Source organism: Cyrtonyx montezumae, unplaced genomic scaffold (assembly GCF_038088225.1).
Source record: "Cyrtonyx montezumae isolate F1298 unplaced genomic scaffold, pur_monq_1.0 scaffold_8, whole genome shotgun sequence".
In the NCBI taxonomy this organism is placed as follows: Eukaryota; Metazoa; Chordata; class Aves; order Galliformes; family Odontophoridae; genus Cyrtonyx; species Cyrtonyx montezumae.
Genome location: NW_027072089.1, coordinates 82,021,818 through 83,068,649, shown reverse-complemented (window position 1 = coordinate 83,068,649; position 1,046,832 = coordinate 82,021,818). Strand labels below are relative to the sequence as shown.

At 41.1% G+C, this 1,046,832-nt stretch overlaps 13 protein-coding genes and 2 long non-coding RNA genes across 35 annotated transcripts; 8 read left to right on the top strand and 7 right to left on the bottom strand.

Moving 5' to 3' along the window:
- Window positions 1-2,858: 2,858 nt before the first annotated feature.
- LOC136058688 (uncharacterized) lies at window positions 2,859-79,940 on the bottom strand. Its single transcript, XR_010623154.1, has 4 exons — window positions 79,861-79,940; window positions 6,408-6,472; window positions 5,079-5,166; window positions 2,859-3,827 (listed from the first exon to the last, which is right to left on the bottom strand). It is a non-coding gene; the product is annotated as an uncharacterized LOC136058688 (long non-coding RNA).
- Window positions 79,941-110,533: 30,593 nt separating this feature from the next.
- On the top strand, window positions 110,534-117,906 carry STMND1 (stathmin domain containing 1). Its single transcript, XM_065752340.1, is given in 4 exon segments — window positions 110,534-110,633; window positions 111,413-111,590; window positions 113,760-113,914; window positions 117,510-117,906. Coding segments are annotated over 4 exon segments (549 nt in total). The 5' UTR covers window positions 110,534-110,549; the 3' UTR covers window positions 117,642-117,906.
- A 29,758-nt stretch (window positions 117,907-147,664) lies between these two features.
- RBM24 (RNA binding motif protein 24) lies at window positions 147,665-156,356 on the top strand. Of its 3 annotated transcripts, none has more exons than XR_010623153.1 (6): window positions 147,665-148,148; window positions 148,572-148,695; window positions 149,708-149,762; window positions 149,965-150,041; window positions 150,126-150,256; window positions 155,943-156,028. XR_010623153.1 is itself a non-coding variant. In XM_065752339.1 (4 exons), exons 1-4 carry the CDS (start codon window positions 147,981-147,983, stop codon window positions 156,271-156,273), a joined length of 678 nt encoding a protein of 225 aa, XP_065608411.1. In that variant the 5' UTR covers window positions 147,670-147,980; the 3' UTR covers window positions 156,274-156,356. The 3 variants fall into 3 exon arrangements, 1 of the variants encoding a protein (XP_065608411.1); XR_010623152.1 differs by having other exon boundaries at window positions 150,126-150,240; window positions 155,943-156,024; XM_065752339.1 differs by lacking the exons at window positions 149,965-150,041; window positions 150,126-150,256 and having other exon boundaries at window positions 147,670-148,148; window positions 155,943-156,356.
- Window positions 149,698-178,233, bottom strand: LOC136058689 (uncharacterized). Its single transcript, XR_010623155.1, has 3 exons — window positions 178,116-178,233; window positions 149,911-150,023; window positions 149,698-149,803 (listed from the first exon to the last, which is right to left on the bottom strand). It is a non-coding gene; the product is annotated as an uncharacterized LOC136058689 (long non-coding RNA).
- Window positions 178,234-183,988: 5,755 nt separating this feature from the next.
- CAP2 (cyclase associated actin cytoskeleton regulatory protein 2) lies at window positions 183,989-249,173 on the top strand. Of its 4 annotated transcripts, none has more exons than XM_065752321.1 (13): window positions 183,989-183,998; window positions 194,680-194,804; window positions 198,226-198,326; window positions 215,584-215,661; window positions 227,478-227,621; window positions 227,851-227,936; window positions 229,627-229,732; window positions 241,285-241,480; window positions 242,699-242,874; window positions 244,099-244,222; window positions 244,397-244,479; window positions 247,154-247,294; window positions 248,839-249,173. In XM_065752321.1, the coding sequence occupies exons 2-13, from the start codon at window positions 194,681-194,683 to the stop codon at window positions 248,920-248,922; spliced, it is 1,443 nt and encodes a 480-aa protein (XP_065608393.1). In that variant the 5' UTR covers window positions 183,989-183,998; window position 194,680; the 3' UTR covers window positions 248,923-249,173. The 4 variants fall into 4 exon arrangements, with proteins under 4 accessions (XP_065608393.1, XP_065608392.1, XP_065608395.1 ...); XM_065752320.1 differs by lacking the exon at window positions 183,989-183,998 and adding an exon at window positions 184,065-184,141; XM_065752323.1 differs by lacking the exon at window positions 183,989-183,998 and adding an exon at window positions 184,084-184,141 and having other exon boundaries at window positions 194,751-194,804.
- Window positions 249,174-252,687: 3,514 nt separating this feature from the next.
- On the top strand, window positions 252,688-258,650 carry FAM8A1 (family with sequence similarity 8 member A1). Its single transcript, XM_065753548.1, has 5 exons — window positions 252,688-253,237; window positions 255,497-255,617; window positions 257,635-257,758; window positions 257,976-258,115; window positions 258,307-258,650. The coding sequence occupies exons 1-5, from the start codon at window positions 252,688-252,690 to the stop codon at window positions 258,449-258,451; spliced, it is 1,080 nt and encodes a 359-aa protein (XP_065609620.1). The 3' UTR covers window positions 258,452-258,650.
- A 1,879-nt stretch (window positions 258,651-260,529) lies between these two features.
- Window positions 260,530-303,172, bottom strand: NUP153 (nucleoporin 153). Of its 2 annotated transcripts, none has more exons than XM_065752884.1 (22): window positions 303,038-303,172; window positions 287,280-287,493; window positions 284,913-285,161; window positions 283,572-283,711; window positions 283,361-283,489; window positions 281,577-281,693; window positions 281,413-281,457; window positions 281,259-281,312; window positions 279,100-279,246; window positions 277,842-277,894; window positions 275,648-275,771; window positions 274,035-274,172; window positions 272,820-272,912; window positions 272,493-272,583; window positions 272,075-272,194; window positions 270,152-270,760; window positions 268,328-268,522; window positions 266,934-267,776; window positions 265,001-265,369; window positions 263,168-263,428; window positions 262,111-262,270; window positions 260,530-261,650 (listed from the first exon to the last, which is right to left on the bottom strand). In XM_065752884.1, exons 1-22 carry the CDS (start codon window positions 303,155-303,157, stop codon window positions 261,566-261,568), a joined length of 4,356 nt encoding a protein of 1,451 aa, XP_065608956.1. In that variant the 5' UTR covers window positions 303,158-303,172; the 3' UTR covers window positions 260,530-261,565. The 2 variants fall into 2 exon arrangements, with proteins under 2 accessions (XP_065608956.1, XP_065608957.1); XM_065752885.1 differs by having other exon boundaries at window positions 272,493-272,580.
- Window positions 303,173-304,890: 1,718 nt separating this feature from the next.
- Window positions 304,891-321,281, bottom strand: LOC136058679 (tRNA selenocysteine 1-associated protein 1-like). 4 transcript variants are annotated; one of them, XM_065752334.1, is made up of 10 exons: window positions 321,237-321,281; window positions 319,339-319,422; window positions 318,314-318,390; window positions 318,072-318,214; window positions 317,308-317,439; window positions 316,334-316,453; window positions 314,068-314,263; window positions 309,109-309,154; window positions 308,169-308,337; window positions 304,891-305,053 (listed from the first exon to the last, which is right to left on the bottom strand). In XM_065752334.1, exons 3-9 carry the CDS (start codon window positions 318,341-318,343, stop codon window positions 308,201-308,203), a joined length of 804 nt encoding a protein of 267 aa, XP_065608406.1. In that variant the 5' UTR covers window positions 318,344-318,390; window positions 319,339-319,422; window positions 321,237-321,281; the 3' UTR covers window positions 304,891-305,053; window positions 308,169-308,200. The 4 variants fall into 4 exon arrangements, with proteins under 4 accessions (XP_065608406.1, XP_065608409.1, XP_065608408.1 ...); XM_065752337.1 differs by lacking the exon at window positions 316,334-316,453; XM_065752336.1 differs by lacking the exon at window positions 318,314-318,390.
- Window positions 321,282-322,257: 976 nt separating this feature from the next.
- Window positions 322,258-330,334, top strand: PAK1IP1 (PAK1 interacting protein 1). Its single transcript, XM_065752331.1, has 10 exons — window positions 322,258-322,366; window positions 322,847-323,009; window positions 324,455-324,575; window positions 324,671-324,745; window positions 325,363-325,415; window positions 326,207-326,352; window positions 326,445-326,542; window positions 327,897-327,996; window positions 329,025-329,151; window positions 329,903-330,334. The coding sequence occupies exons 1-10, from the start codon at window positions 322,304-322,306 to the stop codon at window positions 330,061-330,063; spliced, it is 1,107 nt and encodes a 368-aa protein (XP_065608403.1). The 5' UTR covers window positions 322,258-322,303; the 3' UTR covers window positions 330,064-330,334.
- A 2,093-nt stretch (window positions 330,335-332,427) lies between these two features.
- Window positions 332,428-335,242, top strand: LOC136058793 (transmembrane protein 14C-like). 2 transcript variants are annotated; one of them, XM_065752510.1, is made up of 4 exons: window positions 332,428-332,529; window positions 334,136-334,237; window positions 334,771-334,858; window positions 335,060-335,242. In XM_065752510.1, exons 1-4 carry the CDS (start codon window positions 332,454-332,456, stop codon window positions 335,115-335,117), a joined length of 324 nt encoding a protein of 107 aa, XP_065608582.1. In that variant the 5' UTR covers window positions 332,428-332,453; the 3' UTR covers window positions 335,118-335,242. The 2 variants fall into 2 exon arrangements, with proteins under 2 accessions (XP_065608582.1, XP_065608583.1); XM_065752511.1 differs by lacking the exon at window positions 332,428-332,529 and adding an exon at window positions 333,684-333,832.
- Window positions 335,243-360,628: 25,386 nt separating this feature from the next.
- Window positions 360,629-882,068, top strand: GFOD1 (Gfo/Idh/MocA-like oxidoreductase domain containing 1). Its single transcript, XM_065752329.1, has 3 exons — window positions 360,629-361,110; window positions 420,565-422,317; window positions 882,057-882,068. Exons 1-2 carry the CDS (start codon window positions 360,858-360,860, stop codon window positions 421,482-421,484), a joined length of 1,173 nt encoding a protein of 390 aa, XP_065608401.1. The 5' UTR covers window positions 360,629-360,857; the 3' UTR covers window positions 421,485-422,317; window positions 882,057-882,068.
- Window positions 437,220-449,366, top strand: TBC1D7 (TBC1 domain family member 7). 2 transcript variants are annotated; one of them, XM_065752424.1, is made up of 8 exons: window positions 437,220-437,243; window positions 438,094-438,217; window positions 438,964-439,044; window positions 442,205-442,392; window positions 443,759-443,896; window positions 445,051-445,196; window positions 447,815-447,944; window positions 448,713-449,366. In XM_065752424.1, exons 2-8 carry the CDS (start codon window positions 438,106-438,108, stop codon window positions 448,797-448,799), a joined length of 882 nt encoding a protein of 293 aa, XP_065608496.1. In that variant the 5' UTR covers window positions 437,220-437,243; window positions 438,094-438,105; the 3' UTR covers window positions 448,800-449,366. The 2 variants fall into 2 exon arrangements, with proteins under 2 accessions (XP_065608496.1, XP_065608497.1); XM_065752425.1 differs by lacking the exon at window positions 437,220-437,243 and adding an exon at window positions 437,254-437,270 and having other exon boundaries at window positions 438,104-438,217.
- PHACTR1 (phosphatase and actin regulator 1) lies at window positions 458,206-755,469 on the bottom strand. 5 transcript variants are annotated; one of them, XM_065752319.1, is made up of 17 exons: window positions 755,421-755,469; window positions 753,292-753,405; window positions 742,485-742,631; window positions 741,425-741,571; window positions 728,637-728,741; window positions 583,685-583,849; window positions 535,625-535,705; window positions 528,051-528,236; window positions 526,909-527,115; window positions 517,732-518,065; window positions 510,922-511,127; window positions 507,812-507,968; window positions 476,377-476,432; window positions 471,758-471,819; window positions 464,320-464,460; window positions 461,158-461,234; window positions 458,206-459,108 (listed from the first exon to the last, which is right to left on the bottom strand). In XM_065752319.1, the coding sequence occupies exons 2-17, from the start codon at window positions 753,350-753,352 to the stop codon at window positions 459,093-459,095; spliced, it is 2,148 nt and encodes a 715-aa protein (XP_065608391.1). In that variant the 5' UTR covers window positions 753,353-753,405; window positions 755,421-755,469; the 3' UTR covers window positions 458,206-459,092. The 5 variants fall into 5 exon arrangements, with proteins under 5 accessions (XP_065608391.1, XP_065608386.1, XP_065608387.1 ...); XM_065752314.1 differs by lacking the exon at window positions 526,909-527,115; XM_065752315.1 differs by lacking the exons at window positions 526,909-527,115; window positions 755,421-755,469 and adding an exon at window positions 754,493-754,541.
- A 13,453-nt stretch (window positions 882,069-895,521) lies between the features above and the next one.
- EDN1 (endothelin 1) lies at window positions 895,522-900,186 on the bottom strand. The gene is made up of 5 exons (XM_065753649.1): window positions 899,988-900,186; window positions 899,755-899,902; window positions 898,778-898,936; window positions 898,400-898,507; window positions 895,522-896,802 (listed from the first exon to the last, which is right to left on the bottom strand). The coding sequence occupies exons 1-5, from the start codon at window positions 900,049-900,051 to the stop codon at window positions 896,664-896,666; spliced, it is 618 nt and encodes a 205-aa protein (XP_065609721.1). The 5' UTR covers window positions 900,052-900,186; the 3' UTR covers window positions 895,522-896,663.
- A 26,936-nt stretch (window positions 900,187-927,122) lies between these two features.
- HIVEP1 (HIVEP zinc finger 1) lies at window positions 927,123-1,046,095 on the bottom strand. Of its 6 annotated transcripts, XR_010623149.1 has the most exons (12): window positions 1,045,276-1,045,424; window positions 1,043,630-1,043,776; window positions 980,111-980,164; window positions 957,528-963,460; window positions 951,173-951,306; window positions 949,694-949,869; window positions 947,162-947,266; window positions 937,359-937,876; window positions 933,568-934,641; window positions 930,747-930,855; window positions 928,476-928,578; window positions 927,123-927,598 (listed from the first exon to the last, which is right to left on the bottom strand). XR_010623149.1 is itself a non-coding variant. In XM_065752297.1 (9 exons), exons 2-9 carry the CDS (start codon window positions 1,043,667-1,043,669, stop codon window positions 933,472-933,474), a joined length of 8,130 nt encoding a protein of 2,709 aa, XP_065608369.1. In that variant the 5' UTR covers window positions 1,043,670-1,043,776; window positions 1,046,012-1,046,095; the 3' UTR covers window positions 932,539-933,471. The 6 variants fall into 6 exon arrangements, 3 of the variants coding, with proteins under 3 accessions (XP_065608369.1, XP_065608368.1, XP_065608370.1); XR_010623148.1 differs by lacking the exon at window positions 928,476-928,578; XR_010623150.1 differs by lacking the exon at window positions 928,476-928,578 and having other exon boundaries at window positions 933,628-934,641.
- Window positions 1,046,096-1,046,832: the final 737 nt, after the last annotated feature.

Sequence of the window (1,046,832 nt, the reverse complement as noted above, 5' to 3'; positions counted from 1 at the left end):
CTCTCCCAGACTAATGAATGGGAGGAACAGAGCCACAGGACGGCGTCTGCTCTGCTCGCTGGCAGCCCAACCGCCGCACCGGGAACCGATTGCTCTGCTTGGGCATCGGGAAGGGAGATCCCTTCTCAAGCCCGTGCCAGAAATGCTGCGTAAACCCCCAGCGCTGGGCTGTGCCGGTGCCGGAGCCGGCTGCCGGGTCTCAGCCCCGGAAGGGCTCCGGGAGCACTGTGCACGCTCCCTGTGCTGTAGCTGCCCGGAGCCTCTTCCAGTCTGCCCCCAGCACAGCTGTGAGACGTGTCGTGTGCGTGTCCGCAGGTAGAACCACTGGGTTTTAGCACCGGATCTAGGATTAACCTGAATGCAGAAGACCCTAGGACTGTGTCATTACGCAGATCAGCATACTTCTATGAACGCCTGCACTCATCCTCTGCATTTCCTAGAGAATGTGCTAACAATCTGCACAGCTCTTGACCAAGAGTTGCTACTGTCATACAGTCTGGCTTTATGAGCATAAGGATATTTTAACAATGCAACTTCTACCTCTCCAGATCAGGCTTGCTACGTAACCCAAAGTGATTGCCTGTTTCAGAGCGCTCTGGGGACAGCAGCAGGCCCGGATGTCTGGACAAACCTGCCACTCAGCAGCGAGATAGTGCATCTACAGCCGCGTGGCAGACAGCAAAATGATCCTCACCCAGCTAATGCAAGGTTCATTGATTTAATGAAAGGAACCGTGGGAGAGAGGCAGAGGCTGGAGACAGCTGGAAATCAAGTGAAGGCCCTGCAGAAGCTGCCACTCCATCCTCTGGGTTCTGTTCTGCGGACGCGGTATTCTCCCTCCTGCCACCTTTTTTATTCCAGTTGTACTCCTGTTACCTCAGAAGAAAGGAATCTTTCCTTCTCAAACTTCCACCTTGCCAAGAGGTGTGGCACACGCCGTGGAAGAGAAGCCACATTCATGCTGAAGCAAGCTTTGGGCAACTTTCCCTTCTGCGGCAGGCTCGTGTAAGAGGCTTGTGTGTTCCTCCATCCTGTGGCTATGGTGTTTGCCGCAGGACCCACGCTTTTTGCCATGAACCAGCCTCTGGCCTTTTAAATCTTTGTCCATGTTTCTACTTTGGAAAAGAACCCTAAAGTGTAAGTCAGTTGTAAACCAAAGCAGTATTTTTCCCCAGCAGGCAGCCCCTGCCCATGTCCTGGGGAAGTGCCTTACTGCAGCCAGCCACATCAGGTTCACAAACTCACCTCCGTTTTGACGTTGGTTACATAACAGAGATGAGGGGATGGTGCCTTTGCTGTCATTGCCTGGCACACAGGATGCGCTTCCACATCACAAGATGCCATTATGCCTCTGCAGTTCCTCTTCTGAGGGCCTATGGCAAGGCTCAAAGTGCTCCCCCCACAATGAGCAGCACACAGCACAGTGGGGGCACCAAGGGTGGGAAGCAGCACCTGAGCGAGATCTCATGTGCTGCTACAGCCAGGACAAAGGTCTCTCATTGTCTGTCAAGGCAGTGCAGCCTATTGACCCAGACGTGCAGAACTATGCCAGAGGTGAAAGTCATTTGCTACAGAAAATAAGACAAAATTGCAGACCAGGACAATAAGAATGGAGAGAGGCACCGTGGCAGTGCAGTACATGCAGATCAGGGCTCCAACACCACGGTGTGAGTTGGACACAGGAACCCACTGGAGTGGTACCTCCTGCCAGTAACATGCTGTAACTGGTCGGACTCGCAGCTGAATGCGTTCTTGACCAAAAAACAGTCATCAGTTTGACATGCAGGAGGCACGCTGTCTAGGAGAAACTGTCTTTCAATGCACTGATGTCGTGCCATCTACATGCATGCTTTATGTAATTAGTATCCGTGAAAAATGGGAAAATAAGAGGTAACATAAGTTGGATTTATTTTTTTTTTAACATCCACGTTCAGGGAAATCCAGTGATTGATGACGCATTGCATGTGAACAGCAATTTTACAATTATCGATCATTACAGCCTAAGACTTCAATTCGTCATAAAATGACATTGTTGGTCTCATTACAGCCTCTAGTGGACAGTAGTAATCCACTTCACAGACCTGTCATACAATCTGCTGATGACAAGTGTTATCAAGGTGGGGGTTATGCTGAAAGAACACGATTACACCGTCGTGCTCGTCCCGTGGCAAGAAGGATTTTCCAATATAGCCAAAAGTTTGCTGGCATTGCTCTGAAGGTGCCTCGCTTTATGTCTCAGGTATCAGTGCTGGCTCGTAAATAAACAGAGAACTTTGCTCTCAATTTCAATCTCAGACAGCTTTCATAAAAAAAAAATAACTAAATTAGTCTCAAATGTTTTTATAACAGAAAATATTGCTTGTCATGTTTTTGGCTTAAGTATGATGTTTTTATTCCAACTCAGGATCTGCAGACTGTCCAATCCACCTCCTCTCTATTTATAGCCTGCTTACATTCAGATAATTCTTGCAAATGCAGTTCTTTTCATTATTATTTCAAACATAGGCAGCTTATTTCTACGGTATTTTAACAGCTTTAACGAATGAGAATCTGTAATTTGGATTACAGCTGGCTAATTAAGGTACACTTTCCTCTGGGAAGTTAAACATGTACACGATCTGAACAATAACATATTTAGAATGTATTCTTGAAGCAAGTGCCACTTATGTGAACATAATAACGTATGGCTAACATCTTTATTTTTCATGTATTTGCCTAGAAATTAGTATATCCCTGTCAGAACAGGGATGATGATGATGGTCTCCAGAACATCTCAGCTGGGATTGTTTTCAGATGGAAGGAAACGAGAGTGGTACACACGGAGAAGCAGTGTTGTCTCTTTAAAGCCACAAATATCTTGTACAAATTAACATTCTGTGAAGCGAGAGCAAAGTATTCATGCAGGCTAAGCAAGTAGGTAGTACTATGCTGTGACTCAAAGAGAAAACTATGGTTTGAAATGCTGAGGTCAGAAAACACTATAGTCTAAAACGCTGAGGTCCTTTGCAAGTGAATTCAAAGGAAAGGCTGCCATTGATTTCTTTGCTGCGCCTGAGTATGGGCTTCAGGGTCACCAAACAAAACATTTGTGTCATTTCTTGCCAGATAGATAATGAGATACCAAGGTAAAACATGTGTACCTCATCGTTGTCTTGTTTTTGAAAAGAAGCAGTCAAGTTCTCCTTTAAAATAACAATAGCTTTAATAGCTTTAAGATGAAAATAGCTCCTTCGATGCAGATGCGACACAAGATGCTTTTTTTGTTTTGTTGGTTTTGTTTGTTTTTTAAATAGTGAAAGCAGTTCATCAAGGGAATAAAAACTGATGACTCCTCTGAAGTCTTAAAATCAAGACAGATTTCGCCTTCTGAATGTGTTGTCAATCAGTTGTATGTCATCGATGCAGAAGGAAGAGCAGCTGAGCTACCAGTGGTGGCCTTGGGATGGACCACAGCCAAACCTAGCCCTAAATGCTGTTCCAGCTGCGACCAGTGGAAAATAAAAATGCTAAGTGCTCCTCTAGAGGTGCTTAATTGGTCGAGGCACTCTCAAGTAATAACTATAACAGGTTGTTAGGTGCTTTGCAGCCAAAAGTGTCAAGATATCAGAGGTATCAGTCCACGTCCTGGTCTCCATAAAACTCTTCTTACAGTACCCTTAGCCCTGCAGGTGGTGTGAGCAGAAGGGCCAGGCAGGAGCGGAACCTTAGCTGCTGTCTCTTTCCTAGAAGAGATCACTTCATATTGGGGTCAAAGTCCACCAGCAGGGAACAGAGGGAAGGCTCCATCGTGTGGAAAATTCTTGGCTTCCAAGACCGTCAAGGCAGTGCTGTTAATGAGGATTAACATTCAACCAAAAGGAAGGCAAAGAAGTGAAAAGAATTCACTGGCCACCTTCTGGGAGAGGGCTCTCTACTTCTGTCGAGAGCAGCCAGACTCCACTTGGGTTGTCCCTTTAAGCCATACCTGGTACAGAGACTTATCTGGAAGTTCACTTTTTTCCCTGTTACAGGCATTATGGTCTAGACAGATTAGATTAGCATCTATCATGTAAACACGTTGGATTGGGAAATAACTCTTGTCCTTTCTTAGTGTTTTACCTGCATATAAGGCAGTGTGTTTTCTGAAGCCTGTTACAGTCTCACTCATCGATATTATACATATTTTGGCAAGTGGTGTGAGTATTCATGGGAGGAGAAGGGGCTACAACAGACTATTTACCTGTTTGAACAGACTCAGCAATTGAGAACATGGATTTCTGACAACTCAGTACTTTCACGGCCACAAGTGAGCTGTTCTGGTCTATTGAAGAAATCCTTCCTACGTCATGGATCAGCAAGCAACCTAACAGACCTTCAGAACCAATATGCTTAATCCTGCTGCCAAGGCATTTAGTGCTCGTGCAAAAATCTTCATGACATCTTTTGTCGAGAAAAGGTGCAGCATATGAATAACAGCTATTTTCTACTCTCACCGTCTCTACTGCTTGACAAAATAGGATACACAAGGGCCTTGGCCCCAAAGCTTTCATGCATATTCAGAACTGAAGTTTACAAAATTCAGCCAATACTGGCAGATCTGGGCTCCTGCCTTGGTTTGAGGAAAGGGATAAGAGTAAGTTGCTTTATGTCCAAAACTGGAGTTATTTTGCACCTATCTTTTCACAGTAATCTTTTCACACTATCTTTTCACAGGAAAGCCAATAACTGACACTGTAGTAAACGTGAAGTACAGTCCTGAAATGTATGTATCTTGTACATGGAAGAGAATGCATTATTTTATCTTTTTTGTTGTTGTTTTCGAAAGGTATTGCATGCCACAAATCTGCAGTCGCTTTGAGCACATTAATGAAGACTGAGAACAGTGTGTAAACATCAAACAAAAATGTAAGTGGGATGAATAAGGAATAAAGGAATTCCAGTACCCTTTAAGACTTAATCCATAGTCACAATCAATAGGAAAATTTTCAGGCAGAGGAGGATTGCAGGCAGCACAGAACAGTCAATTGCTTGCAGGGTAGGAAGTCCTCAGCCTTCAAGCCTTTTGACCAACAAGGTAGGTAAGCACAGTAAACATTTACCTTGTATCCAATTACTAGTTGAAGTGGTGTTTTTCCAGTTTCTTCTGCAGGGCCATGGGGATGTGGTGTCCTAAAGAACTCTGAAAATCTGTAATTTAAAAAAATGTCCTGAGAAAAGTGGTAAGTCATCTCTGATTAAATTAGAATTATTTCAGCGTATGTAGATTTGTTCAAAACTAGACCAGCATTGCTTTGGCTTCTTACTATCCAAAGGCAGCACCTTGCCCTCAGATCTTCCAGGTTCTCATGTTCTTCCTATGCTCTTCAGCAGAGGCATCTCTATGTAAGGCAGTAATTGTTCCCATCTTGGATAAAAATGTCTTACCATGTCTCTCAATCTCTGCCTACTTTTTCCACTGGAGAGTTTTCATTTGCACCTGTCTTTGTAACTTCCATCTGCTCTCATTTTGTCCTTATAGGATATCATTTTTTTATTTGTACATAACATAATGATAGACACCTATTCAAAGCTCTGGAGCTCTATTAGCACACAGCAACTGCAAGAAAAAACACAGCAGTGTGAAAGCAGTCTTCTCAACAGGAATTGAGCTGAGCATCCCAGTATGTCAGAAACAGCTGCTCAGAGCATATCTTCAGCCTTCTCCCAGTGTGCGTGCCTCTTGCCATGGGGCTTCTCCCAGAATAATAAAATTCAAGCCTTTGTGAACTGTACTTTCTACCATAGGGACTGTTCTGCCCCGGTGTTGAATATAGCCAAAAGAGTGGAGTGAGCACCTGGGGGCAGGACCATCTCATCACAAGCTATTCCCTTGCAAGAGATACAAATTCTTAAATGGTTCCTCACTGTAGATTTATCACAGCTCGTATCCTCATTTTGCTTGTGCAAGAGGACATAAGAATGGCCATATGGTGGCCTAAGACAGTAGCGGTCATAAGCAGATGCTTTAGTAGGCAATGGCAACCACATCGTACTTCTTCCACATATTCCCCAGCCTTCTGCTATTTTCAGCTCAAGGACTTCTCAAGTAGGATGTGGTTTCTGTCTAAACCTTGACAAATTTATCTTTCAAGACTTGTGCAGTTTCTCCCTGAGCACATGTAAACTTTGTGCATCCACAACATACTATGTCACTCAGCACAGGTCAAGTTCCTGATGCAAGAATTCTCTCTTTATTTCTTCTTCATTCAGTGCACCTGGTTCTTGCACTAAATCAGAGTGGCCAGTCTTTACCCACACTCTCCACGCTACCCAGACATCTCACTTACTCCCTTTAGTTGTCCTTCTTCCAAGCAGGGAAGGCCTAGTCTATGCTCTTGCTACACAAACCACTCAATTGAAGACTTCATTGCATCTGACACACCTCTAACTTGGTTTTGTATTTCTCCATCTTGGTCCTAGTCTCGTCACACCTTCATTGTCTCCATTCTTCTGCCTGTCAAACAGGGAAACTAAAAATTAACCTGTTATCTTGCAAAACAGTGGTGACACAGTTTTTTGACACAGCATTATTCCCTTTTCCCAAGGCTTAGCCAAGGACTCAGAAAAGCAACAATTCTACATATCAAGGACAAAAGAAAACAGTATTAGTATAAACAAAAATAAAACCAGGATACTATCTACATTTTTTTCATACTTGTTGAGCAACACAAGCTGACTGAAACCCTTTTCATTTCACAAACTATCCCTGTCAACCAACCTACTCTGGTGTGAAAAATCCAAAGTGATGGGACATCTCCCAGCAACCTCAAGAGATTATTTCACATGCTGACATGAAGCTCAGGTCTTGGAAATCTAAGATGCTACAAAAGTTGGATTATCCAGTGGTTTTCATGTTGTCCAATCTGTCTCTCCCCTTTCTTTCCATGATAAATCCCATTTGTTAGGACAGAAAATTAAGTCATTTCTCTCCCTTGTTTGGCCCATCATCAGCTGTGATGTGTAAACCTGGTGTCAGCTTTAAGGTGTATAAGTTGTCCTGTTGTCTTAATGATTCTGAATCACACATTTAAAGTTTACTACGTGCTTGAGGGTATGCCTTTGTGAACAAGTTATGGTGAGGCAATCAAGGGTGTGGTTTTACAGGACACTAGTTACTCTGCAGTAATTGCAAAGATGAACACCCTTTGCCTGCCAGGAAATGCAATATCAATCACCCAGAGAGACTGCCAGATGTGATCACTCCTGCTACCCCACAAGCACTTTTGTTGCTATTCTATGAGCTCTGCTCCTTTAGGCTGTTCCTCTCCATCAGTAATGCTATGTCCAGAATCAAATACAAGAGCTGCATATAGAAGAACTACTACCCCAATCACCAACAACTCTACTTTTTTTATACATTATTATTTTTTAATTTAATAATATAATGCATTTTTAATGTATTTTCTTAATACACTGCTATGGTCTTGCAAACTGAAGTCACATTTAGCAGGTGTTATCTCCCTTGCTGCTTTATGGCTCCAGCTCTTTTTCTGTTTATATAGGAGGATACAGACTCAGCAGAGCCTTCTTTATTTATTATACCAGAGCCCTCTAATTTCTGAACCCCTCTGTTTCCCTCTGCTGGTTAAAAACGTAAAAAGGGAGGGGGGCATGAGTAGGGAGGGTGGGAAACAGCAAGCAATCCCTCAGTAATTCACACAGACAAGCCATGTGGCAGAAGGGGACAGTGGGGACAGAGCTCACCAGTACTGTGCTCTCTCGTACACCCTAGAGATACCTCTGAGAGCCTGCGGTATTTTCACAAAACATATACTCTTTGCAGGGTCCTGGGCAGCACTTATCAGCTGTAAAGAAATTCCTGCACACTTTACAATCTGGGCAAGCGTCCCAGCCCCTGTGTCGTCTCTCACTAGAGTCTCTTCAGAGTATCAGAGGTTCCCAGGAATGCTCCCAGAAGCTTTCAGCTCAGTCTGAGTCTCTGCCAAGTCGATCGGTTCCTCGGAGCCGCCTGGAGCGATCATCCTGAAGACTGCAGGGGGAGAGCTTGCAGGCTCCCTCTGAGTCCCGAAAGGCTCCATTTGTACAAGAGTCACGATCTGGCCTTCAAATGCTGTTATCTGAACCGGGACATATTTATCTCAGCCTTGCACACACTTAAGATCACAATACATGCATGATTTCTGTCACTGAAATAAAAGCTTTTGTATTAAAGTTCCTCTTTTTGTGATTTCCTTAGATCGTTGTTTAGAGATCCCTCAGATCTCTAAATGAGGATCGACGCCCCTTTCCTGTTTTAACTAGAAGCTCACAGCATTTAGATGAGGCCAAGCTTCCTCCCCAGGCAGCTGACAATGCAGCATACAGGTTATGTGTCTGCAGTGAATGATGCACTCAAACACTCCACTATTTGACATACATACCTCTGGGAACAGCTCTCTCTCAAGAAAAAAAAAAAATGGGTTTTTTACACCAGCTGATTGTTCAGAAATAGTATACAGTCAGTAGGGCAAAAAGGCAGATCTTTCCAGGGGTGGAATTACGATGTTTTCTTATTTTAACATATTAAATTAAGATTTCCTGAAAGCAAAACAAAAGAAGAAATCCCAAGAACAGCAACCAAGCCCTTTTTATTTGTTCTTTGAAGAAACTTTACTTGCTCTGGTTTCTTAGGATTCACCCATTCTTCTTACGTGTTAGCATTTTTAATGCTTTTTACCAGACAAGATTTTCAATGGATTTTTTAAGTTCCTGCACACTGCCTCCTCTTGGTGTGCTATTCCTGTGGCTGTACTTTCCGTGAGTGGCACATTGGATTCAGGTAATTTATGGTCAACAGTTCCTACATTCTTTATAATGCTCCCATCTTCAGGGAACAGAAAGGTAAGCTGGGAGCACTTACCAGCGTGAAATCTCTGCTGTCTGGATAACAGATGAAAAAAATGTATATATATTTTCCTTACTGCAGGACTTAAAACCCTGGCTGCATAATAAAAGTCAGGACTGCTAATGTCTACCAAAGCTACATTTACCAGGGGAATGTTTGGGTTATTCATTATTCCCCTTCAAGCCCTTCAGACAGTGTGGTGTTGCTATTTTGCTTTGTTTTGATTTTTGTTCCTTTTTAAACTAACCTCAAAGAATTTCCCTCTCTCCCATCGTGGTTATCAAGCTGTAGCTTGTCGGTGGTGTAACTACTCATGATGTATGACACTCTGTTCTGCTTTCCTAGGTTCCTTATCTCTGGTTAGCATTGATTAATGCCCCTTCCATACCGGTATTTCTCTCTGTAGGATGAGCCCGCTCTCTGGCAATGCCCACACACCAGCAGCTTCCATTACCCACTGGCACTGCTCCTGGGCCCTTCCCCATACTCCTGGACACAGACTTTTGGAACGTAAATACTCCCCTTCGTCTTCATCTTTTGTTTCAAGGATAAGACAAAACCAAATAATAATAATAAAACCTCCTCTATTTTGCATGCAGGGAGCACATGCCATTAATATTAATTAATTTATTTATTTAAAGCCGGTAAAAGAATTTGCTCTTAGGCTGGGAACGCGACTGCCAAGTTTCCTGCCTGCAATTTGTTACGGCTCAGTAGTAAACTACTCCTGAAAATAGGAATTTGAAATGGAAATACTGACGGGCCTTTTAACGAGGCTATAATAAGCAGGGATCTTTATCCTGCGCGCCGCACGTCCCGACACAATGGCAGTCTATCATAGTGCACACGGAAAACAAACAGGGCCTCTCTGCTTTGCACTCCTGCCTGAAACCGGGCCGGCACAGGAAGCGAGTGGGGCCGAAGACAAAGGCCTCGAAGGTCAAGCACACCACGCCCCAGCCTCGCTGCTGCTGCTCAGCCCGGAGCCGCCGTACGCACAACTTGCACTTGAATAACTTCCCTTTGATCAGCTTGCCATTAAAAGAGGTGTAGCCTGCTAGCAGGGTAAAGCAGCAGACTTTTCCATAAGGCTGAAGCTGCAAATCTGTGTACCCAGGCTTGTCCTGTTACATAGAACAAAGCTCCCAGAAGCATCCGCTTGTTGCAAATGTTTCTTATCTGCTTACAAGTGTACTTCACATAATGCTCCATATGTGACACACGTGAAGCTGGCTTGCGTACTGGCTCTCGACTGTCTGCTGAAAACCGTTGTTATTCAGCAAGGCTGAACACTCACAGTCGCAGCAACAGTCAGCTGGGCATCCCCAGACTGACACCTGTGTAAATGGCAGCACATCTACCTCTCTGTAAAAATAGAATTTTCCATCATTTTTCACAAGATATTTGGCAATCAGGAAATAACTGAATCGCACGTATGAAACTCAGTCCCTGGGACCTGAACCACACGCTTGCAGTTTGTAGGACACATGCTTAAATGCCATGTATTGAACTGCCACATCATGTCTATTTTTACTAATTGAGTTTACTTGTGTTTGGGCACAGTACCAGCTACTCAGCAAGTCCAGAAGATTAACGTAAAAGCCTCTCTCCATTTAGAAAGTATAGGCACTCCAGATTTACAGCTGCTTATTTTGAGGTGGCTGACTGCTGATCCTGATGTCTTTGAGTAACAGATGGCTTTCCGAGCTGCGCTGATAATGAAAATGATATAATTTGTCACTTAACATTAAAACAAAGCAGAGAGGTAGCACAGAAGAAAAAGCCACGTATTCACCTTCTACTAATGGTATACCTGAGAACAAGGGGGAAAAAAAGCCAGGCGAACCCAAAGGTTATCAATAGTCCTGGATATTCACATGTGGAATAACTTGTATAAAATAACCTGGCCCGATCTGGACTGTGAGAGCACTGGCCCCTGCAATGTTGGAATTTATAGCTTTAATCTTCTTAAGAGCTGCATGGCTCTTCACGCATGCAGAGAAAACAGATTTGATGTTTCTGAGATTAAAACTACTGAGCTGAACTTTTCTTGTTATTGGCTAAAAGCATTTGGAAACTTAATAAAGCATTCCATTAAAATCTTGGCATTTTAGTAGTACAAAAGCAATAGGCTGCTCGAAACATGAGTCCCAGTCAAAAGGACACTTCTAGGGGGAGAATGCGGAATTTGGATTTTAACAAAGTTTGCAATGACTTAAAAATAGATCAAAGGAAATGCGAAGTAGAGTGGAACAATAAATGCTTGATGTAACCAGCAATGTGCAAGTCTTTGTTGTTTAAACTTCATGGCATTTAAAGATGTTTTTTTTTTTTTTTATGTTCTTCTAAACCTTGTGCATCTGTGAGTCTGGGAATAGCTGGAAAAAGTACAGTGCACATCACCAACGAGCTGTGTGGTCTTTAACAGGTAACATAAGGCCTGATTTTTCACAACGATGAGAATCCACAGCCACAGCTGAGATAAGTGTGAGCTACTTGTATAGCTGCAGATGATCAGCTTTACTTTGGAAAAAATGCTCCGTCAAGACTTGCTAGGCTACAGTTTTAGCTGCGTAGTAAGGCCATGCAGAACACAGGCAGCTATACGTCAGCGCATGATTTGATCAATGAAGGTGCAACTGATGTTTCTGTAGAAAGAAGCAGAATAATCATAGCGACGGCACAATGCTATGAGTTCAAAGCTGTAGCATGACTGGAAAAAGGCGCTCTTGCCAGAACTGGGAAAGCCTCGTGCAGTTCTGTTTGGGCAAACGAGAGCAGAGCTGCGTGGTGGCAGCTGCACTGCCAGCAAGGGCAAGTGAAGAGAAGCCTCTCTAACTGCTGTGTTACTGTGCTCAGCAGGTAAACAAACAAAATGAAACAAGGACTTCTAATCAAGCATAAAATAAACAAAGATTCATAACCAGACAGGTTTCTTTCTTGGATTCATTGAAGCGGTTTGGGGTTGTTGTTGTTGTTTTTGTCACAAGATAAACAACGTTCATTCCAGTATGCTTTGAGATGGCTTGTTCCTGTCTGTACTGGCAAAGGCAGCTATGCTGGAGTATGTCTTCACATGGTTTTATCTTATTCAGATCTTCTAATTACAGTCTCCTTGTAAGTTGTACTACAGAGGCTAAACATACATAGGCTATCTCCTGGAAAGCTTGTGGTTAGAGCCTCGGTATGCCTGCAGTGACAGCTGTGTGATGGAGACAATCTAATGCCTACAAACAAACCTTAGCCTGGATTTTACCCCACTAAGGGATGTGTTGAACTCGAATCACATGGCTGGTGTGAACAAACCCCATGCAGGTAACACAGCCTCACCCCACTGTAAAAACCCCCTGCCTATTCAAAAGAAATTTGCCTTTACACTGTAGAACATTACAGGGTACCCATAAAACTGGCTGCTTCTGTGGCTGGTTTGCTTTGTTTTTTTTTTTTGTGGCACTGACATATGATGAGCTATGTACGATAACAGATGCCATTTGACTATACAAAATAATAGTGCTCAGACTTAAAACTGTAAATTATAAACAATTCCTCTCTAACCATAAAATGAATACTCAGAATGGGGAGCCTTGTCAACTAAGATATGAGTAAATCAAGTTGAGGAAGACAAATCATTCACTGAAGCTAAAGTAACAAAAATTTTATTTGGTTAACACTACTGTCACTGGAGTTCAGCTGCTCTTTGTTGTAATTAGTAGATCGGAAACAGAGTGATTATGGGCAATACACAGTAAAATCACTTACACATTTTCTTGCTGTGAAAAAGCAACAAAGTTTTTCTGATCTTCTGTGTTTGTTTTTTTTTCTTTTTCTGTCAGTAGAAAAGATGCTTGCATAAATGCTCACTACGAGTAGAATTCCTGGCCACATCAAGACAGTCATTTCCCAAGGGGTTTCATAATTATATTTTCCCCACCGAACCACAGACATGAATTAAAAGTGACCCTGCTGGCCCACTGGTGCAGCTGCCATGTATTTGATTACACACTCACTGGTACCAGTGCCAAGAAGGGTAGTTACAACAGAAACTGAATGTGAGTTCAGGCGCAGCTGTCCACACAGAGTGTCCCTGGTAACCTGGCCGCAAAAGGCTTTCAGTGCACAAAGAAATAATATTCATACATTTTGATCCTTTCAAGAAAATGTATTCCTCTGGTCTTTCCCATCTCTTCATGAAATCCCAGTGCACTGTTCCCCAGAAGGCTGTGCTCTGGGCAGGTAGCCTTGGTTACATGGTGTGCAGGAACTCCTGGAGAACTTGTAACACTTCAGACCTAAGACTTCTTCAGAAAAGACTCACAGGGAACGTGAGCAGAGGGATGTATGCGTTAAGGCACAAGCCCATAACTAGGCCTTGTGTGTGCCAACATACACAAATACATACTACTTGTTTTTGAGCTGAGCGCTGGCCTACAATTAATATGACACTGGATTCATGAGGGGGAGGGAATAGAGAACGTGGTTCTACTATTAGCACCATCTCTGACATGATGGCAACTGTATGAGTTCATGCAGGCCCACGTTCCCATGGCGTGGGACTAGGCCACAGCTGGGCAGGACAGGAGAGAGGGTGGCACCTCTGGAAGCCTTGGCATGAGCCCACTGGACATGCTGCTGCGGTGCTTCCTGCCCTGGGAGGGACTCTTAAACTCCTCTGTATGAGAAAGGCAGACAGGTTTGAGCCCACATGCTTGTACTGCTTGCAACTCCTATTGCACCTGGTGCTACATCCAGGGAAAGATTCAAGTGCCAGCACTAAACCAAAGCACACAAAGCTGCCCAGCAGCTCTTTCCCATTTCTCTACAGATCCAGGAAACTTGAGTGTGAGTTATGAGGAAACACACAGAGCACCTAGCCTGCAAGGAGACTGAAGTTGTGACTGTTTTAGGTTACACTGTGAAAGGAGCCCACTTCCTGGACCACCAAGCAGCCCCACCTGGCGCCAAACCAACCAGGTTTGCAGAGCCTCTGCTTGGCTGCCTTGCAGCTCCTGCACTCTCAGCCAGGGACACCGCAGGGCAGGAAGGTCCCGTAGTTCCTGTTTGTTGGGGCTAACAGGTGAGGTGAACTCGTCAGTCTCATTTGAATGCACGTGGCAAAATCACCATGCAAACCGAACAGGGCTGGCAGTTTGTGCCCATGATGCAAGCTAAACCCAAAACAGCTGAACGGTCATAAAATAGGGATTAAAGTTCAACGAGGAAGCTGATAACGAAGAAGCCTGCCCAGACTATGCCCTATTGTAGCCAGCACTACATTATCTTCTAATTTTAGAACAGCTGAAAATTTTTCCCAGCCTAGAAGTTGTCAGGAGGCTGAGCAGCACCAACACCGTTAAATCTTTGTTTTCAGATGCCATGCTGTCTCCACACTGCAAGAAGTTGCTTCGGCATGTGAAATTTTACAGGAAGGCACACACTGCTGGTAGATGCCCATACAGGGAGCTATGTAATATGTTGAAACCATCTGGCATTTTGCGGTTTTACTCTATCAGTCAGACGCGCTGTCTGGAAACACAGGACTCAAATCTGGAGTCCTTGATTCAGGTCAGATACCTGCAGATGCCTGTGGACATTTGGCCGGACTGAGAGCTGCACAATAAAGCACTTAATTAAGCGGCTGGAGTTTGTGATTGATTTCAAGGGCAGCTGAGCTCGAGGCCTGTTACTGCTTAGGAAGTTTTAGCAAATGTAATTATTATGGCATGTTTGATTAAATACAAGGTCTTTGTGAAATGCTCCAAAATATCATTTTAAAGACTTATTCTGTTGCTGTAGTGCTTTTTACCTTCTGACTAAGGGATAGGCAAGATGGGTCCCAGTGTGAAGGTCACTAAAAACTACCACTAAAATTAACAGAGCACAGTTACAAAAGAGTATTCTGTATAGAATGACTTTCTTTGGACTGTGAGCAACGCTGCAGAAAGCAGACTCTGGGTTACATTACTCCTGTGAACCAAATTTTTTTAACCAGCTGATGTCACTAGGGAGATTTGAAGTCTTTATAATTACAGCTCAAGGCCTGAAGGAAGAGGGAAGGAAAGACAGTGAAATTATGTTTCATATGTTGATTCAGAGAGTAACCTGCAGTGGCCTGTTAACTTGCTTCATCTATCAGGAAAAGCAAATTAATCCTGTATCCAGTCAGCTTTATGAGTGGCAGCTCAATTTACTTCCCCAGTTACAAAGGGAAGAAAGTGGCCTTTTTGTCACAAGCAGTCGCTTCCTGCAATGCTGCGGAATAAGATGTAAAATAGGCAAAGAGCTTCCAATGTCCTACTAAGAAGTAAAAACTGTTTCTTTCATCTTCCCTCGGAGAAGGAATTCAGGTTATGCTCTGCACTAAATTAAAGTGTTCTGCTCAGTTATGTACATGCACAGCTTTGAAAACTGTTCCTGCTTCTAGGTCAAGGGCTCTCCCTGTGGCCAGGTGCCAGCTTTATCCCTGGACTCCCATAATCCCTTGAAATAAATCAACTTTCCATTGAAATCCTCTGCCAGTTCCACTTCAGACTAAAATGTGCTGTCTGTAGCATGATGCTCTTTTATACTTCTGTGGAAAAAAAGAAGGGAAACAATGTGGTCATTGTATACTGGACACAGTTCGACGTAATCCGTGTTGTGTATATTAAAGGCTATCTTTGTATGTTACACTAGCCCCAAATTTCAGTGTTTATTATTAGAAATGAGAAAAATAACTCTGTATGAAGGAATGATTTGACTGGTTGACAAGGATCCCAGCCTGCGTGCGTGTGTACCTCATTGCTACTCTGCTCACGTGGACTCAAGTGTGGGGATGCATTATACTACTGTTATACTACTTCCCAGCCCGGGCAGATGAAGCCCTCAAAGATTTTTTTTTTCTCTTTCTTTTTAATCTTTTCCCCCTCTAATATCAATTTTCTTCTCTCTGTGTTATAAATGAACCTGAATACATTCACACGTTCCTGTGGAAGACTAAAAGCTGTCACTTCATTTCAAGGAATCAGGCGGCTTTCAGCTCAGCTGCAAGAAAGCCCAGATGCTACTACATCTCCGGGGGAAAGTTATCTATTCAGAGAGGGGGAAACTTCAGAACAATAACAACAAAATAAAGCTGAAAGCTGCTGCTGCCATCCTCCTGCCAGTGCCGGGGTCAGTGCTTTGGAGAATAGGTGCCAGCCAGAAGCAGCAGCACCCTCCTTAGAAGTCTGATATTTCTGAAAAGCTCTCCTTCTCCCCACATCTCAGTAACTTTAAATGGTCTGCCAGTTAAATCAGAACAGCCTGGTATAAAGCTTCCAATTTTCTGACAACCTTTATATTCTCTTGGCTCCTACAAGGCCCTAAAGCTGATCGTGTATAATCCTGAGCTGAATGTAAAATAAATATGAAAACCTGTCATGATTTTACAGTTTTCCAAAGGATATTTCACTAAATAAAAAGAGCTGTACTTCTGGCACGCAAACTCTCCCCATAAAAATCACAGTTAGGGCTTTAAAATGAAGTTATGCAGGCTGGTGCCAGGATCTGCCCTCTACAGTTCCCCTCCGGGCCTGGCCAGGCACTCCCCCAGGGCCTGATGAGCCCCAGGTGCCCCAGCAAACCCCAGCCATGGCTCAGAGCTGATCCAGCCCAGCCTGAGGGTCTCTCAGCCTGCTGGGGAGAGGGGTAGGCCCTAGGCATCACCATGTTGGGGTACAGTCCATGCAGGCCAGCTGAATCCTGCACTGACCATCAGTCTCATACGGTCTAGAGCTAGAGCATTCACTCAGCCTTGATGTCCCTGCCTAAATGGTATAGCAATGGTTCATAGAAACTTCTGCTAAACTTGGATTATTTAGCTATCTGCCTTACTTGTGTGTGAAGGCATGGGTTGAAGTGTCCACCACACTAGAACACAAAAATGAGTTTCAGTCATTGACAAACCAGAGATGATTTCAGGCTCCACTGGCCTTTTCAAACCTCAGAAGACTTGCACGTCAAAAGCATTGCTGAAGTCCAGACAAAAGGCATGTGGATCTAGCAAACAGAATCATAGAATCCTTAGAGTGGGAAGGGACCTCTGAAGTCCATCTAGTCCAACTCCCCTGCAATAAGCAGGTACATGCACAGCTAGATCAGGGCCTGATCCAGCTTCGCCTTGAAAGTCTCCAGGGGCGGGACATCCACCGCAACATGTTCCAGTGCCTCACCACCCTCACTGTGAAAGATTTTTTCCTTATATCTAACCTAAATCTACCCTCTTTGAAAACATTTCCCCTTGAACCAAACACAGCATCCTTGGACATGCAGTGCAGTCAGACTAACATGGTATCTCTTTGCCATCTGGTAGGAAAGTTAAAAGACCAGCCCTGATACACTGCAGTTAAAATGACTGCAGGTTTTGTCTGCTCCACGCTGCTCAGATGAAGGGTGACTAGGAAGGAAGAAATAGAAGAAAGGCAAGGAAATTCACAAAGTAAAAACCTGCATTACTGCTCACAGTGTTTCCGGGCTTGTGTGCAAAGATCCTCTGTCCAAGGCATCACAGGATCACAGAATTGTAGGGGTTGGAAGGGACCTCTAGAGATCATCTTGTACTCCTGCCAAAGCAGGCTCCCTAGACGTCCCTAGACATCCTTCAGGTATTCAGCATTACACACCTGCCTCTCTTATATTCTCCTCCTGGAACAGGACACAGACAGTTGAACTGTATAAAAAACACAGTAGACCACACAACCAGGCCTTTAATTTTCAATCAGGAGTGAAACTGGTTTTCCCCTAGAAGCCCTTAGTGGGTACTTTTTTCAGTTAGCTTCACCACCTTCAGGCCTTGCCTTTAAGCGAGGAGTGCAGCTGAACCCAAAAATTCAAAGCAATAATCAGTTGAAACCATTACTTTTTCATCTGCTTACATGTCAAGACCTCAAAACTCATGTATATAGATCTCAAATTATAAACCCATCAGGGTGAACCCTAAAGCCAAGCCCAGGTTTGCCCCAAGAGCCTGAAAATCTTCTAGGAAAGCTGATCCATGTCTCAAGTTCATAAAACCCAAGATGGTCAGGGTTTTCTTCCAAGGTCAAACAGTGAGTTAGAAGGGGAGCTAAGAGAAGAACCACAGTCCTGACCACTTCACACTGCTACCAACAGAGGTAGAAACTCACCCTGCCTGAACTTCATTCTGTGTAGCCTTAGCCAAGCCACTCAAAATAACCACTTTTTTTGCCTGTTAATTGTCTTAATAAGTCACAAGGAGATGAATGACTAAACACTACCTCATCCCTCTAAGGATTCATCTGTGGAAAAAGCATCCATTTAGCTGCAGGGTAGTTATTACTGCATAGCTTTGATTTTGCCACACAATGCATGCCCTGTTTATTGAAATGCTTATATACTGCTCCAGGTGAAATCATCGCTTACAGGTAGACTCCGAAGCTTAAGGAATGAGCTCAGACCCATTCATCTGGTCCCCAAATAAGACTCATCCAGTTATCTGGATATGCAGAGCTGTTGGTTAATGACCCCTTGAACATTTTTTTTTTCCACTCTACCTCTGTATCTAAAACATCATGACAAAATATAAATTTGAGAAAACATAATTGCGGTTACAATGTCCCTCCTGGTAACTCTGTCCACAGTACAAGGCTCAGTGGAGAGCACCAGAGTGATTTGAAGTTCACGGCATAATTTGATGTAGTCCCTTCTGAAACTAGACCATCATGCAATGGTCACCCATTTGCATGTTTCACATCGATAATGTCAAAGCTGTAATCTGGAAGACATTTGGCAATACAGCAAGCAACTGTTAGAGGATCTAGGCTTAATGCTGAAATACCATCAGGGTTGAGAAATTCTACATATTGCTTTCTAATAGTCCCTGCTGTTTGACACCTGGAATGGCATTAAAGAGTTCTGGCTCTGTTTCCAGAGCTTCCCTACCAATGACTGAAAGTGCTGCTACAAGACAAGAGAGGGGTTATCATTCAAACACTGAGTCTATTTATTACATTAAAAGCATTTTTGTGGAGCAAAGGGTCAGCGTTTGAAAATTAAGGTATGGCTTATATACCGAGGTTTTTGTTTTGTTTTGTTTTGTTTTTAATAATATATTAGAATAAATAACTTTTTTCCCTTCAGGTTAATTACCAGTTTCCTGTATTCCCAGATAATTTTGCTTGCAGGGAAATTTCTCTTGAGCTCAGCAGTCAGGACTGTATCTAGGGCTAAACATTCCCACCATATCACTCCAATATTAAAAGAATCTTTCTGTCTTCCTGTTAAACCACGCACTGATTACAAAATTCTTTTGCTTATTTAGGGCCAGATTCAATAAAAATTCTGTCCAGCTTCCACACCATGGAAGGCCACAAAAGCCCTGAAATATTTTGGTTTTGAAGCTCTTGTAGGCTCCCATGGTTTGGATGCTGGGTAACAATTCCAGTGAATGTGGTCCTCATAAAGCTTTTCAAGGTCCCACTCCATATGGACCCAGCGATTTCTCTTTATTGTCTCCAGTGTGGATTACAATCCACTTCAGAGAATCTTTGAGTTATGCCTCCAGCTACAAGCTAAATCCTAGAGGAATAGGTCCTTTTTATATCAGGTCGCATTCTCTGCAGAACACTGACAGAGAAATCAGTGTTTATGAAAAGAAAGCACCACTTACAAAAATCTGGTATGTTTTGCATGGAAAGGCTTCAGATGAATATAAGTGAATGGTAAAATCTAAAGGGAAATTCAATAAACTACTCATTATCTATATTCATATGACTAAGCTACACATGGAACGTAGCTTTTATCCTGCATAAAAAATGTACAGATGTTCTATAGAAAACTGTATGAATAAACTTTAACCTCACGACTGCTATTATTTTGTAATAAAAGGCTTACAGCATAATGTGAGCTTTTTTTAGAATGTAAGTTCCATGTGAGTAGTGTGTTGTTAATTTAATATTAATGCAATGCACCAGGAAGAAGTCTGCACAGAATCTAAAATAGAGAGAATCACAGCGCTGCAGACAGGAGATCTGTGGCATGGATTTTATTTGTTTCAGCACTCAGCACAAAATTCATTGACCAGGATTCCCACTGCCACAGGGCATGGGATTCGTCTATAGTTATTTTACGTGCTTTGGCATGAGGATTTTGCTGCACCATTCCTGCCACCATTCCTAGGAATGATGTGGTTAAGTCACCTTGCACTGCACTGAAAACGTACTTCTCACTGTCAAATGCATATGAATGAGCTTCTTTTTTTGGGAACAGCAAGAGGAAAAGAGAATATACTGAGTAAACTTTTGAATTTCTTTTGCTGAACTACCCTTCAGGTAGCAGGTGTGAATGCCTTCACCAAACTCTTGCAGACTGCAGATGTGGTGCCTGTTATGCTTGTACTGCAAAGCAATTCAAGCAGGGGGAGCAGAACAGAAATTTAGGTTCATCTATACAGTCTCCCCCTCTAAGCGTGTGAGCCCCCCTCTTCTGCCAGGTCTGCCATTCAGAATACCTATCCTATATTTCTCTGAGGAGTCAGTTCACGGTGAAGTGGTGAAGTAATTGATGACTCCCGTTATTACAATTGCTTAGCAGCTCCCAAGCATGTAAAAATAGCAACAATAATCTCTCCCACTTTTCTTCCTTACCACCCCACAGGAGAAAGAGCTTGATTAATCCTATAGGGGTTACATAGACACTTGGGTGTTCCTATAACTTACAGCAGGAGTTTGACATTTTCTGAAAGCGACAGAGTCTACAGACATCTTATTCACTGAGGAAATGCATTCCCTCAGTCTAGTTAGAGCTTCTGGGAAAGCTGTGTGTCCAGAAGCTGCTTTCTCTAGCTTGACAGTTTCACTGCTTCTATGAAATGCACTTGCATGTGATCACAGTCATAAAGGAACGCCCAGACTCAGAACCAGTGAAGGCCACTTCCTTGGAAGCCTTCCAGGATCAAAAATGGAAACTTACCCTGAACTCCACACAATGGAGCAGAGCTTCCATGCGGAGTACAGAGAAGAAAATGAGGGGACATTCATAAGCAACAGGCCTATGGCATTCATAAACAACAAGCCTATGTCAACAAACGTGGTAAAGACTGCTTCCGTTTGTTCCCGATCTCTGCGCAAATGATTTTAAATGCAGTTATCGTTTTACAGGTATGATTGCAGCTGCACTGCACACAACAGAGTACAGACAGCAGCACAGCCCCTGCAGGACTGATGGATCTTTCCTATTTCTGGGCCTGTTCTGTGGGCAGGTACTAATGCCCCAAAGTTCACAAAGGCGTAACAGACTTCAGAGGCCCCCACCACTTGGAATATTTACAAAAATACTGATTTCTCCTCTTCTGCTACAGTCATCACGTATGCCTCAACTACTAGGAAAATTTACACTAGATTCCCTAAAGTCATTTAAATTCCCCTTTAGTTGAACTGGCATAGAAGACAGAATGGACATTTTCATATTTCAGTGTTAAACCATGTTTTGGTTTAAGTTTAAACCAGTTGAGGAGCTGATTTTGTACTTGGAAATGAACTGGTCTTAAACTAGCACGGTCAACTACATACACACAATTGAGACCTTAGACTTGCCTGGTTCCCTTTGGGCCACTTGCTCTGCAGTGCAGTGCCAACTTAAAACAGTCACTAAGACATGGGTTGGCAGTAACCCATCTCACTTGCAGTAAGGAATATGAAATCATAGATATAATCGGTGTAAGAGCAGGCCCTTTAGCTTACCACATGGTCTCCCCAGCAGCTTGTTTTGTCTATGTATCATAAAAGCCCTGTCAGCTTTCAGAAATGAGGACTTGAAGACAACCACTCCTTATGACTGGTGTAGCTCTGTTTTAGGAGGAAGATGAGAATGATTTCACAGAGCTCTCATTGATAAGCATAGCTTCTTTACACAGCTTAGCAGCATTTGATGATCCACAGCATAAAATACCAAGAGAACATATAATTATGCACTAGCACTTTCCACAGGTCAAAGTTATAAGGACGGTCTCAGTACCCTGTGCTATCCTCAAACGTCAGTGATCAAGTTACTGCCTGCCTCACAGCTGATGTTAGAGATTAAATTTTGTCAACTTGAATAGCAGAGGACAGTTAGGTGGTAGCTTTGTGGATCTTGCTCCTTGAAAGACAGATGAATGACTGAACCTTCCTATAGCACATATTAACTGTGATGGAAGATTCCAATCAAAGCAGGATGTCATAACCTCCATTATGCCCCAAATACTCTGTTTCCATACCTATTTGCTCAAATCTATTACATTTCTTTTCCAGGTTTAGTGAGATGCAAAAAGGTGACTAGCATCAACTGAGATTTATAAAGCAACACACACTCTTTCGGTAACATTGGAGTATTGGGCAAGTTCCACTTGGTGTCCATGTTTATGTCAGGCAACATTTCTGCTACCAGCTCTCACAGGATGCCTTCCTATTATTTTCTAGTCTTACCTCACTTCTCAGATTGGCTGCCTGGTTTTGTACTGCTCCCACCATGGTCCTTCTTTGCTATCTGTTTACTCACTGCTGAGTGCTTAGAGAAGCTGACGTGTTGGGTGTCAGACTAAGAGGACTTATCAGGGATGGGAAGAACTCACCACCTCCCTGCACTGGTGGCTGTTTCTTCCACTGCAAGTAATTGTCTTCAGAAAAAAATGTCTTCAGAAGAAACATTTTCTGTGCAGATGATGTTCCCATCTGTATGTGGGTACCTTTGACCCCTTCAGATAGTCTCAGAATTGCAATCCTTCACTGTCAGCCCCATCAGAGTAACGAGAACTGGGGAAGCTCCTTTGGGGAAGTTCCCCCAGCTGCCATTTCATCTCACACGGTCACACAGAACTATGCACATGACAAGGACACCGGGCATTTTTCAGAGTCCTGCACCCACGTTTTTGGTGGGGAGGTGCAACATGCCCCAGGAAGCTCCACATATCCTGTGCTATTATAAAACAGCCACCACCAAAACCAACTTGGTGTCTTCTACACAAGAACTAACGACTCACGGGCAAACTATTTGTCTATTAACATGTTTCATTAAAACAATCACTCCCAGTTGAGACTTACGAAAGACCCTGCCAGGCCAAGGGATCAGCCCAGTTACAGTGTGTATTACCAAAATCCCAGGCCAGCAGGATTTGCAGCAGAGGATGTGGCCAACATGCTCAGACAGGAGCTCCTGCCTTGCAGGCCAGCTGCTTTGTGAACAGGACTCATGAGTGTCAGATGTCAAGTTCTCATTTCATGTCCTGCCTTCTTCCCCTCTGACCACTCTGGATCATTGTAGCTGTTCAGCAACTGGCAAAGCCCATATCAGGCAGGGTCAGCATCAGTGTTGCCCCAGTTTTACAGCTGATAAAGGTCTGTCTCAGCTTTCCCTATTTTTAAACCACTCCAACGTGGCTTTGAGGGCCCATGGCTGTCAGTTAGCAGGGGAGGGCCGGGCAGGAGGAGGAGGTGTGCCTTCTGCAAGGTGGTGGCTGCTCCCCATAGCCAGGTGCTTCCGGAGGGGAGGCTGAGGGCATTCAGAAGCCCCAAGTCTGTGCTCAGGAGTCACGAGCTGGTCCTGGTGCAAAGGCAGACTTGCACTTGGGTTTCATAATGGAGCTCATGGAAGCCGGTGGAAATTGAACCACAGCCAAGGTGGAGAGCCATGTAGAACAGATGTCTTTGCAGAGGATAAAACAAACAAAAATACTCAGAGCCGGAGCTGGAACTCTTGGCCCACAGTAAATCTGTAAAAAGCCCCAAAGTTCTCAAGAGGGAGGCTGTCCGACACACTAAAATTCCACATGAATAAAGGAAAACACATTTGCATTGCTAATTTAATAAAGGACTTCTTGACCCAAAGTCAAAGACTAGCATACATCTTCTGCGTGAAACAGCTCTGATAAGCATGCGCCTTAACTCTCTCCGTGAGCCTTCAGTAATGCTGCCTTTTAAAAGTACTTGTGCTTTTCCTAGTGTCTGATGCTAATTATCTCATCAGATAACAGGCAGCCTTCTGCTGAGTAGGTATGTAATATGTTAGCCTTGGGGGGAAAAAAAAAACACCTTTCGTTCAAGTGGATTTGAGACTGCATATGATCTTCTCAGTCTGTGGAAACTTTCCTCTGCAGCACAGAGCTTATATAAGAAAGGTAAAGAAGAGAAAATCAAACCTGTGCAGCTTTCGGGCTGCAATCCTCCTGGCAGTTCCATTCTCTCCTCTATCAGCATTTTGGAATGACATGCAGGTTAAACCGTTCATCTGGCATAGAAAGCAGCTTTGGTAATTGCAAGTTTACATTACACTACAAACGAGCGGATTATAGTAAACAGATGAACTGTGTAAATAAAGTATCGCCGCCCGCTCTCCTTTGTGACTTGTATTCTGATACCACTGCTGCTGCTTTTACTACAGCTACTACGGCTGCGAGGCTCCAGCTGACAGCTCTGCCTGAAGCCCTTTATTCATCTCTGATACTACTTCAGCTGCACTGAGAGCCAGAAGGCACAGAGGGCTCATTGGCCAGAGGCTCTCTAACCTCACAGACTGCCCAGGAAATCAATATGCCGCACTCGAGAGCACAAAGATGAATTGTGAAGCCGGGGCTGGTGGAAGAACGCGCGCTGCATCTGGAAGGACGCGGACACAGCCAGTTCTGCTCTGACAGCAGCCTCCCAGCCCGCGCATGTTTGCACACCGACCTCGTGGCATCCTTCCAAGACAATTTGTGAACCTTGGTTCACACCGTTTTCAAAGTAGGTCACACGCAGTAATCTCGGTGGAGGAGAGATACACTGTCAGCAGCAGGCGCCACAAGGAAGGCGGGAGCTCAGGCCAGTGAGTGAGCATGGGAGTGGGAGAGCCGTGGAAAGGCGTGGTGTGGGGCCAGCTGCACCATGGTGCTCGCCTTGCTCTAACAGCTGGCGGGTGAGCTCCTGCAGCCACGGCCTCTTGCTGCTGGTGGCTGTAAAAGGACTGACTGTTCTCCTGGACACGCCGCCAGCGTGGCTTAAATATTAATCTGAATGAAAATACAGCGGGAGAGGAAATCTAACCTTTAGTTAGCTCTGTGCTCCTGACAGCAGGAATCACAGCTAACTGAATTACGGGCTTTGAATTTACCACGGGCCATGGATTATTGCTTCCTAACACACTCCCCTCACTTTCCCCTGCACCAACAGACAAATCACAGCCTCTAAGGGAGGAGGAACCTTTACCGAGTGCACTCCCGAAGTTTCCTGCAGTTTCCCATACCCCATGCTTCAGCTGCTTTAGGGGCACAGAATTAAAAATGGGTGTGTTGAAAGGTACAATGGCTGCTCTGAAAGTAATGCCTCCTATTTTATTATGTTGGCCCACAACATCAGAGGAGGATGTTGGTGGTACAGCAGTGGAGGTTGAATCTTTCCACCAATATCCCGCCACACTTTGCTGCCACATGACAGATGGCAGCAGAGGGGCAGTCTGACAGAACGGCGCCTGGCATGGAAGTGTGGATGAAGCAAAGATGTGTCACTGAATTCCTCCATGCAGAAAAAAATGGCACCCAGTGATATTCACTGATGCTTGCTCAATGTTGAAGGAGACCAAGCAGTGAATGTTAGCACAGTGAGGTGGTGGATGATGCGTTTCAGCAGTGGTGACACTGATGGTGAGTCCCTCTGCCGGTGCAGATTTTTACAACTGCAGCATGCAGACTCTTGTTCATCTCCGGCAAAAATGCTCACCTAATGGTGGTGATTCTAATGAAGAATACCATTCGGTAGCTGAGAAATTGCTTTATCAAATAGTATCATTGTGCTCTTTGTATCTGCTGTAGTTTTTATGGAAATAAATAGAAGGCATTGCTTTCAGAGAGACCTATGTACATTTTTGGAAGCTGGTGTTCATGCAAATAAACGCAGAAATGAGTATGCATACTTGTTCCCACACTGTAACATCAGAAAGATCATCAGAGAATTAGCAGTTCAAAGCAACAGCACAAAACTTTTCAAGCTGCCGAGAATGTGTTGCCTTTAAGCACAACTTGCACACCATTGGAGATGACTTAACGTGAAGAAGCTGACTGCTTGCCTGAAGAGTGTTACAGCGTTATGTAATTTATTTTTTTTTCAAATGGGTTAATTTTTAAACAGGCTCGACTTAACCTTGCTTCTGGTCAATAGTTACATGAATCTGAATGAATATGCAGTCCCTGAATAACTCTGCCCCAATGGAACACGTGTGCAACATTTTTAGCACTCAGATCAACATAGAAACAGCGGAGCTGGGCAAGCATTGCTTTTTTTGAGTCTTACAAGGAAAAGGACTGAGTTTCCTCCATCTGAAAAGTTGTGCGTTTTCCTTCTTTCCTTTTTTTCCCTTGTGATGTGTCAGGCTGGAAATCTCAAATAGAAAGGAGCAAGTGATTTCTGAAGTTAGCGTGCTCTGTGCAAAGAGGGGAGAGCCAGCACATTGTGGAATAGCAGCAAGCCTCATCTCTCATCCAAGAAACTGCACAGAACAACTTTCTGCTTCTTTAGAACAACTTATAGGATCAATAGCTTGTCCAGGGAGCTGTAAGACATACAGAAACATGCAACGATGTGCAAGCTTTATCAGTTAAAAAGGTGCTGTAATGACTTCCTATGCAAATGCATAGAAAAATCGATCAGTCCAGGAGGGACTCTAGCTTGGTACATAACAAGGGAACAACTCATTCTACAGTGCAGGATGTGATACTTTTATGCCAAAATCCTATTGCTTCCCCGTTATTACAAAGTTTTGACAGAAAACTAACCAACAAAAATCCCTTTCATGCTGCCTTCCTAAAAGAAAATCCCTTTAAGAAAAATTGCAACAAAGAAAACCCCCAGACACTTCACATTTTTTTTTTCCAGAACAAGGAAATCTAGTTGCGGTTACGAATGGGCTCAGCATTGTGCAGTTTCACATCATGCGAGTTTTATTACTTTTCAGACTAACTTTAGCATTTTCCCAGCCAGTTACTGGCAGATGTCTCCTTAGGATTGAGAGCAAACCACTTTGAAAAGAAATTTGTTCATAAACCTTCTTAAAATGATAAAAAAAAAATCTTTTGTATTTCTCATTCCAGCTTGGATGTAACTTCTTTTTTTCTTCCTTTTTTCTTTCATTCTTTTTTTTTTTTTTTTTTTTCTCAGTCTTTTGGAGGAACGAGTCTGAAATGTTAAACAGGTCACACTGTAATTAAGCATCTACCTGAAAATTAAACACACATCTAAAGGCTCAACTAACAGCATATGCTAATTCATAACAGGTATGTGTCACTCATGTTTTTCAGGGCTGACCATTAGGATGGAAGCAACACTGGATCCCACCAAATCCTGGTCTTCATGTTGAGTTAAAGGGAGCCCTATGCCAGCAAGGCAGCACTGTGTTCAGGAAGCTGGTGTGACAGGGCAGGACAGCAGCAGCCCATTGGTGTGTCTGGCATCCATCTGGGAAGGTCTCTGACCTAGCCAAGAGCCCGTGTACATGGTCAGGTCTGCAAAGCTTCTCCTCATCCACACCAGCATGAGATCAAACCTAAAAGGCTGCGTTCAACTTTGGAAACCTGTGTCTCAACTGAAAAGAGAGAAAAAAATTGGCAAGTCCTCTTCTGCTTAGCCTGGCAACAAATTTATTTCCAGGGATGCGCACATCTTCTTGGTCTTGTGTTTCTGAATACTTGTCGTTTGCTCACTTTTTCTTGTCCCTGACCTTCCGTAGCACAGGTTGACAACAGTATTTCAGATACACAAAAGGAATTGAATCTAAATTTCCTTTACCAAGCTGTGTTTGGGTCACTTGCATCTCTGTGACAGGTTTCCAGGTGATAAAGAGCATTTTTCTTTGCCTTAGAGAGGGGAATGCACAGTGTTGGATGAGATGAAAGGACCTCAGCATGGTCTTTATGGAGGTGCAACAGTGGCACAGGAGAGCTGCAAACAAACACTGCTGGTCTGTACATGACCTGCACACCTCCAGCTGAGGACTCACTGAAAGCAAGCTTGGGATTGTTGGAACAAGAGGTGCAGTACTTTAATAAACTGCCACTGGATAACGGAAATCTTTGGCCAATGCTGAGACTGAAGATGGATTAAAGGTGACTTAGTTCAATCTTTGCTCCCTTATCCTGAATTTCATGGGATCAGCACAGGTAAAGATGAGTGCTAAGCTATTATTTACTGCCTTTTGGATTTCCTGATGCAGGGAGTTTGAAAACAGCATGACCTGGCTGTTCCCAACTCCCACTGCACTTAGTAAGGACTCTGGCTTCCCAGCATGCCATATACCTGCATCATCAAGACAGGAAACCCAGACATCACCTCCTAAGTGATTTTTAAATTGTTCTGAGACTTTTCTCCTTTTTCAACAAACAAAACAATTTTTTTCAATGGTATAGTTTCCAGATTACTCTAGTTGGGGTTGGAGAACTTCATTTGGTCTCCTCAACCTATGATAGGCAGACATCTCAACAGGAGAAGAGATATAAAAATAGATACTTTTACCACTTTGTGTTCATTAGCACACACATTTCTATACAAGAGAAGATTTTTTCCTAAAAACATATCTATAGCACTGATGCTACTGCAGAAGTCTCAATTGCTACTACTTGTTGGGGTTTTTTTTGTGGCTTCACAATTCCTGTTGGCCCAAAAGATCACTTTCTACCAGATCAGAAGGTTGAAATACATGAAAGGGAACGTATGGTGCACACAGTAAAATTGGAGGATGCATTTTGGTTCCATTCACCTTTCTCCTTCCTTCTGTGCCCTCTACTCAAATCCAAGGAGCACTGAAATAAGTCTGATGTGGGAAGTCTAGGAAGTCAAATTTTATACAGATGGAATTGAAAGCAGAAGAGGCTCAAAAACCTATGCATATGTATCACCACTGATGTTTCTAACCAACTTGCTTAGCTGACCACCACTGGATTTACAGTCTTAATTTAGTGTTTTACACCTCCTACTCAGACTATGTCATCTCATTCATGAGCCAAAAGAGCATGTCCCTCCATCCCATTCATTCAAGAGACAAGTAGCACAATAGCTGGCTCAGCCTGTAACTCTCCATGCCCCAAGGCCATGAGTGTACCTGGATTTTATACACCATGATCCTCATAACCTTAACCCAGCAACACCCATATATATGTACCCTTCAGCTTAAGGCACATGAAGTTTTCTTGTGTTGGCACTGAACAAAAAAGTGCTAATCCTTCTGGGATTAGTCAAATGGGGCTTAAAAACTCTTTCAGATACTTTTCAGTTGCAAGATTTCCCACAGAATCTAAGCTTCAATACGAAAAAAGAGTTAAGACTCACAGTAGCAAAATAACTTTTTCAAGTTCATACCCAACACAAACTGTTGCAACACTGGCTTGCTGAATTTGCAGAGAAGCCACTTCTGTGTTTGAGCTGCTCCTCCATCCCAGCAGTGAATGAAATTACTGAGGCAACATCCTGATCTCCTGTGGGCCATGTGCTACACAGGGCAGCCCAGCAGCCCCCTAATTTCATGCTGCATCTGTGAAAGCTGGAACCAGGAGCAGGAATAGGCACTAAAATGATTCACAAGAGATATAGAAAGAGGTAGGAGGAAAGGAAGAGTAACAGAAATAGCTTGCTTGTTTCCTCTTCAGAAAAGTAAGGAGAGCTAGGGATGCTGAATCAAGAACATACTTCTTTTTTCTCCTGTGGCTATCAGGAAGTTGACAGGTAAAGAAAGGCCTGCTCTTGTTCAACAGCTAGAAATGGGAGCTTCACCCTGAACAGATGCTCACTGGCTATAAAGTGAACAGAGGAACTGCATCTCCAAGCATGTTCCCGCAGTCACTTCCTTGCAGAAAGCCACCAGAGCTGGTAGGAGCAAGAGACTGAGCTTCCTGGGAGGACACTAATAGTTTGTGACGGAAGTTGTCTTGCTTTCTGCAGGGGTGAGTTCCCAAATCAGCCTTGCAGATACATTTCTTGAGAACTTTTTCCTGATCTAAAATTGCACCGATTTCCTTATATTTTGTCCAGTAAAATGGGGAATATCAGCTTGGTGAGTATTCTTTTTATTCCACTACATTATGCTTTTTCAATTAAAATAATTATTAAAAAAATAATAAAGCAATGTTTGCTGGCTGTATTATTATTTTAGTATCCATCATACCCTGAACACTGCATGTTTTACTAATTCAGATTGCTCTTCCCTTGAACACTGTCTTATTCATCCACCTGACAAACACAACAGCCCTGCTGGTACCTCAGCAGTCCCTGGGACTCACACAGTCACTCAAAGAGAGACTTTCCTCAATGTAAATAATGTAAATTAATCTTTTTCTTTTTGCACTCCATTTGATTTGGCTTAAGCCACATAATGCAGAGTTCTATCCCATCTGTCTCACTTAATTACAATAATTGCAGAACCTAAATTTGCTTCCAAACATCATTAATTAATATTATACTACAGGATGGGTGGGGAAGGGAGGAGAACTCCTCTATTTCCGATACCTAAAATCCCCCAGCCAAACCAAAACAAGGTCTGGAAGATTTTGCATTATTTTTCAATGTCAGTGTTGAAGACTTAATAACCACAGAATGTACTCTGTGGTCTTTAATAACCTCATATCAAAAGCAAACACTGTTTGCTGGCAAACATTTTTGCTAAAAACATCTTAACTTGAATTTTTCTTTGTGTCAACGTACAGGAGACTTTGCTCCAAGTAGGAAAATTTACATAACAGGATACATAAGCCATGTATGCTATATTTAATTAGATTTTTTTTTTAAGCAATGTGTTACCAGTGTCTGAGTTAAGCCTCAGATAATACTGCTTTAGACAGAGCAATCTGAATCAACCGCAAGTAAAATCAACTATATGTAACCCTATTGGGTCACAGGTGGGGGCGTGGGGGAGAGGGGGAAGCCATCTAGTGGACAAAAATGTAACTATTTATCAGAAAACATTTTCCTGCCCGAAGGTTTTGCTGAATAAATGTTTTCTTTTTTTTTTTTTTTAATGTCAATTTTTCATCTGCAGTATCACTTATCCAGGAATCCTCTGGAAATCTCTGGGAAAACAGTGCTTTCTGGAGGGCAACAGCATAGATCTCTCGGCACAGGCTTCTGGCAGATTCTGAGATTAGCAATCATCTTAAAATTTATGATCGTTTCTGTTCCTCCTGTCCCTCATACTGGAATTACATGTGTATTTCTTATAGTGCCGTGAGGGCCACCAGCTGACTGACTGAGCGTCTTATCACTAGATACAACACCCCGTGCCAAGGAGACTGGCATTGCCACAGGGTTTAAATAGCTGAGCTAATATTTAAACGGTTGTCCCCTCTGATCTCTACAAAATGAGTAGAAGAGACTTTGTGACTCTGCACGCAGACAGCTACACAGTGCCCAGAGCGCTCTGCAGGCCGCGGCAAACCTCCTCTCCTCACAGGTAGTAGTGCAGCCCATGCAGCACCTGGCCACTCTCTAACACAAAGAGCAGGCAGGGGGAATGAGGACTTCTCCTCCTGATGCCATTTGCAGCACTCACAGGCCTGTGCTGAAAGCTGCCTAGCAGCACCGAGGTGGTCTGTGCTGGGAGTTCTGTACCTGAACCCCAGCAAACCGGCCTGCTGTGTGTGGCTCTCTGCTTCCTTTTCAGCTGGTCACCACAGGGGCATAAAGCTAACAGCTTTTTAATGTCATATTCTTGGAGACCCAGCCCCATGTTCACCCTCCTTCGCCATTAAGTTCATAGCACTAATCTTGAAGAGCAGATAATGATCAGCCATGCCCAGGCAAGCTGCAGTACTGATGCCAAAGTATAATTTCTGCGGGATTACAACAACACAAACCACCATCATCAGAGACTGCACTGCAATGATGCAAGCAAACATCTGTAACTCCTGCTGCTCCAGGCGAAACACCGAAGTGGGATTAGTGAGCTGCCACTTTGAGCCTGCTCTGACTGCAGCTTTTGTTCCCCTGCCCGCACTGCTTTGGCTTGACCTAGGACACAACTCCACATACTTTAGGCTTCCATTAAAATTAAAAACAAACAAACCTCAGTCTTTCTAAATAATTTGTTTAGGAGCATCCCATGCAGTGGTTTCCACCTAAGCCACCTTTGCAATGGCAAGCAGATACCAGGAGGTTTCCAGGGCTTCCCTTCCCCATTAACCCTGTGCATGTGCTCTGAGCTGCTCGGCACAGCAGCAGCCCTCTTCTTGCCCCAGCACGAGGAATATCCCATGCATCACTCCTGACAGAGCCACCTCGCCATGCTCAGATAATTCCTGTGTTGCTGGGTTATGGGACAAGGGAATGGCAGCTCCCCAGCTATCTTCCACAGACCTTCTCTGCTGTCTCCTATTCATCCCCTTCCTAATGAATCACAGCCCTTTCTCTCTCTTCATAATAACCAAATAAGGATTTCAGAGTTTGGCCCATTCAGTACATTCTGTGTTTTAATACAGACAAGAATGGAATACAAAATACTGCCAAAAGTTTAGCAGCAGGGGCAACCTTTCTGCTATTTGCATGTCTACGGTTCCTAGTTCAACAATGCCGACTCACTGTTGTGCACAACCTCAAGGCAAGGAATTCATAAACAATAACTACCCAACTGGCCATGTATGACTGCAGGATGGCATAGAGCAGAAAAATGCTTCTTTGCTCCTTCACAAAGCTTGCAGCATAAACTTTGCGCTGTCAGTTTAAAACTTCGGCATATGCGTCTGCAAATGGGGAGGAACCCATTTTCAGATACTTGTGAAACATAAACTTCAGCTGTTGCCAAGCTCACAGATAGATTTGCTCCTTTTTATTTTTAAGTTTCCCGAATCTGTGAAGAAATCCACAAAGCCGTTTTAGAGCTGTGTAGCTATGAAAAATGTACACGCTTCTGGTTTTTTTTTAAGCAGCATGCTCAATCATTGTAATTATTCCTTGAGAATGCTTTTTAAAAAACAGAACCACGGCTATTTTTCACAGCTACAAAACCCTAAAACAGCTCTACAGCTTTCTGTGAAACTTAACAAAAAAAACTGCCTTTCAGCTAAGAACAGTAAAAATAGATCAAAAACCAATTAGCTGGACCACATGGCAGAACACAGGTGTGCTTTGGATGTGGTATTTATACAGAAACCAGATAATCATTTTTTTCACTTTTACAGATTCCTGAGGACTAAAAATATCACAGGCCTCCCTTTGCTGAAGCCCACTGCATCCAGTAAAAACACCATCCGCACAGAGAATAACCTGAGGATGCAGCCTGAGACATTTTGTCTTGCCTCCTACCAAGCTCTGAAACTGAATTAACATTAAAAGCAGCAGACTGATGGGTGAATTATGGTAACAAGCCTTCAAAAGCAAAAGCAAGTAAACTCCTTCAGAAAGTGCAGCCAGAGAGAACACCAGAAACACTGAAACCAATTAAGGCTGCTTTAGCGTTACACCTGTTTAAATGAATGCCAAATCCAGCCCAGAATTATTTACATTATGTTATTAACAAAAGGACATATGAGTAATGGGAAAATAGAAGAGGTTATGCAAAACAGGCTCTGCTGAAACCAGCTGAAAACTTCAGGTACTTGCGGCAGATAACAGAGGCTGTAGCCAGACATGGTACTCCACCTGCCCTGGGTCAGCCAGAGGGACTCTGTATCCCAAGCCCCGCCAGACGCCTGTCACTGTCCCCACGCTGCCCAGTGTGTGCCAGAGTAAATACTCATGTAATTGCTCCTTATGCAATTCAGTCAAAATGATCTTCCCTGTCTTGTAACAGAGATTATTTTTCAAAATGATATTGTCTCAGAAGACAGATTTAGGGACTGATCACACAGGAGTTTGCTGTGAGATCTGCAGAGGACAGCCCTTTGTAGGCAAATGATGGGGGACAGGCAATTGGGAAGGGGCCAGGAGCATCAACCTCTTCTCCAGGCTGTTGTCCTACTGAAAAAAAAAGAGAGACTGAGACCTTTTTCCTGTAGTTTACAACCCTTCCTTCCTGCCCACTTTCCCTGCTTGCATAGGACACTGCATACATGAAGACCTAGGACAGGCAAGCAAGGGACATGGTTTTAAATGTGAGGACAGGAGCCAGAAGGGACCAAAGAAATCCAGTGAAGTTGTCCAGCAGAAGGAAAACCTACAGGTCCCAGGGCCCTCTTGTGCCTTTGTCTTGCCTTTAGGATCTTGTCCCGTTTCTGATGGTGCTGACCAACTGCTACTGATGAAAATTGTTAGACCCTCAGTAGGTTTCCCAAACCACTTCCTCACTAACACCATCTTCTCACTGAAAATACTTGGCCATCTCATGCAGATGACTTCAGTTATGCTTCCCTGACACTTGGGTTAAGCTTAAATCCCTTTCCTCTAAATTCAGCCTTTTGTGATGCATCTACATTAACTAGTTCAGAAATGATTTCTCAATTCAGCAGAAAATCTAGCTGTCTCATTTACTTTCTTTGAGCACATTCAGTGGATCTGACCTTGAGATAACTATTGTCCATTCCTGTCATAGCCAGAATACACATAATTCACTCTGAGCATTTGTTTAACTCGACAATATGACAGAAAAAGACATCTCTATATTTTATACAAAAAAAAAAAAGCCCTACAAAAGAGCCGTTCTGTATAAAGAAGGTACATAACAAAGAAGAGCAAGTTTTCACAATTATGCTTCCAGTTTCACTAGGGCAGCAAAATGAAGTGGCTCTGCTCCATTCCCATACCTAACACATGTACTGTACAGATAAAAAAAGACAGGTTTTACAACACACTGGATAAACTTCTGCTCCCCATTACCATTCTGGGAAAACTAAGAATGGAAATAAAAGTTGTATAACAAGCAGCACAGCACAGAAGCAACAAAAAGAGCACAATTCAATGCTGTGCTCAATCCGCATCTCAGAGGACTTTGCTGGATCCTTACTCTCTCCTAAAGAAATGCTCATTCCAGGAGTGGTTGAACACCGCAGAGTGATCATGGGCTCCAACAGAAGTCTGTGAATATGTTCCCAAGAAGCTCCCAACTGTGCTTCAAAACACAAGATGACTGCCATTTAAGGTTCTTGAGGGCTGAAAGAGCTTACACATAAGATTTTCCTCTTGAAACCAAGAACATCAGGACCCAGAAAGAGTTCCAGCTGATTTTCCAAGCAGCGAGTGACTGGCTTTCTTAAATACAGCTGCTTTCTGCATTAAAAGACTAAAAATAGTTCTGCTCCTAGCAGGCTGACTTCCTCTTAAGCGTTCTGCCATATCCATGTGTGTATTTCATTCAGGGTTTCTGCATGTCTACGCCACTGTGATTCTATTTCAGCCTTTAAGTATATTCAAGAAATTTTTCATTTCCCTTTTCCATATTCACTCCAGATGTCCTGAACTGTCCAAAACTGTTTCATGTTAGGAGAATTTGTAGGGATATTCTGGCACTCACACTGCTTGCATCTGCTTCAGTGTTTTTAGGAAAGATCAACTTTCTTCACCAACTGCTAGCAAATATGGACAACAAGTTTATGGTTTTTAAACATCCATGATTAACAGTAGATGCTTTGCTTGTTTCTTGTGCAGAAAGAATAACTAAATGCTTCCATATCAAACTTGCAACTTTTTTTCAATAGATGCCAGAGTGAGAAAACTGAGGAACTGAAATATTTCCATATGTCTCAGAAAGCATACTGCAACAGCAGTGCACACTTCTTCATAACACTGTGCCAGCATGCAAAAACCCTGTTTTGAAAAGATATCCAGACGGAGAGCTGGGAGACTGTTGAAGCACACGGTGCAGTGCTCCTCTCAATACCAGTCACCATGTTTTCCAGATCATGCAATAACTGTGCACTGCTGCTCTCTTCTAGCTCTCAAGGTGGCTATGAAAATCAAAGGGGGGACACAGGAAGGTAGAGATATACCCCTATGATATACCCCTTAACATTAAGTTAGTACAGAAACATAGAATGCCTTAGGTTGCAAGGAACCTCAGAGTCTGTCCCGTTCCAAACCTCCTGCCATGGACAGGGCAGTCTTCCACCAGATCAGGCTGTCCAGGATACCATCCAACCTGGGCTTGAACATCTCCAGGGATAAGGCATCCACAACTTCCCTGGGCAATCTGTTCCAGTGCCTCACTACCCCCTGAGTAAAGAATTTCTGCCTAACATCCAACCTAAACCTCTCTTTTTTTAACTTAAGACCATTTCTCCTTGTCCTAACACTATCATCCCATGTAAAAAATTGGTCCTCCTCTCGTTTAGAAGCTCCCTTCAAGTACTGGGAGGCCACAGTTAGGTCTCCCTGAATCCTCCCCAAGCAAAACAAGCACTACTTCCTCATCCTTTCTATACAGGAGAGGTGCTCCAGCCCTTTGATCACCTTCATGGTCCTCCTCTGGATCCTCTCCAAAAGCTCCACATCTTTCTTGTGTTGAGGCCCCAGGCCTGGACACAGTACTCCAGATTGGGCTTCACAAGAGCAGAGGAGATGGGGACAGCTACCTACCTCTCCCTGCTGCCATTCCTCTTTTGATCCAGCCCACAATACTGTTGGCCTCATGAGCTGCAAGTGCACAACAGTGGGTCATGTACAGCTTTTCATCCAATGGGACTCCCAAGTCCTTCTCCTCAGGGCTGCTCCGAATGAGTTCTCCCTATCTGCATTAATGCCTGGGATTGCTCCAACCCAAGTGCAACACCTTGCACTTAGCCTTATTAAACCTCATTCAACTCTCATGTGCCCACTTTTCAAGCCTGTCAAGATCCCCACAGATGGCATCCCTTCTACTTTTCAGCTGCAGCATTTATCTTGATGCGTCATCAGCAAACTTGCTGAGGGTGCACTTGTTCCCAAGACAGACTCCCAGGGGACACCACTCATGACCTGCCTCCACTTGGACATAGATATGTTGACCGCAACTCTCTTGCTGTGACCACCCAATCAGCTCTCTATTCACTGAACAGTCCAGCCTTCAAATCCATATCTCTCCGATTTAGAGATATTGTGCAATTTAAGAGATATATGTGCAGGACAATGTCAAAGGTCCAGATAGATGACATCAGTTGACCTTCCTTTGCCCACCGATGCTGTCACTCCATCACAGAAGGTCACCAGACTGGTCAGACACAATCTGCCTTTGCTGAAGCCACATTAGCTGTCTCAGATCACCTCCTTGTCTCACATGTGCTTGAACATCGCTTCCAAGAGGATCCTCTCTATGATCTTCCCAGGCACAAGGTTAAGGCTTACCAGTCTGTAGTTCCTCAGGTCTTCCTTTCTTAAAAATGGGAGTTATGTGTCCCTTGTTCCCTTTTCCAGTCACCAGGGGCCTCATCTGACAGCCATGATGGAGAGTGACTTGGTAACCACATCAGCCAGTTCCTCCAGGACCCTGGGATGCATGTTGTCCCCCCCGTAGACATGCACATTCAGCCTCATGAGGCAGTCTCGGACTCTTACAGTGGGAGGGATTTTGCTTCCCCCAGTCCCCTCACGGAGGTTCAGAGACATGTGAGGTGTAGGAAGCCTGGCTGCCAGTGAAGACCAAAGCAAAGAACTCACTTTCTACATGTTTGTTGAAGCCAGTTCTCCCTCCTCATTTACCAGATGGGTACATTCCCCTTGACCTGTCTCTTCTGACCAATGTATCTAAAGAATCTCTTATTGTTATTTTTCATATCCCTTGCCAAGTCCAGTTACATGTGCATTTTAGCTTTCCTGATCCCATCTCTGCATGTCCAGACAGCAACCCTATGTAGCTCCCAGGGTACTCATCCCTGCTTCCACTGTTTGCACTTATCCTTCTTACCCCTCAGTCTGACCAGCAGGTCCTTTCTCAGCCATGCTGATTTCTTGCCATCTCTGCTTGATTTCTTATGCTGGGTGATGAAGAGCTCTCACGCTCTCAGAAAAGTGTCTTAAAGAGTTACCAGCACTGTTCCATTCCTATGCCCCTAAGGACACTTTCCCAGGGGATCTCCTCTTAAAATTCCTTATACACGCTTGGTTCCATGTAGCTCTGAAGGGTTCTTGAACTCCCACTTTAGATCTGAAGTATGAATCTGTGGGACACGCTCAGTGTTGGACAAATTAAAATCAGAGTGGCACACCAATTATAGTCTGGCACTGTTGGAGAAATGCATCTGCACCAGGAATACTGCAGATTTCATACCCAGACTCTGCTCAGCATTCTGAGAACACAATGGAAAAGTTCTTCAGGCTTTGGCAAGGACTTCATGGATATCCCACAGATTTAAAAGGATGCAGCCCTTGAGATAACAGATAAAAATTTGCTTCTCTGGGAAGATCAGCAAGGGGAACATTTGGGATCAGCTCCGCAATGGATGAGGAACCAGAATTCAACAGAGCTGAATTTCCCAACTCCCATGACTGCAAGGAAACTTCTGCCCATGGAATGGGCAGAAGTTTCTCTTGAATCACTCAGCATGATTCTCCACACCACTTTACAACTCTGAACAGTATTATTTGCAACAACAGGAACAGCAGTTAAACCAATAGCTTATCTCCTAAAATTCAAATGAGGAATATATTTACTTCTCCAAAGTTTTGATTTATAAGTATCATGTACTTCACTGAGCTTGTCCAGGATGTAGCTGCGAAACAACAGTATTCTAGTACTCAAGATATTTCTAGATAAAAAGGATTTGCATTAACATGATGAAACAGTGGTAGCATTTCTGCCCAACCCTAATATTCTTCCAAGTGTAGGTATGTTATCTAATGAACTTAAACAAGTACAACCCTAATACAGATAAGCTGGTTGCAAAATTTTCATGCCAGGAAAGACAATTTAAAGAGAACTCCAAGTCTTGTTTTTAGTCTTGAGTTGCAGTGATATGAATTACTATGAATATGAAATGTGTCTGAGAATGCAAAGGTATCCCCAAACCCTTCTTACCCTATTTATTTCTAAAAGAGTTGAGGTTGATTCCAACCTCACAGTCTGTGGTCAAAAGTTGTTCTGAGAATGGTATAGCTTTCGACTTCTTGAAGAGGAATGGGAGAGTGGAAATGTGCTGACACACAGGAAGCAGAATTTGAAAAAAAAAAAAAGAAAGAAAAAAAAAGATAAATGTCATCTAACTTCCCCCTCACTGGGTAATACCATCAGAATAAATGGCCTAGGCCATTTTTTATGCTACTAAAAAAACACAGGTTTCAGCTCTCCTTTCTTCATAAATAGGAAATAACAACTCACAAGAAGCTGATACAAGTAGGAAGTACATTAATCCAGCTATGTTTTGTTCTGAACTATGCTGCTGCACTCTTATGGCAATGCCAACCAAGAACAAAACTTGGCTTGCTGTATCTTTCCCTCTAAATGTCTTATTCTGACCAAACAACTATTCTGTTTTCTGATTAAATACTATATGGAGTGTGTTAACAATTTCTGCTTCAGCTGATTTTGCTACACTAAATGCAAATGCTTCCTGTACTTATGAATACAATCTGTTCATAGTGAATAGTTTAGAAAATCTGGCTGAGTTAAAACAGCAACAGTATTCATGTGGGACCAATCTTCCCTGGACAACTCTAGTACTTTGATTCATAAATTCTTTCCATAGGAAGTATCTGTGGAAAATCTCCAGCACATCCAGAAATGCAGAACTCTGTTGTTTGAGTTATTACAAGTCCTAAGTACTTACTGCTTCTCCCTTTATTTTTTAATTTATATAAGCATTGTCCCTTGGGTTCATATGAGACCTTTTTATGCCTATTTTTCATTACTGTAGAATGTGTGTTTTAATAACTGCAATAGCATCCATCATTAGCACTGCCACATGAACCTATTAAAAAACAACTTCAAATTCTAAAAAAACTAATTTCTGTACCTCTTCACCTGCTGCTACCATTCTGTGTATTTGACCCATGGAATAAAGACTCAGTTGTTTGATTATGAAGCAAACGTATCACTACCTGGCCTACAGAACTGTATGTCAGGAAATGACAAAAAGAAACCAAAAAAACCAACACCTGTGGGAGGTGAGGGTCCCAGCAGTGAGAGAGCAATGGTAAGTCTACGAGGGAATGACTGATACCCACAGTATTCATAATGCAGAACGTATGGAGCAAAACAGTGTTGGAGGCAAATGTGGCTGTGGGAACATCAGAAGACATTTAGTATTTGTAAGAAACATTGGAGGCTGAAGGGCTTGTTTCCACAACATTAGTACATTTTGGACATGCACAGTTGCCCAGAATGGAGAGCTTAAGCATGCGTGGGTGGTGTTCTGCTCATCTCTGTCAATAAGAGCACTTGCAATTTGTCATGCATTTCTGCAGCAGTGCCAGGTGTTGCCTTGACATGAGAAGGAGCTCTCCTGCAGCTCTGAGCCTTGCTTATGAAGTGGTCCCAGCTGAGGGACCCTAAGTCTTTCCTGAATTAAGATTTACATAACCTTTACTAGAACACTGCAGCTAGTCAAGAAGAAAGAAGAAACCAGCACTTATTGTCCATGAGGGTCCAGGAACATACTTTTTTAGTCATGATGGCACCTTACTAAAAACCCTTGTCTGTCAAAGTTCATTGTAACGATGATTCACAAAGCATTTGTCCTCTGTTTTTTGTCAGCCTTAAGTTTATCCAGTATCTCTTTTCTCTATTTTTCTCCACTTTTTTCAACTGGTTTCTGTTCCTCGTGTTTCCACTGTTCATCAACCAAGGAAGTTCAGGTGTACCCTGAAGTTAGTGCCTATTGGATGTCGCACCCTTCATATCTGAGCAGCATTTCTCTCACATTTTGTGCAGCTCCTGCCTAGCCACTCCATTCCAGGTTAGAAGAGTAGTTGCAAATATGGAATTGCAGAGAATGGTTGAGATTGGCAGGACCCTTTGGAGCTCATCTGGTCCAACCCCTGCTCAAGTAGGGCCACCCAAAGCAAGGTGCCCAAGAAACACAACCAGGTGGCTTTTGGAGATCTCCAAAGAGGAGACCACATCCTCTCTGGGCAGCCTGTGCCAGTGCTTTGTCACCCACACAGCACAGAAGTGCATCCTGATGCTTAGACAACCGATTTCTTATCTCTCACAGCAAGACAAAGTTCTAGCTCATTCTTCCTCTTAGCAGGAATGCTGTGGCAGCAGAATTCTTCGGGTAAGCATTCTGTGGTTTCTTTTAACAACTGAACTAGTCATATGCAGAGTATGTCTAGAATGGAACAAGGCCAGAGATAAAGTCCTTTTTCAGCTCTAGCTATGCTGGCTGAAGATGATCTTTCTAGCTGCTTCTCACCCCTGCCAGAAGATAACAGCAAACTGACCTGCTAGAGTGAGTATATTTCAGGCAAAATGATCAAAGCTGACTCAAGATGTTTAAATATTTAGTCTTTGCTCACCCAATTTTTCCTGAATTAAGCAGGTTTCTGAGTGGTCCTCACAATGCTGAGCCACATGTCAGAGTGGCCAGTAACCCATGATGTCAGTAATAAGTCTCCAGGTAGAAGCCTGCTATTGGTAGGAGTTTTCTTAACTGGCAGTTAAGAAATATGCATGAGAGAAACTGTACCTGCAGCCTTGGACTAATACAAATGTTTTTTATCACCAGTATAGCTTTTCCTTTTCCCTCATGGGATTGCCCAAATGTTACAAGCAACTTTATGCAGTATCGTCTGTTCTATGCCAGAGCTGAAAACAGATCAGCTTGCTCATGTAAATCATGCCCACAGTTATTACCCAGCACTTCTGAGAACAGGAAGGACAGCAGTATACACTTTTTCTTAAACAGTGCCTGGAAGGATGAACTTTAATTTCTTCCAGATAATAAATAAGTAAAATAATCCCTTTGTAATAAGTGTTCACTGTACTTAGTTCACCTAGCATTCTTCTCTAACTCTCAGAAGATCCTAAGTAGTTTAGCAGAAGACAAGTATCTTTGATTTCAGAGGCAAGGAAAACTGTTAGGAAATGTCAAAGATTACCTTCCATTAAGCTTGCCAGTTTGTAAACATGAAAGTGCACACACATGGCATCTGACTATGCCCCGATCAGTTCAAGCAAAAAGCAGGTATGACAAGCGTTCTCATTTAAGTTGTAGTCATTACCTCATGCTTCATCCCTTCTGTTGATAGCAACCTTGTCATGCAGCCAAACAAACAACAACCAGCATAAACAAAATCGATCATTCTGTTCTTATAGTACAGAAATGTACATAATAAAACCCATCAATTCCCACAGAGAGACACTTTAAAATAGTTAGGTTGCCGCTATAAAAGAGAGACATAAAATAAAAATAGGCTAACAGCATCTAAAGCTATTCTGTTGAGATGTCTGCAGCTGTAAATGGGTTAGTTTGGCTTTTTGAATTATAGTTTACAGACACATCTATACAAGATTACAGCTATGAGTTACTTGTGTGTACGGTTTAATGGATTTTCCTGCTCTCTGGTACTGAAAGCTCCCCATCTGGAATTTTGCTTCTCGACAGATCTAATCAGCTAATACTATGTTTTACAATATTTTCTTATTAGCTACTAAAGTTGTGATTCTTGGACCCAAGGAATGAAGTAGGGAGAGCTACACGTTTGATTTATGTGAAAATGGTCCCTATTTTTGTCTGTTTGCACTATAGATTTATTTGCCCTGTGAAAGTCAAGAGGCTTACATTTCTGCTACATCCAGAAGCAATATTTTAATACCCCTATTTAAATGCAATTTAAAGTATAGCTGACTGCACTGATTAAACTTTACACATTATTGCTTCCTTGGTAGCCCTTACAGTTTCCATTAGCTCTATGGCCAGTCCAGGGCCTTATCCTATAACGCTCTTTCACATGAGTAACTATTATCAAATGCTAACGTGTGCAAACTCTACCTCACTCAGCAACTTCCTTAACTGATAATAGCATTATGAAAAGAATTGAAACAACACCTTTTAATAGCATCTGCTTCCATTACTTTTTTTGAATTTCGTGCTTCTATTACTGAGCTTGGTGGTTTGGTTTTCATCCAGCTGGATTTCAAGGACTCTGGCCACTTGTAAGACATCTTGCCGTGGCTCTCCCGATTCATCCATCAGAGGTGTCTTTTGAGAGCTGTCACTAACCTGAACTAAGGTTTGAGACAGTGCAATGAAAAACTCAACATCAGGCATGGAAATCACCTGGGTGAGCTCCCTGTACAGAGTTCACAAGACCTGGCTCACTTTGAGAACAATGGTTTGTATTACACCACAAATTCACATAAAAAATACCTACGTTTTCAGAGCAGCAGCCCAATTACACCAGCTCTGTCTATCAACAGCACCGATACAGAAAACCAAGGAGTTTATGTGAGGTATAAAATCTATATGTGCAATAAACAGTGCATTAGCAAGGCACGCTGGGCTGCTGGAAAAAATCAGTGTAAAGGCAGAGCGTGGAATTTCAGACAGGAGCCGAGCAGCTCTCAGTATGGACTGCAGATGGGCACTGTCATGCGAGTGTGGTATGGTTTTCCTGGCAGTAACGGAAGACAGGCCAATACTAGTGCTGTGAAAATTTTATCTGCCTTCGTAACTTTGCTCCTCTCTGTACTGCTTGTCTCCCAAAAGCATGTATTAAAGCACACAGAGTGCAACACGTGATACCGATTGGCTTCTAACATCTGCTGCATACAACATGGAAAAGCACTCTACAGGATTTCTAAGGAAAGCTGCCTTGTAAGCACTCAAGAGAGCTTTACTGATTCTTTTCTGTCAGGAATTGAATTCAACTACAATACCAGTTTTTGAAAGTTAGGAAAAGTCTATCTGCCCATGCCAGCACTGTCCAACAGGACACCAAGATGAAGTGGGGCTGTGGGAAGGAAACTCAGGCACGGGCTCAGGAGCTGAGTGAGAGTGGGACCAGGTGGCCACTCTACTACAGGCTTCGCCAGTCAGAGCGTCAGGTTACGGTGTGATTCGGCTGATCAAGGCACGAGGACTGGAAAGGAGATCGACAGCCCTGCTGCTGTTACAAATTGAAACCATGATGTAAACGGAGGAGGGGACAGCTGCATTATTCACAAATGACTGAGTGGCATCCATAGTGAAGGCAAGCCCTGCTCATCAAAATCTCACTCTCCCCGCTGACCTTTATCGCCAGAGGTAAACCAGGCGGCAGGCATAATCCCACATGACACTGTTCTCAGCTTCCTGCTCCAGATTTCCAGGGCAGGTCATAAATATGAGCAAAACAGATGGCTATTCTGGGTAGCCGGTATTTCGTGATGGCTTTTGCTAGGAACATCTACAAATCCCCTGATGGCAGGGGCCAGCCTGGCTGCAGCAGCATGGCATCTCGTCACTGCATCTCCATGCAGCCTACTGCCGGCCAGCCCGCATCCCGCCTGGCTCCCCTGCTGCCTGAGCTCAACTTCTACACCCGCATTGTGTGTCACGCAACAATTGATTTCGTGATAAGCATTTGATATTTATACAAGCGGAGAAGAGAGAGAGAGGGAAAGAATCTGTCAGAAATAGCTTTACAGATGAGTCTTCTCATTGTCTAACAAGCTTTTCATTGTTTTTAATTTTCGTTTCTCTCCATGGTTCAGGGCACTTTGAAAAAAAATCTATTCAGCAGTTTCCCACTCATAATTCAAGAAAGAGAGTCATGTATTATAATAGAGATAATTAGCTTTGACTGAAAATAATAAGCTTGGCACCAAATATCCCCCCACTACCGCACAGAATAACCATTTATCGTCTTATATACTCTCCATCAAGCCTAATTACTGCAACAGTAATTACTAACCTGTTGAAAGAACAAAAGAAAATGCAACTAGCTCTGCACCAAAATAAGGAGTACATTGCTGCTTCTAACTAGGAACTCTTGGTCACCACTTTTCAGAGCACATTCACGTGTCCTCTCAACACATATATTTGTACCCCCAAAAAAGAAATACATCCACAAATAGCCTGATTCAAATGGCTAGGTCGTACCCCTTGGGGCTAAATTTCTGTTCTGTTACATTGAAGGACTTCCAGGGATTTTTGGATTTCTGGGAATTTAAGAGAGCAACGTCTGTCCCCAGCTGCCTGCTGTGATGTGGCAGATTTCCATATGTTGGACAGCTTTGCTTGCTTACTTTTCTGACCTGCCAAACCTCTCCCTGGCTGTTATTCTCTCTCTCCTCAACAGATATGCTGCCAATCACTCCAAAGGGTGACAAGAAAAGACTAAAACAAATACAGCCCTCTGCATTCAAAGAATAAAGCACACTCATAGGGTTTACAGTATAATCTTTACCTGCAGAAGTGTATTGTGTTCATCATCACAACTCTCCCTAGTTCCGCTCTGGTACTGTTGCTCCTGCCTAAATTCAGCTTTGAGCTTCACCTCTGACAGCTGAGTAAGCCCTAGAAAAAAGCAGCAAGGGGCATAATCCAACCCTTTTGCTGCTCAAGGTGTTACCCACGTCACAGTAGAACCGTCACTTGGGAAAGTTACACAGCCATCCAATGGCTTGTGTTGGAAAGGACCTTAAATATCACCTAGTTCCACTCTAAGCAGGAACTGCTGCTCTGATTTTGGCCAAGTGGAGATGGAGGAACCTGGTGCCTTCCAGATACCATCAGTGCTTTGCAAAATGCAGACTGACAAAGTTGTTACACTCATTCAATCCAGGAACAGGAACAACGCCACACAGCATATGCAAGCATTCACAGCTAATCAAACTGGCTGAAATTTCAGATATTGAATATTCTCTGGGAAACGGCTTGCAGTCATTCCACAGCATGTAAACAGTACAGCCCTCCCACCTCCAAGACCCCCCAAAAGCTAGAAAGTAATTCACTGAGTAAAGACAAAGCAAAAATACAGCCTAGAAAGCTTCAGAGACAACAATCTGAAGCACTAAACAAGCATGAGTTTTTTCTGTTCCTCAAAATAATGAGACTGGTTTAAGGAGACTTCTGAGGCTTTTTCTGAGTTTTGGATTTTACCCCCCTGCATTTTGAGGCTTTAGGGACATTACATTTCAGGAGATTTTCACCAGTATGAGCCCAAGAAGTGACTTTAAAATAATAATAATAAAATTAAATTAAAATCATTGCTTATCTCCTCTAGTCACACAATCCCAATGTGGTGCAGGCTTTAAGGAGAACAGAACGAAGACTTCAAGAACTGCCATGCCTTTGCTTCCAATCAGAGTATTCACTTCCTCTGGTGAATGCACACTGCTAGGTGACATTCAGGCTGTCAGGGGAGAGGTTCCCAATATTACAAGACTACCAACAAATGCAGAAGCCAAAACACCTGTGATTATCCCATGCACAGAGAGAGAGGCACCACATATTTTCAAAACAAAAGGGAAATGTCATAGCTTAATGGCTATGTCATCGTGGGTTTTGAAGATATATGGCGGTAGGATAAGATCACCAATGTTTTCCACAGCATTTTCTTGGCTATAAACAATTGAGGCTATGTTATTAATAAAAGTAGACACACTTTTCCTTCCCAAAAACCTACTTAGGTAAGTCAACATTGTATTTTAACGTTTTGTTTGTGAATTTAATAAAAGCTTATAGCAGGGTTGGAGATAGCAGGTAAGTTGTAAGCAACAATGTAAAAATCTCCTGACAAAACTTGGAGGCATATCTGATCACTATCTTAAAAGGAAAAGACCTGAAAGTAAATCTGAATACAGCATTTAGCATGAACACAAGACAACATTTAGCATTAACACAACATCAACTCAGGCATCAAAAGCAAATGGAATTACTTAACTTTCCTGTCTGCCCAGCAATAAAATGTTCAGTTATGGAGTTATTCTGTGTGCCACAATAAATTTCCCCACTACCTGAAAGAAAATTGCTTCAGTGGGATTGTTTAAAAACTCCCCATTTTCCCACCTTCCTAGTTAATTTCTTGTTTAGCCACTGAATTGCATTTCTCTTCATTCTTTTCCCAGCAGTGCTAATAGCAGCTGCTCTCTGCAACTTGAAACATATCGTCTAACTGGACTACAACAAAAAAACAAAAACAAACAGTTCTAAGTTGTAGGCACTGCTCCATCTGGAGAATGGCTATATGGGTTGTAAAAGACAAGAGGCCTTTAGTATCCCTAGGATTTATACAGTTTTCCTTGGTAATCACCATGAAGTCTGCCTTCACACACTCCAGCTAGTTGCTTTATTTTGTATAAGTCAGAGCAAAAGGGCTCACTCAGGAAAAACATCCAAAAAAAACAGTAGCAAACTGATTAGCTGGAAGTAGGACAGGCCTGTGCCAAAACCAGAACATGAAATATACCAGAACTTGGGAAATACAGACCTTAAGCTCACCAGAATTCCCTGTATCTACAACAGGTCTCAAAAGGCTTCCTAATTTCTGTAATTATTTCTACTTGTAATTATGTTGTTTGATCACTAGTGCCGTTTGGCTGTTCTGATGCTTTCAGGTAGGGAAGTGGTTTGCTGGAGACAAGGAAAAATGGAGCATAACTCATTTGGTTTGGAATTTTTGCTTTTCTCGCTGGTAAATACTTCTTTAAGCACTATGGAGAGCCTGACCACTCCAATTCCCAGATACACTCCAAAGAAGTTACACAAATGATTGTGATCTACCTCAGTGAGTGCATAAATCTGGCTTTCTGCTGAACAGAATCTTCAAGATTCAAGACGATAAATGTACAAAACACCTTCACATTTGTGGCCAAATCCCAAAGAGACTTAGACAAAATAGAGGATTTGTTTTCAACATGAGCACACTTAACATCAGGAGATCTTTGGCCTGAATTTTCTCTTCAAGACTGACACCACTATCTTTGTTAAATATCTCACAGTAACTCTTCTCAGAATAGGTGGATTAGTTTATCTGATGCAAACAGTTTTTACAACAGTTCTCTTTTACAGAATGAGCCATACAGAGAGTACATCCTCTTACACAGTTGTACACAGAAAAGACTATCACACTCTTTCAGGCTGAGCAGCTTTTTGACTTCAGCACAAGTTCTTCTCCCTCTTTGGGAGGCTTCATTGAGGTTATAAGATTGGCTGCAAAGAGAAATGCATTACAGATAACAAATTCTCCAAGATATAACTGCCCACACAGCTGATACAGCAGGGCATACAGAACTGGGTATCAAGAATAATGCATGCTTTGTTAAAGATGGAAACGAAACTTCTTGCATTCCAAGCTAATATAGATCTTTTTTAGAACATTTTTATATATGGGTTCATTATTCAGCTTGGAAATTCTTAACAATTTCACCCTCATGTGGCTTTACAACATACTCCATAGGAATAATGTAATAACTGGACGCATCTCTAAGATCTTATGTGCATTCTTTTAAAAAACTTGAAATGTAATCAGAGGTACTGTCAAACTCTCTCTGTGAACAATCCCATCATCTGGTCTGGAACTTCTTAGTCATAACAACAACAAATACATATATATAACTAAGTGAATTAACACTGTCTTTGTGAGATTCTCTACTACATACAAATAATGCTTCACTGTCTTTCCCTATCAGATAGAATCCTCACTGAGCATAATTTGGCTTTGTCCATACTTGGCTACTGCTGACCACCTGATCTATGATCATTCACTCTCTTCCTTCCCTGAGGAAAAGGTCAAACATTAACTCCTTGTTCTGGTATTCAGGCTGGTGCATCTTTCTTGACCTAACCCTGCAGACTGACTGATGCCTTCTGCTTGAAGTGCTGGTACCTGAAAGGATAAGCTGAACCTCAGCAAGAACTAGGTAAAGAAACAAAGCTATCGTGTCAGTTTCTCCAAGGAGCAAAATGCAGTTTTCATCCATTCTATCTTGCTGCTTAACCACAGAGTATTGCAATTTTTGCTGGAAGCACCAAAAGAGAAATAACAGCTGCTGGAAATAGTTTGCCTGCACATTTGCTGGATTACTAATGCTCTACCTCTGTTGTAATTCCCAGAGGAATTCCCAGGCTCCCCCCTCTCCCTGCACTGCCATCATCATGTCCTACATCCTTTCTTGGTCTCTTTGCTCAGATATGTCTATTTAGCCACTCCTGTGGTCACTGCCTGCTCCTCAGCACTGATGGTATCTCCCACATGGAACGCCCCAAAGATTAACAACAGTATATGGAGTTCAACCAGGTCTTTATGTATTCTGCTCTAAACAATACCACAGCCATCTGACATAGGTACAAGGTTTCCATTGTCCTCCATGAAAATACGTACTGTGCTCCCTTTCCTCCTCTGAATTAGAAACTGTGCGTTGCTTCAAGTTTGACTAGTCATGCCCTAAAGCAAACACATCTTCCTCAATTAATCCACCTGTATCAGCCAAGAAAGCCTGGCTCCTTTCACTGGCACCTTTTGGTTTCCAAGTGTCCTGTATCAATCATCTTTTTCATTTCAGATCTGGATCGTTAGGAATCTGCAGCTTTAACTGTCAGTTCAGATACACGGTCAGCTCCATACAAAATGACCAAAACTCCCAGGACCAAGAAAATTTCAAAAATGCACATATCTGGGTCTTTATCTCAGTTATGAGTTAACTGTCATATTTACAAAGCAAGACATTTGTTTCATCTGAACCTGATAATAAGGAAAAAAAAATTGTCTATAGTATAATATCAAATTACAAGCCTGTAAGTTTCCATGGTTCAGTTTACATAGTATCTTCTGTCAAAGCCTGGGCTGCTGTGGCACAGAAAAGGAACTCTCCTCCCATGACACAATGGTTGGCTCAGACTAATGCCGATCAACATTAAGGACAGGCAAATAGTATAGCTTCTAGTGAGTAAATAACTTCAATACTGCCAGTCCTATGATGTTCCTACATAGGAACATCCAGGAAAACTATTTATACTCTCTATAAATACCATTTTGAAGGTATGTATCACAGCTATGCCAGAATTTCCTTCATACACCAGCATAGGTTTGTCACAAGAAAGCTCCCTAGACATTTTTGCAGTTATACCTTCAGTGATAGCTGAATTTTAACAGATACTGAAAACTGAGTGCATGAAGGAAGCATAAAGCAGAGGAAAGGATGCTGGGACCCAGAGGTGTGAGTTAGAGGTCTGCTACACATGGCAAATCTAGGGATCTATACAGAGATTCGTAGAGATGAAGGCAATTGGAAGGTTTTCCATGATATCGCCAAAGAGATGCAATGATTCAAGATTCCCACACACAAATTCCAGTCAGAATAATGCCCACTCTGCCCTGGCCATATTGATTTTTGTGACAGGTGAAAGAAGGAAGCGGTATGTGCTACAAACTTCTTCCAGCTCACAGCCTTACGTACATTTCTTCCATTCTGAGAGAATGCTGTTCTGCTCAGCAGAAATGGGACGATGTGCCCAGAGAGGAGGCAACCCAGAATACAACCCACCTTCTGATGGCTACGAGAGAGCATGTGGTGTGCTCATCTGGAGCCAGCCTGGAAGACTCCTGATGGCACCACATCAACTCCTAGCTCCAACTGTCCTTCCCAAAGCTTAACACAAATACTGCTTTGAAACAGGACCTGTTCCATTCGTGAAGTTGAAATAAATAGCATTAGAAAACAGGTCCATCTGGAAGTAAGAGAGCTGAAACATTGTTTTTGTGCTTTTCTAGATCCCCAGAGTATTTGAGAGTCCAGATGCATCGAGAAAGAAACTGGTTATTTTAAGAAGCCTTTTTAATCCACTGGCTAGATGGTGGGGGAGGAGAAGGGGGTCGAAATTGAAGCTGCCTAACGACAAAATCCATGAACTCCGACCTTCTGTCTGAAGATGAAAGCTGAGTTAGATGATTTTTCTATAGATGTCATTAAGGCAGCTTTTAAGGCTACACTATTTGAACTCTCAGTTGCACTTCAGTTCTGTAAACAACCGCCTGAGGGAGTTAACTGAGTGGAAGTCCAAAAAAGTAAGAAGCATTTTCAGCAGTGGAGAGTATCAATCGCAGTGAGAAACCATTTATGTCCTGCAGGGCCATTGGCTGTCACTACCCATCTGCCTATGGAGCCATAGGTAGATGCTTAATATGAGTTAATTAACATATTCCTTAATAGGTGGGTGGAGGTGTATTGGCCTCAACAGACAGGCAACACAGACATTAAAATAGGCTAACCAACATAATTTGAACCTGTCTAAACTCACAACTGGTAGCAAGCACAGCAACTGCAACATAATTTCAGAGAACTGGCATAAGATTCATTTAATTCAGGGTACTTCTAACCAGTGTGCAGAAACAAGCAGACAATGCTACCTAACTAAATGGGTCTTATCTAAAGAAGTTTGGGTTCATTTTTTTTCCCTTAGAAGCATCTGTAGATGACTCGTGGCAATGTATTCCACAAGTTTAACGGGTATTATATAAGACTGCTCTGCTTGAATTCAAATGTACGGCATTCAGTCTTTGCCTCATAACCAGAAAGAAAAAACAACACTCAATTCAGGCTTTCATACCATTCATTAACTCATCATCAAAAATCTGAAAATTACTTGTAGACTTGGCCTAAAGTCAGAACAATCCTTAGCACTCTGATCAGAAATCCACTTCCCTTCTGCTGAGCTCCAAATTGCCTGATCAAGCCCCAAGGCACCTTGGTTCTTCCCAGAAACGTTTTGCTACAGCACATAGTGCTTAATTTCATCTTGTGATTCCACTGTTAGGTTGAAGACTTTAAAAGAAAAAGAGTGAGTCCAAAACTAGCAATTACTCATAGAAATAAGTAAATTAAGAGAAAAGCTGCTAACATCACATACTGGGGGGAGGGGTATAACTGGGAAAGGAGAGAGCAAGTGAGCCCAAAGTAAGATGCTAGCAAATGAGAAGAAAATCTCACTTAGCTGGCAGGCACTTCAGTAAACAGGTTGCGTACTATACTCTGCTTCCCCACCACACTCCAATTCAAACGCTGCTCACATACGGAGTGTGAATGTTCTTGTTCAAATCCCATAAGGTTTTTATTTCCTCTGCTTATTGACAAAACAGTAAAAACACTATGTTGAACAATTTTGCTACAAGAAAACAGCAGTTTGTCAGAACGATCGAATAAGGCATCCCTCAATGGAAAAACCACAATGCTATTAGGCAGTGGAATGTAACAGAGATAGTTCATTATATGGATACTAAGAGATGGTATTATTTTCTCTTAAAAGGTAGCGTTTATAAAATGTACACACTATTGCAAGCATATGAAAATTACTTGAAAAGGGAGTGCAGTGTGATGCTGGGAGGTTAAGTGGGGTGCTCCCCTTTATCTCCTCAGACAATACAAACCAAGCTGATACTAGAGAAAACTGAAAGGCATTGAATTTACCAACAACAAAGGGATTTTTTATTTATTCAACGCATGATAAATAAGCTATGAAACTCGCAGTCTTGAGACATTATTAAAGCCAAGAGCTTATCGAGATTCAAAATGAGATTTTTATATATGCACACAATTGAAAAACTGCCAGTAGCTTAGAGTGGTAGATTCTTTTGAAAATTTACAAAAAGACCTAGAAGCTAAAGTTCCACCCTCAAAACTGATTTAAGAACAAGGTGATTACACCCACATGAATAAAGCCGTGTTCCATAATTGACTTCGTTGCTCAAGACTGTGCTGGGGCTAAAGAGCCTCTTAACTGGAACTTACCCTACTTAACTCTCATCTGACACTTAGAACAGCAAATCCAACTAGCAGTCATTTGTCTGCTCTTGGTTTTCTGCTAAGATAATTTCTGTGCTTAAACCTGTTGCACCCACAGAGGGGATGGCTGAGGTAGTTATTCACTGGCAAATTTGCCTCTAAGCTGTAAGAGTCCTAGACCCCTAGGGAGGACAGGAAGAACTGTGGCTGAAGGCAGAATTTAGGCTCCTAGATGTGATGGCAATAGGTTATGTATCTACAAAGAGCTTTAATTGCCATTCTGGATTCACTCCTTCATTTCCAAACTGCTTTGACAGAAGGAAAAATATTACCATGCAAAAAAATACCCATCAAGTGAGCTGGAGTTTGAATTAGGAAAAGGAATTCAGCAAGTAGCAAATTAACCAGTGAATACAGCTTTTATTTTTCTGAAGTATTTGCAAATGTATGTTGAGTTCACAAGCTAGTTCCAGCTAGCAATGGCTATCCTACTCCAGTAAACTACAAAAGTTAAAATTTTTAGACAGAGAAAAATAAAGGCAACTTAGATACCGCTCTACAGACTGCCCACTGGGCACTTAGAGGCAAATATGTGGTTACTCATAACTCTGGGACTTGCATTTTTCTAGGCTGAGGATCTCATGACAGAAACTTGGCACGCAGTATCTGTGGGCAATACTTTCAAGTTTGCTACCTGCCTGAATATATATCATGTACTCAGGGTCAAACAAAATGGTTCCATCTACTGTTGCTGCAGGAATGGATCCATGTTCCCTTGCAATTGGTCATAAAAAGACTTATATTTCTATTACAGACAGAGCTTCTCATCCAGAAATAGTAAAAGTCTCCTTACGGTAACCACTGCTTCCCCCTGAAATGTCAACTGGGTGAGGAGATAAATTTTTAAGGACAATAGAAACCATGCCTCCCCCCTGTTACTTGTTTCTTGAATAACTGTACCAAACTTTTCACTTTACCAGAAGGAATGACTATTACTCCTCCATAATCATATGGCCCTGAACATATTGTAATGAGAGTATGTCACTGTGGCTTCTATCATATAGCCTACAAAAACAAAAAGAAAACTTCCTTTAAAAAAAAATAGAAGACAGAAGTATCAATAAGATGACAGAGATGCTTCTGTAGGAAAGTCAGTTTGGGGTCATCTTCTTGCCAGTAAAAAGAGAATTGTCAGAGCACATACATAAAGAACTAGTCCACACTACTAATGTATTACTGGCTTTCATCTAAGCACCGTGCAGACTGCATTTTTTATGTAGACAACCCCAATCCACAGACAATTCTCTGATCATCTTTTAACAAATAGAAAAGAGGAGTATGCTCACCCAACTAAGAAGCCACTGTCCCTGCTACAATCAAAGCTGAGAAGCATCTCTTTGTGCTGAGGCTAAGCTGGGGCACTTTTCTCCATCAAACTAAGTATACAAAACAGATTTAATTCTACTTATTTGTATCCCAATGCTGCGAATGGGCTTGATTAATTAATGTTCACGCATTGTTTTGAAGATGTAAGTATTCTTATGAAAGTCTATACTCATCTCTATTGGCAGACTATTTTCAGCAGTGAGATCACTGTAAAATTGGTATATGAAATTCAATGCAATAGAGAAAGAAAAGTTAATGTGTTTATGTGCTGAGTTTACATACAAGGAAAGTAAATGGTTTAGACATAGTTACTTATGAGAAAGATCCTATTTGCTCTTCACAACTATAACAAAGTTTTGTCATAAAAAACAAAAGCAGGGAGATCTGCCAGAAATTTTAGGAGCACTACTTCATTATTTGGTGTTTCTGTAACATGCCTCCCCACTAACCAGGCTTGCCTCGACTGAATAACCTTTAATTTGCATTTACATTCTCATATCTTTATCTATTATGCATTACATGCACATGAAGCCAAGACTCTGATCATACAGAGATGCTATTTAGAGTACACAAAACTTCCCTGGGGGTTTCCATTTAAAGAAAGAAACAGATTACCATAACTCTCATGCAATGGGAAGAATACAAAAGGCGCAGCTATTTCCACTGCAGAGTATCAATGTCATTCATATGTCCCTGTTTTAATATATTCATGTACAGCAGCAGTCCTCCACAAAGAATTGGGAACAGGTTTCCAAGAACATCAGGTAGAAAATAGCTTTTGTTCTCTCTCCCGCTGTTGTCCAATTTGAACAGCAAAGAACTTCAGAATAAAATTTAGAATAATCTGTTATGCAGTTCACCTGTAGTACTACAATTAGGGATTTCAGAAGGTTACATGCTGCCTTTCATTTCCAGCATGCTTGGCCTCCACTGATGGATACGAAAGGGCAATGCAATTAAATCACATGGTAGTAATTGTGCAGAGTAAAACAAAGGCGAGGAACTCAACTAAAGGAAAATTGTTAAAAAAAAAATTAAAAATCTATGTAAACTCATGCTGTTCACTTGTTTCACTCAGAGAACAGCAAATCTTAACAGGTAGCAAAGAAATCATCCTGAAACACTCGTGTCAGGGTTCTGGCATGGTCTAGAAAGTGGCAGTGAGGAGGGAGGAGATGGAGAAACAGTTTCTAAATTCTACTGGGTCTTTTCTTTTAGCACTTAATGTTGGGTTATTTATGGCAATGAGCTTGTATTTTGGATTCTCCTTAGGGGCCATGGGGAGTGACTCTGAGGGGATTTTCTTCCAGAAAGGAGAACACCCAGACTGAGTACTTCAGTATTTATCTTGCTGGAAGCCTGATCCCAAGACTTCTGGGATGAAATTCATTCTACTGGGACTGCATTAGTATTTCTGGAGTATCATCAAAGATAACACCTTTTATTGTTTTTCCTTTTAAATAAATACCCTTAGAAGATGCACCAGATTAGTCTTCTCTTGCATTTTCAATGATTGCTCTTTGCTTTCCTTCAAGGAGGATGCATTCCGGTTAGACAGTGTAACACTCCTACCACTATATTCATAAGGTGACTTGAGAAACATTCTCAGCTGATCTAGTGTCAGTCTCTAACTAAAATGAGTTACCAGAGACACCTTATTCAAGCATTGACCTTAAAACAACTTGCTAGTCCAACTGGCAAGGATAAAATCTCGGCCTCACCATAACTTCCCTGTCTGTGACCAACTTTGCCAGCAGTTCCACCAGAGATTAGTAGCTGATGACACCACAAGGAGACAGCTCAGATAGCATGAGGTTGACCCAATACATATTTCCAGATACAGTGAACTAAAGTGAACAAAAGATCAGACTGCAGTCTCCTGAGCCCTCCAGCTGATTTCTTCCCAGTTACAGCAAAGCACTTACGTCAACACAAAGTCGAGAAAGTTAAAACAACCAGTTGGAGGTTCTGCACTCATATTTCAAGAAACAACAAATGGTTTGCATCTTTTCTCAACTACGACAAGGGATGGAGCATCTAGAAGCTTCATTTCTCCAAACTCCACTAAAACATTCTGTGCTTTATTGAGTTAATGCACAAGAGCAAGGAAGAAGGGGGAGGTTTATATAACCAGGGTTTTTCACTTCTGCTGCATCACCAGCCTTATCCCAGTGAGGTACAAAATCATGTAAGCTGGAAGAGTACATTTTGTCATCTCAGCTTGGGTGTACATGCAGCCATAATAGATGGCCCAACAGTTTCTGTGTAAAGGGATGTGTGTTCTTAGACAAACAGGAAAGAAAACATAAACATTTTGTGAGATGGTGGTGCAGTACAACTGAATCATGTTAGTTGTAATGTGAAGTGGCACTGGTGCTTTGCAACCAGCAGCCTCATGACTCTCCAGCATAGTGGCCATGGTTCACCTTCTGCAGTGGAGAGAATGGGGAGTTTCCTTTCTACCTCAGCATCCAGTGTTTAATCAATACTTGGCTTCTGTCTGCCTGGTGCTCCTCACAATGTCATCCACACCATTCAATACTGTGCCTTTTTTTTTCTCCTTCTCCCCTACCCTCCATCAGGATAAGAAGAAACTTCAAAATGCCTGCAAGGGCTACACCTTCAAGGTTTACACCTGCAAGGACTTCACCAGTCCTTTCTCATATGGGAACCTCAGTTCCCATTTGATGTTTAATGTCAGATCCTTGGCTGCACCCCTCTGTGTTGATATCTCACACACTAAGCATCCCTTTTCACACTTACATGCTAAGTATCTCATTGTGGTGCATCACTTCAGCTGGGCCCAGTGAAATACTTCTAAAGCCATTTGTGAATGGTGGGCAGAATAGGGCCCTGAAGTGAAGTAGGTGTGTTGATCCTTCAGCACAAGAAAATCCTACAGCACTTTGGAAGGGCTTCTTTCCCTGTCCTAAGGCTATCTAGACCCTCATACAGACATCAAATCAGAGGGTGCAAATAGTATCATCCTTGTACCAAACAACGTGTGGCAGGATAGACTGTCATAAAGTTTACAATAAATTCATTTTCTTCTCTTAATTCACCTTCCTTCTCTTAGGAAGCACCTTTCTGAAGTGGAAGTGCTCCCAGCTTTTGAGCTAAAAATAAAAAAAAAGATTGGTCATGAATCATGCAATTCCACTAATACCTAGAAGGTATTGTATTGATGGAAAGAGAATCCTGACATTTGGACTCAAAATCTCATACATTAAAAAGATACCAAATGTCCTTATTATAAAAAGCAGCAAGAGAACAAATGTTAGAGATCAAACTCTTTACTGCGCAGCTGTACAAAAGAGGGATGCATGTTAGAGGTTTAGAATAGTCAGTGTGAAATGGTGAAAAAGGAAACATCTGCTACTTAATGAGATGTTACAAGCTTGTATTTTGTAATGAAAGTACACAAATTCAAGAGGAAAACAGAATCATACAGCCTGAAGCCAGGAAAATCCAAAGAGTGATGGATTGATCTTGAGGCCTTCAACATCAATAGGACTATTCATGCACGTAAATGTTACATGTGTATTTTAGCACCTGGCTGAATTAGAGCCTTAGCCTTAGATAGCAAATTGAGAGTTTGCTGCCGGTTTTCAGCCTGCAGAAAAGACAGCCCATTTTGAGAAATGCACTGATTACCCTAGTTTATAGTCTCCTTAATATCATAAATTCCACAAAGATACATTTTGTTCCCTGAGCTCCCCAGAAATCAGCTAAGCATATGGACTGCTTGCTTACACCTACTACAGAAGGCTGAGTATTGAGGATTTATATATTTTAGTCTATGTGGTGTAAATATGTATAAATTTATATTGTGTTAATTTATGGCATACACTACAGAAGGTTTTGCGTGAGCTACATTGCATTCCTTCCCACGTTTCTGCTGAAATATTCATCTTCGGGTCTTTTTCTCCATGTTTTCCTTAGTCTCGCCACAGATGTTTGGGCAGCTTGCGTTAGAAGGGAATATGACTTAGAAGTACATTTAGGAATTTAGGTGATGAGAATACCAAACTCAACTGCGTGGCTACAGCCTGAGAGGATTAACAGGCTTGGTGAACACTCACCAATGTCTCAGACCTGCCTTCTGATACACTGGCACACATCACAACGTAACTCAAAATCAGCACCACCAAGACAGACACCCAGTGCACAGAGAGCTGCCAAACTAGTGCCTGACAAACATTGCAATCACACATAAAACATGGATACATAAAGCTGCTGTGCCAAAAGTAGGACTGATTCTCGCAAGAACAGGCACCTATATATCAACAAACTGCACTCGGCATCACCACAAGCAGGCCCTCCCATCTGCCTGCACACAGCACTTGAGAATGAAAATGTATTACAGAGTCCCATTCTCTTTGAAATGAGTAAGACTCTTGCTGTTGGCTCAATAAGAACAAGGTCAAGCTATTGGGCCAAAGCATAACCCTTATCTCCCACTGAGTCCTTATCACGAGTGTGTCAATGCAGCCTTTGTGTACAAGGACTGGCAGTAGCCCAGAAGTCTCAGAGCCAGATCAGGGCCATAACATCCAGTAAGAGATATGAAGACATACAGAAAACCTTTTTTTAAGGCCTGACCTAATCAAAAGAATTGGGGCTCTACATAATGTTTATTTGCTTACATTCAAGTTGTTCAGCAACACATAGAATCTTGCTGACTTACTAGAACATAAAAATGCACAACTACATGAATAGTACCGGAGGGAGTTACCTAAATAAACTAATGCATCACAAATAGCTATTTAAATCTTCCAGCTATTACAGAGTTGCAAATGCAACACATACCACTGACAGAGAGGAATGACCAAGAGAATACATCTGCAAATCTTTTCTCACACTGCTATGAATTACCTTGAATTTTATTTTTGACCCTTTTTCCCCATTCACTGTCCAAAATCATTTATGTGTTCTGTATTTGTAGCAACATACTGGGAGACTTGGGTTCAAAGTCCAGTGCTGCTTCAGATTCTCTATCTAATTCTGGGAAAGTCACTTTCTCCTTTGAGGCCCTCTGGGCAAAACACAGTTGTGGACATTTTTCTCCAGTTCTCTTTGCTTTTCTTGTCTAATTTGGATAAAGCACAGATTTTAAAAGGTTTTCCAATAGTTAAAGCTGTAACCATTGCTCTTAGCAATCCCATCAGTCACTCTGCTTTGCCCTTGAGTGCCTACCTCTAAGTGCCTGCAGCTGCTCACCAGATCTGGCCCTGCGCTCTTGAATAGCATGTCCAACACAGTTTGTACATTGGCAGACGTAGGAGCGGCAAGAACAGGGTGATGCTAGAAGAATAAAACATACCATGGTAAAAAGCCACAGATTTTAATAGAGCTTAATTTAGTTTTGGTGGATAGTACCTCCATAAATAACATACCACACAATAGGAGATGCACCCAATAATGCTTCTTCAGCACTTTTTCAACAAAGCTGAACAACTATAATATAGCAGACAAAATTTACAGTAAATCAATGAGGATGCATATGACATTACCCTGCAACACTGCTGTACAAGAGCTTATCTAGACAATATATTTTCCAGGTTTTATTTTATAAATAGGCCAGCTAAAGCCTAATACAAAATTATCCCCAACCAAAAATACAACTTTTAGATTACAGCCACTTTTCTACTTCAGCTCTGTCAACCAAACTCTTTACCAACCTAGTGCCATGACCCTTCTTGTCTCACCTGCTGAAAGCATCCCATAGTGGAGTCTGAAGCAGCTCAGAAACAAGCAGTTGCCAGGACTGAACATGGAGATCAGTGCTCTCTGGTCACACTTAGCTGACCCTAACCTTCTCCAAGGTAAAAGATTTCCATGTCATTGGGAAGATGCTGGTTGGCTGATATTTCCTAGCATAAGGGCCAAATCCTTAAGTGGGGACTCACAACAGTCAAAGATAAAATAATAAATAACACTGTTCAGGGTTCTCATGAGGTTGATTTCAGCATTTTCTTACTCTCCTCCCCCTTTCCTCTTTCTCTTATGGTTTATTGATCAAAGAAATAAAAACAACAAAGTTAGTTATAATCTTATCACATCTTGACGGCAAGATAGAACCGTCAATGAGCGTTGATGGTTTGATTACCTTGGTAGGCTGAAATATGTTCAGAGAGCATTTCAGTGAATTTAGGCAATGGACTGAATGGTTAAAAAAAAAAAGAAAAGAAAAGAAATCCCAAAAAGCAGTCTGATCTTAGATAATTAACAGCAGAAATGGGGCTAAATTGAAATAAATTATTCAGTGAAAGTACTTCAGACAGCTCTTAAGAATAACACATGGATCTGTGGCACTCTTTAGGGGACTGTACTTATAAACTAATTAATAGATCTGACTTCTCCATATGTAGTTTTTCCATCTGTAACAGATAAAGTATGGATAGGTTTCTTCATGTAATAGGGAAAATTAAAACTAAAGTTATTTTAGTAAGTTGTAGAATATTCTCTAACTTATTCAGAATGTGAATGTGTGAAATACCACAACAGAATGGAAATTGATTTTATAAAATGTGAGAGTGAACTACAGCATTCTGAAACATGTGGTGTAAAGTCAAAGACATAACGTACTGCTTCTTTCCCCTCCAACCACCACCGAAGCATGTCACAACCTACACAGCAGATTGCAGCCAAAAGGTCAGCTAATAACATACTCCTCACTAAGAGGAATTAGTAAGAAGGCCATGGCAGAAGTGTTTTCACTCTAAAATGGGAAAAGCTGCAAACTCCTGCCACCCCAGTTCACTGTATGACAAGGTTTTGCCAAAGCCTTAGCAAGCCTCAGTCACAAACTGGTGCAGAGATATGGTGGCCATTTGGTTTCCTGTTCAGTAATCATAGAATGGCTTGGGTTAAATGGGATCACAAGGATCATCCAAGTTCCAACCCCCATGCCACAAGGAGGTTTGCCAGTCGCTAGAGCAAATACTAGATCAGGGTGCCCTCAAGTTTATAAACTATCTTTAAATTTTTGGAGGCCACAGTGAGGTCTTCCTGCAGCCTTCTCTCTTCCAGGTGGAACAAGCCCAGTTCCTTCAGCTTGTCTTCAGAGGAGAGGCACTCCATCCCTCTGATTATATTTGTGGCCCTACTTTGAACCCTCTTCAAAAGCTCCATATCTTTCCTGTGTTGGGGCCCCCAGCTTGAATGCAGTATGCCAGCTGGGGCCTCACAATGGCAGAACACAGGGGGACAATCCCATCCCTCTCCCTGCTGGCCACCTCTCTTCTGATGCAGCCCAGGATACTGTTGGCCTTCCAGGCTACAAGCACACACTACTGGCTCGTGTTAAGTTTTTCATCAATCAGGACCCCTAAGTCCTTCTCAGCAGGGCTACTCTCAAGGAGTTCTTCCAGTTGTACACATACCTGGTATTACCCTGACCCAAGTGCAAAACTTTGAACTTCACTATGTTGAACCTCATTAGGTTCACAAGGGTCCACCTTTCGAGTTTATCAAGGTCCCTTCCTTCTGCAGTATGAAACACACCTCTCAGCTTGGTGTCACCAGCAAACTTGCTGAGGGTGCACTTGAACCCATCAATTATGTCACTGATATAAGGCATTAAAGAGTACCATTCCTGAGATGGACCCTTAGGGGAAATCATTCCAACAGGATGTAGAGCCATTGACCACAACCCTCTGTCTGCGACCTTCCAACCAATCCCTTATCCACTCTTCAAATCCATATCTCTCCAATTCAGAGACTAGGATGTGGTGGGGGACCATGTCACAGGCCTTGCAGAATCCAAGTAGATGACATCAGTTGCCTTCCCTTTGTCTACCAGTGGTCACTTCCTCACAGAAGGCCACCAGATTGGTCAGGCATGACCTTCCCTTGGTAAAGCCATGGTGGCTGTCTTGGATCAACTCCTCGTCCCTTTATGTGTCTTCCAGGAGTATCTCTTCCATGATCTTTGTAGGCACAGACATGGGGTGCACCAGTCTGTAGCTTGCCAGGTCCTTCTTCCTCACTTACTTGTACATGGGAGTGATGTGTCCCTTTTTACAGTCCTTGGGAATTCTGCCTGACAGCCTTGACTTGTTAAATATGATGAACAGTAGCTCAGCAACTAAATCAGCCAGCTCCCTTAGGACTCTTGGATTCCTGGCATGTGGCTCCATGGACTTATACACATTCAGTCTCATGAGTCTGTCTCGGAATTGCTCTGCCTTTAGAGTTGGGAGGAGTTTGTTCCCCCAGATCCCACCCAGAGGTTCAGGTTCAAGGATGTGAGCTTCAGGGATACAAGAATCCTGGCTGTCAGTGAAGACTGAGGCAAAGAACTCATTGAATAAGTGCTTGAATCCTTCACTTTAATTGACACAATTACTTCCACTCACTTCTCAGGGCATCTACATTGTTGTGTGTTTAGGAGAACACTGCTCAGCATGGTAGGCTGAACAGAATTGGCGCTCATGACCTCAGTTGGCCTATTGAACCACTCTGAAATCTGTCTCCAGCTATTTCAGCCAGTCCAGGATTTGAACACTGCTAGAACAGTGCTGAGAAATAGCTCACTTCTATTTTTATAGACAACACCATTTTACAGGATTAACTTTGACACTCAGACTACAGAGGTAGCTTCCAAAGTTTTAGCCAATCTAATGTACCTCTGTCAGGGTCACCCACATACATTAGCTGAACCCCATCCACAAGGACTGACAGACTCTCATACTTCCCCCCACACTGCCTGCAGCCAGATGGAGGGCTGGTCAGTGTGGGAAGTTGCCTTTCACACAGATGTTAGCACATAAGCGTTTGTAAAGGTTAGTTATTTTTAAAGGTTACTTAACAGAGAGAGCATTTTCAGAATATGACAGTTTTACATCTCAACTCTCAAAAGGCAGGAATTGTTGCTGACATCTACAACCAACCAAGTAACCATCAACATTCACATAAAACCCAAACTTTCTGAGAGGTTAAGAAATGTGTGGACAGTTTTCTACTTGACATCTTTACTCACAAGATGGTTCACAACTCTCATCAACAGATTGTCCAGCAGTGGTGCCATGCCCAACCAGAAACCATACCAAGAATTAGCATCTCTTAGTTGTTTCCTGTCTCCTTATCTCACATCTATCTCCAGCCCACACCTCATCACCCAGCAGCCCAAATGTCTGGCCATCTTCCACTGGAAACTGCTTCTTATTCATCGCAATCACCACAATCTGATGCCCAGCAATGTTCCTTCCCTAGTCCCTAAATATAATGCTTACTCAAGTGTGTTGACATCAGATCTAATTATTGACTTCAAAACGAGCATTGAGAAGAGTTTCCTTCACCTCATCTTCTGTTACTGAATAGAAACAACAAGTCCTGACATCTATTCTTTAATTAGCATGAATAATGACACACTTCAGATTGGATGAAACTCCAGGTTGTCTCCAAAAATTAGGTCTAAATCCAAACTAACCAAAACATTTTTGGATTCTATACTCAGACCAAAGATGGGGGGGGGGGAGAGGTGGAGCATTTCACTTCAACTATAAGCTGATTCTGCACATAAGGCTCTAAGCCATTTTCTTCTTTTTATCCCACCTTTTTTTTTTTTTTTTTTTTTTTCCCCTCTCAGACTTCAGTCTTGATAGAGTACTTTCTACGATCAGAATTACCAAGAGTGCCTTGTCTCATTTGGCCTAATCAGAAATAAAACACTTAAGTGTGAGCCCTCCTCCCACCAAAATAAATAAATAAATAAATAAAAAACAAGAATACAAAAAACATACACATCTCGACTATTATTCTATTGCTCTCTCTCTCTTTTTTTTTTTCCCCTCAAACCTACATGCCATTTTAACATAGCTGGAATTAATTTGCGCCTGCCCTTGCTTTACAGTTACATGCATCTTCCTTTTGTCATTCCCCACGCACTTTTCGCTTTAGCAAGCTAAGAAAAGAGTCTCACATGCAAAAGATCCAAATTTGTGTTATAGAAGAGCTATGGCAGCACTCAAAAAGAAAGAGGATAAGACAGCAGAAGAACCTACAACAATTCTACACCCATCGAGCTGGACACAACATAGCCAGAATTAGTACAGACTTTCACAGGGCCCTCTTTCTTCATGCTACTGTATCAAACAATCATTTGAGAACTAAGATACCCTTGGTGTGCTTCATTTACCCTTCTGCTCAAGGAAACAAAAGTTTCCCTGGCAGCCTCTCTGATCTGGTCGGTGCCTACTACAATAGTTAAAGAATAAAATACAACACTGAAACAAAGCCAGTGCACGCAACTCTTCCTCCTGAGGCCAGTGCTTCTGCTGCTGAGGTGAGGGCAAACGGAGGTATCAGCTCTCCTGTTTTCTCAGCTGTTGTCTTATGTAGGCTGCTCTTAACATGTAGTCATCATGCAGCAAGGTGAATGCTGTTCAACACAACAGCTAGTTTTCCCCAGTGATGGTATCTCTCGTCTCCACCTGCTTTGATATCACACACTTTGTTATTTGCAGACGAGCAGCCAGGTCAGTCAGGACCTATGTGAACACAGCCTGCTTCCAGCCTCTGCTCACCAGCCATGCTCAGAAAAAAAGGAAAGCTTCTCTCTGGGGGCTGAGCTTGTTTCCTGTGTTGTAATTTCATAGAGGTGAATCTTCCACTAACCTGGTTGGCTGACACATGGAACAACAGGAGGCTTGTCAGCACCGCTCCAGCATACAAATGAACATAACAGACGGGTAGCATTAAACTCACCTAAAGATAAAATTATGATCTTCAGTCATTGAGAAAGATGATAACTTAACCACAGGATGTATCGCAATTAGCTTCCTCAGCAGCCTACAGAAGCAATATATACAAATTACAAGATAATCTTCTGCAATTTGAAACCATTTAGGATCTTTAGCATCATATACTCGGATCAATTTAAATCTTAAAGTTGCTATCATCTTTCCTTCTTACTCAGAGATAAATATCTCCTCATTTTCTAGTGAAACAGAGAAGATGCATTTTTTTTTTAATCTAGTCTTACTGTATCATTTCTTTTCTTCTTTTTCCTTTTTCTTCTCTTTAAAGTTAAATAGTTAAACTATAATGAACTCCACGGGATTGTGGTTGCAAAGAACAAGTGGTGATGGTCACATCAATATCTGTATTAGATTGCCCCCAGTGGCAAAGAATTGTAAAAGAGTTTCACATAGAAAGGGAAATGAAAAATTCCAATTGAGAAATAGGTCTTCTGGTGGGAAAAAAAATAATGCTGCATGTAGAAATCTTTAAGCTTTCATCCATTTCTAGGAAACTGAAATGGGAGGAGCATCCCTTCTACTCCTGAAGACATCTGCACTGTGTGAATGAATATGAGGAAACTACTGCAGTACAAACATGATTTTGGCAAATTAAAGCTTGTCAGAATCACAGCAAACTTTCCATTGATCTGGGTTCACTTACACTTTCGTTACAGTTCCGGGCTTCTTTCTGATATTTCTGTTCGGATGTGTATTTCAAAACTATTCCATGAACTTGAGATGCTTGATTCTCCACACAGTCTCAAGAGTAGGCAAGATGTTTCTTTCTATGGTCTTCTTTCTCCTCCTGCCTTGTTTTCAACTCAGCATCTGGCAAAGCTGGACAAGCTCTGGGACATACAAATTCCCATAACTGTGAGTAAGCACTCTTTATTATGTCTTTCTTAATAAAACAACTTGTTTGATTAATGTCTGTTTGCATGGAAAATTCTCCCTTCTCTTTTGCTCTCTCCAGCAATCACTTTGTGTTTTAAAGTCTGCTTTAGCAAGAGGAAAAAGCAGGATACTGGGTTAAATTACAGCCCCTTTCTAAGATCTGTGGGACTTCTGTTGTTCATTTCCACGGCACCAAGATGTGATCCTTGTTCTCAACCTGAAGTCTCTGACAGTTACCTACCACACCATTTCAAGTATCTGGAGCAATTGAACAAGTCCAAAGGTGCTATTTAAAATACCCATGATTCTTCTAAAGCCTGTTTAATTCATTAGGCTCTATCCAGTCCGCCAGCCTGGTCCAGACAAATCCAGCAATGTGTTCTCTCATGCTCTGTTGGCTTCTAAGCAGCAGTACTTTTAAGTTTGCATATAGAAAGAACTAAATACATACCAAATTAAAAAATAAATATTCTTCCCTGTTGAAATCCAAAACTGATATGTGCACCTGATGATGTTAGAGCAGCTGAATCTTTGCTACAGAAAATTGATTACTTAAAATCTGAACAGGAGACTCATTTTTTTTACAAGTTACTTGTACTTGAGTTTATGGAAACAAATAACAGACCAGCAAACATTGATGTACTTGGCAGTTCTGAGTAGCTGTCTGGACTCACAGCCAATGGAATTAAACATTTGAGAGATTGTGATTCATGATATAATCTGATTATGAAGGTAATTACATCTCTCGTCGTTGTTGACAATATATTATTATAGAGACAAAAATCTTGGTTCTGCTACCTGAATTCCAAGGGAAGGAATAGACAGGGAAAGAGAGAAGAAAACAGAAGATATAAAAACAGCTTCCTTCTCATTATATAAAAGACTGAGTCCAGAAAAAATAAAAAAATTAAAAAAAAAAAAGGAGAAAGAAGAAAAAAAGAAAAAAAATCTAACAAGAATCATAACCAGCAAGAATAATGAAGTTTTCTTCAACATTAAAGAGAGATATATTAAAGAGAGATGACACATTAGTAAAAGGCTATTTTCAGTATATTTCTTAATAAATACATGAAAGCAAGTTTGAAAGTTCTAGAAAACTGGAATGGAAAATAAAAGAAAATTGAAAGAAAATCCTGAATATAACACACGGTTCCAGCTTTGCAAGTAGGGCAATATATTCTAGTACTAACTGCAGAGGCAGAGGTTTTTCTAAGACAAAGAGTACACTGTTTTGAAAACTGCAGGTCAGAATCAAGGGTTAGTGAATCCCACCCATGAAATGTGCAGTCTATTTCTCAGTTCCATATGTACAGTAGCTAATATAGAGCTAAAACTGTAATCCTTCCATATTTTCCCTGGAGTTGCTTAATCTGTATGCTCATCCCTTACTTATTGCTTTTAAACTTCTCCTTATTGCAATGAAGATTAAGTTAATTTCTCGAGTTATTATCTCATAAAATCCTGCATGCTCAGAGAGTTACTATCTTTCTTTTCATAATGAAATTAAAAAATATATATTACTATAGGACATATTTCCCAAACACTAATTGAATGTAAGATATTTTTCTGATGACAATAAGCCCCAAAAGTTTAAAGAACTGATTTCCCATGAAACAAATATTTGAGTAACTAATTTTTCTTAAGATCATCAGTTGCCACACTAATGGATAATTTCAGTGACCTTACTGAAAAGGAAATTTTGACTGTGCGTGTCTGAAGAATCAGAAAGAAAGTCAGGAGTAATGAACAAAAACAAACTGAAAAAGAAAACTCCACAAGTCAAGTTCACAGCACACACACACACACATTCACAAAAATCTCAGTATTTTATTAGAGAGAGGAAGGGCTCACAGTTTTTGAGCTTTTGATTGGCCACATTTGCTACAAAATGAAGGACAGAGAGGTATTGCAGATTATTTTCGTGGAGCTAATATTCTACACTGGTCCCAGAGGCCCTGCACGTCATACTATAAAGGCTACTCATTTTCCCTGCTAGACTTGCAGGCAGGGAAAGGTCTCCTTGTACAAAGCAGTAGTTCTTTGTGGGCTTTTTTTTTTTTCCAGTTCTTTAATTTATTTAAAAGTTACCTGGACTTTCAGCTTGGTATCTATATTTATTAAAAAAAAAAAGGTATTTTAATTTCCCATATTATCAACAGTTTCTTCTAGTCCAATGCAGATGGATGGCAGAGGTAGGAAAAATAAGGAGCCTAGATCATTCTGTTCTTGATTATGGCATTTTCTCCAGTTTTTATATTAAAACTGGTGTAAAAATTTTGTTTCCAAAGACACAGGTGAATCTAGTAGTTACAAAGAGAACAGAAACAGCACTTTGGAAATGCACTCATCCTTCCTGACAAAAAAAAAACAGACAGCCCTAATAAATGGTACTTGAACTTTTGAATTTAAAATGCAGCTTCACACAAGAAGCGTAATTGAATCCGGGATCCACAAACCAAAAGGGGGAAAAGCAGAGCACAAATGTTCAAACCTCTGTCATATTTTACATCTGAAAACTGCCAATCTTTTAAGCCAGAGTAGTGGCTTTCAAAGTAGTACAGACAGACTGTCCTTATGCTAAATTGTATATCATTCATATTCTGCTCATTCATAAATTTGATGTAAATTTCAGAAGCTTTAAGGAAAAGAGAGCGGGAGGTTCTGTGGAAATGTAATGAAGTATGCTTATGATTATCCGCTTTTGGAAGAGTTTATTGTAGGCACAAATTAGCTACTTTCATACATGCAGGACATAAAAGCCTGACTGTTTAGTGCTAGAAGACAACTCAGTATTTTTTTCTAGGAATAATCTTACATCCTAACCATAGAAATGTGTGCTGCCCACAGCGAGGGACACATACGGCCCTGGAAATGCCATTCCCTTTCATGGCTGTAAACCAAAGCAACAAATCATTTCAGTAAGATCATTTTCTGTTTTCTGCTTGGTTCAACAAATAAAAATAGGCATGGACCTATCCCACTTTCAAACAACAAAAAAATCATTTGGGAATTTAACAATAATTTAATTTGTATTAACCATGGCACAACATAAGCATTTTCCTCAAGGCTGAAGCACAAACAGATTGCACACATTTTCCATGTGTGGTTTTTTTTTTTTTTTTTTTGTGGGGGGTTTTTTTTTTGTTTGGTTGGTTTTTCTTTTTTTTCTTTTTCTTTTTTTTTTTTGTCTGTGAGCTGCTGAGCCTGTTTTCATTAAGACAAAGAAAAGAACACTTCCTGTATGAATCAGAGTTTTGTATTCAAACTGCAGGATTCCTTATTTAATGGTCTACTTGTTGATTGAATTAATATGGATATTTAGCAAAGGTGGACCAACTAGAAAAGCAATGAATAAGAGGACAGAAAATATCTTTACAAAACAGAAACAGGGAAAATTAAGTCAAATAACATAGTGCCAGAACAAACAGATACGACAGGAGAATTAGTACTCCCCCACCCCCACTGCCATCAATATTAATCTGTGACACTTCCCTGCCCCGTGAAGTAAGCAGGAGCTGTGAGGCAGGACTGTGACAACAATCTTGCTCAAAACTAATGACAGAAAAAGACAAAGGACAAACTGCATGAGCTCCACATGCAGTGGCTGGGCTTGCCTCTGTCAGTGTACCTCGTCCAAGAGCTTGCAGGAAGGTAGGGCTGCAGCTCTGGCCCATAGCTTTGGCACCCATATGTTGGAAGCTGAAGGGCTGAATAGCAGCTCTAGACTCATCCCAAGCTACTATGATCTGTACCCTACAAGACCTCCCTTTAAGGTGTCCACAGTGTATTGGACACCCAGGAGATTAAGTTCCTTCTGAAAATGAGACCATAGTCCCACAGCAAGTCAGACCCTCTAACAGATACTCTTTTTCTTTGCCTTAGTAAGGATTTCATACAATTGTTTTCTCTCAACGCTTGGCTCGTTGCAAAAGAAATCACCATACTGACTTACATTTAATAGAATTTGAACTCTGTTTCCTGCCAAGAAAGCAGAATCTTTTAGTTTCCTGTGCACAGGAGCACAGAGATGTTAAAATTAGCCACAAGCAGTATATTGCTCCCTGAATATAAGAGAAAAGAATTGCAATTTACTACACAATGGGAATTAGTTAAAACTACCGTATCTGCAAGTAACAGGTTTAAACAAAATGTTTTCTGGTTTGCCATGACCACTGCCATGTACAAAAACAACAAAAGGTATACATTTGGTTTTTGTGTAATGAAATGAGAACCTCGTCAGGGTCACAGAAGACAACACTGTTACTTACTAATTCAGCATCTTATAACCAGTGCTGAGATGATTTTTTGGCTGTGAGCCACAGAGCACACTGTAACCTAGTTTGCTTTTGCTGCATCTCTTATTGCTTCTTTTCCTGATGGCAGCACAACCAGTGTTGTCAGTACTGTAGGTAGTGCCTGTTACATTTTGGAAGCTGGGGAGGAGCTGAGTATTTTCTGCCAGCTCAGGTTTCAGCTTGTTCCCTACAATGCAGCACTCTAGAAATTGTCACAGAAAGAAAAGCAGGAAGGGATGAAAGTACTACCTTTTAGTTTTGCTTGGTAGCATTCTGTTCAAACTGAGCATGAAGCAGCTGCAGAGTCAAGCCTTGCTGCATACCTAATGGGTTGTTTTTGCTTCCTATTCTCAGCAGGCAGCTGTAGACGAGTGAAGAGCACCAACAGCACCCAATCTCTTATCAAGACAGTGACTGGGGCCTGCTTCCATGAAACTGGGGAGCAGGGGGCTGTCTACTTCAATCTGTGTGCTGATTCAACCTGCAAACCTGTCAGAAAACATGCCTATCTGAGTGGAAGAGGCTGGATGGGTGACGAGGGCTGGAGCTTATGGGAAGAGAGAATGATGCAGTTGGAATGATGCAGGATGGAAAAAAGCAGAGGGAAGGCAGGGAATGTAGATAAGCAGGCTTATAGTATTGGCACTGATGCCACAAGGACTGTAGTGCTGCAGTGTGCAAAGGCTTTCTCCCTCAGACAAAGTGATACCTACTTCAAAAATGCAAAATCATTTAGAGCCCTGAGCAGAAACAGTCTGCCTAGAGTACCTAGAGTAATAAGTGCTTTTTTCTCTTCCTTACAGAGAAGGAGCTCCATGAGCAGCAGATCCCACCAGCACCTGTCTCAGGGTTTCATTCTGGCCTAGAAACTCTGGTATCTAATAGGACCAGGCTCTGGATCCTGCAGTCTGCAAACCTCAGCAGTTTCTCACTCCTACCCAGGCACCTCCTTCTGAGAACTTCACAGACTCTTAATACATAGCAGATCCCTGTCCAATTAGGTTATAACAGACTGCAAGTTCATAAAAGATTGGTCACATCATGTGGAACGAGAGATTAATAATTAATACAGTCTGTTCTTAATGCACAATGACTTTTTTTTCATTAGGAAGTATGCCTAAAAGATAAACAGATTTCAGCTCTATTAACAACCAAGAGGCCAACATTGCTGGTTATACAGCTATAAACCCAGAACTGCTCCAATGCATCAGCTCACTTCAGTGACAGGGGAGAGTAATGCGAAGCACCTAACTGACCAACACACACACACACACCACCTAACCACAGCAGTTCTCAATCAGGTAATGAGGCACATTTATGAGAAAGGTTGAGGACAGCAGAAATCAGATCTTTGAACAACTCCTCAGTTGCATTTAGCAAATTAAAGCATTATGCTAGGAAACGCGGAGCACTGTGTGTTATAATTTTCCCATTTTAGTCATACTTAAGAAATAAGAACATTTAAACACATTTTGGAAAATCCTGTACTCTGTTGCCCAAGGTACAGTATTCTCATGGGACACTGCTAATCCAACAAAATAAGCAAAATTAGTTTCCTTTGTTACTTATGACTTCTATATTATAATAAAGGAACCGTAAATCTGGGTTCACTTTTTCTATCATTTCACGCTTACTTTTGTATTCTGTTGGATTATGACAGCTTAATTGGTTTTACTTTTCTTTCTAGAACCACAGAATCACCAAAGTTGGAAAAGACCTACAAGATCATCCAGTCCAACCATCCACCTATCACCAATAGTTCTCTCTAAACCACGTCCCTCAACACAATGTCTAAGCATTCTTTAAATGCCTCTAGGGTTGGTGACTCCACAACCTTCCCAGGCAGCCAATTTCAGAGCCTGACCACACTTCTGGAAAACCATTTCCTAGCATCCAGTCTGAATTTCCCCTGGTGCACCTTGAAGCCATTCCCTCTAGTCCTAACACTGATTACAAGACTGAAGAGGCCAACCCCCAGCTCACTACAGCCTCCCTTCAGGTAGTTACAGAGAGCAATAAAGTCTCCCTCTTCTCCATATTGAACAATCCCAGCTCCCTCAGCAGTTCCCCATAGGGCCTGTGCTCCAGACTCCTCACCAGCTTCATTGCCCTTCTCTGCACATACTCCAGGACTTCAATGTCTTTCTTGCAGTGAGGGGTCCAAAACTCAACACAGTACTTGAGGTGCAGCCTCACCAGTGCTGAATACAAGGAGATAATTACTTCCCTGCTCCTGCTGGCAACATTATGTTCGATATAAGCCAGGATGCCATTGGCCTTTTTGGTCACCTGGGCACACTGCTGGCTCATGTTCAGCTGAGCATTGACCAATACCCCCAGGTCCATCTCCTCTATACAGTCTTCCAGCCACTCTGCCCGAAGCCTGTAGCATCACCTGAGGTTGTTGCAGTGTCAATGGTTTACTGGCCTGGTTTGGCCCTGTTCCGCAACAATTGGTGCGGGGGACCCACGGACCCAAAGTGCAGGACATGGCATTTAGCCTTGTTGAACCTCATCCCATTGGCTTCAGTCCAGCAATCCAGCCTGTACAGATCCCTCTGTAGGGCCTTGCTACCCCCAGGCAGACTGACACTTCCTTATGCAGATGGTGTGATCTGCAAACCTACCAAGAATGCACTCAATGCCCTCATCCAGGTCATCAATAAAGACACTGAAGAGGATAGGCCTCAGTACTGACCTCTGGGGAACACCACTTGTGACTGGTCACCATCTTAACTCCATTCACCATTCTAGCCACTTTTCATGCTCAAGCTTAGTAACAAGGCTCCATTTTCTTTTAGAGAAACAAAGTCCCAACATCTTTCAAAATTTTTCCATTTATGCTACAGTTTCTTTAAAAAAAATTGCTAACAATAATAGTATTTGGACATAAACTAGCTGGCAAAGCAACATACTCAGTAAGTGACAACACTTCCTTTGATAGCTATCTTCAGACTATTTTTTAATACTTTATGTCACTTCATTGCTTCAAGGCCCAGATAACTTATTCTAGCTTGCTAGAGAAATTCTTGCGGTTACCCTACCACTGACTGCTCTGCCAGAACAGCCCCTGCTGTTGCCCATTCCTAAACTGGGTGATACTGAGCACAGAGGGAGAAACAGAAAGGTGAATTGGCTGTAACTGTCAACATAAGAAGAAGCATCAGTTCTGTTCCATGCAATCTCAGGTTATCTATACGTTCTACCTCCTAGCTGTAAGACTTGAGAAAAAACTGTTTTTATCTCCTGTTTCAAGCAGACTCTTTCAATTGGAAGTGCATATTTGTGCAAGACACAATGGGGCCATGCCACCATTTGAAGCTTCTCAGCACTACCCTGACACAGACAACAAAAACAATTAGAAACAAAAGTACTCTTATGCTGGAGCACTTTAAAAGCTATATACACTGATCATAAGTGTTCTGTAGTGGATTCAACTTCATTTTCTGCAGCATATACAGCAGGATACTTTCCCCACAGTAATCGACATTTTGCACTAGCCTGGTTCCAATGAAAATCAATCTGATTCCTTCCTAATAACAACTGAAAGTCATCTTCGATGACAGATTTTAGCCATTAATTTAATTGATCATACATACTGATACAGATTTGGGGAAATATTATTCTAGCATAGCAACACAAATCCAATCAGAACAGCAGACACATAAAAGGTGAGTGACTCTCCTGAAAATAGGGTTTTACAATATTCACTCACTGTGAAAGTTATTTTGATACAGAGCAAGGAAATACAACTGTAAAAACAATTCAGTAAAAACACAGCAGCCAGGTTCCGCTGGCATTCATGTAACAGATTAGTTTGTTTTCTGGCTAACAGTAACACTGGAAACTTCATGCTCTAGAGTAGCAATGGCAGTAATTCCCCACCATTTTGTTCATGGATCACTGTCAGCTTTCTAAATTCACAGTGGTTTACCCCTGTGCCTTATAACATTAATCTTTTAAGGCAGCACAGCTTTGCAGGACCTGTAGAGCATAGCTGAGAACAACTGCTCTTACTAATGTGTGGGCTAACGACAGGGTTGCCTAAATCCAAGGCCAATTTGTTCTGATGATTTCAGTGTTGGATTTTAGGTTTACAGCTAGGGCAAGTGGGATAGCAATGAATCTGATAGCTCTTCACTTAGAGGTCACTTATGTACCAAACCACTGTAACACTTCAGATTCGCCTCGTCAGTTTCAACTTCAGCAGCGTCATCCTTGAGGAAAGCGTTGGCCTCATCCTGAGCACTATCCTGGAGTCAGATTGCACAGTAACAAGGAATTCCTGGCACTGTGGTACAGTAAACAGTTCTCCCATGTCCAGGATGTAACACCAGAACAGATGATAATAAATAAGCCACTTCAACAGGGCTGTGAAAAATGATCCGTGACATATCTGTGGAGAAGCAAATGTCATCTCAGAACAGGCTTGTCTGGATGCCTACAGGAGAGCTCACCAACCGTCTGGCTCAAGTTCGCAGCCCACTACAAGCACGGTGCTGTGAGCAGATTGGTGCCTGACTAATTCTGCACAGCAGTTCTCTACCTATCAAGTGCTCTTTCCAGCTATTAGCATCACAGAATATCAAACGGGCTGTCACAAAGCTGTTTATCAACCCTCTCCCAAATTCAGGCAGCTATCCAGCAGTAGCCATTCACTACAGATATACGCACACACGAACACTGCCTCTCCAGTAGGCCAGCCCACTGTGTCTAATTCAGGACAGTGTTACAGCCCCCGTGTCTCTGGAAATCAGCACTCACATGGGATTAGAAGCGTGGCTCCTTACATTAAAAGCCTCTCTTCGTGTGGCACTTAAAGAGCTACTCACAAAAGCTAACCCAGCCTAGTGAGATCACAGCTTTTTCTATAGTTGCTGAAGAAGCAGCTCCGATGGAGTCCAAAGTGATCCAGAGGAGAGGCCTGACCTAACTTATTCTGGTGGTCCTCCAGAGACCTTTCTCCATTTACACACCACTCTCTAGGAAGCCTTTGCAAATACCCCTCCTTTTATACTGTGAACTCCTATGACTTCACTGTGAATCTTGCACTCTTTGATGTTTGTCTTGGAGACCCTTTTTATGAAGTATTTAATTTTACAGCAGTTTTGGTAGGGAAAATACATATATTACCTTTCCTATAGTGGAGAAAACTAGGAGAGCATAAAGTCCAGAGATTTAAAAAAAAATAAGGGAGGAGTATCACAGAAATGCATCAAAATACAAACTAAAATAAGCCAGACATTTCAGGACCCGACTCATCAATGTGTGGCATTAGTAAAACTCAGTTCTGCCCTACTGCAGCTGCCTAAGAAAGACACTTGTAATTTGCATAAAGCAGTAAGGCATAAAGCATTTGCCTTGTGTCCCGTTTTCTCAAATTCCCATGCATTTTAGAATTCCACTCTATTCGTCCCTTAACATCAAAATGGAATTTTCGCAATAAATTGGGAAAATTTACCTCTTCTTATTATCTGCAAGCAAGAATTGTAATACTTTTACCCAAAAGGTCATGATCACTGCTTATAGCTGACAAAATCATAGTTGATCAAATCAAAAAGGCCTTCTAAAAGGTGTGTTATAAAAATCTGTTAAGTCTCAAGAAATATCAGATAACAATGACAACTTCAGCTGTCATTTCAATATCTTTAAGATCACGCCTGAAAGCTTGGATGTTGTTCAGAGATAGAAGCAGTCTCAAGTACATGCTGCCATTGTGAGCTGATGACTTTCCCAGAATGAAGTCAATATTTCAGGTAAGTTCCTCTTTGCTTTTTGATGGAGTTCCTCTTGTACTGTAGTTATGATCATTCAATGAAAATAGGGAAGTTGTTCCATAATTTAGGATATATCACTTTTCTAAAGGAACCGATGACACAATCTGGAATTTACTGTAAGCTGACCAAATTTGAGGTGATGTGACTTTAGTTCTGCCTTTTCAAACTGCCTAAGACTAAACTTGCAAAAAAATAAGGCACATAAAAGTTAACCCTCAAATTCTCTGACAAGAATGAAGGGACTGAATTCATTTAATTCTTTGAAGAATCTTCACAGGATCACTCATACACTGGCACTCAACCAGTAATGTGTGCAACAGCAGGATTCCTCCAGCTCATGATCTGCAGAGCGGGAATCAACACTCCAGGGAATGACATACTGTTGCCATGTCTGTGCAGCAGGCAGAAGGTATACAAGTCCTGGAATCTCCCAGTTGTAATCATCTTTTTGTTTGATAGAGCTCCAAGTAGCAACTTCAAGGACCTGCTAGTTTACTGTATTGTTAGTAGGGAACAAAAGAATATAATCAATGCATGTAAGAGTTTTGCAATATTTTTTCTCGACTCTCTGAGCAATGTATCTGAACTGTAGTACAGCTAAGAGCCTTGAGATGAGACCGAAGGGTATAAAGCAGATAATTATCCACAACACAATTTTGCACGGTATTCTTCGTGCATCACTTTCCTTGTGTTTTGACAAGTTAAAAAAAAAAGAGACCTTCATTTTATTTAATTTAAGAATTATCTGTGGACCATAGGAGACTACTACCATACAAGTAGATATCTCTTTTAGGAAATCTCTCAATGTACATTCACTGTAAGTTTTCTTAAATTGAACCGTTGAACTTTTTCCTCTTAGTCTCAACCTCTGATCATGGCCTTTCATTTTTTGGCTCTAAAATCTGAGCAGAGAATTGATGTAACCATCTATCAGCTATTCAAGATGTGTACAGGGACATTGTGTTTTCTTTTCTTTTCTCTAGATTTATTATGGAGGAAAGTATTCTTTATTTACCCTTGAGAGGAGCACAAAGAATCTCCCTAAGGGAAGAAAGAACTTCCTAATGTGAAAATAAACTACTAGAAAATACAGCCCTGGCCTATTTATAAGAAGAGATAGATAGACACAGCATGGAAGAAACAATAGGAGAACGCTTTTTCTTTGGTAAGTATCCTTGGTATCTAACCTTTGATCTCATTGTACTACCCCAACTCCTCTGTAATCTGCTTGTGGCATTTAACAGCTTCCCTAAGCACAGGTGCAAGCATGCACTTATACCTGCTCAGCAGCAAGATCTTCCTGACTCACATGTAATTAGTTTATTCATAACCATAACCTAAATTATTGTTCTTCAAACTACTGGATAATATACAAAGCTGATAAAAACATACACACACAGATCAGAAATTACTGCTAAATACTTGGTCTGCTTAACTAAAGTGACCATCACGGTGTCAGTGCTTTAAGACAACCTATATTGAAGTGAAAGATGCCAGAAGGTTGAAGTATACATATACCATGTCAGATAGTTCTAATATTACAGTAACTGTTGTAGTTCCATATATGTGAAGCTTACAGAACTATTCAGTTGATATCTGAGAGCTGTCTACTCCAAGTAAAATTAAAAAACTTAGTTCCATCAATTGCATGTACTATGTTTTCATTGACTACAATGGGAAAATGACTCTGTTATTCTATGAATTTATGCACAAGTATCTAGATGTGCATTATACCTCCAAAAAACTCATTTGGGGGGTTTAATCTGGGGTCAAACTGGCCGAATTCAGTTTCAAATGGTAGTACATCACTTATCTGAGGAACCCTGTGTGGAAGATGACTTGCTGAGCCAAAGGATTATAAGATCATTAACATCCAGATGTGTAAAGAGAATGAAACCTCTGGACTCACCAGCAAATAACGTGCTGGAGGGCCTCAAGAGGAGGCACCAGCCCAAGAGGAGTAAATGTTTGAATTTGCTCACTATGGGACTGAACTGGTAAACAAGCACTCGTGTGAGTATTTAATGCAGAGTTCTTCAATATTTCCTCAATTGGTTTTAGGAAATAGTCTGGTCAGAAGAAGGGCTACTACTATGGATTGCTTCAGGTTCATGTGTTTGTGGGAACATGACACCTAGTGCTCAGGTCCAGTGAAATAACTCACTGAATTTGTAGAGTCAGGTTCAAGGATATCACTTTTACCTTCACAGTGCACCTCAAAATGGTATTGTGTGAGAGAGGGCTCAGCAGTAAAGCATCACAGCAGTGTATTTGGGCCTGAGATAAGTGAACACAGCAGTTCTGTACCTTGCTCACTGCTGCAGCTTAGACTTTCTGCAGTGGTCCCAAGAGGAGGCTAAGGCTCCTGAACAGCACTTCCAATAGATGCACTCCCACCAAAGCACCAGGACTGATACCTGAGCAATCCAGGGATAAATAAATCTAGAAACCTACAGATAAAGAGCAGAAGATGGATTTGAATTAACTTTTCCTCCTATTCCCTTCCCTGCCAATCCCCTTCTTGCAAGAGAATATGTTGTCAGTCTATGGTAATTACAACACCCACATCCCTATTACCATAAGGAAAAAAAAAAAAAAAAAAGAAAGGTGGATGCCCTTTACGTGCCCTTCTTAAGTCTTCTTTCTGCATATTTTCACACTGCTCCTCCAGTCATAATGGACCAGAGTCAATCTGTCTCCTCACCTGATGGCACTGTGGCAGACCTCCACAGGCACTGCCTGCAGGAGCGTTCCCTCTGACAACGGTGAGCCAGCCTGCAACAATTCTATTCATAGAGCAAAAGAGAAGAATCTTCTTGGGATTGGAGGCTCCTAGGTGAGCAACTACAATAACTGATCCAAATGTTTCCCTTGTATTATACGATGAGGGAGAATGTGTGTTTTCATTTGCATTTTTACCCTTTGGTTTTCTGCATCTGGTAAATACCAGCAAAGTAAATGTTAAGGTGTCAGCTATCTCTTCTAGAAAGTGATTGGCAGGTCCTAAGTGCTCTGGGCTTTTTATAACCAGCATGAGTGACAGCTTTTAAGTGGAAGCAGTTCGTGCAAGTTTCAACTGTTGGTTGTCTGCACGAATAACGTGGAATATTGGCTTTCCCTGTATCTATCTAATGGTATTTCCTTCTGCGTTGGCAGCAGCTCTAAACCTTGAGTTGTTACAGGGAAAAAATGCCTGTGTTCTCTGCTCTGCACTTTCCTAAAGCTCTCTGTCTGACAAAAGGAAAAGTAAACTCATGCCTGTGATATAAGTTCTTATAGTTCAAAGCAGCACAACAGCAAATAAGTCATTTCTCTTCATATTAGGCCTGGCTGAAAGACAATGTTGCCCAGTACAGTAACATTTCTATTTAATCATTTTCAAATAGTCTCCACCAAAAGCTTTCTAGAAATCCAAAAGTAATTATTCATCAATGTTCCCAATTAAAGCAGTTATCAACCATGCTACCACGCCCTGTATCTCTCTCATTCTGTCCATCACCTGGGAAAAACATGAGCATGTATATTATACATAAAATCTGTGGTAAACATCAGATATGCACATGCTAGTTCAAATAAATGAGACCAAATTAGCATCATCATCTAGAGTTTTGCATTTCAAATCCATACATAGGTAAAAGACAAAAAAAAGGCTTATTTAGTGAACAATTAGTAATCTAAATGCATCGACTTTCAATTGCAACAGACAAGTAATGTAGGCATTGTTGGTAAGCACACTTCAGCAGTGCAGGCTGTTGCACTCAGAATGAGCATATCTGTCCCCAGTGCTTTTCTTCTCCAGGTAACACAGCCTTGTGGGTAAAGTGAATGGTACGGGATACACAGCATGATTTAAAAAAAAAAGAGACTGGTTTTCTGGTTTGTTCCTCAGGAATTTCTTGCTGAGCTGAACATCAGCCTAGAAATAACCTCAGGTGCTCAGGGAGGCAAACTGTAGAGTCAGTAAAAATGGCTGCTGGAACACCACTTAGATTTCATAATGCCATCATGGAGTAATTATTAGGATACAGAACAAGCCTTTCTGAATCCATAAATAACACAGTGCTGTTAGCAGAGGATGTTTGTTTAGTCCCCTATGAAAAAGAAATCAGTTGAACATTAAATAATAACCCACTTCACTTGTTTTGTTTTTACATTTGCCTTTTCTTGTTCAGTTACATGACTTCAACAATTTATGCTTTAAAAATATATATATAGAAAAAAATGTAACTGGGGATCATTTGTTAACTGTACAACATAATCTACCTCAGAGAGTAATGCAATTTCCTCTTCTTTTCAGCTTCTCATTTTTCTCAACTTTAATGCAGTTGTGTAAGATCTTCCCCTCTCCAGAGGAACAGGCAATAATCAGCTTAGGTTGATATCTTTATGACACTGACCTTAAAGTTCACTTCATTTTTCTCTACCATCCTTCCCAGCTTTTCAGAAGTTCTTTCTTCTGATTCATTTTCTATTGTTAAATATCTCTAAAAAGAGAAAACGGATATAGATAAATCATTTCACCTCAAAATTTATCCATGTGAAAAATAAACAAATCACTTGCCAGCAGATGTTAGAAAATTATTTATGGTGAGTCCGTTCATTTTCTTTCTTTTCATAACTAAAAAGAAAAATAATCTTAAAATAATACCCTGAAAAAGATCAGAAAAGGGCCAGGATGCTACTTCTGTGTCTTATAAAGAAAATAAATAAATTCACTTAACCCTGCTGAGAGAAATACTATCCAGATTTGAGAGAGAAGTGCTTTATTTTAAACACCACTTGGGTACTATTAACAGTTAAAATATTCTTTGTATTTTCTTTGAGTAACAGATTTGAATACATGTAGTAACACTGATTAATCTAAGCCTAATCTACCTCCTGGAAAAAGTTTTCATTTTATGTCTGCATTTTAAGGCTGAAAATTATGCTCCAAACAGAGCTAGGGAAAGTCTTACAGAGCTATAAGATGCTTTCGCAAGTTTTCAAACTTCATTCTCCCCTCAGATGAACAACAGTGAAAGAAAGTGAAAAAAAATTTAAAAAAAAAAAGAAGAAAATTTTCCCATAAATAGCAGTGTTTCAGGAGCCTACACTAAGCAACATGAATTTAGGATACTTTCAACTTTAAATTCTTTCTCAAATTGTTCACATTTACCACCTGCACTTTTAGAGGCTAGAAACCATCACTAGGTTTGCACAATATGCATTTGCAATCATAACACATTCATATATTTTACTTGCTGTATTAGAAACGATCTAGCAAAAGATGGTTTATATCAGAACATTTCACTTGGCATCTGCTGGACGCATAGGATACTACCAAGGTTAGCTACACAGGAGTTTTCCCTGACTCGAACATCTGTCCCAAGAGAATATTAGCAAAATAAGGATTATATAATTTGGGATGGTCATACAATGATTACAATGTAAAGAGCAAATAAGATGCTACTCTGTCTGCTTCACTATCCACTTATTCAGCTCTCAAAGAGGTCCTGAGAAATACATCATGTGAAAACAAAGAGATGTAGTTCTAGATTTTCACAACTTTAACTTAACACAGCAGAACTGCAATTACAGAAAAGCTAATGTGTCAGTAGCAAAATGTGAATTCTTGAATCACGAAATGGGAGAAGATGATGTTTGCAAGTTCAGCAATGCAGTTTCTAAAGTCAGGACTTACATCCAGTCCATCAGCATGCAATGAAGAAGCACAACAAGATTTAAAGTGCTTGCTAAGAAGAGAGTATGCCAAGAAATATGGTATATGTGAACATGAAGTGAAGAGATCCATCCTTGTGTTGTTCTGTGGCCACGTACTACTGCACAAGATGGTTCCCTACATTCTGTGACTTTGGAGGAACATAGGTTTGTCTAACAGGCATACATCATGTTGCTTGAATTTTGAACAAAGCATACCACATCTTAGTTTTTAATCCATATCCTCCCTGACTCAGCTAGGAGTGCATTGGTCGGACTGGAATGAGTTGGGCTCTTCTGCATTGCTCAGGGACGACGGGACTACAGGAGAATTGGCAATGCCTCAGAGACACAGTGCTTGCAGAGTTAGGGCTAACTTATTCTCAGCGAAGGTCTGGTGATGTGCATAGGATGTAGGAATAATTTTATGTTGACATGGGATGACCCAGAAAGTTCAGTAATGGGCACTGGTAATCTACAGCCTAAATAGGAAAGATGGCTCCTTTGCAGCCAGCTACACTATTAAAGGAAAAAGAGAGGAAAAATTATATAATTTAAGAAGGTATTAGAAAGCTAAGATTTCAAACTACTGATTTTGAAAATGTTTCTGCTTCCCTATTCTCTTCTGTTTTACATATCCCAGATTTTTCATATCTGTGAAAAATAAAATAAGCATAAAAAAGTCCTGTCCTTTGGGAAAAATTGAGTTAGCATATTGTAATATTCTCTAGCTAGCCATCAACAGCTATAACAACCTCTTTGCTCTAACAGTTTACTTTTTGATGTACTTTTTGAGGGAATATTACTTGAAATGACATATGTTAATGATGGTTCTAGAGGCCCTGAGCATAGGTTTTGAGGTTTTAAATGGTAGATAACTTATGCTCGGTTGCATTTTGACATGTCCAAGAACTATAAAAAGTTAAACCCCAGAAACTGAATGCAGTGATTAATATAGACCCAAGTTGTCCTTGCAAACTGACATTTTCTTGATAGTGCATCTCTCCATTGAAGACAGTGTTGCTGGCTTTTGATTTAACTTAAGGAAAATTCCTGGGGAGCTCTCAGTCCTCAGCTGGTGTGAATGAGACTAGTCCCACACTTCTGAGCAACAGTTCAAGGAGGCCTGGCCTGCAAGAGAGAGAGGTTTCACTGCCTCTGACAATACAACTTGCATCCTCAAATTTGTCTTAAAAGCTGTAAATGCTAGGAACAAACTTCTATCCACATATTTGTCTTGTTGCGAGAGTCACTTACAGTGGTTTACCTAAGGACATGGAAAATGCTTCATTTCTCAGTAGGGTTCTGTGTTGCCAGAAGCTAGCTTCCATTTCCCACATACCTAAGGATGGTCTAGTAGAAGACACTAGAACCCAAAATCTTCTGATTTCTGACAAAGTGAATGATAGTTGCAAAGAAGGAAGCATATTTAAGCAGAGTATCAAAGAGGAGGGATAAGAACAGAAACAGTATGGTAGGACAAAATTAACAGATCACATCTAAGATCGCAAGAAAAGAATCACATGCGGTTCTGGATTAGCAGAAAGACCACAGTCTCACAATTTGGCCATTGGTATGGAAAGGAAGAAACACTAAGTGAAAAGGCCATCTTTGGATAGACAAACTCTCAACTTATGTTTAGAAGCTGAGCAAAGGAAGCATTTTGGTCTCAGTTTAATGTTGTCCCTGTGGGTAAGCCCATTTGTTTATTTTGCAGTGAACCTTCCAACATCCCCTATGCACAAATCATCTGGCCTTCAAACTCTCAGGCACTGTCCTCTCTTCAACCACAACTTGCCAGCTACTTCACAAAGCACTGGGCCTATTATATTTCAGCTTGCTTGTCATAGAGTCTAACAAGCTATTTCAATAGCTTCCTCACACTTGTGAGTTAGCGAGCTTTTAATGCTTCCTCACCCCTACTTAAAAGAGACTGCTATTGGAAAACCTAATACATTCAATATGACAGGGCAGGGTTTACAAATCTAGTTGTCTGGTTTCTATTGACATTTAAAAACAATGTTAGTGACAAAAATGTAATTATTTCTAAATGATGGAAACAAGGAGCCAGGCATACTGAATGAACTTGTTTTGAACCTCTATTCATTTCACTTTGGATTTTGGCAGAGGCTTTTTGCTGGTTTCTATTTTATCCTAACCAGTTTATCCATGTTCCAGACTTTATGTTCTGTGGCTGTCAAGCTTTTCTGTGGAATTCACCCGTTGCCACAGAATTGTACTGGAGAAATCCGGCATGCATCTAAAAAATAAGGCAATTGTCTTGTTCTCACATGCACAGATCAAATTGAGAACATGCACTGAGCATATGCTGACAGAGTGCTCTCTCCATCACTTTTCAGGCTGCCTTAAATTGCAGTTCTGAAAGGTGTGAACTACCTCATTTATCTCAGTTGGGGCTGGAAGGATTCCCCTGTTCCAATCTGTAGAATCTGCTGATTTGTACTGTGCCATGGAAATTCAGCATTTTTGCCACTGAATTCCCAGCCTTCTTGCAAGCTAGTACTTTGTTTCCTTCCTCCAAGTTCTGCTGGAACTTGTTTAAATATTAAAGAAAACTTTTTCACTCTAAGGATGATTAGACAGTGGCAAAGATTACTCAGAGGGGTTTCCATCCTTGGCAAAACTCAAGAATATGGTTGGACAAGGTCTGGGCAATCTGCTCTGGGCAACTCTGCTTTGAGCACTAGGACTGGACTAGGCCATTTCCAGTGGTTCATTCCAATCTCTGCCATTGTGTGACAGAATATGCAAGGAGATAATTGCTCTATTGTATCATTTGCTCTTCCTGCACTGTTCCATGGACGCCTCCAACAAACACCTAGTGCATGCAAGTCAAGTCCACCAGGTGTCAGCTTACCAGTTAATACAGTGCCACACTGCAAATGCGAAATGATACAGCATCAAGTCCCTATGAAACCAGTAAAAACACTCTCCTGTCTATACTAAAGGTTGTAAACATCTGTCTGAGTAGGAGTCACCTAGGTAGAGCTGCCATAATGAATAAATGACATCCCTACAGCCTTAAAGCTGTGTTTTGATGCAGGATGATTCAATGCAGAAAGCTTAGAGGATCCTTGCACATGCTAGACCAGTGATACGTTGGCAAAGCATCTTGCCACAAACACACACAGCTATCATGACTGGATTAATTTCAAGTTCTTCATACTTCTGAGAGTTCTGAGACTCATATAACAAAAACATAATGCACCTCTGCCCGCTTTCAACTCCATGCCACCCACTCACAACATATTTATTCTGCCATGTTTATGTTTTGCCTCAAACTCAGGTGGGATTTGTGTTGGACAGATTTAGACAACTGAACCTTAGAAGTTTAACACCAGCTACTCAACTAGGCTCCTCTCACAATGAATCAGTGAAACAGACATCCCATAAGAACAAGATTTCACTTTCCAGGATAAGCTTTTTGAGACAGGTGAAATACAAAGACTTCTAGAGAGGTTTGCTGTTCTCCACTAGCAGTAAAAGAAAACTAGATACACAACTTTCCAAAATTTGTCAAAGGCATTCTGGTAAAACCACAATTTTTTTGGAACAGCACTTCCTATCATGGGGACTCACCCAGTCAGTGTCTTCCCTTACTGTCATGGTAAAAAGACACTAGAAGTTCCCAAACTGAAACATGAAGCTTTCTGGAACAGTTGAACATAGGTAGGAGTCAGAAAGCTTTTCACCTAATTTTCTCTTTTACACACTGGAATGACTCCAGTGTATCTTTCATACCCTTTGTGCCTTTGCTTCCACATCTGTAATTCAGGTGAGGTGTAGCCTGCAACAGTTATCCCACAAGGATACTGAAAAGCTTAAATGAGATCCAAGGAGAAGTTTGAGAATTACAATTATAAAAACCGTGTACTTATCACTAACACCTCCAAACAGTATCTCAACATCCGGAGGGACAGCCCACAGACAGGAGACCTCAGAGCTGGAAGTGAAGTAACATGCTCTCAAGCTCAGGGCTTTGTGAAGCCTGGAACCGCTCTCTGCTTGCAGGAGTGTGCACAGACACTCTGCAGTACTAGGGCATTACTCAGTGTCTAAAGGCAAAACAAAAAGCTGTGTTCAGACTTCACACAGCTGCAACTTCTTCCACCTAAACCCAAGGGGTCAGAAAATCTCTTTGATTAGTAGGAACAAGTGTTCCTCGAGTAACTAATCCATAGAGGAGTAAGTGCAAAAGCACTGAAGTGTCCACAAACACTCAAATCACTCAGCACAGCTAGGCATTCAGCTTCAAAGAATGAAAAATTATGCACTGTGAACAAACCAGTCACTAAGTACACCAAAGTTGAGGCAAAGAAACACACCACTTAAACACTATTTTATATTCCCAATTTAACTCTTATCTTCATACAAAGACAGTATGAAAAATAAGGTACTTTGGTTACCATAAAAAAAAAATAAAAACCCACTTCAATATAAAACATTAAGTAATGATGTCCTTAAGCTAGATCAGGAGCCTCGTTTCCTTAAAGACTGCCTTAAGTGTTGAAGCTGCCAGTAGCATTAGTACTCACTAATGACACGAGGAATTTTGTCCCATTTATAAGAGGCTGTCATGCTTTCACTATCTGTGAAAAGCCAGTGTAGTCAAGCCATGGGAAATATAAGAAAATTACTGGAATTAGCAGGGGTGTATACATTTCTGGGTTTCTAGGAAGGCTGAAGTAGGAGAATTTCACAGATGTGGGGACTTTTGAGAGCATTCCAATTGAAACAAACTTGCAACAAACCCTGTGGAGAGGTTCATTCAACAGGATGAGCTAACCAAGAAAACAGTCATTTCTGGCTAGCTGCATCAATATTAGCAGCAGCTGTGAACTCAGTAAACAGCTCTGTTTTCTGGTTGTCAAAGAGCTGCTAAAGCAGATGTGAAACTCATCAAAAATAGGTCACAAGCAGAGAACATGCAAGGGAATGCATCAATACCAGAATGATCTGAAAATAAGCAGTGCTGGATTGTCTTAGTAGTGTTTATAACCCCCAAACTGTACCTAACACAAAACTGTAATCAGTAACTCTTTAATGTGATTGCTGTGATAGGACCATCCTTGTAGCATGCCGGGTGAATAAGGGTGTGGTGCTTTCAGCAGCTGAAGTACAAGACTGAAGAAAAGGTACTGAATTGCTCTCTGCTTTCTTTTGAATTAAGTTTTCTGAGATGGGTTTTCACTCCTGTCTTTCTCAAACTCGATAATTATCTCAGACTGAGGTATCACAATGAGCCAAACATGGAATTCATCACAGCTTCTTTTACTTTTGCCACTACAAAGGATTACAAGTTCACTCTGTCTGATAGGCAACTTTCCAGCAACAGCCATTTGCCCATGGACAGGAATTGTGGCCAACACAGCAATTACCCTCTCCCCATCCTGGCTCACAGGACCCACTTCCTCAGAATTCCCCCATATGGAAATTCACTTGGATCCACTTCTAGGACTCTTGCAGCATGTAAAACACTTAACTTCCTTTATTGTCAGGTATATAAAGACAGCAGACTTAACTCTAAAGGAAGCAGACTAAGAAAAATAACATGCTTAATCTACAACAGGACTAAACAAAGAACCCACGTGTCCTGCTTTTGCTTTGCTGAGTCTCCATGGCTGTCCTTCACGGTGCAGGTGTGAGACTGCCTTTGGCCAAATGCCTTCAACAAGCTGAGTCAAAACGCCATAGCCTGAAGCAGACTCAGTTACCAGTCAGTTACCAGGCGAGGGCAGACACTCTCTCCTCTGGTTGTTTCCACTTCCACTACAATGGCAGGTTTTACCTCCAACACTCAATGACATCATATAATTAAACACTAGTAAGAAGGAGCTAGTCAAACAAACAAACAGAAAAGCTATTGCTGGTCAGCAAGTTAACGTCAACTTACGTTCAACTGGGAGAAAACAGGTCTTCAGGAAGCATTAAGAAAAAATACCCCTTCATTTAAGTAGCAGCAGCTCAAAATAAAGTGTTGAAAAAATAGAAACAGTGAAGAGACTTCACTTTATTGATGCTCCAAACAAGCAACCAGGTTTCTAGAATTTCAGAAGAGAGAGGGGGTAAAAGAGTTCACATTCAACTTAAAAGAAATCCCATGATTTGTTTCAGTTGGAAGCCTTCGCTGAACCAAGTGTATGTGCACTGTAGCACACATTTCCCATAGCACAGAATGTACGGTGAGACATGGTAGTTGATTACCATATTAAAACTGTTGTCAAAACTGTCAGTAATAATACTTATGTACAAACGGCTATGTAAGGGTTTGTTTGTTTTGTTTTTAAGAAACAAGGGATTATATTCTTCAGCCACAGATATGGATTTTGAATGTCCATTCATGAGACTGCACTACGCTCTTAGTTCTCATTTAAAAAACTGAGCAAATAGGTATAGTGAACGAAAATTAGATGGTAAGTATTTCTGAAAGCCTGGCACAAGTTCAGATTATGCAAGACATACAGATGTTCCATATTTGCAGGTTAAAGATGAAAATTCTCATCTTTGCATTTTGCACTCATCTATTTGGTTTACCAATTCTTTTTGGCCTGAATAAACTTTTATGTATATGAATTCTGACTGAATCCAGCAAACTCAAATAAACCTCAGTCCAAGTGCAAGACTGTCAGCTCTCGAGCTCTGGCTCAGTTTCACAGAATCACAGAATTGTAGTGGTTGGAAGGGACCTCTAGAGATCATGGAGTCCAACCCCCCTGCCAAAGCAGCTCCCTAGCCCAGGTTGCACAGGTAGGCGTCCAGGCGGGTCTGGAACGTCTCCAGAGAAGGAGACTCCACCACCTCTCTGTGCAGCTGTGCCAGTGCTCCATCACTGTACTGGGAAGAAGTTCCCACACACACTTGGATGGAACTTCCTATGCTTCAGTTTGTGGCCATTTCCCCTCATCCTATCACCACACACTGCTGAGAAGAGTTCGGCCTTGTCCCTTTGCCTCCCGCTCCTTAGATATTTATAGATGTGGATCAGATCCCCTCTGAGTCTTTTTTTTCAAGGCTGAACAGACCCAGGTCTCTCAGCCTTTCCTCATATGGGAGGTGTTCCACGCCCTTTATCAACTTTATAGCCCTATGCTGGACTCTTTCAAGGAGATCCCTGTCTTTTTTGTACCGGAGAGCCCAGAACTGGACACAGTACTCTGTTCTCTCAAGTTGCTTTGAGATGTATTCAGGCTGGACTCAAACTCTGCGAGACGCTTCAACAGACTTTTATTTACTTCAGTGACAGAAATCCGTCCTCAAAGATAACTCATAACTCATCCACAGTTAGTCATCGGATTCTCAGCTACAGTCAGACACTAAGATGCCTTTTGTACTGCAATCTGTTGATAGACTGTTTAAACTGGTGCTTCCCTCAAATTTCCACTAGTTGCAGCACGTTTTGAAAATTTGAAAAGGCTTATTTCAACTTGCCTGCAATGATCTCTGCAAGTCTGGTAGGAAGCATAAGGAAGTGAATGACTAATCACATTCCTCCTCGTAATTGAGAAGTGTTGATGAATGCCAGGAAACATTGTAATAATTATTGAGGAAAAAAAAAATAGAAACAACCAGCAATACATTGGAAGCCTGACTGCTTTCAGTAGAAGCAAAGTAATTACATCTCCTAATTAGACACTGCTTTTAAAAAGAAAAAAAAATCAAAACACAACATACTTAATACACTGTCCATATGTATGTGCAAGAATCATAAACCGAGTGCCTATACCTATAGTATAATCATTCATCATCAAAGGAATCCCAGCAGCTTTATCTCAAAATTGGTAATGAACATAGAAATAAACATAGTCAAAACATTTGTCTTCAATACACATCTCCCAGTCTCCCATTTTTTAAGCAGCACTGCCCTCCAAATTCTAACTTTGGTGCAATAAGACAAAATCATGCTTCTACATTTCACTGTCTTTTTGAAATACAGCAGGCTGAGGGAGGTGATCCTTGCTCTCTATGCATCACTGGTGAGGCTCTATCTATGGTATTGCATTCTGCTCTTGGCTTCACAGTACAAGAAAGATATGGATTTCCTAGTATGAGTCCAGCGTAAGGCCACAAAATGATAAGGAGATTGGATATAGCCTCTCTTCATAGAGATGCTGAGAGAGCTGGGAATGAACAACCTGGAAAAGAGGTGGCCCAGCAGCTATCTTATCAATATTTATAAATACATGATCTGAAAGAAAAAGAGAGAGCAAGGCTCCTCTCAGTAGTGGCAATGGACAGGGCAATGGGTGCAAACTAGAATATGGAAGGTTGCAAAACGTTTTTCTTAACACATATATATATATATACATATAGATTTATATACTGAGTGTTGTAAAAATCTTGGACGGATTGCTCAGAGAAGTAGTGAAGTCTTCATCCCTAGAAATATCCAAAATTGGACAATCCATTGGAACTAGTCCTGCTTTGAGTGCAGACTGAACTATAAGATAGAGAAGTCCCTTCCAGTTTAACATTTGTGTAATCCTCCAATCTCATTTCAGAGGTCAAGTGAGATAAATTTCATCCCCATATTTTCTATAATTAGTTGGCTTAATGGCTGTTCAAAGTCTCACGCCCAATGTGGATTACAGATTTTCATGACATGGAACAAGTTCTTACGTTGTTTTTTGTTTGTTTGTTTGTTTTTGTTTTTAATGTTTTGGAGAGCTAACAGAAATTGGGAAGTTGGAGTCATAGAAGGAAATTTGAAATTTTCTTTGCAACTGCTCATAACTAACAACTAAGTGTTGTTACTCTCTGTGATATCTGTGCTCCTGTAAAGTGATAATATATATATTAAAAAAAAAAAAAGTAGAGACACGGCAAAGCTATTCCAGAAGGTAAACAGTTCTCTATTGTATTTAAAGCTTCTGTCAGAATAACTAAATTGCAATGAATACATAACGTTTCTCTACAAAAACTATGCAAAAGGAGAAAAACAAGAACATGTCAGCAGGGACATTTATTACTGTTCTTTTACTTTCAATGTGCCATCTAATGGTAATCTCACTCTCTACTGAAGAAAGTTCAGTATATTCAACAGCACTGCCTGGAGAATTGAAGCCTGTCAGAATTAAAACTGAAACATGAATTTGAGAGATGATGAGATTATCTCAGGGCTCACCATTAGGGTCAGAATGCCAAGAGACCAGCTAAGGCCATTGAAAGATATGCAACTTGAGATAGCTGAAGGTAGTCACATAACAAGCCAGAGTGTAACAGGGTTAAGTAGACAATGAGCAACTAGAGTACCTGCTGTCATTTCAGAAATGAGGAACAGACATGGTTCAAAAGAAAAACCATTTCTAACTGGAAAGTATAAGTTTGTGTTAATGCATTCGAAGTCATAAACTTAGAAATCCTTCAGAGTTCTGACATTTATTTTGACATATCAGAATAAGGTACTAAAAGCCTGCAAAACCAGTTCAAAAATATTTAGTGTGAAAGCCATGAGGTCCTTCTCAGAGAATCAGAAAAGTTCTGTTTTTTTAAATAAAAACATTCATGGTCTGCTCACACCTATTATAAAAACATTACTGATGAAATTAAAGAAAAATGAATAGCTAGGATACTAGTTTGAAGTTTGAGACTGCTTTCTGCTCTTCTACAACTCTTCTATACATATGATCTAGTCTTTGTGTAACATTCACACTCATAACCTGTGGTTAGCAGAGCTGCTTATATCATGCTAACAACTGTCACGTTTGACAAAGCTCAGTATCCAACCTGACTTTGAACACTTCCAACAATGGGGCATCCACAGCTTCTCTAGGCAGTGTGTTCCAGTGTCTCTCAATTCACTGTGAAAAATGTATTCCTTATATCCAGTCTAAACCTACCCTCTCTCAGTTTAAAGCCATTGTCTTTTGTCTGTCACTTCGGGCCCTGGAAGAGGTCCCCATCTGCCCGACAAATGGGCGTGACTTAGATGAACAGTAGGGCACAGCAGAAATTTGAAAGAGACTGTAGAGTATGGCAAAGAATGAAAGGGTTATCTAAGTTAAGAAACACTTTCTCTGTCTTTACCATCTCACTTCCCTTGGATCCCTCAAACCCTCTCTCAGATGCAGTCATTGGAAGACTCCAGAGCACAGGAAAAAAAAGTGGTATACAAAAAAAAAAAAAATAGCCACAAAGAAATACATGAACATTCACAGCAATTGTGTGGACTCCTTAATTGCCCATTCTTCCCCTGAGCAGTATCGTTTATCTAAAGCAGCACCTTTACATTGCAAGTCCTCCCCTTTTTCTTCCGTGTGAAGAAGTCTTCTTCTCACCAAAAACAGAAGTCCAGCTGCCATGTAGTCTATTCCAGAAAACAATATCTGAACAAAACACAAAAGTAATAACAAGTCATTTACCTGGTGCAGCAATTGTATCTGCTTAAATAAGTTACCAAAACTCATAATGAAGCACAAGATAAAGGATGCTACGCAATGAGAATGTAACAAGCAGATATGTCGCTAAACTAAAACTAAAAAAAGCTGCATATAAAATTGAAGATTAAGTGTTGTGCCTGGTGGGTTGCACAGCAATATGCCAACAGGAGAAAGAAATAACTACCAAAATAGATAGGATGCTAAAAATGACAGCCAAGGCTTAATATGTGGCAAGAGGACAAGCTAAACAAAACACTAAGATGGATATAGATATATCAAATCTAGCTTGGAAAAAAAAGTAGCTAAGTTCTGCACATGAATAGCAGCCTGAAGGGTGCTCTTCAGTTAGACAAAGATAATCAGAGATGGTGCCTGCACTGTCTGGGGTAAGACTTAGTTCAGGCTCACAGCTCCCACTCTGTAGTCTTGCCCTACAGATCAGAACAGTAGGCACAGCAGAGGTGGCAGGAGCAGCCTAAAATACCAGAATAAGACCCATAGCATAATTACAGCATAAGCACTTGTTCCTGTGTGATCTCTTAAGTGCATATGGAGACACAGCAGGGTCAATTGTACATGTCAATTTGTACCAGGTCTGCTGTAATGTTCACACAACCATAGGACTGAGAAGAAAACATACCAATTATGCACTGTGAGGACAGCTCATAAAGGACCATTTTCAATTGTTCCATGAAACTGTATGGGAGCAGGAAGCTGTATATTGGGCTGCACACTATCTGCCTATCTCCTATTATCTCTGGTTTCAGAGGCAGTTAATTGCCAATGTCCTTTCATATTACACTTCTATAAGGGCTCCCCTGGGCTCACGAGGCTCAGCACAAGCTAAATGGAGCAGTTAGCAAAGAGGCCCACCTTCCCACACAGAGTGAGCCCAGCAGGGCAACTAGAAGCAGGAGGAAGTGAGAAGCGATGGATTCATTCATAGCAAGCAACAGACTAGAGGAAATGGCCTCAAGTTGCATCAGGGGAGATTCAGGCTGGACATTAGGAAATACTTCACCAAGAGAGCGGTCAGGCACTGGAATGGGCTGCCCAGGGAGGTGGTGTAGTCCCTGTCCCTGGAGGTGTTCAAGAAACATTTAGAGGTTGTACTGAGGGACATTATTTAGTGGGAAATATTGGTGATAGTTGGACAATTGCACTGGATGACTTTAGAGGTCTTTTCCAGCCTTGGTGATTTTATGATTCTATGATTCTCTAGCTGCGGGCTTCCACACCCCGGCACTGGCATGTCCACAGATTTGTAAATTGGTTGTTCAGTCCATTGAAGTTCAGCAGCAATGCCTTGTCAGATCACCCTGAATTCCAGTTTCAACCCAGTTAACACCCCCACCCACTGCCCCTCTGTAAGGCAAGGCAGTCCTCCAAGGCAGGCACACCAAGAGGAAATGTGCTGACTGTGAGCAAGAGAGCTTTCTGCCATTCAAAACATACAAGTGCCATATGAACCGTACAAGTTGTAGGCTCTGCTGTGAGAAATCTTTTTGGCAACTGCATCAGTATATAAGGAAACAATCTCCATGTATCAAGACTTCGGTGCTTTTATTATTATTATTTTTCATACCAGAGACTAATTGCACAGGGAAAGCCCTGCTCAAGCAAACCGAAGCGTGGAACACCCCCGGCCGCGCTCTGCCCCGCCGCGCCGGACTCGGGCTCGCCTCAGGCAGCGGCGCAGCGGCAGCACCGCGCCCCCTGGTGGCCGCGTTCCGCCACCGCCGGCGGCTCTCGGCTCCCCCTTTCCCCTCCCGCTGGGAGCGGCGGCCCTGCTCCTCCTCCTCCTCCCGCTCCCCTGCTCCTGACTGTAGGTGCTCACCCCCGGGTCCCGCAGCTACCTATTTGCTGTAATGACTGCCTCCGGGCCCGGGGCACGAGCCTACCAATGAGATCCGAGCAATATTATCATCTCATTCTGTCGGCGTGCAGCTGCCCCTCCATTTAACTCAGCCGTTTGAAGGAGCACAAACCTCACAGAATGCTCTTCCTCCTGTTTCTCCAGAGATGGTTCAGATACCAGCTTCCTAATAGGGACTCAAGGGCAGCAGAACAAAACAAAACCAAAAAAGCTCCTACTGATTTCCAAATTTCAACCCAACCTCCAAACTTCGTCACTTTGCTTGCTGCTAGCCCAGCACATGGAGAGCAAGAGATAACGCAAGCCCACTTTGATGAGCAGAGTGAACTGCCACAGTCCAGCAGTTTCTGTGTCCTGCTCATGTCCATCCAAGCCTAGTTTCCTTGGGTCTCAGATCTGAGGGATTTTTTGGAATCTGTGTGTTCTGTATTTATTTCACATAGAAAGAGGACAGATTGTCAGAAAAGGCTCATCATTCTGTATTAACTTCATTTTTGTGGCTAAAACAGTGTTTTTTCATGGTCAAGCTGCCCATGCAACCCCTATGTGACCACCTATTCTTCAGAAGCCAAGTCTGTTTCTCCCTGCAATGGATACAGGAGAACTGGGGAACCTGCTTACTGTTGCAAAGCAGCAGATTTCAGACCATTTCATGCTTGCAGCACTAAGCATGGAACCCTCATTTTCTACACTTCTTAAACACTTTGAAACAAACACATCTCCTGCTTTCACAAATATACGTCTTACAAACTGCAGTTTGATTCAGTCTGCTTAAGCGTATCTGCAGCCTGTCATTCCCCACCTCTGATTCAGTCTGCATGCTTTCTGCTAAGTGCTGCCCGCATGCCTACCAGAGTAAGAGGGCCCTTCCTCCCACGGCACAGAACCAAAGGCTGCTTATAGACAAACCAATTTGGGCAAGAAGATTCATTCATCTTAGCATTTGCCAGCAATCTCTAATTCTAAAGAGCCCTCAACAGTGGTAAGAAAACTAAAACTAAGAAAAATATCCAGGTGTTTTATTTCATACTCCAGGTCTGAATATTTTTTTATGCTTCCAGAAGAAACTGCCTGTGAAAACCTTGGCAGAACCTGTTTTCCTACCACTAGTCCACAAAGAACTGTGAATACAGAGTAGGCACACTTCCATGTGGCTCTAAGGTAAGTTGCACTCAAGCAACTAAGAGATCTCTGGAAGAACTGGGAACGCTAAAAAACCTGCAGAAGTTTTTCTGGAGAAAACCTAGACCTGCACTCAGATGTGGGAAATTAAAAAGGACAGTGGTTCAACATATGAAAGCAAGTGAACGCAGCTTGATCAACTCCCAGCAGGAGCAACTTCACCAGGAGTTTGAGTGGGCTGGGGAAGAGGTAAATATATTAACAACCAACAGATTTCCTTACACTAACTGTCCTGGTTTCAGCTGGGATAGAGTTGATTTTTTTTTTAATAGTGTCTAGTATGATATTTTGCTTGTGGGAGAAAACCAACATTGATAACACGTGTATTTTTCAAGTTGTGGCTGAGCAGTGGCTGCACGTAGCCAGTGATGCTTCAGTTTCTCATACTGCCCAGCCAGCATGGGGCTTGGTGGGCACAAGGAGCTGGGAAAGGACAGGATGAGGACAGCTGTCTCAAACTGGCCAAAGGGATATTCCATTCTGTATAACAGTATGTGAAAAAAACTATAAAACTGGGGGGGAGTTGGCGAGAAAGGTGGAGGGCAGCCACTGCTTGGGGACTAACTGGGCATCAGTGGTGAGCAACTGCACTATGTGTCACTTGTTTTGTAATTATATTTTTTTATCTTCTTCTTCTGTCTTAGTAAATAACTTATATTGCAACTCATGAATTCTATTTTGTGGAGTGGTTTTTTTTTGTTTGTTTGTTTTTTTCTGATTTTCTCCCTCATCCCTCTGGCTGTGTGGTACTTAGCTGTCTGCTGGGTTAAACCCCAACACTAATCAAAGCCAGGTCCCACAGGTTCTGGTTCCAATACAGAGAAGGCAGAACTATTTTGGCACTGAGTGCCAGAGACTCTACAGTATTACTTCAAGATCCAGAAATAGGAAAAAGCTCAGCCTCAAAACTGTCAACTTTTTACACTTGACAAACCTCAGCATTTTCTAACAGCTGCTGACTCCTGCATAGTAGATTTAAGCCCCTACAAGAAGCATCTTGCCTCTCCTACTTACATTTCTAATATCCTCCAGAAACCACCTCAGACCTTCAGAAATTCATGAGCCACTTTTCCAGATGTGTATATGATTCACAGCCTTGAAAATCTAGCACAACCAAACAGGCAGACCAAGCCTTTGGACCTTCTTCGTGAATTGCATGATTTAACTGCATCCCTCTTATTTATGTTTTTATTTAACTAAGTTGCCTTTCTAACAGAACAGGGAGAATTTACAGAGAGATGTAAAGCATTTGCTCAGCTCTTCCCCATTGTCTCTAACATGCTGGCATGGAGCCCTGTAGAAAGCACCAGAGCATCCTTTGCTAGCAATATCTTTCTGGTCAGTGCTGATCATATCCCAGGTGTATGAATGTGATCTTCATAGGTAATGCTCAGGAAGAGCAGATGACATTATACAGTATCTACAGAAGTATGTACCTATTTACACCTATCACAAAGCAGTGACCAAAACAGTTTAAAGCTTACACAATTCCCCTAGCACAAGCACATATTAACCTATTTCCAAACTCTCAATAGCAGTGACAAAATGACATATGACAAAAAGACAGGTTGAGAAGAAAAGGACAGATAAACCAGATTGCTTTGTATTCTGCACAACATAGAGCAGCATCTGTCTTTTTTTTTCTCAGACACATGGCATTAAAATAGACATACCCATGAATGTAAAACAATGTGAACCATCACATTGTTACTAGACACTTGTGTGATGCACATGTCAGAAATAACAATACTTTAAACACAGGGAAAAAAAAAAAAAGTGATTCTACAGCTCTAACAGTTTGTTTCCTGTCTTCAGGTACTGTTGTAACAGCCAGACTCCAAGACTGGATAATTGGATTTTTCTGGACACCATTCTCTACAGTACACTACTTTCCTTTGTCCTCTTAGCAGTGTTGTTAGCTCACCAGGTATTCCCAAAATGCCCATGTGCTTTCTGTCTGAGCAGTTTGCAGCACTGTTCTCAGAAACAGGACAACCAGACAGAACATCTTTCTCCTTCCTATTAAGGCACATTACTCAGCAATATCTTTTGGCTGAGGACAGCAGCCTTTCATCAAGGCACTGATTTATGTAAGATTTGGGTAACAGTTTGGAAATGCTTCTTCCATAGAAAGTTCCTTAAAAAGCTCGTGTCTGTTATATTTCAACTTCTACCTGTTCAGCACAGTAATACCAAAATGAAAATGCTGCTCAAGGACTGAGCTTGTTGCAGTTGCAGATAGAGGCAGAATCTTCTTGTGGGAAAAGGCAGTCATTCTTTCCAAAGGCTTATTCTTACCAAGAGACATAACCTGCTATTTTAGTGTCACAAATCAAATTATCACTTCTGCAAAAGAAAGGCTTGGAGCTTGCCTCCATCAAGGGCAGAGACTTCCAGGCTACACACCAAGGAACTCCTTCAACCTCCACAGGTTGCTCATTCAGAACGTGGTCTCTAAAGATTTGCCAGTATATGTTGATGCAACTGCACTAAACCCTGTTCAGTAAATACTGACTGGCTAACCCGTAAGACTGGTGTAGGACATATTAAAAGCCCACTAAAAGCCTAGTGTGTACAACTTCTTCAGATACAGCCCCACGGCTGTATTTCTAGCATAGACTGGAGCTGTTTGGCTTATATGCTAGCCATGATAGTGTAAGACCCACACATGTTCCATCCCTCCCACACACTCACTCACATTTGGCTTCCCATGCAGACAATGCTTGCACACTTGTCCCATTTTCAGGCCATGCAGAGGACAATCTTTACAGTCTAGAAAAGGATTTTAAAAAGGCCAGGGACTTGACATTCAGTAAGATTTATAATCACTGAAGGCATCCTTTGGTCTGGGATTCCTAAAACATTGCAACAGTCCTTGAAAATACTGTGACCAGCAGCATAGAAAGTGCTGAACAAGAATTATGGTACAACTACAAAAGCAAAGCAGCTCCCAAAGCCTGGAGCACTGGGAGATGGCACTTCCTTCCTACGTGTGAAACAAATGAGGGAGGAAGAGAGCAGCAATGAAAGATGCATGAGATTGGGGGAATTCCTTCCTGAACAAAAGGACAGACAAATGGCCCAGAACTATATGAACCCTAGAAGAGAAGAGACAAGTACAGGAAGAAGGGCCTGGTCTCATACTCTCTCCCATAAACTCCCATAGAGCTGCTAAAGCAACTAGCAGGGAAAAAACAAAAACAACAACAACAAAAAAACCCAACAATCTCATAATATATATAGAATTAAGCTGTAGTAATTTATTTTTCTCTTTACCTTTGCTTTCAATTTTGTAATCAAACACTTTATCCTGTGCTGTGCTAGAATCAGTGGTGGTTTTCTTTTTTTTATTTAGTACAGTGACAGAAGTGACACAAGCAAGCAGCACCTCTCAATAGCGCAGTGCCACACACTGCTTGAGAGCCTGAAGGCACCAGGTCGTACTCCCCATCTCACCAACAGCGCCAAGTGTGCAGATACAGATCAGTTTTCCTCTGCTGGGTGTTAACCAACACCTTCCTCTCCCTCAGCCCTTGAGCAGCAATGAGGCAGCTGACAGCCTCCTGTCACCACAGATACCTTGCCTGCTGTCTAATTTTCGAGAGGCAAACAGAACCTAACTCTGCCCTCCTCTGGGTAAAGCATGGGGAGTGATGCACACTTACTAAACACCTCATTTAAAAATCATATCCTTTGCCACAAAAAATGCTTCTTATCTAACGACATTTTGTGTCACACATCACTGCCACAGATCCGTAACCTGGAAGAGGCCAGATGCGAAGGAAATATTTGCCCTCAGCTTTCAGACAAGCAGCCTGTCTCTGTGCTATCAGTCTGCTCCAGAGCTTCCAGATAGTGATGGACAGAGGGGGAGGAAAAAAAAAGCCCTCTAAGGCTCTCCCACGCTAATTTTAATACAGAGCATGCTAGCTGGTTGGCTAGGCTTTTGTAACAGAAGAGATTAACCAGGATCTGCAGTAGCACAGACAAGGACATGCATGTGTTCTGCCACCTATAAATAGGATCTCCACTTAACAAAAACACAACCCAAACAGCCAGCTGCTAACAACAGGACCTACAGAGTCTAGGCAGCAGCTGAAAGGAACGCTTGTTTGCTGAACAGAACTGTGCAGCCTACTCATGCTTCAATTGGCAAGAATGATGTACGGATGAATGTTTGATGAGTAGTAATAGTATTAACATGGTCTCTGCAAAGTCAGGAGGGAGATATGCTACGCAAGAAAACGAACTTTGAAGTGCATGTTCAGAGCATGACTGTGAGCAGGGCTTTCAAAAAGTGAGCCTTTTTGCCTTCATAATGGCCACTGGCAGCTTCAGCAAGAACAGCAAGCAAGGACTGACAAGCAGCAAGGACAGAAAAGCCACTTCCATGCACGGAGCCCAGCTTTGCCCTGAAGAAATGCAGGTTCGAATCTCAGCTCTGTCACAGAGTTCCTATGTGATGAGTTGCACAACTGCCAGAGATGTAACAGTTCCCTACCTGCAGGGCTATTTCAAGGATGAATGTACTGAAGGTAGGACAAGCCAAACTGTTTTCCTAGCTTTAGATGCAGTCCTTTCAGAACACATTTGAAACAGAAAAGAGGATTGAAGACAGAAGCTTGCTTTTTGCCAAACCCGTGGACAAACTTTGTTCTCCAGTGACGTTATGAAGAGGCGCTGGGAATGCGCATAAACAAATTCTCACTGGGCGTAAGAGGAGAAGCAGCAGACACTTGTCAGACTACTGCTAGTAAGCTCTATCGAAGCCAGGTCTTCTGGGTTTAAAGAGGCAGCCCCACAAACGGCACACTGCAGGTGCTTTGCAAGAAAGCTGGGCTGGGGTATGGAAGAGGTGGTGCTTCTGGAAAACACCACTTCTGCTCTGTGCAGAGGTACCTTTGTGCTATTATATGCACTACGTGTTATGTGACTGTTTGTAAGGTGGGACACGGATTCACAAGGTCAGCTTGGCTTGATTTCCCAACCTAAAAAGCTTTCTATTAATGAAACACCTGAACCTTGACCCAGAACTGACTTTACTGAACACTTAGGCCAGAAGGCTAAGCAGACTCACCCCACAAACTGGCTGCCAAACGGCCAACAATGAGGCCTCTCCAGTCCTGACCACTATGCTTCTGCCCAGCCTACACAACATTCCTGTGCCACTCAGGCCTGTGATAGCAGGTGGCTGGCACCTGCTGACTTAATTGTTGTCCTGTGGTTGAGCTGCAGCTGAAGCTGCTCTGATCCAGTTCGCATTGGCCACGCCATGGTATGTGCGCCTCTGGCAGCCAAGGTTTGCACGTTTGAACCAGCTATACAACAGAGGCCTTGCTTCACACGACATAACAGCTTTGAATCCAGAACATCTACGCCAACAGAAATAGTGCATAAATCCCCACTGCTGTTTTGCTGTTTGTTTTCTTTTTGTTTTTAGCTCTAGAAGATCACAGCAAAACCTGCCAGATCATACCTGTCGGAGCACTTAGAGAAAGCTACTAAGGCCGCACTGTGGAATTTATTCCAGTACTCTAAATTTTTAAGAGACGGACAGAGTACTTACTCCCACCACCTGGTATGGGCATCCTACAGCTAATAGCGAATTATACTGCAAAGGTTTGTATTAGAGGACAAGTGAAATTGAAAGCTGGAAATTCCTTTCAGAGGAAGTTAAATCTAAGTTGATATATCTGAAAGGAGCATGGGAGGTAGTGGATGATCAAAGGCCAGGGGGCACTTTTTGCTCCTTTAAGCTGTGAGGCTCTCACCTGGGAACTGTTTTTGACATCTAATGACATTTTTCTTTCTCAGTGCTCCAGAGTGCATGTCACATACCCATCCATTCCAGAATAGGCACAGCATGAAATACTTTGAGGATCTGACATTACATTAATAAGCCATATGTTTTTCTTTAATGGCCTCAATGGGAGTCGCTTGTAAACAACAGGAGAAATTATCATGGATATTTAAAGGCTGAACATTTGCTTAATTTACTTTGAAGAAAAACATCACTAGTGCCATTATGTTGGTCATATGTTAAACCGTATAAAGCATTAAAGACCCATGGTGACACGTATACAAGCCAAGTCATAGTTGTGAACAGATTTCAGATCCATTTGCCATCTTCCTTTACAGTATCTCAGGTGCCAGAGCTTGTAACATGACCAGTTGATTTTTGATCAATGTATTTTTCATATTAATATTGTGATTACAGCTGAGGATCCCTGCTCACACATGCAAAATGAAGCACTGTTTCTCCTCCCAGTATCACCATGCATTGTTATACATGAGCTGGACAAACTTCAGATGTTCTTGCAAGGCTCTCTACTAAGTCATAAAGGTAGGATAGGATCCTCACAGATCTTTAAACTGAACTGAAATCCATCACTTTTAATCATGTTTTTATGTGAATGTTTCAGTTTTCTTTAAGAAAATTATCAGAACAGAATGACCTGCAATTATGCTGTGTTTTTATAACACTAGCATTCTGCTGCTCAGGAGAACACAGATCTTGCATGCACTTGCTGATTTAGACAGTCCTACATTTTGCACATCTATTCTCTGATGACTGCTGAAATAATGTCCTTTAGTAACTACCTTGCTGAACTGCGTGTGTTACCACCCACAATGACAGCAGGCTCTTGGGCACAAAATAACCTTTATGTTAAAATAAGTCTAGTCTAGGTTGGATTAAAAAAAAAAACAAAAAACCCCCACACACACCAGGAAAGAGACAGCATAAAATAACTCCAGCAAACATCAACCATATCGGTTTTAAAAGTGAGCAATTAGAATACAAGAGGCGAGATTTTGACAGCATGTTTGCATTTTGCTTTTTCCATTTACTGCAGTAACAGACTGTTCTGTCACACTCACATGCCTTTTCACCAGTTATACTTGCAAAACCCGAAAGCATCTGCAGAGGGAAATCAGCAATGCAGTTGTCACAGAAGAGTAACTGTGATAGTCCTATTATCATTGCCCATGTGAAATGTTGACTCAAACTCCAGTAACCTGGCAAGGCTGACCAGAGGCTCCATATACCCGCAGCAGTACTGTAAGCTCTTACTGTGAGATTTCATGTTAGGATTTCACCTCAGACTGACCAATCGTGTCAGAAAGACATGGGATTGGTGTTATTTATTTCTTCGGTATGCAGAATGAGTCTTACGCATATGTAGATGGCACCTAGTCTGAGAATTAGTTAAATCTCCATCAAATAGGGTTTGAACAGCACTCACACTGTTAAGAAACAACTGCTCCACAGCACAGCTTTGCTGGCTTTGTCATCTGACCCTTCCTTAGTATATTAGAAGTTGTCTACAAAGTGAGCTGTGAAAGGGCATCTTCCTGTGCTCTCCTGTGTAATGTTGTAGCACACCACTAAAAATAGGTGCTGCCTCCACACCAGAGATGAAGGCTTCCTGAAAACACGGCATTTCCACACACAGCATTTACACGGTGCGCAGCATTCTCTTATATTATTGCCTGTCCGTGTGTAAAACGAACAGATTTGTAATGTTTCTCCAATCTAAAAGTTATCCCAGCCACACAGACAGGAGGAATAGTGTTTATGAGAAGCACGCTATTTTAACTCATGCCTTTTCTTCCTTCCCTAAATTCAGTCTGCATAACTGCTAAAACAGCATCACGGCTCCATGTTTCTGCTAATCTTCCGGGAAGCACGACACGGTGAAAAACATTTCAGGAAAAGTTTTGGAACCTGATTTGGGCATTGTTCTCTTTTATGACTATTTCATTTTTTGAAAAATCACACCCTATTTAAATGGAAACAAACAACAGGTTTCTGACCTCAGCTCTTACATAAATCTAGACCATTCCTCATTTAGGCAGAACAGTTGAATCAATCTATTTGTAAATTGCTTTTGAATTATGACTCTGCATAAACGTACGGCACGGAGCACAAATCAAGGTTCAATAAGGATAACTATTTAGCTAATTCTTAGAATACATATATAATAAATTTGTTTCTATGTACTACTTCTTACTATAAGAATGTCTAAAACTTTTAGCAGGCCAGCACTCCGTTTGTGCAGGTGTTTGCAAACAACAAAAGCTATAACTCATGTCCCACAGGAAACCAAGACAACAAATAAAACAGAACCAGCCCTGGGCAATGACAAAGAGTGAATGCCCTCACTCAGAAGAAAGGAGGAGGGAAAGAAGTAGAGGGGTATCACCTGAGAAAGGGCCTGCTGAAGCAAAGGGTGGAAGGGACTGCAAAAGGTTAAAATACAAATACATGCCTATGAACCAGTTATGTATGCAGCTGGGAGTCTAAGGAAGTTGCCAACAACCAAAGGAGTAAGTGTGGCACAGTTACTTTGGAAGCTCTGACAATTTTGCATTAAACAGCTGCTAAAATGGCATTTGGTCACTGTGCAAAAAGTATGTTTATGATGAAATGCTTACAGTAATGATGAGCTGCATTTGGCAGTCCAGGGAGATGGCTTCACCTCATTACATGGCCTGTCTCTCAGCAGAAGAGAAATGCCACTGGGAACAAGCAGTTCCCCACCTCACTGCTGCCTGCCAAGGGAACGTGAGGCCAATGCTTTGTGCTTTGCCTGTTCCAGTTCAGGAAAACTGAGCCTGAAAAGCTTTGCTCAGCATGGCCTGCGTTCTGCAAACAGCAGTGGAGCTCTAATTAACAGCACAGACTTCACCTCGGCAAACTGTTGAAAAAGAAATAAAATCTAAGTAGTACATGAATGCTCCAAGTTTAATCCATAAGGCAAAGAGCTGAAATAGATTCTGACAAGGCGGTCCCTGGAAAACATCTATATTATATGCTCCATTTCTCATTTCAGGAACATCCCAAGTCCAATGTGTAGCAGCAACAGATAAGCTGAAAGGAGAATGCCAGATTCAAATACTCATGAGGAAAGTTCAGATCTGGAGTCTAATTAACTTCACAGAACTCCCTTACCTCTAACAAGGGAAAACTGCAGGGAAGTCAGGCAAGAGTTTCTGTGCATTTCAGCCAGGCAGATAGATTCCAGACAGCAGCAATCTCTTGAGCCCTTTCACAAAGCCCTGAATCAGGCAGGAACAAGTGAGGCTGCAGGCTGACCCAGGCTGGAAGGCTACCTACCCCCTAGGTTGCTTCGGAGCCAGCTGGGGCTGCCTCTGGACAGTCGTATTCCTGGAGCAGAGCCATCCTGTTCTGAGAAGTGATACTAGAGTGCTCTAGTATCACTTCTCAGCCAAGGCTGGTGAATGAAACATTCCCTGCCTGCTCCAACAATTAAAAGTGCATGAGATATGGGATCTTGGGCCTGCTTCACCTCCTGTGGGGTAAACTAACCCAAACTGCAGTCTTACCTCAGTGATGAGCAGAAGCTCAAGGTGGAACTGTGTACATCCACACTTCCCCCTCCATTAGCACATCACCTCATATAGCTTGTTCCAATGGATGGAGAAATATTGCCAGGAGATGCTGATTTATGCTCAGCATTCCTACTGCACAGAAGTTCCCCTGTTCTGACAGGGGGCTTTCATTTAACACAGTACAACGGCATGCAATCCCAAGCTCCTATATTCCCTTGGCAAAGCACATCTGGACTTAACACAGAAGCTTGGAAGAACAACCTCTGGCAATTTCTACTGCATCTTGAAAAGCCTTCATATGCTTCAGCCTCTCACCCCCAAATCAGATGGAAAGAGTGCAAAAAAATATGGCTAGCATCAAGTATTAAGCCTAAAGAGCAGGCAAGCTCAGGCCAACAAATCAAAGCAAGACCTCTGGTCTATTCCCAACCCACCTGATAGAGAAGCTGCCTTCTGCCACTGACATTTACTACAAAAACTCTCATTGCAGAAGATCAAATACTGCTGTTAATGAAGGGCACAGGACTCTTTCATACCACCTGCAAGAAATCTTCAGTGATAAAAACAATACTTTTTCAGAAGAACAGAATATCCTCCAATTCCCATTAAAGTGACAACACAGATCCAGTTGAGACAACAGATACACTTATATTAGCAGTTTCAGCAAGGATGGGAAAACCTGGCGCATTTGGCCTGACAGCAAAATCGTCTGAGATGAACACGTGAATAGCTCTGCAAGTTTAAAAGAGGAGCAGGAAGAGTCTGGAGGGGAAAAAGAACAAGAGATGCAGGCAAACAACATATTTCAGATAAGCATCATCTTTCAGCGTTACGAAGCTTTTTCGGCTGGACAAAAAAGGAAAGAGCTCCTATGTCTTCCAGGTCCAGACGTGTGCATTCTGCACACAACACAGAAGCATGACACAACAGAGAGGATGTGAAAACCATGGAGCTCTGTCCCTCAAACAGCCAGGGCAACCTTACAGTCAGACACCAGTGCTGCTGCCACCTCCCCCCCTCTACACACACATGCTTCATTTCACCACATTTCAATTAAACCCATTGAAGACCAGCCTGAATTCTTATTCAAAAGAGCACTACGCAAAAGCCACTTTGGAACACTGTGGTAAGAGAAAAACTAGCACTCCCAATTAGTAAGGCGCACAGTCCCTGAATCTTCTAGGAACAGTAACTGGCAGAATTAACTTGCTCTTACTGAAAAGAAAGACACTAAGTTTGGTCCCAAACTCTCACTTCCTACTTAGGAGCCTTTTCTTGAACTGCCACATGTTCATGAGAAAATTGCAGCCCCAAAGAGACAGCAAGCACCCCTACTCCCGACAGAGATTCAAGTGGGGATTTGGTGCTATTTAGTTGAATAGAATTTAGTCAGTTAGGGAAACTGAAACAATAACATATGTGAAACAGCTTGATTCTTGAGGATGTGAACTATACAGATTTTTTTTTTAAACCCACACTCTCGCCATAACATTCATTTAGTAAATCTGAATAAGAAATGTATTCAATAGCAACACAATCTGCATGTGAACATTCTGTCAAGAGAAAGACTAAATTCCATGAATTGATAATTGGTTTCAATTGCCTTGGTTTTGTTTACTACGCTATATTTGCCGAGTATTAACTTATTAATGTTTTATTAATGTTGGACATCATCCATGTTAAATCTCTGCCTAAGACTGAGTGAACAAGGCCTGTATTTTCTTTGACTTCAAAGAGAATGAAGTATCTGCAGAAGTGCTTTCCAGGCTGTGCTGGGCTCTTTGCTCTGCTGTCTTAAGTTCAGAAAAATCATCACATCGTCTAAATCTGAGACAAAAGATCTTTCATTCAGTATATCGTATTTTGCAAAACTATTGTTTATAGAATGTTGGTGACACACGCAGCATTGTAGTTAACATTGGCCTAATGGCCATTAAATATTTATTGTCATCAAAAGGCTGGCCAGCTGATTTTTAATATTGACAGAGTTCTCTCCTGTTTACAACATTTGTTCTAGCTAAAGAGATATGGTAGAATTTGTTAATCAACTGTAACTACTTGCTATGCATAAAACTGACGGGAAGAAGGGAAAAAACAGCTAGTGGGATCCAAAGACAAACACTTTTACTTAAAACTCTGTGAAGAGAAATCCCGCTCTCTCCATATGTTTTTTTTCTTGGCTCTTAATCATCTTTTCATTGGCTTCCAGCTGGCTGTCTCACTATCATCTAGCAGTATCACTAGCAAGACCAACTTGTTATGCTGAAGTCAGGCACAGAAAGAAGAGAGCTGCAGAGCAGTGTGACTGAGTGCAGCAATCTTTACTAGGAACAAATCAAATAGAAGCAATGCATGGCAGGGTCACTTCCCTTGTGTCGGCACAGCAACCAATGCTAGGCTTCTGAAACACATCAGCAGGTCTGTACTGGTGCTTTTTAGGAGTGGGAGTGAAGAACAACTACTACAATTGAAGCTACAGGGAAATTCTGCAGGCAGAAGCGTAATTACCTGAGTGGGAATTCTGGCAGAAAACCCAAACCTCTTTCTCTCCTTAAATAGAAACAAATGCGGTGCAGTCACCATGGAGAGATTATGTACGGTACTTGGATCACACACAATACTGAAATGCAACACACACAAAAAAGCCAGCCATGGAGCTGGTTTAGCTATATACAACCAACAGTCAGTCCTCTATTGACTACAGGCTCTCCATCAGCACATCTCCTTCTGGTCATCTTCCCCTTCCTAGTTTTTCAAATGTTAAGTCTCAGGCCACAGCCTGGGCTCCACATGAGAGCCCAGCTCTGTGAGATGTTCAGCCCTTCTGGGAAGGAAAGGTCAGTCCCTGGGCACCTCCCAGACAGCCTAGACACCTTGCAGAGCAGGGGTAAACCTTCACTGAGGCAATGCCCTCTTGGAGAAATGCTTCAGCCCAAAAATGTAAACTTATTTTCCTTGTCTTATTGAAAGCAGTTGGGCCGTTTGTTTGGGCTGAAACTCTCTGACCTCCACCACCATTTTTTTGTATTTACTGTCATTCTTTGAAAAGATCTTGTGCCCCATTGCTCTAGGTCAAAATAAGGCAGGAGGCCTATGTTTGCCTCAAGTGCCTTTTGTCATCCCTATGAAACTCAGACTACCCTGGTCTACGTTATAGATGCTGTGTGGAGGCAGCAGGGTGAAAATTTCTAAGCAGGTGTCAAACTCCCCATGTATATGTACTGAAACTGTAGCATGTGCATGGTGTGGAAGTTCAGGATTTCAGGCAGAGCTACCCTTCACCTGTCCTGTAGTTGGGCTCAACCTTAAGGCAAAAGCTCTGACAAATTTATCCTCTTCCAACCACACAAAACTTCAAATTGGATGTAGAAGAAACTGCAGGGAAAGAAGCATTGTGTAGTGCCTGGCTATGAAAGTCCACTTGGATTCAGCTAAGCTACAGCCTTTGAACTGAACCCTCTGGTCTTCAGAGGCTTCTACTTCAGTAGCAAGATTTCTTAAGTTTCAGTCTCCATCCAGTGTTTCTGGTTTCCAGTCACCTCGCACAGTAAGGCCCATATTCTCTTGCTCAACCCCTCATATCTGTTCCCACCCCTTCCTTCTTCCTGTCCCACAACTCAGCTTGTTTTCTGTCTTCTGTCCCCTTCAGCCCTGCAGTTTCTGTTTTCAAGCTCAATGTGAATGTTTTCAGACTAAAAATTTCAGGAGTTTGCCTCTCCCCTTCAAATCAGCCAGGCTTTCTTTTGTTAATCACTTGAACTGGCCTCAAAGCATTGGGAGAGTTGTTGGGTTTTTTTTGTTTTTTTTATCTGCAGACATATCAGGCTGATGATACTACATGAGAATCTTCCACTTACAGAGACCATGCTGCTCTGCATCAGGAATGCCATTACACGTACAGTCCTCGCTTCTCTGCAGGAGCTCACTGATTGAGGAGCTTACAGAGGAGACACCTGATAAGGTTGCAGACACTGAGATGCCCTGGTTCTCATTCAGTTTTCTAAACCATTCTGCAAACCACCAAACAACTTCAGATTTGAGTTCTGAAAACAAACCTTCTCATTTTAAAATATACGTAGATTTCAATTCCCTCCATGTAACACAAGCAGCTATGGAGACAGCTGTTTCTGATTTCATTGTGATTTTTTCCCCAACATCCACATCCGTGTGACTGGCTTTGGTTTGCATTCCCACAAGACAATGCATGGAGGCCTGCACATTTCTCCTTCCCACCATTACTGCTTTTTCACAGCTCCCCTCTTTCCAGTTTCAATGTTGTGGTTCACATATTCTGTATTCCATGGGTTTTCTTAAAGGGAAATACCCTGTATTTGTATCTATGAAGAACTGCCCTCTCTTTAAAACAACACAATACATCCTAGTGCATTGATGGTACTAAAATTTGCTTGCTTTCCATTCTACAAATCCATGAAAAGCTACTAAAATGAGGGGAAGATTTTCCATCCTTTTTGGTCAGCATCGATTTGAGAGCAGTCTGATCTTGAAAGTATGCAGCTCCTATTGCTTGAAAACAATGACCAGCGTGGCAATTTAATCACATGCATGAGATATTCAAGGGTCAGTCTTTAGGTGTACAAACTGTAGAGGTTTGAGAAGATTATTTTCATCTTTACAATATAAACAAGTGCAATTCTCATGCTACTTGTTATATCCTGCATATTCTAGTTCTTCAAATGATCACTTGTCTTTCTTTTTATATAGTTACCAAGAATTAATTTGTAAAATATGAATCATAAAGTTTATCTTGTTTCCAGTTATGCTACAATCTACAATCTTACATTTAACCATTTTCCTTACTTTAGAAACTGAAGTTCAGTTTCTATTACTTGCATTTGAAGGAATAAATAAAAATTGCCTTTCTGCAGTGACTAAAATTTCACCTACTGTTTACTCACACACAAGTTTTAAAGTTGCACCATCCCTGCAAGTGTTTAATCAGAAATTCAAACAAGAAATTCAGCCCATATACCACGTCCTGACGCACACTGAGTAGCAGTTATATTTCAGCATTACCACACACAACCTGCAAACATCTGCTGGTAGGAGAGGAACAACAGAACAGCAACAATGAACCAGCTCACCAAAAGGTTGACTTGAGTTCTGTGCGAGTTCACAGTAGACATAAGAAACAGATCTCCTTTGACTACGCACGGAAGGGAGAAAAAGAAGAAAATGTCTTGTTTCTTAAGAGACAGGATAATCACATCTGAGACTTCCTGGCAGCTCTAGGATGCCAGCACAGGTATGAACAGTCATACACATGGCTAGAGAGATGTTAGCTACATCCTGGAAACCGTATAATAATCTTAGTGCAGTGCTGTGAACAATAGAATAAGGCATGCTGAGGCAGAGAAGATTACTTCGGGCTCATTGCCAGGCAGGAGAGTTTGTGGCTTTCCAGCCACCCCAGCTGACTGGTTTGGACTGCAGACAAGAGAAACACAGAGGGCTGCCTGCAACCGTGACTCCAGAATGATCTCTAGGGCTGGAGTCATTCTGTCAGTGCTGGAGTTTGTTTGGTTCTGAAAACTCATCAACCTTTCTACTTGAAGGACTCATTTGTCATGTAAACCTATCAGTTTCACATACATGGACAAAAAATGAGCAAGTTTTACATTTGGTTTTCCAGTAGGAGTGAGAGTAAGGTCACAAGCTGACACTGATTTGTTACCAGGATCTCAGGACACAAAATAAATACCATCTCACAGGCATGAAGTATTTTGAACACTTTGATTTCATGCAAAATTCCTGCTTCTTTCATTATTTGTAAAAATAATTATTTCTTTCAACCTCAATACTTGATGATCTCAGAAAAAGTAACCTGAGACATGATCAGTTATGATCTTCGACTGGCAGCACTCCGTTAACCTTTCTCTGACATTTTTGCAAAATCTTTTTGCAAGCATGAACTGTGGCACTGGGTATTTTCCCCCCTTCTATCTCCTACAAACATCCATCTCAAAGGACTGGAGCAGAAGCAAACAGTAATCAGGAAATCATACCGTGATTTCAGAGGACATTTAAAACATTTTCCTTAACCACAGCCAGCCTGTTTCCTGACTACATCACCTTTCGTTTAAAATCTTGCCATGCTGTTTGGAATGCTAGAGTTGGGATTTATTTTTTCCCAATTTCTATTGTTGATGAAGAATACATGTGAAATCTGACCAGAGACTGATAATGTGTATTTTCCTATACCTGACAGTATGATATTCCTAAAAATAACCCACAAAACAAACAAACAAACAAACAAAAAAAAAAAAAAAAAACAGAAGAAAAGAGGCTGGAGACACTCAGGTGTCTTCAGCTGAGTTCCCTCAGGAGGTTCAGAAACACATTCCCTCTCAGCTTCAGATGAGGGTGCCTAGTCAAAGACAATGATGTCTACACGCCAGGACACAAGATGAAAGCCTTGTGTGGTGCTATTTATTGTAGCAACAGGCCCTGGCAACAGTTAGACGCCATGGTGATCATGAATAACCAAACTCAAATGACCGGATGAGGGCAGTTCTACTGCTTGGACTTGCAGAAGGGAGAAGCAGATGGTCCCCATTTCATCATGGGCTGTAATACATCTAACAGGGTTGCTGCAGCACAGCTGTCTTCTGAGGAGCTACAGAACAACCATGAAGTCAGAAGCCAGGTAGCAATTTCTTCCAAACAATCTCTATACTAAGTGTGCTATGAGATGTGTTGGCATGTGAGTGTATAAGGGTATATGTATAAAGAGAAGTGGTTTTGCTGTATCTCAGAGGCTGTCAGGGAGCTCTTTATGAAAAGGGTTATCTCTTAGCTTAATACGAGTCTTAAACCAGAGGGGAATCAGACTCACCATTTGGCCACGTGCATGACCTGATTTTACTTTGCAATACTTCAGCAAGGTGGGTATTGCCTCAGAAAGTTATTCTGAGGCAGAGAACTTGTATAGATACAAATACTATATGATATGCATACATGGCTGTTCTGTGAGGTTTGCATGGTTGAATTGTCTGGAACCCAAAGACAGTGACAAGAATATATCCAGGCTCTAATTCTGCATTGTTTGGAAATTCAAAGCTCTTGCTTAGAAGGTACATAGGTTAAGACCTTACCATGTGCTAATTGAAAAAACTCTTGGGAGTTTAAATTCCTAACCAATGACCAATGTACAGATAGCTCTTAGAAGTACTAAACCAATACAGCAATTCGGGCAATGGGATTATGGAAATATTCAAGCTTAAAGTTATTCCTTCCTTTCTGAAATTATATGAGACCTTTCATCACCTTAAACATCAACCTGTGACGAAACACAGATAAATATCAGGAGCATCACATCTTCTACTTCACTCTGAACATGTCAAATCTATGGGACTATTTTAGAGACTGCCTTCTCCTTACACATTTAAGAGTCCTCAAGGACTTCTTTCCTTCATTTTCTTGCAGACTACAAGTGACAGTGCTGACCGAATGTGGGCTGCCACCTCTCAGGGGGCAGCTTGGACAGGGGGCACTTCAGATAATGGAAGCAAACCTGAAGCTGAAGCCAGTGAGAGAGACCTTCCTGAGAAATTAACAGAAAGATTTACACCTTCTGAAAAAAGAAGCCATGCACAAAGCACAGGTGAATAGTAGTTGAATGTCACATCAGCTCCTCAAGCAGAGAGACCCAGAAATGAACCACCTTGAGCCTATTGCTACAGCCCTCTTCAATTCACAGTATTGTTCTTGCCACTGTACCACAAGGACTGAGCTCTTTGCACTGGTTTGAAGCCTTGCTATAGTAGTGGAAAATATTTCCTAACCACTTGTTATGCTCTGCAGCATGACTCAGCTCCCGCTACCAGAACAGGCAGAAGGGTATATACTTTTCTTGGCAGACACTGGGAACAGACCAGGAGAACATACTCAGCCTTGTTGTCTCCAGAGGTAGCACTTGCTAACAGGGATTATGGCACAGCACACTGGGAACACAGATTGCCCACGCTAGTGCTCTCAGTCTGATGCTAGCAAGTCAAGTTTTCCTTTTTCCTTTTCCCCCTGTTTGGGGGAATGGCAAACACAATTCTCTTATCTAGCATCAGGCGCAGAGAGCAAGTAAATGCCACATTATTACTTAAGATTACAACAAGTTTCAGAGCAAGTTACCATATAGAGAAAATGACTGATTTTCCCAAAGTTGTCACAGCATGAAGCAAAGATCTGCTAAGAACTTCTTCTAAATTTCTTAAGCACAGGGGAATGCTTAAGTTGAAACTCTCACGTGGTCTTAAGATACTGATGTAAGAGATGATGATGGAAAAGCACTACTGTCCTCGGTGAATACAAACCCCTTAGTTTTGTAGTTTATTTCTCAAGTGCTACTAACAGCTCACATATCACAAAACAATCAATGGAAAATCTAAAGTGGCTATTTACCCTTTACTATAAAGAAGGGCTCCAATAAAATATTCCAAATTGAACACAAAAGGAGTAATTACTGGTGTTTGCTATTCATTAAAGAGGACTTAGCTCCCAACGCCACAGAAGGATGTGATGAAAGGATTTCATTTTAGATTGAACAGAATGATTTGCTTGCTCTGAAATAAAGTTTCATTTAATGCTGAGCTCCTTTCCTTTGTCCTTGCTAAAAAGATAACTTCACAGGAAATTTCTAAACAGAGTTTTTTGAAATCATCCTTCAAGCTTCTGTTTCAGGACACAAAAAAGAGATACTGTAGCTTTTTTCTTTTCCTGAGTGAATGTGTTAGTGAAACCCTTACAAACTGGCATCACTAATCAACGCTGCTAATCAAGCGTTATCACGTTTTTATTTATTTGCCAAAGGACATTTTAGTGTATACAGCCTTATGACATTTACGTGTGCTGACTGACATCTGAGCCCCAGTGCCTTTTGGGTGACTGACTCAGTTATTTTAAGAGAGAGAGGGAGTCAACTTATACAAGATGGCAGATGTTTTGTATTTGTGTTTTAGAACCAGAAATTAAAGAAAAGCCAACACTGCCATAGCCACTTTGCTTAAAAAGACCGGCAGATGTCAAATAGCTGTGATTTTGATTTCATCCAAGTATTCTTCATACAAAAGCTCTATTTTCTGCCAGTAGAGATTGGGCAGATGGGATAACTGTCAGCTGAGGGTAGAAATACCTGATGGGTCTTGGCAATAAAGCTACTCGTTGCTTATTCATGTCTAATAAGTGGAAACTAAACAGCCCCTCAGAAGGGTTATCAAAATAATCTGGATTTATTCTTAACTGCTGTTTATAAATACATGATTAAGTTTTGGAATGCATGTGATAATGCTTAAATGTACCAGCACTGTTGCAACAATAACCATAAATCATGAAAGCATATGAAAATTTCTATTCATCTAACAGAAGAGCACAGTGATCTTTACAAGACAGCCAACGTAGAATGGGATAATACAACCCTACTAATGTGTCTTTTCTACCCAGCTCACACAATGCTTGAGAACTTGAATTGTAAACAGCTGCCAGTGGCCTCTGTTTGGGAACATATTGTCTTCACAAACCTTCAGCACCTGATTCCATGCATATGGCCCTCTGGGTATAATTGGCCATACTGGGAAAGCAAACTCCAGTTCTCCAGCCACTAGAAAACTTACTGCAGCATTTAAGTCATGAAGAGAGCTTCAAGCAGCCCTTCTCTACAATATGTTCTCAGAATGCAATCTCTTCAATTAAAAGGTTGCATTGAAAATGGCATTCAAACAAAACTTCATGTTTTAAGTGCTTTGCAAGCAATAAGTTCTGATGTTTTCATCTTTTCAAGATGCACTGTTCACCAGTGGGTTCATCAGCAAATCACGGCCCTTACAAGAAACAGAGAGACAAAAATAATCAGACATTCTTGAGGAGCTGATGATGCAGGGAATAATCAGGAGCCAAAGTACTACTGCCAGGACTGGAGAAGCATATGAAAACAAGGTGAGCATCATTACATGACACAGGATCTCTGCTACAGAGCTCTGACTCTTTTGTGAGCTCCATGAGAGTCAATTTCTATACACGTACAGCATCCAGACAAACCTTCTCTATGATTTTAGAGACAAGTTGTCAAACAAAATTGTATAATGAGTTTTTAATAAAACAGAAGTTTGCAGTAGTACTCACTCAGTTATTTACAGCTTCTAGTCTTGTTTCAAATGAGTGCAGTAGAGAACAAGACAGTATTAAAAGACTAGTGCTTCGAAAAACTCACTGGAGGATACATGCCATAAGCTTGATTCTGAAGTCCACAGAACTATGAGAAACATCACTGTCAGGACTAACAATTACAATTGCATTTGATCTCAGACTGAGAAACCACAACAAAATGTTGTGAGCTTTTTTGTTTGGTTATATTGTTGCTTTGATTTTTTTTTAATGATTTTATAAAACAGGTACTGGATTATGAAACAAGTGTCCATTTTCTTTTCATTCTGAATAATAACCCAAGGCTTATTTTGGCTTCTGAACTCAGACTCATTCTTTGTTGTTAAGCGTTGTACTAAGGATCAGTTTACAGATGGGGCTTCAAGTACAGATGGTGGGAGGGAAAAAATCCACAAGGAGTTTGTAAGAAGCTTAATGCCATTTGTAGCTGTGTGGAAAGCACAATTCTACAACTTCTTGGACACAGCTGAACACAAACAATTCAAGCTCAGGCCAAGGATGATTCTAAGTAGCTTTGAAGTTTAAGGCATACCATTTACTCATCTCTAACCTTGCCCACTTACACTAAGGTAACATGGAAGCTTTCATAAAAAGCACTAAACAAATGTCATGTAATGACCTGACTACTGGTGCAACACAATGCACTTCCTACTGTGAGCACTTTGGAAATTGGGGCTCAAAGATATGAGTGCAGCCATTACTTACTTTGCTCAGACATTTATTTATTTATTTATTGAGCATCTAAGAGGAATATTCCCTCTGTGGCTAGATTTAGCTAACATCCTACAGGCAGGTTTTTGTATTTTTCTCCTTCATAAAACAGGTGAGTGTCTGCTCTTTTTTTTCCTCCTGTATTAAAAAGCTGTCTGCTATTAAATTACACATACTCTCTTACTGACAGAAGCTCAATCTGAGCTACTTTTCCTTAAGGAATTTCTGTATACCACCTCCTAACAGAAGGAGAGTCCTATGTTGTTGGTCTTTTTTTCCCCCTTTTCAATATTAAAAAAATACATATATCTCAATACAGCTAAAAAAAAAAAAAAAGTGAGCCTTGTACATTTCACCAACAAAGCCAGATTTTCCAAGTGATATTTCAGACTTGAGCTGGGCCCACTGCTGGGCGACATACATGTGAAAATATAGATCTGCCACTAGCTGTAAGCTCTCCCTTAGCAGACACAGAAAATGGGCCTGCACTGCCTCCTGTAAGAATAGCTTATTACTTTAGAGCTAAAAATCCACCAGATTATCTATGAATGGAGGGACTAAATGGATTGAATACAGACAGTAGGAAAGGATTACTACCCTAACACATTCCAAATTACAACACGTGGTACTAGATTTTATCACGTGGGTAAATTCACATCTGAAACTTTGGAATTGACCAGGCAAAAGCACAAATGGCTTTGTACTGAATTTCAGTCCAGCACTGGCTTCAACGAAGAAAAGAGCTCAGACTTCACAGCATTATGAAAGACTAGTATAACCAGGCTTGAGATTATTTTTACAAGAGACTGAGATACCCTCGTGGGAGCTTTCCTTTCCCGTGTGTAATTCTACTCCATATAAGTATCTGCATTCCTTGAGCAGTGGTAGCATTACTTGTCTTCTCAGGATTTCCTACCATTGCCAAAACTGTGAAATGTCTACACTAGAAGCATTTAGTCTTTTGACTTGTCCTTCACTTCATATCCTGAATGAAATAAATTCTGAGCAAATAAAGGCTAAGATGCTTGTTTCTAAGCATTACTGCTCTAAAGGGTGAGTACTTCTGAGAGCAATGTTTTAGGGGCCCAGTCTAACAGAGCCATGAAGAGGTGCTCACACCACAGGATAAACTAGCCTCTGTAACTTTAATAGTGCCTGTTAACAAAAACATCAGCAGAGCCAGGACTTCCACCTAAATTGCAGCTATCTAGGCTTCCTTGTGTGATGGTGTTTTGGCATGTAGATATTTTTGTTTGTTTTTACTATTTTTCTTGTCGTGCTTGAAAATATTTTAGCTGATGTTCAGTGTAACAGATTTTCATCCTCACCACTGCTGAGTTACGTTGAGCTTTTCTTTAGTTCATTAGTAGCTAGTTGTAGCATATAATCTATCAGGTACCTTTTTTCCAAGTCTACCTTTAGAAGCACTCTGATGTGTGTGAGCTAGAGGGTAACCAGAAGGATGCAAAGCTATTGTCTCAAATGGAGCTGTCTACAGGAATGTGATCCACTTACCAGTGGATCCACTTACCAGTTACCATTTACAGAAGATATGCATAGGGAATTATTTTAGCTTTTCCACTGCTGTTAGCTTTCAGAGTGGGTTCCTTGAAGCTATGAGGACTCTTGATCTCCCACAACTGTTTAGTTCAAGGACAAACTATTTTCTCAGTTTATATAATCCCAGAACTACTTGGAAAGCAACCTTCTTCCTGAATACCCCATTCAGTTCAGATGTATAAGGAAGAATTCAATTTATCTTATCCAACATAATCCACAGTTTATCTCGGGTGAGGAAGGATAAGCTCAGCATGCAATACCTTCCCACACTGGGCTTTTGTTAGGAAGTTCCTTTTCATTAGAATAAAAAGTGTATTTTTTTTCCCGTTAGAAAAAAGAGTTATTTGTTTCATTTTTACAATGACTGAACATTGCACAGATTTCTTGCTATGTCACCTGTATTCAGAATGTCTCCTTGGAATATCAGTTTCCTTCCTACTGATTCATGCTCCACCTTCATCTCCCTAAATGAGTCACTCACTATACTATTTGCAGCAGTTAACACTTCTGGCAGTGAGGTCTAACTTACAGAATTATTTAAGGCTGTAAAAGTATGACAAGCAGATATCTTAGGAGATGAATAAACAGGATAGTGTGTATTTCAACAACCATAGGTCCCTGGGTTTGAGTTCAACAACCATTAAAGCTGCTTTTATTAGACTTCATCCTCCTGGCTGCTCAAATAATCACTGCATCCTTCCAGGAACAGAAATCTAGGATTGGGCTGCTCATTTGCATGCAGCAGAGGCCAGCAGTACCATGATTATGAAGCTCTAACAAAACCATCCTTAAATTTCTTCAGCAGTAGTAAAGCAGCTTCCTTTCCTTTACCGAATCCCTACATCAACCAAGTACACAGCAACATTACAAGCTTTACAGGCTCATCACTTCCCAGAAAATGGGAATTCTTGTTCCAACAACACTTCTGTGCGACTGAACACTCAGGTTATTATCACATTGCTATTTACAGGCCTCCTTTGGTATTGGAGTCCATCATCTATATGCATGAAAAAAGAAAAAAAAACAGAAGGCAAGCAGCAAAATGTCACTCCAACATCACAATATACTCTGCTGAAAGCTTTTAATGTCTCTACAGAGAGATGCCCTGGAAAAGACACTGAAGAAACCACCAGCGAGGCTGGAAAAGATGTGGTTTGGAAACAAGGAAGTGAGTGATCTTACAGCAAAGGACATCAAGACTGCTGAAGAAATAAAACAGGTCATCTGATTCTGCTGAGTATTCTTCAGCATTTGCTTTACCACCTAAAACCCTCTGCTTTTTACAAACTGACCTAACGAAGACAATTTCTGTGCAGGCTACTACCAAAGTCTGATCAATGGAAGCACAGTGGATCCTATTGTCCTCTCTTAGTTTTTGAAAGGCCAAGTTAATAGTTTAATTTTGCTGAAAGAAGCTTGAAAGATTATCCTAAAAATATACAGAGGGGAAGCTTCTAAAGCAGTTCTTCATGCAATAAAAAGATGCATCTTCTATGGACACCAGAGTAAATTGGCTAAGTTTGGTGCTAACTGCAGTGATGCTCCATACGCTTGATACATCTTCCTACTTCCATGCCTCTTCACAAAGCACTAGGGTTTTTCTGTTTTGTTTTGGGTTAGAGAAGAGGAACTAAGCAGGAGTCAACACACTGCATTTTATCCAGCAACAGCCCACCAAGCTACAGGTAAACAGACTGAAAAGGACTGTGCAAGTCAAGAAAGCACAGACACCCCTCAGCCATCACCTGCACATGGTGAGATAAGTGTACTGCTGCACAAAATAACTGCAGAAGAAAACACAAATTATTTTACTGAGGATTTTACCATTGAATCTGACATAACTTACAACTGTATCAATGAAACAATCTGGATCTAAGCCATCCTGCACAAAAGGAACCTCTCTGCTCCCTGCTGCTGTTTGTCTTGGGGCTTAAGTAGATGGTTTATCCTAGGGGAACAGATGAGCCCTGTGCCTACCTATTTCACCTTGAAAAATTATAATTTCACATTTTACACACTAGATGAAGGAAACAAACAAATAAGAAAATGAAGAGGCAAATTATTGACCTACCAGTCTCTAAGTTGAAGCATGTACACGTGAACAAGGTTCTATTACACTTACCTCTAGAATTCCCTTTTTCTAGGGAGCAGAGAACAGGAGTTTGGAAAGGAATTGCAAACATAAAGACACAAAAGGAGGAGTGTGCAAGGAGGAAAAAAGAGCCTGAACAGCTGCAAGATTTGAGGTAGTAAAAAACACAGTGAAGACCTAAGTATAAGAACAGAGAGTTTTAACTTCCTGTGCAGGCAGAGATGTGAGAGCTTGAGACATTAAGGCAACAACAGGCCACAGGAATGTCTGTGTATAAAGGGCAAGGACAGGACAAATACTGAAACTGTGGAGAAAACAGCTGATTGGCTAAGATATGCAAAGCAAAGGTGAGTTATCAGAGAAAGAATGTGATAAATCTCTATAAGAAGAAGAGGACTGTTTCCATAACAGAGCAATGAATTTGGAATCTCCCATACTCTACACCTCCTATACACATGCAACATTTAACACAACCAGATTTCTCAAAAGCAATATGTAACAGCAGTTATTTCATTTGCGCTTTACCTGTTACCAGCTCTACTATCCCCTTCTGGTTCATCTCTAAATATGCCCAGTCTTTACTTCCACACCACACTCATGCCCACCTCTTGTGCTGGCTTTTTTAATTCCTTACCTCCAGCTGATGATGCAGTCTACCTTTCTGCCTTCCAAGCCAAGGAAATTCAATTGTAGTATGGACTGCTGTTTTCTTAGCCAGGTACTGTAGAAAAGAGAAGAAGATAGCCTTTATTTTTACCATCTTATAGTGGTTCTCCCTATTATTTTCAGGAAAATAAGTAAATAAATACATAAATTAGACTTGTGCTAAATGATTAAAGGTATGAATGAGAGCCCATCTCATTACAAGCAGCTGGGATCCCACCTGAGCATCTGAGTGAGTCAGCCCATCAGGAAAAGACCAGTGCTTCAGTCCTGGACATGTTGGTTGTTTTTAAGATGAAAAATGGGACATGGAAGCAAACAGAAAAGCAAAACTGAAAATTACTCTGTGTTGCCTGGAAAGAACTGTGAAAATACTGAAGAGCAATGAACTCAGGAAAAAAGAACTTTGGTCAGCTGGTTTGAAATTGTATGACAGACTAACAGGAGAAGCAGGAGACTGAGGATATATTTTCACCACACAGTTAACCAGTGCTGTTCACTTAATTTTCTCTCAGATTCTTTAAGCTAAGACTGCCTAGCCAGGCTTGGAATAAAAATGTGTGTCTATGTGTACATATATCTATATAGACACTGAGGTTATCTGCCTCCTTTTTAGCAAAGTTAAAGAAAATAGCAGTTGCCCAAAGCCTTCTTGTGGTTTCAGAAGGACAAACAGTTGTCTGGCCCCATCCAAAGTCCTTTCCTCCACTATTTCCCAGGTGAGGATTTAGCTCCCTGCATCACTAAAGGCCTTGTAACAGAGAGGAGCACAGCACCAGGCAAGGTGCCTTTCTGCACTATGACCACCTGCGGGCTCCTGCGTGGCTCAGCTGCACAAAGAGCCGGGAGCAGCCAGCTCCGGGCACACCCCTTCCCGTTGGCACCAGGCTCTCACCGACCTCCCCGTACCCAGCAGGTGTCACCCTGCCCCGCGGAACTCCCGGCCCCGAGCCCCCCTCCCCTGCTCGCTGCCGCCCCGCCGCGGTGCAGCTCGGCTCTGCCTCGAGGCAGGTTTTGTCTCTCCCTCGCCTTCCTCGTTTGGCTCGTCTTCCTCGGCCGTTCTCTCTGTCTGACCCAGCTCTCTTTTCTCCCCAGCCTACAGGCAGTCTCTGTCTCGCCCTTGCGCTGCAGCTTTCTGTGTGTTTAATAAGATATCAATCCTGTCTGCTGGGCCACCTATATCCTCCCAGGATGGCGACGGCAAGAAGTGAGATCTCTGACTGAGGAGTGCTTGAAGTCGGTGTGCAAACCATTGCACCTTGCTATGTAAGCAGCCCGTGGTGCCAAGAGCCGTGTGCCACAGCACTCGTACAGCTGTCTCCTATGAAGCTGCACTCTTCCCTAATTTGCTCCATGCACATTGCAATACCACCTGGAATGATGAAACCCAAATCAGTCCCTAAAGCTTTATCCAAGCTGTGCTTTAGCTGTCTTCTTCTTTAAATGTACCTAATGCCAAGCGGAGCTGTTACCTGGTGGGGGTAAAACTCTGCTATGTGCACTGATGCTTTGGCATGAATTCAGGAAGCCTCATGCCGGGAAGGGCCATTAAACAGTGTCATCTGACCTCCTGTGTATATGAAACATTGTGTTTAATTACTGACTGTAGTACCTGGGGGTACAGAGGGATCTTAAACAAAAAAAAAATCAGAATCAGGGCCCTACAACCTCCCTTTGTTTCCCCACTTTAATGTGACATTTCAAAATAACTTGGCTGCTTTTCAAGTGCCGTCAGAAGGGCTGGTTTCCCTTTGAGGAGCGGTAAGTTCTGATTTCAGGCAGCGCACCAACAGAAACCATCATTTCTCTTCCCAGCACAGGGCCGGCAAGTACTGAAAAGAGATGTTAGCAATTGCATAAGCCACTACTGAAGAAATCTCAACTGGCAGAGGATCCTTGGTCTCCCTGCACGAGGGGAAGTCTGGGGGCAGAAGGCACAGCAGAGGGCTGGACTCACGAGGAGAGAGGGTGGGTACTGGAATGCTTTCGGACAGAGAAGCCTCTGCTGTGCAACCCCTCCCCGAGCGGGAATAACAAAAATATTTCCCTCTTTCTCCTTTTGAAAAACCAAAGCATGTGATAAAACAAAGACACAACTTTCTCAAAGTAGAAATGGCAACAATCACACCCAGCGGGGACTCCGTTTGGCTCGGTGAATTCCCCCTCTTTTCCTGTTGTCTTGCAGATTAGGAAGGTACGGGATAAAGAGATCTTGTCAGGGATATTAATGGAGCCCTCCCTCCAGATAGATCCGGAGGCTCCGGTCCCAGCCCCTCTCACCACGAGGCAGCTCGCTAGGGAGATATGTTCCCAAACAAGCTGATAGAGGCTATCTCGGGGAGGTGAGGACTGCAGGGTACAAACACCCTTCCCAGCTGCGTAACCCCTGAGTGCCCTCACTCCCAGCTACCCAGCTAATGCTTCTGCTGGGATTTTATGCTCTGCAGTGATTTGTTCTGAAATAGAGACCTGACAGATCAATGAACGGCAGAATATGCTTGCAGTCTGCAGCACTTTCCCACTTCAGTGATATTTTGTTTTCTCACTTCTTTGGGTTTTGTCTTCAGCAGGCCATTTCTTACTGAACATCTCTGGCAGGTGCCAGATCTGTACTTTCTTTCTCTCTGACAGTTTTACTGTAAAAAGTGTTTTTGTTTTGGAGAAGATACTGAGAGAAAGACAATAAAGAAGGTAAATACATTCAGGAAGAGCCTTACAAAGAGAGCACAGCGAAAATTTTCTCTGCTCCAGATGGAAGTGTTAGTGTGCTGTGACAGCGTGTAGTGCCTGACCACTACAGTATGCTGATAAGACTGCCTCCATTATTTTGAGCCTATTTATATACTGGAGGAATATAAATATTATAATATATATTATATTCATATTATGGAAGAAAAAATAAAAATAAAAATAAATATAAATATATGGAATGATGATTATTGGCAATGGCATCTCTAAGAGCTCCTCATATTACAGTAAAAATGTACAGATTACAGTTCAATTGTCTGAGAACCAGCTGCAGATCTGCAAAACGTAGAAAGCCCTGCAAGGAACTAAAAGTTTCCTTCTAATGTTGTCCTCTCACATGGTTGATACCTTTCCTGTTACACTGACTGGATGCCTAGAACACAAAACATGAATAGCTAGAGTTTACAGAGCCAATGCTCTCAGGCTGGGAGTGCAAAAGATCAAAATTCTCAGTAACACATTGTTACACTGTGACTTCACCAATGCTGGAAAATCAAACATGCCTGGGCCAGATGGCATGGAATGTCAATAACCATCCTATCAAATTCTATCATCACTAAAAGATGTCTGTATCTGAACACAGGAATGGTCCTTGATCATACTATCTTCTGAATTATAACTGGGAGCTGCCTTGGAAAGCACTCATTGGAAAATGTAAAAACTGCTGGAGATTGTTATGGCAGTTTAGTTTATATCTGGAAACCTTTCTGGCCACTGTTTAAATTGCTAGTTTTCTAACCAATGTGATGGTCCATCTCCTCTATATTACGTCCCCTTGAGTACACTGCCAAGAGACTTAATTATCCCATGATTTGATGCATATTGGATAGAAAGGTGCTATTTTTGTGACTGTCATATTCAATACAAAATTTGTTAAACTGGACACAGAATTCTTGATAGAAACACTGAGCTTTCATCACCACGACCCTAGCAAATTATAAATCTCGTGCTTTACCTATTCCCTAAGTGATCCTGAAAAATCACCCCTATCCTCTGGAAAGGCAGTTCAGCCTTCCTTTAGGAACTCTTGTTCTCTATAGCAGGGTGGCAGACAAGTGAGGCCAGTAAAAGAGTAGACTTTCTAACTGACAGCTCATGAGCCACAAAGCCAGTGGACTAGAAGTGCAAAAGATACTTCATGATCCTATAAGATATAAGCACTAGATGGAGCAGTGGGCAAACTTCTGTACTCCTTCATTGCTCATATCCAATCCATGAAGTTACCAGATAGCCCGCTCAGAATTTGAGCTGTCAAGCTCACTCCAGATCCGCATTTTGTGAAGATGCAGGTGCACCTTGGGTAGTGCTTCCATCTGAAACGATTAGGCTGTAATACATTATATTTTGGATTCAGTACAATGCATTCAGACATATAACCAGAGACCATATTCTTAGATATATTCTGAGATGCTTGTACCTGTTTGTTTGTCTAACAGTGTTAACCAAGATATACTCTATTTTTGTGATTCTCACTAATTTGTACTCCACTGGAACCCACTAGCTGAGAGCTTCAGCCAACGTTAAATGAAAGAAGATATTTTTTTAACAACAGTACACTGCACCTTGTTTGACTTACAAAAATACTGCAGCTTTGCTATAGCTGGTGGTTCACAAAGACTCTGGGGCTCCCCTGGGTTTGAAGGTTTCTATTTTGAAGTGTCTCTGACTTTAGAAAACTCAAAGTGTGTACAGAACACTGGGGGAAGTTTTTCTAAGGCACCTGTTTTGGCTTCCTGACATTTCACCAGTTGAAGAAGTTAACTTATTGAAGGGGAAAAAAGTGTATTGTTAGAAAACAGCATCATGATTCTTAAGATAACTTTGAGGGAGAGAGAGGGCTGATGTACACAGGTTGTAAATGTAAATGTAAAAAAAAGTAATGTCTCCTATGTATTTCTTTGGAAACTGCAATAGATATAAAAGCACAATAACACTGCTTGATAGAGCAAATTCTCAGCTACAAAACAGTATTTTTCAACAGTGTCAACAATTTACCAGGCTGGTTTGGCCTGGTTCCGTGACAATTGGTGCGGGGAACCCACAGACCCATGCCCCAGGAAAGGGGAAGGGGGAAAGGGAAAAGGGAGATGGGCCTAGAAACAAAACAGCGGCAGCGATCTGAGGAGGAAAGCTAATTTACTAAATGAGATAAAATGAAAGAGGGTCACTTTTAAAATGAAAAGTGAAACCAGATTGTTTCAGAAGTGATGCTTCTTCTGAAGTCTTACCCATTCTTGCTTCTTCAGCTCCAGGCTATTTATCAAAGTCCGTAGTACCCAAAGTTGCCAATTTTGTGGCAAATGACTTTAATTTTCCAGAAACTGCAAATGTCCCTTGCCAGATTACTGAGGAAATAACTATAGAGTATAAAATGATTGCTTGAGAGCTATCTGAAGAATTGTGCGTGTCAGCAGATATATGCCCAGATACAAACATTTATATAATCAGTCAGAGAGCTGATGGCAACCCCAAATTCTTCTCTTACTTTTTTCCTTGCTCTTTTCTAACATGCTTCCTAAATTTGTCCGATTGTTTTCACAGAATCCATCAGTCTGACTTCATACATACTCCCAAGATGGAGGAACAAATTGCAGCTTGGTTGGGACTCAAAAAAAAAAAAAATGTAAAGCTGTTAGTTAACAGAATTCAAGCATCAACTGGCTAATGACTGTTGTCTGACTGCAGAAACAATTTCCTTTGCATTTTACGACCCAATGTAGCAACACACTGCATCTCTCACTAACCCTGGTTTCATCTCTTGGGAGATGTGGCAGTGACTTTTGCTGCAAGGAAGAACCATTCCCACCCCCCACAGCAGTAATTACTGCCTTATTTACATTGTTCCCCTTCTTGCCATGACCTTTCCATTCTCTGGTAACAGCAGCAGCAGAAGTGGTGCACAGGCACCACATTGCTCACTGTCACCTCATCTAGCACAGGTACCATGGACAGTCATTGAGGACAGACTTCAGGACGCCAGCGATTGACAGTCTCTTTTTGGTGGTGCCTGCTGACATGACAAGGGGCAGTGGACACAAATTAGAACACAGGAGGTTCCACCTGAACACGAGGAAGAACTTCTTTACTTTGAGGGTGACAGAGCACCAGAACAGGCTGCCCAGAGAGGTCGTGGAATCTCTTTCTATGGAGATATTCAAGCCTGGACACTTTCCTGTGCAGCTTCCTGTGGGGAACCTGCTTTAGCTGATGTTTGGAGTTGATGCTCTCCAGAGGTCCCTTCCAACCCCTATTACTCCATGATTCTATCATTTTGTGACTTCATTATCAGTGCCTGAAGCTGGCCCTGATTCAAGGGGTGATGGCAGTGTGTTTACCTGAGACAGCAAGTATATTTTCAAAATGTATGCAATATATCTATGTTAAAACCTGGTCAAGGATGGTTTGAGTATAAGCAAATGAGTGCTAACATCACACCTTAAATCCTACTACGGACAAATGCAAAAAGGCACAATTAAATTGAGCCAAAAGCATTAGGTGTTGGAAGGAAATCGCACACAAGTGTGTTTAAATTCACAGAAAAAGACCTCAAGTTGTACAAATCTGAATGATAGTGTTGATCAAGAACGAGAATGTCACTGTCGCATCGTGGGGAAAAAAACATTGCAGTTGGCAATAGACATTCTTTGTGTTTTTGAGAATATTTACTCTGAGTTCAATTTAGTCACTTTTTATACCATTCTAAACATGAGAGCAATATAGGATGTCAGCAGAGAAAAGTTTTGTTACTTTATTAATAAAGATATACATAGAAGCTTATAATCATAATTTCTACTTATAAGGCTTTTGTTAAAATCTCTCTACAGAAATACTTAATTGATTTTTATCAAGGAAACCACTCACATGTTGAGGACACGAAAAATAAATGTAAAATCACTTTCACCTGACTTTCCATTGGCTGTACAGGAGGCAAATCCTATTTCCATGACATAACTGCTCTGCAAAATTGCAAAGTCAGATGGAAATAGGACTATGCCAACACAGTGACTATGCACACCGCATTCAGTGTTTGCTTATCATACGCATTGTTGTACTGTACTCCTATTTCAAATGGCAGTTGCTCTCAATTATGATGACGTGCTTTAACTGCAGCTTTTCTGTATGGAAAACAAGGTTAGCATTACTTGAACTCAAAAGTCATGCACTTGTTTGCAACGTGTTATTTCACTCGGTGGAACAACAAAGGGTCGAAGCAGAAGCAGACTGCTTGCACGTTTTGACATCCTTTCTAACGCTGCCATCAAAGTGATGCTGTTGCAAGAGGAATAGCTCAAGTGCATCACCACACTTTGAAACATTCGATGCTGTTACTTGAAAGTTTCCATGAAGCCCCGGAGACTGTTGAATTATTGCATGTTAATTTTGGAAATGCAGTATTTCTACTTTGGCCTTCGTGAAAGATTGAAATTTTGTTCACTCTTCTTCTCCCTCCTCCTTCTTCTCCTCAAGCAATAATAAAGCCAAAGTACAAAATCCCCATGTAACGGCAGATGAAAGAGAAGCATGAGATAATATAAAGCACTACTGAACAATGAAATGAGGACAGTCTGTATTAAAAGTTCTGATTCAGTGCATCCTAAAAGAACATACTAATATAAGACCCCATGGATTAATCTTCCATTAACATGAAATATAACTCATTTTTGCATTTTACTACGGCCATCTACTCAATGGAGTCAAAATGATTTGGGTGGTTGCTGTCAGCTCTGTCGTGATTGCCAGGAGGCGGCAGCCCTTTTCTCCCAAAGGGCTGTGATGTGTGCAGAGCAAGAGGATTTGCTCCTAGTTTCTTCTTCTTCCTTTTTTTTTTTTTTTTCTCTCTTTTTTAACTGTGCTTTGCTTAGGGAGGGCAAAACAGCTCTTTTATTTTTTGCGATCCTGCCAGAAGGCTGCGAGGCTGGAGAATGCAGGCTGAAGCTCTGTCAGTTTGTTCCTAGCAACATGTATACTCCACATTTCATATTAGCCAGTTTAATATGATTATGGGACTTTGTTTTCTCATCATTGGAGTATATTTTTTATTTATGGAGAAGAGAACAGGTATTGCTGTTTTGTTTAGATGCTTCTTTGGAACTTTCTTTAACATCTAAAGCTTTTTTCTGGCAACCAACCTTGTTCTCTAACAACAAAGGGCTGAGAGTTTTGATAGATCCATTTAGCCTTTTGAGAAACAACTAAATTCTATGGGTTAACTTGTCTTCTTTTACCATCTAAGGAATATTGGCAAGCTGCAACCATTTCCCTCTGTTGGCCCTTGAAATGATTCTTCATGCTTTTGTCACATAATTAAAATTAGATTATTGCAACTCCCTGCTGGCTGGCCTTAGAGCTTTGTAAACATTCCAGCTGGCCCATAGGTTCATAGTGAAAGGGGTGCACTAAGCATATTCTTTCTTTGTCCTCTCTTCTCTCATCTGTGTTGAAATCGCTGCAGTTGCTAACTGCCAGCAGAATATATTTGGTTATTGCTTTCTAAGGGCAGCGAACATAATGTCAGAGACATTATGTGCCAGAGTCTCTCTCAAGCTTTGCTTGAAACAGTCTGGATGCAAGAGCTTTCAAACTATTTTCTCTTTGTCAGTGAGGTCTTTTTCTGCTGAAAAGAAGAAGGCAAAGAAGCGGGAGGGAACAGAGGAGCACAGGCTCCCTTAATGCCACATTCAAAAAGAAAATGCATACAGCTCTAAGTGATTTCAAAACCAGGGAATGCCTTTCACTGACTAGTATGTAAACATGATGAACATTATGCAGTTACTCCTTTCCCTGTGACAAAATGACTCCCTTTCCCCTCAAAAGATTAAAGCCATTTTGCAAAAGCAGTATCTCCCACTTCTGCTAGGCTTTCTGAGTTCAGGAGGCTGCTTCCCTGTCTGACTTCTTTTTATGTCACATTTGCTTATGGATCATTACTCCCACATTCACATCCGACCAATTCTGTCCTACAGATCTCGTATGTAACTTTGTGATTGTGTGAGATTTGCTGATGGGCTTGTACAGATTATTGAATTGAAGTTCTCAAGGCCCTGAATGACTAATTGTTGAGGAGACAGAACAATGCAGGGATAATAATGCTTTAAAAGTAAATAATATTGATGGCATAGTTTGTGTTCGGACATGATTGCTCATCTGTCACATGTACAGATCACCTCTTAGTGTTCCCTGGATCATGGGCCTGTAACCTCTCACCTCAGTAAACAGGTAGTGAATAAGCATTTATTTTTCTGAAAGAGAAATGTAATGGTGAAGAAGCACAAACAGGCAGTAAAGCTGGCTGTATTGAATTCTCCGTAACCATCAGAGCCCCATTGCCTTCACTGAGCCAAGGGTACATTTGTTAAGATTTAGCATAGTCTTGGCCAGCCAGCGTCATGAAACAGTGACTATGGATGGAGAACCACAGTATAAGATCATAAAGTCCAATGTTACTTTATTTGTGTTTCACACTGTCACTCATATTAATTGTAGAATCATAGAATCATTACAGTTGGAAGGAACACAAAGATCATCTAGTCCAACCATAAACCTTTAAATATATATGTTCCAGCATAGTTACCTCTCTGCCCAGTCACTTTCTCTATGCTTTTGCTGCCTAGCCCTTTGGGCTCCGATGTTTGGTTGCAGAGCACTGTTACCAGCCAGGGGCTTGATTCTAAATCCCATGGGCACGCTTCCAGAAAGGCTGCTCCCCCATCCAGCTGAAGGCAGGAGATCTGCAGGTCTTTGGCAGCTCTGCAAATCAAGACTACAGCTCCTAGAAGTCTGAGAACACAGTTGATTCTCACACTCAGCTTCCTGCCATGGTGCAGTTTGCAACTGCTGGCAGTCACAACACAAAGTAAGCTTGGTTTCTCCTTTCCCTTGTCCCACTGGGGCTTTTGCTAATGTAAATATGTTACCGTGTGTAAGCAAGTGCTCAGTGCTGCAGTTAATGCAGAGAACAGATCTCTTATGACAGAGATTGTATTTGCAGTGCCTTGCTGCCTTCCCAGGGCAAACATCTCTGCTGGGGACTGGTTGCTCTGCACTGCTGGCACACCGCTGCCTCCGAGCAGGGCTGGTGCCAGCCTCCCCGACAGCCCTATGTACCACAGCCAAGGCACCATGTATCAGGGCTGTGCATGTGTCAAGGACAGGTTTCCCAGCCTGAAATGTCAAAGCAACTGTTTTTCCCTCAGGAGGTGCACTTGTCTCTATGGTGAAGAAAATGTATTATCACAAGTGTTGCCTTTCAGCTCAGAGTTGGCTACAGACTAAACAGGCAGTGAATCCAGCAAAATCTCAGCATCTTCCTCGGCAGAAACAACTCAGATCTTCAGACTTTTTCTTCCAAGAACCAGCCTGCTTCCAAAAGGAGGGAGCTGAACAGTGACTAATTCAGCCTTCCTATCTGAACATCACATAATTGCTTGGAAAGCAACACAACATTTTTTCTACTTAGGACAACTCTCAAGCCTGGCATCCTTGTTAGCCATTTTCAGACATTTTCTGGTCATGACCCCGTTTCAAACTGGGACTCCACTTCTGGTGAGCCCTTGACCCCAACAACGGGCGTGGATAAATGGCTTCTGACTGGGCTGTGTACTTTGCTCCTAACTTTACAGACCCCACGCAGAGACACGACCCCTGCTTTCAGACTGAGGGATGGGGAGTACTTCAGCTTGCTCCAGACAACTGCTGGGGCTCATGGAGAAATGTTCAGCAATGCTACTGCTGCTGGAGGCATGAGAGTATGCCATAATTCAGCCGAGAGCCCACTCCTGGCCAGACACCAGCTTCATTCTGGGGCTCAGCTGCTGACTACAGTTGAGTTAGGTACTGCTGCTGCAAGCTGAAACAGCCAAGATCCATGATTTTTGTAACAATTGAAGCTTACCGTGGTGCAACACTACAGAAATACAGGCTTCTGGAATATAAGACAAAAACTTCAGTAGAAAGAGGTGGATAATTTACCACTGGACCAGAATGCACAGGAAGAAAAACTCCAGTTAACTTTCACAATTTCCCATTAGTTCTTCTGTGTGACTGTGATCATGTTTCTCTCTTTCAAATTAGCAGGAGGGAGGATGGTGTGAGTTCTTTTGTTTCCTTTTTTTTTCTTTTTAAATTAGGACATCTGGGCAGTGACCCAACCGAAGCCTCACATCCCTAATAGAAGTCTGCCTGACCATAACTTACATATTCCAGTTTTCATTCACAGGCAAAGACTTATCTATTGTCCAAGTATTTTTACTCTCTCTTAATCAAAATACAAATTCTAGCTTAACTTAAAATAGACATGTCAGAAACACTTGACGTGACCTGCATGCCTGTCAACAAGTGATAATCAAATTTCCTTGCCATACTAAAGTTGAGCAGGACACATTTCTTTTTTTGTTGTTGTTTGTTTTTTTAACAAAAAAAAAAAACCAACCAAAACAACCCACAACAGCACAACCTGCCTAGTTTCCATATGGTGTGGAATTTCTGAAACACAGTGGAAGTTTTTATTTTATGAAAAGGAGTTCAAAAGGAGTAAGAGCAGTTGAAGGCATGTCTGCTGAGTTTGGGATGAGGGTAGGAGGCACAGTTCTTTTTGAAACAGCATACATGCAGTGTTTCTGAAAATTAAAGAGCATAGGAGGGATTACTTCCCTGCTTTTTTTGTTTATTTATTATGTAAATTCAGTTTCCCCTGTATAAATATTTAACTTCTCTCTCTCTTTGAAAATTGAACAGCAGCAGGGATAGAAAAGCAAGAATGCAACTGTAAAATTGGCATTACAGTGGATTTGTGAAGGTTTGGGATCTGTAACAAACTTTAGTGCATTTGTTATGAGATTACAAAAGTTCCTTACAATTTCCTGGAAAGGAGGAACACACTTCCAAAAGGAAACTACAGATAGAGAAGATTGTTCTTTTTTAAGAAAACAGTGATAATGCAGGAGTGCTCTGCAGAAGTAGGAGAGAAGATAAAGGTGTAAAGAAAGAGAAGTTATTCCAGTCACTTTCAGCCTAGGCTTCCTCTGGAAGTGTTTGTCCCAGCAATATAAACAAATAGGCTCGTGCAGTCCGTGGTTAAAATTATCAGTGTCTCACTAGCTTGTGATCCAGGCTAAGCAGGTCATTAAAAACTCCAAAAGAGCACAGCATCTTCTATTCCTGAAGAGGCTGAAAAGGTACACTGACATAACAGTTTCCAACAGCTGTCATAACAGCGTGACAGACAACAGCCTCTTGCACACAGGGCGCTGGAGCCATGCTCCATGGAGCTGCATGTTTCCAGGTTCAGCTCTTGTTACTCTGTACAGTATACTGCAGCTTAATCCCTCTGAGATTGTCTGTGTCCTCCTGTGAGGGGTCTACAACATGTCCTTTTCTGGCTTGCCCAGGCAGAGAAATGCCTTTCCTTTCCTCCTTCATTTGATTTTGTCTTCTGGCACAAAAAGTCCCTCCTCACTCAGAAGTGTGATGAGATGGGAAGGAGGGGATTTTTTCTTTTCACATCGACTGCTTTATTTGTGGGTATAAAACTTCCAAATCTCTGATAAATATGTCATCGACAACAAAAAGAGCTAGCTGTCTTGTCATCACTGTTCTTAAGAAACCAATTTATGGGTCAAAACCATCTTATTTATTTGAACTTCTTACTTAATTGAACAAAGTTCAGTGTAACTGTTACTCAGAGAAAACTGTTGTGAGGGATGCAGAATGGAAAAGCCTAAAAATTATCAAATGATCGTCCTAGAAAGATATTTGCTGTGGGAGACACTGCTGTGCATGTTCCTTTGAGACAGGAGATGGAACAGGATGGAGACAGACAAAACTCCTTTCCTATTCTTTGACGCAGCTGCAGGGAGACCACTGATCCTCTTTGAAAAGGTCCTCCATGGAAAGGGAACACTGCTACCTTTCCCAGAACATTTATACGTGGGAAAATTAAGGAAAGTTGCCCACAGGCACTTATGGAAAAGTAAGGAAAGCAGACATTGTATGACACAAGCTGCAGGAGCTGATGGATATTCCAAAATAAATGATGCAGGAGAAGACCTTGGTCCTGTCCAGCAGTTGTGTGGACCTACCAGCTAGCAACACAGCTTCTCTGATCAGGTCTTGTCTTGCAGGGGGATACAAAGGCTCCATGGCTTAAATTTTTTCTACAGGAAGTTTGCTGATACCATCTGAAGATGTCTCAACTGTTTCCTATGGATTCCCAGTGCAGGTGATAGAGGGAATTCTGAAGATCAGGTCTCTTGCCTTCCCTCTTTGTATGCACTTGGAGGCAGCTGGAGCCTGGGTATCCATCGGTCTAAGAAAATAGCAAATACTTTGTAATTTCTGAGTGGGGAAAATGAGAACTGCACCACAGGGTGCATTAAAAACAAACAAACAAACAAAAAAAACCCAACACTTTCTTGTTACAGCCACCGCCTGGATTCTCACTCACAGATAAAAATCAATTTGCAATGCTAAAGCTGCACTTAAAAACAACAGTGAAGAAAGCTAGAAAATGTCAAATGGCGGATACAAAGTACGGTCTGAATAAACTGAAGAGGAGTATGGATGAAGGTGATGTAAGAGTGCTAAAGAAACATTCAGTTTTCTCATTATCTTTGCATATGGCAATTTGCATCACTGTCATTTTTAAGATGCTCCTGGACTTTTCCCTCTCTGTTCCTCCAGTTTCAGCTGCCCCTTGCTATCCTGACACTGGACAACAGGCTAATGCCCCCTGACGTGCCAAATGTGGAGCAACCCATTTGCATAGGCCATGCTCTACTGGAGGGGATGAAAGTTCTGAAAAGCAGCAGGAATGGTAAATCCCTTAACCTTTTCCTCTTGCCTCTCTCTCCCAAAATGACAGTGTGATTGTGCTTACAAGGCAGAATTAACACCTGGGACAACACAGAGTCAGTGGATGTGGGACTCACATTCTATGCAAATGATGCTGAGCAGCTGAAATACCTTTCTGTGAAGATGTTTTCAAGACAGCTTCCTACAGAAGGGACATGAGATGTTGGTGATTATATACACTGCATGCTGATTTACCCAGTTCCAGAAAAAAGTCTGGTTTAAACCATAATAAATTATGTGTGTTTCAGCAGTTTCACTGGTAACTGTATATACAACAGTAAGGAAGCAAGGGCTGCAGAGGACAACCCACAGAGGCTGAGTATTATTGAAAGGAAGATGAATCCATCAAAGGTGTACATACCCATATTGTCCATAATGCTCTCAGCAACTTCTGAGTAAACAACTGACCGTTGCTCGTGTGACTAATGGTGCAACAACTTATTTTCACCAGTCTTTGACAATCAAAACACAACATGCTGTTGTGCTGTAAAACAGAAATGCACGCTAATCTGCTGTCAACTGCAGCAACATATTTCAGCAGGTACACGAGTTTAAGCACACACACAACCACACTGACTGCAATGTAACACTAAAAGCTGTGCACTCACACCAACTACTCTGTTGAAGTAGGGTCTCCATCTGTCTAATATAAAGTTGCACATCCAAAGCCTGTGCAACTTCACTTTGCAGCCATTAGTTTTGGCCCTACAGGAAGCTATTTATAAATCTGAATTAATTAAATCAGGTCTGTACAGCAGAAAAAGGATTTAACTTAATACGGCTGCCATGGCAACAAATATTTCCTTGATGTAGTTTTGCTGCTAATCAGCAATGGCCTCCTCACATTCCTGAAGATGGCTAAAGTTGTTGAGTTTTTTAGCTTGTATTGAACATCTTCCTTCAGGGTAAGATAAACTTGAAGTCTGTGTATTTTAGCCAAAGATTCCTCTTCAGTAGTGTTGCACACTAGTTTGAAATTACTCAGAACTTGAAACCGGCATCCACAATTTTCCCTTCTTCTTGCTCCCTCCTATTCCTGACTAGTATGGTGAGAGTCTCTGGGACACTGAGCAAATCCATGGGCCCTGCCTGCATTTTATTACTAAAGTGACCCCTCTGCCACTGACCGAGCACGGCTGGAAAAATGACGGCACAGAACAACCTGTTGTTTTCAACAGTCTTGGCTGACCCTTGTGTCCACATCAGGCAAAAATAGAAAATAAAAGGTGCTGACACTTTGCCAGCCCCATCTGCAAAATACACTCCTGGCCATGTCAATCACTCAAATGAGACTCTATGTGCAGCGCACAGTAGAAATGTCCAAGTCATGTCTGTGCCTCGTTGCTAAATTTGCCAAATGTGTCCGCAGCCTCCTCGCAGCTTTGTGAATGCCATGCTTCGTGGACTGGGAGTCTTTGGTGGGACGTGAATACCTCAGAGGGCTTCAAGAGCTTGTCTGCACTTGTGTGGAGCTCAAAGATATCGAACGTTAGTATGAACTTCTTTTCCTTTTGTCTTTTTCTTTCTTTTCTTGAGTAGATTAAACCAAATTTTAAATATGCTTTCCAACAGACACTAGTCTTGCACACTGCCAAATGAGATGGCATGTACAGGACAGGTGTATGATTTCCATCTGCTTTTACTTTCCTATTCTTTGAAAAAGTGGCCTCAAAGATGTGTGGTGAGAACATCTGTCTGTCCAAATATCTATTTCCCTCTTATTAATCACTAGAAATCTATCTTATTTAGTGATAACCAAATGTGGCAAAGGAGGCAGGTTTTCACTATTAAGCTCCATGAAAATAGGTCACTGGTAGAGAACAAAGATCTTTTCCTTGTCCTGACTGTTAGGAAAGCTAGATCTTTTCACAAGAATCCACATCAGAGCTGGAAACCAAAAAGTGCACACACTTGTGATTGCCTCTGCTATGTGAGTAGCTTCAGCAGGAATGGACACGTTTTTTAGTAACTGTTATCAGTGAGCTGGAAGCTACACTGTTCACATGACCAAAATTGAGGCAGAGCAAAACAGAGATGCTGAAAGAAAGTAAATGCATGATTAGCCCGATTTCCAAATTCACTGCTTTCATTTTGAGCTTTGTGGTTTTTTGTGGATTTTTTTTTCCCATCAATTGCAAGAAACTCCAAAGTAGTGAAGTAGCTATTGAGATAAGGTATTTAGAAAATCCGGAACAAAACGATAGAGCTACCATGACTACCCTCTAATCTTCAGCTTTCAAGCTGCTCCTGACCCAAGTTACCTTCTGAGGATAGCAAAAGAAACACACGACCTCTCAGCCACATGGACCCCATGGCAGGAAGACCCACTGCACCAGCTGCTGGTTCCTGAGCTTACAGCTAGGCTTATTGTCACTGTATTTATTAATACAATCTTTAAAAAGCAAGTATTTCTAGTAAATTAAAGGCTACCAGGCCTCTTAAAGAATTATCTCACTTCTCTGTGTGAGTAAAAGATTAAAACAAATCTGAAGTATTTTAAGGTTGAATAGCTTAGTAGGACAGGGAACTGAGAGAGTATGCCCAGCCCCAGTGTGGCTGTTTGTTAACGGCTTACAGCTTCAGAATAGTGTTACCTGATGTTTTGCTTTCTAATGTACATGTTTAAAAAAGAGCAATGAAAGTGTAAATAAACACAAAGGAATCCTGGGTACAGAAAAGGATCTATGAGGAAATAATTCAATGAAAAATACAAGTATATTGATCTGTACCGTGTTATTGACCATATATGCAAGTTAATTCTTCTATGTCTCATTTGCTTAACAGCGTGGAAACTGTGAGCATTTTAAGAGCTGCTATCAGGTAACTTGCAATGACATTATCCAGACCATACAAACAGTGAACAGGCTCTAGTGACTGTGTTTTTGAACCTGATCCTATGAGGTGCTGCATGCTTTTTGTCCGCATAGCCTTTAAGAAGGCTAGACACAAACGGACTCCCACAGACCTCTGTGCTAAGAGCAGCTATGCTGTATTTTGCAAGGAGAAGTGTCACCTGGCTGGGACTGATCTGAAATTTCAGTTTATCCCTTGCTAGAGCAGGGGACTCTTTCCCTGCATTTACTTTCTTCTACTATTCTGTAAAATTTCAATTATCAGTGAGAAAACTGCTGCTTAATACGTCAATACTAAATAGCTTTAAATTTCAGAACTGTTTCCCTGATGCATCTGGGGTCACAGCATCATGGAGTAACTCCACACAAGAGCTCCCTGGGCAACACACTAACACAAAACAGTCACAGCGAGGGACAGACAGAATGGATCTAATGACAGAGATACTCTGACTTCTCAGAAACACTTATGCATGCACTTAACTCATTACAAGGAATTCCATTATTTTCTAGGGGCCCAGAAGATGCATATCAGATAGACTGACAGCACAGACAAAACCACTAAAACTTACACAGGTCGTTTTTACAGAACAGAGATCTGAACCAAGTGCCCCAAGAACAGAATCTCTACTTCTACCACACACCCAAGAACCCTTTCACAAACATTTCCTCCCCTTAAATAAGAATACAAAAATATTTTTCTATCCCCTTGCATATCATCCCATCCCAACTTTAAACAGTTCCTATTACTCTCCAGTATTTCACATGAACTTCTAATCTGGATTGCATTTAGCTTTTTCAAGCTAGCTTTCTCCCATCCCCACTTTAATAAAACCCGATTAACATGCTTGAGAGACAAACATGAACAAAAATCTCCCTTTCCCTCTGAAGTATGGCATTCATGAAGATATCATGAATAAGTAAACATTATCTCGTGTTCTGTTTCTTTTGTCTAGCTTATTGGTGTTGAGAAAGCTTCTTCTTCATTTATTTATGTTGGTATTTTATTTCCTTCCTGAGTTTCAAAGATGAACAGAGAAAAATAAATACCACAGAAATCGTTGATAGGCAGAAAAGACCATGTTCTTTCTTCTCATGGAAGTAAAAAAAAAAAAGGTTTAATACAAAGTTTTTGTTGTCTTGGTATTTTATTTAATACAACTCATAATATAGAATATATGACAGTCTGTGTATGATGATAGCTATCAAGCCCAAGCAGCAAAATCCTGCTTTCCAATGTGCAGGAATCCAATTTCTTCTCTTAATACTGATCTAATGATATTGGATTCTAGGTTCCTAAATTACTGTTGTGCTTTGAACTGGGGCGATCCTGTCTAGAGCAAGCCTATTCTAATGGCAGAATGTGTACAGACCAGCAGAAGCTCGTCAGTTTTGCACAGTCCTCACCAAGGTCCCAGATAACACTCCTGCGTTCCTTACTTTCTTCCAAATTCCTTAGAGAGATGCTGCAACACATCATACCAGCAAGACCCAATGGAAATGACTGTGCATGAGACTGGGTCAGCTGATGGACAGATACTGGCTTACCTGACCTTGCTTAACTCCTTAGCAGTTCTTGCTAAAATGATCAAATCTCAGAAAAATTATTGCTCAGACTGATTTTAAAATGTTTTGATTTGGTAAACCTCACTGTAAATGAACAGACTTTGACAAATGCTTACTGGGAAGATTAGATACTGTAGAGCACAATAGACAGCCTGCAGAAAATTTAAGCACTGTACCTGAACCTTATAAGCCATAAGCACAACATTTAACTTGTTTCACGTTGACAGGGTCTGTTTTTCAAAGCCATGAAAATTCTTTGGTGGAATTAAATCCAACTTGATCCCTGTGCATGGCTAACCAAAAGGCAACGTGATCGCTTTTCTGCAGCACTGTTAGCATGTTCACAGCTGCAGCATCTTAGTAAAGGTCCTTTCCAGAAGGGAAAATGGAGGCATTAGAGCATGACACATTTTCCGTGTCCTACTTCATAACCTCACACCTTAGATGAACTGTGAAAGTTAAGACTAAGGGTCTAACAGCACAAGCCAGCTAAACAGTACTATTTTTATCCTCATGACAAAGTCAGAAGAGTTTTCTCCTTCTTGTTAAAGACAAAAGCCATGCATTTTCCAAATGAGGGCAATAAAGACTACAAGAATGCTTAAAAAGCCCCACATAATCTTTTTTGGTTGCAGAAATACAGATGTAGATGCTACATTGACAAAGTGGTAACTTGATCAAATTTCCACTAATAAACAGAACAAAAAAAAAAAACAACCAACCAACCAAACAAAAATCCCTACTGCATATTTTGAAGCTGTAGCCTGCAGGTGAAACAGAATTTTTTTGACAAAACTGACTTTCAGCTTTGTAAGATGTCTACAGAAAGCAATGGCGATTCAGTGCAGGGAGGAGCGCTCCTCCCTCCTGAGTCACTTCCATTAAGACATGGCAGGAAGATGGGCAGAGGAGAGCTGTGTGCTGCAAGTATCACCTTACCAGCACCACATGCTGCAGAGATCCTGACCTTCTGGGGAAGAATAAGGAAAACCACCGTGGTTCTTCTCAGCAGGAAGCTTGTTCCACTTTGGGGCTCTGGCCAAATCTTAACCTAGATAAATCTACCTACCAAAATGAAATAAGAACGGGAGAAGATAATCTGCTCTGACAGCCCTTGAAGGTGGGGAATGTTGTGTCACAGTGTAGAACTGGCTGTACCACCACAGCAGGTGGTGGGATGCAGCACAGGCCAATTTCTGTGAGATCCTTCTGGAATGGAGGCACCAAACGGCTGTCATGTGTCACTGCTTTTTTTAACAGATTGCATCTAATCCCAAAATCCAAGTCCACCTGATAGCTATTGTTGCCTTGGCACTATTCTTAGTTGAAGAAACCAAGCCTAAAAATACTTGACAGCAACATTTGATACCTTTGGATCAGAAAACATAGCTGAGCTAGTAAACAAGTTGTATATTCCCACAACAGTACTCTCCGTCTCTGTGTGGGCAAGACTGGCAAGGTGCTGTTTGTCCTGAGAGGACAGCTTGTATGTGGGATGCCTAGTGGGTAAAGTTCCTGCACCCTCCTAAACTGTGTCTTCCAGCACTTGTAAAGCTCTAGTTTGAGCATTTGAATCAGAGTGTAAGGAGTTCTGCTAGCTGAAGACCAGGTGAAGAAGACAGAACACAAATTTGCTCCCTCCTTCCTTCCTCCATGCTCCTCCATGCTCCAGATGCCTTCAAGGGAAAGGGGAGGACAGTTCTGTGGAGCAGCTCATCCTCTCTTTTTCTTTGCTCATGCTGGGATTAGCAGACATGTGCATGGGCAAGGACGAAGGAACACTAAAACCCTCCTTTTCCTCTTAATGTCACATAGGCAAAGGCACTTTTTGGACCCCTGCCTCAGTGCAGATTGCCTCAGTGGTTAGATGAAAGCTAAGCTGCCTGCAAATTCGGTTTCCCCAGGACAAGCAGTGCAAGCGGAACTAAGTCCTTTTAAAAAAGAAGTGTTGGACTGAACTTAGCAAATGAGGATGTGGTATCTCCGGATCATAAATTAGAGCCCTTCAGCTCTCTGACAGGAATGTGCAAGTCATTTCTCTGGAGGACTGAGAGTTCATGAACCATATAGAAGTTGATTCCTGGATCCAGAGCTGCAGTACTGAGATGTTCATGTGACAGGTAATTAGTTGCTCACTAAGAACTTTCCCCAGAGCATTCCTCCAGCACGGCTAAGACCTGGAGGGACTAAAGTGTGTTTGAATGAGCTTTTCTCTCTATTTATCTCCACCTATCCACTTTTCTTTTTCCTTTCTGCTGTCCTACTAATATACGTGCACTGGTGCACTGCTCTGTGAAGCTTTCTATGCCATCTGTCAGTTTAATCCCTTGTAATAGTAATTCTGTCTTTTGTCAGAATCCCAGTATTTCTTTTTTTCCTGCTTATCTTGACTGAAGTCTAGATGCAACCTGACGTAACTGAGTTTAGTTTCATTGCCCTTAGCAAAGCTCCACCAAATTGAACTGGCAGAGAATTTTTTCATAGTGATATGCTTTGTACAAGGACTTTTTGTTTTGTATAAGCAATACAAGCAATGAGTTATATAGATCTATCAGTTCAGGCTGCGTGTATATGGCTTAGCAGTCAGCTCTGACCAACTTGTTCTTCCACTAAATAACAAGATGACGGGGGGTATAAGACATTCTCAAGATGTGCAGGAGCTAGATAGACAGAGTTATGCTTCTCATAGAGTCATCCAGATGTTATGCCAAGCAAAGTAACATCAGTGCAGTTTTGCAGATTTGTTAGATAACTGTCTCTTAGATGCCTTTGGCCAGGACATATGAATCTGGTGTTTAACACTCCAACTTCTAAGCTTCAGCTAGTCTGCAAATCTGCACTTATTCCTTCCCCTGTTGCTGACGTTAATTGTTTTCCTGACTCTATGTGTTCAATATGGCAAGTGTGGCAGCTTCATGATTTTGCAGGTGCAGCACTCCTTCCATGCATAGGGCATATGATCACCATAGAACAACTTCAGGTCTTGTTCTAGCACTACAGAGCACTCTTCACTATGGCATTCATGCTTTGATATTCATAAGCCTACTGTCCTTCTCATGTGTTCTCCTACCAACAGCATGCGCTCACAGAACCCTTTATGGATGCATTCAGCATTCTGTGTACAGTTATCATTCACCCCTGCTTCATCTGACATCCCTATTACTTTCTTATATACAGGCAATATGTCTTTCATACACAGTTTCACAAGCTTTGAATTTTGTTCGCTGAATCACTGAAATTTTGTGTCAACTCTTCCACTGCCCTTGGAAAGGGAAGAATACCCACATAAGATTGAAACTACCCTTGGTGCTCTACATTTGGTGATACACTTGGGAATAGTGAGGTTACAGTTAGTCAAAGATCATGCCGATTAGTGCTCAGACGTTATAGAAGATGGGATATTGGAAAACATGAAGATTAATAGGTTGCAGGGGAGAGAAAAATCCTATGGTGAAATCTGTTCTAAAAGGCATACTACCAGGAGACATATAGTAGGAGCTTTTCCAAATAAGACTTTCCTAACAGAAATTGTCAGTTCAAGAACTAATCATAGATAAAGACTACACATCACCAAGAATGAGAAGATATTGAGGATGTTGGTGTTTCTACATTTCTCAGACCATGAGGGTGCACTGCCTACTACTGTACAGTAGGCTTTCCAGACACAGTCAAACTATTGCCCAAGTCACTGAGCAGAGACGCTCTGCTCCTCTCTGTAACAGGATGTGGTTGGTGGATTAGAAGACAAAGCCATGTCTGATGTTATTAGCTGAATGCTTTCACAGAGCTGTGGCATTATGGAGCTTCAGCAGAAATGTCTCACTGACTACTGACTGTCTTTTCTATCTTAACAGAAAAATAATTACTTCTCTTTTCAGCCCTACTCAAAACCCATGAATTTTTAGGCACAAAGCATTCCAACAATAGCAGTAGCAAATCTGTGTGTGTGTATATATATGTATATATAAATATAAAGAGAAATTCCAAGTGTGTTTACTCGATGGTGCACTGAATGTTCTGAAGACCTTTCTTATTTACTGAAAAAAGCACCAGCAAGAATGAATGGCATGCAATATAATCAGGGGTCTTTGTTATTTTCAGAAACCTAATGAATGAACACATGACATCCACCGCTTTTTGACATGACAGGCATATGGTGTTCATAAATAAATAAAGAGTCTGATGATACAGTTAGGTTGATACCAAGTGAGTGGTAACATTTGGTAAGCTGGCAAGTTGTCTACTCTATCTTACCTTGACAGCAAGAACACAAAATATCTGAGTAAAAACAATTAATTGTAACTGATAGCTTTTGCAGTTTCCTCCAATGAAGTCACATAGATTCCGAAAGAAGCACTAGACTGCTTTTTAATGTATAGCTTCAGATATACATACAATAACAATTAAAATTATGAGGAAAGCATTTTTCAGCTACAGTAACATTCAGAAGCAGTATCCAAATGCCTGGTAGAGATTCACAGCAATATCAAAGAGTGAAGCAGGACCAAGGTGCCTGCGTTTTACTGACACTCAAGACTGAGATCCTGAAAATGCCAGAATAGCCACCTAATGGACAGGTACTGATCTTGGGTTTTACAGCAGTGGTGCTTACTAAAATATGATTGACCCAGGTTCAATTTGCAGATCTCTTTATGACCTACAGATCCCGGTTTCTCATCTCTCCCAGGAATGCTCTACATAGACTATCCTTTCCACATTCTCACTGCTTGCCTGAAAAATCACACTTTCACTAGTGGCATCACTACTGCAAAATTTTGAGGATATAGAAGTAAATGTCTTTCTTCCACACTTGCATTCCAAAGCTACAACCTGATCCCTAGCAGTGAGTCATCCCAGTAACCCATCACCAAATGTAAAATACAAATTATGAGAAGCAATTGAGGTAATAACTATGGTGTAGCTGCCCACAGACCTCACTGCAGCAAACCAGATGCGGTTCAGTCCTTGCCTTTAAATCTTCAAACCCACTAGTCAGACTGCAAACTTAGTCATACGCCCAGTGTACTCAGATAAACACCAATCAATCAACAGCTAGTCCTAGAGTCATCCTCATCTCAGAATTCATCCAGCTTCATCAGTTTCCTTTGGTACCTACAAGTTCCACAGGACTTCAGTCTTCAGGCTTAACCGTGCTGAACCCTGACCCATAGCAAAAAGATACAAACCCTAATCAGGCCAGAACAGATAAGATATGGGTATAATCTGGAGGATTGACCCTTCTGGGGTGTTTGTGGTCAGCTCCCTTGGATTAAGGCTAGCTTAAAATTTGGGGTTAGGGTACAGTTTAGGAGAGAAGCATAGATTTTATTCCTGAACATGGAAGTATTCAAATGGTCTTGAATTTATTTCCAGATGGTCGAGGTCACTTTACTTTGGGAAACATGGAGCTGAAGTGATAATTAAGACTGAGAAAGAGTTGAAAATATTTCATTTTCTGATAGCTGCTTAAATAAGATATAGGCTGGTACTGTAATGCCAAATCAGCATTAATTTGGTCACAGGATAGTAAAGATCACCATTGTGAGAGTCAGAGGGCTGTGTTTGTTTTTCATAGGGTATGCAAAAATAGAGGCTCATGTTGACAATACTGAATGGACTAGAGTTAGCTGCAGAATGGTAGGGATCACCTCACTGGGATTTAGGCTAGAATTCCTGAGGGATCCTAAGGCTGGAAATTTTCACCCTGCATTATATTAGGACCACCAAAGTAGCAAGAGGTTTAATGCTGGCATGGCTGAAAGGGTAAAACTGAGTTTTGAGGGGCTACCCCTCAATAGCAGGGGCTCTCCTGTATATTTCAGTGGTACAGTTGGGCTAAAGGAAATAATGGTCTACTGTATATATAATGGAGTACTGTATTTATTTCTGAATTTTACTGAAATTGACATCAGTCCTGGTTTTAGAAAAGAGAATCTGTTAATATGCTGAAATAGGATGAAAATTGCTTTGGAACATCTTAAGGCCACGCTAAGTGTTTAGTTTAAGGAAAAGGTACAGTTTGAGAGAGAACTATGTGGAGAATTGTGTGACCATCTTAATCCTTGAGTGAATATCAAAGAAGAAAGGGGATGGTATTAGTGAGATTGCACACGATACTCACAGCAGTCACCTCTTTCAAATTAAACTGTGGCCAGCTGGAAGATTGGCATGAGGGTGTGAGAGAAATAAGGTGACAGAACTGTGGTTCTAGGCATACTGGGTTTTGCAAAGGATATGATCTCATTGGTAGTTTTAGTTTAAGGTTAGGAAAAGACTGCTAGTATTAAATGTGAAGCCTCCAGGAACCATTGAATAAAATGAGGTTTGGTACACAAGCAAATGTAACGGGTTGGGCTGACTCTCCTGAATCAAGGCTAGTGTTAGGATTAAGAACTGACGGAGCAGTTGTTGGAACAATGAGTTTATTTCTAAATGTTGTGGGAACAATATACTAAGTTGATAGCTGTTCCTGAGAAGAATAGGCAAGATGGAATGAGTGATGGCTACTTTCTAGGACATAAGGGATTGAAGATGTGTTGTCATTTCTCCTTTCTGCAGGGGACACCAAAACCTAACCCTGACCAAACCTAGAGTTTGCTGTCTGCCAGAGGAGTATCTTAAACACCAATGAGCACCACTCTTGATTTTGATCCAGATTAGTTCATTAACACCTCCTACACAGAACTCTTTGTCTCAAAATTACAGTTAGGCCTGTCACTTCTGCCCAGACAAAACTACTCATACCCTAATCATTCCTGAAAGTATTTTGTGCACCATGGGTCTTCAAAAGGATGGCATGAAAGCCATTCCCATTTCACCAATTCAACTGAGCATTGGATCCCATGGCTCCAACCTCTTGTTAGTGCTTATATTAATCCTATGGATCCAGCAACAAACTAAGTTATTCTGCCCTTGGCTTCTAAAATTCTCTGAACTGAAGTCAACACAGAGCAAAGAACTAACCCTGCTGCTTGTCCCAGACAAATTTTTGCTTCTCTGTCCTGATCAACAAAAGGCCTCAGTTCAGTCTTCAGAGTTATGGTATCCACTGCATCAAGCTCAGATTGACAGACTTTGTGAAGTCCAAGCAGGATTAAGGCAGGTGACAATTCAAAAATGGGGGAGAATTAAAGCTACTGTACAAAAAGGAAACAGAGGTTGAACAGCATATTGCTGTCCGGAAAAGAACTCCTGCATAGGCTGTATGGGTTTAGAAAAGGATTACTGTGCTTTAGATAAATAGATCAATAATGAGAACGGGAAAATGAAGATAACTAGCCTGGGATTTAATCTACAATTAAGATGAAAGAGGAGATTCAGCTTTTGGAGAAGATAGATGGATGAAGTAGAAGAGGTGACAGAGTAGAAAAAGGTGACAGTTCTAACTGGGGAAAATGTTTAAGGAAGGTTTGCTCAACTAGATTTTAAACTCATGATTGGAACAGGTATGGGACAGAATGAGGTGAAGATATATTTTTTGTTCTTGTAGTGCCTGTAAGTCTGTACATGACAGTAGTGTTGTAGTGCAAGTTAGGTCTATTGCTGAGAGAGTTACCTTTCCTTGTTGAAGGCTTACAATTGCTTGTAATCACGTGTACCTTAGGAGAGAAGGACCAGAAGAGGCTTGTTCATTGCAGGAACCCACAAGGGCTTCAAAAGCAGTAAGAAGATTGGGGACATCAGAGGGAATTAAGCTGTGTTTTTTCCTTAAGAAATGCTTCCAAGACCTCAAGTTAATTATGTCACTGCAGTTGTGTTTGATTTATGACAGAAGGACTCGGGCTAGTACAAGGACCAGCTGATGAATCCTGTCTAAATATAAGAAGTCCCTTACTGGGATACAGATGTGGAAGTTAAGTTTTGTTTCTGGATCCTGGAAGACCAGCTGTTTTGGACTCAGTCAGACAAAATCACCAATCTTCCATTCGGGCTCAGTTTTGTGTTGGGCTGTGGATACAGCTTGGAACTGGTAAGACTGATCAGCTCCATCTGTTGCTGCAGACTTTATAGGCTAGAAGACTGGGAAGAGGACAGCTGCCTTTGCAGATGCAACACGTTTCAGATTGTGGGCAGGAAAGAATTTCTGGAATGACTACAGCTAGAGGTAAGGACAGATTTCTTAGCTGTAGAGCAAGCATTTGCAGGTTTGGAGAGGGAACTTGGACAAACAGGATAGGAAGAGGATTCAGTTGATGAAGTGAGATCCAAGATTAAAGATGCCAAAGCAGTTTGAGTGTTCTCTTTATGTCTGAAGTCTCTAAGTTCATAGGTCTGGTATCTGCATGGACAATGTGAAGCCAGTGCCCAATTACAGTAAACAAACTGTATTTGTTACTGGATCCCAAGGGCCTTAATTGGCCTTTGGCTGAAAATCAGTTTCCAAAAACCCTTCTACTGGAACAGATTCAATGATGGGTTTGAGATTATAAGGAAACTTGTGCTGAAGATCTACTAGCATTAGCTGACTGTAGAAGGCTGACAATATTTGGAGGATGGATGATGTAGTCAGCTGTAAGAGGTCACATTATAGCAATCAAAACTTGACGGGCAAGAGAATAAAGATAAGTCTGGTGTCTGGAGTGAAAGAGGCAAATTCCTCAATACAGCTGCAGTTAGTTCTGGGATAGCCAAGCATTGCTTTTCTGGTCTTAATGCAGAAGTCTGTATAATGACTACAGAACTAGGCTAATTCCCCTTTCCTGCAGACAGTGATAGGGAATGCTATGGTTGGTTTTAGGTGAAGTTCATCCTCTTGTTTCTCAAAGGGGTGAGAAGTTAACTGTACTCATAAGCAGTGTGTGCTGTAGCACCCTAGGGTGCACTGACACCTTGAGTAGGGCTCCTATATAAGTTCAGGTCACTGGGCCAGAGCTTAAGGTTACAACTAGCCATTAGAGCAGAACTGGCTGTGTCATGTTTAACACAAAGTTCCACACCACTATAAGAAGTATGCTGGGAGACATCTTGAGGCAGAGTTAATGGTCTAACTAGATTCAGACCAAGGTTAATGCCTTGATATCAGAGAAAGTGAAAAGCAACATTTATGTCTGGATCACAGGATCATCAAGATGTTTGAAATGACAAGGTTCCTATGGGTCCACCTGATCCAACACCCAGTGCAGGGTTCCCAAACCCATATCCAGGAGACTTTTGAAGACCTCCCAGGATGAGACTCCAAAACCTGTCTGGGCAGCCTCTACCAGTGCTCTATTACCCACACAACTCAGAAGTTCTGCCTGGTGTTCAGAGGGAACCTCCTGTGCTCCAGTTTGTGGTAGCTGCCTCTTGTCCTGGCATTGGAAATCACTGAATAGAGACTAGAGCCCTGTCTTCACCACATCCTCCCTTTAGGTATTTAGATATACTGATGAGATACCTCTGGAACCTACTTTTTTCTAGGCTATAAAGTCTCATCTCTCTCAGTGTTTCATCTTTCAGGATCCTGCTAGGTTTGCTAAGCTTAAATCTCAGTTAGTTCTAACAAATTAACACAAACAGTTTAATCAACAGAATCTGAAGGATGGTGTAGGGCTGAGGTTAGTTTCAGTGATGGCACAGCCTGGTACTGCACATTCTAGGCCATTAGAATTGGTACAATGACTGCTGAAGAAAATCAGACAGGGCCAACATTAGATATGGGGCAAGCAGAGCCTAAGACAGGGAGTGTTGTCATTATGGTTAACATTTGGTACAAGAGGGACTGAGGATTTCTTGGAAGTCGTTTCTGGAAACTGGTGCATTGCTCCTTTTAATTAAGGAGAGAGGACTTCACAGGCAAAGTCTAACAGACAAAAGCACTAGGAGAAAGAGACACTAGCACTTATCAAGGTGTTGTGACCACAGGGGTATGGTTCATAAGTCTATACACATGTGCACATCTGTTTTCTCCAGTGTGTAACCTTCCTCCCATCCTTCCTGTCTCCCTGTGAGCCTTCCTCCCCCCCAGCTCCCACAGCCCTCCGAGTCCTTTCTTTTGTTCCACCGCATCCTTTCAAGTGCAGCACAGGGCCAAGTCAGCAAGAGGAGGGAAGCAGCTTTACCAATTGCTTTGGCCCTGCGTGCAGAACAATAGCAACCACCAGCCCCACAATAACAGTAGTAATGGAAATGCTGCCGGGTCACGGCTTTGCCAGCTTGGGGTTAAAGGCAGGTGATGTGGCTAGGGGTCAGCACCGGCATTTGGGTTGGGATGCAAGCATCTCGGGGCTGCCGGCTCGCGGCGGTGACCCCACAACCCCGCCGGCACGGCTTATACGCCCAAGCCCGGGGCAAAGCAACCTTGGGGGACGCTCAGCCTCCCCGCCGGGCCCTCCGGCAGCAGCCCCCGTCCCGACGGCATCCAGCTGTCGCCGCCAGCTGTGTGCCAGCCCCGGCCGGGCCGCGGCCGAGCGCGGGGGCCGCCCCGCCGCCGTCCCCGCCCCTGCGGGAGGAGGAGGAGGAACCGAGAGTGCCCGACCCGGTGGCTTTTAGGGCGGGAGGCCACTCGCCGCTTAGCGCTCCTCCGCCCGCCGCCGCTCCGCCGGGCTGGCCGCTGCCCGGCTGCTGCTCCTCCCGTCCCCGGCACCTACCTCGAGCCCCCCGCGGGCTGCGGGGCTCCGCGCCCGGAGCAGGAGGCAGCTGGGCGGGCAGAAGCAGCGGGGAGTCGCGCCGTGACCCGGCGGCTGGGGGAGACGGGAGGCAGAGAGGAGGAAAAAGAAGGCAGGAGGACAGCGAGGGCTGACTCTGGGAGCGGGTCTCGGCGCCCGGGACCCGCACGCCCCGGCGGACACGCGTGGGTGCAGAGCACAGGGCCGGGCGGAAGATGCACACGACGCAGAAGGACACCACCTACACCAAGATCTTCGTCGGGGGCTTGCCCTACCACACCACCGACTCCAGCCTGCGCAAGTACTTCGAGGTGTTCGGCGACATCGAGGAGGCGGTGGTCATCACCGACCGGCAGACGGGCAAGTCCCGGGGATACGGCTTTGTAAGTGCGGGGACGGCTACGGCCGCCGTCGGGAGAAACTTCTGCGGGGAAGGGGGGGGGGGGGTCGCTGCGTGGGGAGCGGGAGGGTTTGGAGGATCTTCCTTTCTTTCTTTCCTTCTTTCTTTCTTTTTTTTTTTTTTCCCCCTCCCTGCTGGGCACTTCGGAGAGAGGCGGGGGGGAGGATTACTGAAAAAGGAGATGGAGGGCGAATCCCGTCGCTTCTCGCCCAGCCTGTTGCTCCCTGATACGGCCTCGCAGGGGGTTATCTGCCGCCGGCGGAGCTCGGCCCGCACCCTCGGCGGCTGCCGGCTGGCCCGGAGCGGCGGGGAGAGGCGGGGGGAGCCCCGGGCGGCTGCCCCGGGGTTGGGGGCTTCCCCCGGCCGCCCCGAGCGAGCGATCTAACGCTCAGCCTCCCCCCTGAAGGTCACCATGGCCGACAGAGCCGCTGCCGAACGAGCGTGTAAGGACCCCAACCCCATCATCGATGGTAGGAAGGCCAACGTCAACCTGGCGTACCTGGGTGCCAAGCCGAGGATCATGCAGCCAGGTGAGGACGCGGCCCTGTGCCGCTTGTGTGCCGTACACCGCGTGTTCCTGATGGGAATTAAACTTTTGGAAAGTCAGTAGCGTTGGCTCCCAGTTCCCCGAAGCATACTGCGTGGTCAGGAGTGCTTTTGTCTCTAAATGCAGCGCGTAGTAACTTCGTGGCTATTTGTTTAAGCACCGAAAGCAATCCGCGATAAAATATCCCAAGTTCTCCAGGAGGATTTGCACAGTTCACACTCTTCGTTGGCTCTTCCCACTGCTGGGAACGTGGTGGCACTGACCATTTACAGTATTGTTGCAGGGAAAGAGTGGACTAGGAATGAATCACTTCCAATGTGTGCAGTCTTATTAATACAAACAGTATCTTAAAAGAAAGTCCTGAAACAGATGGGAGCTATTAGAAGGATTTTAAAATGAAACAGCCACTTTTGAGCAAATCTGATGTCCTTGCCACTTCCCAAAGTGCTGCCTGGCACACACAGAGCTGTGAGCACAGCGTGTATGCGTGTCCATGCTCTGAGGGTTCTGAGCCTGGGGAGCACTGTGAGCAGTTCAGTGCCCACACAAGAAAAGGAGTCCATGCTTGGGCATTTGGAGAGCAGAAACAATGTTTAGGATTTGAACCCCTGCTAAATCCTCATGTGGAAAGGGCCATAGAAAGGCCACAGATATACCAATGGATAAAAAGAGCCATATCATCCTTCACAGATTGATATTAAGGACCAGAGTGGAGCACAAAATAAATAGTTAACGAAAACTTTGTGCTTATTATTTAGCCAGTCATTCTTCTGAACGCCACTAGGGAAGCGTGAGCTTCAGTGTTTTAAATTTCTGTATAGATGTCTGTGTGTGCATGTGTGTGCAGGGAATGATGTATTTTGCTTCCTGGTTTATGGTTCTCCAGCCTTAAAGACACTGTCACTGGAGGCTGTTACCCTGCGTTTGTGTGCATGTGTGTGGCAAATAGCCAAAGGAACACTCATACAGAGAATGTGATGTGTTTTCGTTGGTAGGTTTTGCCTTTGGTGTTCAGCAGCTTCATCCAGCTCTCATACAGAGGCCTTTTGGGTAAGTCTGTTCAATGGGACCTCAAACAGGGGAGGAGAAATCTTTAAAAAAGAAAACAAACAAAACAAACTAAAAGTATGATTCTTGAAGGCCTTTGGCAGTAGCATCCTTATAAACACAGCAGCAGTACTGCAGTTTGCAGACTTACAAACGTATGCCTGTAACTGTGCTCTCCTTGTCGGTAATGTTCTGAATGCTGTAGCCGAGTCAAGTTGTGTGGGACGCATCCCCTCCACCTAAGCAGCCCGGTCCCGTATGACCCTATGATAAAACAAGGAGGTATGACTTTATGCAAGATTGCTGTGCCCCGTTTCTCTTTTTTCAGCTTGACTCAATGTTATTTATCTCTTTCTAATCTGACAGGGATCGTTTACAGTTAAGATAACTGATCAGAAGGATATGATGATAAGAGGTGGAATAGTTCTGTTTGGAATTAAACTCTGTAACCAGTAGACTCAAACACAAACAAGCTAAAATGGTGATTAACGATGCATGTATGTTTTTTTTCATATAGTCAATAGACCTCCGTGTGCTTTTTTTCATTTATTTATCACAGTAATGAAGTGGTGTTGATAGCTAAACTGTGTGCTTTTATTTACTTGAAAGAGCTGTAGTGAAAGTTTTTTTGTGTTTTTTTTTTTTTGGGGGGGGGGGGGAATCTTCTTAATTTTGTTTTTGTTGTTGAGGAGTGACTTTGCCATGGGGAGCAAAGGGCCTTTTTTGTTTCCTTGCTTTCAAGCTGTAGCTTGTGACTTTTTTAACCTTATTTTGTAGTGAGTGCTAAATGGTGTGACTTCTTGATTTTTTTTTAAGTAAATCAACATATTGCTTGCATGTTCGTAATTTTGGGGGGATTTGTTCCTGGGAGGGGTGTGGAGCTCCTTATTAACAATGTGCGTCCTGTTGGGCTTTCTAATTGGAGAATCTTTTCCTTCAGTCTGACTTTAATACGTAGGACACTTCCCCTTTACTCAAGTATACTGTTCCTAAGTATTTCTAACTCTTGCTTCCAATAGCCTTATAATTAGGAGCTGAGGTTCGCTTGAAACTTCCGATACAGTGTCACTTCACTAACACACACTGGCTGAGAAACTCATTGCAAAATAATGCATTTTGCTAAGTATGAAAAAAGCTAACAATAAAGCAGGGAAAATGCGTCACAGCTGTATTTTGTTTCTTTGAATGAAATTGCTACAGCGTACCTAGCTGTTACTAAGCAGGAATAGCTTCTCGATAGTTTGGCTCATCAGAATCCATAAGTAACTGTTTCTGTCCTCAAAACTGTAGGAAAAAGGTTTTCTAGAAGCTTTATTGCACCTTTAGAGGAGAATGTTTGTTCTTCTGAGACACTTCGGGAGGTTGTGGAAAGCTTTGTCTTTTTTTTCTTCTTCCTCTGCTGTATTTGTTTGACTTCTTTGAAGTGTGAGGAGATGGCAGTGTATGTGCAGGGCTCAGTGCATGACGCCAGCCCTAAGGAGGGCAGGAGGTGGAGTGCGTGGTCTGCAGAGCTGTTACAGCCCTGTTGCAAAGAGGAACCAGTGAGCTGCCCATGGACCAGCCGTGGAGAGACTGAGTATTTGCTGAGCATAACAGAAAAGGAGAACCTGTGCAATCTGTTGCCTAAAGAGCTGTGCTAGTATAGGGCTTGTTCTTGCTTTCCCTACCCCAAGCCAACAATAGATCGTTTAAATCGTGCTTAGGTCAGGGGAATTCTTCCAGCAGGCTGAATAAGGTTTTATTTCTAATGCGAAGTATATAAATCTAAGGAAAGGAATGCTGGTACCAGGGTCATGTATATATCAAATTGGTCATTTGTAATCCTTGCTTTTTGCCTTTCTTTTGCTGCTTACAGACGAAGGAAATTACTAATCCTGCTTCCTCCTGAAAATTTCCAATAGCCTGTGTATTTTCTAAGGGATGTAGTTTTAAGCTGGGAAGGACAGCATTCATTAGGATAAGTGAACACCTTCACTCTCTATTTTCCTTAACAGTTCTGTTGGGCTGTTTCAGTGCTTACTTGAATTTAAGAGTTTATTTAAGACTCTCAGATGCTGCTGCATGGATTGTACTGAAATATTCAGTCACCTTAAAGCCTCTCTTCCTCCCATGCAGTTGCATTTAAAAAAAATACATTTTACTAATATGCTCTGTTAAATGGATTGTAGTGATGATTCATTACCAGCACTCTCTGCTGATCCATACATAGAAGCTGCAAAAGTTTTGTTCCGTTTTGCTTTTTCTCTATCAATCAGAGTGCAGATCAGTAAGGTGCTACCATACTCTGGTGTGGTCAGCAGAGTTTCATCATGATTGCCCACCCACCAAGCAAGAAGCTGAAAATAATTGGAGTTTGTCAAATTACTTAAGTAATTAAATATGCAGAAATAGAGCATTCTAAATTAAATACAACATTTATTGTAGAGAGAGGAGTTAGCAGCTAGATTAGATTCAATGCATGTTTAGTCACAGGGCTGGTTATCTTCAGCTCTGTTTTCAGGGTTGTTTATTAAAATACTATCTCTGAATCAAATAGGAATTTAAGGAGAAGGAAAAATAGCTTTGTCTCCTAAACCAAGTTTTCTCATTTTGCTTACATAATTTTTATTTTAATACTGGTGGAAAAAGACGGGGTTATACAGAGGGACTGGTGTAGGATATGACTAGTTCTGTCAGAGAGAGTTTCTCCCTTTGTTTTTTTTCTAGGACTTGTAGTATCTCAATCAAAATGAGGACATTCCCATTCCCACTTTTTTTTAGTAAGACCAGAGTTAAATCCCAAGTTAATGTCTGTTATCAAATGGCTGATACTGCCTGCTTGTTATTGTCTTCTATACTTCTGGCTATAGTCAGGCAATTCTGCCTTCCTTTGGAGAGGAGAAGTCCTCTCTTAGTTTGTGATCAGGAGACCTGTGTAGTACTGGACTACTGGTAACCTGAATCTATGGAATCAAGCCAGAACAGTCAGAAGTGAGCCCAGAGTGCTAAATGTCCCCTTGCTTTACAAATTCAGAAAGGAGCACCTTAAGGGTATGTCTTGATCCTTCTATGACCTATTTTTGTTACCAGGAAAGCTGTTCATTGACTAAAATCTACTCAGTAGTTAACGTTCATAAAACTTGACTGTGGTCTGAAGCAAAACATGTCATTCAAAGTTAAATAACCACCTTCTCAAAAGCGTAGCATTGAGATTTCAATTATGTGTGACTATGGCTGAATTTCTGTATGACACAGCTCTCTGCATTAGTCTAATCTGTCCTTTCTTTTGAAACAATTAGCTGTCACTTTATTATTGCTTATAGGATTGTTTTAGGAGGTCTTAGTTAAAAACACATCTTCTGTTATAACAACAGGGGAAGTCATAAGGCACATGGCAGGCATGGATGTCATTTCATTTTGAATATCCCAAAGCTGTAGCTGCTGCTAAAGTTAAATGTGGCTTTCCTTTTCCTTTAGTGCAAGAGCTTAAAACAACAAATACATGTTCCAAAATAAAAACTACTGTCAGGAAAGAAAGCTCAAAGCATGTGCAATTCCCACACTCTTACTTTCAAGAACAAAGCATCAATTATTGACACTGATATCCAGCACTATTAGGAATTGCTTTGTCAACTTTTGACCTGGCAGACCACTAAAAGCAGTTAGGTTCTGAATGACCAAGGTCTACATGTGCTGGCCTCTGCAGTAGGTAGAAATTTACTTTGGCCATATAAAGCCATTTCTCTCGACTCAAAACAGTTGTAGCATGACAGACGATCAAAAATAGCCCCAGTGCAGCTTACGCTGTCAATCATCATGTGCAAAATGGCATGGTGGTGAGGAGCAGCCTGCCCAGGGTTTATGTTTGTTGTAGGGTAAGATGTGTCCAACGGGTAACGTTTCATAACTTCAACACCTGTTAGTTTCTTGGCTTAATAAAACAAGTCATAAGAGCTTAAGTGGGAGCACATGTATCTTTCTGTCTTGCTCAAGGATCCGATCAAGTGTCCTGATGTCCTAAGAAAATTTTAGTAGCATCAGTTTGAGACAACACAAGCACTTAGATAAGCCTGCGTGCTGTATAATTTCAGTTAGAGTTATTCTATTTCATAAATGCCATATGTAAAATTTCCCGTGACGTGATGTTAAATGGACTCTCACATGATGCCAAAGAGGATCTTGGTGACTTCAAAACTGTTTTCATTCCTCTTTACATAATACTTAAAAAACACGGTGTTAATATGATTGAGATTGTTCTTGGCTGGTGACTGATAAGAAATGCACGCTCTTGCTCATCCATCTAGTATGGGGAGCTCAGGTAATGATGCATAGAGCCAGCTTAAATACACTTATTAGGACTACATGCAGTCCTAGCTAATCACTTCATAAATTAGGTGAGTTTTAAAAACCCAATTTACTGTTTTATCTTATGTTTTCTTTCCCTTCCCACCCCTCTTTGTCATTCCTGTTTGTTATCTTTTTTTTTTCATTCCTGCCTTCACGCAGTAGTAAATGAATTCCATTGACAGGCTGGGTTTTTATGATTGTGGTGTTCATGCCTTAAACATGGCAGCTGAAAATCTCTCTCTGCTAATATTGCTATTCACACCACTGAGCTCTTTTTTTTTTTTTTTTTCTTAAAAAAGAAAACCGAGCTGTTCCAAAGTTTGGTTTTCATGTATTTTAAACCATTACTTTGCTATGAATCTAGATGACAGTGTCCCTTCTGATTGAAATACTTCCTTGTTGACCATTTAAGTAAATCTTGAGGATATTAAAAAAAATTAAAAAAAGCTTTGCATTAGAACTTGCAATTGGAGGACAGATTGTACTATTGTAGGTTGCATCTGTGCTACAGTGCACTAAAAGGCTGGTGCAGCCTTCAGAGTTGTCTGTGAAGGTAAACTTCATTATTAAATAGTAGGAAATTTGCACAAGCAGTTTTACATGCATTCATAAAGATTCATTTTCTGGAAATGAGTTCCAAAGATGAAGGACTTCACAGGGGAAATCCAGATCCAAGACAGAGCTATGCATTTTAAATGAATATTACTTTAGATGCATTGTTTAAAAAACCTGTATTATGTGAAAAAGCACAACTTTGAGATGAATTTGTGTGTACACTTCTCTTGTGGAGAAGACGGGAAAGTGTGTGTACTGATTTGTTCAGAATGGTTATTGCTTAAGCCATAAATGTTTGCTTTTTTTTTTCTTTCGCTTTTGTTAAGCACCAGATCTATTTAGACTTAATCCTATTCCCACCTTCCAAAAAACTCTATGCTGTATGTCTTGCATAGAAATAAACAAGCTGGCACAAAACAGGACAGCAGTGGCCTGATAATCAAACAGGTTTGACCCTTGTGTCCTTATGAACTTTTTAAAAGTGTGATGCACTTGTACTTAGGAGTCACTGTTATGGATTTTAATAGCATCTATGTAGCTTCCCTCAATGGCCTCTTGTGACGGAGTGAGCTGCACTATAGTTCGTTTGGAAAGTGTGATTCTTGCTGTGTTTACCACACTTGTGAACTTTATTTAAACTCCTTTGTCGCCTGTGTTGTTGTTGTTGTTGTTTCTTATTTTTAATAAGGGTGACTGAGGTTGCAGAGAAATTAATGTGTGCTGAGTCTGCATAGCAACTTAAGTAGGGTTGCCACAATACACTTTTCTTTCCTGCTCCCCCCCAGAACACTTTACGTAAAATCAGGGTTAAGTCATTTTGTTGCCTTATTGGCTATTGCCAAACTCATCTCAGCGAGGCTGTCAAACCGCTGTGTTACTAATAATAACAGTACTCACAGGAAATAATTTCACTAAGAGTCGAGTAGTTCAGTGAGAAGCAGGATCGTGAAAACCACTTGAGGTGTTTTGAAAAACAAATGCTGCAATCAAGCTTACTCCTTCAGAGTTGCCTTAAACTGACATCAGTAATCCTGGTCCTTCTAAAGGTTTTCATAACACTGCACGTAACATCCTCAAGCAACATTAAACACTCCCGTTTAACTCGGCTGTAAGGCTGTGCTTTAGAGCAACACACGTTTTCAGGCCGACAAACTGATCACTGGTCCGTTCCACCTAGTTATTGTGGCAACCCTATGCACATAACAACAACTAAATTGAGTTTGTCTGACTTCGGAGTATGGATATGACGCTTAGGCGCTAACTCTCCTACCACCTCTGACTCCCTCTCCCATCTTTCAACAGGATCCCAGCTCACTATGTCTATCCACAGGCTTTTGTGCAGCCAGGAGTGGTAATTCCCCACGTTCAACCCGCAGCAGCCGCTGCTTCCACTACGCCCTACATCGATTACACCGGAGCTGCCTACGCGCAGTACTCAGCCGCCGCGGCCGCCTACGAGCAATACCCGTACGCCGCCTCTCCGGCCGCCGCCGCTGGCTACGTGGCGGCAGGGGGCTACAGCTACGCGGTGCAGCAGCCCATCACCGCAGCAACACCGGGGACCGCGGCTGCGGCGGCTGCGGCTTTTGGCCAGTACCAACCTCAGCAGCTGCAGACAGATCGTATGCAATAGCAGACGGACTCCCGAGGGAAGCTCGTTCTTTCTCTTCCTCTTTTTGGCCTTCCAGTATAAGTAGTTAATCAGAGACAATTGACGTTCACTGAGGAGCTTTAAGGAAAGCGATGCTATTGTGAAACTAAAGATTTTTATTCCGCTGTCTTCGTACAGTATGCATCCAAATCTTGTTGTTAGAGGGGAGGGGTAGTGCGGCATGTCTAGTTTCAAGTATCGATCCAGAAGAAAACGGGGAAAAAAATATACTGTACTGTCATGAGAGAGTGGCAGGAGTAGCAATGGGACTTCGTATTTTAAAAGAAACAAGAACCAAAAAAGCAAAGGTGTATTTTTACAGTATCAGGGAAGCAAAACTGCCTTTTATAAATGAGAAAGTGGTATTCAAAAAGTTCGAACCAGGGGAAAAAAACTGAGTCAGCAATATGTAACCTTTATCCATTTTAAGAGGAAACAAGCTTAAAGCACTGATTGTCCTCTGTAGCTTTCAGAAGCTGTCTTCGTGAGATAGCATCTTCCGACCGTTTCACTAACGGGCGTCGAACAACCCAAGGAAGATGGCCTGCTAGTAAGATGGCGGACAGGCACCAAAGTTATTTTCTTATCTGTCCTCTGGATGAGTGGAACTGTGGAGCAAGTGATGTGGAAGTAAGGGGTGCAACAGCTGTAGAGACAATCAATAACACAGACAGTTCTGGACAGAACACATCACTCATGCTCATGTGATGAGCTTGTCACATCCTAATCCCTCGCCCCATCCTGTTTCACTTTTGGGAAACTTTAACTGCTGGTGTCAGCTATTCTGATTCTAAAATAGGATCAGCCCTTTACTACAACAGCCTTCTCTTTCTATTTATTGCATCTATTCGTAACTTGTGAATAAAGGCAGGAAGAAGCTTAATGAATTAAAACTTTTAAGAACTGTTTTAAGGGAATTTTCTTTTCTGAAACCATTTGTACAATTTTAATATCTATTTCAGGACTATATTTAAAATATTTATTAGTGAACGTACATTACACAAGGCAACTTTTGTTACCAAGACTGCAGTTCTTGAAGGGTTAATGGTATGTGATTTATACTGTGCCTTAATTGTTATGCTATTTAAAAAGAAATATTTATTTTGAAAGTTTTACTATGCTGCGCTCTAAAGAAAGCAACTTTAGATGTGACACTGTAAAATTATGTATTCATCTCATGGCATAAATTATTTAGTAGACTTAGATGTAGCATATTAAATATTAACCTAATTAACTAAGGATGTTGACTTGGATTTATTTAAATTCAGTATGTGCACTGTATGAGGGTACTCTTAAATTAACACTTTTTTTTAGGTTTTTACATTTAAATATTGCTAGTTCATTCTTTTTCCCTCTTATAGTTCTTCATGTAGACCTCTCAAATACATTAGTGCAGTTTTCTAACTCATCTGTTTGTAGACTGACTATTTTTCCCTTCGCTAGGAAATGCTGCTTTACATTGTCCTGTGAAACTACAATACTTGCAATTTTTATTCTTGACCGAAATGGAATTTAATATTTTACACTGTATTGGATTTTTTTATACTTGAACAATTTCATACAAGGGAAGACAGGATAGCATTTTTATGGACTTTATCCAATGTCACTGGATTTATTTTAAGTATTCTGAGTACTAGCCAGTGTTACAATGTAGACATGACTCTTCTGTGCATATTATTTATTCAGTATGTATATTGCTTTACAATATTTCAGATCTTTTAATCTATTCACTTGTATTAAAAACAATAAAAAAAAGTCGCTTTTTTTTTTTTTTTTTTGCTGTCAATGCTTTCGCTCAAATTGTCTTAGATCTTGTCTAGCTAAAATTAGGGGCTAACCTTTTATATAATTTTCCTGGTCTGTGGGGTGAACAGCAGTAAATGCAATGTCTTTAAGTTCACAAACTGTAAACTGTATTAAATGGAGGAAACTTTACAGAGAAAATGGAGAAGATTCATCCTAAGAGTTATCGTAAAATAACAGAGGGGAAAGGACTTTGGGAGGTCATCAAATCCCAGACCAGGTTGCTTATGTCTTTGTTTAGTTCAGTCTTAAAATCCTCCATTCAGAGACTGCGAACCATTTCACCACCTAATTGTCCACATAGTGTCTTTTTTTTTTTCTTTCCTTCATCTAGCCCAAGCTTCCCTGTTTATTTATGACCTTCATCTCTCATTCTCTGGCAGAGAGCCCAACCCTATCTTCTCAGTAACCTCCACTTAGCAACTGTAAAGTTGCTGTTCTGTTCTGTGGGCTGGACAAACCCACAGCAGAAGCCTGAGCCTCTGCTCTTAAATGTCATGCTTCAATCTCCAGCCATGTTTCTATTCTTCCAATGGATTCATTTGGGTTTATCAAAAGCTTTTGTACGCTGGGGAACTCACGACTGGACTCACTCTGACAGATGTGGTCTAATGGGCACTGAGTGAAAGGGAATTACCAGTTCCCTTCATCTGCCACCTGTGTTCCTGTTCATATGGGCTAATGTGCTTTCACTGCTGCCAGGGTTTGCCACTAGCTCACACTGAGCCCAACAGAAGGCCTTTCATGCCCTTCCCAGCAGAACTGCTACCAAGCCAGCCATGCCTTAGCCTGTGCAGGGTCCTAGTCCATCTGAGGTACAGGATGCTGTATTTATCCTCACTGAATTTCATGGGGCTCCTGTCGGCCCTATCCTCTAGTAAATATGGATCTCTCTGAATGGCAGGCCCGAACTCAAGCACATCAACTACACCATCTGTTTATTATCACCAGTGATAGCCTGCAAGTACTGCATCCTGCCTCTGCTTCTAGGTCATTGATAAAGGCATTGGACGGGCGGGACAGCCCCTGAGGAATTTTATTTGTAACCAACTTTCATGCACAATATGAGCCCTTTTGAGCATCAGTCTGGTCAGGATTTTGCCCATCCAGACTGGAACATCTGAAACTGGATGCAAGGATTCTGCGTGAGACTGCACAAAGAAGCCTTGCTAAACTCAAGGTATACCTCTGCTTTCTCCTCATCCATAATGAAGTCATTTAATCACAGGTGGCAATTGGGTTGGTCTGGCACGATTTACACTAGTAAACCCATGCTGACTTTTCCCAATTTCCACCTTCTTCTTCATGTGCCGAGAAATGACTTCTAATACTGCCTGCACTGTGACTTTTGCAGAAACTTACTGTCCTGCAGTTCTCTGGATCCTCCTTGCCCCATTGAAGATGGGTGCATTACCTGCCTTTCTCCAGTAATAGAGAGCCTGATTTCTGAATTCTTTCAAAGACAGTGAGTAAGGAATCCTTTTGAGTAAGGAATTTTATCCCAATACCTAAACTAAATCTCCCCTCTTTTAGTTTAAAACCATTCACCCTTGTCCTATTACTATCACAGGATGTAAAAAATTGGTCTCTCTCCTATTTTTAAGCTCCCTTCAGGTACTGGAAGGCTGCAGTGAGGTCACCCCTGAGCCTTTTCTCCTCCAGGTTGAACAAACCCAGCTCTCTCAGCCTGTCTTTGTAGGAGAGTTGGTCCTCTGATCATCTTTTTGGCCCTCCTCTGGACCCACTCCAACAGCTATACATCTTTTTTGTGCTGGGGGCCTCCAGCACAGACCTCACAAGGGCAGAGTAGAGAAGAAAAGTGACCTCCAGCCTAGGATACACTTGGCTTTCCAGGCTACAAACATACACTCTTGGCTCATATGAAGCTTTTCACCCAACAGGACCCTTTAGTTCTTCTCTGTGGGGATGCTCTCAATGAGTTCTCCCAGACTGTCCACATAACCGAAGTGGAACACCTTGTACTTGGTCTAGTTGAACCTCATTAGGTTCTTATGGGTCCATTTACAAAGCATGTCCAGTTTCCTTTGGATGGCATTCCTTCCTTCTATTTATCACCTTGAAAGGTTGCATGGATGAGCTGAAGCTGCTAGAATTGCAATTTTTCTGAATGTTTGTATTTTCCTAATTACTTGTGAACATCATTTGGCATTACTAGAATTCACTGCATCTATTTTTTAATGGATTTTGAAAAGTGAAAAGAATGTACTGGGATTAAAATACGATGCAACCATTCATAGCACCCCTTAGCCTTGGCAATCAGATACTGAGCCTTTTCAAACTGAGCAATTCCCTAGTTCTGCTCTAAACATACATCTTGTTGCCTAGAGGTTACATAAGATGTGCGCTCAAAGTTTACATCCAGCTATTCCAAGTGTATCCTGCAAACAAAAAGGAAATGCTCTTTTAAACTAGTTTATTACTTCATGCCACCATACTACTAGACATAAGGGTCCCAAGGCACAGGTTCTTTGTATTATTTACATTAGATGTACTACATTTAGCAAAACCAAGCACATAGGTTAAGGGTGGCAACAACTCAAGATTTTTAGGGCTTTGAAAATAGTACAGTTATGGATGAATTTACATTATGCTTACTATGACTGATAACTGGGCTTTGGGGCTTTGTTTGCATTCATGGTTTTTTTTTTCCTCTAAAGCCCAGTCAAAAACTATAAGAACAAATAACTTTGACATAGTGTCAAACAGTAAAGAGAAAACTGCAACTACAACTGTGCTCAAGCATACAGATGTGCACCTAGAGCAATTCTCTCCACTTGAGGAAAACAAACTCTTTTTCCCAGTTCAGAGTGCCAACTTTGCTGTGATAAGCCCTGAATATGACCTAGTCAGTCTTGGATTAGGGATGAACCTATCACAGTCTGCTTCATCACCAAACATCTGAAAGTCAGAAATCCAAACTAATTGGTGAGAGGTCTCTGAGACAGGTACATTCTTTAGCTCAATATAATCATGTTAAATCTTTGGACAAGACTTCATACGTGTGCTTGCTTCTTCTCTCTCTATATGTGGCTGTGATGGACCATATGTTTTCCAATTTGAAACAGAGCAAGCGGTCTTGTAGGTGCCTGTGCACTTACTGCTGTAGAGTGGGTAGAACATGTCAGTGACATGCCTCCAGTCTTTCACCTCCAACTTACCTGAACTTTAAGAAATCTGGAAAATAAGCTTCACAAAGGAACCCTTTGTACCCACAATTCACCTTTTGAATTTATTTACTTAATTTGAGACCAGAACAAAACATGTCAAAATGGCAAAACTGACAGAAGTGGTTTATAAGGAAAGCTCAGTGATTCTTCTGCCTGCCATTCATTTGTTAATAGAGCTTTGTCACTGAACTTGCAAAGGTTGTAAATCAATATTTATGATGCTTCTGAAGAACTGGAAAAGATTTTATCCAGCACTTATATTGTTGTGGGGTTTTTTTTGTTGTTGTTGTTTTCCTAATTGGCAATAATGAGAAAAACAAGAACACAATTCAGAAAAATAATATAAAAACAGTGTTATTTTTATTTAAGAAATAGTTAAAACTACTAAAAAATCATAAATATTTTAAAAGAAAATATCCCTGCACTAAGAGAGTATTAGGCTAGAATGTTAAGATTTTTCCTGACATTAACCATTACATTTGAATAGTTTCCAAAAGAATTCTGCTTCAGTGTATTTTCCTTCAGCTTCAAAGGGAGGACTGATTACTTGCTCAAGGCTGTGGATGCCATACTCTTGCCAAAAATTGGGATTCCCAGGCTATTTGCTCAAACCACTGGAATTCTTCTCCTAATTTGATCACTAGCAATATTTCTGAATGAAGACAGAAATAATGGAAGTGTAGAGGCAAAGATTGTTCTCAGACAAATGAAACTCCAGCAGAAATACTTTGGATAGTCAGGAAATTTGGGAATATTTTATACAAATAAGTAAAAGCTGGTAAGAGAGAAAAAAAAAAAAAGAACATAAATAATCCAATCAAAGTACAGGCTTTTTTTGAAGTGTCCAAGCTTTTTTAAATGATGGCCAGTCTCAATTATAATGTAATTTCTTCATCAATGCTAATGATGAAGGGCCTTAAATTGGGCTGGCCACTGAAGATGGAAGATGTAAGTAGCACATCAGTGCCATAAGGGATGTCCACAGTCTGTGTTTTTCAAACACAGTTATGGAGTAGTACACATTCCTAGACATGAATATATTTTACACAAACTACTTAAGGAAGGTGTGATCTTCATAAATCAAAAATTAGATAATTACAAAATGCAAGTTTAAGCATTATTCTTTCCCAAATTTCATCAATATTGGCTCTTTTTTATTAGTGAGAAATTTTATCAATTAAATACACATACCTTTTTCTCATTTTCTGTGACATGCATCCTTTCACTAACTAGAGTGCTATCATAATTTATGTTTTTCATGTAAGAGACAACGCAAAGATCTCCAGGCTTTGTTCTTCTATAAATATCACTAGCTCCACTTACACTACTGTATCTTGAGACTGGTTTTCCTCTGACCTTATCAAGCACAGCGATTTTCCTGTCTACCCTAAACAGCACCTGGAATCTTACCAAAAGAAATCAGAATCCAACATAAAGCTCCAGCAGTGGCTGAGTGAGAAAACAGGAGCATGTCCTTCAGTCTTCAGAGGACTCGTGTGGGGAGGGAGCTGGTCTTCTTGGGGCTGTTACAGCTCAGCTGAAGGCATGCAAAGGGCACGTGGCAGTTGAAAGGCTTTCTTGTGTGAATGCATTGGTTTAGCTTAATAAAGGCTAAGCAAAGGGCAAACAAGGCTGCACTGTAGTGACTCTAGGGTAGAAAATCTTGGTGCTCACTGGAACTTCAAAAAACTGAGCTGGCTTCAAAGATTCGCTCCTCTGCATAATGCACACTACACGCAGCACCCTGATCTGACCCCGCCTGCGCTAAGTGGTGCTTGCCAGCAGTTCTCTAAGAAAACAGGTTGGCACATACAATGTATGCAGTGTAACCTCAAGGAGTCTGGCTTTCTTAAACTCAGAGAATGGCAATATTAGGGAGAAGCAGAAACTATATCCATTCTGTTCATAAGATAGAGCTTACTTGACAAGGAACTGCACTACATTAATGATATTTTGTTCCAGGAGGGCTGCTTGGTTGCTAATTACAACAGTCATTGCCGCAGAGGACAGAATAGCGAGCTTTGGGCACAATGGAGACAGGCTTGATACCCTAGGACTGCAGCCAGGGCCCAGACTGAAAGCAGAAGATATGCATGAATCTTCCTGAGAGATCTGCAGGAGGTCAGAGGGTTTTGTTTTGAAGGTTGGAAAAACAGACTGCTCAGTGGCTGCAAAAGTGCCATTGCTTGCAAACATGAGAAAGTTTTCCTGTTGGTTTTTTAACATTTACTATGGTATTTAACGTGCTCAGCATGATGGTACAATTTTTCAGAGTTTTAAATCTAAAAGCAGATTTTTCAGGTCTTTACTGGCTGAGAATGAGTGTATCTTTTGCCCATTTGGTAACTCCAGAAGACAAATATGTCAACATGAGAACAAATTGTTTTCCAGTGGGATGTTATTAAATCTAGGTGGGAATACCTGCAAAGTCCCAGGTTTTGCCAGTTACCAGCACTGGTAAAAGATTCAGTGATACCACTTTGCTTTTAATTCCTACATCAACAATGACCTCAAACAAAACACTCATATTTCTGAACAGAGCAAGCTGCAGGTAGACCTGCAAATAGCACTTTGCTCTACTAGGCACTGACTTGCTGTACTGTGGCAATACACTCCCAACACTTGCATGGCTATAGTGGTAGGATAATTCTGCTGTTCACTATGATATGCAGGAAGGAAGGGAAGGGTAGCCACATGTTAACATCTGTGATGAACTTTGGGTCACTTTCTGATAATGACTCGTTGCAGATGGAAAAAGATGAAAAAAGAAATATTAAAGTGGTGCTCAGCTTATTCCACAGGGTCTGAAAGAAAACTGAGTGTTGGAATTTCTCATTCTGTACCCATGAACTCCACCTAGGGATTTTTGGAGAAGCAATACACAACAATATGGGCCTCTTCTCCCTGATAAATAATGACAGGACAAGAGGGAATGGCCACAAGTTGCGCCGGGGAAGATTTAGATTAGACCTGAGGAAACATTTTTTCTCTGCAAGAGTGGTCAGGCACTGGAATGGCCTGCCTAGGGAGGTGGTTGAGGCACCATCCCTAGCGCTGTTCAAGAAGCGTTTAGATGAGATGCTGAGGGATTTGATTTAGTAGTTCAGTGGGTAGGGATGGTGTTAGGAGGATGGTTGGACTAGATGATCTTGTAGGTCCTTTCCAACCTAATGTACCTATGAACCTATGAATATGGAGTAAGATCACTCAAAGAGCAGCGTGTGGGAGAGCCATGTCAATGATGAAGCTGGAGAATTGTAGACCAGTTAAATGCAGCCACCTAAGCACATCTCAGTTTGTAGGCTTCATGGAAGCTTGTCTGGATTTCCGTGTTCATGATCCTCCTGTATGAGTTTCTATAAATTCAAACTTCCCATAGTTGCCTCATTTCAATTAAAAAAAAAAAAGAAAAAAGAAAAAAAAAGACCTAACTGTTGTTCCTTATACAGCTGAAACCTTCCCTCTTTCTTAAGCGCTACGGTGACATGAACCTGAAAAGCCTTCTTAGGGGAAATTCTTCTAAATCACCAGGTGGTGCAAAGCTACTGGCAAAGATCTTCTTAACCTACAGCCTGGAAAGCAGGGCATTTAGAAGGCAGAGTTATTTCAGTTATCATAGGCAATACATTGATAAAACAGACAGACAGTGCCTCCCTCATTATTTCTCAAATTCACTATCTCACTTCTCTCCAGATAAGTGCACCTGCACTCATCTCTGATAAACATTTTTTTTTAGAGGCCATCTATATTTACACAGGAATGTAAAATAATGAACTGCCTAGTCTGCTGCAAATCATGGAGAAAATGAGGAGTTCAGTATACATGGAAACTGAAATTTCTTTTTGCAAGAGAGGAATTTACTTAAGCACTAAAAGTGCAACATTAGATTGCACATGTAAAATTCTGAAGAAGTTTATGCTTTTGGTTAAGTGTTCCTGTTACGGGAATGTAATGTCAAGGTTTTCCAAAACAAAAGATTATCTTTTAAAATACACAGTCAAAGGCTTTCAGGTATCTGAAAAGTTAATATAAATTCTTCCTTTAAAAATAATTAACCAGCACTGTGAACATTTCTTCTCATTTCAAATATTTTTCCCTATTCCAGATACGTGTAGCTTTCCTTGGCAAAAGTTCTATCTCTCTGTATCATGGGATATTTTATCAGATTTCATAGTAAGTCTTCTGACACGAATCTTTTCCTTATGCTACATAATGTTGTATCTCACCAATAACTGGAAATCATTCAAGTATCTATCATAAAATGTTTGATCTGATACATCTAATCTGCATTTTAAACCCTCCGTCTCTTACAATCTGCTCAATTGTTTCATTATTCTGCGACTTTACCTTCATGCTCTCCAAAACTGCTGCTGCTGCTCATTTCTTCTGTTAGCCCAGACATAGCAGTGCAGGTCAGGCAGCACGAAAGCTGTCAAAAATTTGCTGCCCGATTAGGTTTTTATTGCTGCTGTTGTTGAAAAATAATTATTGACCATCTCCATTCCCTTTTTCACTTTCTTTCCATTCTCTCAACATGCTATTTTTCTCCTCGCAGGCTTCAAGCTGAGACTAGGCACTCTAACATTTTCTAGTTCATTGGAGGTCATTAGCAAACAGCTTCAGAGAAGTTAGACAGCATGTTTGCTCTTTTCATGTTGCTGTATTTCAGTTTTTCATGGGACAGAATCTCTTAAGATCTTCTGTACCATTCTTTTCACATAAGCTCTTTGTTCCTTATGATATAGAAAAAAAAAAGGGTATATACATACTGCTCTTTGCTATTGTGGCAGAGCCACAGTTTCAAAGGTAAAGAACATAATAGTGTATACAGACGTTGGCATATGTCTTTACACCACTGATGCACTCACCCAGATTGGATTCAAGTATATGACCAGGTGCTTTATTGTCTTTGTATGCAAGTAAATCATAAGCTGTATGTATAATAAAATACATACATAAAGCCTTAAAAATCTGCCCCATTGTACATTCTTATAGTTTATTTTCTAAAGTCACCATGTTCTTATTACAAACTTGTTTTAGGCCCTGCCAAATTCTAGAGACTCTCAGACCATTCAAGCCTGCCAAATTTGCCTCCTCCAGCTAGCTCTCTGGAATACAAAGCTATCTAACAAGTCCTACTCAGAATGTGTTTGGAACTATTAAAATCAACTGCTACCAGCACATTTTCTTCAGGGGGAATGGTATTCCAACGAAGGGCATTTACATTCTGAAAACGTAGGGAAAGCCTCGATAAGGTCAGGAAATACAGAGACAAAATGATAAAGTAGTAGTTTAAGAGAGTACTAACAAGTAATCAGTGTTTTTCAGAGCGACCTATTTTCTGTGGAGGGAACAACCAAAAACCAAACGATCAGTTCATGATGGAGGGAGCAAAAAAGGACTCCTGGAAATCCTGCGGAAAAGGTTCGTCTGTGAAAACAAGATGAAAGTACAGAAGCAGACAAGGAAAAGAAAAGATTAAGTAATTCACTTTTTCTATAGAGTTAACAGAATTTGCATATCCATTCCTGGTTCAGAAGCTTTGAAATTCTGTTTTTCTCCAGCTGTTTTTCTTATCATTGTGGCATGCTTTCTCTTCACACATAGAGCCACTTAGCTCTCAGATTCTCTCTTTTAACAGACTGCTGGCATCTTTCAGCTGCTCTCAGGCCTTCTCTTTTACATCTCCCAGCTGCCTCTCTTACCCCTCACAGCATTACTGGCCCACTCATCTTGTGTATTTTTTTTAAATCATTTCCAGCTGCCACATTTGTGCTCTAGATACTTCTCATTCTCTCTCCCACCCAGAATATGTCACTTTGGAGTGTTTCTGGGGGCCTATGGGTTGACAGCAGGTTTCCAAAGCCTCTTTCTGCCCTAATAGGAATTTCATTCAAATCCTTTCAACATTTTCATGCACCAAACCAAAATTTTTGGGGGGCTATTTGTGAATGCTGGGAAGGGGGAGGGCATGCTGCTAAAATTCCCAAAGTGCTAAAAACACATCAGATAATCAAACCTCACCTCCTGCTGTTTCACACATCTCATGTATCATGCTCTCTCTGGACTCTAAACAGTGCCCAAGATCCCACAGTACATACAAAAGTTCTGAAGTTTAGAAGAAATCACAGGTTACGAATTAGAATCTCTTGCTCAGTAGTGTCCAGATTGTTACGTTACTCTTGCAGACTGCAGAGTCTGGACTGACGTGGAAAAGGCTTTATGTGTTTCTAAGAAACACTGCACTTCAGTGCATGCAAACTCTTTGACTTTCATAGTCAAGAAGTAAACTCTAAACAAAAACTCTTAGTAAAACAGTTCCTCTTAACTGCGTAAATGGCAGTTCAGATTCATATTTGGTGGCTATTCCCACACACTGTTTTTTCACCTTAAGAGATGGGTAATGCTCTCATTTTGTTTTGGTTTTGCAAAATTTTATGCCAAATCTATATGACTATAGGAAGATCTAATTAGCATCTAATTAAATTTACTAACAATCGAATTTCAAAGCTATTAGACTTCCTTTCCTCCAAAATTTTGGCAAAAGACAAATGAAAATCTGGCTGGAGGAGGTACATAAATGTTATGGAATCTTAATTGGTCCGTCTACGATATTCCTTTCAACAATGCCATTTGAATAAATGTGCTTGAATGTTCAAGATAGTAGTTAAATAAATGAACAACAACAACAAACTGTACAAAGATCTTATTTGTATATCACACAGGTTTCTTTCTGATCTACCAAGGATTGACCTGTTTTTTATATGATGACATCTGGACAGAAAATTAAATTTACCCACTGGAGTGTACCGGGTGAAGCACTTTCTCTGCAACAGGTGCCCACAGTCCAAAGGCAAGCAAGGACAAAATGTGTTGGCATCCAGCACTTGCTATGAAATAGGTCACAAACTCGGAAAATCCATTTATAAACATCACACAAGACTGCAGAAGAGGAATATATTTGGAACTGCCCGAGGAAGGAACACTCCTCTGCTTCTATGCAGAAAAGTTCTCATCCTCTTCTCTTTCTGCACCTCCGAGCACAGGCAGAGGAAAAAAGGACTTTGGATCTGCTTGTTCTAAATGGTTAGAAAGAAAAAGAAACAGCCTTCTTAGGTTTTGAAAAATATCAGTAGGAGCTTGCAGTCTAACAGTTGATTTAGTTACTACAGTGTTTGGGAGAGAAGCAAGCATAAAACTGGCATGGCAAAGTAGAGGTAAAGCTGGAAGAAAGATTTTAAAGAGCTTCACAGACATTTGTACACCACCTAAGATTGTTTTCCTGCCACGGTGGCTTTCTCCAAGGTACAGTGAAATAATTAAAAGCTCTCCAGACAACATCGGAGTCCTTTAGATCAGGTCTTGTGGCCTTGTCTTCAAACTACAGGGTTTTAATAAAGGGCATTAAGAAGCACTTTCCAACACTCCTTAGCATGGCTGGAGTTAAGACAACTTTGAGTTCTTCACAATATATGTGATTGCTACCAAAACTTAGAACAAAAATCCAAGGTTCCTTCCCAGATGGGTTTCTGGTGTTCCTAAAAACCTTCTCTGATGATTTTGGAAGGATTTACAAGTCAGCTCATGAAATAAAGGATAATCAACTTCCACAGTTAACTAGGCAGTCAACAAGCAGCTCTCCATACCTGCCAAGTACTTACGCTATTCTAAAAAAAAACCCTATTATAAGAAATGGTGTTATTTGGATTAGACTAAGCAGAGGTTGCCTGGTTCCGAAGAAACCAAATATGACTGTGACACTGCACTCTCTACTTTCCACATGAGATCATCAGATATATTTGACAGTGATAAACAGGAATGGGGTTATATATTCAGTGTACAAACTACAGCATCACCTTCTATAACTAGGCTTGCATCAAGTTAAATGGCAAAAATAGTATAAAATATTTTTCCGCTTATAAAAAAACAAACACACAAACACACAAAAACAACAATAAGATATATTCCCTCTCCTTCCTCCAAATGTGTCTTTCCCTTCTTAAGACAATCACAAGACAAGCACTGTATGCCACTGCCAAATACTACCGTTCTTTGTATTGTATTTTACAAGTGCTGAATACTACAATCTGGCACAAAGCGTGAATGGTGTCTAATAGAGAAAATGTACAGTAATTTTCACATGGCTAGGAAAATTAGGTTGCTCCCTGGATATAAACAAGAGACACACAGATCCTCTTCGTTACTGTCAGAAGGAGCTTCTTTCAGATGCTTGTGAAAAGGGGTAAGGGAGACTAGCTCATTTATGGTAAAACTTGCTTCTGAGGATTCTCCATCAAGCTTTGTCTTCTTTTATGCAAAGTATAAGTCAGGGCTTGACTAATTTTGCATCTCCAATTAAAACTGAACGAAATCCTGAAGATAGTTCATAGAGACTATCATAACGACAATACAGCAACACAATACATTATAAATATATTGTATCAACAGCAATGGTAATCCATTGTTAATTCATGGAACAATCACTAGCAGCCCAAAAGATACAACCTTAAATGATGATATCCAAAGTTGTCAGTAGCCAATAATAGTAAGCATAGCCTGTGTCTAAATAGGCCACTTGAAACCACTGGAGGAATATGTTCACAACAAATTTAAACTAGTTTCAGAAAAATAAAGATGGATTTATTTTGTGAGAATTCATAGAAATTATCAAAATATGTCAACTGTAAAAGCTATGTCTGCAGTAAACAGTTCAGTAAGGAAGGAAAAAAATGTCTAAGAAAAAATGAAGAACTGAAGGAATATCTTCCACCATGTTTTCCATTGTTTAAAACTATGTTTTTTGGAAACAAAATAATCACAGTAAAATTCCACAAGTACATAGGCCATTTAAATGTTCAATTTGGAGTGTGAATGAAGTGCACGAGGACCTCTAAAGGCTTGAAGAGAAGGACTTATTCTTGTTTTTACTAATTTTTAGGATTTATCTTCGAATAAATCCCTGGTCAGCATCTGCGAGCTGACACAGTGTGGATGCACAATATTTGTATTACATGCATACATATTTCCATGTAGCTTTCACAAATGAACATTTATAACTCTCCAAAATCCACACACTATAATAGAAGAACAGATGTCACAGATTTGAATCCCTGTCATTGAACACTGAGGTATGAAAGAATGAGAGAATTTAATCAAATATAGTAAATGATTTCACATAGCTGCATATTGAATTTTGTCAGATATACTCTGGAATACTGAACACATATGCAACACATTCATTTTAAGTACAAAACAGAAGCATTTTTTTGCATCATGAGTATCTTCTTATAACCCACACAGTCACACAGTTGAACACAGATGTCTAAAAGCCCTTTCTACACTGACTTTCCCACAACATTTCTTCTGCGTCATAGAATCATAGACTCATCTTAGTTGGAAAATCCTCAAGTCCAACCATCAACCTGACCTGCTGAGTTTCTTCTTTAAATAATGTCTCTTAGTGCCACGTCCACACCTCTTAAATATCTTTAGAGACAAGGAATCAAGCACTTCCCTGCACAGCCCATTCCAACGCTTGGCCTTCCTCTCCATGAAGAAGTTGCACAGTGTATCAGCTCTTTCTGATGACATTTGCTCATTTTCTCACTGTAGTATGAATATATGTGCATGCATCTGCATGTGGATTAAGAGCTAGACAATGAGTGGAATGTAAAACACACACCCATCACAGAACTAGCACAGGTTTGGTGGTGCAAAGGTGTGAAAATGTCTCAGAGCACTGTGTAGAGGAGGAGAGGTTCAAACAAGTGAAGTGAGACAGATATTATCTTTGTGTAGCCTTCTTTAAGTCTGTTTGATGACACTGTGTGGTGGATACTCTTGGGAAAAAAACAACTGCTAGGGAAATACAATTATTTCCTCACATTTTAAGAGATATGGATTTTATAAGTTCCTTCAAAATTCCTGATTGATGAGCTGGAGTTATTGATATTTTCTAGCCATATCTACCTGGCTAGGATGAGGGATCAATGGTAAACATTTATTAAATGACTTTTCTACAGACAAAAGAAAGCAGCTGGTTATTAATGAGTCAGAAGTCATAGCAAATCTGTAAATTTGAATGGTGAATTATTTAAAAGTTGTGAAAAAGTTCTAAAAGTTGTTGCATATAAACAAAAACTCAAAATACCTCACTATGTTCTTCTGGAAATACCAAAGGACAGGAGTACCACAAATTCAGATCCACCATCCTTCTGAAACAAATGGAACTTGATTGGAGAAGTATCATCAAGTAACTGAAAGGCCAGTTGTATCACAAAACTTGATTTGAGCCAAGTGAGCCAGCTGCATCATAAAGCAACTGGAATGCCAAGTTACATGTATTCCCCTGCTTTTTTGCCATTGACACGAACTGTACTCACTAGCTATATAGCCACTGACACACAGATCTGATGGCAAGTTATTTCTTAAAGCCCACATTCTAAATGAATATATTTGTGCTGATCTGTAACACTGCAGAGCTGTCTGAATGCAGAACCCACAGCATGACACGTGTCACTGGGACTCTCAATCTCAAGCTATTCTGTTAAAGCTCAATGCAAAGTTCAACAACTGAGCTTTTGATCCACAGCATTTGGTCTGTGACTCATACAGGAATTTGACTCATTCATCCTTTGCTGCAAGTACCTTGCTTGAAACTTCCAATGTGGTTAATAAAAAATTAATTGAGCAACATCTTGTACTCAGATCAGTCCATTGTTCACCAATGCCTATCAGCACAGTCTCACAGCTCCCACTCACCTCCCACCTTCTGGTATCATATCTGTGTCCAGAACTGCGTGTCAGCTGGGGAGCTTTTGTGGGCATGACTGGACAATGACCTGACAATATTCAATTGTCAGAGAAGCCACTGTTGATTGGCACTTGTTTTTGATACAGTCACAAGTCCTAAATCAGTAACATTTTGAGTTTAAGATTGTATTTCAAAGAATTCAACCGATTGCTTGAATATTGGAACCAACATACAGCAGCTATACATCAGCAGATCTCTGCAACTTTCAGTAATGGCTTGGTGATCCAGAAGGACTGAGAACTTAATCTGAAACACCTAATAGGTAAAAATAACTGTTACAGGTAAGAGTTTTTTAACTTCTAAAATATTAAGAAAAAGCATCTATCATGGTATATATTACCCAATTAATACTATTCAAATACAGAATTCTTGCCCTAAAGGGAAACAACATCATCTGGAGATAAAGGAAAATGAGAGAAAGTGACACCAGAGAAATTTAATACAATAAAATCTTCAACTTACAGTCTTTTCAATATTAATGCCTATTTATCTCACACATAGAAGTTTGAAGAGGGTGGAAAGTATGCTCAAATTGCCATTTTCAGACAAAATCAATAAGCTCCAAGCCATTGTCAAAGCAGAAACCCAAAGCCATTCTCAACAGCAAAATAAATAAATAAATAAACAAATAAATAATTCTGTGGTTGTATTTAAAGAATCACATAGTCACAGAATTGCAGGGGTTGGAAGGGACTTCTAGAGATCATTGAGTCCAACCCCCATGATGATCTAATCCAACCCTTTTCCCATATACATGGCAAAAGCTCTTTGGTACATGAAACAATCTGGTAGCAATTATGAGGTGGCAGTAAATTAGGTTATTTTTTTATCCCAAGCTAATTAAAACCCTCAGAAGATCATTCTTCAGTGTACCAAATAAGACCTATACCTCTTTCAACTTCTAGAGAACAGAAGGATAAGAACCATAAAAATGGGAGAGTTGAGATTTGTACAGAACCAAGTCCTATGAATAAATCTAGGAAACCTGAATTAAAACTGTAAAAATTTGGGGATAACGTAGAGGGAGCCACAGGATGAACTCCCACTTTAGTGAAATTGGTCTTACTAAGTATGAAACTCCATTAAACACTCAAAACACACAAATTTTGTGCCTGAAACAACAAAAAGCATCAGCTTGGCCAAGTTTCCTAACACATCTGTGGATGAGACCACAAAGCATTAGTTAATGGAGAAAAGCAGTTGAATTGACAAGTCTGCATGTGGAACATTGACCTTTTTTTTTCAGAAAAGCTCACCATGAAGCTGGGTTTCTGAATTGCTGCTCTAAAGTTAGAGTCTTTCAGACTGTAGTATCATGGCAGCCTAAAGAAACATGAATTAATACATCACTTTTTTAGTTCCTCCAAAAACCTTTTCAGGAGTTCAGGGTGGTATCAGTCTGGTTCTTGGTGATCAACAGCTGCAACCATTGCTAAAAGCCTCAGCACATAAGAACAGCTGCATTTAAGTGAAAGGCTAAAGGGTTCTGTTTCTGGGAGGAGGTCTGATTGTTGGCCACTCCAAGCAAAACTCAAGAGTGTGGCTTAAAATACTGTCACGCTGACTCTTTTGTTACGTTAATGCACTTGGAAGTATTTTTAGTGGAATAACAGCACTCTATACACCTCAGACCACACGAAGCAAGTTCTAAGCCACTTAGTTTATAATAAACTGATTTGCTAAACAAGGATATAGAAATCCTTGAGTTCTACTGCACTTTAAGCAATGGAATGACAAACTGAAAACAGGTTTAACCCTGATACTAGGTTAAAACTTAAATGATGTGTGCAAAGCCTGTCATTTTTTCAGGGTGTGGCTTCACACATGGGACTGTCAAACCAGTTTTTGAAGAGGTTAAAACTCTTGTTTTACAGAGGAGGGTGAGTCATGATTTTAAAAAATCAGAGCACAACTCAGACACAGAGTTGCAGATACTATAAATCATATTATTATTAATTTCAAAGGAGCAATTGTTGCTACATTGTTGAACTTCGTGATAATTCATCCAGATGAAATGATGTTAATTTAAAAAAAAAAAAAAGCATTTCTTTAATTTATATGTATCTCCCTGGTTCTAGGCTTTTAGGTTGCATCAGAAAAAGAAAGGCTTAAGTAAAGCAGAAGCAACTGCATGAAAGGACTCCTTCACTGAAATTAAGAAGTTTCAGATAAAGAATATATATATATATAGTAGTTTCTGTAATTTTTGTGATATATATATCACGTTACAGATTATATATATCACGTTACAAGTTATATATATCATACTCCAGATATATACTATTCAATTACTTTATATTATGTATTGTATGTCATGTAAACTTTCCTATACTTTATATATTTCTTTCCTGGAGCTCCCCATCAGACACTGAAAGGCCGCTCTGAGATCACCTTGCAGCCTTCTCTTCTCCAGGCTGAAGAGCCCCAGCTCTCTCAGCCTATTGTCCTCATAGGAAAGGTGTTCCATTCCATGGATCACATCTGTGGTCCTTCCCTGGGTGCGCCCCAACAGGTCCATGTCTCTCCTGTACTGGGGACTCCATATCTGGACACAGTACTACAGGTGGGGTTTCACCATCACAGAGTAGAGGGGCAGGATCACCTCTCTTGACCTACTGGCCACGCACCTTTTGCTGCACCTCAGTTGCCTTTCTAGTCCAGCCTGCCATGTACCAGTACCCCCAGGTCTTCCTTGGCAGGGCTGCACTCAGTCCCTTTATCCTCCAGTATCTTCCTTGTATTGGTAGTGGATGTTGCCTCAGCTCAAGACCCTGCACTAGGTTGAATCTCATGAGGTTCACCTGGGCCCTCTTCTCAAGCCTGTCTAGGTTCCTCCAGATGTCATTCCATCCCACTAGCATGTTGACTGCATTCCACAGCTTGCTAACATCCACAAACTTGCGAGCATGCACTTGTGAGCTGATTCAGCTGCATAAAAGCTTCAGGTTTGCACTGACATTTTTGCTAATTATTTGTTGAATTACAGCTATCTCCAATTAAATAAAAGTAGCAGCTTGGTTGACTTCAGCTGGAACAGGAGTAGACCCATAAGAACTGCCACCTGCTCTTTCCAATCAATGGGTAAACTTGCACTGACTTCAATCACCCTGTAACAAACAGACCTTTAGGCGTAGGGCTCTCCCATTAACAAAACCGGACTAAAATCAGCAGGTGTTTTGCTCAGAAAGGTTCGTGTATGAACTTCCAATTTCTAAAAACAGCTCCAGGATAAATAAAAATGAATCATCACCAGATATCTTCTATTTAGGGAAATACATTCTTGTAAGAGACCTGAACATCTCTGAGCATCTGAGCTTTCATTCATTTTCCTCTTTGTGTTGGATATACATGAAGTTAATTGTTCTGATGCTCATATGGTGTCCAGCCAACAGTCAGATACCTGGCAAGGTAGCTATGAATCTAAGTTTTGTTTGCATTCTTTATAAAACCAATATTTGTATTCCAGAAAATGAAGAAATTAAAATGGTAGTGATAAATGTCCTAGAACTGACATCCAACTGGAGAGTGACAAGTTAAATTACTGGTGAAAACAAACAAATAATAGGCTGTTTTCATTAACCTAATGGCCAATGACCACAAAATACATACAACCTTTTTGCTGAGGACATGTACCACAATAAAAGTGAGGACAACCAATGAAGAAATCAGTATTAAACAAACTCCATGTAAGGATAATCAAGTTCTCCACCAAATTTGTTTGGTAATATTGAAAACCAAAAAGATGTACAGAACACCTGCTATGAATGCAGTGAAGATTCCTAGGAAAACAACACTACAGAGGTATTTCAACTGCTTTTTAAGTTATCACATTAACACTGGTGAACCATTATTGATGCTGATAGATAACTCAGGAAGAAGGGATTATATGAGTTGCTCACCAGAACTGATAGGACATCAGCCTACAGTCCCAAGAATGTTAATGTGGGAATTCTCTTCTCTTTTGTTTTCCCAGAAGATTTCACTCCATTCTTCCTCTAAATATTTTATTTTATTTTATTTTATTTTATTTTATTTTATTTTATTTTATTTTATTTTATTTTATTTTATTTTATTTTATTTTATTTTATTTTATTTTATTTTATTTTATTTTATTTTATTTTATTTTATTTTATTTTATTTTATTTTATTTTATTTTACTTTAAGTACTATACAAAGGAACTTGCATCAATTCATTCCCTGCTGCTGGTGTAATGTAATGCCTGAGGTTCCCCGATACAGCCCATAACTTTGCTTATCACAGGAGGTCACAGAAGCCAGACAAAACCCTCACACAAGCTGATAATTTGGCTGATTATTACAGGCTGAAGGAAGCTAGTGGCTAGAAGAGGCTGACATTTCTGAATTGGTGAGCTCAGATACAAGCAACAATCTTTTATATGCTGTAGGACCGATACACACATTTAAAACTTGTTTGACTTTGTAAGGAATACATTCTTCACGTCTGCACACAACTGTTTTGGTTATTGCCTTGTAAAGCTTTACAAGCACCTCAAGACACAGAGCTTTGAAACAACCTTTTGTAAGAGCTGCGTTACCTGAATCTATTTTATATATAGAAAACTAGTGTGTAAATCCAGTGAAAGAACATACAAGTGCTTGTGGCCCACAAATTCACTATGAAAATTCTTATAGAGTATTTCCTTTCTATCTAAAATATTTATATTTTAATCTGATAAGATACATAGGATTTGGGATTAAAAAATATTTTATCAATGACTATTTGATTTTTTCACAAATATTATAGCCTGCACATTATTTGCTGTTGAATTTATATTGTATTCTAAGCAGTTCTGTTGTCCTTCAAAACTTAACTACATTCCCAGTCAAATTATCTGAAATCTAAATACCAAACTGTCACCACACTTCTCTGATGCTTCTTTTTTATTCTCTGTGATAACTCAGAGGCAGATCTTTGTTACATTAGTGGAAATTTGTGTAGAACCATCAATTTTGTTTCAGAGATACCAATATAACTGAACCAGCATCTAAGCTGATGTTCTTACTTATACCAACAATTTATTTATTTTTAATGTTCATGGCCTGATTCATAAATATTTACGATGTTGCATTCCTTTTTTTTTCTTTTATGAAGATATAAAAGTGGCACATTTGGTGGGGTATTAAAAGAGTTCTCCAAGATGTATTTTTCAGGATAGCCAAGAATATTCTCCAAAGAAAATGATAACTTGTAGAAAAATGGTACAGTATTTACAGAAGCCTTGTAAATACAGGAAAGCAATAAATTAAGAATTAAATAAGTGACCTGTTTTGAAACAAAAAGTTTTTTTTCTGGTACATGAATCACTGGTCTGTATTTATTCAAGTGAAACGTTAAGGTGAAAATATAGGATGAAAGCTCATCAGTCAATGGCAAAACAAGTATTGATTTGAGGAGAAATAGGATTTCACCCCAGCAGAGAGAAATATCTGTAATTCGTTCTAAACCATTTTAGGCATCAAATACATTTTTTAACTTTTGTTTGCTCCTCCTTCCTTTTCTGGGAAAAATAAATAAATAAATAAAGTCAGAGTGGAAGATTATCTGGCTACTGGAAGATAACCTGGCTAAAAAGGCAGAATCCTTTTCTGGCTTTATATTTGTTCTTGTGTTTTCATAAGAGGACTTCACATACAGATTACGGTAATTCAGAAAGTAAGGGAAAAAAGCAAGCCATTATACAAAGTATCTCAGGCTAAGGCCTTTATAAAAGGAAAACCACTTTTTCACTTAACAGAAGAAACTCTTCTGCCCCAGCTGAATGAGAAAAGCATGTACTGATGCGGATAGATAATGGGGCTGGTCTCAAAAAGCTCTCAGAGTACTGAAAAAAAGTTTTCTCTCCATTTGCCATGGACATGAAAAGTAGGGTAAATGATTCTGCTATGCTCTGTGCTGCTGTACTTGATCAGTTCCTCATATCTAATCTAGGCAGTCATCATTTGTAGAATACTAATTTAGGCCAACAAAACTACATATTAATGTAAACGATGTACTGTACCTGGGGATTGATACCAGCAGTCTTGTTTTGGAGAAGGATGTAAAAACGAGACATCCTCAGTCTTGAAGTCCAAAGTTGAGAGAGAGTTTGAAGGAGCAGAAGAAAATTCACACCGCTGTCACCCTCGGCATTCCAGTCCTGTACTGAAAAAGCATAAATCACCTCAGTACCTTCCCAGATTAAGTAAAAGATTTTAGACACTGACATTCAAAACTTTCCCACTTGTTTCCATATTAGAGTCAGTATGAGAATTCACAGAAGACATATATGTCAATAGCTAAATGGTTGCTTACAGGAAAAGTCTAAGCATGTTGACTATGGCAAGACAAAGGCCTTTATTTTCTGCCTGAGTTAACTGTTCTAATGGGGACTGAGTGCCTATCTTGCTTTCCCCCACTTCATAGAATCATAGAATGGATTCGGTTGGAAGAGACATCTCTCTCATCCAAGGCAGAGGAGCTTGGAGGTGGACAAAACCAGCTAGGTACACTGCTGGCAGAAGGGGTAGCAAATGTCACCTAGCACCAAATTAACTACAGTTAATTTGAGATAAAGAACAAAGGAACTTTGTCGGAGGGGGGAGAGGGCAGATTATCTGGCATACATGAAATCTCTTATTCACAGCTCTCTGAATAAGGGCATAGTCTAGTTAAGAGTTTGGAACAACACTAAGTACGTGTCTACCAAAATACATATTTGGTAATCTGCTCACATTGCTGCATTTCCTATGAAGTGTACTGTCTATAAAAATTCAATAACCGAGTTATCAATTCATATGATTTTACCACCAAGTTTTCACAACTTGGTGTTTCAAACTGCCATTTCCTAGAATCTAGCGATTAAATACAACAAAGGCAAAGAAAAATTAAGCTTCTAGCCCAGTGGGTTGTACAGTAAATCTTGAATACATGATTCGATTATTCCTTCAGATCTTAGAAAAAGCAACAACTAGAACCACAAATATACTCAAAAAATTGTGCTTTTCAACATTTCTGCTGCACTGACTGGGCTTTCCCATGCAAGAGCATTGATCTCTTAGTAAGTCATACCAAGACAAAGTTTAGAGCTGGCCCTATGCTTTCTATCTTCAGGGTGAGAAAAAAACCTAACTGTAGTCCAGATTTACTGGAACTCCTGAGGATGCTGGGACACTTTGAATGAGCCAAAGCAGCTGTGGCATGAATATGATAAGGACAATTTTTAGTAGTTTTTGACTTTCAGCAATATTTGGGAACACCTGCATTTTCCACCAAGATCGCTAGATCACAAAGACAATGCAGAGACCAAGCTGCAACTGTCCTACCAAGATGCTTCACAGCTGACATCTGGGGCTGACACAGTAGCTCAGCATCATGGTGAAGTCTTCCTAAAACTTGGTCAAAGTAGAGCCATTTATTCAACTCCTAAGCTGGAAGCAGGATCTCACTTCTGTTAGTGTCACCCATGCATAGACAGAGAACACTGCTCACCTGCTTAAGGATCCCATGCAACCTAAACTGAAAGAAACAACTAAGAAGCTTGAACAGAAATACTGGTGATTCTAAAATGGGAAAACTAACATTGACCAACGAATGAGGCTTTGTCATTCCTTTTGACTATTCCACCCATAGTTTTCACACACATCAAAAGCATAGTTGAAGATGACAGAACACTACACACGCACTCGGAAATTTTGCTTTCCTTATTCTGATCGTCTGTGCAAGCATCCTCACTAAAAGTACTCCCTGCAAATTTCTGCCTGTAATTAAAATCACGAAACTTCACTTGAAATCTGTATCAAAATCTGTACCAAAATAAGATCTTTAACAGTGCAACAGAAGCCTGTATCTCATGATAATAAGTAGTTAGGGCAATGTAAATAATAAGCAGAACTGGAGCTCGGGCCTACGATATTCTCTGAGTAGCTTTCCCAATAGAACTGCTCCATAGAAATTAATTAAAACACCAAACTACCATTAGTGAAAGTAGTCACAAAAATTAGTATTTGTGAGATCAAGACATTTTCCCCCTGGATTCAGTAAAGCCCTTTTGCATATACTGAATTATAAACAAGTGAGTAATTCCATCCCTAAGTGACAAGCTGCTTAAATACAACTGGAATGCCTAAGTGCTCTGCTGCATGAGGATGCCATTACTCACATACTTAATGACATTATAAGCACGTGCTTTTTATTTAAATTTTCATGTTGCTATGACTAAAAAGAAGCATCCTGAGAGTCCACATCCCCAGATCCAAAGAATACAGAGATGAGACAACAAGCACAGCAGTGACAACTTATCAGCCAAACATAATTTGAATCTTCTGTAACCTTATTTTATAGGCAACCAGATTGGATGTTGACATAATTAGTCTTACTTCACACTAGTCTGAAAAAGGAGAGATAGTCCACCTGTTTGGCAGAATCTTCTCCTTTTTTATCTGCATATCTTGGCACTGGATCTGTGAGAGATACCCACAGAGCTTTCTTCACTGATCCATTTAGCTAATTGTGGCCATTTTTTTTTCAAATTCTGTAGAATAAACAATAGATTTGGTAAGCAAAGGGCGTCCTGACAAATGCACTCTAATGTCGACCTGTCAAGTCACACTACCAAGACTTTCACAAGATACTCCATTTTGTTTACACCTCACAAAATGCTCACGCAATTTAAACTTACTTTCATTTTTTATGTATTGCCCCAGCAAAGACAGATTCCATGAAATCAAGGACATGAGCAGTAATATTTGTGGTTTTCTCCAAACTCATTTATGAATCATTTAGATACAACTTTTATCAACGGGGAAATTTTATAACTGTATACATTCAAAGTCTATTTTCAACAAATATTGAGAAGGCAGCCATAAGCATTTGCAACAGTTTTCTTCTGTGGAAAACCCCATGCAAGCAAATTGAATGTGCACCAGCATATTTTCTTCTAAGTAGGTTGCAATTCTGTCATTCTGTAGAGATTCTGGTGTCTCTAGAGCAGCTTCTGACATGTACTTTGGGATCCCTGCACAACTTCAGAAATACATTCTTCTAAAAAAGGAAATAAAATAGACCAGCCTTGGCACAGATTGTGTGCAGGAACAAAGTTAAAAAGGAAAAAGAAAAAAAAAATTAGAAAGTTATATTAAATGCCATATACTGTGCTTCATGGCATGCTGTATTTTAATTGGATATCTTTCAGTGAGAGGGCTCTTACTGCACTTTGTGCACAGAAGAGGTCCTCATAATTTCAGGATGACTTAGGCATAAACTGGAACTGTAATTTTTTTTTCTTCCAGCATTAATACATGGTATCTACCTTTAAAAAAGACTTTTAGAAGACTTCAGGAGATGTTTGAGAAGATTTTAAAACCTTTTGATTCTGCAGTTGTTGCTTCTTTCCGTATTGAAGAAAAAATAAATATGTATATATATATAAATAAAAAGTTTTAACTTCTAAATGTTAATGTTGCAATAGCTGACATCAATTTATTTTCTGCCTATAAACCAACATGCAAATGCGCTGTTAGACTGAGGGAAAAACACTCAGCCTCAAAATACAGCCTTCTGGGCTTTCCTTGCTCAGTGTTTCACTTGATGTCAGTGCCAAGCAGTTTCAAAACACATTTTTGTTACAGTTCAAGACTTCTTTCTTTTCTTTTCCTTTTTTTTTTTTTTCTGGATAGTTTAGAACAATGTCCTCTACTCAATATTTTGCGAAGTCCAAAATTTGCACATCTCTATTTCTTTTCTTCCCTTTAGGGGGCTGTTGCTTGGCTTGAGTTAATGCTGTGCCATTATTTATAGAACTGCCTTTTAAGACTGTCTTTATTTATATAGAAACCAAAGTGGGAAAGGTTTTCTCCTCTAATATAATGTTTTCAGGCGCTACATCTTACATCTCTACTTGCCTCTGGGTTTCCTCTTTATTATGAGGTCACTTTACATTACAGAAGCTCCTGTTTCTCCCTTCTAGCTAAAGTTATCACTTCTTGTGTCCTCCTCACCTTAGTTTTAGCCCTTGTTGGCAAACATCCTCCTGGGGAAGTGAAAAGAGCAAACGAGCTGGACTGTTTTGTGTAGCTCTTATGCTCGAAGAAAGCATTACAAGAAGTCAGGAGCGAAGATACAGAGAATTCACATGCAAGGTATCTGCCAGCCTGGTAGCCTTGTAAACTGTTCCATGCAAAGAAAATGTCCAACTGTTTTCCCCCCATTTTTACATGCCTGTGATGTAAAAGAACAATGTGGAGTGCTTGATTGTGCTCTTACAGTAGTAACAGCTTGTAAAATGTTTCATAAGTTAATGACACTGTGTTTTCCTCAAATTAAATTGATATTGAAGAAACCGAGGGGCATTTGTCATCCCAAAATTTCCATTTATCTCACTGTCACTGCATAGTATTGTTATGTTCTTTCCCTCAGTAGTATGGAATCTGGACCTTAAGCTTTCATTTAGTTATTCCAAATTTGTTAATCTTTTTGAGTTTCATTACCAGAAGGAGATCTTCTAGGCTTGTTTCTTGCTTCTCTTAAGCAGTGTCAGTGTTCTGCACATTTCTGCAACCAGGTGTTCAGTTTCATACTAAGTTTTTCCTGCTTCAAAGGTTTGCCAACACTCTTTTGTATAAAATTAGTACTGTTTTGTTGATTTCACCTGTTGCTTTTTTTTATGTATACCAAGAAGTTGTTCCTTTCACTGTCCACGGGGAGCTGAAGCACCCATTTCCTGCAGTTTCCAATGAGAAATTCACTTCACAGCAGTGAGTTTTGATCCTAGGCAGGTACTTGCAGTCAGCTTGCTTTTGCTTATTGCTGTTTCCTCATCTCATTTCTGTATAGACATACAGGCATGAATGCTATAGCTACAGCATCTTTGTTAAAATACAGTTTTCCTCAGTCCCCATTTAACTACTTCATAATTAAGACAAATATTTATATCTCGTATCTTACAATGTTGTCAAACCCCCAGAAGTGAAACATAAAGTCTTCTAAAAGAAACTATGTATTTGATAGAGAAAATTGCCACCATTTTTTGCACAGCCAAGTGGCTGACCTGGAAAAATGCTAGCAGACATTTTTTTATGACTAATAACTCCTATTTCATTACAAGAGCAAACTATTTCTTTAAAGGCTATGAACTTGTGCTCTTCCCCCAAGACTTCTGTGCAGAAAGTCAGCTCTGCAATAGCTGGAGGGGAAGCAGATTTCAGGCGGGTGATCAAACACCCTCGGGCCCACGTGGCGATGAGCATTGCACAACTGCAGAAACCATGTGGTCACAGGGGGCAGGGACTAGTGTGAAGCCCACAGAGCACGACATATGAGGCCTAGGCACGTGGGTTTGCTTATAGGGAGAGCTCCCGCTTTCATCAATGGCAGCCCCCCCACTGCGGACAGCTGTCGCGGAGCTCAGGCTGCTACAATTGACTGCGCCTTGCAGAAGGCAGCACGCTGCCTGGAGCACGCCTCTGGGCTCCCCAGCCTTACCAGGGGTCTGCCTGCACACACTTCCCACACTGTCCCGCTCCCCTTTCCCAGTGCATGGCACACGCGCTTCCTGCTCACCCAAGCCGCGCACAGCAGGCAAGCGGGGCCACCGTGGCCGTGGGTGCCCGTGCCGTCCCAGCCCAGCTGCTGCCCGCTGCTCTGCGATGCCGCACGGCTGCCATTTCCTCCCGGCACCGCGCTGCCGTCACCGCCAAGAGAAGCCTCAGCCTTTCCCTCTCCTTCCATTTTCACACTCCACCCACTTTTTGCTTTCTTTCTCCATCTCTGTCACTGTCTCTCTCTCTTTCTGGACTTGTCTTTATTTGGCACTCCCGGAAGCCGCCGGGCATTTCTCTCCCTGCCTGCTCGGGCAGCTGATGTGACTGACTGACACCGGCTCCCGCTGAGGAGGAGGAGGAGGAGGGTGAGCGACGGAGAGGAGAGGCGAGGCGAGGGAGGGGGGAGCGAGCGGCCGGCCACGGATTGTCATTGCAGAGAGAAGGGAAAGGAAAAAAAAAAAAAAAAAAAAAAAAAAAAAAGGGGGGGCTGCGCGGGTCATCAAAACAGGTAATTCAAGAGCAGACAGCGCCGGGAGGGGCGGGATGCGGGGAGCAGCCGGAGCGGCCCGACCCCCCCACCCCCCCTTCGTCCGGCTGCCTGGGGCGGGCCCGGGGGCTGCGGGTGCCGGAGCGGAGGGGCCCGATGGGGGCTGGGCCGCAGCGGGCGTCTCGCGGGGAGGATGAAGGGGCGGCGGAGGCTGCGGGCAGCAGCGCGGCTCGGGGAGGGGTCCCGGGAGCCATCTGGGTCACGGCCCGGCTGCCGCCGGCTCCGGTCCGCCGTCAGCTGGCAGCTGCGCAGCGGAGCCTTCTCATGCCCTAATCGTGGATGAGAAAAAGCCCCGAAAAAATGGCACGCGGGTGACGGTGCCGCTTCGGGGTCGTATTCGGAGCCCTTGGTCGGCGCAAGCTCGGTGAGAAGCCCGGTGGGGTGGAGGTGGTTGTCCCGCAGCCCCCGGCCCGACCCCTGTCAGGTCGTGGAATTGCCCCCCTGCTTGTTTATGCAGACCTGGTAGCGCCGAGTGGTGCCAGCCACGAACTCTCTCCATCAGCGTAAGGTGATCTAATTTTGTGCGAGGCAGCTGTAGCGCTCGCTGCTTAGCCGGGCTCCAAAATGTTGGTTCCTCACACGCCTCGAGCCAGAGGTGTGCGTTGAGCAGCCCCCAGGTGTAGCTCTGTGCGAAGCGCTGGGTTAAATGGGATCTTGGGGAGGGAGATGAAGAAAAACGTAACATCTGTATGATTGCATGCACGTATAAGGGGTTCCACAAATCCAGAAAGGTGTTCTGGGGGAGCAGATGGAACAGAAAAATCAAGAATTGTGAAGATGCTGCGTCTTGCAGTAATTTGACAACTGAAAGGAGCACTCCCCCAGAGCCTCAGCCAGCACAAAGCACAGAGCTTGTCAGGACCACTGCTAGAAATGTCAATCTGCCTTCTGCTTTGAGGATTGCTGTTGATCTGTACCTTGCCTTGTCAACAGGGAGGATTTTAATCAATTAAAACGCTGACTTCTTAACGAGTAGGGGCAATCTTAAAGTCTATCTGGGCAAAAACAAATAAACAAAACTATATCTGTCTTTATATGTATTGCCTAAGCATGGTTGTCATCAAATTATCAAAAATGTTTTGGAGAAAAAAATACATAAAAATTCCTGCATAGAATTAGGATTTTGCACTAGTAAAATAATTTAAGGGAGTCAGTTCTGCAGAGAGTGGGATCAATACATTTTCTGGGATCCATTCATTTTTTAAATTTTTTCTTCTACGTCTGGCAAATATGGCAGTGGTTCCTGGACCACCATGTTTCATTGTTCTGTGAAACTGCAGTCAGAAAAATAGTCCTGTTTCAGAAACATAACTTTAAGCATTGTTTAAAGTAGAAAAAGTGTTAGACAGATTGAGTTGAAACTGATACAGTACTCCCAAAGCTGGTCTTTTAAAACATTACTAATAGTTGGATGTCCACGTTTATGCAAATCGTTTCCTTTCAATTACTTCTTACACAAATGATTAAAAACTGTTCTGATTCTGTACATTTTCAAAACAGTTTCATGACAGTGGTTGAATCTTTATTGAGCAGGTCTGCACAAGAACAAAAAGCAGTACACCTACTGTAGCAAAGCCATTTACACTGAACATTATGACCCTTTAAGTCTTGGGCATAACAAAAGTGTCAGTCTTCAGAACGTTCTGATGATTCCTTTGTTTCTTTCCCCTCAAATGGATGCTGCTCAGATGTGGAAGGTGGACAGGCAGAACTCCAAATGGCATGAATAAAATATGTTTTCTCAATTAAATAAAAATGAAGAGAATATGCATTATTTACCATTACCGTAGAGCAACTGTAAGACATGTTTTCATTTTCTTTGTCACCTATGGCACTCACTTCAGAGGAAAAAAGTGGTGATTCTTGATATGTCAAGATATGCATAATCTTATCAAGAATGCTAAGATTCCATATATTAAAACAAACAAACAAACAAAAAACTCCCTATCGTTGGAATTTCTAGTCACAGTGCATTATCTATTTTAGCCACTTAAAATATGAAAGTCAGCTTGAACTTGAAATAAAACTGTAGAATTAAAATTCCCACTGAAAAAAGGAAAAAAATAATGGAAATTGGAATTAGCAGGGATTAGAAAAACAAGTATAACGCAGTAATGAGGACTGGAAGCAAAGCAATTGTGTTCAGCGCCCAGTCTTGACATTGACTTGCAACATTACCTGGAGCAAGTCACACGACCTTTACATGTTGCAATCTGTAGCTTGTCAGAGGCAGTAAAATTCTGAGAAGACACTGAGAAAAATGGTGAACAACCAAGTATCTTGAAAAATATCCTTCGTGGTCCTTTACGGTTTTAAATGTTGTGTGCAACAGTAGCCAACTCAATAGTTGCAGTTTTGTCTAGTGGATCATCTGACACAATGAAAAAGAACATTTTTTTATAGTGCTTATTGGTAAAAACAAACCAAAAAGAAAAAAAAGCTTCCAATAAATCAGGTATAAGTTAGCTCAGTTATTCAACAGCTATTTTACTATCATAGAACCCTTAGAGTTGGAAGGGACACCTGAAGGCTATGTAGTCCAGCTCCTGTGCGATGAACAGGGACATCTACTGCTAGATCCGGTTGCCCAGGGCCTGATCAGGTAAACTAGTAAATCTTTTTTTGCTTGATAAAGCACTGCAAAATGCTCTATCCAGCCCATGTGTTTCAGAGAAGAAAACTAGACTTGAGAAATTAGAGAAATTGCTTTCAAAATCCAAAACACCAGTAGTACTGTGCTGGGAATTGAAGGCTTAATGTGGTGTATGTTAAAACAAAAACAAAACAAAAACAAAAACAAACAAACAAAAAAAACCAGGTAAATGATCAAGTCCCTAATGGAGTAATGTCTTATTTTTCCAAGAAGACATGCTCAGACCCTGTACATTGAAGCTATGTTTTCTATTATTTTAAATACTCTGTTAGTTGCTTTCTGGAAGGAATGCAAAGAACGATTTACATTTCCGTGTGTAATCTGTCATTGTTTAGTCAGAAAAAACAGTTGAATAATTCACCTAACAGCTCTGGGTCCCCTGAATTGGCCTGAAAGGCTAACCTTATAAACATCTAAGATGAATCCAGTTTGATCTTTCTGGGCTGAAACAGAGTAGGAATAAAAAGCTGAATGTCTCAGATCCTGTACATGAGCAATGTTACATGGATAATTATTATAACTCAGGTTCTCTAAGTAGTTACCAGATTACAGCAGGAAATGGAAAAGTCTTTTTCAGTAGCAGGTTGCCCATTTCATCCTGAATCAGAAGTGAAGGTACAACCCATTGCATTTCTAGTGGCACTGCAGAATCAGTGGCCCAGATTTTACAATGGGAGGCAGGACAAGGTCTAGTGTTTTTGTGATCAATGAAGATCAAAAAATGAAATCACAGTAGTTGTGAAGGGAGTAGGCAGATGGCAAAGTTCACTTCAGACCTCCTCCTGGCTTCTACCATGCTGAAAGAAGAGTCACTGGTTGCAGGCTGAGCAGGGAGCACCAGGAGCCTGAGAGCATCAGACACAGAGAGCTGAGATGGTAACTACAGCAGTTCATTCTGGGAAGAGATCTAGAGTATCTGACTTGGCTGAAATTAACCCGAATTATTCTGACATCTGACGGATGTCCACCAATACTTCAATTTGTAGTACTTTTTGTTACTCAAAGTTGCTGTTGTTTCATTTAATGTGATTGATTGCATTGGAGTGACTTCCTTTGCACAGCTGGAAGAATATTTACTCTGATTTTTGAATTGAAATGGAGATATTTTCAAGCAATGGATGCATCCCAGAGTTGCCTTGGCACACCTACTCTTTCTGGTTGAAATGAGAAATAGCTGCATGAATGAAAGGGATTATCCTTCAGTGTGAATGTTGGAGAAGATCTCTGATAATCAGAAGGTCAGAAATTCAAGCTTTTCTGCAAGATATTGGATATGCAAGCAAGGATGTGGTAGCATTCTGACAGGCCAACCTCCCAGCAAACAGCATTGTTACTAATCTCAGTACTGAGTAGCTCAGCAGTCTCATCTGTTCTGCAAAAATTAGTTTTGTAGCTTGTATTTTTAGAATTTGTAACGCTGTTTAATGTTAACTTTCTGCATTTGCTTTTCTGTCACATCTCAGAAGTACTGAAACATAGTGTAGGGTTTTGTGCTTTGTGGAGTTTACCCTTTTGAGCAGTGTAAATTCAATTTGGTTGGAATCATAGTATAAATAATCTTACTGTTCAGTTATTATGAACTGAACTAAAGCACTTTAATAAAATCAATGCCTGCATGTAGTGTTTTCTCAGAGCAGCAAGGCAGTCTGCTTACATACAGTAATTGGACTTGTGACAGGTAATTAAATGGCTTGTAAGGCCTTTAGGATGCTTGATTACATGAAAATCACTATGCTGATACATAGTAAATGAAGTGGATAAGAACACTATGTATCAGTTGATTGAAGAGACACTAAAGCTCTTATGCTTCATTGGACAGAAAGAAGAAAATAAAACCAAGACAAAGGACTGTAAGCAGTGGTAACATAAAAAAAAAAAAAAAAAGCATAGAAAGAATAGGAAAATGTACTTGGAAACTGGGTTGCCTTGGTTATTATAAGTCAATCATGCTTGCACAAGCTGTCAAGTCTTGACTGCTTCAGTAGATCATTAAATAAAGAACTTGCTCTTTGTGATAACAAAATTGGTTATCCAGCCAGAATTATTCAGCAAGTGATGGGAGCTCGTTACAGAACTTGCATATAATCAGAAATGAACTGATATTCCAGGAAGTACTAAGCTCATACAAAAACATATGACATATTTTAGAACTTGAACACAGGAAGTTCCATACAAGCATGCAGAAGGACTTCTTTATGGTAACAACAGTCAACAGTCTTCGGGATACCTGTCAAAACAGAGATGTTTTTACAAAGCCATTCTGTAATATTTTTTAAATAGTGGGATACAAAAGTGCCTCAATTCCTCTCCTGCCTGTTTATTTTTATCAGCAGCTTGATCACTAGGAGTGAAAGAAGCAGGGCAAGAGCTGGTGTACAAAGTATGCTTTGTGATAACAATGAAATAAAGCCAGGCAAAAGAAAAATGCAGGTTCAACTGAAGAGGTACAACATGAACCTGCTTTTTCCTCTTCCACACAAAAATCTTTTCTGCTAATAAAGTATAATCTTTTAAAAACAATCAGTATGTCAAAAACAGAAGTCTACAGGCAAAATAATTTAGGTAGCACGCTTTTGTGCACAACAGCAGAGGTCTCATTTCTAGTATATTAACACATACACTGAGCTGCACATAAAAAGCAGAAGTCACTCATGTTTGTCTGCTATATCAGGAATCAAGTTTGTCCATTTTAACAAAAACAAAATAAGAAAACAAAACAAGTTGTTACAATTCTAAGTACCTTTAAATATACAGTAGTACGTATTTACTTGGATAAAATAAGAGAAAATTTCCCTATACTTCGATGAGTTTGGCTTACAAAGGAACTTGTAGCAGAAATAGAGACAAAACAAGACAAAAAGGTCATCAAAAAGCTCTAATTTGACCCCTGAATCATTCTCATGTAGGCCTTTTCCAAGAGGTCCTCTGCTTTAATCCAATTTGACATCGCTTCGACAAGCCTCTGTTTACATTCCTCCCATACAGCTAATTGGAAACAAAACACAAGCCATACAAGGTAATGTTTCTGTCTACCAACGCTTCTAACCAATACGTGCTTGTTCTGTGATCTCCACCCAAAAGCTTTTATGGTAATAAACCAAATAGCTCCAGCTGCACCTCACTCACCATTCATCTGGTAACAGCCTGCTTCTGAGTTCTGCTTGGGAATGAGCAGCCCCTGAGACCCTCAGACCGATAGGTTTTAATCATTTGGACTAGAATGGAGTGGAGCAAGGGTTTGGATTTGATGCCAAAGGTAGCAGAAAGACCGTGTGCTCAGCACAGCTTGGAGTTGGTACATACAGCTGAATGGCAGTGCAGGAAAGCTAGCCAGTTATGGCTCAAGCTGACTGTATGTGAAGTGTTGTAAACACTTTTGTAATTTGACAGGATGTTCAGGAATGTGTATGCATGTCCCTTCCTCTGAAGTATACTATATAGAGGAACTCTTTGAGGAGACCTTACATTCAACCTATAAGACATTTGTGACTAGCTTTAAGATAGTACTAGTTGGTAGTGTGAAGATTTGCATATTTTGTTTATTGCATATCTCACCAGCAACTTATTAAAGACTATGGAAGAGGACATATGTATAGGCTAAAATACTTTCCAGAATAAGATCGTGGTTTTCCAAGCAGCGTAGCAATGTGAGATGCAATAAAAATAACAAATTCTTGCCTGTCATAGGTAACTGCCCTTTTTTAGCATAGAGAAGAAAAGCAAAATCTAACCTATAGCATCTCAGATGATAAAAATGTATCAGACCTAATCAACATTACAGATTTGGAAGGACTGGTACTAAGGAAATAAACAACAAACATAAAACAAATGAGAAAAAAAACCCACACCTCTTTTTCTTCTAAATTAACAGTGTACTAGGAATTAAAGCAAACCATGGAATCTCAATGATATTTGTCAATATCATACATTACAGAGTGGCACCATTCCTACATTCAAAATACCATTTTTATGTGCGTGAGAAATCACCTCTTTTGTTTATTTTTACCACTTGTGCTACTATACTGTTCTTCCCTATGGGCTCGTTACAGCTTGTATCTTCTTGAGACAGAGCAATACAGTCCTCTGTCATAAGTCACATGCAGTGATAGCAAGCATAGTACCTGTGTGATTTGGCTTATAGTTTGACTGTTGCTTGGGATGAGCACCTCATGGAATTTTAGTGTACAGGCAAGTTTTTTCCCTTGATAATAGATAAATGGTGTGTTTAAACAGGTGTCAAACTGGGGAGTAGAACAGTGCTCTTCTGTCTATGAAAATAGATATGCTTTTTGGTCTTCACTATACCCTTCTTCACTTTTTTAGGTGAAGAAAAGATTGAAAGTTGGATGGCCATATGCCATTAGCACTCCCCAAACAGTTACCACTAACAGTAAACAGGGCAGGTCTATGAATCCTCTGTACTTTTTGTGCACTAGAGCAATGCCAAAATTTAAATGATTTGTTCCTGGCTCTTAGCTGACTGCATGTTCAATGAGGAACATTCTGCTTCTCTACCCAGAAAACTGGATCCAGGATTACACTGGACTTAAAGCATTACTGGTTTTAACTCCTTATAAGTAATGAGCATCAAACATGAGGAAGTTGTATGAATAACCCTGATCATCCACATCAACAACAAAGCTTTAAAATCCCAGTGAAAACAAGCTAGAGAATCTGTCTTGACATACAGTCTTGCTTTATGGCAGTAGAGGCATCCCACAGATGTATTTACATCCTCTTTATTAAGATGCAAAGATTTTACTTGGCACTGTAAGTAGACAGGACTTATTTTTATTTATAATTACCTAGCTCCAATACTGAATTACAGACTTCTTCACAGAGTCAAGCTCTACCATTTGTGCTCTGAATTCTTTTGAGCTCTGGGTTTGTGGTATCAGTTTGACCTTGCAAATTGCAGTATGGACTGATAACTAATCAGATGGACTCTGAGTATAGGCCAAGAAAATGCTGAAGGTTGTCATAATATGAGTCATATATGTGAATCTTTAAATACAGGCAAAGATGCCAATGTTTAGACTGAAAGTGGATTGAGAGAGTTGTGGTATTGCTCAGTGGAGTCTTTGCTTCAGAACAGTGACTCAACTTCAGTCTTGTTTGTAAGAAACATAGGTATGGTGAAGCAAGGATATATATCAGGTTATTCTATGTACAACTGAGATACTCTTGAAGTGTTTTACACAATAATGGCAAAAGTATACTTGTACTTTGTTCATAAAGGACAGGCTACCTGAATGTATATTTACGTGGATACATGTATATGAGTACAGATACAAATACCACAAAATCATGTACTGAATCTATAAGTAGACAGAAAGAGGAGTTCAGTGTAAACATAGTGACGGATCAGTTCTTAAGAGTAACATTTCTTCTAAAAACAGCAGAACACCTGGCAGCCCTGATGTTGTCGTAAAAATGGTTCTGACTTTGGTCTGAAGAAATTAGAATTAGAAGAACGTATTGTTCTGTAATTGTCCCACTGTTGATGTCTGACTTTAGAAGAACAACACTGTAGTCTTACAGCTTTTTGAAACTGAATAAAACTGTGAAGAATATTGTGAACATGTTGGAAAGTATTGCATAAAAATGTCCACAGGGTCATTGGGTTATTCCCTTGAGCTTATGAGCCCATAACTGATATTTCTAGTATCTTACAGAGGCTGATTTCTAGGGTAGAACATTACAGGTTTGATCCATTACTGTTTGCTTGGAAGATTCCTCCAAGTATGTGTAGTCAAATCAGAACCGAATCTTTCGACAGGCAAAATCAGGCTAATGAGACAAAAAGGAGCCACTCTTCCAAAGAAATGTACTTTTCATCATTGAAAATTTTGGGGCACATGGAAACAAATACCTACCAGACCTTGTCTTCAAGTAAAGACAAACAGGAAATGTACTAGAAATATACTTCAAAATGCTCATGAGAAGAATTGATTGTTAGCATGCTTCAGACGGACTTCAAACTGCTCTAAAACATAGCTTTTAAAACAAGCACATTTTGAGGATTTTAGGGAGTAGAGTAGAATGTGAAAAGAATGTACCTGTAATAATTTTGAGGAATAGAGTGCTTTGTTTTAAGGAAAATTTTCTCAGAAAAATTTGCACATTTCAGAATCTCTCCTGATATTTCATATTACTCTTGCCAAGATATTTGTAACCTCACAAATGTTAAGGGTTGGTTTTCGTTGTTTTTTGTTTGATTATTTTGTTGTTGTTGTTTGTTTGTCTTGAGAATTCATTGATTTTTCAAACAGAACGGTATATATTTATAATACATGCAGAAGGGACTCTTGCTGAAGTTTGGACAGTGCCTATATGCACACTGTTTAATGTCATCCTTTTTTAGGGTTTTGCTTTTGTTATTTAATGTAAATAGGAAATAAAAAGAAAGAAAGAAAAAAACAACGCGTAATCTCCAGGCAGAACTTTCTCATGAGAATGGTTCTCCCAAGGCTTTCTCATTGTAAAATATTCTGTTTCACTCTTAGGTCAAACACAAATCTCCTCATATTTATAGGGTAAAGCCCGAAAGCCCCACCTTGTTTGACAGCATGACTCAGCATGAGAGCTGTGCATGTGCTCCCACAATCCTAGTAGCTTCTCTTACACTTAAATGTTCAAGATAAAAATGATTATAAGAATTATTAATACTGATTGTTAAATCAGAAGCCTTCTTTTCATATTACTCTACTTTTTAATAATAGAATAATAGAATTTAGACTTTGTCTCCAGGGCGAGGGAACACTGAATCAGCACTGTTTGTTTTGCTTGCTAGAAAAATATTGCATAGGGAAGGGGATATAAGCCATCGTGTGGGAGCTCTGCTTGAGCTCACATGGATTGTGTTTTAATCAACAGCCATCGACCACCACCAGCTCCTTTACTGTATGTCAGTTAGAATAAAACACACACAACCTTAAGTTAGGAACACTTTTTATATTAAACAATGGGAGATTTAAATCTAGCTTTGTCTTTGCTTATATAACTGTTTCTTAGTCTGTAGGGTATATAGCACAGTGTTCCCTGAGACATTGGCCAGTGTTCAAAAATGTCAATGCCTACACTTCCTCACAAGTAAAAAAACAGATAATTACTTTATGGAGATGGGAAATGATGGGAGAATTGTTCAAAATTTAGCCTGGTTTCTATTTCATTTTACATCAAAAGCATTGTTCCAGTACTGTGCAAGTAGGTTTCTGTTTTTTTCCTTTCCAAATGTGAATCAGTGCTTGATTTGTAAAGCTTGGAACATACTGATTCACATCAGGTGCTTTCATAAGAGAAAGAAAAATAATTAAGTGATGGGAAATGACATAAGAAGAACAAACAGAATTGCTTCTTCACAATAGTGACTTGATAAAACAGTTGAGTCTTACTACAAATCCTAGAAGACCCAGGTAGATTTTAGCATATATCTTTAGAAAAATCAGGAGGTAGACATTAAAAGTCTGGCTCTTAGTCAAGTATTAATCAAATCCATATTTTTGCCTCAGTAACTGACTGATGCAAATCACTGCTGGCATAAGTTTTTACCAATAACATTTATACAGTATTTCACAAACTGTCCAAATACAGACTGCCCAAAGCTATACCAGGAGAGGTTTGTATCTATTTGCAATGTAAACCAAGGGCTGAGCATTGATCAGATTCCTTGCTGACACAGAAGTAAGTTATCATTTGTCAGCTGCATCACTACAGCCAGATAGACAATAGTTAAAAAAGGAGCTTTACCATAAACATTGACAAAGCCATAAAATGAGTAGAACATGAGGTAAAGCATGGGCTTTCTCAGAGGGGTCTAATGCTCTTTCCCGAATGACTTTTTTAGAATGGCAGAGAATCATGGCTTGATGGAGAGATTGGAGAAAGCAGTGACTCGACTTGAATCATTATTTTCAGATTCCCAAAGATCTGGTGGAATGGAGTGTGACGCAATGAACGGTGTCAATGGAAGTAAGTCTTTTTTTTTTAATGTACTACCTCTTTCTGTTATTAAAAATCTAGCTTGTAAGAAGAGCATGTGTTTGTCTTCTAAGCATGATTATAAACATATATGACCCAGAAAATTCAATATTAGTCATATCTCTTAAATTTACGGTCACCATTTCAAACTTTATTGCTTTCCATTTTAGCATTTACACTGTTATAGATATTTCACCAGATGAGAACGTCTCCTTGAGCCCAGTTAATTTCACATTGTGCACTATGATTTAATTGATTAATATCCTTAATCAAATATGAGTTTGTTCATAAGCACGTGCTTACTAAGTTCTGCCACGCATGCTTAGCCTTACTTTTATCACTTGTGACCTCTCCCTTCTCAAGTGGATCTGCACATCACTAACTGGAAATACATGAATAAAAACCAGTCCTCATTTATCCACCTCATACTGCCAAATCATGTTTTTCCACTCTCTAACTTTTTTTGTAGGATAAATAACCTTATAAATGTGGCGGTACTGATGCAGGTTTAGCAGAAGTACCTCTTTCCTTTCTCAAGAGCTGTTGTTTTTTTTCTTTAACCCAGAATCCCTGTATATATCCCTGTCTAAACTTCATGTCCTTTGCTTTGCACAGTCCTTGGCCCTTCCCTACCTTCTTTATGGGAAAGCACATCCTATCATGGACTTGGTGTACAGAATGTTGCAGAAAAAGCAGAAAGTTCTAGGCAGCTCCTTTACTGACAGAAGGAAGTTACTGTATGATGTCAGCTGCTTTGTTGTAACCGTATGCCAGTCCCTGTCCAACAGCATCTGTGGCTGCACATGCTATAGGCCTAAACACCAGCAGTTGCTGTGGAGCAGCTGACTGAAAGCAGTGTTTCTGTGGCAGGAAAGGAGCATCTTTCATCAGGCTTCCAGAGCAGGGGACTTAGCTGGTTGGAGTGAGCTTCAGAATTAAAATATGTACTGTGTGGATGAAATCCAGACAGCTAGTAAACCTTAGCAAAGTAATGGAGAAGTATGAGCCATGTACAAGATGACAAATAAATTGATCACTGCTAGGAAGTCTACATTTTTCAAGAGCATCGCCTTCAATCCTATAATGAATCAATTTGGATGAGTTTCTACTAGCAGGAAGCTTAGAACTGCAGAACCAGGGCTGTTTTTACAATGGAGATCAATTCATCATGTCAGGTAGCCCCATGAAAATCAACATATCCTTAGCCTACACTATGAACTGAAGAAAGGTGAAGAGCCTCACCCCCCAGGGAAGCAGACCTTTAAAAACCCTCAGCAGGTTCATAGAAGAAACTGACTGACAAGCGTTGTAAGAGTGAGACTGCAAACCACACCTGCTGAGAGAAGCAGCAGCAAGAAACTGATATGATCAGCACCATGGTACACTGCCCAAGCTAAGCTGGCTCACATGGGGACTCAGAATTCAGCTTTTGCTGGTGAAGTTGGGGCAGACTTTATCTGTTCTTCACTTGGGATGACCGACGCACAAAAGTGCCACAAACAATTCTATATGCTCTTGTTATTGTGCTTTTGCAGAGGCTCTCATAGTCTCCACAACAATTGCAGAGCTGACAGTCTTACAGAGCAGGTCTCTTTTTCTACTCTAAAACTGATGCTGTGCCAAAGAATGTGGCATTTTTAAAGTCCCTAGTGGAAATGGAGATACATTGCTTTCTTCTACTATGCCCGCTCCCACTACAAGACCATTCCATGACTAGAGTTATTCCAAAAAATAAGCTCGACTTTTTTACTTAGTTTTTTTGGAAACAACAAAATAGTGGGGAACATGGGAGGAATGTACTGTGCTTTTACTTCTATCCTAAATGGCATTACAACAATAGGATTGCAAACAAATCATTCAATTGCTCTGCACAACTCAGAGCACACTCTAGTAAATGCTCCTGGGAGTTAGCTGTATTGAATAGTAAAAAAATAGCATCGTTGCTTTCTAGTTTTGCATAGCGCAAATACCATTTGGTGAACTGCTATTTAAAAGTGTGCTCTAAAGTAAAAGGTTACAATGATTCTCTTGGAGACACACACACATTTCAACAAAGACATAAATAGGCTTTGGAAAGCATCTCTACAACTAAAACCTTTTGTACACTGGGTCATTTGAGGGGTTTACACACAAGCACTGAATGTGGAAGAAAGCCCAGAAATTCTTCAGAATTAAAGGTGAGTGACATCAAGAGAACAAAAGAAGCCTTGAAATCCTGCCTAGCTGTCTAACTACAATTTCTTTTTTTCACACAGGCTATTGCAAACTCCCATTACCAAAGCCTTTCTTATTCCTGTCAAGGAGCCAGATGACTCTTATAAAGTAACAAGGGCTTTCAAAATTATGAATTCGAATGCAACTGTCATATAGTGCCAAAAGGTTAAAGTGCACTCTCTGAAGAAAGCCTGGTACCTCTTCAGAGCAGTCTCCAGGCTATTTTAAGCAGGCAGAGAGGCTGGAAAGAATTTTCACCCTGGTCTCCCAAATCCCACAGGTGCCATAAATTCACATACGTGTTGCTCGTGCTGGACTTAACGAAAGTTGTGATGCACCAACAAGACTGGAGGATATGATAGGGCAGAAGGGGAGGGCTAGAAAGCACTGAAGGAAAGAGTACTTTTGCAATCATAAAGGATATCACATAAAGCCATTTAGAAAACCAGTTTTGTAAGAAACCGAGTGTCACCCTGGTCTGCTGATTGTCCACTTTATCAGAAAATGGCTCTGTATACCATATAGAACATAATATTTGTTTTTCTGGCAGAATATATACCACATAAATTCTTAGAGGAATGTGTCATCTAGAAGACTTGCTTGAGCCTTCTTTCTCCAGTGACTGTTTTGTAAGGTCACACAACAAAATAAGGAGATTACAATGCTACATCTCACTGCTAAATTGTCTGTCATTGAATTCTGAATGTGGAAATTTAATTACTTGTTATTAATGGCAACCAAACTATACAGAGATCTTCAGGAATGGGCAGAGAGTACAAAAGTAGTTGTTCAGGACAGCACAGATTCTTCTTAGGGAGTGGTATTTGTTTTATGTACAGTAATATAATTTTGTTAAGACAAGCATCCTTGTTGCGCCATTCTGCTTTTGGAAGGCTGAGAGGCATTTACTTTAGCACCTGCTATTTTAATACGAAAGAGGCATCTCACAGTATGCAAAGTAAAATCTCTTCATGCTCCTCAACAAATTTTACCAGGAACAGTATTCTTACTTTCTAGCAATTAAAAAAAAACACAATGCATCCTTTTTCACTGATTTCACAAATCAATGAATACAGCAGAAATTAGCTTACAACAATTTCCCCCATTTCTCTTATTTCCCATCCACGTGCTACACAGGGAAGTCGTATACTTTATTTACGTTATGGACCCATTATAACACAATTCTCTTCTTCTACAGGCATAGCTCCATATGTGGAGGCCTTTGATAGGCTGTTGAATGGAAGTGTTGCTGAGTTTCTCAGGTATAGCAAGATTCTTGAAGGTGATGTGAAGACACATGTGAGTATTACTCAATTTTTCTGCCCATAACATAAATGTGCAGGTCTTGGAAGCTATGTAATCAGCTTTGATGGCTGAGTAGAGGAGAATCTTAATAGCAGCTCTCCAAATTATTAGCTCTTGATGATACTGGCATAACACACATTTAGTTGGGAAAGGAAGGGCTTTTGTATTCATGAGAAGAGACTTCTTTTATATAACACTCAAGATCAAACACTGTAATACACAAAAGCTCTCAATATTCTCAGGTGCAAGCAAGTTGAATCGTCCTGTTAGCTGCTAAGCTTGTTGCATGACAGGAACATAATTAAGAACAAGACTCAGAAACTGAGAAACAACAGGAATTTCGAAAAGTGGATCAGAGCAGTGGTAACATCTCATGGACATATCTTATAAGCATTTATATCATCATACCAATTAATGGCTCTCCTTTTCTCTTTTTCTTTTCTTTTCTTTTCTTTTCTTTTCTTTTCTTTTCTTTTCTTTTCTTTTCTTTTCTTTTCTTTTCTTTTCTTAACTCGTATCTCTTTCATTTGGTACAACATTGAAAACCAAAAGATGAGCATGTGAGACATTTAAATGTCCCTTTTTTACCATCTGTATCCTAGCCAGAAAGTACAATGGTATTTTCATGATGAAACCAGTTTGTAACCTTGTGATCAGAGCTTGTTTGTTTCATTTTATTTTTTAATCCTGTGTTCTCTAAATTTGGTAGTGATAGAATGAAAAAAAATGAACTCATTTTACTGCAGTTCATAACAGTTTATCAATATAGGTTTTGCCAAGAAATCACACACACAATAGCCAAGGTCACTTCAAGCTTAGTCTGAAGGAGTGTGAAGCTATTGGCTTTATCTAGTAGATCCATGCAATCAGGCCTTTCTCCATGTGTGTTAATAATTTCCCAATTCCTTGCAGCTGCTGCTCCACATAAGAAATGCTGTAGCCAGAAAAGCATAAAGTCCTACAGGATACTGAAATTAAAAGGACATAAGAAATACTTTGCAAAACAGTCAAAGTAACATACCAGTCTGTTCACAGAGAAAGAGCTCAGGGTTTATTCTGTGAACTGTGCTTTTTCTGTGATGTTCTATGTTCTTGTTCACAGGGTAGAGATTCTGACCTAGTTAGGCCTGAAATACTAGTGGGAGTAAGGAGACCAGATGATTCTCAAGGATCCCTGTGTTTTAAAGAAAATGCCAGGCTGCATTTAGTTTGGAAGTCTCTTCACCTTAACAGTTACACTACAAGCTACTATATATGTATTTTGCTCTTAAAAGAAATAAGAAAATAATAATAATAATAAACTGAGAAAAAGAAGTATACCTCTAAGTGAGCAGGGAATTGATCCCTGGAAAGGATCTGTTGTACCTTTGGCCATAAAGATCATTAGGCACCATTATTTTACAGTCGATTTCTCGACAGGCTAAAACTGATACATAGAAATAGCCTCAGTACTGCACTAAGCAATGAGAAAGTTTGCATTTAACTTTCTAAATGACTAGAACATTTCTGTAGTATTTTTATTTTTTTTTTAACTTACAATATCTGTAAATGTTTAAATCAGTAAATGCTTTTATTTACAAATTGGATGTTTATCACTGGGTCCATATACAAGAATATTTACAATTTATCTCTGAAGTCTGTGGATATTCTCCAGCATATTGCTGATGATAGCGTAATGGAAACTGTAGTACAGAGTATATCTTAGGGCTGTTAGATTAGACGTAAACAACTTTACATAAAGAAACTGGTGATTCTGATTGTAGCTTATTGAATATTCTGAAATCTAGGATTCTGAATGATGAAGCAGACTGTGGTTGCCTTATGCTCATACTTATCACAGCAGCAACATCTGTGCTTTACCTTAACAAGTGGAACAAGGAGTATTTTTCTTCTGGGTGTCTTACACACCATGTGTCCTCAGCATTATACTTGCAGCTGCTGTCTCTGCCACATAATTAGCTGAAGGGAAGGTTGTATTTTATTTCAGAAAACACCTGTTGCCTAGTAAACCTCACATACCTGACTCACCAGAGTGGTAATATGAGAGAAAGAGACTTTATATTATGCTACAGAAATAAGGGATTTAACATGATGTGTTTTGTGCTGATTGCTGTAAGAATTGTGTGGTTTGTGTTTCTGGTGAAAGGAAGAACACAGCCATAACTAATATCTGTTGGGGTGCCCAGCTCCTATTCTTTCAGCGTGCTGAAACAGTCTATTGAAAGCGAACAACAGAAAAAAAGAAAACTAGCAGCTAGCTCCTGGCTCCATGCTGCACGGTGGATTTCACAAAGATTATTTTATCAAAAAAGTTTTATCAAAAGCTTAGACTCAATCTTGAGAGCAACTTGTTTCTCATTCAAATTACAGTATAAGGAAAGCTGAATCTCTGAGGTCAACTGCATTAGGGAAACTAACCACTTGAAAAGACAGAGAATAACTAGGTTTTTTACGTAGTCTGTTTAAAACAAATTTACCTATGTAAAGGCTAGGATGAGATCCTTTTGCTGTCCTGTCACTACAGCAGAAAGACCTGGTGATTATATGGGTACTTTCATGGCACACCAAGTGCCCTACAAGTGTAGAGTTTGTGAAGCTGTACCCGGGTACACAGAATTTATGAAGAACTTGTATGCTGTCCGTGTTGTAACTACAGATCATGTGAAATCAGCAGAAGAGTGAATGTGGCCAGGACTGCTGCCAACCAGCTGTCCCAGTTCTTACATACCCATGTCTTGAGGACTGTCACCAGATATTACAGTTTAGAACAGCCGCCCTGATGCTGATTGACCATATGTGCCAACAGTGGACCGTTCTTCTGTCAAAACGAGGGAATTCAAAAGCAGTAGATGATAGACTGTGGGTCTGCAGTACAGACAGTGTTCACACATCCAGCAGATAGATAGCAATGGCTGACTGCTAGATCACAGAAAGTAGAGTCCTATTGGTATTTGTCCAGGTGCATCCACCACTGCAGAAAATGTACTGAGGATGACAGAGAGCTGCTTTATGGAAGACACAGTCTGCCTTCAGGTTGTGTCCCAGTGAGGAAGCTGGGCAGGCATATTTGCTGGGCTCTTTGTCATGTCAAAGCAAAGCAAGACGGATCTCAGAAGGCCATGAGTAGATTTTTGTGATGTGTTTATTATGAGCTTCTTCACATTGTTTTTGTTTATGTAATATTGCAAGTGATGAGATACTTTGGCTTGAATTTGAACAATGTACCAGATGGGACATAATGATAAGAAGAGAATGTACTAGTTCCACAGGAAAAGGACAGATAATGTAAAATGTCCGTATTATGGTATTTTGTGTGATACAGAACAGAGAATTACAGCCTTCCTGTCAAACACATGGACTAATACTTGCTATTTTAATTATTGCATATTTATAAAAATCCTCTAAGCTCCCAACTCCACCAATTCAAAGAAAAGATTGTCTATGTGATTGAGTTATGTTCCTGTTTCTGTCATCCAAGCTATTTAGCTTGGAAAAAAAGAAAAACTACAGAAATATTGACATATTTTTCCACCTATCATCAACTTCCAGCTGCTGAAATGCAGAGCTCAGACAGTCAACCAATGACATTGGAGTGCCCAGGAATAAAAAGTTTGTTGGTTAAATTGTGGATCTGAGAGAATTAAGATACAACTCACTTACATGTGTGATACACAAACAAATGCCAGGCGGACAGCCATTTCCAGCATGTTACCCATCTGCAGGGTCTCTCTGTGTGCATGCACTGATTTTTTACTACTGTGAGCAAGGGAAGCAGTGTTCACACTACAGAAATTTTAACTGTATCCTTACATTCACAGAGGTTTTCTTTTCTTTATCTACTGTGTGAAAGCCTCTATTCCTTCTAGACAAAGTCCGTGTAAATACAGACAGGCATCTGAAGGCAAGTTATCTTTAATGAGGTGTATTTAATGAGTTATCTTTATACTTGCCCTTGGCAAAGTGCAGCTCCAGTCTGGACAGTCAACGAAGTTAAAAAATCATAGCTTTCTCATTTGCTCCAAAGAGTAGTTACTACACATGAAAAAGCTGCATCTTGTCTTTTCTCGTGAGCGATGTTGAAGAGTTACTCAATGACTTTCATAGCCTTGAACTTTGAACAGGATGTGCTGTCCCTGATACACCAAAAAACACATCTGCTCCTCATATTACCTAATCAAAGCACAGACTATCGAACCCATTATCTGGCTGATTCCTCATTAACAAGCAATTTGCTTACAGGGCAACAGAATGCACAAGTGTACTCTCGTGTTGTTCTTTTGTGCCCAGAGGCTGTGCGGTTTTAGGCATTGTGTTGAAAGCTGAATTAGAGCTCAGAGAAGTGGATGATGTCAACATGCCCAAAGAGAAGTTTGCTGTCACGCTGCCTTTGCATTTCTATGATGGGTATTTTCTGGTGGATAAAATAAACACCAAACCAAGTAGCTACCATGGGACTGGGAAAACAGAATACAAAATAAATAATTAAATAAATAATAAAGACAAGTATTTTTATACATGAACAAAACAGCTGAAAGAAAGAAACTAACCATAAAAATCAGTACTGCCATCCACTAAAATGAAAAACAAGCAAAAATAAACCAAAACCAAATAATCAACAATGAAAAAAGAAACCTTGGGAATCTAGCAATATTAGAGTTGATTTTTAATGATATTGCAATCATGTTTCTCAACCTCCATGTCTACAACAAGATACTTCATAATATAAGCTATGAAAAATGTTTGCTTAAATATGAAATACAATATACACAATGTAGCCAAGTGCCAGAGCAATTTGCTCTACAACTTTTGATCTGTCTGTTTCAAGTGATAACTTCATTTCTGGACTAAGGATCTGGATCTGGCTCAAAAAATAACCAGGATTTATCGGGTCTGGTGCAGTGGTATGCAGATGTGGTCACACTTGTCTAACTATAAGACACCTGGTTGGCAAGAAGAATGGCTCTGAAGCATGAAGAACCTGGCCATGGTTTGTCCAAACCAACACTCCCTGAAAGACTGGGAGTTAATTTTAATGAAAACTGGATCAAGCTGGCAGTTTCTCAATAATATAATTGTCCTGAATGCAACCTGCTTTTTCTCTTTTTTAAACGGCAAGGAAGAGAGTCTTAACAGACCATACTGAAAAATACACCACACGGTGGCCAGTACTAGGCAATTAGTGTACTGCTGGGATAAGAAACATGCACCTGTAAATTCAGGGTAATAGTGGTAGGAATATATGGTGAGAATGTTCCACACAGCATTCCCTCAATCAGAAACATAAGAAAACACACTCAGTTCTGTCAGTCTTCTTAGCCTGTTTTCATGGAGCTTGCTTTTTTTGTATATGGAGTAGTTCCTGACTAAATTCAAATATGTTTGTATCAAAGTAGTGGAGTTGATTAGGAGGCATTTTCTGGATTAGAGTCTAATACTGTCAGCCCCTAAAGCAGGGATTATATCTGTGTGTGATTACCCAATAAAATAAGACTGATTTCAAAAGAACGCCTGAAAAACAGTATCAGAGTGATTTGAGTGGGAAGTCTTAGAAGTAGTGGGAAATTAAATTAAAACTCCATCATACTTGCCCATAAGTCAGAACTGATTATATGCTCTAGTTCATTGCTAATTTTGTTATCCTCTAAAATTTTTTCACTGAAGATCCTTAAGTGCAAATTTGAATCTACTGACATGAAACCTGTTTTTCATGGTAGTTTTCTATGGATTCGTTACAAGTAAACTGCAGACCTAGAGGCAAAAGTGCCACTCACAAGTTGAAGAACACTGCGTCAGCTTAAGCAAAAGCCATAAGGTGAAAAAGTTACATGACTAAATTAGTTAGCTAAATGACAGGTAGATTTTGTGTGCGGACCAGCTGCACTCAGCAGCTACAAACACAGTGTGACTGCATCTCGGTGAGCCTGTAGCAAAGTCATGGGGTAGGACAGACCTTAGAGGAAACCAAGGATAAGCTTACTGTGGAGGACATGAGACGTGGAGTTGGCAGAGATCCAAGGACCATGAGGGCGTTGTCAGAAGCCTTGATAAGATTTTCAGTCTTTTACCTTCCTGATTCAAAGCAATCCAGGCTTAGGGGGACATAGGTGACAGTCATCTTTAGTCATTCTACCTCTGAAAAGTGAGGTCTAGGCTTCTCACAAGACTAATTTCTGGTGAACCACTGGCAAATTAAACCATACTGATCCATCAGGAATACCGAGACAGAGAAGCAGAGAGTCAATATTCCTTCTTTCATCTTCAGGATGGACTTCTTGGGACCGAAAACTCTTTATTGTCACTAGTGCTCACAGTTCTTATTTCTTTTATGAGGAATTACAACTTTTCATATTGGAGCTGTAACACTATGTGAGCTCATTTACCACAGGCTGCAAAATATGCATCAATGGAAATTCAAGTCTTTTAAACTTTTTTTTTTTTTTTCTGTTTTGAGTATCATTCTGTTACACCTATCTCCTGTGCTCGATTAATGTCATTTGTTGCTCCAGGCTATGAGCAAGCCTTTTTTAGTTTTCAGTCTCATTCTTTCTGAAAAGCACACACATGCTCTTTTCACTCATCCTGCCTCCCCATCCCTGACCTGATTTTATTTTGTTAGTTGGTGGTTGCAACTGTTTTGAGCATATAGAACTGCTAGGATTGGAAAGTGAGAAGGCCGCTCATTGTAGTCAGCAAAAAAAGCCAACAAACAATGAGCTCAGAATCTGGCTCTTCAGTCAGTTTCTAGTAAAAAGGAGTTCAGTGAATAATGAAAATTAAGCCACAAGGGAAGCCAATGTGCAGTTTCAATGTTGTCTTTAATAAGCTGGGAGTACCATCAGGAGTGATGAGGATAGAATGTGGCTACAAATCTGTACTGCCTCTTTATCCAGTTTGAATTCTATGATCAATATGGCAAGATTTCTGAATGTTAAAGAGTCCATTAGAAGAGATTAAATCATGTCACTGTCTCTGTTCACTTCCATTAGTCTCTTGACATCTATAAGTTGATGTATTTCTATAATTAATCTGAGCTGCAAAACAGTTCAATTATTTGCTTTTTTTAATATTATTTTTGTCTCAGATATTTAACCGTGTTTTTTTCCAGAGCTCAGAGCAATTAAAGATTGATTTGGAATCTTGAAAGAGACCTTTGAGGCTGAAATGTTTCTGTTTTGTTATTTCAATACATATTCTATTTATAGAACAACCTTAGGTCAGGCTTGCGTTTCAATCGCATGCAGATGCATGTCTTTTCTTTCAGGGAGTCTGAGATCCAGCCTCCAAATATACCTGGACTTGCGGTATTAGAGAATCACAGAATCATTTGAGTTGGACATTTAAAGGCCAAAGATCACTTAGTCCAACTCCCCTGCAATGAACGGGGACACCTGCAGCTAGATCAGGTTCCTTAGAGCCCTGTCCAGCCTGACCTTGAATGTCTTCAGGCATCCACCACCTCTTGGGGCAATGTTCCAGTGCTTCACTACCCTTATCATAAAAGAACATTTTTCTTACATCCAATCCAAATCTTACCTCTTTTAGTTTGAAAGCATTTCCCGTTGTCCTATCTTCAATTCATCCTGCTAAGGAGTCCATCCCCTTCTTTCTTACAGCCACCACTGAAAGGCCACTCTCAAGTCTCCCTATAGCCTTCTCTTCTCCAGGCTGAACAGACCCATCTCTCAGTCTGTTTTTGTAGAGGAGGCTTTCCATCCTTCGGATCATTTTGTGGTCTTCCTCTGGACACCATCCAGCAGGTCCATGGTTCTCCTGTACTGAAGATTCCACATGTGGATGCTGTACTCGAGGCCTCACCAGTGCAGAGTCCCTCGGCCTGCTGGCCATGCTTCTTTTGATGCAGCCCAGGATACGGTTGATTTCTGGGCTGCAAAGGCACACCGCTGGCTCAAATCCAGTTTGCCATCCACTGGTACCCTCAACGTTGGTCAGGCAGGACTTGCCCTTTGTGAAGCCATGCTGATTGTCTCTCATCACCTCCCTCTCTTCAGTGTTTTTTACCATAGCTTCCAGGAGGCTCTGTCTGTTCCATGATTTTGCCTGGTACAGAGGCGAGGCTGACAGTTTGGTAGTCACCTGGGTCATCCCTCCTATCCTTCTTAAAAATGAGTATGATATTGTCCTTTTTCCAGCCACCAGGTACTTCACCTGACCTTTGTCTTTTCAAATATCACAATTTCAAATTGGCAACTACATCAGCCAATTCCTCTAGGACTCAGGGACACATCCTGTCGGGATCCATACTTATGAGTGTCCAGGTTCCTCAGGTGGTTGCTCACTTGATCTTCACTTACAGTGGGAGGGACATTGCTCCCCCAGTCCCCACTTTCTGACCCATCTGCTTGAGGAGTGTGTGAAGAGCATTTGCCAGTGAAGACTGTGGCAAAAAAAGTTGCTGAGTACCTCAGCCTTCTCCTTTTCCTTTGTTACCAGCCTGCATGGAATGCTCACTAGGGGAGGTACACCTTCTTCAGCTTTTCTTTCTTGTTGATGGACCTGTAGGAGACATTCTTGTTCTTCCTTGCACCCCTTGCCAAGTCCAGTTCCAGTCTGGCCTTAGCAGAAAATCTCAGTGACAAAGTGGCCTACCAGTGAAATAAACAGGGTTCCAGCAGCCAGTGCAGGCAAAAGCACATTTCTGCAGAGGGCTGCAGGTTGCTGGTATGTCAGTGGTTGTCAGATGGGGTGTTTAATGGTTTCTGTACCTTACAGAAAATGTAGATTTGCCTTTACTTGGGGAAATGAGGTTTCTCCTCAACACAGGAAGTCAGGTCCTACAAGAATTCTGAACTTGGACTTCCGCAAGAAAAAAGGAGCCTGAATTTAAAAGAATGATTGAGCCTGATAATAGCCAATTTTGCAATTCATCCATTTGGTGCATACTATGTGGTATCTATTGATTTCAGGAAGTAATACATGTTTTCAGAGATAGAATGCAGCTCTGAGTAATAGCAGCAACTAGAATCTATGAGTCTTGAATTTGCCATGATTTCTGTTCTTTAATGTGTGTGAGTGAGTTGATTTTTCTTTCTCTTCTGTCTTTAAGAAATCAACTTGCTTTTGCAGGGTAGTCTGGATGCAGAGCTATAAGAGCTTTCTTTCTTAAAAAATTGTGGCCAACTTCTGTAAATGTGTGTGCAGGTTGGAGTGCTTTCTCTCTGCCCTCTCTTATTTAAAAAAAAAAAATTACAACTTTGGGATGGCACAGTCTTTGATGTGATATAAAGGATATTCTCATAATGGCATTAGTTAACTAATTCTCCTTGGAAAACTACGTCTTTTGCTGAGTAGTCATTCTTTTATAGTGTTAGCCTTTCAACTCAGGAAACCTAGAGGCAACTTGAAGCCAGGTCAAAACCAAATGATCACTGGCTGCTGTTTCACATATTCTATATCTCATGAAATATACTATGACTGTCTTTAATTATTAAAAGCTCAAATCAGCAGTGCAGGCCTAGTATAGACTGTAGCAATATCTCCTCTATAGTGTAGAGAATCCATCTGTTAAGATGTTTTTATATTATTAAAATATCTGGATGTTTTAATCAGCTGTTTGTTTTTATGATGATCAGTAATTATGTATTATAAAGGCAGAATATGACAACACAAGTTCTTCACAGCAACACAAGTTCTTCACAACTGGGAATCAATGTTGGTAATGTCCAGTGCCTAGATAAGTAGTAGAGACCAGAAGATCAGGGGTTGCAATGTGCCAATAGCATCTTTTATTTCCATTGATGGGGAGTCCTTTAAATGCAGATCCTGAACTGTATGCTGTGCAATGAGATAGCTTTGAAATCTTTTGCAGATGACAGCAGATTGCAATGTTTGTGGCAAACCTGAATTCTTCAGAATTGTTCAGAAAATAGAGGTATTGAAAACAAACAAACAAACCCTCTAGTCTGTAAATAGATCACATCTTAATTAATGTCTGGACTAATTTTTTGCATGCAGTTCTCAGCACTTTCCTATACTGAATCTTCTTGAATCTCCAACCATCAATACTCTGCATTTGTTTTCAGAATTTCCCTATAAAAGCTGAAAGGAACAGAGGTCATGAGAGATTTTTGTGTTTGCAAGGAGACTTATGGAGAACTGAAGAATCTGGAAGTCAAAAAAGCAGTCTGAGCTTTAGGAAAACATCAGCTAGTACAGATTTGGTCTGGCCTTGTTCTTCTTCTCTGGTGGATAGGGGATATTAGGGATGTTTTGGATAAATATGATCTCCTACTTTTTCATTTAGCAGTAGTTACTAGCCTTAGTGACCCTGCAGCCAAATATTTATCTGTTTGAAATGACGAAGAAAATAATTGACTACTTCTGCTACGAAAATTAGTAAAGAATTATTTAACAAAGCTGACATTTTAGTGACATTCTTGAGGTTTTAAAAATAATAATCCTTTGAGATCAATAAGCATACTTCATATCACACAAAACTGGTAGAGCTTAGAGTAAATTCCAGAACACTGTAACAAATTTTATAGTGCAAAATAAACTGTATATTCTTTCTCTAAGGCAATATTTTTGTAATTTATGTAAAAGAAACTGATGTGGCTTTAAATACTCCTTTACTACCCTGCATCTATACAGTTCATGTAATGCAGACAATTAAAATGACAGGTGAGTAATGGTTTATGCCAAACGATTACTATCTGTCATAGGTCATTAGCTTCACTGGAAGTAAGAGAGATAAGAGTTCTGAGTATTTAAATCAAATTCAAGCTTTCTGAAAGGTAAAAATAGTGAACCTAGATGCAAATGTTTCTCTGAAACAACAAATAAATAACGCTGGCTAGCACTGTGCACAGTTAGATGACAGTGTTTAACACATCAACAGATATAAAAAGCTAGAGAGACAAGCCTTGCTCTAACCTTAGATTGGTACAGGACAGGCAGAAGCAACACTGAGAAATTTTAGCAAAAATTCCCTAATTTAGACATAGCTATGGAAACTGAAAAACACTATAAAAAATACAGGACAGCTGATTAGTGGTAGCCAAATTTATCTGTGACTGAAAATAGAAAAGAAAACATCTGGGGTAGAGTCTGGTTCCATCAAAATCAATGGCAAATTTCCCACTGACTTCAATTTTGACCACAATTTCAACTCCGTTTTCTGCATATACCAGTAAGAGAAAGGTAATATATTTTTTTTCTTTCTTTCCTTTTCCAGTATCAAGTGTGTTGCTTGGAGAACTGCCACTGACTTCAGCATTTGGCTCAATTCTAAATAGAAATCTATATCAGCCAATTAACCATACAAAACAAATAGTATCTCTTCAGCTCGCCTGGATAGTTTCTATGGCAGCCCCATACTTAATCTAAACTCCATTCTTTTTCCATTTCTTGCTTCTCCATTTAAGCCACCAGCCACTTCACCACTTCACTTTGTAGAGGCTCTTGAAAGCAGAATGTAGAAGACAAACTGTGTCTCCTTCTCAGGCAGTATTATTCCCTTCACAGAAAGATTGGGTATATGCCCCTAAGACTGAAGTTCCATCTGTAGTTGCTATTTGCTGTCAGTCATTGGGTCTCCTGCTAGACTCAAAGGACCCCAAACTACTGCTGCAGAACCCGTGATTAAAATTCTGGGCCACTAATTAAATCCTTATTCTCTTGATGTCCTCTTCAATATTTTGTTTCAGAACAAAGTCATTATGGATATTTTCAAAATGGAAAATGTATATATATATCTGTGTTTTAATTTGCAAATTATTACTGTTAATGTCTGAGTGTAAATATATTTATATATGCAGATGGGTATTATTCTCCAAGAACAGAAGTTCAGTGAATTCTGATATTTACATTATGCTTTTCAGTACTATGGCTGAGGAAATAATTAAATATAATTACATCTGTCAATTTATATTATCAAGTCAATAGATCAATATTACTGCCTAAATTTCGTTAGGAAATAATTTGTTTCTCTTACTTTGATTTTGTTTTACTGGTTTTTTTTCAAAAGCTGAATTTACTCATCACGAGATCTAAATGCACATGCTTGTCTTCCTCTTGTAGTTTGCCAAACTATTGTTACATAAATAATATTTGTTATTCATTAGTGCTTGGATACCAGTGTGATGGGCAACTTAGACAGAATAAAATGTTTAAAGTAAGAAAGAGACATCTTAAGGACAAACGATTCTTCTGTTAATTTATTTCTGCAGGCTGAAATGTGAAGAAGTCTGTCTATGCTGTTGCTGTGGTGTTAAGAAGTCACTCTCTGTAGTCAGACACAGATTTTGACAGGAATGGAACTGGGCTGACATATCAGAATTCTTCTCTCCCAGCCATATTAACAACCTAAGGCAACTATACAGCACAAGTTAGGTAGAGGATTAAGAGACCTTCTTCCACAGTTTACTGATCGGAAAACTGAGGTGGCATGCAGGCAGTCTGGGCATATGAGCCCAAAGTCACAGCCAACTCTTCCAGCCTTAAGCACAAACCATTAAAAGCAGAGTAGAAAATATTCCGAAGAACTTGCTTCCTTCAAAATATTTGCCTCAGCTGCAGAATCTGTCTGATGACTGCTATATCAATACATAATCCCAAAAATGCCAGAAGGATTACCCAAAGTTTTTAGATGGCCTTTATCTGCTGCTCCAAAATATCCCATTTCTATATGCAGAAAAATGTGTGCAAGCTGGTGTTCTAGTATACCCTGATAAATTTACTCACAATCCCCATGCATTTCTGACACTCAGGCTTCATTTCTATCATTCATTATAGCTGAAAGAGTTTCAGTTGATTTATTCTGTGTCAATCTTTTGGTTGAGCAGCACAAGCTGTTGAGAAAAATCCCTCCAGTCCATTTTCACTTACTAGACTTCAATGAATATGGAGCCCTAATGAAAGACTCAGTTCTCTATAAAAAAAAGTGCTTCTGCTTGGTTGCACAGCCTGCCTGCTAAAAAGAAGGAAGTAGCAACAGTGTCACATTTCAAATACTAGAAGAATTGAGGTGGTGATGGACTCAACTAATGCATTCTTAATGAAAAGAAGCTCTTCTAATACTTTGATAGGATGATGGAAAGAAATACTGCATGTTTGGAAACAGTAGAACTCAGGAACTCATTTTTAAGGCTGCTGGAGAAAGAACAAAGTATCTGTGGCAGAAGTCTTGCAAAAGTGGGCTCATAGAAATTCAAAACCTGTGTTAGCACAATCTTTTGATTAAGATTTAATTTCAAAGGTAAGAGATATGAACGAAAGCCTAGTGCTTTACAGAGAATTCCAGAGAGGTTCTTACAGTGTTTTCTCCAATGGACTTCTGTAGCTCTACCATAAATAGTTTTGCCACATCAACTGTAGACCTGCATAAACTCTTTTCACAAAAGCACTTCCCTGGCTTTTCTACTTGCATTTTCCATTTTTCCAATAGGTAATTCCTTCGCTGAAAGAGAAGTATTCTGATATGTCAGCCCAGTTCCACTCCTGTTGCCCCCAAATTTAGCACTGTTTTAACCTAGCAGGGAGGAAGAGGAAAGAATTGCTAAATTTTATCCTGTTCATATTACCTCTGCCAACAAAGCTGTCTTACTCTTCACAAGTGATGACATTCTCAGTGGAATTAAAAACTCCTAACTTTGTGTTGCCTGCGAATCTTATGAGTGCACAATGTTTTTTGCTCCTAAAACTCTAATAAACATCTAATAGACATACTGGTAGTTCTTAAAACTAAACCCTGAGGAACACAATTAGTAAATTCCCTCCTCTCAAACAACACTTCGTATAGTATGTCCTACTGTTGTCTCCTTTTTTTTCCAGCTTCTTATTTGCATTATTTCCATCTAAAGTACAAATTTCCCATGTAGACTTGCAATAATAATTTTGTATTATATATATGTATTGGATTTGGTATATTACCTCCATCTAAGAAACTGAAAACTCTATAAACAATACCCAACAGTAATGATTTTGACCACAGATAAAAACACACGTTAATTTCTCCAGTTTTTAATTTACATCTTTGTTTTTAACCATTCCTTTTGAATCTAAGTGTGCATGGTGCTGAAGTCAGATTAATAGCCATGAAAACACTTGGCGTGCTTTTTAATTCTGTTCTTAGGTATATTTCCCTAATCCATCGTAAGATACTTCTGTCCTTTGGTAGTACCTGCAAATTATACATATTAAAAGCCTTTTCTTGTGCTTCTATCTGCCAGTGTCTTCAGTAATGAACAAATATGATAGGAGCTAATCATTCTGTCACTCTAAGCTATGTGTATTTGACTTCCCTTTCAAATGGGGGAATTTCCACTGATCTGCCAACGTTCTCCTTTCATTATTCTCATGTACATCACATTCCTTGAAGATTGAGGAAAAACATTTAATCCACAACAGGTAAGTTGAGGGTTGTGGTCAATAGCTCTATGTCCTGGTAGAGGCTGGTGATGAGCAGTGTCCCACAAGGGGTCTGTCTTGTGGTTGGTACTCTTTAACATCTTGATCAGTGACACAGATGGTGGGATCGAGTGTACCCTCAAAAAGTTTGCTGGTGACTCCAAGCTGAGTAGTGCAGTTGATACAGCAGAAGGAAGCAATGCTTTCCAGAGGGATCTTGATAAATTCAGACAGTGGGCCCATATAAACCTAATGAGGTTTAACAAAGCAAAATGCAAAGTTTTGCACTTGACCCAGGATAATCCCAGAAATATATACAATCTGGGAGAAGAACTCCTTGAGAGTAGCCCTGCTGTGAAGGACTTAGGGGTTCTGATAGATGAAAAACTTGAGATGAGCCAGCAGTGTGCACTTGCAGCTCAGAAGACCAACAATATCCTCGGCTGCATCAGGAGAGGGGTGGCCAGCAGGGTGAGGAAGGTGATTGTACTTCTCTATTCCACCCTTGTGAGGCCCCATCTGGAGTACTGCATCCAGGCTTGGAGCCCCCAACACAGAAAAGATGTGAGCTTTTGGAGAGGGTCCAGAAGAGGACCATGAAGATGATTGGAGAGTTGGAGCACCTCTCCTATGAAGACAGGTTGAATGAACTGGACTTATTCAGTCTGGAGAAGAAAAGTCTGCAGGGAGACCTCATTATGTACTTCCAGATTTAAAGGGGAATTAACTTTTGACACAGGTATATATTGATAGGACAAGGGGAAATGTTTTCAAACTAAAAGTGGGAAGATTTAGATTAGATTAGATGTTAGGGGGAATTTTTTCACTGAGGGAGCAGAGTGGTGCTGGAACACACTGCCCAGAGAGGCTGTGGATGCCCTGTCCCTGGAGGTGTTCAAGGCCAACTTGGATGGGGCCCTGGGCAGCTTGATCTGGTGTTTGAACTAGCAGTTGGGAACTCTGTCTGTGGAAGAGAGATTGAAACCTGATGATCCTTGAGGTCCCTTCCAACCCAGCCCAGTCTATGATTTTATGAAGTTATACATCAAGAACTACATAAAGATGCTCAACTTACTCTTAAGGTCATGGCCATTACCTCAGTTCATCCCTTGATTTCTTCATTTTTCCAGTAGCTAACAATACCTATGGCTTAGTTTTACTACTCTGTGAGAAACAGATCAACAAGGCATTTATCCTTCATTCCCTTGCTTCTTCATTTTATAATCTCTGAAACGTTCTCCTCAATAAACAAAGCCTCTGCTTACTCTTTGTAAGTTCTGTACTTACTATCTTGCTTCAGACGTTTTTCCATCCTGACACTAGCTAATTCTTTTCTTGCCCAGCATTGGCAGATTATTTCCATTATTAATGCAAATCCATTCTTTCCTGCATTCAGTTCATCGAATTCCTCAGGTCAGTCATCTTCATTCACCGATTCACTATTTTCCAAAAGTTTGCCCCTCTAAAATACCAACCTGTAGATTTGTTTTTGTCCATCTTGCAGTTTCAGAAGAAGTAATCACTCCTCCTCGATTAGTTTTCAGAGAGCTGATCTGCAAGACCCTCCTTATGCACAAAAATTAAGCTTAAAATACCATGCATGTTTTGTTTTAAAAATATCTGTACCAAACATCAGTCTTCTGAAATGCCTAAAAAAACCCCAAACCTTGCCATTATTGATAGTGTTTTTGTCTGTGTCTGAAAAAGTTATGTTCCCTATACTCATATAATTTCCCTTGTTATTTATTTATTTATCCATTTTTAGAGATGATTGCCTTCTCACAAATCTCAGCTTGTCAGAGCACAACATCCCCTTTCTACACAAATACTGTCCAAGCTGGCCTCTTTTACCATCTTTCCTTGCAGTGATTTTCATCCTAAACAGATCAAGATTATTAATGCCATCACATTTTAAGATAGATAAACACAATTTGGCTTTGAACTTTGAACTTACTAATTTGTATGTAATTTAAGTCGCAGCCACACAGGCTCATATATAAAATTTCCCTGTTTTCTTTTTAGATTGAAGAAAACTCAGAGCAAAACAGTATGAACTTGACCACCCTTTCACAAAGTGATTATAAATGTAACCACTCAAATTAACTTAATACCAATTGCTTTGGCTTTATATATTAATGTATACTATTTCTGAATAGTTCTTTTCTATGCCAATAACTCATCATTCTAGTTATCATTCATCCACTTGAATAAGACATAGGTGATATTGAAATACTGATTACATTCAAATCAACATACATCATTCATAATATAAAGACTGTGTTGTGTTCAAAAACAAACTTGTCAGATGCACATTTAACCCAAATTCTAGAGTTCTGTGGGAAGAAATTGCCCAAAAATCCTCAGCCACCCACCAGTCTTAAGAGTCTGCACAGAGAGATACAGGAAAGGAATGAGTTACAGCCTCATCTCTCAGTAAATATGCCAAACTCAACTCTTCTCCATAACATCACTACAGCCTAAGGTACCGTTCAACAGAAAGTTTGCAGGCTGCAGGTCTCAGCAGCAGTAAGTTGTTATCTTGCACTCAGTTATAAACGTTGTCCATTACATTGTCATTAAAATGCCTAAACATTCTCTGAAGTGCTAAAATTGAGTCCTTCCATGCTTTATCTTATAAATGATATGCAAAAGGCTGCGTATCAACTTACTTTATTTCCTATCTGAAAAAGATAGGATGCCTAACCTCAGATTTCAAAAAAAAATGTATAGCTAAGCCACTATAGTACATTTTTTTTCCAGTCAGCATTGCGGTGATTTAGATGAGAAACAGCAAGAAAAATTTGAGCTGTCACACTTGACTTTGAGCTGCCAAAGAGAAGTACTGGAGGTCACAGGCTAAGACTTAACTTATCTCCTTTTCTTACAGGCAGAGATGGTACGTGCTGCTTTCCAAGCACAGAGATCTTTCCTGGTGTTAGCATCTCAATGTCAAGAGCCTCAAGAGGTAAGAAAACTGACCTACAGTTTCAAGAGTCACTGCATTAAAAAGGCTGTCTTTCTGCATGTTTTATATCATCCCTGCATTTGCTTTTATCTGTTACTTTATACACTGCTCTTAGAAGCTTGCTTTTCGTGTTATTGGCATAGTACTGTAATAATCAAAAAGTTTACAATAATGAGAGTGAAGAAATTTTTCTATACCAATACATATAAGGTCACCACAGAAACCAAAGGAGGTTTTCATTATAGGGCTGTAAGTAGGATCAGTGTTTCTCTGGAAGCTGAAGATGCTAGACAATATAATGACTTTTTGCTAACCCCACAGGGATGTTCTATAATAGACTTAGAAGTTAGGGAATCAGCTACTGAGAGAAAAAAAGATCAATACTAGCCCATAGGCTGAATACTCTCAAAGCTCTAGATTAGTCTAATTTTGGAAGAGACAATGCTTTTTGTCAAGAAAAGGAAAAGGCATTTTAGATCAAGTTGATTTATTTACTTTAGTGGTAACCTTTCACAACTAGAAAGCTCAGGGAGTCTGTGGAGTTGTTAAGAAATATCATTTGAAATGAAATGAAATGTCATTTGTGGTTTCTATGGGACATGGTATGAATCCTGGGAACAGTGATTGGGCAGCCCTTCTGTGGGACTGCTCTCTAACTTTCCTACTGAATGTGTGCAGAGAAAGAAGATTCCACTTGCACAGCCTTCAGTTCTGTCTTTTTCTTGTTGCTCATAGTCCATTAAACTCTATATTCTCAAATCAGAGCTCTCTCCAGCTAGGATGAATTATTGAAATTTTGCTTTCATTATGGACCTTAGGGATACAAATTAAAAGCTTTTCTAATCAGTATCTTTTAAATGATGAGTACTCAAGGAAAAAAAGAAAAAAGGAAGCACAGATACTATGGATGAGACTTTAGATTTATGGAGTTCCAAGCAAGGGAAGGGATCCATTGTTTTTCCAGCTGTCCCTGATCTCAGAGAGTAAAAGTGGGTCATAATTTGCAGAGAACAGGCAAAATTCCCACTGGCACAGGCCTCAAGAAGTCATTTATATCGGCTGTGAACACAATTGCACCCAGTGGCCCACAAAATTCTTCATGCTTGTTGGTAAAATATTCCCCAACGAACAGTTTCCAATGGCCACAAATGTAAAGCAATGCTCCAAATAGTTGGCATTGTCTCTGGTGACAGTAAAAGCTGTGGCTCACTGCTTGGTGATGTGGTATCTCTCTGGTTTTCTCTGCTTTTCAAGTGAGAATTGCAATGGCTTCTCCTAGATTTTACCTTTAACATCCTCTGAACCTCATGTCAAAGATTTGAGATCTTTTTCAGCTGTAAAGTTTAGATATTTTCATTTAAAAATGGGAACAAAACAAGCAAAGACAAAAAAAAAAAAAAGTGTAAAAAGAGATCTCCTGCAATCCAGAACAGCAGCTGCAGAAGCATTAAGAAAAGCGACAAATAATAAAAACCTTGCCATAAATATCACCACAGTTGCCATGTGTCTAGCTGGGCATTATCAGGCTTGCACAGAATTGTGAGGCTTGTTGAAGCTAAAAATGAAGTATTGTTTTATCATTTAATTACCTTTTAGCACTGAAGAAGTACCAGATGATATGTGTGTTAAAATATCAGGTATATGACAGGCTAAGGCTCGTTTCTCAGTGACAACAAACCCAATCCAATTACTGAAGGGTTTTTTAATGCGAAGACTGTTAGGTACACATTTTTGATAGATGTCCAAAACTCCGTTGTTGTTAATTCCTTTTCTCTTTTTTGCACATACCTTTTGCACAGACCTATATCCAGCTATATAGCAGACAACCTTAAATGAGTTGAAGGCTGCCTATTCTATGCAACTTGAATAGTGTTTTCCACTGCAGAGAGTGACAGCTTGTAAAGCATCAGGCTTTTTATATCTCCATCTCAATGGGGAAAAGAATCCTTTTGCAAAGCTGTATTGGTTAACAGTTTTGAAAAAGCTAGTTAACATCAGATAATGCCAGGGAGGGAAAGAATCAGGGGTCCTTTCCCCCTAGGACTTTATTGATGCAATGTCATCTGGGCTCTGGTTGTATTTACAGCCTAGAGCCACAAAGTCAGTGTGGAATCCAAACAGGAAAGCTAGTCATTAGTGTATCAGAATGCACAGGGCAGAGAAAAGCAAATGAAGATGACAGCATATCTATAAATGCAAGAGAAAAGAGAGTAATTCTGTCATTCAGCTGTCTAGACTGTTTGCTTTATAATGTAAAGCTGTGAATGAGCCAGCGAGTTGCAATTATGGCATAGTAGCTTTGCAGACATTCAGAGACAGCGGTGTGGAGACTGAGGGGATTTACTGAGTTCCTGTCATGTTGGGATGTCATACGTGGTGCCTTTAAAAAAAAAAGAGGGAGGGGAAAGTGCCCTGCAAAAATAAATTAGCTCAGCTCTTGCAGCTTATAAACTAATGAACAAGGAATTCAAACAAAAAGAAAGCTTCTACTTGTATAATAATCCTTAGACTTTTTTTTTTGTGCTTAGCAAAGAAAGAAGAGAAATACATATCATACAAAAAGCAATATTTTTTCCCCTCTGTGAAAACATTGAAGGCTGTAGTATTCTTTCAGATCTTTAACTCCTTCTGCGAGTCATTAACAAACATTTTAAGGTCAGCCTGCTCAAGTTGCTTCTGCAGAGTTCTGCTTTTTGATAATAATGCCGATATTTTTTCATTCGGAATCTGCTGCAGTGCATAGCCTTTATTATCTGTGAAAACAGTAGGAGCTGGGAAGGTAATTCCAGCTGGCATACCAATCTAGCATCAACTGCAATAAATTACTTAGCAGGGAGCATGTTCTGTTACTTTTTATGGTCATGTTCTATATTTGTGTGTGCAGTGGAAGAGATCACATGGCAAAACCACCGTCTGATATTCCTGTTTGTGTACGTCCTGGTTAACGGCTGCTGGGTACGGGCTCATTCAGCAAGATGGAATACTTGAGTTCATCTGTTCCTTAAAAATCAAACTTCAAATGTTAAAACAAACAAACAAAAAAAGTCTGTTGTAAGTTGTTTATTATATAGAGATAGCAGAAAGAAGATAGCGAATGGAAAAAGAAATCAGATTGTCATTTTATTCTGGGAGATGTGTTCTAAAAGATATTTTGAGAGGATGTTGGTTGGGCACTTCAGAAGATAACGTGCTAAAGCAACCTGAAACATAAACCTTCACAAAACATTTCTGATACATGTTTTGGATGTGAATTTTCTTCTCCCAGTAGTTTAAGTCAAATATAATTCTGGCTGAAAAATTATGACGTTGTACAATAATTTTAGAAGTTATTAGCTTTCCTAAGCAACCCTGTCTGCTAAACAAGTTTTTTAATTTACGATCTTGTACACAAACATATGGGATTACTGTACCAAACGTATGAGGCACTGCACTAAATTCCTGGTGAATGGTAACTTTTATCATCTTCTCTTTATGAGCTGCTTTATTTCATTTTATTCATTCAAATAATTTTAAATTATGTGTATTATTAGTTATATAATGCTCTATGTAATATTTAACAAGGTACTTATATATTATTTTTATATTATTTTTATATTGTTTTTCATTATTGATTCTAAAGCTCACAGTAACAAATAATGATAGAATAAGGTAAGATACTGTTGTGTTTAATAAGAGCTACACACATTTACTTAGTTCCTCTGAGTTGTTATGTGAAGAGGGTTGGCTTTAGTTAATGAAGTCACAGTACATATATTGACATTGGTGACCTGAAACTGCATTTTAGTGTATCTTAAGTCCTCCTACAAACAGAAAAATGTCCTCACGATTAGGCAAAACTCAGAACGAATGCATCCCGTGGTAAGAAGCACTGCAGGCAGATTTCTGTGATGAATGCAGTTCAGACTATAAATGATTACATAACTCCTCACTGAACTAAAATAAAATGCTGAGTTCATGTGACTGGCAGAGCTCATGGTTTTAATTACTAACACCTTGCAGACAAAAACATTCCAGTGAAATACCTTGCTTAAATATCCAAAATCCATGCATAGGGAAGTGAGAGGTAAGAGAAGGCTTTCCTTTCCCTTCTTTTTAGGAAATAAATAAATAAATAACCCCAGGAAAATGTGTTTGAAGTTGGAATGAGATTCATGGGAACCAATCCTGAGGTTTTTAATATCTTCATAGTCAATCAAAAATTCCATTGTAGAAACAGAATAGTTCTGTCCATTTCTCTGAACTGTTATTCTCAGATTTTTTCTTCTCAAAATTAAAGATGGAGATTTACAGTTTCATACGCTCTTTTGGTTTAGGATTAGTCATTTTTTATTCCTATTTTTAAATCACTCTGGTAACAGGACTCCTGGGAGTCCTGCATCCTAGCAGGATTTTTTTCTAATTACCTTGACTTGTTTTTTGCTTATGTCATTCCATTTCCCACTATTTTTTCCTACACCTACTGGAATCACCCTTACTTTTCTCCAAAAATATAAAGACCAGTATATTCTTCATTAATTCATTACTCACTTATGCAAAAGAGTTTGAACCAAGTTTCGCTGCCATTCTGCTTAGTTGGTTGACTGCTGCAAAGCTGCACCTTAGCATCTAGAAATAGCTCAAGGAAGAATTTGGTTCAGTCCTTTTAAGGTCCTCAGGTCTCAAACTTACAGAAGGTGCTGAAGAGTGACATGGACAGACCCTGAGAGTCCTGAGCTCCAAAGGGAACCCCTTCCCCCATCCTTTTCTCTGAAATCTTGTCAAACTGTTAACACATTTCTGTTATCAGCTTGCCTACAACTGCATGAGATGTGTGGTCTCAGCCACAGCAATGGACCAACTGACAGTTTCCAGTTGCTATTCTGCTGCCTTGCTGCTTTCACAGGCTCATTTCTGGATATTGTTGCTAACTCTTAGTTTCAGATCAGCTTTCATCTTTGATTATTTCTTTGTTGCAGGTGTATTGCCAGTCTCCAGATAGCCCCCTGGCACCTATTACCTCATAATGTTGTCCCCAAAGTGTTAGATAGCATTTAAGCAGCCTCAAGCTCATGATGGCTTCTGATCTTGTAGTTAATTTCTGTAGCTATCCTTGTACCATGTCTTTTTCCTCACTTGTGTTTACCAAAGTGAAAAGAATGAAGCAAGTGAAATTCAGTTCTGCCCAGCAATTATTGTACTTGTCTGTAAGAAAGCCCAGAGACACCTCAGGATTCAGAGAACACAGAAGGGCCAGATTAATGCCACATCTCCCAGCCACTAAAGAAGAGAAACAGAGGCAGAGAGGCACATCAGCACACGTGTCTAAACTGGTTCAAGCCAACACTGCCAAGCAGTGACTCTCCAGCATCCTATGTCCAGTGCAAGAGCCAGGCTTCAATAAGCACAGGTTTTTCGTCTTGTTTTACTTCATATATCAATACTGGGACTAAGAACAATATTGCCCTATAAGGAAGACATTAGACATTTCACGTGTTACTAGCTTGTCACTTGACATACCCACTAAGTAGTTCTGGGAGCCCATAGACTCTTACTGCTGAGTTCTGCTGTGCCCTAAAGCATCCTCCTAAAACCACCAGACTAATTTTCAATCCCTCTAGCAATGCTCATTTTCAATTTGTGCCGTGTAAGGTCCCTCTGAACTGTGCTGATGAGATACCCCCTTTCCCATTTAGCATAATGTTCTTTAGTTCTGTTAAATGCAAATCCAAAACAATACACTCCTGTCTCTGGGCCACTTAATTGTTTCCCAGATTTCTGGACTCTCCATAAGCTGCTAGAAGGGAAAGAACTAAGGCTCCAGCCAACTGGAAAGCAAGGCTTTTCAGGTTCACAGTTTATTTCAAAGTTTTCTGACTTCATTTTGGTATAAATTAGACCACAACAACTAATTTTTAAACTCTGGGAGTTGTTCTGATGCATAGGCTATTTATTGAACTTGTCAGTTTTATATTTATTCACTAGGAAGATCTTAGGTGAACCCCATGAATGTCCAAGCATCTAACTTATCTGTCCTGTCACATACCTATGTGGAGCCTAACCAGCCTTAACAAAAACTTGTGAGATCTCAGATATTGAGCACAGAACAAGTGTGGCTCCATAGAATACCATTTTCTGAAAGAATTTTGCTACTTCAGATGGCGTAGGTCCCACTGGCATGGACTGTGATCACAGCAGCAAAGATCAAGGAGTAAATCTAAAGGCTGGAAACAGCTCACTTGTGTGATTTTCTTGTCAATGTGGTGTGGGATGTTTTTTGGCCTGCGTGCCTCAAGCAGGAGGACCCTTCTGTGATGTCTTAAGATGCTGCCCATGAAGAGCTGTAGTAGAAATTAAAACAAGATAGGGAATGCTGATGTCCATTTGAAAAACAGCTAGAGTCTTGACCAAAAGCATAGTGCGTGATTTGGCACACAGCTCCTGTCAGGCCCTGGATTTCTCCACAGGTTAGCAGCCATTCTTTCATGTTCCCCATTCTCCTTCCCTAAGAGTTAACGTTTCAAAATAAACCCACAAATGACTAAATTTGTCATGTGGGATTTGGGTTTGGTGTTCCCATTTTTTTCACAAGCACAAAATTGCTGCAGCTCAACTTGACTGTTAGATTGAGAATTTATGTGCTGAGAGGAATAAATGCCAAATACCAATTAAGTCACTTTGGAAGCACACAAATGTGTCTAAGCTTCCGTGTGGATGAAGCTGACGAGACATTTCTGCAGATTTGTCTCCCTGTGTCATAGTCCTGCTGCTGCACAGCAGTGAGTTGAAGTGGCAAAACCTGTACTATCGGCAAATACTTGTTATGCCACTGTGCTGAAGATTTACAGGCTACGAAAACAAGATCAAAATAAATTAATCTCTCTCTGTAGTTAGCTAGGAAACCTCTGAACCCTGGAAATATCGGTCTATTCCAAGGATGGGAATGTGGTGATCATACAGAAAGATCTCACAATAGATGGCCTCTATGGTCAATCAATAAATGCTTCTAGAGAAACCACTGGGTTCACGTGCAGTAGATTACACTGCGGTGTGAAATGGGAATGTGAAACACTGTGATGTGAAACACTTCCTGCTGCAAGAGATGGAGATAAGCAGTGCAAAAAGTTTGGCGGCTGCCAGTAAAAAACAAAAACAAACTGACAGTGTTTTGCTGGAGAAAGAAGGTAAAGAAAAAATGTGTCTGAGGAATCCAGATTTTCACTACAAGCAGCATGATTTGGAGGCTGAAAGTTGTGAACTAGCTTAGATTCACCTCTGAAGTGAAATATTTTCTACATACTTAATAGAAAGATTATTCCTCACCCTAATTTGAACATTGATTCAATTCACATATACAGGCGCAACAAAAAAGATAAGCCTTTCTGATATCACAAATATACCAAAAAACAACTCCAATTTTTAAGCCTTCTATGTAGCCTCCTACAAAAGCCTAAGCCTTCTACAAAGTATGGGAGAGTACAGTTGAGCTGAAATTATTTTAGTTTCAGATCAGAGCCATCCACAGTAGAAATGCTCCTCACTGGTGGTCACCAAAACTACTGGTACACTATCCCTATAGAACAGAATGAGATTGTGCTCCTCATCCTTAAGAGTCAAGGCAGGCCTTTTGCTTAAGGTGCCTTCTGGGCTCTCTTTACGGTTAATGGCTGCACATTTTCGAGTGCAATCTTCACACTGTAACATCTATTAAAGACAGAAAGAATTCCTCAGGGACATCTGTTACTTCAGTTATAATAGAGGGAACTAAGTCTCAGCTGGGAGCAGATGCTCACTCCTTAAGCTGTTAGACCTCCATGTGGTGGATGCTGTCCATGACATCCTTCACCCCTTGAAAGTGTGGGATGGGACTGTACCAGGTTCTGAACAGATATAAAATGCCTGAATCTACATTACTGTTTTAGTTCACAGGGGGCAATGCTTTTTCTCCAAATCTGCTCCACTTACTATGCTGTGATCACACTGCAGTCTGAGGATGTCAAAATGGATACCTTTCTGATCAAGTTAAATGGAAGATGGCTACACTCTCAAGAGATAACCTCAACTACTGTTTGCAGCTAGTCCAAAATAACTTCCCAGAGATGCATACACTGTGAATGTCAGGTCCTCAGCACCAACTGTTTTGCTCTCCAGATTCATTCCTATTAGGCTGCGCAACTTACCAACATGCACGAAGACAAATGATTCAAATCAACTCTGTTTCAAACCTGCCTGTGAAAAATATAATGCAAATACGATGGAGATTTTGAACTAATAGAAGAAAAGAAAATAACAAAACTGTAGAATGGAGACAGCATAGAATTAAGGTTGTTCAGGCTGCAGCTGAGCAAAATGAAGGGCCTGTTGATCCCAAATGCTCTCAGTTTTCTTTTACCAGTCCTACCCTAAAGGCTGCCACCCCCTCACTGAACATAACTTAAAAGAGTATTTGTTCCCTCAACGTGTTTTTTTCATAGAAGGCTGGGTTGGCTTAAACACTTTAATAGCGAGGTCTGAAAAGTCACCATCTGTCAACACAAAAACTTTTCACTTAAAAATCTCAACCCTCAAAACCATGTGATATTAGCTGAAAAGTACATAAGGTCTTTAAAAACTATATTTTTGTTTACGTGCTGGGTTTTGCGCTTTTGCGATTCATGCTGGCAGGCTTCTGGACAACAGTGGTCCTGAATCTCAAATGAAGCCTGAGATTTTTGACCAGTCACTTGTTCCAGCAGCCAAAGCAGGATGCTCAGTTTTGTGTCTTAATAGTCAAAACCCAAAATACAACAGTTCAGCCTTTCTCTGAATTAACTCCACATGGCTCAGTGTTGTTAACCTGTCGTTGTTGGAATTTCTGTGAGTATTATGAAAAATCTGAAGGAAAAAAAATAATTCTGTTCAATGGGTTCTGTGGCCATACTGGTATGGCAGGTTATTTCATCAGACTGGGCCTAGACTATTCAACCTCTGAAGCCAAAGCCTAAGGCACTTCTTTTTGTGTGCTGCGTCTTTTGTTGCTGCTTTTTTATTTTCTTTCTACTCAGTGCAGTAGTCTTACTACTCTTAATTTTCTAATAAGAATTATAAGGCACAGATCAAAGCCGACTGGTTGTTTGGGTATTGATTTTAAAAGGACAATCTGGTTTCAGTAATTATTAAAAAAGGACAAAGGAATACAGCAATTACTTTTGGTATTTCTATTTTGTGCTATTATTGCATTTTTATACATTTCAGCAAAACTGATATTATAATAGGAATGATTTCATATGAAGACTGCTAAAATTCCGTTAAACAACTGTGCTGTGTCTTAAATGACAAGACATCTTATCTGGCACATGCCAAAGGCATGCTGAAGATTTTTCCAACAGCTATGATTCATCTCCTCGAATTCATTTTCTCTTAGAGACACAATATAGACAATCATTTAATTAATAACTGTTCTTATAGTCATTACAGAGAAAAGATTATTCTTCTAGAACCCTTAGCACTATTGGTTCTCTATTGTAGAGCCAAACAAGACTTATTAATGCCAGAATTAATGAGCCTTTCTAGATCCATATGCCATATACACTATAATTCATCTGCAGTCTAATCACTGACTAGAAGTTTTGAACCAACTGCAGGGAGACAAGACTCAACTGATTCTGTGCAGCCCTGTATTCCTTCATTCCCAACCATTACACAGCAGCTTGGGTCATAAGAAGCTCACACACACACAAACACACACACAGCCATCCAGACAAGCAGAAATCATTACAAAATAGGATAAGTGCACAGAGAAGGGAAGGTAAGCTATGCTGCTCTCACAGTCCAAAATAGACAGAATAGAGTTGAAAATATCTTCAAGCCCTTTGTGGTTCTCTGCCAAGAGAATGATTACTTTGATCTACTTCTCTCAGCAATATGTATTTTGCCTTTAAAACTCTTACAGTAGACTTCTGTGAAATTACTTTAATTCACTACATTTTTCTAAATAGTTGATTCCCTTGACAGGTTAAGTCCTGCGTTCTGAGACAGAAATACTGTCTGTACCACTAAGAGGAAGCCCTCACAAAAGTGGTAGGGAGTTTTTCCACCAATGTAAGTAGAGTAGGAGGAGGAGCAGGTCTTATGTTCCCACTAAGGAAAACATTCAGCCCTGATTTTGCCTTCTTATCTGTAAATATCAGAATGTTCTACAAGGACAACCAGCTATATTAACACTGTTTCATATAGAGGAAGCTGGAGCACAGAAAGGTAACACTGCTTTCCTGAAATCCAACAATAATTTGCCAGAAGGGCTGCAAACAGAACCTCTCTTTGCAGACTCCCACTTCTGTGCCCTATCCACAGAAGCGTGCTGCCTCCCAGCGCTGTCTAGATACGCCAGGCATCTGCACAGCTGTATTTTTAGCCCTGATATTCTCTCTGTCTGGAACTGGGCCATGAAGATTCACAATAAGCTGAAGTCTGTAAATATCCCTTCAACTTTATAGGAGGAAAACTGGCATCAGAGCAGAAGAAGCACTTTCTTACATTTCAATTTTTCTAACTACTGTCATACTTAAAAGATTTCCCTAAAAAAAAATAACAAAGAACCAACCAGCTGCAGTATGTTGTAAACAAGAAAGAAGGAAGAGTTCCTGCAACACGTATCATGTTCCGGCAACAGAATCAATTTTTCAGAACTACAAATCAGAGAGGTTTCAGGGATCTTTCAGAGTTAATGACTTGAGCTGGTCATTAAGGCATAAACAAAAATATTTTCATCTCTTAGTAGTACTGTAAACATTGGTTTTCTCCCAGCCCGCTTTGCTGTAGGAGAAGACCAAATATTCCCATGCACTTCAGATGCCCAAGCCTCTCTCAAAACTACATTACCACTAAAATATTAAGGCTCCACTGTTGGATCAAAATTCTTTTAAAAATTAATAACCTATTTTTGTCCTATTTAGAGGAATGTCTTTTGACTTATGTTGATCCACAGCGAACGTGCTTATTTTAAGGTGACAGGCTCTTTGAGCTCCTTCCAACCCAAGCTACTCCATGATTCTATAATTCTATGACATAATATTCTGTAAAGCCGAGGTCTCATGGAAAGCTGCAAAGAAGTAATGTAGAGATGATAGAGACCATGTAGCAGGTATATACACATCACTTGGTGTGATGATAGGACGGTCCTCAAGATTATGAGGATTAGTTTTCTCTGGCAAACACACCCAGACACTGTTCCTTCTGCTCAGCAGTCATTCCACTGGATACCATTCCTTTCTGATTCCTTTCACAGGGAAATTTCTCCAAGCCATGCCTTGCAGGCAGTGCATTTCCCACGAGATGTTCCCATATTACTTAAAGCCAAAGGAAATTTAAACTTTAAAACTTAACTGAAGGAAAAACTAAAATGGATAGTGCTTTCACTGCATTGCTTTCTAAATCTTGTCACCAAATGGTAGGAGGTCACTAAACTAACAAGTAATTTGTTTCTTATAGAAATAACAACTTGGTTGATAACAAGAAAAGCTCCAGCCAATGTAAAACCTCTGAAAAAGTTCCAGAAAGATCACCAGAAAAATGCAAAAAAACCCTGAGATAAGGAGTCTCTATGGGCCTTAACCAGGATGGCATGTAAAAATGCTGCCAGTGGGGAGAACAGTTTTTGCTGCATCACATTATTAATACTTAATGTCAGTGCGTTTTGCTGCTACAGCCAGACCAGGGTAATTAAATGTTACTTTAATGTGGAGAATATGCTTTCCTTTCCTTCCCACTGTTAACAAGACGGGCAGGGAGGATGATGTTACACCAGAGGGTGTTCTTGGACTGCCAATTGTTAACAGCAGTGTTTTCCTTTTTTCTTGCAGAATGAGGTGGCAATGCTTCTCAAGCCAATATCAGAGAAGATTCAGGAAATACAGAACTTTAGAGAAAGAAACAGAGGAAGTAAAATGTTCAACCACCTCTCAGCCGTCAGTGAAAGCATACCTGCACTTGGCTGGATAGCAGTGGTAAGTTGTCACAGGACAGTTGGGAGGGCTGTCGATCCACTGGATGTTGCAGCTCAGAATAGGTCCAAATCTTGCAGAACTTTGTAGTCTCATCTGCATAGTTCTTCACTCTGCTACAACCAAGAAGCTGCTTTATATTATACCTAATACATCAGGGAAGGTGTCTGACTAATGTTTTACCTCCTTTCTTCTTCTGTCGTTTCCTGCTACCATGGGTTGATGGTCGTAGTCTCCTAAACCAGGTCCTTATGTCAAGGAGATGAATGATGCTGCTACCTTTTATACTAACAGGGTATTAAAGGACTACAAGCACAGGTACGTTGCAAAGCCCCAGTATCTACTAGCACAGTGAGAGAAGAGAGCATTAACCATGCTAACAGGGTTCACAATCCCATCACAGAAGTATTTTGTAAAGAAAAAAAAGCACTTGATAAAATCTGTTTGGAATAGCTCATTTCCCCTCCTCATCTTAGACCCACAGTGTGTTGCAGTGAGAATGGCAGCAGCACTAGCAATGCTGGTTTTCATTCTCTGCAAGTTAATATGATTAGTTTTCTGCAGTGCCAAAATGTTGGCTAACTAGCTGCTATGTGTCCTTGTCTCACTCGTGCACTCAAACTGCTGCTGTTTTTTTCTCTCTGCTTGAAAATGTGCATTTAGCTGCTAGGTGTGTACAGCTGAGCATCTACTCTCATAGCTCACAAAGGGATTTTTTTTCTGTGCCACTGCACTGTTCTTAAAAAGCACAGGGAATTCACAGAACAGTTCCATGAATGAGATGGGAAAAAGAGAATAAATACAGCCCCTTCCTATGCCTTCTTAACAAACAAATTCTATTGATTTGGTGCTTTTGGAGGCCAGATTTTGGCTTTTTGTGTTTATATCCTCAGTGAAAAATATTGTTTGCTGTTGAGTTTTTTCTCTTTAGTGAGAAAAACTTCATATACTTATGTATTAAATATATAACCTTACATATATATTTCAGTCTGTTTTTTATGTATAAATACATGTGAAAAATGCATTATATATTATTATTTTTGAAACCTTAGTTCATCTGCTTGAGGTAACTGAACATTTTTGCAGTGAAGCTTTTGTGGTACTTCTTCTACAGCAGAATAAAATCTCATATAAAGGTATAAAGAGGGTGCATTAGCTAGGTATAAAGTTAGTTCTTCTCCTAAAAAGGAATTCTTCTCATGTTTTTAACTGAATATTTGACCAGATCACAATGTCTTCCAAAGCAGTGGAAAGCTTTCTCTTGATTTCATTAGACTCTGGATAAAACCCATTGACCCAGGTCCACAGCAGTATTAAACATCAAGCTCCAAAGGAAATAAACAGGGGGTAGGCACCCAAGCCCTTGTGCACATCCACTCCATGGCAGTCACTGTTCAGTAATTATACTTCTGTGGAGTTCCCTAAACAAGGACCACATCTTACAAGCAGTTTCTCTTTCTGCATGTACTTTTTGCTCTCACTTAATGTACCAGTGGAAGACTTGAGCCTTCTAAATAATGATTCTGGAGCCAACTTTTGATTTGTATGTTGACAATCCTTGATGTGTAAGCATTTCAGTCAGTTGCCTATTACACGAGCTACTATCACACTGGCTACATATGAACTCGGAAGCTAGAATACTTCAGGTAAACCACAGATTGCTCATTTCTAAGATTCAGAACCTTGAGATTGAGTCCGGGAAGCTGCTACCGAGTTCCAGATAGCTGTGATACTTCTTCAGCTGACTGTGAGTTTGAACAGAAGGAGGTAACACCCTTCCAGCAGAAAGCAGGCTGTGCTAGAGGCACCTTTGCCCTTATTTGGCCTCTGGAAGGGCATGAAAACTTTACAGTGTAATAGGCCTGAGTATCTTCAGCACTGTGCTGGCTTGCTGCCTGCTAACTGGTTTGTCTGTGGCTGCAGGCTTTGTCTGCTTTAAGCATGAACAGCAGTGTTTTCTGATTTGAAGTACAAACACAGATATAAATATTGTTTCTGTTTTTTACAGTGATACACGCCATGTTGACTGGGTGAAGTCTTATTTGAACATCTGGTCTGAGCTTCAAGCTTATATCAAAGAACATCATACCACAGGTCTCACCTGGAGTAAAACTGTAAGTATCCTTTATTTTTTCATGAAAAAAAAAGCCAACCATAAAATATCAGTAACCAATTTGACTTATAACATAGGTCATTAGTTCAGAAAAATGGCCAATGAACTTCCCAGCCAAGATGATAGAAGCTTGAAATGCAGGTGAAGTTGATCTATCAGGCCACTGTATTACAGTTTTTGAGGAAAAGAGATTTGTTTGGGATGATTACCACTATAAATCCCAGTTGCAGATAGCGAGGAAAGACAGACACAGTTCTCCAGGCCAGATACAGTGGAGCGTAGGAACAAAACCAAAAAATGTAAAGGAAAAAGAAACACAAGGAATTCATACCAAGGTCTTAGTCCACAGATAGCCATCTGTGTAAAACTAGCATTTTATACATACGGAGATAAGTTCTGAAATATATATACTTGTGTATATATTCAGAGAGATAGCATATTTAACTGTGTTACTGAAGCTCTCTCTATATCAGCATCTTCTGGGTGATACAACTGATAGCATAACAAGATGATTGCTATGAATACTGTTCTCTAAATGAAGTAAAAACACGAGGAATTAATTTTCTGTTGGATATAAATGCAAGAGTTTATATCGATAGTCTACATTCATGCAATGTTCTACTTAAGACTGGAATAATGTACTCGTACTTATTACCAAGTTACAAGATTTGCTGTCATAATTCTGTAAACTTACCAGTGCACACACATACTTGCACATATGGTAATTCACACCAAGATTATCACTTCTGTACAGGCAAACTTTTTTTTTTTTTTAATCGAATGACTATTAAGTGGACTGACATAGACTACCAGCTAATTTAATTCTTGGACCCAAACCATGGTGACAATTGAGGAGCACAAAGAAGTGAAACAGATCTTTGTGGTAGAATGCATATTAACATGGGATCTGGAAAAGTTACTTCATCTCCTGTGTATAGAGGAGATAATCATATGAAAGAATGTAGAATGTATGTTATTTGTTCTCATCAGCAGACATTGTACAAGTCCTTACAGTATTAAAATGCAAGTTCAAATACAGGAAAAACTGATCTGTGTGTACTTCTGAGTTTGAAGCAAACCAGATATTTATTATTTAAACAGATAAATTGAAAGACTGGAACTATCTTCTGCTTTGCAGGTTTCCGTAGTAAAAATTTGAATTATTTAATATGATGCTCTCTCTTTATTTAGTGCAAAGATTCACACATGCTACATCTACTCTACTGTAGTCAATGAGTGTGAGAAGAACTGATGATTTTTAAGTGACTGTTAGAAAAGTGTAAGAAATTATAGCATCATGTTTGACGAATTATCCTGAGAATCTGGAACAACTTTAGTTCTGATAATAAAGACACATGTATCAATGTATCTTTACTTTAATAGAATTTTAAAAGAATGGAAGTAGTGCTATAGAGATTTCTTGTATTTGTTATGCAGTATAGGAGGAAACTCAGTGCTGTGAGCACTGGTAATCTTACAGAGCACTGGCAATCTTATAGCCGTTGCAGATTGTATTTGACTGGTCTTAAATGCATTTCAACCATCACATCTCTCAATTTTTCTTTCTTTAACTGTGCAGCAAATTGCTGAAGCCACATATAGGTGTGACTTGTTTATTCATATTTATCATAGTTTACTGTGAACATGCTTATTACATCTTGAGTGATGAGTCTATTAGTACATCTAAAGCATTGCTTTCACTCACTTTGATTTGAAAGAAGATGTCTTGGAAGTACGGATCATATAAACTATCATTCATATAATGTACACCAGAAAGATTAAGTTGGAGATTATACATCTACAAGAAAGTGCTTGTAAATTTTTACTTCATGCGAGTGTAAGCAAATTGGAATCCAGTAAGTTGGCAGGTTGTTTAAATACTCTGTTTTTTAGATGTCGTTTAAATAATTTTATGTGGATTGGTAACAAATGTATTCATGAAAATGAATGAATTACTAAAGTGATTCTGGGATTTTTTTACACGTTTTAAGGTGAGAATGAAAGTAACAGATTCATGCTGCGTGAAGTTAAGCATAACGGTCAGAGGGATCAGGACCTAGACAGAAAGGAAGGGTGTAAGACTGAAGGGAACAGACACTTCAGCAGGGTCTGTTGTGACAACAAGGGGAAATGGTTTCAAACTAAAATAGGTGAGATTTAGACTGGATATAAGGAAAAATGTTTTTACGATAAGTGTAGTGAAGCACTGGCACAGGTTGCCCAAAGAGGTGGTGGATGTCCCATCCTGGAGACGTTCAAGGTGAGGCTGGATGGGACTCTGAGCAACCTGATGTGCTGTAGGTGTTCACTGCAGAGGAATTGAACTAGGTGACCCTTAAAGGTCCCTTCCAACTCAATTGATTCTAGGATTATGAGAGGGAAACATCGATACAAAAAGCTATTCTGCTTTAGGAGGAGAGAGAAAGAAAGCAAATCTTTGACCAGAATAAGTACACATTTGTAAGTACACTATAGCAATAATTTAGCCTTCATATCTGCAGAAGTCAACAAAGCAATGCTAGAAGCATTATAGAAAAAGCTGTTAAGTAAGATATTTGGGTATTTCTAAAGAGACTAAATATTCAGGGAGAACATTAGCTACTGCCTTTCGTACAGCTGTATTGTTATAGCTTGGGCTACAACAAAACTCCAATGGCATCAGCCTAAATCAGGGTAAGCTTGCGTTCCCAGAAAGGAGGAGGCAGTTTTTTAATGGGCAGTAGGCCTCTTTATCTATAGATGCTGCATACTGTGGCACACACATTTCTGGCTGCGCTCCAAGGCGGTATCACAAAGCCGTGCAATTTCCAGCCCCCATGTACCCATCCATCAAGCTGCACGGGGCAGCTGCAACCAACTTTGTAACAAATCATTAGTACATACAGTAGTGTTCTTGGCTCTGGCAGTAGCACGCAGGCAGGCACTTTAGAGGAAAGTGAGAGAAATGTCTTAATAAATTACAGGACATGCACTAAAACTAAAACAAATAAATGATCCTGTGGTGAGTAGCAGCTCAATATACTCTCTCTATATCGATTATATATATATATATATATATATATATATATATATATATATATATATATATATATATATGCCATCTTGATAATTGGAACAATAGTAATTACCCAGCTAATGGAGATTTGCTAGCATTAATTTGCTGCCATATATGACATTCTAAAGTGTCAGTGAGATTTTATGCAAAAAGTGGTATTACAATGAAATGTTGTAGATGTCCAATGTAGCAGCAACTGTCACATTTGCTTGCTACAGCTTTCTGACTTAAACATGAAATGTACAGCTGTAACAGTAACCTATGTCTTTTTTTTTTTTTATCACTACTGAAAATACCACGTGTCCTTTTCTTTCCCCCTGCCTCCTAAATAAGAGATTCTATTGAAGCATTGCTCTTTCTTTCCTCCCTACTTTTTTTTTTTTTCATTTGGTGCTGTGAAGAAATGAACAGCTGTAATATAAGCTCAGAAGAATGCCTCGTAAAAGTTTGTTTGCTACAAGGACTGCATGAGTAAGCTGGGGGAAGTGAAACTTCTGCTCCTATTAATGCAGGTTAACTCTGCAGCAAGAAAACAACCAGCAATAATGAGAGGTTGCTGTAGTTTCCTGTACATCAAATAAGTGTTAAGAAACAGACCTTGCTCAAGGATAATTGTCCTAAATGCTCCTCTCACTTGCAGATAGAGCTGCAGTAAGGTTTTGCTGTTTGTATACAGTTGTCATTTAGGACAAATTTTTGACAGCAGGATTTGAAGAGGTATTCACAAAATAGGGGTGAATTTCTTTACAGCATTTGGTTTAACACAAAATTACACTCAAGTAATGGATGCTCTCCCACCCCCACTTAGAAACGAATGCCTAGGAGGAAGCCTGCTTCTGTATAGCAGTTGATGCAGTTGAGTCAGTTGAGATTTATTTATAACCTATTCCCACTGAAGTCAATGCTGCATCTTCAAGTATTCTTTTCCTTTCATTAATATGCATACATATATGACTATATACAATTCTAAAAACATTCTTTAAAAGTCGAAATTCACCACAGGTTCCACAAATGGCAGTCATATATCCTAATCAGCCTGACCACAATTACACTGGTCTCAGAACAACCTTTGGCCATTTCACACTCGCACAAAATAATCACCTGCAGACATTTTCCTATGAAATGGCTCTGCCTGTCTCCTGTACTATCAAAATACTTCCTTGCAATGTATCAACTCTCTAAATACCGATGTGAACAAGCTGAAAAAACCAAATCCTGCAGGCAAAAGCCTTCTATTATCATTACAGTATCTCTTCTGTGCTGTTTGGTTTGACTCACTTATCAAGAAGCCATCGTCTGAGCCACTTCACTGAAGCTAAAGGTCAAAACTGTAGTGCCAAATTCCATCCAAAGCCACTGCTGCAATCCCAGAGGCTTCATTCTGATAGAACTAATGGCAGCACAGATAGACTGATTTAAATGTCTGTAGCTCGGATAAGACACAGACTTTTTCAGAGTGCTCAGTTTTTCTTATTATAGCTTTTCATTGCCTTTTCTGCCTCTTTCTCTTCCCTTCTCTTGCCTTTCCTTCTCCCTCTTCCTCTCCCTCTCCTCCTTTCCTTATATTTTATGTTAAAAATTTGTTCCCTTAGCTGTTTGTTTCTCAGAGAATACACATACAGGTTTTGATATGCCATCAATTTAGAAATTGGCCACCAGAAAGACACAGGAAAAACTTTTTCTTTAAGGCAACGTCTTATTTGGAAACTGCCCTAAAAATTGCCCACCACCTTAGAAACATCCTGGCAACTCCACAATTAGTTGCTTCTGTTGGAGTTTGCCTCTATGACGTTCAATGAAAGAAGTGGTTTTGTGCCCTTATTTAAAAAGCAGCTGAGGATGCATGTCTCTGCTGGCTATCAGTGGTGTCCTTTCAACATCAGTGACCCAGCACCACTCAGACATGTTAAGGAAGATGCTGGGAGAGGTTTGTTTGACAATAGCTGTTAAACACAACACGTAACATAATGCAACCTGGTTTCAGTGGTAAAAGGAAAGGGAAGAGAAAACTGAAAGCATGTAAAAGAGAGAGAAAAGGAAACAAACACATCTATTAGAACTTCAGTGTAATGCAGTAGAGATTTTTTTTCTAACTGTGTTCTTGTTTAAGTACAGGATGGTTTACTGTGCCTGCGGGAGCAAGCTCCTTGTTGACAACTGCACTAACATACAGCTTTCAGATGGTATAAGACCTTAGCTGTGTAAAATATTTCTGACTGAGTACCTGGGAAGAAGTGAGGACCACTTTAAATCCTGAACAGGTGATAAATGGCAGAAATGCATTAAAAGGGGCTTCAAAATTTGCAAACTCAACAGATCAGTAATTCTGCTGGGACTCGGTAAAAAGAAAAAAACAGCCTAATCTGGATTTTGTTGTTTTGTGTTTTAACTCCCACTGATTACAGGCCCCGCAAGTCAGCTGTTTCATCTAGTAAATTGTGTATCTGAGGGCAGCAGAACCCCATGCAGACAGGTGGCATAAATACAGTGCGTAATAGAACTGTTGTGCTAAGCTACTTTTACACAAAAAAACACCTTAACAAGAGCTCTGTGCCCCTAAGTCAGAATCCACCTGTTCCCAGAGGTTGACACATGATATTCTGAGCTCCATGATTCTTGCCTTTGTGTGTGCTTATGTACAAGAAGAACAATACAGAATGCTGTAATCGTTGTAGGTGTGAAACTTGGATTACTAAAAGAGAGAGATTTTTTCTTCTTTTTCTTTTTTTTTTTTTCAAGTTGAACATAGTCCTCATTAGAATTTCTATTTACCTGCTGCCTTGGAAAGATGGCTTTTCAATAAATTAAGGGATTTTATGTCTCTCTCTAAGCCACCTGTTGCCTCAGCCACAAATAGATACTTAAATCTTAACATGAGTTACAAAAAAAGGGTACCATATATTATGCACATTCATAAGGAATTTATTTATATACATTATATAGATGTGTGTAATCTGTTTGTCTTTGCTTAAAACTGTACATTAGAGTTACAAGAGGTGGGTGTTCATTTAAATGTTCCACAGCAGGTTCCCACCATGAGAACTTCTTCCCTGTACCTGTGCTCCACTGTGTCAGCTAAAGCTAGATAAACACAGTGGAATACAATGTTGGTTTATACAGGGCCTGGAGCATAACACCTTCTCGTGCCCGTGTAGTAACATTGTGCAGTTCCAGATCAGTTCTTCCCAGCTGCCACCGGGAACCAGTGACATTGGCAGGAGATTCTGATTAGGGTTCTTTGCTGCTACGATGCTCCAAACACAACAGCATGCCAAGCTGCTACGGTCCCTAGAACTTACAGAGCATGTGTATGGACACTGTTGTGTTTCCCTGACAAGACTGGCCACTGCATTGTGCTCCAGGGAAAGCCCTTGGTAGACATGTTCTGTATGCAAGGCCTAGCTCCCCAGATGCCAAGGGTTTCACTCATCTCCACTGTAATTTCAAGGGAGTTCAATAAGATTCAGCACAGATGAATTTTAATCAGCCAGCTGTCCCAAAATAAACAGTTTCTTCTTTATTCCACTGAGCCAGATAGGTAGACAGCTTGAAGGAAAAAAGGAGTACTTCACCCTTCTGCCAGTCCTTTGAGATAAAGGTAGAAATATAGCTTACTCTGAGCTTGTACTGCAATCCTGCAAACCCTTCCACGGTGATAATATGCGTTTATCAGACCCAAGGCTGTCAGCAGATTTGGACACTGGCTGCAGGGAAATGGCTGAGGCACAGGCAATGGGAACCTCTTGAGCCTTTGCAGATGGCTCTGGGCTATCCAGCAAAGGCTATCCCTGACCCCTTCCTGTCACCCCATTCAGATCATGGTTTTGTAGGAGTTTGAAGACATTTTTCTTTTCCCAGAGAGAAAAATTTAGAAATATTTTGTCCCCTTCAGAACTATTTGTACCTGACCACAGGGCCTGCATCCTCTGTTCTTGGTAGGACCTTACTCAGAGAATGATCCCTTTTCCCATGTTTCAGGAAGCCCCAGGAACAAGATTGAAACCACGTCAAGTTCACTGTGATACAAAGCTAACAGTTTAAACTGCTACATATAATGGCTTGTTTCTGTGTTTCTGCTCACAATTCTTACGGGGGGCATATTTGCAAACGATGAAAAAAAAAAATGACCGCACCAACACGGCACTGAGAACATTCAGCTATCAGCACAACTAGTCACAAAGTGTACAGACACCACAGCACTGAGAACAGCAGCTGTTACCAAGGCAAACAGCTGAAATAAAAGAGGAAGAAAGGCGGCTTGCAAATAACCGCCTTTGCTAGTCCAAATGGCTCTTAATACTCTTTGTGTGAAGACGCACTGTTGTTAACATCTGCTTGAAGTTAATATAAAGAGTTGTTTGCAAATAGCAAAGCTGGTAAGCACCTGCTGCTTTAGGAAAGATGAACTTTTGTGGGCATATAACGTACTATTTTATTCTCTGCAGCTCTCGTAAACACCACCCTATACAGAAATGAAATGAATGGACTTTGTGAAGAGCACTTTAGTTGAAATAGGATAGGACAATACACAAGTACTGCTAGATACCCAAACAGTTTAAGCGTCTGGTTCAGAAATATTCTAGAGACCGAGAACCTAAGTGGGCTTTGAAAGATGACTAAGAAAAGGAAACCAATTTCAAGTGACTTAGTTAGTTGATAACATCGAGGTCTATGCATGAATAGGGGTCAAAGCTAATCAAAAGAAGAAAGTTCCTGGAGCCACTTCTCTAGTCAGGGTTTAAAACTGCCCTTTGCGTGAGCATCTTTGAGTCCAACACAATCTTTCTGGCAAGCAGGGAATGGAAGAAGTGCACAGTGTTTTCTGCATTTCCAGTTCACTTGTGCCTTCTGTCCCCTTGTGAGCGTTACCATGAGATGCTCTTCCCACAAAAAAAATAAATAAATAAAAAATAAAAATAAAAATCACATTGCTTGAATGTTAGCTTGATTTCCATCAGGTAAATCAAAATGGAAAAGAAAAAAGGATAAAAGCTAGAGTGAGATTCAGCCCTTCCATACAGCATGACTCTGTATGCCTTCCCAAGCCTTCCCAGATCTCTATGTCTTTTCCATGCTCCTCTATTTCATTTGAGGACTGTCATATTGGATGCATCCATGTCATAAGACGGTAGATCTACAGTGGAGCAGTTAGTCCTGGCCCTATCTTTAGCAAGCTTTTTAGACTTTGACTTGCCCTTTCATTTTGCCTAGGTGAAATTATGACCGAAATTGTTTGCAGTTTTCAGAATGGCAGTAGATTTTCAGAGCCTGGCCATGGATGTTTAGACATAATTGAAAATGTCGCAATGTTCTGTTAGCTTATGTAGCTGTGACTTGGTCCTAAGCAAGAATTTGTCATGAAGGAGAAAAGTTCACTACAAAGGTTCAGTCCATCTTTTACTTTTGTGACTCCACAAGATTACAAGGAAAAATAATGAACCCCAGGTATCTTCTGAGACCTCTGACAGCTCCTGAACCATTATTAGATGTAACTTGAAATCTTTTGAGCTCAGTAGAGATAGCCACTGACATAAGAGGATGGACCAGGCTTGTAAAGAAAAAGAGGAGGTTTTTTACTAGACTTGGCTTCTCAACTGCTTTAGAAGGAGAACACACTTCTAATTGCCTTTCCCACCTCCTTTCCCACCTCTGCCCTTGAAAAGTAAACAAGATATTCTCCAGTCACACAAGACCATGTCTGAATTTGGTTATTTAAAATCCTTCTGTTTTGTTTGTGTTTCCAATAGATAATTCTTTCAGAGTTCTGGGACAGGGATCATCCACTTCCTACAGTTAAAATCCTCTAAGATTTGCTTTTATTTTGGTTACTGGACATTCCTTTACCTTTGTTCCTGTTTGGAAAACTGCCCTATGATAGATTGCTCAGCATCACAGTTTGAGCTCAGTCTCCTGTATAGATTATGCATAGGCTCTTAACACCTGAAGCAAATAGTTCAGCTGCAACACACCATTATGTGTTGCACCCAGAATACCCAGATGACTCCTGCAATTTTGTAGCTTTTCCAGAATTTAATTGGTGTTAACTACAAAAGAACATCAGCTGCTCCTGCTGACTCCTTCACACACAAGTTTCTGGAAAATCACAGTACCGTATTTATGCAGGTAGAAACTATAACGTATCTTGGGAAATCAGATGTCCAAATTTTTATCTCAGGCCACAAGTCATTAACCAGTACTGCCTCTACTACCATTAATCTACTCACTTAAAGCATACATAATTCATTGCTGCACATTTTCACTGCAGTGTGGATGGTGAGTGCCATTTCTGTGTGGCTGAGTATTTTAAAAAGACCTGCAAATGCAATGTTCATAATTCTGGATAACCAGGACATAGTGAATTCAGTTGCTATGGTTGCAGGCAACAGATAGGGAAGATCTCTGTTGCACCTCAGGCAGCAATAACTGATTGTGCCACTAAATCCACTTACATTCATTTTTTACTATAGTAATTCACAGTTGTGCTGACTCTGCTGCAGGTAACATTACTGGCACAAGCAGAAAGGCAGGCGCCGTAAATGAAGTTCCCTGTGGGGGAGTTGCCCCCAGTATAAAATAATAACCTATCACTACCAAGTACGTATGCAGAAAGGCTCAGAGTTAAATGTATCCATGCAACAATGAGATGTCTCTAAGAGCAATCAACATCATCATCTGGTTCTGATGTATCTTGACAGTAAATGATAATCAATACCAAAACGGGGTTCTCCTCTTTTGTTTACATTTTATTTGAAACATTTCACAGCACAGGGGAGAACTCGTTGCCTTAAGAGATCACAGATCCTTTCAGAAACAATCAGACTGTGCTACTACATCAGCTTTATTACTCACCTGAGTACCAGGAATCAAAGAGTATTGTTTTGTTGTGCAGCTTTAGTGCCACTAACGTGCCAAAGTATCTTGCAAGGTATTTATCACTACAATACTCATAAATGCTTACCTTAAATGGAAGTACCCACACAGTGAAGACCGTGTGCCAAGAGAAGGGTTAGGATGTTAAGTAATGTTACTACTACTTTTCCATGTTGCTCAAATCAGGGTCATACACATTGAGAGGTTTGAAAGCTGGTGGATATTCAAATGTGCCAGGCTTTTTTTTTTTTTTTTTAAAGGATGTCTGAAGAACAAAAAAGTGTGTGCACATCAGCCCCCTTCACGTTATCAGTTTGAGATCACAAGCCAAATCTAGTTCACTGTTTAAAAAATAGCTGCAGGTTTCACTCCTGTGAGATGCATGGAGCAGATGGATGCTTTGATGTTTCTGCTTAGCTCAAAGCAGAAAGTTGTGGCACAGTAAACAATTAAAAATAACCTTTGAGTCCAGCTAAGCAATATTTATTTCCAGTATTGGTTACCTGGGATGCATTTTTAACAACCTATATCTCCTAACACAGGTAGCCAATTAGAAGAGACATGACTCTGTAAGTCCCTGCCATTTTTCCACTGTATCTGCCTAACCTAATGAATATGCGTTAGTGCAATGCACAACACTTGTATAGGCAGCCAAATTCATCAGAACCAACCTAATTTTTTTACAGCAGCTCTTATAAAACAGTCTCTGCTCTACTGCAGAGATGCTGTCTAGATGAGCAATTTCTGGCATCAGAGTGACACTCAGTGGCAGGACAGGAAAAGTGATCCTCAGTTTCTCAGATTCTATCTTTTCCATTAGTGGGACGAATAAAATTTCAATCAGCTCATTATTGGTATTTCCTGTTTGTTTTATAATATTATATATGAGCATTACCATTCAGACCAAAACATTTACCTTTGATTATGCAAACTAACAGAATGATTGCATTACTTACTTTATCAAGGTCCCCTCACTCATTATTCATGTGCTGTGATCTCCTGCAATTGACAAAAAAAAATAATTTGAGAAATCAAAAAATATTGAATTTCATAAAGATCCGACTCAAATGACCATAGCTTTGTACTCCACTACAGTCCCAATCTTTGCAGATTACTTCAACAGACTGAAGAATAGCATTTTACATATTTTTTATAGTTGAGAATCTTGCATATGTATGACTGACATTTTATTACCCTCCCAGTTCTGTTTCTGAACACACATCGAGTTACTGAATACAGTGTCTTAAAAATATATACATATATATTTTTGCTTTTACATATGAGAAGTATTTTTACATATCACACCACATGTAAATCGTATGGAAACTTTAATATTAAAGATGTTTAATAATACTCCTGGCAAGCATTTTATATAAATATGTTAGAAGGAGTAGCTCTGCAGCAGAGGCAGTGGGGACTACATTCTTTTCCAGCCTTGCTTCCATGGATGCAAGGAAAGATTCATAGTGTTATTTTCACTTACAATGATAGAAGTTCTTCTGAACCTCTGGCTGCCTGGAACCAATGAAAGTTGACAGTATCCAAGGCTTCTAACAAGCAAGAGCTATCATGATAAAGTGTTCCTTGGAAAAATGTATTTAAAAATAATGTCCATCTATCCCACACAGGGTCCTGTTGCATCACCCATGTCTATGAGATCTGTCCTAACCAGTGGGTCGTGCCCCTCTTCACCGCCTCCACCACCACCGCCTCCACCGGGACCTCCCCCCGTCTTTGATACAGAAACCACCCCAAAGGATGAAGGCACAGCATCTCGTTCAGCCCTGTTTGCACAGCTTAACCAAGGAGAGGCAATTACCAAAGGTCAGGAGAAGAGAAACCAAATTCTGACCCTTGAGTCAAACTACATCAACAGCTGTGATGTTGATGTAGTTTGTACATGTTATGTATGTTATATGTACTGACCCAAATTTCACCAATGTTTTTAAGCTACCTTTAGGCAACTTAGACCTTTCTGAGGCTTGTACTGACTCATCTGGATGAGACTGCGTACCAAATCCTCCTTTAGAAGTAACAGCACTCAAATTTCTTCAGTATTCCTGAAATTCACACCACTTATTTTGAAGTCTGCAATTAAATTTAAGGCAGCCAAATTAGACATCTTCAAGCCCCAGAAGCTGCTGAACTTTCACAGAATCACAGCATTGTAGGGGTTGGAAGGGACCACTAGAGATTGAGTCCAACCCCCCTGCCAAAGCAGCTCCCTAGCCCAGGTTGCACAGGTAGGCGTCCAGGTGGGTCTGGAATGTCTCCAGAGAAGGAGACTCCACCACCTCTCTGTGCAGCTGTGCCAGTGCTCCGTCACTGCACTGTGAATAAGTGCCCACACACATTTGTGCAGAACTTTCTATGCTTCAGTTTCTGGCCATTTCCCCTCATCCTATTGTCATACACTGCTGAGAAGAGTCCAACCTCATCCTCTTACCTCCTGCACCTTAGATATTTATAGTAGTGGATCAGAATTACAATCAGAATTTATTCCTGTTTCTGACCCACAAGTGTACCAGCCCCTATCAGAATGTGTCATTGCATTGGGTGGAAAGGTATGGCTCACAGATCAGTGTGATAAAATTTTTTGTATTAATACAGGATAGTTGTAATTAAAGCAGATGGCTGTGAATTTAAGTACTTACAATTGATATATCTGCCTCTAGTGCTACATGGCTAGGTCAAATTAGAAAAAGAATCTCACTTTTCTGGATGTAAAAATGCTCAATAGCATGATCGCAGAGCTCTCCATAGATAAAGAGGGACTAAAAGACTGCTGCATTTCTTGTAAAGATTTTAAGTCAGCCTAACCACAGTAAAAGAGGTTTTATGTAAATGGCTTAAAAATATCTCTGCCAGTTACACTTTAGGTGGTTACCCGGGCAAAGCATGAGGAAATAAAAAATGTAAACTTGTAAGATAATCAAACACAACTACAAATGTTTTAGATAGCACCTTTGTTATTTCAATATGAATAGCCTTAGGACAAGAGAACAGATTCTGTTTTATAATAACAACCCTTCTTTTTCCAAGGGCTTCGCCATGTCTCCGATGACCAGAAGACTCACAAGAACCCCAGCCTACGTGCCCAAGGTCCACCCACTCGTTCTCCCACGAAGAGCCATACTCCAAGTCCCACCTCCCCCAAGAATTCCCCGCAGCAGAGTCATGCCCCTGTCTTGGAGCTAGAGGGGAAAAAATGGAGAGTGGTGCGTTCCAGTCACACCGCTGAATTGCACACTGCACATTGCAAAGCAGCTTGAGCACTGAGCCTCTAGCAAAAAGCTGTCCGTGATCGAGTAGCAACAAATCGCATTTGCAGCTAAAATGGGTTGATTCTGCATTACTCTGCCTTGCTGCAGTTTAGCTGTTATTATTCTCTAGGATCTAAAATTAATTCATCTTTCTCTGAGAATCTAAAACAATTCATCTGAACCAGAGAATGTCAAAACCAATAAATTCCAGCAAAATCAGACAACGCTTCAGAAACAAATCCAATGGAGAATTCCAATTAAAATCCCTTCTTGCAGGCCACTCTTGTGGGAAAATATTGTTAGCATGGAGGAGTTTTCCATCCTTTGTAACTGATGGAATTGTACATATATTTTTCATTACTCGGTCACTCATTCCATGCCAGCACTTCCTTCATGCTTTAAAGTGCAGACATACTTTCGTTTGCTCAGCCTACAGAAGAAAAAGATTGCTTTGTTTAAAGCCTGGGAGTTAATTTAAGGAGGCATATACCAAACCATCTGGGAGTGAAAAGTCACATCACTGTGTTGGTTTAAAGTTGGAAGAAACAATAAGCAACTTAGTCACCCAGAAGTTTACATGCACAGTCATTTACTGTGGAGTAGTTTGCACAAAGTACAGCCACAATTTACTTCTGTTATTTTGCTTTACGGTTATATAACCTAGAACTTCTCTTGTGGATCCCTAGCCTTTCTTTGACATGCATTGACTGTAAATGTCCTTTTGCACTTCATAGCAAAAGAAGATTTCTCCACATATTCTTCCTTATTGTTTAAGGTACTGCCTGCACCAGTTCACAGTATACTATATGGAACCCTAGATAGCATTGCTGGGAATGAAAACTTGGCTTGGCCTTCACCATGCTGGTTCTAAGTTGGAAGAGAGCCAAACAACAGCTTTGTGAGGGCATTCTTACACTGCTGAGAGCATAGTGTCTTTGCTAACAAAGCAGTGAGATTTGTCTTGGTCTATGCCAAGTTCTTCAGTCCTGCAGCTCTAGGATGTACACATGCATCACTGAAGGCTGAGGTAGGTGAAATATCCAGCCACCAATCACATTGGATTTTTAAGCCACCAGAAGGATATTGTTCTGTTTCAGTGATGCAACTACTTGATATGTTGTTCTAAGCTCTGTTAGCTAGTTAAAGATAACCAGATAAATAAACTTTCTTCTGAAACAGGAATATCAAGAGGATAAGAACGACCTGGTCATTACCAACACTGAACTCAAGCAAGTAGCCTACATCTTCAAGTGTAACAAGTCAACACTTCAGATAAAGGGAAAGATCAATTCAATTACTATCGGTGAGTGGATAGCTCAGCTGATCTTTAAATGCCAATCTTGAAAAGAATGTCTCATGTGATTAATAATGCATCTGAATCGTTTCATTCATGCAGTATGAGACTGGAAATGTTTGTATTTAATGCAGCCAGGATGTATATATTCTCTTTTATCTTGCCTTTCTTGTTTTATTTTAGATAACTGTAAAAAGTTTGGCCTTGTGTTTGACAACGTCGTGGGAATCGTGGAAGTGATAAATTCCAGGGATATTCAGATTCAGGTAAACATCTATTCAAAAAACAAAGAGAGAAAGAGAACAAGCAGAAAGAAAAAGCCCAACATGTAGCTACAAGAGACTATTAAAAACTCACATTTGCACACAAAGAGTAAGAGACCGATGCATCCAAACCTATCTTAATATACAATAAATTCCACTAATGTGTTTAGAAAGTGGAAACTACTGAGCACTGCTGAATAACCTTCATTCAGTCCAGTGCCTTCTGGTTCCGGTGAAACAGGGAGATCTATTCAACTGAATCACAGAACCATTGCACGGCTTGGGTTGGAAGGGACCTTCAAGATCATCCAGGTCCAACCACTCTGCCTTGGGCACAGCTGAAATATTATTGCTTCTGGCCTTAATTTTGTTGCTTTCATGGTAAACAGCTCCTGAAATTGAAAGTTTATCAGTGCCTCAAATTCTGCCAGTTAGCTAAGTGGTTTCTAAACCCAGCAGCTGGTTATTTCTTTCTTTTTTTTTTTTTTCCTCTCAATGTAAACATGCAAATAGACTGCCAAAGGACAACTAAATGACATAAAGTGAAAGCAGACTATTGGATTTTGAACATCTCCTTGCCAACAGCTTGACACGTGAGAAAATAATGCAGACACTCGCCTAGATGTGGGCTGTGAGTCTCTACTGGTTTTGTCCTAGACAACCAGTGAGTAAAGCTTCATCAGAGATCATCTTCTTCTGTGGTTCTTTTGAAATGAAAATATGCACTTTTCTAATCCGTATGTTGCCCTCCCTGTGGCAGACATTGCCCTGTTCATAATATGGACACTCTGCCTGGCTTTTACAGCACTTCACTAATTCTGTTTCAAAGAGGTCTAACTTTACAGGCTCTAATACTGGGCTGTGTCCAACATGGATGATGATCTTAAGAAATGCCTCTGGGATATTTTATTTTAAGCAAAAACATCCCCAAAATTAAATGTGAATTAAATTGTATTAAACTGCCAATCTTCACAAAAAGTGAGGTCTTTTGCTTATTTGGCTGTGCCTGCATTAAGACATTAAATGTATACAGACCTGCTCCATGCTTCAGTGGTCACAGACACCACTGTAAAAAATAAGAGGATTTTTTGTCCTGGTTTGTACCTCTCACAAGTGACTGATGTTGCTACCAGCTGCACATCATCTTCTAAGCTGTAACAAGCAGTTTTCAGTCGTGATCACTACACATCTTCTGGCACAGGCATTTGGCTGTTTTGGGGGTGTTTTTTGTTGGTTTTTTTTTTATAAATAAATTATTTTTATCATTACTGCTAGAACTCTTCTTGAAAGACAAAAACCCCATACATAAGGAAGAGCAAAACCGGACGCTTTTTTTTTTCTTCTTCTTTTCAAAGAACAGAAATTCTTCTGATTAAGCAGGTTCTATGAATATTGCATAAGGCTTCTATGGCATAGAACAGAGTGGAGTTATGCTTAAGATTCTGGCTACAAGCTGCCTGATTCTGGAGGGTTTGAGCACACCAAGTGTTCAGAACCTCAATTTTTTCAGTATTTTGAAGATCTGAGCTCATAAATTGCAAATATATCGCATATTAATGCAAAAAATTACCCTACAGTTCTTCTATATTTACTTCAGCACCATACTGCTTGGCTCTCCCTTCTCCCGGTGGCATTTTATTTTTTCCTGATAATTGCAAAATGTGTAACATTAAACACACCCTCCTTTTGCCCTCTATTGCATGAGATCTTGCAAAAGAAAGGAAAGATCAAGCTAGGAAGCACTGATCCGTTATGTAGATCAGCCTTCAGGAGTGGGGCAGAGTGCAACAGACAGACCATTTGCTCTTCGTTTGCTATGACATTCAGGGAACTGAAGCTGCAATTATATTCTTAGCTCAAATGATAGGAGACACTTTTTTATTATTATTATTAGCAAGTAGATTGTCACGTGCTGCTATTGCTCAAAATAACCTTTGCTCTTTCGGTACACTGACCAGAGAGTACTGCTGGATTCTGCCAGAGAGGGCAGGAGGAGGAGGAATTTTCACTGACAACCATGAGTCAGCCAGTTAGCCAGGTAGAGATCTTTTAATCTGTAGAATGATAAATGTGAGATTTACTTCCTTTTCTTCCCTCAAGAAAGTCTCGTGCTTGCTTTTAATGTGACAAAAAAATACCATTAACGATTTAATGAAATTGGTCTTCCTACTTTTTTGGATTGTATCTTGCCTGAAGGGGATAAAAACCCTTTCCCGTTGTGTGCTATAAATCTGGGAAGAGTTTTGAAGCCTTTAGAATGCATCACAAAACACTTCTGTCAGATGCTGAGATCCTTCATTTGCCCAGAATGGGTTGGAGTTCATGTGTTTGATTTCTTACCAGTCCTGCTGATGAACAAGTTGAACACTGCCTGAGTATCAACACAAAAGCATCACTGGAAGTAGAGAGAATGGAGAAAACACTTGCATCAAATCATACATTAAAAGTTTGCTGTGGATTATAAGCTTGCAGCTGCATAGACAACATTGTTATCAGCACCAAGAGCTTTCAGTGCTTAGCAAATGGATAGCTTCTATCTCAAACACAAGCATCGTGCAGGCAGACGACATACACGATGTCGATGGCCAGAATTAGATCTGGCAGGCAATAAGAATTATATTAACAGTGTCTTCATTTGCTTTTGAAGATTTGATAATAAGTATATTTCATTTTTCAGGTGATGGGGAAAGTGCCAACCATTTCTATTAACAAAACAGAAGGCTGTCACATCTACCTCAGTGAGGAATCATTAGATTGTGAGATCGTGAGTGCCAAGTCGTCTGAGATGAACATCCTCATCCCTCAAGATGGTGATTATGTGAGTGAGATTATTTTCAGAGGTTGTCTCCCCCTGCCCAACTAGTCTTGATAGATAAAATTGCTCGGGAAGCAAGAGCTAACATACCACATATATGATCCAAAACAATTGAATTTCTATGTACCATTATCTCAGCTATCAGTGCAGAATGACTTTTTTGGCAGGGGCATAAATTTCAAAGATTAGATATCATTTCTCCTCATTTTTAAAGATGATGGCTTCATCTCCTGCCCACTTCATTGTCTTTTTTAAGCTGGTCGTAAACATAATCTCCCAGTGAAACTCACTTCACGTGTTATTTGAGAGCACTCTGCTTGAAGAGGATGACGCTAAGGTTAAGATACAAACTTTTCAGCTCCAGATGAAATTACAGAGAATTATTCACTTGTTATTTTTCCTAAAGCTGTTGATACATGGGTAGTATCTGTAGAACTCTTTCTAGCATTTTTCAAAACATCGTTCTTAAAAATCACTTAAACACGAGGTGCGCCTTTCCTAGTGTGAAGGCTCCTTTTCTGTCCTAGTAAGACTTTAACACTTGGCCCTCCAGCTTTTCTACTAAAGCCATCCTCTGTCATGTCACACTGTACCAAGGCAGCTTTCAGGTAAAGCATACTTGTTCTACTGAGTAGTTTTGAAATTGCACTGAATGACTCGAGATAGAACTTGAATTCACCATAAATCTTCCACTCAGGAATACTGTATGGCAGAAGGGCTTTATGAAAGAAAAGATGTGACAAGAGAATCTGCATGCTCCACTTTTCCCAAAGTGACAACTGGATGCTCATCTTCTGGCAGCTAAAAAGGGAATGACTTTCAGTGAGAGTATATTCAGCTGCTTCTCAATTTATTAAAAAAAAAAAAAGGTTTTTCGATGAGTTCCTCCTCAAATTACTGCTCTTGTCTGAAGTGACTAGCCATCAAAACACCGTCAGACCTGAAAGGAAAAGTCCTATTCCCCACACTCTTGTTCTCTGGGAACAGTGGAGGACCCAGCATCTCTCATGCTTTCAGTGAATACACAGAATGGAAGGAAACTTCCTTCAAGGTTCTGCTTTGTTTTGTCTGCCCCACAAAGAATGCTGTGTCTCTTGAAGTATGTCACATCTAAAACAATAGGTTGGTATTTTAAGATTTTATTCTTCTGTATTGTATCATTTGCTTTCCTCCTTGAAATAAGTCTCCTTCCTCATGAAATCTCCACATCAAACACATTCTACCGTCTTCCAGGCTGCTCACTGATGGAATCTAAGGTAATTTCTGATATGAGGTTTATTTTCTTAGCTGTTTCAAATAATGGTGTGAGAAGGATTGTTACACAGGAGTACCACAGTGAGGCTATCTGAAACCAGGTAGCAGTAAGGTTTTTTCCTGTGTGGCACTGAAAATAGCTTCCTAGGATAATGAGGAAGGCCTCTCTATAATCCTGGTGTGTCTGAGCTATCAATGCTTTCTCAGTCATGCAGCACTAATAGTACTCCACCAGTTTTCATGAGGTATCCACTGTTTACCTAAGCATCATTGTTGCTTTTGTTTCTTACCAGAAAGAATTTCCGGTTCCTGAACAGTTCAAGACAGCATGGGATGGATCTAAGCTGGTCACTGAACCTGCAGAGATTGTGGGTTAACTTCCTAACACCACTCAGCACCCACTGACCGTGGTCAGACCATAGCCAGCATAAACAACGCAGCAACGTAAAGAACTAGAAACAGCCGTAGCTCCTACCGCTGCGCTAGGCCTTCAAGCATTAGCTGTGCATGCTACAAACAATAACTCGTCTGGCACGCTTTTGGTAGGCACCTCAGCATTTCTCAAGTTTCCACAGTTTGCCTTCACTTACGGTTTGAATTCTCAATGATGTCATGTGAATGTAACGGCTTGACACCCCCACCTTCCAGTCACCTCACTGCTTTGAAATCCTTTATCCGTTGAGCCAAAATACTGCATGATACACTCGGTTATCATATCGCTTCCGGGCATTCCTTTTTATGTTTCTGCTAAGCAAAAACAGCACTAAGACTCTAAGATGTTTGTTTTCACCTTTCAAGCTACTCCTGTACAATGCAGCACAAATGCACCCCTGCAGAGAACTACCTGAGAGTTCCTTGTAGTTCTGTGGCAATCTTTTTTTTTTTTTTTGAAGCAAGCAAAAAAATGTATAACTTTCAGCAATACATTTTGCTAATGGAAGATGAAGCAACATGATATTTTAATCTAACACTTTTCTAATATGTATATTTAGAAGATCCCTGTGTTTTCGGTGATATGAGATTTTATTATGGTCCACAAGGCTGTTGCCCTCTCATTTCTTGCAAATCAGGAATTCTTTTGGAAACCAAAGCCTCATCTGAGCTAACGCCTTGCAGCAAATCACTTGAAAGTTTTTGCTCCACAGATAGCTTTTGTTGTTGTTTTTGAGTCAATCCATCATATTTTAAAATTTCACACTGTGTCTTGCAAACTGCATCTTTGCTATTCAGCAGGCCAGCAGGGGAGATACCACCACCAGGCAGGTGGTTCTCCCAGGGCGAGAGCCACATGTCAGATATCACTCAGTTTGCTTCTTAAAGTTCCTTTAAAATCTATCTATCATAGCTATCACAGCTTCTATTCATTACAATATCTTTCAGTTTCTTCCCTGAATTTCTAACACTTACTCAAATACATCCACGAAGCAAAGCCATAGATTTATGACCTATTGGTTTAGCCCAAATACAGCCCACTCGGCCCTTCAATTCTACTTTCTACAGTCCCTATTGTATGTGCTTTTTTAACAAAGGTGGAGTGTTGTATACATTTGTACTATTTCAGCACTTAGTACAATAAAATTTTAAAATTTTGCAGTCAGCATATGTTTTTGATTTACTTGTAATACTTTGTAATGGTGAAATCAAAGTGAGATGCTTGCAAAGCTAGTTACAAGCTAAATTTTGTGCCTAATTTACCTTGAAAGTACATTAATCCTTGAGGGTTTTTAACTATCTTTGACTGTAAACCCTATATAACACAATAGTAGTGCTCATTCCGCAAGGTTTTGCTATCTGATCTTTAATCTATGTGTATAACGTGTTTGCCTTAGTATATACCATTTTTCAACAGTAAACTTCTTATGAAATAAAGAAGGAAAATGTACTTGTTTGAATACAAAGTTGTTCAGAGCTTGCTGTACTGTACTGCTTGTCCTATACACCCTCCCCATCTTAAACGCCATTTCAAAAGCTTAACTGAGAAGAAGCAGCTGCTCCTCCCTTCCCATCAAACATTATCATGTCAGCAGCCATCACCCACCTGACAGTGAGCAGTGGCTGTGCAGCACCTGAAGTTTTGTGCATATAACTTCTGTGACAGCAAGGGAACCCAGCTCTTGGTGGTTCTCATTTCTAAGTACACCCATATCTTCCTGAAAATTTGTCTGAGGAGATGATCACAACCTGTGCAAGTTTATAAGGCCTGCCTTCTACTTCCAGCTTTTCCCATTGTTTCTCTATATGTCTTTGGATGCGTTCCTCCCATGTTAACAAACTCCATGAGCAGTCCATCCCACATTCCACTTGGGTGTGCTTCACATCTGAAAAACAGCATCACATGCTCGAGATAAAAGGATTGTGGAAGGATTGTTTAATCTGCAAATCACAATCACGATTTGTTCCATAAAACGATGTCATTCTGGAGCACTCTGATCTGAAAGAGTGACCCATGTTTTTATCCAGCATCGAACAGGGATGAAATCATTGCACAAAGACAGGAAACCACATACTCCCACAGCGGTACGGCACAAAACAAAAACAAAATTCTTGCTGGTAAACAGAAAACAGTGAGGCAGCTCCAACTTGCTGCAAGGACAAATTCCTTTAGTTCTTCCAAAGGGTTCAGCTCCCTCCTTGAGGCTGGTTTACTTTTATAAATCTTCATTAAAACATTTCAGAGCAAACTCCCTTAAGGCTAAGCCTTCTCCCTAACATTCACACTCCTGCAATGTGCAAAACCCAAGCACAATCGTCAATGAGTTTCTTAATAGGAAGAAGTCCTGTGCAGTAACACTGAGTGCTTGAAGGTCTGACCACACCTGAGAACTTTGTCGGAGAGCAGAGGTTTAAAAGATAAGGATGAGGAGGCCTTACATTAAGAGACCCAAGGTAATGCTGGTTACCGGAGAAAAGGCCAGTGAAATCCATACAGCATTAGACACCAGAAATGTGGCACAGCAGAGACTTTTTAAATATGCAGAAATCTCTTATCTAGTTTGCAAAGTCAACCATTCAGCACAAAGCCATAACTGTGTTTTGTCAGTTCTAATCCTGGGGGAAAAAAAAAAATTGCTGTGTGCTTTCAGTAGTTGGGCTTGCTCTCTGCAACCTGTCTTCAAAAATGCAAAGAAACACAAAATAAATGAGATAAATCCGAGGTTCTGATTCTACCCTATATGAATTAATGTATAATTAAATGTTAAAAACCCCTTTTGGGAAAACAATCGTTACATACATCTTGAGACAGAAATAACCACCAAGCTGCAGAGTGATGATCTGATGAGAGCTCCCAGTCGTGGTCAGTTGTGTCCGCATCCTTACCAGTGAGCCCAACCTGTGTTTAAGGGCTGACTCCAGCAAGGAATGGAGTGCTAAATGCTGAGCAGCCCTATCACTCCAGCAATTCCTTCTTCTTACTGCATGCTGCCGCATGAGATATACCACGTATTTCAGCTTGGTCTGCATCGCTTCCACACTGCTTTAAAACTGTGCTTCTGCTCTGAATCTAAGGAGAGAATAGAACCTGAGGTGCATACGTTGCTATGGAATGAATGTGGCTGGTCTAATTAGCCTGTTTTATACTATAAGTCTGAGTGGGTCGGATGGTCACTAGGCTGGAAATCATCTGGTGTGGTACACAGAAAAGACTTTTTTAGCTAAGTTTTCAAATGTAAACAGCGTTTTCCTCATGAGATCCCACACTTTCTTAAGTAGAACCTCTGTAGAAGAATGGCACGAAGAGGAATTCTTCAGAATGTGGCACACGAGAGGTTCTGTTTAAGCACCGGACAGCACCTGAGCACAGGCTGCCCACAATCCGAGGGGTCTCCTCTCCTCTTTGGGGATGCCCAGAAGCCGCGTGGCTGTGGCCCTGGGCACCGTGCTCGGGCAGGGCTGGGCCAGGTGGGCGCAGAGAGAATCGTGAGTCTCAGCGGTCCGCGGCTGCGTGATATGTGCCGGGTTATTCCCATCACTTCCTCGGCGGAGCGGTGTCCGCGAGCATCCACCAGATGGCAGAAAGCGGCTGAGGAGCGGCGGCCGCGTGCTGCCTGCGGGGAGCTGAGCGCCGGGCGGTACCATGAGGCGGCACACAGGGGAGCGGAGCCCGCTTCCTTCCCGGCCGAGTGGGAGAGGCGAGGCGCTCTATGGCGCATGCGCGGTGCGGGCGGGGCTCCGAGTCAGCGCTGGAGATGGCGGAGCCCGAAGAGGCGGCGATGGCCGAGGGCGCCCGGGAGAGGAGCGACGGCGGCGAAGGAGGGAACGCAGCTCCCGCGTCACCTCCGTCCCGCTCCGCAGCGGCGGCCGCGGGGAGCGACGACGCGGGGAAGGCTCTGAGCGCGGCGGAGTACGCTCGGCGGGTGCACCAGTGGCTGTGGGACTCGTACTGCGGCTATCTCAGCTGGCACTGCGGCCTGCCCGCGCTGCTCGCCGCCCGCCTCGCCGCCCCTCCTCCGTCCGCCTCTCCGGGAACCGCCGCCTACTACAGCCCCTTCTACCTCTTCTCCCCCCCCGCCGCTGCCGCCACCACCGCCACCGCCGCCGCTCCGGGGCCCCGCGCCCCCCCCGCGCCCGCCCCCGCCCCCGCTTGGCCGGCGCCGCCCGGCACGCTCTCCCCGGTGCCCCGCGCCGCCCCCGGCAGCGGCAGCAGCAGCGGCGGCGCCGCCGCCCCGCGGGAAGCGGCGGGCAGAGCTGCAGGTGAGTGGGAGCTGCTCGAGCCCGGCGTTGCGCAGCCGAAGCCGCGGAGCGGAGCCGCGGGGCCGGGTGCAGCGGTCCGAGCTGCACCGCCTTGTGTGAGCTCGCTCTCTGCGCGCGTGAGGTGGGCGTTCTTCCTTGCCTTTGTTCTCTTCGAAAGGAATCTGACTTCTAAACTCGCTCTTCGTGGCGTTTGGGGTGGCGTTTAAGCGCCGAGTAGTGCTTTCTTTGATTTGGAACTGAAGCTGCCTGTCCCTGGGGCAGGGGATGTGATGGCGGGTGGAAATGATCCCTGGGTTTTTACCTAGCTCTTCGTGAACAAATCCTGTATGCTGGGGGGGAACTGGGGGCACAGGCGGCTCTTCCTGCTGGTGAGCGTGGTTATTCTGAATGCTCGCTACTGTTGTGACACACAGCCTTCCAAGGGAATTCTTTGCATGACTCGGTCACAAACGACCACGGTGCTCCAGATTGTGAGGGGATGTGTCTGGATCAGCTCAAGTGATTACCTCTCCTTTTCTGCTGCGGATTATTGTCCTTGGAGCAAGCTTGGCAGGAGAGGACGTGTTTCCATCCTGGTGCTGCTGTAGTACAGCTCCGTGTGCTTACATAAGCCGAAACAAGTGACAGCTTAGGTTAACTTTGCACGTTTCCAGCTGCAGTGTCAAAATGTGGAGCTGGTGACCGCCTCTCCCAGCCCAGCCTGCCTGCAGCTGAACACCGATGTTAGCTGCATGGTGGGTGGCTGCGAGTGTTTGATGGATGGTAATTGTGGTTTAAGACGTTGTGTCCCCTTGCCTTACTGTAGCAGATTACCACTCAGTACACTGAGCACGTGTAACAAAGCACACTCAGGCTTGAGTTGCCCTGTGTCACTGTGTGATTAGTGGAGCCCACGTGAATGGCTAGCTCTGAGCTGAGGTGGATGCACGTTTCATTAACTTCTGATGTGAGAAACATTTCTAAATCACTGCAGTGGAAATATGCTGGAGTCTAAGGGCTGTCACTATTTCTTAACAGAGTTTAACATCACTTTAGTACTTCCTCAGCCACACACTCTTCTTTGCTCAGTCATTGGATCTGTATGTCCAAGTGACACTGCTGCTACTGTGCTCCATTTGAGGAGTGCATTTGCTCTGTGCTTTCTGCTGTTGCATGCTAGAGCTGGGCCAGGGGAGGCTGAGCTACAGAATCTTCCATTGGAAGTTAGTTGACAACTTGGATAGGTTTCAGCAATGCAGACTGGATCTATTTTAGTGTTCCTTACATAAATCCTGCTACTCAACAGATAGTATTGATGTGGAGTTACCAGCGTAAATAGGTATGAAGGGAAGATACAAGCTGAGTTGTGTTAAGCAAGAACTTGCTCTTGTGTAATCACTGCTTTATGGCACTTAACTGCAGTTAAATGTACAAAAGTGCTGTGGGCGTGCAGCTTTGCGTGCACTGCTTGCAAGGTCAGGACTGGCAGTAGTAGTTTTAGAAGCTGAACTCTTCTGGGTGAAATCTGGCATAGAGCAGTCATGTTTTTATGATGTTTCTTGGGGGGATTGGGGTGAGAATTTCCTTTTCCCCCTTCTTTTATCCTATTCCTGTGGGAGAAGGGGGACAGGCATTTGCAGAAATGCTTCTTATTTTGCCCCCATCTGCCCTTGGCCAGTGAAACTGGGGAAATGGGTTATGTTTTCTGGCTCGTAGAGCAGCATGCTGTGCTGTATTATGACAGTTATAGGAACGTTTATCTCAGATGTGACTGATGCTTTCATCTGCTCCTGTTTCTGGGTCTGACCTGAGACAAAGTAGGCTGTGGTTTTCTTTCACAGTGGAACTTGGTATGTGCTGAAGGCTTGCTGCTATGGGTAGGAAGGCTGTGGTGGACCAGAGGGGTTCTAGGAATCTTTTGTCTGACTCCCACGTTTACTTAAATCTGTGCTATACGAAGCTGTTCTAAGCAAAAGAATGCAAAAATCGATGCATCTTCACTGCACTTCAGCTCTCTAGGGCTGGGGTTTTGCCTGTAATCTTAATTATGAGGGACTCTAAATTCTGAAAGAGTTTGATTTAAATTCCTGAAGGCCCTTTTAACTCAAATAATTCAGATTTGTTCTTTTCATTGATAGACTTCTTTAGAAGAATTCTTGGTGTGAGCTGAGATAAAACTCTTGGCTGCGTTCTTGAGAAAGGGATATGTGAAATATCCTGGAGAGATTTAAACTTTTTAGCAGGGTACAGTCTGGGTAATCGTAACTGTTTCTGTTGCAGGCCGGGAGTTCATTATCCCTTCACTGGCACACAGGTTCATAGCAGAGATGGTGGATTTCTTCATTCTGTTCTTTATAAAGGCAACCATTGTTTTAAGTATTATGCACCTCAGCGGGATAAAGTAAGTAAAACAATTTAAAGGTTTATTGTATCCAGCTTTAAGGTCTTTGTGCTCTTTGAGGTGTCATGATGTATGTGTGCTGTGGTTATGCATCTGACACCTTTCTTATCTGGCACAGGCTGAGGAAACAGCCCCGCTAGGTTAACCTCCTTTAAATCTTTCCTGATCTGGTGTCAGCTGATGGTGGGGGGAAGAATCTCTACTAGAGTACTGTGGGCTCTCAAATTCTAAGGATTAATTAGACTGACTTTCAGTCTAATTTTTTGAGGGAATTAGCAAGATTTTTTTTTCTAATGGTCTCTTAAAAAAGAAAGTCTCAGTGGGAAAATTTTTAAACCAAGTTTGTTATTTCAGATAATGTATGTCAAGTGTGCATCAACAGGAAGGTTGCTGCAAACATTACCGTACTGCAGGCTTTACTGTGCATAAGCTGGAGGGAAAGATATGTGTCAGCTATACCAACTGACTCAGCCAGAATGAGTCTCCACATTTTTATTGTCAATGTACTACTTGATTTTTAGTGATTAGTTTCCTCAAAGACTGTTTCCTTCTTTAACGGTTCTTATTCCATAGCTGATTCAGTTTCTCCATGTAGGTATATTCAAATATTTCAGTCTTATGAGGAGATCGAGGCTTAATATGGCCCAAACTCTTAATTACATTTCAGAATTGAAGTTTGCTGCTAAAAGAGCCTTCCAAATGTTGACTGATTGTAAACTGATACCGTAGACATAATGTCTTCTGGGCAGGTTGAACTGCTGCTTGAAAGGTGTGTGGAAGAGGGTTAAATCTGAAACAATAAATGTCTGTAAATTATCAGTGTTCATTGTTCAAATAAGCAGGCAAATAAAATGCCAACCTCTCAGTTCTGTTCAGTTGCCAAAGCCTCCAACTCTAACTTGAGAGCTTTTATTTCCAGCTTGGTTTTGTAGGCTGAAAATAATACAGAAAGTACTGGAAAGATGGAGAACAGCTATATGTGTATTGCTTCTGCAAAATGGTGATGATGGAATCTTTTTGAGTTAATGTAGTGTATTCAGTATTAGAGATCTCACTAGAGCCACAGAGTTGCTTACTAGTAGCTTCAGAAAAAGCATTTTTTTTTTCTAGTGAGCTGTGTGTTGGGGGCCAGGAGTTGTTATGAAAAAGCACATCCTCACTGGCTCAGGACAAAGAGTTCAGGCCAACAGTGTACTGAAGGGAAACGCAGCCTGCCACGCTGTCGCTTTCTCAGTTCTTTTGTTTTTTGATCCTGGATAGAGAGGAGAGCAAGTAGTGCAGGTATGGATTGCTTTCTAGTGGGACTGCACCCTTCTATTTAAATAGAAATTACCATGTATATGGGTCATTGAGAAGTACACACTGCACGTGTGCCTATTCCACGTATCAGACGTCACATCTGTGGTTTTGACTTGTGGGAATACACAGCTGATTCCGAGCTGCTGCTTTGCATAGCTTTGTGAGGGGAAATGGCCTGCTGCTTTGCATAGCTTTGTGAGGGGAAATGGCCCAAAGTTTCAAGTGCTCTGTGAAAGCGTTTTGAAACTGCTGAGAAGACAAACCCTGATCGTGCAGAGGGAGAAGTCTCCCTTGCTCACTGAGTGACTCGCAAATCCTGCCTTAGAGGTGTAAGAGAACAGTGCTTTGTGTTTCCGTCTCCCTCACCCAACCGGTAATGAAGGGACTTGTATCATTTAGATGATTGTGGAATCCCTTGTGTATCTCAAGAATTTTGCTAACAATTCTGCAGCTCACTAATGTAGGCCATCGTGTTGCAAAAGTGGCAACGATTGTTTTTTTCACGATGAAAAAGATGGAACAAATTAGGCAGCAACTTGAAAGGCAACCTACCAGCGTTAGGAATTTTAACGGATGGCATAATATCACAGAAGCTGAAGAGCTTTTGTTCTTTTTACTAACAGAACTGAGGAAGTGAATTCTAGTATTAGAAGGGATAAATGAGCTTTTGTTTTGTGGTTTTTGGGTTGTTTTTTCAAAGTTGTCTTTTTTTCAACAGAGACATCTCTAAATTTGCTATGCATTACATAATAGAAGAAATAGATGAAGACACATCCATGGAAGACTTGCAGAAAATGATGATAGTAGCTCTCATCTACAGGTTATTAGTCTGCTTCTATGAGGTAACTACTCATAAAGATTAACTTCTGTAATTCATAGTCATCCGTTCTCGAATAAACAAAAAAAAAAAAGTGCCATCACTGCCCAATGAAGTAAATCCTCTTCACTTTGAGTTGTGTGAAGCTATGTGGCTTTCACTCACGTTCAAAGAAAGCCAAGCTTGCCATAGCAGTCAACAACGCTGTGCTGCGTGGAACTGAGATAACTTTTCTTCTGCAGATAATCTGCATTTGGGGTGCAGGTGGAGCAACCCCGGGGAAGTTCCTGCTTGGGCTGCGAGTTGTGACCTGCGATACGTCTGTACTCATCGCTCCCAGTCGCGTCTTAGTCATTCCATCTTCAAACGTCAGCATGACAACGTGAGTGCTCTTAGCCTACGTTGCTTTCATATGAATAGTTTATAATAATTATAAGTATAAAATAATTCTCTAAACTGGAGGTTAGGGGTTTGGTGTTGGGTTGCTTTTTGGTGCTGTGCTGAACTGAAGGCAAACGTTTAATCTAAGCAGAAAAGACAATAAGGCACTGAATATTTTTATTCTCCTTTCAGGTCCACCATCAGAGCTTTGATCAAGAATTTTTCTATTGCTTCATTTTTTCCTGCTTTCATTACACTGTTGTTTTTTCAGCACAACAGAACAGCCTACGATATTGTAGCAGGAACTATTGTGGTAAGAAGAAATGGAATCAGATGATATCAAAAGACAGCAGACTCCCAGACTGTTTTTGAATACTGCTTCCAAATGAACAAAGAAATTGAGTTGACCGTCCAAATCTTTTGTCCTAATTAAAACAGAATGATTCAGAAGCTAAAGGAAAAGGGTTGTTCCAGGATGGTACCAGCAGCTACCTTCAACGTACTGGAGTTCTCACAAATGCCAAAGAAGTTTGAGGGAAACAACTGTAGACTGAAAAGAAGTGGCTCTATTAATAACTGCAGAAAGGTGCTGTTCTGTTGGTCAGCTTGTGGGGAAAGCAGATACTGACAAATACTCCACCTCCAACAAAATGTTTTTCCTATGGTTTTGGGTGCTGGAGGTATCTAGAATACATTTTCCAAGGAGCTGCCCAAGTTGTGTTGCAGACTCTGAGGGGAAGGGAACTGCAGTATTGGACAGCGAGGCACAGTCAGTTACACTGACAGCTGTGTAGAAAGAAAGCGGTGTTTACCACTTCCCTTATTCCTGCTTCACAGATCGTATTCCCTCACCTCTTTAAGTATTTTACCTGAATATTGATGTGACAGTTTTTTGGGTTTTTTTGCATGACTATCTCAAATATTGTCATTTATTTAATGTGTCAAAGCTAATAACGAGGTGAAAGGGTAGCTGCTTTTTCTCTGGAAAGGGCACGTTACGCTGCAGTGTTAGTGAATTGCCATCGGAGCTGTGAACAACACACATTTGCTTCTCTCTGGAGTGAAAGCACTTGTCTATTTCTTCCGTGTAATATAAAGCAAAACATCCAAATGAGTTTCCAGGAGCATGCAGAAACTATTAACTGAAACGTGTTATGGGTGTAAGGCTACTCTAAAGTACAGTACTACTTGTTTTCACTTTATATTCTGGCTGTTTGTATATTCAGAATAACTTAAATACTGAATAAAAAAGCCTAACATTTTGCATGATTACATAGCTTTGATATTTGTTCTTATGGCATTAGTATCTTGGAAAGGGCATCTGCAATAATGCTGATGTTTCATTAAAATTTGAAGAAGAGTTTAGAACTGTCCCAGAGCCACAGTTTTTGTCTCTTCTCTGAACCCTACCTGCTGCTCTGGTGCTGAAGTTCATTCCCATCCTTCACTTTTGGAGGTTGACAAGAGAAGTGGTTATATGAGCTCTTCTTTTCTCTTCTGGTTAAACAGCTTAAAAGCAGTAACACATTAACATTCTACATTAGTTCAGTTTGACATGGGCTGCTATTTTGTTTATGAAGAGAACTTTATGAGTATACTTTCTGCTCTTTATTTACCATCCTGTTTTTGGGACCAGTCACTGCTGAGGATGGCATTTTCTACTCACTTTCCTTTCCAGAACAAAGGCGCTACTTTTTTGCATAACGACTTTCAGATTCTCTGTTCTAAGTGAGCAGCTGTCTTACTTAGAAATGTGACTTCTCAATGCATCATCAGAAAATTTAGCTGAGGAAACTGAGTGGCATTTCTCTGGTTTAGACACCTGGAAATATCTAGCTGCATATAATCTTTCCACAGCAGTAAGATGTGACCACCTGGACAATAGCTTCTCTCTGTGCTTTTAATGTCCAATAGCTAAACACTTTGTATAGAAATATTAATTCTACATGTGCTGAGTAAGACAGACAAAAGTGGAAGCTGGCCTTTGTTCTCCTGTCAAGTCATTTACAGTTGGAGAAGTGTCTTATTTCAAAACATGGGCACATAAGGCTGCAGAAATGCAAAGCAGCATTGAGTGACAGAAGTGCTGCCAAACAACCACTACCAAGTCTGAAAGTTTTGCTGTCGACTGCAAGCTATGGGGGCCATACAGGCCTTTCTCCCTCAGCAGTAGGAGAGGGAAGTGGTGCTTTCAGTGTTTGCTGCAGTGACCAGATCTCGACCGAAAACTAAATGCTATGGCTTACCAAAAACTCAGCTGTAGTCCCTGAAGAATCAAGAGCCTTCTTCCTCCTCTTACTAGACTGTGTCTGCTCTCTAAGAAACTTTTCTCACTCCTATGGAAGTGGAAAAAACAGATCATCACTCAGGAGTGTGCTGCCCCAAAGCAAAGTTACAGTCACAAGAGCCTTCGTCTGGAGTTAAAACTGCCAGACAATATTTCATAGTTTTTATTGATGGCATTTATCCCATGGTTTAACATGTTAATTATACTGTAATAAACATGGCTTTAATATTAAACTTTTCCTTATTATCCAAAGTCACCACAGTCCATTTCAGTAAATATAAAAATATATACTTAATACTTTGTACAATACTGGTTTTTGGTCCAAACAAAAATGGATCAGAAAAGCCAATAAACTTACTTTAAGAATTCCCAATTTTAAAGATTTTCTAAATGGATTTAGGCAACTTTGAATAATGGGATTTACATAATAAAATCTGAGACAATACTAAACAAAAATGGCCGTAACACACAAAATTAAAATTTCAATTTCACAGATCTGTTATGCCAAAAAAGTACATAGAGAAACAAAACTGTATTTACACGTTTCATAATAAAATAACAAAGGCGAGACAGGTGATAAAGGGCTGTAAGAATGAAAATATAGAAATAGCATATAATTATTAAATGGAGAACTACAGATCTAACAAGTCCTTAGCATGAATCATCCCGTAATCAGTCTTCCTCTATCAGAAAGTCTTAGTGCACGATACACCCAAACTCACTCACTTCACACATACACCGGCACAAATTCAGCATAAGAAATCATTCGTTACCAACATTCTCTACTCTATACAGAACCCCTCACTGGTATAATTACAACTCTGAGGCGTCAGTAAACGCAGATGAGCGCACATAGTGGTGCAGATGAAGAGGTATTGTACAAGCCATTCATGTGCGGGCTATACTCATCCCTATAGCCGAACCATGCCGAGTCAGTGACAGAAGTAACTTGCTGGATTCTAAAATAGTTTTGCTTGAGAACGGCCCTGTTGCCAACTCTACTTGTTACAAAAAAACTAAACGAGGGAGGGAAGGAAAGGGCAGCAGAGTTTTATATTCCTTTAGGCAGATCTGACTTCAGCTAACCCAGCACGAGGTACGATCCCAACAACTGAACAATGCAGGGTAGCAGCTGCTTTGAAAGTTGCTTTACCAATCAGGCGATTACTTTCTACGTCTAACTGCGGTCTTTATCTTCCGACCAGGAACTGAAGATCCAGAGGCAGAGAAAATATTTTTTCCATTAGTCCTATCAAAAGAAATGAGTAGTGCAGAGTTTAGGACAGTGTAGCTGAAAATTCAGTAGCAGCACTGAGTAGATATTCCAGAACGACTCTTTTATCATCTGGCTCACTAGTTAGCAGCTGGTAACAAACGGAATATGATGAACAGGAAGAGAGTTCCAGAAACCACCAGCAATTACATCTCTCTCATTCAGCAGGTAAGCAGCACCGCAATGGCTAAATTCAGGTCTTACTTTTCAAGAACATGTACATTTCACATGGGTGTGTGATATTTCTGAGAGCCAGGCTGCTGTAAAGCTATGGTTGCTTAGTTAGCCAGTCATGCTAACAGAGCAAGGGAAGATGCCAGGCTCAGACAAATTCCGAGCTTCATCTGAGTACCTCACAATTTAACATCAGCAGAGGCTGCACACGGTCCACTGATACTACCAAAAGCTCAAAGGAAGTTCTGACATGGTCTCTTACCCCATTGTAAATTGTGGAGGCTGGCTGAAGGAAAATCTTGAAGAGCCAGAAGGCTGTACCGGTGCTGTCGGTGCAGGAGGATTTGCGCTAAAAGTGAATACTTCCGGGTTACTTGAAAAGTTGAAATTAGAAGTAGTACTTCCAAACTGGAATACCGGACCTAAGAAAGATAGGGTAGGAACAGAAGGGAATAAGAAAGTTGAGATTTGACGTCATTCTTTCCAGCAAAATACTTCCTCCCACTACCTCAAACAAACGTCACTTAAACATAGCTCAAGATGGCAAAACTTGGGGTGGGAGGGAGGTGCACCAGGAACACTAAATTACCACAGGAACAACGCTTAGACAACTTCATTTGCTTCCATAGAGAATCATAAAGGGATACTAAGTAAGGTCACTGGCACGCCGCTGACAAACTATTTGCTGGTACCTGTACTGCCATTAGTTTCTGCCTGCGTGCACCAAAGGTTATTAATAAAGTCTCAAAATGCAGTACTGAATTATCGAGATTTATCATTTAAACAAGCTTGATGGTGCAAATGTAGTCTGAAAAAAATCACATTAAAGACAAAAATCCCCATGGTTTGTCTGTGTTGCTTTGATGGCAGGAACGGTTAAACTTCCGCTTCATTAATGGAAGAACAAAAGAGTAACTAACGCAGTGTACCAACTAATTACTGATTAATACAAATGTAGGCTACTTTCAACAGAGGCTATTTTGTAAAACGTCTGAGAAGAAAAGAGGCTTTTCTTTTATTCCTGACCTAACCCTTTTCTGTACCTGAAGCTATGTTATCAAATACAAGTGTTTTAGTTTGGAATGTGTTTAGTTGAAAAATAGTTATTACCGTGGAATACATCTTATGCTTAAACTGTAAGGATCATTCCTGCCAGCACGTTTCAGGAAAAGAACTTTACACGAAGCTTTCACCCCACACCCACTATTTTTTATGGAGGTTAATTCTTACAGTTGAGTATGTGCAAAGGCAGAAGTCATCTTACTAAACTTCAGATGCTCTCTTTGAGAAGAGAAAGGAAGAGGATGCTCGGCACTCACCAGCACTGGAGGTACCAGAGCCAAAACCTGGCTGTTGGCTCGACTGCTGTCCAAACACAGGGGGCTGAGTACTGCTCGTCACAGAGCCGAAGACAGGAGGCGCAGGCTGAGAGCCAGCTGAAAACAGGGATCCAAAGCTGGGTGCGTTTGGCTGGCTGGAGCCCTGGCTCTGGCCAAATCCTGGTAGCTGACCGGTGCCAAACGCTGGGCCAGCAGCAGGCACTGAGGACCCGGACCCAAAGACAAATGAAGAGGACGACCCTCAGGGAAAAGAAGAGAAATTTCAGTATGTGCTGGGTTGTTCTGATTGCCACAGAGCTTTACGTTTGTAGCCAAGTATGTAAAACAACAAACAGTACTTCCTTCATAATAGGAACTGTATCTTTTCTTGTAAGGAACATGAATAACAGCATGTTTACATGAGTCAACATACACCTCAAACACCAGTTGTCTAGACTCAAATTACTGTTAGCCATTCATCTTCTAGAAACAGACTCCCACAAATAGCACATACTGATCTGTATTTACTAAAAGCTATTTATATCACGGGTAAAGAAAACTCATTCATTTATTTTTATTATCTTAAGCATTCAAAATACAGCTCCTGACCTACGCAAATGCAAATCTTTCCTCTTGTAAGAAACTGCACCCCTTCCTCATCTAAGTGTTTACAATTATAAATTTTGGAGACCAAGTCAGGCTCGCAGGGACCTAAGTCGGTTAGCAGAATAAATCTGTCCCTTTGTGTAACAGAAAACAAGCTCATTAAATTAGCTGCTTTGGTTCTGCATGGCCAGCAGAAATAATGAGAGGAAAATACATGGCTGAACAGTGACTTCAAATATACGCACTTCTGCTGAGCAAAAAGAGACATTCTAAATAGCACTATTAATCTAAATGCAATTTAAGCAGATATCATGCTGCAAAAAAAAAAAAAAAATACCATCCACTACAACATAATTCGCAAGGGCTGACTGTTTTTCCAAGAAGGAAAGCAGAAGTTAAGACAGACTAAAAGGCATTAAAATACTTCTATGAAGATTTCTGATAGGTAGCTTCATTCACTAACAAAAAGATGCTGGAAGTTCCTAATTTGCTGGTGGGTTAGGTTGATCTGCTTATTGCTGTAACTTAGGACTGTTCTCTGTTTCTGATACACAAAAAATAACAAATTTAATCGCCATGCTTAAACTTGTCATTCAATCTGATCAAAATAGCTGTAACTTCCCTACAGGTTCAATTTTATTTCCAACAATTTCTAGGCTAACAGAAATACAGATTATTCACAAACTTTAGCCCTGTGTCATGCTGCTAAACTCATGCTGGACATCAGTGGTGTAACGCATACATAAGATGGAAAAAATCCAGATTCTCTTTTCTGTGTTCAGGTAACTAAAAAGATGAAAAACTGGCTATCATGCTCATTAGAAGTCACTCTTTACAAAGCAGCAATTGCATATATCACTGCTGTGTTTGTAATATGTACTTGAGAAGAACGGACATCACAAATCTTGATGTTATTTCCTTCAGCCCTGGACTGATACTGAGAAGAGGGAAACTCATTCTCACGATAACGAGTTCCTATGCAAATGAAAGCCAGCAAGGGACTATCCACTGCACAAAACACCACCACAGAGAGTTGATTCCTAAACTGTATTTCCCTGACTGCCTGAAAACCCAAACACTAGCATTTTTTATATACAGTTGAATGTAAACACTCACTGCTTTTACTATTTCCGTGCATTTTGCCTACACGTTCTCCATGAAACACTATTTCCCTACTCCACTTATTTATTTTGTAATCTCACAGCAAAAGCAGCTGCTTAAATGTACCTGTTGAACTCGATGTGGTTGTGGTTCCGAAGGTAAAGCCAGAACTTGCTGCATTGCTACTGCTAGCTCCCGAACCAAAGACAAACGGAGCAACTGCTGCACCAGTGGTGGAAGATGTGGCTGCTGGTTTGCTTTCTTGAGAGAAGCCAAACGACTGAGATGCTGTGGATTCTGCAGAATTGCCAAAAGCAGTGCTGCTCACAGTGTTGCTGGCTTGCCCGAACACAAAAGGCGTGGGAACCGGTGCAGGGTTGGAGGAAGAAGTGACGCTGCCAAACACGCTGCTGCTGTTGGCTGACGTGGTGGGTACGGCTGAGCTGGAGGAACTGGAGCTCAAGAAGCTGAAGGATGGCTTTGCTGCTCCTTGATCTGCAAGGGAGAAGAGAACGTGAAATGCTGCAAGATGCCAAACCAAGTACAACAGACAGACCCTGTTCTGACAGCTGTAACAAGAAGAAACCCTGAATGATGCCTCAAACTATCCAGCTGCTGTGCTTTACGTAAGATTTAATACACTGACTGCTGCCACTTGCAATTAAACGAAAAACTGAAGAATGAAGACACCACCACAGCCTAGGGTTTAGTGGTCACAAACAGCAAATGCTGGCTGTAATAATCAGAACCAGAATTAACCAGCACATCTGAACTTCTCAAAACATTTCCCAGATGCTCACTGAAGAACATCAATTATCTGCAACACTTCTATGGTTTGCTAAATGGAGCACTGAAAAAAACCAGGGGTACAGTTTCTTTCGTAGCCTCTTCTGAAATTATAGCCCCGTGCCTACAGCTTTAAAGCTGGCTAAGCTTACCACCCTGCAGCCTCACTCTTTCTGCTTAAGCTCACTGTACTGCAGTACTTTCAAGACCTGCTTTTGGGAGCAACAGAGAGCAGCCCTCAGTTACGGAACTGTCACAAAGCACTCAATGCAATTTTAGATTTCAAGTTGTCTTTTTAAGTATATAATTCTTCAGTTCTCCCCTAAGCTTCTTCTGCTCTCTCATTATACCTGACCCTGTTCTTGATTTCCCACTGCCATTTTTTTCCAGCAGTTAGGGACACTTTTCTACATCTACATTGGTTTTAAAGGATCCTCTACTGTGTTGAAGAAAGCTTGTTAAAATTTCCTTTTTACACAAGGTGCTTCACCAAATTTCCATGACTAAATCAAACTCCAACTGAAAGACAAGGAAAAAAAACAGTACAACCAACTCCCCTCCACCAAATCCCACAATCCCCAATCTGTTCAGTGGCAGCTCAACCGTGAGAATACAAAGATTACAAATCAACATAACCCTACATGTTGCTTGTATTCCTTCTGACCTTTCCCTTATTACTTCTGAAGTTAATAACAAATTATTCTCTAAACCACAGTTGATAAGTCAGACAAATGGAATCACAATCAGAATTTTTCCACATAGCAGTCGTCACTAAAATCTTTCAGTTCAGTCTTCCAACAGATAAGAGATGCACAAAGCTGTGTAGTATCCATTAAGTGACTTCCACACCTCCATGGCAGTAGAGTTGGAGCAGTACACTCTGCAGCACAGCTGCAAGTACATGAGAATGAGACACACCTTCTCACATCTCCTTGCACTATGAAAACAGCTAGTATTAAGTCTCTATGTCACTACTCTAAAGACTTTGCCATCAATTATGCTGCCAGTATAGCAACCATACAACTCCATGCTCATGTGGGATGCAATACGAGTTCCTTAAGATGTGACTTTTTTTTCCCTAAACCTAGCCTTAGAACTCTGTGAAATAAAAAAAAAAAAAGGAGTTGCTACTAATTGCCTACACAACTGGAACAGAAAACATACAGCATACAGGAATTAAACTTCTTCTAAAGCTCCAGTACAGACTTTGTGAAGTATGACTTCTGAGTCAGTATTTAAAGGACTTAGACAACTGAAAAGACATTCTGCTTACCTGAAGTACTGGTTTGGGCCCCAAATGAAAAAGCTGGCTTCGCCTGCTCAGTTTCCTTCTCTGATGGTTTAACGAAGCTGAAGTTGAACATAGGTTTTGCTGTGCTTTCTTCTTTGGTATGCTCAGACTGCCCAACGGAAAAGACAGGTTGTGCCTTTGACTCTTCATTGTCAGCTTTCTTCCCAAACACTAACGGAGCAGCAGAACTGACAGAATCCTGTTTCTCTTCTGTCCTTCCCAAAACAAACTGTGAAGCAGGCGCTGGCTCCACGTTTCCGAAAGAGAAGCCTCCCTTTGTTGAAGGAGTTTCATCCTTTTTCTCATCTGATTTCTTAAATGCAAAAGAAGCTGATGCAACTTCATTTTCTGCTGCAGTTCCAAAAGTGAAGCCAGTGACTCCGGTTTTATTCTCACTGGTAGCTATGGAAGAAGCAGAATTTGAACCAAAACTGAAACCACACAATACTGGTTGCTGCTCTTTCTTTTCCTGCTGACCCAAGCTCGGTGTTCCAAACTGGAATGTTAAAGGAGCCGGACTACTTGTAGATGGAAGGCCAAAGCTAAAACTGTTACTTTTATCTTCTTTTTTACTCTCTTCTGATTTAGAGTCCGAGGATGAAACTCCAAACTTAAAGCTCCCTGAATTACTAGGAAACTTAAATCCCCCCGGCGCAGCATTGGAAGATGCAGATTCAGATGCAATGCCAAACTTGAAGCCCCCTTGTTCTCCAAATTTAAAACTTCCTGTGATACCCGATGTTTGAGAATCAGAGGACGATGACTGAACACCAAACGTGAACGATGGCAATGCAGCATTTGTGGACACAGCAGAAGCATCAAAACCTGCCGAAGTGAGAAATGTTGTTTACTTTGTAATCTATGATGCAACACCTGTGGCACGTGAAGGCTTTAGCTACACAGCTGGGGCTCTAGTCTCAAACTTCCCAACTAAAACTGTAAAAAACATCGAAAACCAAACCAAAATCAAAACAGAAAACAAGAAAACAAAATCCCCTCACCCTTCCTCTCTAAATAAACCTTACCAAAAATGGTATTTTTCTGTCCATTCCTTGGCTTTCAAAAGTGTACTAGTATTAAATGTAATATATATACCACTATTATTACACTTCTTGTCTAAACTCTAAGTGAACGTCACATAAGGCCAAGAACAAGCATGTTATTAAAAAAGCTTTTATCTAAAAAACAGACATTTATTATTGGGAGAACAAGTGGAACCATATGCATGTGATCTTAGCTAGGCAATAATCCTACAGGGAAAAAAAATGAATAATTTTGCCATAGCTCTAAGAAAAAAACTGAGCCTGGAAAAAAAAAAGTCTAAGCAAAACAAAAATGAAATGCAGAATGCACACCCTCATTTTAACCAGTATTACCTTTGAACTCTGTTTTGGTGCCTGGCTTTGCACTTTCACAGGCTACACACTTCGTAGCCTCTGCTTTGTTTTGGACCAAGCAGACCTCACAATCCCAGCTTCCTTCAGGCTTCTTGAATTTGTCTAAATCCAGAAGTTCTCCAGAAGGAGCAGCAAATGCAGATGCACCGCTACTGGTCACAGGCACTGAACTCCCTGTGAGATAAGCAATAGGTTAAACATTCTGCTTGAGTTAAAAAAAAAAAAAAAAAAAAAAGCCGTTATCACTTTATAAGAAACTCTCAAACACTCCTCAATTTACAGATCAGACAAGTATAACAGTAAAACATCAAAGAACAGCAATTCATAAAAATCAGCAACAATTTCAGATGTAATTCAAGGACACTCTTCTCAACTGAAACTACGAAAATAATTTCTGCTGGCACAAGTAACCCATAGTCAATGTTAGCACACTGAGATGACTATAAAGTGATGTGGAGCTGAGAATTTATCAGATTTACTTTTCTCCAAATTCCAAAGTCAGACACGTTCAAAACTATGTCATCATGAAACAGAACAGAAACAAACAAACAAACAAAAAAAAAAACCAGAAAGAAACTCAAAAGCTTCCAGACACACAACTCTGTACAGCACACAAGCTGCACTATCATCAAGAGCGGCAGAAACCTCCATAGAAGAGGCCTGAAATCCCTCTGATTTTTCTCCCCAGTAAAGGAATAGATGTCATTTGATGCTGCAGCAGAAAACTTCTGGCTCTGTAAGCATGAGGATTGAAGCGGTCGCCCAGAATGCACAAAAGCATTACACTGACATCTTCACTCCAGCAGCTTTTAAATCACTGAGGGCAGTTTTTAAAAGCGGTAACAGTAAACCCCTCACTTCCACAACTTCTCCTTGCAATTATAGAGTCTCAGATAAAGGCTCTCAGAGGCTCTTCAACAGAACCAACTCCCCCTGAAATGCACTACCGCACCCGATGAAATTTCACACTTACTGTACAGGATTATTACAAAAACAAATTCTACTTCATCCTAATTTTTTTTTCTTCCATATTTTTACCTCATATTTGTACGTGTGTTTTCTGACACATATTAATATACCAAATGTCGCTTACTGTCAATTAAATTTAGAACTACAATACTTGTATTTTTTAAATATTCTGTAATGTTAAAAATACACTTACTATACTCAAAACCATTTACAATGACAAACAGTGGGAAACAAGCCAGAATTGGGCTGAGGAAATTACCCAGTGGGGTCACCTATGTTCTTTAAGCCTACCACTGACCTTCACCGGGACACCTGAACACAGGATTTTGTTTTAGCTTAAGATGACTACTTATGACTACCCTGTCTCAAAACATGGCTTTATATCTTTCTTAGTGTAATACAAGTGGTGAGTGAAGATAGTTTTGATCATGGTTTGCAAATATGATTTCTACTTATTTTTTTGAAAGAGAAAAAAAGCTTCTTTTAAACTCTTCAGAGTTTACATTCTTCCCTGGTGAAAAATCAGTAAATAGTTCTTAATTTAAGTCATCCAGTTTAGTCATCTTTCCTCAACAGCTGCAATGCAAGGTATATATGCTTTGATTCAGCTCTGTGCTAACATATTTCACAATCACTTCAATTTATGTGGTAAGCTGGAACCCAGGCTGACACCTCAAAAGTGCCTGTAGTAATTCTTGCTGACAGGCACTATTCCATCAATCACGTCTAGCTGTTGCGCTGCTCTGAACTTTTTATATATACAATTTTTTTTACTCTGTAAAGAAAATCACAATAGAAAACAATAGGAGGTTAAAAAAAGAAAAAAAGCCATACCTGGTTTCTCGGACTGACAGGCTACACATTTGCTATCTTCTGCCTTATTTGATACAAAGCATGTTGCACAGTCCCAAGAGCCTTTTGGCTTCTTAAACTTGTCTCCAAAGCCCAGAGTGACTGTGGTATCAGTGCTGCTGGAGGAGGATGTCACAGTCACCGAGCTCTCTGTGGTCACCGGCAATGCCAGAGTAGGCATTACTCCCATCCCAGGCTTTGGTGTCTCACATGCCACACACTTTGTAGCTTCAGGTTTGTTCTGGACCAGACAAGTATCACAATCCCATGTTCCAGGCGCTGCTTTGAATTTGTCTCCGAAGCCCAGCATCCCTACTGGAGGGGCCACTGCCTTAGTGGAGCCACTTGGACTTGAGCTCTGTTTCGTACTCTCAGCTGTTGACACTTTAGCAGCTTGACAAGTGACACACTTGCTGTCCGAGACTTTGTTCTGCAAACATGGGTCACACGGATCAGACTGCCAATACGACGATGTTTGTTTAGAGGTCTCTTTACCTGCAGAAAAACTACTTATTGCAGGCCTCGTATAGACCACTGTGCTTGTGATGGGCTGTGCAGATGCAGAGGAGTGTGTTTTTACAGATGCAAAGCCTAGATGAGGAAAAAATATATATACAAAAACTCACATTCCTGTTAAAGCAGTACCTCACTACGTTTACCTATGTTACTTATGACACTACAGGGCATAAATTTTAATTCAAGTGCCAACGGCTACAAATATACACACTCAGACTGAGTGCAAAAGGAAGTCCCTGGAAATCTGATCTAAATGGATGAAACTTCATACGCTGCACTGAGACACAACAGAAAGCTTCATTTAACTCTTCACTTTCAGAAAAGTTTTATATCTAATTTTTTCACTGGTTGACACGTGTGAGCAAACCGTAGCTGAGTGAAATCTGACCATCCATCATGCGCTGGAAATAATTCAGTTTCATCAAGACACCACACCCAATCCAATTAAATTCCTGAAGCTATTCCTGGTGTAATAATTATTCAAATTTACTTCAGTAACTGTACAGCAGTTTGTCCTTGGAACAGCGATACACAGGGCATTTCCCCACAGGTGCTGAATATTAATTACATAATAAAAGCAAGACAGTAGAACAATTGTCACAATTTCACAATCCTTTAAAGTGCATTGGACACAGGCCAACTTCTTATTTCAAGATGCCAATTTTAGCAAAACAGAAGCTACTAACAAAGATACCCTAAAGGAAACACATCTTAAGCAGCAGCTCAAGTTGCCTGTAAAGCTAAAATAAATACTGTGGTGTTGGTTTATTTTTCAATCAGCAATGAAGCCTTTGAACAATGTGGGTGTAGACCCTGCTTCTCTTAAATTGATGAAGAAAGTGACTGTCACTTCACTCAGAGGTCTACCCTTAAACAAAACACACAATGTATTTTCTCTCACTTGGCTCCTTTCGATGTAAAAAACATATATATACAATTTAAGGCCCAATTATTTGCAGCATTTGTAATATATCTTTAGGAACGAAATTCTTTACTCTTTTTCTAATATATTTTTATTTTTATTTCCAGGGCTGTTGGAAGTGGGACAAGAATGTTGAGATTTATAAACATTTCCTTTCAATTCTATAAGCTTTATTTACTTAAAATTAAGCACTGATTATTTGACTAATTCTCTTCACACCTCATTTACTTTCTAACACATAGCAGATGTAATCCATCTGGTTTTGAAGTTGCAGTTTTACTTGCAGCAATAACAACCACTTAGAAGGGGTAGATTCATCCTAGCAGACATAGCACTTAACATAACGCTTTGCTTCATTTGTATTTATAGCTAATACTGCATTAACCATTATGTAAGCTTTTTTTTTTTTTTAATTCATGTTAGCTTTTTTTCTGCAGTATCTTTTAAAAAGAAGTTCATCATCTTACCAGGGTTTCTGAGAATGTCTAACACACTCCCCTCCTTTAAGACCTTTGCAGGTTTGAAGGGGCCATCATATTCTTCTTTTTCTTCCTTTTTATTGCTGATGCTGTTTACAGTGGTGGTATCTTCAGAAACAAGAGAAAATAAAAACATCTTTCACAATGCAATCCAATTCGAACAGAATACATTCACTTTTGCCAGAAACAAGAACTTCCAACTTTTACCATTCTAACAATCTAAAATTCAACCTACTTTACAATTTTCAGTTACACCCTGTAAAAGCAGATCTGTCACTGAAAAAATACTGCAGGAGTCTAACAGTGTCTGAAACCACTAGCATGCTCAGAAAGGACAGATTCACTATTTAATACACAAAAAAAGAAAATCCGCACTTCAGATCTGAAATGCTAAAATTGCAGTTACCACAGGTAAGTAAGGATGTCACTGGTGTATCACTGGATCCGGAACGCTCTGCCGATTTTACAACAGGAACACTAAATGTAAACCCAATCTGCTATGAAAAAGAGAAGTTTTTCAGAGTCTGAAACAAAAGAAACTTTAACAAAATTCACACACAGATACAAACCCTGATCAAGCCTCCTAATTTTTGTTACATATGCTGGATGACTAAGTATAAGCCATAAACCTACACAATCGTTTTCCCCATTAGCACAGGCACCTCAGTTTTAATGTTCTGCAGTATACTACTAAATCTTCGAGGAAAAAGTTGAGCTTTTTTATTTTACTTACAGACAACGGAGGTAGCACTTCTGCCTCAGTAGATTTCACAATTGGAGATGAAAATCTGAACACAGGACTGCCAACATTACTTGTTGGTTGTACCTGTATTTTCAAAAGAATTGAAGGTTTATATCTAAGAGCAGCAACTACCTGAATTCAGAATCCAACAGAAATTTTGCAGTGAAGTTCAGAAATATGATGTTTATTTCTAATTCACAGATGAGAGGAATAATAAAACAAAATGAAGTTTGCTAATGAGTATACAAGACAGTATCTTCAAAACCAAATCACACAAAGAGAAAAAGATGAAATGCTGCTTAGGTCTAAATATATGGAAAAGCGGGAAAATGAAGACATTTAAATTCAGTCCACTAAAGAACTTCTTTGACAGGTTAAAGTAGATGACTGCTTCAAAAAATGCAAAACTATTTCAAGTACACTGGAGCAAATCAAACAATAATTTTATATAGTAATATTCCAATTATTGCACACTAGGCTCATTCTATGCAAGGCTTGAATGACCACTTATGCCACCTCTAATTCAATAACTTAATGTCACGCTGTAACCATTGTAGGCAGCTAGCCACTCCCTTCACATGGGACAGGGAAGAGAATCAGGTCAAAGTAAGAAGTTAAGCAGCATAACCGCCACTTGGAAAACCAAATGTAACCCTGAACATCCCCCTCCTTTCCCTCAGTGTTAGCTGTCGAGCATGATGCTATTGGTATGGTTCATCCCTTTGGTCACATGAGACCATCTGTCCCGGATGAGCCCTCTCCCTGCCCTTGTGCACCTTGGCCTGCTTGCTGCCAGGGCAGGGTGAGAAGCAGAAATGGCCTTGATGTTGTGTAAGCACTGCACAACAACAGCTGAACACCGGTGTGCTATCAGCACTGTATTCATCACAGACTGACAACTTCTCATAGATACTATAAAGAAGATTAACCCTATCATTGCCAAAACCAACATAAACAACTTGGTCTAAAATCCCCTCTCAACATTCCATAGCTTTTGAAACAGTTACACAGTTATCTTAGCCAGTGGTTTACAAGTCTGACAACAAAAAAAGCTTTTTTCTCTGCAAATGGCAATACAACTCTGATTTATTCAACTCAGTATGAACTAAAACTGCATAGTTTCACGAGTACCACAGAAGTTAGCTTGCAACAAAGCAGACGTATACTCACACTGAAACATATTTTTAGTGTACCATGAAGATTTACCTTGTTCATCACTGATGTTGAAACAGTGCTTGGTGATGATGAGACAGTACTGCTAGTCAGAAAACTAAAATTGAATGGAGCCAGCGATGCAGTACTGATGGGCAGGGATATTTTCGGGAGTGCTGGTTCCTCTATTTCCTAGAGTTGCAAATTAAAACGTTTCTCTTTTACAAAATGTACTACTTTCTCATCCTGTCTTACCTCTGATTCCTTACTAAAATCAAATTTAACAAAAACATACATAATTTAAGAGAAAGCAAGTTTTCTAAAGGAATTCCTCATCTCCCCATCTCAGTCTATTAAGTCATTTTAATTCATGAGGAGGCAGGCCTGCCTCCTCATTACACCACACCAGTCCAGAATGAATACTAGAAGTTAGCTCAAAACTGTTACCTATGCAGAACACAGAGAGGCACAGATCAGACTTATGGTTGTTTTCAATACTTCGGTCATTAAAGATCTAGAGAAGCATCACCGTTTCTAACTATCCTCACATTTCTTTGGTGAAGAGTACACTCTCAAGGCAAATGAGAAAGTGTTCTTGCAAAATTAGGCAGGATGGCTGCCCAAGTTTCTGAAGTCGCTACAACAGTGGATTCAGAACAATACAACATTTAAAGAACATATAGCTTCAATACACAAAATGCCCACAAAGATTCTACTCTGCTAAATCCCGACTATACCATGTATGAGGACATAAACCAGAACATCCCAAAAACACTGGGTTCACTTTTAGCTTTTGCGCTGATTACCAAGATTGGACGAGTTAGGGTTTAAATGAGAACAGTCAATCTAATCACAGTCTGCACAGTACCACCAAGATCTAAACAGAAGTGAACGGCTACGCAGGGAGAGAAGTTGGTACCACAGACATTCAGTGCACCCTATGACTTACATGCATTTCACAATTTTGCTTTGAAAAGTTTATAGAACATAGCTATTTTTATCTGCATTGCTATTTTATTTTAACTATAAAAACATACTCCATTGTTTACCATTTCTTTATATTGCATCAGATAAAAGTTAAAAGTTGGTCTTACACTTAAGATATAGTCATAGGCAGCTTAGATAACATCCAATCAGAAAAAATAATCTTTTGGATATTCATGACTATAGTCTTAAATAGATTTTTTCCCATTAAAACAAGAAAAAAACCTCTCACAAGTTCAGCAAGTATCAAAAACTGTAAGTCATAATTAGCAGACATGCAGAACACTTTTCTAATTCTCTTCTGAAGTCTTGGCCTGTTTAAGTGTACAAGAGTTAAACAGGAAACAAATTCAGTAAACACTGTTTACATAATTGGCACTTGTTTCAAATATCACTTCATTATACAAACTTCCACCAAGACATTCCTACTCTTAGGACTCATTCATTTAACTGCTAGTGGGAAATATTCTAGTATGAGTAATCTCCAACGTAGCAGATCTACAAATTCCAGAAGTACATAAGCAAAGTTCAAACAGAGTAAGTAAATTGGAGCTAGTTCTGAAATCCACAAGAAAAAAAAATCCCACAAACCTAAGACTGCATTCTTATAATTTACCGTGAAGTAATAAAACTGACATAACTCAGGAATCTCAAAGGCAGCAATCAACAGAAGAGTCACTTACCTGTTCTTGTCCAGGCTTTGATACATAGTGTACTCCTCTTTCCCTTCTCATCTTGCCACCACCACTCACTCCTGAAGACAGCCCATTGGATGCAGGAGTGCTGAATCTGGGGTAGGTCAAATTGCTAGCACAGAATAACAATGCATGGGTTGAGGGTTAAAAAAACGGAAAAAAATAAGAAAAAAAACCCAGTCAATTTATTTCCAAGCTATTATTGCTATCGTTATTCCTAGAACTGAAACTATTAACCAGAATCAGGAAAAAGGTAAAGCTGTTTCATAAGTTCCTAAATGCTGGTAAATACAATTGATGCTATTTAGAAGACTGAGTATTAAAAAGAGAACAGCAATGAAAATGACATACATAAAGTTGCAACATCCATATGGGAATGATGACTAAGCCAGAAGACCTGAAATAGAAGAGCTGATTCATGCTGATAATTTCTAATGTTTCCTTTGAATAGTCCAGACATGGACTGGTTCTCCAGTTCTGTGACAAACATTAAAACTCTGCAAGGATCTAAAAGAACAACTCATGAAAATACAGGCAGAGTGCATGTATGCACACATGGGAAACACTGCCAACAGCTCTGATGGAAGAGAGTGCCTTTAAGATGGCAAGATAATACAGCAGAAGTTTCAGAAGCAGCTCAGGCTTTTATGTGTCCATCAGCAGGAACAGCAGAGGTGTTTGGGTGTGCCAACATTCCAGAATTCTTTTCAGATATGAACACAGATCCCTTTTGTAAGGCATACAAAGGCATATCTCTGTTTGTTATGAAAGCCTAGATCAAAACCAGAAAGATTTCCTAATTCAAGTGGTAAGAGAAGAAAGAAAGAAAAAAAAAATACATCCCAAACCAGAAGTGAAGTAAGGAATAACATCAGAAGTACTATGGTAACAAAATGAAATGTCCCTGAAAAAAATCACTGCATCAATGCTTTAATGACTCAGCCAGTCATTAAAGAATATTAGATCACAATGGAAGACAGTAGGTACAATTTCTGGAAGATCAAGGAAAAGAATGGGTCTAAACTCATCAGATACTTGAAAGCAGTCTGAATAGCACTGTAACTGCTGAGAGGAAGCCAGATCCCTAAGGCCATGTGCTCAGGCTTTTCTCTAAACCAAACTGACAATTAATTTGGATTCTGAAAAAAGTCTGAATAAAGATCTATTTTGGCATAAGACAACTATAGCCTGCATTATTCCTCTTAACACATAATAGCTTCAAGGGGCAAAGACATCTGTCAGTCTTCAAGTAAATCCATCCTACAACCAGACACAAGTTTAAAGAACAAACAGCCTTTGCTACCAGAAAAATAGCTTAACCAGTATTCCAACTTATCTGCACAAAGGAACTCTTGCCAGAATATCAGTGTTGTGTTCTTCATCTACAACATGGCACACAACAGAGACCAGCTTCACAAGAGGGAAGAAGGAAAAGAAAGAGAGAAAACCACATCTCCCTACCCTACAGACAAGATTAGGACATCGCTGTAAACATTGTGAACCAAATAAAACACAGTTATGCCTTCTGAATCTCCTTTCCACACGAAGGAGTAGAACAGATTTCTACAAAAGACAATTTGGAGCTCTTTGAAAAAAAACAAAACAAAAAAAAAGCCCACACAAGTCAAACCCAACACCTCTTTGCATTAATGCCAAAACGTTAAAGCCAAACTCTCACACCCCTGAAAAGGCAGTTGTGAAGTCAAACTTTTAGATGCCAAATCAAAGCGCTGAGGGTTTGTTTGGTTGGTTTTTTATGCAAGCCAAGAACGCCCCAGGCCCCATAGCAATTGCTCCCTTGGGTTGGCCCTGCTTCCCCACCAGGTGCTCAACCACTGGTTAGCACTGGTAACCATGACTTAGCATTACTGCTACAATAATGTACCATGTTTCCAATCTTCACATCCTACTAAGGAGATGAACATGGGGGAAAAATCATTACTGATACATCACTGATAATCTGATTTCATTCTTGTTTATCTTCCTTCCTTTCTTAAAAAGGATAATTTTCTCAAACTTATACTGACCTTCAAATGTGATTCAAACTTTACATCTCTCAAAACACAAAGTTTTGTTCCCATTACTGAGAACTGTGTTTCCAAAGAGACGTGCAGACAGAACACTCTGACAATGAGATAGCTTTCTTCATACAAGTTAGCTTAAATTAATAGATTTCTCATACCTTTCTGGTGGTTCAATATGCTGTTTTTCAGGCAAATTCTTCTCTTTCATTTCCTGCAAATTATTTCAAGATTTAGCTGAACTTATATACTATACACAAAACACAGACAATGAACTGTGTTGTTTTTTGTATTTTTGTTTGCTTGTTTTTCAATTTATACCAATAAATACACCTGCACCTAATTAATCTTGTTCCCAAATTCAGTATTCTAGGTACATTTCAGCTAAATATTGGGGCTAAAACAATTATCACTGCTTCTCTTAGCGCTGAGGATGAACTGACAGAATTGTTAATACTTAATCACATTTGTCAAACTCTCTACCAAAGAAAGTAATTATTTTAAATAAAACATAATGGTGAAAGTATTGGGCAGTGGGGAATCAAATCAAGTTTTCTTAACAAAGCTAGTATTAACTTACCAACCCATAAAAAGTGATTTAGTTTAAGAAGAACATATATATGCATACATACATTCATACAAATATATACGCAGTTTGTTTTGTTCTTTAATAAATTTAATAATTTTTTATATATTAAAGAACAAAACAAAACAACACACCCTCTTCTTCCAAGCGAAACCAAGCAGTTGCTGCTACATTCCTTTTTAGAACACTATTAAGAAAGATTGTGCTGGCTAAACAATACAGAGATTGAGAGATTTAAAAACAGGAACCATCAGTAATGACTATCCACTTATCCACTTTCATCTCTTGCCTAGAAGGTCCACAGATTTAACACCTGGACACTTTTTCATTCAGAACAATACTGGAAAAGTGGTGGTTTTTGAGAAAGAGATTCCACTCTTCTTTTATAGAAAATTTATCAGAGATTCCATCTACACTGAAGTGATAAAAAATGATGACTAAGCTGATGACATCAGAAGTGTCCCTTGGAACATGTAGCTCACCTAGAAGAGCCTACACACATCAGCATGTTCCATCAAGGACACCTCTGTGTACAGTAGGACACAAAAGGAAAATGTTGTTTCTGTGTTTTAAAATTCTTTCACTGAAAAGAACCTGACCCTGTAGCACATAATTGAATTGTGAAACAACCACAAACCACTTAATTATTCCAAAAATGTAATTAAATCCAGAAAATCTCAACCTATTCCACAGTAGTTTCCACTGCTTTAGTGCATCTCTCAAACATACTACCAATACTCTTTGCAAAGAAAGAGCATCACGGTGTAGTTACTGGTTAGAAACATGACAGAACCATATAAAATTAGCAGGCAAGGACTGCAAAATGTACTTACTTTGTGCTTTGTTTCTACTCTCTGGTGAATTTTGCTAGTATCTGCAGATGGAGTCAGAGATGGTTTAAAATACTGGGCCCGACTTCCTGACAGAGAGATTGCCTTCGGTGTCACCAGTTTTTGAACAGGCGGATGCTGAGACTCCACCTTAGAAAGGGAAGATGTAATCAATTTATTCTTGCACCCACCAAAATTAACTGCAGTATTTATGGATGAAAACAATTACAGAACCATAAACCTCCCATTAGCCTCGGCACACAATGAAAATAATTGAAAACTTCCAAAAATATTCAACACACAGAAGGAAATCACCAGAAAATCAGCGATGAGTCCAGAATGCTACAGAGTAGTAGCTAAAGTTTGACTAATTTCAAAATATGGCAGTTAATTTCATAGACAAAACAATTCACGCTACCATAATCAAAATAACTCATGTTCCTATAATACTCCTCTCTTTTCCCCTGCCTACACTGTGATATTTTTACTAGCTTTACCCACTGATTTACCATTCAAACTATTAAGCAACTGATACAGTCTTCTGGGCATCATACTACCTACATTTTCCTCCTTTGAAGTCACATAACACTAGAGCACTTAAAAAAAAAAAGTTGTAATATAATCTCATTCACTAAAACATCACCTATTATTTAAGATTTGTATTAAATAAACTTAATGTAGTAGTTTAATTTCACTGTTCAAAGCATTTTCACAAACTAGTGTTTTTTGGTTTTTTTAACAGAAAATACTGTATGTTCTGCAAAACTGACTTCACTGAACTGTCAAACAGAAAACAAACTCAAAGGGCTGCAAGATTTACTAAAAGCACCATCCACAGTCTTAAAGATCAGAAAAATAGCAAACTTCATCAGACTGATTCATTAATATAAACAGAAAACTTTACACTAAGCTTTAACTTCCTCAACACTTGGTAATAAAATTCACACTGTCCATAACATCATTAAAAATACATCTTTCTAAGAATGATTTGAGACCATGATTAAAACACCTTTAAATTAAATTCACTAATCTGCTTAGAATGAACAATGCTTCATTGCTGGCTTTAAGAGTAAATAACTTGAGTAAACAAAAATTGCCCAGTTAGCTGTTTAGTACATCAAGAGCTACTCTGTCTACTGCAGATCATTGAAATAAGTGAAATACCACATACATCACTGCTACCCACTGCAAAAGTTTTGCCTGAGCGTGCAACAGTTCGGTCAACCACACATTCACTTCAGTAGTAAAGCAGAGAACCGTGTCCTTTGCAAATAATTGCTTTTCATCACAGGCTACCCTTCTCCTGCCAAACATTATGAATCCTAGCATTATGAATGGACAATCTATCTACTTTTACCCAGTGACAGCTGTATGCAACATTTGTTTACTGCCTGACAACTTCAATCCCTCTGTTGCAAATCTAGCAGATCTTTCTTAATGCCGTATCATAGGTGTGGTTCTACAATTTAACTGAGAATTTACACCAGATTTGTTTTCAGTTAATTGGGTAATACTTACAAGATTATGGAAAAGTAAAGTACACTGTAATCTAGCCAATGGCAAAAAGAAGGTCCAGGAAACCTCAAACATCTCAAGATGTTCGTAAACTCTGAAGTGATTGTAAACTTAATTAAATATCCAGTGAAGAACTTGTATAAAGGACAGAAATTAACAATTTTCCCCTTCATTATCTGGATGGTGATAATAAGCAGAAGTACTCCTTTTCTGCACCTAAACAAACACAGAAGTCTGTACAAAATCTGTATGACAACTCAATCATTACTTTGCTATCCGTGATCATTTCTTCAAGGTCAAGCTTTCCTGAACAGGAGTGTTAACACACAGCTTCTCTCCAAGACACAGGACAAGATAAAACCACTTTATGTGTTCTAGAAAAGTTGTATCTTCATTTGATGTTATCGAGGCACTACCACACAAAGATCACACGAATGCTTAACCTGAGTAATCTTCACAACCCTTCATCTAGTTCAGGTAGAATGACATTTTTTTTCTATTTTCACATAACCAAGGTATGAATTTATAACTGTAATGCAAATATTAACTGGAACTCACTCATACACTGCCACTGAGGTTTGTGAAATTTCTTGTGATAGCACTGAAGCACAGAAAATTTATCAGCTTAAGACATTACAGGTTTTTACCTGTTTTCGCGTGGAATGGAAGCCCGTAATATCCAGCACGCTTCTGTCCACAGACTAAGGAAAAAAAATAAAGCATAAATATTAGAGAGCAAATTTTCTTTCCTCAGAGAGGGTTTCACACAATAAAAATGTGTGGGTTTCATGGTCAACTTACAGAAGACAGCGGACTGGTAACAGGAGATGGAATTCTTTTAGCGTCCTACGAAAAAAATTAACGCAATAAATTAAACAGGGCAAACATAGGGAAGACTTTCATGGCACATGTACAAAGTTTTAATCTGCTTTATTTCATGTATTTATAAAAGGAGTGCCACTTACCGCCAAAGGACTTGACATCTTCTCTAGTGACTGCAGGATGCGCCGTGCTGTGGAACTTGTCACACCATAGGACTGCACATTGGCTTGTTTAGCTTTCATTTGCCTTCTTACTGGTGTCTGAAAAAAAACAGCACTGTAATCATTATGCTGTTCAACTTTGAGTTAAACGAGCATGTATTTTACATCCCCAGGCTATGTGAACAATGTAACCAATATTCTCTGATGACAGAGAAAAATGCATTCACTGGGAGTTCAAGCCATAATGAAGAAAATACATTCTGAGCTTATAGTAGTTTAACTGGGCCTCCAGTTGCATGGGGGATAAAGCAAAAAAAAAAAAAAAAAAAATTCATATGGGTAGAAAGATGGAAAATGTCATGACTGCTACTGTCTCTGAAGTAGTAATCAGAAAACAGAACTGAAGACTTGCAGTGCAGAACTAAAAAAACCAGCCCTTTAAGAGTTTCATTATGGTGCAAGTATACCATCTTAAAATCAGTGGATACAACCATAACCAGTAATTTGCTTCTTGGTATTTACATGGAACCTCCTGTGTTTCTAACTGTACCCCTTACCTCTTATCCTAGCACTAAGTACCACTAAAAAGAGCCCAGTGCTCCATCCTCTTGGCACTAGACATTGATGACATCTTCCCTGAGCCACTCCTAACACAGGCTGAACAGGCCCAGCTCTCTCAGCCTCTTCCCTTAACAGACGTGCTCCAATCCCCTCATCATCTTGGTGGCCCTCTGCTAGATTCTTTCCAGTAATCCACAGCAAACAGAAATGAGCAAGCCACTCTCCCCTTTAGAAGCCTAATATTTTTTGTATAATCCACAGTTACACTGCAAAAAGTTAAAATAACTGATCAAAGAGGGCTCCCAGCTTGCAGGAAGTTTTAAAAGAAGTTTTCCCATAGATCAGAAACTTGCACTGCCCTTGTTCCATGGCTGAAATGGGCTGCCAGAACAGACCCAGAAAATCATGTTTCGATTTCCTTAAAGTCCTTGTGAATTTTTTATTTCTATTTTTTTTTATAGGGGGCATTTTGATTTACATACATTCTTACCAAACCCGATTCGACTTCCGTTTTAGATTCTACTCTAGCTACTGAGAGTTGTCAGCATATTTTATTTACTATTATTTCAGAACACCAAGAACTCAGGGGCAAATAACTCTTTTCAAGAACAATATGAACCATATTAAAATAAAAAGAATGTTACTGTTCATCTTGAGATTGCATTTAGTCCTGCATGCCCCTCTCTAGGCAGTAGCAGAATAAAGGATTTGTAATGCTGATTTCAGATGTAGTAAAGAGTGAACAGGCTTATAAAATTTATTCATAGGATGAGCGTAGATATGATTGTGTAAGTTCTACAGATATATATCAGAAAGGTCTGACTATCTAGCTTTTGCTACTATAAACACAAGTTTCCAATGTTATGCTGTCAATGTTTTATTTGTGTGATGTTATTTTAACGTGACATAGTTAGTGGCACACAGTGGCACTCAAATTGAATGGTTTTTAGAGTTAACAGAGGAAATACCAACTATGGACATCTAGCTATAGCAGATATATATATCCATTCTTGTTCATTATGACAAATATTTACAGAATAACTGTTAAAATAATTTAAACAGCAATTGCTACTTAAATTTCTACTCTTGCAGGCAGAGAGAGGAGAATAGGAGCTGTTGCCACATTCTCAGCTCCCCACTCAGAGCTATAGTACACAAGTTCCGTACTTCAACCACTATTTCTTACCACACTATTTTTCTGATACCTGGTAAGGAGCAATTCGCACTTTTGTCTGCCTTGTCGCTGCAGCTGCTCCACCATAAGTGGTCTTTCCAGGGTAAAATGGAGAATCTCCAAGCTGGCTTGTCTTAAAGACAGAAGTGTTTCCAAGAGACTATAGAAACATAGTGTGGTAATCAATTAGTAAAATGGACACACTTTTAAAATGATTAAAATAAATATTGTGCAGTACTTACAGGAGAGAGAGCTCCAAAAGCAGATAAATTGAAGGCAGGTTTCTTTGAGCTAGATGCAGAATGCTGGGAGAGGGAATGAGATCTTTCAGCTTCTGTGGACCAGAGCAGTGGTGCTGAAGTATTTTTTGAAACTGCGATATCTGCCAAAAAGACACACACAGCATGAAAATGCCTCAAGTACAAAAAGATCTCCTGATATTAAGGACCACTGACTTTAATACAAAAAATAACCCTGACTTCAGCATTCTTTAAACAGATCAATTTCACATGTGGTGTGAAAATCAAGTACTAACTCTGAACTTGAATTCCGTTCAGCACAAGTACAGTTACTTTTCAATCTTGGGAAATAAATTCTATGCTTCTAATGCAGTGTAATTACTTTTGCTTTCATATCAAGATAAAAGGGAATTGCGCATGCACCAGTGCATATGTAAGCACACAAAGGCTTTCCTGTGTTGATAAAAGGCTGGAGGCCAGCATAGGTCATAACTGCATAAGTTTTAAACCCAAAAGATTCCCCAGATGCTTATCTAACAGAGCTAACAATCTGTTTCCCATGTGCATTTTATGAAGGCACATCAGAACACTCTAGTAGGCTCAGGTCATATTGCTAAAGCCTGACAACATCTCTCTGACCTTCACAAATAGGTACTCCACAAAACTCACTGACAATGCCTCAATCCCTGTCTATATAGGGGACTAGATAACACTACAAACCTGCTGTTTGCCCTTTCACAGTGAGGTGACCAAGGTACCTATCTACATGAATACAACGTTCACTTTTTATTTTAGAATAGCGTGAATTCCTTAGTGAGCTCAGCATAAAACATGGCAGCACTGGCAGTGGAAGCCTTCTGCCAAGAAAGGCCAGAAAACCTTTGTATATATATATATACAAAACTTGTATAGTCAGTAGTTCCTTTATCTGCTCTTGGTGAAAGAAAAAAACAACTTGTGTTTCCATTTGTCACCTGTAGCTACTCACTCTTAACTAGCTGTCTGTTGGACATTGAGTCACTCTTCCAAGTGATCAACCTAGTTGTCAAGCTAGAGTGACAGTTTCATTTGCTACCACCCCAGTTCAAAATTTACAACTAGCTGAAAGTACGTAAGTCAGCATTAATTTCTTGTAACATCGAGGACTCATAAATGTACTTCCAAGCAGTTATATTAAAATGGTGACTAAACATATACTTCTAAAACACTAAAAAATATATTTAATTCTCCCTTCCAAAGCTAACATTCACTTATTTTATCTACTAAGTTGATGTGGAATATGAATGAATGAAAAGCACTTCACATTTTGTAAAAATGAAACTAAAAAGAGAATATGAAAATTACCTTTATCAGATGCTCTAGAGGAAAAGCCACTAGTTGTTGAGATGTTATCATCATCGTGCTGAGAGGTAGAATCTTTTATTTCTTTTACAAGAGACAGTCCAGGATTGCCAATGCCAAGTGTAGAAGATGTAGAGGGCTGACAAGGTGGTACAGTGGAATCTAACATGGTACAGTTCAAATGGCTTCGATGAAGAGAGGGCCTTGTTAACACAACTGATAAGTTCAGTGCTGATCTACTCGTGGATGGTTCTAAATACAAATAGAGAGATGATTAGCTTTCTTATAGACAAGCTCATAGAAGCCAAAACCTGTTTCCTATCAACAGTCAAGCTATTACCGAGTTCTAAGCACAAAAATAGAGAAGCCAAATTTAACTTCTTCCTCATCCAGATAGGGTTTCATCTGTGTAACTACAACAGCAATACTACGTGCAATTCTAAGTGTTAATATCACATTAAGAAGTATGGGGCTTTACAATACCAGGTTCTGACTTCGTGCTTAAGTGCTTTAACACTGGATCTTTCACTAAATCAAACATATAAACCACTTCATCTTGCATGAAAAGCTTGCAATAAGCTTTCCAAAATTTGAGATCATGTGGCAAATTGCGAACAACATTGCAGTTTATATAATCTTGGCACAAAAATCACATTAGTTTGAATACAACATGAAAATGAATGTTTGCAGTACTTTTTTTTCCTCCCAAACAAAGCTACCAAATCAGGTCATGCCACATGTAAACACTATCTTCTATCCATTAACTTTCAAGATTTTAACCCAAGCCATGTTGGCCCAAGAAACCAAACGAGCACTTTTTCCTCTGGAACTGAAGGGTATAGAAACACTTCCAGTGGCCTGGAGTGGGTGGCCTCAGAGCTCCAACTTGCTAAATGAACAGGACTGCTAGTAAGCATCATGCCCGATGAAAGTCCACACACTCAGTAATCCTTGGAACTCAAAAGATTCTGAGCTGCTCTCCCCTTGATACTTGCACTGAAGCTTAAACTAGCTAGTCCAATCCTCATAACCACTGCAGTACCACTAATCTGTTCTCCAAAACATGAGCAGATTTTTAGGACAGTGTTGCTTGAGATGATTTATCAGCAAAGGAAGGTATCCAGGCTCCAGCACACATCTATATCTCAGAGCTGAAGAAACTTTTTTTTTTTTTTAATTGCAGTAACGACTAATCTTAAAAAAGATAAAATAAAAATCTTAAATGTAGCAACTAACATACACAGACTGCAACTGTCCACCTGCTCCTGATCTGGAATTAGTAAGTTTGTTGTGCAGCTGTTCTTACTAAAAGGTCCTTTCACACAGTTCTACAGAAAAGCCAACATGTGTTCCTCAGTCATGAAGATAATGTCTATTCCTTTATCCAAACTTATTCCCAAACTACAGCAACAGACAAAGCAATAAATTCCTTGTTTACAATTAGATGACACTGGAGGCAAAGATACTTCCTCATTATTTTTGACACTGACAACAACAGGAGCAACTGACTTTCCACATTATCTGATTACCTTTATGTGCCCAGACTAAACTACTCTCCTTATTAAAAGGCAACTTCCCCAAACAGCTATCTTGAAGGGAAACTCAATTGAGAGCACATGAACATTTATGCAGCAGGACTATAGAACCAGTGAGAGGCACTGGATATGAAACAAAGATGAATTTTTAATATGGTACAGAGGCTGCAAGTCTCTGTCCAGAGTCCAAATATCTTCTCAAAGACAACAGTCCAGATACTAACACATTTTAATTTTATTAAATATTCTAAAAATAATTTCATAGATCTCACACACACAAGTTCCCCAAATCTCCGTTAAGCTATCAAAGAGCTTTACTAAATTGATCAAGGTTCAAAAGGTACTCAAATTAAAAAAAAAATCAAGACTTGAGGAGAAATTTTCCTCTGCTATTCCATCTAGTTTTTGTTTTGAGGGCTTCAAAACAAATGAACATTGTTAATTGCCCTAGACAATTAGACTAAGTTTTGTTCCATGTATTCTAAAAAAGAAAAAAAATATGACTTAGCACACTTGTAAATGAGTATTTTCAACATTTTCTACCTGGCTAACAGAATACATGTAATCAACTGATAGCCTGTGAGAGCTGTAAATTCTACACTCCACAGCTGTATTTACTGTTCAAAGCTAAGAGACAGTTTCACAAACTGATGTTGTTTTGAGGTTTCTTATGTTGGTTTTTTTTTGTTAACTTTTTTTTTTAACTAGGAGGAGAGAAGGGGCTGGTTTTAATTCATCGAAAGCCTCCTACCAAATTCCTTTGGAAATTTAGATCCAAAATGAGAAATTTGTCAATAAATAGAAATGACCAGAACATAAATGATTTTTCAAATACCTTCCAGGTTAATTCCTGCTGGTTCAGGTGTGACTCTCCCATCGGTCATTATGGTATCTTCATCTTCGTAATCGTTATAATTTACTGGATTCTCTTCCTGGTTTGCAGATTCATTTGTATCTACACGTTCATCTTCACTTTTATTAAAATATTTCTGTAGCCATCCTGGTACTATGTTTTTCACTGATTCCGTCATCCTGCTAATGATTCCCTGCTTGAAAGAAGAGATATTTCTTTAATTACAGAAACACAGTCATTAGCATATGCTGGGATACAACTCCATAGACCTTGAAGACAGATATTATACAGAAAATATTTAGAACAAGAGTAAGATGCAGGAGGCTGATTCTTAGTATAGGATTTCTATGCTTCTGGGACACCTAAAATTCTCCTAAGACTGATTCCCTACTACCTACCATTATTCAAAGTTTCCATCAACATTCTCCAGCAGCTTGTCAATGCACAAGGCCATGAGGAAACTCTACTTCTACATAACTCCTGAGCTATATACTTGTTGCACAACTCTTCCTCCACACTCTCACTTGAAAGCCACCTATAACAGAAGCTCAGCAGTCATCTACAGCAATAGTGAGGATCCTTCTATCCACTTAGAACAGGGAGTCTAGTTATTTCTATTTTTTTCTCATGCTGAATCACAGGAATAAACGTGCATCAAAACAACACTGCTATACTCTGAACAGTCGGTGTAACAAAATCCTGGAAGAAATACAGCTACAGCCTCCAAACACTATTACTCTGCAACTTCTATACACTTAACAGCCATTTCAATGTTGCCATTTACAAATCCTTCGCAATGCTTACATTCCACGTTAAAAGAACGCTTATTTACCATGTTTTAGATGCTCACTTTTTCCCCATCATTCCCTCAAAAGTTTAGCATCCCTTTCTGTCAAATCTCAGCCACGCGCAGAAAATTGCTCGCAGCACTCCCTCTCACACTGCTGGCAGCACAGAGCTGCTCGGCTCCTTACGCTACAAGCACACATGAAGGCTGACTCAGCAACTCCAGCAAGGAAAACCAAGAAGAGACATGAGTGAATGGAATTCAGCAAAGAAATCTGTTCAGCGGTTGCTAGCGTGTGTACCCAGGCTTTAGCTGGTTCTGCACCAACAGTCCATACTCTACCACTTCTCTGGGTTTAGGAAACAGAACTTTCTAGTTGAGATTATTATTTGGGTGTAGAAAATTGAAGTTATAGTCTAACAAAATTCTGAAATAACAGCTGTGCACAAAAACGGACCAAAAAAAAAAAAAAAAAACCATAACCAAAATAGAAGCGTGTATCACTTAAATATTCCAAACACAATAATGCAAACACCAAGATACAAGAATTATAAACACTGATGCACACTTGAATCCAGAGTTGGGAGGGAGGTATGGGAAGAGGAAAGGGTAGAAAACAAAAAGCCTTTTCACAGGAAGAAAGTCATCCTAATTCACAATTTGACATTTTTCCTAATGATCTGTAATTCTATTGTTTACTTGCACAAGGACAGAAGAAATACCCAGGGACAGTTAAACCACGCAGGATACCACGGAATAAACACATCCATCACAATTACTACATTAAAATGCACACGAGTAGAAAATGCTCAGAATGTTGCTATTCTTCTCTTAAACGCCAAGCCTCAGCTTTCCTACAGAAACCACAAATGCAGATGATGCCAGAGTTCACAAGCAGTTCAACGCACGGTGTCAGCAGAGCAGCTCCTTCTAATCCCGCAGCCAATGCACAGATCAAGACTTGAACTCAAGACAACACTGGATCCAAGAACGTGGTAAAATATCTCTTATACTTTTGTTTTGTCTTCCTGTTTTTCCTCTTGATTTCGTCTGTCTTCTTTAGTAGCCACTGCCTAAATGTGCCTCAAAGTAGCTGACTAGGAAAAAGCACCTGTGCCAAAGTATTCTTCATCCATAACGTTTATTGTTGTTAGAAAGCTTCCTAATTTTTGCCTCAAGGTAGTTGACTATTTGTGGTTGGAAAACTGATTGTTTTATATTGCTCCTCTGAGTTGCTGTCTGACTCTCATCGCCTCCACAACCCCTGTGGACCAGGGACTGCCCTACTTGAGGGAATCCAAAGATGCACCTTCCCTGCAAGCCACCGAGTGGAATGAGAAAGGCTGACAAGGACACTGTAAGCCTCATCCATAGCAGCAACTCTCCAGAGACCAAATTTGTTGCTTTCAGTGGCACTCATACAATCATTAAGGTTGGAAAGACCTCTAAGATCATCAAGTTCACCCATCAAACCATCCCCACCATGCCCACTAACCACATCCCTTGGTGCCAAATCTACACATTTCTTGAACGCCTCCAGGGATGGTGACTCCAGTCACACTGCCCCAAGCCTGTAGCACTGCATGAGGCTGTTGTGACCAAAATGCAGGAATTGGCATTTGGTCTCACTGAACCTCATAAATTGGCCTCAGCCAATCAAATCCATGTGGTGACTGATGCATATGATGAAGCAAATTAAATACAAGTAAAAGCTGCCTATATTTATTTCACTTACAACTTCCAAGCTGATTTAATTTAAAAACAAACAAACAAAAAAGTATGTTTAATGAATCTTGCAATTCCTGGAATATGTTGGACAATGTATGCAAAGCAGAAAAAAAGGAAGTAACCCAAGAAACAGATGTGTTTCCTTCTGTAACAAGACAGGTTTGCAGAATGCTCAACCCCCCGCCTCCTTACACCAAGGTTACTCACCAGGCCCTCCCTCAACACCTGAACTCACTACCGGTACACTCAGCGTGCTGCCACACAAAAGCTGCTCTGGAGCCAGCCATGTGCTCAGAGGAGGGGCAGCTCTGTTGTTCCTCATTGCCACTGGACCAGAAGGCTCTGATAGGGTGACAGGGAGAATCCCAGCCGTGAGTAGCAGCAGTTCAGTCAGTGAATGCGTTTTAGTCCTTCAGCAGATTGGAATTAACTCACCGATTTCAGCAGTTTGAGAACTGCTCTCAGTTCCAACAGTTGTCTGCTGATGTTAAATGCACTCACACGCTATGCTCATCCTAAAATAGCAGTAGGGAAGCAGAACACAACACAGAACATGGAGAAGAGATCCAATAGCTTATGAATAGGTATTTACAGCAGCTCTTCAAACATTGTGCATCCCAAGTGCCTGCAGCACTGCCGGGTGTATCTCCAACACATACACGCACCACCACAGCAACAGTAACTACAGCTGCAGCTCAGAGACCGTCTGCCTTGGGACGTGACTCCAAACAAATGATGTGCTGTAGACACTCAGGAGTAAACAAGCAGGTGTCCCAATTCACTACTTTAAAATACCATTTTCTGAAACGCTTTATATAAGGAAATAAAAACCAGTAGGTTTCAGTTACAGCTTGACTTTCAAACTTAAAAGCAGGCCATTTCTTGGCAAAAATTATATGAACTGGACAGTTCATCTAGCTCTTTAGGGGTCTCCTGCATAGCAATGGGGGCAGGAGCGATGGCAGAAATACTCAGAAACAATGTGTTACCAAAAAACATGGATTTCAAACCAAGAGGCTCAAATAATTCCCACTGTACAACAAAGGATGAATTACAAATAAACAAACAAACAAACAGAAGGGATACAAGCTAACATGAATTCCTCAAAGAAGCAAGAAGCACAACCTGACAGAAGAGCTCATTTCTACTTCCCTATATGCACACCCCTAAGAGCATCAAGGCCAACTCAGATATTTTTTGTTTTGCTTCCCGTTTCAAAGCTCAAGTTCTTAAAACACACCAAGCAGTACAGCCTCAAAAAGAAAACCCGCACCTGAGGGCAAAGTTCAGCGAGAAGCAGTACTTCACACCACCACAGAGGGAACTCGGGCTGCCTCCATCCCCCACATCACCCCGTGCCAGCTCTGGCGCAGTAGGCTGCTCTCCATACTAGCTGAATTTGTTAATCTGGCAACAAGCACATGTTTCTCTGCTGGACTAATGAGTTCAGCTGGCGCAGTGCAACACAAACGGCTCAGGAGAAAAAGAAAGAGCGGGTGGAAGGACAAGAGAAAGAAACAGCAAGACTTCTCCCTTCCTTTGACCAAATATGCACATAAACAGAGCTATGTAACATCCGTAAGGGGCTGTACTGAACTGGCTCAACTGAAAGTTCACCTACAGCCTGCGACAGCTCATCATTTGGTTACGGTGGTGCTAGTGCAAAAAGCAAGGATAGAACTGGAATCGTGACGTGGTCGTCTCCTGCAGCAGCACAGATGCAGACTGGCTTCAAACTAGCTGTGCTCTTCCTCTTTAGGGAGTGGTTTCATTCTGGACATAGCACAGCAGAGTTTGATATTTCACTTAGAAAACAGACAATAAAACTTATGACTTAATAAGAACAATATGTTACAGGGACGTCATTAATTATGTGACAGTGGAAAAAGCAACTACTTTATTTAAGGCAACTGGACTAGTACAAATTTATTTCCAAAGACTACGAGGAAGGGATCATGCTTCCAGATGCCAGTATTTCCTTCTTATTGTGTGAAGAGAGCCTTTCTTAGCTGAGCTCTAGAATGAACACCCAAGGACACTAGTGCTGTTGTAGATTTTGGTACAGTCTGCACATTTCTACCAGGAAAACAACAGCCCATCATTATCAGTTCCATTCAGGAGCAAAAAGCCAGAGCGTGCTTCCATCAGTAAAACAGCATCTAACCCATTCCAGGTTAAATCCTAGTGACACCATGTGGTTTTATCTTGAGTTTAGTCCACACCTTCACCCAACACAGCAACCACATCTTCAAAAGAGGGAGTGAAGTACAGGGTGCCTTCCTTCTTGGCAGAAAGCACAACGCTAGGTCCAGCTGATCCTCGGCAGAGATCAAGAGATGGTGCTGCAAGTCATGGAGTGTACATGGAGTGGGAGACCCTGAGATCTGTCAGCATCAAAAACAAAAGTGAGGACTGAGGAGACAACCTGTGCTTACAACTTTATGAGCAGTTTTAAATTAATTCATTCTTAATCAAAGATGGGGCTGTAAATTCAATTATTATTTTCATCAAATGACTGCTACATGTACACACTGTATCTGCAGCATAGCTGCAAAGACCTTACTTCTACCTACCAAAACACAGCTATTTTTTTCCTTTTCCTGTAAGGGTACCCTGCAGCTTAAACTAACTATTTTTATGCAACAAGCACATCATCATCATCTGAAACAATGCACAAACTCTCACAACCACATAGAAAATTTTCCAAACTTAGAATGATCAAAAAATACATTCCCCATAGCACCAGATGGTCTTTAACAAGGCCATTAGTACAAGTTATCAGACTTCGCAAGATGTATGATAATAAACATTTATATCTAGGATTTAAATACAGAGTTTAGGCATAAAATCTTATTTATTGATATCCTCTGAACAATGAGACATGATTCGTGACAGTATTTCAACATGACTGTAGATATTTGACAAAAGAAATGGCAACCTTTCTGTTCCCCTCCATTTACTGGAAATAAACGTGTGCATACAAGTGCATGCTTTCCATGTATCACATCACATTCTATGCATCTGCTACCTCCAACAATATACTTCACTCTCAGCAATTAATTAAATGATGTTTTCACTGCCACTTTGCCTGAACGCACCCACAAGCTACAGCTCTGAGTAGAGAGGACACGTTATGTGGGTAAAACACAAGCAAGGGCAGGCCAAATCCCACAGCAGCTTCTGAAGCAATGGTTAAATGCCATTCAAGGGCAACCCAAAGCTTGCTGACATTCATTCCCGCATCCAATGCTTTCTAGTGCAGATGAGACATTACACATAACTTAAAAACATTACCTCTCAACCTGAAGCGCTTTCTGTTTTTCTTTCACTCCAAAGTAAATCAAACTCATATAAGAAGAAGACTGGAACTACATTTTTTCTTATATGTGGTGTTAATAAAAGATGGCCAAGTACTCCTACGCTCCCTCTGAACAGCTGCTTCTATCCAGGCTGATGTACAAACTGAGCTGACAATAGCATACATCAGTGGGCACACAAAATCTATTATTCCAATCCTGTTATACACTGAAATCTTTTCTTCCTTATTCACCATCTTGAACTTAAAACTGTAATCAAAGAATCACCTTTAGTTATTCTCTGTGCTCACCTGAAAGTAAGCAAAACTCTAAGCCTTCCTACTTTTGAAGCATTGTATGTCAATCCTGTTTAGCATGTGCAAGTTAGAGCTCACAATTCAACTAAATCAGCAGAACCTGAAATTAAACAGGGCAGGAGAGTTCTTAAAATTGTATTACGTTTGACTCTGCTGCACACATTTCTAACTAGATTTAAAAGAAACTAAAATGCTGACTCAGACACAGCTGCTTTAGCTGCAGCTACAGTTATATTCTTTGACATTTTAAGCTAATATTCTGAAGTGGTAAAGCCAACATAGGTTCACCTCTGCTGCAGGGCAGTAATCTCCAGCCAATAAGGGCAGTAGTATATTTCTGGCTGGGTTTTCTTCACAGTTCATCTGACACAACCAACAGCATTTCACAAACATAAGTGGATCTCTAAATACTGTTCTCTTATCAATAACACAAAAAAAAAAAAAGCCACTGGACAGAGATTTATTCAGTGGCTGCAGATAACAGCATGCAATTCTGTAAATCTGCATACATACTACAGCTCTGCATACGAAGTTTAATAACAAATACTTGAGGCTGACATTATGGCAGCTGCGGTATTAGAATTACCACGTGCCCGGTGCAGACAAACAGTTTACACCTTTGACTGATCTTGGAGATGACCATAGGCAGAGCACTAACGGGAAGGAGCCAAGAGACCCAACTGATGCAGAAGAGCTTGACTCAAAACAGAGCTACAGCTTCAAAGCAAAGTCAGCTTATTTTTCAGGACACACTTGCACAACTCCTCCCAGCAGCAGAGCTATGGAGACAATAATAAACCACCTTACCAAGGAGAATGAGCATTTTCTGCTGGCACAGGTATTTGCAAAGCAAGCATGTGCACTGAAACTGTAGCTCTAAGCTTAGTGCTAGAGCAGTAACACATAGGTTTTATCCGCAACAGAAGCAGAGAGTATCATGAGCTTATACTTTAAAAAAAGACAGGGATCACAACCATGCCAAGCACACAGAGACACTATAATTAAATGCAAAATGCAATTACGAGTTACAGAATCTCAAAAGAAACTGCCGCCCCAAAGACGTCAGTCAGTACTACTGCCCCAACACAAAAGCTTCAGCACTGTGCTATTTCCTAGACAGCAGAAAAATAACTTCAAGTCTTTTCTTGTCAAAAGAAGGGGAATACATCTGTGATCCCTCCACCAACAACAAAGAAAAGCCAACATTACAGCTGAGAGGATCTTTTAATTAATAAACATTTTTGAAATCGAGAATACCGCAATGACAAATAATGCATCAGCAAGTTGCAAAATGACTTATGCTTCAGGCAGTCAAACAAGCTAGTTCCTACTCGTCTTGGCTCAATTTTAAGATGACCCATCTGCCTCAGCTTGAAAGGGCTCAGGGTAATCTTCCAGTCCCTTTCACTAACAAAGGTGAGGGATTAACAACCTGAAGTGGTGATGCATCAAGTGCCTCAACTTAGCAAAACTAGCATCTCTTTAGCTTAAAAAAATGAACACACACCATGCCTCCCATTCAACAGCAAAACAGGTACAGAAGATCCGTAGGCAAAAGAAAGCAAGTTCAGGTCTTAAAGCAAAACTATTTGGAAAAAAAAAGAAACATAATGTAGTGGTATGAATTGAAGATACCTGGCACAAGACATCAGTACAAGGGAAAGCAATAACCATGTCCAAATTCAAGAGAGTTGTTCATGACCCTGAATGGATAAATTACTAAATATCTTAACAGATAATAAAAAAAAAATCTACCTAATAGCTAAAATTCTCCACTAGAACACATATCTAATAATTCTTCATCCTCAGATATGCATGGTACATTACAAAAAGCACAAAGGAGAGTTTTCACATTGTCTACGTAGTACACACCGAAGGTGTATATTGGGGAATACCTTCACTTCCTATCACAGTTGTATAAATACCACTATTCAACAGCTGTACAACTGTATAATCACTACTCAGTAAATACTGGATGGACGACACAGAACATTAAAAAATAGAAAAAAGAATAACCAGCAGAAAAATGCAACTCCACAGCAGAAACATGGGAAACTATATTGCATAATCCATCATTAAAAATACAGAAGGTCCTTTTTAAAAATGGTCCGGAAATTGCAGCCCTAGAAAAGTCTCTTTTGTGGTGCTCCTCTTGAGGGCAACCTCACAATTTAGCCTAGATAAAATGCAACAGCACAATGGAAGTGTTATTTCTTTCCACAAAAAGCAGCGCTGCCCTGAAGACACTTCCCTCAACAGAAATGATTGTGCACCTTAAGTAACACTGGCATTTATGCTGAAACCACATCTGCATGTGCCTCGTGGTCCAACAGCAGCAACACCAGAGGCCACACAGCACCACAGGTTATCTGGTCCAACTTAGAGAAAGGACAGGAAGGGCAGGCTGCCAAGCCAAGGGCTGCGTCCAGCTGGGCTTCCAGCACCTCCAAGGATGGAAACCTCTCTGAGAAGTTCTTCCAACATGACTACTCTTGAAGATAAAAGTCTTTGCTACAAAGAAAAAGAAGTTTTCATTTTGAAACTTAAGTTCATTGCCTCTTGCGTCCAGAAACTGCAAGAGGAAGCTTGTTCCACCTTTCCTATACTCTTCATAGGCATTTGCTGACGGGATCTCCCCTTCACCTCCCCTTCTTAAGGCGAACACATCCAACTCTCTTAATCTCTCCTCGTTCTGTGTGTCCCAGCATTAGCCATCTTGTTGACTCCCAGCTAGATTCACATCAGTTATGTCTTTTTGTTTTCCTGTACTGGAGATGCCAGAGTTGGACACAACACCCGTGGATACACAGAACAGAGGGGAGCAATCACCTCTCCCAACCTCCTGCCCACAAACTTACTAATACTGCCCAGCACACAGCTGGCCTCCTCTACCCCAAGAGCATGCTGCTGACGCAGGTTCAACTTGCTGTCCAGCAGCTTCAGGAAGTTGTTTTGTTCCAGATGGACTTCACATTTGCTTTTGTCACAGAATCATAGACTCATTCAAGTTGGAAAACATCTTTGATACCATCAAGGTGAATTACATCCGCCCACTGGGCCTGACTGCATTCATCCCAGAGTACTAACGGAGTTGGCAGGCATTCCAGCTCTCAACAATTTACCAAAGGTCACAGGAGTCTAGGGAAGTCTCCACTGACTGGAAGCTAGCCAACCATATATCCAGCTACCTAGAGGGATGAGCCAAGACCCAGGAAACTACAGACTTGTTAAGATAACCTCAGTGCCTGGAAAAGCTAGAGATTATCCTAGGGAATACAGAAAGGCATTTAAAGAACAAAGCCATAGTCAGCGTGAGTTCATCAAGGGAACGCCCTGCCTTTGTAACCTGACCTCCTTCTAGGATGAGGTCACCCACGTGGTGGATGTAGTGGTGGTGGAAGCATCTTTCTGGATTTCAGTAAGGCCTTTGACAGCATCCTTCACATCACCCTTCTGGACAAACTGACCAATGGTGGGGTGAACAGGTTCACACTGCATCAGGTAACAAACTGGCAGTGTTCAAAGGGCTGTAGTGAGTGGGGCTACAGCTGGCTAGCAGGCAGTCACCAGCAGTGCTCCCCACAGCTCAATTCTAGGGCCAGACCTGTTCAACATTTGTATCAGCTATCTGGACGCAGGACAGAAATGCAACCTTAGGAAGCTCGCTGCACTTGGCGTTGGTGCAGCCTCACATGCAGTTCTAAGCTCCATAATGTAAAAACATATTCAAATACCTGAAAGCATTCAGAGGAGGAAAACAAAGCTGGAACCGGCTTCCTACACCGGTGGTTCACATCCCATGACCATCAGTGTTCAAGAAGTATTTGGATAGTGCTCTCAATAACATGCTTTAAATCAAAACACTGACCTGACCTACCAAGACTCATCACTAAACCATGTCCTTAGTGCAACGTTCTCACATCTCTTCAATACCTCCACAAACAGTGAATCCAGCACTTTCCTGGACAGCCCATTTCAGTGCTTGACCACTCCCCCATGAAGAAATTCTTCACAATACCCAATCTAGACCTCCCCCGCACTATCACTTACATCCTACCACTTGTCATCAAGAAAAGATACTGGAACCCTCTTCGCTGCAGCCTCCTGTCAGATAGTTGCAGAGAGCAATGATGTCTCCCTGCAGCCTCTCCTCTAAACTAAACAGCCTGTTCCCTCAAAAAGATGTATTTTCCAGTCCCTTCACCAGCTCCACTACTCTTCCCTGGACACAGTCAAGTGACTTTATTTCCTTTTTGTAGTGAGAGTCCCAAAACTGAACTGCATCCAGATGTGGAGTCCTCAGTACAGGAGACATGAACCTTCTGAAACGCATCCAGAGGATGGACACAAAAACCCGAGGACAGGCTGAGAGAGTTGGGGCTGTTCAGACCCTCTTCAGGGAGACCTGATAGTGGCCTTTCAGCATCTAAACGGGGAGCTGTAAGAAAAAAGGAGACAGACTCTTTAGCAGGGTGTGTTGGGACAGAACAGGGGGAAAAGTTTCAAACCAAAAGAGGGAAGATTTCATTTGGATATAAGGAAGAATTTTCTTTACAATAACAGTAGTGAAGCACTGGCACAGATTGCCTAGAGAGGTGATCAATGCCCCATCCCTGGAGACACTCATGGTGAGGCTCTGGGCAACCTGATGTAGCTGTAGGTGTCCCTGTTCATTCCAGGGGAGCTGGACCAGGTGACCCTTGAAGGTCCCTTCCAACTCAAAGGATTCTATGATTGTATGACTGGAGGTGTGCATCAATAATGTTGCACACAGAGGGACAGTCCCTTCCCCAGTCCTGCTGGCCAAGATATTTCTGATGCAGACCAGGATGCCATTGGTGTCCTTGGCCACTTGGGCACACTGACAGGACACGTTCAGCTGGTTGTTGACTAGCACCCCCAGTTCCTTTTCTGCTGGACAGCTTTACAGCCATTCTTTTCCCAGCTGGTACTGCTGCATGGAACTGTTAAGTCCCAACAGCACAAGGTTTTTGTCAACACGTTACAAAGAAACCTCAATGGCAGCATTACCCTTCAGCATTTGGACACTCCTCTCTTAAGACTGCTATCACCTGGGAACCCTCTGGGAGTGCATGCCCTTCTCTTATCCCCATTCCTCCTAAAGACGTAAAATAGAATGTGTCCACAGATCAACCCCCAGGAGATTCTTAACAACTGTCTGTCAGTGGCTCACAGTACCACTGATCACAATCCTTTAAGGGCCAGTGGTCCAGCTAGTTTTCCAGCCACTTTGCAGACTACTTGATGAGCGTGTATTTCACCCATTTGTCTACAAGAATACAGAAGATGTGCTGAGGCCCTTGCTGATCTGCAGGTGAGCCATGCTGACTGAGCCAGTCATCCGTCCTATCTGTGTTAAGTTTGTTACACAATGCTGCGGTAGCATTCACACTGATCTGAAATAGCTCTGCTCAAACTTTTTCAGGCAAGCAGAAGAGATTTTGTACTCTATCCTCAGTCTTCTGAATCAGCAGCTCAGTTCTCCCACAGCAGGGAAGCAAGAACCGATGCTAATTACCAACTGGAGGAATAAATAACACAGAGGAAATGATGAGCTGCTGGCAAATGAAGGCAATGTCGGTGTCCCAGCTAACAGACAGTTCTTTCACCTACTTCAAAATCTTCTGCCTGAAGACACTGCTCACTAATATTCTCTTCTCCAACACTTAATAGCTCCTCAGGGCTGTTGTGAAAACACTTTGCAAGACGGAAACCAAAATATTCATAAATAGGGACAGCAATCAGATTCTACAGTTCGTTGTACACTGACAGCACTGCTAGCTTAAGCAAGGGAAAACTGTCAGTATCCTAAGGACCTAATGTCTTCCCAACCAGGATGCATGATTTGCTTGTGATGCCAGTCCAAAACCCAGTAATATATTTAAACATCTGTTTTGTGAGTACAATTTGATAGTGCTGGAACAAAAACAAAACATTATTTGAGAGTTCAAATGTTTCTTAAAATTTACAAACATTTAGCCCAGTGTGCTAGCCTGCTATTAAATCAAAACTAGCAGGGAGCCACACAGGTATAAACACAATCACCTAAGCACACTTCATGGCATAATCCTATTGGTAAGAGTTAAACCAATAGTCATACTTGCTTAGCTCCCTATGGACATTGTTAATAGATTATGATTTTTATAGATTAATATGTTCCTTCCTAAGATTTACAAAATGAGAACTAATTTACATTACTCAACAGGCTATTCTAGGAACTCTTTAGCATGAATTTCAAGATTTCATCCCAAAATAAACCCAGCAGTTTATAAAACTCCTGCCCACTGCCTGCAGGCACTGCACACCAAGAAAATCCCAGGCATAAATCAAGTACAAGTTTACAACTGGCCCATCTTCAAGACAGAATCAGGTGATAATGTAATGATTTAGGCATTGCTACACGCAGTTTAAGTTCCTGATCCCATAACTACTCTGTCCTCAAGTGACATGGCATGTGACTCCATAAACTTCACCCATCCAACCAGAGGTGCTTTACGATTGGGACCCACAGAAAAGGCACCTCTCCTCTCCTCTCCTCTTTCTGTTAAGATCAGAGTCAGACTTATTACAAACATGTAGCAACTTCTACTGGTTTCTTCAAGGGACGTGCTCAGATTGTTTGGTTTTACCCCAGGGTAACATCACTACAAATACACACTAGAATATACATATACATGTTTGAGAAAAAGCAAAGACCACCAGAATTTTCAGTCTATAAATATAATGGCCAGTTACCAAAAATCTCAAATGCGAAGCTTAACATAAGCATACAGGTTTATGGGAAGGTTAAAAAGACTCTTCAGGCAGAATTGATTTTTTTTTCTCATGCTTAAATCTTCCTGTAGGCGTTTAAGAGTCCAGGAGAGTCCAAGTTCTGACATTTTCATTTGAATGACTGATTAGCAAATAAATAATAACCCAAAAGGTTATTTGAATCTCTTTACCTATGATGACATTTTTTGAATCTTTGAAGCTCACCTATACTCTACCTGGAACAGAACGGCACTATTCCAGACTAATCAGCACGCATACACTAAAAATCAAAGCTAAGCCTAAAACTAACCATAGGAACACAGAGGTATCATATCGAAGCTGTTTAATAAGTTAATAATGTCAACAATCATCCCATTAATACACCCATCCTAGTAATTCCAGTCATCAGCCTACCTAAATGACCAGGACAACCCAGCATTTAAAGCACTTCCGGCCACATCCAGAAGATGAAACCCAGCTGCCTGGCACAACAACTACCCTGCCCTATCATACATCTCAGAGCAAAGAGATGACTTCAAGCCAAGTGTCCAAACTCTTTAGATGATGCAGAAGAAGGAGGAATGTTTCAACACGAGGTGGCTGAGTTAACAGGTAGCATACCAAGTATGGCATTACCTACAGTCAACATAATCAGCACAGAGCTGTCATCATTCAGCCATTAGAAGAACCCAGCCACTGGGAAGGACTCCTAAATTCTACCTCCAGAATGCCTAACTCAGAAATACAAAAGGCCCCTTTCATATCTGAGGATTGCCAACCTAGAATCCTTCACAGAGGGAGAGTCTGTACCATCTTTACTTAGCAGTGCTGCTACTTTTTGCTTGTTTGTTGGTAACATAGCTACTGACAGTGCCCTTTTTTATAAGGCAGGATGGCAGTCCTGGACGGAAAGCAGCGTGGTTTAAGTTCCTTCACTAGTGGGGCAATCAGCATCCGTATCTCCATCTCCCAGGACAGCACACAAGCTGCAAGTGACCAGCCTTCTTTTCCAGGCAGCATTTGTTCACCTCTCCTGTGACAGCTGATTTTAAAAAGGCTCTACACTTAAAAACAAACAAACAAAAACATAATGAAGCACAGCTCTAAAGATTAATCATCAAGCGTACGGGCAGGAAATAATAGGCTTTGGATGCTTGCTGTGGGAACATCTAACATATAACAAGGAACAAGTTTTGAAACCATGGACCAGAGCCTGCACATCTCCATTCTTGGAGGGCAGCATTTTCACATACATCCCCTTTCTGGCTCAGTGAATCATGCTTTCTTTTTCTGGGTAGCATCACAGCTTCAACCAGGAGAACTGAAGATAACACGCAGCTTGACAACTGGGATATCTGCCTGGAAAGTGGAAGATGTAGGTTGACTGCTCCGGGCAAAAAAGGAAACTGAAGCAGGGTCTACCACATTCTGAACAAATGCTTTAACTAATAGTTCTTAAAAAGCAGCAGCACCTCCTCTTGCAAATGCCTTCCAAAGCTGTCACTGTATTTTGTAGAAGAGCAACTGCAGCACAAATTGGAGGCGACCAGAGAATTCCCACCTGACAAAAATCCCCAGGAACTACAGTTAAAAAACAACACCCAGAAAGCAGACAGCAATGGGTTAGACATCCTGATAATTGTCCCTTGTACAAGTGGGAAAAAAATAATGAATTAGATTTCCCAGAAATTGAAAGCTGTCAGCTATGCTGCCCACAGTGCCTAGGCAGAGCTTGATGGTACAGAGCCAAGGGTTTTTCAAGGCCACAATTTTGACCGTGAGTATCTCATCTCAACCAGGTCAGCTTAAATATCTCTGTGAACGTACTTTATGATAAAAGTTGGAGGGGGATTAGATCAGGATCAGAGGTATGACTTGAAGATAAAAATCTCACTGATTGCTTTCAGGTCCTCCCAAACTCATCACTTTATAAAGCCCGATAAATCACAGAATCTCACTGCAGAGTCAACGTTATATTGAAAACAGGAACAAACATTTGTTACATTTCAACTTCAACTTTGTTTTCAGTTAGCTAAGTACCCAGAGCTCTTTTTTTTGTTTTATGTAATACCAGTTAAAAAGCTATTCACTGTAATAAATGTACCTCTCAGTCTGGCATTTACTACAGTTTTCAAGCCCTGGACGAGCTACTGTTGATCTGCCCTCCACGCTGGCTTTGTGGCACTCATTCCCAGGGCAGATGCCACAGACACCCATTCCCGAGCACACATTTTCGCCGGCTAAACCAAGCTGCTGAGAAACGCTTCGAAAAAGCAGACAACAGCAGGGCTGGAAACCTCTGCCGATTACTTTAGTACGGCTTATCAGTTATCTCCGAAACATGGGCACAGGAAAAACACGGCAACTTCAACGCTCATTCAACAAGAGCTTTCGGTGCGGCGATGCTCCATAGTGCTGGCACTCTCACGTGGACATCGCCGTTCCAAAGAACAGAGCACGGCTCAGCCGCACGCACACGTGGGACGCTCCCCCGCTTCCGCGCACAGCACCGAGCGCCAGCGCTCCTATTCCCGACAGAAGGGGCGCGAGGAAGGCGCCCCGAAGCCGCGAACGCAGCGGCCCAGCGGCACGCTGTCACCTCGCAGCCTTTGTTACCCGCCCTGAGAGCGAGGCGGGCGGCGATGGGGAGGGAAGGGCCGCTCGTCCCCCCGCCGGGCGCCGAGGCCTCTCCTCCTCCTCCGCTCCGCTCTCCTCCCGGTCCCGCCACCGGCACCGAAGGGAACAAAAGGTGCCGCCCGCCCCGGGCCTGCCCCCGCCCGCCGCCTCGCACATGGGGACCGAAGGAGGGCTGGGCGGCCCGGCTCCTCCGCGCCTCACCTGCCTGCTCCGGCCGTACGGAGGCTTCGCAGCGCCCAGGTGGTACCGCCGGGTCCGGATCTTGCCGCCGCCGCCGCCGCCAGCTCCTCCTCCCGCTCCTCCGCCGCCGCCCGAAGCCATGCTGGGACGCGGGCCCTCGGCCGCCCCCCCCGCCTTGCGCCGTCACCGCCCGCCCCCCGCCCGCCACGCGCCGCGCGGCCTGGAAGGAGCGGGGGCCCCGCGCGGCCTTGCCCTGCCCCTCCCCTCCGCCCCGCTCAGCTCCGCTCCCCTCAGCCGAACCTTTCACCTCAGCCGCGCGAGCGCGCGAACCCCCCCACCCCCCCCTGCCTTCGCCCCGTCTGCCGCGCGCCCTTCGCCCGCTCCCGTGCCGCGCGCTCCGCGCCTGCCGGCCCCGTCCTGCCCGCCCGCTCGCTCGCGGCCGAGCCGCCGCGCCCCGCCCCCACCCCCCTCCAGGCTCCGGCTCCGACCAACCACACGGCGCGCTCCCGTCATCCGGCCGCGCCGCCGCGTCATCCGGAGGCGACGGACCGGCGTGCGCCGCGCAGCGAGGCGGGGCTGCGCGGGAAACCCCGGTGCGAGCGTGGGGCACGTGGGCTCCTCCCGCGCAGAACGGGTTAAAGCGGGAGGGGGAAGGGGGGAGGAGGGCCGGGGCTGGGCAGCGGGCACGGCCTCAAAAGGAGAAGCGCCTGCCTGTTGCGAATTGGAAAAGCGTAAAACGTCTGATTGCCCTTCCGTGTTTTTGTGGTGCTGAAAGGGCAGGTCTGTGGCTGTAGGGCCTGTTTTGTGCACCGGTGCGTGTGTGGGGGGGCTGAGCAGCGAATCACAGAACTGTAGGGGTTGGAAGGGGCCTCTAGAGAGCATTCAGTCCAACCCGCTGCCAAAGCAGCTCCCTAGCCCAGGCTGCACAGGTAGGCGTCCAGGCTAAAACTTGTATAGAGTGACAGCGCTCAGAGAATGTCTTCACTTGGAAGTGACCCAGAAGGTGACTGAGACCATCAGTCAGGGAGGGACAGAGAAGAAAGTGCTCAGCATGAGCCCAGGCCCGAGGAAAACCAAACCGGCAGCAAACAGACGGCTGCAGGGCTCTCAGTCAGGAGTTTTGCACTAGATCTCTGCTTCTTACTTCATCTGCGATTTTTATTTTGTTTCCTTAACCCCTCCGGTGCTTTCCCAGCTGTCTTGCAGGATTTGCTACATCTCTTTTCTTCAGTCCTGCCTCCACTGCTGCACAAAGGAGATAACCACCTCTCGAGACCCCCAGTGAGTCCCAGGTAGCCCTCACAACACGCTTCCAGAGCTTTCCTTTCCCAACTGCTGTCAGTACACCTTCACACATAGCAGGATGGCTCACACCAACACCCTCCCTCCAGAACATCCTTAGCCCAGGACATGATTATCATGCTAAATTCTGACAGCAGGAGGGTTTCACGATGGATTACAATTTGGAGAGGTGCAGGATTCAAGAAGAGAGATAAACTGCCCTTTAATAACACATTGAGAAAACGCTGACTTCTGGAATGGCATCTCCTGGGGGAACTGATTAAAACTACATCTGCATTGGCTATCTAATAGCTTAAGCAAGGGTAAAATCGAAGTCCCTCTTTCTCATGCACGCTAACTATGTGAAGTAACCACATTACGGTAACATGATTTTCTTTTCCAGCTCAGCATCAAAGGCAGCTACACTGTTTTCTCTGTAAATTCAAATGCTGCTTTATTTATTTTGCTTCCACGTTCCACCTTATTTAGAACAATTTCTGAACAGTGACAGGCCTTTAACGACACTCACGACTCAGAAATATTTGCAAACGTAGTCAGTGTCCATTAACGTGTATCACTTAAGTAAATCACTTAAGTAAATCGTTGCTAAAAGTGAGCCAAACCAAAAAGGCAAATATATCTATGCATCCAGCAGAATGATAGTGATCATCACCATTTGATCAATCTTCCCTGTGAGTTATATCTGCACGTTACTTTGAGGTAGCGCTAGAAAGAAGCGGTTGGTCCAGAGCATCCCTGCAAAAAGAAACATTCATGGCTTCAGTACCATTTACTCTTAATGCACCCTTTTAAAAACTCTTCCACCTTTCTTGTCAGTTGCATTTTCCTTGCTCACCTAATATAAGATTAGTAGCAGCCCCTCAAACCTTCCTGATCAGAGAAGAGACAGGAAACAAAAGCTACTACTCTTGAAGAAACTAGCAGGCTTTGAGTAAAGGCACCCACTACTGAAGCTGCAGCCAATGAACAGTTTATGAAACTGGCAGAAAACTCCAAACAGAAATAAAATGAGTTCAGTTGGGTGAAACAACAGAATTAGAAACAAGCTATAGTGTTGTTGAAAATATTTTTTTTTTACATTTAACAAGTCTGAAACAAAAGCAAGCTCCCACTACCATCACATCTTCGCAGATCTAATAAACTGACAGCAGACACCCACACAATGTGTTCAGTTAATAAAGGCTGGCAGTTGTCAAACAGCTGTGAGCTTACTTAGTAAAAACACTCAGCAAAGGACTCTAGCAGTTGTGGTGCAATCACTTCTTCCTGTGCTTGCCGTTCACTGCTAACACTGCCATTCTCTGTGCTCCTATGGTAAAGAACCCTACTGCACACACTATCCCAATACCATGTATATAACAGGAAAGGATAGGCTAGTAAATCCCAGGAGACAAAAAGAGGTAAGAAAACTATTGAAGAATGGTTGCACACTGTCTGCAACCAACACCCTCTTCCCTCACCTCATTTCTGTTTGTGTTGGCTGCAAGAGAATATGCTCCCAACATTTTTTAAATCTGGAGAACTAATGGCCCAAACAATTCTCACTTGCTGAGCTGCAACAAAGGTAGTGAAAGTACTCTAAGTACTTCATAGTCCAGAACAGGAGAATATATCTGAGAACAGCCTCTAACACAGAGTGCTGACAGATGAAGTCTGCACAGAAGGGGGTGGCCACAGACTTTTTTTTTTCCTGAGGTTCACATACTTTGGTCATACGCCATCACTGTATCACAGAAAGTGAAATCACATCCCTGCATTACAAAAGTCACATATCATGGATCAGCTTTGCTAAGGCAAAAATCAGCACAGATACTTCACAGCATTTGTCAGGCCAACAGACATCTATAGTTATCTACCAAAAATGTGATAAGTGTTGCCATTAAGTAACGAAGGCAACCTAAGCACAGAGTTAAGTGATGCTATGCAAACCTTGTCAAAGCAGCATTATTACCCAGGCACACACCTGGAAGCACTCTTGCTGCTAGTAAGGCTGCTACATATAAAATCCTTCGCTTAGCTGACCAATTTGTACTTTCTACTTGTTCAAGCACCACAGCTATGTACAACTGATGTAGCAAACCTTGAAAGCTTTTGAAGCTTTAACACTGCCACTCAAGTTCAAGAAGCCTGCAGCTACTGTCTTCAGTTTCTCTCCTGCTCAGTCCCCTGAAACAACTCCACATATGCACACAAGCAAGTTCTTTCCCTCCAGATTATCTTTGCTTCATCTTTCACCTCTGCCTAATATCACACTCCTGTTACCATAGCCCTTCAACCTAATCCCCCCAGGACTCACCAGTTCACACAGGGGAATGACCCAACTAATTCCTGTACCTAGCTCCATTGCTTCTCTGCTCAAGGGAAGAGCTGGCTGCAAGTTGCTGAAACTGATGCCACTACCCCACCTTCCTACGTGCACACCACTAACAGAAGCAGAAAGAATGCATCTCTAGTTGTCCAAAGGCATCTTCTGTTTCAGAACATCCTCACTTCATAGCAAGATTATGACAATACTGCCACCACAAATTAAACAGTGAAAAAAATAGGGATTTCTGGTCATCAGCTCGTTCAAGAATAGCACTTGGCTTATGACCACTACTTTCATTACCTACATCAAATCATAACCTACACTGTGTCATAAAAAAAGGCCAGAGAATTTGATCCTTGCCTGCCATTACAGCAATTAGATTTCCCCCACAACACACCTAGTAGTACCAAATTGCCTCACCTAGCTTCAGCAGCTATTAGCTACAGCAGTTTCTACTCTTTTTTTCTTACAATATTGTTTCCTGTCTTATTATATACATTGTTAAGTAGCAAGTAATCCAATACACAGAGGTTTAACTAGATCTAATGCCTAGAAAATTCATACATTTCAAAATGAGAGTAGTTTAAAGGCACAAGATGGCTAGCTTAAAGCTGATTTTCCTCCCTTCTCTCACCTGCTTGAATACAGTCATCACTTCAAAGTTCTGTAACCTCATAACCATACACCACCTAGTCACCAGGAACATTGCAGAAATTGTCAAGGATAGGGAGGAACCTAGAACCTAGTTGTTACTAGCATATTTGTGTTTCTGGCTGCTTTTTGTTGTTGCTGATGTGCTATCTCCCCTCCTTTAAGCCAGTAAATTGTTATCTCCAAGATTTTTCAGGTTGAAAAACATTTTATACGTGTGTATATACATATTGTAAACATATGAAGTGTGTGCTGAAAAGTTTAACACTAAGAAGAGTTAACAAGCTGAATGCTGAGGCTGAGATTATCAGCAGGGAATCATCCTTGGTCCATGGAACTTCTGCAGCTATGGAAGCTGAACTCCTGTATGCTTAAAGTGCCATATTTATAAACCAGTTTTAATTGACCTAGCACTTCAATAACAGTGCCAGAAGCCTGCAGGAGGAAGTGAACACAAGCATTTTCATAGCAAAACCTAGGAACACCTCCCACCCTATATTTTTAAATTAAAAAAACTTAAGTAATCTACAAGTGGGAGTTAAATTTTACTAGTGTCCTAACACCCATACAAAAATAAAGATGAACGAGAGCCTTACTATCCCCAGTTAAATTCCATATGCCAGAAGAGAATGTCCTACACACATGTAAGAGTAAAGTCCCTTGCTGGCAGGTTTGCAGAAACAAAATTTTATTTACACAGGCAAGTCTATCTTTAGACCTCAATTAACTCTTTACATTTCTAGAATATTTACATGATTTCACGATTCTCCAAGAACAGAGTGATGAACAAAAAAGAAAAGATTACAGAAACTGTCAAAAGCAAAAAAAAATCCAAATTATTGTGCTTTAAAACTTATGATCTAGAATAATGTAGAAGTGTAGTTTTAGCACCTTGGTCATAACGGTCATGCTATATAAGACACTTAAATAGCAGAGGGGATTTCAGAAGTGACCGTATCCAGAGGTTGCCAGTGACAATTCATGAGTGAATCATAGAGTTCTTCACTTGTCTCCATAAATTGTCTGTTCATTTCATCAACATCCAAATACAATTGTGGATCTGAAAATAAGTACAAGCATCAGCAATGAGGTACACACACAAAAATTTCAAAGTGAAATGCCTAGTAAAACACTTGCTGAACACAATAAATAGATTTAGTAATAATTACAAGTAATAATGACAGTAAGATGTTTATTCCCCTAAAATTTTAAACAACTCCAATTTTTCTGGGAATTTGTCTTTTAGAATGCTAAGAATCTATTTGTATTTCAAGATAAAAATAACGTTTAGGGATAATCAGCCATGAAGCCTACACAACCATTGTGTCTTCATTTCTGCTATACTACATATTCCACGTAATAGCTTCGAACACTAGAACAAGATGCTTCCATAGGAGGAACTGTCCACAAGCTTCCCAAGACAAAGGACTACATTTAGTACCAAATCTTTAAGTACAGGCTGAAGCCTCCATTTAGAACCTACAACATAAAGCTTTTACCTCAGGGTATGGAAAATAAAGCTCTTACTTATGAATTTCTCATCTAGGATCTGCTTATTGGAATCAATACAAGGAAAAGAAATTCTGTTTTAGACCTTTTCAAAGCAGATTGAAGGCATGACTGCAAGAACCCTACTGTAGAAGTCTATTTGATTGCACATAGCATCTACCATATTAGCTTTAAAACCCCTAAGTGATCTCAGATGAACCCCACAGAGGGCTGACCCGAGCAGCAGCTGAATTTCCAAGATGTTCTACCAGTTCATCCAACCTTGTATTGTTTAGCCATGTTTGTCCCCTTACATTCAAGACAATGATAGAATCATCGTTACCTTCAGTAAGTAGGTCATCACTGATTTCAGCCATAGCTGAAGATTCCTGCAAGACAATTTAATCATAATCAATTTCAGAAAGCTTTATAAATTCAAAATAATGTTGTTACCTGAGACGTTTCTCTTTCCACAGACGTATGAAATGCCATCTACCCTTGTAGTTATTTCAAAAAGAAAGCTAGTAATACAGTACAGGTTGGAAGGGACTTCTGCAGGTCATAATTGAGAATTGAGAAACTGACCAAGATAAGACCATCTACAGCAGGTATTTAATTTGCTCTAAGCAGAGCACACCAGGAAAAGGAGGAACAGGAGAAGCATACATAATTGTGTTGTCAAAACTGTCAGTTGATATACAAGAACAAATAACGTATAAACCACTAACTCCACACAAACTATAAGCACGTAGGCTCATAGGTTCATAAGGTTGGAAAGGACCTACAAGATCATCTAGTCCAACCATCCTCCTATCACTATCCCTACCCAACTACTAAATCAAATCCCTTAGCACCTCATCTAAACACTTCTTGAACAGCGCTAGGGACGGTGCCTCAACCACCTCCCTAGGCAGGCCATTCCAGTGCCTGACCACTCTTTCAGAAAAAAAATGTTTCCTCAGGTCTAATCTAAATCTTCCCCGGCGCAACTTGTGGCCATTCCCTCTCGTCCTGTCATTATTTATCAGGGAGAAGAGGCCCACCCCCTCCTCACCACAACCCCCCTTCAGGAAGTGGGGGAGTGCAATAAGGTCTCCTCTGAGCCTCCTCTTCTCCAGACTAAACAATCCCAGCTCCCTCAGCCGCTCCTCTAAGACTTGTGCTCCAGACCCCTCACCAGTTTTGTTGCCCTTCTCTGAACACGCTCCAGGGCCTCAATGCCCTTCTTGTAGTGAGGGGCCCAAAACTGAACACAGTACTCGAGGTGCGGCCGCACCAGAGCTGAGTACAGGGGGATGATCACCTCCCTGCTCCTGCTGGCTACACTATTTCTAATACAGGCCAGGATGCTGTTGGCCTTCTTGGCCACCTGGGCACACTGCCGGCTCATGTTGAGCCGAGCATCAACCAACACCCCCAGGTCCTTTTCCTCTCTACATTCTTCAAGCCATTCTGCCCCAAGCCTATAGCATTGTGGCCAAAGTGCAGGACCCGACACTTGGCCTTATTGAACCTCATCCCATTGAGCTCAGCCCAGCTGTTCAGCCTATCCAAATCCCTCTGAAGGGCCTCCCTACCCTCAGGCAGTTTGACACATCCTCCCAACTTGGTGTCATCTGCAAACTTACTGAGGGTACACTCAATCCCCTCGTCTAGGTCATCAGTAAAGATATTAAACAAGATGGGCCCCAAAACTGACCCCTGGGGGACACCACTCGTAACAGGACGCCAGCTGGACTCAACTCCATTAACCACTACCCTCTGGGCACGGCCAGAGGAACTCCAGCCAGTTCTCCACCCAGAGAAGAGTGAACCTGTCCACACCACGGGCTGCCAGTTTCCTCAGGAGAATACTGTGGGAGACCGTGTCGAAGGCCTTGCTGAAGTCCAGGTAGACTACATCAACAGCCTTTCCCTCATCTACCTGTCTGGTCACCCAGTCATAGAAGGAGATGGGGTTGGACAAGCACGACCTGCCCTTTGTGAACCCTTGCTGGCTGGGTCTGATCCCTTTATTGCCATGCACGTGTCGTGTGATCTCCCTCAAGATCATCTGCTCCATAACTTTCCCTGATACCGAGGTCAGGCTGACAGGCCAGTAGTTCCCTGGATCTTCCTTACGGCCTTTCTTGTAGATAGGAGTCACATCAGCAAGCCTCCAATCTTGTGGGACCTCTCCAGATAACCAGGAATGCTGATAGATGGCAGAAAGTGGCTCGGCAATCACCTCTGCCAGCTCCCTCAGCACCCTTGGGTGGATCCCATCTGGCCCCATGGACTTGTGGCAGTTCAGATGGAGGAGAAGATCTCTGACCATCTCTGCTTGGATCACAGGGGGTGCATTATGCGCCCCGTCCCAGACTTCCAGGTCAGGGCAAGTACTGTGTGGACAACTGTTCTGTCTATTAAAGATAGATGTGAAGAAGGCATTGAGAACCTCAGCCTTTTCCTTGTCATCTGTGGTTACATTCCCTGCCTCGTCGAGTAAAGGAGAGAAATTTTCCTTAGTTTTTCTCTTGCTGTTAATATATTTGTAAAAGGGTTTCCTGTTCTCCTTTACAGCAGTAGCCAGTCTAAGTTCAAGCTGGGCTTTAGCATTTCTAATTTTCTGCCTGCAAATCTTGGCCAGTTCTCTGTAGTCACCCCAAGTAGCCTGTCCCATCTTCCAGAGGACATAGACTCTCTTTTTCTCTCGGAGTCTCAACAAAAGATCCCGGTTCATCCACACTGGTCTTTTTCTCCTCCGGCTCGACTTACGGGACTCCGGGACAGCCTGCTCCTGTGCCTTGAAGATTTCCATCTTGAGGAGCATCCAGGCTTCCTGGACCCCTTTACCCCTCTGGAGCAAGTCCCAAGGGACCCTTGCAACAAGCACCCTTGAACAGGTCAAAGTCTGCCCTCCGGAAGTCCAAGGTAGCAGTTTTGCTAGTCACCCTCTTGACGTCACCCAGAATAGCAAACTCCACCATTTCATGGTCACTCCGGCCAAGACAATCTCCAACCTTCACATCTCCTACTAGTCCTTCCCTGTTAGTGAAAAGTAGGTCTAGCAAGGCATCTCCCCTGGTAGGCTCTTGCACCAGCTGTGTCAGGAAGCAATCATCCACACATTCTAGAAATCTCACGGACTGCTTCCTCTGCGCAGTATTATATTTCCAGCATATGTCAGGGAAGTTGAAGTCCCCCATGAGAACGAGTGCTGGCCATCGTGCAACATCTGCAAGTTGTTTATAGAACACCTCATCTATTTCTTCATCCTGACTAGGTGGCCTATAACAGACCCCCACCACGACGTCACTCCTAAAGACTATCCCCCTGATCCTTATCCATAGGGACTCTACTTTATCATTTCCAACCTCAAGCTCTTCAACATCAAAACACTCTCTGATATAGAGAGCTATGCCACCACCCTTTCTTCCCTGTCTATCCCTTCTGAAGAGCTTGTAGCCATCAATCCCAGTATTCCAGTCATGGGAGAGGTCCCACCATGTTTCTGTAACAGCCACAAGGTCATAGTTATCCTGCCTCGCAATGGCTTCAAGCTCTTCTTGTTTATTGCCCATGCTGCGTGCATTGGTATAGATGCACTTCAGCTGAGATATCTGCCTCACTCCTTTCTCCAGCACAGCCTCCTTAGGCTCTTTACTGGTGAGCCCTGTTTTATCCCCTTCCCCCGTCACAGCTAGTTTAAAGCTCTCTCAATGAGTCCAGCTAGCTCCTGTGCTAGGATTCGTTTCCCCTTTTGAGATAGGTGCGTCCCATCAACAGATAACAGGCCAGGAGCCGAGTAAACTGCCCCGTGGTCAAAAAACCTAAAGTGTCTCTATACCAACCTCTCAGCCAGTTATTCATCACCTGTGTTTTCCTAGCCCATTCTGTGTCCTTCACCGCCCCAGAAGGTATGGAAGCAAACACCACTTGTGCTCCCACCCCTTGAACTAATCGCCCTAATCCCCTGAAATCTCTTTTCATAGTTCACAGACTTCTCTGAGATATTTCATTGCAGTCTGCCTGAACTACGAGTAACGGGTAGTAGTCGGTGGGGCGTATCAAGTCCGGGAGTCTTATAGCAATGTCCCTGATCCGGGCCCCAGGGAGACAGCACACTTCCCTGCGGTTTGGGTCTGGTCTGCAAATGGGGCCCTCAGTTCCCTTTAGAAGGGAGCCACCCACTACGATCACCTTCCTTTCTTTCTTAGTAGCAGCAGTCTCAATGCACGCAGGTGACTGCCTTGCCATTGGTGACCTCCTGTGGGAATCTTCCTGCACTTCACCCCTTATCACCTCTTCAACATCCAATGCTGCAAATCTATTGCTTAGGGGTATCTGGGGACACTGGGGAGGCAGAGGGGGAGATTGCCCACGGTACCGAGCAGGGACTCTCTGCCAGCCGTCCCTATCCCTCAGATATCCCCCTTCTGCCCTACGGGGACAGGTCAGGGAGTCCACCACCAACTGTGGGGGATCTCCCTGGTGCCTTTCTCTCTGGCACTCTAGGGAGCTACTCCACCAGTCAATCTCCCGCTCACAGTCCCTGATGGCCCTCAGTCTCTCAACCTCCTCTTTCAGTTCTGCCACCATGCTAAGCAGATCTTCCACCCGCTCACACCTTGCACAGGAGAACTGCTTAGCACCCTCATCCAGCAGTAGCAGGCTCTGGCACTCCTTGCAACCAGAGACCTGTGTAGCCACGCTTCTAGGCAGACCTTCTGTCTGGGTCGCCACAGCCTTTTTAAGGCAAGCCCTCTGTCTAGTAGAGACCATGGCACAAAAAAGAATAAAAACAAATAAATGAAAAATTGAAAGTAAGTAAATTAAAAATAGTTTATAATAATATATATGAATTGTAATAACTTATAAATAAATAAATATTAAATATATATATATATATAAAATCAACACAAACAGTGAGTAGTGACACTTCGCGGCCCTCCCTGAGCCCTATTCAGCTGAGGGGTGTGGGTGAGGGCGCTGAAATCCTGGCAACGCCTATGCCTGGTTAGCCTCTGGAGAGAACAGCCATAGGGTCTGCCCGCTCTCACTCGGTTCCCGAGAGACTGGAACCTCCCGAAAACCCGCCCTGTACCTCAATCAGCCACTGCAGCTCCGGCTGTGCCGATTTCAATGCACTTGATCACAAGGACTGAGGTAAACATATACCTTTGAATGAAACCTGCTATTCAAATCTCCACACTAAGCAGAAAGCATAATTTTAGTTTTAGAACATTTTGCTATAATTCACACTATTTGTACAGCTATTAGCAATTTTTTTTATTTAAAGTGAGTGTGTAGTATGTTTTACCTCAAAAACAGCTGGAGCCATGACAGCATCTCCTAAAGAGCAGTCTCCAACAGCTTGCATACTGTCATAGGCAGCATAGGAATTGTAGTTGTACTCAGCATATGCATCATAACTCCACTGTGAGTAGTAGTTCTGATAATCTTGGTAATAATCATTATAGTTGTATGACTGGTACCGCTGGAATTCTGCTTTCAGTCTGAAACATGAGAAGTTACAGAATTTTAGAACCATGAACTGTGAACACAGTTCTCCAGTTAAACAACATGCCAGCTTACACATTCAGAGCTTAAAAGGAAGCTTTCCTAAACAGTTGCATAAGTGACAGCTCAAGTCACAGCACATGATCTTGTATTTAAACAGAAGCTGATGTCCTCACCTTTGCCCATATCAAACATAATGGTTTTCATGGGTTAAATCCAGAACTTTGATATTGTTACCTGTATATATTTTCTTAGTGTTGGCATAAGCAAGCTACACGTAAGCCTTTGTGCTCTGCAAAGATTAATTAAAGACCAGAGACATTTATCAAGCACAGCTGTCTTAAAGATGCAGTCTTAACTTCCATATTTTGTTTGGTTAATTACTAGGTCTAATTTCCAGAAGGATGTGAATGAAGGCAGTTTATCCATTTCAGAGAAGCATTTTACACTGCCTGCTAGTTTGCCACACCTACTGCTACCTGCACAGAATTTCAGCCCATTAAGTATTCAACAGTTGCCAAGCTTAGCTGTCATATTAAGCAAGGCTGACTTCACACCACAAGCATTAACTGTCCAGTAAATTCACAAAAATCAGTGGGAAAACTATGAAATACTCTATTTCTTAAGGAAAAAAAAAGAGCCACTTGATTAACTTTCAGTACTCCCCTTTACTTGAAATTTGCTCAGGGACAGCTTGAGACAAGTGGCAAGAATCAAGACAAGTTACCTTAACTAAAACTGATACACACTATGTAAAGTACATTCAGATAAACAAGCTACATGTTCCAGGAAATCCTGTTTTCATTCATTCTGCTAGAGACAGACCTCTCCTGACTTAAAGTGGGGATGCAGAGAAGTCAGTTCTATACATTTTTGTTTTTAATACAAACTGAAGGAGTTCAGAAACAGTCACCAAAATCAGCAGAGAAACTGCTTAATCTGATGACTGGATATTATGATGCTAAGACAGCATGGTACTCAGCCCTTCAGAAACATATTAATGATGTTTATATATTAATACTTATGTTGTATTTGTTTCATTACTGTAAAAACATATAAGTCCTAATATAGATTTTCTATTATCCTGCTACTGTAGTAAACAAACGTAAGACTTCTGCTTCTAACTGCATTCCTCCTAAAAGCACTGTTGACATTCTTCTGGATGCAGAAGCAAGGATGCATCTTTTCATGACCTATTCTTTTTTTTTTTTTTCAAAATAATTATGGTCAAAGCAACTTTGGAGAGTGCTCTCAGGCAAGAGCATTTCCATTCTAAAGCAAAAGGAGGCAAAATTTGCAGAATTACACTAGGTAAACAGAAACAGAAGTGTTATTTTTTCACTATATGACAGAATATACAAGCTGACCTCGTGTACATACTGAAACTGTTCAAATGGAGGATTTTTCTCCAGTATCCTGAATTGACGTTTATAAAATTTGCTTATTAATTCCTTTAAATGTTCAGAGAGGTGAATTGCCTTAAGTAACTGACAGACCCAAGCTGAAAAGGGTAAAATCCCTCTCAGAAAGTGGTACACTCCCCACTGCTCAATGCTATTGAAAAGCAAAATATGGTACCTTGAAAACTGTTCTAGTGAAGTTTCCTTTGGCTTTCTTCCTATGTTCCTACATTCCCGTCCCCCCCCCCCACTTAAGAGTACCTTTCCCTACCAGCCTATTGTAAAACTAGTGATGTGCTTCTTTCCTCAAAGAGGAAGGAAAGAACAAAAGCTCCCTAACATATATAACCACTTGTCTCATCTACTTTATTCAGGCCCAAACCCAAAAAATATTTACAAACACGTTCAGCTTTGCTACTTTGCTGCAACAGCAGCTAAGCCCAAGCTATCCTGTCCGGTTATGCTTGAGCTGGATTCCCCCAGTGGTGCTGAAATAGGTTGATAAATCCAGTGATTCATGACAATCTCTGCATTTTTTATTTTGTAGACTGCATCTGACAGCCAATGTTACAGCCGTTACAGCAAGGGCCACAGACTTTACAAAGGCAGAGCTACAAGAATCTGATTATTTAGAATAACTGTATCAATGCACAACTCATTGGTTACCTTTTAGAAATTCCTATGCTCAGCCGGATTCGTTTTCCCCCCAGACCTGGGGCATTCTGGCAGTCTTGCAGTGCCCTCATCTGATCACCTTGCTCACCAAATCTGACATAGGCATACCCTCTACAATTTTCAAAAGGGAGAAAACAAATTCTAGTATGCATAACAGTTACAAAACTAATGAATTCAATTTCTGTCTCCTACAAAAACAGAAGGTAGCAGCTACTATAGCTTCTATTACTTAAGCAACCTCTCTGGCATACGCACATGCACAGAAGAGGCTCTCACCAAATTAAAAACTTGGGCCAGAAGCAAAAAGCTTGCTCTCTGGTAGTAATAAGAGCAAGTTGCTGAGAGCCAGCAAAACAATACATTTTAATTGCTATCTGCAGAAGTAACCAGATTCTATACTTCTGCATATACAGAGTTGATTTTATCAGTTATTAACACACTTCTACTGCTGTAGAACACTAGTATTTTTTTTAAGTCTGCCTTCCCTTAAGTTTCTTGAATTAGTCTGTTACAAGCAGCACTGTCTGAACAGAAAACTCCCTCGTTCCTGCTTGACTCACTGCATGGTCAGTGGAGTTTCCACTAAGCTTCACTTACTGACAGTAACACTGCATTCAATCTCCCAACCCCCTCAGATTTGCCAGGCCTCATGCTCTCCTCCCATAGATAAAAACAGGAATTATTTTGTCCTCAGTATTGCAGGTGACAGTCACAAAGCAGCACCAATTTCAGTGCACAGCTCTTCCTTCTCTCAGCATGTGATTATTTTTTAAGTTAAATATGCATAAGCAAATCAAAACTTTTCAAAGTTAACTGCTCAAACCTGAGTTTTAGAAACTCAAGGACCTGTGCTATTACTAATCTAATTCCTCCTGCCTTGTAAAAAAGCAGAGTTCTGACACGAGTTCTTATATATGGCTACAGAAGCAAACAACCAATTGCATTACAAATTTGCACTGAATTACCTGGAATATCCCAGCAGGTCTGTTGCTATTTTGCAGTCAAGACATGAGGGATACCTCTTTAGGAAATAGTCATAGAGCTGGAAATCATCCACTTCTGGAGTAAGCTCCCCAACAAATATTGAATAATCTGGTCTTTAAGAAGATAAGAGAAGAATTTCAGAAGTTTGAGACCAAAATACTGACTTCAGTATTAAAACATTTGTTATCATTACAACTCATTGAAAACAAACAAAGGAGACTATATATAGAGTACTTCAGGGCAAAAACAGACCAAGTGTACAGAACTGCAATGCCTTCACACCAGCATAGAGTTCTCTAGTACTGTGGGGCTTTTCTACTGCTTTAGCAACCAGGACCCATTTTCTGAGAGCTTTCAGAAATTTGTTTCAAAGATTAATACATTTATTTGGAGGGAGGTGTCCCTGCCTATACCATGTGGTTGGAACTAAATGATCTCAAAGGTCCCATCCAACCCAAACCATTTTATGATAGTTCAAAGTTTGAAGAGGCACAGAAATACCACACAAAATAATTAGCTCATACTATAGCCATGATTCAAAGGGGCCGTGACTGTTTTGCCACCACCACCCAGTGATAATGGGAAAGCAAATACAAACAACAATGTTTATAAAAATGTATTACCAAAACAACACTTGCATATACACACAACATCAGCCATCACAGAACTCTTTCCAAGCGAAGAATGCCATTCAGTGGTCACCATCAGCAAATAAAGGGTCTTTCCACAGTAAAAAGGACTTTACCTGACTGTACTACTGGTAGTAGTAGTAGCACTAACAAACTCTATTCTTCCTGGTTTTATTTTGTTCTTTTTCTTCCGTTTCTTCTGTGGTGTTCTCCACCAGCTGTAGGCCTGGAGACATTCTCGCTTTTTCCCAAGTAAATCCTGTTGGGATAAAAAAAAAAACCACCTCTATAGTATTTAGCCTCATTTACATTCCTCCCTCCCACTCCCCATCACCACAGGTGATTTCCCCATATTCACCTTGCCCTTGAAAGAAGCCTGGGGTCCCATTTCTCCCTCCGCCTCCCATGAGGGAAAGCAGCCTCTGGGGAAAATGCCTGGCAAAAATAACAGAGCCAAAGGATTGTATGAACAGCCATATTCCCCTGACTTGTCAAGCTGGCTAACGGATTGACAGCTTCCTCTTGGAATTCGGAAGAAAGCAGTTAGTCCTTCGATGCTGGTCAATCCTAAATGTTAATTAGTTTCAGGACTGGACTGTGCTCCACTTGAGCTCTAAGACTCTCAAAAAAAAGCCTTCAGTGGCACAGCAAGCCAAAAAAATTATATCTCATTCAGAAAGGGATTTCAGCTGTTCCTATCTCTACTCTCCTAGGGATTCTCCTCTGCTTATGTGAGATGCCTCTCACTACCTAGCAGTAGGCCGCTCTCCCAGGCCAGGAACAACAACAGGAGGCCCATTAATGGAATTTAAGAAGAAAGCAGACCAGGAACAGGCACCAACTCGGCTGAGGGAAAACTGTAAACCCAGACGCAAGGCCAGGAAAAAAGAGGCATAAAAAGCACCTCAAAAAAAAAAACAACACAAAAAACTGTAAACCCCAAAAGCCACAGTTCAAAAAGAATGTGGGGTAACTACACAAAAAAAGGAAACAGCCATATTAACAGGTTGCCTCCATTTAGTATTCTGAAGAACAAACTCCAAAAATAAGAATGGTATTTCTCAGTAACTTTACTTACGCAGTGTTTAATGTTCTTCCTCTACAACACCTCCACATAACTTATATAGAGAGTGTTATTTGCAAGATCCTTCAGAAGAACTCATGCAAAGTTCAAAGTCATGCTCCCAACCTGCTTCGGTTGTTATGATTAAGCATACAGAGGACAACCACCAATTACCAAATTACCAGAGGTAATCACTGGACTAGAAGAATACCCCACTCAGAGTGAGCTAGCTATTTCAGCTTCACATTTAGAGGGAATTGTGAATGTTATGGGACCCGTTTAGACACTACAAACCTGAATTCCTCACCAAGTGATCTTACCTGGGTTGCCATGGTTGAAAAAAAATCTCTCTTCTTCCTTCAAGGGTCCCAGATGCAGAAGTTCAGTTTATTTCAATCCTTCAGCTGGAAAAAAAGTGTGAGGGAGGAACAAAAATCTTAATTCTGAAATCCATTACTTTCAAAGGTGTTCACCCTGTCTAACACTTTTAACATTATTAATTCACAACTTGGGAATTTAAGTTCTCACTTGTCATAGCTACAGCAATGAAGACTAAAAGGATATATGACTAACGGATTACAAGTAATCTTATAGTTTAAGTTGTAGTAGTCCACAGACTTTTCCCATTGTCCAAAGCTCCACAAAGCTGTAAACAGCTTTTTAGTTACCTACAGTTTACTCATGTCTAGAAAACAAAATTACAATTTAGATGTTCTAAAATAATTAAAAACAAGGCAACAAAAATACTAACTGCTTCCTATAGTACCCCAAAGTGCACTTCATCCCACCCCATTTTGAGCCAAATTAGAATTCGTATCTTCCTATGACACAAAGTTACACAGCTGAAAAGGAGCAGTGGTACTTCCTAAGTGTTGATGAACAAGAGAGTAAATAAAGAAAGCATAGCAAACGTAAAATTGATACTACTGATCCTTCTCTGAAGCTTTTCTCAGTTACATGTTCTGTTTTTTGACCCTTCCCAGACACCATATTTCCTTAAGGATGAATTGGCAACAAAGAGTGACCTTTTACTACTACTAAAATCCTGGATAAGTTTCATTTAAGAGGCACATCCCACTTCTCAACTGATAATCTTTCTCACCCCCCCCATCCAATACAAGTCACCCAGAAAACATTTTATTTTAAAAAATAAAAGGGCTTCTCTACAAGTAATGCCTCCTATGTTACTATGTTGGCCCACAGTGTCAGAGGTGGATGTCAGTGGTATGGCAGGAAAGGCTGAATCCTCCCAACAGTATTTCCTTACATTTTGTTGCCACATGACAGATGGCAGCAGAGGGGCAGTCTGACAAAATGGCATCTAACATGGAAGGGTGTATGGAGAAAAGTGGTGAAATTTAATTCCTCCATACAGAAAGAACAGCACCCACTGACATCCATCAACACTTGCTGAATGTTTAAGGAGACCAAAGAGTAGATGCGAGCATACTGGGTGGTGCATTTCTACAGCAGCAACCTGTTCTGGTACAGACTGTAACAAGCACAGCATGCAGGCTCTTGTTTATGGCTGGCAAAAATGCACAGCTAATGTTGGTGATTATATTGAAGAACAGTGCTATTATGCTTTTTGTATCTGCTATAGCTTTTGTGGAAGTAAGTAGGAGACATTACTTTCAGAGCAACCTATGTGTTATCCTCATGCACACAATTCACCACTACTTTTTATTTTTATATCCAAGCAGATACTTGAATACTGGAATTTAACTCCTATTTCCATGTAACAATTACATAACACTCTACAAACTGACTGGTTGGAGTTGTATTCACATAATTATAGAGTGCTTGTAATGCCTTACAAGGTGTGACCACACAGGTGAACAGTTCAGCATGGTGCTTCTGAAAATGGGTTATGCTATCCTGACACAGGATTGTCATGGTGTTACACAAGATAACTATTGACTTCATCTCCATACCCATCCTGCGTCCAATGAAGTCATAAAGTACAAACAAGCCCTCAAATACAGGCACATACCAGTAAGGTTAATATATAACCTGTTACTAAGCATAACTGTGCTTATTATGGGGAATGATGATAAGCATACTTTCCTTTTCAGTTAAGGAGGTTGTATTAATAAGAATAGCCACTTGTTTCTTAACTCCTATTAAGAAGGAGCCAGACTGTCAATGTCTTAAATAGTAGAACACTAACTCTTGGATTCTCCGATGCATAAAGCTTTTTTGTTTTTAGAAAACTTACCACTCCTTATTCGTGCAGATTTACCAGGAGGCTTCAAACACTACACACACAAACACTACAACCCTCTTGTACAAGTACAAGAGGGACAGCGATGCAAAAGCTCTGAGATCAGTTATCGCAGACTCGTGCAGAACTGCTCTCGCACTCTTTTCCCATCTGATCTTCACTGCTGCTTCTTCTCACTGGAAGTCAAAAAGACATTCAAAAAGCAGTTAAGAGAGCACGCAGTAACATGCTGCACTGTATACACCTCCACAGCTGGTTTACAGCTTAGGTAAGGCAGGTTCACCACTCAGAGCTCAAATCCTGCTCTGGATTACACGGGCTCTCCCTCCACCAGCTCCTTCACGTTATCGCTAATTAATCCCGCTCCGCGGCTCCTGTCGCCCCAACCCAGAGCAGGAGAGGGGGAGGGGTGCCGCTGGGCCGCGCCGTGACGCGCTGCCCGGGCCGCTCCGAGTGGCGACAAGTGCGCCCCGCCCGGCCAAAGCCCTCCGCCGCGCTACGCGCTTATTGTTAAGCGGCGCGGCAGTAGAAAGCGTCAGAAAATAGAAACACAGTATGAAAACACGCCGGGCCTGAGAGGGCGAGGGAAGGCGCGGCGTACCGTTCAGTTCCTCCGGAGCCACGGGGTGACGCGGCCTAACGGTCTCACCACCCACCCCTCCTCCCACCCAACAATCGCGGGCCCCGCGGCGTCGGGCTGCGGGAGCCGCCGTCCCCTCCGCCGCCTCTCCGTCCCCGGCGCCGCTCAACCACTCGGCTTACGCCCCCCGAGCCCGGTCCTCCCGCCCCGAGCCCCCATTAACGCCTCTCACCGTCCGCGCCACCATCGGGAGCCGCGCGCACCGCACTTCCGCCCGACGAGGACCCCCGCCCGGGCTGCCCCGCGCCGCGCCTGATTCCGCGGCCCACGTAGCCCACCCCTCGCCCTCCCCCCTAGGCCGCCACGCTGCCCCTCAGAGCGCCGCCGCCCACCCGCAGAGCGGCGCGGCGCGGCGCGGCAGGCACCGCCGAGGGCAGACCGAGAGCGGGCGACAGGGCCCCGCGGGGCGACAGCGGCGCCGATGGAGCTGGTAGCCGGCTGCTACGAGCAAATCCTCTTCGGCTTCGCCGCGCGGCCCGGAGAGGTAAGGCGGAAGAGGAAGGCTTCTTACCTGAGGAGACCCCGCTACTCGCCGCCGCCCCGGGGTGGGCTTTTTAAAGCGCCGCGGGGGCGGGGCGGGGCGGCCGCCCGCGGGCACAGGCTCGGCCCACGGCGCGTGGGAGCTGCGGGCCTTTCGCCGCTCGCTGCTGTTGTGCCGGCCCTCTCCGCGCTGCGCGGAGGTACAACGGCTGCACCGGGAGCGCCACGTGGTGCCCGAGGGCCGGCGCCGGGCGGAAGGCGTGTGGGTGCCAGAAGTGGTCTGGGCGCTTGGATCGCCCCGACTGGTCTCTAACAGTGCTTTATCTCAGTAGGAGCCCATTATCTTTGTCGCTAAGTGTGATTTCTTTGCGTTTCACACGTCGACTTTTTCAGATTTTACTTCTTTAAGAACTTTTCACCACTCCTTGGCTGATGAGGATCCTTCTGTTCAGAAAGGCCCCTTTGTTTTGTGTTTCCTTCATAGCCCTGGACGGTTGACTCCGACTTCACCCACCATGCCCACACCGCTTCCCTGTCGACAGCGGCGGTGAACAGCAAATACGTGGCCACAGGGAGCAGGGATGAGACAATCCAGATCTATGACATGAGAAAGAAGGTGGAACATGGGGCTCTGCTACATCACAATGGTAAGGGAGCATCGTAGTAAGCATCAAGGATAGAAACTCACAACTTCAGATTTCTTCTTTACCTGAAGAACATTCAGATTGCCCTGCTTTTAATAAGACTGTAATCTTCAAAAGTGGTGCTGTTCCAGCCTCGATAGTCCGATGGCACAAGCAAGGCAAGCTTCTGAGTGTGAAAATCCAAAAATCATTTTGGGCATCAGACCACAAATACAGCTGCTTCTTCCAGTTGTTTTTAGCTCTACCTGTTTCAGAAGTTATGGTCCAGAAATGGCTCAAGAATTATTTTTGTTCTGCCAGTTTCTCCAGACCACGCATGTTCCCAACAACCATCTTTTCAGTGTCCTTGTCACGTCGTCCACCCAGAAGAGATGGTTTGTGTGTAAAATAGGCTGCTGCTGCCGCCAGGAGGGTTGCCTTGTACATTGCCTGATTTGTGTGCTTCCTAAATTACAGTTGTCAAAAAGACGGTTGATATTAATCCATATAGATCCATATCAATCCATATAAATGCATTCAGGTTATCTGGGGCTCAATCCCAGTTGTCCTTTTTCTCCTGATAATCTAGAAGTACTTGGAGCTAAACTCACCATAGCACCTCCATTCAACTTATGTTTGGTAAACATAAGTTACAGTTGAACCTGTCAGGCAGCTCAGCACCACAGCCATTTGCTCACCACCCCCACCAGTGGGATGGAGGAGAGAATCAGGGTAAAAAAAGAACTTGGAAACCATTTACTAAGAGAAGGAAGAAAGCAATAGTGGTAATTATAATTATATATATGTACATACAGAACAAGTGATGCACAATGCATTTGCTTTACGCTGAAACCCAGCCAGTCACTGAGCAGCAGCTGCACCCCCTCCCCCGTTAACCAACTTCCCCCATTTTCACAGTTTGTTCACATGATGCCATATATTATGGGATTAGCTCAGCTGTCCTGATTCTGTCCCCTTTCAGCGATTTGTGCCTCCCCAGCCCCATAGCTGGCAGGGCAGTGTGAGAAGCTGACAAATTGGAACGTCCTTGGCTCTGTGCAACACTGCTAAGCAGCAACTGAAACGTCAGTGTGTTACCTACGTTGGTTTTGTCCTGAAGTCAGAACACAGGATCATCCCAGATACTATAAAGAGAACAAACTCTGTCTCAGCCAAAACTGAAACAGTGGTAAATTCAACTATGTGCCAAGAGCAGGACTTTGGTGTAAGAATATTGTGAGTATTGGCAGTAGAATCTGCACCACCTGTGCCACATTGGCACTGTACTGCTGTGTCAGAGAACAGACCAGACAGTAGGTCTGTAGGGGAACTAACAGAGCACATCAGCAAATGTAACAGGAATGTTTGTAGCCACCATGTTTCAATGCTAGAAGCACCTCTGTTAGCTAGAATGTTCTCTGTGTGATAAGCTGTACAAGATTGTTTATAGCTCTGACTTGGATTTCTAGGCACAATAACTTGTCTGGAGTTCTATGGTACTTCACATCTACTGAGTGGGGCTGAAGATGGACTAATTTGCATCTGGAACACAAAGAGATGGGAATGCCTGAAATCCATTAAGGCGCATAAGTGAGTTTCTTAAATCTGCATACTCGGATGAGCTCTCATATTTATTTTCCTCGTAAATAATATATGTGGCTAACACTTTGTTTTGTTTTTATCAGAGGGCATGTGACTTCTCTTTCTATTCATCCATCTGGGAAATTAGCTTTGTCAGTAGGAACAGATAAAACATTAAGGTGAGTCCAAACTCATGAAGAAGGGCTCAGAATCATAATTGAATAATTTATTAAACTCTCATAGAAACTACAGTTCCATGCTGTGACAAGACTGCGTGAGACTGATAAAACATATCTTCACATGGAATCGCTTGTTTGTGAGCTCTTCTTAAGGTCTAGGTACAAGCAATATTACAAAGTCTTTTAAAAATAGTTTTTCCTATTCCTAGCTTCTTGCTGAATTCTAACTCTTTTTAGTCACTTGTACAAATGTGTTTGCGTTCTGGAATAAAAATTAACTACTGAAAGCCATCAAGTTTTGTTCCGTGTTAGAAAAGTAATTTTACACTTGGAGTGAATATGTGTTGCCATGTATATGTACAAGTATTTTAAGCTTGCTATGTTACCAGGACAAGTTGGTATTCGGCTTCCTTTTGTGCTCTGCATTGCAAACTGGTTTATAAAATACTACAAATTCAGCCTTATTATGTCATCAGTTTCTCCTGCATTAAGGAAAGCACTGGAAGATGCAGAGATGCTTAAAAGCTTCCTTCAGATGTGTCACGTCAGCTGATAGCACTTCACTTTCCCTGTGCTGTTTTTAACCAGAATGCATGTTATCTATTGTTGTCTTTCAGAACTTGGAATCTTGTAGAAGGACGATCAGCCTTTATCAAAAACCTGAAGCAAAGTGAGTTTATCAGTCTAAATCCACTAAAAAGTAGAATTACGTAGGTTTTTGTTTGTTTGTTTGTTTTTTAGAAAGAAAAGCAGAGTGTGTTAATCAGTCAGTTATTTAGGAGCTATTTTCACAATGTGTTTTACACATGCTGGATCGTACATGTCCTTTAATAGTAGTTATTTACCAAAAGGAAAACATTGATGACACTAAAAATCCTTTTTTCCTCCTTGAAGTTTTGTATCAGGACATTTAAATAAATGTGGGGTTTTTTTCTTCCTTTTTACACTTCTGTTAATCAGAAAGGAACATTTAAGAGCACACATTTACTTGATTTGTTTTCTGAATTTTTCTCTGCTTCACCCAGAAAGTAGTGTGTATCCACTGAAAGATTTTTACTTTCAGTGTCTGTATGGGAAATGTTGAATCACGGCCTGAACCACTGATTGATCACCTGAGATGAGCAATGGGTCAGCTGCAGGAGCACAGGTGAAGGCAGTTCACCTGTGTGACCAGAAGGGGTGCAGTCTGGCTCCACCTCTCCCAGACCCCATTTAAGGGCTGACCACCACTGGGGAAGGATCTCTTGTTGGAAATCCCTCCCCTGTGGTGTCCTGGGTGAGCCTTTCCTGATTTACCAGTTGTCTTTATACCATCTGGATAAGCCATACAAAAATATACCATCCACCTTCATTATTTTGTGTAGGTACTACTTTTTTGGAGTATTTACCCTACAGTGTCCCATACCTTTCAGAATGCAAAGAAGTGTCTATACGTGTATAACAATGTTCCTCTGTGTACAGATGCCCACATAATTAAATGGTCCCCTGATGGAGAGACATACGTGACTGTGATAACAAATAAAGTTGATATCTACAAACTCGATACAGCTTCAATCACTGGCACTATCACAATAGAGAAGAGAATTTCTTCCCTTAGATTTATTACAGTAAGTACAAAAGAAAAGGCTCTGGGAAGTTAACTGCTTTGAAACGTGAATGTAATCATACTTGCATTTCTTTTTTTTTTCCCCATTCCAAGGATTCTATTCTTGCTATAGCTGGAGACGATGAGATTATAAGGTTCTACAGTTGTGACTCTCAAAAATGTCTGTGTGAATTTAAAGCTCATGAAAACAGGTATTTTATATTTGGTTACTATTTAAATAGGTATGGCAGTGCTGAGTACTCAGTATACAAAGTTCAATGACTTGCAGTGTTCAGCATATTTTAATACTGTTTTTGTATTCCTATAGGAAGTTAACTTACCTATCTGCTAAATTCCAAGTTTGGGACAGATGTGGTTTGCTTTTGGCATAAGCAGTATTGTGCTATCCTTGCATGCTACAAAAGCAGCTGAGTTTAGAATTAGGAATGTTACAGTTCTAAACTTATAATTTAAGTACCGTGTAAAATATTGAGTTCTTAAGTATAAGACCAGTGTAGATCATATCTAAATATATGTCCTAAATATAAGACCAACGTGTACAGGTATGCCTCTATGTTAATACTTTTTTCATAAGGCAGTTATTCCTCTTTTTTTCCCTCCCCAGAGCTTTATTATATCTGAACTGATATGCCTCTACAATTCGTGATACCCAAATCTTCATGGGGCCCTCAAGTTCTGTAGCACTTCTCAGCCAGGAGATGAAAATGGCTCTGTAGGGTTCCCACTACAAAACTAGATTATACTGGACAGTCACATTTGAAATAAGACATCTTATGATGTCTGACTCCCTTAGTTGGCTCAGTCCTCATGACAGTTGCACCCTTGGCAGTTGTGAATGATCCAGCAGGTTGGTGGGGAGCTGCTCAGGGATCACTGGTCCCTCTAAATGCCTGTTGTATTTGTAGTGGAAAGCTGCTAGGTGGGGAGACCAAAGCAGAAAATGTTCTACTGATTTGGTTTTATATCAAACGTATGCTATATATGTGTAACATTTTTATATACATATATGCAATGTGCTCATATATACGTGTATAATTTTTCTCAATGTATTTCATGTATTTCTGAAAGTGGGTACTGGTATTTGGCAAGTAGGCAAGACTAAAGAATGTTCTGCCTTTACAGTTTCTAATTGTTTAGGGTACTTAACATAAAACACACCAGTTGTATTCATTCCAGACTATAGAAGGATATTCTCTGTTGTTGAATACCAAGCATTTTTCTAAGTGCTGATTTTAGTATTTTAATTCATCAAACAGGAAAACATTGGCTACTGTGTCACTGATGTGGATAATAGTGTGTACTTAAAGGTACTGAAATGTTCTGAATTGAATCCTCACTGCCTAGCAAGGACATGTATTCCTGCTGTAAATGGCAGCACTCAAAACAGATCACCTTTCCAAGTTACTGCCTGTCATTTGTGGGGTTTTTTTTCCTGTTCAAATTGATTCCCAGACTGTTGCCTACCATTTTTAATTGCTGTCAGCTTTCTGTTCTGAAGATATCTGCCATGTTGCACAGTAACAAAGTATAACATTTTCTTCACAGAATAAAAGATATCTATAGTTTTGAAAGAGAAGGACAACATGTTATTGTTACTGCATCCAGTGATGGTTACATTAAAGTGTGGAATCTGGATCTTAATAAGGTTGGTCTGTTACACTGCTTGGCACATTTATGGAACAACATCAATCAGAATTGCAGACTGTTTTGTTATAATAACCACTTTTAAAGCACTGGTGGAATTTTATATGTAATCTGGCTGTCTTGATCCTTCTCCCCATATATGATCCTTCTCTACATATATGTATGTCTACATATATTTCATGCACTTGTATATTTTGGCATCTTTTCTTTTAACAAGCTATAAAATCACACGATATTTTGAAGCTCTCCTCTTTACATGAAATCATGCTTCCCTTCAAATATTCCTGGCAAAGTTTATGACTGTCCTAACAGTTACATGTGTTTAATGACTGCTTTGTAGCACAGATGAAATTTTGCAAACCCTCATGTAATTCTGTGGGTTGCTCTGCCCAGCTCTGAGAAGCACAATACCTTTAGTAGAAATAGTTCCTACAAGATCAGTGCTGCTGTCTTCCATGTGTTTGCAACACGTTATTCTTGGTACCTGTAGGAGGATTTGTGGCCAGCATTTCCCAGAGCTGGCTGATAGGGATGCAGTTAATCCCTACGTAATGTGTTTCAAATTGCTTATTTTCAGTCAGCAGCCTTGTCTTTGTGAGGGAGAAAAAGAACCTGATACAGTAACATAGTGTAAATGATTTTAACTGTTTTAACACTAAAAATACTTATTACACTAGATAAACTTTGGAAAACATTACCTTTTTTTTTTGTGGGCCTGTGACACGTCTGCTTGCTCATCATGTGGGACCACCTCTGCAGGGTAAAGCCCACTGATCTCACTTAGCAAGATGTGCACTTGCAGCTGCTATTTATTTATAAAAACCACCACCAAGGAGTGGTAACAGAAACAGGACTGTAACTGTGACCGTTAACATGTATGCAGCCTCTGGTTCTCAACATTGTTAGGCACCCTACCATTCTCCAGAAAAGAAGCGGGACCTGGGCTATAAAGCACTTCCTCAGTGTAAATAGTTCAGTCAATTTTTAAATAGAAGTGATGTTTAATTAATTTTCTTGTTCTATATTCAGATTGAAGATCTGCCTTCTTTATTATGTGAAGTCAATACCAAAGCTAGGCTGACATGTCTTGCGGTGTGGCTTGACCAAGCTTCAGAAATGAAAGAAAATTGTGAAAAAGCTGCAACATCTGCTCAGGGTAATAAAATTATCTGTATTTTCAGTCATTCACGTGACTGAATTGTAAGATGGTGAATGGGGGGGCTTTTACTGTATGCCTTGGAAAAAGCTTTCATAGTTTAAAGAACTGGGGATGTGACACTGGCAAGTAGCATAGATACCTATACCCATGTAATAGTGTCTCAAGCCTGCACATAATAATGTCACAACTGTGGAAACTGTAAGCAGACAGGCACTGGAACTGAGTGATGATTTGGAACCAAGGGAAATAGTTCTTTTGTACGTGGAAGCTTAACTCGTGACACATTGCACTGTAATTCAAGGCCATCTTTTCACTTCTATTATATGAAAGCTTTGTTTCCCTTGAGTGGAATAACATACTGAGGGAGACTCTGAAGCTTTTAGGAACAAAAGAATAAACAGTTTGATAGAACTGCGTGTTCTTGTATTCCTATGAACAAAATGAGATTTGATGCCAGTGCAGTTGGGAAGTCTGAACTTAGGAAGAACTTAGGAAGTCTGGCTTAGGGGTGGGTTGGTTGGTGGCCTGAGTTGTTTGCTTTTTGCTGTTGTTTGTCTGAGTAGTAAGTTACTTCCATATTTGATCTTTAGATATTTTCTTAACACAAAAGTAGCATAGATGACACTCTCCACTGTAAATAAAATATGGTTTCAATTCCTCTTTTTTTAATGGGACATACAAATAAGCCTCTCTAATATTTTTAGACTGGAAATAAATATTTGAGTGAATAATTTCTTGCTTTTTTCAGCAAATGAAGATGAGAAACCACCAGTAGTCAAGAAGAAGAAAGTTTGTCGGACAAATAGAAGTAGGAAACTGACAAAACGACATAGAAGAATTCTTCCAGCTAAGCCAAAACTGGAAGCTCCACTGCGAAAGAAGAAAAAGAAGCAGAACAGCTCAGAATGAAGGCAAATGCTTTTTCTCCTGAATAAGAAGTAAATGCTGGTGTTGCTGTAGCTTTCACGAGGATATTTTCACAACCTCTTGACAGATACCTCTGAACTGATAACGAGTTTCAAGAGTAATTATTTTTACCCAGATGAATTGGCTGATCATTCTGAGAAATTGTAAAAGAGGCAGCAACTTTAACTGAGAGAATGAGACTAAAATAAATTCACAGTATGTATTGCTTATATTTTTATATTTACAACACCATATACTTTTTAACATGTTCTGAAATAGCCAGCTAAAATGATTAAAGTAGCTACCTGTGTCTCAGTTAACTATCTGTCTCAGCTAAATACATATTAAAATTATACAGTTTTTCATTTTTATGTTGGAAGCTTTCTGTTCTGTCCACTGAAAATATGATGTCCCTTTCTCATTCATGACTTCTACTGTAAGAAGTAACAAATTCAAATTACTTAAAATATTATCACCTTCCATTCATACACTTACAAAATACTGCTTTTTAGTTCTTAACTCAGTTATGCATAGATTTTTTAAATCAGAATATGTCTTTTACTGCATACTCAGTGCATTTAATTTTTCTTTATGACCTTGCACCCAGATCCCATAAAGTCCAGATGCCCCATTTTTTTACAAGAGTGGCCTAATTCAAACACTTTAAGAGCCTTTATTAAAGGTTTACATTGCTTACATTTATCAAGTTTACATTTATACTTTAAAGAACTTCCAAAATACCAATGTGAATGAAATATGGAAAGATTAGCAATAGAGATTAACATGATTGAAATCCTTTGTTCAGAATACAATATATATGTTTACATGGAAAAGTCAATAGGGTTTTACTTTCTCTTGTCTGTACCCATATTTTTTCACATCCTTGATCTGAGTCATGTTGTAAACAAAAACAAAAACAAAAAAGAACATCTAAAATGTTTGTAACCCTGATAAAATGTCAGCTGTTTTGCACTTTTAAACAGAAAGTGAATTCTTCTATATCAGTGGGAACAGAATTTTGTCCTAAGTCTTATTTCAGTTACCCATTGAGAAAAGCAAAGCTTTGGTATTTGACCTTGTCCAGCTCAAAGTTCTCTTTGTTTCTTTTAAACTAAAGGAGTCTAATGTTTTGTTTTGTTAGTGTTTTTTTTTCCCACCAACTATGCTACTGGAGTAGTCATTATTTATTTTGTTTTCATAAGGTAATTGGAATTAGGCTGTATCCTCACTCATTTTGACAACAATATGCTCTTTCATATCTGGGTAGCTAGAGAAAAGGTAATAAAAAACAGGAAAAAGAATGAACCAAATCTGGAAACAAAAGCAGCCCTGCTGCCTTAGGGTTGTAAAATAAGATACAACTGCAGCTTAGCTTTCTGTATGCTCAGACACTGAAACAGAGCATCTGAGTTGTTAAGAGATTGCTCGTGTGCCAGTAGCAACACTCTCTTGGAGGCAGATACCAGTATTTCTCTTTTGCAACCATTTCCCTTATTTAGATGAGGTATCAGAGCTCCATGTCTGAATATTCAGTGTACTCTGTTTATACAAGCCTACTTTAATTCAACAAATAGTGTTGTTCTGTTTTGTTTTTAACTTAAATAGTTAACATAGAACTACAGTTAACATAGAACTTACACTTTTCTCATAAAGATTTCAAATTTTTGTCTTCTGTCCATGCTTGGCAAAATGGCTGCCACTAATAGAACAGTTAGCATTGAATTTTGAAGTACGGCCATGAGCATTAACAGTTACAGAAGCCGGCTGTCATGAGCACCAGGAAAAACCCAGTCTGCATATTAAAGAATGAAAGAGCAAAAACTCTACAGGAAGGACCTGATCCTCCTCTGGTGCAACTTGAGGCCATCCCAAAGAGGTACCACAAATGAGAAAGCTCATCCCGTGTTAAGAACAGCGGGGCGGGTGGCAGTGGTGAGGTGGTACAGAAAGCTCGAAGCAAGCCACGAGCAGCAGCAGCAGCCCTGAGGCGGCCTCGGCACCTCCGGCGAGTTACCCGCAACTCGAGGGGAACGACAAGGCACCGAAGCTTCCTGCCCAGCAGCCCGGCCGGGCTCTCGTCGTTGCCCTTCCCCGCCGCGGGCGGAAAGGGGCGGCACCGGGCAGCGCGGGGCTGTCCCGCCTCCCCTTCCGCAGCGCACCCCGCTCCGCCCCGCGGCACTGCCGGGCTCCGCTCCTGGGTACGGCGGGGGACCGGGCCGGCACCGCCGCTTTCACTTCTTGGCGTGAGGCTCGGACAGGCCTTCCTCGAGGAAACCCTTCCCTCGGCAAAAAAAAAAAGAGTATAGATAGATTATATATCCATATATATACGTCATTGTTCTTATTTCCCCTCCACGCTCTCCCTCCCCCCAGTTTATTTTCCGCTTTTCAGCATGGCCGTGGACTGGATCGGGTTCGGCTACGCCGCTCTGGTGACATCGGGAGGGCTCATTGGCTACGCCAAAGCAGGTACGGTGCTGGAAGTGCCTTCCGACCCTCTTCTCTGCGGGCGAGCGAGCCGGGTGCTCGTTCCCAGAGCCGCCCATCCCGAGGGGGAGAAGTTAGCGAGGCTGTGCCGGGTGCTGATAGCGGCGGCTCGGGCGCGGTGCCCGGGGAAGGGCTGCTGCCGGCGCGGATAAGCCGCGGTCCGCCTCCTGCGGGGCGCCGATAGCGCAGTTCGGCACTGGGCGCTGGGCTGGGCTGGGGAAGGGTAGGTTTACTTCAGAAATACCGTTTCCCAGACTGCCCCCCTCCGGACTGGAATTCATTGCGCATTCATCCCTCCTGAAATACTCTTGGAAAGTCCTTAAGCTGTCGTGATGTTTGCAGTACGAAGGTGTATTACTTTGCTATGCCAAGAGGCTTCCCAGCAGATAGAGGAGTGCACGGGTGCTCATGCCCACTCCGGCCTGCCTTCTGTTGCCTTGCTTTTTCCTCTGGAGCTCAGAGCAGGAGGGACAATACTGAGAACTTCAGTAACTAATTTCACCTTTATTACTCCGAGGCCTCTACGAAGTGGTTGATGTCTTACTGCAAAGGGAGGATGTGGCTGTACCAAGGCAAGAAGGGAATTCAGATCACGGGATTTTTTGAAAGGGGAACAGGATACTGTACAGTGGGGTGTAGGGAATTTTTTCTTTTTTTAAAGGGCACAGACTGTAAGTGCACAGCATTACTGTAAGTTTGTTCCTAAACTATTTCCCATCCACAGCAGTGTCTGCCTTTCCTTTGCCTGTGTACAAGTGCGTGGTGCTACCCCATCCTCTTTAGCTATGGCTGTTCATGTCAAAAGCAGCACTACACCGCCTTGTTGATGACTTAAAGATGATGACTTTCTGGTAGCAGTGTGTGATCCTCCTGTATCAATGACAGGAGATCTTTATCAGCTTAGTGTGACCTCAAATCCTTTTAAAGGTGACCTAAGAAAATTGGAATATATATAAGAAACAACTCTTAAGCAGCAGTAAGTCCTGAGCTCTCTATTTGCCTTACGAAAGGCATTTTTCTCCAGTGGTCTTGTCAGTTCATTACTGGATGCCTTCTATAAATCACCAATGTTCTGTAGCTCAGGATTATCACTTGTGCTGATCCAAAGTCTAGGTGAGCGCAGCGTCTTTGACTCCTCTCTCTACACTGGAAGCTTCTCAGTTGTGTACATGCCTTCCCACCTAGTTCAGTTCTCGTATACTTTTTCTGATATTAAACATGCACCATTTCATCCCTCAGCTTCACTGCTTTTCAATAAATTCAGGAATCGGTGCATTGAGACAATGTACTTTTGTCTGCAAAAAGAACATCAATCCTTTGACTTTTCTCTTTGGTCCTTCTGTGTAAACATGTTCATGATTTAAGGATTTAAATACTGTGATGCTGTTTGTATCTTGTGCAAGAATATCTGAATAGGATTCTTGGTTCAGGTCAGCATGGCCTTAAAATCTTAAGACATCTGAACCCCCTTCCCCTTCAATAATAATGAATGTCCATGTTTTTTGTTATTTGTAGTGTTTTACAAAACAAGTAATGAGCGAGTTTATTTTTGAGCTTCCAATAAAGGTGTCTTCTTTTCTTTATTCAGGCAGTGTCCCATCGTTGGCTGCTGGGCTGCTCTTTGGAAGTCTGGCTGGACTGGGCGCCTATCAGCTCTCCCAGAATCCAGGCAATGTTTGGATTTCTCTAAGTAAGTCTTTGAGCATTTTATTTACAAAGGAGAGTATTTACCCTAAAACATCTGGATACTAAGAATGAGTACTTACAAGTCTTTGCTGACTGATTAAACTGATAGTACTATAAATTCAGTTGAAAACAGAATTTTAAACTTAGGTTTAGTGAAAATCTTTAATAGTGGCCAAACTCTACCATTCTCTATAGAATATGAGCTGTCTGCATTGCTTAGGTTTTAGGCTGCTGCGTCTCAGATACTTGTGGGCATGCACTGTTTGCATAATTCTTTAGCCAGGCCTTCTGTTATGAGTATGGTTTCTCCTTTCCCAATCTGTAGAAGATGTTGTTCCCACAGCATGTGACTGTTCTGTAATGCTAGCCACGGTGCAGTCCCCTTGGACTGGCTGAACTGGTGGTTAACTCATCTTTTAACTCATCATGTGAAATAACTCTTTCCACTTTTTCTTTGGTGATGCTACTTATTTCTGTTCTGAACTGTAGCATCTCTCTTACACACGTACATCTCTGCTCTTTAATCTTTCATTTCAGTTACATCTGGAACACTGACTGCTGTAATGGGTACAAGATTTTACAACTCTGGAAAGTTCATGCCCGCAGGGCTGATTGCTGGTGTCAGGTACAACACAGCATACTGTTTTGTTGGTGTTTTTTTTTTTTTTTTTACATCCTTAATTAAACTGGGATAGAGTAAATCCTATTTTCTGCATCAGTTTTGTTTCCATGCATCTGTTACACGAGAAATATTTGAAAATGAGTTAACATGTTATCAGTGTTGTTTAATTCTGTGAATTTACCGGGTGTTTTTCACCTTATACAGTTTGCTAATGGTTGGAAGATTAGCACTGAAGATGGTGGAGAAGCCCCATGAAAAGTAACTGCTCATTTTACAGCTTATCATCTGGATGAGGAAACCTGATAATGACACTGTGTGAACTCAGAAGCGAGTTTGGGATGGATAGTTTACATACAAGGTGCCATTTATTTCAAGGATCTGGTGGAGCTCTTACTGCGTACTGAGACTGATTTGGTCCCAGTTGCTTTTTTGAAACACATTTCAATGTATTTTAATGCTTCTGATTTTTATATTCCAAGATACACTGATGATACGTTTGAAGTAGAGAAGATCTATAATTAAGCAAATAGCCACAAAGTGTCCCAAGAAATAACTGGCTGAACACAGCCCCAAGTTTCATACCTTTCATACCAAGTACTACAGTATACTTTACCTGCTGTATTCTGAGTTGATATATCATGTCTGTATAACACCAAACAAATCTTACCTTTTTATTGTGAAATGATGCTGAAATGTTGCTTTTCTACAAGTAAAACCTGTTACAAACTTTTATTTGGTATGTTTTTGTGATCCTTTCTGTGTGTATGGGGTATAATTTATTTTTATCTTTGCATGGGAACTGTTGAATCAGGGCCTGAACCGCTGATTGATCACCTGAGGCGAGCACTGAGTCAGCTGCAGGAGGACAGGTGAAGGCAATTCACCTGTGTGACCAGAAGGGGTGGAGTCTGGCTCCGCCTCTCCCAGACCCCATTTAAGGGCTGACCACCACTTGGGAAGGATCTCTTGTTGGAGATCCCTCCCCTGTGGAGTTCCAGGCAAGCCTTGACCCTCAGTGACAGGTGAGCCTTTCCTGATTTACCAGTTGTCTTTATACCATCTGGATAAGCCATACAAAAATATAACAAAGGTGGATGGTATTTTGTGTGGGTACTATTCTTTTGGGGGTATTCACCCTATGATCTTCTTGTCCTTACCTCAGTCCCTGTAGTGAAGTGCTCTATGAATGTTGTCTTTTGATGGTATGGGAGTGCAGAAGATTAAATTAGGAGCCTTCATTAACGCACTAACTTACTGATTTACAGTCACTGATACGCTAGAGTTCTTGCAGATTGTGACTCGTATTTTAAAGTGATATTTTATATGGTGACTACTTAAGATTTTACTTTGGGACCTCTATGCCATGAAAAATATGAAACTTTTGTCAGCAGCATGACACGTAAAAGAAGTTTAAATGTTAACTGAAATGTTATGCAACTACTTCCCATTTTGGATTGATGAAGAGCATATATAACAACTCTCTCAGAAACTGCATTAAGGTGATTTTTAAACCACGTAATTACTTTCATTAGTCACTTCCAAAAGTGTATTTCCTGTTCTGAACATCTCAATTTACAGTGTTGAACCTGAGTGATGCTTCCGTTGTCCTGGATCAATGGAAACCCATGTGGTAGTAGATTGAATATTGTCATAGTAGAAAGTGATAGTGAAAGTAGATCTACAGATACTGGGCCAATCATACAGTGTTTTATTAATTCTCTTAACAAATGATATCAAATTAATTCCAGGTTTTCAAACATTTCGCACTGTGACCTCCCTTGTTTCTGGGCACTTAACCCAGTTTCTAGTCTCAGTTGAATCGCAGTCTTTTTTGACTTGCTGTAAGTAAAACCTAATGGAAATTTTGTAAAGGACTTAAAATATTTTTTATCCACTATATGAAATTTAATGGAAAAACCCATCCCTGCTATAAAATTTTCTTGAGCTATTCAAGAATAAAAGACCTTAATACTCTTCTAAGCTGAGTATAAGGCAATTCTACAAATTCTATTTCCTGTTTTATTGCGTAGCTTTTGTTTTTTGGTGTTGTATTTTTCTTCTGCTGGGCGTGGTATCTATATAAACTGAGATTATTGCTTTTGAATTGAATTCACTGTAGTCACACCACAGCTTTGGATAAGCTCCATGCTGTGAGTCAAGTTATATCTGTATCAATAAATACAGTAATGATGGAACAAGGGAATTTAGATCAGCAAATCCTTATTCTGCAGACTTGAGAGCCCTGGCCTCTATTCCACGTGCTCCTGTCACACTCAAAGTGCCACACAAAGAGCTGGGTGGCAACAGCTAATGTGAAGTACTTCATCCCTCTCCTGAGGGCCTCACTCAAGACTGCAGGAGGGAATTTCTTGTTCATTTTGGTAGATAAATGAAAACAGGAGTTAGCCCTACGCTTTGTAAAGAGCGTGTAAAAGTCTTTTTAATCGTGCTTCCCATATGTCCGTATAAGAGAGGCATGAAACTATTAGGGAGCATTCAAAGGAGAGCTACTAAGATGGCAAAGGGTCTGGAACACAAGGTGTATGAGGAGTAGCTGAGGTCCCTTGTTTGGTTCAGCCTAGAGCAGAGGAGCTGAGGGGGAGGCCTCGTGGCTGCTGCAGCTCCTCAAGAGGGGAGTGGAGGGTCAGTGCTGAGCTCTGCTCTCTCTCACAAGAGGCCTCTGTAGCTCAGGCCATGAGCTGTCCCACAGAGGGGGTATTGCCTGGGAAGCTGCCACACCAGAGAAGGGATTGCAAAGTGCCTGGAACGTGTGGGAATAGAAGCAACTATTTTCTAATCTTTTAAAGCTACTTAGTAATTGGTAAAAATACAGAATTGGTTCTGAGGTGGAGGAATGGTACCTGGGATGTCTCGTGGGTTTTCCACCTGACAGGGGACAACCTAAATTTCATGTATACTGTATGTTTTCTCTGGGGCTAGGCCTGGGTCTGTTCACATTCAGGATCTTACTTGTGGTCTCCCCATTACTCCTAACAGCTTTTCAGTGGTGTTTTCTTCTTCCCAATGACTAGGCATTGCTGGATCTCTGTCTGAGGTGAGCTGCTCACACAAGGGCAGTGGCAGGCATGTTTGTGCAGGGAATGTTACAAACCACCCAGCTGGCTGCAATGAAGGTTGTTTTGGGGTCAAAATCTTGTACGCTTCGGTGCCTCAACTGTACGTTATTCTTTCTATGCGTAGGATAGAGACCTGGAATACAGCAATGAAGTACTGAGGTTCAATGGCAGCACTGAGTTGAGGGGAGGAAGAAGTCCTTTTACTCACCTATCAATGGATGTCACACTCTAAACAGTTCTTTCAATTCATACGACTTTCATGGCTAGCAAAATCCCCTTCATTTAGTACAAATACACAGTGTAGTTTAGGGATGCAAGTAAGGTTACACTGGTAGAACAGGTGCCACTCTTTCAATGTAGCAGAGGACAATGAGAGGATGGAAGTGTTTCGAGTGAAATACCTTAGAGGGGAAATAGTTGTGGGCCATTTTTATTTTATCCCTTTTTCTAAGAATATAGTCAATGGTTGTTTCTAATGCAAAGCATATCCTCTAGCTCTCCTTCTGCTGCAGGCTTTGGAAGTGCCATTTACCATGTCCCAGTTCTGTCAGTCACTGTGCAGGAGCTGCTGGCACTCTGTCATCCCTGGCTGAGGGGCAGTCTGTGCTCAAACTAATATGGCCTGAAGTATTCAGCAATTATCATTTCTGTGGTGGTAAAATTCTTAGCTTCTTGGCAATATATTCATGCTTTCTGACTGAACAATTTAATCACCTGGAAAAATGAGAGGGGGGAAAAGGGTCAGGAGAACCTCCGGGCAGTTACAGCAGAAGGAAAGTCTTCATTCCTCATGAATCCCTACTAGAAAAGAAATGGCAGAGCACTGCAACAATTGTGGCATAAAGACATCCAGACACACCTCCTCTCCTGCTTCCTTTCAGTGCTACAATGGAGCAGAGCAAAGCATTCAGGCATTTGTGCCGTATCCCCAGCACAGATCTCAGGTGACTTTGGATGGTTTTTACATTCTTGTGCCTTTTTTCTGAACCTGTGAATTGGAGAGAATGTTTTCTCTCATCTCTCCTGCACACACTGTTTTCTACACCCCTGGATGGTAGCAGTGCATGGCATAATGTGTTCCCTGCCCCAGGAGCAAGGAGCAGTAGGTTTGATGCCAGCTTATTACTAGTAGCTAACACAGTCTGTCCTTGTTTTAATTTGATCTCCTTTTAAGAAATAATAAGAAAAATTACAGTAGAGTCATTTCCCTTCTATCATCTTGTTAAATGTTAGCATTTCATAGAATCATAGAATATTCTGAATTTGGAATGGGTCAAGCCCAACTCCTTGCATTGAAATCCTCTCCTGTGGGTACTATAAGCCGAGTTGAATTTTATTACTAACACTAAACATGTTTAATTATCAAAGCTGAGGAAAGGATTCCAGATTTTGGAAGTGAGATTAAGAGGAAGATGGCTGCTTTAGGAGCGCTGAGGTATGAACACAGTGCTCTGACACGTTGAGCAAAATCCAAAAGCGAGTGGCATGTTCCCTGCGCTCTTCTGTGATCTGATCTCGCGTGTTCGTGTTGTTTGCTTATGTTGTTTGTTTTTATTTGATATTATTTATGTTTGCGTTTGGTTTTCTCGTTGGTGTGCGCTGTTGGCTCCCAGGGCCGGCAGAGGGCGGCAGTGCCCCTCCGATGCTCTGCTGGGTGAGGGGAAGGCCGGGATGAGCGACTCTGAACTGGGATCTCCAGCCCCTAAGACGGGGTTCAACCCCCTCAGCTGTCAGATTCGGATTGCCACGGGCATCGAGAATCAAAATCTGCAGGTTCAGCCAGCCTGAAGCACGAGCAGAGGGGTTTAGCACTGCAGACCTCCTTCCTCAAGCTCTTATAAGAACTTTCATCTCTTAAATAGATAAACACGATAGCTTTACAGTATATAACCAGGGAGAGGATGCTGGATGTGTTTCTTTGAAGGTCACACTCTTGCAGCACTGTTGCGGCCATAGGAAACAGCAGCATCTGCTGCTACCTGCAGGCATCCCATAGGCAGGAGATGTGCAGAAATTTCCCCCTGCTGCTCTGTTCCCCAATAACCCTGCACAGAGCTTCCTCTGGGGATGGGCCAGGTGTGCTCCATCAGTATGCAGCACCACTGCCAGCTGGAGAAGGAAACACACAACAGCAGGAGAGAAAATTGATGGAAAGCAGCAGGAACAAAATCAGTGCTTTTAAATTCTGGATGGACACTTCCTTTTGTGGAGGCTCCCATTAGTCTGTGGGGTTATGAAAAGAGCTAAAATACTCCAAAGTGAGACTAGGGGTGGTCCACTTACCTAAGAAAGAACAAAGCCTAAACTGGGAGGTAAGGGAAATATTTTGTGATGGGTGTGAAGACCCAAAGGCCATAACAAAGGGCACAGTGGCAACCCTAAAATCCTCTAAACGTGTTGTAACCCATCATCTGTGAACATGATCTTCCACGTTCTCCAGCTACTTACACATCCCCAGAGTTTAGCAGGGCATCAGACACTCTGCCCTAGAAGCCAGCACACATTCCCTGTAGGGGATTGCAAAAGGCTATAGGCTTTTGAGTCACAGGAGGCAGCAGTCTGCAATTATTCCTTTCTAGGTTGGCTGTTGTTATGTTTGGAGTACTAGGAGTGGTGTGTTCCAAGAAGACAGAAAACAGCCACAGATTGTGATAGATATGTTTGAGTCACAGAAGGGAGTCTGCAGGACTCCCTGTGGGATATAAGCTTATCTCAGTAGTGCTCCTCACATATGAATGTGACACCCTCTGTTGTCACCGACAGATGTTCAGAATTCTTTAGATAGCATTCTCTGTAAGGACAGAGCAAAAGATCTGATAAAGGAGGATGTTAAAAGCACACAAACCCTCCCTTATCAGCCTTAAACAGGGTGGGATGCATGTGTTAGCAATACAGCAGGAAAGAGGAGAGCTAGATATTTAAATGGCTACATTAAGTCAGATCTAATTAATGCTATTTATTCATTTTTTTCCCTCTCCCCAGGAGCAATAAGTGCAGACTGAAGAGGTTTGGGGGAAGAAGGGTAAGGAAGGTCGACTTCCTATTAATTGCATCTCCTTTAGCTGGGTGACTGCAGCTGACCTCATTTCAATCTTTAATTGACATCTTGGTTTAAACCCCAGGATGGCAACACAGTGAAAGCTCTGGGCCTTCTTTGAGTGACACTGCATTCATCACCCTCTTTTTCTTCATCAAACATGCATGAAAATTATAAATCTCATCTGAAGACTAGAATTTGGGTGTGGTACAGCTCACATATGGAGTGAATCATGTGCTGCTGTGCCCTGCCTGGTGCTGAGTTGCTGCATTTCTACTTAACTCCCTCCTCAGTTTTCTGGGGGTATTCCACTTTGTTTCAGTTGACCCTAAGGGGAAATAAGCTAGTGTGGCTTCTTTGGGAGGAAGGGAAAGAAATAAATGCCAGATTACACTAAAAAGAAGAGTAGATCATCTGGAGTGGTTTGAAGATGTTGCCCTAAATGAAGGTTTCTGAGAAGGTTCTCCTCCTGACTGGTGCTGTCTGGTGCTAGCTGCCCCTTTCCAGCTTCTGTCCTCTCGTCTTGAGATTTTCAGCAGAGATCTGTTAAGGAGATGAGTTTTGAGGACTGTGATCAGAGAAAATGTATTTGCAGAGCTTGCCAAAAAATAAAAAAAACCTCTCAGTGGAGAACATAAGGAGAAGGTATTTTTGTGTTAATTTCTCTGGAGGTCATTCTGAAATGTATGGAGGAGGAGAAAAACAAGGCACTGAGCTTTCCTGGAGTACCTCTGGAGACAAGACTGATTCAGGCTCAGCTTAATCACTGTGCCTGGGCAAACTAATATTCAGCAACCCACCAGAAATTGCTCTGCAGTAGGTCTGCACTTATGGGGCCCTCTGCCTTCAGGCAAGGGGAGTCTTCCCTAAGGCCCATAAGTTCCCTCTGTATGGAAAATGATGGTCAGCATTGCTTTGGCTTGAGAGGCTGCATGGGACAAAGTAGGCAGGTTAATTTTAGGCTGAGGTTTGCAGCTGCACTCCATTGTTTGTGCCCATGACAAAGCCATCCATGTGGTACCCAGCCAGGAGAGGTGGCAGCACTGCTGTTAGCTTCCACACACTTAAAGAAATCACAGAGAAGTTTTAAGGTACATTAGCTGATGTAGTTTGCAGGGTGTGGGGCTCAGCTGGAAATAACCCAAGCTCCATCCCACGTTGCTTATGCCTTCTTCAGCTGCGCAGGCACCAGTGGTCCTTGTTACACCACGATTCATGCAGGTGGGCCACATCCACCCCACCACCCGTTCTGGCAGAAGATTTGAACTTCCTGTCACCTTCAACTGAATTTCTCAGGGATTCATGTAAACCTACAGGAAAGGGCACCAATGCTAGCAGCCTGTCTCAGGCAATACATGAAATTCCGATGACAAAATCAAATACAATTTCTTTCTTCAGAATTATGGCAGGTGCAGCTTGGTGAAACCACTGTAACACGCTATAAATTTGAACAGGAGAGGATGCGGCAAAAGAAAGGGAAAGTGGCTTTGCTCAGGTTGTGCACTTAATGAAAAATAAGCAGCAGAAGACTTGATTTTATCAAGTTTGATAAATTTTTAGGTTTCTAGCTGAACTGCTGCATATACATTGGTTTGAAGCCTGTGGTGCCCTGCCAAGGGAATAGCTTCTTCCCACCAGAAAGCTGTGATGAATCTTCCTGCAAGACCTATTTGACAAACAGCTGCAGCTACTGGCCCTCAGAAGAAGACACTGTTTTCCCTGGCATTTGTGTTTGCCCTAATGTGACCGTATCATGTACACAAAGATAAATGCTGTGCTTTAAGGAAATATATCTCTGAGGAGAATGAAAAAAAGCCTTTGATAACAGATCACATCTGTTTCTCAAGTAAGTCTCTGATCTGAGGCAAACATGCTACATAATTAAATTTTATTTTCCTATGCATAACTAAGACAAAACTAATGTCTATGGTGTAGCTTCTCCTCCTCCTTGCAGTCTGCATCATAGCTTCGAGGGAGATTTCAGTGCTCTCTATTGAACTGTAGCAGAGACAAAGGAAATTTTAGAGGACAAATGGAGGATGCACTTGAAACCCAGCTATGTTAATTTGTGCTCTGCTCCATATTGATCTCGCTTTCTGCTTCCAAATTTGGCGTGGGCTCTGCAACCCTGCCACAGGCACATTGCCATGAAAGAGTTTTGTCTGCTTTTACCCGGCAGCACTGGATGCTCTGTGGTTCTGATACCCACTTGCTATATCAGTCTCACAGACTTACTGCCATTCCACACCCTGATCTAGAATCACAGCAATCTGCCCATCCAACCAGTCTATTAAAAATTGTCCAGCGTTCCCTGCAAAACAAAACAAAGCAAAACAAAACAGATGGCTTGCAAAACGTCTCTTAGCCTTTTTGCACTGCCATGTTTCATCCTGCAGAACTGCTGATAGTGTTACAGCTTCGAGTTTCTCCATATTAATTGCAATGATATTTTTCAGTCTTTTCCTGCCAGCCAAGCTGCTGGCTTTTGATCAGAAGTCAAGTGTGCTAGGAAGACATGGGCAGCTGTCAGCTGGAGCCAGTCTGCTGTGCCATGGAGGGAAGAGTGAGGTGCACAACCGCTGGGAACGGAAAAGGGTGTACTGAGATGCTGATGTACAATGCATATAAAAGTATGTGGTAAATAGGAGCTTAAAAACCCTTACTGTTCATATAAAGCACTGGGCTGGGACTGTGATTCTGGTTGGCTTCTACTCTACAGGGGAGTCCCAGATTTCAGTGTCTGTTGTAAGTGCTTGTGATGCTTTAATACAATGGTGAATTCCTTGAGAGGAATCCACCCGCCCACCCCACCCCAGCTTTGGCAGGGGGGTTGGATCAGATGATCTCTAGAGGTCTCTTCCAACCCCTACAATTCTGTGACACAGTTCTGTGAAGATGCTCCAAACACTTTGTTCCAGGAAAAAAACTGTTCTGGGTTTTGCTTCCTGCATAACAAAAAAAGGTAACTCTATTGCTTGGTGCTTGTTTTATGCTGTCTCTCTTTGGGACACCTAAAAACTGAAGTTTATTCCAAGTCTTGACTTCTCCAGCCTTTCCTGACACTTCCTTTGAACATCTTCATCTTCTCTAAGGCAGCAAATTTTGATTCTTTTTTTCTCTTCCCCTCCCTTATGCCTCCTGCACAGAAATGCCTCCACACACTGATCAACCATACCTGCCCAACTAATTCCTGTTTTCTCTCAGATCATCCAGTAGTCTTGGATGATGTAAAAGCAATGACTGTATAACTACATGTTTCTTCCCCTTCTGGAAAGATTTTTCTTTGCTCATATGTTGGGCATGGAAAAGCCCCCCTGGCCTTGAAGGTGATCTGAATGTAAGCAAATCATCAGGACTTTATTATCATAATGTGATACCAGACCAGAAATTCAGCACCTTGGTTTGCATACTCCACATCCTCAGCTCTGTACCAGCATCATCATCTGACTCAGACTTCTCACTTTCTGCTGTACCATTCTCCAGTGCAACTGAGCTCTCCCGATTGTGGGCTTTCTGTTGCATCAGCTGCAGTGCAGCCAGCTTCATGAACAAGAGATACCTGTGCTCTACAGAGGCATCAACAAGCTCTTGCTGGGGACAGCAATGCTTGTCTGTGCTGATTGGGGAACCTCATTTTCATACATTCCTCTGGCATCTCCTCCCCTTCAACAGGCAGGAAGTTTAGGTCTGGAGGGAAAACGCAGAGCAGGTCCAGGATGTAGTGATGCCTGTCACTGCCAATAATGCTTTTGTGCTCCACTGAGGAGCACAGCTCTACCTCCTCATTCTTGCCGTTTGGGACTTTGTGCTTCTGGATCTTAAGTGGCCTGCTGATCTTCTCTAGCAGCTCTATGTACTTAGGATGTGAGACAGTTGTCTTGCCGAAGTCTATTGACCCACAGATGACTCTTTGTTCTGCTCCTTTCCCAAGATCCCAGAAATGACAGACAGATCTGTCACTCTGTAACTTCTGTAATCCACCAATACATCCCCAGAGTGTACAGCCCTACATCCACAACGTTATAGGTCTGCACACCTTTGGTATCATTGGTAGGTGCTACATAAGCAGCAACATCCCCACCAAAGTCCTTGTAGTGGTCACAGACATCAAAGCTCAGACTGAAGAATATACTGTTCTGGATGAACATCTGCATCTTGGTATCTTCTCTTGGTACCTTGCACTGTTCAGTGCTGAGGTCTAATTTAGATCTCTCTATAGCATCAGATACTGAGTATAGCCTGACCAGCATGTCTGAAAGTCTCCTTGACCTCATTTGGATCTCTCCGTATGTGCTCATATGAACTCTGAACATTGGAGGGAAGTGGCCAATACCTCTGAATGACATGGAGAAGAAGGTCCTGTGGAATGAAACATCTATGTATCCTGGTGGAAACTGGGTGGTTCTACACAAAAAAAAATATATCAAAAAAATGAGGAAGCTCTTCTCTGTAAGCTATAGCCATAAGCCAGCTGTGTGGCAAGCCTCAATTGAGAGAAGTAAACTTAGAGCTGGTCAGCAATGTCAAGGATGCCTTGGAAACTCCTTAACGCTGGGTCTTAATGAAGGTTTTGGAAGGGCTTCAGGATGTCAAAATCGTGCGGCTCACAAGACAGGGATTTTGCTTCTGAGGAGGAGGGAAGATCTGAGCTCCAGCCCTTGCTCAGAGTAAAAGCTCAGTGTTTTAGCAACACATTTTGCTAACGAGGCATTAAAGAAGGGCAGAGTACTGTAAAGGGGAGACAAGTCAGTGAGTGCACTCCTGAAGCAGCCATTTACTGAAGTGATGAACAAGGCCTTTTCACTTGGAGCCTTTACTATTTTCCTTCATTTCAGTGTCTTTGGTTTATCTTGGTCAATGACTTGCTCATTAGAAATAATAAATTAAATAAGAAGTTTATGAAGCTGAAAACAATTTTCCTACCTGCCTGGTTAACAGATTATTTCATGAATGACAATTTCCTTTGTTTAATAGTTCAGCTGACTCTAAATACAACGTGTGTTTTCATCCCTTCTTCTTCCACATTCAAAGCATTTAACATGATTTTATTTAATAACGGAAAACAATGCTGCCTTTCTGCATGTTATGATAACCTAATTTATATCCAAAAGCAATTCAACAAAGCTCCTAGGAAAAGAATTGAATTAGCTAGTAAATACAAAATATCATTTACCAATTTCTGATTAAATATGAGGTAAACATCGAGCGTTAGAGTAAGAACTGAAGTTGTTTAAGTATTTAAATGTGTCACACAGTAAGTTAGCAAATACAAGGGAGTATGAAATATAGCAAAAGGCTTCAGGTGCTATGGAAGAAATCTCAGTGGTTGCCAACTACAGGAGTCAACTGCTCTCTAGGAAAATGATTAAGCGCAAATGCAAAGTGGGAATAAAGTAGATCACTTTAACCAAGGTCACTTACTTAGTCCTTTAAGTGTCAATTAAATGACTGCTTAAATCCTGTGCACACAAAGTGTTCCACCCAGCTCATTTCACACAGCAGAAAGCAGGAAGTAGATGTGTCTCTGTGACCACAAAAGAGGAGGAGGATAACCCTCTAGTGCTGTTGCTGCAGGCTGCAGCTTCAGTTCACCTTTATCTATTCCCAGCCCTTTCTCACTAAAGGCTTCCATCAAACCTTCATTCTGCCTCCCATTTTTCTCTGCTGCACTTCTGAGAAGCAAGACGCCTCTGACTGCTGCATGGCTTTCCTCTCCCCAGCACCCACTTCTTTACCCTTGTTCATCCTGTTCGTGTTCCCCAGAGGTCTTGAGCACTGTCAAACTACTTGTGAAACCATCACATGCGTGTGGTTGGTGTCATTCTGGCACTAACATTCTGCCCATGTTTCATATGACCCGCCCCAGCCCACGTGCAGCCTGGCACTCCAGCACTCCTGTGGCAGAGTTCCCAATAGAGGCCATGCTGCTTGCTGCAGCCACATCTCCAGCAGCTGGAATGGCTCTGGCTTGGTGGTGCTGAGGGAAGCACTGCCTGGGGGATAGGAGTTAATAGGAGACAACACCTGGCCACTAAAACATATTGGCTGCTGGTTAATGCTACCGCAAACGTGATGGGAGTGACTGAGTCAAGGCAGGTTTGTCCACCTTGGATGAAAGAAAGAACTGTGGGATTGAGAAGTCTCCTGGCTTCATTTATTGGAAGATTTAAACACAGTGAAGAGCAGAATTTGCATCACACAAGGGTACTGTGAATCTAGGCTGAGAGTATTTACTGTGGGGAAAGAGTTAATACTTCATCCTCCCTAGCTGTCATGAAAATGAGTCATAATTTAATTAAGAGACATTTTCTATGCCAGATGAATGGTACCTTGGTATCTGAAATGATAAAAACAATGCAAAGACAAAAACATGACATTCCAGCACTCTAATCACAATGCTCTTCCTTCTCTTCATTGTGTTCTACATTTTTTTCAGGTGTGAAATGAATGAAACAAAACGCAAGCAGCTCGCCTTTTGAGATGTCCATGATTTCAGGGCAAGTGCCTCCTGCTTTTTTTTTTAAACTTGCCTTTGAGCCTTCCCATCACAATATTTACTGCATTTAATCTCTCCATGGAATCAAATCCAGTTAAGTCCAAAATCTGAAAGTAAACACACTAACCTGGATTTGTAAAACGCCTTACAAATGTGATTAAAACCAGCCTAGCTTTTCATGGTAAGTAATAAAAGTTATGCATCTGATAGAGATATGTAGCTGAACACTCCCAGTGAGAGCAGTGCTGTCTTAATACCCTCCTTTGTCCCGCTTCTTACTAGAAGAATGAGAGCACACTGATATGTCCCACATGAAGTATGTGGAGCACAGGCTGATGCGTACCGTATTAGACTCCTGATTCCGTAATGTCCTTAATAAATCTGCCCTACTTTCTCTGTTGCGATGCTCTTCTAATATTAGAAGTGCTTAGCCCTGTAACAGACTTATTCATATTCAAGGAAATATTCTCCTCTTACTAAGCAGTCCTCAACCATCCACTTTTCAGTCATTTGCCCTATATTAGAAGGTGTGTGTCCAACAGACACACGTGCAGCTGCAGTATATGTTACCATGTGTGCTAGAGGAGAGATGTGTGGCACAAGCAAGCTCTCTGCTGCAGCTCTCCCTGCAATAAAAATTCATCAAGTCCTTCATGAAGGTATATTTGATCAACCACAGATGCTGCAGCGGTTCCTAAAATAGTAGCTGTGTTACTCCTGATGATTAATATCTGATGTCTGATGTGTAGTTCTCTGAGCTGTTAAAATGCTTCTGAAGAAACCTTCACCTCTGAAATAAAGTTCCTTTGAAAACGTGCGTTTTCATTTCAGGGGGAAGATTAAGCCTTGCTTAAATATTAACAGGAATTTCTGGTGTGGAAATTGTTTATTTTCAACAGGGTGTCAGTGTTGAGCTGATATGATTTCAAAGAACATCAGAAGAAACATAACCTCATTAAATCTGGTGCCTTATTGCCTGTCTCGGTTTGCAGACTGTCTGAGAGAACGGCTCTGCCCCAGTCGTCCCATGGGTGAAAATTCAGCCCTGGGTACCAGAGACCGCCAGCTCCTGGGAACCAGACCTCTTTGAGGGAGGAAGGAACAACCCCCAAACTCAACTCAGCTGATGCTGAATGACTGCACATTCTGGGTAAGGTGAAAGAGGAAGAGGAAATGATTAATTTCAAGAAGGAAGTCTTCAGCTTTGAAAAAGAAATACCTTGTTGACTGGGAGGGAAAGAATTAAAGTTGGCTGTTCCCTTCTGTGCATTCCAAGTGTGATTTACATGGGAATGAAGCACCGAGGCAGGCTATCACTTCTGTACAGCACCTAACAATGGCTGTGGCAAACAGGAACTGCCTTTATGTGGAAAGGAGAAGTCTGTGGTGGATAGGTAAAGAAAACACATAACATCTACTTCAAAATACCCCTGTGAGCTATGATTAAGGAGACAGAGCAGTGAATGTGGGATGCCCTGATGCACTGCGCAGTGTCCCCTCCCCACCCCACAGTTAGGGATGCCACCTGAAGAGGGAAGCACCTTCCTAAGGTGGATCATGCTCTTCTTCTTCACTGCTGACATTACAACGTCTAATACTCACATGGATCAAAGGAAGAACTTTCAAAAGAACTCATATAATGGTTTTGCTATTTCAGCTAAAGGAGAATTTACAAAGAGATAGCAGCCTAGAAACTGCATGGGATTAGTTTTACCCTTTGATAGAAAAGAAACACACGATTGAGCACTATCGGTTTAATGAAAAGTCAAAGGACAGGCAATGCAGGATGAACTTCAACATGACCACATCAGTACAAGTGGTGAATCTAAAGCCCCATGTTTATACATCAAGGTCCTAAAGAGCATGATTTTAATGGAGCATTAGCTGTGCAGAGGCATGCAAATATCTGAAGGCATATATGTTCATGCTATGGTACTGGGGTAGACCAAGCAGAATATTTTTCTTAATATTTGCATTAAAAGGAATTTTGCTTAAAAAGAAAGGACTGTTTGAGTAGTTTTTTTTTTTTTTTGTTTGTTTGTTTGTTTGTTTTGTTTTTTTTCCTATTCAGGTTAAGAATAGTTGCAAACCAATTTATGTACCGTAAGCTCAAAGCTGAAATGGAAACAAGCAAGGAAGTCTGTGTAAGATGACAGGATCATACTTCAGGTTTGAGGGGAGTTTGGGGACATTTAGATGGGTTCAGCTCTTCTCAGGAAATGATACTCCAGAGATTCAGCATCTTCCCAGCTCTCACAGTGCCTGGGCTTGTTGTAACGAGTACAGGGAAATTCTTGCCTACCCTGACTGAATCACTGAGCCTTTGTCCAACAGCAGCAGGTTTTCCATTGTGAAATTGAGCTGATTTGCAGTATGCTGGAGGGCTCTCCAAATCTACGGTACTTAACATGCATTATTCACACAGACCTGTTTTCCTTTAAAACTCATCTCATAACTGACTCCTTCAAGGCTTCTTGCAAGCCAACCCCCGTTGTCATACAAGCCACTTCCAGGGAGAGGACACAGCCAAGGGGACAACTGCCTGACTGCAGAGCAGAATGTCCTTTCATCCATCCCCTGTCAAAGTGTGTTTTTATCCAACTGAACTCCTTTACAACACGTGTTGCATGGAAAGACTCTAAAGCCTTGACATTGCACATACTTGCTGTCATGCACTCCCCCGTGACTAATAAATCAATGATGCTCTGCTGTCTTCATCCCAAAGAAACATCTCAGCTGCCCTGCAAATGGTGTGGAATGTTGTATTGGTTTAACAATAATCGCTTCTGCAGCACGTTACAGCTATTTGCACAGTGCTTAACAAGTGTGATGCGGCACTAACTACTGCTTAGGCTCAAAAGTATTTTTCAGAATTTAGAATTTCAATATGATTCACTGTGTGGGAAAACACAGCCTGAACAAGCGAATAGCCTGTGAGAAAAAGCTTGAGTTTAATTGGGAACACAAGTCAACAAACTTGTTTGTGAGAAACTGCCCTGTAGATGTAACCAAGTATACTTGCTTTCCGTGAATGACCTTGCTTATCCTGATATGCAATGCTTTACTGTCTCCCACTGTTACATATATGGCCAGAGTACTAAGGGGGGTTAGTGGACTTCTTGCTGGCCACCACCAATATCTGCTGGGGGTAATGCCTGGGCAAGCACTCTACTGTCTGCCCCCAGTAATGTGGGTACCTCTTCATTAAACAGATAATCATTAACTCGCCTTCACACACCTTCTTGGGGATCAGTAAACCTTATGCAGAAGCACTGGTGCTTTTGCATTACACTTATTTACCCTGTTCTAATCTTTTTCTGCATGGTACTAATATAAGAATCCCTTTTTCCACGTATCTACTTATGTTTGACAGGAGCCATGGATTTGCTAAGGCAGCTTAGTAAGATTTAGCTACTGCTGTCCAGTCCCTTGCATTCATCTGGGGGATGCCTGGCAGGAACACTCGAAGCAGCCAGAGCTCTCTAGGAAAATGGCCTGTTACTGACCTGAGACTGACAGGAGCTCACAACAATCAGCTAGGCCAAAACTGCAAGGGTCTCTACAAGCTGGGTGCATCATTTTGGGTGCTCAGTTGCTTTCAATACCCTTAACATAACAAGCTCTCAAGACCCAACAAATAACATTGTACTTGAGCATCAGTTTCTACTCATGTAAAGTGGGAACGCTCATACTTGCTTGTCTTCCATCGCTGAATGTTTACATAATTAAAGAGTGGAAATTGTACTTGCTTAAGTTCCTTCTGTGTGCATTGATAAACAGAATGCCAACAACTTCCAAAGTATCTTGTCAGCGATGTAGTTTCTTATAGCCTTGCTAGTTTCCTTGCAGCCCATCCACATTTGGCATAGATATCTTGTAAAGAGCAGCTTTGGAAACTGGAAGAGAATAAACTAAACATATACTGAGCAGGCTAAGAGAGTTTGGGTATGGACAAAACTCCCATTGAAAAGAATGACAAATGGCACATACTCTACTTTTTGTTCTAATGCTCACTCCATTGCACTTTGAACCAACGCTACAAATGTTAAAGCAATTTCCATTCTTATATCCCATAGCAAGACCCCACTTGTATGGGAACTGCTGAATCACGGCCTGAACCACTGATTGGTCACCTGAGGTGAGCACCAAGTCAGCCATGGGGGCACAGGTGAAGGTGATATACCTGTGTGGGTGGAAGGGGTGGAGCCTAGTTCCTCCTCTCTCAAACCCCATTTAAGGGCTGACCACCACCAGGGAAGGATCTCTTCTTGGAGATCCCTCCCATGTGGAGTTCTCTGCGAGCCTTGTCATCTTAAAGGTGAGCCATCTTCTCTTTTGTATTACCTGTATAACTGTTATATATAGAACTACTTAAAATATACCATCTTCTATACTATTCCCTGGTGGAGTATCGTCATTAGGAGTTATTTACTCTACATTTGGCGAGCCAGGCAGCTCTAACTAAATCCATAATGTCGTTTATTTGGAGTATGTTTAAATGGGCCAAGGGGGAGAACGTTACCCCCCTAGAACAGACAATCCCTGGTCTAATTCCAGGATTCATGGGGTCACCCTACTATGGATTGGCATCCGTTATTGAGAAATGGGGACCCATGCGGGTTCCAGGGACTGCCGCTCCTTCTCCATCTTATTTGACTGACTACTTCGTAGGATTAGATAAAGACATACTTGTTACCAAGGAGCGGCGGTTAGCTGCCTCTGCAGTAGCCTGGCCATTAGTAATGGCCATACTCAAGTTAGATGTTGCAAATGTTAATATGGAGACTGAAAATCAGTTATTACGAGACCGTATTGAGAAACTGGAACAACAGCTGGGTACGTTAACAACCAAAAAGCCTGGCCTAAATGTCCCCACAAGACAAATAAGGAATATATTGGTAGAAGACACCCCAAAATCAGAGGAAGAAGACTCTGATATGACAGGGGAAAAGATCTCTAAGGCAGATCTCGAAACTCCATCTATGATGGACCCATTCGAGATTCGGCCTATTATAACTCAAAAAACAAAGAAGGTACAGGATAGACCAGCAGGGGTGCCTCCTGACCAATGGCCCCCTGCAGAAACCTGCCTCCATGTGACCGCTCGTCCATATACAGCTAATGAGTTGATGGACCTAGTACAACGGTTCCATCAGAAACCAAGAGAAAGCATACCATCATGGCTCCTAAGGTTATGGGATGCAGGAGCTGAAAGTGTTTTAGTAAATGGAACAGAAATGTCAAAATTAGCATCTATAACGATAAACCCGGCATTAAGACAAAGATTATATGCAGCTGTCCATTATAATGAGGAAAACCATTCTATTATAGATTGGTTGATGGCTGCATGCCGCTTAACATGGCCCAACAAAACCGATATCCCTCTTAATACTGGTTTGTGGTCCTCTATGGAGGACCTCCAGACCTATATCAGAGAACTGGGTATGAGGGAGGCTCTGTATGCGGACACTTTTGAAAGCCCCGATACGGAAAAATTTACAGCGGGCATGAGAGATCTAATACTACAGCAGGCCCCCTCCCACCTATATGGGATGTTGGTTTCCATATTAAATCCATTGGTGGCATCAGAAGCCATCGTACAGCAGGCAGCCCAGTTAGTAGCAGACTTAGGGGAGACGGAGCGCGTAAGAACCAGGCGTAATGTTCGTATAGTGGAAGATGCTGAGGCCTTCCCTATTAGAACTAAAAAGCCTGCTCCACGGATGCCCCGATCAGGCCCCGTACGGGTATCCCGGAGGACTATGTTTAATGATCTCATACGGGCTGGGGTTGCATTTACCAAAATTGATGGGCAACCCAACCATGTTTTGTTACAGCTGTGGAAACAGCTTAGAAATGATCAGAAATTTCAGAGTGCTCCCAGAAAATCGGGAGTACGAATTATAGAAAAAACACCAACAACAACCTGGAATTTGGCTGACTTTATAATACCGAACAGAAGGAAAAAATATCCGCAGGTGTCACAGGCTACAGTGCCTGAGCCACCTGTGGCAAAAGATTTAGATCTGGCAAAATTCATGGATTAACGGAAAATTCTGGTCCCCATAGGGCCTCTAGCTGTGACCGGAGGCCCTATGTAGAACTAACAATATTCTGGTCCAGGACAAATGTGCAGAAGGTGATGGCTCTAGTGGATACTGGCGCAGAAACATCGATTATATATGGAGACCCAACGAAATTTAAGGGTAATAGAGTGATGATTGGTGGGTTTGGGGGACAGACTATTCCAGTCACCCAGACGTGGTTGAAATTGGGGGTTGGGCGTCTCCCGCCCCGGGAGTATAAGGTGTCGATTGCCCCAATTCCAGAATATATCTTGGGCATAGACATTCTATGGGGTCTGGCTCTCCAGACAACTGTGGGAGAGTTCAGACTACGGCAGAGGTACATTAGTATCCGGGCAATACGGACAATATTGAGGGGCCATGCGAAACATGAGCCCATTTGTTTGCCAAAACCACGCCGGATTACTAATGTAAGACAGTACAGACTCCCGGGTGGACAAGAAGAAATATCAAAAACAGTGCAGGAATTAGAGAAAGTAGGTATTATAAGGCCTGCACACAGCCCATATAATTCCCCCATATGGCCAGTATGGAAGTCGGATGGAACATGGAGAATGACGGTGGATTATAGGGAACTGAATAAGGTCACGCCGCCCATCCATGCGGCCGTACCCAATATTGCCTCCTTAATGGACACTCTTAGTAGGGAAATTAAAACCTACCATTGTGTCCTGGATTTAGCGAATGCGTTTTTTAGCATACCTATTGCTAAAGAATCACAAGATCAATTTGCATTTACGTGGGGAGGCAGGCAGTGGACCTTTCAGGTCTTGCCACAGGGGTACGTGCACTCACCAACATACTGTCATAATTTGGTGGCACGTGACCTGGCTGATTGGAGGAAACCAAACAGTGTGAACCTATACCACTATATTGATGACCTCCTGTTAACATCCGACTCACTGGAAGCAGTAGGGGAGGCAGCAGATTCATTAACTGCCTACCTAAGTGAAAGAGGATGGGCTATCAATCCTCAAAAAGTGCAAGGTCCAGGACTGTCCGTAAAATTTCTAGGGGTAGTCTGGTCAGGAAAGACCAAAGTATTACCTGATGCCGTCATAGATAAGGTTCAGGCATTTCCAGTCCCTACAACACCAAAGCAGCTGCAGGAATTCCTGGGTATATTGGGATATTGGCGTTCCTTTATACCTCATTTGGCGCAGCTGCTGAGACCTTTATATAGACTTACCAAAAAGGGCCAATTATGGGACTGGGGGAGAACAGAACAGGATGCTTTTCAACAGGCGAAACAGGCAGTTAAACAAGCCCAGGCACTGGGTATATTTGATCCTACCCTTCCAGCTGAGCTAGATGTTCACGTAACTCAAGATGGCTTTGGCTGGGGCCTGTGGCAACGTCAGAGTTCTGTTCGGACCCCCATTGGATTTTGGTCTCAGGTGTGGCATGGAGCAGAGGAAAGATATAGTATGATTGAAAAACAGTTATTGGCTGCCTATTCTGCATTACAAGCGGTAGAGCCAATAACCCAAACGGCCGAAGTTATAGTCAAGACTACATTGCCAATCCAGGGGTGGGTAAGAGATCTGACCCACCTTCCTAAGACAGGGGTGGCCCAGGCACAGACGGTGGCACGATGGGTTGCCTATCTCAGTCAGAGGAGTAGTCTATCTTCCTCACCGTTGAAAGAAGAGCTTCAGAAGATTCTTGGCCCAGTAACGTATCATAGTGATGCACCAAAACAAACTTCGGTTGCTCCACCACAGAAGAGTCCCGTCCAGGAAGGAAAATATCCTATTCCTGAAGATGCCTGGTACACGGATGGGTCCAGCAAGGGCAACCCAAGTAAGTGGAGAGCAGTAGCGTACCATCCTGCCACAGACACAATCTGGTTCGAAGAGGGGGATGGTCAAAGCAGCCAGTGGGCAGAGCTGCGGGCGGTGTGGATGGTTATAACCAAAGAACCTGGTGATGGTATCCTGAATATTTGCACAGATAGTTGGGCTGTGTATCGGGGGCTCACTCTTTGGATCGCACAGTGGGCCACCCAGGATTGGACTATCCACTCCCGACCGATCTGGGGCAAAGATATGTGGTTAGACATATGGAATGCAGTCAAACACAGAACTGTGTGTGTCTACCATGTTTCTGGTCATCAACCCCTACAGTCACCAGGAAATGATGAAGCCGACACACTGGCCCGAGTTAGGTGGGTTGAGAACTCGCCATCTGAGAATATCGCTTACTGGCTACATCAAAAGCTGCGGCATGCTGGGCAGAAGACCATGTGGGCAGCTGCTAAAGCATGGGGACTGCCCGTACAACTATCGGACATCACTCAAGCATGCCGAGACTGTGACGCCTGCTCTAAGATAAGACCGAGGTCGTTGCCTGAAACTACAGCCCATCTTGCTAAAGGACACAATCCTCTACAGAGGTGGCAGGTTGATTATATTGGGCCCCTCCCTCGGTCTGAGGGGGCGAGATATGCCCTAACCTGTGTCGACACCGCGAGTGGGCTAATGCAGGCCTATCCAGTACCAAAAGCCAACCAGGCATACACTATAAAGGCACTCACAAGGTTGATGGCTGCCTACGGGACACCGCAAGTCATCGAGAGTGACCAAGGAAGTCATTTCACGGGTGCAGTGATACAACGCTGGGCAGAAGAAAATAATATTGAGTGGCGATTCCACCTGCCATATAATCCAACGGGGGCAGGCCTTATCGAACGTTACAATGGTATTCTCAAGGCTGCCCTGAAGACAGACTCTCAGTCCCTGCAGGGGTGGACAAAGAGACTCCATGAGACCCTGCGGGACCTGAATGAAAGACCTAGAGATGGCAGACCCAGTGCCTTGAAAATGTTACAAACAATATGGGCCTCCCCACTTAGGATCCAAATTACGGGCACCGATAATGAAGTGAAACCTCAGATTGGCAATGAGAACAACCTTCTGCTCCCTGCCCCTGAGGACCTAGAACCAGGTACCAATAGAATAAAATGGCCCTGGAAGGTGCAGGTAGGACCACGATGGTGCGGCCTACTTGCACCTTGGGGGAGATTATTGGAGGTGGGGGGTTCGGTAGCTCCTCCGGTTATAGGTACATGGCCTACTGAAATAATGGTTAACACTCCAGTCTTCATTGCTAAGGGGACCCCTATCATGTCTCTGTGGCAGATCAGGACACCCCCTTTGGTGCCTGATATAGTCGTACAGCCACAGACATCGGGTCAAAGGGTTTGGTACAGGCGACCAGGGCGTGCCCCTGTACAAGCTGAAGTTTTAACCCAAGACAGGAATACGGCCTGTATCTTGCCCTGGAAAGCGGATCTTCCCCTCTTGGTACCTCTAAAACACTTGTATTACTCCCCATAAGTCTATGAATCACCAGAAGGAATCAAAACAATACTGCAGTGTTCCAGAGTTGTTATAAGACCATGTGAAGCATCTGGTGATGGTCTAACCGGGACTGATGACACGTAAGATGGACCTGCACTGTATGATTACATGCTTCCAGTAGATACCACCGAGCACTGGCCCAAAGAAGAGTTCGACGGATGCGCCGATCATCACTCATATCAGATTACATCAGCATGCGTTGCGACGGGCAATTATGTAAGCGTCGCGATGTATTGGGTCTCTGTATCAAGGGGAACTCACCTTATGGTTACTTGATCAGTGGTTCATGTCGTGAAGGGGTGGAGTGTATGGGAACTGCTGAATCACGGCCTGAACCACTGATTGGTCACCTGAGGTGAGCACCAAGTCAGCCATGGGGGCACAGGTGAAGGTGATATACCTGTGTGGGTGGAAGGGGTGGAGCCTAGTTCCTCCTCTCTCAAACCCCATTTAAGGGCTGACCACCACCAGGGAAGGATCTCTTCTTGGAGATCCCTCCCATGTGGAGTTCTCTGCGAGCCTTGTCATCTTAAAGGTGAGCCATCTTCTCTTTTGTATTACCTGTATAACTGTTATATATAGAACTACTTAAAATATACCATCTTCTATACTATTCCCTGGTGGAGTATCGTCATTAGGAGTTATTTACTCTACACCCACTGTAGGTTGCACTTCTCAGGAATGAATTTCACATGACCACAGCATCGCTGAATCATAGGGGTTGGAAGGGGCCTCTGGAGATCACCTAGTCTAACTCTGGCTAGAGTGGGTTCCCTGAAGAAGGTCACACAGGAAGACCCATCCAGAAGACACTCCACAACCTCCCTGGGCAGCCTGCTCCAGTGCTCTGTCACCCTCACAGTAAGTTTTTCTCAGTGGAAATGTATTCAAAGATGCGTTAAAATGAAATGTGTGGCTGAACAAATTTCTGTTTCTCTGAGAAATTCAAGTTGCGTTGTATTAGATGTAAAAAAGGACTTGAGCAACATAGTTCACACATCGTTTCTAGTGCAGCAGATGACTCAGTAAGGCTGAGTGGGAGAACCAGACAGGCCTGAATCATCACTTCTTCCTCCTCTCTGAAACAGTATTATCTCTAAACAAATAATTTCCACTCTCAAAGATGCAGCAGTTCAGTAGTGGCAATCACAAACCTCATGCCCCAGAAAGAGCCAACTGGTTAATGAAAATTCACAGCTGCTTCATATTTGGAGACACTGATGTATGTAGAAGGAAATTAGTTAATTAATCTTACAATTCTGGAACTTAAGAAGTATTTGGAGAGACAGTAAGCTCCATTTCATGATTTCACAGAAGCCATGTATTATTCAGCTCTTTCCATTGTTCAGACTGATGTATGAGAAATGCAGCTGTGGAGTCTGACAGGAAAAATGAGAAAGACCAGATTTCAAGTACAGAGAAGTAAGAAAGGAACAGTTGGGGTTCTCAACGTTCCATCAGACAGATCTGCTTTTTTTTCTGGTGAGTCCAGTGGGCAACAAAGAGAAACCTGTGCAACACGTGGGAAGACCTTCGTACATTTTGACAAGTAGACTGAGGACTTTTATCTGCTAAGAGACGACAGCATTTGGAAGACCACCAACATTCCACATTTTCCTTAAGCCAACTAATAAAGAGCATTTACACGTCATGTATGCTTGATTGACCCTGTCACACCTTCCTGTATCTTTTAATATCTAGCACTTTCAACTTCCTAACTAGATTGGTAATATGGAAATGAAGCACAAAGCTGAATAACAGTTGAGTGAAAATAATTAAATGAAAAGTAAAAAAAAAAAAAAAAAAGAAAGAATCAAGGATTTCTGATTTTTATAATATCAACATCCAGTGAAGAATAAACCAATACTGTTCTACATAAATTCCCTGAAAACATGTGGAATTCAACTGAGAGGACGGTTTCAAATACTAGCAAACCATATTATCAGATTTCTGTAGAGGAAATATTAAGTTAGGATTTCTCACATAAAGTTGGTGATGTACCAGGACATACACACTACAGAGTATAATGATGTGGTGCTGCAAAACTCAACTGAAATATGTAATAGGATCAAAATGGTGATCATACTGCTTTCGTTACTTTCTTGCTGGTTGCTTTCATTTACAGAATTCAGAAATGCAACATTATGCTTTATGGCAATTATTTATTCCAGAATGACAAATAGTCCAAACAATTATGTTCTTCATTATGTAACAACAAAATTGTTTTCTCTCAGAGAAATCCACATGTGTATTCCTTGAAGGAAGCTGTAGCAACCATAAGAACAAAAAGTTGCCTCTTGACAAAATCAGCAGACTTAGGAATGATAGTATTTCAAAGATACACGGAACACAGGAGACCTCAAAGTTCCTGGAGTACATGCAGCCTGAGGAGCCTCAGTTCCAGCTAGATGTGCCTTCAAAGCAGAGCACTTCAGTGCTGCCTTAACATTTCTTGTTAAGGTACAAAAATCTTGACTGGATTTGAGAGTACTTAAAGCCAGCAGTAAATAGCCAGTACAAGCAGTGGTATGGATTTGAGCACAGATTCTGCTGTCAGTGATGACTACAATTGCCTACATTGCAGTGAGACCTCGCTCTACATTTATTCAGAAGCTTACTGTCCTGCTTTAGCTTCCCTCAGCCCTTTTGGGTGCTCATGGAGAGATGCAAGTACAGTGTGGTCGCCCTATTTCACAGTTAACTGAGGAAGAATATAGCTCCTTGCTCGAATGCACACTGGTATGGGTCCTTGCAGCTGGTGGAACATACAGCCCAGTGCAGGTCCAGTCACTCACCTCTGGGGTTGCTGTGTGTTTTCATGCCCATCAGCCTGACCATCCTGGCAGGTTTCTGATGGACTTGTGCTTTCAGCGCCCCTTCACAGAATTGGAGAAGGGTCTGGAGGAGAAGACGTACAAGGAGGGGATGAAGTCCCCTGGTTTGTTCAGCCCAGAGCAAAGGAGCTGAGGGGGAGGCCTCATAGTGACTGAAGCTCCTAATGAGGGGAGTGGAGGGTCAGTGCTGAGCTCTGCTGTGACAGCAACAGGACCCAAGGGAAACGGGATGGGGCTGTGACAGGGAAGGGTGGGGGTTAGGGAAAGGTTCTGTACCAGAGGGTGGTGGGGCCCTGGAACAGGCTGCCCAGGGCAGTGGTCAACAGCCCCGAGCTGCCATATTTCAAGAAACGTTTGACAGACAAACTTCAGACACTAGTTTGGATTTTGGGCGGTACTGTGTGGAGCCAGGACTAGACTCAATGATCCCCGTGGGTTCCTTCCAATTCGGGACATCCTATGATACAACGAAGGAAGGAAATGCCACACAGCTGTGGTTACTGGACAAATGGCTGTGTCTCGCGCTCCAGCTGCAGGGAGCCTCAGAGCACCCATTTCGCACGGTCAGCTTCATTTTGCCACACGGCAGTATTATTCCAACGGCTTTTGTCTTTCCACCCTTCTCCATCCCATCCTCCCTTCCTTCCTGAAAGGAAGCGGCCGACAGGCAGCACGTACAGAACGCGCTCCCTGCCCTCTCGGTAGCACCGAGCCTCCCACCGCCGCCATTTTCGGCTCCTCCCGTCCGCCGCGCCCCCAGCCCCACACCCGGGGCTCGGGCTGACGGGCGGGGCCAGAGCCGGGAGGGGCGGGGCCGTGCGGGCGGCGGCCACCAATGGTGCGGCGGGGGCGGCGCAGGCCGCCCGGGGAGGCGGCCGGCGGGCGGCCGCGGCCGACATGGCGGGGGAGCGGCGCTGCCGCCCGCGGTCGGGCGCGGGATGGTGCGGTCGCGGCGGCGCCGCTGCTGAGGCGGCGCGGGGCGGCGGCGGGGCCCGCTGACAGCGGGGAGCAGCGGGAGTCGCGTCCCCTTCCCGTCCGCGCGGCGGCCGCCCTCAGGTGCGGGCGGCGCTGAGGGCTAGCGGGTGGCGGCCGCGCGCCCGCGCCGCCGCCATGCTGCCCGGCGTGGGGGTGTTCGGCACCGGGCTGACGGCGCGGGTGATCGTGCCGCTGCTTCAGGCGGAGGGCTTCGCGGTGAAGGCGCTGTGGGGCCGCACGGCCGAGGAGGCGGAGGAGCTGGCCAAGGAGATGAGCGTGCCCTTCCACACGAGCCGCATCGACGAGGTGCTGCTGCACCAGGACGTGGACCTGGTGTGCGTCAACCTGCCGCCGCCGCTCACGCGCCAGGTCGCCGTCAAGACGCTCGGTGAGTGCGGGCGGCCGCGGTGCTGCGGGCGCTGCCCGGCTCGGGGCCCCGCGGGCGGAGGACCCCAAGTGACGCTGCGCGTCGCCCCTCTCCGAGCGTCCGTAGCCGCTCCCAGCCGCGCGTTGGGTTTGTGAATGATGCTGGGGAGCGGTGTGGCTGAGCCCGTAGCTTGCTGATGCAATCTGCTAGCGACGGAGCGAAAGAACTGAAACAAAAAGGTGGTCGCTGCCTGCCGCTGTCTGCGGAGCCGTTGCCTGTTCGCTTTCGCCTTCGGTTAGTTTGGCTTCCTCCGGTTCCTCAGGGCCAGCAGCTTACCTGCTGCGGAGGTTGTAACGCTGAGGAAAAGACCCCGGGAGAGTAGGGACTGAACAGCCCCGGTCTCCCTGTTGTGTCAGAGATAAATTTCTACCGTTTGTTTCTTTTTTTAATTTCGTGGAGATAAAAGTTGTGGTGTGTCAAAGCAGGTGCCAGCGACGGATGGGAGCTGCGGTTACCGAGCCCACTCCCCCCGGTCCTGCCCTGCTTGGTGGGAGCTGCCGTTCTGCCCTGCTGCTGCTGGGCCCTGCAAGAAAGTGGTGCAGCATCAAGTGGGGCTTTGGGGTCCTCTGGTCGGCAGGGATAGTGCCGTGTATCAAGCAAACTGGAGAACTGTTCCTTTCTCTGATAAGGATGTGGGTCTTTTTAAGAAATGATGCCTCATTCTGTTTTTCTTTTGTACGTTTGCTTTCCTCTTGAGGCTTCGCGCAAGAAGCACTGTGTGACAACCAGTGGTAGGACGTGGGCAGCCATGCCAGAGGTTCTACTCGTAGAACCTCATCTCCAGGAGGGCTGAAAGTGATGTCCTGTGTTGCAGCAGATTGAAGAAAGCCAGTGTTGTTCATCGATATACCTTGGTCTGGTTTCCACGTGGAGAGAGGCGTATCTGTCCTGGAAAGTTGCAGACTCCAGTTTTTTTCCTAACCTATATTTTGCTTTTTGAACTCCCCTTGTTGCCAGAAGCATTGTTCTCAGATGAGGAGGTTTCACTATCAAAAAGAAAGAGCCCAGGGAAGCAGCCTGCAGGTTTCCATCGCGTGCCTGTGTTTGCACTGTGAATTCACAGTGCCTTCAGCCTGCTGCCCTCTTCCTGGTGTGGGCACTGGAGGTTGTCTGGGCCAGAGCAGGTGTCCTCACAGCTGTGTGGGCTCAAACGATGCCGCAGGAAGCGTGCGGTTGTTTTGTTGTCATTAGTGCTGTGACATATAGGCATGTACTGCTGTTTTACGCTTATTCTCAGCACAGTGGCCCAGCCCTTAAACCACTACTACAATGCAAAAGTGTGAGTTCAGCCCCAGCTCAGGAAGTCCCCAAACTGTAGCTTCCTGGAAGCAGGGAGGGAGAAAATGGCAAGCTTAAAAGTTGTATTTCCCTCCTTTTAACTTTTCTATTGGTGTCCTCTGCTTGTCTGTTAGAAACAGAGCCAGGTCCAGCTCAGGGGCCTGTTCTTCAATTCTCTGCTGACTTGCTGCTTGAAGGATTTGTGCTTAAATATTTGGGTGAGCCCAGAAACCAGTCTGAGTATTGAGTAAAGATGTTTTCCCTTCTCACTGAGCAGCATGTCTGCTAGCAGCATTCTGCTTTCCCCCTGCCTGTCTGCATCAGCAGTGCAGTTGTGTCTCAGGCCTGGCCAGAAAAGGGGGTGGGTTGGCATGCAGAAAAACAGTGTATCACCGGAATCCTTAGTTGTGTTTAGCATCAGTAGGGATCCTGGTACAGTGCGAGCCTCCACTTCATTAAAAATTGTCAGCGTGATACCTCTACCATATTTAAATGAGTGAATTAAATGTTACTTTCTTCAGATGCTCACTGGAACTTGCACGGTGTGACTGAATAGCTGCTGCATCACTTGAAGTGATTGCTGCAGGTGGAGCTGAGAAGCCCTTGATGACATTTCATCTCTGTGTTTTAGGGAAAGCTGCATCCATTTCTGTATTTCTGGTTGCATTGGTACTTGAGTCCAATCAACTTAACTGAAGAGAATTTGTTCTTAAGGTTCCTATGAATGTGTATATTTTGCACTGGCATTAAATGCCAGATATTCTTCGAGTGTGTTTCTGGAGATATTAACCTTCTGACTGTGTTTTTGTTTCCTCTCATCTTCAGATATGGACAGAAGCATTCAGCTACATGCTGAGTATCCACTTCATTCTTGCAGCCATGCCTGCACAGCATTACATCTCAAATGTTTATATTGCAGTAGTACCTGGTAGGAATCTGTTCTGCCTGGGGGCTGTGCAGGCACAGTGCAACTTTCCCAGCCCTGTTAAGAGCACTTAGATTTGTTTGCTGACCGGTGCTTATGTAGTTGATTGTGGTCATGAGGGAGCATCTTCATGAATAAAAGAACATAAATTGTGCTGTTGGGCTCCTGCCTTCCCATTGAGCACACAAGTAGCGCAGGCCTTTTGTGGACAAGGTGTTTGTGGGAGCCTGGTGATGAAATGCTGGCAGTGTATTGCTGGGCCTACCCCTGAGATTGAAGGAACATCGCCTGTGCTGAAGTAATTCACAGGTCTGTTGTAATCTGTAATTCACTTACATGTTCCTTTGCACTCAGTCATAAAAATCATTAAGAGGTTACAGGGTCCTACCTGTGGACTCACTTCTATGGTCCAGTTTAGTAATGTCCTTAGATTCTCTATTAAGGTAAAATACTATCATGATTATGAATAACAATGTAATATTTATCGTGTAATACTGAGTTTCAAATTGACTGACCAGCCATGACATTAAGCAGAATGAGCGCTTGTGCTTGGAAGACAAACGACTTTGCAACATATTAAAAGTGAATTATGGGCATCTTATTGCAAGAGAAAGTTCAGTTGTGGTGCTGTCTGTCTTCAGTTTGCAGAGCTGGGAAGGAAGGGCTCTGTTGCTTTTTTTTTTTTTTTTCATGTGGTGGACATGAGAAAGTTAAGTCCAGAGAGTGTGCTGGCAGGCAGCTGCAAGCCTTCGTCTTGCTAGAGTGATGGCTGTGTATATTTTAGAAGAAGCAGAACATAGCACACAGCGCTTCCATTGCCTTTTTCTCCATACTGCAGACCTTTAATTCCAGTCTGGTTCCTCTGGTTCCCGTGAAACTCCTGGGACTGAGTGCATGAGACAGTTAAGGTGGAGAACACTGTTCAGGTATCATTGAAAATGAACAGGATAAACCAAAAGAACTCGTTTCCTTCCTGGCTTTTAGACCAAATCCCACTTTTTCCTGATGAAGATATATGCCAGTTCAGGTGCTGTGGTGGTAAAGTAGTTTGGGTGCCCAGGCTGGAGCCCTGGGGGGTGCTGGGGCACTGAACTTGCTTGTCAGTGACGCAGTCAGATTTGCCTGAGTCTGAGAAGCAGCTGCCGCTGGTTGAAGTTCTTGCATTGCACCGAGTCAGGCTGTGGCAGAGGTTACTCTGCCTGTGGCTTCCTTGGCTGAAAAAATGCTTGCCAAAGCTCTCAGCCACCAAAGCTCTCAGCCACTGTACTGCTCCCTTACTTAGGACCTGGGCATGGGCACCCTCCTTTCTGGCAAGAGAAGTTCTGAGAAAGGGTGTGTGTATACAACTGGAGCTATACAGAGTATTGTAATTATTTGACTTAAGGTGTGAATTATGGCATCCCTGACAGACTTAGCCCTATAACACAGAAAACAGATCTTTTATTGTTATTTTTCTTGACCTTATGCCTTCTTAACTGTAGTGGCCACTGTTTCACCTGCTGTGGGTTGGCTGGTCCTTCTCTGCACCCTTGCTGTGCTGATTTCCTTTCACTTTGCAGGGTTTGGGGACTTGTGCTGACACGCTGTGTAGGTCAAGGACAAGGGATTCTGAGAGAGTGAGAGCTCAGCGGGTGAAGGAATTGGGTCCTCTCCTGGAGTTTCTGGCTTTGGGAGAATTTTAATTAAAAGAGTTTAAAAAAAATGTGTAGATAAATGCAGAGGAAGAAAAATCTCATGGGCAAATAAAAGAACAATTTTCAGGCTTCCTGTGTTGCTTCTATGTTCCTCTAAAGACCTCTTAATGCTCAGGTCTGACACTACATAACAGAGATTTGCTATGCGACTCCAAATGTGGGTAGCTAATCCTGAACACACCAAACTGTCTGCTTATTTGAGACCTAAATCGTGCTGAGGCATACTGCAACTTATTGCCCTCTTCACTGTATGTACAGTAGATTTTTGTCCATTTAGCAGAAGTGATAGCAAAGCATTAAGGATTAAAACGGAGTTAAATTCCGAGGGCAGCCAGGACTGGTGTTTTCCACAAGCTGCTACAGTACAACACCATCCTTCACTGTTAATCAGTTTGCCACAGCGTTATCCGGAGTTGCTAAGAATTGTTCTGGTTTCCTCGAATCACCAAAGCAGAAGCCTTTACCCTGCTGTATATTGTTTGTTACTTGTATAATAACCCTGTAGCTCACATGAGTGAGCTGTCAAAGTCAGAGACCTAATTTACAAGGTCAGCATGTGTGCATGCAACAAAACCACAGTCCTTACAGAAAAATGATCCCGGGTCTTAAGTCTTGATTTAAACAGATTTATTTAGATAGCTGAGCAATTAAATAGGAACGATCCCTTGTATAGGTTCCTTAAATCGATTTAAGGCTTGGTCTGCATGTAGATGTTGTACCAGTATAATTATGACTGCAAGGATCATGATTTCTTGAGTGTAATAATAGTTTCCTGGTCATTAGAAGTCCAGCTGCTGTGTGTGCCATTCTTCACCTGTAATAGTTTCTCCCTCCTATGGAGGTGTGAATGGTCACTTGCATGAACATGAGGAGCATTTAGCTGGTATAAATGTGTCTTTGCTGCAGGTGTGGCCCAGCTCTGACTGAACTGGTACATTATAGAGCCAGTTCTCTTTAGCATCGTTTGCAAACAATACTAAATCAGGAGATGACATTGACTCCTTCAGTGGCAGAGAAGCCTTGCACAGAGTACTTGGCTTTCTAGAGGACTGGGCAGCCACTAACCATGTGAGTGATGAGAGGCTAGAGAGCAGCACTGCAGAAAGGTATCAAGGGGTTCTGGTAGATGGCAAGTGAGCCAGCAGTGTGCTCTGGCAATCCCAAGGGCCAGTCATACCCTGCAGTGCATCAGGCCCAGCACTGTACTGGGCAGGGGGAGGGGTTGACCCCTCTCTGCTGTGCAGCCGCACCTCCAGCACTGCAGGAAGGTCTGGTGCCACAGTATAAGAAGGCCTAAAGGTCTTTATGGGTCCATTTCAGCTTCAGCTGTTCAGTGACTGACTGAGCTGTACTCTCTATGAAGGCTGATAATTCATCAGTTCAGGTGATTTATTTTTGCAGACATTGGGAGGAATGCAGTTTGGCTTTCAGGTCACTGGGTTTGGAGGCCTCTGAGCAAGAGCCCCCAGAGGATTTAAAGATAGATATCTCTTTTTCTTTTTATATGTTCGTTCAGAAGATGTCTGCTTTAAAAATGTGGTGAGGAGCAAGGGAGGCTGAGCCTTACTGCATAGCAAAACTGGCACTGATTGCCCTCATTACTCAAGTATTGTGCAAGACCAATGTGCCTTGTGATTGTGGGTGTAACAAAGCTAAAAAGTTGCCCTCTATCCCTGAGAGCTATGAGCACATCCTATAGCTGCAGTGGAACTGGCATCCAAGGTGTCAGAAATAGAGATTTTAGTAATGCATAGGTCAGAAGTCTAACTCACAGACTAACAGGAGTTTTATGGTGTTGTTGTGGTTCGGGTCACATTGTAGGATGAAGGTGTATCCCTTCTTTTCTTTTGTGTGGAGATCGTAGCAGCCTTCATTTCAGACCAGGCAGAGCTAATGATGAAAGTTACTTATCAGGGCATGACTCCTAGATCAGAGCATGGTGATGAGTGCAGAAAATGAGAACGTGGTGAGAGAAACTTATAAATGAGGCATGTAAGTGGGTCTAATGATTGACAGTAATATAAGAATAAACATAATGATTTAACACAGGGATCAAAATAATTTTGGTCATTTGCCTGAGTTTAACTTCAAGATAAAAAGTGATGCCTTCAGTGCCATTGCTGCAGCAGTCACAGCTTTAGTGAAGCAGATGGGGGTGGGAAAAAAAGGTAGCAGCTTTGTTTTGCATTCTGATGTTTCCATGGCTTTTATCAGCAATAAAGACTCTTGTTTTGGCACTTCCTTGCAGTGAATGTTTGGCAGCTCTAGCTCTTCCATCTGGTCATTATTTGCCAGGAAATGCCCAGAAGAGAGGTCATGGTTGAATTAAATACTGTCTCAAGGGTACTGGGCTTCACACAGCTAATGAGAAGCCTTAATATAGAGAGCTTTTCAAAATCCAAATAGAGTCAAGCAAGGACAGAGAACCATAAAATAGTAGTTATCCTTACTGCTGAATTGATGTTGCTTTAAAATGTGAAACAAGACTAAAGTGAGCACTCAGTTCTTTCTCTATGTATGTATTCATATGCATTATGCACAGATGTACTTATATGTGTACATATAAATATACACATGATATATGTGCTCGTGTATGTACATGTGGTTGAATAATGTTCAGGTGAAAAATATTTAAATAAAAAAATTCCAGGAAGTTCCTCCCCTTCCTTCGCTTCCTCCATCCATGAAAGACAATGCTGCTGTTACTGGCTTATGTGAGGGTGGGAAAAGGGTGTGAGATAATTGCTTAGAGAACATCTGGAAAGTGCTTAGCTGTCCAAAATGCTAGTCAAGTTTGTGTATGTAAAATAAATGTCAGAAATGTATCTCTGAAAGGTGCATTTAATAGCTTGGATTTTGATCTTGCTTACTCCACTGTGATTGCCAGTAAAGCTCTACTGAATCAGAGGAAATAGTTGATGTCACTGAGAATCCCTGGTGGTCTGGAGGAAAATCAACCGCACAGCAAGGAGAGCAGGTTTGCCTTGCAGAAGTATCTTCTGAGCAAAGACATCTTGTGTCCATTTAGGAATTGGCTGATGAGAATTCTGGGACACTCTTCTGCAAGTCTGCTGACTTTAGTAGTCTCCTTGAAGAGAAAGTTCCCTGATTCCTTACAGGGAGTATCTGTTGGGTGTAATAATTGATGAAAGTAGGCATTGGCTTGCAAACTGCACTTGCACCAATACAGCATAAAAAAACCCAAAACAATAAAATGAAACTTAGCTACATCTGTGTAATTCCATGCCTTGGTACAGTTGTGCTTGTGAAACATGTTATGGAGCCTGTGAAAGTCAATTGGTCAATGAGTGTAATGGTACTTACCAAATTCTTTCGTGACTTGTTAATTTCTTTGAAGGAATTTGAAACTTTAAGGTTGGGAAAAATGCTTTATGATTAAACAAGACAAGATTCTTGATAAAGATTCATTTCTAAGGCAGAACACTGACTGTAGTGCCTGAAATTAGCTTGTGGATGCAAGATTGTCCAAATGCCTGTGAAGATGACCTGAGCTTTGTCCTTGACTTACAGGCAGAACTTATTACTGATGTTGCTGAAGAATTCTGCTTAAGCATTGGTGTAGTGAGATGCTCCTACTTTGCTGGTCAACTAGTCAAAGTGTGTTTGGATGTGGTTTATGACTGTCAACATAGTTTGAGAGAACCACACACCTGAAATGTTAAGTCTTTTTTTTTTTTTTTTTTTTTTTTTGCTGTACTTAATCATTTAACCTTCAGGAAAAAGCATTCTGATGCATTGTATGCCTAAACAGAGTGAAGCCTTAGGTTCACGAGTCATCCGTCTGATGGATGTATCTCATAGGTACTCATCTGTTTGCCCGTGAGACTTAGTGTCAGTTAGTAGGTTTGTCTTTCATCATAGTGCCCTTAGCCTTGTGACTCTTCACATAAATTTAGTTTTGTTGATACTGTGAGTGCCACTGTCAGAAACTGCAGATCTGCTCATATAGATAGAGTGATCCCATCTGAGGGCTGCTTCACCCAGATATTTCATCAGCTGCTCAAACAGCACCCACTGACTTCTGTGTGCAGAGACTTGACGTCTTACATGTTGGATGTGAATAAAATCGTGGCCTTGTGGTCATGGTGTATATTCAGTTATGCGTTTGAGCTGCAGGAAGAGGATGGCTCTTCATGTCACGCTGACATCTGGCTTTCCCTGAGTGGTTGTGCAGGTTGTTGAAAAATGGAGCAGGAAGAATGGAGAGGCCACCATGCAAACAGCGAGTTCCTGGTTTTCAGATGAATGAAAATAAGCTCAATGCTCCTCTTTAACTACCCTCTTAAAGGGTTTCCCCCTTTAATGCATGCAGAGCAGCTTCTGAAGGAATTGTGGGAAACTGGAGGGACTTTCTTCTCTGGGGAATATTCAGTTGGCAGTGATCGGTGGCAGTGTTGAGCTGTAGAATTCTATCTGGCACTGAATATTCTGGAGGTTGCTGTTGCAAGTAAATCATCTTTCCAGTATTGGTCCTGTATTTAACAGATGCTACAGAAAATCTTACAAAGGCAGTTTTCTGTGAGCAGTGATAGATCAGCAGCTGGGAGGTTTGTGTATTTATTTTTAGTGGGAATTTCTCTTTGGTATACCGTGCACTGAGAAAACTTTTAATTCAGCCAACAAGGAGGGTGTTTCTGGGATGGGCTGGAGGGAGGAGCTAGTTTTTTTTTTCTTTTGAAAGACAGACAATAGCATGCACACATGCATGCAATGCTGTTTGTAAATACACTGACTTAAGCTGATGCTCAAGGTTGTGATAAAATTTGGATTTGCATTTGCTGTTGAGTGGGGTTTAAGTGTAAAAAGGTATTATCTTTGTTGATGACATGGCTGAGAGCATTGAGTGCACCCTCATTAAGTTTGCAGATGACACCAAGCTGGGAGTCAATCTGCCTGGAGGTTGGAAAGCCCTACAGAGGGATTAGGACAGGCTGGATGGCTGGGCTGAGGCCAATGGGATGAAGTCCAACAAGACCAAGGACTGGGAGCTGCACTTTGGCTACAACAAGATCGGGCAATGATACAGAGTGGCTGGAAGACTGTGGAGAAAATGGACTTGGGCACCTTGAGTACTGTGTTCAGTTTTGGGCCCCTCACTACAAGAAAGGCACTGAGGCCCTGGAGCATGTTCGGAGAATGGCAACTAAGCTGGTGAGGGGTCTGGAGCACAAATCTAAGGAACAGTGGCTGAGGGAGCTGGGATTGTTGTGTCTGGAGAAAGGAAGGCCTGAAGGATGACCTTACCGCTCTCTTGATCTACTTGGAGGTGATCTAGAGAGGTTGTGGTGAGGTGGGAGTTATCCTTTTCTTCCATGTAACTCGCAATAGGACTAGAGAGAATGGCCGAAAGTTGCAATTGGGAGATTCAGGTTAGATGTTAAGAGAGCGGTCAGGTATTGGCATGGGCTGCTTAGGGAGGTGGTGGAGTCAACATCCCTGGAGGTGTCCAAGAAGTGTTTAGATGTTGTGTTGAGGGACATGGTTTAGTGACAAATATTGTTGATAGGTGGTCGATTGGACTGGATGATCTTAAAGATCTTTTCCAACCTTTCTGATTCAGTGATTTAATACCAGGTCTTGGAATTTTTCAGTCCTGTTCTGTCTTCTTTAAGACTGCTTGCTCGAGGCCTCCTGGTTCAGGCAGAATAACCTGAGGATGCTGGGTGGAAACAGCATAGTGCTGGTGGTTGCTGCAGCCTCCCTTTCTGTTTTGCTGTGACTGTACTTATAAGGAGGTTGCACCATGTAGAATTGAGTTGCCAAAAACTACCTTCAAAACCTCTCCTCCTTTGACTGCATCTGCTTTTCAGTGTATTTCCCCAGATTGGTAAGTAGGCAGAGTTGTTAAAAACATTTCAATCACTTGGTGCTCAAAGGAAAACTGGGATGATGCTCTACCCATCAAATCCACCTTTTGGCAAGGCATTAAAACTTCTCCTGAAGCATGTAAAATACGCTGCAACAAGTGCAATGTTAACTGACCTTGTGAACACTGCAGTAATGAAGGGGGGAAGGGAAGGAGTGGATTCTGAAGCTTGCTTGCTTGCTTACTACTCTTTTGTATGTCCTTTTGTAGAAAAGGACGCATAAAACTTAGCTGTATGGGAAGTGACTAAGAGGTGAGGTTAATTTGGTGGCATAAAAGAATAAGGAGCTGTGTTTTTTTTTCTACCAAAGAGTATATTTTATCAAGGCAGGACATGGCTTTCACCTTGTTTTCAAGAGGATTGTGTATTTACTGAATTCACACATGCTGATAAAGTTTCATGCTTGGCAGTAATGGGTCTTTGCACTGCAGCTGATGCCACTGAAGTAATAATGAACAATACTTTAAATACTTTTGAACTTCCTTTCTGATCTTGTGATGGTAGCCTAAGTTCTGTGTGGGCTGGATGGTGCATAAAGACGGAAACTGTGTGGTGGAACTGATAACATCATGTGGATTATAGTCTTGTGTTTATATTGAATGCAGATATACATGACTAATCATAGGTGTATCAAAATCTCTACTTACTTAGAGCTTTGGGTGGCTTTGTTCTAGAGTATGAGGCTTGTGAACTGACTGCAACTATTAATGATGTCAGAAAATGAGTTTCAGACTAAGACAAACTCTGCACCTCCGATTGGAAAATTGCGCTGTGAGCCTCGGTTTTGATATAATAGAGCTGTGCTGTTCCAGTCTTTAAACATGTAATTACAAGAGTATGAGAGATGGATTGATGTGGACAGCAGTTAGGATATTAATTAAAATACCATGGCTCATGTAAGTAACAATATCCCTTATATGCCTTGTTCAAAGTTGGAGGGAAGTTCATCTGAAGTCCCTGGGGTTGTGAACCTTGGATCTTGTTTCTTGTTCTTGTCAGCATTTGAGTAGCTGTGAATTGTTTTATAGGGTACAAGGTTGTGGAGATTCATAGCTATAAGTAAAGCATGGGGTGTTTAAAGTCAAATGTTCATTTCAGTAGGATAAAGCTGCTTTCAATTGGACTGTTACTTTTCAGGCATGCAAGCCAGAAATATGACCTGTGTGTAGTAATCTGAGATTTACCTCTGGATTTCCTTGAATAGTCTGATTTTTGGTGCTTGTACTTCCATCTACCTGCATGCTAGTGCAACTCAGGCTCCTTCCCACAAATGTATGGATTCTTCACGTGTTTTGAATTGAATTACGAAGAGATAGAGTGACTGAAGAATTCCTTGGACAGCTGTGGTCAGGAGTCGGTGTGCATCTGGTTCCCAATTTCACAGGACCTACAGCTTTTAATGTAGAGGTGTGAAAATAACTTTTCTTTTTTCAAAGCTCTGACAGAAGGTTTTACAGTGACTGGAAGGTGCCTTGACCCCTGGACAGCTTGCCATTTGTCCCTTTTGGTGAAGAGCAGCAGAGTACATGCAGTTGTCCTATAGGCAGTCAGTACACTAGTCATTAGAGAAGAGATGACTCTTAGTTGATGAGAGGCAGTCAGGTAGACTTTTCCAGATCATGCTTTAAAAGTCAAATTGTGAAAGGTCTGATGGGAGCACAAGCTGCTGAGAGAAACCGTGGATGTCCCCATTCCTGAAAGCATTCAAAGGCAGGTTGGATGGGGCCTTAGACAGCCTGTTCTGGTGGGTGGCAGCCCTGCCCCACTGCAGGGAGCTTGGAACTAAATGGTCTTTCAGGTCCCTTCCAACTCAAGCCGTTCTGTGATTCTGTTGAGACAACTTAATCCTTCCAGACCTTTCAAATTGGCCCACTTAGACATTAAGTAGTACTGAGAGTGTTTCAAGTCTCTAAAAGAACTTCCGTGTGCCTGAAATCAGGAGACTTTGAAAGCCTTCTGATTTGTTACTGGCAGAAAGTCATGTCTTTGAAGTTGCTTGCTTTCCAGCAGGGATTTTGTCCCAGACTCCCAAAGAAACTGGTCTGCTACTGAACGTAGTGTTACACAAAATGGGAAGCCAAGCCCATTCAGTTGCATTGTCCTGGGACTTGTGTAATATTAGGAAAGGACTAGACAAAGTTGTTTGCATTTTTCTTTTAAACAAATACCTTTTTTGTGTGTAATGTTTACTTTATGGCTGATACCTTAATTGCCAAGTTTCGTATCAGAACAGATGGTTAATCTGTAAATGCTGGAATTGAGATAAAGAGAGTGGCATTTGTGATGGAAATGTGTAGTGAAACCTATGTGTACCATACTGTTGTATAGCTTGCGGAGCAGCAAGCTTTTGCCAAAACAGAAAATACTTTATTGTTTTTGCATGGCTGGCTTTCTTATTCAGCATCTTCCATTTGGCATGTTACCTCCATTTGAAACCAGCACCAAAGAAAGGAGATGTACAGGGATGCAGGGACAGCTTGGGCTGTCAATGATCAAAGCCCTAGACTGTGGAGAGAAACCACACAGGCTCGTATCTTCCCTTTGTTCCCTTTTGCAGGGGCCTGATGCTTGCTTCATGTTTCTTGAATGTGAAACAAATGTGGAAGGTTGTACCCATCTCTGTGTAAAACCTCATGTTGAAAGGGTGTAATGTGCTTTGACATTTCTTACCCAGAGCTAGGAACCATCAGGTAACATCTGTTTGGAAGAAGAGGATGTGTTTCAGTGAAACGATAAGGGAGGAGGGACTGTCCTTGGGGCCTGAGCACGAGATAACTCCCTGGTTAAAAAGAGAGATGACTATGGGAAGCTGAAATGGAGACCCGTGATGTTGACAAATGTGGCCAGAGGAAACCAGCTGAATAAAGGTCTATGAGGAGTGGGTGTGAGGGAGTAGGAAAGGAGTAGCACAGTGATGCTTAAGCAGGATTTGCAGCAAACGGAAGGGGAAGGGGGGTGTAGCCAGTGGCTGTGGCTGTGTCAGCGGTTCATAGCACTCCTTTGCTCACTTCCTCGCTGGCCGTGGGCTGTGTTCCCACCTCCTTACTCTCTTGCTGGTCTGTAGTTGCTCACCTCCAAAAGACTGAGCAGAAGTTGCCCCCAGAGTGTATCTAGGAGTGGGTGATGGTATGGAACTGGGAGGAGGTGGCTGAGGCTTATCCTGGGACAGGGCTTGTGCTGTGCCGGGGAAGGGAGAACCTGAAGGGATGATGGAGTGAGGGAAGACATAACAAAATTTGATGGGAAAGAATTCAGTGGGAGCTGTAGGATCTCCAGCACTGAGATACAGTGAATTAATGAACCCTACTTGGAAGTAAAAGTGCTTTAAAAAATGATTAAAGTGGTGTGCATCCTTCACTGTTCTTCAAACTAGCTAGAGCTTACGTGAGGAATGTGCTCTACATGTAAGCTTTCTTTCTGTGGAGATGAACTTTACAAATTGGACTAAGAAATACAGGGACTTGCCTGGCACCACTGGCTCCAAGCTGAATTTTCACGAGCAGGGCACGAATGACGAGCAGCGTCCTACTCAGGCAAAAATCAATTTAGGCACCAAATGTAGCAGCTTACTGAGGGTACCTCTGTAGCAGTGACATGTGAACTTAGAAGCAAAAGACAAAGAGAAGTTGTGCACAGTTACAGGCTTCCATTTATTAAACAGTGGCAGTGAATATCTACTTCAGCATTGCTAAGTCATGAGACATTTAATAAGAACCTTACTGAGTAACTTCCTAAGTTTTTGCCAAAGCCTGTAAGATCTGTTTGGTTTGATGTGATGTGGAGATACATCAGAAGTTGCACAGACTTGAGTACTTTCAGTTATGTGGGCTGTCTGCTCCTTGCCTCAGTTGCTGAAGTGCTCTGCACAGCCAGCCAACGTGGCCTAGCTGGTGGCAGTTCAGCCTAGGTTTAGTGGGTAAACATTGTTTGAAATCCCAGACATGGATTTTGGACTCCAGAGCAAATCTTTCTTCCTGTTCTCTGAGGAGGGGAGCAGCACTGAGCAGAGCTCCATCAAGACTTGGTCTCACTTGTTGCCCACAGGTCTGTGTCACAGCCCTGCCATCTGCCTCAGTCAGCTGTCACCCAGCTCCTATGAGGCCCTGCAGGCACTGTCTGTTAGCCAGACCTGTGTTATGATGCTGTATTGTTCTGGCAGTGGTTCACCTACATTGTGTTTCAGCTGCGCAGCAGGCATTACTGCAGAATCACAGAATGGTTTGGATTAGAAGGGACTTTAAAGACCACCCAGTTCCAACCTCCCTGCTGTGGGCAGGGTTGTGGGTCCCATCCAACTGGTATTGAACATTTCCAGTAATGGGGAATCCATAGCTTCTCTGGGTGACCTGTTCCAACACCTCGCCACCTTCTGATGAAAGAATTTATTCAGAATGTTCAGTCAAGAACTTCATCTCTTTTAGTTTAAAGCCATTACCCTTGTCCTATCGCTCTGCTTCCTGTCAATCCTTCCCCAGGTCCTCAGTGATGTCTCTGTAGAACCTTCTCTACTCCAGGCAGAACAACTCCAGTTCCTTCAGCCTCCCCTCACAGGAGAGGTACTACAGCACCAGCAAACAAACTTATTTGTTGTCATGTTTGATTGGAGTTATATGCCCCAGTGATTTAAAATAAATAAATAAATAAATAAATCATGTGGCTAAGAGCATCTCTGTGAGCTTATTTCTTGTGGAGACCCAGACTGAAATTTCCTATTGTGCGCCAGTGTTGAGGTGTATTTCCAGAGCTTTGAGAGTTCTCTCCTAGTGGCTGGTAGGCAACAAATTGCTTGTAGGAGTCTTTAGAATTTCCTGTGGCTCTTCTGGCCACAAAGAGCAGTAAACGTAGGGTTTTATTTGCTCAGTGTTTCTGCCCCTGGGTCAGACAAGGCTTAAGGTCATGCCTGAGCCACATGCAGAGGGCTTCGTGTCTTGAGGGGAAAAGAGATGAATGGAAAAAAGGAGTTTAGGTCCTCATGAATCCTTCCTGAAGTTTTTATGTACTATTAGTCTCCAGAGAGGGAGTGCATAGCAGAGCTCCTCTCTTTTATTAATTAATTAATTTATTTTTTTTGGAGCAGTCTTTCAACCTTGTGAGTTAAAGGATATAACTTGAAGCAAAAAAAGCCTGCAACAGAAACACAACTGTAAGGATGTGGACTATGTTTCATGTGAAGAAAAATACTGCAATGTTGCTCAGCTCTGTGAGATACCATCTCATTGTCTGCAGACACCTACTTTCTCTTAAATCCCCATGGGGGAAAAACTGCAGTGATTATTCTCACTTAATACATACACAGTTGCAGATGACACAAATGTGGAACCGAGATACAAAACAACTCAGTTTTTATTGTTGTATTTTCAAAACAGTCTGGTGGTCCTTGGTTTAAAAGTTGGTGAGAAGTTTGTGAGTTATAGCTAGTTGATTGTTGTCCATCTCTCTCACCCAGTTCAGTGCACACACCAGCACATTTCTGAACACTTAAGTTTGTAACAGAGAGCTAAGGGACCCATCACTGACTTGCTTGACTTGGCCCAAGGGAGCAGCTTGGCTTTTTCCTAACATGGCTATTTCTTGAGTTTGCATGACTCTGTATAGTTGAACTGTATTTTTCTTTTCTTGGTTTCTTTTCATCCAAGTTTTTCTCATGTGAGTTATTTTGGATTGGATGGGATTTACAAGGAGGAGTGGACGTTACATTTCAAGGTTTGCTATTGCATTGACGTACTGATCCTCTGTCCCCTAGGGTCAAATATCTGGGCTGAGAGTGAGAATTTAAGATTTTTCTGCAGGGTGGAGGAGTATTTTGTGATTTCACCCCCTGTGAGTTCACCCTCTCCCTCTTGTGCTGGTCTTTCATTATTTCACATCCACCCATACAACATGAAGAAAAGGCTAGTTTAGCCTTTACTGTGATCCTCATACATAGCCATCTGCTTGGGAGGCATTGATGATATTACATGCAGTTTGATCTCCTCGTGACTCATTTTTGAATGCTGGTACATCCCTTTATGCTGTTAAGCCATCTTTGAACCTTGCTGTGTCACAGCAGTGTATGCAAAGAATAAATCCACTGAAGTCGGTCAAGTAACACCAGCTTGAAACTGGAGTGACCAGAAAATCATGATTCTAGATTATGTGTAGCAGAAAGTAGTGAAAGCCTCAAGTGATCATGGAGGATTTCAAAATTTGATTTGCCTATCAAGGAGTCTGGCTGAGTGTACTGAAAATAATTTCAGACTACAAACTGATTTGAACTGTGTCCCTGGAGCTGCATAGACAGTCTGCACGTTATGCAAGAACTCAGTGAGCACTCAGCCTCCTCCAGCAGGCTGGGATGTGCAGAAATGTGATTGCTTGCTTCACCTGGTTGACTGGCCCTCTGGGAAGGGTCTGCTTTCTGCGGAGTGGAGAGCAGAGGCTGCTGATATAATTAGATTGATTACTCCTTGTTTGCACTGTGATTTCAGAATACTTACAGGAAGCCCCACGTGAATTCACTTATGACTGGTTAGTGCTGTGTTTAGAAGACAGTAGCCAGTGTGATCAAATGTTTGAAGTACACAAAAACAATGCAGAAGGGAAAGATTGTTTAAGCACACTTGTACACCTGTACAGTAACCCCATGTTCTCTTAATGCCTCTCATCCTTGTACCTCCTCTGTCTTTGTGGTGGAAAACAAAAATAACTGTCACATTCATCAGAAGCTGTTGATCGTGACCTGCTTCAGTGTATTTCTGAATCATAACCTTGCAAAAAGCATACTTCACCCAGCAGGAACTCAGCAAATCCATTTAGCAGGCTGATAATGCTGAGTCTGAGATGTTTCAGACCAGCCGACTATAACTAGGTCTTGTTCATACTGATGGCTATGGTGTTAGTACAGGAAGTTTATGGAAGAACTCGTTATTGCATGCAGTTTCTTCATGTAGCATGTTGTTACAGAGGAGCTAAGTAGATACAGAAACATGGAGTTGCTTAGGTTGGAGTAGCCAAAGGAAAAACCAAACCCAGAGAATCCACCAAAATTGGTCAGCATCCATTGCCATTTTCCTCTTGCTGTATTTGTGATTCCTACAGGCTCAGTTTTTGATTACTTCCTTGGTAGTTGTCCTTATCTCCAATTTTAATCGAGCAACAATGCTAAAATAGCAGTTTCTTCTTCTTCCATACTCCACTGCTTACTTTACCATCTGAGCCATGAGATTATGTCTGTTGTACCTTTAACATGCCAGGAGCAAAGCCTACTGAAAATACTATGATCAGACAGAGCAGATTAACATCGTCATTTGATTGTATTGTACTAAGCTTTATTTATTGCTCTGCGTGTAGCAGTAGATATTTTAGCTAGCACAGATATGCTGTAATGTTCTTAGTCTCATAACTGCCCTTGTAACAGTTGCAGTTCATTACAAAAAAAAAATAAAAGAAGAAAAAGTCCAGACAGAGAGCTGGCATAATTGTGACATACTGGGAAGACTAGTCACACTACATCGTTGGAATTAACTGCAGTGGATTTATCATGAAAACAACTATTCAGGTTTGGGTTTGTCTCAAACAGTCAGACTCATATTGCGTCATGCATTTCTAACATTTGAGTAGTCAGAACTGTTGAGGTCATGTAGGCAGTGTCCTGCATAGAACAGAGTTTTCCCTGTAGTATATTTTTGTGATGTATCTAATTTTAAATATTTTCCCATTCTGCTGTTTTCCTCAGAAAGTTGTAGTTTGGGTGAGTCTTTCTGCTGGAAGACTCTAACCTTTTAGTCAGGCTATCTTCTTAATTCAGTTCCATTATTCTGTCGTACCTTCAACTTCTAATGCCTCAGTGAGTTCCATTTAAATTCTTTCTTTTCCCTTCATGGGGTTCACATCCACCTCTACTAGAGATTTCTGCACTGTGTGTCATACTTGTGATTTCAGCAACCACATAGAAAGATATTTGTTTATTAATGATGTGTATCATCTTTTGAGCCGCATGCAGACGACATTCAGATGGGTTGGAGAGCTAAACCATGAACGGTGAAAAAGCTTGGGGTGGATACCTCCATGTTACTGTTGGATGCCTGGGCCTGTGATTGCAGTCCATCTTCTGATGCGATATTAGAGACCCATCAGAGGTTTTGAATGTTTAAAGCCTATGTAGCTAATGCTGAAGGTGTCAGTGGTGACTACTGTAGAGCTGGATGGATTGTGAAAGGAGCACATACAAGAAAATTGCTGCTTGTTTTTCCAAAACATCTGAAATGAGTGCACTATGGAGGGGGTTGTGTTTTCACCCTATACCACTGTACGTGTTCAATAGGACGTGATGTGTTTTCACACTGCTGTGTGAAGCTGGGCTGTGCAATGCTGCTGGAGCCCATTAGGCCCATTGATCACAGCCATATTGGGCAGGTAGACAGTACCTCTGATTTTTCACCTCTTCAGTGACCACCTTAGTCTAGCAGCTCTCTCCATTCAAGTGGGTGATGTTCTAGTAGTATTTGAGTGCTGACAGAAAAGGGTGGTGAGCAGATGCTTAGAACTAGCATGCACTCTGTGGAAACCATTTACAGTTCTCTATCCTGAACTGAAGCTGTAATTTTACAACATCAAGGCAGAACTCTATTCTGGGGTCACTGTGGTTTTTCTGGGAGGCTTGCTTAAGCATTTGAGCACAGTGAGCTCTCGATAAGGAAACTCATGTATTTTGCTATATAAGGAAACCCATGGGTGGGCATGATATTTCAAGTATACAGTCTTACTAGTGAATGCTTTGATGGTGCTAAACAGCGAGACTAAGTGGAATTCTTCTCAGTGGTAGCCTAACCCTATTAGATGCTGGGGGCATTTAGGTAGGCTCCCCAAATTGTAGCAATACAATATAAATTGTATGGAGCCATGGCAATGAGGACTGAATGAATAAGGAAATTTAAATCCCTATACTTTCAGGTATTTGGGCCTTTCCAAACTGGAGTGCTGTGTAAAAAATCATAGCTGCTGCACTGTGCAGGAGCAGCATATGGATCCCTGATGATGTCAGGCTCATGCTCCCACCAGCCTTAAATTCAAGAATAGTCTATTGGGAGGCCTGAATGTAGTGCATGAAGAACACGTGCCACATTAGACCTGTCTGGTTCATACAGAAACTTACATCTAGTTTACAGTCTTTGTAAATATGTCATCTTAACGCCTTTCTGGTACCTATCAGCAAGGTGCTGTCTTGCTTGGATTAGTCAGACCTGACAGCTTTTGAAACTCAACCCTGAATTGTGTGATAAGCAGTGACTAACTCTGAATGTGAGTGAATAGCGATCAGTTTTGATTTCAGGAAAATAAAATTCTTACAATCAGAAGTTTTTTTGTTTGTTTGTTTTTTTTTAATTTTCACTGTCTCCCTAGTACCATTTTAAATATTCATCCCTGCTTAATGGAGAAACCCTTTTTCTATTAGAACAGAATTGCATCTAGGTACATATATACCAGCACCAGGCTTCAGATACCCTTCCCTGCAGCGTGTTACATGATGTGTTTCTCAGCGTGTTTCTCAGATTTGGTTTGAACTTATTAACCATCTGATTGTTCTTTGAGATGTTTCTTTGTAGTTTAATTAATACATACGAATTTCTCCTTCGGACTGCAGTTTCTGAGTAAGAGTCACTTGTTAATACATGACGGAGCACGAGACACAGATACCTGCTTTGCCACGAGGCTCTAACTGGAGTGTTGCGTGTCTACCTCTCATTAACTGAATTGCCCAAATTCTTTGGACAAATTAAGCTGGGCTCAGTGTGAAGCTTGTGAGAGTGCATGATGTGTGGCTGGTGCTTGCTAGCATTCTTCTGAGTGAGAGCACTGATGTTTTAAGTAGCCCGCAGAAAGCAGCAGCTTAATTCAGTCAGTGCTACTTGGAGGAGGAAAAAACGAATTCCCCAAGGTACCACAGGCATTATGAAAATGATCTTAAATGACGATACATACTATTCTAGCTCAGGCAGGCACTAAAAAGTTTGAGATCTGGGAAGTAAATGACTAAAAGACACTAGTCTGTGGCTACTGATGTAGCCTGGAATGGAACCAAGGTCCGTAGAAGACTGCAAGAGTTGCCCAGTGCATGCAGCCAGCTTTGGCCTACGGCCTCAGGTGAGTTTTCCAGAAATGCTCAGCCTTGTTGCTCCTATAGTTGCCCAGTGCATGCAGCCAGCTTTGGCCTACGGCCTCAGGTGGGTTTTCCAGAAATGCTCAGCCTTGTTGCTCCTATAGTTGCCCAGTGCATGCAGCCAGCTTTGGCCTACAGCCTCAGGTGGGTTTTCCAGAAATGCTCAGCCTTGTTGCTCCTATCTGCAGCGGGAGTAGGAAAGCCAACGCTGAACCTTTCTGGTCTGCTGATTAACTCTCTCTGTGAGTGGTTTAAAAGCACGGAGGAGACAGGGCAGAACTGCATTATCAAGTTAGATGCCATATATGTGCTCCCAAAAGCTGTTTTTGCAAGTGGTTTAAACTCAGCTGGGAAACTCCTTTTACCACATTGCCAATGTGAATTGTGTCCCTCTGCCCATATGTGCCATGACAGTGGCAGCAGAAGATGTCTGTGTAGCTTAGTGCAGCTTTTTGACTGGATTTGTGAGCTTTCTTGGGGAAATTTGATGACTGTCTACAAGAAGGAAGCTAGAGGTCTGCAAGCCCTCCTTTGGCATCTGTCTCCTTAACCTGTACTCCTTTTCCAGAGCTCTGTGGCTTCTGCTGTCTTCAGGTTGCACTTAACTACTCCCGAACAAACACTGAGTGGTGTGGCAGCCTCCATGCTCTGCTGGAGGGTTGCAGGATGGTTCTTCAATCTTTTCTGAATTCTGATAATTCTTCTAACTAGGAAACAAAACAGAACCTATATGCAATAAAAACAAGAGCAAGTCTTCCTGCAAGTACAAGAGCAGGCTGTACTTTCCCACTGAGGCTATCTAAGCAGGCAGCCTTTCCCCTCTCATCTTCAAAGCCCTTGATTTAAGGAAGGAGAACAATTACGCAATCAGTAAGGATAATGGCTATTTACTTTTGGAAACAATGGACTTGATGAACCACAAAGAATGACCTAATTGCCTCAGAGCATTCTGTCTTAGTTTGGAATGAAGTGCATTATCTCCATGAGGTGGTAGAAAGTGACCTCATGTCACTGGTTTTCTCTTGAGGATTGAAGGGGCTCAAATCATGGAAGCACATCAGGTTGGTGGAAAACTATGCAAATATATTTAAAGTAATGAACACAGAATTGAAACAAACAACAACAAAAAAACCCACGACTTCATAGTTATTCAAAATTCTCAGGCTTATAAGACAACTTGCTGTAATCACCTCACGCATTCTGTAAGTATGGCTTTGCTCTGACTGCAGTAGGATTTCACCATGAATTTATCAATGTGTGGAAAATAGCTCTCCTGTTTAGACATGTCCACTTAGGATACAGTGTAATTACCATCTCAGTTAAAATGTGTTGGGGCCTGTGTAGGCAATGATAATAGGGTGTTATGTGCTGATTAGCATATTCTTAAAGTATAGGAAATACGGTTGGGCTTGCTGTGCAAGCTGGATTGAATTATAAACTGGAGGTGGTGGTGGGAGGGTAGAACTGTTCCTATTCCTTACTCAGCTCTTTTGATGCTCCTTCCAACTCACGTGCCTGCAAGAGCTAAGACCTGTACTGTATGTTCAGCCTGGGCTGAAATTGTAACTTCTCCGTTTTGAGCAGTTTGGAATTTATATGAATTTATCTCTCAGCTTGTAGTCTGAGATTTGCTCCTGACTTCAAGAATGAGAATAAGTACCATTGGAAGCACAGACGAAGCAATTTTTTGCCTATGAGCACCCTCAGTGGTGCAGATGTGCATGGATGTTGGATGACAGGGTCTTGCTGCTGCTCTTCACGATGGCTTCTGGGAAATAATTGCTGAAAGCTGCACGTAAACCTAGTGGAGAAATTAGAACAAAAATTAGAAACAAGAATAAAAAATTAGTTTTATGTGTGTTTGTGTGTGTATACGTGTATACAGAAGAGAACATCACCTTTTAAGGACTGCATACCCATTTTGAATATATTTTAAATTTTTACTGCAAATGCTTTGCCTTTTTGGCACTGTGCAGTCATTTTGACCCAAGCTGTATGGGAACTCATAGCATCTTTTATCTGATGAAACTGGAAAAAACAAAAGCACACAGGCCTTTCTTCAAGTTTAACTTAAAAAAAAAAAAAAGAAAGTTATAGGAGACTTTGTGGGTGAGACAAATGTAGTGAAACTTCAACAGACTTTCTGTTCTTCGTTTGTGTTTTGCATTTTTACCAACGAACCTAGCTAAAGCTCTTTCCACTTCACTGGTACATGCAGGAGTAGTGTAACTGAGAGCTCATGTAGTTTTGAGCAGACGCTGCAGTAAAATTCCCTACTGCTGCTTTGTGCCATTCAGGCCTTTGCCAATGCTGCTAAGTCATCTAAAAGCCCGGATTAAAAATATTTTGCACAGTCAGATTTGGTTAATCTATGCTTGGTTTCTATGTCTGGAAAAGCAAAAAGTTTTCTTCAGTGATTGGTTAGAATTTAGACATTGTACCATAGGTATGGCCATGCTTTAGTCCTTTCAAAGTGCAGAAAATGAGGAGGATTTGGTCTATACTTTATTCAGGAGTAGTATCACCTACGTGTCAAGCTTTCAGGATCATTACCACAGAGGACTCAGGCTCTCCAGAACAAGCGTACACCAACAGAAACAAAAGCGGGGTGAGAGTCACAGTTTTTTACTCTGGTGGTCCAAAGCTTTCTGCACATACCAAGATTTTTAGTTTTTGCCTTGCATACCTTAACCTAGCTAAGTGGAAATCAGCATCAGTGAAGCTGGAGGAGCACAAACATCAGCGCCCCCTGTGTAAAGTCACACTGGGCACACTGGGTATGCTTCAGTTCATGAATGTCTGTGCTTTCATCGCTGTTAATGCCAGAGTAAAAGTTGAGCAAGTATGTTGGCACACACAGTGGTCGTGTTATGCCTGCAGTGTGGCTGTGGCCTTGGAGAGCAGGGACTTCACTCCATAAGGAAGCACCAAGCATGCCTTCAGAAGACGTGTTATCATTACTTACTTTTGAAATTGGGACAAAGCTTAAAATAGTGCTTATTAAAGGTGGAAATTTCCATGTAAGATTTCTGGATGATTCTTGTTCAGGTTGGTTGTTCCCTATGATACTATTATACATGAACGTATGACTCAGTGAGCTACAATTAGGCTTTGCTTTTCCTTGTTGGGCTATTATGCAACTTGTGCTAGTTGCACTACAGAAACACTAATACTGGTGCAGTTGTATGACTGTAAAGATAGTTTTATAGCAGTTCAGTTTCTTTCAGTAAGAAAAAATGGAGTAAGCTATGCTAGAACAAACAGTGATATCCATATAACTTTTCACAACGAATGGACTGAGGAGTCTGTGAGTGTTTAAGAAAGGTTTTAAGAATGACTCTAGAATTTTGACCAGGATTGTTTCCCTTTTCTGTGTTTGTCTACTTGTAAGCTATGTAATTAAATTTGCATATGCATATTCTAAAATGTTTTGTTACAGAGTTGCAGGTTATACCTGAGTGCCAAGAATAGCAAACTCAGTGATATATTTTGTTTTCTTACTAACACCTCTTAGCCCTTTTGGTATACAGACTACTTATATACAGAAGAAGCCAATATGCCTATGGCCATACATTAGGTCTGCACTGTGTTACCATACATTGTCATGCGTTATCTACTATTATTGGGTTACACATTGCCATACTCTTGGCCATACCTGTCACATGAGCAGGATTCTACCATGCTTGGCCCTGTATCAGCACAAATCAGAAATCTGATTCCATCTCCTGAGATTCACATCTTAATAGAAATCAATATATAACAGGAGTCTATAGATATAGTATGTGGGAGAGTATAGAGAAGATGAGCACTGTTTTACATTCCAGATGTCAGATCTGATAAAGGTGGAGGAGGCGAGCACGGAGGTAGGAAATCATGAAAGTGAATGTTGGAAAGTCTGGTTGTTGGGTAATAGTGAAAGGCTTCATTGGCAGCAGCAGGAATCGATACCTCCGTGCCAAGTGAGAAATGATAGGGTGAAGATAAGTGACAGAAAGCCTTGAAACCAAAGATAAGATGCTTATGTTTGATGCAAGAGAGTGTGGAGAGAGCTGGTGAAGACAGCAACGAGAAGATAGTGACAGGCTGGGAAAGCTATCTCTGCTGAGGTGTTCTGGATGGGGGAGAGCAGTTTTCTTTGGACCAGGACTTGCGGAAACATTGTTGAAGTAACTGAGATGTTAGGGTTTGGAAGTCCAAGAAAGGAAGAACTGTACAGACACTGTAAGAGGTACCTGTAGGATGTTCTGTCTACCCTGTCTTGCAAAATATGCTAGAATAGGTTTAAAGCGTGTTTTCTACTAATTACTGCACTTGTAGGTACCTCTGTTTGTGAATAACAGTCCAGTTTCTCTTTAGCTTAACCCTCTTTTAAGTGAAGTGGCAGGAAGGCATCCTGTGGAACTGAGGAACAGCAGGAGTAGCTGTCAGGAGAAGCTCTGTCTAAGCAAGGCCTTCAACATGGTCCAGATATGTAGACCTAAAAAGTGCATGTCCAGGTGCCAGCTGGCAATACAGGGCTGACCTGTGTTGTCTCTGGGATGTAAAGCAACAGGTGGTGCAGTCTGATGGAAAGTAAAACATTGCTTCTGTGTTGTTGTGCTTGAGCTGAAAGGTGGATTTTCTGGGTGAACTGTCCTGAAGACAGATTGAGAATTCACCAAGCACTGAAAGTGAGAAGTCTGGAAATAGTTGTACCTCTGTGCATCATCAGTTCAGATCCTGCTGAAACTGTTTGATAAATAATTTAGAGATAAGCTGCCGAGGAAGAAGGAAAGCTGCTCAGAGTATTATAGGTTATAGGGTCACAGAATATTAGAGGGAATGTTAAGGAGGACATGAATAAAGCAGGAGAAATCAAGTTTAGGTAGTCATAAAAATTTAGACTTTTGCATGTCTCAAGACACAACCTGAACTATTGCATTAATGCTGTTGTAGTGTTGTCAGTGATGCCGGATGATTAATACTCTCAGATTGATTCTGTAATACAGAATATATTTAATCAGTGGTTATATTAGCATTCTCACTGTGGCAAACAATTGAATTAATATTGTGCGCAACATTAATGAGACAAGAAAGTTATATGGTGATTAATCACTCACTGCCAATGCTGCCACTCTGCAATGTTTATTTTTTGTTTCCATGAAAGATATCAGCAGTAACAAAAGTGGGTTTGATAATGTAAATTTTTTTTCCATCTTCCTAAACTAAGTATTTTGGGGGATAGGGTTGTTCAGCAAAGCAAGCTATGGCCAGTGGGGAACTTGTGATCATGTTGCAAGCATCTTGCAGCTACCTTAATTTTTCCATTGGCAAAAGTTAAAATGGCAGGATGAGAGTGGCAGGAGCAAGAGAAACTATTTGCTAAAGACCAAAACATATGCAGTTTTTTTCATAACGTAGACCCTCGAACACTTTCACTGTGTGCTTTTGTTGAGGAAATGTAATTTTACTGTAAAAGCAGTACTTCATGGTGAAGAAGTGAATAACTGATTTCCACCTACACCTATTTAAAGTGCAAGTTTTGCACTGTTTCTCCATACGTGCTGCTTACCCAGCCAGGTGCTGGCTGGCTGTGATCCTACCTGGGGTTGGGGCTTGTATCTTCCTATGGGACATCTTTGGACACTGAACGTAGTGCATCAACAAAATGTATCCTGGTGATTTTTTGGAGGTTGAGAACCATGGGGATTATCACAGAACATAGGTGGCCCAGTAAAGATCTGGAGGCTGGTGTTGGAGCTGTTGTGAGAGCAGAATTGTAAGGCTATTCTGGGCGATGGCAGGTGATGCTTTATGCCCAAGGTGCCTCTGGAGAACCAAGAGCTACAAAGCTCCCTTGGCTCTTTGTAAATACTGAGTACTACTCTGTACTACTGATATGGCAACATGAGGATTTTCAGTTAGCTGGTCCCTGTTTCCTGTTTGTCACGAAGTTTAAACAATTTTGTTGTTGAGGCTGTCTTGTAGAGCTTTTATCCCAGCAATTTTTCCCTTGTTGGAAGCAAAGTCTACCTGCTGCTGACATGGCTGAGGCAAAAATAAAACACTCTCAAGGAAAATAATTGCCTGTGAGCCTCTCTTTTTCCTCTCTGTTTTTACTGTTTTGTATTTAGGCGTCCTCCATGCTCCTCTAATCAATGAGGGATTCTGCCTGTAAGAACGGAGCAGTGTAGCATCATTTAATCACCCTGTGATTTCATTAAATATTAAGGTGTCAAAGAGGTGAATAAGCTGTTTGTGAAATCTAAGCTATAAATACGGCTTGATTCACTATTCTGTTAGGGTGTTTGTGCAAAGCAGGTGTAAAACTGCTGCCTCTTTGATGACATATCAATTGTATTCTGTTTGAACCACAAGCTGGTAGAGGGACTGGTACTGTATACCATTGTCAAGGACAGGTATGAGTGAGGTTCAGAAAACACTGGCCTAGAAATACAGGATCATATTTAGAGATCCACTTGGTGTATCAGAGCCATTAGATTGTGATTTGCTTTAGGAACCCCTGATCTTGGATGATCCTTTGTTTGCACACTGTGACTTAACAAGAGTAATGAGAGTATATAACTAGCGTTGAGTAGTATTAAAATCAAGAATGCTAATGCCAGTTTATCTCATTTCTAACTAGCTTCATGTAATCCACTGACATTTATAAATGTGAAATTTTGCTTACTTTTGTAACAACATTTATCTTATTCTTTCTCAGTCTGCTACATCAAAAAGGCTGGTCATAGCCACAGAGCTTCTGGTTGTTGCTCTCAGAGTACGGGAAGTTGTGCTCTGGTTTCAATTTTTTAAAGGTAAAAAGAAAGCTTGGACTCCTGTTCTCGTCCAAGCAAAAAGATTAGTGAAAACATTCAGACTGAATTCCTAAGATTTGCTCCTGGAAACTTGTTCTACAGCTGGATCTCCTCTGTAAACCTTTGTAAACCTTACAGCGAATATTTCTAAACAAGTGATGATCACAGAAATGCCTGATATGTCAAGCAGCAGAAGGAATTGGCTTTTAACAAATTTGATTTGTTAAAAAGACAAAAGAATTCACAACAAACAACAGTTAGTGAAATAAAGTTTCACTGTGCACTGATTGTCCTTGCATATTTATTATATGTCAGTTTAGATATTTCCCATACAATTCTGTCACTGGCCTACCGTTAATAATACAGAGTTTAAATATATTGGTAACAAACTGGTTGAATCATTGATGGAGAATTTATTGCAGGAGGGAATTTGTCAAAAGTTACAGTTGTGGTTTTGTTTTTTTTTTTCCCCCGTACATTTCTGTGTATAGACTTTACGTCACTTTTTTTTTTTTTTTTTTTTTTTTTCCATAAAGGCTATTTGGCTCATATGTCAGGAGACTTGAGGTCATGGGAAGAAAAGCCCAACCAACTGAATCAGTTTAAATGCTGTTTATTCCCCAGGATCCAATTTTTCTTAGGTGGGTGAGTCTTCCTCTGAATTTCAACATCTGTTGCTTCAACCTTGCTTCACAGCACAGTGGTGACTTTCTATTGGTCAAACTTCTGCAAAACCGTGGCAGCAACTGTGGCAGAGTACAGCAGTGACACCAGAGCATGTCCTGAGGTTCTCTGAGTCATGTTAGATTCAGGAAACAACAGTATAAATAGAGCGCTCCAAATAGTAGCTTTACATCATCATCATGTGTTTCCAGTTGGGGGATAAATACTTCCTCATTCCAGTGGTTATATCACTTTTCCAGACCCTCTCTAAAACTAAATATAGTCATAGAAAGTGTCCCTGCACATGTAAACTAAAGCAGTTGAGTCATTTAAGGCCTTGGGGAATTGGTGAGAATATGCTGTATCATCCGTTGTTAACAGACACATGAGGGAACCATTAGTAGTAAGAAGGAGGATATGGTCTTGTAGTTGAAGTGTGGGCTTGGAAATCAGTAGCTCTGTTGGATACGGACTGGCCTTGTGGAGATGATTGCCCATTTGTTTGTCTCCTGATACTTAAACTGAAAAAGTACAGCCCGTGACCAAAACATCCGGCTACCTTCCATGTAGAGGAGGTTGTAGGATCCCCCGGCAGCTACATGACACCCTTCGTGAGGGATCTCTTGCACCTCATTTTGATTGCTCCTGGATGCATCACTCAAAACACCTTCAACAGCAGCGTTGCTGGGTCCTGTGCTGGGCTGTCAAATTGAGAATCATTCAAAATCAGTCACTGCTCCTGGAAGTATTGATTTTAACATTGCTATTTCCCATTCATTAAGAAAAGGTAGAAAGCTGGAGCAAGAGACATTACAGATGGAATAAAATGTAATCAAGTGTTTAAGTCCTGAACAATGGTCAGTAGTATCTGTGAAATTGAAAGAGCTGATGGAGGGGCCATCTCAATGAGCAACTGCCCTAACACCTCATCCAGTTGCAGGGATAGCTGCTCATTCCCCTACCTCAATGATGCTGCAATTACTGACCATTGTGGAATCTTGCTAGCTGTTCTTAACAGTGCAGTCCTGTCCCACAAGGCAAATAATAACCACTGTACACAGGCAGAATTTCAGAATGTGGGGATGGTTCCCTTCTGATCTATGGACATGGACATATAGGAAGAAAATCACTGCTTAGGCCCATAATTTGCTAAATGGCCAGGGGAGCTGGTAGTCGATCTCCCCTGGTTACAGCAACACTGTAACCAGGGGAGATCAGCCTTGCTCCATGCTGGGCTTTCTGAAGTCCCTTTATCTGAGTCTCTGTACCAGAGAACTGTACTCTTTTAGTTCTGTGATTGAATATTTTGGATATACAGAAATGAAGGCTACTTCTGAAGTTCTACACCATAGCTTGCAAATGTAAGGACACATTTTCGTGGGAAAAGCAGCTGTCAGGTGGCACTTCAATCTTTACAGCAAGAATCAAATACATCCTGCAGTTACAGTTCATACTTCTGTGCATTATATTCAATATAAATCCTTATAATTCATTTGGATCTGGTAAATATGTATCTGTAAAGCATCTTTGGATTTATTGAGGATATTGCTGATCTTTGATTTTTTTTTCTCCCTGCAAACAGTGAGAGCTCATTCACCAATATCTGAAATGCTGCTTTGCAGAGCTGAGAGGTGCCACATGTCAGAAAGCACAAAGGAGTGCTGCCCTTGCTCTCACTGCATTATGTCAGGGAGCAATACTCATGCTATTATTATGGGGAAATTCATGGCTAAGGTAAATGGTAATTTTCCAAACCAGAATTTGGCACAGCAGACCTAATTTATTCTTCCTCTTGAATGAAAACACTGCAGTTTTGATTGGGCATGGTGATTTGACCTGTGTGAGATCCAGCAAGAAACAAATTGGGAAAAAGAAAACACAGCAGTGAACTGCCTGCAGTTCCTGCTATTTGCTCCCAGACACTTAACCAATATTTATGCATTATCTAGGTGCTAAAGTGAAAATTGTCTTTCTCTTCAGCTTTTGGGTTGCCGTGTCTCTTGTCTTACTCAGACTGTGTGCAGCATAAAATAGTCTACTGTGCACGGGAAGCAGCTTAGCGCTTCAGACACAGAGAGGCTGGGAACTGGACAACAAAGGCTCCTTGTGAATTGCCAAGAAATACTTTCCCTATAGTAACTAAACAGAGAAATTAATGTTAGTGCAAATGCAGCACTGATGTGTTCAGCTTGCAAAGCCCTGCTCTGTCTAGCAGCGAAGATGTTTTTATTCAGCTTCCTTTCCAGTGCCCTGCCTTCTGGCCCGGGTCACGCAGTAAGTGGGTGCCAGGGAGATAACCCCACTTGCCCACTGATGCTCACAGACCTGGTCTGTGTCCAGAACAGTCTCGGAGGGGGTTTGGCATTTATTTCTTCCGTCTTGTTAAGCTACATCAGGCTGCTCTTGCAGCCTCCACATAGCATTCCAGTGTGGTACATACTTTCTCCGTCTCCAAGGCATCAGTTGTGGAAGGAGACATTGCCTGGCAGGAGCTCAGGGAACACAAATATTTGGGACGCTGATGGTGAACCATGTTTCTTTTGATGTTTGTTTGCTCTTTAGAAACTTCCATGTGATGCGGGAGCTGACGGGATGTAGAAGCATATGATCTGGTCAGCCCTGGATTATGGTAGCTTTTGTAAAGAGTTTTAGCCTTGAGCAGCATTCATTCTCTTGCCTTTTCTGGCTGTGCAAGGAGAAGGGACATTTGCTGCAGGCCAGATTCAGAAGGTCAGTGACTTAAACAAGTTCATTATTTATTTTCCTGTGGCATCTGTAGGCTCCCTTCAGGGCCGAAAAAACTGTATTTGAACTCTGTAAATAAATATACACGTTCCTTTCTCTGAGAGCTTATGACTTTATTGAGCACAAAGAGGCCAGGAGGAAGTGGCAACAAAAACAGTTAAAGTCAGTTGAATCTTTGTGCAGAAACAGATTCTGATGCTAGAAGAAAGAATTAGCAGGAAACTTTCCAGCTATTCTAGGTGATGTATTTTTTATGATTTGAGCATTTTTGGGCCGGTGAGTTCAGAAAAGTCTGTGAAGTAAGGCACCTCATACCCATTCACTGAATCATTTAGGTTGGAAAAGACCTCTAAGATCGTCTAGTCCAGCTGTCATTCAAACAATACATGCTCGGTCATCAGGAAGTTTATTTTGTCTGTTTTTCTGGTTAGAGCAGCCTCAGTATGAGCCCCACATGCTTCCAGTAAGGGACTTCTCAAAAACAACTCAAGAGCCCATTTCTCCATTCAGCTTTTGGGGAAAACCTTTTGTTTAAACAAAGGGAACCAAGCCAGTAGTCTAGAATGATGTAGGCTTCCTGCTGAGATGTAAAACACTTTCGATTCTGTCTGGAAGATACATTCTGGCAACAGAAACAAGTGTCTTGAGGAGCTGTGAGATGAGAAGAGTGGGTGGTGACATGTTGCATGGTGTGAGAGGATGGTAGCTCTTTTTTACACTCTGGTAGCAATCTGAAGGACAGGGGGAGGGTCTTACATTGGTACTGAGGGACACAATCTGCTGAGAATTGAGTCTACTTGAGAAAAACAAGATAAAAGGTTTGCTCATGGCAGGTAATTTTAGTTTATGAGCTATTGCATTTGTGCTGTCTTGTCACATGGGAGCTCATTGTGAACACTGTGTATCCATGTAAAGATGGAACAAGAAATACAGCTCCTTTCACAGCTCACATGACTCGTCACATTTTTCTATTTTTAAGATGTCTTTCTTGCCAATGTTGCTGTATACAAAGGCCCTGCACAGGTTTTTGGGAGCTAGGCAATGCACATAGTGGTCTTAAATGCAGAAACGGCAAATAGGAAGAACAAAAAAGGGAAACATAATTGTAGTCTTTTTTCACTTTATTTTCTAAATAATTAACTTTAATTTTTAAAACCCTGTCCTTTTGCAGCAGTCCCAACCAGGATCCTCTGCCAGACAGGACAGGGTTTGAATAGGCAAGCCCAAGCACATGTGGTACTGGTCCATGAGCAGGGTGTGATGTTAATACGTGACTGGTGGGTGTGTCCATGCTAGCAGTACAATAGTACAGGTAATGACATCAATAAAGGTCTAGTATTGTGGGCTTCATTCAATGGAAGGTAACAAGTAGTGGATATATGACCTACAGACCTTGTAAGTTCACATCGTTGTTGCTACTCTTGGTGAAACCTGCTATGATTTCCTCAAAGCCTGCATGGAGGTGGCTGCATGAAACCCACTTATTCTTTTGCAGACTGTGTAGACACACCAAGAGGATGGAGCTTGCACAGGAAGGTGAGGATGGGTTGGTAGAGAGAGGTACCAGCAGTAGTGATTGGAGAGGTAATGGTAAATATCTTCTGTAGTCTACCTCACTTAAAAAGTAGGATAAAACTAACTTAAGGATGACTAAAATTGCTACAGAAAGACATCTCATGGACATATAGTTGAACTTGGATATTTTTTTTCTGCCTACAGCAAATCATAAAAGCTTTACACTGTAAACGTTAGCATGTCCCTGTTCAGTGCAGGGGAGTTGGACTAGGTGACCTTTAAAGGTCTCTTCCAACTCACATGATTCTGAGATTCTGTGTCCACCCTTTTAAAATTTATTCCTTGGTTGTAGTGGGCTAGTTTTCTTACTGACACTAGGAAGATCCAGCAGGACTTGATTCTTTAGAGAAAATCAAGAATAATCTCAAGGAAGTCATAGGTTTTTCCCTGGTGTTCAAGGAGCTAAGAGGTCCTAAGGGACTAGGCAGAATCACAGAATAGCCTGAGTTAGAAGGGACCCACAGAGATTATCAAGTCCAACCCCTGGCTCCACACAGCAACAACCAAAACTCAAACCCGATGTCTGAGAGCATTGTTCAAACACTCCCTGAACTCTTGCAGCCTGGGACTGCGACCGCTGCCCTGGGGAGCCTGTGTCAGTGCCCAGCCACCCTGTCTGTGAAGAACTGTTCCCTAATACCCTGGCTAAATCTCCCCTGACAAAGGCCCACGCTGTTCCTTACGATTCTATCGCTGACACCAGAGAGCAGAGCTCAGCACTGGCCCTCCACTTCCTTCATGAGAAGCTGCAGCTGCCTTGAGGCCTACCTTAGCCTTCTCTAAGCTGAACAAACCCAAACCTCAGCCACTGCCCATATTTTGCAAAAGGTTTTGTGTGTTTTAACTAGCTCTTAAAGGGGTTTGCTTCATTCTTTCTGTCTTTGCCAGTGTGACACCAGTGAAGATGCAGTGGTATTACCAAGGAGAGAAAATAAATGAAAGAGGCTTGACCTTGATTTGAGTACTGCAAGTAATAAAATTATTGAAATATCAGTCACTTTATTAACAGTCTTAATAAGTTTGCAAGTGTATTTGGGCTGGTTAAGAGGTGTTTTAGTGACATACTAAGTCATAAACTTCCTTAACTTCAGTCTAAATCTCTCTCCTGTTTTAGGCAATATTCCCACACAATAGGACAAGGCTGCTTATTTCATTATGTCGAAAAGCAATGAGGTGTTTCTTTGATTGTTCTTCTTATTGTAACACATGAAAACAAGTACAAGCCAGTAAACTGGGTAGGATTAAGATGATCCACACTGGGATGAATCAGATTTTCAAGTTATGTAGGTCACACTCTTTTTGCAGCTGATTCACAAGCATTCTTGTCTTTTGTTGAGGCTTGGGGTCTTACTGGATTTGACAGTAAAGTTCCTCAGCATGAATAAAATTGGCTTTGCATGAATGTTCATAAGACCAAATTGTACACTGAGCCAGAATTTTAAGATTCATTTAATATGTAGACAGAAAACAAGGTATAACTCAAAGTTGATTTTTCCTAAAATTAAAGCTCAGGTTCGCTGAAGTCATTTTTTTCCATTCAGTTAGACTCCTGCTGATCTATTCTTTGCCTTTAGCACTATGCCAGGGGATTAGATGCAGGTGAAAGACAGCTAAAATAAGAACAAGCAGGGCCTGACAAAATCATTCATCCTGTTGCTGATGTCAGTCGTCACTATAGATGGCTACTAAACATAAACCAGTTTATCTGTAGGATGGAACCTGGTGGGCTTATACAATGTGTGGACAGAGACTTTGTGTGTCAGGTAATTATTACAATAGAAAAACAACAATGATGGAGTCAGCAAGGGAACCGCTCCTCCATGTCATCTGGCATCTGCTGAAGTCCCTTCTCTGTGTCCACCTGTGCTTATTGTTCAAAGCATGTGAGCTCCAGGCCTTGCAGGCATGTTTGTAATTACTGTTCCCAGTGTCATCCTGATGCTGCTTGCCATTAAACCATAAAACCATGACAAGAACATGTGTTCCTGCAAAGCCAGGCTGTCGTGGACTGCTTAAGGGTAGCACTGAACTTTCATCAAGCTACTCTGTTTTAAGCCTGTCTCCCTGTAGAATGATAAAAGCAAGTCTCACTGGAGAAGGGGGTGGACAGTGGAACAAGATGCTCACAGAGGTGGTGGAAACTCCCTCTCTGGAAATATTCAAAACCTGACTGAACATTTTCCTGTGTGATCTGCTGTAGGGAACTTGCTTTGGCTAGGTGATTGCCAGAGGTCCCTTTGACCCCTACAGTTCTGTGATTCTGTGAGCTGGGATTCTTAGGATAAAGAAGATTTGAAGATGGAGGAGTATCGGTTTGCCAAAGGGATGCCATGAAGGGAGTTCACCAGGATTCTCAATGCTGTGAAAATAAAATAACTGCAAATACAGGGATATATGTGAGAGTGCTTATCTGCTGTGGAGTTCATTCCCCTGAGATGGTAAATGGAGAAAATGCTTTTTGGTAGGCTTTGTGGATATTGATGGCTGCAAGGGAGTTAATGGATGCTGTGGAAATCAGTCCCAAATTACATGCCCCAAACTAGCAGCCACCTAGCAATCAGTCATATAAATATTAAAAAACACCCAAATGGATCATACGTGGGTTTATATCTGGCCCTGTATCTATTGTTGTTCAGAGGGAGTGCAAGTGCCTGGCTGCTACCTTGCAGTCTCTTGCAGATATAGTTATTGTAATTGAGATGTTAGTAGGAACATTCCTGTCTGTTCCCTGTTTATGGACCCTGTTTGTACCTGGATTTGTTTAATCCCTTTCTGAACCTGCTGGCGCTGTGGCAGGTGTTACTGGTCATTGCTGTGGCAACATATTCCAGAAGTTCATTACCATCTCAGCAGAAATGTACCTTTTAATAATTTTAAATGGTTTCCTGCTAAGAGAATGCTTCCTGCATCACTGAATTTAGTGAAGAGCAGTTTCATGGATACTTTTTTCCAGTGCCTTCACAGTTTTGTAAACTTTGATCATGTTTGCTGTCATACTTTTCCTTTTAAGCTAAAGACCCTTCAGTCTCTTTGTAGTGCAGCTTCTTTGACTTCTTAATCATTGTAGTTGCCCATTGTGTACCAATTTGGAATCTGTTTCATCCTCTTTTAAATGTGCAGAAAGCAGAAACGTGCACAGTACTTGGTAGGCCTGTACATTTCATAATGGTGGAGCTTGTAAGTGGAACCAAAACGCTACACAGTGCACCACACAGAAGAACCACCAGAGCTTCCAGTTTGAATACTTCCTGGGGATTGACATGCCAAATACATTTTAAAACGCTAAGATAATAGCATTTTGTACTACATTTGCTATTTTGCACAGTAAATGTGAATGACGTGTTACAGAAGATACAAAGATAGAATGAGTCAGAATAACATAGCACTACTTCACAATTTCTGTGATATATAGAAATACCCCCTTTTATTGCTGGGTGATCATCTTGATGTGAATTTCAACCCCTATGTCCTCCGAATGCTGTTTGCACGTTTTGAACCAGGGTAGTTCTGTGCTGGTTTCAGTAGATGATTAGTGGAAAACCTTGGAGACCACAACTCATGTCAGAGATCAGCTGTGACCTTTTACCCCTTTAACCTGTGTTCAGAGGATCACCATGTTTTTTGATTGGAGGGTATAAATAGTTGAGGATATCAAATTTGATCTTCCAATTTGCTAGAAGAAAACCTGAAAAAAAGCATTACCTGTGGGAGGCATTGCATTACAAGCTGGAATTCTGAATCCTGTGCAGGGGAAATGACAGTATAAATCAATATTTATTTTAAATTTCAAATTTTTCTATCAAGGTAATAGGAGAATTAATATGCAGTCAAAATTATATCCAGTAAAAATCGTCCTGTGAATCAGATTTCCAGTGTCTCAAAAAGAGCAGCGCTTTTTCTGGGATAAATATGGTCCACTTTAGCATCTTCTTCATTTCATTTTTCTGCCTTTTCCTACTTCACTATGAATGATAATCCATCCAAAAAGCTACATGATTTTATGGCTTTATGGTGCAGCTGCACTCCCTTGTAATGAGAAGTTTGTCTGCCTTCCAAAAGTGGCACATTTCATCCATGACTGTCGTAAAAGCTGCTAACCGTACCAGCAGACTTGTGTTTCAGCCATCTTCATTGTATTTTTAAGTCATGTCGTGTTCAGGAATTTTCCAGCACCCCCGTCTTCATAGTACAGCAACACTGAAATTTCATCTCCCAGGATATCAGCTGTCATCTCTGAGTCACTGAGAATCGAGTTTGATGATATCTACCCAGTCCTTAGTGAAACATTTGCTTGTAGGACCATCTGCCCCTTTAATAGAGTTGTCATTTCAGCATAGCTTCAATTTCTGCAGCAGCTGCCCATTGGTAATAACTCAGATGCAGAGATGGTGCAAAGAACAGCCAGTGCCTGACTGCAGTGCTGTTATGAACTTTAGCTCACTCTGCCTGTGCAGCATCTCCCCAGCTGAAGAAATTGCCATTGTATAATTCTCTGCCTGATCCACCCTTCAGATTTCTCCTTGAAATGCCTCCAGCTAGGAAGACGAGTCATCTAACAGCTCAGACCAGATGCCTTTTTCGTGGCTTCCGCCTACAGTGAGCATCTTTCCATTCCTGTTACAATGTGTTTTTAGATTGACTTGGCTAACTCAGTTGAAAACATTGGCAAAGACATAGGAATTTACCACTTAAACATGGGTTAGCAATTTTGAATTCTCTTTTTAGGCTTGATTTTGAGCTCGTAATCTCTGTTTGGTATTGAACTTGCCAGTCACCTGTATTTCAGTTGTGCAAGTGGGTATATTTTCTGGTTTACTGGAGGTCTGAGCTGTCAAGCTCACAGCACCCCTGGAGGATTGAGACCTGGGGCATGAAGAACTGGCACAAATGCTGCATGCTTTAGGAGGCAGACATCCTGTAAGCATAGCCCAGAAGAAAAGCCAGACTCTACGTGACTTTCAGTTGTTCTCGTTATAGATGTCCTCTGTGACCAGGAACGAATGTGCCAAGTAGGCCATATGAAACCATGCAGTTCAGGAAAGATCATTCTAATTGTTTGCCTGAGTTCTGAGAGATGCAAATTAACTTTTCTCTCCTGCTGATGATACCTGTGTTCTTTATAGCGGAGGCCTGCCTCGATTTAACTTTAGACAGCCTCTGTGCAGACATTTGGTCATGGCTGGATACCAGTGCTGTCTTTGTAGATGGTAGAAAGACAGACACCATCCTGGCATATGTGCCTAAATCAGGTAAGGTAAATAGCCTTGTGGAGGTGTGTGTTTCTGTCAGTTGAGTCCAGAGGAATCCCAGATGTTTGGTTTAGACTAGATGCTTAAACTTGTAATGGCAGAAAGCAGCAGAAATGAATCCCGGGCTCATGGTCTCTCTATGCCTCTTTTCACCGATTGTACAAATCTTTAATGATTATCTGCTGCTTTGCAAGATGTGGCTGGTAATGATGAAAGTGCTCAGAGATTCTGTAAATGTAAGTGAGCTTTGCAAAAGGGAAACCTGCCCCAAATAAAGTGAGAATGGCTTCAAGTGGGAAAGAAAGTTTTATCCCCCATCCAGACAGTTAGGTTTGTAAAATTGCACAGACAGCTTCTGTGACAGTCTTGGCTCTCATTTTGTGCTACCCTACAGCTGAACTCATTTGTGGAGTATAGCTTTATTGTACGTACGCTGTGTGATCATGAATCCTCTGTGTCCCACCAAGTTTTGGAAGTGAATGAATTCTTTCTTTTTTATTTTTTTTTAACTTTTGTAGTTATTTTTCCTTCTCTGAGTGCTGTCCTTGGTGACTAAGAGGGTAAGTTATAACATGAATTGTCTCTTGTTTCTCACATGATGTAGGAGCACATGGACAGTAGCTATTATTTCCTTTGATTTCTCATCGTTTTTTTGTCTGTTCTTCTCTGAGGACCCTTGAAGGTCTCTGTGCACATTGTTGCATTGCTTTGCCCATAACTTTTGTCTTCTCTTTTGGCTTTTGTGTCATCTTTCCTGCAGAAAAGAAGGTAGCAACTGCTGTTAAGGATTAGAGTAGTCATTGTATGTTTAATAGACAGGCTGTTAGTCAAGAGTGCTAGTGCTTCCTGCTCTTTTAGGAACCTCCTTGTTTCACACCCCTTTGTTCTTTGGGTTTGTGAAAAACACAGAGGTGCTTTCTCTCTGCAGGAGGTATGGCTAGATTCTTGTGGCCCTGATGCTGGGGAGCTGGGTTTCTCCTTGGCCAGAGCTGACCACATGAGCTGAGGGAGAAGAACTGTGAAGGACTCTATAAGTGCTTAATGCATTGTGCATAGAAATGGGAGTTAGGAGGTGCTTGGTCTTTTGCTTGGGATAATTCAGTCTAGTGAGGTACTGAGGAAGACATACCACTCTCTGGTTTAGCTCAGTACCCCTCCCACTGAAAGAGGTATGAAGTCATTGCAGTATTACCTGAGTTTTGGTGGTGTGTTTCATGATGCCTGACAATCTGTAAAGACTTCAGAGGTTACACTGCGAGATGCCTGGCATGCCAGATCAGACCTGCTTAATCAGAATTAGTTGATTTTTCTTGAAGATCAGATTTGTGTTGGTTTGGTAGAGTCAGGGGGAAGTCCTTTACTGAGAGAGTGGTGAGATGCTGAAATAGGGTGCCCAGAGAGCTTGTGAATGCCCTGTCCCTGGAGGTGTTTGGGGCCAGGTTGGATGGGCCCTGAGCAGTCTGATCTAGTACTTAATCTAGTGTCTGGCAATCCTGCCTGTGGCAGAGGGAATGGAAACTGATTGTACTTGAGGTTCCTTCCAGGCCAAGCCATTGTATAATTCCATGATTCCATGAATCTCATCCACCACAGCCAGATGCTATGCTCACTCACATTTCTGAGGTACTATTTGAATTCAGTTTCACTGGTCTGGAGAAAAACTCTTTGTTCTAGTTTGAGATTCAGCATGTAATGGTAAATTTTCATTTATTTTTGTTTGTTTGTTTTCTTTGTTTTTGCTCACTGTATCCTGCTCAGTTTTCACTGGGAAAATAGTTGGTTTCCTGATAGGTTACAAAAGCCACCCATGGTCTCAAACTTGTGTATTTGCACAGCTCTACTCCCAGCAGGGGCATGACTCATGGTTAATTGGAACTGCTGGAAATGTTTTCCCACATCTTTGTGTCTGTGCTTACTGAGAGAACTGGGGAGTAACATTAAGACTCTAAGTGCTTTTCTCTAAGAATGTAGTACACTGGCTGTCAGTTGTGATACAAACATGTTACTTCCCTGCAGGCAGTTTGCACACTTTCTCCAATTCAAAGATCAGTATCTTGTATTGGCTGATTGTGTGAGATCATTTGCCAGAGTACAGAGGTTGCCAGTTGTTATCATTTTACCAGGTTCAGCTTTCCACCATGTCTGTAAGCAATGTTGGAGTATTGTAACTAGATGATGGTCCAGCTCCCTGCAGCTAGGCGCTGCTCACTGACTTCCTCTAACAAGCTTCTTTGCTGACTGGGATACTACCCAGCTTTTCTTGGATTACTCAAGATAGATTAGGTAAAGGCCACATGTTAGCATAGTTTACTGCTTATACAGCTTAATTCTCTGCCTGACACCTTGTGTGTTAACTGGCACCTCTGCAAGCTCAACCTGAACCTCTTCCAAGTCAGAACATCAACATTTAGTAAAAGAGAATGGAACATCATCCCTTTCTCCTCTTCTTCTTTCTTTGCCTTTTTTTTTTTTAATATATATATATTTCTTTCATTATTTTTTCTGAGATGTCTACCTTGTCATCATGGTATGCTGTGTTTGCAATACATGGTACCTGCAAAGGTAAAGGCATGCTTTACTAAAGAGCCATAACCAATAGACATGGGTCATGATACATCCTTATGCTGGATTCAGACAGTTCTGTAAATAGCAGAACTAATGAAACCTAATTCTCTTCCCTTTTTTTAAGTTATTTTTATTTTTTTAATGTGGGGTTATTGAACATTTTAAAAAATCACAAACTACCCAAAGCATGATGCGCTAACTTTTATTTTGCTTGTGAAGTTAGCCTACAAATGATTCTGTGGCCAGTCCTATCTCATTCTGTCCCCCCCCCAAAAAAATGCAGAGGATTGAACCTCTGAAATTTTCTCATAGTCAAGTTGGTTTGCAAGTTGTTTGCCAGCTGTTAAGCAGTAGGAGCTTTATCCCCTCTTTTGCACTGTTCTGTTTGTTTCTTTAGTCTTCATTTCTCGTCTTCACTGTCTAAACCTTAAGGGTTTGAATGAATGAAACTATTAAAATCTGGCATACATCTCAATAATAGATAGAGAAATGTTTTATCCCAAATGTTCCCCAAAAGAATAGTAAGTGTGAAAAAGCCTGCTAAGCCAGATAGTGTAAAGTTCACTTCACTATGAGCTGAAACCATTCCTAGGATGAAGCATTGCAGTTGCAGAAGTGTGTAGGCACAGAATACTATGTACTGTCTCCAGATGAAGCCATACAATGAAGAATACAGCTTCCTCAGTGGGGCTGACCAGCTGCATTCTTTCTAATGCTTCAGCATGAGAAAATGGCCTAATGCAGTGCCTGCAAGAGATCTAGTTTTTATGTGGTTAAAATGTGCCTGGAAGCCCATTTGTATCAGTGATATTGGCTATATGGCAGGGATAAAGCATTGCTAGGAGCTGGCTACCGAGATAAAGAAGTGTTTGATGTATCACCTTCTCACAGTATGACCTCAGAGGTCCTTTCTCTGGGCCCTCCAGGGGCATTCAAGTACTAGGGGACTGCTGCAGTCTTTTGGTGCTCTGTTCACTCATGCTGGGGAGAAACTGTCCCTTTATACACCCACATACATCTGTATGCACTGTAGATGGTAGTGAAGGCTTCAACAAGATTCACATTTGCTTGCTTCTGGCTTCTCCTTGCCACTAATTTTGATTGCACTCTGGAGTGGCACTGGTGGGGCAAGTGGGAACAAGCAGCTTTTCTGGAGGGGAATGAAGAGAAGAAGGTGTGTGTGATTTAGTGTGGGAAATCAAATTAAGCAGTAGCAAAGCAACTGGAATGGGAGTTTGCCCAATGAGCAGTGAGCAGGCTCCTCCTGCTTCTCTGCCCCTGAGACTCAGAGTCTTATTTTCTGCCTGAGGACAGCTAGGGCAACAAAGATGATGAAGGAACGGGAGAGAGATGTATGAGGAGCAGCTGAGGTCCTCTGGTTGATTCAGCCCTGAGCAGAGGAGGCTCAGGGGAGAGCTCTCTACAACTGTCTGAAAGGAGGTTGTGTCAAGGTGAGGATTGACCTCTTCTCATGCATGACTAGCAATAGGATGAGAAGGAACGGCCTCAAGTTGCACCAGGGGAGGTTCAGGTTTGATGTTAGGAGAAATTTATTCTCTAAAAGAGTGGTCAGGTGCTGGAATGGGCTGCCCATTGAGGTGGTGGGATCACCATCCCTGGAGGTGTTCAAGAAACGTTTAGATGTTGTACTGAGGGACATGGTGTCTTGCTTCATACGTGGTTTAGTGGGGAAATATTGGTGATAGATTGACGGTTGGACTGGATGATCTTGGAGGTCTTTTCCAGCCTTGGTGATTCTGTGGTTCCTGTGTCTGAAGTCTGGTTGTGGTGGTGTTTTACAGCTCACACTAGAGTTTGTATACCTCCTCCGAAAGGCTTTCCTGATGGAGACGGCTGAGAATAAAATTCCTTATGTATGCAGTGGAAGTACTTACAGTTACCCCTTTGGACAGCCAAAAGGATGCTTCATGTCTTGAAGCTTTGGCATCCTCCTGGAGATTGGGAAGCATGTTCAGCTTCCATCAGTTAGGTACCTCAACAGAGGTTTTTCTGGTCTTTTTCTGGGGAGAACAGATTACAGTTCCTTGGTCTGTGACACAAGTAAAGTCAGCCAAGATTCTTGCAGAGATCTCTCCTGTAACTGTAATCAATAAAAATTGTTTTTGGAAGTGCATTTGAGATACTTAGAGGCAGGATCTGCTGACACTGCTTGGTATATTAATTGAAGAGAAGGCAGTAATGTTCTTTTTAGGTACAATTTGTGCTGAAGGGAGTAAACCATTTACATGTAGCAAGTAGAAACAAGACCTGAAAGATACAGCATTTTTGTGCACTTAGGTGGGGAGAACTAGATGGCCGAGCTCTGCACCCTTTACTTCTGTAGCCATCCTTAGTTCTCTCTGTGGGAGGCTGTAATCCCTCTGTAATTCCAGTGCTTGGCAGAAAGCATAAACAAGTGAATAAAAATCATGCAACATGAAAATTTTGCTAAGCTAAGGCAGCAGTGATGTGGCTGTCTGCATATTTGCATGGGAGCAGTCATTAATCAAGCTGTGCCTGAGGCTCATTTGTTTCCTCCACTAGTAATTGCTTCCATTTGGCAGCTGGAGGTGCTTCCAGTGTTGGGACAGGAGGTGCAGGAATGCTAAACCTCTGCTAGGTCACTGCTGTGAATGACAGCTCTTGCTTGACACTTCTCTTCCTTGTAGCCTTTTTCATCAATTACTGAAACTGTTAGAGTCTTTGTAGTAGAAAATATCTTCCTTTTTAAGTTATGGATTGTAAAACTTTTCCTTCCCTCTAGTCTTACCATTTTTTCATTTTTGTGTGTGTGTTCTGTGTAATATTGTCACCTTTTTTTCCTGGCTTCATACCATAATGCTGGAAGCCAATGAATTAGATTTTTTATTGCTTTCCACCCTTCTCTGAAATGGATGCTTTGTTACCTACCCTCAAATTTTCATGGGCAACTGACTCACCTCTGGAAGCAGATGTGCACGTCACAGCTGATGTTTTGTCTGGATATGCTCACTGCTTGATGTGCTTTGGAAGATCATTTGCATGGCAGCAAAAACTCTTGAGTACTGCAGTGAATGTACAAACTGGGAACGTTTGCTTTTTGTGAAGGAAGCATCAGAGCCTTTTCTGAAATGGAAGCAGAAGAGCGAGAGTTGAGCAGACGCTGGCATTACTTTCCATCAGCAGGAATTTGTGACCAGGTGACCAGATTCCTGTTTTGTTGATTCTCGCTATGGAAGAGATGATTTTAGATGAGTTAAAACAACAGCAGCAACAACAGAAGCCCTGGACCATATGGTTGGAGAACAAAATATTCTCTGTAGACTGAGGAAGACTGGTTTTGTTGAGAACAACAAAATCTTTTTCCAAAGGATAGCCCAACTGGATGTGACTCAGAAGGTAACCATCCAATTTTCTGTGAAGCCCAGCTTCTTCTCAGCGTCAGAGAGCCAACTGAAATCTGCTGTGTTGAAAAATCATTGGCATCAGCACAGACATGTGCCTTGTTCACCCACAAGTATTGTAGCATCGGAAGTAATTTTATTAAGGGAATCCACACCCATAACAGTAGAGATAAAGCTTGTCCAAGCTAGAAAAACTTGCATTGCTGTGATGACGTCCTACAGATAATCATACAGAAATGGAAAACTCCTCTGCTAACAGGGCTGCTTTGGTGCAAAATGGAGCTTGCAGCAGAAAGGCTGTTCCAGAATGTTGCCATACTTGATGTCCTGCTGCATCTCCAGGACAAACACTAACGACACTCTTCAGAGAAAAGCATGTTTGAAACTCAATATATGTACAGTGGACAAAAACTCACAGAAGGAATCTGTACCAGGAACCTACCCAGTCTGCACACAAAACGCATGCATGTGCAGCAGTACGTGTGTGAAATCCCTAAAGGTCAAGCAGCCTGTTATCTCCTGATGAGCTCCAGCCCCTGCAGCAAGATAATGCATGGCTCTGATCAGACCTACAATGCCAAATCTCTCCTAAGGTAGCAGTGCAAACAGAGCAGGCAGCACTCAGTACACAGATAATGTGGTGCAAAGGTACGCTGGCAGTATTTTCCTGTGGCAAATGATCATCCATTTTCTGTCTCTGACCTTATGTTGTCTGATACAGTTTCCCTTCATCTTCAAGAAGATGAAGACCTGTCAGCAGGTATTTCTCCAAAGAATAGGAGGGAGGGAACACATACATATTGTTCAGTGTTGACATACCCTTGCAAGCTAAGGACACCTTCGGTAAAATAGCCCAGGTGGCCTCTATCCTGAAAGGCTGATTTGGACTTGGTTGCGTGCTTCCCTTCTGCCAGCGCGTATAGCCTTGGGGACAAAGCCAGATCTTGTAACGTCCCTGGCAGAAGTGCATACATTTGCAGGGGCAATGCAGCATTTTATAGGAGATGCTGACTGCAGCAGTTGGAACACCCTTTTGGTACATGCTGCTGCTTGAACCTAGCTTCCCACAGTGCTGCTTTTGAATGAGGCTTGCCTAATGAGAAAGCATGAATAGTTGTTCAGGCACCCACCTCTTGGTGCACCGAGTCACTGGGGTGAACTTTTGCCTGCAACTAGTTGCCTAAAGACAAATCAGCCTCTCCTGGGTTTGGCACTCTGCTTCTGGTTAGGTGGGGTAAATATTAACTCTTAGCTAGAAGAATAGAAGGTATGTTGCAAATAAATCTCTTGCATCCTGAGTCTAACACTCCAACGTGCACACTGGTGACATCTACCTCAGCTGGGCTCTGCAGAACCCGTGGCACTGAAGGCTGAGGCTGCCAGGCTGGTGGTCTCTCCATGGGTATAACCATGGCCAGCTGGTGTTTCTGTTAAGTTTTGAGGGAGTTTTTGTCATTTCGTTAAGAGAGACATTTCCAGCAGTGACATAACTGAGAATTTTGGCTTTTTGGTGGTGCAATGAATTGCAACTCAGGTTCTGGCACCTTCTGTAGTACGTTGCTTGTACATTGCCATGCTCTTCTGCCTATGGAAGGGCTTTGCAGAGGGAGGAAGGAAAAAACACTGATAATAAGTGATTTGTTTTGGTGTCTTTTTTTTTTTTTTTTTGTATAAGGAATGAGTGGAGTGGACCTACTTTTTTTGCTCAGCACATTTTTTAATGACATGTTTCCTCTTTGCCCTCCATCTGCAATAATCTGACTCCCAGATGTCAAAAAATGAATCAAAATGATTGCAAAGCTCCCTTTAAAAATGCTGTTCATAGGGAGCCTTCTGTCTGATCTGTGGAGATTCAATAGGCTGGACTCATAAACAGTAGGGAAAAATAAAAGAGTAGTTTTATTAAAACTCTAAGCAACAAAAAATATATTAATTTGGAATCAGCCTTTGACGCACAGAGCCCGAATGAGACTCTTGTGTTGCTGACCAGAGAGGGATTTTCTCTGATGGCCCCTGACCGTGTGCTTTTTACTGGAGTTTGGGGCAAAGCTCTTATCTGAATCCACTCCTGTGCAGACACATTTTGGTTTCTGACTGGAAGCATCATGCAAGTGGAAGCACATTCCAAATAATATGAATACAAATATTGTATCAGAAATAGTGTAGCCAGCAGGAGCACAGAGGTGATCATCTCCCCATACTCAGTGCTGGTGAGGCTGCATCTCAAGTACTGTGATCAGTTTTGGGCCCCTCACTACAAGAAAGACGCAGTGTGTGTGGGTTTTTTTTTGTGTATGCCCAGAGTATGTCCAGAGAAGGGCAACAAAGCTGTGAAGGGTTTGGAGCACAACTTTTAGGGGAAACATCTGTGGGAACTGGGATTGTTCAGTCTGGAGAAGAGGATTCTCAGTGGAGACCTTATCACTCTCTAAAACTACCTGAAGGGAGCTTGTGGCGAAGTGGGAGTCAGCCTTTTCTCCCAGGTAACAGCAACAGGACAAGGGGAAAAGGCCTCAAGTTGTGCCAGAGGAGGTTAAGGCTGGGTGTTAGGAAAAACTACTTCTCTGGAAACGTGTAATGCATTGGAAGTGGTGGATTCACTGTCCTTGGAGGTGTTCAAGAAATGTATAGATGTGGTACTAAGGGATGTGGTTTACTGGGGAAATATTGATGGTAGGTGGATGGTTGGACTGGTTCATTGTAGAGGTCTTTTCTTCTTAATTATTCTGTGAAACCTCCAAGGAACTGTCTGACCTACATGTAAACTAGTACTGGTGTAGGATGTGGGGTGTAGTGTTTTACATATGGAGTTACAGTGATATGGCTTCTAATGGAGCTGGTTTTACTGGTGTAAGAATGGCTCATAGCAGTGAGCCAAATATCTGTAACGTACTTTTTATCAATAAAAGCATGCTTGGGGATGGTGTGTTTTTAATGCATCATTTTAGAATAATAACAAACTATTTGTAGGCACAACCTGCAAAAACTAAGAAACCTTGGCTAGCTTTTAGTCTGTTCTGACTGATGTATCTTTAAGGTTATTAAAACCCTGGGCTATATTAAATGATTTTAAAGTTACAAGCATGTTATTATGAAGCCACTTGAGATACTGTTGAATGTGACTGCTGAGCTATGCAAATTGGAGTCATTTCCATTTGACATATGCACTGTAACTGTTGAAAGCTTTTTTTTCAAATTTATTTTTTACGTCTTTTGTAGTTAATTCACAATCTCCTTTTAACACTGTGAAGTATAATTATTTGCCAACAGCAAATCTATGCTAACAGAAATATATTTTTTGTTTGCCTGCAGCCTTTCTTTTGATTTCATGATGAGGTACCGCTATTCAGATTAACCAGTGCTGGCCTCTGAGTACCCAGCAGAGCAGGAAAACATTGCAGTCAGAAGAGAAATGCAATTAATTAGCCTAAGCTTCTTTCCAGCATCCCAGAACTGGGCCTCCTGATCATACTGAGTTGCCTCTGTGAACAGATCAGTCAGAATTAAAATCTTGACAGGACTAATAGTGAAACTGTGTCAACTCTTAGACTTGTTCTTCATCTTCTGTAGGGGCTACAGATAGAAAATTATGTGTATTTGTGGAAAATGGTGATATTAGGCTGAAATACTTTCTAGGGCTGTTTTTGCATGGGAATCTGAGCCAAACTGACAAGATCTGTGGCTGAAAATTACAATGTTTGAAGGGATTAAGGCTTCTAACTGCATACTGCAGAAATGAAGGGATTTTTACTCACTTGAAAATGAATCGTACCTTCTGCCCTCTTTTTCCTTGAAGATCAGTGTGTTAAGCAGGCTTCTGAAAGGAAATGTCAATGCAAGTGCTTTCTAAGCATTACTGACCCACTTCACAGGTATTTTTTTCTTCACTGAGTCAGGCATATACTTGCCTTAGATGGATACAGATTGGTGCTTCTTTCACCCACTGCAGCACAGGTCAAGTACAGTAGAGCTTTTCCCCACAAGTTTCTACCCCTGGGCTATTGCTTCAAATTCTCCTGGGGCTTTGGAGAGCTGAGGACAGAACATCTGCATCACGGCAAGGTTATATGCAGAATGCGTGCCTGAAGGCAGCACAGCAAGAGGAGCTGCCCATTTTGACCTTCTTGTGTGCGTATCCATCACTTAGATGGTAAAGTGAACACATTTGTGAACACAGGTTCATTTTCCACAGTGAGCTTGTGGGGCATCTCGGGCCCCTGGATTACAATGCAGATACATCAACATCAAACAATAAGGATGATGATCAGATTGATGATGAAAAACACCTTAAGCCAGGCTGCCACAGTTTTCTGGATCCAGCCAACTGAACTCAGCGGGGAAGTGTTTTGGTGTTGACTTGTTTTCAGCAGATTTACAGGAGTGGGAAAGAGTTCCCAGTCTCCATTAGAGGAAGCTATGAAAAAGCCTAGTGAAATATGTCTTCAGGTGCTACTGTAGCATAGCTGTGTCTTGTTCAGCGCGCACTTGGCCAGTGTGAGCGTGAATGGCATGTTCCAAGAAACCCTTTTGGGAGGATGAGCCCACAGATTGACTGCAGACAGGGCAGTCTGGAGTCCAGGCAGGTTGAACTCAATGAGTTATTGCTATCTGAGTCAACTGGTTGGGCTGCACTCAGTCCTTGGCTCTTGTATAAGCTCTGCAGCCCAGGGAGTAATAGTCAAGCATCCGTCTTATGGATCCTGGGTTGGAGCCAGTGAAGCACAATGTCACTGTCTCACCTATTTAGAACTGCTGATTCACTTTGATCCATCCTTGCTGCTGCTTTTCAGAATGGGCCCTGTTTAATAGCACTTAGCTCCCACTGGCAGGAATAAAATGTGAACCAAAAAAATGCCCCTGTTTTAAGGCTACTGTCTTTTGGTAGGGCAGGGAGCTTTTAACTTACTTAAAAGTTTCTCAGAGAACCTTATAACTCAAGTTTGAAGTAATTTTGGCTGAAAAGTTTCTGAAAACACAATTAATTTAAACTGTTGGTTGCTCTAATCTATGCATTGTTGTTCTATTGATCTTCTTGATGGAAGAGCCTAGGTAATGGGCAGTTTGACTGTTTTAATTAATGAGATTTTTAAATGAGGTAAATTTGACCTGAAGCTTACTAAGAGTCAGTGCTAACTCCACTGAAAACTACACTACTGAAACACTCACTCACTTTGAAATGGAAGATGTGGGCAGAAGGAATCAGACCCAGTAATGGCTACAGTAGAGCTGAGTTTGTCAGCATCATCTGGAAGAGGTGTCACTGTTCTGAGCCAGAGGGTTTGGTCTTCGAAGCAGAAATGAGAAGCTATGAAGAGTCAAGCCTTGGCCTCATCCATAAATAGTCTCAGGAAAACTCTGGTGACATAGGTAGGTGGAAAAATACCATCTTTATACCATGTTTACACTTGTGTAATCTCCCAGATCTTGGTGAAATAGCACACCAGAAAAAAAGGAGATAAAAAAGGCACCCTTCAGCCCCTTCTGGGCAAAGTTGAGATGTTGGTCCAGCTGATCTGATTGCCTTTTGATTCCTTTTTGTGAGAGGAGTGGTCATGCCAGCCTCTCTGGTCCCTATGCTAATGCAAATCAGTGAGCAGAGAGAGAACCGCTGGCACAAGGAGCAGGAAACAAATGAGAGAACACTATCCTCCCTATGATACATTGTGTAACCTGGCTCTCATCCATCCCTGCCTAACTTTGGGTTGCTCCAGAAGATCTGATCCCACAGCTAGGCACAGTCTGATGGGCTCTAGGAGGGCTAGGCCAGTACTTATAAACTGACATTTTCCATTTCTGTTGTTCTTTATAATATACTCATTACTCAGCAAAAGAAACGACATTGTGTACTTCTACCTATTGCACCCTTGTATCTCTGCATGTGAAGGGAGCTCCCCCGGTGCTCCTCATTGCTTTCACTGTATGTGAATCTGCTTGGACATGCACAGAGACCAAAGTGAGAAGTGTTTGTGGGGCACAATTTTCAAATGTGTGTGGTTAAGATAGCCCATCCCATTCTGTATTCTTGCTGCCTTGTAGTCAGCACAGTATTTGGGAAAGCATGTAATGATTTTTAAAATTATTTTAACCACTCAAATCGGAAAATTAGGTCAAATGCATGCTCCATTCACCCAGCACTGCAGGCCTCACACGCATTTGCTTCAGCACAGAGATTCTTCAAACTCCAGTGTGCAGGAAAAGAAGTAGAAATACTCCAGCTAAAAATACCAGGGAGAGATAAGGCTATAAAAAATGTTCTGGGTCACATAGGTAGCAAAGCTTGATGCTTCCTATAATCACATAGCAAGGATTGTACTAGAAACTGCAGTGTATCTCATACAGATAGTATCCCTGTATATTTACTAAAGAAAAACAACCCTAAAATACAAAATGCAGGAGGGCACAGGGTTTGCTCTGATGATTAGTGATACCCTGTTAGATACAGATTGATACGACACTGCAACATGTAGGGTGTATATGTACTTTTTAAAGTCAGTTTTCCTGACACTTTCCCTTGGCTGGTGAGGTGTATTTTTTCAAGGTTCTTAAAGCTTCCTGAATCCTATAAAATATGCAAAATTATGGTTACATTAATTACTTGCAGGCATTAGTCTGTTGTTTCTTTTTTGTCAGTTTCTTATTTAGTACCTGATTATGACTTGTTAGTTTTAATGGAGGTAGAAGGAGTATGCAAGGGAAACATAAGAAAATTAACTCCAGTTATCAGCTGTAAATTTATCTGACTCAGTAAACATAAAAAATTCTGTGTTGGAAAGGCAAGCTGAAAGAAAATGGAACTGCCTGTTTTCTTAATCCTACCAAAGCCTTTACAACAGCTGGGCATTTAGCAGTTGTCAGCTTACACAGAAAGAAACATATTTGAAGACAGATAATAATGCCTCCTGAGAGTAGTGATTGACCACAGGCTGTGATTTCATCACTATGGAAAAGGAGGGTATTACAGTATACTGGACTGATGGCACGCATTTTGCACTAGAAGGTGAACAGAGGAACTGAGAGTAATTGGAACAACTGAAGGCCCAAATACAGGGATTTTCACTGAGAATTTATAGTCTTTAAATAATGAAAATCCCTTTGAAATTAACGAGCATTTGGTTGAATAGAGCAGAATGATTTCCCTTTCTCAATTTATCTCAGTACATAGGGGAGCCTTTGTTACTTCTTGCAGGGAAGTACTCAGCAGGGATGTGACAATATAGTTTTGATGGCAATTTGGATACATAAAAATTGAAGAGGAATTTGGGAAAGCCAACACAGTTTGTCCTGTATACATTTTCCCAGGCACACACGAGAGCATGGAAAGCACCCAAGTAGGGCTCAGGGAATGTAAATCTCAGCATGTTTCAGATGCTTGAACAGATAATCTCAAGCTGGGACCCCTGGAGCATTGCCTTGTGGTGCACATCTAGCTGGTTTGTCAGGATGGATTTGCACCTTTAGATTTCCCAGCAATTAAAGTTTTGGATATACTTTAAAATGAACCATGTGCTTCATTTATTTCATGTTGTTATTTGAATAAATGCCTGCAAGGAAGTGATCAGGATGACATACCAGGTGATCTGAGAACCAAGCATTGCACCCACCCATGTTAGGAAAGAGCTGGAGACTTTTGCTGTGCCTTGCAAACTGTGCTTGCATACACCTTAATACAAGACTTGGTTGCTTTTCTTGCTCTCAAGCACATTGCCTAAGGATTCAGCTGTGCACATTCTTTATAATCCCACATCAAAGGCTGTAGTTGAAAAGGATGTGATTAGCCATACTGACAGAATAAGCAATCACAAATCAATATGTTCTTATAGGAAAACTTACATTCACAGCAGTGCACTGTCCAAAGACAGATGCATAATCTGTGGAAGAGAGGTCATACATTTGTGCTGTGTTTGTCCAACATCAAGGCCCAGATGAACTGCATCTGCGTTGAAGTGCCTTGGATACTGCTACAGCAGCATTCGTACCTACAGCAATACATGCATGGGTATGGTCTCAGTCCATAACCCTAATTACCACCTGCATACAAATCAAAGTTAGTACTGATATTAATAGATAATGAAAACTAATATAATCATTATGGTATTCTCTCATCCTGATGAGCATCCTGGTTCTGCTCAGATGTCTCTCAATTTCCTGCAGGCATCGTTACAATCTCTTGGAGCCAGGAGGTACACTTGCTCAGCTCAGAACCACACCTTACCTCAGCCACCTACTAAGAACCCAATATCTTTTATTTTATTCTAAGCAAGAAAAAAACAGTTCCCAGCCTCTCTTCTCATTTCCTGGTCTGGCTTTGTGGCTTTGCAGACTGCCGATCCAGCTGAGATCGTTTCCCAGAGCTCAAAGCTCACAAATTGTGCTTGTTGTAACAGCCCGCAGCTGCAGAGCTATTCATGTGGGCTGTGCCCCTCCTCAGCTGGGTGACACCTGGGTGCCAATTGAGATGCAGCTGTGGGCTGCTCCATCTCTGCAGGGCACTTCTTTATTCTACCTGTCATTACTGGAATGGTCTTGGTCTTAATCTGTGGCTACAGAGCAGCCAAGGAAGAGGCAGTTTTAGATTTTCTCTAGTTTATTCAGACGTTTAGGTTTTTTACTTCAAAGCAGTTGTGTGAAAATGAGGTTATAGCAGTGAGGATAATCCTAAAACCTGATGCACCAGGGCCAGAAGAAGACACCAAACTGTGTGGTGCTGATTCTAAACTGTGGTGCGATCGATATATCTGAAGGATGGGATGCCATTCAGAGAGACCTAGACAGGTTACAGAAGTGGGCTCAAGGTGAACCTTTTGAGGTTCAACAAAGCTAAGTACAAGATCATGCCTGGCTTGTGGCAACTCCCACTAAGGAGCAGAGACCTGATGAAAAGGACTTTGGGGTATTGGTGGATGACAAGCTGGACGTGAGCCAGCAGTGTGCCCTCGCAGTCCAGAAAGCCAGCCATATCCTGGGCTGCATGAAGAGCATAGTTCAAGGGAGGTGATCCTGCCCTGCTAGTGAGTTCTGGGTCCAGACGTGGAGACCTCAGTACTGGAGAGACATGGACCTGCTGGAGCACATGCAGAGGAGGACAACAAAATGATCCAAGGAATGGAATACCTTCCCTACAAGGACAGATTGAAAGAGCTGAGGCTGTTCAGTCTGGAGAAGAAAAGGCTCTAAGGCGACTTGATAGCGGGCTTTCAGGGGAACTTTAAAGGGGGGCTATAAGAAAGAAGGGGACAGATTCCTGTAATTAGACTAGAGGAAATGGTTTCAAACTAAAAGGGGAGATTTAGACTGGATATAAGGAAGAAGTTTTTACAATTACACTGATGAGGCACTGGCACAGATTAACCAGAGGTGCTGGGTGCCATGTACTGCCCTGTCCCTGGAGACATTCAGGGTGAGGCTGGACAGGGCTCAGAGCAACCTGATGTAGCTGTAGTTGTCTCTGTTCATTGCAGTGGAGTTGAACTAGGTGACCTTTAGGGGGTTCCTTCCAACTCAGACCTTTCTTTGATTCTAAGATAGATGAGCTGAGACCCCTCGCTTTGGTGGTGGTGGTGGTGTCCACTGTTTGGGTGTGTGTGTATTTAATCCTTCATCTGATGTTTGTGATCTGCATCTCATCCCGTTGAATATGAAATATGACAGTACAAGTGTTTATTTACATCATAATATTTTGATGCAGAGGAAGAGATTCGGGGTTTGTAAAATCTGCAAAGTAATTGGCTTACTATGGCCAAATGTTGCCCTCTGTGTTCCTCCCCAGTCTGTTTCAGTTGCAAAGGGAAATCTGTTCCTTACATTGCTGTTATTTTACCTCACACTTGGAGCAGACAAGGAATACACACACATGCCCTATTAGTATGAATCAGTTTGTGAGCTATGACTCAGTATGCCATAGCAACTTGATTTTTTGCTGCAGTTATATATAATCTTTGATTATCAGAGATTGCCTTAGCCAGTGTTAGAGCTGTGACTAATGCCAATCTTTTTAGGCAGGAATTTGTCACCTAGATTTATATCCTTGTCAAAAGTTTTGTTAAATAAGGTTTCCTCAAAGAAACATTGTCTTGCCATCAATTTTCCCCTGCCAGATCCATTGATTGAAATAAATGCTTTTTTTCTGAGCCATTTAAGGAACTGAATTGACAGATCATTCACTGAATATGATAAATACAACCATTGTTATTATTGTCACTTGAAGTTTTACTCTATCGCAGTATTGACAGCAGCAGCCTTGAGTAAGAGCAGAGACGTGTGTATGTGCTAAGAAGTCCATGTCCTGTGTGAAAAGACACAGGGATCACCTCTCAGTAAGCTTGCCTGTTGTCATGAGGTGGCCCAGAATGCACTCCAAGAGCAGATCAACTATCTCCAGTAGTTTCTCCACTGCTCCTGCTAGAAATGTACATAGCTGTATTTATTCAGACCATTTTTCTGAGAGATTCCAAAGCTTTTTGCTGCTTTTTGTGTGTGATTCATCTCCAAATTTGATACATCAGAAAAGACTACCAGCCCCATTGCATAGCTTGCCCCAGTACTACGTTCCTCTAGTCTGATGTGGAGTTGGACAATATCTTAACTAGCATTCACATTGCTTTTTAATCATCATTCCTTCCTTCTGCCCAGAAGGGTATGATCTCTTTCTTTCTTTTCAGTTATTTTTTCTGCAGAAAAGATGCTATCAGGGCTCACACCAGCATTGTACTGAAGGAGACCCTTTGGGATGTGCTTCTGAGGCCTGGGGATATTGCCAGTACCACCTGGGCATGCTGTGTTTCTCTAAGCTTGTGTCTGTCAATTCCCATCCCCTTCCACGTCCTTCTTTCCTCCATGTAGCATTCTTCCTGTCCTCCTCCCTTCCCTCAGCCACATTCTCCTTTCCCTCTGCTGCATCCCACTTAGGACTCCAGAATCTGCCCAAAGGGGCTGAGTGTCCCTTGCAGCTTAGTGGGGGAGGAGCAGTGATGGCACAGTTTGCAGAGGATGAGGGGTGCAAATGAGTTGCAGATGAAGAGGGGTGAGTGCTCGGCAGGAAGCATTGCAGCAGATGAAGAGCAGATCAGAAAATGGCTACTGGCCAGTGCTGATGGTTTATCACTTGTCATGCTTGTAGCATGCTAAATTGTGTCTCTGAGAGACCGGAGAGCCAGCCCAACTATCGGAACACGCTGTTAATAAAAACAAGAGCCACAATTCTGTATTAGCATACAGTTTTTGAGAGGCAGTCTGAACATCATATGTCTCTCTGGTACACCTGAGCTGGAAATGCAGAGCAGTGCTGAACTGGTTTGTTCCAGCTTTAGATGAATGGGAGCACGGCTCTGAGGTTATAGTAAAGAGAGATGTGAAACAGAAAAGTCATCTGCTCTCAGTTCTGGGACTGTCCCCTGCAGGGAGCAGCTCAGGGCACTTGCAGCTCAGGTCACTACCTGTCTTTGGGGTTTCGTAGGTGTGATGAATTTGGAAAGGAAAGAACTTTCTGATTCCCAACCCCTGGTTTTATTTAGGGTTGTCTCTTAGTCAGTGTAAACAGCTGAGAATGCTTTTTGAAGTCCTGGCTAAATGGCAGCCTCTTAATGCTGTGATTACAGATTTGAAAGAAAGGGAGAGAAGGCAGTGGTTCATGCAGCTGTTTTCTGAAGTCATAACCTTTAATCAATTCTGTATGGTTTTGCATGTAGGTATACACCGGAATTTGTTTAAATGTGTATGCAGTATCAAAATGGAAAAGCATTTTTTTACTTTCTAATGCATCAGCACAGTAACCTGGCGTGATTAATATTGCAAACAGATCTCTGACTAGTGTGGGAATATGCAAAACACACAGCTCTGCTGATGCTTGGCTTATACCAGACATCAATTTAACTGCAGGGAACTGTGCACCAGCTCCTGGCACCTCACGTGATTTCTGAGATGGTTTCTATGCAAAACCACAGAGCTGGCGATATGTGCATGTTTGTGTACAAGAGAAAACTGCCACAGACAAACTATTTGAATGAGAAGTAGTGACATCTCATATGTCATTTTGTTTTGATTCTGTTTTGACTGTCATTTTTGATATTTTCCTGAGGAGGGGTCTGGCCAAGATCTGGTCTGATGGCCAAAACCACCAATTTGCAATAAAGTAGAGCTTTTAAACTAAATTTGCTACTTTTTGTTGCTGTTGTTGTTTTGTTTTTGTTGAGGAGGGCACATTTAGGAAAGCAGCTGTATATCCTAGCTTAATTATTCAGTGTTATAATGCTGGAACAATGTAAATGAGATACTCTTCATTCATGTGTTAGGTGATACTGCTGCGTATCTTCAAGCCATGTCAAAGTGCATTGGGAATAAATTGCAACTATTTATACGTATACTAATTGCAATTGTTAATATGTAATAATAATATATGCCCATGTCACTGCAACATGTTACAAGCCGAGAACAGAGCTGAATGCCAAAGGTGATTTTCTCTCTGATTCTGCATAGGATCCAAAGGCAACAGCAGCTGTAATGGTCAAGGTCCAAGTAGAAAATGGTGTTCATATTTATTTTTTGAAGGTCCTGTTAATAGTTCTTAGTAATGATAACGTGAATCTCCATCATTTGGAATGTAATTTTGAGTTAACTTTTTGAGGTTTTACTTGGAAGGTTCAGAACAGTCCAGGAGGGCTGTCAAGGCCTTAGATTTCCTCGTGAAACAGCGAGAAAACACTGATGTTAGTACTTGTTTTGTAATGTTCATTTTAAAGAGGAACCAAGCAGTTGTCAGATGTTGTCATCTTCCACTCTTGAACAAAAAAAAACCTGTAAGTTGAATTCTCTTGTATTGCTTTGCTTAAGCTCATGTCTTTACATGATTTCAAAGGCAGCAGGAGCACATTGTACCTCAGACACTGGTTTGGGGATCTGGTCTTTGTGATGGATGGACTCCTTCCATCTCCACCATTATTTTTTTCCTGCTGGAGGGGCTTGGGGGAGCAGAGCTATTGGGTCTAATCTAGTTCCCACCTCACGGCCCCTCCTGTGGGCTCGCTGGCTCATTGCCAGCACAGGACTGTACCTGTTTATGCAGACTCTTGGCAGTTTTGGCCACCTGTGCCTGGAGTACTGTGGGAGGGAGTGGGCCTGAGGCGTGTAGCTGACAAAGTGGTTTGTGCTGTCTGCCATGGTGTGATTGTCAGAGACGTGCGAAGTGACAAACCAGGTTTGCAGAATGACAAGGGGTAAGTGACAGCTGCACATTTCTTGGGGAATCTTGTCCAGAAGTGGCCAGAGCTAGGCCCTAAGCTTACATCAGGAGAATCGAGTGGATACTGTGTACAGGTCAGTTCCCCAAGAGTGCTCCTTCAGAGCCTGCAGGCAGAAGTGCAGGACCGGACCGTCAGTGTTGAGGATAATCTTCCTTCCATGCTGCCCTCTGTGTGCATGTTGCTGCTTTAGAGAATGGCTGAAAGGGAAGGTGCCCTTTTCCCTTCTCCTTTTGCAAGGGAAGCAAAGAGAGAAGAGTAGAAAATGATGGTGTTTTGATCCTCCAGTTTCTTATTCTAGCTGCATAAACACACCAAAGTATTCCTGTAAATTGAATTAAGCAAACCTTTTATGTTCTCTCCCTGTTTGAAGATAGCTAATGTGGCTGCTTGCAGATTTGCAGCTAGAGAGAAGACAAAGATGCGTAGCATGTTACAGGCTCAAGTGCTGAGCAGTGTCATGCTAGAAGAGCTTGGACAAGCCTTAATGGAGTACAAAAGCTTTCTGAGCTCCAACCAGAAATCTGCTTAAATCCCTGACAGGGATGAGAGCACAGCATGTATTATCAGCATATGCACAGGCTCTAGGAACATTTGCATTTTGGATTTGCTGTAATTAAAAGGCTTCAAGCTTTCCAAAAAGGTTGAAATGGTGGAAGGAGTAGATGCAAGACTCCACATTTTCCCTGTCTCCCTACAAATATTTAGGGCTCTTCCCTTTTTGTTGCACATGTGTCTGACTTGTGATCTAAACAACATTTTTTCCTCAATATAAGCAGTGTGAAAACTAAGTTTTTCTTTATTTATAGTCATCATTTGGTACATAGATAATGACAGCCCCATTTCCCTCCCTGGTTATTCATGACTGAGCCTGCACTGTGCCTGGCCACTGAGCACACAGCTTCAAGTTTGTCCCCAGGCTCCAATGCCTAGTGAAAGCAAACCCTCTTCCTCACATGCACATGTGGAGCTGCATATCTTGAGAGGTGAGTGCCTGCACAAACCCCAGATAAGATGAGACAGACACCCGAGAGGCAGGAAAACACAAGCTGAACTAGAGCAGAAAGTCACACATGTCAAACAGTGATGAAGAGGTCAGACCATGAGGTCATACCAGTGGGTTCTCTGGAGGAGAAATGGCTTTCTTAGAGAGCCTGCTTTGGCAGAGGGGTTGAACTAGATGATCACTAGAGGCCCCTACAATTCTGTGATTCGGTGTGATTCCACTGTAGGCAAGTTTTGACTGGCTTCCCTTGTTTTCTTAATAGTTTGCTGGAGTGTAATCTCCCTGCAAAGAGTCTGTGACTTAAGGTGGGCTACTATATTAGTGATCGGTATTGTGGCCCAGCTGGATCTACCAGTTAGAGGAATATAGGGCAGGTGGATGAATGCAGAAACACATGCAGAAAAAGGTATTATTCAGAAATGGGAGAAGGAATGCTATAAAGTTGAAAATGGCAACTCTTTCAGCAGTAGTCATTTGTAAAGATGAGAGAGGTGAGAAAGGAAGGCTGTGGCTATTGAATAGAGGATTCCTAGGTAGTATGAGGGGAAAATGAGCCTCTCTATGCTTACCTGGCTGTGTAGTAGGTAAATAGGTCAAGTTGAAGGAATATTTCCCTTTTTGGCTGTTGGTAGATTCGACTGCCACCTCAGTGGTGACAGTCCTCCCTCCAGTTTCAACTACTCAAATAGCAGGCAACAAAGGCTGGGAATAGGCGGTGTGGGTAAGCTGGTGATTGCATGTTTGGACTGTGACCCCCTTCTTCTTGCAGTCAGACTGTTAAATATTCATGTAAGCGGGCTCAGGCAGATCCTTGCCATCTGTCTGTATTTATGTGACTTCATCCAAACAGCTCCAGAACATGTAAAATGTTATCCTTGCAACATCTCTTTAAAGAAAAAGGAATTCCTCCCCTGTCTTAAGGGAAAAGGAATCAAAGCACAAAGAGACTGAGTGATTTACTAGATTTATTCATCTGGACTCCAGCAGACAGGATCCAAACTCAGCTCTTCTAAATGTCAGGCCCAGCTATAGCCCTGGGTTCCCAAGACAAAGTTCATATTTAGTGCTATAGGGTGTTTTTATATATAGCTCGCCTAATATTGCTCATTAAACATAAAAAATACCCAAACATGCAACTATAAAGGAAACTGGTGCCCTAAAGAATTTTCTTTTTCTTTTATCCTGTGTCAAAAGCTTAGGTGCAGGCCTCATACAAATGCACCACTCCTTTCTGCTGTGATATATGCCTCCGGTCATCTCATGCTGAACCTGGGATGGTAGAAATTCACCCTTGGTCACACTCCATGTTGCACTTTGCAGACAGGCTTCTGCTGTGAGCATCTGCATGTTGGTTCATCTGTCGCTATTTGTGTGTATGGATATAGAATGAAAGTATTTGACAAGGAAAAATCAATAAGACCACCATTATTTGGGCATCTCAGCTTGCGCTGAGTTCAGCTGCATACCTTGATGGCCAGATAAAACAGGATCATTGTGCAGGCTTCAGTAAACTGTGCACATATGGGCAATTCTGTGAGGGAACAGATTGTCACAGTTACGTCTGACCTGTTTTAGAGTAATTGTGGCTCTCCCTTGGTGCTGTGGTTGTGTTGCTGACATCTCTCAAGAGCTCTTTCAAAAAAATGCCTGCCTTTTTCAGAATAGTGGTGTTTTGTGAGAATTCCTGCATTCTAAATTATGCAACGAGCCCAGTACTTTCCGTGTCTCTGGTGAAGGCACCTGGAACAGTTAGAATGGGAAGGAGGAAGGAACAGGGCCATTGAGAAGACAAGCCCAGTCCTGTCAGTGCGCCTACTTTAAGTCACTGAGGATGTGAGGCTGTGTGACTCATGTGCCACAGGGATTTGAATCTGACGCTCAGCTTCAGTTCCTGAAAGCCCACACACAGGCAGGGCACTGCAGAAGAAATGTGAGCGAGATGGCAGAGCTGAGGGGGTTGGTTTTGCATCTGTTCCCAGGAGGTAGCAAATGTGGGGTAGTAGTAGTCCATTCTACCTTAGCTTACTTTCTTATCCATCCAGACTGTCACTGTCGTACTACTTAGAGGCATGACTGCATTTTAAGAACAAAAAGGGTACGCTTCCAATGTGGTGCTGAAGAAACTGTTACATGTATGCCAGAGGGGATCTTTGTGTCTTTAACACAATACTGAAATATTTTCTTTCAGGGTTCTTTCTCCTTGGCTTAGTTTGAGGCGACTAGTTTACTTGTCAGTATAGTTTTGTTGTTTAATTCTTTTTTGTGAATGTTTTTCAGGCATTGGAAAAAATGTCATCTGTGACCGAACTGCGACTCCGCTGGATGCCTTCAGGATGATGACTGCGGCTCATTATTACCCAAAACTCATGAGCATCATGGGGAACGTGCTGCGCTTCCTGCCCGCCTTTGTGAAGATGAAGCAGCTGATCCAGGAGGGTTACGTGGGGGAGCTGCTGGTGTGTGAGGTGCAGGTACACAGCGGAAGCCTGCTGGGCAAGAAGTACAACTGGAGCTGTGACGACCTGATGGGGGGCGGAGGATTGCACTCGGTTGGCACCTACATCATTGACCTGCTGACATTCCTCACCAGCCAGAAGGCCGTGAAGGTGCACGGCTTGCTCAAGACCTTCGTGAAGCAGACGGACCACATCAAGGGGATACGGCAGATCACCAGTGACGACTTCTGTACGTTTCAGATGGTTCTGGAAGGCGGCGTGTGCTGCACGGTGACGCTCAATTTCAACGTCCCAGGGGAGTTCAAACAGGACATTATCGTGGTGGGCTCGGCAGGACGGCTGATTGTCATCGGCACTGATCTGTACGGACAGAGCAACAGCTCACCTCAGAGGGAGCTCCTGCTGAAGGACTCCACGCCGGTCAGCAACTCCTTGCTTCCGGAGAAGGCCTTCAGTGACATCCCGTCCCCGTACCTCCGAGGCACCATTAAGATGGTCCAAGCTGTCCGGCAGGCCTTTGAGGACCAGGACGACAGGAGGACCTGGGACGGGAGGCCTCTCACGATGGCTGCCACCTTTGATGACTGTCTGTATGCCCTGTGTGTGGTGGACACCATTAAAAAGTCAAACCAGCTGGGGGAGTGGCAGAACATTTCCATCATGACTGAGGAGCCAGAACTGAGCCCAGCGTACTTAATCAGTGAAGCCATGCGGAAGAGCAGGATGTCTCTGTACTGCTAGCTCCACTCAGCTTCTAGGAAGGAATAGGAACCGGACAGACAGCTCTTAAAGGAAATGGTAATTCAGCCCTTCTGAAGGGCTTGGACATCTTGCAAACAGCTGTGGGGATAGGGGAGAAGGAAATACGGTGTTTGGATCAACAAAATCTGTTGGTGGCTAAATACCAAAGTGGCAAGGTCCAAAATGGATAGGAGAGTTAAGAGCTGACTGTTTTAACAGCAGTATTAGCTGGATGATTGGAAAGATATATCACGGACTCGTCTCCTGCTTGCAGGTGCTTTAGATTATCCAATTGTGTTTACTGTGAAAGGTTGGGAAGATCCTTTTAGATTTTCCTTACCTGCCAGAGGGCTGTGAAGGTACTGTCATGTCATCAAATTTTCTGTAGTGTCTGACATGAATGGTTCCTACCATGACAGCTGACACCACCATGCTGTACTACTACACCTCCAACCAACACACAGAATAATGGGACTTCGTGTGAAAGTGTCTCGTGATGCTGAAAATTTTGGCAGCTCACTTTTCATACAGCTTTGTAGGAGCTTCTATGTGTTGGTTTAGTTAATTGTTTTGTCATTTTGTTTTAAAGCACAATTATGTAGGAAAATGTGTAGCTTTTACAAAAAAGTGCAGCCCTCAACTGCAGTGCATGTGACCCATTATTGTGGGAGGGAGGGTATTCTGTGAGCTCATAGCAAGCTTCAGTGTTTACTGTAGAGATTTGCTGATTGAAAGGGGTTGTGAAAAACCTTCACGAATGGCAGGTGGCATGAAGAAGTGCAGGAGAGTTTTATTATACAGCTGAACTCGGGCTAGTCTTAGGTTTGCACACAGTCTCCTGCGTTCCTTTTGAGTGAATTCATCTTGCATTTTGGCTTTAGGAGGATAACAAAATAGTAGATATCTAACCCCAGACCATGTGACGTTTTGACAGTTCTTCTAAACCTTTGTGAAGTCACATTTGAGACATCCACACCAACGATTAATTTCACATAGCTCAACCCAGAAGCTTTCACCTCTGCCAAATGGTGCTCGTGAGTGAAAAATAAAAAGGGATGAGAAGATTTCCTGTCATTTCCAGGGAAAAAATTGCCATCACCTATCAGAGGTGGGAAGAACCACCCCACCTCTGTACCTGCTTCAAGTGGCCAGCTACTGGTACTGTAGCAGTTGTTCCCTGCCATCAGTGCAGGGGTAGACAAACCTCCTTGATAAGTCTGTTCTGTCTTTTTTTAATATTTTAGGTTGCAGTCTTGAAAGAATATATTCTTTCAGTTCTTAACAAAATATAGTAAAAGGCATGTGTATTATCCCAGTAAATGGGGATGCTTTTTTTCTGCATAAAGCTGCTCCTGGGCTTATGTGTTTACAGTGCTAGGTCTTCAGATAGGAAAAAAAAAGTAGAAAACAAGCCTATAGCACTAAATTATATTAAACTTGATAAAAACCTTTTCAGGATTTTTTTCTTAATTTTGACTAGGGGAAAGAGAAAAACATTTGAATGAACAGTAAATGAAAAGAGAAAATACGACCCTCTTTCCAGATCAGTGCTGCCATTTTAGGTTCAAAAGAGTGCAATCAGAATAATTCACATTTTTTTAAAAAAGCACTTAAAGTTTTGCTATTTTTAGGAGCGCTGAGGGCTTCTGAAGAGCTCTTTCAAATGAGTCCATCTGATTGCTGTATGCTTCCGCCTGTCCTGTTCCCAGTTTCAGTGCTGCATGGTTTTGAACAGGAGGGTATCATTAGCGTGATTCGTCTCATCTGATGCAAGCCAGCTAAGAGTCAGGTATGTTGTCCCCATCAGCTCCACAAGGGCATGGTTGTCAGTACAGAGAGAGCTCTCCCAAAGGTGATGCCTAGAAACTCCGTTCCTCCTTCTTTGTGCAGAGAATCTCGGCTTCTATATTTTTAGGTTGCTAATGTTAGGAAACTTGAATTCCACCCCAAAATTATTACTGCATGCTTGATTTTTAAAGGGTATGTATGTGTGACCTTTCATGAAATATTCCCTAGAGTGTGTGAGCATGACTGATGATGGAGTAATGTAATACGGCAAAATTGCAGCCAAACAGAACTGTTCCTGTCCATATTGTTCTGCCAGTTTTAGTGATTGAGTCTGGGGTGGACTGCTTTTGCAGAGGCCTCAGGCAAGCTTTCCTTGTTCCTTCTTGGAAGGAGCTTTTGACAAATATGAATGTTTTTCCTACAGATGATTTATCTGAGAATTCCTGTAGCAGTGTCTGTGCCAGCAGGAGTTTCCCATTGTAATTGGCATGGTATACCATGATGTACAGATTCATCTCTTTAAAATGTGCAGAAAAATACAGAAGACCAAATTTGATCCAGAAATCATCTCTCTCCCCTGAACAATGAAATCAGCCCCAAAGGATCAAGAGAGTGTTTTCATATAATAAGGCAGAAGCTCTTTATTGAAAGTACTGGCAAGTTCAAGTCACAAATGTAAGCACAGTAGATAAGTAACCATGTCTAGTTACATATCATCCAAAACTGGAACTAAACATGGACCAAAATGTTTGTGATTCTTGCTTCTGAGTGGTTTGTGCTGGAATTGCTGCTCACGTCTTTGCCCCTTAATTTGGTTCATGAATGCGGACAGCTTTTCCTATCTGCATTTTACTTCTTCCTGTGTTGTTCCGGGTTTTGTCGGACGCCAGCTGGAAGAAGATATGCTGGAATCTGAGACAACCCTCCCTGCAGTGAGCTGTCAGCAGGTGAAACACAAGGAACAGGGCCAGGTCCTGACCTTAACCCTTCTATCCTGGATCTGAAGGTTTCGGTGGCAGTCAGCATCCACCCTCTGTGCAGACTTAACAATGCAGAACTTGCTGCTTAGCAGAAATAAAATGTAATGCTTTGGTTTCAGAGCCACCTGATACTTGTGTTAGTCCTGTGTTGTTGGATCCTGTACAGCTCGCTGTGTGACCACAGCTCCTAGAGAGGCAACCAGGGTAAGCAGGGGCAGCAGGGGCTCCTCTTCTGACAGCAGCACAGATCTTAGGCTAGATTGAAGTGAACAGTTACCTAACTGGAATGGCAGCAGTGACTGCATACATTCAGGATTGTGTGACAGTTTTTCCATTCTCTAGGAGGTGAAGACACTGTAGTTCCAAGTGTAAAGATACTTAACTTCCACCTGGCATAGAGGAATCAGGAATTGCATTATTTATAGACTATGTACTACTATTCTAAAAATAAATGTTACTTTACAGTCTGGGATCTTCCTTGGCAGTGTGAAGCCCTCTGCTCTTTTGATATAGCTGAAAAGTACATTGGATTGCCCTAAGTAGCCTCTGTAGTTCCTGCCGGCTTTGAGAGTTTGGGCAGCAGTTCAAAGAGGTGTACTTGATTGAACTCAGAAGTGGTACCACACCAGGGAACGTACATCTGGAATTGCACTTTTAATGCTGTTCTTTAATGCTGTGCCACAGTGTGTGAGATGAACGCTGCTAGAACTGGTGCAGGCCTGATGGCCAAGCTAAGGCTGCTGCTGAAAATTACAGTAGCCCCAAAATGAGCTTGTGCATACACTAGACGATAAATGTTCATTCCTTTTTCCCAGGGCTGCTGTTCAGAGGCTCTTTCCTTTGCCATCTACCTGTGCACATAGGATGCTGAACGTTACGGTCTGTTGCCAAAGACAAAAAGAGCCAAAGGGGAGATCCAGGGTGAAGTGCTCTTCTGCTTTGCAGGGACCTCTTCCAGTGCTGGGATGGTCAGGGAGAGATGATGTATTGTTTTCAGTGGGAATCAGATTGGGCTTCACACCAGGAGTAGTAGGGCAACCCTTCTTTGTGTCCCTGTGCTCCTGCTAGATCTGTGCACAGCATCAGTGCTGACCTCGGTGAAGTCCTGTGTGGAGGTGTAAGCAAGAGCTTTGGGTTTTCCTATATCTAGTACTGTGCATGTGTTATTAGTACTTTAGCTGTGTAGATAAAAAAATACTGAGTAGAGATGGTATGTCCTTACCCATGCAGCCAATAAGGCAGAGAATCAGGGCTTGCGTAGACAAGTTTAGGCTCAGGATGGACTGCTGTGGGGTTCATCCTTGGCTTTGGCTGAGAGCATGAGAAATTCCTGCCCAGCCAGTACCGGGCAATCAGAGGCACTCTCCACTTTGTACTTAGTGTTTCCTTCTTTTGAATAGCTTTTGAATCATGATGACTGGTGCAGGTGAACAGCTGTCCTGGGAGTTCAGCCATTCAAAGGAGGAGGCTTTTCTGCTGTGTGTGATCGCAGCATGAAGACAATTCAGTTTCTGTTACCTTGTTTATGTCCACGCGCATACAAAAGTGGAAAAGACCCAGACGAATGAAAATGATTGTCTACCAAACAAACAAACAAAAAAAGCTGCTTTTATTTCATGGGTAAAGATAAACGTAGTATCTTGATGGTGTCTTTGCAGAGATTCTCAACCTACTGATGACAGTTTTTTGTTTCTGGGAATATTTAAATTTGACTTTGTTCTCCTACCTTCAGTATAAAGTATTACAGATTGTGAAGTCTCTTCTCTGTTAAGTTCTGTATTTACACAGGTCTAAATGCACCCAGCAGATGTTTGGCTTTGTGCAGACTCTTTACTCGTTGGCTTGATGGCCCAGTGATGCGCCCTTAATTACATATGAAGCGCAGCACTGTGCTGTCTGACCTCTGCAGCACTCTCTGGGATTTGAGGACTGGTTGTGAAGTGGCAGGATTGTTCAGGATGGCAGCAGCTTCTTGTTATTGAAGCTGTTACTTGTGGGGAGCAAAGCTTGTAAATTTTAGAGATGACGTATGACTGAACAATTGTTGGCAGTTGTATCTGCTTTAAAATTTCCACTCTCCTGAGCTGCTGGATGGAGTATGTCCAGTAAAAACAAATTCCCCTTAACAATAACTGCCCACTTCCATTTGCTCATGAAAAGAAGAGATTTTCAGTAGACAGGACTGTACATAATGCTGCATTCATGAACCGGTGTCATAACCTCATGACTTGCTGAGTGCATGAAGCCAGAGCCCAGGCAAGTAATGACTTTTTCAGAGCTGCCAAATCGAAGCAGTGGGGCTGGAGAGTGATGGGTATCAACATGGGTCAAACTGAAATAGCTTTTTGTTCATCATTTTCTGTTAAACGAACAAACAAAATAGCTGTGGTCAGTCCAAAACCGAACACAACACATGCAGAAGGTCTTTTTTGGTTGGCTTTTTTTTTGTTTTGCTTTTGGGATTAAGTTCCATTTCTAAAGAATACTGTTTTGAAGTGTAATTTTTATAAAATCCCTTTTCTTGTGTTTGGGCATTGTGAAATTAACTGTTTGGGGTTGTGGTTTGTTTTGGTTTTTTTTCTGTTTTGTTTTAGGTTCACACTTGAAAAAGTCCCATACCTGTTTGATGGATACCACTGCCCTTGGGCAGGTCCAGCTGTGAACCTGCACCCTTGCAGTGTCATGCAGTGACCTCCTTCCAGCATTTGAATTTGGCTGTGTGAGCTTCATTTGTATCTTCTTGTGTCAAAGGGAAAGCTGGTTCATTACACGGTGTTGGCTGTAGATAATCAAAATACTGTTTGCAGCAGTGCCAGCCATCGTCTCTAGAAGCACTTAAACCTATTAATGTGTTTACTGTGGTTATTTATGACCTTGCAGCCATCCATTGCTCTCTTTTCTTTTTCCACCATCCATCAGGCTCGCTTACCTCCCCTTCTTTCATTCCATTGCGAGTCAAGAGGCGGGTCTCCCTGTTTCCCCCTGAGTTTCCTCCCAGTCTGTGTTACATATGGCATACAGGGTGGCTGATGTACGACTTGAAGTAACTTCTGACAGCAATCCATTAAAGGTGTTAACAACTCAACCTCTCAAGTACATGGCATATGTGACGCCCCCACTAGGGCAGGAATCAGAGCTCCCTGCCGTGCCGTGCTTCACAAATGACACTCACTGTTTCTCTCTGTACTGGTTTTATTTGATTTTGAAAATGAGAATATGTTCAGTTTGTTGCTGTGTCAATATTAAGTATATATTTATTGTTTTTCAGACATACATACATATATAAAAATGCTATATATATATATATAAAATGTCAACGCATGGACATATGTACAGTAGATATTTTAAAGAGCTATTTATCAAGAAAACTTAAGTGTTATAAGTAAACAGAGTTTATATTTTATATATTATGTAGATAGCAAAAAAAAGGAAAAGACCCAAAAAAAAGTGTTTAAATTATAGTAGGACTTTTTGGGGTGGGGGGGTGGGGTTGGAGGGGCGGTGAGGGCCGGTTCCAGCGTTTTAAACAGCCAAACTACTTTGTACGGAAGCTGCCTGCTGTGCCTCTCGGCTGCAATATCTGTTTGTTTCTTCTTCTGGAAGATGATGTGCATTGTTACTTTTACATCGCTTGGGGAATGTAGTTAGTTTATTCTCAGCCAACTGGTATGTGCTGCTTAAATCATGGTTTCCTGTTGTTCTGCATATTTGCATCGATGGAATAAAAGGATCTTAACTGGCAAATAAAGACATAAAAGGATGTGATCCCGGCTGTCTGTCATTTGTTTCCCCACGTTTGTATTCAGGGAGTGGGGTAGTCGCCATCACCTTCGCCCGTTTCCTGGTCAGCCTGTAGATTCAGCACATCTCAGTTAAACACCCAGGCACTGTGCTTGGGGCGGGGGTGAGAGAAGAGGGGGAAAGAAGGTTTAGCACTGGCTTGTTTGAGGTTTTAGTGTTACTGCCAGGCCTGAGCTGATGCCTGCCGAGCCATGTGTCCCAGGGAGACAGCTGGTTTTATTGACAAAGCGTGCCACCAAAGGCAGCATGTCCGGTGGCAGAGCAAAGTGAGGATGTAGGACAAATCTGGGCACAGTCTGGGTGTCCTGAGATGCTTTTCCTTCCTCATCTCCTCCCTCCAATGATCTACGTCTGCACAGCCCTCATCTCATCCCTGGTAACAGCAGCAACTCTGCTGCTGGATAAAACCTCACCAAGCACAAAGCGGGAGATCGTAAGAAGCAGTGGGAAATCCTAGGCTCCAAAGAAACATTTATTGCTTTCCAGATGTTGCAGAAAGGCCAGAGCATTCTCTGTGCTGCTTCGTCTGTCTGGCAGCAGAGCACTCGGGAAGATGCTGGGTTCTGCTCATGTCACTACTCACTCATTTCCCAGGCACCAAGAACGTGCAGCGAGGCTGAGGCAGCAGGCTGTGCATGAATGGGAAATCCCAGCCACTGACAGTGCACACCTCAGATCACGTGGTGGTGTGAACTGCAAATTTCTTTAACATACAAAAATCTACACAGTGGTTATTGCATCTAGTTCAACACAGAAATGCAGCGTAGTACTCATTTCCACTACTACCATTGCAGCTATACTACTTTAAAGATGTATCAATGTTTATACGCACAGAAAGTGCGATTTCATCTGCTTTAAACACGTTTTTGTAGACTGAAGAGAAGCATGCAAGGTGAGGCAGAATCAGTGCCCAGGCAAATGCAGCTCTGTTGGGCTTCCAAGCCAGCGTCCCAACTGATCAATTAACCTCTGAAATAAAACAAGGTCAAACTTGATGACATATTCTTAATAGTAAAACCAAGACTGCTTCCATTCCAAAGGTTAAGACATAGAAATCTTTGGAAAACAGCACCTGTGGGAACGATTCCTATGAAAGGACACTTCAGAGATACAGTGGAGTTATTATTACCCAATTCCAGCACACAGTACTTAACTATGCAGGTGAGTGCAGCAGTGACTATAAAAATACCACGCAAATGAGGCTGTACAAATGCTAAGGTAAACCTTTTCAAATGCGGGTCAGTACAGTCAGACGCCGAGGTGTAGATTTATGAAGCAAAGAGTTCCGCTATTAAATGTAGGTAATGTGAACAAGGAGGTGAGGGGGGAACCTGCCGTTTCCCATAGCTTTGGAAGACACAAGGCTTCTGCGGTCCCACTGGCTTGTTCTGCTGTTCTCTGGAGCCCCTGCTGATCAACAGCCACGCAGGAAGAACAATGGACGGCTTGTAGCCATAAATATTAAGCAGAGGTATGTTAAGTGCTTTGCATTGTTCTTTTCGGGATTGAAGAATTTGCCGGGGAAGGGGCTATTAAAAAGTGCTGCAGTGCCAAAGGTGAGCAGCACCAAATGCCTTCATTACTAATTCGTCGGGTAGCCGTGGAGTGCTTTGTAATGCACCAGTGCAAGAGCTGCATTTCAGTGCCATCATGCTTAATGGACAGGACAACACGGCATTTTCTTTTCGGGTAATACTCCAGAGTGATTCAGAGGCCAAACAGCACGGCCCTGCAGCCTGGGGAATGGCTGCCACAGCCCAGCAGCACCCAAAGCACCTGTGCCTGTGCTGGCTGCTGCTGCCACGCTCGGCACAGATTGAAGCAATCTCCATCACACAGCCCCCAGAAGAGGCCCTTGGGAGGCTCACTGGTACTAGCTATCACTTGTCTCCTGCATACATCACATCTTCTAACATGTTTTCCTCTTGAGAATGCTCCGTCTAGTGAATTCAGCACCACAAGCCTTGGTGTGGCACCCCATCTTTGCCTTAAAATCAATGATTGTGGTAATTTCCTTGCAGCTACAGCCCTGTGAGCAAGACCCATGGGACGAGGCTGGGCTGCTGGCAGATGGAAAGCAGCAGCCCTCGCTCCTGCTCCCAGCTCGGTTCCTGTCTTCTGCGGGCGCTGGCATTGGGGAGCGAGTGTGCAGCCATATGCTTCATGTGGTTTGATTTAGCTGGAAACAAAAAACATGGCTTTTTGCTGGACTAGCTTTTAGGCAGATCTGGTCCCTCATCTGATCCACTGTCAACAGCAATTTATGCCAGATCGCTTTAATAGCAGAATGCAAATAGAAACCAGGTTGCTTGACTGCCAGAAATGTGCTTTCCCCCCCCCCCCACTGGATCAAAGATTTAGTATACTAACTGCAGAATAATAAACAAGTCCAAAAGAAAAAAAAAAAAAGAATGAATGAAGGACAACAATTTTAAGCTCTGTATTTCCATAAGAAAGGATGGTCATGTAAGCAAACATTTCATAGGAAAGTGGAGGCCCCTTCCTCCAGACATCAATATGCAGTAATGTGCGCTGCAGGAGTGGTGTATGTGCAGCGTTAGAGGAGGCTTTCAGAGCCTGCTCCTATCTGCTGTATTGTCTGTCTTTTGCAGTTAATCACATCTTGCAAGCTAAAAGCCTTTGCAGAAATTACCATATCACATCCAGGCAATGATGGCTGCCTCTGAATGCAACTGGCTTTGTTGCTTGCACAAATACGTTTCGTGCAGCGCTTCAGCCAAACCTGAAGAAGCTCAGTCCTACATTTCAATCCTCAAGAACATGGAGGTAGCTGGAAATTGAGCTTGTCTTGCAGCACACTATGTTTTGTTTAGCATCTTTTTTTCCCACTGCTGCCCCTGAATAGCTAGAATTTATTTTTTAACATTTCAGTGGTGCTGTTTCTGCATGTGGTAAAAAAGGATTTACACTTCAAACTGTTACAAGCTCTCCAGACCGTGAAGGAAGGTAATCAGAGAGGAGGAAATAAGACTGAGATGAAAAGCAGATTCACAAGAAATGCAGGTGTGCAGGAACTGTTGAATCACGGCCTGAACCACTGATTGATCACCTGAGGTGAGCACTGAGTCATTTCTGAGTCATGAAGGCAATTCACCTGTGTGACCAGAAGGGGTGGAGTCTGGCTCCACCTCTCCCAGACCCCGCATTTAAGGGCTGACCACCAGTGGGGAAGGGTCTCTTGTTGGAGATCCCTCCTTTGTGGAGTTTTTCCCTGTAAACCTTAATCACTGGAGCTGGGTGAGCGTTTCTCTTCACATTGACTGTCTCTTTTACATTTTCCATCCTGATAATCCTTCTAATTGCGCCATCTATAAAATATCTGAGCTAACAATACCATTTGGTGTTATTCATTTTGTTAACTTATCTCTTATAGCAGGAAACAATAATGCTCCTGGGTGCTAATGACCCATTCTCTATTCCGTGAAATTCTTAGAAACATTCCAAGCGTGATTTTTTTGGCTGAAATCAACTGCTATTCTTCTGTATCCTTCCTGTGGTACAGTCTGAAGCTAGCACACATCACAGACTATTTCCACTCAGCAAGCTGCTTATAATCACCTCCTTTGGGAGGTGATAAAGTTAATAACAGCATCATGGGCTATCAGTTGATGTTGGTACCAAGAGAGTGGTGGTCTGAGGAGCTTCATCTGGTGCTGTAGATGTAGTTTAGAGTTGGTAGAACTGGTGGATGTTGGTATTACTAAACTACTGAGTTAAAAAAATGAGTCTCTCTATCCCCTAGTGAGGCAGTACAGGCATAAACTGTACTAAGCTTCTTCAGCACAATGCTTTTGGGCTAAAATGACTCTTCTGCCATTTACTTTTTTGAGCCTTTTGCTTGCAGTTCCAAAACAGCAGAATCAAGTTGCAGTGGGATACCCTCCCCTTCTGGCTTCAGAAACTTCTGGCTAGAGATGATTTGTTAGTACTGCAGGAGGAACAGGGCCTCTGTGGAGAAGGGACTGAGTCACTTGCTGATTAGACAAAGCTATCCACCCACATTTGGCAAATGTCTGTACTGCTTCACGCATTTGAAGTGCCTTGTAAACATGAACAAGTCCCTGCAGAATGAGCTGTGTGATCATCTCAATTTTGCAGCTGGCAAGGTGGAGGCAGAGATGCTGGTGAGCTCATTCTCTGACAAATGTTGTTCTCTGAATTACCTGGTTTTGTTTTCTTCTGAATTAGATGTTCCCTCTTCCAGTGGCTGCACCCATCTCTTGAAACATCACTGTCAGAGGATCCCTCCAAATGCTCAAGATTAAATTCTCATTCTAGAGAGGGAACAACTTTAGGTCTGTATGAAATTCCTGCCTGCTTAGAAATACTCCTGCAAAAAAAAAAAAAAGTCTTGTAGCTTCTAATGTTCATTTTAAAAAGGCAGTTTTGGTAGGGTTTTCTCCTTTTATGGACTCACTGGTCTGAACTGTTCAGCATTAAAAAAAGATCTTTAAAACTGCCAGAATTGAAATTGCAGTCTGCAGCTTTAGCACACGCAGTGATCTTTGTTTTTACAGCAGGATCTCAGTGGCTTTACAATGAAGACATATACCATTCATTACATTCACTTTTTTTGGAAGACCTGAGGTAAAAATGGCAAACCATGGAAGTTCAAGGCCACACAGCACATCCATGACATCCAGGTATTAAATCCTGCTGCTTTCATTTCTAGTTCAATTTAAATAGTTCTTAAGCCTAATATAATCTCGTTTATTATAATTAATATAATTAGTCATATATAATGTCTAATAAGCTGCTGCTGCCATTTGTGAATATTAAATAAGCTAGTGTTGTCAGCACAGCCTAAGTTCGAATTCATCAGCTTAGAGAAGTGCTAGTGATGCCAAAGCCAATACCAACAGCTTTATTTAGGTGAATACATGATGTGTAACCTTATCTATGGTGGGGAAAGCGAGAGACACTGAACTTTCCAAGCATTGATTTTTAAAACCAAGCTTATAAAATTAGCAGAAATCTATGTGCTCACTGGGAAATCACTAAAATAATCGATTGGCTTGGAACAGTCTACGTTGCTCCATGGTCCTGCTGTACATTTCAAGGGAGGGTGTTAGAGGAGTGTGTTTGACTGCTGATAGCAAATTCTCACAACAGCAAATCCTCCTCTGGAGAGGCAGATGGCAATCATCCTAGTGTAATTTGGGAACTTAAGGGGTAAATTGCTCTATGGTGTTTTTTTTTCTTTCCATTATTCTGTAGGACAAAAAACAGGCAGTGGGACATTGGCAGTACTTTTAATGACTATAGGAACATGGACTTAGATGGCTAGTATAGAAAACCATGATCAGGAGAGAGGTGGAGATTACTTTGTCCTATCACAAAACAAACATCACCCAGACATTCCAGTTTAACAGCTTGTCTTCATGCATTAAAACAAGCCTTGAAACCATGACTGATATAATTTAGAGCAATTAATTAGTTGCCGCTCAATCCTTTAAAGGAATGAGCTAACAAAGCCCTCTGAGCTCCACTGAGATCAAAAGCCGGCGTGTGCACAAGGCTCACCCTCCCCCTCGGTAGGCAGTCCTTTTGAAAAGAGGCAGTTATATGACAAATTATTCTTTGGGGGTACAACTGTGGGCTGTGCTGCATGGCTTTGGTGAGATCTAAGCCTTTTGCCCCTCATTAGCGATCCAGTGAAGTCACTGGTTTAGGTTCTTGCTGTTGGGCCTAGGGCATATACTTGCAGTATGGCAACAGGTTTTGTTCCATCTCTAGTCATAAGTAGTAAAATCAAATACCTGATCCATAGGCCTTGAAAGCCATAATCAAGAGATAATACATATCATTTAACGTGCACGACATTTGTCTAAACTGACCAACGCTTGTCTCCTTCTCAGCTCATTGTCACATCTCAAAGAGCAACAAAGCAGAAGGAAGGTTATTTGAGGCTATTATCACATGGAGACCCAAATGTGCCATGCATGCTGACACTTCAAAAAGCGTGTTTTTGGTACTATTTAAAAACTTTCATTTTTGGTTGAAAACATCAATATGTCCTTTTAACTCAGCTACCGTTCAGATTGGTAGAAGAAGAATGAGAGCGTGCATAATTGTGTATCTGATCTTAAGTAACAAATGCAAGTTATGTCTGGGATCTAGAAGACATCCTAAAAATCACTAACAGTGTCTTAAATCCATTTACTACTGGAGCAAGCAACGGCATTTTGCTGCTCTTAGCAGTTGTTTTGTACTTATGTGTCTGCAGACAAAAACATGTCAGCTCTGAAATGCTCTCGTTCTCTATGAGAAATGGAAAAACAGGAAAAAAAAAAAAGTAGGGCATATGCACACTCAGCTTTCCAAGGTCAGCCACTTATCATGGTGTTTTTAACCCCATGGGCCTTTTCCTTGCTGCAATTTGAGGATATGAAATCATGAATACAGAGTCAGTTTGGCCTGTGAGGAGACAAACCTGGTTATTGTGCTGCCATGCTGAAATGAAGGGCTAAATTCCCTTCTGCTGCCAAAGAGTTTTATGATATTTTTATTACCCTAGAGGGCTGTTATTTTTTTCTGTCTCACTTCAGTGACAGATTAAGTTGGGAACATTTATAAGTCTGACATTTGCATTCTTCTCCCAGGTAGAATATAAACAGAAGAATGATTCTGTTTTGGCCAGGAAATGGGGCCAAACTTCTTGAACTGTTGGTGTTCGTGATGTAAAACTTGTGAATGTGTAAGTAAACAGTCCTCTCTATTAACACAGCTCTACTCCATTAACACAGCCGTACTCACCAACTGTTCCTGCTTCTGAAGAAACAGGAGATCCTACCTTAGAAAAGCTGAGCTTAAAAACGTAACTCCTTTCTAATAAATAAATCATCTCCTACTGCAAAAGGAACACTAAAAGATGTGTTTATTTTTTGTAGGTAACAATGTGTGTTGTAACACCATACAAATGTGGACCACTCACCTGCAGCTATTTGTGATGAAATTCTGCTTTAATTTACAATGTCAACAAATAGATTCCATTGGTAGGGATGGAGATGTTTCATATCCCTTGACAAAGAGCAAAAAGGTCATTCTTTGGGTTATGGAAGTGCAGGCAGTTTTATATGGTGATATGTGTCACGTCATCACCTGTGTGCTTGGCAACACTGCTTTACAGTAAATAAAGCCAGTTAGCCATTTTCAGTGCAGGTGCATGTAGAAGTTATAAAGTAATAACACTGTTAAAATAAGAAGGTCCAATTCTTTATAAAGCTGTCTTAAAACAATAGTAATAATAAAAGAGCTTAGCCATTGTTTTTTCACTGTATCTGCATCACCATGTAATAATTACTAGCAATTCATGCTAAGCCTATGGCTTTTATTTCATCTGTGTTCTGTAAAGCTTTGAATTAATTTATTTCCTAGTGATCTACACACAGTGACTGGGAGTCACGTTTACAGCTGACTGTGCTTGGGATTCCACTTTAAGCTATTATCTAGACACTGGAAACCATTTGCAGACATCATTAAGAAAATTTGTTTACAAGTCACATGATTAATCGACTTTCCATATCATAGAATCATAGAGTTGCTCAGGTTGGGAAAGATCTTCAAGATCATGAAATCCAACTGCAACCTGACCTTTCAAAGTTTTAAGCAATGCTGTAATTACTAACATTTACACAATAGGAACCCATAGCATGGTGTCTGGTGGCTCAGCTGCTTAGATTATTTCAGTATCCTTTCCACTCTGAGCTAATGTTAGATTGTGCTATAGCTTCAGCCTTTTTTAGAGCAGCTGTAGGTATGTGGTTGGTATTGATGAGCCCAGGGATAATACTGAAATGTCACAGTGATTTGGCTGTGTTCAAGAAACATTTAGATGTTGTACTGAGGGACGTGGTTGAGTGAGCAATATTGTTGATAGGTGAGCAGTTGGACTGGATGATCTTGGAGGTCTTTTCCAACCTTGGTGATCCTTGGTGAATATGAGCCAGCAGTGTGGACAAGAAGGCCAATACCATCCTGGCTTGTATCAGGAATGGCGTGAGCAGGACTAGGGAAGTAATCCTGCCCCTGTACTTGGCACTGATGAGGCCTTACCTAGAGTATTGTTCAGTTTTGGGCACCTCAGTACAGAAAAGACATTAAGGTGCTGGAGCAGGTCCAAAGAAGGTCAAGAAGGCTTGTGAGGGACCTGGAGAATGTGCTCTGTGAGGAGCAACTGAAGGAGCTGGTGCTGTTTAGTCTGGGGAAAAGAAGGTTGAGGGGAGACCTTACTGTTCTCTTCAAATACCTGAAAGGTGCTTACAGAGAAAGTGGGGCTGGGCTCTTCTAACTGGTAACAGGTTACAAGACAAGGAGAAATGGGCTCAAGTTGAGCCAGGGTAAGTCCAGGTTGGATATCAGGAAACACTTCTTTACAGAAAGGGTTGTTAAGCGCTGGAATAGGCTCCACAGGGAAGTGCTTGAGTCACCATCCCCGGATGTGTCTAAAAACCGTCTGGATGTTGTGCTCAGGGACATGATTTAGTGGAGGGCTGTTAGGGTAGTATGTAGTATGCCTCCCGTTCTTGCGCTACTAGTCAGCCTTCAATAGCTCCAAAGAGCCATCTAGCGAAGGAAGACAAAAAAAAAGCACAAAGCCACACGGATGGCACCGTGCTGCCGCCTGCTGCTGCACCACGAGTACTTCCACGAGCACATCTGCAAAGGCATCGCGAGCAAAAGCCCGTCCGTTCTGCATTTAGATGCGTTGCTCACGGTAAAGAGGGACGCTCTGCCCGTCTGAGAACGGCTCAACTCATACAGGGATGGTTCGGTCTGGAAAAGGAGCTCGTTACTCCCTGAAAGGAGGTTGTGGCGAGGCGGGGCTCTGCCTCTTCTCCCAGCTAACAGCTATAAAACAAGAGGGAACGGCCTCAAGTTGTGCCAGCGGAGGTTCAGGTTAGGTGTTACGAGCAACATTTATCTCGTACAGAGCTGTGAGGCACTGGATCGGGCTGACCAGGCAGGCGGCAGAGTCACCACTCCTCGAGGGGCCCAAGACCCGTGTGGGCGCGGCACTGAAGAACCAGGACAGCCGCCGAGAAGCGGCATCCCATTACCCCGTACCCGCGCGAGCTCCATCCCGCCCTCGCGCTGCGACCCGTCCCTCCGAGCGGGCGGTGTCTGCGCATGCGCAGCGCTCCTCCGATGCGGGGCCCTTCCGGATGCCGTAGGTGCTGTAGGGCGGCGGGTGGGTGTGCGCCGGGCTGCTCGCGTTCCCCTTCCCAAGCCCCTTCCCTTCCCTGAGCCGCGTCTCTTCGCCTCTGGGCCTCTGTGCTCCATAGTCTGTCTCTGTGTGTGGGAGCACGGGGGCTGGCCCGCCGGCCTGGGCTCCGCGCTGCTTTATGGTCTCTGTCCGCACACAGCGCTGAAAGCGGATCTAGCTTGAAAAACAAAACCCTGTAAGCTTAGTGGATGTGCAGACTTAAATAGGATTTCGTTATTGTTGTTGTGTGCTTCGGTTTATCGAGGAGACGAGTTTAACTAGGCAAGTTCTTCCATCAGAATCCACCTGCTGCCCATCCACGTTTCCCCCAATGCTGCTGCCGTCGCTGTGCTTAGAAGTTAAGGTCCTTTGTAACCCTTTGAATTAAAAATTAGAACTTTGTTATTCATCCGAGCCCGCAAAGGACTAGTGAGAACTGATATTTAGAAGGTGAAACATTAAGAAAAGCAGTACTCCCTGCAGCAATTGACCATTGTTTCTAGTTTAGGGATAAGACCATTCTACCTCACTAGTACTGGAAGGACAAGCTCAAAACTGTGTCTGGTAGCAACATGAGCATTTGATCCCGATCTGCAGCTTCAGAAGAGAGCTTGGTACATTGCCTTATACTTTCCTGTCACCTCTGTGCTACTGAGGCCAACATCAGTTGGCCCTTGTCTCTGCTTACCTCGTCTGGTGAGTATGGAACCTGGCGATTTTGCACTTCTCTAGATAACAGCTGTACGTGATTTGGGTTTCTGCACCCTAAATTTTGTACTTGTTACTCATAACTGGAATTACTGTTTTTCTCCAGAAGGAATCAGCCATGGCTGATGACTCTCAAAGAAACTTCCGCTCGGTGTATTATGAAAAAGTGGGCTTTCGTGGAGTTGAAGAAAAGAAGTCACTGGAAATTTTGTTAAAAGATGACCGATTGGGCAAGTTGATTTCAGTGTTTCCTTTATTACTTTGGTGATTTAGCATCAGGTGGGGGTGGACTTATACATGGTGTATTGGTGCTGTACTTGGTGTGCACAAGGACTCTTTTTTTCCATCCTTTTCCATCCTTCCCCTTTAATCTCTCAGTACAAGCAGCCCCTTGAGTTTCAAGGATTTGAGAACATGATTTTAAAAAAGTATCAAACATCTGCATGCTTGGTGGTTTTTCTTTCTTTTATTCTCTCATTCTTTATGCTCAAGAAACAAAATGGCTTTTTGATGAAAACAGTTTCCATCTGAAAATATATTGTTTCATGCTGTTAATTCCATCTAACCTCAGAACAGTGATGGTTTTGTTACTGATGCTGGTCTTTTGAGGAGTGCCATGTCTCTAATGGAATGGAAAGGTAGATGTCCCTTTAGCAGAGTACTAATTGCTTTGAGATAGCAACACAGTTTACAAAATGCCAATAAAAATGGTGCAGTTTCTTCCTGGTGAGACCTAGGGTAGCTTTAGTTGTATTGTAAATAAAGTCAATGCATGTATTTCTTTTTTTAATAAGAAATACTGCTGCAGTTTATTAGACACTTTTACCAGTTCAGTTGAGAATAGAAAGTGTTTGTTAATAATATGTCACGAAAGATCTGCAACCAAGTATTTGTCATACTTAGGTAAGCAGAGACTCAAAACTGTTGATATATTAAAACTTTTTTTTTTTAATTTAAAATTTTTGTTTCTTTACAGATATTGAGAAGCTTTGCACCTTTAGTCAGAGGTTCCCTCTCCCGTCCATGTATCGTATACTGGTGTGGAAGGTTCTTTTAGGTATGAAACATCTGTGATTCTCTGTAGAAATGAGAATGTAGAGCACACCCCTAATGAATAGCATGGATTCTGTACTGTTTCCTACTGATACTTATGTACCATACTTTTATATTCACCAAGGTTGCACAGTAGAAATTATAAAACTTGAATGTTCTCTGTGTTCTTCTTGAAAACTTTTGCAGAAGTATACACAGAAGAGTGTCCTCTAGCCTGTAGCACTATCCAAGTAAGTCTACGAAATGGATTTAAAAGGTGGTTTGTAAGTCACTGATAGAGTTTCCAGATCTGTTCCTAAAATAAAAGACAACTGAGTAAAGTGGTGATGAAGCTTAAAAAGCTGGGCAAGCTGCACAGATGTATGTTTATTTTTTGGAGAAGTTATGTGCTTGAGATCTTCGTTTGAAGACTACTTCTATTTTTGTCTCTGGCTTTATATATTTGCTGTTAAGAATTTATGAGGCCAGAGAAAATACATGGTGTCTCCAGAGACCGTGAAAAAAAAACCACCAAGCATGCATAGGTTCTGTTCTCCTCGGAGTTTGTTAATTGTATGGCCAATTGAAAGGCCCTAATGATTTTTCACTAAGTGGTCAAGTGTGTTGCATTTACTGGATTTGAGGCCATGACTCTTGGGGAAAGGGCAGATTGTGGAGGATTCAGGTGTTCTGACCTGCACAAGATATCAGGAGAAGATCCCTTAGAGTATCGTACGTAAGAAACAGTGCCAGACTGTGAGTGAAATAGGGTGCATGACTGAATCTGAATCTTTGGAAGAGAAATGTGATCTACTGCACTACTGGTGACTGAGCATCACACCACTGTTGAAAAGCTTGAGTATGTCTTCTTTTTGTTCTTGGTCTCCATGTGCCACTACACACAGAGTTGGAAATAACATATGAGAAAGTTTGAATTATAAACAATCTTTTAACATTCTTTCCCTCTCCCTCCCCTTAATTTCCTACAATTTAAGAATTGTGCCTTCGTATTAATGATTATATGGATTTATACAACTTTTTTTTCTGGGAGAGATGGCAGATGGGCAGTGTGTGGAAGATGCAAGATCTAAAGTATAGAAATTGAAATTCTCAGTATTGAGGACTAGTAGTAATCCTAACTGATAAATGTTTCTGTGGTTACGGCACTGGTTTTAGGATGAAAAAGAATCTTATAGCCTGGGCCTCAGTTAAATAGTGGGCATACTTTAGAGTGTTTGTAGTAGGAAATATAGTGTAGGTAGGCACTTAGGACAAGATCCTTCAGCCATAATTGTAGTAGCAAAATACAGTCCCTTAGCTGATATCTGAGTAGACAGAAAACATGAGAGAGGTTTTCAAAGTAACTTATTACAAGTAACTTAAACAAACTGTTGTTCTGAATACTCCCTGGATGAACAGAGGCAAAAGGAATTTTCTTACTGGTGTTAATGCTGTTTTAAGAGCTGGCATTCTGAATGGCAATACAAAATTTCTCTTCCTAAAGGGACTGGAACAACAGCATAGTCTGTTTCTGGTGGGAATTATTACATCTCTAATAATGTTAAATGTTAATGTAATAATGTTAAAAATTTAATAGAAGGGATTCTGTCCTGCCATCAGAATCATCTCAGACATATAGCACACTTTGGTGTTAACTTCTTCAGGTGTCCCTGTTAACTTCTCGTTCAGGTCTGACTCAGGATGGTGTAGAGGCTAAAATTGTTTCTAGACATCTCAGCATTAAGTTTCTTTTCTGTCTGCCAAATGGAGTCTTCTCTGTTTAAGAAAAGCAGTTGTCAGTGTGTAACATAACACTGATGTTAATTCGTTTTTTGTGTCACATGGAAATGTCTTGTGCTGTCCCAGCTTTTGCAGTGCAAATAAATTTGCAGTTGGGAAATAAAAGATAAGTTACTTTTGTTGTGCTTGATACTAAACCTCAACCATGTCATGGTTTAACACTTGACAGCAACCTCTCCCCTTCTTCAAATGAAAAATGAAAGCAGCAGGTAGCCTGCTTTAGACTGAGTTTTGAAGGATGTTTTATTCTCATGGGTTTCTACAACAGGAAGAATTGTGCTCTGTTGGTGATATGAAAATGGCATTTTCTTTTTGCTTTGACATTTCTAAGATCTTCTTCCTATTGTAGCCAATGACAGCTTTGTTGTGAACATCAGCACATGGCAAGATTCAGCCTTGAGTTAGGGGTAGGAAACAATGAAATGCTGAGCATTTCTTCTGGATGTCAGAAACCAGTTTGTTTTCTCTGCCTTTGTACTTGAATATATATTGATATATTTTCTCCATCTAGAAAACTGTTTATGTTGTGCTGAGAAAGTCAAAGGCCCTGCATCAAAAGGTGTTTGAATGGTATTCCTAAATTCTGATCTGCAATTGGTTTTGCTTCTAGGTGTGATTTTAGAGAGGATTAATTTCTGTAGTACGGTGTGCAAAGATGTTTCCAGGAGAGATCTAACATCAAATTGAATAATAAAACTGTAATGCACTGCATCTTTGCATTAGTTAATTGCATGTATGTTCTCTGCTTATCTCAGAGGACTTGTGTAATCTGAGAAGACAAACAACTAGCATATTTAGAACTCATATATCCACTTTGTTTTCAGAATAAAATGAAGCTGTGCACAAATACACATCTAATACTGTATTAAAAACTACAGATAGGTATAAGCAGTAGTAAGTAAGATTCACAATTTAAAAACAAAGCTAATTTGTTGGAGAGGGAGAGTACATCAATAAAATTATTTGCCATCTATCGCAGCAAGGTCATTTCCTTGGTGTAATGTGCGAAATGATTAGCATTCTTTCTTTGAAAAACTTACAGAGGACCCCAAAGAATTCTCAACAATTGTTGAAAAACAGTAGTGCAGTGGTAGGTTTTGCCTACGCTTGGTTAACATATGAAATTTGTTTTTATGAACCTAATGCTGAAGAGCTTTCTTGGTCCTTAGCTGCTGGTTTTGGAGGGTTTTCTCCCTGTACTTACTGACTGAGCTCAGAGAAGAGCTGCGCTGCAGGTCCTACATTTCTGTAGGGTAGAGTGTTAGTAGGAATTGAAGTTAGGCAGGTCTCTTGAAAAGAGTTTTGAGGTTTTTTCTCTTTACAGAAGCTTTTTTTTTTTTCATCTGCTTTATATATTTATTTATTTATCCATTCATTCATTTTAGGAATTATTCCTCCTCACCATAAATCTCATGCTTTGGTGATGAGCTACCGGAAGGAGCAGTACTGGGATATCCACCATGCTCTTCATGTCATTCGTTTTATCAATGACTCTACCCCACAGGTAGATGTTTTCCTCCGCATACATCAACTGGAATCAGGAAAATTGCCTCGAAACTTGGCTTATCCTTTGGTAGGTTTCCATTCCAATAGTATTTAAGTGTAATGTTGTAGTTAACTTTGTATTACAAACCTGTGTATTATATGTGGATGAAAATATACACGTGGATAAATATGGTGGATGGAAAATGGAAATGTGCTTGGTTGAAATGATTTTCTTTTTTTTATTTTTCTTACCCCCCCCAACTACTTGAATAAAATTTAGTGCCTTAGAATATATGTTGTATACTTTCACTGCTAAACTTTCAGCCTTTTGTACTCTAGATTTCACTTCAGTTTCTTTACAGCTATGAAATAAAAATGACTTGATTTATTGGAGCTTGTAGTTTCTTCAGTGTATTGGAACAAGAATAATTTAGATCTAGTACAAGCAGTGTTCTCTTGCAAATTATGTATTTTTAAATAATTTGTATTTTAATCCACATTTTACTATTCTGTTTTCCTTTTTCTGTTAGTCTGGACTGATCTGGGTCTGTCATTTAATACATGCGTTCTTTAGTTTACCATGTGCTCACATGTGGGTAAACAAGTCTGTATTTTGATGTATGCCGTGCGATGATAAAAAGTGCATGGGCTTCACGTATAAACCTCTGTAAAAGAAGAGGTGATGAAAGGAACCACGGAGTTTCTGAAGCAGACATTACCTTATATTTAATGTTCATTTATCCATGCTCACTCTAGCCCATCTTTGTTTCTCTTCATCTATAAGATGTTGTGAGGCGTCATCATGTTTGAGGAGGGAGAGCATTTTGTGCAGTCACACCAGTTATTGTGATTCCTTTTGTACCAAGAATCTTTTCTTCTGGAGAAAATAAGATGGTGTGCCCATCACATGCTTCTGGACTTGTATTGTGGGGAATAAGGTCCTCATAACCTGGAAGAGTGTTTGTCTCTGGGAGGGTGTTTATCTCAGACCGAATAAATAAGATGAAGGGAGGGATATAGCTCATGGTTGCATTCTTTTCTTCTGTAATCAATATCCATGACAGAGGTGTTTGAGGGGACTGTTGGGCAAGGGAAAGGATGAAAATCTGCTGATGTAAAAATGTGGGGTATAGAAGTAGGAATATTGCAGTGCCATTAGGAGATGAGTTCTCATTTGAGAACTTTGAATCAGTTGAAACAAACTCCTGTTATGTGTTTTGTTCTAAAAGCAAGACCAATCTTAATTGCTGTTCTTTATTAGGTATCTGTCACCATAATACAGCTGTTTCCCAGTGCTTTATTTACAGATGTCAGGACAGCAGGTGTTTCTCTTTATATACTTAAATTCCATTCTCTCTTTTCGCAAAGAGCAGGAAAAAATAATGCACAAAGAATTTAAGTCAGACAGACTAACTCTACTGTGTAGTTAGTACATTTTTTGCTTTGTTTACCAGGAACCAGAAGATGAAGTGTTTCTTGCAATTGCTAAGGCAATGGAGGAAATGGTGGAGGATCCTATAGAATGCTATTGGCTCGTCAGCTGCTTTGTGAATCAGCTTAACAGCAAGCACAAAGATTCATTACAACAACTAGTAAGGATAAAATACTCTTTGTGTGTGTATGTGAGGAAAACTGTAGGAGTGAAAGAGGTAAATACGTCGTGGAAAGCATGTGTTCTGAGCATTGTGGAAGTCACCATGTATAGAGTCAGCTAGAGTGTCTGAGGCAGTACCTGTGGATTCTGTTCTGGCAACAGTTCTAAGAGAAAGGAGCAGTGCTTTTTGAATTGTGATTATATTATCTGCTAGAACACTTTGTCTAAAGCAACATTATTAAAAAAATAGGTTTTGTTTGCTACGCTGTAATTCTCAATTGCTTTTTTTTTTTTTTTTTTAAGCTTAGCTGGAGCTTATGTTGTATTTAGATGAGTTACATTTCTGGGTTATTTTAGAGTCTTTTTTGTTTTAAACAATTGAAGACGTAAAAAACCTAAGACCATTTAGATTCACGTCTGCTGCTTTTTTGACTTCATTCTTGCAAGTCATGTATTGCTCATTGGGTGATAATGAGGAAAGCACAGTTGTTTTTCAAGAAACTATGTGCCTCGATTGCATAGGGAGTATCCCTGAGTTCTCATTACAATGCACATGTTGTACCAAGACTGATGGTTGAAGGTGGTGTTTTTTTAATTTCACAGCTATATTGACTCCTTATTATGACAAAAAGTGTAAAGGCACTCCAGCATTTATGAAAATGTGTTATGTTACATTAGAACTTGAGCAAAATGATAATTATTCACATTTTTAAGCCTGTTTGCATGCTCATCTGTTGCCCTTTCTCTATACGCTGCGTTTTTAAACAACAAATAAATGGCCATCTTTTTGTTTATTGTGCAGGAATTTACTCTGAGAATTGATTTTCTTCTTTTTGGTACATTGTGTTTAGGTTTTTATGAAGCGATTAGCTTTGGGGTGGATGATACTCAATTTTACTTGTGAGGACAGCAGTAATTAGTGCAGGTTTAATCTCTGCATTGCCTTAAGCTCTCAAGCACCTGCATTAGGGAATAGTGCATATATATTTTTGAAGTCCTGCTGGTGGTCAGCAATTTAAGGCTCATTATTTTAACACGTGTCTCTACACTTACAGGATTTTGAAGACACTTCTTGTTTTACAATGTTCTGTAAGAATGGATGACTGGGTACTTTGATGGGAATTATCTAAATTTTTGCATTTCCTTTCTCAGCCAAAATTTCTAGAGCAATATTTGAACATTGAGGATAGTAGGCTTCTGATGCATCTGAAGGCATGTGCTGCGATGAGCAAGCTCCCTTATGATCTTTGGTTTAAGAAGTGTTTTGCAGGCTGTTTACCTGAGTCCAGTTTACAGAGGCAAGTGTTTTTTTTTTCCTTTCTGTTTGTTATTCCATAGTAATTTTATTGTTTTATTATCACTAGCATGCATTCTACTTGTAGCATAGTTATGGAGTTAGCTTTATTGCTGATTTGGAAAATGACACAATTTTGTTTCATTCTGCTTCTTACTGATACATGATAAGCTGTTTGTGATCACTTCTAATGTTGAAGCTTAATGAGGAAGGAGTTGAATATAGCAATTTGTTCTGTTAGCCACTACTCATTTCCTAGGATTTAAAACTCCTAATCCCTTATTACTGATAGATGGCCGAAAGGAGTCAGTTCTCAAGCTTTTAAACTGAAATCCTTGCTTAGGGAGAGTTGGTAGTTAGATGTATCATTATCAGATGAAAAAGATTTTGCTAATGTTTATTTAAAAAAATATTAGGGCACATTGAGCATCACTAGCTTAGTGAAATCCTCATTCTACAGTTGGCAGTTTGGGCATTACCCTGTGTGCAGTGTGCTTGTTGTTACGTGGCAGATTCTGCCCACTGTACAGGTTCTGAGCACCTGTAAGCTGTCTGTTCTTTGTTGTGGCTCTACAGTGTGGAGGTGAAAAACTTTTATTCGTGTTGTAGCTACAGAATCAGAGCACTGGAACTTCCGATGGCACAACAATTCTGTTTACCAGCAATTTGTATGACAGTGTGATAGATGTGCACTTTGCCTTTGCCAGTGTAGGTTTCTGAATTATTCAGATGTAATCAAAATGGCCTCGTTTGCTAAGGAAATAGCATGCTTTGTGGGCAAAGTGTGACAGATGAACTTAATTAATGCTTGGAGATTCAGTTTGGATTAGAATCTGAAAGCCCAAATGCTTATCTGAAATGTATCCAAATGGCAGTATTAGGACTGCTGAGAACTGAAAACAGCTCTCCAGTTCTCCTGTGAGTTTTACTTAATTTTTCATTGAGTGGCGGATGATTTGAGCGTGGTGTTTTATGATTTAATTTAACTTATGGTTTAATACTGTATTTCTTACACAGGTTGCTTGCTTTGTCTAAGTTGTAGCCCTCTCTGCCAGGCAGCAAAACCAAGATTTCATCCTTCTTTTTTTTCCTAAGGTGTACAAGATTTGTGTTTGCAGTGCAGAGGTTTTATCCAGTAATAGTGAAATGAAGTGTATATAATGCCAGCTGCATTCCTGACAGCCGTTGTCATTCCATGTGAATACTTCTTTACAGCGTGCTCCTATGTGTTACCATAGGTGAAAATTGTGCATCAATTTCTTTTTAAGTGGATTTGGAAAACTAATGTAGAGAGCTTTCATGTAGAAGCTCTCTTTGAGCTTATGCAGTATCTTTGCTCTACTTACCCTGATCAAACTGACAAAAATGTGACTTGAGTCAGAGTTGGAAAAATAAATACAGTATAACAGCAGCAAACATTCAGCATTAGGAATTGAGAAAGGCTTTGCCTAAAGGTGTGATATAAGTTCTCATCTGGCTACTGAAGTTGTTATGCCTGCATTGTGTTCTCAAGGCACGCCAGGCTTAGGTGGAAGTTCTTCCAAGAGAAAAGGTCATGCAAAAATTGAATTGTCTTTTGAAGAAACACACCTGTAGATCCAAGGTTATAGGTGGGCTGTAGAAAATGTTTTCCTCTTAGTTACTGTATTCAGAGATTATGGAAGATGGCGTGTGATCTCCCTTTGCCGTGGTTTTACTTGAAAGGAGGAACACTTCCAACAAGTACATGCATGGATTAAAGAGAAGTAATCCTCTGCAAGTCTTTTTGAGACAGCTCTTAAAAGTGAAGAACCAAAAATAATGCAGGAATAGTAAGGCTGCCATCTGACAGATGGTTTCACACTGGTTTTGGATAATCTTTCATCCCGTGTCTGTTGAGTCGGGCCTGAAATAGAGCTGCTGGATAAAGGGTGGCTTCAAATCATTGCAGGCTGCTTTAGTACTGTGTATCTCTTTCAGTAGTTATAGAGGTTCTGTTGCTAAAGAACGTGCATTCTGTGGAGGCCTGCTTTCCTTAAAAGTGTGGGGTCCGGGCCTAACTTCTTACAGGTGATAGGAGTGCTTTGTAATTGAGAGAATCTGTGCACAGTGGAATGGGTTGTGACACTTATATTTGGTACAGAGAACAACTATTAAACATTATGGAGTTTATCTTGCTTATATATTTATATCTCCTAGAGAAATGACCTGGAATATTTAGCTTCTTGAGATGTAGTGGTAGAGAGTTTCATTCTTCAGTTACCTGACTATTTGATGAATCTCATTATTAAGCAAGCTAGCAAATTTTGTTTCTTTTTTTTTTTGCACTAGAAGTTCTCACCCTTACCATATATATGGAATAGTTGCCACAGTTCAGGCTGTTAAAACAAGATTTTATTTTTGCACTTGAGCTTGTAAACAGTTCTATTTCTGAACAAGGACAAGCCACGTTAATATGGTTGCCATCAATCAGTACGGATTGAGGAGCTGATAAAATGTCTTTTATTGACTGTGTCCTGAATAATTCAATATACTTGCTGCTAGTCAGAAAAACAATCCGAAAAGGATAATTGTGCATACACTGTTCTAGCAGATAAGGACTACAATAATGCTTAGTGATTCCTTTTTTGTTTCCTTTTCTAGGGTTTGGGACAAAGTTATTAGTGGATCCTGCAAAATTCTTGTTTTTGTAGCTTTGGAGATATTGTTAACCTTTAAAATGAAGATAATCGCACTGACTACTGCAGAAAAGATCACCCAGTTTTTGGAAAATGTAAGTTATATTCTGTGCTTTGTGGTTACCTTGCATGGCCTGTCGAAGTGGCTTTTGGCCTCGATCATTTGTTGTTTTTAACATACCATAAGAAGCTGTTACATTACACACTGAGTCTAGAGTGAGGGTACTGAGGTGCAAAGAGAACACGCAGTGAGGGAAGAGAGGAGTAGATTCTGTCAGGAGGTAAGGTTTTCATAGAATGAAAGGATTGTAGGCTCTGAGGAACGTGTTATTTATGTTTGTGCAGGCTTGACAGCATTCCTTGTGATAATAAAGGTTTATTTTCTGTGAAAGTAAGTGTGGATGAAGTTGAATTAATTTTTCCAGAACCTCTTACCAGGATTGGTGTCTTGCACCCTTTCTATTCCTTTTCTGAGCGTGAACCTGTAGGCTCAGGGCATTCTTTTTCTTGTTGTTGGAGCTTTGGGATCTGAAACCTAGCCCTGAACTTTCCCTTTGTGCATAGATGTGAGCATGACAGCTGGGTTGTAGGATCCTCATGTGACCTAGGGAACTTGGGTTGGATGTGTTTAAGGTCATGGATGGCCAGCGTAAGTCCTGTCTGATGACAGATGTGGGATGTAAAGAGATTCTTGGGTTCTCCTGCTTTTTACCACTTGGGGGTGCTATGGTGCTTGTAGGATGTGAGGGAGACGGGACTGTAATTTCTCTTTGTATAAAGAAACGAAACTTGAACTGGGGATTTAAAACAAAATAGTCCACATAAAGTATGTTCACTAGACATCTTAACTCAATCTTTTGTAGATTCCTCAAGATAACACAGATGCTATTGTCAGCAAAGCTGTTGATCTGTGGCGCACGCACTGTGGGACTCCAGCACACTCAGTCTGAGAACTTTCTCCATTTACTACAACTTGGCAAAAAAGGCATTTAAAAAAGTTCCTCTTACTATTCTTCCCTCTTTACGAAAGAATAGTTTGGTATAATGTTCTTCATTTCCTCTCCAATGTAAAGATGCCATTAAAGCATTTCATGGCATAGCGATCAACGTGGAAATATTTTTCAATAAACATGGATGGAGTGAAAGTACCTGGTGGTGATGTGATTATGCCTGGAGTGTTTGAATCTAGCCAGATACAGCGTTCTGATTGCTCAGTGTGTTCTAAGGCTTTTGGGGAAGTAAATTTAACTCCTGGAGCAAGGTACGTAGCCTGACTTGTAGAAAATATTTCTGTATGCTATCTTATACTTGATATAACTAGTTACTACTTGGAGGTGTTTTTAAGGTGAATTTACAGTCTAAAAGTACTGTATCAATAACATAAATTTGCAGGTAAATGCTCTGGAAGAGGCAGTGCAAATCTGAGACGGGGAAAGATATCACAATGACCAGGTGAGATGTATTTTTCTGAAGTATCTTAAAAGTGCTTTCTTCCTGTCTGCCAGTGAGCTCTCTATGGCTCTACCTTGTTAATTTGTGCTCTGGAAAGGTGCTCTATGGTTTGGCCGAATTAAATATTACTCTGCAAACAATGAAGAGAGCTTTTCTTTCTCTTAAGTTTGTAGTCAATACTGCAGTCTTAGGGCTTAATGAACTAGGAGCTTTGGCCACAAGCTTGCTCATTCTGTAATGTCAAAATAACGTGGCCAGCAAGTCCACATCCCATCTGGGTATATGATTTGAGATGTTTATAAGGGAAGTTGTGTCTGGGACCTGTCCTGTTTGGCATCTTTATCAATAACGTAGAAGTGATGGAGTGCTTATTCCGTTTAATGTTTGCAGATGAAACCAAACTGAGCATGTGTCAGTTATCAGATGATACAGCAATGGCAGGACTGTAGATGTAAGCTGAAATGAGAGAATTTTCAGATAGGATATAGGGAGATCTTTCCCCCACAAGGACAGTCAAGCAGTAGATATGGCTTATAGGAACTGTACAGTTTCCACCTTTGGGAGATTTCCAAGTTCCGACCGGTCAAGTTCCTGAGCAGCCTGGTCTTATCCCTTAGCTGGCCTTGCTTTGTGCAGCAGGTTGGATGAGAGACATGCTGAGATCCTTTCCAGCCCATTTTGTTCTGTGATCTGTCCTATACTGAAATGTAACTTCAGATAAGCATGGGAGGAGAGATCAGTGAAAGGAGTAGTTGTAATTCAGAATTACAGGCAAGTAATCAACAGTAATACCACTGTGCATGACTCAGGGGCTACATAGATATTTCATTCTTACTGCATTTATTTACTGTGGTTTGAATTTGTAGTAATTTTATGCTTGTTTGGTTTAGTTTTCAAAATAATTTTGATACAGAAATGCAATTTATGATACAGGTAAAAGCAGAGAGTGATTGACCACAGACACAGGTTGCTGGAGAACTAATCCTGTGAAAGTGTAAAATTACACTTTTACACCTCATTTAGACCATAGAATGTGTTGCTTAGTTATTTGACTCAGAGGTGCATACTGCGCTGAGTACATTTGCTCCTCTTCAGACAGTGTATTTAGCTTGCACTCAGTGCAGTCTTCAGATGCTTTAGACATTTAAATTTGTTTTAAACTAGGTCAGGTTTACCTTCCAACAGGTTAGCTGGGGAAGCATGGAGCTCAGCTCACGTTATACCTACGAACCTGGTGAACAGATGATCTGTGCTAGACTTTGAGATGCTGCTGTTAGTGCACCTGGAATGTCTGAGTCTGCCCCATTCAGAAAAAGCTTGTGTGTGTCTGCTTTGAAAGCCACAGCTGTGTCTGTATTGTAGTATAGTGTAATCCATTCAGCTCTCTTCAGGAAGGAGCTTGTTTTTCTAGAGTAGGTGTGAAAGCTGAATAATGTGGTTAGGAAAGAGTGTATGTGTTTTGTGAATAACAGCACTTCTTTCTGTACCATTCACTGCACAGATTTTTCAAATGATCAGCAGTGGTACAGTCAGAGATTGCTTATTTGAACATTTTTTCCCTTAGGCTGCACAGCTTACAAGAAGTAAGTTATGTATGCGTTATTCAAGCCTTTACACTGCAGATTACTTAAAAAAAACCAACAAACAAAACCCCAAAACCACCACACACACAAAAACCAAGCACTGATGGCATGGAAGGTGTTTAGCAGTTTCAGTGCTGAAAGGAAATCAGTAACTCATATTCTGTGAAGAGAGGTGCCCTGAATCAAGATTAGAATCAGTGTTACATGCTGACAAGTCTGACAGCAGTGTTCCTCCAATCACTGTTGGACTGAAATCTACAAACTTTTTTTTAATAAACTTTTTGTTTTCAATTCAGAGAAGCCTTCACGATGACTGGGCAGACCCTGGAGCTGCTCTGACAGGACAAAGATCTGCTGGCATAGAATCAAAGACTAGCTGAGGATGGAAGGGATTGCTGCAGGTCATCTGATCCAATCCCCTTGCTCAGGCAAGGCCACCATCAGCTAGTTGCAAAAGACCACGTCCACACAACTTGAAATATATAAAGGGTGGAGGTGCCCCAGCTTCTGTGGGCAACCTGAGCCAGAGTTCGATCCATTTGTACGGTAAAAACATTCATGTTTCCGAAGGAAAAAGAGTATTTAGGCATATCAGTGTAGATGGGATGGATCCTCAAATGTTGCTTCATTTCAATATCAGCTGAAGTTACTGTGTAGCTTTTTATCTTTCTCGTGCAAAGAAATACCAGGAGCGTTTCTATAACAGAATGCATTATTTATTCTGGGCTATGCTGTAGAAGTGAAGTTCTCCAGAGAATAGATATTGGCTCAGCTCCATGCTTATTTCACTGATCTTAGTAGATGTTTGTGTACATCTTTATCTGCAGCCTTTACTTTGGATTTATGAGCCATAACTTATTAAAAAACCAAAAACAACAAAAAAACATTCTGAATTCTCAAGAGGTTGAAAGCTTGAATGTGGCTAACTTAATCCCAGTTTGTGGTGATATCTGAATGTAATACTTTAGTTCTGAAACCTACTTCCTAAGAGAGTGGAAGAACAGTAAAATGTGAGTTGTCACTGTTCCCATTGTGTAATGGGATCTGAGTTCAAAGTAAGGGTCTTCACAGTCCCAACTTAGAACAGAGTCTGCCTTTGGGAAGTGGGGATATATTTCTCTCACGGGGAGGTGAGGCACTGGCACAGGCTGCCCAGAGAAGCTGTGAGTGCCCCATCCCTCTACGATGTTCAAGGCCATGCTGAATAAAGCTTGGTCTAGTGGGAGGTGTCCTTGCTCACAGTGCGGAGGTTGCAACTAGATGGTCTTTAAGGTCCCTTCCAACCAAACCATTCTGTCATTCTATGATATGCAGCTAACATTTGCTCATTGTCTTGCACTAAAACACCGCAATAATTGCACTTTCTAGATGTACATTTTTAGTGGACAATCCACATTTGGTCATTTATCTACTACGGATTATTGATCGTTACAGTTTCATGTAGTTGAATGCCCTACTGAAATCCCTAGCTAAGTAATTCAAGGAAAAGGATTAGCTTTCAAATTTGTTTGCTGTTGACTCAGTATCTTTGCAGGAATGCAGTGATGAGTCATCTGATGGTCATTTTTTTTCTTTCCTGAGAACCTTGAAAATTAATTTTTTTTCTTTATTTATGTTATTTCTGCTTGACTGGCTGAGGATGTAACTGCTTGCTGCCCACTTGTTTCTCCATATAGAACCGGCAACAAAGTTGGGTTTTTTTCTTTCTTTCTTTTTCTTTCCCCCAGAGACAAGAGAAACAACTCTGAAGCACTCACTTTGGAGAGTGAAAGTCCCTCCCTCTTCTCCTGCAAATATCTTTGTGGACTTTGCAAACAGAAAAAATATCTTTGCTTTGGTCCTTTTCTCCCCTCAAGCGGTGCTTTCCCTTCACAGAGGTTGAGGGGAGTGCTGCATCTGTGCTCTCTCATGTTGCATGCACCTGTTCTTGATCAGCTGTAGTCCAAATATCTGATGGAAATTCCAGACAAGAAAAGTAATGGCAGATGTCAGAGGATCGTGCTTGAAAAATGATCATAAAATCATAGAATGGTTTGGGTTGGAAGGGACCATAGAGATCATCTAGTTCCAGCCCCCCTGCTATAGGCAGGGACACCTCCCTCTGGACCAGGTTGCTCAAAGCCCCATCCAGCCTGGCCTTGAATGCCTCCTGGGTGTCTCACCACCCTCACAGTAATGAATTTCTTCCTAATATCTAGTCTAAATGATGAGTAACTTGAACTCTAATGATGGGTTCAAAACATGGAAAGAAAAGCAGGAGCCTGTGCGGTTAAGTGTCTGAGATAATAACTCGGAGGTTGGTGAAGTAACTGATACCACAGGTGCCTGTGGACGGGAGATCAGTTGATAAAAACGAGGTTCTTGAGGTTGCATGAGGGGATGACTTTACAAGATAGTTATGCAGGCTTGAGTGTTGTGGTGGTGCTTAGTTTGTCGTTACTGGCTAGAATTCCCTGCCCTGGAAAAGAACCCTACTCTTCTGTGTGCCGCCCTGTCTCACCTTGCACTGAAACAGGGCAAGTTAGTATCAGGTAATGGCTTTCAACAAAAGCCAGTCCAAAACACTGAAGTTTCCTAGCTGAGCAGTGCAGTGAAATGCCCTCTGCTAGGCAGGCTTTTGCTACAACAAGAAGAGTGTGGGGAAATTTGCTAATTGTTAATCCTGATGGGAGGTGGAGACCTGGGAGCAGAATCTGCCTGGCTGTGTGTCTTTCCAGTGCTCAGTTTGCTTCCCTGCAGCAGTCCGCTTTAGGAGAGTTATTATTTAGGATTTATTATTAGGAGAGCTACATTTCCATGCATGTGAAACTTACACAGCCATCAAATAGAAGCCAAAATAAGAGATTATTGTGTTTCATGGCACAGAAACGATAAACGTCAGAAGAGAGTGAGTGCAGGCTGCGTGTTGCTGCTGCGTGGTCCTGTGGGCCTACTGTAAGAGGGCACATTTCTCAAAGCAGTTTGAAGCAGCTGCTGAAGGTGAGCTGGTTCCCGAAGGCTGTGTTTGCCAGTGTTGAATATTTTTTCCAACCCTCCTCTCAGTTTCCTGCCTACAGGTGGCATTAGATGGCACTTTGATTGCACTTAATGAGTGGACTTTACTGAACACGCTTCTCTCTCTCTCTTTCCTTGGGCTAGTTTTGCAAAAAGCTGAAATCAGAATGTAGAAATGCAGCCCTCGTGTAGGGATTCCTGTGCAAGAGGTTGGCTTGCTGTCTCATGTTCCTTGTGCGTTGCAGCCCCACCTATATATTTATATATTTATAGCCTGGAAATTACAGTATGGAACCAAAACACGATATAATCCTGCTGTGGAAACAGTAGGTAACTGGGAGGAAGGGGATCTTTAGTCAAAAACCATGATTTATTATTATTATTTTTAAACTTATTCATCCCTGGATAGTTACAGACTTGCTGGCTACTAGAATGGAAGTGCAAACACAAACAGTTGGCAGGAGGTGAGTGAAAGCATGCCCCAATGGAAGCAAACAGAGAAGCCCAGTAGCAGCCTTTTGATCACAGCATGTATCCACGTCAGCAACGCAGACCAGCAGAATTTGGTCAGTTAAAGCTTTGCAGCTACTAATTGCTCCTAGATTTTGGACTGGGGGAAAAGCAGTGGGACGGGCAGGTACAGCTGCTTTGCCACACAGCAGTAGTGCTTGCTGGCACTACTCACAGGCATTTTCCTCAAATCACACGGTGATGTTTTTAGATTTATACGTGCGTGTCTACTGCAGACTGCCGATCTTGTGCTTTCTTCATTAGCCCAGTGCTGGTACAGCTTTGGCAGCTGAGTTGGGTCATCGTCCCTTGCCTGCTTCCACCGAACCGGCTCCGAGAGGCTCAGCCCACACGATGACCCACGGACCTACCCTGGTAAGGCACTTCTGCCTTCAGCTGTGCCAGTGGCTGGGACAGTGTGATAAAACACACAGACACTGGAAGTCTTTTTTTTAAATGAATCTTTTTTAAGAAACTGCATACATTAGGGACAAACAATAATTTAAACAGCATGCAGTTTCAGTATGTACAAAAACTAGGACATAGAGATCCAGCTTAATTTTTTTTCTAGTTATTTACATTGTTTTCATACAGCCATAATCTGTTAAATTACAATACTGGAAGAGCACATGATTGACAGCCACCACACTCACCCCTATACAATGACAAACTATATACATACACTTGGATATCAACTGGCAAATGCAACTGGTGCAGGAGTAACTGGGACACATGGGAAAGCAGATGATGTGCCCGTCACCTCCTCTTTGCTTACAGAAGTTGTTCCAAGCTCAGGCAGGCTGAACACCTGGGGAAAAATTATTTGTTCCCCTTTTTCTTTCAGGACTTTTATAAGCATAATTCATCTCCCATGGCTATACGAAGTGATATTATTTGCAGGCACAGTAGGGAGCCCCTGTTCACGTGTAACTATGGGTTTTCCATCTTGCCCTTTTTTGTGTGAGTGCAAGCATTAACGTAACTAGGCAGGCTGGAAGTGCTCCCACTCTATTGGCTTGTAGTGTTTCCACTGTAGAAATAGTGGATTTGGTGGGTTTGTTGACCAGTTGCAGTGGTGACAGTGCTGTGGTTTTACATGTAAGCCTTAGGCTGAAATGTATTTGTAGAACAGGCTTACTACCAAGCTTCAGTTAACAAAAAATTGTTAATAAAAATCTACTCTGTTGTTTCTTCCTCCTTCTTCCTCTTCTAGTAATGCCTAGAGTGTGCACCTGGAATTGTCTAGACACAAAAGCTGGTCTCAGCCCTGTCCCAGGAAGCCTGGAGCCTAAAACTATTTCACCTTGCAAGTACTTCCCCAATGGAGCCTAGGGTGGGGAAAGGCCACGACACTGACCTTCCCTGTCGGTCCCGAGTCCATCACCAGGTCTCTGTAGTCCACTCCTGGCAAGAGTGTGGGTGGGAATACAATGCCAATGTCGTGCCACCTCACCATTACTTTTTTTCAAATCATAGAACTTTCATCTAGAAGTTTTGCAGTTGCTGTTCCAATCCTTTCTTTCTTCCTGCTCAGTTTCCAGCTCATCTTTTCATAGGCTGTAGGACAGGTCTTGTTACTTGTACATTTTAAGTGTGAATAACCCACCATGATTCAGCAGATTGATAATAACAAAAACATGACTCTTGTATATTACAGCCGTTATCAGCCCTGCAGACCAATGGTTTTTGCTCTGTACTGACTTTTTCCATTCCTTAAACGTGATAGTTTATTGCTGCTGTTAATCTCTTCCTAATAGGAATGACAGTGACTGGTGGTAACTGAATTTTCAGCAGGAATGCTACCTCTATTTCCTTCACATAACCCAGCTTGATGAAGGGGAATCAGGACTTCTTTTTCCCTTTCCCAACAGAATCAAAGCTGTGGGAGAGATGGCCTTTGCAGATGACCTAGAGAAAACCTAGTACTCAAGAAAAGAGGTTAAAGCCAATGGACTAGCTGTTCCCTGGCCTGCTTGTGACTTCCCGCGAATGACAGAGCTGGGGCCATGCTGTGATGTTCTTGAAGGACATCTTGTTGTAGGATAACATGCAAAATACCGCAAACTGCTGGAGCTAAAGCCAGGTGAGGTGTCAGTTCTGCAATGCTTACTAGTGTCTAACACTTCATATTGCTTCTTTCTCTTCTTCCTTCCCTGTTCTCAGTAACATGCTATACGTGTGACTAGGGGGAATCTGGCAGTTCTTCCACTGTGTCCTGGTGTCTGCTTGGACTGTTAGAAGTAAGCATAATAAAAAGAAATAAGAAAATTAATGTCCTACAGACAGTATGACTCCTGAGGCAGCCAGAGCCAGACAACTTGCTCAGAAGTAAGTCAGCAGGGACCTGCCTTGGCAGAGGGGCTGGGAACTGACCAGCATTTACTGGGACTTGGCTGTTGTGACCCTTAACCACTGCTGAAGAGTTTGTTTAGGCTACCAGCTGGCAGAGGTGGGTGCTGTCATGGACAGTAGCAGTATGTGATGCTGCTACCCATTCCCCTGTAGGCTTTAGCACTGACAACAGCCCACTACTTTTACCTCTTTCTTCTTCATTTTAATAATCACATAAAAAATAAATAGATCTCTTTTCCTTTCTGCCAGCCTACTCCATCATGCGATTTCTGTTACTGCTGTGCCTGAAGTGCTCTCCTTCCCTTCCACACCAGAGCTCTAGGCTGAGGCAACCAGGGTGGTATAGGCTCTATGCAGGGAAGAGAAGGGTGTATTGCTCCTCAGCCATGTTGCAGAGCCCTTTCCTGATGCTGTGTGTGTGGGCAAAAGCCTAGTTTTGTTTTCCCTTTTTAAAGCCTGTGGCACAGTCTTGTAACGTGTGTGTGTGTATAAATTTAAAAACCATGATCTCCAGCTTTTCAGGAACGTAACTGCAAAGCAGTGTCTGCCTGGCTATCAGTGCTTTGAGATGCTGCCACTTGTCTTCAGTGGAGCACATCTGTGAGGTACTGAGTACTGCTAGCTAACAACTGTAAGTGGAGTCTGAGCATTGTTTGTGCAACTCTATGGGCTTTGTGCAGGTTCTTTTGCACCAGAGGAATGAAACTGAGTCCTGAGATGAGGCAGAGTGCTTGGCATTATGCAGTATTGACCAGAAAATGCTTATGTAGGAGAGGGCTCTTGGCTTATGATCAGCAAAGGGCAAGGTTGACATGGAGGCAAAGTGGGAGCACAAAGGGGTAGGTAAACACTGGAAGACAGAAAGGGAAGAAAAAGGAAATAACAGAAATAACAATGCTTTCGTTAACAAGCTAACTCTGGCCTCTCTGTACAAACTCTCTAAGCCTAGTACCTGTAAAGTACTAGGAAGTAAATAGTACACTGAAGTAATAATCTGGATCTTGCAGTAATGGTGCTATTGTGCTCTGGACCAGTGACCCAAAACAGCGTAATAGTTTTTTGTGAGAGTTGGAAAGGACTTGTAGACAATGTCTGCCCATGCTTGCTGGCATTACACTAGTTAAGGACTTGAATCTGAAAGGTGTTGGCCTACATACAGAAAAGTACTTAAACGTGTTCAGCTTCAGTGAAGCCTGTGAGACCCAGCCTGGATTTCAGTAGGACTGTTGCATGCTCGCTTAGCTTTAAGCACACGCTCAAGTAGGCAGGTAAACCAGGCCCAGAGCATCCAGCTCTCTGAGCCCTGCTGGGTCAGTTCATGTCTTAAACCACTATAATAAAAATAAAACCAGAGCAGCATGTGCCTGGCTTTCTGTCCTTACATTTCAGCTGCGCATACCAGGGAGGGGCCCACCATCTATACCAATGTAACAGCCTTCCTTTGTTAGGCGAGGTAACACACAGTCATGCTTTTCTCATTATGCATGTATGATCAGTTCTTTACACCTGCTACAGTGAGGACAGCTACCCCCAGTCATTAACCACAGTTCCCCCATGGTGCACCCTCTGAAGCACAGGTGCCAACCCCAGCCCTTCTCACCACTGGAGGCATGCTGGTCCTCACACAACCATGAGGCTTGAGCATAAAAACAAGCTACAAGCTGACAGAATACTGTGCAGTGACCACACAGAGTTCCATCCTTTTTTCTTTTTGGGAGCCAACTGTTGCCATTAGCTTTTCCAGAGTAGGCAAGCAGCTTCAAGTCAGATGACATTTGCTGATGGGGTGGCCCACAGAGTAGTTCTGCTCCTTCCCTGTCCTCATAATGTGCTTGCAGGCTGAAAGGAGTGTTTGGTATAAGGAAGTGCTTTAGTGCCATAAATGCAGCTCTGCTGGGGGCTTCACCCAGGCCAGCGGTTCCCTGAACGCCATCTCAGGGCTCTCCCAGGTTGACAACAGAGACTTGTCAGGGTGAGGGGTACCTGAAGACAAACTAATGGATGCCCCAGCAGCTGGGCTTGAACAAGTATGGCAAATCCACATGCCAGGAAAGTCTTACACATAGATGCTGCGTCTTGGCACAATTCCCACCAGGGGTTTTTTTCTGTAATTGAAGCTTGAGTCAGCAGGTCTGATGATGCTGCAGTACCCATCACACGTACATACAATTTTCTTTTATATTTTTAAATATTCATCTAACTCTTTCTTTTTTTCTATTTTTTTTCTTTTATATAAAAAAGAGGCAGTTAAGATTTACATTGTACATAACAGGGAAGTGAATAATACCAGCACTTATGGTTCCTTTTAGTTATGTTTTGAAGACGGCATAGTAGTCAGGTAGAATTTAACTGCTACGGTCTATGAAACCTAAAATGCAAGGGAGAGAGGGAGAAAAAAAAAGACATAGTAAGGTAACATTTTCATATACATTAAAAAAAATGGAGACCTAATTGTTACAAATCAGTGATAAAACTATGCTGCTGGATTCCTGCAGTACTGACATCAGCCATGTGGATTCAGAACAGTCATGGAAACTTCTTTGGTCCTCATGAGGCTTACAGTTTGCAGGCATTAGCAGTTAGCACTCAAAGATCTACCAGAGGCTTCTCTGTTTCTGGCAGATCAGAAGAAAGGAGCAGGGCTAAAATGGCCACCCTTTCTGCACTGGCTCAGCAGCAGGAAACTCATGTCTTAACAGCTGTGCAAATGCATTTTTTTAATGCTTGATTTTTTTTTTTTCAGTGTGAAATTTCTTTTAAATTAATTAATCTGTCCCACTAGGAAAGCAGCACTGACACACTCAGCCCAGCTCATGCCACCGGTTAATGACATGAATAGGTCATTACCTTGCTAATGATTTTATAATGGTGATTTATCTAAGTTTATTTAAGGGAATTACTCTCCTTTGTTTCAGCACGATTCCTTCAAGTGCATACTTCCTGAGGCCATTTGTTAAACCAGCAAGCCCTGCTGAACTCCAAACCATTATGCCAGTTTCTATTGTATTAAATGCAGCTGTGAGTTTGCCTGGCCCAGGCTTGGATGGGTCGAAGCCACATGGTAGCTGTCGAATACTAACTGAGCATAACTAAGGGTGACTGCTCACCCCAGCAATGGAAAAGCAGCAAAAGACTGCTGTGAAAGCAGCAAAAGCCAAGCAGATAGAGAGGCTTCCTGGAAAACAAAACCAGCCTCTAGTTCTGTGGGATGCTAAAATGCCTCTAAGAAGTCACTCAACTTGTAGCAACACCTGCTTTTAACAGCCTCATCCCTTGTAAGGGAGATGAGCTCCATGAGCCCGATGAGCCAAGCATCCCTTAAAGCCTCAGTCACTGGAGCTGATGGACTTAGCCAGACCTCGTGGCTCAAAGGCAGCTGCTTGCTTGTTTCTAGCAGCACTTCATCATTAGAAGCCACAGTGCATCATCCCAGCACGTGATAGGAAGTACAAGGAGTACTGTCACCTCTAGGGATACATGCATAATAAATGTAGTGAACTTTAATAATTTATACACTAAAGAAATCCCCCAGGACAAAAAAAAATGTTTTGCCTTAATACTCTTAAGAAAAACACAGAAAAGATTATCTATATTTTTTAAATGACCACCACCCATCTGATGAATACATTTGGGTGCAGTCAGCACTGTCTGGGCTGAAACCACAACACAGGGAGGGTGCAGTGCTGAATCAAATGACGGCAAATAATTGTGTGCCTCCTGTTACACTGGCTAAATGTGGTCCTGTGAACAGCAAAAAACTCAGCTGTGCTTTCTGTTTTGATAGAAGAATTTGATAATACATTTCAAGATTGTAAAAATAAAACACCAATTTTTGGGGTATATTTGTGACGCCCTTTTCAGTCAACATAAATACATTAAAACTGCAGATTTTCAAATGGAATGTGAAGAGCTGCGATCAGACATTCAACTCAAACAAAAATTGGATCACATCTCTTTACCAGACTTCTATAAACCCTCTCTTACCAGAGAAATATCCCTTGCTTCACAAGCACACCTTATCCACATCATCACTCTTTGGTGATGCAGACATTTTGAGGAACTGTTCCCCTTCTGGACGGCTGGTGCAAGATGTAGGTTACAGCACTGAGAGATTTGCACTCATTCATCCTTTTCTATGTACTTTACAAGAGTTCCCTGTCCTTCTCTTCAATGCTATTTACTCTTGATAACAGAACTGACACTAGAGCACGATGATTTAAAACAAGAGGTTACCCAGCAAATGGCACGTGCCTGTGTACAGCCACATAATGGGGCAGCACAAGTTCATTAGTGTGTTTCTTTGACAGCCTGTAACTCTAGGTTGTGTCAAGAGTTCACAGGGTGCTTGAGAAATGGTGTCTGTTTTCTATATTTTGGAAAACAGTACTCATTGCTAGCCTTAAAATAATGAACTTACCTTGTTAGATGCCTGCTTAATTCATGAACTTCCATTTCAGTGCTTTTAAATTCATTAAGCTCTTTTCGAATGGCTGCCTGCAAAGGACAAATAAACTCATAAGTGTATAACTGACAGATCAAAACAAGCTCTCTTTGTTCTCAAAACAATATATCAGAAGTGAAGCAAATAACATTATCAGAGAGGAAGAAAACACTAACATGAAGAGGAAAAGATAAATATTCTAAATTGCATAGAGGGAAGAGAGAAATGTTTCAGTGGGATGGATCAATTTGTAAAGGCAGACAATGCTGATACAAAAGCCCGTTTGGGTTTATTATGTAAACATTTTCATGTACAAAATCCAAATTAGTGGAAGTATGAGACAGAATCATGCACCAGAGCTTCTCAAATCCTGTGCTGTGTTTCAGAGCTGGACTGTGAGTAAACTTGGTGTTGGTAGATCACACCAGAATTACATCTGAGATGTCTCTCCCCTTTATGCAGTCCTGAATTCCCCCTCTGGTGAAGCCATCTAACCCAGCTGAGTTTACCAGAAAAGGAAATGGGTTGGCCTGGCTCCCTGCCCTTCTCTCTGCCCTCATCCTCCATTCTGACCCAGTTGTTTCACCTGCCAAACCCATCCAAACTAGCCCTAAGTGGTTGGATCGACTTCAGATAGAAGGCTTTCAGCAGAAGCAGCCCTAGTCTCACACAGCAGGCTTCTGACTGTGCTGTGGTATTTGGATCACACAGGTGGGCCTCTCTACAAAGTACAGAGAGTACGCACGAGGCACTGCTGTGGCCAAGTGCTCCCCTGAGCACAAGGTGCGTGCCATTGCTGGGAGCACCAGCAGCTGGAAGCAGCCACTCCAGCCACTGGTACTTGTGGCCGTCAGAAGTGTTTTCTTAATCAAATCTACACCAGGATAAAGAGCTCAAGACCAAAACTTGGCTTCCACAGCAATCACTGATCCAGTCACCAATGACCTTTGCCTGGACAAGGCCTACACAAGAGATCCTGTGAGCATGACCTACAGAAAATGCCCCTTGTGCTCTTCCTACCCAGCTCCGTTGTTTTTTTAATTATCTTCAGAAATGTCAGTCAGTCTCTACCTCTCTCTGTCAGGGCAAAAAGATGATTATGCAGCAGCTCAAGGGTCTACCCTTAGCAAACCCATTTGGCGCTCAAGTGACTGTGAAGGCAGTCACATGGGCTGCTGCCTCCCACTGGGTCTGAAATTTATCACCTCCCGCATCTAGACTTAACAAAGATGAAGCCGAACTGAACACAGTTCCCAAAAATCCAGAAAACAGATTTACTGAGAAACAGAAAAGCCCATTACTAAAATATACTTTTGCACTAAATATAGTCTGTGCTGACCAATGGAGGCAGTTATCGAACCATAACTTTGGAAGAAAATAATCTGTTACAGGATACTGTAGCTTTCTCAGGTTTTGTAGTGTCAGTTCCAATTTGTCTGGCTATTTTTCACTCCCTCCCAACATAGGACAGTGGTGGGGAGGAGAAGGTGATCTGAATGGCAGAAGTTAGAACACTTCCCAGATGACCCAAGCATGAAGAATATATATTTTTTCCCTTTATGAAAGAAAGGGCATTGATATTCAAAGAACAAGCATTTTTTTTCCTTCTGCTTTGCTGAAAAATAACGGTTCATTTCAAGAACAAGTCCTCTGATTTGTGTACTGACCTTGCAGATTTGTTATAAAGAAGGAAAGGTGACCTCCAAGTACTTCTTGCTCATACTGAACTCTTCACCAGGCTAGGTTTCATAGAGATATTTGATAATTGTACTTTTCACAGACATGGGGTGAGAAAAGACCTCTCTGGACATCTAATCTTCTCTTCCCTGATGAAATATTTCCACACCTTCCATTCTGCACATAGATCTCTCAAAGACAGAAGAACTGATTGGAAATTTATTCCCTCTCTCATCTATTATCTACTGAGAGATGATAACTCCCAATAGATAGGCTTAATCAGCTGACTAAAGTCCTGTCTACTGTGGTGATGTGAAATGGGAAAAGACAAATTTCATGCACTATATTTTGGTCTACAGTCTAGAGAATGATTTTTGTTTTTCAGATCAGTTTATACTACCTTAAAGTTACCGAAAGCTAAGCTGAAAAAGATCTCCATTGAGGAAAAAAACAGTGGTTACAAAGCTACACAATTAGACAAGATAAATATGTAAAACTTCCTGTTTTATCACTATGAAAAAAACCACACAAAAAAACCCAAGAACACCAAAGATGAGTGTCAAAGCCAGAATTCCAGCTCATTAAACACTGGATATCATGGTCTGGTCTCCATCAGGCCCTCAGTAAAGCCACATGCAGGGCTTAAATCCAGGTACCTGAATCTCTTCATAATTACAAGGGCACCATAGTGTGAATTTAAGGCACCACAGTCACCTACAAGACTTAGAGGCTTCTTTTCTTAAAGTAGCCATAAAGCATTTAAATTCTTCTTCCTGAGGCACCAATTAGACCCTCAGGATGTGACTTTCACCATTTGACAGCAATTTAACCTCTCTGCCACCAGTGCTGATGCCACAGACACTGCTTTGTGAAGACAGAATCATGGTTCAGAAGACACTTGTTACCCAATATGCAGCTGTTTTTCATCTGCAGGGCTCTTGAGTCCTCTGATTAGAGGTTACAGTACTCTGTGGGAGGGGGCAGGAATTCCTGAGGAATCACACCTGTCTCAGTCCCCTACAGAAGAGTAACACAGTCTTGGTGGGATGGAGGTGCTTTCACCAGTTTGACCTGCTGGCATTTTTGCAGCCCAGCCTGCTCAGCTCTGGCAAATGCCACTCTGTTAGGTCCATCTTGTGGAAAAAATCACTTGTGGGTGCTCTCAGCTGGCAGGAATACATGGCAAGCACAAAAAAAAAATCTATGAATAAATAACACAGGGCTGCCATCAAGGCTTTTCCTCAAAGGATCTTACTCTTCTTAAATGGTGTAACACTGCTGCATTTCCTCACATACAGGAGCCTTCTCGCCAAAGGCACACTGCTCAAACCACAGACCTGGTGAACTGGGAAGAGAGCTCAGATGGTTTCTCCCCAGCAGCTGTGGGACCTGAGGGGTGCTGTTGACCATGACACACTCTAGCTGCTCAGGTCATGGCTCTCCCCAGGTCACTCCACTTACTTTGTCAGCAGCTGTGAGTCGTGTCCAGGGTTTGTCCGCCCTCCTATCATAGTCCTGTGCATCGGCCACTTCCACGTAATCACTGAAGCGAATGAGAATCTTCCTCTCACGCAGCTCCTCTACTGTGGGCCTTTGACTCAGCTGCATGGTTGAAGAAGTAGTGGGAAAAAAAAAAAGACATCAGAACTTCACTTCTTCCCTTCAGAGTGCTGCCTAGAGATTGGTTGTTACTAAACCACTATTCTGATAAGAAGAGAGTTCAAACATTGCCAGTAAAGAGAGCAGCCAGAGTCAAAAGTCTTCTCTGGCAGTCCACGTATTGTATGGCCACTTACAAGGCCAAGGACAGATAGTGGCTTTTTAGAATCAGTTCTCAGATGCACAGCTTGCTAGTTAACATCAAGTGGAATTACATGACTGTTTCTGAAGAATCCACAACAAATGTATTTGCACACAGATGTGCATTAGCTGCTAACTTGTACATTAGTGAAACATTAGAATTGTATTACCAGGAAAAATAACCATAAACTGCTAACATTTAACTAGACAGCATATCATGCTACTACCACTCACTACAAATCAGTGTGCTTTGCAATACTTCACTCTTGTGAAGAGTGAAGAGTTAAGCACTTCATAAAATGCTTGAGACTCTTATTGGCAAAGGAGTTTATGCTCCTGGATCCTGATGTGCAATTCCACCTGCATCCCAAATTAAGCATCTCAGTTCCTTTCACTTCATCTCCCAGGGAGAATTAACATTCAAACCAGCCAGGAAGCTGAACGGGGAATGAAAAATCTGTGAGACCACAAGAAAGAGAAGCCTACCTCTCTCCATCACTTGGGTGCTGATGCAGGAATACTCCCCCAGCCCATCCCACCTCTGCTCCTAAATCTATGTGAGACTGCCCCTTGAGCATCCCTGGAGGATGTTTGCCTCTCTCATTTATAAGAAAGCTACTGAAGGTAACAGTGGTGCTACTCTATTAACACAGACCTGAGCACTTACAAAGCAGGTTCAGACATTATCTGTACAAAGGCTGCAAAGCTGCCCTAATACCCCATCCATGAGCTGCTCAGGTGGACAGAAACCCTGTTCCACTCCTCCTTGCTGCAGCTAAGCCATTTGTGCCCAGAGAAGAAATCATAAGGAAATATAACCAAATAAACACCTCCACTGCCATGTCACACCCTTGCCTAGGGCAGCATCCATCAAGTTGCAGCTTGGTGGTTTGTGTATTGTCTCTCAAGTCATTTTAGGCTAAGATACATTTAATAAGTGAAAGAACCCCTTACTGCACTGAAAAAGACCAACTTAAGCACTTCTGAATACTGTAAAGATCTTTAAAGAATTTTCTCATCTCTTAGAGAAAGCATGAAGGTTCATGGGAGGAGCTGCTCTGCCTGTATTTGAAAGTCAGTACTTAAAAACTCCCTTATTACTTCCAAAAGCCTTCCAAGAAAAGGCCCATTTTATACACCTGTGTTCAGGCCACCCACTGAGCACAGTCACGCCAAGGCCAGCAAAAAGCACACTAACATAACAGAAAGTACAGCAATAGCAGGGTGGCACAAACCTAGGCTGCAGCAAACAAGGACAAGCCCAAGTACAGCAGCTACAAGTGCAGAAATGAAGGAAGAAAAAGCTGCATACTTTTAGAAGGCCTCCAACAGGCAGGGATCTCCACTGAGAATACCCTCACCTCCACTGCCAACCCTTTAATGAAGCCTGGCAAGAGCTGGATCCTGGCTCCTGGTCACTCAGGTACATTGCATGCACCTGATCTGCCCTGAGTTGGCCCTGCCTTCCTACCAGGTGCTTAAAGCACTGGTTCAGGCTGTGACTTAGCATTTCCACTACATACACCTTTCCCTGCTTAGACTCTACATTTTTGCAGCCAAAATGCTCACACAGCAGGCAGAACTTCTTTTATACAACAGGAAAAATGTACCTCTGAGCTAGACTGCTATGTCAGAATAGCCAGAAAGCAAAATAAAATAGATAGAAATGTGCATACATTACAAAATGTATTTTTTCACTCTTCAAGACGGCAGAATTGCTCTTTCAACCTGCAGCCCTGACACCTACCCTAAGTAACTTGCAAGCCAAGTGGTATATATTGTAGTGTGTACATTATCACACTTGGAGTATAACTACAGTTATGCTAACAGAGTGGTTTCTCTCTGTACCACAACTTAACTGTGATTTCAAATTGCTCATTTTTCTAGCAGCCCTGCTATTGGGAGCTGGCAGATTTGTTAGCACTGATGCACTGCTAATCAGATAGCACAGCAGAATTTTTCTTTCTGTTTCTTTTGTTTGTTTGTTTGTTTTTTAAATCTGTGCCTGGACAATGGGGATAGAGAAGATCTTTCTACTGAAATAACATTGTGACTACAGCCAATTGTTGTAAAGATAAGGCTAAGATTCCAGCTTTACTTCCATCACTTGCTTATTTTTTTATGCAGCAGCTTAAATTAAGGGTGAATCATCAGTATTCTCAGCTTTTAACATTTCAGGGTACAGCACAGATGATACTGAAAAACTGTCCTTAAGTCCAACAGATAACGTACAGCCACAAATCTACATATATTTACATACATAAACACACACACACACAAATATGCAAATATGCCAAAGCACAGATCTGATCATAATAAATGGAAAGAAAAGGACAATTATTTGAAGCTAGCAATAAAAGCTTCATTAATTGTAGTGTTAACAAACTGCCCTGCCTCTTTCTCGTGCCATTGCAGAGACTTCTCATGAGCAGCTAAGCTCTCTCCATATGTCTGTATTATGCAGAGCACCCTTAAATCTTAAGAGCAGCAGTAGCTGGCAGACAGCTTTGCAGAACACTCTGTAAGTGTCCATTCAGTGTCAGCTCCTGACAAGGGCACAGCTCACCTGAGATCTCACCTTGGCATTTATTTTAATGACCTGTGAGTTACGCTCTCTTGGGTCAAAATTACTTACTGCTACAAATCCTTCATGGACCACATCTGAAAACAAGCTCTGCTTCTTCTAGCTGATAGGAAGAACAAGGAATGTTTGAAAGTTAAAGGACACATTCAAGGACATGATGCAATTGCTTACAGCAAGAGGTGCTGCTCTAAGCAGGGAAAAAGGGGTCTCACCCTCTGTGCTCACCCCATGGGTCCCTACAAGTTCAGCCAGGTCTTATGGATGCTGGGACATCTGGAAACTTTTCAGGGCTGCTTGAGGGAGGTATTTAAGGCAGATAAAAATGTGGCACGAGGACTGGCATTTTTTACAAGTATGGCAAAGGGTGTTTTGTTTTCTTGCCAGTGTTAAAATTAGAGGGATGTCCATGTGTGTCTTGTCTTTTTCTGGGTATACCAACTGGGCATATACATTCCTGTTTATCTATTTGTGAAGACTTGTGAGTTGAGGGAGAACATCAATTCAGTGGTGACTCATCACATTATCTTAGTGTGAATGTGAACAGAAACTGCTGTCATGGGAGGCCAAGTTTTCTTCTGGATGTTCGGGATCACTAGAGATAAATATGGGCACATTACAAGCTTTGATAGTAAGCTAATTTTCAAGGGAAGTTTTAACTCAAAGCCATGTTCTCAGCAAGGTATATGAAGCAAACTAAAGCACTGTCACCAGGTAAAGTGGAGCGAGAACTAATCTTGTCAGTCTGCCTTGGGATTCAGTCAAATGTGAAATGCTGAGTTTGCTCTATTTCAGACACAATGAAGCTTGTTACCTTGTGTCTTCATTCTTTGCTTTGTTACCTCATTAAATTGTAACGACTGTTGTTTATGGAAGAAACCAAAGTGAGAAATGACAGACTAACTAGCAGTGCTCACAACCTCCTCACCTCTTTGCTCTTGTGCTAAGACATAGGAGCAGGATGTGACAGAAATGCCCCGAAGCTCTTCCCTCTTTGACTATAAATGCTGTTTATCCAAATTAGCAGCTAACCTTTGCTGCTTTCTGACCTTTTCCCCCCCTTCCTCTCACCTCCCTCTGATTTGCCACACATTTCTCAAGAGTTCATTATTTCAAACACCCGTGCTGATGCAGGTGAGGGGAGGTCCATTATAGGAAATACTTAACAGCAAGACACTTCCTGGGGAGGCTCCAGCTTGCTCTCACGTGAGTAGAGGCTGTATGTTGTACTGGAGCAGGAATTTAACATAAACAAAGACTTCAGACTATTGCATGGATTCTGAGAAACAGCCACACCTCTTCACTTTGGTTGTTACCACTGTTATGTGATTTTTAGTTTTGTAGGTGGACCTCAGTGAAGGACCACTGATAGTGGGGGGAGAGGAAGCAGTGAACAGCTCTGGGGAACAGGGAGAAGAAAGCTATTTGAGAGAAGGCAGGAAAAAAAGAGCTTCACTCCTCTTTACAAGCAAATCTGAAACATCTTCCATTCATTCAGGCTACAACTCTATCTCTGTGGAAACCTCAGGGGGAGTTCAGGCTCATGTTAATTGCCTTGGTGCTACACCAAATTCACTGCAGCTAGGAGAGGATAAATTCTTGTATTTTCTGGAGGCCTGGATCTCCTCATGAAAGGAAACTGGATGCAACACTTCTCCCAGAGGATCTCTGCACATTCACACTCCTGGAATAGGCTTGCTAGGGGTCTGTGACCAAAACTCAGAGAAATTCCCACCTATTCATGTTCCTCAGTTCAAACAGTAGAAGTCCAGGTGCCCAAAGCTGCCAGTGGGACTCCATGGGAGAGAATATGGGGCAGGATAGATGTACAGAACCCACCCATGGGCCCTCAGGTTGGAGGCAAATATTTTACCCTCCTCTGGCAGGAGGGAAAAAAGTTACTGAGAAACTGTCCCAAGCACCATCTGCCTTCTTTTTACTCTCTGAATGGCAGCTATTTCCTATACCCAGTTAGTTAATTTGGAGTTAGATGAGTCTGAGAGGTGCAGCTTAAAGGTGCAGCTTATTGCAGGCTATCCAACTTCTTAAGGGTTTTTTTTTTTTTAGAAATTGCCTGTCCATATGATGAATTAGACTGGATATTTATTACTGCCTTTAATAAGACATTTAGAGCTAGTAAGGTAATTCTAGTTATTACAGCATGTCATGTTATAACTCATCATCATCATACTGTAACAAAGTGTGATTGCTGAAGGAATTTTAGGAACAGCTTTCTAATGGATGAGGAGATGGGTTGTACCCTTAGAGCTGGAGTCATGCCATCAGAAATTTGGAACAGTAACAGTTTTTACAGTGCAAAGTCAAAAGTCTTATCAGTGGCTTCTGCAGAACCCCTTCTTGTCACAACCAGACATGGATACAAGAAGATACATGGCATACTTTCCTTATGTTGAATTCACCCTGTGGGCATGTCTGCATGAGAACTCAGTGCAAATAGAGATGTCTGCTGGGCAAAGCTCTTGACGTACTCAATTAAATTTCTGCTTGATCTGAGGTTTAAAATCCTTTGGTAATAAGACTTCAGTACAAATCGACAGAAGGAGCCCGCCACTCTGCTGCAAACACAACACATCTGGGACATGTTCATGAAAGACAGAGCTGGGGAATAACAGTTTTTGAAGGATTCACTAGGCACTTGGCATTTCTAGTTGTCATCTAGCCATTAGCACACTTTATTCACTTCTTTCCTCTAGACATTACTGAGCTTCTGTGATGGTAGATTTGGCAGGTGAGAATGAAATGCCCTGTTAGACCAAACCTGCGCTTAGAATCAGTGAATCACTACGTTTGGAAAAGACCACTAACATCATCTAGTCCTAGAACAACTTACAACACTTTAAGTAAAATCAAGCAATACAAGTTATGCTGCTACCAACCTCACAGACACGATAGGGTCAAAAGAAAATATTTCACATTTGGTAGAAGGACAAAAAAAAAGGCTGAAAGCAACATAGCCTGGAATGTTGGTATGAACGCTGAACTGCCACGGACCTGGACTGGCTCATTTCTATTTAAAAGTGCAAACAAGACAAAGGGAAAAAAGCCTTAGAGAATTCTGCTGAGATTTTAGGGAGTAGCCATGCTGCAACCTGGACATCTAGAGGTAGAGGCTGTAGCCTCTATCTCTAATAGACAATTCATTTGCTGTGTACCTTCCCTACAAAGGAGCGGAGGATGCAAACTGTATGGTGATAGTGCAGGATGCTTCAGCATGCCCCCACTTCTAAGGCAGCAGATTAGCTATGGGTAGCTTTGCTCTTTATCTACTACTGTTGTTCATCAGATGGCATAAAGCTTTGGACTGGATTCCTGTACATGTTTATTCTTCAGTGCACAGGGAAATTGACAGACTGGTAAAACAGTACTTCTAGCCTTTGCACTGAGCTTAAGTCCAACAAAACCTCTGCAATGCAGTTAGGTTCTATCCCTTCAGGCAGTGCTAGAAGGGGATGTAAGAGCATCGGTGCCTTTGTTGGCAGGAATTAGTGTCTTTAAAATAATATTATAGCTCTCTGGGCCACATTCTTTGTTCCTGCAGACAAAGGCAGTATCACCCAGTTGGTGACAGAGAACACTGCTGTTTTAATTGAGTTGAGAATAAAGTCTGTGATTTTTAAGCATGAAAGAAAACAATCCAGCTCTCTGAATGTAAGCTTTGCATATATATTCACAGTCCTTTCCGTGTCATTATTTGCACCATAAAAGCTTGCAGTCACATACACCAAAAAGACTGAGCCACCTAAAAGCATACAGAAGAACGGTGCTGCTCCATAAGCCTATGAGTTTTTAGATAACTTTCTCCCCCTCAGTAGGTGGGAAATAGAGGCAAGTGTTGAAATAAAGTCTACCTGCAATAACGAGACAGACTGTTGGCTATGTATATTGGGGCATCCATAGATGTTTACAGCAGCTGAGAATCTGAGTGTGTGTATCTGAAATTACTGTTCTTCACTTTTAAGAGCGAATGACTTTCAAATGGGAGGAAAACCAAACTATGCTGTTTACTTAGTCCTTTCCTGCTGATACAAGACTGTATGATTGTTTTCTGCACCATACACCATTTTCCAAGTGGTTGTCTCTATTTAGTTGGAATGCCTCAAGTGACAATCTCCCCTTCCAGAAAAAAGTTTATTTCCTAGTTTACTGCTTTTTAAGGTGGAATTTTCAAATACAATCAATGCTGTTTTAACTTTGCTCTCTTCTTGTAATAGCTTTGTAAACCATTACATTTACAGAGAGCAGAGTTAGAATAATGCTAGGCTGTGCATCCTCCATAGTCCTAGACTAGATCTTTCTTTGGCCAACTTCAAAATGTTACTGTTAATAGCCTGCGAAGTACTTCCCTTCCCTGTCCATGGACTTAAATTCTGTAGCAGAGGTGGTGTCTTCTAAAGATCTCTTTCAGGACTGGTTTCACACCATACTTTTGAAAATAATGCTGTGGAAAACAAAAAAAGGTGAATAGTTGGCCAGTAGGAGGAAAGTTATGCTCCTCACCTTACGTGTTAATCTTCTCTTTATCTCTCGTTTTTCTTCCTGCTCCTCTTGCTCGTTCCGGGCTGTAAGAGATTTACAAGAGTCTCAAGCTGCAGACTTATCAAATATGCACAGTATGCAACAAATAAGCCTGTCCATCAGTACAGTAATCATAGACTCATAGAGAGGACCTCTCTGTTACACAGTATGCTCTTCTGTGACTTGGTGAACCTGCCTGACCCTTAGCTTCTTTGCTTCTTCACACACTTCATAAACATCCACACAACCTTCCTTTCCCCGTGCTGGTGCTTTTCATGTGTGCCACTTTGTCAAAGGGCCAGGTAATGAGTCATTATTTCGCTGCCCACAGGCCCAGTGGCCTTGGAGGGGTTCAGCTGTCATATGGTTTGATTCCAAGAGGCCAACAATTGGAAAAATACATGTATGTAATTTTTTTTTCCTCTATGGAACAGGAATGGATAGATAGAAAACTCAGAGTAGGGATGTTAGGCAATATCTGCAACATCATAAGACATGAGCAGAGTGAAGAGAGTGTCTTTTTCTCCTTCATAAGCCTTCACGGCATTGTACTGGATAGTAAAAACACATCCTAGGGAATCCACTTTCAACATTAAGGCAAAAAATCATGTTACAAATTCTCACCAGAGTAAGCCTCAACCACTCAAGAGTGCAGTAAGATTTGACTACATTACCTTTTCTTCAGTTTAGGAACAGGCTCTCATGCATGTCTTGGCACTGAACTTTCAGTAAAGTTAATACAGCCACAGGTTTCTATGTACTCCACTGCTCAGTCAGTTAGGATCTGTTTTTACTGCTTCATTGACACCTGAATTGCTCCTTACTCAAATCAAGCCCAAAGGAAAGCAAAAGCAACTCAGGTACAAGTACCCTCTCCCCCTTGTGTGATTTGATTTTCACTCAAACGAGACTAACTCAGACATGAATAACTGCAGGGAAGACACAGGCATCCAAGGCCACACTGGGGTAGGAGACTAGAGCTAAATCACTCAAATTTGGTCTAAATTAAATCCAAAGGGAGCAGAGATCTCTAGCAGAGTGGTAGTAATGAAGTATAAGGTTCAGAAGATTGTGTGGGCAAAGTCACACAGCAAGCGAGAAAAAGGGCTGGGCTGGAAGCCAGTTTTTTGCTGTCAGAACAATGGTGAGCCACTCCAAAGTGGTTGCCCACTGACTTCAGCAGGACTGGGAATCCTCCACCCAAGTGGACAAAGAGGCCACCAGTGTTATGTACGATGGTTTATAACATGCCCATTGCTTATAAATGTCATTTTCCCAAAAATACTGCTTTCATTTTCTGGAGGAAGGAACCTGATATTGAAGCAAAAAGATCAGAAGACACCATGGGCTTATAAATGGGTTTTTAAATTGTAACTAGAATACCTATATTGTTATATATACTTTTATCTTTCAATGGTTTCTCTTCCTGCTGGGCTGGGTTCTGGTCTAGCAATTGCTCTTCCAGCAGTTTTGTTCTTCCTGTTATGTCTCAAATTTGGAGAAGCCAGCACTGCAAATAGCCACTCAGAGAAGAAGAGCCACGAACAAATCCTCCTAAGATTAATCCAGAGAGAACACTAAATGGAGTCCACATGGTGCCTGGGCAGAACTGAAAGCATATGAGGAGTTACGTATAAATGGAGTCAAATTAGCTCCCTTTTGTACTCCGCATACAATGCCTTTCTTTTCTCCTCATTTCTCAGCCCACCTACCCACCTTCAGAGACATCCAGGCAGGCTGAAAACCTTGGTCAGGTACAAGCTGGGAATTAGGAATACATTCTTCTCTGAAAACAGAAAGTACTATTTCTTTAATTTCAATTAAACAGTGCTGATCTACAGAACTGTTGCTTTATTTTATGTATTCAGAAGATGTTCTGTTTCTCTAGGGTTTTATAGGTCACAGTTTTCAGGCCTAATTTCTGTGCTAGTGTGAAATATCCCCAGGCACATTATGAGACCATCAGATGCCATCTACCCAAGTTTTTGTGAGGAATTTATGCAGGCCTGACTGACAAGTGAATTATTTTATCCATCACAGAAATTGTACTGGGGGATCTAGGCATCCTTCCTCGTAAACTAACGTGGCCTGCAAGTATTAACTGCAAAAAGAGTAGATTAGCCTTCACTCTAACCCTACAGGTCTGTACTCCTCTGCACTGTGTGACTGTGATTTCATTAAGAGTCACTGCATTGGGTGCACGTCAGTGAAGGACCCATCAAGCACATGTCCCCCTGTTCTCAGTTTCTTTGCTGTGGCTGCTGTAATCTTAGTGCTGCTACAAGCAAGTAGTGGACTCTTGTAATTTAATGAAATCAATACTTTCATAGGTATTCCTGCAGCACAGAACTAGGAAAGGATCACTTCACTTATAGAGACTGGATGCACATCTGCACCTTGCCTCATTTCTTCCCATCAGAACTGGCAATAATGCAGTTACACATCACAAGAACACAATGAAACTCAATAAAACAACTGCATCAAGAAAGGTTGGCTTTAACTGCAGAGGGAATCCTATTTACTTTACTTGGGAGAATGCTGGCTTTTCTTTTCGTTTCGTTTCTTTTCTGTGTGTGCTGTGAACTGGGCTTTTGCAAATAACTTGACCTGTTTACGCAGAGAATTTAAAGTCAAAATTGTCAGAAATCTAGGGAAAGAACACAAAGCAGTTCTGTATTGAACAGATATTATGTTTACGTGTTTAAGACTGGGTCATTTTAATGTATTTTTTGAATCATGTAACTATCCTTATATGTTTGTTCTTTGTCCTACCATGCTTCACCAAAAATTATGATGTGCTGGAAATACAACCTTAGTGTTTCCTGTGACTATCATGTTTGACTACCAGGACAGACATGGTTTAAGGCAGATGGGTGCTTAGGAATCAAGATAGAAAAATTCAGTTTAGGAAATAAAATATAGTTCTGGATTGACAGCAGTATTTTGAGACACATCTGTGTCATTTAGGAGCCTTTATTAAATTCAGAAGGAAACTGACAAGGTTCAGAGCAAAATTCCCCTGAAATACAAGACAACTCAGCTCTCCGTGCGGAAGAGATCTGGGAATCTCTCTAAGCATCCTGCATCCAGAGTGGCTGCCTGAGATCCCCCCTACCTTCCCACAGCCCCTGGCAGCCACCCTTACCATTGCCAAGGTGATGTTTACTGGTCACATACCAGTGCCAGGTGCTGCATGGCACACACAGCTTCATGCTGGTAGCCAGAGCCAGGATGACAACATGAGCTGCTGAGAGAATGGGCCTCTGTCCCCACTAGCCTGAGCTCAGTGCTGGTCACATTGCAGGTGTCCTGATAGCCCTCACCCCAAGGCAATCACAGAGGGATGTGCTACCAATTCCCCACTTTCTGCCTGCTTGGAGACTGAATTCCCCCAGGTGCTGGCACAGGAAGTAGGGATGAATAGTAGGAGCATGGCTATCACAGGGGACTGACCCCAAAGAAATGGCTTTCCTGGCAGTGTTGGGCTCACCACACTGCCTTTGCTGTCCAATCTTTGCTCCTCTTTGCACTTTCCTTCTTTGTCTGCCATGCATGACAACATGAACAGATGAATGTGAGCACTAGCGGTAACATGTTAGGAGTTTGATTCTGAAGTATTTAACCAATAATTTCTGCTAATTTCCAGACAGTTTGTCTTTTGCTACCACATTTGTATGATACTGTACAAGTCTGCTGTTTGAACAACAGCAGAAGACATACAATGGACCTTCCTATGATGTTCTTTTAAGGTAACACTTAGGAACACTATTTTATGTGTCTATTTTTAAAACTTCCCTGGAATGAAGGATTTGCTGATTTAAGAAAGGAAGTAGTTGCTTATTCTGTTCTCTATTTCCAAAGTAACAACAATAATGAGATGAACATCTCTGTGCTTCTGTTAAAAATCACACTTCGATGTGAGTAATGAAACTATCTTTTTTTTTCCTATGCATTCACAATATTACACGGTTTGTGCAAGACTCAGCCGTGCGTCTTTCAGAACTGCTGACAATATATCTAGTAACTTAACTTAGTTCAGGCTCTCCAAGTGGTAGTCTGTCTCTTTAAAATATACTTTAATGATCTGAGGATCTATTGGTAAGTCTTCAGATGATTTAAAGGAAGAGTTTCAGAGGAACATTTCTCTGGAATTATCCCAAGTAACATAGGTTTCTTTTTTAATTAAATAATGGCTCCAACTAAGTCTAGATTGCTGTGAAGGTTTTTAGGAAAACTCATCAAGCCATGCCCTAATGACTTTACCAGCTTATAATGGGATGTTCATATCCGTGTGAAAGCAGCACAGAAAGGCTTTTCAGAATGATTCTCTGTTGGGAACAGGACTTGCAAAAAAGATTGTGTTGTTTTCTTCCCCAAGGGCCGTTCATTCATGTGAATTTACTGATTTAATGAATTATTTCTACTGCTCTAAATGTTGCTGCAGACTTGCACGCTTACTTGCACTTATGATGCACTTTGTTGTTATTCATGATGCACACGTGGAATAGCCAGTCTTTTATAAAAAGAACTTACACAATATAAATCTAAACTAATGCAAACTAGCTGTCTTTAGATTAAATGTCAGTAGTATTAGCACTTACGTTTCAGAATGTTCCTCTGCTCCAATTCTTCAGCTGTTGGCCTCTGGCTCAGTCGTCTGCGAAAAAAGTCCAAGATCAGTTTCTGGACCATATCATATCCTCATCAGCTCAGTGAGTTTGAGAGTTATTTTTAGGAGTGAAAGGCAGAGCAGAAAGCACCAACACTGCTCCATTCTGTACTTGGTACTCCCGGACCATGCGTGACACAGACCATGCTTCACTTTTGCAGTTTCCTCTGTTTTCAGCCCATGAAAGACGAACTATGTTATGTCATCTTAGGCACAGCACTCCCACCCCTACTCCAGGCAGAGCTGCTGGGAGTTAAGCTACACAGATGTCTTCGCTTAATTTCCTTCCTCCTGTGCCTGCTTCCTGACTCGCACAAGTATTTCTAGCTGAGACCCTGCTAACCCTCTCCCTGCCCTCTGTGAGCCTCCAGGCTTGATCAAACAGCATCTGAACACAAAGGCAGTCTGCAGAAAAAACAAGGGACAGTTTGGCAGTGCCAAAGGCCAAACAATAGCGGCCACTCCCCTCCTCCTCTGGTGGCTTGTATTAAACCTTACAGCAAAGATAAGTGTGACTTGCTCATCGACCTGTAAGACAGATATCACAACAAATGAAATCTGATTACGAACTGAGGCCCTGAGCACAGAAACAATCTGAATATTCAGAATACAAACCAAGAGAGAGAAGCACAAAGGGGTCTCAGGAAAAACAAAGACAACCACTGCGATGACATCAGAAGTCAACACTGTTGGGCCTGCTCCTGCTCTCACCAGACTCAATGGGAGTTTTGTCAGTGGTGCCAGTGACAGGACACCACCTTCTCATCCCTCAGGCATCGTCACTCAGGGAGGTACCCAATAGGGGCTGTCTCCAGAGCTAGTGGATCATGTCTGTACCAGTTAGTTCAATACCCCTGCTTTGGTCAGCAGCCTCCAAACTACCCTCACATGGTGCACGGGGCTGGTGTGTGGGATGGGTAGGGGCTTCACCTTCTGTATGAAAGCACAAGTTTGAGCACCTGATTTTACACAGCCTGAAGATTTCTGCTATCAGAGATGATACCAGCTGTACTGCCTTTGGGGCCATTTTCCATCACTAGGACAGAACATGGACCTATTCCAGTGCAGAATTTGGAGCTGGCTTTGCCTCTGTGCCATGGCAAATCAATCATTTACCTCACTGAAAAAGTGCCGACAGGGACAGAAACTCGGCCTTTATTCAGAAGAGAAGTACAAAGTCCACTGAAGATGAAAGTGCTAGTCAAACGCTTGCTTTTACCATCTTTAAGACACAGTAGCTGTTGCTAATGGAATACTTCACCTCAGTATTAAAAAGAAATTAAAACCACTTTATTTCTATCAGCAGTTGAGAATCAAGGAGAATAAGCTGCCAAGTTTAGCTCCACTAATAGTACCTGCAGGAACTGAGTTATATAAAGTTTTTAATCCACCACACTGTGATGTTTATCAAGAGGAAGCATCAGATGAACGTTCAAAACAGATTCCATGCAAGCAGTGTGCAGCACTTCTATGGAAACAAACATCACACCGCAAGCATAAGGAGACCTCAGTCTGAAATGAAGGCTTCCAAAAAAGTCCTTCTCTTCCAGAAGAAAATGAGGATTAGAAGACTCATCTAACAGTTATGTCAAGAACAGTTCACATTGGACCATTTCAAACAAAAGGCAGTTGTTTTATCTACCTACATGAATAATTTACATTAAAGAGCAAGTCTTCCATGTATTTACTTCTCAGTATCTGCCATGAAGTAGATGAATTTAAACAGAGTTTTTACTTCACTGAATCATTGCTTCTACACTGAGGTGAGTGTAGAAGCAATGACTCAGTGGGATTTCCTCCACATGTGCCCCCCACACGAATTCCCATCTCCTGTGCAGATCAGAGACCTGTAGACTATGGGATTCTTCCCTAAGATGCCTGATAGGGTGTCTAGTGAAAACCAGCCAGAAACATCTGTGTTCTCCATCAAGAATCTAAGTATTTCATGGAGCCCATAATACACATTTTTCAGTGTACAGTGTACTCTTGCCTCAATGACTACTACTATTCTGAAGGGATGCAGTTACATGGAAGAAAAAACCATGGTATTTTTGGTAGACACAGTCTGGTGATTCATATTCATAGGTTGTGGGTAGTTTTCTTAGATATGCAAGAACTTATAAATAGCAAAATTTAAGCAGTCGTAATAAAATAACCTTGTAGCTTAATGAATCATGACTACTAGACAGTGGAAGCAGTGAAGGGAAAGGATGTTAATGAACAATTTTGTAAGTACCTGGCCTCCAGGACCACTGTCTACTCTTAATTTTCATGGACTGCTACATTCCCATTTTCTTCTCATTTTGGGTTGACTGAGCCTGCTCCCGATCCCTCATTGTGTGTTCCTCCCTGATGACCAAATCAGTGAAACCAGCCCCTTCTCATCCAGGCTCTCACAATATTATTTCTCTAGTTCTCCTGCTCTTTTCATTTTATTTCTTCTTTTGCTTCCAGTGACTTCAATTCCCAAACAATCTTTGAACTACAACCAGCTCCACTAACTCCTCAGAAAAGCCATCTATAAGTTTTTACTTTTTCCAACTTAACTTTTGTTAAGCAGCTGTTAACGTTTTTGAACACCTCAGTACTAGGTACAATCCTGTAAATAAAAAAACGTCAACAACTCTTGCTTTGTTATTGTGGCTACAAAGATACATTTTTTTCCCACACCTAATTTTAGTGTACCATCTCCAGTGGATTGTTGTGATCTTAGCAAACACTAGGTGTGATAATTCCACTCTTTGTCTTTCCTTCCTGTGTTGCTCAGAATAAAAATACTAATGAAGCCCACCTAGATTGCAGAGGCTGATTTCAGAGGTTTGACTGCTGGATTGCTGCTGTGCCTTCTTTCATTTAACATCACAGGGGCTGCATGAGGCTGTCAAGAGGCCAGAGGTCAGGAAACAAGTGTCTAATTAGCAGCACAATCAGAACAAACAGAGGAAAAAGGAGGTGAGAAATGATGTGTCGTCAGACCTCATGCAATGGCAAACTAAGGAACTGCTTATGAAAGCTATAAGAATCAATTAGGATGCAAGTTATTGATCAGAATGGGAACTCTGTTTTGTGGAGCTGCAGGAGTCTAGGTATCTGACCAAGGCAAAGGCAGACCTTAGAAAGCACCAGCCTTTCAACAGTTCTTGCTGAATTTAAAGACCTCCATGTAAACATGCTTAACCATATGTAAACACGCCATCCTTTTTATTTCGCAATAGACATCAGGCATTCAAGATGACAGGGAGGCTTACTTCTTGTAATCTGTGCTCTGCAATGTGTTGTCTGTTTTACACTTCATGTTTTTGGAGTAATGTTAATAAATTAATAAAAAAATTGACACAGGTTTCCCTACAAAAAAACAGAACAAACAAACAAACAAAAAACCCCAAATCTTCTAGAGATTTCTGTTGACATAAAGGAAGCCTTGTTAAGATTTCACTGAAAATTTGATATTCAAATGAGACTGTCAGTGAAAAATGAAAGTTTCTCAGATTTATTAAAAAAATGACAGCAAACTAATTTTCTGAATTAATTTCCTGCAGGGTCAAAACACATCACAGTCCTTGTGCTAGCACTATACAGTGCCCATTTCTTAGTAAGAATTTTGCATGGTGCTTTTATTTTATTTCCATTTTTTTTCTTTTTGTTTTGCTGAACTTGTTCTGGTCAGGGCTGAGCACATCATGGTGGATGCCCAAGAGATTGGGGGCAGGAGGAATAATCATTTGCAAAGTATACTGCCCTTGGATTAAAGTACTGGCTGGAGGGAATGCAGTCTCTTCACGGAGTAAGAAGGTAAAAAGACAACATTTTCACTGATGAATGCTACTGCAACTCAAGACTCAGAATGGGAAGTTCTTGTTAATGCGACAATGTGCAATAAAAGGAAATACTGGCTGTACACTTCCCCAGGCAACACCTAACACTTATTAAGAGTCCACACAGTGATGATACTTAGCCTTCTCTGCAGTGTGGTCATACTCAGAGGGCTCTCAGGACAATGGCCATCTATCCGTAGAGATGACAACCCATTTGTCTGGTAACATTTCTGAAGCAAGGCACTCCCAACTGCCTAGGCTCTGACTAAGAGTCATGGGCTTTATCTCCACAGACTATTGCAATGCTGTGCATGAGTTCAGATAAAGACTTGATTAATGTCATTCATGTGTGGTGCTGGATTGGTGGATTTTGGATGCGTAGAATTCCTCTTTGTCTTTTCTCAGAGGGCAAGAACATATAAGAGCTTCATATGGGGTCATCTGTAAGTATAAGAGCTGGATCCAAAACACGGCTTGCTGGAAAATGACATCTCATTTACTTGCCAGGCTTGTTAACTCCAAGAGTCAGAACTCAGCAGCTCTCTAGTGCTTGAATGGTGACATCTGGCAGGCATGACCCAGAGCAGTCACAGGTGGTTATAACAGGACATGCAGAAGTATGGTGAGGTGCCCACAACACCATCAACATATTTTGGAGCTCATCCATGCTCACAATCCATTCCTATGGCATAAGTCACCAAGACATAAAGTAACTTCCGAGTACAGGGGGTTATAACTTCTGGAGTAACTCAATTTAGAAATTAATTCTCTAGAAGCAAATCTTTTTATTTAAGTGCATCTGGGTTCATACCACCCTAGAGATTGCTCTAACAGAGGAGCTGGGCACATGGGAAGGCAGCTGCTACAAAGAACTACTTGCTGCATAGCTCTTTAGTTGGCATAAATAAGCACGACTGAAGCCAGCAGAACTGTGCTGATTTAAATCAGCTATATAATTCAACATGAGGAAAATTCAATGGCAGTAAAGAGTCTTACTATTGCTTAATTTAGCTTGCCTTTCTCAATAATAGTGCTGATAGCAAAGCAATATTGATGAAGGATAACTTACCATGGGCTCTTTGTACTCCCACGACAAATGCAGAAAATTGGAAGATGAAAATGGATGAGAAGAAAAGCTTTTATTTGCTTGTGACAGTTAACTGTTAGCAAAGGATGAGAAAAAAAATGACCTCCTTTCCTTATGCCACTGCACAATGAGCAGAAAATATCTGTAAGCTCAGCAGCTCACCTTCTCTGAATTGTCAGCCCAGATTCTGTCAGCCAGACTTGAGAGTCTTCAGAAAACTATCTTTCTCCTAACAGGATTTATAAAATGGGATTAGCACAGCTTTATCAATCAATGAATAAGCTGAAGGGATATTAAATAGAAAATCCCTATCCAGAGAGGAAAATGTAAGGCTTCTACACCATCATGATTTCTGTACTAGACTCCATTAAGACGTTGGCTAATTTATAGGATACATTATCTCCTACTTTAAGCTCTCTGCCTCGTGTGACAAGTCTCTTGGTGTCTGTCATAACACTCTTTATAACTGTTTTTCTTGAGAAATTAAGGCAATAAAACCATGAGGAGCGTTTGCCATGACTCAGTTACCATGTAATGACTACTCCTCACTTCCCTGTTGATTTTAAGCATTCAGTCCCTTGGAGATTGTGGTGAGCATGCAGCTAAAGTGAGGCCTGTGGTAATGACTAGAGCAGACTACAGGGGGCAGGCACCCCAGATCACCCCTAAGGAGCACCACAGAGAAGAGTTTCAATGAGAACTATTTAGCAAATTGTGGTAGGAAGTGCTTTTTTTCAGAAATAAAATAAAAAAATTAACAACTGCAAAATATCAGTGGGAGATCTAAGTACTTCCTGATGCTGCCTTTGCATCTCAGTTTGTTCCCTCGGCTGCACCACCTGGCCCAGGATTGCTAGAGCAGTCCCATGTCCTGAAGGAAAGAGGTGGAACTTCAGCTTTGTACCCCTTCTGAGTGCAATACCAAGTGGTCTGGCACATGAAACAACAGAATGATAGCTCCTATAACACATTTGCAGACATGCATCTAGAATGGCTCTGCAAGAAAATAACATCTTCAGACCTTGTTTTGTGTTGAGAAACACCATCAGTATGTAAGTTTACCTTTACAGTAAAGTAAAGGTCTACCTAATGCAGGTTGCTGTGAAGACTTCTAAGAAAACAGCCATTTTTCTGCTTGCTTGGAGCATCCGAATAGTGGAAAATGAAACCAAGTGGGCACTTAGTTTAATTTTTTTTCTCATTCTTTAACCCTTGCGAATCCATTCTAGACTCAGTGCTCAATGTATTCTTTTCTGTTTAATCTGATTGAGGGATTGATTTATTTCGGTTTTGATTTATTCTTGGGAAGTTACAAGCTCCCAACAAAATAATAGGCTGCCCATATTAGATCAGATTAGGTTTCCTGGGGAAAGAGAATTGTGTTCAAAATGTATGTTTCATCAATTCACTAGGCCTACGTTAAGTTAGAATCTTGTCTATCATACACAGAACACATTTCCATATTATACCTAAATAAAACAGAATCATCTTGGTCTGTGAACTCTCAATTTTCTTAATTAATAGAAGAAATGGCTAAACAGTCCTATAGCTCTGAGCAGAAACAGTTATACATCTGTTTGCATAATGGCACATCCAAGATCACAAGGAGAAGCTTCCAGAGAATCTCCCTTTACACCGACTGATACCTTGAACACTGCAAGAGCACACAAGCTTGTCTCACAACTTGAGCTCTAAAATGGAGCTTTCTCTGTTTCACTATCATATTGTTTCATTATCATCAAACCTTTTAGCCAAATACTAGCTGTTCACATAAAATCCCGTCATAAAAGTTTAATTTTAAAAAATGGCATGGTGGAATTAAAACAGCTGCACCGTATGAACTTTGCAGCATTAGTTCTCAATTCATTTATCCCTAATCCCAACAAGAAAATGTCCAACAACTGTACTAGGAAACAAAGAACTAACTTTTTTTGGAAAGGGAACTTACTATGTATCTAATTCAAGAACGTATTTTTGGAACAATAAAAATTGTTTTAATATATAAAAATACTTTTGAGTACTAAAAATGCAAAAGGATAAAGAAAAAAAAAGATTTAAAACGGTAGTGAATGTTCCCCTTGTGCAGCATTGAGAAAAGACACTTGCCTCTACAAAAGTAATAATATGCAACCAAAAGCAGATTTTACAAAGCATAATTCACAGTTCAAGGTCAATCCATTAATGACTTAAGGAATAAATGGCTCTGTGAAAATCAGTCTGATCTAAACAGATATGCTTGCTATCTACAATAGTTATTGTGGTTACTTAGTTTTAGAATCTTTTCTCTCTATAGTTAAGTGGTTTTATGTGAACAAACATATGTATAATGACAAGTCTTTGAAGATGCATTTTTTAAAGGAAAGATTTTTTAAAGGAAAGATTTTTAAAGGAGGCTAAATCTTAGAAACATTGTTTTCCTTACTCTTTGTAAGACATATATTTAATACTCTTTTAATCCGAAGACCAGTGTTGGAGGTTTTGCCTGCTACCTTCTGCACTTACTTCCTCAGTTTTGAGGTGTAGCCTTTGTACTTGGAAAATCTGTAGGAGACCTGATCACTATTGAGTGGATTTGTAAGTGTCCTCAATCTTCTGTAACTGAAGACCTTCGAGGACTATCTTAAAGACCATTCAGTCAAGCAAAAGACCTGACAGAGTCCCAGATCCCTTCAGCTCTCTGTCACCCAACAAACTTGCTGGTTGGTGTTTTTAGGAACTTAGATGGAATGAATGTGGAGTCTCCCTCTTGTCTCCAGTCCTTGACTACTTATTCCCATGAAAGTTACTCTTGAAAGTACACTCATGTCCAAGGAGAAGCTTAAGTAAGAAAGTCCACTTCCACCTTCACAAGTCCCTCTGCCCTGGCTCCTGATGCTCAGGGAAGCTCATACAAGTGAGGAATAAAGCAGTTGTTCTTGTACAATGTGTAGTGGTCTTGGGATGGAAATAGGAAGCAATTTTTTAGGCAGGAAGATCTGTGGGTTCAGTGGAGAGAATTGTGGAGGGAAGCTGAGATGAGTATGGGAGCACAGCCTTACTTCTCAAAACTCCTCTAAGACCCATCAATCTTTTCCTCCTCTGAGAGTTCTCCTTTGAGATATCTGCTGCTGTCACAGGCTTGCTTATGCTGAGAAGCAGTTGCTGGCTCCAAGGAAGTGCTGAGAGCTGAAGCACATAACAGAATGACCATCTTTTTTACACAGTTGATTTAGCTAGCATGAAGGTAAGACTTCCCAATAAAACTTTGTTGACTACCATGTTGATGTGGTGACTACATATGGAACACAATGATTTTATCTTCATAACCTGTGTGTTAATGGGTATCTTACACTTCTGGCATGCTAAGTATGTAACTTACTTAATTAGAAAAGCAACGGCAACCTATTTTCTTATTTATTTAGTCACTAGCACAACTGCAAACTTAAAAATACCACATAAGAGTGAGCTAAAACGTGTAAGCAACCAAACTTGAGTTGATTCTAATGAAGGAAACTTGCATTGAAAGTTTCTCCAATTTGTTGATGTCAGGTCCAACACTTCTATAGCTAACCACAAACTGCTGCATAGGAAGTTCCGCACAAATGTGCATGGGAACTTCTTCCCAGTGCAGTGACGGAGCAGTGGCACAGCTGCACAGAGAGGTGGTGGAGTCTCCTTCTCTGGAGACGTTCCAGGCCCACCTGGACGCCTACCTGTGCAACCTGGGCTAGGGAGCTGCTTTGGCAGGGGGTTGGACTCAGTGATCTCTAGAGGTCCCTTCCAACCCCTACAGTCTGTGATTCTGTGAACGTGAAAAAGTTTTCTGTAATTGCAATGACTACAGATCACTCAAATAATGGAAACAAACAGAATACTTAGGTATTGTGCTATTTTTTTAAAGATCATTTTACCAGCACTAGCATGAAGAAAGGCAAGTAAACACTACTGCACAAATCAAATTCATCTTAAAATGCTTTGAGTATGGGAATGTGAAAAAAAGCAACTTACCCACTTTCTAAGAAGCGAATCACAAATGAAAACACTCAGCAACTTGGCAAATCCACAATAAAGGAATTCTAAAGAAGCACTTTTGTAACAGAAGTTGGCAGTACTAGTAATTCAAGACCATAACGATTCCATTTTTGGGGAGAAAGGATGCATAGGAAATAGCACGGCATCCATACTTTGTCTTGTTATTGAAGTGGAAAATTCCTAGAACAATTTTGAGAGCTTTAAGAGTGATTAACTACATTGTGTCAGTGACATTTCAGTCTCCCCGACTATATAAAAGGCAGTCTAACTTATAAAGAGCAGAGAATTATTGCAAAATGTTCACTTGGAGATCAAGAATTAGGCCTGGGTCAAACATTTATGACAAACAGTAAAATTGCCAAAAAATTGAGTTCCAGCAGGTCAGAAACTATCTACAAGATGAGGTCAAACATAGTTTCAGCTGAGGAAACAATTTACTAGACACTACTTAAAAAAAAAAAAAAAAAAAAAAAAAAAAGCAGTTTAAAAAAGCATTAAAAATACATTGGATAAAATATTTGGTACTGGCCTGAAACAGTATTTTTCATTTTGTAATAAAAATTTAACTCCTCACTGTGCTATTTTTATTGTTTTCCCTCCCATACTTGTTACTTATTTTGTTCCAGCTGAGTACCAAATGTGAAAAACTCCTTATTCAGCCAACTTCAGTAGACAAAACTCTTCTTGCAGTTAACTGTGACAGCAATTACAAGCACAGATTTACTGAAGCAGCTTACAAGGCTGGCTCTTCCCAGCAGTAGCATTACCAGCTGCAGTGCAGATGTCTGGGTCATTCCTGTCCATTTAATGGTCACATCTACATCTGGGCTACCTGCTGATTAGACTGAATCTCTGCATGTGTTTTACAACATTGATTCTTTTCTATCTGCTTCACCGCTTGCAAATTCAGTCTCTATCTTTCCAGATAACTATGTTTCATCACCCTCCCCAGAGATTTTCCCATTCTCTAAATTCTTGCCTTGTTCAAGGACACAACCTATCCCCTTCCAGATGGCAAAGATGTAACACTTTAACTACTAGGGTCTACTTCTGCCCCGGTGCCCTAGCAAAACTCAGAAATACATACGTACGTATTTAAATTACAGAACCTCCTGAAACATCAGTGAAAACAAACTGCAACTCAGGCCAAGAATGGCTGGTTTAAAAAAAGGAGACATTGCTCATCTGTCTAAAACACACATTTTAGGAAACCACAAGGTTGTGAATTTGACAAGGTATCAGACACTATTTACTCAGAGCTGTATCACCTCAGTCCTCGTGATCAACTAACTGCTTTGAGATCGGCACAGCCGGAGCTGCAGTGGCTGATTGAGGTACAGGGTGGGTTTTCGGGAGGTTCCAGTCTCTCGGGAACCGAGTGAGAGCGGGCAGTCCCAAGTTAACCTCGCGAGAGGTTAACAAGTCGTAGGCGTTAACGAGGCATAGGCTTGCCAGGGTTTCAGCGCCCTCACCCTCACCCTTCAGCTGAATAGGGCTCAGGGAGGGCAATGAAGTGTCACTACCCACTGTTTGTTTGTTTGTGTTTTTTTTTTTATATATATATATATTAATTATTATTATTGTTTATTTACTTTTAAGTTATTACAATTCATATCTATATATATATTACTATAAACTATTTTTTATTTTTTATTTATTCATTTACTTTCAATTTTTCATTTATTTGTTTTTATTCCTTTTTGTGTCATGGTCTCTACTAGATAGAGGGCTTGCCTTAAAAAGGCTGTGGCGACCCAGACAGAAGGTCTGCCTAGAAGCGTGGCTACACAGGTCTCTGGTTGCAAGGAGTGCCAGAGCCTGCTACTGCTGGATGAGGGTGCTAAGCAGTTCTCCTGTGCAAGGTGTGAGCGGGTGGAAGATCTGCTTAGCATGGTGGCTGAACTGAAAGAGGAGGTTGAGAGACTGAGGGCCATCAGGGACTGTGAGCGGGAGATTGACTGGTGGAGTAGCTCCCTAGAGCGCCAGAGAGAAAGGCACCGGGGAGATCCCCCACAGTTGGTGGTGGACTCTCTGACCTGTCCCCGTAGGGCAGAAGGGGGATATCTGAGGGATAGGGAGGGCTGGCAGAGAGTCCCTGCTCGGTACCCTGCTCGGTACCGTGGGCAATCTCCCCCTCTGCCTCCCCAGTGTCCCCAGATACCCCTAAGCAATAGATTTGCAGCATTGGATGTTGAAGAGGTGATAAGGGGTGAAGTGCAGGAAGATTCCCGCAGGAGGTCACCAATGGCAAGGCAGTCACCTCCGTGCATTGAGACTGCTGCTACTAAGAAAGAAAGGAAGGTGATCATAGTGGGTGGCTCCCTTCTAAAGGGAACTGAGGGCCCCATTTGCAGACCAGACCCAAACCACAGGGAAGTGTGCTGTCTCCCTGGGGCTCGGATCAGGGACATTGCTAGAAGACTCCCGGACTTGATACGCCCCACCGACTACTACCCGTTACTCGTAGTTCAGGCAGACTGCAATGAAATATCTCAGAGAAGTCTGCGAACTATGAAAAGAGATTTCAGGGGATTAGGGCGATTAGTTCAAGGGGTGGGAGCACAAGTGGTGTTTGCTTCCATACCTTCTGGGGCGGTGAAGGACACAGAATGGGCTAGGAAAACACAGGTGATGAATAATTGGCTGAGAGGTTGGTGTAGAGACAGACACTTTGGGTTTTTTGACCATGGGATAGTTTACTCAGCTCCTGGCCTGTTATCTGTTGATGGGATACACCTATCTCAAAGGGGGAAACGAATCCTAGCACAGGAGCTAGCTGGACTCATTGAGAGAGCTTTAAACTAGCTGTGATGGGGGAAGGGGATAAAACAGGGCTCACCAGCAAAGAGCCTAAGGAGGCTGTGCTGGAGAAAGGGGTGAGGCAGATATCTCAGCTGAAGTGCATCTATACCAATGCACGCAGCATGGGCAATAAACAAGAAGAGCTTGAAGCCATTGTGAGGCAGGCTAACTATGACCTTGTGGCTATTACAGAAACATGGTGGGACCTCTCCCATGACTGGAATACTGGGATTGATGGCTACAAGCTCTTCAGAAGGGATAAACAGGGAAGAAAGGGTGGTGGCATAGCTCTCTATATCAAAGAGTGTTTTGATGTTGAAGAGCTTGAGGTTGGAAATGATAAAGTAGAGTCCCTATGGATAAGGATCAGGGGGATAGTCTTTAGGAGTGACATCGTGGTGGGGGTCTGTTATAGACCACCTAGTCAGGATGAAGAAATAGACGAGGTGTTCTATAAACAACTTGCAGATGTTGCACGATGGCCAGCACTCGTTCTCATGGGGGACTTCAACTTCCCTGACATATGCTGGAAATATAATACTGCGCAGAGGAAGCAGTCCATGAGATTTCTAGAAATGTGTGGATGATTGCTTCCTGACACAGCTGGTGCAAGAGCCTACCAGGGGAGATGCCTTGCTAGAGCTACTTTTCACTAACAGGGAAGGTCTAGTAGGAGATGTGAAGGTTGGAGATTGTCTTGGTCAGAGTGACCATGAAATGGTGGAGTTTGCTATTCTGGGTGACGTCAAGAGGGTGACTAGCAAAACTGCTACCTTGGACTTCCGGAGGGCAGACTTTGACCTGTTCAGGGTGCTTGTTGCAAGGGTCCCTTGGGACTTGCTCCTGAGGGGTAAAGGGGTCCAGGAAGCCTGGATGCTCCTCAAGATGGAAATCTTCAAGGCACAGGAGCAGGCTGTCCCGGAGTCCCGTAAGTCGAGCCAGAGGAGAAAAAGACCAGTGTGGATGAACCAGGAACTTTTGTTGAGACTCCGAGAGAAAAAGAGAGTCTATGTCCTCTGGAAGATGGGACAGGCTACTTGGGGTGACTACAGAGAACTGGCCAAGATTTGCAGGCAGAAAGTTAGAAATGCTAAAGCCCAGCTTGAACTTAGACTGGCTACTGCTGTAAAGGAGAACAGGAAACCCTTTTACAAATATATTAACAGCACGAAAAAAACTACGGAAAATTTCTCTCCTTTACTCAACAAGGCAGGGAATGTAACCACAGATGATAAGGAAAAGGCTGAGGTTCTCAATGCCTTCTTCACATCTGTCTTTAATAGACAGAACAGTTGTCCACACAGTACTTGCCCTGACCTGGAAGTCCAGGACGGGGTGCATAATGCACCCCCTGTGATCCAAGCAGAGATGGTCAGAGATCTTCTCCTCCATCTGAACTGCCACAAGTCCATGGGGCCAGATGGGATCCACCCAAGGGTGCTGAGGGAGCTAGCAGAGGTGACTGCCGAGCCACTTTCTGCCATCTATCAGAATTCCTGGTTATCTGGAGAGGTCCCACAAGATTGGAGGCTTGCTGATGTGACTCCCATCTACAAGAAAGGCCATAAGGAAGATCCAGGGAACTACAGGCCTGTCAGCCTGACCTCGGTATCAGGGAAAGTTATGGAGCAGATGATCTTGAGGGAGATCACATGGCACGTACATGGCTATAAAGGGATCAGACCCAGCCAGCACGGGTTCACAAAGGGCAGGTCGTGCTTGTCCAACCTCATCTCCTTCTATGACTGGGTGACCAGACAGGTAGATGAGGGAAAGGCTGTTGATGTAGTCTACCTGGACTTCAGCAAGGCCTTCGACACGGTCTCCCACAGTATTCTCCTGAGGAAACTTGCAGCCCGTGGTGTGGACAGGTTCACTCTTCTCTGGGTGAAGAATTGGCTGGAGGGCCGTGCCCAGAGGGTAGTGGTTAATGGAGTTGAGTCCAGCTGGCGTCCTGTTACAAGTGGTGTCCCCCAAGGGTCAGTTTTGGGGCCCATCTTGTTTAATATCTTTATTGATGACCTAGATGAGGGAATTGAGTGTACCCTCAGTAAGTCTGCAGATGACACCAAGTTGGGAGGATGTGTTGATCTGCCTGAGGGTAGGGAGGCCCTTCAGAGGGATTTGGATAGGCTGAACAGCTGGGCTGAGCTCAATGGGATGAGGTTCAATAAGGCCAAGTGCCGGGTTCTGCACTTTGGCCACAATAACCCCATGCAATGCTATAGGCTTGGGGCAGAATGGCTTGAAGAATGTAGAGAGGAAAAGGAGCTGGGGGTGTTGGTTGTTGCTTGGCTTAACATGAGCCGGCAGTGTGCCCAGGTGGCCAAGAAGGCCAACAGCATCCTGGCCTGTATTAGAAATAGTGTAGCCAGCAGGAGCAGGGAGGTGATCATCCCCCTGTACTCAGCTCTGGTGCGGCCGCACCTCGAGTACTGTGTTCAGTTTTGGGCCCCTCACTACAAGAAGGACATTGAGGCCCTGGAGCGTGTCCAGAGAAGGGCAACAAAACTGGTGAGGGGTCTGGAGCACAAGTCTTATGAGGAGCGGCTGAGGGAGCTGGGATTGTTTAGTCTGGAGAAGAGGAGGCTCAGAGGAGACCTTATTGCACTCTACCACTTCCTGAAGGGGGGTTGTGGTGAGGAGGGGGTGGGCCTCTTCTCCCTGATAAATAATGACAGGACGAGAGGGAATGGCCACAAGTTGCGCCGGGGAAGATTTAGATTAGAACTGAGGAAACATTTTTTCTCTGAAAGAGTGGTCAGGCACTGGAATGGCCTGCCTAGGGAGGTGGTTGAGGCACCGTCCCTAGCGCTGTTCAAGAAGCATTTAGATGAGGTGCTAAGGGATTTGATTTAGTAGTTGGGTAGGGATAGTGATAGGAGGATGGTTGGACTAGATGATCTTGTAGGTCCTTTCCAACCTTCCAACATTCCAAATGGAATGTTATAAAGAGGCTTATTACCCTGACTAAGGAATTAGCAGCAGGAATCAATAATCTCCAAAGTAACACAGGTCCTCTTTCCAGGCAGATACTCTTTACTTCAAAACAAACAGAATCAAACCCATGAACCAAAACACTTCCAGGGGGACACATGTGATATGCTGAATAGGCTGCAGTCTTTTTTCTTTTTATGCATAGTGCAACATCAGTTTTTACATTTTTCCCCTGAAGCTTCATGGGATTGGCTCAATGCCCACTGAAGTTTCTCCACTGTCAGTTTTCCAACTAAGATCAGCTGTGTGTACATATTACACAGCTCCTTGTGACACTCTTATCAAAGTAAAAACTTGCTTGACTATCACATTGTAGCTTCTGAGACCTTCTTTCTAGGACAGCAGCAGCCTTCTCTCTCTCTCTCTTTTTCTCTTTAATTAGAGCTGATGTTGAGCAAAGTGGAAGAAACGACCAGCTACCTCTTCTTTATATAATATGGGAGAGAAGCTGATTCTTGTCTTAAATAAGAGATTGTTTTTTGAGCTCCTTACTGATCCAAATAGCTTATTCTGCCAGAATTCAGGCAGAAAGGCTAAAGAGGGTTATTATTTAGAATGCTTTGTATGCCAGATAAGCAAAGTATGCTTGTTTGTGGATGCTGACAGGCCATAGGATAGGCCTAGGTTTCCCTGCAGGGCACACTCAGATGACTAGAGATGCCAGAACTGATAAAATTCTGTCCTAGGCTTCCACTGCTTTGTTTTTGTGTTATTGTGCTGTTTCCTGCATACCCAGCTGAAGGCAATGAGAGTGGGGGCTCAGAGGACTGGCACTGTTATCCTGATAAAACGCCTTCTGAACATGTACCAATGATACACAAAATGTTGGTAATACTGGAAACTGCACTTACAGCTGTACGAGGCTGCAGATTCGTATTAAAATGCACAGCCTATGATGGTCTGTGCAAACAGGCACAGTGTCTGCTTCCTAGTTTTGCTCGACTTCATCATTAAAATGTGCAGTCGCTCATGCATTAGCATGGAGATCAGCCCCTCCTTCCAGCCTCCATGGGCCAAAGCCATGCAGACTTGCTTTTTGCTTTGTAAGTATACTAAATTCACATCTGTACCTCATAGTTTATTGGGTGTTAAGTCCACTTTCATGACTGAAGATTATCTTGTGCTAATAACAACCTTGCTCCTGCTTGACAGCAGTGGCGCTCTGCATAGCCTAGCTAAATGAACAGCAGCTGCTAAGAAAGAGGGAAAAATCTATCACAACTACTACAGTGTTGAACTGGCTTGAACAGTGTTACTGGCAAAATGTGTATCAAATACATGTATCCATCCTACTTACTATTAGATATATTAGAACATTATTCTGCACTACTGGAGAGCTTTGCTGTTCCAGAGGTAACAGACAACAGCACTGCAGGCTGTCTGGGATGTTTCTGAAAGCAACAAAACTCTTTTCCCAAACAGAGATAGAGCAATAAATTGCAGGTTGTGAAACTGGGATTGTAATGGCAGGGAGTGTCTGAGGGTATGGGGAGATGCAGGGGTCAGAAGCATGTCTGTTAGAAGTTGGGCATCTGGAACTGATTTTCATGCAAATACAGAGCCTGGGAGATGTTTTTGTTTAGAAACTGAGTTCTGGACATTTTTTTCCATGCAGCAAAGCACAAGGACTTTGGTCTTCAGAGCTAATCCAATACTTTTTTTGTAACTGAAGTGAGCTGGAGACTTTTATTGTCTGCATGTAATAGAAAGTAAATTAAAGTTAAGTAAGTAAAGAGTAAACCTGGCTAAATTGTCTGTGTTGGCACAGCCATTGTGCAACAACCTAAAGCAGAATAAAACAGTGTCAGGAACTGCACTGGAATAGCTTTATGAGACACATTCACTGTAACCTTAGACTGGGGGAGAAGGCAGAGACTAAGAATTTGGAAGGTTTGAGACAGAATTTGACCACTCTGTACTGTCACAGGCACACAGAAATCAGCCAACAATCCTGTACGCTTCAAAAGGCTAAGATGTTGCTAACACTCAAAAGATTTGTGCAGCTCTTTCTGATGCCTTATGCTATCATATAATCACTGAATGGTTAGGGTTAAAGGGCCTGAACAGGCTGCCTAGGACCATGTCCAGATGGCTTATGAATACCTTTGAGGGAGGAGGCTCCACAACCTGCTCTGGAAACTTGTGCCATTCTCAGTTTCCATCACAGTGAAAAAGTTTCTTGATGTTCAGATAAAACCTGCTGTGTTTCATTTTGTGTCTGTTGCCTCTTGTCCTGTCACTGGGACTACCGAGAAGAGACCTGGCTCCATATTTTCTGTATTCTCAAGGATTTATATACATTGATAAGGACTTATTCTCCAAGCTGAACAGTCCCACCTCTTTCTCAGCCTCTCTTCGTATGTAAGATGTTCCAACCCATAATTTTTGTGGCTCTTTTTCAGGATCCATTCAGGTGCAGAATTTCCAATGCATCAGTTTGTGGCCATTTCCCCCCATCCTGTCACCACTCACTGCTGAGAAGAGTCCGGCATTGTCCCTTTGCCTCTTGTACCTTAGATATTTATAGACGTTGATCAGATCCCCTGAGTCTTCTTTTTTCAGATGAACAGACATAGATCTCTTAAACATGTCCAGTTTGCTTCAGTATTCCCTGAACTGATCCTCTTCCACCGCATGTAAGTTTTCCTTGCTCCAGATTTTCCACTTGTCTCTCAGACCTCGGACTCCCAAAAGCAAGCTTTGATAGTAAAGACAGGAGGAGAAGGCATTGAGCACCTCCCCCTTCTCCATGTCCTGTGTCATTAGGTCCACTGCCTCATTAAGCAATGGTCCCACATTTTCCCTAGCCTTCCCTTTGTAACCTAGGTGTGAATTTTGACATCTTCAAACAAATTTAACATCTCCTTTGACATCATTAAATAAATTTTAATCCATTTGGGCTTTAACTTTTCTAAATTAATCCTTGTATGATTGGACAGTGCTTCTATATTCCTCCCAGGTTACCTGTCCCTGCTTGCACCTTCTGTATGCTTCGGTTTTGTGTTTGAGTTTGGCCAGGAATTCCTTGTTTATCCATGCAGGCTTCCTGGCATTTTTGCCATTCCTGAGCTTTGAGAAGTGATCCTTGAATATTAAGTAGCTTTCTAGGACCCCTCTTTTTCTTGAAAGTTCTAATGCTGGGCCTAACTTAAAATGTGAAATGTCTAGTTACAAAGGGCAAGATACAGTGAAAGGTGGGTAGAACAAATAAATCTGAGGCAGTGAGGTTCACAACAATGAGGGACGAAGCTGAGACAAGTGAGCTGGCATGATTCATTCCTCCACTGATGCCTTGCATTTCCTCACTGTATCATTTATATGCTCTAGAATCCTTCAGACAGAGGTCAGGTGCTCTAGAGTACCTAGAACCAGTGGGTGGAGGTGGATTTACTAGTACTACTAAAATATGAGGAGAAATAAGTCAGAATAAAGACTCAGAATGGAAGAATTAATCAGGGGAATAAAAGTACCTCCCAAAAATGTGCCACACACGGTGAATTTTGGAGTAAAAAAATCAGACGTTTTCACTGCTGCAGAGCCTTCTTTCAGCTGTCATATTACATTAGAAAACATGATGGAGCCCTTAACACAACAGAATTAAACAGTGCAGTGCAAAATACTGGCAGCTGTTCTATCGGCTGTAGCATATTAGACTATTCACTAGTCTACAAGAGAAGATGATATTGATGGTGGAGTGTCATATAACTTTATAACACTTGACTCTATATCAGAATATATGACTACCTAAAAGAGAAAAGGATTAAGGGAGACCACAAAGGTTCAGGAACAGGAAAGGGAGGGAGTTTCTGGGATAGTTTAACCTCTGGGACATCAGGCACTTCTTTGTCTAAGAGAGGAAAAGGAGGTTTTTGGAGCAGCTGGAGAATGCCTTCATGGGGGTATTAAAGAAGGAACTGAACTCCCACCAGGGAAGTTGCTTCCAGTCTTGAGAGTGATGTGCAAATGAAGTAAGCTGAGACTAGCTGTAAGCCTGACTTCAAACAAGCAGACTTCTGCCTGGCAGGCTGTCTCCTTTTACAGCCAAAACCTGGATATGAGGATTGGGAAGTCCTTAAACTGGAGCAGAGAATGCTTTAGGAAAGACAGAGATCACAATTCAGGCGATCCACCTTCCCAGAGCAGCCAAAGAGTCCAAATGAGCTCCCTGCTTGCACTGCTTGCTGGCTTAGCTGGAGGTGACCAGCTGATTGGACCTTGAAAAAAATGTCATGGCAGATGGTCCAGAGCCTTTCCCTGCAGCTCCCGCAAAGACCTCCGGAAGACAGCATTTACTTGAAGTCTGCATCACAAGGGATGATCCCCAGTGGGGTCTGGGTGCAATTAAACTGCCATCTGCCAACCCACCAGATGATCAAAGTTCCCAAACACGCTGCCTCTGCATCCCCACTTGTAGCATCAGCACCTGGCCCTGTGCACATGAAGAAGAAGAAAGCCTGGTTTGAGCAGCTTTCCTTGGCCCTGCTGAAGGAATGTTCTGGCATCTTTGCAGCCTCTGCTGTTTAAGATCAGGGTCTGCTGCTTGTAAGGTTTGCTTTCATATCAAAGATAGTTGATTACAGGGAGGAAAGACAGTTTCTGTCTTGATTACTGAAACAAAAAGAATTATGAAGACCTTCCTAAAGCTCCAGTAAGCTCAGAAATTCTGCAGGATAAATTGTCCAGCCTGACATTACAGATGCTTGCTTTTTTAGCAAGTATAATATATTGAATGCTTATTTTACTAATTACACATTAGCCATCAGTGTTCTGTCTCCTGAATTCAGGGACGTCAGTGAAGAACCATGTGGCTGAATTTACCATGGTGCTAAATATATGGTTTTGCTGTAGTTTGCTGGTTTGCAAATTATTCACCAGAAGGGCAAGCAATGAATGTTACAGATAGTATACTTAGAGATACATCGATGTGAAACTGAGAACACTTCCTCTTCTTTAATGTTATTAACATAAACAGTACTTTTACATGGTCGGATCTGAGGCTGAAGGATTTAGTTTAATCCCCACATGCTGTCTGCACAGTGGCTTTGAATTCCAGTACATTGAAATATGAGCATAATTCTCACCTGCACTTACCTTTATAAGACCAGTTGTAATTTTCCTGCACGTGTGCAAAAAGTCTCCTCATCTCCAAGTGATCTTTGTGTTAATGCTATCTATTAGGGAAAGCATGCAAAGTTCAAACTTTGCACCAGGTGTACTGACAAACTAATTAACTAATTAACTTTCTTGGTACTGGTCCATTTGTCCAAAAGACATTTAATCTCACATAAAATACATATATGTATAACATTAGATTCTATTAACTATATGGTCAGTTGTTCAGAAAGTTACTTCTATTTACTCACATACAAAAAGCTGAGTATGAGATTCCCATATTTCTGCATGTAGACGTGATCATGGATCCAGCAGTCCAGTTTTGCAGTAATAATCACAGTACAAATATATAAGCACACATATATTTAAAAGCTTACAAAACTTTTAAAAGATTTTTAAAGAACCTTTTAAAAGATCTGAGTCTGGATGAAAAATTGGTTTTATGTGCCTAGCTCCTTAAAGTGGGTTACCAGTGTTAATTTCCTGCACGTGTATCGTCAAATAGGATATAACAAGGAGAGAAATACAGACAGTAACTCTTGAGAGATATTAAATATTTTGCTGAAAAAGCAAATTTCTCCATTTTACAATAATCAGCCTATAAGGTGAAAATTGTTCCTGCCAGTATACTTCTTTTATCTACTTTGACTGCCACCAGGTTTGCTTCCTTTACAGAAATTATAAAATCATAGAAACATCACAGAATGGCTTAGGTTGGGAGCAGTATTACAGATCATCTACTTTCAACCTCCATGTCACAGGCAGGGTTGCCACCCACCAGATCAAGCTGCTCATGGCCCCATCCATGTGGCCTTGAACACCATCCAGGGCTGGGACACCACAGCTTCTCTGGGTAGCTTGTGCCACTGCCTCACCTCCCTCTCAGAGGAACATTTCCTCCTAACATCTAATCTAAATCTCTCCGCATTTAGATTAAAATCTGCATCCGTCAGAGCAGAACCATTATCAGCCCACAACTCTCAGATTGTGCTCCTTATAGTCATAGGGGTGCATGGGTTAGGGTTAGGGTTAAGGGACACTGCAGACCTCACTGCAGATGGCTACCTTGCTCCTGGCACTGAGCATCCTGTCCTGTAAGTTTGACATGAGCTGGGAGAGACTCAGCTCCAGGACCACCCCAAGGGCATCCATGTCCAGGTAATCCTTCCTTTGACAGCCTCAGACAAACCCATCCTTCCTGTCTCTACCCTCTTCCTCCCCAAGACCTGTCATTGCTTCTTCACCCAGCCCTACGGAAGAAGGGAGGGCAGGGATTGGCATCCCCTGAGCTGCTGCACTAGGGCAGCTGGAGGAGCCCAAAGATGGACTGGATCTGCCTATGGCCTCAAGGAGCTGTCCCAGAAGTTACAGAGACCGCTGCTTCTGTGGGGAAGTAGATGACTTTGGTTCTGATGGGACGAAGGCTGAAGTTCAGCATGGAAGACTTTTTTTCTATACTAGACAATTACTGATTTGAAACAATAGAAAAGAAAAAAGAAAAAAAAATACTGAAAAAAACCCACACAACTGAAACCAAATCAAAACAATAAGTGTTTCTCTTTTTGGAACTTCAAAGTCTGTGTATGGGTTCCTGTGTCCTCTCCTGGCCTTCCCAGTACAAGAAAGGCACTGGCATCAGAGTCTCAGGGCTGAGGAGGAGCCAGGGAACTCCACATCCTAGGACAGGCAGAGAAAAATGCTTTTGGTCAAAGTTAAAGAAAGAAGGGAGTGAGGGGACTGAATGTTCCCTACAGCTGCCTCCTGATTGTGTGGAAGAATACAAAGCCTCTCTTTTCTCACAGGTGCTTGGTGATGGATGGCACCGGGCTCACACTGGAGTATGAACAACTCCCAGCTAGGCTGCCCCAGAACACAGCATCTTGAAATTACTTCCTAATTTGTTTCAATTTTTATTAATATTTGTCATACTTTCAGTCAAAAGAGAGCATTATATGGACTCTACATGGCCTTTTGTTTTCTGGAGAAATAAAAGATTATTTCTATTACTGACATAAGCTATTTCCTTGTTACTGCCACAAGCTTTCATTATATTACATAGACACTATACCTCACCATGAATTATTTTGCCCAGCTGAGAAATGTGGCTTCCTTTGAGGTAAAAGTTGACAGTGATTTGATGACTAGAAGTAACATTGCAATCAATTTGGGACAGGAAATGAAGGATACCACACCCCATTTGAATCTGTGAAGGAAACGAAGGTAGACTAAATATATTTTTGAAAGAATGAAGTTAGATTTTGAATACAGTCTGTAGGAAGAATCAGGGGGCTGAAGTGGATGGAAAGTATGAGGAGAAAATTGTAACTCCATAATGCATTCTGGTTTAGATTCTGCAGAGAAAAGATGGGAGAAACAGCTGCTGCGAATTAAAATCAGTGACCTGTACTTCTATGAGAGCAGGCAATGGTAGTGAGAGATCCTAGGAATAACAAATACCTTCCCGGACTGGCAACAACTCTGAAATGGTAACTTCTGACACAGAACAAACACTGTCCATTTCATCAGTGGCCACATGGGTGCCTCTGGGGAGACCCTGCCCACAAACGCTGCTCCCTGCTTCCCATTGCCTCCCATTAAGAACACTTCTCAACACTGCGTCTCCTCCTCTATAGTGACATTAATAAATTGTCTGTGCATTTGGTGCCCCACCTTCTAATGTAAAAAGACACATCTGCCCAAGGAGAGATTACAACTAGCCAGACAGTATCCAGTCTGCAGAGCTTTGATTTCATGCATAAAAGACCCTGGCTGAGCAAAACCAGTGGTGACAGGGATTCATCTCATCCTGAGTTGGAGCTGCAGCAAAGAAGAGGTCAGATTGCCAAGGCCCATCAAGATCGTGGGTCAAATACACTGTTCATCTTATAAGCAAGGGAGCTTGTAGGAGTGACGTGTTTTGTGGTGACAGCATCACCTCCTCCTCTCCAGATTGCTCCACTGACCTTTTGCCACAGCAAATCATGATCATAAATTACCCAGATGAAGAAATTCATACTGCTTATAGTTTAAATTCATATATTAGAACAACAGCAATAGAATCATTTGTGATGTTAGACTTGTATTTTTCCATGAGGGATGCTACCTATGAAAACTGCTGACATAAAGAGACAAGTCTGAACCATATTTGGAAATGAGAATCCTTGTTCTATGGAGACAAGGAATTAGATGCCTAAAAAGATCCTGATATCTTGATGGTTTTTTTTTTTTTTGAAAGCACACCAAACTTGCTGTCAACGAGATTTTGTCATCTAGTGGATTTTTTCCAAAGTTCATAGGTAGATATGTACCTTTGGAGATTTAAGTATACCTTAAACATACTTATGCACATGTGTGTGTTTCTTTCGGTCTCTTGCCTTAGGTCAGAGAGGCTGTGGAAGACACATATTAACTACAAGGCCACATTTCCTTTCAGAGCACCAGGATAACAATAGCAGAAAATGGGTCTGATGAGCGTGTTGAGTTAATCTCATCCACACCCCTGCATAGGACTGAGACCAGTTTGACTGTATTTATTCCTGGTGATTAAGTGCAAACGTGTAATGATAACTCAGTTTCAATTTTTTGCCATAGATAATCACCTGTTTTTGCTGCCTTTCTCTGGTGCTAAGGACAATTTAGATACCTTCTTGGGGTTCCTCACCATTTCCTCACAAAGTCTAATAGAAGGGCATGTAATTACCATTTTCCCTAGCTACCAACACAGCTAAAACCCAGGCTCAGCCCTCTGCAGCTTTTTCCAGTCACTCCCATTCACGCATGCTGTCCGGATCCTCCCCTCTAATCCAGGATTTAGATGAGCTTGTTTACCACAATCCCATTTTCCATGTGATTTATCCCCAGCACGATGTGTGAAGAGGCAAGCACTACACAACACACACTGTAGTTAGAGGTTAGGGATGAGCTCTTGCTTTAGGCACTTGTTTTTCTCTCATTAGTGAAAGCTAACAATAAACATGAGAATTGTAGACGTCAGAGGTAATTAGAAAGAAATTATTTCATGTTACCCAACAAAAGAAGGACTGTGAATAAAGCCTAATCCTACTGTCTGTCCACTCTTTTTATCCCTAAATGACTCTGAGATGGGGAGGGAACAAAATGCTCTCCACAGCACTGGATGAACAGCCTAGGAGATTCAGCCTTAACAGGGGATGGCCCCTGTTTGTTTCCAGCATCTGGCTGGATAAAGCCTCCCCTCAATGGGACTGCAACACAGTCTAAATAACTAATTGCTTCAAAGAGCCGAGTCTCTTCACCACAGAATATTTTGGTAAATAAAAAGATCTCTTTGGATTATTAATTCCCCTCAGGTTTCTGGAAGAACTCTGCATTTCCAGAGGCCAGGTATTTAGCAGTCCAGCATCCGAGGGAGCTGTGTGGTGCTACGGAGGGGCCTGTGCCCTGCCACAGCCACGAACCACTGCCACATTTCCTCCACATGGCAACACATGACCTGCACTCAGAGGTTAGGTCTTTTTTTTCTTTTTTTGTCCTGAAATAAAAGATCTGTTGATGCGAGAAATGAAAGTCAGGAGGCAAACTTAGAACAGCCATGCTAGCACAGCCCCAGGATGGGAGGCCAGGGAGGGGAGTGCTGCTCTGCCTGCTGACACCTGACGCTGCGTACAGATGGAACAGGGCTGGTGACAGCAAGCTGACAAGTGATGGGTGCAATCAATAGATTAGGAACTGTTTTACGTATATAAGCAAATGCTTGAGCTCTGAACTGGAACATTAGTTAAATTTAATCTTTACAAGCAATTTCTTTCGGACTACGCTCTATCCATCTGAAGGAGAATAGCCACTAACACAATGATAACATCTCATCATGCTGTTCTTTATTTGGGTTTGTCCACCTGAAAACCACGACTGGTCAAAGCTACTGGACTGTCTTCCATGAGCATTATGTTTAAGATGGAAGGAAATTTTGGAGACAAGAAGGTGATCTAACTATCTTTGCAGATCAGCTCCTCCTTAAAATTAGTAATACCTCTGCCAGCTTCATTGTGACTCTGAAAAAGCTATCCTTTTCTCATATTGCCTGTATTTTCTACATTTTTTTTATGGTTCTTCTGTTCACAAACATTCCACAATGCTCTTTTCCCTCCATACTCACCCTCACACTGAGACACACAGAGGTAACTGGCAGCTGATGTGAGCAAGTGCAAAAACCTCACAGCAGCCATATGACACTTAAAATCAATGGCAATTCTGTGGCAATTCACCAAGTTCATTTCATCTCAGGATTTGTTTCTAGGCAGAGTTTTTCAGCACACCTGAGGAAGACATAGTATTGATTGGGGAGTGTGGAGATAAGATTACTTTTCTGATCAAGACAGGAGGCAACCATCATCTGTCAAACTTGCCATTCCATAACAAAGACGTATGACTTTTCACACTACATTTTTAAGTCACAGACATCTTGGAACTATTTCCAAAGCATCAATGGGACTATAAACACATCTGGCAGGTGTGTTTGTCTATATTTCATATGTGCATTTTTACAGCCAAATGCATAAATAGACAGTGTCTCTGATCTATTTTCCTACTTCCTACTCTTTGTCTTGTGATACTTGTAGTGTATTATTTATATTGCTTCAGATCGATATTGTCCACTTGCTGTTGTAGGGATAGCATCCCATCATGTATTAAAGAGTGCATAAATCTAAGGCTATAAAATAAACAATGCAGCACACTGCTGTATATCTGTTAGTGCAGCTTGCCACTGGCTTACTGCTTTAAAGCCAAAGGAACATACACAGTAACACACTCACAGGCCTCAGGAGAGGAATTGGATGTCCATCACTCAAACTCATAGAAGAGGCACAAGGTAATGCCAGGAAACTTAATGAATATACTTTCTTATTTATTTGTTTCTAATTTAATTATTTTTTTGTTAGTTAATGTGCAGAAGGCTGCTTCCCTACTCCATCTCTCTTTGCTTTCACAGTAGATATGGTTAAATATGACTCCGACAACTGACAGCTCTTGGCAGTAGCACAACATAGAATGCAAAATCTTACAGGATTGCCTGAGGCATCTGCTGATGATCAGCAGCAGTCCCCTGACACACACTGCTCACCTGGGTAGCCTTTAATCTTCTCTGCCTTGTGATTTGCAGCTAGCCTGTCCTCTGCCCTAAGGTGGGCAGGAGTATACTGATGAGACAGACATGACATGATAAGATAAAAAGTGTATCAAGAAACAACAAGCTCCCTTAACACTGATTCTCACTGTTAGGCAAAGTGATGCATAACATTCTATATTATCAGATTTTTTGTATAATTATTTGACATTAATTCGGGGGGTGTGAAAAGCCATGAGGGAAACAATTCAGTGAAAGCAGATAAGGACAATGCCATGTGTTCTTCAAAAGCAGTGGACCAAAATCTCAGCTTTAAGACTTGTATTTAACTGCTGATAAGCCTCTGCTGCAGTTGAAGGTTAAGAGACTCAAAAAAACCTTTGATGTTTTAGACAGTCTCTCTTATTGGAGGAATGGCAGATTGTCCATAGTCTAAAGACATAAATGGCAGAGGTTATGTGAAAGAAAGGCAAAGAAACGAGGTCTTACCAGTTCAAGGGAGCACAGAGTCCTCAGAAAAGTCTAGAGCAGTGTATAACTATAAAGAAATATATAGACACATTTTCTCTAAAGGGTTTTTGTGCTTACTAAATAATACATCAACAGAAGAAGCTTGTGTGGATTCTTAAAAGCACCACTATGATTCCTTGGGAAAAGAGAAATGCAATGACTGGCACTGGAACACTTGCCTTGGTGGAAGGGATAGTCATGCAATCTCTGGGACACATGCAGCCCTGCTATGTACTGCCCATCAGTGCTGGTTCTCCTCCTTTCCACAGGCTCCTGACAGACTATGTCTTTGTCATTGCACGAGGAGTGCATCCAAGATCAGTTTCAGTTCTTATCTGTATCCTTATTCCATAGCCATAGCCCAGTACACCAGCCCTCTCACTGAATTCCACTGATTTTGAAAGTTCAGTTCCTCCCTTCCGCTCTAACCTGAATGACTGAGGAAGTAGAGCTTCCCAGCACATTAGACAGACAGAGTGATGGTCAGAAGGCAGAAATCAGACTTCTCCCTCTGCTTGCTAATATTCTTATTTTAACTTCTGTTTTTCCCTTTCCAGCTTATGGCCACTTATATTCACTTCTGCAGCTTGTGAAGATATGCAAGCACCAGAGGGATAAATGGAGGAGGAGATTGGGAGAACCTCAGCAGGAGAGCAAAAAGAAAACTATATCCCACTTAAAGATTTATTTGTGCAGATGGTCTGCATTTCAAAATAGAAGTTAATGGATCTATAAGGGTTTTTAACAGCCAAGAACATGGTCTCTAACATCCGTTTCCTATCCCCAAGTCATGTGGATCTGCATCTTAATTCACTATTTTTGCTCTGGTTTCATAGCTAAGTGTTACATTTTGAAGGAGTCCATTCTGGTTTGTTTAAGAAGAGAAGATCTTCTATTTTGTTGCTTCAATTGCTGGGTTAAGGACTGCCAGCAAGCAGACATATTTTGCATGAAGATACAGTTTTGCTTGGGCCTGCCTTTGCTAAGCCTCGAAATAGGATACATTTATATATATCAGTGAAGTAATACATTCACATGAATCATAGAATCACAGAATTGTAGGGGTTGGAAGGGACCTTTAGAGACCATCAAGACCAATCACCTAATAAAGCAGCTTCCCTACAGTAGGTCACAAAGTAGGTATCCAAATGGGTCTTGAATATCTCCAGAGAAAAAAAACCTCACAACCTCTCTGGGCAGCCTATTCCAGTGCTCCATCACTCTGACAGGAAACAACTTCTTCCTTGTGTTAGTATGGAACTTCCTGTGTTACAGTTTCTGTCTAGTGCCTCTCGTTCTATTGCTACATGCCACAGAAAATAGCCCCTGCCATCAACTTGACTCCTGCACTTTAGATACTTATTAACAGTTACGAGATCTCTTCTCAGCCTTCTCTTCTCCAGATTGAAGAGTCCCAGGTCTCCAAGCCTTTCCCCCTACGGGAGGCGCTCCAGGACTCTGATCCAATCTTTGTCACCCTCCGCTGAACTCTTTCTAGGAGATCCCTGTCCTTTTTGAGCTAGGGAACCCAGAACTGGACACAGTATTCCAGTTGTGGCCTCACCAGGGCAGAGTAAAGGGCGAGGATCACCTCCCTCAACCTGCTGGCCACACTCTTCAATGCATCCCAGGATCCTATTGGCCTTCTTGGCCACAGGGGCACACTGCAGCCTTATGGTCAGCCTGTTATGCACCAGGACACCCAGGTCCTTCTCTGCAGAGCTCCTCTCCAGGAGGTCAGCCTCTAACTTGTACTGATGTACACAGTTATTCCTCCCCAGGAACCCACACTTGCTCTTGTTGAATTTCATCAGTGGACTTGGTCCAACTCTCCAGTATATCCAGGTCTTCCTGAATGGCAGTACAGCCTTCTAGTGTATCAGCCACTCCCCCCAGTTTTGTATCACCAACAGATTTGCTGAGGGTGGTCTCTATCCCTTCATCCAGATGTTGAACAAGATTGGACCCAGCACCGATCCCTGGGGAACACCAGTAGTTACAGACCTCCAACTCTCTGTGCCTCTGATCAGAAGTGAAGCATTATTCTAGTATGTCACAACAGTTCTGATTTGTCTCGTGGCTAAGCTAACACTCAGATGTGTAGTGGGCCATATTCTGCTGTGAGATATATCCTCCACAGCCTCATCCCTGCAACTGGTGCAATATAAGCAAGGGCACTATTCTCCTAACATGGGAAACAGCTACATGGTTAAGTCAGCACTGGAATCTACCAGCTGGCAGATGAAATAATAAAATCATAACAATTTTCTGCAACTAACTGGAGATTCAGAGGTTCCATGCTACTTTTAAATAGGATACTAACAAAAAGCTCTGAGTTAAGTTGATTCTTGGTGCAACTCTAACAAGGCTAGTCTATACCTGGGATGATTTTGGTCCAATGCAGCATGCCAATGGTCAATCTTTCAATATGCAAGTCTATAAGCCTCTTTTAAAATGACATTTTCTTTATAGAACTAAATTCTGATCTACAAAATGGTACTGCTAATGAGCTCTTCTAAACTAAATACTGTGAGGATTATGCATAAATACTAAAGTATCCTAATCAGCCTCTTGCTGAAAATTATTTGATCCATTTCAGACAACAATAACAATTTGCTGAAGTTTTTATTCTGCATTTTTCATCATGCTACTGTAAGTAGCATATGTAATTTCATTGGCTGGTTATTTTAAACCATAGAAGACCATTGGTAGGATAGTACAAATCCCTCTGAAATCCAAAATTGCCATCTGCAATTATCTTCTACATCTCACATCTTCTCTAAAGACTATAAATGCTTCACCACTTTAATTTTGCTTGACATTTGCATTACTGTGGGACAATTACTAAGCAATGGCAGAAGACAGATGGAGTAATGAAGTCTGGACATAAAGAAATACTGTCCAAATTGAAATATCCCCTCTATTTCAATCTAATATTTGTCAGCCTGTATACAACGATACAACACATTTAGATATAAGGCACTGTTAACACATCTACCCTTCTTTTTGATGCTGAAACATCTGGGGTTTTCTTTTTTTTTTTCTTTTTTTCTTTTTTTCTTTTCTTTTCTTTTCTTTTCTTTTCTTTTCTTTTCTTTTCTTTTCTTTTCTTTTCTTTTCTTTTCTTTTCTTTTCTTTTCTTTTCTTTTCTTTTCTTTTCTTTTCTTTTCTTTTCTTTTCTTTTCTTTTCTTTTCTTTTTTCTTTTTTCTTTTTTCTTTTTTCTTTTTTCTTTTCTTTTCTTCATATTAGAGATGAGGAAACTGATTTTCTCCTTATATTTCTTAATTATTCATGAGGATGAGATACTGAATCATGGCAAACACTTGTAATTATAAGATCAGAGTGAAAAGTATATTATTCCAGATAAGACTAGTGAAATTCTACCAATTTCAATGATGTTAGATTTATGAGAATAAACCAGCAGTGGCTCAGCTATTTTTTTAATTTGTATATACAGTTTTAATAGTTTGAAGCACATGTCCTTCCAAGTCCTAGCTATGCTACAAGACAAACTCAAGCATTATATGTCCGACTATGAATAAGCAGAGATAATAATATAAATGTACTTGGGGAAGTGAACAATGACATTGTGAAAACAGGAGGTTTACACAGGATGGGTTCTGGGTGTTGCCAAAACTAGCTTCCCCATGTTAAAAAGACACATGTTGAAGAAACATACTTTAGTAGGAAAAAAAAGCATGTTTTTGAGAGGTGAGAGAGAAAATATTTATAATAAAAAATCACCTGCAGCACAGTGAGTTGTTTAGAGTCAACATTTGCGAATGACACTATTTACCTTCATCAGATAGAGCTGTAAAACTCCTTAGAAACCCAAATGACCTAGGCTAATGGGCAGCACAGTAAAAATGTCACTGTAAGGTCAAGCAGTGCAGATTAAGATTCAATGAAGCTTAAAGCTTCACATCCAACCACTTTTTAACAAGGCATTAGGCTGAACAAAGACCGGACCAAACAATTTTGGTGCCCATCAACAGCGCAGCACCATCTTTAATCACCACTCTTGCAGACCTTCACAAAAATACTGAGGAATTAGACAGGTTTTGGAGAAGTTTAAGTGTGATTCAGCACAAAGAAAGACTTTCAAAGATGGACTGAAACAATGAGGTTAGTTTATTCCAAAGAGTAAATAAATGAAACAGGCTATGAACACAGTAGCAATGTCCCTGCATCCCTGCAATGAAAAGATGATTCTCCACCTTATAAAAAAAAAGAAAAGCCAACAGAAAACTGTCTGGTCCTCGTAGATCTCTTGGGGCAGCCAACAGCATTCACTGGCTCCAAATATAACTGAGCTGATAATGTAGCAGCATTAGATCAACTGCAGAAACTATGGCTGGAGCACAGGAAGTTCTTAGACATGTCTACCTAACCTTACTTTACTAATCCTTGATGGAAATGTTTCGTTAATGCGCACCCCTCTATGTTCCATACAGAACAGAAAAACAGAACAGCTGGTGAACAAATGCTGTTATGAAGAGGAAAGAGTCTATGAAAGTAAATCTGTCCAAGCCTGACGCAACAAAAAATACTGAAGGATGAAAGTATTTTGATCAGGAGACTCAGCTACTCAATGGAGACTTTGGTCAAAATAATAGATTATCAGATGGTGCCTATATGCCAAAATGTTACTAAAGTTGAACTTATCCCAACAGCATACTGAAAACAACTAGACCCACATAGTTCATGTTGGTACTTACATAACCAAAGACCCTGTATGATACACCAGGGAAATGAAATCTCCGTATGGAATGTTATAGTACGGCAGCTTTAATTCTTAGAGCCTTTTTTCCAATGGCTTTTTCTCTCGAATAGTGTGAACAGATCTCAAATATTTGCAGAATATGGATAAAAAGTGTGTCTCGCCATATATTCCCAGAAACAAAAGCTAGAAAAACATTAATCTCTTACCTTGTTAACTTTGTCCCAATCTGCTGCCTAAGTTCAAGTCTCTCCTCATCAGTCTGCATAGGGAGGATGTTCTTTTCCTCCAACTCTCGCTTGGAAGGCCTGTTGCTGAGTTTGATTGCTAAAGAGTCCTTTCTGCAGACTTTCATTGCCAGGGAACCTGTGGGAGAGAGGAGAGGCTCTGCCAAAGGAGGTGTCATCATTTCATTCCAGCATACAATAGGCAAGGAAGTGGCAGGCAAGGGAGGGTGCTAGGTTCTTATTTACACTGGTATGGACTGTGAGAAAAGGGGCATCAATTAACTTCTGGTTTTCAGTTAGCCTCAATTCATGCCATCATACAGAAAGAATGAATTTTGTAGATACACAGGAAAAAGAATATTGCTCCACTGAGAGGAGTAGAGAATAAGGGCTTGCTTTGTAATTTCTAGCAGCATCTGTAGCATTTCGGAATTCATAACAGAATGAATAATTAAACCTCTGAGAGGGCAGCAGAGCTACAGTATGCAGAAAGAGACAAGTATCTCTCTCTTGCAGTGTAACACCAATACATCCAAATTAGCATTAAAAAAAAATCAAGTCTATCAGAAACAGAATAGACCTTTAAGTACATTAGCTGACACTGCTTCTCAGGCAGTGACGGTGGCAAAGACAGTGTGAAAACCAGTGGTCTTTCATGGCTCAAGCTTGCTTTCCTTTGTTTGCATCCAAAGTAGACTGAGCAGAGTAGAGAGGCACATGCAGACTACAATCCCCTGAGAGGTTTTAGACTTTGTCAGGAGAATGCCAGATATGCATTTCTGTTTTGCTTCTTTCTTTACGACAAAAGACTCTGATTTCACTTACAAGGTAAGGTAAGATTCTGAGATGATGAAATATAGGTTCATAGGTTCATTAGGTTGAAAAGGACCTACAAGATCATCTAGTCCAACTGAACTACTAAATCAAATCCCTTAGCACCTCATCTAAACGCTTCTTGAACAGCGCTAGGGATGGTGCCTCAACCACCTCCCTAGGCAGGCCATTCCAGTGCCTGACCACTCTTTCAGAGAAAAAATGTTTCCTCAGGTCTAATCTAAATCTTCCCCGGCGCAACTTGTGGCCATTCCCTCTCGTCCTGTCATTATTTATCAGGGAGAAGAGGCCCAGCCCCTCCTCACCACAACCCCCCTTCAGGAAGTGGTAGAGTGCAATAAGGTCTCCTCTGAGCCTCCTCTTCTCCAGACTAAACAATCCCAGCTCCCTCAGCCGCTCCTCATAAGACTTGTGCTCCAGACCCCTCACCAGTTTTGTTGCCCTTCTCTGAACACGCTCCAGGGCCTCAATGTCCTTCTTGTAGTGAGGGGCCAAAAACTGAACACAGTACTCGAGGTGCGGCCGCACCAGAGCTGAGTACAGGGGGATGATCACCTCCCTGCTCCTGCTGGCTACACTATTTCTAATACAGGCCAGGATGCTGTTGGCCTTCTTGGCCACCTGGGCACACTGCCGGCTCATGTTAAGCCGAGCATCAACCAACACCCCCAGGTACCTTTTCCTCTCTACATTCTTCAAGCCATTCTGCCCCAAGCCTATAGCATTGCATGGGGTTATTGTGGCCAAAGTGCAGAACCCGCACTTGGCCTTATTGAACCTCATCCCATTGAGCTCAGCCCAGCTGTTCAGCCTATCCAAATCCTCTGAAGGGCCTCCCTACCCTCAGGCAGTTTGACACATCCTCCCAACTTGGTGTCATCTGCAAACTTACTGAGGGTAAATGTGCCTGCTTTAGAAACTTGTGTGTACTTTCAAAATGGTGTGATTGCACTGCTCCTGGTTTTCAGAAGAAAAAAAATTAAATAGCCTGAAACTTCAGCTCAAACTGAAGGATGACAAGACATCCTTTGTGTCATACACGAAGTAAGCTATCTTGTCCTCATGAGAGAGCTAGAAAGGGGCCACAAATCTCTCCAAACTGTAGTTGTGATACAACTGTCAATTCACTTATTCATATTTGAGCCTAATCTGCCACTAGTATGGACCACATCAAACGAACAAAATTACACAAATCCAGCAGTAGCATTTTTTATACATTTTGTGTTGATACAAGCACCTCAACAGAGTGTAAGCCAGTACAGAACTGCCCACAGCAGTTAGATAGTTAGCATGGGGTATACAAATTTGATTCCCTGTTTGACTAACAATGATGCAAATATGAAATTACTCCAGAAAAGTAAACTTAGTTATCCTCGTGCAAAAATGTTGTATGATAAAATCAGAATCATTTCCTCAGTTATGTAAGATCATATCAAGAGTTCAGGCTTATAGATTAAAGAAACTAAAGAACAAAACCAGAATGGAAAAAAAAAACTGGGATCTAAACACAAACCAACTTAACTCCCACACATACTGTCACACTGTTTGGAAAGAAAAATGCATCAGTGTGGAAAGCAGAACTGTGCTGCATTCCTGCACAGAACAGAACATCTGTATACCAATCATCTGCACAATTCTCTCTACCATCATAATCTGAATTGCACACCACAGGCTGTTTAAGTAGGTGTTCTACTAGGAAGAAAAATAAGATCCTCCCCTACTTTTTATTCATTCCTTGTACAGAAACATCAAGACTATTTCCTCTATTCTTTGATCTGCATTTAGGGGTTTTATTTGCTGATCACGATCCCTTTCAAAGCATGTGCAAACTTCTGATTCTGATGAGAGTTAATACTGACTATGCTTATAAGATCTGATTATCTATCTGTGGCACTTTAGTAACCCTGCTGAGCTGATCCTGACTTAAGTCAAAGACAGGGCTTCTCTGTATTATTGACGCTTGGGATAGTGAATCTGAAAGTCAGTCTGAAAGAGAACTAAGATAAGACAAAAAGGGTAATTTGAATTCTGCATGAGAACTACCCATACAGGGAGTCATGTGGATGAGGGTAATCAGTTTACATTCATACTCCCCATTATTTTGGATTAATTTACAAAATGTCCCCATGCAGTCAAGCCCTGAGAAAAGCAAAAGCCATGGTCAAGAAAGAAAATTCACAGGCCACGTGTTTCCTTTGTGACGAGATTTCAGAGGAAAACTTCAAGAAATGAGAAAAGAAAAATGGAATGCATCTAACTTGTAAATAATGAGTTATCCTCATCTTCCTCTTCCTCCTCCTCCTCCTGTCTTGGGTAGAGACAGGAAGAATCTTCATAGTCAGCTTCATGAGGCACATTTTCTTTATTGTCATCGCATTCAATCACAACAGTTGGCACTTGTCTCATGTCTGGAAGGCCTCCAGGTCCTGTTTTTGTAACATTGTCACCTGTGTGTAAACCAGAGCTGTTGGGAAAGAAAAACAAATAAATAAACTAAAAGGAAACAGTGCAATGGAAGACTGGGTTGCTTCTCTCACTGCATTTAGTAACGACCTTACATCCCTTTTTTGAGAAGAAATAAGAACAGAAATATCTTCATCACCAATAAAACATCTACTGGGGTAAAATGAGTACACATTAGATTTAAGGTGCAAGATTTGTCAGTGAGATGCAGAACAGCATACACGCAGAAAAACTGGCTCTGGGAACCAAAGCTCACACAGTCTCAATACTTTGTTACTCAGTATTAGTTTCAAAACTAATATTTGTTTTGTCACATTTCATGTGACTAAGACCTGTCATTACTACCGCTACCGTTTAGTTCTGCCTGTGCACTGATTTCAGTGACCTCTGAGGAACATACCGATACAAGTAGTGAAACAGGAACATGAAGAGTTGAAGACTGAAGTCAGACATCATTCATGTTGCTTTTCTAGTGTGCAATGAGAATGAGAGATCCATAGGCAAAAATGACGTCTGCTGAAGTTTACTCCTGAATGGGAAAGGTGAGGAACATGTGCCTGCTGGACACCCTCTTTGTGTGTCAAATTCTCATTTTACTTTGCACAAGAATTCAAGAGTGAAATCAAATGTGCTGGCTGACTTGCACTTGAAGCACACAAATTTGGGAGTGACCTTACAGAGCACTGAGAAGCCTCCATTCTCTTAAGTGTTTTAGCCTACTCAGAAAACAAGAGGCATTCCACAATTTGAAAGGAAAAAAAAAAGTTGTATTTTACTCTTTAAATGATTTTCTATGATGTCCACCTGAAACATTTTGCTTTCTGTCTAATCTGAATTTAACATGTACTCTCAACAGGCTGCCAGATAACAACCCAGAGAAATGTTTAAAAATGTTCTTTAGGGTACATAATGCTCGGCCACAATGAGTGCAGGGATTAAGGAGAATAAAAGGCTTCAGATCCTGTGAGCAAACTGTACCTTGTTGTCACCATCAAGTTCAGCTTCTAAGGAATCATTTTGTTAATTGCAACATTTATAATCACAGATTAACCAAGGATGAGCTACATAGCTTTACTGGATGCCTTGAAGAAAGAAACTTCATTTTCTTAGTAATATTCTATATTTTGCAGCACAAAGCATGAAAATCTCACAAAAAGCTAGCTTGTGAATTTGTGTTAGACTTCATTAAGCTTGACCTAAAGTATTTTTAACGCAGCAGCAGTATTAGAACTCACAGAGAACTTTAAACTAACTTCCAAGGTAGTACTACATTTCAAAAATTTTCATTTTACTAATTTCATTTTAAAAACAATTTTGCTATATAACCTCTTTTTTGAAGCTCCTCTAAGAGGAAAGGCAGGAAATTCAAAAGCCTGGATTTGCAAGAGAAACTAGAACAGAGGAAATCTGCTAATATTGCTACAAGAATGGTGACCACAACCACTGAATCATTAATTCACCTAATTTTAAAACAATACATTCACAGAGAATAAGTGCATGTTGGCAGAGTCCCTTCTGGAAACACAAATGAAAGCAGCAAAAAATAGTTCAGCACCCAGGAGCATTTGGTGCTTCACTGCTCTGTGAAGGATGTATGTAGGTTACGGATTCATCCGTATGTGCATAGGGCAGCAGATATCAAAGTGGCTCACCAATGTAGGTTACCAAGTGGGTATCAAATGGAAACACGATTTACAAATTACCACGCTAGATCTTTATTTGAACTACTGCTCTAGAAATAGAATTCTTCTCATCGCATTGTAATTTTTCTGAATCACCCATTTTCTGGCTAAAACTATTTTCCATTTTAAGTCCCTCATTTTTCCTAATGTTTTGTGTTTTTCTTGACTAAACTCAGCCTCCTTCACATCATTTTGACTAAGTCAGCTGTCTAAGCCAAGCACTTGTGAAATACATGCATTACTGCCATATACTTAAGAAAGATAGACCAAGGTCACTGTATACTTTCACTGAATATAAATTCCTCTGGGTCATTAGTAAAATAAACACAGTCAGGTGGTCTACACCACAAAATTCTTCAGCATTATTCATTAAAAAGCACACTGTTGTTACAAAGAGTCCATTTTAAATCAGCTTCATCTTTTGCAACAAAATTAGAGAACGAAGGTACAGCTAAGCATGTGCTTGTTTTAAGAAGATAAATGTATCTTAATGCATAGATTTGAATAATTCATAGCTGACTATGCAGTTAGTGTAGTATCATTTTTATGTGATCAGAATGGCAAAAAAGTTACATTATTTCAGCTTCCAATGTTTCTAGTGATAGAAGATCTTAATGAAAAAATCAGAATTTAAGTGTATAAGTGGCTCACATTACAGAAAAAATGTAAACAGGAAAAAAGTGAAATGTTTCCTGTAAAACCTAGTGGGAAAAAGCACGTTTCTCCTTTGTCATCACAGTCTCTTAGATCTGGAATAAAGAGTTTCACTCTTATCAGCATGTTCTAATCCACAGGACACTGTTCTGTACTTGTCAGTTACAACAAAAATTTAAATGACTGTATATACACTTCTACTGTTTGGGTATATGTGAGAGACAGAGAGAAAGAAGGCAGGGGTATAGATACTATGTGTTTCTATCCTTAGGTAATACTGAAGTTTAGTAAAAAAGTGATTATTTTGACAAGCTCTATGGAAGATAAATGTTTTGTGAGTCAAATACGTTTTATAAGATTTACAAGACACTGTCAGGAATGTTTAATGCATTTCATTTTGTGAATGTACAGTCTGAAGCTGAACTGTACGTCCCTGAGGAAATGGTCTCACAAATTGTCATTTGGACACAATTTTTTGTGTCTCTGTCAGATATTCAATTCTAGTCCAGAGTAAGATACGGATACTTAACAGCTCTTCAGTATATGCACTGAACAAACTAAAGCTATGACTCAGTTGCTATTGTACAACAGTCCACAGAGTAATTGAAATCAATTGTTGTCTTACCAGTCAGATCAGGAACTCTATGGGTAAAAGAAGAAAGTAAGGTTATTTCAGGTTAAGAAGCTACTAAATTGAAGTTGAAGACACATAATAATGGCACAAGAGGCTTTTTAAAGCTCCACCTATTGCAACATTGTGCTGAGATCCCTTTGGGCATGATCCTTCCTCTCAATTTCAATTCAGACAGGAGGATCAAGCCTTTGGTGGATGTTTGTGGCAGGAATTAGCAGAGTTTTAGTAACTCTTAAAATGCACCATAAATTGGTAAAAAATGATGCCAGAATCTTGAAATGTATTTATGCTGAACATACACACTCTGTGTTGAAGCTGAAAGTTATTTGCAGAAGGCCAGAAATTACCAGGGTAATTTGCAGAAAAAAAGGTTACATGGAAATCACATTTCTCTCTCTTTCTTCTTAATCTATCACAAATCTGGAAATTATCAGGGAAAACAGAAGCACAATGGCAGGGTAAATGACATGTCTTAATAATCATTATGACAAAGGATATATTTCCCTTCTAAGAACACGTTACAAATAGATGTTTTAAGTACCAGATTTTTTTTGCAATCAAATGTGCTAAGTGTGTAAATGAACCTAATGCTCTATGGTGTCTGTAATAAAACTGAATAAAAGACCTGTGAATTAATGACAGTTTTAAGCAGCTAGAGGAAGAGAAGCTCAGTAGTTTTCTCAAGGTCAAACACGAAAACAACTTCTGGCTTCCTTTCTGGTACAGAGAGACAGCTCATTTTTCTTTGGCCAAGACTGTAGTACATTGGCAAATCAGTGATTTCAAATATGAGTCCTCAGATGCTGCGAGGCTATCTGAATTCCAGAGACCCCATCTGCAAAAAAATACCCTTCCAGATTGCTGGAGGGGAGCGTTTCACTATTCCACTGTTTGATTCAGTCCACACTCACAGTCCTGGTGGAAGGAAGGATTGTGAAGTATAAGATTAGTTTAGTGGACAAACATGGAATTGATATGAAGTGCCTACTGGTATGTGCATCAATGGAGTTTAATAGACTTGAGATTCTTCCCTATCAGGAACAAAAAAAAAAAAAAAAAACAGACACAGAGAAGAGAAAATAAAGAATATAGGAAACAACTAAATAAATGGAGAGCAGAATACTTATCTGTATTGGTCTGTGAGATTCTCCTTTATTAAAAAAAATATTCCTCCAAACCACCAGACTTGGAATCAATATTAAATGGAGTAGCAAGGTTATTATGCTATCACGTGGGACTTTTTCAAGATAAAGACCAATCAGCAAAAAAAAATGCCTCAAGATTGTTGGCCCAAGAGCAGTGACCCAGTAGTATGTTATCTTGGAAGGAACAGTAAAGCTCTGGACGTTACTGCCTATCTTATGCATACAACAGATGTGAGCACATTACTGAATTTTAAACAGAAGAAAGTAGATGCAGGATCTGTACAGTTTTAAGAGGCTTTCAGTATTTCTGAGCTGAAATGTCCAATGAGAGATACTGAAATATGATTTCCATTGGGTTCCTTCCAGATTTTATGCAATTAAGGGAAAAATAGTACTGTCAAAAGCATTAGAAGAAAGCAGTATCTGGTACAACTAATCTTCTCCCAAGTTAGATGTGTATATCTTAAAAATCTGCACAGATCTTCATGAGGAGCTAGAAAACTTACTAAGGTCATAATGTTGCTTTGAAAAGTAGTTTAAGATTTTAACAGCAAATATCAGTTCCACAGATCTTTCTGTCTGTCAATCCTATGAAATAACAATTCCTGTAGAAGAGTCATTTCCTATTTTTTCTCCTTTGAATAGAAACATTATTGATTTGTTTTGACAAGGAGAATAACTGAAGTACTAAATACTTTATTTAATGATCGAAATAACAGTTAACCACCCAAAAAGGCTGGGAAAAATCAGCCACATGAACTAGGATTTTTAACATGAAAATATCTGTGCCACAACCTTTTATACTCTCTTCTGCAGAGAGATGCAACTGCATCATACTAAGATGTGAATCTTTGCTTATTACACTATCAACAAGCAGCACAGCTCTGACTTCATATTAATAGTGAAAACCAAACAGCATAATCTTTAAATCAGTTAAATATACTTGCATATGTAAACTTGATGGATGCCTAGAAATTGGAGCATTTGTTGCTGTGGGGCAACAGATGCCACGGTGAAGTCATACTCTGAGAGATCTCACAGTTCCTTTTGCATACAGCGTGAGCCAGACTGTAAGGTCAATATCCAACCTGTGCTGGGGATGGCATTAGTGGTGCTTCCCCAGAGGAGCCTCTGGGAGACAGTGCTATCCTCTGCACTCAGTGCACCATACTCTGGGCTGATGCATGTACATGTGACCAGCCCTGCTAGCAATGTGAGAGGTAACTAGGTAGTCACTGGTCACAGGATGGATTGTGGATGCTCTTTATAATCCTTCTGCTACAGTTATTTTATTGTTGGGAACAGGAATCTCCATCACTGTCCTTATAGTTTTCCCCCAGCAGAGAATTTTGTCAGGCTGCAGAAACATTAGCCCCTTTGATCTAACTGCAGAGATCTCAGTATGCTGGTAGTGAAATAAGCCGACAGTGGAGGACAGTCTCTGTTTCCCTGACTATTTTTAGTGGCAGCAAGAAGAATCTGCCATCTCTAATAGAACTTCTTTTTGTGCAATATAATGAAGGTAGTGTTATCATAAAGAGATACTGGGGCAAGTCATTAGGCATTTTGTCTGTTAGACCAAATATTTTAGCTTCCTGTCTAACCGAAGGATGATTTGATGTGCCTAAAACAAGCTGGTTACAAAGCTGCCCTTGGTACTAAATAGACAGCCATTTTTGGACTACCTTCTCTATTCTGGGATTTACTCAATTTTAATCTAAAAGTCAAAATAATTTTTCCAAAGCTTGCTGATCTAGTAGTCTATGAGGACAGCTTGCATTTATGCAACATGCTTCACTTATTCAGACTACTTGAAACAGCATTCAGAGATGCTCACAAGTGACAGTAATGAAAAATAGCCCTAAGGTTGGTAAGGCACTTCTGATGAAACTTACAATCTTCCTCCAGATGCAAATGCATAAGAAGGGAGCTGCTGTGGAATGGGTTAAATGCTTAATATAAAGCAACTGAAATAATTTAAATGATGTATTAAAACCCTGCTAAGTGACTTGTACAGAGTTCTCATAGGTCGTTTTGAGCTAATTGGTAATACTAATCAGATGTCCTGGTTGAGTGGCACGTTTGGTCTTAATGCTATTTCCCGAATCTCTCACCTCATTCACTTCTTTTTTTTTAAAGCAATCCTCCACATAACTGGAGCTCTGCAGTTACATACTCTGCAGTATATACTGCAAACCAGACATGTTCTCATAGCTTTCTCTACACTAGCAGTGTAACGTAGAAAGGACAGGACAAAGGTTCAGGAAATTTGATCTTTTTCACCTTTCTGCCACACAGTTCTCTAGCAAGCCTGGAAAAGTTCTACCCCCATCTCTTTTTCTCCAGCAATTACTCCATTTTGAAGGTGCCAGATCCCCAGAGAAGGGGCTTGATTTCAGTACTGTCAATATACCTGGGTGTTAATACTGATATTGAGGCTAGGAGGAAACAGAGCACATTAATACATAATTTTAAAAGTTGATCCATTACCTTTCTAGTCTTTGCATGGTCATGGCTAGTGTTTTGTTCAGTTCCTCTATCATCCGGCACCCTGAAGGATGTATGGGCAACGTGCTGGACCCAGAAGGTAGGTGCTGACTGTGGCTGCCGTACTGGAGCTGGTGCTGGTGTGCTGCTAACTGGGATGGCAGGACAGTGTGATGGTGCTGAGTCAAAGGCTGCTGGGAGCTCTTCTGTGTGGAATAGGATGAGAGAGAGGAGAGGTCTGGCCCCCCTAAAGGCATGCAAATCATGACTTTCTTTGGAGGTAGTGGAGGTGACAGTTTAACTGGCATACAAGGCAGTTTCACAGGAGCACCAGGATCTAGAACAGAAGAAAGAGAGGTCCTTTTGTTAATTTTCATGGCGGTGAGGTGAAAAACAGAGTATCTACCAGGGTGAGCAGGTACTGAGGTTGCTAATCAGTGCAGGCATGTGCTTCCATTCCCACATATGACAGACAGCTCTGCATAGATTTCATTCAGCACTCTTTTTCTAAAGATCTGTTCTTTTGCAGTGTATCTGAGACTCACAAAAACATCTCATGGCTGTACATGCCCCTTAATAAACACACTAAGGAATGCTTAACAAGGCTTGTGACACTCTTCAGTACAGTAAAGCCCTAATCCCTCAAACCATCCCTGAGAGGTGAGCTCTACCTCTCCTACTCAACAGGCATGTAAACAGGGGGAGTGCAGTCTGTTGTCTGAAGTTATGGGATGACTCACCATCATCACTGCAGGAGAAAAACCTCAGGCATACCTGACCCTTCTCAGCTATTGCAGTGCAATTACTACAAGTCACCTTTCTTACAGCTTTGTAAGGTTCAAAAAATCTGGTGTAAAAATTACATGAAAGGGCAAGAGAGAAATGAGATAGGGTTTGAATATTAAACAGGAGTGGACTGGAAAAATGAAGGATAAAGGAGCAAAAGATTGTAAAGGGTAGGAGACAGGATTAACACATTCTTTTACAGAAGAACTGGCACTTTTCTAATCTTAACCTTTTTAACTCCAGGCATATTCTTGAATCACATAGTTCTATCAAGCAAAGACTCCCCTGCTTTCCATGGAAAGTCAATGGGAGGTCCATAAACAAACATCGGTGCCTACACTAGGCTGCAGGATGCAGATTTTTGGAGCTGCACTGTGAAATGGTTTCAAAAGGGAGAAGAAGTCATAGGAGGGCTTGGAGTTCCCAAAATGTGTGTGGGGAATCATCACAGAACATGCTATGAGCAAAGAAAATGATAGTAAATATATATATTGTGAGCTGCAACTGTAAATGACTTTAGAGAGAAGGCCAAGCCCTTTATAGCATAGAATCCCACTCCTGACTTTTGGCTCTGCAATGCTCTTCATGCTTTGTGGCTTCTTGTTGCTTCAGCTCACTCTTTTTGCTATTACATGGCAAATGAATTAAAGGGTCAGAACCTCCTTATGACCCAAGAAAGCTTGGCAGTAAGATGCTGCTTTCTTTAATTTCAAATGCCATCACTCACTAGAGTAATATCTGATATTTTATTTTCCAGATGATTTTTTATAGTATTAACTAACCTTCTCCCTGATCTCTTTATCCTTCCCTCCTTATGGACTATTCTGGGCACTGCTTGTACTAGTATTCACATCTACTAGCCAGGGTGCACAATGTTGATGCTAAGACTTATAAGCTCTAATGCTACTTGAAAATGCTTAAGGATACTAAAGTGGAGAAAGACGATGCATAAGGCCAACCTCATTCATGGGATTAGATTTTTTTTTAGTGCTAGTGTGGATGCTTTACTGCATCCACAGTATTCATTTGATACTGGTGTTACACAAGAAAAAAAAATCAACACACAAACAGTAAGTCTTCCCTTTCTTCAAGAAACCAGGATGGCAAAGAGTGTGCAAAGATGAAATGGAGGCATGCATAGATAATGGTCTTTCCAAGCTGTAGAGTGAGATATTTACAGAGGTGAGAACCCAAGCTTTTCTGTTTTCAGTGCACTATCCTATCACAGAATCATAAAATGGCTTAGGTTGGAGAGGACCTTAAAGACCATTCAGTTCCAACTCACCTGAGATTCCCCCCAGAGCCTTCTCTTCACCAAGCTAAAAAAGCCCAACTCCCTCAATCTTTCTTCATAGGAGAGGTGCTCCAGCCCTTCATTCATCTTTGTGACCCTCCTTTGAACCCACTCTTACAGTTCTGCATCCCACCTTTACTGGGGCCCCAGGCCTGGACACAGTTCTCCAGATGGACCTTCACAAGCACAGAGTAGAGGGGGACAAACACCTCCCTCTCCCTGCTGGCTACTCCTGTTTTGATGCAGCCCAGGATACTGTTGGCCTTCTGGGCTGTAAATGCACACTGCTAGTTCATCTAGCTATTTGCCCACCAGAACACCTACCTTGTTCTCTGCAGGACTGTTCTCAATGAGTTCTTCTAATCTGTATTCTTATTTGGGACTGCCTCAATCCAAGAGCAACATCTTGCACTTAGTCTTGTTAAACCTCATCAGATTCTCATATGCCCAATTTTTGAGCATGACCAGGTCTTTCTGGATGACGTTCCCGCCTTTCTATTGTGTCACTTGCACCACACAGCTTGGTGTCATCAGCAAACTTGCTAAGGGTACACTGGAACCCACTGTCTATGTCATTGATAAAGATGTTCATATGCACTGATTCCAAGATGGACCCCAGGGGGAGACCGCTCATGACTGGCCTCCACCTGTCAACAACTCCCTGTCTATGATCATCCAACCAATTCTTTATCCACCAAACAGTCCAGCCTTCAAATGCAGATATCTGTAATTCAGAGATAAGGATGTGGTACAGGACCACGTAAAGGCCTTGCACAAGTCCAGGTAGGTGACATCAGTTGCCCTTCCTTTGTCCACAGATGCCATCTCTCCATCACAAAAGGCCACTGGACTGGTCAGGCACAATCTGACCTTGGTGAAGCCATGTTGACTGCCTCGGATAACTTCCACATCTTGCATGTGTCTTAGCATCTCTTCCAGCAAGATCTGCTCTATGATCTCCCCAGGCATAAACATGAGGCTCACCAGTCTGTAGTTCCTCAGGTCTTCCTTTCTCCTTTCCTTGAATATGGGAGTGATGTTTTCCTTTTTCCAGTCACCATGACTTTGCCTGACATCCACAAACTTTGCCTGGCAGACATGCTATCTGCTTAGTGTTGCCACTCTAGAAGGCAAAAATTCCTCTGATGGCTCCACCAAGGCTGAAATCTAATTTAGGGGACTGCTAAGCAACAGGGCACTGTCCTCTCCACTAAAGCAGATTATCTACTGTACAATAGGAAAAAAAGACTTTCAAGATTTTCTTTGCAAGCACAAGCAGGTCTCCAAGTTACTGTGTTATACTTACATACATATTAGTTGTGTATATTTTCTCTTGTATTCTCCATAAAAAAACACATCATAGAAGATAAATAAGAAGAGGAGTAAATTATATAGAGCTCTGAGAGCATGGCTCCTATGGAGTTTGTAGTAACAAAATGTATTCTTACATTTGTGCTCCAGGCCATTTCACTTCTGGAACCGGTCCTGAATTACAAAAACTACCCTAAGATCTTCATTTCTGCACTGAAAAGTGCAGATCTGCACATCTCTTAGTTTTGGATTCTTTTCTGCTGTAGCTCAATTAACATGTTCACCTGACAGTGTCTGTGTCATGACACCCCACTATTTTTTATATGATATATAGGAGTCATGGTTAATAGTGAATTCAAAAGAAATTCCAACGCAGGTATGTCTTGGTTCTGACTAAAGAATAATGAGGCCTCCCATCAGCCTCCTCTGCTCTGGGCTGAACAAACCAAAAGACTTCAGCTGCTTCTCGTACATCTTGGCCCCTGAACTCTTCCCCACTTGTAGCACTTCAATGAACTCTGTAATAGTCTTATGACTTTCTCACATTGCAGTGCCCACAACTGCCCCCATTCCTCAACGTGAGGCTGTACAGTGCAGAGCACAGTGGGACAACTCCTTCCCTCACCTGGCTGGCAGTGCTGTGTCTAATGCACCTCAGGGTACAGTTGGCATTTTGGGCTGCTAACATCTAAACACAGCCTTGAAAGGGAACCAGAGTCATTAAATCCACTTGTCTACTGTATATCTTCAGGAGAATTAAAAGTGTTTGTTAAAAAAATAGAAGTCTAAAAGGAGAATGACTGCACCAGGAGAAAAGTTTGATCAATTCACACAGCGACATATCGATATGTCTTAACTGTCATCAGTAATGGTGATTAGCCCTGCACTGAAAATTAAAGAGTGGTCTGATTAGCAAGTGTTCTAAAGAAACGGGACTTTGCTCAAATCCATGGGTTCCAAGCATGCTACTAGAAATGCCACTACCATTGTGGATTAAAGAGACTGCATTTTACAGTTCTTTCTTTTATAAATTTCACAATATTTGTGATGTATGAAGCAGAGATGGAAATGCTTATTGTCTCCACTAGAGAATATCCATCAGACATTGACATTTGTAGATGAATAAGTAGATGGACAGGAGAAATATGACCAAGGAATCTGCGATAACTGTCTTCTCTGTAGATTACTAGAGTTTTAAATCACTGCACAAAACACTAATGTGACAGAAGAGAAGCAAACTGTGTGAAGGCAGGTGTGTAAGTCTGATTAATCTCTTTTGGCTTAGATTCTTCATGCTCACAATAATAATGAGGAATTTTGCAAGATGTTGGTTCCCAACAGGGTTGTTACAACTCAGAACTGTATATGGTTAAGTAATAACTGTGCCATAATTATGAAAGAGATGTTAGACATAGAAACCTTCTTACTGCTGATGACAGTAAATTATTTAAAATATCTTTGTACATGCCATAATATTTGCTGCACATCAGATATATGACAAGCACGTCAGCCCTCACCTCTTCCATATAATCATTTTGCTAATGCATACAGTTACTATGCTTCCTTTCAGGTTTTCAAGAGGTAAATGTAATTCTCTTCATTGTGCAGAATCTGCCCTGTATGGTACTTCTGACATGTTTGTGTTACACCAGAGCTGTACAAGAAGTACACTGAGTCAGCACAATGCAGATATGTATTACAATAGGGTGCTAGGAAGTTATTGCTTCAGTGGGGCTGCTAGAAATGCTCATTAGAATCCTCAGATTCTGCCCCAGCACAATTACTGATTAAAGAAGAGTGCCTGGTAATCCTGGGCTTGTGGCTATGTACAAGAATGGCAAAAGTTTTCCAAAGCTTTAAGACAACGTGTGAATGGCCAGACACACTCTAGCAGCATATTCCTAGAGGCCACATATACCAGTAATGTGGTGTACTCAGCCTGGTGGCAAGTATTTTGCTCTGAGAAGATTTAGGAGACTTTATGGATAACTGCTGATCCAGCTGTTTGAACAGAAAATATATAATTAATTTCAGACAGCATCATATGTGCTGGTGAGAAGTAAGCACTTCATGAATCAGGACCGAAAATGAACTTTATACTACTGGGGTGTGTAGTCCATCAAGGCATATCTGACCAGTGATCTTGTTGCTTTTAGGTATTAAACATTTTATGATAATCTAGCAACTCAATCCCAGCAGTTCAGTTAAATTTGGTCTCTGGTGATGATTCCAGTTCTTCCATAATCTCCAACAAAATAAGGAGACTGCAAATGTCGTCCCAAATACCTGAGCACTGCATGTGGGTATTGGAAAATAAGAATTGAAAAAAATTCAGACCACAAAGTTTCTCTAATAAAGATCATATTTGAAAGCCAGCAGAGAGCTCACTAGGAGGTAACTGGCCAACAGAAAATGCAGAGCAGTGGATCAAAACTACTAAGAATTACATTTTTCTGATAGTTCTGCTCATCCTGTGCTAGGAAGAAATCAATTAATGATTAAGAGAGGCACACTGCTTTATTTCAAAAGTGTAAAAAGTAGAGAGAGGCTGTGATGGCATTTCCACACCCAGTACCATGACAGAGATGTTCTGAGCTGATGCAGCGTTACCAAGAGCATTAGGAGATGGTGTGGTGAAAAGTACCAAGCACAATTCTGCACCAGTAGAGGAACCTCTCGCAGTGACTGCTTCACAGCCTGCTCTTGGCCCTGCATCCACTCCTGCATGGCTTCATTCCCTTCTCAAAGCACTTTGGCCTTGAGAAGAGTCATACTAAGGCTGTATGATTTACATTTGTTACAGGCAATTATCTCCCTGTCATATTTAAAATAAATGATTCCTTTTCACTCTCCACAAAATTAATTGCACTGTTACATGTTTATTTTAGATCTGCTCTTTTATGTTCATTTCTTAGCATGTTAAAGACCAGTCTTTGTACTGGCACAGGCAGACATGGTTCACAAATGCTTTCAGAGGTAAAGATTGTTTCTTCGACATTTCTAAAACTTGTATTACATTCTTTGGCAAGTAAACCCGTAAGTCAGTCTTCCTATTAGTATTGAAGAATTCTGGGACAAGTTCTCAGCAACAAGCATGTCAGACACAAAGGACACTTATTATTTTCTCAAGTGTTGTGGTTTGTTTTCCATTTTTTTTCTTATTATTTATGCTTACTATAGAATCAGAATTATTTGAGTTGGAAGGGACCTTTAAAGATGATCTAGTCCTTGTAGGGAAGGTGTTCCATCCATTGATCACTTGTGTGGCCCTCCTCTGGACACACTCCAGCAGGTACACATCTCTCCTGTACTGAGGACTCCAGATCCAGAACCAGAACTCCAGTTAAGGTCTCATCAGCACAGAGCAGAAGGGCAGGTTTACCTGGGTCCACTGTCGAGCCTATCTAGGTCTCTCAGAATAGCATGCTGTCCCTCAGGCATGCTGACCACACCACACAGCTCAGTGTCAGACTGCAAACCTGCACATGTCATTGTCACCGATGAATGTGTTAAAGAGCACTGGTTCTAGTCCTGACCCCTAAAGGACATCATTTTACTGATCTTATACCTCTAGTGATTTTATAATATTACATTCTCATTTATATTTGTATAAAACAAATTTCCATTAACTATATATACATATGTACGTATTTGGATACATACATATAAATATGTTAAGACTGAAGTTGAGGTATTTCTGTAACTTCTGGCTCAAATGTGTTCCATCACAAGATCACATTTTTCCTTGCAATCTTACTAACAGGCCATTAACCACTGTTACTCCCTACTCGTCATGCTCAATATCTCTTAATTTTTCCTTCAATCTACTCAAAAAAATCTTTAGTAAATGGGTGTATAACAGGAACAGTTTTCACCTCAAATGCCAGGATTCAGATTTTATCTGTTTTTCCATTCACAAGCTGAGGACATTTCTGGGGTTATTAGTAAAAGAATAGCTTTAATTCTGCTTCTTGCTGATGAGGGTGCTTCATTAGGATCGATTGCTCATTTCCAAAAATTATACATGGCTAATATAATTACCAGTGGAGAACACAAGGCACTGAACAGCACATCCTAGACCATGAATGTAAGTGGATCCTTAAGAATAAGCTCAGTGCTTTTATAAATAAAGTGTGTACAAATGAGGCTTTCTGTTCTAGTGGGAAAACCTTAACCAAATCTAAATCTGTTCTTTTCTCCTGCATGTACAAGAGTCTATATACTCCCTTTTAAGAGATCCATTATGATTGGGTGAGAGACGAGTAAAGGCTACCATGAACTAAGGGAAATCACAGTTGTATTTCATTATAATTGGAAAGTCTACCATCAAGCAATTGATTTATGCCTGAGACCAATTCTACTTCACACAAAATTTCCAGCTGTGAAAAAACAGCCATCAGAAGCACCCATCCTGTCATTTTCCTTCTGTCTTCCATAAAAGGAATGCTTATGAACGATGGTTACTTACTAACAGAGGTTTTTCCTACACCTTAGTTTTTTTACCTACACTATCTCATTTTTATTTTTGTTATTTTAAAATATTTTCTTCATGTTGGTCTCATTTTTGAGCTTCTTCTTGTACTTAGAATGAAGTGGAAGGTAATAGGAAGCTGTCACTTTCCTCACCTGAAGCCATTAATACTGCTACCTGGTTTTCCAGGCTGCAAAACTGCCCATTTGGTTTGTAGTATAAGGCAATTATGTGTAGATTTTGTCAGGCAAGAAATCAAAAAGATTACACATAAGATGAACAAAAATATACAGAACAAAAATGTGTAGCCACCCAAACAGAAACATGAAAAGACTACGTACAGTTATGAGAGAAAACCAGAACATGTTCTTCACTAATGAGCTCTTTCCTGATATTTTTCTCAACCTGCATAAAACAAGTATTAACTTTCAGGAAAAAATAGTACTTTGAATGTATTAATGTAGACTGAACATTTTTCACATTAGCCCTGCAAAGACTGGAGTAGCATAAACAGCAGAAGAGTAAGCCAGTGTGAACACCAGGAGCTGCTCCATTACAGAGATGCACCACATCTCATCTTGAGCTTGGGATTTCAAGGTACTACAATCCTGGGAAGCGGCTGAAAATACAAGCAGTCTGTTCAAAAGCTGCAAGCAAAGTCTTAGGGAACTCTTTTTCATGCTGCATAAATGAAATAATTCTCTATTTCAGTGGCCTGAATGACAGACTGGAGAGAGGAGACCAGAGGAAGCAGGTGGCAGGAAGTGTGAGCAGGGAGGCAAAATGGCAAGAAGCCATGGGACAGAACAGCCTGTGTAAGGACTGCAGGGCAGGTGAAAGAGAAACATGGGAAAATACAGGGTGTGTGCAGGGGGACCTGCCCAGAGGCGAGTGAGGGGAGAAGTGACAAAGAGTTATAGCAGAAAGCAAAATTCTCTCTCTTCTCTCAATTCTAACACTCTTTTATGATTAAAGTTATTCAAAGACATCTATTTTTTTCCTGGTATTTTCTTTCCCATCAATGCACATACTGCAGTTTTTGTGGCAGTGGTACATCTTGATAAACAAGAGTGAAGGAAATGCTATGCCGGCATTGGGTAACTATGTCAGAGAGGGTAAGAGTCCTGAAGCAGTCTCAATGATGGCGTAGTCTGAAAATGCTTTGTGATGCCTGTGCTAGGTACAACACATATACATTACCAGTACACACAACAACATGTGTGAACATCTTTACAGAATGACACAGCACCACACTATAGGGGGAGGTTTTTCCTATAAGGGAAATGGTAGTGCTGGGGGTCTAGGAACAACAACTTACCAGTTAAGTGGCTGGCAATCCTGGCAATGGGTTTAGGAGGCAGGGCAGGGGGCTGTTTGAGGAGGGACAACTGTTTCACTGGGGTGTCCTCATGGTCTCCAGGGAAAGCAGCAGATTTTTTTGGGGGAAGTAAGAGGACTGGCTTAGCTGTAGGATCTTGGGACAGGAGGACGCCGGATTCATTGGATGTGGGGCTCTCTTCAGACACTGGAGGACATAACCACATCATAGACGCAACAACGTTACGAGCAAAGCAGCAGCGAATACAGCCATTGTAAAACGTGAAAAGCAGAGCAGAATGCAGGTTAAGACTAATAGATTTCACTCACACATTGTATAACACAAAGAAGGAAAGAAAGAAAAAGAGAAAGAGTAACAGACATCTACACAACAGCTGGGTTTCCCATTACCTCTGACAGAAGTCAGCTCCCTTATGCCAGGCTGGGAAGTATTCCCACGTCTTGAACAAAAACATTTAAAATGTCACATCATAGATGGTTTGTCACCACAGACAGGTTTGCTCTGGATCAGATATGTTAGCAGGTGGTCTTTAGAATTATCCTATAACTGTAAAAGCACCTCGTAAAGGCTACTCCATTCCAAATAGGCTGCACAGCTTTGCCTGACCACAGATGGGCACTTTTGCTAGTCACTTTTCCTCACTTGACTTTCATCCACAACTCTCAGTGTTACACAGAATGAGGGGTTAACTTAGATATACAGGTTGTTGTCTCTCTTCATGGATTAAGGATGAAACATAGATAGTCTCATCTAGGGCAGAGCAGCTGACAGTGTTAATTAATTAAAGTTGTCTGATGCACCACGTGGCAGGCAAAGGGTATGACATACCCATGGGTTTAGAAATGTTGAGCACATTGGCACACCGGAGAAGTAGCAGGAGAGAGAGAAATCTACAGTTATACATTCACAAAATGCAGAGATCTTGCTTTACTTGCAGACTTTACTAGTATAGAAGTAGTAGCTACTACTTTGCTGAGACAGAAGAATTTTTTTTATGGAGCACCCAGTGATAATCTGCTGTCATCTCCATCTCCACCAGAAGACCTCTAACAAGGTTAGAAGTCAAAATCTTGTTTCAAACAGCTTGAAGTAGCTATGACATGATGAAAACAAGATGTTACCTGTCCCATCCATGATCTCTGTGGTTGGGAGCACCTCGTATGAGCAGGGTTCCCCAGGTGCTGAGCCCGACTCCAGTTCTGCTAGTGCTGGCAGGGATACCTGGCTGGAGCTCAGCACTTGTCCAGAGCCCAGAGGCTGTCCATTCTCCAAAGTTCCTTCTTCATTTGGTATGGAAAGTTCCCCATCTGTTCATATTTGGAAGAAAGCAAAATGATAATAGAAAACACATAAATAAGATGCAGAAACAATTTGAAATTAATCTTTCTAACTCTAATATATTGTTTGTGAGTGAGAAACCTGAAGTAAGCCATTGTATGTATGTAGAAGGAAGGGATTACAGTCAAAACAATTTGGTTTGGATCTCAAAAATACAACTTATATAGAAAAATTTTTGAAAATATATGACTGATATTTTGTCCATAACAGTTTCACAGAAGTGTGACAATTTCATTTTCTGACAGGGTTGCTCTAAGACTTGAGAAAGATCTGATGAAGGACTGTATTGTCTGCTTATTCCTAGGCTCTTCTCTATGATATCTAGTCTAAACTGGATGGTTCCCAGTCTCACCCTTCATCTGATAGAGTGATACAATCTGTTTTTCCCTCTGCCTCTGCTTAAGCTGTGAACTGAGGGATGGGAATGGGCTGGAACTGAAGCTATCAAGCTTTTCTTTAAAAGCAAACAAACAAAAAACCCAACAATCAAACAAACATGGTTTATATTTTAATAATAATAATGATAATGATGATGATGATGATGATTAGCATTATTCCCTTCCATTAATTTTTACATTATTAGGAGCACAAACAAAATCATAGACGCATGCCATTATTTTATTTACTAATAAAACTACTGTAGTCTCCCAGTATGACTAGGAGTATAAGTAAGTGAGAGAAACATTTCGACAGTTGCCTGGTGAAAGGTCTTGATATTGAGATAAAGCAGATTACATCTTGGAAGTCTCTTTTTTAGAAGTTATTATTAATAACTTATTCATTTGAGCAAACATTTCTGGAACAGCAACTGTTAGCTTTTTTTTCTATCAAATACCACTTCACATTAGACATAATCTAGAACAGAAGGGTGGGTTCAGCTCATTCTCCACAGTGTCAATGTATGTGATTTTTATATCAGAACTTGTTATGTACAGTACTCTGGTACCTAGAGGCAAAGACTACACAGATATCACAGAATCATAGAAACATAGGGGTTGAAGGGGACCCCAAGAGATCATCGAGTCCAACCCCCCTGCCAAAGCAGGCTCCCTACACCAGGTCACACAGGTAGGTGTCCATGCAGGTCTTGAATATCTGCAGAGAAGGAGATTCCACAACCCCCCTGGGCAGCCTGTGCCAGTGCTAGATATCTCAATTACAGTTCTATGAAATGTTCTGCCATTATGAGTGGAAGCCTGAAAATATAACCAGAATGTGACCTGAAAAGCAGAAAGCCCAGCAGGCAGATAAAGAGAGCCCAGTGTTACCACACATTCAAATCATTAGTTTTCTAAATCAAATTCAGGATATCTAGATCTGGTTCTTGATTTTGGGGCATCTGTGACTAGCCATATTACTGCTCAGTGCACCAAACAGAGATGTGCATCATTCAAGTGAGTGTACATTTTCCCCTCACAGGGATAAGATGTGCAAAACACTTTGGACACTGAAGAGATAAAAAACACTAAGTTTCACTTAGACGTCAAGACGCTGCAATTAACAAATCTGGAAAGGATCAGATTATTTTCTGACCCGTAAGATTCTGTACAACATGTAAAGATGGTCTCTTGCTTATTTTGGCATTGCTAGAAATAGCAAGGTCTTGACATTCTTGATTATTTTGCAGTGTTTTTGAAAAACTAGAGTTTTTACTGTAAACTGTTACATCATAGCAGACAAACTCTACCTGTAGCTTTCAGAGCAATCAACTGAGCTGGCAAAAGGTGGCAACATTAATCAAAACTGAAGGTTTCAGCCAACTGTTCACAGCACAGCTTCACTGTAGGTCCTTTGGTCATTCGATACAAACCATTTTATTTCCCTAGACAGCAAAGATCAAGCAACAGTTCAGCTGCCATTTAAGCTGAATGTTTTTTTTTTGACTCAACTGATTGGTGGAAATACTATGTATCTTGTTCTTGATTTGTTTCCTCTTTATAACCCTTTACAGTGTTTGGAACAGAGGCTGCTGTTAGCTCAGATGCATGGTTTCATGAAAGGCCATAATTATTTACTGGGCAGAATAACTGCCTTTTGTATAAAAGATGGTGATTATATCCAGCAGTATTCACTAATTTCAGCATAGGACAAAATTTAACCATTACTGTTTCCTAAGATAAAGATTTTTTTTCTGCAAGGATATTTACATATTTTAATGAAGTGCGGTGTCAATTGTAACATGTCGAGCTCCTTGACATCTGTCTTAAATGTACTTTGCACTTCTCAAGGTACATTCAGCACAGCTGAAGAGGACAGTATTCAAATCACCTGTTCTTTTTTTTTTGCAGAAAAAGCAAAATGTGAGATAGTTTGGACTTTCGTTTTTTAGCATAATAACAAGCATGACAGTTCTCTGTACTGACAGCATAACCTACTTTAATCTTCCCTCCAGATATCTCTAATCTTCATGTAGACTCTAAAAATCATCCTCAGATTTGACTAAAATGATCAGACACGACACAGAATCATGACTGAAACATATACCATAAATCTGATCTTGCTTAAAGCTACACAGGGAGCTGCTAAAACACAGAAAGCAGATCAAAGACATAGATAAAATCATCATTTGCAGAGTGAAGAACCTCTTTGTGAACTAATCCTGGATCAGAGGCATGCTTGACAATTAGGTGTAACAGGCAAATTAATTGCTATTTTTAAAGCACTAAAAGCTATTTTAGTTAGCTGACATACAAATGAAAATAATTGTAGTAATACAATTATGATATATATGGATGAATCAATTAGTCTTAAGGAAGAGGCTAAGAGTTTAAAGTTAATTTTGCACATTGATAACATATGTAATCCTTTGTCCTCATGCTCGCTAAATCCTTTGCTGTGTTTTCTCAGAGCCTGCTGTTATTAACTGCAGAAAGACCTTCCCTAAATTCATGACGTTTTGTGATAAAGCAGGTGGAGTGTGAGTCAGATTGATCCGAAAGGGACCAAAGTGAATGACATGAACTCTGCAGCAAAATGAGCCTATGAAGGATGCTTCCCTACTATCAAGAGCTGTGAAAAAAGCAGAACCTCAGAGTAAATTTTCTGATGCAGAAAACTACCCAGACTTGTTGGTTCACCTTTGCATATGAAAATAACAATACAGGGTGAAGGCCCAGAAATGCAGAGACAATAGGTTCAAAAGAGGAAGGACCATGGGAGCCTGTTTGGCCTAGCAGCTAGGCTACTCACCCAGTGCCAGTCTTATCTGATGAAGGATAAGAGTTTCAGCTTTCAGCTCAATGTAATTCTTAGACTATCACAAGTTCATGTGGCCAGATGGAACCTACTCCAGCGTACCAAGGGAGCTGGAAAAGTGCTTGACAAACCACTTTTCATCATTTATCAACAGTCCTGGTCAACTGTGAAGGTCCTAGATGACTGGAGACCTGTCAGTGTGACTCCCATTTACAAGAATGGTCTTAAGGAGGATCTGGGGAATGACTGGCCTGTCAGCCTGACATCGGTATTAGATTATGGAGCAGATCTTCTTGGCCAAGAAGGCCAACAGCATTCTGGTTTGTATCAGAAACAGTATAGCCAATAGCACAAGGGAAGAAACTGTACTCCTGTACCCAGCACTGGTGAGACTGCACCTCAAATTGGGTTCAATTTTGGGCCTCTCACCACAAGAAAGGTGTCCTGAGAAGGGTAATGAAGCTGAGAAGAGTCTGGAACACAAGCCTTACAAGGAGTGGCAGAAGGAACTGGGATTGCTTAGTCTGGAGAAGAGGAGGCTCAAGGGAGACCTTCTAGCTGTCTACAAGGATCTGAAAGAAGATTCTATTGAGGTGGAGGTTAACCTCTTCTGCCAGGTAACTAGAGACAGGATGAGAGGGAGCAGCCTCAAATTGTGCCAGGGGAGATTCTGCAAAAAATTTCTTCTCAGAAAGAGTGATCAAGCATTGGAACAGGCTTCCCCGGGGAGCAGTGCAGTCACTGTTCCTGGAGGCGTTCAAGAAACATGCAGATGTAGTATAGCTTAGTGGACTAGACGATCTTTGAGGTCTTTTCCAACCTTTATGATCCTATCTACGATTTTATGATTAAGCACAGTTTGTACTCATGAACTCATTTGCCATATTCACTTATGGGTACTTCTTGAAAATTACTTAGTGTGATGCAGCCCACATTGCATATGGACAGTGCCTAGCTGGTACAGAACAGTCTTTTTGTTGTTTCCTTTCTTTGGAACTCTGCCTACCTCATAACCACATCTTTTGATTCTGAACACCTTGGTATAGGGAGCTTCTTGTGTAACCAAAAAATGTCAAGCTTGTGTGCTCCTTTCAAAGATAAACATCTAAGAAAGACAAAATGATAAGGAGAATTCTACATTCCATGTTACTTTCCATTTTGAGTTGTCTTCTTCAGCACTGGTCTGCTCTCAAGTAAGAACTAGGCATCTATTCTTGATGGTGAAGGGTAGGAAGGGTGGTACACATTCATGACTAGGGGATGGAACACTGACTTCTGTTGTTTGTGGTTTATCATTCACAGAACATTTTCAAATCCTGCCAGGACTTAGGTAATTTGAAATTTGTGTTTTAAACCCTCATTTTGTTCAGATGGACAGTTCAAAAATACAAAGATGAAGATCGTCCATGCTTCCTTGAGGAGCCACTGCATTATTATCTCTGATGCAAACAATCATTATACACACATTCTGAAATTTCTCACTATAGGAAAACCTGTTTATGTTCAGACTAAAGAAGAGCTATCAGTGTACTACTAGTACGTTTAATTCTTTGTCTGGTATCACAGCACACTGAGTAACTCTAAAGACAGTTGCTTTTGAAATGGTTACAGTTTGATGTGAAAATCAAAGCTGTTCATCTGTGTGCTCGTGGCTCTGCCAGTCCACAAACTATTAGAACAGAAGGCATCTAATCGGATACTTCTTCAGTGTACCATTTTTATAAAAGTACACTGTATTTGGAAAAAAATACCTCCTTTGTCTACATTTTCAGAAGATTCAAGTTAGAGAACCTATAACATAGCAGAAAGTTATTTGGGCATGAGTCAGGACCTTGCCAAGAAATGAACTCCCTGCACTTCAGTCCAGAGTGGATTCACTTGAATAGTTTAAGTGTGAGGGTCACTGAAATAATAAAAGCATTTATTGTTTTCCCAAAATAGCAGCTGGAATGCAGTGACTCTCCTACATGTGGGCACTATGACTTACTGCGCTCTGTTAACTCTCACCTGCTGGATGACACAGTCACCTGAAAAGCCAGCAAATCCCAAAGTAAACAGGTCAGAGTGTTACTCTAAATAACAGAGTAACAAACTGGCTGTCTAATTCTGGTTTTCTTCAGCATAGATGATAAAATAACACCAAGTGCACTGCAGTTTCAGAATTTCTGTTCTTAGGTCAATCTATCTATACAGTTTCCTTTAATCTGATTAGGAAAGAAAAAGGCAAAATAATTACTCATTAGCTTCGGTCTCCTCTTAGAAAAGACTGACAGAGATTTAGCATTATGTTTCCACCTGCTGCCTGTGCAAGATGCTTCTTGGTATAGAAAGTACAGAAACAATCACCAAATAAATCTTTCTGCTATAGAGTGCAGTGCTTTCATGAAGTATTGGAGATTAGCTATCAGGAAGTACAAGGAAAATGTTACTTCTGCTTAAGGTTTACAGTGAGATATAATACTTTTATCAGAACTATGCTTGTGCTGTCAATGAAGAAAATGGTACTTTTCCTCTACTCATATTCTTACATCGTATGTGATCACCATTACTATACTTCTATATAACTATCTTCCTCTCTGCTCTACTTCTTTCAAAGAAGGACTCCTTGAAAGATTCATAGCTTTGGAAATGGCAAGAAATAAGGTGGAGACTGGAATTAGAAACCTAGATGTGTTGGGTGATAGCTTCCCATTTAGTTGCATCTGACAATAAAATGATGTCAATGTTTGATGTCTCCACAACTTGTAGTGGAAATAAGAAAAAGCAGGACATATATAATTCTAGGTCTTTTTCTAATATGAAAAGGTGAAAAATGACTACAAAGAGGAGATGTTTTGTTTGTTTTCCTGATGAAGACCTCCAAACAATGTAAACACTACTTTACCAGGTGACAAAGAAGATTACAGATTAACTGAATGGAGAAAGCTGCAGCCCTCTGCAGCAGAGAAGGGAGAATTTTCCTGAGTATCAAGGCAGAGAACAGGGTCAGGTTGCACTAGAGAGATTTCATTGAGAATGCATTTAGATGAGTGTAGGGATGACCAGAAGCTGACTTCCAAGCTCCCCAGGGTGCTGAACTGGGAGCCTTGCTGGCAATGGAGACACCTGGCTGCATATTCAATCTAAGTCACAGTCCAGAATGTGGGAAACCTGAGTCACCAAGAAGGGAAAACCTTTTGCCAGTTGTGGTTTCTACTCTGCACTTGCATCTAGGATGACCTTCAAGATGGCTAGCCGTAGTGAGAGCTCAGGCATTCTTAAAGGATTAAAAAGCATCTAGAATATGTAACGGGTAAAAAACATAGAAGGTAATCACAAGTAGCACATTGATTTTGTCTGGGTTAGTAAATTTTGAAATCATCTCTTCTTTCCCAAAGTAGATATTAATGGTCCAGATTTTATAAGATTGATCCCACTTAGAAAAATTCTGGAAGTTTTTCTTCTATTAACTTCTAATGACTTTTACCAGGTTTTGTTGTGGTATTGTTAAACACTTCTAGACTTAGCATTAACAGAGGCATCAAAGCACCTACCTAAGTTTTATTGAAATTAAAATGCAACCTTGACATGCCTTAATACAATTTGCTTAATTAATTGCCTTAGTTATTGACAAGAGAAGCAGCAAAACATATAAAAGCTGGAGTTAAATACTGGCAAATATGTAATAGTTATCAATTATTCATTATGCTACCTGTGTAAAATAATGGTGTTTTGCATAAGTAATACATCTCAATAAATGAGTAATTCTGAATGGGGAAACATTATTATTACATATTCTGAGTTGTTTTGAGTGCTCATCACACAATCCCAAACCTTTAAAACATTTCTCCTTTCCACAACCATTAATCCCATGGTGACTCAACCAGATAGAAATAATAAATGCATGCACAGACCCATTCCATCTCCCCTCATTCTGGAAGCTTTGCTGTTTTCCAGCAGGTGACTATTGCACAATGTTGTGATTTATATTTCTGCTGCTTCACATTTATAAGTTTTCAAGTTTATCTGCAAGATAACTACCACCAGGAGATGTTTGGAGACCTTACTCAATATGGTTCTGCCATTGCAGATGGTAATCCCAGTTCTTAATGCTATGACAATGCAAGATCTGGCCATAAAACTACATAGGATATTAATCTAACACTGTGAAAAGAACACTTACCTTTATCAAAAATTTCCTTCAGCACTCCTCGTTTTATAAGCTCCTCTCTGCTTTGCCTCATTGATATCTTTCTTTCCAAAGCTGAAAGTAAAGGAAAAAGGGTGATCATTAACAGAAAAGAAAGGAAATGTTTTAAAATGCTTTTTCTCCACTTACAGTCAGTGGCAAATGAGTGCCAAAAGCCCACAGAACCTGCTTGCTCTTGTAGTAAGGTTGATATTGATAGAAATGTCTGTAGACTGACTCATTTGAGGGTATATCTCAACTCACATTGCCCAATTTGGATACATGACCCAAGCTTTTCTTGCTTGGGTCATGAAGAAGTAGAAACAGTAAATTGAGAACAGCATCCCCCCTTAGAAAAAAAAACAAAAACAACAACAACAACAAAGCAGAAGCTAGTGAGGGAAAGGTAAAAAAGAAAGCAATGTGAAAGATCATGGCTGTGGACTGTCCCCTGCCATGGAAGAGGTCTGGCACTGCTGGTGCCCTGAAGACAAGGCTGGTTTGCCACGAACTCCAATGAGAGTAGAGCAAGGCATTTGGGATACTGTCAAAAATGAGCTGTTTAATGTATTCTCCTCCCTGGAGGGATGCTTTCCCCAAAATAAGTACAAATGAACGATACTCCATGACAGTCACTGTAATTTAACACCAGGTCTCAACAGCCTGGGTCCTGTATTTGCTGCTTGGAGACTGTGGTCACTAGGGCGGCAAGACGACAGACAGAAATTTCATGTTTGTTTAGTTCAGCAGTAATTAAAACAATGTCCAATTAACCAAAACATCACAAAGGACATGGATTCAGGCAAATTGCTGAAAGGCAGCAAGCAAGGGGCACAAGAAGTGATGTGCAGGATGGGCTGTGACTGTGTGAGCTCTGTGAGAAGCAAGCTTGTGCTTGCCAAGAAAGAGGCACACTTAAGGGCGAATCGCTTCTGCCATATGCTCCCCTATCAGACACAGCACAGATGTACACACAGATGAACTGGGACTTTGTTTCTTCACTCTGCCCAAGGCACATTTAAAGCAAAACGGACTCCAAAGCACTCTGCCCCTGAAAACATGAGGATGTAACCTTTTCCGGCGCTGCTGGCTGTTCCCTCTTCCCAGAGAGACACAATACACTTGGTGAATTAGCTGTGCTTACACTGACACACTGCATTCATTGCAATTTATTTGCTGTTAGATACGAATGGCTTAACATGAACAAGGCAGTACTGATTTAAAAAGCACTCCATTCCATAATATAAATTTAGGTTTCTCCATTTTTTTTAACATCAGCTTTGAATGTGTATTCTTTAGGACTAAGAAGGCCAAGAGACACAATCTGTTACTAATAAAACCCCTGCTTTCATCTGAACACACCCTGATTGATGCTGAAGCTCAGAGAATTATGGCAGTACAAGCCCCATCGGCCAGCCATGTGGTACGATTTTATTTCTGAGGCTCTTAATGTAACAGCCCAGTTTAAGAAGCGCTTTAGGCACCTCACTGCCTTTCAGTGGAACTTAGATTTCTTATATGCTTTTGACAGACAGAAACCCCAACAATCAGCCTGTGGAGTTGCTTTGTAGGCTGTCTGTCCATCTGTCTTTTCCTTGCATCCAAGCAGCCTTATTCTGGTATGGCACTTAAAGCTTCTTCTCAAAGAACAACCACCCTCAGTCCCTCCAAAAAAAAGTCAAAACAAGCTACAGCTAACCCTTGAGCATCTTTCCACCACACAGATCATTAACATTCTGTCTTTAAAAACTAATTTGGCCTTACTGAACACCTTTTCCAGTAAGTCCAAGAAACAGTAATTTTTCCCAAATGCAAACAGAATAGAGTACTCAGCCTGTGTTGGTTGGAGGACAATTAAATTTGGCAAACCAGCAGCAAAGCATCAGTTTCTGTTTGCAGGCCAGCAGCACTCATTGCAAAACAAAGAGAGATGCAAATTCCGCTATTTCTGAACTTAATCAGAAATAGCAAAGTAACAGATTCAGACTTCACAAACAAACTCGAGCACGTAATTGCAGGAATATAACCATATGCTGTATAAAGTAGATAGATTTTCATATGAAATGATGGTTTTTCGTATACCATACACAAATAAGCCAAGATTGAATGGCCAACAAAAGGTACAGCTCCCATGGGGTGTGCAGATAAAGTCATCAAAGTCAACCGCTGAGGATATGAACGTGTCTGTCATTTTGCACAGGCACTGGCACCCACTGCCGTTCCTCATCCCACCCTTTTGCCTTCTGAACAGTCAGCTATGAAGTTATGCAGTAGAATTACTGCTGATTTCATGGTCAGGCACTTCCATCACATTAAAAAAGTAGCAGTGAGAAACCCAGTAATTCTTCTGGGGTCTGAGTCCTAACCAGGACCACCTGGATGTTCGTCAGAAGCAGAGTAACTTTCCCAAAGCTATTACAGAGCAACATACCTGAATATAGGGCAAGAATTCTCAGAAATACGATTACTTTGCTGTCCACCTAACAGTCTAGGTAAATTTTCAGAAGACTAAATACAGAGGTTCTTTCAGGCATCCCCTTTTAGTCATAATCTGTTTCTGCTCTAGAATGGTAAAAAGAAAATCAACCCCCCCATAACCCAAATCAAACCACACCAGTTTGAAGCTTAGACGAAAGCAATTTTTTTTTCAGTTTTCAAATCCTTTCTAAGTAGGCATAGAACTGAAAGTATTAATTATTTCCCTACTAAGCCAGTTTAATTAATAAGATATTTAGAGGAAGGGCATGCTGGGCTAAGAGCAGCTCTGAATGATAATAACAGATGCTATACTAAAATGATGGAACATGCTGCTTTCCCTTATTACAAATCTTCCTCCCGAACAAGTCTTGTACATTTAAATGCATAAACTGCTATGCTGCTGCTGGATCAAGTGGGAAAAAAAAATCACAAGTGTCTAGATGCAGAACTCATTAGGCTCTAACAGCTTCTACAATCAAATGTTTCACTCTGCCTGGATTTCTCTGACAAAGATTGCCAGTTTTTTTACTTAGGATTTTATTTTCAAAAAGAAAGCTGAAACAGAACAAATTCATTCACTTTCAACTGAGAAGGGATCCCTTCAAAGTAGAGTATAAATAAAAAACCTCTGAATTAATCCTTGATTCATGAGAACCTTGTAAATTCCATGATGGGTACAAATAAAATATAATTAATATTTAACAACAGATGTACTGCTTCATTGGTGATTTTCCTTGGTGATTAAACTCATTTTATTCATTTGTACAATCTTCCAGGAGATTAGAAATGAGCATTAAGCCCTCTTTATGGGAACTGCTTATACCAGAAACTGATTATCTTAACAAATCCATCCGTTTTCCAATAAATACTGTTACTAGCTTCTAGAAGTAAAGATGTCTGTATTTTATGACATAAATAAACAGATTTTGCCACTGACCACTGCAGTAGCTATTACTTTCAAGTTCTGATGAATAAACAGTGGGAAGCATTTTTATTAATGTTCCTGAGCTAGTGTTTTTGAACTCTTCCCCCAGGAGCAGCACCCCTCCACTGTTCAAACAGCTTTTCTCTGTGGCATACCCATTAAGAACAGTAAAGCCCTGACAGAGTCATGAGGATTTCCAGCCCCTCCATTCTGAAAATCAAGTACAGTTTTGTCTTTATTCCTCTAATAATCTGCTGTTCTCCACGATGACAGTGCCTGTGGGCCATTCCTCCAGCTGAGAAGGTGAAGCATGCTACTGCCTTTGTGCCAAGAGCTTCAACTGTTCTGCTCAGCAGTCAAAGAGGCATTTATGTAGTCAGGATATTTGACCTTTCTGTCCTGCATTCTTACCTCTAAGACATCACAGGTGAACTTTTCCAACACACATCTCCACTTCTCATAACTTGTCATGTTGCTGTTTAAACCAAGGGGTGGACTAAATGCACAAGTCCTGCCCTTTTTGCTTATCTGGCATTCAAAACTAAAACCCACATCAGTGCTAGCCAGCTGAATCTTAACCCTGCTTTCTTCTGATGTTGCGCTTAATCCTAAAGAGCACTGAGGGCTGCTATGCACAAATTCTTCCTTTCAAAGGCCACAGTAGTCTTCATGATGATTTTAGGAACCATGAAGAACATTAGCAGTGATTGAAGCACAAAGGAGGAGTTTCCTGGTGTGTCAAATATATTTGGACTCAATAGCTAAAAAAAATCACTAATGTTTCAGTTCTGAATAACTAGAAACAACTGAACCGATATTTTCAATGTTAACAAAAATTGTCATTAATTTTCTTTAGATTTGCATAGGAGAATTTTCTAGGTGTGATGGATTATATGTGGAGGAAATGGACCTGGGGGTGTTGTTTGATGCTTGGCTGAACATGAGCCAGCAGTGTGCCCAGGTGGTCAAGAAAGCCAATGGCGTCCTGACTTGTATCAGAAATAGTGTTGACAGCAGGAAAAAGGAAATAATTATCCCTCTGTACCCAGCTCTGGCACCTTGAACTGTGTTTAGTATTGGGCCCCTCACTACAATGAAGATATTGAGGCCCTGGAGTGTGCCCAGACAAGGGCAATGAAGCTGAGAAGGTTCTGGAGCACGAGTCTTATGAAGGGTGGCTGAGGGAACTGAGATTGCTTCATCTGGAGAAGAGGATGCTCAGAGGAAACCTTATTGCTCTTTACAACTACCTGAAAGGAGGTGGTAGTGAGGTGGAGGCTGGACTCCTCTCCTGCATAACTAGAATAGAATGAAAGGAAATGGCCTCAAGTTGCTCCAGGGAAGATTTAGGCTGGAAGTTAGGAAAAATTTCTTCACCAAGAGTGATCAGGTGCTGGAACAGGTGGTGGAGTCACCATCCCTGGAGGTGTTCAAGAAATGTTTAGATGTTGTACCGAGGGATGTGTATTAGTGGGGAAATGCTAGTGGTAGCTGAATGGTTGCACTGGATAATCTTGGAGATCTTTTCCAATCTTGGTGATTCTATGATTATCTATCATAACATGTTGCATCACACTGGAACTCTTCTACATACATAGACTTTCTTGACAATCAAACAGAGCAGGATTCACCCATTAAATGTATACAGAGTGGGCTTCTGCTTTCAAGATGGTCCCCTTATCCAGTAAGAGCAATTCTCAGGCTTGATTGACCTCAGCCTAATGAAGCACCTAAAACAGGCTAAACTGCACCTTGGAAATGCTTGTCATTCTTTCCAGACTGCAAAGGAAGCGAATGGTGAGCACCTGAGTTTGTGAAGCACAAAATCGGGGCTGAATCTAATCTTGAAATCAAAAGTGACAAGACAATTTCATGAAAGATACAGACAAAAGTCTCAGACAAAGTTGAAGAAAACATAGGTGTACCAGCTTATACAGAGTTCTATTAATTTTGGGATTGATTCAGTATTTGTAGAATCCCTGCTGTGAGCTTGAAGTTTGACCAATGCCAAAACATAGCTTCGATGAAATAACTGCTTTGCTTTTTTGCCCTAAATACTTTTTTTTTTCAGCTTCCAACATCAGTACTTCTCTTAGAGTCTGAAGGAAGGAAAACTATCTCAACAGGTTTCTGAGATTTGAACTTTCTTACAAAAGTTTTGGGTCTGTAGTCTCAGCCTGAGTTTTCCTGCAACAGTACTACCTGCAAAATCCACCTCAGATAACTACCTAAAAAGGACAGGGAGTATCTTTCTATCTGATGTCCACCTATGAATTTCCTGTTCTGATTGTAGCCCAGCACTCCCATTATGTGAGATTACAAAATAAGTGAACATCAGTTGGAAAAGTTGTGAGGATACTAAAAGTTAAGCTTGATTTCTTAAAAAGTAAAATACTACAAATATCTCCCCAAATCAGGCGACTTGACAAAATGATGACAATAATAGTTGACAAAATCAATCCCTTTCAGAATGTGAACCATTTGGAATAATTCTGTGGTGGGTGCTATAAGACTAATAAAACAGGAACAATATTGATACCTTACTGGATGAGTAACTGAGAACTCTAGAGAATCAAAGCAGTATACTATTGTTAGAAGAGGCAAAGGGAGGTACAGACAAGTTGAAACAACTCAGCTCATCACCTACTTGATCATTTGCAAAGAATTAACAGCAATTATTGTGCAGCCAGTGGCCTTCACACTGGGCTATAAAATGATCCTTCTAGATGGACTATTTTTTAACCTATAATTAGTGCAAAAAATAACAGGAAAAGGAGGTCCAAAGCCAAAACAAACTGTTCATTTTATTTTATTTTTAGTATTGGAAATACAAATTGATTTATTTTAGATTATGATTACCTAAAACACAAAGATTATATTAGGGCATATTGCTTCCACTTAATTTTAGATGAACTCAAGGCACTGGTTCATCTCCTGTAAAAAGCACTCGACTAGGAGCACTGTCTATCTTAATTTGCTGTAGCCTAGCCACTGAACTTGCACAGTAGGAATATTCACATTGCTTTGAAAATGCAGGCTCAAACCTTCCAGTAATTAACTAGAAATGTTTAGAAGGTATAACAGTTGTCAGAACACTAGAGATGAAAACTAAATCTCCTCCTTACTGATGGAATCTGGTGGAAGTAAAACTGGAAAAAGAGTGAAACCAACCTTAAGAAAACTAGATTTATACTGATCATTACTACACATAAAGTAGACTGTCAGAGGACAGACCCAGGATAAAAGGGCTTCAAAGTCAAAACTGTAAACAGAATTACAGGAGCTTATCAAGGTACTGCAAACCACAATAAGCAAAGATCACAAAACAGTAGTAGAAATCAGAAATGCAGTCAGTATGCAACCCCAAATTCAGCAAATGTAAGGAAAGCCAGAGAAATATTTGAATGATTCCCTCTAACATAATTAAAGAAGGAACTGAAGCGAAGAAATCAGAAATCCCATTCAAGAACAGATGGACTGTATATTTTTCATATAAAATGGCTTGAAAACCAATAAAAGAAATTACTTTCCTAGGAGAAGTACTAGACTTCAACTATATCCAAAGAAATGCAACATAATGGATTTTACAGGCTCAACAGAGCTAGTGTGTAATAAGATGAATGCATGAGAACAGGAGCTAAAACAAAGGATCTTAACAAATACAACAAAATGTGTATGCTTGAAAAAATTAAATCAGAGAACAGAAGTGGGAAGAAAACAAGTCCCTAAACATCCAAAAGAAAGATGGTACTGTCCACAGCTGTTCAGCCAAGAAGCAAAGCAGAACTTCACTTGGTCAATATAATGTGATAGTCTACCAATAGTATTTTGGAAAGACCTGCATTTTCACCCTTGTTGTGGTTTAACTTGGCAAGCAATGCAATACCACACAGCCTTTCACTCACTGCTGAACCTCCCAGTGGGATGAGGGAGAGAATCAGGAAAAAAAAAGTAGGCTTGTAAAAAAAACTTAAAAAACTATTTACTAAGACAGAAAAATGAGAGAAATAATAATTATAATATACATGAACACACCCACATAGACACTCACAAAGCAACTGCTCACTACCCATTGACCAGTGTCCAGCCAGTCCCCAGACAGCAACAGCCTCCCTGGCCAACTCTTCCTAGTTTTATAGTTTTTTCACACAATGTCATATGGCATGGAATATATCTTTGGCCAGTTTAGGTCAACTGTTCTGGTTCTGTCCCCTCCCAGCTCCCTGTGCACCCCCCAGTCCCACTGCTGTCAGGGTAGTATTAGAAGCTAAAAACTCAAACTTCTTTGGCTCTATACAGCACTGCTCAGTAACAACTGAAACGTCAGTGTGTAATCAACTCTTTTTTTTTCCAAAAGCCCAGTTGTACCAGATACTATGAAGAAAATCAGTTCTATCCCAGCTGAAAACAGGACAACCCTCTTTGTACATAATTGGCTTTCTTGTCACACTTGAGTAGTAATGTACAGAAGGCTAGGAGGAATTCAGAAAGCTGACCAGAATATGTTGAAGAAAAAAAAGAAAAGGCATTCCTTGCATTCTTTCCTGGGAGCTGTAGCACAGCATTTTTGTGATTTCTTGGGTATATTAGAACTGCAAAGTTGAACCACCAAAATATATTGCTTCAGCATAACTTAATGAAAAAAATGAGCTTCTATGGCTTATTTAAAGAAACTTGCAAGAAGGTAACACAGAATATATTAGAGAACACCTGCCCTACAATTACAGTGTGATCACAGCACAGAAAGCCATATCCTGGGAATTTTGAACATATATAATTTAGGCATCAAAAGCAGTATGGAAGGGGGTGGTACTGCCTTCTTTGAAGACTTTCATCCAAGTAAGAAACCTGGCAGGCTTTTAGAGCCCACGCTGAATTCCTACTTCATCTTAATTAGCAAAAGATAAATTGAATATGGCTATTACCACTATTGTTCTAACTGAAGTGAAGCTGTGTCCTAAGTGCCAGCAGAAGGCAGCTGACACTATGATAGAATATCCACCTGTGTCTTCAGATGAATCACAAGTGAATGAAACCACAGTTCCTCCTACAGGATTCTGCCCTATAACAAACACACAGAAGTTGTAGTAAGATTGTTGGTTTTTTTTGCAACCAGGTAAGACTGGTAACACCATCTGAGATTATTATAAAGAAAGAAATTTGTAGGGACAACAACAGCTACACAGCCCAAAGAATGGCTGCTGTTTGTGAGTGACTCAATTTGCTTTAGGCACCTCCTAGTCTCAAATTTCTGAAATATAAGAAACAACAGCTATGCTATAGGCAAATCAGTGAGCAGCCAGGTGAGATTTCTGCAACATGCTTCCTTCGCTCTAAGATGGTACCCAGACAAATGATACAGCTGTCAGGGATCTGCAGTGTCATCTGCAATGGCAGAAATGCCTTTTTGCAGTGTTCCACTACATAGATTCATAGGTTCATAGATACATTAGGTTGGAAAGGACCTACAAGATCATCTAGTCCAACCACCAACTACCTAACAGTTGAAGGCACTTTCCTCAGAGCAGCAACCAAAGCATCTATATGGTGGGCATTGTTTGAATAATACAACTCGTGTGACTTTCTGAAGCTGAAAAGAATTCTCTTCAGAGTAGTTTACACATGAGATATAAATAACTAGGCAAGCTGCTGCTTTTGGATTTGCTCCCCATCAGACAGTGCATCCAGATGGTATAATACAGAGTAGATAATACAGAAACAAGTTTGGCAGATGTCAGGAAAATGGACTATACAGTGTAACTTTTAGAGGGTGAAGAAGTCAGCTTTCTTGGTACAGAAACAATGGGGTAAAATACCAAGATAAAACCAAAGCAACTACAGTGGATTGATGGGAAGGGAAGATGATTGTCTGGACTGACTACTGGGAGATGACAACCAAACTACTGGTCCCCTTGTTTGCCATCTGGGAGGATCACAGTGCTGATAGAAGAAAGAGCTACAATCAATAAGACAAGCAACACAGCTCTTCTTATGGTAACAGCAAACTGCTGTGCAGTTCATTTTACAGCTTGGATTTACTTTACAGCTAAAGCTTTACCAACATAAATTGCCTGGTAGCCACAGACTGATGTGCAAATATAGTGCCTTACTCCCTAAAGAAATTTAGCTTTGGCTATAGTGGAGACAGCTTTATCTACTAGAAATTCGTATCCAAAATCCCTATTAGGTGAGATAACATTAAAAATACCAGCACAAAATGATGCCCCAAAGTGTTTGCACACATGACAATACTGCTGTAAATTAAAGTTTAGGAAAAAGTTTTTCATTTACATTGGAATGCAGACTCCCAAATAGACACACAAAGCAGATGGATAGTTTGGATAGTTGTATATCTATGTCCATATGTACACCTATTTAAAATAAACATTTCAAAGCACAACCTGGAACTAAGAAATACCTATTTAAATCCAAAATTATCTAAGCAACTTTTTGAAAGAGAAGCCATTAGGTTATCAAGTCCTCTGGGAAACCATCACTAACCTTTTTTACACCCAGAAAATGCCAACTAGGATCACACAAATTAAAAATACATTTGTTATGAGAATGAACTGCCAACATCCCTTCAACACAGAGCTCTGTTAGGAACTAGACAGGAAATCATTCATTTAAGACTTGACTATAGGGATGACTGAATCACAGAGCAACAGACACTTCCTTCAAAATATGAAAATTCCCAAATTGCAGCTGTCATATCATTCAGCAATTATCTTTGGGTGATATTTCCAGCTTATGCAACAGCACTAGCTGGTCAGTATATAGCAGACTTAATGCTGAAATAAATAACTAAATAAAACTTTGTTTTATCTATCTTTAACACCAGGCTCTTATTACCCACAATAATATGGTCTACTTCCTGTTTTGGAAGCTGAAAGTAGTTCAAGTAATGTCATGCATTTGCCATTTCAGTATACTTTATGTACTTAGAGTCTTGGTCTGATTGTTCACTTTTGATCGTGTTCATCTGTTTTGGCTAAAAACATAATTTTCCCATGTGGAGGAAAACTCTTCCACAATGCAAGACAGTTCTCAGGAAATGACAGATCAAAAAAGGTGGAGAATGAGATCTCAGCTACAGTCATATGAATTCAGAATAGCTTCATAAGAATTTGCTTGTACCGTCGTGCTTTGTAGCATTAATTGTTCCATTGTTTAAGTAGGCGTTCATATATTTAACATCCACCAATGACAAAATGTTTTTATTTTCCTCTCTGGCAAATACGGTGCTGAAGTGATCTGAGAAAATACAGCATTTTTACCTTAGTATTAGATACCATTTTTAGTGCTTTTTTTGTGTGTGTGTGCAAGGACATAGTTATAGTTCTTGTTTGAGATGGGGAAAGAGCTGAAGATGCCAAAGAGTTTAGACAATAACATTTCTGAACTGAAGTAGTGATACAAGAAGCAAATTTGGAGAAGGAAAGGCAGGAAGGACAATGAAGTGAAGGAGATACAATAATAGCCTTGACACATTTCTTACAGTGCCATCACACTACGAAAGTAGATAACATTACATTAAAGAATGGTATAATTGAAGTCTGACATCTCAGCGTTCCAGTGTGTTTCAACTGTCTAGAGACTAATAAAGTGTATCTGTTAAAAATGTAGAAAGTCAAACACAATTGTTAGATTCATAGATGGCTTAAGGTTAAAAGCAGCAGTCCAGAAGGATATAGCGTGGCATATAACCTGGATAAGATAAAATGTTGTTACTATGAAGAGTCCAAAAGTTGCTTAGGAATTACAGACAAGTGAGCTTGGTTTCCATATCACCAGTCTAGGAAAAAATACACAGGATAAACCTAAAAAATAGGAGACTTAGAATAGAATACAGATGAGAGAATGATCATCCTAGGCTTGAGGTAAGAAGTGTATAGAAGTTAAGGAATGAGTGTTCTGTTCCATGTAGTGCTTCTGGAGTTCCAAAAACCTTTTGTTAAAGTCACTAAAGCAATAAAAATTGCATAAGATGAGAAATAACATTTAGAAAGTGAGGAGGAATGTCCCATTCATGTAACAGAGCGGTGTGTTAAGCCCTGCTTTCTTCACAAACATAACTGTAGAAAGGGCAGCAATAGGGAGAAGACAATATTTGCCAACTGTGGCTGAATTAAGTTGCTTGTAGAGAACTACAAAAGATCTTACGGTACTAAATGACAAGTGACAAAACTCAACACTGATAAAAGCAAACAAAAAGGCTGCAGATAATAGTCATTTCTACTGAATGACAGTGCTTGGAAACTGTACAGAATTCTTTGAAAGCATAAGCTGAGATATAAAAAGGAAAAAAAAAGGAAAAAAAGGAAAAAAAAGGAAACAGAAACCAGGAATTATTAGTAAATAAATATAGCTCCTCCATGCTAATCTACGGCTAATGGCTGTCTGGTTTTCTATTGCCAAAAAGATATATCAAAACTAAAAAAGTTATGGAACAAAAGGAAGAAGACTCATTAAAGGGATGGGGTATCTTGTATGCGAGTAAACAATAATGGTGAAGCTGTATTTTTTGTGTCATGTTTTATATTAATATTTTGGTACTCTGACATATACAAAAGTGCATGGTAGCAGTCACCTTGGCTGCACTCTGCATGAACCAGGGAGTTCCCTTGAAGGGGATATCAGGGTCCAAAGCAGCATCAGTACACATATTCTACATAGTGGTAGGAGCTGAACCAGACATGGCTCCTTTGGCTCTCTAAATCACCCACACGGGCTGTGTACTCTTCTGGATCCACTAATAAGTGAAACTCTCGGACTACCTGTGTCAGCAGCAGGAGCTCCTGCTCTCATTCACCCTGGTCACATCCCATTGCTCTGGATGAGGAGACATAACACAGAGAACCCGGGGACCACAGGCCATGCTACAGCACAAACTGCAAAACAGAGCTCTTCACCCTGGGAAAAGGGCTGCTAATGGGGAACGCAACAGAGGTTTGTAACAAGATTCACTCACTTGTAAAATGCAAGAAATAAGGAGAACCCAACAAAATTGTCTGGGAGCATGTGAAAAAAAAAGAAAAGAAAAACCAACACAGTGTATTGTATGTTTTTCTCATTATTCATATTATAGTGCACGACCAGTCCACAGGTGACTCTTAGATCTGTGGGCCTGGATGCAACTTTTGTCTTAAAAATTTCCAAGCACTGAGATCTGATTTGGTATGTGAGAGGACAGATACCTACATACTCAGCCTGCTTCTAACATATTCATAGAATCATAGATTTGTCAGAGTTGGAAGGGACACTTATAGGTCATCTAGTCCAGCTCCCCTGCAATGAACAGGAACATGCACAGCTACATCAGGTTGCTCAGAGCACTGTCCAGCCTGGCACTGAATATTTCCAGGAACAGGACTTCCACCACTTCTCTGGGCAACCTGTTCCAGTGCCTTATATCCAGTCTAAATCATTTAGTTTGAAACCATTTCCCTTTGTCCTATCACAACGGACCCTGCTGTTTCCTCCTTTCTTACACATTTAGACACTGAAAGGCCGCTTTTACTAAATCTAACTGTTGACTAGGGAAAGATACTGGACTACACAGGCTTTGGTTTGATTTACTATGTCTCCCTTTGAGTACATTTTTATTAAAAGTATCTATTTAATGAATCAGGAGAAAACACCCTTGATCCTAACACACAGAACTACAGCGTATTCTATTACCTACCTGTTGGGAATCTGCAAAGGCATCTAATTTGCCTTTGAAAGAAACTTGAATTTTATCTCCTTACAATGCCTGTCAGGGGATTTTTGTTGCATGATTAAATCAGTCCTGTTAAGAAATACAGAGTTCAACATACTAGCATATAGAATTACAAAAATGGATTGAACTTTCATTGCCTGGGTAGTGTAAGATGCAAAAGCAGCATGCTAGCTATTGTGTCAGCCAGGTTTAAGATACTTTTTCATCATAGGTCTTGCAGGCTTCACAGTTTTTATTCAATTTCTGAGAAAGTTGAGTGAGAATTTTTGTTGGTATTTTCTTTTTTTTTTTTTGCACTGCATTGCATGTTGGACAAATCTTAATTATTATTGATTGTGTTTTGATAGTGCAGTATGAATAGTGTCAATGGAATGCAAACTTGAAATCTGAAATTCTGCCCAAGGTAGGAGAATGACCTGACTACATATGCTTTCTGGTAACAAAGGAAATAAAGTCAAGCTGCTCTGCAGAGTACGACTAATGCTTCACAGAAGAGATAGAAATCGTGAATCACTATTTCATGTATAATTTTAAGTTTGATGAAATTGATATTACCTTAAAATATTTTTCAGAAGATTATCAAAATTCCACTATGTAGTTATAAATACATTAATTAAAATATTCATGAAATAAATTCAAAATTCAGATATAAGTGAAGAAATAATACAACACACTGATTAAATCTACCTAAATATTTTTCTATTTCCAATTTATCCTGATTTTTTTTAAACGATTCTTATTATTTTTACACTAGGAAGATTGGGATGATTTATTTTTGTAAAAGTTATTTCTGTTGCATAATAGCAATAGATGTCAGTCTATTTCTGCTATCATTAGTTGCTGTGGAGATGGTTGAAATATCACAGATTATTATAATTGCAAATGAGGAATAAACAGCAGGAAAGGATGACACTGATAATCTCCAAATACTGCAAGGTTGCTTGAAACTAGTTAACTACAAGATTTTTGAATACAACACAGTAAACAGCAGGCTCAGAGAATATAGGAGTGGTACACATTTCAGATGATGCACTATAAAGAAACATGGCAGGTCCACATGATGGCATCTTAAATTTAGCTTAATGCTATAGTAAAATTATCATACAACAAATACATCTTTTGATTTTGTTAAATACAACTTTGTCTTTAGAAACGTCACGTATGTTATTCACCTTTATTACTAAGAGGTGAAACAAAACAGCAGTAGTACACAAAATCAGTAGGTGTTACCCTGAACTAATATTCCTTGGCAGATAAATGAAGGAGAAACAGGTGTTCAAGTGTCTGTATGAAAAGTGGCTAGAATTATCCCCTTGACATAATTCTTTAAAAGGCAAGCATTGAACTGCACCTTTCAGGAGACACTAATGAACAAACCTCTCTGACAGGAGAAGGACAAAGTAGACAAAAATAAAACTCCCAATTTACAGTTTACAACATAACTCACTTACATTATGCTGTATTCTGCTGTAGGGCTGGCTCACTACAAAGTGAAACTCAACTGTGTAATGAGAACTGCACAACTGATGGTGTGTAACGAGGCTGCCTCACTACAACCACTGTATGCACTTCCGAAATGACAATGTTAGTAAATCTTTGCCTTTTCTGCCTCAGTAGCATGAAGCAATTGGCCTACATTAAAATATACATATATATAAATTCCCCAAAATTAGGCTTTTACGAAGAAACAAACTTTTTAAAGCTTGACTGAGCTAAATACTAAGCTAAATGCTCTCTTATGTATTGCTGTTTAAAGCTAAGTTGATGAATTCTGAAACAAGAATGGAAACTGAGAAGCATTAAAGGAAAGTGAGAAGCATCTGCTTGCAACACAAGATTCCTTTCCCTCTCTGAGCACAGCTGAGTGAGTGATATCAGAATTATACTTCCAAGATTTCCGTTCCATCTTTGGATATACTTTTTATAAACACCAGACAAGTATCCTGGAACTGAATTTTACAACGAAGATGAAGACAGTTCTGGTGGACTAACTGTGGATTGTAGAGCCTCAATATCAGTGAATTTATACTGATTGATTGGCCAACAACTGCATGGCTTCAGTACCAACAGACCTGAGTTCTATGATAGTGGAATGGAAAAATCTTTCATTTGCAAAAGTACAGTTGAAATAATAGTACACCCAATCCTGATGGACTCTAATGTTCTGAAAGAAGCTCGCATCAGCTACTTAACAGGGCAAAACAAAACAAATCAAAACAAAAAACCCTTTTAAAAACCTTTTTAAAACACTGCTGCTGAATAGATAGCCTGACAATTTGGCTATTTGAAGTGAATCCTTTTGCTGCTATACTGATTTTGTTTGGATGTGTTAAATAGTTCTGCTTAGCAAGCAATTAAACAAACTCAAAACTTAAAATGCATCTGTTTTAGAAATTTTCTTCTCTGCATCGGTCAGCATAAGGACTACTCACCTTCTGTCTCCTCATCAAGGAGGGTCTACCTTTCACTTCAGCAGGCTAAATAAAACCATGATTTACCCAAATTTTAATTAAGCCAAATTTAGAATCATAGAATCATTTAAATTGGAAAAGATCTTCAAGATCACAAAGTCCAACTATTAACCTGACCTACTATGTTCCATCACTAAACCACATTTTTAGCAACACATCCATATATATCTCTTAACTATCTCCAGGTATGGGACTTCAACACTTCCCTGGGCAGCCTATTTCAACATTTAAGTACCTTCTCTATGAGGAACTTTTTCCCAATACCCAATCTAAACCACTCTTGGCACAACTTGAGGACATTTTCTTGTAGTCTATCACTTTGCACCTGAGAAAGCAGCATGACACCCTTCTTGCTGCAATCTCCCATCAGATAGTTCCAAGATAGCACTGAAGCCTTCCTTCAACCTCCTTTTCTGCAGACTGAACAGCCCCAATTACCTCAGTCACTCCTCATAAACTCACATTTTCTAGCCCCTTCATTGATCTTCTCTGCACATATCTGAGCAACTCAAAATCTTTGTAGTGAAGAGCCCAAAACTTTAAATAAGGTACTTGAAGTGCTATCTCACCAGTTCAATGTAGAAGGGGATAGTCAATTTTGTAGTCCTGCTGGACACACAGAAATCTGATCTAGACCAGGATGCCACTGGCTATCTGTGCATGCTGAGGCTTATGTTCAGCCAGATGTCAACCAGCATTCACAGCCTTTTCATCTTCCCTCAGCTTTCATAAACACATGCTGGCTGTTTCCAATCACTCAATCAGATGCATTTGATTTAAGCCCAGTTCATGAGTATGATACTCTAACTATGTTAGCAATAAAGAAAATCTTGCAACAAAACAAGCAATTCGATGGAGGAATTACAAAATCATCATTGAAAATTTTTACGACCAACATTGACAAACACATGGTGTGAACAACAAGTGTCGAGTATGGCTTGGGAAAGGAAATAACTTCTTATAATATCTTTTATCCGCAGTTATCAATCAGCTCCTGAAAATGGATCTGACTCCTATGACTCACTGATCTAATCTGTGAGATGACACAGATGTGTAATTTTCATGAACTCAAGTAGCAGTTTCCTGACTTTTTTTTACTGCAACAATGAAGGTGTAACATCTTTTGCACTGGAATCTACTAGAATGGGTGAGACTTGCTATAGTCCTGATTCCGTAAACATTTAATTGGGATCATGAAACTTATTTTTTATGTACTATTTCTTTTTCATACAAGAGCACCTTAAGAATGGTGGTCATCGCAAATGTGAGAAACAATTGCTTGAGAATCAATGGTCCAGATACTTCTAGGTCAAAGGAAGTGACCAGGTATTTTATAAACTGCGAAAAGTTTTGACAATTAAATCAAAAGTTTAGACAATTCTTCTCCTAATTACAGATATATTGATAAACACAAATCATAACTCACTGAAGTTATAAATTAAAAAGGAAAAGATATATCCTTCCTAAGGTATCATGCACCCTTGCATGATTGGACCAGGAAAGAGGACAGAGAAACGTAGAGACTTTCTAGAAGAAAAATAACTGAAGTAATATATTTCACCTTCTTTATATGAAATACAAAGGTTTGTTGTCTTTAAGGTTATGAAAAGACTCAGGAATTTATTTATTAATTAATTTACTTAAACTTAAAGTATTATTATCCAGTTAAAGTTAAACTTAAAGTATTATTATCTTTTTACTTAAAGTATTATTACTTAAAATATTATTACTAATATTACTTAAAGTATTATTATTACTTAAAGTATTATTAAAGTATTATTAAAGTATTATATTAACTTAAAGTATTATTATTATGGATAATAATACTTCCTATTGTAAACAATGTAGATTAGTAGGAACTTAGTATGAACCTGAGTCTCTACTACCCTGGAATATGTTTTCAGATGCCTCTCCAGACTGAGGACTATGGAAGTTCCCTGGACTCCTAGATGTGCTAAGAAAACTAGCTGAAACTAACTAACTAACTAAATCCCTTTTTTTTTTTTTTTTGTTTCCTCCAAATCATTTGCATAAAATTGCAGTCTTAAAAATAAAGGCTGAAGAGCATCAGACCTTTGAGAAGCCTCTTCTGCTTTTGGGATTAGATTTTTTTGTTGGACAGAGGCAGGTAGTTGTCTTTTTTTTTTTTTTGTTTGTTTGTTTCTTTGTTTATTTAGTGAGTATTAGTAGAAAATAAATGAGATGTCAATGCTGTAGTATTTGCTATTTTCATATAACCAAGCTTGGCCTAACAGTCCAGACATGTCCATGAATATGGGCAGCGTTTCTAGACTGCTTTGAGATATCTGATCATTTATAAATACAAATTGACACTAACCACAGAAATACATAATTAGCCATGAAGCAGAATGAAAAGTTATTAAAAGATTAAAACAACAATAAAAACAACAAACAGAAGAAGCATTTAGACAATTTAAAATAGATTTTCCTTTCCACTGGGATTCAGATGACATATTAGGTTTTTGTAGGCTGCATGTGAGAGAAAGCCAAACGCTAAACAAAGTGAAGGAGAGGAATGCATCAAAGTTATTAGGTGGACTCTTCTTGCAATCACCTCCTGTGCAATGCCTGAGGACTTAAAATCTTAGCATTATCTTGAATATTTTGGAGTTCTTGTCTTTTAGACATTGAAGGAGAATCAAGCAGGTGTGACTGTTAAGTACTGCTAAGGAAAATATTCAGCCAGTTTTGCATACTGAGTTGAATGAAGCATATTCACAACAGGCTTACTGCCTTGGCAAAAAGCAGGAGATAATAATTATGATTTTGTATTTGCACAAAATTATTTAATGACACTGTATTTATAAAGTTAACAGATAGATACGGGCATGCCAGCTGGCTTCCTTCCATCTCAATATATTCTAGTCAGTTTTGATTTTTTTTTTCAGGAGTAAAAATAAAGGCATTATTTAGGTAACTAATTACTACAATCACTGAACCAAATTGTGCTCTTATTATACCTATTAAAATCTAAGATAAATTTCACTAAAGTTCACGTGCTTATTGTGGATACAAATTGATGCAGCAGGGTATCTACATTTCTACTTAAATTACTCTAAACAATGGTGTAAGTTCACAGTTAAAAAATACGTTAAGGGGTAGAATCTCTTCCTCTCTCTCTTTCTCTCTCTCTTATTGCTTTTTAACTATTACTGTTGCTTGCTGTATTTGCTTTTTTCTTCTTTGGTGCAAAAAGATATGAAAAGACATAAAAGTGATTGTTATTTCCATACTGTTGTTATATCATCTCAGAAATACTACGCAAAGAAATGTTTGTTTATTGCTGGATTTGTTCATGAATTGGGGGACTGAAATGATATTTGTTGTGTAATGCTATTGGACTTAATAAAACTGCTCACTTTCCTCAAAGAGTCAATTGTACATGTCTAATTGATGCTACTAAGAAAAATCTTTGAGCAGATTTGGAAACACTTTTTTTGTCACTGTTCTTGAGAGGGCAATTTGAATTATTCAGGATAAGAATCTTCCAAGGCAGATATGATCTGCATTTTTAATACAGGAGAAAATGCAGATATACATGCATAATAATCTACATCTCCCATGTAAATGGAAATTGAAATCCTCCTTCCATTGTAGGCTACTTTTACCAAAGTTCAGACAGCAGAGCTCAAAGGAAAATCTATTATATGTCTGATTTTCCACATTCTTTACAAAGAAGAGGCATTTTTTTTCCAAGTGACTTTTTGATTGCATTCTGCTCTATCCCTTTATTTAGGCCTGGTATGCTATAAGAAGAGCAATTACAGTAACATAAGCATTAGGCACAGGCTCTGACAACCAAATCCAACTAAAAAAATATCAATTGTCACTATAAAATTGCTTTTGGTATTACATCCTTCATAAGGAAGAGGGTAATACATCCTGAGCCTACATAAACAGATTACTCAGCCACCCCTGAAATGCAGCCAGTGCAGAGGTGGAAAGCAATAATTGTGATGTGCTAGTCACACAGAGAGCTCTTGAGGGAATGCAGAAAAAAACACCCAAAAAACAAAAAACAAGTAATCAGTTGAAAATGCACAGGGAAATACAAAAGGAAAAGGCTAAAAGAATTGCCCAAGTTGGAACTTGATCCTAACACTGCTGCTTAAGTGCTCTCATACTTGTGAAAATTCCTAACGTATTTTCAGTGACTGCAAGTAGTAGGTGATGTCTGCTTTCCTTTACTATGATCTTTATTGTCTGACTTCTCTTACTGATGTGTGGTAATGTAATAATTTACATTCAGAGAACACAGTGGACCCTGTGGCCAATTAGTAACGCTTTCCGTATCTCTGCTGACCCTCCTAGAAAGCACGAAAACTAAAAGGCACAAACAAATAAAAGCAAAAAAACCCAAAGAACTTAACCTTCACTATACAATATGAACAAAGCTGATATGCCCCTCTGGGGAGGCACAGACATCATATCATAATATAGCTGTGTCTACCTAGGTGACCACATGGCTAATTCCTCTTTCCCATGGCTCCCTATGACGAAGTTGTACTCCCTGCTGGCAAATGCAACCCAAATGAGCTGAACTTGTTTGTGGAAATATTGCTTATTTATGAATTTGTCCTTGATGGAATTCACTGGTTTACTATGTTTGCAATGCAAATAGCTTGATAAAGCAAGAAACTTTTCCTAGCCTTTTCCCAAGTACATCTAAGAAAACATGACAGAATTTAACTTTCTAGAAACTATGAATAGATAAATATATAAATATGGGTATTTTCCTTCAGGACAATGTACTAATAGGAATATTTTACTATTTTCACTGCAGTAGTCCCCTAAGTATCCTCATATTCAAATAGAACCGCGTGCTGTATGTTCTAGGTAACAAAAAAAGAGCACTACCACTGGTAGATGTTCAATGCCTGTGGATTATTGAAAACCCTCAAGCTTTTACAAAAGAGAACCAGATGTCTGCTCATTTCACATTATTGATAAGTGGTGCAAAAACAATAAGAATGACTTGTTCACATCCCATTAACTTAACCATGGGTAAAGTTAAGCATGGTACAGGGCCAACCTTCCTTTTACTGTTAACTCTGGCAGAAGAAGAGGTGATATTTTCTGCAGTATGGGCTCTGTTTGTGTGTGATTGGGGGTGGTTGGAGGTTAATTTTTTCTCATAATTTTGTAATATAATTTTTCCAGTGTGTTACTGAAAAACACTTCCTTAAGCCAGTTTTTATGAGGACAATAAAACACTGCCTTTAATTTGCAAAAACCTGTAGCTTTGCAATTTGACAAGTGGATGAGTCACTCACAGGCTAATTGTATCCAGACAAAATTATCAAATCCCAAGTGAGCTAGTACCTTCTTACAAGGACAGACAACCACAGCCAAGATGAATCACTGTTTGCTCACTTTGCTGAATTTGTACTTCTTCAGGAAGACTTTCCTTCCTCATATTTTGAGACCTTTCCTTTCATTTGATCCCTGGAAACATGCAATAACTAATAAGAGGGGGAGAACTAATAAGTAATAACTGATAAGACTGGAGAACAGGCAAATAAATTTTTCAAGCAAATTAAGTGCTTAACTGTTCTGCTAAATCTGTGCTTGAGTACACTTTTATTCTTTTTTTTTTTATTTTTGTCTTTTATTCTTTTTTTTATTTTTATTCTTATTTTTGTCAGGCTCCTCTACTCTTGTGAAGTTTCGTAAGGTTTTTTACTGGTCTCAAAAATTACAGCACATCCAAATCCCCTATCCTGTGAGATGCTGTACTGTAATTAAGAAATCATTTGCATTTCAACACTGACTTCTGTTGAAGAAGATCAAAGAGCTCAACCACTACAATCGTCTCTCTCAGGTATTATTCCTATTAGAAATTGAAGACAAACCCCACATCTGTGTTTGGTGCTTGATCTGTTGATAAAATTTCCCCATCTTTGGGCAGGCAATGCTGGAGGATGAAGCACCTCTCTGCCCCATATATCTTGTAGCCCTACACAAGACAATCACTGCACAATACAGAAACCACTCACTTTTTTAGAAAGTGGGAACAGAACTCATATTTTCACTACTACTCTCAACTGATAGCATTTATCTTAATTTAGATTTTTATGCCATCCTGAGGACGAAGGCACTGACTGTACTGGTTTAGTGGTTACTCTCTTTATCTGGTTAATGTCACAAGTTCAATCCAAAAAGCTTGCCAGTAATTAAAGAGCAGCACCTCAACATCTATCTCCAAAAAAATAGTGCCATACTCAAACTAGAATCTTAGGGATTGCAAAATTAAATCTTCTGAAGTGAAAAAAAAGTTTCCTTTTAACTTAATTTGCTTAAAGAAGCTAACACTTCTGGATCATTTTAAAAACATTATAAATGCCATCTTTAAGTGTACAAGTAAAATAAAAAGATTGCTAGGGAAACTTAAACATTATGCTTTTCTCATGAAGACTTATTTAAGAGGGGAAAATAGTCTAGTTATTCGGCAAGTCTTGTTCCAGCTAGTTGAAAACTACCATCTCTCCTTTACACTCTAATGTTTGTGATAGCTCTGGTTTCTCCACTAGAGTTCAAATGAGAAAAAAGGTTTTATATAAATAAATTAAAAGTTTAAAATGTCTAAGAAGCCTTCATGATCAGAGACATCTGATTGAAAAATTCCTTAGAAAATCTTTTTCTAATTGAAACACTAACATTTCTGCCTGGAAATAAGGACACATATCATGGTGATTAATTACCTCAGATAGGTTTGTAATGAGAGGTTCAGTTAAGAGGAACTTATTTAAATGAGACAGGAGATAAAGTGTTGTCCTAATAACATGTAACATTTTTATTTTCAAAGACCATGCATCATATCTTCGAGTATTACTGCTCAAAGTAAATGTTCCCACAATGCAATGTACTGCTGAATTTAAACAACTGAATAATGACAGAGTTTATTAGTCCAGAAAGTGGAGGTGAGCTTGGTCCCAAATTCTCAAGTGTGTCAGAGAAACACAGGAGAGGTGAACAGTGCTGAACTCAGCAAAGCTCAATGAAACACTCTTGTTACTGTTGCTGGGCAATGACAGCCTCGCCCCCTGTGCAGGCAGGGAATATTTTGAGTCTCCAGTGATTGCACTGGAAATTCACAGTGCGCAAACCTGGGAAGGCTAATAAATTTGATCATTAGTGAACTACCATCAAATGTGGAGTGGGAATGGACTTCAACATGAAGCGTACGGCACTAATGATCCCACCCATTGGACTGATCATGACTTAGTAAACATACCACCACACTCGTAGTTTTTCAACATTTTCTACAGGTCTTGAGGAGAACAGAAATAAACAGGGAGGAGAGAAATAAACAGCCTCTTGGTTCTAAACTGGAACCATCTTAAAATGGCTTAAAATTCATCTTAAAAATCTTAACTTTTAGAAAAATACTAAATACCTGTATGAGATCTTACAGAGACCTCTGATTATCCATCTTGCAAATAAGTAGGCAGCTACTGACTACCAAAGCTACTTTAGAGACAATCTGGAGTTTTATGAGACTTTGCATGCGAGGCCTCCTCCCTACCTTGATTCCTCTCCCAAAGCAATCTATCTTTAAGATATGATAAACAGCTAAGCAAGCATTGTATACGAAGATGTTGGCAAATTGCTTTTTCTGTCACTGTAAAAATTTGCCTCACAGTATTACATACAATTGTAAAACATTCTCCAGATAAAATGTTAAAGAGGTCTAGTGCTCCATCTCTCACTGCTGGCAATGAAGAGCTTAATCTAATTAACGCCATGAGCTGAATGTGTCTGCTGGTTCTAATCATCAGCAGTTTTATTGTTAGGTTATGCAATCCTAATTAAAGATAATTTTAGACAACAGAAAAGGTTTCATTTTAATAAGAAAAAACAATGCAATGTCCTTATAGGTCTATTTAATAATTATTTTTAAGGTTTATATAGAATAGCTTTCTGTATATGAGCTACCAGTAAGCATTCAAATAAGAAATTTCTCACTGTATTGTTAGGTGTTGTAGCATTGCCGTGGCACACTTGCACCCTGAATGCAACCCAAAAGCAAGAATCACTTCATTGCTGTTCAGTCCATTAACATACAGCAATGTAACACGCTGTGCCTCTTGGTTCTAAACTGGAACCATCTTAAAATGGCTTAAAATTCATCTTAAAAATCTTAACTTTTAGAAAAATACTAAATACCTGTATGAGATCTTACAGAGACCTCTGATTATCCATCTTGCAAAATATCAGAGCTCAAAATCACCATTTTAAAAAACCTAAACCGTAACACTCCAGAAAAAATAATACATTTCACTTTTGTTTCTAGGAACTGAAGAAAATCACCATGGAATTACTTTCAAGGCCAACTGTCACCACCACAATCACACATTACTGTGCTGCTGAAACAGTAATTCTGGTAAGAATTATTGCAACTATAAATATGTTATAAATTTAACTATAATAATTATATATCAGAGAAACACTTCAGTCCTCTACAGTTGTTTCAGGGTGCTGATGGAGACTAGCTTTTCTGCTGTGGTGGTGTGGTCTAAGGCCAAGGTCAGGACAGTCAGTAAGAATGAAGCAGATGTACTATTTCTCTTTCAGTTTTCCAGTTTTTCATTAAAAACTAAGCATAAGTAATGAATAAATAAATCAGAGGAAACTGAACTAGACACCACATTCAGTGAAAAATATTCACAGTCACAGATATGGATCTTCCAAAAGAGCTTTGGGATGGCTGCAATAATTGGAGTGGACTTTATTTTTATTGTCCAGAGCAGAGAGAGGACTACAGCCTGGAACAGTAGTTGTGAGGGCTGCATGCAGCTGCACTAACAGGGAGGTTATCATATTCTTATTAAGCTTCTGGGTATATGGGGCTCAGCTGTGAGACTCACCAATTTGGGATGTAACCCCGAGGTGCAGACACAGAGAGATGACCCAGCTGCACACCCTGATCTGTGCTGGCACTCTGCTGCTGCTGCTAATGATGGCTTAATGCTTTCTGTGGCACAGGAGAGGGGAGATTTGAAGGCATTTTTGTGGACTCAGATGAGAGTTGGGAGGGATCATCTTGCAGAACAACTGATTTTGCTGATAGATTTTAATTGGCAAAAGAAAGAATACATGTCTGAGGACGAAGGAAAAAAGAGGAAGGCTGTACAGGAGGGAATGGGAGCATGGCAAGGCAATGTGCAGTTAACTTACTGGCAGAACACACTGAGCATGCTATTCTGCTTTATGGTTAGACAAAGGCTTCACAGGAAACCTCTAAGTAACAGCACTATAACCTCTAAGTTTTCAGAGGCTTCTAATGTGATTTTTTTAAGCCTATCTCGGTTACATAGGAAATGAGGAGAAGGTTTTCTCACGTAATGTGAAAATCTTTATATATTTTTAAACAAATGTCTAATCCTAGTATGTCTGCATTTTACACTGGATGCCCCCCACAATGTGATGAATAAAGCAATGGAAATTGTGAGGTGACTATGGTCAAGCACTCCCATGTCTTCCCAGTTCTCCCATCAGGCAGCTAAAGATTTTGCATTACAGTGGATAAAGTAAGGTATCTGAATCATAGAATGGTTTGGGTTGGAAGGGACCTGTAAGATCATCTAGTTCAAATCCTTTGCTATAGGCAGGGACATCTCCCTCTAGACCAAGCTGCTCAAAGCCCCGTCCAGCCTGGCCTTGAATGCTTCCAGGGAGAGGGCATCCACAGCCTCTTTGGGCAACCTGTTAAAGCATCTCACAACCCTCACAGTAAAAATTTACTTCCTAATATCTTGTCTAAATCTACCCTCCTCCAGTTTAAATCAATTTCCCAGTCCATTCTGTCACTACCCACCCTTATAAAAAGTCCATCTCCAAGATTATTATATTTTTTTATGACTAATTTCTAAAAGTCACTTCCTTGTAGGTGTTTTGGTCCCTACTGTCAGAAGCAATGCTTATAATACTAACATTACTTTTAGAGAAAGAGAATCCTTAAGTTGCAGTAAATACAATTTTCTTATCAATACTTCAAACAAACAAACAAACAGACAGACAAACAAACAAAATTCCAATTTCTTGTTGTGCTTTTACTCTTATACCCAGTAGTCCACTGTATGACTTCCTATTGTTGCCAGACTCAAGACTGGGGCAAGCATTTACCTGGATTGAATTTGAAGTCAGAATAAAATCAGAGTCTGGCTCTCATCAGATACCAGACAAGAATAGAGCCTGAATCTCTGAATATGACAGTCAGGTCTTTTTTAATGTAGTGAACATATTGAACAGTGGGCTTTATTTCATCACAGTTTTAAATTTATCTTTTGTGACTACCTGAGAACACTATCAGTTGATTTGGCTATTACAGGATCATAGCAAACAAAACTCTCTGTTTGAAAAACTCAGAAGGCTTATGAAAAGATGAAAGTGGGTGGCACATAATTGTCTGCATTTAATTGCTTAAAGCTACTTTAAAAATAGGCCGCTTGGAATAACTAGTCTAATGAGACTGTTACAAGAAGTCTGCTTGACCTCTCCTATGCTCTTGTGGTAATATTGGGATGGGAGAAGCTGAGATTGTCACGGTCAAGGTTCCCAGGCCCTGCAAGCCTCTCCTCTCTTGAGACTCAAGCACTGAGCATCACAGTGCCAAATATTTTAGTCTTAACTCATTTTATACTTACGAATAAATTTCCAATTCAAAAAGACTTCTATTTAAATTAGTTACAAATGGGAAAAAGTAGGAATAACTCTTGATTCAATGGGCACATTCTTCTCAATTTTTGTACAGCATGCTGCCTCTAGCTAGCTTCTTTGTGAACACTAACTCTAGCATGGAGCATCCCTTGGTCCTAAAGAGTTGCTTGGTGACTGAGCTTGTCACTCAAATTATAATGTCTACCAGTGCCTGTCAGGATTTACAAATGAGCTGTGTCATGCCAGTACTTGTTCTGAGTTGGGAGTCAGGTCAGAGATCAGTTATGCAGCATTTGGCAGGAAGCCCCATGGTGCCAGGGTTGGGTGTCAGCCTCTCCCACAGGCAGAAATCCCATTGCAACAACAGCAGAACACAGATTTTAACTTCGTCCATGCAGAGAAACACAGCATATAATCTTCCTATGCCTTTTCTGCCTGGCATGGAAGCTGTGGTCAGTATCCAGCACAATTTCCTGGCTTAGACCAGGCTTATCCAGAGCTTGATGAGGTTTCACACTGTCGACAGGAGCGACTTCCCAGCTGTTTTCAGTTGCTGGGCAGGTTGAAAGCACCAGGTTAAGGCAGCAAGGTTGAGGAGCAGGAACTTAGTAAGTCTTGAATAGTCAGAAAGGAAAATGTAAAGACTGCGGATGAGAAGCTTGCTTTGCAGCAGAGAGGCACACCTATCTGCACACAAACATCGAAGGCATTAAGTGTGCAGGTCTAGGATGACACCCCACTGATATTCAACCCAATAAAACTGCTGCCTAAGTCAGGCAGGATGCACAAGCAGCACTCTGCAGAAATGAAGGGGAACTCTAGTCATCAGATTGGCAACAGAGATCAGAAGATAATGGTGTTTCCTGATTTCCTGGCTAGCTGCTTCATCACTGCAACTTCAATCAATGCTGAAGTACAATGGCGCAGAAGATCCAGAGAAATCCCTCACCCTTGCTGCAATTTCTGCCAGAATTGAACTTCAGCTATAAGTCTTCAGTAGATTTGTAGCTGTGAGAAAAAGAAAGGGGTACCCATTGAAAACCAATGGGTGTAAGGGCATTCTTACTCTCTTAGAGGGAGTTCTGATGCTGGCTATGACCACTCCTGTTGGCACTTGCTCTCCTGGCTTCTTTTATGAACCAGGGACATGAATATGAATATAGGGGTACAAATAGTCCCTTGAGGGAAATTTCATAGAACCACAGAAAATCCTGAGTTGTAATGAACCCAGAGGGATTGAGTCCAACTCTTGGCTCCACATTCAAAAATCAAACTCTGTGTCTAAAAGCATTGTCCAAATGCTTCTTAAACTCCAGTAGGCTTGCTGCCAAGATGACTGCCCTGGGGAGGCTCTTCCAGGGCCCAACCACCCTCTGGTGAAGAACCTTTCCCTAAAACTCAACCTGACCCTCCCCTGATGCAGCCCCATACCGTTCCCTTGGGTCCTGTCACTGTCATCAGACAGCAGAGTTCAGTGCTGACCTCATGAGCAGCTGTAGTCCACCATGAGGCCTCTCCTCAGCCACCTTTGCTCTGAGCTGAACCAACCAAGACAAGTTAGCTTCTCCTCACACACCTTGCCCTCCAGACCTGTCACCATCTTCACATCCCTCCTTCGTATGCTCCCTAATAGTTTCATACATTTCTTATACAGTGGCACCCAGACCTGTCCTCAGTCCTGGAGGTGTGGCTGCACAGCACAGAACAGAGGGGAAAACCCCTCCCATAGCCCAGTGGCAGTGCTGGACCTGATGCACCTCAGGGTATATTTGCCCCTTTGGGCTGCCAGGGCATGCTGCTGGCTCACATTCAACTTGCCATCAGGTAGAATCCCCAAATTCCTTTCCATGTGGCTTCTCTTTAGTGTCTCTGCCTCGTGTCCCTGAGTCTGCCCACATATCCAGGGCTGCAGGTGGTAATTGCTCAGGCTTCCAATTTGTCAACGTATTTCTGCAAGGCCCCTCTACCTTCCCAGGATTCAAAAGTTCCTTCCAATTTAGTGTCATCTGCAAAATAACTTAGTATAACTTCAAGCCCTTCATCCAAGTAATTGATGATGACATTAGAGAACTGGCCCTATTTCCTTGGTGAACTTCATTTACGTGGAATAAATCTGGTTAAGATGCATGATTTCTCAAGAACAAAGTCCTGGGCTGAGCCATTAAGTATAGAAAGTTGTTGCTTATCATACTACATACTGCCAAGCTAAAACCTATAGAAGAAACTCTAGCTGAAAACTGGCAATAAAAATATCTCCAGTGGTTCAGATAGTCTTCCTTGACACTGTTAGTTATTTCTACAGCTTACACATATTCCTTATATATTCAAATGTATCAAAGAAAATCTGTGCACTAATTTTTAATAAATTTACACAAGCAGTCTAACATCCTCGAACTAACATGATCTCAGCTGAGTCAGCTTTTGCCCTTCCACTACTGTCTTTCTTCTCTACTCAAGTTCTCAACTAAGGTAAACCTTGGAGAATTTCATCTAGAGGTGAACATATTTGTGTAGGACAGTCTGTGCTGGTGCAGTGAACTGTGTGTGGTCCTACAAACCAAATGCTGTTGAGTCATACCATTTTTTACCTAAAGGACTGTTACAAAAATAAGGTTGAGCTATGAATTATACAGCTAATATACATTTGTGACTATTTTTGTTCAGGTGGTTTGCTTTGTTTCAGGTAAGGTTCACATCTTTGTTCAACTGACAGGATTTGGTAAGCTTTGTCCACTTACGTTACTTCAGACAGCCCTTCCCATAAAAAAGTATAGACACAGCTAACCAGATACAGGTGTTTTTTTAAGGATAACCACAAGTGCAATGTGAATGGGAAAATAATATTACTTAAAAGAAAATGTGAAAAGGTAGATATGCTTTTCCAGGCTAATATTTTTCAAAGTGAGGTACATTAAATTTTAATGTTAAAGTAACATCAGTGTTGAAGAAGTAGCTGAGAAGAGACAGAAATTTGGGAAACAACACTAAATAGTGTTAAGCATTTTCTGAGTACTGATACTGAATTTACTGTGTCCAGCAAAATGACTGCAGGTATTACATTTATTCCAAAAGTATATAGGAGACTATATATTTTGATAGCATGCTTTTTGACAAATAGCAATACTATTATTAAATCTAAAATAAAACACTGAAAATAAAATATGCCTCTTGATAACACAGAAGCTAATATCGTTTGCTCAATACAGGCATCTACAGTATAGACAAGACATGACAAACTTGGCAACACCAGAGATGATCTGACATTAGAACCTCTGAAGCCTCTTCATCTCTGTATGGGTGTTAGTCCTCCTTACCTAGTGAAGTACATCCTACAACATAAATATCATTCTAATTTTTTTGAGGTTGTAATGATGTTGTGCAGTCTGGGAAATGACAGCCAACTTGTAACATATGCTGTGCAAAACTCTGAAGTTTTCAGATCTTTTTCTGTATCAGTCATGTACATCAGAATCAAGTAAGTTCCTATGCCATCTGTAACAGCAAAATAATCTCTCAACCCTTCAGTAAGACTAGATCAAGTCTTAATTAAATTGCCCCCTGACTTTACACCATGTATGTCTCTGAGCTTTTCCAATAGCTTTGCTCTGAAGTTTCACCTTAGGGAAATACCTAATAATATGTAGTATGTGCATGGTACCTTACAAAGATACTGTAAGGAAAAAAATAACTCATATACAAATATAAAACATTTAAAAACCCATTCTTATAGTTTCAACCCTAGCAGCTGCATGTGGGACAGGTGCTACTGAATGTCATTTGTTTGATGTCCCAGCAGGAGTGTCTAAAAAACCAGTGACTTGAGTTAGGCTGCACAGTGCAAACCAATGACATGTGGAAACAAGAAACTTTTGGAACATGGGACACCAGCATCCACTAATTCAAGCAGCTTTTCCAGTTAATTTATTCTTTGAGAGAGGCTCTACACGGCTTGCACTCCGCACTCCAAATTATCATGAATGCCCCTGGTAAGTTTTCTCCACACAAAATTCAGAGCATTTTTACTATGCAAATACACACCAACTTCTAGAAGCTTAGGTGACTATACGACAAAGTCCTGATCCTGGTATTGCCACTAGGTTTTCAGTCTCCGGATTATAATGCTCTTATCTGAAAATATGCTTAGGTGGGTAATGGTCAGAATATGAATTTATGAGTAACTGTTTTTCTGGTTTGTTCAATTTCACTTCTGCACTGTCATGAGTTGTGCACTTAACAAAAATAACAGGATTACAGATTTCTTTGCCAGATCGGCATTATCCTGACTAGATATTAAAAGAAATGAATGATGAGTACAGCTGTAACACGAGAACCAGAAGTTCCAGTGATATTCAATCAGGTATGAAAGCTTCACTATATCTGAATATCAAGCATTTTTGTGAATTCAGCACATTTCATATATTCTGTAGCTGAAATATTTTACATATTTCACTGTTCTGAATTCAGATGTGAGCTTCACCAGAGTTCAAGGAACATGTGATCCAGGAACATTTGTAGCTAACAGCATTATTAAAAATTTATCTTTATAAATACATAATCATTTTTCTATGGCATGGAAACTTAAGTGGTTTGTGACCTCCTGCTGTTCTTCATAAATTGCTGCAATAATATGTATTGTTCTTTTCCCAAACAACCCTACTACTGCTGCACTGTGGAATATTATAGATTAATATTAAAATAACACTTAACAGGCAATAGTTGTGAGTACATGTATACACATATAAGTAGAGAGACAGGTGGAGAGAATTATGCGTCCCAGGTGAGAATGATTCATTTTCCTTATAAAGAATAGTGGCTTGTGTCCTCCTGATGCTAGCCTGTTATGTTAACAAGCAGTTATTTGTCTGTCCTGATGCAAGCCTTCTTTCTGTGTATTCCCCCAAGCTGAAGAAGAATCACAGACCCTACTAAGATGAACCTTCTAATTTAAGTAGAAAATTGCAATTATTTTGTAAAATCCTTTAATTAGCAGATGGTACTACTGCCATTGTGGGTCACCACTGAGAATGCCAAAGCAATCCCATTATTCTCAAGTGGGACAAAGAAATATAAACAAAGACAGTATTTCTGCTTCACTCTCCTGTAATTAAGTGGAACAGAGAAAGAACACACACACACACAAACTCTCTTTAAAATGTTTGAAACCAGAAAGTGTTTTTCTAGCATTGAGATAAACTCAGCTCAGAAAAATTATGAAGAACTTGTAGATGAAGCATCAAAATCACTTAATAGCATCCTAATACATTTGATGGAAGTTCATGTGTATCTTCCACCAGAACTGTAATAGAAGAAAGTGCACCATGTACGACCTAAAACTGACTCCATAAGAACATACCTAGAAGTAAAATTTTAAAGACTTGCTGTTTGAGAATGATAGGTAAGTCCAAATGCTAAAATTGCCAAGGGAGTGACAGCTCCTGAAGTCCTGCCTACCTTTGTGCTCACTGAAACAAAGACAGGTTGGTAATTTATTCTCCTTGGAATCATCAGAAACAGTTTTAGATAGCCACAGTTTCACTACAATCACCTCAGAGTGAACTACTGTTGAACGTGACAGTGCACCTGTGAAGGGCTGAAGTTACTCACAGCCCAGTTCACCCACGGAACACTTTTCATTGCTCATGGGAGCATCCTCAGGCACCTCTGAACACTACAGTGTGAAGCAATAGGGCAATTCAGTATCCAGGTGCACAGAGAGAACACCAGGAACCACAGAAATGAATATTCCCAGCTCCTTTAACTTTTTGGCCACTACACATTTTAGCTATGTTGAATTCCAATAGGAACAGTCAATTTAAAACTCTTTATGGGCTTTAAAAGTCTTAGGAGGAAAGAGCATATGTCTGTGCACATCAACATGCAGATGGGAAAAACTGTACCCCTGCTGATTCACATACTGAAATAAAGAGGAGATTGGAAGAGTTTGGCACTCTCTTATTGTGGTCCTAGGTACTACACAATCTCTTTATTGTTATACATAATTCTATATCACTATGAACACTGTGAATCTAGCAAAACATTTTACTCGGTAGAGGCTTCTCCTTATCCACTTTTGGGGCAACAAAAATGAAGTAAGAAAGAAGACTCTGAATTACACATACCTCATTCCAAAACTAGAAGCTGAAAACAGAAACCTACTTCTATTATGTGCTCAATTGCTTTTACTTCTACTTAGAAGCACACGATCCTTAAATTCAAGAGAAAAGTAATATAAAATGTGCATATGTTTGCACAACTAAGCTAAAACTGTTCTACAAATGAATGACCAAGAGCTGGAATGGCTTTTAAATTATATAACAAAATTAACAAATTAAAACATGGATAATAAGAACTAGAACATACACCATTTTATGGCTGTCCAACCTGTTTACTGAGGTATACAATATCTTTCATATACATATATATACATAATATATATAACCCTTGAACAAACTGATCTGAATGGCTCATTCCTACAGCAGTGTGATTAAATGTTTCTTAATGCATTTAACCTCGTAGAATAATTGCTCAAATAAATTCACATTGAGCATGTGCAGCCAAAATTTAAATTATGGGTTACAAATCTCCAGTGTATGGATTTTCACTAGTATTTGAAAACTAGAAAGAATAAAGTGAGAATGAATGCATGTGAGCATGTGTAAGTATGTGCTAATTGCACAAATACAGATTAGATACCTATTCATCCCTTGTCTTCCTACTATCTTTACTCAGCATCTATTCTTTGTTATTCATTTACAAAGAGTATACAAACTACCCAAGCTTCCTATATTCAAGCATTAACCACAGGCTCGCTTCAATCTAGGAGTTAGCTCTGCAATTAAACGGCATGTATCTGAACAGATTAAAATGGACTGGAGGAACAATGCAGTGTGCAGCCAATTTAGGCTTTTACTTACAATGTCAATATTATCCAACCTGAAGAATTTAACAGAAACCTGGACTGAAAATACTGAAAGATATCTGGAATAAAAATGTAAAGCAAAGTCCATTTTGATCTCAAATAAGTAAAAATAATTTTTAGTTGCTCCTTTGTTTTAACCAGAAGACATTAATTATTATAAATATCTAAAACAATGGGAAAAATATAGATCTTCTAAAGGACACTGCAAATTGACACATCTTCTGTGTGTGCTCTGGACCTGACATGGGTAAGGTCTTGTGCTGTCTATTCCTGCACTGAAAATGATACTGTCAACATCTGGCTGGGACATCTCTGGCAGGAAGAACTGGAGACTCAACCTGGGATGTATTGAGGAAGCTGCTATCTGACTTAAACATTTTCCCACAACATTAAGTAAAGAAAAATGAAATAAAATCATTCAGGGGTACACTTTGAGCAATTACAAAGCAAACAGTACTGAAAGAATGGAAAATAGCCCAGGTTTTACTAAAATATGGTGGACCACTGACTGCAAAGGATATCCCAAAGCCTGAAAATGATCTCAGGCAGATGGCAAGAAGATGCAGGTCAGCGTGCTTACCTCAGTTCAGGATTGTTTTCAATTTCTAAAATCTTGCCCACTGCTTCATTTATTTTTCCTAGACCTAATACTTATTGAAATTTAATTAAAGTGGTGTTTGGATTTAAGCACTCCACCACAGCATTAGCTACCCACTCATCGTAGTGCTGCTCTCCTCAGAGACATACTGGCTGTGATTTACACAGCAATTGCTGCTTCTCCACAGAGAGAAGATTGGTCCCGTGATGCTCATGTGCTTCCTGATTTCCAGCCGTTACATTTCATTAAGAGACAGCTAAAACTGCCTCAGTGGCTTCCTTGTATTACTTTTCCACATAAGCAGTTGGTTTGATTTCCATGGAGATGCTATGGGGACAGGAACAGGATGAGGGGTGTCTCTTGATACTGTCTTCCTACACAGAATCAGTTCCACTTCAAAAGACTTTGGGAAACTCACATGAGCAACTACAAATGGAAATGACTAAAGGTCGTTTGGAGAATAATGGGAAAACAAAGCAAAGTTTAAAAAAATATATATATATATGTAAAAGATGGCCTAGAAATCAGCATTTTGTAGACAATTTCCACAGTATTATTCAATGACATGATTTGTTCCACAGCTATCTCCTTTAATAAATGTACATACATTTTCTTTTGGTCTTCTTCCTTACTCAAGAGCATTATTTAAAGTGGTCTTGTCACCAAGTGGGATGTCCTAGATAAGCAAAGAAACCCTCCTGGCTACACCCTATTTTTACAAAGGGTCAGGCCTGTTGCCACTGGAGGCGATGAGATTTTTTACCAACAAGTTTAACAGACGGAAAAGTGCAATACATCATCTACTGCAGAAAGGTGATGCAATGAAGGACAATGCTCAAACACATGCATAGATTACAGGGAAAAAAGTAGGACATGAGCATATGTATGTAAAGGTTGTACAGGACTAGCAAGAATTACAGGAGTAAGGAGATTCTTTAAACCACTAGGTATGACATTACTCTGAGGCTCCTGACTATTAGCTTTATTTTTATGCAGCTTCTCTGCAGCACAGCAGATATCAGAACAGCAGAAGAAGTATTTAACCCATACCTTAGCACATGAGCTTGGAATAGCTACTGCTTTGTTCATCTTTATTCTACAGGGAGTTTCACATCAAGTATGCGGAGCAATTTGTTCGCAATATGCATAGCAGTATCACGTTTGCTCTAGCTAAGAGAGAGCTCTGCTCTTCTGGAGAGACTGGTGGGTTTCATTAGATAGTGCAATCCTCAAAGCCTGTCTTCTGTTTCTCCCATTTAACTGTGCACTGAACTATGGTTTGGCATATTTTTAATTGCTACAGATGGAGAGTGTCAAAGATCTCCTCCTCTGTGGCTTTTCTATCCTGAGTACTCCAAGCGCTAACTTTTATGGTCCTCTCTTCTACGAGTGCAAGAAAAGCAAAGAGACCAATATAACTCACACTGCAGCTTTGGGTATCAAGGGTGCTCAGATATAAATTATATTTTCTGGATAAAACCCTGTTACCAAGGCAACAGATATCACACACACAAGCCACTCTCTCCCTCAGGGCACTTAATTCCATGGATAAATCCCGAAGATCCTGGTCAAATAAAGCTTCTTTTTCCCAATAGTCACTCTGATCAGCAGGACTGCAGGAGGAAGATGTCATGGCTATCTTGATGAGTTCAAAGCCAGCCAATTCAGTAAATGAATCAGTTCCAGATGACAAGGAATAAGTTGTAAAAATGCAATCTCTTCATTAGCAGCAACAGCTCAGGGAGTTTGGAAGCCCTGGTTCAAGTCCCAGCCCGTACAATAGTCCATTTGTGGTGGACTCATGACCTGCAAGAGAAGCTCAGCCAACTCCCTCTTGATAGCTGCAAGAATCCTAACATACCTTGATAAAAAAAGTGAATTCATATTATATTTGTTAATTTCAATTGCACATTAAAACTTGACCAATTCAAGTCACAGCTGTGTGAGTTCAGAATGAGCCTACACTGCAGTACAGCTGAGACATGACTTGACCTAAATGCAGTCACTCAAACAAGAGCAGTTGAATCAAGCTAGTTTCGCAGTCCTTGCAGTAAAACCAGAACGTGGACTAATCTGCTAGTCTAACAAATAGGGGGATTTTGATTGGCTTTGTCAGCTACGTGCAGTGCATTTTGCCTAAAGGACTGTTGTCTGCACATTAATGCCAGGAATACTACAGCATCACTGGCTTCTCATTTCAGCATGACGCCTTTGTGGATTCTGATGCAAAACATCAACATCAGTCTTTAGAGGTAGCTGTTCCAGACTATGACCTTTCTAGGGCATAAACATCACATCTAAATAAAAGAAATGGTGCATGGGCTTGGTTTCTACAAGGGATGAGTACATGTGCTGCAGCAGTGCTAGCCAAGATGATAGACTCTCATGTTCTGGAGACCAAGGATGGATGTCTAGTGGTACCAGTTTAGATTCATCACTGAGTAAGATGAGCAGCTGTCACTGACTGCACTCTTATTTATAAATCAATACACATGAATTTTCTCAGGTGATCATCACTTTTGCTCTGAACAGGAAATAGTGGTGTTCACTGAGCTATCCAAATATCCATCAAGTGTCTGTATGCTGTACACTGGCGCATACACCTAGAAATATAGTAAGTATACATAGTATAGGTTCTGATCCTGTCCCCTCCTCATATATCTGCAGAGAGCCATATGCAACATGGCAAAGGCCAGTGCATACTGCAATGAATTATCCTCTTCTGCTAGAAGAAAGCCATTCTCCATACCACTTAGGACCACTTCAAGGACAGAATGAGGCCATTACAGCATACTCATTCCTGGATATGGTGGTGATCTAAGGGCTTTTCAAAAATTAATTATTCCTAGTCAGAGGAAGGAAAAAACAGCAATAACAAAACACCAGGGTGTAGCAAAAGATGGATGAGATGATGACAACAAGATTATGAGACAGAGAGTTATCCCCTAGTTCAAGAGTAAGTAACAGAAAAGGTTTACAAAGTCTTTCAAGATGAAATTGTCATCATCATCAAAATACAGCATCTGTATCGCAGGTTCACAAGTGGCAGGGGCATTTATCTACCTTGTGAAAAACAAGTAGACCGAGTTATTTATTGCACAGTCAAGATAATCACTGCCTTTGATATGGTCCACTGCAAGAAACACTGAAGTTGAAATCAGTGGGATTGCAGTGTTAGCCTACTGAGGATTGTCCCTGCATCACCAGTGGTGGCTGTTAGGACTCTGCACTTCCTTTTCCTTCTTTGTTATGACCTCTTGCACTCCCCAGTGCCCAGTGTAGCATGGGGTTCTCTTTGGAGTACAGCAAAAAAGCGGAATAAAAGGTTCTTGCATTTTCAGTCATTCCCATGAAAAGACTCACTATGATAAAATTACTTACAGGCAAATATAAACATTGTTAACTACTACTCATTTCTAATTTCTTTCCTTCTAATAATGCCAGATCAAAGACATCCATGGATTAAGTGTGGATTTTCTTCCACATGGGATTTACTTTGTGTTCCTTTGCTGCTGCCTTTTGATAATCTCCTTGAAGTGACCTTCTCACACCATTTATTCACGGCCTCTGAAACACCTAGGTTCTTCTTCCGTTCATGAGCATCTCACTCTTACAGTGACATGGCTTCCCTATGAAATGTTAATATCTTCTTTCCTTCCTATTTCCTCTTTTTCGACACAAATAGGAGGCTGTGGACAGACTACCCTTAAAAAATCTACAGGCTTCATAAAATGACAAGTTATTTCCATAAACAATTTTTCGGAAGTTCTGATTCTTCCTTACAGAAGGACATTCGGTTCAAATATTTTGGACTCAGGACTGAAAGTGTACAAGGCTGTCAAGAGCACAGCCACCGCCAAAAACTGTTTTCTGTTTTCTGTCTGTTTTCTTTTATTAATTTTCATGTATTTTTTGAAGCAATTGTGAATCTCTTGCATTTCTCCACCCTACTTGACAACACCATTACCTGTTTCTAATTTCAGCCAACTTTGATGATGGAACGAAAAACCATGAAATTATGTTCCTAAAGCTCAGGCAAACTAGCAGGCTGGCTAAAGGAAAGTGATCCAAATTGCATTCCTAGTCTCATGATTAATCCAAGAAAAAGAAACCCATATAAAATCAGTTCTCATGAGTTCTGTTGTTTACAGAATTACAGCTTTGCTTCTTTTCCCCACAGCTATAAACAAAAATCCTCCAGAAGAGATGATGTATCCAGAAATAGTTAGCTTTTAAGGAAAAAAAAAAACAACAACAACCAACCCTCGTGCTCAGGCATATCTAAACTTCAGTCCAAACATGATCACAGTATTTCAGTCACAACCAACTGTGTATTTTTTTTAACTAATGCTTAATATGCCTATAGCATATTTTCTCATTACATATGAAACTGGGAGGAATGCTAGTATGACTACTTAATAGAGGCTTGACCCTAGGCATAAAAACCAAAGGGAATTCAACAATCATTTTTACTAGGCTTTCAATTGGGTCCACAAGCACACAGGCTATTAGGAATACGTGTACAGTTTTGAAAACGTAAGTGCCAGCATAGAAGCATGGACGAAGAATTGATTTTTGATGATGGTGATAGAAAATTCATGAGCTTCCAAGTGTTTTTAGGCACAACTTAAATCTAAAAGGCTGCAACAGCGTTTTCAGCACACATTCACATCCAGGGGACACCTTGGCCTGCAGACACAATGCTCACTACTGTGAAGAGCCAAGCTCCCACTGAGCAGCACTGTCTTCTTTTGGGTACAAAGCTCCTCAGAAGGGAGACTGTGGAGCTGGCAGGAGCCTTTGCAGGCTGTTTGCATGAGCAAAGGATCTTGGCATTCAGCAACAGCCTGCTAGGCACCCTGCACCCAGTGAAGACAGAGAGAATTCATCAGCTTCAGCAGAAAGAAAAACCAAACCCATTGTCAACTATTTTCAGCACAAATACAAGTCACCTTCAGGCAGCAGGGTTTCTGGGCACTCTTTGGACCTCACTCAGAGCACTGCTTATCTATGCACTTTCAGCTGTCAGCCCCATGCAACTGTGGAATTAATGATGAGCACCTGGAGACCATGAGCATTTTGCAAAATGTAGGGAGGTGATGGATTTGTGTTTTCAGGTTAAAGCAGTAGCTAGCAGCAAAAGTAAAATCCCTTAGTAATTTATCTTTTAAAATAGGCAAATAATGCTGTTCGTTAAATTGAAAAAGTATGATTCACCATAGCAAAAGGCTGATTTTTACTGCCTGCTTTGATAAACAGAATTGTTCGTGTTGCCTGATTAACTTGGAAAGACACATATTGCTATGAAGTACAAAGGACCACAGCTGTTAACTAACACATTAAAACCTTTTAAGGGGAACTAAGGACTGTACATTCAAATACATACATGCACATTTTCAGTTGCAAAATAATTGAGACAGACAGTTCTCTCTGTCTGGCAATATATACCTGCTACTCTAGTAATAGCAAAAGGAATAGCTGGTCAGTGTCACGGATCTATCCTCCCGTTACATCTATCTAAAAGTGTGTGTGGGGGTCAGAAAGACAAACTTACAATGAAAGAAACATCTTTTATACAACAAACAACCCAAATGCAGTTAACAGAGAGTACTACATTCAGTCTATACAAATCAATGCAAACCAAAATATGTCTTGTTTTTAACCACCTCCAGTTTTCTTTATAGGTATACTGCAAAACAGAACAGAAACATCCCTCCGAAAATTTAATAGGTTTCAGTAAAGCAAACTACAAATACAAAACACCTACTGTGTTCTTCAAAATAAAGTTTAAATAATAGAAGAAATCTGAGATTTTTTTCTGTTCTTTTGGTTTCCAAGATTTACTTCTACAGTCACGTGGGGCTTTTTACAGTTTTTGATTACTAGAAACCAGGATTCACTCTGAAGGACTTGACTAAGCCAAGCAGGAGTTCTGAAGAAAATACCACATTTTGGCAGATTGACCACAAAAATAGAGGAGACCACGGTCTGCAGTATTTGGAATCTACAGGACCTACGGGCATTGTTCAGGACAAGACAAAGAGAGATCAGCAGCAGAAGTTTTCTCTCCTTATCAAATATGCTCTAATCACCACCTCTGGCTTCTTCTGTCTGGCCCCTCTGGTCAGTCCTGGTAGCCAGGAGTAGCTCTCACCAACCCAGTAGGACCTCTAGATCTTGTGTCAGCTAATGGAAGTAATCTTCATTCCTTCCTGCTAGCTCTTGTGGCTACTTAGACAGGCTCTCAAGAAAAGCCATCTAAATTAAGTAACTCAAGGAAGATCAGCAGTGCTTTATTAAATACTTGTGTGGACATTCTAATTCAGAACTGAATTGGCCTTAACGAATTAAAATAAGATGAATGAGTTCACGAACTGAATAAACACTGACCCTAGGGCTTACCACGACATAACTAATCCATTTCATATTCACAGTTTAAATAATTCAGGACAACTCTCCCAAGTAACAATGTATAAACAAGCCCTAGAATAAAGAAGACTTATATGAAGATTTCTAAGAAACAACCATTCTTTGTCAAACTACTTTTGAATCCCAATATATAATCTTATTTTTCCTATTCAACCTCTAAAAATAGGGCAATTCAGATTTGCTTTCTAGCAACTGTTTATCATTCCTCTACATACTAGCCCTAGCAGCCCTGGAAAGAGCTCACAGTTAATGGCTTTGTCTGGGTGACTGCTACACATATTTCAGATCCTGGTGGATCTGGGATTTCTTATCCCTACTGCCAAAATCCTATTCATCTGGCTGTATGCGCCTTTTTAATGTATTTTGCGGACAATGAAATAAAGGGCAGCTACCGTGATTAAAAAATCTTATCAGATTAGAGTCACTGGGCTGCATGCTCGCATTACTGTAACAACTCAATTCCCAACCAAAATATGGGTCAGCCATCAATCAGGTCACTGACATGGCAGGACTCGATCAATGTGCTGCCACGTTGGCCTCAGGGATTCCCGCTTCATTTCCTCTCCCGTGGGAAACAGCGAGCAAGAGGAAAGCTGTATTCGAGGAACAAAACTGCCTCAACAGCAGCTCTAAGCAAAGGCATCTAATGAGTTTCCCATTTGGAATTCACTCACTCGGCAGTGGTATCTAAAATGCGTGGTGGATTTTTCATACAGCTGTTCTGGGAGTGAGAGATGTTCACCCCTAAGCAAAAGCAGGAGCTACTGAGCAGCTTCCTCCAGCCACAGCATCTGAACCCTGCAGTGCCGTGGATGAGCTCTGCTGAGTCTCAAGACATGCACCTGCATAACGTTGGTTATTGACTGATGAGAGATTTGTGTGGCAACATCCAATGGCTGTTTCTTTGATGGAATAACAAAAATGACTCCTGGAGTGAGTTTCTTAAAAGCCACATCCCGAGGCCATCCCACCAGAAAGGAGAAAAAGGACCGCCTGTGGTGCCTGGGACACCCTAATGCAACTGCTGCCCTTTAGGCTTTGTTCTCACCACACAGAATGCCTTGTGCCTCTATGTCACTGTAAAACACTGCTCCTTCCCCCCCATATCATTCGAGACAGCACTAAAAACCTGAAGAGTGAAAGGTAACAGCCTAAGAAACACTAATTAATTTTCATGCTTCAAATGCAGTTTCAAAATAAGAAGAAGCTTCAATGTATTTTGTTATTAAATGAAAACATTCTAAAATAAACTGTAAGCATACAGATTGATGAAGATTGTACCTTCATGAGTCACGGCAATAACAGCTGAAGTTATACAAGTTTTTTTTTTTTTTTTGACCCAAAAATGAGCTTCTTCCAAATGCGCTTGTTCTCTTTCCTTCAAACCAGATATTCTACCATTGCTCATTCTGAACACTTCTGAAGCCATCTCCAATGAATGTCATTCCGTAATCCATGTAGCATGCAGAAGTGTATGCAATTAACAGCATCTATTTTTCGATCCTCAAAATCTGCTGTAAATTCTCTAATGGATTAATTGTATTATTACATCATTATAAAAGGAAGGCATTGTTATAGAATTATGTCACAGTATTACACTTCGGGTGCCCTTGTATAATTTTCACAGCAGCTGGAAATGTAATTAGCATAAAAACCAAACAGCCTCATTAAACATCCCTTTCCTGTACGATGGGACACATTTAACAGCCTTGTCTCAATGGCTCTATTAAAGCCATGTGCAGAGATGGGATGGGGTTCCAACAGCCCCAAAATGCATTTTCAGACCAGATAAGCAATGTCTCCCTCTCCAAATCTGTAAGTGCTATACACAGCAGCCCTCAAGGAGAAACAAAGATGCAGCTCTGCAGTGGGATAAGCACAGATGGGTGACTGACTGTACTCCGCAGTTTTGAAACAGAAGCTTGCATTTGTCAATTCAAGTATAAAAATAGACGGCTGCTGTAACTGCCCTCTGTGTGCAAATCAAAGCTGCACCTTCTGAACATAACTGCTCATTTGCATTCTTTTAATCTGTTTAAAATGCCAGATCTAAAAACACAGAAGATTTATAATTCCAGCAATAAAGAAGCAAGTGTCACTCAGGCTGTCCCTTGCCACGAAGTGCTTAATTAAGCTCTGGGTTGTTAATCTCATTGCAGGTTAGAAAATGACCATTGGGTTTAAAAATCTCTGTGGGATCTTCGGTTCCGCAGTGTTAAGCAGATTCGCAGGCTAGTTTGTGATCACAATATGGAAATGCAAAAGTTTTAAAAATTGCCTACAGTTTTGAATGAATTCTAGTGCAGCTTCAAGCCAGCTTCTCAAAAGGCAGTCAGGAAACATTTTAGTGCATGCCAAGAGAAGCATGGGCAACCTGCTTTTAGACCTAGAATCTCTCTTTTTTTTCCCACTTCCAAAATTGAGAGTTTGTATAACGTGCAGTTTCAGATCAATGCAAAAAACAAAATTAGAAATGGATTTTAATTGCTTCTTCACTGCTTGAGCTCAAACAGTGTAATATTTCAGCAGGCTTGAAAAATAAGCATTTTCCTGTCTATCCATCTTATAGTTGGTATTCACATTTTTAGCTATACTCAATACCAAGTTCACATTTGAAATGAATGTAAATATGAATAAAAACACCTATGAGTCATCTGCAAATTACTGAAATATTATGTGATTATTTTGTAGCTTTTCCTTCCAATAAGAATATTTGCTTAAGTCAGTGTACACTTAAGACGTAGGTAACAGCTTCAGACAAGGATGAGGACAGGAAAAGCTTCAGCATAACTTCAGACTGAGCTACGCTGCAGGGGAGGACTCCTCTCTCTTTCTCAATGCCAATTCAGAATTACATTTAATCAGGATAACAGAAGAAACATAATTATCTCAGTCTTCCATACCTAAACCTAGAGAAAGTCTGGCCTAAAAGTGTAACAGGAGTTGTAATTGAAAACCTAATTAATTAAACCTTTCACACGGGATCATGGTAGTTATTAAATAAGGATTCAAGTGATCAGAACGAGATCATATTGTATTTTAAAACACAGGCGTCCTTGTGGAAGCACACAAAGCAATCACTTTCCAAACGGAAGAGAACAGGAATGTTTAAGAGCAGCACTGGCAATAAATTATTGAATTTCTGCTCTTCAGAATATTCTGAAAAGGCAAGCGCAAAATATTTACCTATCTCAGTTAGAAATCATAAGCTGCAGGAATTAAAATGATATAGAGAGCACTGATGAAAAACAGCTCCTCTAATTGCACAGATTTATCACATTTTGTTTTCTTCGTGTGTTCATCAGAATTATTCCAAGTCCCTGCCTGTAAGTGTTGTTAAATTTAAACAGTCCCTCTGCTGACTGGGAGACTTACCATATATAAACACATTGCCATATGAGATTTTATACAGGGCTTTTTAAAAAAGCCTGGTTTGGAAAAATTGAAGCAATAAGACTCCACAAGCGAAAAAAATAGCACTTAAGCATAAAACAAATGGCTGTTTTAACACAGATCCAGGAGTGGAACAACTAAAAGTTTCATAAGTGAATATACTTTTGTCACACTTGCTTTTCTTTAAACAGTTTGAGTGAGTGAGGAAGTACATGGAAGTGCTTGTACAACCTCCCTAAAATAATCCAGATGCTCCGTTTTGCAGCACTGCGTATGTTAATGGGCTTCATTCTTTAAATTCAGCACACAGATCTCAGCTATTTTAGAAGAGCAACTGGTATCAGGAGAAGAGTCCTAAGGTCCTCAGGAGGCAGGTACACCTGCTCACATGTCCTAAAAGCTCTCCCAGTCTTCCAGCCCAACCCCTCCCAGCCCCATAGGTCTTTCCTGGCTTACAATCATTTGCTTCTTAGCTCTTCAGATAAGTTGGTCTACACTGTTCAGTCTTAAGTCTTTATCCCTACAAACTCTGTAATCCTACACCTTGAGAAGGTGAATGTCAATCTCTGCAATCTTTAATTTTACCCTAAGCAAATGAGGCTGTATGTGAATCAGGAGCTAAACTGTCCAGGCCTGAGGCCTTTGCCGTGCGTGGTTGTGGTCTCAGGACTGATCCGTGGAAGGAGTTTTACAGATTTCTATGAGGAGGAGGATCTGGAAGACAAGTGAAAGTAGGTTTTGAAGTACACAGAAAAAGCAGAGATGAACAGATGTCCTTTTCTCACTTTCCTATTACTATCTGACAATCCTCCACTTAGCAAAAAGAGCTGCAGTGGAGCTCTCAAGACACTGGACTTCCTCTACTAACTGTACAGGGTGGCTGTATACCTAACCCAAACACTGACCAATTGCTCGCCCCTCCTACTTACTACTGAGATTTGTACCTCCAGGCACAAACTACATGCTTTCTCTTCCCTCTGTCTGAGCACCGCAACTCAGGGATGGATAAAGCAAAAAGAAGGCATCAGGTCTTTAAAATAAAGGTCACCAGACATCTGAAATGGCAAAACAAGACGTTTTTCCCAACAATGACTCCTGTAAGCAGCTGAATTTTTTTTTCTGAAAGGTTGCAAGCAGTTAGCTCTTGATGAATGCAAGGATAAAAAAATTCCTCAATATTTCAAATAATCTCCCTCAAGCTTCTTTATTTCAGAAGACAACACGTACTTCCTTCTCCAAAACACAACCAAGAAATGACATTTCACCAGCATGTGTACAGCAGTGCAATAAAACACCAGCAAACACAGAAACTGTTTTGAAATTCACTTCAAGTCAACCAGAACAAGATCAAGGCATGAAAATGACGACAAAGGTTTAACTGAGGAGATATCCAGCTCTCCCTCCTGCTGTCTGCTGTGCTGCTTCCTACAGTGTCTAATGGGGTTTTAAAAATATTGGGCAGCCTGCTGGTGCTGTCCCAGCTGCATCCAGCTGGGAACATGCTCAGAGAAAGAAAACTCCCAGTTTCTCCCTTGCTTCTTCCGCCATAAGGAAGGCTGCTGCTCATCAGTTAAAAGGAAACTCATCAAGTGATAAAATCTCGGCAGTTAGACTGTACTTGCAAAGCTTTATCATATTGCTCATTCTATGAGGGACCCTTCGCTCCACTACAGTAAAAAATGTTTCCACACTTTGTGTGCAAGAAGTATCAGTAATCCTTAGCACAGAGCTTTTAATTTAATAAAGATATAGATGCAAGAAATTAGAACTTGGAGCTCTCCAAAAAGGCAACCTTTCAACCTTCAGTATCAGCCTGACTCTCCTGCTTCTTCTGGTCCTCTCACAGAAAAAAATCCCATTAATTTCAAAGAAACTTTCAATGTTTCACATGTTTTGACCCATATCACTTTCGACATTTAAAATAATTGAATCTATTGCTGAAGCAAATAAGAGGCTAATAAAATACTTGTTTTAGTATTTATTTTTAATAATTACTGATGTTCTGTGCAGGTAGGGAGCTTGGATGCATGCCTGCAGGACACTAATAGGGTTTCTTTTTTTTCCCCCAAGCATCACGTTCATCAGTGCACTAGAAGAAAATAAGCTTGTATTAGGAAGTATCATGCTGGCTCTCATTATGCCACCTCATAAGCTTGTCCTTTGATTCATTGTAAAAATTAAATATATTTTCTCAGTGAGATCAGAGGTATTAGACTAGAACTCTTTGAAACACAGGTGGAAAAACACTAATTTTTCACATGCAAAATATTTTATATTACATGGTAGGTTCAACCTATGCTGCTGTACTGTCAGACAGGGGTCTGACAGGATTCGGCTGGATTCCTATTCCTCAGGGATGGGGATGATGGAAACTGTGGGGTCCCCAGCTCTGATTCAGTCCAGAAGCAAGTCTCCGCCAGTACCTCCTGCAGAGTACTTGGCAAATTTGACATCTGTGTCAATTTTGCTGTAGTTATTAGCAGGGGAGCTGACAAGAATACCAATTTTGCAAAGCAGCTGCAGGATATTGTTGGTTCACAAGAAACAGAGGAAAAAAAGAGAAAAAAAAGGTTTTGGATTCAGCTGAGATCAAACTCAGTACCTCAGTCAAACATTTCCTGCAAACTGGAAGCTCTGCTTTTAATTTGTTCTTCAGACACTGAAGTCCCATTTACAAGAGAAGGAGATGTTCTGGCTGGTCTGGTTAAGCTTCCTGAGAAAAGGAAGTACATGTTTTTACTCTGTTTTTAATCACTGCACGCTTTCCAAATTTTTTGGTAAATGGGGACAGACTACATAACGACACTTGCAATGCCCAGAGCAGACCATGCAGGCATATTCAAGCCAGCTTCAACCTAATTAGTTTAACTCTAGCAGTATGCAGCCCAGTCCCAGTTCATGGAGCTGGATAAACCATATAAACAAACACAAGGGGCATTTCTGCATCCCATGGTACATCCAGTATTGCTGTGGTTATGCTATCAGCTGTAACCAACGAGCCCAGAATGCTGCAACTAGCTTCAAACTGGCTATCACTAAAGCATCCATGTATCCAATGCTCCTTGAGAGCAATGTAAATTTCATAGAAATCCTTTACACTGCACTACAGTAATCGTTGCTACAGAACATGAAAGACAAGCCCTTTGTTTTACAGAAACATGTCATTTTTGTGACAATAGTTTTTCAGCTGTCAAACCGAAAAATACAATCAACAGTCATAGTAATACAACCATCCATTCCAGTTCATTAGTCCTTGCCTGACAAATCAGGGAGCAGCTTAAACACCACACAGTACAATGCACCCTTAGGTCTGAACCCTGCAAAATCTTATTCTGCATTTAACCTCATGCATGGATTTGCACTTCACTGAATCAGACTTCTTGTGCTATATTGCAAGAGTATAGGCTGAGGGATGTCAGAAAGTATACTCCAGCCCTGCCTGAAAGCCTCCACTGTGCAATAAACAGGTCAGAGAGCAACTGGGCTGTAAATCAAGTATCTTCTGGCAACTGCTTTGTTCTTAGCTCCGGTGAGAATGATAAGAAGTCAGAAGAAAATTCATAATTTCTCACAGACAATCCAGACTTAAAATTTGCTGAAAAACAAGTACTAATTACTAGTCATCATGGACGTGCAAAGAAAAGAAGCCTTCTACATAAGAAAAACAGAGTGTGAAACAAATCAGATACAAATATCTATGAATCAGTGCATGGATTCTTAGGATTCTTGTTCAGAAAAATTTGTAATATAATAAAACGTATTAGCAGTTTTCTAGGTAAATGTATATAAATATATGATATATAAAGTGTTAAACCTTATACTTAGGTACATATAGACTTACATACATATATAAAATCTATACACATATTAAAAAAAGTGTTAAATCAGGAGTGTTCAAATGCAACAGCAGGAGAAGAGGTGTGGCAGGAAGAGAGATTTGTTTTTCTCAGAAACCAAGTGACACATTTTTCCAGCCCAATGGATAAAATAATTTATGGTTACACAAATTACTCAGGAAAATGTCAGCTCCTTTGCTATCTCTTTTTCTGTTCCTCTGTTTGTACTCACAGAGTTTGAATGTGGCTGTACCCTCCACATGGTTTGCATTTTCATTCACACAATTTCCTTTATCCAGTCTGATAAATCAGTGTAACAGGATTTCTCCTGTTTATCTTTCTAGCTCTCATAGTAAAATCTGAAAATACAGCTTTGTTGAGCTACTGCTTTAACTGTAGTGTATGAAATGTGGGTTTTATTTATTTATTTATTTATTTTAAGAAGGGGCTGGTAACAAAGCTTAAGATCAATTAGAATCTGAGAAATCTCTGCCAGCCAAGCTGCAACCATATGAAGTGTACAAATTGGGCCTGCATTAATAGCTTTTAGCCTTGTTGATCAAACAGTCCAAGATTAACAGATTAGCCCGACAGCAACTATTACCTGCAGAAGTGTGCTTAAATTTTTCACTCTTCTTCTTCCTCCACTTCCACGGCTTAAAAAGCCTTCCAAGAGTGGCAAATTTGCTTCTTCTTCTGATAGGAGGTGTGTGGGTCCCAGGTACTAGAGAATCTGAACGCATTGCAGCCAGTCTTTCCACTTCCTCCGCTGGATTTTCCATAAGAAAAGAAGAAAGAAACAAAATTTAAAAAGTGACATAGATATGTTAATAAATTATCATAGAACCACACAGATGGGAATTTTTTCCATGGTTACAGAAACTACTAAAAAAGGAAAAAAAAAAAGTAGTCTTTATTATTTTAACTTTCTTTTCTTCCAGTGGAATTCGTGCTCTGTTGTAAAGATCTGCATTAACAACAGGATTCAAGAGAAATCTGCATGAACTAATACTGACAAAAGGAAAGGACTAAAACCCCCTGATATTATCACTGTGTACAATGAAACTATCTGAGTTCCAAAAGGAACTACAGCAAGGATTTCCTAGTGAAAGGTTCCTCTCAGTCCTACCTTTCTGCCAACCCAATCCCTACTTATTTAGTCCTTAAAACTAGAGACTTGGGAGAACTTTAACAGAGTCCACAGTCAGGGCTGAATTCCGTAAGGGGAGGCTACAGGCTTTCACTGAACTTCCATTGTTAGAAAAAAATAAAAATAAAAAAATCTGCAGTCATTACATTGTAATACATCAAGGCAGTCTCAGTACTTAAGCAAACCAGCTGACAAATCTGGAGAATTTAAATTACCCCACCTCAGAGCAAGAGAAACCTGGGGTAGTCACTTGGCATATTTACATTGCATGACCCCTCCCTCAGGTTTGCAGGGAAAACGTATGGTGCTGTTCTCGAGAATTAACACCTCTGTAATTATATAAGTGGAGAAAAGTAAGCCAGGACCTCAAAGGAAAACATGAACAGCAGGAAGTTACCCGCAGCACTGTGACCCTCTACACCACAGCTGCCAAGGCTGCTATGAGCTGTCCCCGTTCTGGGCTGAAGCATGCAGCCTCAGCCTCTAGGAAGTGTATGTGCACAGTTCTGTCATCATGCAGGGGCATTTTTAAATTATTCTTAATTTTATTTCTTAAAGATATTGTATACTCATCCATAAAAGGTGTATGAGAGAAGACCCAGTAAACTATAGACCTGTTAGTATCCCCTACTCCTTGGAAAAGTTATTGAGAAGATTATTCTGGGAGATATTGAAAGGCATGTAAAGAACAAAGCCATCATCAGGTATAGTCAACAGTATGGTTCATCAAGGGAAAGTCAAATTTGATCTCCTTCTAGGATAAAATCACCTACTTTCTAGATGAAAGGAAGGTGGTGGATGTAGTCTTTCTAGATTTCAGTAAGTTCTTTGATATCATCTCTCATGGCATCCTTCCAGACAAATTGTCCAGTGGTGAGGTGAACTTCACTGAGTGAAGAATGAGCTGAATGGAAGGGTGGAAAAGGTCACAGTGAAAGGGGCTATACCAGGTTGCTGGGCGGCCATCAAAGGTATTCACTAGAGCTCAATTCTAGAGCCAGTCCTGTTCAGCACTTTTATCAATGATCTAGATGCAGGAGGGGAATGCATCCTCAGCAGTTTTGTCAATAACACTGAACTGGGAGGTACTGCTGGCTCTCTTGAGGGACAAGAGTCTTTGCAATGGGATTAAGAGCACTGGGCAATCATCAATGCAATGAAATTCAACAAGGGTAAAACACTGGGTCTTGCATGTGGGATGGAGCAATGCCAGACACAGGCATAGACTGGGAGACAAGTGGCTGGAGTGCAGTTCAGAAGAGAGGAACAAGGGAGTGTAAATGACAGCAAGCTCAGCATGAGCAGCAGTGTGCCTGGCAGTCAAGGGGCAAAGCACATTTTGGGGTGCATTAAGCACAGTCAAAAGAAGCAGGTCAAAATAAGTGATTTTGTTAGCTCTGACATGGTCAGGCAGTTGGGCTAATTGATTTCTGACAGACCCTTCCAAATAAACTGTTCTGTCATTTCCCAGCCTTGCATTGTAATGCAGCACTGCGAGGAAAACTGAAGTGAGTAGTTTGCAAAAAGGCAGTCTAGATTAATATAGGCACAACACAGACCTTCACTGCCACCATCCTGAAGTCAGTGTATTTATTGCAACAGCAGTATTTATGGATTAACCTCAGTCATGAGCATGAGTTCTGGAGCCTCAACAAGAACAGAGCTCTGAAGGGATGAACACACCTACGCCATAGAACAAACCAGAGATTTTAGCTGTCAAATTCTTGTGTGTCTCAATGGAAAATTTTAAAAAAGGCTTTAAGTGTGCCAAATTTAGGTTTGCATTTATGGGAACCATAAGAAAGATGCCTCTAGCAAAAAGGAAATCCCATTACCAGATGTCTAAACTAAAATATTATTAGAGCTTTTCAGGTTTTTCAAGGAAGTTACTTATTTTGTTCTTGGTTTTAGTTTTTATTTATTTGTTTTTTAACAGTGGCAACACAGTTCTCTTTCTTGCAAAATATCACTGCCAGTTAGAGCTGCTTATAAGTTTTTGGAGAAAAGACACTAGCTAACTGGACAGAGAGCCAAAGTGTTTCAAAGTTTTTTTTTGAACTGGTAAAAAACAACTGTTCTTTGGGACAATAAAGAGACATCTCTAAGAACTTCTTTTTTACCAATTAAAAACAGGGAGAAAAAAAAAAGGTAGTCTGGTCAAACATTTCATTCTGTTTCAGCTCTTCATATTCTGCTTAACTGCCTAGAGAAATTCCTGCCTACATGGAGAACCCATTACCAAGGTACTATCCTACAGAGGGCGAGGTCATGCTGCATCAAGGCTGTAAGCAGACTGGTTATGCTGAACACATTGTGAGGGTAAAAGAAGAAACTGGGCATTTCCTTATGCTTTCCGATTTCACTGGAACATGCTGGGCTTTGAAGACCTGCCAGGGTCTGATCAACTTACTCTATATACAGATCCAAAGAGAGCACACCTTTCCCCATCTCCTCTATTTTTAAGATGCCTCAAGTTAAAAAGTGCACAAAACCACACTGTGATCCACTGCTGGGATTTTTCAAGAGATGCTGCTAGAAGCAGCGGGCTGGTACTGTCTTTGCTGTCTTGCTTGGGGTACAAGGGCTTAGAAGCAACCCACTGAACAAACTAGGAATGACACACTACTGCTGCTGAATTAGGCTTTCTGCTACACAAATCCACAGTTGTAATATAATGAAACTCCTGCTGCTTGCCCTCTCCCTCACGCCCCTCAGTGAGACAACATTTCCGCTACTGAAGTAACCCTACAGTTACTAAACCTCAGAAATGCACAGCTCTTTGAGAGCTGGTCGTAGTTACTACTGCTGAAGTCATTTCCAAGTGAAATGACATCCCTTTTTTAAAGGGATCACCTTACTTCATATAGCACATTCTCTGCATTACATACCAGCTGTGCTCTCACTGCCCCCAGGAAGTTTCTCCTGCTGAGAGTAAAGTAGCATGGATTCATCATCGGGCAACGTAAGTACTGGAGTCAAAAGGAATTCACCCATAGAGATGGGTTTATTAAAAGCCAAACAGTATCAAAACCAGTTCCATGTTTTGACTGCTGTTCCTTGAATTTCAGTATTTTGTCCTACATGGATCTGTTCCAGGAGCCCTGCGAAGACATGATGTGGCCTTTCTCCTTCATCCTCTCCAAACACATGCAGCTCTGAGCTAATGCAAATAACAGCTCTTCTTTTCCCCCTTGCTCCTATTTTTCAGAAGGGCTATTTCTTTTTTTTTTTCTCCCCATGAAAAATACTCTGAAAAGAGTATTTTTCTGAAAAAAGTATTTTTCTGAAAGAGTGGTCAGGCACTGGAATGGCCTGCCTAGGGAGGTGGTTGAGGCACCATCCCTAGCGCTGTTCAAGAAGCGTTTAGATGAGGTGCTAAAGGACTTAATTTAGTAGTTGGGTAGAGATAGTGATAGGAGGATGGTTGGACTAGATGATCTTATAGGTCCTTTCCAACCTTATGAACTTATGAACTTATGAACTCTCAAGAGCGATGCTAATTCAAAGCATAATAATCACTGGCTAGGAATGAAGCACATTAGCATAAAACCATGACAGTTTTAATACACCAGACCATGATGCAAGAAGCCAGATTTGAGCACTCATTTTCTGCTGCATCTTTCCTTTGAGTTGGCCAGGTTTCTCTGCCTTTTTGACTCCTAATGGCTATTGACTATCTGTGGGCTGTGACACCCACTGCTGACAGAAGGTTCTGTGGGCTGGTTTCACACCCTTGCTGTTCCCAAAAAAGGTGGTACTTGCACAAATGTAAACCATTCAAGGCCTCAACATTTTTTTGCCTTCAGAGAGAAGAGCAGTCCCATCTTGATCAGTTTGCTGACCTAGGAAAGGGAACTGGTGCGTCCATTGGTGCCTGGAGTCACATTATTGAGGTCTTGCCTTTAGGCTGGTGCCACAAATGTGATGATTACAGGTTTTTTTTTTTTTTTTGGTTGTGAAACAGCTCTTAAGATTGTACTGTAAACTTCAAGACATATGAAGTTTATATAGATTGGAGGGCTTGAGCAAGACTTGTGATTCTAATTAAAAAAAGCACCACAAATCTAAATTTGTGATTTAAAAGGAATGTTGCTAAAACAATTAAAACATACTACTGAGACCTAAAAAAGCTAAGAGGTCTGAAAGCTGATTTCTTTCCCTTTTTTCTTCCCATTTTGCAAGTAACCTTTGGTTTGATTATTTTTAAAATAAAGTCACTTTAAGTTTTGTTGGTTGAAACATACTGCATTGAATGTCAGATGGACAAAATAAGCAAGTCATGGAAGAGCAGTGTGAAAGGCTTTTCTTCACAACAGTCAATTTACCAGCTCTAGGAAAAAGAGGCTTGGCCACTTTGGACATATTCTGTGTGTTCTTACAAATTTCCCACATCTTTCAGTAGGACACTGATTTCCAGAAGCTCCAGTGAGAAGCATAAGCATCACCTATTTTCTTGGTATGGGAAGAATAGGAGGCAGATCTAGGTCCTCTCAAAGAAAACACATCATGCTCAGTTTTGTCAGAGAACAAAATTCTGTCATTCCAATGTCTGTCTGGGAATGACAGCCTCTATTAATTCTGCCAATATATAACATGGTCCAGGTTCCACTTTAGGAAAAACACTATTTTACCATTCAGGTACACAGCAATTTCTGAAGCCCACCTATCCCATCCATGATCTTTAACATTACCTTCCTTGCTGGTAATCATACTCTTTTCCCTTTGACCATTTCTGATCATCAGCACTCATACTCAGTATATTGTTATCTTAACAGACAGTTCACACATTAAGATCATAAGCCTTCCTAGGAAACACCAATATCTGAATGGTGCTTTCTGTTTTATTTCTACAAATCTCTACTAACAGGGTGGAAATGATCTTGGTCCTACTATGCAATTGGGTAAAACTGCCATTTACTTAAGGATAATACTTGAATATACACAAAAACAAAACAAAACAAATAAACAAAAAAAACCACCAAAAACCATAATACTTATTCCCAGTCCCCACCTAATCAGTCCTTATTCTGCAGATTAATTTCCAACCATTATGAGGTTTCTTTTATACTCAGCATCCTGAACATTCCCCACTTTAGAGTGCACACACCTCCCTCTAAAACCTCTGTTCAATCCAAAACATGGAAGGGCCATGTGTCTTTTTGAAATGACAGGAAAGTTGAGCAACTACTCTAATTGCCGAGCACTGATGTCTTCTCTTTACCTGAACAGGAATGCTTTCAATTAAAAAACAAAACAAAACAACACCTTGTTTTACTTTCAGCAAAATGGTTCATTTTCTGCTCTTCTATTATCATCTGTACTGTTATTTCTCTTTAATTTCCCTCTGCACCTGGAATTAATTTTCAGCAGCCCTCCTGTTACTATTTGAATTACCCATTTAAACTTTCCCTAACTTCTCAAAAGTCTGTTTTCCAATGAAAGACAAGGCATGGCATACAGCAGACTGAAGGCAGTCTTGCCAGACGGGGATGATTAGCTCTTTGGTTGACAACAGCTCCCACTGGAAGTCTGCATTTGTAATGCCCCTGGCTGGGCTGGCACAGTGGGTTTATGAGCCATGAAGAGACTGTCAGTAGTGTTTCTTTGCATGCTAAGTAGCACTCCCCCTTTCTGAAGCACTGCCAATTATTACTGCTCCCCAGGTGTGCATCACTCTACATTGCATGCGTAAACTGAATCTCTCACCATTTATGTTTGCCCATTTCAGCACAGGAATCACACCATGCTACAGCTCTGCTCTCTGCTGTGATCCCTCTACCTCAGTGTTTATATTTCTCTTGGTGAAATAGAAGTGCAGTGAATAGCTTCAGAAGTCCAACCCCTCTAGGACCCTGCTTCCGACTTCCCCACACTTTGACGTAAAACTTTAATTATTCATGCTGATTGCAATCTGAAAGCCATTTTTTAGCCTTTGCAAACCATACTGTGTTGTAGGTTACACTATAAGCTGATATTTATTGATATGAAATCTCTCAAAACACCAAGTATTTTCCTTATTTTGAGACGTGCACAGAAATTCAGCTTGCAACAAAAGCGCTTTATCAGGTCGTGTCATTAATAGCTACATAATTGCTGTAATTATAGAAAATAAGGATTGCTGCATTTCACTGAGCTCAGCTGTTTTGTCTTTGCTTTATTGCTGTCATTACTCACTGCATTTCCTACCTCCTAAGTGTTTATTATATATAGATTTGGAGCTGTGTTCAACAAACAGTGCTCCAGTGCCTTGCTTTTGAGTGCCTGGACGCAGGAACAGAACCTACGGACCTGTTTTGGGCATGACACACAATGTGTGGAGACTTAGCTGCTCCAAAAGGGAACTACAAGCAGCCACTAGGAGTGCAGCACAACAAACAGCAGCCAAGAGAAATAAAGCACCAGCACATGCAAACCTGAGTTCTTACATTTCTTAGGGCTACAGGGAAGCAATTCCACACATCCCAGGAATATCTGCTTTGTTAATAAGCTTCAGCTTCAAAAGGAAGGGGAATTTTACCCATCCTAAATGAAAAAGAGAGGAGATTCACAGTTTGTGCTTTTAGAAAAGTAGAGGAAAAATGATGAAATAGCAAGGATGTACTGTTGGAGTAGACAGAACATTTGGGAGAGAGGAGAATCACAGGGTCATTTTTTTCAGCCTTCTGTGAAAGTACAAGCCAATGTCCCCAACATTTCCTTGGGAACACCAATAAATGTTCTAATATGATAAATTGGGAGGGCACTTCCCACCTCTGTTACTGAATTATTGTGAAGATGAACTCAAGACCTGCTGGGTCTGAAAGAAGGAATGAGTGGAAGCATGGCTCTCAATAGTCAGGGCTGTCATCTGTGAACAAAAAGACTTCTCTCAAGAATGTTTTAGCATGTGAAGAACTTAGAGCAGACTCTAAGCACAGCCAGATCTGGAGCTGGACAAATGAACAGTCAATTCATTCAACTTCTGAGACTGAAAACCACCTGTTTAGAAGATGGAATTGAATTGCCTACTAAAATGTGTCCCTTCGCACATAGCATTACAAATACTGCTTTTTAAACCTTTTTAGAAAGTACTTCGCAAGGTTTACAAGGAGAATAAATCTCTCAACGCCAAAAAATTCAGAGGAGAATGCTGTTTGATTCACACAGGACTATTTGTAATTCAAGGCTCTACCACTGTGCAACAAAAGAAATGTTACAAGGCGACATTGCAGCAGTGGTGTTGGTGACCCTCATCTTACTTACAATTTGGCAACACCACTAACTGATCCAATACATGGCAACAGGACTGTAAACAACGGTGCAGGGCTGCATCTGTAAAGATGTAAAGCTTGTGCTATTAAACCCAAGAGGCAGTACTAACTATCTTTGAGTCATTCTCTAGCTCATCAAATACAGAGCTAAGTCATTAACTGTAGCTCAAATTCTTCTTCAAACTCAATGCTATGGAAACAGAGAAGCTACCTTTCTCCAGGCAAGTCTTCCATCCACTCAACAAGAATAAACAGCACTGAAATCCATGTACCTTCAACACTGAAATGTATTCCAGTGAAGAACTATTTATATTTTTTCATATTTTGATTCAGCAAAGGCCTTGCAACTGTTAGTGTCTTTTTCAAGTGTCTTCTTGGAGCGGCTGGTAATGATAACATTTTCATGGTTGTATTTCTCTCTTATACCAGCCTGAATTGCAAATTCTTTGAGCTGCAAAAATAAAAGTAATCCAAGAAAAGGATGTGTTCCATGGAAGCCTGAAAGCTTGCTGCTACATTTTGCTATTTACCATTTGGACAGAGGCAGACACTGCATGGCATTCTTCGTTACTCCTACAACAGGAGTCAGTACTCGTGATCAACTGCTTTGAAATCGGCACAGCTGGAGCTGCAGTGGCTGATTGAGGCACAGGGCGGGTTTTCATAGGTTCATAAGGTTGGAAAGGACCTACAAGATCATCTAGTCCAATCATCCTCCTATCACTATCCCTACCCAACTACTAAATCAAATCCCTTAGCACCTCATCTAAACGCTTCTTGAACAGCGCTAGGGATGGTGCCTCAACCACCTCCCTAGGCAGGCCATTCCAGTGCCTGACCACTCCTTCAGAGAAAAAAATGTTTCCTCAGGTCTAATCTAAATCTTCCCCGGCGCAACTTGTGGCCATTCCCTCTCGTCCTGTCATTATTTATCAGGGAGAAGAGGCCCACCCCCTCCTCACCACAACCCCCCTTCAGGAAGTGGTAGAGTGCAATAAGGTCTCCTCTGAGCCTCCTCTTCTCCAGACTAAACAATCCCAGCTCCCTCAGCCGCTCCTCATAAGACTTGTGCTCCAGACCCCTCACCAGTTTTGTTGCCCTTCTCTGAACACGCTCCAGGGCCTCAATGTCCTTCTTGTAGTGAGGGGCCCAAAACTGAACACAGTACTCGAGGTGCGGCCGCACCAGAGCTGAGTACAGGGGGATGATCACCTCCCTGCTCCTGCTGGCTACACTATTTCTAATACAGGCCAGTATGCTGTTGGCTTTCTTGGCCACCTGGGCAATGCCGGCTCATGTTGAGGGTCCTGTCTCTCGGAAGCCGAGTGAGAGCAGCTAGTCCCGACAGATCCCGGCAGCTCTCTCTCGCTGGAGGCTGACTGGCGTAGGCGTTGCCAGGGCAACGGCGGGGATTTAAAACGGTCAGAACCCGGAAGTATCACTCAGTCCTAATGATCAACTGCTTTGAAATCGGCACAGCCGGAGCTGCAGCGGCTGACTGAGGTACAGGGCGGATTTTCGGGAGGTTCCAGTCTCTCGGGAACCGAGTGAGAGCGGGCAGTCCCAACGGCTGTTCTCGCGAGAGGTAAACGAGGCGTAGGCATTGCCAGGGTTTCAGCGCCTTCGCCCTAACCCCTCAGCTGAATAGGGCTCAGGGAGGGCAGTGAAGTGTCACTACCCACTGTTTGTTTGTGTTTTTTTTAATATATATATATATATAAATTATTATTATTGTTTATTTACTTTTAAGTTATTACAATTCATATCTCTATATATATTATTATAAACTATTTTTTATTTTTTATTTATTTATTTACTTTCAATTTTTCATTTATTTGTTTTTATTTTTATTTTTTGTGCCATGGTCTCTACTAGACAGAGGGCTTGCCTTAAAAAGGCTGTGGCGACCCAGACAGAAGGTCTGCCTAGAAGCGAGGCTACACAGGTCTCTGGTTGCAAGGAGTGCCAGAGCCTGCTACTGCTGGATGAGGGTGCTAAGCAGTTCTCCTGTGCAAGGTGTGAGCGGGTGGAAGATCTGCTTAGCATGGTGGCTGAACTGAAAGAGGAGGTTGAGAGACTGAGGGCCATCAGGGACTGTGAGCGGGAGATTGACTGGTGGAGTAGCTCCCTAGAGCGCCAGAGAGAAAGGTACCAGGGAGATCCCCCGCAGTTGGTGGTGGACTCCCTGACCTGTCCTCGTAGGGCAGAAGGGGGATATCTGAGGGATAGGGAGGGCTGGCAGAGAGTCCCTGCTCGGTACCGTGGGCAATCTCCCCCTCTGTCTCCCCAGTGTCCCCAGATACCCCTAAGCAATAGATTTGCAGCATTGGATGTTGAAGAGGTGGTAAGGGGTGAAGTGCAGGAAGATTCCCGCAGGAGGTCACCAATGGCAAGGCAGTCACCTCCGTGCATTGAGACTGCTGCTACTAAGAAAGAAAGGAAGGTGATCGTAGTGGGTGGCTCCCTTCTAAAGGGAACTGAGGGCCCCATTTGCAGACCAGACCCAAACTGCAGGGAAGTGTGCTGTCTCCCTGGGGCCCGGATCACGGACATTGCTAGAAGACTCCCGGACTTGATACGCCCCACCGACTACTACCCGTTACTCGTAGTTCAGGCAGACTGCAATGAAATATCTCAGAGAAGTCTGCGAACTATGAAAAGAGATTTCAGGGGATTAGGGCGATTAGTTCAAGGGGTGGGAGCACAAGTGGTGTTTGCTTCCATACCTTCTGGGGTGGTGAAGGACACAGAATGGGCTAGGAAAACACAGGTGATGAATAACTGGCTGAGAGGTTGGTGTAGAGACAGACACTTTGGGTTTTTTGACCACGGGGCAGTTTACTCAGCTCCTGGCCTGTTATCTGTTGATGGGATGCACCTATCTCAAAGGGGAAAACGAATCCTAGCACAGGAGCTAGCTGGACTCATTGAGAGAGCTTTAAACTAGCTGTGACGGGGGAAGGGGATAAAACAGGGCTCACCAGCAAAGAGCCTAAGGAGGCTGTGCTGGAGAAAGGGGTGAGGCAGATATCTCAGCTGAAGTGCATCTATACCAATGCACGCAGCATGGGCAATAAACAAGAAGAGCTTGAAGCCATTGTGAGGCAGGCTAACTATGACCTTGTGGCTGTTACAGAAACATGGTGGGACCTCTCCCATGACTGGAATACTGGGATTGATGGCTACAAGCTCTTCAGAAGGGATAGACAGGGAAGAAAGGGTGGTGGCATAGCTCTCTATATCAGAGAGTGTTTTGATGTTGAAGAGCTTGAGGTTGGAAATGATAAAGTAGAGTCCCTATGGATAAGGATCAGGGGGATAGTCTTTAGGAGTGACATCGTGGTGGGGGTCTGTTATAGACCACCTAGTCAGGATGAAGAAATAGACGAGGTGTTCTATAAACAACTCGTAGATGTTGCACGATGGCCAGCACTCGTTCTCATGGGGGACTTCAACTTCCCTGACATATGCTGGAAATATAATACTGTGCAGAGGAAGCAGTCCATGAGATTTCTAGAATGTGTGGATGATTGCTTCCTGACACAGCTGGTGCAAGAGCCTACCAGGGGAGATGCCTTGCTAGACCTACTTTTTCACTAACAGGGAAGGACTAGTAGGGGATGTGAAGGTTGGAGATTGTCCTGGCCAGAGTGACCATGAAATGGTGGAGTTTGCTATTCTGGGTGACGTCAAGAGGGTGACTAGCAAAACTGCTACCTTGGACTTCCGGAGGGCAGACTTTGACCTGTTCAGGGTGCTTGTTGCAAGGGTCCCTTGGGACTTGCTCCTGAGGGGTAAAGGGGTCCAGGAAGCCTGGATGCTCCTCAAGATGGAAATCTTCAAGGCACAGGAGCAGGCTGTCCCGGAGTCCCGTAAGTCAAGCCGGAGGTGAAAAAGACCAGTGTGGATGAACCGGGATCTTTTGTTGAGACTCCGAGAGAAAAAGAGAGTCTATGTCCTCTGGAAGATGGGACAGGCTACTTGGGGTGACTACAGAGAACTGGCCAAGATTTGCAGGCAGAAAGTTAGAAATGCTAAAGCCCAGCTTGAACTTAGACTGGCTACTGCTGTAAAGGAGAACAGGAAACCCTTTTTCAAATATATTAACAGCACGAAAAAAACTAAGGAAAATTTCTCTCCTTTACTCGACGAGGCAGGGAATGTAACCACAGATGATAAGGAAAAGGCTGAGGTTCTCAATGCCTTCTTCACATCTGTCTTCAATAGACAGAACAGTTGTCCACACGGTACTTGCCCTGACCTGGAAGTCCAGGACGGGGCGCATAATGCACCCCCTGTGATCCAAGCAGAGATGGTCAGAGATCTACTCCTCCATCTGAACTGCCACAAGTCCATGGGGCCAGATGGGATCCACCCAAGGGTGCTGAGGGAGCTAGCAGAGGTGACTGCCGAGCCACTTTCTGCCATCTATCAGCATTCCTGGTTATCTGGAGAGGTCCCACAAGATTGGAGGCTTGCCGATGTGACTCCCATCTACAAGAAAGGCCGTAAGGAAGATCCAGGGAACTACAGGCCTGTCAGCCTGACCTCGGTATCAGGGAAAGTTATGGAGCAGATGATCTTGAGGGAGATCACATGGCACGTACATGGCAACAAGGGGATCAGACCCAGCCAGCACAGGTTCACCAAGGGCAGGTCGTGCTTGTCCAACCTCATCTCCTTCTATGACTGGGTGACCAGACAGGTAGATGAGGGAAAGGCTGTTGATGTAGTCTACCTGGACTTCAGCAAGGCCTTTGACACGGTCTCCCACAGTATTCTCCTGAGGAAACTTGCAGCCCGTGGTGTGGACAGGTTCACTCTTCTCCGAGTGGAGAACTGGCTGGAGGGCCGTGCCCAGAGGGTAGTGGTTAATGGAGTTAAGTCCAGCTGGCGTTCTGTTATGAGTGGTGTCCCCCAAGGGTCAGTTTTGGGGCCCATCTTGTTTAATATCTTTATTGATGACCTAGATGAGGGAATTGAGTGTACCCTCAGTAAGTTTGCAGATGACACCAAGTTGAGAGGATGTGTCGATTTGCTGGAGGGTAGGGAGGCCCTTCAGAGGGATTTGGATAGGCTGAACAGCTGGGCTGAGCTCAATGGGATGAGGTTCAATAAGGCCAAGTGCCGGGTCCTGCACTTTGGCCACAATAACCCCATGCAATGCTACAGGCTTGGGGCAGAATGGCTTGAAGAATGTAGAGAGGAAAAGGACCTGGGGGTGTTGGTTGATGCTCGGCTTAACATGAGCCAGCAGTGTGCCCAGGTGGCCAAGAAGGCCAACAGCATCCTGGCCTGTATTAGAAATAGTGTAGCCAGCAGGAGCAGGGAGGTGATCATCCCCCTGTACTCAGCTCTGGTGCGGCCGCACCTCGAGTACTGTGTTCAGTTTTGGGCCCCTCACTACAAGAAGGACATTGAGGCCCTGGAGCGTGTTCAGAGAAGGGCAACAAAACTGGTGAGGGGTCTGGAGCACAAGTCTTATGAGGAGCGGCTGAGGGAGCTGGGATTGTTTAGTCTGGAGAAGAGGAGGCTCAGAGGAGACCTTATTGCACTCTACCACTTCCTGAAGGGGGGTTGTGGTGAGGAGGGGGTGGGCCTCTTCTCCCTGATAAATAATGACAGGACAAGAGGGAATGGCCACAAGTTGCGCCGGGGAAGATTTAGATTAGACCTGAGGAAACATTTTTTCTCTGAAAGAGTGGTCAGGCACTGGAATGGCCTGCCTAGGGAGGTGGTTGAGGCACCATTCCTAGCGCTGTTCAAGAAGCGTTTAGATGAGGTGCTAAGGGATTTGATTTAGTAGTTGGGTAGGGATAGTGATAGGAGGATGGTTGGACTAGATGATCTTGTAGGTCCTTTCCAACCTTATGAACCTATGAAGTTCTCCCTAAGCAAAGTGCCTTTCCACCAAGAGACTGGTAGTGCTAAAGGCTGTCTGCTTGTTTTGAGAAAGTCTACCAAATTTTTTTAAGTGCTTCTAATTCTGCAGAAGACATTTTGATCAAGTGAATTCTTTATCTTCTGAAGTTCTTATAAGTAGGAATATCCAATAATTTAATTTCTTATTAAATATGTGCACTTTAGTTCTGAATTTATTACTGATTTTTAAGTTTCCTTAATATTCATATTTATGCTCTTTACAAGTATGTATTTGGTATAATCTTTTCCTCTTGGCTAACTTCCTATCAACTTCTTTAAAGAACAGAAATAGATGTTTCTTTTTCCCAAGAGGTGCAGTATAGAATTTGCAAGCAAATGGTTTGGTTTTTCTAGCTCTTTAAGGTAGGTAAGTTGTTCCTTCTCTATTGGCCATTAAAGTAATTAAAAGCTTCATTTTTTACTTTTATGATGATAGTAGTGAGATGGCACCACTGCATTTATAAGATTTAACATTTGCAATGCTGTTTCCTAAGTACAGTTACTTCCAATAAGATGAAATGAGCATAAATATGAGTACTAAAGAAACATAAAATCAGTAACAACCTAGAAAAAAAAAAAGAAAAACATAAAGTGTTCTACTGAAGTCAATAGAGACAGCTTGTATCCATGGAATTACAAGGACTAAATACTTCTGCTTTGAGTACCTGCAAATAGCTACAGATGGTTTTTCCTGATTGTCATTGGAATTTGAATTCCTTTTTTTATTCAAATGATGAATTCAAAATATAATTCAAATGAAAATTCACAAGTTTAGACTTTTAACTGAAGTGAAATTTCTGTTTGTCCCTTGCAGTGGAGACTTGAGTTTCAGAGATGAATACTCAGATGAATACTCGACAGTTCCTTTAAAGTCATGCTGGGTTGCTGGCTAAAATATATGGCATATTCTCTGTGTGGATTTCATAATAACACTTATTTTACATTTGTCACCTTTTTTTTTTTTTAGCTTCCAGGATGTCTCATGATTGCTGAGATCTGCGGGGTATTTCTTTTGACCCACAGATTCAGAGGAAAGTCCCTGAGTTTAGTTTATTCTGACTACAGTGGGCCATAGGAGGCTATATTTATCTTGCCTTGACAACGATGGAGCTGATCAAGTTATCAAGTTGCTAAACCCACCTAAGAAACACTACAGTCAAAGAAAAGATCTATGCACATAGCTTCAACTTCATGAATAATTCCAGGTCCAGAAACCAGAAATAGCTCAGAAAATGAGAAGTTTAAATCAGAGTGAAGAGAAAAAAAACAACAACCTCACAGAGTCAAGATAACATTAACACTGAAAAACCTACTGAAATAGTTCCATCAATTTTATGCATGGTAATAGTGCTGGAAGAGAGAAAAATATGAACTACTGACCATACCAAACAAAGGTCACAAGTAGTAGGATTACCTTATCAAGCCATCTAGTAACTGGATGATCATCTTGGGGACTAAGCAAGTATTTTGTCCTCAGGTCTGTCAAAATTTGTCAAATGAAGGAAAAATAGGGCCTTCAGATCTTTGCTTATGATGAACACACTAATGACATGAGCAGTGGAATGAGGAAGGAAGATGAACTATGTTATATGTGAACCTTCTCATGTGGGGCTTGGATATGCTGATTGCATGCTAAAACCTGTCTCCTTTCTGAGGTCAGAGGATTTCATTGGCCAAAGTTATAAACGAGACATTTCCAGCATGCTAAAATTCATATACAGGAAAATCAAATTGGTGGATAAGACTTAACAGTTTGGTCTTCTTGGGTGCTTCCATTGAAGTGATAGGAATGGCATCTTTCTGCGGTGGTTGAGAGAAACCAGAGGGCTCTTATGTGCCATGAATTGAGTGGAACATCTCAGAAGCACACTGGAGTGTGCTTATGAATAGCCACTTGACCACAAAATTGGCAGCAAAATTCATTTTGCAGTATCATGAAGGTAACTGTAGCAGGCATCTGCATGGAATTTCAATACAGAAATAAAATAAAAGCCATCCAGGACCTGACAGCCATTACAGTAAAACACATCTTTCTTTTCACTCTTTCACTGCTGATGAAACCTGTCTTCCCTAAACGCTGAAAGCTTCCTCTCCCACCTGTCAAGATTGTGCTACAAAGCAGATATTTAACAAAAAGAAAAAAAAGCTTCTGACAATTTCAGTTGCTCTCTGTTCATGTAACCCAATGGGGCACAATGCTCTCAACTTTAGATACCAGTCTCTTCTGGACAAAAGTACTTGTACAATGAAGTATCACAGATTCCTTTCTATCAAGTCAAATTTCAAACTGTGGAGAAAGCTCACCAAACTTACACATACACTATTTCAACTGAGCTGGAATCTTTGCCACACACACTTGGTTTCCAAAAACCTCTTTACTTAAACAGCATTTGGTTTAGATTCACTCATGAGAGTCTGGCCTGAACCATGACATCTGGCCAAGGATCTTGAGCTTTACAAGGTTTGTGGTGATGCTAAGGGGAAACAAACTAAGAAACAAGATAGATACCTTCAGATATACCTATGAACAAGCAAATACAAATAGAGACTGGGAAACAAAAAATGCAACAATAATGCAAAAATCTTAAGTAGATTAACTGCCATAGTGGGTGAAGAACGTCATCATTTTTTTCTACAAAGCACAGACAATAGCAGTATTAGCTCAAAGCAACTCGTTTCTAAAATTACTACCGTTCTTCATACAGAATTCATTTTACCCACAATTTCTTTTTTATTTTTATTTTTTATTTTTATTATTTTTATTTTATTTTTTGTATTTATCACATAGAGTCCATTATGTGAAGGAGGTTGAGGGTGAAAAACTGACAAAAGAAAACAAACTCAAAAATATGGCCAAAGTGGATTTTTCAAACCCTTGTGTAATGCAAAAAATATATATTACTATTAAATTGACAATAACCTTGTAGCTTACTGAACTGGCTGCTCTGCCAACCTGATGTAGAGAGAAAGACTGATCAGTCCATTGGAACTGCAGGACCCCTGAGTCTTCTGTTAGGCCGATGGGTTTCCATGCACAGCACAAGAAGAATGGAGTTTGTGTGAGACAGAAATGCATAGAAAGTAAATTCTACATTAGTAACTTGAGCACTTTCCTAGAATTGAACAATGCAGTCAAAATGCTGTCTTTATCACAAGAAAGGAAAGAGAAAAACCTCCTGAACCTCAGCCTGTTTACATATTCTGCTTAGGAGAGCTTTGAGGGAAGGGAGGCTACATAACCGAACTTCATGAGTCCCTCCCTACTTTGTTATTTACGTATTGTGCCTAATTTTCTCCAACCACTGCTGGAGGACTGAAAGATTGGCAGCCGTAGAGAACAGACAGACAGAAATTGCACTTCTCAATTCAGATGCTGGAACAGGAAGGAAATCCCATCTTCAGCACCACAGCAGACAGCTGGAAGTCAAATTCCAATTCTTATGGCTATAAACCAGTGAACAATTACCTCAGGGCTGGAAATATTAATGAAAACTTTAGTCATCTCACTCTTCTATTTCTCACCTGGGTATACTTCAGACTCAAACAGCCTAAGTTCCTCACAAGTCTCTGCACCTGGCTTTTCCTCTTGTCTGAACCCAGACTTTAAAGCTATTGTTATGGTTTTGTGATTTTTGTTGTATTGTTGATATTCCACATCATAACATCATGTGGAGTATTGGGAGTTAAAGAGTTAATGCTCTAGCTCTGTTCTGGGTATACCTGACCGGGAATCGAACCCGGGTCGCGGCCGTGCAAGCACCGGCTCCTAACCACTACACCACAGCATTAACTCTTTAACTCCCAATACTTATATTTAATTTTAATATTAATATTAATAAAGTTTAATATTAATACTTAATATTTAACAAGCTGGTGTATTTAACATAGCTGGTGTGGTAGTATAAGGAGAGAATCCTGCTTTCCTAGTGCATGGGAGGAAGAATCCAACTTTTCAGCATTAAAGAAACGAAACAACAAAACCCAAGACAACGGTGCTACAAATGTTGCATCAGATAGCATCTGAATATCAGAGATGTCGCAGTATCTGCACCCAATGGATGAGTGAAGAGACAAAGCCAGTGCCATAGTCCTTATGACAGAGACTGCTGACATTAGGAACCATGGATATGGTCCATGTGTATGTGAATATATGGGTCACAGATATTTCAGAAAGGTTTTTAAATGCATGGTCCATGAATGCAGGAGACCACAGTGGCATTTTGAGACCTGGTTCATTTGTTGTGATGCAGTTAATGACTAGCCTACTTATTTAACATCTCCGTTACACTCAAGACTGCTAACCAACACTTCCATCTGTTGATTCTTGAATCTGTGTTAAAATAGCTAAAAACTGGGACAGTGGCATTCTTGTTGCAGCTGTACATGCCTCAGCCCACTGCTGAAGGTTATCAACTATTTCTAACAAAAGTTGGGCATATCTTTCTTGAGATGACCTGATTTTCTCAGTGTTTCCATCACTACACTTCCTATGCTTCCAGGCTGTTAAAAGGAAAGGATTTAAAATACCATTACTTTCAAGTTTTTCTGATAATAAACTTCTCTTAGGAGGCAAGGTGAAATAAAAAGCATTCTCTGCCACCAAAATCTCAAGATAAATTAAATAACTGGATCCATTTAGCCATTTTAATTTTATTCCCTGTACTCACACCGTACAAAGCTATTAGTCTAATGGCCTGAAAAATGTCACGCAAAAGATGACAGAGGGCAAGATTCTTCAGTTCAGTAGTGATAGGGGAGGGTGTCAGCTGAACTGCAGCACTAAACCTGCCATCCTAGCTTGGCTGGGAGGAAGGGGAGAGAAGATATGATGCACACATTACATCCCTTCTGAAATATCCCAAACAGCAGATACCTTAGGTTCACCCTGCACAAAAGGTTGTTGCACAGTAATGCCTCCTATTTATTTCCAAGGAAATTGTAACAGATACAAAGAGTACACGAACACTATTCAATAGAGCACATTATCAGCTACAAAATACAGTCACAACAACATAGTCACCACCATTGGCCAGTTCATGCAGATGAAGTGATTGAGACATTCCTCATTTTGTGGTGTAACAGCTGTGTGTGGCCATGCAGAGTGTGGCTTGACTTTCATGTCACTATCACCACTGCTGAAACGTAAAACCCACCATCTCACTGTGCTCATGTCCACTGTTGGGTCTCTGCTGTGTTCAGAAACATTTATCAAGTGTTTGAATGTTAGTAGGTGCCATTTTTTCCACACTGATAAATTGAGTGATGCACCTTTGCTTCATACTCACTTCCATGTCAGACACCATTTTGTCATACTGCCCCTCTGCTGCCATCTGTCACACAGCAACAGAATGTAATGGGGCATTGGCACAAAGGTTCAACCTCTGCTGACCTAGCACCAGCAGTCACCTCTGATGCTGTGGGCCAACATAATAAAAAAGAAGGTATTACTTTTGGAACAGCCCTTGTATGTCTTAAATAGCAATCCTCAGGCTACAGAGAGCTAGTAAGTAGCTTAGATTGAATGCTTCTCCAGGTTTGGTCACAGAAATGGGTAAGATAGTAAATCTCAGTTGCACAGACCAAGGTCTTGCAGCCTGTGTGTCTGTCACGCTGATGAGCACGGTACAAAACACACAGATGGAGATATCTACCCTCTTCTAGGACATCTTTTGACATAAGTTTCCTTCTATGAAAAAACAAAACAGAACAAACAACAACAACAAACAAACAAACAAACAAAAAACATGAAATGACATAAAAACCAGGAAATATATGTCTTTTATTCTGGAGTCACATTTTCAAACCCCACAATTTTCCACTATCTATGCAAAGAAAATCTCCACAGACTATTAGTCAGGTCTGGTCATACCTTAGTAGCATTTTTTCACACTGAGCTTTTTATCAGTGCTGGACTGTGAGCTGTCTCTCAACAGCACATCTTCATGGTGGCTGTTGGGCACCAAGAATATGGGGGTATCTTTTAGAAAGAGTGGTCTGGGCAAAAATAAGCCAGAATAATATAACTAGTCATTCCAAAGAAGCTACAGAAGATGATCTCAAAATTACTGATTTTATCTTTAATTAGAATTATACTGTGTTGTTTTTCAGAGCAACAAAACATTCATCTTTTAAATCTAAGAGTCCCAGCCAAAGCCAAAATCTCAGCTCCTCTATATTTACCTCATCTTGATTAAACTGGACCAAAAGCCATGGAAGTTATGTAGAGATGACAGTGACGAGATCAGACATTACATTGTTCCTCTGCCCAATCCTTCCTGAGACAATAAGACAAGAAGCAACAGAGAAGTGGAGATTCATGTCACCTCACAAGAGCCAAAAAAACCCAGCAAGGGGACAGTTCTTCAGCTCATAGGGATGTCAAGAACATCATTAACATTCCTCAAGCGTGCAAATGAAAGTCAGAAAAGAAAACGTGGGGCCTCCAAGTACATCCCAGCTTCACCTCTTTGCAGCTTTGCTGCATCCATCCAGGTAATGAAAAATGTCATAGTACCCTTCTTGTTCTAAGAAAGCTAGTGCAAATTCCAGCCAGGACTACACACTCGACCATCATATACTCTGGTTTTCCTCTTCAGTTGTTTCAGTGCCCCAGATGTTGCGTGATCTGTTTGGGACAACTTGGAACCATCAACTTTACCAGCCTATAACCACATCCAGTTACTCTCAGACATCCCAGCAGAGCGTTAGCAAGGTGGTATCATGCACACTTGCACTGAAACTGTTTTGGCAAACTAGTAGTTGAATAAGGTGACACCAAAAGGAAGCTAAATGTTGTCTGATTACAAACATAACAATCTTAGGAGATACAAAGGAAGAGCTATGTATTTACTACAAGCCATTGAAATGGATCAAGAATAAATTCATGCACTACAATAACACCTCTATTGCTGAGGTAATATCAATGAACGATTATGTTACATATGCAACAGAATACTCAAAAGAATAGGTTTTGTTCATCAGTCAAGGAACACATAAGCAAACTCTGTCATAACATGGTATTAGCTATTTCCTAACAGAGGCAGAAGCTATTATAATAGCATGAACTGAAACAAAATAGCACCAGTTGCAAATTGAAAATACGAAACAAAAAGAGAAGAGAGGAAGAGCTGTCCTGTGACGGAACACTGATTTGGATTATCTCTTTCTATTTTCCTGCTGTCTGGCTGTGACTGACAGTGATGTTATTAATGATTCAAAAAAATAAAATAAAATAAAAAATTCAAGAAATTGATTTGAATTCCAAAAATTGATTTCCATAAGTCTTGTTTACTCGTGAAAAATCCCAAGTTTTAAAAAGAGAAACAGGCCACCTATGCAAACCATAATCTAAAAAAGCATTTTTAAGTGAGTAGGGGATGCATTTAGAAAACCACAGAAGAGGAAATTAACTGCACACATGGGCAGGGATCAGAGCGTAAAATAGGACAGAAGGATGATGTAAGAAGATGAAGAACGCCAAGCGTGTTTGGGCAGGTTGATATCAGATGGTCTCAGATGCTCTGGTAACAGCAGTGCAAGCGGAGAGTCTGCTCTTCCATTATGTATGCCACCCCCTGCACTTAGCCCCTTTTCTACACACTGCCTTCTCTTTAATAGTGAAGAGCTTGTGGCCATTTGCAGTTTATAAAATAGCTCTGTATTGTATTGCTGACATATTTAACTTGATACAGAAGATGTAAAACTAGGCATACTATTCAGAAATACAATAAATACTTAGAAAAGAGCATTATGATTAAGTATAGGAAATGCTGCACTGCTTTCATCACTCTCACTGGCACTTTGTTTCCCTTTTCAGACTGCCCGCAAGGAACCAATTTTTTTGTTGTGTATTCACGGTTGCTCTGATGTTTATATTTAAGAGGCTTACATATCCCAATACTTTCAGCTTGGTTCTCAGAACAGAGAATTGACACTATCAAACGATGGCACCTGAGTTATGGCTTAAAGAAGGAGATAAATCAATTAGAAGAGATAGGGCTGAAACATACCAGCCGCCTGCACTCTAAGGACAACAGGAATTGCTGTAGCCTCTTACCAGTGTTTATATGTCAACACTGTGTAATAAAAACAAAAGGAGTTTAAGCAATTGTGAGCAACTCCATCTCTTTTTTTTTTGTTGTTGCTGTTCTTAAAATTTCTCAAATCAGTGATACAGACAGAATTCCCAGAAGAGACTGCTTACATTTCTCCCACAGGAACATAGGCATTTTTACCTGAAACACAGGACTTTGTCATAGGCTTATGTAAGTTTGATGTGATCACAGAATCAGAACATCCCAAGTTGGAGGGAACCCATAAAGATCATGGAGTCCAGCTCCTGGCTTCACACCATCAAAAATCAGACTGTATGTCTGAGAGTGTTGTTCAGATGCTTCTTGAACTCTGGTCAGTGCCCTGGGGAGGCTGTTTAAGTGCCTGATCACTCTCTAGTGAAGAACCTTTTCCAGGCATCCAACCTGACCCTTTCCTGATGCAGCTTCATGCTGTCCTCTTGCATTCTATCATTGGTCACCAGTGAAAGGAGATAAATGCTGCCCAACTTCTTCTCTCATCAGGAAGACATAGGCTGCAGTGAGGTCGCCCTCCGTCTCCTCTGGGCTGAACAAACCAGGGGACCTCAGTCTCTCCTTATACATCTTCCCCTCTAGGCCCTTCACCATCTTTGTAGCCCTCCTTTGGATACTCTCTGATAGTTTTATGTTCTTTTTGTACTGAGTTGCTCCAAACTGCACACAGTAATGAAGGCGAGATTGCACAGCACAGGGTAGAGTGGGATAAACACTTCCCTTGACTGGCTAAGAATGCCATGCTTAATGCTACCTATGATATGGTTGGCCATCCTGGCTGTCTGGGCACACTGTTGACTCATGTTCAACTTGCTGTTCACCAAGACACCCAATTCTCATTCAGCAGGGCTGCTCTGCAGCATCTTATTCCCTATGTAGCCAGGGTTGCCCTCTTCCAGGTGCAGAATTTGGCCTATGTTCTTGTTAAACTTCATGCAGTTGGGGGTTGCCCAGCTCTCTTTTGTCTAGGTCTCCATGCAAGACCTCTCCACTCATGACAGATTCAACAGCTCCTCCTAGCTCAATATCGTCAGCCAACTTAACCAAACTACCCTTACCCCTACATCCAAGTCATTTATGAAGACATTAAAGAGAACTGGCCCTAAAATGGAGCGCTGGGGAATCCTGATAATGACTGGCTGCTAGCCTGATGTAAACTCCATTTACTATTATAACCCTTTGGGCCTGACTCATCAGCCAATTCACTGTGTTATGTTTTTGTCTAGCTGTATGCTGGATATTTTGTCCAGATAGATACTGTGAAGAACAGCGTCAAAAAACTTTACTGAAATCCAAAAAGATAACATCAACCAGCTTCCCTTGGTCAACTAGATGGGTGATCTTGTCATAAAAGAAAATTAAGTTGGCTAAACAGGACCTTCCTCTCATGAACCCATGCAGGCTGTGACCGATGATCACACTGTCCTTCGGATATTTTTCAATAACTCCTAGCATGATTTTCTCCATAATTTTACTAGGCATTGAAGTATGTCTGACAGGCCTGTAATTACCAAGGTCTTCCTTTTTGCTCTTCTTGTAAATTGAAACAATATTTGCCAGCTTCCAGTCAACTGGCACCTCTCCAGACTCCCAAGACCACTGAAAAATAATTGAGAGAGGTCTGGCAATGAAATTGGCCAGCTCTCTGAGTACCTTGCGACAAATTCCATCAGGTCCTTTAAACTTATATGCATCCAGGTGAAACAGATAATCCTGCACAAGTTCAGGGTTGGCTGGGAATTGATTGTCACCACAGTCACAGTCCTCCAACCTACGGACCCTGATATTGCATGTAGGTTTTTTGCCCTTAGTCTCATTTACCCAAGTGAACTATCTGTAATTCTACCTACACTTTTCCCACTCTCTTCATTGATAGTGTAAACTATATATGGGCCATGGCAATCCCAGAGCTCTGCTGGGTGACTATCTGTGCAACCTTCTTGGCAAAATGCCCCTCACCATTCACAGCATGGACAAGCATAGAGAACACAGCTACTTAACTCTGGGGACAGACGTTCTTGCCACAAAAACATGAGCAGCTCGTGGACTTGTCCCCAAGTGTGGTGGAGTTCCTGGAGGAATGGCCATATTAAGGGAACAAAGCTCATGCCCACTGCAAGCTTCCTAAGGTGAAGGTCTGATTCCATGGAGCCAGTGAAGAAGGTAAACTGAGTAAAGATCACACCTTTCTTACTCAAAATAAACATTTATCCCATCCTACAAAATGCTGGAGGGTACTCATCTTTCAGAGCAGAAACCAATGCTGATGGGGGCAAGGTGCACTGTCAGACCCCTGGTTCCACTGGGGTGAGCAATATTTCTGCTCAACTGTATCAGCTTCCTCTGCCACAGCATCATGTTCATCTCAAATCAAACACTACAGAGTTCAATTGATAAAAATAATCCTATTTTATTTTATGATCTGTGTTGTCAAGCAGACATATTTCACCCTACAGTGTAAACTCATGCCTTTTTTTTCCCCTCTCTTTAAGGTAACTATCCCTCAGAGACTAAAGACACACACTGCATAATTACATGGGCTGTTGTAACCTCAAGCATGTTTTTCAGCTTCCTACACTTCACAGCAGGACCAGGTGTGCTGGTTTTCTTTTCTACTTTTCCATTCTGTGACATTTACTTTTCTTATTCTCCAAAATATTTTAGGAGCTTGAACAGGTACAACTGTAAATGACTGCAATGCCTCCTAGCTACATACTGCACACACTCTAGAGATGGCAATGGAAGAGCAGCAACTGTTTGATATAATGTGAGAATTAGTTAAGAAAAACTTACATTTATACATAGCTCTTGCAGAGCTTATTACTTTTCTAGAAGATAACTATTTCATTTACTAGTTACTTCTGCGGGAAGCAAAATAATCACCCCAGAGACAATCTCTTAAGAGATGATAAAGTAAACGTTCTCAAATTTTCAAGTTGAAAAAAATATCAGAAAGTCTTCAGTTCCAGGTTAAAAATCACACATACATTTCCAATTTTGAAAAAAAATATTTACCTCTGGAAGCTCTAGAAGAGATGCCAGCCGAAAGACAAGTGTTGGAATTCCTACAGCAACCACATCTCTGTCCACGCTGATTTTCATACAGGTATGTACAAGATAATCATTGCCATTTAAACAACAATAACTTGAATTGTGGCACCATATGAAACACAGACTGGATAGGAATTCTGAATGAGACCTTTTGGGTATATGTATTCTTAATATTATGTATATGTCCACTATGCTTGTGTGTAAAGACCCCAAAATCCTGGATCCCCACGATCCGTGGCAGTAGGTGTAAAAATAGCAAGAGGAAGCCTTTTTACCCTCCCCAAAAAAGATCACATAGTAGGCAGGTGAAAGGAAATCCCATCGTTAACAGTTTTACGGCTATAGAACTGAGGTCCAGAACGACACATGGTCCAAAGCGTCCCAGAGATCTGCTGGAGAAGTGTGAATGGACTTGAGAGATACTCAACTGAGAATGCTGATCTATCACTGTAATAAAAATCACTTTTCTCGATGCACTTTTCTCACTCTCCTACAATACACAGTCACATAACTGCTTTCCACTCAATCTTCCTTGCCAGATCCTTTGCACAAAAACCAATAGTAATCCACTTTACTTGCTCATATATTTTCTGGGTACTTTTGAACCTCAACAGTTTTCTCATCACAGTAAAGAAAAGATATATGTAAACAGTAATTCAGTACCAAGCTCAGACATCTGCAAGAGGCCAAGATTCAGACACAGTGTATGAACACTAAATAAAATCCAGCCAACGTGTTCTCCCCTTATTTGGCCCTGTAACTACTGTTCCCTTGCTCATAAGCATGTCACCTACTATGGCCTGGCAGCACCACAGCCCTCTCAGAGGCCTCTGAAATCACAGTACATTTAGAACTACTTTGCACATACTGGGAGATGGTTAGCATCACAGTGCAGCTGAATCTCTTCTAGTTCAAGCTCCCTGTTCTCTACAAGTTTATCGTTCACCTTCCCATGCTTACAATCAGTCAGCATTTTCATCCCCCTCCATACTTGCGGTAGTTTCAAAGTACCTCCATTTCTCTTGTCCTCCAAGTACTTGCCCGTCTTGGGACTTTTGTAACTCCTCATCCAGCTTCTCTCAGCATTTCCCTCCCAGCACTCTGGCAGCATTCAGAGCTCAGTGCAGATTGCTCTTCAATTCCTGGTGGTGTCTCATGCCTTTGTACATTTGACCTCTCCCTCTCAGTTCAGCCTACCATGTCTGATTACCTCGCTGACATTCTGCCCTGGATATTCTACAGCTGCTCAGACTTCACAGGATGAAACCAAACACCTCATTCTTCCCTCAGAAGGGGGAAATTTTGCTCCATCACCTTTTCTGCTCACCAAAGTTTTCAGCACTGCTGCATTATACAGCCCTCTCTTCTATTTTCTGACGAATTTAGCATTAAATGCATCTGTGACTTTCAGTATGATGGCTAAAACATTTCCTGTTTCCATCTGTCTGCCTGTAACCTCCTGCTCCTCTGTGAGTTTCTCCCTTCTCATTTTTTACCTCATCAAAATGCTGCATCCACATCAACTCCCTTCATCCTTACTTCAGGGAGTCCATCTGCATGTCCAAATTCCCTCAGCAACTTCTCACCAAATTAAACGACCTCCCTTTGAAGATACCATAGGACTCAGCACCTGCCTTCAGCATTTCCTTTGGATGCACTGCTATCTCTTCTTCTCTCATCTTGTGCCCTGTGTTAGATAGGTTAGTGGCCTTAGAACGATTCAGTGTGAATTTTCCTTCCCCAGTTTTGTCAGTGCTGAGAAAGCAGAGTAAAATAATGACGAGAATCCAGGATTCACAACTAGATTTGGAAGGTATTTCAGCATTAAATCAATAGCACCCCAGTGGCTTCTCTATACTAAGAAGACTGCATCTGGTCTTTGTATGCAGTACCAACAAATGGAATATTTGCTCAAGTTGTAGGAGCCAAAACCTGGTCTACTAGCATAGGTAAAGGCCTGAAACCTATCTAAGGGCTTGGATAGCAGGGTGAAGTTGGCAATGATGGAAAAAGGTCTGCATTTGTGTTAATAGGAAGAAATAAGATGTCCCCTCTTTTGGTGTCTTCAGGCTGTACAACAGATGGATATCCCTAGAGGCTTTCCCATACATGGGCTGGTTGCATTTTTTAACCTCATACACTTAATCTTTCCTGCTGATACCATGATCACATCATAATTTCAGTTCATATATAATCCTTTCCCTACACACTTCTAAGGTCTAGCACTGGTACCAACCAGGGAGATACCAGCTTGAAAAACAATTATGTCAGAGTTGAGCCAGCATACCTGAGACTACAGTTTCCTTACTTTCTAAAAGAAAGTCACATCTGTGTATGCTGGTGGGAAGGAAAGCAGTGAGGTTGTATGGTTATTACATCATTTTTAAATGATGACCATGAAAGTTATTTGCATGAGGGTAAATGAAATCCTACACCATAGAATGAGGGGGTGAAGATGGGTGGATGAGATGTTCTGTAAGTCTGGTGGCTGGAAGCCTCCATGCCTTGTTCTCGGTCTCTCCGGGGTTACTGGATTATCCCCTTCCAGGAGATATATTCTCCCTTCAGATTACCTGACAGTTTGAAGCTAAACATTCAAACACAAAAAAGGAAGTGAAGTTCTTAAATGTATACCTATTAGTCTGTTCATAAGCATCCATGCACATATGTATTCCATCAAAAGGGAGGAAAGCAATGCTCTTTTCTTACTGTGCTAAGATTTAAACTAAAGAGTTGCAAAAAAAGGAAAAAGAACAGCGAAAGACATTGATGTGGTCGATGTTCAGGTCAATTCAATTAATCTAGGAAAGCATGTTCTTAATAAATGGCTTCATTTGCTTTTAAGGATAAATAATCCATGCCAACAGCGTGCAGTACCTGCTGCTCCTGTGCACAGCTCTTCATTTACTATCTGTGGGGCTTGCTGTCACCAGTAGCACATAAGAGGAAAGAAAATAATCAACATTTTGTATAGCATTCATCAGATTCTTCCCTCTGCTGTAGTGGAATAAGCAGTAAGAGTGCTTAACCCACTGTGGGTTTCTAGGCTTCCCAGGGTGTCTTCACCCTTTGCACTGAAAGCAAATTTGTTCCGCTTTAGCTGTGGTTTAATCCAAGGAAACTATCTTAATGCTGATTCTGAAACATGAGCAAAGCCATGGTCTCTCTATTAAACTGAAAACCCATAGTTGACAACGGACCATTAGATCCCAAACAATATTTCCTTCTTTTGCACACAGCAAATCATGTTGGATTTGGGTAAATAAAATATAAAATAATCAGTTGCAGAGACAAAAACTGAAAAATGAAGAGCCAACGACTGCTCAGAAGCCTCAGCTAAGAAAACAATAATTTTATATTCACATTTCTCACTAAAAAAGCCTTTCCCTGACCTTCAGAATATAAGATCTGCCTACTCCATCAGTTAGAGAGCTCTAAAGCAAGTGCCTTCGATCCCAAGTAACATGAAAAACCACACAGCAAGACAAAGTAATACAACATCGAACAGGAATGTAGGTAACATCTGTGAGGCTGTTTTATGCGTGAACGCTTTTCTCCTTCGTTTAGTTCTCAGCTTCACCTAATTGCTGACTTTGGCAAAAGCCAAATAATTTGTCACTGCTGACTTCAAATATTTGCACTCACAAAACCATTAAAAGCAAATACATACCTCTAGCAACACCTGTGATCGATTATACCGTCACTCTCTGAATACCCTCTGGAGATTTTGCTCAGTCCCAGAAGGAGAGGGGGAAGGGATGAGAACAGTTGTCTGATGAAGAACACTGTATTAACTCCAATAAAAATATGATTTTCTCCATGCACTTGACAGCATAGTGAAAATCATGCTAGCTGGATTCCATGCAAAGCAGTCCTTTCAAACACTGAGTTGAGTCAAGCAAACTCTACTGCAGCACGACGAAGAAAAAGTTGATGTATCAAGGCAGTAACCCCAATCTAAAATTCAAGGGAATGGTAACAAAACAGAATCGATACACACAGCAATTTCTATAGCAACTGGGGAAAAAAAAAAAAAAAAGAGTTGGCTCCTTAACTGCTAGCACAAAGCTTCTGTGGCAAATTAGGGGACCTGTCCCTATTGGCACTCCTCTGATCGACACGCTGAATCGATGCCCACTGCGCTCGCTCGCCTGCTTCCCTGGTCTCTGTGCAGGGCACGCCACGATCCCAGGCAGAGCGCACACAAGCACACACGCGCAGCCCATGCCAGCACACACGCTCCTGCTCGCTCCTACACCCACAGCATCTCTGCACTCACCGTCACGGGCTTCCTCCCCGCGACTGCAGTTGCTGCAAATGTGTTTGATCTCCTTGCCTATGTGACAGTGTAGCACGAAAGAGACATTGTTGTTGGTGGCAGGCTCCTTCAGTGGCTTCATCCTCACTAGATAGAAAGCTTTCTTTTTAGGTTTCTCTCCGCTCATGCCTGAAACAGAGCCCTGCCCGCTGCCAGGAGAAGGAAAAGCCAGCATCCCAGGCTGCCTGGCGCGCATGCAAGCCGCCATCCGCTCGCTCTCGCCTTGGTGTTCATCTGCCACACACCACAGGGATCACGGGGAAGGCTAGGGGAGAGGAGAGGCGGGCGGCGGCAGGCGGCAGCGCTCCCCGGCTCGGCTGCCCCCCACGACCCTGCTGCTCCACCAATCCGGCCGGGCTGGGCTGGAGGATGCTCCGTGTCCCCCCCGCACTCCCCACACTGCGAGCATCCTCCCTTCGCTTCCCTCCCCCCCTCTTCCAATTCTCTGCCTCCTGCTCTGGCAGCAACTCCCCCTCCCACTCCCGTCCCCAGGCAGGAAGTATGGGCACTAGTGCAGCTGGTTCCACAGTTATCAATATTTTATATACTAAGAGCCAGGCTGCCAGCTGGCAGAGGGCTGTGCCCCCCGGCCCTACACAAAGCTCTGGTGGGCCTGGGTGCTGCAGCCAGCTCCTCTCCTCCAACTCCCTCCTGCTTTTTCTCCTTCCTTGCTTCTTTTTTAAAGCCAGAGAGCTGTTCCTGTCCTGTGTGTGGCTTGCAGTGACAGCTATTGACAGCAGCTGGCACTGCCTGGGGACATGTGCACAGGACCACTCTCCTTCACATTGAGGCTGAGTGGCACACAGGGTTTGGATTTCTTCAGAGAGCTCATCATGCACACCCCTTTCTTTGCCTCTAGCCCAAGCCACAGATGTCCAAGGAGCAACCAGAGAGCCCCAGGTGCCTGCACTCTTGTCTGGGTGCTTTCATGGCTCCTGCAGCCTGAAGGGAATTGTAACTTCTGATCAGATGCCTTGCTGATCGCCCAGTGCCCATATGCCTCTGAGCATGCCCTCTTTCCATAGCAGAGCAAACAGCACGAGTTGCCCATCCTGTTGAAGCTGAAGCTCAGGAAAGGGCCTGGGACGTAACAATGGGGGAGCAGGAGGATGCAAGGGAGAGGATGCCTGCTTTGCACAGGCTTTGGAGAGGAAAGCCCAAAGAGATGATAACCTAAGCTATTCTGGTAGCTATTACAATAACATGAGTGCTGTTGCTTTAAATCTTCAGCAAGCTATCGGTTTGGCAAGCACAGAGCAAAGGGTGCAATTGGGGCAGGCAAAACAAGGTAAAGAAATACACCATTCTCCTTATTTTTAGCCTTTTTTTTTCCATGCTAGAAGAAATCAACTAAGTCCACAAATCTTTGCCCTTTTTACACATTGTTGCCACGTTTTCTCTAACAAGAGGCTATAATGGCTCTGATTCTCTTCAGCTGCCTGTGAAGCAGGCAGTGACAATTTTGCCTAAAAGATGAAGCAGAAACTTCAGGATTCAGTGCCTGCTTTCCCATTTTTCTCAAATGCACACACACACACAAGATGCATGCAATGAAACCACTGACCTACTTGTTCTGCATCATTCTGATGCAGGTCCAACTTCTCACCTGGCACTACTGGGAGCTGAAGCCTTGAGATGTCACACAGCAAGAATTGCGAGCCTTCACTCTTCTCAGCAGCTCTCACAAATGAGACAAGGTGCTGTGAGGGCTTCACGCCGTTCACTAAGCCATGCAAAGCATCCTGCACGTTGCACTACAGTTAGGCTCATGTTGAATGGAGTCATTTGCCTCGGGTTAAGTACTGCCCTGAAGGACTTGATTTTGCATGTGTTGCTCATCTAAAATTCTCACCAGTTTAACATAAATGTGCAAGGAGAACAGGAAATGCAGCACTACTGAGGAGCAAGCAGATGAATTCCTAAAACGTGCATCTCATGTAGCTGCAAGTTAATGCTCTGACAAGCTGCCCCTTTGAATGTCTGATGCTGAGACAGTGTTTGCTCAATTGTATGTTTGGAAAGAAAAAGCTGAGAACGATCTGATCCCCTACCAGTCACACAGCAGTTTGGTCACTCACAGTGGATTTCCCTCTAACTTAATTATTGCCCTTGAGAACACCCATGATTCAGAAAATAAATAGGTAAGCAGAAGATACGGCCAGCCAGAATTCACCTCCTGAACTTCCTTGGAGTTCAGTGCTGCCTATCAGGGGCATCCAGAACTGCTGCACTACAGAAATGGATCTGGAAGGGAATGAAAATTCCAACATCAGCTTGTCTGCATTTTGGAAATGCTGTCCTCTGGGCAGCATTGGGATGCTGTGCCTCACCTGTTTTAGGAAGGGAAACTGGAGTGATACATTCAGCAGAGCTGGATACCAGCTGAGCTGGTTTTCAGAGGCAAATGGCCTTGTGGTTGAGGAACTAGGTAGGACTTCGGGCATAAAAAACTGGGTCAGACTATCAGTTTTTTTACAGTCTCCTTCTGTGACCTTGGACAAATTACTCACAGTGTCTTGACATCTCAGCTCCATTGCTGAAGAGCAGTCATATCGATATTTCTGTTTCTCAGACAAATTCTATGAAATCACACTGCAAGGTGCCCTGAAAGTGTTTGCATATGACAGGGAAGGAACAAAAACTATTCAAATAGTGCTCTTCAGAAAGAAACAAAAATACTTTCCATTAGGCAAAGTGTGAATGGTTCACTCAGTTTGAACTTAATGCTTTATTTTCAAAATCCTTGGATTTTCTTTCAAGTGTTTCAGTCCTTCTCTTCCAATTCTTTTTATTCTAAAACTGTAAAATACACCTCACATCTGTAAACAGTTTTGGTATGTAAAACCCTCTGTTACTGTAGTGACACCATTACTATCTCCTGTCCCCAAACAGCTTTTAGAGATGAATGGGAGCAGCCTCCTTCTCTACCTTCATGTAGAGACTGGAATGAGACCGTGTTAACTAATCCTCTGTCTTGAGCAATTCGGTCCAGGTTCACAGGTCTAAGTACAATGGGAGAACAACTGAGCATTACAGGAATAGATTGAGCTTTTTCAAGCAGATCCCAGGAGACTGCAGGAGCCCTGCCGTTTCAGGATATTTGGGAGCTAAACAACTCCTTCATGGAATCATATTCACTGATTCCATGTGGATATGAACCCAAAATTATCACGGAGAAAGGTCAGCGCATTTTTTTCTTGCAGGTGCTATGTATTTTAAATGCAAACAAGTCCTAGAGCCATCTGCCAGTATGTCTCTTGTAACATGCACTTTACAACAACATGCAAATTGCCTTCATTCCTAAGAGCTGTCTTATAGAGAATCTGAATTTGCCACAGCTCATAAAACAAAAATATGTTTAATTATGATCTGTGTAATTATGGTGAAGGCTGCCACTGCTAATCAGTTCCAGGACAAATAATATAAAATGAATGTACTACAGTGCTCCTGCAGAAAAGGACTTGCTTTGTCTTGTTTTTAAGGTAAGTGAAAGGAAAAAAAAACCTTAATAACTCTTCCACTGCCTCAATATGTGGCTGCAAACGCTGGCATAATTTTATTGCACAGTGGACACCAAAATCAATGAAGAGGAAGTCAGACAGTTTGTTATCTGACAGTAAATCAACAAACTTGAGTTTTATTTCCACTCCAAATTCATTTCTTGTATAGCCTTGGGAAACCATGTGTGCGATCAGCTCCTCCCACATCAGCCTTTCCCATTAAGAAAAGCGCCACTTCCAATGCCCATAGGGAAGAGATGAAAGCAGCAACCTTTCTAAAAAGACAGCTTCTGAGAGGAGGACTCATATCTGCATCAAAATCTTTGAGGTTCCATGCTGTTTCTCTGCAACATGACTCCCTTGCCTCAAATCCCTCGGCTGAATCTTTCTTGGGCCACCATGCCTTCAAACTATCTCTGAGAAATGAAAAGGGATGCTGGAACCAGCCAACCAAAAGCAGGCAAGTCTCTAATCCTCAGAAAAGGAGATTTTTTGTTACTTAGTTCTCCAAGCAACATCATTGCTCGTCCAGTACCAGTAAGGACACCCCTCAAATCTTCACTAAGCTTTTCAGACAAATCATTGGGGTTTCTCTGCAGGCAGGACAGGTTCCATTCTGCTTCCAGCACAAATAAATGGATATCAGAAATCACATAGATGCCTCTCAGCCACATTTTCCTTTGCGCATCACACTGAAGAACCTGTAGCTAAGTACACTGTCCTGGTGGCTGCAAGTTCAAAATGCTACACAAATGCAAGTCTAAAAAGGCAAGACTGTTTTTTTCCAAGCACTTTAACCTTTCTAACCAAAACACCATGATTCACTTGTTTTACTGTCTATTTAGACAGTGATGTTTTTGCAGGGATGCTTCTGTACTTGGCAATTTTACCTAAATATTTCCATGTCTTTCCTGTTTCTTCTGCCCACTGTACTATGAATCCAGTGAAAATAAAAAGAGATAAAAAATAAATTAACTAATTACCAGCTGCTCTGGTGATTAATGCATACATCTACATTATATTACACACATTCAAACTGATCAGCTTGGAGAGAAGATGAAAATATGTACAATCTGATCAACTGATACCAACAGGCAGACACTAATACTGTACCCCCTTTGGCATCATCATCGTTTAGATAGCATGACATGTAAGGAGCAGCCAAGAGCCCTGAGTTTGTTCAGCGCAGAGCAGAGGAGCTGAGGGGAGGCCTCATGGCGGCTGCAGCTCCTCACGAGGGGAATGAAGGGGCAGTGCTGAGCTCTGCTCTCTAGAAACAGCGACAGCACCCGAGGGAATGGCAAGGGGCAGCTGGGCATTAGAGAAAGGTTCTGCACCAGAGAGTGTTCAGGCCCTGGAACAGGCTGCCCACGGCAGTAGTCAGGGCCTCAAAGTGCTGGATTTCAAGGAGCTTTTGGACTATATTCTCAGACACTGGGTTTGAATTTTGGGTGGTCTTGAGTGGAGCCAGGGGTTGGACTTGGTGATCGCTGTAGGTCCCTTCCAACTCACCGTCTTCTATGTTTTATTCATGGCCAATAAAAGCCCCCAAATCCATCTCAGGACTGCTAACATTTTGCAAAGGAGTGTCTTTAAGTGGAGAATTCCCCTGCTCTTGACAAAACTGGACATGCTGCTGACTGGGCTCTTGGTGTAGCAGTATCTGGCCTAAGATGGAGCTCCAGGGTGCAAGACTGACAGCATTTCTGTGTGTTTCAGCTTACTGCATAGCACATCAGCAAAACTAGGAGGGCAGGGAGGAGGGATAATCAGCCTGAGACTCCTGCAAGCCAAAATAGAATATGACCTTTTTAGTTCTGCAGTTATAAACACATTCTTAAGCAACAATCCCATACTACTCACAGTCACAAGCCCCAGAGAGCCAGGTGATGAGTGCTGCACAAGTGAAAACAAACTGAAGGGAGAAGAAAGGAAGGAAAGTGCTCTTTCTTGGCCTTCCTGTGTTTAGTGGTGCTTCTGAAGCATCTCATGGCTCATTTTTGCTCTGCTTGCAGGAATCTCCACATCTTGTGCACACACTTTGCCATAATGGAGCTCTCTCCATATTTAGGAGAAGCCCTGCTTTATTTCAATGTGATGGCATATGGTGTGATAAAAATGAACAGAAAAGGTTACACACATAAAACACATAAGCTCACAAACACCTGTTTGCCGCAAGTGTGAAGCACTGCTGAATGTGAAGGACTCCTAAGGATAGAAAGGAAGATGCCATCATACCCCGCAGGACAGACGGGAAGTTTCTGAGCTGCCATTTGAATGCTGAACAGTGCACACACACAAAATCCCAGACACGTATGTGTAATTAATTCACAAAGGCCTGAGGAAGCTAAGGGTAAACATCAGCAGTGAGCCAGTATGGAGTCTATCTGTAAAACAGCTGGGGAAGCAATCACTCATTCTCATGAAATGACAATCAAAGGAAGAGAATTTTTATGCTGAAATTATAGGGGAAGTTCTCCCTAGCAAAGTCACTGCACGTCATTCCTGTGCTCCCAATTCAGATATAGCTACAACCTTGAGGGCAACAAAAGCAGTTCTGAAAACCTCAGTGCAACTATAAGACTAAAACAAAAGATAAATCTGCATCTAGTTTTGCCTGGCCAGTTCAGCAGCTCACATCACTGCACACAAAAACATACACCAAAACACATTAGCATTCTTGACCTGAAGACTTAAACATGCCACAGATTGACACTGGAGAATACCAAATCCAATACACGTTGTGGATTTTCACTCCTCCCACCCCCAGAATATCTTTTCCCTTCTGCTCATAAAGAGCTCTGCATCTTCTGCCTTCATCCCATCAAAGCCAGAGCCATCTTATACATAGGCACAGAAAAACATGAAAAGAACAACACCACTATAGAACCAAGCCCACAGTCAGGTATCTGGCTTCATCTATCTCTCCTAGCAGGGTAATGTTCCCCCACAGCATGCTAACAAAAGCTCAGTGAGGAGAAAAGGGAGAGCACATTTGTGTGAGCGCATGTCTAGCAAGCCCCTCGGGGAAAAGCTGGATATGACATTGTCAGAAATGCTCCTAGCCACAAAAATGACAAGGAGAGGGTCCAGAGGAGTAGTTCAAGCCTTTAGCATAAAGGCAGACAAACACTGGCCTGGCTCTGGGAGACAAACAGGCAGAATGGTTCTCACATCATGGGTTTGTTTTATACCTCTGCCTACAGATACAGGAATAAGGCACTTGTGTTCTGTTGGCTCCAAGTAACACCACATCTGAAAAAATGAAGTAAACAAGGCGATGGGAGTGTTCCTGAGATTTGCATTACAATTGTTACATAACAAGAACACAAATTGAACGCAATCAAATGTTTGGCTTAATGTAACATGGAAAACACAGCAGAAGCCGTGCATTTTCTATGTGCAATGGAGCAATTTGAAACTGTGGAGCTGATCAAACTGTGTGTGACAAACTGTCGACTTGCAATATTTTTTTCTCGAGACTCCAGCATACAAAGACAGTGCAGTAAAGCAGGTCACAGTCACCAGCTTTCAGAACATCACTAGGTTTTCTTACTATTTTCCCCAGAACTGTACACGCCTCAACATGGGAGAAACACTACCAGAAAAAAAAGAAAAAAGAACTACTTGAAATTGCTTATGCCTAGATCATGGGTGACCAACTTCAGCCATGTGAGAAAGACCTCAGTCTTTCTAGATATAATGCTTCACATATCGCGAAACTCTATCCCTTTTTACAGTGTGTTGGATAGACATAATCACAAAATCCCAGATGTCTAAGACTTTCCATTCCCTGTCATAGGCATTCAAGGACTGAGCTACACACATTGCTATGTCTGCTTGGTCTTTAGAGAGGTCTGAGTCATCTAGCTTTAAAGAAAAATTAAGAAAATAGGTCAAACTGAACTTTCTATCACAGGCAATTGTAATGAAGTCAATCAGCTTGCACAAGCATTGCTCTCAGCACAAACTGCCCCTGCACTTCTGTCTACATGACTAATCAAATTAATTCCTGATGATATCATGGCTTCCCAAAGAATATATATCGACTAACATTCCCTTCTGATATTCTGTATTTTTATTCTCACTTCTCAGGTCCAAACTATGGCGAAGGATAAGACTGTAGAAATCTTTGGTGAAGCAATACATCCAGAAAAAGTATGAGTGCGGCTTGAAATTGCTAGACAGACCAAAAGACTTATTTCAAAGCAATTAAATGGACAATTATTATCTCAGAAATTCTCTACTGGCTACTGAGATCACCAGTCTAAAGCAGACAAAGTTACGATCAGAATATAATAGGGATGACTGGATTTTTTGCCTCTATAGATGACTCATATTAAGTCTGTTGCTAGTAGTTCAGAACAATTTACTTGAAGGTCAGGAGTGTGACTGTGCATGCAGAAAAGTCGTTTAGGAAATACTTTCATTAAAAAAAAAAGTGTGTATATATATATATATACATATATATATATATAGGTAAATTAAGAGTAAGTTTTGCAGACTTTGTCCCAGAGATTTCACTTGTAATAACTCATTATAATTTTATACTCTTGCTTCAAACTTTCCAGGCCCATGTCTTGCATGGGCTACTGGGCCAGCCATGAAGAACTAATGAGCTTTCATCTCAGTTACACTGCTCATGACAGATCCTCTGGTTTTCAGGGTAGTGTGTTTGAAGCAACCTGAGAAAGCCATATGCTTTAAAAGATGTGGAAGATGTTCATGTGGGGAAAGCCAGACAGCAATTCCAGTAGGATTAGGCCCCAACCAAGCCCAGAAGAAAGACAGGAGGCTGAACTGAAGCAGCAAGCTACCTGCTTGCAAAGTGGTACCAATGATGGGCAATTCAAATGAGTAGAAAACCAGGCAGAGATTCAAGAGGGAATGTTTGGGTAGTGGAGGAAGCAGGAAGAGAAAAAAGATAAAGGGAAGGAGGAAGAAAAGACAGAAGATAAGACAAGCAGTCAATAGATGTTAAACTTTCAGGGTGTCTTTGAACTGGCAGGCTCTCCCAAACTTCACAAAAAAGAACTTTATAATTACAGCGGAATAGTGCGGGAACCTGGAATACCCAAGTGGCTGCAAAGGAAGATTAAGGCAAGCTGGCTGGAAGTGGAAGCCTTCATAAGCATCTGCTTCCACTGGGCCTGGCAGTGGCACACACTGTCAATCTCCTCACTTCAATAAGCACTCACATTTTTTCTCAAATTAGAGAAAAACAAAAAACAAAAAAAACTAACAAACAAATAAACAAACAAAAAGACAAAATAAATCCCCATGAATAGCATACAGTTTCCATACATATGTCTCTGTGAGCTAGGAGCTCAAGGTACTGAAATGAAGCAAGAAGCCTCTGACAATACAATAAGCCTCCTTTTCAATCTTTTCCTCCTTTAGCACAAACACAGACTCCTCTGAACAGCATGGAAATCTGCATGAGGAGCCCTTCTTCAAATAGTAGCAAAAAAAAAAAAAAAAAGATTCTTCCTCCCCTCCTTTCAGTCCCTTATTATCTTTGTTGCAGTCCAGTCATTTTCCACCAGTCAGATTCCTACCTCTTAGTTGCTGCTTTTACTTTCACTGTGGACTGGGATGAAGCATAACACATACAGTATATCTGGGACAAGTTGGGCTTTGTAGAAGTCCCACACCATCATTCCTTAGTGTCTCCAGAGTTTAACACAAGCAGGGTAGACTCTACAAACCAACAGATAAGACACGTGCCTTCAACACATCTTTCTGACAAAACGCCATATTAAGTATTGCTTTCCTCCTTAAAGCCTTCAATAGCAGTCAACAAAAGAAGCTGAAGTGTGCTAAAGGATCTGAAGAAAGTGCTGTATAATCAGTTCTTGATGAAATCCTGGAACATATTAAGTGAAATGTGCTGAGCCTTCTAACATCTGCCTGTCGGATAATTATAAAGCTTAAAGATCCAGATTGGATTTTAGTAGTTTTTCAGGAAGTTTTAGAAAAGAAGAAAACACCTACCATGGCTTAAATCTAAATCAGCTTTCTCAATGATGTATTGTCATAATGTATTAGCTATACCACTCTTTGAAATCTTAGCTATCACGTGTGTAAATTATAAGAACTTACTACTAGTGTTTTTTGTGGATTTTTTTTTTTTTTTTTAGGGGGGGAGGGTTATGGATCCAACAGCTCCACCAGCATGATCCTGAACTGATTCACCGTAATGCCTGTGTGCTGAAGCCTAAGTCTTCAAGGGACAAAGGTGGCATAAAATGTACAAAAAAGATTTTGCTAAAAGTTCGATCAAGTTTAGATAGCATGACAGAAACCTTTCCCTCACAGTGGAGGAAATCTAGAAAAACAGTGGAAATACCCACTGCAGAACTTTTTTATTGCTTTGTATTACAAAAATTCCAAGGATTCCCAGCAGAACTCAGGAACTGCAGTATACAACACACTGAGTAAGCATTTCAGCAATCTTTCTGTCCTAATGACCTTTTTCTTCAAATTTTCTCTAAAAGCAGTAATCCTCTGAGCTTAAAGCAGCCCATCTTTAAGACCCTGGTAAGGCTCTAGGTTATGACTGGAAAATCATCAATAAAGTTTATATTAGGAAGCCAAACACATTGATGTTCCTTGCAGCACTACAAAAAATGAAGTATTTTTGTTGTTCAAGGGCAGCATTTAAAGACTATGCTAGGAGAAAATCCAGGAGAGTACAATGTTCGTGTTCTCTTGTGATGCTTGCACAGAATCACACCTGTCTGCATAAGATGATATTTTCACCTCTCCACAACAGGTTATGGCTTAGAGGTAAGACTACTAGTTACTCATCTACAAGCATGCAACCAAATTGCCCAGGAAGTTATGAGATTTGGTGCTTTCCAAGTCTGGGCTGGACAAATCTCTGAGCGTGGACCTGTTGTGAGCTCCAAAAATCCCATCCCACCTACATTTTTCCATAATTTTAAAACATTCAGTCAGTAATATTTTCCTCTGACTTGTAAACCTTTGTGCTAACAATCAAAGGCAGTCTAGCTCATGGAGATGTGTACTGATAGAAAAAAATAAAAATGAAGAAACTTATGCCATGCCATCCTATAGCCCTTTGTTATGAAGCTGCTGAGTTGCAAACATGAGGATACACCCAGTTTGTCAAAGTTTTCTCACAGAAACCCTTTGGCTTTCCTCCCCATGGGACCTACCTCCAACTTATCTTCTTGAGAGATCTCACGCACTATAAGCTGCAAATAAGGTTTCCACATCAAGGTGCTACTTTTCTTCTGGCCCTGCTTCTAGCTGCTTTAAGAAATTCTGAACTATGCACATTTTCCAACCACGGAAACCTTCTCTGACAGATGCTCATCCATCACTTCTGAACTGCTTCTGTCTGAAGAAACGTGCTCTCTGTGCTCTGCTTGCCAGAGGACAAATCTCTGGGCACATACAACAAGTATCACATGACAAAGTGTGTGCCTGAGGGACATCTCCCTTGATATCTGAACAGAAACACAGAAGTACAAATGGAAAAGATTTCAGCTCCTGACAATATAGGGCACTAACAGTCACTGCATGTGCAAGAGAAGGAATTTTGTGAGGCTAATCTGGCCTCCAATAGAAGGCACAGAGACCAGTAAGGTAGGGAACAAGTGTTTGCTTTGCCATTTCTCTTGTTCTTTTGACCAAAGCAGGACATAACAGCAAAGAATATGACAAAACAAGAACACGAGTTGTAGGAAATGAAGTAGCTTATTATAAAGCTATTATGAATAGTTGGCTTGCTGCTTAGCTAAGGGATAACGAAGTTAGTAATTAGAGATGATGAATGGTTGAAGGGTTTTTATAATGATATGAAAAGATTTTCATCTTTATATCAGACACGTTGAATTTGGGTCAAGTCAATGCCAACTGAACGTGAATGCCATATGATTTATTTCATGAGGCTGCGTGGAATAAGCTTGGTCTCTTGTAAGCTCTTTAGGACAAAGGCTTATTCATAAGTAATTATCTGTAATAAAGACCTCATCCTGCATGAGAAGCTGCTTTATACAAGGTATTTTTCAAAAAGCTCAGCCTTGAAAAGGTAGTTATTCAACAAGAGAGAACTGTAGAAGTATCACCTTAATTTCAATATGACAAAGAGAAACAAGGCATAACTTATCTTGTGTCTTACAAAAACTGTGTGCCAGAGCCTTACTTGAAGCCATGTCAAATTACAAGCAATGCCTCCTGGTTGGGTGTTTAGAAACTGCATGGTGCATATTGGGCACAACTGAAGTCTACATTAAGAAGCAAAGAACATAAGGTGCCCTTTTCTAGCCACAGTGTTCACCAGCATCTAAAGAGCCTGCTTCTGCTCTTACAAATCCCGCAGTGAGAAAGAAGGCTTATTAGCTAGTACCAAGGGACAGCAGCAGCTTCTGGATCTTTAACAAGAGTTATAAACAACATCTTCACACAATCTACCTCTTCTGCTGGGTTGCAGTCAGAGGAGCTCTGGGATTTCCAAGTCACAACTTGTAGTTTAACTCCATAACAGAATTTTTTTATCAACTCAGAATTATTAGTCTGCCATTTTTTATGTTTCAGGATCAGTAAATATAGCCATGAGTAGATAAGTTAGAGTTAGTGCTAAATACACACTGATAAAGGGGACAAAAATAAGTTAAAAAGCTGGAGGACAGGTAGGAAAGTAAACTGAGTTTTGGAGATGTATAATCATACTGAGTAATGGGACTTCGCAAACTTTCCTTGGGTCCCTAAAGTATTACCTCAAAACCAAGAGCATGGAGGGGAGCAGGTGTGAGGTGAGTCAGTCTTCAACTCCCCATGCTGAACTGTGTAGCCCATGCTACCAAATTTTGTGTTTTGGCAATCTGCCCAAAGAGAAAACAGTTGTCATTATAAGAGGTTTAAAGCTTTGAGTTTAGAAGCAGGTTTTGAGGACTTGTAAATGAGAAACTTTGTCTCCAAGGCAGGAATGTGCTAATTCAGGTATGACTAAGTAACATTAATCAAAGCATCTCAGAGAAGAGGTGGAAGAAAATGTCCCCATGGCTACAATAAAAGCACAGTTTTATAAGGAGGATGAAATGCAGACAAGGGAAGTCTGGCTTTGGGTGGCACGGGAGGAAATGGGTTTTTTTGTTTGTTTCTTTTTGTCTCTTCTTCCCATTCACTGAGGAAAGTATAGAGAAGGCATTTTGGACAATGGACCAATGGGGAACCTATTCCAGCTTGATTCAGGTAAACAAGTCAGAAGCTAGCTGAGATGCCAGACCAGCCAGAGAACTACTTTACTCTCAGGAATAATGCTATATTCTGTTACATTATCTTCTGATGTTTTCTTCTGTTGTTAAAAACTTATAGATGGAATACATGTACCACCTTTATATTATCTGCTGCCAAATTGGACATTGACCATGTAATGAAACCTTTCTGCTGCACAGTAATAATGATATTGGGGCCCTCCTATAAGCATCAGCAAGGGTGACGGAGATAGCACGGGCTGCCCAGAGAGGTTGTGGAGTCTCCTTCTCTGGAGACATTCAAGACTTGCCTGAATGCCTACCTGTGCAACCTGGTCTACACAGCTGCTTTGGCAGGGGGTTGGATTCAATGATCTCTAGTGATCCCTTCCAACCCCTACAATTCTGTGATTTTTCATAGTCCCAGGACATCCAAAGGCTTGCTGCTGTCAAATCACAGGGGTGATGATCCTAAGATTTACAAGATAAATCATCCAGTGATAAGCAACGAAAACACTTCTAGGGAAAACAGTAAGCAGAAGTCATCATCCTCAGGATACTGAGGAATGAAAGATGCTATTGACCTTCACTTTTGTTCATAGGTTTTGAAGTTGAGCATGGCCATTCAGATACGGAACACCAAGCTCAACTGTTTCATGGAAGCAACTCAGAAAATACATTCTGTCTGCGCATAACATAATATTTAGGGTGCTTCTACCATGCATCAATAGATTGAGGAGATACAAGCCTGGCTCACTTGCCTTAGTTGACAAGAGGTATGGGACACCATGATCTTTTAGTCTAAATTGGTATTAGTCAATACTCCACAACTTCCATCTGTCTACTGGTTAGGCAACAGAAAAAATAGGACGTGTAGTCAACACAAACAAAATACTGTTTAAACAAGAATTTTAATGAAGATTACAGAGGTTTTCTGTTTGTTTGTTTTTCTTTTTGTAGAGTTTCACTTGTTTTGTACACTGCCTTTGGCTACAAAAAAAAAAAAAAAAAAAAAGCTGAGCCATCAGGTCAGATAAGACAGAGGCCTTTTTAAAACGTGAAAACATCCTCCAAACACACTAGTCCTAATAAAGGATTTTGATAATTAAACCTTTGCAAAAATAGGTCTCACAGCAACAATGGATCTCTGCAGTACTGAAGACTTAAAAAACAAAGCAGAATAGGGAAAAGTGACAGTGTAAGCTTTGTGTCTGGATGCTTGATATACCTTTATAATTTTAATCTTTAGAAACATTCTTTGTAGACTGCTATGCTCAGAAATAAAATACATTGAAATTCAAACCAAAGATCCTGACCGCAGGCAATAACAATGCTCCACTAAGTACGCCGAGACACTTTAATATTCCAGGTCAATGAAGCTTATTCTAAGCAAAACATCTGGAGCATTGTAAATCCAGCTTTCTTTAAATACTATGCTTAGCTTCTATTCATATAAGATTCCTTTCCATTACAGTCCTAATCAACAACATTTTGCAAAACCATCTCTTGTACTATCTCCCACATTAAAAATTAAATCTTCTTCCTTTTTCTCTCTCATTCTATCTAACTTAGTTTTCCAGGGCATAGTGTTAAAATCCTAATTTCTGGTGGCTGGCACTGGTATTTGATCCAAATGCAGAATTTAAATGTTGGTATATGGCCAGAAAGTCTTAAAATTCATTTATATCCTAGCTCTGAGTTTTTTTTTCCCTCTTCAGAGCTGAACTGAAACGAACACTTATAACATATAAAGCTAGGTTCAGATCTAGGCTAAAGAATGAATCTTCTTTGCTTCTTACGCAAAGGGAGTCACTCATATTAGAACTGGAATGGAAGAGGAGTGCTTCTAACCCATCAAGCTGGTGAACAATTATTTAAATGAGCATCCAATGTATTTTGTCTGCATTCAACTAGGTCAGCGGGGCATCTTTGGAGAATAAGCTTTCTTGGCAAACTGATATTACCAATTCCTGTCCACAAGACTTTATGCAAGCAACCACCCCTCCTTCCTCTCACGGAAAAAAGCACAACTAAAGAACATTTCTCCTATGCTCAGTACATCCAGTCTGCTGCATTCTCAGCCTAGAGGTTTAAGAGCGTCAGCAGTACTGAGGCTGTGCAGCTTGTCCTGAAATGCACACAAACGAGGCAGATTTTCTACCTCAAAAATCTGTTTCTTTAACACAATACTTGGAGGTCTTTCTAAAGCAGATGCCTTAAACTGATGTCTGTTTGCTAACCGTCCTCCTTCACACTCAGAAATTCCTCTTTGACTTTGCCTCATTGCGAAAATATCTTATTAAACAAATCTGTATCAACCCATCATCAGCTCTCCTTTCCCCCATAAAGGTACAAAGTAACTACTATAAACTTAATGCCCAGATTAATGTTAAATTAAACTTCCCTACTGTGCTAAACTGGATGCAAATATGTGCTAATATTGCTGTAAAATATCTCTTGCATTGCTCAGTATGAAGCAAGCAATCCCAGGACTACAGAAGCAATTTTCAAAGAAAAACCCACTTAAAGCCTCTTCAGCCATGCTATGGGTAGTTCTTTTCAAAGAGAATGTTTGATTTATGTGAGGTTCATATCACTTAAGGATGGCTTTCTATGCTGTGCTTTAGACATAAGTATTATTTTACGGATACACAACCAGGAAAAAGTACTACTCAATTCTAGTAATGATTGCAGAATCCCGTGCTTAAGTAGCATGAGCCCATTAGAAGGGTGATTTCTAGAGCATTACTGAAACAGTAAAATCTAACAAGACAGACAACAGCCAAAAGTGTAGCTACACTGTGTAAACAAACACAAAACTCCCAAAGAAAATATTAGCACTTACAACTGAACTACAGTATGTCCCAGGGAACATACAGAAGAGATATGAAGGCTAGTCACTGTAATAAAGACCTGGGAAGAATCTCTGTCCTATTACAGACAGGTTTTTTTGTTTGTTTGGTTGGTTGGTTGTTTTTTTTTGTGGGTAAATAACTGAGACAAAGAATTGGTTTGCACAAAAACATGAGGTATCTAAAAGCTGCAAAACACAGATCAAGTGAGGGCAGCTTGCTTTCTGGACAGTCAGTTCTTAGGGAAGATTTTCACTTAAAAATCCTATAGTATCTGTGGAAGAAGTAACTGCAAGTTGCCAGTGACACAGAGTCAAGGACTGGAATTTGTCTTTAGAAGATACCTCCACACAAAGTAAGGCACGTATCCTTATCTGGAAGAAGTGCAGCGCTAACACATCATGCCCTGCAGACGTTCTGCCATCTAGCTGAGGGAAGTAGAAGAAAGAGCTTTTGTCAACTTCCAAGGATTTGTGGTAATAGCTAGCAACCACGCATTGCCTATTGAAAAGAATGAGCAAATGTGTGTGGGTTGTGGCAGGCTGCGTGCCGGCTGTTATGCCAAGATGCAGAAGGTGGCTTTTTAGGATATTGTGTTGTTATTATTATTATTATTATTATTATTATTATTTCTTTCCTTTTCTAAAAGAGAACAACCAAACCCTATTCACACTCCTAAAAGAAGGCACCCAAAGATGACGTTCCCAGTAACAAAGACTTTTTGGCTGTGGCACAGATCTTTATTTTTTTCTTTCCAGCTTTGTAGTAGCTTTCATGCATTACATATAAAAATGAATACACTGTTTGCCTAGAGTATCCCTAGGGGAGCAAAGTTATTGAAGTCTGAAATATCTTCATCCTGTTTGCTGCTCTGGGGCTGATTGCTAGCCTGTAGCTGCCATTCATGCAAACTGAAAGTTAGCTGATCAGAAATAAAAGCTCAAGAAAAGAAAACGTTTTATAGAAATATATGAAAAGAAAGATCTACTATTATCCAGTCACAGCAGTGACAGTAATATCCTCCCAGCTTCCCAGCCAGGTACAATTAACAATTGTTATAAACAATCAATGAGTTAATTAAAGCAGTAACTTTCCATTACATTTCAAAGAGAATATATTAGGTGGCGGAGAACACTAAAAGATGTAAAGTAGTACTTTTATTTAAAAGAGGAGCAGGAACAGTAGTGGGTAAGGAGGGTATGTCTGCATCCTTCATGACTTCCCAGCAGCATGCCTCCTTGCAGTGCCAATTGCTGGTGTTGCTGCACCATACAGCAGCTCTCCCACCTTTGGGGGTACATGCTATACTCACACCAAGAGACCTGAAGACCAAGAAAACTCAAAATACAACTCATCCTCCACGCAGAAAGTCATCTAACTAGCCAAGCTGCTCCAAAAAATGTGCACGTGCAAGCTACATTTTGTTACTGTGCCTCCAACTGCCTCTTACTCTAACCTGCACATCTGGAAGTGGCTGAAAGACAACACGACTCCTATCAGTAATCACTTTGAACAATGATACTTAGCTTTTATTTTTTCTTTTCATTTTAGGTTACTTATTAGTAAAGACTGCTGATTTCACTATTCCTGTGAAACAGAAAAAGAGGATGGGGAAAAATGGGAAACACATTGCCAAGCACAACTATAACTTGTGCATCTTCACACGAATCCTACTGCTCAGCTCTGATTTGCTGAGGAAACATAATTAGAGCATGGAGTGAGATACTCATTTGTATCAAAGACAACTGATAAATCAGTGCCTACCACAAAAGCCAGCAACATCTAAGGCCTCGAGCTTTTGTGGTTCATTATGATATCAACACTGCTCAGGTCTGCATCCAATTATATGTTGCCAGAAGGTAATTTCAGCATCAAGTAGAGACTGTGAACTTCTTGATTCTGCTTTATTTATTTATTTATCAGTTTGTTTACCAACAAAAAGTATCACTGTTGAGTTTCAGCTGAAGCCCAGTCCCTAATTCATCTGTCAGCTGGGCATTTCAGGACAACAGGAGCTGTTTGGATGCTCCTAGAAGGTCAACCCATGGTTAACAGAAAGCCACTGCTTCTTTGACTAAAAGGCAGCAGAGTGTGTGCATTCTGGGCTCTCCTTTTTCAGGCTGACTGGAGGAAGGGAGTTCATTGACAAAACAGTCACCCTATTCAGGTACGGGGAATGTGCCCTGCTCTGGCACCCCCCAAATAGTAAGCATGTTTGTTGCTCAGATAATATATATTCTGTATTTTAAAAATAAGACAAGCTGACATACAAAAAAGAACAGGAATGTATCAGGAAAGTTATAAACCTAGCATTTCTCTCTGTAGCCCTAAACAAGGCTTACTGTCATCCTTTCCTGGAGATGCCTGTCAGCTATACTGTTAACTGCTTGGATGAATGAGATGTAAGTGAGATAGGAGCAACCCATCTCCTGCCTTCAAACACCCCAAGCACCCACCATGCTCACTTATCAGTACTGAACTCAGTGTAGAGCTTAACACCCTCAGCTGCCGGTTCATTTCCCAACGTTAGTTGCAATTTGTTGCTGAGAGGCATCCGGACTTACATGCTTAGACAAGCATAGGTATGCCAGGCTGTGCAGGGATGGGATCAGGAAAGCCAAGGCCCAGCTTAAACTAAACTTAGCAAGAGATGCTAAGAACAAGAAAGGCTTCTACAGGTACCTCAACCAGAAAAGGAAAGTCCAGTAGGGTGTACTCCCCACAGAGAGTGACGCAGGCAAGCCAGAAATGAAAGACAAGGAGAAGGCTGAAGTACTTGACTTTTTGCATTGGTCTTCTCTAATAACTGCTCACCACATAGTCCTCAAATGTTTGGAAGGAGGGGATTGGGGAAGCAACATCCCTCCTACTTTATGTGAAGATCGGGTTTGTGACCACCTGAGGAAAGTGAACAGCCACAAGTCTATGGGTTCCAATGAGGTGCATCCCAGCATCCTCAGGGAATTGGCTGATGTGGTTGCTAAGCCAGTCTATGATATTTGAAAAGTTGTGGCAATCAGGTGAAGCCTGGTGACTGGAAAAAAAGGCAGTGTCACATCCACTTTTAAGAAGAGTAAGAAGGATGACCCTGGGAACTAACGACCTATCAATTTCACCTCTGTGCCAGGAAAAAACGTGAAGCAGATCCTCCTGGAAGCTATGCTAAGGAACGTGGAAGAGAGGAAGGTGATATGGGAGAACCAGCATGGCTTCACCAAGGGGAAATCCTGCTGGACCAACACAGTGGCTTTCCATGATGGTGTCACTGCATAAATAGACAAGGGAAGAGCCACCGATATAATCTATCTGTACTTCAGTAAGGCCTTCGACACAGCACTCCACAGCATCTTTCTCTCCAAATTGGGTAGACTGTTCAGTGGGTGAAGAACTGGCTGTAGAACTGAGTCCAGAGAGAGGTGGTCAATAGCTCAATGTTTGGATGGAAATCATGTTCCCCAGGGGTCAGTGATGGGACCAATCCTCTTTAATATCTTCATCAATGACACTGCTGGTGAGATCAAGTGCACCCTCAGCAAGTTTGCAGATGATACCAAGCTGTGGGGTGCAGTCAACACACCAGAGAGACAGGATGCCATCCAGAGGGACCTAGACAGGCTTGAGCAGCAGGCCCAGGTGAACATCATGAGGGTGAATAAATCCAAATGCACAGCACTGCACCTGGGTCAAGGGTAGCCCAACTACCAATAGTAGCTGGGAGATGAAAGGATTGAGCTCAGTCCTGCTGAAAAAGACCTGGGGGTACTGGTGGATGGTGAGCTGGACATGAAGCAGCAGTGTGCCCTCGCAGCCCAGAAAGCCAGCCATATCCTGAGCTGCATCAAAAGAAGTGTGGCCAGTAGGCTGAGGGAGGTGATCCTGCCCTTCTGCTCTGCGCTGGTGAGGCCTCATCTGGAGCACTGCAGTCCTCAGTACAGGAGAGACATGAACCCATTGGAGGGTGTCCAGAAGAGGTCCTCAAAAATGATCCAAGTGCATGGAATACCTCTCCTATGAGGACAGGCTGAGAGAGCTGGGGCTGTTCAGCCTGGAGAAAAGGTGACTCTGAGGGGACTTGATAGTGGCTCTTCAGTATCTAAAGTGGATAGTCTCTTTAGCAGGATCTGCAGTGATAGAAATGTCTTCAAGCTTAAAGAGGGTAGGTTTAGGTGGGATATAAGAAAAAAAACTTTTACAGTGAGGGTGGTGAGGCACTGGAACAAGTTGCCTAGAGATGTGATTGATGCCCTGTCCGTAGAGAATTTCAAAGCGAGGCTGATCAGGCCCTGGGCAACCTGATCTAGCTCTGCATGTCCCTGCTCATTGCAGGGGAATTGGACTAGATGACCTTTAAAGTTCTCTTCCAACTCTTAAGGATTCTGTGATTTGCACAATACAAAAAGTTGGTCTCAGAAACTGAGACATCCCTTTTGTTCATTGATCCTATAACCAGTTCTAGATTGTGTCTGTTTTAAGGAGAAAAATTTATATTGAAAACCAGTTCCGAATATAAAAATATTTTTTTCACACTGGGAACAGATACTTTTTTTGCTCTATTATTTTTTGCTCTATTATCACATTCAATCTCTGAGGCTTTGAGGCAATGAAAACTTCCCTGGAATAACTGCACAGGGACTTAAAACGAATTATGTTTCCCTAATGGAATGTCACTAGATTGTGATTAATTTGCCTCTCCTTGAGGTCTCAGAGTAAAGATAAGTAAAGAGTAAAGAAAACAAAAAAGGCAAATCTGAAGCCTCAGGTTTTCAAATATGACTAGTAACTAAGACTATCCCAACTTGAAGTGCACAAAAGGTTTCTGAAAGAAACACATCTTTAAGATGTGTCCATCTGACCACACTGAGAAACAAACCAGGCACCAATTATTTGAAAAAAAAAAAAAAGTCTAAGCCACATGGATTTTCATCTCCTCTTCAAACACAATCCCTAAAATGAAGCCACGGTTTTCCTAGAAGCAGCAGAATCATGCAACAGAAGGTTACAAGCACATCAGTTACAACAACACTTCTTCAGAAATAAGCAAGAAAGCTTGAACACAAAATAGGTCAAAATCACTCCAAAATGACACAGAAGAGAACAAAGACTTGAAAACAACTGACCAATCTAATGGCTTTCAGAAAACAAAACGAAACAAAAAAACCAAGCCAGTACTGTTTTTCAGAGAAATCACACATCAGAAATAGAAAAGCAAACACATACAAGGCTGGTGGCCAAGTCATCACTTCTCCCACAAACTGAGTCCTTGAACAATTCACATAAGGCACGGACACAATCCAGTGTAACTGTGGAAGGAGATAGCATACAGCCTACCAGTTCATTGAAACAGACCTTTTAGGGCCTGTTCTACGTTGGTGAAGGAGAGAGTTAATTTCCTTGATGTTGTTATTTTTCCTAAAAATAGATGAAAACTACTGTTAAACACCATGACATCCAGACTCGACTTTCTCTCACTGCTTCTACTATTTTAAGGCATTTGTAAATAACTGATTACAATGCCACCACTTATTTATATCTGCAGATGGCTTCTTGTCTTGGCAGAAGGGGGAAAACTACTACCTCAGGCTTAAAGGAAGTTTCTCAAGCAAGTTTGTCACTCCTGCTGCTCATGACTACATGCTTAGGCCTTGGAGCTACTCCACCCACATGGCTTGTGGAGGGGGAGAGTTTATTCCACACTGAAATAAATAAACATGCAGTACACAGAACACTGTACTAATTAGCTATATACACTGTTGGTGTGAGCAGCGTAAGTCCATAGAATTCAAAATGTCAGTGACATTTACTCTGACTTGAGGTCTTTCCTAACAAGAGTAATAAATGCAAGTCATTTGGATGATAAGCTTGCCTCACCCCTCAAAGAATTGTAGAATTATTTGAGTTGGAAGGGACACATAGATCACCTAGTCCAGCTCCCTTGCAACACATAAGGACATCTACAGTACATCAGGGTGCTCAGAGCCCTGTCCAGCCTGACCTTAACGTCTCCAGGGACAGGGCATTCACCACCTCTCTGGGCAGCCTGTTCTAATGCTTTAGTACCCTTGTTGTAAATAACTTCCTGAAACCATTTCCTTTCATCCTATCACTACAGACTCTACTAAAGAGTCTGTCCCCTTCTCTCCTACAATCCCCCATGCAGGTACTGAAAGGCTGTATTCAGGTCACCCCAGAGCCTTCTCTTCTCCAGGCTGAACAGCCCCAGCTCTCTCAGCCTGTACTCGCAGGGAAGGTGTTACATTCCTAGGATCATTTTTATTGTCCCCTCCGGACATGCTGTAATAGGTCTATGTCTCTTCTGTACCGAAGACTCCAGATCTGCATGTAGTATACCAGGTGAGGTCTCACCAGCACAGAACAAAGAGGCAGGATCACCTAAGCTCACTTCACATCCCAAGCACGCGTTTTTGTGGATTAAGGCTTCTCATCAGGTCTCATATCTTGCTGTGAGGTCAGCAGTTACACTCTGTCCATGAAAAACCTAACCAAGACTGAGATCAACAGCTGAATTTACTGTCTTTTTCAACACTAACAATCCCACCAAAATCCTACTGTGCTTATTTCAAGACCTGAAGTGTTCCCCAGGAGATGCATGTCTCATCTGTGTCAGGTCTCCAGAGAGTAGGTCAGACTGGCCTTCGGGGAATGGAGAAAGCACATTTGGCTGGTAATATCATTCAGATCTTTTCAATCTACTCTGTATAACTGCTTATGGTAGCAGGAGTAAAGGAAGAAAAGCCATAGGTTGTTTTCTTAATGCCCTAAAAATTTGATCGTTATTTTCTCCTACATAATTCTAATGCCCATTAATTATTTTAGATATTTAACGAAGACAAAAATACTTCCAATATTTTTTTGTGTTCTGTAAATTAAAAATGAGAGGCTCAAAAGCCTCATATGCTTAAACACACAACTTTATTTCCTATTTGCCTGATTCAGATTTGTTCACAACAGATAGCTTCTCTGTTAAATTTTTCTCTACTATCCTTCAATATCTTGCCCCTGAAAAAAAAAAAAAAGTCAGGAAGGCATAGTTGAGCATAAAATAATGCCAAAACTCTTGGCTGTCTGGATCAGCAGTATGCAGGCAGTAAAACCGAAAAACAGCTCATTAGCATGACATAACAATCATTTATAATAAGCAAGATTTAACGTTAAGTACCGCAGCCTGATTAATCTGCAGATATTTCTATTAGTAGGAGAGGTGCTCTACAAGTCTTGAGGCTTAGTTCAGTGCACCACATTAAGCAAAAGGTGGGAAAGGTACAAGGAGAGACAGATTCATCCCATCTAACTCCACTGACTCGAAAAGCTGACCCATTTCATTCTTGGAGAGGCCCTGACCTGATGTCAAATACATGCAGACTGATGGCTCCTCCTGATAACCTTTCTCCAGCAGGACATTGAAGGTGTGTTGGATTTACTATTTTAAAGCATTTTCCCACTCAGTGTATATAAAGTATAAGGATGAAAAAGATGAATGCTCCATGCTTCAAAGTATTTTGGGATGAATTCACACTTATCAGCTAGGTGAGTACCAGAGGAAAAAAACAACCACATCACAGAAAGGTGAGACTTGCAACCCTGCCTGCCATTACATCTGAAAAAGGCAGTGTGTTTTTTAAATATATTTCTGTTGGAATGGTTGGCCTTGCAGTACTCAGCAAAATTCAGCAGCTCACTGCAGAAGTGCTTGCACAAGGTCCCTCTTTATAGAGAGCCTCCAAATCTCTTCTATAGCTTTAAAAACTAGCAATCTAAATTTTCAAGAGTTAAATCTTGCTTACTTTTACACGAAGGATGAAGCACCATTTAAACAAGTCTTATGAGGAGCGGCTGAGGGAGCTGGGATTGTTTAGTCTGGAGAAGAGGAGGCTCAGAGGAGACCTTATTGCACTCTACCACTTCCTGAAGGGGGGTTGTGGTGAGGAGGGGGTGGGCCTCTTCTCCCTGATAAATAATGACAGGACGAGAGGGAATGGCCACAAGTTGCGCCGGGGAAGATTTAGATTAGACCTGAGGAAACATTTTTTGTTCTGAAAGAGTGGTCAGGCACTGGAATGGCCTGCCTAGGGAGGTGGTTGAGGCACCATCCCTAGCGCTGTTCAAGAAGCGTTTAGATGAGGTGCTAAGGGATTTGATTTAGTAGTTGGGTAGGGATAGTGATAGGAGGATGGTTGGACTAGATGATCTTGTAGGTCCTTTCCAACCTAATGTAACTATGAATCTGTGAACATTAAACAGAATAACTTGGCATCCAGAAGACTCCTTCCAGCCTCAACTATTCTGTAATGCTAAGTAGAGTGGGTTTACTCAAAAATGAACTTTACTACACTGGAAAATAATCCAGGGAAAAGTAATTTAACTCAAGTTGAAAATGCCTAAAAAATTTAGATTTAGATTTTCTAATAGATTTAGAAAAACAGTTTGGAAAAAAAAAGTAATGCTTCAGTTTGTTTTGGTATAGAATAAAGCCTGGACAGTCATGTAGAACTCTCTTTCCTACTTCACTGTGCTGAAATGACTCAAAGTAAGATAAGAATTAGTTTTGAGCAAGAATATTACTGCTTCCCTAGAATGGGCTTCCCCTCACCCTTCTTCGGGGAATGGAAACAACCACTGAACAACATTCAGCTCTCAAAAAACCTTTGCCCTTCCTGCAGAGGTTTTTTTTCACCCCTCACTATAGTTGCTCTCAAAAATGTCTGTAGCATTCTCTTCAATTATCAACAATATTCTGAATCAATGGTGATTTGACCGTTAGTTAAGAGAATTAGAAAACCAAGTACATTTCTCAATAGACATTTTGAGCCACTCAAGATCACAGCTGTGCAATACAAGAGTTACACAGAGGCAGAAATACTGCAGTGTTGATCAGACTCACAGCTGCTGTTAGCTTTGTTCATCTGAATTCTGCAGCTTCCCTGTTCTGTAACTATAATCCTGCACAGGCTTTCTTTCCCCACTTTAAGTTTACTACTAGGCCACAGGTATTATAATATGCATATCTGCTCCTTTATGAGTTTGATAGACCCTGAAAAGCTCTGAAGACACCTTCTGTTGCACTAACAGGTAGTGGTAGGATTAGAAAGCTTGAAGTTATCTGGATTTTACTCACATATGCATCATAATCCATTACTTGAAGATCCAGGCAAAAAAAAAAAAGTTAAGTTCTAGCTTGTGTCTTAATATATTTAACCAGACCTTAACCCCTCTGTTGGACTAGATTTTTCTTCTACTCAACACATGCAAGATTGCTTTAGACTACTCTCTTCCTTTTTTACCTATCAGTTTCCTTGGAAAAGTTCTCATTTTCAGGACACTTATCTGACAAAGCGTGACAGTACCTTCTGAGAGATTCTGTTCTTCAGTTAGTCTGACAACCACTTACAAAAAACAATGGGTCCGTGTTTCCCTAGCTATACGATCCTAATTCTTTACTGCCTTTAGTGGAGACAACACATAGTATCAGAGCATTCAGCTCCCTATCTTAACATCCAGGCTGGTGAGAATCACAAAAGTTATGTGGGAGAATGGTTAAACTATTTCTTCTTCTTCAAAAGACAATACAGTGACATGTTGTCAGCCACAGCCCTATCTAAAGAAATTCCTTGATAGCTGCCAACACACTAGTATATGGTAAGCAAGCTAGACATGAGCCAGCAGTGTGCCCTCGCAGCCCAGAAAGCCAACTGCATCCTGGGCTACATCAAGAGAAGAAGTGCATCCAGCAGAACGAGGGATGTGATGCTGCCCTTCTGCTCCTCACTGGTGAGGCCATACCTGGAGTTCTGTATCCAGATGTAAAGCCCTAAATACAGGAGAACATAGATCTGTGTAATGGCAGAGGGATGGGTACAATGAGAAAATGGTACAAAAAAGAAGAAAGCTCACCACCTCTGAGGATTTAGGCTTACAGAAAAAGCTCCACAGAGGAGGGATCTCCAACAAGAGATCCTTCTTAAGTGGCAGTCAGCCCTTAAATGAAGTCTAAGACGGGTGGAATCTGGCTTGGCTTGCTCTGGTCGCACAGGGGAACTGCCTTCACCTGTGTTTTCAAGGCTGACTGGGTCTTTTCTCCAGGTGCTCAATCAGTGTTCAGGCTGTGACCCAGCAGTTCCCATACAATCTTTTAGTGCACGTCTAGAGGAGGGTCAATCTAAGGGATGAAAGACTTCTACAAGGACAGGTTGAGAATGCTGGGGCTGTTCAGCCTGGAAAATAAAAGGCTCCGGGGAGACCTGAATACAGCCTTTCAGTACCTACAAGGGGGACTGTAGGAAAGAGGGGGGACAGGCTCATAGCAGAGTCTATTGTGATAGGACAAGGAGAAATGGATTCAAACTAAAAGAGGGGAGATTTAGACTGGATATAAGGAGGAAGTTATTTACAACAAGGGTAGTGAAGCATTAGAACAGACTGCCTAGAGAGGTGGTGGATGTCCTGTTGCTGGAGACATTAAGGTCAGGCTGGACAAGGCGCCCTGATGTGCTGTAGATGTCCATATTCATTGCAGGGAAGCTGGATTAGGTGACCTTTAAGGGTCTCTTCCAACTCAAGGAATTTCATGATTTTGTATTTGACTATACAGTTGTCCCTTCTAACTTCACTGAGCAACAGCATTGCACAAGCAATGAATGCATCTGTAAATATCAACTTAAGGAGACTTTCCCACAGAGTGGTGCCATTCAGTGGTGTAGATTACAGGAAGATACGCGTTTCCACTAGCTGCCCTTCAAGAAGACAAAACAAAAGACAAGATTAACTGTTTCTCAGTTTCAGCTGATCACAACCAGGGCCACAGACTCAGAATAAGAGAAAACAGATTTACAAAGGCTTGTCTCTACTTAGGAACATCAGTGCACTAAGTGTAGCTCTGCTAACATGTTAGTAAAGGCAGTAGGGTTAGGTTGCCACTACATCTGTTGTGTGACGCAGTGACACCTACACATATGAAATATTCCTTCTACTTATCAAAGTTTTAGTTGAAACCTTTTTACTGTGAATATCTCCACTGAGAAATATTTTCAAGAAGATTTGGCAAACACTGCAAACCGTGACAAACCTCCAAACACACAGCACTATGAGCAACACAGTTACTGCAGAGGGCTAACAAGCATAAACCACATCTTGGGCTCTCAAGTTTATTTACAAACTAGCATATTTATTTTTCAGAAATGACATCACAGGCCAGCAAAATCTTCCTCTCTAAAGTAGATACCCATACAGTAACTTTGCAAAATAAATACCAGAACTACTATTTAAAACTAACTAAAAGCTAGAATAGCACATTGAATAACTATCCAATCTGAAACAAGGTTAGGTAGTGCCCTGCCAGGAAAATAAAGAAATAGAGAAATAAGAGAAAAAAGCTGTCATTTTGTTTTACTGGAATGAGTTTCCCAGTGCGTTCTCTGCTATCTTTCTGAACAAGGCTGTTTACTCTCTCTGCTTGTGGTCTTCCTGCAGCGAGTTCAAAATCAAATGTCAACAACAATGTATAAAAAAATAAAAATTATCAGCAGACCATCACTTCCTTCTGCTTTAGCTTTTATTTTTTTTCTACCTTTCCTAAGATTCTTTGCAACAGAGGACTGAGAGAAGTTGTTCCAGGTCTTCTGGATTACTTTTTATGATACCTTTAGCGTGCATGCTGCTCTCCAGCAGTTAATGCAGATCTCAATTGCAGTAGGATTTGCAAGTCAATCCTCTATCTGTAAATCCCAGATGGCTCAGTAATTTTTAGCACAGCTATTGATCTCCTCATTCATACATACCAGCTTCTGGGCAAACATACCCAGCTGCTATCATCATCCACATCTGACTGCCACAAGCAGAAGAGAGGACTTTGTGAACCCAAATGTTATTGATTAATAACATCACCACTACAAGAAATAAAGCCTACAAGAAAGGCAGTAACAAGTGCAAGGCTTGTGCATTTGCCTACCTGATAGAGATCACAAGGCTGCGTCCCCACTCCCTCCCTCACTCTGCAATAGCTGTGCTTTCTGAAACTGAGCAATACCCTCCTTAAGTCTTGTACTCTGAAAACACATCCAGCCTTGCGGTGCCAGACAGCCTCTTCTCCTCTGTCTTCAGCCAGTCGCAAAACAAGTTACAATTCAATGACCAGCTCCCGTATGAAAGGACGATACAGAGGTCAGAACAATCAGTGCAATTAACTGTCCCAAAAACAGCACAAGGATTTTTGTAAAATGGGAACATTCAGTTTTCAATCTGGCCCTTCCTTCTTCTTCCCAGATATTAACTATAAGTGAAGAGGGTCTTCATCAGATTCCAGTGTATTTCACACCAACTGCCCTCTCTTTCTCCCTCTGTCCTACACCACTGCAAAACTGCGAGAACGAATTTGGGATCCCATGAGTTTGGAGATGCTGTGACTGCTGCTTACCTTTGCGAGGCAGTGACTCCTAGCTACTTGCTGAGGTCTCCAAGGAACCATTCATTCTGATATACCATAGGTGAAACCATTTTCAGTGACAGAGGGTTGTTGTGGGGGAAAGGAAACGAGCTTAAAGTCCAGCTAGCCTTCGCTCTTCCCTCTCAGATCACTGAGCTCCATAAATGCAACTTCCACATGGCTGCAATGCTACTAGGGGATCTCAGAAAAAGTAGCATGGGTATTGCACGCTACCACCACATGTTTGTGTTTTTGCTCCTTAAGATGCAGTTTGTCTCCTGCAAGGAATTACTCAGGCAGCCTGTCACGTGGCCTGCAGCAGAACAATTATATAATTCACTCCAGGATAAGGCTCTCCAGGGTTTGGGTTGAGACACCAGAGAAGATAGATAAAACCACATGATGACAAGGGAACACTGTCTTAGTGCAATTAGCACCTTGTAACTCTACCAGCTTGCACTCACACTGGGTTTGCTGTCTTACAAAAACTTGGTCATATAGTAGTGTAAACCTCACCTAAGTCAGAAAGGAACCCACTAGTATACAGAGCTGAAAATAAGCCAGCTAGAAGTCTGCAACATGTTCTCAACAAGGGAATGGGCACCCGGTGGAAGAGGATATGCATGCATGTTAGTTCACCAAATCTAGGGAGAGTAGAAGTTTCAGTAGTATAAATGCAGAAGAAACTTTTAAATTCAAATCCTATATCAGGTTTCTCCAAGGTTTAAAGTTGTTCACAACCAGGAGTACATATCAGAGTTTCATCAAGTCTGAAGTGATCTGATCAAAACATTTAGAATGGAAAATTTTGGATAACACCACCTCTATTGCAATGCTCTGGAAAGTTTTTGCAGTGCAAAGAAGGATATAATTAGCATGGAGTTACTAATCAATGCAACTGCAGCATAGAGACTCTCTCAGCCTTCCGTCAAAACAGGATCAACCATGGAGTTTTCACTTGATTTAAAACTTAGTCCAAGCTGCTCCCAACTCCTGCCCAAAGTTAAGGGGCATTTGGATTCATTGCTTTGGTGCATTTGACTGACAGACTCAGTGACTGACTGCAGCAATGGGTCAGACATCTCATCAGCTCAAACAGCAATGATGTTAGAGAGACCCGGGGGTCTGGTGGATGCTGTCACATCCCCTTTCCACAAGTGGCTAGGGATGTTCCTTATGTTACACTTGCCCCCCAGGACCATTCAATTCTCCATTTGCTCCAGTTGGTAGATTCAAGCTCATTTTCAACTTCTTCCACCCAATTGCCTGTCAAATTTCTTCTCTGACCGTAGTTTTGCTTATTAATTGTCTTCTTTCTGTTTAAGTTGTTAAATAAGGAAGCCAGTTTCATTTTACCAACTCAGTGATTTTATGGATTAGTTCACATAATTGTCCATTCATTCCCCTGCACAACACAGGTTTGTCTGGTGCCTCTCCTTATCATCAGATATATTATTTACAATGGCAGAAGATATCCAGATGACAACCAATGATCACAGCACTGTGCCTCCTTTCTCATCCATGATTTCTGTCCCTCTCAAACTAACCTGATCCTATCTGGCCTGGGGCACTCATGCCTGCAGGGCTGTGCAGCCCACCTGGAGCGCCCACTGATCACCACATACCATCATCTTCCATTGAGGAGGCAGGTGAGGGGTGACCGACAGCTATGCCCACGGGAGCAAGGGCTCCAGAAAACATCCCCAGGAAAAAGAGGCACTATTAGGAAAATGTGCATATCTGAGCCTGCTGTTCATGTAACCTTTTTGCTCATTTTGCTCTGGTGACATTTTCACTTAAGATTAATATAGGTGTGCACTGATCTCCCAAGCACAGAGCGCCTTAATCTGGAGCCTAGCTGTCTCTAAGGATTCCCACGCTTATTTCCTTTCTGGAGAGCTTTATACTTTGGGTATGGCACCACTTCAACGCTCTCCTCACCAGCAAGTTGCTCTCTTCTTAGTAACACCACTTAGCCCCACAAAACACGCAAAGAAAAACCTACAGGAAGTCAACATTCATCGTAAAATTGGAAAAAAAGTGCCTCTGAAAAACAAATAGTAGAAAAGAAGAAAATGTCATTGAAGACCATTTGAGTGTGGGAGTCTACAGATGGAGTGAGAAGGTGGGTTTGGTGCTGGACATCTAAATGAAAACTGACATAAAGTGGAAAGATGATGGACTATTCTGATCTCTGTGATCTTACTGTCCTAAAGCTATTGACTTCTGAAAGGAGTACAGAACACTATTTTAACTTCATACTGATGACAGTATATAGTACTGCTGCACACTTTCAATCACTAGTGGCAAAAAATACAGTCAGATGAGCTTGTGCCACAGAGTACCTCTCCAAGTATTGGGAAAGAAACACCTGACACTCATCTCACAAATGTTTCTGGTGTCCTGATGCATCACAGTTTTATCTCCAAAGCCCATGCAGTGCAGAGGGCAGCAGACGCTCTCTGATGAGATGTTCCCCTCATGTTAAGTTTCCAGCCTAATGTACACTAAGACTCTCATCACTTCCATCCTATGCATTCTAAAAAAAACCACCAAACCTTCAATTTTAATATTTAAGAAAGAGTACTAAATATAGACGAGCATTCTGTTTGATGGCACTTTGCTTCCCTCTGTGTAGTTGGTCTATTTTTAGACTTTGTGTGCTTTAAAACTAAACCTCACCCATGATACGAGATTCTTGCATGGCTACGCAGTCCAAGAAAATGGGCTTCTAAGAAGAATCTCAATGTGAAGTCACACGTGAAGTCTAGATGTGCTGCACACAGAAAGGCTGAACATTTGGGACAGCTATCATCATTGGTGCAGCTTCACTGGGTTCACTTGACTCAGTACAGTGGCTTCATTTTCTTCTGCATCATAGAGATAAATATGAAAAAAATAAAACCTATTTCATCAGCTAAGACAGATCAAAGTGGAAAATGGACAAAAATATCCAATGTCAAGCAGAGCTCACACGATACAGTCAGCAATACTCAGTATACTATGCTCTATACTCAATACAGAGCCTTTCTCTTTTAAAATAATCCAAAACTTTGTCTATTTCAAACTCTTGAGGAATAGTGTGAAAGCAGTGCCTACCAGAATTTTAATGACACAGAGATTTACTGAAGATTAAATGTTATTAAATGTAGCTAAGTAATAGGGCATTTCCAGGGACAATGAGGAAGTTTCTGAACTCAGTCTTTTGTCTGTAACACTTTAAGTAAATTATTAATATAGTTCTTATTGTAAAGTACTTCATAAAGGAAACATAAATAAATGTTAAAAAAAAGTCCACACCATAAATATTCTTAGCATTAAAATGCCATATGTCAGAGAACATTCACAAAACAAAAACATCTTGGAAACAATAGCAGTGCAGCTGCTTTCCTTTTCTACAACGTTGAGCAAAAAAAAAGAAACCAATTAATCCTTACAACATTCCTTAGAAACTCAGCCAGAACTTACTGTTCTCCTTGTTCAGATATGCAGATTGAGGTAGGACAGTAAAACAGTTTGGCTAAAGACACAGGGAAAGCCTAAGGGTAAAAATCAAAGGTGCACTGATAGCTCCAAGCTTGTTCCAGTTCTAGTAACTTGAGTAGACTTCCGCAGTGTTCTTTTCTCATTGTTTTTCTGGGCAGAGCCTGCCACAGTGCAGACTCCTTCCTACCTGGCAGTTAGACAATCCTGGTGCAACTAATGTAGCCAAGATCTTCATGTTGTGTAGTACAAATGAAAAATTAGACTATCCACTGTCTTGAGTCTTATAGTTTTGGCTATCCAGTCAGTGACACAATACTGTACAACGCGCTATGTCACATCAGATCACATGAAGCATGAATTCTGTATAGCACATGCACACACGCAGTCTTATTTTTTTAACAGCTATTTTCATTATCACATTTGCCACTACTTCTTAAATACATAAGCTTTTCCCAAATCCATCCCAATTAGGAGGGCAATAACTCTCTATACAAAAAGCCAAAATTTTCTGGGAGAAGAGAAATAACTTTGAATCAATTTAGAGTAAGTACACTGTTCAACCATAAATGTGAATAGACTAGGACAAAAGTACAGACTGAGTTGTTTGACACTGTTATCACTTTCCCCTACCCAAACAACTGGAATTTTGCAGCCAGGGCCATAACAAAAGTGAGACAATGAAAATGGCTTGTTCTTAGTAGCCTTTGAGAGCGTAATGATAAATGGCAGCAAACACAGCTAAGTTCTGTCAACTGCTATAAGAAAATAGGCTGTGGGCTCACAAAAGCCAAGCAGGAAGCATTCAGAAACAACAGGAAGAAGGAGCAAACACAATCAGACTTGCTTCAAGGTCAAATCCAATAGCAATGGCCGAAAAACAGTTCAATCCATAGGGAGAAATCATTAATTTGTTGATATCTCTACACCTTGGCTACAGATAGCAGCCAGCACCTGGAAATCAAAGAAGGTCTGCTCACTTGTGGTGCAGTTACTGAGTACGCTTTTTTAAAAGCTCTAGGCTGCTTAACCTAAGGCACTTTGCAATGAGAGAAAATTCAAGAAAATCCAGATTAAACTAACACCACATCTTAATATAAACAAGACATATTTTTCTTTTCTCATTTAAGTTCTAGAACTGCCTACGCAAAATAAAAATTCTGGCTTATATTCTCTCACCTTAGCTTGCACGTTTAACCCACTGTATTTGGGTGCTGTCATGGTACTAAGTATGAGACAGTGGTGATAAATAGCAAAGCAAGATTACTAAAACCTATTTCCAGCTTTAACACTGATATGGGATACAGGGGTCATTAGAAACATCTTCAATGCCTGCACCAGTGGCCTTCACAAGGGTACAAGAGGAGATGTATCTCTCCCATGTTTTCCAGATGTGTATGTATAGAACTTGCTGCAAGTTACACAAAAGATGTTTTAAATGGGATCAAGGGTAATGCTGAAGAGAGGTGCTTACACTTTTGAATGGTGGAAATGCACACAAGTGATAGTGATGTACTTCAGAATGCAAAGTTCTAGAATAGATGAGAATGGGTGAGAATACAGTGCAGAGATAATGACTGAATATCATCCAGGCTCACATCTTCCCTAATACAACTCCAGTGTAGTGCAACAGGGCAAATTCTATAAAGGTAAGAACAGAGAGAAGAGATGTGAAGAGGAAAGTTCTGTTTGTTAGAGAAAAAGCTTTTTCCTGAGGGCTGAGGAAGCTCACTCACGTAAGACTCAAAATCTGAGTTTTAAGTTCTGTGCTCAGCATGGTATGCAAACAAACCCTTAATATTTAGTACTTGCATGTATGCCATGGCTCTAGGGAGAGCTAAGTGTTTGTGAACTGTTGCCTGAATGACGTGACAAAGAGCTGTAAGCTCCTGAGATGGTCAGTTTTTCACAGAGCTGTGATCAGGCAGATGCAGTAGCAGAATGCCTCAGAAATGATTATTCTTTTGTATTTCTAAGGACTGAAAGAGACCGAAAGCATAATCTTTTCTGATCCTTCATTTAAGTAGATTAAACATCAGAAGATGCATGCAGAAAGCACCTCACTCTAATCCTTCTGAAACAAAGAAAGTATTCAGGAACACAGGAACATCCAGATTGTTGGCTAGACATCCTTGTGCAAATAAATTTTCTTCAAGGAATGTCATAAAATAAAGCTTTTTTTTTTTTTTTTTTTTCTTCCCAATACCAAAAGCCAGCAACTGCTTTCTGGAGAAAACTACACACTATATGTGGGGAGATTCTGAAAAACCAGTCTGCGGAAGTATACTGACTTTTGAATACATGTACTCAATGAAACTTTTATTGAGCGCTGTGCTGGCCAAGTTTATTGTCACAGATAAACGCTAAAGGGCTGGATCTGAATTCAGTTTCAAGAGATGTGGATTTGACTCATATTTTAATTCCAGAGCGTGGTCGAATCCCAGCTGTAAACCATAAGGAGAATACGTAGGTGGAGTTCTGAAATAAGCCTGCAGGCTCCTCTTCCATCTTCCTCATGTGGCTTCAATTGTTTCAAGCAAAATCTTCCTCCTAGTTGTAGTTATTTACAGCTTATCTCTCTCTTGAACTCTCAGGTATTCAAACTTTCAGGATAGAGACTGCCTAAGAAAATGCAATAAAACACTCGCAAGCTATCTCCACTATATTCAATGTAATATACAGCAGAAATAGTGACTTTCCATCATAACACTCATCAAAGGGCCACCACAGAAGGCTCATCTATGACATGATACTGCCACTTATGATAAGTTACCATAGGAGCTAAGAAGAAAAAGTAGGAAACTGGTAAGACCTCCTTAAATTACTGTAAGAACATCAAAGCTAATAATCATTCAAAAGCCCCTTCATCTATGTGCTGCGGGTTGTGAAAAAGATGGAAAGGGTGTGAAAGAAAGCAAAACATGAGAGAAGAGGTAGAAGAAACTAAACCAGAAATTGCCAGTACTGAGGGTAAAATGAACCATTTGATCTTTTAGAGTCAAGATCCAAACTGAATTCCAGCTGTGGTTATTTTTAATACATCTCTGCTTTCTAACTTTTCAGAGAAATGCTTCTATTCTCTTATTTAATGTTTGAGAGAACACAGACTGCAGTACTTGTGCAGATGAAAACAAACAATTGCACGCTTCAAGAGCAACGTTCAGAAGAACTTACACTCTGACACAATACCAAGAACTCATTTAAGATTAATGCAATGCAAATGATGCAATCCATGCTGCAGGAGTCAACTTGAGAAAGAAACGTTTTCCTTGTATTTGAGGACCATCTCAAGGACACAGAGGAATCTTGTTTTGGGGAAATCCACTGAACTGATGTTTTGTCCTGCTCTAAGATGTTCTACTAGGTCTGTAGCCCTTTGAAACATGTGGTCTCACTCATGCACCATGGTTCAGTTGTTGAAAGTCATCCAACTTTCCTTATCCACTGTGTACTCTTATAGAGAGTACAATCCACAGTCCACTGCTGGGATTCTTTTGAAAATACTGTGTCAAGAAGTATTTACTGCTCTGAGATCAATGAGTGCAGAACAGCAATTGGGAAAATGTCAAAAGCTGGCTAATGTGAGCAATACTCAGACTTGTTCACAAAGCTACTCTGCAATGCAGTGAGACTATCTTGTCTTCTACGTCCTCAAATTCAGCATCCTTTTTTGCTTCTCTGATCTCAGATTTGAAGAAATAACATTCCCATTCCTAAAGACAGAAACTGCCCTCATGTGGGTACCGCAAAGGTTTTTGGTTTCCTAAGTTTATGCAAAACAAATAAATCTAAACTGAAGTCACGTAAAGATAAACCGCTCTGCTAAATTCAGCTGAAGTTATGTCTAATATGCAAAAGATCAATAACAACACATACAAACTACTCCCAAGTTATCAATAAAAAAGGTCACACAGGAGGAGATGTAGGAAACACTCTGCAAAGATCTACCTAGGATTCAATTCTACTCTGAACAAGGGTTTCACAGAATGCAGAACAGTGGAAGTTTTCCCACAGGTTACTTATGTATGGTTAACAATTTCTTGACCAGTCTCTTGATTTCTCCAAATGCCAAACAGCAGTGTGAAGAACATGCTTCCTATTACAACAACTCTAATTTGCTATGTCAGGACAAGTGCCATGACTTCTTTTTCAAGAGAATATGTGGTCTGTAGATGTCTATATATTTATTTGCCTTTGTTTAAAAAATGTGGCCATGAAAGTTCATATAGCAAAGAAATGACATCTCCTAGAGCACCTGTAATACCTTGGATCATGAAGATTGAATATATCATACAACAGAACCCAGGGAAGGAAAAAGATATACAGGAAAAAAGAAGAAGAAACACCACAAAATATTACCTCAGCATTTTCATTCAAAAAATGATAAAAATAAGTTGCTACAAAAAGAAAACCACATCAAAAATATTTCAGGTTCTGTACCATGCCTCAAAGAGGTTCAGGGTAGATTGCCCAGCAAAGAAAGAATGAAGGTTATGGTACCTCCATGGCTGCAGAGGGGGAGCTCACAAAAGCCCATTTTATCTTGAAATCTCTGTAGCACTGCAAGCTGTAGCCTTGCTATGGGCAAGCCTTTGTGGTCCTTTGGTCACAACTTCAAAAGGATCATTAAGACTTACTGCTTTATACCTATGCTGAGCAGCACCTGTATTTCAGGAAAGCCCTGTTTCATGGCTGGCATGAAACATTTGAGCCATACACTGAATTCTTCAGGTTCTTCAGCAGCCTACTCTGTTCCGCCTTTGACAGGAAATCCCAGACCTTTCTAGCACTGAGCATCTTTCATAGTGAAAGTCTTCCCCCAGCCAACAGTTATCAGAACTGCATCTGAGTAAAGATTATTGGAATATCATCTCTGCCTCTCAACTTCTGAGCTGAACCCTGAGGGGAAAAAAAGGTAATTCCAATTTATGGAAATTTCTTATTCATGTTTTTGTTGTGCCATGGGAGGAGGAAAAAAAAAAGAATTTAATTCTCCAAGACCTCGATTCTCAGTATCAGTGCTCCACATAACTAAATGCAGGTTACTTAGAAAAAAAGATCACAGACCAGAATTTTCCTCCTTTTCTGCAGACACATGTAGGTAAATGATACCTTTCTTTTCCCAGCTGGGGCCCAGGAGGCCCACTCTTCTCTTATGTGTGCTTCATCCCCACTAAGGAGAGGCAACCTGATGAGTGAGCAAGAGGCACCAGCAGAGGAGCACCCTGCCCAAGAGCATTGAGTCTGCAGTATCAGCTCCTGGTCCAGAAACCAGGCAAAGAAAAACAGATGAATTTCTGGCAAATGTTTACTTGCTTTCTTGTCAGAGTTCTGAATTGGTTCCACAGGACACTGTAATTGCAAGAAGTCAGCACTAGCAGGTAGAAAAAAAATAAACCATCTTGATGGAGAGCTTCTTGCTGTTCTGACATGAAGCTTTCACTTTACATTTCTTTTAACAAAAGCCAGAAAAACGTTTAGTTCAAGGCAGACTATTCAGTGGCTATTCTCTATTCTCATTCTATTTTATGTATGTCTTCTGTGTAGATGGGGAATTGTCTGGCAATTTTAGAAGCATCAGAAAGTGGCCCTTTTAGAAGCATCAGAAAGTACACTTCTCCCATGTATAAGACTTAGTGTTTTTGAATCTGATACCACAAGTCCTTTCCACATCTAGAAGCATTCACTATAAATTTTACTGCAATGTTGTGAATCCTAAGACTAGATCAGACAGACTATGAGACAGTAAACCTTAAATCTGTCACTGGCTAGAAAATCTCACCTTGCTCTGAGGGTAGTTGGAAACACTTTTTTAGCTCTCTTACAAACTGAGTTGGGTGACTTTGTGCAAGTCACTTGCCTTTCTCTCAGCAGGCATCTTCCTTTATCTTCTCATGCATTTGTCTATTTCAATTGTGAACTCCTCAAGGCAATGACTGTACTTGCAATAGGGATACTTGAAGGGGCCAGTTTGCCAACCACTAACTTTTATCATAATTCTGCTACTAATAAGGACTGAAGACTGATAACCACGTGTCTTTCCAAGGTACTTAAGCATGGTGATACTGTTCAATATATAAGGAAAACAGTTCTTATTTTTTTTCTTGCAGACAGTGAAACGAATTTGCTATTCTGAATTCGGTTAAAATTATAAAAGTCCTTTTTAAAAATTTTAACCATGTGCTTTCGAATTTCACAGCAGTCCATTGTCAGAAAAGACATTTCTAAAAATTCATTACACAACTATTTTTTATTTATGAAAAAGGTCAAGTGAAGTGAGAATCTTAAATGTATTAAATAAATGCTTACAGAAAAGTATATATTTTTTCTCATTCATTTTCAGATGTGAGCATCTAAAATTACCTCAGACGTCCAAAGAAATTTTCAACATCTGTTAACAGCATAATATTATAGCACCAGAGGTGTGACATGTCCAGATCACTTCCACAGAGATTATTCTCAGGACTTCAGAGCTGCCCCAAGGGATGCTGCACAGGACAGCTGAAGCAGACACCTAGTGAAGGAAGCCAGCAGGCCTGCAGAAAGTCTGGACTACATGTCCACATGGTCTAATCTTGGACAGAGAACCTCCTCCAGGTCCTCTGAGTCTGCTGTGGGGAGGGTGGTGGGCAACCTTGAGCAGATTCACATCCCAACAACGGACTGTACTTCACAAGCTTTACAGCATCAGCCCTGCTTAAACCTATCCAATGCAGCAAAGAGTTCATCCCAAACTGGCTTCTTTGGTTGCAAGTGTGCTGCTGCCACGTGGCAGGCCAACAAAGCTGTAATTCACATATTTTCCTTTGCAGCTAATAAAAAAATCACAACAGAACAATAACCTTTCTCCCCCCTTTTTCTTCCTTTTAAATTTATCAAGCTCATTTAATACTACCGGAGTGCATAAGAGGTTAGATTATCATTAATTTACTTTGATAATTGCTCAGTGAAGCTATAAAAGCATAAACAAAACATTGCAGTTGTCCCATGAAGGACCTGTCTCAGGAAAGACCTGAGAAAGATCCACTGGCCCACAGATACTCTTATTCAATGATGTTGTTCAGCAAAATGAAATTAACTGATATGTGTGTATTTCCTTTTATTTTGCTTGCTATCCTACTATGCATGCCTCTTCTGATTTCTTATCACAGGTATAAATAGAATGAATTCTGGATGATTTACAGATGAACCATATCCCATTTGAAATTTTAGCTCTGAGACATCTAATGTATTTTCTTTCTTGTAATCTCAGTTTAAGTCCAAAGTTAGACTTCGAGAAAAATCTCTTAGTTTTAGCTTGTGGTGATGTCAATTAACAAGGTTTGCTCTACACTGGATCTAGGGCTCCAAAGTCTCATAAACCAATAATGATATAAAGACCTAAAAAAGCCTTCCTAAGAGTGAATGAATGCACAGTGCTTGACTAAATATGATGGTTTAGAACTAATCAAACCACTCATCACACTCCCCAGAGCCTCTATCCTGAAAAGAATTTAACTGGACTACTTGAGTAAGTAAAGTAACTTGCTTGCTAATGTCTGTGCTTGCTTTGCCTTTTATAAAATTCATGCTTTGCTAAATGCACGCACATTTGTATATTAGATTTAAAAGAATATGGTGGTGATAAATGTTTTTTAATAAAAGAAACTGAATTATTTCTACCATTTTTTTCTTGAATTATTTCCACAGTGAATTTCTTTTCTACTTGCAAATGATGTTCAGTGCTCATAAAATGTATGTTCCCAGTGGGTATACCAAGCATCTGCCTGCATGTAAGCATGTCCTAGAAGAAATAACGTGAAAATCACCTAAAATCCAAGCCCTATGCTTGAGAGCCTTATCCAAACACTCCTTGAACAGCACTTGGGCTGTGCCCACTGCCCTGGGGAGCCTGCTCCAGGGCCTGATCACCATGTGGTGAAGAACCTTTCCCTAATACCTAATCTGTGAGAGTAGGGCTGGCAAAATATTTGTGTCTTTTCTTTCAGAGATGATAATAATGACAGAAATTGAATTACATCACATAATAAACATTAACTGCATCTTACCATGAGTAAAGTTTATGGCCAAGAATTCTATATCATGCTTCTTCCTTACTGTATCTCTGAAAAGACCTTAGCATTATTCACACAGGATTATTTATCAGACGATGCCCCCTAGCAGATACTAAGAATATACAAGATTTGCCTTTCAAGAAATAGCTTTTGCCTTATAAAAATCCAGCAAGTTCACATAGAGTTTAAGCCGCAGCTTACTGAGACTGTGATTATGAAATACAATCCTGTGAACAGTTTCTTCAAAGATCTTAATGAAACACACTGAAGAAAAGGGATAAACTATCAACTGTCAGTAACGTTTCAGGCAAGGGCCATTGGAGGTGTGATCGTCTCTTGCAGGAATGTGTGGTTCTGGTTAAATAATGAGTGAGTTGTATGAAGAGAGCAGGGTGTATGGGGACTTGTGTGGATCCATATTGTCAGAGTAGCCAACTTTCAGCATTTTTGTGACTATTTTGTGAGCTATAAACTCTCTGGAAGCCTCAATTCGTGGAACCAGGTGGTCACATCATCACATCTGGTTTTACTGAGAAAAAAGGAGAAAAACTCAGCCCTTAGATCTATACAGATAGCCCTGAAAATGTGACTTCCTCAAATCTTAAAGTTCATAATGCAAACAAAAAGCACTGCACATTTTATCTAAAAAATAGCTCAGAAAGTTTTAGTGTGCATTATATGATGTCCCATGACTTTAAGCTCCTGTTTTTTGGCACTGCTGTTGCAATCTTCTAAGTGCTGTGGTGACAGCTGCATGCCTTAGATGTGCTCTGAAAGCAGCATAGAAGAAAAGGGGAGAGGGAAAAACCAGGGCAGGAAAGAAAGGAGATGATCCCCTTAACATTTCTGAATCTTAACTAGAAAACTGAGAGAATTCTCCCTTGCACCATTTCCCAGAGTTATTTTAGAGAATGCTTACCAATTTTATTTTGCACAGACATTTACTTTTTGTAAATGACTTTGGAAGGATGTCACAGCTAAAAGGGACAGGATGCCTTGAATTTGCATCTTTGTGGGTTTTTCCCCCTCACCTTCAACTAACACTTAACAGTTACTACTTTTTATTGTCATCAGCTTTAATTATTAGTTAATATTTACCATAACAGCATTAATGAGCCCCAAATCTTCCATGATGGGTTAGTTTTCCAGCACGCTGCATTTACTGGAAAATACATGGAAACAATACAGATGTGTGAATTGTTAAAACTGTTGTACTGCAGTGTGCAGGCTGCATTGTCTGCTACCACCAGATGTCAGTGCTACATAAGTACATGGAGCACCAGCACACAGCATTTCCAAATCACATGGAACCAGAAAGTATCCTCTCAATTTTTGAAACATCACCATCAAGACAAAACAAAAACAGCCATGGATCACACTGCAGGAAGGCAGCCTTTGACTTTTCTTGTGGAGATGGTGCTATGTTTGTTTGTTTTTTTTCCTATGATTGACCGACTTCACTGCTTTGAATTTTCAGTTCAACTCCCAGCAGCGGTATGAGATAGTATTAATCCAAGGAAGTCCGTTTCTCCTGCTAATCTCCAAGTGGCCTATTCTAGGAGTGACAGAAAGCCCTGCTTCTCTTCCCTTCCCCACCAAGAGGAAAACCCTCTGAATAATGTGTGACCAGAGCAGTATTCAGATCACTTGAAAAGAATAAAAAGGATAAAAGCATCATTTACAAAGAAGAAGAAATAAAGAAAAATGATGAGCAGTCCCTGAATGCTGAGCTTATTCTATCTGCTGGATCCACAGCATCCCATGAGGACTCTTTCCTGCCCACCATCAGGAGGAGTGGGTTGGCCATCCCTAACACACAGGACTAGACACTTGTAATGGCAACAACTTCGTGAGGAAAAAATATAAAAACATCTGAATACTCAAACAATTTGCCTGGGGAGTCAGGATGATATCAGCCCTTTCAACAGCCTTTGAAAACTTCGGCAATCTTTGATCGTAAGCAAGACAAGCTACTGTTGTATTCATGATTTTTTTTTTGTTGTTTATATTTAAATTGTTATGAAATTAGCTCTTTCTTCAGTAATAACCATCCCTCTAATCTACTAATTATTCCAGCTCCACAATAGACAGAGTACTTTATAGCCTGATATTCCTAGATTGCTTTCATGTTCAATTACTTATAATTATACAAACAAGTCTGAAATTGATGATCTGTGCATATAATTATAGATTCTGCAACTCAGCATAAGCAAATAAAGGAAACTACCCTTATTATGACAACTGTTTCTAATAGTCAGGCACTGTAAATTTAATTGCAGTAAAGGGTAGATGGTATATTAAGTAATTAGTAACAAAACTGTTATTTCAGGATAATTAAACCATCACGCAAGCACTGGTTGTTCACTTTCAGAGCAATCTTCAAGTAATGGTGAAGGTGCTCTACCAATTTCCAAAGCATATGGAGTTGAGCACCCTTCCTATTTAAGTACGGTTAAAAATACTGTGTAAAAAAAATGCGCATAGATAATGTGACTAGATCTTCAAACCCATTTTAGGACTCTCTCCTGTTATTCCAACCACATTACCAAACTGACAGAAAAAGGACAAGTTTGAACCAAATACCAATAAAGGAAACATTACCTCAAATCCATGAGAGAACACTGAAGGGGCTTAAAATCATGACAAGTGAAGGCACAAAAGTTTCTGAGAAAGCACACGTAGATTATAGCAGAAGGATAAAGTCACAATACTTTGAGGAGATAAATCCAAGTTCAATGCAACCTAACATAGGCATCTTCACAACAACTGTTTCCTTAATAGAATTTATTTTCTTGGATATAAACAGAGTTACTGGGCTAAGACTTGCAATCTGGCAAAGGCAACTGTCATAACAGAAAGGTTTAACAATCGTGACTAGATTAATGAGACTTGGTATGAGTAATATACTGAATTCTGACAACATTAATATATTTTATATGGCATTCTTTCACATTTAATTTTTCAACTTCCACATTTTAAAGTCAAAATCGAATCACCCACTGACTTTAATGGTATATGATCAGATGCCACAGATAAGATAAATTGACTTGGTTAAATCTTATTTTCAGGGTCATTAAAGCACCAGGAATTTAATTGACCCTTTCTTTTGCTATATTATCAAGCTTTCAGATGAGAAAAAAAATGTTTTCAAACTTGAGCATTCAGTTCCAAATTACTAACTTACTATGGGGATAGACACTTGGTAGCAGAAATTGATTTCTATTAACTTTAACTCATTTGCTAATGGAAAAAAATACACTTTTCTGTAGCTTTTCTTGGCTGCCACACAAGTACCTCTTTAAAACAAAGGCTCTCAGTTCACAAGGTATTTCACTTTTAACTTGCATTATTGAAAAGTAATTTGCTAACTGATACATCAGTCCTGAAATATGCAAGGGCAGGGCTAGATGTTCACAGGTGAGGGAATACTTGTCTCTGCCTAGAGTAACACCCAAGAAAGCTTGCTAGCTTTGAAGGAAGTGGAGAACTGTGCTGAAGGAAAACAAATCATACAGTGGTGACCTGAGTAGAGATTTATCAAAACAGAAGATGCAAAATAGGTATTTGCCTCTCCCAGCTCTTGTTAGCTCTGCCCAGTATAAGGCAGGCTCTGTAGAGCTCTACAGAAGGACCTGGATGTTCTGGTGGACAGCAGGTTGGCCTGTGCATTTAAAGCTGAGAAGGCCAATGGTTTCCTGGAGTGCATTAAAGAGAGAGGCCAGCAGGTTGAGGGAAGTGATCCTCCTCTTCTTCTCAGCTCTAGTGAGGCTATGTTTGGACTACTGTGTCCATTTCTGGATGCCCCAGTTAAAAAAAAAAAAAAAAAAAGGCAAAAATATCCTAGATGTCCAGCAGAGGGCCACAAAGATGATTAAGCGCCTGGAGCACCTCCTGTAAAAGGAAAGGCTGAGGAACCTGGCTCTGGCCAGGGAGAAAAAAAAGACCGAGGGAAGATCTAATAAATTTTTATAAATATCTAAAGGAAGATAAGGAGGCAAATGGATGAGGCCAGGCTCTTCTCAGTGGTGTGTAGCAATAGGACAAGGAGCAATGGCCTAGAACCTGAACATAAGAAGTCCCATACTACCATGTGGAAGAACAATGGCTTGAAGAATGTAGAGAGGAAAAGGACCTGGGGGTGTTGGTTGATGCTCGGCTCAACATGAGCCGGCAGTGTGCCCAGGTGGCCAAGAAGGCCAACAGCATCCTGGCCTGTATTAGAAATAGTGTAGCCAGCAGGAGCAGGGAGGTGATCATCCCCCTGTACTCAGCTCTGGTACGGCCGCACCTCGAGTACTGTGTTCAGTTTTGGGCCCCTCACTACAAGAAGGACATTGAGGCCCTGGAGCGTGTTCAGAGAAGGGCAACAAAACTGGTGAGGGGTCTGGAGCACAAGTCTTATGAGGAGCGGCTGAGGGAGCTGGGATTGTTCAGTCTGGAGAAGAGGAGGCTCAGAGGAGACCTTATTGCACTCTACCACTTCCTGAAGGGGGGTTGTGGTGAGGAGGGGGTAGGCCACTTCTCCCTGATAAGTAATGATCGGACGAGAGGGAATGGCCACAAGTTGCGCCAGGGAAGGTTTAGATTAGACCTCAGGAAGCATTTCTTTTCTGAAAGAGTGGTCAGGCACTGGAATGGCCTGCCTAGGGAGGTGGTTGAGGCACCATCCCTAGCGCTGTTCAAGAAGCGTTTAGATGAGGTGCTAAAGGACTTAATTTAGTAGTTGGGTAGAGATAGTGATAGGAGGATGGTTGGACTAGATGATCTTATAGGTCCTTTCCAACCTTATGAACTTATGAACTTATGAACTAATTTACAGTAAGGGTAATGGAGCACTGGAACAGGTTGCCCAGGGGAGGTTGGAGTCTCCTTCTCTGAAGATATTCAAGACCTGTCTGGACACCTACCTGTGTGACTTGAAAACCAGCTTTAGCAGGGGGATGTGACTCACTGATCTCTTGAGGTCCTATCCAAACACTGCAATTCTGCTGTTCCAAGAAAGCAACTATACAGACTGTCAAATGTACATCCAGACCTGACCTCAAGGTAACAAGATTTTCCCAGGGAAGATTCTACCACCTGGTAGTATGGTCAGGCATTCAGTAAGCTTAGTGTGATTCAGGTAATTGATTTAAACCTACTTAAATTTGTTTCTACTTTAAATCCAAAAATAAAAAAAAAATTTTTTTAATCTAATTTCCTAATGGCTCAGTAAATCTCAGAGTTTGACTATGTTAAAAAGACAATTCCTGGCAGTTAAGGTTTGATAATGGGGATCTCATTTAGTAGCTGAACTAGTGGCTTTCTACTGCCAAAAGTCATTCATCTCTCCTCCCATCAGGCAGCTCACTCGCATTATTTCCTTTGCTTACTAATCTGGAAGAAAATAGTAGCTACAATAACAATAATGAGTAGCTTATGAATAGGTTCATAGGTTCATTAGGTTGGAAAGGACCTACAAGATCATCTAGTCCAACCATCCTCCTATCACTATCCCTACCCAACTACTAAATCAAATCCCTTAGCACCCCATCTAAACTAATAATAGCTAAGGTAGCACACAAGAAAAAGTCAGGACCTCATTGCTGAGAGATGGTAATAAGGAAAAGGATCTGAGGGAAGAGCATGGAGCTGCATTAGGAGAGCATCAAGTTGGGTGTTAGGAAAAGGTTCTTCACCAAATGGTGGTCAGGCCCTGGAACAGGCTCTCCAGGGTAGTGCTCACAGCAACAAGCTGCCAGAGTTCAGGGAGTGCTTGGACAGTGCTCTCAGAAATATGGTTTGATTTTTGGATGGTGCTGAGTGGAGTCAGGAGTTGGGCTCAATGATCTTTGTTGGACCCTTCTAAATCAGAAAATTCTATGACTCTAAGAGTGGGAATACTGCTTTAGCAGAAAAAAAGTAATTAAATAATTCATCTACCCACCCCCCCCCCCCCAAAAAAAGAAGAATGCACATTTACAACAGATGTAGTTATACCATAATATGAGAGTGAGAAAGCCTGAAAAACTGGAACTTAAGAACCCTCCAAGACAGTGAACAATCCATCTCATACACAATGCTTTATATGACCACAAGATGGAGATGAAGTTTAAAAATTAAACTAAAGTCTCACCAGTGTGGAGTCATACTAGTATATAATCATTGCTGATACCAATTGACAACTGAGCGTTATTAGCAGCGTGGGGATTTCTTAGCTCCTTGCTCTTCTCAGAAGCCTAGGATGCAATCAGTACAAAGTAAATACTGTAGGGATGTGTCACAGTGAAATTTCATTTGGGGTGGAATAAAGGACCACAGCACTGTGTCAGAAGCAGCTTTTGATTGTTGCCTTAGACTCTGGACTGATACAGTGCAACAAGCTGTGATCTGTTATGTTTCACCCCTCCTGGCTCTGAGGGACTATTATTCTTGAAATAATTAGTTGGTTAGTTACGAAGATCTCCTCATCTCTGACTGTTTAAAATCGTGCACTAGAAATGTTGAATTAGTTCAGGAGCAATTAGTCAACTAGTTACCCTCTACAGAATTTGAGTTCAACACAATGAATGTTATTACCATGCTTAATCCTGCTGAGTTGTGAATACTGATGAACTTTTAACAAATAGAAAGGATCTGCAGGAGGAATAGGTTACCTCCCCCCCATTCCCCCCAAAATTTGTTTTTTTTATACTGTTTTTGTGTAGGATTAAATCTTAATATTGGAGCTGTAGAGCAAGAGCAACCCACAATGCTGTAACCAGTTCTTTAATGAACATTTCAAGATCTTCTTCTTAGATGGAGATAGTAAGGTTCCCTCGTGCATATGAAAATGGTGCTCATACACACGTTGAACAGTTAAGAAAACTGAAGTACAGAAAGATGCATGGAAGTGACTTCCCAAAGACATACCATCTGTGTCTAAAACCACACAACCTGCAAGTACTTCCTTAGTGTCACATTGTGCACCTGCACATATTCTACTCCCACTGTTCCCCACACTTCCACAAGAAGCAAATCCAGGCATTTAGCCTCTAGTGATATCCAGCCACATCCAGCATGAAAAGAACCAGGAGTCTGGCACATGCTGGGTGTGATTGGATCCTGCCATGCAGTTTGGCACTAGCAGCAATGATGAAGAATGGAGTGATAATTCCAAGGTCTTTCATAAGCATCTACCCACTCCTATATTCACAAAGTGCTATTATGGTACCCTGAATCTGAAAATTCTCAACTTTTTTATTTTCTTCCTATATTACTCCTTTATATTCAGCCTAGAAACCAGATTGAATCATATGCAACATATGCAGCAAAGGCTGAAGGACACAACTGCCCTCAGATAACATGACCAACAGAGGGGAGAAAAACACAAAGCACTGAACTGCTATAGGATGCTCAGACAGAATAAACATATAGTTGTAAGTCTTTGCAGACTGAAGACGAGCACAGCACGAGAGCCCAAATACCTTTACAAAGGTATCCTAGGTATATTAAATATATGTTAATGCGTTGACATACCTGCTAGCCATCATGGAGATGTACAAGAACTAGGATGTGTGAACAGGTGTGTAGACTCAGTAATGGAAATGGTCTGAAAGCAACGGAATATTTCTTAGAGAATTTTGTGTGGAAATGCCCTTTCCAGTACAGATAAGCAGGAAAAAAGCAGATCCCTTCCCTCCCAATACATAAAGAGTGTCTTTCACTGGTACGTGTTTATAGTCATTTTGCAAGACCAAGACTATTCTGGTTCTCCGTGTACAAATGCAGAAGTCTGGACACAAAGCAGGACAGAGATCTGTAAGATGCCTGCTGCTTATACATTAAAATCTCTATACAAGATAACCAGGTTATATTTATTAGAACTCAGACAGCAAATACTGCAGTACATTTTGGAAACTGGGCAGAGAATTATTTTCCTCATTGCAGTGAAGCTAAGCAGCACAGCAATCAGATAAAGTTGCTTTTGGGCACACGGAGTTTTTCCTCTTGGGACAACTGAGTTGTAATTTTAAATATTTCTCCTAGCTGGTGATATAGTAGGAATGAAATTATGTGAGGGAATGATTTACCAGCTTTCTCTTGGCATCTATATCTGGAAATAAAGAGCAAATAGCTGGCAAGTCACAAAGGAGAACAATTCTTTCTTATATTAAACACTTAGTGTGCATTTTTTCTGCAATAAACACAGGGTGAGATGACAATCTGCACAAGAAATGGAGCGTATACAGAATGCTCTCAAGTTCCTGGGTGCAGAGATGTGGGTGTTGTTTGATGGTACTGTTGATCAAGCAGGCAAGCTCTGAGCAGTTCTAGAAAAGAAGGTATTCTCAAAATTGGGAACCAGATACAAAAACTTCACATCTCTGTGACACATCCAAACCACTATAGGTCAGTGAGAAAAGGATGCTCTTCTTTTTCTGAGAGATGCCAAGGACTCCTCTAGCTCTTTCCAGCACAGCAGGCGCTGGGGTAAGGATCAATTCTGAACTCAGATCTGCTGGCCCCAGTTACCTCATCACTGTGCTGCCCCACCTCCATCCAAACCCAGGGGTGCTGACTCTCCTGAACTTTGGCAAGTGGCACCCTTGTGCTGGCCACTTGCAGAGTGTCTGCAAAAAACAAACAAACACTAACAAACACTCTTTTTTTCTTTTTCAGTAAGAAAAAAAACCCCAAACCCACTTAAAAAGCTCATGCAGCTACATCATTCTGTTAAATCATTACTGTGACAACGCAGGCTCTCCTTTGCTATTTAAAGTAAAATACAAGCTTTTGCTTATAGGTGTGGATAATAAGACAGACTGAGACACATAAATCATGCTCCACAATAACCACCTTTTTTGGTGGCTTGCATCAGCCATCTCTTGCAGCAGGAGGAAAAATGGAAGTCTTTCCTCCTCTCCCAAACCTAATGCTCAATTAATGCATTTCAGACTACTGAAAACATAACTGTGCCTGACAGAGGACTAAGTTCAAAGGTGTCTCAGGTAAGGAAGTGCCAAACTCTGAAATGCTCCCTGTTGAGTAATGTTGTGGATTTACCTATTAATATCTCGAGGCAAGATGTTAGATAATGTAATACAGCGGCCCAGGTTTGAAAAAAAAACTTTTCAGTACAGAGAAAGTTCTGCATGTTAAATTAACACAAGATCTAATTCAGTGGGCATTTAGCTCTGAATATCCTCAAATTTCCAGAATTTTTCAAATCTGTTTTCTCACTTTGATTTCTTAGAAAAACAGCTTTCGTTTCAAAGGACAGATCATTGCGAGTGAGAAGAACGCTTTGTGAAAAAGTACTTAAAGCAAAGTAAAAGAATACAGCACATTTTGATCAGATTAAGATATGAAAATCTAAGTCCTGTGCTGTACAAGTTTATGCTCCATTTTTTAATTGCAAGTCTCACAGGAAAAAAAAATATTGTCACAATAATAGAATGAACAGTGTGACAATGTGAACTCAGTGAGTGCATATGGATACTAACGAAATATGTATAAAATGGGCCTTGAATACTTAGATTTGACTATCTCACTTTCCATTTCTTCCACTATGTAACTATATATAACCTGCCTATTAGACACAAGTGTCACAGCTCATTATATTTAAACTTAGTGCCCTGTCCCTATTTGCTGGTACATTACCTACCCCAAAGTTGCAATTGCAGTCTGGTGTGAGATCATGTGTTAGGAAGGGATGGTATTTTGCAAAGAAATCTGGAGACAGAATTTCTATAGGGAAGATTCAAATCTGAACTGATCAGTTTTGATAGAATCTTTTACCTGCCCTTTTTTTATTATTTCACTGTAGAAAGTCAGTGGTGGGAACATCGCACATTACACCCAAAATAAGATTAAAACTATCCTCAAAGCCAATATTAAATATTAACAAGCTAATGAAAATTTATGCATCAAGAATAGACTTGATCACCTGAATGTCTTGCTCCATTTTATTTCTTTAATAACACAGTCTAATTGATGAAGTTACTATTCATTCCTTTCTCCCATGAATTGGGCAGCATACTGTGAAAGCAGTAGAATCACAGTTATATAAAACTGCATGGCTATTATGACATTCTGGGGAGAAACCCAAACCTCAATATTTCATCTAATTAAAAAACCCACATCGTTTTCATGCAATTAAACAACACAGAACTCTGTTGCATAACAAAGACTGCAATATCTACTGTCCACACATTTTGTTAAATTCCACTGTCATGCAACTTCAGGTGTGATGCTGAAGTGTACTTGGGTTGCATTTTTCCTCCCAGATATTTGTATCTTATCCCTTCTCAGTTTGTTTGGCCTAATCATGCTTGCAGGCAACAAGAAGATTTTGTAATAATGGCATCAGTCATTCATGTTATAGGTGTTTCTGAAACTCTTCATGAGAGAAAGATCACTGACTCTTTCGAATTGCAAACTACAGTACTGTCATTAATAGAAGGTCCTGACCCCTGCACTGTAATTGCAGAAACTGCAGGATTCTATCGACCGATTCAGTAGAGGGGCACAACAAATACTGTGAAGGCTGCAGAAGCAGAAAGCTGTCGTGGATGATGCCACCATTCAATGGGAGTAAAACCAGGGGGGAAACCAGCACTGGGGAAAATTCTGAGTAATCACTGGTTTTCCTTGCTACTTGCGAAAAGCAGAGAGTACTCATTTTATCCCTGTAAGAGATTATCATGCAGAACAAGACAAATTTATAGATTCCATAGTTCCATAGGTAAAAACATGATTTAACAGTTAAGATTTAATATAATGCAGGCTCTTTCATCGTGAAAAGATGTATGGCTATCTCTAAAGAAGGCATTTAGCTAAAATGAAAATATCCCAAAATGGTGGCGGAGCAAATACATTCATTAGCAATTGAGGGATTTAGAAGAGATTTTCATAGATGGAAAAAAAAACATAGGGGAATTTTCATATAAAGCCTTTAAAACCCAACACACACACACATCTCTAAAAGGACTTAGTGGTGAGGGATGAAAGGATTAATCTGTTATCCTCCTCCTCCTCTGGGTGTGATGGACAGCACAAATGAGAACCATTAGATCTTTAATGAGTACAGGCAGAAGAGTGAGATATTTGTGACTGGTTTCTCTGATGCAGTCGCAATCACAGTGGTGGTGGGACCACTAAAATGATTCTTGATGGAGCCTTGTGAACCTGCAGGTGGGGGTTGATGTGAATGAAAGAGCTAAAGTGAAGACAAATAAAACATGTATCTCAGAATAGCTTCCCAACTACTCTTAAGAAAAACTCTTCCCCCAGCCCCAGTAATGAGAGAGAACAGGTTAAAAGCACAAAATGGAAGAAACTGGAAAGAAAATATAGAGGAAGAAAAAGCTGTGAATTAGAAAAAGGAAAGTAAAGGATTATTTTCTGCTGGAGATAATAAAGAGTTCATTACACACCATAAAAAGATTAGCTACACTGGATAATATAATAGAACATTCAGAGCACACACTGGAGATCTTTCCTAGTTGTTATACTGGGGACAAAATATGCATCAATGCTCAGTTCTTGAGGTAAAACAGTATGTCAATGCCTACAGGGACTATGTGCTGAGCACATTTTATAACACTGTGCTTGCAAGTAGAAGCAGAGTATAGGACTGTTAGAAATGCAGGAAAATATTTAGCACATGGATGTGCCATCACCAAGAGTGAAGTTCTTCAAAGTTCTGCATAAGCAGCTGATTCTGGCAGTTGCCCTTGTTCCTCACAAAGGGGCTGAAGAGATAAAAGTCTTAAGCCCTAAGGCCATCCTATACTGATGGTGTTAAGTCCTTATAATTAAGTGCCTAAACATTCTGATAACTTTCTAACCCTTGCCTTGCTATACACCAAACTTTAGTAGAGCTGCAAAACCTGCATTGCATTGCCGAGCTAATGTTTTAACCAACATAGAAAATCTCCATACTTCAGCAACTTTAGAAGGAAACTGAAAGGCTTCATCATGCAAAGAAAACACAGCAAAAGAAACATTGCTGTCTTTGTTCAGAAGCAGAAAGGCTTGGTCATTTCATGTAACCATTCAGAAATGAGCAGTTTGGAAAGGAGCCAAGCGTCCATGATTTTCAACTGTAGCACAGACAGCAGTCGGGATAGGAAATCTTGAAAGATGTAGCTCTTTAGTCCAGATGAGCATCATGCAGTTCATTTCAGTCCACCCACTCTCCTTAGTGCAAGAGCGTTACGCAAGAAGGAGAGAAGTGTGCTCACAGGGATGGGAGGGAAAGAGTAGATGTGGGTGTGTGCATGCGAGAAAGAATGCTTGTTCTTTCTAGTTTTACTTAGGTGTGAAATAACACAAAAATAGTTTCTCATGACATGTTCATGCGTTTGCACTCTAGCTTAAAAACTTAAAAGAAAATGAAGGAAATTAAGTACTTCAATAAGTTTGCCAAACACTGGTTGAGAGCTTGACTCCTGTTGTATGGACAACATGAAAGCAGCTTTGCAATAAAATGCAGCTCTGAGACTATGCAGAACACAGAAATAGCAAGGAATATAATTAATGCAGCATCTGGCATGGTTCACAACAGCCTAGAGGCCTGGCAAAACATGGACTAGCTATGCACAAGAATAAAGCCATATACACCATATCATTCAAAAGCAAATGTTTGTCCAGCTTGCTTACGTCTTAACTTGAAATTTAAAGCCGTCGTGTCAAATCCCAAGTAGATGTTCCCATAAGGGGAGGACAGCCTCCCTCTACATTCACTTAGTCTTCAGCTTCTCTGGTAGAACTCCCAACAAAAAAAAATGCAAAACCATAAGGAGATAACACAGGTCTCCTGAGCAGGACCATAAATTAACTTCGAGAACAGCCCTCTGACAGATTGTGAAATGGCAACAACTACTATCCTCAGCAGCATTTGTGTTAGGGGAGTGCCTTATGCTACAGCACCTTCAATTGCTGGTGACAGGCTTCCCCAGGAATATTCTTTATCCCTGCAATTTGCTTGATTTGTTAGGTTCTGCTATACTCATACTTTGTACTTTTCAGTTGCTTTATTTTTCCTCCTTGGCTATATGAGAAATGAACGCCTTAAAGAAAGAAAAAAACAACCACAAAAAACAGATGTTAAGCTTTTGCCTTTTTTCAGGATGTGCATATGAACACTAGCATATATTTTGGTTTTAGCCTGCAAGTCTATTACATCCTTGTGCTACTGTTTTTGCAAGACTGTGAAGGACTCAGAACGAGTGCAACTAACTGAAGTAAGTAAATGTGCATACATAACCTTGTACCTATTTCACTATTCCTCACTCACAGGAAACTGGCTGTTATCTGGTAACTTGTATCCTTAGAATTAGGACTCTTGAAGCTCCTCTACTCCAAGTATGCCCAAGAAGGGCATGAAAATACCCTCGAATCAAAGTGCATCTGCACTGAGCCCCTTTAAGTTGCCTGCTATAAATGCTGCTCAGATGGAAAAGATAAAGCAAACTTTAGACTTAAGCAGGGTACCTTGCGCAACAGGAAATAGATCTTTTTATGTATATACAGAATATGTTTGCAATGAGATGAGCACACTAGCTAATTGTTACACTGAAGATAAAGAAACAGATAAAAGGAACATAACAGCAGATGGAAATACAGGCAGGAAATAATGTGTGATCCATCTGTGAAAAAGAGCAGGCTACAGAGTATTCCGTAATAGCATTACTGAACCCCTATACGGTTTTACTCTAACAGCCTCACTGGACAACCAACATGGAAACTGGAGAAAAAGAACATCACCCAGAAGCTACAGCACTTAGGTAGGAGGAACATGGGTTTCAATTCCTCCTGGAAACTAACTGTTAAGTATTTCATGTGAAAAGTCAGGCAAAACAAGAACTCTGGTGCATTTGATTTTCAGATGCCAAAAGCTCCTGGAAAAAAGACACCTAAGTCAGGGCAGTGATTTCTGCCTGGCAGCACAGTGCACAAAAGCTGCCTTAGTTCAAATCCCTTGAATATATTTTTCCCAAAGAGCTTGATTAAGAAGCAGCTCCATCTGTAAAGACCTGTATTCATACTGAGACCTGTTCCACCAATATAAATGATTTATATTCTGCACTTAAACACCCGACACAATTTTTCTACATCCCTTTAATTGTAACCGATGACAGACTCTTAATTTAACATCATCATGTCTTGAAGGTGCCAACCAAACTTATAAATCCTTAGCATTCACTTTCCTAATAACAGTAATCGTTCAGCTAGTTAATATATTCCTTCCCTCTTATTTCTCTTCACTATCAGTGCACAGCTTGTTAACTACTGACACCCTCTGTGTGAGCAAGAGCATTGGGTTGCCTCTTTAGTTCTTGTCAATGATTCTTTGACTGATGTCAGGGGAAGAAAATACAACTGAAACGGCTAGGAGTAGAGACATTGGCAGCCATTCTGCAGCAGCTGATGCCTTTACCTGAGAATGGCTGAATTCATTCTTTCTGAACCCAGAGGAGAGACAGGGATAAACATGGCCCACAGAGCAACTTGAAGTATGTCACTGCCAGTTTCCTATATGCATAACATATGAGTTCATCTCACAGGAAGAGTGATACTTGAACATGGGGCAAGACCCCAAGGCAGCCAGGATGGGTCACTCTGCTTGGGGAACAGTGCTCACATTGTAAGTAGGAAGGAACAACAAAAGTACTCAAAGGAAAACAGCCCAACTCAAGTCTTAAAGACATAGTCATCCTCTCTACCATCCAGCTGCCTATGTTTCCAAGACTAGAGCAGAATAAAAAAAGAGAGAAAACTAAGGAGGAAGGACAATGAGAAGAAATGAGATATTTGTATTTCTAGCAGTTCTGGATAACACTGTAAGCAAAGTTTACTCTGGCTAACAGGATTCAGGTCACTCGTCTTCATGATCAGATCCATATTACAACAGTAGGGTCATTCTGAAACATGGTTCATTACTTAGCATGTGTGAAAAATCAAAGATAATACCTGCAGGTACTTCAAAGCAAGTGTCTACAGATTTCAGAAGCAAGTAGTTACAGTTTTCTTCACAGCCTTTGCTTGCCAGTCATTTTTGACAAGTATAAACTGTAATAATAATATCAAGCTCATTTTTGAAACCAACCTCTTATTCGAGAGCTTCTTTAATATGCTTAAAAGAACAGATCAGCTTGTTTTGAAAACAGGCAGCTTCTCTACACGAAGTCCAGGGATCTAGTTGCATAGACCTGCAATGAGGAAGGGCTGAAAGAAAGTGAGGTATTTCATTTATTGTATTGCATAGCACCAGTCTCTCCTTGAAACCTCACCAGAATATAAAACACTGCATGTTCCTAACATCACACTTCTAAGAAAAATGCGAAACATTTGATATTTATTTGTAATCTGATTCACGAGATTACTGAAGTCTCTTTCCACTGTTTCCCTTGTCTATTCTCTCTCTAGCTTATTGCCCTCATTACGCATTGTGACCCAGAGTCTATGAAATGGAGGCCCCGGTTCACACCACAGTTACAATCAAAGCTCAAATCCCCAGCTGAGGCTAGCATGTGCATCACAGCCTAAACAGGAATAATGATGAGCATCAAAAGAGAAAGTGTTAGTTAAATAAAGCACAGTGCAGGTTTGCCTCAAAGATAAAGCAAAAAATCTGACATTTCAGAGTTTTTGGAGAGGAAATACATTACTAAAACTTTCAAGAAAAACAAAAATATGAAAGACCAAATACTTTAATTATCTTAAGTCAGCATGTTGATCTCCATTTGTAATACATCTTCCTGGATGAAATTTTTCAGATACCAGTTTCTCATATTGATAAAATGTAGGGGTGGACTTGTGGCCAGAATAAGCTTCTCTGTTTCTCCCAACTATTTCTGTCTAACTAAGAGAAATATTTTCTTTCCAAGCAAACCTTATCTTGCTTATTCTTAAACATACAATTTAGTGTTGATTTTATGCTTTCTACTGTCTGATTATACCAAATTCTAAATGTGTTTTGTTGTGTTTAGGGAAAGAGATGTACTCCTAAGAAACCAGGCAGCTGGGCTGTTTGCTGCATACGATGCACAACAACAATAAAGAAACAACAGAGAAACATGATGTAAATTACACAGTTCCACAGAAATCATAGAGTCATTAAGGTTGGAAAAGACCACTAAGATCTTCTAGTCTATCCATCAACCCATCATCACCATGCCTGCTATAACATGTCCTTCAGTGCCACATCTCAAATGCCTCCAGGGACAGTGACTCTACCACTATCCTGGGCAGCCCATTCCAGTACTTGACCATACCTTTGGAGTAGAATTTTTTTCCTGTAACACCAGCCTGAACCTCCCCTGGTACAACTTAAGGCCATTCCTTCTTGTCCTATCACAGTTACTTGGGGGAAGAAGATGACCCCCACCTTGCTTCAGTCTCCTTTCAAGTTGTCGTAAGACAGCAATGAGGTCTTCCCTGAGCCTCCTCTTCTCCCAGTGAATCAATCCCAGCTCCTTCAGCCACTTCTTGTAAGGCTTGTGCCCCAGACCCTACACAACACTGCTGCCCTTCCATGGACATGCTCCAGAGCCTGGATATCTTTTTTATAGTGAGGGGCCCAAAACTGAACGCACTTCTTGAGGCAGCCTAAATAAACTATTACACCTAGGATCAAGCTGCCTACAGCTTACCTATCATCAGTGGCACATAATCACTGAAATGTTATGGTAGAATAAAATTAAAATCTAGTGGCTTTGCCACGGTTGTCACTAACTACAAATTAATAGTCCTATGAAAATTAATGTCATTGCTTCTGAAAAAAGAATGCTGTTAACCTTTAAATGAGAAGTGTGTATACAGGTCTGCGGGAAATTATGTACTGGACATCATTTGTTTCATAGAAAGAGTAGGTAAAAGAACTCATCTTGACAATAATCCCAGTAATAAGAATATAAACATCTTTTTTGGTGTCAAGCTAACTTTCTGCTTTAAAAAACAAAAATCAATTAGGATTTGAGGAAACATTAAAACAGCACAGCAGAAGTTCCTTTCTAAATTTTTACATTCTAAAAATGAAAGTGGTACATGACTAGAAACTGGTGGTTTAATTCACTGACTCCAGTTATATGTTTCTGGAATGAGTAAGCTAGTTTTAAACACAAAAATGTTTTGGCAAGCTTATTTTTTTTCCTGTCTGCAAAAATCTTTGAAGTCCTAGCATTCTAATGTTTAATAAAGCTATTTTTAAAGAAGTAGCAAAGTAGATTTCTTTTCCCCTGTATAAATGCATGGTATACACACAACCTGAATGCTTACTAAAACTATTTATGATAATATAATACAATGAGAAATGGTCCAGAGAAACACAAGCAGATAATCAGACACACATCAAAGACATAATCCATGTAAAGAATAATTAAACAGGCCAGATCCTATCAGGATCTAGAGATGACTGAGGGAGACAACAGGCATTCATAACTTGCAGGAGCTAAATAGGAAATAACTGTTCACCGTGTCTTCTAATGAAATAAAATTAGATCAGTAAGTCCAGCATGTGTCAGGACAAAAACAGCAAAAGGAGAGGTTCCCCCCCACACACACATACACACAACTCAGAAACTATCTGCTATAGGAAGAGATGCTGCAAATATTACTGAGTTCATAAACCACTCAGACAGATAAATGGAAAAAAAAATCCATCAGGGGATATTAAACATAGAAAAGCTTATTTGGCTGACATAGTCCATAAGCTACAAATCTCCAGAGAGCAATATAGTGCACTGGGAAAGTATTACTATGTGCTTACCTCATTATTATATTCTTTCCTAAGCATGAGCTATTAGGTGGTATTAGCTGGTAAAAAAGACCAGGCTGAACAGTCGTTTGGTCTGTGGCAGTATGTATGTTAAGTTTATCAAATAAAAAGAACTTAAAATGCTAATGTGAATATCAACTGCACCTTCATCAGTTCTCATTTTTATATTGCCTGACATTGCATAGAAATTAACAAAAAAAATCAACAACAGAAAAACCATGTCCAGTAAATCTAACCAACTATAAAAAAAATGCTAGAAATTGATGCACTTAATGTACTTCCATTTGGAATGAAATTATGTAGGCAATTACATAATGTGCATTTGCCAGTTTAACCAAGCAACCCTAGCTTTTTGTTCAAAAGTGTCATTTAGTTGTAAATCAACATGGTCTAGATGGTCACGCGCACTCCAAGAATGAACATTTCTCTGGGAGAACAACAAGTGAGTACAAATGAAACAGAAAATGAATATGAACAGTTTACGTAACAGATTTCTGCTGGCTGATTATTTAATGTATTTTAATCATGATTTCAAATCCATCAACTCTTTCTGTAAATATGTTCCTTCTGTTTCAAAGCTATTTGCAAGAAATATCAATTCACCAACTTCAGTGGGCTGTCAAAAATAACACACTGTTCTAAGGCACTAACTAATTACAGACAAAAAAAAACCCCAAAAACATCAATTGTCAGCACATTTTCCCCCACAAATGTTATCACAGTTTCCAAGAGATACATTGGCAACATCAACTTTGCTCTCTATATCAGTGGCCTGAGGAAACTAAATTGACTCGACACACGCTGCCTTTCCTGTACTCTGTGATTCCCAACAACTTCAAAATCTGGTGGCCAAAGCTGAGCCACTGGGTAGCAATCCTAGTGGCAACAGTAATTCTACAGTCAAGGGAAAAAACCTTAGATAATTTGTAGGCCTCAGCTTTTGACAGGTCTTGAAGTATCACCATGAGAAGCTGTCATGTCTGTGATACTGGAAAAAGTGATGCCAAGTGGCTGAGGTTCATCTAACCCAGCCAGACACCCTCCTGCAAGGATGCTGCAGCTAGCAAGGCTTTGGCTAGCAGCCTCACGTCCACAGGTATCACTAAAATACATCAGGCAATCCCACCAAGAGATTAAGTGGGAGACTGCTCAGAAGGACATCCTGGTGCTAGTTAACTTGATGGAAAAGATCCAGACAGAGAACCTCGGGAGATCTTCAGGGAGAGGGCCTGCTCATTCTTCTTTTCAACAGAAAAGATTTTGAAGGCAGGATGCAAGCCTGTGAAAAACTTGGCTTTATTCTTTTTTTCTGCTGTGGAACTACATGTGATGCCTTCCTTTGGAACCATTCTTTCCCCATCTCCTTCTCAACTGCAACATCAGCAGCAAAACAGAGTAAAAATGACAGCTTTTTGAAAATGATGAGGAGATCATTTAGCAAGAGGGAATGCTTACAAGGATGAAAGAAGCAGCTGGATGCTCAACTCCCACTGTAGTTCAGTAAGAGCTAAGAACCTAAATCACAATTAAGATTGGGCTAGCTAGCAACCAAGCCACCGCACCCCCAAAAAGACAGTAGCAAATACCCCCATTGAGATCACCCACTGAAGGGTGATCTGATGCTGGTGCACTTCCTACAGGCACAGTTCTTCTGCTAGTCTCATTATTACCATTATTTGAAACAGCAAATGCACATGATCACTAAAACATAGCCAAGTGTGCCATTTTCTTTTCCCATGCATGCTTTTGATTGCAGTTTTTCAAACTAGCTTTGCATGCTCACAGTTCCATCGGCATGAAGAAACCTGGTTAAAGATTGCTCTACCCATTGGGTGCAAACAGGAAGGCAGCAGCTTATGCACATGCAGGCAGCAACATTTGTGCATGCATAAGTAGTTGCAGAGATTTATAGCTCAAGGAAAATATGCACATCACTCTTCTTCCACTGTAAGAGTTTTACCAGTCAGAGAGATGTAAGAAAGAAGGTTCTGTATTTTGTCAGTCAGGTGTTAAGTACACAGGTCACCCCAAAAGTAATGCCTCCTATCTATTTCCATAGAAACCACTACAGATACAAAAAGCACAACACCACCATTTGATAGAGCAAGTTCTCAGCCACAAAACACTGTTTTTCAACTTAAGTCATCACCACTAGCTATGCATTTTTGCTAGCAATGATCAAGAGTCTGCATGGTCTGTACTCTGAAAGTTTCTTAAAGTTGGCTACACTGCAGACCTGTGCCATTTATGCTGGCTTTTATTCTCAGTAAGGTGCCAGTCAGACAATTAAAACCCAGTCAGTATGATGCCCTGAGCAAGTCTATTTCAGCTACTGAAAACACTGAAATTAATTGGCTCTTGTAATAGCAAAAACTCAGAAGAAATACCTGCCTTCCAGTAGTAAGCATGATTAGTGACAATAAACAAATCCTCAGCATTTCCTTCATCTTCCCTAACATAATGCCATCATCAGAATGTTAGTCCTACACCAGCATGATACAAGTTTAATGATTTTATACTTGTCCCTGCTGACTCTCCAGTATGCCAGTAAGTATTGACTTCTGATGCAATATACAGAACTCATGGAAGGACAGTGCTGGAGGCAAGGGGGGAAGAAATAAGCCATAGTTAAACAGTAACTGTGCATTTAATTTTACATATAAAGCAAGCTGTCAGTCTGACATCAGCTGTGCTTACTATCACTACACGAATTCCTAGACAACACGCCATTTATCCCTAGCAGCAACAGGACTCTAGGCCAAGACATCTCTACAGCTCTTCAGGAGATGATCAGCTCATGAGTAATACCTACTCACATCTTCACTTTGATCATTATTATTTATGGAATAGTTCCGGACCATTCCAGTCACTTTTATTTTCAGTTTAAACAGAATACAGAAGAACATATATTTATTTGCAACTGGAAAACATTTAAAAGGAACTTATTTGTGTTTTGAAAAAAGAAGCATTATTTGACAATATTTCAGTTAGACCTCCAGTTTACACAGACTGAGACAAATACAGTTGTGATGATCCAGTGATGCATCTGACTCCTTATCTTCAAGGGATCACAATTCAACCAGATTCACATTAGAAAGCATCAGCACTCTTCTTATTGCATACGACATCAGATAGTGTATATTTAAATAGCAACATCATGAAAAATCCCAAACTACCTCCCCTAATTAGTACAGATTAACTCTATTCAGAGCAAGTCCAATAAAAGAAGCAGCTCTGATGAAAGAGTTTGCCTTAAGCTGGTGTAAAATTTCTTACCGATTAGATTAAATCATTCAAAAATTTCATAATTGAAAAATTTCTGATCAAATCCTCTATTTATTCTGTGCTTGGTATCAGCTCAGGTGTACAGACTGGTGCTAATCTTGATACTGCTTTAAAATTTCACTCAATAGGCCTTTCAGTGAACAGTATACTCTTTCACATGAACTTCTCCAAAAAAAAGTAGTGGAATATATTGACATCATAGATTAATTATTGCCAGTTAAGAATAGTTACCACAATGAAAAAACAGAAGCCTTTTATTGTCAGACAAAATAGAGAATGTGCTAAAAAACACAATACATCATGAGATCACCATCAGCACACACTCCTTCCCTACTCTCCAGAGTGTCTTCCCACTTCTTTCCTATCTCCATTTTAGATAATCAGAAACTTTGCCCATGTAAATGACAGAGCAGAAGCTCAGAAAGCTCTAGACATTTTTCTGATAGGGCAAGATCATGAGCTTGTCAGTGCCTTCGCGAGCTAGAAGCAATATTTTCACATCCTTCCCTACTCGAGGAAAGTAGAAAAACTAACCAAATGACTTTTGAGTTACAGCAGAGTAGCGAACATGCTTCATTATCATCCATTCAGACACTGTGCTCTCAGTGCTGTTGAGAACCACAGAAGCTAATCATCTTCCACTTAAAATTAGAAATAACAGCAGCAGCCCAGATTATGAACTAGGATTCATAATCTCTCTGAAATTTATTTCAGAAGAAAAAATTCTGACTGAGGCAACAAGTTGTTCCAGTCATTTTTTAACTATTTTATTAACTTCTGTGAAAGGCTTTTCTTGGCCAGGGAAAAGGAGTTACATGGGTTAGAGAACTTGCAAAGAAATCTTAAGATCAGGTGTTTAAATGTCACTGCTGTCACTTAACAAAAAAAGTGTTTTTAGAACATCCAAGGGTAAGAAACTGATCCTGCATAAGTTAGAAGCTGTTTTGCACTTGATTTCAATATGTCTAGGAACTCACCCAAGATCTCTGGGTAGGTCTGGCACATTCAACATCAACTACTTTGGTGCTGAGAAGAGAGTGTGAATTATTTGATCATCACAGATGCACACTGAGCAGTGCGATTTGTGGAAGGGCTTCCACACTGCACCAGGTCACACATTAAGAGATACTTCCAAGTAAAGGTCAAGCAGGGTTTTGCTGGAAAAAAGCAAACATAAGTAGCTTAATTTTCCTCCAAGATAGTACTTTGCTTATAAGAATGGTGCTTAACTACAGCTACCTTACCGTGAAACAAAACAGTTGACAAGCACCCTGTTACTTAAAGCAGGTGAAACACTTCCTTTAGATGGAAATGTAGTAAGTTCTCTTATTAGATTTTCCTATGCAGGATTTTGAAGCCAGACATGCTGAACAGGATGAGATGCTGAAGAAGTGATTACTTGAGGTATCACTACCAGAATGTACTGACGAAGTGGAAAACAGAGCATGAGGAAGAGATGCATGGGAGGTATTAACTACCATTTACAGTGTCTGACTTTAATGCTACACTATAACAATGTGAATAAAGCCACAGTTTAAGTGCCAAGGTATCCAAGCTGAAGCAGCTCTCCCGAAACAATTGTGCACATATACAACACACAACGAGGTACCCACAATGGAATCATCAGATAATCAGTGTATTCAAGCACCTCTTCTATGCCAACCCACGTAGCTTAAAGATTATAGACTGCAACAATACTCATCTACCTACAAGCATCATCATCTGCTCTTTCACTGAGACACTAGGCTCAACATGTGTCTAAAACAACCCCAAACAAACACCCAGTATAACCTGCAAGTGGGCAAAATCTTCAATTAGAAACAAAACCTAAGCCAATGTTCAACTAATGAAGCTGACCTATGACATACATTTCTCTAATGCACACAGCTGGGTATGTATTTCTGTCTACACCCATGAAGTCACGTCTTCATACATATACACAACAGCTGTAGGTCTGTGCTTCAGCATCTTCTGCTCTACCATAGCTAAAAATGACTTTTGTCATTTCATGAAGCTCCTGCCCCAGGTTATGAAACAGACCTTTCTTCAAATTGTCAGAACAAAACTCGTTGCCACTCAATATGCTTAGCCACTAAAAATTTGGAGCTCATTCCACCCTGCAGTTATTAGAGATCTTAAAACTGTTTACCCGTTTACTTAGAAAAGCTTTGACTTGAAACAACTGCAATGCCATTTCAAAGGGTCCTATTTGAACAGACAACAGCACAAGGGTACAGTGACCATCAAAACAAGAGAACACTTTGTTCTGGAAACATTTTGAAGAATGCACTGAAACACTATTTCCTACATTGTATTTTAAAACAATTCTCTGTCTCAAGGTCCAACACTTTTTAGTTATGTAAAGCCTGCTACATAGGTCGTATCCCACTGAAGAGCAGAAGAAAAATAGTGTATAGCAACTCCTTTTGTCCTTACAGTTAATGAAGAGCCATTTCTGAAGCACAGGACAAAGTCAAAGCCATCAGAAAAGCACTCTTTGTTCTGAATCTCCTGAGTTTGAAGGTTCCGGGCTGGAGAAGAACCCTACTCAAGCCAACTGAGTGCCAGCATTCTTTCTTCAGCACAGGGATGTATGCAACATGCAGGAGTCAGACTGAAGACAACATGGTACTTTGATCATGTCCTGCATAGAAGTCTGAGCTCTGATCACAACACTTCCGCGTTTTCATTTCATTGCTTTTTATTTAAAAGGTTATAATTTGCTTCAAAGCAAACAGCTAAGAAAAAATTCAGTCACATTTTTGGAAGGTTAGTTACCACTGCTAGGTGCTCCAGTCACAGGTAAGGACTCACCACATTTGATACATGCTGCAGGGACAAAGTACTCAAACTTCAGCTCAATCAGATAACACTCTCCTTCCCAACACCATGAATCCTAAGCTATTCAGTAGCAGTTGTGAGTTAAAGATAAAACTATTCTTTTCGCATGCATTCATTTGATCACATAAACATAGCACATCACTGACATTTCAATCAGAGGCAGACTTTGCAAGCTCTTTAAAGTCAATGGAGAAAGAGTCAGCAGCAGCTGATCTCCCCCCTAAAGTAACCATCACAATATGGAAAATGAATTGCTCTTTTACAGCTTTAAGCATCTCTTAAATTCTTTTGTCTGTTAACAGGGCCTAAGAGGATTAGCTCATATTTAGACACCTCCATTGAATTTTCAACTGAAAATTGACAGGAACAGTTACTGAGTATAGCACTGACCAGAACTAATGCAAAACACAGGCCTCGCTGTTCAAATACTACTCTCAGATACTTTGCATCTCAAAGCATCAACTGAGGTTAAAACTGTTTGAGTAAAAACAGCATGATTTACTAACCAAACCATATGGCCTTCTAGTACATGAAGGGAGCATGCAAGCAGGAGGGGAGCTGACTTTTTATATTGTCTAACAGTGATTGGACAAGGAGGAACAGCTTTAAACTATGAGGGGAAATACAAGCTAGATGGTAGGAAAAAACTTTTTACTCAGAGGCCTGTGAGACACTGGAACAGGTTGCCAAGAAAAGCTGTGGATTATCCCTGGAGGTGTTCAAGGACAAGTTGGATAGGGCCCTGGGCAACCTGATCTAGCGGTTGACAGCCCTGTCCACAACAGAGAGTTTGGTAGTCTTTAAGGTTCCTTCCAAGCTAAGCCATTCTATAGTTCATATCTCTTCAAGTATTTTATCAAGCTTTGATTAATACAAGTTTTTTCATTGAGTTGTAAAGGGGAATGAAAAGGGAAGTAGAAATGAATAAATCCAATGTCTTTGTAAGTAAAATCTATGAAGGAGAAAAGTCTGCATTCTACTGTTCCTTCAATTTTCAAATAAATCAGGTTTTGAATGGAACAGTATCATCAAATTGTATATCTGACCTGTCTGATGCGAGCTCCCGAGTTCAAAACTTCCAAAAAGTAGCTCACAAGATATAGCTGTTAAATACCTAACTTCAGGCAACTTGTATAAGCACAAAAATTGGCTAAGATTCACCCCATCCTGTGTTTTAAAATTTATGTTTAAGAAAACAACTGATTAATTTATAAAGACAGATTTCATGCTGAAGGCTATTTAAATGCCTTTCTCTTCCCAAGTTACTTTGTAATTCATATTTTATGATGTATTCCTTCTACTTCATATTTTATAGTTCACAAATAGGCATGAACAGAAACCTCAGCATTAGGAATGCACTTGCTCCAGATCACTTAACAGCTTCCTTCCAACTCATACATGTCCAATCCACAAGTTTTATGTTTTGTTGCCCTGTTTTGTGGTTTAATAAAACATACAAAACAAATATTTATACAAGTAGCAAAACTTGATATATTTTATATGTGTACTATGACAACTCCTATTCACTCAATTTGGCCCAGGCAAGCCAAAAAGTTGGACACTCAGGGTTCCAGCTTATTGAAATGCCTGTACTTCCCTCAACAATCACTGACTTCAGCTCCCAATGATATGCAATGCTATTCTTAGACACTGGAGTCTGAGAAATTGTACCATCTAAGTCTTCAGAATCAGAAACAAAATTCTGTTAGTAAACAATTACTAGAATTAATACTATCAGATCTCATTTCCCAACCCCTGGAATAACCAGGTGTGTGCATTATTTTACTATTGTTCAAACTAGAAAAAATAGTTAAGATCTTGCAGCAAGTTTCTCCATGAGTACCATGCAAGAATGGCATAGATAAAGAGAATTCCTTAGAAATAAAGGATGGATAGAATAAGTTCTAGCACACTGGACCAGATGAACAGCAGCAACGTAAGAGGGCAAGTCCAAAAGTAATATTCCCCGTTTTATTATGTTAGCCCACAACATCAGAGGCAGATGTTGGAGGCGTAGCAGTAGAAGTTGTACCTTCCAACCAATACTGCATTACATTTTGTTGCCATATAACAGATGGCAGCAAAGAAGCAATGTGACAGAACAGTAATTGACGTGGTAGTGAGGATGAAGCAGAAGCACATCACTGAGTTCCTCCACGTGGAAAAAATGTCTCCCGCTGATTTTCATCAACATTTGCTGAATGTTTCTGGAGACCAAACAGTGGATGCAAAAACAGTGAGGTGGTGAGTGGTACGTTTCAGCAACAAGGCCACAAGCCATGAAACAGTGGGTCACCTCTGCTGGCACAGATTTGTGTAAGTGTGGTATGCTGACTCTTGTTCATTGGTGGTGAAAAAGCATAGCTAATGGGGATGATTAAGTCAGTTTTGTAGCTGAGAATTTGCTTTTATCAAATAGTGTGGCTAAGCTCTTTATATCTTGTCATTTTCACAGAAATAGATAGGAGGCATTACTTTTGGAGCAACCTAAGCATTCATTTGAGATGGTCAGACTTCGGGATTAAGGTGTTTTAAAAAAGGGAAAACACCTTTAGAACTACAACAGATTTATTTTGAAATGCCATTATTTGAAAGACAATGGAAAACTTTTCAATATCAAAGACGCACCCACTTCCCCGGTATACCACTCAAGATGACATGACACAATGGCTGGTGGTATTTCTTTCCAGTGGCACAACAGAAACAATGGCACTAAAACAATGGATTGGCTTTTTTTGACCCCCCCCTTCTCTTGGTCCCCTGCCTTCTCTCGGTTTGACTACTGAGCATGACACTCCTGCCCATACACATGGGCCCTGGTTTGAAGATCAAGCAATACTGCAGCTACTGTAACTTATTTGAGACAAAGCTATCTTCAACAATTATACAAAACCATTAGCCTTACAGGATGTACTTGGGAATGGACTGTTTTCTCCAGTGTTTAGCTGAAACCTCATTAGCCTTCAGCTCAATAAAGAACATGCATCTACTCATCTCATAATTAAACTCTGAAAAGTTTTGATCCGTAAGAACAAAGGAAATGCAACACACGAAACATCTTGTCTGATGGTTTAAATTTCTATGAGCTAGGCACTATATTGGTTAAATTACTGTTTTCATTGCACTGCAAAGATGATGTATTAGGTTTGTTTTATGATACGAGTATGCAGCATAGTTTCAAATCCTCTTTCATGTTCTAGCTATTATCATCAATATGGGACAAAGGCAAAGAACAAATACAAACTAGTTTGTTACAAATTTTGATGGTAAGCATCCCAAATAATCCACTCCTGTTGTAGGGCTATTTAAACTAACATGCTTAGAGAGATTTCCAGCCAAATGAAGAAGCAAGCACTGGATAGTTGAGTGGATTCTGTTTGCTACTCTTATCAAGATGCTAACTGATTTAATTAGCTGCACCTTTAGCTTTGAATGTGAACTCAGAAAATGAGTTCATATGTTCATAGGTTCATTAGGTTGGAAAGGACCTACAAGATCATCTAGTCCAACCATCCTCCTATCACCATCTCTACCCACTGAACTACTAAATCAAATCCCTTAGCACCTCATCTAAACGCTTCTTGAACAGCGCTAGGGATGGGCCCCTCACTACAAGGACATTGAGGCCCTGGAGCGTGTTCAGAGAAGGGCAACAAAACTGGTGAGGGATCTGGAGCACAAGTCTTATGAGGAGTGGCTGAGGGAGCTGGGATTGTTTAGTCTGGAGAAGAGGAGGCTCAGAGGAGACCTTATTGCACTCTACCACTTCCTGAAGGGGGGTTGTGGTGAGGAGGGGGTGGGCCTCTTCTCCCTGATAAGTAATGACAGGACGAGAGGGAATGGCCACAAGTTGCGCCGGGGAAGATTTAGATTAGACCTGAGGAAGCATTTCTTTTCTGAAAGAGTGGTCAGGCACGGGAATGGCCTGCCTAGGGAGGTGGTTGAGGCACCATCCCTAGTCCAACTCCCCTGTCAAAGCAGCTCCCTAGACCAGGTTGCACAGGTAGGCATCCAGGCAAGTCTTGAATGTCTCCAGAGAAGGAGACTGGATTTCATTGCAATTCTACATCTACAGAGTTTTTCTATAGAACTACAGCTGTGTTGGTGCATCTGTTCTATAGCTGCATAGGCTTACCTCACAGAGTAATTAGGCACTCATCTTTAAGAATGCTTAAAAGGTAAAAAAAAAAAAAGAAAAAGAAAAAAACCCACTCTTATATTCAGGCTCTGCAGTACCATGAGTACTGAATTACAGTGATTGAAGTCAAGGAGTTATTTTATGAAATACACAGCAAGATAGAGGTGTGCCTACAATAATATCACATTAAGATGGAGTAGCAAAACTGTAACATTGCTCTTTCAATATAATTATTCTCTTCATTTCATATGCAGCTACTTTAGAACTATGGAAGCCATCAGAAACTAGGTAAAATCATCCTGCCATCAGATTAAGTAGTGAAGATAAAGCAGTATTGAACCTGGATACTCCTATTCTCCAGCTGGATTTTCTGGAGGAAGGGAAAGTAACTGACATTTTCTACTCTTTAAATGGATTTCTGATTGCCCAGAAAAATAAAAATCAAACCCTTCAGACACACAGCAGTTATTACACAGAATTACTCTCCTCTGATAAGCTTCATTAAAAAAAAACCAAAAAACACTCTGGTGAAGGCTCTACTTAAAAACAGTTATCAGCTTCGTCATTAACAAAAGAAGCGTTTTTAACCCTTTGAATTGATAAAGACTATACTTTAAGACCAAGAATTTTACATCTTGATAAAATATCATCTATTTATAAATACATTCATTGATCCTGGAAAGAAGCTGACCCCAGAAACTGCTTGCTATGCTAGCATCCCATTTTGAAGACAAAAGGCAGCATCAGCAGTAACAGCTAAGAATGTAGAAAACCAGATAGCTTTGACTTTACACACCTAGGTTGATCTGCACTCTCAGAGTAAAAAAAGTGGAAAAACAGGATTCAAGAAGTCTTGGCTTTAAACGTAGTGTAGTCACAGACATTGTCATCTAGAAGATAATGGTTAGATTTTTTTTAATATATATATCTTTTCAGACAGAGCTCATTTATTTTCTAGACTTAAGTAGAAGCAAGCATGATCATGCATCAGTTTGGTTTAGCACTTATAATGGTGGCAGACAAATGACTCCCCATAGTTGTACCAGCTGAAACTGTGGAGGCAGAATTCTAGACTGACACCATGTTGCAAAGTTTATTATGACAAGATTATACATAAATGACCTTTACAATCTATTCTGTGCCTGCAGTTTTTAAATGCTAAAGCACAAGAATATACGCATATGATGAACATAAATGCATATGCTATTTAAAATTTCAGCTAGATTATAGAGCAAGTTAACATTTTTAAAGAGCACTCTGAATTTGACTGAAGAAATTAAATGCCCTAAATGAGAATAATCTCCTGAGATACTCATGAAGGGTTTTAAATTCCATGTATTAAAAAGAACTGTCCCATTTGTCAACTGCCAAGTAGAAAGCCAACTCCTGTAACAGAATTGCTTCAAATTTCACTCCTTCGACATTTTCTAAAATTGAAGTATTTCTTCATGGCAGGAAGTTCCAGATTATTAATGAACAGTAGAATAGCTAGCAATAAAATAATAATTTGAGGCAACTCTAATAGTTTCTCTAACTTGTCATAAGCAACAATGTAAAATGCTGGATGGCTAACTTAAAATCAATTTCTGGTGATGGAATTAAGTGAATACCATCTACGCGAATGCATTTTTAACAGTCAGTGATTCAGGTCTAACTTATGGGAAGATATTTTCTTGTTCTTTTCCTCTCCATATTTAGCTCACCTTCACCTATTATGTTTGTGGGACAGTGGGTAATGTTAAAAAATACAGCAACATACAAAACTCAGAAATCATGCTCTGAACCTAAGTAGAAACTTGTAGATTGCCATCAGATTTCCAAATAGTCTCACAAACATTGCAAAACTGCTGTAATACTAGAACTACTGTGTGATATATGTATGAACAGACAGGTAAAATGGAGTTAGGAGAAGTTAACAGCTAGATAAAACTGAATCATAGAATCACAGAAGTTGGAAGGGACCTCAAGAGATCATTGATTTCAACCTCCCTGCTAAAGCAATCCAATTGATTGCACAGGTACGTGTCCAAACAGGTCTTGAGTATCTCTATAGAAAGAGATTCCACAGCCTCCATTGGGCAACTTTTGCCAGTGCTCCATCACCCTTGTCATAAGAAGTCCCTCTGTGCATTAGTACAGAACTTCTTATGTGTATGTTTTAGGCCATTGCTCCCTGTCCTATCACTACACACCACTTACAGCCTGGTTCCATCCATTTGACTCCCATCTTCCTTTAGATATTATAAAAATGTATCCAATCCTCCCTCTTTTTTCACCCAGGATTAACAGGCCCAGGTTCCGCAGCCTTTCCTCATATGGGAAATGCTCCAGGTCCTTTATCAACTTTGTGACCTTCTGCTGGACTCCTTCTAGGAGATCCCTGTCTGTTTTGAACTGAGAAGCACAGAACTGTACAAAGCAGTCTAAATTTGGCCTCACCTGGGCTGAGAAGAGGGAAAGAATCACCTCCCTCAACCTGCTGGCCACATAGTGTTTAATGTGCCCCAGGATACTATAGCTGAAAGTTAAGTATAGACAGAGACTAAATATCTAGAAAGAAAATAACTGTGAGTAGATTCAACTTGTACTTGAATCACAAATTCTAGGATTTGTTTCTAGTCTTTGGTTTCTGGTGCAGTAGAACTGCACTTCTAGACACCATGGATGATTTCATTACTCTTAAAGAGCCAACGCTCCACTAATAAACATCTTCTAACCAAAGCCTCCAATCTAGTAGGTTCTCACTGAATAAGCTACTGAAATACTGTAATGCTGTGATCTTCTCTATGAGCTTCTCCAGTCTCCCACTGAAAATTTAAACTTTAGCATCAGCACCCTGTGTCGAGCAATTTTACAGATTCGGATGGTGAACTACTTCCTTCCATTGGTTTTAAACTTCCATCACTTCAGTTTCATTTGACAACCTTTAGCTCTCATACTGAAGGAGCACTGAGTAGCTGACCTCTATTCCCCTTTTCCACTCTTCCATCTAATTAAAAATATCTGTATCATATCTTTGCACAGCTGCACCTCTTTTTTAAGGCTAACTAACCTAACCAGTTATTCCTACAGACTTATTCCCACAACCCATCATCCTCACCACTTCTATGCTGTCTCCATTCCATTACATTCCTTCTGTGACAGGTCAATCAGAACTACAAAAAGTATTCAAAACACATCTGCAACATGCATTTGCCAAGAGGCACACAGATATTTTTGGCACCCACACAACGAATGCAGAAAGTCTTCAGGGTAAGATTCAGAGAGAGTAGAGTAGCACCAGAAGCTCGCTCTGCTCTAGCATGGCTGCTTTTCAAAGTCAACCTTCTGTTTTGTAAGCAGCATAACAAATATATATATAAATATAGATATAACAAAATATATATAAATGAGGTCTAAATCTGGCTCTATCTCTTCCAGTCACACAGGGGAACTGCCTTCACCTGTGCTTCCAGGGCTGACTGGTCTTTTCTCCAGGTGCTCAATCAGTGGTTCAGGCCATGACTCTGCAGTTCCCATACACCATGTTATAAACAACCTTCAAAAGATGAAAAATCAAAACATGAGTAAAACAAGGACAAGGTTCAAGCACTGACAAGAAACCACTGTTATGGTTGCAAGGTGAAAATCAACTGAGTTCAACATAGTAACAAAAACAGATACTTCTCTGCTAGGCTTTACATCTAGACTTATCATAAAGCTTTTTTTTTTTCTTTTTTTTTCTTCTTTTGTCAAACCAGACCTAAATTCAAAGTACTGTATTCACTTATTACTGCCACTTTGGGTTTTTGGTTGCAAGCTCAGACTTTTATGCTGCACACAGAGGTACTGCAGCCAGATACAGCAATAAGGAACTGCTGAGTCATGTAACGGTACAATTCTTAGATTGAGAAAAACTGGTCCTGCTCAGAAGTCTAATTACTTCATAGTAGGGAGAAATTTACTGCATAGCTTTAGGACTTGTACAGTATATATTCCTTCCTTTAAGAGGAGAGGATTTTATGATTCAGGACTGCAGCACCTTTAAAACTCAGTAAAAACTATTTACTAACAAAAAATCAGAGTGAGAGAATTAAAAACAATCATATTTTGCTTTGCTACTCCAGAAATGAGAAGTGTACAGATGCCCAGTGCAGGTCGAGGGCTCCCAGGAGAAGGTGGGATGCTGAAGCAGATTGGAAATGAGCCAGAACAAGCAAAAAACATAGCAGCAGATGTCCTGTCTGATGGGGACAGGCCTCTCCTCAGACTTCAGAGATCTCAGTCCAGAGCAAGTAAATCTTGAGGGAAAACAAAACTTTCAACAGAATAAGTAAGTTCCTTCCTCTCATGCTCCATTTATAAAGACTACTGCTAACAAAAGATTTTAAATTAAAGGTCATTATGGCTTTTTTCTTGCAACGGTATTTATCAGATTTATTTTGAGCTGCTCTGCAATGAAGTACAAAGATAAACTGAGTGAAACATACCACTACTGACAGAGAAAAAACAGCACACGATTTTATAGACTGGTACAAAAATGGAAGAGATGGAAGTGGTGGAAAGCAGAACATCTTGTCTTTGGATAAAAAGCCCACTGATGAGCAAGTTTAAAGCTCACTTAAAATCATATAAACTTGTGGGTTCAGTGCTCTCTTGAAAGAGTGACCACCACTCATGCCTGCTTGCTTTTCATGGCACTGCTGAGCAGCTTTAAGTAAGAAAAGTAAGAAGTAAAAAGGCAAAACAACAGTACTGCCATTCGTGAGATCAAACAGTTGATACTGTGATTTTGGCAAGTCACCAAATATTCCAAGACCCGCACCATTTTCACTTTAAAATGCATAGGGTGAGTTACGCATTTCAGATAGTTCCATTCATTAAAACTGACAGGAGATCCAAGTGATAAATTTAAGTGAAAGGAAAATAAAGTGTGAAATACTAATTAATTTTCACTATGTCAGGAAACATGTTCCATCTGGCTCTGCAGAATATAGCGATTCCTTTACTGGAATAAACTGATTAGTCTTCCACTGTTTCAGTTTGCTCACATGGGAACCATAGTTTCTCTCAGGGAAACTTTTCCCCCCATTATGTATTAAATATTGAGAGCAAAATCAATTTTGCATGGTTACATAGCTGCTACAGATTTTCTTATTCTGCAAGCCTCTCCTTCTGTCCTCTAGCAATTAATAGCCCCATAGGAGCTGAGAGTTCAGCTCCATCTTTGTGCCAAGTCAAACCTTCAGGCAGGAAAACTTTCACTAGAGCAAAGGATCATGTCAAATCAAGTTAAATTTCATTTTTGGTAGGAGCTTTGAACATGTGCAAGTAAAGGTTTTGCCTTACAACCTTCTCTTCTTCGTGCTGACCAAACAAAATATAAGTTATTTAAGAGACAATTGATCAAGTGACCTAAAATTTCATGACGTGGTAGAAAAACATTGCCTCTTGCAGAACTGGGAGGAAGAATGCTGCCAAGAAGCATTTTAACCAAAACGTTGACCATTTGTCCTTCAGGTATCTTTATGGGTAAGACCCATAGGGGAAAATTTAAAGAATAGTCTGAAATCACTTCAGACAAATTGACAGAAGTTGCTCTGCCAAGCCACTGGACTAAATGCTAAGAGATGGTTAACTATGTAGTTGAATATAAATACAGTATTGTTTTTTTCCTATGTATGTATTCATATATATATATATATATATATATATATATATATATACACACACAATTCTACGCACTTCTGTACGTATTATATAAATTAAAAAGTGACAGAACACTCAGTTTTCTACTTGTACAATCTAACACAGATTTATTCCATTCTGAACTTCTTACATTTCCCAGAAGGTTTAACATTCTCTGCTTGGCAGTATAGACAGATGAAAAAAAAACAACACAGAAAAAACAGAACAGCATAGTACAAGGGAAGCACTCTCACTCTACATGATTATCCAGGACTTCTCAACAAACATCAAATGCTTCCATTCCCACAAAGTGCCCCTGCTTTTACTGCTTATCCAGATTGGTGCACTTTCAGTTAGCTAATTGTGGAAAAGAAAAAACAGAAAAAACAGGGACAATTTCAACTTCAATTCAAGGAAAGCATTAAATCTCTCTCCAGTAAGTACAGCTAAATGAACTGCCCATGTCTTTGCTGCACTACCATCACATCTTGTGGTCGTTGTCACAGCCACTCTGTCACTGCCAGCCCACTCAGTCCACTGCCATTGGAGCTGTTTAGTTAAGCAACTACATCCTACAGCTCCCTCTTTGTACAGATAATTCTAGCTCTGAATAAACTGTCAATCTCATGAGGCAATTTTTCTTTTTTCTTAAGGAGAAGAAAATTACTGGCTGCTGAATCAAGAGAGGTGAATAACATTAATTGATATGTGTGAAGTACTAATGCTGAAAAGCATTGCTTAGGTGCTAAGTATTGTTACTGCTAGTGATGGCTTATTAATGCCCTGATGACATCAGGAAGGGAAGAGGGGCTTCTACCCTGCATATTCCAGAAGCATAAGAATACATATCCCCAAATGCCACCACCACAGACATTTCTAGCTAAATGTATTTTCAGCTATAAGCTGGTGTGTTCTTACTGAGTTTAGGCAGGCTGCAGTGGAATACCCTTCTTAAAAATGCTTGCATTCAATCAGCAAGCAGCTGCTGGTTGTCTTCTGGCTTCTAAATCCACGGACCCAGCAATAAACAGATTTAGAATGTCTCAGGAGTGAGGATTCTTGTTCAGCAGCCCTTCTGCTAAGGGTATCAAGCTGGATCAGCCACCGAATGGAGGATTTATTTCACATGAATGAAAAAATCCCCTTACAGCCTTTCTTCCCTGATATTAATTCTCAGTTTAACATCTTTAAGTCTAGAGCTGGATTTGCATTTCTAGCTTCCACATGGGAGATTAAGTGCATTAAAACAGCCCATACAGGAACGAAAGACTTTCACTCCTGCTGAAGTGTGGGCTGACCAAAGCAACCATTCACATTTTTCATTATCTTGCCTTATGCCCCTAAGTGGCTACAACAACCTCCAGCTGCACTGGGAAATCCAATTCTTTCAAGAAGGCTCAGAAGTCTCAGAAAAACAATGCTAACAATTCAACAGTGTGGCTTTTTATCATCCACAAAGAACATTTAGTGCAAAGTAGCCCCCTAAAAGAATGCTTGAGGAAACAGGAATGAAGTATTAAAATGCCCATGAGTTATAAAAACATGTTCATACTACACATTTGTGAATGAAGAAAGATATCCTTGCAGTGTTTATATTACTGGATTCAGTAAGCAAATACACTGCTTTGAATTACATTGCACTTGGAAGTTATCGGTTTCATTGTGGATACCTAAAAAACATATTATTAAGTGTTATTAGGAAACATGTCTGCCATAAAAGTTCTATTATACAAACTGACATCTACTTTAGAAAGGATGTCGAAGCTTAAATACTCAGTCTTTCCAAAACAAATATTCATTGAAAGAAAACCTTATTCTGCACTGAGAACATAGTAGACAAGTTATTAAATAATCTACACAGTGACTGGCACAATGCTTTCACCTGCTTTTTCCATTATTCAGCACCACCATTTGATTTATTTAGATAATCAAATCCAGGGGGTTAGCACTAATATTACATAAGACAATGTTTTCCATTTGTTCTAGCAGTTCCAATGTTTTCCTAAATAGAATGATCACAATCGTCTTGCTTGTAAATAGCTACTTGTAGATTAAACCCACAGACCTATCTTCAGGTTAGTCAATAATGAGGTTCTGATTTTTTGGTTTGGCACTGTGGAATTTATTGTGCCTTGTTATTAAGAAGTTTGAGCTGAGACAATAGGAAAAGGAAGAAATAAAAAAAGAGAAATTGATCTTTTATCACCGAGAGAGGGGAAACTCAATTAAATGAAAATGCAGCAATAGGATTTGACTTTAAATGAAAATATAGCAATAGCAATAGTAGGAAGAAGCTCCATCCCTTTGAAAAGGGAAGGAAATCTAATAATAATGTGAAGAATAGGCAGGTAGACAATATAGTTAACAACAGAACTAATATGACTAGGATATAATTTGTAATTTATCAGCATGGAGTGCAGGATCATCATTATATTGCTATTCTATCATATTAAGAACTTTACTGGGCTCTTGGGTGCAGTCCCATCTTACATCCCTTCCCCTTCTCTGACTGATGTTGAGTGTCAGCCTTAGGGTTCCATAGGAGGCCATAATAGCTTCCAAACTTGTGTTCAAACCTGCTGAGTTTAACAGCTGGAGTTCAGCACAATCACAGAAGTGTAACACTACGACCTGGGAAAAGCAGATAACTGAAAAAGGTTCCTAAAGTTTTTAATATGAACATGAAAGTAGAGAAAACTAGAAAACATATCTATAAATGAAGAGACTATTAGTTCTGAAGTGAGGAGATGACACCACCTCTGCAGTAAAGTAAAATGTCAGAAAAGAAGATACATGTGGCAAGTCAAAGAATTGTTTCTCCTTTTTCAGTCCGGTGTTCCCATTGTTCTGTTGAGCTACTTAACATGGCTCTTACAGTGAAAGAAAGACCCTTATAGTGAAAGAGAGACAGTTGCTCACAAGTATGCACAATAAAGATATATAATATCTTGTTAGGAAATAATGACCAAGTCCACTGTAATCAGTAGAAACATAATTAGATGATGATTTATAAACTCCTGAAGATTGAAGAGGGAGTTTCCCTTGATCCCTACTTACAGGCATGGGAACCACCATAAAGTGTCCGTTTCACTATCACAAGCAGTTCCAACTACATCCCAACAACTGCAGAGCTCTACTTTTTTTGGAGATTGTAAGATAGTTTGGGATATAGTGAGAATCTGACTCAAATTGTCTGGCACTGCAAGACCAAACCACATTTTCACTGATCTAGATCACCTCTACAGCTTTTTCCTTTATGGATGAGCCCACGCTCTTCCAGCTGAGACACTTAATGTGAAATCATTATGTTCTCCCTTCCCCAAAAGGATCTTCATCATCTCCCAAAATACATTGCAATACAAAGTGCTGAAGGACCATAAAAAGATGAAAACAAGAACATGGGTAAAACCTTCTACTGAGACCATTCATGTAATAATTTGTGAGTAACCACTTGACCGTAAGACAAATGCTTTTTTTGTGGGTGTGTGCAATACGCATCTTTTGCTGGTGCTGAGCAGCTCTCACTGCAATAACACACTGAGAAACTTTCAAAGAGCTTTTCTATATACTGCAAATTGCTGAAATTTTTAAAATTACTTCTGACTTAACAAAAAAGCACAGATACTTACATGAATATTGTTATGTACATGTGAATGCAGAGCATACTACATTAAGTCCATAGATACATTTTGAGTAGACTTTCTACATCCAATGAAATTGTGATTCCACCCAACTGCTTTTCTCATCAAATAGCTCTGCAGTTCTGAAAATTGGACTGCAATAACACAAACTAAGTTTAGAACTTGCATTATCCATTTCACAATTTACACAACTTACAAAAATCATCTTCTGCACATTAATTCTTCAGAGAATGATTTTTGGTTTCTTTTGCTTTGTTTTTGTCTAAATGGCAAATTAAAAGATAGAAACTCCTTGTCTCCTCACTCTTCTATTTTGTAATTCACCCAGTCTCAGCACTTTGGGCACCTCAGATCTAGGAGAGCCGTTTTTACAGGGAACCATAATAAAATCTGGGAAGCATAAGATAACTGTATAAATAAATGAGAACAAGATAGGCCACTAAGGTGCTGTTAAGCAGTTCCCACAATTGCAGGAATACTAAATCTGATGGTCAATATGTCAAATCTGTTGGTCTGTATTCACTGAGATTCAAAACTGGTTCTTGTTATATTTTAATTGCAGCTATTTTAAAATTAAAAAGAAAAAAAAGAGAGAGAGAGAAAAAAGGAATATCTGGTAGATAGTTTTAATTGGGTATCTTTCCTGTGGCTGTTTTATTTCCTTTCTTGAAGGTTTGTGAAGAGCAAAAGCTCTTTCTCTTCATGACAGGATTAATCATTTATCAGATTAAATAACCCACTGCCACTGGACAAATGTCTGAGCTGTGCATGTTACCTTCAGTGCCTGAAAATGTAAAAATCTAGGTTCTCCCTTAGGGAGAGAGAAAGTATGTCACCAAAAAAGCAATCCAGCTGCTACAAACACCACAAAGTAGAGCCTTATCTACTACACCATGCAAATATTGCTAACCCTTGTAGAGCTACAAACTGCAGAACAGCTCTACACAGAAGTAAGTTCCAAGCAATTTCTAGGGTCCACCACTGAAAATTGGTGTGCTACAGGCTCTGGCTGGCTGCTCATGAGGACAACTCCTCCAGGGCTAAAACAGTTCTACCACTTCACTGAAAAAAAATGCAGAAAATTATCGAGACACTTACAATTAAACATCAGTAATACTAAATACTTAGGTAGCAATGAAGTACATTTTTCATATCTTTATACAAGTCACCTAATTGCCAAGAAAACCTTAGTGGTTGTCTTAAAATTTCTTTCTTCAGAGTCAAAGTGTTTAGCAGACAAGAGGAACAATTTACTGCTCCCTAGCTAAGAAGGGTGCAAATAGATAAATTTTAAACAGGAGTAACCTTTTCAACATCTTGTTACTAGGATGAGATGAAGGTCTGGGATCCTAATAATTACAAAGGTAGAATCTCAGGAACCAAAGAACAAAGCAAATTCTACTCATACTGGTCACAGATAAGAATGTCAATGCTGTCAAGGAGCTAAGTAAAACTAGACCATTAATTCTGCTGTTTCAGAGACTGAACCACTTTTGTTTGTTCATTTGTTTTTTGTAATTGAATACTACAGAACTGGATCTACATTAATTTTCTAAAATGACAAATTTATTTCCTATTATAAGAAAAAAGCAAAGCTTCAGAAAACTGGCCCTCAGGTATATCCTATGTACATAATTATTTGGGTTGATGAACTCAGATGCTAGGGCAAGATTAAAGCTTAAGAAAAGTTCCGCTATAAATCTGAAAAAATCCTCTTCCATTACAAAGACTAGCTTGCTATTAGATCTAATAGTGACTTGCAGCCTTATCTCAGTTTTAATAAGAAAGAAAAACAAGACAATTTCTACTCCAATAGGTTTTTTTGTTTTTTTTTTTAATTCTGCTGTCAGAAACATTATAGCTGACCAAGCAGATGATTTAAGGAAGAGATTAAGTCTCATTGTCTCATCAGAAACAGTAGAAAACAAACAAGATGACAGAATTAAGAGAGGGTAAGAAAACACTCCTAAGGAAATGATCTTAAAAATATGCATAAATTGGATCTATTTCTTCCTCTGCAAAATACTTCCTCAATGGCCTCCAAGCAGTAACTCAAGACAATAGGGTTCAAAGTATCACATAACCAGGATGTGAGTCAGAAACTTGCTTCTTCTTGTTCTGCTATTAACCTACTGTGTGATCTTGGCAAGTCTTGTTGCTCTCTAGACCTCTGGTGCCTCACCACTGAAGCTATGGGAGTGATATTTTTATCATGAGTATTTAGTTGAAAAGTTAATCCTTTTTTTAAAGTGGGAATGTCCCCTACTGACTTTGACTGAAGTCTCATCCAGATTTTGTTCCAGCATTACTCTCTAAAATGAAGACAATGTCATTTGGTCATTATACAAGCTGAGAGAATACTTAAGTCTGTTACATATAAATAACTCAGAACGAGGAAATGGGAGAGGCAAAGTGGGACTATAGAGGTGATATGTTATGATTCAATCAATGGCTTCTTGAAACACCAATTCATAAATATCAAAGCCTTAAAAAAAATCTGCTCCAGCATGAATGTTCTGATTTTTCAACTGAGATAGAAGACTAAAGACAAAAAATTGTAAATATCCTGTTATTTTCCTGAAAATTATTAAGGAATAGACCAAACTTTTCAAGATAGATGGCTGAGAAAGATTTAAACTTGTTTGCTCATTAATTAATCTTCAAGTAGTACCATGCAGCTCAGGCTAATTTGGTACACCAGTGGCCTAGAATACCTCCCATGGAGATTGGTGTCTGCTGTTCATCTATGTAACAACTAGAGGAACAGATCGTCTTAGTCAAGCTCTGGAAGTGAGAATATCTTTAGATGTAAATTATAAACCAAAATTATCTCTTTCTAAACAAGAAAGATCCCTAAAACTTTATTGCAATATAATAGTGAAGATGGGTTAAGGTTCTACATCCTAAGAACTGTGCAGAAGTAACTCAACAAATATACTATAGAGGAAAACAAATTATAATCATTCACCCTCCAAATATGAAAACCTACTTTTAAACTCACCCAAGTCTGTACATTTGTGCAATCCATTGGGCAGCCCTGGAGCCAGACCTGGCCAGCAGCTTGCTTCCACCCACCATGTCTGAGAAGGAAACCTAGTCCAAACAGCTGAACGCCTGATTACTTCTGAACTTTTAGGATGTGCACATGAGCTGAAAATACTCCTATCTCTATGCTAGGAAAGGAGATTCTTCCTCACCCATCTGCTGCAGAAACGTGGATCCTCTTCCAAGCAGCAGCAGATGAGATGTCCATACCTCTTTACAGAGCCAGTGCATCTGCTCAGCTCTGTGTCAAGACAGCAACAAGCAAATGCACTGATGGAAAGAACAGAATTCAGGGCAGAATTGGAAACTGCCCCTACTGAAAAGATGGTGAGGTGGAAGTTGTTGTGTGTTCTCAAGCCACACTTACGGATAGATACTGGACAAATAATACACTAGCAGCACATGCATACAGTTAATACTGAGGACAAGAAAAACATGTACATTGTTCAAACTAGTAATATGAGTAAAATCTATCTTTGTCTCTCTTTCTTTCCTTTTTTCCCCCCTTCATTATACCACTGTAAAGTGATAAACAGCAGCAAGATAATATTTCCTCAATATTTTCCTCTAAATTAAATGTTATTTTCCTAGGTCTTTTCCAAGATCGTCAAAACATCTGACATATACAGACTTCCCGTCCTCCCCAGTGTGTGTTATTTCCTTTAAAGAATTTTTATTTAAAGGAACATAACAGAGAAATTTCAACATTTTTCTGGAGTATGAGGGACATCCTACTCAAAACTATCTTCAGTAGAAACAAGAATAAGTAGTTTTTTTCCATGAGGCCTCCCCTCAGCTCCTCTGCTCTAGGCTAAGCCAACCAAGGGACCTCTGCCTTGCATTCAGAAAGACTACCTTCAGCAACTGCATAAAATGCAAAAAAAGGCCACAGCAAGTAGCAGTACAAGTGCCAAAAATACAGCACAGTATAAGCTTGCCAGCTTGGGCTCTGAAAGCAGTCAAGCTGTTTCATGCTCATACAAGAAAGCCTTCTTTAGCTGAGCTACAGACATAGGATGCTGCAGCACACTGAAGTGGCCCCGCTGATTTTGGAGTGAGGTGTGCTACAATTAATAGCAGTACCCTTGTGCCACAACTCCCCAAAGACCACGGATGTTACTCTCAATGCTTAACGAATCTCCAAAACTGCTTTAGTTCCTAATTAGTCTGAAGAGTATTATGTTAAACGATGGTACATCTGAAGTGTTTGCAATGAGTAACAATCACAACCATAGCAGCGCAACACTGTTTCACAGTTTTGACGTGTCACCGAACAGAATGGCTGAGGTAGCAGTGACCTCTGGATGTCATTTGGTCCCTGTTCAAGCAGGGCCACCTATAGCTACTGGCCTAGTGAGACTAGGAGACTCCTCAACCACCCTTGGAACACCTGCCAGTTATCCATTTATTGTACAGTTTAAAAAAAAAAGTGTTTCCAAATGTTCAGACAAAACATCCTATGTTTCAGTTTGTTCCCACTGCCTCTAGTGACGTACTGGGCGCCTCTGAAAAGAGCCTGGCTCTGTTCGCCCTGCACTGTCCCTTCAGGTGTTTATAGATGCTGATGAGATCCCCCTCTGAGCCTTCTCCAGGCTGAACAGACCCAGCTCTCTCAGTGTTTCCTCAAACAGGTGCTCCTGCTCCTTCATCATCCTTACGGCCCTCTGTTGCATGCCTGTCTTGCACTGTGGGGGCCATAATCAGACTGAAAATGCAGCCTCATCTGTGCTCAACAGAGGGAAAGGATCATCTCTCTCAACATGCCAGCAAATCTTTCCTCAGTGTTGCCCAAGTTCTCCTTAGCCTTCATTGCAGCAAGGGTACAGCGCTGGTTCACACTGTCATTTGATCACTGCATCATGTCTTTAATGTATTGTCCAGCAGAAAAATATCTGGAAAGCTAGACACTGAATATAATCTTAATAGAACAGCTGAACAGATGCTCTGGGATTTATGGGTATGAATAAATACAAAGTAGAGACAACCAAGTTTTATTAAAAAATAAAAATGTAGCAAACCTAGAAATTTATGGAAAGACAACCTCTGGGAGAAAGATATGGCAGTTATTGGGTGGGAGCATAAAAGAGGCATGGCAAACAACTGCCATAAGAAGAAGCAATTAGACACTTTAAAGGCATTAAAAACAGAAGCAAATCATACAAAACACATAAGCAAAACCACATCATTTAGAAATCATATGGAGAAAAAAGAGAAAATTAGACAGGTAGAGAGGCAATGTAAGTTAAAACTGACAATTCTCTAAATATACCAGGATCAAGAGGAAGAGCATTATTTCAGTTACTTAACAGGTCCATTTCTCAAGACAGTAGAATCTACAAAGAGACAAAAGTATTCAAAATTAAAAAAAAAAAAAAAAAAAGCAGTTGTAATTAAGATCTGAAGTTAGATTTAACAATAGAGGAATACAGGTCAAAATACAGAAAGGTCAAGATGTGTTTAGTGAAGTTATTTTTATTCAAGTCAATAGGACAATTATATCTACCCAGTATTCCATAGGAACAAGCTGAAAAAATTAGTTAATCAGCAAGTGTTACCTCTGGGGGAAAAAAAGTGTCTAATCTGTAAGAGTGGAAGAAAAAAGACATGCAGACAAGACTACTTGATTGTCTGGAATCATACTAAACAAATTCTTAAACAATCAGCTGTCTACCACATTTTCTCCTCTTCATCCTATCCGAAATCACAAATAATGGCCCAAACTTGTCAAGACCAAGCTTAAGTCTAATCAACTTAGTTTCCTATTTGACCTCATGTGTTAGAGGGAAGGGCAGGAAAAAAAACTGGAGAAAGATTACAAAGATTAAAAGGTGTAAAGCATTGTGTTTTATTAAGCCTGTTGGTACTACGCTTTTAAATGACTCTCAGATTTATCAACAGGTTGAGAACACATATCTAAGAGTATCTATTAATCATTCAGCACAGAGCAAGAAGTGTTTTAAGTAAAATCCCTGGGGAGAAGCCATTCCTGGGTATGGGTGCATTCAATATCTCTAGCAGTTACTCTAACAGTATCAGAGTGGATGGGTTTTGACTGAAGGAGCAGCACAGCAGTTTAGAGAACACAGTTAGAACCAAAAATGAGCTTGATCAATTTACAAAATAGCCCCATAAATAATATAAAATGAAGCCAAGCAAAAATGCTACATTGCAGAATGAGGAAGTCAGAAGCAGAACATGAATGCTGGAATAACTGGCTAACGTGTGAAAAACAAATCTTTACAACAGACATCCGAAACAAGTCTTATGTGTAAGCACAAGATAAACAATAGTATATCAGGGACAGTATTTTCTATGATACTTTTATTGGAAGGAACTGTCTTTTGATAAAAGAAAAATCTCACTTTGATCAATATTTTGGTAACACTTCACTAAAATCTAACAAGCTTTGACTAAAAGAATATATGAGTATATATAGCTTTAATTTAAAAATATTTAAATCATGTATTCAAGAGAGAAACAAATCTCAATGACTGTTTTCATCTTTATGTTCTCAGTGTTCTTTCACCATCAAGACTTTGCATTACTGAAATGAAAAATCTTTACAATATATTAGGGAAATAAATAATTCCACTGCATTAATTATTAAATATGTCTTTGCTGCAACCCTCAGCAATATTCATGCATATTCCAAAGAGATTCTCACCAATAGTCTTCATGGAGGAAAGGAAAAAAGAGCCTAAGAGTTTTCACCACAGTAAATAAGAGAAGGTCCATTTTAATTTCTTGTTTTACATAAATACCCACTTTTCACATAAATAGTACTTCGTAGAACAAGTTGCAGTGTTTATTAACATGAACTATTCACCTCTGAAGTCCTGAGGAAAAGATAAGAAAAAAGGAATTTGATTTATAGCTTAGAATTTAATAAAGACTTGTGAATGACAAACTGTCACTCTTGCTTCAATGTAAATGAAGTACCGTGCATCAGTTTCAGGTGTCTTCTTCCCTTCCATTTTCAGTGTTGTAGCTAAACCTGACACACTAAAAAGTCAATTAAGCACTCTAATAACATTAGCTAAAGACACTATGTAAGAAATTGCTCACAATTATTTAAAGTATTTGCATAGCAATTACTCACAAAATGCTGCACTTCATTAGTATTTCCTGTTCATCTTGATCTGATTACAAGAAGTGTTTTGTAATCAGAGCAATTTCAAAGCATTTCACAGAACTGATGATGTGCACACGTCAAATCTAATTTGGGAGCCTGAAAAATCTAGATTTTTTAATGATATTCTGGACTGGAGATCTTGTATGCAGGGCAGCCATTTTGAGAAAAGCAAAGCTCCCACCATGTTCCTCCCATGGAATATATGCAATGTAGTTTTGTTCAAAAAATACAGCTTATGTTGCACTAATTCCGATCTTCCATTAATAGCACTAATTCATTTATTTAGCCTTCGGTATTTATCTACTCCAAACCATGTTGGAATGTGGATAAATTAAAGACAATTCCCCCCAGCCTCTCCCTCCCCCCATTGCCAAAGAACACTGTTTGTACTTGGAAGTGAATGGAAAGGCACATGGAACAACATTGGAAATTCACTTCTGTGTTACTCTTGTCAAGCTTAACAATACAAGATGAGATACCAAAGAGACTGGAAGCTCCTGTGACTTGTGCTAAATGTCATACCATTGTAAAAGCATGCTTTGCAGAGATGGTCTGGTCTTGAAGTCATCACAATGTGACCGAAAAGGATACCAAGGCAGTACTAACATAAACACTGCAGAAATCAGTATCCACAGAAATACAGATATTACAGCTTTCTATAACTGTTCAGACTAAATCCAGAACAGGAGCAGGACAGATGCAGCACATGCTTCTGCAGGCAGACAGCAGTTAAGTGACTATCTGGACCCAGACAGGAAAAGTTTGCTAAATCATCAGTAAATGTGCTTTAGTCCTGAAGAACTGCTTGAGGAGAAAGACTTGTATTTGTTTCCCTTCAAGAAATAGAGATCATAGACAATTATTTTTCTGAATTGTGAGACATGTGAACAACATAATTAAGTGAGTGTGGTAAGGATAGTGGTAAAATAAATAATAGCTTTTGGTTTCATTACACTGTGTTTCAAAACAATTGCTTAGTTTATCAGCCTAGTATGTCCTGAGAATCAAGACATATCATACAGCATGAGACATACACACATCTTCATTATGTTATTCTTCAATAATCTCCACATCTATCTTTCACAAACAGGTCAGCACTCCCTCATATTCTGCTCTCTATACCCAGAAATACTTTTTCTCTTATATTACATTCATATTCATCTGATCTCTTCCAAATACCCTCTGAAGACACATCCACAAACAGCCCCTAATGGATGAAGCATGATAGATCCTCCTACAGCATGCCTTCCTGCATAGTTTAAACTGAAGGGGGGCCAGAAACCAGAATGCTTAACTGGTCCAGGCATTGACTGCATTAACAATTCTACTTTTTTCAGGGGCAAGTCACACCTTCTTCCCCTGCTTCAGTTTGAAAGTTACCTCTCATCCTCTTTCCATGAACCTCCACACAAAACATGGCCCTGCCTCAGGCATGTGAAAGCTTTTCCTTTTCCAAGGCTGCTGGGCAATGCAAGCCAAAACTGCATTCTGATGAACACCAATATTGAAACTCCTGCTAACTATGGCCCAATTACAGGTTTGAATTTACATCTGGATAGATACTGCTTTGGAAAAACAAAGTGTTAGCTCTATACCAGCATATTAAGCTAGTTTAAAAGCCTGAAAGGACATCTAGAAGAGTTTAGATGTGTATTCTTCTGACAGGAAATAGTCCATTTTAAACTAAGATATTACATTCACATTAGGAGTTTTAGACAGAATTAATAGCAAATTTTCTATGTAACCTGAAGTGTACTCTAGCAAAAAGATGGTGCACTGGGCCAAAGAACACTTTTGCTGTGATCCAGAAGTGAAATATCCTTCATGTTATAAAAGCATCTTTTCTGTTCTACTGAGAGAGACGTTTTCACTAGGTGAACACACCCTCTTTTAATGAAGTATAGCTTGTTCTGAACTTTGTGGGAGTTGAACAAATTCACAGATAGATTTATGTTAAACACTTCTTCCTCAACATTACTGCCAGCAGGAGCAACTCTGCATGAGCACTGACAGACAAGGTTTCAGGCTCTTGCTGACATTTCATCTCATGTTTAATTCCTTCTATAACAGGCCTAAATAGCATGGTGGTTAAATATCATGTCTTAGAATTTTCTGAGCTGGAAGAGACCCACAAGGATCAGCCAGTCCAACTCCTCCTGCCTCCACACAGAACCACTCAACGACCATATTTTTGAGTGTTGTCCAAGCACTGCCTGAACTCTGGCAGACTGGGGCCATGCCCAATGCCCTTGGGAGCCTGTTCCAGGGCTCAACCACCCCCTGGTGAAAAACTTCTTCCTAACCCCCAGCTGCCCCTCCCAGGATGCAGCTCTGTGCCGTTCCCTCAGGTCCTGTCACTTTCACAGACAGCAGAGCTCAGCACTGCCCTTCCACTCCCCCCATGAGGAGCTGCAGCAGCCATGAGGTCTCCCCTCAGCTCCTCTGCTCTGGGCTGAGCCAACCGAAGGACCTCAGCTGTGCCTGTAGGACCCACTAGGTCCTCCAATATCTCTGCAGCCCTTTGTAACTTTCTTGTATAGCCATGCTAACATTTCCACAAGCATCACTACTTCCGAGTAACAACAAGACTGAGATCACAACCTCGCAAAATTCTTGTTGCTTTGCCAAGGGAGAAGACTGCAAGCACAGCCAAAGCAGACCTGGCTGCTGGAAGTAGTGGTGGCCCTCAGACTCAAACCACCACCAGCTTAGGAGTGTCATGGGAACAACCGTGTGAGTCTGGCTCTGAACACCTCCCTGCTAAGGATGGCAGAGTGCCACAAGGCCTTCTCCTGTGCTTGACATAGTAGTCAATAGAAATTAGTATATACATTTAGGTGAGAGCCCATTCCATTGAGTCTCCAAGAAGCAACTGTCATCTTCTTCACATGGTCTGCACTCAAACATGGGAGAAAAGAATAGGAAACATCAATTGATTTAGAAGAGGTGCAAAATCTAAGATGGATAGATGCCACAAGTGAGAAGCTGAAGTATAACAGTAAAAGCCACATACTTTAAAGACCACAGACTGCATTCTCTCACATTCCCTGAGTTCATTCCTTTGCTTCATGTACCATTTCAAAATAAAATATTCTAGAAGGAAAATAGGCCAATTTTGAGTAATACAGCTTTCAGAAACTATTTACTTTGTCTTTTGGGGAGTTTAGCTAAAAAAAAAAAAAAGTTTTCTTTGTTTTTAGATGAACATTGGAGACTCAACACAGGCCCAGGAAATCCTGTTATTTTCTTATTTCCAAGAGACTACCCTAAAACTGGCCAAGAAACAAAAGCCTGATATCTTGCCCATTTGCACCACTTAACTACTGCTAATTCCTGGAAAGTTTCCAGTGCTCAGTGTCACCTCTCTGATCTAAAGCATTTAATATGATATGTTTTATTACTACGCAAACTAAATGCATAGTGCTACAATTTCTTTTTTCCAGTTCAAAGGAAATTCCTTTATATCTTAGGTTGACTTATTTTTTTTTCTTAAAGTCCTCCCACAGTTCAATTTATAAAATGAACCATAGAGATACTTACATAATTAGATTACATAGGACTGTATTAGATTGAATTCAGTATTTGTAACAAATTTGGCATCTTCTATAATGGTATCTAAGAATCAGAAAGCTTTTTTTTTCCCTTTTATGCTCAATTATGACATGCTTTCTCCTTATTAAATAAAATATATATGCATGTTTGAATTAGTAACGCTTTGGGAAATTTGTCTGATTCAATTCCTTTTATTACCACAAACATGTAAGGCACAAAGCAGGTGCAGGTTATCACAGAATCTGATCATGGTCTACTTGCTTCTGGACTGATGATGCAGCAGTGCCCACGCAGATGTGAAGATCTCTTTACTCCGTTTAAACTTGGCTTGTATACTCTGCTAAATCAAATTTCTGTAGAACATCTAGGCAGAGCATCAACAATTACCTGAAACTTTTATCAAAGTATTCAGATCTCAGTACACAGAAACAGGGACACAGTAATCAGTAGTAAGCTTCTCAGTATACAACTCTTGCTGCTGTTTTATCTATAGAATATCAAGTAGGTATCCTATTTTAAGTTAATTTGCTCAAAGCTTTTCAGCAGTTTATGGCAGTGCTTTTTGAGCTACAGAGCAAGTGCTTTGCTCTGGTCTACCAAGCCTCTGCCCCCAGGCAACGCTGACTGTGAGAACACTGCAAAGAGGACTGTTGAAATGGTGCTGTATAAATCTAAAAGCAACTGTAACTGAATGAAGAACAGGCTTGTAAATCTGCACGCTCAGAATTTGCACATTTAAGGTTACTCCTGAGTTGAAAGAGAGTTGTAGGGTAGGGTTTTGAAGCACAAGAATGTTGTATACTTGTTTAAGAAATGAAATAAAATTTTAAAGCTACTTTCATTGAGTGCAACCGGGCTTTCAGCAAAACTAATAATACATGAATTAGTCCTTTTCAGCCCAGCAGGAACTTCACTGCTGCAATGTGGATTCACAGAGCTAAACAATACTCCATTTTCTTATTTTTGACTGGAAAATGAGGAGGCCAGTACATCTTACCTGTGCAGGAGCAAGGGGACAACCTCAAAGCAAGCTCAGACAACTCTTAACTCTCATTTTTTTGTAAAGTACCAGAGAGGACACATACTTTTTCAAGCACAAAGTATGTTCCATGCTCAGTGTGACAATTCCTCCACTAGCCTTCGTTTGACAGCATCCCACACAAACACTATGCTTCTCCAGTTTTTCTCGACTCTAGCCAAGCCTGTAATGAGTGCCTTCAAGCAAAAGAAAGAGAAGCACCATCATACTGGCTCTTCTTTCCAGAAGGTACAGAGAGACTATATCTCATCTTGCTCTATGGACAACCTAAGAACACTTCTAAGGCTTGACCATGAGCACAAGGTAAATTTATTCCTTGCTATGCATCTCCTCAGGCATTAGCAGGGGAATAAACTCAAGTGTTAAATTGCTTCCCATTGTCCTACACACAGAAGCTGTGGCAAATTTGCAATATAATCTTGGAAAAGTAGGTAGACATACTGAAGTCTTAAAATAAGTACTGTGTTTCAGTTAAAAAAAAAAGATTATATGAATTTTGCATGAAGTGATTTCAACTGAGATCACCAATCACAGCGCTTTAGTTTAATCAGGCCTATGTGCAACAACAGCCACTGCTCACGACAGGGCTATTGTGCAGCTGACAATCATGCATTTTCAGCAACAGCAAAGATAACACCATTGCTATGAAGAAAGTGACAGTTCCTCACATTGTTTAAGAATGGATTTTATAAGGATGTGTACAGCTTTTCTAATATTAGTGAAAGAATGATGTAACATTTCAACAAGGATTTAAATATGGTCACCCATAAATCACAGAATCATAGGGGCTGGAAAGGACCTCTGAGGATCATCAAGACCAAACATGCTTGACCTAATCTTGACTTAAAAGATCTAAAGTGAATTGAGATATTACGGTAATCAAATCAGTGTTCAAATTAAAAGCTATTCAAATTTTCATTTCATACATTTGCCTGAAGTGAAATCATTAATTTGAACAAAATATGTGAAAACTGTAATGCTAATAAGCATCTCTTAAAGCCCCATCTGAAATATTTCCTTTCTCATCCTTTCCAGTTAATAAAACATGGAAAGTTATCCTAGACATCCAAATTGTCCTGAAGGCATAGGAAACTAATGTGGAAGAACATTAGCTATACCAGACTAAAGATCATCAGGTAGGTGATTTTCAAGAGCGGCCAGAGATGTAAGTCATTCTAGGCAATGGCTCACTGGTCAGAGCCCTTGAGCATACAGGAGAAATCCCGTCAGCAAAGTGATCTGCTTCCTGATTTGAAGGAAAGACTGATAATTACTACTGCCTTCCTCTAAATGTGATTCAAGGAGGAATATTTTTCTTTATCCTTAAAAACTGTTCCAGTTCATGTTACCTTTCTTAAATTCCTAACTGGGAATAGGTCAGAGAAGAAGTTCTGCATCTCCCTAGGACAGTCTTTCTCTGCAAGCTTTAGTCTCTAGCAAGCAGTTGGATACACAAAGTAAAAACTTCAGCAGCCACAGTAAGTGAGGCACGTTCTTAAAGAGTCAGCCAGCAGTCTTGGGCTCAAAGCATTCAGTTGCGGGAATGGAAACAGAAAACAAATCTTCATCTAACTTGGTGAACCCAGTGAGATTGCTCCTGTTACAGTTGCAACAGATGAGAAACATCGTAAATCAGGACATAAAAAAAAAATCATTTAATTGTGAGACCCCAACCTCTCCCTCAGCACCTCCTTGCTTGTCTTGTTTACATAGTCTTCAGAGCAGTTTATGGCTCTGGGTGAATTCTTTCCTTGGTCTGTATAAGCAGTCCATGCATCAACATTAAGGTATTGGGACACCTGTTCAAAGCAGGCTGTGTGGAAAGCCTCTTTGTAAAAGTACTATCAAGAGCTGTAAAGTAGTACTAAAGTAAATATTAACAGCATGTATTCTTACTATTGTACTTCTATAAATTTTTATGATGTGAGGGCTGCTCTGAAAGTAGTGCCTCCTATTTTATTGTGATGGCCCATGATGTCAGAGGTGAATGCTGGTGGGATGGCAGTAGAGGTTGAATCTTCCCATCAGTATCTCATTACATTTTGTTGCAGTGTGACAGATGGCAGCAGAGGGGCAGTCTGACAGAATGGTGTCTGACATGAAAGTGTGGATGAAGCAAATGTGTGTCACTGAATTCCTCCAGGTGGAAAAAAATGGAACCCACTGACATTCATCAACACTTGCTTAATGTTTCTGGAGATCAAACAGTGGATGTAAGCACAGTGATGAGGAGGGTCATGTGTTTCAGCATTTGCAACAGCAGTGTGGAAGACAAGCCACATTCTGGATGGCCATGCAGATTTTTACAAACACAGCATGCAGGCTCTTGTTCATCACTGGTGAAAATGCACAGCTCATGGTGGAGACTGTGTTGAAAAACAGTGTTTTGTAGCTGAGAATTTGTTTTATCAAATAATGTCACTAAGCTCTGTATATCTGTTGTTTCCATGGAAATACATAGGAAGCATTATGTTTGGAGTGACTGTACATTCTTGAAACCTCTGAAACTCCACATCTTGTGCCAAAGGTCCTAACGTTGTTACTGATAAGCAGTAAGTAACTCCTGGCAGACTTCAAATAAGTGTTGTTTTAATCTGCATTAAAATGTCTGCTACAAGTTTATCACTGGACTTGAAATTTGTGATCCAGTTGTCTGTCCTGCTCCATGCTCCCAAAAGAGTAGAAAGATATTTAGGATTTCTGCTGATCCAGGAGGATATGCTTACATTAGCAATACAATTCTTGAAAAATTAGCTCTCAGTATGTTGAATAACACTTGAAAAAGCATCACCTCATCCTGTGACCAAGCAATTTGTCAAAGAGGTCACTCTAAATACATCTTTTAGCTTCTCAACAAACAAGGATTTCTCAAAACACCTTATTTCACAGCATTCAGCACGGTTTCTTTCACTCATTTTATGAGGAGCTGGTACCAATAGCATTTAGTCCCCCCATTCTTGCAAAATACATACAGGGTAATGATACCAGGAATATACAGCCCCCCCTGGGTCGGACCCTCAGTCTCAGCTCCTGGAAGCACAGCCTGGTAAACAGCCATCTTACCCTCCTTTTTCATACTGAAAGTCAACTTAGAGGTAGGAAAAAAAAGAAGTCATTTCAAGACAAGGAAAAAGCCTGAACAACTTGACACAGTAATGAGAATAGATGAAGACAGCTTGCCAGTAAGAGAAAGACTCTGTCAAAAGACTGCAGTTAAGCTTTACAGCAGTTGTGCAGTGCTGCTGAAGGCTCAGTATGGCACCGTGCCTCTACAGAAGCTGTCAGGTGCCAGAGCAGGAACTACATAGCTTGTAGCTTTCTCTTTCTTTTCCCTTCTGTAAATAACATAGGGGGAAGAGGCCAAATTAGCGATCTGGCCCCAACAGTGCACCTTAAAGACAAATAAAACGAAGCCAGTGGGCATTCAGTCACATCTCCATCCCTTGATGGCTGGCTGCATTAGCAATAGTGCCCCACACCTCTTGAGGGTTGCATCTTATACGGATGCAGTTAAAAGAAAAAGTTTTTTGTTTTGTTTTGTTTTTCCCTGTGCTCCTGCAAACCTAAGTGACTTGTTATTTAGCCTTTCTCTTGGCTTGAGCAGCTCCAGCCCCTTCACATCTGCTTCCAACATCTATATCCTCTGCATAGCATTATGTAAAACAAAGAAAACTAGATGATCTTACTGCATGAAAAGAATGCTGGGGAGCAATACTTACTATTTTAAAGCTATCGTATCTTTATGAAAATTTGGAAAGAAAGTTAATTTAGGGGAGGACAGCGCTCACAGCTTAGAGCTGATTTTTTACTTTCACTTCAAAGCACTCTTAAAATTCAAATATCTACTCAGAAAAAAAGAAAATAGCATTTGGTTCATTTCTATGAGACTTCAAATGAAGTTTTCAATGTTTAATTATAAATGGCATAAGTTAAAAGTCTTCACAAGTCAAGGTTCATCTTCAGAGATGTACCCTATCAATTTTAGATGTACATCAACTACATTTTTTTCATATGCCAGAGAGAAATTAAAACTTGGCACAAAATTACAACATTCCAGAGGGGAAAAAACTGACAGCATTCCCCTAACGAAAGCTGTGTGTTATATCATCTTTACATCTAGACAGTCATGTATTTGTTTCCCTGGTGTTCTTCATGTTATTCGTAAGATGTGGTGAGGTGGGGGTTGGCTTTTCCTCCTGCATAATGGTGATGGCTTCAAGTTGCACCAGGGGAGTTTCAGGTTGGATATTATGAAAAATTTCCTAATATCCAAAAGAGTGGTCATGTGCTAGAACAGGCTGCCTAGAGAGGTGGTAGCATTACCATCCCTGGAGGTGTTCAAGAAATGTTTAGGTGTTGTACTAAGGGACATGGTTTAGTCTGGAAATATTAGTGGTAGGTGGATTATTGGACTAGGTGATCTTGGAGATCTTTTCCAACCTTGGTGATGCTATGATTCTATGATTGTATGTCAGACATGCAGAGAATCCTTCACTCTCTTGGAAGATTTGGGCTAGCACTTTGCTTCCTAGTATTTTGGCTCAAATGATCACTTACCTATCAACAATTCTCATCCGCCAGATGTAGACATTCCTTTCACACATGTAGCAGACTTGAAGGTAGTAAAGAACTAGTCCCAGCAGAGATATATTGATGTCCAAATGGGATTCGTTTGTTTTTAAAAATAAAGTTTTACCTCCCACTACAAGGAGAGCGCTTGGTGCAGTTTTTGAGGCCTTCACACAAGGCAGCACAAATATTAGTCACAGAATTCAGAGAAGACTGCCCAAGTAATGGAAAATGGGTGCTTGGAAATTCCTTCTCCTATAAAACACCCACCTAAGAACATCACACCAATGAAGAGATAGAGATCATCAATATTTATAGAGTGATCATGGGGACAGGTAGACTGATGCTGAGTGACAATTCCCCTTTGTAAACAGGCTCCAAAAAGTAAGCTCATCTTCTTTCGTCAATTACTATATACCAAAAAGCAGTGTTTCTATATATCAAACAAATAGAAACAACAGCTATGCCAAGAGATATCCTGCTAGAGGGCAGCACATACACATGCTCCTGAAAGCCAGCTAGAAAATACCATAGAAAAGGTAAAACCTGTTTATTAAAAATCATCCAAGCTTTATTTAGTTTTTAATCACCTTTGCTAGAGATTGCACTAGAAATATAAACTGTTTCTTCATCATACACCATATGTTGCTGGGCTGCACTAAGATGGTAATATGGTGGATATAGCATGAGAATCCAAGGTGAGTAGATGAGTGATGAAAGGAAGACAGATTACAGAAATCAGTTCTCAGAACATGACATAATGAAGAACAAGCAATTGTTGACTTAGGTAGCAAAACTGTTAACTCTCAGAAGGAAGGGAACAGAAGCTGAAAATAAACCCAGAATAATTATTGCCAAAAATTATATAGCTTATTTTTCATTATGATTTTTCCTAATTTGCTTAAATTGCTCAAATACCCTGAGCAAACAACTTTCATCATAATAACTGTCTGAGAGCTGCTTTACTATGTGATTTGGTTTTGCTTTTTTTTTAAATACTCCCTTGCTGAAACTTTTTCTAAAATTGAGAAAATCTTATTTGTATTATGAATTGTTATTGCATTTAAAAGGCTACTGAAAAATCACCACTGAGAAACAGTTCTGCAGACATTCTTGCAGAAAAAAAACACTTCTATCACTGCTCATGAAAAATGAATGAAGGGGTTTATGAATATCATCAAAGTGTTCTGATTTCTGTCTTCAAGATGAGTTTGTACTTGTTCAGTTCTAGATTTATCCTTTTCTTCCTGAAATCTTTTCTGATTGACAGAGGTCCACACAGTTCAACTTTAATTTTTTTCTCAACAAAATTGAGTAAGGGTAGAGCCAACACTGCTGGGAAACAAATATTAAATTTCCAGAAAGTCTGGGTTATTCTAGCCAATATTGATCTTTGTCACTTTATGTAATAACACTGTTCACGTATTTACTTGAAATAAGCACAATTATTGCTATAGCCTGGTGGTGGTATTTTTTTTTAGAACATTTGCAGAATAGACATTGTGAAGCTGTAAAGTACCAATAAATCATTCTGTATCTCTCTTTTTTATGTGATGAGCATGAATAATTAGAACAAGACAAACAGTTGCCACTTTAAGATAATGTACAGATCTTGATGAGAAAAAGGACATAAAAACCCATGTGATAATCTTGATCCTGCCGGTGAAGGGGGAAAGTCTGGACAGGAGTGGATGCATGTTCTAAGTTAACAACTCACTTGACATCTGGTGTTGTAAGCACTGCTTTGGCTTTTATCACCAAGGATCCCTCTTTCAGGAACAGAAACTGAGAGATTCACATGAAAAAGTAGGATAAAAGTACCTTTGCCAAAAGACTTACCAACCTGGCCCAGAGGATTTTAAACTAGGCACATCTGGAGATCGTGAAAACAGCTTGCCATCAAGTGAGAGAATGGAGATAAAGGAGAGTCAAGTCACTAAGGGTTCTGAAAAAGAATCAAGCAGGTTCAGGGGGGGCCACCTCACATTCCACACAGGCATACAGCCTGGGATACAAACAGGAGCTCCCAGAGCCCCAAGTATAGATGCACAATGACCATTTGTCAGGAGTACCTGTGATACAGTAGGATAGTCCACAGGGACACAGACGGATGGAAGGATGGATGGATGGTTGGATGGATGGATGGATGGATGGATGGATGGATGGATGGATGGATGGTTGGATGGATGGATGGATGGATGGATGGATGGATGGATGGATGGATGGATGGATGGATGGATGGATGGATGGATGGAGACAGGCAAATGAACAGAGCAAATGAACCAGAGTCTCCTGCAGTCCTGTTGCATATGTGAAGAGAAAACCCAATTTTAGAGTATCAGAATGAATACATTGGAAAGAGCTGTGCTTTTGCAATATATTCAGCTTTGCTGTGCCTCATGCTGTGCCTCTGCAGTATATTCAGCTTTGCACTCAGGTACCCAATAGCAGCTCTCTTAATATGCAGATCCTTGCAGACAAATAATTCTTCCAGTATTTCCCAGTATCTAATTCAGCTTAGCCATCAAGAAAACCCAACCCTGAGCTTAACTTCATGCTGAACAGTTATATTTTCACCGTTACTCAGTGGACTTTCACCTTCAGAAGGGTGAGCTAATATTCATGAATTTGCAAATGTGTATTATTCACAACTTCTGATTCAGTCTAAGGACTGTTGTTTTTGTGTTCGTTAAACCACTTTTTTTTTTTTGAGTTTTATCAGTCATAATTAACATACATATGGCTTTGGAATAGAAATCTCACAATATAAAATGTATCGAAATTTTGATACAAATGACACCAGTAATGAAACACAAACAAAATCTAATGCCATATGAAAAAAGATGTCTGACATTCTGCCCTGAAGGGATCCAAGCAAAGCAAGATTAATGAGAGTGCTCTCTGCTGATTGTATTCTGTCTTCCTGGAGAAAACAATTCTCAGCACATTTGGGTGAATTAGAGTTCATTCACTGTGAAGGTATGGAGATGATTTTGGAAACTGGAATCCTTTATTAATCCTCTGCTAAGGGATGCTCAGGCATCCTGAGAGTTTTACCAAGTCTGTCAGGGAGGAATCACATTGTACAGATAATTCACATGCTTTTTTGCTCAAACCCACATTGTCAGTTGCATTGAAATTTTTACAGAACTGAAAATTAGCAACTAAGTACGCTTTCCTGGCAGGTATTGTACGAGATCCCAGATTCCACCTCTTGCTCTTTGGGGGGTCATTTGTTCACCTGAACAGAACTGCAAGTACCATCTTGTTAGCACAAAGGAATAGTGGAAGCATAAGGGAAAGGATCACTCTGAATGAGCACAGGAGATAACTGCAAATCATTGGGAAACACTTAACTTTTATAGACTTGCTTTTAAGAAATGTAAGGGATGGAGTAGGGTAAGAAAGGGGAAAAAGAACAGGCTTACATTTCAAGCTTAAAAATTACTGATTCAAGAGAATATCTAAATCTGGGGATTCTGAGGCATACTGTACAGACATATGTGCTGTCAGCTGCAAACTACTCCTACAGCACTAAGAGTTGAGCGTAGTGCCATATGTTATGCCAAGATTACTGATTTTCATTAGATGTGAAAGAAGATTTCCAATTTTAATGTTCATTTTCAATCATTATTTTATTTGGCAGTCTAAACACACAATGACAGACATTATCTTCGGCCAATCTCTGAGCACCTGCTCTAGGTATGTTCTTTCTCCATTCCTCCCTCTTCCTTTAAAGTTTGAAGGGAAAAAGAAAAAAGAAAAACCTAGATACTGAGCAAGCCTGAGGGATTTTGCTGGGTGAGAACACCACAGAACCATAGATTCACCAGGCTCATTAATCACACTGCTTCCTTATGAGAAAGTTATGATGGACAGAGAACCTGCTTTAGCATGGGGGGTTGGACTTGATGATCTCTAGAAGTCCCTTCCAACTCCTACAATTCTGTGATACTGTTTAACAGTATCACAGAATTGTAGGATTTGTGGCCTTTAAAGAAAGAAGTCACTCTGTATGGTAAAGCACTGTGTAAGTACAGACCACTTCCCATACAGAACAAGGCAATCCTATGAAGAAGCTGGCATTCCCATCCCTTCTCACCTTCTGACTCTAGCAAGAGGACAAGAGAGGAATGAGAAAGCTGTGTCCTTTTATTTACACAGGGATGGGTGAACAGGCTAGGAGAACAGTTAGAAATGACTACCATGTCCCAGCTCCATGTCCATGGGGACAGATGAAATTAACACTCCATGTGCTGGCCCCAAGACATTTATCAAAACTAATTTAATCCCATCTTTGAACAAGTGACAGAAGATGGGAAGCAATGGTCAGAATGCTCACTGATGCTGAGCAGTGGAACATCATTCTTGGCCAGACTGAGCAGCGTAAGTAAGGAGGACAGCATTCTCCAGGGATAGCTGCACAGCAGCTTCATGAACAGTGTAACTCCTCCCACAGCAAAATGCCAGTCTATACACCACTGTCCACAACTATGTCTTCTGTACTTGCATTAAACCTTTTGCATATGTTTCCATATCTGTGGGTGCGTCACTGTTTTTTGAGTAAGAGAAAAACCCCCATACTTTTCAGTTTCCATTAGTGATAACAGTTCACAGGTGCATATAAAGCAGCTGGGCATGATTCTGGATGCACATATCACAGCAGCTGGCAGCACAGGTCACAGAATGCCAAAGACAGCAATGGTCTCATGGGCACTGTCTCTGATAAAGCTACTCCCTGCCCCTGCTTCAGTAACTGCTCTGTTCTCTCTGTTTTCTCTGTCTCTGATGTTAAAAGTAACCTCAAGCAATGAACCATATCTAATTGCATTTTGGTTTGTCACCAAACCAGATAATTCATGTAGACTTCTAATGCTACCAGATCATGGCTTTCACTTTCCCATCTCTTCACACTTCAATGAGGTGAATATATTCTGCAGCTGGATTATATCTCCCTGGTATCATTTTTCTTTCATTTTAAGCAAGATTTAATACATTCACCATCTACAAATTCTTATAAAAATGCTATTTGAATTTACACAAAATGGTCTGCATTTTAGAATGCTGAGAACAGCAGCAAAAGATCACATTTCTTTATGGAAATTACTCATGAAACACCTGCTACTAACAGTGAAAACAACAGAATCCACATCTACAGCCTTCTTATTTCTTGATTTTCTTTTCAACTCCTCCAGCTGCCTCAGGTAACAATATTCAGACAGAGTAGTATCAAGTTACAAAACATAACTGTATGTTTCAGTTTACCTTTCAAATCAAAATTCACTTAGTAATAAGGAAGGGGCATAACCATTCAAGCTGGAGTCACTGTCAGGGGTGGGTTTACAGAATGTAGAGGGTACTGTTAGCCAACATGCAATACCTGGCAGTGCAAGGTCAAACACAGAGAGCACTGGGCCGTGAAGAGGAATGTATTCCATTTACTTAACACCATGCTGAGCTTCTGGTACCTACTATAAAGTGGCATCCCCTTCTCAGTACAGCTTGTGCTAGCTCTACCACTGTGCAACTTAATTAGAGAGTAATTTTGCATGAAATAGCTCATGAGGTTTGGGCAGGACAGCAGCACAGGTAGGTCAGTAGCTGCCGTTTCATTTGGAGCACCAGTGATGATGACACAGCTATCGTCAATCCAAAAATAACACTGCTAGAGCAGCACTACGCTTCCTAGTGGGGGCTGAATTATTCTGCACTTACCATCAAGACAGGCAGGGCAAATATTTCTATTCAGCATATCTCCAGCTGTTAGATCATTAAGGTGCCTGCATATGCTTGACATCTCAGATAAGATGCTATTTCTAAGAAAAGTGCTATTGTACACAAATATGCATGTAAGATGTGTGTGCACACATACATACACAGACAAAATGCAACCCGTGACACAGCCAACATACCAGAGCTCCTCCTATACACTCAGTGCAGTGAGGAGAAACTCCAAGCCTGACCACCCAAGAACAAAAAGCCAGGAGGTTGGTAACCTTTAAAACAAATAGAAAGGAAGTATATTGTCACTTCTCTGGTCTGCTGTGTGAGACTCATTCTCTACGACTGTTTTTGAACAACCACTCTGGTTTTACTTTGCTTTAAGTAAAGCACACACTATATGCTGCTTCCTGACTTTTTCCAAGTATAAAAGACACCTAGTGGGATCTGATGCAGTAATTCTATGTTAAAATCTTCTGGGAAGAACATGACTGGAATACTTATTTGAAGTAACAATTCATTTTCTAGCAGAGTTTTCTGTTTGAGCAGACAACAGAAGCATTACTGATCTTCTCAACAGTGTATATTTGTTGAGTCATACACACAGGGGGAAGACTCTCCAGTGTGTTCTTAGGTAAATTATCATTGTCTTATTTCACATGAGGAGTATTTGAAGTATGATATTAATAGAATTAACAACGAAACAAGACAGGCTGACCCACACACATTTTATGTCAGGCCACAGTCATAGAGGCTTGAGCTCTGAAGGATTTGCTGAGTGATATGCTAAATATCCGTGCAGTACAGATGTGATCACTTGGTTTCTATACAAAAGCACTGACTACTTCGATTTTAGCAGCTAGAGACAAACCATTGAACACACCAACACCCACTGTACCTTTGTAGTAAGATCTTCAAAGGACTCCAGCAAGTTAGGTCTGCTTTTTCTCTGTTCAGCCGAATTCTAGCATTCTTCAATCAGTTTACACTTTTTTCTGCATGGTCTCCCAGAACATCAGTTGAAGTCTTATGCAAAGATGCTTTTCAAAAAGGCTGGCATACATGCATAATATAGGACCTGGCTCTTGACAATGCTCCTTGGCTGGGCTTCTGATCAATTTTAAAAGAATGGAACGCTATGACAAACTTTTAATAACCCCTCCAAACAAGAGCAGTATCCTAAATAAATCTCGTGGGAAGCATGCTTGCTTCCCACCACCACATTATTCTTGTTTTCTATGGACAGTCACAGATTGTGGTTGTCCAGTCCAAAGGCTTCTGCTCCTTACACAACTGAAGATTTTTATCATCAAGAGGCATTGTCCTATGTGTTAGTTTTTGCTGCTACTCTGCAGCATCAGGTGGATGATGACCATATTTCCACATTCCTATTTTTAGCTGTATTTACTGCTACTTGAAGGTAAAAGTGTAATCTAGAAAGAAGCACTTACATAGCTGGGGGAACAGAAGAACAACAGATGTTATGCTTGTATCTGATGTGCTTTGCACATTACTTTGCAAAAAGTCAAAATTTATGGAACTAATTTGTTCCATAGCTTTTCATCTATCACCACAATCTGTTGGTGCTCTTGGCTAATTACTTTTTAATTTAACCAAGTGACGCTCACCTTCTCCTTGACTTTGAATTCCATGATGATGGTTTCTCACTCAGGTCAAGCAAGAGCAGTCTCAGAACTTCCCTGAATTATTTTGTATAGAGTCATGACTGATCAAGGATGCACCTTCTGTATGGAAGGCATTTTAGCAAGTTCTGATATGCTCCTGCAGAGAAGGAATCTGTATAAATACCTCTAAAACATTCACTGACTGGGACCTGGCAAAGCAAAACTGCTTTCTGTGTATGAAAGCTTTAACTGAGCCACTGCTATCTAAGACTGACTACTTTTCTGCACTATCCCAGTGGCATACAAGTCAGCATATATTTATAAACTGATCCTTTAATATATATATACTGTTGTACCACTGTTTGCTAGAAGGAGAAAGGGAGACATGAAGAATCAAGAGAAAGAACCAGACAAAAAGACAGAGAGGGTGACTATATGTCTTCTGAAAATACCTCCCTGCCATCCAGGAGGTATTGAACTACCATCATTTATATGCTTATCCAAAAATTCCCATCTGATTTGTCTGCCTCAGTAACCATCAGTCCTCCATAGGAGTTTAAAAATGTTCTGCTGCTGCAACAAATAAAACACACAAAAAAGGAATCATTCCTCAGCCTCTATGGTGTACTGGGGCTACTATTCAAATCACAAGTTCTTTATATCTTGTTTAGTAACAACCATAAACTAAGCAATAATAAATGTCATTGTTACCTTTTCAGACCTGTTCTGGATGCTAAGGAAAGGGAATTTGGCAGCCAGCAGTGCTGCTATAATTCAGGAAGGATCACATTCCCCGGGCTTGCCTTGTCCAATTTGTTTGTTTTTCCATCTTATGTTCATATATGCAGCCTTTTTTCCTGTGCTACACGGGTTCATTCTGTGCTACTATTTTGCACGAGGATAATCACGAGTTACAAGAAAAACAAACAGTATTTATTAAACGAACAAAGTTCATTTCTTATGCAGCGTATCTCATATTCTGCAATCTGCTGTGTTTATTCACTTGTTCATTGATGCACATTTCATTAATTTGAAACAGACTTCCTAGCCATTGTTTCAGACTAAGCTCCAGGCCAGTAAAACATTTAAGCAAGTGCAGGACAGAATTTTAGGAGTGTGGATAATCCTACTCAGTGAACTGAAGTAGAACCAGCTATACAGCAACATCTGCCCCTGGTGTGGAGTAAGAATAAAATAGGAAAACGTTCATCCTCTACCCTCAAACATTTGTGAAACACAATCTGTTTTTACAGTACTTCACAATCACACTTTTCTCCAGGAAGGGAGCTTTTGCATTAATTGCCAGAAACTGCATGTCTAAAAATAAAAGAGGTAAAAAAGGAATCTTACAATACTGATGAAGTGAGAAGAATCTCAAAGCTTTGAGCTAGATTCTTGACGGCAATAGAGTTTGCTAAGAATAGCAAATGAGTAGGAGTAGTCAAGGCTGAAAAGTTTCTGAAGTGCTTTGCTTATTTCTTTCCAGTTTCTTATTCAGGCTACCTGTTATGTGAGATCATTAAATATTTAGCATCTTGACAGGTAGTTGGGAAATGTCTATTTTTGATTTGTACACAATTCACCAGAGTAGCCACAACATTAATAAGAACAGTGTTTGTCTTGGATTTGTCGACAGGGAATTCCTATGGTTATATCAACTAAGTTCACAAAAGGATGTAGTGACATGCAAGGCCAAAAACCACCTAGCATGTTGCAATGCAGTTGAAACCTGGTCAGGTTGAATGGGGCATTTTGATCTAGTTGTTGGCAACCCTGCCCAAGGCAGGTTTTTAAGGTCCCTTATAACCTATGCCATCCTATGGTTTTGTGACTAGATGTGCTGAAGGACACTGGTATTCCACATTAACAGGGCATTTAGTGGGAAAACAAACAAGTAAAACTATGGGCTTGAAATAAAAAATATGGTAACTGCATAAATAAGAATACAAATACTCATTCTATGAGAAACAGGTTGCTAAAATAATTTTGCAAGTGCAGTTTACATAGCTGTATTAACACTGTGTCTCAAACAGCTCTTAGGTCAATGAGACTAATCACTTAATAGTCAGTAACATTAGAGAAGCCATAAAATCATTTTCCTTTAAAACAAGTACTCTTGCTTTAAGTTGCAGTAATTTTTCACATGAAATATAAATATCCTTCTCTGCAGTTGAAATTTGCAGTTGAAGTTAAATAGGATGTTAACACTATGGCTACTATATGAAAACCTTTGTGAAGCTTTGTCACCTTTAGACTATCACACAACAACATCCATGTTCTTTGAAGGCAAGTGAGTGCTTTTGCTGTGTTATCTGATTTCACACAGTCCAGAAATAAAGATCTGTTGGGGGTCCCAGATCCGGCATGCCACATAGCTAACTGCTGAACAGACCCAGTTCAGACATTTCAGTAGAACACTGAAAAAGAAATGTGCTAATTGTTTTCTTTTAGCAGAAGCAGCAAAAGCTGGAGTAGGTAGGATTTCACTTTCCTTTCATTCTGCCAGGTCAATACTTTAGAGCAGTCTTGCATTCATGCTATAGTCCAACATGCCTTCTGATTTCTTATTGAAGAAGGGCTGTTTTCTTTGCCTTTCATGCCCCCACTTTTACTTCATTTAAACAGTTGATTCCTCCATTCATAAGAAAGGAAATACTGAAAGAACTCAATAGGTCTGTGGACCTTCCACTGTACTTTTTTTCTGAACTGAGGTTACCTGGAAGGATGATAGAATCACTGACAGGACTCAGACCTACTACTACAAAACATAAATCAACTTTTGGCTGCAGGAACCATGATGATCCACTGAGCAGCAATCATTGCATGCCAGACATACGTTGGCTTCTAGGCTAGTTCTCCAGAATATTCATCAAAGTTTTCATCATAGCTGGGTGGACACCTGGTCCCATGTTTAAAGAGAGCTACACCATTTACATTAAAAAAATGAGCACAATCAGAAGTACTGTATTAAACATCACTATACTTATGCTTATCCTAACTGAGAGCATTATCTGAGATTATTTAGTAACATACTCCTATATGATGTTCCAAGCCTGTGAAACTGGACAACTTGCAAAAGTCTCAGTTCTTGTCCAGAATGTACACTAATGTAATGTTACATTTAACTTCATCATACTGCTAATATTTAAGCTCCTTCATTGTCACCTAGAGATCTGCAGCACTGCCACTGTGGGAGCTCATCATCATCTAACATTCCTTGCAAAATTCATAGCAACAACTTGAGTCATTCCTGTTCGGGTGAGTCACTCGTGCCACTTGATACACATTCTCTATAAGCCACACAAAATCAACTAAGTGACAGCCACCAGCAGCCCTATGATTTTCAAACTTCTGCATCATTATGTCTCTCGTTACCTCTTCCTAGTGCTCAGAAGTCTTCACTATGACACAAATGTACTTAACAAATTCATTTCTGTTAAAATTATATAAAAAAAAAAGAACAAAACGGATCCTTTACACACATGCAGAAAAAATAGCCTTTATACCTGATGAGGTCAAAGCACTGCATAATGATTCATGAAAAGTTCTCCTGGTCATCATAAGGAATCAGACATGCAGGAAGCTTCTAAAGCTGATGCTTGAGATCAGTTTTCACAGACTGACTGCATTCTAACCTCAGCAGGGACACTTAGAAATACTGCAGAAAAGTCTTCTAATTTCTTCCCTTATCAGACCCACTTACTCCTTTTTTTCTTATCTTCAGAATTAAAAAAAAGGGTAGTAGTAAAAATGTGGAACTGACATTTCAAGTAGTAATGCAGTAGTGACCTGCTCCTTAGGCATTAACATTAATAATTAAACAGAAGACCTTGATCACATGGATCAGGAAGGTATGAGACTGTAACTGAGGGGCAGTGCCCAGTTCCAGGGTTCCCAAGTTCTGTACTCCTCAAGAAATAGAGAGATATATTGGAGTGAGACCAGCAAAGGGTGACAAAGACAATTAAGGGCTTACAGCACCTTTTGTATGCAGAGAGGCTAAGATAGGTGGTACTATTCAACTCATAGAAGAGAAGTCTCAGGGGGATATTATCAACACATATAAATATCTGATGGCAGGCTGTAGAGAAGATGGAGCAGGGCTCTTCTCAGTAGCAGTAGTGACAGGACAAAAGGCAGTGGGTACACATTGAAACTAAAGAAATTACATCTAAGCACATGAAAAAACGATTGCAGCCAAACACTGCCAGAAAGGCTATGCAGTCTCCATCCATGAAAACACTCAAAACCCAACTAGAAACATCCCTGAGCAACCTACTGTAGTTGACACTGCTCTGAGCAGGGTAGACAATCTCCAATGACCCTTCCCACCTCAACTACTACTCTACATGCATACTTTCTTTACTTCACAGAAACTGATCATTATCCCCTGGATAGAAATGACTGGAGAATGTCATAAAAGTAACACTGCATGGGAGTCAGAAGTGGTATTATCTGTCAAAGATATCAGTAGCCAATGTTACCTCTTCAGCAGACTTCTGGATCATGACAAACAGCCACTGTTACCCACAGCTGGACAGCACCCAGTAAACTGTAATTTTCAGCTCTTACACAAATAAACTGATACTTAAATGAAACACCAAGGAATCATTTGATTTTGGTCTGGAATTATCTGGAATGATACTAGGCAATTTTCATGATATACTTCAAAATAGGCTGGCAAGAGGAGACTTTCTGTGCAGAGGATGTGTCTGCCTTTGGTTCTCTGGTCTTTGTGTTTGGGCAAAAATGAATAATCAATCATTTCAATTGAACAGTTTATCACTTCCAGGGATTTTTCACTTAAGGCTGTCATAAGAAAACACGAGCTTTTATTTTTATTACTTGCTCCCCAAATAGATTGTGAAGGTGCTATCTGGGGACTAGAAGGCTAATGGTTTCATTTTAAAATTATTAACCTTGTTACCCAGTGAGAAATTCCAAAAGTTCCCCATAGCCCTCTCATGGCTGATTCAGCTATGGTGTTAAAGACAAATTTAGCAAAGTGCAACATGAGCAATGATGCAAGACTAAAATTTGCTTTTACAAGCAATGAAGAACATGCAATCAGACATTTGCAAGACTAAGTTCAAAACCCGGTTTTGTGATCCAATCTCCCTCCAAGTCTGTTTTCATCACTTTCAAATGCTGGCAAGCCAATGTATCTGTGCATTTGTGGGGAGTAAGAAACGTGCTCAGAGAAAGAAAAAGCAAATGTGTGAGGAACAAAGAGAAAGGAATGGCTTACAGCTGCAGTCTTTAAACTGCATATCCCATATCATTAGCAGAGCACTAATTACTCCACAGCCAACTCCAACGGCTCTGAACCAGCAGAATACTGCTTTGTGTGTGTGCAGCCAGAGGCCACTACTCCCCTCACCAGCAATATCTGGACAGACTGAGTTACTGGACCTCTGCCTATAGCAAATGCATGGAAACTTCGGTCTTTTCCTTTCTTGTCCTCAACTGAGAGGAAGAGGAACACACGATGCGTAGAGTTGCAGGAAGCTCCTCAGCAATCGTGCACAATCTGCTCAATCTCCAGATAGCACTACCCACAAAAGCCACATAACACCTTTAAAGCACAGAAGCTTTTATCACTGCTAAAGTTCTCTCTGCCAATATAACTGGGAATATCAAGTAGGAAACACCTGTTTTATTCAGCTTTCTGAAGCATGGGGGAAAAAATAAAGAAAAAAGCTGAGTAATATCTAGCCTCTGAATAATTATTAAGCATGTGTTAGAAAAGTTTACATGACACATTTTTCTACAGTATTTTGGGTTACTGCAAACTGGAGTTTAACATTTACTGTTTTAACAGTTCAGTGGTTTTTACTGAAGTGGAGATTTAATGATGGAAATAAAGTGCTGTTAACATCTAAGTCAGAAACTTCTGCTTTCTGTTAGAAAAATGTAGTCTTTAATCCCAGCATTCTACTGATTTCTTTCTCAGAGCAAGTTTTCAGGTTTCTATATCACCCCAGAGAATTATTACGCTGGGACTAAGCTGCCCACCAGTTTTTAATTGAAGCAGGATAATACTTGAAAACACTACTATCTAAATTACTTTGCAGGCCATGGAAGGTATATGAAACCCAGAACAAGTGTGAAGCTCACTCAGACAAGAGACCTTCAGGAGGACCCTGTGCAGACAGAACAAAAGAACAATGCCCAAAGAGTTTTTAAAAGCACTGGGAGCACACATCCCACCCTACTGTGGCATTAAAGAGAAGATAGGTTGTTTTACTCCTATTTTGGACAGCATGCCTGAAGCACATTTTCTAAATAATATCGTCAACTTGGCTGGTTGTATGACTCCAAACATATGTGAATAAAAGTATGATTTACCTACACAGCATGCTGTTTGTATAAAAGCTCATTGATCATTTAAAAGAAAAAAATCCCTAAGCTTACAACTCTGACAACAAAGGAATAGTCAGTCCCGTCACACACCTTCATTAGAGGATTTTCTAAAGCACTAATTGTTGACAACTACTACTGAAGCCAATTACAGTACTGTAAGGCAAGCTCACACACGCTGTTGAAAATAATGAGTTTTGAAAACTTATCCAAATAGTAATATAAAGAAAGTAATAGTATACATTCAACAGCACACTGCTACAATACAGAATACTGAAGAGCCTAAATTAAGGTTGGATGGATACTGTAAAATATATGAAAGCGACAGTCCAGTGTGCAAATGAAAAGATGAATGCTTTAAGAGGTGATTTTCTGAATTTCCATTGCACGCTTCCTGTTGTACCTGTGCAGGAGAAATTGTTACAACGGTTGAAATCTTACTGCTGAAATCCTTGTCCAAGCTGCTTTTACAGGCGAGAAGGTGCACAATTAGCTGAAGCAAGGACTGCAGCAAGAGCACTCCTGGGTTTCAGTTTGCTGAAATACTTAAGTACAGACAAAATTTAAGCTCACATCTAAGTGTTTGGCTGCTTTAACTGAGACAGTCAATAGTTAAAAGCAGGAAAAATTCTGAGTAAGGAAATGGCTGTACTGCTCATGGAAGGAGGGCTTGTTTAAGTTTGGGAAACAATGTTTCACAGCAATAACAGTGTCCCACCATATGATTCATGCTTTTACATATGTTTAGTTAAACAAATGCATGCAAACAAAGAAAAGCATGCACCTTTATTCGACGTAATGCTGCTTGTAGCATTTTCAAAGTATAAAAAGCTCAAAGCTTTTCATCAGGCAGAGAGGGTACAGGTCAGCCCTGAGACGAGATGTGCAGGGAGTTGGACTCAGCAATCTCTTTGAAGCTCTTTCTAGCCCTGCATTTCAATGACGCTTTATTGATGCACAGGAGGAAGCTGACATTGCTTTGAAATAAGATTTGAGAGCAGCCATCCTCACACTGATTGTCCTCCTTTCTGCATGGTAGGAAGGCAGAGTGTGCAAGGGTGCTTCCCTCATCTGTATAACAAGCAAGTCATCATACCCAAGAAAACATGGAGATATAAGAAAAGACAATAACCTGCACTGGGAAATGAAGAGATGTTGTGGTGTAGTTCCTCAAGGAACTACACTAGGGAAAGAATGAGAGGCTTAACCATCTCTCTTTTGCTTCCTCACTACAACTGCTTAATGTGTCTACTGTACACCTTACACATCAACACTCCATTCCTATAGGAAGGCATATAAAGAAGAAAAAAACCCGAGGCTATGAAGACAGAACAGAGAAGTTGCCCTGCCTCTGCCACCCTTGTTGTGGCTTTAGATAGGGTTCCAAGTTAATGTAATCTGCTTTAAATCCAAACTGATATAGGACTTTTCTTTCTTAGCTGTAAATGCCTGTACTCTCCTTTAAGGAGTTGGCTGTAGCTTTGAAGAGAGATTGCCCAGGCAGTGGATGTGGCTGAAAACTCTTTTTTAGGGGGGGTGGGGAGATGGGACTATTCTTTTACTGGATTATTCATTCATACTGGACAGGTGTTAGTGTCAGCTGAAGACATAGGGTATGGCTAGAGATAGGTCAGATTGTGGCACCTGGCACACAGATTAACCTGAACTGCCACAATACTATTTCTTTAGACATCAGAGTAGCTCCCAGGTTTTCAAGCATGAAACAATTAAATGGTGATCAACCACATAAGACAACAGTGGCTATGCAAAGTGCCCCCTTCCATGCTCTGCAAGGCTCTGCTCCATGATGATGACTCTCTCAAATACAAGCATTTGTCACATACAAGCTTTTGGTCTTAAATCTTAAATCACAAACAAGTGTCATTTTCAGCTAAAAGATACTATAAGGCTATTTGTGCTTTTCTTTCCATGTAGTCAGAAATTTTAATCAAGCTGTGAAAAAGCAAAATAATATTTTCCCAGATTTACAGGCAGTGTAAGGAAAAACTACTTTACAGAAATTAGTTTTCTGGAAGTATGGAAAATCATGCTGAAAGCTAGCCAACTTTGAGCCACCCGTGTCAGCTGAAAATCCACAAGAGCTATTATTCATTCATTGATGTGTAGTCTGCAACTGTCACAGATGGCTCCGGTCCAGTGACACAGTGCAGCAAAATACTTATGCTGTGCTGCAAAAAAAAGAACACACTGCAAGAGCAGCCACTTCCATTACCAAGAAGCTTTCAAAATCTCTGAAAGTCAGAGAGCTTGAAGAGAGAGAAGAGAGAAATCAAGTCCAGGGACTGCTAACATTTAACTGCTAAGCATGCTGGTTTTGATGAATCCAGATCTGCTGAAGGCCTGCAAAAAAGTTGACTGAAAAGATTTTACAGTTTTAACCGTCCAAGTAAAATTCTTTGATCAAGTACATTTTGAAAGCACAAAATCCCTGCTATCTCAGCAGGAGATTAAAGAATTTATCTGCACAAAAGCTGTGATTCTGCAGGAAGAAATCCAATGAACCACTTGGGAAATTATGACCTCTCTGTGAACCTCAGAGGCAGCCTTGGAGTTATTTTTCATTTTCCATTGCTGAATCTCCCCTTCAACATCAGGAACACGACTTTATTTATTCAAACATTGAAAAAAATCTTCTAACTTTCATATCTAGTTTTATGCTTACAATGCTAGTTGAGTAAATACACTGAGTAAAGCTTCTTAGAAGCATTAGGGGTACCTCAATACCTGGGGGACATTTCCTCTCCTTCTCCCTCCCGAACTCTTTTCCTCACAGATAAGACATGAATGCACTGAAGAATAGTTCTAAATATGTTTGAATAAAATATGGAAAAATAAAAATAAAAGGTGCAGAAAATGTATCCGTTCAAGTCTTATACTAACAGCAGGTCCACACTTCCTATTCAATCTTGTTCAAATATAGCATCTCCTATGCTTATGTCTGGAAATACACAGAGATTACTGCTGCGTGTCCCTGCCATCTTATTCATAGCAGTATTCAGAAGAAAGTCTGTTTCTTAAACTGAAAGAAAAGGGTTAGTATTTCAAGATCACCTGCTTTAAAATTTTTGAAAAAGTGATGGGGTTGTTCACAAAAGAAAATCTCCATTAAGAACCCTATCTGGTACTGTATACTTTCAAAATACATTCTGATAAGAAGAAAGGAACTGATTTAAATGTGTTCTCACAAATAAAAAAAGAACCAATTTAATATAAAGAGACTAAAGAACAAATAAAGCACAACTGATCTGTAGCAATTAAAATCACAGGCTAAACGTAAGAAACATCTGCACTGAATGTGTTATTGGCAACTGAGCCCTCTTTATTTGAGCTTCCACAGGAAAATAATTTGAATGGAAAGGGTGGTGATGTTCTATCCTTTGTTGTTGGTGGTGACAGAGGGGCTTTTTGTTTGTTAATTTGACTGATTTCTTGTTCAGTCATTTGCTTTTTTTTTTTTGAGATTTCCAGTAACCAAACAAGGAAACTCCTACGAAATACGATGAGTTGCTTTATTGAAAAGGTATAAGACATGTAATTACATTCATCATTACCAAGTAACTGGAGAAGAATAAAAACAATAGGGAAGGAACACTCCAGTTAATCAGTCAAAAAAGGAATGGAAACTCTTCTGAAACAAAAGTGAGAACTGAACCACTGAGAGCAAGGATAATGTGTGGCTTAGTTGAAACAACTCTGAAATAGAACTATGCCTTAAAAACAGGACAACAGTAAACTCACACGCAGCTGTGGAAGGGTCAGGAAACAGCATCTCAGCTGAAATTCAGAATAAAGAACTAGAGATTCAAGCAGTGCCACTAGTGACTTAGAAAACAGAGTGACATTTAGCAAGAAGGGCAAGGGACACCTAAGGAATATTTTTGTTATTTCCTTTCCTTTCATTGACCTGTGACCAACCCAGGACTACCCATAGACTGAATTACCCTGAAAACTGAACAGTAGGAGTCACCAGAAAGGATCAAAGTGAGGGATGCACAAGAGTCACCTGTAGTTTGTACTCTTTTACACCAAGAAAAAAACAGGAAGTGATCCAAAGATATCCTCAGAGATCAGAGAAGTGTTACAAAGAAAAACTAAAGAAATACACATTTATCTAAGGCACCCAACATTCATTTCATAAGAGATGCATCTGTTTTTTACTTTAGATGACTGGCTCATAAAATAGCAGAATGCTTCAGGAAGCCACACAAGGACATCACTTCAATTTTTAAACAACTACAGGCAAATCTATGGCTTGTCACATGGAAAACACAAAATATTCATGCTGATATTTTCAGAGCATACTGTCAGTACAAATTATCAGTAATACACATTACCACAAACACTCAATTACACTGAATATATGACTAGTTTCTTATTTACTGAACAGCCACAGAGGCGTTCCTTAATACTGGATGTGCTACACATACAACAGATGGTGGTACCTCAATAGTTAGCATTTAATAACCTACAGAAGAAAAGTATTCCTTTTATAAAGAAAAAAAAAATGTATAAAGGGAAGAAGGTTTCACCTTCAGATTTCCACAACAGGTCTCCAAAAGTGATGCAGTTCACTGTAAACTGAGGTCTGATAAATAATATACAATTGAAATTATGAAACAGAGGACACCTGAAACTGGCATGCAGAAAGAAAAAGAATTTCATAGAAGGCCATGTCCTTCTGACACCCCAGGTAAAAACACACTAAAAACAACAGCAAATCACAATAACATGGGGGGAAGCCCTCCACACAGGTAACTCAAGCCCCAGTTCTGATGTGACAAGCAGTTAAGTGAGCCCTTTCTAGCATGGGCGCTTCAGAAGAAACCCTAAACAGCTTGAGCAATGTAGTAAGAATTGCCTCAATGACACTGTATTTCTTAAGTACTACAATTAAGGCTAGAAAAGGTCTTTCACAATTAAGATCACAGATTGCCTGCTGGATGGATGCAAAAGTGCATGTTTTTTCACATAGTATGAACTTGTACAGCAAAGAAGCAGACTAAAATCCCAGGTTTAAGGGATTATTTGTGTGTTTCTTATGTCTGGTTGAATACTAATTTCCCATGGCAATGCTGTGGAATCCAAAAGTAGGTACCATATGAACCAACATCAAAATAAAAGCATGAAATTAATAAAGTACAAGGAAGCATGTTTTGATACATTACATAGCCCAAACAGACGTATAGGAAGCAGCACAGTGTTTCTGCTTTTAGCTGAACCACAACCAACCAAAAAAAAAGAAACCACACAAGCCACCAACTCCTTTCCTACAACTGCACTTGGCATATTCCTAACTTTTCAAGTAAGCTGCTTTCTTGAACAAATGCTCATATTTCATTCACAAGGTTCCGGAAATATAGATAAAGGTAGCAGTCTTAATTGGAAACCCTACTGGATGGACAGACACAAACCATAATTGATTTGAAATTCCAACTTTCTCTTCTCACTTCTGATTAGCCTTGATTATCATATGATCAAAACCTACATCTGTGTAAGCACACTGATGCACTCCTACAAGAGCACCAATTTCAGTGGTAAAAAAGAATCAAGAAGTTGTTCCAGCCCTACTACTAACTGATTCCTTCCAGCAGAACACCATCTGAATGGTTGAGATTGGGGTCTTCATAAATTCAGTTTTCATGCATTAGTCTACAGGAAAAGGAGATGAAAGGCAGTAGAACACGCAACAGTATATGCACTGAGATCGAACAAGTATGAAGAGCAGCACAGGGCCTGGCCAGAGATTAGGTGTTCAAAGGCCATCTGGAGAATTTAAATGATGCTCATTAAGATCGCTTACCGGATTTTTAGTCATTCTACTTGCTAAGAGGAAAAACAACTCCCTTGAGATTCCTTAAGGTCTGGATGTAGAAGAAAGCCAGGGTAGGATCCTGCTGATGCCAAAGTCTGTGGGGGCTCAGCGTTTTCTGATATGCATCGAGCAGCTTTTCCTCCAGGTTGCAGAATGTGTGACCTTCAGCCTCCTTCAGTGGCAAGTGTAGCTGATGCATTGCTAGCCCTGATTTGGATCACTCAGTAAAAGCCCCACCAAATCCAATGAACATCCCCTGTACTAAAAATGCAGCCTACAGACCAGCAAGGCAGAGAGTGAAAAAACTTAAATCATTTTAGCAAGAAGGCTTACATTATTTACATCTTCTTCTTGCTGGGTTTATAATAGCTTAACTCAGAGGAGATCCCTTTCGTTGACACAGAACTAACCCGGAAAGGAAGCAATGATGCCTTTCAAGCAGACAAATACTGAGGGACAAACGTTCTTGTCTTCAAGGGCTGGATCCACAGGGCAACGGCACAGAATGGCAGCACAGCAGGGAAGCCCTGAAGGGCAGATTTCTTCCCTGACACATGATCAGGGCACAGCTGGTGCTGAGAAACATGAATGACCTTAATGCTTCTTGGTGTAGGCACCTACCCTGGTGTGACACACATCCCAGCAGGAAGACTGCTCAGTGGAATCCAGGTTGACTGTGCAGAGAAATCAGGTCTTCCCATCTCACACAGCAGAGATGGAAGTGCTCTGAGAGGCATGTTGCCTTTTCCCCTCGCTCTCCTGATCCCCCAGCAGCAGCGTGTCAGTTCTGCAAACTCTGCTCACAAGTGCAGTCCCATTGCAAGGAGCAGGGCTGCTTGAGCAAGTAGCTGCTACTCAAAATCTGTCACCTTCACACTCATCATAAAGCTTCCAACTCTGAGAATTACATTTCATGGTGATTCATGTAACAAAGTAGCCTGTGCAGCATCAAGATGAAAACGACTCCTTGCACTGAAACAAGCTGCAGAAAGCTCTGCATATTCCTAGCTCCAGGTTACTGTTATCTTCCTTCCCTTCTTTCTGCCCCACCAATCATTTTCTGTTTTCATTATTGTTATTTTTATTTAAAGGTTCATGTTGCGTTAAAGCAAGGTAACTGCCAATTGCATTTCTGATAACATTTTTCTTTCAGTTACTGTACTGTGTAGAGACTTTAGAAAATAAGTTGTTCTATGAACAACACCGCAGCAGCACATCATTCTCTTTTTTATTCTTATCTTGTACTTTTACAATATTGTTCTAAAAATTTCAGTTATTAATTACCAGTAGTTACTTAAGTTGAATATCTGTCATACTTCAGATGCAGTATCATCTCATGCTTTGCATTGCACCACTAGCTTTAGTCTTTCAGACCATGAGACTCAGAGTTCCTGAGTAAGGAGGCAAACTTGGGCACTCTAGTTTCACTTTCTACATTTTCCAGAGTGCAAAATATTTGGCTTTTGTATTTCTTGGCATTTAAGATGCCAGTACTAGGTCCCCTGCTGCTCTGTTAACTGCCAGATAACGCATCATCTGACAGTCATTAGCACTTTAAAGAAAACCTGCAGGAATTCTGACCTCCACTATTATACTGTACTACAATAGTTCTGAAACCTAAAAGCTTTGAAAGTCTGGTTTGAACAGAGAAGCTACAGACAGAACACAGTCCATATTTCACAGCCTGGGTTTGACATCAAACCCTTCAAGGACATAGCCATTTAGGTAAGATTCCTTCCCCATCCCTTCAAAGCCTTCAAATCCATGTCTCAGTAGCCATTCGAGTTCAGATCTATGGTAGCAAACAAACAAGAAAGGGCTGTGAACAACTCAAAACTGTCACATTTGCTCCTTCTTTGTTCTCAGATTCTTCCAAACAAACCAACAGTGATCATGTTGAGAACCCAAAGGCATGAGCAAGCTACAAGAAAAGCATGCAACTAATAAAACTACGTGCAAGTCGGCCACTGAAAAGCAAAGTTGAATCAGGGAAGATTGGACTTCTTCATAGGAATTTCCAAGTCCATTCACCAGAGTAAACTCTCCACCACACTAAGGCTGGAACAGAATTTCTCAGTACTGTGTAACAAGTCCTGACTGAAACAATGGGCTCTATCAGGAAAAAAACTCACTAGCTTTGCATTTATTTCTGATATGCTTTTTGCTGGGAGCTCACTGATTTCTCTGGACATCATGTGATTATTTTTTTATTATTATTATTTTCTGAAAAACACAGAACCAGTGAAATCAGTCTCAATCAGTGCTGCCAGTGCCTGGCAAGTCAGCTCTAGGAGAATCAAAATCCTGATAAAAACTTCCAGGCTCTTGATTTGACTAACAAAATGCACCCACCTGCTAACTGTAGCATCTATTTCTCATTCGTCTCCTCAAATGCAGAAGACTCAGTGCTCAGAAGATGAGTCAACATTGAAAGAATCATTCTTCATTCCAAATGACCAAAATAAAAGCATTTATATGACTTCTGTAAACTTTGTCCATTATTTCTCTGACTTTGTGATGTGCAAAGCCAATGTGCTCTGCAATGATTAAAGAACTGTAACAGTCACATACCCCTGAATTGTCTATCCTCTTGACACTACAGAGAGCAAAAGCTCAGATCTGATGAACTGCTGCTCCAATTCAGTGCATCCATTACTTTGTATTAACTTCAGAAATTCCAGCTAACTCAGCAGTGTCTATTAATATTTCAATATAGTTAATTAATACTTATCTGCTAGCACTTATAGGATGAGAAATACAGTTTTTTCCCCTTGCTGTTGTATTAGTGTTCCAACACAATTATATATATAGCATACCAGTGTCTTCACTGGCCCAGAAAAGTCTCCTTCTAGCGCAGGCACTGGGAGGTTAGCCACAAATTACTTTCCACAGGACAGTAGTAAGGCTAAGGCAGGTAGCACCTCCTGCTATACAGTTTCTCTTAGACAGAAAAACATACATTTCTAGGACGTACCAGATTGGCCATGCATGCTCTGTGGAGATGCTCTTTGAACATACAGAAAAGTACATAGACTTACAAATGTCCAGAGGCAGGCTTAGTCTATTGCTCTGATGGGCTTGCTTCACATCTGGAGATCCCTGGCAAACGTTTTGCAGACTTGGATTCCTTCCCCGCAGAGAAGCTGTGTTTGGGCAGAAACAAGAAGAAACCTGGCACATCTGTCAACTGTAAGCCATTGAGATATTCACAGGCTGTATGAGCCAGCGGCCCAAATGAGGAGGAAGAGACTATACAGATATTAATGGTGTGCTATGATTAGGGATCTGGGGAACATTCCTGCCTTCCTAAAGCTGTACATACTTTCCAGGCACACCACTGCCACGCATTAAGGTGTATATCAGACACGTGTGTCTGTGACTTTGGTTTCCAAGAGGCTGATCTATGCAAACACAGTACCTAGGGAACTATCTCAGTCTTTGGGTAACACAGAATATAACAGCTGCAAGGATGTTTCTTTACTGAATGATTGCATTTTGATGACTATCCAAACAAGAAAAGCAGCAACACTTGAGAATGAAAAACATAATTTAAACAGCTGTAACTCCCTTCTCCAGTAGACCATTTCAAGCTAAGTAACAATCAGTTTCAATGGCATTTTGTTTCACAAGATTTCCAACTGGTCCAATTGGTTTTACATCTCTCAGCTTTAATGAGGACATACTCTTTTTCATCTTAACAAATACAAATGCTTCCTTGGGCCCAAGTGAAAATAAGGGTGCAAGAAGGGAAAACACAAGGCTCTAGGATCTTAATTTGCCATTTAAAGACAGATTCAGAAACATTCTTCTGATATCTGTTAACAATGAACCAAGACACAACAGTGCCTTCCTAAACTGGATCCTTTCACAGTCATAATAAGACAAACCAGGAGAGGGCTAAGAATCTCAACCATGATACAGCATTGCATTCTTTTCCATGGCTAATTACTATAACAGAACTGTAACAGAATTTGTATTTATTTGAAGAAGGATGAGCTAATGGTGATCTATCCAAAACTGTGTTATCTATGTAATACAAGGTCACATCACATCAAATCACATTTGCAGATCCCTGGAAATTTAAGCACTAACCGCAATGATCATCACACTGAAGCTCCTCCAAGATATTTTTCACCATCTTCCTCACAAGGCATTTCGAATATCATGCAGCAATTCTACCTTTTAGGGAGGGGAACTGAATACAGCCATCTAGTTACTGTTGTACCAGTGAACTTTAATTACTGTGCAACCCTTTAAAAGCTGTTTTGGGAAACTTATAGAGTGTAAAAGTTAACCAGAGCTTCAGGTAACTGGTGTCCACTGGAAACTAGGAACCATACTGTATAAAAGAGCCTATGGATACAAGTATAAATTAAACAAATAGGAAAGCAGTCTGATGAGCACTTCAGGATTTTCTTTTGTTCTCAAGCCCCTTGAATGACTTAAAACTGCATTAAAAGTAAACCTATTTGCTCATCTTTGGTATCTTTTCCCCAAGAGGAATAGGAAGAGAAAGAAGACTGAAAAATCTTTGAAAGACATTGCTTTTACTTAACTTTTGAAGCTGTCAAAAAGTTACTAAGGTGAGGAGCACATGTACACAAACCCATCACCATAACCCTCACTGAGCAAATCACAGAAGCGTAGTGTCAGGATATTGCAGTGAGATAAGTTTCTTTGCACGAGATGTATGCCTAAACCTTTGCTCCAAGGCCAGTGCGGTTTCAGGGTATTGTAGAGTAAGTAGATAAAGAATTGAAAAAGAACCTTTCACATTCTTAGCCAATATGAAGAAAAATACAGAGAAGCTCTGCTACAAATAACTGCTATTACTCCAATCTCAAAAGAAGGATGACTACAATGCTGTTTTCAGAAGGGAGGATGAGTACTTTAGGGAGAGCATCCACTCTACTACAAAGAATTAAGGCAGGAGATTCCCAAGGGAAACAGACAAAATCATCAGAGGACTTTGTCAGTAGCAAGTGGTTGGCACTCAGGTTTTAGTTTATAGAGGAGAATAAAAGCTTTTACAAAGGCACATAAATACCTGCACATTTGTGCCACAAGATACAAAAGATGGAGCAAGAAAAAGTATATTTCACTCAGATATAACACTGTGTACACAGACTTACAGAAACTATTTAAGAGATGCTAAATAACAAAAATACAATCCTCTGTATCAAAAATGAAACCCAATAAATATGGGAAAAATACACCAAATGACAACAAAAAATCCCAACACATTCAATTCTAGCACAAAGAAACATCTTTCCTCTGTCCACTCTTCTTTTCAGGGAAGGAAATACATCTTAATGACAGCATCCACTTTGCCAGTTCTTGCTTTTCTCCATACATACAAAGTCTTTCAGAAAAAAAAAATGAATTGATCCTTTCCAAGATTTGGAGAGGAAAAGAGTAAGTAAAATTACTAAGCTCTCTTAGTCAGTTCATTGTGATTAGAGAAAGACACAGTACACGTTCACCACCACTCTTGCTCTTTCTGTCTGCATGATTTCTAGGTTTTCTGAGCTTCTGCCTCATTGAAAGGACATACAGACTGGCTGGGGACGACTCCTCCAGACACACTTGAAGATAGAGTAAGGACAATAGGTAAGTCTTGTTTTCAAAGAATGGCACGTTACTTAAGAGACTGCATTGCAAGCAGAAGCAATAATAATTGCAATATTCTTTTCCACCAATGAAACAAATAGATGAGGGACATCTGAGTCCTGGGTCTCCTAAAATTTCAACACTAGCTAAAGCAAGACACGAGAGATCTAAGATACTGAGAACACCTTCTTGGAGATTCAACCTATATTTCCTTGCTTCATGCACTTTAAACTTCTGCTGTAGATTCAATTCAAAATTCTAAAGTGGGAAAAACAAGTTCCCAAAGGCAAGCCCTTCACATCATCCCATCAACAAAGGAAGGTGCATGTACAGTAGTGGCTACAGCACACTACAGCTCCACTGCATGCATAAACCTCATCCATTAGTTTCACATAAGTGAACAACTAAGATCATATCTGTTGCAGTAGAGCGGTAAAAAGTTACACGGGACTTCAGGTGTTTTGAATGATGGATTTAACTATGGCTTATCCCATTATTACACTCACTTTCTCAGTATGCATCTCAAAACCTTACTGGCAGTAATCTTTTACTTTCTCTTACCAGTCTTAATGAAAGCTAAGTATCTCTTTATTCACTACACTGATACAGCTAATAGGACTTTTTATTTTAGCAGACAGAGAGAAGAAAGGAGTTTAAAAGCAGGATGCATCTCAGAAAAGACAAGCAAACCGATCCTGCATTCCTCTCAGTGCTAAGCACTACCACTTAATATTGCAGTTAGCTACAGGTACAGAAACATATACCCTTAAACAACTCAAAGGAGGGAGCAGCTAACACAGCTTCTGTCCTGTCTACCTGTGACTGACATGGGTAATTGCAAGAGCAAATACCTCGCTCTTCCAGAGCGGTCCCCCCGCTGCCCACTATAAGCCTTTTACACCGGTAGCAGATGGTCCCCATGCACTCCTGAGGCTGCTGACACAGATCTCTAGGTACATCTGGGGCCGCTCAGGGGGGACCTGCTAAGAACATGCTTCTGCTGCCTTGGGCAGCATTAACTGGCAGCAGCTATGTTTAGCAAGCACTGCCAATTCTTAATGACATCCCATGCCCTCTTTCACCTTAATCTTGGTGACTCTTTCCCCTTGCTTCCTACTATTACACCATAAAACATGTTAACAAAAAGCTATATTCCATCTGCGTAATGATATTTCCTAACCAAACAGTTTTGTTGCTGTCCCCTTGGGTCTCCTTAGCACTGCCAGAGCTGTTTAGATGCACTGCTTCTAGGGGGAAAAGCTTTCAAGGTCTGACCCCAAGGTTATTCACTGATGCCTATCTAGTTTTCTTTTTTAAAAAGGCATTATTTATAAGTTAATTTGTTCCTTTTTACTTGTAGCCACCTTACCAAATTCATTCTACAGAATGGTTTGTTCATCAGACCTTTGAGATAAGAATGAATTACAACTCGGGCCTTTTTTATTTCTTTTTTGCCTCTCAATCATATGTTACTATTTTGCAGATAATTAGTTAACCCCATTTCAAATCTTTTTTTTTAAATGTTCTGCCATGCTTCCACACAGAGAAAATTAAAACAGTCAATTGCTTTCCACTTATTTTTATCCATTTCAACCTACTGTGTAATTGTGATAACTCTGAAACAAACTAAGTTTTTTGAAAAGTTAATCATTTCATTGATCTACGAAGAGCCTGTATATATAGTATAAGAAATAGGTGCTGATATGACAGCGATAAGACAAAATTAAATTGTTTGCAAGTGGCTGAACATGCCAAATTTCTTTTATCAGCAGCTATTTACTAGCAGCTCAATCCAGTTTATTTGTAGCTCTTCACATCAGTATTTTCAATAAGCCAACTTTGCCTACAACAAACCAAAGAGAACTCAGAAAGCAGAGAATGGGAACAATTGCTCTAAGGAACTATTGGTTTGCCTGGGATCAGGTAAGCACCATGTAGAGTATATGGCTCTTTATAAGGAATCCTAAGAACATAGCACGACCATTTAAAGCCCTAAGTTCCTCATGCATATATGGCAACACATAACTCAGCACAGACAACCCTCAAGAAACTGCAGACTCCTGTGGTGCTGCTGTCAGCCTACGCTGCCCTGATAAACAAGCATAAGTGAAAAAGAAGGCAGGGAAAGAAAGGACACAGATGCTGAGGGCATCGTGTGGGCCCTCTTCACAATGGGTTAGTGGAGCACAGAGCATACAGGAAAGCCTTTATACTCATGTGCTCTCAAACCTGAGACAGAGCATGGGGAAAAGCTATTCTCACATCCATCCAAGTAGGTTGCTTACCACTCCTAACTCATTTTTTTTTCCACAGGAGAGGCCGGCAGACAATAGTCGCACTGAAACGGATCCTCTCCAGTGTGGGGCATGAAGCTTGCAACAGACACTATCTATTTCCAACACTCTAGCAAAGAATTAGATTTAGCCTTGATGAAAATTTCTCTTCCACTTTAATAATATATCAAGTATTTAATTTGCTTATAAACTATTAACCAGATATCAGTCTGTCCAAGTACTGTTAGCACTAATCATAAAAATCACACTGCGCTATAAATTATACATAGATGTTCTGATTAGCTAAAACATGTGCTGCAGTCATTACCCATCACAGTTAAAATGGCATATGTCCATACACTATATCAATATGAAAACACTTGACAGATACCTCCCATACCTTATGTATTTCATAACCAGCACGAAACCACGGACAGTCTGGAGTGCTGAAAAAACTCTCAGGTCATCTTCCAGTGGTACTTCCCTACTTACTTGTTGAATTTGCTACTCATTAAAATTTGTCTTTGGGCATCAACTTCATTTTGTTTCTTCTACTTTAAATTTTAGTATCAAGAAATGAAAGTTATTATAATGCCCTTTTACAAAGCCTGCAGTAACAGCAATAATTACCTTCTTTCAAATATTCAATAAAATTTATTCCAAAACAAAACCTAGGGAAGGCAGTCATGTAGGGCCTCAGCAGATCGATATAAAATAAGATCATCAAAGCACTCTAAACAAAATCAATAGAACGTTAAAAATGGTGAACTGCAAAAAAATTTACCTTAAACATATTCTGAATGAAGAGAAAAAAATTAGATGGCCTTAATAACAAGTTGTATTACCATGTAAAACAAACTAATATAATGAAAACATTGAAATTGATACGTTTTGCACTTTAGGAGAGGCACCATTCTGACCGTTCACCATCAAGAAAGAACAGTTGCAGGCAAATACAATATTCCACTCTGATACTATGGTTTGAAGCACAAGAAACAACTGTTAATAACAGAAGATTTCATTAGCACTGAAATTTCGTATTATATGAAAGCAGTTCAGGACATTCTTTCTGCATCAAGAACTTCTGCCACACTGCAAAATCTTAGAAACTTTAACACTAATTCTGATGGCATTATTACTTACATGTCTAGCTGTGAGTATTACTGTCAGCAGTCCCAATGAAACCAATTAGTTGACTCAGAGTAATTAAGCATTAGAGCTAATTATACCTGTTACTGGGAATTAGGCCTTTTCTTTTTACTAGATTTTAATGCTAATATTTCAGAGTTAGGATTGCTAGTTCTGACAATTATATCTAAAGTTTTAGAAAACGTGTTTTCCTTAAAGTCTTAGTTCTACTGAGAAAACTATGATTCCTGATGAAATGAGAAAAAATAAAAGATTTTACAATCTCTCATCTTGCAGGAACACATTAGGTTATATTAACCCAAGAACCTTATCAAGCAAAAGGTAAATATAAAGAGAATGTCTTACTCCAGTGAGTTCTGTTACATCAATTTCCAAGAAGAATTTCCAAGAAGCACTACAGCAGCCTTACAATCATATCTAAAGCAGACAGTTGTAAAATGCATCAGATCTGCATCTCGACCGAGAAGCAAACCTGTGCCTTCCTTCTATCTCCTGCCACAGTTGTTCAATAGCAACGAACACTCAAGTGCAGCTGGTGACTGAACTGGTGTTGGCTACCTCCCTGACACAGAAAGGTGATGCACATGTGCACTACCACAAGAATAGATAAAGATTTTTCTTTATCCCATTCCACCAACATAGCGCTCTGAGAAATTAATGGTGCGTTTTTTTCCTTTTGGCAGCTCCGTCACTTTTACTAACTCTGCCTTTCCTTTCAGAATTCAAAAAGCATCAACAATTCCTGTTCTGGTGATGGTTGCTAAAGCATAGGCATCTCTCCCCTTTACATGACTTTGAGAACCCTTAAACATATTCCCATCTGGCAATCCCTTAAGAAAACATCAGGTCATGTCTCTTAAGCCAAAGGTCTCCAAAGCCAAGTACGAGACTGAAGAATCTCAGCTGTAGTTACAACCTCTCCTCTCAAAACAGTACATTTACCTGATACATACAGTACTGATTCTAAAACAGATCCAGCAGCTCCACTTAGCCCTGGAAAAGGACTTCTGTCTCAAATGGCATATTCCTGTTGAACAATGTGTGGAGTGTGTTTTGGAGCCTTGTTTTCAGTGGTGTGCACTCTTTCCTAGGTTTGGAATGCAGACACAAAACAAAGGATGCTGCAGCATAAGCAGCTTGGAGGCTAATGGCCATAATTCAATCAAAACAAAGTGCAGATGTGAATTTTGGTGATGCAAAGCTTGATTACAAAAGAGAACAGTCATTCAGACCCTTTCAAACAGGTATTCAGAAATGCTTTGTCAAAACCACCAAAACAGATTTTTAAGTACAAGAGAATCTCCATGGCAATAATCTGAGGGAGTGATTAGAACAGAGAATGAAGGTGGAATTTTTCCAAGCATGCATTTTTACTAATCTTTGTCCAGAAAGAAATAAAACATTTCACACTCACTACTGTATATTTCTCCCCTGTTCTTTTGAGTCCAACCTTTCCTATCTGAAATCATAAGCCCTCCATAATCTGGAAGTATTTTTAAAAATACAAATAGATCCTTCAGATTACCCCTTAAATATAATTTCTAATCTGTTAACTCCATAAATTCAAAGTAGCCCAAATTCCTAGTTATGCTAATCATGAAACCACACAGAGTGCTTTATCAAAGTTAAAAAAAAATACATTGGATAATTGTGTTAGTTCATTAAACATATGATCAGAGGCAAACTGAGAAACATTTAAATAAAATGATGAGTTTTAGGAAAAAATGGAAATGAATGGGATGGAAATTCCTGCAGAAAATCCAGCTGAGTCATTTAATTTTATTTTCAGATTCTTAGACTTTACCCATCTCAGTGATCTCCAGAAATATTATTTCTTGCTTTACACAGTAACAAAATACAACCTGCTCCTTGTTCACTAAAGAAAAATGTACCATACTACAGATAAATCAACAAATGAAGCCAAGATGTATGACATTATTGTTCCATTAGAAAGGAAAATCATGCATCGTTTTACCCTCTGAAAAGCATTCAGTACAGCTCTAAAGCTACATGATGGAATGAATATAGCAATACAAATAATAATACTGAGACAGTCTACCATAAAGGCTGTAAGAAGCACTATGGTACAAAAAGACTGCTAAAGGTGTCAGGATAGAGGAAATGAATGAAGTTTTTGATTTGAACTTTGTGCCCAGTTCAGAGTGTGAAAGTTCTTGTATATGAAACTCACAGCCTCTCTCTCGGGTTTTTTGTGTCCAGGCTCTCCCACACCAGTTATGCAGCATCACAAAAACAACCAATTACAAACATTTCCCAGCTCACTAACATTTTCCTTATCCATTCATCTGTTTGTGCCAGGATCCTCCTCCCACTTTACACCCTGTGAATTAATTCTCCTTGCTGCAGCACTAACACAGGCTGATGTGGGCTGTTTGGTGTGGATTTTTTTCCCCAAAATGAGTTAATCATCATAGCTTTAAACAGTACTGAGCCAGCTTGCCTTTCTAGATGAAGAATCTTTCTTCCCTCCACGAGGCAAAACCGTGCAAAGCCACTTAGTTCCTTTCCTCTCAGCTCTGCTTTCCCAGAACACATTCCAAGAGAATACGTGACTCCATACAAAGAGATGAAACCTAGTTTTTATCACTGAAGGGAGGCAGAGACATTTATTTCTACAGTCTGTCTCAGATCCCTAGCTGAAGTCTATAAGCAACTTAGATCACTTGAGGATGCAGACAGTTGGGTGAGATCTCTGAGTGATTACAGTATACCTGAAGTGTGCACTGTGCCTCAGGGATGACTGAGCCAGTGGGCTGTGGAGCTAGCACTGCCTGAAAGACCTCTACTTCTCTGCTCTTTTAGTACCTTACTCTCTGCTCCCTGGTGCAAATCACAACCCCTGCACCCCTCTGACCATGGGTTTCCATTCAGTTGCATCACTGAACCATGCTTTTCAGTCTAAGGTGGGAAGATGTTAAAATTCAAGAGCTCTCCTCCTCTTGTTGCACAGCACAGAGGCTAAATATACTCTTTCTTAAGGACTGTCCCCTCTTGGTTGACACCTTTCACAGCCACTGCTGTCACTCTGCCCTTAAACCATTATCACGGCACTGGCTTTCTTTCTCCCCAAGTTTTCATTCCCAGTTAAATTCTACGTAGACAACCAACTTTGTTTAAGCAAAGACTGACACTTGGTGACCTCCCAGAATCATCCTGGGAGGACAGCTAAGGTGAAGATGACTTCTTGCTCCCTTAACAAGAAATCTCTCTACGAAAATCAGCACTATAGTGGATTGCAGTGCAAATCTTGCTTTTCAGCTAGGAAAAAGTATCTGTATGTATATAGGAGAAAACTCAGTCAGATCAGCTCAAGGTAGTATTGTCCCCTTCAGCCCACAGATACGATATAAAGGTGATGGCAGAAGAAAAAACACGCGTATTTGATAATTTAGTTAGAGTTGTAAGTGGTCTATTTCCTTATCAGACAACACCTCTACTGATTTGTAAAACTTGAAAGTTACCTTCTATGCACCGTCACTGTAAACCTGGAATATTTCGCAACAAGAGGAATATAAATAGGTCAAAGCCTCTAAAAACAAATTAGCTTCTCAGATGGAACAGTCCCAGGAGAGAGATGATGCTACAGAATGGCTGTCACAGATGGAGGCTCAAGTTTTCAGAAACAATTTGGGATTAGTTTATAGGTGCCTGAATAAGAAGGTTATAAAGAAAATTTGAAAACTGATGTTAAGAAGATGCAGAACAAAAGCCAAAGTTGCATGTTAAGAGATGGAACCATGCCAGACTGTTAAACAAAACAGAGAAAACAAAAGGTGGCCACTCAAAAGCACGAGAACATTTCACATTCGTCTAGTGTGGCAATGGAAGAAGTCTTTCAGAAAATTAAAAAATAATTTCTGCATGTTGACTGATTCATTATCAAATATGGAAAAAGAAATTGTATCTGTCTATATTTTTATTATGTTATGCAGCCACATTAATTTTGGCAGAAAGGGTAATCTAAATCCTTTGGGAAACATTATCCTCTTGATATGAGCACATAACTCAGATTAATAGGATTTGCATATGTATATGAGTTTGGAAAACAGCTTTGTATTTTAAACAGTTTGAGAAGACAAGTAAAAATATATACTGGGGACAACTAATTGAACAGCATTTTTAACTCATGCTAGGTAATAATTGTGAGTTAATTGAGCAATATTTAGAAACAAGCAAAATAAGCAAGGATACTTTGGACAATCAAAGCAAAACTGTAAATATGTTCTGAAAAGAAGGGCAGATAAAATTTGCATTGTTAATCACTTTTTTTTTACAGTGCTGACCAAATCTACGCTTTCCCCAAATTGACTCTGTATGCAATCTCTCAGTTGTTCTACAATACAGATAACAACAGTAATGGTATAATTATAACTTACAGCAGAAGTAGATAAAAACCTGCTAGTTCTTAACCAGTGGTTGTAATTAAGAGTGGAGAAGGGTAGTATTCACTGCATCTACTTATGTTTCATTAATAAAATTGGATTTTAAGTTCCAGTACAGCAAAGCAGCTGCATGCTGCATCCCTCCAGCCCTGACTGTGTCCTGAAAGAAGGTAGTGACCAGGCAATGCAATTCGATGTGCAGCAGCTGTAGGAAAAAACAGCTCTGTAAGCAGTGGTTGAGCAGCAGCCTCAGATATGGAATGCATTACATGGAAAACAAGAGATCAGCACACAAGGCAGAGGTTATTTCCTGTGCCCCACGTGTCACTTTACTTTCGTTCAGGTTGAGAACAAAGCATCGCTTCCTTTCTACACCCTTCCCCTGGACAGGCATGGGAGCACACGTACCTTGGCCGTGCACCGCCAGGTAACCCACGAGGGAGCAGGGCAGGGCAAGTACTGCCGCTCCCCCGGCGCGGAGCCGCTTCAGCACCGCGGGCAGCGGACAGCTCCCGGACACGTGCTGCGGGCGCACTCGGAGAGACCTCCAGGACCCTCCGAACTAAGACTCCAAAGCTAACCGTGCAAAGCGCATCAAGATCACATTAAAAATGGCTCAACAAGATGCCCAGCAGCTGTTTCCTTGGAGTACAGAGTTCTTGCATTCAGGGCACGTGGCTTGTGCCTTCTGCAGAACCAGGGGAGTAAACCCAAAAGCTCAGAAATGAAGCGGGCACCGCTGGCACATTTTGCTTACTTTGGCTCATTCACTCCATGCTCGTTGCTAAGCAATTTTTTTTTTAAAGCTCCAAACTACTCACTGCCAGATGGACTAATGAAAACACACGCTTGCAATGCTCAGCACACTTTTCATTTATATTTCTTTATAAACCAACACTACTTTTAATAAATTATTTTAAAGGAATTCCACCTCTTAAAGTAAAGATGCAAATTCAAGTGAGGAATGGAAAGCGAAGGAACAGAAAGAAGCTAAGTGTAATCATCACATTTTCCAGTGGAATGCAAAGAGGCACCTAGGGACTTCAGCACACCTTGGGGACTTGTTGTAAAGACAGCATGCCTGGCTCAGCGCAGAGACGTGAGGCACCAGGTGACCTGAAGGAGTCTTTCTCTTAACTGGTTTATCTATTTATAACTACATGTCATAGTATTATTACCTGTGACAGCGCAAGTCAACACACGAGTATTTCAGCAGTCCAACAACCACAAGCAGTCTCGCACAACTTACACCTCACACACAGCATTGCTCTTTGTGTTTTCACTTCTAGTGTACTCCAGTCTGTGCCCTGAAATGTCACCAACATACCGCAGCTTGGTGAGTCTTTAAGAAGTCATGCTCAGAGACAAATAATGACCCACTGCACAACACAGCGAACTGTTCTGCCAACGGTACAACCAAACCACACATTACCCATTACCAAGGGTGTAATTACAGCAAGGATGACAGGAGGGGGAGGGGAATCCCCTCCATCACCCGATGGAGGAAAAAACACTTCTCTGTCATCTCTAACTTCCAGCCACCTGAAAGGGGGAGGAGGCACAGGGAGCCTGCAGCATGGCAAGCAGCAACTCCACAGTGGCTCTTAGCCCCTCTTCAGGAGCTGACAGGCTCAGCTGAAAGAGGGAGCTGCACCAAAGCACACTGCACAGGGAGGCTGTTCCATCTGCTGCTGGGACACAAGGCTGCAGCAGGGCTTCCCAGCTATCAATCCTCCCTCACAGCCTGATACGCAGGGGAAGCTTGGTGTGATACAGAAAGGTAACAGAAAGTACTTTCTTTTCCTTTGTGTTGGAGAGCAAATCAGCTCGGGTGTAGTTTACTGTTGATGCAGCCCATAAGGAATGAAAAGGTGAGGAGGGAAACAGTGGGCCTAGCACCTAGGACAAGCACCATGTGCGGTGTAAGCTGGTGGGACAGCTGCAACACAGGGTGTGAAGAAGGACCAGAGGTACAGGAGCAAGGGGCTGGGCAGGGAGACCAGTCCTGAGGCCGGTCAGTGGGGAAGCGGGATGGAGGAAGCAAATCCGGGGAGCCAGAGGTGTGGAGTGCACACAACTTGAGAGTGACAAAAAGCAACGGTGAGACAATGGCAGATCTCAGGAGGAGACCAGGTGGGCAAGGCGGGTGCCCTGGCACTTTGTAGGGCCAATCCCACCACGAGCAGGCAGCAGCGGCATGGGAAAGGCGAGGAGCAGGCGGGACGGGCAGCGGGCCGGGGACCAAGCGCAGGCCCTGGGGGGCCGGGGGTGGCCGGGCTGCAGCCGGCAGGCCCCGAAGGTGCGAAGCGGGGCCTGGCAGCGTCCCCAGGGAGCTCGGCGGGCCCCCGCCCTCTGCCCCCTGTCCCCACCCCGTCCCGGGCCGTCTCTCACCTGCCTCGAGGTTGAAGGAGATGCGGGCCTCGGCGAGGTACGGAGTGTCGCTTTTGGAGCGGACGCGGCGGATGGGTCTGCGGTCGATGTCCTCCTCGGAAGATGCCGCCATTAATGTGGGCACGGTGAGCAGCGTGGCCCGGCGAGCTGGAGAGGGCGAGCGGCGGAGCGGAGCGGGGCGGCCGGGCGAGGAGGGGGCGGCGGGGGCGGGCGGGAGGGACGGAGGGAAGGAGGCGAGGGGGAGGGGAGGAGAGGACGGGGAAGGGAGAGAGGGAAAGGGAGAAAGGAGCGGAGGGAGGGAGAGAGGGAAAACCCGTCAAGGATCCGCGGACGGGAGCGGCAGCCCTGCCCGCTGCCCCTCCCGCCCCGGGGCGGCCTGTGCCGCCCTCCCCGTCCGGCTCCTGCCAGGAAGGTGCCCCAGAGCTCCCCGAGCCGCTCCGGGGATGGGGATGAGGCATAAACCACGAGGGTGCCCGGGGCCATGAGTTTGGAGGGGCCAACGTGTGGAGCCCGTGGCCGCCAAGTCGCTTTGGGACTTGTTTGGAAGATGCTTAAAAGAACGCGGTCACTTATGGTCGCTAATTTGTCACCGCGCGGAGTCTTTTGTTCTGGTCAACCTCGGCCACCAGCAGGTGCTCAGTGACTGCGGGCAGCGTAGAGTTTTGGAGTGAGCTTTCTTGCTCATTCCTGCAGAATCAACAGTTTCTTCTTCTGCCAATTAAACCTACCGAGGTTTCAGAGCATTCTGCTGTTAGGACGTAACGCCTTTGTAAAAGTTTACAGGAACTTGTAGGTTTGTGGGTGATTGCAAGTGGATAAGGTGTAAATATATCTTGTTTGCAGAGCTATTCAGTTTGCTCTGATGTTACTGCCTTGCCCCAGCAAACACGGGGAAAATCACTGGTTAGTACTTGCAACAGGATTTTTAAAGGGATCCATATTCATAAATACGTAGGTGCGTGCAGCAAAACAGCAGTGACATCCCAGGATCTCTGGTGAACCACCATGCAGCTGTTGAGCAAGGAGGCACCTTACCCTTTTGGGGAAGGGGTGCTCTTACCTGTGTCGAGGTTGAAGCAGATTCTAGCTTCTTCTAAGTACGGGGTGTCACTCTTAGACCGGAGCCTTCTGATGGGTCTCCGGTCTATGTCTTCCTCAGAAGATGCTGACATCAGTGTGGGCACGGTCAGCAGAGTTGCCCGACGAGCTGATAAGAATGAATGAAGAAGAGAATTGCAGAAGAAATAGAAATGGGGACAAAGGGGAAGGAAAGAAAAGAAGTAAAGAGAAATAAAGTTGATCAATGGAAATTATAATATACAGCATGTAGTAGACAAGGGTATGTGCTTTGAAGTCCCTGCCTCGTGTGTTGCAGAATTTAAGGGCTGATTCAAATGATGCTAAAATGAGAAAAGATTGCAACACTCAAAGACACAGCTAAGATCTCTGTTTCTGACACAGATTGCCTGTTCACAGTTACTAATTTTGCGACTTAAACCACTCTTCACAACTTGTCCATAGCTGCAGTGCCTCCTTTTCTGAATACTGTTTTTCAGACCATGATGTCTAAGTAATGGGAGTTGCCAAGTGTTCACTCAGTTTGCAGAAGCAGGTGGACTCTCTGCCCTGGAATGCGTGAGATGACACATACATAAACTGTCCCAAAATTCAGTTTCTTCGTGTCTTAATTTGGGCACTCAAAACCAACAGCTAATTTTTGCTCTTAATCACTCCATGTCTTAGTGTTCTAATTATGAAATGGGGAGAATCAACAATTTCTTCCACGAGAAATTTTCTGAAAATACAAATGAATTAATATTTATAAAGTATTCATATACTTTGGTGAAGCACCAATGAAAAGCTCATGAGGAAGTTTCTATCTTCTGTATGGGCTTTAAATGGCTTGGTGCCATGCCTTAAAGGAGGAGAAAGCAAAATATTTAATATTGGTTCATTATGTGAGTACTGCCCACTGATGAAGCAAGTGTTAGGATAGTGAAAAAATTGCTGTGTCATGCAATTCGAAATTAGACCATAATACATTTTGAATTAGAAGACTGAATTAATGTTGCAGAGGCAACCTTCGTTCTGGCATTGCATAAGTATTCAGCCCTTGACCTTACAGCCTTGATAATGTCCCTTTAATGTAGGTGTTTTTTATGTAAAATGTAATTATGAGTGTCTGTTGAGCGCATTCGGTGCTGTGCCCATAAATTACAAATCACAAACAAGGGAGCCCCTATAAATATATCCACCTCAGCTCTGTGAGTAGATAGAGGTTATCATAAATGCTAGATTGGATCTGTCTGATCACTGAAAGCGTGAGTGCCATGCAGAAGTAGTTTGCCAGGATGTTGCTTTTCCCTTCACCTCATTCAAGCTGGGAAGAGAATCTCTGCATGAAACCCCTTCCTTGCCTTTTATGTGGAACTATTAACATTACTGTGGGACTCTGGAAGACACTTCTCTTTCTTCAATAAAAAGGTGCAAAAAAAATATCTAGGGCTTGAGAGTTTCACATCCTCAAATGCTATCCTTTTATTATGACTTTGAGATGGGCTTCAGAGAGCTGGGTTTGATTCTAGTCTGCCACGCGCATGCACACGTTCTCAAATCACACCTGGCACACCATTGTGCTCATCCCTACTGTAAAGCCTGGATATCTCTCACTGTCTGGGCATCACCTTTTTCAAGCCCATATCTCAGGGCTTCTGTAAGCTACTGCACTAATAATGAGCTAATAATGAGCTCTATTTTCCTGCTGGGGATGGAGAGCATGACTGATGGTGACTAAGTGCAAATTCTGCTGCCTGGTTACTGTGATTCTTTCTCTAAAAAAAAATTTCTTTCGAGTTCCAAATAATACCTGTCAGTTAGAAGATTTCTGATGCCTAAAACCTGACTTAGGTGCTAGACATGATATCATGTAATTAGTATGGTTTAACAAAAGCTGTCATGCTACATTTTCCAATTTGCCGAGTTACAAAGTTTACCAAACAAGCAAATCTGTGCTGCTGGATGTAGTAGTTATTTCTGCTCTAACTTATTTGTTTTCTGGTTTTAAATAGATTCCTTTCAAGTTTTTGATCCTTTCTAACCCAACATTTGAATCTGAAGTAAATGCAAAGGGCAAGAGTTGAAATTGATTTAATGGGGCCAGCTATTTAGATTAAGCTATAAGTAAACACTGCTACAAGACTGTAAACAATTACTCAGTTGTATCAGGGATGTGCAGTAATGAAGATAAAAGGGAATGGAAAATTTCTGCAAGGGAGAATTTTGTCTGTGGCATCATCAAATTTACACTTAAGGAAGATTTATCAGTATATGAGTTCAGAATTTTAAAAACCATCTCATAAAAGAATCATGTAAAAAATGTCATTTAAAACTGTCATGCTTTTAGCTGTAGTTTAAGTCAAAGAAAGGACATTTGTGCGTTTCAAGAATGAATGGATGACAGCACAGGAGACTACTTGGAAAAAAAAAAAAGAGAGAGAGAGAGAAAAAACCCCACCAAATTACATACACATTTCTTGTAAACAGAAGATGTGAGTGAACTTTCCTATAGTCGTTTATAAATCATTTTTATTGTTGCGGTCAAAATATTGTGATCTAGCATGTATTCATTTTAATTAGAGGTAGGTGGATGCAGGAAAATGTTTCCTGGATTAATCGTTACATATTATTTTAACAACTGTGATTATCTCCCCTTTATGCATATTACCAACAGGAGATTTCAAGAATGACTTGAAATTTTAAATAAGCACAGAAACATCTTAGGGGGAGTTTATATGGATTAAAGATTTTTGTAACAAAAGCCTAAGGTCGATTTTGACCCAATCACAGAAGTAGGAGGTGTGGCTGAGCACATTCAAATACCCATTCAGTGGCACTGAATATGCATGTACATCATGAATACAGCTGTGCATGCTCTTTTTCTTACTGTAATTAATTTCAGTCCATATTATGGAAATGACTTGCCACGTATTTTTTCAGTAAAGTTGCCAACATTTTTCCCATGTGACTGTGTGTCCATCACCAACAATCAGCCAGTGTCTCTAGCTTCGGATACTCTCCACAAATGAGCTCAGTGCCTGCTATACATTCTTAAGATGTTGCCTCTCAAGAAAATTAGGAACTGTCCCCTTGAAGGTCTTGGAGTAAAGCAATGACGTTGTGATAGCCATTAAGGCGCTATCTTATACTCCAAGTGGATTTGAGGCCAGCATCCAAAAGCTCCTTTAAAACAATTCTACCTTGACAGAGAACACAGATCAGTCACTTTGGCTAAATTCTTCTGCAGCATTGTTCCTGATACGGCAGGGTTGTGCTGCAATCAGCACATTTTGCCAACATCATGTATGGTATTTGTTAGAAAGAGAAAAAAACAGTTACTTATGGAGGAAAAACACTTAAGAAACCAAGTAACATATGTAATGATGTGTTAGAATTGATTATACATAATCTCATATTTTTTTTTGACAATACTGCATGCTATTGAAATGTGACACAAGTATGTGTTAGGGAGAGGGGAATGAGAAATGCATGAAGGATTATAGTGCATGTTCAGAGGCATTTAAAACATATAATTTCAATTTGTGTAGTTACATCTAGAGGAGGTCGTATTTTCAAAAACTGAAATTACTGAAAACATATGGGATGGTTTGCAAAGAATCTTTTGTGGTTTCCATTTTTTTTCCATGAAAATGCATTTTCACATACTTCAATGAAAATATAAGTATTAATATTTTTTGGCCAAAAACTAGGTTTATGTTTTGGAGAGCTATAATAATTGCTTGTTTTAAGACTCATGTCTTTGGAAAAGCTTTCAGAGGTGAAAGCATTCTCTTAAAATTAGTCAAAGAAAATGTGAACCATTCATCTAGATTTTCCCATCCACTTTTATCAGTTAACTTTTACTAAAATGTTAGAATATCTCATTAGTGACACAAATACCCTGGTCATTTTTGGTTTCATAGTGTCTTCATCTAGTAAGTCTAACTTGCATAACTAATTCTACCTGTGAATTGCAAAAAAAAAACAACAACTTTGATACATGGTGATTTTGATCCTATTACAAGTGGAGTGCTAAAACATTTCTGATGATGTCTAAACTGAGATGGAAAAGGCAATGTTTCTGATGTGTATAATCACAAGTAACATCAGACGACATGTAAATAACTGTAAAGGAATTCCGATTTTATGACAGCAATCCTTAAGAGGTTTTGAGGGAAAAATTCATTTATTAGGGCAAATTTTGAACACATTTGTAGAATAACTTTGAAACCATTTTAATTGCAGTGTTGCTAACAGAGTAGGAGTCTTTCTTGCTACTTATTTTCATTAGATAAGGGTGTGAGCATCTTATTTGATTTAATGTATTTTGCCCTGCACCCTCTCCCCTTTCATGTTTCCTCCTTCATGCTTATGTGGAAAGGGTTCACCATAGTATCACATGTAGATAATGCAGACAGACGTATGGTTTTGGCTAGGTATAAACTTTAAAATCATTAGTTCAGGTAGGTCTTGATGCATCTGGAACATGTCTGTGCTAAAAAAAAAAAATGCATGTGAAAATTCTTTTGCTTTCAAGACAGTCAAATTGTGAGTACAAATGAACATTTACCAGAAAATCTTGTGGTCTGATTTAATGCCACTTCACTTCTGACTTGTTTTAAATTCAAATGGTAAAGAGCAATGTTTGAAATATTAGAGATGTGAAAGGGGATATGACTGGTCCAAGAGGAGAATGGCAGAACGTGTGCAAGCACTGGACAGTACATGACTTGTTATTTATGAACAATGATGTATAGGCTCATGTATCCTGGATAAACAGAAGTACATGCATATGCATTGCTCCATCTCTCTGAAACGAAGATACTGACAACTTGGACACCAGTCTGATGGACACTGATAATCTGAAAGAAAGTACTTAGATACACAGTTGCAAACAGTAGTGCATAGGGCAAAAAGGCATCCTATCTGTGCACAACTGTGTTATTGTGTTATGCTGTCTTGTGATCATTGGGTAAATGTAAAGTTTCTATACCTAATTATCATTTTTTTTGTACATTTTAGGGGAAAAGTGTTTTTACTTCCTTTGCATCCAAAGACATAGACTTTAGAATATATGTATAAAAATACTGATGAGGGAAGGGAGAGAGGGAGGAAGGAAGGGAAGAAGGAAGGGAAGGAAGGGAAGGAAGGGAGGAAGGGAGGAAGGGAGGGAGGGAGGAAGGGAGGAAGGGAGGAAGGGAGGAAGGAAGAAAGGAAGGGAGGAAGGGAGGAAGGGAAGGGAGGAAAGGAGGAAGGGAAGGGAGGGAGGGAGGGAGGGAGGGAGGGAGGGAGGGAGGGAGGGAGGGAGGGAGGGAGGGAGGGAGGGAGGGAGGGAGGGAGGGAGGGAGGAAGGAGAGGAAAATTATTTTTTAATAAAACAAAATACATTTAGCATTGATAAACTTCTGTGAGCAATGCAGAGGTTTTACAGAATGTTCTTTGTTTAAGAGTATAGATGAGGGAATCTCAAGAATTCTAGTTTTGTTTAGATATGCCTCTGGGAATTAGAAGATTATTCTTTCTTCTAACTTTAGTTTGGCTTACTGGATATTGAAATAAATAGCTAAAAAAATGTTGAAGTATAGTTACTACAGCACATAGTGAGCTGTTTTAAAAGAATTGGCAAAGCTAATCTACCTGACTGTGAAAGACCATGGTGCTCAGTTACCAGTTCCTAACTTCTAAATAATGACAGAATGTGGGAAGGGAAAAAACATTTAAGAAGCATGAGGGCAAGGCAGATCTTGATTGTTTATTTCCCGGGATTTAAAGGGAGGGAAATTTATTACGTCAGGAACAAAATCAAAATATCAAGAAAAATGTCATAATCCTGAGGAAATACTGACATTTACAATGAGTTATAAAAAAAATAGATAGGTGGAGATTCCAGAGATTTTCACAAGGAAAATCTGCAGTGAAATGAGTCTAGGCTAAGATTTGGGGACATTGCAGCAATACTTCTGTGAAGTATTGGACATAATTTAATATTCAAAAGCAGGAGGGAAGTAGCGCTGAGTAGTCAGCAGTGATTAAAGTCAAACATCAAGAATGAGTCAGCACTGTATTAATTAAAATAAATGAGCAAAAGTGAAGCACAGGGAAATAAATAATTTATAGCAACAGAGTTGGGGAGGGGAATGTAGAATTTAAACTTCTAACTGGGAGTATTTTATTAAACTTGGAAAAACAGTAAGGTAGTATTTTCTTGAGGAAATCTCTTGAGTAATCAATCCTTATGTGTCTATACAATCCTATGCATATGTTATCTGGTTGCCTGTATTCTGTTATCCTTTTGCCCAATGTATTATGTTGTTCCTTATTTCCATATTATCCTACTTTGCATTTTTTAAATTACTCCTTACATTCATCAAGTAGCTTGCAGGAATGTTGCAGCCAGTATGAGCATATCTCGTGCAAGTGGATCTATAAATAATTTATAGATATAAAGATAGTTTAAGATAAGCCTTCAAGAGAGTTTTGTTCGGTTACTTAAATATGCACAGTGTATACTGCCCAATGGACCGGCAAACAACTTCAACGTCTGTAGGAATATCCTGGAAATGTTCAATTAATGCAGTTAATTTTAAGCTTTGTGCCCCCTGCTGGGTAGAAGGAGATAAGAGTGGAAAAGTGGACGTACAGGTCTGGAAGAAATAAGAAATGATTTTATGATCTAGTTAAAAGTTTCCTGAGAGTAGAGGAGACTGGAAAGTAGAGAAGAGGTAGACTCACAGCCCCGAACAGCATCCTGACCATGATGTCCAGCCTGCTCTTCTGGGCTGTGGTGCGTGGCTTCATTACAGTTTGACATATTTTAGGGAAGTTACTCCCTGTCCTGAGTTGGGTGCTTTCTTGTCTGTCAACATGGGATTTCTCCATGCAAACAAATGCAATTAGCACAGTCATCTGAGTTCACTGCTTAGGCTTTTTAAATTGGTGCAGAGCATAAGGCATGATTTATATTATCCTATGGAAGATGTTTACAGCAAGGTGAACCCTGCTTTCAAAATGTCTGTTGCTCTCCACTGGTACCTGCCAGGTAACTAGCTAGATGACTTAGGTGGCCACATCTTCATTGACAACGCCTAAGGGGCAAGTGAGCTGAAACCTGCTCCAGGTCCATTCTTTCTTCAGCTGTGGTAGACTTGTATTTAGAGCACACTGACATTCCAGAGTGACTAGTACTTCACTTCCATACCCTTCAGAGTTAAAAACTGTGTTCAAGTGTTAAAACCCAGTCCATATTTCCATTTCAGATTCTGACTTTCCTATGGTAAGGTGTTAGAGGCAGGGCCACGGTCCCTTTTCTCCCATTTCTGACTTGCAGATGCGTCACCAGGTTTTACGCAGTTGGCAAGGACACCCCATCTCCTAGATCCCAACATACGGTCGCAGAAGAGACAGTCAGGATATTTCTGGCTGGTATCTGAAAACTACAGCCAGCTGGCTTCATTTACCAAGTTTTCTAAATCTAGATAGTCTTTGCTGCCAGATCCAGCTTTTGTGACTTTTCTATCCCTCCCGCTTTCACTTTTTGTGGAGGAAATGGGGAGCAGCTGCTTGAGCAGCACATGTGCCCAAATGGCCAATATCCTCTGTTCTGCACTCAGCCCACAGGAGGGAGGTGGTGGCTGCTGCTGCAGAAGGAGAGGATGGGAGAGGAGGCAGTTGATAAGGTAACACCTCTCTCCTCCTACCCTACAGCAGCAAAGGCAGCTCTGCAGCTTTCTACGGGGGTAGAAACAGACCTGTGGGTGTTAGTGCAGGCAGCATGGGATAGAACCAGCCAGCTGCTGGGTGCCAAGACCCTGATTCTGTCTCTTTGCTAAGGTCAGAGTATCCAGTACTCAACTAGAGAAGACCTGAGGTCACTGGGATTTGGTATAATCTGCTAGCAATGCCGTCATAGCTCTTTGAGTTCCTTCCAAACATCTTGCAGCCCTCTTCCTTCCCTTCTCTTCCACCCACAAGGAGTGGGTACAGTTGAGAATGAGTGCTTTCCAGCTGCTATTTGTAACACTGTCATGTCATTAATGTGAAAACATCGGAAAGGAGGTTTTGTTCTTGATCTGGAGGATCAAAGGATTAAAAGGCAGAAGTCTTCCAATCTCACAGGAAGAGTAAGTGGGTCATAAACCCCTATTATATGATCTGTGAACAGAGTAAATTGTAATACAATAACTGTAATAATAACTACAGTAATAATACATATAATGCATTTGAATATTATTTTTAATTAAATAGTAGAATGCTGTAGTCTTCTTTCACTCAGTTCTAGTGTAACGAGGTTTTAATGCACATGTACAAGCTCTTTGATAGCATGATTTGCTAATAACATCATGTTATTATATTAACATCAAATAGTTTCTTATGATACCATTAGGTAGATCTGGTGACAATGCTTTCTTGAAGACATTTCAGTTCCAAACTAGCAACTTGAGCTAAATTATTTATGTCAAACGTGTGCCTCACAAATAGTATGTTGTTAGGTGTGTGGGTTTTTTTCTTCTGAAAGTTTAAGCTAACGCAGTTTAACTGTGTCTCAGAAGGCAGATAAGGAATGAGATAGGTTCCTTTTGCCCATGTTTGGATAAATCATTCCATTATCACATATATGAATGCCTATACTGTAGAAGACAGAATTTGGCACGAAGTACAAAAATGACAGGAGTTATGAGAGCAGTACAGGTGGCACCACTGCACACTGGGATAGTGCTGAGCTCCTTGTTGTGTACAGGGGTAAAATAGCTCACAGGAAGAGGAAGATATCAAGAATTTTGGGCAAAGGGAGGTGATAAAGGCTTTTCTATAGGAAACATTCCTGATGAAACTCTTCCAGAGGGTTATCATTTGGCCCATTGGAGCCATCTCTGTCTCCTCATGCTTGGTGCAATCTCAGGCAGTGAAAGCCTCCTGAAGTAGGGGAAAAGGAATTAATAGTAGCAGAGAAAGATGAAAAGTTCAGGGGACCGAGCGTAAGTGCAGTTTGGCTCTAGTATCAGCAAGTTGTTCTCACTTACAGAGGTGATGAAGGTTTGGGAGCCTCTGTACCACACTGTGGTGCACAGTGGAAGCATATCATTGTCAATGGTGTCTTAGAAAAAAGGCTCACATACAGATGGACAGAAAATCCCCAATTCTCAGTGCTGGCTTCTATTTATGTTGTCCAAAGGGAAGAAACCCCCATGACAGATCTAAATGTCAAACCCAGCTGATGACCTGTGTATTATACGGTTAACACATGATACATTCAGGCATAATGGATTTTTTTTCTCTCTTTGTGTTTTAAAAGGCAAAATAACTGCATTAAAACATGGAATCAACCAGGCATTACAGTGAATATTTCAGTGTCTTGCAGTTCTGTATGTGCTAACAATATAATTTCTCCAAATATGGGTAAAATAACATTTTTCCCCCTCCCTTCTTGGAAATATTTACAGTAAAGGTCACCTGTGAACTTTTACTAGTAACCTTGTGCTTATTATTGTAATAGTCTTCCGTTGCATGAATACGTATTACTTATTCTACAGTCCTCTCTGTACCTTGCTGTGCACCGGAAGGGTGCTGCTGACAAAGTGATACAGCTTGTAAAGCATTAAAATGTACATTTCTGATTTTTTTGTTTCTATGGAATAGAAAAGAGATCCGTTCCCATAGGGATATCAAAGAACCTATTTTAACATTGCTTCTATAGCAGTGCTCAGGCATCCATTGCATTTTAGAGATGGAGAAAAAAATGAACAAAAATTAGTCATCGTGCTCAGCTGGTTTTAACCTGACTTTGAGGTGCTTAGCATTTGCTTCTTTTCTTCAATTTGGAAGGCGGTGTTGTGACAAGAAGGGGTTTCTGACAGTGTTAATTTCTGATGTGCAGATGAAAATGTATCACAGTGACTGGGGCAGCAGCTCGGGAATACAGCACTTTAGTTGAGCTAAGTGTTGCTGACCCTGATTCATCCTGGGATGGTGGCATACCCCTGGTGGGTTGAGCTCTGGGAGGATGGCCTCCAGAGGGAAGGCCAAATTCTGGTGTCTGAGCTTTGAATGGGAGTAGCAACTGATAAAATTAATGGCAGAAAAAAGCTGGACTGTGATTTCAGAGAACAGTATGTAAAAAGACTGATAAAACTACTTGGTCCTTACATTTTTCTACCATTTAGTATGATGCTTTAAGGAATAAAAAACCCTCCTCCTTGAAGCTGCAAGTTTTCTCCAAAAATAGAACTGGCAAGGAAAATGTGAACTGACTTTACCAAAAATACCATCTATGTCATGAACAGTTCTCAGCTATCTTAAAGCAAACAAGTCTGATTAGTCCTTTGCTTTCTTGCTGTTCAGTGCGGGCCGGTGTTTCACAGGGTAGGATACAGACCACCCTGAGCATGCTGCTTACATACAGTACATTGAAATGCCTCAGAGCTTTCTTTCCCAAGTCAGATATACCTTCAGCACAGCCATCACAATAGCACTGAGAAGCTAAGAAGGAGGGAAAGGACACCACAGGGTAGCAGCATGCAATTTCCTGCCCCCTCCAGCTTGTCCAGTCTGGCTCTGCAGACCCAGTCTGGATCTCAGCTGCTCCTTTTGCCCCCTCTGTGCTCCTTCTTAGCTTTTCCTTATCCTCTGACAGGGCAGATCTGTCTAATCATTACTCTTCTTGTAATCACATTTACATCTTGTGCATTTTGGAGAGCTTTCTGCTTGCATACACTTCAGTAGTTCGGTAACAAGCATTGGCCATTGCATGGCCCCATACATCTAAGCTGTAAGGTTAAAACAGTAATTGTTGAGATAGTGCTAGAGTCTCTTACCTTGGGCTCCTTGACTGTAAAACATCCTCTGAGCAGACTCGACATCCAAAAAGTAGTCCATTTTGAAGGAACTTAATGTGTGTATGCAATGCTCTGGTATGATCAGTCAGATTCCTGGGAAAAGTAACAGATGTCAGACATAAAAGAAGTTGATGAATTTCTTGGTGGAAAAAAAAACACAGCACAGGCAGTCATTAAAGGATGTAGTTTGGCATATTAGGGTCAAAACATTTTCAAATCACCATTCATAGAGCTTCAGAAATATCCTTTGCTATTTTAGGATATTTGGTTTAAAGCTTTGTCTGAAGACATAAGAGAAAAATGCTGCTACATTAATATTACCTTCTTAGTACAATCACCTTTATTCTAGCCACAGCCTCAGTTTCTTACAGTACATAGGTTTCTCTGCCTGATACCTTTGCACTTAAAAATCAGACCAGAAAACCTTGGGGGTACCCAGGTCATCCAGTGTCCAGGACAGCAGCAATTTTGAGATCTCTGAGCAGATGCTACTAACAGACTACAGTAAAGACAGCTCTGGTGCTGTGTATGACAAAACACATCACTAGAAAAGAAATGAACAAAAGAATGAACAGAAAACAACCTTTCCTTTCTTCTTCCCACTTACTGACCAGAAGTAGCAGCAGAATCTTGCTCCAGTAGTTTTAAAAGCAGTGATAAGAGTGACCATTAAGAAATGGTAGGATACTCCCAGCACAGCTTCTTAGTTGCTGTTTGTATTTTTGGAATCCTTCTGAACTTTGAATATGTCTAGCCCACAGGTTACATCTGTCCAAGATGCCTCTGCCAGAAGAGTTCCCAGGATTATGCACATTAACCTGACCCATTCTACCTCCATCACTTCCATCTATTCTCAGCAACTCACACAAAAATCCAAGATTTGCAGAAAAGGCACAATCCAAATCTCTCCTCCACAGCTCAGTTAGTTAAGACACAATCATAAACACGTAAACAGCTTGGCACAATGGTTATTTTAGGACAGACAGACAAAAATACCTCCAGTCCTTTTCCGTACAAACCTAACAGGAAGGTTTGGGCAGAGAGACTTGAGACCCTTGCTTCAAGCAATTCCTTTAATTACGTTGGCAAAAATCAGGAAAACAGGGTTCCAAAGCTTTTTCTTTTTTCTTCAATTCAGCTTTCATCAACATGCACTCCTTTCTGAAATTCAGAAGCCTACCTTGGCAAGGTAACTTTTACAATTCCTCAGCAATTAACTTGACTGTAGCACTCCCAAGCCAGAAGCTGTACTTACTGTAAAATATCAAGAGCTGCCTGGCAGTCGTGTAAGCTCCAGTAGTTTCAAGGAAGGTTTCTTTGATCTTACTAAATGTCCCCAGTGTAAGCAAACAATTTTGATTGTTTGATTGGAACTCTGATGAATAATGCATAACGTCAACTGGACTTCCTTTATCAGATAAAAATGGCCAGGAGATGTTGTTACTTAGCAACAGGAGGTGACACTATGATCATCTTCTCCACTCCTCCTCACCCTTCATACTGAAAAATTAAGCCCCTGGTTTTGATTCGATAAAAACTTTCCCAAGAAAAAAAATCCTCAAGTTTCCCAAAGAATTTGGTTTTTTTTCACTCCAGTCTTCCTCCTTGCAGCTCGTACTCTGAGATATTTTTAAGTGTTTCATAATGATTAACCGTAAGATTGTGTTTTGTGTAGAAATTTGCTTCCAGTAAGTGAAATGCCTACTTTCTACATTTACCATAAGGGTAATGATACTGTTAAATGTTTGGCTATGAATACAATGCAAATCAAGTCTTGAAAAGATTCAGTTCTTATCTGGTACTGCTTATTGGACTAGGCATACAGAAAAAAGCAACAACAAAACATGCCAGTAATACTATCAAATATATGAATTATCCAGAAACCTTTTCTCTACCTGAATTTCTACTTCTAAGTAATTCATTCATTCTTGAAGACGCTTGATTCAAGCATTACCTAGGAATCACTGCATTTCTGCATGAGATACAGCCTCATACAAAAACACACGATGTAGGTTTTTGCAGGAAGTATGCACTGATCAAAAACAGAAGCAGTGTGAAGGATTTTAAAAATAAATAAATAAAATCACATGCAGGAGATAAGTACTTACCAGTGTTACTGACCTCTTTCCATCCCACTGTCATGGAATAAGACTGAGCGAATGCAATTCAGTCTGTGAGCCAGAATGAACAGCTTCTAATTTTCACTTCATCCTCGAAATCAAGAGTACTGAATACAGAAAGGTGACGGATCTGCTGTTTTATATTATGATGAAGTGAAAGCTCTTAGCACAGATCTGAGTAGAACTGCTTTTTTTTTATACTACATTAGCCTGCTAATTTGAGGAAAGTGAAAGGCTTTGTTTTACTGTCTTTTATCTGTTCTCTTTGCTACCCCCACAATTTAATTTGCATTTAAAATTATTCTTATGTCTCCAATGCACTCCAAGGTGTGGAGCATTTTCTAATCATGATGAATGTTCAGTGTGGTTTTTGAGCAATTCCACTTTTATTCTGAGCCAGAAACATGGTGAGTAATTATAATTGCCAGCTATTTTCTAGAATGAAATGCAGAGTGGTTGTCTGATGCAGTTTCTGATTTTTCCTCCATTTAGCAGTACATTGCAACAAACTACTCAGTCAAAGCATCAGTAAAACATAAATCAAATAGCACAGTGTCATGTCATGATAGCTTAAACATGCATATCCACAGACTGTGAAAGCAGAATAAGATTCTATTGAGATGTTTTCAATAATGATATGCCTTTCTCAAGTTTGAAAGTGGGCTTGGACAGTTAATAAACTGAAATATAGCAGAGTTATTTTTTGATGGCTTCCAGTTAATTTAGTTTAATGTTCCTGGATTCTCACACTGTGTTTGGAACCCTAATGAAGCCAGGCACTAGGGGCTGAGAAAGGCAATGCTATCAAGTTGCATGGGACATCCCCCACGAGAGGGTCAGGACCTGCTCTGCCCAGCAGTTCTTAGGATGGCTCCCCAAATTCTGATGGTGGAAGTGGACCAGAATGTGACAAAGGCAGCGATAAAGTCATCCTTTGATAAACTATGTCTCAGAAGTTCTGGCCAAGGGAAGCATCTGACTTAGTATTCTGACATTCGCAGATGATCTGCTCAAACGATATAAGGTATAAGTGCACTCTGAAGTGCATTGCCACCAAACATTACTGATGCTCAAAACTGGGGGCTCTGAAAGATCAGATTTTCATTTCAGCACCAGCCAGCTCTTTAAAATCAAATAGCACAGATTTTTTGGCTTTCAAGAAGAAACCCAAGAAGATAAATAAACTCTCAGAGTATAGGTCCTTTGGTGCAGGCTAGAAAGTAAGAATCACCCCAGGCAGGTTATCCCATGGATTTCCACCCTGGGCATCTGCAAAGCACTCGGGCAGTATCAAAGATAGGGGTGAATTTCATGAGCCTCAAGTAGAATCAGTAGGCATGGTTACTTTTACACTGGCACCCAGTTAAATGTGATTGGATTGAGCAGGTGTCTCACAGTGCTACCTCCACTGTGGATCTGACTTATGCAAATGGTGCTCCTGTTTTCAGAGGTATTACAAATGTTTTCATTCCTAAACACAAATTAAAGCAAGAATACTACAGAATTTTCTCTATGCGCTCCTTGTCTTTGAGAGAGTTTATGTTTGCCCTGATGACTACTGAACAGTAGGTCCTTCCAATCTGTCCTCTGATAATTATTAGATTAATTATATTTTGAATCACAGTCTATTTGCCCTTTTAGCCCCGCAATCTTTCTTTTACAGAAAACTAGGAAAAAAACAAGAACAAAAAAAGACTGGGAACACGCACAGAGATGGAAAAATAAAGGATAGAAGAAGATAATTCTTCATGCTCTCTACAGATATCTGTTTGCTTGCCTTTTAGAGGCACTGGATCTTTCAGTCAAAAGGAGGATGAGAACAATACAACTTTGCATACTGGAGAATGTTTTATAACTCTGTCCATTAGCCTTTGGTGTGTTCTTGTTTGTCATCATCCTTTCAGTCTGCGCTGTCACTTCCATCTTGACCAACAAGTGCAGTCACTGAAATCACCAGCAGCCTCTGCTGACCATTGCACAATGAACCATTTAGATATGTTCATCCATCTCATGGATTTACGGTTCAGTTTAAATTATTGTGCAGTAGTTCTGACAGCTGCCAAGAGCTCTATCTGACTAGGGGGTACTTAGCAACAAGAGAGATAACTGTACCTTTTTATTTATACGTTTCTGTGGCATTAATCACAATGGAGGCAATCCTCGCCTGCCTGGTTTTGAAGCCTTTGGGATGGCAGCACACATTTGACCCTCTGTCTCTCAGATAGGGAAATCCATTACCTCTAGTTCAGTTGAAAACCCTACACGTCTAGAAAAATGTTCAGGTGAAACAGAACTGTTCTGATGTGGTCCCCAGATCAGACTTTACATGTCCTTGAAGCACACTCCAAAAATGCGGTACTGCTCATGCTCATTTGAGAGCATCAGAGCACCTCACAGGGCAGGACAGGGAAAGGCAACCACAGTCAGAAACAGAAACTGTACTCTCCAGCTCTTTGAAAGCTTCTCTACGCTGCATCAACCCCTGAAGCCAAACTTTCTAAAACTCCAATACTGACCAGACCTTTTATCAGCACAGATCCCTATTCAGGGTAATCAATGCAATGGTTCTGTAACAGATACCCACAGAAATTGAAGCCTTTGTAAGCTAGATGTTAAAACCACACAACCGACTTCAGAGAAATACCTGGAGAAGACTCGTCATGCTTTGCAAAAATCTGAAGCTGCCATTCCTCATCATATGCTTAAGTAACCTACTTCATCACATTTGACTTTTTCCCAAATTAAAAAAAGAAAACCAAACAAAAAAAAAATCAACCAACCAACCCTCAAGAGGAAAGTAATTGAACGCTTGGCATTTAAAAGAAGTGAGTAGCCTTCTGGTTTTCTAACAGTCAGATACATGTAGGCAACAGGGCTGGCTCTTTTTCCTACCCTGAACTCTCTATTGAGAACATAACTGTTAACTGTAGTGACTCAGAGCTTAAGGAAAAAAAAAAGAAAGAAAAAAAGAAAGAAAAGAAAAAAGTCTGCTGCTGACAAACACTAATATTAACCTGAAAGAAAGTGGGAGAGAGAATGTAATGTGTGACTGAAAAAGTGTAGGCAAGGTGATTATTACAGAGAGTTGTTTCCTGAGGGATACATTCAGAATAAAGGAAGAACATAAAAGTTTAAGCCCCTAAGCTATGAAAATTAGTTTTTTTTTTTTAAATCATAATTATCAGTCTTGTGCTTAGATGTATTAAAAAGAGAGGATTGCTAACAAAATTAGGACACAAATGTATTCTCTATTTCTTATTTGTAATACAAGACAAATATTAGGATACACACAGCATAAAATAAAAAGCAAAAATACTTAAATGAGAGTTTCATGTACTTCACAGGGACAGAGACTAAAACTGATGCTTTCCTAAATTTCTACAGCTTTCATGCAACACTATCTTCAGGTTTACAAGGTTGAGGTTCCCAAGATAGCACATCTGAATTCAGGTGTGTTATATGAAAGGTGTCCAGATGAAAAGATGCTCCCAGTATGAATGTACTTGTTTCTAATGCTTCTGCTATGAAAATTATCAATACCCAGAAAAAATGTTGAGAGCATAAAGGTAGATCTGGGTCTTTAAAATAAGCAGAACATTTGTTTTTGGATTTTGTAGTATCAAGGTCATACTCTCATTATTTAGCTCTGAAGCAAGTATTGCAGTTTCCAATGCAGAAAAGATGAGCTTGAAAAGAAGCACCTCCAGCATCCTGTGACATGACAAGAAGTTCAAGAAGTTATTTGAGAAAATCTTAAAGTGCTGTCATAGAGAACAAAGGTTATATATCCTGCGTAGAAAAAGCTCTATTCTAATATGATATATGGCAATTTGATACGCCTTCATTTGAGGGAGGAGAAGTTGAAGTCATAATTATATGATAAACATATTAGAGAGGAGAGCTTTTGGGAGAGCACATGGGTTAAAGCCTAATCCTTCAGTCCTTATATAGTCAGAACTTCTTCAGCATTAAATAGACCTTCATCATCCTCAATTACATGACTAATTTTTTTTATTCCTATAACAAACTACACTGGAATAAAGTAAAAAAAAACAAACCCAAAACTTCCCCTGTTCACTCCCACAGATGATGTGGGGAGAAGCAGAGTAGTGTAGAGCTACCTGGGGCAGGGGACATAGATGAAACTAGTAAAACAGATTTTTTTGATAAGCTTTCCTTCACAGCCCCAACAGCACACAACAGTTTGGAGGCTGAAGCATCTTTTTTGGCTTCCTACTCTCTTTTCAAGGAATTTTGGCAAGGGAGCTTTAAAAGGGTTCAAAGGAGCAGCCAAAATACAGTATGTGGAACTTGGTAAAATCATGCAGCCTCTATGCTGCCTTGGGACCAAGCAGTTCCCATAGCTTGTTTGATCTAGCCCTCACATGATGAGGAGTGTAACTGGCCAAAAACATTATTAGAAATGTTTTTATTTGCAGTTGATAAAATCATAGAATCATTAAGGTTGGAAAAGATGACTAGGATCATCTAGACCAACTACCAACCCACCACCACCATTTCCACATCCCTCAGTACCATATCCACATGGTTCTTGAACACTTCCAAGGATGGTGACTCCACCACTTCCCTGGGCAGCCTAAGAAATTTTTCCTAATACCCAACCTGAACCTTCCCTGGTGCAACTTGAGACCATTACTTCTCATCCTATCAGTAATTGGCAGAAGAGACTGACCCCCACCTTGCTACGGCCTCCTTTCAGGGAGTTTTAGAGAGCTATAAGCTCTCCCCTGAACCTCCTCTTCTCCAGACTGAACAATCTCAGTTCCCTCAGCCGCTCCTCGTAAGACTTGTGCACCAGATCCTTCATCAGCTTCATTGCCCTTCTCTGAACACGCTCCAGGGCCTCAGTGTCCTTCTTGTAGTGAGAAGCTCAAAGCTGAATGCAGTACTCGAGGTGCAGCCTCACCAGAGCTGAGTACAGGGGCATGATCACCTCTCTGCTCCTGCTGACTGCACTGTTTCTGATACAAGCTGTGATGTTATTGGCCTTTTTGGCCACGGAGGCACACTGCAGCCCCAAGCCTGTAGCAATGCATGGGGTTGTTGTAACCAAAGTGTAGGACCCAGTACTTGGTCTTGTTCAAACTCATACAGTTGGCCTCGGTCCATCAATCCCCCAGTCCAGATCTCTCTGTAGAGCCTTCCTGCCCTCAGGCAGATCAACACTTACTCTCAGTTTGGTATCATACTTACCTGATCAAAAAACACCAGCGCAGTTACAAATGACCTCAGTCTCAGCTTTCATCAAAAGTTGGGGGAAAACTCAACACGGGGAGACTGGAAGCAAATATGCGTTTACAGTCTTCTGCTGGCCTTTGAGAAATTGCATTGTTATTGGATCATTCCTAAATCTGTTTTCAGTTGGATGCTGGTTGTAAATGGGATAAACAATTCTGAAACCACTGAGCACCTGGACAGAAACACTGCAACTTGATTAAATTTGATAAAAATCTAGGAATTGCTATCTGGCTAGAACAAAACCAAATTACTTCTTGCCAACTGATTCTGTGTAAGGCAAAGACATAACAATGGAGTATTAATGAAATTACAAAATACAGTTCTCAAAAAGCATAGTGTCATTTAATATTCACAGGGCACCATGCACACATAGATAAATAATGCATATAAATGCCAGTCTCTGAATAATTTACATAAAATCAATCTCCTTTCCTGTTTTTACAGCATATCATCCTCCAAAAATTGTATCAATTCTAATAAAATTCTCCAAGGTGTTTGCCCTACATTTTTTATGATAAATTTTGCTAGGAGACAAGCTATTAGAGCTTCAGTAAAAACATCCACCTGCCTTTTGTTTCTTACCCTGTGGGGCTACTGAGAAGCCACATCTTTTACAAAACAAGTAAGGGTAATTGATAAAATCATCCTCAAACCTCAAGTATACTTGGACAATAATCACTGTACCTCAAAACTAGAGTTGTTCCAAAGTTTGCATCTACCCTTACCTTAGGTTAGACACAGTTTGCCATGTCTGCAAGTTGGATGTTTTTGTGCATTTCAAATAATAAGTATATGCAACTACATATTACTGTGCTGTCCTGACTTAATCAACAGATTTGATCCTGCATAGTGCAGGGCTATGCCATGTCAAAAATGACAGGTAAAATAGCAAGCCAGAAGAACCTAATTCTATCTTAATGACAGTGAGATTGTAGAGCTGTCAAGTTACTTCTGCCTGATGGCAAAAGCATGACCTAAAACAGGAATACATATTGTAGCTACATGCTCCATTAGCATGATGGGGGCTGCACAAGTTCTCCTGTCTCCTCAGACATGCCTGTTTTCTGCCCACGTTCTCCTCCTTTTCACACACTGCAGTCTCAGGAGGTCTTCAAACTCTTCACGTTGCTCTTGATTTTGAAGTATTTCTGTTTAGCTTTGAGCAAAACTGCTTTGCACCTTCAGTAGAAATTTGTAGGACTAACACCAGATTTGCATCCCACTGTGCAACATCTAATGCAGATTCTCTCCTCTAGTTCCTTTAACCTGATGGAAAATCAGATCTTTGAACAGAGTGCTGGAACCAGCATGGTTTCTGAAAATAGAATGTCAGCTGAGGACAGGTGTAGTGTTTTATGTGGGTTGCATTTATTTCCAGTCAAACTCTTTGAGAAAGAAATTAATGTTTATTCTGTTGCCCATCATCCACTAGTTACTAGAAATGCTACAATCATGATTGTGGTACATCCTCATGAACCAGCAGGACAGCATGTACAGCAAGCTGCAAATAATTGTCCCGACAAATGACATTTCACAGCCTATGGGTGGTCTTCTCAAGATACCATTTGATGTTTGCTCAGCATCCCCCTGGCTGTTAATAGGCAATTTTATTAAATCTTTCATTCTTTAGGCACTTGGGGCACAGCCTAGAAGATAGTGTTGTGTTGGTTTTTGGTTTTTTTTTTCTTTAAATTTCATTTCAGATGTGCTTGGCTGAGAACTTAGTAAAAATCAATGGAAAGTCCAGATAATTTTGATTATGCTTATTAAGTGTAGCCCTTCAGTTTCATTTCTCATGGGCCAGATCTTTTTCTTACAGAGCTCTTTGAGAAACACTGAAAGTTATGACACTGAGCCTCCTGATTAGATATCATTTCTGTGCCATATAGTAGTCATTTCTGAAACTTTTTTGTTATCAAAACCAGAAACTGCCCCTTTGTGTGGTGCATGTACTATCCACACTCAAATTCCAGGGACCTGAATGCCAGCAGAGAGCACAGCTGGCATCTGGCTCTTGATCATGCTTGACATGAGTGAGCATCCTAACATCAGATGGCCACAGGATTAAATTGCATGCTGTGATATGAGTTGCACCTCTCAGCTTTTTGACATGATTGTGCAGGAGATCATAAAATATATGTAAATTGAAGTCTCACATACTGTTGATTTTCAGTATTTTTTCCAAGCAAATGTTTACAAGAGCAAATGAACAGAGAAGCCTGGCCTGAAAACCAGGTCTTCCTAGTTCTGTTGTGATTAGGGTGTGCACAGTAGCAACTGCGGGACACAGGTTTCCTTGGGTTCCTGCTACACAGATTTACAGGTAGTGCTCAGGAGGAGTGGTGGTCTGCCAGCTCCTGCATTGCACTACAGGAGGAAATGTGAAGCTCAGAGCAGATATGGAACTGCAGCCCTGAAGCTACAAAGATGCATGTTTTATAGAGGTCATTGCCTCTGCAGTGAGGTTAAGGTGATGCCTTGTCTGTTAACATAGCCTCCTTACGTTTTTTAGAGAAATATGACTTCAATATATCCCTTTTGCCTATAAAAGATTCCCAGGGTAATAATAACAATAAAAGCCCTCCCGAAAATGTTTTCTTTTTAAACACATCAAGCATCAGAAAAGCTGTCATTTCAGACCAACTTCTGCCCATCCCTATGGCAACTAATGGAAGCATTTAATACTATATATACAAAATGTAATTTGCTCCCCCGCCATCTCTAGTTATACTCTTCTTTTTATGCTAAAATTGCTCCATGACGCCTACAATGTTTGGAAAATGCTTCTGAAGTGACATGCATCAGAGGTTCAACGTCACTGCAAAAGAGCTCAAGTGACCAATTAAAAATACTGATTTTGAAAATGCAGTAGAGTAAATTAACAGAGACCAAAAATATCTAGTCTGAGAGGTCATATTTGTAGTTTTAGAAAGCCCATTATTAAAACCAACAATGTCTTTAGAGAATAAAGGAGGGGGGTGAAAATCAGACTCTGATGATCAAACCAGAAGCAGAGACAGTATTTAATACATTTGCAGGATGCAATCAGTAATCTCTGTCATATAAAATAACTTTCAAAGATCCTAATCAGCCTTTGGAAATCCTTCCTTTGCCTGGTCCCTTATATCTTTAGAAGTTACTTTAAGTCAGCTTGAACTTAGGGCTTATTAGAATATCAAAATAAAAATAACAAAATCAAAATAAAAATAACAAAAAGATAAAATTAATATGGATTATTTTTTTTAATCTCCTTTCTTGGAAGGGGCAACGTGGAGTATTTATTGTTCAAAGCTCTGTGTTATGAAGCTTCTGTTACAGAGAGCACATTCTCAGTTATTAGACTCTTCAGATCATCTGCCTTGCTGTTCTCTATTACTTACATCTTTTATCTGTACCTGTTTCAAGCAGAGCTGAGTACCACACAGGAAAACAAACATACTAGGAAGGAAGCGTACTAGGAATGAACTCCTTCTTCTGTTACCCACTCCGAAGTAGCTAAACATGTATGAAGAGCATCATAATTTCAAGTAGGTCAGTTTAAATATACTATTCTTTTCTCTATAATCATATTAATTAGAATCATAGAATGGTTTGAGTTGGAAGGGACCTTAAAGATAATCTAGTTTCAACTTCCCAGCTGCAGGGATGCCTTCTACTAGATGAGGTTGCCCAAAGTCCCATGCAACCCAGCCTCGAACACTTTCAGAGTTGGAACATTCTCAGCATCTCTGTGCAACTTACTCCAGTGCTTCACCACCCTCATAAGAATTTCTTCTAAAAATGTAATCTAAATCTGTCCTCTTTTAGTTTAAAGCCATTACCCTTTGTCCTATCTCTACACTCCTTGATAAAGAGTCTTTCTACAGCTCTCTTCTAGGCTCCCCTTTTAGGACTCAAAGGCTGTTGTAAGATCTTGCAATCTTTTCCAGGTCGAACGACTCCAACTCCTTCAGCCTCTCTTTGTACAAGACGGCTCCATTCCTCTTATCTTTTATTTTTTTTACCTTCTCTGGACTCACTCCAACAACTCTGTGTCTTTCTTGTGCCAGGGGCTTCAAAGCTGAATGCAGTGCATGAGGTGGGAACTCATGAGGGCAGAGCAGAGGTGGACAATCAGTTCCCTCACCTTGCTGGTCATTCTTTTGATGCAGCCCAGGATACAGTTGGCTTTCTGCATTTGCACATTGCTGGCTCATGTTAAAATTCTCATCAACCAGCAACCCCAAGTCCTTCTCCTCAGAGCTGCTGTCAACGTATTCTCCACTCAGCTTGTATTTGTGCTTGGGATTGCCTCGATCAAGGTGCAGGGTCTTGCATTTGGCTTTAAACTTTATGAGGTTCTCATAGGTTCGTCAAAATCCCCCTGGATGACATCTCTTCCCTTCAGCCTGTCAATCACACACACAGCTTGATGTCTTTGACAAACTTGCCATGGTACACTCAATCCATGTTGTGGGAAAGATGTTAAATAGTGCCAGTCTCAATAAAGACCCCTGAGGATTACCACTCATCACTGATCTCCACCTGGACACTGAACCATTGATCACAGCTTTTTGAGTGCCTCCATACAGCCAGTTCCTTACCCACTGAGTTTTCCATCCATTGCACCCATTTCTTTCCAATTTAGAGACAAGATATAATGTGGGACAGCGTCAAACACATTGGACAGGTGAATGTAGCTGGTACCAATTGTCCTTCCCTTATATATTAACATTGTAAATCTGTCATAGAAAGCACCACATTTGTCAGGCACAATTTGCCCTTAGTGAAGCCATACTGGAAGCACTAGAGCAGGCTGCCCAGAGCCGTACCCAGCCTTGCCTTGGATACCTCCAGGGATGGGGTATCCACAGCCTCCCTGGGCAACCTGTTCCAGTGAGTGAAAAACTTCCTCTTAACATCTAACCTAAATCTCCCCTGTTGTAATTTGAAATCATTCCCCGTACTCCTATCACTCTCAACCCGTGTAAACAGTCATTCCCCCTCCATATGCTCACTTCAAGTACTAGAAGGCTACAGTGAGGTCTCCCTGGAGCCTTCTCTTCTCCAAGCTAAACAAGCCCAGTTCCCTCAGCCTTTCTTCATAGGAAAGATGCTTCAACCTTCTGATCATCTTAATGGCCCTCCTCTGGACCTATTGCATTCCATTTCTTGTGCTGGGAGCCCCAGGCCTGGATACAGTACTCCAGATGGGGCCTCACAAGGACTGAGTAGAGGGGGACAATCACCTCCCTCTCCCTGCTGGCCACCCCTTTTTTAATGCAGCCCAGGATATAGTCGGCCCTCTGGGCTGCAAATGCACACTGCTGACTCATGTCCAGCTTCTTGTCCACCAGGATCTCCAAGTCCTTCTTTGCAGGGCTGCCCTCTAGGAGTTCTTCTACACTTTGCACTTGGCCTTGTTGAACCTCATTAGGTTCACACGGACCCACTTCTCCAACCTGTCCAGTTCCCTCTGGATGGCTTCCCTTCCTTCCAATCAACTGCACCTCTCAGCTTGGTGTCATCTGCAAATTTGCCGAGGGTTCACTCGATTCCATCTCAGTCGTTGATGAAGATGTCAAAGAGTACCAGTACACAGTGGGGCATCACTTGTGACTGGTCTCCACCCAGACATAGAACCATTGATCACAAGCCTTTAGTTGTGACCAGCCAACCAGTTCTTAATCCATTGAACAGTCCATCTTTCAACTCCATACCTATCCAATTTAGTGAGAAGGATGTAGTGAGGGAGCCATGTTAAAGGCTTTGAGGTCCCATGGACTTGTGCAACTTCAGGTTCCTCACATAGTCTTTAACTCCATCTTCTCTTACAACTATTGGTTCTTCATTCTCCCATTCCCTTCCTTTGCCTTCAGTGATTTGGGCAGTGTGGGTACTTGCCATTGAAGACTCAGGCAAAAAGAAAAATGTTGACTTCTTAGTGTATTTGGGGTCATTGACCTCAGCTCTCTCCATATCCTGGGTAACCAGGTCATCATATTTCCTTTCAGAGAGGGACTACATTTTCCCTAGTCTTCCTTTTATCAACGACATACTTAAAGAAGATTTTCTTATTGCCATTGCTTTCCCTGGCCAGATTTAATTCTATCAGGGCTTTAGCTTTACTAACCTGATCCCAGCCTGCTTGGACAATTTCTGTATTCATCCCAGGCTACCTGTTCACTTTCTGTAAGCTTTTGTGTTTAACTTTGTTCAGAGTATACTTGTTTATCTATGCAGGCCTGGGATTTTTACCTTACTTCCTCTTTGTTGGGATGCATCACTCCTGTGCTTGGAAGAGGTTATCCTTGAATATTAGACAGTTTTCTAGGGCCCATCTTCCCTCCAGCGCTTTATCCCACAGTACTATACCAAGTAGATCTCTGTCTATAAATATCTAAGGTGCAGGGGGCAAAGGGACAAGGTCAGACTCTTTTCAGCAATGCACAACGATAGGGCAAGGCAGAATGGCCACGAACTGAAGTTCCACACAAATGTGTGTGGGAACTTCTTCACAGTTCAGGTGAGGGAGCACGGCACAGGCTGCACAGGGAGGTGGTGGAGTCCCCTCCCATCTCAGTTCCAGACCCATCTGGACACCTACCTGTGCAGCCTGGGCTAGGGAGCTGCTTTGGCAGGGAGACTGGACTTGATCTCTAGAGGTCCCTTCCAGACTCTAGAATCACAGAATTCTGTGAGGCCAAAATCTGCTCCTCTGAAGTCCAGGGTAGTGAGCTTGCTGCACACCCTGCTTGCTGCCCTAGGAATCCTGAACTTCACCATTTCATGGTGGCTGCACCCAAGGTTGCCCTTGAGCTTCACATTCCCCACCACTCTCTCCTTGGTGAGAACAAAGCCCAGTATAGTACCACTCTGTATTGGCCTCTTCAGCTCTTGGAGAAGGAATTTATTATCAAAGCACTCTAGAAATCTCTTGGATTGCTTATGCCTTAATGTGTTGTCTCTTCAACAGCAAGAAAAGCTCTAATCTGCAAAGTAATCCAAGTAGCTTCATAGTAGTCTTAGAGAAAAAAAAAAAGAATAATTGTGCAGAATTTTGTGTATTGGTGATGTCCAGCTTGGACAAGAAAGAGAAATATTAGCTGACCTGAGAGGCTGGGTTTTTTTCTGGTATTTCTTTTGGGGCATACAAGAGAACCCCAGCCACTGCTATGGAGGTAAGCTCACTCAGGTTCACATACCCAAAGAGGTACTTAGCTGTCAAGCTATTCTCCCAGTGCTCTGTATTTTGTCAGCAGCCAAAAAAATATTAACTACTCCAGAAGTTTCTTCAGAGCAACTCAAGAGAGCTTCCTGCCTCCCGCTCCTTGCTGCTTTTCTGAGGAATTGGTGGAAATGAGCTCTCCATGAGAATCCTTCTTTATCTCCTTCAAGCCCAAAGAGGCTCAGTATTTGTTCCTGTGATGTCTCAATGTTCACAACTCACAATGAGGCTTCAAGGGCTCTCTAATGAGTATGACTCATCTGTCTGTAGAAGTAAAAGAAAATGCTGTACTTCGTTTGGTTCAAAAATGAGATATGGTAGGACTAAATTAAATGGTGTCCCTAACCAAAGGGAGTACTTGGACAGTATCTGTAGCAGCTTTCTGTTGTGTATGACAGACTCCTTTAGCCAAACACTAGCACTGCTGAAATCAAGATGTATTTTATGCCTGTCCTCTGTGAGCTCATTGTTTGACCCCGTGTGAATAGCACACATTGGGAGATATTAACACTGTTTAGTTGTGTGATCTTTCATGACTAGGCTGTAATTTTCTTCTAAATGCCTGGAGCCTATGAGAAAACGAAATTTGCTGGAAACAATTGTAAAAGCCTGAGGAGGTAAGGACTGGAACACATGAATTGTATGTGTTTATTAAAGGAGAGATGTAGTGTGCTCTCCAGAAAAAGGATTACTGTGGAAGGAAAAAGTCTTTGAAGGTAGCACTTAATGCAGAGTTGCAATGTAAATGACAAAAAGCATACCGAGATAGATCAATAAAAAGGCAGCATACAACAGCAATGAAAGATCAGAAATAGAAGACAGGGGAGACCTTGAGAAATTTTCTAGTCCCTGTGCAGTGAGGCAAAATTAACCTCAACTAGCTCATTCTTCACAGATGTTTCTCTAATCTACCCTTTAAAATTTCCCTTGAAAGCCAGGACAAACCTTCCTGGTAAGCCTTTCTAGTGTTATAGTACATTTTAGAGTTATAATTTCTTTTCTTAAAATCACCCAGTTTCTTTCCCTCCCCCTTTTCCTCCAGTGCATATCGTGAATAATTGAGCAACATGATGTAACTAGAATGTTTCATGTTGAGGAACATATTCAATTACTTTGCTGAAGGCAGAATCACATTTCTCTGCTGGTGACTAGAAAGCCACCATGAGATACTGAAATATGAGAATCTTTGAAGAATACAGTTGACATTTCTTCTTAATGAAGAACATGTTAATGGTGCTCAGTGCAAATCTGCCTAGCTCCTCAAGCACTCTGCTTTTCAAGCCTTGTCTTGCCTTCTGTAAAGGCTTTTTACTAAGTTTTGTTGCCTCAGAAAAGGATTCTGTTTAGTTTATTTAATAATCCATTGGGTTTCCCAATCGTCTGGAATACAGCGACAGAGATAGATACGGTCATTGTTACTTTAAAAAAAAACCCAGATCAAACTCAAAGTTACTAATCTTGTGCAATTTTCAAATCCAGGATTTCTTTACTCTTTCAGTTCATAAATTTTTCTGTAATAAATAAATTCCTGTCATCTAGCCCCAGCCCTATCACTGTCTTCTCTCTCTGATGGCTTCTGCCCCCACTACACTGATTTGTTTCCTGGAAGTTGTATTCAGTAACTGGAGTAGGGCAACAGCAAGTTGGAGATTTCATAGTTATCTCCAGTGGGATCATAAGATAGACAGGCTCTGAGACAACAGGCAGTCAGACTCCTGCTTCACTTCATCCCCAAAAAGTTACTGAAGGGTAGCTACAGTGATGTGTATTCTAGATTAGGTTAGGTAATAAATACTTGGAGCAGGATGAAAGCTGAAACTTGGCAAGTATAAAGTAGACTGGCTCAAGCATCCCCCTGGTCGCTGTCTCTTTTGCCACAGAAGCTGGGCTTGCGCCTCCAGTGCTGCTGGGGTACTGGAGGGATTGAGTCCACAACTGCTGATTTTGGGGGGGACTGAAACTCCTCAGCAGTAGCTACTTGGCAAAGCAAAGGACTGAAACAGAGCTCTGGCAATGAGCTCCAAAGCCACTGCCACTAAAGGGCTGCATTCATGCCCTGTCGGTCTCCTTTGCTTAAACCTAGCTGCAAGAAGGAGCCCCGCTCTTACCTGGGAGTGCAGATCTCATCTCTATGACACAATTACCCAAATGGCTTCCTTCTGCTGAGATCAGAAGGGACAGCTCCAGCCTGGCTACATTTTTCTCCTCAATTCACAACAGATCTGGATTTTACTGAGAGATTTATTTAAGTACTGTATATGTTAGCTTTAAAAATCTTCAGAAAAATAAATCATTTACAGTCTGTGCTATTTCGCTACTATTAATATTCATCATTTGCCTTTCTGAATCTCTAACACCTATAGGCATTGCTCAAAAGCCCCACTATGTCACATGATGCAAAAATAATCCCTACCTGAATGAATTTACCATCTAAATGTTTACTCATTTAAGTCAATAGCTAAAGCTCCTGGGAGAAGAGCATACCTTCTCAGTGAAAGGGAGCAGGGGAACAACAGAGAGCAGAAGTTTCATTATTGTTAGAGGGACACTGGAGCAAGCCTGCTGTGCCTTGCTGTGTTTCAGCTCACAGGCACACGTGCTTCTGAGATTTCAGTGAGGTATAACCATGATGCATTTACTTCTTAGGTGACCAGATCTTTTCATTGCTGCTGCTCTTCTGGGAATCATTTTTAACATTTCATCCTTTCTGCACATTTTAATCTTCTGTTGCTCCTCCACACGCTAAGACTCAACCACGTGAGATTCAGGACACTAACATTTGTTGTTAAGAAGGATAAAAAATACATAAACTAAAGATAAGTAAGCATCATGCACTGTTTCCACATGTCACCCCCTGCCCTAGACCAAGGGTTGGCAACTCTATCATGAGTGTCAGGTACAGAATCTCAATAGAGTCTACTTAAGTTGATCCAAAAGTAGTGCCTCCTATTTGTTTTCAAGGAAACTATGATGGATACAAAGAGCACAACCACACTATTTGATAGAACAAATTCTCAGTCACAAAATACTATTTTCCAACATAGTCATCTCCATTAGCTATGCGTTTTCACCAATGATGAACAAGGGCCTGTATGTCATGCACATAAAAATCTGCACCAGTGGAGGTGAACCACCATCTCTGCTGCTGCTGCTCAAACTCACCACCCACCGCCTCGCTGTGCTCACATCCACTGCTGGATCTCCAGAAACATTCAGCAAGCATCAATGAATGTTAGTGGGTGCCATTTTTCCACGTGGAGTAATTCAGTGACGCACATTTGCTTCATACACACTTCCATGCCAGATACCATTTTATCAGAGTGCCCCCCTGCTGCCATCTGCACAACAGTAACAAAACGTAATGGAATATTGGAGGGAAGGTTCAACCTCTCCTGCCATATCACCAAAATTTGCCTCTGATGTCCTGGGTCAATATAATAAAACAGGAGGTACTACTTTCAGATTAGCCTTCATACAATGGGAGCAGTGGCACTGAGGGGGGAATCATTAGGAGGCTGCAATCATCAGCCTCTGGCTCCCAGATCAGATGTCATTGATCTGCTGCACTGAATTTGGCTCTCATGAGTTCCCACTTGCACAAATACAATCAAACCTGCAGAAAGAAAAGTAGTAGCTGGGTCATTCTTCACTCTGTTATGTTTTAGAAATCAGTAAATAGGGCTACGAAATACTGGGAGAGATAATGAAATATAAGCAAATAACTGGTCCCTAGGAACCAGATGAGATGGAGAGATCCATCCATCTATGAAATGGATAGAGAAAGTGCAACTCTTTCCATAAGGAATTTTTGCAGCAAGAAGCTTCTATAGGGAATGCATACACACATTTAAAAGCATGTAAAACAAGCAAAAAATAGAGACTATTTCTTCTTTTTCCACAGTTTGTTCACCTCTAGTGGACATGGACCCAGTGATGAAACACGAAAATAGCTGCCCTGACCCACATGTACTGCTCTGGTGCACACAGATTTGCTAAAGCTGCAGAAATGTGATTTTTACTCATATAGCTCTTTAAAAAATAGGATGCCTTTTCTCTAGTCATTCTCTGGCAAAGTACAGTATATCTAATTTTGTTAAATTCCAAAACACAGTGTGCACCAAAGCACTTGTAGGTGTAAGTAGAATGTCAAGAATGAGTCAAAGATTAATACCCAAATTATAGAGTGCAAAAAGGGAATTATAGTCTTAAATATCCCGTTAAGAACTAGAAAGTTTTACCTAGTTGAAAGTACTATTTGCATTGTAATAAGTAAAATGCTATTCCCTTTAGTTAAGGAAATTCTTTAACAGTCCCAGGATTAAGCAGGAGAACTGCATAGGATGAAGTGGTGATTGGATCACAGACATACAAACTTTCAGCATAACCCTTGTTCATTGTATCACTAATTTAAATATAGGGCTATCTTTCAGTCACATCTACTTCCACTGGTCTGCTGAACAAGGATGAATGTAAGACTGTACGTAGGTGCTTATCATAACAGGTGCTTGACTAGTTTCCTTCCTTAAAACATACTGCTACTTTCATTATTGCACTGTAAGATTATCAAGGAGCAGATTTTCTGCTTTCACCCATCTTCAATAATCTTCTGCTCCCTGCTCTGCTTTCTTTTGCTTTTTTAAATAAATAAAAGGGGGGTGGGGGGTGGGGATGGGGAGGGTGTGGAGATTGGGGATTACCTCAGCAGTAATCTCAAAAGCAAACAAACAAAAACAAACAAAACCCTGTAAATGGTGTTGTTAGTGCTTCCTGCATTCTCTTTTTCATCTTTGGAAGCTGGCAAATTGCTAATCTCCTTCAATAATATCAGTCAATAAGAGAGGTTTACAATTTGATGTTGCCAATCCAAACAAAGACAAGCAGCATCCTAACCAACCAGGCAGGTGCACAGTCATGCTCTTTAGTCCCCCAGACCTGCTAAAATTCTCTCATTCCCTCTGGGAACAGATGATCAAAGCTCCTCTTCCACCATCAGTATTCCCATATGACATTTAGTTGTATGATATTCACTGAGTAAGGTCAGTGCCAGTTCTGGTAAGAAGATCATGTATTCAGCATGGGTCCATGACATCCCACATAAAACCATATCATCATGTTTTCAGAAGGAAGAAAGAAGGTGCACACACTGTAGAAAAAATAATTAGGCCATCTTAAGTAGCTGGGGTAGGAAATGAGCTAAGCTCCCAAATGCTAAGGGAAAGAGAAGAGGGAAAGAGAAGAAAGAGGAGGCCATTACACCTTTGACTAGAGAAGCTACTCAAGGAAGTTGTTTGAAGAGACTGCTGCTCTTATCTTTAAGAGGTGAGGAAAGTTGGACTGTTCTGCATGGGTTATGGAGTCCAAACAGCCACATAACTAAGTCAATTGTGATGACTTAATATTATTGTTACATGATTTTGAAGACTACTTGTAGACCTGTTAATGCATTTTTGTTTCAGTTTCCTGTAACTTTTACATTACTACAGATGTAGATTTTTAATTATTGCTTTGAGTTAGAAGAAAAAATGCATCTTGGCTAGTGCTGGATTTGATTCTTTGCAACCTAACTCATAGTGCATTAATGGCTAGGATGATGAAAACGCCCCATCTCTGTTCCCTCACACCTCATTCAATTTCTTTTCCTTTGTCTAAAGAGTGGGGGTTGAGACCTAGAAAAATACTGGGCCAGATCTGTTGAAGTGGCTAGACTTACTCTGGGATCACAGTAATCCATGATAGCAGAAACCCAAAGGCTGAAAATTCGCCTAGAAAGTGTCAAAGCATGGAGACAGACTTTTCTCCATGCCAAGGCTATCATGAGTTGCCAGGGGCATATTCAGTGAAGAGCTCTGGGGTTTTGGTGCCTTGCCATGTAATATGTAAGTCAAGAAGCTCAATTAGAGAGGCTTTGTGAGTCGTTATATAGAGTAGATTTGTCATGCTTTCCTGCAAAACATGTAACTGGGGAGAAAGCAGAGGATGCTAAGGACACCACATTGTCTACGCTGATCAGTACGTGTTCAGCAATGCTTAAGCACCTGAAAAAGCCCCCCAAGTCTCTTAATGGATCTTCCCTTAAAGCTTCAAAAAGGTAGCAAGGTAGAGACAGCAAATCTGAGGAATTTGTTGATTAAGTGACTTCTACAAGCGAGAACTTTGTAGGATCCTAAACTCAGCTGTCCCCAGTGGGAACTGTGGTGACAGGGCCACAGGACTGAAGGAAATATATTTTTGCAGTTCAAGGGAGATACTAGGGCAAAGCGCAATTTAAGTCACCCTGCTCCCATTTCAGGGAATTCATGCCTTTATCTTTGAATTTTCATTTAATTACCCTTTTTAATTTGCTGTTTGTATTATTCTCTCCTTATATCAATAATCTCAGTGTTATTTTCTATCTAATTTGCTCCCACAGATGATAGGGCAAGCAAATAAAAAATGGGAGTCAGAAACAATAAGAGCATAATGAAAACAAAATTGTGTGCCTCTAAATTAAAAAGAGGAAATTTATTAAATTATTAAAAGTACAAATTAATCAATTATGTATACAAAAGAATACACAAGAACTACAGCCTTGAAAAGTTGAAGGAAATTCAGAAGAACAGTATGTATTTCTGTGATTCTCCAGACTCAAATTCAGCAAAGGGATGTAATTTCCCTCTATGCATGTCCATAAATCCTATGACTGTCAAAGGGACACTTAATTTAGAGTAGGTCCAAAATTTAGGTTTATAGAAAAGAAAAAAATGTTTCACACAACATTGTCGTAACAGCAACAGCTTTAAAATTTTAATAACAATTCAGTGATCGTTATGGGAGGAAGAAACAGCAAATAGAACAACTTATTTCAAATTATTACAATTACCAAACCATTGACTAATTTTCAGACATTCCTATATTGGCTTTCATCATGCTTTCACCAGAGAAAGAGGCCCATGATTATCCAAAATGGATGCAGAGAAGCCGCATCTGAGAGCGTTGGGCTGGTGATGGTTCTGCTTTGATGGAGATCGGTCCAATTCCATTGGCTTATCCTCTGGAGATGGATCTACCTCCATAGCTTCTCCATCATTCTCAGACTGTCCATCTCCGTTAACGCAGGAGTCTCTTCATCAGCTGCCTCTTCTTGCTGGGAGGAGTATCCATTCTGTCTCCTTGGAAGAAGCAGGACTATTCTGTAATGAAGAAAGAGAGCCACTGTTCTCAGTGGTTCTAGCATTCTAGCCACAGGGTTCCCATAGTGCTTGGAATAGAAGACTGTGAGATGGCAGGCGACATTAGGAGGCCATGATGCTGTCATTTAACAGTGTTCCATGGTCACAAAAAAAAGGCAGTACTGGCAATTGGGGTCTATGGCTTGTGAGTCACCCCAGTGTTGAAGGAGGAAGAAGAGCAAGGGTGCTGAGGGCTGCTTTCCTGGGGATGGCTCCCTTGCACCATTTTGCTTGATAAAAATAATGGCTTTCCATTGGACACAGAGGACCAGCAGAGACTTCAGACCCCTCTTCCTCTCAAGCATGGGGTCCCTTAAGTGAAAGACTACAAAGAATGTCTTTGGAGGTTTGGGGAGTCTCTGCTATCCCCTTTCAGCTGCCCAGCTGCCCACAAGTGGAGCCACCTGGACTTGGAGCCATTTCTGCCACTGATGTAGAACCAGTTGCAAAGGCATGTAGAGGGCTAAGCAGCAGTCAGCTGGAATGAGAATGGTTACCATGGAGCTCCGCAAATTTCCTAACTGAAGACACAGGGATTAATCCTTGGTGTATGTCAGAGATCATGGCCAGCTTGTTCTGGTACCAGAAAGAATTTGCTCAAACAGGTGGATGTGTACTTCCAAAGTTGTTTTTGGACACATGCACATTCAGTGAAGCTCAAAAATCCTTCAATTCATAGTTCACATAAAAATCACACTCCTAGATGAGTAGATATCAATGCATACTTCTCTAGGAGTTCTAAACAGTGTACTGAAATTCAGGTAGAGAACATGGAATAGAATATTTTACCTTGGAAGGGACCCATAATGATCACCAACTTCTGGCTCCACACAAGACCAACCAAAATTCAAACCATATTTTGAAAAGTGTTATCCAAATGTCTCTTGAATTCTGGCAGGAATTTTCTAATACCTAGCTGCTCCCTTGGGTCCCATGGGGTTCATCAGAGGAGGTCTTAGGGGGAAGGGGCACAGGTGCATAGGTGGCTGTGCCCCAGCATTTGACTCCTATATTCTTCAAGCATCCTGAAAGTATTCAGATCCTAAAACCCGTTACAGAGGAAAGAGAGGTGTTTCTGTTTCCTGTGTAGTGACTAAATGACAAGCAATGTTCCAAGAAATTGACCAGACTGTTGAATTTAATGAGCTCGTTAATTTCTCACTGTCATTAAGCACATCACATGGTAATGGTTCAAGAATATTTTTAATATATTGCTGCACAGACAGTAATGATACTTCATTTGATTTGTAGACAAACATATGGAAGTGATTCTAATGATGCTCAAAAGCATGTTTCATCTGCTTCTCAGAGCTTTACCAACTACCTTCTTGTTTAGTCAGTGCTCAGTGAGACCAGTATTGCTTCAACCACATGCTTAGGCTACTGTTACTGTGCACTGCTCATTAGCTCATTAACTGTGGAAGAATGGGATACCAAAATAACCTTTGGAAATCAGACTTATTTAGACTTGCAAACTTAGCATAGAGAGCCCTGCCAAAAAATATTTTATTTTTATTATAAAGGAAAGGAGGTTCATCAGTGAAACTGTTCCAAAGATCAGACTTTCAAAAACTTGCATTTTCATCGGTTAAGGATACTGAATAGCTATCCATGCTTATTTTTAGGAGAATCTATCAAATACCACTTCTCTTCATCAGCCAGCTTGGACACACCATACTCCTAAGTATCATATTTTAGCAAGTATTAAGATGACATTTGCTTTATATTTAAAGTTTATTCCTGTAGTTAGAATAGCATGGCCTACATAGGCAATCGCTAAAGGAGGTAACCAAAACCAACAGAGATGAGAATCTCAAGGTAATCTGTTGTCCTTGTGCTTCCAAGAAATCTTTGTTTCCAGTTAAAGTCAGGGCTGTGTTTATAGAAGATGACCCAGCTATTCTTCAATCAAGGTTTTCTCAGTAGAATTTCTTGTTCCCCTTCCAGCTATTTCTTATAATAAGGAAGCTCATTTATTTTTGCTGTCTCTTAATGCAACTCACTTGTTCTGGTTTGTGGATGGGTCAGAAAAATTGTCTTCTATCTTTAGATACAATTCAACTACTCAAATCTCTCTAGAAAGACTGAAAATGGGACTAGATAAACTGTGAATTTACACTTGGTATGCATACATGAGATAGAGAAAGTGAAGCTAGTTGAGTTCTAGTTGTAGTTGAGAGATGGGCACAAAATTTTGGGTTTTTTTTTTTTTTGGATTCTGCTTTAAGACTGTGCCTCATGTGCTCCCAAACATCTCACAAACAAGACACTGCACATGATGACATTCCTAGGAAATCAAGAGGTAATGGCAATATAATTGGGAGGGTCAATTTTTATTTTTTTATGTCTGTGTCAAGTACAAACATGGAAGTGGTGCCCAGGTGTGTCAGCATCTTATTAGGAGGGCAATCCACAGAAGACAACTAAAGAAAAATCAAAATGCATGAGGTTTATTCAAGAGCTGCACCAGAGAACTACAAAAATATGAGCTACCATGCTGGAAGAAGGATTTTGAAAATCTGTCCGTAGTTAATTCCAGTCTTATCATTTTGTGGTACAGGAAGGAGATTGAATCACTAACTAGGAGAAGGAACATGGGTTGGCATCTAACTTCAGTAGTTATATATCAACAGAATATCAAGGTCAAAGTCACCAAGATAAAGGTTTCAGTCTGCAAAACAAAAAGCAACAGAAACTATTCCTGATGAAAACTCCTTAGTTGGAAAAGGACACTGAAACAATTACACTGATTAACTTCATGCAAACTTTGTCTTCTACTAACATTTAAAGAATAGAAAATTAAAAATAAATGCCCATAAAAGTGTACCAACAAGAAGACTTTTAGCCCTATTCTTGTGTCTGTATATAGTAAATGAGATCTCCAAGCTCGTAAACTACAAGGCAATGCACATATCATTTCATGTACAGACTCATAGATACAAAATCATATCTGTAAATGTGGGCAGCATTTTCCTTCACATGAGATTATTCCTCTCTTTAGGCAGATCTGTAGGAAGACTCTAGTGAAATAGCAATACAATCTATGTTTTGCCTTTAATTATGATACTTAGGTGAAGTGGTTCATCTGCAGCAACCATAGTCATAATGTGTCCTGCATTTTCTAGTAATAGGAAACACCATACTACTATTTTAAACCTTGAAATTTTGTGAAACTTCATGTGATATCCTGCTTCCTACTCACAGAATATTAGGGCCAGCAGACTGGGACAAAAATTCTGACAGAAAATCACGTGGAAACTATCTTGGAATTTGAAAAAACAAAGTATACCTAACGCCCATTACGAAAGCCTTGCTTTTGGTAGTAGCTCTCAGTATACACCTGGAGAAGTTAAAATAGCCTCTGAGACACAACTTAGACTCCTGACTTTTTAAGAACTAACATCCTGGCAATATGTACAGACTGGTGCATGAGAGGCTGGAAATCAGCTCCAGTGGAAATGTCTCAGGGGTTCTGGCTGATGGCAAGGTGAATGTGAGCCAGCAGTGTGCCCTGACAACCCAAAGGGCCAAATGTACTCTGGGACACATCAGGCCCAGCACTGCCACTGGGTGAGGGCAGGGGTTGTCCTCTCTGCTCTGCACTGTGTGGCCACACCTCCAGCACCGGGGAGCAGGTCTGGATGCCAATATAAGAAGGACGTCAAACTATTAGAGAGCATCCAAAGTAGGGCTACAAAGATGGGGAAGGGAGTAGAAGGCAAGGTGTATGAGGAGTGACTGAGGTCCCCAGCTTCGTTCAGCCTACAGCAGAGGAGCTGAGGGGAGGCCTCATGGCAGCTGCAGCTCCTCACGAGGGGAGCAGGAGCAGAAGGGCAGTGCTGAGCCCTGCTCCCAGGTGACAGTAACAGGACCTCAGGGAACAGCGTGGGTCTGTGTGAGGGGAGATTTGGTCTGGCCATTAGAGAAACGCTCTTCACCAGGGGGTGGTGGGCATGAAACCGGCTGCCCAGAGCAGTGGTCATAGCCCTGAGCTGCTGGAATTCAGAGAGTGTTTGGACAATGCTCTCTGACATAGGGTTTAAATTCTGGCTGGCCTTGTGCAGAGCTAGGTGTTACACTTGAGGATCCTTGTGGGTCTGTTCCAACTCCGGATATTCTGTGATCCTCTTATTCTATTTTTTTTCCTTCTGCTTTCTGCCCTTCTGATTCTTTTCTAGCATGTTCTCATTGAGTCGCCCGCTTTCTGATTATATAAAGCAAGAGGTCTGAATGTTAAGGATCTGCTTCAGATAACTTGCCGTGTTGAAAACAAGAAGAAAGTGTCATACACTGTTTATCATAATGGTAAACCTGATTTCTCTGGCACAAACTGAAAGCATGATAAAAAATATTGAAGAAGAGGACAAACAAAATTCCCATTATTTAATGTTCTGATGAAATAAAGTTCAGGGTGCCAGTATGTATTATCTGAAAGAACGCAGCAAAGGCAACATCAGAATAAAAGTGGATGGATTCTTTGCTAATCATAGTAGAAACTTGAAACAAACAAAAAAACAAACCAAAGCAAAAATCCATATGCTAAGTATGTAGGTTGCTCTGAAAGTAATGCCTCCTCGCTTCTTCCTTGGAAATTACAATAGATACAAAGAGCACAATAACACTATTTGATTGAGCAAATTCTCAGCTACAAAACACCATTTTTTTCCTAGCAAAAAACACAAAAATGCTATAGGTGAATAAAAGACTGCATGCTGCACTCATAAAAATCTACGCCAGCAGAGGCGACCCGCTGTCACCATCACCACTGCTAAAACACACTACCTACCCCCTCACTGTACTCACATCCACTATTTGGGCTCCAGAAATGTTCAGCAGGCATTGATGAATGTGAATGGGAACCATTTTTGTGTATGGAGGAAGTCAGTGACACACCTTTGCTTCATTCGCACTTCCACATCAGATGTCATTTTGTCAGACTACCCGTCTGCTGACATCTGTCACATAGAAATAAAATGTAATGAGATGCTGATGGGAAGGTTCAGCTTCTACTGTCATACCACCAACATCCAGCTCTGATGTTGTGTGCCAAAATAATAAAATTGGATGCATTACTTTCAGAGTAGTCTTCATATATCTTGGATTTTTTATGCATTTGTATAGAAACTGCTTTAGTAATACCTGTTACTGGGGAAGCACTGTTGACTTGCTTTAGAATGCCTGAGGAGCAACAGAGCCAGAGTGATGTATATGCATTTCACTTCCCTACCAAGTAGTTTGTAGTTTGTTACATACTGCTTCCTTTCATTTTGGTCTAAAAATATATATTTGTGCTTAAAAATGTATTTATAAAAACTTTTGCTTCTGTCTTCAGGAAAGTAGATTTATCCCTTGAGCTAATAAGTATTTTTCCTTGTGAACAGTGCTGAAACTTTATTCGAACTTCTTCTCTTTTCCAATATATGATGCCAGTCCATGACAGCTCTCTATCAAATATCCCTATTTCATAAGATTTATCTTGATAACACCAACATGCCAGAGAGATGCACAGTAAATTCCTTCAAATCCGTTACAAGAACATCCCTTAGCAAATGTTTGAACTTGTAGGTAGTCTCTGTTATTTCAATATTTGCTACATAATTGTTATGATTATGACTAAGAACATATTTAATCATCATACTCTTTGACAAAAAACATTTTAAATTGAATGTTGCTTGCTTGCTTGCTTTTTTTTCACCAAAAAATATGTCAATGTGCTGTATAGAGTATCTCTATTAGAAATACTCCTGCAGCACAATTTCTTTCTTGTATGTCTTCTTATTCTAAATTCTTGTTTGATGTTATGTGAGAAGAATGAGTATTTCTGCAAAGTCTGATGAGTGTGCTATGACTCGATATACATGCTGGAAGCATATAGATTATGCATTTCTCTGTGCATGCAAAAATATGTACTTGTTCATGGAACTCTGATATTTGTAGAAGTCAACATCTGTTCACAGAAGTGACTATTGGCATACACTTATCTGTGAATCAATATGCAAATATATGCAACTGCAGTGAAAGAAGTTCCTCAAGATTTGAAGAAAATCATTTACTTTTCACAGTTATAATTTGGATGTGACTGACAGGTCCATTGTCATAGCCCTTATGGAAGCTGGCTGTCTACTTTTTCACCTAAGAAAGCAGAATATTATTCAAGTACAAGAAATATTACAAACATAGCAGTTTCCAATTCTGATAATGTTTTCATAGAGTCATAGAATCATTAAGGTTGGAAAAGATCTCTATGATCCTCTAGTCCAACTGTCCAGCTATCACCACCAATGCCCACAAAACCATGTCCCTAAGCACCACATCTACCCTTTGCTTAAGCGCCTCCAGGGATGGTCACCCCACCACTTCTCTGAGCAGCCTGTGCCAAGGTCTCAACACTTTTTCTGAGAATAAATTCTTCCTAATATCCAATCTGACTCTCCCTTGGTGCCAACTGAGGCCATCATCTCTCATGCTATTGCTGTTACACGAGAGTAGAGGCCAAATTTTGCCTCACCACAACTTCTTTCCAGGAGTTGTAGGGAGCAATGAGTTTTCCTCTGCACCTCCTCTTCTCTGGACTGAAACATCCCATTCCTTCAGCCACCTCTCACAGGGCAGTGCTCCAGATCCTTCATAGCTTCATTGCTCTTCTCTGGACACACTCCATCACCTCAACGTCTTTCCTGCAGTGAGGCCTAACACTGAAGACAGCACTTGAGGTGCAGCCTCGCCAGCACTAGGAACAGGAGGACCAATTTTTTAGGTCCAGAGTTAGGATGCTAAAAGCTTTAAACAACCTGCTTAGAGCTACTGCTTGATAATGTCAAGCTGCTTCTACAATGGATGTTGTACAATACGACTAAGTAAACATGCCCTCCAATCATGCCCTGTCAAACCACAGAGGGCTAAAGCAGTAACTTAAGACATAGGCTTAAGCAAAGGCATTCTCCCCACTTTAAAAAGCAGATTAAGCATGTGACAGATGCTTTGTGATAATTCATGAGTAGCACAGGCTGACCTAGTTTCTATGATGTTGATTAAATTAATATGTTGGTTTTATTTAATTAGAAGACACAGGCAAAATCTGAAATATTTGGTAAAAGTGACTTACAGTGACTTTGCAAAGTATCCACAGGCCAGAATACTTAGAAACCAAAGTGACTGTCATAAAGTTGAACTGGTGGAAGCTAAAGAGAACTTGTATCACTCTCTCCCATAACATGGGGAAAAAATCTGCTAAAATACATTTTTCCTCACTTCCTTTATCCTCTATTGCTCATATTGTTTTAAGACCTTTACAAGCTCGGGATATATTTTTGGTGCCCATAAGTTAAGACTGAAGAATTTATGAGGTATGTCAATCTCAGGATGTCTGAGGATATGGAAATCTTACTATTCTACAGGAAACAGAAACACAAACATCTGCACAGAGGGACTGAGTTCAGATGCCCCAGCTGATACTAGCTCTTATTCACATAAATAGAAAGTTATGTTTCAACATTAGAATAATATAACCCTCACATGAAAAACCTTGTTTAATTCATTGTATGAATGTATTCAGTGTGAGCTGATTTCCCTGCTGTAGATCTGTCAGTAAAACACTTGCCTATAGATTACCAAGAGAAACCTGCACTGGCACTGGGTTGGAAAGGCTCCTCATTTCTCCAGTTCTATCTGCTCCTTCCCACTTGGAAGCTGATCTACTATGGTATATCATAACATTTTTATAGGCATGGCATCTGCTCTGGTACCTGTTAGAACATGGTAACATTTCACACTGTGTTTCTGTGTAAAACAGTGCATATGTGGGTCAGGGGACTGGACACAGACAAAAAGGAAATTAAAACACGTGCCCAAGTGAGTTTCTGTTTGGTACGCAGCTAGAATGCACACTCAGACTCACAAGCTCAAAAGTAATCTGGGTCCTGTTTTCAAGAGAAAGTCAAGCGTAGTGCATATGGCAGAGTTCCCAGTGAGTTCAGTGGGGAAATAGATTTCATTTTGGACCTCGTGATAGTTGTTGCTTCTTCCAGCTGACCTCACCTCAAGGCACCTTTGCAGGCATGATGATGTTGTTCAGCCTCTTGTGGCCAATGAATATATACTCCTTATACATACCAGAAATTGAGCCTTCAGCTTTATCCAGATCTATGTGCAACACTGCACTAGTTACATGACAAATAGCTCCACTTAAACATTTTCTCACTCTGCCACAACACACTGATATCTCACTGCTGACACCGACACACTGCATGTTTTGCTGTTCTGCTCAATCATGAGTTATTCACTGGGGATAACCACTGTAACCACTATATATACTGACATTAAAGGATTATCCAGGGCAGAAGATTATAAAAATAAGGTGCTATTAACTATTTCTGTGACATCCAGACCATAACTGGACAGATGTTTGTCTGAAGCATCAAGTGAAAAGCTTCTGTACAGTGATAGCGAAATATTTTTTGAATTTGTGTCAATTTTACTAAAGTATCTGTTCCTAGAAAGAGCTGTGGTGGGGATGCGCAACAAACAAACCTGAAAAAGTCAAAACATTCTCCCCTGACATTTTTGTTAGTGATGTATTTTGCTTTTCAAGCACAAAACAACTCTTCCATTTGAAATGACTTTCAAAATGTATTTAAAAATTATTCAGAAAACTCAAATTGAAAACAGCACTCTGCTTCGGACCAATCAAGACACTTCTTCACCAGAAAGGATTCTTTTTAGCTCTCAATTCTGTTATTTTTTGTTTAAATATTCATCATCTGAAACCAAAAATCTTTATTTTTCTGTAGCTGTCAGCAAATCAGTAAACCCTTCTTCAAATTCAGCTGTAATCCGAGGTCCTAGACTTCAGCTCTGAGACTAAGATAAGTACCTGTTCAGGTTCTGCACTGAATAGATATGAATTCCAGGTCCATCAAACTTCCAAGCTTAGCAAGGCCCTCCTTTCTCCCCTTCAGGTTTTATAAATAATATTTTATTTCGCTTCTTAGTTGAAAGATGATGACAGTGTTTTAGAAGTTATGAGGTGATACATTTCATAGATGTTCCTGACTTTTTTGATCATCAAAGAGGCAAAATAAAGCAAGTTCTATGATTCTGTATTTTGGGATTATGCAAATTTTCTTGGGTATCTGAAAGGCATTTTCCCTCCAATAAATAGTATCTGTGTGGGAGGATGGATCTAAAGACAGAGAAACCAAGATGGAGTAAAACAACAGAAAGGAAATAAAGAGAAGATACATCCTTTTTACAGAAATGAAGTTATTCCCACTGCGTTCACTAACCTCACTCTCTAAGAACAGACTCAATAGTTAAATTCAAACTGAAGTCTAGTTCTTCATTTTTCTGTAGTTCAAACATTTTGGAATAGACTAGGTTCCATTTGTATATACATAAATTAAAGAACAAGTTTCCACATAAAATGCATTTCAAGCTGCTTATATTTTATTCGTATACATGCTTTTCACACATCAGGAGAAGAAGCACACAGAACCAACCAGAAGCAGTTAAGTTAAACACCTAGCACCCTTCCTTTGTTCAGCTCCCACAAATTTCTGCTGCTGGTGGGTGTAAGTCTTTTGAACTCCTTGAAAGCAACAAGGAAAACCGAAGATCAGTGCATTTAACCATACACCTTCCTGAGCTGCAAACAGAACAGTTTTTGACTTGAACAGGAGCGTTCATCCAAGGACTTGATGGTTAGCAGCTCAGAGTGTTCCCTTGGGCTTCTCTGTTTATTCTTTATTTGTTTATAGGTTTTAACGACATATTTGCATCCAGAGTATCTGAATACTTCAAACTGAGTGTACTTTTCCTACTAGCAGGAGGAAGGGAAGTACTGTGAGCTTTGCTCTATGGGTAAAAAGATTAAATGAGCTGGTGTAACCAGAAGAATACTAGAGAGCTTGTCCACAGGGAGCTGCTCCTCTGTAAGAGGTACCTATGTACTCCAATTCCACATTTTCTCATCCTAGTTGATGACCACCACTAAATTCAAATCTCTTGCTCCCTGTTGTGGGGTCATAATTTCTACAGATAGTGAAAAACATGGTATAATGCCTTGTAATGTTTCTGAGAGACACAATTATGAGATATTTTCAAGCTGTTGCATAGGCAGAAAATGAAAGAAAACTACTGTTGCTAGGACAGAAGTATAGAAGCTTTCAAATATTTTAGGTAAATAAAAGCAAAGAACAAGAAAGCTTAGAGAAGAAAGGAAGTCTGAGGGAAAGGGTAGGAATCTAATAAAGCCAGAGCCAAGAATCTGGAAACAGTAAAGACTTTTTAGAGTTGAAGACAATACAGAAATAGACTACTACCCCAGAAGGCAGAAGAAAGCTTAAATTCATATTTGCTACTATTTGTGGACATACTCAAATATATAGCAGCAAAATAAACACTTGCCCACATTGTTATATCAGCTCTATGATGCACCCAAAAGATTTTTCTCCCTCCTGGTAAGAAAAGGATATACAAAACCTCTGTCACACATTGGCTTAATCCAAATCAAGCTACTAAATTGTTTAATAATTGCAAATGGAACAAGCAAAATCATCAGGAGTGCTACCTGCCCTGCTCCTGTACCAGACTAAGAGTAGCCCATTTTGGCCAGGTGGAGACCACTTCCCCTTCCCATGGGGAAACAGTGGGGCTTTGAATGCTCTTGGGGTGGCCCCATTCAGGCTGCTCTCACCATGCTTCTGGGAAGGTGAGAGCCTTTGAAAGGTTAGGGATTGCCTAGAGGTCAGCTCACCAGGAATTAAAAAGCCCCAAACTAGCATATGCTGCACTCACAGTGAGCACTGTTCCACTAAATCACAAGGTTGCACGTGTTGTTTCCTTAATTAAAGAACAGAACAGAGGCTGTCCCTGCACCACTCCCAGAGGAAATGCTGTTCTGCCAACCTGGCTCTGACTCACTGTTTTGACACTTGGCATTAAAGCTTGTGTAGTATGACAACTAGCAGAATACAGGCATTTTAAAACCCTGTTATTTCACCTCTATGTTCAATTTTTAAATAAGTATTCTAATTCAAAAAAGGTTCATCATTATTTACCTCATCATCCCCCTGAATGTACTGAGCGTTGTTCCAAGTTATTGTAACCCTCCTTTTTAAAGTGGATTTAAGCCATTACAGTCTATCACATAAATCCTTCTTAGTTTGTGGATTATTGACCTGATAGGCCCAAACAGCTCCATCTGTCCATTTAAATGGACACGAACAATGTGAGCATTTATTGCTTTCAATCCTATGATGTGTAAAGTGCTTTCTTTCCCTGCTTGTGTGTGTGTACTTTCAGTATTCAGGGACAACTTACTGCTGAGGTCATGTCTCAACTCTTTTAATTATAGGGCTTTCCAGGGCAAACTGCCCACATAGTTTAGAATAAGCAAGCATAAAGCTACTTGACTTGGGAAATGAAGCCGCTGACTTAGAGCCAGCCCTAAGTAGCAATATAAAAGTTGATAGACTGGAGGAACATTTGGAAGTGAAAAAAGAATTCCCTGTTGAAATGTTGATAGGAATCCAGTCTTAGGTAATGAACCTTTCATAGCCACAGTGAAAGTTGCTTTTGGATTTCTACTCAAATTGTTCTAATGAATGAATGTAAGAGATGCTCTCAGGGACATTTGTTGAAGTGAAAACAGGAATAAAACAGTTTATTGCCTCCTGATATGTGTCGTGGGTCAGGGTGAGAGCATCCAGAAAAACAACAGGCACTTTTCATTTAGTCAGTAATTGTTGGTAAAATCAATTACAAAAATGGAGTTAATCATGTTGTTGAGTCAAGTGATTTCCGTTGGAAGTATTAAAGTGCTATTAAAAGTTTGCTGTGTGTAAGCCCTTTTTTTCCCATGCCACTGGCTTTCTACACACAGAATTATTACTGTGGTATGATGCACTGAAAAGACTGGAGAACGAACAGAAAGACAGAAGTTGGCAAATTTTTGGCTCTCACCTCAGCCTGATGGATTTCATTGCTTCACTTTTGTCCTCTTCCTATGGGAGTGCCACGCAACTGCCAGGCAGGACATGCAAAGCAGGTAGGTGTATGTAGCTTCTCAGTATGCCCAAGGCTTGTCGCTGACATGGGTGGATTCTAGTTTCAAGAACTAGTAGTGGAAAAGAAAACTTTTAACATTTAACATTTTAACATTAACTTTTAGCTCATTCCTGAATATTATTAAGAAATCTTAGAGAATAAAAGCACACTTTGCAGATGACCTGTGAAAGCTTTTGTATTCATAGAAATATCCTAGTTCTGACACTTAGAGGAGTGGGATTTATCTTTGGAAGGAGCTTCACGTTTTTGATGCAGAGCTAGGTAAGAGCTGTGCACGCACTGGACACATGGTTACTTTTTCATGGATGGGAAATCTCAGAGAACATGAAGGATATTTTCAGCAAGCTACATTTTCAAAAAAGAAATATCAGGTGCTAGATCATCTCAAAGCCAGTCAAATGTTAAGGCCAGATTGTAGTGACCGAGGCTGTTAAATACATTTGATCATATTGGGCCATGTATGGTGATGTTAGTATAAGTACACTTGTGTGCATAATCACTGATACCAGTCCAGTTGCTGTTTTGTTGTTGTTGTTGTTGATTTTGCTTATGTAAGTAATTTAATGCATATGGTTTTCATCAGGATCCTGTCCCAGTTCGTGGGTCTTTTACTTCTGTAAGGATCTACTTCTGTAGGATTAATACACCAGTGACAAAAATTAAGCATAAATCTTGAATTAAATAATATACATATATATATTTTTTTCTCAAAATGACCCAAATAAAGGTAATTCACAGCAGTTAAATTTGTTGCATCCTAGGTGCTCACACTTTCTTTTGTCAGATAGAAATGCAATGGCCTCTGAAGACAGTTCACCCATCAGCTCATAGGAGGTAGCAGCAGCTTCCCTGTCTGAAAGAATTTGAAACTCCGCCATTGTACAAATTCAAAATGAACGTGAAGTCTTCAGAAAACTTTCACTCCTTAGTCATCAAACTGAACAGATATTTTTCAGGATGAGCTCATGCAATCCTGCCATGCTGAATCATTGATCACCCTGAATTGGAAGGAACTCACAAGGATCACCAAGTCCAACTCCTAGCTCCACAGAGGACTAAAAATCAGGCTCTATATCTGAGAGCATTGTCAAAACATTCTCATCACCCTGTCTGTACATATAGGCATATTCAGGGCTTCCCCATCCCAGGTGCAGGATACCCAGCCTAATGGAAAGAGAGTGATCCAGATGTTCATCTACATGTTGGGCAACTCTTCTAGCGACACTTATGTAGTGCTGACACATTTCAAGATATGGAAGGAAATGATAAAAAATAATCCATGAAAAAATTAAAAATTAAAACTTTGTTTCCTGGGATGTAAGCAGAATATTGTCTTGTGTTACACATATGCCATATCCGTCCTTTTTTGATATGGCATATCTAGAATTTCCAGTGAGTACTGGTTTATATACTGTACAGTATTAACTTGCATTTTTATCCTACAGAAGTAGCAGTAGAGCATCCATGAAATGTGCATGTAAGACCCTTCTCAACAATGGACCAGTTAATAATATTAACATTTTGTTAAAAATTTTATCTTGAGACAGATGGGAAGAGCGAAGTTTTTCAACTCTATGAAAACCCATGGGATGTAGTTAAAGATAGGCAAATTTCACAGTGGTTCAATGTAAAAGGGACTGTCAAGAAATACAGAGATGTCTGCAGAACTCTGTGCAGATCATTCGCACCTTTTCATATACCAGGTTGGACTCTGCAGTGCCTAAATCCAGCAAACCTGATTCTAAATGGTCCCAGAGGAGGAATATGACCTAGACTATGAGAACTTTGCTGTGCTGCCCTCTGCTCCCTCAAGAAAGGTGGCTGCCTGTGAGTGAGCTCTGGGCAAATAAGGAATATTCTGCAGAAAAGATCCTGCTCATTTAGCTCTGCTGCAGATGAAAACACTCAAGCTCTTTTCTGTCTCTTAGGTAGCGGAAAATCTTTGTGGAAAGACTGTCATAAAGCTTTTATATAGTACCTATAGGACTGCTTGTCAGAAGAGGCCTCTGTGTGATTCCCTAATAAAAATAATGACTGAATAATCATCAGCAATATACATGCAAATTGGCCTTCCGATTGCATGGGGACACAAGACAGCGTTCATCCATCATGGGCACCAAAGCAATTGTGAGCAATCCCCAGAGACTACTGCACTCCCTCCACTACTGCATGAAATCAGTCTGGCAGCCTGTGAAATGCACTTCACTCATCCTCTTGTCACAGAGGCACTAAGGAAGGTAGAATATAAAGACTGTTTTCAGGCGTTAAATACTTGTTCCTTGGTGAGAGGTCAATCATTATTTTATCTATACTGAACAAAGTCTATAAGCAAATTGCACATAATTCTGACAAAATACTATCAGCAGCATGGCAGTCTCCTGTTGTGTGTTGGGGCATTTGGCACACAGTGTTACCGAGTCAGATGTTTGTTCCTTTTTTATGCTTGGTGTTTGTGTTTTGCCTGTTGCTTTGACTCACACTCCTGCTTTAGTGTTATACTCTTGTCATGTATGGTGTTCACAGATTTATGCCAGAGGATTGAACTCTAGTAGCCAGAAAGTCTCAGCTTTACTCCTTATGGCAGGGGCTGTTCCCTGCTAGAAGCTTTTTCCTGACTACAGAAATGAGCCTAACTGGCAATATCTCAGAATTGCTGTGGAGTCTTACACCACTGCTAAGTCACATGTGCCTTTTGGGGGTTGATGGTGTGCCCCCCTTCCAACCTCGCCAACAAGAGCCTTTCTATCAACTTTAGTGAGAGACAACAGAAGATACAAGGAGTGGAGGCTGAACTCACTGTGTAAGGAGGAGGTGGGCAGCAAATGAGGTGATCACTTTCTGACTAGTCTTAACAAAATCCAGAGGCTTCTAAAGGTTATAGAAACTGAGGGAGAATCACTAGCCAGAATTAATGGCTTCAGCTTTTACACTGCTTACTTTGCAAAGCAGTGGGCAATGCAATTGCAGATGAAACCTTAATACTGACAAATAATTGTGCAGTACAGAATAATGTCACAAGAACATCTGAACTTTGCTAACTGTTAAAGCTTCGTGTTCACAGTTTTTATTCTAAGTATAACTACTGCTCACCAAGAAACAAAAACAACAACAAAAATAGTATGCTTACATTCCTTGTGCCCAAAAAGGCTAGTGGTATCCTGGCATGGCCAGCAATTTGAGGGAGGTGATCTTCCCCCTCCACTGCTTTGGTGAGGCCGTATCAGTACTGTGTCCAGTTCTGGGCTCCTCAGTTCAAAAAAGTCAGTAATCTCCTAGAGAGAGTCCAGTGGATGGCCACAAAGATGATGAGAAATCTGGAAAATCTCCATTCTGAGGAAAGGCTGAAAGACCTGGGGCAGTTAAGCCTGAAGAAGAGATGACTGAGGGGAGAATTTTATCACTGTTTATAAATATCTAAAGTGTGGGAGACAAGTGGATGGAGCCAGACTCTTTTCAGTGGTGTGCAGCAATAGAACAAGGGGCATATCATGGTTTTATGATTTTTGGTATTGGTATTCCACATCATAACATCATGTAGTGCATTAAGAGTTAAAGAGTTAATGCTCCAGGTGCATGGATCATCAATAGTTATGGGTATGCCTGTCTCAGAAGAGAAGAACTCCATTCCCCAGAGGACTGTGCGATGCTTTGCATTTTTATGTGTTTCCACTCAGAGGGAAAGATAAAAACTGTCTGCAGTCACGGGACACGCTCTTTCCTTTGGGATGGACTCAGCAGTGGGTGCTCACTGCCGTCCGCCTTCAGCGTTAGCGTAAGGCCTTCGGTTTATCGGACACTCTTGCTCATTTTCTTTGATTTATTAGCTTCAATTCCAATTATATTGTATTATATTGTGTAAAATAGCACAAAAGCAAAATAGCTTTCTGATATCTTATTTAGTAAATTAGCTTTCCTCCTCAGATCGTTGCCGCTGTTTTGTTCCTAGGCCCATCTCCATTTTCCCTTTCCCCCTTCCCCTTTCCTGGGGCGTGGGTCTGTGGGTCCCCCGCACCAATTGTCACGGAACCGGGCCGAACCTGCCCGTAAACCGTTGACAGGGCAGCAAGCACAAAGTGCACACATGAAGGTTCACTAACACCAGGAAGAGCTTTAAGAACTTCTTTCCTTTGAGGGTGACAAAGCACTGGAACAGGCTGCCCAGAGAGGTTGTTGTGTCTCCTTCTCTTGAGGTATTCAAAACCCGTCTGGACACTTTCCTACGTAACCTGCTGTGGGGAACATGCTTTAGCAGTGGGTTGGACTTGATGGTCTCCAGGCGTCCCTTTCATCCCTTACAATTATGTGATTTCTAGCAACTAATAACAACTTTAGTTTTTAGTTTTAGTTTTTCTCTTCTTTTGAGTGCAGAAATTCTGTCCAAATGTAAAACCTGGCTGTGGCACTCATCTTGAATCTTAATGCTTCTGGCAGCCCACCTTGGGCAGCAGCAGGACCAACAACCACAGCATGTCAGCCCCATAGCAGAAGCACCAGTACGAGCAGAGCTGAGGTAGAGTTTAAGGGCAGAGGAGCACAGTTTTTAAGGCCACAAACCCTGGGAGGGCTGCAGGATGCAAAGGGGACTCCCCATTGCCTCCCCTATAGCACACAGACCCCCTCGCACATCACATCTTCAGTTGGCAGATTTTAGAGGGAACAGAGGAAGATTAAAAAGCAAAGCAAAGTAAAGCAAAAGAAAGAAATATTAAAAAGCAAAGCAAAGCGAAGCAAAGCAAAGCATGAAGCGTTTCTGTGGCGGCTGTGCTGCTTGAAGCGAGAACAAAGGCCCAGGCCTCTCCAGCAACGCAAGGAGCCCTCTAGAGGTGGCTGCGGCTAAAGCCATCCCTGCCGTGCTTTCGGGCCACGGAGAGCCCAGCCTGGAGCACCAAGCCTCTGTGCCCTTCTCACTGTATGGCCTGTGCCCTCTTTAGCCCCGGCTCCCTGCATCGCTCCTCCGCCTGGCACCTCCTGAGTCCCCACAGGCTGGAGAAATGCTAGGGGATAGATCGCAGCCAGCTGCGCAGCCTGCAGGTCTTTATCAAATATTTGCTAACCACCCTCTGGTACGTTATATCCGGACCACTGAGCAGTCCTCACCCTGCTCAGCATTTCCCTCAAAGGCCATGACATGGCAAGGGCAGAGAAAAGACTTCTCCCACCCACGCAGTGATCATCTGTGGCTTCTCACCCCGCTCAGGGTGATGCACCTCAGCACTGCTCCCTGGGTCTCTGAGCAGGGCATCTGGCAACGTTTGGTGGATGCATCCCCCAGGAGTGCTGGAGCAGCAGTGATGAGTTGCCTCTCATCTGCCCGAAATGGAGGCAGAGTGGCCTCGAGCGCAGCATCTCAGAGGCGGCTGCCGTGACTGCCTGCTCTTTCTGTTTCAATGTTCATGCTTCACTTTCAAGGACTTGGGAGTTATTAAAAGCAGCAGTTTGCTGTATAAGAGAAGTTACTCACGCTTTAAAAAAAAAAAAAAACCCTCCAGGCACTTTTGTGCACCTATCTTAACAAGAGAGCACAAAATCTTTCTGAAGCTTTCCTGAGGAATACACTGTATTCTGGTTAGATGGCTTCATAGATATAGAGAGGAGTCACTTCTTCTCTGCTTTCTCCTCAAAACTCTGGGTGTTGACAACCTATCCATTACCAATCCACTATTTCTCCAGAGAGAAACTTTCCTTTTTCTCCCTGTTTCCTCAAAGCAACCCCTGTGTGAGCTCAGTGTCAAGGGGCCATAAGCCCATCATGACAATGTTTGCTGCTGAATGATTGTGTACCATCAGCCAAATGGTCCCAGCAACCCAGCAACTAGAACAGCTAGGTCTGGCATTTCTCACCTCTGTGCTTTTCTTGACTAGTTCTTAAGTAACAATCTGTTAAAAATCCAGGTTTTGATAATTTGCGACATAATTTCTCATCAACATATATATCAGATAAAGAAACAAAAAGGAAAAGCTACAGTGTGTTTAAAAAGCACCTTCTATAAATCTCTAATAATATTTATGAGGCGATATGGAAATAGCATGCATTATTCTCTTCTTTGAACTTCAATATATTGTGCACATTATTTTTAAAGGTGTGGTGTCTGCTTTGATTCAGGTTTGAACATGTTTATCATTATCATGACATGGCTGCTTTTGGAGAGTAGTAGGGGAAAATGATTGGATTTGTTATATTTTTCCCTGTCCAAATGGAAGTAAATATTTTGTGCGTATGTTTAAGAAAAAATATATGCAAAAATATACTTTTATTTAATCTGCTTAAAATATTTGTTTTGGTAAACTGACAAATGCTGGTTCCAGAAGTCTTATAAGTGAGATAAGGCTATATCTTGATGCTTGGGCTGATATGTTAGCAAGGCATGGGAGGGAATATTTATTTTTGTAAGTCTATGACAGAATTCCTGTAAAGTCTAAAATAGATGCATATCTTTTATAAAGATGTTAGTGCTGTGTAAGCAATAGTCCACATACTTCATCTGCTTGTTATACTGCTGGTCTTCTATGAACTAAAAATCCCCACTGCTGTAGTAACAGCAATTTCTATTCTATTCTACTATTATCAGATCCCTAAATACTTATAATGCAGGCTAGGTTGAAGGTTTAAGATCAGGTCTTTGCATGTATTTATTTGTTTTTTGTTTTTGTTTTTAACTGTGGAAAGTTTCAGTCTTTGCTTTTTGTTGGGCCCAAGAGTAGAAAACAATATATCGCTTCCATTTAGCAAGTCTCCTTTGAGAACTCAACCTGAGATTGACTACACAGCTGTGTCATCAGCCTTTCACGCCCATCCCATCAGGAAGGAAGGAACATAGCTTGGAAGGTGCTATTATCTTCTTCTGGAAGCACACTGGCGTTTTTACCCGTCTTTGGTGCCACTTTACAATACGTTAGTGTAAGGATAACACAGTGAATAATACCAAGATATTTTATAGATTGTGATGGAAAAGAGACAACTGAAATAGAGGGAAAAAATGTTCACCTGTTCCCAAGGCTCACAAAAGGAAACTCCCAAGGAGCAATCTCCAGAAATAGAACCTTCCCCAGTGGTGGTCAGCCCTAAAATGGAGTCTAGGAGAGGTGGACTCAGACTACACAGTGCATTGCCTTCACCTGTGCTCCTGCAGCTGACTCAGTGCTCACCTCAGGTGATCAGTCAGTGGTTCAGGCCGTGATTCAACAGTTCCCATACAGTTAGGAAGTTTTTGCCCTTCCTCTTTGGAATTAGAGAGAAGTTAACTGCCTTTCTTTTGTCCTATAAGGTGGAAATCCTTTGTGACTTAGAGGGAATTTTGCCTTTGTCATGACTGTCTAGTTGGTGCTGAGCTTTCACTGTTTTTGCCTGAATTCCAGATATCAGTAAGCTGGGCTTTGAGTGTTCCCTCTCTGGGAACCTCCCCCATTGTGTGATCACCCACACAGTAAAAATATTTTTCTTATATTATGACAAAATTTCACATGTTTTGACACATATCTATTGTCTCTTGTCCTTCCAGTGTGCATTTCCACTTCTGGTTCAGTATCTGCACACAGAAGGTCTCCCCTTCAACTTCTCTCCTCCTGGCTGATCTCATCTCACCTCAGTCTCTCCTCATATTTAACACGTGCCAGTCTCTTGGTGCCCCTCTGCTAAGGCTCGCTACAGAATGTCAACACCTTTCTTGTACTGGAGGGGCCAAAGCTGGATACAGCCCTCCAGATGCAGTCTCACAAGTGCAAAATAGAGGGGAAATTATCACCTCATTCTTGCTACAGTCCAGGCTGCCGTGGGCCTTCATTGCTGCAGGGATTCACTGCTGGCTCTTGGTCAACTTGATGTCCAGCAGGACCCCTAGGCCTTGTCTGCAAAGCTGCTCTCCAGCCAGTCAGACCTCAGCCTGTCCTGTGCGTGGGATTATTCCTCATTAGGGCAGGGCTTGGTATTTCCCTTTGTTGAACTTCATGAGGTTCATCTTGGGCCAAAAGTTCAGATGTTTTTCCACTCAATTTATTGTCCCCCTCATTCAATCCATCTCTCACCAACTTCATTATAAATTCTATTTCCAGAGGAAGATATGGAATAATCTGGAACTTAAAATAGCTACTTGAGTTCTCAGCAAGACATTTTTATCAGCTTAAACATTAAGTAAATATATAACTTGCTGTGGAATCTTATGCCAAAGACTACTTCTGTGGAATGAGAAATTGCTGCTGGTTTGCCTAAAGGTCTGCCAAATTACTAGTGCAAAAATCATGAATATTGTGAGCTGGAGGGCACCTTGGATAGAGTGGGTGCTGGAAGAAAACTTACATAATGCTATGTCAGACTGAAGTTTGATTTAGTAATTTTAAAAACATTAAGCTCATTCAGCAGATAATGAGACTGTGAGCTAATCTCTAGATGACAAGCTATCACTATTATTTGAGATACAACTGCCAAAATTGTATAAACATTATTGTTATTGTCTTTAGTAACTGTTTGTAGATAATGCCCTGCAGTGTACATGCATTATTTCTTAGTTCTTGGAGATGTAAGATTTTTTTATTTAATTTGATTTGTAGTAATTAGTTTGATGTTTACTGTTCTATACAAAGTTGTTGTAATTTTCTCTCCTCAGTAAGCTGAGAGAAGGGATCACAGAAATCAAGTGATACTAAGGGAAGTTATAGAAATTAAAGATTATAAAATCATCAGTAGAAGTTCTTTATAATAAATTTCTTCCAAAATACTTCAGAATTATTTTTAATTCCCTTGGATATTACTCTAGCTGATGTCTGTGTACTACATAGAGAAGAAATACTTCCAGAAAAGGGGCTTGTGATTTTAAGTGCCACTATTTTCGTTGCTAAAATGTAGGCATTTTCCTGGAGGCTGGTCATCAGAAGGTGATACTTGTCACTTCCTAACAACTCTTTGCACTCTCAGATTCCACAAACATTTTGAAAATGAGGTTTTTGTATCTCCTCTGGTTTGTACAGTCCCACCTACTCAGATCATAAGTGGGGCTGTTGTCCTGTTTCTGTGTAGTGGTGCTGAAGATGTTCAGTAAACAAACATTTGACTTTCTCTTTGGCTGTAGTGATGCTGGAATGCCAGGCGTTGAAGAAGCCAGGCTCTGAAATTTGAAGACATTTGGGATGATTTAAATGGGAATTAGGAGCCTGCCTTTGGATGCTCTCTGCTCTGTGTGTAGGACGAACTGTTCCAGGTCCTCTAAGATTTACTGTGCCATGCAAAGGGCCCAGTGACTCAGGTTCCCAGATTGCTCAACTTGGAAAGGCCACAGTGCACTGCAGCCTTGCTTGCCCATCTGCATCCTCCTTGAAGAAGTGCAGGATGCACAGGTTCTGCTGTGTCTCAGCATGCAGCTGGGTCTCGCGATTCATGAGAGCATCACAGAAAGCATGCGTTGCCCAGTTAGAAATAAGTGAAATAAATTGGAAATTCTGGAGGAGGCTGAGAATCTTGTGAAGAACAGGAAAGACACTAAAAAGAAAAGAGAAACAAAAAAAGAAGGAAAGTGAAGACAGACCTTTTCAAATTTCAAAGACATATTCCTGTCTTACTGGTAGGGGATTAGTGTGCAGATACACATTAATTTTCTGCAGTGGAAAAGTTAGTGCAATAACAGACCAAAAACCTAAATATAGCTGCTTCTACACTTAGTTACTGTGTAATGCAGTTTGCTGATGGTTGCCAGAGAAACCCATTTAAGCTGTTGAACAAAGTTGTGCTGTCCCTGCTTTATCCTCTCCCACATAATGAACTTTTAAAGAAGTGAAGGTTTAGTACAGAATTGAACTATTGGGAATGTGCTGCATACGGAGGCAGTAAGTGTTTGGATGTCAACTGTGTGCATGTACTTTTCTATTGTGGAGCATGGCAAAATTGCTCAAGGTGTCTTTCTATAGTGCTAGAGAAAGCCAGCATTGTTAGCTCCGTCTGAGCTCTTCCATCAGGACACGTGCTCAGCTGCGGAGGTGGATAAGGAGATACACTTTCACAACACTCTTGGAAAAACTTTCCCCATCTCTTGAATTCAGCAAGGCATGAACTTTTTAGATGTTATGAGATGTTTGATAGCTTCATGGTGGAGCGATGGCATCAATGGACAAAGGAAGGGCAACTGGTGTTGTTTGTTTGGACTTATGCAATGCCTTTGCCGTGGCCCACACCACATCCTTATCTCTAAATTGGAGAGAGATGGATTTGAAAGCTGGACTTCTCAGCGGATGAAGTGGTTGGATGGCTGTAGCCAGACGGTTATTGTCAGTGGCTCTGTGTCCAAGTGGAAACTAGTTGCAGATGCTGTCCCCCAGGAGTCTGTCTTGGGACCAGTGCTCTTCAACATCTTTATCAGTAATAAATGACAGTGGTATTGAGTGTATCCTCAGCAAGTTTGCTGATGACACCAAGCTGAGTGGTGCAGTTGACATGACAGAAGGGAGAGGCATCATCCTGAGGGACTTGGATGTACTTGAAAAGGGGGCTCAGGAAATCCTAATGAGGTTCAACGAGGCCAAATGCAAGGCACTGCACTTGGGTTGAGGCAATTCCAGATAATAGTAAAGACTGGGAGAAGAACTAATTGAGAGCAGCCCTGAGGAGAAGGACTTGGGTGCTCTGTTGCATGAAAAGCTGGACATGAGCCAGTAGTGTACTTTTGCAGCTAGAAAGAACAACTGTACCCTGGGCTGCATCAAAAGAGAGATGGCCAGCAGGGAGAAGGAGGTGACTGTCCCCCTCTACTCTGCCCTCGTGAGGCCCCACCTGGTGTGCTGCATCCAAGCCTGAGGCCCCTAATACAGGAAGGATGCAAAGCTCTTGGACTGGGACCAGAGGAGGGCCACAAAGGTGATCAAAGTGCAGGAGCACCTTTCCTATGAAGAAAGGTTAAGAGGGCTGGGCCTGTTCATCCTGGAGAAGAGAAAGCTACAGGGAGACCACACTGCAGATTTCCAGTACATGAAGGGAGCTTACAAGCAGGATGGGGACCAACTTTTTACATTATCTGATAGTGATAGGACAAGAGGGAATGGGTTTAAACTGAAAATGGGGATATTTAGGTTAGATGTTAGGAAGAAATTTTTTACTCAGAAGGTTGTGAGGTGCTGGGACAGGTAACCCAGAGAAGTTGGGAATGCCCCATCTCTGGAGGCATTCAAGGCCATGTTGGATGAGATCCTGGGTTATCTAGTGGTTATCTAGTGGTTGGCAACCCTGCCCATGCAGGGAGGTTGTAACTAGATGGTCTGCAAGGTCCCCTCCAACCTAAACCATTCTATGATTCTATGCACATTTTTTCACGATCATGAGCTCTCTGCCAAGGATTAGAAGCAGACAGGTTGGGAACCTGAACTCATTGTACCACCTATGGCCTTGGGCAGATTCTCCTAAGAGCTGTAGCCCAGACCTGGCTGACAGTAGATCAAGCCTGCAATATCCATACTGAATTGTGCGACCTGTGCATTAAGATTCAGTGAGATTGCCAAGAGCCTGGGGAGGCAGATGACTTTGGTAGAACAAAATATAGCTACAAAAATGAGTTTGAAACAGATGTTGAATAACTGTTCAGTCTCCTCTGGTACAAGGAGTATGGCCTGTAAATAGTTCTGGCCTCTAAGTATCGTTCAGGTCTCCTCCCTCACTACCACTTCTTGTCTAAAGGAACCATTCAAGTGTATATTCATTTTTAATTAGCTTGATTTCTGCTGAACTTACACATTGTGTAATTATTTGGTCACTGAAACTAACCTCCCCTTTCTCATGGTGCTCCCTTCATGGAATGGATTTTCATGTTGAGCTGTGGGCTGATATCTCTTGCTCTTGGTCAAGATGAAGAGCAAAAATTCAGTCCTCTTATACTTGCTTTCTGTGAAGCCCTTTAATTAGCCCTGTGAAGTTCATGAAGGACTTTTGAAAAGGAGCACATCCAGGATTTCCCTTGAGATTTCCCCTTTTAGTTCTGGAATTATCTCTGTTTTATTACTTATTGATCAATCAGGGCATCAATCTTATGAAAAAGGTTTCAGCAAAGCACTGAACAGGGAAGGAATTACACTGAATAGCAACAAGGCTTAAAACATGGCCACTGAAAATAAAAAGTATTGATCTTGAGAAATATTGGCCCTATCTGGGGAAACAGCAGGGAAAATAAGGGCATGGTATCAGCTCACAGCAGAGGCTTGGCTTCGGTGAGATGGGAAAAATCAAGTCAGAGAGGGGAGTGATGGTAAACCAATGAGAGCTCCCATCTAGGGAAAAAAAAACCAAAACCAAACAAGATATGGGAACACCACGCACATGTGAAGCCAATCTGCTAAGCAGAGACGGCAAAGTCACCTGAATGATTTGTGTACTGCAGTTAATGAACACTCACAACTGGGCAGGAGATCAATAGCAGTGACAATTAGATACTGAGCAGAAGGAGAATGATATGGAAACACCATGACCAAACTCCTAGAAACATATGAACATGGGGAAATAATTGGATATAATATTTAGAGAGCTAGATGCTGCAATTTTCTCTGCCCTGTAAACAGACTTATTTCTTCTGATAGGTATCTTTAAGCCTTTTCTTAAATAGCCTCAGACATTTTCCTTGCTACTGGTCTGATGTTTCCTCTCATTTCTTTCTCAAAGTTCTCACCAAGACTCCCTTTATTGGTTGAAAACATAGAAATGAGGAAGAATGTCTTTGATTTTCACACACTTTCTTTCTTGTGGGACCAGTATTTTAAAGCCTGCATTCTGAGTGCTTGTTTCATACTCTTTTCTGCCTAAAATGCCAAATCACTTTTTCTTCATTTCTCCTTCACACTATAACTTCTGCAATGAGACCCTGGTACTTCATCAGAGTTGTCAGGCACTGCTGTAGCACTGATAATCATAATAAAGAGCAATGTACAATTCCAGGACACATTGCAGTGTCCTTTTCACCTCAGGCAAACATGTGCAGGCAGGCGGTGATACACTGAAAGGTCTGTCCCTAACCAGTGTAGCTGCTTAGCTTAAATAATCCTGCCATCAGCCTCTTTGGAGGCTGATGCATGACCCTCAGCAGTGCGCATTGTCATGGAGCTGGAAATTTGATACCCACAAAATGTGGGTGTACACCAGTGGTAGTGTCAAGGGCTGGGAAATGCAAGCCTTCTGGCAGAGGTATGGTTAATTCAAGCTGTTCCAAAAAACAAACAAACAAACAAAAACCTAATGGCTGGAGCAGGAAAATAAGGAATTGAGAAGAGGGTAATGGACAAAGAACACAAGGTTCCTGCAGTGCTTGGGGTTCAAGAACTAGAGAAGACATAAGAAAGAATGTTCATGCCAGTCACTGTTTTCAATATCCTCCCACATAGCAACTGCCTCTATTGAGGCTTTCTGTTGTGAAAGCCCTTCTTTCACTGCAGAGATCTAGCTCCTGGTGAGCCTTGGCTCCTGGCAGAGGAAAATGTTAAGCTTTGGTCAGCAACAGGGAAAATGCCTTTATACCTTTGCTTGACTGTAGTGCTGGAGCTGCTCTTCCCGATCACCTCAGCACAGGAGGCGTCCATCTGTGCCATCAGAGCTGGGGGAATGAGCCTTCACACCTCCGGTGAACTGCACCTGAACTTTGCCTGAACTTGTGCCTGAATCTGAATTTTTCTGCTTGAACTCATTTCTAGTTTTTTTAATGATTCTTTTTACTATTATTTTTGGCTTCCAAGTGGTACAAAAGGGATTTTACATTGCCTAGGAAATGTGATCAGAATGATGGTAGATAAACCTCAATTTAACTATAAAAATATGACAGAGTATGAACATGTAGTGAGGGAATTCAAGTTAAAAAAAAAAAAAGTAATTCAGATTAAAATATAGATATGTATCTTAAGGATCAGAGCTAAGCAGACCCAAATAATACATATTCCAAAGCATTCAGAGAATTAGCCAGTGTTCCATAAGAATTCTGAAGGATCTTCACTGCAAGAGGAAAAAGAGAAGAAAAGATATGCTACTTTTTAGGGAAAAGAGCTATCTGGCCTATTGCTATATAAATTCTTCTTTCAGGATAAAATGCTGAAACAAATATTATTAGTAGTAAAACCATAGAAGTACCAGTAGCTAAAATGTTCAAAGGTTTCATTATTTCTCCTACAAGCTTTGACAGGTTAGTTTGAAATAATTATGTACATGTACAGGTCAACTGTGCTGTAGTATCGATGTGAGAATATTGTTGTAAAGCAGAATTACAAAAATGCCAAGTACTGTTTCTGTAAATCAGTTTCCACCAGCTGTTCTCATTACTGGTTGGAAAGTTGGTAATTGAAGGATCATTAAGAAGTGAAAATGTATCTTAAAATAACTTGTTCTGCAAACAGTGTCTTTTATTGGTTTTCTTTATCTAAACACCAGCTCCAATATTTATTAAGGCTGCAGTATGCTGTGTGTGTACGAGTCCCTCCTGCTCTTCTTTACAGTTTACTGAGTGAGCAAAACAGCTTCTTGGTAGATGGAATTTAATGCATTTACATGGCAAGGCCTCATCATAGGGCTGAAACAGAGCCTTCTGCAGTTAAAACAAACCTTTAGAAAACGTGCACGCCTGAAAAAAGGGTGACGGCTTGGCAGAGACTCGACAGAAAACAGGGTTCCCAGGGTCTCAGAGGAACAAAATGCTGCTGATAGCTGGCTTAGGGACTTTGAGAGCTATCTTTCAAACACAGCTGTAATTGAAACCAAATCCCCTTCAAGAGGGAAGCTGGAAATTTGCGTAGATCGTTATTTAAAGCATCGCTTTCCAGCTTCTCTTTCCTAACTTAGCAAGCAACATGCCTTGAACATGAACCAAGCTGTGGGTGCTGGGGCTTTTTTTTATTGTTTGATTTTCACCCTGTCTTTCAACAGCTTCCAAGCGAGGGAATGTTCAGGTCCTCCTCACCCTGTCTGCCGTCCCACACCAGGATATGGTGCCCCAGCCATCTGCTCCACTGCGCGTCCTTCAGCACTTATAGACCTCTACATGTGTGGTGTAAACATGCTAATGATCTTTGGATAAACAGCATTGTTTGGCTCTTATGTTATGACTGCAATGGGATTTTGGACACCCCTCTCGGCTATTTCAGGGCAGTGTGGCACAGGAAAGCACACAAAGAGGGAGATCTGCTCTTCACAGACCTTGATGTCGGCAAAGTGAGCTCATCTTTCCTATCCTCAGCACAGGTAATTATGCCCTCCCACTGCTTTAAACAAAAATACATTCTTCTCTTTCAAACAGTCACATTTTGATAACTCTTTTCTTCCCACCTTAGTTCATATCAATCAGGCTTTACGTAACAGTAGTATTTTGAGAAGTGACACCTACTCTGCAGAACAGCTATTAGCAAAGGGCAACTTGCAATGAAAGGGCAAACATGAAAAGTTATATTCTGGCTACGGACAATGTTTTCACAAATGAAAACCAGAAGGAAAAACTGGCCTGGAGGGAGAATTTGACACAGAGGGATCCTTGATAGTAAATAAGATTTCTTATCTTAGAGTCCCTGGCTTTAATTATGTTTTCATTCTCAGCATACTACAGAAGAGGGCAGTATAAACTAAGTGTTTTGAATATAGTAATAATGTGTCTGTGGTCTCATTAGCAGCACTGGAATGTAAAATGAGATTTCTGTTAATACATTAAGGAATGATTTATTCAAGAGCAGAGCTACCATATTAAATCTTCAGTTCATTTTCCAGAGGATTTTCTATCCCAACTCTTCTACAAACAGAGCTATGAGTCTCCTTTCAGTCTGCTTGTTCTGTAAATCCAATGTATAGACATGATAAATGCCAAACAAGCAAAGTAGGTTCAGTAGCGAATAAGGTGGGAAACTGCAGCACAGTGCTTTTACTGACTCCTGGAGATATAGGAAGCCTGAATCAGAGAAACAGCCTGCTTCTCCAGGGTCCTGCTTCTGACAGTTTTCATTTTCATCCAGGTGCAGGGTTGCACAGAGCAGCTGAAGGACTCCCGATTAAAGAGTCTTAGACAGTGCTTTCAGCCTTTAAAAGTGCCTGTTACTGCTCTAGCATACATTTGACTGGACAGCATAAACAAGGAGCTTTAACAAGACCAAGTGCTGAGTCCTACACTTCAGTCACAACAACCCCATGCACTGCTACAGGCTTGGGGCAGAGAGGCTGTCAAGCTGAGTGGAGGAAAAGGATGTGGGAGTGTTAGTTGACAGCCGACTGAACATGAGCCAAGAAAGTATGCACAAGTGGACAAGAAGGTCAATGGTATCCTGGCTTGGATCAGAAATAGTGTAGTCAGCAGGAGCAAGGAAGGTGACTGCCCCTTGTAATCAGCTCTGGTGAGGCCGCACCTTGAGTACCATGTTTTGGCTCCCTCACTACAAGTAACACGCTGAGGCCCTGGAGCATGTCCAGATGAGAGCAACAAAACTTTGAATAGTCTGGAGCACAAGTCTTATGGGGAACAGCTGATGGAACTGGGATTGCTTAGTCTGGAGGAGACTCAGAGGGGACATTATAGCTCCCTACAACTGCCCGAAATTAGGCTGTAGTGAGGTGGGGATTGGCTTCTTCTCCCATATAAATAATGATAGGATGAGAGGGAACGGCTTCAAGTTGTGCCAGGGGAGGTTCAGATGGGATATTATGAAAAATTTATTCTCAGAAGAGTGGTGAGGTATTGGAACAGGCTGCCCAGGGAGGTGGTGGAGGCACCATCCCTGAAGGTTTTCAAGAAAAGGGTAAATGTTGCACTGAGTAGTTGGAGGTTAGACTAGATGATCTTCATGGTCCTTTGTAATCTTAATGATTCTGACTCTATGAACTGAGGTAGGTGTCAGTCCAGTTTTCTGTTAAAAAAAAATATATATATATAGGTATGTACAATCCTGTCTGCTGGAGTTAACCTCACCACCACACAGCTGTAGCACTATCCAGTTTTAACACGATTTAGCAGTGCAGCGGCAGCATCACCACATCTTGTTAAGGGCTGCAGACAGCAAATGAAGGAAGGAGGTAATATTCTTAACCAACCTAACTGATACTATTAGGAAATTACACAAGCTCTCAGTCTTTTCCTCGGGCCTTCAAGGAGTTAAATTTTCAGATTACTTTGTCCTTCTTCCTCTCCACAGCACTCTTACCCTTACATAATAGTTCTGCTCCTCTTACATAATAGAAACTTTCTAAAAAATCTCCTTTCATTGCTGATTTTTTAATGGTTTGCATCTCTCCAAAGAGAGATTTCTCTGTGAACTATGTATGACAGGAAACATCAGACAGCTTGTGGAGGTTGTGTGTGCTAAAGGGAAGAAAAAGTTTCCTCCAAAAACTGGAAGGAAGGGGTTGAAATTACTATATATAACATCACAGGCTGAAAGTTATAATTTGACATTTAAAGTGTACCCTGGGAGAAACTTGGATGAAATCAAGTTTGAAAATCTAACAGGAAACCACAGGGTCTGTAGGTGGGTACAATCTAATTGAGAATTTCATAGATGTGTTTAGCAGGGATAGTGCTCTAATAAAAACATCTATAAAAATAATTTTCTGTGAAAATCTTCAGGATTCAACAGCAGGAGAAGAGGAAATAAAGAAAGAGAGGCAGGGAAACAGGGAGAGAATCTGACTAAAGTAACATCTGCTGAAAATTGCATATTTTACAATCTTGTGTAGGAGGACTCTAAACATTTAATGATGCAAACGTCAGACTCATATTTCAAGTGCCCCAAAGCATGAAATGTTCAGATTAAGAGACGGAGTTTCTGCCCATCTGTAGCAGAATCACACTGCTATTTATAGACTTGCTTTTCTCAAGTAGCTAAAATGGTTTCTTCTCACCAACAGGCAAACCTGTAACCAAATGTAACTGAGTCATCTGAACACACTGCAGCTGTCCCTCAAATTAAGAAGCCTAAATCCTACCTTTTTACCTATGAGAGCACCTAGGTAGGCAGATGATGGCCGAGTGCTGCCATTTGAAAAACATTGCAACTCCTGTAAAAAAGGCAATTTTGTAGTTCTTGGAGGTTTTGTGACAGTTTCATCTGAAATGTTCCACAGCTCTGCCAAGCTTCTCCTCCTCCACTCCCGGATTCTGCTTGCTTGACAGGGAGGATCACGACAGGATTTGCTGGGGAGAGCCATAGTCAGAGAAGTCTGTTTTTAACCTACGCACACAGTTAACCTGAACGCGTCCCAGAAAACACACTAGATAAGTGCATTATGTGCATTTACTTTGTCAGCTGATTTTCATGGGTGTTGCTTGAGCAGACACTGTATAAGCATTCTCCAGTTGAGTTAGGTTTGCTGTGAGTAAATTCCCTGTCAAACAGAAAATGGCTGTAAGGAAATGTGACCATCAGCCAAGCTTAGCCCTGAATACGATAGAAAAAGCATCCACCTGACATTGCAGTTTATAGGGTACAGAGAAATTGTGATTGTCTAGAATAGCTGGAATTCTGTAATAGTTTTGCTTTTGTTCTTGTTTTTGGCAAGTAAGTCATGAACTTTTTCAGGAGAAAGAGCTGCATTATGATTGTTGCCCTTGTCATTCCAGGAATCTCTTCAGAGCACCAAGGAATGAGGCATTAATTGGCATTAAGCTGGGATCAAAGTGGTGAGGAGTTAGAGAGTGCTGGATAGAAAATGAACAAGGAACACAAAGAACAAATCTCTGCCACTTTATGCTTTCTACATGTGACACAGACTGTCACTAGGAGGCCGCTGTGCCCCTGACAGCATGACTGCTCTCATTTCCCCGTCACCTAATCTCACAGCCCACATCTCCTCAGGTCTTGGAACTGTGCCTCTGCCTTCGCTAGTCTCAGTGAGACCTGGAAACGTGCCTTATTCAGTCAAGACAGAAGACGCTTAATGCTAGATGCATCTGGTAGCATCAGCTTCTGTCCTCTGCCAGGGGGGGCTACAGTGGGGACTGAGACCTTGCTGCCAGGGTCTCCTATCCATATGGAAAATCAGTTCTCCGGGGCAGCTCACTGGCCCAATGTTACTGGCCAGTCTCGACTGCAGCAAACTGCTTCTCCAGCCCACTTCCATCATCGCTTCCATGTTTGTGTATGCAGAGCAGTGGAGCACATGGGTACATTTTAGGTTTCTCCTGCATGGTGAAGCATGAGGGACAAATTCCTCAGAGTTCTGCCAGACCCTGGCCTCAGGTCAACTACTGAAACATCAGTCAATGTTTTCTCAAGCTAAATGCACACTGTTCATGGATGCTAATAATTTGAATGAATGTAAGCATAAATACCTGAATTTATTCAAGAAGAACTTGTAGAGATTGGCCTAGCCCTTCAGGAAAATACAGCAGACACCTCATTCCTGTCACCTGGATTTCAAATGGAGTTATGATTGTGATCTACTGATATTAAAGGAGACATCCTTCTAATCAGTGAACATTACACCATGACTTGTTTGCCCAGTTGAAGCTAACCACTGGATCCATTTGTGAACACCAAGTATTATAGTGCTCCTCTTTGGTAACTCGAAGATCAAAGCCTCATGGTATGTGCACATACTAAATCATTTGTCTGGACCTTAAAGTATGTAAGAATCTCAGTTGTCAAGAAGAGATAACTGGCAGGGAAGGTGCAATGCTGCTGGAAAAGGTAGCATAGGCATTATGTTCAAGTTTGCACATAGCGGGAGCAGGGAAAGAACATCTGGGTGGCAACAGGTTGATGTACAGCACGTTCACACCACAAATACGTGTTACACGAACTTGGGAAAAGAGCAATTTTCTCATAGGTAATGCAAGTGCAAGAGATGCTCCTAAGTGTATTTCCTAAATTATACACTATGAGTAGTTCATTATGCTTCATTAACAGTGACCCCTGGATCTGCAGAGATCCCTGGGCTGTTTAGTATTTCAGACTTGATAGTTAATTCAACCAAAGCACAAGCTGAAGAAGGTATTCGTAGCAGCAGTCAATTTCTGAAACACGCACTCTTCCTGAAATTAGAAGTTGGTCACTAGAGGGCACCAACACCTCAACTTAGCGCCAAGACTGCTGTGACCATCCGAAGGAAGTTTGTGGAAGATTCTCATTTTCACAGCTAGGAATTAAAGTATACGGGGAAAAAAATAATATGTTAATTATTAACAGTAACAGTAACGGTTATCTTACTGTTAATTAATAACAGTAAGAAAAGCTTTTCTTGTGCAAGGAAAAAGATTTAGGCTAACAATGTGGTTTCAAACTTTATGCTAAATAAGAAAACTTTCCTAACCATATGCAATCGTCCAACACTGACAGACTGAAATGTGTAGAAGTCACTTAAAAAAGAAGCATACTTAAACATATGCAGCTTGATTCATCACAAAAAGTGAGATAATTATTAGAGAAGGAGGTGATGTGGGACAAACAGTATGGCTTCACCAAGGGCAGGTCCTACTTGACCAACTTTGTTGCTTTTTATGATAGGATAACTGTGGCAGTGGACAAGAGAAGAGCCAATGATGTCATCTATCTGAATTTCAGTAAGGCCTCTGATGTAGTCCCCCAAAACATCCTTCTCTCAAAACTGGAAAGATATGGATTTGATGGGTTGACTGACAAACAAGGAACTGATTGTGCAAGACAGCACCCAGAAAGTGGTGATCAATGGGTCAATGTCTGGATGGAAATCAGTGATGAGTGGTGTCCCTCAGGGGTCTATGCTCAGACCAATGCCCTTTAACATCTTCATCAGTGACACTGACAGTAGGATTGAGTGCACCCTCAGTAAGTATGTGGATGATAACAAACTGTGTGGTACGGTCAACTCACTGAGGGATGGGATGCCATCCAGAGAGACCTAGAAAGGTTTGGGAAGCGAGCCCAGGTGTGGTTCAATAAATCCAAGTGTAGGGTCTTCTACCTGGGTTGTGGCAACCCCTATTATCAATACAAGCTGGAGGATATAAGGATAGAGCAAAGCTCTGCTGACAAGAACATGGAGATACTGGTGGATGGCAAGCTAGAAATGAACCAGCTGTGTGCTCTTGCAGCCCAAAAAGTCAATTGTATCCTGGGCACCATTAAGACAAGTGTGGACAGAAGGTTGAGGGAGCTGATCCTGCCCCTCTGCTCTGCACTGATGTGACCTCACCTGGAGTACTGTGTCCAGATTTGGAGTCCTCAGTAGAGGAGAGATGTGAACTTGCTGGAGTGCATCCAGAAGAGAGCCGCCAAAACAATGCAAGGGATGGAATGGCTACCCTTCGAGGACAGGCTGAGAGAGATGGGGCTGTTCATCCTGGAGAAGAGAAGGTTCTGCTGAGACCTGAGAGCAGCCTTTCAGCATCTGAAGCAGGACTAGAAGAAAGAAGGGGTAGGGCTCTTTAAGGCGGTCTGTTGTGATAGGACAAGAGAAAATGGTTTAAAACTAAAGGAGGGGAGATTTGGATTGGATATAAGAAAGAATGTTTTTACAATAAGGGTGGTGAGGCACTGGAACAGATTGCCCAGAGAGGTGGTGGATGTCCTGCCCCTGGGGACATCCAAGGTCAGGCTGGACAAGGCTCTAAGCACCTTGGTGTAGCTGTAGGTGTTCTTGTTCATTGCAGGGGAGGCAAGATGGCCTTCCAAGGGTCCTTTCCGACTCAAAAGATTCTGTGATTCTATGAAATTGTTAGTTATATAAATGCATTTGGTTTTCAATACATTTGCACGAGAGAAACAGCCTGAACCTGGAAGGATACTGCAGGTTTTTCACACACTGGTGAAATTTACCTCCCTTACTAACTAGAAAAATGCTAGTTTCACTTTTTCCATGAGTGGCTGGCAGGCCCGTCCCATCCTCCTGTCTCCTTTAGCTCTGCTATCCACACAACAGCTGGTCCCAGTCAGCTCAGGACATACTGTTGCTCCAGCCTCCCAGCAAACTTCCCTCTCTAACCTGAAGCATTGGGGTACTCAAAACTGAGAGCCTAAAAACAGGCTCTTCTGAGTGCAGGAAGATAACAAGGCTGTTTATTCATCCAAAATTATGCAGCCTCAGCTTTGCTTCCTCAAGGATGTTAGCATCTCTTTTTAGCAAGGCTTGGCAGTAACAGTGTTTCTCCTGGATTTCAGCTTCCTAAGGAATTGGTGGAAAAGCTGATCTTCGTATGATCTGACTGAAAGGGCTGGTGGTTGTAAGGGGCCAAACAAGATGGTGCTTAAAGCACAGTCTGGCACACAGAATAACAGCTTATGGGCAGCATATCCGAGTACCCTTTGCACTGCTGTGTCCTCATTTAGTTTCAAAGGTAACTCTGAGAGAGAAGATTTGGTCTATGCCTCATTTCTTGTCAATAAGAAGATTGGAAAATATGAGGAGGTATATGAAAAGTATAAGGAAAAAAGACCATTGAGGGGACACATGAAAATAGTCTTTCAGCAGGTACAATAAGACAGGACAGAATAAGACTTGCTTATTCTGCAAGTCTTGGCAAGGCTGAGTTTGAGATCTGCTTGAAGCAGACCTGTATCATCAGAGACAGGTGGTTGTGAGTAATAACCCAACTTCCCCAACAGAAGCCCAATCGTTAAAAAAAAAAGTAGTTGCTTATATGGTTATTCGGCATTTTATGAGTACTAAGAGTTGACCATATTCCTCTAGAAGAGCATCCTGGTGCCTAACTCCCTGCATATTTAATAACCTGGGAGGGACTTTTCTCCAAAGCAGGCATCAGTACCAGAAGAGAGGGGGTAGTACCAGTCTAGCAGAGGAGCCTTCAGCTTCTCACAATACTTGTGTTCATCTCCTCAAAACTATTGCCCTATTTAAAGTGTTTTTTGGGAGGGAGATATCCATCTTTTAAGTACTGCCAAGGCCTCAGCTTGGACACGTTCTGTTACTGGGGGCTGCACTTCAGAGAGGAGATGGGCAAGTAGGGCTGGGCTCAGCTGAGCAAAAGGAATAGCAAAAGGCTGGGAAATGCAACCTGTGAGGAGCAAATAAGGAGCGGTGTGTTAAATCTTAATGAACATACGCCAAGAAGGATTTAAAATACATCCAGTAAACCTTCTGTGAGGTATGTGGAAGAATACCTAATTTCAGTGAGATGCAGGAGATGGTCTCCTAACATCCTCTTACAGGATGACTTTGTATGATTCTCTGAAATCTTAGGTTTAGAAATCTGTCTAGAATTAGAGCGAGGGGAAAGAACACTCTGATAGTTTTATCTCTTTTATCAGCCAAATTATATCTATCATTGATCATCAAAGAAACCTGAAACAAGGACTTCACCAGAAGAAAGCCATTACTTGACCCTGGGGTACAGCAGTTTTCCCTTCAGGTAGAAAATGTCTCAATAAAAATCCCCGCAACAAGAAACTAGCACCATAAAAATCCAGGAATATGTTGTGTTTTAGACTGAGTTCCAGTAAATATATATGAATTGCCAGCATGGGACCTGAGCAAATATTTCAAGGCAAGACCAAAGGACAGAGCAAGAGTAATCACCAGCCTGCTTTTTAGGTTGCCTTTTTGCCTTTAAAAGGTGTTAACAAAGCCAACTCTGAGTGTCAACCCATATGCAGGCTCACAGATAGGTTGGTTGACAAGAATTTCTCTGTTTATAACAACCCTATCACAATGATATCTATATCATGCTGGTATGACAAACAAACAAACAAAAACTAACAAACTTCAGGAAGAGGAGAAAACATTTAAATACAAATGAGAAAGGGAAGAGACCAACTAACCGAATTATACTTCAATGAGAAGAAAGCTCAGGTTGTGGAGAGGACAACAGTTCCCCTTCTGCCCCAGTAGTGACAAGAAAACTTGAGTAGTGATGCCTAGAAGGAAGGAAAACAGCAGCAAAGCCGAGGAAATGGGCACACCATGAGTACACAATGCACAAGAACCAAGTTGCACCCTTTCTGTATATGCCTGTTTGTTTCTATTGTGCAGACCTATTTTTGCTTTGCTCTATAATTCTCTGTGCTGACCTTCTAAGGACAGACATGTTAGGGAATTTCAGATGGTGCTGTAATGTCTTGGCCATTGAAAACTCTTCCTTATTATGTCGGAAACGTTCTGTTGGTGCTTTCTTTAGCAACTTTACTGGCTCTGTTGCAAACTGTTACTTAATTTATATTCAGTTTATGAGCTGGCTGGCAGGAACATCAAGTAATTTTGGGGGGAAAAGGATTTTTCTTTTAATAGTTACTGCTTTAGTAACTAACTAATTTGTCAGCAAGCTGTTATATTCCTAATGAACCCCATTCTCTTATTTTCTTATTCTGACTGTGCATGCTGTCATGGTGAACAAAAAGCAAAAGCAAAACATAAAACAAAAGGTAAGATGAGGTGCCTAAACCCAAGGTCAGTTACTGAAAAAGGGAAATTTGAAGTCTCATAACCTTTCAAGGATGTTGCTGCGTTCTTCAAAGGCTCCCTGTGGTGATGGTGAGGAACTTCATGTGACCCCATCTTCAAGGTCAGACTAGACAGACGGCCAGGAAACCACACAAGGTGGTAACATGTCTTCTCCTAAGCAGCCCTATTCCTGTACCAGGAGAGAAGCTCCTAGTCCCATCCTTCTACCTACTCTAAAAGCTTTTGCAGTATTATTGTCCTTTCTGTGGCTTCCTTTCACTAACAAAGGGTCTGTAGCAAGCCTAGATACTTCACACCAGATATTAGGTCTATACTTAAGCGAGAAGCAATGACCTCCAGTGCTCACCTCTCAGCCTCCCATACAAATCAAAGTGACAATTTTGAGTGCAAGTGAAGGAGATCAAGGAGCCTCTTACGGAGCCTCTAATATATACATTTCATACCTTAGTGCGACCTCATCACATCCAGTTCTCAGAGCCATTCAGGACTACTCTACCACATGCATTTCATTTCACTTTTAAAAGCAGCTGTTTAAGACCAGGCTACACTCCTTGAGAAGCATCCAGAGTCCATGCTGTTGCCAGCATTCCCCAAATCTGCGGCTTATTCTTCCATCCAGATCTCATTTTTATTTTCTCTTCCGTTTTAAAACTTTGTGGACATAAAAATAGCTCCCTACAATTTCAGAGAAAAACTCTAGAACAAAAAGTAATGCAACAAGAAATCTGATAAGAGAAAAACAGAAAGGGAAAGAGGGGAGGGCATGCCACAAATTATATCACTGACAACATTGAAATGCTTAAAGAATGCATATTGAGAAACAACAGGAATTAAGAGGCCACAGCTGTGTGATGAGAAGTGATAAGGAACTGCCATCCTTTAGTAAGGAATCCTAGGAGACATGCTTCAAATGTCCCTTTTCCCCTGGCCTCCCTAATCTCCAGACAAACAGTACCTGCAGAAAGAGTAATCATAACAAAAATAAGAAATCCAGGCCTCACTTACTATTGTTGTTCTGGATTAAAACAGAGCTAGGTTAAATCAATGAGCAAATAAAATACATACAGGCAAAGCTTCTGCACGCATCAAGGGTAAAAGGCAGAAGAAAAGAGAGGGATAAATAGCAGCATTAACTCTGCAATTGTTACTAGTCTGTCAACAAACATACTTTAGGGATTTTCTTCTTAAGCCAGGTGGATATATAGTGGTGGCAGAGGATTTCAGCCTTTCAGGTTTGTTTAAAAGCATCCACACACTTTAACTAAAAATGCACACAAAAAAACTCTCCTCAGGCTTCTTTCATGTTGCAGGAGTGCAAGGTAAATGTCTGTTTTAGCAGCCATTTGTTGGGGGGACTTTTTGCTGTTGAGCAAACTTTTCACATAAAAGAGGAAAGCACTTTCACTCCTGCTGGGTTTTAAACATACCATTCCTCCATTTATTTATTTTAAGCATTGTGCTGTGGACCTGAGCACTTCACAGAACAGCCTAAATGCAAATACGTATCTCAACTCTACAGCCCTTTCTTTGATTTTACCATGGTATGATCTCTTCAATGCTGACAAAGTTACTTTGACTTGGGAAATAGATCATGCCCAATCAAAACCCAGCTTCTGCACTCCTTTACTGATCACCATCCCCTTAGAGAAAGGATATCTACACAGCTGTAGGGAAAAGCTTAGAAATGCCACTAGAATGCCTCCAAGAGGCTGAAAAAGCAAAATCTGAGGGATGAGAACCTCAGATTCTTGATGACATTTAAAATAAAGACAATGCAGTTTTTGTACTAAAGACTGTGAACTTCTGATGTTGGTTAGAATGAGTTTGCATAATATCCCAGAGGCTTGAGTGTGCTGACTGAAAGCAAGCAATTAACAGTAAGAAACAGCAATAAAAATTAAAAACAATAGAAAAGAAACATTTGACAACATAATTAAGCTGTAGATGTATTAATATTTGATATTTGTACTTCAAAATTAAAACTTTGGGAATTACTTGGAATGCTGTAAGAAAAACAAAGACGTGAAAAATGGTATAGAGTGAAGCTCTTGACTTAGGGAAGTGACTTACAAGCACAGGCTGACCTTTAGAGTCAGTCAGTTATCTCTATGATAGTGAAGGACTGGAAGACTGAGCCAATTAGGTGTCTCAGCACAACCTGGTGCAAGGCTGGACACATCATAAACAAACAAACAAGAATATTTTGGTGGAAGTTAACTTCCTGCCCCAGGCGCACATGCTGTGCTGAGGTTATAATGGCAAATATTTATCATCTGATAAAAGGTTATGATCTGCTGACCTTGGAATTACTCTTGGTTGCAAGTAAAGCAGAACTCTTAGAGGCTGTTGTTACAAGAAGGCAGCCAAACTTCTAGTTTCCTGTGTAATCTATGACAATTTTATTTTATGCTCTCCAGGGAGCTGTGTCCTGGTAGTGGCTGGGAACTACAGATCATCTCATGGGATCCACTCATCAGCTACAGCTTCATATGTCCCCATAGTGAGCACCAGGAATGAGCATGGGGAAAGGGAAGCCCTACAGTCTCCCAGTCTTATGCACAGGACAGGAGGAGAAAGAGAGCACAAGATCAGAGATATCTCCAAGCAGGCAACCAGGCAAGCAATCACAATGCTACTTGTTTGCACCCAGTTAGTATCTGCAACTCTGTGCCTGAGTTTGAGGCTTCAGGTTTATTATAAAAATGCTGAGTGCATCTGCCGTTGTCAGAAAGGCTGCGAATACTTGTGTGAGACAGGATAATTTTTTAAGCCCTAGATGCAGAATGCTGAGACAGAGGTTTGTCAGGCACTTAAAGAAAAACATTCTCTCTTAATTTTGAGAATAACATTTACAGCCTCGATTCACTTTCTGCTTCTTTTTCATGGGTACTCAAGAAAGGAAGGAGCCCTTGACACCTGCTCTGTAACGCTTCATGCTTGGCATAGGCTCTGGCCTACAGTCTTGGTACTCCTTTCTTCTCTTGCTTGGCAGCTTTATCACCTTCATCTTCTAACTGATCCAAGTATTTCTGCCTGCAGAGAGATTTAATTTAGCCCTAAATTAGGAAGTCCAAGTTCTTCCAGGCACTCTTCCAAAAAGTGTTTGTTTGTCTTTGTTAGTGTTTGTTCTTTTTCATTGTTTTCTCATCTACTCAGTCTTGGTCTTTAAATGCTTTCTGATATATTTCCCCCTTAAGCTGCAAATTCCTACTTTATTGAGCTGCATATCTCCATTTTTTCAGTCAGCTCTCCTAGTCCGGCACTGCAGTGTTTCCTTGGAAAAACACTCTGCCCTTATGGTGAGAGCTTGAGTACTTCAGTACAGGTATATCTCATTTGCCTGTGTGTCCTACCAGGCACACAGAATTGACCAAATGAAGAAAGAGAGAACCAAGTCTGAAGCAGTGTTGCTTTGATGCTTTTGTGAGGTCATTATCCTCATTACTCACACACAGAGCACACATGGAAGTATTTCTCAACCTCAGAAGTGTCATGTATTTCTTTAGGAATGCGATTGTCATCCTCCTGGGTATGCATTTCCAGGAAAAAAACTAAGAAGAAACTGAGCAAGTGATCATATCTGATAAACTGTGAATAACCATCTGAAACCTGCTGTAACAAACAATACGGTGTCGTCACAGCTGTTCAATGCATACTGAAAGAAGAGCAGTGTGTTAACAGAAACAGGGCTGAGCTTTTTCTTCGTCCATTCATGACTAATCTTAGATGTATGAGTGGAGCCAGTCAAGCCAATGTTGTTCCCAAGGTCTGCTTTGTCTAACTCTTTGCTTTTCTGCTTTTAAATACTCTAGAGGGTATGGCACACTGTGTCTGAACAGCATCTATTGCGTTAACCACAATTAGCTACTTAATAATAAAAATAAGCCCAGATCCTTATGCCTTCTCACACAAGATATACTGTGCCAAGATTTTTTTAAGGTGACTAATGCTTTGAGGAATATCTTTTGTTACCCTGAACTACCTCTTCCATCTCCACACCTCGTGGATCTGTCCCTAGGTCCTCAGAAATTCCTATATCCTTGCACATGGGTGTTATCATGCCTGTGGGTGTCCAGGTCTGTTGCCCCTTCTTAATATATATGGATTACTGGTCAGGCTTCTCGTAAGTTTCAGTGTCAAGAGATGCTGTAATTTAGATAAAGAGAGAAGGGAATGAAACTGAGTGATTCTTTTGGACACCCAGTCTGATACAGAAGGACATGGAGTGTGTGGGTGGGAAGAGATGTACATGGAGTGCAGCTGAGACAAACCTCTTTAATTCATGTCAAGATCCAACAGGTGGATGAAACAGGCAAATGGGAGATTCAAAGGAGCAATGGGATGTGAAAGATGTCTATCAGAAGGGTTTCAACCCTCAGCATCTGCAGCAAGTGTTAATTACGTGTTCCCTTCACTCCCCTTCTCTTATGTTATTTGTTAGAAAACAGTCCTCTTCTCTGGTTTGGTTTTGGTCAGGGAGGAGATTTTGCCTAACCCTAGCCAAGTACCTTCCTTGCAAGACCAGGAGATGTCTCTGTGATGCAGAGGAAGCAAAAGGAACAGGACCAAAGGGCAGACTATGCCCACTGCCCAGGCTCCTGCCAGCTGAGCACCAGCACTGAGCCACCCTGGGGGGATTTCATCCATGTTCCCCTGCCTTGCTGTCCCGTATTCACCTGCATTGCTGTCCTGTCTGTATTCACCCGCATGCCATGATCTCTAACCAAAGTCTGTTTTCTGGAGGGGGATGTTTCTCAGTTTCCAGACTCCAGCACGACCTCTGGGCTGTTGGGGACTGTGCCTACTCCACAAGGATGTGGAATGGCTCCTGGCAGGGTTGAGCACACCTCCGAAAGGCACCAGTCAGACCCTCCTGGCCCTTTTGTCCGCCCAGTGCAGTGGCAGTGCTGGCTGCGTGACTTTCTGCATGCCCGGGGATGCTTGAGTTGACATGATGGACATTCCCCCTTTGAACTAAGCCCAAGCTCGTGCCAGAAAGGCCCATGATAGATTCCCCGTGCCATCCTGCAAAACAGGCTGAAATATAGCACCTTTTAACCAAAGCTTAGGGTAAACAATACAGCCTGTACTCCAGCTCATAAACAGTCTGCATTATTACAAAAGGCATTTCAAACGCGGTGTGCTATGGCTTGACCTTAAAAGCTATAGACAATCTAGTGGAGCACAGACGGTTTCATAAAGTACAATCGCTTCCTGCAATTCTTGGGGCAGTGCAGCCGGAGCCGTGCAAATCCTGTTTTCCCTGCATTGTTTCCTGCATGTGAATATCATCAGTCTAGCAGTGCTTGTAACCATAGCACTTGTTAAACAGGAGCAGGGAGGCTTCTGATAAAGCCATCTGGGACTCCAAAGGTTTGCATGGGGCCAGCACCATCAATGGGCTGGACAAGTTGGTGGTGCCAGCCACCAAAGCAACACATACAGCAAGAAGTGCTTTGACAACAGCTGCTTAGTGAAGGAGTGGTCGGATCCATAGGTAAGGCAGGAAAGGTGATAGTAGGAGTACAGTGAGCTCCTCGCCCCTTGGCAGTCATCTGGGGAAACCTTAACTCCCAGCAGAGATCTGCACACTAGGAAATACCTTGCAGACAGGAAAAGAAGAAGCCTTGGATAGAGATGCTGCTTCAGACTGACTACAGAACTGAAGGTGAACCCTCTGCTGTAAAACCAGTTTATGCTTGGGATGAGATTATTGATTCCCTAATATATACATGTACATACATATATTTATGTATTTTGTAACTATGTCAGCCTGGGTGCATCAGGTTTTTAGGCACTGTAATGACAGCACCTGCTCAGAGTATTCCAACTGAGTCAGTATTAAGTTTTTAGAGAAGTCTCCTTTAAGTGAACACATTTAGAGAACAACACATACAGTGAGATGACCATCAGGCAATTGACCATCGTCAGGTGCTGCGTGGTCTTCAGTGGATTGTGAACTGAAGCATCAGCAGTGCTCAGTTTAACACAGGAAGGTAGCTGGGTCAGTGAGACTTTGAAAGTGACATCATTCTGTGGAAGGTTTAGTTCATTGACTTCTGCATCTTCTAATGAAACCAATAGCATCGAGTCTGACCTCAGCGTGCAAGGCAGCATCTGCAGTGTGAACTGGGCTGAGGTTCTGCAGATCTCAGAGCAATGAAGACCTGGTGACAGGGAGATGTTACATAAGTAATTAACTAAATAGGGCAGGACATATTTCATCATGTTATTAGAACACCATAACAAAATGTTTTAAGAATGAAGGGTGTTCACCTGGGGAAGGAGAGAACAGTTTTTGTGCTACATGAATTGAAGGTGAGCTTTGAAACAAAGTAAGTGGGATAATGCTGATTTCACAACAGTCAAGCTCATGAAAAGAGTAACATTTACAAACAATTGAAACCAGCTATTTCTAGACAGAAAACTTCAGCAGCATCATAGAAGCAGTAAGTCATGTCTTGCATGAAGAAACTGTAGAGAGATGCAGAAAAGTGACTGTGTGAGACTCTGTTTGGTCTGTCACACAGCAGTGTGAGTTGCAGAGGAAAAAAAAAGCAAGCAACACTAAAACCAACAGAGCGGGACCCGGAGCTTGTGAAAGATTGCCATGACAAAGAATCCCTATAGAAGTGGAAGTGCAGGCTTATGTTGATGAATGAGCATAAAGAAATAGTGCAAGTACTTAAGTGCAAATATGAATAGCATCTAGCAAGGGACGTGAAAGGCTTCCCAGATGTCCAGAGGCAACAGGTCAACACAGGAAAACCTGCTACTTACTGAATAAAGAGGACGATAACAGCCAAAACAAGACTGTTGGAAGAAAAAAAAAATCAAAACAGAAGTGAACTGTGAGATTGATTTAGCAGGTGATAGGTGTAAAGACAAAAATAATAGAAAGAATTGCTTGGACAATTTTTAGATAAGATAAATGCTTTCAAGTTCATGAGGCCTGGTGAAACTCACACTAGTGTAATTAAGGAACTAATCAAAGCGGCCTGAGCTATTAGCCATTATCTGCAAGAATTCAGGGATTAAAGAGGGCATCCCAAGGGGCTGGAAAATGGCAGAGAAAGGACCTGTCTTCACAAAGAGGAAAAAGGAGGAGCCAGGGAATTCAAAACTAATCTGCCTGACTTTGATAAATGGAAAGATAATAGAACAAATAATTAAATAGCTAAGTTATAACCCTCAAGAGAACAATATGTTGACAAATATCAGCAAATGTGGATTTTTATTTAATTATTTCTCAATACAAAGCATGTCAGACCATTTCTTTTACAGTGTAAGCAGTCTAGTAATTAAGGAGGCAGGATGCTATCTTCCTACACTGTGTTCTTAGAAGCAAAACAGGAAAATATGGCACTTGAATGTGCCAGTGAGTGAAAACAACCTGAAGTTAGAATTCAGTTATTGGTCCTTTACTGTTTGATATTTAATAAGTGCTTCATGCATTTATTCGGATCTCTGCTCTACTCACCTTATTCATTAGAAAGGGAGAATGACAGCAAGCAGGGCACTTAGAGAGATGGATATAAAGCTAGTGAATGATCTGAAGAGGAGGGGGAGTTCAATCTAGCAGCTCAAAATTACGTGAACATGAGGTGCTATTGAATGCATTAATAAATTAGACTGAATATGCAGAGGAGATGCAGCATGCCAAGAAGAGATGTTGGGGTTATAGAGGATCAGGAGCTCAACATGAATAGAGAAAAAGAAGCAGAGCCTTTTTTCTTCATATATCAGTTGGAAAGTAGATGTGAGACAGGACATTCAGCTTGCTGTGTGACACTGGTAAGGCACTCACTTGGTGCCCTCTCCAATGAGATCAATGCATGAGTGAAAGTTTAGAAGAGAGCACTGGGGATGACACGATGTGAGAAAGGGGTAATACAGGAGAAGACTGGGGAAAATAGTAGAGGAACAGGAGCATGGGGAAAAGAAGAGAAGAGATGCTGTTAGTCTTTTGCATGCAAAAAAAAAAAAAGGTGCTAACAACAACAAAAAGCTTTTTTGTTCTCTCTATTGGCAGAAAAATTGGTTCCTTTTGCACAGTGATTTAACCTAGTGGCTTGGAAAAATCTCTCTCATTTGAGGGATAGCTCAGGGCTGGAACAAGCTTTCAGACAGGCTGTACAAACCCTGCCATTGGAGGAAAGTTAGAGAAACAACAGCCGGGGTTGCTCTAGGTCATCTTTTGAGGTCCCTTCCAACCCTGCTTTTGTATGATTTTGTGGAGTAATTAAGGCCCTGTTTAACATTATTCACATAAGTAATTTGCAAAATAGGCAGTGTTCTGAGCTGAGCACATGCTTAATTGCTTTGCTGGTTGGAGGCCCAAGGTATTTCTGGTAGGTGTTAATTTGTTCCAAAGATTCTTGCTAGCAACTATTCCCATATGAACATTGACACCTGCATACAAATAAAAGCAGTATTCTTCTCTTTCCAAGCTGCTGCATTCTTTTTAAACCATCCTGCCTTCCTCTGATAATACTAAGGAAATAAAAGATTCTCTATTTGAAAGCTGTTTCATGAAAGGAAATTATTTCCTCATGCATTGTAGATACAAGAGAAACATGAGCTCAGTGAAACGGAGAAAAAAGTCATATCAGTAACATATTAGGGAAGCAAAGCATGTATGTGTATATCTTTTTAGTTCATTGAAAACAATATATAATGCACACTCATATCATGCTGATATAATCCCCTTGAATGGATGGATAACTTCTTGTCTTCGTCAGCAGGACCACAACACTTAGTGCCTAGTGTATCTCTGTTTAACGTCACCATTCCTTGCATCTGTAGCACCCAGCGTGTGGTGGCTTCCATTGCCAGTCAGCAGCAGAGTTCACAAGGGAGGACAAGGACATCTGTGAGGAGCTGAGGCACACTGACATCTACTGGGCTTTCCCAAAGGCATTTATCCACCTTCCACACACAGGGCTGAACTCCATTAGCACATGGCTGAAGCTTGTATAGGGATGCTGAGGATGCTGTGTACAGCTTGAGTAACAAAAAATCTTCATCTCTGTTGCAGTGTTTGTTTATTTGTGTGTGTGTGTGTAATGCAACATTGTTCAGGAGTATCAGTCACGATTCAGGTTTTCCCACTCTGTGCTGTGCATGCAAACATACAACAAATGAAGGAGCCCTGCCTAAAGCCTTCCAAACCAAGTGCTAGGTGAAATGCCACAGGTGGCTACCACAGGCAGGGAGGAACAAAAGGAAACAGTGAGTCAGGCTGTGGAATGGGTGGAGGAACAGTCATCTTTGCCTTAATATTTGGTGGGTGGAAGCATGAATGAATGTTCTGAGGGGGCTCCTGAGCCCAGAAAGCCAAGCAATGGGATGCTCACCATGCCAGCAAGAGGCCTTGCTCCACGTCCTCACTGTAGAGCTGGGCTGTGAAAGGAATTGGACCTGGAGCTAAAATAGAACATGAGGTTGAGGTGGGTCTGGATTAGTTTTAACCCCCAAGGAGAAATAATAAAGAAAAGCAACACACACTGCAAATAGTGGTTTTGGCCCAGGAGGTGTCTGGGTCAGCCACACCTGTTGCTGCTAAGCTCTGCCAGACCTTCATTAATCAGCAGTATCTGCCTTTCTATGTTTTGACTGGGTAAGACAAGTCCCTCGCATCCCCTGTTGATGGTGAATGTCACTGTCGCTCTGGGCTAGTCTTGTTCTGGGACCTCTCTCTTACACAGGGAAGCTGGTGAAAAGGGAGGGAAATACCTCGTGGTAAAGAGGTTTCCTGTTCCAACTGCAGACTGTCTTCTGTGCAGGATTTGATGGTCATGATTGGGTGATTTCTTGCTTTCTTTCCTTGATACAACCCAAAATTACCAGTTTTCTTAGATGTGTTTTCAACAGAAGTACTGAAACCTTGGTTTTGAGTTTGCTTTCTATAAAGATTAGAACAGAGTTGAAGGACTTGGATTTTCTCACCTTCCTGCGCATATATTTCAACATGTTCTAAAGATTTTTCCAGGCAGTTACCCTTTCACTTTCAATTTCCAGATATGCTGTTTCACTTCTGGAATTTCTATGTGATGCTGCAGTGCTTTAATTCTGGTAAATTGGAAGTCCCATAATTTATTGTTAAAACTGAAGAATTTATGGAATACTGTTTTCTTAAAATACACAGTTCTACCAAGCCATTCTTTTTTTTTTTTTTTTAATTTCAAAGGCACTTATATTTTCCAGCTTTCCAACTAATTCGTGAACTGATATTTTCCCAGCATTTATCCTCTGAACACAATTTTGTAGACACAATTCCAATAGGCAGCTTCAGTGTATAAGGCCTAATCCTTCAACTGTTTCACTGAAGAAAGTCCCAGTAACACAAGTCAATCTTGGGCATGTGGTGTTTGTTTTTTTTTCTCTTTATCAGTGATATTTACTCTTAATTCTTGAGTAAATACAGTGCCAGAACACCCAGCCTGCAGCACAAGAACTCACTGGCTGCTGTCTTATAGACCATTTTCAAACTTCTCTAGGAAAAACCTAGCAAAATCTTGGTAAAACCTTAAAATTGTCACCTTGATTAACACTCCTTGCCCTTACTTCAGGAGGACAGAAAGTCCCCAAGACACCAAGTGCAATCTTTTATTTGCTTCTCTTATTTGCTTTTGAAACAAGAAGGCTTTATAAGGGCACTGAAGGTAGTTGCTGGCAACACCTTTCTTCCAAAGGGAATGCCCTTTGGTGCTTGTCCATGCTCTTTGTACCTTAGAGCTTATCCATTTTTCTAGACATCAGTTTTCCAGAAAGGCAAGGACATTGTCTTCAAGTTCATTTTTAATAAACTGCAGAATTAGCAGAAACCTAACATTCTAAGGCAAAACACAGCTTGTTGGGAAGCTGAATACCAAAACATTCTTATTATACATTGAATAATTCTGGTTATTTTTGTTTCTATTGGAAAAAGATAAGCAATTCCACTAGCATTGGATCCGTTCCACAGTGGAGAACACATAAAAAGAATGCTATAATTGGAGATGGCTGGGGAGATAAAAGAAAAAAAAATGGGAGGGGGTGTTTCCTTGGAAAGGGCAGTAAATTAAAACCAAAACTGTCCTTGAAGATCTATTGTTTGTGCTTGCTTTTCAATGAGGAATACAGAAAATATTTTTTGCTTGGGTGCAGAGAAGTATCTAGCCTAGGGAGGCACACCCCAGGATGGCAAGTAAGAGTGCTCTTCCTCTTCCAGATTACAGCCCACTTCTCAAGTGAGTGTCTGCATGCATAAACTGTTGGCTATTGTGCATGTATATTCCCCTCCACCCCTGCCTTTTTTTTTAACTTTTATTTTTTGGCAAAAACATTTGGGAGAGTCTCAGTTTCATTCCACTTTGACATAAGTGTCAGCACCTTGAAATATTTTGCAAAGTGGAATTCTTGTTGCCTGCCCAGCCCTGTAATCAAAATATTAAGGTTTCCTCAGACACCCCTTTTACCAGCAGGTCTGTAAATCCTTAGACTAAATTACGAGCTAAAATGACAGCTGCTGGCACATCCTACATCGAAAATCCCAGTTGGCTCTCCATACATTCAGCACGGTAACTGTTTAAATAAATGACAACCCAGCAGCACAGAGCTTGTGAGAGAGTTAGCTGGTAACTGTTACAAGTGAGCAGCAGTGAGGACACAGAATAAGTAATACAGGTGACAAAAATACCAGAATACCGCAGAATAAAAAATTCCACCTGTAGTGTTAATGGATACTCTCCAGCAACAGCCACAATGAGAGCAACGTGTTAGTTGGCAGACACCAACCTTAGAATCACAGAATGGTTTGGGTTCTAAGGGACCTCAAAGCCCAACCAGTTCCAATCCCCTGCCATGGGCCGGACTGCCACTCACCAGCTCAGGCTGCCCAGGGCCCATCCAACTCAGCCTTGAAAGCCTCCAGGGTTGGGTTGTAAGGCCTTTTGCCTTGCTTTCAGGGATTTCTAGGGGAGAGGCATGCTTGTGTGCATCCAAAGCTTGTTGCCAAAAGCTGTATCTAATCAACATTTTGGGTTTCTCAAGCTCTGAAAGGGAATCCTCTGCCACTCTGGCTTTCATTCCTGGTATTTGGATGCAGGCCTCATCTAGCAAGGCTGATGGGCACCCATGGATGCACACGCTCTCTTCACAAAGATTCTTCTTATTGTTCTTCCCCCTTATTTTGCTATTCTTGCCACACAAATGAAAAGTCTTTCAAACAGAGCCTACCGGAAAACACAGGACACATTCAAATGCTCTCTCTTCATTGTTACCAGAAGATTAATGACATGTAGGCCAATGGGCCCACTGCTCTGTTCCCGTAACCTTCATGCCAGTGGGGAACAAATGAAAACATCTAACTGGAATTTCCACTCAGCTTGTCTCAACAGCACACGAAAAGCCAGGATAAATCAAATTACAACTGTAGACTACAACAAAGATGTTCCCTTCTCCTTTCGAAACAAACAAACAAGCAAGCAAATGCACAAACAAATAAGAGAATGGCCTGGCTTAATTGATGAAGTCAAGCAGAACTAGCTGTGTAACAAAATATGAGCTATGCTTTCATCTGGCTTGAGGCTACCTTCTCATGCCTATGCTAAGCTCCAGCCATCAGTGATGATCCAGTGGATTTTGAGTATTTTATGAGAAAGGAAGCCTGCTGTCAGATGTTTGCGGATGGCTCCCAGTGCTGCTTACATCTCCCTTTACTGATCCAGGCCACCCCTCCTCAGACCCAAGGTCTTGACCCGTGCCCTCTGCAGACACCACAAGCAGATATAAAGGGCCGATGCACCCTATGAAATGTCTGTTCCCATTGATAACTGGTGTTGATGTGTTTGTCCTGAATTCCAGCACAGCTGTCCAAGTGGCTGGCAGATTAGTTGCTACACTGATGCCCATCATTCAGAGCCACCAGCACCACCTGAGGCAAGGTATCTTCTTCATTCTGGGCTGCCAGTGCTGGAAAAAGGCTGTCACTTACTTTGATGTTAGCAGGTTGCATGCCACAAAAAGCAAGTGTTATATAAATATGCAGGTCTGGGGGCAATGTTTTGTTGCCTGACTCTCTAAGAACTCTCACTGCAGTTGTTAAGTTGCTTATCTGGGGAGCTTGGGAAAATAAGATAGGATTAAGGAGTGCAGAGTGATGGCAAAGATATCAGGTAAAGCCAGCAGACTAAGACAAAACACTGAACCCCATAGAGCCTGGAAAATGAAGGAAGGCAGAGTGCAGTTCATAGAATTATAGAATGGTTTGAGTTGGAAGGGACCTTTGAGATTATCTAGTTCCAAGCCCCCTTCTATAGGCAGGGACACCTCCCTATAGACCAGATTACTCAGAGCCCCATCCAAGCCTGGCCTTGAGCGCTTCCAGGGAAGGGCCATCCACAACCTCTGGGCAAATTCTTTAAATGTTTCACCACCCTTTACAGTAAAATCTTCCTAATGTCTAGTGTAAGTCCCTTTCTGTTTCCTCTCATCCTGTTGCTACATACCCTTATAAAAATTTCCTCCCCAAATTTCCTATAGGCCACACCCCCTTTCAAGTACTGGAAGCTGCTTTAATGTCCCTCAGAGTCTTCTCATCTCCAGGCTAAAGAGCGCCAGCCTATCCTCATAGAGGAGATGCTCCAGCTCTCTGATCATCTTCATGGTCCTCTAGACCCACTACAACAGCTCCATGTCCTTCTTGTGTGGGGGGTCCCAGTTCCTGAAGGAAAGTCATGACTTGGCAGCCTCTGTGCCATGGAGCCCTGGTAGTATGGTCTTGCCAAACCCAGGGCAGACAGCATCCTTTGGGGGAGCTTCAGAGACCCTGCCAAGCCTCTGCTCACACCTCCTCCATAACAGAGGTGAAGCCAGGAATGCAAAAGCTAATTCCTAGCAGAGCTGGCAGAAATTCAATAATTTCCTTCTAAGAATGTGAAATTCTGAATGTTATATCCTAACAATTTCTGGCTAGTCCATCTTGTCTCTTCTTCCCCATGAAGATGGCTTTGTGTGTTCAATCCAGACTATAGCTGGGAAAAAAAAACACAGACAAATTCTGCTTCTGCCAAAGTGACTCAGGAAATCCCTGGTACAAAAAGCAGCCACTGGCACCTAAGTTATGCCCCAGAAATCTCTCTCACATACCTTTCCTAAACTTCGCACCTCAACCCAACACACTGAAAGTGGTGTTTTCTATTTATTTCTATGTTAAGTAACACTTAGTAGATGTGATGAGTGAAACACACTGATCTTGAGCATAGATAAAAGTCCTCCCCATCCAAAATTAACCAACCAGACAGAGACTTAGCATTCAAGAGAATATGCTGATCCTATAGTACTGTGAGCTGTCACAACTTAACCTGCATTTACAGCCTTACAGTAGCCAAGTAGCAGATCATCAGCCAACTCTAGTCCAGTCTGTTTCTTTCTGGGACCATTTCCTTTCAATGTAGTTTTTCAAGCTATCTACAGCGAGCCTCTGAATCAAATAATTGTATTGTTTTAAATACAGATAAACTAACAAGAAGCCTAAAAATCATACCTGACACACCTTGTTGGTGTATTACATGAAGAACTGGTAGTTCTGAAGATCTACAGTAGCAAATGTCTTTACTCACACTGTGTTTGCTGGGGCAAGAAGCACAGGACCAGAGCTAAAGGCAATCACAGCTTGCTTACTTCCACTGTATTTGCTTCTGGGGAAATCACAACAAAGAAGAAAATCAACATTTATTTATAGTAGCCGAGAGACTTTTGTCAAATGTCAGATACTTTCAAACAGGAATGCCCACAAGCAACTGTTATCTTCCAGATAATAACAGCTAAATAACTGTCCTGAGTTTTGAGAGGATGCAGCATCAGCAATGGCTGCTGCAGTCAGCAGCGGATAATGTCCAAAAACATCAAGCCTGCCAATGGCACCTGCTACTTAGCAGGGCTGGGAGGGCCAATGGAGAAGCAATCCACTCTTACAATACTGATTAGCATCACTGCCTGACTGGTTCACCCGTGAGTCTTTTCTGGCTACCAGCATTTCCCTCTGTTACTGTGATAAGATCCCACCGACCAAAACAGTCTGTTTTTGTTGCAATAGCAGTGATGAGTTGTCAGAACTTCTGCTAATGGACATGGCGTGCTCCTGGCCATTGGAGATGGCTGCCCATGCTGAAGGCTGTGACAGAAGTACAGCATGGCTCTTGTACTGCGAGTGCCAAAGGATGGGTTATTGCAGCTTTCATCAAGGGCTTCCCAGCACTGTTTTTTTTTAAGATGTCCTTTAAGCAAACAGCCAGTCTGGATTTAGAAATAGCCAGCAAGGAGGTGGTGTTACACAAGAAGCTTTAGCAGGAGCTGCTTGCTCCAAACTGCTGCATAGGGAATAGACATTCTCCTCGACGTGGGTGGGATACGCGCACATCAGCTCCACGCAACATGAAAATGAACTGCAGTGCTTAATTGCTTTTGTATGTGTGAAGACCAAGAGAGTTGGCTAGCATAGTAAACATGTAGCTAGCTATTTTAGGACACTGTTGAGCTTCTGATGCTGCTACTTTCTCAGTATCTCCACCAGGTACATCCTAAGAGGCAGTGCTTGCAGAGCTCCCCTCTTCGGAAGCTGTGAATAGTCACAGCTCATGACAGAGGAAACTCGCACCCCATCCAAGGACAAGGCATCCTCAGGGGAAACCACCCATGCCATAATATCAGTCATCGACTTCTGGACAGGTGAGCAAAGGCAGCATGTCAACATACGCACATACCATTGATCTCCAGTAACAGCAGTACTCAGTGCACCGGGATGGTATTATTTTCTCCTCTCCACCCCTATCACAAAGGTCTCTTAACACTTCTCCATGGTTATTGTTCTCAGGCAATGCAACAGCAGTGCCCCAGAGGGGCCGGGCTGGAGCCTGGTGTGATCCACACCCACATTCCTCGCCGCTGGGAGACGGAAGTCTCCATGCGTCCTCTATTTTCAAGACTTACTGTATATTTCCCTAGAAGGACAATGAGCAGCTACCACAGTGTGGCTGCGCAAGAAGTCTCCCAGATGGCAGGCGCTGGTACCTACACACACAAAACAAGGGATTTGCAAAGCACAGAAATTCCCTGCGTGCTTCTCCTCTGAGGTATTTTGTGGGATTTGTTTTCTTCCTCTTAAGAGACAGAGTCATTGCATGAGTAACACTGTTTTTTTGTGGGTTTTTTTCGTCATTCATTTCTGCTTCCAATGATTTTCTTGTTGAGGAAATCTATACACTTTGGGAAGTCAATTTGCTTTTGTGGATAAAATACAGAAAATCCCTCTTTCATAAATACATAACCTCTTGAGTTCTTATGTGGAAGAGCCACAAGTTTTGCCATTTCCAAATGAAAGCATCTCATCACCAGGAGAAGCTTAAGCATGTTCTGATTTTACAAGACACGAGCAATTCTGCTGGCTTGAGGTACCAATAGACAAGCGTACATTTTAAAAGTGCAAGTTTATCTCAGTCCAGGCTTAGCATACGTTCTTTGTCAGAGATCAGCTGAGGGAAAGGTAAGGATAATTTTGTGGCTGCCTTGATGGTAAGAGAATAGGAAATAGGCAAAGCTAGTATCTTTCATTAGACCAATAAACAAGAAATATCTGCACACCAGAGCTGATATGCTCCTATGTTCTAACATTTTTTTCTCAGCTCCATGTGATGTTACTCTCCTCTTGAGAAAAAGTAGAAAAGAATTTGACAGAGATTAAAGTCTAAGAGCTGAAAGGGAGAGGAATGTAGCTGCGGGACCTTACTGACATAGCTCTGAAGGCAGCCTCCTCTTTGCTGGTCCTCATACGATTTACATTGTGTTGGTCATTTCAGAGATCATGAGGTGATTAAATAATAATAAAGTTTATTGGTGCTTTCTGCTATTTCTTCTATGAGCACAGCTACCCAAGGAGGAAGATTTATCTAATTTCACTTGAGTTGTTTGAGCATTACGCATCTAGTGTGACCTGGTGTGTCTGGACTCCTGCTCAAGTCAGTGGAAAGAGATGGGTTTTTCTGAGAATGGTTCAACCTGTTCTGCAACAGATATCAAAGGTGAGACATGAATCATCCTGTAGACAGGCTTTTCTCCATGCGCTGAGGATATAGGGACTCTTGATGACTAGATTTAGTCTTAAGTGGCTAAAATTAAGTGAGGTGAATCATACCCAGAAGGTGATTTTGCATGCTAGAAATGCTGACCTTAACCCACCTGACAAAATCAGTGAGGCAGCAAAATCTCTCACTATAAACTTGGCCATGATTTTGCAGTTCAGGAATTTGAAATGTCACTTGCCAGACATTCAGTTCCTCCTGCAAACTACCCTCCCTTCCTAGAGGATATTGTACCCACATAGCCCTGTGCAGACTTGATGCCCCAGAAACTTTTGCTGCCCATTCTCCGCCTCCAGCCCTCCACTGTCTCAACGACATAGGTCCAAGAGCCTTGGAAGATAAAAAAACTATTTTCCTCTATGTTTCCAATGGCAGTTATGGCAACTTAGAACATCAAATAATCTCTCAGATTAAACATCTTCAGTGCATCAAAGATGATTCTTAATATTAAATGGGAAATCATGTTATTTAAGCCTCTCTCATCCAATCAAGATGAGATACATGTAAATGAACAATATAACCCTGATAGTGACTAGAATTGGTTGTTTATATAGGGAAATCACAAAGAACAAACTCTACAATACACATCTATAACTAATACAGTTACATTTCAGCCCATTATAGCAAGAGAGATCAATGAAGGTCTCATCCTAAACTCTAGCAGACAGGGCATAAGCTTACATACTGATTTAGTAGTTCTCACAACCCTTCCCAAACCTACTTTTATAGCATTACTTAACAGTACTGCAAATAAGCACGTCAACAAACATTTCCAAATCTTCCTTAATTCCTGGCCTAAGAGACAACATGGCCTAATGGGTTGCGTATCTGAATTACATTGCACAGGGAAAATAGTTCAAAATAATTCTCAGCTTACTTGCTACTTCTCAGTTTCTTTTGCATCCTTGGATAGTGGTTAGAGCAATTCAGGAATTTTCCAGTGGAACAGATTAGAAAAGGGTAATTCAGAATGACAGTGTCTCTAGAAAACACGTCTGTTTGACAGTCTTCTGATAAAGCATGTGTAAGATGGGTCCTGAATGGGTTGCCTGATGTGATGCTGGGGAGCATATTGCTGCTGCTAACATCTCCACTCCAGGACAAGTCATCATTGGGCTGGCCAAAGGTAGGAAACGAGAGGCCCTGGGAACTTTGGCCCCTGATGTCCTGAAGCTTAGCTATCCCCTTCAATGAGATATAAAGTTTTCCTGAACAATAAGTTCATAAGTTCATAAGTTCATAAGGTTGGAAAGGACCTATAAGATCATCTAGTCCAACCATCCTCCTATCACAATCTCTACCCAACTACTAAATTAAATCCTTTAGCACCTCATCTAAACGCTTCTTGAACAGCGCTAGGGATGGTGCCTCAACCACCTCCCTAGGCAGGCCATTCCAGTGCCTGACCACTCTTTCAGAAAAGAAATGCTTCCTCAGGTCTAATCTAAATCTTCCCCGGCGCAACTTGTGGCCATTCCCTCTCGTCCTGTCGTTATTTATCAGGGAGAAGAGGCCCACCCCCTCCTCACCACAACCCCCCTTCAGGAAGTGGTAGAGTGCAATAAGGTCTCCTCTGAGCCTCCTCTTCTCCAGACTAAACAATCCCAGCTCCCTCAGCCGCTCCTCATAAGACTTGTGCTCCAGACCCCTCACCAGTTTTGTTGCCCTTCTCTGAACACGCTCCAGGGCCTCAATGTCCTTCTTGTAGTGAGGGGCCCAAAACTGAACACAGTACTCGAGGTGCGGCCGTACCAGAGCTGAGTACAGGGGGATGATCACTTCCCTGCTCCTGCTGGCTACACTATTTCTAATACAGGCCAGGATGCTGTTGCCCTTCTTGGCCACCTGGGCACACTGCCGGCTCATGTTGAGCCGAGCATCAACCAACACCCCCAGGTCCTTTTCCTCTCTACATTCTTCAAGCCATTCTGCCCCAAGCCTATAGCATTGCATGGGGTTATTGTGGCCAAAGTGCAGGACCCGGCACTTGGTCTTATTGAACCTCATCCCATTGAGCTCAGCCCAGCTGTTCAGCCTATCCAAATCCCTCTGAAGGGCCTCCCTACCCTCAGGCAGTTTGACACATCCTCCCAACTTTGTGTCATCTGCAAACTTACTGAGGGTACACTCAATTCCCTCGTCTAGGTCATCAATAAAGATATTAAACAAGATGGGCCCCAAAACTGACCCTTGGGGGACACCACTCATAACAGGACGCCAGCTGGACTTAACTCCATTAACCACTACCCTCTGGGCACGGCCCTCCAGCCAGTTCTCCACCCAGAGAAGAGTGAACCTGTCCACACCACGGGCTGCCAGTTTCCTCAGGAGAATACTGTGGGAGACCGTGTCAAAGGCCTTGCTGAAGTCCAGGTAGACTACATCAACAGCCTTTCCCTCATCTACCTGTCTGGTCACCCAGTCATAGAAGGAGATGAGGTTGGACAAGCACGACCTGCCCCTGGTGAACCCCTGGTGAACCCGTGAATGTTTCAGATCCTTTTTTTTTCTTTCTTTTTTTTTTTTTTTGTGGAATTCCCCTTTTGCAGAAAGTTTGGAAAATATGTTTTGCCCTCCCTCCTTCAGGTCTACAGCATTTCTTCCCTCTCTTGCTATCCAGAAACAGAAACATTTGTCCTAGTACCACTACAGCGCCAGTCAGTCTTTTTACTTTATGATTTAAGAAATAGTTGCCACCTTTCCAGTCTATTTCCTCATTGGGGTATGGAGGCTGCCTTCATTTTCCTCCGCTCTCCTGAAGAATTCCTCTAAATCTACAGTGTCTGTTCAGAACAGTAAATCAGCAGCAGAGCTCCCAGTGCTTTTCTGTTTTTTCTGTTCTGGGGAACAGAATCTGTATTTCCAGTGTAAAGAGCCATGTACATTTAGGATGACTGCTACCTGAGTGAGTATTTGCATACCAATAACCACTACCCAAAGGGTGCGCAGAGAGCATGTTAGGGCGTAACAATGTGCAGTATTTGGCAGTAGATCAAAATTTTGCTTCTTCCCTTTTGGTATGTCTCCGGCACATAACTGCAACTCTCTTAGGAACTTACTGAACACTAAATAAGGGAAAAATGACTCGTTAGGTTAGAAATGCAGACCCCTTCTTTGCAAGGAGAATTCCAAGCTTTGTCTTCCATTCCTGACTGGTCTGAGGGAAAGGACTTGAAGGCACATTTAGGGTTCCCTCCTCTAAAGGTTCGTTTTAGCTTAGTATGAGCCTATCATTACAAAATTAAGCAACAACAACAACAAAAAATCTCATACAGAACAAAAAGAAAGGGCCAAAGGGTCTCCTAATGGATATTTTTCTTCAGTGTCTTTCTTCTGAAAGGGGCAGAGGTTACATTAGCACAAATTTCAGAAAAAAAAAAAAAAAGCAATTCCCAAACCCTGACATCATGGGCAAACCAAAAAACACCACGGCAAATTCACACCTTTCTTTCCTTTCATTTTTCACACCATTTTTCCTCATCCCTTCAAAGGGAATATAAAGCATAACAAGTAGACACAGAGCTGAGTTGTGTTTGAAATGTACAAAGGAGCCTGCAGCTCTCCCATCAGTAACATCTGCTGCGATCTGCAGTCTGCATCACTACACTGGAGAGGGTGAAGGGATTTGCTTAGGCACAGCAGATGTGCAAATGATGAAGTTCCAATAGACCTGCTGAAAAACAAACTTGCACATTTCAACATCCAAAGCAACCTCTCCAGCTGCAGAGATTTTTGAGAGCCACGGCTGTGACTGATGGTTCAGCTCTTTTTCATTTCATTGTAGTTCATGCAGCCAAATCTTTGGCAAGCACTTGGCCCTCACTGCTGCATCACCATGAAACCGTTCTGAGGCACAAGGAAGCTTATCACAGCATGCCATCGGAGCCAGCCACCAATGACAAGTGCACAAACTACACTGTCTACCTTGAACTATATATAGACAGCCAGGCCTGGAAAAATATGAGTTGGGTCATTCACTCCAATCACCCTCACAAGGATTATTTCCTCACTTTATTCTTGCTATTGTGTTTCCCTATCTAGTCTCACCCACCCATGTCAGTCTGACAGTTTATTCCAGTCACGCTCAAGTTCATGATTTTTTTTCATAATGTCTAGCCTGATTCTTTTTCCATTTTTAATTTTAGACCAAACCCTGTTTAACCACTTTCTTGATAATCCAGATAACCTTCTTCCTTTCTTTCATGCAATTTCCTTTCACTTATTTATATTACTATCATCATGTCATCACCCCTCAGCCTAATTTTTTCCAGCAGATCCTGGCCAATTCACTTTCTACACCAGCATACTCATGCAGTCTTCTCAGCTGCTCTTCCAAGGCTTTCCAGCTATCATTTCTACCATTACAATGGTCTCAGCCCTCATGTAGCATTTTGCAAGCTAAGTTCTCTGCTCCCATCCAGCCTGTAAATATAAGAAGCTAATAAATTTGTGCTCTATATTAGCATTATGTTTGTCTTTGAGGCCTTTAAACACTTCATTGCCTTTGGCATCTTGTTTATTATCGTTGCTGTTAGATCACAAAACATAAAGACCAGTATTACAACCAATATGCACTTATCTATGAGCTCAAAGAGGGGACAGAGCAAAAGGGCTCATGTACAGGCTTAGAGGTGGATGCTGCAATTCCTAACACAGTCTGAGCAATGAGGAAAATGCTAGATTTTGTCTTTGGGTTCAAACCTTCCTCTGAGAAAAATGAGTCCTTAGAGATGGCACAGACCCCAGAGGGAACATCATTGCTGCCTTTGCAACCCAAGAGCCCTGTCCCACAAGCTCTGTCCTTGCTAACTCCCATGGGAAACAGAAGCATGGGATTCACAATCCATAAGGCTGCATAGCACCTGGTGCACAGAAGTGTTGATGGCTCTGGGGAGACCTATAAGAGGAAGTGTCCTTTCATAAGAGATCAGAGGGGAGAAAATCCATGAAACAGATGGAAGTAGTAGTAAAAATAAGCACAAAACCCATTACTAAAAGAAAAAAAGTCAACATCCAGAAAGGTTTCAGTAAAAGACAAGATAAAATGGGAATACAGCAAAACCTCTGAAGGATAAGGGATTTTTTCAGTGGCATAATAGACAATCAGAAATAAATTTTTCTACTGGTTTCAATGGAACATAGGCACAACTTCACACGTAGCCAAAAAATGGCCTCCTTACATGTGGACAGTTATAAATGCATTGCTGAAAGAAGCACAATAAGCTTTTCAGTGTACTCTGCTGTATCTTAGCTCTGCTTTTCACTGTGTGACTAACAAAATGCACTGTTGTCACTAACAAAATGCTAACTCTTACTCAGTCGGTTTTGCTCATACTGGTTTATACTACCTCAGTCTGAAGATATACTGTTTTTGTCTTTGAGAAATATAATACACAACTGATTATTGTGTAAAAGGCTTTAAAAAATGAAAGAAGTGTTACTTCCATATTGTTTCCTTTTTACAACCTTCAAATATATAAATCACGTGTTAGCAAATCACTCTCTTCCTTCCCCTCACAATTTGAGCTGTACCCATCAATCACTGAAATCTGACCCTTGTTTTTAACTCACTGAATGCTGCAGTTATTCAAACACTGACCTTGCTGTCACTGACAATAGCCCAATGACAAAAGCTTACCAGTCTTTACTGCTAGCTAGCCCTATGACTTCCATAGAATATCAGTAACTACACAGGAGGATTAGGTGTGCAACAGTAATTTTGTCTTTTCAGCCCTTCCTCTCTACTATCCTTCTATCACAGCACTAGAACCATGTGCATAGCTTGTAGATTTCCTCAACATTTTTCAGTGTACCTATAGAAAAAAATAAAGTAAAATATCCTTTTTATGACAAATAGGATATTCTGGTGATATAGTTGAAGGCAATCCTGTGTTCATGAAAATGTTAATAATAAAAAGGGTAATGATGGGAGTTTCCTAATGTCAGCATTTCTGATTCAGGACCAGCTGAGAACTGAGAGATGTTTTAGATGATCCCAACTGTAACCTAGTGCTTTCACACACTCAAGACGTGGACATCCTTCTCAGCCTCTGGCTACATCACCCCACCTCAGTGCTTGCACAATTTCAAACACTGCAATTACAGATGCAACTGAAAACAACACTTCTTTCAGTACTTTAAGTTAGCCTCATGACCACTAGAGCTGGTGCAAAGCAATGAGCATGAGAAAAAGGGCAGAGATTTTCTGACAGGAGGGAGCAGTCAGGAGCATGGTGGCCTCATGCTGTTCCAAGCAACTGTGAAACTGTACCACTGGTTACTGGTCCCTTCCTGGCCACGACTACCTGTGGCCTGTGTTATCTGCCACCGTAATGCTGGATGAATTATCTGATCTTCAAAGTATACTAAGCTTATTAATTATAAATAGTTCACCTGTGCAGTCCCTTAGCAGACTACTGTGGCAATTTTAATGCTCGTATTTATCACTCCATTTACCTCACAGTGAAGATCCCTGCTCTGGGGAAAGCTTTCCACTACTAAACATCTCTGCAGATAGTTTTTCCACAGTATCAGAGCTACTCACAACTGCTTACAATTTCTAGTCTTGGCAACTTCTGCAGCTAGCCCAGCTTCCATGGTAGCTCAGCTCCTAGCACCTCCTTGATGAGAAATTTGTCATTGGTTAGCATCCTGCTTTTGCTTCTGGGAGAGGAAAAATGAAGAAAGGAGATTTGTTTTTGTCCACCTACCTCTTCTCTGCAACTTTTGTTATAGAGAAGCGTTAGAGAAGACCATACATGAATGTATAGGATTAAAAAGTGAGATTATCCTAGTTGCCAAAATAGAACTGAAGGAGTCAGATGCAGCCCTCTCCCTGCTGCATATGTCGTGTTTAATTAGGCAGTGACCTAATGAAATTGCTTTGCATATCAGTTCATCCAATGCTAACATGAATCTAGTAATTATCTTACTAAAAACAGTGGCTCTTGTGGCACTAAGTCAGAATAGCAAAATTAAAGAAACCGGGCTTCTGAGAAAGTAATTAACAAATGTTTGCAAAGCTCTGTGATTATGAGATAAGTGGCAGGCTTTGAGATGCTAATCATTACAGTCAAACCTCTTTTGGTGATGTGCTACACAAGTAATTAGCGCAACGGCTCCAGAGAAAGGAGACCTGTAACTCTCTCAACCCTATGGTCCCTAATAGTTCAACGAATTAATGTAATTCTGAAGGAATTATATTTTATTTCTCCTAGCAGGTGTAGTGAAGAAACAGAAAAAACAGTGAGAGGGAAGAATTAGGACATAATTTCCAATCCAGCAGGAAGGAAAGATCCTGTCTAGTTACAGGCAGAAGTGTCTTGCAAGGGTTTGCCAGTAAGCAGAACTGAAAGCCTTCAGACAAGGGATACAGACATCGGGATAAGAAATATTAGATTTTCCATACTACTATTATTGCAGGAAAGTGGGTCAGGAAGTCAAGAAACCAATTAATGAATGGGGAATAGTATGCAAGGCAAAAACAAGTATCAGCATTTTTCCCCCCTTGAAGCTGTTGATAACTTGAAGCTGTTTCAATAATGATATCCCAGACAGATGACAATGTTTCCTCCCACCATCCGACATTATCCTGTTGCTTTGTGTTTTGAAGGGCCGTCAGTCACATGGAAAACAAGGAATAAAGGGTCAGCAAGAGAGGACAGGATATGAAGGAATGTTGCACAACAAAGTCTAGGCTTTTGAATGTACAGAAGCCCAACATGGGCCCGAGCATCTTGATAAAGCCTTCCACAACATCAGCCATTGCTGTTTGTGCCAGGGAAGCCAGCAGGTCCATGTGCATCACCTGTGTGAAAAGGAGCATCCATACATGGCCCCAGTTCCATGCATTGCCCATAGTTAGCAACTTGGTTTAGAAATATTGCAACAAATCCAAATACTGCAAGGAAACCACTAGTACAATATGATCTGTTCTCCTTCCTAGCTCTTTATTTTTTCTTTTCTTTAAATGCATTTATCCTCACAGAAGGAAAAAAATTCTCAGTGGAACTGAGTTCTTGCATACGTCAGGCACATGGGCTGCCGAGGAACCCACATTCATCTTACAGCTGTAGGAAAGGATCCAATTCACACCTCTCAGGTGTCAGTGTTGAACCTGTTCTTTAAATCAATGCAGGGTCATGACCATGGCCGCAGTTACTCTCTATACTCACTGCTCAGAGCACAGTTGCTCCAAAGAGATCTAAAGGAGAGTAGGAAATGGCAAATGATGCCTGTGTGAAATCATGGGAGAACACTACTTACTTCACTGGGGAAAATCCACTGAGAACATCAGGTGAACAACACCCATGCCTTGCTAAAAATGACTGTTTTCCCTAAGTAACTTCTTTGGGTTCAGTCTTGACATCTGTACAGACTGCAGAAAAGCAGCCTCTGTAACCATGTGTAGAGACATAGTTTTACCATTGATTCATCACATAATTTATATGCCACTTTTCCTCAGTTAGGACTCGTAAGCCAGAAACACTTGGCCAGCATATTTTCTGTAGGCTGTGCACCCAAGGATTCTGAACATTTTGTCCCTTAGGTAGCAGTTTGCAGTTTAACACAATATTAGCAAGAGCTCATGTCAGAAGAGGAGCAAAGAATCAAGGAGCAAGAAAAGCCATTAGACAAGCTTGTGTAAATTGCATTAATTTTACCATTGTGAGCATCTAGATAAAAGCATGGAAATGACCATCTGACAAAGGTGGGTTTCCACAATTCAGGGAAAACCACAATCAAAAGGCCACATTCCGGCTCCTTTGATGAAAGAAGATTAAGACTGAGCCTCTTAAAGCTCATAGCTACTAAACTGTTAAGGGTCAGTGAGAAGAGTAGCCGTGGAAGTAATGTGGACTATTTAACAGACTAAAGCTGTCCAGCAGAGTTTTTTTTTCTCCAAAAAAGCTAAAGCCAGAACAAAAGGGCAACTTCAGAAGTGGAAGAGACCACACACACCTGGTAGGTCAGAATAGGTGCCAGGAAGATGTAGATTCCATCTTAACAAGAAGAAGTGCTGCTTAACGTTTCAGAACTGCACAAAGTTAAGATTCAGTGCAACTCACCCAGCTCCTTGAGAACACTCTGAATAGGCTAAGTAGTGTGCATATTCAAACTTCTATTGTGTCTAATATCCATAGGTTTGGCCTGAATACCTTGCTTATATGGCTTTGAACAAGAGCTTGAATTGTTAGGGGCAAGAAAATGAACTTTTTTTTAGAGTTCAAACCATAACAGTAATAAGTCAGATAAAATGTGAAGTTTTTAAATATATGTTCAACCCATTGTAACTACTTTATCTAAAAAACAAATAGGAAAGTATCCACCATTGGGAAATGGAATTAAAAAAAAAAAGATCTGACTTCAAAATATTATCTGATTACATTACTTACCACTTTCCGTTAACTGATCTTTCACAAAACACGTTACAGTCCTGTCTGGAGTTTATATAAGCCTTTTAAAGCTGGTAATGCTTCCATTTACTAATAGACAAACAATGATCGAAGGTGGATGCAAGCCTTTTCTTTAGCTGAAATAGCACTTGAATTTTCCTCCCTCTGTGCCACAGCTTCCCTAATAGCATCTTACCCCAACTTTGACTCCTGCTCACAGGGACAGTGTAAGCATTGAGGAATTATGTTTTAAAGTACTACTCGTCCCACTCATCCAAAGAATTACCTAGGTGTGCAACAGAGACACCGAGAAAGAGTATCATGACTGGTAGTCCTTTCATGGCACAAAGAAACATTACCTTTCATTTACCTACTTGGACTTTATCTGCCACCTGTTGTCCACTCATGTGGTCCTTCTGAACATGGCATAGCATTTGCCTGTGCAAAACTGCTTAGTGTTATCTGCAGATTTGGAGGTTTTATACCATTCCCTCTCTTCTTCACTCTTCATTGTGAATTAAGACACAACACGGATCCCTGCAGGACTCCCTGCTGATGACTGTAATCCTCTGGCCATTTGGTTTCTTAATAACTTTCATTGTGGAACATTGTAAGAGGCCTTTGAAAATTCAGATACATTATGCTGATTGCATTATTTTCACTCAAGAGCTATTGGTACCCTTCTAAAGATCCAGAGACAGATGTTCCCTTCACAGAAGCTAACTCTTTCCCAAGAGATGCATGAAGTCATCTATTTCCTACACAGGGATGAAAGTTAGACTGGTCTGACTTTCCAGTTCTGGTCTGTAGTTCCTGATTCTAAAGGTAAATTCAATTAAGAAAATATTCAAAGTAAAGAGAATTTCCCGCTCCATTTAACATTAAGTCCTGTCCTCTGCCTGCTTCATATGATGCTGCTGGTGAGGCCTAGTTCAGTATTGAAAGAGATGATGCAGAGCATTTTGTCTGTATTCAGTAGGTTTTAGGCTGTTGTAGACTGTAGGGGAAAAAGGGCAATTAATCACTGTGGAGAGCTAAAAAAACAATTTTGGGCAATCCCAAGGGGCTTGTGTTTTTTACTCCAAATTCTTCAGTTGTAAGGCCATTTTCTAATTGAGAAGCACTTCCTAAGGCTCCATTCTTTCACTCCTTTCTGCAGGAGGGCACAAGCATTCTGCATTTTTTGCTGCAAGTATACAATGTTATCTGCTCATTTTCTCTTATGTAAGTTTACAGGAATGCTGACAGACTTTCCGGGCTCTGGGAGGTTAGGGGTTGGAATCAAGTCCATTGTATATCACTGCATTGGCTTCTTGGGATGTGAAGTTATTGCAATTAAGATACTGGCCGGATGTGTGGGCTAAAGAACCCAACTGATACCACAGGCATTTATTGATAATGCAACTTCTGAGGAAGAAATCTGGAGAATTGTTGCTCATGCTTTCCTCTGCAAGCAAGCAAACCATATGGATTTATCAGAAACACACAACACTTTATCTAGCTAGAGAGAAAAAGAATAGTGTTTATTTTTCTGTAGAGGAATGTTCTCTTTCACTTTTGAGCGCCAGTTGCCTGAGCTGGCACTGTGTCCCATTTAAGTCTTCAGTAGACTTTTTGCTCTGGTTTAATTCAGTGCTATCTTTGACCTGATTATTATTTACTATATGTGTTGTGGTAACGTCTCTAAGCTGCAGTCAAAGAGAAGGGCTTCACTGTGTTAGATACTGTACAAACACAGAACTGAAAGATAACTCTTGCCCTGAACTGTGCAACTAAATTGAGTGCTGGCGCGTGAAGAGGAAAACATCAGTTGGAGGCTGGACTACAGTTCTGGAGCAGTCCTCCCTTCCTTACCTATGCAATCTCAAGTAAGTGGATTTCCCCCAGCCTCATGTAACATTGGCACCACTGTGCAGAAAAACCAGATGTGCAGCTGAGCATCCTATATCAGGATTGATTCCTCTTGTGGCACCTTGGATTTAAGCAGACCTTCTGTGCCTAAGTGGCTGTACCTTTCTCCATGTGTCAGTAGGCAGACATGGAGAAAACACTGACCTGAAAATCCAGTCATGCACCTGACACTCCCTCTGCAAAGTGTTAAGACCTTCTGTGAAGATGAAAATCCTTTCTCAGAAGCCTTACCACACTCTCGAGAACGTTATGTTTGGCAGCAGCTGCTGAGTGGCCACCTGCTCTCAGAATATTCTGGGTCCTTTCTTACTGCTAGAGGACAGCATCAAAAACTCCATTGGCAAGACTGCTGTTTGGTTTAGTTTCACCATTTACCACATCAAGGTCCAAGGCCTCAGTGGTCTTGCAGGATGGAGCTCTTTGCCAGAAGAGGTCTGGTTGGATCAGTGTCCACCTGTCTGGATCTGGCAGCAGGGATCCAAATGTTTTCCCAAAGCTGCTGATTGCCAGACCGCCCTTGAGAAACAGGGTTTGAGCTAGGCCAGAACATGGATAGAAGTGTTTTCTTCTGTGTCTCAGGATGAGTCATGGCTCACTAAACCAATTCTCCCTTTTTAGTGCATTAGCTTAAATTCCAAGAGTCTGAAACATGCGAACATATATGCTCTACATGGGCTAAAGGCAGCCCAGGGGAGGCCAAAAGACAGGGAGAAATACTGGTATCCTAGCTCTGTTACAGCACTGGATTAATTCTCCTGATTTTATATTAAGTATGTCTATCTCCCACTGTTTCAGTAATATTTCAACTCTGTTTAGGTTTTGATACTCCCCAGGTGGAGATTTATTGAGTCGTTTCCATCTGTGCTGTGAGGACGAGTATTATCTGGTGCTGCCAAGAAAAATGGAGCAAAATAACAAATGAGGCTCTGTGGGCTGTTCATATTGAGCTTCTTCTCTTTTGTTCAACTGCAGCATCTTGCTTCCCTTGTGTTTCTTCTCTACCTTGCACTAAAATCTACTACTACAAATATCTATGCAAATAATCTCATGCAAAAAACAAAACAAACAAAAAAAACCCCACACAACTATTGTGAACTGGTTGTATCTTTGGTAATTAATAATTAAAAAGTCTGGTGGGACACATAAAGGTCTGTCTTCATCATACACAATAGGCTTATTGGTGGACATAAGGCTTAAAAACTTGTGAGCTCTCTGTATATATGACCACTGCACTGAAAGTACAAGAAACAAGCTTAAATCTTAAATAAGCTTGAATAAGCTGATGTTTATAGAAGCTGTCAAAATGACACCATTGCTTTCACTTACATCACTGTAATTTAAGAACAAAATATACACAGTAGACGGCATAGTTCTATAGTTTGATCATCTAGGTCCTAATAAAATATATTCAAGACTATGTTCGTATTTTCTTAAGGAAGTCCATGAAAGCCACTTTGACCTCCCAGCTTCTGCACACTTTCTAAGATATTCCCACATGTTTTTGTGTCTGTAGATTGCAAGCTATCTTGAGAAAAGTGGGTATAGGATGGAGAGGACTTAATTCTGTTCTTTAAGTGGATAATGTGTTTTTAACAGCATTCTAATGTTAATAAATATAATAATTATAATAATTGTCTCCCAATAGGACATTTGTAGATACCTTAAGGCACACTGCTCTAATTGTAGAAATTTGTCCTCGCAGATGAGAAATGTCAATTAAAATGTAAGCTTTGCAGAGCACAGATAAGCTTATATACAAACTATACACAACACACATACGAAAAAGGTTTTTGTTTGGTTGGTTTGTTTTTTAAACACTGGCACAAGTAGTAAATAAAAAGTAATGTTCAGGAACAGAATCAGCATACTGTGAAAGCACAGTAAATACTATCATAATAACTATGTTATCTTATCGTAGTGGTGGTAGTAGTTTTGTACACAAATATTACCTCAGATATAGTGAACTACCTACAATAAAGAACATTCAGGTAGAAAATGCAAAAATCATTCTGTATTCTTTAATGACTTATACTTGGTTTTCAAAGAGCATCATACAACTGTGTCTATGTTAGCAGACACTTGCTTTCCCTAATTTTTATCTTGGTATTGTATAGTGGGTATAATGCAAGATCTGTTAGAACACAGAGGGACATGGGCTGACCAGAGATGAAGGCACAGTTCTGCACTCTCTTGTGCTAGTGTCTTGGGCCATTAGCAGAGGGAAAAGGGAAGATGATCCAGGTGCCCATCCAACATATTTAATGTGCACCACAATACCTTCCTAATGTTGCCACCACCTTGGACAATTTGAGGAATTACAGCCTGCATCTCGGAAGGCACAGGGGAATTGAACTGGAAATGATTTTGTTATGCCGTTGTCTGCTTTGACATGTGCTGGTGAAGCATGGCCTAAAGCAGACTTACATGATCCTTACCTTCATGGGAAGTCAAGGAGAGGTTGCCTCTCAGAGATGTGGCAAACAGAATTCTGAGGAAATATTATCTATAGCTATCCAAAAGCAGACTGGTAGGGCTTTTCTCTTCACTTAGGAATTTTATGTGAGAGGTAGAGTAGAAAGCCCAGTATATACCATCAGAGAACAAAAACAAGTAAGGAAGCCATTGATCTCAGTAATTTTCTGGATGAAAATAGCATTATGAGATTTTTTTAAATAGCCTTTATACTCAAAAAGTTAATATTTGCTTTTAATTTAATTAAAAAAAATTAAGCAGCTTGTGTACTAGCTGCAGAAGGCAGAAGGGTCTGGAAAGGGACCCATATGTTTGTGTGTAATGGCCATATGTGATTAAAACATTTAAAGAAAGGAAAACTTTGCATTTCCTGTCACAATTCCATTCAAAAAAATTACTAAAAATCCATCATTTAGCAGAACTTTTGCCTGAGATGGGTTGCTTTTTCCCCTTCTGAGTTCCTGGCACAATATAAATCAAACAAATTCAAGATAGCAAAGACGGGAAAATCATTATTATAATCGCAAAACCAGCAAAAAGGTCAACAAGAAGGAGAACAACAATAGGATTCTGGTAACTGTTTGGGAAGAAACTATTCCTGCTGCAGTCAAGCTCACTGTTTTCATAACAACAAATTAAATACCAAGGTAATTCCCCAGGGTCTTCTGCAGAGTGGCTCTGTTGCAATGGTAGAAGGCACTACAGCACAATGCGCAATATCATTATGAAAACCTCCCAGCTGCTAAGTTACCATGCAACTCAGAGGTTTTTGAAGTTAAGCTGGAGTCAAGCCTGCCTTCTCAAAGCATTGCATTGTTATTATTCTTTTCCTCCTATTCCTGTCCATTTCCCTGTCTTCCTCTCTTACTTTCCCCTGGCAGACAACTGCATTTTAGACTCCATTCATAATCTGAAAAGCTTTAAGAGGGAGTATCGTTATACTGGAACAGAGATGGCTGAGCTGCTCACTTCACTAACCAGGGATGAGGGACTCACAGATGCTCTCCATTTTTAATATTTTATTTGCTTATTGATGTCCTATATTTACCCTATAAATGTGTGATCAATGATGTGTAAGCTGCCAACTTACTCTCAAATGGCTCAGGAGATATTTCAGCAAGGTGACCTCTGCAAACATCCATTCCGAAAATAAGTGGCATTTGGGTTTGGTTGTCTATTCAGCTTTGGACAATGGAGAATCAATGAAATTCCTTTTACTAACCAATAATATGTGATGTTCTAGACTTAGACATTTTTTAATGGAAGTTGCCAAGGAACTGCGGGCATCAGAACAACTTTCTTAATATTTTGCACTGGGAAGCTTGGATTTTCCTGGCTAATATCCCCAAAAAAGTATATTTTATCACTTGGGGAATACATTTGTTTACAGAACTATGTCAGTTCTTCTCTGAGCAATGAATAGCAATATAACTGTCACAGAAAGAGAAATCATTAGTACAAAAACAGCTAAATGTCTGATGTAGAACATACAGCAGCAATAACATTAATAGAAAAGACTGAGGTAGTTGTTCCCTGCCAATCAGCAGGTTTAATAGGTGTTCTTATGCAATTAATAGCTATAGAGGTTTCAGCAGGTAATAAACACCAATCTAATAACAATAGGCTACTTCATCATTAGATGATGAAAAAAACTATTTAACAGGCAGTCTGATCTCTGGCTTATAGAGTCTAAAACATATATTTTCTCTGTGTTGTTTCATGGCATTTTCAGGTACACACCCACTACTTTGACTTGCAAAGCATTGCGAGTATTTGAATTTCTTTCACCAAGTCACCTGGCTGTTGTAAATTCATGGTTTCATGAGAGTGTCAGTGATGCAGGATGAATACAAGGAAAAGAACTCTTTTTTGAGACTCATTGGGGTGGTAGGAGGGAAGTTGTTTCTTCTCCTTTTGTGGACAATGTTTCTTTCCAGGCCATACATTTCCAGGCCATTGGTGTTTCCTTTCCTCACTTTCTAGGTGATATTTTCAAGGCTGCTGCCCTCAACAAAGACTGGCTGCCATATACTGTGAGTCAGGCACTCCTGGAACATTTTGTGCTTCATTTAGCTCTTGGTAATAAGTAATGGTAATAAATGGAATTAAATGGTTCTTTATCAAGATGTTTGTCCTTTAAAGAAATGGCCAGACTAACACTGAAGCTTGAAATCAAGCAGACAAATAAGAGAAATGTTTTCACCAGTTCGAAATCTTAATCTCCATTAGAGTTTAAACCCAAATATCTGGTCTGTCTCCTACTTACCTCATTTCTCCCCTGAAATCTAGAAGCTTCAGCCTCTAGTCCAGAATATCTGAGATACAGGAACTTTTAAAACTTTCTCTGGATCTCCTGGAGGACTTCAAATGATATAACTAATACCTAAACTAATTGTTCAGGGGACCTGTTATTAATAACTCTTTCTCCTCTGACTTAGTGGGATTTTGAAAAAGAACTGGAAAAAAATCTAGAATTTTATTTCCTACCAATGGTTTTCCATTGGAGACCATAATCATGGTCCAGCCATAATTTTCTACAGGTAAGAACTGTTTAAATCCTTTTTGCTGGGAAGCAAAATGTTCCAGACTCAAATACCTGACAGATTCCAGGAAGTCCATTCTGTGAATCATATGTACATTAGATTCTAAAATCCAGTTTAGGAAATGGCATTTTTTCTGATGACTGGAATTTTCTCTGAGACTAGTGTTAGAAACACAAGCAAATGTGAGAGAAGACTTTATTTGCCATCATTTCACAAAATAGAGCTGAAAATGGCTTTAGACTGAGTTATCTGTGCATTTACACTTCTCAAGTGGCACACATTAGATTTTACTTAACCTACAATGAAATTTGAGGATGGTGAGAATATCAGAAAGCATTGGCTGAATGAACTGGTGGAACTCCTAGGAACCCTTAGCATTACTGACTGCCTAGTGCAGAATACAATGAAGATAGCCATGCCTGTTCATGCAGTAACTTATCCCAGTGGTATTGCTAAATCCCTACAAAGGATAATCCTTTCTTGGGATGGTGAGGGAATAAACAATGAATCAGAGATGCAAATGGTACGTAGTCTATGATAATAACAGTAGTGTGGGTGAAAATACTTCCTGGACCACATCTTTATATAGATTAGATGTAGGCCACGTGGTGAAAAATACAGGTAGAACAGAATCATAGGATCACAGACTGGCTTGAGTTTGAAGGGGACCTTAAAGATCATCTAGTTCCAACCTCACTGCCATGGGCAGGGTTGCCACCCCCGAGATCAAGTTGCCCAAAGCTTCATCCAACCTGGCTTTGAACACCTCCAGGAACAGGGCATCCACAATTTCTCTGGGCAACCTGCTCCAGTGTCTCACCATTCTCTGAGTAAATAATTTCCTCCAGACATCTAAATTAAATTTTCTCTCTTTTAGTTTAAAAACATTCTTCTTTGTCCCCTCACTATCCAGTCATGCAAAAGGTTGGTTTCCCACTTGCTTATAAGCTCTCTTTAAGTAATGGAAGGCTGCTATCAGGTCTCCCTGAAGCCTTCTCCAGGCTGAACAAGCCCAGATCCCTTAGCCCTTCTCTGTAGGAGAGGTGCTCCAGACCTCTAATCATCTTAGTGAGCCTCCTCTGGACTCGCTCTAAATCATTCTTGTTCTCAGGATCCCAGGGCTGGAAGCAGTACTACTGATGAGTCTTCATGAGTGCAGAGTGGAGGGGAACAATTACCTCCCTCTTCTGGGCTGAAAGTACACACTATTGACTCATGTCCAGCTTTTCTTCCACCACAACCCACAAGTCCTTCTCTGCAGAGCTGTTCTATCTCCGTTCTCCCAATTCATACACGCACATGGAATTGCCCCCAACCCAAGTGCAACACTTTGCACTTGGCCTTGGTGAACCTCATCAGGTTCTCAAAGGCCACTTTTCAAGCTTTTCCAGGTCCCTTTGGATAGCTTTCCTTCCTTCTGTTGTATCAGTTGCACCACTCAGCTTGGTGTCATCAGCAAAACTTACTGAGGGTACACTCAATCTCACTGTCAAGGTTCTGAAGAGATAATTTTGCAGAGGTCTGCTTGCCAGTAGCCAGATTGACAGTTACTAGAGAACAGATTTATTTAAAAGAATAAACAAGTTTCTTCTCTCCAGGAAAACATCTTCCTCCACTTCCAGAGATTTACAACATATTGCAGAGAATATAATGAACAGAACTCTATTAAAAACATTTGTCTGAAGTTACCAAGCAGTAGGATGCACAACATGGCAGGGAGAAGCTTCTAGTTCAGACTGTTCAGATGGCCCTGGCATAAGATAACACACCCAATCTGTATTTGTTTTCTTTATCAGTAAGCTTCTCTGCAACTCAAATCTCCATGAATGTAAAACTAAATGAACGTATAACTAAATCGGATTTCAACAGAATGTTGAAAGTCTATTCCGACTGAAAGCGACAGCAGAATCTCAAGAGACTTTAATTCACTGAGATACTCACTACATACACCACTGTAAATTAATTTGGTCTTTCAAATATCTCTTGTGCCCCAAAATTGTTTTGCTTCTGGAGGTGAAATGCTGAACTTAGGCTAACCATTTAATCATATGTTTCCAATACATTCCACCTGAGCGCTGTCAAGGCAAGTTTTCCTTCTAATTACAAAGATGAGCTGGAGAACCAGTGATTAAAATAAGATCAGCTTTTCTTTAAATACTGTTGTACTTCAGGAGTGATCAAAGCCAGTAGTTGCTTCCAGAGGTATATTTGCTTACAGCAGATGAGTTTCTCAAGTGAGGAATAGGGCTTACTGCCCTACTTTTCTTGCTCAGGTTCAGACTACTGGGCAACCCTTCCATTAAAAACCTCTGCCTTCCTTTTTCACTGAAAGGGGACTCAGGAAGGCTAAAGGATTTGCCTAAATGCCCCAGGGAAGATTGTGTTCTGTCTATAATTTTGTTGTCAGAATAATACATGGTCTTTTTTTAATAAAGAAAGGAGATTTTTGTGTTATGATCGGTTAACACATGTAAAGCACTTACAGATCCGTAGTGAAATAATGTGAAACTACATACATATATACACACGTGCATACATGTGTATAAATTATTTTTTCCTTTTCTCCCAATTCCTGCTTCCTTGTAAGGCATCAGCACAGCATCTCAAAATGAAACTACACCCAGAATAATATGTTGGATTTGCTGGAAGAACTGCAGTAAACCTGATAAGAGTTACTGCTTTGTTTGGGAGGAGCTTGAAAAAAGCCCAGAGTCCAATTGTTCCTCAGGGCACTTGGACATGCTGCTGCCTGAGATGAAGAATAACAGTTTACAGCCCATCCTGCGTGCTCAGCACTCTGCAGAATCTGGAACAGGAGTAAACTGGATTTTTAGTTCCTTCAATATGTCTAATATATTTGTAATAACAGAGGGAAATGGCCACTTGCAAGAGGCCATGCTCTGTATCTGATGATAGTAAACTTTAGGTCTGACACTGTAACCAACAGTATAGCTTTCCTGTGTGCCAGCATGAACACATTTTCATGACAACTGGAAAAGAGGGCAGCAAAGTCTGTTGCCAAAACAAAATGCTGACAGAGAAACAGCTCATTTAAATATCTATAAAACTGTGGATTATTTATTACTTCTGATTCACCATAAGAACATCCAGGGCATATCTGCTGTGTAGGCCACAGAAGCATAATGTCACAGGTTGTTTTTCTGTGGTAGTAAGTGACCCTATTGACAACTGTTGGGAGTTATCCCATGATGGAGTCATTTAAAGTAAGAATGCTCAGCTAATCACGTTTGGATCTGACATGGATGGTCTTAGCCATCCAAAACAAATGATAGGGTGGGCTTGAACCGTTTCTTGTGGCCAGGAGACTATGAACTCACTTTGACTCAGTACAGGTGTTGAAATCGCTACAGGATTATCCCTGGAGATGGGTAATCCTTTAAAGGTTCAGAGCTTTGGGTTAGATAAAGATCTAAACATTTGGAGTTTATCTGAAACCTTATCTCAATAATCTTAAGTCCTGGAGGCTGAACACCCATCAGCTGCACATCTACAAGTAAAACAGTAACAGGGCCTCTTGTTTCTACAGACTTAAAGCTTGATCCTGACATCTCTGAATAAACAAAACCTCGCATTGATATCAACCCACCTTTGAGTTGGAGTATTGCTAACAGGAAGTTCCCTTTCAACTAAAGGTGATAACAAACATTATCTTTTGGAGGAAAAATGAAGTTTTCATTAAAAAACATGTAGCTTTTTTTTCCCATACAAATCATATATCTTCCTCAGAAAATTGTTCTGTTTCGCTGAAATTCTGTACTTCTGAAAATTGGCACAGGAGCTTTAGTTGAAAAGCAGAATATTTCAGCACCTCGACCCACTTGAAAAAATAGGATCTTCCTAATGTACTGCTATGCTTTTAAACCCACCCCAACATTTTGCTAAGATGATTCAAGTTTCTTTCTCCTTTGCTGTCTTTCATCTTCCAGGATGTCAGCTGACTGCTTAGCAGTGTGGTATGTCATAAGAGAAGGAAGGACTGGGAGCGTGAAATGTATGCTGCAGTTTGCAGCACTAAATCATGCCAGTGCAGAGATATTTTGATTTCCTAGTATGGTACATCAGGTGTTTCATTTTTTCACTGTATCACACCTTTCTTGCATTTCAGTGAATGTAAGAATAGTTGTTTTACCTGATGAAAAATCAACTTGTGGATGCTAAAATTTTGGTAACTGTATAAGCTGTTGTGGGGGAGGGAGTTTAAAATTAATCCCTTTCCTTCACTGTCATTAGTAGAATGAATGGTCTTCCTTCTTCTGTTGTGGGATGTGTCCTATTTCCACCTGGGCCTGAAGTGACAGGGCAAGTGGCAACGGGAAGAGCTTATTCCTCCATCACAACCTTAGTCCTTAACCCAGATGGTCCTCTAGACTCTGGGGCTTTCCTATTAACCCTCAATGCTAGGATTCTCTTACCTTAAGGAGCATTTTAAAGCTAAGCACTAAAATAATCTCACCAAATGATCAATTCAATATGCAAACGAGTCTGAAACAATTTGGACTGTGCTACTGCTTGGAAATGCACACAAATGCTTTATCAAAGATTAGGTCATATGTCTACACTGTTGTTTGCAGGCTGAGTCTTTTCCATATTTGAATCACATTAGGTGGAGAATTAGCATCGTTTTGCAACATTTTAGAGGCTATGAAGAAAATTCAGTCACTTTCCCCTTCCTTTTCTCCATGTTGTGCCAGTTACAACCCACAGTTAGCAGGGCAACTTTTCTCATTGGTACCCCACTGGGACCTTTTGCATAGCTGGTGCCTCACTCACGTAGCAACACTTGCTTTGGGAATGAAAAAAATGCACTTTTTTGTTTGTTTGTTTTGGCACTCTCAGTAGGGCCATGAGATTAATGGCCTTTAATTAAAGACAGACTAGTAGGATTCTTCTTTGATATCGCAATTTAAAGTTGATACCTGGAGACAATATGCTGTTCAGAGTTTCACAGAGTAATATTTTCCCCTGTCCACAGTATGGTTGTTTTTTGGCATTAAGAAGTGCTTGTGTGAGAAGGGAGAGAATGATTTACTCCAAATTATTACAGTATCTCAAGAGAATCCTACTTCCACGTCTGTGGCAGAAAATCATCGTCACTCTCATGCATTTTTCAAGTATCGTTGTGCTTTTGATGACTTACTCTCCATCAAGCTCCCTGTTTAAGCAACACTGTTGTTTCCTCTGATTAACTACTTTTAATACCTACAGCTGTTCTTTCTCACTCGTGTTCTATAACTCAAATAAAAATACTCATCTAGCTCATGCAGAAAGACAGTCAGTCCTTTCTGTCCAAATGACAGTGTTGCCACTAAACTGATTTCAAATAGGTCAGGAAAATATTTGTATTTTATCAAATACATTTGCTGCTGGGTGATGTTGCTCTGAAAACCCTGCCCCTTTCAGGGGCTACCTGGCAAAGGAGGACTTACTTTCAGACATGTGAGGGAGGAGGTTGCTGCAGGGCTTGAGGGAGAGACACAACTCGCCTTGTTGGCTCATGAGCTGAATGCAAAGGCAGGGTTTGCCCACCTGTTCCCTGTGAGCACTGGTTGCTCCCAGCAGAGCCTGTGTGGGACGCAGCAAGTGGGGTTTGCCCCAGGGGGAGTGCGCACCACCCCTCAGAGGCATGCATAACACAACTCCAACACAGTGCACTCCTCTCTCCCTTCTCTTGTTCACCCTCAGTGCTTTGGGGGAAATTCTTGCGGGATGCTTCCTGTTATTCATTTAATCCTCTCTCATCTTTAAATTCCATTAAATTGGGTCTTATGAAAGCTTCCAATGATTTATTAATGAAGAACTGTTTTCATGGAGCTGATTTTTGCTTGCAGCCAGTGTTCTCCAGCCATGCCAACACCTGGAATTTTTGGCTGAGGATCCTCACCACTGTGGTAAGTGGCAATGTGTCTTGCCCATCACCACAGAAGTGCTGACTAAGTTCCAGTAAGTTTTAGCCTCACAGATCTACTGAAGACAATTTAATTGCACTCATCCCAGTGAAGGTGTCACTTAAAGCTCAGTTAGTCACTAGAGAGCAAGGAGCATCCATTTTCCCTCGTTATGAGTATACATGAGTTATTCTAGAAGAGCTCACTAGTAGAGTGATGCTGCTCTGGAACTGTGCACTGAGATCCATAGTGGCTTGGGCTTATTTTTCTGAGGAACTTGCGACAAATGTCTAAAAACTCAATAGTGTGAACACGTGCTCCAGTTTGCTCTTGGTATTTGCTTTTTTACCTCACCACTCACATGCAAGCAATAAACACAAGTAACAGAGATGCCAAACAAGATGTTGATGCCTTCCACAAGCAACACTGCCAGCTTACATACTTCCTACAAATTTTTTAAAGATGACACATTTCCCAGTTAAGTTCAAAACATAACAGTAGTAGAATGGCTGGACTATAGTTATTTTCCTGGTAAGATGTGATGAAAATTGCTCAGCTGTGTGTCACAGCAGCAAGAAGCTTTGCAAGCTACACCCTACCTGATGGAAATTTAGATGATCCAGGTGTTAAGCACAGCATCATCCACTATTTCACAAGCAGGCAAAGATTCAGTAACATTAGTGATAGAGCTGTTTGTTGCTTTGTTTTTACATTTAAGTGACGCTTGTTTCTGTACTTCAGAGAGGAAAACATATTTTCCAAAAATAATTTATACAAATGAAGGTAGGTAAGAGGAAATACAACAGATAGAGGATGCTGTGGAGGGAAGTGGAAACACAGTGGGCAAGTGAACAGAAGAGTGTCAGAGCCAGTAAGAAGGGGCTGTTAACCAGTTAGATAAATTTTTCTACCTCTGTGTTTTAATAGAGCAAATCATACGAGTAGGAATCCCAGCCAGGCTGATGCTATTCAAAGAATTCCATCTTCCCTTGGAAGGAAAAAAAAATAGTACGCTTTTTCTGCTATGTCAAGACAGGCAAAAAAGCATTTAAGCCAGCAAACATGCCTGCAATGCAGCCCAGCCTAAAGGCAACAACATGTGGATGGTTTAATAATGCTACCCTAACAAGCTTAATTTCTGTCCTTCAAATAATTTGCGTGATTGGACCTTAGGGTGAAACATACATTATAGAAAGACATTATTTCTCAAATAATAAATTCTTTGGAGCAGGAATTCTGCGTTCCCACAGGCTCTTGTTGGCAGAAGCCCTATCCACAGCCTCCCCCTGCTACAAATCCCCAGAAATGAGTACCTGCTTGTGTCTTGGCCCACACATGACAAAAGGCAGTAGTCAGCATGTATTTCAGCTGTTTAAAAACGTTTTGTTTTTTACTGCTGAAGATGGATTCTTGCATTTCTTTTACTCACACAGTATCATATGCATATACCAAATATCATCAGCCAGAGAGCAAGCCCCGACTCAGAAAGTGTATGTTTCAGCATTGCCAGATTTAGCAGACAATAAGAGGCTGCCAGAAAGCAGGATTAACTTTCAGGCTAGGTGAAAAGAAGGGATTAAGTGAAATCCACTGCTATTACTATATGACCTGTGAACATGAATGTGGAACAAAACATTACATGCTAACCTAAGAAACTAAATGGAAAACTTAAGAGAATCAACATGATGCAGAAGCTTAAAGGAACATCGCACAGCATCATAGAGCTCCTGACAAGGTGAGCTGTGGAGCACCATCAACGGTGTTGATAATTATATTGCTGTTAGCATTAAGGGAACCATTCGGCTTTTTTTTTTCTTCTTTTTTTCCCCCAAAGCCTACACTGTGCTGCACTACTGCAGAAACCTTCATCTCATAGGCTACTCAAGGCAGTTCCAGCTCCAGAGTTTGAAATACCACTGGATTTTTCCACGTGAGGGAAAGCCACCACCAGCTGACCTTATTGCAAAGGCAAGGAGCCTAAGACAACCTGGATTACTTCCTTCATCTGTTAGTGTGACATTTCATCAGAAAAGCTACAGACCCTGCTTTACAGAAACTCACAGAAGAGGCACAGCTGGCCATGCTTCCCCATCTGGACAGGTCAACTTATGCTGACAGTTCTACAGCATCTCAGCCAACCCATGGCTATGAAGTGGTGAACTTGAAGTCAGTTTCCTGGTTCAGGAGAGAGGTCTCCAAAAGCTCCTTGGGGTTCTCCATCCTAGTGCCTGCAAAGGTCCCAGAAGATGTAGGGTTCAGTTCACTGTGAATTAGAATAGCAAGCAGTTTGGTTTTCTTTCAGATCACTCGCCACCAGCTACTTTAAAAAAAATAAAAAAAAGAACCCTACAATTCAGCTCTTATCAGCTGAACTCTGCATATGAGAATTTTGCTTCCTGTTATTGCAGCAACAGTAGGATGGAGAAATGCTCTTGATTTCCTTTTTCAGAAAAGCTCTCTTTTCTAAACAATTGGTATTAAGCAGAACAAAACAACCAAGCAACAGCATGCTTCTTTCACGAATTTCCAGTAATGTTAGAGCTCTGTACACTGTTTCAGCTCTTGCCAAGATGAAATTTGATTATGTTAATGTTAATCATTATTAAATTTCTCTGAGAGACTTTCACTACAGGCTTTCTGGACCTTTAGAGACTGGCCCTGTTCTCAAACGGAAGAGTAGGCTCTCAGCCTTTGTGCTAAGAGCTTCTGTAGGGTTTTCATCTGGTTTCTACAAAAACAGATGTGATCATATTGTGTTTGTTCACATGGGTATGTATCTCTATTTGCTCCAAAGACATAGGTGTGGCCTTCTATAGTAGCTCTTGAACCCTTCAACCAATCTCAATCAGCCTGATAGAAGGGCATAGGTTACAAGGATTGTTAAGGTCTTGCAATTAACGAACAGGAGAGAGACCACAGAAAATGGCCACTCAAGGGAAAGAGTGCAGTGAGCATCCAGTAGAGCACATGTGAACAAGCAGGAAAAGCCTTGTTCAGGGCTCACCATGAGCTCCTCAATGGCAGTTTGTAACGAGGCCAGACAGCTTCTCTGTTTGCCTGGATCAGGCTGAAGCAGGACAAACTAGTAGTATAATCAACAACAATGCAATCAGCACTACATGCTTACTTGTGTACCTATTCTGAAGGTCAGGAATTGGATCATCCAGTAAGTCCATAGAGTGCAACCTACATCGTATTTCATAAGTGCCTGTGTAACATATTAGCCAATATGAGTTTGGCTAAGAAAGTCATGTTAATTCAAGGATATTACAACTAATACCTGTAAAGAACATCACAACTTTGTCTTAGATGAATCCCTCTGTGCCATGCACTGGGCACTGACTGATTTCTAGATGAACACAAAGCGCTTGTTTATACACAAAAATCCCAAGCAACTCAAGGGTGTCTTCTTGCCTCATGGTTCTATGATTTTAATTAGGACAGAAGAGATCAGTTTAACCAGTATAGAAACACCACCTTCTTACACAGCAGGGACTCTTCAGGCAGTCCCAGTGTTGTGTCTTCTGAAACCTTTGGAAGAGAGTGTAACTTACATGTCTTTCCCATGATGCCTAAATTGCAGCTCACCTTCCTTCAGTGTGAACTGTTACAAGACTGGAGGATGGAGAAGTGGAGATTAGATACAAACATGACCATTGACACCATGCAAAATATGCCTGAACCAGCTCTTTTTTCCCTAGTGAAATCTGGATCAGGTTGCATTTTCTGCAGCTGAACGTGAATGAGAGGCAGGCCCTAGAGTGATGCTGCCCAGCAACAGCCCAGTCTGCAAGGCAAATCTATGAATTATTGGAGCACTAACTGATATTGTGACAGAGTAGTATAATCAATATCTTTTCTGCAATAAAACAATTTGCATATCTCATGGTGTGCTCTTCAGAATTAACTTTTCAGCTAGAATCTTATCAATAATACATGAGCAGCTGGTTTGTTTATGCTTTTCATTGTTCACTTCAAGGAATTCTCCATTTGTTTCTTACAAATTAATATCTTGCATCATGTCTTACTCTGACAGCTTATTTTACATTTGAGGAATGCAAAACAATTGCACAATAAATCACAGGAGGAATGTACATGAGGGTTATTTGTCATGCTTATAAATAAATGTACTTTAGCAATAGCTGATAAATAGAAGATTATGGACAATTCAGGCATGGTTTCAAAAAAGATCAGAGCATAACTTAAGTCCTTAATTAGCAAGCTTCATTATACTGTCCCATCAACTGGAAATTGTAAGAGAAGTGGCCAACTGCTCATGCAAGCTGGCAGCTGGCCACCAGGGACAAGCTATAAAGCCTGTTTCTGTGCCACTCAGTTCTGTCACAAATGGAGGCATTCAGCACCTGTGAAAATATGAAGAAATATCATCCTGCAGGTGCTTAGATCTTACAAATTCAGGTTTAACTACTAAGATTGAACTAGAGAATCGAATTTGGCCTTAGGTTTTTCCCTGAGTGGTCTTCTCAATGGAGGACATTTTGATCTGCACTGTCTGAAATCTCTTCTGATGAACTGTTTGCATGCTCAACTCTAGCGTATCTTTTTCATTCAGCACAATGCAATTGAATATCCCACTGAACAGGATTATCTATTTGTTTAAATACTTCCTGAACCAAGGACTGGGCTAGGCAGTTTATCTAGCCTTCAATTTGCCAGTAGAAATATCTGGGAGGCTCAGATTTTTATAGTCTCAGAGTCACTGCAATACATGTTTTTATTAGAACTTGTGATACCCGTGAAAATTGTATTGTCCTAAAACTTACACAGACTTCAATTCTGCGGTATGACCATATCCCCAATTACTGCTGTGTTCACTTTGGATGTTTAAATTCTTTGAAATTCTAGACCTGGTCCAGCTCAGAGGGAATGGAAAAGGATAAAAGGATAACCCAAACTTCTAATCAAAAGGCTTATTCCTTCAAAATACACCTGAGATCACATGCATCTTTCTGACTTCAGTTCAGGACCAAGACTCAAGAACGTGGCATATAAATATTATTTAAAAAATGGGAACATTTATATTTTTTGAAATGCAATGATGGGAGGAGCCGTAATTTTGACATGTGCCAATCTTAGTAGCAGATTTCTGGAGTATAATTAACAGCAGTTATGGAGTAGCTACTGTTACGATTACAGGATGCAATTAATTCAGATAAGTCTTTATCCATCAAGATAAAGTGCAACAGAATGCAAAGAAAAGCACCTGGATATGTGTGCCTTTGTGTCAATAGCTTTGCCATAGTAAATACATCTAGCATTGCTCTTCAGACTCTGATATCTGAATTGCTGCTGTCTGCCAAAAATGCTTCTGAGCAATACACTGCTTTTACTGTCTACTGTTATTACCTAAACGTCTATCTTGTGAACAGCTGAAGTGTCCTTCACTTCAGTGTCAGAGGGTGTGGTGCGATGCTGGGGCTGGGCTGACAGAGGCTCGTAGGCAGCGCAGGAGAGTGGGTCCACCCCAGCCCACCACCTCCCCTCCCTGCTCCCTCCCGCTGCCGCACAGTTGATACGCCGATAAGGCAATTCAAGCCAGCAGGAAACTAACCCAGTGTGGCGGAAAACAGTCCGTGGCCAGGGTACAGGGCTGAAGGAGTCTATGCGAACAGGCACGCACTGGAGCCAGTGCAGGGGTGGGGAGGGATGGGGACAGACAGCCTCCGTACCAGCAGCAGTGTGCAACTCATTCTGCTGTCTGACCGCACCCTCAGCTTCTAGGAACAGTGACATAAAGTATACCAGGAATATAACAACAGCTTCTTCATGTTTTGTCCTCCTGTCCTTGGAAGTACAGTATGTATGGGTATTGGTGTGCCATGCATGGGGAGAATATCAAGTTTGGAGTTCAGGGAAAGACAACAGATGATTGTATTTGCCAGAAGACAGGATTATTATAGCTTCACAAGTAGCCAAATCCAGTTCCAGCATCAGCTGTTTTCCTCATTCTTTCTTATCTCTTATGTTGAATAATTTGCTGAACAGAAGATGCATTCTGAGATCAACACTGAGCCGTGAACTAAAATCATAGTCACTCCTGAAACCCAATCAGTAACACCAACAGCAAGCTATTACACCAATTGCAAACTCTGAATGTTGAAGAGACCAAGAAGTCAAAGTCTGCACACTTGCTCCAAGTCTTTGCTTGGCATGCATGATCATTTTCTGGGGGAGAGATTAGAGCATGCCAAGGTACAGGGCTGCAAGAGCCTGCCTGGCACGGGTGTGCTTCGGGTCTCTCAGACATCCTCACCCAGCAGGAGTGGCCTTGAACCTGCAGACAGCCATCAGCCCTGCTGCCATACTCTCCAGGGGAAGGCTGTCAAGGAGCACTCACTGCCACTTTTGTCCAAACAAGTAAGTATGGAAACTGTGAAGCCAAGGGGGTTTCTGGATCCATAGAATGGCTTAGATTGGAAACATCCTTTAAAAATCATCTAGTCTAACCTACTACCTGTGGGCAGAGATACCTTTCAGTAGATCAAGTTGCTCAAAGTCCCATCCAATGAGGCTCTGAACATTTTCAGAGATGGAACATTCACATTTTGTCTGGGAAACCTGTTCCAGTGTCTTACCACCCTCACAATGAAGCTTTCCATCCATACATCTAATTTAAATGCACCATCTTTCAATTCAAAACCACTGACACATCCTGTCACTTCACACCCTGCTAAAAAGTGTCTTCATCTGCCTGATATATTCTCATTGTATATTGGAAATCTGCTCTCAGCTCTCCCCAGCCTCTTTTCCAGGCTGAACAACCTCTGTAAAAATTTCCTCATCACAGAGGTGCTCCAGCCCTCTAATAACTTTTGTGTCCCTCCTCTGGACCTTCTCCAACAGCTCCACATCCTTTTTGTTGCTGGGTGCCCCAGACCTGGATACAGTACTGTAGGTGGGGGCATTACACAAGTGGAACAGAGTCACCTCCCTTGTCCTGCTGGTCATGCTTCTTTGATGCAGCCCAGGATATGGTTGGCTTTCTGGGCTGCAAGTGCACACTTCCTCACGTTCAAATTTTCATACACTAGTACCCTAGTTTACCTCTGTAATGCTGCTGTCAATGCACCCATGACACAGTATGTGACTGGGAATTGTCCTAGCCCAGGTGTAGGACCTTGTACTTTGCCTTTTTGAAACATGGCAACATGCCAAATAACAACTGCTCCCAACCCTTTTCAGGGGAGATTTGCAGTGCAAGACACAGCTTGGTGGAGAGGAAAGCCTCTGTGCTGTTGAAATAACACAGGCAGGTGCAGATCATGCTACTGCAGAACACCTGGCAATTGTCAAAATAGCAGAAACTAGTCAATTAGTGTTGATAGTTCATTACAGAGCATGCTTTACTTTATGATTATTAAATCTTTTATCCTCTACTAGCATATTTTTCTCTCCCCTCACATAAACAGTTTCTGGTTCCCAGGAATGAAGCAGGGCTTTTACATACAGTCAACCACAGCCCAGAAGAGCCACTGAGAGGAGAGTAAGCACTGAGGCATCCTCTTTGCTTTGTTGTTCCTCTCATTTTGTCTTGATAGATCTTGAATTTTCATTACCAGCAGGCTCCAAAAGTGTCTGTGGAAATAAAGGGAAGAGCCTGGAAGGCAGGGGGAATTCTTAGGGTGGGGTATGGACTACAGGCACCTTCTCCCTCCTCCCTCCATCAGTGACACGTCATGGTGGTAAATAGCCTTCCCCAAGAAAGTGTTACTCAGTGCAACCTAAACCTCTTCCTCATAGCACCATCCACCCAGGCTGCACGTTGCTGGGCTGCTTCATGCAGGGAAGGTTCTGAGCACTGAATATCCACATCCTCACAACAAAGTTTAGGAGTAAATACGAACAGAAATAACAAAAGCATAAATATTTGGTTTTGGACCCTGCACACTGCAGTGCCTTCCTCTAGACAGTCTATGTAGGACCCTGAAAGCTCATCTGCAAGGCCTGACTTGGGGTACTGAGGCAATAGAAAAGTGTGCAAGGAGCAATCCTATATCTACAGCACTGAGGTGACTTTTATGCTGAGGATTGGTAGTTGTTCCAAATCTCTTTTTTATTAATTTACAGGCCCTTCTCAGACATTATAGTAACACAGGTTAAATAGGAGTATTCAAGTGTTCTGCTACTGTTTCTGCAAATCCTGTTGTAGTGCATGGATATTAGATTGGTTCCTCATACCTAGCACTTAAGAACCAAACTAAAAATGGAAATAAAAGCTCATCCATCAGTGAGGTTGTTTCAATTGTCTCAACATCAGAAAGACCCACTCCTGAATCCAGCCATTAACCAATGTACTTGCACAAAACCATTCAAATCCAGTGTGCTGTGTCCTGTTTTTCACAGTACTGCTGCCCACTTACTGCTCTTTGGGCCAGAATAACAATTACAAGAGGGAAGGAAGACTTCCTGACCCAGAGGACATACTGGGTCTTCTGTAGTAGAAGAAACTAGAGCAGGACAGCCTTTTCCACTGAAAACCAGATGTAATTCCATGTGGGTGCATGCCAGGTGGCTCATACGTATCATTATGGGAACACCTAGCTACTTCAGAATGGGGTTAAGTGATATTGCATATCCTCCTGTATACAATAAACTATGATTAATCACTAAACTAGTACATAACACTTTCTTACTCTTGTACTTTGCCCTCCAAAACTCTTTGTTGCAGGAGGTGCCAGAAACCAGCCAGAATATCAGCACAAGTTTCTAGGTCTTGTATTTGTGTATGTGCAGTAAACACAGTCCTTGTGGTTTCTTCTTTGTTGAATAAAGAGCAAAAGACTTGAAGACTAATTATAATGTTTTGCCATGCTGGCATGTGCAGAACTTGAAATTTGCTTCAAAATGGACGCAGATTACACTCAGGGAAAGCAGAAAGTGAAATGGGGACTTAGTTCTTTCTTATGTACCCTGCTCCAGCAGGGACAACAGACCCTGGCTGTCAGTGGTGCAGACTAACAAATGTTTTTACCTTTAACCTAGGGGTTTGTTTGCCTTGTGTTTCTCTCTGACTGGAAAGCTCAACAGGTGGGTTTATCCATCCACTTGTTAACTATACCTCCCTGAGTAAAGACCCATCTTCCTCCATTACACTCCACATGGTATTAACAGCTTCACAATCAGAAAACAGCAGTATCTCAGCTATCTACCTCACAAAGTTAATGCTTGCAGAATTCGGGCTTAATACATATAACCTGTATGCTCTTCACCCAGCAACATTTGTGAAAGCAGGCTTGAAAGAAATACGTGTTGGCTAGAACAGTCTGTTTAAAATCCAAATTAAAGAGAGTACTCAGAGAAAATATTCTGTAGCATACACCCAGATTTATGACACAACAACAATAATTGTAATACCACCTAACTTTCATCAGTAGATCTCAAAAGCATTTTACCAAGAGATTAAGCATCCTTAGAGCAGCTACTTCGCAACAGGCACTTTCAGGTGCTGACAATATTTAAATTACTGAAACAGATTAAGTGATACTATTAACTAATCACCTGCCAAGCCTTTCACATCAAGTTGTTACCTGGAGCAAAATATCATGCTTAATTTTGGAACAATTGACTACAGTTTATAAGGGCAACTGTAAGCACAAACAGTAAGTCTGACAGCACAGATGAGTCTACATGGCCTAATTTCAGTTTTGCCAGCTGTACATACAGCATCTTTTCAGTCATACAGATGGTCTTCCGCAGAAGTCAGTGGAGGCCTAGGGAATGAAAGCATCTTGGGGAAAAGCCTACGCTTTGAATCATCTTTGGAAAGCTAATCTGAATGAATCTGTCCAGTAATGACAAGCATAAATTAACGGATCCTGAAGACCTCAGTGCTGGCAGGGGAAGTAGTGCTTCAGTGAATTTGCCTGACGGAGATGGAGAGACTTAGTAGGCCTACTCACAAGATGAAAAGCTACTTTCTTCTTCCAAACTGCTACCGAATTTTGTTATGGTGCAATATCAGGCTATACTAGGTGGTAGATAGTGCATTAGATATGCACAGTGGGTGGTAGATGTATATTAAGATACTGTATGAAGCAATAACATTTCCTAAACTTTCTCTTTCTTCTACCTAGCACACAATGTAAAAAGCATGAAAACTACCCACAGGTTAGTGATGAGTAGATTTGAGAGGCCCGTATGCACTTGGAGATGTTCTGACTACAAAGCAAGTCTCACTGGCTGTCATGGTCCTACCAAGTCATGCAGTGTTTCTGGGCTTATATTGCATTAAAAAAAAAAAAAGAAAAACAAAAACAAAAACCGATTTTTCTTAAACTGTTAACTATACAAAACAAAAATAAAATATATATCTTACCTTCACAGTGAAGCAGAGCTTAAAAATATGACCAAGGTATGTTTTAAAGGCTAAGAAATTAAGATACATATAAAACGTCTCAAGCTGCCTTAGAAAGTATAAAATGCAGTTAGCAGTATCTAAAGCTTTCAATATACGTTACCTACTTCTTTAAAATGACTCAGTATGCAAGATCACAGATTTTGGATATTCTAAAAACAATGGGGATCCTCTACTGAGGCTCCAAGAAACAGAGGGAAGCCTTGTAGGACAGGTTACTCCAAGACTAACTCAGTTTGCTGGCAGAAAACAGGCAATGTGAAAGGTTTTGCACCTGGACAAGAGAAAGCCAGTCATAGAATGAAATAATGGCTGGAATGAAAGACAGCCCTTCAAAATACATATGCTAAAATGCCTCTACCACAGAATGGACTTGACATCACATAGTATTTTTATTGTAGGTATATTTCTGACAAGTCTTTATTTTGAAATGACTTTAGATCTCTGAAAATGAGAATATAGGTACCTTTGAGATAGAGGAGGAAGACTGGTAGCAGAGCAGCATAACACTTCCCCATTTTTAATTCCTATGTTGCAATTAAAAAAAAGAAAAGAGAGCAAAGAAACTCTGTTTTTAAAGTTTGTGAATCTTTCCCCTTCTTGCAGCTCATGTTTTGTCAAATCTTGCAAAACAGTTGCAGCACAATTTTCACATGAGCCCATCGCAATGGAATCAGGTTGTGTACTCTGTTTTCCCTCATACCTCAGCTGTAGGTGGGGCCTTTGTGTAGGTGCCAGGACGAGTCAAGCAACGACTGTCAGGTAACCTCAGAATGCAATTAAAATGAACACTGAAATAAAACATATCTGAACAAGAAGTTTTAAAAGTATAAGAGGGATGGCAGTTACCAGCAAGCTAGATTTTAACGAAGGAACCAAATCTCACCACAATAGACAGGAAGATGGTAACATTCTAGAAAACAACTTTGGGAGGAACCACGTAGCAAAATGTTACAGGGGATTGTTCTTGTATCTTAAAGTTCTCTTTGGTCCCTAAAACACACAGTTCTCAAAGCTTTGCTCAGAAAAACCTGCATTTTCAGTTTAGCAGGAATCAAATAACTGCATTAGATCTTTGTAAAGCAGAGCTGACAGCACTCATCAGCTTCTGCATGCATGCACCTGCCTGCAGGCCTGGCCTGCAAATGAGACTGTAAAGAGGGACATGACACATGTTAGTACAAGGCTACCAGCAGTCACTTCCATTAACAGAACACTAAGATAACTACTATCTCTGCAACTCCCATGCTTGGGCATATCTCCTCAGTTTTCCATTCACAGCTCAAGAAAAGCAACTCTACCATCTTCATCCAAACCCATGCCAATTAGCACACCTTGGTCATTAGAGATGCACCACCAACCCTTTTGATAAAGCAGAGACTGAAACAAGGCTTTCACATACCTAAGAGGCACAGCACACAGCCTATCAGGGAGCTGTAGGGCTTCCGATGTCTCTTGCCCCACACTTCCAGGCAGAGCTGCTCTCTGTAAACACTCCTAGTTAGTCTCTTACTAGAGTCTGACAGAGGTACCTACCAGCAGGTATGCTTATATGAACTCTTTAATGTAGAACAGAATGACACAAGTCCCCTGTACTGAGTGCTAAAGACCCACACAAGGTCTTTTTTTGCCATTCCTAGCCATTATTTTGCAGCTGGAATTAAACATGCACCTGGTAATTTGCAGTCTACAGAATTTATTTTAGTTTGCTCTCCTCTAGAGAGTAAACTGTGATAAACTGTGGGATTCTGCAATGTGATTCTTCTTTGGATTTTACTGCAATTATTTTCTTTGTAACTTCTTGTGCTGCAGCCCATTGAAAAGTACTTGTGAGTACTTCTAATATCTGACATTTAACCATCAAAATATTTTCATCAGAAACCTGGGACCAATGGCATGTTTGTGTTTCCCAGGACAGCAGCTTACATCCTGCCCTAATATTACTGCATGATCATAATATGCTTTAATATTTAGATACTATCTTCCCTGTCAGAGGATTTCCATGCCCTTTCTGGATGGAGATAATTTCATTATAAGCATTGTTAGAACTGGACTCCCTCTCTGATGCACAAAAGTAAATTGACTTGCCTTTGTATCAGGCTGATAGCAGAACTGAAAGAACTCTGATTTCATGTCTCCAATGTAGCATCCTGGCTAAAAGTAGCACCAATTAATTGTACCGTACAACCTCCTTATATAACATTTACTTCACTGGTTCCTATTTTCCAGCAAAATCGGAATGGGCTATTATTGGCTAATGTATGATACTTACTTAGGATCTTCTGACTTGGTGTCCACTTCTGCCTGTGGACTCAGATTCAAAGAGAGTGCATACTCAGTGCAGATGCATACAAACAACTGGCTTTGATGGAAAATGTCCCATTGCAGGATAAGTCCATTTTTCTAAGTGAAAGGCACAGCTGGGAAGCAATCTGTTCTTCCAGCTCTGATTTATTTATATTACCAAGTGTTATCTCAAGGAAGAAAAAGCCAAACGCTTAGTGAAGTTGTCCTCTTCAGCATGTAATGCAGAGCTGCTTCTGCCACCCTGGGCTTAGCATCCTGAATTCTTGTATGCAAAACAAGAGCAGTGGAACAGTTCGGCTTAATTGAAGCAGAAATTCTGTCCTCAGATTTGATCCTAATCCCTTTTGGGATCGCTTTAATACTATCAAGGCTTCCGTGTCATCTTTCTCCAAAGAATATCTTAGGGTGACCTCCAAGAGCAGAAACATCTCTGAAAATAGGAGGAAAAGAATGAAGCTCTGTAAAAGAAAAATTATCAGAGATTTTGCTTTGATCTTACTGTATTGTTTTGGGTTTTTTTCTTTTCTCAAAGTTCAAGTATTTTCTAGCCTGTAGCAATGCTAGCAAAAGGAATGTGTTAACACACCCTTATGCTTGTTGATGATTACTATATTAAGATAGGCTTTAGATCAAAAACCAGATGGAAAAACAGAGGTATAGTTTACAAACTTTATTAAGGAAGAAAAGTCTAACTTAAAGATACCTTGTAAACTTTTATCACTACTGTTAATTATTAAAGCATATAGACTAATTTTGCATGTGCTTTGGAAGGAGTTGATAAGGGAACCTCTGAAGAGCTTCAGGGATCATGCCTGCCTATTGGTTTTGACTGCATTTCCCCCAGGTAGTTTGGCTTCTCTGTGTTGTAAAAACACCCAACTAGTAGCACAAGGCCAGGATGGGTCTGCCTTTGCATGCAAACAGAGCCCAGAGAGAAGTAATTTTTGGTGAGAATGTTTCTCACACAAAAAATGCTAATTTGCTGGCATAAGCTTTAAATTGGAGCTGTACAAAATCCAAAGAGAATTGCCGTGAGGTAAATGATGTAAGGGGCTGCAGGAGTAAATAAATACCTTGGCTGTCTGTATTCAAACACAGAAGACAGTATTTTCACCTCTCCTTCCCCTCCCTCCAGGAGACAGTGGGAGACAAATTACATTACAAAGCTGTTAACAACTGCAAATATTAAATGAATTACTAAAAATCATTACAAGCAAGATTTATCTTCTTCAAGCAAAAAGGAACCTCTCAGTCCATTCAGTGAAATGGTTCGCTTGGTGCTGACTCTTGGCAGCCCACTATAGTTGCACAGCCCAGCTCCAAAGGCCTCAAGGATCACTAAGACTTTTGGAGAGAGGCAAGGTGCAGCAGCAATAGCCACTAGAGGGCATTCAAAACACAATTTTTCAAATTTTTGGGTGCCCATAGCGCTCAATAAAATCAATTAACTAGTGTTGTGGACAGAGTAAGTTAGAGAACACCTACGCTTTGAAAGTCATGTTTGTTCAAGACCTAATGCAGGTAATATAAGTCCTGACGCTACCACAAATGCTGTTCCTGTGTAATTACAGACAGAATTACACCGCAGTAGACTCAAATCCTATAGTAAGAGACTACTTTGGAGTATAAAAATGCAGATTTTCATCTCTCATTTGCTTTGCTTTTTTTTTTTTTTTTTTAATTTGGGCTTCCAGTAGACATCAAAGTAAATAGACCCTACTACCTTTCTCATTATTCCTCTATATATGAGTGCAAACATGTACACTCAGTTCTTGTTACTCAAATACAGCCCCTCACAGGTCTCCTACTTTGGTTGACAAGATATGATTTAGCAAGCACCTTTTCTCTGCTACCTTTACCCTAATATCACTGCTAACTTCCTTCTGCAGTTTGCTTATTCAGTTAAAGAGAAATAGATTTTGCTTACCTATTTGTTCAGATTGTTTTAGAAAATCCATCACATCCTTTCTCATCAGCTACAGTTGGGTTATCCAACCTTATTTTCTTAAAACACAGGTGTTATATAAGATAGAATTGTATCTCACCAGCTCAACATGTGTGAGGTTTAATATACTGCCATCTTGAGAGGAAAGATGAATCTAACTAAGGAGAGGCCGGTAACACAAATCTGCAGTTTGAAATCATGGTCCAGAATTTATGGAGGGCCTTTCTTTAGTAAGCTCCTTTTAGTTAATAGTGGCAGTTGTGGCAGTGCAGTTACAACCAGGAGAGCATTTAAAGTTTGAAACGGTGCATGGAACAACGTTTTTCTGACTTGAAGGTACTTTAAGGAAAGAAAAAAATAGAGCTGCAAATTGTGCATAAAGTTCTGGGCATTTCTTCCTGTGGAGACCTGCTTAGTCATTGTTTTCTTCCTTCAAGACCAATTTACCTGTCAGGATAAAAGTGCCCAACTATGTAATAAACCTCAGTCAGAGCCTGTGATAGGATCTTCTAGGCTGGTTTATGGGATGGCTAGGCTGTAGAGCCCCAGCCTCTGTGAACCCTGCTTGTGGATAGAGTCTGGTTTGAAAAGCTAGGCTGTTTCCACTGATCTCACTGCCACAATACTTTCTCAGGATGAATGCACATGGGACTAAGTGGGTCATAGAAACAGCACACATGTGTTTCTAAGGAAAACAAGTGGCTGCTGCCACTTGTGTTAAAGCAAATACAAACACCCTACTAGAAACATAAGAATTTTGCTATCAATTTTCACTGATGGGAAGGCTTGGAATATGGAGGCCCAGTCTCACCCGCTAGGTGTCAAGTGCCGCTCTCTCCCAGTGCAGGCTGCAGAGGGGAGCCAGGCCCAGGCCAGGAGGCTTGTACAAGGGGCCACAATACGGCCCTGGTGCCCCTGGAGCAGCTCCTAGTACTGGGTGACATACCCCTACCTGCAAAGGCCCTCATCTGTCCTTTGTCATCACTTTATGTAGAGGGGAAGAGGATCTGAGGTGTAGGTGTGGGAAAGCACAATGCTACTTTCACTAGGATAAAACAGGGACCAGAAAACACAAGACAACAGTCTGCCACAGCGGGGTCAAAGGGCAGGGGCTCACTATGATCAGGTCTGTTAAAGGAGTCCCCAGCTCGTGCACATCAGAAGAGAACAGAAACCTCCTATCATTACATGCAACTCTAATACTTTAAGCGTGATCTGGCCCACAAGGATTGTTTTTTCCTGATGTCCAGGTTGAAATGAGAAGGAGAGGTGGAAAGCAATGTCAAGTTTGTCTCCTGGAAAACATGGTCTTTTTTTTTTTTTTTTTTTTTTTGTAGCTGCTTTGTTTGGGAAGTCTGAAAGAGGTGATGGCCTTGCCTGAGGAACACACAATCCCTGTGGCTAAACTTGAAGACTCTGCTACTCAGAGCTTCCTAAAATTGATATATATCTTCTTGAAAGTACCCATTTTAATCTACATTGGCAGATTTAAGTAGATCACTTTAGGTTCTCTGATGAAGCTTGCTTGTCAGCACTAACCTTTGGGAAAAAAACAAAAACAAAAAACAGCCATACAAACACACATTCTCTGTATATCCAAGCCAAATATTAGAACGGTGGTTTTATGAAATGTTGTATTTTATTGCTTCTGGATGTCAAACTATTATCCAAAACCAGCCAGGAACAAAGCAAGGTTTAATATAGGGGAGAGCTGCTTCTTTCTCTGAATCTCTCTTTGCAAAGGACCAGCTGTAAGAGAAATACAGACCTAAAACAAAGGCTTTGGGTTAAAATGATGTTAGTACTTCTAGTAAATGTATTGTAACTGTAGAGGTTTTCTTCTGCTTGTGACAGAGTTGGCATGAAATAGCTGGAGCACTGAGATACACACATCTGGTGATAATTTGGTAAGATATGAGGTGTTCTAAAGAAACCTAGGTGTATATCAGGTCTCATCTGTGATCTAAGTTTGGAATTCATCTGTGATCTAAGTTTGGAATACATCATCACTACATCCTAAAGTGGAATTCCAGAAGGTTTGGTATTCCGAAAGATATGACTAGATAGAAGTCTTTCCTCATGTATAGAATATACCTGCCCACCTTGCCCTACTTGTATTCCTATCTCCTATCTCTTTTATTTCATTCACCTCTTCCAAAGTTTTTGCTTAGAAACCATTGTTTATTTTTGACCTTATCAACTCCTGAGCCTTATGAGCCATCCCTCTGAGTACATTGGGACATCCCACACTCTCTCAGGTATGTGAGCGAGTCTCTTCAGCAGTCAGTCTGTAGAAAGTACCCTGCTAGGGGAATACTTTGGACGTGAACATACAGCTGTTACCACATTCATATGACGTACTAACCTCACATGACTCCAGTAGTAACTCTTTTTATGGTAAACTGTGCCTGGCTGAGGAATGTGCATTGCCCAGCCTACTTCAGGAAACACTTTCATGTTATTCCTGGCTTAGGACTGTCAGATAGGCTGAAACTCCACAGCCCTTACTGCATTTATTTCAAATGGATGCTGCAGACGGTCTGTGTGCCCAGTGCCTATGCCTCTTGTTCACATCAAGTGATTACTGCTGTAGCCTTTGCACAAGGGAAGAGTCATGGCTGGAAGCAGATTTCTGGGTTAAAACCTGTAGGGAAGAACACAAACATTGCTGTAGCAAATGCAGATTACATCCAAACATCCATTCTAATAATGCTTGCTTAGCAGTGGGATTTCAGCCAGCCATTTCTGCATTAGCTGCCTTGTTTGCCTGAGAGGAATCATTTTTCCTGGATAGGACTGCTCCTTGCAGCTGATGAATTTTCTAGACATTAAGTGTGACTGTTCAAACAGCTTGGTTTGTTAGAGTTGTTGAGTTATCTGACCAAAGTTGTTATCTGACCAAACTTTAAACACGAGTTTTCCATGAACAGCAATGTGCTGTGTTTTCCTTTGCCCTTCAGGGTTCTAATTGTGCTTAAATTACAGTTTTCCAGTTATTTGCATATGAAATTTAGTATTTGGGAAAGGAAACCAGGGGAAGAAATTCCATTCTGCTTCTTGATCTTATTTGTCCCTCAGCATTTCAAATTGAGAGCTCTAATGTAATGGGGTAACTCACTAAATTTTCCATTAATATTCTGGCAAACACTACTTTCTCTCCTGTTTCTTCAGTCCAGACCTCCCTGTCAGCATTATCTGGGAGAAGTTAAGGCAGAAAGTAGAAGAAATAAGAGAAGCTGAAGTGAGCTAGTGCTGTGAAGCAGTGGGTACACAGTGGCATGAACATGAATGCCCTATTTGACACTCCTCCCACAAACTTGGGGGTTGTCTGCCCTATAGGCTTGCTCTGGCCCCTAAAACATTCTCCTTGCTGGTATTTATGCTTTTGTGATGGAATTTTTCAAGAGTTATTGTCCAGAGGAGAGGTCTGTGGCTGAGAGGTGATTTTAGCCAGTGCATCAAATTCTCTTAAGGAGCAGGGATACTCCTGTGGCAACTCCAAGCTAGAGGAGCAGGATTGTCCTTGAGATCTTGGGATTTCTGGCCAAGTATTATATCCTGTTGTAACAGAAACTTATTTATTTGTGCCCCTTTTCCAAGCAACCTCAAGCAACCACAAGCTTCCCCTCAGGATATCAATGCTTCACTGCATCTCAGGTCCCAGTCTGTAAGTGATGGTAAGAAGTTATTTCTTCTGTCCTTCATTTTGCTTTGATCAGACTGTGAACTCCTTGAAGGACAGACAGATCATGCTCACAATGAAGGGATGTCCTGCTGTAAATCATAGCCAACAGTAACATGACACTGGGAAGAAGTGTAGTTAGTCCAACAAGCGAAGCTTGAGCAATTAATTTAGATAGCATTTTTGGGGAGTCATTTCCATTGACATCTAGCAATGGATACTGATGGAATCTGCATTCCTTTCAAGGCAACCTGAACAGGCTTATTTTCTTTTTTTTTTTTTCCCCAAGCATTTGAAAATATAACTCTGAGGGTCGAGATTTGCTCAGGGGGATAAAGTTGAAGCTTTTTAAAGTTTATGACTTGATTAAATGCAGCAAGATAGCACACCATTGAAAAATACGGTGTGTGTCCCATCATGTCAGGAGCAGCAGGACCGCATAGAGAAATGACTCCTCTGAACTTCCCATAATATTACCAGTAAAAATGGAATGACAAAGTTTTCCTATTGTTTGGTTTTGGTTGTAAAGTCCAAATGAAAGATAATTGCACTGCTCTTATATCAGCAGTTTAGCTTTCACTTTTAAGAGGAAGACGTCAGGGTAGGGATTTGAATGAGATAATGTCCTTTAATCATTTATCACAATCAAGATAAATGAATTTTGGGCACAGCGTATCTTTCCACTTACATCTCTTCCCAACCCTGCTTCTCAAAGTCTGCTCTCCTTACATTTTTCCATTTCATTTGGAATGGGAAACTGAGCATGTTATCAACTTCAGCAATAAAAAGCATGAAATAAAATAAAAAAAAAAGGAAGAGAAAAGGAAAAGATATAAATAAATTTCAGCTACATGCAGACCGAATAATCACTGTTTTTACACTGGCCATTTTACTTCAATTTCCCTTTATTTATGGACAATTTAAGCCTTTAGATAGCATTATTGAATCTTAGATTAGTTTCCTTATCCCAGTAACAGCTTCAGTAGCTTCTCTGAGATAAAACGTGACCTCAGAGACAAGAATTTTCTATCCACTGCTGAGTCAAAACTGCCACTGAAGATAATGTTCTTTCAGAAAGAGTCTAAGAATGCAAGCAAGGTTCGTAGGAGGAGGTAACAGTTTTTATCAGACTGGCTGATATAGCTGGAAAAGCAAACAAGAGTCTGGGTACAGAAATTCTTTTTTGAGTTAAAAATAGAAGAAGTTGAAAAGATAGATACAAATTCGGAACAATTGCTCTAATTTCAACCTGATCATGCTGTCCCCTTAAACTATGATAGAGGAAAGACAGCCAGAGTTTGTAGCTGCAAAACAGAGACAGAGGTGCTTGACAAGGTAGCACAAGAAGGTATCGATTGATACTGAAGACACTTACTTGGAAACTGGGCCTGCTTTGAGAGGAGCAAAGGACCTTTGAAATTCCCTTCCAAACTCTTGGGAAAAGATTCTTGGGGATCCTTAACCTCTTCCCATAATCTATGCTTTTTAATGATAAAATTCTGTCAATTGAATGAGAGCAGCGCCCGTGGACCAGAGTACTGACAAATTCCTTTCTCTCCTTCTAATACAGACTGTGGGGTGAGATGAACCATTTCATAAGCTTTCTCTCAGATGTGATTTTACATATGAGTTCCTGTCCTCTGTGACAAAAAGTTTCTGATCTTTGTGAATTGTTCAGCTGGATGATACGCGGACTCTTTAGATCTGTTAAGTTTCCCATACCTGTTGGGGAATGCCACAGGTGGTAATTGGTGCTATAAGTAGAAACTGGACTCTGCTTTCCATCAGGCATCAACACGTGTTTCAGGAAAATCTGGACCCAAAATGGAAGGCAAAAATACCAAATATGGGGTAAGGTGTGAGCATGTGCATGGTGAGGAGGAGCAGGAGTCAGGGAGCTGCAGCAAGGGGCTGCAGGAGGGTGTTTTAGACATGTTCACAAGAATGGTCATGCACACATCCCCAGAGACATTTGACACTGGGGTCAATCATGTCTTTCAGCTATTTGGAGGATGACATTGCTGCAAGTTTCAAAAGGATGATCTGCAAGTGCAGCCAAAGCTGGCTCATTAGAGCACCTGCCAGTCTTTATCAGTTGTCAAATAAAGCAGATGGATTTGGTCAGCAAACCTGCAGATAAAACATTAAAGGTTTTGTTGGCTTTTCTTTCTTACTTCAGGCCTCACTTCAAAGCTGATTTCTGCTTTAAAGTTCTGACTCAATCTGACAAATAAAAGAAGTTTAAGTTCCCAGTTAACAATGTTTATTAACAAAATAAAACAAAACAAACAAACAACAAAAAAAGCACAGCTGACCATTACAAAGTTTAGCATAGATAGACTCAACTGTAATTTTTTCAGAAGAGGAGAGAAAAGGGTTTAGCAGAGGATACAGCAAAACCATTCCATAAATAGAAAAGTAAACATTAATGATAATCACACAGTAACAAGCATTCATTACCCCTTATCCTAGAATTTTAAAATATTTTACAAGCAGCAATTGTGCCACAAATTAAATGGTGTAATTCTCATATGACTATAACATTTGAGTGCTCTGCTTGGAGAGAAGATCTCAAGAATTGATACTGGAGCTAGTGGGGGAGAGCTGCATCTCCCCTGTTAGGGTGGATGTTAGGGACAGTTGTCCCCTGTAGTTAAGGAACTTATAGTACAGGTAACTGACTGCTGTATCTGTTTTGGAGCTGGCTTTTGCAACCACAGTTTGCCCTCAGTGAGGCTGAGCTCTGGAAGCCCAGATCCCTCCAGTATTGAACACCAATGGGAAAAATGCTCCTGACTGCTTCACCAACTTTGGACACCAGCAGCAATGTTACCTGGTTCATCAAGCCTAGTTTTGTGTGGGTAGAAAATCCTTATCACTTAGGTGTTTGTGCAATACAAAAACATCAGAAAGAATCATAGGTACAATCAGGGGGAATTCATTAACAGAATTCAAATTCACCTTCTCAGCAAGCTACTTATATTTTCCATTCAGCCCTAATCACGGTTTACATTCATTACAAAGAGCACCTCTAAATATTCATCAGTTTCCAGCAGCTGTTTCCTAATCAATGTCAGTGCACATGGACTGGAAGTTGCTTCAGATGTGTCTCTGATACTGAGATTGAGAAATGAATGTCTGTCTGGAATTATTGCCAAGGACATAAATCTCAGAGCCATTTCATGAGTATAGAGGTGTGAAGGAGTCACTTGAGGAACAGACCTTATCTAGCAGTGATGATTTCAGGGAGATATCTTTGGAGAAGTAAAGAAGTTACAAGTGCTTGTCAAAGAAGATAGTGGTAAGAGGGAAAAGAGTTTTGACAGAATGCAAGCAAATCCTTTCTGGTGACAAGAAAACACTGGTTACATTTGGCAAGGCCCTCATTTATCACCTGGGTACAAAACTAATTATGTGACTCAAACAAGATCTATAAAGTGATGTTTTTAATTATCTCTTCAATGTAATAATTCTTTGTCATACAGATGTGAAAACGATTTCCTGCTCCCAAAAGATTGCATTTCTGCCTAGAGAGGAGAAAACAGCTCAGGTTCTACCATTAACAGCACAAGCCTGCATCTGCCACAGTGTCATCAAAGGTATTGGAATAACACAGGGTTTAATATGTTACTTAGAGTAATTCTAGACTGAAATTATACTGGTTTATCACTGTATTTTCCCAAGACCTAGGAAGTGATATGCATTAAGTCTCACCAAGAATCTCATTCAGTGAGGATTACCTGCAGCTGACACAGTGGCAGACTTGCACCATGTTGATGCTCCAAGAAAAACTACCTAAGTCAAAATAAATCATTGAGCATGCGATCTCTGCATCTGGTATTTCAGCTGACATTTACCTGGAGCAGCACAGGCATTTGGATAGAGTTGTATTAACTCCTAAATCTTTGTTTATGGTGGGGTATTAGCATAAAGTGAGTGCCATTGAAATTAGCCCATCATTGTACTGGATAAATAGTGCCTGGGCTAATACAACAAGCACATGGATCTTATCTGTCAACACCCAGATCTTCATCTAGGCTTTTAATTATTGTCTGCTCTGTCAACAGTTCCCCTGTAGAGAACAGAAATGACAACAGACCTAGGAACAGGAGCTTGCAGTGCACAAAAGACTTTTTTTCGTTAGCAAATTGCCAGGCTGTAAAAACATGAAATTTTGAATAGGAAGACACATTGCTACTGAAACAGAGAGCCTTTGGGCAGCATTCAGCAATGGGATTACAGTGAACTCCACCTCAGACGAGCACTGGATGATGCAGATGTTGCAGAGTTTGATAGTTGCATTTGATCATTCTCATGATTCACCAGAAAATTCAGATCTTTAGTAAAAAAATCTGTTCTATTTGCTTTTCTATGTGTATTTGTGTCTGTATCTTAATCAGTGGAGAAGTATAACAAACAAACAGAAAACCCCAAGCACAATACTTCTGTTAATGGAGTGTTTTGACTGGAAGTTTAACCAGTAAAAGGAGGCTCCACAGTGTGTTTCCCTTATTTCCTTGCAGCAGTTTGCATTTTCTGTTTCCTTTTCCTTATTCGTCATGCTGCTATGAAAAGATGTATTTCAGGATGTGGGCACAGAGTGACAGAAAGCATACCTAGGCAAATATTAGCTCCTCAGTCAGTGGAGTCTGCCTCTGCAATGTGTTAATTTGAGGAGGCTCACAAAGGAAAGATTTATCAGCATGACAAGACTGCTGATAAAAGGTGGCCTACTTTCACATCCAGCCAAATTTTTATTCCACTTCTTGTTGATCCACCAGGGTGCTCAGAATGAGGTGGAGTAATCCCCAGGAACATGGCCTGAGCACAGGCTGTCAGGCTTGATGAGCTGCCATGCACCCATTGGGTCAGGCACTAACACAGGTCTTGGGAAGTAGAAGAGGGAGATATGTAGCTGATAAAAGCTGTTTACAGAAGTTTATGACAGGTACGTACCAAGTCAGAGTATCGTGTGGAGGAAAGCCATGCCTTGGAGGAGGAAGATCTCTTGGAGCAACCACCAGCCTCTGAAACATGAGATCTCACTGCCTAGCCATGATCAGCTCTCTAATCAGATTGTCAAGGTTCAAACTGCCATTAAAAAGATCACTCTCTCCTTTTCTGAGATGATTTGGGCATCTGTGAAGCCTGTAACACCCTTGCATCTCCAACAAGGCAGAGAAAAAAAACGTTTAAATTAAATGGCTTTAGTACAAAGAGGATCTGGCGGTGGACAGCTTTATATTATTAACATTTCCCAGGAGTGATGTTCCACAGTGGCAGGCTGATGTAATTACCAGAAGTGAAGTTGTAAGTCCCATTGAAAAGACCAAGAGATTTGTTAATGACTTCAAAGAGGTAAAGATTTGTGTGGATTTGCACTGGGATAGAAAAAGCAATGGGTTAGAAAATCAGGTCCCTCAGTGTCTTTAATCTTTTGTGAGCTTTATCCAGACATTTTAGTCTACCGGGGATTAAATTAGCTTGCAAGAGACACTTCCTAAATTTTCTATCTATCTGAATGTTACGTTACATGGATTTTATTCTATTAGCTAGAAAAAAAAAAAAAAAAAACTTTTAAAAGCTCTTTGGATTAATGGCTCGTGATCACCTAACATTAGCTTTGTGTTGGCACGGAATTCACTTTCATGAATGTGGAGATAGACAATGAGCCAATAGTGATTTGCCTTTATGCAGGAAATTCACATACGTCTTTAAACATGAAAGGAAGTTCTCAGGATGAGCCTGTAAATTAGTAAAACTGACAGGTCAGGGTAAAGTACACTGAAAAAAGCATTTGAGAGGACTTGTCGTACAATATGTTTTACAGAGAATCTATGAAATCACATCAACAGTTGTTCAGGCTATTTGCAATCCCCTTCTTTTCATTAAAGGTAATGGTTCTAAAGTAATTGTGTAGATATGCTCATAGTTATTTACAACTGATCATGTCTCAAGTTTTGTGACTTTAGTATTAGTATTAGTATTAGTATTAGTGTTATTATTTTAGGGGAAGTCACTATAAAATGTGAAATAACAAGCAGCTGAGGTAAAAAAGATCATACTTGTGATTTAGTGGAGCCTTGTGTCCATATAGGTATGGATCAAAGGTATCCATGCTCTCATATTCTCAGTCCATGCACCATGAAGAGATGTCCTGGAGAATCCAGTGGTCTGAGGATGTAGCTCTTCTTCTACAGCTGAGGTAGGAAAGTCTCTCCTGAGAAGTAGTAGGAGCCAGATTTTCAAAAATGGCCCACACTGTTAAAAGTCTCAAAATTATCTGTGTCAGAAGATCCTTTTCACTTCAAAGATCACACTGAAGAAAAAAAAAAAGCTTTCAGAAGATTTCCAGCTTCCATTCAGTCCCTCTGAGCAGTTCAGCTTCTCCCTCTGACCTCTGGTTTCCAGTGCACTTTGAAAAATTCACTATTATGAGATTTTTACACAGATCTGAGTCATCCATGGACAAATTAAGGCATGTTTCAGTTGATGAAGAGCTCTTGTTTAAAAGAAATATCACATTACTTTTTTTCCCATCTGCCTTCATTTCCCTCTGTGTTCAATGGTAATAGAAGTACATACTTGACAACAATGTCACATGGTTAAAAATACCTTGCTTTTTGAGACCTCTAGAGAGAGGCCAACATGGTGGGCTGTATATTACTATTTATTTAACTTCAACCAGTCTTTTGTGCAGTAGTCATAGACTGATATATTTGAAAGAGTAAATTTATAGGGAGAAGACTCCAGGATGAGCTAAATGGACTGTGAATGCAGCACAAAGGGAATACTTGTTTTCTCTCTTCACACCCCAAAAAGTACTACTTGTGACTTTCTATCAGCTCAGGCATTTTGTAGATAAAGCTGCAAAATTTATCTCCTTTTTGAATATCCTTACAAAGACATGTAACAATTCTATGTCTGCATCTCTCCCTCAGAGATATTGCATGAGGCAAAGGTGTTGACGCAGAAGACTGTGGTTGGGCACACAGTACATACTATTCCCTGGGTTAAGTCACTCATCAGAACAGGCTGACTGAGAAAGAACAGGAGCAGGGGAGTATAGCATTTGGCATGTGAGTCCTAGGAGCACCATCATCACTTGTTACAAGTGCCAAAATATCTTGATTTGTTCCAAAGTGAAACTGCACCTGCAAATGTGGGATGTCCCATGTTAATGTAGGAGAACAGGTATTGTGAGCTTGGATTTAGGAAAGCCACGTTGGGGTTCAACATTGGCCACAGACCTGTGCCCCATGTTCCTCTCTTTTATTCTGATAATCCCATCCATTTATCTATCAACATCCTGAATACCCTGAATATTTTTTACAGACATTTAATAGCTCTAACATTTAGCAGGGAAGGATCTGCATCTGATGCAGAGAAACATTCTTTCATGGTGCAGTATCAGCAAGAACATCCACCTGCAAATGCTCTGGACCACTGCTGGACACTAAATATTGCCCAGAAGTGACTGTACAGCACTGCTACAGAGGCAGAAACTTAGCACATTGTTCAAGTCAGTTCTGGATTAGCTCTTTAGTACCATGAAATGCCAACAGATGTGGCTCTGTAATAGCTGCCTATTGTTCAGCCTGTCCGAGTCCTTCCAGCCTCGCTGAATCTCCACTATCCCGAACAAAAATTCTGTTAGCAGCAGAAGTGCTGAAAATAAGTACTGGGAAAAGACAGGAGAATGCTGAGGTCCTAGGTGTAATACTGACTTGACAGCATATTTTGCAGATCCTAGATAAATCTTGCAGTGTATGTTGTTCATGATGTCTATGTTAAGCCAAACACTTGGTCTGGGGCCAAGAAGCATTCTCTAGGGGAAGGAAGACTGCCATCTTCCCTAGTGTGTGAGATACAACTGGCTTCCTCAGGCTATTGTTACTTTTCAGTACAATTTTCCTACTGCATGGTTGTTCCTGAATGTGGGCATCTTTGGGTCTCTTCTTCCCCCTTTACTTGCCACAGTATTTGTTCTGACACTCAGTCTTTACCACAGGTCTTAATTTGTCAGAGGACATTAGGAAACTATTTTGAAGCCTCTAACAGTCAGTGGCATGTGGAGGTGATGCTCTAGGGCCCTGTTGAGATTAAACATTTACTGCTTGGCTTGTTTGTGATGACAGGGGGCCTGGCAGGTCTTCTCTTCCTATACAAACTGGCAGAGCTCGACATTTCAGCAGTCTGGAAAAGAGCCTTGTCGGCACCACTCCTTGTCTGTAGTGCAGGACAGCTTAGCCCGGGAGCATACAGTCTCAAAGCAGTACTCTCTATGATTCAGTACAAAAGTCTTCGATGAGTTCCACTACAGAAAGTACAAGATCAAGAAAGTACAAGGCCTAGTGATTTTGTGCCTCATCTTCATAGGTCCTGTCAACAGCATCTAATGCATGTGGGCACTCCTTTTCTCTTACCAGGGAGATGAGCACTGCATGCGCAGCACAAATGAAAAATACACATCTAGTCACTATGCCTGGCCAGATAGGTATCCTCAGTTGGCTGTGGATTTTTTCTGTTGCACTAGACTTCCATCTGACTCCTTATCCTATTTCTTCTACATTGTAAATATGTAGCTACTAATGCAAAAGGCTCGGTAACTCACCATATTTTTACTTTGTACAAGCTTTGATTGGTACAAAACTTTGTATCAACTATGATTAGCTGGGTATCTATCTTGTACTTAACAAGCTTACCTACCATTGTTGTAGGGGTTGTGGTCTCTAAGGATAAGAAATGTTACTCACCTCACCAAGTTTACCTTCACTATCCTTTCCAGAATCTCTCAGGTGTGGTCTCTTATCCTGTTCCTGTCATTCCCAAAAAACAGGAGTCACCCCATCACAGCCAGGCTCCAAGCACAGTGACACAGTGGCTTGGCATAGGGATTCCTACAAGTAATGACACTGGAGAGATGGCCAGCTCTTGCTCACCTCTGTTTTACTCCATGTTTTCCATACAATGGATTTTGATCATTCTTATACCTATGAGTTGCTGTAATACACACAGTTGCATGTGCAAGCAATAACATGTTGACTTTTGGCATCTACCATGCCCTTGGTGGACTGCAAAGGGTCTGGAAATTAAATTGTAGATCTGTGTGTAGAACTAGAAAATGATCAGTGATTTTTAAATTACCATAATGAGACTCCTTGATGAGCTTGAATCTGACACACTATCATATTTTACATCAATTTACCAATCAGAAGTTCTAAGAGAAGCAGAAGAAAGCATTTTTTTCCCCTACATAAGCATAACCAATTCTAGAGTTCCTTGGCACTCCAGAAATCATGACAGACAAAAATATAAAGCAATTCACACACACACACACACACACACACACACACACACACACACATACACACACACACAAAAAAAAAAAAAAAAGTTTCAGAAGATACATCTGCTCTTTAACCATAAACAGAATTGGTTGAAGCTATAAGTATCCTGTAAGGGCACATGTGTACTTGACTTTTTCTATAACCTTTATTTGAACACTTACTGCTGACTGTGAGTGGTTGGACTAAATGTACAAGCCAAGCTGCATTCTTCTTTTACAGCAATCTTTCCATTAAGGTATAGCTGAGAATGGATAATGGCTGCTTCTTGATATTGCTGAAATTTCATTACTTGCCTTGAGAATAATCAGTGTGTAGAGGCAACAGAACTACAGTGGATTACAAGGATGTCCTCCACTTGTTTTAGGGTCCATGTTAAATATTGGCTCAAGGAATCATGTTTTACCAGTGTATACCATTTTCCCTGGTAAAGTGAACTGGAGAAATTGTTTTATAGCACTCTGTTAAGCAGAGCTTACTGCAGTGGATTAAATACCAAGCTCCATTCAGAATAAACCATGAATTACAATGATAAGTAACCAGCCCTGTTCATATATAATCTGTGTTATTTAGCAAGCAGCACAGAAAAAGCTAGAAAAACAGAGTTATTATGATGGGTTTATGCCAAGAGGCTAACACAAAAATTCAGGCTGCCCTACCTACCACATTTTTCCCCCATTGCTCTGAGGGTAACTACGTGCTTTTCTGGATTCAGATCTCCAAGTGGAATGTGATCCCTTTGAGAGCAGGGAGGTGCAGGCAAGCAGGATGCTTTCTGCTCCTCCTCAAGGCCATTGCATCACTGCTTTTGAGTCAACACATTTCAGACCTCCCACAGAGCTCAGATCTAGCTCCTTACCTGTGCAAGTCCTGGCATCATACCACTGAGGAGACCTCCCCAAGGCATTTTGCTGAGGTCATACATGACCAACACAAAATTTTCCTGGGTCTCCACATTGTGTGGAAGGCTGTTGTGTGATAGACAAATATTTATGTATATAAAATCTCTATAAGACAGAAATTAGCTGAAAGATTTTACAAAGTGAAGTCTGAGTTGCTTGACTTCCTGCACTAAAATTTTTGCAATGCAGCTAAGAAGGCATTTTTAGGAAACCTTCCTGGAAGGGAGCAATCTCCAAAGGAAGTGGAATAATTTCTTCGTTGTGACTTTTAGGTAACATAAGGCAGAAGGGAATTACTGGAGGAAGGGTCAGACTACCTGGAAATAGTGTAGCAGAGGTCTATGCTAAATGATGTGAACTGGAACAAGACTGAGGATAACCTGGGGATGGAACAGAAAACTGGAAAGCTTTGACTTTCCCTGATGTAGAAGCTGTCCCCAGAAAGGAAATTGTCCTGACATTTGTTGAGGAGGACTGTTTGCTTGTGAAAAGTCTCCATTTCTGGCAAATCAGCATAAACAGCAATGTACATGCTGCTTTCTTGTAGACCACATACAGCAGTTGTTTCAGCTGTGTAGGTGAGACAAACCAGGTACCCGAGGTAAGTACTGAAAGCTAACAGGTTTCTTAGGCACAGTGAAGCAGGATGACAAGAAAGTATTAAAGGTGTGCAAGGCCCTCATTTTTGCACCCACTCACAGTTGTTGGAACTTGCATCCTTGATCAGGGTTGACATTTTGTCATTTCTGTAAATGAAAAAAAAAATCCTGTGATGAGGAATTTAAAGTATAAGCAGAGCCAAAATTGCTCAATGCCATTAATAGAGCCCAGTTTGAGCTTTCATGCTGAAATAGCAACAAAACAAGGAAAAAATTAACAACTTTAAGAAAGCAGTCAGGAGGCCCTTGAGGGTATAAACTATGCATATCTCTGTTCTCCCAGTTAGCACCTTGCTCTGGCCTATTTTGATTACTCCTCTGCCTTTTTCCTCATGCTTTATTTTCTGCTAAAATAAGCCCAAGAGCAGAAGAAGGCAGAAGCATTCTTACCATGTTTGTGTTGCAGGGCACAAGTGACCTCTTACGGTGTGGGTTAGATATGTGCTTAGCAGATGCTCAAACTATGCCAGGTTTCCTACAGAGCAAAAATAACTAAACTAGTACCCCTTCTGAAGCTGTTACTTCATTTCTTGCTCCAGGGCAGGGCCTCCAAGGGGAGAACAGATCATATTCATACAAGTTTTCCTGATAATACTTGTGACTTGTCATACAGTCTGGTTGCAGAAGCTAAACCAGTCAGAAATTAGTTTATTTAAGTACTCCAGTATGAATCTTCTCTGTTACAATGTACAAGCCAGGGAGACACGGTTGAATCCTTGGCAAACAGACAACACCCAAAACAGGGACAATTCTAAATAATCTCATTGTTGCTTTTGGGCTGACTGACCAAAGCATCAAGATATATTTCTTATGGAGGTGCCCTAATTTTCTTTTAAAAAATGAAGCTAATATAGTGGATCCTAGCTATATTTCTTTTTATTTTCTTTTATTCTTTTTTTTTTTTTTTTTTTTTTTTATCTGTGGCTCAGCTACTTTTGTCTTTATTTTGTAATCTCTCTGCACACCAATAAATTGTACTACAGATGGGAAAATTCCTGAGCCCTGAGCAAGGCATAGTCTAAAAAATAACTGTAAGGAATGTTTTAAGATACAGAATGTTTTCCCTCAGTGAACTGATATCAGGTCCAATGCAAACAATTTTTTACATACAAATGTATGTGTATCAGCATGTATGTAGGTATAAGTACATACAAATGTATTTCTGTGTGAGCTTATGGTTTGAGTACACACTCTACATATCTTCCTGTAGAGTTGCATTTCAATGAAGTGTAATTATTCTGTTACAGAGAATCACTGTTGTATAGAAGGGGAAATCCTCCATCTCACTTCCCCTAGCAAGAAGATTTTCAGGTTTGAGGCTTCCGACAAGAGGAAGACATCTAGAGTTGTCTTCCAGACAGATCTCCTATCTGTGTTTAGCTGCCTGCATGGTAAGCAAGTTCTTGGCTCAGCAGGTTGGTGTGGCTGAGCAATTTCATCGACCTTGCTTCAGACAGCAAGATATGAGAATTATGGAATAAGAGCTTCTAGTCTATTTTAATACAGTAGTATGTCAGAACCCTTCTGCCTGTGAACCTAGACTACTTGTTCAGCTGCAGTCTTGTACTGTAATAAGCCTTTTTTTGCTTTCCAGTTTTGCACTGGCTCTCAAGCTCTCTGCATTTTGTGACTCACCTAAAAATCCCGTGAGAGATCTCATAGACTTTTATCACCAGTGAAGAGTTGTGTTTTCCAAAAGAACTGCTGATGTACATACAGTAATCTGTGCCTGTACATTTAGAACAGTCCTTTTTTGACAGGAAGGTGTACAGTGGAAAGAAAATAGTGATGTGAGAAATGATTTCCTTCCAGGGTGCTGTGTGAGGTCCAAGATGAATTGAGGAAGGATTAAACTTTTAACTCAATATTTGTGAGAGTATGCAGGCCGGGTTGATGATCCTAGGCAAGGTCAACTCACATATCTTGTTCTACAGAGTATCTCTGGGTAACAAAATCTAATGTCTTGCAAAAATAGCTGGAAATCAAGGTTTAGCATTCAATGCAGTTTCCCAGCCCAACCTCCTGTTAAACCAGGAAAGTTACAGAGATCACCCAATAACTATAAGCTGTGAGTTTAGGAGTATCTTTTCACACTGAAGGACAGCAGCTCCAACTGCACACATATCTATTTTGACATGCCCATCTTCCAGATAAGGAGACCTTTAGCCTTGTGCATCATTTCTCAGAAGCCAATGAATTGTACTATTGTCTATTATTTTTCTTCATCATTTCAGCATATGTCATATACAGCATGACTTAAACAGCTCAGAAAAAAAAAAAAAAGTTATACGAATGAAATGCCCCATTATCCTAAATTCTTTTATCATGTGCCACTTTGGTCCTTCTTTACAATAAGAAATCTTCTGACATAATATTAATGATGAGAAAAGGCTCCTTGATCTCCATCTCACACATACACAGTTTCAGTCATCTGTTTGGCATTTTTTGCATGCTTGTCTCTCCTTTCTCTCTTGCAAGCTCTCTCTCCCTCCTGGAGGTCCTGCTTTCTTAAGTGTACACTGCTACACAAAATTCAATCAAGACAATAGATTTGCACATTTATTAGATGAGCTGAGTTTCACTTCTTCTGGAGAGAGCCTTAAAAAATGAAAAGGCACTGAGTGTCAACAGTGGAGCACTCAGTAATAAAGGAATATTTGTTTTTATAGGTGGGCTATGAAGTACCATCAGTCCTGACCTGCCCAGCCATGAGGTGAATTGAGCGGGAGGAAAACACTCCACTTTCCCAAGAACAGACATAGGTTATCTTTTCTTTAACCTTCCAGTTTGTTTCCCCAGCTTGTTTGTTTGCGTTGTTTTACCCTCTACCCATTTGAGGTGTGTTTCCAGTTCAGTGCCCCTCTAAAGGCCAAAGGAATTAGCACTGCTGAAAGAAATTCAGTACTGAATTGCTCTTGTGCTGTCCGGAATTTGTTATGGCTTCAGTTCATTAAAACCAAGAGACAGACAGCTGGAAGAGAGACCAGCTACACAGGGCCACTTGGGACTGGATGGTGGTTAAGTCTTCTTTAGGGGCCAGAGCTGTTTCCCTTTGAAAAGAACATGATGAAAAAGTCATAGCTGAAAACTGGCATGCTAAGTAGGAAATGACATTCCAGAGAAGCTAGAGAAAGAGCGATAGTTACTCCATGCCTTGATTTTCCTAAGTGCTTCATTTCCACATCCCAGCAGTAATGCATCTCAACTGGCAGGTGGTTACACTGCATCCATGCCTCAGTTCTCCACTTCTGTCAATTGTGCTGATTTATTAATCTAAACGCTTCCTAGTCCCTGAAGGGTGACTTTAGCAGCTCCCGTAGCTGAGTGGTAGGCTGCCTGATGTGGTCACCCCCAAGGACTGTGTGCAAGTGTTTTCCCAGGGTGGAATCTAGCTTTCATGAGTTCAATGCCTCTATCCAAAACAGACAGATAAGGAATGGGATGAGGAATTCAGCAGGGCAGAGATGTTCCTGTCTCAAAGCAATGCAGCCAGCTCAGATAGGGGGAGACAAGACTGAACCCTTAATATTTCTGTTTCTCACTGAGATCCTTGCTATTGGTCAAAAGCCTTATTTTTGCACAGCTATTCCACATCAAACTTCCCAGGACTCCCAGTCTAACTGAACTTATCAAGAACACCTGAAATAGGAGCAGAGTCCTTGAAGAACAGTAGCAATAAAGTGACCTTTTCCTATCAGTTCTCTAAAAACTTCCTGTTGCTACAACAGTAATTGCAACAACAGAGAGAATCATTGTAACAGACCGGCCTATTTTTAACAGCAAACCAGGACTGAAGCTTTTCTCCCTTCTTCCTTATAAATTGCTATTCCTCGTTCCCTTCCCTCTCTTCACATGTAACGATTCCATTACTGAAAAAGGGAGGGAAATAGAAGCAAAAGTATGCACAGAAAAAAAAAATGATGGAGGGGAAGCTCCTGATAGAAAATTGCCTGTTTTGTCCATGTCAGCAAGAGTCTAAAAATGCTTTGAAAATCAAAATTTAGATCACCATTTTTAGTTCTACAAGAATTTGGTGTCTATTAAAAAGGATTAAATTTGTAAATAATGAATCAGCTCTGTTAAATACACTATTAAAATAAGCTGGACACCTTGCAAATATATGAGCATCTGCTAAACAACATACCTTATAAATAACAAAATGTGGCTGAATACTCCTCTATTTGGAGGGAGACATTCATCAGAATTCTTTTGAAGCTATTTCTGTCTAGTGTGTCAGAGTTTGCTAGACTGTTTTCTAGGCTCTTCATCAAAGAACAGTAGAAAAGATATGAAACATAATTTAAAAATAGATACTTATTAAGAAAAACAGATGATGCATTCATGTATGATGAAACTGCAAAATTTTACCAACCTTGAATACAAACTTCTCAAGTTGTAACTCATTTGCACTGGGAAGTTAGTTAATAGTTCAGAAAAACACAGAATACTGCAGAGCTCTAAAAGAAGTAGGTGCTGACACATTAAATAAAATGCATCTATTTTTATGTTCTTATGTTCTGAATACAGTACTTCTCCTTTTTTCCTTTTAAAATGTAAAGAGAAAAAGAATTCATTCTTTCTAGACTTGTTCAGGGCACTTGATTCATGATGGAAAATATTTTTATATCTTATGTCAGCATTACTTTACTCAGAATTACAGGTTGCAGTACTGAAATCTTTCTTTTGTGACAACATCCCTTTCTCACCAGTTCTCTCTTTCACATAACAGCATCTTGTGCTGGAGATGCAACACAGCAGCATTTTAGTTCACTCAGCTTTGTTCACCAATTTTCATCTGTTTGAACTCAAAATTACATAAGAAAATATATCTTCTGTTATATAAGACAGTGAAACCGTGGAGGAATTGAATGCTAGCTTGAAACCAAATTTCCCAAATAAATTAGTCTGTATCAGATTTTTTTTATCTGAAATATTAGCAGGAAAAAAAAAAAAAAAAGAGGTTAAATATATGCCACTGCAACTATTTAATAACCAGAGTTGCAGACTTGAGTATCCCTTTCAGTTTAACTAACCATTACTGCCATTACTTAACCTCCAGAACTCCATGACAAATTCTTATGAATATATCAGCAAAATTAAGTTCTTGAAAGATAAATCAAGTGAGTACACTGGGAAACAGAAAACTATTAGCACTGAGGTAATGATGGTTTCACTCAGACAAATGTTAAAAGGTTGGTATTGGCAGCTGGAGAAGAATGACAGACTCTTAGCAGTTGCGCCCCTCACCATGAGCTATAAACAGTGGAATGAGCTCTATCTAGCTCTTCACATGACTTTGCAACCTTTGTTTAATTAATTTTTTGAGAAGTCGTTTCCAACGAAATTTGGCATGGGCTGAAGTGCTGCGGAAGTCAATGTACAGAGGTACATGTCAGAGTACAAATGTAGGAATTGCATAAGACACAGCAAAATTTCCTCCTCTGTCTTTCACTTTTTTTTTTTTAATTGTCTGCCAGAGTTTTACAAGCAAGCATTACTCAGAATCTCAAAAAAAATCCCGTTCCTGCAAGATTTCCAGACTCCTCTATTTTCTGTGTGATGTGAATATTTAGTCCCATAACCTACAGCCAGGAAGTATCTAGTATCTTGGAGTAGATATATGCTGATATCTTACTGTGTAAGTCCCAAGCCCTCCTTATCTACCTTTCTCTTCTAATCTTTCCCATAGTCACAAGCATTCTGGAAGCTGGATAGGTTAGACATGTAGACTGACCATGACTTCTAGTGTTAGTGCAATCACAAATCTGGGAGGTCACAGAGGATAGGGCCTGGATGGAAAACTCACTTCTTGTAGGTGCTACCCTTACAGTTACTTTTCATACAGGCTTGATGGAACTTCTCCAATCTTTTAAACAATACTCAAAATAAGTTTCCCATACCTCAGCAGAGCTCTTGGTGTCACTGCAATCCTGTGCAAATCAAACATCAGTTGCAGTGAACTTGAGAGCAGCATCTATACCAGGTAAACTCCTCAGTAAACAAACAGATAAGCTAAGCTTGCTCCATCTTTTTAGTTACATACAGGCCTTTGGATCAGGAGACAAGTCAACAAATTTTATCACTTCCATTTATGTGCACTTGTTTATAAGAGCACAAGAGACACTGTTTTCCTTCCCTTTGTTTTTTGTCTGCAGTGAAAGGTCCAGATCAATTTAAAAGCTATCTGTATCTTTACCATCTCATCCAGTGAAGAGAAAACCATTTCAGCTTATCCAAAATAATAGTAGGCATATAACACGCATGATCACCTGAGAATATTAAAGGCCTGAGGAGAACACTTCTTTGCCATTACAATATTTTTCCAGCAGCTGGCTGTACCCTTTGTTGTCAGACTTTAATGAGAAATTGATCCAAATCAAGATGGCCCCATCCCACAGCTTTGTTCTCTATCATGGCACATGAAGTGACTTCTTCAAGTTTCACTGAGTACTCATCTGGCTCAAAGCTATCATAACTTTTCAGTGACATCACTAGATATTTCAGGGCAAGGTGTGATGGACCTGGGCATTGTCAGTTATCATATTTGATACCACTCTGGAAACATCCATCCCGATTTTTTCACCGGCCAAACTCATATTGAGAAATTTCACTTAAACTAGTTCTCTCAAGGAATATCAATGCTGTCTAAATGATCTAACAGCATTAGGTTATGATTGCAATCACATGTGGCACGAATCCATATAGTTTCTTCAAACTAGGAGTGAGCACTGTGAGAACTGATCGTTATTGAGATCCTGGCATGTACACTCTTGAAAGAAACGGCTTCAATGCTGTTTCTACATCCTTTCTAACCACATTGAAATTATAACTTTCAAGTCATCTTAATTTTGAACTGCTTCCTTTCACTAGTTTCACTTTCCCCTTTTTCTAGGATGGAAGAATTTCCCATGTAGGATTATCTTGGAAGTGTACAGTTAAAAATAGCATCTCTTGGGTGTGGAAGGCTCTCCAAATATCTGTTTAATTTAGAAAAAAACAAGAATATAATTTTTTTTCTCTCATTATGGCAATCAAAACTATCCATTTCATCCCCTTGAGTCATCCCATTTATGTGAGTGTTATGGGCCAGGCTAGGAGCTAGCCTCATTAAAAATTTCATAGGAATTAAATTCTTATCAGACTTTCTTCTCTCTTGCCTTTTTTTCTCCCCTTTGTCTGATCACCTTTTCAGGATGTAATGTCCTAGAGCTAGTTCACAGTAATCAAACCTGCCCTAGAAACCCAGCTTAGGAAGATGAGTTTATCTTGCTAAGAGTTTCCTTTATGATATTTTCTTCACTATGCCTTCAATTCATTTCATAGCTGTTAGACAGTGCATATTGCTCATTGCTCTTAGTACTTGGTTATCTTGGAAGATATTGGAAGAGAATTATTTTTCTATGAAAGAACAAATGAAAAAAAATAACTGTTCTGCTTTTCTTCTGTGGGAAATTCAGAACTCATATGAGAAAATTAGATACTCACTACAGTAGGCCCAAATGTGCATTTCCTTCTTCTTAGTACAGTTATACCCTCAAATGCTACCTCATGAAGACAAAGTGGTGTAATCTCTCTAGGCTCATTTGCCAGGTCAATTGAGAAAGTCACATGCCTCCAGAGGATCATTCTTCTCAACTCAAGTGCATCAGTCAGCTGTGTAAATTAAACTGGCACAATCTAGACACAAAGATTTTTTGTTGCTAAAAGACTATTTCCCCACTGTTACTCTTCTGTCATATTTTATGGCATCTCCTTATGAACCTTCCCTCTTGGCCCATATCACCTCTCTTATCATAATCCCATGGCATGATGTCTTGGGAGCAATCTCATTTATTTCAGGAAGATCTCCTATACTCTTTGCACTTAACCATTTAACTCAAAATTGGGCTTGATGCATGTGTCTCCTTTGCTCCTCTCTTATTGCTTACTTAGTGGATGAAAGCTAACCTAAAAACGTGTCTTTTTCTGAACACTACCTAGCTGAGAAGCATACTTGTTCTTCAAAATGAATAGCACTTGAAGAATAAATCGCTTGATATTGAATTGACAGTAAATTAATACCACGCAGAGTACTTCTGGCTGTTCATTCAGTTCTGCTCATCTTGGTGCTCTCCTATTGCCCTAGTTCCATTTTGGAATGCAGTTCCTTATTGGGAGGTCCTTGGGACCCTATGGATCAGAAAGTAATTTGCAGTAAGTCTCATTTCTCTCATGCATTGTTCCTGCTTATATCCTGTAGCATCTATAAGATATAGGTTTCTAGAGGTCACAGTGATGTACTACATACCTACCTTCATACCTACTTTTCTATCCTGAGGCTGTCAACTTACACAAGCTTTCTGTCTGTTCACCACACAAGCTGGTAGTGACAGAAAGTAGTCCTATTTCATTACAAAAACTTCCAGTTACCCCTCCAGTGGAAGACTACTAATTGTGTCTAATGCTAATTAAACAATAATTAAAGATCTTTTTCATATTTATTTCCTATTCCTAAACCTTCCTTGTGCTCTGAAGAAATATTTTCCTATGGATCATCTGCACACCACTCAGAGTGAATGAAGCTTTGGAGATCTTTCAAAGTTCCTAAGGGACTCCCCTTAAGGGATTAGGCTGAAAATGGATTGGACCTCATTGTATGAGCATGTCCACATTCCATTTCTGTCACTTTTACCAATGCCTCCTGTCTTTACTTCATATAGGCCACTCTAGGTAATTTAAAATTCTTAATTCATAGTATGTTCAATAAGTCCAACTTACATTTGGAAAGTGACAGCTGACCCCAGTCAGCATGCTTGGAAATTCTTAAGGCAAAAGATTCAGCATGTCTCAGTTATTTCTTTCTTGATTTGGTCAAAGTGTTCCTCAGTCTGGAGGACATCAGTGAGAAATTTCACTCAGAGAGCACCTCCTTTGCCTGTGGTGAGAACAAGCCCTGGTGGCCAGGCCCCAGACAGCTTCAAAGTAACCACATTGAACCACACTACAAAACCTCACATTTCTCTATAAGCTTTCAGGGCTGAACGAGAAGCAAAGCGTCAGTCAGCACCTGCTATTGTTCATGCCTGCGCTTGGGTTGTGCTGTTCTGCTTTTTCTAGTGAGCGTTCTCTCAACAGAATAATCAGCTACAAGAAAAGTGATTGTACTGAAAGACAGGACTGCATGCAATTGAAGTTCTCAGATATAAGACAGACTCATGGCTGTGTGGATGTGTTGTCAAAAATTTGTCAGTGGTAATGACTCTGGGTCCAGTTCTGCAAACTTTTTTCCTAGAAGTCAGCCAGGCCCTGTTGAAGCGCTCTTATTTCATTATCACAACTGGAGAATGAGTAAACATCAGCAAGAGCAAAGCAAGGATCTTCCTTCAGATCCAAGTGCTGTTATTGCTGTGTTCTTCAAAACTGTTCTTTGCATCTGATGGCCCAAGAAAAAGGGAGTCCCTGATGTGCATGGTGACGGTAATACAGCCTGAGACCAAGCCTGCTGGAAATCAATCTCTCTTGGCATTACCATCTTTAGTGATGGCCATTGCTCCTCTGGCACCTGCAGGCCTTGCTCAGGGAGGACTACTGAAGGTCAAGACCATTTCTGTGATGGTACTGCTCCTTTCTAAAGGTCCAGCAAGCTTTGATAGTTGAGGTTTATGAGAGCTGAGCAGAGGGGTCTGATGCAAAAATTAGCAACATCTTCAGAGAGCCCAAGGAAAAGGTTTCATTGGGTTCTCCATCACGTAGTAGTCACAAAAAGCCCTTGAAAAGCAGGTCCAAATTCTGCCCCTGTGCTCTCACCTGTGAGAACTTTATTCAGTCAAATACTGTCTGGTTCCTTCACATGGGTAAAGACCTTTCTGCCCCTGTTTTCAGCTATGTCCTCTTCCTTGACAAGACCATCATTAGTGTCTGAGTACAGACTGGAGACTGTCTTCCCTCCTCCACATCTACTCGTACTTCTCTGCTTTTCAGGTGCCCATTCTCTTCTCATACCAAACCTCACTCCTGTAGCAATGCCTGTCTTTTTCTGGGCAAGAGCTGGGAAGAGGTAGGAATGATCATTTACACACACTCAGACTGACACCTAAATGAATGAGAAAAAAATAAAGGATTCCCAGATGACAGCAATTATTGATTCTGTAACTATCTCAACAACTTCATCAGTAGTGGTATGTAAAACAAGCTCATCATTTATAAATTGACTCTTCCAGGGATCAAAGGCCTTTCAGGGCAACAATTAGTTCTGGCAATATATCAGGTGTTTGAGCTTGTCAGGTAGAGAGAGAAGAGCAGTTCTGCATCAGCTCCCCTCCAAAGCTACTGTAGCTAGACCCAGATAGGATGTTCAGATCAGTCATTTGCTTCATATTTCATGTCCTCAGATGTTTTGTCAGTCTTTCCGACACCTGATCCAATTTTGTAGTGCTGTCAGGTTAAAAGGAGGCATTTCTTAGCATGCTGAAGTCACACAGGCTATCGCTTATTTATCTCCTTAACAATGTCCCTGTCAAATCTCCACAGAGCAGATAAAAAAAATGAATGCAGCAGAAAGAAAAAAAAAGAACAAAAAAAACCCCACAGACCTGTGGTCTGTTTCTAATTAGCCATAAACCACTCAGAGCTGTGCAAATGTGCTGTCCAGAGAGGAAAAACTGAGGGAAGTAGACCTCATAGTAAAAAAATCCATGTAAACAACATGAGCTTTTTTAACAGAACAGAAGTACAGGCAGAAGCAAACATTTTGCACAATGCTGCTAGGGCAGGCAGCTGTGAGCAGCAGCTAAAACATCCTTGGTAAAGGGACCTGAATGATTTGGTCATACTGATCAGAGTCTGCTGTATTAAAAGGGAATAAAAAAGGCAAACACAGAGACAGAGAGCCCCCCAAGACTAGAGTTCTCTGATAGAAGGAAGTAGATCCAAAGTATGTTGTACACCACCAGAAAACTTCACTATGGTGTGTTACACATCCACTCATGTCCATGCTACAGGTACATGTGCAGATTTACTGAGTTTGCATTTTCCTCAGTGTGCTTAGGTGCCCTGCTGCACATGTACTTTGCAATACATGATAATGCAGTTATACACAGTTGTTTTTTTTTAATCAGAATATCTTTCTTATTTGCTATGAGTCTGGACTCAATTCTGTTTTTGCCTATGCTGGCAACTTGTTTTTGCAACCTTTTTTCAAGCATACTTTCCATGTATAACACAAAGATTTACTTCATAGTGATTGTGGACCACTAAAGAATTCCCAGTGGAAGTGCAAACTGTTTCAAGAATTTCACATACGCAGGTTGTTGTAAAGCATGTATGAATTTGTGTCCCTTAATCACATTTCATGGTTCTTCAGATGTTCACGGATCACAGGTAGAACAAACAACCATGATCAGAGCTTCATCCAGAAGCAGCTCACAAAAGCTCTGTTTGGCCACAGAAGCAGCAAAGAAATGCTTGTGAGAAGAAAAAATAAATAGTGGAGAAAAAAAGGTTGTAGTTGGCTTAGAAAGTTGAACTCTGCATGTATAGTCATTTTTAGAAATGTTTGTGGAGCAAAATAATGACTCAGCAAAAAGTAGTTCAAAGAATACAATTTTACTGCACAGTGATACCCAGCCAACTCTGTGACTTGCCTAAAGGGTCAGCACCGAAATCAATGATCCACAATCCATTGCCAATTCAGGGCAAAGACAGCACTTGCGGGCACCTCACTTTCCATCCAAATGAAAGATGTTCTCATATTTATAATGAAGCAGACTTGGGGCCAAGTGCAATTAAATTAACAGCTTTAATGCACATTGTTTTCAAACCACTGGAAAGCACAAAGCTGCAACGTGTCCTGCGGGGTGCATATTGAGAATGATGTAATGACTAGCAGAGGCTCAGAAGGAAAATCCACAGGCCAAGTCCTCTACAAAGACCATCAGGTTCTAGAAAGACACAGGAGTATAGTTCTTGGAAAAATGATGAAAACAATTCTTCCTTTGAACATGTGGAAGAAATACGGGCAAAGAAGTCTCCGTAGAAGTATCTGTAGATTTTCTGGTCATATGCTTTATCTATGTGACTGTTACCCTGGGCTGGTGAAGCCAGTGGAGCTCCTCCAAGCTAATCCAGATGACATCATGTTGGACTATCTGTAGGGAAACTATGACCAGTGGATAACCTCCCCAGCTGAGACACATTCTCAGAAAATATTGCCATAAGATACCTATAAAACCAGTGGGAGCATTTGGAGACCATACACATCAATGGTGGAGCTGCCATTGCAAAGCAGCTCAGTTGGCATTACCCAGGGTGAATCTATGGCCAAGTGGGAAAGGAGGCTTACATTTCCAAAAGATGATATTATGGTTCATGTTTTGTGCTCACTTATGCTGCTCCAGGGATGCTCACCAGAGTAGATGAGCAAATTCAGGACATGAGAAAGTACAGAAATCCCTACTTCCTTCAGGTGGGAGCTTGGTCCTGCAAAGTAGCCATCAGCTCTCCACAAGGGGAAGTGTAAACCCAGTCTACATGACATAAATACAGTGCTGCTTTCTTCTCAGAAGCGTAGAGATCAGATTTGTTTCTAGTGATTGGTACATAACATACATTTTTTTCCATTAGCAGGAAAAAAAAATAATTAAGTTCATTTTAGTGGTTTAATTTTTTATTTTTATTATTTCCTTTGGGGGAAAACACAACAATGTGAGCTTGACCTATAGTTGCTGAACTCAAATTTCTGCAGCCCCCAGAATAGCTGGAGAAGTTGATGAAACCACAGGTTCCATGGAGCTCTTCTCCTCCTATAAGAAGTTTTCTTTAGCCAAAGGCAAACTGCCCCAAAGTGATATATATCAAATTTGTTGCAAGCAAATGCTTGTGGGCCAAAAAGGAAAAAGCAAGAAAAAAATAAAAGGCAGAACAGCAGCAATGAAGGCTACTGAAGACTTGTGCTAGCATCAGCAAATCAGTCTCTTTTTGAACTCATCATGGTAATATCAGAGAGAAAAAAAGCCTTTCTGGGTCAAGTTCTGCTCTCATTTTCACTGGAATAAATGATGCCTCCATACTGAGAGAACTGTTGGCTGACCGAGTGACCCGGTGGACTTCAGACAGAATCAGGTCTCCTTGACCTGATCAGAATACGGGAGCTTGTCCCAGGCATGCCTCAGAGGCATAGCAGCCAACAGTTTAACCATATTGAGAAATAGAAAAATAGGCTCCCCTATCATTTTTCAGATTTTATCAGAGATATAAAATAAAGAAAAACGTGACCACTGATTCTGGCTGTGTTTCCAGAATCGCCTTTACATGATGTTTACTCCAGGAAAAATGATCCTGTAGTATCTTTGTATTTTATCTGCAGCATTCTGTCTCTTTGCATACTTAACTCACCATCACAGCTTCCAAGAATTCTCATCTAATAAATCAAAACTTCTGTCCTTTTGTTTCCTGGGTCACAAAGGAAGAACACTAAATTAAATAAAGATACTGGTCAAGAAAGGGAGCTGGATTTCTACCCAAGAAACCTAATAATAGCACCACAATGAAGATGAAGCTGAAATTGATACAGTTTTATATACACAAAGGCAAATAATTGAGTGTTAAGAAAATAAACATCAGATAGCATTCAAACAGTGGTCTAACCAGCTCATTCTGTTTGTAAATACAGAAATATGTTGCAGTAGCTATATTTATCCTAACGTAAGGAAACAGGAACAAAAAGGCTGGTATTTGGTAACCTCTATAGGCAACATTAGGACATCCTGTGTGAATTATTTTGGGGCAGTTCATGATAACATGGTACAGATTAGAGTTGCCATTTCTGGAAAAATTAGGTCAGGATTATGTAGATAAAATGGAAGGAATTTCAGTGGCATTGTATTATTTTCCTGACTTCAAGCCTGACTCACATGTCGAAGCTTTGTTTTATTGTATACCTTGCTTTGGTATGCAGTCAAAACAACTTTTCTTCAGAGAAAATGAAAATAAACAGATGGAGCAAGTAAGAAATGCGCATAGCATTGAATGAAAATAAGTACAGTGAGCTTAAATTAGGAAGAAATAGCCTTTTCCAGTGAAAGTTTTTGCAATTTCAGCAATGATAATGATGAATCCAGGAAAAAAAAAAAAAAAAAAGATGAGAGAGATACAGCTTGGTAACAGATTGGTAACTGGGCCATTTCTTCATCTCAATCTGAGCTGTGATTTCAGGTGTATTTTGGGAGTTAGGGTAGAGCCACTGTGGAAAACCCTTTTTGCTATAAGCTCCTGCTTGTCATTCTCAGATTTCATTTCATAGTGGAGAAACCTCTCACTTACTAGCAAATAGATCATGGCCATGAAAGGTTTACTTTGTGAGAGAAAAATGGAGATGAATTATAGATAATAGAATGAAAGCCTTAATTCTGCAGCCTTGCCTTTGCAATCAGAGCAATGTTTCCATTGGCTTCAGGTGGAATATTTTTTCACTCAGATCATTTATTATAAATAAGTATGTACTTTTACTCTGCCACATACTCAGTGCCATAAATCCCTGCACATACCATGCCTCTCCACTCTAACCTAGGGCTCTGGCACAGGTTACTGAAGCTCTTTCTGCCATGGGGCTCACTCTGAGAAGAAGCAAACCTTTGGGAGGGACAGTGGTATTATTTCTGCATGAGCCAGCTTTCAGATAAAGAGCCTGATGTTCCCTTTTGCTTATTCTCTGAGACAAACAGACTGCTGAGTTCTGGCTTTTGGTCCAGCTTGTTAACACAAACCACAGCAAGTTGCAGTTAACAGGGAGCCAGGCTGCCAACACTGCCACCTCTCGGTTTTTATTATCACACAAAATGTAGCAGAAAGGCATGAAGAAAACTGAGCAGAGGTTGCACTTAGACTTCTACCACTGGGATACAGAATGAGCTGCAAGCAAATGAACATAATCAAAGAAATCTAGAGCTACTTCAGCATTTTTAACGTAGCCAGGTTTTGTTTCGTACTTGTATTTTACAAGCAGATAAAAGTTTTCTTTAAAAATAAAATGTTATCTAAAAAACATGGACTATTGATTTTTCTCTCTTTTTTTTTTTTTTTTTTTTTGAAGTGAGTTTTTTCCTCTCCCTCTACAGGATTGGATATGATTAAATCCATTGATTTTCTTTTAGCGTCTTTCCCTCTGTAACTACAATAGACTAAATCATCTGGAGATGTGCAACATTCAGCTTCTGCTCTAGCACTTTCCTAGGTTGGGGCCAGGACCCAGGACGAAAAATGACATTAGCCACATGAAAGAGCAGTCTGAACTCATTGGTCCAATTCAAATTCATCAGGAAGTTTTTTTATGTGGAAGATTTTAGCTAGAGCAAGTGCTGTCTGTTGTCTCACATCTGGCACAGGCCTGGCATATGCTGTCCATGCTTGGGATTTTGCTACTCTGACAGGAAGGCAATCATGAAGACACAGTTCACCTAGGTCAGCTTTGTAGGAGCAGGGCACACTGAAAACAAGCCAATGCAGTAATTAAAAATATTTATTTCTGAAGACATTTACCTTGATAGGCATAAAGCATTTCCCAATTTCATACAGAAATACATAAAAGACGCATAGACCAATATGGCCTGCTTCAATGTGTATTCAACATGGTAAATATAATGAAGAACTTGTGTAAATATAAATACAAAAAAAAAAAAAAAGAACACATAAAATTCAACCAAACCTGTCAGCAAATTCAACAATGTGAACAAATTCGCTGCTATAAACATTCACCCAATATTAGCCTTTTGACATAATTTAAAACAACCCTTTGTCTCTACATGTTTCTACCAAACAAGGCACTGAATGAATCTCACAACAGTATCTAGTACAGCTCTGCTCCAGTGCTGTTTTGGTGGTGTGTAAGACACAACAATCTCTATTATTAGAACTTATTAGCCAGATATCCTTGTTATGGGAAACCTAGCAGCGCCTTTCGACATTTATTTTCTGTTGAATGGTCCTTGGGTATCCAAAGGCAAAGGACTTTGGTTAATGTGAACAAGCACAGCATCTAACCCACACTCAGATAACTCTGGTTGTACAAGTAAACTGGACTTCTGAGAAAAGGCAAAGGGTTGCAGCTGATTAGTTAAGGCAATAACAAGGTGTAAAAATACTCTAGCAGGAGTGCAACAAACAGTATGCGAGGTAGACATGTATATATGCAGTAAGTCCTGATAACAGTAGCACTGTGGCTTTCATTTTTTGCATTTTAATCAAGAAGTAAGAGTCTTTATTTAGATGTTTGTCCACTCAGATCTTGCTTTCTGCCCTTCCTTGGCACATCTGTCAGGTCTTCTTTGCAAAATGCTTTTGATGCAGACCCTGAAAGCTGCTCAGTTGATGAGTAACATTCCAGTAGCAATATTCAAATGTTTCTTCAGAACGATGGCTTTTAAGGTATGTCACTGTGGATTTCCCTTCTCCCCATTCGTCTGAATTCCAGAAAGATGAAATCCTTTGCTATTATACCTCCAAATATGGGACCTCCTCAGTGTTTTGCCCTGCTGCACAAACACTTGGACAGAGAAGCCCTTTGCCATTGTGGAATGTTAAAAGTCAAAGAATTTCGGTGATGCTTTGACAGTAGGTGTAATGGAGAAATATGGGGTCATCCTCCCACTAGGAAGTCTTCAGGCTTTTCCAGATGCTTTGCCTTTTGCTCGCCCTGTTATGTTTCAGCTTCCGTCCTTTCTGGAGCTCAGCCTTCATCTTTGCAACACTGAAGGATGCTTTGATACTGTTACCAATGGCCTCCAGCCTGAAAAAAATAAGAAATATACTCTTATTGTTACAGTAATGAAGATGCATCTTCAGTGTGCAGGCATTCATCAGTCCAATGAAATAATCCTCAGTCTCAATTTCTGCCATAGGATCCTCAGAAACCAATGACTATTACACAACTGTTATGCTCGTACCAACTTAAGCCAATTGAAATGATTTGAATTGAAATTCTCAATGATATATTAAAAGAAGTTAAAATGTTAATCTAAAATTTAAGTGCCCAAGATGCCCTTAAATAGCACATATCCAAAAAGGAGGTCTTCAGTGGTAATCTTTTCAGCTGTTTTGTTTCTCTTAGGTAAAAATGCCCCACTCCCAGTGAATGGGTGCATTTTTCAAGACATAAGCTGCATCTTCAGAAATTATTTAAGACCTCTAGGGCCTAAGTCTCACTCGAAATCGTCAGGCTGCCCACTACCTTTCCTTTCCAAAGTAGAACTTGACAGTCTACGTTTATGTGGAAGAGCTTCTGCATACACCATGCTTTCACACAGGCTGAAGATTGAACACCAAAGGTAACATAGCTGTACCAACGCTCAGCTCCAAAACTGACTTCCAACCTCAGTGGGGCTCAAAAAAGTACAAAAGCTGTTGCATATGTGCATCCCTGAACCACACTATATAGTGATACTGCCACCTATCACCACTCCATTTTTTAATGCATGGATCTCAAAGGGTCATCCTGAGATATATTCTTAGTTTCAAACATTAAATTCAGTTCAAATATCCATTTAACTTTCCTCTTGTTTCACCTTTTGACTGTCACTTCAATTGCTAGAATCCTGTACTCACCATGCATATATTTAATCAGTGTAAAGGATACAGCAGGCAGAAACCTGCCTCCTGCATTCTAGGAAGCCAATCACATCAGCCAGAAGAAAAGATATAATGAATCATAGAATGGTTTGCATTGGAAGGGACCCTTAGAGGTCATCCAGTCCAACTCCCCCGCAATGAACAGGGACACCTACAGCTACATCAGGCTGCCTGGAGTTCTGACCAGCCTGACGTTGAATGTCTCCAGGGACAGGGCATCCACCACCTCTATGGGCAACCTGTTCCAGTGCCTCACCACCCAGCGTGAAAATCTTTTCCCTTATACCCAACCTAAATCTCCCGTCTTTTAGTTTGAAAGCATTTCTCCCTGTCCTATTGAACATCCTGATAAATATTTTTCACCCAGTAGAATGGAGGAAAGCAACTGAGAAAAGGCATTCAGGCTCCATTTCATACTAGAATAGTTGGAATATATTTTGAAGTAATTGAGATAACTTCTGAAGATACTAAAATACCAGGTCCTATTAATTCTTCCATAATTTAATTATTTTATACTTGTCTTGGTATGAGTTTTCTCACTCTAAGTGGGTGGATATAGCCAAGCAGAGCTCAGTACTCTTGTTTTTGCAAGCTAAGGATCCACTGCATGAACTGAGCACTGAAAAGATCCTCACTGATTCCCAGAAAACTCTCCATTTGCAATCAACAGCTAAAGCCTGTGTTGACCCAAATGGAGGAGAACTATGCACCCTACAGTGCTACCCTGGGGAACTAGAGCAGGATGAGAAAAAGCTCACCTCTTCATTTTCCTGCTGTCAACAAACTGTTGGTTCATGCATTTAGGTCCAACGCAACCACCAGCTTTGTTGCGGTGATGTGAGGTTTTCTCTGCTGTGGACTGAGCCCTGTTAAAAGGGAAAAGGTGCTGCTGTTAGAAAACAATAAGCAAGTCTGCAGTCCACAAGGTGAACTGCCTCATCAACCACTCCTCAAGGCACGCAATAAGCAATCGTTCTGGGCCAAGCCATAGAGTGTATCATAGCAGTGTGAGCACCAAGGTAGGAGGCAAGGCTTTGGGGAGATTATTCACTCAGCAAGTGCCAAAATGAGTAAGTCTACCACAGTCCAGCCCTATTCACACACTGCCTTTTAAAGAGTAGCAACAATAAACGCACCAGAGATCTTTTCCCGTCTGGCAGAAGTTCAGACACTTCTTGTCTCTCTGGCTGGCACATCGGCATCTGTTGCTGGCTCCAGCAAGCATCTCAGGCACTATGTCCTTCAGTGATCTTCTGGACCGAGAAGGGCCCCCGAGACCATAGGGAACAGTCTTCCTATGATCAAAGAGACAACATGAAAGTCACTTCAGTAATTTTGTGAGTTTGGAATAGCAGGGTACAGTGAACAATCTTATCAATGGGATTGACTGCATGAGTAAAGGTTGAGGGATTGGGAATGCCTCACTGGTCATAATTTCCATGCAAATACTTCTGATGATCCTGCAACATAGCAATTAGAGTGGCTACTAGCACGCCTAATGACCTTCTAATTGTGATTTCACAAGGCTGCTATTCCTCCCTGTGTGATAGAAAGCAATAAAGCCTCATCTCTTTGGACTTTGGTAACTGCCAGTGCTGAAAGAAGCAATAAAAACACAGCTCCTCTCTGCTCACAGTGGTAGCACAGATCATCAAAGCCAGCATTACAGAGACGGTGGGGAGACGACAGAAAAGCACACAGCTCATAACGCTGAGTGCACTGCTCTGCAGCAAAGCACTGCAGGAGGTGATGAGGGGCCAACTCGTGTGCAAGCGAGCCTGAGAAAATGCTCACGCAATGGCAGGCTGGCAAAACCACTCCATAAGCTGTCATGAGCATCCTGCACCCTCTGCAGAGCAGCACCCAGAGCTCTGGGGAGCACAGGTGCATTAGGGCAACGGGGAGCGCTCTGCTCAGCCCGTGCCCTCAGATCCCCTCGGTGTTCTCCTAGCGAACGGGCTCTCCGCTGAACTCGGCATGAAAGCAGCAGGTGGGGTGAGGAAGCAGGAGAACCCGCGCACACAAATATCGCTTTCCCCTTTCTGTTGCGCTCCCAAGCCCCCATCCCAGCAGCAGCACCAACCCCTCTCCCCCAGCCCGGCGGAGCACTCACTCGGGGGTGTTGATCCAGATGATGTCCAGGTGGCAGAAGTACACGCACTCCTCGTCCAGCAGCGACGAGCAGGAGCAGCGCCGGGCGCGGCGATGCGGAGCGGCGTTGGGGGGCGGCGGAGAAGCGGAGCTCGCTTCGGCTCCGGGGGCTGCGGAGGGAGCGGCAGAGGCTCAGCACCCGGCTCAGCACCGGGCTCAGCACCCGGCCCCCCAGTGCAAGGTTACGGCACCTACCTGCCGGCAGCAGCGCCGGGCACAGCGCGACGAGCAGCGGGACGAGCAGGCGGCTGCAATCCATAGCGGGCGGCGGGAGAGGGAGGCGAGACGGGTTTAAGAGAGAGCCGAGAAGCGGGGAGGGAGGAGGGACGAGGCTTCTCCTGTGGCCGGCTGGGCGCTGGCTCCCGCTGGCGGTGGGGCGCGGGGGCAGGCGGCGGCTCGGGGCGGCACGGCGCGTCTGGCTGGCGCGGCGGTCCCCGGCGCCCTTTTATAGCGAACCCCCATGGAGCGGGTAAACAGCCCCGGCGCTATTTTATCCCGAGACAATGTTGTGCCGCTATTAGTCACCGCGCGGCAACGTGCGGCCCGAGATAAGGCCGGCCCGGGGAGGAAATCGCCTGCGAACTTCAGAGCGCCGGCAGCGGGCGGAGGGGGGGGGGGGGAGGGGGAACGGCGGGGGGCACCGGGACGGGAGGGTGGGGGTGGGGGTGAGCGGCAGAGGGCGGCCGGCCACCCCGCGTATCGCATCTGCGGGCGGGAGCCCACCCCGTCCCGACGCGGCTGCGATGTCGGCAGGGGGATGCCCGTCGAGGAGGGTGCGCTGGCACGCAGCCGTGGTATTGTGCTGGCCGGGGTCTAACGCCAGGAAGGGGGAGAACCCTGTGCCTTTGGTGCACGCCGCCACGACGGGGCTTTTCCAGCACCTTTACACCTTCGTCGCTGCAATGTCACGGTGAACGCACACGTGTGTGCAGCACGCCGAGCACTGTGCGGGCTCCAAACCCAGGCTCTGGGGAGCAGCTGGGATGAACTCGAGCTCCTGCGCGGAGCTGCGGCCCCGGAGAGCGTGCCAGTTCCACCTCTGATAAACAGATAAGGCCCTCTCGGTATTTGTGGTATTTCCTCGCACTGTGCTGTAAGAATAGGAGTGACCTTGGGTATCACAAAGACCGAGGCTGCGGGCTGCAATTCACATTGTTTTCCTCCAGGTGAATGCCCGTGGTATTTTTTTTATTTTTTCTTGGTATGATGTTATTCTGTGCTGCTATATCGTAGTGGACAGAGTGTCGGCAGCTGTGCTGAGTCAGAAGAATGCCCATATTGCTGCTCACCTCTCTCCAACTGTGGCTGTTGGCACATGGAGAGAGAACAAGAAAGCAGAGACAAGTCGTCGCCTTGCCATAACCTCCCGGGATGAAATTTTGGGGCTTTCTGAGTAATACTCGGCATTTCCATCACGACACTGAATGAACTGAGATGTTAGCTAAACCCTAAACAGAAGTGGCCCTCAACTGGAATGCTTGCAGCTTTTTGTATGTAGTTCTCTAAAAACTGCTCCCTGTACCTTCTGTGAGAGGAGAAATCTGGGCTGCATGCTTGTTTACAGCTTTCCAGTGTGGGAGTCTATTTTTCAGAGCTGGAACTGTATCTGCTTATGTACTGTGTCTTCTTGTCCACGTAGAGCAGTACTTACCCCATGGGATATCAGTGTATCTGTGCCTGGAAGTGTGAATTATTACAGTAATGATAAGAATCTACCAGCAGAGGTCACCTAGCTACAAATAAAAACTAATCCTAGCCCACTGAAATAGTAAACTTTATCAGTATCTGCAAGTTGGGAAAGGAATCAGGTGGATTTTTGTTCTGTTTTGTTCTGTTTGCTTGGTGTTGAAAAAGAAAAAATGCAGTGCGGTTGTATGGGTTGAAAGATAGCAATCACTTCTGTGTAAAATACAAATAGGCGCAGCCTTTCCAGGCCTGTCACTTAGGAACTCTGTTTCATGCCAGCTCTTATTTAAGAGTATTTTTTTCCTGAGGTTTCTCTCTGTATGATATACACATAAAGCCAAAGTGATTCATGTCAATGTACAATATTTACTTCTTTGTCAAAGTGCCTTGTTAGAAAGTATTTTGATAGGTGTTAAAAATGACACGTGTTTCCTTTGAGTAACAAAGAGCAAGCATGAGATATCCTGGGGAGCTCCAAAGGTGCTCTCTTTCTTTCCTTTATTTATTTATTTACTTTGAGAAAACAGAAACATTTTCAAATTTTTTTTTGTAAGGATTCATAAATATTATTGTTGTCAAAGATCCACATAATCGGATGCAGTGATTTCTGCTCTGCTTTCACTAATGAGGATCAAGAAAGCCCTCTGCTTGTCAGAGCAATGCAAAAACTAATTTACATTCAGTTGCCAGTGGTGCAGCAGGGAGTTACATGGGGAAATACCGTGCCAGGTGTTGGGTTTCCCCTGGATGGGGTAACCCCTGAACCCTCCTTGGATGCAGGGAAGTACCAGCTCTGAACTACACAGAAGCATTTTTAGGAAGTTTTACCAAAAAAGGAAGATTTGCTAATTTTGTAGCTATTTACAGTGGGAGTCCATATGAGTCACAAGTAGGGATCTTACAAAATAAGCAGAATAGGACTGAACTAGCAGTCAGTGTTTACGAAATGGAAATGCAGAGTCATGCTCAATAATACAAAGTTGTGCTCAACAGGTTGTTCTCGTGCCTGCCAAGCAAGTTTGCCCCAGAGCTCTGAACATTTGCACTGTGTTTGCACTGCTGCCCTTTTGGAAGCCACCTTTTCCCTTTCTAGTTCACAGCTATGACACTTTGTAACTGAGAAAACTTAGCTGGTTGGCCAGGATCTGGCTTAATGTTCCATCTGGAAAGGCCATGGCACTGACTGAATTTTCTAAAGGACATTTTGTATAGTGTTAGAAACCTGAAATGCCTGCTTATCAGTGAAACAATAAAAGGAGATTGTAAAACTGTGCCTCTCTGTCCAGGGAACAAGGGAAGCAACATGCTGTTTTCTGCAGGTTTGAAACACAATTCTCAATTAAGTGAAAGTTGCATTAGCTGTTCCTTCATTTCACTGACTGAGTCTCACAATTTTCCTTTAACAGTCTCACTTTACAGAAGAGGAAGGGAAAGAGTCCCCTTCCTCCCAAACATAACATGCAAATTAAAGAGCTAACTAATCTAGTCTTCTGGGAAATGGTCTTTATTTATCACTACCCAGCCTACAAAGTATCTAATTCCCTTTGCCTGATAGGTCTGCCATTGGGGTCCTTGGCATGACATGTCATTTCCCTGCATCACAGAATCATAGGGATTGGAAGGGACCTTCTGGAGTTCATTGAGTGCAACCCCCTGCTAAAGCAGGTTCCTTGCAGCAGGTTGCACAGGAGATGCTCCTTGCAGCAGGTTGCACAGGCTTGTATGTCTGCAGAGAAGTAGACTCCACAACCTCTCCGGGCAGCCTGTTCCAGTGCTCTGTCAATTACAGTAAAAAAAGGTATTCCTTGTGTTAGTATGGAACTTCTTGTGTTCCAGTTTGTGCCTTATTCTGTCGCTATGCATCACTGAAAAGATCCTGTCCCCATCTATTTGGCTGCTGCTCTTCAGATATTTGTAAACAGTATTGGGATTTCCCCCTCAGTCTTCTCCAAGCTGATTAGACCCAGCTCTCTCAGCAACCAACCAACTTCTTTTTGCATATATCCTCATCTGCAATTAGCAAGGTTTCTCAAAAGATGTAGATGCCCATCTCACATTATGGTTGTGACCTCATAAAGCACTGCCACTAACTCTGCAGCTGCAGTCCCTATTTAAAATGCACATCAGGGCCCTCTCCTGTTCCTAGTCCCTCTCACGGTCTTTTTCCTTTCCAAATTCTCTCTTCATACTAAACCCCACTTCAGCTAGGGGCAGCTAAATGACTCTTGGTTCAGCGGAGCTATCAGCAGCTGGGAAAAGCAAGCTCTTCCTGACCATACATGTCCTAGCACTAGGAGTCAGTACTAGCTACAGATGAGGAGGAAAGGAGGAGGAAAAAGCCATTTCTGTGACACGCTTTTCCCTGTTTTGCACACTTTTTGGATATCACTTGTTATATCTGCATGACAAAGGCGAGTCAAGAGTGGCTGAGACTACTGGCAAGCTATTGTGGAGGTGAAGCTGATAACAGGCCACCAGGGTTCTGCAGGTTTTGCTTCCCACCATGTTTATGTTTATTTAAAACTAGAGGAGGTCCTCCTTGCTGAAGGAGCTTGAAATGACTTGATAAATTTAATTACAACAGTTACAATTATTGTAAAGTGCTGTAAAAGAAAGCAAGCAGCCAAAACTTGATTGTAGCAGAAATCAAAACGGCACAGAGCTCAAATAGAGGAGAAAATCAACTTTACTGAGCAAAGGTCACAGTTTCTCTCAGGGCTTAAACTGATGCTAGAAGAAACACAACAAAGGATGGTTTGCAAAGATTCAGGTGTTAGAGACATCCTTGTGAAACCTTCCTCCTGCCTGTAATTTCCACAACAAAGAACTGGAAGTGTCAAGGAAATGTGTTACTGGAAGCCAGGCCAAGGTTTAGGCAGGAGGGAAAAAGGATTCTTTTAGGTGAGAGTTAACAGGAACTTCCCCCTTATTTCAGCCGCCTGCCTCTGGATGTCATGGGAGGAAGAATGTCCACTTGCCACTGAAGTGAGCTGTGGGCATGAAAGGTGCTGGGTTGTCCCCTGTCCCTGCAAACTGTAGGAGCTCTTCTTGTTTTGGTCCTTTACTGAATCCATTTGCTCTTGGATAGGAGCAACACATATGATAGCAGGAGACAAACACAAGTATAAGCCCTGTGAGTGTAACATGGGGCAGACAACCAAAGCCCCCTCTCTCAGGCCTTGGGTGTGATTTCATGCAGAAGCCCCAGAGGATCTCGAGTCCTAGCTCCTTTCCATTATAAACTGGTTCTGCTGCAGAGCTTAACTGGGATTTCTTTTTTTCAGTTGACATACATTTTGCTCGTGCAGACACATCCACCATTGCTCTGTAAAACACAATGTGCTGGGATGAATAGTCCAATCCAGTAGGACAGATACGTATTTTCACAGCTATGCTTGGACTCTATGTTTGTTTTGAGAAAATAAAAAAAGAGAGAGATGTATTTCTACATAGTCTAGAGGTCCATCATAAGTCAAAGTACCAGCAGTATGACTTTTGTTTCCTAGGATTATGAAAAGATGCCAAAAAGTTACATATTTTGATAATCAGCCTCTTAAGAATGGGCGCGCAAGCAAGGATTTAACTACAGTAAGGATTGTCTTCAGTAAATACAAGAGATTTGTTCAAAGACTGCAACAGAAGGAGTTAGTGAAGTAAAGGAAAATAACAAAATTGTCATTTGTACAAAACCAGATCTGGTTCTATATACAACCTCTTCTGTGAATGCAGCAACATATGACAGAGTATTTATTTGCAAATAATGGTTAGAGGAAAATGTGCTTCATAAGGCTTGTTTACTTATGTCTTGGCAAGTCTGGCTTGAGAGGAAGTCAAAACCAAAGCATCAATTTGGAAAATCTTCTTAGCAAATCACTTAACAGCAGTGCACAACTATCCAATGGATTATCTTCATCAGTTCATGGTCTTTAATACACGTAAGTTACCCATCTTCTAGGCAAAGAATTCATCCCCATACTCAGAGCTGAGAGTTAAAACAAGGAGACAGGTACTCAGCCTAACAACAGGTACTCTGATAGAGTTTGTGAAGTAGATGAATACCTTAGCTCGGCTGAATTGCCCTCTAGAAAACTACTGGCTTTCCTTTGACCATAGAAAGAGGCCTAAGGTGCTGATGTCCTAAATTTAGGCATCAGAGTTAGCTGGGGGTGAGTCTGAGTCAGTGACCTGTCCAGGCTCCCTTGACAAATGACTGGAGGGGTGGAGAAATGAACCAACCCCCCCAAACCTGCCCTCTCCAGAAGGCAGAAGTTTGCTTGTCAAAACTCAGTTTTTAGCTCTTTCAGTTTTATGTCTCTTGGATTTTATGTTGCTTTGCTTAGGAAACATTTGCAAGATCTTCATTTCATGCAACTCACTCAAAGGCATTTCTTTGGATCCATGAATTTAATTGATTTTTTTTGTTGTTCTTTTCACATGCCTGGTGTTTTTCCACCTATTATATAGCTTTGCTCCACCTTTACATGGAACTGTCTCCAAAGATTCAACTCAGTAGAATTTTGAGATCTAGCTGGCTCTACCCTTTCCTTTGTGCCTAAAAGCCTTGCTGAAATCAAGGCAATTAGCAAATGCATTGTTCCAAGAATGATGTTGAACTTCCTTTGCAGTGCAGCCCTTTTGCTGCAGCACCTTTGGGGCTGTTTTGACGCCTCCATTTTGAGTGGAGTTAGGTAAGCAACCTTGCCAGTTCCACTGCTTTGTGAGACAAGCATGTGTCAGGAAACACCAAGTCAGCCTGAGCCATAGGTATGGTCTTGCTTTTCTTTCCTTACATATTCCAAATGTTTGCTTTTCTCCCAGATCTGTTAGCTCTATTGCTTGCAAGGTGGGTAGGAAAGCAGCCTTGTATGTACCAGAGCTCCTAGCACTGAAGCTGTACTCATTGTCCATATGGACAGATGTTTGTGTCTGTCATTTTCTTTGACCGGGGCATACTTCACTGGTTAAAGAAATGCTGACTGCATCTCTCCAGTTGCCAGTTCCTAGTTTTTATCTGACCTTGTCTCTCCCAGAAAAGGGAACTTTGTGAGGAAATATTACATTAAACACACTCCAGCTGTTTCTTGCACCCAGTTTCAGCTTGAACAAATTATACCAAAAGCTGTCTGAGGAGAAAAGCTGTAGATAAAATGAGATAAACAAAAATGAATAGAATTCAGAAGCTCTCCTGTTGTCTTGGACACTCTCTTACATTTAAAGGGACTGCACGTATTAAAATATCTACTCTTTGTGGTAAAACATGGTTTACACTGATCCAAGGAGTTGCTACAGAAATTACTCAGGGTTGTCACTGCCCAAGAGGAGATCTGATTACTTGACAGGGCCAAGAAAGCAGAAACAGCAGCTTTTAAATTGCCAGTACCATACCTCTGAGCTACGATCACTTTACATCCACTACCCCATGTCTTTAGTTGCAGCAATGAGCCAGTTCTCAAGTTTGCATGCAGCCAGCAGCACTGGCACATCCACCAACACAGAGCAAAGTGCCTGGGAAACATAAGGGGATAAGACAGCTCTGGTAGGGATGGGGCAATATATAACTTCAGGTTCCTGCAACATTTTCCCTGTATGACAAACATGTACAGTGTAGAGGGCTGAGGCCAGCTGCCTTCAGTCAGCATCCTTGAGGCACATCTCTGTTTAGGAGCTTTTCACCAGCAGATCCTGATTTAGTAGCACCAGGAGCACCTCTGCAGTCTTGATGGCTGCAGCCAGACCTTCCTGCTGTTGCAGAATCCACTCCAAGCAGATTTACTTGCTTTGGCAAAAGAAGGTGAAGCAGCTTCTTCCATTTCCTATTGGCATTCAGCTATTGCCTTATAAATGTTCCCTCCCTAGTGTCATCTTCACCTTCATCCCTTCCCAGTTTTTACTGACATCTTTTTTCTTATTTAAAGACAAATGTATTCCACCTTTCCTGGCAGAATTATGCTGTAAAATTGCAGTACTAGTTCTGATTTCAACAGATATAGCCAGGAACAGCTGTATCCTACACAGGTTTAGGATGAGTCTGGTGAAAATGAGGACTGTATAAGTCACAGGATGGGGTTATTGATGCCAGCTAACAAAGCAGCGCAGCTTTGCTCAAGTTCTTTTTCTTCCTTTCTTCCTTCCTTCCTTCATTTCTTTTTCTTTCTTTCTTTCTTTCTTTCTTTCTTTCTTTCTTTCTTTCTTTCTTTCTTTCTTTCTTTCTTTCTTTCTTTCTTTCTTTCTTTCTTTCTTTCTTTCTTTCTTTCTTTCTTTCTTTCTTTCTTTCTTTCTTTCTTTCTTTCTTTCTTTCGAGAAAATACTTTCTGAAAAGCAAAGCTAGTTTTAAACCAGCTGAAAACAAGCAGGAACAGTTTGATATTACTTTAGGAGGACAAAATATTGAGGAAGGCCCAAACCTGACTGCAGCAAAACATGAAATTTTATTCTTGGTATATAAATGCAGTGACTTAACCACTCAGTCTTGTTTCTGCCTTTAAAATCATACTTTTCCCTCAAACAAGGAAATCTAGTCTAGAGAAATTCCAAGCCAAGCATAAGGAGCAGCAGAGATATGATTCGAAGACCTCATATTTCAAGATTTTCACTTGTCACATTTTGTTAAGTTTCTCCAGCCACCAGTGACCAGAACTGGTGTTTCCCAGAAGAGGAGTTGGCACTGTACTTTAGGATGTATTATTTCACATGATGGAAGAAAGAAATAGAACTCCTTGCTTCCCTTTCTGATAGTTGCTCTTTGAACTAGGCCATATGTCATGGCTTAAGGATTTGTGTGTTTATTTCTAGCTGGCTTGCCTGGCAAAATGGAAGCCAAAAGCAGCAAGGCAAAGTGAGCCTAGTCAGAACCCACTTATCTTCACGGGAAACCTTCTCTGGATTAGGCAAAACTGAAATCCCCACTTCCTCTTTCTATGAAAGTTACGCGATGTGTTAATTAGCAGATGCATGCTTCATTTTCTTCTTCTGCCCTTGTTATAGGAAAAGGACAAGGAAGGGCACCTAAGGGCCCTTTTGCTGTAGTTGCTATTCACGGTTTTTCCTACTGCCACTCCTCTTTCTCCATAAACATCACTCATATCTTTAATGGAGGTAACATCCTGTTTGCCCTGTGGTGCCTTCAGGATTGTGTAAGATATCTTTTACAATAAGAAGGTAGAATTTCCAGCACTAGCAGTTGAGAGACTTACTGGAAACAAGCCTCAGCCATGAGTTTGCTCTGAATGTGCTACTGTACACACGTGTAAAAAAGAAAACAGTTGAAACAAACTTGGAATAAATCAGCTGGCACTTGGGACCTTGCACATGTTGCTTTGCAAATGTGAAACTCTCGGAAAAGAGCAAAGAGAGACAGCATTTTCCATCTCCAACAAGTGCTCTTAAGGAGCACCTTTCTATGAGGGCCACATGCAGAGCCTTCCAAAAGAGAACATAAAATGAAACATGGGAAGAAATACAAATTCCTGGGGCTTTCAAGAGAAACAATTCCTACACAAATCTATGCAGCTGCCAAAATTGCTAGGTGGGCTCATCTGAACTCCTAACCTGTGTTCAGCAGCATCAACTGCATGACCAGTTCCACTGATGTGAAAGTCTTTAAGCACACACTCGAGTGGTTTGCAAAACAAGGGCCTGATGTGTCCATGTTTTGTGGTACCAGTATATGGCAGAGTGCAGGGGACAGAGCTGTTTCAAACATCTCTAGAAGCACTGACTCATGAACATTGAGGAAGGAGGTTCATGTTTCTGGACTCACAGGTGAATATGGCCACCCTGCTGTGGCTTCCTATGGAATACATACCTGGGAAAAACTTAATAGCAACTAAAGCAAAAGGGTCTGTGGTTGAAGGGGCATCAGGAATGTTATTCCTTTCTGTCAGGGGTGTGGTTCTTTCACTGCAAGGATGTAGTGATGTTTTTAGCATGCCTGGAGAATTAGAATTGCTACACGGGCCATTATTCTGGATATTAAAATGGGCACTGGAGTTTCTTCTCAAGTGTGTGACTGAACAAGGAGACCAAGCGTAAGAAAATACCAACTTGGAGGTGGAAATAGATACAGGGATGGTCTCTAGTTGTGATAATTACTGTTATGGAGAGCTACTGAATACTAGTAACAGTTTTTGGAGGTGAAATAAACTTCATGATGACTCCAGGGCACAAAACAAACAAATGGAACTCTGCTTTCCCACGCTTAGCAATTATTTCTTAACTCCTCACTTGGAAGAGGCCAGTAACGGGTTTACAAAGGAAAAAGAGGTTGCAAAAAGGAAAAGAATAAGTTGGCAAGAAGAAAATGAGGAGGGAGAAAGCTAAGACATTCAGATCTGTTTTCAGAAGGCATTTGCTCATCAGGTTCTGGGGAGTAATGCAGGGAATTCATAGCTCAGTACCAAAGTGACAGAGGAAATGGCTTGTGTGAAAAGTGGCTCTTTGCCTCAACAGTGCTATGATCCTTGTCCTTTCTGTCCTGCAGAGACTGATCCAGCTACTCAGGAGAAAAAGGCTGTGATATGCTGGGTGATGAGAACCAGCAACTGCAATAACAGCATTTGTTTAATGCATAAACTTTGAGTCTGAGATTTTCATGAAAGGGCCTCAGGTAGTAAGACTCCAGAGAACTGAGCATACCTTGCCTGGGTTATACCCCTGCTGAAGACTCCCTCTGGACTCCATGCTGTTGGCTGGAGTGATGACTCCCAGCATACATTGACCAGAGCTCGGTTTCTCAGGTGCTTCCAGGCTTGCACTTACTTTTCAAACTAATAAACTTGTTCAGACAAAATGAGAAAAATGGGAACACTGGTGCATTTAGTTTTTAATAGGCGCCGTGCTACATCATTGTTAGGGAAGGAAAGAGCTGGAGCCTGGCTGTGCTTCTCTTCCAGCCTTACTGCAGAGCATGTGCCTCTAGGTGGTGCCTTGCTCTCAGGTTTAATGCCAAGACTGAGTAGCAGCAGCCTCAGGCTGGGTTCTGCTGAGATGTTCTGCTGAGCTCTCTTCTCCAAAGGTCTGTGAGAAAAACAGCTGTCTGGTGACAGCGACAGGACCCAAGGGGCTGCATCAGGGGAGGGTCAGGGTGGGGGTTAGGGAAAGATTCTTCATCAGAGGGTGGTTGAGCCGTGAAACAGGCTCCCCAGGGCAATGGTCATGGCTCCAAGCTTATGAAGTTCAAGGAGTGTTTGGACAATGCTCTTAGGCATAGAGGTTGGATTTGGGGTGGTCATGAGTGGAGCTAGGATTTGGACTCAGTGATATTTATGGGTCTCTTCCACCTTGGGATATTCTGTCACTATATTGTTCTGTGAGACAGGTGCTTTCCTAGAAGATGTGCTGTTTTCTTCCCCACTTTAACCTCCTGAAAGAAATGACAGTGTTTGGTCAGAGGAAGAATAATTTGCCCTTTGGCTTCCTCTTCACACCTACCTGTTTCCACATATTTATATTCAATGGGGGAGCAAACCTGGGACAAACAAGTGGTGTCACTGTGTCATAGATGGAGGGACATCACAAGAGTTCATCCCTGAATCAAGATGAGCCCAGAAGGCAGTGGGGAGAACATTTTCTGCTATCCTGAACAAGCTGAAGGATTAGCCCTTGTATTTGCTTTTCAGATGATCCCATGCTAACAGCTTGGGGTGGATTTGGGCTGACTTCTTCACGCTGGGGCCTTTGACCTTTTAATCGTTTTGAAATAACCTATTTCTTCTCCTCTCCTGTGTCTCCCAGTCTCACCAAATAACCTCTTGTTGTTTATCTCCTTCAGCTTTTCTGTTGAGTCATTCACTGCTTGGGCCAGCTTCTTCCTCCCGCTGGGCTACAGCAGCTTGAGCTTGTGGTGCAAGGTGCTGCTTGGTGAGGGTGCTAGACTTCAGATATGAAAGGTTTTCAGGGCCAAACTTATACTTTTATGATAAATATAAGGAATATTTCCATCTTCTTTGCCCTCATTCTAATTCCTCCACCCCTCACCACAGCCTCCAGACCCAAGGGATTATGCAGTTCCAAAAGAGAAAAAGAAACCTGAAAAAAGAAAAGATCATAGCTTCTGAGGCCAGATGTAGCTGAGGTGTGGATGGGACAAGAAGGAAAATGGAAGAGCTGTAGAGGGTTCTGAGGAGTAGTTTGACGTGTCATATAAATAAGATGAAACATGTAGAGGACACAGGTGTGGAGGGGATGCAGAACCTCCTACAGAGCCCACCTCGAGGGCTGTGTGGTCCGTGTAGGCCCTGTTCCAGCTCATGTCATTCTGAGGCACCCAAGGAAGGAAGCTACCCATTTAATGGGTAGCTCCTCCTCCATGAGGAGGTTCAGATGGCATCAGCCTGTGTTTCCTCCCAGGAACAGGTAGCACTGCCAGATCCCACTGTCTGCTTGGTTTCCGCTGTTGTCAGTGCATGAAGCAGGAGGAATGTAAGGGGCTCTTTAAAAGCATTTTACACTGCTGCAGAGGATTAATTGACCACACTTATCCTTCTGGGCTTGGGTCTTTGCACAGGCAGATCGATACACTTCCTTCTGTAGTTCGTCTTCAAACCCATGTCTGGAGGGAAAGTAGGGACTATGCAGAAAATTGTGCAATGGCTTTCTTAGATTCTTATGAGGCTATAGTTACCCTTAAAGGCATTAACACTGCCTTTAAATTTAAGGATATACTCAGGTTTTTCTCTCAAGAAAGATGGCATAAACATATTTGAATTGCAAAAATCCTTTCCACCTATCTTTCACAGTTGCTATATTCAAAACCAAGCAAGTAACAGTGTCATTGCCACAGCTTATCCTACATCCCTCTGCAAAGATACCCCTGCGAGACTTGAAAAGGCACAGGTATTTCCAAGCTCAGAAAGCTTGTCCATTTTCTTTCTATAAATACAACTGCCAGGGTCACAGTTTCTGAACAGAATATGCTCTCACACGATGGCTTTCTATGTGAGCAAATGCGATAGCCACTTCTCACATTCGTTTGTAAACCTATGAAGAAAGAAGGTGCAGATCTATGGCAATTATACTGCAGATCTGCTGTAGGAACAAGGTTGGGGCTTCATGAAACATTACACATGATAGGTAGGGAAATGAGTTGCATCTGAATGTGCAGTGTGAAGGAAACAATCTGTCTGCATAAGTAATGCTGCCCAGTGACTTGTCTAATAGAAAATTAAGACCATACACAGGATGGAAAAACATGCACCAGGAGGTCCTAAGGCAGGATGCCTTCTCCTCTTTCCAGGCAGGAAGGGAAATCGATTGATTAATACCTGGGGATATTCTGTCTATGAATACAATTCTACTACAACCTCTGTACCAAATTCACATAAATGAAGCATGGTAAATGCCATCCTGAGTAGTTTGTATAAGAAAAAGAAAAAAAAATAAGGGTTTAAGCTGCCTTGGGCTCCTGAGTGGTATTCCAGAGGGTATGTATCAGCCAGCCGACAGGAAAGCTGAGAGCCAAAAGACACATGACATTTTGGACCCATTTCTGCCCAAGAGGGTTGGCTTCTCTTGCTCACTCTTTCCCAGCGTGCAGGTGTACACTGCATTTCCACATGCATCCATTCAGTTCCCTTGCTCATCCCACTGGGACTTGTATTACTTGTCATGGAATAGTCCTCCATGAGTTCCTGTTCCTAAGAGTTACCTAGTTTTTGAAAACAGAAAGATTTTAGTGTTTGTAGCTTCTCATGGTAAATTCCTATTGTTCAAGTTGCGTTTTGTATAAAGAAAATATTTCCTTTAGATCATTGCAGATCTGCTGCACAGTAATTTCATTTAATCCTCATTTTCCAGCATGGGAGGTCCTTATGCACTGTACAGGCTCCTGCCATAGCCCTGTGCTCATCCCTCACACTGGGACAAGTTTCCCTTACTTCTACACTGGGGTAAGCCAGCAGCAATGCAATGATGTCCAGAAAGGCAAGGCAGGAAGCACAGGAGAGAATGTGGTGCTGAGTCTTCTTAATGTAAGCTTTGGTTTACCCCTGCAGCATGACCCTATATCCAAAGCAAAAGGTTTCCCGGCATTACATGTAAAGCTAATTGCTGTCATTAATAGCACAGCAGCAAGCCAGTGAGCCTTTCTCTCCTGCCCAGAAGGAAGAGAAAACAAGGACTCGACTGCTAAATTCAGCTTTCAGCTTCTTTGGAGTACTGTTTCTGGCTTGGATGTTTTCTGAGCATCTGTTTTTGCAGTGTTCAAATTTATATCCCATGTGTCCATGTTCACCCAGCAACTCAGTGAATTCAGAGGAAACAACTGGTCTCTGAACAGCTGTTAGCTTGGTTTTGAGAACTTCAGAGGGTCTTATTAAAATAATAAATTTCCACAGGAACTGCTACTACAGCATTTTCATTATTATATTTTATTTTTTCTGAGAGGGAAGTTATGCAAGGCCTGCTGGATGATATCAGCACATCTGGACAGCATGGAGACTGGGAAGCTTCAAGGGGAGGGGAGACAAGCAGAGACAAAGCCTTTGGGTTTTCTCAGCTTGGGGCAGGTAGAGAAGTCCTGGAGGGAGAGCTGCAGACTCTGCAACCCATGGGAGAACCCTGGCCAGCTCTGAAGGTCACTGCCTTTGGCACCCATCACAGACATCAAATAACTACTGATCACTGCTGTGGGAAATGCAAAGCTGAGCGATTTTATTTGTGTTTCCAGCCCTAAATGCTTACACCATCGCTATGGATTGTATATATGCTCTTAGGGATCTGGAGAGGGAGGTTTCCTCTCTGCTTTTGCCTAAGAAGTATTGCACAACAGGAAGGTGCTGGATGTCTTGGAGCAGCTTTTCTCAGTCCTGCTGATGGGAAAGAGGTAGCTTTGCAGAGCTGCCAGATCCAGGATGCTCTGGGACTCCTCAGAGTGCTGTGGTTGCTGCACCTCACCGACACCGCTGTACAATCACATCCTTTTAGTGCCTCCAGATGCTAGACAGGGCTGCAGTTACTTGCTTTTTAATTTAGACTTTTGTTCCTGGAAGTGCTGCAGAAGAAAAAAAAAATATTGCTTTGGTTTAAGCTTCTGCACACATCTTCATGACATAACTGGTTTTCAATAAAGCTACCTCTTAAAAACATAATTAAAGGTCAAATATTAATGGTCAGTACATGTCTTCAAATGTAATTAAAAGCACTGATACAAAGCTGCTTCTCTCCAGAAAGTTCCTGTGCTTGGCTCAACTTTCAGGGGTGGCCATTACTCTTGGTTGCTTAAATCACGTTGATTCATAATCCTCTACGAGAGAAAAATCGATGCTGGAGAGTTCTGCTTGTGTAACAAAGTACATTAGTGAGGCTAGAGTGCCTCCTCGATGAGATAGTACCAAGCAGTTAAAATATGTAGAGAGAGACTCCTGAATTCATTATGAATTGATTTTCATCCTTTCTATACTCACGCTTACACAGAAATTCCTATATAATGTACAGCTTTCTTGTCTGTTGGATTGGGGCTTGGTGCTTTCCTCCTGCAACGTGATGGTGAGAACTGCAGCAGGAGCAGTCTGCTTTCCAGCTTTGCTTTGTAGAAACTCAGCATTCAGGTATCCATGGTTAAAAAGATGACAGAAGGAAACGGCAAATAATATCCCTTGCAGTGAGAAAAATAAGAATTTGTTGGTAGCAGAAGAAGCGTAACAGGTATCCATCTCTTTCTCTGGTGGCTTTTAGATGGCCTGTGCTGAGCTATGGGGAGCTGGTTTCTCCCTGCCTCAAAGCATGCTTGTAACATCTCCTCTGGGTTTAACAGACTGCTTTGTGGGGAGAAATGGCTTGGCAGAAGTTGGTGAGGCCAATCATTTCACTTGCTTTGTGACACCTGAGGAGCTTAGGAACAGATGATGATGGCAATTCATGTTCTGTCTTTAAAGGTTTAATCACATAACTTGGGCTATGTTAGCTTGGTCTTCTTGGTCTGGATTTTCTTTGGAGATGGCTTCTAGCAGGGATGCAGTTTTGTGTTCATAGGATCACATTATCACAGAATAGTAGGGGCTGGAAAGGACCTCTAGAGATCATCTAGTCAAACCCCCTTGCTGGAGCAGGCTCCCTACAGCAGCTTGCACAGGTAGGTGTCCAGGTGGGTCTTGAATGTCTCTAAAGAAGGAGAATCCACAACCTCTCTGGGCAGCCAGTGCCAGTGCTCTGTCACTCTCTCTGTGAAGAATTTCCTTTGCATATTGGTGCAGAACTTCCTGTGCTGAAGTTTATGGCTGTTTCCCCTTGTCCTGTCCTCACAGACCATTGAAAAGAGGTTGGCCATGTCTCTTTGACTCCCACACTGAAGATATTTATAAGCATTAATTAGATCAACTCTGAGTCTTCTTTTCTTGTGACTGAGCAGTGTTGCATTTGTTGTTGTTTCGGTTTGTTTGTTTGTTTTTGCCTATATGAAATCTCAGTGGAATAAGCTGTAACTACAGGCTGTAGCTACAACTGTAGTCACTTCAGGTGACTTTTAGAGTAGCTGCATCCTTCACCAGCTGGGCTGCTCTCAAGTTCTTCTCCCAGTCTATACACATGCCTGGGATTGCCCTACCCCAAGTGCAACACCTTTCACTTGGCCTTGTTGAATCTTATTGGGTTCATGAGCCCTCTTTTCAAGCTTGTCCAGATCTCTTTGGACGGCACCCCTTCCTTCTGTTGTATTAACTGTACCACTCAGCTTGGTGTCAAGTGCAAACTTGCCTGTAAGTTTCCGAAGTCCTGGTTAGTAAGAAATGGGACTGAGAGTGTAGTCATATATTTATGAAAAACAGAACAAAAAATCAGGCCTACATTATATATTTTTCCTGACGGAGTTGTGAAGGACAAAGTTTACAAGGACATATTGCTGGTACCATGGTAGCACATTCGCAGCAAGTTATCACCAGAAGCACCAAGGCTTAGTTCTCATAGAATCATTGAATTGCTGTTTGAGTTGGAAGAGACCTTTAAAGGCCATCTAGTCCAACTCCCCTGCAATGAACAGGGACACCTACAGCTACATCAGGTTGCTCAGAGCCCTGTCCAGCCTGACCTCAATGTCTCCAATGATGGGGCTTCTACTACCACTCTGAGCAACCTGTTCCAGTGCCTCACTACCTTTATCATAAAAAGATTTTCTTATCATATCCAATCTAAATCTTCACTCTTTTAGTTTGAAACCATTTCCCCTAGTCCTATCAGATCCTGATCAAGAGTCTGTCCCCTCCTTTCTTAGATCCCCCCTTTAGATACCGAAAGCCTGCTCTCAAGTCTCCCCAGACCCTTCTCTTCTCCAGGATGAACAGCCCCAGTTCTCTCAGCCTGTCCACACAGGGGACATGTTCCATCCCTTGCATCATTTTTGTGGCCCTCCTCTGGACACCATCCAACAGGTCCACGTCACTCCTGCACTGATGACTCCATGTCTGCACACAGTACTCCAGGTGAGGTCTCAACAGCACAGTGAAGAGAAGAAGGATCAGCTCCCTCGACCTGCTGGCCATGCTTCTCTTAATGCAGTCCAGGATACAATTGGCTTTCTGGGCTGCAAGGGCACATTGCTGGCTTATGTCCAGCTTGCTATCTACCAGTACCCCCAAGTCCTTTTCAGCAGGGCTGTACTCTATCCTTTCATCCCCCAGCTTGTATTGATAGTGGGGGTTGCCATGACCCAGATGTAAGACCTTGTATTTGACCTTGTTTAACCTAATGAGATTGACTTGGGCCCACTGCTTGAGCCTGTCTAGGTCCCTCTAGATGGTATCTTGCCCCTTGGGCCTGCCAACCACACCACACAGCTTGGTGTCATCCACAAATTTACTAAGGGTGCACTCTATCCCACTGTTGATGCCATTGATGAAAATGTTTAAGAGCATCAGTGCCAGTGCAGACCCTTGAGGGATACCATTCATCACTGATCTCCATCCAGATATTGAGGCATTAACCACTACCCTCTGGTATTATCTTGCAACCAGTTCCTTGGCATTGAGCAGTCTGCCAATCAAATCCATATCTTTCCAATTTGGAAAGAAGGATTTTAGAGGGGACTATGTCAAAGGCCTTACTGAAGTCCAGATAAGCAGCATCAGTGGCTCTTCCCTTGTCTACTGATGCAGTTAGGCCATCATAGAAGGTTGAAGGTTCATGAGTTCCCTTTTGGAAGCCATTCTTGTTGAGCCACACCACTTTCCTCTCTTTCATGTAGCTCAGCATAGATTCCAGCAGGACCTGTTCCATGATCTTCCCTGGAACAGAGGTGAGATGGACAGGTCAGAAGTTCCCTGAGTTGTCCTTTGCACCCTTCTTAAAAATGGGCATGACATTTCCTTTTTTTTAGTCACCAGAGACTTCACCTGACCACTATGACTTTTCATATATAATCAAGAACGGTTTGGTGACTACATCAGTGAATTCCCTCAGGAGTCTTGGATGCATCTCATTGGAACTCATAGACTCTCAGGTGGTGGTGAAGCTGATCTTCCCTTACAGTGGGAGGGATGTTGCTCCCCCAGACCCCACATTCTAACTCATCAACTTGAGGGGTGTATGAAGAGTAGCCAACAGTGAACACAACTTTTTAAAGTTGTTGAGTACCTCAGCTTCTCCTTGTCCATTGTTACCAGCCTGCCAATATGGCTAACAGGACTTTGCCTTCTTGGACCTTCTTTTTCTGGTTGATGTAGTAGTACAGCGAGCACAAAAACTGAGAGTCCTGGTAGAAAATGTTTCAAGAACAGGTGATGAATCACGCTAAAGCAGATTTTGTGCTTAAATTCATAATGGAAATGATTACAGACAAAGCCACTAATATACTGGGTCATCTATCTTTCTTTGAGATTGACAGATGTTTAAAGTCAATTGAACCACAACATAATACAAAGACTGTACCTGTTACTTTGACTGGTGCTTTTAAAAAATGTGTTGTGTTCCCTTGTGCTGTTCCATCATACTCTCTCTCCCTTTTACTCCTCCCTGAGCTGGATGATCAACTTGTGGCTTGCCTTCAGGCCACGGCTGCCCATGGACACCTGTGGTCTGAAGAGGAATCACCAAGTGTCCTGACAAAGGCTCTGCTTCTCCCCAGGAGATGAAGCACTGTGGAAGCATGCCTTCATGACTGTGCTTTGATAAACAGTGAAGTTAGATAAGGCTTCCAGCTGGAGGGGGAAGAATGCTTTTCCCACCAGAAAACTCTTCAGTATGAGGTCCATTTCTGATGACGCTGTCTAACTGCCAGGATGCGGCTGAAGAAAGAATCTTGATGAATACTGCTCTCCTGCACTCACAGGTAATTCTTAGAAAAGCCCTACAACTTCAGGTATGGCACATGTGCTCCTCAAAGCATGAGGTCTGATCTGACATCTGTTGTTGGCACAGCAAACTACATTCTCTGCAGTGACCTGTATGTGAAAGTTGTTATTCAGGGAGATCGCTCCTTTCCTCCGTCAATTTAATGTAGTATTAAAAGATGGCATTTATGCAAGCAGTCTTCCTAACATATAGGATTTTTTTTCTAAGTAAGATATGGGGATGCATCATCTTGGGCCTCAGTTCTTTGGAAACTGCTCATGTATTTCACCCTTAATGAGCAGGCTAGGGAGTTTTTCCCTGCCTCTTTCTTAATATAAAGAAAATGTTTAAGACAGCCTTTTCCTTTTTGGTGATCCATAAAGCACTGTGTTTGCATTTGTGAACTCATGCCCACATCAGATTATTTTTATCATTACATTGTTCTCCCCATGGAATTTGTTAGCATGTTGCTGGCTATTTTCATCCTTCAGATGAAAATGAATCTACTGGGTAGAACAGAGCTCAGTCATTATGAGTTTTTTTTGATGAAAGACTTAAATTGCATCTGAGAAATACAAATTACAAGGCCTAATGTTTCCCCAGAGATTTTAATTTAATACACAAAAGGAGCTGCTCACTCCCTGCTGAGGTCATTACATGAAAATACTTTTTCTACTGAGCGGGGTAATTGGGACCACTGGAGCTTGTTTCCCCTCCACCCTCTCACTCAGAAAAAGGATGGGTCAGTTTTGGCTGCCTCAGAAGGCTTGTGAGTGATCATGCTTAAGATTAATTTTGTTGTTACTTCTGTACAGAACAAAGAACATGTGTGAGCTCCTTTCCATGCTGCAGGCAATGTGCATGGTGCTGGCCTCTTCTTTCACCACTACAGAAAGGGGCTGGAGGAAACTGTTGAAGTCCAGATATCTGAATACCCCAAACGAGGTGCCAGTCTCCCATCCTTGTGCCATGTAACACCTTCAGGAGGCATGAAAATGCTTAGAAAATGTAGCATGTCAGCAGGAAGGATGGTGCACTCCCAGAAGGGTGTCCACATCAAAGATCCCTCAAGGGGTTCATAGCCAGCTGCTGATGGACAAAATCTTGGAGTCAATCCCATTCATATCTGTTTTTTTCCAGTGCTTCCTCTGTGGAGATGTCAACTTTTGGGCCATGCCAGCTAAGGGGGAGTCGCCAAAGTCCCCATATACTCATTTGACTGCAGGACAAACAAATATGTGCTGAGGTCACCCTCAAGTTATAGCATCATTGGGATGTCAGCAGGTCAGGCTGTGGGTCAGGGAAGATGATCCCACCACGGTCCCTGCTGCAGCACCATTAACCTCTGTGGCTCAGCTCCTCTGCCTGCTTAAAATTTAAACGCTTGCGTAAGTGGTTAGCTGAACCAGTGCCAGCAAGATCAATGTCTTGCAGGACTGAGCACATTAATTCTCGCTCTTGGAGAAGTAGCGGGGATACAGATGAAGCAGAAAACTAAACAGCTTTGAAGCATTTGATTCAACGAGAAGGGCAAATTCCAAAGATTAGGAATCCTCATGTTCTTTGTAATAGAAAGAGAAATAGTAGTTCAAGGTCTCCCTGCCTCAACTGTGCCTGGGGCTGTGGTAACCATGACTTTGCATGGATGAAGGATATTTTTGCGCAGCCAGGACACTATTTTGTCATGCTGGCTTGCAGGAACAGATTATGTGTACACCAACATCTTGTTTCTAACTTGAGAAAGAGTTTCCAAATATTCTTTCCTTCTGCTCGATCTCATATTGAAGAACAAAGCTCTCAGGAGAACGGGCAGCTAGGAGGCACGTTTGTTCCTGGAGTGATATTAAACTCCTTCAACAGAAACAGATGATAACAAGTACACTAAAAGCAAAAATAAAATATGCCTCAAACAAAAGCAATATACTTCCAAAACAAGGCTCCCAAGCACACTGGTTTCTCCCATTGGGAAGAGGATGCGAAAATGAACACACGACACCTGTTAGTCACGTCACTTAACTGCACGCCTGGAAAGTACTCAGATCTCATGGAGATGATGATGACACTGAAAGACCCTATGCAGAACATAAATGCTGAGCTACAATAAAGGCTTTCAAAACAGCGTAGATGGAGCCATTATTTCCCCCCAGGGTTTTAGACACTGAATTCTTTCAGGAGCTATTTAATTATTTTGTTTTATTTTTGCTCAATCTTTATGGAAAAGCTTAGTAAAAGGACTGTTCATTTTGACAAGGTTCCTCAGGGAAACCTCCAGACAAAATAGCAGTAATTTCTTCCTCACATAACTCACCAAGAAAAGTAGCAGAGGAAATAAAAGGGTAATAACAGAAAGGGGAAGATTACCATTTAAAAGCAATTGCTTGATACCAACACACAGTAAATGTATTCAATGTCATAAGCACAGGCTTACTTAGGGAAGGAAGACATGTAACAGGAGCAAAGAGACACAGCTAAAGCAACTGTAAGAAGAGAAGGAGGGACGTGGAGGAGAGAATCCCATTAGTCTCATGGCCCTGATGAAGGCTTAGCAGCTGGATCCCAGCCTTATGTTTCTTGCAGAAATTGGGCTGCTAAAGCACTCAGTAATCTGGATGCCTGCCTGGCCTTTTTTTTTCCTTAGAGGGAGATGGTTGTGGTGGAGATCTGTACATGTAAATACACATATATCTCTGATGTGGCCTGGTTTTCAGAGAGGATGAAGGTCAGGAAGTCCCACTTCTCTGACAATGTGAGGACTTTTATCTGAAATGCATGGGTCTGCCAATCTGTGCTTTTCTTGCCCCATGTGATCCCACCTTTCCTCCTACCCACAGACTGTACTCCTGGCTCTGAAGACATCCTTCTCCTCCCAGAACATGGAGGCTGGTGTGTCAGGCCTCAGCCTCCCACCAGTAGTAATGTAACGATAGTAGTTTAATACAGTGTTGTTTTTTTTTTTCCTGTTAGTTTGTTGCTTTGTTTTTGTTTTGTTTACTTGTTTGTTTGTTTCATTTTCAACAGACCTTCCTTTACTCCTCCAGCATCAGGGTATAATCTAGATTTATGGTTTTGTTAAGAGGTTGTAGCACCAGTGACTGCCCAGGGCCCAACAGGACCCAAGTGTATCTTCTTTCCTGTACTTGTCCTCATCCTTCTAGGCCTTGACACTTGGTAAACTTACTCATGTTGCTGAGTTTTGATCATAGCAGCATGATTTGACATACATCTGATTTTATGGTTTGTGATTGATTTGGTGACCATCGTCCAGTTTCTCAGTGACAGCATTTGTAGCATGTCAAGGACATAAATCATTGCAGGTTTCAGGCTTGGGCTTTAGGATGCAAAATATCCCCATAAAATATGTTGAAAATACTCAGCCAGGGATGCTTGTGAGAGGTGGGATGCCATGAGAACAGTAACAGCTTGGTGTCCAACACGTCCACCTCTAGGTGTTACTCGTCCTTCCCCGAGGACAGGCAATCAGCAATAAACTGTGGTCTTACTGTAAAAGGAAGCTCCAGTCCTTTAAATTCATATGAACATCAATTTTACAGCTATGGGGGCAAAAATATCTAAAAAAATATCCAAAATATTGACATGAGACTAAAAGGAATGGGGAACAGCCCACATGAAACTCTTCACGAATCGGCAACGTATCCTCATTTGCCTTCTATCTTTACAACAACGCACACGTCTAACAAGCTTCCAGCTTTTGCATTTTGCTTCTTTGCTCAATGAAATAGCCCTTTCCTTTCTGAAACTCTCATATTATTCACAGAGTGAGCTAGTCCCCTCTTGAGCATCTCCTGAAAAAACAACATAGATCAATTCACCCTCATTTGGGCTCTTCCAAACCACTTCGGTAATAGCTTGGTATTCTGAACTATCAACAGGTATATTATATTTCCCTCTACCCTTCCTTGGGCCACTTCATGTTTTACTGCTGAAACCTTATTTCTTTTCTATTTCTTACTGTTTTTTCTGATGTGAGAAGCCCACAAGAACTTAAAAAAAAAAAAAAAAAGCCTCATGAAAGGGACAGCAGCCACTTAGGCTGTATGGGAAGGTTTGTGATGGTTTCTGTAGACAAGAATGGCTCACCAGGTGCACATGCAGGTGTTTAGCTACAGCACTCTCAGCAAAGGCTCTGGTCCTCAGCCCCACCTACGATGGTCACAGTTGTGCTCCCGCCTGGACATTGACCAACAGTGACCCAGGCCCCAATGTCTGGGCCAATGTCTTGGCTTGAGCTTGGACCTGCCTGACTTCTGTGGACTTGCCTGGAGAGTTGGACTCCAGGCTAACCCTAGTTATGTCCCTGCCCTTCCTCCTCGGGGCTGTGGCTCTGTGCTCCTTGTCCATCAACAAGGCTTCAGATCTCAGCCTTGGTGCCATGCTTGCTGCTCCCTGTCACAACTGAAAGAAGATCTGTAGAGCAGAGGTATCTAGCTTTAAATGGAGTGACAGTGGAGAGATAAAGTGCATTGTGAGCACAATGCTGAGACACTGCCATTGCTAAAAATAAAAAATAAAAAACAAAACAAAGGGAAAACAACAAAACAAAGCAATTAACTTCCTGAATAGACATTATGATCCTTAATTTCTGAATGTGAAATAGATGTTTCTCTGCTTTGTCTGTACTAATCCCAATCCTCCATGCAGAATGGCATATGTACTCTGCTATTTTTTGACTGAAGAGAGAACAAAAATTGAAATTCAGTGCTGTTGGCCATAAACAAGGATCTGAACACAAAGGCAGAGATTTCCCTGGCATCTCCTTTTAACTTTATAGAAAGATGTACTGTAGCTAGTGACAGGACACAGAAACCTGGACTAAAAATGCCTTTTCATCAACGTCAACAGCCCAAAGCAAAACAAAAAGAAAGTGGCAATGAAACCATTAGAGAAATAGCTGGCAGACTAATTTTGGGTTGGTTATAGCTCATCCTGTGTGTTATGAAAGTTCTGGCACATCTGTTCAGAAGGGTAGAGGCACTCCAAAAATGAAGGCTGGGGTCTTGCTATTGGCCAGCAAACACTGTGAGGAAGAGTCAGCAACCTGGTAGGTGTCATAGCCATCAGGAATATCCTGGGCAGCCCCAGTTTTACCTAAATCCACCAACGGAGATAGATAGAAATCTTATTAGTAGATAGCAGCACTTCCAACCTGCAGAATAATGAACAGAGAGCACACTTGGCATTGATGGCCAGTAAATATTAAATGTGAAACTGAATCAAGCAGCTAGAGTCAGGATGATGCTCCTGAGCATCACTACACGTTGTGATGAAAAAGCAGCATGGCTGTGCGAGCCTCTCTCCTGCCTCTTCCTCCCACAGCCCAGTGCTAGCAGGGGTTACCCCAAGAAAGAGCAGCCTGCTGCCTCCCTCCCCATACTGTGCCTCAGTGCTTAATAGCCCGTCACACACGCCATTCACTTCCAGACCTCTGAGCCCAGTTCATATCCTATTTCCAGACTTCTTGCCTTTCGCAGGCTGCAGCCCATCAACACCAGGGTAAATCCTCTCCACGCTGTTCACACCTCCCACGGCTCCTCTCTGGGACCAGGTGACAAGCGTGTCCTCCCTGCTGCCAGCCTGCTCCTCCCCATGCTGACACGGCTCTCTCCACACAGCACTGCTTTCAGTAGGCCTGAGATTCTCTCTCCAATGACCAGAGAAGGTGGCTGTGCAGACTCTTTCTGATTCACATCAACCAAAAGGACAGCCTGCTGATTTTTAAAATAGAGCAATCAGTTTGGCATACAGTCACCCTGCCTAACTTAATGAGCCGTTCCCTACAGATATTGCTTATCCTTGTGTTAATGCATTTCTGTGTTTGCCTGTCTGGGCTCCCTTGGGAGCTGCTGTGGGTTCGGGTGCCCGCAGAGACCACACTCTGCCAGGCTGCAGGAAGGAAGCCCTCTGCTCCTTGCAGCTGTGTCCCCACAGCAAGCTAACCTTGTCTTACCAGCAAAGAGACATCCCATCTCACTTCTTGACTCTTTGACGAAGCCTGTCTTTGATCACAGAATCATAGAGCCAGAGAATCATTAAGACCTCTAAGCTCATCTAGACCAAACGTCAACCCATTCCTACCATGCCCCTGCTGACCACGTCCCTCACTGCCACATCCACACGGCTCTTGAACACCTTCAGGAATAATGAGTCCACTAACCCACTCCAGGCAGCCCATTCCAGAGCCTTGCTATGATATCAGACTCATCTCTGAGGCTGCTGCCAGGAGATCTTCACATGGGGGGGGGAGGGTGGGTCTTCCTCCCTCTTTTGCTCCTGTGCCAGGTAAACTTGAGTTTCAACTGCATGAGCATCCTCAGATACACAGGCAGGAGGAGTCTGCCCCTCAGCTGTACCTTCATTACTGGAAGCTTCCCGTGAAATCAGATTAGCACTTAAACATCGTGTGACAAAGGTTTGTGTCCCAGGTTTTGTAAATGCTCTCAAGATTAAAAAAAAAAACAACAACACTCATCAAACTCTTTCTGTATCATTTGGGGACAATTATGGTATTGCTGGATTAATTACAGTGTTTCTACAATGCTCTCCTCTGATTCTACTGCTAAAACACAGCAGAAATCAGAGTCTGTTTTGACCTTTATTCAGAGCCTCCTGTTAAAGCGACTTTCGCAACAGAACCCAATTTGTCACATTTTATTTGTACTTTAATTTTATTATTAACAGATTAATGAAGCTGGTAATGGGTTTCCCGATGCTCCCTTTGGAAACGTGAACTGTGTCCCTTCCTTACATCAATCTGCTGTCAGCAGATGAAGTGCCTTTGCAGAATGCTATTAACTGTTACCAGAAGCAATTAGTCAAAACAGCAAGTCAGCTTCAAACAGAGAGACTCCAAATTCCCTCAGTGTGTTAGGAACGTGAGAGAGCAGGATTTAGCCTTGCCAACAGACACAAGCTGCAGGTCCTGCAGTCTGCATCTGGGTTAATGACACGTAGAAATGCAAATGTATCAGATGTTAATTTGCTTGAAGGAGTGATGCCAGGCTTAAAAAAAAAGAAAAAATCACTTTCCAGTGTCATTAACAGCAGTCCTCATTGTGCCAGAAATAGCCACGCTCTGTGCTTGGATACCCTCCCTGCTTCAGCTTCAGAAATCCTTAAGTGAAATCCTGGCCACCTGCAGGCTGAAGGACTCTGCTCCCCACCACACCAAGGTCAGGCTCTGAACATGAATTATATCCGAAGTATTCACCCTCCTCCCTCAAAGCATCGAAGTCCAACCTCATCACAGATCCCATCTCTTTTTTGTTAGTACCAGAAAGTCACAGGGTGCGCAAACAGGGACACAGGCAAAGCTGCCTTCAGCTCCATTTCCCCATGTTTGGCACCACCATCATGCAGACAGCTTTACTGTCTTCTTGTTACCCCAGCATGAGGCTCTCAATGTTGCGTTGTCACTCAAACATTAAAGACAAAATGCACACAGCAATCGATCACTCATAGAGGTTCCAACTGCTCTGAGGAACTGTGCTGCCCCCATTTAAAGGCTCACAGCCCTCATCTCCCTCACTGCTGTCTGGGAGGAAATGACAAGGAGGCAAAACATTGTGCATAATGTGCTGCATCCACAGCAAAGGCTCATGCATGTGCTCTGCCATGTCCCCCTGGTACCCACAAGCTGCTCTCCAGACTGGAAGAGCAGTCACTGCCCCTCTTTCTCTCCAGCGCTGGAAGGTGACGTGACCAGGAATTACTTCTAGTGCACTGATAATCAGTTAGTTAATTGAAGTAAGACTGACACAGCCCCCTGTAAGATGTAAGAGGAGCACATTTTATCACATCCCTCTGTATGAGCTTAATGGCAGGTAAAAGAATGGCCCTTTGGTCCACCACTGGGCTATTTGCACTCACTGGAGGAACAGCTTCTTGAAAAAACACAACAGATTGTCCAACATTCTGGCAAAAACTGGCTCTCTCATTATACAAACACACTGTCTGCTGTCCCAGATGAGACACAGCTTTTGTTGTTAAATAATAAGGACCAAAAAGCACACGTTAGAAGAGGATTTTAACATTCTACTGAAAAACAACAACAAAACCACACACAAAAAAAAAAAAAACAACCCAGCAACCATGTTCAGAACCTTAAAAGAATATTTTTTTGTGCAGATTTCAAGATCAAACACTGCTGAAATAAAGACTTAAACGACTTATCAGCCCAAACCTGTGCTCACAGACTGCCAAGGGAGAAGGGGCGACTGAAATAATCTGGGTTGACCTGCTGACCCCAAGTTTTGGCATTTCACTGGTACAGCATCTTCTCAGCTGTTCATATCACTATATGGCCCATCGAATAAAACCACCAAGAACACAACGGAACGCATAAACTTGAAGCAGACAGACCATGTGCTTTCATGTTCCTTTAATCTGCGTGTTTGCAGGCAAGGCCCAACACGGACACCGGCACCACCAAGGCCTGCACTGATGCACGCCGTGCTCTCTGCTGATGCTCACAGCTGTCATTCTCCATCAGATGAGGGATTCCCAAGTGCGAGGAAGAACCACGTACAAAATGCAAATACTTAGGGTAATTTGCAGAAGGCTCTGGGTAAACGACATCATTTCTATACCACAAATGCTTTGTGTCACGCCCGTTTTCGGTGGGACACGAGAAAGAAGCTGGGATGCATTTCTTTGCGTGACCCTTTTCTAATCTGCTTGAGCTGTCTGATGTCTTCGTACCTAATATATTCTGTGTCTTTGATCCGAGCTGGAGGATGTATTGAGGAGGAACAGTGATTCACAGGAGAACAGGATATCCACAGGGAAGCTGGGTACCCAGTCCTGCAGAATTCATCAGCGCTAGGTGTGGGAGCTCTTGCTCTGAAACACTGTAAATAAGAGAGAGTCAGAGGTGATTATAGGGATGGGAATAAACAAAGAAACACGATTTTAAACCCCCAAGCATCAAAAATGGTTTCTGAACACCCACTGGATCTGTTGGCAAAGCAAAACTGTCTGGTGTCCAGAAGAAAACACCAATATCTACTTTGCAAAGAGCCGCTGTTTCAACAGTTGTTTCTGTCCTGGCTTCTGGATTGCTTTTGCAAACTGGGGACACGCCGCCCGCCTGTGCCCAAGCACCCCAGCAGCCTGGCATCCCCAACACTCAGCACTGAGCACTGCCTACAGGGTGCCCAGCAGCCCTGTGCTCCTGGCAGGTGCGTGGATGTGAGCAGTGACACTCTCTGCCACACACATCCTTCTAATAACAATTAGAGAGCTGCTATCTATGGGATGCAACTGGCACCTCTGCTAAATAACTTCTTGTTTTTCGGGAGGAGGTATTTACTACTGACTCTGAAGAACCTGACTCACACATGCCTGCAGTCAGTTCAGGTTGAACTCCTAAAGCACAAGGAGGTTGTTTTAAGCACCTCACTTAACAAAAAGAGGACATGGTAGATGTATTTAGACTCACAAATAGCCTTCAGCTGGCCTATTTCCAGCATCAGTGCCTCGTGCATGGTAATGGATTTCAAATTCACTAAAGAACGCAGCTACAAAACCAAACAGGCCTTAACATTTGACCTTCTTGGGGAAAACAAGCCTCCTATTACCAAAGAAAACTAAGCACGCCTGGCTAATTTACTGATCTCAGGGCAAGTTTTCTTTCCATGACAGAACCCGAGGAATGTAAAGCCTGGTCATCTTTCAGCTAGCACTGTTTCCTTAAGTCTCATATGGAGTATCTGCAAATCACCATACATTTCATGTGGAGCTGTCCAGTCTGTGTGGAGGGGAGAAGCGGAGGGACAAACATAACACCAGCAACATCTTTGCCATAAGGCTTTTTTATGATTCAGCATTTCTGGAACAAAACACGAACATCAAATCAAATAATTACATGCTGTTACATCCTTGTTGGTGTTTGTTCATCCACCCACAGCCATTCCACTTAAGATTATCTAATAAACAATCTAAGTATTTTAGAGTAGCCTGTTTTTATCCTCAGCCAAGAATAGAGTTAGCAATCCAATATTACACCAGCAATTCCAAGCCTATGGAAGCGGTCTCACCCTCGACACAAAAACCATTAATGGTTTCTATGTGACCTACGGCTCTAATATTTCATATATCATTAAAGATGGCCATCCATAGGTGTGGAGGGCCACACTAGGCAGAGGAAAATTCCTCAAAGCATGAAAGGACGATTCTAGCCATGTGCTTTTTTAAGACATTCCTAATTTAACATTCACAATGAGAGACTGACCATAACACATAGCCTATGATGGCTGATGCCTGGTGTTCATTTTACAAAGCCTGACAGCAAGGTAAGGATTCCCTGCTAGGGGATGTCTCAAAGGAACTTGCAAATGCAACAGAAGTCAGATGAATCAGCTGAAGGCTGTCTCGAGCAAGCACTCTTCGTTGTAGATTATCCAGTTTCCCTGGTTTTTGGCAAGTCAGTCACACCAAAACTGATCTTTTTGATTTTGATTTTGAGGAAACCATCCCCATGCTAAGAGTATCTTTGAAAGGCTATTCATGGGATTAAACTGAAGTGCTGACAAAACTGTTGGTAAGGATTCATCTCACAGAATGGATGGCTTCTGGAAAGTGTATCATGAAGCTCATTTTGTGTTCTGTTTCGCATACAAGTCAGTACACTGAAGGAGAGAAAGATCTGTTTTTGCTATATTAATAAGCCATTCAGAACATTTAGTTGGATGTAAAGCACAATGTATCTTTGTTTTAAGATATATCTTTCTTTTTAGGATGACCCAGGCTGTGCTCAGCCAACGCATGCAGTCTGAACTGAAACACATCCAGTGTGTATTTCAATTCGTGTTATGCAAAATGCCTCTGTCAGGCGTGGGGATGTAATTACAGAAATCATAGAATTGGTCAGGTTGGAAAAGACCTTCAAGATCACCAAGTCCAACTGCAACCAAACTATACTACCCTAACTCTAATGCTACAGATGGAAAGGTCTCAGGCTGGCTACAGTAGAAGTGACTGTGTTTTAGGTCTTGTACTAAGAAGCAACATGCAGGTCATGCTGTAGCTTACTAAGCCCAAATACAGAACATAGTCACATGATTTTAATAGAGTCCCTGTCCCAAAACCAATATTGTCACATAGGCAGCAAGGGAACAAGCTGTCTTCAAAATCTGATATCCACCTTACCAGCAAACATCACGTTCTGCAATGAGAAATCAATTGCAGTCCAAGCTGAAAGGGGAGCTCCAGGCAACCGCTCGATTCTTTTTCTAGGGAGGGCTCCTGGCACTTAGCAGGGAAGCATCTGCATGTCTCTCACAGAAGATGACCATGTCATGTCCTCACAGTAGCTGTACTTGTGCCCAGTCTTTAGCCAGCACCTGTTAGCACTCTGTTGATGGGAATGGGTTGTGTGAAGATGCCAGACTGTGCCTGGGTGCACAGAGGAGAAACAGTCACCCTGGCCTTTTAATGTTTGAACAGCTGTGCTGGATTTGCCAGAGGGTGTCTGACAGAGTCGTTAAAAATTGATTCTTAAGTAAACAACCCAATGCTATTTACTCCAATTCAGCTGTGATAATTTACACCATCCAAAGACTGCCAGTGCCTAATCCTGAACTGGCAAATCTCTGTGATATCTGCTACTAAATTGAACACAAGGATCCCTGTGGCAAGGGGAGTGCAACTGTGCACTACTACTACAGTGCACTACTACAGACTTGAAAGCAGAAAATAAAGACACCATGCAAATTAAAATAGAGAGTAATTCAGATTGAAAATGTATTGCTAGCAGCATTCCCAGGTTTGTGCTAACGCAGGACACCTGTGTGAAGGTGTACAGTATAGATAATAGTTACACACATGATTAAAATGAAACCAATAGGCACTGATAGAGGAGAGGTAGGGAGTGTAACCTTCCATCTGCTCTGGTCATTTTTCCTAGGACTTTTTTTTCCTGCTGCCCAGTGTTGTAGAAGTACCTGACTGCTCACTGAGCCTTGGTTCTTTTCCTCTATTTTACTGCTGTTGACTTACCAAATGACAGACACTGTAATTTGCCTCATTATGACATTATCTGTTGTCTTGTCATTCCTACTCTTCAATATACTGCTTCCATCTCTTGACCTTGCTGTCTTCAAAACACCTGGAACAGAAAAGAGATGCACGTGGACAGTCTGCTTCACCAGGCTGAATTTTGTGTTGAATTGGTGACAGCTTCTCTGTGCTAGTACCATATTTCCTGGTATGAGTTCTTAGAACATGAGCACAGAGAAATTGCTAGTTAAATACATATTTAAGATGTGTACATGGTAAATCTCTGGAGTTTCTAAATGGTTAGCAGAATCAGGACTTCAGGGCATGTGGAAACCCACTTCCTTAATGCTTCCTGATAAAATTCAGAGAAATACTAACACTTGTGATAGCCTTCAAAATGTTGGTGATACATTGCTGTATACCTGTCTGACCCAGTCATCTTTTGTCACGCTGTAGAGAAACAGCCTCAAATTCATCAGCACAGTTCTAGTTTAATGGTGGGTGCTCATTTTGAAGCCAAAACAAATGCAAAGTTTCTAGAGTTCATTAACAACAAACCTTGCCCTCGCTCCAGTAGCAAAGCTCTCCAATCATACGTAATGCCCTGGTTTTCTTTAACTTTGACAGGCTGAGATCATTTCACATTTGGTATAAATGACAATGATGTAAGACACACTGACATCACCACACGCTTATAAAAAGAACATACAAAAGCACAGTGACACTTTACACAGTGGCTGCACGCAAGACACTCACAACTTTGAAGTCCGACGCTGCAGAGCGCTGAGAACTCTTAACTCTCATTAGCTTCAATGTGAGTTGAGAGTGCTTCGTGGTTTGGGTGCTCAGCCCTCAGTGGAGGCTCCACACAATCAGAAATGTCACGAACACTCACGTCTGATCCGAGAGCAAGTTCTCAACGTGTGTTTCTAATTGCTGGATTAGTAAAACTGGCAGATGATCACAGTGATATAAGTGATTTTTCTGGTCCTGAAGTGCTCTGAAAATTAATAAAGCTCACTCCACATCGCCTACAGATTCACAACGCACCTTAATGGAATCAGGTAATGAGTACAATGCAAGTACAGTACCAGAGCTGAAAAAAGGTTAAAAAGAGATGCAGAATATTGCCATTCCTGAATACGAGCAGTATGAGGCATGAATTACTTCTCCGAGCTGGATACAGGAATTGATCTGTGAACTACACAGCCCAGCTCACATTCAGTTTTGCTCCGGATGTTTTTACGCTTTGCTTTCCCTCATTTTCCTACAGCTGCTTTACATGCACTCATCCTTGTTATCTTCATATAGGCAATCCTGCTTTCAATTTCAATCTTCCAGACTTCCACTGGAATTAGTTTGTTAAAATAGTTTTACCAACTTGGTACCACTGCAAGAATGCAATGTAAGGGCACAGCATAAGAAACGGCTCTTTGAAAATCACATGCCAGCTTGAAACTTCTACGAATGCATTTCTTTGCAGCATGTGAGGCTTTTCTCTTGAAGCAGCTGAACATGTGAAAATGTTCACGGCACCCCTGAAACTGTATTCAATGTGCACAAACAGAATTTTACTCAGTTGCATGACTATGGGATCCACTCGTGTCTTGTATGTGATTAATAACGAGTTTGTCAATATAAGGGCACCTGAATTGTATGTGTAAAACCTCCATCTCTTCTCTTTTAATCCTGAATGAGTAAGATACAAGTCAAATCTAGGGAACAATTAACTGTCTAGTTTTACCAACTGCTAGGCAGACTTTGCAATTAAAAACAGACATAGAAGTGTTCCTTTCTTGTTTAACCGTATTTTAATTTCAATAAAAAGTGGCTTTATAGTTCAACATTACAAAAATACGTCATCCCGACTCTCTTCCCGCAGGGAAGCTTTCCAATTTAAGTTACGAAGAGGAAAAAAATCGGGCCGGTGGATGCTCACTGTAAAAAAGTTGGAGGACTCCCTCCCTACATCATCGTCAGACGTTTTGAAGTGGAAGGTTTTGTTCCAAACACCTAAAGATGGTGTTCACCCTTTCTCTTATGGCAGGTGAAATCGTGGCCAATATGCCACCACCAAATCTTTCTGAGCTGAAAGCAAAGGGAACGGTACTAAAACGACTGAGTATCTCCAACTACTCGGTTGCATCAAGAAGGTACAACGTAAGCAGTGATAAAGTCAGTAAACAAAATTTTACTGTAATATTTCATAACACAGATACTGTATTTCTCTTTGAAGTGTAAAGCTACTGTCTTACACAAGAAAGATGGACAGACCCTTTTCCAAGACTAATATGGATACAATAAATATGGAGTTTTACATACTAGATCTGTACACAGAAACTTTGTCCCACAGCCATAAAAATTTACATTTAACAGTGCAACATATAATTTAATCATTTATTTATCTGACATAAGATGTTTACTTACTAAACACAAGCAACTACCTGGGTTTAATATACATATTTTATATATATATATTTTATATATATATATTCAACAATCTGTACAGGTTTCTAAACATAAAACTCCAAAAAGGCACAATCGTCTATACAACATGTACAAAAATGGCTGGAGCTGACAAGAAACAACAATTATTGGTCAAGAGTTCATGATTGCACAAAGATTAGTAATGGGTTTGTGTCAGAAAAATGTGCTTTAAGGAAAGGAAGGTTTGCAAAGAAACCTGCAAGTGTTATAAAAAAATAAACGCAATGGAAAACAAAAACTAGGTTGCTATTACAAGTCTATCCTCATCGTCACTGCTGCCATCACTAAACTGCACCGTATTTTGCCTCCGGGGCAATGCTGCTGGCCTGTGTACCTGTCTATCCGGAGAGACAGTTCGATGGACCGGGGACGTGGTTAAAACATCAGAATTCACCTTTGAGCGGGGCTCTGCCGGGGAAGCCCTTTTAACCTGAACCGAAGGGATGTCGCACTTTGGCTTATTGTGGTTGGCGAGGTCAGTCTTTTCAGCATCGCCTTTCCCCGGCCCATTGAGTCTTTCGTGGTCGCATGCAGGGGCAGGCTCCGCAATGCTCTTCACGCTGTACCGCTGGCTGCTGGCAACCACCTGAGGAGAAGCAGCCCTGGCCACATGGCCAACGTCGGGGAAGCTGGCGGGAGCTGGCTCTTGCTGGATGTCACCGGCTTTGCTGCCTGCAGCTGGTGGTTCAGAGGATCCTTGCCCATCTGCGCTGACCGGGCTGATGGAGGGGATGAGGGTGGGCAAGGCTATGTTCAGTATCTGCAAACCTGGGATGTGTGCCTGAGGGCTGGGCTTGCCCTGAGGGGTAGCACTGGCAGCCAGGACCTGGAGGCCCACGGCATTTAATGTGATTCCAGGCGGGCGCATCTGCGGGGCTATGTTTGTGTTTGTCAGGCCTAAGATGTTCACCGTCTCCATGCCAAGGGGTGGGAGAGGCTGCAAGCTGGGCGTGCTGAGACCCTGGATGCCTGGCACGTTGATCTGGCCAATAGGAATGCATGGCACAACGCTGTTCACTTCGGCAACCCCAACAGGATTTGGGGTGGCACCGGTGGCGGTGCATCCCACCTCACCGAGGCCACTCGTAGTTCTGTGGATGACGCCAACGGCGGGAATGGTGAGTTGCACTGGCCCTGCTTGAATGGGCACAAAGGTGGAGTAGGTGGCCAGGCCGGCGGGGACCACCTGAAGCCCTCCAACGGGCACCATGCTGTAGGGTGCCTTGGCTTGCTGCTGCGAATGCAGCGGAAGGTGGCTGAAGAGATGGGTCTGGCTAGGCCTCAACTTGGCAGAGCACAGTGGGGCACTGGGCAGCTTCTCCTCCTGGATTTCGGTATAGGGCGATGCTGTTGTGGTCCGCAGGCTCTGGTCCGCAGGTGACGAGGGAGAGCTGGCGGAGGGCATGCTCTGGGAGAGAATGAGAGAGACACATTAACAGGATGGCTGCCGTTGCCCCCAGCTTACACGGAATTGCAAGGTTGCCCCAAGGTTGCTTGGCATGCTGCCCACCCTCTCACACCTCGCCTTAGATAAAAACAACAACAAACTGGTTCATGGTAAACGCTGCCCAGCTTGAACAATGACTTCCTTCCTTTCTTTTTCCAACTCCTTCCTCTCTCACTAATTGAATTTTCCTCTCTTGATTATCCTTGCTCATTTCTCTTGAGCACTAGAACTCAAAAACATTGCTGAATATCCTTCGTACATGGCTGTTGTTGTTTTTAAGGAGGACAGCAGCTTTGGAGAGATGTTTATTGTGAAAATCACCTCAAGCAAGAATGTTAAATAAGCCGGCACTTTTGATATACCAGGTCCCCTTACCAGAGGCACTGCAGTCTCTGGAAGGCAGAGATAGCATCACAACCCATTTACCTATTTATTACCCTAATCGGAAAATGGGTGACAAGAGAAGGATGATAATAACTGTACCACCCACTGAAGCAGAGGTGATGGATGGACACTGGAGTGAGACCCACATCCCATGGCTGCCCCATTCTGCCTTGGTTTGGTACAGAGACCTGGACTAACAATTGTATTACACACTCTATTTTCTTCTCATACAGACTCAACTAATGGCCAAGGCTGGCAGCTCCTTTCAGAAAAACACCTAAACCAAGAAGTCTTAAACTGCAGCTGAATTTAATTTTTAATTTTAGGCCTGTCTGTAATACATAAAGAACAGTGCAACTTTATTTGTTTTATAGAGTCCTAAACTGCAGTTCAGTGGCTTTGACCAGACTCTCAAAAAATCTCAGAGCAGGCACAAAAACGTATTACTAACAGAAGTGTTTTTGAAAACAGCTATGTCTTACTAACAGAAGACGTGTATCAGAAGGAAGTGAAAGTCTTTCTCAGGATTAAGTGCTGTCTGACATTTCACAAGAAATCTTAATAAGCTGGTACAGATCTTTTGAAGGAATACACAGCCTTCCCAAAGTTCCTTGGTCCCTTGTCTTGATGGCAAGAAGTTGGATCCACAAATGTGCACAATGAGAACAGACTGCAGATTAAGCATTAGACCCACAGCTACCACTTCCTCTGTCTGCGAGAGGAGGAGGCAGTCTGGTATAGGATTACTGCCTTGTATTACTTACAAGCCTTTTTTATGTTAGTGTGGAGAATTGTTAGAACTATACTAATAGAAGACCTTTTCACAGTTTTAAGTGTGTGAATATTTTCTTGAGCCTTCAGTGGTTCTACCTGATTAGAGAGTAAAATCAGTCAAATGTCTTCTTGGTATCTGTGAGCAACAGCTGAAACACCAAACACAAATGTTATTCCTACCTTTTGTGAAAGATGTCTGCAGTGACTGGAGACCACTATGTCTTATTACCTGTCATACTACAAAACTGCTCCAACTCATACTTGCCACATGGACTCACAGATCTTACAAGCAGGAATGAAGATATGTCGAACAGTGAAACGCAGCAATCATTTTTTACTGTTTTTCCTTGTAAACAGATAATTGTCTTAACCATTTAAAAAAAAACAAATTCAGTAGTAGAGATCTTCAAAGAACAAGCCACTAAGTTAATTTTTAACACTTAAATTCTAATGAAATCTTTACTTACTGTTCATGATTTTGAAAATTTCCTGATGCTTACTTTTCTGTAACTGCATGCATCTATGGTTTGCAAATGTTGAATTCATCAAGAGAAGGAGGTAATTATTGCTCTACTTAAACTCTGGAATGTTTTGCATCATATTTTTCTGGGCATTACTCTGGGAGGCCCATACTGCCCTCACGGTCACAGTAAGAATTCAGTAAGAATTCAAAACTTTCTAGAGATATCATTAGGGTCAATGAGTTATATGATTTATGCTGTCCTCATTAAAGTCCATTAAAATACTGCTGGACTGTAAAATGCTTAACACCTGCTGGTTCCCTGTAGTTTTACAAGCACTGGTTGCAAATGTTACTGAATACACCCGCAGTCTTGCACACAGACAGACCTCATCTTTCCACGTGTTCTGCCTGCCTGGAATAGGCATGGGCAAAACTGATCCTTTCCCTATCAAAATACTCTTTCAGTATGGAGAAAAACTGAGAGCAGTGGGAACTCAGGTCTCAGATCTGTGCTTCTATCTCCTTTTGTTATTCTGCAAAGGCAATCCCTAGATTCCTTGAACATATGGCGCTCATTCTAAATCTACTGCCAAACATATTTGGGGAGATAAAGGAACTGCACAATTTTTTTTACAGCAATAAGATAAAAACCTTTGGGACTAGATTAATTTTCCTTGGGAGTTGCCAATGATTCCATTGTTGAGTGAAATGACTTCTGAGTTTTACCGCTTTCTTCACGACCCCCACCACGCATTCATTCTACGTATCTGTAATATCCAATCTCACTTGCAATGCATTCTACGAGCTCCAAACTTCATCTGAAATGACCACATTAAAATTAATCTTTTCAGAAATGATGCAGACAGAATTACAGAGTTTTAAAAAGTAGTGCCCCTACAACACTGTTGTCTCTACAGTCCTACGCATTTGTGCTTCGGGTCTTTTCAACTCGTTTAAAGCATAAGTCAGCAGCTCTTAAGAATGAAGGCAGAGACCTCTGAAAAATCTCCAACATGATCTTTAAATCACACTCTCACCCCCAGAACTGGACTCCTACCTTTGTGAGAATTGTGGTTGCTCCTGAGGAGTGGGCCACAGCTGTTTCAGGATCGGGGTAATCCACAGACATATGGCGACCTGGAGACGCAGGAGCAGAGTCCACTGGTGCAGTACCTGCACTGTGGGGACCAGCTCCTCTCTCTTGGGTTTTGTCCTCATTTTCTTCGTGGTGTGTAAACTCTGCTGGTGACCTGGAGGTCCTGCTAACTGACTGTGCTGCACTAAGGACAGTCATCTTTGTGAGCAGTGCTTTTGGCAGACCATCCATAGAGTCCGTGTGAATCCCCCCAAAGCAGTCCGGCAGTCTGCTGTCTTCATCAGCACTTGTGGCATCCTGCAGGCCATGTCGAGAGGGATGATGCTGGGGGCTGGCTGTCACCGAGGGGGTTGTGGATAGGACTGACTCAGCTTGGCTGTCTTCATCATCATCTTCGTTGTCATTTTCATCTTCATCTGCACCATCAGATTCCTCCGCATCAAACCCTGACCGATCAGAGCCCAATCTTTGCTTCTCACCTGCAAAAGCAAGAATCAGAAGTTAAGCAAATGAAGGGTCCAGACTGATTAGGAAAGAGGTAGGTGAGAGTGATTAGAAACACCAAAAAAAACCACATGCCATGCGCATTTTTCACTTCCTTCCCATGTCAACAAGGAAGATTTTCACTTTTATTTTTCCGTTTACATATTAAATTATGCAGTTACATAATCTTTCATCTCCTGTTTCCCTGTTGTTTTCCACCTTCTGGATTTGGTTGTTCTTTTAAGCCATTTATAGCCTTTTGCTCAAAGTCACCCTTTGCTATTTCGCTCGGGGAGAAGCGAGCAGATTCCTGCTTCATTAAGTTCCTAGTGACGACAGACGAAGCTCGTCTGCCAACCTTCGCAGTGGGATACTCTCTAGCTGGTTCTGACTCATAAGTGGGTGTCCTTGTACCCAATATGAATCACTGCTGCAAAGGGTTTTGAAAGATACAAACAGAAAGACTGGAGGCTGTTAGTCAGGAATCTGTCTCGTTAACAGGGAAAAGAGACCAAAATTAGACCTTGCCAGATTTCTCATTTTATTCACGTTTTGAAAGAATTATGAGCAAGTCACCCGAGATGTCCTAGGAGACAAGAAACCCCTAATCCTGTAAAAACTTACTTATGCATGAAATTTTATTCCTAAGAAGCAGCCTTCCTGACTTCAACTCTTAAAAGTCAGACTGGCACAACACTTTGTGCTGTCTCATCTATTGGTAAATTTTTCTATGTAATACAGCTCCACTGCAGCTTTTCTCCTTCTTTTATATTGCAACTTGGAAAGAAAGAATCTTCCTTAGTAAAGAGACAAAATCCCATCTGCTGTATCTGATTCCAAGCCAGACTGTCTGGGATCACATTTTATAAAAAGACAAAATGCTTTGGATGCACTAATATTTCATACTTGATTAAAGGTCTGTCTGCTGAGCTCCCAAAAAAATATCAGCATAAAAACCATTTGGCTCTGCAAAAGCAGCGATGGCTGGTTAGCTAAAAATCTAAGAGATTCTGTTCTGCAGAAATCTGCACAACAACATACTATCAAACGACTCTGAAAAAAAAAAAAAAAGAAACCTTTTCATGAAGTAGAATGCATTACAAATACATTAGGCTGCTAAGTTACCAAAACGAAAATAAGCATCTTGAGCTGTAGGTAAAATAAATGGGTTTAATTGAGCTACCTCTCAACAAGCTACCTACCATTATAAGCCTTTATGGTTTCAAATGAGCAGTGCAATTAGGAACAAGACTAATAGCTTCTTCAAAAAAATCCCTCTGTAATGATTTTGCCCCTCTCTTGCCTACACAGTAATTTGTACATTAACTAAATACGGAAAATATAGATTTTCTACATCTTCTACAGCAGGAATGAAACTGAAATGTTATTAAAAAATATGTTAAATCCTCCAGATCATTGGAATAATGCTAACACAAATTTTGTTTAGGATTTTATCCGGTCTTCTTTTATAATTCTCGTGTACAAAGCCATTCAAAGAAAAAAATACAACATTTGTTCAACAGCATTTTCTCTTCATCTCTGTCATTTCTATTCCTCATTTCCTGATATTTAATATTTCCTGATAATTAATATGCAAAGCAAAACAATCTAAGAAGTTAGAATGCTCACATACGTTTGACTTTTGAATGGAAATTAATTCCCCCAATGCCTCTTTGTCAGATGTCTCCTATTGTATCTTGTTGATTTCTTGTATCTTTTTAAATACTGCATGGGGCATTATGAAGTCTTGGGTTTCATGCTGTAGTTATTCACAATTTTGATCTCTTTGTAGGGATCTCTTCTCCTTACCAACAACACACATCTATCTCCTCTGAGAAGCTGTACTGCTTCTTTTCTTTTTTCTCCTCCTCTCTAAATGAATCACCTTTTCTATCAAGTTGGATGGCCATCAGAAATGACTGTTTCCACTGGCAAAAGAAACTACCTGAAATAATTAGACTGACACCACATTTTTAAAACAGGCAGAATACATGCTCAAACATGCCCTGATTTAAAGTAAGAGACTGAATTTTCAAATCAGGATTTAGAAACACTACAAGATTTACTACAGAATGCTGCTTATTGCGGAGCATTTTCTGCATTCTAGAAGCCTTCTGGAAGGAAAACATGGAAAGGGAGAAGGGGAACTATGCGTGGGACACAGATTCCTTAAATGCAGTGCTCTGTGGGATATAATTTCCCTCTATTGTTTCTCTGTTTACCTCCACCCCTTATGAGTTTGCCAGCTTCTATTTAAAAGTGGTTACCTGGGGCCAGAGCCTGCAATGTAGGCGAGGTGACAGCAATGAATACGGCTCCCTTACTCCCACACTGCTTTGAAACATCAGATGTAAAAAACAAAGCATTCCTGACTTGCTTGCTCCGGCAATGTGAAAAGGACTGCTCTGCCTTCTATACTTGTGTGTGGGTCTGATGAAACAAGAGGTGCACAAGCTTTTGTAATCAGCAATCCCTTTAAACATCACTGTACATCAGAGGAGTTGTGGAAGGATGTGCATCTGGACTTTAAGGTGGAGGAGGAATCAGGGATGGTCTCCTTGAAAGCGGTACTGAGGCTGTGACCATTCATTGTGAAAGACTCTTCCCCAAGCACCACCATGTCAACTTCCTACAAGTTACTTTGCAGTTTTTATTATGAAAAAAATCAATTCTTTGCTTCCTGTCTTAAACTATGCACAATTACAACTCTATGATTATGTAGCTGAAATATACAGCTAGAACTGACTCAATTTCCAAATGGAACAAAACTACTACTGTGTCCAACTTCGTATGACATTGGGGATATGTTGTAAATTCAAAGGACACTAGTACGTGAGGAAATGGCTTATGGTGCAAAAAGTCCCAGATTTTTTGGAAATCAAAACCAAAACCAAGCAACATTAACTAAAAACAGGAAAAAAATAAGGTAGGAAAAATACTTAATAAGGAAGAATCTCTTCCATTCCTTCAATGCATTCCTGATCCAAAGCCTCAAGTCATCCTGAACATACCCTTCAGCATGGACGAAGCAGCTGCTGTCAGCAGAGAATGCTCTCAGTGGGACTCCCAAAGCACTTTTCTAGCTGTGCTGCACTTCTTTCATCTCCACCCTTTGCTTTGAGAGCCTGACGACATTACTGAAAATGCATATCCAAAGTCCTACATGATCTCAACCTGTAATTGTCATGTCTCAAGAACACCCAAAAGCTGGTAAGCTTTATGAAGGTTACCTGTGTTTCAAATCTTAGCATTTAAGCAGAAAGACCATTCAAGACAGCCTCAATCTTTGATGAAGTGTTTTTGAGAAGAAGAACATGTCTCCCATCCTGTCAGCTGCAATCTTTTCTTTCAAACTTTGAGAAAGATTTCTTCCAGGACTTCACAGGATAAATTGGTACTTTTAGCTACAGATATTAACTCTGCAAAAATTAGGAACAACTGGAAACTAAGTACTAGAAACAACTTTTGATCAGGGATTTTGCAAGCATTCCAGCTGCAATTACATTTAGTAAATTTGGTGTTTTAATCCAATGCAATGATGTAAATGCATAAAAATCAGAGGCAGAAATCTTACTTCATCATTTCTTTAGCCCTTAGTCCTCAGTTTGTTAATCAGCTCAGTACTTTGTTTCTGGTATGGATGAAGTGATCTGCAAAAATGCTTCTATACTGGTCATTTGTCCCAAAGCAAGAAAGAAAAAATTTAAGTCTTTTAGCACAATAGCATTAGTTGGAAACATCAGCATCCTAACTTGCCCATTAGTAAACTGCTTGTTAAGTCCATGCATTGCTTTTTTTTTGTGATGCTAATAGGTAACTGATCTAGGGAACTCTATACAACTTAATGTTTCACTTTTCTTTTTCCTTTCCTTTTCCTTTCTTTCCCTTTCCATATCCCTTTCTCTTTCCGTATCCCTTTCCCTTTCCGTATCCCTTCCCCTTTCCGTATCCCTTCCCCTTTCCGTATCCCTTCCCCTTTCCGTATCCCTTCCCCTTTCCGTATCCCTTCCCCTTTCCGTATCCCTTCCCCTTTCCGTATCCCTTCCCCTTTCCGTATCCCTTCCCCTTTCCGTATCCCTTCCCCTTTCCGTATCCCTTCCCTTCCCTTCCCTTCCCCTTCCCCTTCTTTTTTTCTTTTCTTTTGGAATCCTTATCACACATGGTTTTAAGAACGATCACCTAGTCACTGCTATATTGCGAAGTACCAATTAGACAGATTCCTCAGAATCTATACTTACAGCTTGTAATTATATGTATATTAGTCCGTCACATGACCTGACTTACCAGGTCCTACAGACTAGCAATTTCTGCACTAGTTACAATGATATTAAGTTCAATGGCTTATAACTTGATCATAATCAGGTAGATTTTCCAAAGAAAAGTAAACTGTGCATTTTTATCCTTTCACTGACAGGAAGACTTGGAAACATACATCCAGATTGTTTAAGTTTTAGAAGTTTATTAGCAAATGGAAGCAAGTACATAGACTATAGGTATCACTATTAGCTCTGCTTATACAGATTAAAGATATATCTTATTAAGTATCTATTTGTCTGTACACCAGCTATTTCCATAATTGATTATCTCTACACTAAATGTAATGGCTTTTAGCACCAGAGTAATTCAAAGCAGAGCTTATCAGATCAAATTGTGTGAGTATCTTCAGGTAGGGCTTAATACAAAACTTATATACTCTATGAGCACATGAAGTATTTAATAATGTGTGCATTTGTTCTCTATGTGTGTTCTCAATCAGATGTAATAAAATATATATATATTCTAGGGCAATAAAGGCAGAAATATTTTGAGTATGGCACCATATTATTGTCAACTTGAAAACAAAGGCTGTATGTCATCAACACACACAATGTTTTTCTAAAGAAATACAAGCTCAGGCTTGCCTTTTGCCTACTGTATTAGTCTCGTAGCGGACCGTTTCACAACCATTCAAACAAATTTAGAAAAAAGTAAGGGTAAACAAAGTACTGTTGGGTGAAACAACATTAGCACCTACATCTAAATTATCCATCTCCTTGACTTTTCAACTATGCTCATAGGTTTTAGCTGACTGATTTCAGTCTTGCTTCAGCTACTGCCCACTGCTCATCATCACCACGCAGGACTCACAGTGACATCTACTGGGTTAAATTCAGACTGGTTATAGCCACTGCTTCTCAGAGGGGAGTAAAAAAAATGAGAGCCTCTGACTTTCACTTTTAAGAGTATGGAAAATAACTAGACAAAAGTAAACAAAAACAACAAACAAAAAAGAGCAATATCAGTTGTTTTAAAGAGATTATTCATAACTACGTCCTCTTGGGTGTCCTATATCCTATTGTAAAGACACCCTAGCATTAGCAAGTCTATTCACCGGCTGTAGGTGTAAGGCTCCAGCATACTTAATGTATGTATACTTAATCTAGTTGAAGACAAGGCAGTGCTATTAAAAATTATAAAAAAGAAGTCATGTGAGTTACACAGACCCAGCCTTCTGTTCTACCTGCAAAAGGAGGATATCACTGTAAGAATTTTCATTTATTTTTACTTCTTATACACAGGTGCAGTGAAAACACAGACTGAGTCATGATTAAGGTAATGAAGAGCCATGGAAACTAATTTAAGATCTGATATGATAAGTAAGATATAGCTAATTAACTTAGAAACACAGTATCTTTAGGGGGGTCTATTTAATACTGCAGAAAATGAAAGTTTAAATATATATGCAGCTATATGCATCTGAAACTTAAAATAAGGATTTTTTACAGGTAAAACAGTGACTATTTCTTGATAACTGTTTTTTTTTCCAAAGAGACCATTTAAACAAGTTCTCCACATCTGTAGATTTTACTTTTAAATAAGTACACTGCTCACATTTATTCAGGCATACTCTACCATTAACATATGAGCTTACATATGAAATATAGGGGGTTCAAACTTAACAACTGTTTTAATTTGAAGACAAATTGTTGTTTTTAAGACTGAATGGCAAAATGTCCAGTCACCATGGCAGAAGAGGATACCCCAAGTTGCAGTCCATCACACTAAACAGTTTACCTCGCCTGACAATTTAATTCAGATATTAACATTCCTTACATTGTAACCCTGTATTTTGGTGACAAGAACATTCCACAGAGCAGAAGATGAAAGATAAATGGATGAGGGAATGGTTTGGAATACAAAAAGCCAGGCCAGAAAGTATTTACTAATACCCAAATGATGACAAGTCCAAACACAAAGAATGCTATGTTAAAAGCTCTGATCACATATATTCTCAGACAGCTAGAAAGCATCTCTTTATTTTTCCCTAGATGTGACAGCACAACAAAATTTCAGCTTCTCAAATTACTGAAAAAGCAGGCTCTGTGTTTACATGCCTGTGTTCAAGATCATGCACTATTTTGCACTCCTTACTCAGTATGCGTGTTATTAATCTGAACGACCATCAGGTCAAAGCTATCTTCTGATGTCTATCTAAAAAATGATACACTGCAATCACCATCTCTGCCTGCACTTAAAAAACATGCACAAAATTCTCGCAGAACTGACAAACTCCTTAGTAAATAAAAGGCTGGTGGCTTCGTAAAAATTATGGCTAACTCTCCAAAATTAATTCTTTAATTCCACATCTGATGAAAGAAATACAACTTAGTTATTTGAAGGAAAGTTGTAGACATTGCGCCTTGAGAATAATCAGTATTTGGGTAAAAAATTAGACACAGACTTCTGTGAGTGAGGAAACTAGACAACCTTGCACAGCTTATGGGAAAGAAGAAATTTTATTTCTGAGGTCATAATTATTTCCTATTACATTTTCTGACCTTCCTCCACATCATCTCCCATTGTCTTTCTAACAAGGGAAAGCCATCAGACCCAGCAGACCTCGGGCTCTCATGGTGAGTTCCTTTCCCAAGCTCAGCCCTGCCAGAGCGGGGCTGCCTGAGAAAGGGGAGCCAAGGAATGGCTGAAGGTATTCAATGCAAGGAGACCACCTACAAGCCTCAAAAAAACCCCATCAGTCACTGTATTCAAATGCGGCCAAAAACTGAGTACGTACAGGATTTCAGAGAGTACAGCAGAACCACCTACATTTTAAAAGCTCACATGCGAGTAATTCACACTTCTTTTTGTCCTCCTCTTTCCCTTAAAGATGGGCCAACAAGCAAGTTTCTCAGTTACCCAGAGAAACACCTTCCAGTGTGGCCATGTGAGGTGAGAGATTATATCATATTGTAAAAAATGTTGAGCTACTCGTTGAATGCCCATGGATAATTGTAAAAGCACTGTGTTGTGCGGCAACTGGGGAGGCTGGACTGGTCTAGCTGGGGCAGACATGTGTTTACCATGAGCTTAATTACCCTGCCTCTTGGATGGGACTTTTTATGCAGAGCTTTGTCCTGAACAGCTGGTTTTGCTGTGGGTATCTGAGTCGGATCATTTAGAGAAGGCAGGGATTTTATCACCAAGTTGTTTTTTGTCTCTGAGTTCTTAGTTAAAGGTAAGAGGCAAAAAAGGAATTGTTACCTGTTCTTTTTGGAAAAACATGCACTGCAGCCTTACAACTGAATATCTGCAAGGACTTCATGGATTTACATGGCAAATCCTGGTGACAGTTCGCCTTGTTTTGTGGCTTTTGTTTACTTCTCCCCAAAAGAGAATACTCTTTAATTTATTAAGTAATTACTGTGCTGAAACAAAAAATTCTATTTCAGGGAAAATAGTTTATTTATGATGGTTACACACTCACGAAATGTAAGGACTCTTTGTCTTTCAAGTATGTAGTCTTCCTTATAGTCTTTTAAAGCAATCTTTCCACAACCGTTTGAAATGGCTTATTTCTGTAGGGTATTACTGATAATTTGTTACCAGTTGGAGTGTTTACCATTATACTAAACTCCAAATGTATAAAATTGAGAATATCAACTTATCAATTAATAAAATATTTTCATTTCCTAGGAAACAGATATACCTGGTGTTATTTAAAACCAAATTAAACTGTTATAGAACAATGCTTAAAGGAGTCATGACAATTTTTCTGAAAATGTTAACGAACACAGCTCGTCTCTGTGGGAAGGACCCCAAGCTGTACTGTTGCTTATCTTCTGTGTTATTCTTTTTGGTACCTCAATTGCAAAGGGAGATATGTTTTTAGCTTACCAAAAAAGAATATAACAATGCTAAAAAAGGAAAAGGCAGATTTCTTAGTACCTAGTGCACTACTGAATCACACTAGTTGAGTCATATTCCCAGAATTATTTAGAATTAGATTCAAGCCAATTCGCTTATTCTGCTAGCAGCTGTCATATGGGAGCAAGTGCATTCATCTTTCTTGCCCTTAACTGTTTAAATGAAGATCGCCACTGCTTTCTTTTCTCAAAACCTCATCCACAATCTAATAAACTATTCCACTGAAAGAAGAAAAATACAAGGCAAAGCTCACACTGCTGCTCAAAAGCAGGAGCATGTAGAAAATGCCACCACTGCACTGAGACATGCCAAGAGTCCCAAAGAAAGCACTACCACACAGCGCTGTTCTACTCTCACTGCATCAGGTACAGCTACACATTTCTTAACATGCTAAGCAAAACCCATGTGAACCCAGTGAGGCCCTCCTCAACTCCCCTCGATCTCAATTCCATTTCAGTACAGCTCTTTTGGAATGTAGGAAGTACAGAGTTTCAATTATTAGCAAATAATTTTGGTAACACTCTTGGTGCTAATGGAAAAGCAAAACAGATCCAGATGAAAAACTTCTGTTTCTCTCTGTTGATTTATGCCCAATTATTTGCAAAGAAGGACAGCACTCTACACCAGAAGAGAATCGGCCTCCCTGAAAAGTCTATGCAAAGCACTCAGCAAATATTTGTGATTCTGTGTGGTGAGTTAGTTAGTAATACAATTTACAAAACATTTATTCAAAAATTTGACAATTTTATGCAAAACTATTTTCAAAAAACCCGACATTTTACTATTTTTTTCCTAGCCAAACAGCTGTTTTTCTGGTATTTTCAATCTTCTCAGATTTATCTGTGAAACTGATAAAAGTTAAACTGCATAACACTTTGTGAAAAATTCAGCAGCAACATATCTCTAGCATATGCTCATCATTTCTTTTGGTGAATGTTTCTCCAGTATTTCTTGCTCCCTTTGACTACCTTTTAAGATTTTCCTCTCTGTATCTTTTTCCTGTACACTAATTTCAAAACTTCAGAAAAGAAAGGCTAAAAAACCACGACAGCAGAATAAATATCACAACACTGCAAAGAAAAGATTTAAATTCTTACCAAATTCTTCTTCTCCATCCTGGTCATCTATTAAGCCCACTGAGACTCCCAAATCCATGCATTTCTTGCTATGTGCCTTTGACTTCATATGTTTTGTCAGATTTCCTTAAGAAACAAATAAAAGCAAAAATGAACTGCTCTTTGACTACACAAATGTACAGTGATACAAACACAGCATGTCCGTTTCTCATTCAAGTACCTTTACAACCATGTATGTAATGATTTCGCATCTGACAGGGCCTGGCCCTTCAATGTAAGTAGACAAGGGCTTTGGCAGGTTCATCACCTAGCATCTGGCTCAGCTCTTCACCAAGATAAAACAGAACAAACTGGAAATCATAGAAGATTATGCATTTTGCATATGTGTAAAAAAGTCATTTGTTTCTGGCAAATATGAAAGCCTAACTCAGTCCTCAAAATAATACTGACAGAAAACTAGCTCTTTTAGTATGTGGTGGATTCTATTTCAGTGTAATTATCTCCTTTGCCAACCTAAACACGTTAATTTTATTCAAAATACGAGCCCAAAAATGTTTGCACTGAATTTCAAAAGTGAATGCAGTTCATGAGCTGCTATTCTCTCTTCCTTTGGAAGGAAAGTATGGCAAATATCATGAAGAAAAAGGTAAAAGTAGATAACGGAGTTTCAAATGATGAATATGTGAAATGTATGTAGGCCACTCCAAAAGTAATGCCTTCTTATCGTGTTGGCCCACAACATCACAGACCAATATTGGTGGTATGGCAGTAGCAGCTGAAACAGAATTCCCACCAATATCCCATTAGATTTTCCTGCCATGTGACAGATGGCAGCAAAGGGGCAGCCTGACAAAATGGCATCGGACATGGAAGTACAGATGAAGCAAAGGTGTGTCAATTAATTCCTCCACAAGGAAAAAATGGCACCCCGTGACATTCTTCATGAATGTTTATGGAGATGGAACAGTGGTGGTGTGTTTCAGCAGCGGTGGCAGTGGGTCACCTCCGCTGGTGCAGACTGCTATGAGCACAACATGCAGGCTCATGCTTGTCACTTGCAAAAATGCATAGCTAATGGTGGAGACTGTGTCGAAAAATAGTGTTTTGTAGCTAAGAATTTGCTCTATCAAACAGTGTGGCTGTGCTCTTTGTATCTCTTGTAGTTTCCATGTAAATGAATAGGAAGCATTACTTTTGAGGCAACCTACATATATTATTACAAGTAACAGTCTACTTTAAACTTAACATTATCCTACAAAATCCAGTTTCTTTGAGGTATTCAAATAGAATAAATTATAGTGGGTGAAATGCTTCTATAGCTTTGCAGTATTTAATTCCTACTTTGAAATAAGACTAGGTTTTCACTCCAAATTTTGAAATGATTGTTATGAAGTTATGTGACATTGCTATTGGCTCACAAAGAGCAAAATTCTTGGCTTTCCATGCTGTGTGAAATTATTGCCTACACTGTCCTTTCATGAAGAGTACTTTACCAAACTTCAAGTATCCAGCTCTATGTCCAACTCTGCTACCAGTGGCAATAGTCATGGTTATCAACTGCAGAACATGAGGCAAGTACAAGTACCTTCTACAGCTGAAGTGTGAGAGAATTTTCAACGGGCAAAGGTTGATTAAGAGAATTGGGCCAGCAAGATTACCATGCAAAAATCCTAATAAAAATGTACTGGGTTTGCAATTCAGCATTTAATTTTAATGGTGGCACAACAAAGCAACAAGACACCCCAAGGTGTAAGGAGGCAATGTTACTTTGTCACACACCTGGAGACTACCTGTCATATTTTTTGCAGTCCTGTGAAGTTTTCCACCCAAATGCTGAGTAGACTTAAACCTACTGTTAAGTACAAACGTTTCTGAGGCTATAGATGAGAAGATTATACCTGATATTATGTTCAAAGCTGAAAAAAATGTGACTGATTACAACTTTTCACTAAACGTTTTTTGACTGTGAACATACCCTAGCTCTTTTATTTATTACGAGTCCTGGCTCTACCACTGATTAATACACATATTTAAATTTGGATGCGTTTAAGTACTGTTGTAAACAGACTTTAAACTTGTAGGGGTCCATTTTTGGGTCTCAGAAGATTAAGGAGGAAAATGAACTTAATTCTTCCACGGCCAAAAGCCATTTTAATACACTAATTTAATAAAAGCAAATTTATTTACTGAAGCATTTTGTTGAGTGCTAAGAGAAGCACAAAATATGCCCAAGTCATATGTCCAAATGATCAGTGAGGATTTAAAACTGTATTCCTATCTTTGCTTGGGATGAGACCTAGCTTTCACCATACTCCCATATTTTCCTTTTCAATTTCTAACCTACCATAAGATGCCACACAACTCGTTCACATGAATATGTGATTATTTGAACAAGCAGACAGAAGGGACTGCAACACTGGAACACATTAGACAACAGAACTCCACAGCAAGACAACTTCTTAAGTGTACGGGCAGCCAGATTTGAGAAGAAAATAATTGTGCTTCAACACAGAAGAAAAGAGGGAAAGAATGTACACAGAATTGTGCCTCTACCTTTAGTTTTGAAGGAGAAGTTGCAGTAGTTGCAATGATAAGGACGGACATCTGTATGTGTGCGAATATGCTTCTTAAGCATACTGGGTTTCTTGCAACGTATTCCACATTCTTCACAGATATATTTCCCTCTTCCTCTCCCCCGAACATACACGTAGTCTTCATTTGATTTGTACCTAGTAACAGCACCGAAAGAATAAGACAATTGTAGTTGAAAAAAAATTCTACTCAGAAACCACAGTCTGTCAAATTAAAGAAACTATAAAAAAAAAACAACAGAAGAACAACTCATTAAAAGAACCTGTAAATTGATTTGTTAAACTTACAACCATGAACTTGCTTAGAATCAATGGTATATCTTTTTAAATAGAAGTAACGTTTGAGGCTAATCATTTAAAGATTTCAAATTTCATCTTTGTAACAGAGGATCATACTTCAGAAAAAAGTGTCAACTCTTTGAAGCAAGTTTGAGGAAAGATCACCTTTAAGGCTTTACGATGGAACAGAGAAGGAACAACATCAGTTACAACAGTGGGAAAGTCTTTCAAAATCCCTGTTAATGTGCCTCACACTCAGCCTACTGGGACTGTCTCGTGATAGAAAAAGTCCCTGGTCTAATCCCAGCATTCAACTCTCTGCTCAAAGATGCCAAACATTTAATTTTTGCAACCTGGTCCCTGTAATGTTTGGGGCTGAGCAGAGGCATGTAGCAATGTTCTACCTGGGTACGTGGTAACAGCCTACCTTCTGGCCCAGACTGGGCTCAAACTAGAAACCTGTAAATGGAAAGCCCTATAGACTGTCACCAATTACCAGAACAATAAAATATGCAACATTTGCACCCAGAACTTTTACAAGTGTTATTGACACCTTCTTCTTCTAAAAATCCTGTTTTGTAAGATGGTGTACATGGCACACCATTGTGGCAAAAGCGAAAGCAACTGTTATACACATCAGGCAACTGATTTAAAAGTATTGCAGTGCATGGGCTAGGACTCAGTAAATATTTTCATGGCACTTTTCAAATCAGGACTTCTGCAGCCTGTGTACACCACAGCAAACTGCCAGATAGCAACTGAACTGCTGTCTGCTGCTGAGCCCTGGTCTGCGTCCTCTCTGGCTACAATTACATAAGCTTACTGTAGAATACACATTATTTATCACAGAAGAGAAATACAGGAAAAGAATTTACATCTATGGCTGTATCTAGCTGCCTTTACTGCTGATTAATGTTTGCCCTTTGGAAAAAAATGAATCACGCTGCCTATTGTTCTCTATTTCATTACTCTCTCCCAACTCTCATGGCTCCATGCTTCTGATGAATTTCCATTTTTCACAGAAACATAAACCAACATTCACAGACCACAGAATGGGAACTGTTGTTTAAAAAAATCTAACAGGAAGCAACATCTCTGCAAGGTAAAATTCAAGATAAAATATCCTCCCAGCAACATATAATATATAAAGTAAAATACTTGCCCTCCATCAAAAATTTTCACTCTTCTCGGTTCACTTTTGATAAAGGAATTTTCTTTATCATGCTCAGTGCTTGATTCAGAGCTTTCCTTATTGCTGAATTCGGACGCATTTATTTTTTTCCTATTTAACACTCGCTGAAAGAAAATGAGATTATTCATAGTTATCATTAAAATTAGTTATCTTTCATTCACCACTCAAATATGCAAAGCATTAGGAATAAATGCATAATTCCTTTCACAAACCACCAGTAAAATAACTGATTATCTTAACATATTTTAAGATACAAGAATCAAAAAATAACTTCAACTAAACTTCTACTACACCCTGACTATTAATGGAGTGGCAAATCTACATGGAGATTATGGTACTGCTGGAAACCTGAAATGCTTCAAATCTACAGCAGGAGTTGCCTCTTCCTTCCTGTGGGAAAGTACAGGTGACACTTTTTAGTTCACAGCCAATTAGTGATGCTTTCTCCTCAAGGCTGAAGTCCCATGACATCTCAGTAACATCTTCCCAGCTCCAGCTGCCCTCTGCCTACGAGGGGGCACGGAAGCCCTTCACTGAGGAACTAATTACCTATGGCTGAGCAAAAAAGAGAAGGGGAGGTACTAATGAGTAACACAATTGTTTTCTAGTATTTTTCAAAATATATTCCTGCTATGGTGTGCATATAGTCTGTTCTGTTTGGCAAGATTACTAATGGACATCCATAGCAGCTCCAGAGCAGGACTCCATGGCTAATCTTCAGTGCCAGACCAAATTACAAGAAAAAGTGTGACACTGGTCTAGCAGAACAAAGAAATGTTTCTCAATTTTCTCTGATTATGGATTAATCTATATTCCATTAAAAATAAAATAAAATAAATAAGAATTGCCAATTAAGATCTACTCCTTCCAGAGTCTAGGATATTTATAAAATGGGCAACAATGAAGGAAAGATCCAATTAGCCAGCAATTATTACTGCTGTATTTATAAACTGTTCTACCCACATAGCTGGCATTCTCACCACGTTTGCTCATATTGATAAGTGAATAAAATGATGGGAGAAAAAAGACTGGCCTTATGTTTTCTACTCATTATAAAATCTAATGCTTCAAGCTTGAGAATTCTTGCCAAGAGGAATGGCTTCACTGGCTGACTTGAAATGACTGATGCATTACAAGCACTGAAGGGTGACACCATTCTGGGACCCGGTCCCTACTCGTTGTCCTCCCCAAGATCTCAGCATCCATTTTCCCTTCTGAGGAGGATCATGGCTGATCAGGAATTAACACCCATCAGAAGAAAACTGACTGCCTATCAGATTCAAAGACCTGGGAACATGCACAGGCTGCATGTACAGCTCCAAGCCATACGTATTCACGCAGTTCTGACACTGATTTGGGCTGGATTTTCAAGCATATGAGCAGCCCTAGCAAAGTATAAATGACAACTCAGCCTGCGTGTAGGAAGAAAGAAATTGCATCCTACGTGTTTTAACAGTATTCATACAAAGTGGAAGGAGATGATGTTTAGGATAAGAAATATCAAAAGATAAGTTTGCTCTTGCAATTGCAACTCATCTATGTCGTAGTTCCTGTATATTATCTGGTATATGAATTGCCACTGTTTTCACTGCAAACAAAGAGTAACCAGGTGATATTTATAATTTAACAAGGAAAAGAGTAGTATGAAAAACAGAACATATGCAATAAATCCAATACCACATAAATATTCCCTGCAGCTGGAATAATCCAATAATTAAGTACCTAATCAAGGGAAAATGCTAAGTATTTTTTCCATGTTTCAATTCAATAATAAAAAGAAACAAAGAAAAATATTCCAAATGTATTGGGTCCATATCATTATATAAACTATGGTGAAGCACTGTTATAATATTTTATATATTCACAAAAGTACTTAAGAGTGCAAAAGCTAACACCAGGCTAAATACCTCTGGGATTTTCCCCTCCTCTCTACCCACTTTTTTTTTTTTTTAAATACACACAATTATGTACAGAGATAAGACAAGCTAACGTAGATGCTCAAATTACTATCTACCTCCCACTGATGTACTTTAATTTACTTGCTATATGCTACTTTTAGCAGCTGTTTCAGCATCTTCAACATAGAAAACGCTGCCTTCCCAGAAATGCTCTGATAGAAACACCGAGTTTGTCACAGAAATCTACAGAAAGTGCTCACTAGTAATGAAGAAAACATGCTTAATTTTTAAGAAAAATTCCACGTTGATCCTGAAGAGGATTTGGCCCTGTAAATCTCACGATGAGTTTCTAAGCAGCATGGGTTTCCTGCATGAAAATTTTTTACCAAACCTCACCTAAGAAAACCCCACATATACCAGTGGGAAGGGCAGAAAAATGGCCGTGCTGTAAAATGTTCCTCTCCACAATTGCTTACAGCTTCCATTAGTAGCACAGTTTTCTCTCTCCTACCATAGAGACAAAGACCATGATTCATTTCTACTTTACTCGTTTTGATCCAATTTCACCCCACTGTCTCCAATTACTGGTATAAAACTGGAAAAAACCTGCTGTTAGGGCTGCCCAGAGACCAGAGTTCAATAGATACTTCTGGTATTTTAAAACACCCCTTGGAAAAAAACAGCAACAACAACAAAAAAACCCAAACATCCCTGGAGCCTGAATCACTGAAGTTATAAATTTCAGATTATAGTATTTACTAAACATTTTTCCCACTGGTACAAAGCCACTTGAGGGAAATGTTTTTAATATCTTTAAATTTTTACTAGTTCACACATAAAAATCTTCTGCATGTAACTACTTTCCAGAGGTGAGTTGGACTGTTGTGGCTCATAATCCAAGAAAGGAAAGCTTTCCAGTAGGTAGAAACTTTCCACTCTTCAGTCTATTTACACTGGGAGATCTTCACACTGGCATACTCCAAACTCTACTGACTCATCTCAGAGAGAGAAGCCAAAATCAATGCAGAGGCTGGAGAAAGAGCTCCCGATACAACACCAATGATTTCAGGCAACAAAATCTGGCAAAAATATTAAGAAAAAAAAAAAAAAAGGAGAGGGAGATAAAACAAGACTTTCACATACAGGTGAACCCCATTTTACATTTTAACATGCTACACTCATTCCAGAAACTTCTTTCACAATACCATTTTGTGCTTTGTTCTTTGAATCACTGGAACGTGGCAACTTCACCTATTGCCTCTGAGCAATGAATTGTGAAGAGCAAACAACATGCAGGGGTTCCTTCTTGTTTGCGTTTAGCTCACATGTCTCTTCATTTCCCATGGCATCTATTGTTGAAAGAACTGCCTCTCTGTGACAGTGATTAGTAGCGGTCATGCAGCAACATGAGCTCTCAGTAAGCAAAACAAGGTTCTGGGGGTAAAACCAGGAGCTGCTCATAAAGTTACTTGATCTTTGTGAGATATGAAGACAAAGCCACCCCAGCAGAATGCTGCACATCGCTTCAGAAAGGGTTCTGACTGTGTGAGAAGAGGTGAGAGATAACAGCACCACTTTTCTGTTATTATTTCAAAACTCTATTGTAATAGCACTTGGAGCTGTCTGTTGGGTCAGTTAAAACTGCAAACCATTGGAAAAAAACATCTTCTAAGCTATGGTCACAAACCCCAGAAAACTGTCAGCCCAAACTCTGGTTCTCCAAGGATCTTGGGACAATGCCAAGGTTTCAAGCAGGAAATCAATCACATTTTTCTTTTTGTCTTTCTTTCCTTTCTTCTTTTTTTTTTATTGGAGATAGCAAGAGAATTACTTTGTTAATTTGTTTTCTTTTTCCTTTATCATTTTAAATGTAGTAGTAACTTCCCAAAGGACTGCCAATGTTCTCTACTAGAAAAGCCAGTGAGAGAATTAATGGATGTGAACAGAGAGGGGAAGTTACTTTTTGCTTTCATTGAGGACAGTTTCTATGATGACAGCCAACTAGACACTTCCACAAGGGCACCAGCCATTCCATTACTCGGTCTAACTGGAGACTGGTAATACAGAGATGCCTTCTAACAGCATCCTCATCATCCTGGAAAATGGCTGAAATGCTATTGCCTGAGTCACTGAAATAAAAAGAGGCAAACTCTGGAGGTTTTAGGTCATAGTACCTATCAAGCCTTTGATTTCTTCTTCTGCCATTCTAAACCTTGCTCATACAATCTGAGATGCCATTTAAAATTTAATTGGTCATTTCTCAGTGTACGTTCTTCCTATGTAATGGCCCTGAGGGAAACCTGCAAATGAAAGCTTCTGAACTCTTCATCTTCACCATGCCAGCATGCTACATTCAAAATGTCAGCAAGGAAGACTGAAGAAAGATTAATAACTTTTGTGAAAGAAACAGTTTAAATGTACCTGACAGATGCCTATACAGCATTTACGAACTCCTAGAGTGTTTAGAAGGGTCCTGTCAAAATATTTTTCAGAATATTGTTATCCATTATTTATATTCTAAACAGAATTTGTTTGTTGACAAAATTTATTCTTCATGAGGCACACGATAGCTTTGTTATTAGAGAATTTCTATTAATAGATCGGTCTTTAAAAATAAAACAAATGTGAGTCAGTAACACAACCTAAAGAGAGACTTGCCTTCCTTAGTACAAAATGCTCAACTATACACACTGATTTTTTCTTTTTAATAAATTAAGCAGTATTTAAGTACATCTCACAGAACATACAAGGAAGCAGGTTGGAAAAGTTGATATGAGTTTAAACAAGTGAAAGGAGGGACACTAATATGGAGCCAATACTTCAGTTCACCTACAGCACTAGCACCAAGTCAGCAGCAGTCTGTATTTATCTGGGACATGTCATACAAAGTTTTGACATCCAATATGAATGTTAGTGCAATCTCTCATTGATATCAAGATGTCCCAGATTTAACTCTAATGCACTTCTGGCTATAATGGTTTCTGCATAACATCCCAACTCCCCCTGTAATTCTGAAACTATTTCTTCTTATTACATAGTTTCTCATCTACTGCTCTTTTCCCCACTGACAACTCTGTATTTTAGCAAAACATTTTGCAAACACAGGAACATCCTGCTGTGACCTTTTAAAAGCACTGGTCTCTAACACCACTCAGCATCACCAGGAATACATTTATTTTCCCAAAGCTGTGGTATGCTTCCCCTAGAGTGACTGCATACCCTATGGGTCTCAATTCCCAGTCTGATGCCCTGAAATATTTTCTGACAGTATGCTGCAAGATTAGGGCAAGCAGTAATTACTCTTCCTTCCCAAATGGTTCATACATGGTTTACATGCCCTAGGCGGCCTCTGAGTGATTCTGGAGAAACAGTGCTCTATGGCCTACCCTCAGTATTTTCAGGTTCAAAAGAGAAGCACAGCAACAAGCGTACTTAATGCACACTGGAGGAGAAAGAAGAGCACAAAATGACACTGTACACCAAGGCTCTCCTTAGTGAGCTCTATAGCTTTGGTGGGTGAGCCATCGCAAGCTAGCACTGGATCCATTAGCCACTGACACCCACTGCCATACACAGGGCCAAGAGTTGCATTTACCAATTCACAGAGGCATATCAATTATGTAGGAAAGCCAAACTCAGCACAAATCACCACATGGTCCAGTAATGAAATCCTGATCATATCTGTGCAGCCCTAAGGTGGTTAAGGAAATAAACCACATTTGACTCTGGAATTACATACTGTTTCATGTATATCACAAACATTACCCTGAGCATACTCTACTGCACAAGATTTAATAGCATTTTTGGAGTCATACTGATTTAAGAAGTTGACAGTGTTTAAATGGAAGCTGCAATTTTGTTTTAAACTTCATTATTTTTGTCATTATTTCACACTGTCAACTAACCTAGATGGGAGAAAAGGAAGTGGTACACTGTTCCTCCCACACTAAGTGATCAGCAATGGTGAAAAATATCTTTACTACGTATCCATGGACACCTGTTCACTCTAAGCACTCTCTTATAACAGAAAATACCAGCAGATTTTTAAGGCAAAATATGCAACTATGATCTGAAATTAACCCACTTTAAGTTATGAGTGTTTAAAAAAAGTATTTATACCAGAACTGCTTTTGTACTTTGTCCTTTGCACTTAAAAAATAGCCAAATGCATTCCCGCCGTAATATATACTTCATATATAGATTTAAATCCAGGAACTAATTTCCATGAAAAGTGATAAATGTTTACGGAAAAGGTATCTTAATGGAATTACTTTGAATCTCTTTAGTAATTTGATCCAGCATAACTGAAATAAACAAACACATACATTATACACATCAAGCATATTACATTCTCCAAAATATGAAGAAGAATGATTTCCAAAGCAAATTCTTTGTAAATAAGTATACAACAAGCACAGATAATGTACCTTGGTCAAGCTGTTCTTCCACTTGCTTGAATAGACCAGTATATCCGACCTGGGATGAGTAGTTCTTGCTTGAGTGTATAGTGGTTTTTCCACTTTCTGTTTTGAGTTGAGGAGAGAAAGAGCTACCTTTGTTGACAAACCTAGTGGATTGGGATTGCTGGGACTAATGGTCCACGTAGAATAGGCTGAAATCTTCTGATCATTTTGCAGCAAATGTAATGGTTTCCTCTTCAAGAGATAACACCAGGTAAAACTTGTTGAGGTCTTAAGGCTTGGAAATGACAACCTCTGCATTTCTCCTGCATTCATCACAGCCAGGGTAGTCAGGGGCTTTGCTTGGCCCTGGTTATTTATTTGCTCGCTCTCATGACTATTACCTGGGGACCTTCTTTCTTGACTGCTGCTTACTGCCTTTAGAATCGAACTCTGACTGCTCACTGGAGATGTTTCAGATGGTTTTCTAACTACAAATACTGGTGATGCTGAAGACTTAACGTTTTCTGATTCTGATGATTCCTTCAGAGTTTCTGCAACACCAGCTTCAGACAAATGACAGTTAGGCAACAGCAGATCTGAAGTACTGGCTTTGCTGCTTTTGTCATGCTGTGCAACGCCATCAAGATCTAAAAGGTGATTTTCAAGAGGTTCTGTGGTGCAAACCTGTCTCACCAAAACTGGCTTCTTTTGCTTACTAGTAGGATCATTAGATCGTACATTCAATGGATGCAGTGGTCTAACTTCTGTCATGCAGGCGGCTCCACTCTCATCTTTAACACGTTTTTGCTGTTTCTCCATGGCAATATCCAAACTGTTGGCTGGGGAAAGCATTCGTTTACTTGAAGCTGTAGCCTCTTGTTGAGGGAAGAGTCCACTAACTGGCACTTTCTGAATAATATTCAAAGAGCTTGACAATGGTGAATTTCTGGTTCCACTTTCTGGTAGTGGATTTTCAAATTCAAATGAATTTGGCAAAGTCCTCCTATGATCTTTGTGAGATTTTGGCAGCTGAGTTTTGCCTTCAAGTGCTGGCACTGTCACAACATTCGTTTTGCAAACCGACTGGCCTACCTGATCCTGAGACACTAAAATATGAGGAAGGGGTGTAACAGTTGCAAAGCCATATGATGGCATACTACTGTGAATACGAACAGGAACGACAAAAGGAGGAATCTGATGTAACTGACTGTTGCAGTTGTTAGGGATAATTTGTTTGAGAGGAGGCACAGAGTAGGGGTTAGACATACTGTCAGTTAGTTTAGCCTGCAGCTCAAAAGAGGGTATGTTCTGGTCCACCCCAACTTGACTTGAGACAGACTGACTTGACAGATTATTTTTTAACAATTTTGAAGAGTATGGCTGACCTATATGTAATGTTTTAACTTGGAGTTGATATTTTGGAGCAAAGCAATCTCTCTTCTCATCAGGATGACAAGAAAGCGTGTACGTGTTCACTTGTTCCCCTTGGGCTGATTTTTTGGTAGAGGTCTGGGAAGGTTGATGCACTGAAGACGTTTGTCCTTGATTATTCAAAACATGGTCCAGAGGCTGTTGAACCAAAGACGTACTACCTGGATTACAATTTTGAATTGCTGAGTGAGGCCTTGAGTGCGTTTGTGAATGCTGACTACTTGAAAGAAACTTCACTGAGGATTTGCTGGATGTTTGCAGCCTGTGAAATGGCACATCGGTAGCATGGGCTGTCTGAAATGAAGAAGTAGATTTAACTGGATGACTTTCTGGAGCAATATTTAAAGATATTTGTCTTACAAATGGCCCCCTCCTCCTTTCTAGCAGCGGCACGTGCCCAGTAACTCCATTTCCAGGAGACAGTTTTGGAGCAGCTATGTCTGCGAGTGAGGCAGGTTTTGATGGAGATATGCTTCCACAATCGAAAGATTTACTTCTATAGTCTATCTCCATTGAGGGCTGCGTGCAGCTGATCTGTTCTGATGCAGCACGCCTCATTTCCCTAACATGAGGGCCAGGCACGCCCAGCACATGAGAGCCAGTTGGAATCATAAGGAATTCTGTTGATTTACTAACAAGCTCTGCTTTGGAAGGATTGTCCACCTTTGAAATTTCATCTTTATCGAGTGAAGCTGAGAAACTGGATGCATGAGACAAACTACTCTCTCGACTTAGACTTCTAGAAAGCGTGGAGTCAACACTGGATTCAGCAGATGAATGCTCCATTTCAGCCAAGCGAATTCTTTTCTTCTTTGGTGGGAGTTTTTCAGTTGGCAACTTGGACAGCGTTTCACTGCGCTGTGGCCAATTAAATCTTTCTGTCTTCTCCTGATCACTGCATTGGTTTTCTTGGTCCCTGTCGGGCTCTTCTGTGACCAGTATTTCAGGAACCTGAATGTTATGCTGGCGAACAAGTCTCGATGGCTGAACAGGGATGCTTCTCTCATTAGAAACTACTTGGCTTCCCTGCACTTCCCCTCTAGCTGCTTCTGATGACAGTGGCTGATGATGCTGGGAAGCGTTCAGATCACAGTGTCTATCCTCTTGGATAGCAAGTGCATTCAAAGAAAGGTGTTTTGTAAGCTTGTTGGGCTCTTGAGATGAAACTGGTGATACTCTTTCAAAGGATTCAGATTTCTCAAATGAGCTATTTCTGCTCAGTGAATTGGTGTGCTGTATTACTGAAATGCCAGTCCCTTGTCTTTTCAATTCCACCTTTTCCTGCATAACTGAACTTGTCTGCTTTTCAGATAGCGGAGACATCTTTGTCTCGGCAGTCAGATCTGTGCCTTGAGCCACATGCTGAATTTGTGAACTTTGAAGCAAAAGGTTGCTTGGTTGTTGTGAACCTAGTACTGTTGCACTGTGTTTTGACAGACCGGAAGAATTTGCTGGTTTATTTTGGCTTTCAGCATTCTTTGATGGTATACTCGTGTCGTTCTGCTGTGGGTCATCATCATCTCCAACACTTTTCATTTTCCTTCTTTTCCTTATTTGGGGTGTCTGTTCCCAGACACCAGTTGAAGTAGTGACTCTGTAGTGCAGAATTTGAGGTTGTGTACTATTTGTAACAGTTTTATGTTCCGGCTCTCGGACTGCTGCTTTAGTTTTAGGCCCATGCAACTCTGAACAGTAAAATTTCTTATGGTTTTCAAAATTTTCCAGTTTTCTATACCTGTTTCTGCAGGTTTCACACTCAAACATTGTTCCTCGCACCTGAGGGGACTTCTTTGTTTTTTCTAAACTCGATGCCTGTGCCAGGGACTTGCTCCTCTGCAATAAAGAATCGTTTGATAAATTACATCCCAGGTAACTTTCTTCTACAGATCGCACTGGTCCAAGAACTTGGCTTTCACCAGTAGAAGAATCTTCTATTGCTGCCTGTCTAACAAGAGTCCGAGGATGTCCACCCTGGTTCAGTGGGGTAGCAGGTCCAGATACAAAAACATCATCGTATAAAGAGCCAATTTTATCATCAAATGACTGACTTCCTCGAAGTGGATGAGAGGGCGGTATTACATTTGGAGGTACTGCTGAGTAACTGGTAGTAGGCATGGAATTACTCCGTGTGATAGGCAAACAGTCAAGAGATGGTACAGAAAGAAGAAAAACCTGCTTTGATTTTTCAGTGGGTGTGAAAGGGGACTTTGGTATATCAGAGCTTGAACTAGTTCTTCTTCCCATGGGCTTTAAATCAAACTGGAAAGAATCCTTAAATATGTAGGATTTTGGTGAATCTATGCTTCCTCTTCTTGAAAGAGATGTTCTTCTTGGTTTCACACTATCTAATTGTTTGTCATCCACAACGGCTTCATTATCAGAAATTAACTTTGAGATACGCTCCTCGAGAGTTTTTGTTGCCATGGGAGGTCGCATTTGGCCAGAGAGAATTAAATTTTTCTCAGCACAAAATGTTTGGACCACTGATGCTACCACTCCACTTGTTCGTGGCACAGAGGGCAAACTCTTATTTGAATCTTTCTCAGAGGTCAGCAGTCCTCTTACGAAAGGCGCTGGTGGGCTCATTGTTTGATCAGCACTTTCAGAACGAGAGAAATAACCAGAATCAGTACTACCTAAACTTCTAGGGCTCAAGAGACATTTTCCTTGTTGCTCTTGGGAACAATCTGTTGCCTGCTGTCTCTGAAGCTGAGCATGCACTGCTCCTACTGCAGATCCCAGCTGCTCCTCCAAAGAGCCCATTTCTGTTTTCTGATGTTGCTTTATGTCATTTTCTTTGAGTGATGCTGTATGTGTTAAATTTGACTGAAGATTTGTAGCCTTAAAATCTCCTTTTCTCTGTGCTGCAGCAAGCTCAGGTACTGGATCTTTTACTTTGGGGCTATCAGCCCTTAATGGAGAAACACTTACAGGGTGAACTACTACTTTTGGTAAAGCTGCCCTTACTTGTGGTTCTGTATCATGTGACGAAGAATCACCCTGTCCACAGTCTGGATTGCTTAGTGGAATAGGGCTTTCTTTTTGTAACGTTTCTGCACTTGAAATTACTTTCATTACTTGTGCAGGTTCCAGTTCCTGATCGTCTTGTCTTTCATCAGCAGTGCCTTCATCTTCACTTTCACCGCTTTCTTCCACATCTGAATTAATGCTAAGTGCTTTGTCTGAGTCATGAGATAAGAAGAGACCACCAGAATCTGGTTGTAGGACAAGTCCAAGTTTGATAGCGTGTGCATGAGATTTTTTGTGCTTGTACAAATTGCTTTTGGTTTTAAATGAAAATCCACATGTCACACAAGGATAAGGTCGTTCTCCAGTATGGGATCGGATGTGCTTTTGGAGAACACTGGGCTTGGCACAGGCTCGATTGCAATACTCACAGACATACTTCCCTAGCTTTTTAGGCTTCTGGTCTTTCAGGAGGCTACATATTTGTTCCACGCCATGGTTTACAACTGATGTTATCTGAGCAGAATTATACATGGGACCAATAGACAAATGTGTTGAACTAGATGTGTTAATTGACAAAGGTGAAGATGAACTTGTTACTAACTGGTTTTGAGGAAAAACCTGAGTTACAGTGGAAGATGAGGTGTGAATGCCAGACGAAGTCACCGCTATGCTATATAACTGTGGGAGCTTGGTGTTTTCTTGGCTCTGCTGTTGCACCACAGATCCAGTGAAACTTGGACATACAACAACCTGGTGGCTTTGTTGACTGGTTTTAGTAGCAAGGTCCTGTGAATGAGAAATGGTCTGGACCTGTGCTTGTCCACTCTTGGCTGTCGTTGCTACATGCACGTTGTTTAATGTACATGAGAAATAGCGAGGTCCAGTTGCAGGCTCATTTTGTGACAAAGTAGACGGATTTTGGACACTCATTGTATTGGACATGAGACTAGAAGAGGTGCTTACAGTTTTATTTGGTCTCAGTTTCTCTACCTGCATCCCATAAGGGGGACACGCTTGTGCTAACGTGTTCAGTTCAGGCTCCATAGCTTTTAATAAGACATCGAACGCAGTACGTGTACATGGGGATGATGTACTACCATCAACAAAAGTAATACATTCATTACTGTCAGTCTTTGTTTTACTTGATGAGGACTTGGAGAGAGGCTTCTCTGGAAAGCTTAACTGGTTCACATCAGGGTCCTCTACTGCCTTCTTACTCAAGTCTAAGGACTGATGTGTTGACGAAAGCTTTGTCTGCATTGGTATCTCAGATTTGGTTGTTTTAGCACTTATCTCACTACTAAGCACACCCCCATTCTGTTTGGTACATTGATTTCCATTTTGCACAGGTAAGTGATCCTGGGCTGTGGCATGTTCTGAGGCATCCTGAAGAACTTTTAGTGGTGAAGGGTCTATATTTTGTTTAACCTTGGCTTCCGTGGGGTTTCTCAAAGGCGATTTTGGTATTTTTTTTAGATGGTTTTCAGTCACAATCTTTTTTCTTTTCACACCCTTAATTGCATCTGTGTTTCCTCTAGTTCCAGAATCTGTGATTTCTGTTAAAAACAAAAGAATACGAAAGAATATTAAAATGGGATAATGCAGTATATTTTTACTTATATCATTCTATCACCTCTAAGATTCAACTGTAAAAGCAGTTCACAGAGTAAGCTCTTGGGCAACAGGACTGTCCAAACATCCCACCTCCAGTATTTCTCTAATTGTAACCAAAGGCTTATTTTGTTCTCATCTAGCAAGAGTAATGCTTTTTGATGTTATAAGACATTACAAAATAATTCACTATAGGAAAGGCTTCAAAATTATATAAAAGAGATGCTACTGAAAGAATATTTTAGTACTCATAGCAATTCTTTGTCAGATGAAGTAAAAAGAAATCTCTCTTCTGCACTTGCTCAAAAATTCAGACCACTGCAGAGGGAAAAAGAAGAACTAAGACACAAGTTGTGTTTGTCACCTTTTCTGTCTATATGTTTCACTAGTCAAGGACTATAGACATCTTCCTCATGGTTATATTTGTAAGTAGATTTATTGTGAAAATGGCACAAACCACCCACACCATCTATCAGATACTGTATTTCAGACCTCCAATTACTGAACTTCAATAGCATTTCAGATGAGCAACTACAGCAGAGAATTAAAATCAGTCACACTTAAACGATTTTCTATTTATCCATCATGAAACAAAATAAACTAAATTTGAATTATTTCATTACTTGCTACACTTGTTGCTGATCTTAAGCAGGTATGCACAAGGGACTTCAGGAATGTAGTGAAGAGATCTGAAACTTGAAATATTATTCAACAGAATAATTTTGTAGCGAGATGTATTTCTAAAGAGACCAACTCCCGATAATAAAATATATATATTTTATTCAGTTTCAGAATAAGTATCAATTTCAGAATTGATACTTACAGACTTATTTTTCAGAAGCTACCTGGCATTACATACTTTTAAATATGATGCTGCTGAGATAAACAATCTGTCAGTTAATTATGTTTAACCTACTTCCTAGCATGCAAACTCTTGATCACAGCCACTGTCTTAGCTAGCATCACTAGCGGTTTCTGCAGAGAAAGCTAAGTATTGAATGGGTGTAAATCCATTTTCTCAAACTTTTATAACAGGCTGTTAGCAAGAAAAAATGTATTTGTCTAATTGCTAGAATTCAATGCAAAGTAAGGATATGATGTGACAAGAGGTCCGATACCTCTGAAATATTCAGCTGTACACATATTTTGAGAAGCAGAACTAACTCAATGTAGCACGATTACTTGCACATAGATGTACTCAGGAACAGAGGTTTATGTACAGCCCTAGGTAAGAAAAGCCTTAAGACTATCTACAACCAGAAAAATTCTCACAGTTAACTACACAAGCAGATACATGGAGAAAACTCAGATTTCCCAGTGCTGACCCACCCCACAACTCCCTTTCAGTGGCACAGAATATCCTCTTGTAGAAACACCAGATACATGGTGGGAGGAAATCCATCAACAAATATGCATCTGACAAAAGATACTGGTGCTGATGAATACAGCATTAAATTCCTGCTCCATTTAAAGAAAATTCAGGCAATGTCTAAAGCCTGCCTAGGAAAGAGAAAACAAAGTGACCAGTGAATAAAGAAGATGAAACGGCTACCTGGTGCAAAATCTTAATCCAACTGGACTGTGTGTTAAGGCCAGGGCTTGGAAAGCTCGAAACCCTGTTTTAAACTCAATGCCAACAATGTCAATGTACAGATACATTAATGTACAGCAAATGGCTATTAAGAAGACTTCCCTGCAAACAGAAAGATTAATGAATAGGCATCATACATAATGCACGGCACATGTGGAAGTCCAGCAGAACCTGACCTATTGATTTCTCAGCCCTACCAGACGAAATTTAACAGTGAAATGACATGGCTTAGTCACATTCTGCCATCATGAAACAGTTCCTAGAATCCCTCTCTAGAAATACTACCTAAGAAGTCCTGGCTGTGGGGAATTCATGTCCATCTTATGTGTGCAGGAAGAAATTTCTGTACTGATTGTTCACTTAGCCATTAAATGAACTTTGCAGTTATTGCTTTAGCATCAAAACTTCTGTGTATTAGACTGGACTTAGCACATTCAAAGCAGAGCCATCTTCCCTCACAATGTTTTGTGCTTTCCACCACTTCCCAACTAAACAAGTGTCTTACACTAATATTATTAGCGGCAATTCCTTTAAATTTGGTGATATTTTACTGCACCTGTTTTTACAATAATAGCAAAAAAACAATTTTACATGAACTGTGGAGAAAATAGCTAGATCACCATATAAAAATGGTGCTTTTAGCCATGGTCTGGTGATCTCTTAGAAGCATGACCACGTTAATTGACTGTAAGTAATTTGATTCCTTCTATGCACATGCTGCAGCTCTTTATCCTGTCACATTCACGCCCCCACAGCCATCACATTACCGGTGTTTGTGCTGGACGGAGCACTCGGGGGAAAGCTTGGCAGATTACATATGACTAAGAAGATAAAAGTGCCACGAACATTGAAGCAGACAAACACAGAGAGACGAAGGTATTTTATAATGAAATAATTGAACAATCAAATGATGTGCTTCTCCTTGATGCCTCAGGCAGTTAGCTAGCTATCGTGCCTGGGCTTCAGGATGTGGTGTGCTTCGAAAATGCCTTAAAGACAGTATTAAAAATAATAATAATAAAAAAATCTTACCTTCAATCTACCAATTAAGCAATTAAAAATATGAATTCATTATGAAAATAAGACCAACGTTTTCTATAATCAATTTACTGCTTTACTTAAAAAAAAAATCATTAATCATGCCAACCCATAAAAATTAATTTAAAAAGAAACACAAAAAAAAAGGTTAAAGGCAAGTTATACATTACACTACATATAGTAATATTCACTTACTTTAGTCTTCATAAAGTCCTAATTGTGCTCCACCTATACCTATCAAATTCCGGCCTATGGAAACAATGAGAACTAGTTTCTTATTTCTGTTTCTGCCTTCACAACTTTTGCAATTCCACAGACGGGGTCTTATCTTTACTTCACTATGTCTGTCTATAAAATCTTGTTAAGTATACTTTCTTTACAATGGCTTTGCAAGGCTTAACAATAATAGAAGTGCTGTGCTGAACTTTACTCCTTGATAGTTTAGAAATAACTTATTGTTAATGGAAATACTCATTTCATGTTTGCTAGCAACCACATTTCTAGCATATTTTAGAAAAAATAAAAAACCAACAAACACAAAACAAAAGGTATCCTATCAACATACTTTCACCTATTTTTAACTTTTTGATTGTTCTGTCTAAGTTTTCCTTTTGTATTTCCCATTTAAGCTGAAGATATTTCATTACAGGGTTGTTACCCTGCAAGCTAGGTGGCTGCAGAAAGATCAGTATTTCTACAGGAAATAAAAAGAGTGGCAGAAAGCATGGGCCCCAGAATGCTGAACATTCCTGTGCCACAGGAGGCCGATACCTTGCCAGGGCCACAAACCAACAAGGTGAAACTAAACGAATGGAACATAAAACAACTTGACATGGGAGGGGAGGGAAAGCTGATTTCCTTTTCTTACTCTCTGCCACTCCACTCTGCTTGTTTCCCTGAGCATTCACAAAGCCCTCAGCTGGTGGTGAAGCTCCTACAGCAACTCTCCTCTCGTAGGTGTTGAAGTGGTTTTGTTGCCAAGTGCTGTCACTTCTATCAGATGTCTAAAAAAATCTTATTCATGTCATCAAATAGCATTAAGTCACCCAGTCTAAGAGGAAAGGTAACAATGCCATTGTGCATAACATATCACTTTTCAGATACCAGAGCATGTCTTTCTCATGCTACCTGGCTCTGCTTTGTTCTGCTTTGCTCTCATGACTCTCTTTTCATTATTTTACTCCAATATGAATTCTGCACTCAAAACATTTGCTCAAAATAAGCAAATGTTTTGAGCATTAAAGATGAGCAAAGTTTTTTGCTCAAAACTTTGCTCATCTATAATTTCTTTGCTGAACTTTGCTCTGTGCACGGGAAATAGAGCAAAAGAACACAACTGTGATGGTGTCAATAGCAATTTAGAGAAGTAACTCATGCAGCAAATAAAGGAGAGGTATAATAAAGATCTGATTTTTTTCTTCTCTAGCATTCACTGGTGAACTAGACATCGTCCTGACAAAATGATCTCAATGGTTTTGTTTAAGTAACTTTCAGAACTGCCTGTCTCAAAGTTCTTGTAACACCCACTCTCTTTCTCTCCCTTCCAGATGTTACATGCTTGTATTTAAAGAACTGAAGCAAAGCATCAAAGTCCCTTCTTTCCCAGTAGAACCCTGTGAAACATTTAGCCAGCAACCATTATATGTCCCTACAGTCCAATGAATGGAATACTTTCCATCCTTTTTTACGTTTACTTAATAGTGCAGAATTTTTCTAATCATTGCATACAAAGACCAGTTTTTCAAATTAAAGTACCTCCTAAATCTGAATTAAAACTTCCAGGAAACTACAAGCAAAATCAACCTCTTCTGAAAATGTTTAAATATTAATGAATTAATATTATATCTTAATCACACAGCCAAAACGTTACTCACAAGTAACAACAGTAGTCATTCAAAGATGGAAGGCTCTTGAAAGGAGAGACTGTTATTAAGGATCTTATTCTGATTAAAGCTAGGCTTCCTGGTGCTTTAAAATATTTAAAATATTCTTGTATTTGACATCTGATGCTTATTTAATTTTGATACCAGTGAAACTATTGCAAAGCAGTCATAAATCACCCCACTGGGCCTGTTTCCATGAATAAGTAAAAGAACATGATTACGAGATAAAGAAATAAGTCTACCCAGCAAATTCAAGGCCACCAGAACTTACATTAAGCACAGCAGGGCATAACTAAGCTTTCATTATTATTATTATTTTTATTAAATGACCTCTTCAGCTTCAAACAAGCTAAGTATTGACACGAGTATTTTTCCTGAAATTACAGTTTTTCCAAAGTGTTAAAAAAAAAAAGCAACATGATTTCATATACTGCACATATAACTGTAAAACCATTCTCAGTCAACTCTAAAATGTGAACAAAATTAAACCTAGTGCAGTGCCTAATTTTAATCACAAACAGAGAGGATATTAGAGTCAATTTTAAAGTCAATCTCAGTTGCATTTCAAGTGCCTAACTTCATACTTTTTGGGACAGTAAAAGGGCAGTTAATCGCCATTATAGAGGTCAAGGTGCAAGGCAATGAACTTGGGGCACTCCAAGTCAGCAGTGACAACTGAGAGTCTGCCAGAAGGCTTAACCTATGTTTAGGTGCTTTTATAACTGGGGACATCAGTTCAAGCATATACAGAGCAGAACCTTAAAATCCATTTAGTTTGTATACAAATCATAATTTGACATTAATTTATTAAAAAAAAAAAAAAGTGCTTGGGGGGGTGGGAGGAGGAGAGCTGATATTCAAACACTAACGCAGCCTGATAGGGACTGAATCAAGCGTTCATCTACACTGATGGCTATCCTTTTGTTCACATCAGCAAATACTGGATCATTCCATACAGGGTAGATAGGTAAAAGTCAGTTTGTGGTTTTGTACTTTTTATAAATATATCATCTTTTAAATGTTGTTCTTAAGAGACAGTACTAAGCTCTGGGATGAAAGCAAGGAGGCTTCCCAGTTCTCTTTTAAAAGTCATTTCAATCCAAGCTTCTATGCAGAAATATGTGCTTTATTATCATATTTTTCCTTCATTAACTACAATAATGTCCTGCAAACACAAGATTCAAGGAAGGTGCAGCTATGCCTATATGGCATCAGCACTCATTTGAATAGTTCCCTTAACCAGATTGACAGTATTAATTTCTACAAAGTCAAATTAAATTTTAGTGCTCTTTACCATCACAGACTGATAAGCCTATAATATTAGTGTATTTGAAGTTCATATTTTGGATATAATTGTAGAGAAAATTCATACTGATATAAACACCAAGAAAACTAGTGCCTCTACCACTGAAATTTCCTCAAATTTAAAAACTAGTATTTCAGAAGATAATTCAGGTGGAAAGGGACCTCAAAATGTCTCTTATCCAACTTTTTGTTCACAGCAAAACCAGCTCTAGGAGCTAGTTGGGTTGCTCAGGGCTTTGTCCAGTTGGATCTCAGAAATCTCCAAGGACAGAGCTAGCACTACACCTGAGAGTAACCTTCAATTGCCTGGGGGAAAAAGTCAGTGATATTCCAGGAAGTACTCGCAGTGCTGGTTACCAAAAGTAAGCAACAGTTAAGAACAGGCAAGTATTGTTCAACAGTGTTTAGCATAAATTGTAGTATTTCAACTACCCTATCTACTGTTTGCACTAATTCTGTATTAATATAGAATACAAGATATATTAATATCAATAATATCAATATATAATTATATTAATATACAATGTGAATTGTAACTTTGAAGATAACACTAGAGAAAGGGAGACATTTTTCTCACCTCGGAGTAACATCTTCCTGAAATACAAGGCCTTCTATACTTTAAAATTGCATGAAGGAAAAAGCTGGTGTGTGAGTGCTGAAAGGACTGACCAAACCTAAGCTGCACAGACACAGATGCTCCACTGGGTAACTGAAAGAAGCATTTTTTCCATGAACATCAAGAACATATACAAACTGAGCAAAGTAAAGTATATGACAGGTTTAAACGTGCAGCCACAGAAGAAGGAGATCTGTGGGCTGCTCTGCATGCACTAAATAAAACACTGTGCAACCATTAGAGACTGAAGAGTGAATTAAGTTTAGACTTAAGCAATAATACCTCAGCATAAAGAAAGCAAGACACCTTCGCCTCAAGGCACGCAACTTGGACTTATCAGGAAGCTCTGCTGTGATACAGCTTCATTCAGACCTGAGAGACTGCCAATTTTATTTTATTTTTTTCCCCTTGGGATAAGTAGAGAGATAATGACATGTTGCAATCCAGGACTGACTGTACAACAGCATCTTTTCAAGTCCTGTGGCTACTTGTGTCAAATAAGCCCTGATAGAGGGAGATGTCAGGGGTGTAAGGACTGTACACTAACAAGATCGAGGTCATCTTCAAAACTTTTATGCAATTAACTTCTTGGCTTGAGTGAAGAAAGTTAACAACCAGCATATAATATGTTAGATATTAGGAAAAAGTTCTTCTCAGAAAGATCAGTAATGCATTTGAATTGGCTGTCCAGGGAGGTGGTGAAGTCGCCATCCCTGGAGGTGTTCAAGAAATGTGTGGATATGGCAGTGAAGGACATGGTTTAGTGGGCATGGTGGTGATGGACTGGCAAATGGATTAGATGATCTTAGTGGTCTATTTCAAGCTTAATGATTCTGTAATACTGGAATGAGTCCAGTGGAGGGCCACCAAGGAGATGAAGGGACAGGAGCACCTCTCCTGTGAGGAAAACCATCAAGAACAAATAGCAGTAAACATCTGATCACTGAGGCAACACAAGGGCTTCAGCTGAGAAAAGCCAACATCCATACTGGAACAGGAAAGAAATATAACATATCAGCTACTCACTGATCAGTCACCAAAGTGAAAGCACGTTGGTTTTTTTCCTAATGAAGCATATTAAATTAAACATGATGTTTGACACCAGTCAAGATTTCCCCACACTGTACGTGTTAAAAATAAATAAATAAATTAAAACAAACAAACAAACAACAACAACAACAACAAAAAAGCAGACAATCACTGTAAAATTTCATAGGACTCCAGTACTTCTTTGAAATACAGACAAAAAGTAACACAGCAACAGCAATCACCTACCATACAACCAATGGTTAATGCGTAGCTATGCACATAAATCATCAACACATGAATATTCAAGAAGGACATGCACTAGAATTTTCATTTAAACACGCTGAAGAATTTAAAAATACTTGTCATGTTTTGTAGCCTTATGGAGTTTATGTACTGCTCTGTATTTCAGCCATTTGACAGACAAAGTTTCTTAAACAGAAGCCTTAATTAACGGTGAACTATGAAAACTAATCACCACTTGAATGCTGTTATGGTAAAGCATATCAACTGCAAGCAGGTAGAGAGACAATGTTGTGACCGTTAATGTTACCTGCAATCCCAATCCGAGAAGTTTTTTGTTGGACAACTTGAAGACATAAAAAGACAGGCTACCTCCCCACAGGCAAATGAATGGGCTCTAAGGCAAAGTCTAAGCAGAAGCCAGTTTCACAGTTATTCACAGAATAATGAAGATGTTTAAATATAAGTAGTTGGAGAAAGTGCGTTATAAGAAACGCCTGTAGGATAGGTATATGTTGGGGCAAAGCAGAAGTTCCTGAGGGACATTCCGAAATCTTCCTAGAACTTAATTCAATGTTATGAACAGCTTTACAGATAAATTATATTAGCAATTTAAGGATTATCAGTTATTACTGATAAGGTAGGTTTGGCTAATAAATCATCAAAGCAACATCTACCCTAGCACGTTAAGGCTCGTGAAATGATGACCAACGTATGGGTTATCAGCAAGAAGCCACCACTAGCTGGTCAGATGAGATACTGAACATAAACTCCCCAAACACGAGTCAGAAGGGAAAAAACAGAAATGAAAGGAACAAGATGTTAACTACTCCGTCTTTGCCCATAATGATATTCAAACAGAAAAATCTTCTTAGTCATGTTCTTTGCATTTCTTTAACATCATCTTCCATTTGGAAAACAGGGATCAGATTAAGAAATTTCCATATTGCCTATAGCAAATAAAGAGCAATAAAGAGCAGCAAAGAGCTCAGACAACAGTACTATCTAAAAAGAGAAAGAAAAGAGAAAACCTTACATAACAGATCCTTCTTTGAGAACTAAATGATGTTGTGCACTTGACAAAAACAGGATTAGTTGATTTGCTGGAAACCCAGAAGCCAGGAATGTCCCAACCATGGAAAATCATTCTTTTGTGCCACAGGATGGAAGGATGAGCTCCTCCAGGGTGTTTGCATTGGAGGTCTTCAAGGTCAAGGCCATTGAATGGCTCAAAGCTCTTTCCCCATCCTTGCATGTCCTTTTCCACAAATGTGAGAGGGTAAAAAGAGAATATGAACATATACACACACTTCTAGGAGATACCTATGAAAGACTCCATCACATCAGCCTACAGTATACTGTTAGCAGACAGGGATATACCATATTTAATTCACTATTCATTTGTATATTGTATTTTTCTTTTAGAAGAAGACCAAAGGAAATAAACAACTCCCTGAACTGAAGGATTATCTGGGAAGTACCAAAAACAGTCATTATTCATATGCTAGAAAGACTACAAGAAAGCTTACAAGCAAAAAATTTTGCATTTCCACAGCTGGCTTGCTCCCAGTTCACATCAGCTAAAACTAGCAACCCTAGTGCATTTACAACACACACACAGATATGCCACTTGAATTAACTGGTTTGTTAGCTCAGTATCCTCCCACCTCAAAAACAAGCCCGTTCTAACCTCAGACGTTTTAAGAGATCCTTCTATTCACTACAGCTGGGTCAACCTAAGGATGGTAACTGTCAGTGAACACAGCTATTAACAACATACTGTACCTACTTTGGAATAGCCACTTTCCATTTACAATTAAGAAGGATCTATTTCAATGATTGTTTTTGGATGATAATTTCTACAAGGCCCCTTTGAAAATGGTACTTGCAGGCTGGAATCTCTCTTGCTGAGCTGTCATTCAAAAGATGTGCTACATTTGTCAAGAAGAGTCAAAATACTATTACTTTAATGTCACATTAACGTTTTAACTCCAAATAGCTCCAAAGGATGAAATGTTCTTTTTAAAACTGTAAGTCTGTTTGTCTGTCTGTCAAAACAATACCAGTTCTTGCTGCGCCTAGCACCAGCAGTGGATTTAACTGTGTAGACTTCAGTTGCTAGTAGTCTAAACTAAAAGTACTAACAAAACAAAGAAAGAGAAATAACAGATACAGAAATTGACTCAGAACCCAGGAGGATTACAGGAGCCAGAAAACTGAGTGGGTTAAGCTCATATTCTCACAAGGTTTCTCAGTGTAAAGAACATGTAGACATCTCCATTTTTATCCATTTTCCTGCACAGGCACTATGGGGACATTAAAATGTATTCAAGTATTGAACACAGAGAGAAATGGGGATAAATGATATCAGAGACAAATTCTGCTCACACAGAAGCCAGCAGTTTTCTCACTGTCCTTCCTGGGCACAAAACCACATGCTGAATGTGCCTGAAAGAACCTTTGAAGCCATTGCAGAATCACAGAATCACAGAATTGTAGGGGTCTTTGTTATTGTTAGCAGAATACAATATTCCTTTAATGTGGAAACAACAGAAATTTTAGGAATAGGTAAGACTTCATGAAAACGTGAGATTTTGTATGACACGAGTTACAGGCATCAAGAGTTCCTCCATTAAGCCAATCACTGTCGTTTGAGCTGCTGTAAATATTTGAGGAAGATAATTCAGTCTTGATTTAAAGCTTTACAGTTCAACGAACACAGAACAATTTAAATAAATTACCTCTCAGACACACATATCGACATATTTTAATGGAGATATAAACACTATGAAATCAGATGTCAAGTAAATGCACAACTGAATTGTGTGAAATAGCATTCCATTTGGAAAGTAAAAGATAGGTAGATAGGTAGCTCCAGTGTATGTCAATAGAAAAATAAAAAGGCGAGCTAATCCTCTCACCAGCATTAAGTAACAAACAGGACAGTGCTGTAACCTGCAGCTTCTGAAGATTATGTACTTCTATTTAGAGTAACTACATTTCTAGCCCATATGGTTGTTGAAGATAAGGACAGAAAGATGAAAAGAATCAAATATAACTTTGCATCTCAGTTATATTTCTTGTTCAAAACGTAAGGCTAAGTTTCATACAAATACAAAATGGAAAGAAAGTATATGGGGCTAATGATAGTATGTTAGTACAAAAGAAGTAAAAAAATACCCAAAAAACAATCAGAAATCTCACATGCTTGCAAACCTACATGAACAATGCTGGAACACATCTGTGGAGGACAAGACCTCTCTAAGATGGCAATTCAAATTTACTGCCCCATTTCCAGACTTTTTCATTTCTTTTTACCTGCCCCCTTTTTATTCAATTTCCCATTTCCCCTAAATATTTTGATGAAAGACTACAGTCTTGACCACAGCTGATAAACTGTGAGGCAGGGTACATCACTAGCATGCAGTGCTCCCACCTGCTTTTTGGCAGGGAGTGTGGCAGTGGCAGGAAGAGGGATAAGGAGTGCCTGCGGGGATGGGAGAGGAGGGAAGAGACCTGGCTGCTCCTCTGAGGCCAGATGGTAGGCCGATAAGAGTCAACTGTAAGCTGGGACATGGCTACATAAAAAGGGCACTCAATCTTATGATGTATACAGCATTTTGATTAACTAGAGAGAACACTGGTATGCTTTTTTAATATTGCATTTGAAACTCCCCTTATAATTTTGTCAATAAGACATGCATTTAACAAGAAGGATGATGAGACAGGGTTTTGAAGGACTCAGAACATACAAAAATATGACTACAGTCCATCTGCAGCAGAACCTACATTTATGAACTAACGGCTCCTTCTTCCATTTACAATGCCAAACTTCCTCCCCTAAATCTCAGCACAGTTCAATTTACTAGAAAAAAAAAAACAACAACATTCTAGTTAAAAAAAATAGCAGATGGGCAAACAAGGTAAAGGGCATTTGATTTCAGTTGCCTCTCCTCCATGCCAATATGCTACTTTGAAGGGGCTGTAAGTGTGGGAGGGGAACATATGTGCAAGTAGATTGTGCATCTCAGAGAATGTTTGCTGCTGGTAAGTAATCTTTCTTTCTTTATCCTTTCCTTCCATGGTAGTTCAAACACACATTTGCACAATAAGTGGTTTCACACTGCTAAGTGTGGTCAGAAGCCACTAAATGGTGAATTTCATAGTCCTGTAAGCTACTGTTGACTAAAGAACCACTAGACCAAATGCCAAGTCAGCCTGCTAAGGCTTGTGACTGACTGGCACCTATTACAAGAGTGGACGGAGGCTTCAGGTACCTTCAAGACAGAAGCTAGTAGGGTTTTTTTGTTTGTTTGTTCACTTTTTTCTAATACCACCACATAAATTGCTTGGACTTTGCTGGAGTCCAAACCATGGACCTGGATGGCTATACCTCGGTAGTTTCTCAGCAAATACAGGTAAGAGCCTGCTGCTATTGAAACAAGCACTGAACAAAATTATACAGTGTTTCTATGTATAAGGATGCAAGTGAAGAGAGGCTACTAACACTGAAGCATGAGGCCCCAGAGAACTGATTTGTGTGAAATTCCAATACAACCTTAAGGAATAAGTTGTGGTGACTCTGGAAGGGAACACTATCATCAAGACAGATCTGTCACAACAGTCTGGACTTCTGATTGTGGTGAGGGCAAGTCAGAAATCTACCTTCACAGACCAAGCAGTGAGACCAGCTAAGTATCTGAAAGGGAGGATACATGAGAACATACAGCACTGTGTTCCAATTACACTGTGGAGCATCTCCAGCAGAAATAAAAAAAAAAACACTGGAGAAGCTCTCTGAGAAATCTGAAAGTGATCAAGTGCAAAAATATAGAAATGTGCCTGACTGCTGGTAAAACAGGTTGAAAACTGACTTTTCCTTGAAGCTAGATAGAGACATACCCGCCAGTCCTGGGAACAGATGAGGAGACAAGTCTAGCAAATGTCTGAGTGCCATTAGAGGGACTGGAAGTCCAGGATGGATTTGTTACATTGCACACAGCTTGCTGTGAGAGTTAGCAAACTGAAGAAACAGGTATTTGAAGTCTACCCATCTCAGGAGAAAGTGAAAAACATGAGTAGAAAGGCAAACAAGAACAACAGCTTATTTAAAGGGATGAATTTACACCTTACAACCAACCACGACAGCCTGCAAGACTAAATTGCAACAAAGCTGAAGAACACACACACATCCCCAGATCATCCTGTTATCACCTCTGCCCTTATACAGATAGATATACAGAAGATACAGCCATCACCACAACAGAGAAGCACAACAAGGAAATGCACGTTCCCTGTGATCTAGCCATTTATCATTGATACTTTTTTCAGCAACATAGCAAGAAATAGCTATCCAAAATAACAGCTTAGTCCAGAATAGTACTCCTAAGAGGCAGAGAGCTTGCAGAATTAGTGGATATTGCAGTATATGCTAAGTCACACCAACACTGTTGAGTTCCAGAGTACTGAGTCTCCATACAGGATCTGCAACCCTTCTTCATGGCAAATCTTGGTGTTGCTGTAGTTTGTCACCAACTTTAGTTCTCTGAAAAGTTTCAGAAGCAGAGAGATTCAGCAGTCTTATCATCACTGGTGCACTAGGTTAGTACCACTAGCCCTAAATTAAAATCCTATGACAGCACTCATGGAACTGATGTCCCTAGGATGCAGACTGTTGTGATAAGCAGAGAACTGCTGCAATGGATAAAGAAGAAAACAAATGCTTACAGAGCTTCATAATGACCTTCAGTGGCTGAACTGGTTCAGAGGATGACCAAAACAGAAGCCTCTGTGGCAACCACAAGGATCTGAGAGGACTTGACTTTACCATTCTGGAAGGGAGAAGACAGAGAGACTTTCTTGGGATGGATTTCTTAGGAGGAGGCCAGCAGTAGATCAAAGCCAAAGCAGATTCAGCTAACTGCTTTCCAGACCATGATACCCAACTGGGGGCCACATCAGAGAAAGCTTTCACTGCCTTCATAAGGAGAAATTTTTGGTTGCTCAAGCTCCCTTCCAAGTTTTAATGGACACCACACGGAGGACTCACGGGAAACAAGACTTTCTTTGTCACATCGACAACAATCACAATTAAAAAGATGCAGAGCTTCTACTAAAAATTCACACTGGCAACTGGGCAATGTAATGATGAAAGAATTATCCTCCTTACACAATTGATGAGCAGGAAAGGAAGGTGGAATTGGTCCCTAAAGAATACATTTCTGGTCTCAACTTGCAGGCCATTTATCTGTAAACTGAATGTATTTGTGGACTATTACTCAAAAAAAAAAAAAAAAAAGTATATCTTCCAGTTACAAATTCATACTAATTAATGGAATTCTGCTAACTTTAACACTCTCTCTCTTTCTTTACTGCCTTTGTGTTTATTTCAGGAGCTCTATTTCAATTTGCACTTAATTGGATTATTACAACTAATGGCAGAATGAGATGCATTAAACACATATCTTTTTGTAGACAACTAAATTCGTCTTAAATTCCACACACATATAAAGTTATGACTGATCAGTGCACAATACCAGTCAGCAGAAAACCCAGCATGATTAAACTTATGAAGAATTCCTCCCTACAAACATGCTATGCCCCTTAACAGCTACAGTACTGACAGGGCAGTATTCAGTTTGCAATAAAAATACATAACCACACTAAAGGTGAATCTGTATACACTGGACTGTGATTAAAATACCTTATCTGAGCACGTTCACAGTTTTGTTTACTTGTTTAAATAAAAACATATATATATTTTTTCAACAGCTAGTCATACAAATTTAGATTAGGAGACAAAAATTAAGCCAAAATCTTTCTGCCCCTTGAGCCCCTGAAAGGCACGTGCTATCATCATGCAAATCTTTACAACCCAATCCCTTTCAGAGCCCAGTGGAGAAAGTTTCTTCCTTTGTGTGGGATCACAAATACTGCATTGGGGCAGAGATGAGAAGAAAATCCTGAAAACGCAGTTAGTTAACCTTCAGCTTGAACAACTCTATCACAATAAATAAATAAATAAATAAATAAATGAATAAATAAAATAAAATAAAAATCCAGAGAAATATTATTTCTTTAAGACCAACATCAACAAGAGCAGACAGTAATACTTTACACCCTGAGCTTTTATGTTTGGATAAAAATGCCTCTTTACCTATGATACACTAAGGCTGCTTTTACCCCTAGCCACGTAGTTTTCTTCTCCTTCACCTTTCACAAAGGCATAAAGCAACATCATAGTTTTAGTACCCATTCAAGACAACCTGTATCAAATCTTTCTTTAAGAAATTTACTCAAACATGAGTGTGGAGAGAAGAAAGCTGAATGGGATATGGAAAGGGTTTATGAAATCAGAAAAACAGCTGCTAAGGTGAATGCTGAATGTTTTTTTAACAAATCAGACAATGCTTGAACAAAGGGACACCTGTTAAAACTAGTAGGAAATAGGGAGAAAAAAAGATAATATAATGTACTTTTTTTAATGCGATTGGTAGTGAACTTCTGCAATTTGCTGCCAGAGAACGCTGAAGGCAAACAGCATTGAAAGAAAAGAATTCATGGTAACAAGTTCATAAATGCCCTGATACTAAAAGGGATGAGGCAGACATCCCAAGAACAGCCTAAGGGGAACAGACTGCAGAAACTGGCCAAGCTGAGGTGTTGTCCTCAACCTGTACGTCCTATTGCCTATGCTGGAGGCAGAATGATGGGTCAGACAGACCCTGATGAGATCCAGCAGCGTATTCCTTTTGTTCCATAATGTTCAGCAAGTTTTCACATTCATTGCTCCAAAAGGTAATATGCTTTGAGTCCAGGAGTGAGTATCAATAATTTACAACACTGTTCACAGATGTGTCAGGTCAGAAGGACAGGTCACTAACAAGAGCGCAATGAGTATCTACCCAGAACAAGACAAACCAGGGAAATGTGGTACTGACAGAGCAAAGTACAGCATGCTGGACCCACCAAACTTAGAAAGGTGAGGTTGATGCTCCATGACACCAGGTCTAATTACCAGTGAAGCTGAAAATGGATTCCCACTAGGCACGAACACAAAGAGCACACGTATATACATCACATTCATACACACACCAGGCCAGACATACAGATTTGAGCCCAAGTTGTTCCCTACACCCTTCACATGTGTCCCACTTTAAAGCACCACACCCTTACTCCAGAAGGTGACAAAGAGAGCTACTCCCTGTAGCTCACAGTGAAGGGTTTCACATCTGGACACTGGGCCTGAGGCTCTACTGGGATGACCCTGGGAGGGTACCGGACAGAGTCTACTTTCTCCAAGTCATTCATTGGGGTTCTCACCTGTCCTCATACCATGCTGTCTCTCTACACTCCTTGGTGGGCACACAGATGAGCTTTATCACATAAAACCTAACAGGTACTCCTGCAGTCAGCCAGCCTTGAAATACAATGACCTTTCACCAGCTTTCTAAGCCCTAACACACAGATATAATCTGTCACAGGTCGACTGTTTCTTAAAATAGCCTGCGAGGATCAATCTCCTTTCAGCATCTGTTAGAAATCATCACATATTGCTTGTCATAAACCAAATATGGTTATTAACGATTAGGTAAATCATATTTTGAACCAAACTGTTAGTACAGGGCTTTAGTCAATAAACTGCAGTTTCTAGTGCCATAGCTTCAGCTTTAGCAAGGTCAATGCAGCTACTCAAGTGGTTAAAACAAAGCTTTTGTGTTTCAGAAAAATTGGAGTGTTACAGATCACAGCACCTGATCTGCAGTACACATACCCTGGGCTTCATCCAACGCCCACAGCCCAGTGGAGTCTTTTCACTGATGCAGGAAACCTTTGCATCAGCCTGTAGAATCACAATGTGCTTTTTCTATTTTGTTTTGATTTTGTTTATTACCTCTTTGTTGGTCTTCTTTTCCATTAAGTTGTTTTTGTGCTTCTTCAATTTTGTCTGCAAGAAAGAGAAGTAATTATTAAAATATATTAGAAAAGAAGCAAGTTTTGAGGAAGTCATTTACTGAAGTCTGTCTCAACCTAGCTGTTTATATTTAGGAATAACACCATTCACACGTAAATACGCAGTACATTATGAGTAATACTGCCATATAAAATTTCATCATGTTTTACCAGCAAGGCTATTGACATGTTAAATTACACGGAACTGCAGAGAGAAAAGCAATAGCATCAGATCTGCAGTCAACAGCTAATCCCTCTGTAGTTTCACACCATCTGTAAGAATTTATGCAGTCAGGGGACTCTTCGGAATAGGTATTATCATGCATTACAGAGTATTTTAATATGTGCATGGAGTATTTTAATACGATTTTGAAAAATGCTGTTAGAACAAGACAATGCAGCATTAAGCATGGTGATATAAACAGCAAATGGGATTTGATACATGAAGTGGCCACATGGGAGTGGGGGGGGGATGAGCAGCAGCCCTGCACTCATTCCTCTGTGAAACTACCCATCGTTCATGCACACACAGCAGGAGTGAAAAGCAGCCTCGAGCCTTTATGTTCACTGTTCTTAGCAAAACGCCTGCTGCCCCCAAACTCATCAGCGTAGGAGAAGGAATTGTGTTTCTGCTGTTGTCACACAGCAGATCTTGCTGGGAGGAGCAGTTTCATTCTGTGTGTGCCAGTGCTTAATTGTGCAGAGGAAGAAGCAAAGAAAGGAGCAGCTGGAATGAACAAAAATTTAAGAGCCATTTCTTTTTGGTAGCACACAGTCCTCTGAGAGGTATCAGGAAAAAAGAGGTCACGCTGATAAGGACAAGGAACACTGTCACTACAGTCTGACTGACCAGGGCCTGAGCCTGGAATGTGGCTTTCACGTAGCACTCATATCTCCCCAAATCCCTGTGAGATATTTTCTGGGGGGCTGCAGTTGTTATTAAATCAAATGGAAAGAAGAGAAAAGATCTGAAATCATCCTAAACCTCCTTGACAGCACTGCTCCACTTCAGCAAACACTGGGCTTCTTGGCTGCCATACGGAAGAGGAGGAGGATGGCTCTGCAAGGCCCTCACTCTTTCTTCACCAGTGGAGAGACTGTCATTTCATCTGTCCATCTACTCACCATTCCTGTGTAATGCAAGGTTATGGTCCTTTCTCTGACAGACTTGAAATCAGTAGTTTTAAATGACTTAGCTCGAGTATTTATGAGCTGAACCACTAAAGGAAGTTGGAGCCACTTGTTTTCAGTTAAAGCCCCAGATTGTTTTCCCATTGTATTGTAAGCAGAACTAAAAAAATGTAACTAAATCAAACCCTTCTCAGAGCTTTTAAGACTGAGTTCTCTTCAGAACACTTCAGTTCTATGTTCCTTCCTTCTAAATCTAGCTCCGGGTTCTTTTCCTCCTTGAAACTCCATAACTTCTCTCCTGTATGAAGAGAATGCTACAAACCGACCCATGCATACAGCTACAGGGCAGACTCCCAGAGCTAAGCACGAGGTGAGCTGCTGATAAGAAAGACTACCACCACAATTTTAAAAGCCAAACTTCCTCCTTCCAGGGTTAGCAAAATGTATATACATATTTAACACAAAGCTTCTCTTATATATAGCTTCTTCTAAACCTCTATACTGGACACTGAACACAAACACAAGCAAGTCAAAAAGAAAACAACCCACTACTAGCTCATTACCAACCTGGTTAACACAGACACACTTTAACTAATGAAGACTGGATATTTAAGAGCTTCCCGGATTACACTATAGGTGAAATACTGCATGCACCTATAATTATATTGTTTTAGGCAGGTTGCTCCAAAACTAGTGCCTCCTATGTATTTCCATTGGAACTACAACAAAGAGCAAATTAATACTATTTGATAGAACAAATTCTCAGCTACAAAACAATATTTTTCATGACAGCAGCAAGAGCTGTGCATTTTCAGCAGTGATGAACAAGTGCTGCATAACATGCTCCTAAGAATCTGAACCAGCAGAGATAACCCACTGTCACCACTGCTGAAACACACCACCCACTGCCTCACTGTGCTCACGTCCATTGGTCTCCATAAACATTCACCAAGCAGTGATGAATGCCAATGGGTGCTATTTTTGTATCTGGGAGGAATTCAATCTTACACCTTTGCTCCATACACACTTCCATGCTGCATCCCACAAAAAAAGGCATTTAACAATCTTATACAGATTTCCCACAGATTACTTCTTTATAGAAAGGTGATTGAATAAGCTACTTACAAAGTTGCACCATACCTTGCAAACTGCATAAACACACAGGAAAAATAAACACTGAAGAATTAACTCTGTAAATGGAGCTATGAGATTTACCAAAAAAGCAGCAAGAGAGCAAAACATGCAGACTCGTTATCAAACTCATCTCCCCTCCTCTTGTTTAGAAACATATCTAATGCATTAGGGAGCATCTAGCTCTTGAGAAGATGTAAAAAAATTGGTCACAAAAAATTATACGAAGCTACAAAGACAAATGCAATTTCATTATTAAAAGTATTATCAGCATACCTCACACAAATGGTACTATAAATCCATGTGTTTGAATTCATAATCTTTCTATTTTATGGAGACAATATTATTTACATATTTTGGAAGCATGCTCCATTAGATTGCCAAAAAGATAAAGTACTTTGATCTCCCAAACTGAATTATCTCTTATTTCAAAAATGATGAAAAAAGAGAAAGAGTTTGTATCAGAAACTGCAGACTGCTTCTCTACCAGATTAATTCCAAACAAAGAACCACTGATAACAGAAACAATAACTAGGTAACCACATGCTTGGTATATAGCCAAAAAGTCTCCTATACTTCCTGCATCTCCTCAATGAGTGACATCTATTGCATAGACGTTTTCATACCTGTGAAAGTATCTCTGTGTGGTATGGGAATCAACACGAGTGTACCTGCTAACAACTTCACTGGGCACTACATCCTCGACATGACTCTTATTAGATGGCTGCCCCTTCTTACCAGTGCCGACACTGGGTGATCTCTAAGGCCTTTTCCAACTCAAACCATTCTGTGAGTCTATGAACTGTGCCTCAGTGGTCTGTGGGGTCTTGTAAGACACATTCTAGCACTGCCAGTAGATGTTCTGCTGGAGTGGTGTACAACTAAAGCAAACGATGAGTGTGTGACATACAAACTCTTATTTAAGGCAGAGGACACTTCTCATCAAGGGCTCACTAGAGAGGAATGATAATGAAAATCATCGTGCATTCATGATGTGAAGAGACCAAAGATGCCACAACACGTAACAATCACGGAGTCAGTTCTTAACTTATCAGAGGCAGGTGCATACCACAAAATAGTAAACTGTAGCTAATACATTAAATACAATGACACTACGTGGGTACAAAGAGGAGAAACAAAAAGCCTGTACTGCCTGTGAGAAATTCCCAATTAAGCCTGGCTGTAGCTGCAAGCACCCATGAGCTGCAGCACTGCACGAACACCCCCACCCACTCCAGCTGTTCATTGTCCTGGCTGCATTCAGCCCATTCCCCTGCAGCAAGACAGTTCAAGTACTCTGCACTGACAGTGCTATGTTGCAGACCAGTTGCCTAAGCTATGAGTGCAATTTGCTCAGGACCTTCACAGTGCCACCACCATCACGCTCCATCCAAACAAGACTCGTACTTCTGTTCAAGCATTTGCAGCAAAATGATGGCTTTTCTTACTCAAGTTTTAAAACCTTTCATGCCATTGTACAACACAACTCTCCCAGCCAATGTCTCCTGCATAGAAAAAACAGGGAATTCCTTGGGGTTTTAAATATATAACGTAATGGTGCTTTCAAGGAACGCAAGAAAGGAGACATGCATGCAGGAAAAGATGGCTGCCGTTTCCCAAGCCTCCTGCTGTGGAGGATCCTTAAGAAGACACCAATAGAGTGAGTTTGAGATGTTAGGGCTGTGATGGATATAAATTAAAAGCAAAAATTAACGTAAATTTTCATCAGTTTTATGTTATCTATTCCCGATATTCACCAAGGACACAACCACATGGACTTAAATACATCATAAACAGAACAGAGTTAAAAAAAAACTCTTGAGATTTTTTGAAGACATCAACACCTACAAAAAGAAATGTGACTACACATATTATAATTTTCATTTCACAAATGAAAAACTTTAAAGGTATCGTGGTCAGTGAAGAAAAATAAACAAAGGCTTAATAAATAAAGGTCTAGGAATTTCAGCAAGTAAAGCAAAAATACTGAAAAGTGTGAGGTTTGCAGAATACAAAACCAGTAACTTCTGTCAACAATTTAAGATGCAGCACATGCAATCTTTCATTTCTGGGTTTGATTATGGCTTTGGGATTGTTGTTTTTAAACAAACAAACAAAGGAAACAATCCCATTTTTAAGCCACCAGGACATTTTACAAGGGAAGTAGGAGGTGGTAAACATTCATCAACATTCACACAGAACCTATTTCTCTATGGATAACTGGAGAATTAGCACTTAATATGGTGCAAATCCGTAAAACGGCTTAAAAATAAAAAATCAAAGGTTCCTTTTTTGCCTGAAAGGTTAGGTTTCTATATTCAACTATTTAACCAAAACAGCTGGAAGGAAAATGTCAGCATTTTTTTTTCCCTTCAGTTAAAGGCAAGAAGAACTCTCAGACCTTACGCCTGAGTCATCCTAAAAATACCTCCAGCAAAACAACTTCAGATGACAAGTGTTTCGTGCAGGTTTCTGAAGAAAACACACTCTCTCTTACCTTTCTCCATCAGATGACATTTGAAACTTAATTTCTAAAAACATTTTGCCTGTTTTTCAATTTGCAGTGGACACAGTGGAAGATATAAATTTAGTTTTTCTCTGTTGGATCACTAGGAGTGAGGAAAACTGCAAAGACCAAACATTCTCCAGTTAAAGTGCATTAACGCAAATCATGCTACGTGCAATGGGAAGTTATCACTGAAATCAGAATGTTAAATGGGATTTCTGTGTTTTTTAGCAGGGGAAGACACAGCTTGAGAACTCAGTGACATGAGGTTGAGATGCTGTGCAGAAATCTCTATCTTCTGACTTTCAAAACCCATCAGTCTAAAACCACTATGTCAGTGCTCTGTATTTGACTGTATGATAACTGCCTCTGAAAGCGTAAAGAATATTACCGGTTAAAAGTAAAATTACAGTAAAATAAAATACCCAGCTCCACATGAACCTTGCATAATTGAGCTGAGAAGAGCTCAGATGTTCCAGGGAGTGACCACAACCCAGCTCCACACTCATGTGGAGCAGCTCCCCACCTCCCCTGAAGGAAACCCTTGTGCTTCAGGAATTTGTGTCCATAAGGCTCACCCAGGGATGTAGGAGTCGATGCTTGGATTGAGCTTGGACTGCTGCCCTGGGTGATGACTTCATCCCACTCCAGCAGGCCACAGCAGGATGCAGGGGATACCCATGAGCATTTCCTCAGCATTGCAGGAATCATTTAGTCCAAACATTAAGTAGACGAATCCTAACTGATGACTGTTAACTGAGAAATATCCTAAGACTTCCCTGCAGCTAACTGAAAAATAAGGAAAACAAAAAGAACAAAGAAAGTGTACTGAAGTGAACACAGCAGAAGGCAATGCCAGAAGGATGAAGGACTGAGAATAAGGATGGAGAAAATAGAAGCTCTCTGGTTTTCCTTTAACTCAGAGATGTCTGCCAATGACAAAGAAGCCTGTCCTTCATGGGGGGTGAGAAGGAGAGGTGGCAGCAGCAGTGCTGGTGCAGGATGAGCTCATCCCTGAGCAAGTAAAGGTGGCAGACCTGGCAGAACTCTAAACTAGCTGTGCCAAGGACTCCTTTGATGGCCCTCAATTCCCACCGTTGCCTTTCAGCTGCAAAATTAAATCCTGCAAAGTTGGCAAACAGCAGCAAAAAGACATTTCTCAAAGCCTATATGACATTCAAATTTAAATCTGCTTCTAATTAAATCCATTCTTCCGACCCCAACACTTCACTTCCCCCATTTAATGAGGAACGTTCACAATTAAAAGGAAAAGATCAGATGAAGCAAAAGCAGTCTCTAAGACTTCCCTTTGATTTTACAGTGTGGGAACCTGACATCTTCTGGTACATGCTTTGGTTTCTCCTTTCCAGCTTGGGGGCTTGGAGAATCAAAGCCCAGGGCTCAGTAGGTTACCAGACACTGGCCTGAGTCTGACAGCTGATAGCAGGGCTGATCCCAGCCCTACCATAAACACAAGGTGAAACAGATTAAATCTCAGTTTATCAGACAGCAATAGGTTTGAAGGTTCCTCATGCAGCTGTAAGATAAGGGAAATCAAAATATCTAAAAATTAGAAAATGTGAATTTTACACTCTTAGCAACTAGCATGAAGATGCAGGAACAGTTATCTTTCTTTAAAACATGTTCTTGCAGTCATCATAACCTTGACTGATGACCTATTTGATCAGCTTTTCAGGAAAATTTCATGCATTTTCATTCTAATGTCAACTTCGAACGCTCATCATACTCCCTACCGTATATAATTATTTGCATCTAAAAATGAAAAACCGATGACAGATACTTTACGTAACTCCCTTAAAAATAGAATATAAAAATCTCCTTATTATTTTTCATGTTAACAAAAAAAAAAAAAGCTTGCTTGCATATTTGAAAACGCAATTTGTACTCTAGAGATTAGATTAGTATCAGCTATGTATGGTTATACTGCGTATACAATAAAACACTCAATGCAGAGGTTGTACATAAATTATGTATCTAAGAGCTCTATCCTTGCCATCACATACATATTACTTAAGCACAGCAATGACTCCTGATGAGACTGACACGGCGTATGTGCATAAATTACATATGCACTTTGCATATGAACCAAAGCTCAGTCTCTATCATCAACTTATGACTGTGGAACCCTCAGCTGTTCTGGATATGACTATTGTTTGTTTTGTATCATGTAACATTTAGACTTATGAAAAGCTGAGCACACGAGTGTTGCCGTGAAAGATTTTTAGATGCATCCAACCAGGTGAAATACAGTGCAGTGAGGCACCTATGGGCAGAGGCTGGGTAACCATCTAGCACAAGAACTAACATTCAGGTGAGGCTCCTCCTCAGAATGAGCTCCTGCTTGGCATCTTTCCATGCGCATCTCTTCATCCCCTGAAGCAGCTATGCTTCTGAAGGCCAGTCCCTGCTCCCGTTTTTGCTCCCGAGAGAGTCAGAGTCGTGAGCCTGACACAAGAGATAATTCATTTACACATTGTTTCAAACAAAGCAGGAACACAGGTACTGATTGCATTTACATTTGCATAGCTTCTAATCAACCATCTAGTAAAGTAATTACAACATTGCTACATTGATATTTAGAACATTGTCAGCCAAGTTCTACCTATCCACCAAGGACAGGGTGATTGCTATCACTGCAATTTGCTTAATAATTATTTAAGAGGCTCTAAGACATTCACTACTCCAGGCTTAATTTCGGCTTTATGTTTTTTGTTTTTTTTTCTATACTTACCCCAGTATCAAGTTAAAATATTAAAGTTGCCCTCAGCTCACTGGCTTCTCACTGCTGCTGCCAGGAGCACCTGTATACCTCCTGTGCTGCCCCACGGTTCCCCCTCCTTCCTCTACACCCGTCTGTTAGCTTTCTTTTGATCTTATGCCCCAAAATTGGAAAAAAAAATGTGTTTTTCATTTGTTTTCTTAAGGAGGATCGACACAGAAATTAAGTGCCAGTGAAACCCCTGCAATCGTTTCAAAAAACAAAACAAAACAAAACATTCATCAAAAACATAGATAAAAATATGGACATTGAGTCCAAAAGATTTCTTTAATTTCTATACTGTCTTGAACACAGATTCTGTGCCAAAGAGCCAAACCAGTCACTCTCCAGCCAAACATGGAACAACTTCCATTAATCTTTCTGGTACTTGTACTTGACTTCAAGGCTGCTGCAGGAACACTCACCAAATCCAGCAACTACCAGAACTGGTTCTGCAAGCAGAGCAACATCAAGAGCCTGTGTTTCATCACCTTAGACAACAGGTTGGAGTCTTTCTTCAAGTTCTCTGACAAGTCCAACTGCTCTTTAATTTCTCCTTCTATTTCTGGAGTTCCTCAAGCACAAAGAGTTTACAACGCAGAAACCATACAAGCAGATAAACACAGCTTTCAGGAACCTAAAGAACCAGCAATACTGTTGAGAACATCTTAATTAGTATACTTAAACAGTGATCTCTTTTCTGAGATCCTAAAATCTTGACTGATAAATATGGTTGAAATGATTAATTCTGTAGGATGTAAGATACTGAGGTTGTTATAATGATCAGACAGATATATGTTAAGTAAATAAATAGCATCACTAACTATGAAAATAAAATCCAGAAAATGCTTTTGATGAGACTTAAAAATAAACAGTAATTACAAAAAAAGTCCCCTACAATTAAAGCCTGAAGTCAGCCCAGTATCTTGCCTCCAGCAGCTGCCAAGAACAAGAGGTAAGTCACAGAATCATAGAACCACTAAGGTTGGAAATGACCCCAATATCATTCAGTCCAGCCATTCACGCAGCAATGATATTTCCCCATTAAACCACGTCCCTCAGTACAACACCTAAACATTTCTTGAACACCTCCAGGGACAGTGACTCCACCACCTCCCTGGGCAGCTTGTTCCAGTGCTTGATCACTCTTACAGTAACGAAATATTACCCAACATACAACCTAAACTTCCCATGGCGTAACTTGAGGCCATTCCCTCTCATCCTATTGCTGGTATCTGAAGAGGCTGACTCCCACCTTGCCACAACCTCCCTTCACATGGTTGTAGAGAGCAATATGGCCTCCCCAGTGCCTCATTTTCTCCAGACTGAACAATCCCAGTTCCATCAACCACTGTTGGTCAAGACTTGCATTCCAGATCCCTCACAGCTTCATTGCACTTCTCTGGAAAACAGTCGTGGACTGTAGAAACGTAAGCCTGGTGCAAGCCCCAGAAGCTGCATTTGCAGGCAGCAAGTCCCACAGACAATTCTTATATTAATTCTCCCTCGCTCTGCAACGAGGAGCTCTGCAGCTAGGTTCCTGCCATGAAGTTCCAGCCTTTCTGGGCTGGCCTCATCCCGCCACCTCCCACTCCAGAACATCTTTACCTTCAGGGCCTTTGCACAGCCCTGCCGTGCCTTGAGCCTCCCACCCTTCTCCTGCCCCATCTCTTCTCCAGACTACAGAGCTGTATCTACTGCATCATTCCTTACGCAAGGCTGTTGAATAGCCTTTTGCATGACCGCCAGCTTTTGCAGTACTATTTTATGCTCTTTGTAGGTGGAAGTGAGGAAGGGAAAGAGAATTAGGAGAAAGATGTCAGAATCAATCCCACTATTCAAGATGAAGGCACATCACAAACACGTACTGTGACAGATACATTTTTCCTCTACAGTTGCCACAAACATTGCTAATGTTTTATTTGCTTTCTGACAGCTACTCAGTATACAGTTGACTTCTCCATACAAATATATGACCTAGAGATCTCATGCCTGATTGTTAACTAGCAACTCAATTTAAATGAAAAGTTGAAATATATATTTTTTTCCCCTGTGGACATCACTTTGCATTTATCTGCACTAAATTTCATTTGTCATTTTATAACACGGTTGCACAGCAACCTAATTGCATTTTGAAATCCTCTGCATTTCATTTTGCGTCTTCATCTTTAGTACCGTGGCTAAGTCCATCAAATCAGTAACACTGTCACCTTGCTACTGGTGCTTTGCCCTGAATCACTCCGAAGAACTGGAATTGACAGATGCACATTTTTATTAACTGCAAAATGACAGGCAGTGTTTGCCTGCTAAAGATCAAGTATTAACTGCAAAATGTGTAAATATCAGCCCGTGATATATTTTGTTTTTGGGGATGTGAGCATAGGGAGAGCTCACTCAATACTCCCATCTTCTTTAAAAATCATGCTGTGTCAAGAGAAGAGTGGCCAGCAGGCTAAGGGAGGTGATCCTATCCCTTTACCCTGCGCTGGTGAGACCTCACCTGGAGTAACTGCATCCAGATGTGGAGTTCTCAGAACAGGAGAGACATGGACCTGCTGGAATGTTTCCAGAGGAGGGCCTCAAAAATGATACAAGGGATGGAAGAGGACAGGCTGAGATAGATGGAGGTCTTCAGCCTGGATAAGGTCCTGGGGAAACCTGAAAGCAGGCTTTCGGTATCTAAAGGGGGGCTGTAAAAAAGGAGGGGACAGACTCTTGAGCAGGATCTGATAGGACAAGGGGAAATGGTTTCAAACTAAAAGAGGGGAGATTTATACTGGATATAAGAAAAAAGCTTTTTGCAATAATGGTGGTGAGGTACTGGCACAGGCTGTCCAAGATATGGTGGAAGCCCCCTCCCTGGAGACATTCAAGGTCAGGCTGAACAGGGCTCTGAGCAACCTTATGTAGGTGGTCCCTGTTCACTGCAGTGAGTTAGATTTAATGATCTTTCAGGGTCCTTCCAACTCAAAAGATTCTAGGATTCTTTCCACTGTCTTTTGTCCCTTTATCCCCAGCCACACAGACCATTCTGCTCATCAGCTCTTACCAGAACCACAGAACCAGCATTACTTTGCCTTATAACTGGGTCAAATCTAACACAGTCCTGAGTTGTCCAGAAGAATGTTCCGTTGTCTCTGCTCCACCTTTTTTTTCCTGCCTGACCTCTACACTGATTGGAACACAACATGTCAATACTTGCTTCTCCAAAAAGCATCTCATTTTTAAATTCTATGCCATCCAGTAAACCCACTTTGAACATTGCTACAGAATTATGCTCACCTTCAAATCAAAAATCCCTCTTTAGTAAACTATATATTAAATGCAAATTTAAAGCTTTCCATTATTCAAACTAATGCATCTCATTTTTTCTTGTTTCTTTTTCCAAGGACTTAACAGGTCTGAATGTTACCTGCTGAACCGCACGAATAAACCCTATCATATGAGCACTGGCACAGCTGCACAGGGGGGTTGTGGAATCTCCTTCTCTGCAGATATTCAAGACCCGCATGGACGCCTACCTGTGTGACCTGGTGTAGGGAGCCTGCTTCGGCAGGGGGGGTTGGACTCGATGATCTCTTGAGGTCCCCTCCAACCCCTATGATTCTATATGACTGCTCCAGCCATGAATATGGGATTAGCCATTCGAAGGGGCCTGTTCAGGAATACTGTCTGGGTTTAGGAACACAGACAACTAGCTGGGGAATTTGGAAGTCTGGGCATGGGAATCCCAGCAGATCTGCAAGGAGGATGTTAAGAGCAGCAGCGCAGCCCACACTGCCCTCCAGCGCTCTCTGGTAATGCATTTCTACGGGCAAAACAGCTCCCAGGGGAAAAGTACAACACAGGTAGGAGAAAGATGAGGGAATTAATTGGAGAAAACTAAAATCAGCAGGGAAGTCGTGGGCAGAGTGGCTTAAATTGTGCAACTCTACCAGACACTTCCCAAGCTGCTACTTTGAGAAGAAGGGGGCAATTTAACGGGCAGGCATAGAGGAAATTAGACGCATCAGGAAGGAGTTTGGTGCAGCCTGATTCAAAGGAGAAAGGAATTAAGAAAGTACTGGATTTTATATATATTCACCAATATGCTCCCAGCAAATCAGGATGACCTGAAATTACAAACACTGGGGCAGCTTTTTATTTCACTACCTTCACGAACTTTTACAAACGAGTTCTAAAGTTACAAAGCTACTAATCACCAACGAAAGCAGAAATGGTACACTCATCTTGCAGAGTGCCCATACCAGATAGCAACAGGTCCTTCACCACAACCTGGAGATATGTTTGTGGGGCTTTAGAAGGCACTGTTTTATATATATATATAAATACACACACACACACGTATACATATATACTATATACTGTGCGTGTGTAAAGAAATTCCTCTATATCCCCGATTTCAATCACCACCAATCTGAAGAAAAAAAACAAAAAAAAACCCTGCTTCCTCTCCTTCTCTCCCCAAGAAGAAAAAGGAAGTAGGCTGAGGAATCTTCTTGACATTCCTTTTTTGATGATCTCTAAGATACCCTCTGAACAATAAAGAAGCTCATGGGAAAAAACATCCTGGAACACTGACACTGCAAATTGAGCTCATTAATCTGAATGTGTGTGTGTGTATATATATATATTTATATTTTTTTTTAATACAAAAAACTACTTATTACAAGAAACAAGGTTTTACTTAGTGAAGGAAAAAATACAGCCATATACATTATAGCTATTTAAGTACATTATTAACGTGTTGCTTCAAATAGCGACCTATTTTGAAAAAATAAAGCTAAAATTCCACAGAACTATTTGAATTATTTACCTCCTTCACCATTTTAAAAATCATCCCATACAAAGCACACTCTATGCTCCCATGGAACAACAAATGACTATGATTTCTTACAAACCAAGAAAAACGTGAACTGAAACAAAAGCTTAGACTTCTCCTCTCCTTTCCCAAGTACATTGCTGAAATTATCTCCTTGCAAGTTTGGAAAGGTAATTAACTAGCTGCTTCTCAGACGCCTACAAACTGATGGCACTCTGCAATCTGAACACCACCCCATGTGTTTTTTCCTTTCTTATTTAGAATTCATGCTCCGTTTTGCGTTGTCTGCTTGAAGATGAGGGGGCGGTGAGGAACGCGTGGCAGAAAGCCATAGCAAGCTGCCACACATCCAACTCCAAGTTGCATCGGGAAGCGAACAACAAAGCCTGCAGGGAACTCTCTCGATGAGCCCCATGCCGAAGTGCGTGGCCAGGGATGCAAGTCCTCAAGAGCTTTGTCCTCCAGCAAGAAGATCTTACCCACGTAAACCCTGCACCACAACAAAGTAGAAAGACTCACGTCCAACTTTATTAACTCATTTATGGTAAGAATTATTGGTTTTGGAACAATGACTTCTGGAAAATATGGTGAGTGGGAAAAGAAATCAGAATGCACTACTTGAATGAAACAATGAAAATTCAAAACCAGTACAATGGCCTGGAACTACTTTTTGTGTTTGTTTTTAATATGCCTGTTCAGACATTTCCTTGGTAGCACTAAAATTAATCACCTAAGAAACAGCTTCAAATGTGTAATACGATTAAGCTTTTAAATGGCCTTCCTCCTGTATATATCCTAATCTGTTAATTTCAGGTTTAAATACAAGACATCTTAGCTATTTACAGACCTATTCTTCTTTTTTTTTTTTTTAACAGCTCTGATAAAATAAATGTCTGTTTAAACATTTCACGTTTCCAACCAGAGGAAGGGCAACTGAGACAAAAAATTGTACAACTGGAAGAAAAATAACATTGGAAACTTCACACAGATGCAGAATGGAAAGGTGAGAGATGGAGGACAAACAGACAACACTGTGCTCTTCATTTTCTCCAAGGAGGCTCATACCTTCCAATAAGCAACTGGCTCACCAAGCCTCCCTCACCTGGAGCTGTTCATTGATAATAATGGCTCAGGCAATCCCTTACTTCACCCCGTGGCAGTGCTGGGCTTGATGCACCCCAGGGTATGGCTGGCCCCTTGGGCTGCCAGGGCATGCTGTTTCAACCAAACAAAAGAAGCATTACAGCTGGAGAAAGTGAAAACGCGTTATGTGAGAGGAAAACACAGTCCACAGTTGTCAGTTTGACATTTTTCCTGATGACATGTGGTGATGAAAGACAGAGATGCATCACTTTCCACTGTTGCATGCAGCTGGTCTGGAAGATCTCACGGTAGATGCCCTCTGGCCCTACAGTTTGGGTGTTATTCTACTGGATTTTCTCAACAAACCATTAACAATCACCTGCCAAGGACCAAATCCTGCTTCCCTAATAGTTAGTTGACTCCAAATAACCTCCCTAATACTTGTATCTTCTCCAAATTTGTTCCTACCACCACACACTGCAGAAGGCCAGAGCAGGATCTCAGTTCCTTCTTGTGTTTTCTTGAAACAGCAGGGCAAACACTGCTCTGTACTGAAATGGGTGTGGGAAAATGAGAAAGAGCAAAAGCAGGAAGAGACATAGAAGAACAAAGCTGATAAATGTAGTCTACACGGCAGAAATTACACTCTTATTTTTGCCGCTTCTTAAGAAGATCATAGATTAGCATATACTTAGAGGTCTCTACTTAGGAAAAGTTACAGAAAATAACCACATGATTTCCCTTGGAAATAACCAGTAGACACTACTTTATTAGTAAGCAAAATTTAATCGTAAGATACACTCTCACAATGGACGCCCTGATGATTTCACATCTTCAGCAGTCTTCTTATCCAGCTTCTCATTTTCTGTAGTTACAACTCTTAATCACATGCCAACTTAACTGTGTATTATATGACCCAAGGTTAACCAGTTTCATAGGTAGACGGGTATTTTACTTCTGGCCTCAATGAATTTTAAGCACGTAATACCTCTCCTCCAAAAATAACCAAACCAAACAAACAAAAAAAAAAAGACAGTACCTCCAACTCGGATCAGTTCATGGTTCAATTATTTAAATATCTTAGTTCTCATCTGGTTTATCCCATTTAGTAATTGCTTCCAACTGTACTAAACTGTTTTCTTTTTAAGAACTTCCAGAAATTAAGTTTTATTCAAATTAAATACTTCAAAGGTATTCATTATCAACTCAAGACAGAATTCAGTAACAGAATCTGACCTTAATTACTAATTACCAGCTGGATGAAATTTACGCCTTCACACTCCTAAGCAGGTAATTTTGAAGATTTTGGTGACTGCAGTTTCATTAGCTTACATGCTACGGTAAACAAAAGATTTGGATACTGTTACTTCAAACACAGCACAAAAGTAGGGACAAACCCAACTGCACTCATTAGAAAACCTTCAAAAACAAGACTGAAATGTGGAAAAATAGATACAATTTTCAAATTATTAACAGAATATAGGTCTCAGTATGCAAAAAATTTAAGTACCTATCTTAATCCATGATTTAAATACAGTCTATTACACGACACCACAGGAGTCACCTCCTTATAAGACAGCATGAGTAATGCAACCCAACCAGTACATTAGAAGCCTAAATTGTGAATTAAAGAGAAATGCTTTTTATCTAGAAGGCTGTCTTAAAATTATGCTAAGGGATTAAAAGAAATAAAAAATGAAAGCAGCGAAATAGAGAAGGAAATGAAGACATCAAATCCCTTATCTGTTTCAACTATTCACATAATTAATTTATAGCCTGTTGGAGTACAGCACTGAAAAACTGACCCACAGATCTTTCCAACTTTCTCAAAACAGCCATGTATTGCACAAAGGTTCACTTGTGGCTTTTGTTGTTGTTGTTTTTGCTTGTTTTTATTAATTTTGGGGGTTGTATTAGGAAAAAAAATACAGGTAATAATCCAACTACTGAAGCGCTGTGAGTGAGGACTGTGCACTACGCCAGCTGCCTCATCTTGAAAGGAAAGCACCAGAAATAGAAAAAGTTTGAAGGACAATAAAATTACTTAGGAGACTGTTGAAGAGGCTGTATGAGAAAAATCCAAAAGACCACAGCAGTTTAATTTACAGAGAGGTGGAAAATATTTGACTTAATACAAGTATCTGTAATAATAAATGTTTTAGGGAAGGTCAAGCTGAGCACTACTGGAAAAAAAGACGAAATTGAAAACTCATAAATCTTATTTGAAATATCAAGATGTAAGCCTTAGCAGCTGAACTTCCCACAGGCTTTGTTTAACCAATTTATCTCAACTCTCATTTCCTCCCTGCTATCAGGCAGATATTTTATATTATACGTGCTTTAGATTTAGCTTTCCCACCACAAATGAATTCATTGATCAATTCTGTCTGCTGACATTGAAAATAAATCCTTTTAAACACAACAAGGTATTGGCTCTTGGGCTTTTATTGCAAAATACTGAAGGTACATACAGGAGAATCTTGATGCTCGTAACTATTATTATTATTAATAATACTATTACCAGGGTCAACAGATCCTGGTAAAAGCAAACAGACTGTGTTCTCGACAGAGATCAAATGTGATTTTCAGAACACCAGCCAGCTTCTAATTGCATAGCATGGAAAGATAAAAAAAAGCAGCAGTAAACCAGAAAATAGAACACTCACAGTCTACAGCTGTTTCTTGCAAAGCTGCTTTCTGAAGCACTGCTACTCTCCCTCAGAAACATTTTGCCTAGGTCACTGTTACAATACAGATAAATCAGTCTTGTTTTACTTTAAAGAAACAAGGAAAGAGTTAAAAATGATTCTGGCTGCCTTAGAAACTGAAATCCTTTGTTTTGCTTCAGATGAAATAACATTACATGCATGCAATACAGTTTAGACTTGCCACTAGTCCAACAACAACTAAAGCTATTCTGAGAAACTACCACCCAAAAAGAGGTCACTGCAGATTTACAGTAAGTTTGCCGTAGCAAGATTAGGAGTATGCTCGCTCAGTATTACCCAAAACGCTCAACTGCATCTGCATTGGAGTGAATTGACCATAACCATCAAAATATAACTCATAGTGACTCAAAGCCCACTGATTCAAGCAAAAAACAAACAAACAAACAGAAAAACACCTTTCCTGTTTTCAGCAGTGACTTTTCTGTCTCTACTGGCAGGCTTACGAGAGATCTGCAATATTTTAGTCTGTATGAACCCACTCACGAGACTGCCTGTGCTAAGCTGGCTCTGCAATCTGCTGGGAGCCCCGCGGGCAGTGGATGGCATGGAGAAACACAAACTCGTATTCTGCCACCCAGCCCTGCCCATTTGAGCAGCACTCAAGGGACCACACCAGGCAAACCAGCGGTAGCCTGCAAAGCGAGACACTGAAATAATTGGCACAACGGTGCTTCCAAACACCAATATACAGGAAAAAATACAACATATGTTAGCTCATCCCCTGACTTGTAGGAGTGTGTTATCTGTATGTTCTGGAGATTGTTCTGACTCAAACTAATACTAAAAGCGAAACAAGGCTCAACAGGCTGCAAAAGAAACTGCCATCTCTTCCTCTGTATACATGTAGGGATGCACACATTTTTAATGATGCAGAATTAACAGGAAGAAAATAGTTCTCAAGGACCAGAAAGTTAAACATTTGTCTGTTTTTGTCAAAAGTTTAATCTCTCACTTTTGAAGACACTGAAGTTGCTGACTCCTTACTGAGCAAGACTAGCTACCAAACGTAAAACAGTTTCATAGATTCATAGATAGACTAGGTTGGAAAGGACCTACAAGATCATCTAGTCCAACCATCCTCCTATCACCATCCCTACCCACTGAACTACTAAATCAAATCCCTTAGCACCTCATCTAAATGCTTCTTGAACAGCGCTAGGGATGGTGCCTCAACCACCTCCCTAGGCAGGCCATTCCAGTGCCTGACCACTCTTTCAGAGAAAAAAATGTTTCCTCAGGTTTAATCTAAATCTTCCCTGGCACAACTTGTGGCCATTCCCTCTCATCCTGTCATTAGTTACCTGGGAGAAGAGGCCCACCCCCTCCTCACCACAACCCCCCTTCAGGAAGTGGTAGAGTGCAATAAGGTCTCCTCTGAGCCTCCTCTTCTCCAGACTAAACAATCCCAGCTCCCTCAGCCGCTCCTCATAAGACTTGTGCTCCAGGCCCCTCACCAGTTTTGTTGCCCTTCTCTGAACACGCTCCAGGGCCTCAATGTCCTTCTTGTAGTGAGGGGCCCAAAACTGAACACAGTACTCGAGGTGCGGCCGTACCAGAGCTGAGTACAGGGGGATGATCACCTCCCCGCTCCTGCTGGCTACACTATTTCTAATACAGGCCAGGATGCTGTTGGCCTTCTTGGCCACCTGGGCACACTGCCGGCTCATGTTAAGCCGAGCATCAACCAACACTCCCACATCCTTTTCCTCTCTACATTCTTCAAGGCACTCTGCCCCAAGCCTATAGCATTGCATGGGGTTATTGTGGCCAAAGTGCAGGACCCGGCACTTGGCCTTATTGAACCTCATCCCATTGAGCTCAGCCCAGCTGTTCAGCCTATCAGTTAAAGCAGTCAGAACCCTAGAAGTCCTGAAGTTCCTTCAAAATTTCCCGCAGGTCTTCGCAGATTGAAAATCATTGCCTTTGTCTGTGGAAACAGATAATATACATACAACATAGTTTTTATTAAGGCCATTTAAAAGAAGAGGAAGAGTATGCTATTTCCAGAGAGCACTGCAAGGCTGGTTTGTGGGAACTGGAACAGAGGGGTGTGAAGAGGAACTGGTCTCAGTGTTTTAACTTCCCTCTAAGCAAATGATGATCAAAGGGCCCTAGATGGTCTGTTTGTTGTTGGGTTTTCTTTGGGATTTTTTTTGGTTTCCAAATCTTGCTTGTATCTATAGCCATAAAGTGACTTGATTTGTGAGAGACACTACAATCAGACAGATCTAAGATAAAAATAAGACATTATCTGCAAGGTTGTTCTCAAAAGTCAGCTAACACACTGGCATCGTAAGAAAATAATTCATCAGTATATTTCTGACAAGCAGTGTTTTTCTCTGAAAGGTCATTTTTCTAAATTAAGCAAAGTATTAAATATCTTTGCTGTTCCATTGCACATCCCAAACTTAACTCATGAAGTGTTTTCACAGTCAAAGCAAATTACATTTGAAATAAATACAAGAAACACATGAAACAGTTCCATATTCATTTAAATCTGCCATATGTAGCACAAGCAACATAAGCAAACAGTCAGGCTCTGTTCATATGTTTCATAAACCACGATAACTGAAAATATTCTTACTTGTTAACGCAGAAAAGACTGGAAAATATTTATCTTCTTCCCCCAAACCCTTCCTTCGTTTAGAGCCCCTCTAAACTGCACTGGTAGGAGTGTAGTTTAGAGCTGGACACTACTGTCCTCTACTCAGGATTTCTGCAGGTCATCCTTTCTGCCTGGGGAACTGATACACAGTGCTGTCCCAGGCGCTGCCCCTAAACTTTGTCCGTCCCGTCTCTACAGGCAGCACCGGGAAGGCAGCCAGAGCTGCTGCCTGGAATTCCATTTCTAACTACCACCCAGCCTCCAGAAGGACCTTACCTGGGTCCTGGCAGCAGGAGTTCAGCGCTGAGCTGCAGAAAATGCCCACCTCTCCCTTTCTGCCTTGGGGAAGGAGATGGAAATTTGCAACTCCAGTGAGAAGGAGCAGCGCCCCAAGCTAAAAACCGGGACTCCTCCAAAGCCAAGCAGAGATGCCAAGGACAACAGCAATCTTTGACGAAACACTACGCAAGTGCTGGAACTTCCCCCCCTTCCAACCTAGCGGAGTTCTTTGGCGATGAGTGAGTTTTCTGCTGCATCTTCCTGCCAGGCTAGGGTTACAGGAGTGTCTTCACTTATGTAACTTCATTTCTTGAGTACACAATTACCCAACACACCCAAAGCACTCCGAGGCACTTTTTTTTTTATTTAAAAAAATACGATTTTCAAACATAGGTCTGTAAGCAGTGCTACAGAGTGCTCTGAACGTGGTGTAACCAAGACCCTCAGTACCCCAGAAATGTGAAAATTAGCTTACTGGCAGTGCTTCTCTCTGTGCATATAGGAACACAGGCCAAGCTCCAGACTTGCAAGAGACCTTGACATTTACAGAAACCTCCTCCATTTTCACCAGAGCACCTTCTTCCTCCTACAGCAGGTCATCAAGTTTTGATGGAACATTCTTCTGGACGCCATAAAAGACAGTGAGCTATGTCAGCAAGCCTCACCACCCAAAACAAATGCCCTGCCTGCCATTTCACAGAGAAGAAAACAGCACCAGCTTTCTGACCCGCAGCCATGTTGAAAGAAAGCCTTTAACTCATTTTACAAGAGAAAGAAAGTGGCAAAGGGCAGGATACCAACAATTAAAGGAGTATTTGCCCATGAAAAGCCAATGGGACATTGTGTAGGGGAGGCAGCAGCAGCCAAGACAACAAAAAATATTCAACTGTAGCAAGATGTATCAATGAAGCAATTGCATCCTGCATTTAAATAGCCAACCAGGAAATCCAATCAGTGAGGCACCTATACACAGGCCTCAAGCGCCTTACTACAAGGATGCATAGTTCCCACAGCTTCCTTGAAATACATTCTCCCTACTGAAGAAGGCCATGCAAAAAAAAACTAAGCATCAAGACGCTGTTTATTAAGCACCATACCAGACGCTACAAAAGAGGCAGGAGGAAACAAGTGAGCCCTTCTCCCAATAAGTTTAAATTAAATATACCATTAAAATAGTTACTGTATTTCTTAAGCATTCCAGATTCCTGAAATGCATACCTGTGCTCAAGGTCCTACATAGCATGACAAAAATCATTGTGGCTGAGGTACCGTTCATTCTTTCCTCCAGAACACTACTTTAAGTCATCTTTACCCAAAGGTAATTTTTATAAACATCCTATCTTTAGAAGTATTGTAAGGTTTCTTGACTTCACCTCGAAGCTGTCACAGCCAGCAGGTCAGGCACAATACAGCGCTGTGCCAGGAGAAAGCCAGACACAGTACATCACTAAATCACAGCGTGCTCCTTGCAGTACTCCTCAGCTATTCCATGCTTTGCAGCAGAAGAAAGCATTGAGTAATGACTTCATGTCCATGAAGAACCAAGAGCAGCCATCAGACTATTTGAGAGCTTAGAGAACAGCAGAGGAGAAATAGAGACTAAGAGGTTTCTACACAGGCTAAAAGCAAACATAACCGACTGTTCAGGCATTAGCAGCAAAGCACATCCTGATATTTTAATTATGTCTACCTCTTTCCTTCTTTCTAGCCCTGTGGCACGCTGTCCATCACCAACTGCAGCCAGGGCTGCTGCAGGGCTCCTCTTAGCTTCCAAGACACCAGTGAGACCAGCAGGTTGAAGAGGCATAGACAAATATCTATTTCGTCTTTGGCATCACTTCAAACATTCAGTTGTCTGAGAGCCATCAGAGATTTTTATATAAAGAAGAATAAACATGAAGTCATCAGAATTTAAAGATGCAACCTCCAAAAAGCTGTTCTTGTTTTGATCTACGTGACCAATATACGCATTAAAAATGAACATGCTGTGTTTATCTTCAATGCTGTTGAACCTAAGATCTACAGGAAAACAAAAATAAAAAAATAACTAACTCATTAGATTCTTGCTATACTACCGGAGGCTGAAGACACACAAAGGGAAACTGTAACCCCTTATTGCACCATTCAACAACACCAGGCAAAGCAAAGTAGAATTGTATTGGCAATATATTATTTCCTGTCCAGATTTGAGATGGCTGGCCACATTACATTTAAAAAATTTTGCTTTATAAATTTATTGTGTCTGATTTACATTTTAAAAGTAAAACTTGAAACCAAACTGTATAACAGTAAAGCTTAATGCCAGAAAAACACAGAAGGCTGCAGTAAAATGCACTAATAAACACATTTTGGGAATACCTTGTCGATGGCAATAAGAATTTCTGTGGTGTATTATCAAAGGAGCTTTAAGTATTGCACCGCAAATCCTGCGTAACAAGAAATAGAAGAGGCATATCAAACCATATACTGTCCTTTAAGATTCTTACATAAGAACTCAGTTTCAAAAAGGTCAGATAGATATGTTAGTACTGGAGTAAAATGCATTATATGGCACATTATCTCCAAATCATGTAATGCATATCCATAAAATCATAGCAAAATAAATTGAAGCACATTATGGTTGGTAAGCACACTGTTAAGGTACATGCACATCCTGTAACTGAGTACTACAAACACAGGAGTCAATACTCAATGATTATGCTGTTCCAAAACTCTAAATGAATTTAAATTTTATTTAGTGATCTACTGGCTCTTTCTCCTACATGAATATTACCAGAGGGCACTGCTAGCAATACAGGGCTGTAGTAGGTGGCCAATTTTCTATAGCTTAGGAAATGGCATGGGCTGATGCCCTGCCTCCCCAGGAACGCTGTAGGCTGTTATCCTGACAGAAAGATGCTGTTTAGAGGAAATCTACCAAGAAACTTGTTCTGTCTAAAAGCACGTTACCAAAATGTAAGCTACTTGTAGAATGTGTTGGCATCTGAAATTTTGCATTATTAAGTATTTTTAGAGAACGGACAGTTTCATCATTTCCCAACTGAAGAAAAAGAAATGTATCACCCAAAGCATTGTTTCACTCATTTGATTAACTTATGTGAAGAAAAGCCATGCAGACTTTAAGAAGTGAAGCTCAAGTCGAAGTGTTTGAAGTTTATAATAATTAAATACTGTATTTTCATCTCAAATTGCAGAAGCGTGGCAAATTGTTTTTTCTTCTTAAACATGAAAATTGATATCTCAAAAGTTGTAAAGAATTACTTTTAGAAAGGTGTTTTTGTTATGTCACCAGCGATTCTTGAATCTAATTTCAGTGTATTCTAACAGCAGATATAGATTCTCATGAGCATGTGGTGATAGGATGAGGGGGAAATGGCCACAAACTGAAGCATAGGAAGTTCCACACAAACGTGTGTGGGAACTTCTTCAGTGCAGTGATGGAGCAGTGGCACAGCTGCACAGAGAGGTGGTGAAGTCTTCTCTGGAGACGTTCCAGACCCATGTGGACACCTACCTGTGCAACCTGGGCTAGGGAGCTGCTTTGGCAGGGGGGTTGGATTCGATGATCTCTAAAGCTCCCTTCCAACCCTTACAACTCTGTGATTTACTATTCCAATCATCTGACATACCAACAGGGAACTGTTTGGCACATGCTTACCAAGTCTGGATTTAACATGCATTGTTCATTCAATTCAACTAACATATATAATAATGTTCAAAAGATTCATTCTAAAAACACTTCTGTTTTAAGTGGTTTAAAAGGGCTATGTTTTGCTTTTTGCACAAACAGCACCATATGCACTGCAAGCCTACAAACTTGATGAAAGATACTGAAATTCCGAGCTATTTCTTTGTTGAATGTATGTGTCAGTTGTCTGTCTGCAGGTAACCCTACGCTGCACAGAATAAATGAGGTGAAGCAGATATCCCTCCCCTAACTCTCTCCCAGACACCGCTCTTCCACCAACATGTCACCAGAGGACCAGGAACAGTGATCCCATGCTCAGAATTGGAGTACCTCCAGAGCAGAGGGAATCCGAAGTATCAAAAAATTGTTAACTGTGCTCCTCCACTGAAATTCAGACCATTCTTGGGCCAGCTGCAAAGCTCCAAATGATTTTAATAGAATGAAAACTTCATCTCGCAGTTTTATTAGGAAACCAAACTTCCTGGCACAGCCCCACAATATCCATCCATCTGTGGGAACTCCCTTGTTATTACTTCCATTCCCCTGTGGCAAGCGACTCTGTAAAGCAGCCAAATCTCACACAAAGGTTTGCTTCTTCACAGCTCCTCTGGAATCCCAGGGCGTAGATGAAAGCAAGGACTTGGCTGTGTTGGAAAGCGTCCAGGAATGGAGCAATGAAAACAGGTAGCAGTATGCCTACCAGCAGCACAACACTCGCTGTTAGACGGACAGCAGGGAAGGGGACACTTGCTTTTGTGCAGTTCAGTGAGAGAAGTGAAGAGAACACGCAGGATGAGGCTGAGGAGGTGCGCAGGGAATATTTATGGAGGGAAAATCCTGGTCTCAGAGTTGAGGAACTTGCCTTGGAACAGGAGGGCTCAGTGCTGGCGCCAACCTCAGTCTTCCCATGCATCTCAGCTCGAAACAGCATTTCCATGCTGCCATGATTTATTGTAATGATGAGTTATTGGATGTTTCTAAGGAACACATTTGCTGCAGAGATGAAGTCTCATAGAGATATTTAGACAGCTTATTGCCAAGCACTCACACAGAACATTCTCACAAGTTAACTCATTATATGCCCTCCTTAGCATCTTCTCATTTAGCGCACTATGATTTAAATGAAGCTTGAGTAGTTACTATTTCATCACATATAGCTATAGTACTTAAAGTGACTGCATGAAATCCTCTTGCCCTTAAAAACTCTGACAGTGCTTGCAAAACAGTTTGGCCACTGGTTTCCAAAGCAGACAGTGAGTTAAGGTGAGCAATCACAGTTCTAAAACAGCCTGATTTTCAACAAGGGGCATTCTACAAGTCAGACTCTACTAAACTGTTTCAAACCAGACTCAGGCACAGTAAGCTGCCAAAAGCTTTTCTGCAAAAACGCCTGACTTCTGCGTGCATCTCATGAATAAGCTAATTATGGCATGAACAGCATAGAATTAGTGCAGTTAGAAAACAGTCTCTACTTCAGACCTGCAACAATTACTTCCATGATCAAAAATCTTAAGACAGTTGAGGATCTTCAAAGTCCTAGTGATGGGCTTTAACTAATTTTCCCAAGGTTTTACAACAGTAAAACTCACACCAGTTAAAACAGCAATCATCCAACTCAACGTCCAGACGCTCCTGATGATCACACTCATAACTTCCAGGCGTGGTTATAGCCTATTTCAATCTTTTTGAGAGTGATCTTTAAAGATAAAACTTAATTATGAAGTAATTTAAAAGCAGCATTTTAACTCACAGTGGCAATAAAGACCTCATACACAAAAGCATGTTCAACTGGAATCAAATCATACTGCGCTCAGCATAAGCTGGTTTGTGACCATTCATTTAATACACAGGACCCAGGGAGTCAAGATCTAAAAAGCATGGTACGCCTACAAAGAGTCTCAAACGGACACCTGGATCACACCAAAAGAAGTGAGTACACTGCTTTAAAGCCCAACCTCCACCAGTTCAGTTAGCAGAATGATGCTGTAAAAGATTAAGTCCAAAAGACTTACTTCTCCCAGCTTCTCAGCCTCCCTGTAGTAACCCACTTCCTAGATGAAAGCAAGCTTGTAGTTCATATTTGGTAAAACATGCCTCACGAACTTACGCCATCAGATTTGACATTACAAAAAGATTTCCAAATATATTAATGGAAAGACCTGAGTTTTGGTTTTCTTGGGGCTTTTCCCTCAAAATAAATCCCACTGTTGTACTGCAGGCGCCTTCTCAATGTCTTTTCACAATCTGAGCCAGGAACGGATGAGCTGATATTAATAGCTGACTCTACATCATACTGTGTCCTGTCATCTGTCATCTCCAGCAACACCAGCACTGCCTGGATTAATAATCAAATCATAATACATAACAGACACAGGAGAAAAAACTCTTCCTAATTTAAAACATCATGAACTCCTGTATAATCATATTGACTGTACACAACGTCTGCCATTTGTAAGTAGTACACAAACATTTAATTACCTGTGACAAGCATATGTACACCAAGATGAAGATCCCGACACACACTGACACTGGCTACATATCATGGCCATGCTGTTCTGGCATTTGCACATCTATGCAACTGTGCTGAAGACCCTGTCAATCCCAGAGAGCTTCAGATGGGCTCCAAGCGGAAAGCAGGTGACAGGGCATGTGTCACTTCCTTCACAGAGGAAGTACATGGTGAAACCCTACACTGTAAAGGTAGCTGTCAAAACAGCAGTGACTGATTCCTTCAGCCCAGCCTATCCAAAATAATATTCAAGCTTCATCCATCTTCATTTGCTTTTAGTTTTGCCAAGGTAACTGTGATTAACTTATTGAGTTTCAGTCTGAACTGCTTTGAGGTCAAGGGAGGCAAGGGAAAGAAAGGTTAATGCAAACACACATTTGCCTTACAAGCCTAAATAAATAGCTGCTGTGATGTGGGGTAATGATGTCTTTTAAAACAAATATGTTAAATCCCTAAAGCTGAAACAACTAAAATGTGAGTTACTTTATCTCTCAGAAAGTAGTTGCCAATACTAATGAGCAGAAAAATGAAAAAGCTGAGTTAAACACAAAGCTGCTTTCTCACAGAGATGCAGCCAAAGGATTATCTCCAGCACCCAAAAAGAACAGCTGTATGCTGTTCTGCAGCCAGCCAAAAGCATGTAAATGCCAGCATTGGTTCTGCAGGCTCCTTCAACAGGTAGCAGGCCTGTTTCACCCACGAGACCACATGAGCTAGCTTCTTTCTGCTCTGAAGCTTTGAACAGCACTGATCAGGAGCAATCCATACTCCCTGGTACAGCCCTGGGGCTGAAGCACCCCGCTTCCCTGTCACATCACTTCAGTTTCCAGTGCATTTCTCTCCTCGCTCTTCTTGCATGGACCGAAGCCTGCTGAACTCTTGCATAACACTGCTGCAATAAATGCAAGGTTGGGCTTCACTCTGCTGCTTGTGTGCTTCTATATTGGAGCGATGTTACTCAGCTGGATGCGCCTGCAAGCTCTGACTTCACTGTTGGATGGCTGCACACACATCTGCAGCACACAAGCAATGCTTTGCTGATGGAAACAACAACACTGTTTTGAAACATCTTCATACAACACTCAACTTCCTGAAAATAGGTTTGTGGGGATTTTGCTTCCCCCTCCCCCACCTCCCTACCCCCCAGGGAAGTAAAGACACTGTCCCGGCTGTAAAATCGAGTGCTAAAGCTGTGTTACAGACTGAGGTCAGGCTTTCCCTATTTATATACTGTGTTTTCACTTGTTTTTTTTTTTTTTTTTGTCTTTTTCCTACAAGCAATGTTTGCAACAAGCAAAGTGCCTTTGCTCATGCACACCAACAGAGCTTTTTGCCCTAGTAATAGCTTAGGAGCTAATAACTATTTTTGAGCTGCTCCAGCACAGCCAGACGCTGTTATTGGCTCTTTATGTAATAGGGAATTAACCCCCACCGACACCTTTCAGGAATCCATCCCCAGAGCACCGCACAAGAGCTCATTAATGCGGTAAGCCCAAGGCTGCCCGCTCTGGAGGGCTGTCTCAGAGCAAACACGCTCAGCCCGCAGTTTCAGTCATGGAAGAAATTACTCAATTAATTGCAGACAACAAAAACAACAGGGTTGTAAGTAGCGTACAGCAAACGCTCCGTGGGTGTAATGCAAGCTCATTTCCCAGTAGCACTCTCACATCCTAACGCGTTTCTCACCCCTCTGCTGGAAAACAGCTTCAGCAAGTTCAATCCACTTGTGTTTTCCCCGCTACACGCGTTTGTTTTCTCGCAACGCAGCAGGACAGCGCTAGGAAGCGGGGCAGGGGCCGCTCTCCTCAGACTCCTTTTCACAGCGGAGCGCTCCGCAGCGCAGCACTTCTGCTCACTTCCAGACATCACCTTTTCCCAAGTTGCAGCCCGGCCGGCAGCACGCCGAGGAACCGCCCGCTCCGGGGCGAGCTGGGAGCCGTCCAGTCCCCAGCGCGGACTCACCGGAGCAGGCGCTGCCGTGTCCTTCCGTCATGCCGTCCGTGCATGCTGGTGCTGCCCCGCGCGGGACCTCCGCACGCGATGCCGGTGCGCGGTTCGCGGCGCGGCACTTAGCGCCTGGCTCGGCGCGCCCGTTCCTGAGGCGCTCCCCGCGCCGCCGAAGCCGCGGGGCCGCCGCCTGCTCCGGGCTCGGCGGCCACGGAGGCGGCAGGGAGGCCGCGGGCCGGCCGCGATCCCCGGGCCCTCCCCCGCCACTGCGCCATGGCAACCGCGGTGCGGCGCGGCCGGGCCCGCCTCTTACGCAAGAGGAGGGCGCAGGAAGCGCCGCCGCCGAAGAGGCCCCGGGCCGCTGCCCCCACGGTTGTGCCCCGCTCAGGTTGCGGCTCGAGCCTTCGGGAGCCAGCCAAGGAGTGTTAAAATCGATATGCCTGGCTATATAGGTCAGGAGATGAAAGGGACGGAAGCGTGCCGCGGGTAGCGGGATTTACGAGGAAGGTGCACGCAGCAGTAACGCAGCGCTTGCCAAGAGACTTATGTCTTCCTTCAGGAAAACACTTAAGCGTGTTCTTAAACCCACTGCTATTCAGGGCAGCCCGTACGCCCGTGTACAGCGTTCTCAAACAGCAGTCCTCAAACGCTGCCTTGACTAAGGGCGTACGTTTTTTGCCCCGTGAGCCAACCGAACTGCTCACATTTAATTTTAACACCCAAGTTTCACTTTCCGTTAAGAGGATAAAACCCAACCTCACGTTTTGTCTTTTTTTTTTTTTCCCCCTAAGACCAACAGGCTGCACGCTGCCCACACACCCCTACCAACGAGTACCTTCCACAAGGAGGAAGCCTGCTGCCCACAACAAGACAAGCCCCACGGTTCCCTCAATGCACAGCTGCAAGCCAGGAGGGATCACACAGAGCTATACATGCATGTTCTTTATCCACTGATGATCCCTTCCAAAGCCAACTTTAAAATGCTGCAGCCGGAACGTATTTCTGCCGTTAATGGCTGCAGATAGCTGTTTCTCAGTTCAGATGAGGTTACAGGCACGGGCCTAGGTTGCCTGTTGCACAAGTGACACCCACCTTGATGCCCCCAAAACTTTTGACAAATAGCATAGGGAACAAGTTCCATACCTTACATACAAACATTGCAGCTCCTTAACGCTCAGCAGTGAGGTAAAACGGCTGCAACTGTGTCAGTTTCTCTTTCACAACACTCTACCGGGGCTCTCAGCTGCTGATTTCCTACAAATAAATTGTATCTTCTGTTGGAGGAAGAGACCTTACTAAATAGTGAATCCATGTTTTTGTCTCTCCTTGCTGTCATTTTTTAATATTGTGACCACATACTAAGCTTTACTTATGTTCTTTATACATGCACAGAAAGGGAGTTTGGGAAATGGTTTGCATGAGTTTTAGACTCAGCTTTGGATGAGTTCTATAATGGAAAGTTCTGAAGGCAAACATTTGTATGCAAAGCTTCTGTTCCTTTGTCCCTTTTGGGGAGATAGCCTTGGTAGGAGAGCTTGTGGGAGGCAGACTGATCTACTGCAGGCCTTGAGGCAGATGGTAAAGCACCCTGCCAGAAGGTTATGGTTAGGATCAAGGTGTCTTCCATTCCTGTTAGCTATATCCAAGTGCAATACCTCTTCTCCTCACCTACAGTAATTAGCACAGCTCAATCCCAAGCTAAAGGCTCCATTATCTTCCTACAAACCTTGCTGTCATAAATGGGTAGCGTCAAAAAACTGAGGAAGAATCACAGGCATCTGTCCCTAAGCAAACTATTTACCTTTCAGGAAATAAAGGTTTCACTGTGGTCCTGCAGTCAGGCATAGGAGCTGGACAAAATAAATTAATCTGAAATCCTAATGCTGTCACTGTCCCATCATACTTCTCTCTAAGCACTTCAAACTGGATAGTAAAGCCCAAAAAAGTTGGTTAATGATCTTGCATAAATAATTTTCTTTCATAAAAACATTTAAGACAAGGCCACCACCACCCTGCAAAGAAAAGGTGCAGCCTATTTCAAAAAGAACCTCCTGGGACAAATGTGACAAGACTGCTGCTAAATCAGAAGAGTAATACAAAAAGGGACAGAAGTTAGATGTTCCAAGTTTTTCTCGCTGTTCTCACAGTTTACATACAGGCATTAAATCAACACCAGTAGCATGAAGAAATAAATGAGTAAATAGCTACAGCCATTGCTCTGAGGCAAAAACTACAGCACAGGAAGTTCCATACAATCCTGAGGAAGAACTTTGTTACTGTGAGGCTGACAGAGCACTGGAACAGGCTGCCCAGGGAGGTTGTTGAGTCTCCTTCTCTGGAGATATTCAAAACCCACCTAGGCACTTTCCTGTACAACCTGCTGTAGGGAATCTGCTTTAGCAGGGGGGTCGGACTAGATGGTCTCCAGAGTTTCCTTCTGAAACCCTACAATTCTGTGATCACTGCTGTGCAAAAACCTCCCTCAAAATTAACAAAAAAAGAGATCATTCACACTGATCTAAGTTTGTAAGATAAGCCTAGGAAAAAAATAATAATTAAAAAAAAAGCACCCATAAAAATGACCCCTTATATGAGATCACAGTGGGGCCCAAATGGCCCTGCTTTCTCCTGTGAAGGCAGAAAACTGGATGCTCAACTGAGTTTTCACTCAGAAGCAGAACCATCACGACACTCGTTCTAATGCCACCAAATTCACACAATTTCATGGAGATTACCATGCAAGATTTTCTCCCCTTCCCCAGGAAGGGGCACAACACCAAGGATGCCAACTGTTTTCAGTCATTAGGCACAAGGGACCACAGCACTTCTATTTCTCTACCTCCTTCTTGGAGTAATGTCATGGCCTATTGCAAAATTAACCAGTAGTAATGAAGCAAAAACAGATTACGAAGTGACTGTCTCCATTTTCTAAAGTTGAAAACCCCACCTCTTCCACCAGAGTGAAAGTCCAGGTGATGAAATAAACCTTGAACTGTGTCCCACTGTTGATCTACTCATTGCTTTTTGAAACGAATGAGTGCCTCATCCAAGACACTGCAATTTAGCAATTTAATCTGTACACGTGTTCTGATAACAGGATGTCATGAAGAGAGAGCAGAAAGCCTGCAGAGAGCCAGCAGCCAAACAAGAGTTTCCCTGATCAATGCCATTGACTAGAACTGCAGCAGAAATCACAGGGGAAGCCAGAGGTAATGGAAGAGCTCTGTAACGCAATTCCAGGCAGAGCCAGCAGCAGCAGCAACAGGGAGGTGGTAGTCTCCGAGTGTGGGTCTCATGAATATCAAGCAGTCATTCAGACAGTGTGGGGTAAATAACTCCCAAGGATGGTACTCCACAAAGAAATAGTATAGATGATGGTATGTTTTAAGTAGGTCTATATAGACAGTATACAAATAATACAAAAGAGAAGATGGCTCACCTTTAGGATGACAAGGCTTGCAGGGGACTCCACGTGGGAGGGATCTCCAAGAAGAGATCCTTCCCTGGTGGTGGTCAGCCCTTAAATGGGGTTTGGGAGAAGTGGAGCCAGGCCCCTTCCACTCACACAGGTATATCACCTTCACCTGTGCCCCCAGGGCTGACTTGGTGCTCACCTCAGGTGACCAATCAGTGGTTCGGGCCGTGATTCAGCAGTTCCCATACAGACAGTAAGTGGTTCATAGGTTCATAGATACATTAGGTTGGAAAGGACCTACAAGATCATCTGGTCCAACCATCCTCTTATCATTGTCCCTACCCACTGAACTACTAAACCAAATCCCTTAGCACCTCATCTAAACGCTTCTTGAACAGCGCTAAGGACGGTGCCTCAACCACCTCCCTAGGCAGGCCATTCCAGTGCCTGACCACTCTTTCAGAGAAATTTTTTTTTTCTCTGGAGTGAGGTGGATAGTGAGGTGAAAGTAAGGTGGATAATAAAGAGGAGGTGCTGTTTACCATCTACTTGTCCAAAATAATTCTGCCTGCACCATCTTGTTAGCTGTCCCAGTGGTTTCCTGTGGTATACAAGCAGGAGAGATGACAGAGAGGAGCTGTAACTGCAACTCACTGACAGGGAGAACAGGGGTGGCTAGGGCCACAGTCCTTTCACCTTCTGAGTTTACATAGTTATCTTTCATATACATGTTGGTTATCAATCTCATCTTAGTTACTTTAACTACTGCCAAATTCTAAATTCTGTTTTCATTGAAAACTGAAACAAAATTTGTGCATTTCTGATGCGTAACATACAGCAGTCACAAGCAACAACACTGCAGATACAGGAAGGAAGAGCTAATTAACTAAGTATTTTTTCCATTTTCCATTTCTAAATAACAAATCCTGGAAATAAGAACTCAGTGTGCTACGTAGTCTTCGTCCTAAGTCAGATAGCAAGACATGGTAGAAAAATACGGCACTTTGTTGTAACTGCTGTAAATATGACTGAATAAAAAGTTTTACCTGGTTTTGAAAAAAATCTTGCATAGTCAATCACATAATTGTAGGGGTTGGAAGGGACCACTAGAGATCATGGAGTCCAACCCCCTGTCAAAGCAGCTCCCTAACCCAGGTTGCACAGGTAGGTATCCAGGTGGGTCTTGAATGTCTCCAGAGGAGACTCCACCACCTCTCTGTGCAGCTGTGCCAGTGCTCCATCACTGCACTGTGAAGAAGTTCCCACACACATTTGTGTGGAACTTCCTATGCTTCAGTTTGTGACCATTTCCCCTCGTCCTATTGCCATACACTGCCAGGAGTAGTCCTGCCTTGTCCCTTTGCCATCTGCATTTTAGTTATTTATAGATGTGGATCAGATCCCCTCTATCCAGTGGTTCTGTCTGATTACATTACGATTTAAACCAGGTATAATGCAATTTTGAACCATGCTCAAAGTATCTCAACGACTTTCAACTATATTTAAACCACAGTATTTTTACTACTAGAGAAACCTAACAGAGGAACAACATGCTTGGAACATCTGTCGCAGTGATTGAAAGAAGTCTATGACAGGAATAGCAAACACTTATTTTCTTTTCTGAGATGCTGTCAATCTGTTGAAGCAAGGTATCAGTAACGTAGATTGTCTAAGAGCTAACTCACATTGGCCTGTCTCCTCCCAGACAAAGATGATTAAAATATTCCCCTGTTGTATAACCCCGTCTGGTTGCTTATTATTATCTGCCATCTCTGAGCCTGAGGAGGGGGGGAGGAAATCTTTGTCATAACTAATAAGCACGTTACAGTGTGCTATGTAAAAAAGAATTCGTATGTATACATCTAAAACCCTCACCTAATGAAATTCAGATTTTCAAGTGTGTCAATTATTATTTACATTTAAATAATCAGCTGCATGACTCAACAGAATCCCGAAGATATAGCCCCCTAAGCAAGGCTGTCTGTCATGAGGCATTCTGCAGAGCGGATTAAAGTCAAGAATATTTATTACACATCTTTTCAGTTACTTCATGGGAGATGACAATAGAGTGGCTGCTCGCCCCATGCTGATGCTGGTTCTCCATGAAGGACTTCTGTTATGCTCATCCCTGCCAAGGCCAAGAATCTTTCAGGGTCTTGTAAGAAGGTGTACAAAAGGTTCTCTTATAGCACAGCAGTATCCTGCTGCACAAACTACCACGAGGTGCCTTCCTCTTCTATGAAGATGAGGAAGGGAAGTTTGGGCTCCCCCTGAGCACAAAGGTAAAGGAAAAAGATTCACCAAAAAGCAACACTGTCTTATCAGCAGCATCAGCACACAGCTAAGATGGGCACGTTATCTCTTCAGCTCTGGAAGAATAAGCCTTGAAGCTCAGCTGGAAGAAAATAGGCCAGTAGGCTGCTAACACGAAAATGCTTCAAGTGACCAATAACAGGTATTCATTGACATGTGACAACACAGCCTTCACAGGGGGTCTGGACATAGATGCATGACCTGGGCAGTTTCACTGAGCTTTGTGCTCAGCAAGGTTCAGGAGAGCTGACTATTAACACTCCCAATGTCCTCAGATCAGCTGCTCACCAGGTCCCAGCACCACCACAGTGCTGCAGACTACAGCACTGAGATGTTCAGCCAAGGATGGAAACATCACCAGTTTCCTAGCTGAAACCATAAGATGTGAAATGATTTAGGAAATGCTTTGATAAGATGCTAAGAATGGGATTTAAAAAACAAACTAAAAGAAATGAGCTGAGCAGTTTCTGACAGTGAATATGGCTGTAAAAGCTTTCTAAGAAACTTCAGTATCAGTTAAGATAGAACCAAGTATCAGCACTCAAGAAGAACTGAAATTACTGCAAGAAGGGCATGAAATAACAAAGCCTTAAAGTTGCCTGCTGACTATCTGGAAAACAAAAACAGAACAGGGCAGAATACTTGCATATTCAAATAAACAGATCAAAATTCTATTTTCAAATGAAAAGTACGTAAATATTCATGTTAACTCATATTGGGCTAAAAAGTTTCAGATGACATCTATATGCAAAATACAGACTTAAAGCAGAATGCTTTCTTCTGTTTAATGCCTTCGTCTAGATACAGGGCTCTTTACTTCAAAAAAGATCACTATGCAAAGGAATCATTGCTAACTTTCTAATTCTGCATTGAAAGTACTTAGTACACAAATCCCAAAAAGTTCACAATCAAGGTATAGTCTGGAGTTCATCTTAGGTTCTTTTGCAGACAACGCTGAAAAGGATGGTTGTGTTAACTTGCCAAGTTGACACCCAATACCCACCTTATCTTACTGCATCCCACCTCCTACTTGCACGTGGAGCCTTTATTGAAACTGATGGATGCAGATCTCATCTTACTTCGATCAAAGCCTCAATCTCACCTCACATCCACTAGTCCTTTCCAAATGGCCTCTGAACTCTCGAGGAAAATGCCATCTTTGTTCCTATTCTTTCTATCCCTTCTCAAACATCAACACAAGGCCTTCAGTCATGTTATTCGCTTTAAACTGCTCCTGGAGAGACGTAGAGATACATATACAGTACATTAAAAAGGTAGGGCAGAGTTTTCTCTGTAGGTGGCAGGCAGGCAGAGCTCCTTTTCAACTAATTTATTTTAATGCTGCTGTGGTTTTGTTGTAGCGTTAATTATGCAGCAGGGCACCCACAGCTTTGTATAAGCATCTTTTTGAATTATTTACAACAAAATAAAAGAGAATCAGTAGTTACTCAGCATCTCTGAGAACTGTGTAACTCTTGAAGTTCAGCACTGATCACAAAACAGAAGAATGTACTCACCAACGTGCAGGCATTGCAAGGCATAGTAACAGGTCAGTGCTACAGCCAACACCCCTTAGCTACGGACAACGAGACCTTGTGTGAGCTTTCAGAGCAGTATACTTCTTCAAAGGTAAAAGCAGAAATTTTGGCTCAAAATAGCCCAAAGTGAAGTATCAGTAGAGAAATTAAGGCTCCCAGATTCCTGCATTACCAATTGGGTTTTCTCCCCATCTGAAAGGCAGGAGTCAAAGAGGCAGCAAGTCTCAACCCACACCTTCCTCCACGGAGGTGGGTCTGTTGAGGAGCTTTCCCTTGTGTTCCTTCTGCTGCCTCCAGGTGTAGGACCACCACTGGTCCCTACCAAGCTGGGAACCTTCGTTGTGATGGAAGACAATGAGTGGGCAGCAGATTTCAGGAGAGCTCCCTGAAGGCTAACGAGGAAATGTCAGAATGAACTACGGTGTGCTCATGCTTGCATGTATCTCCGTAAGAAAGTAATTAGAGACAGATTCATAAACAATGGGATTGTGCCTGTCAGTATGAGCTTAAGGCCCCTAATCAGGATCAGACACTACGACGTGAACTGCAGCGTTCGGCACAGCAGTTGCTACACTTCTGTCCATTTTCCAACAACTTCTGCTGATTCAGTCACAAAAACTGCTGACATTTCTTCCCAGAGTGTTCATGCATCAAACAAACTCCTCACACACACATGCACGCACAAAATAAATAACGTGAACATGGAAAGAGGTTTCAAACAAGTAATATATGTGAATTTCAATAAATATACATATATTCCTTGCTTTAGCCACCTCTCTTTTTTGAAGTACTTAAATTAAGTGCTACACTGAACAGAAGCAGCTGAGCAAACAATCTTTGGATTACTGGAAAAAATACAGTGGTGAGATTTTGCAGGCTTTTAGCCCACTACAAAGACCTACAATTTTTGTGCCTAATCTGAAAGACAAATTGTTTCAATGAGTGAGGAAGCTTTCTCTTTTCAGAACACAAACTAACAGCCAAGAACATCCCATTCTGAACACATACCCACCCAAGACCACAATGCAGCAGTTAACTCTGACATTCCGAATGTGAGACAAAAAAAAAATTAAGGAAAATGATACTACTGTTCAAAAGAAGATATGCACAAAGAAAACGAAGTGAGTTTCTCTAGCACTTTATATAAAAATTATTTCAGCGGAAATTTTTTTGAACAAAGGGTACGAAAGGTCGAACTACTTGGGCTATAAAGTGACAGCATTCAGGCACTCAACCAAGGAAATGTTAACATTCATACTTTTAATGCTAATACCAATAATAGTACTGTCTTGTACATACAACAAAAACAGACTCTGTTGGCTATCTCCTAGTCTCAGTCAGGTTATATCATTTACACTCAAGCTAGACTGCAGCACATTTATTGCTGAAATCCTTCTGGCATCAGATTTAGTGACCACGGAAAACATACGTATAAAGACTTCCAAGTTTTGTCTTTTTTTTTTATTATTTATTTAATGAATCCACTGAAATATTTTTGCACTCTTAAGTCCAATAGTTTTCCTCCAAGTAACTGAGTAATTGTTATCCTTCCTCCCATTCCACGATCCCATTTCTAGCCTCACAACCAAATTTCCCACCTTTTATCAACCACTCCATCTCCACTCTCACAGCTAGACAGAAGCTCTGAGAATGACAGCTAGAATCTGCAGTGCACAATATGGAATCCTTGACAAAAAGAACGCACAGACAGCAACAGAGGTCTGCAAGGAAAGCCTTCTGCTGTACCCACCATAACAACTGCACTGAAGGACATGGTTTAGTGGCAAATACAGGTGACAGGTGAACAGCTGGTCTGGACAGAAATCATTTCCAATCTTGGTGATTCTGTGATTCTATAACTGGATGTCAACAGAAGCATTTTGGTCAAATTTTGTTGCTGCAGTCCAGAAAGACATAGACAAATCACAATATAACTTAAGAGCAGAGAGAGCATGAATTACTTATTTAATCAAAACAAAGAAAATTGAAAGGAGCCAAGGTAAAGAGTCTTCAATTGCGCAGAAGGATAACGCCAAGAGGAAAGAAATTCTGTTTTCCTCATCCGTGGCCAGCAGAATTACACATGTCAATACCGAAGACCAAAAACAGTGGGAAAAGATTTCTGACAAAGAAATGCACTTGAACAGAATGTGTGTGTGTGATATTATATATCATATAGGGTCAGGGGGGAGAGAGAGAGCATCCGTGTTGCTCGTTAAATAAGTTATCTTCATCATATATAGCAATATGATGAAGAATATACATGTTTGTATGAAGATGCTAAATGCTGTAAGAAGTGATCAAGTCCTAGCCAGCTCCGTTTCAGGACAAGCTGTTTAGATTATTTTCTTGGGACCTAGTTCAGCCCTGTGACTCCACATTTATGCAAACCTCTTCACTCTTTTCCCATCACCAAAAGCCCACCATCCTTTAATTTCAAAACATAGAAAGAGGAGAGGCTGTGGTCTTGATGTCCCTGGTAATCCTGGGCAAAGGTCAGGTACACTCTGGCCCAGCGTTAAGTCTACAGCTGAACAGTAAACAGTGACGTAGTGATGTGAGTCCTGCAAGTCACCTGAACTGAGGAAAAAACCAAAGTCCATGTAAAATGGTACAGAGAAAACAGAACAGAGTAGTTCACAGTCAGATACCACAAGGTCTACATACAGATAACTACAAAAATCTACTGGAACATCACCTCTGACTTCTCTACATTGTACCAGCAGAGAATGCATACTGTTTGCTGAAATTAGCTTCTCTGCACCCTGCTGCTAAATTAACAATACTGCTTTCCCCTCTCTCATGTGTATTTTGCCTACACAAACTACTAGCAGTTAGGGCTAAACTAGTTTGCTTCTTTATACCATACCTAGCAAAGTAGAGCTCTCTCTCTGTTAGAGCATAGAGATCCATCACCCATCAGATGTCCAAACAAATGAGTAATACCTCTCATCTCATTGGGATTTAAGCTTTGGTTTATCTGAGAAAAAGTATTCCTTTTTCCCCTATCATCCCATAACTAAGCTTTCTTTCTGTGTTTAACTGTTATTTTATTTTCCCTTTTCTTTTCTTTGCTCTCTCTTCTTCCAATCTTTTCTGGCTTCCAATAGCTACTCTTCTCTGCTCTTAATTTCTTTATGCCACACAACAGGGGAGAGAAGAAAAAAATGTGAAGGGACAAGCATATTAAACTCCAATAAAATAGGGACACTCCCAGTGCCTTCCTGCTCCAAACAAATATCTCCAAGCTTCAATGATCCATGAAGACAATGTCAAATTTTGCTCTTCTATCAAGGTTGAGTAAATTAAGAAATATTTCACGTATGGAAAGAGGGTGGAAAAAGGAAGCAATAGTGAAGGAGTGATCAAAGATGCAGAACACTTAGTAAGACCAGCTAAGAAGACATTGCAGTAATGTCTTAAAAATTTGGGATACAAACTACTGTGCCTCTGAGGGACAAAGCACAGATCACAGAACAACACAGGTGGCTTCAAAAACGGTTGTGTTCTCCCGCCTCTGGGCTGCTCTAGCGCTTGGAGGGGCCCTGCCATCACCTGGATGCCTGGAGCTCCATTTTATGAAGAATTTTGTATGCTAACCATTGTGTCTTAAAGGCAAGAGTACTCTAACACACGTGCTGTCTTTCACAGTATGGCCACCAATATGAGTCCAGAGCCGAAACGTCCTCCAAGCATGGAAAGATTACAAAGATCCTGTTATAGCTATTATAGATTTATGAGAAAACTGTAGGGCTGCAGCCACAGTACTGACATGTTCTTTTGGCTCTTATTGGCAACACAGCGAGTAGAAGCGTTTTAAGAACTGAAGCCTACCAAGGAAATAATTCAGATAGCACAGAACACCTCAGCACATAAAGAATTAGCATACTTTTCATTTATCAAAGCCTTGTCCAGAGCACAAGCATCACTAGGATCATTCTGGACTCACATCTCATGCAAAGCAACTGCTGAGTTTAGATACAACAGCTTTTCACAATTTATTCATCATTGCTGGCCACACACTTTTTGTTTTGTAGTACAGACAGCCTTAACTGAAAGGGTTATTTCCTTCTGTTGTTCCATGGAAATAGATTAGGATTGTTATAAGGCTGGGCTTCGCTTGATGGAAAGTTTCTATATCCCACACAAGCAACATATGCTCCGAAGCTCAAGAAAAGTAAACAATGTTAAGCTGTGGTCATACTTTTATTTATAACTGTCACATCAATCCTCATTTTTCTTGAAATATCCAAAACCTTATACAAGTGCGTGGCAGATATGGCCTTTGGTTTCATAAGATGTACTTGACAGGGTAACAACAGCTGGTACTGAGTGAGATTTGTATTGGCTAGCTACATGAGATGTTATGATATTCTCATTTGGAAAGTACCTAGGAGCCATGCTTCAACTCATTTTGAAACAAGAAAGGCAAGTTCTTTCTGGTTTGTATAAGGTTATATATCAGAAAACCACAGAAACTTCCCACATTAGTAACTACAACTTTCTTAGCTGAATAAAAATATATATCTTAGGGTATGCATGCATATACAAAGCTGTTTTATTACACACAAAATGGAAAAAAAATCCAACTCCGAAATATGAATAGATGATCCCCAATAGCCACGGCAATCAAAAGAGGCAGCTAGTATGGAAGTTATTTTCCACTTCCTAAATGGAAAGTGCACTAGTATCAACAAACTACTGAAAAACTAATGGCAAGAGGGGTTGGGGGTGGGAAGGTGTGGTTCAGATCAGAAGTGCTGACCATTTCATCTTATAATTTCCACTTACCAGAACTGAGCTTGCATAAGCACCTAAGTTAACATGAAAAGTTTCTCAAAATGTGAGCCAGTATGTGTGATTGCACATTATTCTACAACTGATTATTTTTCTTCTTCTACACTTGGGGCATTAGGCAATTATAAAAGGTATTATTAAGTTCTTCAGCCATGTCATGAACCTTGGCAGCACTTGATAATTTCTTAAGAGGTTTGATAGAGGAATTAAAAGGTTACAGAAATCTCACATTTTCTTCTTAAGTTCTTAACTTTCACAACGGTACAATCACATGGAAGAAGCAAATGTGCAAGTAACAGATGAAAGAAGGCAAATAAACACATCTCAAGTTCCTTCCTTCTGAAATTTCAAAACTTATATAGTTTGAGCCAAGTTCAGAAAGCCCTGGCTTAAGACTGAGCCCCTGAGGTTAAGAACACTACTAAACACAAGTCCTTTGTAATCAAACCCCTAATTTTGTGCTGTGTTCAAGCTAGCAGTTGTTAGCTGAATTAGCTCCCTAATTCAGTGCTACCCAGGTTGGGCAGCAAAGAACTGCAAGCAAGCTTGGCAGCTTGTCGATGGAGGGAAAATTTGCTCCATCCCAGCAAACACCTTCCCAGTCTGAGTCTGCTCCTCATCTTTTCCTAGAGCACCCAGCAGGTGGTATGGGTAGGGCAGGGGATATAATGACAGTACCTTGTGGTTCCCACCATACAAGCATCCTGCCCTATCAGGAAAATGTATGTGTAGCAATGAACAGATTATTTCCACAGATTTTTAGCAAAGTAAAGGCAAGAGGAGGAAGGGGGTCAAGAGAAACTCAGAAGGGGATTTCTCCTTCAGCATGTACAGCAATGTTTTGGTAGCTCTAATATTTGTTTTCCATTAGGCATTATGAAACTTAAGAAAATATGTTTTGTGGGTTGTAATCCATAGCTTTTTAACCACTATATTCATTTAGGGACTACACATATATATATATATATTTCAAATACAGACATAAGGGGAAGTTAAAATCATGCCAGAGAGCATTGGTTAGTTCCCAGGAAAGATGGCATCTAGAATTTGGCAGCCTTCAGATATGGGATGAGTACACACACAGTCAGGCTCAACAATTTGAAGTAGTTTGTGTGCACTGTTGCTCCTGAGATGGTGAAACCAAGTACTTTCTATGTTACAAGAACAACTGATTTCTGTAGAAAGAATGTATTCTCATTATCATTCAAGAAAAAAATAGACACTGATACTGACATTACAGAAATACATTTTGGAAAGAAAAGCCTTCAAAAATGTTAAAAAATTTCACTCAAAATTAAGAGTTTATTCTGTAGGCTGTGATGGCATTGTAGAAGGGTAATAGGGAAATAAGTAATTTAGTATGCTTCCTTCAGATTTAAGAACATAAGCACTGTACAGATCACAATATTTAACTTAACTCAGTTTCTGGAAAATAATTAGACACTGAGGGGCACAATCAAAATTTTGATCTTGTCTACACAAAAACTCTTTAAAGGAAATATTTGCTGATACATGTTGCTGAATCCCTCTGCCAATACTTGCTGATTATCCCAGCAGTCTTCCCTCCTATTGATGTATGAAAGAAACAGTCAACTAATTCATTAAACAGGAGGTGCTGATTACATACATACTATTATCAAAAGCATAAACTATACTTTCTGTTTCCTTTCTCTCAGTTACAGCAATTTCAGAGGCTTGCAAAACAAGTGAACTCAAAATATTCAGCCTGAAATCCGACAGTTATTTTAATACTTGGGTATTGCCTCTTTAGGAAGCCAAGACACACAAGTTCCATACTCAAAACCTAGCTACACACAGCTAGAAGCTATTCTTGATTAAATATTTGAAAAATGGGTAATGCTAATAGCACAATTTTGTCCCAGAATAAGCATGTCCATGAAGGTGGAGCACTCACTGTGTTTTACATTCATGCCTCCTTTACATTCAAATTAATTTCCAAATACAAGAATTCCTCAATTATTTATTTATGCATTGCCTAAGTACAGAAGACTTGATTCAGCTGGGTATTTTCAATTTTACAGTCAAATGAAGCCTCCAAAAACATCAAGGTGACCTGAACACTGTTATCAGCATTCCTATCCACCTCTATTTATGAATACAAAAAACTATAGTGACAATGGAACTAGGTTCTCAAAATGTATTTATAATTCATCACTGTGATGGACAGCCCCCAAAAGCAGCAAAACGTAGAACAGACTACAGTTAAAGACAATTTACAAATATCACCTTCCAACGCCAAGTCTGTCGTTGATTTAATACGCCAGGTCTGGTCTTGAAGTAAAACTAACCCTGTATGTTAGTATGTCATATATAATCACTATTAAGTGTGATTAGCTCTAGAAAACAAAGCAATACCTGATTGGATAAAACTCTTCTATGACATGATAGAACTTGGTGCCTAAGAGGTAAAACACAGGAATTTTAAGCGTCCTCCTACTCAAGGTGAAGACTTATTCTCAGATAAGCTTAAAGAATAACACACCACTGGTATCTTGGTTGCCACATAACTAAAGACAAGAAAATAGGAAAAAAGAAAGAGCTCAAAAATATCAACAGAACTGTGATACAAAATTTTCTTCCTTTAATTCCACCTTTGGAAGTGAGCACTATAAAGAACACCCACACAGAGATGAACCCTCAGGTTTCTGTAGCTGTAAATACCTCAGACAAAATCCTAGAGAAACAGGTGAAACAGTATGTGAGTCTGTTTTTTAGTCTACGCTTGGTTGTTAATGTTTTTTGTTTGTGCTTACTCATCAATGAGCAAATTAACCCATCACTGGCTGATAAAAAACCGTTTTTACTTGAAATGTCTCCAGCGTCTCCTGTCACTTTGCTTTTTCCACCTTGAGTACTTGTGCTAAGAAATGCCAAGAATTTTTTTTTTTTTTTTTTTTTGCCCAGTGCCTCCCTGGCAAAGTTCAGATAAAACAAAGGCAATCTACGAGTCTGCAAAATGTCTACTTTTATTTACTTATGCATTTTAAAGCCCTTCAAGACACAATGAAGAGAGATTCCTCACTTTAACTGAGGAGAGTTGTATGCAGCATTTTACTTCTTTGTCAAACAGCATTCAGGATAGCAAGGCAGTATTTCCATTATCATCGTCATCTGATGTATTTTAGGGGCTCTTCTTATCTTCTTAGAACTGCCTTCCCTCGTAGTCAAAAAGCATTCTACTTCATACTTTTTTGCATGCTCAGAATGATAATTACAAAAGGCAGGTGGACTTACCTTCAGGACAAATGATGTCTAATGGCAGTAACTTTCCAGAGCTCAATGACAAAATTCTTATTCGCTTTGTAGTTCGTACAGCTCCACTAAAACGTTGCCATTACACCATGAGACTGGTAACTCACAGTACCTATTTTCAGGATAAGCTTTCTCCTACCTGTCCATTCCATCTCTTTCACCTGACAAAGCACCTATACTGGCAGTAGGTTCAGGAAGGGTAAAACTGTATATATTTGTGTAAGTAGGACATCAATTGCTCTCGCGTGTTATTGCTGTTAGCACTTGCCATATGATGCTGCCAAGGGAGTGGGTCATAGTATTTCAATTCAGCAAACTTTTGAAGGCCTATCCTGACAACAGAGCACAGCAAGGTATTTTTTTCCCAACTCAACAGCACAACAGCTAGATATTCATGCCCAATATTATTGTGCGATGTCCCAAATTATACCACAAACTGCTTATGCAACAGAGGCACCATGCACAAAGCTAAAACAAACTATTCTGCAACAATGAATGGAGACTTTGTTATTTAGGTCTTTGCCAACTGCATGCATCATTGTTGGTTCTGCTAATGTTGAATAAGGACAAAGGATATATTCTGTCCTTCAAGGCAGCATAACACAGTGACGATGCTATAAATTAAAGAAAGCACAACACACTGACAACAAACTCATTACTACTTTCTTACTCTTGGTTCCAATACATGAATATAGCAGAATTCCTCACATTGTGCTGAAAATAATGAGAAACAGGGATAAACATTGGACAGTCTTTCCGCAGCTAAACAATATAGATCCCACTTCCTCCAGCTGGATCCAGTTTTGTGAGGCTGTGTCTGTGTTTTGTTGTTTGTTTTTTTTTGGGGGGATTAGCTTTTATTATTTTTATTTATTTATTTGTTATCCGCTGTCTGTCCTTGTTCTTAGCTATTTTTTAGTATGCATTTTCAGATCTGCTGTTCAACCACATCAATAATTTAAAAAACATTTCTTCTTCAGAACAGGACAATCTGTACTCCTGTAACGATATACTCCATAACCTCTGGTAATTCCATATCTCTCTCCACTACCTTTATTTCAGGCAAATACACAAGTCATGTTTGCAAAAAGGCCATTGGAAGTTTCATTTATACATAGATGTGGACATTTCCCATACTGGGATGTGAACTACACTGGGCTGATTCCTCCATAGCCCCTTACTGTGCTCCTGCCCCCTCTACCATTCCCACACATATATACGACCTGGGCTATCTTGCTTCTAGATATGACCTCAATTATGACTGCAGTATTGAAGATAACCTAGGTGGAGAGTTCAGAAAGCACATATCTAATAAAGCTGCTTTTCAGAGAATACCACAAGCCTGGAAGTATAGGTGCATATAAGGAATAACACAGAACCAACTCAATGCTGATGTCCCAGGAGAAAACACTTGTATCAATACTGTGTTTGCCTTAGGAATTTTTGTGCTCCTACCAACATCATTATCATATTTGGAATAAAGATAATGTTAGCATGCACAAAACTCTATTTTCAGAGAGTTTTACCACGACTAAAGAGAACAGCACTAGCCACCACAATGAGCAAAGGTTGGAAGGCACCTGACCAACCCCAGTGCAGCCACCAATGCCTTTGACCCAACAGCTATACTGCCCCTAGACTAGGCAAGGCACTGACTTAAAATTGAACAAAACAACAACAACAAAAAACACCCCTCCAATGTGTCTCTCTTGAATGACAACCTGACATTTCATGAAGACTATTACAAGCTGAAATACCAATTAGACCAAACACTAGCAGGAGATATGGGCAAACAGGACAAAAACTTGATAACCAACCACATATACATACAGAGGGAAGATGGAGATGTTTTCCTTTTTTTGTGTTCCCAAGGCTAGCAGAGAACTTAAGGGAATGTCATCATCTCCCCACAGAAACTGAGATGAGCAAAAAGCTGATACGAGAAAGCAGGTTGTGGAATGAGCTTCTTCTATGACAAGGTCTGATTACGACAGCAAAATATAACTGGAAATAAGCTTAGAAAGAGTTGCAGGCATCAACTGGAGCTTCGATTGCTTGCAAATGCACGCATGGAGTGAAAAATACCGCTGCCCTTAACTGCAACAGCTGCTGGTGTAAGCTCTGCCTGATGTTAGTTTTAAATTGGACTAGTTTGTCTGGAAATATCAGACTAGGGTGGACTTCACATCACAGCTCCTGACCTGCGTGGCAAAGGATGCTGCTGTCAGGTCTGTAAGAGCCCTGTGGATGCTTCAGGAGTTGATTCAGATGCATCAAAATCAAGACAAAAATTCCAGACATTCTCAAGGGTTACTAAGGTCTCTCACACTGCTGCAAATTATAGACTGTGTATGAGAGTAGCTTCATGTGAAGATAGAGACAGGTGAAACAGTCAAGTGAAAGCATCACTCTCATCATTAAATTTTCTCCACACAAATAAATGATATAGGAGAATGAAAAAAGCCATCTTTCCCAACAAGCAAGGAGAAAACTTATAGTTGGTGGAGGCATCCACTGTAAACAGCTTCCCTACGTCACTTCCATCTATGGTTACTTGACTAGGATGTTTCCAAAGAAGGCACTGTATGGCAAAACAAATAAATAAATGAGGGCTCTTAATACACCATAAATATTCTTATGCTACTATTTGATGTAAACAGCAACAAGTATCTGAACTCATAATCCCAATGATTTTCATGCTGAACTTCGTGATCCAGATTAGCAGGCAATCAAATTTTGTTGTATTACAGCCTGAAAACAGAGCAATTCAGGGTCCCTTCTAAAAGGTTTTGTACCAGTTCAGTATAAATTTTGCCTGCCCTGTGAAGTTCCTTTACTCCCTTTAGCTCAGGCATGTCCTATCAATGGCCTACATGTGGCCCAGCACAGCTGGGAACATAGCCATTCCCAGCCCAACACTACAAAGGCAGCAGCTCTCACCTCAGAGGGCCCCCAGGCACACACTTATTGACTGCAACAACCCAACTCACAGTGACTGCAAATAATTGTATGTACTAAGATTTACCGGCTAAACACAGGGCTCTGGAAAGCGAGAGTACACAGCTGTGCTTTCTGGTTTGATAAAGGAATTTGAGAACAGGTTTCAAGATCACCAAAAAAAATCTATTTACATTTGCGACATCATTTCCAGTTGACATAAATACATTACCTGTGAATTTTCAAATGGAACATATAGAGTTGCAACCAGATATTCAACTCAAAAATCTGACCATGTCTCTTTAACTAGACTTACATAAACCCTCTATGACCAGAGACAAATATCCCTCGCTTCACAACTGCACCTCACTCATGTCATGGCTTTTCGGCAGTGCATGCACTTGTGAACAACTGCTAGTGATAGAAGTACAGGAAGAGTAAATTTTCATTAAAAGAATCTCTGACGAACACCTTCAGAGCTCAGTGAGAACTGCAACCACTGCCATCGAACCAACTTCATGGACTAGTTTCACAAAAACAAGGTCAGCTACCCCACTCATTTTACAATTTTCTTCCTATCTTTAAAGTTTTAAGAAAAATATTAACAAGCTTTGTTACTTATCTACTAACTGTACTGTATATTTTACAAGGGCTGCTCCAAAAGTAATAAAACAGGAGGCATTATGTTCCCCCATAACATCAGAGGCAGATGAGGCGGTGTGGCAGTAGAGGCTACACCTTCCTGCTAGAATTCAATTACATTTTGTTGCCACGTGACAGACAGCAGGAGAGGGGCAGTCTGACAGCAGCACCTGACACAGGAGGAAGCAAAGGTGTAGAATTGAATTCCTCCACGTGGAAAAAGTGGCACTCGTTGACATTCATTGCTGAATGTTTACGGAGACCAAACAGGGGAGGCAAGCACAGTGAGGTAGGGTGTGTTTCAGTAGAGGTAACAGTGGGTCACCTCCACTGGCGCAGATTTTTACAAGCATAGCATGCAGGCTCTTGTGGTGGCTTATGCTGAAAAGTACTGTTCTGTAGCTGAGAATTTGTTCTTTCAAAAAGTGTTGTTCCCATGGAATTAAACAGGAGGCATTACTTTTGGAGCACTAGATGATGATTCTTTACTCAGCATGACCCAGGCAAGCCAAAAGGCTGGACACCTGTGCTTTAGCTCTTATCTTCTGAAGTTCCTTTTTATTTATGGAGAATACTGAGAGGGATTTCTGTGCATTTTTTTTAATATTGATTTATTTAGCAGTCCACTAAAAAAAGAAGGCACTGATACAGAACTATTTCAATTCCAGTCACACATTACAAAAACTCATAATTCACACACCTACCTTGAACAGAAGTCTGATAACTTTTGTTTACATGCCTTAACTTGCTCACTTGCATTCTACAAAATATTTTTAAGTCATTAGCTGGAAGATACCATCGCATATCTATGCCACACAAAAATCTTCCATCCAGCATTCATCGTGTCACTAATCTGTGTGATTCAAATGCATCCGGATTTCTGGTAAAAGCGTATGACCAATAATAAAAAACTATATATAAACAAGCTCAGTTTGGACTCCTGCATTCATTCGGGGAATTGTCAGTAGAAGCTCTCTCCTTACTGTAGCTGTATTACTCAACATGCTGTGCACAGGAATTGTTTGTGGAAACATTCGGTATTTTTAGGCCTGGTCTCTCAGTGGGAATTCCACACTTATGAAAGGTATAATTTATACACTCAAACCGGTCCTTGTGTCCTCCGCTATGAATTTACATACAGGGAATAGAAGGTGAATTGTTCTGTGATAAGCTGGAACTTACAAACGTGTTTAAGCATCTGCTGAAAACAAGTAGAAACTATGCTCTTGACATGAGTACACGCTCCTCTTTTCTGTGAAGAGGTAAAGGAAAAAAAAAAAAGCCTCAGCTCAGTACAGGACAGCAATACACATAAAGCAAATCAATACTGAATAAAAAGCCACAAATCTACTTTTCTAATTTCCAGTGGTTCTTTTAAGTTAATTTTCAAGGTACGTAATTTATCATGATTTATACTGAACTCTTCCCCAAAAAAGCAAATAAAATGATAACTAAGGAAATACATACATAGAATTTCCATGGGCCTTAAGCAGAAATAGAAAGAGATAACTAAAAAGAAGCAAGGACAACTCAGCTGGAATACTTACTCACCTCTTCCCCTTAGCAGCATGCTCCAGCATCAGCAGCTAGAGATAAGTATGAACAAAGCTGTGCTTCCACAGTATGTTTACCTTCCTAAACTCAAACTAACACTTGTTTTGTTACAGTATGAAGGGCAATTGGGTGAGTTCCAGAGCATTTCTTCACTTCCTCACCAGCTTAGCAGCAGGATTACTATGAAGGGGGTTAAGTGAACACTAACTTGGAAAGGTATTACTGTATTAATGATCTCTGAGATGTAATTTCAGAAAAGAAAGAGATGGAAAGATTGGATGCATCTCTGGAAAAACACTGCTTTTTTCCAATGGACTTCTCACATAAAAGTCGGTGTTGTTACAATCATTATTTGGTGTAACTCCAAAATAAGCAAAGCCATGTTTTATTTATCAGAGATTTACCAGGACAGCAAAGGAATAACGCACCAGGAGAGGTTCAGCTCCTATATCCTTCCTACTAAAGGACTCCTGAATGCTTTGCTAACAGCTGTGCAGCACAAGGACACAAAAAGCCATAGCATAGTTTCACTCAACCCATGCTGTGTCACCTTCAGCCTTGTACACCTTCCAAGAGCAATGCTAGCCGATGAGCAGTTCCCACATTCACATTTACATATGAAGCAGGAGTATATTTTAAAAATTCATTTCTAAAAGCACCCTTTTCTCACATGGGCACATTAAAAAACTAAATCAACCCACAATGACTTTTACAGCATAGCCTCACTAAGTTCCTTAACGCTCCTGGGTACAAAGATGGCAACAGTGATGAAGGTAAGTCTTTCCCACCTTCATGCAGCCAGAAGCCCTTCCCTTTATCTTCTTCTGAGGATCTAATCCCCATGATTCATATGCTTTGGTTCCAAGGGTACGTAAGCACAAGTCCCCAGGCACAAAACAGAGGCTGCAGCCAGATGAGAAACCTGCAGCCCAAACTCCCAGCACTTGCTTCAGAAATTGAATGAAGAGCATGAGCCCACTGTATGCAAGGTCTAGTACATTTAGAGAGCTACTTGCCATGTTCCTCACCATAGACCCACTCAGATGTAAAAACACTGATGTAGTTGCAGGGACACGGAGGAGTTCCTGGGCACTACTGGAAGGAATTAATTCTCAGTGGGAAGACATCCAGCTGTTAATTACTTTCCAGCATGAGCTGACACCCAACTGTACCTTCAGACTCTTCACTTCAATAATTCATTCACCATGAAGGGCCCCACTCAAACAAAAGGCAATATAACCCTACCATGATCGTAAGGAAGAGCATGCCAAATAGATCTTAGAACGCACAGCACTTTCCACCTGGTCGTGCCTCATGCTTATGAAGCAAATAAAGAAATAAAAAATAAAATTTGAAAGAAGAGCCACGCTGCTCCAAGATTTTAGGAAAGGGTTCTGCTGGAAAAACAACAGGTCAAGCAGGAATGCTGCTACCGGGACAGCCAGGCTTCAATCTCCAGCATAACCCTAAATGACCACTGCAGGGCTTGATCCAGCAAACCCCTTGGCCACAACAGCTCTTCAAGCTTCAGTGGCTAGGAGGTGCCCACACAGCTTGTGGCTCAGGATCCCACTCAACCCTTCCGCATCTCATCTTCTTGCCTTTGTAGGGCCAGCTAAAAGAAGCACAACAGAAAAATAGAGGAGCCCAAATGAATAGTAACATTTTTCACCATCTGTCAATTGTTGCTGATTTTGGACCACTTCGAGGACAATAAGAGAAAAATGACAGGATAAATGCCTGAGTCAGTTCTGGTGATTCTCTTCATTTCTCTCTGGCAGAGACAGGAGAGAGCAGGCTGTATGAATGGTACTGTACCAACAACAGTGTTAACAGTCATACACAGAGCACTGAGAAGTTTGGATATCGCATGTGCAGAAAGATTGACAATTGCAAATTACTTATTTTTGGTATTGCTTATGCCTGACAGTTTTAAAAACATTTGAGGCAGAAGGGGAGGGAAAAAGAAAATGCCTACAAAAAGCTGGCAAGATCAGTTATAGACTTGCCTGCTATGAAAGGCAATTGTTTTATTTGTTGCTTGCATGTGTTTTCTTTCCACTCCTTCTCAGTTCTCAAAACCTCTGCCAGTTTGCCACAAACAACAGAAGCCCTTCTGTGCAAACAGAGGAAGCACTCTCTGCTCTCTAAGCCCAGGAAGAAGGTGGATTCCAAACCTTCCACACAGTATCAAAAGTAATGCCACAAAAACATACCTGGGGACAGGTGGGAGTCCAAGTAGTCAGAAGGCACAGAAATAAAATCAAGCGTCCTTTGGAAAACTATATACATGAGCTATGAAACTTTGCAAAAATAGAAAAAATAACATTATTCTACGCAGGATTTCTTTTCTGATGTGTTAGTGTAGCACGCTCTGTTTTTGGACAGTTAGAAGCAAAAAGGAAATCATGTTTTTTCCAGTGTGCCTCACCTCCCTGATGCTATCTCCATGTGAATATTTCCCTTCCAAGTTCCATCATTTTGCCTCAAACTCTTTGAGGAACTGTTCAGTAATTGCAAATGATGTTGATTTTTAAAAATGAATCATTCAAGACACAGAAGATGAGAAGCAAACAATGCAGAAAGCAAGGGAGGGAAGAAGGGGGGGGAAGACTGTGGGTTTGCCTCTCTACAAGATTTGTTTTGATACAGTATCCCTGTTGCATGAATTTTCCATATGCTTTTGTCAGATCCAGTACTTAAAGCCACAGAGACACCCAAAGCTCCTTTTTCACTGTGCGCTTACGTGGCAGGACAACCTCTGTTCAATCAGTCAGTTTCCCCTGAAGCCAGGATCTGCAACCCAGAAAGATGTACATGCTCCTTTGGCCAAAAGCCTCAACTTCGCAACATGAGCTACTCAGCAAAGCAAGCCACGATATTCTGGTACAAAAGGACTGTGCTTTCACAAGAAGGAATAAAGCATTACCAACAAAATAAGAGTAACTATTCTGCATACTCATATGGAGCAAATATCACAAGAAAAAATGCAGATTTAAATGAGCAGATGCTAAATAATCCACAAAAACCCCTAGCTCTTGTACATGCTTGACTTTGGCATTAAAGAAATGAAGAGCATTTCTTTAGCAGGTTTAAAATTGAAAAAAAAAAAAAAAAAAAAAAAAAAAAAAAAAAAAAAGCTCTGAACTTCAGGTAAAACTTGATTGAAGCCCTCTCTAGACTATGTAGATTTTGAGAAACAAAACCAAAAAGCAACAACAACAAACCAGCTCCACACACACTTTTTTTTTTCCTCTTATCTGATTAGAAAACCCCATAACCCCACAGCTAACTGAAACTATCAGTCCCACAGGTGCTGTGCCTAAGGACTGGTATAGGGGCAGGTGCATCTCCTGCACATTTCTACCTCACATCCTCAGTCTTCATCATTCAAAAGATTCCCTCCATTCCCCAAGCACCACTTTCTGTTTACACAGAACTGCATATTTAAATGCAGCATACAGGCTGTTCGAGGCATTTAAGTCACTTGAATGCAGATCTGTTAATCAAAACTGATTGCAAGTGTTCCTTCCATTTACTGAGGGTTCTTCTGTAAGATGCCATTATAGCTACTGTTGCCAAAAGTGTATCTTCAGAGCTTCATGGAGAAAAAGCTGATCAGTTATCCCACTGGCTCAAGAGACCAGTTTTGTGTATCAGCCTTTGCTAGAAACAAAACATTCACATTAACTTGCAGGTAACAAATACATAATTGGGCACAAACATTAACCCCTTCTGACAGTTCCAAAGCAGATTTCTCTTCTGCCTCTCTTCCATGCACTGATAAATTTTAAAGCATTTCAAAGTCCTGCATGCCCTCACAGAATTAAGTGGTTAACCAGAAACTTTCAAGCTCAGGAAAACACTGACCACTACATGGTTTTCGAACCGTTTTCTCCTGCCAAAAGGACATTAACTTTCAGACTCCTCCCTGCTCCTAAAGATTTTTAAATAGCTTTTTATAATTACCATATCCAGCTACAAAAGCCCAAGATCACTGAACTAAGACTACCCCAGCCCGACTGAAAACAGAAAATTTGCAAGCTGCACTTAGAAGCTTTTAATGTCTGGCCACAGACAGCATACTAAGGTTCCCTAGAAAATACCCAAACAGGTTCAATACTTTACTTGCCCTTGATGCTACTAATATACATGGAAAAGGAAGCTGTGAGGGGCACATCAGCCTGCTCACCACACACTCCCCTTTCTTTAGTGAGTTCTTTTGACAGTTCAAGGAAGCAAATAGGAGCTATCTTGTGTGCAAATCTGGGCAGTGTTTTACTGAAGCACAGAACTTGATCACTCAGAAGAAAAGCTGCTCAAGCGTGGACCTTCAGTTGAATGGAGAATCAAGAACTTTTACACAAACTGGAAGAAAAGAAGCACAAAAAATTACTGTGTAGGTGGGGAAAATGTTTCAATATTCATGTGCCTCTTGCATTCCCAGCAGTTCTAAGTGTGTTGATACAGACATACCAGAAAGATAACCATATACTTGCTCGCACATTTATTTTGAAGAGACTACAGAACTACCACTCAAAATAATAGGGTCTCTTTTCGGATATACTGAAAATACATTACTTGGCAAGGCTTTCTGAGTATGCTACAGACATATCAAATTCTTAAAACCTCTTGAGCCTTGGCTCTTAATACACCATATTTCTCTATAGTGAACTCCCTTGTTCTGCTTTCTCACTGCACTATAAGATGTTGCTCCCGAGGAACACACCTGGTTAACTGTACTGTTAAAGCCCCATCATGTAAACTGAGGGTCACTTCCGCTGAAGCATCTCTATCTATAACTCTGATCGGTGAGAAAACCAGAATGCGTAAGATGTCAGCAGTATCAAAGATCAGTGAAATTTAAGAATAAGAAAAGGAGGAGGAATAAAAAGACAGCATGGTTTTCCTGTTTTTAAAGTGTTTACTTGATTGCTGTAGGCCAAACAGCAGAGAAGCAATATCTGTAGACAGAATTTGTTTTAGGGAAAAAAGCATAAAGAAGGAGAAAAAGAAACTCACTTAAGAGTTGTTAAATAAAAAAAACACTGAACTTATAGTCTTAAAAAAGAATATTCTATTAACTTACTTTTGAAAAAGCATGGTAGAAGGCAGCTGTAACATACTGGAAAAACATTAAAAATCAAAACCTGTTCTGTGCTGAGACCATAACCTGCCTGTGAAAGCCTCCCCTGTGCACTGGGACATGCCTGACTCCGCCTGAGGAGCCCTCCCACCCACTTGGGAAGACAGCATCCCTCAGGCAAAGGCCCCCAGAGGGAGATTCCTGCTCCAGCCCACGACTTTCGCCTGTTCGCCTGGGGAGCCCTCCTGCATATGTAGATAGTGTACTGAGACAACTGAAAGCTTCAGAAAAAGAGAAGCCTCTAGATGGGAGAGCTTCAGAGCCAGCCTGACTAGCCTGCAAAAAAAAGAGAAGATGGACCATTTTGGCAAGAAGCAGAGATGCATTCAGCAGCTAACAACAAATACGGGCTCGCTCATGCTGTCCTTAGGGCAATGGGTGACTAGGCAGGAGGTTCTTCAGGATGCTGTCACACTGGTACAGAACTTTGTTGAACAGGCTCTTAGAACAGTCTATCCACAAGTTACATCACCCTTGGCACGTTATATTTCAAAATTTTCAGAAAAAGGAAAAACAAAAATCCACTATTTTTCTGAAAACTATTTTCATAGATACTGATGGACATGTATCTGGACATCAAAACTACTCTAAAAGAAGTGGATGATTTCACTTATAGAGAAATACTGAAAAACACCGTTAAGAAAACTTACTGAAACATTCCATACATCAGTGCCATGAAGAAAAATAACACACCGAGAAATGTGTGCAAGACAAATTCACTGTGTACAATGCACAAAGACTTATTGGAAAATTATTAAATCTCCCCTGTAATGAAGTATTTTTTCTGTATTAACTATATTTTCACAGTTCCTACTTTGCCTCACAAGAGCATTGTCCTTATACTGAAGGAGGCAATTCTCTTTTAAGAGTCAATGCATGAAACTATCAAAACACGCATACTTAGCTCTGCCTCTTGACAACTGGGAATTACAGGAACATTTTGACATAGGATGTTATTTTACTAATAAAAATTACAGAGTAAAATATTTTAAACATAATCACTACATACACACCACTGCGTTTCCTTGATAGAACTGGAACAGAAACACAAATACTTCTTTGCTGTATGAAATCCTGGAGCAGGAAGTAAAAACTGTACATCTGCTGTCTGAGACGTGTGCTCCTCTTCAAAAGACACAACTGCTAGAGATTCCACAGAGGTAATGGAATAGCAAAACCACCAGAGAAACTATATTTTATGTGCCATTTCTAAACATTTCTTCTTTTTTCCTGGCTCAGTATCACGACTGCGTAACAAACTTTAGGGTAGGAACAAGCATTTGATCTCCCATCTGCTTTAGCAGCACTCAGCTAAAAACAATACAGCTCAACATTAACTTTTACTTCCTAACCCCCAAAATCAGGTCAAAAAAAATCAAGAGGAAATCATGTGGCATGCTCTGGATATTCCATGACTACCACTGCTGGCAGGGCTCGAGCCACATAGTTCGTAGGTAACTAGGAACACATACGCAGTTGTTTTGTAGCTACGTTAGACCACAGGATCCTGCTCAACTACCACTTTTTCCTCCCTCCACCTCTTTCCAAACTTTTTGCAGTTTTAGCCCAGGAGAAGGATTTACAAAAGGGACTTAGCACAAACTTATCTTTCAAACACACAGGAAAAGGGAAAACGGTTCACAGGGCATTTTAACGTATGAGTTCATGGTCCTCTTTATCACACATTCTCTACTCACTGCTTCAGCTGTCAACTAAAGATGTTAAGTGCAGTTTACTGTGCTAACCAGATGCAGTTATGAATATAGACAAAATCTGAAGTCAAAGATTAAAGCAGCACAACACATGGACTTTCTCAGCTTTAGCCTTCCACTTTTCACACCTGTGGGTCATTACAAAGCAGTTTCTTTTTCAGTCACCAGAGGTCATAAGGGAAATGCTAATTCAGCACATTCCGTAAGCTGTCTCATTCTGAGAGAAGCTTTACAGACATTTTATAAGTTACTGTACAAAAACAAACAGTTCTGCCCAGCCCTACTAAACGAGAGCTTCCCCACTTCCTCCACATATGCGTCACTGAAGACTCTGAACATCTGCTGTACTTTTTTCCCCCTCCTCCTTCTTAATGTAAATACTCTGAGTTACGGTACACTTAACAAGTGGAGGGAAAGACTGCACCTTGCGCAATATGGAAATTTAAAGTCCAGTTGCTTCACCTCCTTTAATACAGAAAGGAAAGTCTTACTTTTCCAACTGAGCAGAGAGGCTCAATTTCCTCTCCTCATAATCTCAAAAGCCATTACTGAGCTATAACTCCTGCTACAGAAGGCCAGCATACCAAAGAACGAACAAGTCGAGGAAGTGCATACTTGTGTAACTAGCTCCTTGAAAATGTGCAGCTCTGGAAAGTCTCATTTATGTTTCCTGGCATAAATATTTAGAGCAGTTTGCAATTTGAAATCAAATTGTCTGATCACAAGAAATTCAAGCAACACGCCTTCTGCACCAAAAGGGAACAATTTCAGGATTCATATGCAAACATAATGTAAGGCCAAAAACAGGACTAATTTTTGTCAAGTCAGACTATGGGGAGACTGCTCCGAAGATAACAAATGACTGTGGCTAGAACTACAGTTTTCACCTCTTCAGCAACTGAGCAAAGTGTTCTGTCAGACAGATGCTACTCCCCACAACCAGCCCTGTTGCAGGCAGCAGAGGAAGGCCCTGCACACCTCTCCCCCCTGCCAAGGATAGGGAATGCATCCCAGAGCCAAGGGGTGCAGGCCTGGAGTAGCAAGCACTTCCCATACCATTCCTTTCAATCACCATGAACTAGCCTGCCCAGGATTCTGTTCTCTACCTGTTATTTTCTAAAGGCATCATCCTGAAAGTAGCTGTTTCATTGCTGTTGCGTGGGCAAGTTCACTGCCTACACAGGACTATAAAACAGTTACGTTACATACACACTGCAGACCAATATCTAGCCTAAGTTGTCAGGATGGTACAGGTCAGCAAGGATTTGAAAGAAGTTCTATTCTTCTAAATGCTCACAAGAAAGCTTGACTCTCACAAAATGCAGTTGTTCCAGAGCCCAAAAACCTTAACTCAGTTTCATCCCAAAGCCAAATGCCTGCTCTATTAGAAAAGTTTGAAAGAATACTGTGGAAATCATACTTTTTGTTTCTCTTTTCACAGCTGCAATTACATTTTTTTTCCAAAACCTTCTAAACACACTGGAGCTCATACTTGAGTGAGTGTCCAATTGTGCAGTATTTCATGTGCTTTGCTCAATCAACAATCGACAAGATACAGGATGCAAAGTCAAGACAGAATTATCTATCTGCATTGCTTTTACTTCACTTTTTTTTCCTCAAAGAAATCTAACTTGCTCCTAAGAGATATTTAAACCCTGTTTTTGTGGCTGCTTTTTAGTTTGTATGAATTATTTTTTTAACCTTACTCTTCATTAATTTCTTCAAGCTTCATCCCAATTCTAACTGCAATGATAAGATTTCCAATCCACACAAAACAAACGTGTTCTTTTCTACCATCAAGAGAACACCACTAAGCTGCTTCCTCCCCCCTCCCTTTTTTTTTAACCAACAGTCATCCTTGCAGATGAGTCTCTGCAGTCCTTTTACCTGGAACACCATTTCTTTATCCCCCTTTCTAATGTTATTTTAGCTCCCTCTGAAAGCACCAATTTTTGCTACTGTCTGCATCCAGCAGACTCACTCTGCACATCCCCTTTTTCTAGTCTATCCCCTTTTTCTAATATTTTCCATGTGCTACACAACAATCTACATACAGAAATATTCAACGTTGAGAGCAGCAACTACACTTAAGCGTGCTTTTGTTTGTTTTTTACTTCAATCATATTTTGTCCATCCTGCATGAATGCTGCATGTCAAATTTTATGACCCAGTATTTTTTTATTACCTTGTGTTTTCAATTAACATGTCAACTAGGAAAAGTGCAGTTTCCTCTTGGGTTTACCAGTAAACTAAAATTCTTAGGTCATTCCATTAGGAACCTCCACTGGTGCTCAGTTTTGAGATTTGCCAATAGAAGGTTTTGCAGGGAAAAGCAAACAGTCTGGAAGTAAGGAACAGATCTTACATTATCCTGATGAAAATATATACTCATCTTTGGGCAATTTAAGAATCTTAGAAAGCCTGCTGCTTATACATGGCAAATACGTATTTCCAGCATAGTTTCACTATGAGTTCAAGTTGGCATCCATTAGAACATGCACTGAAAGGAATGAGTGTGGTGTGTGGGATCGGGGGGGCTGATCCAGCCTAAAAATCACTCCCCGCCCTCAGTGTTCACAGAACTAAAGCAACCTCAATGTACCACTTGGGAAGCTATGACCTTAAAGATGTTCCTCTCTAAAGGCTCTCCCTGCACCCAGGGGCTTTCTCAGCAACATTATGCCAAGCACATGAAGTGAGCTATTACAGAAAATGGTACAAACATTTAAATCCCGTAAGCCTTATTCTCTCCAAAGGCTCTAGCAGCTTTCAACACCAGCATCAATTGTCAAAAAGCACACAAGGAGGGAGAGAGATTTCCTCCTCCATCCCTCCTGCTGGTCCATGAGGGCACAGCCTACGCTCTGAAGGCCTGCCCTGCCTAACAGGGTCCCAGTACGGCACTGACTCATATGGGAAGCGCTGTGGTTCAACATGATGAAATTTCTTGGGGTTTTTCTTTTCATCTTTCAAGTTTGCTATTTTGACAGCTAGGAACTAACACTAAAGAATATATTTGAAATGTTAAGATGGTGACGCAAAGCAGTAAAGTTACAGAGCAACAAAAGTAAGGTTGCTTACCCAAAAGAAATCAGCTTGGCTCCAGGCCTTGCTAGCAGCACACCCCAAACACAAGACTGCTGGTTTCTCCATCTTTTCCACTTTTTAGCCCCTGAGAGTCTGCTTCACAACACTCACAACCTTATCCTCCAGGCCACTATAAACTGATGCAGTATCTCCAACTTACAGGCAGGAAATAGAGATTAAAAGGTGCACCAAAAGCGCTGGCTAATCTTGGGTCTTCAACTTGAGTCACCTGAGCCCCAATTGAATTAATTCATTTTTTTGGGGTGCTTAGCATGTTCCTGGCTACAGTTTGACTGTAAGGTACAAACTGTAGCAACAGAAACAGAATTTGTGCTGTGGCACCTCAGCTTTGGCAAAACAGAGAACACAATAAGCAGCTGGCTGCAGAAGCTTGGTTTAACAGAATCACTCAACCTCACACAAAAAGCTTAAGAGGCAGAGGCAGGAACAAAATGCAGCTCTCTTGAGGCAGTGCAGTCTTATCCATCCCACCAGTCTTTCCTCTGTTGCAATCCACTCTCAGCAGGCATCTGACTATCACCTGTGGCCACTGACAGAAGGGGCCCAACCATCCTGAGAAGCTAACAGGATCAGACCTCGTCAAAAATGCTTACACGACCAAGTTTAGGGATCCATACCAGGTAAAGGATGGCAAACTACAGCTTTAAATTCAGCCTTTCTTATGCTGCAGAATATCTTAGTTTTTCATATGTAAAAATATATATATTATTCACATTAAAGTGGATTGTAAAGGCTGCAGCCAAGAAGTTCTCCTAAGGTGCAATCTGACACCTACACTTCAAGCACGTAAAACAAAACCAAAAAACAAGAGGGAGAGAAATTCTATCATTCCACATCCAGGGCAAGAAACACGAGGCACAGAGAGACTGCTTCTACTATCTACAGGATGTATGGCCTATGCATTGCATTACAGGCAGACCTGGACAGCCAGCTGATACCTACAGAACTAGATGGTCCTTCTATCTTTATGAGGGAGATTTTAGTTTGAAGTGAAATTACTAGAAACAGACCGATACACAGAAACACTTGCTGCCAAATCAATGTGTATTTCTGTAACAGACATCAAGACAAAGCTCTGACTTCTTGTGCCACCTGTGCCACAAACGCTCCAGAAATTTCATCGAGATATATATTTGAGCTTTTTCGACAGCATCTTGACAAATGGCCACAGGCATGCCACAAAGTGCAGCCTACCAGCACTTCTGATGTACCAGCCCTGCAACAACAGCACCTCATAGCTGCCCTAACGCTGTGCGTTATTTTAGTGTCAGAAACAGAACTATGACCTGAAAGTCAAGTGTTATGCCTGCAGATCTCTTTTACACAGACCAGGCACAAGTTACAGATGCAAACCCAGTAAAATCTGCTTTTTTTCTTTTTATTGCAAATCATGAGTTATTGCACAGCACAACAATCGATTCTCAAGTCTTACAGACTACATGACTAAGCACTAGTAAGAAATGTTAACTGGTCAGCTTCCAATGTCAACAGGCTAATTTCAATACTGAAAGCACATTATAATTTTCAACCAAGACAAAGAGCCTTTGCTAAATTATGCTTAAAACATAGCAGGCACCTCACTTCCCTGGAAATCATCAGATGCAGAACATACTCCAGCAAACTGAGGCACACTTTTCAGATTACAGCAAAGCAATCAAGCTATTGAACAAAACAACTTGTATTATACTTGCATTTCCTTAGTGTAAGCACAAAGTGTTACAAAGATTTAGACACAGTTATTGAAGTTTATGGGCCCATCCACCATTTGCTTCAAATGGAAATATCTGACTGAGAAGGAAAAACAGAAACAGCAAGAATTTATATTTTTAAAATAAGAAGCTTATCTAGGAAAAAGAACAAGTTCAAAATATTTGTAACAATTTTATATTGGTGCATCACAGCGCTGCTAAACAGCATACAAAGAACAAGCATCTTCTCAATTTAATCTCTGCAATTGGGTACACCAAAGTAAACAAAAACATGAGCTGTTCTTCCTCCTATATCCAGACAACTGTCTGACAACAAACCAAGCTCACTCTGTACTACTAAAAGCATGACTCTCTCATGTAGCTATACCTCCAAGAATACATTTCTGCTTCTGTGCCATTTTTGCTCCATTCACGTATCAGCTGGTCATGTAAATATACTGTGTGACTGCAAGCAAAGCCGTCTTTTACTAGCCTCCTAAAATTTGACACCACAAGCAAGGTTAACTCTAAGAAAGACAACCCTCTGGATGCCTCGTAAGCACTAAAGACTGTAACGATCCCACTGTTTCCAGCCCACCTCCTGAGCAAGACGGATGTTTTCCTCTTTGACAACACACTCATTTTCTGGAGGATGACAACATTTTTGTTAGCCATGCGATATATAGCTGAAATATCCAAGGGGCTAAGACAACACTGGGAATGTCTGCTTACAAAATCCATTCTGGTCACATAGCTGATGGGTAATTCAGATATCTGGTTATCGTCTGGCTTTTTGTTTTGGGTTTTTTTTCATCTTAAGTCTGATACCATGCACAATTCCTCTCACCAGAGCAGCTCCCTGCTGATGATAATGCTTTCCAACCTAAGGATCTATTTGCATTGAGAAGCAGGGATGTGACAAAACAAAATAACAAAACAAGCATAGCATAGCTGATGCCTTACTGACATAAGGCATCAGATGTAACACGTTCATTCAGCTGCAGTCAAGCATTAAAACCATGTCACTAGCACATAATGATGAAAACAAATGGCCAACTAATTTTGTTGGCTTTATACATACGTATACATGTATAGAGATAAATTTATTTGCAAAATAATGCTTCCCATATCCTGCTCTCTTGACACAGGTTCTTTCCTGCTGTAAAATTCAGGTTAGTATGGCACTATATATTGACTCATCTATAAACAGCAAGTGGAAGCCAAGAGAGAGGAAGGGGGTACAGAACCTCAGAACACTCCAAAACAAAAATCAAGCACATGTAATAAATAAATAAAACTTGATATTTACAGAGGTTATCCATGCTCTCAATTAAAAAAAAACAAAACAAAACAAAACAACCTTCAGTTTTCTTGCCAAAGCATTAGATTTAGCTCTATATACTAAAGAACGCTATTTCATTTTCCCCAGACAACATTACTTACTGTAAACAAAAGCAACATTAAAACCCTCAGAACTTATTTCTATGCAGCAAGATACCCACAAATTAACTTTTTTTTTTTTTTTGGGGGGGGGGGAAGGGGGAGGAAGAAAAGGCGAAGTTATGGATTCCGTTGCTTTGGTTTTCCTTTGCTTCAGAACTTGTGTATATATTTTAGGTTCTTGGATTTGGTTGTTTATTCTCCAGGCTGACTTGGAAAGTGCAAACCCAGCAACTCAGACCCTGCATCGGCACAACAGAGCAACCAAGGGTTGTTAGACAGTGCTCTCTCAGAAAAGTTAAACATTGATGGGCCCCAGACAAGCCCAGGTAAAGCCACTGGCCATTTGATCGCTATGGGGCAACCAGAGGGGTTGAGACAAGGAAGGAAGAAGCCAGGTGAGGGCATGGGGCACTCTTAGCACATAGTGCAGGAGGTAATAATTAAGTTTAGACAGTGTAAACATACCTTTTATCCTCAGAACAAAAGCCACTTATTATTACATCTTTGTTTCACCTTAGATCACAGCCACACATTCTTTTTACAGATCTAGTTATTATCTGTACCAATAAGCGTAAATTAAACCCTACAGATACATAATGTGTTTGTCGTTTGTTTAAAACGTTTAAGACTCTCAATTTTAGGCAGGTCCAACTTTCTGTACATAAAAAAAAATAAGCTGTGGAGGAACAGAAATACAAAATTTTCCAGCCTCTTCTAATTCCATCAAAACCTGATGCTTTCAGCAAATATCTTCTGCTATATTCTCAGAAACTGGTAAAATGACTAAAGCAACTGAAATCCAGTTTTCCTCATTATCTAGACAAAAAATGGAAATAGGGCATAACTAATGAGAAGTAAACTGATTTTTCAAATCACTTCACCTCTAATAACCCATTTAGTAGCAATGTATGCTCAAAACACATTGAATTTTGCAGAATGTGGGTAGTTTCAACAACCATCTCTAACTGTTAAAAGGTTTAGTTGTCATTTCAAATTAGGGGCTCATTCTATACCTCTGTTTCTTTTTTAAACATTTAACCCGTCCTGATTTATTTAAGACCTCAATTTGCTGTGGAGAAATATAAACTGATGAAAACTTCTATTATAAGGGCAATAAAAGCTAAGTGACTGAGGAAATTACACAAGGAAAAAAAGTAATTAATTTACACAATTAAGAGTTTAATTAGATTGTTTATTTTAAGCATTTACTGAAGCGAATACAAAGCTAAAAAAAACTTTACAACAGATTTAACTCCTTTTAAGTTTGAAGCAATACAAGCGTAGATAACAGAGCACTAAAATTAGATCACCTTTATATTTGATCAGAAAACATAACGCCAGCTGTATCAGCAAGCTGGTAAGAAGCAGTTTTAAAAACTGGAGTCTAATTTATTGCTCAGAAGGGGAAGCAGCATCACCAAACATGAGGCACTGCCGAGTGCCCACTGCTGCTTCTCCCCTCAGTGGATATCTGTGATGGAAGTTGATCCATCATGCTGAACGACACTACTCAGCACTTCCTGAATGAAGACACTGCTAAAATGTCTTCTACAGCAGAGCTGCCATGTGGTAGCAGTGATACAGGTCACAATCGCAATGTCTTCGGTACAGCTGTAAATGCCAGTGCTTAGAAGCCTCTCAATTGTACACTAAATGAAACATATCTTACATTGGTTGGGTGTTGCTGTTAAAAAAAAAAAACAACCACCCATCAAAGCAAAACGTAAAACAGAAACAAATGCTGTTCCTGCCCCTAAAACTTCATGTTGATATTTGTGGGTTATCATTGCTTTTATTCTTTAAACGGATGTTTCCCTACTGCAGCTGTGAAACTCACCTTAAAAGAGCTGATCACAGCCACACGTGAGGGTGCAGGTGGAAGCACGTTCTCCTGACAGCTACTGATCAGAGCAGCGGCGTAAGAGTGTTTTCCTTCTGCATACACATCTGCTCTTCAACTAACCTGTATTTTTCCCCTTACTTAATTCCTCCAGGGCCACTCTGACCAAGACAGCAACAAGCAATCACAGTCTCAGGACCATATCATTGGTGTTCATCTGCCACCCCAGGCTCTGTGCTATGTGTTGGGATACCATTCAAGTAGATGTTCAGTTTGTGTGTCTGTGGGGGGGGGGAACGACTGCTCCTCTCTAAGCCCAGCTGTGTGAGGGAGGGCAAGGAGACCAAGGTCAAACCCAGAGATTCCTGAGGCAGCACGGTGACAGAGGTGATAAATAACGCGGGGGCATGCCTGGGAGGAAAGCCTGATCTCCCCAAAAGCAAGCCACACTTATTACTACTAAGAAAAACAACCCCTGGACGACAGCTCTCACACTGCCTCTACATCATACACTCACTTCCCACCTCCTGCTATATTTCAACTGTAAATTCTTTAGTAAGGAAACAATGCCTTCCTTTGCATTTTCCAAGCTCAAGCTGGTTATTGCTCTACGCATAGAGTGCTGCCATGCACACACACTGTAGGAATAAGAACAGATTCTGCTTATTTTCTCAAATATATATTCTCTCAAAATTTGAGAAGCCTCCTGGGTTACTCCTACAACTGCTGGCAAACAACATTTGGGTCAAAACAACCTCCTTAAGCACATATTCCTTCAACCTCATAGCTGGAACTGCACCCAAGTCTCCAAAAAGCCCTTTTTTTCTCCACTGACAGCAACATACCTCTGAGATTTCTGGGATGTATCTGCTTCGTCCGAGGCATTTTCCTTTAATCTCGTACACTGCTTCCTCCTCCCAGAAATGAAAAGTACAGCAAGCAGAGAGGTGGCAGCTCCATAAACTTGTCAGAAGAGTCAGTTAATCCATATGCTAATAGAATAAAAAAGAGAGAAAAGTTAGGAGATGTGTGCATTAATAAGGAAATATATATATATATATCTACCTGACTAAATCAGCTGTGAAAATGAGTGAGAAGCACGAAGTACTTCTGTACCTATCCTTTTATGGAGCAGTATGTTCCAATACTGTAAGAAAATTAAATTAAATTAGGGTGAAACTCCTTTTGGGATCTCTCAAGAGGCATGAGAAAAACCAAGACACTTTTTTTTTTTTTTTTTTTTTCCATGTTCGTCAGCTGCCTCCTAGCCAGAAAACGACTTCCAACAACTTGTGTCCCACATAAATAAATCCAGAGAACTGAACAACATTTGACATTAGGTTTCAAGATAAGGGATGCTCACGTGTATGGGGAAGGCAGAACAGAGGGCTGTACACCCCAGTGGCAAACACAGTTCCAGAGTACAGGTATGGAGGTACTCCTGGGGATGTTCCTGGAGAAGCACTGCGCATGCAGCACAGGACAGAATGCTCACAGCACTTCTTCCCTTTTACAGTGATCTGCTGGTATACTTCCAGTGCATTTCATCACCTGAAATCCTATACAGATCTATGGCAAAGTACTTATAGAACTTAGAGAGAGGAGTGGTGCTGTTGCACTGTTCCAGCTCAACAGAACGAAATGCCACTTATTTTTCTAGTCATACTACCTCGAGTTGAGACATTTCCTTAGTTAACAGTAGGAAGGATTTAGTTGGATTTATATAAACTTCAGAACAGCTCTTAAAACAGGCTCAGCGATCGCTGACAGGAGACGGCGTGTAGGGCTTTTAGCATCTTCAAGCCGGACAACGATGTTTCTGTAAAAACCGAATTCAGGACCCCTTCGAGCACTCTACTCGCACCCCCCAGCTCAGCGAAGCATTAATGTTTAACGCTGCTTTTGTCTGCGGCTGCTGCACGGACCCAACGAGGGGCAGGCACGGACACAAAGGGAGCAACAAGCGGGATCCGCGGGATCGGAATACCGAGCGGGGGGCTCCTTTGTGCGAAAAGGGAGGGAGGGGATGGGGGGGGGGGGGTGGCACCGCGGCACGGAGAGAGAAGAGAGGGAAGGGATAAGAGGAGGGAGGGGAAAGAAAAGAAAAAAAAAAAAACATGAATGAATACGGAGGGCGGAGCCTGGGAAAACCCCTCCGCAACGCCGCGCCGAAGACCGAACAAAGCGCTGCGCGTGTACGCGCCGAAGGGGGGGGGGGTGACGGCGGAGGGGCCGGAGGGGGAGGGGAGGGGAGAAGAGGAGGGGGGGGTGGGTCAACGCAAGGTAAAAGAAAAACAAGAGAAAAAAATAAAAAATAAAAAATTAAATTAATTTAAAAAATTAAAATTGGGCTTAGAAAAGCACTCGGTCCTCGCAAGTAAAGAGGAGAAGCTCCCACCCCCCAGCCCCAGTGCCCCCTCCTCCTTGCCCCCTTCCCCCCCCCCACCACAACCACCACCACCACCACCATCATCCCCGGCCCATTACGAACCTGACGGAGGGGCCGTGGCGGCGGCGGCCGATGGCGACGCGCGGGGGGGGCGGGCGGCAGCCTCCTTCCCCTGACAGCCTCCAACACAAACATGACCCAGCACCGCCGCCGCCTCGCGCGGCCCCGGCCCTCCTCTCCTCCCCGCGCCGTGCCCCCCCCCCCCCGCCCCCCCCGCCGCTCCCGGGCCGGCCCAGGCTCCGCCCCCCAGGAGCCGAGGGGCGGGGCGTGGCCGGGGGCGGGGCGGGAGGCCCCCGCCGGGCTCCCCTCGGGGAGAGCCGCGCCGTGACCGGGGCAGGGAAGGGGGGGGGGGGGGGGGGGGAGGAGGGGCCGGCCGAGGGAGGGGGCGGGGGGGGTGTTTTACCGTCCCTCACTTTCTATTGCAGGAAGCCGGGCCGGAGCAGTGACGTCACCGGGTCTCCCGGCCACGCCCCCCCGCCCCGCCGCCGGCCCGAGCGGGAGGGGGTGGGGGAGGGGTCATCGAGGGGGTTTCCGTGTCCCCTAGCGGGCAGCACCCGCGCTCCCCCTCCCGGAGCCCCGCGCCGCCGCCGCCGGGCGATGTGCGCGTCGCGCTCCCCCCTGCCGCCGCCCGGCCCCCGGGGCACCGGCACGGCCACGCACACGCAGCGCCGCGGCTTGACGCGGAGATCCCGGAGGTTCCTCCCTCTCTCCCACCCTCCCTCCGTCCGCCCGTCCCTCCCCGCCCGGGCTTCCCCGCGGCCCCGCCGGGGGAACTCACCGCCGCGCCGCGCATCCTGCGGCCGGGAACTTTTCATGCCGGGCGGCAGCCGGCGGCGGCAGCGAGCCCCTCCGCCGCTGGAAGTGGGCGGGGGAGGAAATACGAGGAGGAGGCGCGTCGCACTCGCCGCCGCGGCGCCCCTTTTTTGGCCCGGGGCTGCGGGGAGGTGGGAGGGGGCCGGGGTCTCTGAGCTGCTCACATCAGCTGTGCGGGGCGGACGGCCCCGGGCTGGGAGGGGCTCCGGGTGGTGGGGGTGGGATCCTCGGTGTCTGCCCTGGGATTTGTGCTGCGCCCGGGTTGGGAGCGGGGAGCGGCGTTTCCAGAGGCGTTGAGTTTTGCGGAGGTCCCTTCTTCTAAGGGCGTTTAATCGCACGAGGCGTTTGTGAGTGAGACGGGAGATAGCGAGGTGGGAAGGTGCGGAGTGGCTGGCTGCAGACGTGCTTGGTAGGCGTGAGACCGGCCACAGCCTCGGCCATCTTCCCTCTTGAGCTCGCTTAATCTGTACCTAGAAAACGCGCAGGACTGACAAGGCGGTGGGCTCCCTGCCTCCTGCACAGGAGCAGCGCTCCTTCCACATGAGACAAAAACCCAGGGGACAGCCCGCCTTCAAACCACCTGGAGGTGGTGTGTGCATCACCATTGCTAATGAGAGATTTATGGGAGGATCAGACCCTCAGGGAGCACCCCTAGGAGGAACATTCCGCTGTTTCTTGTCAGGCGAGATGAACTCCCCGTTAGGGGCTTTGTTCGTCTCCCTCTGGCTTTCAGATTTAGGGCTGCTGCTGAAGAACAGAGTTGCCACCAGGCTGATCGCGTTAACA

What these genes read in the sequence shown, in the direction of transcription:
- RBM24 (XM_065752339.1), top strand. Translation starts at nt 147,981, where the DNA reads ATGCACACGACGCAGAAGGACACCACCTACACCAAGATCTTCGTCGGG. An exon ending in AGTCCCGGGGATACGGCTTT is followed by an intron (nt 148,149 to 148,571) that starts GTAAGTGCGGGG and finishes TCCCCCCTGAAG; the next exon opens with GTCACCATGGCCGACAGAGC. An exon ending in GCCGAGGATCATGCAGCCAG is followed by an intron (nt 148,696 to 149,707) that starts GTGAGGACGCGG and finishes TTTCGTTGGTAG; the next exon opens with GTTTTGCCTTTGGTGTTCAG.
- PAK1IP1 (XM_065752331.1), top strand. Translation starts at nt 322,304, where the DNA reads ATGGAGCTGGTAGCCGGCTGCTACGAGCAAATCCTCTTCGGCTTCGCC. An exon ending in GGAACAGATAAAACATTAAG is followed by an intron (nt 324,746 to 325,362) that starts GTGAGTCCAAAC and finishes GTTGTCTTTCAG; the next exon opens with AACTTGGAATCTTGTAGAAG. An exon ending in CTTCCCTTAGATTTATTACA is followed by an intron (nt 326,353 to 326,444) that starts GTAAGTACAAAA and finishes CCCCATTCCAAG; the next exon opens with GATTCTATTCTTGCTATAGC.
- HIVEP1 (XM_065752297.1), bottom strand. Translation starts at nt 1,043,669, where the DNA reads ATGCCTCGGACGAAGCAGATACATCCCAGAAATCTCAGAG. An exon ending in GGATGGAGAAGAAGAATTTG is followed by an intron (nt 937,877 to 947,161) that starts GTAAGAATTTAA and finishes TTGCTTTTGCAG; the next exon opens with GTGAGAAGCAAAGATTGGGC. An exon ending in CAACCACAATTCTCACAAAG is followed by an intron (nt 934,642 to 937,358) that starts GTAGGAGTCCAG and finishes ATTCTCTCCCAG; the next exon opens with AGCATGCCCTCCGCCAGCTC.
- EDN1 (XM_065753649.1), bottom strand. Translation starts at nt 900,051, where the DNA reads ATGGATTGCAGCCGCCTGCTCGTCCCGCTGCTCGTCGCGCTGTGCCCG. An exon ending in CCCGGCGCTGCTGCCGGCAG is followed by an intron (nt 899,903 to 899,987) that starts GTAGGTGCCGTA and finishes CTCCCTCCGCAG; the next exon opens with CCCCCGGAGCCGAAGCGAGC. An exon ending in ATCTGGATCAACACCCCCGA is followed by an intron (nt 898,937 to 899,754) that starts GTGAGTGCTCCG and finishes CTTTGATCATAG; the next exon opens with GAAGACTGTTCCCTATGGTC.
- CAP2 (XM_065752321.1), top strand. Translation starts at nt 194,681, where the DNA reads ATGGCAGAGAATCATGGCTTGATGGAGAGATTGGAGAAAGCAGTGACT. An exon ending in AGGAGAGGCAATTACCAAAG is followed by an intron (nt 241,481 to 242,698) that starts GTCAGGAGAAGA and finishes TCTTTTTCCAAG; the next exon opens with GGCTTCGCCATGTCTCCGAT. An exon ending in AGGGGAAAAAATGGAGAGTG is followed by an intron (nt 242,875 to 244,098) that starts GTGCGTTCCAGT and finishes CTTCTGAAACAG; the next exon opens with GAATATCAAGAGGATAAGAA.
- LOC136058679 (XM_065752334.1), bottom strand. Translation starts at nt 318,343, where the DNA reads ATGGGACCCCAGGCTTCTTTCAAGGGCAAG. An exon ending in AGGCTTCTTTCAAGGGCAAG is followed by an intron (nt 318,215 to 318,313) that starts GTGAATATGGGG and finishes TTATCCCAACAG; the next exon opens with GATTTACTTGGGAAAAAGCG. An exon ending in GACCTGCTGGGATATTCCAG is followed by an intron (nt 316,454 to 317,307) that starts GTAATTCAGTGC and finishes TGAAAATTGTAG; the next exon opens with AGGGTATGCCTATGTCAGAT.
- GFOD1 (XM_065752329.1), top strand. Translation starts at nt 360,858, where the DNA reads ATGCTGCCCGGCGTGGGGGTGTTCGGCACCGGGCTGACGGCGCGGGTG. An exon ending in GGTCGCCGTCAAGACGCTCG is followed by an intron (nt 361,111 to 420,564) that starts GTGAGTGCGGGC and finishes AATGTTTTTCAG; the next exon opens with GCATTGGAAAAAATGTCATC.
- PHACTR1 (XM_065752319.1), bottom strand. Translation starts at nt 753,352, where the DNA reads ATGGACTACTTTTTGGATGTCGAGTCTGCTCAGAGGATGTTTTACAGT. An exon ending in TTACAGTCAAGGAGCCCAAG is followed by an intron (nt 742,632 to 753,291) that starts GTAAGAGACTCT and finishes CATTCTTATCAG; the next exon opens with CTCGTCGGGCAACTCTGCTG. An exon ending in GAAGGAAATTTTTGATAAAG is followed by an intron (nt 528,237 to 535,624) that starts GTAAGTGTTCTT and finishes AAATATGAACAG; the next exon opens with ATGGGGAACTTTCCATACCA.
- FAM8A1 (XM_065753548.1), top strand. Translation starts at nt 252,688, where the DNA reads ATGGCGCATGCGCGGTGCGGGCGGGGCTCCGAGTCAGCGCTGGAGATG. An exon ending in ATGCACCTCAGCGGGATAAA is followed by an intron (nt 255,618 to 257,634) that starts GTAAGTAAAACA and finishes TTTTTTCAACAG; the next exon opens with AGACATCTCTAAATTTGCTA. An exon ending in TATTAGTCTGCTTCTATGAG is followed by an intron (nt 257,759 to 257,975) that starts GTAACTACTCAT and finishes TTTCTTCTGCAG; the next exon opens with ATAATCTGCATTTGGGGTGC.
- TBC1D7 (XM_065752424.1), top strand. Translation starts at nt 438,106, where the DNA reads ATGGCTGATGACTCTCAAAGAAACTTCCGCTCGGTGTATTATGAAAAA. An exon ending in GGTGTGGAAGGTTCTTTTAG is followed by an intron (nt 439,045 to 442,204) that starts GTATGAAACATC and finishes CATTCATTTTAG; the next exon opens with GAATTATTCCTCCTCACCAT. An exon ending in CCTGAGTCCAGTTTACAGAG is followed by an intron (nt 445,197 to 447,814) that starts GCAAGTGTTTTT and finishes TTCCTTTTCTAG; the next exon opens with GGTTTGGGACAAAGTTATTA.
- NUP153 (XM_065752884.1), bottom strand. Translation starts at nt 303,157, where the DNA reads ATGGCTTCGGGCGGCGGCGGAGGAGCGGGAGGAGGAGCTGGCGGCGGC. An exon ending in AGATGTCAAGTCCTTTGGCG is followed by an intron (nt 281,458 to 281,576) that starts GTAAGTGGCACT and finishes TTTTTTTCGTAG; the next exon opens with GACGCTAAAAGAATTCCATC. An exon ending in AGACATTCTCAGAAACCCTG is followed by an intron (nt 270,761 to 272,074) that starts GTAAGATGATGA and finishes TTCCTCATCTAG; the next exon opens with GCTTTGCATCTGTAAAAACA.
- LOC136058793 (XM_065752510.1), top strand. Translation starts at nt 332,454, where the DNA reads ATGGCCGTGGACTGGATCGGGTTCGGCTACGCCGCTCTGGTGACATCG. An exon ending in CATTGGCTACGCCAAAGCAG is followed by an intron (nt 332,530 to 334,135) that starts GTACGGTGCTGG and finishes TTCTTTATTCAG; the next exon opens with GCAGTGTCCCATCGTTGGCT. An exon ending in CAATGTTTGGATTTCTCTAA is followed by an intron (nt 334,238 to 334,770) that starts GTAAGTCTTTGA and finishes CTTTCATTTCAG; the next exon opens with TTACATCTGGAACACTGACT.